This window comes from Bos taurus, chromosome 4 (assembly GCF_002263795.3).
Source record: "Bos taurus isolate L1 Dominette 01449 registration number 42190680 breed Hereford chromosome 4, ARS-UCD2.0, whole genome shotgun sequence".
Classification (NCBI taxonomy): Eukaryota; Metazoa; Chordata; class Mammalia; order Artiodactyla; family Bovidae; genus Bos; species Bos taurus.
Genome location: NC_037331.1, coordinates 36,028,943 through 36,962,994, shown reverse-complemented (window position 1 = coordinate 36,962,994; position 934,052 = coordinate 36,028,943). Strand labels below are relative to the sequence as shown.

At 36.2% G+C, this 934,052-nt stretch overlaps 1 protein-coding gene and 2 long non-coding RNA genes across 6 annotated transcripts; 1 reads left to right on the top strand and 2 right to left on the bottom strand.

The window, feature by feature from the left end:
- Window positions 1–250,083: 250,083 nt before the first annotated feature.
- LOC104972001 (uncharacterized) lies at window positions 250,084–252,159 on the bottom strand. The gene is made up of 3 exons (XR_001499196.3): window positions 252,055–252,159; window positions 251,343–251,526; window positions 250,084–251,212 (listed from the first exon to the last, which is right to left on the bottom strand). It is a non-coding gene; the product is annotated as an uncharacterized lncRNA (long non-coding RNA).
- A 72,370-nt stretch (window positions 252,160–324,529) lies between these two features.
- Window positions 324,530–879,326, bottom strand: SEMA3A (semaphorin 3A). Of its 4 annotated transcripts, XM_024990793.2 has the most exons (20): window positions 718,294–718,645; window positions 708,123–708,199; window positions 627,962–628,073; window positions 578,518–578,710; window positions 511,145–511,302; window positions 502,721–502,783; window positions 481,763–481,882; window positions 436,820–436,913; window positions 427,122–427,241; window positions 386,895–387,037; window positions 385,039–385,153; window positions 384,870–384,939; window positions 383,012–383,156; window positions 379,042–379,261; window positions 375,009–375,100; window positions 365,617–365,658; window positions 360,544–360,701; window positions 357,886–357,953; window positions 334,189–334,331; window positions 324,530–332,817 (listed from the first exon to the last, which is right to left on the bottom strand). In XM_024990793.2, exons 4-20 carry the CDS (start codon window positions 578,627–578,629, stop codon window positions 332,362–332,364), a joined length of 2,319 nt encoding a protein of 772 aa, XP_024846561.1. In that variant the 5' UTR covers window positions 578,630–578,710; window positions 627,962–628,073; window positions 708,123–708,199; window positions 718,294–718,645; the 3' UTR covers window positions 324,530–332,361. The 4 variants fall into 4 exon arrangements, with proteins under 4 accessions (XP_024846561.1, XP_010802447.1, XP_010802449.1 ...); XM_010804145.4 differs by lacking the exons at window positions 627,962–628,073; window positions 718,294–718,645 and adding an exon at window positions 879,036–879,326; XM_010804147.4 differs by lacking the exon at window positions 627,962–628,073.
- Window positions 401,528–427,611, top strand: LOC112446369 (uncharacterized). The gene is made up of 2 exons (XR_003034322.2): window positions 401,528–401,823; window positions 426,983–427,611. It is a non-coding gene; the product is annotated as an uncharacterized lncRNA (long non-coding RNA).
- Window positions 879,327–934,052: the final 54,726 nt, after the last annotated feature.

The window sequence follows — 934,052 nt, the reverse complement described above, 5'->3', positions numbered from 1 at the left end:
GCCCTGGAAAGTTATCCAGCCCACAGAAAACTTTATATAAGCAAGGTCTAAACATATACTATGTTAAGCCTTTTGGTTTACTTGTTATCATTAGCATACATAGTCTTTCCTAACTAAATGCACCCACTTACTGTGCTTTGGGAAACAGGCTCATGGACAAACATATAGCATAAATAAGTCACTAATATTGTATTTCTTCCTATCTACTATTAAAACTTATTTCAGTAGAAGTTATTATACTAATATAGCTAGAGAGAGATGTGGATAGTTGAGGGTTGAATGAGAAGTAACATGAATCCCTGTGTTACTTTTAGAATGGGATGGCTATGCCCTGAGCTTTTCCAGTTGAGCACTGCACACAAAAATGTCATGAACAGTATTTATAGGTGAACAGATAGTGCCGCATCTCAAGAACACCATGATTAAACCATTAGAAACCACATGTCACGAAAGCAGTGAGGATGATCCTTTGTGAACTAAACTTTCTCTTTAGCGGTCACGACCTTCCAGATCACTAAACCTTCCTCCACTTCTGCTAGCCCTACACTCTGGAGCACCTCAAATCAGTCACCAATACAGCCAGCTACTGCTGCCACTACAGCATCGAGGCTGACGGGTGTTATAACTAAGGCTGTTGATGTGTTTATTGGTCAGGATTCCAGAAGTCTGGACTCACTTTTTCCCACATTCAACAATTCAAGAGGATGATGGAAAAGGGAAAACTAAATTATCCCTGATTTGTATGTTATTGAGAGTAGTTCACTACCAGCCGGGATCCGATCTAGTTGCTTGTGTGAAAGAGATTTGGCTGATTCCATTCTGATGTCATCAACATAGTTAATTATTTTAACACACTGAACTTTTATTTTTCCACTTTGATCATCTATTATTAAAAAAAGACATAAAATTTGAACAAAATTTACATTTGGTAGAATCTTGAGTTCTTTGTTTCTGACTCATACTAGATTTATTCTAAATTTCTTCTATGTCCTTGATAATAAAGAAAAGCATAAGCATTTTGAGATAGGTATCATCTTTAATTGATTTTAATCAAAGAACAGTGACTTTTTAATGCCCTTTTTATGGCAAAATGAAATTACGTGAGCCACTAACTCCAGAAATCTTTAATTTATAGATCCTGGGAGGTTTCCCTACATACTCTTCCTTATAGGTAATACAGAATTCCTTATAAAGGCAGAGATCCAATTAGTTACCTTTAAAAATGTAACAGAAACTTCTATAATAATACATTATAATTTACTGTTTTTTTGACCAACCTAGATGGCGTATTAAAAAGCAGAGATATTACTTTGCCAACAAAGGTCCATCTAGTCAAGGCTATGGTTTTTCCAGTGGTCATGTAAGGATGTTGGAGTTGGACTGTGATGAAAAGCTGAGCACCGAAGAATTGATGCTTTTGAACTGTGGCGTTGGAGAAGACTCTTGAGAGTCCCTTGGACTGCAAGGAGATCCAACCAGTCCATTCTAAAGGAGATCAGTCCTGTGTGTTCATTGGAAGGACTGATGCTAAAGCTGAAACTCCAGTACTTTGGCCACCTCACGCAAAGAGTTGACTCATTGGAAAAGACACTGATGCTGGGAGGGATTGGGGGCAGGAGGAGAAGGGGACGACAGAGGATGAGATGGCTGGATGGCATCACCGACTCGATGGATGTGAGTCTGAGTGAACTCCAGGAGTTGGTGATGGACAGGGAGGCCTGGTGTGCTGCGATTCATGGGGTCACAAAAAGTCAGACACAACTGAGCAACTGAACTGACTGACTGAACTGATGCCTGTTTTAACACATATTTTTGAGCTACTGGTGGCACTGATGGTGACTTGTTCTTGATCCATGATAAGTGTCTTCAGCACCTAGCACTGAACTTCAAATTGATTCCGTTTCAGTAGAATAAAAATGACTACTATAATAATAACACAAATGTTCATTTGCTTCCTACATGCTAGACCCCATACAGGGCACATTCACATATAATCCAGTTTAATCCGGACAACAGCCGTATTCAATGACACCATTTTTACCACCGTTTACACAGAAGAAGAATCTGGGACACAGGTGTCAAATAACTACTTCCCTGAGGTGAAGCTGGAAGTGTTAGTCGCTCAGTTGTGTCCAATTCTTTGTGACCCCCTGGACAGTAAGTCCCCAGGCTCCTCTGTCCATGGGATTCTCCAGGCAAGAATACTAGAGTGTGTTGCCATACTCTTCTCCAGGGGATCTTCTGACTCAGGGATTGAACAGGGTCTCCTGCATTGCAGACAGATTTTTTTTTACAGCCTGTGAAATACTGATAAAGCAACAGATCTGGACTCTCACACCCAAACTCCAGGGCCTGAGTTCCAACCATTACACTTGCCTTCTTGGAGAATACTATTTAAAGACTTTATATTGACTCTTCCAAATTATTACACTATCTGGAACTTATCTTTATTAAGTATTAATAAGGACGTAACATGGTTTAGTCGCTAAGTCGTGTCTGACTCTTGCCACCCCATGGACTGTAGCCTGACAGGCTCCTCTGTCCATGGGATTTTCCAGGCAAGAGTACTGGAGCAGGTTGCCATTTCCTTCTCCAACAGGAAATAGTATAGTCTTAAAATAAAAACCTTTCAAGGCAGTTTGTACTTTAATCAACAACCAGCCTCAGTGACTGAGATTAAACTCACCACATAAAAGCCTCCATCCAAGGTCATGTCAGATGGCAGTGTATACTCTGTTAATATCATTCCGTAAGCTGTTAGGTTTGACTAGGGTCTTTGGAGATTGGTAGTCAGGCACAACACTGGAGCTAAATACAGTAGGCAAAATTACTAAAGATCCAATATCAAAGGCACCCAAGAAATAATTTTTTTTCTATTAATAATCATTATTCCATATTGAAACATGCAGTAATTGTGCAACAAATAGGTATTAAAAGAAGAATCTGTCAGATAATAATAGTGACTATTTGTGGAAATATATATATATATATACACACATATATATGTACACACACTTATAGGCATACATACACACACAAACACATCTTTAGTTATGGTTGCATGGAAAGAAAGAAGTTTTCAAGAAAGGATTTAAGGCTAATAATTCACTTACCAATAGTTACTGATGTTTATATTATTTTGTTCAAAAGATTCCAACATTTTCAAAAAAACGTTACCACTAATATACCTAAAGGAAATAAAACAATTTATAGTCAGTCCACTTAAGAGAGGGACTCAGTATGAGGCCAACAATAAATGCCATAAACTGCAATAAAGAAGTTATCTATCCATGCTGCTAAGCACTTCAGTCGTGTCCAACTCTGTGCGACCCCATAGACGGCAGCCCACCAGGCTCCCCCATCCCTGGGATTCTCCAGGCAAGAACACTGGAGTGGGTTGCCGTTTCCTTCTCCAATGCATGAGAGTGAAAAATGAAAGTGAAGTCGCTCAGTCGTGCTTCTTTAATTTCCTTCTAGAATTTAAGACCACCTGTATTTTTTTGTCTTTTTGGTAAGAAGTGATCTAATTTTTTCAAGGTCAGTTTATGGATTATTTACATTAAAAAAAGGAAGGAAGGAAGGAAGAAGGGAAGAAGTAAGTGATAATTTAATGTAATATATTTTCAACTTTTTTTATTTCAAGTCTTGAATCCTCTTTCATTTTCTCTATGATCTCCACTGTCGTTTAACTATCACTGGTTAAACCAGACCCAAACAAGCTGGCATAGGGTAGTTTATTCAATAAATATTTGTATGATAGAAGCAAGGTACTCATATAGCTTAAACTATCTAGAAATCAGAGATTAATTTCTTTCTGGTAATTATTTGGATCATTTTTTCAGTTGTTCACTTTGACTCTACAGAGGACAATGGCCAATACATAAAATGAAGAAAACAATTGTATTCCATTATGAAAGAAGAAAAGGATTTACATAAAGCCAATGCAATTATCCATTAGTCAGTTGGCAAGAAACTAAGGAAAAAGGCCAAATATTTTGTAATATTTTATAGTATCTTCAACTGTCATACAGTTGGCAGATGGATATAAACGTTTATATATCACATAAAGCTGCCATCAACTCAATGAATGTACCTGTTTCACATTAACATAAATGGAAACAAACACTAACTTTAAAGTTGTGAAGAATCTGACAGAAAATCAGAATATTCAAAATAAAAAACATTTTGGCTATGAGAGTGAATCTTAGACTTCAAAGGAATCACAACGACCAAAGAAAAAACCTGGCAGAAGTCCTGTGAAGACTCTTTCCCCCCAAGGACTTCCTTTCTTTAACACCATTCCAAATAACCATCGACGGAAGAGCGAAAACAGTCCATAGGAAAAAGAACATGATGTTGAACCCACTGGTGAGATCCCAAAGATGAAAGAAGAAATCTAAACTCATTATTTCATTTCACCTTTTGTTTAGCATTGCTATAATTTCCACAAATGATTTGGCAAAATTGTTATTGCTTATGAGCCAGATTTTAAAGAGGCTGGATTTCAGGTGTAGTGTCTTTTCATTTGAATCCGTTATTTCATTACTGGAATTATATTTGATGGGCTGTACAAGTGGTTATTTGGCGTGAACAGGTAGTTCTGGCTTGTGATGTCCCAGTACATAACACTAGCACCATGTGGAGGCCAAGACTGGTACTACATGCTTTCAATTGTAAACCACATTGCAAGCCTATTTGTGCTCACAATTTGTTTCCTATTACAAAATAAAGAACATGCTTTATCCACTGATGGTGTAACCCTTTATATTCTGAGCATGACCACTTTATGCAGCTGATAGATGGGTCTTGGTAGTTAAGGAAAAATAATTTAAATGTACTTTATAAAACATTTAATTTAAAAAAACACCAAAATTTCTGTTCAGAAACTATTTCTTAACAAGAGGCTGAGAATTTTGAAGAGATGACCATAAATATGTCAGAAATATACATATTAAATAGGAAAATATCTCCTGTGAAAATGTGCTTTAAGTATAAGACACTAGGACACTATTGTGTCTTATACTTGAAACATGTCTAATATTACCATTACACAATGATATGCTGCTGCTGCTGCTGCTGCTGCTGCTGCTAAGTCGCTTCAGTCGTCTCCAACTCTGTGCGACCCCATAGATGGCAGCACACCCGGCTCCCCCATCCCTGGGATTCTCCAGGCAAGAACACTGGAGTGGGTTGCCATTTCCTTCTCCAGCACATGAAAGTGAAAAGTGAAAGTGAAGTCGCTCAGTCGTGTCCAACTCTTAGCAACCCCATGGACTGCAGCCTACCAGACTTCATCCATGGGATTTTCCAGGCAAGAGTAGTGGAGTGGGGTGCCATTACCTTCTCCAACACAATGATATAATTGCATGTAAATATGTCTTTATATAATCCCATGTTTATACTAGGTAATAAATAAAGAAAAATATGAACAAAATATCAAGTAAATCCCAACCTCACTCTATTTGCTTGCCAAAAAAATACAACCACATAAAATAATATCTTTCCCCAGAGATCTAAATGGAAAGAATATTTCAATCCAGAAGTTCACTTTGTATTCGATTTGACTAATAAATTAGCATGTTTTCAAGAATAAATTAGTATATGTGCATTGACCTCTGCCTAAAATTAATTGCAGGAGAATTTAAACAAATTGCTTAATGATCTGAAGGTGGATCACTTATTGCAAGAAAGGTATAAAAGTTGAATTTCAATAAAAACTGTACACTTTGAATGAAATTTTAATAGCTAAGCATGAAAAGCTAATTGGTACATCATATTCTCACAATAAACTTGATAAGCTTTATCCAGAACTAAAATACAAGAAACAATGTGTTTTACAAATAAAGGTGAGAATCAAACATTTACTGATTGATGTATGTTTTAAAATGAAAAGTCTACTTTACCAGTCATTTTCAACAAAGCAAGCTTTACAATATTAAAAATATGGTACATTTTTTCCTTAAAGCCTGGTTGAAAATTATGCAAAGTTGCTTGAATCCCAAGAATACTGGTTTTATAGTTTTCAACCATAATATTAACATCTATATAAGAGGATAATTCAAATATAATTTCTCCCATTCTGAACAATCAGACAAGTAAATATTTCTCCAAGAATTCTATTATTCCTATTTTTCAGCTCACAATTCCTTGTATCAATTTAATCCTTTTCTATAGGATAAATGTGAAAGTGTTAGTTGCTCTGTTGTGTCCGACTCTTTGAGACCCCATGGACTGTAGCCCTGCCACGCTTCTCTGACCATGGAATTCTCCCTGCAGGAATACTGAAATGGGTTGCCATGCCCTCCTCCAGGGGATCTTCCCAACCCAGGGATTGAACCCAGGTCTCCCACATTGCAGACAGATTCTTTACTCTTCGAGACCTGGGAAGCCCCATAAGGTAAATAATAACTCTCCATTAGATAATCCCCAATCTTACAGAAAAATGTAGTAACATTTCCCATCATAAAAAAACTCTCTATTTTCAGTAATCCTCCAACTAGGGACCAATTTATAGATAAAATCCTTCAAAATATTGGCTATAATCTGTCTTCATGTGTTGACCTCGTATTTTCTACTAAATCCACTCTGTAAGTTTGAACTAGGTTTGATTGCAGGTGGCAGAAAACACCAATCAATAGTGATTTAAATGTGACAAATTTTACTTCTCCCTTTTGTTAACATGGTTTGAAGGTGAGACCAGGGCTGCTGTCACAAAATAGGGAGCTAACTAGCACATAACTAACAGGAGCATTTTCTGTCTTGTTACTAGTGCATCTGTGCAAAGTTATTTCAGTCGTGTCCAACCCTTTGCAACCCATGGACTGTAGCCCACCAATCTCATCTGTCCATAGTATTCTCCAGGCAAGAATATTGAAGTAGGTTGCCATGCCCTTCTCCAGGGGATCTTCCCAACCCAAGGACTGAACCCACATCTCTCATGTCTCCTGCTTTGGCAGGTGGGTTCTTTACCACCAGCACCACATGGGAAGTCCTATCTTGTTGCTTATCCACTCACAATAGGTGGCCTCCATCTTACAGTCCAAGCTCCAGCCATCACATCCTCTTTGCAGCCAAAGACATTTAAGAATTAATGAAGAAGGATGTGCCCTCTGCATTTAAGGACATTTGCAAAAAAAAAAAAAAACTTCATATTCCTGAGCTCTACTTTGAGTGCCACATGATTCAAACCTACAACCTCATCTCTTCTCTACCTATAGTCACCCCTTCTTGTGGATTTGCACCAGGTCAACTTGGCTACCTTCCCCAGGACTCCCTTTCTGGCCTGTTTCCATTTAGGTTGAGCCAAAGGGGAAATTCTTCGGAGATTTGGAGGGTAGAAGGGAAACAACAATCATTTTGTAACATGCTGCTGCTGCTGCTAAGTCACTTCAGTCGTGTCCGACTCTGTGTGACCCCATAGACGGAAGCCCACCAGGCTCTCCAGTCCCTGGGATTCTCCAGGCAAGAACGCTGGAGTGGGTTGCCATTTCCTTCTCCAATGCATGAAAGTGAAAAGTGAAAGTGAAGTCACTCAGTCGTGTCCAACCCTCAGAGACCCCATGGACTGCAGCCTACCAGGCCCCTCCATCCATGGGATTTTCCAGGCAAGAATACTGGGGTGGAGTGCCATTGCCTTCTCCGATTTTGTAACATACATATTTTCTTATATTTGTCTCTGCAACTGCTCCACCTTTCCAAGAACCTGCTTCTGCTTATCTGTCTCCTGGGTCAGGTGTGCGTGTTTAACTCCATGACTAAGGGCCCTGGCTTTTGCTATACACCCACAACATCAAGGTCAGAGGCAACAACTGCTATCAGGGGTTGCAGTCTTCCCTCCTTGGGTTCCAGTTCATACTTGCAGGTTCCAGCTAGTAATTCCTCTCCCATTTTATACCCTTCTTCTCTTCTTACTGCCTGCCCTGTGGACTTCAAAGCCCAGCATTAGACATGAGTGCAACAACTTTAAAGAGACTTACTAAGCAGTTCCACAAATGCATTAGGTTAAATTTCTGTAACAAATCTATCAGTATGCTCTAGAGGTTCTCCTATTTCCACTGGTACATCCCCTAATCCTCTCACCCAAGACCATGATTTTTCAGAACATCTACGCACTGAATATCTCAAATCCAGCTTCTCATTCCCTCCATGAAACTCAAACAGATTTGTATATTTGATTGTCTTCCAGAGATTTCCACTTGTGTGTCTAATAAATATTTTAACCTTAACTTGTTAAAATAGAATTGTTGATTTCTACTTGCCTTTTACCTCCTCAGTTTGCAAACCTGCTTCCCCCATCCCAGTAAATGGAAATGTCTAGGTCCCCTCCATCAGTGCTTTTCCCCTCTATGTCAATTAGAATAAAAGTCAGATCTTTATTGTGGTCTCTAAGGTCCTTTTTTGATCTGGCCCCTGCTGTGTCATTCACTTTACATACCATTCCTCTCTCAGGCCACTGGAACCACACTGAATTCATGGACAGCTTCCAACCTGGCTAAGCACACTCCCACTTCAGAGCCTCTGCAGTTGCTATTTCTTCTGCCTATACAGCTTTCACTTCAGAAACCCATGTCTTACATTATAATAGCTCTAAATTTTTCTAACAAATCAAACCTAAGAAGATATAATTACTAAGAAATAAATGCTGAACATAATTAAATTATAATGTCAAATGTTAAGCACCAATTTCTTATATATCAACTATCTATAAATATCTATCATATTTGTAAGTGAAAGAAATTTTTTTCAGATCTATATTTAGAGTAAAAAGGCATGTTTTAAATCCTGCTTTAATACTATGGAACTGGGTGCCCTTAACCTAAATATTTTTTCTGAGCATCGTTTTCTAGCATCTGTAATGGAGAAATTATAATAAGAGATCAATTTGCCGACATCTGTTAGATCATAGAAAAAGCAAGAGAATTTCAGAAAAACATCTACTTCTGCTTCATTGACTACACTAAGGCCTTTGTATGGATCAAAACAAACTGGAAAATTCTTCCAGAGATGGGAGAATACCAAACCACCTTACTTGCCTCCTGAGAAATCTGTATGCAGGTTAAGAAGCAATAATTAGAACCGGACATGGAACAACAGACTGGTTCCAAATTGGGAAAGGAGTACATCAAGGCTGTATATTGTCACCTTGCTTATTTAACTTATATGCAGAATACATCATGCGAAATGTTGGGCTGGATGAAGCACAAGATGGAATCAAAACTGTCAGGAGAAATATCAATAACCTCAGATATGCAGATGACAACACCCTTATGGCAGAAAGTGAAAAGGAACTAAAGAACCTTTTGATCAAAGTGAAAGAGGAGAGTGAAATAGTTGGCTTAAAACTCAACATTCAAAAAACTAAGATCATGGCATCTGGTCCCATCACTTCATAGTAAATAGATGGGAAAACAATGGAAACAGTGACAAACTTTATTTTCTTGGGCTCCAAAGTCACTGCAGATGATGCCTGCAACCATAAATTAAAAGACGCTTGCTCCTTGGAAGAAAAGCTATGACAAACCTGTGTGGTAGTAGTTCAGTCATGTCTGACTGTTTGCGATCCCATTGATTGTAGCTCACCAGGCTCCTCTGTTCATGGAATTCACCAAATAAGAATATTGGAGTGGGTTGCCATTCCTTCCTCCAGGGATCTTCACAACCCAGGGATCGAACCTGGGTCTCCCACATTGCAGGATGATTCTTTACTGTCTGAGCCACCAGGGAAGCCTGTGACAAACCTAGGTAGCATATTAAAAATCAGAGATATTACTTTACTAACAAAGGTCTGTATAGTCAAAGCTATGGTTTTCTAGTAGTCATGTATGGATGTGAGAGTTGGACCATAAAGAAAGCTGAGCACTTAAGATTTGATGCTTTTGAACTGTGGTATTGTGGAAGACTCTTGAGAGTCCCTTGGACTGCAAGGAGATCAAACCAGTCAATCCTGAAGGAAATAAGTCCTGAATATTCATTGAAATGATTGATGCTGAAGCTGAAGTTCTAATACTTTGGCCACCAGATACGAAGAACTGACTCAGTGGAAAAGACCCTGATGCTGGGAAAGATTGAAGGCAGGAGAAGGGGACGACAGAGGATGAGATGGTTGGATGGCATCTGACTTCATGGACATGAGTTTGAGCAAGTTACAGGAATTGGCGATGGACAGGGAAGCCTGGCGTGTTGCAGTCTATGGGTCACGAAGAGTCGGACATGACTGAGCAACTGAACTGAACTGAAGCTTAAGTAGAATAAGTATTTTGAAACTGATATGATTATATTTAAAGCTTTAATATATAAACATTTCCATATTTCTCTATATTGTTTTATATTGACGTTGTAGAGTAAGTTCTATTTCAATTTTGAGAGCATGAAAAGATCTGCATCAAGGTCAAAACATGTTAGTTTTTTATCTCCTAAAGCTGGAATCAAGATTGCCGGGAGAAATATCAATAACCTCAGATATGCAGATGACACCACCCTTATGGCAGAAAGTGAAGAGGAACTCAAAAGCCTCTTGATGAAAGTGAAAGTGGAGAGTGAAAAAGTTGGCTTAAAGCTCAACATTCAGAAAACGAAGATCATGGCATCTGGTCCCATCACTTCATGGGAAATAGATGGGGAAACAGTGGAAACAGTGTCAGAATTTATTTTGGGGGGCTCCAAAATCACTGCAGATGGTAACTGCAGCCATGAAATTAAAAGACGCTTACTCCTTGGAAGGAAAGTTATGACCAACCTAGATAGCATATTGAAAAGCAGAGACGTTACTTTGCCAACAAAGATTTGTCTAGTCAAGGCTATGGTTTTTCCTGTGGTCAGGTATGGATGTGAGGGTTGGACTGTGAAGAAGGCTGAGCACTGAAGAATTGATGCTTTCGAACTGTGGTGTTGGAGAAGACTCTTGAGAGTCCCTTGGACTGCAAGGATATTCAACCAGTCCATTCTGAAGGAGATCAGCCCTGGGGTTTCTTTGGAAGGAATGATTCTAAAGCTGAAACTCCAGTACTTTGGCCACCTCATGTGAAGGGTTGACTCGTTGGAAAAGACTCTGATGCTGGGAGGGATTGGGGACAGGAGGAGAAGGGGACGACAGAGGATGAGATGGCTGGATGGCATCACTGACTCGATGGACGTGAGTCTGAGTGAACTCTGGGAGTGGGTGATGGACAGGGAGGCCTGGTGTGCTGTGATTCATGGGGTTGCAAAGAGTCGGACACGACTGAGCGACTGAACTGACTGAATATTTGAATAATTTTTTTTTTTTTTTTAAAGAACTATCTCCTATCAGGTACTTCTAGAAGTAGCATTACAAATGAATCCCTGATTTTTCAGGATTTAAATAACTTAACTCTTGTATCATTTCTAATGTTGCATGCATTCAGAGGCAGTACTATAGATATAGACTGTCTCCTGAATACTCTAAGAGATATGGGTACTAGGCAACCCAATACTTCTCCATTCTCACTAGTGAAATGGATGACTTTGCAGAAAGACAATCTCACCTCAGAATAAAAGACAGCTAATATCCTACAATCAATATAGGAATATATATGTGTCTTTAACACATTTCAACAAGGTCAGAATTTAACAGAGTATAAAATGCTTTTAAAAACTATGCTGAATAATTGAATCTGCAGAGCAAAATATTTTATAAAATCTGTATCTTAGAATAATTTATTTTAGGGATGTGTTTCTTTGTAAAAATTTAAATAATTTTTGTAAAAATCTCATATCCAGAGATTTTAAAAGAAATATTCATTACTTATATGTTGGATATTTATTCTAACCAAATTTATACTCCTTGCTTAGATGACATTACCCTTAAAAGCCTGGGCACGTACTCATCTCAATATTCATCTCAGTGTACTAATTTATTCATTACTGAAGAATGAAAGAACAAATGAATGAAATAAAATCTATCAAATACTTCAAGTTAAATTAGGATTAACTTAATAAGATGTTATATTAGAATAATATAGTAATAATTAAAAACAAACTTTTGGGGGTGATGGATACATTCAGTATCTTGATTTTAGTGATAGCTTCATGAGCATATACATGTTTCAAAACTTACTGAATCATACATCTTAAATATTTTCTTATATGTCAGTTTACCTCAATAAAGAAGTTTAAAATTTAACAATTAAAATATTAGGTATAAATTTTTGAACTTATAAAATTTTTTAGAATATAGTCATTCAAGATTAGTCTAGTATACAGATATTTTGAAAAACATCTTAACTCATCATGCTCTGTTCTAAATATAAGTAAGATGATCATTTAAAACTCTATTTGGCACTAACATAAACTCCTCACATGATAGAGTTTGTCTAAAAAATATTCTTTGGCTCCTTCTGGCTGTGACCAAGACTTTGATTTGATGAGATTTAAAAAGCCTCAAAGCTCATCTCTTCCTCTCCCAACAGAATAGTTTGGGTTTCCCACCACTCTGGTCTAGAAGCTGAGGAAGCAGCACAGACTGATCATATTCACTTCCTATCCTCCCAAAAGGCAATTGCTTATTGTTTTAGAAAGCTCCACTATTTTGGCGCTTGCACCTTTTGAGCTAACCACTTTCTCCCTATGAATGCCGCTACAACTTCGTCATGCCTCCAATCTTTCATCAGAGACTATAGCACTAGCTCCTGGCACTCAAAGGACTCTACGATATGAATGAATGACTTTCCAGGAACCCTTTCAATTCTTTGACCCTCTCATCACTAGTGATTTGCTTCTCCCTAAGCAAAAATCTCATGGTTTCAACCTGCGCATTTTCACTATGAAACATCTCTATTTTCAAATGTATCAATTCAGTAGTCATCTTTTGAATAAAAATTGCTCTACCCCAAGTTTAATTTTTCAATTCCTGATATTTCTGGCCTCACACTTACTACATTTTTACATGCCTCAAAATATCCACCTTTGATAATTTCTCAATCATTTTACAATGTAAAAACCTTTTTTCTTTTTTACTATAGGTTGTACAAAAACGGGTTTAGATTTGACTACATCTCATCAGAACCTTTAAATTATTCACCTTTTGACTTTCCTCTAATTCGTCAGCTCTCTAATGTCTTTATTTCCCTTTTTATCCCGATTTGATTCTAAGATTGTGCTATTTTAATACTATTGCCAATAAGTTAATTCCTTAGTTCCTCTCTTATTATTCAACCATCTGGCAAAACTCCTGCCTTGGATTAGCTTGATTATCTGTTTTCTTAATGACTAAACCCAAGGTTGCTGGACATTCCTACAGAAAATCAGGGAAAGGAGGAAAGATGTTCCTTAAAAGATAAAAAAGCTAACTCAGTTGAGCTTGCTATACTCCATGGCAGTCTTAGGAAGTTTTACTGTTAAACTCACAGTCCTATTCTTCTCAGTACCTTCTTCCAAAGATTTTCTTCTCAAAGGTGTAATCAACCCTTCCTTCAAATCTCTCCATAGTCATAGCAGATTATCTGGCTGCTTAATTCACAGAAAAAGCTAGAACCTTACTGCACATACAGTTTCCTTTTTCTGTTTGGTTAAATTAGATGTGGTGTCCTTCCTTCACCTGCCTTCAGATATCCATCTGTACATTGGACTCTTCCACTCCTTTTGAATTTTACATAATCAGTCGTTCTTTCTCTCACTCCCTTTCAATTATTCTTAAAGTTAATGTTTAAATATTTCCACCTTGGGCTTCCCTGGTGGCTCAGTGGTAGAGAATGTGCCTGCAATGCAGGAGATGTGGGTTGGATCCCTGGTTGAGGAAGATCCCCTGTAGAGGGCACAGCAACCCATTCCAATATTTTTGCCTGGAGAATCCCATGGACAGAAGAGCCTGGTGGGCTACAGTTTATTGGGTTGCAAAGAGTCAGACACAACTGGAGCAAATGAGCATGCAGGCACACACCAGTCTCTCCACCTTAAACACACACACAGACAAATCAATCTTCCTTCAGAAACCTCATTTCCTCATCGCTTCATCCTTCTCTTTCTTGATGCAGCAATTATTTTCAGTCTCCTTTACTCCTTTTTTCCATACATTTTTTTTTTCAATTGCTACCTGTAAGTCAGGCCACCCCTCCCATTACCAAAGCAGAGTGATGTTGTCTATGCCACTAAATCACTGCTCATTTTCCAACTCTTACTTTAAAAAATTAAGCAAATTAAAAAAAAAAAAAAACAGCAAACAAAACTAAGAAACAATGGTCATATAACTCATATCAAGATTTGTCACAGTCTCTAACCATTTCCTTCTTCTATTTAAAGACCTACTTTCTCAATCACCTATTTTATAAACATTTAATTTTTAATAAAAAATGTCCTGAGCATGTATTTTTAAAAATCATTATCAGTATTCCTTTCATATCATCCTTAGAAATATGGACACACACCATGGTACATTATCTACCGCTGAGGAACAATATTACCACAAAGTCAAGTGTTTAAAACAACACATTGATTATCTCACAGTTTCTGTGGGAAGATTCTGGTATGGGTCCTCTACTTAAGGGTCTCACAAAGCTACAATCATAGTTTCTGCCAGGGCTGAGGTCTCAGCTCAGATTTCACTGGGGAAGGATCCACTTCCAAATTCATTCCGGCTGTTGGTAGAATTCAGTTTCTTGTGACTGCAGGATCACAAGGTTCAGTTTCTCACAGTCTGTTCCTGAGGGCTGCCCTCAGTCCTAACGGTGCCCTGTAGGTTCTAGTCATGTGGGATCCCCCACCAGTCAGTAGCTTCCTCAAAGTGAGCATAGGAGAAAGAGATCCAACAATATGGGCAGTGCAATCTCATAAAACATAGGTACTCAAATATCTTTCTAAATAAGCATTAACTTTACACTGAAAAAATATACCCCAGTGCCTTCATTTTGTATATCCAAGCGCACACACTTCCTTGAGGTGACTCCTCAATTGAGGTGCTTATTCATCTTCTGAAATCTATAATTTGCTATGCCTGCAGCCCTTCTTATTTTAGGTTTAGGTTGTTAAGCTGAGTAATCATTACTCATTCTCCAATGAGTACTCATTCTCATCCTTATTATGTTTTCCACTAGTCTCTTAAGATACCAAGGCCTCATGAAATGGGACAGTCTAATGCTAGACTATTAGACTGCTATTTGAAAGTATGTGTTTCGGAAGCCCATTTAATAACACATAAAAGGCTTATGAATTAGCATTTGGTGGGAAATTTGGAATATAAAATAGCGCAAAATATTTGTAGGTATACAAAAATATCAGGCTAAACTGAGAGTTTAACAGTGTCTGTTCCTGATGGAAATAGTTTCCATGATTTAAAATTTCTCCTTTATAATTTTCCATATATTCTATAAGCATATACTATATACATAACAAAGGGCATTTTCTTTTCATGACTGTCTTATTTTATTACTTTTTTTATTATCTTTAATATGATTTGCAGGTGCTTGAGACTAGACCCATCCTATTTGCAATTCTCCACTTTGGTTTCATATATCCTATTACTTTGGCATCAAAAGTCACCTTATGGAAGTCTACTGTGCTGTAGAGTCATGCGCAGTGCTCACTCTCAGCAATGAATGAATCTTTGCAACCTCACGGATTGTAGCCCATCAGGCTCCTCTGTCCATGGAATTTTCCAGGCAAGAATACTGGAGTGGATTGCCATTTCCTACTCCAGGGCACCTTGCCGACCCAGGGATGGAACTCATGCCCCGCATCTCCTGCATTAGCAAGCATGCGTGTTCAGTCCCTTCAGTCCTGTCCAATCGTTTACAACCCTGTGGACTGCAGCTTTCCAGGCTCCGCTGTCCATGAGATTCTCTAGGGAAGAATACCGGAGTGGGTTGTCACTTCCTCCACTAGGGCATAGGCAGGTGAATTCTTTACCAATGCACCATCTGGGAAGCCCCTGTTGTAGAACAGGGGTCACGGAAATATAGCCCATGGGTAAAGGGAGCCAAAAGTAAGCTATAAATGATTTTAAATGGAAGGGGGATAATCAAAATAAGAATAATATTTTTTGACATCTGAAAACTCAATTAAAATTTTAGTGTTCATAAATACAGTACTATGGGAACACAGCCATTCACATGTTTCTGGATATGACTGCTCTTACACTGAGCAATTACAACAGAAACTAAATGGCCCACAAAGCCTAAAATATACACAGTTGCACCATTTATAGAAAATTTGCTAACCCTTGATCAAGATTTTGACCTCTCGAACTTTATATGCATACAAATCACAAAGAAGACCTTCTTTTAGTACAGATTTTTATTCTGGAACCTGGAACTCTGCATTTTAAATAAGTTCCAAGTGATGTTAATGTTGCTGGTCCATGAACCAGTCTCTGAGTGGTAAAGCTCTGGATTGCCACTACAATGTAATATGTGAAATATACTAGTTATATTAAAATAAAAAAGTAAAAATATACATTATTTCCAGGGCATTTCCATTGTACATGTGTGTGGGACCTTAGGTCATCCTTCTACTGAAAACCAATGAAAATGGATGTGGACAGATGACAAGTAAGGATAGAGAAAAAAACTAATAAAATAGTTATAGAACATTGATGTACAGTAAACTTTTAGTGAAAACAATTTAAATGTTCTAGCATATATAAAGAATTCAATACACTGACATATACCAGTAGACTATATTTTCTAATATAATAATTCATGTAATAAAAGAATTAAACATGCTACATTCCTACAGAGATATCAAAATGTTCAGTTCTAATATACTAGCAATAAATGCACATATAAAGCCTATAATAATTTTTAGCTTATAATTTCTTAGTTATTTCCCCTTCTTGAGAAAATTATCTCAAAGAAAGTAGCTCTGGTAAATTACTTTAAGGATTGGCTCTACACCATAGAAATGGCCCTAAGCCTGTCTTTCTCAGCAGGGACAAAGTAGGCCATTGTGTTGGAAGAACTTTCCCAGGGTGGAGCTAAGGGGTTACAAGCTCTGTTGTGTGGCGTGGTCTCTGTTTGGATTCTCCCTTCTTTCTAAATTGCTTCCTTTCCCCTAGGCTGGTGTGGCAAAGATGAGATTGTGATTATCTCTTCTTGGGAGGTCCCTTTGTCCTTGAAAGATCTAGCAAAACCAGGGAAAGGACACCTGGGGTGGCCAATTTATGGCAGCCCTTCTCTAAACCTTAAGGAGAAATATTCTTTTAATTGGGTTGAGATTCTTTGCCTCTTTGTCAATAGGGAAGGATGCTCTGAAGAACAAGATCAGGAAAAAGTCCATTGAGCCTAATTCTAGTCTAGACCTTAAACTAGAGAAACAGTGATATTCCCAGAGTATTTTAGGGTTAGAGCCCTGCTGATAAAAGCAAATAAATAAACACATAAATCTGTACATTTGTCTACACTGTAGTTGCAAGAAAGAAAAAGAAAAAGAAACTGGGCTTGCACAAAAAAAAAATCATTATACATCATTTGCATATTATTAATATCAGCTTACCTAACCTATTAAATTAATTTCATTTTGGTAAGCTTCTCAATTTTCTTTGCCTATCTCATTCTGAGTTTGGTTAACAGCGAGTTTCCTTCATTTATTTCGTATCTACCAAGCACATGCCCATGCTCATCATAGTGATTAATATTTTCTTATTCTGGTTTAGCCTTTAAATCAGAACAGGATCTCTGATTAAGTTATATGTGAGGGTGAAATTGAGCCCTTTTATTCCTTACTATGTTCAAATCCTATAAATGTATCAATATCATTTTATAGTTTGTTTCCACTAAATCTATGAAAATTATAAATTTTATGCATCTAAAATTCATCTACACAGGAAATCCTTTCACCTACTGTTGGTATCTGGTCTTATGCCTTTATATTTTAAGTCAATTTCTCTTTGGAGATCTGTTTTAAATTTCTGCTAAACACAAGACACCTGAATGAGTAGCATAAGAAACCGATTATAATGCTTTCCTTTATAGAATACTATATTTTCTGGGAAATAAGCCAGAGTCTGATCTAATTCATCTCTAGCACTTTCAGCTTTGAATACTTTACCATGTATTGCCTTGCAAAATCTTCTACAACAGTTATAAAATATATTCTTCCAAAATAAATTGATTACCATTTATATGCATTTACTAACAATCTCATAGGACTGTTAGAATAAGAATTTTAATTCCTTTTTTTCAAGACCTAAATTGTGACCAAAGGTTTTTATGAGAAATTACCATTTTTACTGCGTTTAATGTTTTTCCTCTTTTCTTTTCACTCCAGGTAAAATGTGCTATTAAATCAAAAAAGTTTCAGTCCTAGAGTGGTTTCTGAAAAGAGAGTTAGAGTAATTTATTTCCTTTTTGTAATTTAGGAATGGGCTTCCAGGTTGATTCATAAATCTAAAAACAGAACAGAATTTATTTTTTGCTTTTCTTAGGTAGAAGTCACTTCAACAATTTCAAAAGCACTGTAAATGACTACCTTTGACAACCTGGAGGCCAAGGAGGTACTCACAGATCTGGAAATGGAAACAGCTGGACTGGTTGCGTGGTGATGAATCAGCCTGAGTCACAAGCCCACACCCAGATGGAAAAGGCAAAGCCTCAAGGTTTTAGGGGATCCCCTCTGAGACCTATCATTGTGTCTGGATTGGCGCAGGTTTCAGAGAGTATTTCTAACTCCTTTAATTTTTGTATGGTCCCCCATCCTATTCATTATAATTTATAAGATTCTCTATTTACATTTCTAATAAGTAAAATGCTTCCCTGACAGCTCAGATAGTAAAGAATCCACCAGCAATGCAAGAGACCCCCGTTCTATTCCTGGGTTGAGTAGATCCCCTGGAGAAGAGAAAGGCTACCCACTCCAGTATTCTGACCTGCAGAATTCCATGGACTGTATAGTCCATGGGGTCTCAAAGAGTCAGACACAACTGAGCGAATTTCACTTTCAATAAGTACTGTTGAGTGTGAACAATTGCAGAATAAATTAAGATACATTCAGTGCACAGTTGACATGACACAGCCCAGGCATCAGCCTGCCCATACCCTCCTATAGGCTGAAGGAGCCCAAATTTCTGGAGCTCCAGAGGCATTAGCACTTCATGGCTAACATTTGGGCAAGCAGATTTAATGAGATATAGCATACAGGATTTATAGTACTATCTCCCTGCCCTCCTCTCCCATTCTAAGTAAAACAACAGCTAAAAATTACCAGTATTTAATCTGGCCAGAAACTCTACAAAACACTCTACACACTTAAACTCCAATAACAGATTACAACTACTCTCTGAAGTAGACATTGTGACTGTTGCAGAGAAGAAGCCAATTCTGACTCCATATTGGAACTGTTTCTTTGACTAGCTTTTCATTTATTTTGTCATTATAATCATATAGAATGGCTTGCCCCAGAGAATTCTGCCCCTATGCCTGATTGTTAAACTAAAGAGCCTTTGTTCAGAACCCTGTCTACCTGTCTATGGCAGGAAGGAAGAAATTAAGACATCCCTTGCCTAAGGCTTGCCATTCTAGGAGATATTTGCAAAATTTGTGTCCTTTTTACACTGCTGCTTCCTCACCTCCCCCCATCTCTGATCTATAAAAGAACTCAGCAGCAAGATCTCAGTAAGGTGGTTATTTTGAGGTATTAGCCTACCATCTTCTTGGTCAGCCAGCTCCCCAAACAGTCTCTTCCTTACCTCAACCCCTCATCTATCAGATACATTGGCCTATCATGCGGAGAGCAGTGAGCTTGTACTCTGTAACAATATGGCTTAGCTAGCCAGGAGCCTTGCTGCTCGTGGCTAACCGACCCTGATCAGGGAATATTGGGGCAAGACCTTAGCAGCTGCTGGGACGATCTGTCCTGAGGTTCTTTCCTTCAAGATTCCCTGAAGCAGCACTGGCTTCCCCTAGTACTTGGCAGTTGAGATAAGGAACCTACAAACTTCTATGAGTCTACAGACACCATTTCATTTGTAGGGTAAGTGTACCCAATTCAATAGCCGGTTTAGTCAGTTTGCTTGTTTTGTATGCCCTTTTGTGTTACAAGCCAACGGGCTTGATTTTGGAGGGTAAGTTGCTCTGGTGTGCACATCAGCAACAATTTTTTTTCCCCTCAATTTGGGCTTTTCCTTTATGGCACACCTGGAGAAGGGAAAGGCTATCCACTCCACTATTCTGGCCTGGAGAATTCCATGGACTGTACAGTCAATGGGGTCACAAAGAGTGGACACGACCGAGCGACTTTCACTTTATGGACAAGCCAATTTCTTTGGGGTACCCTGTTGGAAAGGGAAATTGTTGGACTCTACCCTGAACTGGTTCATTGGGGAACTAGTTCTTGTGGGGCAAGCCCACCCTAGTTGGAATTAGCTCATTTATTTTGTAGGGTAAATTTATTTGGAATTTGGTTTGGTTGGAGCCGTTCTATTGGGGAAGTAGTTCTTGTGGGAATGGGTATCCTAGTTGGAATTAGTTCGTTTGTTTTGTAGGAAACATTTATTTACCTAATTAGAGAATCAATTTACCTGATTGGAAATCAGTTGTAGGGTACATTTATTTACCTAACTGTACATCAGTGCTGAAATTTATGCTGTTTTGTTATTGAAATTTGTCTGCATCTTTTGTGTTTTGGTGTTATAAACCTTATAAAAATGGGAAATATTTCATGTGTCCCGAAGAAAAGATCTTTGGGGTACATATTAGATATGCTAAAATCAGAAGAGCAATAGCCCCTGAATGGCTCACAATTATACAATGGCAGTCGGAAGCACTTCACAAAGGAGAGGAACACTTTGATTATGAACAGGCCCAGGGACCCCCTTGGACTTGAGGCATCCAGTTCTAATTTCCCCTATGGGTGCCACAGGTAACTTTGACAGTGGGGAACAAGTTGATTGACTCTCTAATAGATTCTACTTACTCTCCTTTAAATTAAATGCTCAAATAAACTTGTTCTCAGAACAGCTTGACATCATGGTCCCACTGGGGCCTTTTTGACTTTGTCCAATTTGGGGAGCTTCAGTTCCCATCTGCGGGGCTTTGACTCCAACTTGGGGTGTTCTCCCAGTGAAGGGAAACTCCATTTATAGGTGCTTTGGAGAAAGGTCACTGGTTTAACGGGACATTAATGTGACTTCCCAGCTGGCTAGGTGTTGGTTAATTCTGGTCACATTGTTTGATCCGTGGGTTGGGAAGATCCCCTGGAGATTGGAAAGGCTACCCACTCCAGTATTCTGGCCTGGAGAATACTGTGGACTATATAGTCCATGGGGTCAAAAAGAGTTGGACACCGCTGAGCTGTCCCATCACTTCATGGCAAATAGATGAGGAAACAGTGACAGACTTTATTTTTGGGGGCTCCAAAATCACTGCAGATACTGATTGCAGCCATGAAATTAAAAGACCCTTACTCCTTGGAAGGAAAGTTATAACCAACTTAGACAGCATATTAAAAAGCAGAGACATTACTTTGTCCACAAAGGTCCATCTAGTCAAGGCTATGGTTTCTCCAGTGGTCATGTATGGATGTGAGAGTTGGAGTATGAAATAAACTGAGTGCAGAAGAATTGATGCTTTTGAACTATGGTGTTGGAGAAGACTCTTGAGTGTTCCTTGGACTGCAAGGAGATCCAACCAGTCCATTCTAAAAGAAATCAGTCCTGAGTGTTCATTGGAAGGACTGATGTTGAAGCTGAAACTCCAATACATTGGCCACCTGATGTGAAGAACTGACTCATTTGAAAAGACCCTGATACTGGGAAGGATTGAAGGCAGGAGGAGAAGAGGACAATAGAGGATGAGATGGTTGGATGGTATCATCGACTCAATGGACATGGGTTTGGGTGGACTCCGGGAGTTAGTGATGGACAGGGAAGCCTGGCGTACTGCGGTTCATGGGGTTGCAGGGGGTCAGACACGACTGAGTGACTGAACTGAACTGAGCGACTTTCACTTACACTTTCTTTTTGGAAATGTGAAGACAGTATCAGCTCACTCAGTCGTGTCCAGCTCTTTGTGACCCCATGGACTGCAGCATGCCAGGCTTCCCTGTCCATCACCAACTCTCGGCGCTTACTCAAACTCATGTCCATTGAGTTAGTGATGCCATCCAACCATCTCACTCTCTGTCATCTGCTTCTCCTCCTGCCTTCAACCTTTCCAAGCGTCAGGATCTTTTCCAACGAGGCAGTTCTTCGCATAAAGTCCAAAGTATTCAGCTTCAGCATCAGTCCTTCCAATGAATATTCAAGACTGATTTCCTTTAGGATGAACTGATTGGATCTCCTTGCAGTCCAAGGGACTCTTAAGTGTCTTCTCCAACAACGTAGTTCAAAAGCACCAATTCTTCAGCGCTCAGCTTTCTTTACGGTCCAACTCTCACATCCATACATGACTACTGGAAAAACCATAGCTTTGACCAGATGGACTTTTGTCAGGAAAGTAATGTCTCTGCTTTAATATTCTGTCTAGATTGGTCATAGCTTTTCTTCCAAGGAACAAACGTCTTTTCATTTCATGTTTGCAGTAACCATCTGCAGTGATTTTGGAGCCCAAGAATACAAAGTCTGACACCATTCCCACTTTTTCCCCATCTATTTCTCATGAAGTGATGGGACCTGATGCCATGATCTTAGTTTTCTGAATGTTGAGTCTTAAGCCAACTTTTTCACTCTCCTCTTGTACTTTCATCAAGAATCTCTTTAGTTCCTCTTCACTTTCTGTCATAAGGGTGGTGTCATCTGCATATCTGGGGCTATTGATATTTCTCCCTGCAATCTTGATTCCAGTTTATGCTTCATCCAGCCCAGTATTTTGCAAGGTGTACTCTGCATAGCAGTTCAATTAGCAGGGTGACAGTATACAACCTCCATGTCCTCCTTTCCCTATTTGGAACCAGTCCATTGTTTCATGTCTGGTTCTAACTATTGCTTCTTGACCTGCATACAGATTTCTCAGGAGGTAAGTAAGATGGTCTAGTATTTCCATCTCTTTAAGAATTTTCCACAGTTTATTGTGATCCACACAGTCAGTGGATTTTGTGTAGTCAATAAAGCAGAAGTAGATGTTTTTCTGGAATTCTTTTGCCTTTTCTATGACCCAACAGATGTTGGCAATTTGATCTCTGGTTCCTCTGCCTTTTCTACATCCAGCATGAACATCTGGAAATTCTTGATTCACATACTGTTGAACCGAGAGCCTTGCTTGGAGAATTTTGAGCATTAATTTGCTAGCATATAAAACAAGTGCAAATGTGCAATAATTTGAACATTCTTTGGCATTGCCTTTCTTTGGGACTGGAATGAAAACTGACCTTTTACAGTCCTGTGGCCACTGCTGAGTTTTCCAAAATTGCTGGCATATTGAGTGCAGCACTTTCACAGCATCATCTTTCAGGATTTGGAATAGTTCAACTGGAATTTCATCACCTCCACTAGTTTTGTTCATAGTGATTATTCCTAAGGCCCACTTGACTTCCCATTCCAGGATGTCTGGCTCTAGGTGAGTGATCACACCATTGGGGTTATCTGGGTTATGAAGGTTTTTTTTATACAGTTCTTCTGTGTATTCTTGCCAGCTGTTCTTAATATCTTCTACTTCTGTTGCTGCTGCTGCTGCTAAGTCGCTTCAGTCATGTCCGACTCTGTACAACCCCATAGACAGCAGCCCACCAGGCTCCCCCATCCCTGGGACTGTCCTTTATTGTACCCATCTTTGCATGAAATGTTCCCTTGGTATCTCTAATTTTCTTGGAGATCTCTTGTCTTGCCCATTCTACTGTTTTCCTCTCTTTGCAGGAACACTTAGGAAGGTTTTCTTATCTCTCCTTGCTATTCTTTGGAACTCTGCATTCAAATGGGTATATCTTCCTTTTCTCCTTTGCCTTTAGCTTCTCTTCTTTTCTCAGCTGTGTCTCCTCAGACAACCATTTTGCCTTTTTGCATTTCTTTTTTTGGGGATGATCTTGATCACTGCCTCTGATATGATGTCACAAACCTCCATCCATCTGTCTATCAAATCTAATCCCGTGAACCTATTTGTCCCTTTTACTAGTGGCTCAGACAGTAATTGGAGAAGGCAATGGCACCCCACTCCAGTACTCTTGCCTGGAAAATCCCGTGGACAGAGGAGCCTGGTAGGCTGCAGTCCATGGGGTCGCTAAGAGTCAGACACGACTGAGCGACTTCACTTCACAGACAGTAAAGCGTCTGTCTACAATGCGGGAGACCCGGGTTTGATCCCTGAGTTGGGAAGATCCCCTGGAGAAGGAAATGGCAACCCATTCCAGGACTATTGCCTGGAAAATCCCATGGACAGAGGAACCTGGTAGGCTACAGTCCATGGGGTCACAAAGAGTCGGACATGACTGAGTGGCTTCACTTCCTTTCTTTTCTTTACTGTATAATCATAAGAGATTTGATTTAGGTCATACCTGAATGCTCTAGTGGCTTCCCCTACTTTCTTCAATTTAAGTCTGAATTTTGCAGTAAGGAGTTCATGATCTGAGCCACAGTCAGTTACTGGTCTTGTTTTTGCTGACTGTATGATATATATTCACCTTGAATATATATTCACTTTCCAATGTGAAGACATCTGGTACTAACTGCTTCCTCTAAGTCTTCTTCTATAGTTTTCTCATTTCTTTCTCCTTGAACCCTCTCTTACAGGCAAGTGGCTGTGGAAACAATTGAGGAACTTATTCCAAGGTCACCCTCTGGTGTGTTCCAAAGGCCCACAGCCCACTGTGCCCCAGTAGCTGCCACCCAAGGGCATGAAAGCTCTCCTTTCCTCTTCCTCCCTTAATCTGAGGACCAAACCTTGGGATTAAAGGGCAGATTCCTCTTCCTTGTTGCCTTTGCCTGTTTTTCCTTTGGAGGGAGCCTGGCTGTTGCCTCTGGGCCTTCTTTATTAGCCTTCTCCCTTAGGCTACAGGAAGAAAAGTGAAACTTTTCAACATGGGTGGATAGATGTGTCAGTCATTGTTGGGAGGGCCACCCAAGTCTTTTGGGAAAGGAGGGAAAAACAAAACTGTCCTTGGTTTACAAATGTAGCCTTTACAGATCAGGCTTCCCTGGTGGCTCAGATGGTAAAATGTCTGCCTTTAATGCGGGAGACCTGGCTTCGATCCCTGGTTCGGGAAGATCCCCTGTAGAAAGAAATGGCAACCCACTCCAATACTCTTGCCTGGAAAATTCTATGGATGGAGGAGCCTGGTAGGCTACAGTCCAGGGGGTTGCAAATTGTCAGACAAAACTGAGCAACTTCACTGGTTCACAGGTCAGAAGGGTGGTTCCAAAAATCCTTTCAGCACTTCCCAAACCTTCCCTGTTCATATTATGAAGTTGTAAATATTAAACAAAGTTATCCTAGAAATAACTTGCCTCTCTGTTCTTCTCAGAAAACTCTTACCACTGCTGTTTTTTTAATGTAAATTTTAGAAAGTGTAAAATAGACATGACTGAGCAAATTCACTGGTTAGAAAGTGTAAAATAATTTCAAGTTGGCTTGTTCAAGGTGATTAAAAGTTGCTTTTTTTCAAATATTAATATTTAGCCATGTAGCCAAGGGAGCCTGACTTATTCATTTGAGAGAATCCCAATTTTAATCCCAACCTCTTTTGCAAACTGATGGGCTTTACATTCCTGACATTTACATTCTGGGGTTTACAGTCCTGTACCTGACTCAAAACTGAAATCTTGAAGTAAGAACTCTTTTGTGTGCATACACACACACACACACACACACACACACACACACATATATAACCATGTTATGTATGTGTACATATATATACCCATATGGGGCTTCCATGATAGCTCAGTTGGTAAAGAATCTGCCTGCAATGCAGAAGATCCCAGTTGGATTCCTGGGTTGGGAAGGTCCGCTGGAGGAAGGGATAGGCTACCCACTCTAGTATTCTTGGGATTCCCTGGTGGCTCAGCTGGTAAAGAATTTGCCTGCAATGCAGGAGACCTGGGTTCAATCCACACAATCCGTGGGTCACAAAGAGTCAGACATGACTGAGTGACTAATTTTATATATATATATATATATATGTATATACATCTGAATAATATTGCTTTGGTTGATTTGTAAAAAGAGCTCTATTTAATTGACTTAAGTAACAGTAATAAGCAATAATAAAAAAATTCTAAATACAAGAGAAATCAAGTTAAATGCGTTTCAGGTTCACATGAACTGGGAAACATGTAATATTAAATTAGTACCTGATGTTAATGTTTAAGATTGTTGATCTAATAATAATACAGACATGTCTGAGTCATCAACATATTAAATATAATATTAAGTATAATACTTTCATTGTGCCTAGGTTTAACATAAATATAGTATTACATTTATTATAAATTTGTAAGCCAAAAAAAAAAAAAAAAGTATCTCAATGTGGAAAAAACTTTAAGGAAACTACGATATGTGTTTTCAGTATAAGATATGAGGAACAAAATACTGAAAAGGGTTTTGTAAATGATCAGTCAGTATAAACTAAGTCTAAAATAAGTTTAATTGAGTATATGAACTTTTAAGCCCATACAAAATGTAAATTGGGTTTTTCTCTCCGTTAGACAAGTTTTCTGAAGAAGCTAAACTGCCTTTGGTAACAGACTTCAAGTTTATTTACCTTTGAAATCTTTTGTCACTTTGGCTAGGTTTCAGTGATCTATAGTCTTGCTATATTAAAAAAATTTTTTAAATTGGGGGGATATTTCTTTAAACAGGGCTTCCCCAAAATCAAATTATAATAAAGTTCCATTGACATCTAGTTAATTTTGAGATGCTTCAAAGAGCCCCTGAAGTACCCCAAAGGGAGATATTAAACCAATCAGATTCATTTAGCCTGTTAAACTATAAGGGAGGTGTTGTCAAATGAGTAATGCATTTTAAGTTAATTACGTGGTAAATGGTACAGATACTCTAGAAATTATATGGAGTTCCTAAAAATCTTTCTTGGTAAATATGTCTTGGTAAAATATTATGTCATAATTTTAATTATGTGAAGGTGTTATATGTCACAGCTGTAATCAAATTTAAATTTGCCATCTTTAAGTCTTTTTATGGTTTCACTCTGATACCTTTATAAAAATGCCTCTTGTTTAAGAAGAATTATTAAAAGGACTTTCAGATAAATACAAGTTTCTGACTTTCAGAACATAATACTAAATTGAGTGAAAAATTGAAAAATTCTAATGAGAAACTCGATAACTTAATAAAGATGTTAACAAAAAGGATTATTAACATAAAACTAAGTAAACTGGTAAATATGGTTGTAATTTTTATAGTTTCTATCTAAAAAGATTACTGGTCTAAATCTTTGTTTTCCAGTTGTAAGAAAAAGCTCTTCAATTAATTATGACTTCCAATAGTTTGATGAATTTATGCCTTTTGGAACATAAATCTTTTTCTCTCTACCTGGTTGAACTGCCAGTAACATATACTGGTCTCAAGATTAGACCATGCATAAGTTTGGGTGGCCAATACAATGAAATGTAGATAGCTCATTAAATCAGTTATGGCTCCTTTGGTCATTTGATTATTACAATTGGATTACAACTAGTTATACTAATCGTTGTTTAAATTTGTTCTTTGTTTTCAAATTGTGTTTTGTGTCTCCCTGCTGTACTATATTATTGTCTGCATTCAGTTCAGTTCAGTTCAATCGCGTCCGACTCTTTGCGACCCCATGAATCGCAGCACGCCAGGCCTCCCTGTCCATCACTGCTCCCGGAGTTGACTCAGACTCACATCCATCAAGTCAGTGATGCTATCCAGCCATCTCATCCTCTGTCGTCCCCTTCTCCTCCTGCCCCAAATCCCTCCCAGCATCTGAGTCTTTTCCAATGAGTCAACTCTTCGCATGAGGTGGCCAAAGTACTGGAGTTTCAGCTTCAACATCATTCCTTCCAAAGAACACCCAGGGCTGATCTCCTTTAGGATGGACTGGTTGGATCTCTTTGCAGTCCAAGGGACTCTCAAGAGTCTTCTCCAAAACCACAGTTCAAAAGCATGAATTCTTCGGTGCTCAGCCTTCTTCACAGTCCAACTCTCACATCCATACATGACCACAGGAAAAACCATAGCCTTGACTAGACGGACCTTTGTTGGCAAAGTAATGTCTCTGCTTTTGAATATGCTATCTAGGTTGGTTATAACTTTCCTTCCAAAGAGTAAACATCTTTTAATTTCATGGCTGCAGTCACCATCTGCAGTGATTTTGGAGCCCAGAAAAATAAAGTCTAACACTGTTTCCACTGGTTCGCCATCTATTTCCCATGAAGTGATGGGACCAGATGCCATGATCTTCGTTTTCTGAATGTTGAGCTTTAAGCCAACTTTTTCACTCTCCACTTGCACTTTCATCAAGAGGCTTTTGAGTTCCTCTTCACTTTCTGCCATAAGGGTGGTGTCATCTCCATATCTGAGGTTATTAATATTTCTCCCGGCAATCTTGATTCCAGTTTGTGTTTCTTCCAGTCCAGTGTTTCTCATGACATACTCTGCATATAAGTTAAATAAACAGGGTGACAATATACAGCATTGACATACTCCTTTTCCTATTTGGAACCAGACTGTTGTTCCATGTCCAGTTCGAACTGTTGCTTCCTGACCTGCATACAGATTTCTCAAGAGGCAGGTCAGGTGGTCTGGTATTCCCATCTCTTTCAGAATTTTCCACAGTTTATTGTGATCCACACAGTCAAAGGCTTTGGCAGAGTCAATAAAGCAGAAATAGATGTTTTTCTGGAACTCTCTTGCTTTTTGCATGATCCAGCGGATGTTGGCAATTTGATCTCTGGTTCCTCTGCCTTTACTAAAACCAGCTTAAACATCAGGATGTTCACAGTTCATGTATTGCTGAAGCCTGGCTTGGAGAATTTTAAGCATTACTTTACCAGCGTGTGAGATGAGTGCAATTGTGCAGTAGTTTGAACATTCTTTGGCATTGCCTTTCTTTGGGATTGGAATGAAAACTGACCTTTTCTAGTCCTGTGGCCACTGCTGAGTTTTCCAAATTTGCTGGCATATTGAGTGTAGCACTTTCACAGCATCATCTTTCAGGATTTGAAATTGCTCAACTGGAATTCCATCACCTCCACTAGCTTTGTTCATAGTGATGCTTTCTAAGGCCCATTTGACTTTACATTCCAGGATGTCTGGATCTAGAGTGATTACACCATCGTGATTATTTGGGTCGTGAAGATCTTTTTTGTACAGTTCTTCTGTGTATTCTTGCCACCTCTTCTTAATATCTTCTGCTTCTGTTAGGTCCATACCATTTCTGTCCTTTATCGAGCCCATCTTTGCATGACATGTTCCCTTGGTATCTCTAATTTTCTTGAAGAGATCTCTAGTCTTTCCCATTCTGTTGTTTTCCTCTATTTCTTTGCATATTTGCCTGCATTACTTATATCCATTTAATTTATAAAATTGTTGTCTCTTGCAATAACCAGTATGTAATCAGGCCTCCAACAAAGATTCTGTGGCTAAATATTTTGAGAAAATCACATTTACAAAATAAAATAATTGTAATAGTGTGATTCTTAGTTCAGTTCAGTTCAGTCACTCAGCTGTGTCCAGCTCTTGGCAACATCATGAACTGCAGACTCCAGGCTTCCCTGTCCTCAGCAACTCCCAGTTCTTACTCAAAATGATGTCCACTGAGTCGGTGATGCCATCCAACCATCTCATCCTCTGTTGTCCCCTTCTCCTCCTGCCTTCAATCTTTCCCAGCATCAGGAACTTTTCAAATGAGTCAGTTCTTTGCATCAGGTGGCCACAGTACTGGAGTTTCAACTTCAGCATCTGTCCTTCCAATGAATATTCAGAACTGATCTCCTTTAGGATGATCTGGTTGGATGTCCTTGCAGTCTAAGGGACTCTCAAGAGTCTTCTCCAACACCACAGTTCAAAAGCAACAGTTCTTCGGCACCCAGCTGTCTTTGTAGTCCATACATGACTACTGGAAAAACCATAGCTTTGACTAGATGGACCTTTGTCAGCAAAGTAATGTCTCTGCATTTTAATATGCTGTCTAGATTGGGCACAACTTTTCTTCCAAGGAGCAGGCGTCCTTTAATTTCATGGCTGCAGTCACCATATGCAGTGATTTTGGAGCCCCCCAAAGTAGTCTTTTCCTGTTTTCACCGTTTCCCCATCTATTTGCCATGAAGTGATGGGACCAGATGCCATGATCTTCGTCTTCTGAATGTTGAGCTTTAAGCCAACTTTTTCACTCTCTTTCACTTTCATCAAGAGTCTCTTTAGTTCTTCTTCAATTTCTGCCATAAGTGTAGTGTCATCTGCATATCTGAGGTTATTGATATTTCTTCCTGAAATCTTGATTCCAGCTTGTGCTTCATCCAGCCCATCATTTCTTATGATGTACTCTGCTCGTAAGTTTAATAAGCAGGGTGACAATATACAGCCTTGACATACTCCTGTTTCTATTTGGAACCAGTCTGTTGTTCCATGCTCAGTTCTAACTTGCTTCCTGACCTGCATACAGATTTCTCAAGAAGCAGTTAAGGCCTTCTGGTATTCCCATCTCTTTCAGAATTTTCCACAGTCTGTTGTGATCCACACAATCAAATTATTGACTATGCTTTGGCATAGTCAATAAAGCAGAAGTAGATGTTTTTCTGGAACTCTCTTGCTTTTTTGATAAACCAATGGATGTTGGCAATTTGATCTCTGGTTCCTCTACCTTTTCTAAATACAGCTTGAACATCTGGAGGTTCATGGTTCACACACTGTTGAATCCTGGCTTGGAGAATTTTGAGCATTACTTTACTAAGGTGTGAGATGAGTGCAAATGTGTGGTAGTTAGAGCATTCTTTGGCATTGCTTTTCTTTGGATTGGATTGAAAACTGACCTGTGGCCACTGCTGAGTTTTCCAAATTTGTTGGCATATTGAGTGTAGCACTTTCACAGCATCATCTTTTAGGATTTGAAATAGCTCAACTGGAATTGCATCACCTCCACTAACTTTGTTCATAGGGATGCTTCCTAAGGCCCACTTGACTTCACACTCCAGGATATCTGGCTCTAGGTGAGTGATCATACTATTGTGATTATCTGGGTCTTGAAGATCTTTTTTGTATAGTTCTTCTGTTTATTCTTGCCAGCTCTTCTTAATATCTTCTGCTTCTGTTAGGTCCACATCATTTCTGTCCTTTATTGTGCCCATCTTTGCATGAAATGTTCCCTTGGTATCTCTAGTTTTCTTGAAGAGATCTCTAGTCTTTCCCATTCAAATTTCTTTGCATTGATCACTGAGGAAGGCTTTCTTATCTCTCCTTGCTTTGGAACTCTGGGTATATCTTTCCTTTTCTCCTTTGCATTTCACTTCTTTTCACAGCTATTTGTAAGGTCTCCTCAGACAACCATTTTGCCTTTCTTTTTCTTGGGGATGGTCTTTTCCCCTGCCTCCTGTACTATGTCATGACCTCCATCCATAGTTCTTCAGGCACTCTGTCAATCAGATCTAATCCCTTGAATCTATTTCTCACTTCTACTGTATAATCGTAAGGGATTTAATTTAGGTCATACCTGAATGGTGTAGTGGTTTTCCTTACTTTCTTAAATCTAAGTCTGAATTTGGCAATAAGGAGTTCATGATCTGAGCCACAGTCAACTCCCGGTTTGTTTTTGCTGACCGTATAGAGTTTGTCCATCTCGTCTGCAAGGAATATAATCAGTCTGATTTCAGTATTGACCATCTAGTGGCATCCATGTGTAGAATCTTCTCTAGTGTTGTTGAAAGAGGGTTTTTGCCATGACCAGCACATTCTCTAGGAAAATCTCTATTAGCCTTTCCCCTGCTTCCTTCTGTACTCCAAGGCCAAATTTGCCTGTTACTCCAGGTGTTTCTTGACTTCCTACTTTTGCATTCCAGTCCCCTATAATGAAAAGGACATCTTTTTTGGGTATTAGTTCTGGAAGGTCTTGTAGGTCTTCATAGAATCGTTCAACTTCAGCTTCTTCAACATTACTGGTTGGGGCATAGACTTGGATTACTGTGATGCTGAATGGCTTGCCTTGGAAATGAAAAGAGATCATTCTGTCATTTTTGAGACTGCATCCAAGTACTGCATTTCAGCTCTTTTGTTGACTATGATGGCTACTCCATTTCTTCTAAGGGATTCTTGCCCACAGTAGTAGATATAATGGTCAGCTGAGTTAAATTCACCCATTCCAGTCCATTTTAATTTGCTGATTCCTAAAATGTTGATGTTCACTCTTGCCATTTGACCACTTAACAATTTGTCTTGATTCATGGAGCTAACATTCCAGGTTCATATGTAATATTGCTTTTTACAGCATTGGACTTTACTTCTATTACCAGTCACATCCACAACTTGTTGCTGTTTTTGCTTTAGTCTGACTCTTCATTCTTTATGGAGTTATTTCTCCACTGATCTCCAGTAACATACTGGGTACCTACTGACCTGGGGAGTTCATCTTTCAGTGTCCTATCTTTTTGCCTTTTCATGCTGTTTATGCAGTCTCAAGGCAAGAATACTGAAATAGTTTTCCATTCCCTTCTCCAGTGGACCACGTTTCATCAGAACTGCCCACCATGACCCATCCGTCTTGGGTGGCCCTACACAGCATGGCTCGCAGTTTCATCGAGTTAGACAGGGCTGTGATCCATGTGATCAGATTGGCTAGCTTTCTGTGATTGTGGTTTTTAATCAGTCTGCCCTCTGATGGAGAAGGATAAGAGGCTTATGAGAGCTTCCTGATGGGAGAGACTGACTAAGGGGGAAACTGGGTCTTGTTCTGATGGGTGGGGCCATGCTCAGTAAATATTTAATCCAATTTTCTGTTGATGGGTGGAGCTGTGTTCCCTTCCTGTTATTTACCTGTGATCAAACTATGGTGGAGGTAATGAAGATAATGACAACCTCCTTCAAAAGGTCCCATACATGTGCTGCTACACTCAGTGCCCCCAAACCTGCTGCAGGCCACCGCCAACCCACACTTCTGCTGGAGACTCCTGGACACTCACGGGCAAGTCTAGGTCAGTCTCTTATGGGATCACTGCTCCTATCTCCTGGGTCCTGGTGTGCACAAGATTTTTTGTGCCCTCCAAGAGTCTATTTCCCCAGTCCTGTGTGAGTTCTGGCAGCTCTATGGTTGGGTTAATGGCAACCTTCTCCAAGAGGGCTTATGCCGCACCCAAGTCTGCTGCACCCAGAGCTCCTGACCCCGTGGCGGTCTACTGCTGACCTGTACTTCCACAGTAGACACTCAACCACAGTTCTGTCTCAGACTTAGTGGGGGGTCTCTAGGTCCTGGTGCAGACAAAGTTTGTTTGAGCCCTCTGAGCATCTCTGGCGGGTATGGGGTTTGATTCTAAACATGATTTTGCCCCTCCTGCCATCTTGCTGGGGCTTCTCCTTTGACCTTGGATGTGGGGTATCTCTTCAAATTTGCTCCAGCGCTGTGCAGCCACCACTCCAGCACCTACTGTCTTGCTGGGGCTTCTCTGTTCATGGATGTGGGATATCTCCTCACAGTTGCTCCAGTGCCACTTCTAGGTATGGGAAAAATCAACAAGGGAAAATGCCTCCTGGATTATAGTTAGACAGAATCCAGAGAATTTTTAATTATTAATGGGGCATGGTCCAAAACTTAACAACTGGAGTGGCATACCAAGAATTTTTGACCAGGCTGGGATGAGCCTCCCAGCACCATGGGATAAAAGTTATTCATGAAATGTTTCCCAGATAATGGTCAGATTCATGATCAAGAGGGAAAGGCCCTATAAATGGAATCAGTGACTACAACCCTTCAACGTGAGACCCAAGGAAAGGGAAATACCTGCTACCTAGCAGTCATCAGACTGCAACCACTCCAGCCACTCCCTGTGGTGAACCCTGAGGAAACTCTGAAAGTATCACACCCTTTTTTTCCAGAAAATTATGGAATGAACTTTGACAGCTAGAAATTGTTGCAGAGAAGAGGTCAATTCTGACTCCATTTGGAACTATTTCTTTGACTTGCTTTTTGATGCTTTTGTTATTATAATCATACAGAACGGTTTGCCTCAGAGAATTCTGCCCCTCTGCATAACTATTAAACTGAAGTGCCTTTGTTCAGAACTCTGTCCACCTGCGGATGGCAGAAAGGAAGAAATTAATATACGCCCCCTGTCTGAGGCTAGCCATTCTAGGAGATGTTGGCAAAGCTAATGGCCTTTTTACTTTGCTTCCTCACCTCCCCTCACCTCTGATCTATAAAAGAACTCAACATTGAGATCTCAATTAGATGATTATTTTGAGGTACTAGCCTGCCATCTTCTCAGTCAGCTGGCTCCCTGAATACAGATTCTTCCTGGCCTCAACCCCTTGTCTCTAGGGTTCATTGGCCTGTCATGCAGGGAGCAGAGCAAGCTTGGACTCAGTAACATTATTAACTACACACTGGGTAATTGTGGGGCCAAAAGTGAACACAAGATCTTTGATCCTAGAGCATAAGCTCTTATTATGAGAGTTAAAAACCAATTGTACTTTCTTTTCTGGATAAATAATTGAAATTTTAAGAAAGACGCATGATCACTATAGAAGAGTCATAATCTAGATAACAAGCATATATTAAGAAAAAAATATGCTAGCACTGTTCCAGTTACTAAAAAAATAAACAGTGAATAAAAGACAAATGACCTAAATAAACAAGCAGATTGTATTGTGGTGGATAATAAATGCAATAATAAAAAAAAAAAAAAAACAGGAAAGAAGAATGTATTATGGTGACATTAAAATTTAAATCCTGTGCTCAGTGATGACCTCCTGAGGTGATAACTAAAGATAATTAAAAACTTGAAGGAGGTGAGGAAACAAGCCCTTTTCCATCCTTGGGGACAAGTTCAAAGGCCCTGAGGCAAATACAATGAAGAGAGGAAGAGACAAGGGAGCTGAAACAGTATGCAGGATGATCATAACAACTAACCATAGGCTGTAATTAGGACAAGGAAGAATGATAAAATGAAGGTGGGTTGGGAAGGACATTGTAGAGATGGTAGGATCAAGGACTGTAGACTCTAGTGAGGCTGTAGAATTGTTGGAGTCTATACTGTCTGGGGAGGCCTTACAAATAGCTGTGAAAAGAAGAGAAGTGGAAAGCAAAGGAGAAAAGGAAAGATATAAACATCTGCATGCAGAGTTCCAAAGAATAGCAAGAAGTGATAAGAAAGCCTTCTTCAGCAATCAAAGCAAAGAAATAGAGGAAAGCAACAGAATGGGAAAGACTAGGGATCTCTTCAAGAAAATCAGAGATACCAAAGGAACATTTCATGCAAAGATGAGCTCAATAAAGGACAGAAATGGTATGGACCTAAAAGAAGCAGAAGATATTAAGAAGAGATGGCAAGAATACACAGAAGAACTGTACAAAAAAGATCTTCATGACCCAGATAAGCCACGATGGTGTGATCACTGACATAGAGCCAGACATCCTGGAATGTGAAGTCAAGTGGGCCTTAGAAAGCATCACTACGAACAAAGTTAGTGGAGGTGATGGAATTTCAGTTGAGCTATTCCAAATCCTGAAAGACGATGCTGTGAAAGTGCTGCACTCAATATGCCAGCAAATTTGGAAAACTCAGCAGTGGCCACAGGACTGGAAAAGGTCAGTTTTCATTCCAATCCCAAAGAAAGGCAACGCCAAAGAATGCCCAAACTACCACACAATTGCACTCATCTCACACACTAGTAAAGTAATGCTCAAAATTCTCCAACCAGGCTTCAGCAATATGTGAACTGTGAACTTCCTGATGTTCAAGCTGGTTTTAGAAAAGGCAGAGGAACCAGAGATCAAATTGCCAACATCCGCTGGATCATAGAAAAAGCAAGAGAGTTCCAGAAAAACATCTATTTCTGCTTTACTGACTATACTAAAGCCTTTGACTGTGTGGAATCACAATAAAGTGTGGAAAATTCTGAAAGAGGTGGGAATACCAGACCACCTGATCTGCCTCTTGAGAAATCTGTATGCAGGTCAGGAAACAACAGTTAGAACTGGACATGGAACAACAGACTGGTTCCAAATAGGAAAAGGAGTTTGTCAAGGCTGTATATTGTCACCCTGTTTATTTAACTTAAATGCAGAGTACATCATGAGAAACGCTGGACTGGAAGAAACACAAACTGGAATCAAGATTGCCGGGAGAAATATCAATAACCTCAGATATGCAGATGACACCACCCTTATGGCAGAAAGTGAAGAGGAACTCAAAAGCCTCTTGATGAAAGTGAAAGTGGAGAGTGAAAAAGTTGGCTTAAAGCTCAACATTCAGAAAACGAAGATCATGGCATCCAGTCCCACCACTTCATGGGAAATAGATGGGGAAACAGTGGAAACAGTGTTAGACTTTATTTTTCTGGGCTCCAAAATCACTGCGGATGGTGACTGCAGCCATGAAATTAAAAGACGCTTACTCCTTGGAAGGAAAGTTATGACCAACCTAGATAGCATATTCAAAAGCAGAGACATTACTTTGCCAACAAAGGTTTATCTAGTCAAGGCTATGGTTTTTCCTATGGTCATGTATGGATGTGAGAGTTGGACTGTGAAGAAGGCTGAGCGCCGAAGAAGCGATGCTTTTGAACTGTGGTGTTGGAAAAGACTCTTGAGAGTCCCTTGGACTGCAAGGAGATCCAACCAGTCCATTCTGAAGGAGATCAGCCCTGGGATTTCTTTGGAAGGAATGATGCTGAAGCTGAAACTCCAGTACTTTGGCCACCTCATGTGAAGAGTTGACTTGTAGGAAAGGACTCTGATGCTGGGAGGGATTGGGGGCAGGAGGAGAAGGGGACGACAGAGGATGAGATGGCTGGATGGCATCACTGACTCGATGGACGTGAGTCTGTGTGAACTCTGGGAGCTGGTGATGGACAGGGAGGCCTGGCGTGCTTCGATTCATGGGGTCGCAAAGAGTCGGACACGACTGAGTGACTGATCTAATCTGATACTGGACAGGTGATTAATCAGCATAAATCATGTCTCCCTCAAATCAGAAATTTATTAAAATGTTCCCTAGCCAGAGTGCTTAGTTGTGACTGATACTTTGCAATCCTGTGGACTGTAGCCCAACAGGCTCCTCTGTCCATATGGATTCTCCAGGCAAGAATACTGGAGTGGGTTGCCACGCCCTCCTCCAGGGGATCTTCCCAACCCAGGAATTGAACCTAGGTCTCCCACATCACAGGTGGATTCTGTACTGTCTGAGCCACCAGGGAAGCCCATGAAAACTGGACTGGGTAGCTTATCCCTTTTCCAGGGGATCTTCCTGACTCAGGAATTAACCAGGGTGTCTTGCATTGCAGCCAGATTCTTTACCAGCTGAGCAACCAGGGAAGCCCAGCCAGGGTCCCTAGTGGAGGCCAGTTCCTGGGAATCTTCTATATTCCATTTCTATATTAACTTCAGAAAACCTAGATTCTTTAAAACGTTGAAGAACTGAATAGTTTTCCAATTATCTATAAATCAAGGTCTCTCAACACTCAGTATTTGAGTACTTATACAATTTGGGTGTTTAGGATATATTTAAAAATTCCTGGAATAAAAGAGATTGTTCTTCATTAGCAGTCAAAACACATCTGGGCCATAAGTCATTGCATCATAAAAAGAATTAAATAAAATATATTAGTATAGAGATCTAAAGTTTCAGTATGAATCCCATTCATTTAAAATGAACTGATTTTCAATATTTAAAGCTTTAATATTAATCAAATGACTGGCAAAATTTTATGCAGTCATTTTATAAATAATATTTAATCCTTAAAATATAGACTATAATAAAATTATATTTTCTTAGAAGATTTTTTTAAAAGTAGAAGAATGTTACTAGCTGCAATTTTGGTCATACAAATTACTTCATTCCTTGATGTCTTATAAATAAATGTGACATTCCCTGTTTAAATAAAAATTCTACATGATAGATTCCCATGTTTGAGATTTTTCAATTTGTGGAGTTTGTAAAATACCTGGTAGTGCATTCTTCAGGGAGGTGATTTTATTTTCTGTAAACATTTGCATGCTTCATTCCTGTACTTTTGAGTAGGTCTTATAAGACCTATAAACAGGTCTTCATTGCAAAAAAGAGTGAGTGCACCCCAAAACACTTTTTACAGTGCTAATTAATCATAAAATATAATTTGTATGGCCAGTAAGAATTTTTAGGACAATTATTGCTATTTATTATTGGCTAATATTTTATTCTTATTATTCTCTTACTATCAAAATGATTTCACTTTTACCACCCTACCAGCTTACCGACGATGGAGTACGTTTGAATAGCAGAAAGTGTTCTCTATGTTGTGAACATCTACACCATTACACAGTTTCTAGAAATATCTCTCCATAAAGGTAGAGCTTACTCATAAAAACCATACTGTTTATGATTTTTCAGTCAAATGTAAAAGAAATTTAATCTTTTCCCCATTATTACGAAAGATAACAGAACATTTTGTATTAACAAAATTATTGTCATGTTGGGAAGACAGAGAAATTGATTTGTCTACCTCTATATATTGGAGAAGGCGATAGCACCCCACTCCAGTACTCTTGCCTGGAAAATCCCATGGATGGAGGAGCCTGGTGGACTGCAGTCCATGGGGTCACTAGGAGTCGGACACGACTGAGTGACTTCACTTTCACTTTTCACTTTCATGCATTGGAGAAGGAAATGGCAACCCACTCCAGTGTTCTTGCCTGGAGAATCCCAGAGATGGGAGAGGCCTGGTGGGCTGCCATCTATGGGGTCGCACAGAGTTGGACATGACTGAAGTGACTTAGCAGCAGCAGCATATATGTTCAAATCTGAGCTACCACATAGCTTACATTTCCAAAATATGACCTTTGCTACCCATTGAAAGACTTGCCATTATGTCCATTTCTATTGTGTGTCTGAAGATCCCTACCCTAACAATATACATTACTTTTGAGGTTTAAGGTACAGACTCAGAGGTTACTGTACAATGTCAATATTCAATCATAAAAGCAGAAAGTCATGGTGAGAATAAACAATGATCAGGTATGCTTTCCTGGACAATATGGAAAGGAAATGATCTCGAGGAAGGGGTTGGACCTAAGGGACATAGGTCCAGGTGAGGTGACAAAGGGATGATAGGCTGGTGCTTTGCATCTTATCAGCTGAAGTACTCATTTATAAGAAGGAAAGGAAGACACCTTTTCCACTTCAACAATTAAGTACAAAACAGCAACAACAAAAAGACTAAAAAATTTTAATTAACCAAACACTGATACTGGAGTATTGTTTTTGATTAAAACACAGCAGATAGCCTTTTTATTATATGATTAAGATCTTTTGTTTTTTATTTATTATATAACACCTACAACAATATGTATAGGTAGAGGGGTTAGGTGATTTCTATTTCTGTGACAATGTAAGTGATTTTTTTTTTTTTATAAAGTAAAAAAATACTTTTTTAGGGAGAACAACATGCAAATTAATTTTATGCATTGGGAATGCAGTGTAAAGGCCAAGAAAACTTGCTATTATGTGTAAAAATGTTATTTTATAGTTATTGTGTTATCTATCTATAAAATGATTTAAGACAGGCAAGAAAATATATATTTTAAATTGAAGAATTTCCTTGTGTCTAGAAAAGAAACTAGGGACATATATGTTTATCTCTATTATTGTATTATATTTCAAAATTATTATTATATTGTCATTCTTTAGGCATACTGGCTTAATAAATGACAAATGTATATCTGGCTTTGTATCTCCATCAGGGCCAGTTCTTCAAGATAGCACGCTTATTCTGAAAAAATAAACTTGTAAACCTGTACAGACACATTTACTAAGTATATCAACTTTTAGTGATAATAATAATGGGCCAGAAACTGTTACAAGCAGTTTCCATGTATTAATAACATTATACAAACTTCCACATGGATTTAATTATTATACAGTTTATAGATGAGGAATATAAGAGAACTGTCAAATAACTTGCTGAAAATTGTACAATAAGCAAGAAACTCGGCTGGCATTCACATGTAATAGGAATACATTGTGAAGGTGCCAACACGGTCAGGTGCCTTAGATAGTCCATTTTTAACAAGTCTAAAAATTGTCAGTTGGCTTTTCCTATTAGCTTCAGTGGGATGAAGTAGTAAAAGCCAGATTTGGATGGGTTAGGGAATGAAGTAAGAATGTGAAAACATTTATTTTAGTAAAGTGACACGTAATAATAAAATTTATTGATTGCTAAGGATATCAATCCATGCCTGGAAAGGAAGTGGGGGATGGATCAGAGGTTTTCAAGTGGAAATAAGACCTTTTTGAATTTAAAAGGCAAGTAGGAACTTTTCTAAAAGATGAAAGGGTGGAGGCTGGGGCCAGTCTAGGCCAAGGGAGTGGGATGAGCAGACGGGTTTAGGGTGGAAGGGGAAGAAGGGAAGGATGAGGGTGGAGATCCAGGAAAGGCTAAGATTAGGGAGGCCTTGGATAGTCTGCCAAAAAGCTTTATCTTTATCCTCTATATAATAGGAGGCTTTTCTTGATTTGAAGCAGAGGCACAATATGTTTGGTTTCAAGTTTTATATAAATCACTTTGGCAGCTTAGAGGAGAATGTATTTGAGAAGGGGAGAATTGTTATTAGAATATTGCTACAATGATCTAGGAAAAAGAATACATGATTTTAAGGGGTTTTTGGGAAAAGCAGACATAAGTACAAACACGTAAAAGGTGAAAACAGTAAGTCTTGGTTATTATTTGGAGAAGAGTAAAGGACTAATGAATCATCTCCAGGTTTTCTTGCCTGGATTGTGGGTACACATTGGCATCAAAAATAAGATAGAAAGCACAACGGGAAGTGCAAAATGATGCAATGAATTCTAGGTAAGTTGAATTTGAGGTCCCTGTGGGACATACAGTGAAGATATGAGGCAGAAAATAGGATGCGTTGGAATAGGCCAGGAAGGATGGGCTGTAAAGACTTGTTTGGCTGTAAACAGTCTCTGGATTCCAGGTAGAACAGCAGATTAGAATTTCAGAGTTGTGAGAATGGATGTGAATGCTCAGCAAGAGATAATTCAAAACAGAAGTTGGCTTAGGGATAACTCAAGAGAACAGTAACACTTAACTTTCAGAAAGAGAAAGAAAAGTCCAGGGGAAATAAACTATAAACCAAAGGTAAGGTGTAGAAGATCCAAGGGAAGAATTTTAATAAGAAGGGGAAACTCACTTGAAATGCAAACTCTTAAGTAAAACAAGAAACTGGCTTCAACAATGGGACTGTTGAGTCTGGTCAATGGTTTGCTTCCTGGTGCAATTACTCTCTGTAGACACAGAAGCCAGATCATAGCTGCCTGCAGAGGGCATGGAAAACTTGGGATGCAAGAATCCCACATTTCAGAATTCCACATTTCCCTCAATGTTTCTCACCTTGATCCTACCAGGCAGATGACTGTCTCTGGCTTCAGTGGTGGAAGGGAGGTTCATGATTTGTATCATTACTCGTAGCAGTTTCACAACCAAAGCTTTAGAACTTAGGCCTTCCCTGGTGGCTCAGATGGTAAAGAATCCGCCGGCAATGTGGGAGACCTGGATTCGATCCCTGGATTGGGAAGATCGCTTGGAGAAGGACATGGCAACCCACTCCAGTATTCCTGCCTGGAGAATCCCCTTGGACAGAGGAGCCTGCTCGGCTACAGCCCCCGAGGTTGCAAAGAGTTAGACATGACTGAGTGACTAAGCACAGCACAGCACAGGAAACACAACATTATATTATAAATGTAATGTGGTAATTTATCCATTGGTAGTAAATTATGATATTCTTAGAAATAGTTATCTTTTAATACAAAATTGTACATAGAATCTTGGTCTATAATTTCTACCACTAGGAGGAAAAGAAGTTAGACCTTATACTTAATTATTGGGTTGTTTATTAATATATAATATATAAAGATATTATAAAATCATTTCTACTATTTAAAAAAGGTAGGCTTACAATTTTTTTACTCCTTTACAATTTAAAGGAGGTGATTATGCCAGGCTCTAACATTTTTATTCTTGGAAAACCAAATCTGTGCAGTTGTCATTATTTCATTCAATAACTGTCCACCTTTATTTTATAATCTGTGAATGTGATTATTTGCATACTCTGATAAGCATTATGAACATCTAAAGGGAGAAATCAAAATCTTTCAAGGATGATTTTTATGGTTCCTATTAGGAAAATTTCCAGCTCAAAATTCAGTCTTCTTGGGTCTTTAGAGACTGAAAGTCCAGGGGTACAAAGTCATTAGAATGTCTTACCTAGTAAGAGCTCTGTGTTATATAACATCAATTTCCTTTTTCAAGAAGGCCCTGAAGAACGTTTAGTCCTTTGCCATCATTTTTAATAATTAGTAAACTCAATGTAAGTACATACATCTTCAAGAAAAGAGGAAAAATGTAAAACCAAGGTGGTTATTTTAGCTAGAATTTCCTATTTGATGAAAACATTTAGAAACTATAAATAACTGTATCACAGTTTTATACTTTTACAAACATTTTGAAGATCATCATTAAGAACAGTACTTACACTACAAGATTATGTAAGATTGCAAGGACATGTCACTGAACTAAAGATTTATATTTCAAGAAGTTTTCTATTTTTTCAGTCAATAGAGTGTTAGGATGTGCTCATCTGTGCATTTTAAACAGATTTGTTAGGAATAAGTGCGTTATGGACTCTGTGGGAGAGGGAGAGGGTGGGGAGATTTGGGAGAATGGCATTGAAACATGTATAATATCATGTATGAAACAAGTCGCCAGTCCAGATTCGATGCACGATACTGGATGCTTGGGGCTGGTGCACTGGGACGACCCAGAGGGAGGGTATGGGGAGGGAGGAGGGAGGAGGGTTCAGGATGGGGAGCACGGGTATACCTGTGGCAGATTCATTTCGATATTTGGCAAAACTAATACAATATTGTAAAGTTTAAAAATAAAATAAAATTTAAAATAAATAAATAAATAAATATTTTAAAAAAAAAGGAATAAGTGCGTGTTTGTATATTTTCTCAAAGCAAAATTAAATTGGCTTTAGCTGTTGAATTATTTAAAATTCTAATTTTTAGCCATAGTGTGAATTAGTGCCTATCTTTATAAAAAAATCTCAAGGACTTCTTTAAGAAAATAGGAAATTAGACCTTATGCCAGCATTCTGACTTTACTACTACTGGATTTCAAATCTGGGGACATGACACACCTGAAATAAGAAATGGGGTAAGGAATATTCATTTGCTTCAATGGCTGTGAGAAACATGCTCAAGAAGCTCTCTGAGTTTTTATCTGATTCACAGGAAGAAGGGTGGAGGAAAAGGAGCAGGTGCAGAGGTGAGATCCTGGGTGGAATCCTGGGGCAGACCTCCTGGACTGATAAGGCCTAGGTCTGTGGAAATCGCCTCTGTGCTCTGTACTACAGGCCTGACAAGCTTCCTCCTGGGGCGGAATGGATGGAATGTGGATTCTCCACTTTACCTTGGGCTCTGAAGCTGCAGGGAGCTCTTTACCATTTTGAAGACCTCAGCCTGCTGAAGGCATTCAGGACTCAAGGGGAGAGGGTCCAGGATTTCTCCACAAACCATAGTGAAGACTGCACTTTCATAACCTCAGTGATCACATAATCCTGGCATTATTTCAATATATATTTTAAAATGAAAGCAAACAAACAAGTTGAGAAATGGAGAGGAGGTAAAAGAGTACATTATCTAAAACCCCATATTACAGACTTGGCATAGCCAGGTCTTTGAATCAGATTATGGTGTTGCACAAAATTGTGGTGTAATCTTTCAGCATATAAATAATATAAGCATGTGTACATATACCTAATTATTTGGAATGAAGAAAGCAGACTTAAAAGCATTATAGAATCAAAGATTGGCATGCATTGGGTACTTAATGAGCTGCATAAAGATGATAATTTTACACCTTAAGCTTCAGTTTATCTGAAAAATAAAGACTTTTGACTAGGTATCTAAAATCCTATTATCTCAAGTTCTTGATTTAAAAATTTTAAAAATTGGTCTGTTTTAAATATTGCATGGTTCGTAAATTGTCATTTTAATTTTAATTTTTTCAAAGTAGAAAATCATTTGTGCTTAATGAAAAACAAAAATCAGAGAGCTATTTAAAAATTAAGAAAACCTATAAACTCATCACCCTGAGAAATCTAAAATACATGTTTTTGTGTTTCTAAGTACAAACTTCTTATAAAATATATGTATAAAATTATAATAAATTGGGATTATACAGCACACAAAATGTGCCTTTTTACTATTCCTTTTTGTCTTAAAATATATTGTGTATGTTTTCGATGACTACATTAGTTCTCTTTAGTTTTAATAGTTGCATATTTTATTGTGTGTACATTTTATATATATGTACCATCATTCATTTAAAAAATCATCTTAATGCTAATCATTATATACTGATAGTAGTCAACATCATCTATTGATGAACAACTGCTTCTTTCTGACATTTATTTTTATGTGTCAATAGGTATATACACACTTTCCCTATGATAATATTTCCCTATGATAAATTTCAAGCAGAACTGTTATATCAATGAGAGTATGCTATAATTTGTGCTATAAAATGTGCTATAATTTGATAGTTATTTTTTAAAAACCTTATTGAAAAAATTTGTACAATATATAAAAATCATAATTAGTCATAATTTTGGTTAACGTTTTCTTGAACTTTCATTAAGTGATTTTTCTATGAATATATTTTATAATATGGCTGAATTTAAATACTTAGCAAGAATACATTCTGAAAGTAACAGTATGTTTTCACCTCCACAGAGGTTTGGAGGATGGAGTAAGTACTAAAACCCAAGCTATAAATTCTCCGGCCCTGGGCTTCTCACAGGTCAGTTAGCAGAGAGACATGCACTGAGCAGGCCCTTCTTTCTGGACACTAGCTGCAGTTGGCCATGAAGAGCTCTGGGTTGCTGCCTCTGTGTGTGTGAGTATGTGTGTGTGTGTTAGTTGCTCAGTTGTGTTCAACTCTTTGCAACTCCATGGACTGTAGACAGCCAGACTCCTCTGTCCATGGAATTCTCCAGGCAAGAATGCTGGAGTTGCCATTCCCTTTTCCAAGGGATCTTCCTGACCCAGGGATCAAACTTGGGCTCCTGTACCAGAGAAGCCCCTGCTGCCCCTCTGAGCCCATGTGAATTTGCTTCTCTTTCACAAGGTGTGAGTAAGTGATGCTAGACCACGTTAATAGCCTAAAGTTGTAGAATCCATCTAGTTATTTTATAATTTTGATTTGTACCAACCTAGAAATGTCTACTTAGCTACAAATGAGTCAAAAGTACTATTTTTAAACAACCTTTTATGAGACATAATGCTCTGTACCTTAAATGCATTTTCATTAATCCAGAGAAAGGAAAAATGAGTGCTGTAATTTAGGTCTATCATACCTGTGTGAAGGTGGGGCAATTAAAGCATCAGTTCAGTTCAGTTCGGTCACTCAGCCGTGTCTGACTCCTTTTGACCCCTCAGCACACCAGGCCTCCTTGTCCATCACCAACACCCGGAGTTTACACAAACTCAAGTCCATTGAGTCGGCGATGCCATCCAGCCATCTCATCCTCTGTCGTCCCCTTCTCCTCCTGTCTTCAATCTTTCCCAGCATCAGGGTCTTTTCAAATGAGTCAGCTCTTTCCATCAGGTGGCCAAAGTGCTGGAGTTTCAGCTTCAACATCAGTTCTTCCAACGAACACTCAGGACTGCTCTCCTTTAGGATGGACTGGTTGGATCTCCTTGCAGTCCAAGGGACTCTCAAGAGTCTTCTCCAACACCACAGTTCAAAAGCATCAATTTTTTGGCATAGGATTGTTAAACATTCCCAGGTCAAAAAGTAGTACATAGAGAACGGAAACTAGGTTTGAAGCACTTCCATTCTTTATCCCATTATTTTTCTTAGATCATGTTTTATTTTTAGCAGATTTACTGAGCATCATAAATTCATCTCAACACAAACACTGAAGCTTATCATTTTACCACAGGAGAGAAAATAGTTACATTCTTGCACTTCACATGTTTGTTTCTGTCTCCCACTTGCCCCTACTAAAAACAAGTTTTTGGTGTAAATTCTGTTTCCTACCCTTTCTTCTACCAACTAAGGATGGATAAGTTGCTCTAACTTGTTACTTTCCCCTTCCCCAGTTCTCTGCTTTCTCAAATAAAGTAACATTATCTACCTCACTCTTATTCAGTTATGTGGAGTTTGGGGAGTTTTTTTGGGGGGGGAGGGGAATTTTTTTTTCTTTACTATTTTTTTGCTATTTTATTTTATAAATTAAATTATTTTATTTGCTATTTTATTTTACATATTAAAAATTTATAAAAATTTTTCTTTACTAATTATGTAACCAATAAGCCCTTTCTCCTAAGAACACAAAGTATATCTCAACATTGTTAGTGATCAGTAACATTTTTCTTAAAGCTGATTGGAGATTTAAGGAACTATTAAATAAGATTTTACTTTTGTTTTATAAAAGATGCACATATAAAAAATGTCTTCCATCATGTAAATCTTAATAATATTTATGGAGCCTGTATAACCTCTCTATGACATATGGATTAATTTTCCCTCTTTAAGTAGTTAAGAGAAATGGAATCACAGAAGTATATTATATGACTGCCCCAAGGTTATTTAGAACACCAGCTGCAAAATTGCAGAGTTTTGTTCAAATCAACTTCAATTAAAACTAGGGAGTACTTTTTAAAAAATGAAGCTGAAGAAGCTTTAAAAAACCCTGCGGAACAGCCTTAAAACTATGAAATATATGCTAAACAACCAATGAAGCTGTTTTATTTTCAACCAAGGGCAGGTAGATATCTAAAAGCATTTTGAGTTTTTAGGTAAATAAGAGTCACACACAGGATTACATCTATTTAGTCCTGTTCAATGTTATGGAGCAAGTATAATAAAGAAAGTGTAACAGAGAAAGACTTTGAGAAATCTACCTGAGTAAGCCATTTTGATCTTTTTATCTTGATTGCTCTTTATCTCCTGATAGTTTACTTCTCAGTTTTAGTGTAGGGTTAAAAAAGTTGGTTAGCCTTTACTTTGTGCTGGTCTGCTTGTTGAAATGATGATTCTGTGTCTGTAATATTCATTCCACAGTGTACTGTGTATACTCTTTGTTTAAATGGTTAGTGCCAGAAGTATTTAAGAAGCTTTCTTTACCTGAAGTAAACATTTTGAAGAAACATTAAGGAGTTAGAGAGATGATGAGTGGTGTGTTTTGTGTTAAGCATAACTGTGGCTCACAGGGTAAAATCTTTGCTACTATTGCAAAAATAGTCTCAATTCCTCATTAAAGCAAATAATTTGGTTGCTTGAAAGTCTAAGATACACATATCATCCAAACAGAAATTCAAGAGCTGAGCTATGTGTGGTATTTGTTACTTGAATTCCCATACCTTTTGGTGCTAGAGTGTTAGCTGGCAGGTAAATTGTAAAACAAAATCAAATACAAAATAAATAAAATACAAAAATAAAACAAAATCGGTCATATATTGAAATATTTACAAATTAATATAATATTAAAAAATTGTTAATGAAAGCTTTATGAAATTTATTTAGTATAGAAGAGAAGTCAATCTCATTCTGAGAAATTAACACATGTAACTGATTCTTCCATTAGAACCTGATCCCTGGGATTTCTCTGGCAGTTCAGTGGTTAAGACCCTTTCCACTGAAAGGGGCACGGGTTCAATTTCTGATCCTTGGTTGGGAAACTAAGATCCCACATGCCAGGTGGTTGCATGGCCAAAAAACAAACAAATGAGAAAACCTGATCCTTTAATGTGACACCTTAATATTTGAAAAGTCTTTTGAGTAAAGACTGAAAAAGAAATATGTCATACATTCAGATACTCAAGATCAAGAACCAAATTAATTTAAATAATGTTTTTTAAAAAAGATCTCTATATATGTACATATATATGTGCATGTGTATACATACAAAGAAAAATATATATACATATTAGTACAAAGGTTGATATAATCATTTTAAGCATTAATTCATTTTAGAGCAACTTGTCCTAAAACTCATACTTTCTTGACCCTCATTTCATAGCAGTGATCACTATGAAATTCTGGAAACAAAAAAGAACATGTTAAAAGTCAGTTTTATAAAATGGAGTTTCTCAAGAAATCTGGCAGCTCCATAATTTTAGAGATCAAAATTTATATAATATACATTTGCATGTGTGTATGCACATTTAGAGAGAATTCACTTGTACATTAAGTTTACATATGAACACTTCTATAGCTTATGATTAGATCTGGCAACTTTAGGGTCTATTGAATCTAAAGAAAATAGCTGCTTTAAAAAAAAGAGTCCTTTTTATGCAGAGGATATGGCATTTCATATTAAAAAAATTATAAATATGTAATCTTGGATCAACATTTGTAAGTTGAAAATCAGTGTTAAGCTTTATAAATGTCAGGTAAAAGTAAATTTTGATCTATATTATTATCACTTACCAAAGCAACAACTTTCAGTATATTCTTTTCCAAAGGAAATAAAGGCAAATATATGATTACTATGAAAGATTAATAGTAGCTAGTATAAAAATATTAACTCTATTACTTTATAAAAATCCAAAAACTCATTGATTGTAAGTTAAAATTACAGATAGCAAAAAATAACATTGCTTGTAATAACATGTAATAACATTTCTAACTATAGCATAAAATTACCAATTCCCATATGGCTACAAAATTTCACACCATCACATGTTCCATATATATATGGATGGAATATATATATATTTAAGTGACTATAATGAATTGACTATTTATTGCCAGGCTTCTGACACTATTAAGGTAGAAATATATGGGGAATTCTTAATGCTCAAATTTTCACTCAGCAAATACATGTGAATAGAAATTACTCAATTATCTTAATGCTAATCTCAATGTAATATAAATGGTACTTTAGACCTAATTTTTTCTTAGGAGAGTATATCTTGAAAATTTCAATTATCTTGATTATAAAAGATAATTTAATTCCATCATTAGTTTAATAGTATATTCATCAAATATTTTTAGACATCTATTACTTGAAGCTCTCTGTACAAATGAATGTTACAAAGAGTCAGAAGGTATGGGTTTCAGCCTTAGTTCTGCCACTTAGTTATCATGCTACCTCTACTCTTTCTGTATTTCAATGCTTTCATTTGTGTAAAAGATAGACTGGAGTAAGTAATTTCTCAAGTTCCAGCTACCTCTAAAAATCTCAGTCTACAAATGAGATACGGTTTCTACTTTTAAGGAGTTTATAGTGTTGTAGGAGAACACAAAGTAGTAGAGAATGTTTCTAGAGTTCTAATCATAGGGGGGAGAAAAATCTTTTCCCTTTATCCTTCTACGTTCTTGATTAAGATACCACACCCCATAATAAAAAAGAGGTTAATGGGAGAAAAACAAACAAAATTAATAACATACATAGCTCCTGTATACATAGGAGAGATCTGCTGTCTCTTTAGTCGTTAAGTAATGTCCCACTCTTTGCAACCCTATGGGCTATAGCCCACCAGGCTGCTCTGTCCATGGGATTTTCCAGGAAAGAATACTGGAGGGGTTGCCATTTCCTTCTACAGGGGATCTTCCTGACCCAGGATCAAATCCAGGCCTTTGGCATTGGCAGGTGGGTTCTTTACCACTTTCCCAGGTCTTACCTTGGAAGACCAGGAGAGACCCTAGGAAGACAGAATGATTCCCTCAATGGCCGCAAATACCACTTTAAATACCATTTCCAACTAAAGACAAAAAAATTGGGGTGTAGGGAGAGCCAGTTATGGGAGTTCAATGGGCAAAGTACAGTAAGCAAGGGTATAATTGTCACACAGATTTAAGTCCAGGTCTTCTTCATCAATAAGTTTCTAGAGAGTTAGTCATTCTCCTTTTCCTAATACAAAGAAATCCTTTAGTGACCCTCATAAACGGAGATTTCCCTTATAAATGTAAATGTCTCTTACAGAATAGTAACCTACTCAGTTTTCAAGGCTTGTCCTGTGTCTGCTATTTTTTAAAAATAACCTAAAGTCAGTCTTATGCCAAAAAAGTATATTTTGGGGTGGCAAATTCTGCTCCCCTTTGTATCAGACCAAAAGCTCAAAGAGTGAAGGCAGGAGGTCAGTAGGTAAAAGGGAAGTCCAACTAGAGGAGGAAGCACGTGAAACTGAATCTGAAAAGTAATAGGGAATAATATTTTAAATAAAGATGCAGGAATAAATTATTTTAGGTGAACTGAAAGCAATGGAAGAAGGAATAAAATTTAGAAAGCTTTTACAACTTTTGGTTTCATGACCCTTAGTGTCTCAGTAATTTTTTTCATATAACCTGCAGGTCAAAAGATACGATGGATCCATTTGTTAGCCAGTTTGTTGTTGTTGTTTTTCTGTTATTAAGTCATGTCCCATTGTTTGCAACTTCAGGATTGCAGCCCACCAGGCTTTCCTGTCCTTCGCTATCTCCCAGAGTTTGTTCAGATTCATGTCCATAAAGTTGGTGATGCTATCTAACCATCTCATCCTCTGTTGCCTTCTTCTCCTTTTGCCCTCAATTTTTCCCAGCATAAGGGTCTTTTCTAATGAGTCAGCTTATATATCAAGTGGTATTGGACCTTCAACTTTAGCATCAGTCCTTCCAATAAATTCTCAGGGTTTATTTTCTTTAGGATTGACTGGTTTGATCTCCTTGCTGTCCAAGGGATTCTCAAGAGTTTTCTCCAGCACCACAGTCTGAAGGGATCAATTCTTCAGCGCTCAGCCTTTTTATGATCCAACTCTCACATCTACACAGGACTACTAGAAAAATCATAGCTTTGACTATACTGATCTTTGTCAGTAGAGTAATGTCTTAGTTTTTTAATATACTGTGTAGGTTGCTCAGAGCATTTCTTCCAAGGAGCAAGTGTCTTTTCATTTCACGGCTGCAGTCACCATCTGCAGTTATTTTGGAGCCCAAGAAAATAAAATCTGTCACGGTTTCTACTTTTCCCCATCCCTTTGCCATGAAGTGATGGGACTGAATGCTATGATCTTTGTTTTTTTTAATACTGAGTTTTTAGCCAGCTTTCTCACTCTCCTCTTTTACCCTCAAGAGGCTCTTTAGTCCATCTTTAATTTCTGCCATTGAGTGGTGTCATCTGCATGTCTGAGTTATTGATATTTCTCTCAGCAATCTTGAGTCCAGCTTGTGATTCATCCAGCCTGGCATTTCACATGATGTACTAAGTTATATAAGCAGGGTGAAAATTTACAGCCTTGTTCTTCTCCTTCCCCACTTTGAACCAGTCGTTCCATGTAAGGTTCTAACCATTGCTTCTTGACCCACATACCGTTTTCTCAGGAGACAGGTAATGCGGTCTGGTATTCCCGTATTTTTAAGAATTTTCCACAGCTTGTTGTGATCCACACAGTCAAAGGCTTTAGTGTAGTCAATGAGCAGAAGTAGTTTTTTTTTTTTTTTTAAATACCCTTGCTTTTCTCTGATCCAACAAATGTTGGGAATTTGATCTCTGGTTCCTCTGATTTCTAAACACAGCTTGTACATCTGGAATTTCTCAGTTCACCTACTGTTCAAGCCTAGCTTGAAGGATTTTGAGCATTACTTTATGAGCATGAGAAATAAGCACCCTTGTAGAATAATTTGTACATTCTTTGGCACTGCCTTTCTTTGTGATTGGAATGAAAACTGATTTTTTTCCAGTCCTGTAGTCACTGCTGAGTTTTCCAAATTTGCTGAACATATTGAGTGAAGCACTTTAACAGCATCGTCTTTTAGGATTTGAAATAGCTCCACTGGAATTCCATCACCTTCACTAGCCATGTGTGTGGTAATGCTTCCTAAGGTCCACTTGAGTTCAGACTCCAGGATGTCAGGCTCTAGGTGAGCCACCACACCATCATGGTTATCTGGGTCATTAAGATTTTTTGTATGGTTCTTCTGTGCATTCTGTGTATTTTGTATAGTTCTTCTGTGTATCTTAAAATCTCTTCAACTTCTCTTAGGTCCTTACTGTTTCTGTCCTTTATCATGCCCATCCTTGCATGAAATGTTCCCTTGATAGCTCCAATTTTCTTGAAAAGATCTCTAGTCTTTCCCATTTTGTTGTTTCCCTCTACTTCTTTGCACTGTTCCTTTAAGAATGTCTTCTTATTTTTCCTTGCTATTCTTGGAACTCTGCATTCAGTTGAGTATATCTTTCCCTTTCTTCCTTGCTTTTTGCTTCTCTTCTTTCCTCAGCTATCTGTAAATCCTCCGCAGACAACCACTTTACCTTTTGCATTTCTTTTTCTTAGGCATAGTTTTGGTCATTGCCTCCTATACAATGTTACAAACCTCTGTCCATAGTTCTTCAGGCACTCTGTCTACCAGATTTAATCTCTTGAATCTATTCATCCCCTCCACTGTATAATCATAAAGGACTTGATTTAGGTCATACCTCAATGGCCTTGTTTTTTTCCTTACTATCTTCAATTTAAGCCTGAATCTTACAATAAGGAGCTGATGATCTTGGGCATAGTCAACTCCAGGTCTTACTTTTGCTGACTGTATAGTTTCCCCATCTTCAGCTGCAGAAAATATAATCAGTCTGATGTCGATATTGACCATTTTGGTGATGTCCATGTGTAGAATCATCTGTTGTGTCTTGGAAAAGGGTGTTTGCTATGACCAGTGTATTCTCTTGACAAAACCCTGTTAGCTTTTGCCCTGCTTCATTTTGTACGCCAAAACCAAATTTGCCGGTTACTCTAGGTATCTGTTGCTTCCTACTTTTGAGTTCCAATCCCCTATGATAAAAAGGTAATTTTTTTTTTTGGTGTTAGTCCTAGAAGATCTTGTCAGTTCAGTTCAGTTCAGTCGCTCAGTCGTGTCCGACTCTTTGCCACCCCATGAATCGCAGCACGCCAGGCCTCCCTGTCCATCACCAACTCCTGGAGTTCACTCAGACTCACGTCCATCGAATCAGTGATGCCATCCAGCCATCTCATCCTCTGTCGTCCCCTTCTCTTCCTGCCCCCAATCCCTTCCAGCATCAGAGTCTTTTCCAATGAGTCAACTCTTCGCATGAGGTGGCCAAAGTACTGGAGTTTCAGCTCTAGCATCATTCCCTCCAAAGAAATCCCAGGGCTGATCTCCTTCAGAATGGACTGGTTGGATCTCCTTGCAGTCCAAGGGACTCTCAAGAGTCTTCTCTAACACCACAGTTCAAAAGCATCAATTCTTTGGTGCTCAGCCTTCTTCACAGTCCAACTCTCACATCCATACATGACCACAGGAAAAACCATAGCCTTGACTAGACGAACCTTTGTTGGCAAAGTAATGTCTCTGCTTTTGAATATGCTATCTACGTTGGTCATAACTTTCCTTCCAAGGAGTAAGCGTCTTTTAATTTCATGGCTGCAGTCACCATCTGCAGTGATTTTGGAGCCCAGAAAAATAAAGTCTGACACTGTTTCCACTGGTTCTCCATCTATTTCCCATGAAGTGGTGGGACCAGATGCCATGATCTTCATTTTCTGAATGTTGAGCTTTAAGTCAACTTTTTCACTCTCCACTTGCACTTTCATCAAGAGGCTTTTGAGTTCCTCTTCACTTTCTGCCATAAGGGTGGTGTCATCTGCATATCTGAGGTTATTGATATTTCTTCATAAAACCATTCAACTTCAGCTTCATCAGCATCAGTAGTTGGGGCATAGACTTGGATTACTGTAGTTTAAGAAATTAGGTAGTATAAGTCCATACAAATTACAGTAGTAGTTCATACATTATGCAACAAATATAATTGTATTTCTTTTGGATATGTAAAAGAGCTTACAGTGTCTCTGAGAATTTACTGCAGTTCTCCATGGTGCCTTGGTTAAATGTTTAGGAACCATGGTTATAGTGTACACAGGAAATGGCAGAAGAGTTTTTTACAGTGTGAAACTGCATGTAAACACTGTGAAATCTTAATAGAAGCAGGGCTGTGTGGTCCAGTCTATTTATGCACTACCATGTAAACTAAAAATTAGAATTAAAAAATTTTCCAGTACATTGTCCTCCTTTACCCTAGGTTTCACTTGCCATGGTTTTAGTTCTACATGGTTAACCATTGTCCAAAAATATTAAATGAGATGTTTTAGAGATAAAGAATTCATAAATTCTAAATTATGCCCCATTCTGAGTTGGGTGAATGAAATATCTCCCTATACTGCTCATTCTACTCAGGACATGAATCATCTTTCTCCATCATATCCACACTGTTAATGTGTCTACCTATTAGTATATATAGAATTCAGTACTATCCTCAATTTGAGGTATCCACTGGGTGTCTTGCAATGTATTTCCCTCAGATAAGGGTGCATTACTGTATTTAATTCCATCTTCTAAAGAAAGAACAAGAGATTCAATTCATTACTTTCAGCAGTACTTCTCTGAACCTTCTCCCCACCCTTTGCCCCCACAATGCTCCCAGCTTTCTTCCCTTTAATTTTTCATGCTAAATCCTTCCCTACTTCCTCTGAACTAGTTTAGTAGTCTATCTCAACTACTCTCCACATTCTGAATTACAAAAAATCCTGGAATTGGTTGGCAAAACCATTGAAGACAGAAGAATTGTAGCAGAATCATGATAAGCAGAAATTATAGTCATGTTAGTGTGGAAGTAAGTGAAATACAGGTCTTATGTATATGTTAAATAGATCCTATTTCAGTTATAGATTTTGCCATCTCATGAACCTCCTTTAGAGGGATCCGATTTTAATTACTCTGTCTAGATACTCTATTTATGGTCTAATCCCATTCTATTTTTTCATGTTTAATATGATGCCTCTGAAGGTTCTTATTTGGTCTAAAAATTTCCTTCTTACAAATCTAATTGGAGAGAAATGCGGGGGCAAGGGGAACAGAATTTGCTACCCCCAGATTATGTCTATTCAGCATAAGGTTTATTTTAGACTAGTTATTTTTAAGAAACTGCAGACACAGGAGAAGTGCTGAAAATTGGATTAAAACCATGAAAAATTTTCTTTGTAAGATCTATTTACATTTGTAAGATAAATCTTCCTTTGTGAGAATGTCTCCCACTCTATACCAGGAAGAGGAAGAAAATCAAATCTCCAGAAACTTATCAATGAAGAAAGTTTGGACTTAAGTCTGCATGACAATTATACACTTGTTTACTATGCTTTTCCTGGTAATCTCCCACAACTGGCCTTTCCTCCCTCTAGCATCTTTCTTTTGTTTTTAGCTGAAGATGTTGTTTAAGGTGGTGGCTTGGACCATTCAGAGTTACTCAATTTTTCTGGTCTCTCCATGGGATTGTGAAGAGTTGTATATGACTGAGCAACTAATACTAATGTTAGAGTTCAAATATCATTTTCTTTTTCCTTCAATGCCTATCTTCTTAGCAGAATGAGAAAAATAATGTATACTCTGAATTCTTTTCCTCATAAAGTGAAATTAACATAAGACATTCCTTGAGGTCACAAGTAAGGAAATGCTAAGCCCACTCAGAGCTTTCAGCTATCTAAGGATAAACACTGGATCTGGCCTACACTAATTATTTATAAAGTGCCAGAAGATGAGAGCACAATTGCTAAGAGAAGCCCACCTGTTACACTCTTCATCACATTATAACTAAATGAGTGGGAAGAGCCTCCCACTTTAGCTCTTGACTTTCTTAGAGAGGGATGGGAAGAGGCAGGAAGAGAGTTCTCTTGAACATAATGCAAAATATATTTAACTCCAGTCCCCAGGACCTTGCTTATAGAACTATTATTGAAGCATCTATTATCACTGCCCAGACTACCAGGAAGGCAGGTCTTAGCTTCACTGTTCAGCCCTGATCAGGGAGCAGCATCATGGTAGTAACTCTTTTAGTCCTTGTTGGGCTGCACCTGTAGGCCTGCAAGCCTTGTAGTTGTCCAACCAGGAGACTTAAGAAAGAGCCTAAATAGAGTGACAGAGACACCAGTGGTTTATAGGATAGGGGACCTTACATGTCTGAAGCAAAAGGTCCTGGAGTGATATAAAAGGCAGGACATGAAAGCCATTGTTAGTACTCATGGGAGAGGGAGGCTACCATTTATAGGGAGAATTACCATCAGGTTGGCTCATCGTTGCCAGTGAAACCGGTAGCTGGGCAGGGGCAAGCATGTGGGCAAGCATGGAGACAGTTATGGATTAAGCCCTATAATGTAAAAGATTGAATAGTCATGTAAGTGACTGGTTGAGCAGGACAGGTACAGAAAGCAAGAGAACAATCATCCTGAATGGCATAATTATACAATCATTAATTTCAACAGTGATAGGAATTCACAGTTCACTGGGTTTATATAGAGGACCACTCTTCTGGTCATACCTTTAAAATCCTTTATAAGTTTAAATATCTTCAACCTCATTTGCAAATATTTCATGTCCAACTGATTCCTCCCAACTTTCTAGCTCCAAATCAGAACCAAGTTAAACAATTGTTAGGCCCTCCTTCAGACATAGCTTTTATTAATCCTGCCACCTTTTAACGGAGAAGGCAATGGCACCCTACTCCAGTACTCTTGCCTGGAAAATCCCATGGACGGAGGAGCCTGGTAGACTCCAGTCCATGGGGTCGCTAAGAGTCAGGCACGACTGAGTGACTTCACTTTCACTTTTCACTTTCATGAATTGGAGAAGGAAATGGCAACCCACTCCAGTATTCTTGCCTGGAGAATCCCAGGGACAGAGGAGCCTGGTGGGCTGCCGTCCAAGGGGTCGCACAGAGTTGGACACTACTGAAGTGACTTAGCAGCAGCAGCAGCAGCAGCCACCTTTTAAATTTCTTCTTCCATTATTTCTTTACTTTCCTCCTATTACAGCTTAAATTTTAGACTCGATCCTTATCACTCTTTGGTATGCACACTCAATTCTGTTGAACTTCTCCCTTCCAAGTGTTTGCTCAACCAAACTACAATAATGGTTATTTCCACCATTTGTCTAAGCTTAGCCAATATGCGCTAAGTTGAACAAGGCTAGGGAAGAACACACAATCAGACTTTCAGTTTTCACTTGAAGCTCATGCCAAGAACATGGAAGCTACCTGATGATCATGTTTTATTTCCCCAGTACATTCACTCTACCAGTCTCCTGGATCAATGGTTTACAAAGTTTTGTCCACAGTCTCCTAGAAGCCTCCATGACCTTTTTAGGGGGGTTGAGAAATCAAAACTATTCTCATAAAAACATTGACATGTTGTTTGTCTGTTTTACCATGTTCTCGACATTAGCTCCAAAGATACAAAAGCAATAGAGGGTAAAACTGTTGGTGTCTTGGCAGAGCTAAGGTACTGGCACCAAACTATTGTAGAAGTCATCAACAAGCACCTTCAGTTACAAGAAAAAGTCAGTTTCTTAAATGATATTTCAGAATGTCCTAGAGGAAACAGTAAAAATATCATAATTATATGTAATATTAATATAATTAATATTAAATCTCAACTCTTGTGTGTCTTTTTTAATATTCTGTGTGACACAAAGGATTACTATTGCATACTAAAATATGATAGTTGTCCCCAGAAAAAGCATTTATGCCTTTTTCATGGAATACACTTTTCATTTGAAAGAACAACTGACACATTGTTGTGATCCTTAACTGAGTGTCTGGCAGACATTTTCTCCCAAATGCAGAAAGTGAGTCATTTCAAGAAAAACAACGGACAATTTGTTGCCAGTGATAAATTTTGAGCTTTCAAGTGAAAATTATGATTATGAAGGATTTGTATTCATCATCTTGTGCTTCCTGATACTTAAAGTGTTTTTTTGTTTTTTTTGTTTTTTTTTTGATAAAATGGACATGATACAAATGAAAGAGCTATTTTAAAATATATCAACATTTGAAATATTTGCATAGCACAATGAACTGGTATTTTCCAAATGACCAAAACATGACATTATAAGATCATCCATGAATAAAACATTCAATCAAAGTGCAAGGTCGATCAATGGACTTAACGTAACAGAGCATAAAATGTTGGTTGATATGGCTTCATATTCCTTACTACAACTAATGTTAAAAAGACTGGAGTTAATTGACCTCTGGTGTAGTGACAAAGAAGCACCTATCTGCTATTAGTTGTCCTGAAAAGCAACTTCTCCCTTTCTGATCACATACCTGTGGGAAGCCAGACAAATCCACTCTCCTCTCTATGACATAACTGAGAGCCCAGCAAGTTGTAGTCACCATTTTCTTGCAGGGAATTCTCTCTCCCTGATCTAGTTTATGTTTGCATCTTAAAAAAAAAAAAAAATCTATCTGTTGGTGCAGGTACCTCTGCTTGCTTTTTCATGGCCATGTGTCCCTGCTTTGGGCTTTCTGTTTTTAGTCTCAACACAAAGACCAGAGAGATTTTGTAAAATATACAAGTTAAATTATGTCATGCTCTGCTTTAATCCTTCAGTGTTTCCCAGGTTGATTACTCTAAAAGTTCAGGTCTTTACCGTGACCTAGATGTTACACACACAGGATGCGGCTCCCTGTTTGTTACCTTTCCGATTTCATCTCCTGTTGGACTCCCCTTTGCCCTCATACAACAACTGCACTGGAATCCTTTTGAATACTTAGGCTTTTGAATACTTAGTCTTTTGCTTCAAGATCTTTGTCTGTGCTCCACCCTCTCTTGAAATGCTCCTCCTCCCTATTTCCACACAGCTGTTCTCTCACTCCTTCAGGACTTCACTCAGATAGAACCTCAGTGGGAACGTATGTGACTACCCTTTTTGACACTGTAGCTGTCTCTATTGTGTCATTTACTATTCCTGTTCACAGATCTGTTTTTTCCCATAGAATTTACTAACATCTAGGATGCTATATCATCTGTTTTAATGTTTATTGTAAGTTTCACCATTCTAGAATGCAAATTCCATGAGGCTAAAGATTTTTTATTTTTATACATTGCTATAATACCTTACCTAGAGCAGGGCCAGGCAATGAATGGAACTCAGGAACTGGATGAAGTGAATAAACATCCATGAATAGGGTCTATTCTATATAGGCCCTGTGCCAGATTCTGGAGACCAAACAATGAATAGGACATAGAATCTAACTAAATTGCCAGTAGAATGAGGAAATGTTTAGAGGATATAGGGTATGTAGTAGGAATATAAATAGATAAAATTGGTTTACTCTATGTGACATGTTTTTATTCAAGGTTTCCCATTAACACTTATATATGCTTTCTTAAATGACATCCAGTTTGACATAATCTTTTTATGGTAAAGAACTCCATAACCGTACCTCTAACACAACAGTGTCTGATACATAGAATCACATTGATATACAAAATATAGAAATTATTTTCAATAGAGGTACTTATAGAAGAGTGAACTGACATTAGCACTATTTCATTTAGAATTATAATGATATAAAGCAGCTATTTGAAGCAGAAAATGAGGCACGAAACCTTCAGCATCTACCAGCCTAGCCCAAGATAATGAAATGATCCTATTTGGAAACATAACTAGGTTGACACATTTAATCCTTCTTCTAACACATTACTCAAAATTATGTGTGAATTATATATATAAAGCATAAATGACTTGGCTTAAGAATTTAAAATGCCATCCTTATTTTTTTTTTTAACTGCAATATGCGAACTGTGGGAACTACACTAGCTTTAATGGCATTGTGTATGCCGAAGTGAGGCTGCCTTATAATAAGGATTTGAGGGAACCATATCTGGATGTGACGATGAAAACAGTAATGTCTTTTACTAAATTCTTTTATTATGATAATAGGAAGATACTGCTGAATATTGAAATGCATATGGATCAATCCAGGCAAAGAAATGTTAGAAAAGTGTCAGATGAATAAAATAAACTGAGAGATTTTCATCCTTGGCTAAAAGTCTATAGAGAATGGTAAATTATAAGGAAGTTAGTGATTTTCTGTCTCTTTTCATTTACATAATGCAATTCAAAATATGAAAATCTTTATAACTTTTTTATATCTCCATGTAAAATAAATTTTTAACTCTTGTTTTAGTTCAGTATTTTACTTGAACTGTTTATCAGTTCTTTGAATTTTTTTAATTTAAAATTTTTAATATGAGTTAAGTATTTAGTGTGTTCTTTGCTTTGGATTTTGAAAAAAAAATTCTGAATTTCAATTTTAAATGTGTTTTTGGTTCACATTTGTAGTTCAACGGATTAAGTTCTGCTATTGATTATCTTCTAATTACAAATGTGTCTCCTATGTCAAAGCTATTACAGAAACAAATTGGAAAGTAGCCAGTATTACATGAAAGCTTGAATTTTTAGGAAAGAGAAAGGAAAATGAATTACCAGTGGGACCTCTCATTTCTTCCCACTGATTTCTCATTTTACCTATTGATGCTTGGAGGTTGCTGTATTGTTGCTACATTTCAAGTGATTTCATCAGATTTATCTAAAGAGAATATACACTTGATAATCCAATATGCACTTGATAATGAATCCACATGACTCCAATACTATAGTAAATAAATAATATAATATAAAAATCATCAATTTATAGTAAAATAAATAAAGCACTACCTAAATCTCAAATTTCTATACTCTAGCACATGGAAGCTCCTGACTGGACTATCCATTCCCATCTCTCTTACATCCCTCTATCCCTTTTGTTTGTTTGTTTTCACTAAAGCCAAAAGGGAAATTTTATTGGAAGGATACTAGAGTATCTTACAAAATGCAGGACTGCTAGGCCTGGTGGCAGGCATGAAAAAGTCATCAGTAATCCAGTAGCATATGCTTCTCATTTCTTATCTCTGCTTCTCTCTGGGTATCATTTTCTTTTTATCCCTCTTCCCAGTCTGGCTTTCTCATTCCCTACCTATAGATAACAGAGAATGGCAGGCTCATAATTCCTGAATTTATATCCTTCAGTTCCAGTTATACCTATCTACAATGATTAAGTCCAAATTCCTAATTCGTAGGAGAGAAGATCTGGAACAGTTTGGGTCAGGGGGTTGTTTATGGTCTAGTCAATTGCGGCCTACAAAAAGGATCTAATAATAACAGTATGACTGTCAAGGGCAAATCCCTGGTGAAGGGTGTGAGGAAGGGGAGGGCAGTCCTCAGAATATATGGTAACTTTTACTTGGCTAATTTCTTATGCAACCATCAAGGCCTAATTCTTGTGTCTCTTTTCTGGTAAAATTCTTCTACCCCTCCCCGCTTACTGCCACCACATCGGGAAATGCATTCATTGTATTAAGCACTATTAATACTTACACAGCTGTCATCTTGTCTCTCTCACCCACTGTACAGACACTTTGTTTTTAAATTTCATATCTCTAATCCTGCTTTGTAGTAATTATTCCTGCCCGCAGTAGTAGATATAATGGTCATCTGAGTTAAATTCACCCATTCCAGTCCATTTCATTTCGCTGATTGCTAGAATGTCGACATTCACTCTTGCCATCTCCTGTTTGACCACTTCCAATTTGCCTTGATTCATGGACCTGACATTCCAGGTTCCTATGCAATATTGCTCTTTACAGCATCAGACCTTACTTCTATCACCAGTCACATCCACAGCTGGGTATTGTTTTTGCTTTGGCTCCATCCCTTCATTCTTTCTGGAGTTATTTCTCCACTGATCTCCAGTAGCATATTGGGCACCTACTGACCTGGGGAGTTCCTCTTTCAGTATCCTATCATTTTGCCTTTCATCCTGTTCATGGGGTTCTCAAGGCAAGAATACTGAAGTGGTTTGCCATTACCTTATCCAGCGGACCACATTCTGTCAGATATCTCCACCATCACCCACCCGTCTTGGGTTGCCCCACGAGCATGGCTTAGTTTCATTGAGTTAGACAAGGCTGTGGTCCTAGTGTGATTAGATTGACTAGTTTTCTGTGAGTATGGTTTCAGTGTGTTTGCCCTCTGATGCCCTCTTGCAACACCTACCGTCTTTACTTGGGTTTCTCTTACCTTGGGTGTGGGGTATCTCTTCACAGCTGCTCCACCAAAGTGCAGCCATTGCTCCCTACCTTGGATGAGGGGTATCTCCTCACCACCGCCCTTCCTGACCTTCAGTGTGGGATAGCTCCTCTAGGCCCTCCTGCGCCCGTGCAGCCGGGTAACTCCTCTAGTCGCCGCCCCTGGCCTCCGGCGTGGGTTGCTCCTCCCGGCCGCCGCCCCTGACCTCGGATGCTGGGTATCTCCTCTTGGCCACCCCTCTGACCTCAGACGCGGGGTAGCTCCTCTCGGCCGTTCCTGCGCGTCGCAGTCTGGTACTTTCTGGCGCTGCCCCTGACCTCGGACGTGGGGTAACTCCTCTTGGCCGCCTCCCTTCGAACTCTGAACTTCCTGATGTTCAAGCTGGTTTTAGAAAAGGCAGAGGAACCAGAGATCAAATTGCCAACATCTGCTGGATCATAGAAAAAGCAAGAGTTCCAGAAAAACATCTATTTCTGTTTTATTGACTATGTCAAAGCCTTTGACTGTGTGGATCACAATAAACTGTGGAAAATTCTGAAAGAGATGGGAATACCAGACCACCTGATTGACCTGTTGAGAAATTTGTATGCACGTCAGGAAGCAACAGTTTGAACTGGACATGGAACAACAGACTGGGTCCAAATAGGAAAAGGAGTACATCAAGGTTGTATATTGTCACCCTGCTTATTTAACTTATATGCAGAGTACATCATGAGAAATGCTGGACTGGAAGAAGCACAAGTTGGAATCAAGATTGCCAAGAGAAATATCAATAACCTCAGATATGCAGATGACACCACCCTTATGGCAGAAAGTGAAGAGGAACTCAAAAGCCTCTTGATAAAAGTGAAAGTGGAGAGTGAAAAAGTTGGCTTAAAGCTCAACATTCAGAAAATGAAGATCATGGCATCCAGTCCCACCACTTCATGGGAAATAGATGGGGAAACAGTGTCAGACTTTATTTTTCTGGGCTCCAAAATCACTGCAGATGGTGACTGCAGCCATGAAATTAAAAGACGCTTACTCCTTGGAAGGAAAATTATGACCAACCTAGATAGCATATTCAAAAGCAGAGACATTACTTTGCCAACAAAGGTTCGTCTAGTCAAGGCTATGGTTTTTCCTGTGGTCATGTATGGATGTGAGAGTTGGACTGTGAAGAAGGCTGAGCGCCGAAGAATTGATGCTTTTGAACTGTGGTGTTGGAGAAGACTCTTGAGAGTCCCTTGGACTGCAAGGAGATCCAACCAGTCCATTCTGAAGGAGATCAGCCCTGGGTGTTCTTTGGAAGGAATGATGCTAAAGCTGAAACTCCAGTACTTTGGCCACCTCATGCGAAGAGTTGACTCATTGGAAAAGACTCTGATGCTGGGAGGGATTGGGGGCAGGAGGAGAAGGGGACGACAGAGGATGAGATGGCTGGATGGCATCACTGACTTGATGGATGTGAGTCTGAGTCAACTCCGGGAGTTGGTGATGGACAGGGAGGCCTGGCATGCTGCGATTCATGGGGTCGCAAAGAGTCGGACACGACTGAGCGACTGATCTGATCTGATTAATTATTCCATGGCAAACACCTTGAATTGTCTGTTAATAAATATATCATATAAAGATATGTAAATATCTTTATACATATAAATATATATATGTATATATAAATATATCAAATAAAGATTCAAACTGGACCACAGTTATTAGCTTGCATTCCCAGAACCCATAGCAGTCTCATAAGAAACATAATTGATTTGGAAATACATAGTGTCAAAGGTTTTTAAAGACATTGGATTCTATCCTCTCTCTTGTTTCAAAAGACAACTTTATTGAGATACAGTAGTCATGTATGGAATTGAGGGTTGGATCATAAAGAAGGTTGAGCACTGAAGAATTGATGCTTTTGAACTGTGGTGTTGGAGAGGACTCTTGAGAGTCTCTAGGACTACAAGGAGATCAAACCAATCAATCCTAAAGGAAATCCATCCTGAATATTTATTGCAAGGACTGATGCTGAAGCTGAAGCTCTAGTACTTCAGCCACCTGGTACAAAGAGCTGACTTTTAGAAAAGACCTAGGAAAGATTGAAGGCAGGAGGGTAAGGGGATTACAGAGGATGAGATGGTTGGAGGGGCATCACCCACTCAATGGACAAGAGTTTGAGCAAGCTCCAGGAGGTGGTGAAGGACAGGGAGGCCTGACATGCTGCAGTCCATGGGGTTGCAAAGAGTCAAGACACAATAGAGCGACTGAACAACATCAATTGAGACACAGTTTGTATATAACATAATTTTCCCTTTTAAAGGGTATGAAAATTGAAGTGAAAATGTTAGCCGTTCAGTTGTGTCCAACTCTTTGTCACCTCATGGGCTGTAGCCCTCCAGACTCCTGTTTATAGGATTTCCCAGGCAAGAATACCAGAGTGGGTTGCCATTCCTTTCTCCAGAGGATCTTCCCAACCAGGGATCAAACCTGGGTATCCTGCTTTGCAGGTAGATCCTTTAAAAGCCCTTTAAAGGTTAGAAGTCAATGATTTTTATAAGTTCAGAGTTGTACCACCATCACCACAATTTTATAACATTTTCATCATCTCCTAAAGAAACCCTGTTCTCTTTAGCAATCACTTCTCATTTCCCTTCATTCTCATAGACCTAAAAAACCACCAGTATTCCTTCAGTCTCTATGAACTTAGCAATTCTGGAACTTTCATATAAGAGGAATAATAAAATACTTGATATTTTGTGGCTGGTTACTTCCACATGACATAATGTTTCCTAGGTTTATGCATGTTTATAGCATGCATTAGTAATCATTCTTTTTATGCCTGAATCTTTTTCTATTATAAGGATATACCATATTTTATTTATTCATTCATCAGTTGATGGACATTTGGATTGTCTCTACCTTTGGCTATTATGAATGATGATGCTATGAATATTCAAGTGATTTTATGTTTCTTGGGAACCTAGAGGTAGATTGCTGGTTTCTGTGGTAATTCTATATTTAACTTTTGGAAGAATGCAAGACTGTTTGCCAAAGAGCTACACCATTGTATGAAAGGGTCTGAAGTAACATTTATCAAAGGAAGAAATACAAATTGCCAATAAGCACATGAAAATGATTCAACATCATAATTTACTAGTGCAATGGAAATTAAAACCACATAAAATGCCACTTCACATAAACTAAGGTGATCATAATTAAAAAGGAAACATTTTAAGGGTTGGCAAGGATAAAAACTCTATTTTATAAACACTCACTCTTGCATTGTACTCCACATTTTGTGCTACCCGTGATAATATTTATGAACTGAATCAATGATCAGTTCTCTACTGTCTTATTTCTTATGATTTCTAAACTTTTGTTATTAATTTTAAAAGAGTAATACCTGTTAACTGTATAGGCAGATAAAATGGTAAAGAAATATAAACAATATAGTAAAATAATTTTTTAAAAACTAAAATTGATTTTGAAGAAATGCCTGTATTTGGTTAAAAAAGAGCATACATCCTAGAGTCCAAATAATTCTCTTTATATTCCTGACCACCAACCCCTCAATTGTCCTCCTTATAAAAATTCTCTTCTAATTTCTTGCTTTCCAAAAAGTTTCAGTCTCATAAGGCTCTGCTGCTGCTTAGTCACTTCAGTCACAAGTTAACTCCTTAAAAACAGTTGATATCAATAGCAGCATACTATTTGGTCTATACTGAGCCACGGATTTTTTTTAACACACACACACACACACACGCACAAATATTTATTTTCAAACATGGAGAGGGCAAGATTTGCTATTCTTGGACACCATAAAGGTAATTGCAAATAGGGTAGCAGATTTGACTATTTTTAAAATTGTATATGACACGAGGAAAGTTGCAAACTTTTTAGAAATGAGCAAAACATTTGTGGTAAATATGTTTTGCTTTTTCCATTAACTTATCTAGAATTATTCTTTATTATTTCTACTTTGTTCTTTATAATGGTTGTAATATATTCTCATTCAAGGTTATGTCATGAAATATGTTCAGTGGAATTTCAATATAATACCATGAGTCCACTTATTTGGTCCAGATGGTCTACAAATATTTTTGAGTGGTTTTTATATATTCATCTTCCATTCAGATCTATCAATATCTAATCCCTTTGCATTTTTATCCTGCATTTTTCTTTTTTCTTTTTTTTTTTGCATTTTTCTTTATTAAACTATTTATTGCCTAATTTTCTACTTTTTTTTTCCTCAGTGGGAATACCCTGACATATCCTTTACAATAGGAAAGGAAGAAAATAATTTTTATTTCCCAAAAATACAGAATATATAGGAAATAATTTATATACATATATATATATATATATAATCTTTTAAAAGTTTCTAAAAATAATAAGTTCAAATACACAGTTTGGAGGTGCCTTGGACCTTTAAAAGTTTAAGCTATACCTACCTACATCCTACTTGTTTTTATATTCTTACATTAATTCAACACATATGAACCATCAGTCATCTATCAAAAACAAAACATTATGGACATAACTCAAAGAGATAACTTAGAAGAGAAAACAGGAGAACGTGGTGGGTAAAACCCTAGGGAGCAATGACACTGAATGATTATGTTTATGGGACAAGCATGAGAAACTGAAAAGCCCAGGAAGTCAGAGAGGAGAGTTTCACTTAGTTCCACCCTAGCCCAGTCTCTAGGTCACTGGAAGTCACTGCGTTTTCACCTCAGTAAATGGCCACATTGCTTCAAGCATGCCTAATCCTTCAGGTCAATACATGTTTCTCCACAGTCTTTCCAGTCCCCTAGTGATGTAAAGGGACTTCCCACGTGGCTCAGTAGGTAAGAAATCCACCTGCAATGTCAGAGATGAAGTAGATACAGGTTCTATTCCTGGGTTGGGAAGATCCCCTGGAAGACAGCACGGCAACCCACTCCAGTATTCTTGCCTGGAAAATTCCATGGACAGAGGAACCTATGGGGTTACGGTCCAAAGTGTTGCAAAGAGCTGGACATGACTGAAGTGACTAAACATGAGCAAGTAAGTGATGTAAAGCAACCCAATCACACTGCTGGTTGACTGATTACTCTTTTAAAGTTTGAACTACTGGGTTAAAGATAAAACAGGTAATACTTTTACTGTAATGACTACACATTCTCTAAGGAGGAGAATGTCAGAATTCATACCCCTTTAGCAGTTCCCTTGTCAGGAGGGCATATCATGACCTCTCTCAAATTGGATCAAATAAATGATATTTATTTCCCTATATTTTAATTTTTAATAAAAATAATTATTTTTAATTGGAGCATAATTGTTTTACAATATTGTGTTGATTTCTGCCATATATCAAATGAATCAGCCATAGGTATACATACGTCCCCTCCTTCTTGAACCTTCCTTACAATTCACCATATTCTGTTCAAATTTCATATAATCTTATCACAGGGAAATATAGTCAATATCTTGTAAAAAGCTATAGTGGAAAATAATCTCAAAAATAATATATGTGTATGTGTATAACTGAATTTAAAAAATCGTATAATCTTTTGCTGTCTTTACAATGGAGAGATTTCTCAATAAATGTATTTTGAATCAAGGTCTTTGCTAATACCAAGATGTTACAACTTGATATTTGTAATTTGTGGTGTGATTTTCTTATTTTTTTTAATCTCAGTACAGTGATTCATAGCTGAAAATCCATTTTATATGAGAACTCAAACACATGAGAAAACTATTTAATTTACACCTAGAAGACTTTTTCAATGGTATGATAGTTTCCCATTCAATTCACTGACCAAAATATAATTACATGCCCATAATGTTTTGGTACTAAAGGACAATTTCAAAATGTTATAAAGATATTAATATACAAACCTAAGAACATTGTGGGAGATTAATCTCTCTGTCTTGCTCTCTCTCCTACATTTGTGTTTAGAATTATTACAATGATTATTTTTATGAGAAATAGATTACATGCTTTTTATCTTCTGAGAAATATTTATCACTGAAATTAGAGAATTTTTATTATTTTAAAAACTTCTTAGGATTTTAAAGTACAAACGTCATAATGTGCTTTGTGACATAAGTGAATCAGTACAATGTAAAAAAATGTATACATGCAAGATAACCATCCCACACACCTCCAGCTTCACACCTCAGGTACAGCCGTCAGGTAGTTAGAATAGGAAACAGGAGTCCAGAATGGCGGTGGCTAAAAGACAAAGAAGGGAAAAGCCCAAGGAAATAGAACAAAGGAAGGTCTGAGGACTGGAGTGAGAACCTCAGGTGAAACAAACAGCCTTACTGGCTAGTCCAATTTGCATAGGGCAGGCTCAGGGGGAGGAGAAAACACATACAAAAAGAGGATCCAAAATTGAGCCCGTCTATTCACTTCTCTTCACTTCTTTTGAGCCGGCCCACTCTCATGCCTTAAGGATATATTTTCTTTTGCTTGCCAAATAAAACTGAGCTGTAATGAGCTGTAACACTGGTCTGTCCGTTGTTTCAAAGTTTTGCTCGGCGAGACAGAACCAAGGAAATTACACACAATTACACACCCACATAACCAATGTGAGAAGCCTGCTGTGACCCTCTTCAACACCTTTCTCCTTGTTCACTCAGTGTTTATAGGCATATATGCATATACGGAGAGATGTTTATCTGACTTTTAAAATTAATAATTATACAATATATCTTACTCTGCACTTTCTTAATTTTATTTCCATTTTTAATATGTCATGGATATTCCTACAATTCCACATGAATATCATCTATATTATACAAAAATGAATGCAACTCAAAAAGAGAATAGGCAATGGCTATAAAATAGGAATACAAGGAAGGGCTGATAAACATGAAAATAAACTTCAAACTCACTGATAATAATGAAACTGCTCATAAGACTTGCACATATTTAAATGAGTCAGGATGCTTTTAAAGAGGAAGATGAAGAAAAAGATGTAAATTACACTCATAAGAATTATCTGGCAATATGTATTAAACTAATATATTTAAAATATATCAATTATCTATCAATCTAAGCATCTATATTTAAACTTTTAATCCAGACATCTTATATATTATCTAACTTCTAGGCATGTCTTCTATAAAAATGAAAGCATTGTTATTCAAAAATATAGGCACATGATATTCTTATGGGGTGTTACCATTGAACAAAGGAGACAGGTTATCTGAGAAAGAAAAGAATAGAGCCAAGTAGAAAAAGAAAAGAAAGGAAAGAATAGAGTCAAGTAAAAGAAAAATAGAAGACTACAATACCATACAAGAGTTAGCATGCTATGATCACATTTCTGTAAAATTATATTACATATATACATGTATCTGCATTAGTACTTTGGGAAAAAGCTATGAAGTTCCTATGAACTTAATGTTTTATATTACCCAGGACAAGACAATCTTATATAATTGTTTAATATAGCTGACTTTAACTAGTTGAAAACAATTACAGAAAAATTATTTTATTACTGCAGCTGAAAGTATCTTTTTGGTGCATAACACCATGTAAAAAAGTTTTCCAAGACTCACATAGTCAGAATATTTACTCTTTCATTTGTGCCAATGAGTTCTGCCTGTTGTCAACAAGAAACTAAAGCAAGTTTTACCTAGGCTATTTTATTCAATAAACTGAAATATCACTTTCAAGAGCAAACAACAGATGTTTCCTAAATGTTTAGGGATAATGAGAGTAATTAATTTCACAGGCGGAAGTATATTTTCTTTTTTTGGCCACACCCCACAACATTCAGGATCTTAATTCCCTGACCAGGGATCAAACCCATGCCCTTCTGCAGTAGAAGCACAGAATCTTAACTACTGGACTGTTAGGTTAGTTTTGGAAGTATATTTTCATTTTCTTTTCCCTCAATATTCCCCTGAGTAATATCAATATATGTACTTTAAAGAAAACATGTAAGGAATCTATGATTTTGAAAGAGTGGTGGTATTTTTTTTCATTTATTTATTTTTTAATTAAGACTTTATTTTTTTACAGCAATTTTAGGTTCATAGCAAAATTGAGGGAAAGGTATAGAGATTTCCCATATCGTCTGTCCCACACATGCATAGCCTCCTCCATTATCAGCATCCCTCATCAGAGCAGTACATTTGTTGCAAAAGATGAACTTACACTGACTCATCATAAGCATCAAAGTCCACTGCTTACATTATGGGGTTGCATATTATAAGTAATAAGCACATTTCCTCTTCTCTTCTATTTCCAGGGAATCTCTGGTCCCTTACGATCTCTTCACCTGTTTTCTAAGTGTCCTTGTGGGGCATTTCATGCATGCACATTTAAAACTGTTCTCCATCAACTGTGCCCCTAGCATTCACTCGCTGTGGATGAGGACTGACGTTTGTGCTTGTGGTTACCACCGCAGTGCCAGTCTCCCACTGCTTTAGATGCAGTCGCCTAAGTGCCACTACTGTGCTACTGCTTCAGACTGGCTGCCGAAGAAGAGACTGAGGTTACCCACCACAGGCTGGGGAAATATTCTGTGTGCTGTAATAACGCTGTGCTGTGATACCCATATGTAAAAGACACACTGCATTATTCATCACAGGAGGCTCCAACTCTCAGTGCCTTCTGTGAAGTTTCCAGATAACTCACACTGAGTTTTGTTTGAAAATAATTCTTAAATCTTTTTATTTATAGCTCATCTGACCTTAAAATACAACATGCAAATGTATGGGAGGCTTGGAATAGGATACAAACTACTGCAAATATTAGTGCCTTATATTCAGAGTTATGACTGCTTCCTAGGATACTGTACTCCATTGATCAAGTCTCTCTATCTGGTGAAAATTAAATTCGTGGAGACAACTTATACAGTTAAGCACAAGCTTCACCCCAACTAATAAGGAATGGTAGTAACATTTCTTTATAAGTGACTGTTCCCTATAAAATATATTAAACTACCCAGGGTTTATAACTCTAAACAGAGACATTCTTATTACTTTGGGGTAACTTTGGGATCTATTGCCATCATGATTGACTAACATTTTGCAAAAGGTAGGTCCTGATTAAATTGTTTTAAACTATACGTGCATTTTAATAGATGCTTTTGTTGATGTCATAAATTTTAATATGATTTTGCCTATTTCTAGGGCAATAAAATAATTTCCTACTGGAATGTTTTCAATTGTTATTACTGATTGTTAAGTGGAATACTAAACGTTTTCTGAATATTTTATAATTTACAAATTTTGATATGCAAGTTGAAAATGGGCCATTAAGAAACAAGTAATATATAATGTTACAGAGCATATTCAGGGAACACATGTTCTTAACTTTTCATATTAGAATTTTAAAGATTTTGTTTTCCAGTCTTTTGGTTTATGACATCACAGAAACTTTCAATGAAATTAGAGCCTTGTAATTCTCTACACAGGATGCATTTTTTTCACTGTATAATAAATATAAAGATAAAATCATATCAGTAACTTGGATCCTTCTGCACTTCAGTGAGAGGAATAATTGTCTCAATTAAAAAAAAAAACTTTAACAGCTTAAACTATGGAATTGTTTAGATTATTTTTTGTATAAGCAATAAGACTAATTGTGAAACTAAGCCTGTGAAACTTATCACATACTCAGAGTTACAAATAATTTGTTTAATGCTAATGTAAAGCCAAGTATGTGTTACCATGGAAAGACTATTTATTGAACAGCCAATAAAGTTCAAAGAACTTGGGTTTTGCTGCCCAACACTTTCTCTATGGAAAAAGGTATTTACTGCAAACTGCGTTCTCTTTTGCTAATTAGCACTTGCCAATGATTCAGAGTCACAATCTCCCTGCCACCCTAAGCAAAGTGTTTGCTGAGAATTTCTTTCTTGCTGATAAAATGGAAAAGGTTACACAAATTTTGTATAACATGTTTATTGAAATGGATCCAACGTGACATTTTAAGTAATAGTATTTAATATGGACTACAAATTGTTTAAAAAGAAATGAGTTCCTCTTAAGTTTTTTTTTTTCATTAATTTAAAAATCATTGATAAACTAGAATGTAAGCAGATATTTTAGGAACGTGATTTTTTTCACAAAAGTATTTATGAATGCATTGGTTTCTATAATGATATCAGTAAAATGTTTTAGTTGTACTTAATTATCATTTCATTTGGGCTACCTGCAATGTGGGAGACCTGGGTTCGATCCCTGAGTTTGGAAGATCCCCTGGAGAAGAGAACAGCTACCCACTCACGTTTTCTTGCCTGAAGAGTTCCATGGACAGAGGAGCCTGGCAGGCTACAGTCCACGGGATCGCAGAGTCAGACAGGACTGAATGACTTTCACTTCAGTTATCAATTCAGTGTCAAACAATTAATATTCCAAATGTCTATACTGAGATTTCCTTTTCTTTCTTTCTCTGTTCCGAGTCTTCATGGCTGCACAGGCTTTTTAAAATTGTGGCAAGCAAGCACATGCTACTCTCTAACTGCCATCTACAGGCTTCTCATTGCAGAGGCTTCTCATTGCAGTGGCTTCTCTTGTTCTGGAACACAGACTCCAGAAGACTCCAGTCTTCGGGCTTCAGTAGTTGTGGCACGTGGGCTCAATAGTTGTGGTTCTCAGACTCTAGAGCACAGGCTCAGTAGTTGTGGCACAGGGGTTTAGTTGCCCTGAAGCATGTGGGATCTTCCTAGACCAGGGGTCGAACCCTCTTGCATTGACAGGAGGATTTTTCACCACTGAGCCACTAAGGAAGCCCTGCAATGAGATTGTCTTTTATCTGAGTCTTAAAATTTTACACTTGCTCTCTAGCAAAATAAAATTTTCTTTTATTTGGTTGAGTCTTTTTTCTTTGGGAGGACTGAATTCATCATGATCATAATTAGAGTAGGCAATATGTATAATTCCATAGATATAGAATAGCTGTGCTATACAACAGAAAATCATGAATCATAATTATATGAGTAGATTTAAATGCACATAATCATGTTTTTACATTTTAAATTATGGAATAATAAAATTTGTTTAATAACTACTTATATAACTGGGTTCCACTGTTTTATAGCCACTTTGCACTAGGTTTCCATTTCCCATTTCTTGCTTGGGAGATGGCTGGATTTCAAATGAAAGAGAGTGACATTTAGGTGATTGTTAAAAAAAGAGATATATAAATCTACCAGATGGAATCAACAAAGTTGGAAATTTCTGAAACTGAAGTAGTCCAAAGTAATGATTTCTTTAAAATAACTAAATTTGAAATTAAATGTATTTTCTTTCAAAAAATTATTAAGTTTGTTAATTACACTGGTGCATTTCAGTAAAACATTTTCATGAATATAACAACAGCAAATCAGATATCTCATAATCCATGTGAAAGTGAAAATGTTAGTTGCTTAGTCATATCCAACTCTTTGCAACCCCATGGGTTGTAGCCCACCAGTCTCCTCTGTCCATGAGCTTCGCCAGGCAAGAAAACTGCAGTGGGTATTCCCTTCTCCAAGGGTTCTTCCCGACATAGGGATAGAACCACAGTGTGCTGCATTGCAGGCAGATTCTTTACTGTCTGAGCCACCAGGGAACCCCCTCATAATCCATACTGTATGTTAAATACTTAGGTCATATTATAAAGAAAAAGGGAAATTTTATTCAACTGTTAGCCTATTAACAGAATATTATCCCATTTATTTGCTTTATATCTTCACTAATTCTTTTTCTTTGATTTGGATGTTCAGGTATGTTACTGCCTGTCTAGGAAATCTGCCAAACTTTGGGTGGTGATATAGAGAAATTATCAAATATACTCTAGAAGAGTTTCTCATGGTAGAAACCAAAAGCAAGCTGGCAGGGCTCCAAATGTAATTTTGATTGCTGTGATTTTTTTTTTTTTTTTAAGCAGGTTTTCATTGCAACAAGAGCAGGCTTTCCAGAAAATTGATCAGGCATATTTTGGAGTAAGCTTGGTACAGAGAGGATGTTGAAACTTTGAATCATTTTCATGTGGAATGTGTATGTTTATATCCATGTAACTTGAAACCTATCCATATAATCAACATTTGGTTTCTGTTTTTTTTCATAGTATATGTAAAAACTGTGTATTTTCACTTTTAGTGTTATTAAGTACTGAGGCTATTAATAATAATTAACTCTTTGTTATTGCTCAGATGTTCAGCCATGTCCAGCTGTTTGCGACCCCAGTGGACTGTACAGCATGCCAGGCTCCTCTGTCCATGAGATTCTCCCAGCAAGAATAATGGAATGAGTTGCCATTTCCTCCTCCAGGGGATATTCCTGACCCAGGGATCAAATTCACATCTCGTGTGTCTCCTGCACTGGCAGGTGGATTCTTTACTACTAGTGCCAGGGAGGAAGCCCGATTAACTCCTTAATATGAGCTAATTAATTTTTATAGCAAACATTTATTATCATGTATTATTTACCTTGTTAAGTATTAATGATATAAAAAGAAACCACAAGTTCTATTGTCAAATGATCACATGCACTTTAGTAAAGAAAAAAGATATTAAATAATTATTTTAAAATCTATCTAGAAAGATGATACTGATGAACTTATTTGCAGGGAAGCAATGGAGATGCAGACAAAGAGAAAAGACCCGAGGATACAGGGTAGAGGAGGTCAGGGTGAGACAAATGGAGAGAGTAGCATGGAAATGTATACACTATCAGAAGTAAAAGAGATAGCCAGTGGGAATTTCCTGAATGATCAGAGAACTGAAACCAGGGCTCTGTGACAACCTAAAGGGGTGGGACAGGGTGAGAGGAGGTTCAAGAGGGAGGGTACATGTGTACACCTATGGCTGATTCATGTTGTTGTATGGCAGAAGCCGACACAATATTGTAAAGCAATTATCCTTCAATTAAAAATAAATAAGTCAAAAAATCTATATGGCTATTCATAATAAAGATATGTACAAAGCACAGTGCCTGAGTGGGAGAGAATAAAATCATAGCCATGAGAAATAGCAAGGGAATATAGAGAACTGTATGATAAACCATACAGTTTGGTATCATACATCAGATGCAAGAAAAAAAAGTATAAACAACTTTCAGTTCAGTTCAGTCGCTCAGTCGTGTCTGACTCTTTGCGACCCCAAGGACTGCAGCTCTCCAGGCCTCCCTGTCCATCACCAACTCCTGGAGTTTACTCAAGCTCATGTCCATTGAGTCGGTGATGCCATCCAACCATTTCATCCTCTGTCATCCCCTTCACCTCCCGCCCTCAATCTTTCCCACCGTCAGGGTCTTTTCCAATAGATATTACTTTCTATACATATTACTTTCTAATAGATATTACATTTCCAAAGTAAACAACTTTACTGAGACATAATTCATATACCTTACAATTTACCCATTTAAAGTGTAAAATTGGATTTTTTGTTGTGTATGTATAGCATTATACAACCATTGACTTATTCTAATTTTAAAACACTGAAAGATATACTTACTGAAAGACATTACAACATATATTATAAATATTTGAAATTTAAATAATTTGCAATTTAGAAAAAACACTTACATTACAGTTTGGGTGACTGCCTAAAATCATTATTATGAATTACTTGGCATGTTTCAAAAACAACTATAAATGATACATGAAATTTATTCTCCTTTGGATTAATACTGACCAGATAGATCGACTTAAAAAGAACAGTTTTTCAGCTTTAGTAGCATTCCGTGTCACTTCTGATAAAAATGGAATAAAGTGAGGTAACAATAATTAAAATATAATAAATTTTTACAGGCCTATATTTTGTGAATTCATTTTTAGAAGAAAAATGAGGTATTTATTATGAGATATGCAACATAATATCAAATTCACTTCAAAGCCAGAAGTTTACCTAACTTAATGATCAGTTATTTACTAGTTAATTAAAATATTTTACTAGACTGTTAACATTCAAAATTCAAAGACATTTTCTTTTGTATGTTATTCTGACTTAAATTAGATGTTTCTATGCTTGTTATATAAGAGCTAAATTTAAATTCTACTGATTTGAAGCACAGATTTCACACAAATACACACAATATTCAATCAACTTACTTTTTTTTTTTTTTTACCAGTGCTCTCATTATCTGATGTAAAAAGTAAATGCTATAAGCCCAGTATAGATATATTTTACTTCTATAGTCCAATACAAATTTGGGAAATTATACCTAGGTCACATCAAACTTAACATATTGATATAAATCTTACCCCACACCCGAGAATTTAAGTACAGGATTAAAGTTTGGAGGAAGAGAGAAACTGAATTGTACTTTAGCTAAAATTGAAATAATAAATAGTGTGAATTTGAAAACAAATTTTTGAGATCTGAGATTCTCTTTGAGTGTATCATTCTCATATGATTCATCATTCTTCATTTGAATCAAATTTGTTGAATACAGATATGGCTGTATTGCTTGCATAGATTATCAAGTTAATCATCAAGCGATTCATAAAATTTCAACTATACTGGAATGTCAAAATGGTTTTATAATCCATCTGTTTTCTAGCATCTGGCTTGTCAGCTAAAATGGGTTAACCAAAAAAAAAAAAAAAAGTATATACTGCAAATAATTGTGTTGATGTAATGTACTTAACTCAAAAATTCACATTTACAGTATGAAAAACAAATATTTGTATCATTGAAAGTCTGTATTTATGAAATTGTTATATTATTATTAAACATCGTAAGAAACAACCACAATAGATTTCTGAAATTTTCTTTCCTATGAAATACATCAAAAATGAATTTTAATACCTATATTAAAAATCAAAGGTATTTTTCAGTGGCTCAAAGCAATGAGAAAATGACAGAATACGAATCTCACAAGGAGCCCTGGAACTTGCGTACTAATGCTTGTAGTCCACGCACACTTCTTTGGCAATTACTCATTCTACCTTTGCGTGAATACCTTCAATTGCAGGAAAATCTGTTGCTCCAAACCTGGTCTAATTTTTAACACTTTGATTAGAAATATGCTTAGTTTATTCATAATGCTTTAAATATATAATTCTGAGAACTGAACTAATTATTCCACATTACTTTCAATACTATGAATTTGCCATCAATATTCACTGTCATTACCACAACTCTTCTTACTGAATATAGCATCAAGTAAAGGAAAATCTTGCTCTTAAATCTCAATTGTAAGCATTTTGATTACTGTTTTCCAAGATACAATATCCTAAGGGTGTTATGTAATGTTATATAAAAGGGTGTTATATAGTGTTATATAAATCTGAGATGATTTATAGAATGATTTTCTATTAGATATCATGTCTTAAAGATCATGTATATTAGAAAATAATGAGTAATGCAGTTCATTTGTGATTTCATAAACATTATTATTTAGGATGAGATTAATGTAGAACTGATTTTAAGAAGTGAATCATTTTATAGAAAAATATTGTGTTAGTACAGTTGATCTTCTTATAAGGTAACATATGAATAAGTGAAATTCAAAATGATAGTTCTCTTCTTTTAATTATAATCTACTTGTGAGATAGAAATACATTGTTTTTCTCTTAAAAGCAGTGAATGATTGGAGCAAAATAATTTTTTATTTTCTATGAGGGAACATCATTCTAGCTTATTTAATTTTTACACAGATCTTTTTTCCGATGAGTTTTGCTGTCTCAGAAATTCACAACACAAAATATATTCTGACTAATAGAAAGTTCTCTCTCTATGGCCAAATCATAGTAGAATCTTTCTGTACAGCATAAGTTGGTAGTTAAGCATCAAAGAAGAAAATATTCTACGAAAAAGATTTAGAGGATAGAAAGAAGCTTCTAAAAGAAGAAACTCTTAAGAATTTAATGAGTCTTAAGGCAGTGATTTGGACTGTGAAGAAGGCTGAGCGCCGAAGAATTGATGCTTTTGAACTGTGATGTTGGAGAAGACTCTTGAGAGTCCCTTGGACTGCAAGGAGATCCAACCAGTCCATTCTGAAGGAGATCAGCCCTGGGTGTTCTTTGGAAGGAATGATGCTAAAGCTGAAACTCCAGTACTTTGGCCACCTCATGCGAAGAGTTGACTCATTGGAAAAGACTCTGATGCTGGGAGGGATTGCGGGCAGGAGGAGAAGGGGACGACAGAGGATGAGATGGCTGGATGGCATCACTGACTCGATGGACGTGAGTCTGAGTGAACTCCGGGAGATGATGATGGACAGGGAGGTCTGGCGTGCTGCGATTCATGGGGTCTCAAAGAGTTGGACACGACTGAGTGACTGATCTGATCTGATCTGATCTGAAGGCAATGATTTATTTTTCTTGTGTCTGTTTAATTTTTTTTTTTTTTATCCAGACTAGGGATGGTTTATCAATGAACATTTCTCCTTTTTTAACAACTATGGTGTTTTTGAAGGATTATTGTGTTTGCTCAGATAACTGTCTCAAGTTATCAATTCACATTTATAATAATTGTGAAAATTTATTTTCCTTATTTTTGCAAATAAGTGGAAATCAAAAGCTGAAAATGAAAGGAATTAGGTGTTTGGTAAGACACCAATTTTGTATAAAACATGTAATTCTACTAGCTTGCATGTCTGAGAAATCAGCCCAGACCAAAAAACTGTCTAGCTCAGGCAACCCAAATTAACCAACCACACAATCAGGAGCTAAACAATAGTTGTTTTAAGTCCCGGATGTGTTAGTTACTCTGTAGAAGCTAACTACGACAAGACTTAAACTTAACTCGGTTGATTTCAGACCCATAGAATCAATTAAATGTCTGATCTGCTCAAATGCCTGGAAGCAAGTAAAATCCTCACAATATTTTAACTTACACAAGTAAGAAACAAATAATACTTATCATAATAAAAATTCTCAAGAAAGTGGGCATAGAGGAAACCTACCTCAACACAGTATAGGCCATATATGACAAACCCACAGCTATCATTCTCAATGGTGACAAAATAAATGCATTTCCTCTAAAATCAGAAACAAGACAAGGATGTCCACTTACACTCCTTTTATTCAACGTAATTTTTAAAGTTCTAGCCATGGCAATTAGAGAATAAAGAGATATAAAAGGAATCCAAATAGGAAAAGAAGAAATAAAATCGTCACTGTTTGCAGATGACATGATACTAAACATAGAATATAAAATTAATACACAGCAGTCCCTTGCATTTCTCTATACTAACAACAACATATCAGAGAGATTAAGCACACACCAAAAAATCCCATTTATCATTGTATCAAAAAGACTAAAATATCTAGGAATAAACCTACATAAGGAGGCAAAAGACCAGTACTCAGAAAACTATGAGGTGTTGATGAAAGAACTCAAAGATGACATAAATAGATGGAGAGATATACCATGTTCTTGAACTGGAAAATTCCAAGTTGTGAAAATGACTATACTACCCAAAGTGATCTATAGATTCAATGCAATACCTATCAAATTACCAAAAGCATTTTTCACAGAATTAGAACAAAAACGTTTACAATTAGCTTGGAACACAAAAGACTCTAAATTAGCCGAAGCAATCTTGAGAAAGAAAAAGAAAGCTGGTGGAATTAGACTCCCTGACCTCAGCCTATACTACAAAGATACAGTAACTAAAATAGTTTGATAGTGGCACAAAAACAGAAATATAGGTCAATGGTACAGGATAGAAAGTTCAGAGATAAACCCACACACCCACAGTCAACTAATCTATGACAAAGGAGGCAAGAATACAGTGACTCAATGGAGAAGACAGTGTCTTCAGTAAGTGGTACTGGACAGCTACATATAAAAGAATGACATGAACACTCTAACACCATACACAAACATAAACTGAAAATCGACTAACGACATAAGGCAGGATAATATACAACTCTATAGGAAAACATAGGCAGAACACTGACATAAATGTCAGCAATATGTTTTTGGTTCTACCTCCTAGATTAATGGATATAAAAGCAAAAATAAATAAATAAGACCTAGAAAAACATCTATTTCTGCTTTATTGACTACACCAAAGCCTTTGACTGTGTGGATCACAATAAACTGTGGAAAATTCTGAAAGAGATGGGAATACCAGACCACCTGACCTGCCTCTTGAGAAACCTATATGCAGGTCAGGAGCAACAGTTAGGACTGGACATGGAACAACAGACTGGTTCCAAATAGGAAAAGGAGTACGTCAAGGCTGTATATTGTCACCCTGCTTATTTAACTTGTATGTAGAGTACATCATGAGAAACGCTGGGCTGGAAGAAGCACAAGCTGGAATCAAGATTGCTGGGAGAAATATCAATAACCTCAGATATGCAGATGACACCACCCTTATGGCAGAAAGTGAAGAGGAACTCAAAAGCCTCTTGATGAAAGTAAAAGTGGAGAGTGAAAAAGTTGGCTTAAAGCTCAACACTCAGAAAACTAAGATCATGGCATCTGGTCCCATCGCTTCATGGGAAATAGATGGGGAAACAGTGTAAACAGTGTCAGACTTTATTTTTCTGGGCTCCAAAATCACTGCAGATGGTGACTGCAGCCATGAAATTAAAAGACGCTTACTCCTTGGAAGGAAAGTTATGACCAACCTAGATAGCATATTGAAAAGCAGAGATATTACCTTGCCAACAAAGGTCTGTCTAGTCAAGGCTATGGTTTTTCCTGTGGTCATGTATGGATGCGAGAGTTGGACTGTGAAGAAGGCTGAGCACCAAAGAATTGATGCTTTTGTACTTTGGCCACCTCATGTGAAGAGTTGACTCATTGGAAAAGACCCTGATGCTGGGAGGGATTGGGGACAGGAGGAGAAGGGGACGACAGAGGATGAGATGGCTGGACGGCATCACTGACTTAATGCACATGAGTTTGAGTGAACTCTGGGAGTTGGTGATGGACAGGGAGGCCTGGCGTGCTGCCATTCATGGGGTCGCAAAGAGTTGGACACGACTGAGCGACTGAACTGAACTGAATTGAAGTAAACTTAGAAGATTTTGCACAACAAAGGAAACCATAAGCAAACTTAAAACACAACCCACAGAAAGGGAAAAAATATTTGCAAACAAAGCAACCAACAGGGTGACATTTATATTAATTTGGGATTAATTTCCAAAATATACAAACAGCTCATGCAGCTCAATATCAAAAAAAAAAAAAAAACAACAACAACAATCCACTAAATATGGGTGTAAAATCTTAATAGACATTTCTCCAAAGAAGACATATAGATAGATGGTCAAAAAAACATGAAAAGGTGCTCAAAATCACTAATTATTAGAGAAATCCATATGAAACTATAACGAGGTGTCACCTCACACTGGTCAGAATGGCTATCATCAAAAAATTACAAATGATGTTGAAGAGTGTGTGGAGAAAAAGGAACCCTTCTACCCTGTTGGTGGGAATGTAAATTGGTAGAGACACTTTGGAGAATAGTATGGAGCTTCCTTAACATCTAAAAATAAAGCAACCGTATGATCTAGGAATCCCATTCCTGGGCATGTATCCAGAGAAAACTGTAATTCAAAAAGATACATGCATTCCAATGTTCACTGCAGCACTATTTACAATAGCCAGGACACAGAAGCAACTCTAATGTCCATTGACAAAGGAATGGATAAAGAAGGTGTGGTATATATACACAATGGAATATTACCCAGTCATTAAAAAGAATGAAATAATTCCATTTGCAGCAACATGGATGGATTTAAAGATTGTCATACTGAGTGAAGTTAAGTCGTATAGAGAAAGACAAATATGGAATCTTTAAAAAATGGCACAAATGATCTTATTTACAAAACAGAAATAGAGCCACTGATATATATATATATATATATATATATATATAAAACAGATAATCAGGACCTATTGTATAGCACAGGGAACTCTACTCAATACTCTGTAATGACCTATATGAGAAAAAAACACAAAAGGTAGTGGATAATGTGAATTCCAGGAAAACATATACTTCTGCCTCACTGACTACACTAAAGCCTTTGATTGTGTGAATCACAACAAACTGGAAAATTTATAAAGAGAAGGGAATACCAGACCATCTTATTTGTCTCCTGAGAAACCTGTATACAGGTCAAGAAGCAGCAATTAGAACCAGTCATGGAACAAAGGAAAGGTTCAAAATAGGGAAAGGAGTATGTTAAGGCTGTACATTGTCATCCAGCTTATTTAACTTATATGCAGAGTACCTCATGCAAAAGGCTAGGCTGGATGAATAACGATACAAAATCAAGATTGCCAGGAGAAATATAAACAATCTCAGATATGCAGATGATACTACTTTAAGGGCAGAAAGTGAAGAAGAACTAAAGAACCTCTTGATGAAGGTGAAAGAGGAGAGTGAAAAAGTTGGCTTAAAGCTCAATATTCAAACAACTAAGATTATAGCATCTGGCGCTATCACAGCAAATATATGGAGGAAAAGTGGAAATGGTGACTGATTTTATTTTCTTGGGTTCCAAAATCATTGCAGACTATGAAATTAAAAGATGCTTTCTCCTTGAAAGGAAAGCTATGACAAACTTAGCATGTTAAAAAGCAGAGACATCACTTTGTTGACAAAAGTCTGTATAGTCAAAGCCATAGTTTTTCCAGTAGTCATGTATGGACATGAGAGTTGGACCATAAAGAAGGCTGAGAGCCAAATAATTGATCTTTTCTGACAGAAGACTCTTGAGAGTCCCTTGGACAGCAAGGAGATCAAACCAGTCAGTCCTAAGGTAAATCAACTCTGAATATTCATTGGAAGGACTGATGCTAAAGCTCCAATACTTTGACCACCTGTTGCAAAGAGCCTGCTCATTGGAAAAGACTCTGAATTCTGGGAAAGAGTGAGGGCAGGAGAAGTAGGCAACAGAAGATGAGATGGTTGGATGGCATCATCAACTCAATGGACATGAGTTTGAGAAAACTCCAGAAGATTCTGAAGGACAAGGAAGGCTGCAATGCTGTAATCCATGGGGTGGCAAAGAGTCAAACACGACTGAGCAACTGAACAACAATAATATGTGTATGTATAACTGATTCACTAGTGTACACCTAAAACTAATACAACATTGTAAATCAATTATAATCCCATGAAAAGTTTTAAAAAAGAAATAAATGACACAACAAGTGTAATTTAAACAAAAGAATGAGAGAGCATCTGGATTTTTAATTTTGCATTTTACTGGAATTAGAAATAAGGGTTGACTATCACACACAAAAAAACCTAAAGGAGGATGACAGGGAATCTGTACTGAAATATTACAAAATTGAGTCCTAGTTTTACATTGCACCTGATTTAGAAAAGCAGAACTATGATCATGGAAGGCAGCAGTTATTAAAAGAAGATGGAGGCACTTTTTGTACCAATAATTCAATCAAGAAAGAACATTACACAGAATATGTTAATGGAAATTATAATAAGGAAACAACACAATTTTCTTAGGGAAGAACTTTGACAGATTAATGAAGAGTCACTTATTTTCAGCAAGAAAAATATAGAATAAATCATATTCTTACATTCTGATCACAAGTAGTAGTGCTATTCAAAAAATATGGCATAAAAATAGAGAAATAGTAATCTTGAAATCATAGCGATTAGTCATACTGATAACATAAGGAAACAATTGATAATTCTTTCACTGTTGGAAAATAAATTATGTCAGCATCTACCTTGAATGTTTTTATTGTTAGGTTGACATCTAATTTATATAATATTTATGGTAATTCTGCTTAGGAGTGTGAAAAAGTCATTGTTTTACATTTACCTACAATGGTTATGGTCTTCCCAGGAGGCACTAGTGGTGAAGAATCCACCTCCCAATGCAGGAGATGGAAGAGAATGTGGGTTCGATCCCTGGGTTGGGAAGATTCTCTGGAGGTGGGCATGGCAACCCATTCCAGTATTCTTGCCTGGAGAATCCCACAGACAGAGGAGCCTGGTGGGCTACAATCCCATGGGGTCGCAAAGAGTCAGACACAACAGAAACAACTCAGTATGCCCACACAATGGCTGTACATCAGTTCAGTTCAGTCGCTCAGTCGTGTCCACTTTTTGCAACCCCATGGATTGCAGCACACCAGGCCTCCCTGTCCATCACTAACTCCCGGAGTTCACTCAGACTCACGTCTATTGAGTCGGTGATGCCATCCAACCATCTCATCCTCTGTCATCCCCTTTTCCTCCCGTCCTCAGTATTTCCCAGCATCAGTGTCTTTTTCAATGAGTCAGTTCTTTGCATCAGGTGGCCAAAGTATTGAAGTATGGCTATCTATATTCATCATTATATTGCCATGTAACAAGCCATCCTAAACAGTGGCATACAAGAATAACCACCGTTCATTCGATTTGCAAATCTAGGGTTTGGGCTCAGGTAGGTAGTTTGCTCAAGGTCTCTCACTGACTTACAGTCAGATAGTGGTGGGGTCATCTTTGTGTTCTTCAAGTGTCTGGTACCTGAGCTACGGAGATTCAAAAAGCTTTGTGGGCATCTCTCTCTCTCCCGTGATGGACTTGGAACATGGTCTTTCTATATGTTAAGTGAAGGTTCTCAGAGCGTGTGTCTCCAGAGATGCCAGCTGCAGCCACATGGCCTTTTCTAACCAAGCCTCAGGAGCCACAGCACTGCCATGTCACATGTACTATGTTCTATTTGTTAAAAGCTTCAAGGGGAGGGAACATAGCCCCGTTTCTTGATGGAAGCAATATCAAAGAATTTGGGGACATATTTTTAAACCACTATATATTTATTTTGTGTTTCTTTAGTTTATATAGTTTCCTTTTTGTCCTCTCCCATCTTCAATATGCACACCACAGATAGAACTCTGGGTTGTATATATCAAAGGTCATGGGTTCAATCAAACTTATTGCTTTAACTGTATACAAAACTTTTTGGTTTTGTTCTTCTGTGACTATTTAAAATACTTACTTAAATACTTTTGTGGGAATAGCTCCTTTTGTATTTATGTCTTTGTTTTCCCCAACATTTGTAAAAGTAAATTTCTACTTTTACTTTCCAAATATTGTCTGAACTCTAAGGAAGACTACTTGGAAAAAATATTAAGTTGGAATTTGTTTATATAAATATAGTGCTGACTAAAACAGGCAAGAGAAAATTAACATATTCTGTTCCAGTGAAGAGAATAAGGATGTAATATGTTCCATTTAGAAAACAAAGTCCTTACCTTTGTGTTGAATAAAGCTTGTCTAGAGTGAAAACAAAAATGTAGCCATTTCCTGAAGTATGTGATTATTATGACTAATGAGGTCAGTAATTTCAAAACTTTTAGATCAGTGATTTCAAAGCTTTTTGAAATATTGTTTTGATGTATCACACTTCCAACATCTTCCATCAATATTTTTCTCTTTATTTTAAATTAAATAAATTATTTATGATTCATGTAATAAGGAATTGATAAATAGAATAAAATGTTATTTAAAGAGGGAATTGTTTTCAATTTCATCTTAAGTTTATACTTGAATCAGTCTCCAGGAGACTATATTGGGGAAATGGGAATACATCTTTCCTCTATTTCATTGCCTTCATGTAGTTGCTAATGTAACTAAAATTTTAAAGACTCCATCCAAGTAAATATTTTAGAATATGAGCATTTTTGAGTTAATTGTCAAACAAATAGTTATCCTATCTTTCCTTAATTTAACATCTGCATTCATATTAATAACCAGAGTGTGAGAAAAAAAAAAGAATGAGGAGAATTTTTATACTTTCCCCATCCAGACTAGAACTATATGAGCAGTTAATAACCAATATGTAAGTTGAGGAAAAAAATCCTGTAAACTTAAAGAACTTAGCTGAGAAAAGTACTTTGCACAAATGCAGTATTTTAGGGCTCTTAGGAAGAAACAGTTTTGCCCTATTTTGAGTGAAGTAGCACAAACAGTAAAGTCCTAGAACTTGTTTTTACTCTACCTTGAGCTTCCTAAGAGAATATTATTAATATAGCTAGCTTCGAAGCCAGGACTGCTGGGTGAAAATAGAAAACTAAAACCAAACTATTCTATGCCCAGCAATATCCCACCCTCTTTGAGTTTTTGCAGAGGGCTTCTTTATTACCAACTCATGTCCTTTATAAGTATTACAGTATTTACAACTAGGAATCAGGGGCGTGCATGCAGGCTAAGTCACTTCTGTCATGATCAACACTTTGGGACCCTATGAACCATAGCCCAGTATCCCAGGCTCCTCTGTCCATGGGATTCTCCAGGCAGGCATACCAGAATGGGTTGCCATGCCCTTCTCCAGGGGATCATCCCAACCCAGGGATCAAACCCACGTCTCCTGTGGCTCCTGCATTGCAGGTGGAGTCTTTACCACTGAGCCACCGGGGAAGCCCCAGGGGTCAGGGGGGGTTTCATTTATTTCTTTGCCTTGCTTTTAAACTGTAGAAGGTGTAGACTTATAGTATATGGTTTCTTTTAGGTCTAAATTCAAAATTTCTTATTCTGTAGGTAATAGAAAGTGGTGATCTACATGGCATTATCACCACATAGCTAAACTTTCTTCAAATTCAACCCAGTTTTCAATTTAACTTTTCCTACAAAAGGAAGTCATGGAGAAAGTTCACCTTGATGGTAAGACAACGAGGTGATTTGTAGTTTAAAAAAATGTGTATATATATATGTGTGTGTGTGTGTGTGTGTGTGCACGCGTGCACGTGCATCTGAAGCAAACACTATTTATGCTTAGGTGGGTCCAGATAAAATTTCTTTATAATATCCCTGGTTATGTCAGAGCATCCTGACATAGATAGATAAAGATAAAGACCAAGGTAAATAGATAAATAAAAAGGCTGAAAGGACATGTGATTTGCCTGGCTTTCTCCACCTTATACCTCAGTTTTGCAAAAAGCTGCCTCTAGGATTCAGTCAACTACATATCTTCATAATACACCGGTAGGCCAACTCAGAAACCATACTATCATGACATCCAATTAATACCATGCAGGCTGATGGGGGGGAAACTTTATTGGAAAGTGCAAAGACCTAAATAGATGAAGAAATGTAGGGATATGCAGTGTAATAAACATAGCAATATTCCCCATATTGATCTAAACACTACAAAAATCTATAAGCATTCTAATAAAAAGTCAAGTCATTTTTAAGTCTGGAATATTTGTATGGAATATGAAAGGTCCAAAACTAGCTAAAATACTTTTAATGAAAAGCATAATGGTGAAGGACACTATTTTAGATAACAAGTTTAATATGAGCACTTAGCAATGTCTAGTGAGGTTGCCAACAGGTGTCTAGGATGTGGAGTATACAGCTTTAGGGAGTGATGTTTATATAAAGGAAATATAAATTTGTGACTTCTAGAGTTGCATTTGTGGCAGCACTGCATGTATACTTCAAACAGATTTTATATTTATAATTTTCATAGATTATTTAAAATATTTAACACAGAAAAAAAGTGCTACTTCTTCCTGGGAGGGTAAACCGTAGTCATCTCTGATGATTCTCTTTCCTCCACCCTCACTGCACCCCATCCAGTCTACTTGTGAGTCCTTTTGTTTCCAACTCTGCGCTTTAACTGCACTGCCATAGTTTCATGACTGAGCCACTGAGACAGTCTCCAAATTCATTCCCTTTTCTGCTGTTGCTCTCCAGACAGCAGGCAGAGAGATCTTCTTTTCTTTTTCTTATCATCATTGCTATTTAAATTTTATATAATGGAACATTTAAAATCTATATCAAAGTAGAAGGATGAGTGTACCTCCTCTCATTCAACTTCAATTATCAATAACCAATCTTCTCTGATCGACTCTTCTGTCATCTGCCCACTCCCCCCAGTATTTTGAAACAACCACAGACATCGTATCACCTAATAGACTAATACAGAACTGCCCTAAAGTAAAATTTTGGCTTGAGACTTACTGGTTCATCCAGAAGACTTCATGCTTCCACTGCAGAGGCCACAGATTCAATCCCTGGTTGGGAAACTTGCTGCAGTTTGCTGCCCTCTCTCCCCCTCCCAAAAAAGTTAAATTTTGCCTATTGGTTGGTCATGAAAGGTAGGAAAGTTTGCTGCCCTAGTAGTGATAAGTTATTTGTCAACATCTTTACTGACTTCCAATTGTTTCCCCTTATTTTTTTCAGGATGAGTTCTAAGTTCCATCACTAGAAAAACAGTTTAATGTGTTCATTTTATGTTAAGCTAGTTTTTCAGGGCTACATATATAAGCACTCTCCTACTTTTGCACCAACTGTGTCCTTTGAAGTGCGTGTGAAAGCTGAATGTACAAAAAATGAAAACACAGGTCAGTTACACTTCAAAAAATACTCAGAAAATCAGGTTTGTGGTTACCAGAGGCAGGAATCGGGGAGGGGAAACTGGATGAAGGCAATTAAAGGTACAAACTTCCAGTTATAAGGTATTAATTACTAGGGATGTGCTGCATAGCTTGATAAATGTAATTAACACTGCTATATGTCCTCGGAGAAGGCAATGACAACCCACTCCAGTACTCTTGCCTGGAAAATCCCATGGGTGGAGGAGCCTGGTCGGCTGCAGTCCATGGGGTCGTGGAGAGTCAGATATGACTGAGCGACTTCACTTTCACTTTTCACTTAGAAAACTGGAGTGGATTGCCATTTCCTTCTCCAGGGGATCTTCCCAGCCCAGGGCTCGAACCAGCGTCTCCCGCATTGTAGACAGACGCATTGTAGACAGACGCTGTACTGCCCGAGCCACCAGGGAAGTCCGTTGGAGAAGGAAATGGCAGCCGACTCCAGTGTTCTTGCCTGGAGAATCCCAGGAACGCGGGAGCCTGGTGGGCTGCTGTCTACGGGGTCGCACAGAGTTGGACACGACTGAAGCGATTTAGCAGCAGCAGCAGCATGTCATATATGAAAGTTGTTCAGAGAGCAAATTTTAAATTCTTATTACAAGGAAAAAATACTTCTATTTCTTTAATTTTGTATCTACATTAAATGATATGAAATGTGAACTGCTAGAACCCAGACTTTCTAATTAATTCTGAGAGGACTTCAAGAATGTACATTTCCAACAAGGTCTTTGATGATATTGATATTGCTGGTCTGGGAACCATGCTTTGAGAATCACTGGTGTAGGTTAAAGTTGACATTATTAAAATCTTTTGCAAAAGTGAGTGGAATATATGAGTAGATGCTATGAGAATATATCACTGCTTTCTAAATTAATGAAGATATTATTTTTTATGGTACCATTGTAAAAAACTAACTTAAGGGTAGAAAAACATGTGGTTTTTGCCTTAAGTACTGTATATTTTGAATATTAGAATCAGAATTCACTTAGTATGTTGAAAAGTGTTGATACTGAAAATTAAACCAATTACTTAACTCTTGATGTGAAACATCACCAACAGGATTTTATGTCATTATAATTTCAAAAAGCATTCTAAAATACAAGGTAACATACATATATACATATATATATATATATATATATATATACACATACATTTATACTTACACATACACACATATATTTATAAAAATATATTAGCCTTCAAAATTAAAGTGGTATTGACATTTAGGAAATTAATAGTAAATGGATATTTGATAAGAAATTTAAACATGTCCTTTAAATTGAGATCCAAATTTCAATATCAATTTCAATATCACATCAGTTTCCAATACTAAAAGTATTTTAGGATTAGTTGCATTTAACTTGATAACTCTCTGGGCTATCTGTGTCCTTTGAGAATTAAATATGAATCAGAATTACTCTAAGGCTTTTCATCAAAATCCATTAAGAGAAATTAAGCCCAAAGAGATTATCTTACATATGACTTTGCTTAATGTGCTTACAGTATTAAATGGATACTCTACAACTAAAGATTAATTTGCCATAAAGAACTCACTTATGTGGATCTTTCTTGATATTATTGTCATACCTAAAGCTTTTTATAATGAAGTTGAATAGAATTTGTATATCTACTGATTTCTTTTTAGTTGGAAGAGTCTTAATTGTGGTTTCAAAGTAATTTTTAAGTGATTTTTAAATTTAATCAACATTTTTTTCCTCTAAAAATTTAGGTAAATAAGTTATTGTCACTTTCTGACTGTCCTTCCAGTTTAAGTCTTTTTAATGGATCAGAAAGGCAGTAACTACATAGTATGAATTTGCAACCATGACTACATTTGGCAAAGCATCAAGATTTCCTGGGAGAATTTGTTAAAAATATAAATTTACATATCACATCTCTAATTCTTAATGATTCTAATCCTTATGTCTAAGGAAGGACCCAGCAGTGTGATTTTCATTCCAAAGTTTCATGTTTTCACTTGAAATTGATCTTTTCTTATAGAGAAAACCTAGGGAACGTGAGGAACCTTTGAAAAAATGACAAATGTTTCAAGAAGGCCCTGACTGCCACCAAGGACTCACAGTACTGTTTCCCAATTGCTGAGGCCATGTAAAGCTTCACTTCTGCTAACTCTGGGACCCAACAAACTCCTGGCCATTGCTGAACAAGAACAACTTCTAAGAAGTAAGTCTGGCTTGAAAGTTTGTAGTGTCAAGGATAACACCAGCTGTCTTCTTAAACACTAATCTTGTTTCTCTGTGTTGCACCTATGTTTCGCCTTTAGGATGGGGTTAAATATGCCTCCTTCCTTTGCCTAAGGCAATACACCTGCATGAATTTTTGTTACCAAGCCTTGTGTTTCTCATGCCTATAATCTCTTGACAGTTTCATTATTACCACTGCCTCTTCATATTTAGTAGCAACACAGCTAATACTGTGTTTCTCTCATAAACTCTAGTTACTTTGCCAGTTTAGTCTTTTCAAGACAAAAAGATGCAGAAACACGCAAGAAGACAATGGTTACATGATCCAACAATTTGACTCTTAACTGACTTCTCTTTTTAAAATAGCCCAGAGCAAGCCAAAAGTATGAGTGTACCTGTGTAGGGATTCCTAATGCTCCATTCATATCTCAAGTCCTCAAACTACATCATTATTCTAAAATAATCTGGGTGTGTGTGTGTAGTCTTAAAAATGCCTTAAAAGTAACGGCTGTCATCAACATTAGGAAAAACATCAGTGTAGCATCATCATGAAAATATTAGGCAATATTTGTTGAGTGCTGACTAATGTTTTATTTTATTTAGAAATAGAAGGTCATTTTAAAATGCCCTTTGCACATAGAATGCCATTCCTTTGAACTATGGGATAGATACTTTTCTGTAGGCTCAGTTGTTTTCCTCACCAGCTATCTATCTATGTATAAAATATTATTCCCATTTTGTACATGTGGAAAGGGAACTTTATATTAATGGCTTTCAAATCCCTTCTATTTCTGACCTTCTCTGATTTACATAAATAGAGATACTGAAGATCACGATGTAAATAAAGTAATAGAACCATATTGGTCCTGGCATCAGGCTAGATGCTGGCAATCTGAAGTCGAAATGTCTGTTGGGAGACCATTTGTAATGTGTTAGGAGTGAAGGAACGACATGGCCTGTTGAGCAACAGTTTTACAGGTGCACTCCAGCACTACCTTTTTCTCTGCCTTGAAAATAACTTAGTTCCCTTTAACTACAATGTTGTCCTTTGATCTAGGGAAGGAGCCTGAGGGAGAAGAGGCACAGGGGTGGAACTTAGCACCTTCCGTGTCTGTGTTTGTATAAACACACAGGAGAAAGACACAGTCAACCAAGAAAAACAGCCCCAGAGAAATATGTATTCTAAGGCATATTTGATCTATTTTGGACTCATTAATATGAATGTTTGTTCTGCCTCCACAGATTTGAGATGACAAAGCCCAGAGCCCTTCATCTGCAAAGCCTCTCTTCACTCCAATTAATTTGCTATTGTTCTCTGATCTTGCTGATATTTCTAAATGAGTTTTAGTTGGACTAATTATCTTCATACTTTGAGAGCTTTATTGTTGAATACTGAGGGCCTTTGTCCAAAAGCTTAGAAATAAAGTTTCTTTAATTGTTCAGTAGAGATGGGTAATAGTCTAAGGGAACAGTAAGATAAACTATTCTTGAGCTTTTCTTGTTCTCTCTCTGTCTTTATATGTTATTACAAACTTCCACAAATATTATTCCTTAATAATTTTAGAAAATACTATTTTTCTAAAGCAGAATTAGAAACAACATTGCAGTCATCCTCATATTTCTCACTCTCTTTTCAAAATAAGTGAGAGAAATACACAAATCCATATTCTAATGCAGTATTTTAAAGTTTAATGGAGAGCAGAAAAGTAAATAGTTAAGATTCTTCTTAAGAACCATATTTTCAGCATTTTTTTTTCATATGCAGGACATTTTTTTTTAATAGTGACTACTAACTGTCTCTGCTATCCATATTATCCACAATCGTAGCATCAGGACATGTAAAATATAGGAGTCACCCTTACCCACCTTCCATTATGTTATTCATAAACTCTTAAGTCACTATATTCAACTTAGTTTTAAAATTAAGGGAACATGAGAAAAAAAAAAATAGAGGAAATGAGGTAATTCAGGTTGCCTAGGAATATTGAAGGATAAATTTAGCAATGATTTTCAAGCACACAGACTGTGATCTCCATCTCCCCAGAGGTTAGAAAAGGAAAGAGGAGACTTAAACCACAGCCTAGGAGGATTAAGTTGGATATATAATCATAGCAGGCCAGAGTGAAAAAAACTATCAAATCATCTGGTGAGTCCTCTCTCTTTCAGAGAGGAGGAAACTAAAGCCCACAGAGGGAGGCTCAATGTGTAAAGTTATATTGTCAGCAGCAGGCTAAAACCTGTGGTCTTCAAGGACTCAGCCTTCTGTCAGTGAAGGAGGACAGATTTGGGAAAGGATTACCAACAGACAAAGGGCTTTCCTTCTCAGAGTGACAAGATTTTACAAACAATCCAACAGAAAAATTATCATTTTCATTGTTGCACTAATCAGCAGAGAACATTTTAAATTATTTTCATATGGGCCCAGTAAAGGAAAAGAGATGACATTTTCTTTCTTTCTTTTTTTTTTTTTCTCTGTGGGTGTGGATGTTTTGTTTGGGTGATTCAATCATTCAGCAAATAAACTTAAGCACAGATATTTTGTTAAAGACAAGGATACAGTGGGCCTTCACTAAGAAATGCATATCTCAGTACAGTGATGTCCCCCAAAATGTTATGTGGACAGGTGTATGCTTTTTTATGAAAATATTTTAAACAGTCTGGGAAGACAAAGGTGAGAATGTTTTTTTAGAGCTAAATATATACATACATATATATATATGCACATATATATGTATATATTTATACATGTAGGCATTTCTACCTTTTTGGTGTTAAAATACCATATATTTCATTCATGAAATGATGCTTAGGAGTAAACCTGATGTTAGAATATTTTTACTGCCTGATTTACTATAGAAAAAATGCTGCACCATGAAATTATAAATCTGGTATAATGGAATGAATTGGTAATTATAACACCGACAAATGTGCCATGATAAAGGCGCAGGCATTATGGATAAGCACAGGAACTGTGTATTAATGTCAGATTTAGCCACATCCAACAGAAAACAACACGACATTACATGAGATAAGAGAAGGCTAGAGCTAGGAAGTACAGGGTTAACAGGACTGCCTATCTCTTTTCAACTCACTGCCTTATCATCTTAAAGTTGGCTTTTAAAGAACTGTTGGACCCTAATGTTTCATTCAGGGAAAAAAAGAAACACGTTTTTAATCCTTTCATCACAAACTTACACAAGATACTTCTCTCAGAGTTGCCATTCAATGGACTTCTTATGTCTCATTGACCAGAACTATGTAGACTGTTAGATACAAGAGTGTTTGGGAAACTGATCGTTTTTATCTGGTCCACTGCTGCCACAGACAAGACTGGGGTTCTGTAGGATTGTAGCAAAATTAAGAGGACCTTAATTTTCAAGTTCAGTAGTTTGAATAGGGAAAAAGAGAAAGAAAACGATTGGGGAATGATGGATGTTAGCAAAGAAAGTTTATACATTATTATCTTCAACATAGTTAATTCACTTTTTTACTTTACGAATCATTTTCTTTTTTTTTAATGTTTTTCCAGAAAAATATCTGATTTTTTTTTCCTATTTAGGATAACTAGCAGGTGTTTGGGAGAAGGCAATGGCACCCCACTCCAGTACTCTTGCCTGGAAAATCCCATGGATGGAGGAGCCTGGTAGGTTGCAGTCCATGGGGTCGCTAAGAGTGGACACAACTGAGCGGCTTCACTTTCACTTTTCACTTTCATGCACTGGAGAAGGAAATGGCAACCCACTCCAGTGTTCTTGCCTGGGGAATCCCAGGGACGGGGGAGCCTGATGGGCTGTCATATTCTGGGATCGCACAGGGTCGGACACGACTGAAGCAACTTAGCAGCAGCAGCAGCAGGTATTTGATATTCTGTACATAGATGAGGCTTAAAAATCCAGTTGTGTGTGTTCTAGAGAGAAATAAATGTCAGTTTGGGTAGAATTAATAGTTTCTCCTTCCTGCTGATGCCTGTTAAAAACAAATCGTTCACACAACATCTGTTAATGGTAACTGTCTGAGGATCATTCCATGTTTGAGTATACTTAAGCAAAATTCAATCTTTGTAATTAAAGAGCAAAGTTTTAGTAAACCTCTTCCTGGTTTATTGTTAATAATCGAGGGTTTTAGTTAAAATATGAACTCTATTTCTTTGGAATGGCATATAGATACATACTGTTTTATTATACAACTTATATTCTATTTAGAAGTAATGTTTTAAACTTGAAGTTTCATTGATTTCAGTAGTATTCTATAGTTGCTACAGTGCTTGCTTAAAAGTGGATAAAACACTCTACTGTAGCAAAGACACAATCCTTAGCAACATTTTCTGTCTTACAGTTTATGTCCAGATTATATAAAAGGTGTCACCAGTAAAGCACTTGTGTAAGTAATAAAACATTCAATACTAATTTTACAGTAAAGCAACTCTCAATATTGAAGAACTAGGGGTAAATATTTAAGTTACTATTTAGTATTTTGTATTCAGATTTGAAGTAGAGACACATTCATCTTCAAAATTTGGTGAACAGTTTAAGTCACATAACATTTAAAATTTTGTGGCTGAAATACAGAATCAGATTAATCTTCAAGTTTTCAATATGTTTCATAATTTTATCTATAAGGAAATGGCAACCCACTCCACTATTCTTGCCTGGAGAATCCCAGGGACAGAGGAGCCTAGTGGGCTGCCATCTATGGGGTTGCACAGAGTCGGACACGACTGAAGCGACTTAGCAGCAGCATAACTAAAACTAGACAAAGAAAATTATTGATTGCTTTAATTTTCTGAGTTTCATGACTGACATCTGAAAGTGCTTCAACTCCACTTTTGTTTTGAAAACCACAATTCACAGTTAGGTAACCTAAACTCATTGTAGTGGGATCTCCACATTAAAGTAGTTTGGTATAGATGTTTGTGCTCTATTGTAGCAATAATTATACATAATTTATTTAATTCTGAAACCAAGTGGGGTCCTGTGGGGAGGGAGACACTTTTGTCTCCCAATTTTTGTAGGTGAGACTCCAGTTTCCATGACCTTTCCTGAGTTCCAAAGGGAAGATTTGAACAGACCCTAGTCAAGGGAGGAACAGCCAGGAAATCACTTGAGGCAAGATTAGAGGGACTGGAGAATCTCATGAAGATTAGGAGATGAGATTAAGGGAGTACAAGGCCTGCACACAGTCTAATCTTATCAGAGACACTAAGAAAAACCCTCACCAATTCCTCCATAGTTGGGACACAATTTTTCTTGGCAGGAGTCCACTTTCTCTCCTTTTGCCTGGTAAAGCAATCAAGTACAGTCCTCTAAAGAACAATATTGCATAGGAACCTGGAATGTTGGGTCCATGAATCAAGGTAAATTGGACATGGTCAATTAGGAGATGGCAGGAATGAACATCAACATTTTAGCATTCAGTGAACTCAAATGGGCAAGAATAGGTGAACTCAATTCACATGACCATTAAATCTACTATTGTGGGCAAGAAATCCTTAGAAGAAATGGAGTAGCCCTTGTATTCAAAAATAGAGTCCAAAATGCAGTTGCTGCTGCTGCTAAGTCGCTTCAGTCGTGTCCGACTCTGTGCTACCCCATAGATGGCAGCCCACCAGGCTCCCCCGTCCCAGGGATTCTCCAGGCAAGAACACTGGAGTGGGTTGCCATTTCCTTCTCCAATGCATGAGAGTGAAAAGTGAAAGTGAAGTCTCTCAGTCATGTCCGACTCTTAGCGACCCCATGGACTGTAGCCCACCAGGCTCCTCCGTCCATGGGATTTTCCAGGCAAGAGTGCTGGAGTGGGGTGCCATTGCCTTCTCCGCCAAAATGCAGTACTTGGGTGCAATCTCAAAAACAACAGAATGATCTCAGTTTATTTCCTAGGTGAGCCATTCAGCATCACAGCAATCCAAGTTTATGACCCAACCACAGGTGTCAAAGAAGGTGAATGATTGATTCTATGAAGACGTAGAAGATGTTCTAGACTAACACTACAAAAAAGATGTCCTTTTCATCATAGGGGATTGGAATGCAAAAGTAGGAAGTCAAGAGATACCAGCAGTAACTGGCAAGTCTGGCCTTAGAGTACAAAATAAAACAAGGAAAAGGCTAACAGAGTTTTGCCAAGAGAACACACTGGTCATAGCAAACATTCTCTTCCCATAAGAAATGACTCTACACATGGAGATCACCAGACGGTCTATATTGACATCAGATTGATTATATTCTTTGCAGCGGAAGAAGGCGAAGCCCTGTACTGTCAGCAAAAACAAGACTTGGAGCTAACTGTGGCTCAGATCATGAGCTCTGTATTGCAAAATACAGATTTAAATTGAAAAAAACTAGGGAAAAACCACTAGGACATTCAGGTATGACCTAAATCTTATGATTATACAGTAGAGGTGATGAATAGATTCAAGGGATTAGTGTTAATAGGATGCCTGAAGAATTATGCACGGAGGTTCATGACACTGTACAGGAGGCAGTGACCAAAACCATTCCAAAGAGAAAGAAATGCAAGAAGACAAAACGGTTGTCTAAGGAGGCCTTACAAACAGCTAAGAAAAGAAGAAAGCAAAAGGCAAAGGAGGAAGGGAAAGATATACCCAACTGAAAGCAGAGTTCCAAAGAATAACAAAGAGAGGTAAGAAAGCCTTCTTAACTGAACAATGCAAAGAAATAGAGGAAAACAACAGAATAGGAAAGAATGGAGATCTCGTCAAGAAAATTGGAGATATCAAGGAAACATTTCATACAAGTTCAGTTCAGTTCAGTCGCTCAGTCATGTCCAACTCTTTGCGACCCCATGAATTGCAACACACCAGGCCTCCCTGTCCATTACCAACTCCTGGAGTTTACTCAAACTCATGTCCATTGAGTCGGTGATGCCTTCCAGCCATCTCATCCTCTGTCGCCCCCTTCTCCTCCCGCCCCCAATCCCTCTCAGCATCAGAGTCATTTCCAATGAGTCAACTCTTCGCATGAGGTGGCCGAAGTATTGGAGTTGCAGCTTTGGCATCAGTCCTTCCAATGAACACCCAGGACTGATCTCCTTTAGGAGGGACTGGTTGGATCTTCTTGCAGTCCAAGGGACTCTCAACAGTCTTCTCCAACATGGGCACAATAAAGGACAGAACCGGAAAGGATATAGCAGAAGCAGAAGAGTTTGAGAAGAGGTAGCAAGAACACACACAAAAAAAACTGTAAAAGAAAGGTCTTAATGACCTGGATAACCATGATGGTGTGGTCACTCACTGAGAGCCAAATATCCTGGAGTGTGAAGTCAAGAGGGCCTTAAGAAGCATTACTACAAATGAAGCTAGTTGAGGTGATGGAATTCCAGCTGAGCTTTTTCAAATCCTAAAAGATGATGCTGTAAAAATGCTACACAAATATGCCAGATATGCCAACAGATATGCCAGCAAATCTGGAAAACTCAGCAGTAGCCACAGGACTGGAAAAGTTGTTTTCATTCCAATCACAAAGAAGGGCAATGCCAAGAATGTACAAACTACAATACAACTGCACTCATTTCACATGCTAGCAAGGTAATGCTCAAAATTCTCCAACTAGGCTTCAACAGTACGTGAACTGAGAACTTCCAGATGTGCAAGCTGGATTTAGGAAAGGCAGACGAACAAGAAATCAAATTGCCAACATCCTTTGGATCATAGAAAAGGCAAGAGAATTCCAGAAATACATCTACCTCTACTTTGTTGACTATAGTGAAGACTTTGTGTGGATCACAAAAAACTGGAAAATTCTTCAAGAGATGAGAATAGCAGACCACCTTACCTATCTCCTGAGAAATCTATATGCAAGTCAAGAAGCAACAGATGGAACCAGACATGGAACAACAGACTGGTTCCAAATTGGGAAAGGAGTATGTCAAGGCTATATATTGTCATCCTGCTTATTTAACTTATATGCAGAGTACACCATGCAAAATGCCAGATTGGGTGAAGCACAAGATGGAATCAAGATTGCTGAGAAAAATATCAATAACCTCAAATGTGCAAATGATACCACCCTCATGGCAGAAAGAGAAGAGGAATTAAAGAGCCTCTTGATGAACGTTAAAAAGAAGAGTAAAAAAGCTAGCTTAAAACAACATTCAAAAAACCAGGATCATGGAATCTGGTCCCATCACTTCATGGCAAATAAATGAGGAAAAAATGGAAACAGTGGCAGATGTATTTTCTTGGTCTCCCAAATCACTGCAGACTGTAACTACAGCCATGATATGAAAAGATACTTGTTTCTTGGGAGGAAACCTATGCCAAACCTAGACATCATTTTAAAAAGCAGAGACATCACTTTGCCAACAGATGTCTGCATAATCAAAGCTATGGTTTTTCCAGGAGTCATGTACAGATGTTCTGTTGGACTATAAGGAAGGCTGAGCACTGAAGAACTGATGCTTTTGAATTGTGTTGGAGAAGACTCTTGAGAGTCCCTTGAACAGCAAGGATATCAAACCAGTCAATCCTAAAGGAAATCAACACTAAATATTCATTGGAAGGACTGATGCTGAAGCTGAAGCTCCAATACTTTGGCCACCTGATGTGAAGAGCTGACTCACTGGAAAAAGACCCTGATGCTGGGAAAGATTGAGATCAGGAGAAGGGGACAACCGATGATGAGATTTGGATGGCATCACTAACTCAATGGGTGTAAGTTTGGACAAACTCTGGTTGAAAGTGAAGGACAGGGAAGTCTTGAGCACTGCAGTCCATGGGGTCACAAAGAGTCAGACATGGCTTAGCAACTGAACAAGAACAACATCTTCACCCAAAACTTTATCTCTGAGATTTGATCTGGCACCTATCTAGAGAAACTGAGCTTTTGACATCAATTTCAAGAAAAAAATGGTTCCTTCCTATGCAATTCAAAGTAAGTGCATTAAGGCAGACCTGGGAGCTGTTACAAGTTTGTTTCCAGACCACTGTAGTAAAGTGAGTCACACATGAATTTTTACATTTCTCAGTACATATAAATTATGGTTCCATTATGCCGTAGTCTAGTAAGTGTGTGATAACCACTAGTGATTTCCCTGCTGGCTCAGATGGTAAAAATGTCTGTCTACAACTCAGGAGACCCAGGTTTGATCCCTTGGGAAGATCCCCTGGAGAAGGAAATGGCAACCCACTCCAGTACTCTTGCCTTGAAAATCCCATGGACGGAGGAGCCTGGTAGGCTACAGTCCATGCGGTTGCAAAGAATCTAACACGACTGAGAGACTTCACTTTCACTTTCAGTAAGTGTGTGATAGCATTATGTCTGAAGAAAAGTATATATATCTTAAAAGTGTTTTAACCATTATTTGAGCCTTCAAATAGTTGTAATCTTTTTGCAATTGTAACATCAAAGATCACTGGTCACAGGTCACCATAACAAATATAAAAATAATGAAAAAGTCTGAGGGTTTTCCTAGACTCGGTGGTAAAGAATCCGCCTGCCAATGCAGGGGACATGGGTTTTATTTCTGGTCTGGGAAGACCCCACATGCCACGGGATAACTAAGTCCGTGTGCCACAACTATTAAGCGTGAGCTCTAGACCCAGGAAGTGCATCTACCGAGCTCATGTGCTATAACTTCTATAGCCCGTGTTCCCTAGAGCCTGCGCTGCACAAGAGAAGCCACTGCAGTGAGAAGCCTGTGTACTGCAACGAACAGTATCCCCTGCTTGCTGCAACTTGAGAACAGTCCACACAGCAATGAAGACCCAGCACAGATAAAAATGAATGCTTTTTGTTTTTTTTTTTTTAAGCTTGAAATATGATGAGAATTACCAGAATGTGAAATAGAGACACAAAGGAGCAGATGCAGTTGGAAAAAATGGCCCCAATAGACTTGCGCTGCACAGGGTTGCCCCAAACCTTTAATTTGTAAAATACTTAGTATTTGTGAAGTGCAGTGAAGCAAAGTATGCTGAAAGGAAGAAAGCCTGAATGCTGCTCTGTGTGTGTATATGTGTGTGCGTGTGTATGGCAGAGAGGGAGTTCCCTTGCTTACTTATTGATAGCCATTGTCCCAGTATAGTAAAGTGACAATACTGTGTGGTAAGCCTACAAAATCCAACTTTGATCTCCTTTTAGTGAGTCATCCAAATTACTCAAAAGGACAAAAGCAACAGGGAAGAATGAGTCATTTCATTTATAATAAACTCAGCCTTTCTGTTTCTAGAATGTGGCACACCTTGTCTTTCCTGCTTAGAAAATGAGGTTTGTAATTCAGATCTGTGTTTGGGTTTCCTAGTCAACCTAAAAGTTTATGTTAATGTCATATGGAAAACCCAGCTTATGCTAAAATTACACAGGACACAATCATGAAGTGAATAAAATGAGCTTTTATTAGGGAATTTGGTGGAGAAGAAAACCAATGAAAATGTAAGGTTTATAAGTTTTCCTGTATAATTCCTATATATTTTTTAATAGATACTCTTTTTAAGAATGACCTTTTCATAATTACATTATCTGGTATAAAGTTTGACTTTGAAAATGTGGGTTTTTTGAACAGCTTACAACAAATGAAAGATAATTTTGACTAGGCAATATATTCACAGGGTTCAAAACCAATAAACTATAAAAAGATGAACAGTGAAAATTTTTCCATCCAACCGTGTCCTCCCTCCATCTGAACACTATCTACCCAACTCCTACACATAACTGCTCCTAGTAACTTCTGTATAATTCATACGTATATCCTTCCTGTTTCTTTATGCACATATATTATTTGTCCCATTTTTACAGAAAGTTTAGTATACATATTATTTTAAGCACTAATTTTTCCTTTAATATATTGGACACTTTTACCATCAGTCTATTCGTGGAACTTTTTTAAAAATTGGGCTATAATTACAATATAGCACTATATTAGTTTCAGGTGTACAGAAGAATGCTTCAGTATTTGTATATATTGTAAGATGATCACCATAATGCTAAGATCTGTCACCACATATGGGGCTTCTCAGGTGCTGCTGCTGCTGCTGCTAAGTCGCTTCAGTCGTGTCCAACTCTGTGCGACCCCACAGACAGCAGCCCACCAGGCTCCCCCGTCCCTGGGATTCTCCAGTCAAGAACACTGGAGTGGGTTGCCATTTCCTTCTCCAATGCATGAAAGTGAAAAGTGAAAGTGAAGTTGCTCAGTCGTGTCCGACTCTTCGCGACCCCATGGACTGCAGGCTACCAGGCTTCTCCATCCATGGATTTTCTCAGTAGTAAAGAATCTGCCTGCCAATATAGGAGACACAGATTTAATCCCTGAGTTGGGAAGATACCCTGGAGGAGGAAATGGCAACCCACTCCAGTATTCTTGCCCGGAAATTTCCATGGACAGAGGAGCCTGGCAGTTATAGTCCATGGGGTCACAAAGAGCTGTACACAACTGAGCACACGTATAGACACCACATAGTTACAGGATGTTCTTTTCTTGTGATGAGGACTTTTAAGATCTATTCCTTAGCAAATTTCAAATATGGAAACTATACTAATATTATAGTATTATTAACTATAGTCATCATGCTGTACCTCACTTGTGGACCTTAATGCAAACTCATTAAATACAAAAAGTAGCACTGTGACTAGAGAGAAATTAGGATAAATTCTGGGCCATATAGATGTGATACTTAAATTATAACCCCCAGGAAAATAGAATTGTCTGCTATATTTAGATTTAACAAAGTGTAATATAAACGTAGATTTCTCTCTATTTTATAGTGTTATCATAAAAATTTAATCATAAATTAATAATCATGCTAATTAATAATAAAATTGTGTTTTGAAGAAATTTAATTGTATCATAAACTTAGTTTTTAAATAGTTAATATTCTCTATTTTTTAAGGTAATTATCATATAAAGTAAGAGAATGGGATGGCTTTTCATAGATATATCATGCAGAATAGGAATCTCTGAACAACTAGATCTAAAAATAAAGGGAATCAAGTTCTTCCTAATGAAACTCATTAAAGGATAATCATTATTTAAGTAATTCATTATTTTGAACTAATGCTTAATATGTTCTGCTTTATTTTTACCATGTGTATTTTTACAATCTGTAATGAAAAGAAGCAGAATATAAGAAAGCAGTTATATGTTTATTCTTAAAGAATATACCTCCAAAGTTTTGCTGTTTAAGTTCAGTTCAGTCGCTCAGTCATCTCCAACTCTTTGCGATCCCATGAACCACAGCACACCAGGCCTCCCTGTCCATCACCAACTCCCGGAGTCCACCAAAACCCATGCCCATTGAGTTGGTGATGTCATCCAACCATCTCATCCTCTGTCATCCCCTTCTCCTCCTGCCCTCAATCTTTCCCAGCATCAGGGTCTTTTCCAATGAGTCAGCTCTTCGCATCAGGTGGCCAAAGTACTGGAGTTTCAGCTTCAACGTCAGTCCTACCAAGGAGCACCCAGGACTGATCTCCTTTAGGATGAACTGGTTTGAATCTCCTTGCAGTCCAAGGGACACTCAAGAGTCTTCTCCAACACCACAGTTCAAAAGCATCAACTCTTTGACAATCAGCTTTCTTTATAGTCCAACTCTCACATCCATACATGACCACTGGAAAAAACATAGCCTTGACCAGACGGACCTTTTTTGACAAAGAAATGTCTTTGCTTTTTAATATGCTGTCTAGGGTGGTCATAACTTCTTTCCAAGGAGTAAGCGTCTTTTAATTTCAAGGCTGCAATCACCATCTGCAGTGATTCTGGAGCCCAGAAAAATATAGTCAGCCACTGTTTCCACATCTATTTGCCATGAAGTGATGGGACCAGATGCCATGATCTTAGTTTTCTGAATGTTGAGCTTTAAGCCAACTTTTTCACTCTCCTCTTTCACTTTCATCAAGAGGCTCTTTAGTTCTTCACTTTCTGCCATAAAGGTGGTGTCATCTGCATATCTGAGGTTATTGATATTTCTCCCAAAAATCTTGATTCCAGCTTATGCTTCCTCCAGCCCAGCATTTCTCATGATGTACTCTGCATATAAATTAAAAAAGCAGGTGACAATATACAGCTTTGACATACTCCTTTCCCGATTTGGAACCAGTCTGTTATTTAATGTCCAGTTCTAACTGTTGCTTCCTGACCTGAATACAGATTGCTCAAGAAGCGGTCAGGTGGTCTGGTATTCCCATCCCTTTCAGAATTTTACACAGTTTATTGGGATCCACACAGTCAAAGGCTTTGGCATAGTCAATAAAGCAGAAATAGATGTTTTTCTGGAACTCTCTTGCTTTTTCTATGATCCAGCGGATGTTGGCAATTTGATCTCTGGTTCCTCTGCCTTTTCTAAAACCAGCTTGACATATGGAAGATCACGGTTCACGTATTGCTGAAGCCTGGCTTGGAGAATTTTGAGCATTACTTTACTACCGTGTGAGATGAATGCAATTGTGCGGTAGTTTGAGCATTCTTTGGCATTGCCTTTCTTTGGGATTGGAATGAAAACTGACCTTTTCCAGTCCTGTGACCACTGCTGAATATTCCAAACTTGCTGGCATATTGAGTGCTGCACTTTCACAGCATCATCTTCTAGGATTTGAAATAGCTCAATTGGAATTCCATCACCTCCACTAGCTTTGTTTGTAGTGATGCTTTCTAAGGTCCACTTGACTTCACATTCCAGGATGTCTGGCTCTAGGTGAGTGATCACATTATCATGATTATCTGGGTCATGAAGATCTTTTTTGTACAGTTCTTCTGTGTATTCTTGCCACTTCTTCTTAGTATCTTCTGCTTCTGTTAGGTCCATACCATTTCTGTCCTTTATTGAGCCCATCTTTGCATGAAATGTTCCCTTGGTATCTCTAATTTTCTTGAAGAGATCTCTAGTCTTTCCTATTCTATTGTTTTCCTCTATTTCTTTGCATTGATCACTGAGGAAGGCTTTCTTATCTCTCCTTGATATTCTTTGGAACTCTGCATTCAAATGGATATATCTTTCCTTTTCTCCTTTGCTTTTCACCTCCCTTCTTTTCGCAGCTATTTGTAAGGCCTCCTCAGACAGCCATTTTGCTTTTTTGCATTTCTTTTCTTGGGGATGGTCTTTATTCCTGTCTCTTGTACAATGTCACAAACCTCCATCCATAGTTCATCAGGCAAACTGTCTATCAGATCTAGTCCCTTAAATCTATTTCTCACTTCTACTGTATAGTCATAAGGGATTTGATTTAGGTCATACATATATGTCACCCTGTTTATTTAACTTATATGCAGAGTACATCATGAGAAACGCTGTACTAGAAGAAACACAAGCTGGAATCAAGATTGCCGGGAGAAATATCAATAACCTCAGATATGCAGATGACACCACCCTTATGGCAGAAAGTGAAGAGGAACTCAAAAGCCTCTTGATGAAAGTGAAAGTGGAGAGTGAAAAAGTTGGCTTAAAGCTCAACATTCAGAAAATGAAGATCATGGCATCTGGTCCCATCACTTCATGGGAAATAGATGGGGAAACAGTGGAAACAGTGTCAGACTTTATTTTTCTGGGCTCCAAAATCACTGCAGATGGTGACTGCAGCCATGAAATTAAAAGATGCTTACCCCTTGGAAGGAAAGTTATGACCAACGTAGATAGCATATTCAAAAGCAGAGACATTACTTTGCCAACAAAGGTCTGTCTAGTCAAGGCTATGGTTTTTCCTGTGGTCATGTATGGATGTGAGAGATGGACTGTGAAGAAGGCTGAGCGCCGAAGGATTGATGCTTTTGAACTGTGGTGTTAGAGAAGACTCTTGAGAGTCCCTTGGACTGCAAGGAGATCCAACCAGTCCATTCTGAAGGAGATCAGCCCTGGGATTTCTTTGGAAGGAATGATGCTGAAGCTGAAACTCCAGTACTTTGACCACCTCATGTGAAGAGTTGACTCATTGGAAAAGACTCTGATGCTGGGAGGGATTGGGGGCAAGAGGAGAAGGGAACGACAGAGGATGAGATGGCTGGATGGCATCACTGACTCGATGGACCTGAGTGAACTCTGGGAGTTGGTGATGGACAGGGAGGCCTGGCATACTGCGATTCATGGGGTCGCAAAGAGTTGGACACGACTGAGTGACTGATCTGATCTGATCTGATCTGATACCTGTATGGTGTAGTGATTTATGCTTAAATAAACCTATTATTTTATAAATTGCTTTAAAACCATTCTAAAGGAGTAAATAAACCTTTAATAAATCATTAAGTGCATAAAGATACATTTCAGAATATCAAATGAAGCTAAAAGTAAAAATTAGACCTCAGATTTTTCAAATTTGAAAATAGAAACCATTTTCAAGCTGCTTAATGAAAACTAAATTAGGATTTAAAATAACATTTTTTTCCCTCACTCTACTTTTAAATATACCAAAGAAGTTTTTGAGTAAAAGAGAAAAGGTAAAGATTATTTGCTCTAAATGATCAGATAGTTTCTTAGATGCTACCTTTTGTTACATCTCTATCCACTCTCACACATAGAGTGGCTATGAGGTCAGAGTGCTAAAAAATCATTATTCTCGACATTTAAGCATGAAATTTGCCATTTGATTCAGTAATTCTACTCATAGGTATATAGCCCAATAACCGAGTTCTCCTTAGACTACTGACTTCTACAGAACATTATCACATAATTGCAAGTAAAAAGGAGAATGGAGAGAGTGGAGAGGGAGAGGGGGAGGGAGGCAGAAAAATCATAAATATAAATAATCATAATTTTTAGACAATATCCCCATCTTTGTATGCTTTCTACTCTCACATTAGTGTCAAATTTTCCAGCAGACATTTCTAACCATAGCACTAAAACACAAGTTCTCCTGTGTATAATTATGTTCTATCTTCTTTAAATAAATGCCTCTTGTGTTGTGGGACTAGACCTGGTCAGTAAAGTTAGACTTTCATTACAGAAGCAAGCGTATTTCCAAAACCATCCAGCTGCCTGGCCAAGCCATGGAGGCTTCACTGCTTTTTTGAGGAAAACAAAACAAAGCCCCAAGCTGACAAATACGGACAACCCAATATAGGCTGTGGTCTTAAAGCAATTAGTGTGTTGAATTATAGGACTCAGTTTCAGGAAAGGAAATCCTAGATATTATCACTCAATATTGAATATGAAGTGTAATGAAAACTATTTGACAAAAAAACTTTACTCTTGCATCAAATTTCCACAAAATTAAAGAAAATTTTTCTGTATAACGTTTCCTCTTAGGGTAGTAGCTGTAGTTGTGTGGTTGTGTAGTAGTGTGGTTGGTATATGCAATCCATTATATCTATTTAAATTGTTTTGCTCTTTGCTATGAGTAAACTGCAACCTCCTATTATGTACAATGGCGTTGTTCACGTATTCTTTGTTAATTTTACCTTTTGTTGCTAAGAGTAGAGGTGAAGCAGCATGACAGAACACTGACCACTGTTATTAGCAATTAGTGCAAGGCTGCTCTGGTTTCATTTTATGTCATTTCATTTTTCTCCTTCTCTCTGATCTCCACTCTTATTCTAGTTTCTACTTAGGCATTTTCTTTGATATGTTTGCTATATGTCCCTATATTAACAAATTATTGGAAAATAATTTTAAAATTTCTGGTTCTTTAAAATTTACATAAGTATTTACCTACTTTATTCATGCAGCACTTTTTGAGCTATGTCTGTGTTATTGTCCAGTATTTAGTTTCTTACTTCTACTGCAGTGCTGCATTCTATAGTGCACATCAATCATTATGTTGCTTTTTCATTTCCCCAACAATTTCCTCTAGGTTATTCCAACCGCCACAACCACAAACAATGCCATGATAGGCTTACTGAACAAAGCGCCCATGTGATACCATGTGAGAATTTTACTACCAAAGGAGCACATTTGCCTTTAACTTGCTCACCTTATATATTTCAGAACTGCAATGGACCAATAAAAGCTACTATGTCTGTTTCATTCCCCACCCTCCCCCTTTGTGAATAAGAGCATTTCGTGTGACTATTTGTTCTACCTGAGTATATTGGCAGTGTGGGAGGCAGAAAATATTTTTATGTCTCCTAGTTGAGAAGAGACACATGTGGGCTTGATCACACATCTTCACACATCACAAAGTTCAGAGATACTGAACTTTGAGCTTGATGCCCATGAGTAGATGCAAATTTGGACTGAGTGTAGCTGCCAGTAAGAAGAAGAGTGGGCCAAATGACCAGAAGGGCAAGTTGTGATTACTATAATACTGCTAATGAAATATTTCTGGCTCTCTACCCTTGGGGCAAATAATGGAGGGGGACAATATGACAGAGTGACATGTCAATTCTGGCCCAACCATTGAATCTCTCCAAGACACTTTTTCATCTGCTACATCAACCAGTAATATTGCAGATTTTATTTCTTGGTCAGTCTGTATCCAGACATGAGGATAATATCTAGAAAACCCTCCACAGGATCTATAATGGACACATAATATAAGAATAAATTAATGTTGGTTTGATATTTTGAAAGTATTTGTTATCAGAGCATTCAGTTCAGTTCAGTCACTCAGTCGTGTCTGAATCTTTGCGACCCCATGAATCACAGCATACCAGGCCTCCATGTCCATCAACAACTCCTGGAGTTCACCCAAACTTTCTCTGTCATCCCCTTTTCCTCCTACCCCCAATCCCTCCCAGCATCAGGGTCCTTTCCAATGAGTCAACTCTTCTCATGAGGTGGCCAAAGTACTGGAGCTTCAGCTTCAGCATCAGTCCTTCCAATGAACACCCAGGACTGATCTCCTTTAGGAGGGACTGGTTGGATCTCCTTGCAGTCCAAGGGACACTCAAGAGTCTTCTCCAACACCACAGTTCAAAAGCATCAATTCTTTGGTGCTCAGCTTTCTTCACAATCCAACTCTCACATTCATACATGACTACTGGAAAAACCATAGCCTTGACTAGACAGACCTTTGTTGGCAAAGTAATATCTCTGGTTTTTATTATGCTATTTAGGTTGGTTATACGGAGAAGGCAATGGCACCCCACTCCAGTACTCTTGCCTGGAAAATCCCATGGTCGGCAGAGCCTGGTAGGCTGCAGTCCATGGGGTCACGAAGAGTCGGACACGACTGAACGACTTCCCTTTCACTTTTCACTTTAAAGCATTGGAGAAGGAATGGCAACCCACTCCAGTGTTCTTGCCTGGAGAATCCCAGGGACGGGGGAGCCTGGTGGGCTGCTGTCTATGGGGTCGCACAGAGTCGGACGTGACTGAAGCGACTTAGCAGCAGCAGCAGGTTGGTTTTAATGTTCCTTCCAAGGAGTAAGTGTCTTTTAATTTCATGGCTGCAGTCACCATCTGTAGTGATTTTGGAGCCCCCAACAATAAAGTCTGACACTGTTTCCACTGTTTCCCCATCTATTTCCCATGAAGTGATGGGACCAGATGCCATGATCTTAGTTTTCTGAATGTTGAGCTTTAAGCCAACTTTTTCACTCTCCTCTTTCACCTTCATCAAGAGGCTTTTTAGTTCCTCTTCACTTTCTGCCATAAGGGTGGTGTCATCTGCCTATCTGAGGTTATTGATATTTCTCCTGGAAATCTTGATTCCAGCTTGTGCTTCTTCCAGCCCAGCGTTCTAACCTAAAACTGATAAAACCATATATACCTAAATAAGATCACAGAATCATTGGGTAATTGCACTCATAATTTTGCTAAACACTGACAACTATATTCCATGAATCCTTGGTAACACTTGATATTAACCTTTTTCTAATTTTTGCCATTTTTTCAGGTATAGAGTATAATGATTTTCTGCCTCTTGTTAGGTTGATTCCTAAATACTTAAAAGTTTTCCACTGCCATTGTGAATTTTTCTATTTAATAATCTCACATATGTTGTTGCTAATCTAGAGGAGATTTATTAATTTTTGTAAGGTCTGGTACTGGTTGTCATTTTTGGATACTCTTATTAACTACTTATGAGGGGGTGTTTTTGTGTAGGTGACTATATGAAATAATGGCAGTATCATCTCTCTCTTCCAATTCATAAATCTACCTTTTGTTGTCTTATAATATTAATGAGAAATTCTAATATCATACCAAACATCAGCATAGGTGTTCAGTTCTAGAATTTAATGAGGATGATACTAAATTTTTTTTTTTTTTTTGGTAAAATTAAAGTTGTTTCATTTTCAGAACAGACAATGGGTTGAAGTGAGGATAAAAAAAAAAAAAAAGGACATGAGACCTAGAGAATATGAAGAGTTCGTTGTTGCTATCTTGTTCAGTCGTGTCTGACTCTTTGAGACTCCATGGATTGTAGGCAGCCAAGCTCCTCTGTCCATGGATTTTTGAGTCTTTTTCTGAGAGTAGTGCCATTTATGGTGACAGGGGCTAGAGCCCAGGAGCTGTGCTAGATCAGATGACTGACCTCAGGGTTGCTGACAAGTCTCTTAGCCAGGTGTTCTGTCATGTGAGTGTGAATACTGGCCTGCAATCTGCGATTTTCCTGACAGCTAAATGTCCAGATGTCATACGAGTTATTCAATACCATCTTCATGTAAATATCAGAAATTTTTAACTATTTCATCTAATTTTTAGAATAGTAGATTAAAACATATTAAAATTTAAAATGATAAAGCAACTCACTTCTCTGGGAAACATTGACTATCAGATTGTTATATTTAATGCAAAGAAATGTATTGCATAATTCTTTATTTTTTTGGTATAGCACACTAAAATAAGTTAAGATTATGAAGAATGTATGTGCATGTTCAAATTAAAGTCATTAGATACTTCTCAGAAACAGATACTAATATACATACTTCCTTTTTCATAATGTATTAATCTTTAACTGTGGATAAGTTATTATTTGCAGCTATCACAGGCAAAATTACATTAACCAGATCAGACATAAACTCCAGCTTTTGCAGAATTCCTTAGTCTGGATCCACAATTTATTGATGTTATGGTATTATTCAGAATAGTGTTTTGGAGTTGTGGTTTTTCACTATCACATGGAGAATATAATAGCTCTTTCACAAAGTTTGTATTTCTTTCACAAAGTCTGATTTTGTGTGTATATGAACAGAATTACCCAAGACAACTGGAATCTTATCCCCATAGATATTTATTAATAATACAACTGCTTCTTGGGTTGTACTCCTTGCATAAATGACCTGTGATTTCTAAATGATCTGTTTAATTAGAATTTTGCACATTAGGAAGATTCATGCATGTAACCAATTCAATCTAGAATTAGATGATAAGGAGATCACAATTTACTTAAATCATTTTAAATTTTCATTTCCTTTAAAGTTTTGATATGGTATATTTCATATTTTAAGGTTTATTTATGACGCAATTTATTTTGTTTAATGAGCAGAAGACTATTTCTCACATAGTTCATTTCACTGTTAATCACCTATATTTTGAACTGATCTATAAATAAACAAATGTTCTGAAATAGTTACAATGAATAACGAGTTTATGCCAGTTATTGCTGACAGTTATTAGAGCTATAATTTGGTGATGTATTTTTCGCATTGTTTTGAACAAGACTGCAGTCACGCAAGCAATTTGTTGATTTTTCAAATTAGCAACCAAATGCAATTGAGCAGATGTAACAGAAACAAAGGCATCAAATGACCTCTAAAATAAATCCAAATCTCTATTATAAAGATTCAGCTGTCATCAAATGATTTCTGAATTTCTTCCCCTAGCCATGCTATAATTGAGATGAAAACTAATTGACATAATTTTAACAAGTTCCAATCCTACAACACTAATTTCCCACTAAATGTAATAACCACTGAGAAATCTAGCCAACTGCTTTGAAATTGATTCTAACACTAGTCTCCAGCTACTTTATGATGAAGTTTCAGAGCTTTTTCTTTTTCTTGCAGTCTTATATAGTAAGACTTCTTCATTTTGTACTCCAGAGCCAAACTTGCCTCTGACTCCAGGTACCTCTTGACTTATGACTTTTACATTTGAATCCCCTATGATGAATAGGATATCTTTTTTGGTGTTAGATCTAGTAGGTCTTGTAGGTCTTGTAGGTTTTGTAGGTCTTCACAGAACTGATCAACTTCAGCTTCTTTGGCATCAGTGGTTGGGGTACAGACTTGAATTACTGTGATGTTGAACAGTTTGCCTTGGAAATGAATCAAGATCATTCTGTCATTTTTGAGGTGGTACCCAAATACTGCATTTCAGACTGTTTTGTTGATTATAAAGGCTATTCCATTTCTTCTAAGAGGTTCTTGCCCACAGTAGTAGATATAATGGTGACCTAAATTAAATTCACCCATTCCTGTCCATTTTAATTCACTGATTCCTAAGATGTCAATGGAATCAACTTGTCATCTCTTGCCATTTCCTGCTTGACCACATCCAATTTACCTTGATTCATGGACCTAACATTCCAGATTCCTATGCAATACTGTTCCTTAACAGCATCAGATTTTACTTTCATCACCAGACACATCTACAACTGAGTGTTGTTTCCTCTTATTTCTAATAATGTGACAAAAATCAGTGGGATTCAGATTAGATTTATTGAAATTCTTCTAGATAGATACATTTCCAGATGTAGGAAATATAATCTTCTAAATAGTCAGTCGTCTTGACTCAATCCATCCAGCAGCAATATTACACTTCTCCATAAATGATAATCTGAGTATTCCAAGGGAGATGATTAATGCTTTGAAGTTGATTCTACACTAGTCTCCAAAGCTTATAGGGCTTAGTCCAAGGACATAAAGGTGCTTCCCTAGTGGACCCAGTGGTAAAGCATCTGCCTGCAATGCAGGAGATGAGGCAGGAACTGTGGGTCCTATCCCTGGGTCAGGGAGGTTCCCTGGAGAAGGAAATGGCAACCCACTCCAGTATTCTTGCCTGGAGAATCCCATAGACAGAGGAGCCTGGCAGACTACAGACCATGGGGTTGCAAAAGAGTCAGACATGACTTAGCAACTAAACAAAAAAAAAAAACAAGGGCATGACAGTGACAAGTATTTGAACTTCTCACAGAGTATACTTCATATTCTACATCACTGATGTGCAGAAACCATTCCATGTCTCTCTTCTAGTTTCTGGAAGTTGCCAGTGATCTTTACATTCCTTAACTTGTAGACACATCACTACAATCCCTGTTTCTCTGTTAGTATCACCATCTTCACTCTGTTCATGTGTATCCTTTTTGTCTCCTTTAAGGACATTCTCTTGGATTTTGGGCACATCCTAAACCAGTGTGATCTGATCTTGAACATTAACTTAGTTACATTAGTAAAGAGCCTCTTTCCAAATAAGATCACATTATGAGGTTCCAATTTGACACGAAATTTTTTGGATCACATTCTTTAACCCACTACAGGTATGAAAAAAATGAGACCATTGGTAAATATTATTGAAAATCATATCTTCTATTTCTAGATATTCAGTTCAGTTCAGTCACTCAGTCATGTCCAACTCTTTGCAACCCTATGGACTGCAGCACACCAGACCTCCCTGTTCATCACCAACTCCCAGAGTTTACTCAAACTCATGTCCATAAAGTCAGTGATGCCATCCAACAATCTCATCCTCTGTAGTTCCCTTCTTTTCCTGCAGTCAATCATTCCAAGCATCAGGGTCTTTTCCAATGATTCAGTTCTTCACATCAGATGGCCAAAGTATTGGATTTCAGCTTCAGCATCAGTTCTTCCAGTGAATATTCAGGACTGATTTCCTCTGGGATGGACTGGTTGGATCTCCTTGCTGTCCAAGGGGCTCTTAAGAGTCTTCGCCAACACCACAGTTCAAAAGCATCAATTCTTTGGTGCTCAGCTTTCTTTATAGTTCAACTCTCACATCTATACATGACTACTGGAATACCCATAGCTTTGACTAGACAGACCTTTGTTGGCAAAGTAATGTCTCTGCTTTTTAATATGCTGTCTAGCTTGGTCATAACTTTTCTTCCAAGGAGCATGTGTCTTTTAATTTCATGGCTGCAGTCACCATCTGCAGTGACTTTGGAGTCCCCCAAAATAAACTCTGCCACTGTTTCCCCATGTATTTGCCATGAAGTGATGGGACCAGATGCCATGATCTTAATTTTCTGAATGTTGAGTTTTAAGTCAACTTTTTTACTCTCCTCTTTCACTTTCAGTAAGAGGCTCTTTAGTTCTTTTTCACTTTCTGCCATAAGGATGGTGTCATCTGCGTATCTGAGGTTATTGATATTCCTCCCAGCAATCTTGATTCCAGCTTGTGCTTCATTCAGCCTGGCATTTCTCATGATGTACTCTACATATAAGTTAAATAAGCAGGGTGACAATATACAGTCTTGACATACTCTTTTTCCAATTTGGAATCAGTCTGTTATTCCATGTCCAGTTCTATCTGTTGCTTCTTGACCTGCATACAGATTTCTCAGGAGGCATGTCAGGTGATCTGGTATTCCCATCTCTTGAAGAATTTTCCACAGTTTGTGGTGACCCACACAGTCAAAGGCTTTGGCATAGTCAATAAAGCAGAAGTAGACGTTTTTCTGGAACTCTCTTGATTTCTCGATGATCCAGCAGATGTTGGCAATTTGATCTCTGGTTCCTCTGCCTTTCTAAATCCAACTTGAACATCTGAAGTTCACAGTTCATGTACTGTTGAAGGCTGGCTTAGAGAATTTTGAGCATCACTTTGCTAGCCTGTGAGAGGAGTGTAATTGTGCTGTAGTTTCAATATTCTTTGGCATTGCCTTTCTTTGGCACTGGAATGAAAACTGACTTTTCCAGTCCTGTGACCACTGCTGAATTTTCCAAATTTGCTGGCATATTGAGTGCAGCACTTTCACAACATCATCTTTTAGAATTTGAAATAGATCAACTGGAATTCCATCCCCTCCACTAGCTTTTTTTGTAGTGATGTTCGTAGTGATGCTTCCTAAGGCTCACTTGACTCTGCATTCCAGGATGTCTGGCTCTAGGTGAGTGATCATTCCATCGTGATTATCTGGGTCATGAAGGTCCTTTTTGTATATTTCTTCTGTGTATTCTTGCCACCTCTTCTTAATATCTTCTGCTTCCGTTAGGTCCATACCATTTCTGTCTTTTATTGTGCCCATCTTTGCATGAAATATTGCCTTGGTATCTAATTTTCTTGAAGAGATCTCTAGCTTTTCCCTATTTCTATTGTTTTCCTCTATTTCTTTGTGTTGATTACTGAGGAAGGCTTTCTTATCGCTCCTTGCTATTTTTTGGAACTTTGCATTCAAATGGGTATATCTTTCCTTTTCTCCTTTGCATTTCACTTCTCTTATTTTCTCGTCTATTTGTAAAGCTTCCTCAGACAACTGTTTTGCCTTTCTGCCATTTCTTTTTTCTTTGGGGTGGTCTTGATTCCTGCCTCCTATACAATGTCATGAACTTCTGTCCATAGTTCTTCAGGCACTCTGCCTATCATATCTAATCCCCTGAATCTATTTCTCACTTCCACTGTATAATCATAAGGAATTTGATTTAGGTCATACCTGAGTGGTCTAGTGGTTTTCTGTACTTTCTTCAATTTAAGTCTGAATTTGGCAATAAGGAGTTCATGATCCGAGCCACAGTAAAGAATATTTATAACTGCAAAAACTTTACTATGAGCCAGAAAGTACTTGGAGAAGGTAATGGCATCCCATTCTAATACTCTTGCCTGGAAAATCCCATGGACGGAGGAGCCTGATAGGCTGCAGTCCATGGGGTCGCGAAGAGTCGGACACGACTGAGCGACTTCCCTTTCACTTTTCACTTTCACGCATTGGAGAAGGTAATGGCAACCCACTCCAGTGTTCTTACCTGGAGAATCCCAGGGACAGGGAAGCCTGGTGGGCTTCCGTCTATGGGGTTGCACAGAGTCAGACACGACTGACAGACAGACATGACTTAGCAGTAGCAATAGACATTACTCATTCATGTTTTAACTCCTTTAATATGCAGGAAAGCCTTAAGAAGTAAGTACTGATATTGTTATCCCCAATTTACAAATGAGAAAACTGAAAAAAAGAGGAGTTGAATATCTTTTCTCAGTTATGAGAGCTATTAAATGACAGAGCTATATTTATCTGTAAATATTCTAAAGAGATCACATTCTGAAGTACCAACATATTATCAAGGAAAAAAGAGGAAGGGAAAGAAAGGAAGAACATATAAACCATCAGTTTTGCAGGGCTAATGTGCCCAGGTGCATGTCCTAGTAAGTTTAAACTTAATAGTAACCCATTCTGGTAGGTTTCATCATTAGAGCCCATTTTCTTAATCAAAGAACTACAGTTAAGGGCTAGGAAGTTGTGGAAAGTTCCATAGCTGTGGCTGCTTTAAAACTCAATCTGTTTGTCATGTATGTTGCCATCTACGTTCTAGGGATAATAAATTTCAACTCCTTTCTCAGAATTAGTGTGTATATTCCAGATAAATTAACTTCCAAATTCCTAAGAGTAATGTGCTGTGGAATTATTAAAGGGATAGATTTCATTTCTCCTCAATTTATTAAAGTTTAGTCATATTCTTCAAGTGTGTTTGGTCAGTAAGTGTTTTTTTTTTTTTTTCCCCCTTCTTTTTTTTTTTATAGAAATATTGTGGATGTAATACAAAGGTACATATGCAGGAAAGAATGGTGAATATTTTATAGATAGTGGAGAAGTATAAAATTAGTAGAACTAAATGGGTTTGGAAAATAAATACGTATCTCATTTGAATATATGACAGTGTATATACATACATAAATTTTCCAGGCATGGAGATATGAAGGCATAGATTATAAAGCTTTAAAGTAATCATTTAATTTTACATCAGTACAAAAATGAATATACTATTGAGCCAATTTCTATAGTTTAATTCTCCAAAACTTACATTTGGAAGTAAGTACTCACTGATATTTCCAGACTGACTATTTTAGAAACCAAATGGAAATCATGGGAGGCTAAAATCAGACCTTTTATAATGAGATTTTTATCAGAGGACACTGGCAATTAAAAAAATATTCAGCAGTATTTTCTCTTAATCTCTGTACCTCATAATTTTTTTTAAACAAAAAGTCCTGGTCTTAAAACCAATGTGACAAGTTTTTGTTTTACCATGTATTTTATATCCAACTGGCACTTTTACCAAAAAGCATATCATTCTATCTTTGTATTCTTGGCTTTAAAGCCATTTTATACATTTTGTGGAGAATGGTATATTAATAGAAACCATGCAATTAACTTGAAAAAAATAGCCTCTAATTTGGTTGAAAAATTCCTAAAGAATCATGCCAATCACTTATAAAAAGGAATAAATAAAAATAATTTTTTAGAAGTTGAAAGAAAACAAAATAGAACAGTGTATTTATAGTTTCTACTTTAAACTGGACATTTATAAAAGAGTGCCAGTTTATATTATATCCTGAACAAAAAATGAACTTTACTATAAATTCAGTTTGAAATTCAAATGAAATGCAAATAATATTACAGTCAATAATATTAAAAACCAAGGTCATTCATAGAAATAATAAAATCACTTAAGATTTTCAGGAGAAATTTCTGTATGCCCAACAGTTTGTTCACAAAGAAGGTTCTGACATAATTACAATTCTTCATTGTCATATGCCATTTCAACTCTCATTTGCCATCTCTGAAACTGCTTCTAAACTATATTAGCAATATTCCCCAATAGGTCTATCAGCAAATATGTAATGGAGAAAAAATTTCTAAGTATGACATCAAATAACCATTTATTAATTCAGTGAATACTTACTAAGCACCTATTTGTGATAGTTTGTATTGGTCACACAGTGGAGACTCATTGTTTAGGGGGAAAAAGGGAGACCGTCTTTGCCTGATAGTGGGCACATGATCACACAGGTTGAAAACATGTGGGAGTGGTATCCAAACATTTTTGTTCACTAAGGATAGCATAAACAAAGAGTTAGATCAATAATTCAGGAATATGTCAAAAAACACTTGGCATTTGACTTGACACCTGCCACATAGGGTTGTTTTGCAGTGAAGGTTTTTATTCTTTTTTTTCCCTTTGAGAAAGGTAGAGTGAGTATGCTTATCAATGAGCGAGTATCAGCTCTTACTTTTTTCCTCCCTTATTGAGCATGATTAGTAATAATTAGTTAAGGAACAGATGGCATTCGAACTAATGTTGCTGTTCAGTTGCTAAGTGGTGTCTGAATCTTTGCAACCCCATGAACAGCAGCAAGCCAGGCTTCTCTGTCCATCACTATCTTCCTGAGTTTGTTCAGACTCATGTCTATTGAGTAGGTGATGCCATCCAACCATCTCATCCTGTTTTCCCCTTCTCCTTATATCTTCATTTTTTCCCAGCATCAGGGTCTTCAAATTTATAACTGTATATCTTTATGTAAGATTAATCCAAGTACATTTACAATAACCTAAATAGAAAAATCAGTGGTCAATGCAAAGAAATAGTGGGAAACAATAGAATGGGAAAGACTAGAGAAAGACTTCAAGAAAATTGGAGATACCAAGGGAACACTTCATGCAAAGATATAGGCACAATAAAGGACAGGAATGGTATGGACTTAACAGAAGCAGAAGATATTAAGAAGAGGTGGCAATATACAGAAGAACTGTACAAAAAAGATCTTCATGACCCAGATAACCATGATGGTCTGATCACCCATCTAGAGCCAGACATCCTGGAATGCAAAGTCAAGTGGGCCTTAGGAAGCATCACTATGAACAAAGCTAGTGGAGGCGATAGAGTTCCAGTTGAGCTATTTCAAATCCTAAAAGATGATGCTGTGAAAGTGCTGCACTCAATATGCCAGCAAATTTGGAAAACTCAGCAGTGGCCAAAGGACTGGAAAAGTCAGTTTTGATTCCAATCCCAAAGAAAGGCAATGACAAAGAATGCTCAAACTACCACACAACTCCATTCATCTCACAGGCTAGCAAAGTGATGCTCAAAATTCTCCAAGCCAGCCTTCAACAGTGCATGAACTGTGAAACTCCAGATATTCAAGCTGGATTTAGAAAAGGCAGAGGAACCAGAGATCAAACTGCCAACATTTGTTGGATCATCGAGAAAACAAGAGAGTTCCAGAAAAACGTCTACTTCTGCTTTATTGACTATGCCAAAGCCTTTGACTGTGTGGGTCACCACAAACTGTGGAAAATTCTTCAAGAGATGGGAATACCAGATCACCTGACCTGCCTCCTGAGAAATCTGTATGCAGGTCAAGAAGCAACAGTTAGAACCGGTCATGGAACACAGACTAGTTCTAAATTGGAAAAAGAGTACGTCAAGGCTGTATATTGTCACCCTGCTTATTTAACTTATATGCAGAGTACATCATGAGAAATGCCAGGCTGAATGAAGCACAAGCTGGAATCAAGATTGCTGGGAGAAATATCAATAATCTCAGATACGCAGATTACACCACCCTTATGGCAGAAAATGAAGAACTAAAGAGCCTCTTGGTCAAAGTTAAAGAGGAGAGTGATATACTTACATGCAGTTTTGAAAACCCCTCAACGTCCCTTCTCATTTCAAATTCATATCAGTACTTTAAAACAGAGGTCAAATCCTTAATCCCTCTTGCCACTCCTCCCAATCCATCTTGCACCTGAATTTCTGTAGCAACTGTTCTCTGTACCAATCATTTGAGTTACAGATAGCCTTAAGTACACTATGCTGTGATCCAGGTTAAACTCTCTGGAGACGGACTGCTTGGGTTCAAAATTGAGTTTTATTTTGCTAAATAAGACACCTGGAACAAATGACTGAAATGCTTCCCATTGGCTCAGTGGGTAAAGAATCTGCCTGCAGTGCAGGAGATGCAGGCAGATGTGAGTTTGATTCCCAGGTCTGGAAGATGCCCTGGAGAGGGGCATGCCAGTCCACTACAGTATTCTTGCCTGAAGAATCCCTTGGACACAGAACCTGGAGGGCTATAGGCCATGAGGTCGCACAGAGTCAGACATGATTGATGAGACTTAGTGTGCATAGCACGCATGCACGCAGGGAAAACTAGATGAGATAGATATGCAAGTAAATGACTACAACATTAAAAAAGGCTCAGGAAACAGAAAACTTCCCCCCACCCCAACACCGTTATTTCCACTGTCTGTTTTTTTTTCTGTTTTAATCCAAATACTTAATGCAATGATTTTTTAAAAATTGAAATATTTATGACAATTTTAGAACAAAATTACCTTGCCCTGTCTGCATTCTAATTCAGCCTGCTCATTCCTCTCCTCAAATGCAATCATTTGACTATTCTAATGATCAATGGCATATATTAGGGAGATGTGGCCAATATTACAGAGAATATTTGCTCATGGAACAATATAGGAATTATTCATTAATGCCAGACTTAATCACAAAATAATAATTGCATTGTAAGCAATATTTAAAAATAAAATATTTAAAAATAAAGTTAATATAATAGACATATATGATTAAAATATTTACTAATACTATCATAGTACTTTAAGATTGTTTTTCTTTCATTCTCTAGAAAGATCGAACTTTAATTTTAAAATTTCATTAGAATTTTTATTCTGTGAATATTACATTCCAGATATTTAAAATTTCTGACTTTTTCTCCTATTTTCTATACTATAACAACAGGCAATGAAAGGACATTCAAAGACAATCTTTGGTTGGGTTGTCTTCATGGCAAACTCTGAAGCAGATTTTAGCCTATAGGAGGCTTACTAGGGAATTCTTTCTGTATTTAGAGCTTTGAAAGGGAAGAAGGGAGGGACACCAGTTGAATTTGACAAAAGCAGAGGCTGTGCATTCAGTAATGTGTCTTAGCTAATTCCAGAGGGAACTCTGGAACTAACACACTAGAGTTGTACTGAATTGGGCCAAGATGTGAGTTTCTTCTATCTTCTGCATCCAAGCTGATTGACATATTCCCAAATCAATCAGTCATTGGAGATAGATAGCTGTGGAAGAAACATAACCTTGGGCAAGTGGTCCATTGCAGTCGAAGCAACCCTGAAGAAGCTTGCAGCTGAATGCAGTCCACTGACAGCACTCCTGCAGCTCTGAGAAGAAGTCTTTCTTTGAAAAGGGATATATAGACAGAGCAGGCTTCCCTCATAGCTCAATTGGTAAAGAATCCACCTGCAATGCAGGAGACCCTGGTTCAATTCCTGGGGTGGGAAGGTATGCTGGAGAAGGGATAGGCTACCCATTCCAGTATTCTTGGGCTTCCCTTGTGGGGAAGCTGGTAAAGAATCCATCTGCAATGCGGTAGACCTGGGTTCAATCCTTGGGTTGGGAACATCTCCTGGAGAAGGGAAAGACTACCCACTCAAGTATTTTGGCCTGAAGAATCCCATGGACTCTATAGTCCATGGCATCGCAAAGAGTCAGACACGACTGAGAAACTTTCACTCTCATAAAGATAGAGGATTTCTTTGTCCATCATAGTGGTTTAAATAATTTTTTGGAAAAACTATAGTAGTTCAAGAAACATTTTCAGACAAAGTGGAATACCTTATTGAACATTTAATAAGAGACACTGACTAGTGATGAAACTAATGAAATTTTTTTGAAATGTGTTTGTTATTTTTGCAGGTTATTGTTTGATTGAAGAAATGGATTTTTAAGTTTATGTAGCTAGCTTATATAACATCTAGATATAAATATACCTCAGAAGACTAACTGTTTAGATTTTTAGGCAAGTTTAAGAATTTGTAGGATAAAACATGAAATTATGTGTTTGTCTTAATATTCAGAAAAGAATTTTAATTCTAGTTTTTGTTAAATGATTACTCAAGATTTATGGTTCAATGATTCTTATGCAAGACCACCAAGAGCTATTGTGGACTTCTGCTTCTCCAGTTTTTCAGTGAATATTGGAAGGCTTATAGCTCTAATTCACTGAATCAACTGTATTTTTGGGATCAGGGAATTGAAGACAATCAGTCACACAGATTTAGAACCAGAATTTAAAACTGAGGAGTATGGAATAAAGTTTACTAGATGGCCACAAATGTCATTTGCTGACAAGTTTTGTTTGTACCACTTATATTCACATACTTTATGAAGTAGTTACTATAGACTGAATTAGTTGCTATTCTCTGACCCATTGTGGGAAGAATTATAATTCGTACCTTCAGAGATAATAGTCTTGGTTGTGTGACTGTATGATAGTATGTGAAGCTTTTAGGACTACTAGATACTTTGCCATATTCTTGATCTCGGCTGCAACTCAATCAGCCTCAAGTGAATAGGACTGTGGCAGACATGCAGCATTGCTGCAGGGAACCTGTGATGCCATGCTGACTGGGCAGGAAATAAACTTTGTGGTTTTAAGTCATTAGAATTTTCAGTTGTTCATTACCACAACATAATCTTGCCTATTCTTAAACATTTGCCAACTTTTATACACAAAAGCTGGGATTCCTGATTTAGCCAGAATATCTGACAATTTCAATACTGAATAGCTGTGGCTTCTTTAGGTAAACAGGGCGTGATCCAGTTTACTCAAGTACCCGCATAACTTTTGGTTAGATATCTATCCCCTGTAGAAAATCATGTTTGCTGCTCTGACTTAAGTAAAACTTTTCCTGCCAATCCAACCATGCTGCATATGATGTGATTTAAAATGGATGCATATATTGTTAAAGTAATCAAACAAGGAGGCCATGAGACTGAAGTTTCTCTAATATCTTAGTAGCCCATGCAAGCAAACTGAAACCTAAGCCAAAGTCAATTCCTGCAAATGCCTCAAGGTTAGGAAGAGCAAACACTGAATTAGGCCTTCCCAAATAATCCAATTGCTTAAGCTACAGCCGATCAACTAAATTCTTTGCTTTCGTTTCATGTCTTCCCTATAAACACCTTGCTCCTAGCTCTCGTCACTGGAATATTCCTAACCACGTTCTCTTTGGCATTGCCTGACTGGAATTAATGTTTGTTCATATAAACTTTTAAAAATTGTAATATGCATTGATTTAACTTTTAACAATATATAAATCATATGTGTACATATACACCTACAGTCATCACAACATTATTGGAGAGTCTTAGAGTATTTCCATTAATTTCAGAAGTAAAACAGGTATATTATTACCAGCAATACATAACATCTTATCAGAAATATTAGCCAATTCACTAAGGGAAAAAAGTTATCTATACTGGAAAAGATGAGGCAAATGATTAAGGCTTACAGATGTACAACTCACTACCAATTTACCCCAATCAATTTAGTTAATTATTAAGACTAATATATTATTAATATACCTTATAAAAAGATATGCCAGAACCCATAGTTTTCTAATATATTCACAATACATAGTAATATATTATAAAGGAAAAAATTAATTTATAAGATTAAACACTATAGAGTTCCGTGGGGAAAAATTAAAAGAAAATATGTCTCTTTGGGAAATACTGCAAAATATAACTGAGGAAATTTAAATAAAACCTGAGATATGCTATACTCTTAAGTAGAAAAGTTTAATGTTATAAAAATGGAAATTACTATCAATTAATTTGCATATTTAATACAATTTAAATCAAAATACAAATATTAATATAAGGAACATGGTAAAATGATTCTTAAATTTTATTCAGACACTATAAGAACAGTATGAAAAATTATTGAGGGACAAAATGTTTAAGACATGTTGAAAGATAATGTGATCAAAATGAGTATGGTACTATTTTAAAAGATAAGTAAAGCAATGAAACAAAGATAGACCAGCAAAAATATGGGAATTCACTGTGTATTGCAGGTGAGAATTAAAATTTTAAAAATAGGTGAAATAAGTAGGTGTATTATGATTTTATAAACATGTAGTCAAGCCAGGAAGAAAGTAAAGGTTAAACTTAACTGAGTAAAAATGTAAGAAAGTAAGATCATTAAAACTCTGTTAAAAAGCACCATGCTGCTGCTAAGTCACTTCAGTCGTGTCCAACTCTGTGCAACCCCATAAAAGGCAGCCCAACAGGCTCCCCCATCCCTGGGATTCTCCAGGCAAGAACACTGGAGTGGGTTGCCATTTCCTTCTCCAATGCATGAAAGTGACAAGTGAAAGGGAAGTCGCTCAGTTGTGTCCGACTCCTAGCGACCCCATGGACTGCAGCCCACCAGGCTCCTCCCTCCATGGGATTTTCCAGGCAAGAGTACTGGAGTGGGGTGCCATCGCCTTCTCCAAAAAAGCACCATAAACATGATTAAAAGTAAAGATAATTCTTACCAATTAATAAAAAATATACTCTAAAAGAAAAAGGGACAAATAACATGAATTTCTATCAGTCAAGAATCTTTCAGTATTGATATTAGAAGCCCAAAACAAATGGCTTGAAAAGAAAACAGTGTATATCTGTTCATTTAGCTGGAAAACGTTTGTAAAGCTAGATTCAACTGTTTAAGCCAAGGCATCTGAACTTTCCCCAACTGAGTTTTGTTCTATCTGTTGGCTTCAGCTTCACATAAGCCCTTTTTCTTCTGATGGCAAGGAGACCTTGAGCAGTTTCAGGGTTACATCCTACTTTTTCAGCTACCCCAAACAAGAAAGGCTTCCCTCCAGCAAAATTTAAGTTAAACTCAAATTTGCTCTTACTGGGACATGTCCTCATTCTGGACCAATCAGGAAGTCAGAGATAAGTTCTGCGATTGATCAGTTTTGGTCACATGACTCATTTTATATGGGATCAGCTCACCCAGCTAAGTAGAATATAGCAGGGAGATAATTTCTCATAGAAAATAAGTTTTGTTCCTGAAAAGTGATGGGTAGGCCAGCCTACAAAGAACTGATTCAAGTTCGAATATGGACAAGAGTGACAACTGAGTTGAAATTTTCTTCACTTTGATTTATAACAAAACTAGGGTAAAAATTCTCAAAGGATGAAAGAAACTCCCTAATGCCTCCTGAGTTCCTTGCTCAGGCATGACTGAAGGCATGCCTGTATATAATGCTACAAGTATGGCAACCTGCCAGAGTGACTGTGAGTTTCAAGTGCACTGCCAAAATTATCTTATTATCCTGGTGCAGGAGACACGTCAACACTCTTAGGTTTACCTACTACCGTGTAAGGGAATTACTGCTTCACTAGGTTGAACACTCTGTGTTCTAGGGCTTGTGTCCTTGGTTTACTCTAAAGGTGGACAGGATGTTGGGCCTTAGATGTATATCATTTAATATACATTCAAAGAGAGAAGTCACAAAAGAGAAAGAGAAAAATAACCATAAATAGATAAAAGACAGGAATATGCACTAGTAATGACATCATTGTAAACTAATGAAATATTGAAGGTGTCCTCCATCTACCAAATCAGCAATGTATTTTTTGGTTTGTTTGTTTTTACTTACTTATTTATTTGCTGCACCACTCTGCTTGCAGGACCTCAGTTCCCGGCCAGGGATTGAACCCAGGCCATGGCAGTGAAAGCCCAAAATCCTAACCACTAGAATACCAGGGAACTGCCAGCAATTATTTTAAAAATCTATACTGTTATTATTGGAAGAGAACATGAAGAAATAGGCACTTTAATACATTGCTCAATATATTTTAAGTTGGTGATATTTCTAATAGGCTATCTGGCATCAATTTTTCAACATCTGAAAGTCCTTTCTTAAAATATTAATACTTATTTCACTATTCTTTGCTTTCAGAAAGAGTTAAAGAAATATATACACATATGAACATACATATGCTTTAAATATAAATATATTCTGATGGCTCAGACAGTAAAGAATCTGCCTGCAATGTGGGAGACCTGGGTTTGATCTGTGGGTCAGGAAGATGCCTCAGGAAAGGGAATGGCAACCCACTCCAGTATTCTTGCCTGGAGAATTCCATGGACAGAGAAGCCCAGAGAGCTACAGTCCATGGGGTTGCAAAGAGTCAGACATGACTGAGCAACTAATACACACGCATGCATGTATTATATCAATAATGAATAAGAAAATTAAATATAAATATAATAAATACTTGATTGAGCTACATATTTCCTTGGCAGAGATGCTATTCTTTTTTTAATATTGAATCTGAGTATTTCAAATTTTGATCATGAATATGTAGAGTTCATTTTAGAGAATGAGTTTTATCAATAATCATATATGGATTTTCCCAAAAATGTATTCTAAAAGGGCCTTAATTTTGTTAAACTAAAAAATATGCACATTATTAATCAATTATCCTCAGTGTACTTTGAGGACCACTACATTGTCAAAATTTTAAATATATATATACTAAAAGAAGTGTATTGTTAGTGAATTTCTACATTCTGAAAAAGAGAGCATCTGGGTATATACTATGCTCTTGTTTATAAATTTATGAGGTGATATTGAAAATATAATTCATGTTCTGGCCCACAAAATACTGAAATCACATGTATTTTAATGAAACACATATATTATGTAATGTAGTCCAATATATATCATTTGGTCACTGCATAGTAAGCCCAAGTCACCAATATTTTTTTCAATATATTAAAAGGTAAATATAAATTACAGTAATAGCTATTATGGAAATACTAACTCATGAACCCATACAATTATGTAAATACTAACCTAACAGTTTGTGTCACATAAAAAAAATGATGATTAAATACAGATGACAGTTTAATCACAGGGTAATCAATTAACTGAGACAAAAGACTGAAAAATTAATAGTCATAAAGTACTCTTCTAGCAGATATTTAAAATGGAAAATTTGCAAGTTTGAGGTGAAAGATTTTATTTAAATTTCAGTTTAGGTCCACTAAAAATTTTGAGACATCTGTTTTACACAAAAAATTATCCACAATTATGAAGATTCAAAATAATTAAAAGTGTTCTTGACTTCCAGATACCTTACATCTAGAGCTGTGGTTCTCAACTACAGTTAGTCTAATAGTGAAGAATAAATCTGACTCCCAGGTTGGATCTGTTTCTTTTACTTTAACTTTTGTGCAGTGCTGCCTGTGCTTAGTCATGCTGGCTCTGTACTTATCGTAAAAGAATATTGCCTATAATCTGAAATAGATAGGACAACCCATTCTCAGAACTCTGACCTTTATAGATATAACACTCTTTAATACAAATAGAGTTAAAATGTTGCAGAATGAAGAATCACATTTGTCTTATTGGAGGTTTACTGAAACATCATGACCTAAGCTATGTGGGCAGATGCAAGAACAAAGAATTCTAACAATAAATTTGCAACAGCCAACCACAGTCCGGTCCCTCAGCTTTTAGTGTAAAAGAAGCCTGAATTCTAAATCAGGTAAGATGGTTCTCTAGGACATTTGTCTGCATTTTTCTGGGTCTGCTGACTTTTGGAATAAAGTCATTATTCCTTGCCCTGACAAAGCATCTCCCAATTCACTGGACTGTCCTGTGGTGGGAATGAGTTTGGACCAGGTAACATTATCGCTTCAGTGTTCCCCCCATAGGTGATAGACATCCGTGCTTACCAAGGCAGCCATGCCCTGCTGACAAGGGCATTTCAGAATTGCCAGGATTACCAGAGGAATGAAACAGAGCGTATCTGCTTTCCTACCAATTTTCCCGTTTGAAAGAGGCACAAACCATCTAACAATTATAACATTTATCATTGTATCATTGAATACTTATCATTCTCTGGTATTTGTTAGGTACTTTGTAAAGATTGTGTCTTTTAAAAAGCACAACACACACAAAATAATTTCTGAATTTAGATATTAAAGTAAAATCAGCTTTTTAACTTATCAGATGTACAGATGATATCACTCTAATGGCAGAAAGTGAAGAGGAACTAAAGAACCTCTTGATAAGGGTGAAGGAGAAGAGTGAAAAAGCTGGCTTAAAACTCAATATTTAAAAAAAAAAAAACACTAAAATCATGGCATCTGGTCCCATCACTTCATGGTAAATAGAAGGGGAAAAGGTGGAAGCAGTGACAGATTTCCTCTTCTTGGGCTCTAAAATCACTGTGGATGGTGACTGCAGCCATGAAATTAGAAAATGATTGGTTCTTGGCAGGAAAGCATAAACATAGACAGTGCTAAAAAGCAAAAACATCATTTTGCCAACCAAGGTCAGCATAGTCAAGGCTATAATGTTTATAGTAGTCACGTACAGTTGTCAGAGCTGGACCGTAAAGAAGACAGAGTGCCAAAGAATTGATGCTTTCAAATTGTGGTGCTGAAGGAGACTTTTGAGAGCCCCTTGGACACCAAGGGGATCAAACCAGTCATTCCTAAATGAAATCAACCCTGAATATTCACTGTAGGGACTAAGACTGAAGTTGAAGCTCCAGTGTATTGGCCACCTGTTGTGAACAGCTGATTCACTGAAAAAGACCTTGATGCTAGGAAAGATTGAAGGCAGAAGGAGAAGAGGGCAACAGAGGATGAGATGCTTGGATGGCATCACTGACGAAATGGACATGGACCTGGGCAAACTCCAGGAAATGGTGGGGGACAGAAAAGCCTGGAGTGCTGCAGTCCATGGGGCTGCAAAGAGTTGGACATGACTTGGTGACTGAACAACAAATAAAATCAGGTTTTCTAGAAAACTGAGTCTTAACAAAGTTAATAGGTGTTGCCTGCTACATTTCCCAAGATTTTGCTCAGTCCTCACAAGATTTAGTCTCTTATAGATAATACTTCTATCATTTCAATATAGTCATAGGCCCTGGAGAATTTGAAAGTAGACTCGGGACCCCTAAGTAGATGGAAAGAAAAGCCTATTGCCAACTTCCCCACTCGAGTAATACTAGAGAAGTCTGTTCAATATTTCTCCCTGAACCAAGAAAATGGAGAGGCACTCCTGTATTGAACTCAAACAGTAATGGATCTGTAAAAAGAGAAAGGCATATTTCTAATCTATGTTCCTATATTCTACCTTGTATAGATTCAATGACAACCAATTGATACAATACATATAAAAATACATACTTTACTGTAATAAGTGAAGTAGACCAGAAAGAGACAGACACATACCATATGGTATCATTTATATGTGATTGTTCAGTAAAACTTATTTCTGAAACTGAAACAGACTCACAGACATAGAAAAGAAATTATGAGCGGAGGGGGATAAATAAGGAGTTTTGAATTAGCAGATACAAACTACTATAAATAAACTAGATAAACAATAGATCCTCACTGTATAGCATAGGAAACTATGCTCAATAACCTGTAATAAACCATAATGGAAAATAATATGAAAAGTAATATGTATATATCTATGTATAACTGAATCCCTTTGCTGTATACCCAGAAACAAATGCAACACTGTCAATCAACTATAATTTAATTTTTAAAAAGATACTTTAAATAATTATAGAAACACATATTTTTGTTTTTATTATTCATTTATCACCTCGAATGCATTGGCTTATTTTGTTACTTTTGCTCTAACTAAACACAAAAGTCCCAGGACAGTAGTTGGTTTGTGAATTGTGTGCACTGTAGCTCTTTGCCTTCTGTGAGCTTTTAGCATAGTGCTTATATCATAGGTCCACAGCTTTCATTTGCTGACTTATCATAGGAAGCTGTAAATGTATTTGGTGGCAAAATATATTGAACCATAAATAAAAAGAGGGAATGTGAAAGAAAACTTTGACTTCAACTGTCACTGCTATGAATACTGGGTCATACACAAAAATGTTCAAGGTAAGTCTCTGACACTGACAAGGAAGTAAATATAGTGTTAAAAAACTTGAGTTCTAAGAAAGTGAGCTTTTTAAAATTTTTTTTCTTGATAATGTCTAACAGATATCACTTGCTGGCAAAGTAGTAGTTTATAAATGATTTAATCTCATCTCATTGCATAATGACAATGAGTTGGAAGTTAATTTTTATCAAATTAATTTTTATAGAATAATTATAAAGTGTAAATGCCTTAATTTTTATAGTGTAATTCAAGGCATTTAATAATGTACTCAGAAGTCAAATTTCAGTAAGAAAAAGGAAAAATAGACATAGGTTTATAATTCTAAGCCCGATGTCTTCTATAAAATTAATTATGTGATTTGATTGATGTCGAGCGCAGTTTAGACTACCAATTTAGCTTTGTATTAATAGTCTACATTAAAGACTCATTCTAGTTTTGTCTGAGAGAGAAGGATGAAATAACTGGTATTTTTCCCTTTCAGAGTGATAGCTTCTCAGACTGTTTTAAATACAATTAATAAAACTACCATGAAGAAAGTATAATAAAATAGAGTACAGAAGTTTTGTGCTGAATAGTTTTTAGGTGGGAAGTGCAACAATAATGAATAAGAAGTTAGGAAAATATAAGATATGTAAATACATGATAGAAGAAATTCCCTAAGTATGTTCTTCAACTAAAATCTACCTTTGTTAGTGAACGGGCTGAATAAACTGGCCTGCACGAATAACCTTTCTATTGGTACTTCTACATGTATTATATTTATTATTTAAGTAAGACTTTAATATATGCTAGGAATTATACTGCAAAAGGGTAATATGAAGGTAAATTGACTTTTTTTCAGGAGATACCCACAATTAAAGACAGACATAGCAAATATTTATGATAAAAGTTATATGTAACATGCACTGAGGAATGGAGGCAGGGCAGAAAAAACAACCAACACCCCAACATGACTGGCAAATCTTCACTTATGAGAAGCCTTGAGAAATGAATAGAAAATTTCCACAGAAATGAAATTAGCAAGTGATTCAAAGACATTAGAAAAATATGAGTCAATAAAAGGCAGTTTGAATCCTTATATTCTATGTAACTAATTGGAAGATGATGTCACAGTCAGTGAAAATTTATAGAATATTTATAAACAAAGAAATCCAATTGTACCTATAATATTACTTTGTGATTTGTGTGGATAATGTTTTCGAATGAAGAGATTATGCAGACTGAATGGAATAGTAACGATGGAGGAAATTTGGATCAGTAGTATATTTCTTAGAATGCTAGGTACTATGACCCATATATTCAATGGTGATTGATTTCTCATGGCTTCCTCTTGCGGCTTCCCAACAAGAGGGGATATGGAGATGCTTCCATTTCTGCTACCTCTGTCTTAAATGTAATCAGACTGATTATATTCTTGTAGCCAAAGATGGAGAAGATCTATACAGTCAGCAAAAACAAGATCAGGAGCTGACTGTGGCTCAAATCATGAAATCCTTATTGCCAAATTCAGACTTACATTGAACAAAATAGGGAAAACCACCAGACTATTCAGATATGACCTAAATCAAACCCCTTATGTTTATACAGTAGAAGTAAGAAATAGATTTAAGGGCCTAGATCTGATAGAGTGCCTGATGAACTATGAACAGAGGTTTGTGACATTGTATAGGAAACAGGGATGAAGATCATCTCCAAAAAGAAATGAAAAAAAAAGTGAAATGATTGTCTGAGGAGGTCTTACAAATAGCTATGAAAAGAAGAGAACAAAAAGCAATCAAGAAAAGGAAATATATACCCATTTGAATGCAGAGTTCCAAAGAATAGCAAGGAGAGATAAGAAAGCTTTCCTCCATGATCAGTGCAAAGAAATAGATGAAACAATAGAATGGGAGAAACTAGAGATCTCTTCAACAAAATTAGAGATACCAAGGGAACATTTCATGCAAAGATGGGCTCAATAAAGGACAGAAATGGCATGGACCTAACAGAAGCAGAAGATATTAAGAAGAGGTGGCAAGAATACACAAAATAGCTATACAAAAAAAGATCTTCATGACCCAGATAATCACAATGGTGTGACCACTCACCTAGAGCCAGACATCCTGGAATGTGAAGTCAAGTGGGACTTAGGAAGCATCACTATGAACAAAGCTAGGGGAGGTGATGGAATTCCAGTTGAGCTATTTCAAATCCTGGAAGATGATGCTGTGAGTGCTGCATTCAATATGCCAGCAAATTTGGAATACTCAGCAGTGGCCATAGGACTGGAAAAGATCAGTTTTCATTCCAATCCCAAAGAAAGGCAATGCCAAAGAATGCTCAAACTACCGCACAATTGCACTCATCTCACACGCTGGTAATGGCAACCCACTCCAGTGTTCTTGCCTGGAGAATCCCAGGGACAGCGGAGCCTGGTGGGCTTCCATCTATGGGATCACACAGAGTCGGACACGACTGAAGCAACTTAGCATTAACATTAGCACACGCTGGTAAAGTAATGCTCAAAATTCTCCAAGCCAGGCTTCAACAGTACATGAGCCATGAACCTCCAGATGTTCAAGCTGGTTTTAGAAAAGGCAGAGGAACCAGAGATCAAATTGCCAACATCTGTTGGATCGTTGAAAAAGCAAGAGAGTTCTAGAAAAACATCTATTTCTCTTTATTGACTATGCCAAAGCCTTTGACTGTGGGGATCACAACAAACCTTGGACAATTCTGAAAGAGATGGGAATACCAGACTACCTGACCTGCCTCCTGAGAACTCTGTATGCAGGTCAGGAGACAACAGTTAGAACTGGACATGGAACAATAGACTGGTTCCAAATCGGGAAAGGAGTATATCAGGGCTGTACCTTGTCACCCTGCTTACTTAACTCATATACAGAGTACATCATGAGAAATGCCGGGCTGGATGAAGCACAAGCTGGAATTAAGATTGCTGGGAGAAATATCAATAACCTCAAATATGCAGATGACACCACCCTTATGGGAGAAAGTGAAGAAGAACTAAAGAGCCTCTTGATCAAAGTTAAAGAGGAGAGTGAAATGTTGGCTTAAAGCTCAACATTCAGAAAACCAAGATCATGGCATCTGATCCCATCACTTTATGGCAAATAGATGGAGAAACAGTGGAAACAGTGACAGATTTCATTTTGTGGGGCTTCAAAATCTCTGCAGATGGTGACGGCAGCCATGAAATTAAAGGAAGCTTGCTCCTTGGAAGAATAGCTATGACCTATTAAAAAACAGAGACATTACTTTGCCAACAAAGATCCATCTAGTCAAGGCTATGGTTTTTCCAGTAGTCATGTATGGATGTGAGAGATGGACTACAAAGAAAGCTGAGCACCGAAGTATTGATGAGTTTGAACTGTGGTGCTGGAGAAGACTCTTGAGAGTTCCTTGGACGTCAAGGAGTTTCAACCAGTTCATCCTAAATGAAATCGGTCCTGAATATTCATTGGAAAGACTGATGTTGAAGCTGAAACTCCAATACTTTGGCCACCTGATGCGAAGAACTGACTCATCGGAAAAGACCCCAACACTGGGAAAGATTGAAGGCGGGAGGATGAGGGGATGACAGAGGATGAGATGGTTGGATGGCATCACCGACTTTATGGACATGAGTTTGAGTAAACTGTGGGAGTTGGTGATGGACAGCGAGACCTGGTGTTCTGCAGTCCATGGGGTTGCAAAGAGTCGGACATAACTGGGCAACCGAACTGAATTTTGAAAACATCACCACAGATCACAGCCAAAAGACAAAGGAGAACTACATGATACTCTCAGAAGAAATATTAACAGTCAAGTGTTCATCATTTTCTCATTTTATCCCACTTTCCATCTAAGAAAACTGTTCATGTGAAAGTTAATTGCAAAGGCTTGCAGATACAAGTGTCCTCTGTGCCAAGGAAGATGAAACAGGTTTGATGAATATCTAACTATTTCTAACACAGCCTAGTCTTTTGATCATTGAATACCAAATATACTTGTCTCTTTTCATATGAAATCCTCCCCATAGGGGAAAAATCAAGTTTTTTCCAGTGACTGCATTAAACTTAAAGTGCTGTACATTTGAGTGAGATGTAGTCCTCTCCAGTAGTCCACAGATGGCTTGTTTTGTATCAGAACCTAGGAATCAAAGAAAAGTTCCTTAGCTACCTTTTTTCTCTCTCTTTCTGTCTGCCTGTCTCTCTTTCTCTCTCTCTCTCTCACACACACTCCCTGTACCCAATGGTGGAACATAGAATGGAATTTCTTAGTTAGAAAGGGGAAGAACAGAAGACAGTGGGCTTGCCCATTGCCATTCTGAAATCCTGCTGGGAATATTTTGTGAAGGTCCCTACCTTTAGCATGAGGTTGAGGAAAGAATTATAAAAGTGAAAGTCGCTCAGTTATATCCGACTCTGTGACCCCATGGGCTATACAGTCCATGGAATTCTCCAGGCCAGAATACTGGAGTGGGTAGACTTTTCCTTCTCCAGAAGATCTTCCCAACCCAGGGATCAAACCCACGTCTCCCACATTGCAGGCAGATTCTTGACCAGCTGAGCCACAAGGGAAGCCCAAGAATACTGGAATGGGTAGCCTATCCCTTCTCCAGTGGATCGTCCCAACCCAGGAATCAAACCAAGGTCTCTGGCACTGCAGGTGGATTCTTTACCAACTGAGATATCAGGGAAGCTACTGAAGTTGAGAGAGTACCTGGATTAATTTCTAATTCATTTCTCTAGAAGGAATTATTTCATCTATTTTCCCTAGGCCCCTTGGTCCTCCCATTTGGAAACTCCTCTCAATCCATTAACTCTCCATGACTATGTTGGAAGTGAGTGATAGGATACCTTTGGGGCTATACAGCCTTCAAAGTTTGCCTGATTCTGGTGGAAAATTGGGAGTTCAAGGTTTTATTATTGTTACTTATTTGTTTAAATTGGAAACAGTCAAACACTTCCTTAGTTCAAATTTGTGATTTTTGGCGATGAAATTCTCTCAAACGAATAGACTGCTGATATGTTTTTTTAAATAATTTTACACATACCCAAAGTTTGTTTCCAGATGTAGTTCTCAAATATCTTTATTTTGTTGCTTTTTACTAACTTGTTTCTTTCTTAATTTGGACCACCTATTTAGGGTGGGAAGCCTGTACATACACTTTATTGATTTTAACCTTGGTTTATTTTATTCATTTGACACATTTGACTGGATATTTTGTTCAATCCTTTAAAAATACCATCATCAACTGCTCACAGTAGCTAGGCATAGAATTTCAGGACTCTGTATTCACTTTTATTTCTGCCTGCAAAACAGTCAATAAAATTCTGAGTTCCTCTCTTTATTGTTAATATCTTGTTGAAAGTAGTCAATTATGTTCAAAATATACTATTTTCTGTGATTTTTTTCCCTCTAATCACATCCTCTAGAGTTTCTGACTGAGTAGGCACACAGTCTAGTCTGCCTTTCAAGTTACTGCACACAACAGTTTTACCAAAGGTTTACCTCTACATAACAGGGATCATCATGTTTCTAAATTTCAATGTCATTTCCCCTGATCTCTAAATCTTTTAACAAATATTTTAGGTTTTTATTATGGCAGGAATCTGGTTCCAAATCAGGAACTACAGTCTGTGGGGTCTCAAAAAGTTGGACATGACTGAGTGACTGAACTGAACTTATGATACACAAAGTGCGCAGAATGTATCTCTCAGATAAACATGAAGAACATCTAAAGTGCCTTTGTTCTGAAATTGAACATTTTATGCTTTTTTGGACTAAAAGTGGAAGCATGGCTTTTAATTATAAGCTTAAAGTCATGGGGGAAATATAATATGCTCCCTCTCAGAGTCTTGAAAAATTTGCTCTGCCAATCGTAATCGTAAAATAACATTTTCCACATTTTTTTGTCTGCTTCACATTTGTGAGATTTGTATAGAACTTTTAACATAATGTGCTTCTAGAATCTAGTTTATAATGGAGTTCATCGATAATCCCATATGACTCATAAGAAATAGGAAACAAGAAATAGTGTCACCACGTGCTTTGTTTTGATCATGTTAACTAAACATTACAAGAGCAGATTAGAAAAGCATTCCCTTTATTTAGTTGAGTAATTGCCCACTTGAATCCCTAAAGATCAGTTATTGTAACATGAACTATAAGATTTCCACTAAGAGTCTTAAATGAGTCAATAAAAGGTCATGTTTATATACGTTAAAAACACTTGAAAGAATAATATTATCATTGATTCTTAGGCCATGCCTACACTTGCCCAGTGAAAGGTATTTCTCTAAGAAATAAGCTGCTTTCAACATCAATATTCTTCTAAATGTACAGCCATGTGACCATTGAAAATAATTTTCAGTATCTTTTCATTTACTTTTCAATTTAAATAATTTCGATTTACTTTTCTCTGTAGTAATATAGAGAACTCAGTATTAAGTTCATTGGTATGGAAAGAAGTCTTGTTTAATGCCATGTCGTTGATTATGGCCATTCAATTCATAGATGCAGAAAGCCTCAGAATTGTATGACTAATGTGCTATTTCAGCACTGTTGGTTTTAATCTAGCAAAGTGGATATTAACAACAGGAGGTTTCTCACTATTTTTTTCACTCCAGTTTTAACAGACACATTAATACATGTGGTGGAATTTGAAAAAGTCACTATGCACTTTGCTATTAAAAAAGATTATGGATTCTTCTTTCCTATGTAAGATTTGAGATCTCTAAGAATATTGTGTTCTCTAATAAAACTTGGTTTAAACGTTTTCATAGTCTCAGAATACATTTGTCAGTTACCTATACTATAAAATGATGTAATGAAATATGTCACATGAGTTGAGTTGCAAAAGTCAGACGTGAAAACATAAAAGAAAATCAAAACCCTCTACTTTAAAATTAAAAAATAAAAACCTGATGACTTTTCATTTTTGATGAACACCTAATCATATACCCAAATATTCAATGTACTCTCTTAGACCCAAGTAGTATGGCCTTTTATTTTATTTATTTAAAAACAGAAAAATTAGTAAAAAATTTTACTGTTTCAAATTACTTATTTGTTAGAATATTTCTTTGTCATATTGAAGAACTTGATCTCAGAGATCTTTGGTTTATAACTTATATTTTGGGAGTTTACCATTTAGAATTTAGGGCCTAGGATTAAAATCATAATCTTAGACTTAAACTGAGAGTATACTTTTACTACAGTTTCTAATCTTTTGGCGAGATAGGGAATCTGTTGGAAAAAAATATATCACTCATTAACAAATAATAATAAGTCATCACAACTCTTGGACTAGCACAAGAAAGCCAAAGAGACTCTGTGTGGATGACACCTAAATTGAAGTTTCCAATCTGGTGAAAATGGAATGTTTGAGAACAGTTTACATATCATCACACACACACAGAGAAGTCGCTCAGTCATGTCCGACTCTTTGCGACCCCATGGATTGTAGCCCACCAGGCTCCTCGGTCCATGGGATTTTCCAGGCATAAATACTGGATTGGGTTGCCATTTCCTTCTCCATTGTATATCAAAGCACTTCAAAATTAAGGGTCCATTAGTTCAAAGTTTTCTAAAAACACTGTAAAACCAAACTTTGGATTTTTTTGTACACATCTCCAGAAATTCAGTTTCTTACAAAATCAAGTCCTTTGGGGTGGGGCTAAAGGGAAGACTTTAAGGGCAACTACATTTGGGCAGGTGCAAATCTCTGCACTGTGCCACCAGAAGAAATTAAATCCCTGGGTCTGGGACTGTGCCTGGGATCTTGCAAGTAAACAGGATTTGCAACTGCAGGTGCAGAATAAAATAAAATCTGCCACTCTTTCCGCATTTGCCATGAAGTGATGGGACCAGATGCCATGATCTTGGTTTTCTAAATGTTGAGTTTTAAGCCAACATTTTCACACTCCTCTTTCACTTTGATCAAGAGGCTCTTTAGTTCTTCTTCACTTTCTGCCATAAGGGTGGTATCATCTGCATATCTGAGGTTATTGATATTTCTCCCAGCAAACTTGATTCCAGCTTGTGTTTCATCCTGCCCAGCATTTCTCATGATGTACTCTGCATATAAGTTAAATAAGCAAGGTGACAATATATAGCCTTCACATACTCCTTTCCCGATTTGGATCCAGTCTGTTTCAAGTCCAGTTCTAACTGTTGCTTCCTGACCTGCGTACAGAGTTCTCAGGAGGCGGGTCAGGTGATCTGGTCTTCCCATCTTTTGAAGAATTTTCCACAGTTTGTTGTGATCCACACCGTCAAAGGCTTTGGCATAGTCAATAAAGCAGAAATAGATGTTTTTCTGGAACTCTCTTGCTATTTCAATGATCCAACGAATTTTGGCAATTTGATCTGTGGTTCCTCTGCCTTTTCTAAAATCAGCTTGAACATCTGGAAGTTCACAGTTCATGTACTGTTGAAGCCTGGCCTGGGGAATTTTGAGCATTACTTTGCTAGCATGTGAGATGAGTGCAATTGTGCAGTAGTTTGAACATTCTTGGCATAGCCTTTCCTTTGGATTGGGAATGAATGATCATGTATCATACTGAGTATGAATTGTTTTTGTAATGAATATTGTGAGAATATAACTATCACTGATTATCCAATATCAAAGTAGTGATATGAGTTTGGTGAGAGGCTGGGAGGTTTGGGTTGTGATTGAAGAGTAGAACACTATAAGAGTTTATGATCATTTTCTAACACTTGTTCAGAGGCACATACAAAAAAATAATTTCCTTTGGTAAACTCCAGACAGATGGTGACCAAAAGGTAACATCAAAGTAGCAAGGGCAAATGAATGAATGTAAGCAACTTGAGACTGGGTATTCACTCAGGATTATTCCGCAAAGTGTGCAAAGTGATTAGTGTATTCTCTCTCAGTAATACAGAGCCAGGCACGTTCCCTGGGCTACAGCATCCTTCCCTTTTGTACGCACTCTGGTGAGAACTAAGATTCATTGTGGTTTTCACGACTGTTTGCAAACTGAAGACTTTTGATCCTTTCTTCCAAGATTGAGCATTTCTTGAACTTCAGGTGAGGCTTTTTCTTTGGTGTCTCATCATACTTCAACATTAATATGCCCCAAACTGAATTCTTTATGCCCACCTCTGCTTCTCACCAAACCTAATACTTCACACCATTCATGTTCCTGCTCCTCCTATAAGCTCCAGCCCTGAGGGCAGCAGAGCCATCTACACAGTCACTTAAGACCTAGAACTCGTTCAGTGGGGAAAATAGTCCAAGGTTATAGACATAAAAAAAAAGTGATTATTGGTATGGATAATAGAGATGCATTGTATTTATATGTAAAGTGTTTAAAACTTATGGACAGAGCAGATATTCTAAACATATAACAAAGTATTGCTGTTGTTGTTTTTTAGTTGCTAAGTTGTGTCTGCCTCTTTGCAACCCCATAGACTCTAGCCTGCCAGGTTCTTCTCACCATGACATTCTTCAGGCAAGAATACTGGAGTGGGTTGCCATTTCCTTCTCCAGGGGATCTTCCCAAACAAGGGATTGAACCTTTGTCTCATACTGGCAGGCAGATTCTTTACTAATATAGTAATTCTAACTGGCAAATGATTCTAAAGCTGACAAATATCAAGCAAATACATTTTAATTCCCACCCAAAATCTGTTTTTGCAAATCCTCACTCCAATAAATACTCTAATATTTGCCTTCACAGGGCAGGGTCTGATGGGCACTTGACCTTTTGGGCTCAACAAAAGGTCTTCAAGCAAGGCTTCTATCTTCTGAGAGAATTGTCTAAATCCTTCTTCTCTTTCAGCATTTCCAGAACTACGCCTGAAGGGCTCAGCTCAAAACAGTCTTTCACATTATGGAAAAGAAACAATTGAGTCTGAGGCGTTCTGTTCTATCCTGAAAAATAGTCACGGAAATTGGGGAGGAAAATAGGAGTGAGAGAGACAAAGGGAGTTCCCTACTCAGTGTTCAGAGTTCAGAATACTCAGAGATATTCAGTGTTCAAATCCATGTAGCCAAATTTTATTCTCTGGACTTTCAGAAGAATGTGGCATAAAGCCTTAAAATTTAGGTACAATATTATGTTTGCCTTGATATCTGGGGAAAACTGAGAGGGACTTCAATGGCCTAACCACAAGTTCCTCTCCCTACTCTGCTCCTGTGAATAAGAGCCACTAGCCAAACAACCTCCTTATCAGAGTGACCAGATCAAGTTTATACTTACCTCTGAGTAGTGGGCTTCAATTCCTTGTAAACTGCTGGAATTATTCAAACAAACCAACCATTCTTCTGTGGGGAATGGGGTATCATATCGTAATATTTAAAAATGAAGATCAGAGCATCTGGTCCCATCACCTCATGTCAAATAGATGGGGAAACAATGGAAACAGAGACAGACTTTTTTTGGTCACTGCAGATGGCAACTTCAGCCATGAAATTAAAAGCTGCTTGCTCCTTGGAAGTGTCAGGTAGTTAGAATAGGAAAAAGGAGTCCAGAATGGTGGTGGCTAAAAGACAAAGAAGGGAAAAGCCCACGAAAATAGAACAAAGGAAGGTCCAAGGACTGGAGTGAGGACCTCAGGTAAAACAAACAGCCCTCCTGGTTAGCCCAATTTACATAGGGCAGGCTCGGAGGGGAGGAGACAAATGTATGAAAGAGGAAGCCTAGAAGGACTGGGGCTTCTCTTCTCTTTGTGTCTTTTGGGTCAGCCTGCCCTCACACCTCGAGAATGTATTTTCCTTTGCTTGCCATTAAAACTGAGCTAAAACACTGCTGCGGTGATACAGAACTGAGGATATTACAAACTTCCCTGACAGAAGAAAAGCTGTGACCAACGTAGATAGTATATTAAAAAGCAGAGACATTACTTTGCCAACAAAAGTCCATCTAGTCAAAGCTATCATTTTTCCAGTAGTCATGTATGGATGTGAGGGTTGGACTACAAAGAAAGCTGAGCGCTGAAGAATTGATGCTTTTGAACTGTGGTGTTGGAAAAGACTCTTGAGAGTCCCTGGACTGAAAGGAGATCAAATCAGTCCATCCTAAAGGAAATCAGTCCTGAATATTCATTGGAAGGACTGATGCTGAAGCTGAAACTCCAATAATTTAGCCACCTCATGTGAAGAGCTGACTCCTTGGAAAAGACCCTGATGCTGGGAAAGATTGAAGGCAGGAGGAGAAGGGGACAAAAAGAGGAAGAGATGGTTAGATAGCATCACCAACTTGATGGACATGAGTCTGAGCAAGCTCAGGGAGTTGGTGAAGGACAGGGAAGCCTGGTTTGCTGCAGTCCATGCGGTCGCAAATAGTTGGACACAACTGAGTGACTGAACTGAACTGATCCTAATACTCTTAATATAAACCTATCTCCCATGGTACAAGGTACAAACCCACTTGGCCCTGAGTGGTGTGACACAATCTCTCCCAGGCTATGAGTACATGGGGCTAATCAACCGTTGCCCATTTCATCTGCCCAGTGGTGGGTGTCCTGTGTTCAGTCATCCCCATGGCCTGAGGAAGAGAATCCCTTCCTTACCAATGGGATGAAGAGGAGACAATTAAAATAGGGAAGTATTTTAAATATGCCTGGGGATTTACAGGAATACAAGTTTCTGCTCTTTTTTTCATTCAGGGCTTGGACAGTCATGCCTATGCAAAGAATGAACAAAAGTGTAAGCAGATAGGGTCCCCAGAGAATCAGGCCTGACTTTATTGACATATGAGAAGTCATTTTTGGCCTAAGCCATGCTTGTCTTTGAACAAGTCTCCGTAACTAATGATCTTGGGGAATGAAAAAACACATGAATAAAGGACTTTTATCAGTCAAAAGAAGTAACAATAGCAAAGAAAAGTAGATCAGTTGTAAAGACTCCCAGTTTTGTTTCAAGGGTAAAGATTAGCCTGAAGCACTCAACCACTAATTCAACTGGAACCTAAGGGATAATGATGTTGATTTTTTCTGACCCTTGTGACTTCAATCAATCACAGCTTGGACTCTGTAGACCTTTGCCCCAATTCTATGATGATTTCTCCTCTACTCAAGCCCCTTCATGAATATGCATATACCACTCAAACCACCTTATGAATATGCATGTACCCTTAGTTTAAAACCTCCCTCCCTAATTGCGCTGTTGGGGGAGACATAGCTTTTGGGAGGATCCTTGGTGTTCTCCTTACTTGCTGCAAGTAATAAATCCTCCCTTCTCCCTTTCTTTGGCTTGGTTGTGTCTTTTTGCTCTACACTTACCAAGAGGCAAATCTAGTTTTTCAGGTAACAAAAGTACATCTGAGTGGGCTTGGTGGCAGAGTGGGTTAAAATTAGAGAAACTAATATTTTTTATTTAGGCTGAATTTCTGGGTGGCATGCAAGGAACAAAACCCTTCTGCTCCTGTCTCTCAAATCTCTTTGCTCCCAGTCCAGCTTCCTTGATCAAAGCGTGCCACACTGATCTTATCATTTGCAGTGTGTACCTTGACAAGAAAATTTGGGGTAGTCCTGATTAGAGTGGACAGCATTTTAAAATGTTAGTTATTGATTGTCAATATTATTATGTTTTTCTGTCATTTTTTTTTTCTCTAAACTGCCTCTTTCTTGGACATTCATGACACTACAACTGCAGCATTTGTCCTACTTTTAAAAATTCTCATTTCTCTACTGATCTTTATAAATCAAAATAACCACTTTGTCAAATACTCTTCTCATATTTGCAAAAACTACAAAAGTTTTTGACCATTGCAAAATAAAATTCTCATTTTCTGGCATTTCCTCTTACATGTAATCCTTGTATAGAAGAGCTCATCATGAATCTTATTCTCTTTTCTATTCTTCCACATGCTTTCCTTTGACAATCTTATTCATTCTCGTGGCTTCAACTGTCGCTGTATGTTTCTCTCAAAGGAATATCTCTCTGACCCATATCTCCTGAGCTTCAGCCCATCAATCCACTGCCCATTGAACATATTCAGTTAGACATTTCACAGGCATGTCAAATTGAATATTCCCATCTCTAAGTAACCCTGGACTTCCCTCTTCTGATCTCATCTAATCAGATCCTAAATATATCTCTTATCTCTTCTCTGGTTTGCAGCTATACTATCACAATCCTTGCTGAAAGCTCTAACGTCTTCATAAATGGCTATATTAGTCACCTAAATGGTTTCTCTGAATATACCTCCACTTGGTTCTCACATGGTTTCCAGAATTTTTTGTTAAATATGCATATCTGACTATATTGTTTCCCATGTTAAAACACCGGGATGATTGCTTGCTGATGCTTTTCAGCTGGATTCTTGGCAAAACTTACAAGGTCCTCCATTTCCTGTCTCCTTCTCTCCCCTTCCTTATTTCAAGCTGTCTACTTGCTTGTTCTCTTACTAACAGTTTTGTTTAATTTGTTGAACATACTGTTTTCTCCCCTTCTAAACCGTTGGATACAATCTCCTCTCTTCTTCCCCATCATGAATAACTCAATTAACAGGCACTTCTCATTTAGGACGCAGATTAACTATCAATACTTAGAGAAGTCTTATTTTGATGCATCAGAATAAGTCAGGCTGCTCTGTGAAGCATACCAGAACTACTATGCTACCTTTGTGAGGCCATCCATTATCTTTGATATTATTTATTTTAGGGCTGTGTTCTCCCCCTCACAAGTTGTAAAATCACAAATCACAGGGCAGAGACTATGTCTGTTTTATATGTTTTGATGCCTTGCCCACAGTAAGTTTTTGGTATTTATTAATTAGTGAGTTATAATTGAAAGGCTATGATGTGCTCTATATAGAAGCAGATTTAGGAGTTCAGGGAAAAGAGCAGAATGAAATACCTGATGACACCAGCAAAGAACCACTAGGAAGTAAGTGTCATAGAGGGTGATGGCAGTCACATTGGAATCCATTTCTCTTTCTGCTCAATCCAAATATTTTTAACTCATACTTATTCTGCAATCTCAATTTCTTTTCTCTTTCTGATATTTTCCTCAGGAACATAAATTTTGCAGGAGAAAAGGATGTAAAATATCCCTTTTACCATGTATCTCTGTTTTTCCAGTCACATTGGAATCCATTTCTCTTTCTGCTCAATCCAAATATTTTTAACTCATACTTATTCTGCAATCTCAATTTCTTTTCTCTTTCTGATATTTTCCTCAGGAACATAAATTTTGCAGGAGAAAAGGATGTAAAATATCCCTTTTACCATGTATCTCTGTTTTTCCTTATCTTTGGTAAGGTTTCCCTTTCACCTCTTCTCCCCTCCCTTCAGCCGTGTAAGGCCATTGAGTTAAGTTGTTCTCTGTTTTTGGTTTACATATTTACTTTACAGAATTTTTGGAAAAAAAGAAATGTTTTTGAGGTAAAGATGCCAGTTTTAGGTTATGATGTGTACACTATTATACATTATCCATATTAAATACAATTGGATGGAATATGTATTCACACTGAAAAGTGGAGATTTAAAAAAAATTCAGTTCTACCTTTGCTAACTTTTTTGATATACTGTTTTCTTAATTCTGGCTTCCCAGGTGGCGCAGCAGTAAAGAATCTGCCCGCTAAAGCAGGAGCTGCAAGAGACAAGTGTTCGACCCCTGAGTCGGGAAGATCCCCTGGAGTAGGAAATGACAACCCACTCCAGTATTCTTGCTTTCTTAATTCTAGAGGTGTTGCTATATAATGATACTTAATAAAATTTTTTAAATTGCTATTCATCAAATGTTTAAGCTTTATAATTTAAACTATATGTTTTTTTTTTCAATTTTCATATTCTTTCAAAAATTAGGTCTTCATAAAAATCAGATGGGGTAAATAAGGCAAGAACTTAATAGCTATAGCAATATTTGCACAATCCAGTCTATATAATTTTCTAGACCACACATGGATGTGAAAAGGATATTTGGATTTTCTAACTTAGACAGAGGGAAGAAAGTCTTTGAGCACAATAAACCCTCCCTCATATAAAAACACACCATACCAAGGCTCTCCTGCTTATGAAGTAGATAATAATTCTTTATCTTGTAACAAATTCCCAACTGATTTTGTTTGGGAATTTCTTGCCTGAAGTGTACCTTGGACAAATGAGACTAGTGGTCTAGAGTCCATGGGGTCACAAAGAGTCAGACACAATTGAGAGAATAACATGTTCACTTTTCAAAGAATTTTGTGCTTTTTGGAAATCTGGGGTGATATATATATTTTTTTCACATATTGTAAAATAAATTTAACTAAAATTATCTGTTTTTTTCCATCAAGAATTGCTAAAATTATCTTTTCTCTTTGAGTAACTGAAAACAAATGATCAGGGATTCTATGCCACAGCCATCCAGGACTCTTCTTGAGCATATAGTGTTTATCCCTTGAGATCCATAAGTCTCTACAAACTGTGTTTCATGTGCATAAGTGCATTCTGAAAGAAAGGGGCATTTTAAAAATTCATGGAGTAGGTAAGTGCATTCCATGCTGAATAATCATGTTAGTATAGTGTGCACATTTTAAAGCACCTGGGCAAAAAGATTAGGCTTTAAGATTCTTGCTATATGTAGAGCCATTTCCACTTAGAAGCTGAACATGTAGAACAATAAGCATTGTCTTTTTAATTTGTCAGTATCACATTATTAAGAAACTAAAGAACACAGTGTATTACACATACCACAATAATAGACCCAAGTTTTCAGTTTTCCTTATATTCCCTTTAAAGGTCTTGCCCAAACTTTCATCAGTTGAAATGAAAACTGGATATTGCATTTTTAGTTTCTTTGATAAAAAGAGGATGATAACAAAATGGAAGAATAGAAGGAAAAGGAAAAAAATCTACTGAGTCAGATTAAAAATTGATGCAACTGTATTCATACTCAGAGCCCCTGACCTGGCTTTACTAATGCTATTACAACTCTTGAATGGTTATTTTTTCTATTATAGTTAATTTAGTATCTGTCTGATTCTTCTTTAGAAGCTGGGGATCTGTTGTATTTATTCTTAGGCATTTGTGTTATATATCACTGAGAAGCAGACAGATGCTTCTCAATAAGTATTTTTACTGAACTTCGTTTATGACCATTACAAGCTTGAAATTGTGACATTCACAATTTTCTCTCATATGGTGAGAGAAATAGAATGGGACCCCCCCCCCCCAATTCATCCTTTTAATCAAGGGATAATGCCTGCTGGTAAAAAAGAACCAACTCCACAGAGTGCTGGTTTAACTTAAAAATGGGAACCAAATATCTGGGGGGATTTTACCTTATAGTTAACAAAGGAACATAAGTAGAAGGCTACTTGGTTGTGTTCTTTCTAGATAATATAAAAAGTACAACACTGTTTTCTCTGAGTGATTAATATTAAAATACATTATGAATTATGTCATTTTTAAATTGAAGTGACAGTTTAGTCAGACTTGAAATTATGTTATATGATTTATTTTATATTAGTAGAAAAATAGAGCTTCGATAAAGACTACAGTTTATATTTAAAGGGATTTCATTATTTGCTAAATGCTTAATTTGTCAGTTTTATAAATATTTTAAATTTGTTATAGTAATATTTTTAACATGTCATAAAACTTGGATTTTTAAAAAATCTTAAAACTCACATTGTTATCACTAGAGGAAACTGAACTTTTGGTTTTAATTTTAAATCTAGTGCATTTTAAAACATACAATTATTTTTGCTACTCTTTTTAACTTCAATTTTTAGCAAATATGATATACTTAAATTATATTCAAATAAGGCCATGAAATACATCAAGGTATGGATGGATTAAACTGGAAGACTTTAGGATACTAAATTAGTTGCATATTTATAATATCAAATGTTTGTTAAAAATATTTGTACGTGTTATAAAATATGCAACAAATATTTATAATATCATTGCTAGGGCATAAAGAATATCATGAAAACCCTCTTCAAAGTAGACCAGAATGATTCATGACTCTCATAGGAAAATGCTCCTGAAAATAGTGATTCCCTTCTGGAAAGAATGAAAATGAAGCAGGGTGGAGGGGGGAGAGACATTTTTCCCTGTCTTTTTCGTAGCTTTTCATCCCTTTTTAAGACATAGCTATAAAAGAGTGAGTGAGTCAAGAAAATGAGTTAATTTTTAGAAGGAAAAAGGGGGACATAAGCTGAAGTAATTTTCAAGTTTCTAATTTACATTCTTTTTCCTTATTTGGTGACCTTCAAATTTAACTTTTAGGGCAAAATCTTGCACAGAAGGGAAAGTAGTAACTGTAAATTATTACTAAAACCCTTTAAAAAGCAATAGGATTATATCTTTCTGCAAGTAGCAATACTGATTTTTGTATAGCATTTTCTGTTGTGTCTGTATTTTCCTTCTTCTTCTTCCTTTCTTTCCTCTCTCCCTCCACCAGTCTTTTCTTTCATACTCATGAGCAATGCAGCATCTGACAGTTTCCACTCCACCTGTCTGGCTTCCTGTGGTGATACTGTCCTCAGAGGCTGCAGTTGTCCCCACCGATCGTGCTTGGACTGCAGGGACACACCTCAGACTGTAAATGCCACATTCCACCCGCAGTGAAACCATCAGAGATTTATACCACCACCTCATCCCAGGAGAGTCACTCAGAGAATAAAGTACAAAAATGCTGCCAGTTGTTTTTCTCTGTTCTGTTATCTTACCCATGTTTAGCTATCCTTCAGGAATATACCATGAAGATGAGACAAGAAGAAATTTTGAGCAACAGACATAATTCTCTCACCCACACCATCCCCATGTCCATGACTCTTTACTGAGGGTAGGAATCTTCCCTCCTCTGCTTCATAGGAAGTCCCACATTCCTTCATGCCAACTGAATTCTAGCAGACCTCAAGATAATCCTTTTGAGGCCCACGGTGATCTCTGGCACCTGTGATCATTTAGTTTTGTCTTTCAAGCCTGGACTCCTGCTGCTGCTGCTGCTGCTGCTGCCATTAAGTCGCTTCTGTCGTGTCTGACTCTGTGCGACACCAGAAGACAGCAGCCCACCAGGCTCCCCCGTCCCTGGGATCCCCCAGGCAAGAACACTGGAGTGGGTTGCCATTTCCTTCTCCAATGCATGAAAGTGAAGAGTGAAAGTGAAGTTGCTCAGTTGTGTCCGATTCGTAGCAATCCCATGGACTGCAGCCTACCAGGCTCCTCCATCCATGGGATTTTCCAGGCAAGAGTACTGGAGTGGGGTGCCATTGCCTTCTCCAGGACTCCTACTACAAATTAAACCTCTGTAGCTGAAGGACCAGGATGTTTGAATATGATATAAATAATCATAGAATTAATGAGAGTTTGTCTCAATTTTGCCAACTACCCTCTCCTTGTAAAATGATATCCTCTTCCTACCTCTGGTTCATGATATTTCAGTAAGTACACAGTAGTAGATGGAGAGGAAATGGCAACCCACTCCAGTATTCTTCCTGGAGAATCCCAGGGATGGGGGAGCCTGGTGGGCTGCCATCTATGAGGTCACACAGAGTCGGACACGACTGAAGCGACTTAGCAGCAGCAGTAGAACAAGCCTTCAGAAAAGAGAAAAATGCAAGACAGCTTCATATAGCTCTAGACAGTTTGGTTTTAGAAACTGGTTACTAGCATTGACATTTTTCAGACTATATTGGAAACAGAAAACCTCAGATCTGTGTAAGCAAATGCAAAGATTACTAGAATAATAAAAATCCAGGTGATGGAAACTTACAAATTAAATCTGAACTGATTGTGTTTGTGGCTGAGTGGGAGGGTGTTGGGGTATGGAGTGGTGTGTGTAGAGAATGACTGAGGGTTTTTTTTACAGCTGGTTTTAAATGTTTCAGTACTAAATAGCTTACCATTTCATTCAGACCAAAAAAAAAGGCAAAATGAAAAAAGATAATTATTTTCTTTATATTCACCTAGTTAAGTATTCAGAATTTTCACTATTTCCTGAATTGGGAAGCATCAAAAACTTATGTGAGAATGACTTTATTATTTTTTTCTAGTTTATCTTATCTATGGGCTTCCTGGATGGCTCAGTGGGTAAGGAATCCACCTGCAATGCAGAAGACACAGGTTTAATTCCTGGGCTGGGAAGATCCCCTGAAGGAGGTATGGCTACCCACTGCAATGTTCTTGCCTAGAGGATCCCGTGGACAAAGGGCCCTGCAAAGCTACAGTTCATATAGTCACCAAGAGTCGGATGTAACTGAAGTGACTCAGCAGACAAACACATTATCTATATCTCTATCTACATGAAAACCCCACCAAATACAATTGTCCGAATGCTGCTGCTGCTGCTGCTGCTAAGTCGCTTCAGTCGTGTCCGACTCTGTGCAACCCCACAGACGGCAGCCCACCAGGCTCCCCCGTCCCTGGGATTCTCCAGGCAAGAAACACTAGAGTGGGTTATACCTGTAATCTTGTTTTCATTTTTGTAAAGTTTTCATTAAAGGAAACCTGTTCATGTATTTTTACCTATTATACCCAAATACTGAAGTTAACTGCAGATTATAGTCATGACTTTTATGCACTAAGTAGCCTGAACAGGCGTATAAGAGCACTTTCAGTGTTCTATGCTAAGTTGCTAGACCGTATATACTGAACACACACTTGCTAATGTATTCATATATTTAATGTCTTTTCAATGGTATCAAATTACTGGATGGTGAAATATATTTATGAAAATAAATCATATATCACATTAATGGTAGTACACATTGCCTGAATTATCAAAAAAAAACTTATTTATAATTCCTAACTCACATTTCTGGAATACTGGATACCGATTTATAGAAGGTCTTTTATTTACAGAGAGGAAGCAAATTTGGTGTTTAGAGTAAACATACTTTCAGGTACAAAATTAAGTAAAAGTGAGAGGATCCAAGTTTGGAGAAGCTGAGACAAAGCTAAGGTCTGTGTGAGAAGCGGAGTGATGGAAAGAGGTCATTGGTGTGGGATGCAATTTTGGACAACGGGGGGTAAAGCAAGTGAGCCTAGTAAGGACCAAACAGGACGAAACAGTGGGGGTGAAACAGGAAGGAAGGCGGCAAGGAACAACTTATGAGAGAATAACATAGCCCAAGGATACAACATGAACTGATTGGGTCCAGGATGGCACTAGACCTTGATCCTCAATCAGCAAGCCATCATGACAGTTCCAATGCACAGTCAAAAGACCAAAAAGTGGGTGGTGGCTCCACCCTTTCTCCAATATAGTTGGAATAATCCTCCCACACCTTAGGTCTATGAAATGTCATAGACCCCAGCCCATAAAAACTAACCATGCCACATTTCGCGACTGCCGCACTCACCCTCTGCAATGGCCCATACTCTGTCTGTGGAGTGTGTTTCTATGTAAATAAATCCACTTCTTACCTATCACTTTATCTCTCACTGAGTTCTTTCTGCAATGAAACATCAAGATTCTGAGGTTCATTAGGTCCTGAAACCAGGTCTGAGATCTCAGTTGAAAGACCATGTGTTTTAGCTAGGTTTGAGTCCCAGCCCCATGGGTTAAGTCCCCATCTGAGGTCAGCTGTTTTAGGGACACTCAAAGCTGCAAGAGAAGAGCCCAAAAAAAGAAGTAAGAGAGGTGTTTGAAGGAGATGTGTGTACGATGTGTGCACATGATGCAAAGATTGTGTGATGTGAGTTTTCCCTCATGTCAGACATAAGGGTAATAATCGCTTCTACAGCACTAATTATGTGCCAAGCTCTGTCCAGAGACTTCACATCTATTTAGTTATTTGTTGCAATAAACCTATGAAATCAGTAAATTATTTCTGTTTTACAGGTGAGGAAGCTGAGGATCAAGAGTTTAAATGATTTGCCTGATGTCATTCAGCAAGTAAATTGCAAAGCTAGGATCCCAACCCAGGTTCTGGAATTAGTGGTTCTGACCTCGATGCTGTACTGCATTTTCCTTTGGGGAAAGAGGAAAACCGTGCTGCTACAAGGTTGGCACAAGATAGAATTAGAGGCCAGTCTCCAGTCCCAAGATTATCTTGGGTTAAGTACATAATAATATAAAGGAAAGATTTATAGGTGAGTTCTTTGTGTTTCACTTGTTTAAGAAGGTTAATTCTGTGCCAAAAGATTTGCTGTAACCTCAAAAACAATCAAAGCATTGTTTTTTCTAAACAGCTATAAACTTGCTTTTGGTTTCATTATGGTGTGCCTTTGAAAAACTCATAGGGTATCTGAAATATGCATGCATCTGAGTAGACACAACTTTTAAGACTGCCAACTTAGAGTTGGAAACTGATCATTCTTATTGTATTCTATTGTATTATTAAACAAGCTTATAGCTGGTTATAAATGAATTGGGAACTAATTGTATTTAGTACAGGCCAGTTGCTACAATCTTTATTTATAAATTGTGGCTTTACTGATTTTAATCCTTACAATAGATGAACATCTGAGCTTATTTCTTTTCTTTTATGAAACCATAATTAGCTCATTGAATCTGGCACACAAATTTGTTTTCGCTCACACTTACCTTTTTACTTTCTCTAGAGGTAATACAATGAAAGAAATTACATTCAGTTCCCTGAAATCTTCTCTTACAAATAAACATCATAACTTCAAGTTCATGCTCACAGATATTTTGCTGAAAGATTGCCCTCTTAAAAAAAAAAAAGAAAGAACACTATTGGATTTCACAAGTGGATATGAAATCCAAAGTGTTAAGATTCTGCAGTAGGGTTTTTGTGTGTGTGGTTTTTTTTTTTTTTTCTCTCTTTTATCACTCCTTTATCCCTATGTCACTCCCTTTTCTATTAGCTACCTGGCTAAATATGATTCAGCAAAGTGAATTTATTCATTATAATTATCTTGGGAGACAGACTCTTTCAGTACTTATCCGAGGAGCAGTGTCAGTTAATACTGACTTGCCCAAGAGAAGGAAATCCAGAGGACATCGTTTATGAGATGTTGGCTGCTGAATGGAGCCTATGTGAGCAGATGGCAGATGTTGTGAGTAAATCACTGAGAAGTCTACCATCAGCCACCTGAGTATTTCTCAGTTCCCACTGAATAGCCATAAATCAGGAGAAGTGCTGAAAAGTCTGTCGACAATGTCACATGCCTGGAATGACCAGGCTTTCATCTTTTCCTGGAAAAACAAAACAAGGATCAACCTTAAAATGATTAATAGGTTGAAGGGGCTACTTTATTTCTCAACTAGGAAAGTCAATTGAGGCTGCCCTTATTAAAGCTTTATGATTAAAAGATCCTATGTTCCATAAAACTTGTTACATATCTGTCTCTTATTCAAAATAATATTTAAATAACTAAGATTTACAGAATGAAATATCTTAAAACATCAGATTAGTTGCTCAAACTAAAGACATGTAATATAGAAGAAAACAACATATACCCATGAAACTTAAGCTCTACTTAGCAAATAAATAACACAATCCAGTTTGTCAATTTTGCTACCTCATTTCTATTCTAAGGGTTTCCAGGCCTTAGGCACATTTCCATTATTTGACAGGCAAAAAACAAACAAAAAAAACAAAAATGCATTCTTCCACCCCCTTATGCCTATTAGGAGGTTGTTTTCCTTTTTTATAGTTCAAGACACACCTGTGCTGCTACTCATGTAAGTAAATTTAATATATTACAGTCATAAAATACCTCTGATGGTTGGAATTTGGTCCCAAGACATTACCTAAATACCAAGTTTCAGAATTTGTTTATCAGAAATTGCTGCCGCTACTATACCCCCTCTCCATGTGTCTTCTGCTCATAGCTCCTGAACTTGTTCTAGTGGGATTAGCCTCAAAGGCCCAATAATGACTAAATGATAAGCCTGGGAGCAGAAAACTGTTTCATCCCTCAAATTCATTTAATATTGGCCTTGCTTCTGTTTAATGTTAAGCTGCTCTTGAGGGCTGCCCTACAAATGAACAGTTCCCCCAGAGTCAGGAAGAAATGTCTGCTCTTTGGTTAACAAAATTTGCTATATTATTTTGTCAATCTAGTTTCTATTCTGGTGACTTATTTGGCATTGACCTTTCTTTCAACTCCCCACAGCACTTTACATATGCCTCTATTACAGCACTTACCTTATTTTGCCTTCAGTTATAGCTATATTTTTACTTATTTTATCATTAAGTATTATGATCATAAAAGGAACACAGCATCTTTTCTTCTCTATAACTATCCCACAGTATGAACTAAATGTCTGTCACTTTCAATTAACTCTTGCTCTGGTGATGAGCCTAATTTGGGGAATTTCAGTTTTGGTAATTCACCCCTCTCCTCCTTTTTTTTTTTTTTTTGTTGGTTCTAAATGGATAGTTTCTTTTCTTTTGCCATATAATTACCTAATTCTCTAATAATTTTAAACCTAATACATTGTTAAGCACCTTGATCCAAGTGCACCCCAAAGTTTACATACCAACTATAACTTTCTATTCCCAAACGTGGTAGTGATCTATCATTCTGTTCCTACTGTAGGTTGTTCTAATGTTCATCCCAATAGTTTGTTACTCAAACAGGTTTTTTTTTTTTTGCTTGATAAACAGCAAGCCAAAACTCTGAGATGCCAAAATTTTAGATGAAAAGGAGATGGGAAGATAAGTCTCAGGTCAGCCATTCTAAAGACAAGGGGCTCAGGGAATTTATGGGATAAAGAATAAAGGATAAGGGTGATCTGAGGCATGAGGAATGTGGGGAAAACGACAAAGGTACAGTGATTGCAGGCATTATTAAGCTACAGGTCTCTGCACATTAAAACTTGGAGACATTTAGCAGCAGCAGAGCATGGAGTTCTTGGCCCTCTGATGTTAAAAGGTCACTGAGTAAACACCTGCACACCCCATTGGGTGTGCTGTTGCTGCTGCTGCTAAGTCGCTTCAGTCATGTCCGACTCTGTGTGACCCCATAGAAGGCAGGCCATCAGGTTCCCCCGTCCCTGGGATTCTCCAGGCAAGAACACTGGAGTGGGTTGTCATTTCCTTCTCCAATGGGTGCAGTGTACTGTCCTTTAAATTATAAATTTGGTCCTCTACTGTCCTACCTCAGCTTAAACTACATACAACTGACTCCAAGCTCCTGGAAAACAACTTGGGCAAACGTCTTGTCTTATTGTAACAACAAGCTGCTTGGAGGATATACAAGTCTTTTGCAGCAGCAAAGAAAACAATCTTGATTAGTAAAGGCAGGTGAAATGGATTTGGCTATTGATTACCCGCAGTTTTAAGGTTTTTGATAACCATGGCTATGTGTCATTGGACAAAGCAAGGAAAATACCACAGACTCAAGAAGGCAGCAGAATCTTGATGCTTCACAGATCAGTGACAAGTTGCTCCTCAGTTATAAGAGCGGAGGACAGCTGCAGAATTAGCCTGAGGGAGAGGCATCATGGTTTTACAGAAAATTAAGAGAGCACTGGGATCTAGTTTGGCTGTCACTAACTACAGTATAATAAGATTAAATATTTGCTCCTTTTCATCTATAAAATGAAGATAATAAAACATACCTCAAAAATTGCTCTAAGTAGTAAATCAGATAGCAGTCATTCAACCCATTTACTGAGGTTCAGTTACATGGCAGACTCTGGTCAAACCGTTTCTGTACCGTCATAGTAAGTTTTGGGTTAAATCTGGATAGGTCCAGACGGGGCAGTTGAAGAGGGTAACCATAGCAGAAGACCTATAGATTAGAGAACTGGAAATGTTAATCTTGTTAAAATAAATTGAGTAAAAGGATATGGTAGCTGTCACTTGGCTAGTTTCCAATTTTGGAAGCTAGTTTGCAATACCTTTATGATAAAGAAGTCATTCATGCTGAGAAATACCTTTATAATAATTGAGAAATCTCCAAATAAAGCTCTGTGGTTGTGTGCTTAGTCACTCAGTCGTGTCCAATTCTTTGTGACCCCATGGACCATAGCCCACCAGGCTCCTCTGTCTATGGGATTCTCCAGGCAAGGATACTGGAGTGGGTTGCTATGCGTTCCTCCAGGGGATCTTCCCAACCCAGGGATCTCCCACATTGCAGGCAGATTCTTTACCATCTGACAGGGAAATTTATCTTTTGTTGATACTGTAGAAAATGTTAAAAAGAATAGAATGTTAAAAAATGATTCCTAAATATTTTTCAAGTACAATTTTATATGTGTGTATATATATGTATGTATATATGTATACACATATAGACACACACACACTCTGCAGTGCGTTTCATCATCAACAACCAATTCTCCAATTCTTCACACAAGAACTGAGTGTCCAACAATTTGATTCAGTTCTGACACTAACTACCCAGAGTTTGTACAGACCCCATAATTAAGGGCTCGGTTCCACAAGGCTGCTACTGACTTCGGCCACCATTCATAAGATCTGGAACTTCTGTACTTCTAATCAACTGGCTACAAATGGATAATTCCATGACCCCTTCTCCAGTGCAAAAATTTTCTAGAATGGCTCACAGAGCTTAGGAAGTCACTTTAGATTTTATTATTGGTTTATTATAAAGGATACAACTCAGGAACAGTGAATAAAGAGATTCATAGAGCAAGGTATGGGTAAGGGGTGTGGTTCTTCATGCTCTTCCTAGGATTCTACTCTCTCAGCATCTCTGCAAGTTCACCAATCCAGAGGGTCTCCAAACTCCATTGTTCAGGGTTTTGTTTTTTGCTTTACAGAGGTTTAATTATGCAGGCATGATTAATTATTAACTCAATCTTTTGCCGTCTTGGGAAGATGGGGCTGAAAATTCTAGACTTCTAATCAAGGTTTGGTCTTTCTAGTGACCAACCCTCATCTTGAAGCTGTCTGTTTAGAAGTCTGCAAAGAGTCTCCTCGTTAGAACAAAAGATGCTCTTCTCACTCAGGAAATTCCACGGGACTAGAAGTTCTGTGTCAGGAACTAGAGATACAGACTATATATATATATGCCATACCTATACAAACATGGTCTTCCCTGATGGCTCAGCAGTGAAGACTCTGCCTGCAATGCAGGAGACATGGGTTTGATCCTTGGGCTGGAAAGATGCCTTGGAGGAGGACATGGCAATCCATTCCAGTATCCTTGCTGGGAAAATTTCCATGGATAGAGGAGCCTGGTGGGCTACAATCCACGTGTCACAAAGAGTTGGACATGACTATGTGACTGAGCTTACACACACATTGTTAAACAAGTATATATGTTGTAGTTGTTAGAACAGGTCTAACCACATGTCTAATATTATGCATGTCACCTTGAACTACAGAAAATAAGAACACCAGGCTGGATTCATCAGTATATAGGCAGAGAACAAGGAAAATCTTGATAATACCCACACAGGCAAATGTGTTGACTGTATTTTCTAACTGATACAACTGTGATTTTCATCTCATCTGCTTTTCTTACAATGTAACTTTGATAACTTCTTCCATGAAGAAATGGGTTTGCATTCCCTCCTTTTAAGTGTGGTAGGAGTTTTAAAACTGTTCAACCAAGATAGTTAGTGGAAGTTACATTGTGTGAGTTTTGAGGTTAGGTCTTAAAAGGATATGGATTCTACCTTCCTTGTTCTTTTTGGCATACATCATCTGGGGTAGCCAGCTACTCCACTGTGAGGGAGCTCAACCTATCTTTTCTGGGAAAACCACAAGAAGAGAGCCATATATTGAGGACCTAAGTCTCCCCATTTGTTGATTAGCATCAATAAATTTGCAGATATTTCTAGTATATAACCTTCAGGACTTCCATTTGAAGCCTCAGACATTTTGGAGTACAGACAAGTTATCTTTGCTATACATTGTCTAAATTTTGAATCCATCGAGTCATTAGGTGTAATAAATGGTTATTTTACAATACTCTTGGGGATAATTTTTTTTTAATCTAGTTATATGTATTAGTCAGGATTCTCAAGAGAAACAGGGCCAAAAGGATATACATGAACCCTCTATGGAACAACTGATTAGTTCAAGATCGAGAAAGGAGAATGACAAGGTTGTCTGCTGTCACCTGTATGTTTAGCCTATATGCTGAGCACATCATGAGAAATGCAGGCCTGGATGAGTTACAGGCCGGACTCAAGATAGGCGGGAGAAACATCAACAACCTCAGATATGCAGATGATACCACTCTAATGACAGAAAGCAAAGAGGAACTTAAGAACCTCTTGATGAGGGTGAAGGAGGAGAGTGAAAAAGCCAGCTTAAGACCAAATATTTAAAAAACTAAGATCATGGCATCTGGCCCCATTGCTAAGTTAGCAATGGGGCTGCATGGCAAATAGAAGGGGGAAAGGTGGAAGTAGTGACAGATTTTCTCTTCTTGGGCTCCAAAATCACTGTGGATGGTGACAGCAGACATGAAATCAGAAGATGATTGCTTCTTGGCAGGAAAACAATGACAAGCCTAGGCAATGTGTTGAAAAGCAGCGACATTACTCTGCCGACAAAGGCCTATATAGTCTAGGCTATGGTCTTCCCAGTGGTCATGTATGGTTGTGAGAGCTGGACCGTAAAGAAGGCAGAGCACAAAAGAATTGATGCCTTTGAACTATGGTACTGGAGAAGACTCCTGCAAGTCCATTGGATGGCCAAGAGATCAAACCACTCAATGTTAAGGGAGACCAACCCTGAATATTTCACTGGAAGGACTGATGCTGAAGCTCCAATATTTAGGTCATCTGATATGAAGAGATGACTCATTGGAAAAGTCCGTGATGCTGGGAAAGATCGAGGGCAGAGAGAAGAGGGCATCAGAGGATGGATGCCATCACTGATGCAATGAATATGAACTTGAGCAAACTCTGGGAGATGGTGAGGGTCAGAGAGGCCTGGCATGCTGCAGTCCATAGGGCTGCAAAGAGTCAGACAGGACTGGGCAACTGAACAACAACAGCAATGTATATGCAACAACAACAATATAAACATAAAATATTTATATAAAATATAAAATATTTATATATAGTATAGTATATTTACAGTATAAATAATAAACCTTCCTTATCCATATACAGATTTATCTATCTGTCTATCTGAGAGAAGGAGAAAGAGATATGGACAGATAAAGATTTATTTTAGAATTGATTCACACAGTTACGGAAGCTAAGAAGTTCCAGACTCTGTCATCTGCAAGCTGGAGAACCGAGAAAGATGGTGATAAAACTTAGTTCAAGTTCAATATTCTAAGGAAAAAGTAAGGACAGCTGGTATAAGTTCTGGAGTCCAAAAGTATTTAATACAGGAACCAGGAGCTCTGATGTCCAAGGGCAGAAGGAAACAGACATCACAGCTCAAGAAGGATAATTTACCCTTCCTCCACTCTTTTGTTTTTATTTTAGGCCTTCAGTGGATTGAATAATGCCTGCTCACGTCAGTGAGTGGATCTCCTTTACTATATTCACTGATTCAAATGCTCTCTTTCAGAAATACAGACACGCAGATAAATAATATTTTATGGGCCGTCTGGTCATCCCTCGGTCAACACATACAATCACAAGTCCATCCCTGTCAGCATATTGCCTATATGCACCTCCTTAAACCATGCATGCTCCTGAAATAAAGACATTAACAAAGTCATAATTCCATCTAACATGATACAACTATCCTGCTTACAACTGAAAATGCACTAATCCCTTCCCTAGAAGGGGACATAAAGTCCTTGAATAAGGTTTACTCATATCTTGATATTGCATAGTTTGAAGTCTGATGTAAGATTAACAATAATCAATACACGTGATTTAGGAGTAAAAGAGGAAAAGAAACAAAGATATTTGCTTAATATTTGTATATATATTTACACACTAATACATTCATAAAAAAGGAAATACTCGTGAAAATTACAGTCCTTCATTTTGGGTCACATCCTTTGTGGATGGAAAGCATTAAGAGTATAGAAATGAAGAAAATTCATCCTGAAAGATGAAGATAAACTACCCACGGTAATCGAAGAAAGGCAAAATACAGGGATACACATGTAGTAAAGGGCTAGATTTGGGAGTAAAAAACAAAGAAATTTCCCTCTTGAATTTCAACATTCTTAGTAGAAAGCAAGATCATCATCAGAGGATCCTAAATGAAAAGGAAGTGTAAGTTGTAACAGAATAGATAATGTAACGAAATGGGAAAAAAAAAAAAAAAAAGTGGAATTAACAGGCAGGAAAAAGGCCTTCTCCAGGATAATGGTCATCAATTTAAAATGAGATGATTTATCATTAGTTGTGTTTTTTTTTACAGGCATATTTAGCTCTGCTAGTACAAGCATAGAGAAAGAAGAAAGTTATCTTTAACCAGGCTTGTACTTTTCCTTGTTAATAGGGATGGTAGGACCTATTGATCTGAAAAAAACAGACTTCCAGTTATTTTTCCAGTGAAGATAATTTTTTTAGAATCAATAGGAAATTGCAATACAGGGTCTGCAGCCACAGGGAGGCACAGTAAGTCTGCCCACAGCAAGGGAAGGAGAATACTTTTATAAATAAGAAAGCAAACAAAGAGTTCATGGTTTTCCACAAAGTTCTTGCTAAGAAACTTTCCCCTTCCTGTTGGGCTCTGCTATCTCACAGGGCATGAGAGCTCCCCCTTCTGGTCTCCCAACTCTATTTTAATGAGGTTTTTGTTTGTCTTTTACAAACATGAGATGAGGAGTTAAAAATTTTCTGCCAGGAAAATATGACAATGATTGCTATGGAATATAAATTGGATTAGAAGGCCAGAGAAGGCATGGAGAGGGGTGAGGGAAAGTGAAACGGTAAGAGTATCAGTGAGATGGAGATCTCAGTATTTTTGCAGTCAGGATATCAGAAGAGAAATGGAAAGAGGAGATGGTCAGAAACTGAAAATACTTGGAATTAAAACTATAGAAAGGATACAGCTACTGGTAATTACAAGCCCAGTTTATGACTGTTGAAGTAAGTGACTGAAGTTGCTTGAGAAAGATTATCTGGAGAGAAAAAGATGACGGGACTCAAAATCTGAAGAAATAAAAGCATAACCTATATGGATATTGAAGTCACCTAGAAATGTTACAGAAGTCATTTTGGAACAAGTGATGATGTATTAGAGTCCTCAAAAGAAACAAACTGGTAGGATATACATATTAATGTGGTTTGCTGTCCACTAAACTCTGTGATCTTGTCTATTATGACCAGCTTTGGACTAAAATCTACCAGACTCACAAATGCTTGTGCATATTAAAAATATGTTCATACTATTTTGCAGAATCTTGTGAGGCAGCTCTATCCACATTTTGGTTGATATAGGAGTGAACAGTGACTAAGAGAAGCAACAACGAAAGAGGTAGAGGTAACCAAGAGAATATATGCCTTCTATAACTCTGAAAGATTCGGCAGTGTTTGGAGATATCAGGTTGGGAATTTGGTGAGCTGTGAGTTCAGGGTAGTCAAGTTTCCTTTTCAAAAGGCTGGGAGCTGACAGGTCCAGCCCTTTCAGTCTTTATCTTCATACATACATGGTACAATTTACTTAGAGCAACATTTCTTAACTGATTTTTTTTTAAACAATCACTTCTCTAAGGAACATGTGTAGCCTACTTTTTCCTAATTGCTCCTCCCCCTACCACCATGAAATTGTAATACTACAGATAATACTGTATAAGTCTGTTCATATACTATGGTCCTTTGGAGGGCCACGAACCACTACAGTTTCTAAATTTTTTTCACTTTCCCCAAGAATCAACTGCTCCCGCTCCTACACCAGGGGTGATATCACCCTTACGGAGCTTGCATGATTTAGAGATACAAGTTTTCACATGCTGAATTTCTCTGTCTAGTGTTCTTTTTACTATAATCATGTTTTCTTGCTCTAGGTAAACTTACTGCTTTCTAAAATATTTCTTCAGGAAAAATGATCTGTCGTGTGTCCTTGTTAAAAATGTCATTCTGCCATGTGGTTTTTTTCCTTATAACTATCCCCAGTGAGGATTTCCAAGTAGATTTTCCGAAGCAATTTAATTCCTTATTAGAGTGGTTGATTCATGATCATTTAAGCTAGTTTCCACTTTCCTTGAGGATCCAGTGACTTGTTAAATGGCTTTGTATCATCATGGTCTAATCCTAAATAATAAAACATGATCCAGGAACAGCTGGTTAAATGACTTGGCCTCCTGGTAGACCTCTCAGTTTTTCTAGGACCATAAATCTGTGATCATTTGTAGCAAACATTCTCTCCATTCACAACAGATGTGGCTGAAGAACATGATGTGGATGAAGGAAGATAAGGAAAATAATTGTATAATGTTGGCCTCTTTCACGGCATGAACATCCAAATTCTATGTACAATGTATCTTAACATTTTCTTGATGTTATGGGTTAGGGTACAAATTTCCACCTGAATATCACACTGTACCTTTTAACAAATATGGTTAGATGGTTTTATGTAACCTTACACATTTCTGAGTTTTTATATAAATATAAAACATATTAGCTTGATCTTATACTTTGCAGTCTCCAGAATGGTGACAAAATAAATTTCTTTAGGCCACCTTGGTATTTCATTAAGGCAATCCTAGCAGATGTATGGAGAAGGCAATGGCACCCCACTCCAGTACTCTTGCCTGGAAAATCCCATGGTCGGAGGATCCTGGTAGGCTGCAGTCCATGGGGTCGTGAAGAGTCGGACACGACTGAGTGACCTCACTTTCACTTTTCACTTTCCTGCATTGGAGAAGGAAATGGCAACCCACTCCAGTGTTCTTGCCTGGAGAATCCCAGGGGCAGGGGAGCCTTGTGGGCTGCCATCTATGGGGTCGCACAGAGTCAGACACGACTGAAGCGACTTAGCAGCAGCAGCAGCAGATGTATATGTGTGTGTGTGTGTGTGTAACAATTGTATATTGTATAATAACATATGTAACAGGTTTTATTATATAGTATATTATATATGTCTACATGTCTGTTAGGGCTGCCATAACAAAATCCCACAGAGTGGGTGGCTTAAATAACAGATATTAATTTTCTCACTGTTTTGAAGGCTAAAAGTCTAAGATCCAGGTGTTGGAAGGTTTAATTTCTCTGGAGGTCTCTCTCCTTGGCTTCTTCTTTTGTCCTCATATGGCCTTTGTTCTGTTTATGTACATCCCTGCTGTCTCTTTCTTTCTCTTCTTATAAAGTCATCAGTTATACTGGATTTCAGCCTAACCTTATGACCTCATTTAACCTTAATGACTTCCTTAAAGGCTCTGTCTCCATATACAGTCATATTAGGGGCTCAGGCCTTCAATACATGGATTTTGAGGGGAACAGTCAGTCCATTTCATTTATTTGAAAAATAGCATATATAGTTACCATGAATTTGCTTATGAATATATCCCATTTAATGACTCTAGAAATGATAAAAAGATAACTTCACAAACAGGAATCATACTATCAATTTGTCTCTGGACTGTACATCAAATTCTCTCTTATTTCACTGCTTCCTTTCTGATCAGAGATATTGGTGAATGGAAGTATATTAATTTTTCTGGATATTAGCAGGGGAGTTGAAATTTAGGAAGTACTTCTATTACTTGTTTTAGAACTTGAACTTTCCTCTTTAAAATCAGTAAACTCAAAGTGAATAATGTACTCCTGTGTTTCTTCTGTCTGAAACATTAAATACTTAAACAAAATGTCTGCGTGACAGCAATAAAGAGTGTTAAACCAAGCCAGATGTTTACGTATTTTTATATGTGATTTGACTTAAAACTTAGATAGCATAAATTTGTTCTTAAATTGTAGCTATACACACCATTACATATTGCCACTGCAATATGTAGAGTCAGACACGACTGAGCGACTTCACTTTCACTTTCCACTTTCATGCGTTGGAGAAAGAAATGGCAACCCACTCCAGTGTTCTTGCCTAGAGAATCCCAGGGACGGGGTGCCTGGTGGGCTGCCATCTATGCGGTTGCACAGAGTCGGACACGACTGAAGCGACTTAGCAGCAGCAGCAGCATAGTAGTCATGTAGCAAGGTTAAATGATTATGATTCAATGCTTATAACAAAACAGGTTTCCATTGCCAAAATTAAGTGAAATGAAGTAATTATCTTATCTGGATGATTTATGAAAAAAATGTTTATATCGTAGCCTTAATTCTCCAGGTAATGACTTTGCTGTCCTAGGTCTTCAAAATCTGGTGGTATACTCAAGATAAATGGGGAACACCTTTCCTTCAATATTTAATATGATGACACGGTATAAACTGTCACATTGCCACAATTGATTTTTCAAATACAGTTTTGTCAAATGCAATTTGAAGTAGGCTCATTTAGCTAAAAACAAAAATCCTTTTATAACACAGAATACATTTCTGCTTTAAAATTTAACTAAAGTTGTGTGATACACAAATATGCATAACAAAATAAACTTGGAAAGCCAAAAGATCCATTTCAGCTTGACAGAGAAAGGAACTTGCTTCCTTTCCTGTATAGAGCAGCTGTCATGTCAGAGGCACCTTGTCCTGGTAGGGAATTTGATGATGGCTCTAAAAACCTTGAAGCTTCCGAAGCAATTTAAATATGATCTTTAATGACTTTGGAGTGGATTAGCCCTTGACCTTTCTGTTCCCATGGCATTTTTTCCATCCAGCTCTGACATATGTAACAGAAAATTGTGTTCTTCAGATCACTTTGAAACTTCCAATTATGTCAAGAGGCTTAAGTTGATTTTTGATTGACTTATAATGACAAGAGCTGATCTTTAAAGGGGGTAAAGATGCAAATCAGTGTTCATTGGGACTCTATTTTATTAGCTGTAATTCTGTTAATACTAAAAGGAGACATTTAGAATAATAAAGTTGTGATTTATATTTATGTGATTTGAAAAATTGTAATTGATTTTCAAAGGAGTCCACATTATATTATTTGATACAATATTTGTTTCTACATTGCTTTTCATCATTGCCTCTTTACTTTTAAAATTTATACAAGAAGTCTAAAAAATACAGTGTATCGTAACTTCAATAGATAAAAATTTTATGTACCATAATTTGGGAGAATGTAGTTAGATAACGCACTATAAAATGAATAATAAGAAAGCCTAGTGAAATAATGAAAAGGAGTAACTGACATATAAAGCTCTTGAAAAACAAAGTTTCAAATGCAAATAGAAGAGGAAGGAAGCAAATACGAAAAATAAGCTGAGACATGAAAAAGAAACAGCAAATTCTAGCATGGTAAATAGAAACAACCAAAATGATCACTAAAGTACTTTGTGCTTTAAAAGGATAATGTCAGTTTTATACAAACATTGTTGAAGAGGGGAAAGGAAACTTTATATATATACAAAATTGAACTTTAGAAAATAATTTTACAATTATTTGTGTAGATCTACACAGGATGAAAGTATAAACTATGAAAACTGGATAATTCATATTATGAATGTGTAACTTAAAGGTACTGATAATAGTATATTTTCATTCAAGTTTATAACTCTGGAATATATTTCTAAATAAAACATCTTAAATGAAACAAACCAGAGGGAAGACTTGCAGTTTTTCCTGTAAATGAGGAATTTAGATTTTTAAAAAATCTGCCAAGTATAAATCTGTTAGGTCATGATGTTGTTTTGAATGTCATTCTTGTGTCCTACAAATGTAAGCCCTAACCTCATTTATGGGATTTACAGTGAACGTGTTAGACAAATGTATGACAATTTCTCCTAGTTTAAATTATACATTTATTTAATTTCTCTACATAGTCTTATAAGTGAAGATAATGAAAATATGGGTTGAGTTATGTACTGCAAAAATTTAGATACTGAAATCCTCAGAAGTACTGCCGAATGTGACCTTATTTGGAAATAGGTTTTTATAGATATAATCATTTAAACTAGAATGAAGTCATATTGGAGCAGGGTGTCCCCGAATCCAGTGTGACTGGTATCCTTATAAAAGAATGCCATGTAAAGAGACAGATATACACACAAGGAGATGAAGGTGGAGATTTGAGTGATGCTTCTACAAGCCAAGGGCCGTAACGATTTTCATCAAACCACCAGAAGCTGGATGAAGAAGCATGCGACTTACTCCTTTTCATAGCTCTCTGAAGGAACTAAGCCTGTCAACATCTTGATCTTAGCCTCCAGAACTGCTAGATAATATGGTTCTGATGTTTAAGCCATGCAATTTGTGGTACTTTGCTATAGAAGCCCCAGCAAACTAATATAAATAAGCATCCTTTAATCCCATTTTTTCTATAATGCAGTTAAAACCAATAGAAACACATAGTACAGAGTAAATCAGTAAGTTTAGAGCAGAGAAAGTATAAGTTATAGGGCCAAGAAGTAGAAGAGTACAATTTAAACAATTCAAGTGGATATAAACCAAAACATAAATTAATGACATGAATAAGGCCCAATGCTGTGGTAAGAATTCTTTTTTCCTGCATAATAGGAAGGACAGATCAGACTCCATATTATATCTGTTCTGCTGCCTGTGTTCAGTCGTGTTTTGTAAAAGAATGCCTGCAGTCTGACAGATACAGAATAGCTTTTCTCAGGACTCTGACTTTTAAGAGTCATGACCAACCTAGATAGCATATTGAAAAGCAGAGACATTACTTTGCCAACAAAGGTACGTCTAGTCAAGGCTATGGTTTTTCCTGTGGTCTTGTATGGATGTGAGAGTTGGACTGTAAAGAAGGCTGAACACTGAAGAATTGATGCTTTTGAACTATGGTGTTGGAGAAGACTCTTGAGAGTCCCTTGGACTGCAAGGAGATCCAACCAGTCCCTTCTGAAGTAGATCAGCCCTGGGATGATGCTAAAGCTGAGACTCCAGTACTTCGGCCACCTCATGAGAAGAGTTGACTCATTGGAAAAGACTCTGATGCTGGGAGGGACTGGGGGCAGGAGGAGAAGGGGACGACACAGGATGAGATGGCTGGATGGCATCACTGACTCGATAGACATGAGTCTGAATAAACTCTGGGAGTTGGTGATGGACAGGGAGGCCTGGTGTGCTGCGATTCATGGGGTCGCAAAGAGTCGGACACGACTGAGCGACTGAACTGAACTGAATATAGAGATAAAAATTTGCAGAACAGAGAATAACATTTGTCTCACTGGAGTTACAGAAATATCACTGTATGTCAACTATATCTCAATAAAACTAGCTGAAACAAAAGCCTCATGTCTAACTTTAGTGTACAATGAGCTTTGCAGGATGGAGTTTCTTCACATGGTCCCTTCTTTTTGTTCCAACAATTTACTGGAAGAAAGGGTCTTTAGGTAAGATGAGAATGGAGAAAGAGACTAGTGATATCATGATCCAGTTAAATTCCAAAAAATCTACTGTAATTTACCTCATCTTATTCAACTCATGAAATTGACTGACAGTCTGCAGGGTCTATTTTTTCACTGAGGTTTACAATATGCTGAATGGTCTAGGGTATTAGGCTGTTCATTAAAGAATCTGACCATTTCTTCTCACTTGCAGAGCTATATTCATACTGAAAGTCAGGTATTAACTTCTCAAGGTTGTTTGTGCTAATTTTACTTGTTAACATAATAACAGAATTCAACTAATATGCAGAGAAATGAAATATGAATGCAAATAGAACAGAAATAAAAGATATAGTTTTCACTAATGGAACGCTTTGGAAAATCTTGATAAAGACAAGCCAATCAAAAAATTGCTGTCAAATTTAGTACTGTTGAAACGACTATTAAAAATTGGGAGAAAAAGTTTCAAAATCTAGAAATACTATTCACTCAAACAGCTATGTAAGTGTTTTTAAGTTCTTAGTCTCTTTAACAAATTTTGAAGTGAAAATCATAGATGATTATGAGTGTACTTTATATTAAATACTATGAAAAACTTCATTTAATGAACATATTTTCAAAAAATAGATCTGGTTATACATCATAAAATTTGTAAATGAATACATATAAATAAGATGCGTATATTTTTTATACATTTGTTTTAAAATTCCACACTTGAAATATGTTAATTAACCAAGCAAACTACTAGTTCTATTCAGATAGAAGGATGTCATAGATTTTGTTTTCAGTCTGAAATGATCTGCTATCCCCCTCTTTATGTTCACAGAAAACTGCATGGAACCAAATGATCAAGGATCTGCATATGGTTGGGAAGACTGAGAGATAAATTGATGGAAATAAACACAAGTGGAGAAAGAATAGGATAGGAATTGTGCAAAAGAAAATCTCTGCATGGACTAGACTGTAAAATTAGTGAAAGGCAAAAGAAAAAACAAGCATTTTGCATTTCTTTTGGACTTTAGGTGTATTCATAGTGTTAGTCACTCAGTCCTGTCTGACTTTATGCGACCCCATGGACCATAGTCCACCAGGCTCCTCTGTCTGTGGAATTCTCCAGGCAAGAACACTGGAATGAGTTGCCATTCTATTTTCCAGAGGAATCTTCCTGACCCAGGTATTGAACCCATGTCTCTTGCGTTGTGGGCAGATTCTTTATCATCTAAGCCACCATAGTGAGATTTCTGAAATGTACATTTTTATTTCTTTTATCTCTGTTCACCTAAAGTTAAGTGTTAAGGGCATAATTAGTTGGCTATAAGGTAATATTTATCTTATTCAGTGGACAGACTAAAGTGGACTGACCTTGAAGTGGAGCACAGAGCAGTATGTGATGGTTCTGCATGAGGACAGGGATCAGAGCCCAAGTTTTCAACTACTGCTATGCTTCCTCAACAACAATTGCTTTTAGGAAAATGACACAATATTTAAATTGGCTAAACTGTTTCACACTTGATCATAAAGTATTTTTATATCCACAATGTAAATTTTTTCTTTCCATTTTGGAGGCTATGAAAGGACTTGAAGTTATAGTACTCCATTCATAAGAAGGAGGAAGGAAGGAAAGAAGGAAGTGAATTGAGGCTCTTTGTAAAAGAACTGTAATTTGATGTGAAACATTTGGCGAGAGAAATAAAATGAAAAATCATATCCCTAATACATCCTACTTTTAAATAAAGCTGTATTTTGAATATTTTATGTGCTTTGGCCAGCTACATTCGGAAACCAAGAAACAGGTCTAAAGATTTTCTTCAATTTTCCCAGACCTGAGTGGAGGAGTCAAAAAAAAAAAGTCTGGAGAGATTAAGTGTTACATAATTAAAGAGTTTATTTATATTGCATTTGTATATTATTAATACTGCTAGAAAAATGGGGCCTCCCAATTTGTTCCATAGGTCACTAAATGCTACATGTATCTTTCACAGATTAATTTATATTCTGAAATATTAAACTTACATCTTGTTGCAACATGACCTATACCTTAAGGTTCTTAGATACACAGGAAGGTATGAACTATAAAGGACAAATAGTTTTTCTCAGATAAGCCTGTCTTATGGAAAATCACTATAAATGTATTGTTTAGAAATACATTTTTAATATTTCCCAAACTGAGGACAAAGAGATACACAAAAACAGCAAGAATACTGTGGTCTCATTCTATCTAAATTAGAATAGGCTAATACTATGTTGACCTTGAAACTCTTGAATACACTACAGAATCAAATTAAATGAGGCACATGAATTGAAAGCAAAGCTCCATTTTTGTGAAATTAAATTTTTTTTTCCTTGTAAAAAGAGAACTGAATCAACACAGGTTGACCAGTGAGAAAACTACCAAAAATGAGATTGTAGTAATCCTGGAAAGAAACAATGGTAATCCGGAACTCAGTTTCTTTAGAAGGAAGATCTATTTTGAAAGAGTTCCTAACTAATTATTTGTAGAATCTGAGAGAAAGCAGATAAAGAAAACCCTATAATTTTTAGTAACCAGAAGTATGAAACTTGGGGGAAGAGAATGTATTTAGTTTTGGACAGGATGTTTGAAATGTTGTAATTAGATATCTAAATAGAGACATCAAATAAGCATTTGAATATATGAATCTGGAGTTTGAGAGAGGGAGAAAAACACATATGGGTAGGGATACAAATTAGAAAATTCCTAGAGTAAATATGATATTTAAACCAGGAGATCTGATAGTATCACTAAAGAAATATACCCAGAAAAGAAAGGAAGAGTACGCCTTAGACCCGTCCACACCAACATTAAGAGATCAGAATTGAGGAGAGGAGAATTGACAAGGCTGTTAAGGGAGACTGGAAAAAAAGAGAGGTGTTTTGTAAACCAAATGAAAAAGAGTTCAAAGGAAACATTGTGCAACAGTGTCAAATACTTCTCATATATTAAATGTGGCTCAGCTCAGTTCAGTCCCTCAGTAGTGTCCAACCAGTTGCAACTCCGTGGGCTGCAGCACACCAGGCTTCCCTGTTGATAACCAACTGCTGAGCTTACTCAAACTAGTGTCCATCAAAATGGTGAGGCCATCCATCCATCTTATCCCCTGTCATCCCCTTCTTCTGCCTTAGATCTTTCCCAACATCAGGGTCTTTTTCAGTGAGTCAGTTCTTCACATCATGTGGTCAAAGTATTGGAATTTCAGCTTCAGCATCAGTCCTTCTAACAAATATTCAGGACTGATTCCCTTTAGGATTGATGGGTTGGATCTCCTTGCAGTCCAAGGGACTCTCAAGAGTCTTCTTCAACACCACAGTTCAAAAGCATCAATTCTTCAGCATTCAGCTTTTTTTATAGTTCAACTCTCACATCCATACATGACTATTGGAAAAACCATAGCTTGACTAGCAGGACTTTGTTGCCAAAGTAATGTCTCTGTTTTTTAATATGCTGTCTAGGTTGGTCAGAATGTTTCTTCCAAGGAGCAAGCATCTTTTAATTTCATGGCTGCAGTCACCATCTGCAGTGATTTTGGAGCCCAAAAATATAAAGTCTCTCACTGTTTCCCCATCTATTTGCCATGAAGTGATGGGACCAGATGGCATGATCTTAGTTTTCTGAATGTTGAGTTTTAAGCCAACTTTTTCACTCTCCTCTTTCACTTTCATCAAGAGGCTCTATAGTTCTTTGCTTTCTGCCATAATGTTGGTGTCATCTGTGTATCTGAGGTTATTGATATTTCTCCCAGCAATCTTGATTCCAGTTTGTGCTTCATCCAGCCCTGCATTTCACATGATGTAATATGCATATAAGTTGAATAAGTAGAGTGACAATATACTGCCTTGACATTCTCCTTTCATGATTTGGAACCAGTCTGTTCCATGTCCAGTTCTAACTGTTTCTTCTTGACCTTCATACAGATTTCTCAAGAGGCAGGTCAGGAGGTCTGGTATTCCCATCTCTTTAAGAATTTCCCATAGTTTATTGTGATCCACACAGTCAAAGACTTTGGTGTACTTAATAAAGCAGAAGTAGATGTTTTTGGGGAACTCTCTTCCTCTTTCAATGATCCAATGGATGTTGGCAATTTGATCTCTGGTTCCTCTGCTTTTTCTAAAACCAGTTTGAACATCTGGAAGTTCACAGTTCACATATGGTTGAAGCCTGGCTTGGAGAATTCTGAGCATTACTTTACTAGCGTGTGAGATGAGTTCAATTGTGTGGTAGTTTGAACTTCATTGCCTTTCTTTGATATTGAAATCAAATGGACCTTTTCTGGTCCTGTGGCCACTGATGAGTTTTCCAAATTTGCTGGCATATTGAGTGCAGCACTTTCACAGCATCATATCCTTGACTTCACATTCCAGGATGCCTGGTTCTAGGTGAGTGATCACACTATCATGGTTATCTGGGTCATGAAGATCTTTTTTTATATAGTTCTTCTGTGTATATTGCAACCTCTTCTTAATATATTCTGCTTCTGTTAGGTCAATGCCATTTCTTTCCTTTATTGTCCCCATCTTTACATGAAATATTCCCTTGGTATCACTAATTTTTTTTGAAGAGATCTCTAGTTTTTCCCATTCTATTGTTTTCCTCTATTTCTTTGCATTGATCACTGAGGAAGGCTTTCTTATCTCTCCTTGCTATTCTTTGGAACTCTGCTTTCAAATGGGTGTGTCTTTTCTTTTCTCCTTTGCCTTTTGCTTCTCTTCTTTTGTCAGCTATTTGTAAGTCCTCCTCAGACAGCCATTCTTCCTTTTTGCATTTCTTTTTCTTGGGGATTGTCTTGATCCCTGCTTCCTGTGGAATGTCATGAACCTCTGTCCATAGTTCTTTAGGCCCTGTCTATCAGACCTAATCCCTTGAATCTATTTCTCACTTCCACTGTATAATCATAAGGGATTTGATTTAGGTCATACCTGAATGGTCTAGTGCTTTTCCCTATTTTCTTCAATTTAAGTCTGAATTTGGCAATAAGGAGCTCATAATCTGAGCCACAGTCAGCTCCCAGTCTTGTTTTTGCTGACTTAATAGAGCTTCTCCATCTTTGGCTGCAAAGAATATAATCAGTCTGATTTCGATATTGTCCATCTGGTGATGTCCATGTGTAGAGTCTTCTGTTGTGTTGTTGGAAGAGGGTGTTTGCTATGACCAGTGTGTTCTCTTGGCAAAACTCTGTTAGCCTCTGCCCTGCTTCATTCTGTACTCCAAGGCCAAGTTTGCCTGTTACTCCAGGTATCTCTTGACTTCTTATTTTTGCATTCTAGTCCCCTATAATGAAAAGGACATCTTTTTTTAGGTGTTGGTTCTAGAAGATCTTGCAGGTCTTCATAGAACTGTTCAACTTCAGCTTCTTCAGCATTACCAAGAATGCTGAAGAAGCTGAAGTTGGGACATAGACTTGGATTACTGTGATATTGAATGGTTTGCCTTGGAAACAAACAGAGATCATTTTTTTTTTGATGGGTGGGGGCCATGCTCAGTAAATCTTTAATCCTATTTTCTGTCAATGGGCTGGGCTGTATTCCCTCCCTGTTGTTTGACCTGAGACCAAACTGTGGTCTGGTCATGGAGGTCATAACGATAATGACGACCTCCTTCTAAAGGCCCTGTGCACACACTGTCGCATCCATTGCTGCTGACCCTGCAGCAGGCCACTGCCGACCCATGCCTCTGCTCTTGGAAACTCACAGGCAAGTCTGGGTCAGTCTCTTGTGGAGTCGCTGCTCCTTTCTCCAGGGTCCTGGTGTGCACAAGGTTTTGTGTTAAGTGTGGTATGTGCTGAGAATTGGCTACTGGACTTTGCAGAATGGAAGTCATTTGTGATTTTAACTAGTTTCTATGGACCAAGGAGAACAAAACTCTCACTGAAGTGAGTTTAAGAGAATGGGAAGATTGGACAACTCTTCTAAAAACAAAGAAATTGAATGATAGATGGTAATAAAGAATTGGAACAAGAAAAGATTTTAAATTTTGTTTTATTACATTTTCAGATAGTAGTGATCACAATATATTGGAATGTTGATGAAAAGGGTTCAGTAGATTAGAAGGCATTGATGATTTAGGAGAAAAATCCTGGATTGCTCTTCTTGAGCAGAATAGTGATAACACCCAATCCATGTGGGGAAGGATTAGCTTTAGACAGGAGCAAGAACAATTCATTCAAGGCTTTCAACTCCTGAAATTTCTAAAGTACAAATCAATATAAACTATTTGCTTCTTTGTAGACTTTTGTTCATATTTGAGTTCCTTCTTTAGTTGATTTTAAGGATTTTCACTCAATGATTTGTTTTAATATTACAGACTTCATTGGTATCTGTCATTATCTCTCTCTCCAATTACTCTTCTGGTTAATTTTTAATTTACTATCATTTTTTTCTGTAAGATTTACAGAGAGAGAGATAATACAAGTTTTTAAAAAGCATTCATATCAAAGGATCTTTTAATTTGCTATTTCAGACTGTCATAAGACTGCTTATATTTTAAATGAGAGAGGGTAGATGGATTCCTATTTCATTTTTTCAGTGTCTATCATATTTTAGGTAGTGCATGGATAATATTTTCAATTTTCATATTTACTACCTTATTTTAATGGATTTTAATCTTTATCTACTATTTTGCAAATGACTGATTTTCATTTACCACTGTGATATGTTTCCTATACTAAATAAATTTATTAAAGTCAAATAATGAGTTGGCTTAAAATTTAAAAGGTAACTAAATAATAGTACATGTGATTTGCTGATATGGGAAAACTCATGACTACAAATTATATTAGTTTTGAAAACATGATGGCATTTTATGTGTCAACTTGATTGGACCTAGGAGAGTTCAGATAACTGGTAAAACATTATTTCTGGGTGTATCTGTGAGGGTCTTTCTGGAAAAGATCAGCACTTGAATCAATAGAGTGAGTGAAGAAGATCTACCCTTACCAGTGTGGGCAGGCATCATACAATCTGTTGAAGGCCCAAATAGAGCAAAAGGATGGAGGAAGCATGCATTTAATATCTCTTCTTAAACTGGGTTGTCTATCATCTCCTGTCCTTTAACATTAGAGCTCCTAGCCTCTGAACCTGGACTTCAGGCGATCTTCCTGACCCAGGGATCAAACCTGTGTCTGTCTCTTGCATTGGCAGACAGGTTCTTTACCTCTAATGCCATTTAGGAAGCCCATATACACATTTTTGTATGTATGTGTGTGTGTGTGTGTGTGTGTGTGTATAAAATTTTGGTTCTGATTCTCCAGAGGACCCTGACTAAAACAGTCTGCTTAGACTATAAAGATTTCCCATTCCCTGAGAACAGTAGCTTTTCCATGGACATCTCTCTGTTCCCTGGACACTAATAATAAGGTATACACAAAATGAAAGAAACAAATATTTGCTTCTTATGTTGTACAGCATCATCATTTTCAAGCTACAATATATAGTTGTTAATACTGATGGTAGCTATTAAGCTATAAGTATTCACCAAGCAACTAACATTTTGGTGTAAATAAGATTACCTATCCCTTTTCAATTTGATTACCAACTAAAAGGAGGACATGTGAAAAATCAAACAGACTATTAGACACTTTACATGAAGGAAGGTTCTACAGAGTTAGGGAAATATTAAGAACAGATGAACTGAAAGGAGTGTAGAAGGCAAAAGTGTTTTGCAGTAGCTATAAAGGTTGGTAGTAGGAAAAGGGTTGATAGGGAGTAAAGATGACAAGAGGAATAGCCAAAGAAGACATGAATAACTTGGTTTGTTTCAACATTTTTGTCAATGTCAGTCTGCAAGTAAATATTAACAACAATTCATAAATCTTTTGAACATGAATTCTGTATGTTATTCTATAGTCTAATTATTTTATATAAGTTAATGAGGGTAGCAATTATTGGAAGTTATTTGTGCTTGCTTACCAGCTTTGTGTAGCTCTCAGATAATTTTTTAAGCACACATATTTCTATAAAAATCTTCAACTGTAAAACATGAATTTATAAAATTATTTTTAAATCAAGTATATGATTTTTTTGGACTCTCTTATGATATTTCACTACTTACTTAGTAATAACTGAATTGTGCAGCAGCACCAACTCATGTGGTGATTGTTTAAAGACATAAGTAATTTAAATAAAAGTAACAAAAATAAAGAGCTAAAGAAAATACTAATCAGGGAAAATGCATACCTACAATTAATGGCTATCTTTCCATTCTTCATCATCTAAATTAACTACAGTGCCTGAAATTTATGGAACATATTTCTTTGGCCCTTGGAAATACCTTATTTAGTTATCATATATCATTCAGATTTTACACTGTATCAAAATTAGTTTATATGTTTAAATATTTATAAGAAATAACCCAAACAACTAAAATGTCTTTTCAATTAAAATCTATTAAACTTGCAATGTTGTCATTGGAAATTTAACTTGTTAAATATTCATACTAGTATTAAACATTTATTGTACAAAAGTTGAAACAATATTAGATGAACAGTATATGACACATTTGTTTCTTATTGAAGTATTTGATTGAACAACAATGTTTAAACAAATTGAAATACTCAAAAATACTCAAAAGGAATCTTAGATTTATAACACCATGGTTGTGAAATCATGTGTTTTTATTCCAAGAGGTTAAATTAATAATCACATTTCTCTTCAGATCATACAAAGCTTTTTGTCTTTTACAAAATGGCTTACTCATTACTCACTACTCACTGCTATTCTTTCCCAGTTCCCATTTTTTTCTCTAAATTTCTTCATAAAATGAACTTATTCCAAAACTGTAAATTAATTACCAAAATCTATATTTTTAAGTGACAAAATTAAGATAAATAATAATAAAACAAAATATCAAATATCTGTGTTTTATTTTAGACTAGAAAAGGATGGTTTATGTTTTTACATTTTTACTCCCTAATGTCCGATTTTAGGTAGAGGATGCTGAGGATGTGAAAAACCACACAAAACTTATGGTTAATTTATGAGAAAATTTCTTATTACCTAGTTTTTACAGGATAGTTTCAACATCACCACTTCAACAAGGCAGGTAAAAAAGAATTAAAAAAAAAAAAATACTTGAAGGGAATTATGAGGAGGGGGAGCTCCGGATCAGTAGTTGTGAATCTAAGAGAGTTAACTTTCTTGCATTAGGAAAGTATTCAGAGTGATGTAAGTTGCAATATTGCTATTAGAATCGCTCAAGTTTATCACCCTAGGTCAAGAGGGAACCTATGTATAACATCTTGCTTTCCTATTCTGTTTTAAACCTACTCTAATCAAGTTTTCATCATCATCATGACACTGAAACTTCTCTTTTAAAGGAAACCAGTGATCTTCATGTTATTAATCCAATTGTCAATTCTCAATCTTCATCTGTCAGCCACAATTAACATTCAGTCTCTCTGAAAGTTAAAATGTTAGTCGCTCAGTCATGTCTGACTCTTTATGACCCCATAGACTGTACCCTGCCAGTGATTCTTCTACCTCATGCAGAGGTAGAAGTTGGTGTGCTCATTCGCTCAGTCATGTCCGACTCCTTTGCAATCTCATGGACTGCAGAACTCTGTCCATGGGATTCTCTGGGCAAGAATACCAGAGTAGCTTATCATGACCTCTGTGGCCATGAATTCCTTAACACAGTGTTTTTACCTTCTTTTTACTATAATATCCTCACATTGCTTCCAAGACAGCAACATCTTGTTGGTCTTCCTACCACCTCATTGACAGTCTATTCTTTTTTTGTTGGTCATTCCTTGGCTAGTTCACTGATTCTCTAACATTCTTATACTTGGACTCAGTTTTTGGCTCTCTTCCCTTTGTATCTTATTCCACCTTTTAGATAATCTAATATAGTCTGATAATTTTAAATGTCATCCATATGCTAAGGAGTAGAAAGAAGAGAACATGGGACAAGACTCTGCGTGGTGGAGCCTTGATTTAAGTTCGAATGGTCTGAATGTAAAGTGCCTGCTCTTAACAACTAGGCCATAATGTCTCTCTGAAAAATGATGATAAATGACAAAAAGAAATCAGAGAATGGTAATGGAGTGCTGGGCAAGTGAGAGGCCCATTCATTTTAAATAGAATGGGGGAGAAGGAAATGGCAACCCATTCCAGTATTCTCGCCTAGAGAATCCCAGGGATGGGGGAGCCTGGTGGGCTGCCGTCTATGGGGTTGCACAGAGTCGGACACGACTGAAGCAACTTAGCAGCAGAATCACTGAGAAGATGACACTAAAAGACTGGAAAGAAGTCATTCTTCAACCCCATGCAGATAGTTGGTGTGCTCATTTGCTCAGTCATGTCTGACTGCTTTGCAACCTCATGGACTGCAGTCCACCAGGCTTCTCAGTCCATGGGGTTTCCTAGGCAAGAACACTGGAGTGGGTTGCCATTTCCTACTCCAGAGTATCTTCCTGATGCTGTCTCCTGCATTGGTAGGCAGATTCTTTACCATTGCACCACCCAGAAGAATAGTATTTAAGACTAAATGGAAAATCAAGTGCAAAGATTCAAGACTCTGTGTTTAAGGAGCAGTGAGAGGTTGTGCAAACTGGACAGGAGTGAGTGAGGAGTAGACCAGCAGGACTTTGGTCAGAGAGGTGACTGGTCTCACAACTTGGAGGGCCCCATAGGGCAGTGGAAGGAACATAGATATTGTTCTAACTGGAAAGATACTGGGAGGTTTTGACAAAATTTTTTGACAGTTTGTCTTATGTTCCACCAGCGATGCTAATGACCTTAACTCTGAAGTTTTCTAGATTTGAGTGTAAAAATATCACTTAAAATTATGTTAAATATGAGGCAGTGTCATAGCACATGCTACAAAATTTCAAAATCATTTTTATTTATTTATTTATGAGTTATTTTTAAACAAAAATCCCTTGAAGTATGCAAATACTACCACAGAGTCAAAAAGCAAGGAACTATTGAATTAGACTGAGAGGAAAGATGTGCAGCATTTTTCACAAGAATATGTTAAAAACCAGCTTTTCAATAGGTACAGTCTTCCAGGGATAAGATAAATAAAAACTGGGGATATGATGTACCACATGACTGTAATTTACACAGCTATATGAGAGTACATCCTAAGAGTTTTTATCACAAAGGAAAATAGAAAAGTTTTTCTCTTTTTAGCTGTATGAGAGCTACATGGATGTAATCAAACTTACTGTAGTCATCATTTCACAATATACATAAGCCACAACATTATGCTCTAAGCCTTAAAATTATACAGTTCTATATATCAATTATATTATATCTCAATACAGCTAGCATAAAGAAAAGACTTGTATCTAATTGTCTACTCAAGCTTCTTTCCACATCTCCTGTAGACAAATCAAACTGAACAGTTTCAAAACTTAACTACTGACCTTTCCTCGAAATTCTGCTTCCTGCCAGTATTTCAGTGACCAGAGGAAAACCATATAACTTATCATTCAAACTAATTACTTTCAGAGTAAAAGCTGTACTATATTGGATTACAGGCACAAATTGAGATGGAAGAATCTGGAATGTGGAGCCACCCAAGAAATACTCAGGTTAAAATAAACAAGCACACAAACCAACAGAGAAACCGCCTTGGAGTCACCTCTGACTCCTTTCTTTCTCTTAAACAGCCACCATTCAATTCTTCTCCAATTCTCACTCTTCTGTGCCAATTGTCTCCCAATTTCATTCAAAGTCAAAGCCAAAATCTTTAACACGACTTATACAACATATATTCAGGCTTCCTTCACGTTTCTACTGTGTTTCTTACCTTTCTTTTGCCCACTCAGATTGCCCCAGCTGCCGTGATTTCCTTGCCTTAGCATCTTTGCTCCATTGTCTACCATATTGTCTAGATCTTTTTGGTTTGCTCTCTCAACAAGAGAAAGGTTTACTGAATGAGTTCTTGTTGCCCCATTGATATCCTCTCAAGGAGAACAACAACCCCTTAAAAAAAAAAAAAAAAAACTACAATATTGTTAAGTAATTAGTCTCCAATTAAAATAAATTAATTAATTAAAAAATTGCATGTGATCCCTCAACATCCCTCCTGACATTCCTCAAAACTTTTTAATATGCCATATAATTTACTCATAGATGTTTTATTTTATTATCAGTTACCCCCTGATTGATAAATGCAAGTTCTATATGTTTGTCAATATATTTCAAGCGTCCAATGTGACCTCTTATGTAGAGTAGATGTTGCTGCTGCTGCTGCTGCTAAGTCGCTTCAGTCATGTCCGACTCTGTGCAACCCCACAGACGGCAGCCCATCAGGCTCCCCCGTTCCTGGGATTCTCCAGGCAAGAACACTGGAGTGGGTTGCCATTTCCTTCTCCAATGCATGAAAGTGAAAAGTGAAAGTGAAGTTGCTCAGTCAAAGAATTAACGAGTGGTATCTTGTAGATTGTACATAGGCCATAAGAATTGCATTGATCAAATCTAGGTATACTGACTAAAAGATTTTTAAAATTATATAAAGATTCTTTAATTTTTGAGCAAATACTTGTTGGGTGTTTCACTCCTATAGTTAATGTTTCAATATGTGAATGCTATTTACATTTTATGCAACATTTGTATTTTCTTTACATTTTAAGCAACATATGTATTTTCTTTAAGAAAGCTTTCTGATGTTTGTTTTTGTCAAATACTTGTTCTCTGTGCCTGAAATTATTAGCAATTCTTAGAGAAAAGTGAAAGATGCATGCAATCTGTTACATGCTGCTTCCAGCTTGACAATTCTGTCAGCCCTGTGATTTGCAGTCCTGTACATGTTTTAATTTCTTGAAATCACATGTCAAACCATTTTTGCCTTTACCACTTGGTATAAAATTAAAAATAATTGTCTCAAACATACATTAGTTTTAAAAACATAAAACTGCTATATCTTTAAATAGAACCTTATGACTTATTTTGTGGTTGTAAATAAATATTGTCCTAACCTCTCTCAGTGTGATGAGGCTGTGATATGCCCTTATCATAGCAACTGCGGTTACTTTGTAACAGATTGACTACCATGGAAATTAATTTCTTAGTCATCATTTTAAATATAATCTTTTCTGAAAATATTTCTTGGCTCTGATTAAAATGTACTAGAGTCAGGTATTTACCCTGTGGAAGGAAAACTAATTACTCATTTTATAAAAAAGTGAAAATGATGTAGGATTTACAACTGCTTTTTTTTAATCCTTTAAAAATTTACCTAAAAATAACAATGTTCTTAAAATTTAGTTTTAGGTGAAGTGTGTCTTGAAAAGATTACTAAAGAAATTATTAAAACTAATGAAGAAACAAAGAATGTGTTTATATATTTTTATTATGTTACCCTTAATCAATGTTATTAAGAAATAGAACAATTCATTATTTATACTTAACAACAGAAGTAGTCAGCTATGATCCTTTAGGTTAATTATGTATTTTTGGCTCTGATAGCAGTTTGTGTTTAACTTTATCAAACTGAATGGGCATTCTGATTATCAGAGTTTTTTTCCAACTAAACGGCGAACTCCCAAATACATAACCATTGAATACATTTAAAAAGTAAGATCCTTATTTATCTACTGTAGATGCTCAAAATTACTAGGTAAGTCAATGCATGGTATTTTTATAATGTGTATATTGGGAATCATGAAAATATACTTATCAAATGCCAAAACCCAGCAGAAAATATGTACATCCACAAATACATGCACAAAAATTTCCCAAGAAATTTGAGTGATAGAGGCCTTAGACAAAAGAGCATTAACTGTTATGATGGTCACAAAATTTATTTTTTGGTGAAGCGTGGCTTGAAAATGTTACTAAAGATGATATTAAAACTAATGAAGAAACAAATAATGTGTATATATATTATTCTTATGTTACCCTTAACCAATGTTATTAAAAAATAAAAAAAATTATTATTTACAAGAGTTGAGTTATTTAAACTTAAGTGATATAAAATATAAGCTTGCTTAAAACTCAACATTCAGAAAACTAAGATCATGTCACCTGGTTCAAAAACTTCATGGCAAATAGACGGGGAAAAATGGAAACAATGATAGGCTTTTTTTTCTTGGGCTCATAAATCACTGCAGACAGTGACTACAGCCATGAAATTAGACACTTGATTCTTGGAAGGTAGGCTATGACAATCAAAGACAGTGTATTAAAAAGCAGAGACATCACTTTGCTGACAAAGGTCCATATAGTCAAAGTTATGATTTCTCCAGTAATCATGTATAGATGTTAAAATTGAACCATAAAGAAGGCTGAGTGCCAAAGAATTGATGCTTTCAAACTACAGTGTTGGAGAAGACTCTTGAGAGCCCCTTGGACAGTAAGAAGATCAAAGTAGTCATCCTAAGGGAGATCAGCCCTGACAGTTCATTGGAAGGACTAATGCTGAAGCTCTAACACTTTGGCCATCTGATGCGAAGAGCTGATTCATTGGAAAAGATCCTGATGCTGGGAAAGACTGAAGGCAGAAGAAAGAAGGGGCTCACAGACGGTGAGATGTCTGGATGGCATCATCAACTCAATGGACATGAGTTTGAGCAAACCCCGGGAGACAGTGAAGGACAAGGATGTGGTGTGCTGCTGTCCATGGGGTTGCAAAGAGCCGGACATGACTGAGCAACTGAACAACAACAACTCTAACAATATTTTTTATTTATATAAATGCTTATAAATTTTCACAATAAACAAATAATCCTGGAAAAATGTGTATATTAATTTTTAAACTGTTTCTTCAAGGATTTTTAATGAAATTATACTTTCCTTGATTTAAATAAATGAAAAATAATTAGATATTAATGCTATCACAGATGTGACAGAATTCTATGAAGACTAGAATCTGATTATATAATTTCAGTGTTAGTTATGTTTTATAAGCATCTCAGTCTTTATTTGTTAATAAAATTGACTTGAGTTCTCAGATATAATAAAAGTAATCATATTTTCTTGCCCAAGAATTACTATGTAAGAAAAAAAATATATTTCCTATTTTAAAAACACTGTTATTTTTAGGTTCTCTATCCCAGATAACTGCTATTTGTATACATTCATAAAATTATAATATCTTGACCATGTTTTATATAATTCATGATTTTCATTTAAATATTTAGCTTAAAATTGAATTCTCTTGAATCTCAGGAAAACATTGGCATACCATCTATGCAAATAGAAAATACTAATTATGAATTTGTTCTAACAGTTTTGACTTGGTGCATTGGTCTCTGATCAGAAAGAATGCAGTGTACTAAGTTATTACTTTGGTAGCAGTTTGTTAAAAGGGCATATGAAGCAGAGCAATTGAACAACCAATCATTTGCTCTTAGAGTGAAAGGCAAACAAATGTCAGTAAACTAATGGCAGAGTTAAGAAAGATGATGTAATAGTTAATTTTATGTATCCACTTGATGAGGGCATGATGCCCGCTTGTTTAGTCATATATCAGTCTAGATGTTGCTGTGAGGGTATTTTTAGGTGTAATTAATACTTAAATCAGTATGCAAATGAACTTATAGAATGAGCTTATTGTTACTGGGTGGTGGAGGAAAGGTATGTAAAGGGAGAAGGGTATGTAAAGGGTGTTGGGCGTTTGGGATCCGTATGTACACTTTGCTATGTTTAAAATAGATAACTAACAAGGGCCTACTGTATAGCACAGGGAATCTTGCTCAATACACTGTGATAATCTAAATGGGAAAATAATTTGAAAAACAATAGATACACGTGTATATATAACCGAATCATTTTGCTGTATGCTGCTGCTAAGTCGCTTCAGTTGTGTCCGACTCTGTGCGACCCTATAGATGGCAGCCCACCAGGCTCCCCCGTCCCTGAGATTCTCCAGGCAAGAACACTGGAGTGGGTTGCCATTTCCTTCTCCAATGCATGAAAGGAAAAGTGAAAGTGAAGACGCTCAGTCGTGTCCGACTCTTAGTGACCCCATGGACTGTAGCCTACCAGGCTCCTCCATCCATGGGATTTTCCCGGCAATAGTACTGGAGTGGGTTGCCATTGCCTTCTCCGCTGTATACCTGAAACTAATACATTGTTAATCAACTCTACTTCAAAAAAAAAAAAATGTTTCACTCATTTTCAAAAAACAGTTTTTAAAAATCAGTAGACCTTGAGTAAAGCAGATTATACTCCCTAATGTGTGAGTATAACCCTCATCCAATCAGTTGAAGACTTTAAGATAAGAGATTGCCCTCCTGAGAAGGAAGTAATTCCGCCCTTAGTCTCAACTTCAACACTTCTTTGGAACTTTGATTTTGCCAGCTCAACTCTGAGGGCCAATTCCCCCAAATAAATCTTTCTTTCCCTCTCTATGTATACATCTTAGTGGTTATATTTCTCTGGAGATTTCTAATACAGATGATGAGGATCCAAAAACAGACAAAACAAAAATCCGTGACATAGGCAGCAATCTATGTAATTACTCAATGTCCATTTTTTGCACAAACCTTACTTAACTCTAACAGTGAATGTGTAAATATTCTACTATAAGGCAAAGTTATTAAAAAATTATATACAGTGCAAGAACAATACAGATTAGTCTGTAAATACACCTTTTGAACTGGAGATATGATAATTAAACTTAGAATGTTTAAAAGGAATACTTTTTACATTCACATTGACTTGTAATCCAGCAATATAAAGAGGATAGACCGTCACAGTCAGCTTGGGCTGCTATAACAGAGTACCATAGACTAGGTGGCTTAAACAATCAACACTTACTTCTCACAGTTTTGGGGGCTGGGAAGTCCAAAATCAAGCACCAGCCAGCATTGTCAAGTTCTGGTGACAAACCTTTCTGGGTTACAGACTGGCTACATCTATTTTTATTCTCACGTGGTGGGAAGAGCAGAGAGAAAGCAAGCTCTCTGGTGAGTCTAATAAGGGCATTTATGAGGGCTCCCATTTATGAGGGCTCCACACTTATTATCTCATATAATCCTAATTACCTCACAAAGACCTCACCTCCTAATATATTACACTGAGGGGGGATAAATTTTAGCAGACACAAATGTTCAGTCCAAAACATAGACTAAACAATGAGATGAGAAGCTTTATTTAAGAAAACATTAATAGTTTTTGTAAGTCCATTAACTTTTGTTTGGGACTTACATGAAAATTCTATTTCAATTTGTGTATATGGATAAGGTAATTCATATTTAAGCAAAACACTCAGATATAATCAATAATAAATCATCCATTCAATAACTCAAAACAATCAGAATTACTGTCAACTATTGCCTCTTCTAATATTCAAATTTATGAACCAAAAAGTTCCACCAATTTTATCCCATAAATATTTTTTGAGTATTTTCCCTCATTCTTTTCTCTATTATTACAACTTATTTAGACTTCCATCAGCTTCCACCTAGGTTATTTTAGTGGTCATTCTTTCTCTGCCTTTATTCTGGGCTTACATCTGGGCAAGTTTCGTAATTTCTCTAGGTCTCAGTTTCCTCATCTCTAAAACACATAATAAAAGACCCTACTTCATGCTGTTGAGAAGACACCAAAAGGTAATGAAGTAATGAATGAAGGAGCTCACAAGTAAGCATCCAATAAATTCTAAGTGTTGTTATTTGAGAATATGAAAAATGATTTGTTTTCATAGATTATTTCAATTTTCAAAAATTATACTTTAACCAGTTTAAATTTGCTCTTACCAGAAATAATGTCTTGAAGAATGGACCTATGAGAATGCAATTATTCATTCTTACAAACAATACTTCATTTCTACGTCATAGTCTAATATTTGTTTTCCTCAGATTCTTTCCTTGCAGCATATTTATTTATTTTTATCATTGGGAATTTTTAGTTGTATTCAATTTTTTTTCTATGAAAGTGTTATTCACATTCAGAATTTACCTTGATACATTCTTTATGGATTCATCACTCTGCCTAAAGACATTGATATTTTAAAAAATATTTAAAGCTGAATGCACTTTACTTTTTCATTTTAACGTTTAATGTAGAAAATTTTAAACATTCAGAAAAATGCAGACAGTGGTGTAAAAACCCTCCTGTAGCTCTCATCCTGCTTTGACATCAACATTTTGCCAATGTTGTGCCAAATATCTAGCATTCCTTTTTTCCTGGAATAATTTAAAGAAAGTTTTAGACATTGTGTATGTATTGTGTTATATAAACTATGCAATCATTTATTTCAAATGTAAATATTTATTATACTCTCAAATTTATGAAGAAATTTTTTAAAATTTTATTTTATTTAACTTTACAATATTGTATTGGTTCTGCCACACATCAAAATGAATCTGCCACAGGTACACATGTGTTCCCCATCCTGAACCCTCCTCCCTCCCCCATACCATCCCTCTGGGTCGTCCCTGTGCACCAGCCCCAAGCATCCAGAATTGTGCATCGAACCTGGACTGGCAACTCGTTCCATATATGATATTATACGTATTTCAATGCCATTCTCCCAAATCATCCCACCCTCTCCCTCTCCCCAGAGTCCAAAAGACTGTTCTATACATCAGTGTCTCTTTTGCTGTCTCATATACAGGGTTATTGTTACCATCTTTCTAAATTCCATATATATGCGTTAGTATACTGTATTGGTGTTTTTCCTTCTGGCTTACTTCACTCTGTATAATAGGCTCCAGTTTCATCCACCTCATTAGAACTGATTCAAATGTATTCTTTTTAATGGCTGAGTAATACTCCATTGTGTATATGTACCACTGCTTTCTTATCCATTCATCTGCTGATGGACATCTAGGTTGCTTCCATGTCTTGGCTATTATAAACAGTGCTGCGATGAACATTGGGGTACACGTGTCTCTTTCAATTCTGGTTTCCTCAGTGTGTATGCCCAGCAGTGGGATTGCTGGATCATAAGGCAGTTCTATTTCCAGTTTTTTAAGGAATCTCCACACTGTTCTCCATAGTGGCTGTACTAGTTTGCATTCCCACCAACAGTGTAAGAGGGTTCCCTTTTCTCCACACCCTCTCCAGCATTTATTGCTTGTAGACTTTTGGATCGCAGCTATTCTGACTGGCGTAAAATGATACCTCAGAGTGGTTTTGATTTGCATTTCTCTGATAATGAGTGATGTTGAGCATCTTTTTATGTGTTTGTTAGCCCTCTGTATGTCTTCTTTGGAGAAATGTCTATTTAGTTCTTTGGCCCATTTTTTGATTGGGTCATTTATTTTTCTGGAATTGAGCTCCTTGCAGCATATTTAGATAAACAAATCTCTGAAAACTTTTCCCTCAAAATTAATTTTAAAATGATTTTAATTCACTTCTATAATTCTTACTATCAACAATAAACCTTGAAATATGAAAATACATAGTAAATAGCTACATTCTACTTCTAGTAAAATCATCCAGCAAAATACTAGGTGATTTTACTTCACTATGATGGCTTAATAATCAGAAAATATGTTTTTGACTTCTGGTTATTGTTATACTTAATGAGTATGAAGTTTTATGTAGTTTTTTGAGGATAACCTATAAATTTCCAAAAGATAACATTGTACCTTCTCCTCAGGTGGAAAGTTCATTTGAGTATATGATATATACATAGTTACACAGTTACAAAAGAGTGCTAACGAACAATTTTGAAAGAAATGATGACAATAAAAAGGACAATATTTTCTTCAGCTGTATTTATTCAGTGATATCAAAATTAAACTTAATATCAGGCAATGTTTTTGGCTAAGAAAAATAATTACACTAAAAATGGGCAAAATTAAGTTATTAAGTTTGAAACACTTATTTAGCATCTAAAAATGCCTTTATGTTTTGAATTTTGTTACTTGGTACAAAACATTTTAAAAACTTGACAATGGTGCGACAACTTAATAATGTGAGAAATGGTGAATTTGATAAAGTAAAATATAACTTATTCTATAATTTAAACTTTGCGAAATAATATTTGTAAGTTTAAGAAAATTACACTATGTTTTTTAAAGTTTGGTTGTTAAAAGCAGTGTTTCATTAAATTATATAGTTTTTCAGTTAGTATTTAAAATAAATGAAGCTTAATTCGTGATCAAACTTTATTTCAATTTTAATTATTAATAAGAAATTAAAATACATTTTAATGTTATATAATATAGTTATTTAACTTATGCTAATAAAAGTTGTTAAAAAATGGTGATATAAATCTTGTCTCTGAATTATCCCAGACTATTTTATCCAGTAACCAATTCTGATCTCATAAAAGTTTGCCAACTCTAAATTTCCTAGATGCATTATTCTATTACATGGCTATCATTTTGGTCTTTCATAAGAAATAGTTCCATGTTCTTTATAGCATCCAAATTTCAACAGGTTAAGTATATGTACCACAGGAGAGTAGAGTCTACAATTTGATGAAGAATATGTCTCACTTGGGAACAAAAACAATGAGCAGTATACATAGTAATGTTAATCCAGAACCATTCAATAAGAGAAATTTTTTGTTAAATTTCATATTTAGAATAGAGAAGTATCTCAGAATGATTTATCAAAGCTAACAGCATCCAAGCTACTTGTAATGTTTATTATATTTATACTATGCCAGATGTTTTACTAGAAGAAAGATCATTTGGTTGATCAATCATTTTTATTCCCTTGAAGAATAAAATCAGTTCAGTTCTGCATATAAATTTTTAGTATGGAAAATTGCCAAATTATGAGTTATGAATTCCTGTGCTATGAAAAATCTGTGAACTTTGAAAAAAAATCTTTCAGCTAGTTAAATACTACATTTTTCTATGGGAATATAAACATGATGAGTAAATATTATTTTTTAAAATATATAATTCTTTTGCAATGTTTTATAGAATATACTACAATGACACGCTTCAAATTCGTTTTCTTAATGATAATCAGACAGTGAGCTGGATTCAAGCAAAATACATTTTGATAATCAACGAATTTCAAATAGCCAGGAATATAGACATCTATATGAATTCAAAACATGGGGTTTGAAGTCAGAGTAAACTGGCTTCCTTCAATTACTATGTAATCTCAGACAAATTTCCTAATATCTTGGAGCCCAATCTTCCTTATTCATAAAGTAGTCATAGGCATAACTCATCATAATGTTTTTGCAATTAAATAAGGGATCAGTCCAAAGCCCAACATAGTCAACTAACTTAGTAAATTTCTTCTCCCTGTAATTTGACTAGCAAGTAAAAAAAAAAAAAAAAAAAGCAGTAGGAAAACAAGCCTCTGAGTATAAATAATTTTATTGTATCATTCAGCATTACTCAGAATTGGGCATTTTTCCCCTTGTGCCGTCAAATTTTAATTGGGTTCCCTACTGGGAGCAAGAAAATTCCACTCACTTTAAATAATGCACTTGTTCAAAACCAATTCAAATAAGCACTTAAGCTAATTATTTTGCTGGAGTGGAGAATGGTAAACCACTCCAGTAATCTTGCCGTGAGAATTGTATGAAAAGGCAAAAAGATATGATACTGGAAGATGAGCCTGCCAGATTGGAAGATGTCCCATAAGCTACTGGGGATGAACAGAAGGCAATTACTGATAGCTCCAGAAAGAATAAAGCAGCTGGACCAAAGCAGAAACCACGCTCATCTGTGGATGTGTCTGGTGGTGAAAGTAAAGTCCAGTGCTGTAGAGAACAATACTGCATAGGAACTTGGAAGGTTAGGTCCATGAATCAGGGTAAATTGGATGTGGTCAAACAGGAGATGCCAAGAGTGAACATAGACATCTTAGGAATCAGTGACATAAAATGGACAGGAATGGGCAAATTTAATTCAGATGACCATTATATCTATTACTGTAGAAACAAATCCCTTAGAAGAAATGGAGTAGCCCTTATAGTCAACAAAAGAGCCTGAAATGCAGCACTTGGGTGCAATCTCAAAAATGACAGAATGATCTTGGTTCATTTTCAAGGCAAACCATTCACATCACAGTAATCCAAGTCTATGTCTCAATTACTGATGCCAAAGAAGCTGAAGTCAAATGGTTCCATGAAGACCTACAAGACCTTCTAGACCTAACACTAAAAAAGATGTCCTTTTCATTATAGCGGATTGGAATGCAAAAGTAGGAAGTCAAGAGATACCTTGAGTAGCAGGCAAGTTTGGCCTTGGAGTACAAAGTGAAGCAGGGAAAAGGCTAATGGAGTTTTGTCAAGAGAATGCACTGGTCATAGCAAACACCATTTTCCAACAACACAAAAGACAACTCTATACATGGACATCACCAGATGGTAAATGTCAAAATCATTTTGATTATATTCTTTGCAGCCAAAAATGAAAAAGCTCTATAGCATCAACAAGACCTGGTGCTGACTGTGGCTCAGATCATGCTAAGTTACTTCAGTCAGGCCTGACTCTGCAATCCTATGAACCATATCCTGACAGATTCCTCTGTCCATGGGATTATCCTCTGCTTATTGTGAAATTGAGACTTAAACTGAAGAAAGTAGGGGAAACAACTAGGCCATTCAGGTATGACCTGATCATATCCCTTATGATTATAGAGTGGAGGTGATGAATAGGTTTAAGGGATTAGGTCTGATAGAGAGAGTGCCTGAAGAAATATGGACAGAGGTTTGTACCATTGTACAGGAGGCAATGACCAAAGCAATCCCATGAAAAAGAAATGCAAGAAGGCAAAGTGATTGTCTGAGGAGGCCTTACAAATAACTGAGAAAAGAAGAGAAGCAAAAGGCAAGGAGAAATACTCAACTGAATGCAGAGTTCCAAGAAGACCAAATAGAGATAAGAAGGACTTCTTCAATGAACAATGCAAAAAAGTAGAGGAAAACAATAGAATGGGAAAGACTAGAGATCTTTTCAAGAAAATTGGAGCGATCAAGGGAACATTACATGCAAGGATGGGCACAATAAAGGACAGAAACAGTAAGGACATAACAGAAGCAGAAGAGATTAAGAAGAGGTTGCAAGAATACACAGAACTATACAAAAAAGTCTTAATGACCCAGATAGCCACAATGGTGTGGTCACTCACCTAGAGTCAAATATCTGGAGTGTGAAGTCAAGTAGGCCTTAGGAAGCATTACTGCAAACAAAGCTAGTAGCTAGTGAAGGTGATGGAATTCCAGCTGATCTATTTCAAATTCTAAAAGATGATGCTGTTAAAGTGCTGCCTCAATATGTCAGCAAATTTGGAAAACTCAGCAGTGGACACAGGACTGGAAAAGGTCAGTTTTCATTCCAATCCCAAAGAAAGGCAGTGACAAAGAATGTTCCAACTACCATACAATTGCACTCATTTCACATGTTAGCAAGATTATCCTAAAAATCCTTCAAGCTAGTCTTCAGCATTATGTGAACTGAAAACTTACAGATGTACAAGCTGGGTTTAGAAAAGGCAGAGGAAAGATCAAATTGCCAATTTTCGCTGGATCATAGAGAATGCAAAGGAATTTCAGAAAAAACATCTATTACACTTCTGCTTCATTGACTAGGTGAAAACCTTTGACTGTGTGGATCACAAACAACTGTGGAAAATTCTTAAAGAGATGAGAATACCAGACTACCTTAACTGTTCCCTGAGAAACCTGTATCCAGGTCAAGAAACAGCAGTGAGAACATTATATGGAACAACTGACTGGTTCAAAATTCGGAAAGGAATATGACAAGGCTGTATATTGTCAGCCTGCTTATTTAATTTATATGCAGGGTACATGATGCAAAATGCCGGGCTGAAATTTCAGCACAAGCTGAAATCAAGAAACATCAACAACCTCAGATAAGTAGATGATACCACTCTACTGGCAGAAAGTGAAGAGGAACTAAAAAGTCTCTTTATGAGGTCAGTGAAAGAGGAGAGTGAAAAAACATGCTTAAAATGCAACATTCAAATAACTAAGATCATGGAATTAAGTTCCATCACTTAATGGCAAATAGAAGGCGGAAAAGTGGAAGCAGTGACAGATTTTATTTTCTTGGTCTCTAAAATCACAGAGGACTGTGACAGCAGCCATGAAATTAAAAGATACTTGCTTCTCAGAAGGAAAGCTATGACAAACCTAGAAAATATATTGAAAGCAAATATATCGTTTTGCTGACAAAGGTCTGTATAGTCTAAGCTATGGTTTTTCTAGTAGTCATGTATGGATGTGAGAGTCAGACCATAAAGAAGGCTGAGCACCGAAGAACTAATGCTTTCAAAATGTGGTGCTGGGAAAGACTCTTGAAGGTCCCTTGGACAGCAAGGAGATCTTCCTAAGGAAGATCCATCTTGAATATTCATTGGAAGGACTGATGCTGAAGCTGAAGTCCTAATACTTTGGCCAGAGTGGACTCATTGGAAAAGACCCTGATGCTGGGAAAGATTGAAAGCAAGGAGAAGATGGTGGCAGAGGACGAGATGGTTAGGTAACATCATTGACTCTCACTCTGGGAGATTGTGAAGGATAGGGAAGCTTGGTGTGCTGCAGTTCATGGGGTCACAAAGAGTCAGACATGCTTAGCAACTGAACAGGGTATAGGTAGCAAGTCTCATTATAGAGTTTGTGTCTACAGTTCACTCTTTCTAGAAACCATACATCCTCACAACTTGGACATGGTCATGTAAGTCATGAATTACATAGGATGATCTATTCTTTAGAATTTCTACACTATATTACATGGGAGTAGAGCTCAGATCTAGCATTATTAATTAGCATTTATGTCCTTAGTGCTTCGGAGAGACTGAAAACTCTTGAGAGACTCTGAGGTAAGTATTAACACAGTTCTGTGCTTTTTACGAAAAAATAAAATGAAAAGGATATAATTCATATCCTTAAGGAACAAATTATCTTTTACTCATCTTTTTTTTTTTTTCCCTCAACTGAACTGGATAGCATTTCCTATGATTCAGGATATATTGCCAAATTTTCATTACAACTTTCCCTGTTATGCATTTTATTACCAAGATTTCAAGTATTTTATTAAGAAAGTTGAAATAGAAAATGCAAGATTTGGTTTAAAAAGAACAGAATATACACCGTCAACAGTAGGAGACTAGATGCCTAACTGGAAAAACTGATGTCAGATTTTTCAGTGATTGAACTCCCAGTTGCCTAAGATCAAGAAACATTTTGTACTTTTATCACAGTTTCATTATTTCATACAAATTTAGCTTCTGTCTTTCCTAAAAATTTTTAAATATGGGGAGAGGCTTGGGGAGTGTCTTCCCTCAGGTTGAAAAGTTGCAAAAATCTCCCTTCTCACATCCACATTATCACCTCACTTCCTTTTAGGAGGCAATATGTCTTCAGAAACATCACATGGTTGGAGTCAGTCAAATGTGGTTATACTCTCTGTGTCTTAATTTCACTGTCTACAGAGTGTGGTGAGTAATGCAAGCATTAAGGATTGTATTGAATATTCACTGCGGATTAGACAAATAGTAGTATATAAAAAGACACTTCCCAGGTGGCTCAGTGGTAAAGAATCCACCTGCCAACGAAGGGGACATGAGTTCAATCCCTGGGTCAGAAAGATCCCCGGGAGGAAGAATGGGCATCCCACTCCAGTATTCTCTGTTGGAAAAATCCCATGGACAGAGAAGCCTGGTGGGCTAGAGTCCATAGCATTGCAGAGTCAGAAACAACTGAGCAACTGAGTACACACACACACACAGTGTGCAATGATGGTAAATATCACAGGTTCACAATTTCAAAATCAAAAATACTTTGAACACTTTCAAAGTTTTTGTTGACTTTTGGAATTCATTTTACAACAATATTTAACCTGATTTGACATAAGGCTGCTTACAGAATGAATAATTTATTTTTCATTGTAGGCATTTTGATTAATTACATATTGTAGCCCCAGAGTCTCGGAGAAGGCAATGTCACCCCACTCCAGTACTCTTGCCTGGAAAATCCCATGGACGGAGGAGCCTGGTAGGCTGCAGTCCATGGGGTCGCTAAGAGTCGGACACAGTTGAATGACTTCACTTTCACTTTTCACGTTCATGCATTGGAGAAGGAAATGGCAACCCACTCCAGTGTTCTTGCCTGGAGAATCCCAGGGACAGGGGAGCCTGGTGGGCTGCCGTCTATGGGGTCGCACAGAGTCGGACACGACTGAAGCAACTTAGCAGCAGCAGCAGCAGCAGCCTGAGTCTAGAGGATACGTGGCACAAGATACAGTATATGTGCCATTTAACTTTTTAAAATTTTCAAACCCTGAATTCCAAAAAACTAAAGTTTTTAAAAAATTATATGGACATATAACTATTGTTATTAAATACAATTTAATTCTAGACTAAAATTTCTATATAAAATATGAAATATATACAGGCAATAATACTATTAAGCTTTATATTGAACTTTCAAGATTTATATCAAAACACTTTTGACTTCATGTGACAAAATGATCCTTTTAAGTGGCAATTGGTAAAATTAGTATGACCTTTTCAAAGCTAAAGAAATTGAATTACAGAATGCTATATTTAATTTAAGCAAAATTATGATAAAAATTAAGATTGCAGTTGGGATCAAGAATACTTTATTTACTTCCTTTGTGTTGAGCTCCTTGATTAGACCTCTTCCATTTTCAGCTCAAATACTTCTGGAAAAGATGTTTTGCAAAAGAATCTCATTGGCAACAAAAAAAATAGCAGACCATCTTTTCGACTTTTATATTTTTTCAGATTAAGGCACACAGCCTAAAATTTAAAATGTTTTAACTTATCTATCCTATTTGCAATTTTTCATACAAATATGCTGTAGCACATAGTTTGGAAAATATATGCATATGCATGTAAACAAACGTACATATATAAATCTATACAACAATGCTTGTTAGCCATCTAGTGGCTTCAAAATAAAATTCATGGCAAAAGTAGAAATTACTATCTTAACTACCACTCCAGAATACTTATTGTTTATATTACATAGCATTTTAAAAACACTTATATAAAACCATTTAGATACATTTTAAAGTCAAGCCTCATTTAGCAAATTTTGCTTTCAATTTTTTATGAACTCTAGCTACTCATTTTACTCTTATTAACAAAATTTGAGCTACTTGCTATTTTAACTTAGTTTTACGCCTTACTGAAGTCTATGACAGTGGTAAAACAAAATTTTGCTCCATTTTCTTATGCTAAAAACCTTGCCTTTCTGCCACAGTACTGCTGTAGAATTGAAGAACCTTATAGGCTATGTTTTGTGTATGTATAAGAGGACAGTAAAATGGAGTCATAATTTGGAATTTATATACCTTCTCATAATCAAACTTCTTATCTTTGTGTATGTGTGATCAGTCGCTAAGTTGCATCTGACTCTTTGCAGCCCCAGACTTCCAGGTCCTTCATGGAGTATTATTTACTGTGAAGTTTTATTTATTTTATAACATCAAACCTCAAAAGACATATTGAAATATCAAATATGTTGATCTGATATCTTGAAATGTATTGGCATTATTTTCCATTTTGGAGCCTTTATCCTATTTAAGAGTTCTTGGATTTGCCTAAAGTTTTTTTAGTCTCATTTATCCCTTATTTTACATTTTGTTAGATTTTGTGAATGTGTATATGCGTACTTTAAAACTTGGCAGGCTTATGTATTCACACGGAAGAATTAAATTGCTGTACATTCTATTTTATTTTCCTTAAAGGTTCGCCATCCTTTACTCTTATATAATAGCTATCTTAATGCATAAAGGAAAATCTTATTATTAATAATGTCACACGTATCTGGATAATACATCCTTCATTAATTGATGACATCAACTTATTTTTTAAATTTAATGGAGCAGAAAAGAAATTCCATAGCAAAAATCTTCATATTTATTAATTTAAGCCAATCTAGTAAAAGCTATTTTTTATTCATTGCCAATTAGCTTTATAAAACATAACTGAAAAATGTTGATTTATAAGTTCACTTATTTCTTAGCCACTATTCTTGCAGATTCAAGGACTAGTAGGTCTATGTGCAAATCAAAAATAGTTGCCCCATCCCCTGGAGGCCTCTGGGTTCTATTCCTTTGGAGTTACACTGGTGTGACTAGCTCTATTTGCTCAGTCACTGAACTTCTTCATCTTAAAAAGGGAACACAGACTCAGCTCCACTGCAAACATTTAGATTCCAGATAAAAAATAACTAAGATCATACTTATATTTTCTCCCACCAAGTACCTATGTATAGAGTGATCATTTATCTTATTGGTCATTTTATACCTTATTATCTTTACCCATTGACATTTGACACCATCTCAGGATGGTAATCTTACTAAGAATCAGAACTGAACACTTTTTATACCAATTTAAAATTTTTCAGCTGAGTTGGAAAGTGCTTCATTCTTATAAGTTTTCCAAATTTGTATTAATCTATGTGAAGGGCTTTTTTATTCTCTAGAAATTTTGAGTTACAATGCATCTATTCTCTTATGGTAACAACTTGTTATAGAAGGATGTTCATTGGTGACTTTTCCAGAATGTAAAGAAATGTGTCTGACATCTTGAGGTTGTTTTTCTATTATTTTCGGGGATGTCATTAGATTATCAATACTCACTGAAAAACAGAAGTTAAATGATACTTCCTTTAAGCAAGCCTTTCTTTAGTGTCCTTGTGGATATGATTCTTATCTTTCCTTAATGGGAATTTTCATCTTCATATCTCAGTTTAAATTAAATTTAAACACATAATTAAAAAAAAACTTTTAAAAGTTAAAAATCTTAATTACCTATATTGGGGATTTTTACATTTAAATTACTTAAATCTTTTTTATAAAGAACTTACATGTCATTTTTTGAAAGAATACTGCCAGTGAGCTAATTACATGAATTAGATATTTATACTTATGGTTTCCTGGCATCCAAATGAATAATTGGTGGAAATTATTTTGAGGATTCAGGAAATAGGAAATAAATTTAAAATTTAATGCCTCCTTCAGATAGAGCAGAATCTGGCAAGTGTTTACAGTCGCAGATGAACAAAAGGATTTAGGAAATCAGATCCCTATCTAGGAGAAATAAATACAAACTTAGAAAGTAATCTTTCCCTGCTTCTGCCAAAAAAGTGAGGCTCTTTAATCACAGAAACAGAAAGAATAAAAAAGAGAATTTGCAGTGTATTCAGAATACTGTGGCAAGAAAAAAATAAGCATTGAAAAAAGTTGGGACATAATTTACTCACTAATTATAGCTAGCTAATATTGGTGACATACTGATTGACAGAAGGCACAGATACAAGGTGTTCGATACAATGTATTCCCACTGAGCTAATTAATGCACCTCCAGGCTTTAGTTATGGGCTCCATTTTCAACAGAAGGAAAGATCCAGGCCTTCATACTCTTTGATTTGTCCGTGCTCAAACATGTGAGTGCAAAGATGAGCATTATGACTGGACAGAGTTGGCAGCACCTGTTACATATTCTCACATCCTCTAACATTAAATATAATAGTTTTAGAAACTCCCAAGTGTTAGAGTGACAGTTGGTAACAAACCATCAGTGCTGTCATTTGGGCATTAAAATAATCAACTGCTTTTTTTACTTTAATTAGTTTGCTTTCCCTATTCTAATATCAAGTGATATTTGGAATTTAAGAGAAATAATAACGAGCCATGTTAGCATCCGTCTGTTTTTCTCCTTGGTGAACTGAGCTGTTGGAAGCAGTTTCATTATTATTAATACAGCATAACTTTTTTTTTGCATGGAAAGTATGCATGTGTCATCTGAAATAATTATATTGGTGATGCCGGAAGATAGGAACTTTGATGTGGTAGGTGACATCCTGAGTGGATTCATGTGGAAGTCTAAATATAATCTTTTAACATTCGATTTATACAGTGTTTGCTATTTCTAAGAAGGATGTAATATTTGGGTAGATGAGATAGAGAGGTGTCCACTGAGATCATTTTAGCATTAGCAGACTTCAGTTTTAGATTCGTTTCTCCACTCCCCAGGCAAGCAAATTAATGTCTCATTTTCCTTCTTTGTAAAAGGGGAATGATAAATCAGAGGTTGTTTTGAGGATTCAATTAGCTGCTGTGCAGTGCTTAACCCTTTTACACAGTTCATGAGATTCTCATGGCAAGTACACTGGGGTGGTTTACCATTCTCTCCTCCAGTGGAATGTCAGAGTATTGGCAGAATGCCAAAGAACTGATGCCTTTGAACTGTGATGCTGGAGAAGACTCCTGCAAGTCCCTTGGATGGCAAGAAGATCAAACCAGTCAATCTTAAAGGAGATCAACCCTGATTATTCACTGGAAGGACTGAAGCCAAAGCTGAAGCTTCAGTATTTTTGTCCTCTCATGCGAATAGATGACTCATGGGAACAGTCCCAAATGCTGGGAAAGATTGAGGACAGAAGGATAAGAGAGCATCAGAGGATGAGATGGCTGGATGGCTTCACTGATGCAAAGAACATGAACTTGGCAAACTCTGGGAGTGGTGAGGGACAGGGAAGCCTGGCGTGCTGCAGTCCATGGGGTCACAAAGACTTGGACAGGACTGGGCAACTGAACAATAACAACAACGGTGCGTAACCCAAAGGTTAGCAAGTAACAAGTACTCAATAGGGTTTTTAATGCAATATATTAATGTGATGATATTAAAAGTATTTTAAATAAATAATGCACTCATGATTAGCTATAATTAGTACAATTACATAACAAAATAGAGTACATATTAATTAATATTTTTATTTTATATTGAATGTCACAATATTCCTTTAAAATGTATTAACTATAATGTGTATTTCATACTACAACATAATAAATATGTAAAAAGTAAGTTATCTGACTATTAAAAAGAAATGCTTCAATATTAGGATTTTTTTTTAACTCTAGAGATAAAAAAACTAAATAAAGTCTAAAACAGAGAAAAGATGCAAGAAGTTTAATACACGAAAAATAGATTTATAGTTTTATTTTCCAAAAATTAAATCATCCACTTATAATTTTAAAGAGATCACTTATTGATGACAATCTTTTAATAAGATGAATTTGTCATAAAATAAAACTAAGGCAAAATACACTGTAACTTAAAATTTAACATTCATTAAAATACAAAAAATGAGACCCTTATAGATTTTAGGTCACAGGCACAGGTTAGTTAGAATGTTTTCTTTCTTTTCTTGATTGTGATGTGACTGGGAAATGCCAACACTGATAAGTTATGATAAGTTAGGAAGATGCCTATGTGGAGAAGGGTGAACTGCATCATAACTTGAAAACATTATGCTTAAGACCCTTTTATTTTGACCTACTATCACAAGATAACATGTTACTCTCTCACATAAGCATTCCTATTGAGAGGAGATCAGCTAATCAAACAACATAAAGATTTTAGGTTGACTGACAATGTAAATAAATATCATCATAATAAAACCCTTTCAGGATTTGATTGCCACGAGCTCCAAATAATAAATAAAGTACACATACATGAGCGCACACACACACACACACACACACACACACTATTAGGAAACTTTCAAATAAGAAGGCAAAATCTACATGACCAAAGGAAAACATTCTACTTTTAGAGCAAAATATCATTTTTATCATGGAATTCTAAAACAAAAAAGAACTAATCAACATATGGGCTAAGTATATTTCAGGACATAGTCACAACAAAATGAATAGAACTAGAACATAATTGATAGATCTAAAAATTATAGCAAACAACCAGTCTTCTACTTATGAAAATCCATAATTAAATGTCTTATTTTCTAACATTGTGATGTTAATTTTAATATATTTATTATACCATACTGTATGATTCAGAGAAGGCAATGGCACCCCACTCCAGTACTCTTGCTTGGAAAATCCCATGGATGGAGGAGCCTGTTAGGCTGCAATCCATGGGGTCGCTAAGAGTCGGACACAACTGAGCGACTTCACTTTCACTTTTCACTTTCCTGCATTGGAGAAGGAAATGGCAACCCACTCCAGTGTTCTTGCCTGGAGAATCCCAGGGACAGGGGAGCCTGGTGGGCTGCCGTCTATGGGGTCGCACAGAGTCGGACACGACTGAAGTGACTTAGCATAGCATAGCATAGCACTGTATGATTATATTATGCCTCTTATTTCATTTTTCTTGCTTCTTCAGTTAAAATTTTAATTGCTGGATCACAGGAATCATTTGTGTATTCGTTTGTATTATTCACATGAGCTAAACATCAGCTGTACATCTAGTATCAAATACATATTTATTGAATGAAATATGTACATAATGTTTCATCAGGCTATATATTGCACAGGAAATAAAACAAGTATATTGTACAAATATGGTGCATCATTTGTTTTAGTAACCAGAAGAGTGTCATGTAAACAGGCAGCTTAAAAAACTAGTGATATTTATATAGCAACAGGTTAGAATTCTTACTTCTAAATAAATGTTATAGCAGGAAACATCTATTTAAACCATAGATAATAATCCTTGTTCTATATGTTGTGAATTATAATAAATACATTGTATCAATAAAGTTTTCCAAATATGTAGCAGCATCAAATTGTAATGGTAATAAAAATGTTTTTCAAAGCTCTTTTGAAAGTATGCATGGCTCATTATACTCATTGAGAATTGTTAACTGATATGAGTCATTATGAAAATTTGATAGATGGAAAAATAAAAGACTCAGAGATAGTCATTCTTGATGTCACTCTAGAGACACTGAAAATATAGATAACTTATTAGTGCATTACAGACTGTTTACTATACATACAGACCTCATAGATTTTTGACCAACTTCTCCCAGACTACTCTAATTTTTAAAAAGTTATGTTTCCTGGTTTATAGTCTATGGGAACTTGAATAGAATTTGTATCCTGCTGTTGTGTGAAACAGTATAAATCTCAATTATGTTGAATTGATTCACAGTGCTTTTCAGGTCTACTATATCCTTCTAACTTTCTGTCTATTCACTCCATTAATTTTTGAGAGTTTGATATTGAAACTCCAACTAAAAATCTTAATTTATCTACTTAAAAATAATTGCAATATATAGTAGAACTATATTTATCTTTGTCCTGTATTTTCTAAGTCCCCTGTAAATGTGTTAGCATACTTTCATAATTTAAAAAATAAAAAAGAAAGAACTCCCCCAAAATGAAGTGTATTTTTTAAAAAAGTTGGGTATTCATGATATTGTATAGTGGTAATCATGATATTTGTATTTATTTTCATAACTCTTCTTGAGGATCAAATATTTTGGTTTCCATAGAGGTTTGAGTATTTCAGGATCCATCACTTTTCTAAAGCTGTATGTTAGGACTTAGAAGTAGAGACAATGTCTGTTGTTCACTGTTGGATTCCCATCAGTTAGGATTGAAGCCAGGACACTGCAAACACTTGACCAGTAGTTATGAATGCATGCATGTTGTCCTCTGCCACTGACTTTAACTTTCAAGAATACTACTTTTTAATATTAGCACTTTTTTATAGCAGTAATACCTATCTACATCATTTTGTTTAGAGGACTGCCATGTTTTGTGGTTGGCATGGTTTTGCCAAGCCGTCTCCCCCTCTGATTAAATAAGCTTTAGATATTAAATGCGTAATAAAAGATAGGAGTAAAACTAAATAAAATATTACCTTCAAAGTAATTAATATGTCTGCCTTTTTCTTAGCTTAAGTAACACTTTAGTAAAGGGGAGTTTGTCTTTTATAAACTTATTTTATTCTGTTGCTAGAGTTGTTTAAAGATTATCTATAATTAATTATTAATTCAACTATGTTTGTAAGCAAAATGCTGTCTTCTAAATCTATTCTCACTGGTATTGAAAAGGATTTGGTAAAGTTAATGTAACGTCACCTCTTGTCTTGACAAAGAAATGTCACTCCTACCCTAGAGATATTTAAATGTACCCTGAATAAAAAGTCTCTTCAGTGTTTCCATGTTATCATCACAAATAACTAGTTCAGCATTTACAGTTATCAGCATTATGGAAATAGTCGAGGGCTAATTAGCTTATTTGGAAAATGTAAATTCAGAAAGATTGATAAGCTCCTTTGTAAACTAAATTTTAGTCATCATTACAAGTGATGAGGCTCAAAAATGTAAACATTTGCCAGGCCACATCTGTCAATTATCTATATATTTTATGTCCTTAAGTTTTATTGAGTTGTATCACAAGCCTTTTGAGTAGGATTTCTGTCTTAGTAATTAGCATGGACTACCTGGTTTAAAATCCACTACCTGCAATATTTAGAGAAAACTATAAAAGAGTAGCAACTTCAAATAAGAAGAGCAGTATAATTCACTGAGTGGACTCCGAAGCTGGACTCAATGTGCATAATGCACTTCAGGAAGATAATTTCTCCCACACTTTGGCCTTTCAGTTTGCTGAATTCTTTTTCTGCAGTAATCTTATCTTCGAACCTGTTTCAGCTGTACATTATCACAGTGATACTGCAGTGTTCAACATGGTAGACACATGGATATTCATTTTTAATTAAAATTGAATACAATGTACCATTAAAATTTCATTCCTCAGTTGCACTAAACACATTTCAAGGGTTCAATATCTATGTGTGCCTAATGGCCATCACATTGTACAGTTCACATATAGAACACTTCTATCATCACAGAAAATTCCACTGGCTAGTACTGCTATAGACATTGCATTCAAACTATAATCTTGCCCCATGCTCAACTGCATGCGTTGTACTTTTATCAACACTGCCTGTATTTTCAGCTCACTCTTTGTTTTATTATGACTTCAAAAATATTTGAACTCAAAATGGATTAAAGACCTAAACGTAAGACCAGAAACTATAAAACTCCTAGAGGAGAACATAGGCAAAACACTCTCCGACATACATCACAGCAGGATCCTCTATGACCCACCTCCCAGAATATTGGAAATAAAAGCAAAAATAAACAAATGGGACCTAATTAACCTTAAAAGCTTCTGCACATCAAAGGAAACTATTAGCAAGGTGAAAAGACAGCCTTCAGAATGGAAGAAAATAATAGCAAATGAAGCAACTGACAAACAACTAATCTCAAAAATATACAAGCAACTCCTACAGCTCAACTCCAGAAAAATAAACGACCCAATCAAAAAATGGGCCAAAGAACTAAATAGACATTCTCCAAAGAAGACATACAGATGGCTAACAAACACATGAAAAGATGCTCAACATCACTCATTATCAGAGAAATGCAAATCAAAACCACTATGAGGTACCATTTCACGCCAGTCAGAATGGCTGCGATCCAAAAGTCTACAAATAATAAATGCTGGAGAGGGTGTGGAGAAAAGGGAACCCTCTTACACTGTTGGTGGGAATGCAAACTAGTACAGCCACTATGGAGAACAGTGTGGAGATTCCTTAAAAAACTGGAAATAGAACTGCCTTATGATCCAGCAATCCCACTGCTGGTCATACACACTGAGGAAACCAGAAGGGAAAGAGACACGTGTACCCCAATGTTCATCGCAGCACTGTTTATAATAGCCAGGACATGGAAGCAACCTAGATGTCCATCAGCAGATGAATGGATAAGAAAGCTTTGGTACATATACACAATGGAGTATTACTCAGCCATTAAAAAGAATACATTTGAATCAGTTCTAATGAGGTGGATGAAACTGGAGCCTATTATACAGAGTGAAGTAAGCCAGAAGGAAAAACATAAATACAGCATATATATGGAATTTAGGAAGATGGTAACAATAACCCGGTGTACGAGACAGCAAAAGAGACACTGATGTATAGAACAGTCTTATGGACTCTGTGGGAGAGGGAGAGGGTGGGAAGATTTTGGAGAATGACATTGAAACATGTAAAATATCATGTAAGAAACGAGTTGCCAGTCCAGGTTCGATACACGATACTGGATGCTTGGGGCTAGTGCACTGGGATGACCAAGAGGGATGATATGGGGAGGGAGGAGGGAGGAGGGTTCAGGATGGGGAACACATGTATACCTGTGGTGGATTCATTTTGATATTTGGCAAAACTAATACAATTATGTAAAGTTTAAAAATAAAATAAAATTTAAAAAAATTAAAAAAAAATATTTTAATTCTATCAGTTACTCTAATTCATTAATTTCCAAACTTTTAAATCTCAGGAACATTTTATACTTTAAAAACATTTCTGAGGGTGCCAGAAAGCTTTTCTTTATGTTGCTGTCTACTGTTTTTTGTTGTAGCATAAGTAAAAAATTCCAAGAAGGCAATGGCACCCCACTCCAGTACTCTTGCCTGGAAAATCCCATGGACAGAGGAGCCTGGTAGGCTCCAGTCCATGGGGTCGCTAAGAGTTGGGCACGACTGAGCAACTTCACTTTCACTTTTCACTTTCATGCATTGGAGAAGGAAATGGCAACCCACTCCAGTATTCTTGCCTGGAGAATCCCAGGGACAGAGGAGCCTAGTGGGCTGCCATCTACGGGGTCGCACAGAGTTGGACACGACTGAAGCAACTTAGCAGCAGCAGCAGCAAGTAAAAAATTAAAATAATTTAAATGTTTAACAATGTAAATATAACTTTTAACATCATGGGAAAATTGTTGTATTTCCCAAGCAAAAATAAACTATAAGAGAAAAGTAACACAGTTTTATATTTTGAAAATCTCTTTAAAAGAATGCAGATGGATTCTCCTATGTTTCTGTCTTTAGGTTTTGACGTATACATCAGGAACTTCTATAAAACTCTACTGTAGATTTATGAGAACATAAGAGTGAAAAGGCAAGTAGCATGTTAGTAGTAAAATGAAAAGAGTTGGGATTCCTTGAAAAGATCTTGGTACCTCCAGGGGTGTCCAAACCACACACTGAGAACTACCATTCGAGATGCTACCATCTTTTCCTTGTTCCTTACTGCATGAGGTCCTCTATCCCTTTTTAGCCAGTTTAATACGCCTTTATATCATGCATCGAACCTGGACTGGCAACTCATTTCTTATATGACATTTTACATGGTATGGGGAGGGAGGAGGGAGGAGGGTTCAGGATAGGGAACACATGTATACCTGTGGCAGATTCATTTTGATATTTGGCAAAACTAATACAATTATGTAAAGTTTAAAAATAAAATAAAATTTAAAAAAAATGAAAGGCTTGAAGTTGAACAAAATATTTTCTTAAAAAACAATTAGCAAGTGTATTTCTAAGGATAGATATAATTTTATCTGCATATACCTGGCTTTATATTACATAGTATATTTCATATTTCTAAATTTGCAAGTGGTTCTATTAGCTTTTCCTAGGAATATTCTGGAATAATAATTCCTAAGTACTAATAAATATTTAAAAAAGAAAAAAAAATACTCCTTTATATACAAAAATAATTTTATTACCTAGATTTCTTTATCACACTGGTTTTAGCCACAACCGTGATTAAATACTTTTCTGCCCTATTCCACAGCTGCTTCTGTGGAGATTAAAACTGGGGAGAATATACTTGATCATGTGGACTGATCTCATTCCATGCCCTTTAATCTCAAAAGGACTGTCAGTATTGCCAGATACTAATACTATGCAACATAAACTCTTAAATGTCTATTTGCTAGTTTCTCCTTTAACCCTTCAGTTCAGTTCAGTCACTCAGTTGTGTCCAACTCTTTGCGAACCCATGGAATGGAGCAGGCCAGGCTTCCCTGCCCATCACAAACTCCCGGAGCTTACTCAAACTCGTGTCCATTGAGTCGGTGATGCCCTTTAATCATCTCATCCTCTGTTGTCCCCTTATTCTCCTGCCTTCAATCTTTCCCAACATCAGGGTCTTTTCCAATGAGTCTGTTTTCCACATCGTGTGGCCAAAGCATTGGAGTTTCAGCTTCAGCATGAGTCCTTCCAATGAATATTCAGGACTGATTTCCTTTAGGATTGACTGGCTGGATCTCCTTGCAGTCCAAGAGACTCTCAAGAGTCTTCTCCAACAACACAGTTTAACCCTTAACTCTCCAAATTTCTTCCCTTATGTGCACTCCCAATCAACAACCTCCAACCTCATTGAGGAAGGCAAGCATTCAGGGAATGTCCACAGACTCACACCAGCTACTGTACCTCCTTCAGCATTTATCTATTCATATGTAATCTCTGCTGCTATCGAAGACTATGGAAGAGCACTCCACAAGCCTGTCTAAAGTCAATGGTTCTGTGGGAGCACAGATACTATCCTCTCTCCTCTACACCAATAGTTCTTCCCTTTCCCTTTGACATCATCAATATTCTTCTTTATTGGCTCATTCTCATCACCATCAACACAAGCTGTTAAGTTCTTTCTGTTGATCCCATTTACATGTAGCTACTTATGTAGTAAAAATGTTCAAAAAGTCACATATAAGCCCTTTTTCCAAATTTACTTTTCAATTCATTCTTAAACATACTCTAATCAAGCTTTTCCCCCTGTCGTCTCAGAAACTGCTTCTGTCAGTTGCCAAAACCAATAGTTAGTTTCCAGTTCTCCCTACTGTTGACTTATCAAAGTATTTGACACAATTGATTATCTTTTCCCTTTGGATATGTCAAGGGAGTGTGTAATTTCCTCAGTTCTGTCTCATCACAACAAAAATTTGAAGTGATGGATCAGCGTTCCAGCTCATGGACAGACCAGTGTCACAGCTCTCAGATGGACCAGTGTTAGAGCTCCGTGTTACAGCTCAGTTTTATTTAGAAAATAAAGGAAAATACATCCTTGAGGCACGAGGGCATGACGACCCAAAAGACACAAAGAGAAGAAAGAGAGACCCCTGGACTTTTGACTCCTCTTTTTATATGTTTTTTCTCCTCCCCCTGGGCCTACTCCATGTAAACTGGGCTAGTCAGGAGTGCTGTTTGTTCTACCTGAGGTCCTCACTCTGGTCCTCAGACCTTCCTTTATTCTATTTTTGCAGGCTTTTCCCTTCCTTGTCTTTTAGCCACCGCCATTCTGGAATCCTTTTTCCTATTCTAACTACCTAACAGATGCATACCTTTCTTGGCTTCCAGGACACTGCTTTCCTACGCTGTTTCCTCAGCTTCTACCGGATCTCTTAATTTTAGAGTATATAAATCCCGTAGTCCTTCATCTTCTCCTTTCTATCTATATTTGCTATTTTGGTGATCTTATGCAGATTTTAACATCATCTCTATGCTGTGACCTGAATGGTCTAGTGGTTTTCCCTACTTTCTTCAATTTCAGTCTGAATTTGCAATAAGGAGTTTCATGATCTGAACCACAGTCAGCTCCTGGTCTTGTTTTTGTTGACTGTACAGAGCTTCTCTATCTTTGGCTGGACATGGAACAACAGACTGGTTCCAAATAGGAAAAGGAGTACATCAAGGCTGTATATTGTTACCTTGCTTATTTAACTTCTATGTAGAGGACATCATGAGAAACGCTGGGCTGGAAGAAGCACAAGCTGGAATCAAGATTGCCGGGAGAAAAATCAATAACCTCAGATATGCAAATGACACCACCCTTACGGCAGAAAGTGAAGAGGAACTAAAAAGCCTCTTGATGAAGGTGAAAGAGGAGAGTGAAAAAGTTGGCTTAAAACTCAACATTCAGAAAACGAAGATCATGGCATCTGGTCCCATCACTTCATGGCAAATAGATGGGGAAACAGTGGAAACAGTGTCAGACTTTATTTTGGGGGGCTCCAAAATCACTGCAGATGGTGACTGCAGCCATGAAATTAAAAGACGCTTACTCCTTGGAAGAAAAGTTATGACCAACCTAGATAGCATATTGAAAACCAGAGACATTACTTTGCCAACAAAGGTCCATCTAGTTAAGGCTATGGTTTTTCCAGTGGTCATGTATGGATATGAGTGTTGGACTGTGAAGAAAGCTGAGCACCGAAGAATTGATGCTTTTGAACTGTGGTGTTGGAGAAGACTCTTGAGAGTCCCTTGGACTGCAAGGAGATCCAACCAGTCCATTCTGAAGGAGATCAGCCCTGGGATTTCTTTGGAAGGAATGATGCTAAAGCTGAAACTCCAGTACTTTGGCCACCTCATGTGAAGAGTTGACTCATTGGAAAAGACTGATGCTGGAAGGGATTGGGGGAAGGAAGAGAAGGCCACAACAGAGAAGAGATGGCTGGATGGCATCACTGACTCGATGGATGTGAGTCTGAGTGAACTCCAGGAGTTGGTGATGGACAGGGAGGCCTGGCGTGCTGCGATTCATGGGGTCGCAAAGAGTCGGACACGACTGAGCAACTGAACTGAACTGAACTATGCTGTTAATTTCCAAATTAAAATCTTCAAGCCAAATCTCTCTGTTGAACACTAGATTTGTGTAGCCAAACACACACTCTCTTAACATCTCCACTTTAGAGGTAAGATAGATAAGTTACATTAATTTTCAATTAGGATCTCTATCTACAGAATTTTTCCTCTTGGTAGTTAGCAAGTTTTTCCCTAGCAGTGCTCAGGGAAAAGACAGGATCCTCATCGATGACTTCCTTTGTCTTCATCCCTCATTCAGTCCATCATCAAACCCTGCCTGTTACCTCTGCTAAAATTGGCTAAGAAACTGAACATTAATGAGTGAGAAACTTAGTTAAGAAACTGAACTTTAAATGTTACTTAATTTTAATGGGCTGTAGCCTACCAGGCTCCTCTGTCCATGGGATTTTCCATGCAATAGTCCTGGAGAGGATTGCCATTTCCTTCTCCAGGGGATCTTCAACCCAGGGATCGAACCCGGGTTGCCCGCATTGTAGACAGACGCTTTACTGTCTGAGTCACCAGGGAAGTAAATTAAATTAATAGTCACCTATGATTGATAACTGCCATATCACCACAGATCTAGACTAACTACTAAAATTATAAACTTTAAGTATTGGGGGAAAATAACTAATAATAATAGCAAATATATATAAAAGAAAGTAAGACAGGAAAGAAGAAAGAATATAAACCTGTCAAGACGAAGAGAATGCAAAAGGATCCTTGAGTGCTAGGCTTATGTATATGTTGCACATGCTTGGCACAGAATAAGTACTAAGTATATACTGAGTGAATGTTGCCATTAATGGTTTTATATGTTATGCCTTCAATTAGTAGACCATTAGACACGTTAAGATTGTATATGCTTTTTGTATTTTTGTGTGTGTGTGGTTTCTCTTTTGTTTCTACTATTTTCAAATCCAAAGAATTAATGTTTTATGTCACAACTTAGAAAAATACCATCATTCTTTATCATTGTTCACAAAAATGTTTTAGGTGGTTTTATGTTCCTTATTATTTTCTTAATATGCAACCCTTTGCTTACAAAGTAAGATGTGGTTTATGTGATAAAGTTATTTGCTGCTGAGTTTTGGGATTGAAATTATCCACAATCAGACAGAGAATGTGTTCTCAATCACTGGAGAGGGACCAAGTTTATTTATATATTATTTAGATGATCGTAAGTCTCGGATATATTACAGATTAAATGCATTTTATCTAACAAAAATATTGCTGTCAATGGAACTTATTACTTCCTGTGGCTATGCCAATATATTAATTTCTAGTACTTAGAAGGATATAAGTTTCCTAAAGTTTTCTGTTGGTTAAGTATGATACATTTTACTTTAAGGGATATCTGCCAGAATAAAAGCCATATATAAAAAAGTACTTGTATTGTCTTTAAAACTTTGCTTGTTGACTGCCTAAAAGAAAAGCAAATAGTAAATACCTAAGGAAGATTCTGTTATTTCATTCACTGATATAGTTAATTCATGGAAAAACTCTTTTCTCTGTGTGATAGCATTAAGAACTGTTTTAGGGATACACTTACAAATCTCAGAATTATTAGGTCACAAAATGTGTACCTTTTACCAAAATAAGAACTTTTCAATAATGGTCTGTAATGATCTATGCTATAGAATAATGCATATTAGTTGTTATAGTGTGTTTTTTCTTCTTTATTGATTTTTATCAAGTTTAGTTGCCTCCTATACCTCTCTGCTTAAATTTGGATGTTTAAAAATCAGAATTGTATGGTGAAAAAAGCTTAAAATAAATGTTTAAAATTCAACAAATTTTGGAGAAAATAGTCTATATTTTTTTATTTTACTTTTAGGCAAGCTTGTCCTTTTGGTTCTCTGGAAAAGTGAGGATTCTGCTTTTTACATTATTTATGTATTAATCACATCTACCTAATGTGTGTGTGTGTGTATTTATATCTCCTTATATATGGTACTTTCCAAAACAAAAAAAAAAAAAAAAATCAATCCAGACTGTACTCTTTAACTATATTCAATATCATATCAGAGGGAAGCAAAATGTGGATTATTCTCTCTTGGAAAATAAACACAAACCACTTCTCTTAACATAAATAAATAAATAAAACATCCTAAACATAAAATTTTAAGCTTCCTAAAAGTTTCTGCATGGACTATATCTTCTGGAATAAATTACCTTCTGGGGTAAATTATCTCTAATAAAATGGAGTTAACTTGTATTAAGACCAAACCATGTTTTACTTTATAACATGCTAAACTTATCCCTCCTATGAGCTAGCAGTCTCCTCTTTATTCTTGCTCCTTTATGACTCTTTAAAAATTATTTTTAAAGTTCTAATATATACAGGCTAATAGAATATTTTCACCTTTTCAATATCATCACATTAGTTAAAAACAAATTTGATGTCAGTCTGTAACCCACAGTAAATAACCTCATTACCTTTCTAGAAAAAACTGATCACAACCTAAGAGTATGATCACAGCGTGACTGTGATCAGTGGATGTATTCCTAGCATTGAAGTTGATGTGATCATGTTGCTAGGCTGACATAACATTTACGAAACTAGGAGTCCTTCCTTGCTTTGGTGCATCATCTATGCAGGTGCAACTCTGCTCACACCCACACATGCTTATCTACTCACTTGTAAGAAACGTAGTCACTCTGGCTTAGTTTAGATTTATCTGCAGAAGTTTCAAAAATAAATTGCAGTGCTTCAATATAACTTAAATGTTTGTAGAAAAAATGCATAAGGTTTTTATTTAAAAACATTTGCTTGCAAATCTAAATAGGAATTTACCAGAACGAACCTTATAGATTATCTAAATTACCTAAACTATTAAAAATTTATAACCGTGAATTAAGGAAACTTAGACACAAAGTACATGCTATCTTTTAAACAAAGCTGATCAAGGCAGATGAAAATAAAACTAGGAGTGTTGGTTAGAGTACATCTAGAATTTCACATTCAGTGTTAGATGCTCCTTTTAAAGCCATGTTTATAAGCTAGAAAGCATTAGACAACAGTGACAGGGAAAATGAGGACTCCAAATCAAATTAATTTGTATATGAATTTCTTTATATACTTTCCCCTTGTTGTGGGCTTCCCCAGTGGCTGGGTAGATAAAGAATCTGCCTGCAATGCAGGAGACGCATGAGACTAACGTTCAATCCCTGGGTCAGGAAGATCCCCTGGAGAAGGATATGGCAACTCACTCCAGTATTCTTGCTGGGATAATCCCCGGCAGGCTACAGCCCATGTGGTCACAAAGAGTTGGACACGACGGAGTGGCTAAGCACACACACCCTTGTTTTATTCCACAGTTGTTTTGAGGTAGATATATGTAGGTAGAAATTAAAAAAGAATGAATTGTCAAGAGCAAGAGAAAAATTAAAACATGCAATGATTACATAGGAATGTAAGTTTTAATAACCATGTAGGATGTTGTGGACACATGGCCTCCTTTAGAGTTCTAGAGTTTCCTAAAATTCACTTAAGAAATATGGTTATTAATCTGACTCACATTGTTTCAAAAGGGGAAAAAACGCATGTGTATTACTCAGGTTCTTCCTGGCACTAGGCCTGAGAAAAATGACTCATGTGGTTCTTTATACTGGGAACACTGAGTAATGTCAAAGGCAATGTCCTCAAAACATTTCTCCAATAAGTAAAGTAACAGGTTCCATATGGCACTTACAGTATCCCATAGTGTAAGCCCAGGATGGAATACGGTGGAGAGCATTCCTTCAAGCAGCCAAGACTGTGTTACATACACAGAATTTTCTGCACATTAATTTGATTCAGAAATAAAACATAACTATCAAAATATGGATGACTTCAGACCAAGACACTGGGCATGTTGAGGACATTTTGGTGGTGGGGAAGGAGAGTGGAGGAAGTTGTGTGAGCTGTACAACTGAGTATTTGTTATCTGTTTCCCCCAGTATTTGTGCCTGGGGCCAGGCTGCTTGCATTTAATTCTACCTGTGCTACTTATTACCTGTATAACTTGAACAAACAAAGCCCCCTGTACTCCTTGGGGGATCATGATATTTCTACTTCGTAAACCTGTTGTGAGACTAGAAGGAGTAAACACAAGTTAAGTCCTGTGAAAGGAGCCTGGCATCCATCAGAGAATGCATAACTGTTACTTTATCCTCAAAGCTGAGAAGGGCTAATACAAGAAATGAAAAGCTTGTTCTGTTTGAGAGGTGGAATTAGGATAAATTCTGTCAATCCTCAGTGTTTAAGAGCTTGGTATTTGCTAATTTGCCCACTCACTAAAATTTATTTGTAAACTCAAAATTAATACTAGGGTGAGCCTCTTAATACAGGCAGACATGTTCTGAGTGGCAAAATATGTGTCACCCATTGTGCATATTCCCCACTGAGGCTAAACAAGGCAAAGCTCTGCCTTGTTTCAGCTTTTATACTATCAAAAAATATCCTTTTCACTGTCCAGTTACTACCTTCTCTCCCCCCACCACACCCACATTTTTGTGCTTTTTTTTTTTTAGCTTTGCTGTTTAAAATTTGCAGCAACATGGATTGGCTTGGAGATTATCATACTAAGTGAAGTAAGTGAGACAAAGACAAATATCATATAAAATTGCACTACCGCACAATTGCACTCGTCTCACATGCTAGTAAAGTAATGGTCAAAATTCTCCAAGCCAGGCTTCAGCAATATGTGAACCATGAACTTCCAGATGTTCAAGCTGGTTTTAGAAAAGGCAGAGGAACGAGAGATCAAATTGCCAACATCCGCTGGATCATGGAAAAAACAAGAGAGTACCAGAAGAACATCTATTTCTGCTTTATTGACTATGCCAAAGCCTTTGACTGTGTGGATCACAATAAACTGTGGAAAATTCTGAAAGAGATGGGAATACCAGACCACCTGACCTGCCTCTTGAGAAATCTGTATGCAGATCAGGAAGGAACAGTTAGAACTGAACACGGAACAACAGACTGGTTCCAAATACGAAAAGGAGTATGTCAAGACTGTATATTGTCACCCGCTTATTTAACTTTTATGCAGAGTACATCATGAAAAACGCTGGGCTGGAAGAAGCACAAGCTGGAATCAAGATTGCCTGGAGGAATATCAATAACCTCAGATATGCAGATGACACCACCCTTATGGCAGAAAGTGAAGAGGAACTCAAAAGCCTCTTGATGAAACTGAAAGAAGAGAGTAAAAAGTTGGCTTAAAGCTCAACATTCAGAAAACGAAGATCATGGCATCTGGTCCCATCATTTCATGGAAAATAGATGGGAAAATAGTGGAAACAGTGTCAGACTTTATTTTGGGGGGCTCCAAAATCACTGCAGATGGTGACTGCAGCCATGAAATTAAAAGACACTTACTCCTTGGAAGGAAAGTTATGACCAACCTAGATAGCATATTCAAAAGCAGAGACATTACTTTGCCAAAAAAGGTCCATCTAGTCAAGGCTATGGTTTTTCCTGTGGTCATGTATGGATGTGAGCGTTGGACTGTGAAGAAAGCTGAGTGCCAAAGAATTGATGCTCCTGAACTGTGGTGTTGGAGAAGACTCTTGAGAGTCCCTTGGACTGCAAGGAGATCCAACAAGTCCATTCTAAAGGAGATCAGTCCTGGGTGTTCTTTGGAAGAACTGATGCTAAAGCTGAAACTCCAGTACTTTGGCTACCTCATGTGAAGAGTTGACTCATTGGAAAAGACTCTGATGCTGGGAGGGGTTGGGGGCAAGAGGAGAAGGGGATGACAGAGGATGAAATGGCTGGATGGTATCACCGACTCGATGGACATGAGTTTGGGTGAACTCTGGGAGTTGATGATGGACAGGGAGACCTGGTGTGCTGCAATTCATGGGGTTGCAAAGAGTCGGACATGACTGGGCGACTGAACTGAACTGAACTGAAACTTGATAAACAATAGATAAACTGATGAACAACTGAATCACTTTGCTGTGCACCTGACACTAACACAACATTGTTAATCAACCATGCTGCAATGTAAAATAAAATTTTAATTAAATAAATTTATGTATTTATAAAATTGTCCCCAAGCATGGTTTGAATGTGCTATCCAGTGTTTCTAAGGCAAGACAGCTGTGTTTTTGGAATGAAATTTGGCAAGGACAAAAGAACAAAAGGGCAGTGACAAGAGTCTGGAGTCTGAGCTGCTTTAGGAGTCAGTGTGGTCTTAGTTGTAACGTTGAAATATTAAATGACCATTAACCTCAATCATAGAGAAAGCAAACAAGTTTCACATTTCTGTTAGATTCAGGCATGAATCTAATAGCTATGAGGAAAAATTAAGACACGTAGAAAGCAAGTATTTTTTCTTTAAAAATATTTTGGAATGATAAAATATTTAAGAATTTTGCTTTTTATAAGAATTTATAGTTTGGACAAAACTACTGGTTTTTTTCGGTTGTTTTATTTTGCTTTTTTATAGTTGTTAGTGCTTAACTGACTTTTCAGATATTTGCATTTATAACTGCATCAGGGCAAGTTGAGTTTGCCTGATTTACATATAATGTCTATGATGTGGCATATTCTAAATTAATAAGATAAGCTCAATCAGTTCTTATTTTACTTAAGTAATCTATTGTACTTGCTGTACTAATACTACTTTATTATATATCTATCACTGGGCTCTGTTGAAAAGGAAGAATTATCTGAGCATGTAAACATTATAGCTCCACACTTGGTTACAGACCAATTTCCTTGTCTATAACTTAAACATTGTGTGTTCACATGCCCACAGATGAGGAGGAGGGTGGTTCAACCTACTGCTGTGACATTCTCTACACTTCCGGTTAGGTGGCTTTTGTAGAAAACACTTATTTTTATAACTGACAATTCCTCCTATGGAGTTGCAAGATTGCCCATTCTAAATAGCAGGAACTTTCCCTGAAATGAAGTGTTATAAAAGGAGTAATTTAGGCTATAGTCATAGAGGTACTTTTTCTCTCTGTAAATAAGGATTACATTTCCTATAATTCAAAGGAAATGTTGACATTATTTAAAGCTATCTCAAAATGGATTTATTTTTTATTTTTTCCTGCTGGCTTTGTAAAAACACATATTCCAAATGTGCGATGTGTATGTGCGTGCTTGGTTGTGTCTGATTCAAACGCAAGGACTGAAGTTTGTGAGGTTCCTCTGTCCATGGGATTATCCAGTCAAGAATACTGGAGTGGCCATTTCCATCTCCAGAGGATTTTCCTAACCCAAAGATTGAACCCACATCTCCTGTGTCTCCTGAATTAGCAGCTGTATTCTTTCCACTGAGCCACTGGTGAAAACTAGCTCAGCTTTGAATCATTTACTTTATTTTTAATAAATGATAAAAAGTATTCCTGTGTCTTGGAAAAATGGTCTAGTATATAGATGTACATATAGAGTAGTTATATGTTAAACCCACACCTCAGTTGACTTAGACCAAACTGTCTGAGCTTCAATTCCTAGCACAATGAGGGAGTTTCCAAAACAGCAATTTTATAATTGGCAGTATTCTCTGGGAAGACCTAGCCAGAGCAGGGCTGGCATGACAGTTATGACTGTCTTCCAAAGTCTATTTTTCTCATAAATCAGTAGAATGTAGTTGGATCTTCCAGCTTTTATCATACCTGGGCCAGAGAACCAGAAGACTCCAAGACTGCACAAGTCATCTACCCATGACAGAGTAGATACAAGTCTATGATAAAATCAACTAGAATCATATGCATTGACTCACATCATTGGAATGAATGGATCAAAGTTTGCATTAAGGCCTAAAGGTGAGATCCCACTGCTCTGTTGTATGTTTGAACAGAGCTGCTGATAATTATTATGTATTTATCTAGAAAGTTTAAAGTTGAGGATCAATCCTGATTTTTATTTCTATATTTGGGTAGAATAAGCTTTAGAGTTGAATTTTGTTCACTGTGACTTAATCTTTTGAAAAATAAATTATTTGCTTGGCTACAATTGTCTTTGTCATCTTTAGAAGAGGTAAAACTGCAAGGTGACTAATGTGTTTTCTGAATCTCACATTCCCTTAAATTTTATAAATACTTGCTATGTTTTACTGATAACCCCTGAAATAAATGGAAATTGTGAAAATGTATCCACACTAAGTGTAATCCCTCAAGAAAAAAAAATGTAGTATTCACAGAAGTTAGGAAACGGAATAACAAAGTACACATCTTTTACTGTCACTACCCAACTTTGGATCTAGGTTACTGACAGTACCTGAAGTCCACCTGTGTATGCTTCTCAACCCATCTCATTGTCTCACCTGCAAACTCCACCCTGATTTTGAATTTTGGACTGGCCATTTATTTTCCTTTTGTTCTGTTTAAATTATCTTATCACTTTATGTATGTATGCGCATAAATGCTAAGTCACTTCAGTCATGTCTGGCTCTTTGAGACCCTATGACTGTTGCCTTCCAGGCTTCTCAGTCCATGGGACTCTCCAGGCAAGAATACTGGACTGGGTAGCTATTCCCTTCTCCAAGGGATCTTCCTAACCCAGGGATCAAAACCATGCCTCTTCCTCTCTTGCATTGGCAGAGGGTTCTTTACTACTAGCACCACCCCAGAAGCCCTTATATGTGTATAGACAATTTACACATTGTTAGATTTTGTTTACTTTTGAGTTCAATAAAAATGTTATCTTACCACTGTAATTAATCTTTCCTCAAATATTTATCTCTAATGTTATTCTATTGCTGCATATATATTTCATTTTTTCATTAATCATTTCAATAATGGCTATATAATGCTTCATTTTTTTATATACTATAATCTGCTTCTATATTGTTTTCTCCAAGGACATGTGAGTTGTTTCCAGTTTTATCTATTGCAGTATCTAAGTACCTGTATCCTGGCACATCTTGCAAGAGTAGAACACAGGGTTGTGGAAAATGCATATGCTTATCTCCACAGGGCAACAGTAAACTATCCTTCAAAGTGGTTGTGCAACAAATATACCTCCAACTGTACAAAAGAGTCCCATTGGTTCCCATGCACAACAGCCCTCAGCATCATCAGATATCTTAATTTTTTCTAATTTGGAGAAATAAATGTACATAAATGAATATGAACATTCCTTATCATTATCAGTTTTCCTATAGTTAAGATCTTTAATGTTTCCTTCTCAGTGAAATGCTTGTTCATGATTTTTTAAAACAGACTATTTTTTAGAGCATCTTCAGGTTCACAGCAAAACTCAGAAGGTACAAAGATTTTTTTATATACTCTGTGCCCCCACAAATGGGCAGATTCTCCCACTATCAACACCTTGACTTTCATGAATTCAGTGTACTTGTCTCCTGATTGGTATGGGTTTTTTCTGAACAGTCATATTTCAGAGTGTCTGGCTTGTCTTTTCACTATTTTATGGTGTCTTTTGAAGAACCAAAGTTCTTAATTTAATTTTGTAGCTTATCAATCTTTCTTTTATGGTTATCATTTTTTCTGTTTGTTTGAAAAATCTTATTCTATCCCAAGGCCATGAAAGTATCTTTCTACATATGTTTACCAAAGTTTTTGTTTTTGCCTTTCACATTTAAAGCTTTAATCTACCTGGACTGGATTATTTTATATATATATATATATATTATATATATATATATATTATATTCAAGACTCCACTATAATGCTTTTGGATAGCAATAATATAATCCAAGTTTAATGAGTATTTTAAATCCTATCATTTGAAATAGAAGGGCTTTAGTAAACTTTAATGGAGGTAGAAAGAATAAATGCACTGTCCTAACTGGGTCAGTAGGGGAATCAAGCAATCAATATAAGTAAAATTTGGACACATAACCACAGTCCAGAGATATCAAAATAAGGGCCCTAAGTGTTAAATCATGTGAAAACCATGGAAAAATGAGAGTGTGTGCTTACAAGGACTCATGCAAACTTCTGCTTCACAGATAGGTAATGTGCTTTGGCTGTCTTTTATGTTTGTGGATTCTTTCATCTTTGGCCTTCAAAATTCTAAGACTTTATCTTAAGAGTGGTAAGTGTCTTTTACATAATATACTCAGTAAATGTTTATGTAACTGAATTGAATCACATACTATAATATAATGAAATGAAGAATTTATGCTATAGATCAATAGATGATTGACAGGAAGGAAAGAAGGAGAGATGGAAGAAAGGGGAGGGGAATGAATGAAAGAATAAAAGGCTTTCTAAGTCCAGTGTCACCATAGCATTCAAAAACTTTTTTTTTTTTAATTTTTCTTAAATTTGTGAATAAGAAGCCTTTCTGTGGAAAAGTAATGGAAAGAAACAAATGACAAGAATTATTTGCAACCTTCAACTAGGATAGATCTATATAATGAAGGGTGAGTGTGTAGCAGGAGCAGGGTAATGTAAGCACCAGAGAGGTAAAGGCATGTCTCATAAAATGCTGTCAGCTATTCTTCCTTCCCTTTTCTTTCCGTTGGTCTTTCTTTTTCTCTTTTGTCACAACAAAGCTGCTTTAAACAATTTCTGATTATTTTGGTGCTCCTTTCCTCCCATGCTCTCAAGGGCTGTGAGACAACACCCTCTTGTTGCCAGTCTACCATTACCCATAATGTTTTTTTAATGGCCTTTTTCTATCTTCTGAAAATGGAAATGGCTTGACAGTGAATGTTCCATGACTTCTAATGGGTTCCTTCTTCCTTAGTACTAAAATAAAGTTACTTGGTAAAGGAAACTCACTTACCCTAAGCAATTTTGTTTTAAAATGATGCTCATTTGAATTTCTTACATAGCATGCACTCATGCACTAAGACGCATGTACCATTCAAGTGCAATAGGGCTAATGATGTTATTGACCTAAAGTAATAGTAGTTGTTAGTGGCATTACCCATTCTTTGTGACACAAACCATAATTAGATGTAGCTTTACACAAATTCACTTAAAATTTTTCAGACAAATATTTTCACTGATGTGTAAAGAAAATATATTTCTTTCTGGTTATTTCATTGATTAATGCAAGCTTAAAGACTTACTTCAGAGAAGGCAATGGCAACCCACTCAAGTACTCTGGAAAATCCCATGGATGGAGGAAGCCTGGTAGGCTGCAGTCCATGGGGTCGCTAAGAGTTGGACACAGCTGAGAGACTTCACTTTCACTTTTCCCTTTCATGCATTGGAGGAGGAAATGGCAACCCACTCCAGTGTTCTTGCCTGGAGAATCCCAGGGACGGGGGAATCTGGTGGGCTGCCATCTCTGGGGTCACACAGAATCAGACACGACTGAAGCGACTTAGCAGCAGCAGCACTTACTTACTTAGAACTGTAGAGCCCAAACAGAATGAATACAATATTTTCCTAATGTATCTAATTGAAGTGGATGAGTGATATTTAAGGAGAAGGCAGTACTCTTGCTTGGAAAATCCTATGGATGGAGGAGCCTGGTAGGCTGCAGTCCATGGGGTCGCTAGGAGTCAGACACGACTGAACGACTTCATTTTCACTTTTCACTTTCATGCATTGGAGAAGGAAATGGCAACCCACTCCCGTGTCTTGCCTGGAGAATCCAGGACAGGGGAGCCTAGTCTGGCTGGACAGGGCTGCCGTCTTTGGGGTCGCACAGAGTTGGACATGACTGAAGCGACTTAACAGCAGCAGTGATATTTTTTTAAAAAATTGAGAAAGCCTATCATTCTTATTGGTTAAATGAAACAAAGCTTTGTTCTGTTAAGGTTCTCTGCCAATCATACTCACACTGCTGCTTTGTACATGGAAGTGAAAAACATTCCATGAAAACACACTCCTTAGATATATTTGAGGGTATTTCAGAATGTGTGAAGACATTGGTTAAATGCCCATGAATCCTGATAGTCACTTAAAATTGGATACATTTTCAAAAGTTCTATATGTTTATCTTTAAAATATAGACAACATTGAAAGAAAAGGCAATAAATCAAAATGTAATAACATATTGAATAATAATCTGTGTTCCTTAGTTTTGGTATGATCTTAAAAATGATAAAGTTGGGATACAATTAAATAGGATAGAAAATATGACTATATAATAGCCTTCAAATAAAAGGGAGATGAGTGAAATATGACCAATTTATTCTTTATTATTATTAAGAATAGGACAAGAAAAACATGAGTTGGGTTATCCTGAGAAATGCTGGGCTGGATGAAGCACAAGCTGGAATCAAGATTTATGGGAGAAATATCAATAACCTCAGATATGCAGATGACACCACCCTTATGGCAGAAAGTGAAGAAGAACTAAAGAGCCTCTTGATGAAAGTGAAAGAGAAGAGTGAAAAAGTTGGCTTAAAGCTCAACATTCAGAAAACTAAGATGATAGCATCCGGTCCCATCACTTCATGGCAAATAGATGGGGAAATGGTGGCTGACTTTATTTTTGGGGGGCTCCAAAATCACTACAGATGGTGACTGCAGCCACAAAATTAAAAGATGCTTCCTCCTTGGAAGAAAAGTTATGACCAACCTGGACAGCATATTGAAAAGCAGAGATGTTACTTTGCCAACAAAGGTCCATCTAGTCAAGGCTATGGTTTTTCCAGTAGTCACGTATGGATGTGAGAGTTGGACCATAAAGAAACCTGAGTGCCCAAGAATTGATGCTTTTAAACTGTGGTGTTGGAGAAGACTCTTGAGAGTCCCTTGGACTTCAAGGAGATCCAACCAGTTCATCCTAAATGAAATCAGTCCTGATTATTCATCAGAAGGACTGATGTTGAAGCTGAAACTCCAAATCTTTGGCCACCTGATGTGAAGAGCTGACTCATTTGAAAAGACCTTGATGCTGGGAAAGATTGAAGGCAGGAGGAGAAGGGGAAAACAGAGGGTGGGGTGGTTGGATGGCATCACTGACTCAATTGAGATGAGTTTGAGTATACTCTGGGAGTTGGTGATGGGCAGGGAGGCCTGGAGTGCTGCAGTCCATGGGGTAGCAAAGAGTTGGAAATGACTGAGTGACTGAACTGAACTGAACTGAACAGTAAAGTGGGGGATACAAGTAAAACATGGGGAAAGTCTGAGAAAACTAAGTTTAACTATTTCCCTCCATTTGGCTTGTAAAACCAGCATTAGTTTATATGTGCAGAAAGTTGAACTGGTTGGGCAACTGGAATGAAATGATGATAAAGTTGTGCAATCTGGGGTTCTTGTTATAGCAGAAGAGACATTATGCTTATCATGAAACATGAACAAAGAGCTCAATAAAATGAGAATATTTGGGTTAAAGCTGGAAGCTTGTTTTGAATATGATTTTTAATACATTCCTTCTGGAGTTCTACAGCTTTGCACAAAATTCATTTTGTGAAGCTCATTCTGGGATGAACCACTGTGAGGGTCCAAGAAGATGAAACAAGATGAAACCAGAGAGAGTAAGAGAATAATGATCAGTCTGTAAGTTGTGAGACTAATAAAATTACTTTAAAAATATTGTATATCAAAGCATTCTCGAAAGGAAGCTGAAATAACTTAAAAAAGCATATAGGATGTGTATGAGTGCAAGCCTTAACTGTAAAAAAAGTTCTATATGAAACAAATAGGAAAATTATGTAATATATACACACATATGTATATGTGTGTATTTATATGTAGATATATATATACATATTATATATGTATATTTATGTTTATGTATTGTGCTGCATATAGTCGCTCAGTCATGTCTGAGTTTTTGGAACCCCATGAAGTATAGCCCACCAGGCTCCTCTGTCCATGGGGATTCTCCAAACGAGAATACTGGAGCAGGTTGTCATGTGCTCCTCCAGGGGATCTTCCCAAACCAGGAATCAAACCCAGTTCTCCCCCATTGCAAGCAGATTCTTTACCGTCTGAGCCACCAGGGAGTCCCTTATATTTATACAGCTATCTATAGTTCTATCTGTGAATCACCGTTGTTGAGCAAAATTGTAGGCACACTGGATGGATGTAAGAAATACATTCTTAGACAAGTGTTACACATTATATGCAGCAGAAGAATTGAGACTTTCCTCCACAACCCCAAAACCATTCAGTGCCTCAAGAGCCATGTTAGAGGAAAAACACTTTCTAAACTGGGCCATTTTTTGCTTGGTAGAATAGGATAACAGAAAAATAAGAAACTGAGGTGGGAGAGAAAGGGAATTTGCTGGGAGGAGCCTAAGAAGGAGAACAAGATAGGTAACATCTGCCTTAGGGACAAGAACTTGTAAGAAGCAGGGATGCTCAAGGTGGGTTTGGGAGAAGTTTCATTTGTGATATGCGATGCCAAACCTGCATACTCCCATGACTCATTCAGAGAAATCAACCATACCTTTTAAGGCTTTGGGTGCTGAATGTGTGATTTTCTTTTTCTCAGACATAACCATAAGTTGCTAAAAGATTACAAGTGGCTTTTACTATGCCTCATTCTTCCTCTTCGCCTCACAGCATGTCTTACATCTTAAATTGCCTCCTTGAGACAATGAATAATTTGTTTCCCTAAGGTAGAGGAAATCAACTAAATTAGCTACATAATTTTATATACTTCTGTTTCTCCTAAAGATGCAATATGGATTTCACAGAGATTAAAGCATCTATGTATAAAAAGATATATATATATATATATATATATATATCATTATAATCAACAGAGTGACATATTTTGAATGATCAATATAGAATTTAATATTTAACAAATAATATATTTTATTAAATTCTACTTTAAATATTTCATGTAATTTGGGAAAATGAGACCCTCAATATTTGTGAAATTTCAAAAATTTTTAGATGCCATTTCCATTGAGAATATAATAGTTTCAAATTTGACTTAGAATTTAGAAGGTTTTAGAAAAATTTCTCTCAAACTTTAGTTGTATGAAAATAAATTTATATGAGAAGTATGATTTCACCATATATGAAGTGGCAAAATGAAGGAATCAATATGTCCTTAGCACTCACAATTTTAATATGTGTATGCATATATATATATATATATATATATATTTACACATATATATTTGGATATAGGTTGACAGAATTTTCCAGTTTCAGACTTAGATTACTGATTTCATTGCAAATGAATATTTTTAGTACAGAAAATTAGAGCTAGAGAAGTAATTCATAATCTAGCAAATTAATCATTTTAATCAGTTGTCTGTTGATTACAGTTGATTCAGGCATTCCTAAAACAGAAATCTTTACTTAAGTTTCTCTTTGTATTCTACAGTTAATTTGTATGCTACATACAAATACTTTAACAATGTGTCAGTTGGTAATATCACTTGATTTAGAGAAAAACAAAATTGTTGGAATTTTTTTTTTCTATAGAATTGAAAGCCTAAAAAATTTGGTTAGAGTTTAAATCTATTGAGTCTCTAAGGCAGCAGTAATTTTTCAAGTGTTTCATAGGATCATAGATGAACTTTCATAAGTTAATTGCTAGCTATTGAGTAGCTCGGGAGAGACCACCAAAGTTATTTTGACTTGACTAAATTTTTTAGGGGTTTAAATGATAAAAAGGTGCTGACATCTGAAATAGATAAAATCAGCAAAGATGTAAAATTCAGTGTTATCATTGTTCACTGAAAAGCTATTTTCTTGAATTCCACATTCATTTGGTAAATTATATTAGCATTTGTTATGCTCACAAACTATATTTGATGGTGAGATTAAAACCATATGTTTTTAAATCACACAAGTAAGGAACGTTGGTGCTAAAGCAAAGCAATGCATATTTGTAGAAAATTGCAATATTTGCTCCTTCTAATCCTCTCTCCCCCTCCCTTTCTTCTATATTTCCACTTTTGACTTGTGGAGAATAATTACAAATATAATTTAAAGTTGCTCTATTGATTAGCATTTGATCTGTTTGTTTTCTGAGAAACTTCAGGGATCAGAATGCTTACAGACATAAATAAGAAGACCCAATTTAAAGTGGCTAGAAGATAGAGATATCCTTTACTTCTAACACAAAATCTGAGAGCAAGACATTTTTTGGCTTCTTCCCTGAGGTCCAAGATGGTTACCACAGTCAAAGGTGTCATTTGGAAAGGAGAATATTTACCATCTGTGAGCTTCATTCTTTTAGAAAGAAAAAACAAAACAAAACAAAGCAAAAACAAATCCCAAATATTCTCTCAGGTTCTCTTTGTCTCTACTAGCTTGTATGCTCATGCTTTAACTACACGTTGCTGGGAAAGCAAGTAGCCGATATTCAGCTATTACAGTGGAAGACAGGCTCGGCTGGGAAAAAAGAAGTAGGGGAGGATGATGCTATATCTTTGGCAGACAGCTCATACTTCTGCCAGCTATGCATAACAGTGTCTATTTCCAGAGAGCCTCATCAATACTATGAATTGCTTAAATTTTCCTTGACTGATAAATGAAAAATGGGATCATTTTAACTTGAAGCTTTTTTATAATAAAAGGTTGAACAAACATATTACTTCAATGCTCCTGCAATAATGGGAAAACTATTTAATTGGATTTCATTATATGTGAGTACTATTGTAATTTATCTGATATTTAAAACATAATTTTCTGAATAGGTGATGAATTAACATGGTTGCAAATTCAAAATGTATAAAAAGATATGTAGTAAATATTTTTCACTTAAAGAGATCTTTTCATATAATATTTTTACATTGTTCTACATAGTTTAATATAGAACAAATACATAAAATATTTTTTCATTGTTTATTTTACTAGCCCTTTGTTGATAGATTTTGAATTTTTTCCAATAATTTGTTATTATAAAAAATGAGGTACTATAATAACAAAACACATTCATTAAACATACATGTAAATAAATTTGAATGAAATGCAGAATCAAATTTATATACATTTGTATTTTTTAGAAGCATTGTTTAATTTTCCATGGAGTTTGTTAAAAAAAAAAAACCTACACTTCCACCCATAATATATGATAGTCTGTAATTCTCCATAGACTAGTAAACATATCATGTAGTTAGATGACTTTGACATAAGAATAAAATTTATATAATAAGGCTGGTAAATTATCCAATGTTCTTTTCTATAACTAATCTTGAATCATATTTCTTTGAGTTGTATATCTTTATTCTTTCTGATTTTTCATGAGTTCTTTATATATTGAGATTAATTTTTTTCTGTAAAACACATTGCAAAATTTTTTTCTTTGCAAAAAAGTATTGTTTCTACTTTGCCTTTGTTAATGATATAATTACAGAAGTGATAATTATATATAGTCAAATTAAATAAGCATTTATGGCCTTTTGTCTTTATTATGTTCTTTGCTATGAAGAAGTTTATGCAAAAAAAAGTGATAAAAACTGAACTTGTTCCCAAGTCTGCATTCTGCATCACAGAGAAAATTCAGTCGCTGTAGGCTAACTCAGTCAAGTCAGGATACCTCAGTTAACTCAGGCAATTTCTTCTCCCTCAAGTCCCTAGTTTTAGGTTTAAGTTCAAGGGCTAATTTATTCAAAAGCAGAGACATTACTTTGCCAACAAAGGTCTGTCTAGTCAAGGCTATGGTTTTTCCATTGGTCATGTATGGATGTGAGAATTGGACTGTGAAGAAAGCTGAGCACAGAAGAATTGATGCTTTTGAACTGTGGTGTTGGAGAAGACTCTTGAGAGTCCCTTGGACCACAAGGAGATCCAACCAGTCCATTCTAAAGGAGATCAGTCCTGGGTGTTCTTTGGAAGGACTGATGCTAAAGCTGAAAATCCAGTACTTTGGCTACCTCATGCAAAGAGTTGACTCATTGGAAAAGACTCTGATGCTGGGAGGGATTGGGGGCAGGAGGAGAAGGGGACGACAAAGGATGAGATAGCTGGATGGCATCAGCAACTCGATGGATGTGAGTTTGAGTGAACTCCGGGAGTTGGTGATGGACAGGGAGGCCTGGTGTGCTGCAATTCATGGGGTCTTAAAGAGTCAGACACAACTGAGCGACTGAACTGAACTGAACTGAATATACTGCTACATCTTTGTGGGCCTATATTTGATTCGTATGTACACATTAGTTCAGTTCAGTTCAGTTACTCAGTCATGTCCAACTCTTTGCAAACCCAAGGACTGCAGCATGCCAAGCCTCCCTGTCCATCACCAACTCCCGGAGTATACTCAAACTCATGCCTATTGAGTTGGTGATGCCATGTAACCATCTCATCCTCTGTTGTCCACTTTTCCCCCTGCCTTCAATCTTTCCCAGCATCAGGGTCTTTTCAAATGAGTCTGTTCTTTGCATCAGGTGGCCAAAGTATTGGAGTTTCAGCTTCAACATCAGTCCTTCCAATGAATATTCAGGATTGATTTCAATTAGGATGAACTGGTTGAATCTCCTTGCTGTCCAAGGGACTCCCAAGAGTCTTCCCCAAGACCACAGTCCAAAAGCATCAATTCTTCGGCAATCAGCTTTCTTTATAGTTCAACTCTCACATCCATATATGTCTACTGGAAAAACCATAGCTTTGACTGGATGACCTTTGTTGGCAAAGTAATGTCTCTGCTTTTTAATATGCTGTATAGATTGGTTATAACTTTCCTTCCAAGGAGTAAGCATCTTTTAATTTCATGGCTGCAGTCACCATCTGCTTGATTTTGGAGCCCCCTCAAAAATAAAGTCAGCCACTGTTTCCCCATCTATTTGCCATGAAGTGATGGGACTGGATGCCATGATCTTCGCTTTCTGAATGTTGAGCTTTAAGCCAACCTTTTCACTCTCTTCTTTCACTTTCATCAAGAGGCTCTTTAGTTCTTCACTTTCTGCCATAAGGGCGTGTCATCTGCATATCTGAGGTTATTGATATTTCTCCCGGCAATCTTGATCCCAGCTTGTGCTTCATTCAGCCCAGCATTTCTCATGATGTACTCTGCATAAAAGTTAAATAAGCAGGGTGACAGTATACATCCTTGACGTACTCCTTTTCCTATTTGAAACCAGTCTGTTCCATGTCCAGTTCTAACTGTTGCTTCCTGACCTGCATATAGGTTTCTCAAGAGGCAGGTCAGGTGGTCTGGTATTCCTATCTCTTGAAGAATTTTCCACAGTTTATTGTGATCCACACAGTCAAAGGCTTTGGCATAATCAATATAGCAGAAATAGATGTTTTTCTGGAGCTCTCTTCCTTTTTCCATGATCTAGCCGATGTTGGCAATTTGATCTCTGGTTCCTCTGCCTTTTCTAAAATCAGCTTGAATATCTTGAAGTTCATGGTTCACATATTGTTGAAGCCTGGCTTGGAGAATTTTGAGCATTACTTTGCTAGCATGTAAGATGAGTGCAATTGTGTGGTAGTTTGAGCATTCTTTGGCATTGCCTTTCTTTGGAATTCAAATGAAAACTGACCTTTTCCAGTCCTGTGGCCACTGCTGAGTTTTCCAAATTTGCTGGCATATTGAGTGCAGCACTTTCACAGCATCATCTTTCAGAATTTGAGATAGCTCAACTGTAATTCCATCATTTCCACTAGCTTTGTTCATAGTGATGCTTCCTAAGGCCCACTTGACTTCACATTCCAGGATGTCTGGCTCTAGGTGAGTGATCACACCATTTTGATTATCTGGGTCGTGAAGATCTTTTTTGTATAGCTCTTCTGTGTATTCTTGCCACCTCTTCTTAATATCTCCTGTTTCTGTTAGGTCCATGCCATCTCTGTCCGTTATTGAGCCCATCTTTGCATGAAATGTTCCCTTGGTATCTCTAATTTTGTTGAAGAGATCTCTAGTCTTTCCCATTCTATTGTTATCCTCTATTTCTTTGCACTGATTACTGAGGAAGGCTTTCTTATCTCTCCTTTCTATTCTGTGGAACTCAGCATTCAAATGGGTATATCTTTCCTTTTTTCCTTTGCTTTTTGCTTCTCTTCTTTTCATTACATGCATATATACATAAAATCAATGGATTTCCCAATATTTGGAATTTTTTTACTACTTTACTTATTTTTATATATAACAGGCTTTTATTTGATATAGACATTTTTTAAACTTCTTAAAAGGACAAAGGACAAATAATACCTTGCTGAGTTGTAGCTGACACAGATTAAAGTCACAGAAATGAAAACTTCACATAGAATTTTTGTGCCACATAAAATAAGCCATGTATGTGTATATATTTGATCTTATACAAACATTATTTCATGGATATTCTGTACCACATACCTTTTTTTAAATGTTACTCTAATTTATTTAGCTGCTCATTGCCCCGATCTTTTTTGACTGAGTTAGTTTATTAATATTTTATGTTAAGAGATGTGTGTGCTAGCATGCTAAGTCACTTAAGTAATGTCTGACTCTGTGCGACCTTACGGACTGCATTCTGCCAGACTCCTCTGTCCATGGGGATTCTCCAGGCAAGCATCCTGGAGTGGTTTGCTCTGCCCTCCTTCAGGAGATCTTTCCCATGTTAAGGGATAGCTTTTTCTAAGAGAAATTATTGAAGGGATAATTGCTCACAGGTAATAAAATAAATGTTACATCATCAATAAATAGTTTATTATAGCAGTACCTCTTTACTGAATGCAATTATATGTACCAGGCACTATAAAACTTTTGTATTTCTTAAATCTTACAAGAATCTTCATAGCTGAAGAAATTAGAGACAGAGAGAGTATATGTTTCAAATATTTATTGCAAGCAAATGGAGGAACTGAGACTTGAACTCAAGAGGACCTGTTCCAGATTCTATGTTCTTAACCACTATAAAATCCCATACTAACTCAAGAGTAACTTCCTCGATCCCTGTTGACTTTCCAGCAAACATTTCTTATCCTAAGACAGCCCAGCTGTGCTTATTTGTTTTGGGTTTCATGAGATACCCCACATGACCTTGCAGAAAATCCTGTTGAGACCTGCTCCAGCAGGTTTCAGTTACTTGATATCAAACATACTTTGATAATGATGGCAAAAAAGAGTATGTACCAAGGTCTGCTTGTCTCATTTATTCTGCTTTCTTTAAAACTCAGTGCAATAAACAGGTACTCATACTGAGTTGAAAGGCTTCCTTTGGGAAGAGAATATTTCACTCAGAACTTAGAGGTCATGAATACCTCTTTCACTTCCAAATACCAGCATCAGTCAACAATGAGTGATGCCTTCTGGGAAACAATATACATAGAATGAAGCTTCTTTTTTCAAAACTTCATGTTTTTTCATTGTTGAGAATCGTGAGACCCATAGGGCCTCAAGTGACATGAGAATACTGCTATTTGTGGTTAAAATAGAGGCTTTGTGCTTGGGTCTAAATTGGATATGTCAATCCTTCCCAGTGAGATCAGAATCTGGGTCAAGTTTCAAGCCTTAGAAATCAGTTAGGTTTGGCCCTGGTAACAAGTTTATTTGATGTGTTTGAAGAAAGAACTATCATTGTTTGCCTGTGCTTTTCTGAAAAAGAAGACAAAGTTGATGGTTGCAAATTGACTCTGAGTTCCTAAAAGACAGACCTGTTCCCCTGTCAGGGGAACCCATATATCAAAAACTATGACTATAAACTCATTTTAGAACACTTAGTCCTGGGAAATGTATCTTATTTAGACAAATGTAGGAGAAATAGGAAACTGGTTGTATTGAAATTGAAATGTCAAAACCAAATATGCTTTCTCAATTTAATTGATTTATACTTAGTTATAATAAAAAGATATTTATGATGTCTGTAAAAACTGAGGTATTGAATTTTGAGTTGAGGTACCAAGGCTTCCCTGGTGGCTCAGATGGTAAGGAATCTGCCTATAATACAGGAGACCCAAGTTTGATCTCTGAGTTGGGAAGATCCCCTGTAGAAGGGATAGGCTACCCATTTCAGTATTCTTTCCTGGAGAATCCCATGGACAGAGGAGACTGGCGGGCTACAGTCCACAGGGTCACAAAGAGTCAGACACACCCGAGTAACTAAGCATGTACATGCATGCATCAAGAGCCAAGCAGTGCGTTCAAAAAAGAATTAAGGCAATGGTTATAAGAAATAGCTTGTGAATATGATTCCGGATGAGAGAAAAAGCAGAGTCCACAAAACAGTCCTGGAAACCTGTATCAATAACCTTCACCAATAACCCAGAAGAAAACCCTGGCTGGGAAGGAAGTGCAGATAAACGTATATAATAATTTTGGCCACATGTCTATGGGGGCCTCATTTCTCTAAGTTTATCTGCGACATGGTTCCTGCTGCTTAGAAACTTCTTCACATTGTATTTTGTCTCCTATCTCAATTTGAAGACCGTAAAATGGCTCGGGTGCAAAAAAATACAACTGATTCTGTTTCTTTTCAAGATTCAGTGCTTCATTAGATGACTCTTAAAAAGAGAGTCCTTCAGTTATTCCCTTTGTAAGGGACTATTTGCTTGCAGCACTAGAAAATAGCCAGCGTTCAATGAAGTGGACTGAATTGATTTGATTAGCACACCGTGTACTTAGAATGTCCCTCCAAACTCTAACTTTACAAGCCACTATCATGTCATCATTTAAAAATAAATCTCACAGATTTCTCTGTCAGATGTGACAGGACCTCTCTCTCATTACAGATTTTAACTTGGTGTGTCTAGGACTCTTCTCCAGTCATGTATGCAGTCTTGAAAAGAAAAAACACACTTTGTGGTACATTGTACAAGCTGTGAATACTATCAACATTCTTTATAATGTCTATGAGTTATTATCAACTCCCAGAAAGGAGAAACTGGATCTGGGTAGCATTTTATGGTACACTGTCATGTACCGTCAGTAACCAGCTTTTGTTACCCTGAGGATTTGTTTAAAGGTAAAGTTTTTTTTTTTAATTCTAATCTAGCAAATAAATGTTTTTCTGCTTCAGATATATTTAAACTAGTTATAGACACATTATGGCATTATTGACCACTCAAAATATATTATGAAGAAATCTATAACTTATTTTTTTGTGTATGTTTTCCCTTAATTTATAAATTTATGTATAATTTAAAGGAAAGTAACCCACATGGTTTCATTTATTCATATTTAAATTGTGAAAATGTTCATTTAAGAGCTCTTTGAAGTTCAAGGAGATTTTTAATAGCCCAGTGAATTCTTTTTACTGCTAAACTAGGATTGCATTTTGCCATGAATAAACAAAGACAAACACCTAATGGTTAGGTTTCCAGTTAGAAATTTCAAATTCTCATATTTCCCCCCTTGTGTTCTTAAAAGTTTAAAACAAAATCTATTTTCTCCAGTTCCAACTGGAGAAATGAGCAATTGGACAAAGAGCAACTGGAATGGGGAAACTGTTCTTTTTCCTTGACTCTATTCATCCAGAGCTAAAGACCATATTAACTTATTTATCATCAGTATTTTATAGGCAATAATGCTTTATACTACTGGAATAAAAAGATTTATTTTGGATACTATCTTAATTGAAAAGAATATTTAATGCTATAATTTTGTTTATTTTAATACAGTTCAAAGCCATTATTTTTATCCTGTGTTCTATTCCCATAGAACTAAATGCCAAGTATAAAGAGGGAAATACAGTTTAGCAGGGAAACAGTCAACAAAAAGAAAGTCATAAAGATCCAACAGAGATGAAGTACGCTGTGCCATTAGATAAAGCAGGACATGTTACAATCATAGATACTTGACTAATTAATTACAAAACATAAATCAAGATGTACTGCAGGATACAATATATGCATTCACTTTTCCTTTGCTTGTATTTAATCCATTACTCATATTCCATCCCTGTAGCTCACCAAGTTATTCATTATTTTTCTCTATAAATTAGTCCAAGAAAGGGTAATTGCAGGAAGAGAGCTTGCATGGATATTGCTCTTGATTAATAGATATATGCAATATTGTAGGATGCACCGGTATATAGGCATACCTGCAACATGTCAAAATGTCAATAGTATGACAGCCACTTCAACTAAATGGGTATGGGGTTAGGATGTAAATAAAATTATCTAGTTAAATTGCATTGTTTTGTTTATGTCTATGGTCATTGCAAACAATTAAGTTATAAAATACACTCAAGGTAAGTGCATCTGATAAAAAAATAGAATGAAATATTAATAGGAAAACTAATCACTTTTTATTTAAGTAATGGTAGGTTTGCAACATTAAATAATAGGCATCTAATTATGTAATGGATAGAGAGTATCAATCAAACCCCCCTATGTATCATATCCAAAATTTATTCAGTAATAAGTTTTTATTCTTATTAATGCAGTATTCCTGAGGTTTAGAATGAAATTTGGCAACATTTAACTACGAATACGTGTGTCCTTAATCTCTCACTTGTGTCCAACTCTTTGGGAACCCATGGACTGACTGTAGCCAGCCCTCTAGGATCCTCTGTCCATGCGGATTCTCCAGGCTACAATACTGGAATGGGTTGCCATGCCCTCCTCTGGGGATCTTCCCAACCCAGGGATTGAACCCAGGTCTCTGGCATTGCAGGCAGATTCTTTACTATCTGAGCCACCAGTGAAGCCCAAGAATACTGGAGTGGGTAGCCTATCCCTTCTCCAGGGGAACTTCCCAACCCAGGAATCAAACCAGGGTCTCCTACTTTGCAGGAGGATTCTTTACCAGCTGAGCTAACCTGGAAGCCCAACTATGAATATAAGTGAGAAATATTTTAAGTGAATATTAAAGAACTCTTATGTGATATTTTATAATCTACATTTTTCTTAAGTGATTTTGACATAGTCCATTTCAAAAGATATGCAAACTTTCAAAGTCTGTAACCATTTGGAGTGCTACTAATAACAGTGCTGTTTCTAGTTATTCCCTCCTTTATAACTGTGCCAAAAATGACGTCCTTTTTAAAATAAAGTTTATCTTCTAACATATAAAATAATTATGCTTTTCATGTAAAATATATATCTTACTATATAAATTCACATATATGTTTATTTCATCTATCAGAAAATGGTAAATCATATTGCAGTTTACATTGGGTTCTGCTATTAAGAAAAACAATTGAAAATCACTCAGTTGAGCCATCTTTCTTCCTTTCCCTTATTTATTTTCCTTCCAAATATTTTCAATTTGGATCAGTCACTCAGTCATGTCTGACTCTTTGCGACCCCATGTATCGCAGCACGCCAGGCCTCCCTGTCCATCACCAACTCCCAGAGTTCACTCAAACCCACGTCCATCAAGTCGGTGATGCCATCTAGCCATCTCTTCCTCTGTCATCCCCTTCTCCTCCTGCCTTCAATCTTTCCCAGCATCAGGGTCTTTTCAAATGAGTCAGTTCTTCGCATCAGGTCACCAAAGTATTAGAATTTCAGCTTCAGCATCAGTCTCAATATTTAAAATTTTTAAAATTTCCTCTGCAGGGTGTCTTTTTTTTTTTCCCCCCAAGATGACACACCACAGCCTGACTCTGACAGAAAGCAGACTTGTCTGTACTCAGGAAGTTCAGTCCACTATGGGCTTAACCATGAGGCTGAAATGGTTCTCTCATGTGCATTAGAAGAACAGCCATATTTTCCCCTATTTTTTCATCATATGTTTCTACTCTATTTATACAAAGAGATTTGCAGTAGGGCAAGCATTCTGCTGTCTGTGAGCCTATTTTTGGAACTCACCTGTTAATAAGTGTCTAGGACATGTTGGCATTTTCTCAACTACTAACTACCCAGCAACTTTATGATTAGAGAAGAAAGAGTTTCTAAGGAGTTTTGAACTGAAGGTCCCAAAGTAGACTGATTCTTTGCTTTAACTAAAAATTTGTGATCCATCTCAAAAAAAAATGTCTAACAATTATTACAATGAAATCTTCTCATCTCAGCTTAAGTGAGGCATTCAGACTAGAGATTGTACATCCCAATGTAAGAAAATGATACAAAAGCATCAAATATCATGGGTGAAAACTTGCTTAACAACTCAAACTTATTTTTAGTGTATCAAACATTAGGAGTGGAAGATCAGGAAGAGTATTGAAAAAAATTTTTAATTAATTTTTATTGGAGTATAGTTCTCTACAATGCTGTGCTGCTTTCTACTGTTAAGTAAAGTGAATCAGCTATATGTATAAATATATCCCCTCTTTTTTGGATTTCTTTCCCATCTAAGTCAAAAGCATCGAGTAGAGTTCCCTGAGCTATACAGTATGTTCTCATTAGTTATCTGTTTTATACATAATACTGACGGTATACATATACCAATCCCAGTGTTCCATTTCATCGCACCCGCTACAGAAAAGAATTTTTAAAGAAAGCTGTCGGTGTGCTATGAACCCCATCACTCTCTTCACCTCACAAAGACTAGTGACAATGGCTGAATGAAACTGCTTGCAGAGTCAGGTACGGACCCAATCAAGTTAGGAACACAGTGCTGGACCAAAGTCTGACATCCATCAGAAAGGTGTAAATGAGGCAGAGCTGCAGGCTGGTTAAGTGCTACTGGATTAGGAGGTATGTATATGATGAAGGTCACTGATTGCTTTTTCAAAGTGGTTTTAGTGTAGTATGGGGACAAAATCCAGATAAAATTATGCTGACGTGGTATGGATTGGTGAGAATATGTAGACAGATAGTATAGACCAATGTCCATAAGGGGTGCAGAGAAAATGGTGGTGGGGGATGAAATTTTTATTTTTTAATATGTGATCTCTCATGTTACATTCACATTTTTGTAGAAATGATCCAGTTGTTGTTTAGTTACTAAGTCGTGACCAACTCTTTCGTGACCCCATGGACTGAAGACCACCAGGCTCCTCTGTCCATGGGATTTCCCAGACAAGAATACTGGAGTGGGTTGCCATTTCCTTCTCCAAGGGATCTTCCTAAACCAGGGATTGAACCCACATTTCCTGCACTGGCAGGTGGATTCTTTACCACTCAGTCACCAGGGAAGCCCATGACTCAGTAGGGAAAACAAAAAAAATAATTCAGGAGAGAGAGTGTTGACTGCAAGAACAAAGTCTTTGAAATGCTAGATGCTAGGCTTTTGATAACTGCAGGGAGAATCCAGCCTTTGTAGGAGGAAAGAAGGTATAGCTCTTAGGATCAAGTCAAAATTCTGAAGTCAATTAGAAGACCTCAAATTATTTTGCCATTATCACTATCTTTATTATCCTATTTTTTCTTTGAGTGTCTCCTCTGCAAAAGTGCAGACTTGTTTAAATTTCTTCTATAGTCCCTCAGACAGATGTATAGGCTTCTAAAGTTTACAGACAGGCTGTTATTCCCTCTACCTCAACCACTCTGTCATCCAAAAATACCTCTCTCCAACATTATTACTCTTAAGCTAATTATAATTTGTGTTTTAAGACTATACTTATAGGAAAAGGAGTACGTCAAGGCTGTATATTGTCACCCTGCTTATTTAACTTATATGCAGAGTACATCATGAGAAACGCTGGACTGGAAGAAACACAAGCTGGAATCAAGATTGCCGGGAGAAATATCAATAACCTCAGATATGCAGATGACACCACCCTTATGGCAGAAAGTGGAGAGGAACTAAAAGCCTCTTGATGAAAGTGAAAGTGGAGAGTGAAAAAGTTGGCTTAAAGCTCAACGTTCAGAAAACGAAGATCATGGCATCCGGTCCCACCACTTCATGGCAAAGAGATGGGGAAACAGTGGAAACAGTGTCAGACTTTATTTTGGGGGCTCCAAAATCACTGCAGATGGTGAATGCAGCCATGAAATTAAAAGATGCTTACTCCTTGGAAGGAAAGTTATGACCAACCTAGAGAGCATATTCAAAAGCAGAGACATTACTTTGCCAACAAAGGTCCGTCTAGTCAAGGCTATGGTTTTTCCTGTGGTCATGTATGGATGTGAGAGTTGGACTGTGAAGAAGGCTGAGCACTGAAGAATTGATGCCTTTGAACTGTGGTGTTGAAGACTCTTGAGAGTCCCTTGGACTGCAAGGAGATCCAACCAGTCCATTCTGAAGGAGATCAGCCCTGGGATTGCTTTGGAAGGAATGATGCTAAAGCTGAAACTCCAGTACTTTGGCCGCCTCATGTGAAGAGTTGACTCATTGGAAAAGACTCTGATGCTGGGAGGGATTGGAGGCAGGAGGAGAAGGGGATGACAGAGGATGAGATGGCTGGATGGCATCACTGACTCGATGGACATGAGTCTGGGTGAACTCCGGGAGTTGGTGATGGACAGGGAGGCCTGGCGTGCTGCGATTCATGGGGTCGCAAAGAGTCGGACACGACTGAGCGACTGAACTGAAACATCCCTTTTAAAACAATACTTCTATTCCTACAAATAGGCTGTAAACTCTATTTCAAACACAAAGCATTATTCTATAACTTGTATCTCATCTACACTCACATTTGCCTTCCTTACTTCATTGTGAATTACAGGTGGATAGTGATTAAGGCTTTACTTTGACAATGCTGTACCCTATGATGGCTGACATAGAGAAGACACTGAATTTGATGACTGACCATACAAGATGGTCAGTCTAAGAGAAATCCAACCCTTAGTTTATCTTGAATTGAGCATCTAAATCCAGAAAGCTGTATGCAACATGCATTTAATATAAGGGAAAATATTATACTAACATTTATCAACACAAAATTTGAGGTGAGTAAGCAACTACTTTGCAAAGAATAGAGCAAGACAGTAATGATGCCAGGGATAGATAAAACTGAATGGGGACAGAGGTACTGATAAAGATCTGAAACATCAGCTAAGTTTTGGCACAAAATTGGCTTAATGGAGGGAATAAAGGCAGCCGGTTCTCCAAGGGGAAAACACAAATTTCCCCACACTCTGTTTTCAATTCAGTCAAAATAACACTGGTCTTTTCTTTTTGGTTAACTTAATCATGCTTCAGACTTCTGCTCAAATTAAAGAGCTTGATTACTCTTCAATATGACTTGGCAATAGCATTTTCCATCTTGCTCCTATTAACTGAGTATCTGCTTCATATTATTTTTTTTTCCAGAATTGTTTTTAGAAGTTGAATGCCAACCAATTTTGCAATGTAAATATTAAGTTTTTGTTTCCCTTCTGTATTTCTGACACAGCTACCTTTTTCAAATTGTCCTTGAGGAGTCATTATGTGTTCAATTTATATTTTGTATATGTGATATTTATCGAGAACTTAACACACAAGGCATTGTTCTTCGTATAGAGGAGAGTACAAGGCCTTCACTTCCTACACAGTGACACAAATAGGTACATAACTAATTATCAAACACAGTGGAGGGTAATTAGAACTATTGGAAGATTGTAAGTGGTGTGCCTTTGAAACACAGATGAAGGAATAATAAATTGTCTCCAGATAACTGAATAGGCTTCACAGAGAAGTTTTAGATGGGGCCTAGGCCAAGAGTAGTTACTCAAGAGGGCATCCAAGCACCAAGAAAGGCATGATTACCAGCACAGAGGTATCAGAACGTCTTTGGATAAATAACTTCGCTGGTGTGACAGGACCAGTGTGTGTGTACATGAGAAAGAGTGGGGATAAGAGGCAGGAAAAGGAAGTGAGGGCCATAGTACACAGGACAGCAAATGCCTCCTTAACAAGAACAAATGTACTCTGTATATGATATAGTATAATTCAAATTTAGACCGAAATAGAACTAATCTGCAGTACTGATTAAAATACTAGGAAAAGCTTGCATCAAGTTACGAGGTTTGTAAATGGCAAAACCAGGATGTGAACTCAAAAAGCACAGCTCCTGGACTCTCCTTCCTTGAAAAACCGCAGCTTTACTGCGTGATAAAGAGAAGGTTAACATACTGGGCATCAGGATGCAGCATTATATGGGTTCAGCGTGTACATGCTGGAGACATTTTGAGTGACTATAGAACAAGTGGAGAGAGCAACAGTGAACCAGGTATGGCTTCTTTAAATTGATTTTTACTTTTGCTATAAATTTGAAAAATAAAATTTAAAAATATCTAACTTTATAATTTACCCTTCCACTAGCATGTGCAATGGTTAGGAGTATGGACTCCAGAGAGAGAATTCCTGAATTAAATTCTAGTCTTAGCAATTACTAGCTGTGTGACCTGCAGAAAATTATTTAACCGCTCTGTGCCTGTGTCCTTCTCTGTAATTTACGGGTATCACATAGTGCCTATTTTAGTGTGCTGTGCTGTGCTGAGTCACTCAGTCGTGTCTGACTCTCTGGGACCCCATGGACTGTGGCCCGCCAGGCTCCTCTGTCCATGGGGATTCTCCAGGCAAGAACACTGGAGTGGGTTGCCACTTTCTCCTCCAGGGCATCTTCCCAACCTGGGGATCAAACCCAGGTCTCCCACATTGCAAATGGATTCTTTACCATCTGAGCCACCAGAGAAGCCCAAGAACACTGGAGTGGGTAACCTATCCCTTATCCGAGGGATCTTCCCAATGCATGATTTGAACCAGGGTCTCCTGCATTATAGGGGGATTCCTTACCAGCTGAGCTACCAGGGATGCCTCTATTTCAGTGTACTGAAGATTAAATTACATAATATTAATAAAGCACTTAGAACAGTACCTTGATTATATCATATTAGCACTGTATGTGTTTGTGAAAGAAAATGACAATATATATCGACTAAAAATCTCAGTTATAGCAATGTTTCATTAAATAAAATCTTAATATAGAACAAAAGAAAAATATTTCTATGTATAGACTTCACTAATGTATGCTAGGGGAGAGGATGTAATTTATATCTTAGTAAAGAAAGGGGGCATTCAAACAGAATTTCTGTTTTTTATTCTGAATTGACTTTCCCTCTTCCTTAGAGGGCCTAGCACTAGTCTTCCTCCTTGTGTAAGAAGTTTAAAAAAGTAAACATGATATAGAAATGCCTACGCTTGTAAATATTAACAGACTTCTGATGAATTTCCTTAAACACCTTTCTAAGACTCAGTCTGAACTGCTCATTGTTACTTATTGAATTTGAGATTATAGATAAGTAAATGTATCATTTTCTTCCTCAAACTATAGCTACATAGAGTCAGACTACTTTGTTTAAAATGGAAAACCTAGTAATTGTCATTTTATAAAATTCTTGAGCTTATCCCAATTTCAGCACCTTTGGAAAAATAATCATATACATGAAATACCTGACAGGATTTGAGTGGAAATTTTGTTCCAGAGTGTTTATCTTTAGACTTTGATTCAACCCAATATGCATCATAATCTCTAAGGTGTTTAGAGCTCATATCTAAATAATCAAGATTGTTGTAATGAATGCTTCCATTATTTTTAAGCGGTATATTTTCATAATCTATTGCTAGAATTAGTGCAAATGCAGTATATCAAGTATGGGGCAATACTTGTTTTGTGTGGAATGATGGTGCAATTCACTAGGGAAAGTTTGTACATAGGCTTAATTTTCAAATTATTTGGAATGGTCCTCCATACTATAGACATTTTACCCCTTTCTTCTCAATGTATTTCCATTAAGAAAGAGACCTGCCTTTGGATCAGTAAATAAATAATAAAAGAAAACCTTGGGTGAGTCCAGCAAGGTGCTAAAGCAGCTTACCAGAGAGCCTGGAAGGATGAGAAAAAGGACGCTGAAAACATCCCCAGGGGATTTCTGATAAGAAGCCTACACTTGGGCTTCCCAGGACAGCTCACCTACCTGGCTGATTTTCTCAAATTAGTGTCTGGTATCACAACCTTATTTAATGTAAGTGGTATATCTTTAGCAATGTTTAGCAATGTCTGATTTTCTCTCCTAGCATAAAAAATTCTATCCGAATTTACCTGCTAAGGGAGGAAAAGGAACACACTCCAAAGATCTAGAATCTAAGTAAATACAGACCAGAGAAAGATAAGAGAACATCTATGGCTACAGAATCAATGAGAGAGGCATAAAGTTGGATAATGTTCTGCAAGAATGTAACATTTGGTATTTTGACAGGGACCCCATGTAACAGTTCTAACAGACTATTAGGATAGCCTTGGACTTTTGGAGAAAGTGGTGTTTTATACTACATGCTAGAGAAAGGGCTTAGTTTGCTAGGGCTGCTATTAGAAAACATCACAGGCTGAGTGAATCAACAAACTTTTCTCACCGTTTCAGAAGGTGGAAAATCCAGTATCAAGGTGAAGGCAGATTGATTTTTGCTGAAGCGCTCTTGCTGGTTTGCAGATGGCAGCCTTCCTGCCTGTATCCTCACAGGGCAGAGGGAGGAAGCTGTAACATCTCTTCCTCTTCTTGTAAGGACATTAATCCCATTTTGAGGACTCAACCCTCATACCCTCACCTAAACTTAATCACCTCCTAGAGGCCCCGCCTCCATATAACATCACATTGAGAATTAAAGTCTTGATCATATAAATTTCTAGAGGACACAAACATTTGTTCCATATCAGTCTCCAAACACTCACAGGTGTGTACAATGCCATGGCTAAAATAGGTAAGGCTGAAAAACACACCAGCAAGTATGTTGAATGCGAGTGCCAAAAAATAACTCTATCAAAGCAGATAGGAGTTTATTAGTGAGTCAGAAACATTGAGAAGCTCCCTGGTGTTTGTCCTTCATAGGCTAGGCTCCTGTAGAAAATGCTGATTCAGAACAGAGGTCCCTGAAAGTAATAAATATCCTGAAATAATAGAGTCCATCTGGTAGCACTTAACTATCAGCATTCAAGAATTCAGGTGGGAGCAATTACCATGATGAGTAGCAAGGTCTGAGTGGCAGCTATGATCTGGACCTAGAGAGCTATTGAAAAAATAGAACACAATGTTCTGAGGCACAGGATAACAGGTAAGCCAACAAGCACATTGCTTAAACTATACAATCAAAAAAAAAATTGAAGATGGATGATAAGGAATCTAAGGGCAGACCCCCACCCCTGAATAAAATGTCACATTCTCAGGTCCCATTTCTAGACATGAACCAGCTCTACAACTGGGATAGAGGGAGAGGCACCACATGCCCACCATAAAGAAGAATTCTACAGTTACCAAGTTTGTATGGCAATGGCATCTTCAGTGCTTTTCTAAAGAAACTCATGACCATCTACTTGGAAACTATGAACTGGGAGAGAGGAGTAGGGATTTTAGACCTAGGACACAGGGTCTGAATTGATAACCCAGGTCCCAAAATGTCATCATGGTGCCACTGTTAGACAGGTGTATCAGGACTTGGTATTAAATGAAGTCTGTGCCAAGATCTTGCTCACAGTGTGTCTACAAGGTCCCTAGAACCACCGTGTGAATTCTCCCACTGGTCCCTGCACTGCCGTGAGGCTCTGTATTCAGAAATAGAGTGAAGGGTGGTTTTCTTAAGGTTCAGCTGCAAGGCCAATTTAGAGACATTACGCTGTGCCACTCTCTATGAGGACACAGTATATACCTTAAATTAATGAATTTTATTTTCTACTAAAATGGTAGGGTGCATGGCTACTGGAACCAAGTTACAACCAAGTGTTGTCACTCCCAGTAAGGCAGCTGGGCAATTTGTATTCCTCATTCCCTCAGATTTAGGCTCTGAGGGCCTAGAACAATTGGAGATGATTTTGTTGTCTCTTCTGGGATGGGCCGGTGGTGCATTTGGCAATGTCTACAAATATTTTCGGTTTTCATAACTGGAAAATGCTACTGGTGACTAGAGGTTAGAGAATAGGGATGCTGCTTAATCTCCTGCATTGTACCAGAAAGTCCCCCAGAACACAGTATCTGGCCCAAATGTGAATAGTATCAAGGTTGAGGAATGCTGATCCACACGTCCTGGCTCCCAGAGAAGAAAATGCTCCCGACATGAGACAGAGGAAGAGTTCTCTTGAACATTAAGCTGTGGGTGCCACCCAACCTCCTCAGGATCCCTTGCTGAAAGTAAAGCATACAGAGAAAGAAGACTCTGCCCAGAATAGGTTACTGGGTCAAGAAGAGGCTGCTGCTCTATCACAGAACAGGGAGGCACTCAGTTGGCACTTTCGGTTTTCTGCTGACCAAGTATAGTGACAAACGAAAAAATATACAGTAGCCATGGCCCCATAAGGACATGGTAACTGGGGGGGTTAGGTCTGGGTCACTTTCCCAGGTATGCCTCTGAGAGCGGCACAGGTGCTGTCCATAAGAATGGGGAATCTAAAGGAAGGGGATGATGAGGTTTTAGGTCAGTTGCAGCAATAAAGATTGTTATCCATTTTACTAATCTTCAACTTTTAAGTTTCCCCAGAAAATGAGACAAACCAGAATCCTCAGAAAGTTGTCCCAGGAAGACTGAAATTACAAAAAGAAGCAACTGGATCCAAGTGGACAGTAGAGATATTCCGATGCACTATCCTTAAGGTGTAAGACGCTTAATCTCCCAGCTGATAGGTCTTCAGCTGCTGAGTTCTCAAAGCTCCATCCACTCCCTGAATAGCTCTTTCTTACTAGTGCAGGGGTGGGTATACAGGACCTGGCACCCTTGCCTCCACACCAGACTACTCTCAAGGTAAACTGTGGCACAGCTGAAGTCACTTTTGCAACTACACTGTAACATTTTTTACCCCTGCCCAATTCTGCTTTCTTCACATCTCAGAAGTGGTGTTCCTAAGAGTGCTCTTCAATGAAACTCAATGAAAAGTCCCATCTCAGACTCCATTTGCAGGAACCCAATCCAAGTCAGAATCAATGAAAAGGTTCTGCAAATTAAGATGAGAAAAGCATTGCCCTAAAAATGCACATTTAAGAGGAACATGTAAAAATAATGTAGTAGATAAAACAAAAATTTTTAAATCTCATTTTCACTGTCAGTAAAATTAAAAAAAAATACATAGTCTTGATACCAAATATCACAATAAGCTGAACAAAGGGATGACTGACATAAGAAAAAAATGCAGTCATGCATTAATGACTGCATGCGGTAACAGTAACACTATTACTAAACAGTAATAGCAGAATTAACAATACCATTAATACTGAAAGCAAAATTCAACTGCTTTATGCTTAATTGGTGATAGTAATAATATCAAAAAGTTTTGAAAGAAAACAGGGTAGAAGAAGGGAGATAAAAGTTATGTGAGAAGATTAAAAATGTGTCAACCAAATAGTCACCAAGTTACAAAAAAAAAGTAATCAAAGGGAAACCATAAATTTTAAAAAATTATTAAAAAACTGGGATTAGAGTTTAAAGAAAGGTGTATCAGACAAAAACTAAAATGTGGCTTCAGAGCCAAAAAACATGTCATAGAATGTGCAAGTAAGTCAACTTAGAAAAAGGGAGACATGGTATAACACAAAGCTGAAGACCTGAACCAGGGCAAGAATCTACAGGGCATATGAGCTTAATTAACTTGTTTAAAGTTTGAGAGAAATGGAACTACAAAAGAATATGAGAAAGGAAAAAATATGACTGGATCTTCCTTCAGAAAGATTTCTCTGGCTGTATAGGTACAGTGTGAGCTAAGTTTTTTTTTTTACATTTTATTGAAGAAAAATTTAAACATGTACAAAGGTAGATAGAAAAATATAATGACACCTCACATGTCCTTTATATATCTTCAATAGTTCTTAATTCATGGCCAATCTTGTTTCATTTCTATTCCTACTGTTCAATTTCCCATATTTTTAGATAAGTTCCAGATATAATCCCATTTATATTTCAGTATGTATTTCTAAAATGAAAGGACTCTATTAAAAATATAACCATAATACTATTTATGCTTGCTCCTTGGAAGAAAAGTTATGACCAACCTAGACAGCATATTAAAAAGCAGAGACATTGCTTTGCCAACAAAGGTCTGTCTAGCCAAAGTTATGGTTTTTCCAGTAGTCATGTATGGATGAGAGTTGGACTATAAAGAAAGCTGAGCACCAAAGAATTGATGCTTTTGAACTGTGGTGTTGGAGAAGACTCTTGAGAGTCCCTTGGACTGCAAGGAGATCCAACCAGTCCATCCTAAAGTAGATCAGTCCTGGGTGTTCCTTGTTAGGACTGATGTTGAAGCTGAAACTCCAGTACTTTGGCCACCTGATGCGAAGAGCTGACTCATTTGAGAAGACCCTGATGGGAAAGATTGAAGGCAGGAGGAGAAGGGGACGACAGAGGATGAGATAGTTGGTTGGCATCACCAACTCTATGGACATGAGTTTGAGTGAACTCGGGGAGTTCGCAATGGACAGGAAGGCCTGGGATACAACTGAGTGACTGAACTGAACTAAATACTCTGGTCATATCTAAAATTTTAAACTAATTACTTAAGATACTATCAAAATTTTATTTTAAGATATATTTACATAATAAATAATAAAAGAATACCTAGAAAAGTATTTATTTGGGCCATAGGATTATGTCTTTATTTCTCTATTCACACTGTTTTTGAGTAAAATGATATGGCATAATATTGAAACTAAACTGTAAGATTTTTCGAATTCAAATAGTACTTTGAACATAGATTAATATCTTACATTAAGAAATATGGTACACGATAGAGTTAGTTGCCCTGGGAATTCAGCCTCAGACCCAAGGCTTCTCTGAACTGCTGTGAGAAGAAAAATGGATAGGGAGTCGGGAAGAGCATTTTCAGAGTCTTCTGGCATCACAGTATCCATGTGCTTCCAGAGCCTTGTTCTGAGCAGTTCTCTACCTCGGATCTGGGGTACAGTTTAGAAATTAAGGTGTTTCCTGACTGAGCACTGCATTCCCAAGCAGCCTTTGATTTTAAAAGCCTAATTCTCAGGAGTGCTTATTTTGATGAACTTCCACCAAGGTTTAAGAGGAAATTAGATATTAGAGAAATAAATTAGGAATTACATGCTGACTTTTCCCATTGAGTTCTTTACATTGGGTCTCATGGTTTGCAGTCTATAACATAGGGACTTGTCAGAATTAATAGAGGAATTAAGGAAGAATCAGATTTATGTGGAAATTCTGATTTACAAAGTGAGGTACAGAGCCCAAAAATCTGGGTGTGAAGTCAGTTCCCTAGTTCCATTCTATTCAAAGTGTGGTTCTTCGACAAGCAACATGAGTATCACTGGAGAGCTTTGAAACGTGCTCAGCATCTCAGTCCCACTCTAAACCTTCTGAATCAGAATCTGAATTTTAGTAATATTCCCAGGTATTTTATGGACACATTACAATTCAGATACACTGGTCTACATTGCCTAGTAAATACCCAACTTTGTTAACCTACTGATGGAAATTTCAGGGAAGGCTTGACATCATTTTTTGTTTTGATTTGGTTCATGTGCCTTAAACATATTTAGTTTATAAATTGTTTTATCAAGATAACCATGCATAGTTAAGTTTTGGGAACTGTTTACCAATAAAAAAGTCTTAGCCCTAGAATGAACCTATGTCATAACCTCAGAAGCAATAACTATTGTACACAATTCTTTACAGAATATTTACAACTGTGTAAATATGGAACACATCAAGAAGGCCACAGCACTGCTTGACTGAACTAATGTGGTGAAGCTAAGTTACAACATGAGCAAAAATTGCTAGGACATAACTCAGCAACATGTCAGCTCTGCTATATCTGGCAGTGGTAGCAGCAACAAAATCAAGCTGGCTGGAGGTTCTTTATAGGTTGGAGGTTCTTTGTAGGTTTTTACCCTACAAATGTAAAAATAAATAAAGAAAGAAAGAAGCAAAAAGCAACAGACTTTGTTCAGCAACAACCCATGTATGGTCTATTCATGCTTATACATACCACCCCATTTAAATACATGTTTGTCATGAATCCCAAAATAGTATCAACACAATTAACTGCATTTTCTAATACAATAAATAAAAAAAAATAGTAAGTTATAGAGACAGTATGATGAAACAAATTTCTAAAAATCCTTTTAATAGAAGTAAAATATTGTTTCTCCGTGATTAAATCCTGGTATCTTTTAGGGGAATAATTAGCACCATCAGTCCAGATCTGATAATAACACCATAAAATCTGACAAATCACAGCTGGAATCCTGGTGGAAGGATGAAGAGAAGGCTTAGGATCAAACTGCTTAAAGGTTTTGTTTGTATCATCAAAGAGTTTAAAGATGTTTGTCAGCTGATCTGGAAGTAAATCTTGGTCTTTTCATATAGCAGGCCATGTTCTTACACTTAAGCTTCCTAATTATTGGTGTCACATGGTTTATTTACACAGAGGTAATTTAGTTTTGATTTGCTTCTCTACTTTACACCAAGGAATCTACATTTTTCCAAGGGCAGAGGAAATAAGTGAGCTGTGTGGCCCATTCCCTTATTGTTTAATGAGACCTGATTTCTTTCAAGCTCCTGAAGAAGCTGCTTCCTGATGTTTGGCTGGGCTTGTAGCCATTACTGTGAGAGCTAGGAGAGACTAAAAGGGTCATCATGCCAGCACTTTGGCAGAAGACAGAGAAACATGGAAACTATTTTTTGAGACGTCTCTCTGAACTTTAAGGTTCTTAGTCGCTCAATCATGTCTGACTCTTTGTGATGCCATGGACTGTAGCCTGCCAGGCTTCTCTGTCCACGGGGATTCTTCAGGCAAGAATACTGAAGTGGGTTGCAATTTCCTTCTCCAGGGGATCTTCCCAATCCAGGGATCAAACCCAGGTCTCCCGCATTGCAGGCGGATTCTTTACTATCTGAGCCACCAGGGAAGCCCTTATACTCTAGAAAAAGAGACAAATAGAGACATAGCAGTGTTGGTTAACGGATGGTGTTAGTAATACTTGTGTACACTGTTTTTACACATCTATTAATCACAGGCAAGAATGAGGCTTTCAATAGATAAGTACTATAGCAAATAATGTTTGCTTGATAAGAAATAGTAACATCAACATCTAATAATTGAATGGGAAACAGTTATAATAACAAAAACAATTTCATGTTATTTGAAGAGTAAGTCCGACTTTTGAGAAGTGATGCTATTTTTTTAAATAGGAAAATAAATCATCTGATCATGGATTTAATGCAGAGATAATAACTTCTAGTCAGAAACTAGGCCTTCCCAGGTGACACAGTAGTAACGAATCTGCCTCCCAATGCAGGGGATGCAATAGAGGAGGGCTCAATCCCTGGGTCAGGAAGATCTCCTACAGAAGGAAATGACAACCCACTCTGGTATATTTGCCTGGAAAATCCTATGAACAGAGGAGCCTGGTGGGCTACAGTCAATGGGGTCTCAAAGAGCTGGACACAACTGAATGACTGAGTGCACATGCAGTTATAAACTAACGCTGGCATTTTTTTTTTTTTTTATTACTGTAGAGTTTATGTAGCTTCAGGTAGATTCTTCTCTGAAGTAACATCAAATATGATATTAATTATACCAAATTACCACATCTTGCAGAAGAGCTTGGATGTATTTAGTAAAGGAAAATCCTACAAAATATCCTACAGCATCAATTAGATACAGATACACATACATATACACCTCTGTGGTGCATACAGATATACATGGAGACACATGTTCTGGAGTATACACTTGCCCAGGAAAATACCCAGGACAACACAAGACAGATTTGAAGCTACTGCAGCGGTTTTCAGTCTTGGACGCACATTCAGATCACCTGGATTGCCCTTAAAATTATCGATGCTTGTGCCCCACCCATCCCAGGCATGCTGATTTCTCTAATTTGCAGTTCAGCACTGAGATTTTTTTCAGTTTCACAGGTGATTCAAACATACACCTAAAAATGAGCAACTACTGAGCTAATATGATTACCTAATGTTTTGATTTTGAACAAACACACCAGCTGGCCTCTGTTTCTCAGTTTGTATCCCTCCTTCCAAAACAAGAGCTACTAACCCCCTCATAAAGATGTATTTTCCTCTGAGACTGTCTTGATGGCAGTTTGAATGAGGAAAGTGGGGATGAAAAACACTATGGAATGTAGGAGCACGAGTAACGGTGCTCCGTCTTGGTGATCACTGCACCTACAATGTCTTCAGGTACCTAACGTATCAGCCACTTAATAAGCCTGCCGTGCTGCGGCTCATGGGACCGCAAAGACACGACTGAGCGACTGAACCCAACTGAACTGAAATATACTTTGAACTGAAATATATCTTGGATAGATAAATGAATGCATGTAGCTACTATGGTTACTTTGGCTCCAATCTTGTGTCCTGAGAATCTCTTATTTGTGGCCAGAGTTACAAGATTTTCATCTCTTTATTCTTATCATGTCTTTTGCTATGTGCCTCAGTCTTTTGTCATTGTAACTAAAGAAGAGATTTTTGCAGTGGCTGCCTTGATAAAAATTTTCTCCCACATCAGTTGGAAAAAACCAAAATGCACGGGACCAGAGCTCTGCCTCATGACTTCTGCTGGAGGAGGGAACAACTGGTCCAGTAGAGCCAAATGAATTCCTCTAATATTTTGTTCATATTATCTGGTAGTGCAAGTTTCATTTGGCAGTAATGTCTCTTAACTGCGGATAGCGCATGGTTTTCAGAGTTTTTGGTTGCATACAGGAGACAAAAGATTGCCTGTGGTCGTATAGCTGACTTATGCCAAGTAAATGATTCAAAATGAACTCTTAACTCACTTAGCATCACTTAGCAGTCACTCCTGGAGAAGGCAATGGCAACCCACTCCAGTACTCTTGCCTGGAGAATCCCATGGACAGAAGAGCCTGGTGGGCTGCAGTCCATGGGGTCGCTGAGGGTTGGACACGACTGAGCGACTTCACTTTCACTTTTCACTTTCATGCATTGGAGAAGGAAATGGCAACCCACTGCAGTGTTCTTGCCTGGAGAATCCCAGGGATGGCAGAGCCTGGTGGGCTGCCGTCTATGGAGTCGCACAGAGTCGGACACGACTGAAGCGACTTAGCAGCAATAGCAGCAGCAGCAGTCACTCCTAGCACCAACCTCTTGGTGACCTGGAGGTTGCCAAAGCCTTTTGAAATTCCACAGTCCTCAGCTCCAGTGTAACCATCACTTAAAGAAGACAGTGACAAAAAATAGCAAATCAACAATCTTTGCAGTTTTTAATTAATCCCTAACATTCATGGTCTTAGATGTGATAATACACATATGTTACTTTGGAAAAAAAGCACATATATTTAATGTTTAAATACTTACTGAATTCACTTTCACAGTGTAAAAGATGTTTTATCAGTGCAGTAATTCTGAAAGGCTGCTTTAAACATTATACGCTTTTCATAAGTCAGATTATGTCTCTAATAGACTCTGTTGAGTCTGTTTATAATACCAAAGGCTTATCATCGTACTCAGAATATAATCTAGTGTTAACTGTATCAGGTCACCTATGATTCCTTAATCATCCCAAGCAGGGTCTATGCTTAAGGTATTTATACTTGCTGTTTATAGTTCTTAGAACTTTGTTCTCTTGAATAGCAAATGCTTACTCCACTTCACTCTCTTCAATGTGACCTCATCATAGGGTCCTTTTCTGCCCATGTGTGTGAATTAGTGCCTGTATCTGATACTCTCTACCCCCTTCTTTTCTTACTTGTAACAATTTGATGTCTAACATATTCACTACTGACTTGTGCTCCAACACACAAGCACACACCCACAGGAATGTAAACTCTAAGGACCTTTTATTTTCACTGTGGTATCCCATGTACTTATAAAATTACTACAGTATATATTTAATAAATACTGATTAGAAGCACAAGCAGTATGGCAATAAAAAATCACTAGAAATGACTTTTTAAGGTGTAAAACTTGAGATCTTCTGGAATTCATTTTTCTGGGCATTCTGAATACATTCTTTTATTTAGTTGAAGAATTTGAATAATTGGATCAGTGATATTATGCACCTGGTAGACTGAATGCCAAGTAGGTTTCCAGGTAGGTTTTTCATCTGCTGCTGCTGCTAAGTCACTTCAGTCGTGTCCAACTCTGTGCAACCCCATAGACAGGAGCCCACCAGGCTCCCCCGTCCCTGGGATTCTCCAGGCAAGAACACTGGAGTGGGTTGACATTTCCTTCTCCAATGCATGAAAGTGAAAAGTGAAAGTGAAGTCGCTCAGTTGTGTCCGACTCTTCACGACCCCATGGACTGCAGCCTACCAGGCTCCTCCGTCCATGGAATTTGCCAGGCAAGAATACTGGAGTGGGGTGCCATCGCCTTCTCCGGGTTTTTCATCTAGATGATGAATAATATTTTATGTACATGTAGTGTCCTTATTTGGATAAATTACATATAAATATGCAAATAATTGACCTTCATCTCTAATGTTTGTGGTATTTGACTTGTAAGATCATGAAAGATGTGGGAAATTTTCAGTTGTATTGAGTATCGTATTTGCACTATCAGAATACGTCACAAGTTAAAATACAAAGCGAGATATTTACAGAGAAAAAAAAAATCATGTGATGTGCTGAGGAAATTTATGCTGCAGAACTTTACCAAGAGTTAATGAATGAAAGACTCTTGAAGAACTGGTGAATACAAAAAGATATGGGAGATAATACATGCAGAGGCTGAGAAAATTACAGTGCAAGGTAGAAAGTGACAAATTAATAGTAGAGAAAGCAAGTTAAACTCTGATCAGAGAAGACAGATTGCAGTCAGAAAAGGCTTCATTGAGGGGGGAGGATAGTGTCTATGTTGGAAATGAAATAGAAACATTCTCCTCAATTATCCAAAATTAAAGCCAACTTAAGAAATTAATAGCATTTTAACTATACAAGGCTGAAATAATTAGAAAAAAGAATGAATATTTATGAATAAACCTTTCTACCCTAGTCAGGTCTTATGTAAAACTCCAGGTGATTAATCGACTACCACAAAGGCATAATAAATTCCTACTTACTCTAGACATAAAAAGTTACTGCTTGCACAGCTTTTCTTTTGAAGAGGAACACATACCTTTAATGTTTTAAATGCCTGCTGAGTCGACTATAACTCACAGGTATAAACCATGTTTATCTTTCTAATGAACCCCCAAAAGTGATGACATATTGGAATAATGTGAACAAGAAGTCCTTTTAATGCTTACAATAGTGAATGGGTCTGAGCAATTTGCAACCCAGATCAAACTAGAAAGGAAACTAATCAAAAGCTGCAGGGATCAGTGACATCAATATAACTTTGAATTTGATCCTTATTATTCAAAGGATCTGAAAGTTCCTTAGTCTCAGGCTGTATTATGTTGCCATCTTTTTTATTAAATCTCATGGATTACATAAACAGGACAGTTCTCATTAGGAACTGCTTATTGTATGTTCCACCCAAATCTATTTGCCGGGTGATTTCTACACTACACCGTCTTTTTCACCTAATTTATGTCTTTTCTTTCTTCCTCTCTGTTCCGGCCTCCATTCAGTCTCAACTACACATGTCCATACATATACACACGCCATTGTACATCACAGCAACAGATGAACAAATAAAATACTATCATTTTCCTTTTAATAGGAATTAATATCAATTTCCTTTTAATAGCCTAAGGTAAGCCTCAGGTTCCCATCAACCAGTGAGAATCACATCAGATATTGAACATAATGCTTCTCATGGAAGTATGAACAAAAAGACACTAAGTCATAAGGTGAAATGATCTCTGTTCAGTTCCCTTCAAGTTTCAAAAAGTATTTGCCCACAGCTGACTCCAAATGAATGATTTTTACACTAAATTCATATAACTTTTTTTCTCTTTTCCCTCTATGCCATGCATAGAATTTTTAACAAATCTGCCTGATATCCCAAACCACAGAGAATTAGAGACAAGTCTAACAAAAAAATATGAGATTAAATCAAATGAAAATTCTCTAGTGACAAGAGGCGGCTCTGGTTTAATTTCTCTAAAATAAAACCCAAAGGCTGGAAGCATGACAAGTTCAAACTGGGCAAACAAGAAACATTATGTTCAAGCATGTAGGAGAGGCTGGGACACAGTCTCCCCGAAATCCCCATTCCTGGGGTATGTAGCAACTCAAGACGGTACTCAAACAGGGAATTTCGTCCCTAAGGAGCAAAGGATTTGAACCCCACACTGGGCACCTTCGCTTTTAAGACCGGCACCTGAGAGACAACCCCCGCCCCAAACCTCTAGCTTTGAAAATCCATGGGGTTTGTGTCCAAGACATCCCCCAGGCAGTAACAGGCTGAGAAGGGACTCGCAAACTGCCCACAGGCTCAGATTCACCCGCCTCATGTCCAGCACAGTTGTAGCGGCTCATGCAACCAGGCATCAGGAGAAAAGAGACTCATTTACTTACATATAAGCAGCCTGAGGGGCAGGTGTCAACTTAACACGTACTTCTAAGAGCTTCTGGATGCCCACCAGAGAGGACACCGGGGCGCCATCTTTGGTGTCTCCCTCTTCCTGCTCTAGCTCTGGAGTGCCATCGTTTTCTCTGTTTTTTTTTTTTTTTTTTCTCTCCTCCCCACAGGTGTCTTAAATTTGTAAAATATTTGATTAATTTATTTAATAAATTCCAGGCCTGAGACTTCCCTGGTAGTCCAGTGGCCAAGACTCAGAGCTCCCAACGCAGGGAGCCCTGTCTGATCCCTGGTCGGGGAACTAGGTCCCACACATGGCAACTAAGAGTTCACAAGTCGCAAGTAAAGATCACGAAGTCGCAAGTAAAGATCCTGCGTGGGGCAAGGAAGATCCAGATCTCATGAGCCTCAAAGACCTCGTGTAACCAAATAAATAAATCCAGTCCCGTTTCTCTTTTTCTTTTTTCCTTCACCTCCACATCACCTGCAGGTACTTTTTTTTTTCCTTTTTTTCCCCAAGGACACATCTTCCTCTACTCCCACCCAGTCATGGGCATCGTAAAAGTTTTTGTTTGTTTTTAGGTCTGTCTTTTCTTCTTTTCCTGGTCACCTTCCTGTAAGCACCATCCTCCCACTCCCCCTGTGCCTTGCTCCAGAGGTCCTGTATTTCCTAGAAGGGAGCTTTTATACATGTCTGGTCCCTAGGTTCTGCAGCTGCTGCCCAGGGGACACTCCTCAACGGCCTGGCCCTGGTGACCAGCGAGTTTGTGCTCCTGGGTCCCAAGGAACTATAACAATGGGAAAATTTGCTCTTAGCAGGCTCCCTACCACCTCCAGGACACTGTACAGGTGGCCAACTGAAACAGCCCAGTCTTTCTGTGCAAAAAGCCTATTTGCTTATCTAGGCTTTGGCCTGAGGGGCAGGGTTCTGGTTTGGCATACACATAGGGGCCTATAGAATGGCTCTCTAGAAACAAGGCTGATGGACACCATTTTTGTGCTCTCCTTCAATCTCATTCCAGCTTGCTAGTGTCTCCTAGAAAGTAGTTTATACCCTTGTCTGGTGCCCCAATTTTTGTGGCTGCTGCCAGGCGACACCTTACCATGGCCTGGCTTTGGTGGTAAACTTTCAGATTTGGGGGCGCACTAGCAAGGCTTTATATACGTACTCCAATTAAGACATTCAGATGTTACAAAATTATGGTATTTAATGTGTTAGGCCATTTTATTCAGGAGTTTCTAAACAGTCCTCCCACATCCTAAAACTTGTCTCAAAGATGTTTCAGGAGTTTCCACTGCAGGCAAAGAAGGGGTGAAAGTGACAGGGCTTAAGGAACTCTCTGGACCCCGACTTTTGCCTCAAAAGAAAAGACCCATTTTATGACTTCTGACATTGAGCTTTCCTGTTGAATTTCATCCAAAGAAATAATGTGTGTCAGTTTTGGATCTCTAGAAAGAATATACCAGTACGGAAATAAGAGTGTAAAATACTGATTAGGCAAAACACCTGTAAAAGATAAATGTGGGAGAAGCAGGAATAGATGGCATGAGGTCTCTGAATCCTCAGAGAAGCAGATGCCAAGGTTGAATTTAAAATATCAGGATTTTACAGTGGAAATTGTGGCCTGAAAGAAAATGGGCAAGGATCTAGATAGGGCTGGAAGAGCCTTCAGACCATAATGAAAGTTCTATCTTAAGGGAAGGAGGGGCTTCCCAAATAGCACTAGTGGTAAAGAACCTGCCTGCCAATGCAAGAGATGCAGGAGGTGCAGGTTCGATCCCTGGGTTGGGAAGATCCCCTGGAGAAGGGAAAGGCTACTCACTCCAGTATTCTGGCCTGGAGAATCCCATGGGCAGAGGAGCCTGGTGGGCTATAGCCCATAGGGTAACAAAGAGTTGGACACAAATGAAGTGACTGAGCACAGCACGTACAGCAAGGGAAAGTGAGAGGGAAAGTTGAGTGGAGGCATCTCAGACAGATGTGCAACCATTAAGAGAAGGTTGACAAGGTCTTCATGGAGTCTGCAAGCTAAAGTTGGCCTTCAGAGACATGCTGTGGCTTCCAGGAACGGGCGTGCCTTAACATCTGTCAGTCATTAGCAGGAAACATCCCACAGCCTTGCAAACTTGGCAATGGATGTCAGAGCACAGCAGATGGAGCCCTTGGTCCATTATTCCCCCTGCAGTTGGAAGTATGTGAAGGTCATTCTCACAGCTGCCACACGGGAGAGCTCCAGACCACCAGACCACGATGTTGACTTGATACCTGTGAAGAAAGAGAAGGAAGGTGGTAGGATTGAGTGGTTAACAGCCTCAGACTACAGTACAGCTCTAAGAAACTCCCACCAGCCTGATGGAGAGACTCTGAGTAAAGGCTTCATGATAGAAGAAATTACCTTCATAAAGGCACAAATGACAGTTCTTAAGTCATATCCTTCTCAGTCCCTAGGAGCCCAGGAAGAAAGTGGCCTTGGCATAAACAGTGCACCAGATTTTAAAGACACAGCAGTTGGGGCTTGTCAGCTAATTACATTGGAGAAAGTTCTTTTGAAGAAAGATCTGGGTGGTGCATCTTCATGGCTGCGGAGAATTTCATGTGAAAAAACTGTTTGCAAATAATATATCTAGTAACTACTTCATTTTATAGACTATGAAATTTAATAACTGAATGAAATAGCATTCCAAAGTCATTTAGTTAGCTGTTTTACAACCAAGACTAAAACCAAAATATCTATTTTCTACCTAGAATTGTTTGCATCATACCTTCATGTATTTCCAGAATTCAGTTCTACAATACAGCAAATTATGTTTCTTTTACTTTCACCACAAAAACCTTCAGATAATGACAGGATGAAGAGGAATCACAATTTGACTTGCACCCTTTCATTTCTTTACAAATTTTAAAATTGTTAATAAAATTCTCAGTCAGAAAGGACCTTGAGGTCAATAACAAAGAATGATTTATTTGGGTTTTGGCTTTTCTTTTTTAAATGAAATTCTGTTGATTTACAAATGAATAAATAAAGTCATTGTTGGAATTAAATTGTCTGACTTGGTCTGAATAGTGAATCAATGTCTAATTGAATGAATATCAAAGACACTGCTCACTTCTTTGGATGCGTTCATTTTCACATACTTGAAAATGCTTCTGTTGATGAGATTTCTTGTTATCTGTTAACAAAAAGAGAGTCATAAAAATCACTCATCAAGAGTCCATTAACCCATGTGACTCTTCAAGCCTGCTTCTGAAATACTGAAATCGAAATTTTATGAAAATACAGAATTTTCTTTTTTCTATCACTTAAGATAAGTAAGTACACAGTACGCCAAACTTTCCACAAAGCATATCCAAGAGATAAAATTAAGTTAAAATGGTGAATTTTGGTGCTTTTATATCTGTGATATTGAATCTAAGAAGTTATAAAACTATGGTCTCTGTCCATATTTTCATCTTTCTACTAAATTTTTTAGTTGCTGAATATTATAAATGCTATATGTTTATTAAATTGGCTTTCTTTTTGTATTTCCTAGGGAAATGTTTATAATTTATTGCCAAAACATATAATATCTCTCCTCTCCTATGAGAGAGATGCTGATTTACTGATTGCACACTTGTTGATGTCTTCTTACTTTTTTCAGAAGAAAACAGAATGAAAGAAGTCAGTAACATAAGCTAAAACTAAGAATAGCTATATCAAAAGTCAATGTTATTAGAGGATAATATAACATTTTTTTTCTGGTGTCAATAGCCTCAGAGTTATGGCTTAATACTCAATATCATCAAATGTTAAATACTGGGTCCTGTGCTACATACTATGGTTTTCAGAAGAAATGTAAGACTTTTTTTTTTTAAGCTCACTAAAGGTTTTGGAGAAGGAAATGGCAATCCACTCCAGTATTCTTACCTGGAGAATCCCATGGACTGAGGAGCCTGGCAGGCCAAAGTCCATGGGGTCACAAAGACTCGGACCCAACTGAGCGACTAACACTAACACTACTAAAGGCTTAATCACCAGTATCTCAGATCTAAAGTGAGCTTAGAGATCATCCAGTTTAATTTTTTTCCCGTGCATCCCTCTAGAAAACAGCTTGGGTCAGGAATAACTCTAATTGTTAGAGAACATCTTCATTGTATAGGCTATGTCCATCTCACCCACTGGTTTAATTTATACTCTGAGAAGTAGCTCCAAACTGTTTCAATCCTTTTTTCCATGTGGTAGCACTTTAATATTAAAGACAACTCTCATGCCTCTTGTCCTCATGTCTTAGCCACATAATTGTATTTAAATGTATACTAATATAACTTTCTTTTAAAATTAAATATCTCGCTACTGTGGCTTTCAATGCAGGCTGGGTTTCATTAAGTCTTGCCTAAAGGAAGAATGTTTGGAGAGCAGGCAGGAGTTTTTATTTCCTTGACTGTTTTAAAAAACAAGACTTTTTATGAGAATCAAAGAAGAAGGAGGGGTTTAGCTTCTTCAAATTCTTTTGGATTCCAGGGTGAAATCCCTGAGGAAATTGCAAGAAAAAAGGCGAGATGGATGAGCTTTAAAAATAATGGAATCAGATAATTAGATTTAATTAGGTCACCTCCTTACCATCATCATAACCTAATCTTTCATTTAGTGTTCTTATAGATACCAGGTGAAACAATAAACTCACTTTTGTAGTGAACAAACTGGAAGTCTGTAAAATAATAAAACAAACTTTAAAAGAAGAAAAGTTGTTATTGCAGTTACTTTAAAAATCAGTTTACATTTTTGCTTTCATGCATCCTGGTTTCCATTATGTAAAAGTTAGAATGTATTATGTAAAACCTAGGCTATGGTGAATGGGATTTTACAATTCTAAAACTAAAACTATGATTTATGCTTTTAAATCTGCTTTATTTTAGAGTCAGGTCTAAGTTCTATAGGAATTAAATTTGTATCGGCATATATCTAAAATATTCTAAAAGCCAAGATTCACTTTCAGTCATGTTGGAATAGTATCCCTTCGCAAAATGACTATTCAAAATTAGCTTGTAGGAAGTTGAATTTTCTTCCAGATACACAGGAACTTGTGATAAAATTGGATATCATTTGCAAGTGTCTTTATGTAGAAAGGAACAATATATTTTGCCATAGTGTATTTTATACAAACTGCTCTAGATTTTGACTTTTTATTGTGTGTTGCCTTGTGGCAATGTTATTTAAACCAGTTTTTGTGATAATATTATTATTTAGAACTTCAACCTAGTTAACTCAAAGTTTATTAAAGTGCACAACAAAAGTGAGATTTGCTTTGTTATTCTAGAGTTATTATGATTGTATATAAATTTGCCAAATCTCACTAGAATAGCAAAAAAAGAATAAATGCTCAAATGAAGCAAAATTATTTTCTACATTATTATTCTAGCTTTCTACTCCATAAAATGCAAAATTACTCTATTAAAATAGCAATGTTTGCACAAAATAAAAAAAAATATTAAGCTAGAGACTGAAAATTTTAAATACATTCACTCCTATAGCTGTGTATAACATCTCCTATTTTTATTTTGCTAGACTTCCCCTTCATCATTCCTCTGGAAATAACACCCAGACTCAAAATAAGAGAATTGGCCTCCTCCATCCATGTGGCTGTAATGGGATCCAAAGTGCTGAATTCTGTTTTAAAATTTAAAGTGAGAATTTAACTCAAGCTCAGCCAGTAAAATTACCTTATTCTTCAAGCCATAATTACTGGCACAAGAACTTGATAAAATCTTCAGTTTTTAACACAAACTATTTTGAAAGAGACAATCTTTCTTTCCTCCAGGATGACTACCTGAACTGATGCAAACCTGGATTTTTTGGAGGCCATGGACTCCCAGGGTATGAAGTAAGTCTTTCTGCAGAAGCGGGAGAAATGAAGGCAATTTACAGGGAGAAGTCCAGGAGAGAGACAGATGGCTGGGGACCTGAGAACACCATTAAAACTTGGGATTCTTTGATAAAAAGCACCAATAAATCTCTTTTTTCTTGCGTAGGTCAGGTTGATTTGATTTCTCTATTTTGCAACTGAAGAATCCTCAAAAATATCAGGTGAAGGAAAGAAATATCTTGCAGAGATACAGCAATGGCTGGTGACTCAGTCTGTTGGAAAGTATATAGTAAGACTTCAGTGAGTAAAACAGGAAATATGATGTTGGGGGGAGAGAACTAACAAGCCAAACCAATGAACAGATGATATCTTGTGAAAGGATGTGTGTGTGTGTGTGTATGTTTGCATGTATATCAGAGAGAGAAAGAGACAGTGAAGGCAAAAGTGGAAGTCACCATATATGAATAGAAAATCAGTTGAATATTTAGTTTCCTAAAACTTCTTGTTAAAAATTTATTATCCTAAGAAACCATACCACTATTGCTGCTATTAATGCTATGGCTATTACTACTATTGCTACTACTACTAGCTAATATTTATTGAATTTTTTATATTCTAAAACCTGTATGTGCTAGGTCACTGATTTCTTAGGACAATTCTATCAAGGAGGTACAATTGTTATCAAACCCATTTTCCAGATAAGAAAACAGGGATAAATAACTTACTTCACGTGACATACATAGACTAAATGTTGGAGTTATGATCTGGATGAAACTAGTCATGCTCTTAATGAATAAATATTTACCCAAGAAGATACCAGAAGCACCTACACATTCTGGTGAATGCGAGGTAGAGGAACATTACATTTTGATGTTGTCAAACATACCTTATTCATAGTAGCCAACTCTCTCTTTTCCTAATACACCTGCATCAAGCAGCTATTCATCTGGTAAGCTGTCTACAGTTTCCTTATTATTGCTTCTTGACAAGGTTGAAAAGTATTTAATACAATAATTCCAATGCTAAATGTTTGATGGGCCTTATGCAATCAAAATGTATGCATAAATATATTTCAATTTGACATACACAAGCACACATATATTCTATTAAATAAATGTGTTTATGGCAAAAGGAAATGTTCAATTCACAGTAATTTCCCATGCAAATAATGTGATTTGAATGTGACAGATTAATAATGAATGCCATTTTCTTCACAAATATTAGTTCTGATGATTCAGGCTTCTGTAGCTAGAGCCGACCGACCATGCCATCTGGTGTACAGAGTGGGTGCTGCCATGAACAGTGAGACAACAGACTCATGAACTAGAAATCCAGTCTCAGAATTCAAATAATTTTACTTATTACATTCATTAGATGAGATTGAATGTTATGAAAGGATAAGTGTATTTCTTTTTCAGATAAGGAATGGAAGGTTTTAGCTGTTTTTAACAATAAAGGCATTGGCAATTACCTGTATTCCTGATTTTATGTGTTAAGCCCTGATTTCCTTCATCCATTCTCCCCATCTTGCATCACACACATGCTTTTGTGGTATCACCTCAAAACCTTGCCCACTGATGAGGCATTATCTGTTCAAGTGATCATCCAGAAACATACCATATGAAAAGCAAAAACAGTAGGAAAAAAGTGAACCAAAAGAACATTTGATCTTCTTAGGAAGAAAACTATAGAGGCAACTAAACATTAAGGAAGCAGACACATTACTGAAAACTTCTTGTAAGCAGACTGAAAAAGCTCAAATAAATATACAAATATCTAATGACAATGTCATTAGTATGTGTAACAGATAAAATATTACAGAATATTAAAAACATATTAAATATAATTACATTAACACTCTCAGCGTAAATTCAAGTCTACTCATTACTTGTTATCGCCTCAAAAATCCATAACAGTTCACTGTTAAAATGAAGTTTATTGTAGCACTCATCTCAAAGAATAATAGACTTAAACTGGATAAGAAACATAAAACAAAAGGACAGTTCTTAACACACAGTAAAGACTCACATATTTGTATTGAAAAAGTATCAGAAAGGGATATGCTGGACTAGAATGACAGCTCCAACCAATTCTCTTTGACTCAATCCTCCACCATTCATAGGGTCTAATTTGTTGGCTAGAATTAGTCCCATAGTCACACCAAGCTTCAAGGAAAGCTGTGAACTGAAATCAAGCTTTTTGTTACAAAAAGGAAGAGAAGAATATATATTGGAATATCAAACAATTGGTCACAGAGATAAAAGTACTGTTATTTGAGTCTAATTTTGAACTGTACCTAGTTTTTTAAAAAATATTTATTTTTAACTGACTGATGATTGGTTTACAATATTGGTTTGATTTCCATCATACATCAACATGAATTAAACCATAGGTGTACACATGTCCCCTCTCTCTTGAATTTCCCTCCCACTTCCAGCCCATTCCCACCCCTCTAGGTTATTACAGGGCCCCTGTTTGAGTTCTGTGAGTTATACAGCAAATTCCCATTGGCTCTCTATTCACATATGTTAGTGTGTATGCATCCATGCTACTCTCTCCATTCATCTCACCCTGTCCCTCTTCTCCCACACCCTTGTCCATAAGTCTTGAACTGAACCTAGTTTTCATTCACAGTCAGATCAGATCAGATCAGTAGCTCAGTTGTGTCCGACTCTTTGCGACCCCATGAATCACAGCACACCAGGCCTCCCTGTCCATCACCAACTCCCGAAGCTCACTCAGACTCACGTCCATCGAGTCAGTGATGCCATCCAGCCATCTCAACCTCTGTCGTCCCCTTCTCCTCTTGCCCCCAATCCCTCCCAGCATCAGAGTCTTTTCCAATGAGTCAACTCTTCGCATGAGATGGCCAAAGTACTGGACTTTCAGCTTTAGCATCATTCCCTCCAAACAAATCCCAGGGCTGATCTCCTTCAGAATGGACTGCTTAGATCTCCTTGCAGTCCAAGGGACTCTCAAGAGTCTTCTTCAACACCACAGTTCAAAACCATCAATTCTTTGGCACTCAGCCTTCTTCACAGTCCAATTCTCACATCCATACATGACCACTGGAAAAACCATAGCCTTGAAGAGACGAACCTTTGTTGGCAAAGTAATGTCTCTGCTTTTCAATATGCTATCTAGGTTGGTCATAACTTTCCTTCCAAGGAGTAAGCATCTTTTAATTTCATGACTGCAGTCACCATCTGCAGTGATTTTGGAGCCCAGAAAAATAAAGTCTGACACTGTTTCCACTGTTTCCCCATCTATTTCCCATGAAGTGGTGGAACCGGATGCCATGATCTTCGTTTTCTGAATGTTGAGCTTCAAGCCAACTTTTTCACTCTCCACTTTCACTTTCATCAAGAGGCTTTTGAGTTCCTCTTCACTTTCTGCCATAAGGGTGGTGTCATCTGCATATCTGAGGTTATTGATATTTCTCCCGGCAATCTTGATTCCAGCTTGTGTTTCTTCCAGTCCAGCGTTTCTCATGATGTACTCTGCATAGAAGTTAAATAAGCAGGGTGACAATATACAGCCTTGACGAACTGCTTTTCCTATTTGGAACCAATATGTTGTTCCATGTCCAGTTCTAACTGTTGCTTCCTGACCTGCATACAAATTTCTCAAGAGGCAGATCAGGTGGTCTGGTATTCCCATCTCTTTCAGAATTTTCCACAGTTTATTGTGATCCACACAGTCAAAGGCTTTGGCATAGTCAATAAAGCAGAAATAGATGCTTTTCTGGAACTCTCTTGCCTCTTCCATGATCCAGTGGATGTTGGCAATTTGATCTCTGGCTCCTCTGCCTTTTCTAAAACCAGCTTGAACATCAGAAAGTTCATGGTTCACATATTGCTGAAGCCTGGCTTGGAGAATTTTGAGCATTCCTTTACTAGCATGTGAGATGAGTACAATTGTGTGGTAGTTTGAGCATTCTTTGGCATTGCCTTTCTTTGAGATTGGAATGAAAACTGACCTTTTCCAGTCCTGTGGCCACTGCTGAGTTTTCCAAATTTGCTGGCATTTTGAGTGCAGCACTTTCACAGCATCATCTTTCACGATTTGGAATAGCTCCACTGGAATTCCATCACCTCCACTAGCTTTGTTCGTAGTGCTGCTTCCTAAGGCCCACTTGACTTAACATTCCAGGATGTCTGGCTCTAGGTCAGTGATCACACCATTGTGATTATCTGGGCTGTGAAGATCTTTTTTGCACAGTTCTTCTGTGTATTCTTGCCATCTCTTCTTAATATCTTCTGCTTCTGTTAGGTCCATACCATTTCTGTCCTTTATCAAACCCACCTTTGCATGAAATGTTTCTTTGGTATATCTGATTTTCTTGAAGAGATCCCTAGTCTTTCTCATTCTGTTGTTTTCCTCTATTTCTTTGCAATGATTGCTGAAGAAGGCTCTCTTATCTTCTTGCTATTCTTTGGAACTCTGCATTCAGATGTTTATATCTTTCCTTTTCTCCTTTGCTTTTCACTTCTCTTCTTTTCATGGCTATTTGTAAGGCCTCCCCAGACAGCCATTTTGCTTTTTTGCATTTCTTTTCCATGGGAATGGTCTTGATCCCTGTCTCCTGTACAATGTCATGAACCTCATTCCATAGTTCATCAGGCACTCTATCTATCAGATCCAGGCCCTTAAATCTATTTCTCACTTCCACTGCATAATCATAAGGGATTTGATTTAAGTTGTACCTGAATGGTCTAGTGGTTTTCCCTACTTTCTTCAATTTAAGTCTGAATTTGGCAATAAGGAGTTCATGGTTTGAGCCACAGTCAGCTCCTGGTCTTTTTTTTTTGCTGACTGTATTGAGCTTCTCCATCTTTGGCTGCAAAGAATACAATCAATCTGATTTCAGTGTTGACCATCTGATGTCCACGTATAGAGTCTTCTCCTGTGTTGTTGGAAGAGGGTGTTTGTTATGACCAGTGCATTTTCTTGGCAAAATTCTAGTAGTCTTTGCCCTGCTTCATTCCGTATTCCAAGACCAAATTTGCCTGTTACTCCAGGTGTTTCTTGACTTCCTACTTTTGCATTCCAGTCCCCTATAATGAAAAGGACATCTTTTTTGGGTGTTAGTTCTAAAAGGTCTTGTAGGTGTTCACAGAACTGTTCAACTTCAGCTTCTTCAGTGTTACTGGTTGGGGCATAGACTTGGATTACTGTGATATTGAATGGTTTGCCTTGGAAATGAACAGAGATCATTCTGTCGTTTTTGAGATTGCATCCAAGTACTGCATTTCGGACTCTTTTGTTGACCATGATGGCCACTCCATTTCTTCTGAGGGATTCCTGCCTGCAGTAGTAGATATAATGGTCATCTGAGTTAAATTCACCCATTCCAGTCCATTTGAGTACGCTGATTCCTAGAATGTCGACATTCACTCTTGCCATCTCTTGTTTGACCACTTCCAATTTGCCTTGATTCATGGACCTGACATTCCAGGTTCCTATGCAATATTGCTCTTTACAGCATCGGACCTTGCTTCTATCACCAGTCACATCCACAGCTGGGTATTGTTTTTGCTTTGGCTCCATCCCTTCATTCTTTCTGGAGTTATTTCTCCACTGATCTCCAGTAGCATATTGGGCACCTACTGACCTGGGGAGTTTCTCTTTCAGTATCCTATCATTTTGCCTTTTCATCCTGTTCATGGGGTTCTCAAGGCAAGAATACTGAAGTGGTTTGCCATTCCCTTCTCCAGTGGACCACATTCTGTCAGATCTCTCCACCATGACCCACCTGTCTTGGGTTGCCCCACGGGCATGGCTTAGTTTCATTGAGTTAGACAAGGCTGTGGTCCTAGTGTGATTAGATTTGACTAGTTTTCTGTGAGTATGGTTTCAGTGTGTTTGCCCTCTGATGCCCTCTTGCAACACCTACCGTCTTACTTGGGTTTCTCTTACCTTGGGCATGGGCTATCTCTTCACAGCTGCTCCAGCAAAGCGCAGCCATTGTTCCTTACCTTGGATGAGGGGTATCTCCTCACCGCCGCTCTTCCTGACCTTCAACGTGGGATAGCTCCTCTAGGCCCTCCTGCGCCCACGCAGCCACGGCTCCTTGGACGTGGGGTTGGTCCTCCCGGCCACCGCCCTTGGCCTCGGGCTTGGGGGCATGGGGTAGCTCCTCCCGGCCGCTGCCCCTGACCTCGGATGTGGGGTAACTCCTCTCGTCGTCGCTCCTCTTGGCTGCCCCACCTTACCTCAGACGCGGGGTAGTTCCTCTCTGCCGTTCCTGCACCGTCGCACTCTGGTACTCTCAGCCGCTGCCCCTGACCTCGGATGTGGGGTAACTCCTCTTGGCCGCCGCCCTTCGGGTATGGGGTCCTCCCGGCTTCTGCCCCTGACCTCGGACGTGGAGTGGCTCCTCTCGGCTGCGCCTAATGATATATTTTAATTTATTTATTTTAATTGAGGCTAATTACAATATTGTAGTGGGTTTTGCCATACACTGACATGAATCAGCCATGGGTGTACATGTGTTCCCATCCTGAACACCCCTCCCACCTCCCTCCCCATCCCACCCCTCAGTATCATGAAATATTCTCCTAAACTTTTTTCTCTCAAGTCTGGATCAATGCAGACACTTGTCTATTCCCTATCCTTCCCCCAATTTTCACCTCAGAATACATAGTCTGCCACAAACTGTGTAGTCACTTATTTTCCTGGAAAATAAAACAAGGTTTAACAGGAGTACTGGTACATTCACTTTCTAAATACAGAAAATCTCTGAGGTTTTTCTGTACTCTATATGTCTCATGTATCATTCTTTCAGAATAGCTGTTTCCTTTCAATTGCAGCTAGTGTGTCAGTCTCTAGAAAGTCCTCTATGAAAATACTGGGTTAGGGGAAATTTTAAAACTTAATGAAGTACCTAAGTTCTGCTGATAGGATGACAGCAACTGTTGGTAAGAAAGAACAGGGCACAAAATAAGAGTGGGGATAAAAGGTAGAGCATATAGAAAAGGAAGAAAGGAAGTAATGTTAAAATGCTGGAACAATTCTCCCATTTCTCAAGTTTGCCTCGGTATAGCTGACAATGTGGCACCCTAGTTTAAGGCAGCTGCCCCACACTCTGCCTTGGGTAATGAAGTTGAGCCACACTTAGAGTATTTGTTCTAAGAGTTTCTGAGGCTCTTGCTGTGTTTTTTCTTTTCCCATGTAAAAACACCTTTATCTATGTTCTCTATGTGGTAAATTCTTACCAATCCTTTGAGTCACAGCTCAGGTTTGGGAGTTGTGCCACTCCTATCTGGTGCTGTAAAGCATATGCATGTAACTGGTCCTCATACCAGTTATAGCTGCATTACCTGTGAACTTGTTAGAATATAAATGATTCAGATATACTAAATTAAAGTCACATTGGACAAGATTTCCAGATTATATGTACATTATAGTTTAAGAAACATTTTGTATTATATTTAAAAAATTTATGTACACAGAATCCCTTCAATTTTATTGTGAACAGCTTTGAGTAAAATATTGTGATTAAATTTGAATCAACATCTCTCAGCATTATACTTGTTCAATAAATATTTTATAAATAAAACAATATGAATAGCATGTAGCATAGAAAAATTACTCCCAAGAATTGTAAATTTCAAATGCTGATCAAGAATTATTACCAACAGGTACTGAATGAGTGTATCTTTTACTTATATTTTTCAAAACAACTAGTAGTAACATCATTTTTCTAACATTGCTAAAATCAACTAAGAATTATATCAATCTTGATATATTTAACTGGGAAAATAAAACTATTCCTTTGAATTTTCCAGGATAGAAATTTTAACAAATGAAGACTCAGTTAAAACGACAGTTTAGTCATAATTAGGATGACTTTCTCAAAGTCTTTCTCTTTATACTCAGCGGACATCACTAAGAGAAGCTCGCTTCCACAACCATCTACTATCTTGTTTTCTTGAGTCTGAGAAAGCACAGTAAGCTCAGTACTGAAAAATAAATAACTAACTTTACTGGTAAAGAAGCAGAGGGTAAATAATGAAAATGTTAGGAAATCTATTTTCTTCCTTCTCATGTATTAAAATTATATTATACCTAAAAAGTAGTATTTTTTTTTGTCTTGGAAAAGATGTATATGCATTTGTGTATTGCATATGTGTGTTTGGTCCAAAAACTAGGCTCTGGATAGTCAGAATAATAAACAGATGTGCTTACACCTCCCAGTGAAAGGAAAATATTTAAATAAACCTCCTTCAATCAAGAGCTATAAGCCCTTACTGGGCTTCATGGGGAAACTAACAGCAGCCACATGCCCTACACTTAGACATTCCATGTTTCTAACAATATTATGCATGTTTTTCTGCAAACCAGCTCTGGTGTTACTTTTAAAGGAATGTCTCAGAAATGAGGAAATGCACTGCTGACAAAATGAAGTACAAAAGGACAGGCATAGGGTAAGACATTCCTTCAGATAGAAGGGTTTTAAACAACGTGTGGAGAGCAGAATGCTAGGGGTTAGGAAAATGAAGTTCACTTCTTTAAAAACTGAATGACTAGAAAATCTAGAAGTTGTAGTTTATATCATGTTTTGTAATCACACATCAATTTTTTGTGGCCCATAAAATAAAGATATGGGATATATTTGATCTATATATAAAATTTACTTCTGAAAGAGAATACAATTTTGTAAAAAAATTAATTCATAAAAGCAAGGTTAAGTTATCTCTAAATATTGATTCACATATCTCGTGATAATAAATATTAAAAGAATTCCCAGAAATAAGTGGGCCAAGGTCTGTAATTTACTGTGTTCATTGATACAGCATAACTGATGGATTTGATATAATATATTACATTTTATGGGCTTCTCTGGTGGCTCAGATGGTAAAGAATCTGCCTGCAATGCAGCAGACGTGGGTTTGATCCCTGGATTGGGAAGATCCCCTGAAGGAGGGCATGGCAACCCACTCCAGTATTCTTGCCTGGAGAATCCGCACTGTCAGAGGAGCCTGGTGGGCTACAGTCCATGGGGTTGCAAAGAGTCGGACACAACTGAAGTGACTAAGCACAGTGCACATAAAATTTTATATAATAAATAACATTTTAGCTTACTTGTGTGATCTCTGGTCTCCTGATATCTAGCATCCTCACCATCACCTTGTAGTTTAAAATTTTTCAGTCCTTCTTCACAGTAGTCAAATCTTCTGCTGAGTGAAACAACATCAATTAATTCCCTATATGCTCCATTAGTTTCTGCCATTTTCACTTTTAAATTTGAAGAAACAAGTGTGCAGGTGTAAAAGCAGACTCACAAAATTTCTAATAACCACTGCCATGTAATTAAATGGATCAAATGTTAATGCCTGAGATTGTTGCTAAGTAAATTCAAATACTATTTCTGTTAAAAACAAATGTTGGAAAAGTAGCATTTTGAGATAGAGCAAATAGAAAAATATTTCAAATACCTGAAATATGGCCTTATTAAGATAATATTTAGTCAGCATCACTAACTATTAGAGAAATACAAATCAAAACAACAATGTGGTATCACCTCACGCTGGTCAGAATGGCCATTTTATATACACACACACATATATATATATATATAAAATATATAACTCTACAAACAATAAATGCTGGTGAGGATGTGGAGAAAAGGGAATCCTCCTACCCACTTGGTGATAATGTAAACTGCTATAGCCACCATGGACAACAGTACGAAAGGTCCTTAAAAAAATAAATGCAGAACTATCATATGATCCAGTAATCTCACTCCTGGGCATATATTCAGGGAAAATCACACTTTGAAAAGATACATGCACCTCAATATTCATTGCAGCACTATTTACAATAGCCAAGATATGGAACTTAAGTGTCCATCAGCAGATGAATGGATAAAGAAAATATACCACATCTTATCTATCCATTCATCTGTTGATGGACGTTTAAGTTACTTCCATGTCTTGGTTATTGCAAATAGTGCTACAATAAATACAAGGGCTTCCCAGGTGGCTCAGTGGTTAAGAATCCACCTGCCAATGCAGGAGATGCAGGAGACATAGCTTTGATCCCTGGGTCAGGAAGACCCCATGGAGTAGGAAATTGCAACCCACTCCAATATTATTGCTCAGAAAATTCCATGGACAGAGGAGCCTGGTGGGCTACAGTTTATGGTGTCGCAAAGGGTCAAAGACGACTTAGCAACTGAGCATGCAGGCATACACACACACAAAGAAACATTACTCAGCCATAAAAAGAATGAAATATTGCCATTTGCAGCAACATGAATAGATCCAGAAATTATCATATTAAAGAAATAAGTCAGATAAAAACCCTTCAGAAAGCAGGAATAGAAGGAACATACCTCAACATAATAAAAGCTATATATGACAAACCCACAGCAAACATTATCCTCAATGGTGAAACATTGAAAGCATTTCCCCTAAAGTCAGGAACAAGACAAGGGTGCCTACTCTCACCACTACTATTCAACATAGTTTTGGAAGTTTTAGCCACAGGAATTAGAGCAGAAAAAGAAATAAAAGAAATCCAGGTTGGAAAAGAAGAAGTAAAACCCTCACTGTTTGCAGATGACATGATCCTCTACATAGAAAACCCTAAAGACTCCATCAGAAAATTACTAGAGCTAATTAATGAATATAGTAAAGTTGCAGGATATAAAATTAACACACAGAAATCCCTTGCATTCCTATACACTAACAATGAGAAAACAGAAAGAGAAATTAAGGAAACAATTCCATTCACCATTGCAACAAAAAGAATAAAATACTTAGGAATATATCTACCTAAAGAAACAAAAGACCTACATATAGAAAACTATAAAACAATGATGAAAGAAATCAAAGAGGACACAAATAGATGGAGAAATATACCATGTTCATGGATTGGAAGAATCAATATAGTGAAAAAGAGTATACTACTCAAAGCAATCTATAGATTAATGCAATCCCTATCAAGCTACCAACGGTATTTTTCAGGGAACTAGAACAAATAATTTCACAATTTGTATGGAAATACAAAAAAACTCAAATAGCCGAAGCAATCTTGAGAAAGAAGAATGGAACTGGAGGAATCAACCTGCCTGACTTCAGACTCTACTACAAAGCTACAGTCATAAAGACAGTATGGTACTGGCACAAAGACAGAAATATAGATCAATGGTCAAAATGGAAAGCCCAGAGATAAATCATGCACCTATGGACACCTTATCTTTGACAAATGAGGCAAGAATATACAATGGAGAAAAGAAAATCTCTTTAACAAGTGGTGCTGGGAAAACTGGTCAACCTTGTAAAAGAATAAAACTAGAACACTTTCTAACACCATACACAAAAATAAACTCAAAATGGATTAAAGATCTAAACATAAGACCAGAAACTATCAAACTCCTAGAGGAAAACATAGGCAAAACACTTTCTGACATAAGTCACAGCAGGATCCTCTATGACCCACCTCCCAGAGTAATGGAAATAAATCAAAAATAAACAAATGGGACATAATTAAACTTAAAAGCTTTTGCACAATGAAGGAAACTATAAGCAAGGTGAAAAGACAGCCTTCAGGACGGGAGAATATAGTAGCAAACTAAGCAACTGACAAAGAATTAAGCTCAAAAATATACAAGCAACTCCTGCAGCTCAATTCCAGGAAATCAAACAACCCAATCAAAAAAATGGGCCAGTCAGAATGGCTGCAATCCAAAAGTCTACAAGCAATAAATGCTGGAGAGGGTGTGGAGAAAAGGGAACTCTCTTACACTGTTGGTGGGAATGTACACTAGTACAGCCACTATGGAGAACAGTGTGGAGATTCCTTAAAAAACTGGAAATAGAACTGCCTTATGATCCAGCAATCCCACTGCTGGGCATACACACTGAGGAAACCAGAAGGGAAAGAGACACGTGTACCCCAATGTTCATCGCAGCACTGTTTATAATAGCCAGGACATGGAAGCAACCTAGATGTCCATCAGCAGATGAATGGATAAGAAAGCAGTGGTACATATACACAATGGAGTATTACTCAGCCATTAAAAAGAATACATTTGAATCAGTTCTAATGAGGTGGATGAAACTGGAGCCTATTATACAGAGTGGAGTAAGCCAGAAAGAAAAACACCAATACAGTATACTAACGCATATATATGGAATTTAGAAAGATGGTAACAATAACCCTGTATATGAGACAGCAAAAGAGACACTGATGTATAGAACAGTCTTTTGGACTCTGTGGGAGAGGGAGAGGGTGGGATGATTTGGGGGAATGGCATTGAAATACGTATAATATCATATATGGAACGAGTCGCCAGTCCAGGTTCGATGCACGATACTGGATGCTTGGGCCTGGTGCACTGGGACGACCCAGAGGGATGGTATGGGGAGGGAGGAGGGAGGAGGGTTCAGGATGGGGAACACATGTGTACCTGTGGTGGATTCATTTCGATATTTGGCAAAACCAATACAATATTGTAAAGTTTCAAAATACAATAAAATTTTTTAAAAAATGGGCCAAAGAACTAAATAGACATTTCTCCAAAGAAGACATAAAATGGCTAACAAACACATGAAAAGATGCTCAACATCACTCATTATCAGAGAAATGTAAATCAAAACCACAATGAGATATCATCTCACGTCAGTCAGAATGGCTGCTATCCAAAAGTCTACAAGCAATAAATGCTGGAGAGGGTGTGGAGAAATGGGAACCCTCTTACACTGTTGGTGGGAATGCAAACTAGTACAGCCACTATGGAGAACAGTGTGGAGATTCCTTAAAAAACTGGAAATAGAACTGCCTTATGATCCAGCAATCCCACTGCTGGGCATACACACCGAGGAAACTAGAATTGAACGAGACACGTGTACCCCAATGTTCATTGCAGCACTGTTTGTAATAGCCTGGACATGGAAGCAACTTAGATGTCCATCACCAGACGAATGGATAAGAAAGCTGTGGTACATATACACAATGGAGTATTACTCAGCCATTAAAAAGAATACATTTGAATCAGTTCTCATGAGGTGGATGAAACTGGAGCCTATTTTACAGAGTGAAGTAAGCCAGAAAGAAAAACACCAATACAGTATACTAATGCATATATTTGGAATTTAGAAAGATGGTAACAATAACCCTGTATGCGAGACAGCGAAAGAGACACAGCTGTTAAGAACAGTCTTTTGGACATGTGGGAGAAGGTGAGGGTGGGATGATTTGAGAGAATAGCATTGAAACATGTATATTATCATATGTGTAACAGATTGCCAGTCCAGGTTTGATGCATGAGACGGGGTGTTCAGGGCTGGTGCCCTGGGATGACCCTGAGGGATGGGATGGGGAGGGAGGTGGGAGGGGGTTCAGGATGGGGAACATATATACACCCATGGCTGATTCATGTCAATGTATGGCAAAAACCACTACAATACTGTAAAGTAATTAGCCTCCAATTAAAATAAATAAATTAAAAAAAAAATCCAGGCTGGGCCAGGACAGGACAGAATCCAACAACTATCCCTAGTTCTCACTGGCCCAACACCAAGGGAGATCGCCGACTGCATCTTCACGTCATCAAATCCTGCAGTATCCCTGGGCTCACATCATATTCCTCCCCTCCCAGGTAGCTCTCCCCCTCTCACCAGTGAGCTCTGCTTCCCTGACCACCCTCCCCTTGTGTGCAGGGAAGGTAGTGTCCAACCCCAGGGAGACAGACAGTCACAAAGACCCCAGTGGCACTGTCTCCATCTCCCTAGACTTTAGGCAGGGTGGGACTACAATACTTGAGATTTCTCAGATATAGCAGTAGATTCATTTTTTTTTTTTATCTGGCCGAAAGAATTGTGAAGTTTACATCATCACAAAATAAACTGAACTGTGACTTCTGTTTCACGAAAAAAAAAAAAAAAAGAAGTCAGACAGACAAAGATCATATGATATCACTTACATGGGGAACCTAAGAAATGATGTAAATGAACTTATTTACAAAACAGAAAGAGACTCACAGACTCAGAGAACAAATTTAAATTTACCAAAGGGGAAAGGTGGTGGAGAGGTAAATCAGGAGGTTGGAATTAACATATACACACTACTATAAAACAGCAAAAATACTGGAGTGAGTAGCTTTTCCCTTCTCCAGGGGATCTTCCCAAATCTGGGATCGAACCCAGGTCTCCCACATTGCGGGCAGATTCTGTACCAGTTCAGCCACAGGGACTCCCAGATAAACAACTAGGGGAACTCTACTGAATACAATAACCTAAATGGAAAGGCTTTCCTGGTGGTTTGGTGGTAAAGAATCTGCTTGCCAATGCAGGAGACAGACTCAATCCCTTATCTGGGAAGATCCCATATGCCGTGGAGCAATGAAGCCCATGGGTCAGAACTATCAAGCCTGCGCTCTAGAGCCCTGGGGCCACCATTACTGAAGCCTGTGCACCCTAGAGCCCATGCTCTGCAACAGGAGAAACCACAGCAATGACAAGACTGGGCACTGCAACTAGAGAGTAGCCCCACTTGCTGCAACCACAGAAAAAACCTGTACAGCAACAAAGACCCAGAACAGCCAATAAATATATATATAATAAAGAAATTGATCAAATAACCTATATGGGAAAAGAATAGATATATGTATAGGAATAACTAAATCACTTTGATGTACACCTGAAACTAACATAATATTGTAAATCAACTATACTCCAATATAAAACAAGTTTAAAAAATAAAATAATTTTTGGATCAAATTTTGCCAGAAGCAATATTGGGGATCAAATCATCTGAGATTTAGGGTGAAAATGAATAAACTTTGAATTGAAACTTTTATATTATTTCATTCCATTTTTAACTCACCTCTTCTATATAAATCACATACATAGCATGATTCAAAAAATTTTTTTATCATATAGAATCAGTGTGAGTATGTGTGTGTGTGTGTGTGTGTACGTGGGCACCAAGGTTAGGCATACAAATGCAATCAGTGTTTATTGCAGGCTAACAGGATATTTAAGGGCTACCACTTCATACACGTTAAAGGCTGAGTGCCGAAAAATTGGTACTTTTGAACTATGGTGCTGGAGAAGACTTTTGTGAGTCCTGTGAACTTTAAGGAAATCAACCCTGAATATTCATTGGAACACTGATACTGAAGCTGAAGCTCTAATACTTTGGCCAGCTAAAGCGAAGAGCTGACTCACTAGAAAAGACCCTGACGCTGGGAAAAATTGAGGGCAAGAGGAGAAGGGGTCGCAGAGGATGAGATGTTAGATAGCATCATTGACTCAGGAGGAATGAATTTGAGGAACTCCAGGAGATAGTGAAGGAAAGGAAAGCCTGGTGTGCTGCAGTCCATGTGGTCACAAAGAGTCAGATGCAACTTAGCAAGTGAACAAAAACCAAAACTCTGTACATTCTACATTCCCCATGTTCTCTATATTATGTGTTAAACTGCATTTTTTAAAATGTGCAATTTTTATATTAACAGTGAAAGGTGAAATGTGTTCTTCTGAACTGTGATGTTTAAGATATCCAAATTTAAGAAAAAGACTCATTATTCCTGGTGAACAATTCAAATGTAGATACTTACAGCTGGACTGTAGAATAATTTGATATATAAGGACACTGAATATTGTTTTACTTGTTTCCTTGTTTTGCATGTTATTGGCTTCCCAAGTGTAGTTTTTGGTTGTGGCATCCTATATAAGAGATGTTCTCGGAGAAGGCAATGGCACCCCACTCCAATACTCTTGCCTGGCAAATCCCATAGACGGAGGAGCCTGGTGGGCTGCAATCCATGGGGTCGCTAAGAGTCGGACATGACTGAGCGACTTCACTTTGAGTTTTCACTTTCATGCATTGGAGAAGGAAATGGCAACCCACTCCAGTATCCTTGCCTGGAGAATCCCAGGGACGGGGGAGCCTGTTGGGCTGCTGTCTATGGGGTTGCACAGAGTCGGCCACGACTGAAGCGACTTAGCAGCAGCAGCATAAGATATGTTCTACCTACCACAAGGCCATGAAGATGTTTTCTTCAAGAAGATATATTCACTTTTTTTTCACATTCGAAACATGGCATGCAGAAAGTCAAGTTTTTTTCTTATTTTTTTAAATGGATAAGAAATGTTCTAGCATGATATTGAAAAGCTCACCTTTCCCCCTAAATTGAAGAGTGCTGATGTCATAAATCCAGAGCTTATCCTTGCATGAACATTCAACTGTCTTCATTACTGCAGCTTTCATGTAAGTGTGAAATCTGGTTGTATATATCCTCCAATTTTTTTTTAAAAGCTTGTATTGTGCCAATATAAACCCTTTGTATTTCCATATGGTTTTTAAAAGTTTCTCTATTACTGGAAAAAAATAAAGCATTCAGAGATTTGGATTGTTATTTCATTAAAACTGTAGATCAAACTGGGAGAACAATATTGAGTTTCCAGTCCATGAGCAGGAAAAGCACATTATTTATTTAGATTTTTAAAAAATCCTCTCAGCAAAGATCTGATACATTTTTTTTTTTTTTGGAAAAGCCCTAACACATTTGGTTTTAATAATATTGTAAATAATATTCAAAAATTTTTCCAGTTGTTTGTTTCTAGTAGATAGAAACATATTGATCATGTATTGAATGCTTTCTAAATTTACTTATTAATATCTATATTATATAGATTCTTTTGAATTTTCTAAACATACTTCTGCCATCTGTGAAAAAATAATTTTATCTCTTTTCTCTAATATTTATAAGTTTAATTACCTTCTCTTCTCCTTGGCAAGTACTTTCAGTACAAAATTGAAAAGAAGTAGGGAGACTGAACATCCTTATCCTTTTTCCATTTAAATAACAAAGCATTGTAACCTACCTTTTAGAATGATACCTATAAATTTCTTGGTAGGTATCCTTTATGAGATTAACAAAGGTCCCTTCAATTTCCAGTTCTAGGAGAATGTTTATCATTAATAAACATTGACTTTTTAAATGAATTGATTATTTTAAATGCTTATTTAAATGCATTATTGAATGGTTATTGAATACTTTAAATGCTTTTTCTGGATATGGTCATATATTATTAATATAATACATTTTATCAATTGCTTGGGACATAATTTCAAATTTACAAAGTAATTGCTACCTAAAATATGGTGCTGCCCATATATATAGGTATCTATCTATCTATCTATATGTATGTATATAGGATTGTAAAAATTTTGTATGTGGTTTTACACATGAGAAATGTTACAATTTTCCATTCTTGCAATGGTCACACCACACATTGGTATAGTGATTATGCTGGTTTCAAAAACTTATCTGGAAGTAGTTCCTCCTTTTCTATTCTCTAGAATAGTTGGTATAAATATTGTATCACTTATTCCTTTAATGTTCTTAAAAGTTTAGTAGTGAGGACATCTTGGCCTGAAGTTCTCTTTTTTGGAAGGTTTCAAGTTATGATTTCAATTGGTTTTAAATTATTTTCTAGATTGAAAGTTTTACATTTTATCCTCAAACCCAACGAAAGTTAAGAATGCAAAGGACATGTGAGAACTGTATCACTTCATATACAAGTTCAAGTTACTGATGTTAGAAAATATGGAAGTATGATATGGGGATATTTATGTTCTATTTGCAGTGAACATTAATTATATTTATGAGCTTCAAAACAGTACATTTTATTAAGACACATAAAATGTTATGAAATGGCAATGAACTTTACAAAATTTGAGGAAATTATCAGTAGACTTTGTCAGTTTAGTTTTATGTTTAAGTGTAATGAATTAAATTCACCTGTGTGAAATACTATCCATTATCTATATGCTTTCCTCTCTCTGCTGCTGCTGCTGCTGCTAAGTTACTTCAGTCGTGTCCGACTCTGTACGACCCCAATAGACAGCAGCCCACCAGGCTCCCCCGTCCCTGGGATTCTCCAGGCAAGAACACTGGAGTGGGTTGCCATTTCCTTCTCCAATGCATGAAAGTGAAAAGTGAAAGTGAAGTCACTCAGTCATGTCCAACTCTTAGCGACCCCATGGGCTGCAGCCTTCCAGGCTCCTCCGTATATGGGATTTTCCAGGCAAGAGTACTGGAGTGGGGTTCCTCTCTCTCTGCTCACACACATAAACAACCTACATATTTCAGAAAGTATAATGAATTTCTTTGCAGTTAGCTTTAATTACGTCCCCTGATTGTCTCCTCCATGTCTGAAAATTAAGGATTTCCCTTTTGAAATAACTTAAACTATTTGTTTGTTATTAAGTACATCTACATAAGTTTGCTTGATTTTCCTTTGCAAAATACTCATGTCTTTCTATTTTGAATTGGGTTGAGAGAGAGAGAAAGGCATATTTATTCTTTATTTACTGAGTCTAAAAGTTTTACCAGGGTCATCCATGAAACAGTTTCATATGCTACAACACCAAATTATATATTTATATTAAATTACCTAGCTTCCTTGTAGTTGGAGATATATTAACTATTACTTTCCTAAAGCAAAATAAGAAAGTAGAAAATTAAAAATAGAATATTTATGTTGCTATACCTTTTCCAAATATGTAATTAACCCCTAAGAAACTTTCTTTTTTTCAATTTGTGTATTATTTAGCATACAGTATAGATTAAAATGCTTCTTGTCTTATTCACTTATTCAACATTTTTTCTATTAAGCACCTATTATATGTAACATGGTGAGTTTAGGAATGCAGTGAGGATTGGTAAATGTCTAATTACTCTTCTGTGTTAAAATAATGCTAGGTGTTTATTTTTATGCAATATAGTTTGACATACAATTCATTAGTTTTAAGCAAAGAATCTTAAAGTTTGTATTTTACAAGTTAATCTATAAGAAGCCTTGGAGAATAATGTGCTAAACCTTATTTTTGTCAGAAAATTTTTATGACATAATTGAATTTCATTAAGTGCTTGATTAAATCATTAGGCAGGTTTGTTTTCAATTTAATGTTCTTTGGATAGTATATTTCACAAAGAAATTTTTAATAAAAATAGATTCATTTCAGTTGAGCAGATGACATTTTTCATTTTGTGTAAAACTCTTAATCTTAGGAAATATTGATAAGTTATTATCAAGTTTTAAAATATCATTTAAAAGTTTAATATCTTTTTCATACTTCAGAATCAGTGTTCTCCCCACTAAACTGTAAGCTACTTTTACACTGAGAATATAACTTATTTTGCTTTGAAATCCTGGCACCAAGCAAAAGTTAGACATTTAATAAATACTAATTGTATGAGTAAAAAAATGTAATATAATTTCTTTCTGGAAATTAATGACAAGAATATTATTGTTTGTAATATCAGTCAGTTGGCAAGTTCAGTCGCTCAGTCGTGTCTGACTCTTTGCAACCTCATGAACCACTGCACGCCAGGCCTCCTTGTCCATCACCAACTCCCAGAGTTCACCCACACCCATGTCCATTGAGTTGGTGATGCCATCCAACCATCTCACCCTCTATTGTCCCCTTCTCCTCCTGCCCTCAACCTTTCCTAGCATCCAGGTCTTTTCAAATGAGTCAGCTGTTTGCATCAAGTGGCCAAAGTACTGGAGTTTCAGCTTCAACATCAGTCCTTCCAATGAACACCCAGGACTGATTCCTTTAGGATGGACTGGTTGGATCTCCTTGCAGTCCAAGGGACTCTCAAGAGTCTTCTCCAACACCACAGTTCAAAAGCATCAATTCTTCGGCACTCAGCCTTCTTCACAGTTCAACTCTCACACCCAACATGACCACTGGAAAAACCATAGCCTTGACTAGACAAACTTTTGTTGGCAAAGTAATGTCTCTGCTTTTGAATATGCTATCTAGGTTGGTCATAATTTTCCTTCCAAGGAGTAAGCGTCTTTTAATTTCATGGCTGCAGTCACCATCTGCAGTGATTTTGGAGCCCAGAAAAATAAAGTCAGCCACTGTTTCTACTGTTTCCCCATCTATATGTCATGAAGTGATGGGACTGGATGCCATGATCTTCGTTTTCTGAATGTTGAGCTTTAAGTCAACTTTTTCAGTTTCCTCTTACATTTTCATCAAGAGGCTTTTGAGTTCCTCTTCACTTTCTGCCATAAGGGTGGTGTCATCTGCATATCTGAAGTTATTGATATTTCTCCCGGCAATCTTGATTCCAGCTTGTGCTTCTTCCAGTCCAGCATTTCTCATGATGTACTCTGCATATAAGTTAAATAAGCAGGGTGACAATATACAGCCTTGACGTACTCCTTTTCCTATTTGGAACCAGTCTGTTGTTCCATGTCCAGTTCTAACTGTTGCTTCCTAACCTGCATAAAAATTTCTCAAGAGGCAGGTCAGGTGGTCTGGTATTCCCATCTCTTTCAGAATTGTCCACAGTTTATTGTGATCCACACAGTCAAAGGCTTTAGTATAGTCAATAAAGCAGAAATAGGTGTTTTTCTGGAACTCTCTTGCTTTTTCAATGACCCAGAAGATGTTGGAAATTTGATTTCTGGTTCCTCTGCCCTTTCTAAAACCAGCTTGAACATCAGGAAGTTCATGGTTCACATATTGCTGAAGCCTGGCTTGGAGAATTTTAAGCATTATTTTACTAGGGTGTGAGATGAGTGCAATTATGCGATAGTTTGAGCATTCTCTGGCATTGCCTTTCTTTGGGATTGGAATGAAACTGACCTTTTTCAGTCCTGTGGCCACTGCTGAGTTTTCCACATTTGCTGGCATATTGAGTGAAGCACTTTCACAGCATCATCTTTCAGAATTTGAAATATCTCAACTAGAATTCCATCACCTCCACTAGCTTTGTTCATAGTGATGCTTTCTAAGGCCCACTTGACTTCACATTCCAGGATGTCTGGCTCTAGGTGAGTGATCACACCATCATGATTATCTGGGTTGTGAAGATCTTTTTTGTACAGTTCTTCTGTGTATTCTTGCCACCTCTTCATAATATCTTCTGCTTCTGTTAGGTCCATACCATTTCTGTCTTTTATCGAGCCCATCTTTGCATGAAATGTTCCCTTAGTATTTCTAGTTTTCTTGAAGAGATCTCTAGTCTTTCCCATTCTATTGTTTTCCTCTATTTCTTGAAACTATTTCAGTGAAACTAAGCCATGCTGGGTGGGGCAACCCAAGATGGACAGGTCATGGTAGAGAGGTCTTACAGAATGTGGTCCACTGGGAAGGGAATGGCAAACCCTTCAGTATTCTTGCCTTGAAACCCCATGAACAGTATGAAAAGGCAAAAAGATAAGATATTGAAAGGTGGACTCTCCAGGTCAGTAGATGCCCAATATGCTAGTGGAGATCGGTGCAGAAATAACTCCAGAAAGAATGATGGAATGGCACCAAAGCAAAAATAGCACCCAGTTGTGGATGGGGCTGGTGATAGAAGCAAGGTCCAATGCTGTAAAGAGCAATATTGCATAGGAACCTGGAATGTCAGGTCCATGAATCAAGGCAAATTGGAAGTGGTCAAACAGGAGATGACAAGAATGAAAACTGACATTCTAAGAATCAGTGAACTAAAACACACTGGAATAGGTGAATTTAACTCAGATGACCATTATATCTACTACTGTGGGCAGGAATCCCTCAGAAGAAATGGAGTAGCCATTATAGTCAACAAAAGAGTCTGAAATTCAGTACTTGGATGCAATCTCAAAAATGACAGAATAATCTCTGTTCGTTTCCAAGGCAAACCATTCAATATCACAGTAATCCAAGTCTATGCCCCAACCAGTAATGCTGAAGAACCTGAAGTTGAACAGTTCTGTGAACACCTACAAGACCTTTTAGAACTAACACCCAAAAAAGATGCCCTTTTCATTATAAAGGACTGGAATACAGTTGTAGGAAGTCAAGAAACATCTGGAATATCAGGAAAATTTGACCTTGGAGTACAGAATGAAGCAGGGCAAAGGTTAATGGAGCTCTGCCAAGAGAACACACTGGTCATAGCAAACACCCTTTTCCAACAACACAAGAGAAGACTCTACACATGGACATCACCAGATGGTTGACATCGAAATCAGGTTGATTATATTCTTTGCAACCAAAGATGGAGAGGCTCTATACAGTCAGCAAAAACAAGACCAGGAGCTGATGGTGGCTCAGATCATGAACTCCTTATTGCCAAATTCAGACTGAAATGGAAGAAAGTGGAGAAAACCACTAGACCATTCAGGTTTGTAATATCACCAATCTAAAATTTTTTCAATGATGGAAATTAAAAACCTTGAATGGGGCATTATTTAAATAAACCAAATAACCTGGATGCATGTATTTAATTTCAGTGTAAGCTTTCCTTATTGTGAATACTGAAAATCTCTCCATTACCTCATCTTCCAACCCAGGTTTGATTCCTGGGACGCGAAGATCCACTGGAGAAGTGATAGGCTACCCACTCCAGTATTCTTGGGCTTCCCTGGTGGCTCATCTGGTCAAGAATCCGACTGCAATGTGGGAGACCTGGGTTCAATCCCTGGGTTGAGAAGATCCCCTGGAGAAGGGAAAGGCTATCCACTCCAGTACTCTGGCCTAGAGAATTCCATGGACTGTACAATCCATGGGGTTGCAAAGAGTCGGACACGATAAGTTACTTTCACCTCATCTTCTGTCCAGTTGTTCTTTTTATTATAAGCTGAGACTCCTTCTAGGTTTTTGCTACTGAGCAAGGGACCTGGTTTAGGGACTATCACATCAGAAAGTTAGCTCCATGGAGTCAAGTGAAGTGAAAGTTGTGCAGTCATGTCCCAATCTTTGTGACCCCCATGGACTGCAGCCCACCAGGCTCCTCTGACCATGGGGATTCCCTGGGCAAGGATACTGGAGTAGGTTACCATACCCTCCTCCAGGGGATCTTCCTAAATCAGATCTGAACCCAGGTCTCCCTCAGTGTAGGCAGATTCTTTACCAACTGAGCCACGAGGGAAGCCCATGAATACTGGAGTGGGTTGTTTTGCCTGTCCCTTCTTTAGGGTATCTTCCCAACCCATGAATTGAACCAGCATCTCCCGCATTGCAGGTGGATTCTTTACCAACTGAGCTCCTGGGAAAGCACTCTCCCCTAAATCTGTCCATTCATAACAGAATGATTTCCATAAAGCAAGATTTTTCCATTTCTTACATCTCTTTGCTGTTGCTGCTGCTGCTGCTGCTGCTAAGTCGTTTCAGTCGTGTCTGACTCTGTGAGACCCCACAGACAGCAGCCCACCAGACTCCCCCGTCCCTGGGATTCTCCAGGCAAGAATACTGAGGTGGGTTGCCATTTCCTTCTCCAATGCATGAAAGTGAAAAGTCAAAGTGAAGTCGCTCAGTTGTGTCTGACTCTTAGCAACCTCATGGACTGCAGCCTACTAGGCTCCTCCGTCCATGGGATTTTCCAGGCAAGAGTACTGGAGTGGGTTGCCATTGCCTTCCCCAAACACACACTGGTCAAATACCAACTATTACTACTACCATTAGTACTAGTACTCATTACTACTATAACTGTTAATACAACTACTACTATTTGTAGAAGTAAATTATCTTTCAAGTTTATTAGTTCCTTAGATTTTTCAAATTAAACAAACATATTCAATCACACTTTTGAGACTCTTCTACAAAGAAGAACATATAAAATTGTAACTAAACCTTGTCAATAGCTTTCTGTTAATTTTATCTTTACTGAATACTTGTACACTGGGAAAATTCTGTTAAACTGAAATATCCTCAAGAGTTTTTGCTCTGTGCATCACATGAAATTTATCATTTGGGGGGCTATATCATTGAATTTACCCTCTAAATATTCCCTTCTAATGCTTCATTCTAATATTGATTGATATTTTAGAATACATCTAGACTTTTAAGGGAGGAGATTAAATTATCTGTATTTTTTTACAACTTTCATTTTTACTTAAATTATACTTTTTTCAACTATCTTACATAAGAAGACTATTAAGCAATTGAAGAGATAACATTCAACTTGAGTGACAATTGTGTGCTTTTATTAATTAAATATTTTACTGTAGTCTAGGAAACGAAGCTTTTTGGGTGGGTAAACTTTCAACATGAATTCTGCTATCCTAGGTCCATGTGTATTACAGGTTCTACATTTCTGATCGCATTATTTGTATTCTAGTAGAAAGAAAGTACGAATGAAGGGGGGATACTGGACAATGTTTAAAAGAAAGCACACATCAATTTCTCTTAAAACCTGAGTGGTCTATTTCATTAGAACAGTAGACGTGAGAAAAACATGAATCAATCATACACATAAATCATAAATGTAATCTTTTCCACTGAGATAATTCATATTGTGGCAACCTTTGATTTGCCTAAATTCTTGGTTTTATGTAAATGTTTATATCACAAATGCAAATCAAGGGAAAGATCTTTTTTTAGATTAGAGTTAAATTTGAGGATACATAACAGTTCAATTGCTGCAAAAGAACACTTTTCTGGTGCCTCCAGTCTTACTTCCAAGAATGGCATTCTTTATGCCTATTCACTAGACTTTTTCGAGGAAGGGCTCTTTGAGCATGGCAGCTGGTGTAGAGCCTTCACAACATTTAAATTCTCTAGCTAGTCATCCTGGGAGGAGGATTATGAAACAGATGTACAGGAAATCCTATATTTATATGTGATGTTAGTAATTCATGTGGAGACGGTAGAGATTAGACCTTTGTTTCACCTTTATGAAAGCCTAAGTTATGTAACTGAGACAACTGTACATTGCTTGAAATCAATAAAATAAAATCCACCAATTAAAAATATTTGGATATTTCAAAATAATTGAAAATGAATAACTTTTTTCTTTTATTCCAGATAAATTATTTTTATCTCTTGTTTTACTTCTCTGGTCAATGAGGCTTATATCATGAATTAAGTGTCTTTGACCAAAAAAAAAAAAAGCCATCCCGAAATCCAACTGTGTTTTTGCTATTGTTTATGTTTTCACACTGGAAACAATTTCATTTTTTTGCAAGTGAGTGATTTCTAAAACTAAGCAATTGATTGTCTTGATACCTCATGTTCATTGTAAATTTGATACTTCTGACAGAGTGTACTCTTTGTAGTAATTTAAAGAAAAATGAGAGCTTAATAAAAGTAGAATTACATAGAATATAATGAATGCCACTTACATGGTACTCAACTTATTTACCAAAAAAGGAGAATATCATATTTGCATTTGTCTTGCCACACCTGACAGAAAGCATATTTCAGACACATTTTTCTGATGTGGGATTTTTCTGGGATGATAAGTCCCAGAGCCTATAATATTGGTTAGGAGCTGGCTTTTAATCTGAGGCTCAGAGGACAAGAAATTATGGCTAAGAGAAAGGCTTATAAGGGGTATTTTCAGAAAATAGGAATCAAGTTATCAACTTACTGATTTATTCATTCAATGTCTTTGCAAAACACCATGTTTATGTCTTATCTGACATAGCGGGAGTGAAAATAGCAAGTAAAAGGTACACCTCCCTTTAAGTCATTTGAATTACAGAGGAGAGAACACTTATTTGCATGATTAGTATAAAGGACTAGACAGAGATGAGTTGTGAGAAACATTCTGAGCAATGAGCTATGCTGAAACAGGCAGCCTGGGAGTATCACATTGTTGCTATAGTATGAGCTTCCCTGAAGTCTTATGTCAAAAGCAAGGCAAGAAAGACTGCCAGATGGTGCAGTGACTTTTAAATTCTATCCCTGGGTCAAAGTAGATGACCAGAGGGAACAGATCCAAAAGAAGGTGGGTAAGTCAGATGTAAAGGGATTTTTAAACATATACACACAAACACACTTTTATTCTTTGTGTTTTAGAAAGGCTAGAATTCTGGTGTGTCTTTACTAAGCCATGATGGTTGTGTCTACTTTCCAAGTAGAATCTTTAAAAGTTAAAAGGGTTAGTTTCAAAGGGCTACTAGTTGTAGACTTTAATTTACCAAAGTTATAGAACTCCATTTATTTTAAAAAATTGTAACATACTAGCTTGATTATTCATCAAGTTATAGTGACAGTCTTGATGTGTCAGTATCAGTGACCTTGAATCAAATTCCTTATTATAGCATAAAAACATTCACAAGATTTTCCTCCCAATTCCCCACCTCCATTGAGGCACTTACTCCTTGTCTTGCTCTGTCTCCTGTGGGGACTTCCCCTTCTAGGTCTCATTTCAGGGCTATAAACAGTCTTCTCCCATTTCTCCTACCAGTCATCCAAATCAAAACATTCTGTGATATCCTTCCTCTGCAGCACATGGTATGAATATCTGAATAGGCCTCTGGAAACAAAACAATGAGACTTAAAATCAGGGAAAACACATACTTTTAATTCATTACTGGGCTCATAAGAAAACTCAAGAAATTTTTAGTGACAAATAAATCAAAACAGTCAACAGAAACAAAAACAATGAAAAGAAAAAGAAAACAGAAACCAAATTGAATAAATTTCAAATTAAAAAATTTACATTCACAGACCCGCAGAAAAGGAATTTCTATCAGATACACTTAAGGAAGAGGGAAAAGGAACTGAGCTGTAGGAATAATGGGTAAGAAAACAAGTAAATACATAAGTAAACTGAAATAGATATTGTCTAAATAACAATAGTGGAGTCTAATTATATGTTTAACAATAAATACAAATAATATTCTATTCAATGTGAAACAGTAACTTATAAATCAGGAAAGGAGATCTCAGAATTAAAGTGTTATATTATTTGGTAGGTGATTGAGATATTGAACAGAAAACTGTTAAACTAAATATATATGTGATAAAATTTCAAAGTATTTCCAGTTTTAAAAGGAAGAAACAATCAGTATGCCAAAAAAGTAAAATATAAGAAATATGGGAACAGACAAATGACACACTAAGAATAGTAAACAATGGTGATAGAAATAAAATTAAAATGGCATAAATGAGTCCATAATGTACAGTAATCACAGTAGATAGATATAACAGACTAAGCTTGAAAAATAGAAGCTATCAGACAGAAAAATGATAAAACCCATCTATGTGTATAACACCTGTATAAGAACAGTATTGGAGATACAGAAACATTTTCAATGGCAAAACTAAGAATTAAGTAGTCAATGTCAGAGTAGTGGAGATTCCAAGGACAACTGTCCACAAGTCAATGCTGTCAAAATAGTAGTGAAGTTGGAGTGGAAAAGATCAAAGTGTGAATAAAATCTATTTGTGTATATCCTCTGAGATGTATGACTAAACTCAATAACTGTATTTTGTTTCAATCATGACTTAGATGAATCAACTGTAAAGAGACACTATTTTAGGAAATAAGGGGAAATTTGAACAGGAGAATAAGAGTGAAGTTGGTTTGAATTTGACAAGTTAAAATTTGAAACTTGGGTTTTCAGAAGATTTGGGGGATGACTCAGAAATGGAGTTTATGCATTTAGGGTACAAGTTACAGTCTGCATCTTCAATGAGAGGCAAAGGGATAATAACCCAAGAGGTTAACTCTTTCATATAACTGGTATGTACAATTGAAACATTTTTATGCTTCTTTGACCCTATTTGATTTGTCATTTCTCAATGAGACAATAAGTAGATTATATATTTTTCTACATTATGAGCCCTCCCACAGAGGGAGCTCTAGAGCCACACCTAATAAATTTTATCAGATTCTGATGATCAATAATTCTTTTTAAAAATCAAGGTTTAATTGTATATGGGCTCTGAATCTATATAATATAGTAACTTCATTATTAAAATGAGAAAGTATAATCTAATTTGCATGCTGGCTTCCACTTGTGTGCGTGCTAAGTCACTTCAGTCATGTCAGACTCCAATTTACTATTACCTAAAAATCAAAGCAGAGACATTAGTCAACAAAAGTCCGTCTAGTCAAGGCTATGGTTTTTCCAGTAGTCATGTATGGATGTGAGAGTTGGACTATAAAGAAAGCTGGGCACCGAAGAATTGATGGTTTTGAACTGTGGTGTTGGAGAAGACTCTTGAGAGTCCCTTGGACTCCAAGGAGATCCACCCAGTCCATCCTAAAGGAGATCAGTCCTGGGTGTTCATTGGAAGGACGGATCTTGAAGCTGAAACTCCAATACTTTGGCCACCTGATGTGAAGTGCTGACTCACTTGAAAAGACCCTCATGTTGGGAAAGATTGAAGGTAGGAGGAGAAGGGGATGACAGAGGATGAGATGGTTGGATGGCATCATTGACTCAATGGACATGAGTTTGGGTATACTCTGGGAGTTGGTGATAGACAGGGAGGCCTGGCATGCTCTGATTCATGGGGTCGCAAAGAGTCAGACACGGCTGAGTGATTGAACTGAACTGAACTGAAAAATCAACTGGCCCAATATATTTCCTCCAGTATAGAGTTATTTTTTGATGTCATAAAATACAAACAAAAAGCCTTGATTTTATAGAACTCCACCATCAGCACACTGTGTCCTTACAGGCTCCCTCCTTACTTACACCAACATTCATTACAACTTTCCTCCCATCCCTTGTTCTGAGTGTATTTCTAGGCTGGATTCCAGGATCCAGCACACTCCTCCTATCTATCACTAAACCTTAAATTTACTTCCTGCCTTTTCCTTTGGGTTTAACATTTAACATTTTGAAAACTCATTTATGTCTCTGCATGAGACTCCATCTTTATTTTACTCTTTGCATTTGCCTCATGTAAAACTCAACCCCAGTTATAGCCACCATAAAGCTCTGGTCTAAGGTTTCTGGATCAGATGAAGACCCAGATGTTTATCAGTCCCGTGGAAGAGATTGTGCATCTATTTTGGAAGAATGAAAATCTAAGTCTATTCTTTACTATGCTAGGTCCTTCTGGCCAGATTATTACAGTGCTCATATATCGTGCCTAGATGGTCACATTCATGCAATGTGTGATTAAGCAAAGTTGATGTTGATCATGCAAGGGAACATACAGATGAATAATAGGTGTTTTCCACATCCGTGACATGAACCAAGTTTATCTTTCTGAGTCTCTCTCTTTCTTTTTTTTTAACTTATAAAGTTAATTTATTCTTGACTTTTCCTAAGATTTCTGCTTATTAAATTTTATCTAGACTCTGTATCTTTCTTCATGATGAATTCTATGTCTGGAAGCTTTTCCTGAGTGCTTTGGACTGTCACTGACAATCACATTTGTGTTCCTATAGCACCTGTTATGAATCTCTTACAATGTCTACTGTGTTGTCATTGTTTTGTCTCTTGCTGAACTGAAAGCCTCTGATTCATCTTTCTCTGTGCTCATCATGGCATCAGCTTCTAATGTGCATTCATCAAATACTTATTGCAAGTATGAATGAATAAGTAAATGCCTGAAAAAATTATAAATAATATTTTGAGTTTGCATCACTTTATATATGTGTGTGTATGTGTGTGTGTATAAGTAATTGTACTATCTTAACACAGTTTTGAAGTCCTGACTTGAGGTTGATCAGTTTTTTTCTTGAGTAGCTAATTAAGTTCATATCCAATAGATGACTTACCTTACTGGGCTCTCATTCTAAGCAACAATGTATCAACCTTAATGATCCCAAAGCCAGGGAAGAGACTAGAGACAGCCTCAGGCTAAAGATCTGCTAAACTGAATGATTGTGTAGGATCCTAGGCTTCAGGGAACCCATGCTGCTTGCCATACCTAAGCTGCCTCTTACTACTACAGTTTGCTTTAATTCTGCCCCTGGGTGCAACCTCTTTGCCCTTGCCTGACAGCCTTTTCTAGTTTGGAGCTGTAAATAACAAAAAATTCTGCCTTTCATCTATCCAAGTGTAGTGTGTTATGATACCCTACCATTAGAAGAATTTTTAAGTCTTATAAAGGACATGAAAACCCTTACCTAAAAATCATTGTGCATCAATATAAAAACAATTCAATACATCATAGCAGGATCCTCTATGACCCACCTCCCAGAATATTGGAAATAAAAGCAAAAATAAACAAATGGGACCTAATTAAACTTAAAAGCTTCTGCACATCAAAGGAAACTATAAGCAAGGTGAAAAGACAGCCTTCAGAATGGAAGAAAATAATAGCAAATGAAGCAACAGACAAACAACTAATCTCAAAAATATACAAGAAACTCCTATAGCTCAATTCCAGAAAAATAAATGACCCAATCAAAAAATGGGCCAAAGAACTAAATAGACATTTCTCCAAAGAAGACATACAGATGGCTAACAAACACATGAAAAGATGCTCAACATCACTCATTATCAGAGAAATGCAAATCAAAACCACTATGAGGTACCATTTCATGCCAGTCAGAATGGCTGCGATCCAGAAGTCTACAAGCAATAAATGCTGGAGAGGGTGTGGAGAAAAGGGAACCCTCTTACACTGTTGGTGGGAATGCAAACTAGTACAGCCACTATGGAGAACAGTGTGGAGATTCCTTAAAAAACTGGAAATAGAACTGCCTTATGATCCAGCAATCCCACTGCTGGGCATACACACTGAGGAAACCAGAATTGAAAGAGACACGTGTACCCCAATGTTCATTGAGCACTGTTTATAATAGCCAGGACATGGAAGCAACCTAGATGTCCATCAGCAGATGAATGGATAAGAAAGCTGTGGTGCATATACACAATGGAGTATTACTCAGCCATTAAAAAGAATACATTTGAATCAGTTCTAATGAGGTGGATGAAACTGGAGCCTATTATACAGAGTGGAGTAAGCCAGAAAGAAAAACACCAATACAGTATACTAACGCATATATATGGAATTTAGAAAGTGGTAACAATAACCCTGTATACGAGACAGCAAAAGAGACACTGATGTATAGAACAGTCTTTTGGACTCTGTGGAAGAGGGAGAGGGTGGGATGATTTGGGAGAATGACATTGAAACATGTATAATATCATATATGAAATGAGTCGCCAGTCCAGGTTCAATGCACGATACTGGATGCTTGGGGCTGGTGCACTGGGATGACCCAGAGGGATGGTATGGGGAGGGAGGAGGGAGGAGGGTTCAGGATAGGGAACACATGTATACCTGTGGCAGATTCATTTTGATATATGGCAAAACCAATACAATATTGTAAAGTTAAATAAAATAAAATTAAAAAAAATAAAAATAAAAATGAAATAAGCTACAAGATATATTGTACATCACAGGGAATATAGCCAATATTTTATAAGTGGAATACAATCTTTAAAATTGTGAAGCACTATGTTGTACACCTAGAACTTACAATATTGTACATCCATTATACCTCAATAAAAAATTGTCATTTTGAAGCAAAAAACAACAACAATTCAATTAACAGTTTTATTTAGGACTCCAGATGAGAAGTGTTCCTTAAAATTTGAGAACAAAAAAAATTATAATCAAAAACCTTGAAATAACTGCCCTAACATGGACAAAGAAAATGTTGACAACTATCATTTTTGCTAGCTTTTAAACCCATGAAAAGAAGCAGTTTTGCCTTATTCCCTGCATATACACCTTACATGTAAAGACGATTACCAACAGACTGAGTTCTTTTTTGGGTTGGCTTTTCTAAGGAAATAATTCTTCATCTTTTATTTTTTCTGTGTGAACAATAAAGGACAATCTAATTACATTAATTTAAGGTGGTCTTAATAGACAATAAAATAAATAAAATAGGTCAAGTAATATGGAATATAATTGCAATCAAATTCAGACATAAATAGCACATTATTTTAAACTAAGCTGGCTGCAACTAATGTTCTTTTCTTTTTTTGCAGTTTCCAGCATCTGCTGGATTTACTGTATAGGTTGTATTGTCCTTACATTTTGGCAGAAACATAAGAGAGAACATATTTTCCTCACTGCCCCTCACACCCTTGATTGGAAGGTTCCACTATTCTATTTGGACATTTTCCATTATACTTCTTATAGCATCCATATGCTAGCTTTTTATGCCTATTAATGCTTTCTTTATTCTGGGCACCCTTCCAAACACACTACTTTGAAATATGGAACTCCTTATTTAGTTATATAGCCAATATCTAAAAATCTCAACTAAGAAAAGATTTCCACCAGAATTTCTGCAGGTACTGTTAGGTTCAGTCAAAGCAGCCACTCAATGAGTGTGGAAAAGAATCTCATAACAGCTCAGGAAATCACCTCATAAAGCCTCTACCAAGGAGAACATATCAGAAGACAGAGACTACAAACCACCAGAAAGGAAAACTGTAGCCAAATTCAGCAGCAGCAGATGGAGAAGAAATGCACTTATTGACTAACTTCCTTGCAAGGCTGTATTTATGTTTCTACTTATTGGGTGCCGATTATATTTTCCTGCCAACAGTAAATGCTATTGATTTAATGCATGTGACAGCTCTACACTGCACTACAGCCCTCTGAAATAGAGAGATGGGATATAAACAGAGACTTCTTTCTCTAAATTATGGAAGATAACTCATATATTATTCAGGTACTTGTGTTCAAGGAAGGCTCATGGCTAAGAGGAACTTGTATTATAAGCTTTTGGGAAAAGTATAGACATGAAGTAAAAATACATTTTGGATGGTGATACGTGATGCTGCTTCTTTTCCAGATGTCTGCATATTTTCCTTGCCAGAGATTTCAAAGATTTGTATAAAATTTTCCCTAAAGTGCTTACCAATGCTCTGCAAAAGAAAAAGCAAGGCACATAATGACTTCATCATCTCAGAGTGAATCATAATGACCAAGGTACTGCATCATTATTGAGGAAATATGAGTCTAGAGAAAGCAGAAACCAGGGCTCAAATCCACTGGCAAAGCCATGATCAGAGGCTTTCGATCTGATTGTAAATTTGCTTCTTTGTAATGATGGCATTCCATCTCCAGCATGCAGGAGGTAAACATTTTAAAGTAACTGTTTATGTCACTTGAAAATCAGATCCCAGAGATGCTGGCTGGAAGCCAGAGAGTTACTTCCAAATGCATCAGAAAGTGGCTGCAGCATAGAATTAGGTTAATGCTGGGCTAGACCCTGCTTTTGATGAGTTGGCAACTCCAGTGACTGCTGTGCTTTAAAGTGGGTTGTTGCCTGGGAAGAAAATATACCAGTTTAGTTCAGTCGCTCAGTCATATCTGACTGTTTGCAACCACATGGACTGTAGCACGCTAGGCCTCCCTGTCCATCACCAACTCCCAGAGCTTATTCAAACTCTTGTCCAACCATCTCATCCTATGTTGTTCCCTTTTTTGTCCACCTTCAATTTTTCCCAGCATCAGTGTCTTTTCAAATGAGTCAGTTCTTCACATTAGGTGGCCAAAGTATTGGAGTTTCAGCTTCAGGATCAGTCCTTCTGATGAATATTCAGGACTGATTTCCTTTAGGATAGACTGGTTGGATCTCCTTGCTGTCCAAAGGACTCTCAAGTGTCTTCTCAACAGCATCAATTCTTCGGCACCCAGCTTTCTTTATAGTCCAACTCTCACATCCATACATGACTACTGGAAAAACCAATGCTTTGACTTGATGGACCGTTGTTGGCAAAGTAATGCCTCTGCTTTGTAATAAGCTGCCTAGGTTGGTCATAGGTTTTCTTCCAATGAGCAAGTGTGTTTTAATTTCATGGCTGCAGTCACCATCTACAGTGATTTTGGAGCCCCTAAAGTCTGTCACTGTTTCCATTGTTTCCCCATCTATCTGCCATGAAGTGATGGTACCAAATGCCATAATCTTAGTTTTCTGAATGTTGAGTTTTGAGCCAACTTTTTCTCTTTCCTCTTTCACTTTCACCAAGAGGCTCTTTAGTTCTTCCTTGCTTTCTGCCATAAGGGTGGTATCATATTCATATCTGAGGTTATTGATATTTCTCCCAGAAATCTTAATTCCAGCTTGTGCTTCATCCAGTCCAGAATTTTTCATGATGTACTCTGCATATAAGTTAAATAAGCAGGGTGACAACAACAGCCTTGATGTACTCCTTTAACGATTTGGAAATAGTCTGTTGTTCCATGTCCAGTTCCAACTGTTGCTTCCTGACCTGCATACAGATTTCTCAGGAGGCAGGTCAGGTGGTCTGGTACTCCCATCTCTGTAAGAATTTTCCAGTTTGTTGTGATCCACACAGTCAAATGGTTTGGCATAGTCAATTAAACAGAAGTACATGTTTTTCTGAAACTGTGTCAGTTTTTCAATGATCCAGCAGATGTCGGCAATTTGATCTTTGATTCCTTTGTGGGATTCAATAGGAGACAAGTCCCAGAAAGCAACTGAAGGGCTGAGATTTCTCAAACCTTTCAAATAATGGAATCATAGGAAAAAAAAAAGTTTGTGTGTTTGGGTTCCTGACACTACATGGGTTTTAAGTCTGAAAGATAAAATCCAGTCAACCTTTTCATTTAGATCTCCAAAAAGGAGGTTCTACCTTTTTGGAATTGATGCTTTTGAACTGTGGTGTTGGAGAAGACTCTTGAGAGTCCCTTGGACTGCAAGGAGATCCAACCAGTCCATCCAAAAGGAGATCAGTCTTGGGTGTTCATTGGAAGGACTGATGGTGAAGCTGAAACTCCAATACTTTGGCCACCTGATGTGAAGAGCTGACTCATTGGAAAAGACCCTGATGCTGGGAAAGATTGAAGGTAGGAGGAGAAGGGGACAACAGAGGATAAGATGGTTGGATACCATCACCGACTCAATGGACATGGGTTTGGGTGGACTCCCTGATTTGGTGATAGACAGGGAGGCCTGGCATGCTGCGGTTCATGGGGTCACAAAGAGTTGGACACGACTGAGCGACTGAACTGAACCATCTTCTTTGGTGAAGGTTTTAAGGTATAATATTTCAAGACGTTTTTCCATATGACTACTCAAAGTCTCTTTGTTGTAGTTAAGCCCCAGTTAATTTTTTTTCATAATGTCCTTTAATATACACATGTGTGTGTGATTCCTACATATTAACTCAAAGTATCAGTATGCTTTTTATTAGAATAACTTTCCATGTCTGAAGCTGTTAATTACTTTTCAGTGGTTCAAAACTGGTCATAATTCCAATAAACTCCCAATTCTGATAACATGGAAAGTACTACACTCTTGTTCTTGGATTTCCTGTTTAAGTTCTGGCCACATGCAATAAACAGCATATTCTGGTTTATATGACACTTTTGTAAATTGAAAGATACTCTGAAGGGCACAAACACACACAGATTACTCAATGTTAAATGATTAAGTTACTTAAAATCACATTTGGCTGAAAGTGGGAATAAAAAAATTCAACTTACAAAATGAGTTTCTGCTATATAAAAAGAAATTCTGCTTTTTATGTAAAGGAATATAATACTTATTAAATTTTATTATTAAATATATAGAAACATATTTTATAAAGTTTTCCAGTATACTTCAGGAACATAAAGTTTTGCAAAAATTTTAACTCCTATAAAATGCCTGAGTCATGTGCTAATACAAAAATGTGAAACAGGCAATCACTTTCAAACAGTACATTTAATAATACCACTAAGATTTTTTTACACTGTAGAATGTAATTCAGGAAAATGTTTTTCAGAGCATATTTTCCAGAGGAATCTTAAACCAAGGAGTCAGACTTGAGAAAATCTCAAGAACACATACTTGAAATGCTGAAAATGGTTGGGCAGACTATAGTAATAATTTGACCAGTTTTTGTTTAATATGTTAGCCATCACAGACAGTAAAGTATAAGGAATTTTCCTCTTAAATATTTCTTGTAGTTGTTAATATATCATTCTGAAATTTTATGAGAAAAGAACAAAACATGCTCATGCATGCTTATCTCTTGCATTTCTTTGTTTCTTCACACATTATATTATTTATCATGTTGAGACTCAAGTTGATTTCTCAAAGATTTCATGGATATGACTCTGGATTTTTTTCCTTCCTACTGAATTTTTATGTCTATATTGGCAACTATATTGGTTTACAGTTTTTTTCTTGAAACGATCATGTGAAAGTGAAAGTGTTAGTCATTCAGTCGTGTCCGACTCTTTGCGACCATGCACAGTACCCTGCCAATTTCCTCTGTCCATGGAATTCTCCAGGCAAGAATACTGGGGTGGGTAGCCAGTCCCTTGTCCAGGGCATCGTCTCAACCCAAGAACTGAATCTAGGTCTCGTGCATTAGAGCAATATCTTTACCAACTGAACTACCAGGGAAGCCCTGAAATGACCATGGCCTAAATTAAATAAAGTAATAATGTTATAAATTTCAAAATATAATTCTATAATGATTAAAACAACTATATAATTAATTTCTATAATTTTGTCTTTATATTATTTATTTTGTCATGAAAATCTATTAAAGTATATAATATTTTTCCTAAAATGACCTAGTTACCACATTCAGTCTTTAAATATTTCTGTTATTTCTAATCTTTTTGAAACTTTTATTACTTTTATTTATGTGAATATCTTTCACAATCATCATTAACTGTTGTAGCCCCTTTTACTTAAAGATAATGCATGCTCATATGTGCGTGTGTATTCAGAAAAATACTGATATCTTGAAATGTGGTATTCTTAGATAAATTCCAGCCCCATTTTAATGGACCAACCATGGGCTACACATTTGGTTTGTACCAGATTTCACTCTTCTTCAGTAGTGGTCTAAGCACCCCAGCTATGTCTGCCTGGTTTGATTTTCTCCCTTTCCTTCCTTCCTCTCTCCCTCCCTCCATTCCTTCCTGTGTCCCCTTTCTTCCCTTGGTCCCTGTTCCAGGAGACAGGGAGGAAGAGTTATAGTCTGTCAAACACTTCTCAGATTTGATCCAGTTTACAGATTCAGAACCTCTGGAGTGAAAGGGAGGCCAGGTCACCTTGAGGAAGAATGAGGCTACACTGCCAACATTTAAACTCTCCATCTTTCACTCAATCTTCCAAAATGGGAACTGCAGAATTTTCCACCTTGAAAGCACTGGTGAAACAGAAATTAGCAGATTTAGGGGGATTTCTATACACTTTCTCTGAATTGACAATAACCCCAGGGAACCCCAAATGTCACTGTGTTCCACCAATAGAGGTAGAGGCTTCTGGAGGTCAGGCGATCAATGGAGTTGTTGCTCAGGTCTGTCTCTAAGTGGTTCCATTGGGTCTGCGAATCCACTGTCTTGTCATTTCTCCAGTTCTGGAATAGACATACATAAAAACTAACAGAATCCCCACACTGGTTCCCTGGTCTGTGGAATAAGGACTATTATGGTAGGGGAGGCTAGGTGGAAACCACTTGAATTGCATTATCTAAGAAGCCAAAAGTTACACCACATTCATAGAGGGACTGCAGAGAATACTGCCATCATCAGGGACTTGATGGAAGCACAGGTGGTGATTCCTACCACATCCTCATTCAACTCATCTATTTGGCTTTTGCAGAAAATGTATCTTGGAGAATGACCATGGAGTATTGTAAGTTTCATCAGGCGGTATGCAGTTGTTGACTGAGCACACACTGTTTTCTCTATGTCTACTAGTACAGATCACCAGAACCATTTGCTTTCAGCTGGCAAGGCCAGAAAAATACCCTCACAGTCCTATGTCAGGAGTATCCCAACTCTTCAGGTCTGTGTTACAATTTAGTTCACACTGGGGATCTTGATTGCCTTCCCTTCCCCAAGAGACTACAATAATTACACTGATGATACTATGCTGATTGGACATAGTGAACAAGAAATAGCAACTGCTTTAGGCTCATTGGTAAGACATTTATGTGTCAAAGGGTGAAAAACAAATTAAACAAAAATATCAGTGGCCTCTACCTCAGCAAAATTTCTGGGGGTTCAGGCATGTCATGATATCCCCTCTGAGTTAAAGGACAAATCGCGGCATTTGAATCATCCTGTAACCAACTAAGAGGCATAATGCCTAGTGGGCCTCTTTAGATTTGGAGGCAATATGCTCCTCATTTACATGTACTACTCTAACCCACCGAGTAACACCAAAGGTGCTAGTTTTGAGTAGAGCCCAGTATAAGAGAGAAGCTCTGTAACAAGTCCAGGCTGTTATACAGCTGTTCTGCTCTTTGGACCAGATCCAGTGGTGCCTGAAGTGTCAGAGATAGACCAGGATGCTGTCTGGAATCTTTAACAGGGCTCTGTAGGTGATCACATCAAAGACTCTGATGATTCTGGAGCAATGCCCTGACAGTCTTGTAGACAACTATTCTCCTTTCAGAAACTCCTTCAGGCACACCATTAGGCCTTAGAAAAGATCAAGTTACTATGTGACCTGAGTTGCCCCTTATGAACAGGGCGTGGCTGACTCATCAAGCTATAAGGGTGGGTGTGCACAACAGCAACTTTCCATTATCAAATGGAAATGTATCAGATTTGGCTGTGAAGATACAACCTGGTTACAGAAGAAAGAGGCCCAGTTGCCTATTGTCCCCACTCCTGTCATACTTCTTTTTCTCTTCCAGTCTGTCTATGTCATAACAGGGAGTCCCCTACAATCCCTGGACTAAGGAAGGGAAACCTCAGTCTTGGTTTGCATCTTGTACTGAGAGATATGCAGACACCACCCCAGGCTGGACATCTTTAGCAGTATAGTCCCTCCTGGGTCATCCCTGAAGGGCAATGGTAAAAGGAAACTCACACAGTGAGCAGAACTTTAAGCAGTGCTCTTGCTTGCTTATTCTGTCTGGAAGGAGAAATGGCCAGATGTGTGACTGTATACCAGTTCTTAACTGTGGCCAGAGAGCTGGCTAAATGGTCAGGGACATGGGGGTAGTATGACTAGAAAAGTAGTGAAGAAGCCTGAGGAAAAGGTCTGGGGACAGATCTTTCTGAAAGGACAGACAAAATGGAAGATATTTGAGTCCCATGTAAGGAAGAGTTTAATGATCAAAAGGATAGGATGACCTATTTTGTGAATATTAGTCAGTCTCCTTCCTAAGTCACTCTTGTCATTCTCCAATGGGCTCATGAACAAAGTGGTGATGGTGGCAGGACAGAGGTTATACATGGGTCAAAAGCATGGGCTTCTACTCACCAAGGCCAATCTGACTATAGCCACTGCAATCACGACGGACTGCTAAGATCCCAGAACCTCCAGGAATAAACGTTTGGGTCATCACACTAGACCAAAAAAACAAAAACCAATCAGTTTAGGTATTTGCTTGGGATAAAAAGAACACAGAATAGAAGAAGACAGTTAAAACTACTAGCTATAATGTCTCCATAGTTTTGCTGTTTTTTCCATAATGTTTACCGTTGAAACCACACAGCATATAGTCTCTTTTCAAATTGGCTTCTCTCACTTAGTAATATGCATTTAACATTTTACCATGTCTTTTCATGGCTTGATAGCTCATTAGTTCATTTCTTTTTATCCTGAATAACATTCCTTTGTCTGGATGTACCACAGTTGATTTATCCATCACCTACTGAAAGACATCCTGATTGCTTCAAAGTTTTAGCAATTATGAATAAAGTGGCTAAAACAGTCATGAGTAGGCGTTTTGTGTGAATATAGTTCTCAGCACCTTTGGGTAAATATCAAGAAACAGGATTGCTTAGCTTTATGGTGAGATTTACCTAAAAGTAAATCTCAGTATTATGGGGGGTCCTTTACGGTTAGGTCTCCCCAAATTTCTAACTCTCAGATGTGTCTACATGAGCCTCCACCAATTCATCAATTAGAGTTCAGGTTCTATACCCTGGCACTGGTTTCTGCTGCAGTTCCCATTTCAAGTCTCTGCTCTAGTGATGAGCTGTGACTTTGTATTTGCCTGTCTCTCCAGTCTTGGAGGCAACAGTTTATCCTGTGTGCCACTTCTCTTCCCAAATATAGTTGGTGATTTTTCAGTCTGTTCAGCATTTTACTTGTTAGGATAAAGTGGTGCTTTTCAAGTTCCTTACATTCAGATAAGAAACCTTTGTGGTTTTGTTTTTTTTTTTTTTATAGGTGAAAAAAGAGTTTTGGTTACATATTTTTTAGGCAAAATATATTTGCCTTCAGTAGTCAAGATGAAAAGTGATATTTTACAAAAAATAAAACTTTATATGAATTAGTGAATTAAAAACTAATATTGAATTAGTGCTGAATATGATTTATCTTTGTATGAGTACTTGGAAAATATTTTAAAAACCAGAAATCACGAGAAAGATTATATATAATAATGGCTTAAATAAACAACCCCAAAACAATTATCACTCATAGCTGTAGAGTTTGCATCATGTAATAAATACTAATCATTACCAATTATTGAGTCCTACTGCCTCAAGAGAAAATCTTCTGCATGATTTTTTAAACCATTTTATCACCAGAAAACCAGCATGATTGTAACCTACTTTTGAATAATATTCATAGTCTGTTATTTGACAACGTTACTTTTAAAAGCTGTAAGCATTCCATAAAAACATCACTAAGTACATAGACAAAGTGCCATAAACAGCTCCTAACCTTGATGTCATTAAACAAAAAAGCTACGGCCATGGTACCAAAACTACTGCTTTGGTATTTTTCCACAATTAATTTCCACAAAGTTTTCTCTTTAGTTTGTCTTAAACACATTTGACAACTTGGATTTTTCTCTAAAGGGAAAGTCTGCTCCTTATTATAAAGTTATAAATGTATTTTTGAATATTTGAAAGTGAAACCCAAACACAAATGAATGCAGAAAAAAATGTATTTAAAAGTTGAAAAGCTTAAATGGTTTTAATTGCAATTTGAAAAATGGTTTGGAATGCTTGATTAAGTCAGAAAGAAATTATAGATTCTTGACTTGGACACATTTGAAGTGTACCTTCTTTTGTCACTTTAAAATATATTTATTAAAACCCAAGGGAAAATTTGAGGAGGACACGGCAACTCACTCAGCATTCTTGCCTAGAAAATCCCGTGGACAGAGGAACCTGGGAGGCTATGGTCCATAGGGTTTCAAAGAGTCAGACATGACTGAAACAACTTGACATGCACACACACAAGAGAAAATTCATATACAAATGAAATAGAAAATAAAATTTTAGAAATGTACAACATCAGCATAAGTCATTCTGCTATTTAGAAGTGAACTGTAACAAAAATTTTTAGGTCAATAGTAAAATCAGTCATTTAAGAGAAAGAGTGTAAATAATGAATAGGGTCTTTGATTATATGATAATCAAGTTATTGAAAAGAAATGAATCATATGAATACAGCTGAAAATACCTTTAATGAAACTAATATAAAACCTATAATACACTACTATGATAATAGACTCCTACAATACTATGGCTTATGTGGGAAGAGACTTGATACACTTTCCCCAATTTGACATCAATTCTAAAAACATACATGATATTAAGTGATAACAATTACGAGCCTGAAATACTTCCAACAAAAGTGTATTTTCTATTACCTTTATAATAAGTTATAGTAGATATTATTGGAGAAGGACCTGGCAACCCACTCCAGTATTCTTGCCTAGAGAATCCTGTGGACAGAGGAGCCTGGTAGGATGCTGTCTATAGGGTTGCACAGAGTCGGACACGACTGAAGCAACTTAGCATACATGCACGCATGTATTGGAGAAGGAAATGGCAACCCACTCCAGTATTCTTGCCTGGAGAATCCCAGGGACAGAGGAGCCTTGTGGGCTGCCATCTATGGGGTCGCACAGAGTTGTACACAACTGAAGTGACTTAGCAGCAGCAGCAGCAGTAGATATTATTGTAAATTTAAGAGGCAATCAAAATACATGCAACCAAAACTATAAGAAAAAGGTGTTATTAGATATATGTCAGACCATTAACACCTGTACAACAAAACTTTCTAGACTTTTTTGCTAAGGTGGATTTCAACAACATCATTGCTTTAGATAACTTATTGACTGACCAATAAGGAATGTCTCCATAGCATAAATCTTGCTGTACCTGGCTGAAAACCTCTGGTATTGTAGCAAATACAAGAAGTTAACAAACAAAAGGCACTTGGCTAAACAGTTTAATCCCCCTTGCTTTGAATTCTTTGATACTGACTGATTTGGTTTGTGGGGGCTTACTTCAATCTCTTGGTGATATCCTCCTAATGGTCATCATTGCAGTCTCCTTGTTGTGCTGTGTTTGCTCGAAGGTCTCAAGTGCCTGTTCACAGCCACCGGTAGAAACAGAAATAGCCACAAACAGAAATCAACAGTACTTCAGATGGTCTCACTGTTCTTAGAGAAAAAGAAGTAAGATGAAATACAGACAGCAAATATAATGCCTCCAGTAATCTGACCTCATAATCTGAGAGTTCCACACTGAGACAAGAACAACTTAACTCTAATGGTGACTGAGAGTGGGGTTGATACCAAATTTGTTGGTTAATCTCTCATGTATGTTCAAAAGGTAAAGAATCTGCTTGCAATGCAGGTGATCCAGGTTCAGTTCCTGGGTTGGGAAGATCCCCTGGAGAAGGGAATGGATACTCACTCCAGTATGCTTGCCTGGAGAATTTCAGGGACAGAGGAACCAGGCAGGCTACAGTCCATAGGATTATAAAGAATCAGATAAGACTGAGAGAATAACTGTCACTTTCACACTTTCTCTCATGTATGAAAGGATGAACAAGAGGGGGAATTGTTAAATTAACTAAACAAGGAGACTGCCAGACTGAGGTGATGGCTTAATCACCTCAGTGATAGCCCTAATTCTGTGATGACTTATGTAATCAAACCAAAATCTAAGCCTGTAAATGACCATCATCTTTCTATCTCCAATGCCAAAAATGTTATTTATAAAATATAAATCTATATAACTGCACATATTTTACCAAAGAGCATATGCTTTCTTTACCTAGAATAATAGAAATTTTTTACTTCCAAATGTCTCACTACTACTCTTGTAAATATTTGTGGAATATTTATTTTTTATAAATAAAAATATGGGACTACTTATCTCCCATATTAGTTTCATATTGTCACTGTAGCAAATTACCAAAAGTTAGTGGCTTAAAATAAAACTCATATAATCTCTCTCAATTTCAGTGTGTTGGAAGCCCAGGCACCATATAGCTCAGCTGCTTCTTTATCCTGGGATTCACAAGGACAACATCAATGTGTCAGCAAGACTGTTTTCCTTCATGGAGGGTCAAGTAATGAGTCCACATGCAAACTTATTCAGGTTTGCAGATTTAATAATATTTGTGTTGTTTTAGATTTTATCAAATTTCTGAAATGTCTAACAGTAGAAAATGGCTAGATTCTCCTATCTGCCTCTAAAAAAGTCCACTATACACGTATGAACTACCTCGAATGAAAGGCAAATAACACATTATTATTTTCATCTTGTGGATCTCTTGAATGGGGCTCGGGTTCCCCGGGAGTTCACAGTTAAACACTTTGGGAACCACTGTTCTAGTGAACAACCAAAAAGATTATGTAACAGAGTGACAAGTATGGAAGAGAGTGATAGAAAATGTTCATTTGTAATTAAGTAGCCATATGGACATGAGTCTGAGTAAACTCCAGAGTTGGTGATGGACAGGGAGGCCTGGCGTGCTGCGATTCATGGGGTTGCAAAGAGTCGGACACGACTGAGTGACTGAACTGAACTGACTGAGCCAGATTATTACTTTATGGAGGCCATCATTCTCAATGTTAAGCTATCCTTCCCAGTTCTGGACATGAGAGGAAAGAATAATAAACTCAAGCATGTTAATTTACTGTAGAGTAAGTGTAATAGATTCTAATATTTTAACAAGTTGTTGTGTGAGCAGCAGCAGCAGCAGCAGCAGTTGTGTGAGGAAATGCATCAAGATTTCATTCCCTTGGTTTTTAGCAATTTATTGTTTAGGTTTCTAACCTGTAGTCTGGAGATATTGATGTTTTAGGTTCTCAAGCTTGTTTAAAAATTTGTTTCTCACAAAATTCATAATAACAGGTTTTCCCATTAATGACTGGTTCAAGCTGCCATCTACCTTCTACTTTTAAAGTTTTTCATCAATTTTGTCTTAAAAAATTAGGGTCATTTCCTTTTTTCTCTGCATAAACAAAGGACATATACTGGGTGACTAGACATGATATTTCAGTGAGTGTGTATGTTAATTTTCTTCATAATCACTGACAAAATGGTCTCTGCCCTAAGCTCTGTTAGTCAGAATCCAGTTGTTCAGTTTGAGTATTTAGTTCCTGCATATGATTACTCTAAATTCTAAGAGGAAAAATTTGATTTTAAAAACGTGCTTCCCTATACATTTGTACAAAAATATGTTTATTTTATTAAATAAATGAAATATCTGCTGTAAAAAAATGTGATTCCCATATGCGTTTTATTCCAATGCTTTTGTACTCATATTATTTTGCCATGTCTTGTACTTCACAATTTTATCTTCAGCTATAAAAAATTGTGTTGTGAGTTATTTATTTACCTGAGCTAACACCAGAATTCTGTGTTTAATTGAATGCTTTATATACTGGAAAACTTGAAGTTTCCTGGCATCTTTTTCTAAATCATTACAAAAAAAAAAACACACACTGATGCTCTCACTGAGAGCAGATGGAAAAAGAGCAGCACTTATGAAGAAATGTGCACAGATACAGCACATGAGGTTGGACAAAATGTGTTCTAAAAATAAAGGATATTGATTACTCTTTCAGTGCTATAAGAAACTCCTTCCCCCATTCATTTTCACTGAGTCATCGTCCTTTACTTATTTATTAATCGCGTTCAGTTCTGCATCAGGCACTGAGCATAGCACTAGCACTGAGATTACATTTGTGAGAAGACATACAATTAGGTTGTGCTAACTGCAACCTGATGAGAGAAGGTTAGTATTCAACGTGAATCGAAAGACATTCTAAAACAGATTGCTTTGTTTTTATTAGTTTTTAAAAATATTTTACTTTTCCAGATTAGTTTTAACAGCAATATTGAGAGAAAAATACATGTATACATCCCATATATCCCTGGCCCAAAACACGTGGAGCCCCCAGTGGTACACTTACTGTACTGATGTATGTATACTAATACATCATTATCACCTGAGGTCCAAAGTTTACACTAGAATTCACTCATGGGGCTATATCTATGTGCTGTGCTTAACTGCTCAGTCATGTCTGACTCTTTGTGACCCTGTGGACTGTAGTCTGCCAGGCTCCTTTGTCCATGGGGATTCTCCAGGCAAGAATACCAGAGTGGGTTGCCATGCCCTCCTCCGGAGGATCTTCTGTAGCTTTGGGGGAAATGTGTAATTTCATATGTTCACAGGAATCACATAGCATAGTTTCAATGCCCTAAAAATACTGTGTGCTCCATTTTGCATCTCTCCTCTCCAACCCTCAACCCCTGGAAACTAATGTTCTTTTACCATCACAATAGTTTTGCCCTTTCTAGAATGTCATATATTTGGAATTACACAGTATGTAGCTTTTTCAGATTGGCTTCTTTCACAAATCTATGGCTTTTTTCACAGATCTGTTGGAAACTACAGATTAAATTGAAGAACTGACATCCTGTGAATACTGATTCTTGCCTCTCCAGTTTTTTCTTTTTTTTTTTTAAGTACGTGTAGGTAGGCATGTTCTTTCTGATACCTAAAGTGTGTTCTCTGGACCAGCAATGCTGGCATCAGCTAGGTACTTGTTAGTAATGCAGAAGCTAATAGCACACATCACAGTGGAAGTGTGGTTGGGGAGACTGAAACTGTCAGGGAGCAATTCATGAGCAGCGTGTTGGGTCTAATTCTAAACAAACTTTGAAAGATACCAGGGAACATCAATAATTCTGAAGGCATTGGATCTTGTAGGATTTCAAGAAGTTCATTTTTCTTTTGCGCAATGCTCATATAACTGATATAATTATAATGATTTCCTTAAGTTATTTCTTTATATCAATGAGATTATATACTTGTAGTGAGAAGAAGGTGCTGAATTATTATATATTTGTGAAACCCTTCTACGGGAAATAAAATGGGTTTCCTCGTCATTGTTATTCTGCAAACCAGCTAAAATTGCTACATAACATTTTAGATGTTGTATATATGAATTAGTAGTTCAGGGTGTCTCTAGACAACCAATTTAGCTCTGGGTTCGCTTTCCAATTTGAGATTCTAGCTTCAAACACTCTTACACCTCAAATATATAAAACAAAGCAAAGACAACCATCCTTACTCCAAAATATAAATGAGAGGATTGTAGCTTCCTAGAAATGAAGGAGTAAGTAGTATTTGACAATAAAGCAAGTTTCCCCTTAACTGTTCTCTATCTCAAAATCCTATGTTCCCTTTATCGTGTTCATTAAATATGCAGTTATTTTACTTTGTTGTAAAATTTGTCTTTCTTGCTAGAATGTACATTAGAAGAGGTTTTGTACTCTTTCTACTTTTTTCATAATTATATCCTGGGCTTTGCTCACAGTAGACCCTTAACTATGCGATAAACAAGGCACTGAGCTCAACGCTTTAAAGAGAAAGTTTATGAGTATTTTCCACTAGAGGGCATTTTCCTTCCATTTTAAAATACTTATTCTAGTCCTTGATTTTTTTTTTAATCCAAGGTATTTAGCATGCTTTATTAATTTGTAAAGATAAAATATTTCAGGTCAATCTATCATCTCAAATTACGAAGTCTTTATGGCATGTATTATGTTAAGATACATTTGAAGCATCCACCATCTAGAGTTAAATTAGCTAGAATTTAAAACATTAATCCAATAAACTGTTCAGGAGCTTAAATTTAGGTCAATATTACCAATACACACATATACATACACAATACACATATAGGATTATGTAAAATATTTTAGTTATATAAAATAAATAAAATGGCCAAAACTCATGCATCTCAAGTATTTGATAAGATTTGATTAAAAAAAATTAAGGTAAATATAACATCTTTCTTCATGTGATTTGTGTATGTTTGAACTGAGTCATGTCCAACTCTTGGTGGCCCTATGGACTGTAGCCCGTCAGGCTCCTCGGCCTGTGGGATTCTCCAAGCAAGAATACTGGAGTGGATTGCCATTTCCTCCTCCAGGGGATCTTCCCCACCCAGGGACCAAACCCACATCTCCTACATCTCCTGTATTGACAGGCATGTTCTTTAACACTGTACCATCTAGAGAGAATTCTCCTGGAAGCAGACACTGAGATGGAGTAAGCCTGCAAAGAAATTGCTCATTAGGGAATGCCACTGGGATGAGCACTTGTGAAAGGAAGGTTAAGGAAGCAGGGCTGGGAAGAGGCTGAATTCTGAATTCATACTGGAAGTTTGATAGATGTCAACATTACAAGTTGCTCTGGGGCCAAGGTGGTCCATTAGAAGAGTAAGTAGGTGCAACTGAGGAAGCTCTAAAGAGGCTGGAAGCTAAAATCTGGGATAACAAGCCCTCTTTGAAATGCAATCTGGGAGGTGCTTGGTTATGTCTAGTGTGCGTGTGATCAATCATGTCTGACTCTTTATGACCCCATGGACTGCAGCCCAACAGGCTCCTCTGTCTATAGGATTTTCCAGGCAAGAATACTGAAGTGGGTTGCCATTTCTTCTCCAGGGGATTTTTATTGACCCCAGGACTGAACTGGAATCTCTTATGTCTTCTGAATTTGCAGGCTAGGTTTTTTGTTTGCTTTTGTTTTTAACCACTGGGACTACCTGGGAATGTCTATCACAGCTTAAATTTAAGGAAAATTCATGTAAACTGCTAGTTAAGTAAGGACTCTAGAACTGTTAAATGTAGTGAGTAACAAAGTACATTTTATGGACCAAATATTGTTTCAGTGTAATGATTCAAACAAAGATTAATATATGGATGTTTATAGCACAGGGTTTAAAATAGGTCAGAAATTGAGAGAAAATCATTAATTTACCTCACATAAGTGAGGGAGGTTTTAATTGGAACATAAAAACTATTGTAATAATTTAACATTAATAAAGTTATTATGCTTTGTTGTTATTTGATACATGCTTGTTCTAATTCTAAATATTGATAGTAATGTCTTGAGCAGAGATAATTATGTTTTAACTCTCAGGAATTTCCAAATTATATAATAGCTAATTTACCTGAAGGTATTCATAAGAAAAAAATAACTTCTTAGGGGAAGGAGGATGACTCTCAACCCTAAACCTAGAACTTGTCTCTCAATGTCCTCTGACAAAAGATAGCTTTTTAATTTTTTCCTCCTCCTTCCCACTTTACTTTTTAGAGTATATTTTTACTTAGTTTTATGCAACTGAGCGTGGAATAAAATCTTGAGGAGGAAATGGTATGTTCAACACTTTGGTAATTCAGCTTCAAAGAAATGAAAATTCTTTGTTTAATAACTTTCTCTCAAACAAGTCGCAGAAAAACCTTTCCTGCGTTGTCTATGTCATGTACCAGAAGATGGCTCTCTTGCTCCTCGGTGGTGACCGAGAGGCTTCCGACTGCTTCAGGAGCCCCAGTCACAGATTTGCCCCAGAAAGCAGTGTAATAAAGCAGGCGCCTCCTGCCTGTTTATCTGAACTGACTGAGATTCTTTACGCGCAGGTGCAACTAATCCTTTCAAGATGTAATGAAGCTCAATAAATCCCCTTTTGCAATATCTTCCCTGGTCTTTAGGCCGATTTTGCTTTTTGTGAGGAGGAACGTGCAGAACGGCTCTGCACAATGCTGTATGTTTAAGCAATAAGGAGACTGCCCCGTTGTCTCACGTCAGGCTGCCTGGGATGCAATTTCCTTTTTCCTGTTCTCAAAATTAGCTGATGAGAGCAAGTTCCCCAGGTGAGCACAAGTTCCCCAGATTTTTTGCCTTTTTTTTTTTTTTTTCTTTTGTGCTGAAGTAGGTGACCGAAGAACTATGCCATTGCTAGCTGTTATTCTAAACTTTATGTACTGGGAAATTCACTGGGGCACATCTTATTATCTGTCTGAATCTCTACCCTGCTTCTTATTAGTAGAACAAAGTATTACCTGCTATTCATCTCCCTTTTAGTGACTGTATAAATACCAAAACTATATGCTGGAAACTTCCAGAATTATTTATAAATATTAGAATCCCTAGCATATACATGTATTCTAAGGAGAGTTAATGAAAAGCAAATGCAGAAGAGGCCTGCTACTCCTGACAATTATTCAGTGTTGTGATCTTTCTCATTTAATCTTCAGCTTTCCTACTTCCATTTTGTTGATACTCAAACATCTACTAGTGACTGGATAACGAGCTAGATCTAGAAAAGATACATTGTCCATATCCCAAGGTATCCCTCACTAGGACCACATGCTTGCTGTTGAAGAGTTAACTGAACAAAACACATTCTCTCCAAAGCAATCAAAAGGATGTTTTAAAACCCTGCATCATATTGAGTCCATTTTCTGCTTATTTTAAGATTTTCCAACATTTTCATATTGCACTTAAAGTTAAAAATCTATATAAATCTTTATGCTGCATGCTTTTTGAATTCCTAGTCTCTAACCTGATCTCCCACTTTTCTGCCCTCAGCCCATTCAACTCTAGCTGCACTGGTCTGATTTTGGTTTCTGGAATGTAGCATGCTTTTTACAGCCTTAGAATATTGGTTGTAGCCATTTTTTCTACTTTGAGCACTATTACTGCCATTTGTTGGTGGCTTGTTCTTTATTCTCATTTAAATCACAGAATCAGTGTCATTCACTGACTTTCTATCACATGAGGAAGTGCTTTCAGTAATTATAGCTGAGACCCTCAGACATTTTAGACATATGACTAATTCCTTTTCTGAAACCATGCTAAATAAAAGTGTTCCTCTGTATGCTTTTCTATCTCATTCACAGCTATTAATATATTTCTTGTTGTAAATTAATAGATTGTCCATGTTCCTTCTGAGTTGTATTTTGTAGTCTGGAGTCAACAGCCCTGAACATACTGGGTCTTGAAACCTGGCAGATCAGGTTTCTGAACATGGAAGGAGCAGACATTGGACCTTATTGAATACAAGGAGGTAAATTCTACTTTACATGGCCTTTGTTTGGTTAATCTCTAGGAAATCCCTTGGAGATGCCCTAAGTCAACACGGCATCTCTTTATTCAACTGTCCCTCTCCCCCAGTAGTAGTCAGTGGTAACAGAGGAAAACAAGCAGAGGTTAAAGATAATATCATAAATCCTAAAAGGATCTTTAAATATAATAGACATCATAAATTCAATTTCTCCTTTAACTCTATGAGGGTGATAGGTGTTTTAAATTCCTGTATTTGATGCCCCATGACAAACGACCTCATCCTTAGCTGCACACTGATACCACTTGGGGGACTTTTTAAAAAACCTAACCCTTAGGTAACACTCTGGATCAAGCACACCACAATATCTGACCATCAGATATTTAGGTCTCAACACTTTTTAAAGAGATTCCAGTGCAGCAGTGGTAGAAAATCCCTGCTCTGATTCCTTTCCCTCTGGTTTAAGTTCTCCTAATTGTTGTTTCTCTTTCCTGGGGCTGGTTCTTCTAAGGTGTCTTGTGATCTCTGAAAATGTTCTTATCTGTAGCTCAGTTTCCCTTTCAGATGTGTGACTCTCTCACTTTATGAAGTCTATCTGAGGGTAGAGCACAAACTACAGCTGGCTCTTTCACTACTCAGTTTTCAGTGACTGTGGTACAAGGGTAAGATTAGCCTTAGAGATGTTTCTGTCCTTCTGTTTGGTGCCTTCCCCTCCAATTTTTCTCTAGCATTGCCAGATACCTAGAGCATTGTCCTTTGTACCCAACATGCAAGTCTACTTTGAGATAAACATTAATGCCACAGGTTATCTTGGTGGAGAGGAGCATGCTGTGTGCAATGGCAAAGGAAGGAAATGTGTTGGCAGACAACTATTACCTTGGAGTTACCCTAATTTCTCTGCTACAGTTGTTTCAGCTCCCTCCTGCTTCAGGCATCCACCATGGAATTTCTGTGGCTTTGCTACTATCAAGTTTGAAAAATCATACTCTTTCAAAAGTTTATTGAGCTCACATTCTTCTCTCTGTTCAAAATTTGTGTTCTTTCAATCTCTCAGGAATAACTCAGTTTTGATCTTCTGAAACTTCCTTATTTCTGAGTATAGCTCTACATTTGTGCAATTAAAAAATATATATATACACATATAAAAGCAGTTCTAAGGTGCACTGTGAGATAAAAAGACTATAATGTGTATTCAGTATGCCTTTCTATCCAATGCTATGGTATATTGTTACATACACTTGATGCTATATCTATACAAACACATACCACGTTTCTCATTCAGATTCAAAGATGGCACTGCTTTGTTTTTCAGCAGCTAACTCATGTCTGACTCTTTGCAACCCCATGGACTACAGCACACCAGACTCCTCCGTCCTCCACTATCTCCCCAAGTTTGCTCAAATTCACGTCCACTGAGTCAGTGATGCTATCTAACAACCTCATCTTCTACTTTCCTCTTCTCCTATTTCATTCCATCTTTCCCAGCATCAGGGTCTTTTCCCGTAAGTCGGATCTTTGCACTGGATGACCAAAGTGTTGGAGCTTCACCAACAGGCCTTCCAATAAACAATCAGGGTTGATTTCCTTTAGGATTAACTGGCTTGATCTCCTTCTAATAGTACATTGATTACAAATCAATTAAACATCTATTGAGTACTTAGCATTATATGTTTGGAACTAAGCTAGAAACTGCGGATATAAAGGTACATAGGACACGATTTTTTCCTTTCAAAAAGCTCAACATCTGGCTAAGATGTCATTCAAATAAAAATATAGACTATATCTCTCTATATATATAATATAATGAGTGCTAGAATAAAAGCACATCAGAAAGTTTCTTGAGGATTAAAAATGATTAAAAATAAGTAATATGACCTATGCCTTTGAAGAATCAAGATTCAATAGCTGCCTCTGCTTTTTTTGCCTTTTGTTCACTGTCTGTTCTTTATCTGAGTTCAAGGACTCTTACTGGGAGGACAGTGTTGCTTTGGTTAAGGCTTCATGTCTGAGTCTCCTGGCTTCCTATGGTTATGGTTATCTGAGCATACAAGGCCTCTATGCTGTTTTTTCATTCTTTGTACAACTGCTATTGACTTCATCTCTTTGTCTTGTGATCTGTGTGAAGTCTTGCTTAAAAAATATCACTCTATCTTAGCTCAGTGTCAGACTACCCTGTCTGTTGCCTTTGTTTTGCTGGAGACAAATCTATGTGGCAGGTGCATTTCTGCAACAACTTTATCATATTCTTTTCTGCCTGGGTTCACTATATTTGATTTTAGAAACTGTCCTGCTACTGGTATTCTTCACAAACACTTGGCCCAAAATAACCTAAGCAAGAATTCTAATTAGATAGAGCTAAAATGGGTTTTATTCAGCCAGACCTTATTGAAGACAATTGTTTCTGTTTTCTCATATATGGCATAGATTTATCATGCTTCTGCTTTTTTTTAAGAGAAGAAAAATAAATTTTAAAAGATTCATACAATTTAATTATATAAAACAGTAAGTTGAAGTTTCCTTTTTTATCTATTAGATAATTTAGGGTATTCATTAGCTAGCAACTTTTAGAAAAATGGAAATCATTCTATATAACATCACTGTAGATTAATATGTTTCTTGACATTTTACATCTTTCTAAAAATTCTATTTGCTAATCTATAATACTTGAGATTATTTTCTGCATAATTTTGCACAAATATTTTAATATTCCTCCATTTTCCTGTTATTTCATATTTGCATTCAATATGCTACAAATGTGATCAAAGTAATAAAAAAATATTGAATTAAGTAGAAAGTACTGATAAAACTGAGAGATAGTTGAAGTACTGTGAATTGAAATTTATCCACATAGTTCAATTCCAGGTTCAGCTTTTGCTCAAGTGTTTCAGATAGTCAATATTTTTATTATGTAGCTGACTCCAGATATAAAGCTGGGTAGCTTTCAGAGCTGAATTACTTAGCAATGAATATGAAGTCAATGTTTTTTAAATAAAATAAGTCTGAAATACTTTGGAGAAAAATTTGTTGTATTTAAAACTTAATTTTGTTGCATTCAAATGGGAAGGTCTTTTTTAAAAAGTTTAATTTTACTCTTTTGAAGTTACTCCCCAGTTTTAAAATCCTAGGTGCTACAATAATATGTACTTAAGATTAAGAGTCTTCTCATTTTAAAAATATAGGAATTAAAAGTTCTTTTATAAATGTACTTCTCATTTGAAACCACAGTCATTTGGAGAATTCATACAATATCAGCTTTCTCAATTAAAAAGAATTTGGAGAATCAATCCAAATAAGAAAATATAATATTTAAATCCATTGGGATTTCAGAGTTAAGAGATAGTGGCAGAAAAGAGCTGTTGTTAAGAAAATATTCCTGAATAAAAACACTGTCCACATTTCTCCATGTTAATCTATTCCATGTATTCATTGGATTTTACATTACTTCTTTCCCCTTTTCCAATCAGGTTTTATTCTCTATAGCTTATGAGAAAGTTTAGAAAGAAAAGCATACTATCTCATGGTATGGTTTCTAACAAGAAAGACTTGGAGGCTAAAGAAAGAATGCTGGCATGCAGGTTTAATTATTCACTGTTTGCAAATATCCACTTGTTTATTTTGGTTCTCCATTAGTGAAGGATTATAATTTTGTGATTTATGGCACCTTCTTACCTTTTAATAAAAATGGATGAATTTACTGCACCAACTAAGTTTGTGTTTGGAATCTACACGTGTCCAACACTTGGACTCCATTCATGCAATTGGAACTTCAAATAGTATTAATTACATTCTACTAACTGGTATTGATTGAAACTATCATAGATTTATAATGTGTCATCCCTCCTAACTCCAGAGTTTTTTAATTTGAAGGACAGATGTTGAGATTCAAACTGAGTGGTGCCAGTCCTCCTTTAAGTGATTCCCTCTGAATTTCATGTTCATGGCACAAAATGTGCAAGTGAAAGCTCTTACATGGTTGGACAACAGGAATGAATTTAAGTGGAAGGATTTTAAGGGTCAGTTAGCTGAGAATTTATATTATGATAATCATATGGAGAAGTTTGTTTAATATTAAAGGATTTCTGTGTGATACTCTAGTTTAAAATAAAAATATGGGATATTTATTGAATTAATAAACTGTGGTATATATTAATATTATAATAAATATTAATTATTAATAATGATAAAATTTAATTGTTAATACTGATAAAAGGGAAGGGACATCATGTAAATAGTACATTATTAAATATTATAATTATCACTTGTTAGTACTTGTAATACATTTTATTCTCCAAGTTGATACATCTGTCATTCTGAGTACTTTCGCCACTTCAGTTTATATATTAAAGCCACATAATAATCTATGTTAGTCATTCACTCATGTCTGACTCTTTGTGACCTCTTGGACTGTAGCCAACCAGGCTTCTCTGTCCATGGAATTCTTGAGGCAAGAATACTGCAAAGGGTTGCCATGCTCTTCTTCAGGAGATCTTCTCGACCTAGGGATTTAACCTGGGTCTCCTGCTTTGCAGGCAGATTCTTTACCAATTGAGCCACCAGGGAAGCCCCTAAGTAGATAATCTATCTGTAAAGTCACATGGAAAAGACTAATTTTCAGCCACAGCTGTGGAACTCCCTGGTTAACAATTACGGTCTTCACATAAATACCGACCGATTTCTCATTTAACAATGCTATTGCCATCACTAGTCAGGCTGATATAAATTATTAATTGAAATCTCTTTTATTCCTTTATATCTTTTTTTTCAGTTATAAATTATCAGGTACCATTCTTGAAGGGGAAGAAGGAATAGCATGATAGCATGTCTTTATTTCCATTCTTTATGATATATTCACATCCAGCAAACCTCACTTATCTAACTACCTACCAGAATATCACTAACTCCTTATCTTCAACTTCCATAATGTTTCTAATATATTGTGCATAATTTTGTGAACTGATACTTTCCACCATTTGCTATATGCAAGGCACCATGACCCACATATTAAATAACTATATTATTTAATCTTTACAGAAACCCAGAAGATACCTGTTCTCATTTAGCAAGGATAAGTAGCTTGCCAGTAAGTAACAAAGCCAGGTTATATCTTTCACTTAGGAAATACTTACTAAATCCTTATTTTATACAAAATACTTTGCTTGGTGCTAAAAAAATTTGTTCGCTACTACGTACTAAAGTTCTACCTGATTAATGTTTTATTGTTTCACAGACTGAAATGTTAAGAGCCTTTAGGAATTTTGTCTTTTTTAACCACTAAATATTCAGTGCATAGGACCATGCCTTAAGTGAACAACAGAAAGTGAACACTGCAAAGAAATAGAGGAAAGCAATAGAGAGGGAAAGACTACAGATGTCTTCAAGAAAATTGGATATGTCAAGGGAACATTTCATGCAAGGATGGGCATGATAAAGGACAGAAATGGTAAGGACCTAAGAGAAGCAGAAGAGATCAAGAAAAGGTGGAAAGAATACACAGAAGAACTATACAACAAAAGGTCTTAATGACATAGATAACCACAATGGTGTGGTCACTCACCTAGAGCTAGACATCCTGGAGTATGAAGTCAAGTAGGCCTCAGGAAGCATTTCTATGAACAAAGCTGATGCAGGTGATGGAATTCCAGCTGAGCTATTTCAAATTCTGAAAGATGATGCTTCAAAGTGCTGTACTCAACTCAGCAGTGGCCACAGGACTGGAAAAGGTCAGTTTTTATTCCAATCCCAAAGAAGGCCAATACCAAAGAATGTTCAAAGTACCACACAATTGCTCTCATTTCACATGCTTGAAAGTCAAAATACTTAGAGTTAAACTTAGAAGTACATGAACTGAGAACTTCCAGATGTACAAGCTGGATTTATAAAAGGCAGAGGAACCAGAGATCAAATTGCCAACATCCAATGGATCATAGAGAAAGCAAGGGAATTCCAGAAAAACATCTACTTCTGCTTCAGCTACTACTACTCTACAGCCTTTGACTGTGTGGATCACAACAAACTGTGGAAAATTCTTAAAGAGATGGGAATACCAGACCATCTTACCTGTCTCCTAAGAAATCTGTGTGCGGATCAAGAAGCAACAGTTAGAATAGGATATGGGACAAAAGACTGGTTCATAATTGGGAAAGGAGTGCAACAAGGCTATATATTGTCATGCTGCTTATTTAATTTATATGCAGAGTACATCATGAGAAATGCCGAACTAGATGAAGCACAAACTGGAATCAAGACTGCCAGGAGAAATATCAATAACCTCAGATATGCAGATGATACCACTCCAGTGGCAGAAAGTGAAGAGGAACTAAAAAGCCTCTTGATGAGGATGAAAGAGGAGAGTGAAAAAGCAGGCTTAAAACTCAACATTCAAAAAATGAAGATCATGGCATCCAGTCCCATCACTTCATGGCAAATAGAAGGGGGAAAAGTAGAAGCTTGACAGATTTTATTTTCTTGGGCTCCAAAATCACTGTGGACAGTGACTACAGCCATATAATTAAAAGATGCTTGCTCCTTGGAAGCAAAGCTATCCCAAACCTAGACAGCATATTAAAAAGCAGAGACATCACTTTGCCAACAAAAATCCTGATATTCAAAGCTATGGTTTTCCCAGTAGTCCTGTGCAGATGTGAAATTTGAACCATAAAGAAGGCTGAGCGCCTTGATGCTTTTAAACTGTGGTGCTAAAGACTCTTGAGAGTCCCTTGGACAGCAAAGAGATCAAACCAGTCAATCCTAAAGGACTCTGAATCCTAATCAATCCTGTCAATCCAGTCAACCCTAATCAACCCTGAATAGTCATTGGAAGGACTGATGCTACAGCTGAAGCTCCAATACCTTAACCACCTGATGTGAAGAGCCAACTCACTGGAAAAGACCCTGATGCTGGGGGACATTGAGGCAGGATTAGAAGGGGCAGCAGAGGATGAGATGGTTGGGTAGGATCACCAATTCAATGGACATGAATTTGAGAAAACTCCAGAAAGCAGTGATGGACAGAGAAGCCTTGTGTGCTGCAGTCCATGGGGTCTCAAAGAATTGGACATGATTAGTTACTGAACAACAACAAGAACAATGCCTGGCATTCATTAGCATTCATCAAATAGTTACAGAATGAATGAAAGAATGAATGAATGAATAAAAGCAGAAAAGTGTTCTCTTGGAATGGTTATAAATGAACCAGGGGTAAGAAAGAAACATCATGTGTTGAAACAATTCTTTACCCAGAACGCCAGCCCAATCCAAAAAGTAGAAATAATAATTACTTTATAATCTCCTCTCTATCTCATTATGTAATTTTATCACTTTGGCTTTCAGAAAGATTAGATTAACTTGAGATTCCTTCAAATTTTTCCAAAATGCTATAGATGGAAGGCAAAAATCACATAATGAGAGGGCTTTACAATTCCACAGCATTTGTGAATTACTGAAGTGTGATCTGTAAAGTGCTTTTACTTCATGTAAGGAAACCACACAGGACTGGGTCTCCAGAGAAGGTGGCAGGTGCAGGTTGGCTAAAATCATGGAACTTTTGTTAAGTTTCTATACTTATCTGGAAACAGCTCATATTACATTGTTAAAGATAATGACACATTGAAATGTCTTTGAAATGAAAAATAAAATATCAAAAACAAATGTTGCCAAGAAATTTAGACTGAGACACTTTATGATGTGAAAATAGGCTTTGCAAAATCCCTAGATACTCACTCATGTTCTGACTGGTCTTTGCTTGAAAAGCTGACAGCCTGATGGTTCTTTCCCTTAGCATAAACCCATTCTCAAGACTGAACTCTTTCACCACATTTTTAAAAGTGAGCACACACACACACACACACACACACATATATAAATTGTGCATAAATCAGAGTTATGTGAAATGAGTAATCTAAACTCCTAGGGTCTTTCTTCATTAAAAACAAAACAATTATCAAGGAGAGATTACTAGGTATGAAGTCATAGAGGCTACCAGTAGGCAAATTGATAAAGCAGAAAGTTACCACACTGAAATATTTATTCCTCAAATTTCAAACATATTTATACAAAACATTTTATCTGCATGAATTCAGATAAATATTTCAGTTACCACATAGAAATGTTTATGTCAACTTTGTATCTCACAGAAAACAGTGATAATCAGTATGAAAGCAATATATAGAGAGGCATAAACTTTAGCATCAAAGCCTTCCACTATTTGTCCATCTATCTGTTTAATGGGGTTAAGAATGTTGAATCTCCCTGAGAGAGGGAAGTTGTTCCAGAAATACATCTGAGATTCTTTTTTTTTAATATAATAATCTATGAATTGCAGTAGTAGGTAAATCTCTTATTTTCCTTAATATGTTTGTTGCTTTCTACTATATATATCAGTGTTAACGCTCAACTTATAGGTTGTAACCTCACAGAAGTCAGATTTATATATCTTATGTCTGTCACATAGTAAAGACCTGATAAATATTTATAAGAGAATAAGTAAGATATATCAATCTTTTCTTGTCTTCCTGAGCCCAGTGTTGACTCTTTTATAATGTAATTTTAGTATGAATTTTTATGTGTCCTAAGCTTGTGATAGATGTTTGTCATATGCATTTGTTTATAATTAATAGAACTCAAGGTTAACATAGTCAGAGTATGGTCATAGAATAATATATTATAGAAAATGGGATGATTTTTTTAAGTAGGCTCAGATTATACCCATAATACAAGAGCCTCAGTATCCACAATTATGAGCAAAACTGAAGAGGTCTCTCATGGACAGAGAAACTGGAAGTGAACTTAGCAGCCAGGCAGGCAGAAGAGGAATAATCTGGATGAGATTCAGGGCAGAGCCTTGTTGGCCCCCAAATGCTTCCCTTTCAATATTTAATATTGTCACTTAGATTGTTGAACTTCCCTCACTTATAGCAGTTTTATTATGTTACTAAGTACAATCTGGGAGGTTGATAGAGTCATATTTTCAAATCTTTCTGGAACGGGCTTACAATATTTGTAGCATATCCTAAGGGACTTAATTGGTTTACCTTCTTTCTACTGTAATCAATGGAGGAAGCTTGATGAAAGATTTTCAGGCCTCCTTTTACCTTCTCCTTTAAAAACTACACTTCTAGAAGTGAAGAATAGTTACATTTGAGTATTCTCATGTGAGGCAGAAGAAAGTCTTAGTCATAAGCCTGCATCTTGCCATCATCTTAACACTTTTAAAAGAGATTATGGAGGAAATTTAAAAAATCTGTGTAGATGTACTTCTTCTATTGCTCAATTCTATAGAAAATGATAGGAACCAGTTTATGTCAGGTGTAGCAAGACAGGGGTAGTAAAGGATTTGGGATGGCATCAGTAACTGGCACCAGGGGCTGCTGTGGTTTCTGAGAGTGTCTGGTGCTGGATGTGTGAGTATCCACAGAGATGTGCTCAAAGGAGATCAGATAATAGTGTCATGGTGGGATTGGGCTGAGTGTAGACATGAAGACTAGAGGCAAAGAGTTGGGGTGGATGTAGAAGAGCAGTGGGCACTGAAGGTGGGTTGCAGCGGGGGCAACAGACAAGAGTTTGTAGGGAGAGTTTTATAGGAGGAACCCACAACTGTGATTTGCTGTATCTCATTTTATTTTCCAAATGAGTTGCCTATGGCTTTGGAGATAAGGTGGGGCCACTGAATTTCTCCTCACTGAAATGTACATCTCTAGAGAAAGAGAAGCTATAATCTATTCTACTAGCTAATGGTATTTAGAAAGCACAGATGGGGAAAGTAGTGGGTGCTTGAGATCTAAACACTGTAGATTCCCAACAAGCAATTTTAGCCGTGAAAATAAGGGTTCTACAAGTTACCAGCTTTAAAATTTGAATACAAAGAGGGTTATTAGTTTATATATGCCTGAACTGACACACACACAACCAATCACAAGAACATAAGCACATACACACAGCTCTTTAGAACTTAGATGAAACACCCAAGACTTGAGTATTTCCAGCTAAATAAGCAACTCCCAGAATCAATCTTTTTAATCATGTCCTTTTACAGATGAACCCAAATTCTAAAATTATCTTCCTTATTTTTCTTTCCTTTTGAAAAGTCATGTTTCCTAAGGGAAGGAAGGTTAAGTTGTAGTTTCCTGTTACCTTTTACTCACTTCATTTTCTTCCACTTTCTAGTATCTCCTGTGACCTCTCACCCACAGGTACTTCTTTTGCTTTGGCTTCAGAAGATATCCTTTTTCTCTGAAAGTGGTCAGAGTCCTGTCCCCTTGTCCTGTGTGGTCCTCTATTCAGCCTCAAGGTGTAAAGGATAACAGGGATCCTGTAAAGTGGAGTTCTTCTGATTTGCAAACATTCCTGATTGATTAAAACCTTGACCACTCTGTATAACATTTATATGTCATAAGCTAGTGGCCACTATCCTATGGTGATCAGCACAGGAACTGACCAGTAAAAAATATGGATTGTTCACTGTACTTGGCCATGGAAACAACTTCTAAATGCTCAAAGAAACTGTCACAATTTGCCAAAGTGATCTAAGACTAGAGTGGGTTATTTGTTATAAATGTAGATTTGGGGTTTTAAATTCTTTAGTATTGGGTTTTGACTAATGACATAGCTGTTGATGCTACATGAGATTTTATCCAAGGTTACCCTTTTATGCTAAAAATATAAAATACAATCCGCTTTAAGTCATATCTAAAAGCTGATACTCAGTGGTACAACATGAAATGTTTATGCTTCATGACTGTGGGACAGGAAACCAGAACCTCTTTGGTAGTGACTTCATTTTGTCCTTGAAGTGAATTGTTAGTTGCTCAGTCATATTCTACTCTTTGCAACTCCATGGACTGTAGCCTGCCAGGCTCTTCTGTCCATGGAATTCTCTAGGCAAGAATATTGGAGTGGGCTTCCCTTCCCGACCCAGGGATCGGATCCTGGTCTCCTGCATTGCAGGCAGATTCTTTACCATCTGAGCCACCAATGACACCTCATTTTGTCCTCACAACTATTCAAAAACTGCTTCGGAAATTTCCTGTAACTCAATTGCCCCCAGGCTCCCATTCCCATTGATCTCAATTTATCCTTTTTCTTCAACAAAAAATCTAGAGGTCTGTGTTACACATTAGCAAATCAGCAGTATTTTAAGATGATTTACAGAGAGATTAAAAGAAAACTGCACTTTTTAAACTCCATGACTGGAAACCCTCTTGAGCTTAAATTTAAAGTCCCCACTTCCTGAAATCTCATTGACATAAAACATCCAATACTTCAGTAGTAACTGGGTTTTTTTTGGAAGTGATTTTAATAGGCTCACATATTTCTGCTAATCAGAAAACCATTTTCATAGAAAAAAATAGCATAGAGACTTTCTCTTAAGGACAGATATTCTTTCCTCAAGAAGGTATAGATCTGTGACAATGGGGAGTCCAACAAGAAGTTCAAGGGCTGCTTTGAACAGACAGTATCTGTTGCTTTGACATGCAACAGTGACTGCAACATAAATAGTACCATTCCTTTACAGTTCTACTAGAATTTTCCAGGAAAGATTATCAGGGTAAATTCAACCTTACAAAAACATTTGTGATTGTACAACTAATGGCAGACATTGGTAATTTTTGCTGGTAGTGAACTGACAAAGTTGCTGAAACCTTTGTAAATATCATCTGGTACTTAAACAACACACACATGGATTTTATTTATGATGCTTTTCAATAACCCTGAACTTTGGGATCAGTTGGTTGTAGTGTAAAAGGCAGTAGTAGAGACCACCCAGGAAGAAGTGAAAAATAAATTTTAGAAATATATGCCATGTATACATGCATACACTGTTAAAGCTGCTCATGCTTTTAAGTATTAGCTTTACACATTATTGAGATTTAATGGCACCAAAATATTCTAAAGAAATAGACTTTGATTATTGTTTTGCTAAATTGCATATTTAATTTTTAAAAGACTTTCTGGTGGAAATTCAAGTAGTTCTATTTATAGGAAGTATTTAAATTACTATATTTTATTCACAGAATTTAAATGTTATAAAATTACTGGAAAAAAAATGGTTGAGAAATGCACTCATTCATACTGCTGCTAAATTTTAGGAAGCCTAATGCTGAGATCCTCCAGGAAAATCTGTAATTTCATTATCCCCAGGAAATCTAAGGAAACGAGATGACAATATTGTTGATAAAATATATTCTCTTATTGTGCTATGCTCCCTCTCATAAGAATATTATTCAAAAACTAAATTAATCTACTTATACAGCTGAACTTTTCTGTATTTTTTTATACAGAAACACCCCAAAACTAAACACAGGAAACGAAACTTTAAAACACCTGAATAGTAGAATTATCTTCTTAGAGTCTCCTACCTTCAGTTTAGCCTATTATCATTGATGAGCAAACATTACTTGAAACACAACTTTCTGTCAATTTCCATCACAATCATTCTTGAAATATACAACAGTTTCTCTAAACAAATGGGATAAGTAATTTTTACCTGACATCCAAGCGCCCAGACATCTTAGTGACTGGTCTCAGGCCTCTAAGTGCCTGTAGATCCTGGAAGCAGATTAGCCTTCATAGGACAAACAGGCAAGAGCCTGTATGGAGCCATGGGGGGCCAGTGAAATCCTGAGAAAACCAGGAAGGGCTGGCTAAACGTGTGTGCCTGCAAGAGAACGAGATTCAAATCTATAGGAATGAGTCAGAGAACTGCTGCTCAAACATTATCAGGGGATTGAGCTAAAATGCTTTTTAGTAATGATTTAGTAGATCTAGGGAGGGTCTTGGGTAGCTGTCATGTTCAGTTCAGTCTCTCAGTCGTGTCCAACTCTTTGCAACCCCATGAATTGCAGCATGCCAGGCCTCCCTGTCTATCACCAACTCCCGGAGTTCACTCAAGAGGCAGGTCAGGTGGTCTGGTATTCCCATCTCTTTCAGAATTTTCCACAGTTTATTGTGATCTACACAAAGTCTGTGGCCTCTGGTTCCTCTGCCTTTTCTAAATCCAGCTGAACATCTGGAAGTTCATGGTTCACATACTGCTGAAGCCTGGCTTGGAGAATTTTGAGCATTCCTTTACTAGCGTGTGAGATGAGTACAATTATGCAGTAGTTTGAACATTCTTTGGCATTGCCTTTCTTTGGGATTGGAATGAAAACTGACCTTTTCCAGTCCTGTGGCCACAGCTGAGTTTTCCAAATTGGCTGGCATATTGAGTGCAGCACTTTCACAGTATCATCTTTCAGGATTTGAAATAGCTCAACTAGAATTCCATCACCTCCACTAGCTTTGTTCGTAGTGATGCTTTCTAAGGCCCACTTGACTTCACATTCCAGGATGCCTGGCTCTAGGTGAGTGATTGCACCATCATGATTATCTGGGTCATGAAGCTCTTTTTTGTACAGTTATTCTGTGTATTCTTGCCATCTCTTCTTAATATCTTCTGCTTCTGTTAGGTCCATATCATTTCTGTCCTTTATCGAGCCCATCTTTGCACGAAATGTTCCGTTGGTATCTCTCATTTTCTTGAAGAGATCTCTAGTCTTTTCCATTCTGTTGTTTTCCTCTATTTCTTTGTATTGAACACTGAGGAAGGCTTTCTTATCTCTTCTTGCTATTCTTTGGAACTCTGCATTCAGATGCTTATATCTTTGCTTTTCTCCTTTGCTTTTCACCTCTCTTCTTTTCACAGCTATTTGTAAGGCCTCCCCGGACAGCCATTTTGGTTTTTTGCATTTCTTTTCCATGGGGATCGTCTTGATCTTTGTCTCCTGTACAATGTCACGGACCTCAGTCCATAGTTCATCAGGTACTCTATCTATCAGATCTAGTCCCTTAAATCTATTTCTCACTTCTACTGTATAATCATAAGGGATTTGATTTAGGTCATACTGAATGGCCTAGTGGTTTTTCCTACTTTCTTCAATTTAAGTCTGAATTTGGCAATAAGGAGTTCATGATCTGAGGCACAGTCAGCTCCTGGTCTTGTTTTTGCTGACTGTGTAGAGCTTCTCCATCTTTGGCTGCAAAGAATATAATCAATCTGATTCGGTGTTGACCATCTGGTGATGTCCATGGGTAGCTGTAATTCTCATAAACTCCCAGGTGATACCAATACTGATAGTCCACAGTTGACTACATGTTCTGAGTAATTGGACTTAGTAAATTAAATAGTTGACCAAAGTAGACAAGTTAAAGATAGATCAATAGTATGTAAGACAGGGATCTCCATAAGGATAAAGAGGAAGTACATAGGAACCCAAGCACTTAAACTGTTAATAAAAGAGATGATAGCTGTGTTTCTTTAGGATTTACTTCCTTTAAAGATCAATGCACTTTCTTCCCTTGCCTTCCCAGCTTCCATTCTTTCTTCATGCTCTTACAATGTCTGTTTTTTCCTGATTCTATTCTCTTAAAACAAGTTCTTTTTGAGCAGTATCTTCCCATCCCTTAATGTTGTGTTAAATATGTTATATCATCTGGTCAATAAAAGAAAGCTGAACATAAAAGGTGAGTTATGTTGTATTCAGTAAAAGACATTTAAACATAGCAAGACTGATCAGAAACACTGAGGAACACAGAGTCTGCAGATGTATCCAGAGAATAGACCTAGACTCAAGGTACGAAAGAAACTCTAGTTCAGTTTTCTCTGAAAATCATCTTCAGTACTACCATGAACATATATACTGCCCATGAGTTTTGAACTTAATGCTCTTTATACTTAGGGACAGTATAAAATACTTTCTGTACAGTCTTATTCTTTTTCCCCTTCTAGCTTGTCTATTATATACAGTAGTCTTTTCTAGACACCAGCTCAAATGGTATCGTGAAGTTCATATAAATAGAATAATTCTACTTCAAGCCTGCAATCATTATTTTATCTCTTATGCTTCATTTTATCAGTTACCAAGATACAGCTGAAAGATGGTAATACTTCAAACAAAAAGCAATTATTTAAAAAAGAATTACCAAGTAATTGAAGCCGATCATTATTCACACTTTTGAAAATTTTATCCCTTCCAACCAGACCTTGATGTCTGTCAGATTTTGCTGAGACCTTCATACTAGTGAACATCTGGATCATGTCATAGTTTGATCTTATGTTTGCCTAACAGTTTCTTTGTGATTTGCCTCCCACAACACATATGGTTTATTTCTTGTGTTTATCCTTATTTTGGCAGGGTTTTGAGGTGTCATGTCTCTTTTCATCTCTACTTTTTAAAGGGAGTGATTTTGCATAAATTATTATCTTTCTAGGTGTGAATTATGGTAGTGGTCTTTTTCATGTGTTCTTTAGAGACTATGAGTAAATGCATGTTCTTATATTTTATGCCTGTAAATTATATCTTACTACAAGAAATATAATTTTTTATTTTTTTCAACCCTGATTCTATTTTTGAAAGTTCTTTACCAGAATTTGCAATTGCTCAGACTGTCTCAAGATTTCATATGCAAAAGCACACAATGCAATGTGATTTATTTGAGACTGTATAAAAAAGGATTATTTTGTTTTCTGGAAGATAGAAATAATGTATAGAGAAATGTCTTCTTTCCAGGCTTGAAAATGTTAACTGTGGAAACTCTATACACATGCAAGTGATTACTTAGTACAGAACAACTGGGTGAGTCACTTTTAGAACACATCCTTTGGGATGATGATGGCAGACAGACAGTAGCCCTAAAAATTACAAACTGACCTAGATGGAAATTAAGAAAAATCTGCTGGTATCTTCATTTAATGAGGTTTTACAAGAGGATAAATGTCAAACACTTATTTATCTTTTATTGGGAATATTTATAATTTCTTTTGAGAATTCTTATGGGAAAAGACAAGTAGAAAAGTATTCAGATGAATAGTATAAATGAAGGAAATTATTTTTGTTATATTTATTGCTTTAGAATGGTAGAGAGAGGAATTGTAGATACATGAGACTGAGAAGACATGGAGGAGGGATGAATGACTAAAGAGGGTGGCAATAAACATAATTAAGAACCTTTTGTTTATTCATTTTTTAAAAAGGGAAAACATTTTTTCACCATTATCAGAAAAAATAGAGAAGAAAGCCCTTTGATTGTCTACCTTGCTTTATGAAAAAGGTGTTCTCTGCTTCCTTAGTTGATCCGGATCCTGTCCTCTCCTTCATTTTCTAAAATTTCTTGACATACTTTTTCTTTCTTTTCTGTACAGCATTTTTTAAAATAATATTTACAATAACTACTTATTTTTCGAGAAACATAATCAGGAATTTTATTTAATTAGTTATTTAACCACTGTGTGCCAGTTTTTTTATTGATTAAATAGGTACTAAATAACAAGCTTTGTGGAGCTGTTGTATTAATTAAATAAAGCAATTCAAATAAAGTACTTCGTTAAAACAAACAGCATGTTATAAGCAGTATCACTACTATCAGTGCTACTATAACTATGATGATTTAATACTAGTGTACCACATCTATGCTATTTGACATGTTCTCTTCTGGTGTTTGGCATTTTGTGTGTTTCTCAAAATAAGAGACACATTTTTCCTCTTCCTTGACACCCACATGTAGCATGTTGTGCCTGTTACTTAGGGTGCACTCAGCACATGCAAAATAAATGGCCTGAGGCCTAGATCTTCCTTTTCTGGAAACTGTGCTCTACTTCCCTTGCTCTAACCACAGCTCACGTCCTTATTCTCATTTTTGTTTTACATGCCATTGAAGTCTTCCTGGTTTCTTGTTGATGACTGAAGGTGGACTGGAGAAATAGGTCAATTAACTGTGCAAAGATGTTAGATGGATCATCAGTGAGGGTACTGACTTTTTTTTTTTTTTAATTTTCAATTGGGGTATAGTTGCTTTACAGTGTTGTATTCGTTTCTGCTATAGAGCAAAGGGAAACAGCTGTATGTATATATACATCTCTTCTTTTTTTTTTTTTTAATTTCCTTCCCATTTAGGTCACCACAGAGCATCAAGTAGAGTTCCCTGTGGTATACAGCAGGTTCTCATTAGTTATTATTTCACACATATTAGTGTATGTATGTCAATCACAGTCTCACAATTCATACCCCCTTCCCCTGTTTGGTGTCCACATATTTGTTTTCTATATCTGTGTCTCTATTTCTGCCTTGTAAACAGGTTCATCTGTACCAGTTTTCCTGGTTCCAGTTATATGTGGTAGTATGTTTTTCTCTGACTTATTTTACTCTGTGTCACAGTGGTCCATCCATGTCTCTACAAATGACCCAGTTTTGTTTGTTTTATGGCTGAATAATATTCCATTTTTCATATATACCACATTCTTTAGAGGATACTGAATTTTTTAAGCTGGATTGCTAACTGGTAGGAAAGATGTGCCAGAAACTGCAGAAGATGGAAGAGAATCAGGGAAATTAGTATTTAATTTTTAAAGGGTTAAACAAACAATGAGAAGATGGCAAGATCTTCAAAACACAATGAGGTTTTGCTTTGTTTTGAAGTTTTGATTTCAGCATAAATTTTGGAAGTGTATGAGGCAATAAGAATGCTTTTATTCACTGAAGGATAATTTTTCCTGAGAACACAGGCTTATAATAATATAGAAATACTGTTTTAAAACATTACTATATTGACCCAGTTTTCAAAACACTCAACTGTGAGATACCATATGGTACAACAGAAGTAACACAATAATGCAAGTGGAGATGAAAGACATCCACCTGGAATTGACAAGTCTAATCTACATTTAATACTGAATCTTGGATTTTGAAATAATCTTCAAATGGTTCAGACAACCTAGTGAATACTAAGAACAAATCTGACATTCTGGGGTACCATATTTAATTGGAAGTTAACATATCTTGACGCATATTTCCTAAGGAAGTTGGTGTCTGCTAGAGTTCATTTCCATTGAGACACTCATTTAATGGGTGGGACTGGAGAATTTTAAAACCAAGTGACATATTGAAGAATTTAGGATTTCAACAAAATTTATCATTCATACAATTTAGGATTCTTGCAATTGTCTATCATACTTCTTTAATATTTTAAAGTTATATTATCTAGGCATATATATCAAGTAAAAACATAATTTATTTCAAAAACGATAGATATTTAAGTTGAATGCATGTACATAGAACGTTTATAATTACTACTGTTGAAGAATGGGAATATGTATAGAATTTCTTTTGGCATTTATTGACATAAGGCACTGATAATTATGACATATTTGAAAGTAGCAATTCAATAAGAAGTATAAAGTTTTCTCGCTATGTATTTTTATGAAAATACTGTATATTTTTAAAGTTTGCTTATGGAATGGTGTCCTTGATATGTTAAATTGTGTAAGGATATTATTCCACACAAAAGTATACACTTCAAATTGTTATTAAAAATTAAGGTATTTTCTAACAAAATAATTTTCATCTATAAACACAGACTTTAAGAATGCATTTATTATTCCAAAATATTTTTATTATTTCTGTCACATAGTTAAATATGTGAAAAAAGCTCACTTAATATAAAAGTTTTCTTTTTTTGCTTCAATTGCTTAAGAACAAGTCATGAAGTAACCAATATTTTTTCTTCAAATTTTTTTCTTTGAGAAAGTATAGACATTAAGTATTTTATAACTGAAGACTGATGAAATTTTCATTGGACCTTTCATCTTTCATATTAATATCTTATCAAGTACCCAAGTCAATAAGTTGTTTCCTGGAATGTACATTATTTTTAGATGACCGAAACAAAAATAACACCTTTGCAGTGGCAATTTATTAAAAGTTTAATAGAGTTTTTTTTTTTTACTATATGATGAAATGTGATAAAAGTTTCTGTTCAAATTAGATAAAATAACAAGATTGTAATCTGGGGTTTAAAAGGTTAATGTTATTGATTAATAATGTAGGTTATTAATAATAAATTATTATTAATTATTATTAATCAACTATAATAATATAATTATATTATTATAAGTATATAATATATATTATATATATATATAAATATATATAATAAAATATATAATAATAATTATTAATTAATAATAATAAGATCTAAGACAAATCACTTATTACTGTTCTTTCCTACAAAGTTACGATAATAAGACTGCCCTACTTCATATAAAGAGGATCAAATGAGATCAGAAAAATACCTGGATTATTATAAAGTGATACAAAAAATGTAATATTGCTATTGTCAAGAAGTAGCTTTAGTAAGGCTTTATTATTGCTTTTATACTTTGCATATATTGATTTTATTTAATATTATAATATTAAATACAACATAATGCAATATATCATAAAATTTCTTCTTAGATTTAGTATGTACTGATATCAGTCAGATAATTTTATAAAAATATATAAATATTTCCTTTAAAGAAGTTCAAGCATATTACTTCTCAATAGTGAATAGAGAGCCACCTGATATTACACAATTTTAATAAACACTGTCTAATATCTAAGAGGAGCTTAGAAAGAGACCAATATAGGAATAATTCCAAGTTATATTCCAATCTCCAAAGGGAATATAATATCTTATTTTTATGAATGATTATGGATTTTGTAATCTAGAGTATGTGATTCTGTTTTTTTTTTTTAATTTTAAACTTATGAAGAAATTAAAGGAGAAGTCTTAATAATGGCATGTTTCTAAAGTTAGTGACTAGACGATAGATTCAGTCAAAATATAATAATCTTGGGATAAGAATTTACTTATGCTTTTCTGAGTGAACAGACTTAATAATGTTAAGAATTTAATATACTTTTTAACAGTACACTTTTTCATATGGATGCCAGATTTTATTTATCATGCTGTATACTATTCACTAGGTAATAAATTTAAACTGCTTCTTGAACCAAATATAGTAAAAGTTAATTTCAATAAATATATACTGAGAATCAAAAGTAATACAAAGAAGAAAAGCAACATTTTTTTCTGAAATTGGTACATGCCAATAATACAGTATAGATGAATCATTTTTAGTCAGTATCTAAATTCAAGTAGAATTTATTAAATGGTACATGGAGATATGTATTAATTTCTTGATATTTACCAGCAATTTAATTCAAATAAGAATATTTGAGGACTAACAAAATTCATTCTTTATTTTGAAATTCAAAGGTGCAAACCCACTAAAAACTGAAGTGCAGTAAATAAATTGTAAAGTGGAAAAGCTATTTGATTTTCAGACACAAAACTTTGCTGAAAAAGTTTAAGCCTCTCTGGACTTAGTTATCAACCAAACAATTGAAACTTTAAGAATTGGGCTACACAAATAACATGGATTTTTTTTTTTAAATGTGTTTACTTGAGATCTAATGCTTCAATGAGGTTTACAGAGAAAATGGAAGTTAAAACTTCAAAATCACCCAAACTGTAATGATTTGAACACATTTATGAAAACTTTTGCTTAGGTACTGTATAAGTAAATACTGCAGATACAAGTATAATGTTTAGGTTAAGAGAAATAAAATATATATTTTTTTGTTATAGGAGAGAAAATTTGACATAATGGTGATATGGAGTTGACAGACTCAAGATATGGCTCTCACTTAAAAAAAAAAAAAAGTTTTTCAGTTAAGAACAGAAAATAGGAATCTTTGCCTGTCAACTGTGCTTGCTAACTTCACTTGTGTTATTGTTTAGCTGTGAAGGACTCCGTCTAGGGCATCCACTGAATAAACATGCTGCTTATTTCAATGCTATCTTCCGCGTGCTGCGGTTCATGGGGCCGCAAGGAGTCGGACACGACTGAGCGACTGATCTGATCTGATCTCTGATCTAATCTTTGGTGAAGTCTTGTTTGTGGGTCACCTTGCTAGGCAATGTTGGAACCCATGACATGGCTGCCTAGTACTAGATGGGTGAGATAATGCTGAAGGTACGTAAAATACAAGAGGAGTGGGGCTAACCTGAAGAAGCCATCTTCTCTCAGCTATTCTTCTGTGGAATTCCAAATTCCAGCTGACCTGTGGTCACTTGAACTAGCAAAGAGATTATGGCATTGAGATTATTTTGAAAGTGATCGTGGGAATACTGCCCAGTGCTGTGACTCCAGCTGAGTAAATATCAAAGATGTTAAGATTCAGAGGAAAGACAGGGAGAGCAAAGGGTGCAAAGGATATAAAGGAGCAGAATGAATGATGTTATGTACCAGTGATGAGAATATGGGCTGCAAATAGAGTGTAATAAATCAAAATACAGTAAAAACCAAACAAATGCACCATTTTGACTCATAAGATAGGGGACATTTAACTTTTCATTATGAAGTCCATGCTCTTCTCATTTGGGATGCTTGTTCTTAAAAGTATTTTCATACCTTTCTTTCTCCTTATTCTGTCTTCCCAGAATGCCTTCTTTTACTTCATTTGGACAAATCTGTCATATTTCATTACATAGTGTATGGGTCACTTCTTTTTTAAAGCTTTCTATGATATCTCCCACCACATTCTTGATTCCTCTTTGATTTCATAGCATTTTTTTTAAATTGAAGTATCGTTGATTTACAATATTGTCTTAGTTTTCAGATACACAGTAAAGTGATTCAGTTTTATATATTTCAGATTCTCTTCCATTGTACATTATTAAAATAGTTTTCAGTGCTATACAGTAAATCCTTGTTGCTTTTCTATTTTTGTATAGTGTGTATCTGTTAATCCCATACTCCAAATTTATCTTTCTGTCTCTCTCCCTTTACCCTTTAGTAACCGTAAGTTTGTTTTCTATGTCTGTGAATCTGTTTCTGGTTTGTAAATAAATTCATTTGTATTATGAGATTCCACATGTAAGTGATACAACATTTCTCTTTCTCTGATTTACTTTACTTAGTGTGATAATCTCTAGGTCCATCCCGGTTACTGTAAATGGTATTATTTTTTCTCTTTTTATGGCTGAGTAATATTGTATTATGTATATATATGCTGTATCTTCTTAAACCAATCCTCTGTTGATAGGCACTTGGGCTGGTTCCATGTCCTTGCTATTGCAGATAGTGCTGTTATGAACACTGAGGTGCATGGATCTTTTTGAATTAGAGTTTTCATCTTTTTTGGATATATGACAAGGAGTTGAATTGCTGCATCCTATGGTAATACTATTTTTAGTTTCCTTAAGGAATTTTCATACGTTCTCCACAGTGGCTGTAGCAATTTTCATTTGCATCAACAGTGTAGGAGGGTTCTCTTTCCCCCACACGGTCTCTAGTATTTATTATCTGTAGACTTTTTGATGATAGCCATTCAGACCAGTATGAGGTGGTACCTCATTGTGGTTTTGATTTGTATTTCTCTAATAATTAGTGATATTGAGCATCTTTTCATGTAACTGTTGGCTATCTGTATCCTTCTTTCAGGTAATGTCTATTTAGAACTTCTGCCTATTGACTGGGTTGTTTTGTTCTTTAAATATTGAGTTGTATGAGCTATATTCATATTTTCCCTTCTTAGTTATACTGCTCACAAACATTTTCTTCCATCCTATACAATTTTTTTTTCATTTTGCTGATAGTCTTCTTTGCTGTGCAAAAATATTAAATTTGATTAGGTCCCATTTGTTTATTTTTGCTTTTAATTCTTTTGAATTAATCTAAGCATATATTGCTATGATATATGTCACAAAATGTTCTGCCTATGTTCTCTGCTTCTGCAGTTTTTTGGTGTCATGTCTTATACTTAGGCCTTCACATTCTGAGTTTATTTTTGGATATGTTATGAGGGAGTGTTCTAGAAAAACAAATAAAAGGCATCCAAATTGGAAAGGAAGAGGTTCAAGTTTTCATTATATGCAGTTGAATGGCACACTATATAGTAAATCCTAAAGACTATGCAAAAACTTAGAAATAATAAATGAATTTAGCAAGGCAGTAGGATACAAGATTAATATACAGAAATCTGCTGCATTTTTTTACACTTACAATTAAATATCAGAAAGAAAAAGTAAAACAATCTCATTTAAAATTCAGGTCAAAAATAAATAAATAAAATACCTAGGAATAAACCTAAATCAAGTAGGTGAAAGACCCATATGTTGAGAACTCTAAAAACACTCATAAAAGAAACTGAAACAAACAAATGGTGATTCAAACAAGTGGAAAGATATCCCATGCTCTTGGAAGAATTCATATTGTTAAAATGAGCATACTACCCAAAGCAATCTACAGATTTAATGCAATCCCTATCAATTATCCATGATATATTTTAGAGAACTACAACAAATAATCGTTAAGACTTATATAGAACCATAAAAGACCTAGAATTGCAAAAGCATTCCTGAGGGGGATTAAAAAAAAAAAAGCTGGAGGCATAACTGTCCCAGACTTCAGACAATACTACAAAGCTACAGTAATCAAAACAGCATGATATTGGCACAACAACTGATATATATATCAATGGAACAGAATAGAAAGTCCAGTAATAAACCTATACACCTATGGTCAAGTAATCTTTGACAAAGGAGGCAAGAATATACAAAGGAGAAAAAAAATCCTCTTCAGCAAGTGATGCTGGGAAAACTGGACAGCCTGGACATCCCCATAGCACTTTTATTTTCAGTTTGCTCTTGGCACTCATCACAGTGTAACCTGGTTCTTTCCTGCAACAATTTAAAGAGCTCCTTTCTTGTGCCAGTCATCAGGCTAGGACAGAAATAAAATAAATACAAACCTTGCCCTCAAGGAGCTCACTCACAGTCTAGAAAAGGAGACTGGGCTGTAAACAAAGAAATTACACTTTTGTGATAAGTGTGATAGTGAAATTACATACAAGGCACAGATTTAGGGCAGCGAAAATGGTTAGTACAATCTAGGGATGGGAGGATCAGGAAAAATTGGCCAGATAAGATGATGCCAAGTCATATTACAATCTATTTTCTTTATTTCATTGTGAGCTCTTGAGTCTATACCTCATTTATGTTAGTATCCTCATTATCTACCAGTGCCTAGAACATTGCACATAGTAAGACTTACAAGCAGAATTTAATACAGTGGGTAGGAATCTGGTTCTAAAGAACAAAATGTCTAAAAGCCTGATTTGTTTATATTCAAAATTATTATTGTTATTGGTTTAATTTGATTTGGTACCTCTGCCTCTGTCTATGTATGCTTGCATGTTTGAAATGAAAACCAAGCTGTCTTCTTTGGTCAGGTTGACTGTGAAAATGACCATATTATATGAGGCAACATCTCCATGGGTTCATTCTCTCTTTCATCTATAGGTCCTCTTACTATTTTAATTTTAAAAAGTATGTTTCTTTAATTAATTAGTATATAAACTGTTAGAAGTAAAACTTAGAGGTTCTGCAGAGTTTTGAAAAATGCTTTCTTATTTATGGACATATGTATTTTGCAAACATTAACATTGACTTTATAGTTATTACAAAGTTAAAATACAAAGCATGGATGTCTTTGGCATTAGGCTCATTTATCTCTATACACTGTTACATTAATGTTGAATCCTATTTGTTAAGTGTGAATTTGAAGCCATGAAACTCAACAGATTTCCATTAAAGTGAAAGAAAGTTGTGTTTAAAAATGAATTCTTAGAACAAAGATTTCAAAATGTTGTACTAATCACTCCATATTAATAAATTAATAAAATGCTTGCTTATGACCTTCAGGATAGGCAATTTCAATAACAATTTTCAGGCATCTTTGTAGATCCTGAATGAAACTGACTATGATAATGACACACTATAGAATTTCCTCCCCATATTTGCTTTGTAAGTATGGCATAAAATAACAATATTTAATTTAAAGGTGTAGCATTCACATTTATCACCAGAAGTATAGAGCTCAGCTTACAGATGACTACAATGAATAAATATGCTAGCAACTTGACTCTGGTTCTCAACCTTTTCTACTCTTACATTCCTTGACACTATATGCTACATGGAATAGTAAAGACATCTGAATTCAAATATTTTGAAGAAATGTGTATTTAGCAACTGAATACATGCTAACAGGAGTAATTTACAGCAGCAGTTTCATTACATTTTTCTCTCCAGTTTTCTAGTTCCCATCTGAAATCCAATGATAAATACAGATATGGAACATATTTACTACCTGGCAAAAAACATGCTTATTGAATGGGCACACAGCTTCTTCCCTTAGATAGCACATGAGCCACTTTGTCACCTATGTGGGAAAATCTTGCATTTTAGGATGATGTTGAACACACTGTAATGGGGTACCTACAAAAAGTTGCATTTTACACTGTCCTTCCTCTTCTTTCCAAAATTATTTACATCTCTTTTCCCTAATGTGTAGGTAGCAAAAATATTAAACACATACCATTGAAACTCACTAAATAATACATAAAAAGTAGCATTAAGTGTGCATTTACATGCATTTACACTTTACATTTGATTTCAAGTGGGTCATAATTTCTCTTCTGTTACGTACTTTTTCCTATTTTAAGATTGTTGTCATAATCTGTTCAAGGTCACATGAGTCTGTTAAAAAACTTTCAACTCTGATGATACAAGCATGAGCCAAAGTCTATTAAAACTGAATAAATGGGATATTAATTATTTTTGTGTAAATTGCCCCGTTCACACTGACAGAAGATTAAGACTGGAATAAGAGTTATTTATGTGTAAGTTACATCTATAATTTTCTTCAAAAATGTAGACCTGATGATTTATTAAGACATGCTGGTGGATTTGTTTGTTTTGTTTCTTTTAACTGAAATCTAGACTTTCTTTCTATGGGTATTTCATAGTGCTGAACAAAATGCATTCAGATATTAGATGGCATCCCTAAAGTTACATAATCTCTATCCTTTCAAATCCTTTATTTTTGAGGACTAATAAGAAATAAGATACTTTTGCTATTTTCAATAAATGTGTTTCAGCTGCAAATTTAGAATAAAATGCAATACTGAATTGCAGTACAGTTAAGATACTCTATGAAAACATTTTAAAATGACCTATTTTTGAAGCACTTTTTGTTCTTTGATTTATATCTCAAACACTTCTTCTCTATAGGAGTCTGTTCTTCAAATAATTTAAAATTCAGCTGCCATTTGAGGATGTACTTCTAAGAGTAACACTGTATTAATCAACGGAGTCCTAAAATTGAATATAGGGTACTTCTAGGCTCCCATTTGAAACAAACATCAAAAAATTATTTATTCAACGTAATCATTAAAGTTGAAACATGAGCTTTCATCTGTGAAATATTTCAGCTGATAAAGAGGATTTTTTGAAAATTCACTATAGTCTGAGGTGAGAAATTAATTCTGAGTTATTTAGAATCCCAATACAGCTATAGTCAGAATTTCAATGCTGCTTTCATTAATTAGCAATAATATGTTTCCTTTGCATTTTTGTGCATGATGAAGGACCCAGAGAGGAATTCTTGGAAAGATGAATGCAGCACAAAAGAAACTGCATCTCAATGCTGAAGGTTTTTTACATCTTGAAGTCAATTATTCTTAAGGAATCATCTTAGGACAATGAAGCAGACAAGCCCTTAATTAATAATTATCTTATTTTATAAGTTGTTGCAGAAGACAACGAGCTTTACATGTTTTAAGGCTGGGTTGTGTCCTGGAAAACAGTTTGTATAAAAGTCACTCCCACTGACTTGAAAGGAATCATGAGTTCTTTAGACAGATAATTGTCTTAAGGTGAGATAAGAAATAGCTGGTAAAAATGTGAACAGAGCTGGGAAATTTGCTTTTAGGATGCTGTTCTGAATATCCTTGATCTCCCTCTTCTCAAAAATATTAAGTGACACAGATAAAAATCCTAATGGAGTCAAGAGAGAGTTTTTATATCTCAAATATCAGACAGGGATTCAAGTGAAGAGTTAAGACATTTTCTATTAACATTAAATTAAACCAATGCTTACTATTTTTATGAAATATACAATCCTTTTTCTCTTTGTTGATTCATTAGGTACAACAAAATGCATTTGCAAATTGATTTCTATCTTTGTTTTTCTTTCCAGATAAATGCTCTGTTTTTATAAGAATATTTATGCAGTTTCTAATTAATTTAGGTAATATTTGAAGAAAGGGAGGTGTTATTTTCTTAATTCCTCAGAGAAATAAAGCATACTTTATATCCAGACTTTAGGAATTAGTTGTTAATGATGTATATATGCTTTAGGACAATATTGGTTATTCTTGCAAAACTGAAAATGTTTTAAAAAAGCAGCACACAACTGGAGTTTTTTAAAAACAAAAACTATATACCACAATAACTGTAAGACAAAAACTTACTCTAACTTAGAAAAGAGCTAATTTTTTCTGCATATTTGTCATGGTACATTTAAATTATAGTTTTAATAAAATACATCTTTAGATCAAAGCTGGAAGAAAGACATCAGTAGTAGATCAGTGTATTCCATTTTTCTTCTGGATGATGAATGGTTTATGTTTGTTTGTTTGTTTTTTAATTTCCACAGACCATTTCATTCAGTATCATTTTACTCCTCCAGTACACATAAACATGAGTGTTGGTAGCCAAAAGATATCCTTGAATCCAACAATGTTTTGGGATATTCATCAGCTTAGTAAATCCATGCAGTTTATCTTAAATTTCTAGTTCAAGAAAATGGCTTTGCTGATGCCATTTTTATTCTTTAGATGGCACTATGGCAAATGACATTTTTATTTCTCAGGCAAAGAAGAAAGTGAAACCTGTATAGTGAAATCTCATAGGAAACATTAAGTCACTAGTGTGAACATCTGTGTTCATCTGACCTCTATTAATAGGTGTTGGTATTCAGAAGAATGCCTGTTAGTAATATTACTCATGGACTTAATTTATAGTTGGTGGAACTCAGTTGCATTTCCCACCATTGTAAACATCCACATAATGCCATGAAAAAGTTCATGTATATTGCATTTTTTCCAGTTATTGTCTAGGCAAGTTTCTACTTGTTTGAGGTTTCTAGAGGTAATGCAGCTCAGACACTCCTGGGTGCCCTCTCAAATTCGTGGGTCCTCCTGTTTCTGCCTTTCTTATTTTCCTGTAAGTGCTTCCATTTGTTACTGTTCCCTTGGGTATGTCCTGGCCTTTGCCTACGCTGTTTTCGGTCCCTTTTCCAAACTTGTTCACAGAACTCATCCATTGTGTTCAGGTTGGGATGGTTGATGAGCTGCATGAAGTCTCTGTACCAGACCTTCTGGCTAGGCGTCATGCTGTTGGACGTTTCTTTGGTCTTAGACCCATCTCCATCATCATCTTTATGAAGAAGCTCTTCCAAATGCTCTGTGTCAATGACTTCTAGGGTCACTTTAAGAAGAGTTTGCATGAATCCGTGTTCCACTGCATGACAGAGGTAATTGCCTGAATCCTTCCGCTGCAGACTACGCAGTAGAAGGCCTTGTTCTGTTCTGATGATATGATCATCCACTCTGATCTAGCAAAAGAAAATAAGCAGTGAAATCATATATATTTACAAGAAATATAAGCTCCAAAACTCTGTCTCAGTAAAAATTTGTATTGTATACTGAGGTACATTTTAACAGTAAAATTTCTAGTTTAAGAGAAATGATATAATTTCCCCATCAGAAAAAAGAGTTATAAACTTCTCCTGTCTTTAAGACGTATTGCAAAATACTGGTTGTCTATTGTTTTAATAAAATTTCTCATAATAATTTAAAATAATTAAGAGGATGAAAGGACAAAGATATATTCTATTTTAAAACTTTGAAATAAAGTGTATAAATATAGGCGAAAGTGAGTATTGGAATTGGAATACAGAAACATAATACTAGAAAACAGTGCAGCATTAGAATGAATTTATAATAAGGTTTGAAAAAATGAAATAAATTCAGTAGTTGAGCAAAAGCAGAAAAATTATGGGATTACATGCTTACTTATTTATTCAATTTCCTGTCTTAGATGCGACATGAACACATGTCATTTAATATATCTAACTGCACTTTTACTCTGAATGAAGTTTACAAAAGAGATCTCTGAAAGCCTAAGCTGGTAACATATAAAATCAACCTTAACATGTATATGACATGATTACATGTTTAAAGACTGCTTCAACTGTCAAAAGAGATAATGGGGTACTTTCACTTCTACATTCAGATTATGTAAAATTGTCTGCAAAATGTGCATTCATAAATCACGTACATTGTATGGTTACCCTTATTTAAAGCTTTAAAAAATGTTTAAAAGTCAGAGTATTCACTGAGATTTTCTGTGTATAATTTTTTAATTTTACAGAGGAATTAATGGATTCATTGAGGAGGAATATTTGTATGAAACTACATGCATACTTCACATCAGAGTTCAGTACTGGGACCTAAGATCTTTCCTCCTGAATCTACTACTCCTTTCTCTTAACTGCCTCTTCCCATTTGAGGAAGAAGTTAATGAAGAAAGGGAAACTTGTCTGGATAGCAGAATCAATTGAACAAAAGTTAAAATTAGTTAGGAGGATTTTTCTTTTTCTTGTATACAAATGAATATAACATAATAGATAACTCCAGGCCAAAAAAAAAAAATAATCTCTAAAATGTACCGCTGGCCCCGCCCCCCCAAACCCTTGCCACAAACAGCTTCTAGGACACAATTCTTACAGTTCAACTTTGTTCCTTTAATTCCTAGCACAAAGCCTGCCATAAAATCATCTTCAGTTAATACTTATTTAATGAACAGGTACTGGTAGATTAAGAAAAGAATAAATATTCACAGTACTTCTTCCCCCTAAGTCAACCACGCTGGGGTCACTTAACAGCATATGTTAGGTAGAGTGAGTCCAGTTTCTTTCCTATACCTCTTCTTTTGGCTCTTCATTTCGCCTCTGGAACTGCCAATAGACCAGAGCTCGCTGTGATTTCGGACTGCATTCCAGGAACGTGCTACTATTTTCTACTCCATAGATGATTCTTTCTTCAAAGCTGTGACCATGGTGATTATCTGGCCGGTTGATGAGGAAATGAAATGAGAAAATGTTAGAGAAGTAAACTCAACTTTCCAGAGTATTTATTTGGAAATTCAGGAGATGGACTTGTTGCCGAGTTGGAAATCTTTTCCAATTTTATTGAGGATGGCAGAAATGTCAATGTTTCAGAACTCAAGTGTCTACCTAAACAGACTAGTTATTTTGTTATGGGTTATATAAGGCATATACAGAGATTTGTCTACCAGAAAATAGCATTACATTAACAAAATTAGTCATACATGCAGTGTAACTATACATCTTTATATGCCATGATAATACTTTCCAAGAAATTCTTTTCATTGTAAAACTGGTCTAATTGTGCCAGTTTATATTGCACTATTTTCCAGCAGAAAAAGTAATTCGATTGTGTTTTTGAAAACACAAGTTTTTCTTTGAGAACTTAATATTGCCTCTTTGTTTTTCATCTTTAAAATTAAATTCACCAACCAATAATATTTGTCTAGTATTTTACAGAAGTTATGAGTTCAGGAAGTTTATATTCCCTACCAATAACCCTTAAATAATCCACAAGTTTGTTCTGAAGATCAATTGATGTGAAATGTTTGGGATGGCTCAGAAGAAAGATGCACAAGTATAATGCAATGTGGTTTCAATTGTCTTTATTTTAAAATGACACATCTTTTATTATTTTCAAGAATTAGGCTAAAGAATATGGCAAGAGTATATAATAAAATACAGCAATAAGAAAGCCTTTTTCCTGATTAAGTTTCTATTATTTTACCCTTTATGTAACCTCCTTCAATGTGGTAAATGAAACACAGTTAAGATCAAAACTACGACACAGGGAGTCTAGGTAAAACTCATTTAGAGAAAAAAAACTCCTTATTATCTTGTATAATCCTATTTCCATTATGACATCCTGTACAATCTGGAACTTATTAAATTCATTTAGAAAATAATAAATATATTTTCACATGCACAGAGGGCTGACAGTGTAGACATGAACAATTTTTGCTTATTCTTTCAAACTCAGCTAGATATTTAATTTAAAAAATGTTTGACCCTTTTTTGCATTACTTTGACAGTTTTACTCTCATTATAACTATCTGAGTACTTTTGTCTGTCGTAGACAGTGTGATCTGCTCTAAGTTTAAAGCTTTCAAAAATCCTGCTTCCGCCAATCCCTGTACACAGCCTATGGCCATCATCTCCTGTTCTCACCCTGCCTATGGTCAACCTTCTGTCTGCATTTGCTGTCTCCAGGGATGTCTATCCCAGTGTCCTTTCCTTTATTGTTTCAGGTATGAAACAAAACTCTTCTAATATTGGGAAGTATCTGTCCCTTCTTATTTAAAAGATCAAGTCCCTGGAAATAATAATTAAAAAAAAAAACATGAAATAACTGAAATGTAAAGAAATAATGTTTAACTGATTTCAAGTCACATTTCATTTCATGTTGGAGATAAGTGTATCTATCAATGTATACTTTGACTATGGCAGTGTTGTTTTTTTCCCCCTGAAATTATTAGTATATTTTTATTGAAAAAACATGATACATGTTGCTGTGCTAGTTTGCAAGACACCTACTTCTTTGGATAGAGATAAATTGAATCTCTTGTTCAACATGAGGTGGATGATCTGTGATTCAGGAGCTACCATGAATAATTAGAATGCTTTGTCACAGAGGTCATGAGAGTTTACCCAGAATGCATTTTTTCCTGCTAACTGTTGTACAGTTTAAATTTTTTTGATATTTAAATTATTTTCCTTATACTATGCTTATTTATAAATTACTTATAATATTATAAGAAAGGTAGATATCTGCAACATGCAACAACATGAATGAAACATGAGAACATGCTAAAAAAATGTCAGTCACAGAAAAACATAAACTGCATGATGTCATTTAGATGAGGTATGTAAAGTAGTAAAATATTCTAGAAGCAGATAGTAGAATGATGGTTGCCAGGGATTGGGGGAAAAGGAAATGAGGAATTGCTAGACAACGGGTATAAAATGTTATGCCAAATAAATGAGATCTGCTGTATAACAGTATGCCTATACTGAACAATACTGTATTGTACACTTTAAATTTGTGTATCTCATTTGATCTCATGTTTAGTGTTCTTACTCCAGTGAAACTAAAAAAAAAAAAAATCAAAAAGATTTTTTTTTAATTAAAAAAAGAAATCCTTTTACTTTTAGGAAGACACTTTTCATTCAATCTCTAAACATTAATGAATCATAAGATATACAAGAGCATGATAAAACAGAAAAAAAAAATAAGTTGGATTTAAAAACAAACAACATGGTGATCCACCAGTATCTTCTCTCTTACCAGCCATGCTTACCAGGTCTTTTTCTTGAAGAAATTTATAATACTTGACTTGTCTCTCATCTAATCTGTCTAAATTAATGTAGATAACTATAGAAATCTAAGGTATAAATAAATTATTGCCCTCAAACATAGAAATCTGTTTAAATCCTTCAGTACATTAGTGGACATTCAGCTAAGAAAATCAATGTAACTTGTGCAATAAGAAATAATAGAGCTTAATATAAGTGAAACATCTATTAGGCACATTATCAAAAAGTCAGTTTGTCTTCTGAATTAATTTAATCATTCTTACTGATCCATGAAGTGAAGTGAAGTCGCCCAGTCGCGTCCAACTCTTTGCGACCCCATGGATTGTAGCTTACCAGGCTTCTCAGTCCATGAGATTTTCCAGGCAAGAGTACTGGAGTGGGTTGCCATTTCCTTCTACCAGGGCATCTTCCTGACCCAGGGATCGAACCCAGGTCTCCCACATTGTAGGCAGACGCTTTACCCACTGAACCACCAGGGAACCCCATGTTCTGTTAACTTTACTTAGTCCTAGAAAACCTACTTAGTCTTTATGTTCTCTCCAAAATCTCTTCTGGTGACAGCAAATATTTCCCAATGTACAGTAAAGAAAAGAATTCTCTTAAAAGTTTCCTGATTAAAAAAAAAAAAAATTCACCTGTTACTTGTCTACGAAAAGAAAGTGAAAGTGTAGTCACTCAGTCCTGTCCGACTCTGCAACCCCATGAACTACAGCCCTCCAGGCTCCTTTGTCGGTGGAAGTCTCTAGGCAAGAGGACTGGAGTGGATTGCGATTCCGTTCTCCAGGGGAATTTCCTGACTCAGGGATCAAACCCGGGTCTCCCTTATGGCAGGCAGATTCCTTACCATCTGAGCCACAAGGGAAGTCTGTTATTTGTCCATAGTAGAATCTAATATGTTATTTGATTTAGCCAAGGATTTATACCAAGTGATTTATGGTTTAATATAGGAATAGACCATGGGTTTCTTCAAAAAATATAATGACCTTCAGGCACTTTCCCACCTGAATAAGCTAAGAACCACAACTGGTGAAACCGGTTCATTGGCTTGAGGCCTTTAATAACTACTCTTGCCAATACCTTAAGGTTTCATTTCCCTCTAAGTTGGCTCTTTCTTTTTCTCCTCTGTCAAAATTAAAAGCAAAAGAAAATCTAGTTAGTACGCAGTAAAGCTAAAAGTCCTGTCATATTAACTATCAGTCACAGTCATATTCAAAGGCGCTACTGAGTCTGTAGATGACAGTAGTACCTCCTATTCTCGGTTTTTTGAAGTTCTGTTGCCAATCGCCAAACACTAAACAGACAAAATTTCCACTGAATACCTTTGTTTCTTTTAATTCCTCTGCAACAGAATGTTTCTGTCACCTGCAACTTTTAATTGTGGATCACAACTTTCATTTAAAGTGGCCTCAGATAAGTTCTTATATTTGGGTATTTACATGTCACAACCCATAAACATTCTTTTCTGTTAAATTCGCCACACCTGACACCTTACAAATAGATACTCAATAAATATGTTTTTTTAAAGTTTTAACTTATTTTTTATATAATGTTACAAGTCACACTCCATTAACGATTATTACCAAACATTGGCTATGTTCCCCATGTTGTTCAATATATCCTTGTAGCTGAACTTATACCAAATAGACTACTGGAAGGCACTCAGTAAATAGCCACTCCCTTTTCTGACCCTTCTACCGCAACTACTTGAGTAAATTTTGTACAACACAGGAAACATCAGGGGTCTAATAACTATACGATTTTCTCTCTCTCATTTTCCCCTCCTTTCTTCCCTTTACCCTTATTGCTGTCTCTCTTTCCCTCTCCTTCTCTCCAAGAGTAATTACAAACAGGAACAACATTTTGATTCTTGACTTCTAAAATTGAACTAACTGTTCAATATTTTAGATGCCAGAACTCAAAATACTTTATTGAGAATCTATAATAAGACAAATTAAGAACTCCTTCCCAACATCAATCCTGCTCTCTCATCCCCATTAAAGAAGGTATTTCCTCATTTATGCTTTCAAAAATCCTCTTTTTACATGTACTTTTAGATCACATGTAGTCTTAATTGCTACAATTATTTATCAGTCTAGTTATATCCTTCCATTTTTTTGTTTTCCACAATTCTGGCACAAGGGTGTCATAAACCTTTAAATGATGTTTGCTAAAAGGGAAAACGAGGTAATGATTTACTCTGCATTTGAAAGCTGAAATCTCATGTAACTTTGACATCCTCAAGACACAGAGTTATCATAATTACATAGATCATTAAAAGTTCAATCAATTAAAATGGCATAGGGTGTATACCCTCAATATGACAGAACAAATGATTGAACTGAAAACATTTCAAGTCTTCTAAATTTGTTAAGTTTTATAATGTTACATGAGTTGATTTGAGATATGGTAGGAGAAGATGATGATTAGTCAAGTGTATTCCAAAATCAAAAATCCAAATATGGGATATTAACAGAGATTTCACAAATTATATGCATAAATCCTCACATCTCTAGGGTCACCTCTATCTCTAAAGGATGTCCATGCCAATGAGTAATCTTTCCAGAAAGAAAGCAATCTCATTTTAATCCATTAAAAAAAAAACTTTTCACACTGAGCAACTGTTTTGAATACAAACTTTTGTCATGAATATTAGCAGTAGATAAGAAGGGTGTAGTTGTTAGATTGGCACAAAAATTCTTGTGGGTTGAAGCAACAAACATTAAATTTATTTTAGATGCATTGGTGTGTTTAAATAGCACATATTACAATATGCTGCAGCTGTTAATGACAAGAAATAATGTTTTTAAGGAAGCAATCTTCAATTAATCATTTCCTCTTTTAGTTGGATAATTTATGGAAATGAAATGAGGCTAATAAACCAGAAAGAATGGGAGGAAAGAAAGAAGTTAAATAAATTGCTTCCTGTTGTAACAACAAAAAGTCGTGATATCCATCATTTGTCCAGAAACATGATGTTGCTAAAGGCCTTATTTAGTATTTGATTGTCTTCCAATATTGCAGAAACAGAAGGCATCACATTTCAGCTTTCCATTTATTTCACTTTCCATTTTAACCCCATACATGTCTCCCATGATTGAAATGCTAATAATATAAGAATCTTAGGAAATTTGATTTCATGTATAAAAGACAGATATAGGTTAGGTAGTGAACTATATATGCTCTCTGCTGTCATTTTTTTATGTTCTCCCTTTTAGGTTATTAAAAAGTTGAATTCATAAATAAGGAGTATAAAAATAAAACAATTTGCCAGAGGGAAATTGGTTGCAAGCTATTTAAAATATTTAGCAAATTCAGTTAGTTGCCAAACTATGCAAAGAGAAATATAATTCTACTTGTATTCATTACATTATAATTTTAATATTTTACACTGTCAATCTTTCCACAATATTATTCAATGTAGGGGCTTTCCTGGTGGCTCAGATGGTAAAGAATTCAACTGAAATGCAGGAGACCTGGGTTCAATCTCTGGTTTGGGAAGATCCCCTAGAGGAGGGCATGGCAACCCACTTTAGTATTCCTGCCTGGAGAAAACCCACTGACAGAGGAACCTGATGGCCTGCAGTCCACGGGGTTGCCAAGAGTCAGGCGCAAGTGAGCAACTCAACATATTCAATGTAAAGGTCAAGCAAGCAGAAAAGGAAATGTTGTCCCCCAATTCCCGGTGACACAGCTATGCACTTCTTATGTAAAAACAACATTACTTAGATTTTTCTTACTGGATTCTAGATTATTTTCTCCAGAAAATACAACCAGCACTTTATCAACAGAAAAGACTATTAATTCGACTCCAAGCAGATGAATAATATTTTCTAAAGTAGCAGTAGCAGAAAAGGCATTTCATGGATGAATCAGTAACTCTTGGAAAGGCATTAAATATTTTAAAATAAAAGACAAAATGTATTCATCCTTAACATTTGTGTATATTTTGGACCTAACAATATTAAGATGGTTAACAACTGATTCAATAATTTCATATACTGCAGTGCTCTTAACACAAATTTATAGTATATACAAGCTATGTAACAAGGGTACTATTCATTTGTTTATAAAGATAATGCTTAGTATAATGTTTCTCCACTCCACTCTAATCTTCTATGATGAGAAACTAGTTTCTTAGTAAATGTTTGTAGCATGCAAACATGCACCTCGAAGTGTGTGCATATATATTAAGGTTCATGCACTTAATATATGTATTTCTTAAGTACAAAAAAGATTTAATTAATGGAACCCTAGAGAAAATTTAAACTTCTAATTTATCAAATGCTAAAATAAATTTAAATGGTAAATTGTTTTATGCCCTAATTACTATCTGTTGCTGATGCTGGAAAATAATTATCTACCAGAATACAACACTTAAAACTTTACAGTTCAACTTTTACAGTTTTCTTTTAATTTCACAGATACCTGTGGATTTGTGTTTGAATGCTCTTGTGAGTGTATTGATAGGTAGATAGATAAACAGAGACATGACTAGGGTATTTTAGTTTTATTATTCATGGAAAATTATTGTATTAAAGAGTTGCCAGTGTCTCATTTTTAAGATATTTATTACTTTAAAATATAAAAGTGAAATTGAAATGCTCTGAAGTTAACTATGAAGTCATTTTAATAATGTGCTTAATAATCTTGTGACATCAGAGGATTCAATGCTTCTTAGTATAAGGAGGGGGCTGAAACTCAATTATTTATAAAGCATCACCAATATGAAGCTATCTACTGGAATATTTAGTCTATATCGAATTTCTGATATGTTTTATTTTTCATGATTATATAGCAAATTCTTTACCAAGAAAGCACATGTAATTTATATGCCATAAAATTATGACAGGAATTTATATATTTAGAAATCCAGAGACCTGAATTTTAAATGTTTAATTTACAGTTTTCAAAGAGATATGATAGAAGATGATGAAAAATCCATCTGCTGAAGCAGATCAGATCAGTCACTCAGTCGTGTCCAACTCTTTGCGACCCCATGAATCGCAGCACGCCAGGCCTCCCTGTCCATCACCAACTCCCGGAGTTCACTAAGACTCACATTCATCGAGTCAGTGATGCCATCCAGCCATCTCATCCTCTGTCGCCCCCTTCTCCTCCTGCCCCCAGTTCCTCCCAGCATCAGGGTCTTTTCCAATGAATCAACTATTCGCATGAGGTGGCCACTACTGGAGTTTCAGCTTTAGCATCATTCCTTCCAAAGAAATCCCAGGGCTGATCTCCTTCAGAATGAACTGGTTGGATCTCCTTGCAGTCCAAGGGACTCTCAAGAGTCTTCTCCAACACCACAGTTCAAAAGCATCAGTTCTTCGGCACTCAACTTTCTTCACAGTCCAACTCTCACATCCATATATGACCACAGGAAAAACCATAACCTTGACTAGACGAACCTTTGTTGGCAAAGTAATGTCTCTGCTTTTCAATATGCTATCTAGGTTGGTCATAACTTTCCTTCCAAGGAGTAAACGTCTTTTAATTTCATGGCTGCAGTCACCATCTGCAGTGATTTTGGAGCCCCAAAAAATAAAGTCTGACACTGTTTCCACTGTTTCCCCATCTATTTCCCATGAAGTGGTGGGACCGGATGCCATGATCTTCGTTTTCTGAATGTTGAGCTTTAAGCCAATTTTTTCACTCTCCATTTTCACTTTCTTTTTTTTTTTTAATTAATTTTATTTTATTTTTAAACTTTACAATATTGTATTAGTTTTGGCAAATATCGAAATGAATCTGCCACAGGTATACCCGCATTCCCCATCCTGAACCCTCCTCCCTCCTCCCTCCCCTACCCTCCATCTGGGTCGTCCCAGTGCACCAGCCCCAAGCATCCAGTACCGTGCATCGAACCTGGACTGGCGACTCATTTCATACATGATATTATACATGTTTCAATGCCATTCTCCCAAATCTCCCCACCCTCCCCCTCTCACACAGAGTCCATAAGACTGATCTACACATCGGTGTCTCTTTTGCTGTCACGTACACAGGGTTATTGTTACCATCTTTCTAAATTCCATATACAAGCAACTCCTACAGCTCAACTCCAGAAAAATAAATGACCCAATCAAAAAATGGGCCAAAGAACTAAATAGACATTTCTCCAAAGAAGACATACAGATGGCTAACAAACACATGAAAAGATGCTCAACATCACTCATTATCAGAGAAATGCAAATCAAAACCACTATGAGGTACCATTTCACGCCAGTCAGAATGGCTGCTATCCAAAAGTCTACAAGCAATAAATGCTGGAGAGGGTGTGGAGAAAAGGGAACTCTCTTACACTGTTGGTGGGAATGCAAACTAGTGCAGCCACTATGGAGAACAGTGTGGAGATTCCTTAAAAAGCTGGAAATAGAACTGCCTTATGATCCAGCAATCCCACTGCTGAGCATACACACTGAGGAAACCAGAAGGGAAAGAGACACGTGTACCCCAGTGTTCATCGCAGCACTTTTTATAATAGCCAGGACATGGAAGCAACCTAGATGTCCATCAGCAGATGAATGGATAAGAAAGCTGTGGTACATATACACAATGGAGTATTACTCAGCCATTAAAACGAATACATTTGAATCAGTCTAATGAGAAGGATGAAACTGGAACCTATTATACAGAGTGAAGTAAGCCAGAAAGAAAAACTCCATTTTCACTTTCATCAAGAGGCTTTTGAGTTCCTCTTCACTTTCTGCCATAAGGGTGGTGTCATCTGCATATCTGAGGTTAATGATATTTCTCCCGGCAATCTTGATTCCAGCTTGTGTTTCTTCCAGTCCAGCGTTTCTCATGATGTACTCTGCATATAAGTTAAATAAACAGGGTGACAATATACATCCTTGACGAACTCCTTTTCCTATTTGGAACCAATATGTTGTTCCATGTCCAGTTCTAACTGTTGCTTCCTGACCTGCATACAAATTTCTCAAGAGGCAGATCAGGTGGTCTGGTATTCCCATCTCTTTCAGAATTTTCCACAGTTTGATTGTGATCCACACAGTCAAAGGCTTTGGCATAGTCAATAAAGCAGAAATAGATATTTTTCTGGAATTCTCTTGCTTTTTCTATGATCCAGCGGATGTTGGCAATTTGATCTCTGGTTCCTCTGCCTTTTCTAAACAGCTTGAACATCAGGAAGTTCAGGGTTCACATATTGCTGAAGCCTGGCTTGGAGAATTTTGAGCATTACTTTACTAGCATGTGAGATGAGCGCAATTGTGCGGTAGTTTGAGCATTCTTTGGCATTGCCTTTCTTTGGGATTGGAATGAAAACTGACCTTTTCCAGTCCTGTGGCCACTGCTGAGTTTCCCTAATTTTTTGGCATATTGAGCGCAACACTTTCACAGCATCATCTTTCAGGATTTGGAATAGCTCAACTGGAATTCCATCACCTCCACTAGCTTTGTTCGTAGTGATGCTTTCTAAGGCCCACTTGACTTCACATTCCAGGATGTCTGGCGCTAGGTCAGTGATCACACCATCGTGATTATCTGGGTCGTGAAGATCTTTTTTGTACAGTTCTTCTGTGTATTCTTGCCATCTCTTCTTAATATCTTCTGCTTCTGTTAGGTCCATACCATTTCTATCCTTTATCGAGCTCATCTTTGCATGAAATATTCCTTTGGTATCTCTGATTTTCTTGAAGATATCCCTAGTCTTTCCCATTCTGTTGTTTTCCTCTATTCTTTGCATTGATCGCTGAAGAAGGCTTTCTTATCTCTTCTTGCTATTCTTTGGAACTCTGCATTCAGATGTTTATATCTTTCCTTTTCTCCTTTGCTTTTCACTTCTCTTCTTTTCACAGATATTTGTAAGGCCTCCCCAGACAGCCATTTTGCTTTTTTTGCATTTCTTTTCTATGGGAATGGTCTTGATCCCTGTCTCCTGTACAATGTCACAAACCTCATTCCATAGTTCATCAGGCACTCTATCTATCAGATCTAGGCCCTTAAATCTATTTCTCACTTCCACTGTATAATCATAAGGGATTTGATTTAGGTCATACCTGAATGGCCTAGTGGTTTTCCCTACTTTCTTCAATTTAAGTCTGAATTTGGCAATAAGGAGTTCATGGTCTGAGCCACAGTCAGCTCCTGGTCTTGTTTTTGCTGACTGTATAGAGCTTCTCCATCTTTGACTGCAAAGAATATAATCAATCTGATTTTGGTGTGACCATCTGGTGATGTCCATGTATAGAGTCTTCTATTGTGTTGTTGGAAGAGGGTGTTTGTTATGACCAGTGCATTTTCTTGGCATGAACAGAACAGTATGAAAAGGCTGAAACAGAAACCTTCCACAAATAATCATTAGAATACTACTTTGTATTTTAATTAATATTTTTTGCTTATAACATTTGCAATTTAAAAAATACTGCATGTTTAACAACTTTTTGTTTACAGTCTAAATGCAGAGTTCCAAAGAGTAGCAAGGTGAGATAAGAAAGCCTTCTTAAGTGAACAATGCAAAAAAATAGAGGAAAACAATAGAATGGAAAGACTAGAGCTCTCCTCTAGAAAATTAGAGATACCAAGGGAATATTTCATGCAAAAATGGGCACAATAAAGTACAGAAGCAGTATGGATCTAACAGAAGCAGAAGATATTAAGAAGAGGTGGCAAGAATATAGAGAGCTGTACAGAAAAATGTCTTAATGATCTGGATAACCACAATGATGTGATCACTGACCTACAGCCAGACATCCTGGAAGGTGAAGTCAAGTGGGCCTTAGGAAGCATTACTATAAAAAAAGCTATTGGAGGTGAGCTATTTCAAATCTTAAAGGACAATGCTGTTAAAGTGCTGCACTCAATATGCCAACAAATATGGAAAATTCAGCAGTGGCCACAGGACTGGAAAATGTCCTTTTTCATTCCAATCCCAAAGAAGGGCAATGGCAAAGAATGTCCAAACTACAGCACAATTGCTCTCAATTCACATGCTAGCAAGGTAATGCTCAAAATCCTTAAAGCGAGGCTTCAACAGTTCATGAACCAAGAATTTCCAGATGTACAGCTAGATTTAGAAAGGGCAGAGGAGCCAGAGATCAAACTGCTAACATCTGCTGGATCAGAGATAAAGCAAGGGAATTATAGCAAAACATCTACTTCTACCTTATTGACTAGGCTAAAGCTTTTGACTGTGGATCACAACAAACTGTGGAAAATTCTTCAAGAGATGGGAATACCAGGCCACCATACCTGCCTCCTAAGAAACATGTTTGCAGTTCAAGAAGCAACAGTTAGAACCAGACATGGAACAACAGACTGGCTCAAAATTTGGAAAGGAGTATGACAAGGTTGTATATACTGTCACCCTAATTAATTAACTAATATGCAGAATACATGATGCAAAATGCCAGGCTGGATGAAGCACAAGCTAAATTCAATTTTGCTGGTAGAAATATCAATAACCTCAGATATGCAGATGATACAACCCTAATGGGAGAAAGTGAAGAGGAACTACAAAGCCTCTTGATGAGGGTGAAAGAGGAGACTGAAAAAGATGGCTTAAAATTCAACATTCAAAAAACTAAGATCATGGCATACAGTTCCATCAGTTCATGGCAAATAGATGGGGAAACACTGTAAAGTGACAGACTATTTCTTGGGCCCCAAATCACTGACAGTGACTGCAGCCATGAATTAAAAGATGCTTGCTCCTTGGAAGAAAAGCTATGACAAACCTAGACAGTGTATTAAAAAGCAGAGATGTCACATTTCCAGAAAAGGTCTGTCTAGTCAAAGTTATGGTTTTTCCAGTAGTCATGTATGGATGTGAGAGTTGGACCATAAAGAAGGCCGAGGAATTGATGCTTTTGAACTGTGTTGCTGGAGAAGCTCTTGAGAGTTCCTTGGACAGCAAAGAGATCAAACCAGTCAATCCTATGGGAAATCAGCCCTGAATATTCAATGAAAGGACTGATGCTGAAGCTTCAAAACTTTGGCCACCTGATGTGAAATGCCAACTCATTGGAAAAGACCCTGATGCTGGGAAAGATTGAGCACAGGGGGACAAGGATGAGATGGTTGGGTGGCATCATTAACTCAATGGACTTGAGTCTGAGCAAACTCCAGAAGATGGTGAAGGATAGGGAAGCCTGGCTTGCCACAGTTCATTCGGTCATGACTGAGAGACTGAACAACAACAACAAATTTAAATTATAGGTGTGTAAACAATCACTGCAGACCATGGGGTCATGAAGAGTCGGACACAACTGAGCGACTTCACTTTCACTTTTCCCTTTCATGCATTGGAGAAGGAAATGGCAACCCACTCCAGTGTTCTTGCCTGGAGAATCCCAGGGATGGGGGAGCCTGGTGGGCTGCCATCTATCGGGTCGCACAGAGTCAGACACGACTGAAGCGACTTAGCAGCAGCAGCAGCAGCAGCAAACAATCACTAGTAAAGTAATACTCAACTTGGAGGCTTCAACAACACGTGAACCGTGAACTTCCAGATGTTCAAGCTGGATTTAGAAAGGGAAGAAGAACCAGAGATCAAATTGCCAATATCCACTGGATCATTGAAAAAGTGAGAAAGTTCCAGAAAAACATCTATTTCTGCTTTATTGACTATGCCAAAGCCTTTGACTGTGTGGATTACAATAAACTGTGGAAAATTCTGAGAGAGATGGGAATACCAGACCACCTGACCTGCCTCTTGAGAAATCTGTATACAGATCAGGAAGCAACAGTTAGAACTGGACATGGAACAACAGACTGGTTCCAAATAGGAAAAGGAGTATGTCAAGGCTGTATATTGTCACCTTGTTTATTTAACTTATATGCAGAGTACATCACAAGAAACACTGGGCTGGATGAAGCACAAGCTGGAATCAAGACTGCTGGGAGAACTATCAATAACCTCAGATATGCAGATGACACCACTCTTATGGCAGAAAGTGAGGAAGAACTGAAGAACCTCTTGATGAAAGTGAAAGAGGAGAGTGAAAAAGTTGGCTTAAAGCTCAACATTCAGAAAACTAAGATCATGGCATCTGGTTCCATCACTTCATGACAAATAGATGGGGAAACAGTGGAAACAGTGTCAGACTTTATTTTTTGGGGCTCCAAAATCACTGCAGACGGTGACTGCAGCCATAAAATTAAAAGACACTTACTCCTTGGAAGGAAAGTTATGACCAACCTAGATAGCATATTAAAAAGCAGAGACATTACTTTGCCAACAAAGGTCCATCTAGTCAAAGCTATGGTTTTTCTAGTATTCATGCATGGATGTGAGAGTTGGACTGTGAAGAAGGCTGAGTGCCGAAGAATTGATGCTTTTGCACTGTGGTGTTGGAGAAGACTCTTGAGAGTCCCTTGGACTGCAAAGAGATTCAACCAGTCCTGTTCTGAAGGAGATCAGTCCTGAGTGTTCACTGGAAGGACTGAGGTTGAAAGTGAAACTCCAATACTTTTGCCACCTGATGCAAAGAGCTGACTTATTTGAAAAGAATCTGATGCTGGGAAAGATTGAAGGTGGGAGGAGAAGGGGACGACAGAGGAAGAGATGGTTGGATGGCCTCACCGACTCAATGACCATGAGTTTGAGTAAACTCCAGGAGTTGGTGATGGACAGGGAGGCCTTGGCGTGCTGCGGTTCATGGGGTCGCAAAGAGTTGGACATGACTTAACTGAACTGAAACAACTGGGTGACCTGATGACATATTTAAAGACTTTAATAAGGAATATTGATAGCACAAAATATTTCAAATCTCTTCTTATTCAGGTTGTGTGTGTAGGCCTTGCATACATATACTATGAATAGTTGGATTATTTGCCTAATGTAATATCAGAAGATGGCTGTGTTAATGGTTTTTTCCAGTGAAAAGTTTCAAAAAGGGTTTACAAAGATATAGAAGGTGACACTATAATAATTTTATTCTAGGATGCATACTTCTTTATATTTTAACGTCTTGACATCAGAATGTTTTACGATTGCTCTCTGAGTTGAAGTTGCTTTCTTTCGGAAAGAATTTGTTCTTAACCTCTGCCAGACACATGAGTCCCTGCTAAGCTGATACCTCCTCAAAGTTCTGTCTGAAGCTTTGGTCCACCTTGATGCTGTGAATTCAGAAAGTAAACCTTCAGGAGGATCAACTTTGTGACTCAAGGAGTAAAACAGGGACGTTTCTTTGCTATTTTCTGGTTTGGAATTTATTTGTCCTTTGTGCCCACACTGAAAAGTTCTGGTTTGATGCTGGGACCCTATATTATTGTTCATTTTGGGCAGTTTTTCTGAGCAGTACATAACAGAATGGTGCCTTTATAGTCTGTGACATCTTAGGCTTGATACAATTTGATAATTTATCAAGGTTAGGGATTTTTTTTTTTTAAGGACTGACATCAGCTCATTTATCAAATCTTAAGGTTTCTTTTTGGGCCAAATGTTCAGATTCATAGTTGGATTTTCTATATGTTTAAAAGAAGCTAAAGCATAGACCAGATTAGCAGTGCTATAAAATACTAAATTTACAGCTTTACAGACCATAAAGATGACACTGCCAAAGATATTTTATGAAATTTTAGAACCATTTTGAATCCAACTAAGACGTAAATTGATATGAAGTAGCTGTAGAAATAATGAAGAAGACTGGACTCAAAGAACATTCTACTGTGGGTTATTGGAATGGAAATGCATGTACGTAGAACAGGCAAGAGAACTAATTCAATGATGGCATTATATAGAAGTTAGAACATAAAGTATTTCGAAGATTCAAAAATTTAAGATGATGTTAATTTTTAAAATTGTTATTGCTGGTATAACTTTTCCCTTTCTGGACATGTAGATCATAGTATAGCTTGTTTAATAAAGAAGGAAGAATGAGAGGTACCTTAAAAGTAAATTGACTCAACCACTCATGTTCTTGAATACAAAATCAAACTCCAATTTTGTGCACAATAGTTATTTTAGGGAAGGGAACATATTGGAGGTTTCTCGTTAGCATTGTGTATGAGGTGCGAGTGGGAAGACAAGAAGATCTGCCAGCACAGCTATATTTAGGGTTTTGTACTGAAATTTCCCTAGGCGAAAGGTCACCGCTGATGGGGGAAGAGTGTGCTAGACCAAAGGGAAGTGGAGCTGGATTATTCTTTCATCCAGGTCATTGTTAGTGCTTCTTTACAAGAGAGGGAACAGAGCACTGAGTGTCAAAGGTTTCATCAAGAGTGAAATTTCTTCCACCTTAATTCTGAGCTGTTTTATATAGTCTCTCTATGAAAATCTCCAGGATATGTGAAATATAGAGTGTTACAGAATATGTTTACCATTACAGCTGGAACTAATCGTCCTGAAGTGTATAATTTGGCTTCAGGTCACTTAGCAGTTTTCTTGAAAAGATATATCATATCTTTATATGTTTCCACATGACCACATATATTTTACTCAATGTGAGATGTGACATTAGCAAGACAACATACATGATTTAACAGGGCTGAGCTCTGGATTTCTGCCCATTTTACTTTCAAAGATTGACATCACCTATTCTAAGATAATTCACTGATTCCTAACCGTAAGACCCAATCTGACCATATGGGAATGTCTGACTTAAGTTTCCAAACATTTGAAATTCACTGTAATCTGTGGTGTATATTTTTTGTTTGGTCAATTAGTAAGAGAAGCAGACAAGGAATAAAGAGGCCTTCAAAAAAGGAATGTTTTTACTGCTGTAGAGCTTCTTAAACTATTTTGCCATTTCCTCCCATATATCACAAGCATCTACTTGGGGTTGTTCTTATACACACACACACACACACATCCCAGGTAACACTGAAACTCAGCAATTATGTTTCTTTCCCTATAGTATACATTTCAACTGAAGAATCAGGAGAAAAAATTATTCACATTCATTTTAACTTTCTATAGCTAAGCAATTTCATATTGCCAAAGTTTATAGGCTGCCACTCCAATTTCATGAAAACGTAATCTTAAAATCTGAAGCACTTTCCAAAGTCCATACACTCAACAACAACAATATTTATTTTGCATTGCCTCACTTAAATAAATATGACTTTGGTCAGCTTTTCCTTGTATATATGTACATTCATAATTCCAGAATACATAACATTTTGAAAAAAAACACTTAACTGAGTCTATGAAGGGATTGAATTGCTAAACAAATGAATATATTGGTAAGATATATGTGTGCGTGTATTTATATATATATACACATACATATATTTTTTTCTCTAACAATCTTCAAACATAGCCTGGTATCCTATGTAAAGTGGTTTGTAATTATAATTTATTAGTTAATTGTTTGGTTTACAATATTTCTTAAGAAAGATTCTACTTCTGAATACAATGCTGTTACTAACAATGTATTACAAATCATTTTCACAATAAATAACAAATGCTGTTTAGATCAAATCTCTACTGATTAACAAAATAATACTATTCTATAGCTTGAAATGTTTAGATCATTCACTCAACAAATATTTGTTCAATGAATATCTACAACAGTCACAATATTGCATCTGTTATAGCTAGAGATAAAAAACTGAGCAAAATAGCAAGTTCATATTGCCATGGAGACTAAAACTGATAGGAAATGAGCTCTAGTTATATCATCTTGTTTTGTTCACTTCTAGTTAGTATCATTAGTCTTTCCATATTTAAGAAAAGTGAAAAAGTGAAAGCGTTAGTCCCTTAGTCATTCGGTAGTGTCCAACTCTTTGCAACCCCCAGGACTGTGAAACACAAGGCTCCTTTGTCCGTGGAATTCTTCAGGCAAGAACACTGGAGTGGGTTGCCATTCCCTTTCTCCAGGGGATCTTCCCAACCCAGGGATCGAACCTGGGTCTCCTACATTGCTGGTAGGTTCTTTACTGTGTGAATAACGAGGGAAGCCCATATCTAAGCAAATAAACTCTTTAATATAAGGAATTAATATTTCATAATACTGCATTGCAGAAAAGCTGATTATCATGATTCAGTATTTCTATGTGAAATAGATAAATGGTAGATGAGGGAATATTTTGTTGTCCAACTGAAATATGCCATCTGAAAAATTTAATGAGGGTGTGCCAACAATGTACTAAATCCATATAAAGACAAAAACTTGTTAGGTAGGATGAGCAACAAGGGGAGGCCTGGCTGAAAACTGACCTCTAAACTCCATCCCAGACTCACCCAGGAGAGCTCACAGCCTACAAGATAATTACAGAGACTTTTCAACTCCTGAACAGGTGCCTTAGGCACACAGTGGATACAAAATAATCAAAGGAGCTTAAGTAACCTTAAAGAAGGCAGTTTGGAGCCCATAATGGGCTTATGAATATTTTACATCTAATTATAACAGACTGAACTATGTGAAGACATATGGGAAGACATAAACAACACAGCCTGCTGTGTTGTAACTTGGAATTGTCAATTGGCCCTGAGCATATGCCCTCTGCATTCCCTTTCATTGACTGGTGGTGAGTATAAGCCCTACTTTGCACTGGGCATAACCAAAAGGAGCAGACTGGATGTACAAAAGGGGGAAGCCGAGAGGAATGGACAGGAAGGATGAAGAGAGCTCCTTTTGGGGTAAGCCTGCTCACATGCCTTAGGAGTGTCTGTCTAATAAAGTGTCTGTCTGCTTGAGCCGACTGAGCTCTAACTGGTCAGTTGTTTTTAACCCTTTAGTCCAATGCTCAAAATTTTTGTTGTGATGAAACACAGCAAAGAACTGAGAAGAGAAGAACCAAGGAAGAGAAATAAACTGACCTGACATTCTGAACAATTAGAATGTGCATCAACAATGTACAAAATCTGTATAAACACAAAAGTTCTTGCTCTTATCTAGTGGCATTTTTTATTCCTAATGAGAACAGTAACAGACAGAAAAGCAAATGAATAGAGAAGAAAATTTTATAAGCAAAATGGATGCAAAATATAGGTTCAATATGAGGCTACCTATCTCCTAGTATTGGCATCGCCAAATGACCTTGTAGGCATTTGCAAATCACACAGCAACACACGTAGGATACACAACAAGGACCTTCAGAAAGGCAACCAGGCTTTTGAATGTTGCTGGGTGCTCTTTGTACAACGTGTTTTCTTTCTTAACAATTATGACCCATGAATGGACCCAGAGACCCCATAGAGACTGTGACAGAACTGTGAGTGTTTCCTGTGGAGGAAGGGTCAGCAGAGGACTGCTGCAGGGGCAGGGAAATGGAGCAGCAGACTTGGGTATGGCATGGGCCCTCTTGGAGAAGGTCACCATTAACCCCACCATAGAGCTGCCAGAACTTAAACAGGACTGGGAATTAGACTCTTAGAGGGCACAAACAGAACCTTGCATGCACCAGGACCCAAGAAAAAGGAGCAGTGACCCCATAAGAGACTGAACCAGACTTTCCCAGGAGTGTCCAGAAGTCTCCAGCAGAAGCATGCGTTGGTGGTGGCCTACCACAGGGTTGGGGGCACTGAGTGTAGCAGTGCATGCATGGGACCTTTGAAGGAGGTCGCCATTATCTTCATTACCTCCACCAAAGTTTGGCCCCAGGTAAATAACAGGGAGGGAACACAGCTCCACCCATCAACAGAAAATTGGATTAAAGATTTACTGAGCATGGCCCTGCCCATCAGAACAAGACCCAGTTTGCCCCTTAGTCTCCCCCATCAGGAAGCTTCCCCGATGGCCCAGAGGTTAAAGCGTCTGCCTCCAATGTGGGAGACCCAGGTTTGATCCCTGGGTCAGGAAGATCCCCTGGAGAAGGCAACAGTAACCCACTCCAGTATTCTTTCCTGGAGAATCCCATGGACGGAGAAGCCTGGTACTGAGCTTGGCCCTGCGCATCAAAACAAGACCCAGTTTTCCCCTCAGTCTCTCCCATCAGGAAGCTTCTATAAGCGTCTTATTCTTCTCCATCAGAGGGCGGACAGACTGAAAACCACAATCACAGAAAACTAACCAATCTGATCACATAGACCACAGCGTTGTCTACCTCGATGAAACTAAGAGCCACGCAGCGTAGGGCCGCTCAAGACGAACTGGTCATGGTGGAGAGTTCTGACAGAACAGGTCCACTGGAGAAGGGACTGGCAAAGCACTTCAGGAGTCTTGCCTTGAGAACAGCACGAAAAGGCAAAAAGATAGGACACTGAAAGAGGAACTCCCCAGGTCAGTGGGTGCCCAATATGCTACTGGAGATCCGTGAAGAAATAACTCCAGAAAGAATGAAGGGATGGAGTCATATCAAAAACAACACCCAGTTGTGGATGTGACTGGTGATAGAAGCAAAGTCCGATGCTGTAAAGAGCAATATTGCATAGGAACCTGGAATGTTAGGTCCATGAATCAAGGCAAATTGGAAGTGGTCAAACAGGAGATGGCAAGAGTGAATGTCGATGTTCTAGGAATCAGAGAACTAAATGGACTGGAATGGATGAATTTAACTCAGATGACCATTATATCTACTACTGTGAATCCCTAAGAAGAAATGGAGTAGTCATCATAGTCAACAAGAGTCCAAAATGCAGTACTTGGATGCAGTCTCAAAAATGACAGAAAGATATCTGTTTGTTTACAAGGCAAACCACTCAATATCACAGTTATTCCAAGTCTATGCCTTGACCAGTAATGCTGAAGAAGCTGAAGTTGAACGATTTCATGAAGACCTACAAGAATTTCTAGAACTAACACCTAAAAAATATGTCCTTTTCATTATAGGAGACTGGAATGCAAAAGTAGGAAATCAAGAAATACCTGGAGTAACAGGCAAATTTGGCCTTGGAGTAAAGAATGAAGCAGGGCAAAGGCTAACAGAGTCATAGCAAACACCCTCTTCCAACAACACAATAGAAGACTCCACACATGGACATCACCAGATGGTCAACAGTGAAATCAGATTAATTATATTCCCTGCAGCCAAAGATGGAAAAGCTCTATACATTCAGCAAAAACAAGACTGGGAGCTGACTGTGGCTCAGATCATGAACTCCTTATTGCCAAATTCAGACTTAAATTGAAGAAAGTAGGGAAAACCACTAGACCATTCAGGTATGACCTAAATCAAATCCCTTACAATTATACAGTGGAAGTGAGAAATAGATTCAAAGGATTAGATCTGATAGAGTGCCTGAAGAACTATGGACGGAGGTTCGTGACATTGTACAGGAGACCGGGATCAAGACCATTCCCAAGAAAAAGAAATGGAAAAAGCAAAATGGCTGTCTGGGGAGGCCTTACAAATAGCTGTGAAAAGAAGAGTAGCAAAAAGCAAAGGAAAAAAGGAAAGATACATGCATCTGAATGCAGAGTTCCAAAGAATAGCAAGGAGAGATAAGAAATCCTTCCTTGGTGATCAGTGCAAAGAAATGGAGGAAAACAATAGAATGGGAAAGACTAGAGATCTCTTCAAGAAAATTAGAGATGCCAAGGGAACATTTCATGCAAAGATGGGCTCAATAAAGGATGGAAATGATATGGACCTAACATAAGCAGAAGATATTAAGAAGAGGTGACAAGAATATACAGAAGACTATACAAAAAAGATCTTCATGACCCAGATAATCATGATGGTTTGATCACTCACCTAGAGCCAGACATCCTGGAATGTGAAGTCAAGTGGGCCTTAGAAAGCATCACTACTTAGGAAACTAGTGGAGGTGATGCAATTCCAGTTGAGCTATTTCAAATCCTAAAAGATGATGCTGTGAAAGGGCTGCACTCAACATGCCAGCAAATTTGGAAAACTCAGCAGTGGCCACAGGACTGGAAAAGGTCAGTGTTCATTCCAATCCCAAAGAAAGGCAATGCCAAAGAATGCTCAAACTACCACACAAGTGTACTCATCTCACATGCTAGCAAAGTAATGATCAAAGTTCTTCCAGCCAGGCTTCAAGACTATGCGAACCGTGAACTTCCAGACATTCAAGATGGATTTAGAAAAGGCAGAGGAACCGGAGATCAAATTGCCAACATCCGCTGGATCATCAAAAAAGCAAGAGAGTTCCAAAAAAACATCTATTTCTGCTTTATTGACTATGCCAAAGTGTTTGACTGTGTGGATCACAGTAAGCTGTGGAAAATTCTTTAAGAGATGGGAATACTAGACCACCTGACCTGCCTCTTGAGAAATGTGTATACAGGTCAGGAAGGAACAGTTAGAACTGGACATGGCACAATAGACTAGTTCCAAAAATGTCAAGGCTGGTTATTGTCACCCTGCTTATTTAACTTATATGCAGAGTATATCCGACAGTGTACATGAGAAATGCTGGCCTGGTTGAAGCAGAAGCTGGAATCCAGATTGCTGGAAGAAATATCAATAACCTCAGATATGCAGATGACACCACTCTCATTGCAGAAAGCAAAAAAGAACTAAAGAACCTCTTGATCAAAATGAAAGAGGAGTGTGAAAAAGTTGGCTTAAAACTCAACATTCAGAAAACTAAGATTATGGCATCTGGTCCCATCACTTCATAACAAATAGATGGGGGACTCAGTGGAAACAGGGACAAACTATTTTTCGGGCTCTAAAATCACTGCAGATGGTGACTGCAGCCATGAAATTAAAAGATGCTTGCTCCTTGGAAGAAAAGTTATGACCAACCTAGACAGCATATTAAAAAGCAGAGACATTACTCTGCCAACAAGGTCTGTCTAGTCAAGGCTATGGTTTTTCCAGTAGTCATATATGGATGTGAGAGTTGGACTATAAAGAAAGCTGAGGGCTGAAGAATTGATAGTTTTGAACTGTGGTGTTCTGGAAAAGACTAAGGAGATCCAACCAGTTCATCCTAAAGGAAATCAGTCCTGAGTATTCATTGGAAGGACTGATGTTGAAGCTTAAACTCCAATACTTTTGCCACCCTATGTGAAGAGCTGACTCATTTGAAAAGACCCTGTTGCTGGGAAAGATTGAAGGCAGGAGGAGAATGGGACAACAGAGGATGAGATGGTTGGATGGCATCACCGACTCAGTGGGCATGAGTTTGTGTTAGCTCTGGGAGTTGGTGATGGACAGGGAGTCCTGGCGTGCTGCAGTCCATGGGGTCACAATGAGTCAGACACGACTGAGTAACTGAACTGAACTGAACTGAATTACCCATGAATATTCTTTACACAGAATTAGTAGATCAAGTTCAAGTAATTGATAAAAACAGTATACCTTCTTTTAAGATTAACGTAAAAGATATCAAAAAAGTCAATAGGAAAATTATGGATTATAGGATATTAATCAGTGGCACCCCACTCCAGTACTCTTGCCTGGAAAATCCCATGGACGGAGAAGCCTGGTGGGCTGCAGTCCGTGGGGTCGCTAGGAGTTGGACACGACTGAGAAACTTCACTTTCATTTTTCACTTTCATGCATTGGAGAAGGAAACGGCAACCCACTCCAGTGTTCTTGTCTGGAGAATCCCAGGGATGGGGGAGCCTGGTGGGCTGCCGTCTCTGCGGTCACACAGAGTCGGAAACGACTGAAGCGACTTAGCAGCAGCAGCACACATAATATGTTTACAGTTGATATTTTAGCCATTTTTAACTGAGCTGTTCATAAGCAGTGATGTCATTGCTCAGTTTTCCCAGCAGAGGGAAGCATGGCCTCAGTAATTTTGTTTTCTGTAAAGGGTTGAAGTGGGAGGAATGGGATATACTACAATTTTACTTCATTTTAAATAAGGATTGGTTGATATTTCATCATTAAATAAGCAACTTGACATCTTTTAGAAAGCAAAAAATGAACTTGATCTAAAATCCCCCGATTCAGGGGAATATCCTACTGGTAAATCAGTGTGAAGAAATCCAAACTAACTTTTACTTGAGTAGGATACTCAGTAATAATGTACTGGGTCTATACTATCAGCATATAAATGAAAAATTTGTATGGCTTAGTTTAAGACTGCACTTTCTTCTTGGATATATTTAAATGAATATATTTGCTGCCTACTACTCAGCTTGCAACTATATATAAAAGCATATACTTAAACCTGACTTCTTTTGGTTAACATTTGAAAATTGAGCATAAAGTCTCGTAAGGGTCTAATATCTTGAACTTATCATGCCTACAATAATAAAACATAATTCAGTGCTTTGTGCTCATTATAATTTTCTTCCACAAGATGTTCTTTCTCTTCAGTTGCACTTCTCTGAGTATTTTGGCAGAGGTGTATAACTTGTAAGCATATGTATTACTGCTTTTGGTTTTATCCTAGTACTAGCAGGTTGAAAGAGTAAAAATGTAACTTACCATGGTGTTGTAAGTCTGAACAGTGGGTCAGTGGATCTCCATTTCTTATATCTTGTCGTCTCGTGCGTCTAAAACAATTATATTTAAAAGGTATTACTGTATCTCTGTTCCATCTTGGGGATTTGTTGTAAGAATCAAGAAGAATCGAAATCAAAGATCCCAGGAGTTTATTAGAAGAGATGAATCTATATATGACTAAAAGAGTTTTTAAAGCAGTTCATTATACCTCTAAGAGAAGTCTCCAAGATGATCAAAATGGAAAATAGCATATAAATGCAGTAAATAAAAAACAAAGCATTAAAAGTCTTTCAAGGTATTGATAACAGGAAATTCATGGGTTCTTTTGCTAGTGAATGTCAATCAATAAGAACCTAACATCTAAAAAATTCAAAATTCTTAATACCTTAAATTCTGAGGAAAAAACACAAAATATAGAATAGCAACCCATTTATTCAACAAATAGAATTAAACATTTTTTCCCCTAATCACTAATGAAGGAGTAAGATTGAAAATTAAAAATCATGAATTTTTGTCTTAATATTTATACACAATTCCTTAAATTAATTTTTGTTAAACTATAGGTATTAAGACAAAGAATTATATTGTAATTTAGTCTGTAATTTTTATTTTTTGTTGCTATATTAACCTTTTTTAATAAAACATTTCTTTTATGACTACATAGTTAAAATGATTGCAAACCAATTTACTTATGAATTGAATAAAAGGACAAAACAACAACAAATATTAAGGAGCAAGTCTCCTTTTATAAGAGGAAGGTGAGAAAGAAGGCGAACTTACCCCTAAAAGAAAAGCAAATTTGCTATAAAACTGAAATTAAATTCTCCTGCATTCTACTGCTCAGATAATGTTTGTTATAGTACATTCTGGGCACCTTCTCTCTACAGTTTGCTAAAGGTTAACTGGGAATAAGGAGGTTGTCTCCAGCCATTGTGGTGCAAACAAGGCGTGTAGTTCAAATAAAAGGCTAAAAATGGAGACTGCTTATGTGTAACTGGGGAAGAGACGGGGGACACTTGCCCAACTGTATACTGCATCTGTTTTAATGGGTATTGTCTTGCTGCAAGTTAGTTACCAACACTGAAGAAAGTTCTAACAAAGGCCACTGAGAACTGCAAACATGGAATTGGTTACCGTATTCATAAATTTAGAAGTCCCAAGTATTTATGAATTTCTATTTGTAGTATTGGTGACACTATCAAACAGATGGTGCACATTTCAAAATTGTGCCAACAAAAGAACTTGTGAAACACGAACCACAAAGCATTTGGGACGGAGTGTTTTTTACTGCCATTTAAGCTTTTGAAAAATGCCATCACAAAGAATATATAAATTGTAAGGCCTCTAAACATCCTTTCCAAAGACACATGAAATTGGATTAGGTAAAATCTGCAAGGCACAACAAAAATGTGTTAATTGTAATTCCTTCAATCTTGGATTCTAGGTATGCAGTAAACATTCCAAATATATAATAATATCCAGGTTTTAACGTATTACAGATTTAGTTATGATGTTATTTTTATATTATTTTTCATTAAGAAAAGCTTAAAATTCAAATGAATTATTACTAAATTAGGCAATGTTATACATTTCACATGGAATGAAATTAATACACATTTTTAGTTCAAACATGAATTCCACACTTTCAAGCAACATTTAGTCTGTATACAAAGCCCTCTAGAGCTAAATGATTTAAGAAGCATAAAACCTTTATCTTAATTAATTTTATTGCTGTAACAAGATCATATTGCTATTTATTAGTATATTCAGGGTTTCTTTATCAGTAACACATTATCTCCAAACTAAGTTTTTGTTTTAAATTTAAACTTCCAACAAAGTCTATAGATACATGAAAGTAATACAAATACGTTGTTTCAATTCTGAATACTGAAGGCTCAAGAAAATTGAGTATTTAGTAAATGGAATAGGTTAATACATTTATATTTAATATTATTATTAACAAGGTAACTGTGTTTTAACCTATATGGACTGAATATATGAAAGTTTTAAGTTGTAGATAATACTACAGTCAATAATATCTAATGTGTAATCAAAATATTTAATTAGATATTTGGGTTATTTCTTTTCTCTAGTATTTTCTAAAACATTTTAAATGATCCAAATGTTGTAGAACACATCTCATTAGCAATGAAAAATGTCATGTTCACAGCTTCTTGTAAAACATTAGCTACAATAAAAAACAAAGCAAAGTTTACTGCCCCTGTAATGAATACATCAGTGTAATAATACTAATTTCTATTAAATTTTTCAATAGGTTGTGTGCATACCATTAATCTTTAGGTTTATATTAGTAAGTATTGTATATTACTTTTATCTATTATTGCTTATTTCTTAAATACTGGTGAATATCAAGGGGAATAGGTAGCATTGAGTGAGTAGTAAAGAATACATTGAAATGATTATTTTGCCAAATTAAGATGGTGTTTTTGTTTTCTAAAACAAAAGTAAAGCAAGTTTGTGTAGAAGTTTAGGATATATCTAAGAGTTCCCTGAATTGTAACACCTTGCTTTATACACAGAAATAAAGAGATGATGTACTTATATGAAGAAGCTGTTTCAAAAATGAAATCCGATAAGATAAATGTCAAACAGTGTATTTATTTCTAATAGTCCTCCTACCTCTTTGCAGTAGGAAAATAGCGAGAGCATGAGGAGCCATCCCAGGCACAGTAAGGGTCTCGGGCAAGGCAGCATTCTGCACAGGCTTTCCCGTAAATATCACATCTGTGTAAAGGGAGTTGTGTGACCCCCGTGGTAGAGCCAATATATAGTTGTTGCTGTGGAAAGAGTTTACTGTTATGACAAAAATTACCTTGTTTTTAAAATATCTTTTTCCTTAAGAAAAAAAAAAGAAAATGTTATACTTTAGCAAGCATACATTTATCTTTGTGGGTTTAAAATATTTCATTTCTGGTAATTTTTTCGAAGGCCTGGCAGAAAATGTGACCATCTAAAATACATCAAGGTCGAAATCCATATATTTGACTGAAACAGGTATATTTTATAAGGGAAGATGAAGGAAGACAGTAGTAGTTACATGTCAATTAAATCTCATGAAAATAAAAAAATTTTTAAATGACATTACTGAGCAATGGACAGTCCAAACCTTCAGTTTGCTCTTAGCTTGCATTTTAAAATTCTGCTGTTTATAATTTTGATTAACCAGATTACCTACCCTGCCATGTATTCTGATTGGTTTTGAGGCAGGGATCTTTTGCTTTTGACTCTTGGGGACTTCCACGTTAGGTTTGCCCTCCTATAAGCAGGGAAAGGGTGAAGTTTTGGTGCTTGTATTGGTAAGAAGCTTTGCTCAATTTTAATCATCTTGCCTTTGTACTACCTCCAGAAGACTACTTTAAACAAAAGTACTCAATTAACTTCTCACTCAAAGATCATCATTTAGGGGAATCGAGGACACACTGCTTGGTGCCATGGGCTTGAACAAAAAGCTCAAATGTCAAAAAGGTGGGATATTGGGCATCAACATATCTGGATTCTAGGTCTTGCCTGACATTAACTCTCTGTTGATCTTGGGCCATTCACATAATTTTCCTAAGACTTAACTTCCTTATTCATAAAATAAGCATGTTTAACTAGAGCTTCAAAGTATGCATCCAAATAAAACACCTATGCTGGAGTTATTCTCAATGAATTTGAAGTTATCAAAGGAGCCAGAACTGGAGGGAAAAAAGCTTTCATATCAGTGATTAATTTAGGTTTTTGATACAAGTTAAAAAATACCTTTAACAAAGTTGCCCAATGTAGCATATCAGTTGCAACTTTATGTAAACACAAAATTAAATACAAATAAAACGGTTTTGTGATTGTTCTACATTTTACTATCAATATATAGTAAACTATATACTATACTAACTCCCTTTCTTGTACCAGATGATTGAATAATTATAATAAATATTAAATGTGAAAAATTTTATGTACTTAAACATGATAGTACATATAAAAAAGACCCCAGAAGTGTATTTTAATTTCTCCACTATAGAAAAGAATAGTTACAGAAAAGCCCGACTTGGAACTAAGGCGTGCTCTTTTAGTATTACAAGTTGCCTATTAGTAAGCAATGGATATAATTAAAATCACATTTCTAGTTGGCTTTCAAAGATGGACTACATATAGCAGATATGTTTGAATGAAGATAAAGTATCTATTAGAATCTAAGAAATTATTGACGGTAAGGAGCATTATATAGAAAATAATTATATGCTTAAAGCTAACCAACTTACTTATATGTTAACACAAAACAGGGAAAAGAAAGGGGGAAGAAATAATACAATAAAAACTAAACTATTATGGAGGTAGTAATCCTGATAAATATTACTTATTCCATTTCAGTAAAGTGAAGAATATTTATTTTAAATAGTATTCCAGTATAGTATATGGAATATGGTATACATTACAGATGTTCAATTTCTCAGTATATTCACCTTGTATTTTTATGTTGAAAGATGCTACAAACCACAGCAAATTAAGAAATGATAGTTAAAGTCTCTGGGAGTAAAAGATGAAATAGTATTAAGCCTTTTTGTTGAGAGAAAATGAGACTGATTTGTACCCCTCTTATAGCATCTACAGGACCTGCATGTGATAATATTTCTCAAATTATGATTAACTGTTAACAGAGATCTTAACTAATGCAAAGAACTTTTTTCCCTCCTATTATTTCTCTCTTCCAAAAGCACCTTTAAAAAACGAACTTAGATTGTATAGGGAGGAGGGAGAGGGTGAGATGTATGGAGAGAATAACATGGAAACTTGCAATATCATATGTAAAATAGACAGCCACTGGGAACTTGCTATATGCCTCAGGGAACTCAAACAGGGGCTCTATGACAATCTAGAAGGGTGGGATGGGGAGGGAGACGGGAGGGAGGTTCAGGAGGGAGTGGACATGGTAGACCTATGGCTGATTCTTGTTGATGTTTGACAGAAAACCAAAAAATTCTGTAAAGCAATTATCCTTCAGTTAAAAAAAAAAAAATTAAGTGGCAAAAAAAAAGAAGGCAAGAAATCATAATGTGATTTTAAAAAAATGAAACAACTATAATATTTAAATGATAGATTAGTTAAAATGAGGTAGCAGTATTTAGAGGCATGTCTGGCATTGGTGAATATAAGATATACCAAACCATATACTGTGGACATAATTATTTAAAAAGCTATTGAACAAGTTGGTCATACATAAGAAAAAGATTTCTATGTTTGACCAATAACTTTTAAGAAGCATGAGAAAACTTCATACTTATAGATTTCTAAGAATATGGCATTGAGTAATAAAGGAGTTGTTATCCAAATAATAAATTCTATATCTGTCAGATCCCTTTGGCAGAAAATCGGAGAAATAATACTTGAGAAAAATATGAAATGAAAAATATGGCAACTGAAATCATTGTAATGAAAACCTAAAGTGTGATAAAATGGAAAAAAATTAATACAATCAATGTAGTTTTCATTTTACAATTACTCTGCTGTACTATTAATGATTTGCAAATAAATTATGCCATCTAAATGAAATGTAGGGGAGGCTTGCAGGCACCATTGAGCATAATCCAGTCACCAGCAAATAACCTGATGTGCTTTTTCTGCCCAATTTAACATCACCACAGGCTTTCTCACTATCCTTCTTAATAAGTTGCAGGTCATAAGCAGGATATGAGTCCATTTATCCAGAAAATTAGTTGCAACACGTTTGTCCCTCTTGATACTACTGCCTCACTTTTAAAATTTCCACGAGCATAAATGAAATTGACTCACATCTGAATGAAGTCAAACTCTGGTAATGGAAAATGAAGGCTAGGGTTACTTTCTTCTAACCTAGTATTTTAGGTTGATAAATTGTTTTTGTTTTTTGGTAAAATGTGTTGCGTTTAATGGGCCATTCTTAAGGTAGGTTTAAAAATGTTAAAACAGACAGAGATAGTTTACAAAACTGAATGCAATGTAATTAAGACTGACGAAGTCCAGCAGAGAATAAATAAATAGTTTTAAAAATCATTATAGGAAAGAATATCCCAGTCTAGCTACCATCCTGGAACTCCCCGGATTTCCTTGCCAACATTTGACAATTTTTAGATTACAAGAACAGGTGAACACATACTTATGAAGTATAAGATGACAGTATCAGGTCAATAATATCTGCACTCTGGATTTCTCTAAATATCTTGGAGATTATCAATGTATTTTGATACAAATGTGTTGAAAAGGTATCTACTAAGTTTTACCAGCACAGTATTTTAGCATCTTGTATGACAAAAAATGGCATGGTTAGAGATAAAACATGTAAGTAAGATCTGCCATCAGAAATAAGATCTGCCAAATCAGTCTCATATTAAACAATTTTGTATGTAAGTTTTCACTGCAGAGAGTGAGAAGTCAAAAAGTGACTACTTTTTGACTATTTCTCCTAGGTTATTTAATAATTAATTTCAACTCAGGATCCAAGTCATTTTTTTAAAGTTAAATTTGATATATTCATAGAAAGGCTAGGTAACATTTTTGCAGAAAAGATAATTCATTAGAAGTTAAAATCATATTTGCTTTGCCATTATCATTGAGCATTTCATTAAGAGTCCTGCCAAAGCATTCATTCAACAGGAATGAGAAGACTATTAACATGCTGTCCTCAAGCTTTGAATTCAAAGAGTTTAATAATTTATCATTTGCAGGGACTGTTTTGCTGTTTCCCTTTTTATTTAGCCAAACTAAATGTTTTCTCTAGCACATGATACTACTGAAAATGTAAAATTAACTAAGTCAAAATTCTCCAAAAATATACTGTCCAGTGCATGATTTTAGTAGCCTGTATAATACAGTTTGTTTGTACATGTAAATTAAATTATACATTTATTTATATTCTAAAACATTCACCTATGTTATTTCAGAGGATATACAGATGAAAATATGAGTTATTACTGAGGAAATTATGTTACAATGGCCAAGAAGGAAATACTATAAATAAAAATCTACAACAAATAGTGATCTAAGAGGGCTTCCCTGGTGGCTCAGCGCTAAAGACTCCGTTGGCAATGCAGGAGCCTCAGGAGATCTAGATTCAATCCCTGGATTGGGAATATTCCCTGGAGAAGGAAATGACAACCTATCCTAGTATTCTTGCCTAGAAAATCCCACGGGCAGAGGAGTCTGGTGGGCTCTAGTACATGGGGTCGCAAAGAGTCGGAGACGAATGAAGCGACATTGCCTGCGTATGATCTAATAAATATATTTATAGGACATATATGTGTGCAAGGGTACTAAGTTGCTTCAGTCGTGCCCAACTCTCTGTGACCCTATGGACCATAGCCTGCCAATCTACTCAGTCCATGAATTCTCCAGGCAAGAATATTGGAGTGGGTTGCCATGCCCTCCTCCAGGGGATCTTCCTGACCTAAGGATCCACCCTGCCTCTCTTATGGCTCCTGCATTGGTAGGCAGGTTCTTTACCACTCACACCACCTGGGAAGCCCATAGGACATATATGAGACTGGTCAAAAGCATGAGGGCAATGAAATTATCTTTAGTTTTCATTCTGCTATTTATAGTAAGAATGTTTTTTTTCCTCTTGTGTTTTGAACAACTGTTAATAAACCTATAAAATTTGATGGAACATAAATATATTTATCTATTTGAAACAAAGTTAACAAAATATAGATTACCAATTGTAATGTATAATGTTATTACCTGCTTAGTGGAAAGCTCCATTGCTGAAATAGTAGTTGGTTCCTAAAGAAGAAAAAGAAAATGTGAAATGTTCAGTCAATTAGAAAAGTTACAAAATGCCAACATAAACTTTCAGAAAGATAACTTCAGTGCCTACAAGCAGCAATATAACTGGGGGGAAAAAAAAAAAACATGTGAAAGAAATTGCATAGACAAGTGTTCTATGTGTGGAGCAGACAATAAGTGCATCTTCCAGTTAAAGACCATCAAGAACATACCTGTGGATCAAGTTGGGGGAACTGCTCACTATGATAAAGGAGACTGGGGGGACTCAGTAAGAGTGAGATGGAAAGGACTTAATATGTTTTGGACTTGTGTTTAGGTGATTTGAGGGAGTTCCAGGAAGCAGGATTTCGCTTTATATTGGATGCTGTCACAAAGCAAAGGTAATTCTATGATTAGGTATCTTCATAAGTTTCATTTAGAAGGAGGAAAAAACAGAGTGAACCTAGAGCAGTTATTGGGAAAGTAGCAATCAGTCACTAGGGCAGAAGGGGAGATTGTTCATTTTTATGGTTTGGACAATGTTTATGTTCTCTTCTGTGTCAGACATGATTACAGAATGGACTTGTTACTGTTCTGGTTTACCGTGGTCTGACAATAGCCCCGTCTGATGCTGGGGCTCTGTGAAAATTTGTATGTTCAACTGGAGAACACTGTGGCTGAGGTGAGAATGTCAGACCAGCTCCTAATAGCACCAAGAATGGGCTGAGGGTATAGAGCTGGTGTCCAGCTGGCAAGAACTGTAAGAGCTTGGTTGAGACGATATTACTTCATTATCATTAAAATGACTATTTAAGGTGCAAAGGTCTACATTCGGGGCTCTGCTGAAGAACATAATCTCTTTAATTTCTGTCAACCGACTAATTTAGAGAAGTCATGACTAGAGAAGAAATAATCACCAGCACCCTTATTAAAGTATTCTGTTAAAGCCTACTATAAGCATATGTAGGCTACATAAATAAATGCTGTTCTCTAATGAACTCAGACCACCAAATTACTATTTACCTAAACACATTTGAGTATGTTCTCTCAGATTCACTTTCACTGAACTCCAATCCATCCTGTTTCATCAGTGACAATTACAACACTAACAAGAGATAGCTTGGGGGGGTTTATAGAAAGGTAATGAGAAGGAGGCTTAGACGGGATGAACAAAATCCTGAAAGTTCTCTCTGAAGTCATGCCTTGAAGAAAGTGTAAAGAGCTGGACTCAGGGGTTAAACTGTATGAATTCAAATGGTAGTAACACAAGTCTTGTCAGAAGGTTGATATTAGGTGTGGTATAGAAACTATTTCTAATTTCTCATCTGAAAAATACATAAAATGGTATCTTCTGCATAGGATTGCTATAATGATCAAATTAATTAATAAATGTAAAATACTTCACAAACATGTTTGTCACATACTGTTTATTCAGATCTCTCCTGTCTCTCACATGCACATACATACACTCAACACACACTCACATACACATTCATATCCTTCCTTGGCTTCAGGTTTTCTCTTCAGTGCTTATCACTATCTAGAAATACATAGATATGACATTTGTGGTATGTATATGATTTATAGGTGATATTTATCTTGGGTCGTACACGTTTCTTCCTATACCTCAAAGTTCTTATCTGAAGGTAGACAGGACTGAGAGGAAGGAGGAAAAGCCAATAAAAAGGCAGGTCATGGAAGTCAACACTGAGAGAAAATCTGAGGATAGTAGACAATGACTCTCTCAAAGCTATCCACTGAGGTTAGTACCAAGAAAAGTTACTCATTGCATGCCCACCGGGCTGTTAAATCTCCCAGACCCCTAGCTGTGACTCTTGCTTGCCCTTTTGCCTGTCAGAGAAGTATGGGGGGAAAAAGTGAAAGATACCCAGTGGGAATTCGAGGTTAGGCTGACAGGATGTGAGGACAGCGGAAGAGGCATGTCACATTTTCTTAACCATCTATGTTCCTTGCCCCAAGCCTTCCCCAATCGCCTACCACCCAACGCTAATTCAGCACAGGCATTTTTGGCTGTTTAGTTCACTGCCATATACTTGGGATTGCTTATCCTACAGTTGTCCCTTGAATAAAGGGGTTTGAACTGTGTGGGTCCACAAAGACATGGATTTTTTCAATAGTTAACACTGCAGTATTACACCAGCAACAGTTGGATGAATCCACGCATGCAAAGCCAGAGATATGGAGGGCCAGCTGCAAAATTACACTCAGATATTCCCCTGCACAGCAGGTGGGGGCCTCTAACCCCCAAAGTTGTTCACAGGTCAACTACATTTACATGTTTTTGGTAATTATTTATTAAATAATGGAATAAGCAAATGCATTCCCTACAAATTTCCCCCTTTCTCTCATATCTCTTTTACTCTCTCCATTATACTCTGTTCCTTCCACTGAATTTGTACGACACACAGGGAGCCATCTTTTTAAAAAAGTTTTTCCTCAATCCTTCAAGCTTATCTGTATTTTATTTGAAAATAATCTGATTATTCTATATTCTCCATCTTTACTCGTTCATGTCTCATTTGGTGCCATGTATCCCTCAGCCCACTGACTCTAGGCCTTACTCTGGAGAGAAGGCCTATGATTTTCAGAAGGAGGGATGGCTGATAACCTGTAGTGCTGAGTGGAAGCTTCAGTCTATTGTGATTACTGGACTTCCTGTTTGATATAGCACTAGTGACCACTCAATTCTTGACTGCTTCCTCTATTTAGATTTCATTATGCCTTAGAACTCTTTATTAACTATTCTTAATTTTTTCGAGTTTTTTCTATTTCTAGTCATTCTTCATATGTTTGCCTTTCCTTACTGAGTCCTATCCACTCCTCCTTGGATGCTCCATTCTTTTCCTGTTGGGCTTGTGGTTTTAATTACCTCCTATGTGCTATAGAATTGCAGATTTCCACTTCGAACCCTGATATCTAAGCTGAGCACAGAATTTTCTTAACAGATTTAAGACTATCTGCCTGAGACATAAATGAGACAAATGATTTAGGATGTAAATTAATTTGATAGGATAATTTAGAATTGCCCCACAGTTACCCATTTTCATAACTTAATGATATTAAAGATAACAATTTTCTATAGGAACTATCAATCATAAAGACAACGATGATGAAAGGAATATCTATCAATTTTCTCTATATAGAAATAAGATTTTTGAAATTTATTCCATCAAATCACAAAAATCAAGGGACCAAGTCATCATAGATTTTTTGTTTTAAAAGACAAAACTGATTGTTATATTTAGGTTTATATAATATTGGAATCAGTGAATCCAAACAAAGAATTTAAAGCAGAAAAATATTCCACAGCAGCTTCTTCCATTCCAACAGTTTCACAGGGAAAATGGTTATGTTGTTATGTATATAAGCAGCTAACTTCATGGAGACTTTCGTGAAATAAATTTTATAGCCAAGGTGCAAGGAAAGCATTTCTTAGCGAATTAATAGGTAGTATAATTAAAATGAAAGTTAGCTATGTCTAGGCTCTTTTCAAACAACTTCAGTGAAACTATCTATAAATGAAGCTGGTGAATTTTCACACATTTCACATACACTGACAATACAAAATTAAAATGTCTGTAAGGCAGACTGAAATGATCACGTTATATATAAATTGTAAAACAAAACAAACCTCAATATACAAGAAACTCCACTGTGCCATATAATGATTTCAAAGTTCTTAAATTAAGATCGTAGACTCTCTCTATTAAAAGCAGCTTACTTATATTTTAAATCATGAAACAGTTTGGAATAGGATGTGCTACATGCTGCCTGTGGTTGAATTTTAACAGACAATATATTGAGATGACATCCATTTAAATAAGCTATGTTTTTTTCTGAGCCTAGTTGGTAGTGAATATGACTTCCATTTAAAACACATGTAGCTTTATAAGCATTTTTTCATGAAACTGGTTTTAATTGCAAATTTAACTGGAGTTTGAGTAAAAATGAAATTAAAAACTTAGCATCTTTTCAAGATTTTCTATGACTCTAATTTGCTATATATATTTTTTTCAGATATTTTAAATCTAGCCCTTATTAAACTTTCACACTTGCAGAGCTTTTCAACCTGCTGATCCCAGGAGAATCAGATAGCGTTCCCTGGATGCTAAGCATGCTGAAGCTCCATTAGAATGAGTTAACCGACTAGGTTTTGGAAAGCATCAATTATGTTTTACATTTGAATGAAAATTAAACTCTTTCATTTGTTTGCTCAGCTGTTCATGGAATACTGCATAAATTGGGTTTAAAATGAATGTATTATCTATGTAAATGCCTTGCAATCCTTTGCAGTCAATAGCAGTATAAATAAAATCCACTGTACTAAATGCATTGCAACTTGATATAACCAGCCACTGTATCAAAAGTAAAACCCTCCTTGGACTGGAAAAAAAAAATCTCAAGTGCATAAAGTAAAAGTCAGCATACTTCTAGTTTTCACAGCTTTTGAATATTTTTAACAAGGTATAGATTTAGAATTTTCAAGCAGTTATTTTAAATGAGATTGTCATTTATTTAACTAGTTAATAACAGCTACAATTGACTAGTAACCTTAATTAGAAAAACAAAAAAAACTGATGAAGAAGTTGAGGCTCAACTGACTTTAACCAATTTGTTTGGAATATCACAGTAATTGTGATTCAAACACGAGTTTATGTTACAAGTAATATTTGAAATAGGTTTGTGTCTTAGTACTTTAATACCATTTTGAATATATGATAGCTATTTAAAGTAATTTCTAGAGTCCTATGAAAATGAAAGTGTTAACTGCTCAATTGTGTCTGACTCTTTGTCCATGAAATTCTCCGGGCAAGAATACTGAAGTGGGTAGCCACTGGGGAATCTTCCCAATCCAGGGATTAAACCTGCAACTCCTGCATTGCAGGCAGATTCCTTACTGTCTGAGCCACCTGGGAAGCCAATTTATTTCATCTCTTATTTCCCAATAAAATTTTACTCTAAAATGGAAATTTCATCACTGAGCAATACTCTTCTTACTATACTCTGATTGGGATTTGATTTCACCCAGAATAGAAGTATCTTAGATGTAACTAGAACCACTGGAATGTCCTGTGATTAACCAGGGTGTTTTCTTAAAACCAACCTCAAAATGGCAATGGACACAGTACTGGCTTTAATTAGAATTTTATATGAGGTTGGTTATTCAGTCTAGCAAAGATACATAATGAATATGGTCTCCTGGAGATGATATTATGGTAATATAACTGTTTGGTTGACATTAATGTCTTTCTTTTTAAAATCCAAGAGTATCAGATACCACCAGGACCCTAAATCTGTTCCTTGTCTATTCACCTTGTCAAATCAACATAGTGCTTCAGTTAACCCTTTTTAAATTTTATGTTAAATGCAAGGCTCAAATAAAAATAAGGAAACTATAACATTTCTCTGCTAGTATCAGTGTATATAGAAATTGCTTTAATGTGTTGTGTTTTTTGCCCTACTTCTGCAAAATTAAACAAAGTTTGACAGTGAAATATTCCAATTGCTAGACCACAATATATGTATGAACTTTGCCTGATAGAATAGAATGTTGAAAGTAAATATTTCTTTAAACTCTGCCCGAATACATTTTGTCTACTTGAGTGCCAAAGAAATAATAATGACAACAATGCATGGCAGACAATATGGGAGAGAAATGGAATATTTATCTGAGGAAGATGCGTCCCTATGTTGCAAACAATCTTTTCATAAAATCATAAACTCATAAACAATTATTTCCATGAAAGCATATTATTACTTATTTATACCTAATTGTTAAAAACTGATAAAGAACCTCTCTCATGACATCTTAAACCATGCAGAAATCATTCAGTAATTATTACAGGTATAATTAGATTGTGTAATCCTTTGGAAATTGCAAAATACTAATAAAATCTAGTAGACACTAAATACTTGTGCTTGCAAGATTGCTGGCTTCCCATCTCTGAAGATTTTGCTGAAAGTCATTTAACAGTTTGAAGTAGCATTTTTAAACTAAAACTTGTTTTGATTTACTAAAACAAATCTAGATAAGATTTGAAATATAAACTTAAAATCCCAGAGATACAAGGAATGAAAATTAGCTAGAATACAGCATTATTTCAAAATTGTATATATTCCGATTAAATGATAGAAAAAAGAACCTTATTTAATGGCATGGCATAGCAATATAATTCTACAAGATAAAACTTAATTGTACTAATAATAAATCAAGTACTTGAAACTATGAGGGAAGACATGTTAGAAAGAGTCTCTAAGCTGGGTAAGGTCAGAGCCCATGTTTATAGTGTCCATCCCTGATTCATTAGAACTTAGCCCTGTGCCAGAACAATGGTGGACATGTTTGTTTAGAGCTGAATTAGTAAATGAAACTTGTTATAATAATATACAGTAACTAAAAGGGAATATGTAGAGGAACCACGACAAATCCAAAAGTAAAAGATTATGGAAATAATTAAGAAATTATAAAGTTAACATAATATTTTAGTAGCTCCTATAACTTCATTGGCATGGTGGTGGCAATATAGATTTCTAAAAAAAAATAATTGGTAAATTTTTTTTTTTCTACTAGAAAATAATATGGGATATAATCAAGCAGGATAACTTGTTGCTGTTCTTGGTTTATCTTCCTTATACTCTGGCACCTCACTTTAAGGAGGGTCTCCATAGACAAGACTTTAAACTCCTTAATTTTTCATATTTCATTTTTTGCATAAATACTGATTTCTTTATTCATTTAACAAATGCTGGTTGAAAACATATTTTAGGCTCTGGAGACACAATAATGGATATAAGACAGAAATTTATATATCTGCCTCTTAGTGCCTATATTTGTTTGCTAAATCTAAATGGACCCTATACGACTGACACAGTCCATTTGGAAAACTGTATTTTACTCCTTGGAAGAAAAATTGTGACCAACCTAGATAGCATATTCAAAAGCAAAGACATTAGTTTGCCAACAAAGGTCCATCTAGTCAAGGCTATGGTTTTTCCAGTGGTCATGTATGGATGTGAGAGTTGGACTATGAAGAAAGCTGAGTGCCAAAGAATTGATGCTTTTGAACTGTGGTGTTGGAGAAGACTCTTGAGAGTCCCTTGGACTGCAAGGAGATCCAACCAGTCCATTCTAAAGGATATCAGTACTGGGTGTTCTTTGGCAGGAATGATGCTAAAGCTGAAACTCCAGTACTTTGGCCACCTCATGTGAAGAGTTGACTCATTGGAAAAGACTCTGATGCTGGGAGGGATTGGAGGCAAGAGGAGAAGGGGATGACAGAGGATGAGATGGCTGGATGGCATCACCGACTTGATGGATGTGAGTCTGGGTGAACTCCGGGAGATGGTGATGGACAGGGAGGCCTGGTGTGCTGCGATTCACGGGGTCACAAAGAGTCAGACACGACTGAGTGACTGAACTGAACTGAACTGGACTGATTTTTGAATTTGTAGGCTAAAGTATCAATGTGTAAATTCTGAAATGGGAGGCAGTGGAAGATAGGAATTAGTCATCATTCTATAACAGACAAAATAAGGTCCAAGTGCTTAAATTTTAAAAATCATAGTAGAATTATAATGATTGTGTGATTTTAAGACTTAAGCCAAGGATTAACAGAGAAAGCTACTGTAAATGCAGCTTATATTCACTGTAGACAAACTAAAACAAGTAAAATTATATTGATGATAAGATTCTAAGCACAGTAACTAGCACTGTCCTGGATATTCCACAGATAGTGTCTCTAATTCTTCTAGCTTCCTTGTGAGATAGGTATTATTTTCCCTGTCTATACTGATGGGAAAGCTCAGATGAACTCTTTGTGGTCCAAACAGAACTATTATGTAGGTATGATTCAAGAACCTAAGACCTTCCCAGTAGAACATTTCTTAGTTCCTACTAGGTGTCTGTGTCATGATTTATCAGTTACATATTTCAAAGCTAATTACAATTTTACCTGAAACAATATCAATTAGGAACTTGCCATATTTTACTTTATTTTCTCTTCAAACAATTACTGAAATAATAGGGCAAGAGCCCTACTGAGTTAATAAGTACAGGGTTAAAAGAAGTCTTGGGAAGATTTTGCTTACAATCAAAATATTAAGTCAACTGAAAACTTCAATACAGACACTTCACTTTATAGATAAAGTGTCTGAAATTCCTGGAGACTAAATGAGGTAATTTTTAGTTATGAGACTAGATCTGACATTTCTCATTTTCTGCCACTAAATAATTCAATTTATTTTTAGTAAATAAATGTTTGTTTTTACCTTCTATCAAAAACTGAAATAACACCTTTGATAGGCATCATTTCTCTGTTATGTTTCATAAATAATTCATATCAAGGTATGTCAATTCAAACTTCCTCCTAGCTGATTTTCTAAAAGGAAAAATAGACTGTGGTATATGTTAAATTACTTTAGTTTTCTACTCTCACCGCAACACATAACCTGCTGCCTCTATCCCCAATCTTGTATAAACTTAGCTGAGCCATAAGTGATTGATTCATGACAAAGGGACAACTACCAGTACCTTTCTTACTTGTGCTGCTGCTGCTGCTAAGTCGCTTCAGTCGTGTCCGACTCTCTGTGACCCCATAGATGGCAGCCCACCAGGCTCCCCCGTCCCTGGGATTCTCCAGGCAAGAACACTGGAGTGGGTTGCCATTTCCTCCTCCAATGCACGAAAGTGAAAAGTCAAAGTGAAGTCGCTCAGTTGTGTCCGACTCTTAGCGACCCCATGGACTGCAGCCCACCAGGCTCCTCCCGTCCATGGGATTTTCCAGGCAAGAGTACTGGAGTAGGGTGCCATTTGTAAAGACTAGGAATTCGTAACAAATTTTCCACCAGTGATATAAAAATCGTGAACATTTTCTTTCGCTAACAAATGATTTCTTTAGAAAAATGTGATAAAACAACTCACAAATAAGATTTTAAAAATTACTGAAATGTCTTCATTCCTTTATTCTGAATGTATTTCTTTAATACATTCACGGAAGTCATCTGTCACCCCAATTATACCATAAAGTGTGAAAGAAGGGATTTGGGAGGCCGGAGGCACACAGAGTTTGTTCAGTGAGGTAACTTACATTAATAGTATAAAATGTAAATCATATAATTTATCACTGAGAAAACAAAATATGAGCCAAGGATATATTTCTTTACATTTTTAGATTTAACTAGCATTGAAAGTTTCAAGGTTTATTTTGACTAGTGTCTGGCTTTTTAATTGACAAGCTAATTAGAAGAGTATGCCAGACTACTTGTCCATACCAAGATCAGTGTGCAGCTGTCCTAGGGGAAGGACATACAAGTGAACTTGTCGACACTTGAAATTAAGCAGCACTCACCCGAAAAACTGTCATTTCTTCAAGCAGAACTTCTTCTAAATCATGCCAGGTCTCCTTAGGAATTGAAACTACTTTAAGAACAGTTCCAACATCTTTGAAAGAAAGTAGAGAACACCACAATTTAAACAGATCTAAAGAGAGTTTAGTGTTAATAAATTATATCAGTAATTGAATAGAAAGAATGGCATTTTGATGTCAGCCTTTTAAAATTTATTTTATTGTTATAGCATTAGTAATATATATTCAAATGCATTTCATGAAACTAGATAAAATATAAATGTAGCTATGGAATAAAAATAATTGAATTTTTTAGAAATATATGAAGCCTTGAAGGTGGTTTTATTCTAAACCTGTGTAATTAAAAAATGTATATATATAAAATAATCATTAAGTTGGATTATTTTTATTTTTAATCTCAATTATCAGGTGTCTCAAAAAAAAACTAAATTAAAAATAGTATCAGTTTGACAGTATGGGGGCTTCTCAAAAAACTAAAATCAGAACAACCATACTGCTGGGTACATATCAGAAAAGAACCAAGAACAGTAGCTTAAAAAGATACATGCGCTCCCATATTCACAGCAGTATTATTTACACCTACCAAGGTATGCACATAACCTAGGTGTCTGTCAACAGATGAATGGATAAAGAAGATGTACGTGTATACACAATGGAATACTACTCAGCCATAAAAAGAAAGAAATTTTGCATTTATAGCAATATTGATGGACTTGGAGGGCATTATGCTAAGTAAAATGAGTCAGACAAACCCCATCTATCTTATATGTGGAATCTAAAAAATACAACAAACTAGAATATAACAAAAGAATAAGCAGACTCACAGACATAGAGAACAAAATGAATGGTTAACAGTGGGAAGAGAGAATGGGGGAGGGACAATATGGGGGTAGGAGCAAAAAAGGATTATTAAGGGGTTATATGGAATCATGTGTGAAACTTTGGAAAATATTAAAGCACTATAGAATTGAAGAATCTTTCATCCAATAAGAAATAAAAAAGAAGAAAAATCACACTTTGACATGACAAGTTTTTCTCGTTCTTGTCATGAAATCAGGAACTACTATCAATATTTAATATTCAAGCAAAATGGAAGCAATGTTGCCAAGCAACAAAAGTAGTTGAACTTCAGAGCCCGACTGCTCATCATCTTCCCATGAGGAAGCCTTTAGTGCTTAGAGGTCCCTAAAAAGACAGCTCAATGACCATTTAGTGCTAAATGACAATAATCTGACTTCTCATAATAAATACTAGATTACTTATTAGAGTGGTTTTTCAATAATTGGCCTAATTAATTTTGGCTTTGGTTTAATTAACAGAGTGCTAAAAATTTTTAAATTCATCATTATAAATAATAAAATAACTGTTAAAGTGAATACATTTTAATAGAGATTTCAAGTATTGCTTATTCATTGCTAAAAGATACAAAGTGTTTTAATGCTAAGAGTTGCCAGTTTTACTCTAAGTTGGGTTAAGAAGCTACTTGTGTACATGCTCAGTTGTGTCTGACTCTTGCAACCCCCACCAGCATTTCTGTCCATGGAAGTTTCCAGGCACAAATACTGGAGTGGGTTACCATTTCCGACTCCAGGGTCTCTTCCCAACCCAGGGATCTAACCCACATATCTTGGATCTCCTGCATTGGCACGTATATTCTTTACCAACCTTACCAACTACACCACCTGGGAAGCCTACTAATTTTCCAGTATTTAGAGATATGTTTCTATTCTTGATAGAAGAAAGAACAGGGGTTTATGAAATTCAAAAATTTGACTCTTTGACATTCCATTTCATCAGATGATCAATTATTTTTAGCTATGCATGGCTCATTTTAATCAAATTTAACAGACAAATTATTTGAGAAGAAAAATCTTGTCTGTAAAAAATGTTACACCATAAAAATAATTCAAACTATTCATACCACAGATAACCATTTTCAGGAGATCAATATGATGTGGTATGTGAGCTCAAGAAAGGCTGCTAGTGTATCCCTTGTAAAGTTTTTTTTTAAAGCCCTCTTTTAAGAGGGTCTTTCTATGTTTACAGGACCTTAGACTACTCATAACACCAAAGATTAAAGGTAAATTAGGTTAATCTACTCTGTGCCTCTGATCGGTCTCCAGTATCCAAACATAACCTTATCTGTGTTCCAGATCAAGTTTTACTGAGTAGTATTTCAAACAATTTCACACAAATTGAATCAGATTACTCAACCAGGATCAATGTGCAACTTAGTTAAAAGGTAAAATTACTGTAATCAATTTACTTTGCTGACAGATGACCCTGCTCTGTGCTGACCAATAGCCATCCACAACATCAGATGTTCAACATGCTCATAAAATTGGTTCCTTTAAAGACAGCTCGCGTCCCAAGAAGAATTGAAAACTCAAGCTTGGATTTCTTTGGTCAAACTGCCAGAAGCAAGCTTTTGTTGCAGTGACAATGAGTGGGGGACTTTTCAACATTAAAGGCCAGAGGTGAAGAAAAAGGCAAGTGTGAGTTTATCGAACAAGCTTAACTACTCTGTAGAGAGATCTAATTATAATTTGACATTAAATGACAAACTAATATTTATTGAAGAGAAATCCTATCATCTTATAATTTCTCAAGATATTTATAACCAGAAGTTGATACTTGCAATTCATTGACTTTTACTGAACTCCAAGTCTCACTGGGATTCTTTAATTTGATAGAGAAACTTTCTCCCCCATAAAAGGAAACTATAACGTATTGCTCAGAACCTGACACTGTTACACCTGATAACATTAAGTATTTCACAATTTTGTTATAAAACTTTAAGTCTTCAAAGCACTTACTGCGCAGATGCCATTCCTCTATAGTTAATGCAATTTTTTTCTCTGTTTCTCACCAAGGGAAAATAAATGTTATTACACAAGGTTTCAGTGGAGCACTCACTCTGTTTTCCCACTGATTTATGTCAGTTAACGTTAATGGAGACCAGGAATTTATTACCTTGGAATCTGACCCTAAGTAGCAAGTTTCAGATTTGTAACTGGTGCTTTCAAAATAGTATTATTAAAGAGAGTAGGGGGGAGATAGAGTAATATAACAGTAATGGAATTCATTCTGAAAATATACCTACCTACAAAATTCTTATTTCTAGCCACATAATTGGTAAGGTATACTGTTAAATTTATATAGCAATGAATCTAAAATGTATATGCTGATTCCTTAGGCCTACTTTGTTGCTTTTCTGATGAAGTTTGGTTTGCTTCGTTTTGTTTCTCATTGTATGGTAAACACACTTAACAAATTGTGTTGCCAGAATTTATTTTCTGGAAGTTTTTTGCACTCTACAATAATTGTAAAGTTCAGATAGTTTTGCATTAATATATTATAGAACATCTATTGACTGTCTTGGGAATTTTATGCATGGTTTGAGCAATATCTTTGTCCTGAAAAACCACTGGTCAAAAAAGAGTTATGACTCAATTATAGACACTGATTGTTCACCTAATCATTATCTTTACCTGATTAAACTTATCAACTTTTGATTGAAAAGGAGATTTAAGTTAATAATGTCAACTTGTCTAAAATCATGACACATTAGAATGGGACAATGTTCAGGATTTTTATAGTTATTTATCAGAGGTTAACTATACCTTGAGCCCCAGTTCGATTCCTGGGTTGGGAAGATCCCCTGGAGAAAGGATAATCTACCCACTCCAGTATTCTGGGCTTCCCTGGTGGCTCAGATGGTAAAGAATCCGCCTGCAATGCAGGAGACCTGGGTTGGATCCCTGTTTGGCAAGATCCCATGGAAGAGGGCATGGCAACCCACTCCCGTATTGTTGCTGAGAGAATCCCCATGGACAGAGGAGCTTGACAGGCTACAGTCCATGGGGTCGCAAAGAGTCAGACATGAGTGAGTGACTAAGCACAGCACAGCATACCTTGACAGTGACTATAAAACATTCCCTCAGTTTTTAGTATACTTAATTAGTTAAACGCAATGTTCTGGAAGAACATTTAGAGCTGAAGTTAAAACATTTACCTGTTCCAATAAACATGACATCATACTGCCCATCTTCTGCATCCACTCGATCTACCACAATTTGTGTAAACTGATAATTTACATCTGTTTTGATCATTATCGGCCGGTTATTGATAGGAAATACTGGATTGTACATGGCTGGATGACTTCTTGCAAATGTTATAACGTCATCAGGAAGGTCTTTTGTAGAGTCAAATCCACCAAATGTTTTACTGGGACACTATTAAAATAAAGAGAATAATATCTTTTGATTACAATATAATGAATAGGACTATAATTTATATATTATATGGCCTCAATTGTCTAGAATTTAAATCTGCAATTTTTTTTAAATTTAAGTAACTGTTAAACTCAAAAATAAAAAAAATGTTGCTTAAATTAGTAGATATAATATGTGGTATATATTTTCTAAATATATTCTAAGTCTCAATGGGATGTCATCATTTCTCACCAGGAACTATAAATGTATCTAATGAATTCAGGGTACAGAAGTCTGATGCCTTTTATTAGTGACAATACCATCTACATTACGTTATCAATGAAGAATTTGAAATAGCGAATGAAATATGTTATCACTGCATGCAATTAATCATTAGTTTAGAAAAAGTCAATAATTTTCTTGAAGACACTCATATTTTCCTATGATATCATGATAAACATAAACATGTTCCTTTCAAATTAAGAAAATATAAACTATTTTTTATTGCTTTATTTTAATATAACCCTGAAAAAATATTACAAAAGTACCAAAAATATTATTAATAATTACAGTAACTTTGGGGAAAAGAAGATGTGTTATTCAAAGTGTTTACCAACTTGTATGGCACAGAAACTGACCAAACACACTGGACCAAGCAGAAAAGATGATAGCCATAGAAAGCCAGACAGAATGCACTGTTGTATACTGCCATAACATCACCTCTGATTTAAATGCTCCATTTAAGGCAATAAAACAAAAACAAGAAAATTCCGATTTTAGTCTTTTCATTGCATTTAGTTATATGGTAAAAGCTTTTAGAGTACAATATCATCGTTTCTTGCTTTTTTGCCTTACACTTAGGTAATTTCTGCCATTTAGTTTAAGAGTTTGAAAGCTGAAATGTAATTAAGTGGTTCCTGATCTTGCAAGAGGCTTAGAAGGAGAAATCAATTGTCTTTGTCATTACCTTGATACAGATCATTAATAATTCATGAGAAATAAAATAAATAAAACTTGTTTTTAAATGGGAAGACTGTCTGTCTATCTATGAATATATATGTATATAGTAACCAGATACACACACAATAACACATTAATATATCAGTTAAGGGATTTAGGGAATTATTTCTGTTTTAGTAAATTAAAAAAAAATATTTATTTAATGAAATATCAAGTAGCTGTATAGCTGTATAAACTCCTGCTACTGCTAAGTTGCTTCAGTCGTGTCCAACTCTGTACGACTCCATAGACGGCAGCCCACTAGGCTCCTCTGTCCCTGGGATTCTCCAGGCAAGGATACTGGAGTGGGTTGCCATTTCCTTCTCCAATGCATGAAAGTGAAAAGTGAAAGTGAAGTCACTCAGTCATGCCTAACTCTTAGCAACCCCATGGACTGCAGCCTCCTAGGCTCCTCCATCCATGGGATTTTCCAGGCAAGAGTACTGGAGTGGGTTGCCATTGCCTTCTCCAGTATAAACTCCTAAAAGAAACAATAAAACATATTTTATGACATTAATTTTTTTTTTGCTTTTCTACCACCATTTAGAAATAACCTGCAAAAATTTAGAAATGTAAGATTGCATATTAAGAGATTTATTTATTTTAGATTTTTATCTTATAATTTGTCTCATTTTCTTGCCTAGCTTTTATCATTGTATTTAGTACTACTTAAGCTGTAGGTTTTTGTTTGAAAATGCCATTCTATTGACACACTGTTTGAAGGCCACTTACTTGTTTTTATCCCGGAGAAAGCAATGGCACCCCACTCCAGCATTCTTGCCTGGAAAATCCCATGGATGGAGGAGACTGGTGGGCTACAATCCATGGGGTCGCTAAGAGTCAGACACGACTGAGTGACTTCACTTTCACTTTTCACTTTCATGCATTGGAGAAGGAAATGGCAACCCACTCCAGTGTTCTTGCCTGGAGAATCCCAGGGACGGTGAGCCTGGTGGGCTGCCGTATATGGAGTTGCACAGAGTCAGACACGACTGACGTGACTCAGCAGCAGCAGCAGCAGTGTTTTTCTCCAGTAGTGTAGATGGAATGACATATTCTGAGAAGCCCACTTTTGAAATTAATGGATTCATCTAAGTGAATTTTATTCACAGGGCATGGTGCTATCTCCTCTTGGAAGCCCTTCTCTAACTCCTGGCTTAGAGAAGGAATTAAGGCCTTCTGCCTTCTGCCTCCAGCACTTGGTGCAAATTGCTACCATGATTCCCCATGCTATAACAACTATCTGTGAATAATGGGTGAGAATTCAGGCTCTAGAACAAAACTGCCAGAATTAGTCCTGGCTCCTTTCTTTGCCTCAGAGTCTTGATCTGTAAGATGGGGACAATAATTGGGCTACTGAATATAATATGCATATACATATAAATAGGCCTGACAAAAATAAAATTTTAATTGCTATTAATTCTAAACACACTGTAGACATCTTCAGATCAAATACTTTGTAGCTCCAAATAACAGCACAGTATCTAATGAAAGACTTCCACCAAGTTTGTTGAAGTAAGCCCAGAGCAAGTTTATAATTAGAATACACTGACATTAATTAGTCATAGAGATTAAAAACAGCCATAAGTTATGAAAACTGTCCATCAACAAAGTAAAACAGTTGATCATTAAGAAATGGAGTAAATATCATATACATTTTTATAAAACCATTTGGCTTCTTACAATCAATGGATATTCTATCTTGTTCATTTATTCTTCAGAAAGTCTATTTAATTTTTTATTTACAAAATCCATCAACTAGAAGTAATCTTTATGAAATCCTAAGTAAGTTTAGTAATACAGAAAACAAGATTAAAAGCATTCTATGTCCAATAAAATCATATAAAAACAGCATTTGAATTAAACAATAAAACTCATGTACAATTAAACAAATTTAAAGAACAAGTTTTGTCATCATATGAAATTATTTCCTTAAAGATTTTTAGGGTTAGAAAATGTTGCAGTGGATGAATCCATCCACATATTTTAGAACTTCTGACATCATATTGATGACTTTGCTTGCTGCTGCTGCTAAGTCGCTGAAGTCGTGTCGGACTCTGTGTGACCCCATAGACAGCAGCCCACCAGGCTCCCCCGTCTCTGGGATTCTCCAGGCAAGACTTTTGACCATATTGATCTTTTCTTTTTTTTTCTCCCTACTTTAAACTGTGGGCTTAAAGCTGGTTTTATTATGAGCTCTGTCCAATTTTTTTGAGCTGGAGTGTGCCTAGGATTGCTAGAGGAGAGGGACCAGTGAGAGTAGACAGCATCTGTTAAAATATGGGGGCCCTGTTCCATGAGGTAATTTTATTTCTTGCATATCTTCTTTACCTATTTGAGGGATTTTCACAGGAAGAAAATACTGGTCAAAAACGTTTTCCTCCTATTTAATAGCAATTCTTGAGCCTTCACCATGATCAAAGAGAATAAGTCCAGGTGTATCTTAACTGTCTCAGCTCTCCATGAAACCCATTTTTACTATATCCCTTTCAGAAAAGAAAATAAATAAAGCTATCTTTTCAGTTTCTATATTTTAGAAATTATGGGCAATAACTACTGGTAGGCACTGAACTTAAACACTGATGTCTCTGAAGAACATGTTGTTAAATGTGGAATTTCAAGGTATCAGACAAAATCCTCATCTTGCTTTCATTTATAGTCTTGGAATCATTCTTTTACATAATCTGCATTAAATATGTGCATAGCTGCTTTTTTGTTGAGTCTTCAGCATAAATGTACTCATTTCCTATCTTGAACACCTAGGTCACTTACAGTTCCTGGTCGTGGGTAGGGGACTCTTCCTTGATAAGGCACCCACTGGTAGTTGGGACCATCCCTGTGAGCATATGGTCCAAGGAATACCCTTCTCACATCACTCATGCTATACATGCACACGGCTGACCCCTTGAAGATGTTACTAAAAAAGAGAGAACAAAAACAGAATTTCATTTTTATACAGTGACAGAGCTATTTACGCTGATGTCTTAAATTTCAGATAGCAATTATCAATACCTGAGCATAAATCTTCAAATAGTGTTTAGTATTTTTAAAGCTGCGTGTATATATATTTTAATAAGACATAAGAGAACAAATTATCATTGCTCAAAATTAGAAGGCATGGATGAAACCATCTTTAGTACTAATGTGTGCATGCTAAGTTGCTTCAGTCGTGTCTGACTCTGTGTGACACTACGGACTGTAATCTTCCAGGTTCCTCTGTCCATGGGATTCTCCAGGCCAAATACTGGAGTGGGTTGCCATGTCGTCCTCCAGGGGATCTTCCCGACACAGGGATCCAACTTGCATCTCTTACATCTCCTGCACTGGCAGGCAGGTTCTTTACCACCAGCGCCACCTGGGAAGCCCCTAAGTACTCATAGAATAATGTATTCATATCATAAATAGAAAATATATGACACAAATATATACACTCATATCATGTTACTTTAAAAAATTAAGTGAATATGTCCAGTCGAATTTTAATGGCTTTAATACTTATAGAATAAATCAGTATTGGACATGATAGTTTAATCTTTCTTTATGCTATCACAGTCCTTTGCAGCAGTTTTCCTGACTTTTGATTTTAAATTATTTCCCTTTTAAACATTTATACATATCCAAATACATAACACTATTTATATGCATGTAAATATATATTTGGAGAAGGCAATGGCACCCCACTCCAGTACTCTTGCCTGGAAAATCCCATGGATGGAGGAGCCTGGTAGGCTGCAGTCCATGGGGTCGCTAAGAGTTGGGAACCACTGAGCGACTTCACTTTCACTTTTCACTTTCATGCACTGGAGAAGGAAATGGAAACCCACTCCAGTATTCTTGCCTGGAGAATTCCATGGACAGGGGAGCCTAGTGGGCTGCGTCTATGGGGTTGCACAGAGTCGAACACGACTGAGCGACTTCCCTTTCACTTTTCACTTTCATGCCTTGGAGAAGGAAATAGAAACCCACTCCAGTATTCTTGCCTGGAGAATCCCAGGGACAGGGGAGCCTAGTGGGCTGCGTCTATGGGGTTGCACAGAGTCGGACATGACTAAAGCAACTTAGCGCAGCAGCAAATATATATTTAATTCAGCAACTCCAGGTAATGTAAACTTTATGCTGAATAGAACAGTCAGAAAATACGCTGTTTGACTGACAGTAAGAGCTTTGAGGGAGATGAAAATGAGGAAAGGAGGAGCAGAAGAGAGGGGGAGGTGAAGAAGGAGGGAGACGGAGGAGGTGAGGGAGAAGGAGGGTAAGGACAAGAGAGAAGAGAAAGGAGAGAAGAGGAAAAAAAGATTTTTCACCTTTAGTTTATATTACTATAAACTGTTAACAAAACACAGATTTCTATAATATTTTATATTTCATTCAAATTTTTCAAGTCAAAGCTATACATAGGGCATAGAATGCATTTCATTGTTAAATTTATAGTAATGAACTTCTTTGCTAAAATTTATGTATAAAATGATTTACATCATGACTTGTTTCAAGCACCCAAGAATGCACAAGAGCTCAAAGGTTAAGCCAACATTGTTCTTTCAAAAACATATTTTCACAAATATGGACACTTAAAACAGTGTCTAAAGGACATGGATTTTCTATGATAATAAGAGAGTAAAATGCTATTTACCTGGAAGTTGTAAACACTCCATATACAACTGGATTTTTAGGATCTTTAGAATTCATCAGGAATACATCCTCTGTTTAAAAATAAAATTAGGGAAATTTGCATTTCTGAAGGTTATGGCAAAGCCTGAACAAGTATACTCTGTGCAACACCAACATCATTAGCTACTTACGCAATTCATCAAAATGAGTGTCGATGCCATTTGGGCCTGGCACTGAGCAAATGAGACGAGCTTTGAGGAATGTTGTCCATTTATTCACCAGACTTCTGTGGCCCCCAAAGTCATTCTGAATGGAGGGAATAATGGTTTTAAAAACTGTGCATGCAAATGATAATTTAAAATATTAGTTTTATCGTTTCTTATCTTTTGTATATGAAACATACACAAAACGCAATTCCTCATTTTTCAAATTGATAAATGAATTTTAAATGACTAGATATAAGTAACTGCATTCTTATCCTACTGTTGGTACAATCTAGTCATTCAAACCTGATTCAAGGAGTGACTTATAATAAATATCCCTTAGCATTAAACAGTCACTGTACTTTTTCCATTCTGTTACCACTTAGCAATGGACAATATTACTCTTGTGTCTGTTTTGTCTGCTTTAAGTCTCTCTCTCTTATGTAGTAAGATTTTACCCATCTAAGTAAGCTGGTTCATGGAAATAAGCACATTTGCACATAGTAGCACTTAATGAGTATTTATTGAATGAAAGAATAACTGCATGCCTCATAACCCATACTCAAAATACAACACAAAAGCATGCTAAGCATTAAGTATTTTTATAAGTTCAAACAGTTGAAACAATTCTGACTTTATAAATAGCATGTTGAAAAAAATATCAGAAAAATTTTAGTAAAGAACTCATTCCAGAGTAACATGTTGAAAAAGTAACTGCTCATTGAAAATGAAAATTAACTGTAACCCAATGTAGCAATAAATTCTATTATGATGATAGCTTTTACTGGCAACTTCTAGACTTAAAATAGCATTTATGTGCATATTTTTGAAGAAATATAACTTTTCCTCAAAATTATAACACTGATTTATATTTTGTTTATATGATTTTATTAGTATAAAGATTTTTTTTAACCCTTGTAAGTAATGCTTTTAATGATGCTCTGTATTTTATGGAGAAAAGATTCTCATATATTCATATATCATTTGTATGTTTCCAGATCATTAAAACTTATAATTTTCCAGTACTTTAACATACTACAGATAAATAATTAAATCATGATTGGGGAAGAAAAGAGGTTACGCCCCTCTTCTAAGAGAGTGATTTGTAAAATTTCATTATTTTTTAAAAACTAATTTCATTTGAAGACAATAAGTGACTTTTGTCCTTATGATTTTCTTGAGATGAAAGGTGCTTTAATAATACAATAACAGTTGGCTTTAATCATATTGCATATATACTATATTTTACAGTACAGAGGGTAAGAACAGAACTGTTATCATATGTTCACACTATTTAGCCCTAAGTATTTACTGACCAATTTTTTATTCTATCTAACAGTATAATGCATCTCACATCCAATTTTGTGCCACACAGTATATGAAAGCTCACAGCTTCAAAATTATGTATGTGTGCTTTGTACGTGCACACTGAAGGCAATAAACTTATAAAAATAAGCTATAATGTCTTTTCTTTTATATTCATACTTTAGTTATTTCCAAAAAAATATATTCATTGAAAACCTACACACTGTAGGAAACTTTACTAAGTCTGAGAATACAAAAACTATTTTCCAAGGTAATATAAAAAATTGTTTCTGTTAAATTTCAAACTAGTATTATTTAATGTACTTGTGAACTAGTATGTGACAACCTCCACCAGCATGTTTGACTATGAGGTTATACATAAGCAACTGTAATATGTTTTCAATAGTTTTTGCCATTTAAATATTTACAATGATCAGGCAGGCTTTTTAGCCATATTTTTATTATATTTGTACAAAGATGGGAAAGGAGAAAAAAACTGTGATTAGACAATGATACTCTCACTTTTTTCTTTACCTCACCTTGCATATCTGACCTATTCTAGCGTGAGTGGCTTTTCCAGTGTGTTCTCCATCTATTGCATTTTCACGGAAGAAAAAGTACACTTTGTCATCTTCAGGGTTGTCACTCTCTGGGATGAGGTGGGCACTAATGAACCTTGGATCTGAGAGACAAATTATAGCATATATATTAATTAACAATTGGGTAAATGAGATCATTCATTATAGTCTTTTCAATTTTCTTTTAACTCCTATTTGACATATTTCACGAGCTAATTTTCTGGGTTCACTCCTTTTCAGCAGATGCAAACTGTTCTTTATGCATTTTAAAGTATGTTACAAATCACTTATGTTTCAAAAAGTTATTTTTTTCCAATAAAAATCAGGAATAGATACAGAAATCCTCGGTGTGACCAGATAATGCAGATGCATTATTGGATATTAAAATATTTTGTAAACTGTAAGAGCTATCAAGCATTACTTATTGCCATCATCATTATTCTTTTTTTCAAGCATATAATAGTTTAAATCACACTACCAATTGGTCTATTCCACTTTCCAGTAAAAACTGGGTGGGAAGGGAGAGGTGAGATTCCTATAAAACAAAGCAAAACAAGTTCTCTCAAGTTGTACCCCATCTCATTAAATGGGAACGCCATTTACTAGATACTCAAGCTCCAAACCCTGATGTCACTCTTGAGTTCCCTGTATCTCTACCGAATAGGTCAGGGTGTACCTCTGATACATCACTACTTCTCTAAACCCTCCTATATCTTTTCGAATCACTGGCAGTAAAACACAAACTCCTTACAGTAACGAAGCCATCTATGACTGGTCCCTCTATGACATGGAGCTACTCTTCATGCCTTCTCTTCTACCTACCCTTCCTTCCATACCTTACTCCTAGCCAAGTATACCAATCCCTTCCTGGTTCTCAAATAGGTTCAGTTCAGTTCAGTTGCTCAGTCATGTCCAACTCTTTGCAGCCCCATGGACTGCAGTATGCCAGGCTTCCCTGTCCATCACCAACTCCTGGAGCTTGCTCAAACTCATGTCCATCAAGTTGGTGATGCTATCCAACTATCTCATCTTCTGTTGTCCGCTTCTCCTCCTGCCTTCAAACTTTCCCAGCATCAGGGTCTTTTCCAATGAGTCAAAGTACTGGAGCTTCAGTTTCAGCATCAGTGCTTCCAATGAATATTCAGGACTGATTTCCTTTAGGATTGACTGGTTTGATCTCCTTGCAGTCCAAGGGGCTCTCAAGAGTCTTCAATACCACAGTTCAAAAGCATCAGTTCTTTGGTGCTCTGCTGCTGCTGCTACTAAGTCGCTTCAGTCCTGTCCGACTCTGTGTGACCCTGTAGATGGCAGCCCACTAGGCTCCCCCTGTCCCTGGGATTCTCCAGGCAAGAACACTGGAGTGGGTTGCCATTGCCTTCTCCAACGCATGAAACTGAAAAGTGAAAGTGAAGCCACTCAGTCATGTCTGACTCCTAGCGACCCCATGGACTGCAGCCTACCAGGCTCCTCCATCCATGGGATTTTCCAGGCAAGAGTACTGGAGTGGGGTGCCATTGCCTTCTCCTTTGGTGCTCAGCTTTCTTTAATGTCAAAATCTCACATCCATACATGACTATGGGAAAAAACCACAGCTTTGACTATATGGACCTTTGTTAGCAAAGTAACATTTCTGCTTTTTAATATACTGTCTAGGTTTGTCATAGATTTTCTTCCAGAAAGTTATAATCAAGCAAAAGTGATGATAGAAGAATAAATAAAAACAAAGCAAACAGTATTTTATACTTATAGATATTCTCTTAGGTTGGTATTTGGGCATGAAAGAAGGGCTTATCAAGCATCTCAGGGTGCTCAACCTGGTGCTCTGTGACAACCTAGAAGGGTGGCGTGGGGTGGGGTGGGGGTGGGAGGGAGGCTCCATGCTGAATCGTGTTGACATATGGCAGAAAGCAGTGTAATAGTATAAGGCAATTATCCTCCAGCTCAAAATAAAGAAGACTAAATAAAAAAGAAGACTTTATCAAGCATCATGGTCTGTCTCTAAAATATGTGAGGATAATTATCATCTTACACAAGTGGATTCTAGTGGGAAATCAAGCAAGTTATCATGTATAACATTGTTAAAAGATCTTCAATCCCAGTATCTCTTTGGTACCTGACACCATACGCACAGAGGATTTGGTAGCCAAATTAAATCTGACATAACTTCAGATATGACAAAAACGTGCCATTATGCACAGAAAATAAACATATTAAAGTAGAAAAAGAGAATATCAAAGAAAAACAAAGTCAATTTAATGTGACCTGGCTATAATAAATTTAGATAATTATCTTAAACAAAATATTCACTCTAATTTCAAAATAAATCAGGCCTTTAGTTGATGTTTTCCAAAAATTTAAAAGAAGCCATTCTTTTAATATATTGAATTTAGAAAATCTTATATATATTTACTTTTTGGCCCAAACCTTTGCTCACTATTCATTTTCTATTTCTCAGGAGCCCAAAATTTGCCTTTCTCTTCCTTGCCCCTCTCTGTCATTCTCTCAGTCTATTTCTCTCCTCTCTGGTGAATCTTCCTCTTTATCTAATCCAGTCATTCTAATTGTCTTCCTTATCATCCTAGAACTTTTTGGCCTCCTAAACCTCCAGTTACCTGCCTATACAACCCCAGAACTTTCCTCTGTCTTCATATCTAAGCAAGGTTGAAGAAAATCATATAGTCTTTGTAAATGGATGTACATACATTCAAACTATTTATCCTAAATGCTAATGTCGCTAAGGAATTATTTTATTTACTTTTAGTGACTCACTTTAGACTTATCTGCTGCTGTTTAAAATCTTTCTCACTGTCTTCAAAATAACTAATGGATCATCTCTCAATTTATCCTCCAAAGATGGATTATTTATCTGCTATACCACTGAGACCAAAGCCATTTAGTAAGAACTCCCTTCTTTTGCTTCCTTCCCCACCCAATCTTTCTTTACTTCCATTGTGTGGAAGAATTATTTCTCTTCCTTTATATGTCTAAGGCCTCTCTCTATTTGCTCTCAATCCAGTAATCTACAGACTGTTGGTTGCTCCAATAAACAATCTCCCTTCTTCATACAATCTCTCACCATTTGTATTTTATTTATCAAATATTTCCTAAGCACTTGCTCTGTGCTCTGAATTGTGGAGGATCAGGGGAAATGTTTTCTGCCTACATGGTGCTTACTGTCTGTGAGAGAATACCAACAATTAAACACAGAAATTATTAAATTGCACATAATTTGGAAAAATAGAGAGTTTGAAATGATTGTAATGAAAAATGAAGGGAAAACTGATCTTGCTTTGATGGAATTAGGGAAAGTTTTTCTCAGAAGAAATGACATACAATTCAAGACCTGAAGAATATCTAGGAGTTTCCCAGGTAGAAGGAACACAGGTGTGAGGTTACAGAAACCACAGAGAATTTTACGCAACAGAGGAGGGAGGTGGTCAGAGATGATGACAAAAAGTTAAACCAGGCCACAGTAAGAAGGAAGTTTATTGTTCAGTAGTTTATTTTCCTAATGGCTAAAAGGGAAACCAGTAAAGTATTTTAAACCTAGTAATGACATTATCAGGTTTCTGTTTTTAGAAGATCACTGGCTTCTGTAGGAAAAAATACATATATACTCAGGCAAGAATGAAGGCAAGAAGATTACTTTGAAGGCTGGTGAGAAATTATGGTGATGTGGACTTGTATCACAGAGGAGACAAATGCAGAGACTCTGTGAAAGTAGAAAAAATGGATTACATTCACTGATAAGACATTGGATATGAGAAGTAGTAAGAAAAATCATGGACAAATTAAAGAAACAGTTGATTTAAACATCTGGTTGGATAAGGATCATTTACTGAGATGGACGGACAAGGCAATGGAACCCCACTCCAGTACTCTCACCTGGAAAATCCCATGGATGGAGGTGCCAGGTGGGCTGCAGTCCATGGGATCGCTAAGAGTCAGACACGACTGAGCGACTTCACTTTCACTTTTCACTTTCATGCATTGGAGAAGGAAATGGCAACCCACTCCAGTGTTCTTGCCTGGAGAATCCCAGGGACGGGGCAGCCTGGTGGGCTGCCGTCTATAGGGTCACACAGAGTCGGACACGACTGAAGTGACTTAGCAGCACTGAGATGGAACAACTGAGGAAGAACAGATTTGAGAGTGGAGAAGGAAGACTAGCCCAGTTTAGTGCATCTTTGGCGGGAGATGCTTTGGAAGTTATCCCTTAGACCAGGAGATACAAGAGTTCTTTCCCCATTGGTAGTGTTCTTAGTGTGAGTCAACAGGAACCACCTCATCAGCCAACTGATTCCTCATCCTCCTTTGGTTGTCATCAGCCATTGGCACAATAAAGCAGTCACATCTTTCCAACAATTTTTATTGCTTCTCTGGCTTGTGCCTTTTATTTTTTTGGACTTTGAACCTCAATTGTTAATGATCTAATCTTCACAATTTCCTTTGGCACTATTTTTCTGAAAACCCTAAATATATATGTTCCTTAAATTTCTTTTCAGACACTTCTTATTTCCTTCTATTCCTATAATTAAAGCCTCTCCTAGTATTTCTTCTACTATTTTAATATTCTTAATTTTATTATATTTTTAAAGTTTTTTCCTTTGGGAATTTATTCACTTTTGTAGCTTGCAGTATCACCAGACTACATCAGCCTTTCTTTTCTTCCTATATTCATTTCTGCATTTCAAAATTTTGGCTACAATAGTCTACTTAGATATCTTATTGCAACTTAAATTCATTATGCCCAGCAAAGAACTCGTCAACTTTTCTTTATAAACTGCTTCTGCTCGTACTTTTCCATTTTGGTTAATGTGAAGATCAGTACCTAGATCTAAATGCTAGTTTACCTTAAATTGCCTCCATCTCCTGCAGGACTTCTGTTTTGTAGTCTAAATTTATTTTCAAACGTATTCTTGCTATAATTTCCACTTCTTTTCTCTGTTTTATAGCATTAACTTTGCCAGCAAAATTCAGTCTTTTCACTTTAGAATTATATTTTTGGAATAATCTAACTTATACATGTATTATCTATTTCTTCTAAGGCATCTATCCATACAGTGCTACAGAAATAAGTACAAATGCATTTAGACGATGTATTTTTCCATCAGATCAGATCAGATCAGTCGCTCAGTCGTGTCCGACTCTTTGCAGCCCCATGAATTGCATCACGCCAGGCCTCCCTGTCCATCACCAACTCCCGGAGTTCACCCAGACTCATGTCCATCCAGTCAGCGATGCCATCCAGCCATCTCATCCTCTGTCATCCCCTTCTCCTCGTGCCCCCAATCCCTCCCAGCATCAGAGTCTTTTCCAATGAGTCAACTCTTCACATGAGGTGGCCAAAGTACTGGAGTTTCAGCTTTAGCATCATTCCCTCCAAAGAAATACCAGGGCTGATCTCCTTTAGAATGAACTGGTTGGATCTCCCTGCAGTCCAAGGGACTCTCAAGAGTCTTCTCCAACACCACAGTTCAAAAGCATCAATTCTTTGGCACTCAGCCTTCTTCACAGTCCAACTCTCACATCCATACATGACCACAAGAAAAACCATAGCCTTGACTAGATGAACCTTTGTTGGCAAAGTAATGTCTCTGCTTTTGAATATGCTATCTAGGTTGGTCATAACTTTCCTTCCAAGGAGTAAGCGTCTTTTAATTTCATAGCTGCAGTCACCATCTGTAGTGATTTTGGAGCTCGGAAAAATAAAGTCTGACACTGTTTCCACTATTTCCCCATCTATTTCCCGTGAAGTGATGGGACCAGATGCCATGATCTTCATTTTCTGAATGTTGAGCTTTAAGCTACCTTTCTCACTCTCCACTTTCACCTTTATCAAGAGGCTTTATAGTTCCTCTTCACTATCTGCCATAAGGGTGGTGTCATCTGCATATCTAAGGTTATTGATATTTCTCCCGGCAATCAGGATTCCAGCTTGTGTTTCTTCCAGTCCAGCGTTTCTCATGATGTACTCTGCATATAAGTTAAATAAACAGGGTGACAATATACAGCCTTGATGTACTCCCTTTCCTATTTGGAACCAGTCTGTTGTTCCATGTCCAGTTCTAACTGTTGCTTCCTGACCTGCATACAAATTTCTCACGAGGCAGATCAGGTGGTCTAGCATTCCCATCTTTTTCAGAATTTTCCACAGTTTATCGTGATCCACACAGTCAAAGGCTTTGGCATAGTCAATAAAGCAGAAATAGATGTTTTTCTGGAACTCTCTTGCTTTTTCCATGATCCAGTGGATGCTGGCAATTTGATCTCTGGTTTCTCTGCCTTTTCTAAAACCAGCTTGAACATCAGGAAGTTCACGGTTCACATATTGCTGAAGCCTGGCTTGGAGAATTTTAAGCATTACCTCACTAGCGTGTGAGATGAGTGCAATTGTGCAGTAGTTTGAGCATTTTTTGGCATTGCCTTTCTTTGGGATTGGAATGAAAATTGACCTTTTCCAGTCCTGTGGCCACTGCTGAGTTTTCCAAATTTGCTGGCATATTGAGTGCAGCACTTTCACAGCATCATCTTTCAGGACCTGGAACAGCTCAACTGGAATTCCATCACCTCCACTAGCTTTGTTTGTAGTGATGCTTTCTAAGGCCCACTTGACTTCACATTCCAGGATGTCTGGCTCTAGGTCAGTGATCACACCATCATGATTATCTGGGTCGTGAAGATCTTTTTTGTACAGTTCTTCTGTGTATTCTTGCCATCTCTTCTTAATATCTTCTGCTTCTGTTAGGTCCATACCATTTCTGTCCTTTATCGAGCCCATCTTTGCATGAAATGTTCCCTTGGTATCTCTGATTTTCTTGAAGAGATCTCTAGTCTTTCCCATTCTGTTGTTTTCCTCTATTTCTTTGCACTGATCGCTGAAGAAGGCTTTCTTATCTCTTCTTGCTATTCTTTGGAACTCTGCATTCAGATGCTTATATCTTTCCTTTTCTCCTTTGCTTTTCACTTCTCTTCTTTTCACAGCTATTTGTAAGGCCTCCCCAGACAGCAATTTTGCTTTTTTTGCATTTCTTTTCCATGGGGATGGGCTTGATGCCTGTCTCCTGTACAATGTCATGAACCTCAGTCCATAGCTCATCAGGCACTCTATCTATCAGATCTAGGCCCTTAAATCTATTTCTCACTTCCACTGCTATTTCTCACTTCCACTGTATAATCTATGTATATCATAGACCTTATGGTCTAGTGGTTTTCCCTACTTTCTTCAATTTAAGTCTGAATTTGGCAATAAGGAGTTCATGGTCTGAGCCAGTCAGCTCCTGGTCTTGTTTTTCTTGACTGTATAGGCTTCTCCATCTTTGGCTGCAAAGAATATAATCAATCTGATTTCGGTGTTGACCATCTGGTGATGTCCATGTGTAGAGTCTTCTCTTGTGTTGTTGGAAGAGGGTGTTTGTTATGACCAGTGCACTTTCTTGGCAAAACTCTATTAGTCTTTGCCCTGCTTCATTCCATATTCCAAGGCCAAATTTGCCTGTTACTCCAGGTGTTTCTTGACTTCCTACTTTTGCATTCCAGTCCCCTATAGGATATGACCACCATAAATCAAGTTGTCGCAACCAGAAAGGTCTATAGGGCTGATACTATTCCAGGTCAGTAACAGGGTTCAAAGTAGAGACTACATTTATCAATACATATGCTCAAGATGGACCATGATTTTGGCTCAGAGCTTTCTAGCAGTAAGAGGAAGTGGGAAACCTTGTCAGTTGCTATTCACAGTCTCTAATATAGATGATAAACTAAAGGCAAGCCACACCATCCATGGACTAAAACCTCTGACTTATTTTTCAGTAGAACCAACCACAGTTTCCCTTTATTAACTCCTTAGCAAACCCACATATCATTCCAGAAAACACCACATCTACCATCTTCACAATCATTTAGTTCACATAACATGGAGGAAAATTTGCTTCTATCTCTTCTAAATCATTTAATTCTTTTTTTTTTTTTATGATGCTCACCTTCATTTTTTATGACAATCGTTTGTCCATTATTTCTCCCTCTCTTACCTTCAGCTTCTAATAGACCAAAAATTCCCCTAAGCATATTGTGAATCTATCTCACTGCAGCTACCTAAATGTATGCCCTTATCTTTTCTGCCCTGGCACCCACACTCATGTTTTCCCTGCTTGTGGCCTTACCTTCTTCAATCCACCTTGTATATTCTACCTCCTTTTAACATATAAACTCTTTCCTCGCACCTGGTGCATATTCCTCAATCAGATGGGGAACACATATATACCTGTGGCAGATTCATTTTGATATTTGGCAAAACTAATACAATTATGTAAAGTTTAAAAACAAAATAAAATTAGAAAAAAAAACTCTATTTAATGATGTATTTTCTTTCCTCTTTATTCTTGTAAGCTGATCTCCCTATTTTTTCCCTATTTCTTCCAGGCTAAGCAAATTTCTCAAACAGAACATTGCTCCTGAATGAATAAATGAAGAAATAGATGAATGAGTTTGCTGAACTAAAATGTGCAGGTTTTTTTTTTTTTTTTAAAAGATATATCACATTTTATTGCTTTTGGAAGTAGTTTGTTAAAGCTTGGGAATGAACAGAACTCATCATAGCTTTGACAATGTTTAAGTTCTTGGTTAAAGAAATGTTTAGATGTGTTTATTTAAACTGCAACTATTTCTAAGAGTTATTATACCATAGTGGTTTTTCAAAAGGTTCTACTGAAATGTTATAAATGTTCTTTTAATTGAGAAGAAGCTTTTTGTTTTTGATTGCATCCCTTTGTATTAGGTAACTAATGTAGTAAAATAGATTATCTGTTTGCAATTTTTCAAAATTAGATTTCATCAGTAGGATTAAAATATCAGAAAGCATGCCTCTTCATTTTATGAAGCTAAGAATAATGCATATATTAGAAGTCAGAGATTACCACTGTCCTGTGAAACCTCAGTATTCAATAACTTGCCCTGTCATCAAAAACACTGCATGGAAAAGTTTTACCAAAATTCATTTAGATTGACCTATTTTATTAGTTCTCTTTAGGAATCTAAGAAAATTCCTGGCATTTACAGAGGAAGTTATTCTACTTCCAGTTACTCCCAGCAAACGGCAAGCAGAAATGAAAAACCCAAACCCACTAGTTACTTTTTCTTCTAAAATTTGTGTTCTGTAACCCATTAAATCAGTGATTGCCTATTTCCAGATACAAATTCCTGATTTTAATATGTTCAAGTCCATTGAAAATAACAGACATGCACATACAGGATTTTTAATAATGTAAACAGTTACAATGCCCCTAGATACTTTTCCACATTGCAACTCTGTAAATTGTTCTACTCTGTAAAGTTCACAAAATCCCAAGTGAGAATGATTTAACAAAACCTTTGAGCTTGTACAATTTGAAAATATTTCTTGCCATGTAAAGCAGGAAGTTCATGTGGATATATAGTAAAAGCTGAACATCAAACGAAAGGGGCAAAATCCATTTAAGCAAGATCAAAGTGCATTAATCTTGCCAGCATACAACTGCAATGTAAACACTATGAAGGGTAAATAGAGTTGGAAAGATTCTCTCATCTGAATAGCTTATAAATGGTATGCCTTTGGGGAAGAAACTTTGCCTTTACAGGTACTGTGCTACCTTTGCAATGCCCCTGAGCTTGGGATAGAAGCTGAACAAATAGTCACATTTAATAATCTTGGGCCAATGCTATCATGTGAAGCATGGAGTCTTTAATCATGATAATAGCAATAAATGCTGAGTAAATACACTTCTCTTCTCTTTTCCCCTTTATCTCCTTTAGCACCCCTTGACATTCTTCCACACCTCATCCCACACATGGCATTTCTTGCAAACTTCACGTTTGGGCACCACCTGCCACTTATAACAGTACCACTCTGTCAAAATATTTTTAGCAGCTGCAAATTAAACTGTCCTTCAGGTGCAATCTCACACTTAATGGAAATGACACCTTGTTATAGGACATGCGGCTCCCTTTATGATTCATTTGGCATCTTGAGTTTACTTAAATTATGAACACATTTTGCTGCACTCAGGATTAGGATCAGTCTGATTTGCTAGGATGGGCACATTTTGACCAGCATTTGGCTGGACTTCTCCCTTGTACCCACAAGTCCCCAAAGAACAAGAACATTCAAGCAAAACCATAGAAATATTTTTTTCTGAAAACGAATCAAACCTACTGGATGATTTAAGGTTTTGGAGTATCTATACTCCAAATGGTATAACATACATTGATTTTCTAGGACATAAATTACAGACAGTTCATTGGGATAGAGGATGGAATTAATGATTATAAACTCTCTTATGCAACTTTAAGAGGAATAGTTTCACACCATGAAACAGACGATCCTTTTGTAAAGTATGTTAGGGGGTTCTAGAGCAGAACAGAAGGAACAAAAGCCCACTGTAGAACAACAGTGCCAATTACCTAACTCTCTGAATCAGTCCTAACACCATTATGACAGGACAGGAAGGCTTGAAAATTCACCTAGTTCACAAATAAACATAGACTCTTGTTTTCTTCACATTTGAAATGTGACTTCACTGACATTATGATTTATGTATGAAGGAAAATCCTTACTAAATATATACCTTGAATTAACAACATAAAAATAAATTCTTACCTCACTGTACATATATAAAAACTCTCCTGTGATAGGAGTCAAATAAAAACTGGGTAAAATGAGGCTTTTCCCACTCACTGGACTTGTAACATCAAAAAATTAATAAATGTCAACTAGTCTCAACTTTCTTATCTGTCAGAGGCACATGTCTTTGAGGGGTGATGAAAGAATTACATTAGAATATATACATATATACATCTACATCTATATCTATACATATCTATGTATATATATATATATATATATATATATATATATATATATATATATGTCTCTGTGTGTGTATCTATCTATCTACTTACCTACCTAACCTATTTATATTGCTGTATCACAGGCCTTCAAAAACTGCTAGCTTGTATAATTATAGAACATAAAAGTTTAGAAATATACTGTGTAAATATATGTTTAAAAGTTAATGGTAACAAAAACTCAGATTGCTAATGAAAGCAAACAGAAACAGAAGCTGGATGATAAGGTAGCTATAAACCTGTTATAGACAACTAAGAAGAACAAAGAGCAGGTGTAAATTATGTAAATTTTTAAATTTTTACAATTAAGAAAAAATATTTCTAATGTCACAGCCTTAGACTTCAAAATACTTACAAGCTAACTAGCAGGGAAGTTGCTGACAGAGAAAAACTCTCACCAGATGAAGGCCAGCACACCAGGATGGCACCCAAAGTGACTGGTTTCTTTCCCTTTCAGCTCTGATACAGCCTGGGGCAGGGGGGAGGCCCCCAAAGAATCAGAAGACCGTGAATGGGAATGTCTAGCACATTGAGAATGCAGGGAATGCAGCATAAGGTCATCTCACATTCTTAGCTAACAGCCTAAGCAGAATGGATATATCATTTTTGGCTATGGAATAGAAAAACCTCTGGCTGCCAAGAAATAGGCCTGGAAAAACTTTTGATGCTTAGTTGGCTGCAAAAATATGAACAGCCCTTGGGATAGTTTAACCCAAAGAAAGGTTCAAAATGAGTCATGCTAGGAAACCGAGAAGAGCTGATTCGGATGGGAAGATGAGCACAAACAGTAAGTGAAAACAAAAGATACTAGTTACTTTGATCCTTCCTTGTCCTTTTTATACATTGTTCTAAGCCACACTCATCCCAGAAAGAAGTCTGACATTAAGACCCAACAAGTGTTCAAAATGCAGACTAGAAACTGGCAAAGCTAGGATGTGAACAAGACCCGAGTTTTTACTGTCCCAAGCAGCATCAAATATTTATACCAATGTATTTTGTAATATGTATCTAGGTTGTCTATGCGCATACACGATTTGGTTACTGTTTACTATTTTAATAAAGAGATCAGCTTTGTTAATTAAAAATTGGTGTAAAAGCTTGATGCTTTCTACTACTTCAGACTCCATAAAGACATTCAAGGTCCTCACTATTCAGTCCCCTTGCTATATAATTCATGGCTCACCTCACATTGCATTTTCATCTGTATCCTCCTGTTATCATTCTGCATTCTTGAAACTTTCACTCTTAAAGGACTGTATTTATGCAAATTCTATATGAAGAATCATGCCAATTTTTCAAGATCTTTTCCTAATATTTTCCAAAAGTACTTTCTTTAAATTCTTCAAGTGGAAATTTGTCTTCTGGGCTCTCACAATATTTTGCTTAGATTTCAGTTAAAATTGTTAAACCATCTCACCTGCCCTAGATATTCTTTACAATTTCTTCCTAAAGTTTTTTAAAGGCAGGGCTCTGTCATTTATCTTCAAATCCTAATTCTTAAGATAGTATATATTACCATTTAAACCCTTGCTAATTTGAACTCAGCTGAACACTATTCTATTTTTATAACCGTTTTACAGTTTGTAAACTGCCTTCACACAGGTGATTGCAGAATAACTGCATGAGGATACAGTAAGGAGCTGTCACATTTGGCTAAGCTTTACCACTAACTGTGTGACCCTTCAAACATTATTTCACATATCTGTTTCAAGTTCTCATCATAAGGTGAGAATATGGTGAGGCTATAAAGCTCAAATGACCTAATGGCATTAAAACGCATGGACATAGAACAACATGCCATGTGAAATAAGAGCTATCATTGTTTTCCAAGTATTGGTTACCCCTGCTTCCAAGTTAGCCATGTGCTGTTCTCCAGAAATCATTTAAGAAGAGCACCATTGAAGTGAAAAAAAAAAAAAGCATCTTAAAAAAATACAAAAGTGGAAAATAAAGGGCACCAAGGGCAAATCAACAGCTCCTTCCCCCCCCCCCCACATCACTTGGTCATAATGAAAGAGACAAAATGAGTCAGACACTAAAATATCAGCAGCCACATGTTTCTCCATACAAACTTAGATAAAGACACATGAATCCAAAGAATTCAAAAGGAGGTTTGATTCTCAATGTTGAGACTTAAACAGCTATATTCCCCATCAAGCAAAACTGGATGTGCTGCAACATTTTTAGGTTCTCCCTTGTACTTTCTGTCAATAAATTTATACCATGAGTGTACTCATCACCTTTGCAATTACTGAATGATTAGCATTTTTAATCACATTATATATAGGTAAGATTACAGGTGTGTATAATCATTATGAGGTAATTAAAACTTTTTCTGCTAAAAGAACTTTTTTAAGTGGAGTAAGGAAATATTCAGAAACGTATCACTCCCATAGTTGCTGCCTTTCACTTTCATTCATATATATATATATATATATATATATATATATATCCATCTTAATCAGTTTGATTCCCCAATTATCAGGATATTCTTTTGTGCCTGAGCAGCACTTCTGGGCTGACTTTTGACCATGTTTATTAGTATTGCACATTCAGCTTCTCAGAATAACTCACTATCTCCATCATGTCCACACTTGTTCCAACTGGAAGCTCATCTTTCTCAATGCCACCCCATTTCTTTCTCCTTACTCTTTATCAATATTTAGTCAGTCATCAGGTTTTATTTCCATCTCTCTCCTAAATATTTTTATATCTCTCTTTATTCTTCATGTCTTAATCTAGGTCCTTAAAGTTTTCCCACCCTTTAATAGCCTTCTGAGTTTCTGGTTATCAGGCTTACCTTGCTACATTTTTTTCTTCTACACAACGCCAAGCGGCTTCATCAACATTCAGTTTGTTTTTGTCAATCCATTGTTTGACATTCTCCTTGATACAGTTTTGGTTGGAATATAAATTGTTCTGGCCATTTTTTATAAAGCCACACATATACCTACCCTATGACTTCCCAGCTGGCTCAGTGGTAAAGAATCTACCTGCCAAAGCAAGAGACACAGGAGATGTGGGTTCAGTCTCTGGGTCAGGAAGATCCCCTGAAGGAGGAAATGGCAACCCACACCAGTATTCTTGCCTGGAAAATTCCATGGACAGAGGAGCTTGGCGGGCTACAGTCCAGGTGATCACAAAGATTCAGACATGAATGAACGACTGAGCACACAGGCTTACCTACCCCATGATCCAGTCATTGCTTTTTAACTGAGAGAAATGAAAACTTTTATGCCCGCAACTAGACTTGAACAAGAATGGTTATGGCAGTGTCATTAAGCTGAGGTGTCTATCAGTAGAACAGATAACAGGATGTGGTATAGCCCAAACAGGTAAATTTTCCCAGAATCATTTGAAAAGACCCTGATGCTGGGAAATATTGAATGTGGGAAGAGAAGGGGATGACAGAGGATAAGATGATTGGATGGCATCACCCACTCAATGGACATGAGTTTGAGTAAACTCCGGGATTTGGTGATGGACAGGGAGGCCTGGTGTGCTGCAATCCATGGGGTCACAGAGTTGGACGCGACTGAATTGAACTGAATTTCCCAGAAATAATAAGAAACAAAATACTGATATATGTAATGATATGGATGAATTTCAAAAATATTAAAACAAAGGAGCATGTATTGTGTAATTCCATTTATGAGTTTCTCAACTAGGCAAGAATAATTATTGTAAAAAATTCAGAATAGTGGATTCCTCTGGGGACAAGGAGAAGGCAATTACACCCCACTCCAGGACTCTTGCCTGGAAAATCGCATGGAGGGAGGAGCCTGGTGGGCTGCAGTCCATGGGATAGCTAAGAGTTGGACACAACTGAGCAACTTCCCTTTCACTTTTCACTTTCATGCATTGGAGAAGGAAATGGCAACCCACTCCAGTGTTCTTGCCTGGAGATTCCCAGGGACGGGGGAGCCTGGTGGGCTGCCGTCTATGGGGTCGCACAGAGTCGGGACACGACTGAAGCGACTTCGCAGCAGCTTCACAGCTGGGGACAAAGGTATGGAGATTGATTAGGAAAGGGCAAGAGAAAACTTTCTGGGGTGTTTCTAACCTTAGTTGGCACTTAGGGTACAGAAGTATTTCATGTGTCACAACTCATTGTATACTACACTTGTTATTAGTGTGTTTCATTCTATATAAGTTTCACCTCAATAGAAAAAATAAACAATATTGAACTTGAATCACTGTTAATCATTTGAGAATTGTGTGCTGATGTCTGACATCTATTTTGAATTGACAGAAAAAAGATGGTTGATGAAGAAAAATGGATAGATAGATATGTGATAAATTACAGAAAACTGTAAATTTGTAGAATACAGGTTGAGAACAAATGTGCATCACTATCAAATTCTTTCAAATTTCCTGTATATGAAAATTTTTCTTAGAAAAATAATTTAAAATTACTTCTATGTCTCTGAAACAAAATGTAATATGTTTATATTAACTTTCTGTTAAGGTGTGCTAAGACACATATAAGGAGTAAGATAAATTAAGAAAACATAGCCTGTAAATAATTATCATTATGGGTGGTAAGAAAATCACTTACTTTCTTTTCTTTACTGATACTTATCTTTATAACTTAGTCTTAAATTCAAACTGCAGGAAAATCAAGAAATTCAAGCCGTATAACTGAGCCTGCATTGAAAACATTACTTAGATTTTCACAGAGATGAAAATTTGTCTGATAAAATCTTCAGTGTATGGTTGATTTTCTATATCTAGATAGAATGTATGTTGTTTTTACTTAAATATTGTGATTTTTAACATTTTACATTCAAATAGGAATATTTTCATATTGTAATTGCCTATATGCTGTAGAAATGTTTGAAAATGTTTAGTTTCTGTGTTTTTTCTTTTTTTTTAAAGAAATAACATGTTGCTGTATTTTTTCATCTCTCTGTCCTGCTGGTTGACTTTTTTAAAATTTTATTTCATTTTTAAACTTTACAATATTGTATTAGTTTTGCCAAATATCGAAATGAATCCGCCACAGGTATACCCGCGTTCCCCATCCTGAACCCTCCTCCCTCCTCCCTCCCCTATCCTCCCTCTGGGTCGTCCCAGTGCACCAGCCCCAAGCATCCAGTTCTGTGCATCGAACCTGGACTGGTGACTCGTTTCATACATGATATTATACATGTTTCAATGCTATTCTCCCAAATCTCCCCACCCTCTCCCTCTCCCACAGAGTCCATAAGACTGATCTATACATCGGTGTCTCTTTTGCTGTCTCGTACACAGGGTTATTGTTACCATCTTTCTAAATTCCATATATATGTGTTAGTATACTGTATTGGTGTTTTTCTTTCTGGCTTACATCACTCTGTATAATAGGTTCCAGTTTTATCCATCTCATTAGAACTAGTTGATTTATTTTTATCATGTATATTATACAATTGTTTCTCTATTTTATTGAATTTCTCAAATTACAGATATACAGTATTGACCACATAGCAGATTTTAAGATGAGTGATTGGAATATTAATCTAAGTTAAATTAAATGGATCTATCAGTTCATAGGATTACGTCTCACTTCTTATGATCTGATACTTATCTAATAAATGTGGTCTGGTTTCACCCTTTTACCTTGTAAGCATGTTGTCTTTTTTATTGATTGTTGTAAAAGAAGCAATTCTTCAATATTTAAATATGGGAATGATATAATTATATACCTTATTCTTTATAAGTTAAGAGTGATTTTTCTCCATTGCAGAATTCAGGAGTTGCATAATGATGTTCTTTTTATTTATAGGCACATTATGAATAATGACCTGTAGGTCTGTTTTATATCATGATAGATATGGATTTTGAAACAGTTCATGTCTTTAGATTTAATACAGTTACCTCAACTATAATATTTTTAGGCATTTCTATAATTTTGGAATATTTGTTCCTTCTTAAATACAGAAAGTTGTAATACCTATAAATTATGTCTTGGATTAGGTCCTAAATAAATAAATTCATATCTAGGCATCATCATAAAGTGTCCTTTACATTATGTTTTTGAATTATGTCCCAGGTGGCACTAGTGGTAAAGAATCTGCCTGCCAATTTATAACATGTAAGAGACTTGGGTTCAATCTCTGGGTCATAAAGATCCCCTGGAGTAGGAAACAGCAACCTGCTCCAGTATTCTTGGGTGGAAAATTCCATGGACAGAGGAGCCAGTGGGCTACAGTCTACAGGATCACAAGGAGGCAGATACAACTGAGCATAAAAAGAGTTGGCCATGGCTGAGCACAAGTTTAGATTAGATGATTTGTTACTTGAGAAGATCAGAGAAATTTCATGGAAGAATTTTCATTATCTAATAATGGTTACAAATGGATACACATACATATATAATGTACACATTCTTGAGATAAAAATAAGTCGGATATTTATTTTGATTATATTTAAACCTCAAGGACTTAATATAGACTTTTTCCCCCAATGGATTTCTACAAAATTGAAAAGGTTTGGGAAAAAGGCAATTTTTAAAAATATTTTATCATTACAGATATTAACATTAAATGGAATATGTATAATGTAAACCCCACTCTCTAAAAACATAATCAAGCTATCAATGGATTCCATGTTCATTAAGTAATTACAATATTTTGCATATAATATAAATTAAAAATAAATTTTGAGCTTGGATGAAGGGCCAAGGCAGCAAACTTTCATTGTCTACATCCAAAGAAAATAGAACTTGTTTTGTTTAGAAAAGCCACTGCTCCATGATAACAAATAATTTATATGCTCTTACTTAATCGATGACTTCACACTAAAACTTTCCCTTAGAGAGAAAATTGGTAGAGGTTCAAGAATCATGTTATTTCCTAACTTACCTCATTTTAAATTAGAGCACGTTTTCCTTCCCTTTGCCAGAAAGTTCATCAAATTTTTTTATACAATGTGCTTACTCTGCTTTATTAAACAAGATGAAAAAGTACATTTCAGTGAACGTGATTTATTTTTTAAAAGTTTCAGTGTTTAAGCAAAGAGCTAAAAAAAGAAAACACAGCAAAGAGATATAGTACAGGAGTGATTTAAATCTCTCGGAGAAGGAAGAAAAACATAGCAGTAACTCTTTTCAACTCTTTCTCCAATCTGTAGTCATATCTCATTCACTTGGTAACATTTAAAATAAAAGGAAAGATGTAAGTTTAAGATACACTTCATAGAAATAAATACGTCTTTTGAAAAACAATTATATAAAGGGAATGAGAACACAAGTCTCAGACTATGAGGAACTATCTGCAAAAGACACATCTAATAAAAAAAAGAACTCTTAAAACTCGATTAGAAAATAAACAATCAGATTAAAAAAATGGGCCAAAGACTTTGACATCTCACTAAAGAAGATACGAAGACGGCAAATAAACACAGAAAAAGATGTTCCATATCTTTAGGAAAATGCAAATTAAAACAACAAGATACCATGGCACATCTATTAGAATGGCCAAAATCCAGAACACAAAATGCTGGCAAAGATTTGAAGCAATAGGAACTCTCATTTATTGCAGGGAATTTCAAATGATACAGCCACCGTAGAAGACAGTTGGTGGTTTTTACAAAACTAAACATACCCTTACCACATGGCCCCAAAATCATGCTCCCTGCTATACACTCAAAGGAGTTAAAAAGTTATATCCACACAAAAACCTGCACATTATGTTTATAGAAGCTTTATTCAAAATTGCCAAAACCTGCAAGTAACCAAGACGTGCTTCAGTAGGTGAATCTAGACAACGGAATATTATTTGGAGCGAAAAAGAAATGGACTATCAAGCCAGAAAAAGACATAGGGGAAACAAATGTATATTAGTAAGTGAAGGATGCCAATCTGCAAAAGGTTACATACCATATGGTATGATTTCATAACACGACATTCTGGAAAAGATAAAAATATACAGACAGTAAAAAGATCAGGGGTTGCTGGGATTAAGAGAAAGGAAAGAATGAAGAGGTTGAACACAGGGGCTTTTTGGGTCAGTGGTTTCACAGTGCTAGACTCACATACTTTGTACAATTACTGTAAGTGCAGATATACGTCATTATACATTGGTTCAAATACCAAGAGGGAACCCTAATATAAATATAAGACTTTGGGTGATAATGTGTGTGTCAGTATAGGTATTAATACATCAACTGTAACAGATGTACACTCTGGTAGGGGATGTTGATAATGCAGAGGCTAAGCATATGGGGAGTAGAATTCTGTGGAAAATCTCTATCCCCTTCATTCAATTTTACTGTTAATTTTACAAAAAGTGCTCTAAAATACAATGTCTATTATTTTAAAATAATTATAATAACATATACATTATTGGTATGCTTCTGGGCAGTAAGAACTTTAATTGTAGTTCAATTCTTTCTTATCACATTAAGGACATATTCTTCTACTCTTAGCTAACAAATTTTAATCAGAAAATCTGATTAATTTTTCAACATTAAAAAGGTAACAGATTTTATTTTTAAAATATAAAGGTAATGAATTGAGAGGTTTATACTTACTGAATCATTCTTGTAACACTAGAATTGACTTTATGCATTTATTTAGAATATCTGGATACTCATAAATACATGTTTCTAGTTTACCTTTTCGTCTGATATTGATATTGGTGATACTATAGCTCTAGCTGACTTGAATGGCCTGAAAGCCTATTTATTCTTGTCTATTCTCTCAGATATTTCTTAGAGATTTCATTCAATTATCTCATCCACATATTTTATATGACTGGAAGTTAAATTGATACATTGAAACTTTGTCAAGAAAAGAACAGAACCACTTAAGTAACACAAAATTTATACTACCAATTTATTTCTTTGGAATGTTCTTAAAATCCAGGTGTATACACAATTTCCGCTTACTTTTTTTTTTTTTCTCTCTGAAAAGTAGCTCAGAATCTACATAGCAAAACTGGTATTTGTGAATTTTAGTAATAGTTGTTTTAAAAAACAAGCCAGTTTTATCATAAAAATTTACTTTGCCAAAACATTTCTGAATATGTAATCAAACAAAAAAATTTTCCTCTGTGAAATAAAAAGTTAATTTTGCAAGGGAAATGGAAAAAGTTTCTTCTCTCTAATCTGCCCATTTCCTAGGACTTGGTAAAAGCTCAAGCCCTTTTTCAAGGACTGCATCCATAGGGGCTTACCTCTGAGTTCCCTCTCATTGCTGCTGCTAAGTCGCTTCAGTCGTGTCTGACTCCGTGCAACCCCATAGATGGCAGCCCAACAAGCTCCCCCGTCCCTGGGATTCTCCAGGCAAGAACACTGGAGTGGGTTGCCATTTCCTTCTCCAATGCATGAAAGTGAAAAGTGAAAGTGAAGTCGCTCAGTCATTTCCGACTCCTAGCGACCCCGTGGACTGCAGCCTACCTACCAGGCTCCTCCATCCATGGGATTTTCCAGGCAAGAGTCCTGGAGTTGGGTGCCATTGCCTTCTCCATTAGGCCCCTGAATTCCAGGGAAAGGAAATATCTATTTCCACATTGTAGACTGATTCTTAAAATAATGATTTAGGAACCAGGGAGGATTTAGGTCAATTTTTATTTGACACAGACCTTGGAAACTTTTTAATAACAGAGTTTATAGGAAGAAACTAATTATCTTGATTGCAAAATCAGCAAAGTTAGAATTAACTCTATCACATTCTGATCAGAATGTGTTCTCAAAATGCTGAAAATTCAGGACCTCTTCAAAGAAAAACATGTTCAACTGTGATATAATTAGCAGTTTCCATGGCTTTTGTTCTTTAGAGACAATAATAGTTTTGATTCTTGAAAATGTCTAATTATGTGGAGAAGGAAATTCAAAGCACTAAAGAAGATAATTTATAGAATAGTTTTCAAAGTGATTAGAATTTGCAGAAAACAATTCTTACTACATACTCTGTTTAATCTTCAAGATTTTATTATCCCTTAAGAACTAATAATTCAAATTTAACATTAGCCACCTTTTTTGTACTTTGGCTTAATCTCAATATATTGGAAACGAACAATTACTGTTACTTTAACAAAACAACTTGCACTTATTTTAAGGTTTTTTTTTTACATCTAAGGATTACATCTATGTACACTGGATACTAGAGATTTTTAATATCTGACATGCTGTATTATATATATAAATTATATCATATCCCTAATACTTAAAATTTAATGTCACAATACAAATTTTAAAGTTGAAACATAAAATGTGTAATTTTCGGTTTTATGTTTGAATTTTATCTGTATATTTGCACTAAAAGTCTAGTTTTTCTTTTTTAACCTGGATACTTTTGACAAAAGGGTATTTGGATTAGTCACTCAGTTGTGTCCAACTCTGTGATCTCAAGGACTGTAGCCCGCCAGAGTCCTCTCTGTCCATGGAATTCTCCAGGCAAGAATACTAGAGTGGGTTGCCATTCCCTTCTCCAGGGGATCTTCCCGACCCAGGGATCGAACCTAGGTGCCTTGCCTTGCAGGCAGAATCTTAACTGACTGAGCCATCAGGGAAGTTTACAGGCAAATAATTAGTTATCACATATTTTAAATACTATGTTGCTGTTTTATCATCCAGTTTATTATTTAAAATAAAACATTATTAGTCCTAGTTTAGTTCAAGTGTAAAGAAGTTAATTCATATAAACCTATACTAAAAACAACTCTTTTAAAACTATCTGAGGCTTTTCTGAACCTAGAAGTCACCATCTCTACCACTACTTTAAAAAAAAAATCCCTAACATTTAGCAGGAAATGTAGTTGTGGGGGATTTTATGGGTTAGCATAAAGGTGCTTTGTTGTTACTGCTTAGTCCCTAAGTCATGTCTGACACTGTAGTGACCCCACGGACTGTAGCCCACCAGGCTTCTCTGTCCATGGGATTCTCCAGGCAAGAATACTAGAGTGGGTTGCCATTTCCTCCTCCAGGGAATCTTCCTGGCCCACGGACACAGTTGTATTCACCAACACTGTCTTGCTAGATGATTCAAGCAGGGTAGGGTGGGTCTTACTCAGTTCAGTTCAGTCGCTCAGTCATGTCCGACTTTCACGACCCCATGGACTGCAGCACGCCAGGCCTCCCTGTCCATCACCAACTCCCAGAGTTTACTCAAACTCATGTCCATCGAGTTGGTGATACAATCCAACCATCTCATTCTCTGCCATCCCCTTTTCCTCCTGCCTTCAATCTTTCCCAGCATCAGGGTCTTTTCAAACGAGTCAGTTCTTCACATCAGGTGACCAAAGTATTGGAGTTTCAGCTTCAGCACCAGTCCTTTCAATGAATTTTTAGGACTGATTTTCTTTAGGATGGACTGGTTGCATCTCCTTGCTGTCCAAGGGACTCTCAAGAGTTTTCTCCAACACCACAGTTCAAAAGCATCAATTCTTCAACACTCAGCTTTCTTTATGGTCCAACTCTCACATCCATACATGACTACTGGAAAAACCATAGCTTTGACTAGATGGACCTTTAATGTCTCTGCTTTTTAATGTGCTGTCTACATTGGGTCTTACTAGACTTACACAAAGGTCTTACCAGTGATTGTTGCTTAAAATTCCAATCAACCCATTCAAAGGATATACTTACTAGGTATTTATAATTCTCCAATTGAAACAGAACCAAAATCTACTAATTTAATAAGGCTAAGGCTTCCCTCGTGGCTCAGTGGCAAAGAATCAACCTACCATTGCAGGAGACACGGGTTTATTCCCTCATCCTGGAAGATCCCACATGCCACACAGCATCTAAGCCAGTGTGCCGCAACTATTACGCCTGTGCTCTAGAGGCCAGAACTGCAACTTCTGTGCCTAAGCACCCTAGATTCTTCAGTCCACAATGAGAAGCCACTGCAATGAGAAGCCCATACACTGCAACTGGATAGTAAGCCCCAGTACTTACTAGAGAAAAGTCCAAGTAGCACAGAATAAATATAGTTATTTTTTTTAAAAGCCAATATTAATGACAAAGTTTAGATTAGACCATATCACAGTAGAGTCTAAACACCAAACACATACACACGTATCATACAAACATTCTTATATGCCAATGTCAATTTAGTTGAGGTATAGGATTGTTCACTCGTAGAATGTAACAAAACTGTTCTGTTTCTTCTTTAATGTTCAAAGGTGTGGTATATTTTGATAGTTTGGTCCTCAGGTCTAATGTAGGACTTTGACAGAGAGAAGATTCTGATTAAGTAGGTGTGAGTGGGCTCTGAGATTTTTGTTTTCTAACAAATTCCCAGGGAGATGCATATGTTACTACTCCCAGGGCCAAACTCCTGGAAATAAGGATTTATATCAGCTAAGTTTTCAATGATTTGAGCTATGTATAAATGACATAATTATGTGAACCACTGGTAGATAGACTCCTTTAAGTGTGGCAAATCTTGGCTTTTTAAAAAGTATACAACTGTAATAATAAAATGAACATGTTAGAAAGACAACAGAGTTCAGAAGGTATATTTCATCTTGTTTTCAGTTGATACAAGATTATTACTCACCTCTTGTAGGTTACTTAAATTTTATTACTTATAGTTTTCTATCTCACAAGGTTTTTGGGAAGATGAAGTGATTTTACAGGAAGCACTTTGAATAATATAAAACACTATATGATCACAGGATTTCAGTTGATAATGATTTCAATTATGTCTTTATGTAAAAACATCAATTTTACAAATTAATACTTTCATTATTAAAACTTTCAAATATTCAGGGTAATAACACTAAACGTCATGCCTTTGCAGTACAGTGGATGCAATTTAGAATTGGTGCTGTTTAAGTCAATTTGTGTTTTTGTTCAGTGCAAGCATTCCATTTCCTATTTTTTTCCTTACAACTCTTCCCCATTGCTTCTGCTTTAATACAGGTTCTATAAGATCTTGAGTACTAATATGGAATAGCTTCCACCTATATTCCACCTTTCAGACACCTAGTCAGGACTAACAAAGGTATTTTCTAAACCAATTTGATACTTTCAATTTTGTTTTTAATAAGTACAGGGCTTGCTTCTCTTTATTTTAGTAACACAAAGAAATATTTTCTAACTTTAATATAGATTAAATTCATTTTATTTTCTAGTGGACCTATGATTTCTATATTTTTCCATGGAATAAAAATTATAATATACATACAACCATTACCTGGGCAATGTTCTGAGCCTTATATAATTACATGTTGGAATAAATTTCTTAGACCATATAACAAGACATGCTTATGTATATTAATTAGTTTAAAACACTGAGTAAAAGTAGATTTCCTCATCTTTCAAAATATTATCCTTCAATTTGTTACTGTGCCCCCTCAAATATTTATAGAGAAGCTATAAAAGGTGTTAAAATATGGCAACAATATAATTTATAGATTAATATAGTAAAATCCAAAGAAAGAGGGAGATTATTTAACCACTGCTTTAAATAATCAAATGAGAAATTAAAAATTTTAAACAAATGAAATGTTTTTACTCTGAGAGAATGGGTCAAGAATCATGCTTATTGTTAATGACGAATTCATTATTTTTACATATTTCTTTTAAATCTCAGAGACTAGTTGAAGTGATCTTATTTACTTACTTTCTGGAAAGCAGCCCAGAACTTCTAGATTATCTATCTAAAACCGTTTAGAATTTCTGCTTAATTGCTTTATATAAAATAATATTGTTTCTGGTTTTTCTCTACTCCTTAACGAATTCTCTCTAACCATTATCTCTTTTTGTCTCATTATTTTTGGGATGACTTTACTTAAAAACTTATGTATAATTAGGGACATATTCCACTAAAATAGTATCTCCTAAAAATTGAAAGTCATATTATGTACAGTTTTTTTTTTATTCCAACTGATTCCCATCTTTTTTCCACAAAACTTAAAAAAGGGGTTGCCAATTTCTTGGATTTTGAACTGTCTTAAACACATATTTTATAAGAGACCACTGTAGATATAAGGACAAAAAGCAGCCTCCCTCATAAGTTGTCAAATCTTGGTATCATTTTATAAGTAAAAGGCTCAGACACTGTGGTTCTGATACTGAGTTAAACAAAGCGTGGAAATCAACTGAATCAAAAAGTTCATGTTTCACTGAAAGAAAAATGGATATACTTGTTCATTTACTTTATGGGTTAAACAATGGATTTAAGATATTAAGACTCCTTGGACATATAGGCATGTAATCCCATAGACATGCTAAAACCTCCAGAGTTTTCCATTTGATAAAGAATTCTATTAGTATTATCCTGGAGGGCAGAGATCTCTCTTACTCAGCTGTTTCTTATAATAGTTCTTGGTACCAGGAGAGTGCTTAATGTGCACCCAAAAAATGGAAGTTGGCCAGAATAATACATTATAGCTAGCAAATGTAGCTAGGTATTCACTGTACTATTATCAGTGATCTAGGAGCACGCTCAATAGAAGTGCTGGGTACAGATGAAAGAGTAGAATTCTACTTTAGTAATTGTGCCGACTGATAAACTAAAGTTCTATACAAAGACAGACAGTGTTGAATGAGATGGGAAAGGACTAGACTTGGGGAAAGTAAAGACATTTGTTGGAAAGCAGAATGTAAGCACACTGTAGATAGTAATTAAATATGACAGTTTAGTTTACCTAAAAGTGATTTATTCTTAATGTCTCATTAACAACATCTATTTTACCTCTATCATGTCATATTATATAGTATTTGTTTTGTATGATAAGATGTAAAATGGCTCATGAATTAACATATGTCCCAATAATATTTTCTACTGTTCCAAGACTGAAAAATTATTTAATATGTATCACTTCTAATTTACATGATAAACTTCAGGGTTAGACTTTTAGATAGGAGACTCAAGAGCATAGTTTAAGAATCTTAATTTCAACAAGTTATATTATAAATTTTATTATAGTGACAGATATTATTACTGTGGTTAAGTGATAATGACAATCTATTTAGGAAGCTACTATTAACCATTAGGAATTAATCTGTTCTTTATTTCTCTATAATTTTCATCTTTCTTTTCTGACTACATCCAAACAGTGGATAGGTTAAGTTTTCTGAAAACTTTTCTCCCTCTTAATGATTTTAATCTCCTATGTTTTCTCATCCTAGAAAATATGTTGTACTTCCAAGTAATCCGTCTAATAGCAATGACATATTCAGCTTCCTTAGTTGCACTACAGTGTATTAAAGGGAGCATCATTTTGCTACTAATATCAAAATATTCTGTACTAAATATTTGTGACATAATCTACTAACAAAGTATGATCTTTTCAAAGATGAAAAGTTTGGGAATTCATGAGTAGCTTACAGACAGAATTGATAAATGGAATTGCAGCACATTTATACAAAATCAAAACTATTAAACTATCAAAACTATTAAACTGAGTAGAGATTTGGCATATCTTTATGACATGGCTACCCTCTTTTCTGTTGCTGCCTCAGCTCTATCACTACCAAATGATTTCAACACTGTAGGCCATTAAAACTGGATCCTCTGACTCTCTGCCATTCCTGTTCTCTTTCCTGCCACCATAGCCCTATCTCCAGCCAGTCTTTTCAATTCCATTCTGCAAGTTGCTCTTACTCAGGAATTTGAAATGGACAAGAAAGGAAGTAAAAGTAGTTCTGGCTAAGGAAAAAAAAAAGTGTAAAACCAGTTTACATTTTAAGATTCATTAACATACAGTATCTTAAGGTCTCTCAAATCCAATTACAGTATATTTTCTCCATTAGGACACTGATTGCTTGATCAGAGTTGACTATATTACTTTAATATTTATAAAGAATGTGATTTTTTCCCCTTTAATTTATTTAAAATAAATCATCAGAAGTACAATAGTCATTAGCTTTCTTATGGGGAATAGCAATATCCCACAACTTCAATAATTTCTCTTCAAATATTTAATATGATTATTGAAAATATAAGAAAATCTCTGATCAAAGATATTTTATAACTTACCATTTCACCCTAGTATTATAAGCCAAAATTTTATAATTTTAATTATTAATATGACTAGATGTCTCTTTAATTCATCCAAAAATGAGTAAGGCTTAGTGGTAATTTCTGTGTTTTGTTTTCTTTTTTCAGAATATTGTCATTTTTGTTTGACTTAGAGGATTGTCTTCTAGTCCTGCAAAGCATGGGTATAATGTGTTTATTTATTCTAATATGTGTTGATGAACTCTATAGGTGTTAAGTAGTTAGTGGCAATCATCATTTGATATCAGTCTTGGCAATATTAGTTTTCAGGATCACTGAGATTCAAGCTTACTAATTGTAAATGGGTCAAAATACAACATACACACCCCCCAATACAACTCTGTACTGACTGCCACTGAAATCCTGCTGTATGTATGCCAAACAGGAAAAGGCAATGGAGGTTTCAAAGGAAAAATAAATCTACCAACTTCACATAGGATTTTATAAATGTATAAAAGGGATGACTCTCTCTGACATTGAAACCCTGACATTTTTTAAACTCTGTATTAAGTGAATGGAAGAGATTATTTGTAGTTATAGAAATGCAAAACACCAATACAGTATAATAACACATACATATGGAATTTATAATAACACATACATATGGAACAATAACCCTGTGTACAAGACAGCAAGAGACACTGATGTATAGAACAGTCTTATGGACTCTATGGGAGAGGGAGAGGGTGGGGAGATTTGGGAGAATGGCATTGAAACATGTAAAATATCATGTATGAAACGAGATGCCAGTCCAGGTTCGATGCACGATACTGGATGCTTGGGGCTAGTGCACTGGGACGACCCAGAGGGATGGTATAGGGAGGGAGGATGGAGGAGGGTTCAGGATGGGGAACACATGTATACCTGTGGCGGATTCATTTTGATATTTGGCAGAACTAATACAATTATGTAAAGTTTAAAAATAAAATAAAATTTAAAAAAAAAGGAAATGCAAAGAAATACAGGGAAACAATAGAATGGAAAGACTATAGACCCTGATGCTGGGAAAGATTTAAAGCAGGAGGAGAAAGGAATGACAGAGGATGAGATGGTTGGATGGCATCACCAACGCAATGGACATGAGTTTGAGTAAGCTCCAGGAGTTGGTGATGGACAAGGAAGCCTGGCATGCTGTAGTCCATGGGGTTGCAAAGAGTCAGACACCACTGAGCAAATGAACTGAACTGACATATCTCTTCAGGAAAATTAGAGATACCAAGGGAACATTCCATGCAAAGTTGGGCACAAGAAAGTACAAAAACGATATGGACCTAACAGAAGCAGAAGATATAAAGAAGAGGTGGCAAGAATACACAGAAGAACTATACAAAAAAGATCTTGATACCCATATAAGCACGATGGTGTGATCACTAACCTAGAGCCAGACATCTTGGAGTGTGACGTCAAGTGGGCCTTAGGGAGCATCACTACGAACAAAGCTAGTGGAGATGATAGAATTCCAGCTGAGCTATTTCAATACTAAAAGATGATGCTGTGAAAGTGCTACACTCAAAATGTCAACAAATTTGGAAAACTCAGCAGTGGCCTCAGGACTGGAAAAGGCCAATTTTCATTCCAATCCCAAAGAAGGGCAATGTCAAAGAATATTCAAACCACTACACAATTGCACTTATTTCACATGCTAGCAAGGTAATGCTCAAAATTCTCCAAGTTAGGCTTTAACAGTATGTGAACCGAGAAGTTCCAGATGTTTAAGCTGGATTTAGAAAAGACAGAAGAACCAGAGATCAAATTGCCAACAACCATTGGATCACTGGTCAAAGTAAGAGAATTCTGGAAAAACATCTGCTTCATTGATGACACTAAATCTGTTGACTGTGTGGATCACAACAAACTGTGGGCAATTCTTAAAGAGATGGGAATACCAGACCACCTTCCCTGTCTCCTGAGAAACCTGTATGCAGGTCAAGAAGTAACAGAACTGGACAGGGAACAATGGACTGGTTCCAGATTGGGAAAGCAGTACGTCAAGGTTGTATAATGTCACCCTGCTCATTTAACTTATATGCAGTATCAGATCAGATCAGTCGCTCAGTTGTGTCTGACTCTTTGAGACCCCATGAATCGCAGCACACCAGGCCTCTCTGTCCATCACCAACTCCCGGAGTTCACTGAGACTCATCATGAGAAATCCTTGATTGAATGAAGCACAAGCTAGAATCAAAAGTGCCAGGAGAAATATCAATAACCTCAGATATGCAGATGACACCACCCTTATGGCAGAAAGTGAAGAGGAACTAAAGAGCCTCTTGATGAAGGTGAAAGAGGAGAGGGAAAAAGCTGGCTTAAAACTCAACACTCAAAAAAGCAAAGATCACAGCATCTGGTCCCATCACTTCATGGCAAACGATGGAGAAACGAGGGAAGCAGTGACAAACTTTATTTTCTTGGGCTCTAATATCACTGCAGATGCCTACTACAATCATGAAATTAGAAGACACCTACTCCTTGGAGGAAATGCTCTGATAACCTAGACAGCATATTACAATCAGACACATTACTTTGCAGACAAAGGTCCATATAGTCAAAGCTATGAGTTTTCCAGTAGTCATGTATGGAGGTAAGAGTTGGACCATAAAGAAGGCTGAGTGCCAAAGAATTGATGCTTTTCAACTGTGGTGTTTGAGAAGACTCTTGAGAGTCCGTTGTACTGCAAGGAGATCAAACTATTCAATTTGAAACGAAAACAATCCTGAATATTCATTGAAAGAACTGATGCTACAACTGAGGCTCCAATAGTTTGGCCACCTGATGTGAAGAGCAGACTCATTAGAAAGACCCTGATGCTGGGAAAGATTGAAGGCAGGGGGAGAAGGGGACGACAGAAGATGAGATGGTTGGATGGCCTTATCGACTCAGTGGACATGAGGTTGAGCAAACTCCACGAGATGGTGAAGGACAGGGAATCCCTGCATACTGCAGTCTACGGGTCACAGAGTTTGACATGACTGAACGACTGAATAACAAAAAGAAGAGAGATTTATAAATATACTGAAGAGGTACATTTTGATGCATCTTTTATGCTAACAGCCTACATTAAATGCCAAAATAGTTATGATTTAGTAAATCATCATAAAATAATAAAATTATACTTCTATAATGAATAAAATACTTAATTTATGAAAATTACTAATAATAAATTATAGTTTTCAAATGCATATCTTTAGTTTTGAATCAGTATATTTTAACATAATAATAGTACCATATGTAAAATGTCATAGAGAATTCATGTGTTGATCCAAAATTACCACAGGAAATTGACAGATTGCTGAAGGAAGTTGTGGGAGGCTGGAGTGGGAATGAAGGGATATGATTTTCTCTTGTCTAGTTTACCTAAATCATATAATGACAGAAACATTTCTGTTGAAAATATTTCTTCTAAGGGCATGTAAACAAACTTAAATCTTCCTTACTAACATTACCAGGAAAATATTTTAAATACTTTTCTCTTACATAATGTTCTGTGATTTATGTTTGGTTGACTATATGAAGCTTACAGCATTTCAGTGTCATTTTGGGGGTTTCCCTGGTGGCTCATCAGTAAAGAATTCCCCTGTATTGCAGGAGACATAGATTTGATCTCTGGTTTGGGAAGGTCCTCTGGAGAAGGAAATGGCAACCCACTTCAGTATTCTTGCCTGGAGAATTTCGTGGACAGAGGAGCCTGGTGGGCTGCAGTCTATGGGGTCACAAAGAGTTGGACACAAATGAGCTTAAGATTAATTTCTCTGGTAGAACCTTTGGTTCTCTGATGTGTTTGAATGTGCCAGGCTTTGGGAAACTTTCATGGCAATGCCAAATAGCTACACAGACAGAATCACTGAGTTGGATACAGCTTAGCAACTAAACCACCACCACCACCAATGTTATATGTAAGTAACTTAGTAATAAGTATATAACTAAGCTTAGAAAAACTCCTCCTCTTTATTAAAGCAAAAGAGTAGCATATCTATTTTTATCAAAATGTACTGACCACAAGAAATTCTCTATGCATAGACTTAACCTAAGGAAAGGGCATAGATCACTATTCATCTTGCTTGGTTTTCCTTTTAAGTCATTTTCATTGCTTTCTCAGAAATGCATGGCTGCTTAGTTTAGTAAGACTGTGTGTGCATTCTACTACATCTTTAGTGATTTGACATAGTTAGGTATTTTTATTTTTCTATTATTTAAATTTCTTACATAATGCTATGAAACCAGTTAACATCAATAGTTGTTCTGTTTGCTTGTTAGGTTTGTTTTTGGTAAAAGTAGCCTACTTTCCAAGGGCTTTATAGAAATTTACTTATGCATGATCTTCATGACAATCCAATAAGGAAGGAACTATTATTATTTCCTCTTGAAAAAAGGGATGTTGAGTACAGAGAGCTCACGTTAGCTGTCTGTAGCTGCTTAGCTACTGTACAATTCGAGCAGTCAAGTTCCACAGACTCCACGCTTTTAACTCTCACCCCAAATGTTATAGACGATGTCTTCACAAGAAAAATAAAATTAAAAGTTAAGCTGTGATATGGCAAGATAAAGAAATATCCTAGATTCAATTCAGTCAATGTTTTTTAAAAAAGTATGTTGGAAAAACTAAAATATTCACCTAATGATTTCAGTGGTAAGTATTGCACTCAATAGAGCTAAATTAATACTTAGAAAAATACATTTTATTAACATTTACACTTGGTTCATCATTTGTTTCATCTGCTAGTTTTGTTAAGCCCAATTTTATTACAATGTTTATATATTATTTTAATACTAAAGACAAATATTTTTGATATATTAACTGCCCATACATACATTGACAACAATCAATTAAATTAAGAAAAAGTAACCTGAGAACAGATTAAGAAAGGCAAAAAATCTGCAGACTGGCTAACTGTATTAATTTGCAAAATGTGCACTATATTCTAGATATAGAGCTGGTATGCAAATAACAGCAGCAGCAACCACAGTCATAATGAGCATTGACCATATTATCAGACACTGTTCTTATTACCTTATAAAGGCTGTCTCATGCATCTTCAGAAAAATAATATATTAGTATTACTTATATTTTACAAATCATAAATGGATGATAAAAATAAGTAAGGTAAATTAACACCAAAGTCACAAGGGATAATGGATCTGGGATACAAACCCAGACAATCTGACTACAGAGCCTGCAAAGTAGATTCATTGAATTGTTTTTTATTTGGTATATCCTAAACTGTAAGGCAAAGTGGTAGGCTCTGTGCTAAATCCAAACATGCATTTATGTGGTCTGGGATTCCAAGGTAGGAAAGATTAAAATCCTTTTAGAGAATGCTATGGCTAAATGAAAATAATAGTAAGTTTTTGGACACAATTTAATTTCAGTTTGTTAGTGCTTAATATTGGAGAGGTCATTTAGGATTGGATGACAAAGAACTTAACAGGCAGTGAAATCTGGATTCAATTCACTTGTAAATTGAAAGATATAAATGATTTTTAAATGGGAAAGTATCATGATAGCCCTCAGAGCTATATTTAAGGAGACATCTGCCAGTGGTATCTAAGAAGGAAGAGTATATACGGCTTATTATGTCAAGTAATTTTTAAAAAGTAAGCATAAACAATAATCTATTGACTAATTTTAACCATCAAAAACTGTATGCAGAATTTTTTTTGTCCTAAGCTTCTGACACATCATTCTCTGGCACAGTTAACCTAATTTGATACTTGCAAAAATAGATAGCAAAATATTCAATCTCATGAGTCAAGATCTCTCTTTGACTCATGATTACTTACATTCAGCACATGAGGATTGCATCTTAGAAAACAGTTGGGGTAAATACATCAACAAAATTTTATCAATATAAAAAGACAGGTTACTTCATAACAGTTTTTCATTTAGATATCATCGTATCAGCCTTTGATACAAATTTAATGAAAACTTCCCCATCGGAAAGTTTCTGAAAATTTCTACTATGAAAGTATTTGTGTCAAGCCTATATTTAATAATAATGTGAACTTATTCTACTCAGTCATTAGAACCTAACCGGTTGCCACCCTCCCATCAAAACTGTCCATGCTATTAAAATTCAACGGCATTGCTTGCCATCATTCAGCTTTATCTGACTAAAATCCTTTAATTTCCCCACTCCTGCTGTTGGGAGCTCTAGGCTCATCACACTTAACCTCTGCCTAGGCTTCTCAGAAAAGAATTTGTTTCAGTCCATTCATGGTTTCAATAGTTGAGCAAGCCACACGCAACTGCACACTGGTCTTTTACCCTGAGCACACTAATCTGATTGTTTTTCCACTCTACAAACTCTGGGCCAACAATCAAGCTGCCGCCAGAAACTAATTAATTTGCAAACAGGCTTCTGTTTTCACAGAGGGAAAGCTTTTGAGAGCCGTGTCAGAGAGGCCAGTCACACCATGGTTACACGCATTGTCATGGTATCCACTTCTCAGGGTAAGTCTCTTGCTAGATGTCACTGCACACATGAACCCAGATTACTCAGTCAGCAGTAAATCCCTATTGAGACCCACCAAGCTCTGAATGTAGTGACTCTGGAAGAGGAAATTGGTATAGACAGGCTCTGTATTCATTAAGTCGATGGTGAGATGAGAGAAAAATCATGTTAAGAACCAAGAGAAAAGAGGGAACTGCCTTTAACTTATAGAATTTTCTAAGATTTTGCTTTACTTTTATACATTTTCTTAAATTTTAATTTTTAAAAAGTAGAATTTTTTTTCAGTTAATGTAATCATACAGCAAAATGTTATTTTCTACTCTCACCATTCAACTATTGAAATAAGTGGTTCAAGCTTTGTGATTAATGTGCCATACTTCAGGGTTGTACTTTTTAGTCCATTATTAAAAAATGGTAAAATAGCAAATTCTAACAATTTTCTTCAGCTATATTTTCTCAGTGGCCTGAAAACAAATGACTTTCCAAACATTATTTCTGAGTTAATTTTTCTTCCGAAGTTTTATTCAATTTCTTTTCATTAGTATAGGTAATTAAAAAAAAAGTTAAAAGTGATTATGGTTCTTAGATAAAATGTAACACAAAAAATCAGTCCTCAAGAAAGACAATCAAGATATATTTTACTAACTTTTGCTCTTTATGAAAAATGGAGTATATTAAAAGTGAGTATATTAAATTTATCATCATTTAGAGAGAAGAATAATTTCAGAAAAATTTTATATATATTTATTTTTTGGAAAAATTGCATTTCTGGCAGGTGTACATCCTTTATTAGGATGAAATTTTTTTCTGGTAATATTCATGAGGAAAAAAACAGACCTACCAGACTGTGTTTAGATCTAGATATGAATATTTATTTTAAAATATTATATATCCATGTTTCAGCATAATTTCACCAAAATTATTAACACTTTTGTGATTCTATGCATTGATACTTCATAACTGTTGACTAATGAATACAGAATATAATTCATAGAATATATAATTCAAAAGTTAAAAGAGACTATCTTTGTTGCTTCTTTCATAGAGGATGTTTAGTTGTTGTTCTTATTGCTTTACCTGAACGGTCAGTACACATCTATAATACCATGCGCTCACATAACCATAAAATAAGGCTTCCAGTGGACTTCCTCTCCCAAGTCAGCAAAATATTATTACTTTCATCTGAGAAATACTTCAAAATGGCATCATTAATAAGTCTGACATTATGCCAAACTAGCTGATTAATTTTATTTATTAGAAAATCCAGTTGGATAACGCTGTTAAGTTCATGCCTTTAAAGATGGTAGAATTAAAATAGTGTATCAAAAGAGCTGTACAAGTGATCTGAGATTAGGTATCTGGTACCATGAAGTATTAATTTGTGCCCTCAGATATTTGTGGTTATATTTCTTGGTTCCATTTTCAAAAAATAAATATATCTGGTAGAGAAATTTGAATCATTAGAGAACATGAAATATCCTAGTGCATGACCACAGAGGAAGCCATGCTGATTCAAATAAGTGTAGGCTACCCTGGTCTGACTATGTTACAAGTGAGAGGAAGTAGAATGATGACTCACATACCATTTCAATTACAGAAAAGGAAAAAAAAAGCAAACGAGTTGCTTTATCTACAGGCACAATCCTTTTAGGAAATTCCACTAAAAGAAAACAGGTCTTCCTGAAGTAAGTGGGAAAGCCTCACACTCTGGGCACCGCATTTAGGTCTGTTTGGGTGTACTAGGCCTTGGCTCTCTCAAGGATCCATGTGGTTTCATACATTAAACCCAACTCTGACTGTCCTGACTCAGATGTTATATTCAGAGAATGAGTCTAAAAATGCTTACTAAGCATGTTCTACCCAATGGATTTGGGATAAAGCACAGAGAAAACCTTAAATTTATTAAGTGCTTACTGCATGCCAATCCGGAGAAGGCAATGGTACCCCACTCCAGTACCCTTGCCTGGAAAATCCCATGGACGGAGGAGCCTGCAGTCCATGGGGTCGTGAAGAGTGGGACATGACTGAGCGACTTCTCTTTCACTTTTCACTTTCCTGCATTGGAGAAGGAAATGGAAACCCACTCCAGTGTTCTTGCCTGGAGAATCCCAGGGACGGGGGAGCCTGGTGGGCTGCCATCTATGGGGTCGCACAGAGTCGGACACGACTGAAGCGACTTAGCAGCAGCAGCAGCAGCATCATGCCAATCACTTGCTTAGTACTTTATACAACATTATCATGTAGTCCTTTTTCTTTCTTTTTTTTTTAACTATAAGAAGATAATAGTATTTTCTTCTATCATATAGTATTCCAACCTTAGTTCAAGACATAAACAATATAAGCAATCAAATATTAGCCCAGCGACTGATCTGATCTGATCTGATTAGCCCATTAAATAGAAAAATAAATGTGGGTTAGCCATCCATCTGCTCCATCTTCTTGTTCATGGCTAAAAAGAACAAGAATACTAGGTGATAATATTTACATAATAAATATTAAAAATTATTATTACAGCATGGTGAACTTTTTTCTTTTTACTATTAAAGCTTTTATTCTTCTTACTATGAAGAGGGCAATTTTACCTAATTTTCACGCTGTTAGTAAACCAAAATTAGAATTGAAGTTTAAACCTGTATAATATAGAATTTATAAAGCAAAAAAAAAAAAAAAATAGTGAATTTTGGTACATCAGGTCAAACTCATACCAGTACATTTTCTGAAATCAAATGTTGTCCTAATATCTAGCAATCTTAAACTAGAGGCTAGAATAAATGATTTTTTTAAGTTATGTAAAAAATCAATAGATTCCATCTCTCTCATGTTTTGCCATCAAAGTGATTTATTTCCTGGCAAAGTGAAACTGAATTTAAGCCATTATTTCTCCTATTACAAAAATGGAAACTTTAATGAGTTTTAATTATGAAAATAGTGAAATTCCATAAAAACTGAGACATTTCAAGATCTAATTCTAGACAGCAGTTTTTCTTTCTAATTTCAGTTTAGCAAAAAACACAAATTAAAAGTCATCTAAAGTAGGCCAACTAATTCTTCCAAAATAATTGAATTGGTTTGAACTTATTTGATAAAAGTAAAGTAATTCCTGTACCAAAATTAATTTGAATAGCCTGGAAGACCATTCAAAAAGTACCTTGCAGGGTAATTTATTACTTCTGGCAGCACAACTGATTGCGTAGTCTATGCCGAAGTCTCAAAACTCATTTATTTTATGCATGTATGTATAAACATTATGTTTCTAATTTTGTCCTTCAGTGGTATTTAATTTCATGAGGTTGTGATCACACAGCCCCTTGGTTCTAAGTCAGATAGGTCTGCATCCTCCATCTTGCAGCAGTTCTGGTTTTTGCACCCTGTCAAATGTAACCTTTGTGCTAATTTGGCAAAATCAGTTCTCACATTTAGTGCTGAGAGACTGATAACTGAATTCTCAAATGAACTGCACATTTGCAGAGATGAAGTACAGAACTGTGGACTGTTTTCCCACAGTTTAAATTCTTCAGACTCAGCTGTCAACATGTGAGTTTGTAGCACAAAAGCAGTTTTAACTTGATGACTTTTTTCCACCAAAGCCATAAAAATGAAATGTATACTACACTTTCCTTTATGTTATTCCATCTTCTAATGAGATTTTCTTTCTCATGGACAGTGAAAGCCTGTATGCCCTTTAGAGTTCTTAGTGGATCAAAGTCTCCTTGCTGAATTAAAAAAAAAAAATTCTCCTACTACATAAATATTTCACTTTGAGAACTGACTAGATAGCCATGTTTAAAGAAGTTTGTTCCTACTAATTTTGAGTCCCTACAGAAAGAGGAGAGGGAAAAGTTGTCTTAAGGCTCAACATTCAGAAAACTAAGATCATGGCATCCGGTCCCATCACTTCATGGCAAATAGATGGGAAAGAGTGGAAACAGTGTCAGACTTTATTTTTCTGGGCTCCAAAATCACTGCAGATGGTGACTGCAGCCGTGAAATTAAAAGACGCTTACTCCTTGCAAGGAAAGTTATGACCAACCTAGATAGCATATTGAAAAGCAGAGACATTACTTTGCCAACAAAGGTCCGTCTAGTCAAGGCTATGGTTTTTCCTGTGGTCATGTATGGATGTGAGATTTGGACTGTGAAGAAAGCTGAGCGCCAAAGAATTGATGCCTTTGAACTGTGGTGTTGGAGAAGACTCTTGAGAGTCCCTTGGACTGCAAGGAGATCCAACCAGTCCATTCTGAAGGAGATCAGCCCTGGGATTTCTTTGGAAGGAATGATGCTAAAGCTGAAACTCCAATAGTTTGGCCACCTCATGTGAAGAGTTGACTCATTGGAAAAGACTCTGATGCTGGGAGGGATTGGGGGCAGGAGGAGAAGGGGACGACAGAGGATGAGATGACTGGATGGCATCATCGACTCGATGGACATGAGTTTGGGTGAACTTCAGGAGATGGTGAGGGACCAGGAGGCCTGGCGTGCTGCGATTCATGGGGTCGCAAAGAGTCGGACACGACTGAGCGACTGAGCTGACTGACAGAGCAGAGGTTAAATAATTGACAGTGGATATTCCAAAACTGTCCTGGGATTTTAGACTTTGGGTCTTTTATGACTTTACACAGAGAGTTTTATCACGATCTCAGCATCTTTTCTGTTCCTTGGTGAGGCTTCTAATTTCTCAGATGATCACCTGGTACCATTCTACCTCCTCTATTCCCAGACAGCGGGTATCTAGCTATATGCCCAGTCCCTTTTGATTACCACTGTGTTTGTACTGAATCATGAATTATCTTAGGGAGGCATCATATTAATTTAAAGGACAGCAACTGGCAAGTAATATCATATTTATTGTATACTTGGAGAGCAGGAAATACAGGAAACATAGAAGAGACTCTTTTAAAGAGAAAAGGCTAGTGGCAAATACTGTGGGAGAGACAGTCGAAATGGAGATTTATTTAAAAAAAAAATCACAGAAAGTCATTAGTGGAAGAGCAGTTTCATGGGATCAAAGTCAGGATGAAAACAGCTAAATTAGTGAAAATGTTGAGTAAACAAGTTCCTTAACCAGACTATGGACTTAAGACATCTAGGGACCTTGTGGTTCACCATCATTAAATGGAGAATTTAGGTAGGGTACATGAGTATGTTTTCAGGTCAGGGAAGAAATCAGAGGTGAAGAACCAATAAAGTCAGCAAAAAAAAGTAAACTGGGTAAATTTATGAAAAAAAAATCAATGCAATTAAGAGCAAAGGCAGTAGGGTCAAAGGTGGAAGGTAAGAGGCACATCAACAGGACGATCAGAAACGTTGCTATAGGAGAAATGAATGCTGACTGAGGTAATTTGAGGAATATTTTATGGTTTAAATAGTCATTTTAGGGTTGGGATACAGAGAACAATGGAGAAGGAAATGGCAATCCACTCCAGTATTCCTGTCTGGAAAATCCCATGAACAGGGGAGCCTGGTGGGCTACAGTTCATGGGGTCACAAAGAGTCAGACACGACTGAGCAACTGAGCATGAGCACAGAGAACAAAAACCCACAACTCGTGGTCTCCTGAAATTTCAGAGGTTCAGAAGCAGATTTTGATTTTTCTCTAACAAACAAGACAGAGATGAAATTAATTTGAAGTAACCCTAGAAGAGCAGGAGAAACAAATGTGGCAGAAGTTCAAATACTGAGATAATCAAGTACCTTACTGAGTACATAGATGGATTGTAAGCTATGAAGTTCATCTTTCTTAATAAGGTATGTGAAACCAAAGGAGAATTCATGAAAATGAGATTAGGGACTGGGAATCTTTATTTTATAGGATTGAGGGCAGATATAAATGGAGGTACTTATTTAATAATAAAAACATCTATGAAAATATTTGAGTGACCAGTATAAAAATCACTGATGAATGCCTAATTAAAAAAAAAAACTCTACATAGAAGACTTACATAAGGATTATTTGGTTTAAAATTTGAGTGAAAGTAGTGTTTACTTATTTTAGGCATATAAATTTTATCATTTTCAATTGTAAATTTATTTATATATTAAAAAGAAAAAGAATTTTTAAAGTATCTGCTTTGCAAACCAGCACATAGTGAACGGATAGACAACAAAGAACTACTCTGTAGAACACAGAACTACATTCAATATTTTGTGATAAACCATAATGGAAAATAATAATATGAAAAAGAATATATTTCTATATGTATAACCGAATTGCTTTGGTGTACAGCAGAAATTACCACAATACTGTAAGTCAACTACACTTCAAAAAATAAAGTTTTTTAAAAAGTATCTGCTTGATCCAGGAGTGACACCAGCACCTGAAGTTCAAAAAACTAGGTTCTTTTCCAAAATCTATCTACTGGGTAGATGTAATCTTAGATTCACATATTAGTCTTAATTTCCCAACCTGTAAAGTGGAAAAAAGAATTTTAGAAAGATTAAAGGAGAATCAAACAATATGATACCAATGTTTCAAAAATATTTTCAGTGTAATGTGTTTAGCACAATGTAATGTGTTTAGCACAATTTAATAATTTATATGATGCTCTAAAGGCAACATGAGAGGTGTGGAGGAAAAAAGTACTACATGAGATTTGTGGTGGTGTCTCTGGAAGACAAGATTGGTAAGGCATCTTATCTTTTTCCACTGTCTCCCTTCCGTAGCTCCAGCCCAAATCTATTTTTTTCCATTGTTAACTACTGAGAAACTTTACTTTTGGCACAAAGCAAATACTTTCCAGAATTTTTAATCTCTGTTCTCTTTTTGCCCCACTTTCTCACACCCACAGCCATGAAGTCATCACTATGAATTTAACTGCACACTGAATCTCAAGCTCGTATTGCCTGCACAACAGGAGGAAGCCTCTCCGCTGACTTTCTACAGACGCCATGTTACGTGCTTGTGCTCTTACAAGCAGTAGCACCTACCGTTGAGCCACCTGGAATCGTGCTGCTCCGTCCTGATTGGATGATGGTGCCCAAGAGTTCGGAAGATAGCAAAGTCTCGCCCCATAAAATCAGCTGCTGTTCCAGAGTATAATTCTCCATCTACGTCGTGATAAAATAAAATCACATACACGTACTTTAATTAAGGCAACTTAATCCAAAACTAAGTACAAGTTTCATGTTAAGACCATCCTAACACCCTCTGCATCATTATGCAAAGCTACTGATATTTATCCTATATCTTTGTAGAAGGGACTATCTCGCTACTCATTTAGCACTAACTTTGAAAAATTGAGTAAAATATGATTCAGTGGACATTATGAATGGAAACAAAAATTATATGTACCACATTGTCTGCTTTTATATGTTTAAAGCTACTATGATTCTAATATCTTTATTTTTTACAGTCTCGTAAAATATTACTTAACTTTTGGCTTTAATCAAAAAATTAAATTTCTAATATATTTCCTTTTTAGTGGGACTTATTTAATTAATGAAATTTTGCTATAATTGACAAAAGACTAATACTTTCTTGCCTTCCATTTTTTAATATCTCAAGTGGGAAAAGTATTCTAATTTGGTATGAGCTGTCATATAATCATAAAACAAGTCCACCACAGAGTCTCAAATATAACAGAAATGTGTTTGAAGAGGGGGATTTTGATAAACACAGGCCATAATCACTATAGCTCAAGATTCTGTTGTGCCTTGATTCATTTCTACTTAAATTGAATTAACTCTAGGACAGAATTTAATGATGGAAGAATCATAATCAGCAGGTTAGAAGAAAGGGAAAAGAAACAAGGAGAAAGACAACTTAATATTTACTGCATACCATTTGTGCTTGTGGGGCAGTCAGGTTCTGGCTTGACACTTCCAAATTATCTCATTTACTTCTGTCAACAACCCCATGATGTACATGTTATCCTTATTTTACACTTCAAGAAACCCAAGTTTCCTCAGCTGAAAGACTAGCAAGTCAAGGTGAAAGTTCAAACTCAAGTCTGTTTAACCCCAAGTTTCCTATACTAAATATATATCATATCGCCTTTTAATAAACTAAAGTTTGTAAAATTGGCATTTTCTTTCCTTTAAACAAAAAATGCCTCATATTATTCCACCCAGAAAATGCATTATTGCCTGCTTGCTTATGTAAATTATCAACAGAAAAACAATAAATATTTTCTCCAAATAATCTACCATAATGACAGTAAAAACTAATATTATCTTGTTGATTATTTGGACAGGTTAATGTTTCTAAACCACTGACTTGAGAAATACTCAGAAAACAAAGTCAGTTCAGTTCACTTTAGTCACTCAGTCGTGTCCGACTCTTTGCAACCCCATGAATCGCAGCACGCCAGGCCTCCCGGTCCATCACCAACTCCCGGAGTTCATTCAGACTCACATCCATCGAGTCAGTGATGCCATCCAGCCATCTCACCTCTGTCGTCCCCTTCTCCTCCTGCCCCCAATCCCTCCCAGCATCAGAGTCTTTTCCAATGAGTCAACTCTTCGCATGAGGTGGCCAAAGTACTGGAGTTTCAGCTTTAGCATCACTCCTTCCAAAGAACACCCAGGGCTGCTCTCCTTTAGAATGGACTGGTTGGATCTCCTTGCAGTCCAAGGGACTCTCGAGTCTTCTCCAACACCACAGTTCAAAAGCATCAATTCTTCGGCGCTCAGCTTTCTTCACAGTCCAACTCTCACATCCATACACGACTATTGGAGAAACCATAACCTTGACTAGACGGACCTTTGTTGGCAAAGTAATGTCTCTGCTTTTCAATATGCTATCTAGGTTGGTCATAACTTTTCTTCCAAGGAGTAAGCGTCTTTTAATTTCACGGCTGCAGTCACCATCTGCAGTGATTTTGGAGCCCAAAAAGATAAAGTCTGACACTGTTTCCACTGTTTCCCATCTATTTGACATGAAGTGATGGGACTGGATGCCATGATCTTAGTTTTCTAAATGTTGAGCTTTAAGCCAACTTTTTCACTCTCCTCTTTCACTTTCATCAAGAGGCTTTTGAGTTCCTCTTCACTTTCTGCCATAAGAGTGGTGTCATCTGCATTTCTGAGGTTATTGATATTTCTCCCAGCAGTCTTGATTCCAGCTTGTGCTTCTTCCAGCCCAGAATTTCTCATGATGTACTCTGCATATAAGTTAAATAAGCAGGGTGACAATATATAGCCTTGACGTACTCCTTTTCCTATTTGGAACCAGTCTGTTGTTCCATGTCCAGTTCTAACTGTTGCTTCCTGACCTGCATATAGGTTTCTCAAGAGGCAGGTCAGGTGGTCTGGTATTTCCATCTCTTTCAGAATTTTCCACAGTGTATTGTGATCCACACAGTCAAATGCTTTGGCATAGTCAGGAAAGCAGAAATAGATGTTTTTCTGGAACTCTCTTGCTTTTTCATGATCCAGAGGACGTTGGAAATTTGATCTCTGGTTCCTCTGCCTTTTTAAAGCCAGCTTGAACATCTGGAAGTTCACGGTTCATGTATTGCTGAAGCCTGGCTTAGAGAATTTTGAGCATTACTTTACTAGCATGTAAGATAAGTGCAATTGTGTGTAGGCATACACAAATTATAAGTTAAACATTGGTATACCACTAATTTCCAAAGGACTTTTGTATATATCAATCAGAAACTTTCTGTACATCTTCAGTTATCAATACCTTTTGCAAAGTCTTATTATCTAATCTTTTATGTGATATCCTTAGTTCACACCTAGAATTATCACTTGAAAATAAATGTCTTTGAAACGAAAATGGACATTTTCAGGGGTGCACACTAAATTTGGCTTCCCTGGTGGCTCAGACAGTGAAGAATCTGCCAGCAATTCAGAAGACCCGGGTTCTACCCTGGATTGGGAAGATCAGCTGGAAATAGGAATGGCAACCTACTCCAGTATTCTCGCATGGAGAATTTCATGGACAGATGAGCCTGGTGGGCTATAGACCATGGGATCACAAAGAGTTGGACATGACTGAGCTTAAAGTAAATTAATTCCTCTGGTAGAACCTCTGGTTCTTTGATGTGTTTGAATGCACCAGGCTTTGGAAAATGTCCAAAGCAGTACAGGACAGCTACACGGACAGAATCACTGAGTAACTGTAAGTTATGACTTTAAATATTAACAAAAAGATAGTTCCTCTTAGAGACTGAGTTTTTAAAAATTTATCACTTATTCTGAACTGTTGTGAATCAAGTCAAAGTGATGGTCTGACAATATATTAAGTAAAATTCACCAGCTCTATGAACAGTACTCATGGGACATCATAAATTGACATATTGCATATTGTGGTATCTTTGGGATTCAAAAACATCTTGTCTTCTCTTTACTTAATTAAATGAAGTTCAAAACTGACTTGCTCTCAAAATAATATACTGCAATAATTTTTTATCTGCCCATAAAGAAATAATCCTTTTTGAAAAGTACAGAAACACTATTAACAAGCTATTTACAAGTTTCAAACGTACTGTGCAATATTTTAATGTAGATGGTCTACTTAATATAACCTATATGCAGTAAGCTTAACACTTTAGTTAAGGTTGACACAATCTTTTTACAAATAACTGACTGACAGATGTGATGAATTTTTAAACTTCAGGTGACTTTTTATCTATATGAACAAAAGAATGTTAATTTAAAATGTATTGTGAAAGCAACCTCAAATGTTCAAGTCAATTTCAAACATTTTCATGTTGGAACACCTTTCACATGAAGATCTGTGTCCTCTTTACCTTAAAAAATCAAAAGCATTAAATCGTTCGTTGAACCTCATTGCCCTCTCAACCGTATGTGAGGTAATGAAAATAAGGAAAGGTGAAAATAGAACAACCAAAAGGTGAAAACTGAGTGATTATATGTCAGAGATTTGTCAGACCATGCCTAATAAGAGGTGTAATCAGAAATGGAAGAGTAAAGAATATCATGAGTTAATCTTTTTTTTCATTTAGCTTTTTCAATGTGAGTAAAATTCATAATTATGATTGCTATTATATGTAAACTCTATTCCAGAGAGATGAAATAACAAAAACTACAACCAAATATATATTATTTGAATATGACAGGTGTTTGTTTCTCATATTCATTTCTTTAGCTTTGTTAACAATCATGATTATCTTTTCATCTATTCCCACATAAGGAAGGCAAAAAATATAAATGAGTGCAAAGGCAGAAAGACTGATTTTATTTCTCTTTTGACAAGAGATAAGTAGGCTCCTTAGAGAATGTAGAGGGTTCATCAGTAGAAGAGCTCAATTTATTATCAAGAATATAATTTATGAAGAGTTGACTTAGAAACCAAAGAAAGGTTGCAGCTAAAGCACCAGTTGCCTCCAGTCATAGGAAGTTACCTCCTACTCAAACACTATTTTTGAGTCAGCATAATATGTTAGAGCTGGAGGTCACCAGATGATTAGGTGGCCATGAGGGCACATTCTAATACTGTCAGTGCTTAGTGTCAGTAACTATTCCTTAACACCGGGCCTTAGATCAGATTTTCTGCTCAGAGGTCTATAGGATTCTTATCAATGCGGATTCTTCATCCTTGGGGAACAAAGGGGAACAAATTCCCCTTTGTTATTTGGCCCAAGTGTATAGGTGGTGGCATATCATACTCTTGCATTCTCTTTAAGAAGATATATATCAGCTCAGAGTATATTTCATTTAATGTAACTGTGTATTACCGCCTTATATTAAAGACATTATACTCTCCAGCTATCTGAAATGATCTAACAAAATATCTGAGTTGAATAAATCTACTATACCTTAGCTGGCTTATATTTGGAAAACAATATGTTTGTTTTTCTTTTTAATTTAAAAAGCCCATTTGCCAAGATTTTTTTCTATGTTTGATGTCATCTATTAAGTTATCAAAATATATGTGTAATTTTTCAATTTTATGACCTTAAATATAAGTTAGCCTACAATGGTTCAAATTGCATTATGGCTAAGATACATACTTTTGGGTTTTCCAAATATACTAAATTACTACTGAAAGAAAATATATTTGTCCAATTTTATTAAATTGATGGTAGAATAATACATGCAAGGAATTTTGATACACATTACGAAAGTGGTTGTGGATACTCTGTCCAAAAAAAATTTTTGTTTTTCTACAAAAATACCATATAGACAATTAGATATCTCAAAAAATATGTCAGACTAAGATAAATTAGTGCTTATGGATATAAATAACTCGCTAGAAATTTTCAAATATGAAAGTTGCTATTTGAGTATATGCCATTCTTTCTGTACTGTAAGCTTTCTTACCTATCTCTAAATAAAGCATTCTTTCTGAGATGAACAAAAAGTTTAGTGAACTGTATTCCCACCATGGCAGCATTACCTGAGAAGCAGTGTTAAAAAACAAAAGTTCATGTGTACTCTGTATTTTGTGTTCACAGCTCAAAATGAAGTAAAAATGTGGCTTAGATCAGTTAATGTATTGGATTACAATTCCTAAGAAGGGTGTGGTGAGAAGAAACAGAAGGTGGAAAAAAAAATTTCCTGATGAAATAACAGCATTACTAACACAGGTGTAAAGTGTGACATGGATGTGAGCAAAAATCAAACAAAACTAAAGACCAAGTCATTATGTTGTTAACACCTTAAGCAAATTCTACTTACAGAATAGCAGAGTAATTAGAAACAGAGGCAGGAAAAATGTCTGTCTCTCTTCTTACACACACACTCACGCACACACATACACACCCACACCACATGGCATGGATGAAATCTACTTCTTGAAAGTGAACGGGTATGGGAATACTTTTACATTTTCACATTTATTAAGCACCTTTTCTATACCAATGAATATACTGGCTTTGTTACTCATATTGTCCTTTAAAAATTAACATCATTCTTTAAATAGTTATAAATGTAAATGCTATAAACTTAAAAATATAAAATTTATCCCAACAGGCAACCACTATTACCAGTTCTGTTTTTTTTTTTTTAGTTTCTATCTACATTTATATGCCAGAAATATGTACATACCCAAATGTAGTATGCTATTACATTGTCTTATTTAAATCTTACAACAAACTAGTGGAACTTGCATGGCCATGCCATTTTATACAAAGAAACAGAGACTTCAAATAATTTTCTCAATTTTAGTTAATTTGGGGAGTACCTCGTTTACTCTAATACCAAGTGAGAGAATAGTCTAATGTCAAATTATGTTCTTTCCTGAGGCATGGCAGAATGCTAGCTTAGGGAAATAAACCATTTGTAAAAGTCCCAAACACTTGAAGCTGGTCCTCATAATATCTGTTAATGATGGAATGACTGATGAAGATTTCAGAAACATAAAACTGCTTTCAAGTTGACTGTTCCTTTCATATCATGAAAGTGTGTGTGTGTGTGTGTGTGTGTGTGTGTGTGTGTGTGTGCATCTATGTGTTTTAGCTGTTCAGTCATGTTCCACTCTTTCAGACCCCATGGATTGTAGCCTACCAGGCTCCTCTGTCCTGGAACTCTCAAGGCAAGAATAACGGAGTACGTAGCCATTCCCTTTTCCAGGAGATCTTCCCAACCCAGGGATCGAACCCACATCTCCTGCATTGGAAGGAGGATTCATTACCACTGAGTCACCTGGAGAACCCTTTGTTAAAGTAGATTTGAAAAATTTACTTTTCTAAAGTGATCTGAAAACTTTGGGATATATTATAGGACCGGGGTAGCTTTGTATGGGTAACTATGCATTGCTCAGGAAAAATTCATATTTTCTATAGTTATCAGCTTAAAATGCAAGGCAGTTTGGAAAAAGGTTATATTAAACTCTTACAGATTTCATAAACCAAAGTTTTTAAGTAGTCATCTGGTTCTAAAGCTTACAACAGGTTAAAACTGCTTAAAAGAAGGATTGGGGATATAAAAATATCTGCTATTAAGATCCATCTAGCCAGTTTATAAGTGTTTTGAGCTAAATGTACAATTTTTCTTCCCAGTATTGGGGAAAGAAGCATTCTGGAACCACCTCAAAAATTTCTTCTGTGTGCAAAAATGAGAAGAGCATATTTAAAATCTTTTGGCTGCAAAGCTTTCCCCCAAACCATTTTTTAAATGTACATTGTACAATCTGTATATTTCAATGACTTTTATGTAAAAGTTTGGGAAGTGTTGTAGAAAATATTTATGTTAAAACAATTCCATTAAATTACTAAACAATATTTTTAAAGCAGCAAAATAAAAATGCCAAGAGGAACCCAACAAGGAGAATTAAATTTACTGTGAGAGGAAAAATTTATAGCATAGTTTTAAAAGAAGCAAATAACCTCAATAAAGGAAATCACAGCTTTTGAATTAACATGGTGCTGCAAATATTTTGAGGGATTTTACTGTGTATCATATGCCCTGCTCATTTTTCTGCATCCTGCTATTCAACTGATTCAGAAATTAACTTACATTGGCTTGAATCATCTTCTTTGTCAATAGGCAGTAAATATCTCCGAAAATTATTCAGTCACTGTACAGCACTGGCTAGGTCAGATCTGGGCTTCCGTTTAAAAGTTGCTTCTCTTTTTAGTCATACCTGCTCTTCATGATTCATGCAACTTCCATCACTCTCTCTTCTTTTTCACAAACCCATTCAACTTTTTCAAAGAAGTTCTAATATAACACCAAAACTGTGGCGTTTCACATTCTTCGTGGACATTGTGTGGTTGCCTACCATATGAACTATGTAATACTTACTTGTCATCATCCTTACTCAGTGGAATAGTAAAATATATAAGCAAGAAGATCCCTACTGAGAAACATGCCACAAATTAAAGCTGTTCTAGGTACAATTTTATATACTGCTTTCTGAGAAATTTCTCTCTTTCTTTGCTTTCAGTGTGCAATTTAAACAAGTATAGGCTACAAGTTCAAACAAAATAGGATGCCTCTCCTTTGTTTAAGACACTTTTCAAATTTCTGTGTGTGTACTTAAGGAAGTTATTCACACATAATCACTAGGCCATCTGTGAAAAGGAAATTATGAGTGTGTTACATCTGCTGCATTCCTTCAGGTCTTAAACTTCTGTTAAAGTGCTCCATAAATGGAGCAAATGGACTGAAATTGTCTGCATTTCGAAAGCAGTAGAAGAGATAACTCTACTGTAAGGGTTTTATTCTTAATAAAAAAGGGATCAGTGAAAGGATGATAAACACTAGAGAATACTGGAAAAATATATTTTCATAGTTAATGCTGTAGACGGTATGACCAGAGTCTTATTTTGTTGAACAGAGGAAAAAGGTTATCTTTTAAAAGAAAAAGAGGGAAAATTTTATGGACCTACTAACTCCGGGAGTTGGTGATGGACAGGGAGGCCTGGTGTGCTGTGATTCATGGGGTCGCAAAGAGTCGGACACGACTGAGCTACTGATCTGATCTGATCTGATACAACAAATAATATCCTAAATTTACCTTTTAAAAATTTAGATGTATTATTCAAAATTCAAATAGAAAGTTTATACCTGAAAAGTTTTACTATTATTGTTGTTGTGTTATCAAATAATTTCTATATTTCATAAAAAAAGGAAACAAAAAGTTACATAATTTCTACATGATTATTTAAAAACAGAATCTTCTGTGTTTCAGGTTGCTGGCATACTCAACAATTAAAAGAGAAAAAAAGAAAAAATTGTTTAATGATGATACACTTTTTGTGTATTATTTAATCCCAGTACAGAGTGGTAAAAAGAATGTGGAAAAATTCTCTTTCAATACAAACTAAAACTTTTTCCTTTTTCTACTTCTATCTTTCTAATTCTATCCTTTTGAACTATGGCTAAACATTCACCACTTATCTGCAATATTTAAGGAAAAAAGAAAAGAATAAAATTAGAAAGGAAGAGGTCAAAGAAAAGTATACAGGAAATACATACAATGTTTTGATTTAAGAAAAAGGAAGAGAGAAAAGCCCTAAAGTCAAAAAAGATGAACACACAAGAACTTAGTCAAATCAAAGTAACATAAGGGGGAATCTATCAATTGTATTACCATTTAGTTGCATTGTGCTGATTAAGTTATCCAAGTGTTAAAAGTGCTACAAATCTTGGGACTACAATTAACAATAGAGAATGAATCTCACTCTTTCTTTCTGACTTGTCAAAATTCCCCCTTTGAAACATCTCTTTCAAATAAAGAAAATCAAAACCATATTTTTACAACACAAAATCTGTAAATGTCTAGTGGAGATACGGGGCTTCCCTGGTGGCTCAGCACTAAAGAATTGGCCTGCCAATGGAGGAGACACAGGTTCAGTCCCCAGATCCGGAAGATCCTCTGGAGAAAGAAATGGCAACCACTGCAGTATTCTTGCCAGGGAAATCCCATGAACAGAGGAGCCTGCTGGGCTACAGTCCAAAGGGTCGCAAAGAGTCAAACGCGACTTAGTAACTAAACAACAACAATCGTGGGGATACATGTGATTGAGCAGTCAGTTTTAAAGATACTATTAAATCATTTTGATTAAAAAGAATCATAGACTAGATAGTACAAAAATCAAAGTAGCATTTAGTATTTCTTATTCATTTTCAAAATATGTAAAAATATCTCAACTGACATACTCTGAATATTTTATGATTAATAAAGGCAAATGTTGATATATAAGAAGGAACATGAAATCTGACCATTATCTACAGAAAATTTACTGTTTAATTGATTGCTGATTAAGTACCTATTAAAAGAGATGCTGTCAGCAGTTTAGGGTCATATGGGCTCTTCCCACGGCCATTTTCAAAATGTGAGTCTTGCAGCTTAAAAATGTTGTCCTGTAGAAAAGAAAAAAGAATTCAGTTTATTTATAATAAAATCATTTTAACATGCCAGTTAATCATAGAGAGTTTGAGCATTCTTCTGCACTATCAAGGTATATTATTATTTGTGTAATCTTTAGAGATGGCAAAATAACTTAAGTGGGGTAAAAACTAGATATTATTAGACAAATGTCTATTTAGCTTGGTGATTTTTAGTTGCATTTACCATGTTGCAAGTAAGTATATCATCAATCCTAAAGGACAAAGCATGATGTGACAAGAGTAGAGTGATCATTTTATCACATAAGTATGCCAAGAGCTACCCTAATGGCTCTTGAAAGAATGTTAAATTTAGACAAAATGACTCCTTTACTTCCTTCACATAGAGGAAACACAGCAACTCACTATATTAGATGTCTGTAACAAGATACACTGTCTCACATTTCTGTATGTACTTTCCAGAAGGAAGTAGTCATAGCAGCAACATTCTCCACTCTGTCATTCCTAAAACTTTATGCTTACAAGCTTCTCAAGCATTTTTAAATTAGTCACCTTGGAAGGTAGAAGGTACCTGAAACTATCCTTATCAATTTCTCTAAGTCAGAAATATCAAATTATTTATTAAGACAGGTATGCCTGGAGATAGTGTCCTTAGGACAATAAGCACAAAGGTGACAGATTTTATCACAAGGAAGTCTGCTCAGTTGAGGCTCACGCACCCAGAAATTGAAGCGAACATTTGACTATGGTAGGAAGTATGCCAGAAAGCACTACAACAAAAGCCTTCATAATGAGGTAACAAACTAACTTAGGCCTGAGACCCTGTCCTCAGAATGTGAGACTTCTGTATGACAGTGGAATTAATTGGGGGGCTTTCTGAGCACTCTTTTCAGAAGCAAATAAATGCTCTGGAAATTAATTAGGTCAGAATATGTATGCATTTTCCAGTAGCACATTAACTTGTCTACAGATTGAAATAAGATAGCTTTTTTGGCAATTTCTCTACTGTTCACATAAAAGCATTTTCTATATTCTTAGAATAATAAATGGTGTTCGTTTTATAGCCAATACACATCACTTTATTTAACATTTAATATTTCTGATGGAGCTAATGGCAGAGTTTCAAATTATGACTCTTAAAACTCATTTGAATTAGGGAAGAAGAGTGAAAAAGGAAGTAAGCCAAAAGTATTCTCCATTTTTATTACTCTAAGTGTGAGAATTACCATATCTATGCATTCCTTACACTGTACTTGATAAATAGCTATCCCCTAGCAATGACTGTTCCTTGTTGTTTAGTCACTAAGTCCCATCTGACTCTTCTGCAGCCCCATGGACTGTAGTCTGCCAGTTTCCTCTGTACATTGGTTCCCCCAGCCAAGAATAGGTTGCCATTTTCTTCTCCAGGGGATCTTCCTGACCCAGGAATTGAACTCGTCTCCTGTATTGGCAGGTGGATTCTACATCACTGAGCCACCAGGGAAGCCCACTGGTTGGTTCTTAAGCTGAGTTCTAAAATTTACAATGTGAAAATTGTATGGGATTTCTCAGAACTGCATTAAGTTGTGGAAGGAAATGGCAACCCACTCCAGTATTCTTGCCTGAGAAATCCCATAGACAGAGGAGCCTGCCAGGCTATATACAGTCCATGGGGTCACAAAGAGTCAGATACAACTGAGCAACTGAGTATGCATGCGTACACACAGTAGGAATGGCAGTGAGTTAGGAGACAGGCCCAGTTGGGCCAGCGAGGTGAGCTCTTGTTCTTTGACGGTCAACCAATATCTCTGAACCTTAGGTTTCTAAAAGTTAATGTTGATAAGGATATTTAATCTCAAATGCTTATTGTGATGATTAAAGAACTGGAATAAAACATTTTTAAAGCAGCAAAATAAAAAGGCACAATTTATTCTTATTCTATTAATATTGCTCATATTAAAACAACAAAAATATGAAAATTTAATACAAGTTTTTACCATTGTGGGCAACCTTTCCTAGCAGAACTTAAAAGAAATATTATCTAAAATGTTATATAAGTCACCAAATTATAAACTTATTTACAAAAACACATTTGTCACAGGCACTTGAATATTAAAATTATGGTATGAAATTTCTTGCAATACACTAAGAAAAAACATAGAAGTTTAACAAATATTTAGATTCATTTTAATAAAAATTAGGAAACAATACAAAAGAAATATACTCAGTAACTGATATATACTCTACTGCCACAATGATAGAAAATATTAAAATCTGTCTGTTAGTAATCCTCAAAGGTTGGAGGAAGCAGCAGGTGGAAGTGACAGTGTGACTAAAAATATTGTTATAAATATACATATAAATTTCTTATCCTCATAAGACATTTTATTTTACTGACTATGATAGAGGAGCTATCCCTCAAAATATGAGACACCTGATGACTGGGGTCATGTGTCCAAGATAATAGGACAATGCCAAGGTATATGAGAAGTACTTGCAGCCTCGTGTTTAACATTTGATTTACAAGCTAAAGGATTAGAGTTCATAGGGAGAAGGGTTAAGTATGTCAGTTATGGTTTAAGAGAGGAAAAACTATACTTTGCCATGGTATCAGGTAATGTGTTCAAAGCCAGCTCCCTTTTCCTTTCCTTCCTTCTTCCTTTAAATGGAACTCTTCCCCAAATTTCTGTGTTTCTATCATGTAATTATTCTATATTTTTATATGATTCTACTGAAGGGTAACACTGAATTTCTTTTCCAGCCTAGTGATATGGAGGCTTGGAATAATTATAATTTGATTTCTGAGTAGTAAAGTAAAATATATTTCTTATATACAAATATTTGTAGTATAAAATCCATACCTGTTACACATAATAGTGAAGTCTGCATAGTCAGTCGTGTGCGACTCTTTGCGACCCCATGGACTGTAGCCTGTCGGCCACCTCTGTTCATGGGGATTCTCCAGGCAAGAATACTGGAGTGGGCTGCCATTTCCTTTTCCAAGTAATGAAGTCTAAAGCTGTTGAAATCAGATATTATCCCTGGCCATGCCTTTTATTATCTGGGTATCAGGGAATCCCTAAACCATTCTGAAATTCAGATTCCTTTTATAAAGAGAATAGTAAAATCTCATAGGGTTGATTATGAATATTTATTGTAACAATGTATATAAAACACTTAGAATGCCTGAAAAATATTTATTAATTTATTTTTTTCATTGTTTGTAGTTACCAAAATAAAATCATTCTTTCCTATAGTGATTAATATTTTTCATGCTATAGTGGAAATGTCTGCCTATATTTTAATCAGTGGAAATTAAGACCTGTGTTTAAAAATATGTTAATACTTTGGACTCCCAAAATGCACTGAAAATTATTTTTTCCTATAGCTAGACCAGAGTCCATTCAAAGCTTTTTGACAAACAAAGCATTAAATATAATATGTACGAAATTTCTCAATTTAAAAAAAGACTAGTCTTTTAATATTTCTGATAAACTTAATGTGATTCATGTTGAGAGACACCAATACTGCTGTTTCTGTTATCTTATGAGGAGACCTAGTAAATGTGTGACTCCTTGGAAAAGAAGCCTTTGTTAATATAATTGTACATTCTATGTTGTCATATGTAGCAAAACACACAGACAACTGTCTGGCTGTACTTGGCAGGCTTTTTGAAACCTGATTGCTATTCAATGATTCTCTGTTTTAAAGAGTGTTAAATAGATCACATATGAAAGTAATAAGACCAGAAATATTAGGACCAATATACAATTAAAACTGAATAGCTTATATGTCTAACTTGGGCTGAAATAGTTTTCATTTTTAGGAATACACGAACAGAAATCTAGCTGCATGGATTCTAATTGCTTTAGCAGATACTATGAATATATCATATGTTACTGTACCATATTTTATTACATGATTGCATCAGTTTTCAGCAACTATTTTTAGCTTTCAAGTCCACTCTTTCCCCTTTGTCTTTTGGATTTCCTGAATGTTATTAAGACTGTGGTGAGGTAAGGCATTAGAGGAAATAATAACTGTGCTAATGTCTAATGCAAAGTTTTATAAATTATAAACCATTGGTGACATCATGGCAATAAATTTCTGAAATCCCAATCTTGTCCAAGTAATAAATTTAAGTAACAAAGCTGCAATTTTAGTTGCTTTAGTTAATGATTAAAACATAAATGATGCTTGTAAAAAGGAAAAGAAATGAAAGAAAATAATAGTATACATGATAGAATAACCATGTTGGGTATGAAGCTATATAAATTTAAACCCAATATTTGGGCATCCATTTTAACATTACTTTAAAACATCAACTATTCTATTTTTTCAAAATGCTCAATTGCCTTTCCTGCTTTTTACAAAGATACTTTGTTTGCCAGTTACAATGAATTATCAGGTATTCCCTGGTTGTACCAGTTTTTTCTTATTTCTGTCTAAACTACTCCCAGCTCATCATCAGCATAAACTTGATGCATAAACCTCAAAATCAGCATAAACTTCCTTTCCGTTAAGACTAAATTCAAAAGTTACTTTCTGGGAGAAGTCTTCAGAGCTTCCTGGAGATGTAATTTGTTAGTTTTCTTTGTGTATATCCTAATTAACAATAATATACAGGCAATAACAATACTGGGTAAAACTACTGGCTTCAGCAATGAAGGGACATAAGAGGATTTCACAAGAAACATTGTGGCATACTATATTTTACCGAACGAGATCCATTTGTGGCTAAAATTCATTTGGAATTTACTTCTCTTAAAGAGGTGACTCTAGGTCCTTGTTGTGCAATTCTAATAGCCATGAGCTCTATTGTAGCAATTTAATTTAATGAAAATTAATAAACCTATTCCTCAGTTGCACTAGCTACAGTTTAAGTGTTCAATAGTCACATGAGACTTGTGAATACAATACTGCAGATCCAAACATTTCCACTGTCATAGAAGTTCTACTGTACAACATCCTATTAGCAGCAAAGAGCAGAACTGAAAATTAGAGGGTCTCCAGAAAAAGAAAAGTTGTCTTCAAATCACAATTGTAGTTGAAAAAGTCCATGAAATCTACAAGGAAAGATTATACTAAAATATTAATTTTGATTTTTATTAGCAAGGGGTTGCCCTAAGTAACATTAAATGGTAGAGCAGATAAACAAATACATGCCCTGTATTTTTTCATATGCCATCCTTCTTCCATTTAAATTCAGTTCAGTTCAGTTGCTCAGTTGTGTCCGACTCCCTGCAACCCCATGAACCGCAGCATGCTAGGCCTCCCTGTCCACCACCAACTCCCAGAGTCCACCCAAACTCATGTCCATTGAGTCGGTGATGCCATCCAACCATCTCATCCTCTGTCGTCCCCTTCTCCTTCTGTCCTCAACGTTTCCCAACATCAGGGTCTTTTCAAATGAGTCAGATCTTCGCATCAGGTGGCCAAAATATTGGAGTTGCAGCTTCAACATCAGTCCTTCCAATGAACACCCAGGAATGATCTCCTTTAGGATGGACTGGTTGGATGTCCTTGCAACTCTAAGGGACTCTCAAGAGTCTTCTCCAACACCACAGTTCAAAAGCATCAATTCTTCGGCACTCAGCTTTCTTTATAATCCAACTCTCAGATCCATACATGACTACTGGAAAAACCATAGCCCATAGCCTTGACTAGATTGACCTTTGCTGGCAAAGTAATGTCTCTGCTTTTGAATATGCTGTCTAGGTTGGTCATAACTTTCCTTCCAAGGAGTAAGCGTCTTTTAATTTCATGGCTGCAGTCACCATCTGTAGTGATTTTGGAGCCTCCCCCAAAATAAAGTCTGTTTCCACTGTTTCCCCATCTATTTCCCATGAAGTGATGGGACCAGATGCCATGATCTTCGTTTTCTGAATATTGAGCTTTAAGCCAACTTTTTCACTCTCCCCTTTCACTTTCATCAAGAGGCTTTTTAGTTCCTCTTCACTTTCTGCCATAAGGGTGGTATCATCTGCATATCTGATGTTATTGATATTTCTCCTGGCAATCTTGATTCCAGCTTGTGCTTCTTCCAGCCCAGCATTTCTTATGATTTACTCTGCATATAAGTTAAATAGGCAGGGTGACAATATACAGCCTTGACATATTCCTTTTCCTATTTGGAACCAGTCTGTTGTTCCATGTCCAGTTCTAACTGTTGCTTCCTGACCTGCATACGGGTTTCTCAAGAGGCAGGTCAAGTGGTCTGGTATTCCCATCTCTTGAAGAATTTTCCACAGTTTATTGTGATCCAGTAACAAAACTTACTCATTATTTAAAGTTTAAATCATAATACCAGTCCATTAAATTTTCATTAATTTTACCCAGCAGAAAAAAATATTTTCTCCCTGGTATAAGAATCTATTCATAGTCTTTTTGTGCCATTTCTTACCTTCAACTGTGCTGTTCAATAATGCATTTGATTCTTTTCTTCTTAATACTTATGAGGTGAAGGAAAAATTTTACTATGTTTCTCCAAAATACTAAGATAGAACTTTTCACTGAGTTAAAGCTCAATGAAATAATGAATAAATAAGTGACCATGTGACTGAGTAGAAGAGGTGCTACAGAAAAACTACATCCAAGGTGCACCAGGAACATAGCCCTGACCTCTAAGAGCTAATGTTTTAAGGATATGACTCAGATATGGAAACAACTGTGCAGCAGAGGCCAAACTACAGAATTCAAATATTAAACCTGGTTTTAAAGTGAGTTTTAAGAAAGGTAATAGTCTTTAACTGTTTTGTGTATATATATCACTATTAACAGAGTTTGATATTTGTTACATACTTCAAATGAGTTTATTCTTACTGCAAAAGCATAAAAATAAAATTTAATGAAAAAGAGTATAACCTTACAGTCCTTTTGCTTTTAAAACTGTTTCTGTTTCATTTTCATTGGGCTTTGTGATTCTTCAGTTATTATTATTATTAAGCTTGTTAATAAATAGTTACTCCTCTCAGTAGAACCAGCTTCAGGTGAAAAGCCATCAAATATTTCTTTGCAGAACTTCAAAAATCGTTCTTATTAATGTAATACCTCCATAATTTCAGGGTAACTGTTTTATCTGATTTTTTTTTTTAATTAACAGAAATTACTCCAAGTATCTCTGAGATGCTGGAAAGTAGAACATCAAACAAAAGAAGCTGTTTGGGCTTTTGCTAAATATAATTTTATACTTATAAAAATAAATAATTTCTTAGGATTTACACTTTTATATTTATTTTCAAAACTTTATAATGTATATGCTTCCTAAAACATATAACATTAATATGTGCAAAAAATATAAACTGAACTGTGACTATGTAAGAATTATGTTTGGAATATGAAGGTGAAAGGTTTAATTATTTAACTCAATTAGCATACAAGAAATTACAACAACAATGACATAACAATAAAAAATTACATATATATGATACTACAGTGTTTGTAAGTATTGGGTAGCTATTTCACTTAACATGGAAAAACATACTAAGTGTTCATAATATCCTATACTTCATCTATATTTTTTCACTTAATCTTAAAACAACCCTACTATTATCGTGCCAGTTTTACAGATGAGAAACAGGGGTGTTTTCTTATAATACTCAAAGTTATAGAGATGGATTGAAATTTGATAAAAGAACTGTCTCTTTCCAAGTCCTTGTTTTTAACCGCTATTTAAAAATTGGGCTTCAGGAAAGTATTATGCAAAAAAATATCTGAGACGTACCCTAAGATAGTAGAAACTGGAAACCACAGGAGTTCAAAATGGGATAGGTAATTTTATGTTCCAGTATAGAAAGAAAAATTTTAATTGGGTCCTTTAGAAATGTATTTTGGTGGGAGGTGAATGCGTCTGAGAGTATGCATTTGTGTGTTTGTATGTTTATTGGTTATTAGTGCAGAGGGCAAAATGAACTTATAGAGAGAGGGCAGGGTAAAGTGCAGGTGCAAGTTAGTCCATCTACACATAACAGCATGAACAAAATTCCCTCAAAATAGACAAAATTTGTATGATAAGTAACATAAAGTTGAGTTTATATAATGAAGACTGTATACATATATTCAAAGATAAGGTAGATATATAAAGTTGGAATCAAACTGTGGAAAGTTTTCTGTGCCAGAATAAGCAATTTGCTCTATATCAAGTTACACAGTGATAATTTTAGTTGGAGAACAATAGCATCAAAGTGGTGCAATATTATGATGAATCTGACAGTGATGTGTAAGACGATTTAAGATATATGAGCCTGGTGACAGAAGAAGAACCTGTCCTCATAACCTGTAACTCTTCTTACACATCACAGTAGTTTAAAGGAATTTTTTTTTTAATGTTGTGTGTTGTTATGTGAAGTCACCTGGAGAAGGCAATGGCACCCCACTCTGGTACTCTTGCCTGGAAAATCCCATGGATGTAGGAAGGCTGCAGTCCATGGGGTCACTGAAGGTCAGATATGACTGAGCGTCTTCACTTTCACTTTTTACTTTCATGGATTGGAGAAGGGAATGGCAACCCACTCCAGTGTTCTTACCTGGAGAATCCTAGGGACGGGGGAGCCTGGTGGGCTGTCGTCTATGGGGTCACACAGAATCGGACACGACTGAAGTGACTTAGCAGCAGCAGCATGTGAAGTCACCTAGCTCCTTCGTAGTTCATGTTTCTTAAGTTATGTTGCATCAAAATTCCCTTTGATATTCTAGCAAAGTTATGGATTCTTTGCTCCAGAAAACTGAAGCTAAGCATACATATATTTTGTAAGCAATCTTTAGGGTTTACTGACCTTAGTAGTCATGGTAGGAGCTTCCAAATCAGCTATTCATCAAAGACCTTTCTGTTTCTAACTTGGTGTGATTCTTTCATCCTATCCCTCTGACCTTGGACATCTGCTTCTGTTGTTTTTTGGCCCTGTCCTTGAACATAATACAGGGATTATCCAGACTTTTAAAAACTGATTTTATTTTTCATTTTCTATATACTGTTACTTGGTATTCATTTATTTTTATAAATTCAGCTATTGAACTTCAGCCCCAATCCCTCTGCTATTCTAATCATTCAAACTTGGTTTCCTGGCCTGTATGAAATCTCCTATTTTCCATGGTTATTTCAAAATGGAGAGCTATTAAGAGTCCTTGGCTCTTCAAAAGAATATAAGAGCAATTATGAATAATAAACTTCATAAGAATTAGCCTGTCAGAAAGAGTTATTTAACAATATACATTGTGGGAAGATACAAAAGAAATGTAACACTGGTATCTGTCACTGAGTGCTGGGAAATTTTAAAGTAATGCTATGTGAATAAAGCAAGTATAATTTTCTGCCCTGATTGTACTAGTTCTGCCTTTGATTTCACTATGATTTCAGCCATATATGTTAGAATTTTATTTTTCTCTACAATTAAATAAAGAAAACATTGTTGCATGTAAATGACTATTATTGAAAAACGAAGCTCAGTAAAAGATAAGTTTAAGAAAAAGCTTTATATCTGTAAGGATTTTTAGAAATGAATATACTAATACTTTTTAATATTAATTTTTGGAGTAGTTTTAGATGTATAATATCTATAAGATTTGGTTCTGAATACAAAATTCAGTCATTTGATGCTAAAATATTTAGAGTCAATAACTGTAATTATTGAATAATTTCTAATACTTTTTCAAATATACATCTTGGATAGTAAAGTTTTTCTTAGCAAGGAAAGCCATAGAGCCAGTTTATGATAATTGTTTTGACAAAAAGTATTCTATTTATCAAATTAAATAATAAAAATATTCCACTTATATAAATATAGTTCAGCTTATGTGATCAATCTCTAGTTACACCTATACGGACTTTTTACTGAATTTAATTTCTGACCCTGAGGAATTCTTAGGATCCAAACAGAGGGAAGGATAGTATCATCAGGGTACATAACATCTACTAAGTTCATCTCTAGACTGAATATAAGTAGGAATGTTTTAAAATCATTGATTTCTATTTCTACAGTCAGTTCAAGCAATGCTTTAGTAAAGTGGAAATTTTACCTCTAAAATTAGTCTCCAGAGATTATATGGTCTTTCTGCAACCCACATTTTATTCTGCAATTTGACTTTGACGGTGTATGTGGTAAAAATCTAGATTCTCTAATACATTGTGCTAAATGTTGATTGCAAGCTCAAAAATAAGTTTTTTTAAATCACTTTTAATGTGTCAACATTTTTCTATGAAATGGAAATACTACACATAATTGCCTCAAGGATCCAATGAGATATAATGTGTATTTTATACAGGGAAGCATGCATAAACCATATCAAAATTTAGTTATTTATAATTTTAATTATTCTAAATTCACTATTAATGGTACATCTTTACTATGACAGCATGTTGATAACTCACTATCTGTGATAATGTAATAGCTAAAATGTATTAAGCAAATATTAGCCAAGTGCACTCTCTCAAGTGCTTGTAGGTATTTACTTTTTTAACATTAGAGTATCCCTTAAAGTACACAGTGTAATAACACTAATTCTGTAAATGAAATAACAAAGAGAAATAAAAGACTTGTCTTAGGTCACATAGTATACAGAAGAGCCAACTAAAGAATTTCTGGAACCAGTAATAAATGGAGGGATTATAAAAATATTTTTTGTATTTGATTCACACACCATGTTACTTTATGAATACATATCATATATAAAGTGAAGTGAAAGTGAAGTCGCTCAGTCGTGTCTGACTCTTAGCAACCCCATGGACTACAGCCCACCAGGCCCCTCCGTCCACGGGATTTTCCAGGGAAGAGTACTGGAGTGGGGTGCCATTGCCTTCTCTGATCATATAAAGTACTGTTATAATAATATTCCTTAATTCAATTGTGTATTCCTAGTAATTCAAGTATAGTTAGGTCCTGAATTAATCTTAAATGATTGACTATGACATATAACACTGTATTTAATATAGACCCACATTATACTCCAAAACAGTAAAGACAAGTAGAGAAAACTAACATAATTCTAGCTTTGCAGAAAAATATGTGAAATTACTTTGTTTCATGGTTGTGAAAAATTCAGTTCAGTTCAGTAGCTCAGTTGTGTCCAACTCTTTGCAACCCCCTGAATCACAGCACGCCAGGCCTCCCTGTCCATCACCAACTCCCGGAGTTCACCCAAACTCATGTCCATTGAGTCAGTGATGCCATCCAACCATCTCATCCTCTGTCGTCCCCTTCTCCTCCTACCCTTAATCCCTCCCATCATCAGGGTCTTTTCCAATGAGTCAACTCTTTGCATGAGGTGGCCAAACTACTGGAGTTTCAGCTTCAGCATCAGTCCTTCCAGTAAACACCCAGGACTGATCTCCTCTAGGATGGACTGGTTGGATCTCCTTGCAGTTCAAGGGACTCTCAAGAGTCTTCTCCAACACCACAGTTCAAAAGCATCAATTCTTCGGTGCTCAGCTTACTTTATAGTCCAATTCTCACATCCATACATGACCACTGGAAAAAACCATAGCCTTGACTAGATAGACCTTTGTTGGCAAAGTAATGTCTCTGCTTTCGAAAATGCTGTCTAGGTTGGTCATAACTTTTCTTCCAAGGAGTAAGTGTCTTTCAATTTCATGGCTGCAATCACCATCTGTAGTGATTTTGGAGCCCAGAAAAATAAAGTCTGACACTGTTTCCACTGTTTCCCCATCTATTTCCCATGAAGTGATGGGACCAGATGCCATGATCTTAGTTTTCTGAGTGTTGAGCTTTAAGCCAACTTTTTCACTCTCCTCTTTCACTTTCATCAAGAGGCTTTTTAGTTCCTCTTCACTTTCTGCCATAAGAGTGGTGTCATCTGCATTTCTGAGGTTATTGATATTTCTCCCGGCAATCTTGATTCCAGCTTGTGCTTCTTCCAGCCCAGCATTTCTCATGATGTACTCTGCATATAAGTTAAATAAGCAGGGTGACAATATACAGCCTTGACGTACTCCTTTTCCTATTTGGAACCAGTCTGCTGTTCCATGTCCAGTTCTAACTGTTGCTTCCTGACCTACATACAGGTTTCTCAAGAGGCAGGTCAGGTGGTCTGGTATTCCCATCTCTTTCAGAATTTTCCACAGTTTATTGTGATCCACACAGTCAAAGGCTTTGGCATAGTCAATAAAGCAGAAGTAGATGTTTTTCTGGAACTTTCTTGCTTTTTCAATGATCCAGTGGACGTTGGCAATTTGATCTCTGGTTCCTCTGCCTTTTCTAAAACCTTAGCATTACTTTATTCATTGTCTGCCCAGTAACAACATATACCTCTTACAGCTGGATTAAATAGGATTTGCCCTTTAAATTTAAGGGATATGAATTTGTCTGGGTTCCTCATACAAGCAGCAATGACATAATTCATCTGTTTTTTGTCATCTTTAAAATTAATGGTATAAACCAAAGAAAACAGAAAGCATATGCATTCATACTTCATGCAGATTATGTTTTTAATAGGAGCTTAATTTGAGTTTATGCAGATATCTCATACCTGTCATGGTATAATTATTCAGCTATGAATGCCTATTAACTCCCAAGGTATATAACAATGAAAGGGTAAATTTTATCTTGGCTAGAATGAGAAATTCCAGAACATGAACAATTTACTCTAAAATGCTTTGCCCCAGTGAGACCTGGTAAAGTGGGCTCAGTCAAAGAGCAAATCAATAGTTCACAAAAATATGAAATAATGGAACAATTAACTTGATCTTTCTATGTGCATTTTAAGTTCTATGTCCAAAATACAGCTATTTTGCATTTGTCATCTTATAATTTCACAAACCATCAGTGTTTTTATCCTAAATTGTGAAAGTACAGCTATTATTTTTCACCACTCTTTTTTGTAAATGTTTTTCTCACATCCATGATTAGACACCAGAGGGGAATTTTATCAACCTAAATGTAAATATGTCAATAGAAGCAGCATATGTACTGTTAAGAAGTATTGGAATCTATTCATATGATTTCTTTACATTTCAAGAGTTTTTCGTAGATACCATCTGGGAAGTACTAATGCCAAAAGAAATAACATTTTATTTATACCAAGTTTTGTTTTAGCAAAGCCTTATCATTCAAGTGTTGTTATAATCATATGACATAAATAAATGATTTTCTTTTAGCAAATTAACAAAGTTTACCAAAATAGTATATATTTTTGGCAAAAGTATTTTAGGAAGGAGATAAGCCTGGCAATTCTTGGGGAGATCATAAATTTTAGAGAATTGTTTGGCAATTAGAAAGCTCTTTTAAAATGTCTATATACATTAACTTGATTATTTTACTTTTCAAAAAGTACACAGGTAGAAAAACATTAAAAACTTAAGCGAGAAGAGTTTCAACATGGTATTTAGAAGATTGAAAAACAAATAAAAGCCAGTAGGAGGATAGTAAATGTTAAAACAAATGTTTATATTAAATTTGTTGTAATACCTAGAATCAATAGCTCTGTTAAGTCATTGTGGAAGCATTATATGGTAACACAACAACTATTCAAGATACATGGAGAGAAATGAAGGAAATGCATTAAGATATTATCTAGTTTTTGTTATTTAGATATTAATTTTTTTCCTATTTCTACTGTTTTTATCTACCTTTAACATTATATACAATTATCATGCACCCCATGTATTAAAAACAAACACTCCCCTCCCAAAAAACCAGGCTCACTATATCATAAATAAACTTTTAAACTGACAATGCATGAACTGAATCTGGCCCAGACACACACTTTATTTAGATGATATGGTCTTCTGAAATCTTGAATTTGAAAGCCTTTTCATGGCCTTAGCGCTTTTCATTGGACAATTCAATGTTTGCATTGCTCCACATTCTTTTGTTTCCATTTTCATCGTTTTATGTCACCTGCAAGGTACTTTAGGTATTTATGTTTGCAACTCCTATACAGCATTGTGACTTATTTACCAAAAACTACATTGCATCACCATCTAATTGTCTCCGTCTTTCAGATTTACTAAAGGTTTAGCAATTAATCATGGCTATACATAAGAATTAGTGGGAACTTCAAAGTGATCTGAAATTCTGTCATGTATCGTAATTCTCCAAAGCTCTTTGCTAATTCTCTTTAGATAAATAATTCTATACATGCACTGCTGTTTAACAGCGTGTCTTTTATTTTGATAATAATAAGTATTTAAAATATTTATATCTCAATCAATTAGCCAGAATACGTAAGACTTAATCTTTAAGGCTATGTGGTTAATCACTACAAAACACAGGCAGAGCAATCCCGAGGAATATTCAGATATTGGCTAGCTTCTTTTGATTTCAAATTAATGACTATGAAGGCATTCTATGTCACATGTTAAGCTGAATTCTGCATCATTATTGCTAATCTAGTACAGTGTACACTTGTAGTATTTATAAATATATCTCTCTCACTGGCAGAATTCACTATCTATAAAACAAGACTTTTTATTATCAAATAAATAACTGCAATTACATATTTATTTGATTAACTAAAATGTTTGCTGTTGAAAATTATACCAAAATTACCATTTGCATGGATGAGACATTTATATCATTCTAAATGGCATTTTCAATTACAGAGAACATAATAAATCTTCATTATAAATTAAATTAAGAGCATTTGAAAGCTCAAATAGTATCTTACTCAGCTTGCTGATGTCCATGTATTACTCTTAAAAAAATATATTTTAGTCCCTGTCATTACGAGTTGCAAAATGTTAGATGTGGAGAGACTATTAACTCATAAAGACTCATAAAGACTGAAGGTAGTATAAAAATTGAATACTGAAAGTTTTGACATACATTCCCACATAGTTTGTAGTATGCAAATTCAAAATGAATTAATAAGTTAAAGAAAGCACATAATATATTACACCACTTATATGCTATGCTAAGTTGCAACAGTTGTGTCTGACTCTTTGCGACCCTACACTGTAGTCAATCAGACTCCTCTGCCCATGGGATTGTCCAAGTAAGAACAGAGTGGATTGACAAGCCCTCCTTCAGGGGATCTTTCAGACCCAGGGATCAAACTCAGGTCCCTTATGTCTCCTGTATTGGCAGGCGGGTTCTTTACCACTAGCTCCAACAGAATGAAGCAATGAGAGCAATGAACTGATATGGGAAAAACAGGAAAGAAAAATTTATCAAAATTATATTTTCTAGGTGTCAAATTTTTAAAAAACTGTCAATATTTTTCAAATCTATATTTGATCAGTGTTGACAGGTAATATACAACATTATAATTAGAAAGCCCTTCAGCAATACGTGAACCATGAACTTCCTGATGTTCAAGCTGGCTTTAGAAAAGGCAGAGGAACCAGAGACCAAATTGCCAGCATCCGCTGGATCATGGAAAAAGCAAGAGAGTTCCAGAAAAACATCTATTTCTGCTTTATTGACTACGCCAAAGCCTTTGACTGTGTGGATCACAATAAACTGTGGAAAATTCTGAAAGAGATGGGAATACCAGACACCTGATTTGCCTCTTGAGAAATCTATATGCAGGTCAGGAAGCAATAGTTAGAACTGGACATGGAACAACAGACTTTCAAATAGGAAAAGGAGTACATCAAGGCTGTATATTGTCACCCTGCTTATTTAACTTATATGCAGACTACATCATGAGAAACGCTGGACTGGAAGAAACACAAGCTGGAATCAAGATTGCCAGGAAAAATATCAATAACCTCAGATATGCAGATGACACCACCCTTATGGCAGAAAGTGAAGAGGAACTTAAAAAACCTCTTGATAAAAGTGAAAGTGGAGAGTGAAAAAGTTGGCTTAAAGCTCAACATTCAGAAAACAAAGATTATGGCATCCGGTCCCATCACTTCATGGGAAATAGATGGAGAAACAGTGAAAACAGTGTCAGACTTTATTTTTTTGGGCTCCAAAATCACTGCAGATGGTGATTGCAGCCATGAAATTAAAAGACGCTTACTCCTTGGAAGGAAAGTTATGACCAACCTAGATAGCACATTCAAAAGCAGAGACATTACTTCGCCAACAAAGGTCCATCTAGTCAAGGCTATGGTTTTTCCTGTGGTCATGTATGGATGTGAGAGTTGGACTTTGAAGAAGGCTGAGCGCCGAAGAATTGATGCTTTTGAACTGTGGTGTTGGAGAAGACTCTTGAGAGTCCCTTGAACTGCAAGGAGATCCAATCAGTCCATTCTGAAGATCAGCCCTGGGATTTCTTTGGATGGAATGATGCTGAAGCTGAAACTCCAATACTTTGGCTACCTCATGCGAAGAGCTGACTCATTGGAAAAGACTCTGATGCTGGGAGGGATTGGGGGCAGGAGGAGAAGGGGACGACAGAGGATGAGATGGCTGGATGGCATCACTGACTCGATGGACGTGGGTCTGAGTGAACTCCGGGAGTTGGTGATGGACAGGGCGGGCCTGGCGTGCTGCGATTCATGGGGTCACAAAGAGTCGGACATGACTGAGCGACTGAACTGAACTGAAACATATACATATTGGAGAAGGCAATGGCCCCCACTCCAGTACTCTTGCCTGGAAAATACCATGGACGGAGGAGCCTGGTGGGCTGCAGACCATGGGGTCGCTAAGAGTCAGACATGACAGCGACTTCACTTTCACTTTTCTCTTTCATGCATTGGAGAAGGAAATGGCAACCCACTCCAGTGTTCTTGCCTGGAGAATCCCAGGGACAGGGGAGCCTGGTGGGCTTCTGTCTATGGTGTCGCACAGAGTCGGACACAACTGAAGTGACTTAGCAGCAAACATATACATATACCAATGTTCATACATATGTTTACATGTACCTATGGAAAAATTGGAAATATGCAAATAGCATAAAATGTTATCTATATGCATATATAGTTTTAAATATGAGTGCATATATATGCATTTGTATATGTTTATAATAATATTACATATATTTTAAAATACATCCTAACCATGATATCAGGTTTATATTATTTAAACATATACATGCACACAAACTCTACTATATATTTTAAAGGTCAAGAAAACAAAACACTTTTTAAATTTTTGATTATGAGATTGACTAAAGATTATCTGTTTTAATTTTTGTCCTCTTATTTTTTTTCTAACACTGAGAACAAGGTTGAGGATGGCTTTCCCCATAGTGGTAGAATAAAAACACTGAAAAAAGGATTCTGTCTTTTCAGTTTGGGTAGCTTTTCAGTTTGCCTTGTAGTTTTGGTTTAACACTGTTTCCTTAAAATTGTTTTATCATCATCTCATTATCCATGTTACTGTTGTATGGCAGTACACACAGAGGCAAGAAGCATACACTCTTGAAAGACTAGAATATATTATAGATATTTCACTCATTTTCAAACTGTGAATTATTGATTTGGGCTGCATTCTAGATACAAAGCTAAATAACAAGGATAAGCAGCAGGAAGGGAAAAGCGGAAGGAACTCAAGGTGGTAACACAAGAGTGGAAACATAATGAAAGAGGCAGTTGGTACACAGTGGAGTAGTTAAGTCCTGAGAAATTTAGTAATCCCTAATATTATTGTCATCATTGAAGAAACCTGTATCATTAAGTACATAAAAGACTATTTGAAAACAAACTATTTTAAGTCATCTTTAGTTTTAATCTTGCATACAAATGGTGTTTCTTAATTTTAAAAGAAAAAGTTATACTATATTAAATCTTGAGAGAATTCAGTTCTGAGGTCCTTTTTAAGAGATGACCAAGGGAAATTTAGGAGCATCCAGAATATAAAAAATTCTTTGGGCAAAGACCTGAGCTCAAAGTTTAACAAGAAATTCAAGCCATCCAAAATCTGCATGTGGACAGAAAAACTAAATTTTGGCTGTACTAAAACATCATTGGAAATACAGTCTTAGAGTACTCATCTATACCTAAAAACGTACATAGTCATATCATGTCTGAATTTTATAGGATCAGTTAAATAATATACAATGCCTATTACTGGTGGCATTCATTACTGTGTGATTACAGTTATAATACAAAAGAGAGGTTTCATCCTTAATATTTGATGATAGAATTTAATCAGAATATGATTTCACAGAAACATAGAAAAACATTCTTAAAAGAATGTCAAAATGCAAACAAGGTCCAAATATGATTGGAATCTAATCAATTTAAAATATTTTGGTAAATAAACCAACTATTGATAATATTTTTATCTTTAAATTTATATTAAAGGACATTAGATTATGATGACCTTAAAAGTGATGGTTCTTCATCTATATTTACTATATGTATGTTTTTACTGATATTTACTAATATACTCAACTAAATACAAATTAATTAAATGAAAAATAATTGAAACATTTATTTAAAAATACATACTTTTTTAATATTGTATGTCATAACTATAAATAAAACCCAAATGATTATCAGCTGAAATAACCATGGATAACCATGGCTTCTAATTAGTTTAGATTTATTAATATTACTATTTATGACTGAGTAGTCAATATCTCAGTTTTAGAATCTCTTCCACCAAATAAATAGCTCTTTCCACAGCTATCTTTGTGGTTACTGTTACATTTATTTTTAAATTAATAGTTAACTCTGTAAAAGACATCACTCTGTATACAATATAAGCTACATTTCAAGTGTCATTACTAATTGCCTTATGTTTATTTTTGCTGCCCTGTTTCAAATTCTGATTTCTGCTTTGTTGAACATCAGTGATCATACAAGTGGTGGGTATATAGTAGGCTAAGAACCACCAACCAACCAAGCATTTCAATGAAATTCTAGCTGACTATACGTTTAATAGCTTGATTTTAGAGTCAGTTTAATTTTATAGAATCATTCATAGTTTTGCTACAGTTCTTATATCTTTCAAGTCCATAAGGGTTATTTATTTATTTTCATAATAATACTTTAAAAAACTAATCATAAAGGCCAAGAAAATGACGACCTGGTTATTATTTCAGAATAGTTTTTGAAATTACTGTACATTTCTGAATAAATGATCAAGTAGCTACATGATAAGTGATATTCATACTCTGAAAATAATTATAAAATTTGGTTAGATAATAATACAGTAGGAAGATTCTTTCCAACTAATGAATTGTAATTCTGTACCTGTTTCTTTATAAACTGTCACTCATAAAATCTGAACCATAAAGGAGTTCTCTGCATAGTTGGATTAGGACAGTGAGTTGAGAATAAACATAAAAACTCAGATGAAATTGCTTATGGCATGATCTGGTTATCCCAAGTTTCTACATATCATAAAATAATCCTCTAAACCCATTTTGCTTAGAATGCCTCATAGCTAATTTAGAGTATCAAGGATACAGGGTCAAAATTCATTTAGTATCTTAAATAGCAGTACAAATGCTCCTGCTCTACATGGTACTATAAAAAGTCCTCCCAAAAGAGGCAAAATACTTTTTTTAGAGAGTTGTTTTATTTTGTAGTTTTTAAACATTTCTGGAATCTGAGCATAATCTCCTATCACTTATACTCCCAGATATGTCCTTATTAGAAATATAGATCCTCATTTGAAGACACTCAAATTTTGCTAATGCCAAGGCAGTACACGTAAGGAAAATAAAGCAGCTTCCCAGTTTGTTAATAAAAAGTCACGACACTCATTTGCCTCACATAACCCAAATCTTAAGTCAAAATTTCTGAATGTGAGCAAAATAAAGGAGGAATCTGTCCTCAACAGTAGTGAATTAGTTTTGACTTTATAGATTTAGACTGTTCTTAATTCCAAAAACCTACTTGTGAGCCAATTATTTCCTGATGTCATTCATTGTCAAAGATAATGCCATTAGGAAAAATTAAGTTACAGTATTTTAAAAATCTAAAAATGCCTATATAATGTGATACCTAACCATGTGGGTCTCTCAAGGGATGTTAAGAATAAAGGATACAAATATGTCATTATTAGTGAGGAAGGATGTTACATTTGTAATGATTTTGGTGGGGGGGTGGGTACTGCACAAATGAACTGTATTGAAGCTTAGGAGAAGCAAAGGGTGGTGTCTAGGAAATGAGAGCATAAATGTAGGAAGATAGCATCTTACACAGAGCTTTGGAACTGATTGTAAAATCTTAAGACACTATTCTGGAGGAAAAAAGTAACTGGTGGGCTGAGATGAGGACAGTGAGTGAACGCATATGGAAATGGAAAACTGCTCCAAGATCAGGAAAGGATAAAATATAATAGGAACTAAGTTGAGGAATATCCTTAATCGTGTGCTCACAACTGGAAAATTTGCAATTTGATAGTTTTTGCAGATAAAAATCCAGTAACATTTACTAGAGAAAAAGCAATTAGAAAACAATATAAATTTGTTGAGTTTATACCATGAAAAGTGAGAATGAAAACTGCATTCAGCTGTATTGTCCATGAAATTCTCCATGCCAGAATACTGGAGTAGGTAGCCTATCCCTCCTCCAGTGGATCTTCCCAACCCAGGAACTGAAGTGAGGTCTACTGCATTGCAAGTGGATTCTTTACCAGCTGAGCAATCAGGGAAGGCCTGAGTTTATACCATAAAATTAATTTCATCTGAAGTGTCTCCTTAAATGGGCTTCCCTGGTGGCTCAGTGATAAAGAATTTGCCTGCCAAGAAGGCGACAGGTTCATTCCCTGGGTTGTGAAGATCTCCTGGAGAAGGGAAAGGCAACCTACTCCAGTATTTTTGCCTGGAGAATCCCATGGACCAAGGCATCTAGTGGCTACAGTCCTATGGGGTTACAAAAGAGGAGGACAGGACTTAGCAACTACAACAATCCCCTTATTATTACTCTAATTTTTATATCTTCTTTAACCTTTTAAAAGTAAATGAAGCCATCAGCCTTCTCTATTCTGCATTCCTCTTGCACTTTTATTGCTAAAAATAACCAGGCAAAATGGAAAAAAAAATGCATATGAATGGATTATCATGAAGACATGGCTGTTTGAGTCAGAAGTTTTGACAAAGAATTTTGTTCTTTGAAGAGGGGAAGTACAATGTGTTAAGTCACTTCAGTCATGTCCGACTCTTTGCAACCTCAAGGACAATAACTTGACAGTCTCCTCTGTCCATAGGATTCTCCAGGCAAGAATACTGGAGTGGGTTGCCATTTGCTCCTCCAGGGGATCATCCTGACTCAGGAATCACTGAACCTTAAATGTATAATCAAGCCAGACTGCTCACCTTCCACTAATTTTTTGGTTTTATTTTTCTCATCTTGTCATTGTTTGGTACTTTATAATTGCTTCAATGTCCAAACATAGGCTGCCACACAGAATCAGGAGAAAGGCCAATGCAGTATTTTTTTCCTGTTTTCCTACCCCTATGGCTTTATAAATGGTAGGTACTTTGTGTGATCACTTTGCAGAACCACAAGACATAAAGCCTGCTGCTACTGATGTGGCTATTACAATCACTATTACCACTGTCCACTTTGCCCACCCTCTCTCTGAGCCACCATTAATTTACAGAAGCACAAGTTGAGAACACAGATATTAGTCCTATGTTGGCCACTTTCACAGTCTCTGGAATCAGAGCACCAGAGTTTGAACTCAGGTTCTGGTGCTTTGTAGTTGTGTGACTCTGACTTTCATCTCAGGCTTTTTTCTCCTTGTGATCAAAACATATAAACTCTTTGCAATTGATTCTATTATTGCTATTTTCAATTCAGTTCAGTTCAGTCACACAGTCATGTCCAACTCTTTGCGACCCCAATGGAATGTAGCACGCCACACTTCCCTGTCCATCATCAACTCCCAGAGCCTACTCAAACTCATGTCCATCACGTTGATGATGCCATCCAACCATCTTATCCTCTGTTATCCTCTTCTCCTCCCCCCTTCAATCTTTCCCAGCATCAGGGTCTTTTCCAATGAGTCAGTTCTTTGCATTATGTGCCCCAAGTATTGGAGTTTCAGTTTCAGCATCAGTCCTTCCAATGAATATTCAGAACTGATTTCCTTTAGGAAGGACTGATTGGATCTCCTTGCAGTCCAAGGGACTGTCAAGAGTTTTCTCCAACACCACAGTTCAAAAGCATCAGTTCTTCGGTGCTCAGCTTTCTTTATAGTCCAACTCTGGAAAAACAATAGCTTGACTAGACAGACCTTTGTTGCCAAGGTAATGTCTCTGCTTTATATATGCTATCTAGGTTGGTCACAACTTTTCTTCAAAGGAGCAAGTGTCTTTTAATTTCATGGCTGCAATCACCATCTGCAGTGATTTTGGAGCCCAAAAAATAAAGTCTCTCACCATTTCCATTGTTTCCCCATCTATTTCCCATGAAGTGATGGGACCAGATGCCATTAACTTCGTTTTCTGAATGTTGAATTTTTAAGCCAACTTTTTCACTCTCCTCTTTCACTTTCATCAAGAGGCTCTTTAGTTCTTCACTTTCTGCCATCAGGGTGGTGTTATCTGCATATCTGATGTTATTGATATTTCTCCTGGCAATCTTGATTCCAGCTTGTGCTTCATCCAACCCAGCATTTTGAATGATGTACTCTGCTGCTGGTGCTGCTGCTAAGTCGCTTCAGTCGTGTTCGACTCTTAGCGACTCCATGGACTGCTGCCTACCAGGCTCCTCCATCCATGGGATTTTCCAGGCAAGAGTACTGGAGTGGGGTGCCATTGCCTTCTCCCGCTGTACTCTGCATATAAGTTAAATAAGCAGGGTGACAACATACAGCCTTGATGCACTCCTTTCCTGATTTGGAACTAGTCTGTTGTTCTATGTCCAGTTCTAACTGTTGCTTCTTGACCTGCATACAGATTTCTCAGGAGGCAGGTCAGGTGGTCTGGTATTCCCATCTCTGTAAGAATTTTTCAGTTTGTTGTGATCCACACAGTCAAAGGCTTTTGTGTAGTCAATAAAGCAAAAGTAGATGTTTTTCTGGAACTCTCTTGTTTTTTTGATGATCCTGTGGATGCTGGCAATTTCATCTCTGGTTTCTCTGCCTTTTCTAAATCCAGCCTGAACATCTGCAAGTTCACGGTTCATGTACTGTCAAATTATATTTAAAATATATTCCCCACAAATGTGCTAGGAGGTAGATATTATTTTATTCATTTGACAGTTAAGGAGACTGTCTATGCTCCAGGGGGTACAACTAATAATTAACAGAGCTGGAATTCACAATAATTTTTGTGCATGGCCAAGATATTATAATAGAAGAGAGTAGGCTTCAGGCTGTACTACATAAAACGTGTGATATAAAAATTCATACCCAAAATGTTGTGGTTTGTGTACTAATACAAGTTTCTGGGAACAAGGAACTATTATTTCTAATCTTGTTTTACCACAAGTTGTCTTAACTTGTTTCTTCACATGCTCAAAATGATAACAAGAGGCCTGTTTAACACACGACAGACCTGAGAACCGAGATAAGTTGTGTGTGTGTGTGTGTTTTTTTTCCCCCCAAAGATTAACTGGGAAATATATTTTAGACACATAAAGATAAATGTGGCTACCTGAACAATTTGTTTTTCTTATTGACTGACACTCCTTAAATTTGATTGCTTTCAGATTATTCCAAATCTCATATATAAATTGTTTTATTCCTTTACTTGTCCTCAATGATCCCTTCCGCATTAACATTTTATTCTGAATTCCATTCCCACCCTTCTACTTACAGGGCCATAAACAGTGACTTTCTTGTTCCAACTCCACTGGAGTTTTCCTAAGGCTTTTTGTTGTTCGTATTCCTTGGCATTTTTATTGACTATGGAAATTCTGAATGCCTATTTTTAACACGAGGCAAGATTTTCTGTTTTAACTCTATTCTGTGTTTGTTCTGTGTTCTCAGTCACTTCAGTCATCTTTGCAACCCCATGGATTATAGCCCACCAGGCTCTTCTGTCCATGGGATTCTCTAGGTAAGAATACTAGAAAGGGTTGCCATGCCCTCCTCCAGGGGATCTTTCAGACCCGGGGATCGACCCCACATTTCCTGCATTGCAGGCAGATTTTTTTACCCACTGAGCCACCTGGGAAGCCCTTGTTTGTTCTACGCCTGTCTAATTCCTCTTTCTCCATCATTTCTTACCTAGCTCCACCAGAAGTATTTCTACTCAGGTTTATTAATCTTTATTTATTTATTTTTTAATATTTCGTTTTCCCCTAATTATCACTCAGAACTTCACAGTCAGGACTCCTTTATCTACATTTCTACCCCCTTTTTTCCCCTTCAGCTTAACATTTGCCTAAGTGATATACTGCTTGGATATGTCATCCCAATCATAACCTCAGAGAGTTGAGACCAATCCTCTGAACACCAGGATCCTATAATCAAGTCAATCCTCTTGATGATGCTCCAAATCTTACAAACGAAATAAACCATCATTATGGTACATGTTCAGAGCTCAGAACATCCCTTTGGTTTATCAGTTTCATTTATGATTCATTAACTATCAACTACTGATTTTTTTAACCAACAAAGTTCTATGTTTTTTTCTTCTGCCTTTACCAGTCAAGTGTTAATGGCTCAGTCCTGTACGACTCTTTGCAACCCCATGGACTGTAGCCCTGCCAGATTTCTCTGTCCATGGAATTCTTCAGGCAAGAATACTGGAGTGGGTATATGTGTGTGTGTTAGTCACTCAGTCATGTCCAACTCTTTGCAACCCCATGGACAGGGGCCCACAAAGCTCCTCTTTCCATGGCATTCTCTAGACCAGAATACTGGAGTGGGTTGCCATTCTCTTCCCCAGGGGATGTTCCCAACTCAGGGATCGAACTCAGATCTCCCACATTGCCGGCAGATTCTTTACCATCTGAGCCATGAGGGAAATTTTGGTCATATCAAGACTAGATTTCTACTTAGCTTCCTAGATCTCTTTGATGCTCTACCTTGATTTATCCTGCTCGATACATTTATCCCATCTCTTAAACAGGCCATTATCAGAATTCACTTTCAATTAACTTAACCTAGTTACTGTACTAAGAGGTTAGTAGTAATAAAGACTTTGGCTCAAAATGTGACTCTGGAATTCCCTAATCAATGAACCATTCTAATTCTCATTTTTCTCATTATAAAATGCAAAAATTTTTCTATCTATTTAAAATAGTGAAGTGATGAACCAAGATAACTACTTGGCATAGTGCTTAGACATGCAATCATTAATCTTTAATGATCTCACCTCATGCCAGGGGTGGGATTGCAAAGCCAAATAAGACAAGACACGATCGGTATTCTGGCATTGACAGGGTTATAGAGAATACAGACATTCAACAAATAAGTGTCTATATACAGATATAGGGCATACACATACATATATAGATATATACAAGGGCTTCTCCAGTGGCTCAGATGGTAAGGAATCCACCTGCAATGCAGGAGACCCGAGTTTGATCCCTGGGTTGGGAACATCCCTTGGAGAAAGGAATGGACAGTATTCTCCAGTATTCTTGCCTGGAGAATTCCATGGACCAAGGTGCCTGGCAGGCTATAATCCACAGGGTTGCAGAGAGTTTGACATGACTGAGAGGCTAACACACACAAATACAATATATATGCAATTTTAATGTATGTTTCTAAAGGACAATATCATATTCAAAATACAATGGTGACTTGACTTAGGTGGGAGCTAGGAATGAAATAGTCAGCAAAGGCTTTCCTTACAGAGGGGCATCTCAGTGGAAATATGAGAGATAAACAGAAGTCATATCTAAAAGTGTTTAGGAGTATCTCAAAAATAGCAGTTTATTATTATTGTTTTAATGTTACTGCTGTTGTTACTATCCTCTTGCCATGAATACTTCATTCTCACTGACATGCATTCTCTGAAAATCTATCGCATTGTATTACATTCCTTGATCAGCATCACGCTTCCTCTATGCTTGTGCATTTTGTTTTACTCTTGTTCCTCTGCGCCTTGCAATTTCTCCCCATTTTCTGAGATGACCCTATTCTGTTTTGACCTGCTTGGAACTAGCTTAAATACTCTTAGGCAAAACTGGATACTCCAATATCAGGGATTCTCTGGCACTGTATACATACCATATTATAACTGTCCACTGCTTTATGTTACAAATGATTTCTATTTTTTTTAAATTTCTTTCTCAAATGCCCATGCAGTCTTTTGGGCAGAAAACATGTTAAATATATCTTTCAACTTAAATCCATAAAGTTGGTATCATCATAAAAAGAGTACCCAAAACTGTTTGTTGAAAATAATGTTGTGACTTTGACAGTTTTATGTCATGTCTCTAAGTAAATTCTAAGTTAGTTAAGGCAGGTTTCCTGTCTTAGTTCAATTTTATTTACCACTATCATAATATAGCACAAATGGTATTCTATGTGAGTTTTATGCTGACTGATTATGAAGATATTTTTCATATCTATTTAAAGAAAACAGAAAATTTATTAGTCTTTGACTATGAAATTTGATATACTTAGAAAAATGACATAAAATGTGTTATCCTATTCATTTTTCTGAACTTCCTGTCCAACAAGATGAAAACCACTAGAATATAAAATGTTAGCTTGAGATGAAAAATAAATAAAATTTTTCTTGTTTTAGTTGAGAAACCTTTCATGCTACTCTAAATGTTATTTTTTTTTTCAGGATTTGAAACAAAGGAAAGGTTGTTTTGAAAGTTGTTTAAAGTTATTTGCCTAAGTTATTTGAGCTTGACAAAGAGTAAAAAAAGACACTGAAGTAATAATTCTCCTAAGACATGATGATGAGTCAATTTAGAGCTGTTAGGGGAAGAAAATGCCATTTGGTTAAAAATTATACATAAACATTCATCTCAAGCACCACTTTGTAGCATGTTTTATGAGTAGTGTAAAATACTTCCCCTTATATAGGAACAAAAATGTTAAGATCTCACTCAGTTCAGCTATCAGTTTGGTTCTCCACTGGCATAAGAATATATGTTACACATGTAGATATCAGCATGATATAAATTTTTCCATTTTAAAAATAAATGAAATCTTTATTGATTATAAGTTCTTCAACAAGAATATTTTTAACTTTATAGATAAAATCTACAAACACTGATCAACTATTAATATTTTGACATAAATCAGACTGCAAATATTACTTCACAGATAAAATAGAGAAGGTTAAAATTATTGGTTCAGTGCAACTGTAGTTTTGAATATAAACACTTAACAGTCTGTAACCTTTAATGAGGGCTCCCAGGAGGTTCAGTGGTAAAGAATCTGCCTACCAAGTAAGAGACATGAGTTTGATCCCTGAGTTGGGAAGATCCTCTGGAGAAGTAAAATGGCAACCCACTATAGTATTCTTGCCTGGAAAATCCCATGAACAGAAGGGCCTGGTGGGTTACTGTCCATGGGATCGCAAAGAGTCAAGACACAACTTAGTGAATAAACACCAGCAACAAACCTGTAATCACTTGACAGAAATAATTCATATCTAAATTGCATAAAGTTATAATTTTGAATTACCTAGAAATCACATGAAATATAGTCATTCCTTCAGAGTAGTTATTAACATTTCTTATGGTTAAATTCATTACAGGGCTCATTTTACAAATGAATGCTTTAAAAAAAAATAATTATGCAGCTTCTAAAGAGTGTATATATATTTATATATACATAAAACTATTATATACAAACAACTTATAGTTTAATTATACTGAGTATTATTTTAAATACTAGATTTATGAACTAGAAAGGAAACCTGTGCTATCAAACTAAGTTTAAAGATTATGAAACATACTGATGATGCAAAATTGCTGTATAAATGAGAAATATTTAACAGATATATAAGACTAAATAAATAAGACATTTAAAACATTCATTCTTAGGACAATTTATCTGTAAAACTCATTATCTTTAAGAAGGCTTTAAAGTTAGATCTGTCCTATTATAAGAAATAAACTAGTAGAGAATTAGGTTTGTGAATATCTGTAAGATTTTTGAAGTTTGATCCCATACATTCTCTGAGTAATAATACAAATATTGTAAAAGAATGTTATTACTTTTTAGATTACAGTAGAGATCTGAGTACATACAATTCTTAAAGTCTGATTTGGAAAGATCTTGGTAAGAAAAACCTTATAAGTAAAACCATGGAAGTTCAGGGAATAAGTAGACTATCTCATAGGAAAAAAATCTACATATTTGTTTAATAAGAATTTAGAACAATCAGAGTACTAACGGCTGTTAAATCATGAGGTACCCTCCACTCCACTCCTGAAACATGTATTCTTTATTATTCGCTCTTTAAACAATGGACAGGGAACATGATGTTTGCAGACGGTTTACCTAAATTTGTGCAGATATAGCCTACAGCATGGCAATAATGTGTTTTCTCTGCAAGGAGGAAAGATATAACCCAAGTGCAACGAAAAGTAAACATACAGCATGGAATTGAACAAATAAATGCAAAATGGAATTTAAGCTTACACCTAGAAGCCAAGAAAATAAGTCAAAGTGGAAACGAATGTATGATATTATTTTCCTATAAAAATAGGAAACGATTAAATATTCCCATTAAATATAAAAATAAGAATCTTTAAACTTAATACTTTTAAAATCATAATAATTATGCTACTAGTGGTTATTCATTTACTTAACAAATATTATCAACTGTCTAAAATGTGTCACACCATGTGCTAAAGGAAACTGTGTAGAATGAAAAAAAGAGTATGCTTTCATATAATATATTTATATTGAACGACTAATCTGGATAAAAAAATCTCCAAACTGAAAGCACAATCTTATCATTTGAGTGTGGCTTCAGGGAAATGGGAGGAGAATTAGAGTAAGCTGTATTTAGTGTTACAATTCAGAATCTTTTAAACAGAACAACTTCCTAGGTAAAACACATTTGATCACAATACCCCTTTGAGGTAAAATGATAAAAATCAAACCTCAATCTAGGTAACACTATTATTAATCCAAAGTGGTTTTTAAAAACTCAAACAGGATTAGGGAAAACTTTTTTTTTTTTTTAATTTGACTCCATGTTTTGGGCAATATCTTTATACTTTCCTCACAATGAATATCCAGAAATTTATTGATCTATTAATAACTCATAAGAAAAGAGTTTAATTAAGTCAGTTTTGGTTTGTCAAAAATAGGCAGGGATTTTTATTATAATGCTCTTTTTTCTAACCTTCCAAGCACTGTAGAATTCTGAGATGATTTCTCTAGAATTTAAACAAATACATTATGAACACAGTTAAATGCCATAATATCACAGTGTCTCATTTTTCCCAATAGAGAGACATGCAGGCTGCATAATTTCACAACTTTGTACAGTCTGCTAAATTCTAACGTTGGAATTCTAGTCAACCCATAGTCTACTCTCTACGAATATTAGTGAAATAATGTTTTACACATGTCAAATACATGCTGTTCACAAAGAGGGAAAAAAGCATTTAAGGTGAGTCAAGGGAATCTTGCTCCCTGTCAAACCGCAAACCTCTGAAATACCCGATTGTTAAGCAAGTTGTGTCATCTCTTGCCAATGACATCCTAACAGGGGAAGATGAAAGGCAATTCCTTGACCAAAACAGAATTTGCCTTCATCCTCAGTGAGCTTTAATTCGAAACTCAAACAATGGAGTATAGTTTTCCGGTAATACTGCCTCCAGGATTTTTACCTTTTTTAATGTTAGTGTGGACATATTTCTGCCTTTGCCCTCCCCTTGTCTCCTGGATCCTCTCTCTTTAAAACTCCCACTTACCTACACCATCAGCAAAAGCTGCTGCTGAGCATTACATTACTAATTATTTTTATTGCTTCCTCTGTGTTAGTCTTCTGTTAGGAGAAATGTATATGTCAACATCAATGTTATGTTATGAGTTGACAGCACTCACAGAATCTTAAGTGTCATACTGGATTTACTCTGCAAAGAATTTCTGTTCAACTTTAATAAAGGGCTACAAAGAAAAATTAATAGATACATTATTATTATTATAGTTTCTATTTTAAATGGATTTGAGGCATATTACTTCATTCCTTTCTTCTCTTAGCCCCTCTCCCTTCCTTCCTTTAGGTTTAGTCATGTATATTCTTCAACTATTTTTCTGACTTGCTACATAAGGGCCTTGAGAGCAGAATAACTTTCAATTGTAGATCAAATGTTATAATGAAAATTCTACTGTTCTCTACTTAGGGCCATATGCACATGAGGGATAAAACAATTATATCAATAATAACATAAAAAAAATCAGAAGTGCTAAAATTTAAGCATAGTTTTATGTTAATCAATATGGATTATTCCTGACATGAAAATGGGGATATAAATCAAATTTATAAAATGGATTATATTAAAATATGGAGCATCCATTAAAAGAGAATACTTGGTGTTATTCAAGGAATCTTTATTTCAAGTCCTCATTCTGATTTGCATGATGTGGCTTTTTACACAGAAGAAACACAAGAATAATTAACCCTTGAGATATGAAGAAATGATGCTTAACAGTTCAGAGTTTATAATGTGAATTCTTCTTGCAAATATATATTCTATTTCAGATAAATTTCTCTAATCATAAGACTCATCACAATATATGCATCTATTTATTTGTCTGCCTTTTCACCTATGTTGCTTTGAGAGTATACACAAGAGTAGTATTAATCTACAATACAAGAGGAGACAAGGAACTTGCTCTAAGGAAGTAATGATTGAATTGAGATCAGAGGGATGAGATGGATTGGGAGGGAGGTGGGAGGGGGGTTCAGGATGGGGAACACATGTACACCCATGGCTGATTCATGCCAATGTATGGCAAAAACCACTACTAATATTGTAAAGTAATTAGCCTCCAATTAAAATAAATTAATTTAAAAAAATCCAAAGGAAGATCCATCCAAGAAACAGGCAGATGCTGAAAAGAAAAATGGAAGGCCTAAAAGAAGAGAGATGGGGAATGTAAAGGCAACAGAAGAAGAAAAAGGAGCTCCAGGACTAGGACAAAGTAAGGGGAGTGTGGCCCAAAAAAGGATGCTAAGATAGGAAGGACTGAGATCAAAAAGTAGACTTCCCTAGTTGCTAAGGTTAAAAGGAAGCAAAGCATATCTTTAAACAGAAGAGACAGGCTACCGTTTGCTCTCAGAGAAGACTGCTTTGGCTTCAGTGTGATAACCTGACTGGTCAGGCCAAGTGGTGCTGGTCAGCAGTAAGGACAGAGCAGGATCTGAGTTAGTATTATTCCATTAAATGGAACCAGAGGTTATGGGTGACCTTTACACAGCTTGTCTGGCATCGAGCAGAAGAGTCTACTTAGTCTATTACATATAGGAATGATCTTAGAGGCAAATATCTTTCCTTTTGTATTTCCTAAATACTTTCTCACTAATCTTAAATCATGGCTTCTTGCCATTTTTGACCATGATTCACTTTTTCTGACCTCAAACATGGTTTGCATCCTTGAACTTATATATGTATATATTTAACAGTTTTCTTTTTACTTTATTTTAAAGAAACTAGGGCAAATTCAAGGTTAATACTCTTATGTCATTATTTTTTCAAATTTCAGGCTCTAAAGTCATTCTTTTACCCACTCATATTTCAAATATTCTTACGTATATATAATGGGTGTGCCTAGGAGAGAATGTCACATATGTAGATGTCACCCACCAGACATAAAGCTGGGAAGAGCTATTGTTAATGGTCAGAGTCCTAGAAAAGACTAAATCATATGACAGCAGAATCTATACTTACAATAGATATGATACAAATAATAAAAAAGAAAAGTCACCATCACCACCCTTTAGGATACAAAAACTCACAAAACCTTAAAGTTACCCAAATGTATAAAGTACAGATAAAATATTTTTGCTTTGGATACTTGCAATAGCTGAATGATGGACAATGCCCAGGCAATATCTACCCCTATATAGAACTGATCCATTTCAAACAATCACTTTTCCCACAGCTTCCCTAAGATACATGGAAAGTAGATTAAAATCTATATTTACAAATATATATTCAGGCAATCTAAACTGACATATGTTCCTTATATTACACCTTCACTATTTGTCTAAGATGTTGCTATCACTATGGACATAAGCACATACATATATATAATATGCAAAAAGTTATATAGATATATACTGCATATATACATATATATTTTTCCTGTTGAAAACATTTGTAGAGAACTCACTGCAGGAATTATAAATAATTTAAATATAAATCAAATTGTAATAATTTTAATATCCTTTTTCTAAATCAGACTTTCTTAGGACATGTTGAGGTCTATGACTATAAATAAATTTGTTCCTGCATTCTTTTTCTTTTCTCATGCTCTGTGTTAACACTCAACTGGGTCCCCACCCTGTTCATTAAACCCTTTTTCTAACAGATGTTGCTTTTTTCCCTTTTACTCTTTCATGTTATCCAAGAGAGATCAAAGAGTTTAGTCATTCTTGTCCATTGTATGCAGAGGTGTGTGGGTGAAATTCTGTATGATTCTGCTGTTCACAGTGTTCAGGTTGCCTTCCTAATGTTTCAGTTACTTTCGGTGATAATATCTGATATGTGTTGACTGCTACAACTAATAGAAATCATCTTTAATCTAGCTAGTTTCATGAGAATAAAGGAAAATAGTGTAAAGTATTGAAACAATATTCAAATTTTATCTATTTTTAAGAGACAATTGACTTATTTTGGAAAAGGAAATAGTACTTTTGTAAAAGAAATCACACAATTTTTCCCTGACAACATAGTTTATAATCAGACTATGAATGCATGGAGGAAGTACAAGAAAAGAACTTTTCAAAAGTAATTATTTAATATTATTTATACATGTTATTTTTAAAAACTTATATAAATAACTTGATACAAATGAAAAATTGTGCCTTTCACGTCCTTTTCCATGTGTGATAGTGAGAATGAGGCCATGTAGTATAATGGAAAGAACTCTTAATTAGCTGTCAGGAGAGCTGAGTTTAACTTCAACTTTTAACCACAAAGTAGCCAGGGGATTTGAAGATACTATTTAAGCAATCTGAGTTTAAATTTTCTATATTATGAAATGGAGGATAGGAATTAGAGGTGTTATGCAGTAACTATAAACTATAGTATTATAAACAAGCACTTTTGTGCAAAAATTTATGGAAATTGTGGTCACAGTTTAACTCTGGACACATCATTTTTTAAAGTAAGATATCAGATATTGCTGAGCTTTGTGCTTAGGATATTGCTAGGCTTCAGTAGTCTTGTGTATATCAAATTTTGCAACTGAATATTTTGTAGTAAAAATTTCAGGTCAAAATATTTTTCTTAGTAGCATAGTTGAAAAATACTTTTCATTTATTTCTTAGAAGCTTATTACATTTTTCAGACTTTTATTAGTATAAGGTAGAAAAGTGAATGGATTAAATTTTTTTGTCATCCCTGTGGCAAACACATCATTTGGTTTTGTCATATCATTTCACCTGAAGTTGATTTTAATCAAGAGACTGAAAACAACTGACTGCCTTATGCATTTTATGAACAAAGGGATGTTAGTTCACTTCTATCTTTATGGATATTTACATTGTTAAAATGGAAATATTTTGCTTTTCAATGGCATGATATTTTCCTATTCCTCTCTCAGATAAGTCATTGCATTTTATTCTAGAAAAAAAATTATATGTGTCTAAGAGATTGTGCAATCATAGCCATGAATTTTTTAAAATTCCACACTGTTAGGAAAATTTGCAAAAATTTGACAGTGTCAAGGTAGTAGCTAGGTCTGCTCTCTAGCATGATATAATACAAAGAATAGGTTTCCCTTCCTACAAATCTTCCATTTGCGTCCAAGATTTAGGCCAGCAAAGGGCAAGTCGATGTGGGATACTAAACATCCATCCTTTCCAGGTTGAGTAATTTAAATATGAGGTAAGACAGCTATTAAATGCCAACAAAATATAAATCAAAAGAAGAAAAGTTTGCCAGGATAAAAGCACTTAAGAGGAGCTTGAACCCTGGCGTGTATACAAAACCCCATTTGCAACATTAGAAAGATCCAGACTTTCAGCCTCTGTATAAAGCTTTGTGATAATCTCAAGTGAGGTATCTTAAAATAGAAGCTAGTCTTGAAGTTCTTAATCATCAAGCTACTTTTTAAAGTATATATCCATAAGGCATATTAGATAGGTATTTATTTATTATAAGAGAAATTCTGATGTATAAAATTGTTGAGGAGACCAGTTTAATGTCATTTCAGTGGCAGCAAAAGTCACACAATGAATCAGTGACAGACCTGTGAATTGATTTTTAGATCCCATTAGACTCCCTTTTTAACCGCTCAGCAATTCCTGAGATTGCTTTCAGTGGCCAGAGATGCACAATCAAATTAAAACAGCAGACTGGAAAATAAAAATAAAATAAAATGGAAAGTAGTTGTTCCATGCGGATTGATTTCCGACATATAAATATACAAATCTCAAGCTGTATTCAGGCATTAATATCAAATTTTCTATCATTTATATAGAAATGGATTTAAATTACTGAAATATATGAGTAAAATAGGCAAAAATAGAAATAACAGTATTAAGTGGAAGATGAAAGCCTACACAATTCAATTTCTGAGGCAGTGATTAAAAAATGTCTATTCACGTGAATATATATTTATCAAGATACATTTGTTCTAGCTGGAAATTCTAAAGATTCATAAGTACAAAATTAATTTTGAGTAAAATTATTTCTGCTTTCAGACATGCTAATATTTGCATCAGCAGAGATAGCTTGATAAGGCCCATTTACGTTAAGGAAAATGAAATAAAGACAATGTCAAATTTCTGTTATTTGATAGTCTGTATGCCATATAAAATTACATGTTTTCTGTTTATTAGAGAATCTAAAATTCTACATAAAATAATATCCAGACTTTGTGTTCTTGAATTATGACATGATCAAAATACCAAGAAATAGTAAGATACATTTCATTGCTAAACTTACTTTGAATAAGAAGTGGGAAACTCATTAATTTTTAAAATATTTTAAGAAATCTATCTCAATTATGTCTATTAATGCTACAGAATCTGATTTTTCCTTTTGCATTAAAAAAAAAAATTACAACTCTCTCTGATTGTAGTCAATCCCTGGATCGGGAAGATCCCCTGGAGAAGGAAATGGCAACCTACTCCAATATTCTTGCCTGGAGAAGCCCATGGACAGAGGAGCCTGTTGGGCTACAGTCCATGGGGTTGCAGAGAGTCAGACATGACTGAGTGTAAAACATATTAGCATTCTTTTGTGTGTCTAAGTGGAAGTACGACAGGCACGTTTTATTTTTGCTCAACACCTTTATTACATAGAGAGGGAATTAACAGTGTCTAAAGGATATGCTAGGTAAAATAAGCCAGGAGCAGAAGGGCAAATGCTGCATGATTTTAGTTATGTGAGATATCTAAAACAGTTAAACTCATAGATTGAGAGAATAGAATGAGAGAATAGAGCAGTGGTTGTCAGGGGCTGCAGGTAGAAAAATGGGGAGTTGCTGCTCAATGGGTATAAAGTTTCAGTCACACAAGATGAGTAAGTCCTAGACAGCAGCTGCACAGCATGGTGCCTATAGTTAACAATAGTGAATCGTGCACTTATAAAGTTGTTAAGAGAGTAGATTTATGTTAAGCATCTTACTACACCAAAAATATATATAATTAAAAAAACACACATAGGACAGCATCCTACCAGTGGGGATGGTACAACATCAGTACAGTATGAGACATAATATTGACGTCACTAGAAAAGTCATGACGACAAACTGACTAGCTGTATGATGATAGGGAGGCTGCTGAATTTTTCTGAGACTTAGTTTCCGAAAGTGAAAAGTGCAGATAGCATTTCAATCACTGGGTAATGAATATAAAATGCTATAATATTCATAAAACCATCAAATATGCCAGCAATGACAGCCATTAACAGTAATAAAATTAATTTAAAAACCACAGAGAGTAGTTATAGCAGGAGGAAAACTGGGCAGAAAAACAAGGGATAAATTGGATATACTAGTCTCACAAAAATCTCACAAAATCAGTATAAGCTAAAATATAATAAGGAAATTAAAATTAAAGCATGGTTTTCATTTAAAAATAGCTATTTCTAAGTACAGTGCATCTTGTTTCTTTTTGTTATTTTTTTTTAAAAACAAAGTGTGTTTGAATTACTTTCACAGATGCATTACACAAAATAGCATTCTCTGGATTTACAAGTGTGGAGAAACCATGTTTTTGTTATACACCATGGGTGAGAAATTCACATAACTTTGCATATGGTAGCTTAATGTTTTATGCACAACATAAAGTCAGCTTATTTGTAGACTCAGCAGCGAAGTAAGCCACAATATGCTATAAAGCATGTTTTATCTAATTGTCACAAAAGAATTGGGAAACCATTTTTTCATTGGGGTGTTTAAAGAGTATCATCATGTCAATATTCATCATGATTTATGATATTTAGATGCTATTTTATTATTGTTTGTTGTGAGAATTTTAAGCATTACTCAGTATCTTTTTCCTCAGTATCAGTCCAAGTTCTCATTATGTGACATTTCTGAACTTTTGCCATAGTCTCAAAATGGATATTCCTATATGTCCTTCCCCTACCATGCACACACTGATACTAAAAATATGTTTCAGAACCAACCATAGCAATACTAGTAGTAACCTTCTATGGCTTTGTATAGCTCTTGACTAGATTCCCAAAATCAATTTGATTCTAATTTTCCAGCTCCTTTTGAAAATCACTGTACTCTATGCACGCTGAGATATGTGCCACTTACCAACGCCTTTCATGTCTCTGTCCTTCTATTCTATCCTTCTAGTCTTACTAAAGGATCCTCCACATCGATCAGTATTTGATGCAGTTTTCAAAGCCCAGCTTAAACATGATGGCTTCTGTTCACTTCATTAAGCTATCCCTTAATTACAGTTATCACTTTGTTCAGACTAGGCATACATTAAGAAGTTCTGAAATATAAAATATAAATACATGACAAAATCTTTAATAATTTAAATAAGAATTAATGATTTTAATCCTCCTCTCCCCCTGCACCAACCGGTACTTTCTTTTAAAGGAGCAGATTCTCGACTCAGACATAAAGCACTGAATAGCATGATTGCTTCAGGCCCCTTACAAAACACCCATGGAAACCTTAATTTTCTCATCAATAAAATGAGGATGTGAAGAGTACGTACTTCATCAGATTTTGTGAAGACTAAGGTAACATACTCAATGCTGCCATTACAGAGCATAATTATTGCTAGTAAATACTAGTTGTTGGGATTATCATTATCATTGCTCATGTTTTCACCAATGTTGAAGTTATATATCTATGTATGTGTTCAATCTTTGGGGGCAGACATTCATCTTTATATTCCTCACCATTATTATTAGAACCTTACTTAGGAAAAATGTTTCCTATGTTTTTATTAATGTCAATTTTATCTTAATGACTATAAATTGCTTTGGAATACAAATTGCTTCCAATAATACAAAGGCATTGATTGTAGCAGCAGAACAGAATTGTAGCTACAAATCTGAAGAACCCTAGATTATAAATGCTAAGCCTCTATTATCTTCTAGTATTGCCAACAAAGGTCCATCTAGTCAAGGCTATGGTTTTTCTGTTGGTCATGTACGGATGTGAAAGTTGGATTGTGAAGAAAGCTGAGCGCCGAAGAATTCATGCTTTTAAAATGTGGTGTTGGAGAAGACTCTTGAGAGTTTCTTGGACAGCAAGGAGATCCAACCAGTCCATTCTAAAGGAGAGCAGTCCTGGGTGTTCTTTGGAAGGACTGATGCTAAAGCTGAAACTCCAATACTTTGGCCACCTCATGCGAAGAGCTGACTTATTGGAAAAGACTCTGATGCTGGGAGGGATTGGGGCAGGAGGAGAAGGGGACGACAGAGGATGAGATGGCTGGATGGCATCACCGACTCGATGGACATGAGTTTGGGTGAATTCCGGGAGCTGGTGATGGACAGGGAGGCCTCGCGTGCTGTGGTTCATGGGGTCACAAAGAGTCGGACATGACTGAGCCACTGAATTGAACTGATTCTCTCAAATCTATTTAATAAAACTTTTTATACCAAAACTTCTGGTTTTCGCATTATACCTTTCCTTTTCACCTCAATGCTATTCATATTACCTCACACTGATTCTCAGCATCAGTCTTTGCTATTTCTATTTCCTCAGATCCTCCAACTTCCAAACAGACCGCATGTAGAAAGACTGGAGCAACTGAGAACCACAAGGAGCCTAGAAGAGAAGTCAACACACTAGAGCAAGGGGAGTGTCCTCAGATGTGAACACAGGGAACACAGGACACTGTCTGCTTAAAAGGTAGCTCCTTAGTGGGCTTCCGGTTACCTTACATTGTATATTTTCTAATAGTAACTACATTTATAAGATTCTAAAGCTAAGTATAGGTTCTTCATGGTTAAAATTAAGTACTGACTAGAGAACAAATACAATTGAAATCAGCATTAGCAAACAATGTGACAACAATATCTTTGTAAATCTTGAAAAGTAAATACCTTCTTACACTATGAAGGTGATTCTAGTGACCAGGAGTTACAGTCAGAACTCTCCTTTGTGCTCTGGGGTAATTTACTTTCCTCTGAAGCACAGCAAGATCTTTCATACGGCCCATTCTGACCTCCCCTTGGCCCTCACTTGGCAGGAAGACAGTGTTTGCCTATCAAGTCAACTCTTGTTTCCTTCTCTTTAGCCCAAGATATTACAGGTATATCCTTGGCACTCACATGTTTATAAGCCTTAAGCGAACAAGGGCACTAAAATCTTAAGATTTTACATGATTATGAGGTAGTTATCCAACTAGTTTAGAATGGACTTATATAATTTTCCTCAGGTTATCATCAAAGTGAACCATTATAATTTAAAACAAATCTACAAGATAACTTGCTGAGGTCTATTTGGAACACACACCAAGAGGAGGTGAATGTATTCTGATTTGTGGAAATTCAGTTTAAATTTTTTTTGCTGTGTTTCCAAAGTTTCAAATATATGAAACTAATACCTTCCTTCTCACACATATATCCAAGTTGTATTTTCACAACCTTAACCTTTGGTTCCAAATGAAGTACTTTAGGCAAGAAGACAAAGAGATAAATGAGGAAAAACAGAATGTGAGTCCAAGGGTAAAGAAAAGGTCCTGAAGAGGAAGGAGAGGAAAACAGCCTAAACAGGTGAGCAGGTGCTGGGGCTTAGCACCACTCTATTTTTTGTTTGTTTGTTTTGGGAAAAATATAATATTGATAACAAGAGTTTTTATGAACAGAAATCTCCTCTCAAAATACATTATATATGGAATGAGTGCAAAGCAACCAGTCAAGAGGGTACAGTGGAAGATAATTAAGTTGGAGTTCACATTAACAGTGACAAATTAGCTCCAGGAAATCAAAGGTCTTTGTTCCAAACCAGCATTCGTAGTTCATGAGGAAAAGAAAAAATACATTGGTTAAAGTACTGCTTATCTTTTAGTCCTCATGTCTGGGTTGACTGTGAATAAAGATGCATTTAGGAATTGAGTACTACAGATAATAAAGTCTTTTAATAAGTAATTGATAATGACATCATGCACCAATATGGCCTTAAGAAAACTTTTTAATTTTGTCCAAATTATTTTTCTGGTACTATGTGAACTAGATCTGACAAAACATGGAATGAAATACCCAGCAAGTTAAGAACTGAATGTTAACATTTCTATTTTTTTTCTGTCATTGTTTTTAGGAATAACAGGTGATAAAATACGGTGTAGGGGGAAAGAAAAGAAACCCAAACACTTCACCATTAAACCAAATAAGTATAGAGAGTAAAAGTGTATTTATCTCATTAACTATGGTGTTTTCATATCAAATATTTAGAGCAAACAAGTCAAAATATAAAATGGTCATTTGAAACATTTTAAATACAGAAAAGGGGATGTTGCTTTGGATTTTCGGTTCTCTTTCTCTCTTTTACCATTTTTTTTTTCCCCTAAACTTATTTCTAATAATTTAGGTCTTCCTACTACCTCACTTGGCCACTAGTTCTTTTAATTTTGAGAAACAGACTTCTTGATAATATCTAGAGTTTAGAATGTTAATAGCTCATAGAAAATACACTGGTGAATTGCTAAAGTCACAGAATTTATGAACTGTGATTTTTTTTCCTCAAATACAAACAGCAGAGCATTTTAAAATTTAATTTGCAATATAAATGGTGGTACTGTTTATTCAGCATTGTAATTTGTATGGTTTCCTGTCCAACACAATTCAAGTATTGAAAGATTAGGGGGAAAAAAAAAAAAACCCTAGAAACCATAATGGTCTTACTCCAACCACATTTGGCTCAGGTTCACAGTGCAAATGAGGGATGCACTGCCTCTGGTGGAAATAATGAAGCTGAGAAGAAATCACCAAGAATCCTGACTTCTGTTAGTCTACTAACCTACTAATTTATGTTATTCTGCTAACGTAAGTGGGAAAAGTCAGACTCCAACGCATGATCTAAGAAAGATGGAAAGATACAACCACCCTAAAAGAATGCCTCATTGTTTTACCAAGATAGCTAAATTTCTTAACTTGGGCATCTCTTCTTGTACTCTTTCTACAGTACAAGAAATAAAATTTTATTCTATTGGACTCAATGACAAAATAATTTGAAAGAGATAACTCAATTAGAAAAAGTTAATTAGATGTATAAATTAGTCAACTGAGCTCCAGCTACCACTTAAGTAGAATTTTGGCCCTGGAGACTGTTATAAAGAGCATTTGATTCAAAGTTTTACATAGACGCAAACTCTTATTCTTGGTGGAAGAGAAAAAACAGACAAAACATTTTATTTTATATCTTGATATATTAGTTGTCATCGTAGAAATGACCTTAGAGATAGCCATTAAGCTTTACTGCATTTCTTAATGTCCCTTTGGTTCTATCATAAATTGAGATCATGGCATTATGAGAGTATTTATAGAGTTAATATTTTCCAGCTCTCATCTGGGTTCATCTTTCTTTAGATTTCCTCCCAGTACACAGAGGAGGCCGTTTTGGAATTTGAGAAAACAACCAGAGACATCTTCGGCTATACCCCTCCTAAATTCATACATTTTTTATTAACAAATGTAAATTTGAGAGGGAAATACCATATAATAAAAGTCTTTGGGGAATATTCTGTTGCGTAAGAATGGCTTACACTTTTCATTTGAATGGCATGATATTGAGAGCTTAAACTAAAAAATCATCTGTACTCTAGCTCTGAATCATTCCTCCTGCGAACTCTGCATGAATTTTTATAATAAACACACACATGTGTATGAAGCATGTGACTTCATAGGCAGTTATCTTCAGGGTCAAGTACTATTGGAGGATAACCAAGAATTGACTGACACATATCTTACAGAACTGGAGTTAATTAATAGGTCTACCAATTCCCAACTGCACTACAGGAAACACAAAATCTGCTTAATACAGCAATCAATGACATATCTGTATGGTCATAAGGCATTCACTATACAGCAAGAGGAGATTTCAGAATATAGTATTCAGGAGTTTAAATATTGCTATTAAAATGCAGGAAGAGTAAAGTAAGATTATTCACAATCAGAAGACTAAACAAGGATTTCTTTGCAAACTGCTTATTATTATTTAAAAGGAGTTTTTAATTTCTTCATATTAGATCTGAAGGTATTAAATGATGAAGGTAGCTTTGCTTTGTTTCAAAAGTGATATCTTTATTTCTGTGGCATCCAGCCATCTTGAAAGGGTTAAATCTATAATTTCTAACAATGGATTTTAACAATCTTGGGGACTCAATACAAGACAGTTATTTTAAAGACACTGCAAAGAAAAAACTGCATGTTAAAAACTCCATGAAGTCATGATAAAAGCAAAATGTCTTTTTTTGTGTCATAAAATTATTTATAATATGTAAAGTCTGGACAGTACTTTAAAAAGAAACTATTTCATTGTTTTATGTAATGAGGACAGGAAACAGCAGCATATACATGTTACTTTGTCAACCAGAATATAGGAAAAGGTTTGTCTTAGTTCTGTCTGAAAGCCCATCCCTGTAAATAAAAGTTACTAAATTCAAACTTCAGGAGATCTTATGAACTCTAATCCAACAAGCCTGGCCTCAGTCCTGCTTGCTATTTTATTTCTTATTCTGCCAATCCTTCCATTACCATCATGACTCTCCTAACTTCATGAAACACATATTGTCTCATTGTCTCAAATTCAAAAACAGTATAACTGTTTAAATACAAGTGTAGTATTTTAAGTACCAATAGAGATCAATTTAAAGCAGATTCTCTTTTAAGGCAGTTTAGGATTGAAAATTGAATTTTATGTTGTCTAGACAAGCCATCTTGATAATATCTTTTCCAGAATTTCCTAGATTGACTGTCTAGACTGCTCCCAATTCCCCCAGATAATTGCATAATCATCTTCCCTCTGACCCCTAAATAGTCTGGAACAGCATCTCCTCATAACACAGTTGGCATGCAATTCAAGACCACTGAGCTTCTGAGGGAGGACTTTTCTCAAAGGTTCTGAGTTTTAGAATTTCAATAAAACACTTTTTCATCCATATCCTACCATAAGGTGATTGGATGGGAAGCTTTATGTATTTATTTCAGTGGAGGAAAAGGCCTCCTCCATTTTGCTGGGTAAATGGCCTGGCTCCTGTACCTCTGCATCCTCCCATCCACTCTTAAACCAGCAATGAGTAGTTGATGAGTTGAGAAAGAGGGAAATCTGCTAAAGAACAACTTCAGAAAGAAAAAGAAAAATTTATATTTGGGGAAAATTGTAAAAATACAGAAACCATATGTGATATTTTAATTTAAATGGCCATGAAGATCATCTAAGCTTCAAAATTAAAAGTAGAGGAATTAAGCTAAGTACAAAATGACCTGGCAAGAATGAGAGCCCAGTGCAGTAACTTATAAACTCTGATGAATGAGGTACATTTAATAGCAAAGTGACAGTTATTACCATAAAAGCTGCAATGGCTTTCATCCTGCGATACACATTCATATTTAAAAAATTACAATCTGCATTTTTTTTAAGAACCTACTACCCATTAAGCAATGTCAAACTCTTATAACTGCATGAGGTAGAGACCATTCTTATCACCACTTTCTAGACTAGAAACAAAGACACAAAGGAAATTAGTAGCTTACTGCAGATTAAGTATCAAGTACTGAACTAAGGTTGGACAAAAGCTCTCCAGTGAAAGGCTAGAGGACATGAGTTTAATAACGAAGGGATTACAACTCCTTGAGTTTCTATAGCAAAAAAATGTCAGTGGGCCATGCCGTGGTTAGAGAATTGGGAGACAGTTGGAGATAGTAAGTTGATTTCTCACTTAAATATAAGGACACGAGGGTCATAGAGGTTTGCTTTGTTTTTACATATTATGAGACAGAATCTGAGAGGTTAAGCAATTTTCCTGGACTCCACAGACAGTAAGTTGTAGAACATGATTAGAAGCCAGAAATGACCCTAAAGCCCACCTATTTTCCACTAACCCTGTGTTTGGAGCTCAGCTCTCCGGGTCCCACTGTCCCATATAGTATGATGCCAGACAGATGTGAAAAGTCCAAGACAATATGCAGAATGTTCTCCAGAGATATCTCCAATAAACATAAAAGTGGGACCCAAGTTTTAGGGTGCCTGACTATTGAAAATAGCCTAGAAGCAGGTGAAGAAGGAAAGATTTATCCAGAAGTTGCTAAAAAGTTAATTATGCAAAATCTGCAGGACTGTATGCAAGAAATTATTCCTAATTTCATCAATAAAAAACAAGTAACTTAAGTAGAACTGCCTTTCCTTAATTTAATTTACTTAAAACTCCTGGGTATGTCATCAGGTACAGAATGCGAGCTGGTAAAGAAAAAAGGAGGAGGATGCACTGGAAGAGGTTTATGAGGGCAAATGTCTAAACTCGTGAGAACCTGGGAAAGGGTTTTAATCTTCCCAGGATCATCAGGAAAGTCATAATAATCATGTTTAGTCTAGAAACCACATAGCCTCAAAGGTGTCTTCTTATACAAAGAAGGTACAACACAAAAATGTTTCGATTATTCAGTGTTTGGGTTGTAAGATCATATCTGTATCACTTTTGGATTCCATAAGAAAATATAGAGAAAAGATTTAAAGTTATAAAGAAGTGGCTAACATGTAAATTATATTTAACATTTAGGATTCCAGAAACATTCTGGGAACAAACCTTTTATCTGATGAGTAATTCTGGGTTCCAATTGGAAGAAAATCCTGTCACAAGATTTTTTCACCACATGAACACTTTTGTTTTTCATAGGATTTTGTGCCAAAAATTATAAAGGGCTTATAATTAAATGCTATTGATAAATCCAACCCATGGAATTGCTTTCAAACTAGAAACTTTTCCTTTAAATACATCCCTAATTTCAAGTTTTGCTTAAATTTACCCAACTTAATTTTCTCACTAAAACATCTTTTAGGAGCAAGAGACAAAACATTTTTTATCTTTTTTATCCTGACAAAATTATAGTCCAAAATATAAATATAAAGCCTAGCTAAGCAAGAACACAACTGTGAGCAATTTAGGTCAAACATATGATCAGAGCATTGAGCACATGTATGGCATCCTTTCTTAATCCCTGGGCAGAAGAAAACAACTGTGGTGGCAGACACTTCTGGCTGAGGAGGGAAATGGTGGGGAAAGCTGGCAATATACAAATGAAGGAGAAAACAGTACACATTCAGCCTGCTGACATCTGCTGCACATGCAAAATGGATTGGACTCTGTAATAGAGAGGAAAAGCAAATGCTTTCTTCCTTCCTTCTCCCTGTTTCAGTTATTGTTGAGTGATGGTCTCAATTCTTTTTGCATTCACAGATTAAAATTAATAATAACATCTGAATCCCAAGTAGGAGCTATCTAACAGCAAACTAATTTCTTCAATGAAGTGAGGAAAGTAGTAATAAAGTATTTGAAAAGGAAGGGGTCATGGACAAACACCATTTTTAAAAAGCGAGCTTTACCTCAGGATGATGTCCAATTTCAATGTAGGTGCAAACTGGATGAAAAGCCCCCGTTCCACAGGCATACAAATGAGTCTGATTATAAGCCTTAAGCACCTTGATGAAATTAGCACATTCTTTCTGTAAAACAAAAGGAAAACCAGTGAGTTCTAGCAGTGAGCATGGCTGAGGTATCCTTTAGTGTGCTAGGCATGTTTGAGCAGATTTCTTTTGTGTCCTTTCACCTTAGTTTTTATAGCTTATTATTCTATTGTTTGTTCACATTACTACATGAGACACAGATGGGGTTTGCTCTCATTGTTACATGAAACAAAGAAGTTCTTATTTTGGGGGGTAAAAAATAATATTCCCTTTAATGTTTTTATTAAAACTATAATTTATTTATTAAAAAGTGGAATAAAGTTATAGATGACCAATTATAATAGGTGACTTTTCTGGAAATGAAGGAAACAGAAAATTTTTTAGTCAATTAGTTAAATCATAATAATGATGAAAATTTATTTGCAAAAGTCAGCTTTAAATTTGGAAAAGTAAATAAAAAATAAAAAGTAATAAAACCTTCTACTAAACATAAATTTGAAACATCATCAGTAACTCATAATGATTGGCAACTAACTTTGAACTTTAGCAGTGCTACTTATTACTGGGCTGCCCTGGTGGCTCAGATGGTATAGAATCCAACTGCGATGCAGGAGACCCAGGTTTGATCACTGGGTTGGGAAGATCCCCTGGAGAAGGGAATGGCAACCCACTCCAGTATTCTTGCCTGGAGAATTCCATAGACAAAGAGTCGAACATGACTGAGTGACTAACATACACACACACACACACATACACACACACTGATGCTTACTAGTGAGCTTTACAGACTTAAGAAGATAAAACCACCTCCTCTTGAAAAAAGTCACTGAAACTTCAAAGATGGTTTGTGTATAAGATGAGACAGAGAAGATATTAGAGTTTAGAAAGTCTGTAAACTGAGGGTCTTTATTAGAGTGGCTATATTTAATAAATATCTTCATGAGTACATGTACATCTTAAACCAATACATGGATACCCTTACCAATGAGTCATGGATCCTCCAGGTAAAGAACAGCTACTTTATAAGAGGGGATTATAGTCATATCTTATTACGTATAGAAGTTTAGACATTCCTTCCATTTCATTATCCAAATGTCACCTAATAAGTATGATAGAGCTATTTATATTTTTCCATATATTCTATCTGTAGACCCTATGAAAGAAAATGTGTTTCTACAAACAAATAGGAATCTTAGCCTTCTGTTCCTGTTAAGGGGAAGATTCAGGGGAAAAAAAAATCAGATGAAGTATAAACTGGATAATTTTATTGCCAAATTAACCCTGAGTTGAAAAGATATACTTTTCGCAAAATATTTTTAAATAAATGAGTTGCTATCAATACTATAAAAAGAAAACAGTGAAAAGAGAAATTCAAACTTGGTGCTCTGTGACAACCTAGAGGGGTGGGATGGGGTGGGAGGTGGGAGGTAAACTCAAGAGGTAGGGGACATAAGTATACCTATGGCTGATTCGTGTTGATATATGGCAGAAATAGCACAATATTGTAAAGCAATTATCCTCCAACTGAAAATAAATAAATTTATTTTTAAAAATCTTCAAATAAATGCTATGGTCTATTAACCATATAAAATCTTAAAATTAAATACATATAAGTAGAAAATATGAATTTGTCATGGGACATACATTATTTTTAAATACCCAACTGAATATTAATAATTGCACTGACATTTTATGGTTTCATAACATAAAATTCTCACCACTACTATTTAATACAGTTTTGGAAGTTTTGGCCACAACAATCAGAGAATTAAAAGAAATAAAAGGAATTCAGATTGGAAAAGAAGAAGTAAAACTCTCACTGTTTGCAGATGACATGGTCCTCTACATAGAAAACCCTAAAGACTCCACCAGAAAATTACTAGAGTTAATTAATGAATATAGTAAAGTTGCAGGATATAAAATCAACTCACAGAAGTCCCTTACATTCCTATACACTAACAATGACAAAACAGAAAGAGAAATTAAGGAAACAATTCCATTTACCATTGCAATGAAAAGAATAAAATACTGAGGAATATATCTACCTAAAGAAACAACGATTATGCTGTGAAAGTGCTGCACTCAATATGCCAGCATATTTGGAAAACTCAGCAGTGGCCACAGCACTGGAAAAAGTCAGTTATCATTCCAATCCCAAAGAAAGGCAATGCCAAAGAATGCTCAAACTACTGCACAATTGCACTCATCTCACATGCTAGTAAAGTAATGCTCAAAATTCTCCAAGCCACACTTCAGCACTATGTGAATCGTGAACTTCCAGATATTCAAGCTGGTTTTAGAAAGGCAGTGGAAGCAGAGGTCAAATTGCCAACATCCGCTGGATCACGGAAAAAGCAAGAGAGTTCCAGAAAAACATCTATTTCTGCTTTATTGACTATGCCAAAGCCTTTGACTGTGTGGATCACAATAAACTGTGGAAAATTCTGAAAGAGATGGGAATACCAGACTACCTGACCTGCCTCTTGAGAAATCTGTACGCAGGTCAGGAAGCAACAGTTAGAACTGGACATGGAACAACAGACTGGTTCCAAATAGGAAAAGGAGTACGTCAAGGCTATATATTGTCACCCTGTTTATTTAACTTATATGCGGAGTACATCATGAGAAACGCTGGGCTGGAAGAAGCACAAGCTGGAATCAAGATTGCTGGGAGAAATGTCAATAACCTCAGAAATTCAGATGACACCACTCTTATGGCAGAAAGTGAAGAGGAACTAAAAAGCCTTTGATGAAAGTGAGATAGGAGAGTGAAAAAGTTGGCTTAAAGCTCAACATTCAGAAAAATAAGATCATGGCATCTGGTCCCATCACTTCATGGGAAATAGATGGGGAAACAGTGTCATACTTTATCTTTTTGGGCTCCAAAGTCACTGCAGATGGTGACTGCAGCCATGAAATTAAAAGATGCTTATTCCTTGGAAGGAAAGTTATGACCAACCTAGATCGCATATTGAAAAGCAGAGACATTACTTTGCCAAAAAAGGTCCGTCTAGTTAAGGCTATGGTTTTTCCAGTGGTCATGTACGGATGTTAAAGTTGGACTATGGAGAAAGCTGAGCGCCAAAGAACTGATGCTTTTGAACTGTGGTGTTGTTGGAGAAGACTCTTGAGAGTCCCTTGGACTACAAGGAGATCCAACCAGTCCATTCTAAAAGAGATCAGTCCTGCGTGTTCTTTGGAAGGACTGTTGCTAAAGCTGAAACTCCAATCTTTTGGCCACCTCATGTGAAGAGTTGACTCATTGGAAAAGACTCTAATGCTGGGAGGGATTGGGGCAGGAGGAGAAGGGGACGACAGAGGATGAGATGGCTGGACGGCATCACCAACTCGATGGACATGAGTTTGAGTGAACTCTGGGGGTTGGTGAGGCACAGGGAGGCCTGGCACGCTGCAATTTATGGGGTCGCAAGGAGTCGGACACAACTGAGTGACTGAACTGAACTGAAAGAAACAAAAGACCTATATATAGAAAACTATACAACACTGGTGAAAGAAATCAAAGAGGACAAATAGACGGAGAAATATACTGTGTTCATGGATCAGAAGAATCAATATAGTGAAAATGAGTATACTACCCAAAGCAATCTATAGATTCAGTGCAATCCCTATCAAGCTACCAAGGATATTTTTTACAGAACTAGATCAAATAATTTCACAATTTGTATGGAAATACAAAAAACCTGGAATAGCCAAAGAAATCTTGAGAAAGAAGAATGGAACTGGAGGAATCAACCTGCCTGACTTCAGGCTCTACTACAAAGCCACAGTCATCAAGACAGTATGGTACTGGCACAAAGACAGAAATATAGATCAATGGAATGAAATAGAAGGCCCAGAGATAAATCCACACACCTATGGTCACCTTATCTTCAACAAATAAGGCAAGAATATACAATGGAGAAAGGACAATCTCTTTAACAAGTGGTGCTGGGAAAACTGGTCAACCACTTGTAAAAAAATTAAACTAGAACACTTTCTAATATCATACACAAAAATAAACTCAAAATTGATTAAAGATCTAAACGTAAGACCAGAAACTATAAAACTCCTAGAGGAAGACATAGGTAAAACACTCTCCGACATAAATCACAGCAAGATCCTCTATGACCCACCTCCCAGAACATTGGAAATAAAAGCAAAAATAAACAAATGAGACCTAATTAAAATTAAAAGCTTCTGCATAACAAAGGAAACTATAAGCAAGGTGAAAAGAGAGCCTTCAGAATGGGAGAAAACAATAGCAAACAAAGCAACTGACAAAGAATTAATCTCAAAAATATACAAGCAACTCCTACAGCTCAATTCCAGGAAAATGAACAACCCAATCAAAAAATGGGCCAAAGAACTAAACAGACATTTCTCCAAAGAAGACATACAGATGGCTAACAAACATATGAAAAGATGGTTAACATCACTCATTATTAGAGAAATGCAAATCAAAACCACAATGAGGTACCATTTCACGCCAGTCAGAATGGCTGCAATCCAGAAGTCTACAAGCAATAAATGCTGGAGAGGGTGTGGAGAAAAGGGAACCCTCTTACACTGTTGGTGGGAATGCAAACTAGTACAGCCACTATGGAGAACAGTGTGGAGATTCCTTAAAAAACTGGAAATAGAACTGCCATACGACCCAGCAATCCCACTGCTGGGCATACACACAGAGGAAACCAGAATTGAAAGAGACACATGTACCCCAATGTTCATCGCAGCACTGTTTATAATAGCCAGGACATGGAAGCAACCTAGACATCCATCAGCAGATGAATGGATAAGAAAGCTGTGGTGCATATACACAATGGAGTATTACTCAGCCATTAAAAAGAATACATTTGAATCAGTTCTAATGAGGTGGATGAAACTGGAGCCTATTATGCAGAGTGAAGTAAGCCAGAAAGAAAAACACCAATACAGTATACTAATGCATATATATGCAATTTAGAAAGATGGCAATGATAACCCTGTATGCAAGACAGCAAAAGAGACACAGATGTATAGAAGAGTCTTTTGGACTCTGTGGGAGAGGGCAAGGGTGGGATGGTTTGGGAGAATGGCATTTAAACATGTACATTATCATATGTGAAATGGATAGTCAGTCCAGGTTTGATACATGATACAGGGTGCTCGGGGCTGGTGCACTGGGATGATCCAGAGGGATGGAATGGGGAGGGAGGTGGGAGGGGGGTTCAGGATGGGGAATACATGTACACCCGTGGCAGATTCATGTCAATGTATGGCAAAACCAATATAATATTATAAAGTAATTAGCTTCCAAAAAATAAATAAATTAATTAATTAAAAAAAAAAAAAAGGATGCTCTGGTACCCTTAGGATCCATGTGTAGTGTGGATTTGATCCCTGGGTTGGGAAGTTCCCCTGGAGAAGGGAATGGCTACCTACTCCAGTATCCTGGCCTGGAGAATTCCATGGACTACAGTCCATGGGGTTAAAAAAAAAAAAAAACTTCAAATAAAAACTATGGTCTATTAACCATATAAAAATCTTAAAATTAAATACATATAAGTAGAAAATATGAATTTGTCATAGGACATACATTATCTGTTTTTAAATATCCAACTGAATATTAATAACTGCACTGAAACTTTATGTTATTGACCATAGACTTTTTTATACACATAGTTTTGTGTTTTTGCCCATAAATGTGGAAATAAAAACCAAATATATAACTAAAAGTGCCAATAAAGGTCAAATGCAGACTATAGTGCAAGCCCTTGGCAAATGTAACAGAGAATTGGGTTGGTCCTGACACCTGTAACTTCGTAACACTCCCTTAGATCATTCTCTATAACATGTGACTCTTCAAGTGAAAGCTCAGAATGTGTTTGGACTTATGTAGTTAGTTGGAATTTATAACTGAGATGTTAGAATAATTTAAGTACATTCCCAAGTGACATTTATATTCTGTGTTTGTAACTGATGATTTTGGTTTTAACTTTAATGCCTCCATAAAATAAAGAGCAGACTAAACCTGAGCAGAATAATTGTTATTTAAATTCAAATACTTGCTTTCCATCATCACTGATTTATCCAGGATGAAATCCGAGGATGTCCTATAAACATATCATCCCAAAAGTAAGTTATACCTCTATAAGGGAAAATATGAAACTTGACTGTTAGGACTCATCACTCCTTCTTATCAAATGCTGAGCAGTTTCAGAAAGTAGCTAAAATACACATCTGATTTGTCTCACTGTTTTGTTACTTACATCCTGAGTCTTTCCTTGTCTGGAAAGGCATTATAAAAAGAAAATTAAGCACTGAAATCAACTAACTTTGAAACTAATTTTGCAAGTTTCTATAAAGAAAATTTTCCTAGCTTAAAGAGTATATGCATCTTATCCATGTACCACTTTGAACATGACACATCTTAGACAAAAGCTTAAATAAGCTTAGACATAACCCAACTTTCAAGGCTCTTAGCCACAAACTCCCCATTCTATAACAGTTTCTCCTCTTTGAGAAAGAGGATAGGGCATGAATTCTTGGCCAGAGGAAAGAGGCTGTGGACAGGGAAACATCTGATAAACTCATTTACAAATAAGACATTCATGAGTCTTACCCAAAGGATTTACTTGTACTCTTAAGAAAATGCAGTCATTTGAAAATGAATTATTTTCAGGAAAATGTTTTATGAAACATGTAGGTGGCCACATACTCTGATTTTACATAAAGACAGCCAACCCTGATTGTGGACTCAATATTATAGCATTCAAGATTATAAACAACCATTTCCAGCACCATATGTTGAAATTAAGAAACTGGCTGTGTACACACATATTGGTAAGCAAACGGATATTCTAATAAATAGCAGTGGCAGACCCAGATGGATGTCTTACTCATTCTAGAAAAGAACAGGGTTTTACTTTGCCCACCAGGCCTATAAAGATACACATGCAATTTTAAATACAAATCAAAGTCTTTAATCCCAGCAGTGACACATAAGGGCATTATAGAAGTTTGAGAGGAGACCCTAGATCTCCATGATAAAGAAAGGAAGGAAAATTTTATAAGTATAGATACCTGTGCATACAAGTGAAGGCTATGTCACTTTTGCAATCGTTATAAATTCTAAGGTCACAGAATCTGTGGGCTCTTATCTATTAATCAGTTAGGTAACTGATTAGCAATAATTATTGACTGAAAAATTCTCAAGGTTCTTGAGAACTATGTAACTGAGCTACCCTGAATATCCTAATTTTTTTTTTGTTCTCTGTGTGCTGTGTTGTACTGTGATAAGTTGCTTCAGTCCTGTCTGACTCTGTGCAATCCTATGGACTGAGCTTGAAAGTTCAGTTCCTCTGTCCATGGGATTCTCCAGGCAAGAATGCTGGAGCATTCTTTTGGAGCATTTCCTCCTCCAATTTTGTTGTTGTTGTTATGGTTGTTGTTCTCTATTAACTGTCAAAGAAGCACCACTATAATATGACAACTATTCTTCTACAGAGCTGCTAGAAAAAAATCACAGGACTGAAGCTGTGAAACCTGGCAAAGGGTTCTACTGAGGATGCTGATAATGGATTTTATCTGTACTACAAAGCAGCTAGACCCACCCTATTGGCCTAAGGCCTGAATGATTTACCCAGTGAACTCTCCCAGTTGGCAGAAGGCTGTATTGTACCATGCCTGGGGGCTAACTCAATATTATTTTGATGTGAAGGTTAATGCAAATAGAATGGAGAGAAATTTCTTGGATTTATATAGTGTGTTAAGACACTTGAACGGAAACAAAGAAATTGAATGAAATACTTTCAAAATTGGTTTAAATTAGTTGCAAGAAAACTCGTCAATAACAATATACAAGGAAACAGTGAATTAAAAGAACTGGACAGAGAAGAAACCAAAACTTGAAAGAGACATAGTGAAGTAAGGATTTTTCTTTAAACAGAAAACCAACACAAAAGAGTATCAATCCTGTCATTCATTTGTCTTCATTCTCCTGCTTGTTGTTGCCAAGGCTTTTGAGTGTTCCAAAACAGGATATTCATTTTATTTGGAAGCAGCCTGGACATTCCTCTAAAAAAGAAGGAAGCGTGGCAGAAAAAGGAAACACACTTCACACATTTCTGCTCTAGGGAGACAGAAGAAGAGTGTTTCTGACCTTTTCTTGAACCATGACGATTCTTAAAACTCAGAATGTAATGTACTTTTTGGCATTCAACTACTGTGCTGCTTTGCTCAGCACTGGTGGATTTACAACGTAATAAAGAGAATGTAATCAGTTCAAAATGAATTCATTTTTCAAACCTGGATCTTTTTGGAATTTAAGCTGATACACAGACAAGTTAGCAACAAGCTGGCTTCCCGAGAGTCAGGCAACCATACTGACCTCTTATTTCACTGAAATGTACTCCAGAACAAGAGTATTATAAATTGTTAACTTAGCCTCATGGTAAAAGTAAAGGCAGTCATAAACCAGTAAAGCCCAAGGCCACACCTGAGGAGCAATGATTCATCATCCTTAGTGACAAACCATTTACACTTATTTTTTTAAGAATTTCTAGTGTCTTAAGGTCAAATGTAAAGAGGAATTACACACAGAGATATTAGCCTGGAAAAATAAATTAGAAAGAAAATGTCTACCCTCAGAAAAAGATATAGAAGCCAAATGCACAGTGATTCAAAAACAAACATTACAAATATGTAGCACTGATTAGACTGTGTTAAGCAGACTTTTCCCGGACGGTTACAAAAATAAAGTCCATCCATCTGTCAAAACAACTGCTCCATGCATGAAAATTAAAACAGAATAGAGGTGTTTTTAACTAACTTCTGATAATTACACTTTCTACAAAAGAATGTAATTTACCACCAATCTCAATTACCTCCTTACATGTTCTTAAAGGATTGAGCAGTGAAATTTAACTCTAAATAAAAGAGAAGGCTGTGAACATGAACAATCTACATTTAAATATATTTAGTTTATGATTAAATCAAACAACTTATTCAGGTTCAAATATAAATCAGCTCAACATGAATGAATATAGTACAACATTGGCTCAGGTCAGTGAACATTCATTTAAAAAGCAAAAAAAAGTCTCTATCCCATCAACAATTTATGTTGAAATATTTTAATGTATAACACAGCAGCTGGGAAAGCAAAGGAAGCCCTTTCCTATCATGGTGGGTGGATACATCTCTGCATGAAAATCCATTAATAAGCTTAATTCCTGAAGTTAATCTGTTGACTTTCTTTTTCTCTGGTCAATTTATTTGGCAAGCTGGCCGAACACTAGAATCTTCATGCCAAAGCAGTAATCCATGAGATTGTTCCTGTCACTCACTCATCCCTTTCTCTATTTAAGATGTTCCATACTTACCTACCAATAATTTTCTTTTTCTTTTTTTCTTTTAATTCTATTACAGCTGTGATCAGATCATCCATAAGCATGTCTTCTTAATACCTCAGCATTCATTAAAGGATGTTAGAAACCTCTTCTTCAAAGAGGAATATCAAATAGAACTAAGACTTAACTGTGTTCTGTTTATAATATTAGCAATTGAATGCTGACTTTGTGACTTGGAATTTTTTAGCATCCACCTGATAAAATGGTGAGTAGCCTGTTCTGTCTATTTTGGGAGACATTTTTACTTTCCCTAACTAAGAAGCATCATGTATAATAAAACCAATGGACCTTTCCATTTTAATGTTTTGTTTTGTTTCAGAAAAAAATTTTGTTTTGAAGTTCTAGAAATACTGATCTAAGATTCCATAAATATTTTTATTTCAAATTACTCAAAAGCTTCAAAATTGGTCAAAAATATACGTATAGTCATTATAGACAAAGGCAGGAACAAAAGTCAGCCAATGTGATTCTCTTCTACTTAAAGGAGTTTTGAGCAATTTCACTTTGAAATGTCATGTGGACTAGAGAAGCTGATTAATACATACTTATGGCTTACATTGCATTTTACACTGTAATAGCGATCCAATTATTTACATTTGTACCACTCATTGGAGATATGATTATGGGTGGTCTATATAATATGTATTTAGCATAACCGTTTGCCATCTCATATGCAAATGAATTCACACAATGAATGTGAAACTGACTCAACTATGTTTTCCTGCCAAACCAGGAGAAATATTTAGTCAAAAACCTTACTCTGATTTCAATAATGATATTCTGTTTTTTCCAATTTTATGCAAGGTTCTTGTATACTTAGTGCTCATGCCTTAAAGGAATTAAGTCAATGATTTACACCAAGCAGGTAGAGTTACAATCCAAAGAGATTTACTGTAGATACAATTAGTTGGCATATTAATTCTAACACATATGCATTTATCATGAATTTAACACTCAAATAAAGGAGATTTGATTCTTTAATACATATGAGATGTAGCTTTAAGGAAGGAGATACAAAATGAAATTCAGACTATAAAGGAATGCTTTTTTATAATTCATATATATACCCCTTTTCTACCCTCTGTCTTATCTAATATCAAAAGTTAAAATATTCAGTTGGAGTCTTTAATATGCAAAATATTAAATGCTATTATATAATTAATAATATAAAATATTATCTTAATTTATATTCTAACAAATGGAACCTCTTTAACCATTCATAACTCTTTATCCATTTATAACATATCCATGTTTATAATAAATGGACATACATATATAGGCATATATATTATGTACATACATATATTAATTTCAGAAATTATTTCTGAATACAATTAAATGTTTTAAACTTTAGAATTTAAAATCTGCTTATATTTATTATTTAATGAAAATGGTTATTTATTCTTGAGCGTGTATTTACATTTGAAGGTATTCTTGAAGAATTTAAGAGAAACATATAGAATAAAACTAATTAACAGCAAAATGATGAAAGAGAAACACCATGAAAGTAGTTACCTATACTCATCTGATGCTTTATCAGACGGGTTAGAATTAATAAAGCATCATATTCTCTGTGTGATTATAAGAGAGTTATTTGGGATTTCTGAGCTTCAGTTTCCCCAAGTCAAAATGCTATTAATAACATATCTGTGCAAAGTACATAGTACGATGTCTGTTGTTACCGTAGTTCAGTCGCTAAGTCATGTCCAACTCCATGAAACCCCCAGGGACTGTAGCAAGCCAGGCTACGTATTATCCTCCACTATCTCCCGGAGTTGACTCTAACTCATCTCCATTGAGTCAGTAATGCCATCCAGCCATCTCATCCTCTGTCATCCCCATCTCTTCCTGCCTTCAATACTTCCAAGCATCAGGGTCATTTCCAGTAAGCTGAATCAATGAAAATTCAGAGTTGTTTTTTTCTTTAGGATTGACTGGTTTGATCTCCTCCCAGTCCAAGAGATTCTCAAGAATATTCTCCAGTACCACAGTTTGAAAGCATCACTTCTTCAGTGCTCAGCCTTCTTTATGGTCCAACTCACATCTGCACATGACTACCAGAAAAAAACATAGATTTAACTATATTGACCTTTGTCAGCAAACTGATGTCTCTGCTTTTGGATACACTGCCTAGGTTTGTCATAGCTCTCCTTGAAGGAGCAAGTGTCTTTTAATTTCATGGCTGCACTAATCATCTGCACTGATTTTGGAGCCCAAGAAAATAAAATCTGTCATTGATTCCACTTTTTCCCCTTCTACTTGCCATGAAGTGATGGGACTGGAGCTATGGTCATAGTTTTTCGAATGTGGATTTATAGGCCAGCTATTTCACTTTCAGCCAGCTTTCTCCTCTTTCACTTTCATCAAGAAGCTCTTAAGTTCCTCTTTACTCTCTGCCATTAGCGTAGTATTACTGGAGCCATGAAATTAAAAGACACTTGCTCCTTGAAAGAAAAGCTATGACCAACCTAGACAGCATAGTAAAAACCAGAGACATTACTTTGCCGACAAATGTCTGGCTAGTCAAAGCTATGGTTTTTCCAGTAGTCAGGTATGGATATGAGAGTTGGATTATAAAGAAGGCTGAGCACTGAAGAATTCATGCTTTTGAACTGTGGTGTTGGAGAAGACTCTTGAGAGTCTCTTGGACTGCAAAGAGATCCAACCAGTCCATCCTAAATGAAATCAGTCCTGAATATTCATTGGAAGGACTAATGCTGAAGCTGAAACTCCAATAGTTTGGCCACCTGATGCAAAGTATTGAAAAAGACCCTGATTCTGGGAAAGATTTAAGGCAGGAGAAGGGGATGACAGAGGATGAGGTGGTTGCATGGCATCACTGACTCGATGGACATGAGTTTGAGCAAGCTCTGGGAGTTGGTGAAGGACAGGGAAGCCTGGCATGCTGTAGTCCATGGGGTTGCAAAGAGTCAGACACCACTGAGCGGCTGATCTGAACTGAACCGCTTGCATATAATTTTCCTGACAATCTTGATTCCAGCTTGTGAATCATCTAGCCTGACATTCTGCAGGATGTACACTGCATATGAATTAAATAAGCAGGGTGACAATATACAGCCTTGTTGTATTCCTTTCCAATTTGGAACTAATCCATTGTTCCATGTCCATTTCTAATTGTTTCTTGATTGGTGTACAGATTTCTCAACAGACAGTTAAGGTGGTCTAGTGATGGTCACATCTCTTTAAGAATTTTCCACATTTTGTTGTGATCCACAAAGTCAAAGGCTTTAGCGTAGTCAACAAAGCAGAAGCAGATGTTTTCCTGGAATCCCTTTGCTTTTTCTATGATCCAATGAATGATGGTATATTGATCTCTGGTCCTATGCCTTTTCTAAATCCAGCTTGTACATCTGGAAGTTCTTAGTTCACATATTACTGAAGCTTAGCTTGAAGGATTTTGAGCATTACCTGGCTAGCATGTGAAATGCACACAATTGTGCAGGAGTTTGAACATTCTTTGGCATTGCCCTTCTTTAGCACTGGAATGAAAATTGACCTTTGTCAATCCTGTGGCCACTGCTGAGTTTTCCAAATTTGCTGACACACTCAGTGCAGCACTTTAACAGCATCATCTTTTAGGATCTGAAATAGCTCAGCTGAAATTCCATTACCTCCTCTAGCTTTATTTGCAATAATGCCTCCTCAGGCCCACTTGACTTAACACTCCAGCATTTCTGGCTCTGGGTGAGTGACCACACCATCATGGTTATATGCAGGTCTTTAAGATCATTTTTTGTATAGTTCTTTTGTGTATTCTTGCCTAGCACTTATTAACTGAAGGGAAACTCATCTTATTATTAAATTAGTCAACCATCTATTTATTACTTATAATATTTTCTGCTTAAAACTCTTAGGACATTCCACACATGGTGACATGATGCAGGCAAGAAGGCTATAATGAATTGTTCATTTCTTATAAGTAGAGTTAAAAATGATTACGACCATAGTCAGCACAAATGAAAAGTAGACTTAATAAAATTTGTTTTGAATATTAATCTGAGTCCAGTCTTGTTAAAAAGATGATGTAAGGTTATTCACTAGAATTTTCATGAAATTCCAGTTCTCCAAGAGTAAGGATGATAAATTATAAATTTATAAACATTTTATCAAAGAGGTAGATGGTATGAACCAGTGTCACAGCGAAACAGCAAATATAGCAACTGTTTGTGAATAGTTGTGGCAGAATTGTGCTGTATCTACTTAGGTAAGCCAGAACTACATTTTTTGAAAGGAAATGTTTATCTTATAACCAAATATGAGTTACATAAATGAGTTAATAAAATAAATGTATACAGAACAATCCCTAGTATATATAGTAAGCTACAATTGATGTTAGCTATCATTATTACCAGTATTCTTTGAATATAGAATTTGAACTATCAGTTTACCTGATATTCACCTCCAAACAGAAATAAATGTACACACAATGCATGCACATGAAAATCTATGCTTATTTCTGTGGCATTTAATAAAAAGTTTTTCATTTGCTTTCATAAGCAATCAGTTGTCTGTATACCTCATCTGTCATCAAATTTCATTATGGAATCATATCTAAAACTAATAAACTGATCAGAGTCTTTCATGTGAGGTCATCTAGGGTGCCCACAAAAATTTATAATCAATAATATCAAGAATAGTAAAGGGTCTATGATTCCACTCTACTGAAAAGATAACAAGCTGCCATGGCCGTTTTACAAATGCTGACAAAAGTTATACAGCTCCTGAATCAGAGATGAAAAACTTTATTATTCACAGGCATAGCAGTAGTCAGAGTCAGCATTTCTCATGTCCATTCCCCAAGCTCCAGTTTCCACTGTGCAGTGAGAAGAGGGCCAAGTGACGCCTGCACACGCAGTGAGGTGCATCACAGCAGAAGTCCTGGTTGAGGTAAGCTCAACATTTTATAGCAGGCATAAGCATGCTGGTCATTACATTTTGAGAAAGAGGTTATGTTCACTGTACTTGCAGATAAGCATAACTGCCCTTTGCTCTAAGAGATACAATATCTCTACTTCAAGGTTATATGAAAACTAGCCTTTTGCTTAAGAATTCCTTCATTCTTTCTATGTTCAGAAGTGTGAGAGATCCACGAAAAATGATCTCCAATTATACATCAGGGTTTTGAGACTTAGTGAAACATTATGATTTTTACAGAATTAGAAGGTAATTCTAACTATCCATTTAACGTTTTAACATACCTTGAAGTCCCTAAAATAAAATTTTAAAAATGAAGTTGATGTCAGCTTTGACCTTGGAAAAAGTAAGCGAAATTCAAGGACTAACTCACATTTAGATTGTACAAAACTTAAGATGAATGTGTAGCTTCAAATTCTCAGTTGCATGCACTTGGCAAAAAGTGTTGTTGAGGTCCTGCAATTTGAGTCATGATAAATTTGATAGACAAGCTATAATATAGCATATGTTAAAAATGAATAACCACTAAGGACAAGAATAGAAAAATAAGTCTCTCAAGAGTTTCAAAAATTTCCCCAAATTCAGGTGCATGATACTGAACTTTGAAATGTATCCAAAAACAGTGATGTTAGGAGAATCTGTTATTTTTTTGTTCATCTCAGATGGCTGAAATTTTGGTTTCCAATGATGTTCAAAATATTTCCAATAGTCATAAGGTTGCCATTTGGTTTTACTGAAGCTTAGTACAAAGAGAGATGTTTAGTAGGATAAACAAAGAAGATTCAGAGAGCTATTGATTCGAAACAGATTCTTTTTCCAGCTTAGCATGTATTCCTTTTTCATTTGCAAAACAGGGTCAAGGAAGTTAATCCCTCAATAGAAATGTTATTGTGAATACAAAGTGGATTTTAAGCACCAGGAAAATATCTAAAATAATAGTAAAGGCGGCTAATAGAAGTGCGAATAGAGATATCTGGATTGCATTTACGTCCTTATTGAGGGTATCTGTACAGTAATATTACATATATGTATTTTTTTTTAAATTACAGCTCTCAAGTGACAATAATAGAAAAGGTTCATGAACATTTCACTCCTCTAGTGCAGATATACAATAACAGTGTAAATATTTATAACTGACAACACCAAGAAAAGAAGGTATAGTAGTATATATATACTGCATATTCACTTCTGGAAAAAATATATTTAAATTAATGTTATTGTTAGAAATGCAATTATCAGCAGCCTACGGCACGTTTATATTTCTTCCTTCTCTGTCTATCTATGTATACATGGAGAAAGAGAGAGACTGTAACTGTCTTAGACTAGAGATTCCCTCTTAGCACAAAGTTCATTTTTTGTGAATTAGCTGCTCAAATCCCAACTACTGACTTAATATATACATTGCATTGCAAAATTGAGCTGTGAGAAACAATGGTTTGTATCTTTCCAGTTTCCCAGGAGAATGGAGAAAGGTTTCAACTTTCTATACAGTGCTACACTCACTGACACAGGAACCATGTAGGTTTAATCAAGTGGCATATCCTGATTTCCCAGCTGGTTGTGCCATGTAAACCACCTTAAACAGACTTAAGAATGACCTCCTTTCAAAATACATAAAATTAACCAGTATCTTTGTCTTGCTTTTCCTACTGTAGTCTTGCATCTGAATCTAATACTAAGAAGATAGCATTTCCTCCAGGATGGTTTGTTTAAAGCAGCTTTATTTCCAGAGGACTTTTAGAGAAAATACTAAAACCAGTGGGAAAAGGGTAAACTTAGGTTCAAGAAACCATGGAGAGCACTCAAGAAGGTGGTTAGTTTATCTTTGTATAAATGTTCAGGTCAATTCCTATTTTGGTTACAATTGTATCTTGGAATCCTAATGGCTGCAAAAATCACTCAAGCCTCCTTCATGTGGTTTCAGAATTACAAGAGGTCTTTAAAAGGAATTATTGTCCGTCAGTCATAGCTGACTATTATTTACTCAAGATAGAGCCTAGAATTTCCTTCAAACTGTCTGTGTATCACTGCACAGCTATGGCCCTGAATGAAATTTTTTTAAAAAAGAAAAAACAATGTAAGTGGCTGAGAAAATTTTGGTAAAGATACTGATGCTATTTTTTTATGCTTATCAAGGAAGAAATGCTACAATACCAATAAGTCAACTATTTGCTATTTTCTAAAATGATACTTAAGACAGAAATGAAAAAAGAATGCACCTGCATATTAAAGTCCCAAAATGATAAATGCCATGTATCTTATTTAAATAGTTATGTAATTGAGGTACATAAATGAGGTCACCTGAGAAGTAAAATTAATTTTAATAAAATTCATTCCAAATGTCCAAAATGTATTTTTAATAATAGGTCAATTAAAAACAATACTAAAGTAATGAGATAGGTTATGAGAAAAATAGTATGAAATATATTTCATTATTTAAATATACTGTAGTGATTGGTTAAGAGCTAAAGGAAAAAATACATTTTTCCTTAAACTAAAATACATGAAAATTGCTTTGTTCTCCTTTAATTAAGTGTTAAAAAAGAAAAAGAAAAATCCACAATGCCTGAACTGATTTGATGCAGAATGTAGAGGAAAAACAAAAGCATGTGCATTTTACCAGGTTATATCAATTACATGACTTAAGATTTGTATGACTAATACTGCTATACCAATAAACTTTCAAATGTTTATATCTCTCAATGAATACATAATTACCTATCTCTACCATAATGTATGAGACATAATTTACAAGTTTTCAGAATCCTTATTACAAAGTGTTACAAAATAATCAGGTGCCATCAATACCCTAAATCAGACTTCACAGACACCATATGGTTTAGCTCCTTTTAATTTACTTCTATCAAGACCATAAGCATATTCAGCAAGCCTGGAAAATATAATAAAGTTGCTTGTCTTGGAGAGGAAACCGCTGAGGTCATCATTAAGGTTATTCCTTGGAACTCTGGGGATCCTGACTTTACTGCAACTGCTGATCTAACTGTATCTAGGCTAACACCAGAATCCCTCAGTGTTTGGTACTGATTGAGGAGTAGGAGTGGGAGAGGAGGGAAGAAGATGAGAGGTTAGGGGAGGGGAGATGAGGCAAGGCCAGAGGCATGAAAGATAAGGGAAAGGGACTGAGATGAATTTTGGAAACCATAGACAAAAAAGAATATCTGCTATCTTAGCAACTGAATGAGCTAATTTAATCATTGGACCAGATACGGTCAGTACTTGGGCTTAATGCTTTTTATAAAATCCAGATAATCTGTCAGTTAAGTATGGTTATTATCTTCAATTTGCAAATGTTACTGAATTCAGAGCAGTGCCACACTACAGTGATCATGATCATTAGGAAGGACCAAAACATATTTCGTTAACAATGTTTTCACTTAGAAATTGTCTAAGCAACTCTATTACATACACTATGGTTTTTCCACCTGTCATGTATGAATGTGAGAGTTGGACTGTGAAGAAGGCTGAGCGCTGAAGAATTGATGCTTTTGAACTGTGGTGTTGGAGAAGACTCTTCAGAGTCCCTTGGACTGCAAGGAGATCCAAACAGCCCATCCTAAAGGAGATCTGCCCTGGGATTGCTTTGGAAGGAATGATGCTAAAGCTGAAACTCCAGTACTTTGGTCACCTCATGCGAAGAGTTGACTCACTGGAAAAGACTCTGATGCTGGGAGGGAGTGGGGGCAGGAGGAGAAGGGGACGACAGAGGATGAGATGGCTGGTTGGCATCACTGACTCGATGGACGTGAGTCTGAGTGAACTCTGGGAGTTGGTGATGGACAGGGAGGCCTGGCGTGCTGTGATTCATGGGGTCCTGAAGAGTCAGACACGACTGAGCGACTGAACTGAACTGAACCGAATAATAGTTAATATCTGTATCATGCATTACAGACTAGGTAATAATTTCATTTGTGATTGAGTCTTACAAAAATGTTATGAGTGGGTTATTATTATGTCCACACCAAGATCCCCTAGAGGAGAAAACGGCAACCCACTCCAGTATTCTTTGCCAGAAAAATCCTATGGACAGAGTCTCTGGGCAGGCTGCAGTCCGTGGGGTCACAAAATTGGACATGACTGAGTGACTGAGCACACACACAAAGACACCCTTAAAAAGACCGGAACATGTAAGATATTTCTTTCAATTTCTAATGTTCATTATCTGTGTGTTAATGCAGAACTTCAAATCCATATATGCCACACAACACCAAAAACATCAGCAGAGACACAAAATTTTTTATCTCAGCTTTGAGTAGTGTACTCAAAATGTTTCAAAATTTTTGAATGAGAACATTTTGAATGAATACTCTGAATCATTATATTTCCTGATTAAGAAAATGGTGCTAATGATAGCCATTTGGTAAATTTATTATTAAAAAACTACAAATAAAATACTATTTAAATTATCATAGTGCTTGGCAAAGGAGGGATTCTCAATAATTTTAAGTGCCTATGTCTTTGCCTGTTATATTTTAATAGAAAGAGAAAAAAATGTGTTTTTAAAAGTGACAACTGTATACAGGTAAAGCCTCCATTTCTCTCCATTCTTAGTTATTATTACATTGCAATCTTTCAAATTTGTTAGTGTTAAATATAGCATTTTGATAAATATTTACTTATTCAGTCATATATTTTGCCCACACTTATGCAGTAGTATAAATAATTTTCACAAAAACCATTTAACTCATAATTGCAAAATATGTACTGTCCCATTTAACGGATAAAATACTATAAATCCACTCCACCAGTTAAGGTGCTTGCTCAAGTAAAATTAATGAGTCAGTGGGAATCAACGTAAAATTCTCGGCTTTTTTGAAGTCTTATTTAATTTTTCAACTTACTCCTTTTCAATCACCCTAAACTATGTATTAATTTAGGATAGTATAAAGTTTGATAGAACAGAATTTTTGTCTACTTTCACGTAATCGGAAAAATGTTTATGCTTCTGAAGGTGTAATATGAGTTACAATCTTTATATTTAAAATGAATTTTTTTTTTTGGAGGCGGGTAAAGTAGAAAAGGATAGCTTTATTGCTTTGCCAGGCAAAGAAGGACACAGTGCGCACCTGTCTCAAAAAACTATGTGTCCCTAAACTTAAATTTTTAAGGATAAATTTCCCATGTTTGCTCATATGTCTTAATCATAGGCAGAAGATGCCTGTGCTCTGTGCACCTCCATCTGTTTTCACTGGTAGCCAACACTGCTGCCATCCTTTCCCATGAACTCAGATTTCACTTCAAATCATTCTAAATACATACATCGTAGGCAGCTGCTACCAATCAATCAGATTGTCCCTCGAAAATATCTATCTACCTATCTATCTACATACATACATATATACATACATACATACAAGTTGATTTATGACTTAATGCACTTAGGATAAATTTCTTCTAAATGCTAATCCAGAGACAAAACATTTAAACTTATTTCCTTTTGTTTTGGATCCAAAAATACCTGATAAAACATAAAAAAAAAAATCATATTTAAAATTCTGAATTTATTTTAAAGCATTGATTTAAATGATTATAACTGCCTTTCATGATCTGTGCAGATACATGGCTATGCTTCAAACCTGTGACTCGCTGACAAAGCTTACCTCAGGAAAAATGGCCTCTACCTATTGCTACTAAGTCGCTGCAGTCGTGTCCGACTCTGTGCGACCCCATAGACAGCAGCCCACCAGGCTCCCCCGTCCCTGGGATTCTCCAGGCAAGAACACTGGAGTGGGTTGCCATTTCCTTCTCCAATGCGTGAAAGTGAAGTCGCTCAGCTGTGTCCAACTCTTAGCGACCTCATGGACTGTAGCCCACCAGGCTCCTCCATCCACGGGATTTTCCAGGCAAGAGTACTGGAGTGGGGTGCCATTGCCTTCTCCACCTATTAATCATTGTAGGGATTGCTTACTGTTCATTTCATCTTTTGTCCGGAGTACCAAAGACAATGTCTATTACATAGTCATTTCTCAATTCATATTTCCTTAAGGAATGAGTACATGAAATATAGGAAGTAAGGAGGAAAGGAAAGATGAAAGTTCATAGGGAGAAAGGAGAAGAGAAGCATAAGGCAGAAAGGAAAGCAGGGGAGAGAAAAGAAAGAAAAGAAATAGAATGAAATGGAAAGAAGGTGTAATTTAATCACAGTGACTCAGAAGAAGAAAAATTTCAATTATTCAAAAGGAATTAAGAAGAATTAACATCGAAAACCAATCTGTACAAATAAGTTGTTTCACTGGCTATAAGTATATATGCTAAAAAATGCATTTTGTTAATTACCTTTTGCATATATAAATCATCAAAAGGAACACATTTTTGCTTTATTAGATATATTGTCAATTTTACCCACTTGCTTTGCATTAAACTTTCAATGTTTTACATAAAAATGTCAAAATATTCAAAATTATGTATCATTAATTTGTTTTGAAAGAGTGATTAAGTCCACAAAGCATGATGTTTCATATAAAAATGAGCAAAAATGATGCTAGAATAATAAATTCCTTATGCAATTACTAAAATAACTTACTAGATTGATACTTACCAGAATATCTTTTCCAGCCCACTTGCATTCATCTCTTCTGGTGTAAGATACTGGCCACACAATCTAAGGGCAGAAAAGAAACATTATTTTCTGCCAGTTAAGTTTTCTAAGAGATCCAACATTACAGTCTGTTAGATCAAGTAGGGCAACTGAGACAAAGAAAGTTCCAGAAAGCATTATTGGCAAGAGACTTTGAGTGTAGACTTTAAAGTGGCATTAGATAATTAGCATGAACTTGAGTCATATACTCTCTACCTGTTAGGTTTTGCTGTATAAACAAAATTTGAGCAACACAGAAATTTATGTAGTCAATAGATCTAAACAGTGTGTGATGGAAAGAACTGTAAGATAGTTTGGGAGTGGAAGATCTTCTTGAGACCACATGAGAATCTAGTGAAGAGAGACAGAAACAGGCACAGAATGCAGCTTGCATTCTTTTCAATGAATCAGTTTTTATCATAAAATAGTGATATTGATTTTGAAATTTAAACATCAGGTGCTCTGGATCCATTTCCATAAGTCAGATCTCAGCATGACATTCTTGAATGAGCAACTGATAGGGTTAGAGAAATCCACTTTAGAAAGGAATCTTTCTTCTCTTTTTTTTTGAAAGGAAAATGGGTGAACAGTAGCACTGCATACGTTCAAGAGATAAAGGAGGAAATGAGGAAACAGATACTCTTAAAAAAAAAAAAAATCACCCACCTCACTGTGGGTAAAACTCAGATTGAGTAATAACTTTGCATTTTCATCCCTAATATTTGGTCATCATCTTTCCAAAGTTTCCTGTATGATTTGAATACAGGGACACTGGTAGGTAAATCAATTCAACTCTTGGCTTAAAGGATTGTAGATGCATTTCCCTCAATAATATTAATTAAAATATCCTCATCTAAAGTTTAACATAAACTTTTTCAGTTCCCCTGAACAATTTCAATGACTCCTATCTTTTTGGGCATAGCAATTTTAATTTTTTTAAACTCCTCTTTCTTGTCTGGTAACAACAGTTAATTTCAGGGGGAAAAAAGTCATATGTAAAAGAAAATTTCAGAGATGATGGCAGTTAGTCATTCATGTATGCTAGAAAGCTTTTAGTCTCAAAATGAATGATTATCATTCATTTGGGAACCTCTAGATAATTCAATATAAATGGTCATAAACTTAAGCAAAGGCTGTGATAATCTAGGGAATAAAGGCAAAGTGCAATGCATTTATAAATAAGAATTTAGGACTTATTGAAATAAATTATGTTGACATGGCAAGTGGATTTCAGGTCCATGTCACAATGAAAAACTCTAAAGATTTTTTTATATGTATTTATTTTTTACCATTTAAAGCACTTAATTTATGTAATCCTTTCATTTTGATATACTTTTCATGTATGTCTGTGTATGTAAAATACTATAATATAATTTGCATCATAAGTTTTATTTTTCACAAAGGAATTTCATAAATTTTTTACAAAGGAAGAATACAGTCACCATGATTTTAATTAACAAGCCTTACATTCTTACAATTAACATTACTCTGATTCTTGAATAAGGGCTTGCACCTCCAGTCAACAGGCTCCACAGCCCTGTCTTCTCACTGAATATGGAAAAGCCAAGTGAGCTATTCTTCCTTAAAAGTTAACAATGGAGGAAGATCAAATATAAATTTTCTCTGGAACACAGAGATAATAAATAGCAGAGCTAAGATTTGACTTTCATATTCAGCTTTTCAGACAGATTGTGCAAAAATCATGTATTATTAAAATAGATACCTTTTTTAATTCAAAAAGGCAGGTTGTTTTCTTGCAGTTTCCTGGTTTTTCATAGATGTCATTGACACAACATAGGACTCGTTTTTAGATTTCTCTCTTATGTCATTATTAACAAAAAAGTAATCATGCTAACATTCATGCTAAATTTTCTTATAATTTAGAGGGGTGTATTCAGTTCAGTTCAGTTCAGTCACTAAGTCATGTCCGACTCTTTGCAACCCCATGGACTGCAGCATGCCAGGCTTCTCTGTACATCACCAACTCCTGGAGCTTGCTCAAATTCATGTCCATCGAGACGGTGATGCCATCCAACCATCTCATCCTCTGTCATCCCATTCTCCTCCTGCTTTCAATCTCTCCCAGCATCAGAGTCTTTTCCAATGAGTCAGTGCTTCACATCAGGTGGCCAAAGTATTGGAATTTCAGCTTCAGCATCAGTCCTTCCAATGAATATTCAGGATGGATTTCCTTTAGGACTGACTGGTTGGATCTCCTTACAGTCCAAGGGACTCTCAAGAGTCTTTTCCAACAGCATATTTCAAAAGCATCAATTCTTCCGCACTCAGCTTTCTTTATGGTTCAATTCTCACATCCATACATGACTACTGGAAAATCCATAGCTTTGACTAGACATACATTTGTTGGAAAAGTAAGGTCTCTGCTTTTTAATATGCTGTCTAGGTTGGTCAAAGCTTTTCTTCCAAGGAGTAAGTGTCTTTTAATGTCATGGCTGCGGTTACCATCTGCAGTGATTTTGGAAACCAGAAAAATAAAGTCAGCCACTGTTTCCCCATCTATTTGCCATGAAGTGATGGTATCGTTTACCATGATCTTAGTTTTTTTAATTTTGAGTTTTAAGCCAGCTTTTTCACTCTCCTCTTTTACTTTCTTCAAGAGGCTCTTTAGTTCTTCATCCCTTTCTGCATAAGGGTGGTGTCATCAGCATTCAGAGGTTATTGATATTTCTCCCAGCAATCTTGATTCCAGCTTGTGCTGTATACAGCCTGGCATTTCACATGATGCACTCTGCGTATATGTTAAATAAGCAGGGTGACAATATGATGCAGCCTTGACATACTCCTCTCCCAATTTGGAACCAGTTTGTTTTTCCATGTCTGGTTCTAACTATTGTTTCTTGACCTGCATACAGATTTCTCAGGAGGCAGGTCAGGTGGTCTGGTATTCCCATCTCTTGAATAATTTTTTCACAGTTTTTGTGATTCACACAGTCAAAGGCTTTGGGATAGTCAGTAAAGTAGTAGATGTTTTTCTGGAACTCTTGTGCTTTTTCTATGATCCAACAGATGTTACCAATTTGATCTCTGGTTCCTGTGTCTTTTCTAAATCCACCTTCAACATCTGGAATTTCACAGTTCACATACTGTTCAAGCCTGGCTTGGAGAATTTTGAGCAGTACTTTGCTAGCATGTGAGATGAGTGCAATTGTGTGGTAGTTTGAGCATTCTTTGGCATTGCCTTTCTTTGGGTTTGGAATGAAAACTGACCTTTTCCAGTCCTATGGCCACTGCTGAGTTTTCCAAATTTGCTGGCATATTGAGTGCAGCACTTTCACAGCATCATCTTTCAGGATTTGAAATAGCTCAACTGGAATTCCATCACCTCCACTAGCTTTGTTTGTAGTGATGCTTTCTAAGGCCCACTTGACGTTACATTCCAGGTTGTCTGGCTCTAGGTGAGTGATCATACCATCATGGTTATCTGGGTCATTAAGATCTTTTTTGCCTATTTCTTCTGGGTATTCATGCCTTCTCTTCTTAATCTCTTCTGTTTCTGTTAGGTGCTTACTGTTTCTGTACTTTATTGTGCCCATCTTTGCATGACACGTTCCCCTGTTATCTCTAGTTTTTTTGAAGGGATCTCTAGTCTTTCATATTCTATTGCTTTCCTATATTTCTTTCCTTTAATCACTGAGGAAGGCTTTCTTATCTCTCCTTGCTATTCTTTGGAACTCTGCATTCAGATGGGTATATCTTTCCTTTTCTTGTTTGCCTTTAGCTTCTCCTCTTTTCTCAGTTATTTGTAAGGCCTTCTCAGAAAGCCATTTTAACTTTCTGCATTTCTTTTTCTTGAGGATGGTCTTGTCACTGCCTCCTGTACAATGTCATGAACCTCTGTCCATTGTTCTTTAGGCACTCTATCAGACCTAATCCCTTGAATCTATTTGTTACTTCCACTGTATAATCACAAGAGATTTGATTTAGCTCAAATGAAACATTTGCTTTTCCTGTGCTTTTCACTTTTTCATCAATTTAAGCCCAGATTTTGCAATAAGGAGTTCATGGTCTGAGCCACAGTCAGCTTCTAGTCTTGTTTTTGCTGACTGTATTGAGCTTCTCTAATTTAGCTGCAAAGAATATAATCTGATTTTGGTATTGACAATCTGGTGATGTCCATTTGTAGAGTCGTCCCTTGTGTGGTTGGAAGAGGGTGTTTGTTATGAGCAGTGCATGCTCTTGACAAAACTCTGTTAGCCTTTTCCCTGCCTCATTTTGTACTCCAACACCAATTTGCCTGTTACTCCAGGTATCTCTTGACTTCCTACTTTTGCATTCCCGAGGGGTGTGTAGTCTCAACTTATTACAGACCAGGGTGAACAAAAATGGCTTAAATATCTAACATGAAAAATAAATAAATAAATTCTGGTGTAGAAAGTGCTCTTTTGGAAAGCAATATAATGAGAATAACTATAAGTTAATAGAGCAAATATATAAATTGTCTTTTTAATAGCATTTATTTCCATGAAGGATAATTCCTAACTTTTGGTTAGATTTATTAACCTGTTGATATTTTCTTTTCCTTGCTCTACAATTTCTCATTAATTTAATTGTTGTTTAGTCTCTAAGTCATGCCCAGGTCTTTTCGTGAACTAATGGATAGTATCCCAGGAGGCTCCTCTGCCCTTGGAATATCCCAGGCAAGAATTATAGAGTTGACATTTCCTTCTCCTGGGGGTGTTCCCAACTCAGGGATTGATCCTGTGTCTTCTGTGTTGGCAGGTAGTTTCTTTTCCACTGAGCCACCAGGGAAGCCCATTAATTAATCTCATTAATAGTGCTTATATTTCTTACCCTCATATTCAAAGTGCTTCATGATCATATTTGACTTTCCCTTCTTTATGTTTCTACACATTTATCCATGGTAGCTCCTCTTACTCATTATCGAATAAGCATTTTCACCTTAAAGAGATGTAAGCCTTTATCAAGGCCAAATACGTTTTTTATGGTCCATCTAAACCTGAGTGCAGATGGTGATTGCAGCCATGAATTAAAAGACGCTTATTTCTTGGAAGGAAAGTTATGACCAACCTAGATAGCATATTCAAAAGCAGAGACATTACTTTGCCAACAAAGGTCCGTCTAGTCAAGGCTATGGTTTTTCCTGTGGTCATGTATGGATGTGAGAGTTGGACTGTGAAGAAGGCTGAGCGCCAAAGAATTGATGCTTTTCAACTGTGGTGTTGGAGAAGACTCCTGAGAGTCCCTTGGACTGAAAGGAGATCCAACCAGTCCATCCTAATGGAAATCAGTCCTGGGTGTTCTTTGGAAGGAATGATGCTAAAGCTGAAACTCCAATTTTTTGGCCACCTCATGTGAAGAATTGACTCATTGGAAAAGACTCTGATGCTGGGAGGGATTGGGGGCAGGAGGAGAAGGGGACGATAGAGGATGAGATGACTGGATGGCATCACCGACTCGATGGACGTGAGTTTGAGTGAACTCCGGGAGTTGGTGATGAACAGGGAGGCATGGAGTGCTGCAGTTCATGGGGTCACAAAGAGTCGGACATGACTGAGCGACTGAACTAAACTGAAACCTGAGACTGTGTTTTTCTCTCTAACAAGGGTTGGCCTAATATTCACCTTAAATTCATACATCTCAAGTTTAATATTATCTTGTAAGTGCCTCAAGAATTATTTGTACCCCCTACAGATTTTATACTGAGTTTATTTTATACAGATTTTATTCCTAAGTAGAGGTTTAGGAAAAAAGTTATTGAATAACATTATACATAGGTTAAAAGAGCATTAATAGACAAATATAAACAAGCAGAAGTAAATCCTTAAGAAAACTGTATTTATCTTATAAACAGTGTGACAATTAAATATTTTTGAAACTGATGTTTAAAATTAGAAATATGTCTCATATTACAGAATAATGATTTGAATCAAGAGTAGGAGCTATAGTAAGAAGACTATGATATTGGGCAAGTCACCGAACTTTTACTGAATCCATTTTTCAGCAAATATTTGCTATAAATGATATATCCCAGGCATAAAAATGTCTCCAGGATTTTTCTCAATTGTAGAATAGTAAATTGTTTTACATGACAATTTAGTGCTTTTCAATATTAGAACTTAATGTATATATATATCAAATTAAGAATATTCCTTCAGAAGAAACACAATCAATACATTAAACATATTTTGAAGTGACACCTGCTCATATATTGTCTATGTAGATATATATCACATATATTTATATTGATATATATGGATTTTATAGAATTATGAAAATTCTATAAACATTTAAAATGTGAACTGTATAGTCTCTTATTACTAAAATATGTAGTCTTCGTAATCATCTTAGATTTTCCTTCATTTTATAAAGAGTGGTTTTCTTTCACTAAAGCAACAAAAACCTGCTTATTTTGTGACCTTTACAAAAGATGTAAAGTATTTTTATCATTTCAGAAAAACAAATGGATAACTCATTTCTTTAGATAATAGATAACTTTAGGGATATTGCTATCATCTGAGGAGGCTTCAAAATCAAATAGACTGATATATATATATATATATATAATATATATATAAATATATATATATAAAGGAAATAGACTGAAGAAATCAAGGTGATTATTAAATGCCATATTTTAATTTCAAAATATATCAGTAAGGGCACTGCTGTTTTATGACTGTATGTCAAAAATCAAATTTCTTAATTCACAGTCAGAATTTTAGGGTTTGGGTAACAGAATAAAAGTTATAGGTTTACTGGTATACTCTATTAGAAATAAATCAGCCCTGAAATTAAATCTTTAGTGTATCGTAGGCAACATTCTGCAAACAGAACAAAAGCTTTTTACAATTCTGTTATTTTTAAAAACTTATTGTCCAGTTCATTACAGTTTATAAGAAGTTGAGACACACCACTTTAAAACCCTCAGTATTAAGAAGTAAAACTATGTATGATACTTAGGTGTATAAATACATGTATAAGTGCTGAAGTGTATGTACCCTAAAGGGGCTTCGCTGGTGGCTCACCAGTGAATAATCCACCTGCCAATGCAGGAGATGTGGGTTGGATCCTTCGGTCAGGAAGATATCCTGACCCAGAAAGAAATGACAACCCACTCTAATATTCTTGTCTGGAAAAATCCCATGAACAGAGCAGCCTGGTGGGCTATAGTCCATGGGGTCACAAAAGAGTAGGATAGGACTTAGCCACTAAAGAACAACAGCAATGCACCCTAAAAGGCCTTCCTAGGTGGGTTAGTGGCAAAGACTCCACCTGCCAAAACAGGAGACTCAGGAGATAAGAGGTTGATTGCTGGGTCAGGTCAGGAAGATGCCCTGGAGTAGAAAATGACAACTCACTCCAATATTCTTGCCTGGAAAATTCCATGGATAGAGGAGCCTGGCGGGCTGCAGTCCATGGGGTCACAAAGAGTCAGACGCGACTGAGTGACTAAGCATACATGCACGCATGCATCCTAAAAAGCATGTCACATTTGCACTCTTGGGAAAGCTTGGAAAAAGATCTCTGTTTCTCAGAAAATTTAGACTGGAAATACTAACTGAAAAAATAAATGTTTGACTCAGAGTACAGCATATAGACTCAGTAGCACAATTTCCATTAATTTGTCATCCCATGTTTATTTTCCAACCTATATAGTGTATTAGTTAAATAAGTAATAAATACCAAAATATTAATAATACTTTTTATAATGTGTATTAAAAACTGATAAAGACTAGCATCTAAATGACCACATTTGCAAAAACTGAACACTGAAAACCAATCTCCCAGATCAAGGTTTGGCAAACTTTTTGTTTAAAGGGCTAGATAGTAAATATTCCAGGCTTTCTGATCCAGATGATTTCTATCACAGCTACTCAGCTCTGACATTGTAGAATAAAAGCAGACAGGGACAATATGTAAATGAATTAAGAGTAACTGTGTTCCATTAATAATAAACTTTACAAACATGAGTGACACATCAGATGTATATAATGATTGATGAAGTTTGCATTTTTTGGCAATATAGACAGATGCATAAATTATATATAAATATATATACACATATACCTAGTATATGAAATCAATTATTATACATTTCTAAAATGGTTTAGGTATTTAATTGTATGCAGGAAAAATGATACCACTGTAGAAAAATAAGCTAAAGTTAGCATTTCTTATAATGATCACCGAAAATACTACAATTTCCTTCTCGATGATTTTTATGGTTTACTATATATATTGATTTATAAAAGTCAAATCAGTGCTTTAATTTTATGTGTCTGAAAAGACAAAATATTAATTTGAATAAGTTTTTCAGTTGTCACATAATTAAATAGCTAGAAAATTCTGTATAACTTAAATTGTTTCACTAAAATTATAGTCCATGTATCAGAATAAAGGTACCTTTTGAAAATCCTTGATATTAACCAGGTTGAATGAAAATATATGATCCTTTGCTCCAACATACAGTCTACTCCGTTCCTCATCCAAAAGGAAGGTATGGTAACTGGAGCTGTTGGCCAACCCATTGAAAGTAATCACATTGTTGGATTCCAACATTTCTGCAAGGTAACAAAGCAAGACATTGAGCGTTAATGTGAGGTTTGGTATGAGTACAGACGATTGGCATATGGTAATCTGGCTACTGCCTGCTGTGTTATCAATCAGTGGTTATTCTTTGTGATAGTAAAACTTCACAGGACTCTTTACCTTTCAATGAAATGGAAGTTGTGCTCCCATTAGTGTGCTGATTTCATGTTCAAGATGACATACTCCTACAGAACAAGGGAGAGAAATACCTTGTCCAAATGATTGGTCTGGTGGAATCTCCTTGCATGTGGCAATAAATTAGAATGGTCAGTTTGTATTAAAACATCTTTAACTCTATTAAAATTTGTTTAAGTGGTTTTCATCTGCTCCAAGTCATTGCTAGAAGGATAAGCTTAAGGGCCAACAGAGCAGAGGTACTGTGGGGAAAACAATCTCGTAGACCATTAAAGGTCTCTCTTTAATAAAGAATTTCAGTATGCCTTTTTGATAATTAAATCACTAATTTTCTAATATTTTGTAACTGGCATGTGGATGAGTTTATTTTTTTATGAAAACATTGAGTTAAATTAATTTGCTATGTGATCCCAATTTTTCAGTTTATTGATTTCCAATTTACTTTTGCTGTGAACAGGCAAATACTGAACCTTCAGATACCTTAAGAAAAATATTTTCAAATAGAAAGAACAGTAAATTGTCTTTGCACTAGAAAGGTAATTGCTGATCATCACCAAAGAGGTTTCCTTTATCTGTTTCAACTGAAATTTTATATATAGTGTTTATATAAATACACCCACCACCACCACTCCTGCTGCCACCACCACCACCACAGTCCCCAAATACAAATGTTGGGGACTCTTCGAAATGTGTTCTGAATCAGTGATTCTGCTTTTTACCACGCATGCATAGTAGAAATTTTCATCAGCACCCATAAAATGTAGAATGTGCCTTCCAAGGAATGAAAGCAGAAATGAAGACCTTTCCTCTGTCCCAGACCTACCCCAGGACACTAGTCACTCAATAATCTGCCTTGTTTTATCTTTTTACTTCCTTTTCCATCTCATCAAAAGAATATTTTAATAAAGAACAAAGTTCAAAATTCTTAACTTGGCATCAAAGTTCAGATAAACACCATTTGAGTTTAAACCCCACCTCAGTACTCTTTCTCATGCCCACCACAGGGCAGGAAAACACACTCCATAGTCATCCACTTATTAGCCTTTCCTGACATTGTTCCTGACACCTACAACTATATGCTTCCTAGAGAAAAGAGCATCACTCTTCCAAGCTAGTTCAGATGAAACCCCTAACAGATTCACACAGAATTAATTTCTTTGTAATATTTTCCTTTAATTACTTATAGCCTGCATCACAGTGTCAATTATTACCATCATTCATATAAATGAATTACATACCAGAATTAATAAGAAAACATATAGTTAATAGCTTATTATCCACAAATCACATGGTTTCTTTTATATAGTACTGGGTCAATACATATTAAATGGAATGTCTATCTATATCTACCTACCTAACTACCCATCTTGCATGCAAAACTGTAATAATTGTTAATAAATTGTTAAAAGATGCTTTTCAAATTTCTTCATGAGAAACAGTACACTACTGGTTTATCTTATTTCGTCCTCAACTTATGACTAAAAAAAAAAAAAAAAAAAAGGAAGGAAAGAAGAATAGAAGGCAGGAGGAAAAGCAGAAACAGATCAAGGGAAAGAGACTTATTCATGTGAGGCATATCTGAAATAAATGAGTGCTATTAGTCTCCAAAGAGAAAGAACAAAGAATCCACCATGCAGTATATGAAGGTAAATATAAGTCAATATAAGACAGAAATTTCAGGCACTCTGAGCTGTGTGAGGATGGAAAGACCTATACCAGAGACATGGGCTGTATCACTGGATATGCTCATGTACTAATTGACTATATACAGAGCTCTGTTTATCAAACAGAATAGATGACCTTCACTCTTTTTTCCAATTCTAATCTCTAATTCTATCCTAACACCAGAGAGACCAAACTACAGGTAGCTAGGCAAACTGAAAAAAGTTTTAAAAGCCTGCTGAGTCTAAAGCAAGACAATTACATAGATATTAATCATCAAGAGGGTCATTTAAGAGACTGATTGATTTTAATTGGACACGCATAGAAACCATGTAAGAGACCTCTAAACATGAAGTGGAAAAGCAGTGGGAAGACAACTAATATAGCTATAGAATATGGAGTTATAGCTGTAGGTGAAAACACAAGCACGGCCACAGTACTTACAGGGTGTGTAAACTTAGATGAGTTCTTTTCATTACTTAGGCCTCAGGGTTTAGAAAAAAGGGGTTAATAATAAGTCTCCCAAGAGTTATTACAAAGGTGAAATTAAATAATTCTTCTTGACTACAAGTAGGAAATCAGGGAAGATGGAGCTGACTGAAAGAAGTACTTTTCCACTATCTCATCAAGTGTACTAATTTGTTAGTGTCAGTAACTGTGTATGGTTAAGGAATAAATAAGAAGAGCAGTAACTCCTTGGTTTACATTGGTTTTTGTTCGCCAATTTCTGTATGTTGGCTGCACTCTAAATAATAAAAATAATGACTTTCTATATCATTTATTGTTGTTGTTCAGTCACTCTGTCATGTCTGAATCTTTGTGACCCCATGGACTCCCACATGGCAGGCTTCCCTGTCCTTCACCAGCTCCCAGAGCTTGCTCAAACTTAAGTCTATTGAGGCGGTGATGCCATCCAATCATTTCATTCTCTGTCGTCCCCTTCTCTTCCTGCCTTCGATCTTTCCCAGCATCAGGGTCTTTTCTAATGAGTCAGCTCTTCACACCAGCTGACTGGAAAGTACTGGATTACTAGAGCTACAACTTCAGCATCAGTCCTTCCAATGAATACTCAGGATTGATTTCCTTTACGATTGACTGGTTTGATCTTGCAGTCCAAGGGACTCTCAAGAGTCTTGTCAAACACCACAGTTCAAAAGCATCAATTCTCCGGCGCTCAGCCTTCTTTATGGTCCAATTCTCACATCCATACGTGACTACTGGAAAAACCATAGCTTTGACTATATGGACTTTTGTTGGTAAAGTAATATCTCTGCTTTTTAACATGCTATCTAGCTTTCTCATAGATTTTCTTCCAAGGAGCAAGTATCTTTTAATTTCATGACTGTAGTCACCATCTGCAGTGATTTTAGAGCCCAAGAAAATACAAGCTCTCACTCTTTGCCTTGTTTTCCCATCTATTTGAGATGAAATGAGGGACCAGAAGCCATGATTGTAGTTTTTTGAATGTTGAGTTTTAAGCCAACTTTTTCACTCTCTTCTCTCACTTTCTTCAAGAGGTTCTTTAATTCTTCTTTGCTTTCTGCCATAAGGACACTGTCATTTGCATTTCTGAGGTTATTGATATTTCTCCCAGCAATCTTGATTGCAGCTTGTGCTTCATGCAGCCCAGCATTTCACATGATGTACTCTGCATATAAGTTAAATAAGCAAGATGACAATATACAGCCTTGAAGTACTCCTTTCCCATGTTGGAACCAGTTGATTGTTTCATGACTGGTTCTAACTGTTGCTTCTTGACTTGCATACAGGTTTCTCTGGAGTCAGATAAAGTGGTCTGGTATTCCCATGTCTTGAAGAATTTTCCACTGTTTGTTGTGATCCACAGTTAAAGGATTTGTATAGTCCATGTAGCAGATGTTTTTATGGAAATCTCTTGGTTTTTCTATAATCCAGTCAATGTTGGCAATTTGACCTCTGGTTCCTCTGCCTTTTCTAAATCCAGCTTGAACATCTGGGAGTTCTCAGTTCATGTACTGTTGAAGCCTGGCTTGAAGAATCTTGAGAATCACTTTGCCAGTGTATGAAATGAGTGCAATTGTGTGGTAGTTTAAACATTCTTTGGCATTGCCTTTCTTTGAGATTGGAATGAAAACTGACCTTTTCCAGTCCTCAGGCCACTGCTAGTTTTCAGTATTTGCTGGCATATTGAATGCAGCACTTTCACAGCATCATCTTTTAGGATTTGAAATAGTTCAGCTGGAATTCCATCATCTCCACTAGCTTTGCTCATAGTGATGCTTCTTAAGGCCCATTTGACTTTACAATCCAGGATGTTGGCTCTAGGTGACTGATCACACCATCATGGTTATCTGCATCATTAAGGGTTTTTTTTTTTTTTGGTATAGTTCTGTATATTCTTGCCACCTCTTCTTAATATCTTCTGCTTCTGTTAGGTTTATACTTTTTTTTGTCCTTCATTTTTCCCATCTTTGTATGAAATGTTCCCTCAGTATTTCTAATTTTCTGGAAGAGATCTCTAGTCTTTCACATCCTGTTCTTTTCCTATATTTCTTTGCATTGTTGACTTAGCAAGGCTTTCTTATATCTCCTTGCTATTCTTTTGAACTCTCCATTCAGATGGGTATATCTTTCCTTTTCTCCTTTACCTTTAGTTTTGCTTCTTTTCTCAGCTATTTGTAAGGCCTCCTCAGACAACCATTTTGCCGTCTTACATTTCTTTTCCTTGGGAGTGGTTTTGATCATTGCCTCCTGTACAATGTTATGAACTCCATTCACAGTTCTTCAGGTACTCTGTCTATCAGATCTAAGCCCTTGAATCTATTTGTCTCTTCCACTATATTATCGTAAGGAACTGGATTTAGGTAATACCTGAATGGCGTAGTGTTTTTCCCTACTTTCTTCAATTTAAGTCTGAATTTGGCAATACCATAATTCCAAATAATGAAAATATTCATACAACTGAAAAATGTTACATGTTGAATTTTATAAATTAAGCTTAGGGAGAATTAGTGGTTTCTATGCACTGACAACTTAAGAGAAAAGACTTTAGTCATTTATGTGTGAAATCACTCTGTAAACAAACTACACTTAAAAAATGTTTCTGCTGGATCATTTCATTAAACAAAAAGACAATATTCTCCTGGAGTACAGGTTGGCAGCTGTTTTACATTCTTTGAAGGTACTTAATTTTGCCTCATCATTTCTTTTGCTGCTAATTCCTTACACGTTCCTGTGTATCAGGGATTTTATCCATCACTTCATAACAGAGAAGAATCTTTCTGAGACCTTCTTGGCATTGAGCCAGGGCAAATTCTGGATTGCTTAGATTATCTCACCTCTTCTCAGGGTAAAAAAAATCTAGGTTAAAATTAGAGACTCTTTCCTTAAGTCTATATTTCACATTTTAAAACAGTCTGTTCTCATTTATGGTTTTTAAATTATAAGCTTATGATTTTATTTTTTATATATGTTGACATATTAAGTTGCAGTTGATTTTAACTTCAATTTTGACTTTACTCTTTTAGAATCAAAGAACTTTAGATGTTTCTTTTCAGCCACTTTAATGTACATTTTACCATTACACAAACTAGCTTTGAAATTAATATACAGTAATATGAGACATTTAATACCCTACTATGTTCTTACATCTTGCCTATGTTCACATTTCGTCAACAACAGCTATTCATTATAGAAAGACATAAATTTCTATAGAATCAACTTGACTTCGGTGAATCCTAGTAGACAAAGCATATAAAGGCACTAATTCATCTTGGGTACAATTCAATTTTTCCCTCATTTAAACATTATTTTACCTTCTACGTGCCATGTCGACCATAAAGAAAAGCAAATGCAGGACTGTAATCAAAAGTGCTATTTCAGACAAGCACTTTTAATAAACTATGTATTCTTATATTTTTAAGATAATTAAGAAAACATTCTGTTTATTCCAGATTCAACAAATGACTTAGTGTTTATATGCTTTGTTTAACGACAAATGAAAGGTAAACTGGTCATAAAACTATAAGCAAATAGTTTGTGTTCAATAATTGCTACCTAAGACATGCTATATATAAGGCAATATAGACAATAAGTGTAAGTTTACACATGTTCTGGAAGGAGAACTGATTCATATAACTTCAAGCAGCATGATTTTCAATTATAAATAGATTGCATTCTCTGTGATGTATTACTAAAAATCTTATGGATCTTCTGAAATTCAAGACACAAAGTCCACGTGATAAGATTTTTAAAAATCTAACATTATGCAGCAAAAGGAGAGAAGAAATTTTTCTTGTTCTGTCCTTCAGTCAGAATATCCTATCAAAATAGTCATGGGTGAAGACCCATGATTTTTTTCCTAATGAGTAAATTCTCATTTTCATTCAACTTATTTATTTATAAATTTTTAGATTTGCCTTTTCCCCTTGAATCCATCAGGATATCTAATGCAACTCTGAATAGAGAAAAAACAAATTTAGATGTCACTATCAGTACATTATTTAAAATACTAAAAAATTATTTTATAAGTTAGTGCTCTTCTTGTGTATGTAACATATGAAAAGAAAAAAGGTGAGAAAATTTACATCAAAATCACATCTGTCGATTCAGCTCTACATAATAAAGTTGTATAGTTCCTGTGCTGTCCTGATTATCTTTAGGGTAAGCACCGATTTACATAGATGACTGCATTACAATGACCAGATCAAATTTCAAAAACACAGTGAAATGAATACTGATTTCCTAATGCAAGATTATCCAGAACTAGAGTTTTTATAACTGGAAAGAGAACTGCTGTACACTTGAACTTCATATCGAAACAACAGTCATCCTGTTCTCTATACTTCTGACTTCTATGACATTTCTATTTCTATTTCTCTCCTCCTCCCTTTCTTCCTTCCTTCCAAAACCCACCCTTCTCTTAATTTTATAGCATGAAAGGTAATGGGACCCCACCAGTTGCTGTTCTCTAATGAATTGCCTGTATTCACTGAAGGCTTTAGGCTTATGTCCTTTTTCCATGGCTTGAACTTTGTCCTTTGCACAGAACAAAGATCCTATTTAATGCAGTCAAAATTTGGGTCTGTACAATGCCAAAATATTTTGACTAAATGGTGGCACATTCAGATATTTGTAAATATGGGAAAGTTCATTGAGGTCCCAAATTTGAGAGTATTTCGGTGCTTCCTAGAGTATTTAAATTTCCAAAAGAGAAATGAGGGCTGAAATGAAAGATGACAACTTTTTGTTGCCCTATAAAAACAGAACAATAGAATAAGTGCTATTTACTATTATTTTCATTTATACAAAGAAGATAAGGAATTTTATTTAACTAACAAAAAGTTTAGGAAGGACCAAAAATACACAATAAATTTTAGAGATTAATAAAGTTATATTGTAGAAAAAGTCATCTTTTTTTTTTACTTTGTTTCATCGAGGACTGGTTTTTAGAACTTAATGTGGAGAAGGGTGGTAGCTTTCTCCAGACTTCTATTTGGGAAGTGCTGAAGGCAATGGCACCCCACTCCAGTACTCTTGCCTGGAGAATCCCATGGACGGAGGAGCCTGGAAGGCTGCAGTCCATGGGGTCGCTGAGGGTCAGACACGACTGAGCGACTTCACTTTCACTTTTCACTTTCATGCATTGGAGAAGGAAATGGCAACCCACTCCAGTGTTCTTGCCTGGAGAATCCCAGGGACGGGGGAGCCTGGTGGGCTGCCATCTGTGGGGTCGTGCAGAGTCGGACACGACTGAAGCGACTTAGCAGCAGCAGCAGCTCTAAGATAAACTGTAGAGAATGAACTCTACTCGGAGCATTTCTGGCCACTGCATCTTGTCATTGAACCAACAAACCCCAATGTTAGTGAGCTCTACATGCTATTATTTATTTGATGGTGCTGAGAATATTTTCTCAATTTACCAAGTTTGGTCCAATGTATTGTTTGAATATACTTAGAAAAAAAATCTATCTTAGATAACAGGTAGACTCAAAATGTACATCCAGTTTAAACATACTGGTCTGAAGGTCACTTTTACCCTAACGAATTTGCTACTTTCTCTAGCTTGTGCCAGAGGCCACAACACTTTATAAAACACAACCTCATGACCTTTGCCTAGAATATTTCTTCAAGTTCTCCTTTCAATGCATTTCTTTGTATTTGCCAACAGTCTGATCTCTGATATTAGTCTCCATCACACTGACATGATACCAAGACTGTCTTCTGCCAGATATTTCTTATTTATAGTTGACTTGAATACATCAACCTTTTTTGACTTAGATAGACCCCTTGATCAAGGTTCTGGGTACTCACACGAGCTTTGGACAAGTAAAGGTTCATGATCAGCCCAAACCCAGATTCTATGCTTCTAGACCCATAATTCACAAGTGCCCTGAACCACATTGTCAGGGAGGGACAAGAGATTTTCCCTTCAATACACTATAAAATATCAAGAGCAGGCCTCTCTGTGATAGAAATCTACTCCCACTTTTTCTCATGTGAGAAATATTTGTGGAAAGTAAGTTTTTCACAATCTACTCTGATGATTCACATTTTTTATTTGAATCATTCAACTACTAATTCAACAAGCATCCATCTAGTGCTTATTATGTGTAACACGTAGACACTGACTATGAAGTATGAAGACTAATAAAACTTTGATTGAAAGTAGACAAATGCCCTCAGGGAAGCAAAAACTAAATGAACAACAATCACAGAGAGAATAGTAAGAGCTGAGGAAGTTTATAGAAAGGATAAATTAATGCTACCAGAAGAAGTGGGTAATACTTAGAGAAAGTTTGGCAATTAAGCCTGGCCTTAAAAATGTACAGGGCAGTATAAAGGGGTAAAATGGAACATTTCATTCAGAGGACATGAAAAACAGCCAGGAGAAAGAAGAGAAAATACAAAAGAAATAAATTTTCAGTGTCTATTATGTGCCAAAAAGCTGTTGAATGATTTATTAATATATTAATTCAAGCCCTGAAACATTTTAAGGTGGAAACTTTTATTTCCATTTTTTCTCATGGAGAAATTGATTCAGATACATATTGGGAATATCTTAGGTCATAGAGTTCATGAGATGGAATCAAGATTTCAGTTCCCAACACCAGAGGCCAGACTGTCTTACTCTGCACCACCTCTAAGAAGGAGGAATTTTTGAGAATACTAAGAACTGATCATTAAAAAGAAAAGAGAGAAATATAAGAATATACTTTGGAAAATACTTAGACTGATTGTTGAGAAGTTTGGTTACCTCTCACTATCACATAATTCACCTTAGTTAATAGTTTCTTAAATATTTACATTATTTTATTTACTCTGTACTTGGTCTTTTTATACAATAATAACTCTGTTTATAATCTTATCTACAAGTATAGCTTTCATCACAAGCAGTATTTTGATATGTCTCATATGTATATCTTCCAAGACAGATTTCCCCCCAAAAGCCAAACAAAGGTTTACTGCTGCTGCTGCTGCTAAGTTGCTTCAGTCGTGTCCGACTCTGTGTGACCCCATAGACGGTAGCCCACCAGGCTCCCCGTCCCTGGGATCCTCCAGGCACGAACACTGAAGTGGGTTGCCATTTCCTTCTCCAATGCATGAAAGTGAAAAAGGAAAGTGAAGTCGCTCAGTCGTGTCTGACCCTTCGTGACCCCATGGACTGCAGCCTACCACACTCCTCCGCCCATGGGATTTTCCAGGCAAGAGTACTGGAATGGGGTGCCATTGCCTTCTCCAAAGGTTTACTGCTGCTGCTGCTGCTGTTGCCTCAGTCGTGTCCAACTCTGTGCGACCCCATAGACGGCAGCCCACCAGGCCCCGCCGTCCCTGGGATTCTCTAGGCAAGAACACTGGAGTGGGTTGCCATTTCCTCCTCCAATGCATGAAAGTGAAAAGTGAAAGTGAAGTCGCTCAGTCGTGTCTGACTCTTAGCGACCCCATGGACTGCAGCCTACCAGGCTCCTCCATCCATGGGATTTTCCAGGCAAGAGTACTGGAGTGGGGTGCCATTGCCTTCTCCCTCAAAAGTTTACTAGTAACCTCTATTTAGTTATTGCACAAATATCTCAGAGTTTGCATGACTTGGTTAGAACTCACTCCTTTTTCTTTTTTCCATTGGTATCATCACTTTTTGGTTCATTTTAAAACTGGATACAAGTGTCACTCATCCAAACAATCGTACAAACCAGAGCCTCTTCATCATCCACAGACCGTTTCCATCACTTCAGTTTGGTTCAGTGCTATAATATCTCCTATAGTTTCCTCTGCTTATATCCTCACTGCCACAGTTTAATTCCTTATAATTTCATCTTTTGATTATACTAATTATCTTCTAACAGAACTTTCTTTGTAAGGTTACAACATTCATGTTATGCATTGCCTCTAGAATAATCTTTATACAAAATAAATACGACACACTCCTGGTAAAGTTGAGAAAAAGTCACTCTTAACTTTATCCCCTTCCCTTGAATCTCACCTTACAAAAAGAAGAAAATAGAGGGGAAAATATTCAGAGGAAATGCACTCATAGAATATCAAACCATGAGTAGTTAAGAGAATACATCCAAAATAGTGGAGCATGAAATATTTTGAGATAAAATGCTGAACTACAGCAATAACTACACATAATTAGTAACCAAAGTATTAACAAATCACAAACCTTCTAGCCATAAATGCTTTATTATATAAACAAGTTGTAGGGGTATATATGACTATAAAATTATTGGAAAATATCCATAAAAATTGAAAGTACCACTAACACACAAAATATCATCTTAACTAACATTTGTATGCCAAGTACTGTTCTAATAACACACTGTACACAGTACTTATTGTGTGTGTATTACCCTCCCACTCAAGGAAATCACTGTGGATAAACCACAGTGAAGGTAGGCGTGGAAAGTGTGAACACTAGACTACTCCCCAGTGTCTTTGATGGGGTTTCATAAGACACACACCAACTGCAAAATATGAAAGAGTAAAGAATATATTTTCCTAGAAGAAAATGTATTTAAAAATTTGAAGCTTGTTTTCAAGTAAAAATAACAATTGTATACTGTGAACTCCTCGAGCTCACTCTCACTGTTATAAAGAGATAGAAAGTTGACCAAAATGCAACCAAAAAACATAGAAAAGAGGAATTGACATGGAAAAGAGAGTTAGACTGTTTTGTTGCCAAAGCTCCACAGTAATAACAAAATCAAATTTTCATTAAAAGAGGCAAAATTTATTAATGAGAAGATAATAAGAATGGATGATAGGAAATAAAACCTTAAAATCCTAAAAATAAACATATCTGCAGACTGAAATGTTACCATTTTCCAGGAAAATCTAATCTATTAGAGGATCAATTATGGAACTTACTAAACAAAGGAAGAATATATGTGAAATCCATGAATAAAACTCAGTCATCTATTGAAGTTATCAAGTAGGCTGTATCCTTATTCAAAACAACATTGTTTGCCAGAAATCAAAAAAAGGAATTTGTGCAAATATCCAATTGAAAACATACTTGACTCAATAAGTTTATACCCAGTAAGAAAGACAGTATCAGACATTCTCAAACATGCAAGATTTAAGGAGACAGACCATCCACTCACTCAAGAGACTACAGCAACAAGAGTTTCTTAGTAATATATTCATTCAAACAAGGAATGAATCAAATTTAAAAGCACAGATATTAGATCATTTATCTCTTTAAAACCTGTTTAGAAATTTCCAACACATGATTTGAGCTCTTAGCATTTTCCACATATTTTGGGGCTCATTTACCAATAGATTGTGGGTAAGTGTATGTATCCTATATTTTACACACATACATGCATATGTATTAACAGAATGGCTACCAGTCACCCCAGTGGCCTACACTCTATAGTCACCACTGCTTAGAATGTCTTCTGTTTCCCAATGGTTGCCATCTTCCACCCGAACTTACCATGTGAATCTACTCAGATTCCAGGATCTAGGTTAATTCTCTCCTGTGAATTCTCCAACCTTCTAAGGGACAGTATACCATGCCTTCCTTTGTGAAAGAGTATCATGTAATAATGTAAGTTAATCACTGCTTTATCTTTTTAGCTCCATTTCTAGAGTTAAAACATTCTGCTTTTTCTTATCTTTGTGTTCCTAGTCCTAGAATCTTTCCCTGGTATATAACTAGTGTTGGCACATAGAAATATTTGTCTCAGTAAATAGTATTTGCAACAGCTTTTACAAAATATAGCAAAAACACAGAAAAAGTAAATGTAATAACAAACTTCTAGGAATAAGCAGTATATATTTTATGTCAGAGTATACACTGGCTTTTCTAATTACATTCAAATAACCAATAAAATCATGCCATCTAAACCCTGAATTATTTATAACATGGCTATAAAATGGCTATTTTTAAAAATTCTATGTGTCAGGCACTGTTATGGTCATTTGACATATAAAAATCATGACTACAGTTTGATTTTGGAGTTGTATTTAATCAGTAATATTAAACACAGTAACTATTACAATAGCAATAGTTTATTGCTACAGTTTATGCCAATAATTTAACTGATCCTGTTTCTTAAACTTCTCATTTTAATATAGTCTTCAAGGCATCATTATAAAATTGACCAGAGCCAATTTCAAAAATATTTCTTTTTTTTTAAAGTACCTACACCCACCACCATTACCTTTGCCCTGTCTCCCTAATAAAAGTCACAGTTCCTAATGTTCCTTTGCAACCTTGTTTTAAGCCACAATTCTATCAGAAATGGCCAATTTACTCTTCTCTAAATCTAGGCTGCCCTCTCCTTTTTCTAGTTTACCTTTCAGGTTCTTATGCTTCAAGGTACAGTTAGTAGCCATCTCTCCCATAAAGGCCTTGAGACTTAGCAGGTATTACTCCTCCTCTGATGCTCCATACATTTTAAGCATAATACACAGTAATGCATTAATTGTGTGCCACGTGTATGGATGGGGAGTAGAATATGTTTTTAGTTCTTTTAGATGTCAAGTTAGCATGGTGGCATATGTGTCTAATTATCTGAATAGTTAGTGAGTTAGATATTTAGAAGGATCTTTTGATTATAGTCTGATTGCCTCCATTTACAAAAAGTCATGAGTGATTTTACCATTAACAGTTGCAGAGGCCAAGTTTAAATTCAGATCTCCAAGCTCTCAGTTCAATGCTCTTTTTAAATAAATTTCTAGAAAAACTGTGACTTCAGTTGTTTTGCTTTATTTTTGCTGCCTGATCCCTGATGTCAGTAAATTTTGGGCACAATGATATGCTTAAAAAAATGTTGCAAATAATTTACAAAATAACTAATGCATAATTTTAACTTTTAATTCTCCTTGGAAAAATGAAAAAAAGTTTAAATGTTATTATTACATTAACTAAATGTCTCAATGTGGACAAAAAAAATTTAATACAAAGATACATAATAATTGATCACTCATTTCTGTGCAAGATCATTAGAAAAGATTTAGAACTGAAAAGCAGATACTTCTTTTACAACTCACATCAGTGTAACTTGGTGCTCTTGAGTGATGGGCTAGTAATCGAGGAATATAATTTTTGTTCTCTAATCTGTCTTTTGTCTTATTTGTAAGGCTCCTCTACAGGCATGTTTCCATTATTAATCAGCTCACCAGAAAGTGTTCCTTAAATGCCTATGAGTAAGCAATGCAACACTAGCAAAGTTAAAAAACAGGAGGTTTAATTTAATAAATATCATCAAAAGTTTGGTTTTTCAGGCTGTCTTATTTATGTATACCACAACATATGTATCAGTGTGTTCTTCAAGTAATTAGCATTTCCCTACAAGACTATATGAAAGCAAACTTAGATTCTGACACTTAAACATTAAATATTTCATTTTCCTGTAAGAAAATTGTGTAATATAGTCACATATGGAGTATTAAATACTTATAAATTGCTTAGCCACCTATTATTTGATGTGTATGCACACTCTAAGAATTTTTTTAAACTGTTTAATAATAATTTGAATTACCTTAACACAGAGCAAATGAGTTTTTAAGAAATAAATTGAGTAATTAGTATTTTCCATTATTTCCATCCCAAGACACATTTATGACAACAAAAAAATTTTCCTTACTCACTGATAAAAATTGGTACGGCTAAGTGTGAACTTATTGGAGAATATATGTAATTCAATGTTTGTGGGTGACCCTTTGAAGCTGAGACAAAACTTTATTTAATTCCCAGAGTTTGGAGGAAAAGAGAAAGTCATAAGGAAGACCAGGAGATGATGTGAATTTTATCAAGGGTCAATAAAATGAATAAATCAGAGAAGCAGTTGTGTGTGGCTGTGAGCTGCTGCTGCTGCTAAGTCACTTCAGTCGTATCCAACTCTGTGCGACCCCATAGACGGCAGCCCACCAGGCTCCCCGTCCCTGAGATTCTCCAGGCAAGAACACTGGAGTGGGTTGCCATTTCCTTCTCCAATGCATGAAAGTTAAAAGTGAAAGTGAAGTCGCTCAGTCGTATTCGACTCCCAGCGACCCCATGGACTGCAGCCTACCAGGCCCCTCCATCCATAGGATCTTCCAGGCAAGAGTACTGGAGTGGGGTGCCTTGCCTTCTCCAGTGGCTGTGAGCAGGAATTACCTAAACCCTAGATGTGGCTAACAGAAGTGTTTGCTATGCTTATCAAATGAATGATGGATTTCTGATTAGGTGGATAAAATAAATATGTTCATCATGTGTAATAGTGCATGTGAGTCAAATAACTCATAATTTATCCTGTTATCCTTACTATTTCTAGTTTTTTCTATCTCTAAACTACATAGTATCTGAGTACCACAAACAAATGCAATGTAAGTTTGTCAGCTGAAAAGTAGAAATTGTTCACCTGAGATGCTTTTTTTGGTTTTTTTTTGGGGGGGGGGATGGGAGAGGAGGGAAGGTGTTCGTATGACATTTTGCTGCTATTGTTCAGTCATTAAGTTGTGTCCAACTCTGTGGCTCCATGGACTGTATGTAGCCTGCCAGGCTCCTCTATTCATGGGATTTCCCAGGCAAGAATATTGCAGGGGGTTGCTGTTTCCTTCTCAAGGAGATCTCCCTGACCCAGGGAAGGAAATTGCGTCTCCTGTATTGGCAGGTGGATTGTTCACAATTGAGTCTCCTCAGAAGCCCTCAAATGACATATTCCACTTCTATAACTAGGATAAATATAGATTCTGATTATGAAGGCTTATGGATTCCTTAAAACAGGATTTTGTTTGAATCAGATTTCCCTGCAGAAGGGTAGGAGGGAGAGGTGAGAGGATGGTGTTGAAAACCAGTGAACTCAGAGTCTTTAGATGAAGCCATACAATGCATTCTGGGGACTTCCTTATCATAGTGACAATAACGTACTATTTATGATGGAACGCCACAAGTATTTTTCCCCTAATGATGTATTTAGTTTTGGAGTTAACACATTTCAAAACTAATTAAGCAATGGAAGTCAGATGCCCTAATCAAGTTGGTTCATAATAATTCATTGACATTTTATAATCTCTCTACATACACAAATAAAAAGGAGATAAATTGATCAGTTTAAATTATTCTACTCTCTTTTCCAAACACACCCTGCTGTAAATATACTCTAAGATTGGGTCATGGTTATAACTAGTCTAGGATTAAAATTAAATATAATGTGAGACAGGTTTGGTTTAAGAGCTAAAAGGACAACTAAGTGGTTCCCTAGGATGAAGCTAAAACTCCAATTTGTTTATGGAAAATTCTTGCTCTCCCAGGGCCCATTAAATCAAGATCATCTCTGGGCTGGACAGGACAGCACACACTAAAGATTATCTAGACCAACACAGGACACACAGATATTTATCCCCACAAAGACAAACAACTAATTCAGAACCAGATTTGCTTCTTTTTTTAAGAGTAGGCAAACAAAAAAAGTAGCTTATGTCTTCTTTAAACTTCCTTCTATACTTGCCCAAAAACTGCAGCTGTTTTCCTCTTTAAAAATAAGAAAAGAAAAAACAAAACAAGGCACTAATATCAATGTTACAATGATAAGTTATAAACACTGTTTAGAGTGAAACTCGATATCCCTTTAATCCACACTGACCACAACACACATGCAAAATGAGACTCAAAATGAGTCTGAATGCAGAGAATAGCAGGAGTAAAATTTGCCTTTAGACCTGCAATGAGACAAAGTGTGTGTGAGAGCTGTTCAGTCCTAATATAACCCTAGGGGTAGATCAACGTGAGCAATGAAAAGATCCCTGATATCTTGATTCTTTCATTTTCCTGATACTTGTTTATTTTGCATGTAAATAGTTAATAGACGATTTTCTTTGTCAATCATGTCTTTATAATAATACTGTTATTACTAAACTTTTAGTAATAAAAGTCATGTCCAACTCTTTGTGACTCCATGGACTGTATAGTCCATGGAATTCTCTAGGCCAGAACACTGGAGTGGGTAGCCTTTCCCTTCTCCAGGCGCTCTTCCCAACCCAGGGATCAAACCCAGGTCTCCCACATTGCAGGCAGATTCTTTACCAGCTGGGCCACAAGGTAAACCCAAGAATACTGGAGTGGGTAGCCTACCCTTCTCCAACAGATCTTCCCAAATGAGGAATTGAACCAGGGTCCCCTGCATTGCAGGTGGATTCTTTACCAACTGAGCTATCAGGGAAGACTATGTCTTTACAACAATACTGTTATTACTAATTCTTTTTTTCCCAAATGAGGAATTGAACCAGGGTCTCCTGCATTGCAGGTGGATTCTTTACCAACTGAGCTATCAGAGAAGGCCATGTCTTTACAACAATACTGTTATTACTAAATTTTTGATTAAATGATAGAAATAATTTTATAAACTAAAATTGGAGCATGTTTATTCCTTAAAAATATTATATTTTTTCTATTCAAATTAATAAATTGTTATGAAAATAACAACCTATGTACCTACACCTCACAAACCTAGCTTTAAAGGATTATGTATTTTATTGTGTCTCTAAGCAGCAATGTATTTTCAACAAGGCTTCCAAGATTTTTTAAATTTAATTTTATATTAATCTTGTAATGACCTTATGTAAAATAGGCACTTGTTTTTTATTAGGCTAAATGCCACTACTGATAAAACTCAAAAAGTAATAGAAACCAGTATAATTACAAAATTGAGAGAGATTTTCTAGCTTTTCCCAAAAATAGCTGTTGCTTTATCATTTCTAAGCGCTCAGTGAGAAGAAATTACTTCTTTAAAAAAATCAAGAAATCAGTTTAAAAGTTCATAGTTGAGTTTGTTTGATGAACATAATGACTTCCACCTCATTTAGAAAATCAGAATCTAAAAAAATGCTATACTCAGCCCTCTTGATAGGCTCTGGAGTTTATCAGCCCTGCTCTGCCACTTCATTAGCTGTCAAGAACCAGTAAGTGATATTGCTATGAAAGTCTTGATTCAGGTAGTTGAAAATGCTCTTATTGCAAAAGCAGCAATTATCAACAGACTTTAAGTTAAAAGAGGGTCTATCAGGAAAAGCACATCATCTATATCTATACAGTTGGTTATCATCTTTGTTGACATCAAAGAAAGAAAGAGCATTTGAACTATCAGTAGTCAACTTGTAACATTCCGCAAAAGTGCACACATTGATTTAATATACACTGCAGCAGAGTTATCATCAACCTTAGAACTCTTACCTTCTATTCACTTGAGGGAAAAATGTGGGGAAAAAAGCTAAACAAAGAAGGACTAAACAAAATAAAATAAAATTGTGCATGCTTTAATCTCTGCTTAATAGTAGTCTTAGATTTGGCCTTATACTGTTATTGCAGCCAATCTTATCTTAGATGTATTCTTTTCATTAAAAAATTTTATCACAAACTTTCCCTTTAAACACTCCAGTTAAGGTTAAATACATCACTTTAGTGATATTTAACTTTAATCATAAAGTCTCAGTTTCTTTCTACCTTCGACTATATTTTTTATGGCTAGTAAACAGAAAACTAAACAGGAAAAACACGTGGGTGTAAAATCTTAAATATTCCAAACAAGTTAGAAAATATTTTCTGTGACATTTACATAACATTATCTACATGTTAAAAACTGTTGACGGACTTCCCTGATGGTCCAGTGGCTAAGATTCCATGCTCCCAACACAAGGGACCCAGGTTCGATCCCTGCTTAGGGAACTAGATCCCGCATACCACAACTAAGGGTTCACACGGCACAAATAAAAGATTTCATATGCCTTAACAAAGATCCCCTGTGCCATAACTAAGACCTAGCATAGCCAAATAAATAAATTATTTTTTAAAAACTGCTGATCCTGTCTCTTTGCCTAATAAAATGCACATACTGATGAATGAACAATCCTACACTGATATATTCTATAAAGTATACAGAATATATCAGTTTATTTTGATGTTTCATGGGATGAAGGACCCCATGAAAAAAAAGAGACTGACAGAATACTACACATATCATTATGCTAGTGCTGCTGCTGCTAAGTCGCTTCAGCCATGTCTGACTCTGTGCAACCCCATAGACAGCAGCCCATCAGGCTCCTCTGTCCCTGGGATTCTCCAGGCGAGAATACTGGAGTGGGTGGCCATTTCCTTCTCCAACGCATGTGTGCATTCAAAGTTGCTTCAGTCATGTTTGACTCTTTGAGACCCCCACGGACAGCAGCCCACTAGTCTCCTCCATCCACGGGACTCCCCAGGCAAGAATACTGAAGTGGGTTGCCATTTCCTTCTCCAACATATCATTATATTATACTTCAAATTAAGACATCAGAGACTTTTTGAAGTAAGGAAATTTGCTTAAAGAAAATCTTTAAACCCAATGTTTATCAACCTTGTATGACATCGAATCTTCTCTCTTTTTTTTTTTAATATAAAATAACTCATTGTCAAAAATATTCTGGGAGATGCTACTATTAATGGAAGACCTTGATTATTAAAATATAGTTTATAAATAATAGGATGTTAAAATATTTGCAAAAAATTTTGGTGGCAATTATTTTGAAATCAGACATTATCCATCTAGGGGAATTATTCTGAAAAACTGAATACAGATAGATTTCTTTCTTTGTGAGTAGTCTTGTCTTCAATTTCTTTAATTACTGGCAGGTAACAGTATTATAATAACAATGCACATGTTTTTGGTAGATCCCCTAAGAGAATTTAACTTTTTTAGGAAAAAAAATGCCTTTCCAAATTAAAGGAAAATGATCAATTTACTTTGCCAACAAAGGTCCGTCTAGTCAAGGCTATGGTTTTTCCAGTGGTCATGTATGGATGTGAGATTTGGATTGTGAAGAAAGCTGACCGCCGAAGAATTGATGCTTTTGAACTGTGGTGTTGGAGAAGACACTTGCAAGTAAGTCCCTTGGACTGCAAGGAAATCCAACCAGTCCATCCTAAAGGAGATCAGTCCTGGGTGTTCACTGGCAGGACTGATGCTGAAGCTGAAACTCCAATACTTTGGCCACCTTATGCGAAGAGTTGACTCATTGGAAAAGACCCTGATGCTGGGAGGGATTGGGGGCAGGAGGAGAAGGGCACGACAGAGGATGAGATGGCTGGATGGCATCACTCACTCGATGGACATCAATTTGAGTGAACTCCGGGAGTTGGTGATGCACAGGGAGGCCTGGTGTGCTGCGATTCATGGTGTTGCAAAGAGTCAGACATGACTGTGTGACTAAACTGAAGGTAAACCTTAGAAATCCTTGGAAAGAATTATAAAAATCATAATTCTATATATACAAGAAGATTTATAAAATATATTTAGAAATATAAGAATCCTTAGAAAGGTTATAAAATTGGTATAAAAATATTTAATATCAGATTCAGCTAAAAATGTTAAGCATTCATTGCCCAAATAAAACATCTCAGTGATTTCCTAGAATTCAGCTAAAAATGATAAGCATCCATTGTACAAATAAAACATTTCAGTGATTTCCTAGAATTTCAGTCATATGTCTAGAATTGACATAAGAGTCACTGTATGTTTTCTGTAAGTTGCAAGTGATAATTTTTTGCTTTTGTTTTTAAATATATATCTGTACATATTAGCCAACCTTTTTTTTGTATAAAATGGGAGTATTTTGTATAACCATTAGATCAAATCAGTCAATCCTAAAGGAAATCAATCCTGATTATTCACTGAAAGGACTAACGCTGAAGCTGAAACTCTACTACTCTGGCCACCTGATGTAAAGAGCAACTCGTGGGAAAAACTCTGGTTCTGGGAAAGATTGAGAGTAGGATGAGTGGGGACCACAGAGGAAGAGATGGTTGTATGGCATCACCAACTCAACAGGCATGAGTCTGAGCAAACTCCGGGAAGGACAGGGCCAGGGAAGGACAGGGAAACCTGGCAACGCTGCAGTCCACAGGGCCGCAAAGAGTTGGACAGGACAGAGCAACTGAACTGATACTGTAACATATATCAGATATATACATGTACATGTGTCAGTACTCATATACAGGCCTTAGGGCAGGGATGGTGTCCATCTATCCTGGTGGGGATGTGAGACTTTCTGGAGGTGGCCCAGTGTATGAGTATACCTGCTCTTGTGCACTGAGGCCAGCTGGGTCTTCATGGCACCTCTGTCCTATGAAGCTTTCTTGGGTGGGCAGAATCTCTGGAGACCTTGACCAGGTACTTAGATGAGTGATGATAAATTATTGGCACACATGCAACCTTTCCACACTCTTGCATCCATGGACAATGGGGCTAGCTGATCACAGCATTCAGAATACTCCTGTCAGGCAGGCCTTTCTTGAAGGATTATCATCAGATAGGCCACCGAGGGGGGGAAGGGAGCCGCGGGCAGCACGGACTGATAGCCAGCTGCCCCACTCCCCACACCCCCACCCCAAGCTAAGAGGGCTATGCCTGGGTTGCAAAGGCAGGCAGTTGTCCAGGAAGCCCTAGAACTCATATTTGGGTGCTGCTTCCTGCCCAGCTTCTGCTTTCGGCCCCTTGAAACCAAGACCAAGTCCGGGACCCCTAGTCTTAACTATAGGGTTGCTAGCTGGTCCATCATATACTCTTTATTTAAATAGTGTTGCCCCTGGCATGAAAAGGATTTACTGTACACAACCTCCAGTGAGCTTTGCTTGGGGCGAAGCTCCCAAGGCCCTAGGCACATTGTGAGCACCTGCTGTATACTCGAGCTGGCATCACCACAGCCTAGCTTCAGGGCAACTTATCCGTTTCACTTCCATGCAGCCTGTGCAGTGGTTTGGCCAATCCTGGGAGTCAGGGGTCCCCGCCAGGCCAGGCCCTAGAGCCGTGGGTGCAGACGGTGCACAGCCCGCATGCGTCCAGCAGGGGGGGCTGACTTAGCCACCAGGAAATTGTCCGCGGCTCTCGGAGTGCGTCCTCTCTTCCGAGATAAAGACCATCCCTGTACCGAGACTAACCTTTCTTTGCCTCAGGCCACCATCGGACAGTCTATTCCTGAGGCTGTGCCAGTTTAACAGAAGCTACCCATGCCAGAACCAAAGCTGCAGAACCACCAGCAGACAGAAAGGACCAAATGGCGACAGCCAATGGCCCTGAACCGGTTCCAGCCAGACCGTGAGGGCAGTGCCAGCACAGACAAAACCCAAAGGATTTGCCAGTTTCATTTGCCTCCTTCGCAGGCTGAGATCCCTGCCCAAACCAGGACCTGCACTTTGCTAGGCACAATTAGTGTCTGCTGAGCGCAAAGGACTGCACCTTCTCCAGCTGTTTCTGGACATCGCTGTCCCCTTTCCCCAATTTTGATGGAACATGCTAAGTCGCTTCAGTCCTGTCCGACTCTTTGTGGCCCTGTGGACTGCAGCCGTCCAGGCTCCTCTCTGTCCATGGAATTTTTCAGGCAAGAATACTGCAGTAAGTTGCCATGCCCTCCTCCAGGAGATCTTCCCAACCCAGGGATGGAATCCACTTCTCTTATGTCTCCTGCAATTGCTTGCGGGTTTTTTACCTCTAGGGCCACCTGGGAAGCCCTCTGATACCGCATCCACCCCTTAAATGTTTCTCACCTCTATCCCCTGGATTGAAGGGAGTCTTTCCAGCACTAGCTTTTCCTCCCTATGCCTTCATCAATAAAGTTATTGCTCTGTTTGCCAAACCAGTCTCCTTCAATTGACATGAGTGGCACCAGACAAGGAAAGGACCCAGCTGGGCTCCATGCAGTTCCAGGGGGTTGGTATATGGTCAACCACACAAGAAAACTCTTCTATTCCTCTCTCTCCCTTTTAAATATTTATTGTATTTATTTGGCTGCACCAGGTCTTAGCTGTGGCATGTTGCAGCATGTGGGATCTTTGATCTTCTTTGCTGCTTGCGGAATGTCTTTTTCAGTTGCTGCAGGCAGGCTCCTTAGTTAAGCCATGAAAACTCTTAGTTGCAGCATGTGATATCTAGTGCCCTGACCAGGAATTGAACCTGGACCCTCTGCATTGGAAGCATAGAGTCTTAGCCACTGGATCTCCAGGGGAAGTCCCAAGATGACTATTCTCTCCCTCTTTGTACGTCCCTTCTTTATGGTCCCTGCTTCATCTACTGATCTATGGTCCCTACTCCTATGAATGTGCCTGCCAGTGCCCTTTAGGCCTGACTGGCTCCACCTGCTAGTTTGTTGAAGGAAAACATCTGCCCTGGTGATGGTCATTAACCTAAAGGGCTGTGCCTGACGTGCCCCAGCTCCTGATTTTCCAGGTAACTGATGAGCCAACCTGACGTCACTTCTCCCTGTAAATGGTAGCCTCCTTCTCCCCCTGTCAGAGAAGATTGTTCACATGTTCTTCCTGCCATCTGCCATAAATGGTGGCGTGATCCTCCAGGACTTTTTTGCTTAAAATTCCCCCCTTAATAAACCATTGCTGTCTCTGTCAGTGTCTCCAGGATCCTTCTTTGATCTGGAGGCTGGGCAGCTACAAGGCTTGCAGGCCTGTGGGATGCAGCCCAGCAGTCAGTAACAATGTGGCTACAAAACACAACTTTTAAGGATCTAAAATTGGGAAAAGAGTAATGTTTTCATGTTTAAATACTACTTTTTGATAAAATTATAATCTATCCTTGTAAAAATGTTAAAACAATAATACAGATTGGTATTAAAAAAAAAAAAAAAAAAGGAGGGGAAGGGTGAGCCTGTGTTGGGTGTGCTGAGGTTTAGAGAACAGCAGAATCAAGCCCAACTCCCCTGCAATCAGGACCACACTTCCCAGCGGAAGCTAGATCTGATCTTGGAGGCTCTTAGGAGTTCTCTTGGCAGGGGTGAAAAAATCTACTTTTTGAAAAAATAAATGGATATGATAATAGTAAATGTTTAATCACCTAATAAGAAGGATTCAAAAACCCAAAGCAAAAATTGACAGAACTACACAAAGAAACATTTTTGTATTCAGAAATGTCAACAATCCTTTTCAAATAATTGAGGAACATATATATACACATATATGTATATATATACACATACATATATATGATGCTGAAAATTTAGGTAACATTATCAACCATTTTGACCTAGTTGACATTTGCAGAACCCTCCACCAAACATGAATACAATATACATTCTTTTCCAGTAAACTCAAGATAACCCATATTCTGGGCCATAAAGCATGTCTCAGTAAATGTAAATAATTCAAGTCATAAAGTATACACTCTGACTGAAATGTATTTTTTTCTGTTATTGATTTATTGCAAGGAAAATTATACTTTCATGCTGAAGCAGCAAATCTGAAAGGCTTGAGTCCAAATGTCCACCTCTCTCGGAGAGATGTGGAATCCGTAAAATGACAGTAGCTAGTTTAATTCCACTTGTGTGAAAGACATTACATTTTACAAAAGCAGCTGTTTTTCATGGAATATGTCCAGGTTTTCTCCTCAGGATATAAACCAGTGACCTCATACTTCCAACTCAAGACCTATCTATCAACACTCTTCCCATGCAAGATTTTCGTTATGCAGGATTTTTCCTATGATTAGATCAGCATACCCAAGACTACATAAAATAGTGTCTCTTTTAATTAGACTCAAATGTGCTCAATTCCCATTAGATTTTCAGAGCTGGTTTGTGTGTGTGTGTGTGTGTGTGTGTGTTTTAAGTTACTCCAAAGTTTCTGGGAGGGGAGAATTTGGAAATATTTTAGCTTTCATCAGCTCTGTGCCTTCCCAGCACAGAGCTCCTAGCTTTTAAGAAGTTTATGTGCTTTGGGCAGGTGTGCCTTGCTCTTCCTAAACAATTTGACAAAAACACTGGGCCTCAAGTAGGCCATCTTTTCCATTTGGGGAATTTCTCTGAGATAGGGGATTGAAAATTGTGTCAACTTGTATCAAATACTGCCTAGAGGGGTTACCAAATGCAGACTTCTTGGCTTCAATACTTGCTTCTTCTTTATACTCATTAGCTTATTTTAATTATGTAAGGGAGAATGAGGAAGGAAAGGCAAAATCAAAATGTTTTAAATGTTTCTATTTCTACTACAACTTATCTAATAAAACAGTTTTTAAAGTATGTATTCTATGATAAGATCTGTTGAGATTTAGGTAAAGTTATATTAATAACATTGTTCTTATCTTTAAGCAACATAATATTATACTTACTTTCAAATATATCTAAATGAACTGTACAGTTAAGGAGTATCCGGAAATCTTAGAGTTGTTTTTGGAATACTGTATTTAATGCTACATCTGATTTATGACGGAAATCGTGGAAAGATCCTTTGCCTCTGTTAGACCATATGTAAAATACCTGTCCCTAAATATTTCTCAGGAAAACATAGAAAGTAAAAGAATGATGTAATGTCTGAATATCTTTAATGCTTTCTCTTTCTGAAGATGTTATAGTGATTCCAGTTTTTAAAGATATTTTTAAATATAATTCTTCCCAATTGGAATTTTGTAAATAATAAGTAAAATTTTTATTGTTTTATCTTATTATTTTTTATCATCCTTTGGAATCAAAGGCCACTAATATTTATATAATGTACCAGGAAGAAAAAAGAAATGGTGAAATTTATACTTTCTGACTTCCAAGGGTAAATAAACCATTTTTGCTCATGCTAGAACTGCTTAGTTATTTATATTTAGTCCATGCTTGAAGTCTCCACCTGACAGCAGAAAAGTAGTAATGACAAGTAATCATAAACCCTTGAAAATGTGACAAAATAAAATGCTATTGGGAGAACTATAAAGCATTCATTCTTGGGTCATTCTATGACTTGAAAGCACCTTCAAAATAATCTAATAAGAAAAGATTTAGATTAATGTTGCATAATTGAGTGAGCCACAGGAAATGATAGTTTTATCACTTAGTATTTATTGCCTGGATTGTCTGTGGAGGAATTATTTGTAAAATACACATTCCAGTTCTATGTATGTGGCAAGTTTCTGTGGGAAAGTTTGTATGTATATAAGTCTGTATACAGTGAAGATACACATGTCAAAAAGAGATGAAATGTATGTGGGAATATTATGTTTTTCGCCAGCTGTGTTTTCCATCCATATGATTTTCCCCCCTATATATTTATTTGAATGAAAGTCATAGTCCTCCATCCTGACTCATAAAATATTAATCCTTTGAAGAATGTCTCTATTTATTTTGTTAAAAGAACTCTATATAACATTATCAAGCCCAAATTTTTAACTAAACTTTCCACCAAAAGGTGGACAGGTGGACTTGAAATGTCTGTTAGGAATGCTAGCACTTATTTAAAATACTTGTAAAGAATGCTTTTAGTTTTCTTTAAATTCCTGAATAATTTTCAATCGACACTGTAATTTTCAAGATTAGTACATTTTGAGCAAGTGATTGGAGGCTCTATCAATTTCTCAAAATTGATAAAAGTTTACTCTTTTGAATGGTATTAGAAGGGAAGTTGACCTTTGAGATTCATTTCAGTATTAAAATTCTCTATTTTTCCCTCACACTGATACCTCTAATTCTCCAAAATCCTTGTAAAATTTCACATTATATATGTTTACTTACAAAAATGCAGGAATAACCATTAGTTGTTAATTGTTTTCCATACTGCTAAATACCTACATCAGTTAAAATAACATACTTCATTACTAAAAGATGAACAACATCTGAGGGGATCTCAAAAGTCTTGTGTTTAAGATCTATGGATGATAATTTGGGGCTTCCCTGGTGGCTCAGACAGTAAAGAATCTGCCTGCAATGTGGGCGACCAGGGTTCCATTCCTGGGTCAGGAAGATCCCTAGAGAAGGAAATGGCAGCCCATTCCAATATTTTTGCCTGGAAAAATCCCATGAACAGTGGAGCCTGGCAGGCTATAGTCCATGGAGTCACAAAGAGTGGGACATGACTGAGTGACTAACACTTTCACTTTTCATGATAATCTGAGAACTCACACATAATACTTTGTTGATAACCACACACTGACTGATATCTAACAAGGTTAAGGGGATTTTAGAGGGCAGATCTGCTAGGAAAAAGTTAAAAGGTGGATTTTGCATTCTTACATACTTGAATCAAGTGTGTGTGTGTGCGAGAGAAAATAGCACTAACAGTCCTTTCTGAGGATCTGTGGCTTATAGTCTGTTCAAGCAATTTATGTTGTAACTAAGACATATTCACAATTTTAACTACTAGGGAAATTGATACAAAAATACATAGTTGTTCCAATTACCCAAACTGAGAAAGTCAAAGTCAAGTCTGCCCTTAAATACATCTCAAACAGCCACACACCTTTCAATGGCAACCACTACCAACCTAGTTGAATATATTCTTCTCTCTGGACTAATGCAACAGAATTCTAAAAAAGTTTGAGTCTACTATTCAATGCATTGGACACAGAATAGTCAGGAGAATCTTCTGAAAATAGAGGACTGTATCATTCAACTCCTTTGCTCAAGCCCCTGCCACAACAGTCCCAATAACTTATTCCTCCCTTACCACACTGACTAGTATAGTGCTCTTTTGTCTGAGGTCTTTAGCAGATATTATCACTTGGTTTGTAATTATCTAATCCCTTCTTGCCTTCCACTTGGTAAACCTGAATCTCACCAGTTCAGCTGCTCAGTCCTGTATGACTCTTTGCGACCCCATGAACTGCAGCACACCAGGCCTCCCCGTCCACCATGAAGTGACAGAGTGTTCATTTCAGTTCAGTTCAGTCACTCAGTTGTGTCCAACTCTTTGCTAACCCATGAACCACAGCACATCAGGCCTCCCTGTCTATCATCAACTCCCAGAGTCCACCCAAACTCATGTCCATCAAGTCGGTGATGCCATCCAACCACCTCATCCTCTGTCGTCCCCTTCTCCTCCTGCCCTCAATCTTTCCCAGCATCAGGGTCTTTTCAAATGAGTCAGCTCGTCACATCAGGTGGCCAAAGTATTGGAGTCTCATCTTCAACATCAGTCCTTCCAATGAACACCCAGGACTGATCTCCTTTAGGAAGGACTGGTTGGATCTCCTTGCAGTCCAAGGGACTTACTTGCAAGTGTCTTCTCCAACACCACAGTTCAAAAGCATCAATTCTTCGGTGCTCAGCTTTCTTCACAATCCAAATCTCACATCCATACATGACCACTGGAAAAACCATAGCCTTGACTAGACAGATCTTTGTTGACAAAGTAATGTCTCTGGCTTTTTAATATGCTGTCTAGGTTGGTCATAACTTTCCTTCCAAGGAGTAAGTGTCTTTTAATTTCATGGCTGCAATCACCACATGCAGTGATTTTGGAGCCCAGAAAAATAAAGTCAGCCACTGTTTCCACTGTTCCCTCATCTATTTCCCATGAAGTGACAGGACCAGATGCCATGATCTTCGTTTTCTGAATGTTGAGCTTTAAGCCAACTTTTTCACTCTCCTTTTTCATTTTCATCAAGAGACTCTTTAGTTCCTCTTCACTTTCTTCCATAAAAGTGGTGTCATCTGCATATCTGAGGTTATTGATATTTCTCCTGGCAATCAGGATTCCAGCTTGTGCTTCCTCCAGCCCAGCATTTCTCATGATGTACTCTGCATATAAGTTAAATAAGCAGGGTGACAATACACAGCCTTGACATACTCCTTTTCCTATTTGGAACCAGTCTGTTGTTCCATGTCCAGTTCTAACTGTTGCTTCCTGACCTGCATACAAGTTTCTCAAGAGGCAGGTCAGGTGGTCTGGTATTCCCATCTCTTGAAGAATTTTCCATAGTTTATTGTGATCCACACAGTCAAAGGCTTTGGCATAGTCAATAAAGCAGAAATAGATGTTTTTCTGGAACTCTCTTGCTTTTCTGATGAATCTTATATTTCAACTTAAATGTCTTCTTTAATGTGAGAATCTATGATTTAAATGTCTTTCTTGATGTGAAAACCTACTATAGATCTCACTATTAAATTGTTCATAATATTCTGTTTGCTTCATGGCATTTGTCATGGGATAAAACTATATACATTTACTTTTACCATACTCTAGTTTACTATGGGGAGAAGGCAATGGCACCCCACTCCAGTACTCTTGCCTGGAAAATCCAATGGATGGAGGAGCCTGGTAGGCTATAGTCCATGGGGTCCCTAAGAGTCGGACACGACTGAGCGACTTCACTTTCACTTTTCACTTTCATGCATTGGAGAAGGAAATGGCAACCCACTCCAGTGTTCTTGCCTGGAGAATCCCAGGGACGGGGGAGCCTGGTGGGCTGCCGTCTATGGGGTCGCATAGAGTCGGACACGACTGAAGCGACTTAGCAGCAGTAGCAGCAGCAGTTTACTATGGAGAAGGCAATGGCACCCCACTCCAGTGTTCTTGCCTGGAGAATCCCAGGGACAGGGGAGCCTGGTGGGCTGCCGTCTATGGCGTCCCACAGAGTCGGACACAACTGAAGCGACTTAGCAGCAGCAGCAGTTTACTATACCTCCCCAGCTAGACAGTGCCATTCGGGGTAGCACCACATATGTTTGTGTTTCTTTGTAACCTCTCTACAAACAGAACAGGCTTCCCTGGTAGCTCAGCAGTAGAAAATCTGCCTACAAATACAGGAGATGCAGGCTTGATACCTGGGTCAGGGAGATCCCCTGTAGATGGAAATGGAAACCCACTCCAGTATTCTTGCCTGAGAATTCTCATGGATAGAGGAGCCTGGTGGGCTGTAATCCATGGGGTTAGAAAAAAGTCAGACATGACTTAGTGACTAAACAAACATAATACAAAATGTGTAGTACAGAGTAGGTACTTGAAAACACTGACTGAATAAATTATGAATAAAAATTATATATAATTCCCTTGATAGTCTTTCCTCCATTGATTATTTGCATATTGTTGTGATGTTCTGAATTTCATGTGCTTTTTCTAGAGTTTTTAGTTTTATGGTCTCTATAGAATATAGTAATTGTATAAGATAACAGTAAAGTAGGAAATCATAGTTACTCATTTCTGTAGATGACAAGTGATTCCAAAATTTATATAAGAGGTCACGTGCTAAGTCGCTTCAGTCATGTCAGACTTTGCAACCTCATGGACTGTAGCCCATGAGGCTCCTTTGTCTATGGGATTCTACAGGCAAGAATACTGGAGTGGGTTGTCATGCCCTCCTCCAGGGGATCTTCCCATATATATAAGAGGTCACAGTTCAGTCTTAAACTAAATTTTATGAACTAATTTTTAAAGCAAGCTTTAAAATTTAGTAACTTTTAAAAATTAAAAAAAAAAGCAACAATTCTGTAAGAGTTTGCCATTTTAAAAACAATCTTCATTTGACTTGGACCTGGTAAGCAATGACTCTTTATATTATGAAGAACTTAAAATATTTTACTTTTTCAGCTTTTCTTTCCAAAGAAAGAGACTATTTCTTTTGCCTGCCTTCCCCTCTTATAGAAACCCATTAGTATAATGTCAGACAACTCAAGTATTTACCAAGGTTTCAAGAGTACAATATTCATAAAATTCTAATTTATATTTTATTGCTTGATACAGTTATGATAATATTAAAGGAATGTTTCTACACCCACAATTGTAGTCAATCCATTCACTGTTTCTGCATCTTACACTAGGAGCAAATTTGAAAATAAAAATGTCTTTTATAGTACCTTTACACTAATTTAAAAGAAATAGGGTAAAGTTTTTTGGAAGCACTTATCTTTACAAATTTTTTTTTCCCTAGCAAATATTACACCATTTAGATTCTGTTAAATAGTAAAACACTAGATGCAAAACTCCTACACAAAGCTCTATCAGTCTACCTTTGGTATATTTCCCAGGGAGTTGACATAGTAATTGTGGGGGAAATAAAATTAGAATACCACCTCTTCACACCAGTTAGAGAAAAGCATTCCAACATTAAGGCAATTTGCAGCTTGAAAAGTGTGTTACCTAGCGATACTGTAATACAATCACAGAATAAACTGTCAAAAATATGGTTAGGCTATTTTAGCTCTTGATGTAATCTGAGCATTAATGCTTCTAGTAATTTAAGGGCTGGAAAGGCCCAATTTTATCATTATCTATAGATAATGACAATGTGCAAGCTGGGTGTGGACAATTGTTCCTAATGGGTTTAATATTGGGAGTTCCATAATTTGGGCATTTTGCTGTTTGAAAGCCAGAAAAGAAACACTGAAACCATAAAAACAAGAGTCCCATAATAGAGACCATCAATTTTCACACATGAAAGAATAAAAATAAGCATGAAATTATTGTTGATTCTTAAAATATATTGATTCATGATACAATTTTATTTTGCAATATTTATGAGTTTTTAAAACCTCAGGAGACCGCTATGAGGGGTCTTAATAAAATCTGAGGTACTGTAAACTTAGATTAAAAATACAATCTTAAGGAATAGTGATCCTATTCATTCTCATTAACAAAACTGCACACAATATTGGTACTGAAGTATTTTTAAGCACTGAACATTTTGTGGAGTAAAAAGGTTAATATTTATTTAATTATAGCCTGTGTAAGTTACTCTCACACATTTACATACATTATCATTTTAATAAATTCATGAGGTAGGCACTGTTATTTCAGTTTTACATTTGAGAACACTACTGTTCAAAGAAGTAAAGAAAGGCAGCTGAGACCTTGCAGCTAGCAAGTGCCAAGGCTATCTGAATTTAAAGTCCCCACAGGCCCCTTATCATGATTCTTCTTTCTGCTTAATGCAACAGAATTACCTACCAGAATTAGGACAAAAGATTGTTCTTTGGTATGAGTAGAAGAAGAAAAAGCTTTTCTTAAAGTATTTTTTAATTCAATCCAGAAATAAAAATGTGGAACACACGCTCTTTGCACTACAAACACGGCGTACAGAACACATCATACCGAGCATACTCATGGGACTCTGAGAGTCCCAGGTCCAATACACAGGGAAAGCCAATCACTGAAGGTTTTTACTCCACTAAACTATAAAAAGTAGTTGGCAAGCTCATGAAATAGGTGGTTTGAAGTGATGTGTGAAATGATTTCACTGTATAGTATATAACTTTCCCTGCTTCGGAGGTTGCAGAAATATCTTGATTTATGGAGAGAATGGCTAGATCTCCATGGTTTAATTTTGGAACTGGTACAGAGCAGATGCAGGACAGGCAGGCTCATTCACATATGAAATACTTTTGCATATTGACTTAAGATCAAAAACGAATAGATATTTAGCATGTTGACAAGCCAACTGTCAAAAAAGAGAATATGAAGAGCATATTCTATTTTTAAATACTATAGAAGAATTAATATTTAAATTCACTTAATGCTACTAATGCTTCATTTTTCTAGCACATTTATATAAAATATATAAATATATAAATATAAGATATATAAGCTTATCATTAAAAATGGCAACAATATACTCACAAAACTGCTTGGCTCAGTACTCATTTTAATCCCGACCCTAATTCTGGTCCTAAAACTTTAGCCTGCTTAAGTATACAGCATTTAACATATGGTCTTATTGGATTTACTCAGAATAAAATGTTTATATTTTGAGGTTCATGTTACTGACAGAACAAGAATATTCAGCTTCATATAATGCATACCAGACACTAAACATATAATAGCTTAATAACTGATTCTGTAGTAGTGTGTAGAAGCTCCTGCATACATGGAATTTACTCCAAAATGTCATTTCTTCAGTTCATTTTTCCCTAATAAGAGTCATTATCGGAACATTTAGATGCTACTAGTATCTGTGATGGCTAGTAGAGTTAAAGCTATATGTATATTCTAGTAGGATTTCATAAATGTAGGTGTGAGGTGGTGGGAAGGCATGTGGGGTAAAGCAGAGCACGCCATTGGAGCTTAGCTTCTTCTGTAGCAGAATGTTAGAAGGGGAGGGGGACAATCACATTCAGTGTACCTACAAACAGACAAAGAGCCTGGGCACCTCAAGGTCTTAGAGATAAGACCTTGCTAAGGAGTTTAAATGGAGAAGGAAATGGCAACTCACTCCAGTATTCTTGCCTGGAGAATCCCATGGACAGAGGAGCCTGGCGGGTTGCAGTCCATGGAGTCGCAAGAGCTGGACATGAGTGAATGACTGAACCACCACCATCAAGGAGTTTTAAAAACATGGTCTCAGTACTTGGTAGTTGAGCAAAGTTGTAGCTATGTCTACCACAAGTCACAAGGACCAAAGAGAACAGAGCTGCAGAGCTAAGTAATAGCATTTCTTGGTTGATAGTTCAAGCTAGCTGGGTGAGATTTGTTACTGAAACGCAATGTGACAGCCTCTAAGAACTCCTGATAATACTTAGGGAGAGAGTGGCTACACAGAGGCTGAGATCTTGAAGTTGAAATTATACACCAAGTCAAAGAACTACAAGTGATTAATTAATGTAACTGCTGGTACACTCTTTAGAAACTCAGGTTCCGAGTACTTGGCAAGATAAGGACCATTAAACTTTACTAAATCGGCAAGCAAAGAGAGGTTATTAATGATAAAGTAACTTGGCAAAAACCACACAAGTTGTTCGAGCTGTGTTTTTACCTAAAGCTATTGATTCCAAAATCCAGGTTCTTCTGTATTCATATGCTTGTATAGAATTCTATTAAATCCTATAAATTATACTTGGAGATATAAATGTATGGATTTATATATATATATGCATGTACTGTGCATATACCTGTATGTTCATATATATGTATTTATGTTATATACATATACCTTTTAAAGCATACTTAAAGAAGTAATGTAGTGAGTACATGGTGAAAGAACATATATACCAAAAGGCCAAAAAAATTAACTGCCCTTATTTTATATGAGCATTTTTTGATTGGCCTTATAATTTTCACAGAAAGGAAAGTTAAAACGCTGAACTTGGTGACTTCAAATTCAGCTTAAATAATGTTGAGCATGCTGATACCAAAAATACATGAAAATACTTCAAGCAAAATATTTTCATAAAGTGAGATTGAAAAACAGCATAATCCCTCAATATATTTCTCAGGTAATTTTAAAGAAATGACACAATTAATAAAATCAATAGCATAAATATATTTAGAAATCCTTAAATTTTTAAAATTCCTCTTGACCAGTATTTGAAAGAAACTTTATCATAAAATTTAACTGTTTGTCTGATCACCTTCTAATTGAATCACCTTTCCCAACAGCCTATCTTTATGCTTTTTGAAAAAAAAAATATTTTATATGGAAAAATGGCAATTTTATATAATGCTACTTTAACAGAATCTTAAATCAGAAAAGCAAGAGTAAATACATACAAAAGATACTTGAATGAAGCTTGGGAAATATTTCTAGTAATTCTGCTTATATCCTAATTCATTGATAAATCCATTGTCATGATTTAATCTGAATTGCTATTAAAATTGGAGAAGGCAATGGCACCCCACTCCAGTACTCTTGCCTGGAAAATCCCATGGATGGAGGAGCCTGGAGGGCTGCAGTGCATGAGGTCACTGAGGGTCGGACACGACTGAGCAACTTCACTTCTACTTTTCACTTTCATGCATTGGAGAAGGAAATGGCAACCCACTCCAATGTTCTTGCCTGGAGAATCCCAGGGACAGGGGAGCCTGGTGGGCTGCCATCTATGGGGTCGCACAGAGTCGGACACGACTGAAGTGACTTAGCAGCAGCAGCTATTAAAATAGAAAGATTTTGCAATAAAATTCCTAGAATGTATTTGATATTTTTATCCTAAAAAATTTTCACACAATTGTGAAATTTAGAATTGTATTTAGAATACTGTACTATATTCAATGGCTAAGTAAATATTCCTCCTTGGTGCTTTGGGCTTCTACCTATATTGAAGAAAGGTTAATTTTCTATATTTGCTCACAATATCTGATAACTACAGCTGCTTCAATTTGTATCATTTTTATATAGACCAGGTACTCACATATTAGCACATTCAGTCCTTCCTAGCAATGACCCAAAGAGGCAGATTCTATTATTATGTCTAATTTATCATGAGAAAACTCATAAATAACTTATCTATAGTAAATAACTTGAAAACAGAATATGGACAGCTTGGCTTAACAATCTTTGCACTTGTTCATTATCCTGCACTGTCTTCATGCCTTGAAACAATAAATCAAAAACAAAATTCTTAATTCTGAAGACATTCCTTTTTCCAATGGTTTTTAGCCCAGGTGGCATAGAATTTTCATTTTATTATATTTTAAATGCATATTCATATCAAGATCCTCCAGCTTAGTCTATACTTCTAGTAAACAAGAGTATATGTGATTTGTGGTTATATGAAATATGGAAAATAAAAAGTTAGGACAACAAAGATAAGGTGGGTAGTAGCATTATTGAGTTAACGAACAGACAATGTATTCTGTTAACATTTTTGGTCTAGTTTGTTTATTACTGTGAATAGTCCTGTCACATAGTAGGTGCCCCATAAATTTTGCTGAGTGAAAAAACACTGCAAAAGCAAATCAGATTTTCTGGATCATGGGGATGATTTTGATTATGAAAAAACAGGCAGATTTGAAAACATAATACATCTTGTAAGACACGGTAAGAAATAAAGAATTTATCTGGATGATGAAAGGGAATCATCAAAGAGGAAACAGAAGGCCAATGATCCAATCAGGATTGAACTGTGGAAAGGACATAGGACAAATTTGGTCCTCAAGCTACCTAGGCAACATGTGCTTGGGTGTCCAGATAGCACCTGAATATGGATTGAAGTAATTAAAACTGAGTGTCCACCACACCCAAAGCCTCCCTTTGAAAAACAGGAACAGTAGTTTGCTCTCATGGTTTACATCATGCAACCACAATTTAACGGATTAAAGATCTCTGCCTGTATCAAAGAGTGCATATCAGAGGGTGCTTTTGATATACCTGGCACAGTAACTCTTTCCAGTAATAAATGTTCCAGTAGGAACATTTTGTTATGGAATCCTAACCAAAAAGATTAAAATGTACTTTCTTTAGAAGTTCGAATATTAGAGACATGGAGAACTGAGTATGGCAAATACTCAGACACAGAGAGAAAAGGTTGTAAGAAGAACTCATAAAACGATAAAAGACACTGAACACATGTATACCTGTGGCGGATTCATTTTGATATTTGGCAAAACTAATACAATTATGTAAAGTTTAAAAATAAAATAAAATTAGGAAAAAAAAAATACATGAGATGGTAAAAAGGAAAAAAAAAAAAAAAGACACTGAACAGCAAAACTATAAGGTGGAAAGTAGAGTAGAGAAGAATTTGTAGGTGGTGTTAATAGAACAAAACAGAGAGAATGACAATCATCTGGTATAAATTTTTCTGTTATTTAGATATACAGTTTGAGAATTTCCAATGTCTTCATTACTTAGTTCAAGTTTAACAGCACTCCAAGAGGGTAAAAATAAAAGTTAACATAATATCCCTTCTCAAATACCATAATATCCTTCTCAAATACAAGTGGAAGAAACAAATGAAAACAGTCCTTGAAAGAGAACTATACAAATTGAGATTATTTGCTGAAATGCCTTAATTTTGCATTACAATGACGACTGCAATATTTTGAAGCTGAATGAAATAGAAAAGTAGGTCATAGGGTAAACCAGCAACTAGTGGCTCTGAGTTACTAGAGGAAATAGGTCACAGAGTTCAGTTGTATTTGTTTAACTACATTTACTATTTTCATTGAAGAGGGCAAAGCAACTCACTCCAGTGTTCTTGCCTGCAGAATCCTCATGAACAGAGGATCCTGGCGGGCTATAGTCCATAGGGTAGCAAAGAGTTGGACATGACTGAGCGACTAAGCAAAGCACAGCACAACACTATTTTTATTCCCACAGATTATACAATCATACCTCACTCAATAAGTAAGTTATTACTTAATAACAAATAAAATCACCATGGTTTAAGGTCAAGGATAATTCACATGTAAGTGCAATAAAATTTGGGAATTCCATGTTTCTGACTGATACTCAGTTAGAAAACACTGCTTTTGAAAAAGGACAATGAAGAATAAATCAAGAGACAGTAAGACAAAATATCCTGGGTTGTTTTTCCCTCCATTCAAATGACTTCTACAAAAATCAAACTAAGTTAATGTGTATATTCACTCCCTTCACTCAGTGTATAGTGTATTTACAAACTCTTTTGTTCTGTTTGCAGCTCACATGCTGATAGAACAATTTATATTCTGTTGTCTTCATTTCTAACACAAAACAGTTAAGTTTCTGTAGTGTCGTAAGATAACATATAAAGATAACACTATTACAAATACATGTGCGTTTTCAAAGGAAAGAAGTGACGTTCTACAAACAACTGACAGAAGAAATAAATGTATGCTGAAGCAAATAAGAGTATCACATTGTGGTATATATAGAGGGAAATAAATTATGGCTCTGGTTATGCAAATCATATCCTCTATTAAACTAATCATTTCATAAGCAAATTAGATGATTTACAAAATGGATGATATTTCAGAATATAAAGAGAACCAATTAGGATATCTAACATAATATCTACTTGTTCACAACATATATGAGCTTTTCTACCATGAGTTAATCTTTTAATACACATTTTAAAGATTATCTTCATTATCTAAATTTGTCAGAGAATGGTTTAAACTTCTTTTCTACTTGGCTTACTGTATGTGTGTATGTGCTCAGTTGCTCAGTCATGTCCAGTTCTTTGGTTGGCTATATTATACAACTTTAATTTCTTGAAGGTCAAATTTATATTGAACTATATGCAGCTACGGAGAAGGCGATGGCACCCCACTGCAGTACTCTTGCCTGGAAAATCCCATGGATGGAGGAGCCTGGTAGGCTGCAGTCCATGGGGCCGCAAAGAGTCGGACATGACTGAGCGACTTCACGTTCACTTTTCATTTTCCTGCATTGGAGAAGGAAATGACAACCCACTCCAGTGTTCTTGCCTGGAGAATCCAAGGGACAGGAGAGCCTGGTGGGCTGCCGTCTCTGGGGTCTCACAGAGTCGGACACAACTGAAGCAACCTAGCAGCAGCAGCAGCATATACAGCTAAACCAGTGATCTCAAATCTGACCATGCATTGATATCACCTGAAATGCTTAAAAAATACTGAGACAGTTATTATTGATCCTGTGTTGAGGTCAGATGTCATTAATTTATTTTTAATAAATCTCACCAGGTGATTCTAATGTGTAATCAACACTTTGAAAGCCAAACTGTCCTCAAATACTTTAAGTATTGCAATAAAAATTGTTAATAAATTAACAATTATGGTTATTACTTTAAGTATTGCAATAAAAATTGTTAATAAATTAACTATTATGGTAAATTGTAAATTACATTCCTATTAAATAAAAACATTTCTGAGTATGGAGAAGAGCATAGGGGTATTAAGTTTTCCAGCTAATTACATTATCTGTGAAACTAATGAACTATCATAAAATGTTCAAAAAACTTTATGTAGATACAAGCCATGGACCCTAGTCCTCTTTCTGCCACAAATCTTCAAGAACATAATCCAATGAATTATTTTAGGATTCAATTGTATAATTAATAAAATTAACAAGTTGGCCTATGGATATCTGGTATCATTGGATTACTATTATAAAGTTTGGGCATTGCAGATACTCATTATTGTTGATATATCTATTAAATGCTCTTGACTGTAATCTTTGTTTACTGCAGCAAAATATAAGCGGTTGTGAAGATTTTCTAAGTTAATTATAATTAGTTTATTGCCCTTATAGAAATAGAAATTATTGTAATTTCTATTCTTCAGATATTGGAACTAAGATTCATAAATATTAAGAAAGAAGATAGGTTCCAGAATTTTCTTCTTTGCTTTAAAAAAAGTCATCTTTTGCAAAAAGAATGACACTTTCTTAAGAGGTAACATTAAATAATGCCAACACAAAGTACAATGTTATTAATAATACACATAATAAAGAGGAAATCAATTTTAAAATTAAGAGACTATTAAAAATTCCTCTGTATGAATATTAAAAGCTTTTCTATAGAGAAGATATCATTCATCTCATGAAACAGCTTCACATTTAACAGCTATTAAGGCCTAAAGCTCTGTTTTTCTTGCAAGCTACTTTGTAAGTACCTGTAACTAATGAAAGTTCCAGCAAGAAGAACTAAAAAAAAAAAAGTTAAAGAGAAAAATGAAAAGAAAGAAAATGACAAATGTCAACAAGCACAATGCAATTTCAGTTTTCAGGTTGCAAAGATGAATGAGATATCAGAGGAAAACAGCTCTGTTAGACAACCCTGACATAAGTTTCGGAAGGCGGACACATCTTTTTACTCTCAGTTACTATGAGTCAGTGCCTTACAAGTCATAAAAACGTTTTTATATATGCATTGTTTGACATCTTCCTACTTATAAAAACATTTCATTTAAAAATTAAAATGACTTTTTTGTAATATATAAAGTACATACAATTAAAGTCTATAAAGATTGCAACTTTTTGCAATTTCTCAAGGTGCTTAGCATTGCAGTGGCTTCTAAATGGAATTTATGAGTCTTTTGCTGTGATGTTTTTTATGCTAATAAGCTGCACAATAGCAAATGCTGTGACAATTTTGGATTATTAGAAAATGTCATCAGATGTTTTTCCTGCTCTTTGCTGTATTTATATTTGTGATACTCATATGAGATGAATTTGATACGTATGCATAAAACTTTATATGGTATTTTCAAATGGAATAGAACAGCCGGAAATTATTCTATGATTTTGAGTATTATGATAGATATCTTTGGCAACATACTCATATATATGTTAAAATCTCTGATAATAGTTTCATGGTTCTTTGCATTTAAAATTTTCATTATCTAATCTCCTTGAATGTGTGCATTTGATCCTCATGAAAAGCTCTTGCTGCATGGATTTCCAAGCTGAAAACAGACAGTGTGTGGCTTTATGTTTGCCAAGTGTTGCCAACTTAAAATCTTGACTGTTGAAACAATAACATTTTGGCTGCTTTTATAACACTCATTTAATGTTTACAGTTTAGTAAATATGCATTTTTATAAACAGAGGGCTTACCTAATTAAACTGGACCAGTGTAAGAACTAGGTCAATGTATTGTGAACAAAATAATCCCAATATGGTTGGGTTATGGAACAGCTCAATTTTGCTCATTGAGTTCTATCGATTTTTGGCAGAGAGAATAGAAAGAAAGAACAGATGGTGAAAGAAAGAAATTGAGCTGCCGGGTGATGGAATACACTCTCACACTGAATTATAAAGAATGGTGCTTCAATCTCCTGAATACTTATTTCAATTAGAGTACAAAATCAACACATACTGCCTATTTCTGAAGCAAGAAAAAATTTTCAACAAAAGTGATCATAGAGTTCAGTTTCAATTATGATGATGCAGTGTGAAAATATGACATCACAAGAAGGAGAAAGTTTTCTTCTGCAGTTGGTTTAATGAAACATAAATTACATTTTCTTGTTTCAGCTGGAGAGTGGGGAGACATTTGCACTTAATTCATTGACAATTTGAGTGTGCAGATCTGAGGGATTTATACTACTTTCAAATAGGTGCAGCTTTTTAACATATGTAAATTGCATGTAAAATGTAAATTAACATTTTGCCAAAGATTAGAAACAGTTCTAACTTTACACAAAAATCACAAGAAAATTCATTCTTTTCAAAATAATAATATAGATATCAACTTGTCATTAATTATCTTTAATGGCTAATTAATGTTGATATTGGTATACCCTTTATTGTTCTCTATTTTTATCATATAAATCTATATAAATAATATCTTAAATAACTAAACAGTGCCAACACGTAAGGTTTGTAGAAAACAAAATGAAACAAAAGTAAACAAAAATACTAATAAAAATGTAATTATTATACTTCACTTTGATAAGAAAAAATTATTATAAGAGAGAACCAAATTAGTTTAATACTAAACACTTTAAATGTTTTTAACCAAATAATATATTTATCTCATTTACATGGAAACATGATTGTTTTTACTTTTCTGCATTTGTTGCACCAAGAGGATAATAATGTAAGCCATGAGGCTGCTTCAAACAAGAATCAAAAAATTAAAAAGTAGATATTAAATAACATGTTCAGTGTTAGTGGAATGAAAATAATCAAAATCAAGATTTCACTGCACTTTTTTTCAAATCTTAAACAAATTTTATAAAGTTTTGAATCAGAATGTATCTATATTTTGGGAGTTTAACAACCAATATATTCACTTTGGACATCTCCATTTTGATAGGATACCTGGCCTATTTTTGTCATACCATCTTTCAAGGTATCACTACCAATCATAAAAAAAGGGAGAAACTTCTATTGAACCATCTGATCTAGCTTTTAAAACTCTTACAAAATTGCTATTTACTTATTGGAAATATGTAATAAAATCCATTTACTATCATCAAGAAACCCAGAATAATCCAAGTTTTCAACTCAGCTGAACAGATAATGGTGCCATACCCTGAGAGTGGAGGATAAGAGGAGGAGTCTGAGAAGAAGGGGATCCGATGAACACAAGTTGACATGAAGTTAGATTGGGACATCCCGGAAGGTCAGACCCAAGATCCAGAGATAGTTGAATTTGAAATTCACAAGCACAAATACGAACAAGAAATCAAATTCCAAGGTGCAGAAATCCTGAGATAATGCATAAATGGTCCCTTTACTAATCCTTTGTAAATTTCCAGGTTCATGACAGTCAAGACAAGTGCTTTAATGTTTATAATTAAGCATTCCAATTGTTCACCTGAAAAACACTGGCAATAGTTTTCAAATGAAAGAGCTAAATTAAAAATAAAAACATATATTTCAATGATACATTGCCATGTATAAAAGAGTGAGAAGTTGCTGTATTAGGCAGGGAGCTCAGCCTGGTGCTCTGTGATGACCTAGAGGGATGAGAGCCAAAGAATTGATACTTTTGAACTGTGCTGTTGGAGTAGACTCTTGAGAGTCCCTTGGACTGCAAGGAGGTCCAACCAGTCCATCCTAAAAGAAATCAGTCCTGAATATTCATGGGTAGAACTGAAGCTGAAACTCCAATACTTTGGCCACGTGATGCAAAGAACTGACTCATTTGAAAAGACCCTGATGCTGGGCAAGATTGAAGGCAGAAGGAAAAAGGGACAACAGAGGATGAGATGGTTGGATGGCATCACCAACTCAATGGACATGAGTTTGAGTAAACTCCAGGAGTTGGTGATGGACAGGGAAGCCTGGCATGCTGCAATCCATGGGGTCGCAAAGAGTCGGACACGACTGAGAGACCGAAATGATCTGAACTGAACTGAGAGGGATGAGATGGCAGGGTGGAGGGAGGCTCAACAGGGAAAGGATAACTGATTCATGTTGTTGTATGCAGAAACCACCACAACTCTGTAAAGCAGTTATCCTCCAATTAGAAATAAAATTTTTAAAAAATTAAACCAAGAAAAATAAACCATGGTGTTCATAGTTGTCACTGTTGTTATTATCTCTAAACAGAAGAACGCAGTACTTACTCTAAAACTAAAGCAGCCACATTATTTAAACACTGTTCTCTTTCTTCTTAAAAGACTGATGACCTTCTCAACATTTCATAAATCTTCCTGCTTCATTAATTCTGAGAAGTAATGCTTCCAATAAAGCATCCACAATAGAACGTGACAATTGACTTTAGTCTCTGATTTCACTCATTTGTCAAAAAGTTTGGCAAAAGTTAAGAACCTTTATATGAACCAGGTTCAACATGCCAGCAATGCTAGGGTAATATTTGGATGTTAGAATGGGATTTATGGTTTAGAGAGTAAATCCTGTGGAACGCAGTTTTGCATTATTTCAGCCTCAACCAGGCATGTTATAGAAGTTTCACTTGAGTTTTGCTTAAACTTTTCTTGAAATCTGTAATAATGGTTTGTATGCTGAAACATCTTAAGCATCAATGAAAGAGGCTAGAACTGTTTGCTTTTCCAAAAGCTACTTTATATATAATCTTTTTTTTTCCAGTAAACTTAATTACATAATGGTATATGATTAGCTATGCATTACTGGAAAACTATACATTATGATTCACTTCTAAAAAATGAAAGATTATATGGAAATATGTATTATTTTCCAAATAAAGATGTAGAATGAATGAATATCTAAGACTGGAATAATTCTTCTTATAGAATGAAGTGTTCAGTAACCCATATGTTTAGAGAAAAAAATTTCATTTTTCTCCCAAAGATTTTAGGTAGTAGTATATATTTTAAGTTAGAAAAAGATAAACAATCTCTAGTTAACTTCTTGGAAATGTAATAGTCTCTGAAATGTTTTGCCCTCAAACTAGCAGCAATAATTTATATCACAAATTTTAAAACTCTGTGATTTTGACATTATTTTCAAGTCACTTTCTAGACCATAATGATCATGTAAAATATCACACTTGTAGCCTCTGAACAGTGGTTTTTTTCCAATCACCTAGAATCAGATCTTCTTCGATGGAGAGCCAAAGATTAAAAATAATGATTCCATTTATACAAAATACCTAAAACAGTCAAATTCATAGAATCAAAAAGTGGAGTGGTGGTTACTAGAGTTAGGGAGTGGGAGAAATGAAAGGTAACAAATCAACTGGCATAAAGTTTCAATTAAGCAAGATTAATGTGCTCTAGAGATCTGCAGCACATTATATCTGTAATTAACAAAAATGTATTGTACCTGTAAAAATTTATTAAGAGGGCAGCTTTCATGTTAGAAATAAAACATAAATGTAAAACAAAATAAAAATACCAAATACTTATAAAAATTTTTTAAATGTAAAGGCTTTGGTATCAGACAGACATCAAAATACTTTTGACCCTACTACTTGTACTTTGGGCCTTGGTTTCCTCATCCATAAAAGGATGTAAAATGTCCACTGACTAGAATGGCTGTAATGATTACACAATATGATTTACACAAAAATCTTGGCAGTTTCTAATCAATAATAAATATTCATTAAGTAGTGATTTTTGATATTAATTTTATCATCACCACAGCATTATTTACTTCTAACATGGTTTTTCAAGTACATTTTTTTTTAATTGTTACTTTGTAAATTGGAGGATAATTGCTTTATTGTTCTGTTAGTTTCTACCATACAACGCAAATCAGTCATAACTATATATATAGATATAAGTATATCTATATCTCTATCTATACATATATCTTCTCCTTCCTGAGCCTCCATCCCACAGCTCTAGGTTGTCACAGAGTGTCAGGCAGGGCTTCCTGTGCTGTATAGCAGCTTCCCTCTAAGCTATCTATTTTATACTTGTGTGTTCAGTCGCTCAGTCATGTCTGACTCTTTGCGACCCCTATGTACTGTAGCTTGCCGGGCTCCACTGTTCACGGAATTTTACAGGCAAGAATATTGGGGTGGGTTGCCATTTCCTCCTCCAGGGATCCTCCTGACTCAGGATCAAGTCCATGTCTCCCTCATGTGCCTCCTGCATTGCAGGCAGATTCTTTATCACTGAGCCACCGGGGAAGCCATGGTAGTGTATATATGTCAATACTGCATTCTCAATTTATCCCACTTCTTCCCCTGCTATATTTTAAGTAACTTTAAAAAACAACTGTTTTGTAGCTAATCTTATTTCAAACATCAGGGAATGCCTATCATCCTCAGTAAAAAGAAAGAGAAAGACTGATATCAAACCAACACCTCACTGTATTACCTATGCTAACTGAGTATCCCATGTATCAGCTTCTCCTTGGTTAGAATTATGAGGGTTCATCACTTGGAGGTATACAGGCAAGCCTGGTAATCCACGTTCTGTATTATTTGGGACAATGCTGCTAGGGCTGTAAACTAGAATTTTCTTGAGCTCTAATTCCAGTCCCCGTTTCAGAGTCATCTGGATGACTTAAGGGCAAAGCATGAAACAGATCGATAAATGGTTTTGGTTATTTAAATGATAGTTAACAAATGTTTTAATTACAAACCTACATCAGTCTTTTTTACTTTTCCCTTGTTATTACATGCATTATTTTGAATAAAACAATATGATAAACATTCCATCAAGTAGATGCACATACTATTAGAAGCTTGATATGTGAATCCTAAATGTCTGGAAATGGGCCTAGGAGCAGACTCCACATGAACCTTGCCTGCCCCACAAAAGAATGCTCTGAAGTTTTATAGCAGTTTTTATTTACGGTCACAGTGATTCACCAATACTAACAAGCATTAAAATTTCACAACACTCCTATCACTTTATTTGGTATGGAAAATGGTAAATCTGTGACAGTCTAAAATGAAATTATGAATTAAAAGTTGGTATTTTTTTCTAAGAATGATTATTTCTATTTTATTGCTCCCTTTTTAATACATACAATATCTTACTTCATTGAATTTATAAATCATTTACAACGCAGTTCTTATATTTCAGTAGATACAAATCTTGTTACTAAATGCACATTAAGAGGTTATTCTGTGGTGTGTTGCAGATTGCTGAAGCCGTTTAAATAAAGGTCCCAATTAGTATGAATAATAAGAACTTTGAAAAAAAAGAGCAGACAAATCAAAAAATTATTATCCAGACTGGAATAAAGATCAGAGGGGTGTAAATATGTTTCCTATTGGAATTTCTACCACAAATGGTTCTCACTTCCTGTGTTTAATAGAAAACATACCATGAGTTTGATGTATACCTATTAAAAAGAAAAAGTCATCTATTATCTTCTAAGATATATGAGCTTATTTATTTATGAAAGGTGGCATGGGAAACCACTAGGATGCCAGATTACTGTCCAAAAGAGTCTGGAACAATGTCTTAAAATGAACTCTTTTTCCTCAAAGACAATGATAGAAAAATCAGTATTTGTAGACCAAGCAAACAGCTGGTCTTCCTATTGCTTAATCTAAGACTTAAGAGCAGTGTTTAAGAATGCTTGTTTAAGAATGCTTAAATATTTCTTTAAGCATTTAAAAGACATTTTCAACCTGATAGAGAGCAATAATAGTATCTCCTATTTACTTGCATTTCCTAGTCTCTGACAATGTTTATGAAATGAAAGCAATGATTTAGATTTACTTTAGCAAATTATTCAGATAATTCAGTCTGGAGTCATATTTCCCAGTAGCAGGCATTAAGTTTAGAGTGTGCAACATTCAGTTCCCATAGTGAAGATAACTGACTGTGGAAAATGGCACCACCTAAGCCTTCTTCATTGTTGCATAATAATGTCTAGCCTTGAGTCATAATACTGGACAACTTCAGTAATACGATCAAGTTTCTTGAAGATATTTTTGGAATTGTATTTCTATTATTAGGAACACCCAGGGGAAAAGTTAAGAAAATGCTGCTTCAAAAAGTTAAAAGAACATGATGAAACATGTACATTCAAATAAAACTCATTCTTCTGTAAGAGTTATTTAAGAGAAAATAGTTAAAAGAATAGAGCTGTAATCCAGTGGAATGCCATTACAATTGAGATAGCAGAACTAAAGGGCACACAACAGTCTTTCCTGTGTGTAACTGTCATGCTTTATAAAGCATATTTTGATCCGTATCCTACTGGAAGACACGTCATATATATACTAAACAATCTACTTGTAGGTTACCTGTCTTTAGTTCCCCTTGATAGGCCATACATTTTATTCTTTTAAATGATTATGATCTAATGTCAGTTATTTCGCCATGGCACCTGCCCATTATTGTCACATAAGGTAAAACTTTCTGTTATTTTCCTGAACTAAAAGGAATCACAGACTGTTAGACACAAGTTTAATAACAAAGTAAATTTAATGAGATTATGAAAATAAGCTATTGTTTAGTAACAACAAATTTTATAAATTTTGTTTCATGTATCATACATATTATGTTCATTTTTTTATAAATTACCTTCAGAAGTCTCTATGTAGTTATTATGGTTAAACAATTCAATATTGTTTACAATAGTTTGAATACTTTTGTTAGTTATAGTTGTTTCCTGTGTCGAATGAGAGATGTAAAAATATAAAGCATCAACTAATATAATTTTAAGTAAGTTTCCTCTTCCCCAAATTCACCTCACAGAATCTATTTCCTCTTTTGGATTCCACTCATGTTATTTACGTCTAAACCTTTAACTGTCTTGATAAACTTTTGGCTAGATCATTGTATCAAACAACTCTTGAGAGCTACGAATATTGAGATGTTGACTCATCTTGCTCTTTCAATTCTTTTCTCTTTTATACATCTTGACTGAGTCATTGCTTATCAATCTTTTCAGAAGACAGAGATAATAACAGAAAATCAATCACAATAATTAGCATCTACATCACGAAGGGTACTACATTGATTGAAACAGCTTATTTAAACCAATGTTTAATACAATAGAGGGAAAAGTCAAACAAATTGCCTTTCTTTCCCCAAACACAGCTTATGTTTTACCTAATTGCTTATAGCACTATCTCCACTCCTGACTTATCTTATTTATACCTTTCCTTGACTCCTCAGTCCTCATCTCACTTTGTAAGGAATGTCTCCTCTGTTCTCCACCACACTTATTTTTTATATACTTTTATCACTTGACCTGATAACTCCTTTTGTGAGCCATTCCTATATTTTCTATTAAAATGCAAAACCACTGGGCACTTACCATGCCAATCACTTTGCTAGTGTTCCATGTATCAGATGTTAGCCCCAATTTCCTCATTACTAATACCACATTCTTAACTACTGTGTTCTACCAAATCTAACTAGATTATGGTTCTGGGCTTGGTGCCATGCACCTATAATGTACTAACATATGAATTAAAAATAATGATGGTAATTTATACTGGATATTTAAACATTTCCATTGGAAACTGAAGGATAAAAGATGGAACAGTTCCTGAATAATTCTTTTGTGTCATGTGTTGTATGATCAGAAAAATCAAGTTAGCGGCCCATGATTATTCAATTAGTACCTGGAACCTAGAAAAGATTAGAAAAGACCTTGATGCTGGGAAAGATTGAAGACAGGAGGAGAAGGGGATGACAGAGGATGAGATGGTTGGATGGCATCACCTATTCAATGGATATGAGTCTGAGCAAGCTCTGGGAGATGGTGAAGGACAGGGAAGCCTGGCTTGCTGTAGTCCATGGAGTCACAAAGAGTCGGACACGACTGAGTAACTGAGCAACGACAACCTGAACATATCTCATATGATTTTTTAAAATTATACTTCGGATGTATTCTCAGTTGTGTCCAACTCTTTGTGACCCTATGGACTGTAGCCCACCTCAACCCAAGGCTCCTCAACCCAAAGAATTTCCCAGACAAGAATACTGCAGTGGGTTGCCATTTCCTCTTCCACAGTAAATTCTTGACCCAGGGATTGAAACTTCATCTCCCGCAGCTCCTGAATGCAGGCGGATTCTTTACCACTGAGCCACCAGGGAAGCCCAAAATATATGCTTAAGCAAACTAAAATAATATACAGATCATGACCTACCCCGGACACTTCCTCTCCTATTCATTATTTATTGACGTCCATCGCTTAGAATGTTTTCTATTAAAGGTTCTTTGAGGTCTATCTCAAATGCTTGTTTTCACATGAGGACTTTTCAGATCCTTTGCCTCTTTGATACCTTAAATTTTTGAATTCTCACAGTTCTTTGCTGGGATATATTACTTTTTGCATATCTGCCTCATAATATGTGTTTCGACCAACTTGCCTACCTTCTCCATGAAATGAGACTCCGTAGGCAGAACGCATGTCATCTTTGTGCATGTCCCAGAGTGTGATTCATTGCATACCATATTAATACTTATTCGATAAATGATCAAAGGTTATATAGCATCATTGATAACTTACATAAGCAGAAATTCAGAATTATCCCTCATTGCCTCACTACCCCGCTACTCCTTTCCATAAAGATTAAATTAATTTTGAATTTATTTTGTGGCTTCTTAGATAAACTATACACATTAATGCCTTATATCTCCAAATTGCACTTCTAACAGAAAGGCCTTCCTCATTCTTTCTTACAAAATTTTTCTTCATCCTTACAAGTATAGCTTAATTTTAACTCCCTGTGGAATAATATTTTCTCCATGCTCAGTAGCAAGTGTGTGTGTGTCCAACTCTTTGTGACCCCCATGGACTGTAGCCTGAAGTCCATGGAATTTTCCAGGGAAGAATACTGGAGGAGATTGCCATTTCCTACTCTAGGGAATCTTTCCAACCCATGGATTGAACTTGCATCTCTTGTATCTCCTGCATTGGCAGGCGGATTCTTTACCACTGTGTCACCTGGGAAACCCTAATCAATACTATACCATAGATAATCAAGAAACCACTGTCCCCCCTAAACTTCATAGCATTTGACTTATATTTAGATGATGGACTAATTGCCTGAACATTGCTTGGTATACTAGTGAGCACTATATTGTCAGGTTCTTGAGAATCAGGGTTAACTTTCTATGTTTTTCTTTACATAGTAGTCATTATAGTGATTGGTGCATACTTACACTTACAAATTCTTGATAATCTGAAATGAGTTTGTTTTGAAAGAACATTCTTTAGATGAGAAAAAGAATACTATTTAAAGAAACAAGAGCATAATAACATGGAAATATGTACTGAGTAATCAGAGTTACAGTAAAAACCCTAGACCAAACTGCAACAACTACAGCACACATGCACATGCATCTGAGTTAAGGAATTTGTCTTTTTTTTTTAGAATTTTCACATCCAGCATCTTAGTTAATGCTTCTCTATCCCTAGTCATTCCTCCTCTCCTCATATTACTATTCCACTAGGAAATAAACTTCAACTAGCAACTGGCATTTGCCATGTACTCTGTGGAATCGATTCTGTTTTGTAAAATTTCCACATTTTTTTTTAATTAGCTCAATGATATAGTAAACTCTAAGTAATCTGTGTTGATACAGAAGGGTAGGATCCTTCTGCATGGAAGTGTGTCTTTTATCTCTTTCCTAGTTTGTCAGAGAACCTGGCTCAGAACATGCATGCTTGCTGAATGAAGGATGACATATAAAGCCAAGGTTTGGAGACTGTTTCTTGCTTACATCAGTGAATTATATTTAAATATTTTGTATAATGACTGTTTCTTGGTCCACTCAAGGAACTGTGTTAGGATGAGTTTTGTTTGCTTTACTATGAGTAAATTAGGAGCATATCAACCTGATTTCAGTCTAATAAAATATGATCTTGTGGTTTTTTTCATTGAAAAAATGATAATGTTTAATACTGATCTTTATTTTATTTTACTTTATTTTATTTCCCTCTACTCGTTGTATATGTGTGTCTAGTAACCCTACTTTGAATTCCTGTTATTTTAATATCCAGCTTTATATAGAGCAGATGGTAAAAATATTTTTAAAGAGGCACAGTACCATCATATTGAAACTAAGAGTTTCATTGTTTTGAATTCAAAGAAAGGGAAACATTTATTTTAATGATATCTATTTCCTTTGCAACAAGATTTGATTCAGGTTTATATGTTCAAAATTTATAAAATGTTATGAAGCATATGAATATATATATAAAGTATATTATAGGCAAAAAACAAATTGATATCATGTTAACATAAAAGGGGGGATTAATATTAATAAAGGACAACTGCAGTTAATCTAAATGTAAACCTTAGCAAAAAGTAGTTTTTCAGGGATAGATGTAATTATGTCTAATTACAGCTACTTACATTTTAACAATTACTTAAGGTAAAAAATATTTGCCTTTAAATGTTGTGTCCTAAAAATAATGTAACAGCACAAAGTAGCACTGTATTTTACATTTATTGTACTTAACTAAGAAAACACAAGCAGTTTTAAGAATTTATCACTGATTATTTTTACATTTAAGTTACCATTAAAAGGTAAGTAGCTCCTTGTGATGTGATTATAATTTATGACCACAGACAGTCTAAGTTTTTAAGCTAAAACTGTACCTCACCTTCACATATCATTTACATATACTGATTGCTTCCACATGTCTGGCATGAGGTAAAATAGTTTATGAGCATTGTAATATGGCTAAAGCCACAAAGAAATAAAATTCATCTTTGTCTAGAGTAACTCAGAAATTTATTCATGTTGGGACATAAAATGTTTTCCAAAGGAATTCTGCCTTCCAGAAAAATCCTTTAAAAGCCAACTGTGGTTAGTGTCACCTCCCCTTCTAATAACGTCTATATTTCCCAGTCTGGCTTCCCAGTGTCTTCTGTTAGACAAAAGCCCCTTTAAGTTACTCTCAACATGTTCTTCATTCTGTTTACTAGCTTCAGACTGCAAGTTTATTTTCTTGAGTGACTGCATATCCTCTTTCCAAATAAATGGGTTATTTGCCATCACAGGTGGTTCACAGAATTGGTCCAAAAGACTTTATATCTACAATGCTTCATTCAGACTCAGGGACATATTAAATGGAAATATTGTGTTAATTCCTATGTGGATTCAATACTTTTTAAGTTGTCATGAAAGATGTTGTGTCTTCATGGTCTAAGTCATAACAAAATAATATTCAAGACAAGCATTACGCCATTTGAGAGGATATGCTGTAAGTACAAGAGCTAATAAAACTAGTCATTTCCTGGTTATTTTACTGAATATTAAATGAATGATTTAATATTGGTTCATGTTGGTTCATGTTGAAAACAGAAATTGGAACTTATAGTCTGTGAGATGCAGACAACTCCTTACTTTAGAAACAGGTGCTTCCTTGCTCAGCATGGCTCACTAAGTACTCAGAGCCAGAAGATCTAAAAATCAGGTCTACCTTCATCCCCATCATTAGTGTTATGTATAACTTCAGAGAGAGTCCACATTTAAAACTGTGACAAGCGATAGATCAACACCAATATATTTAGCGTCACCTATGTAAGACTGAAAGGCCTAACGTTAAACATCACTTTTTACAATTTATTTTTACAATTGTTTACTTGCAACAGTAGCTTTTCACACAACCTTCCCCTACACTGACCAGCCAGTTGACATTGCGAAACTTCACATTTTTCAAAATTCACACCATTAATGCTACATGTCTTTGAAAGATGCATATTACAAATACAATTGTGATTTTCTTTGTGTCATTATCATACACAAATTTTACTCACAAACTGTGTAATAGCTAGAGAATACATGCATGTACACCTACTCTGAATGAGCAAAACACTGTAATCTAGAACCTATGCAATTATTAATCTGCCTCAAGGAATTAGTTGTTCATGAATATCTTCTATGTACCTAGCACTGACTGAACACCTTACACATGTATTGTCAATATACCAGTAACAGCTACTGTAAAGCAGATATTCTCTCCAAGCTAGAAAAGAGCAAGCTGAGGCTAAAAAGCATGCCAGAGTCCTCATCTAGAAAATGCCAGAGTCAGTTCACTCCTTTCTTTGCTATGCTCTGATTCTTCTTGTACTGGTGAAATTTTTATTCTAGCAGCTAAATCTGAAAAGACTGTTAATTTTCAAAAGGCCAACAAACAGTTGCCTGAACTCTTTAAACATAGCATGACTTGCTATTCAGTAATACTAAATAATGACAACATATATGGTCAAATGTATGGAATTTTTAATTGAATATGTGCTGTCATTTTGTATCTTCCAAGAATGTGAAATTTTATTCTTTAGGAAATATGAAAATGCAATAAATTTGCTATTAGCTCTATAAAGAAAACTAAATTGTAAGAAAAAGATGATGTAATATGTACAATGGAGAATCCATTCAGGAGACTATGACCCTTAGTATATGTTACTTATGGTACATTTCAATATTATAGACTGAGATCTGTAATACAGAAGCAAATTGCTATACCATCACTCATTTCATTCCCTTATATGGCATCTGCTTAGAACAGACTAAACAGATTCTTTCAGAACTAGTGTGCAATGTTCATATAGATGTGAACAGAGGTACTGTCATAGAGTAGACAGTTTTCTCATTTGACAGCTAAAGAACAAAGCCAATCAGATAAGTATTAATCTCATTTTTGATGAAACAGTGGGCACACGGGACATTGACTCTGTCTTGTAAAGAGATTTCACGTGCACCAGAAAGAAACTGTTTGAGTCACTGAGTCTCATTTGTTATTATGCTAGAAATCTTTCTCAAGAAGCTGTCTGGATTATAGGGTTGAATAGTAGAAAGAGAACATCTGTTCTGTTAGAGTGAGCAAAGGGGACCTTAATTCTGTTCTGAATAGGTGCCTCAGGAATAAAAAGAAGGCTGAGACTCTCTTGACCATGGGGAACACGGAGTGCAGGTAAGCAAACCCCATGGCTCCAGGTCAGTGTGTGAGAGCCTAATGGGGAATTTGAGTCTCAGGAGTACTTGCTCTGCTACAGCACAGCTTCTAATTTCATCTAGTTAGAATCAAATGCAAAGATGGTGAACCTCTGCTTGCCAGTCCAGGACAAAAGAGAAAAAGTGATCAAAAGAATGATAAACTCACATAATATAGTGATCTGGAATAAAAAAAATCACCTTTGATATCTTGCTTTGCCTAAATAGTGACATCATGACAGAGTAAAACGCATGCATCATTCATTGTCAGAAGTTCTAAATGTACACTTTGCCAAAAACCTAAGAGAGTTTGAAGGAATTAGTATGTAACATAGAATATTTCTAATGTAATTTAAAATTTTACATGAAATCATAAATATCTGAATTTTCCTTAAATAAAACTTGCATTTATACTGGACATGTGAAACTATATTGCTCTATGTAAATAAGTTGAGCTACATCCCCACATATGAAGTCTTCAACAGGAAAACAAGGCTGTGAAGCCCAATCTGAGCTATAGTCACATTACAGAATCTTATTTCCACTTCTCAGATGATGACTCCATAATTATGAACTGAAGGCCAACTCTCAGGTTTCAGGAAAGCTAAAGTGATGTCTTGCACATGCCATTCATTTATAAACTCTAAATAATTTCATCACTTGTTATACAAATCTAAAGTTTAAATTCTGTAAACTCTTGTTTCAAAATTCCCTACTATTTATCAGTATTTGGACTGATTCTTCAGCCTTAAATGCTTTTGCTTCCAATCAAGTATTTTACTACTCAATTTTACAGCCCTTTAACTTAAACTGGGCTACATTTTGTTCTCAAATCCACTGTTTGTGTGATCTCACCTCTGCTCCTTGGCTCTCTCACCTGGAATGATCACCAGCCACCTCCTCATGTATTCATTCAACCACCTCATTCCAGGAGTACTTAGTGGGGAGTAGTCATGTACAAGACTCTGTACTTGACTGGCAGTACAAGATGGATAGACAGCAGGTGAGATCCTACAAAGATGGAAGTCTGTGTCCTTTCCCCTTCTGAAAGTGAAGTTTCTTCAGGACAGGGGCCATACTGTGTTTCCTACTTCTCTGCCTCTTCAAAAGCCTTGACAAAGGTGATGTTTGTTTGAGAGGGCAGGGTCAGTAAACAGTTTAGAGGGTGGGAGGATGTCCACCAGAAAGGTCACAGGTGTGACGTGGAGGAGGGAGTAGTATACTGGGGCATTATTGGGCTGCAAGGTGAAGACAATTTCACTTTCCAGATACTATCAATTGTTGTACCACACTGCTAGCTGCTGGAATTTAAAATGTACTGTTCTCAAATTCTCCAGATTCTCCTACATACAACCAATCACCAAACCCAATTTTTCTATGTGTTTAGTGTGTCTCATCTCCAGCCTTTCTTTTTCATTTTCATTATCATGATTGTTATTATAGCATGAATTTATTTCTTCATGTGTGAATCATTGCAGTAACTCCAAATAGCTCCCTCTATGCCCTAGACTACTTTAGGTTAATCATTCTTATAGGTCAAACTAGGAAATATGGGCTTTAATCAGAAGGAACTTTTAAAAATGGAATGGGGTAATTAGATTTGAATTTCAGAAATAATTGTACTCAGTAACGAAAGAAAGAAGAGACGAGTCGGACACGACTGAAGCGACTTAGCAGCAGCAGCAGCAGCAGTTGCCAAAATAGGGCAAGTAATAAGAGCCTGACCTAACCTGGAGGAGAGAATAGGAAAGACCGGAGGGATGAACTAAAGAGGGAGACTCCGTAAAACACTGAAGCTGGTAGATATGAGGAGAATCAGCAAGGGAAAAGCGAAGATGATAATGGTACAGATAACTAGGACAAAATGACAACATTCCCTGAAACTGAGAACAAGTAACTTTGCAGGGAGGACAGTGAGTTGGAGTTCTCTGTGAGAGGTCCTAGTGCAGATATTCTATGGCATTTGCTATGTGGAAGGGGTACATGCAAAAGCCCCAAGCTGGCTCAGCAACTGGTTCCCTGAACTCACAGCATCTGGGAAAGTAATTTTCCCAGGCAGGTGGTTGGGCAGCCTTGGGAAGAGCTCCCTGTGCAACACTGGCTCCTGTTCTCCAGTTGACAGCTTTCTGCTGGGCTTCCCCTCCCAGTCATCACTTGGAAGACACTTCTACAGCTCAAGGGTCAAGACAATTAATTTGTCCTTAAATCAGCATATTTTATTGATGGAAAGTTGAGACATTTTGACTAAAATATATGAGATCCACACTCTCTGTTTAAGCACAATGTCTAGATTCAGGTGTGTGTGTCTGTTGAGGAGAGGGCTTCCCAGGTGGCTCAGTGGGAAAGCTGCCTGCTATTGCAGAAGATGTGGGTTTGATCCCTGCATTAGGAAAATCCCTTGGAGAAGGAAAGGGCCACCCATTCCACTATTCTTGCCTGAGAAATCCAATTCACAGAGGAGCCTGGCAGGCTGTAGCCCACGGGGTCACAGAGAATTGGACACGACTTAACAACTGACCAACAGCAATGTGTACAGGAGTGAAATATTCAAGTGACAAGATTAGTTAACTAAGAAATTGTCATTTAATTTCTGTAGATTAGCCTGCTAAAATGAAAAATTCCTACCCTCTTCCCAAGAGAGATACAAAGGTTTTTAATTTTTGAGGCTTAAAAACTTTCTCTATACTCCCAGGGGAAAATTAACAGATTTTGTTTTCAAAATGATATATGAGATTTACTTAGATAGGATAAAAAAGTTGTGAAGACTTTGTACTTCCAGAGAAAAAGGGTAGAGTGAGGCGGCCAGAATCAGTTTAAAAGATGATTTCAGATCTGGAAAGATGAAAGACTATTTTACTAGCAGGATGTGTGCTCTGCTCACACTGAACTCTGGAGGTAGAAGGACCTGAGAGTGAAAACACTCTGTGCCTGCTTTTACAGCGAAGACACTACATGACCTGGAGCCAAGATGCTGAGAAGCCTCAATGGAAGGACTATTGAAAGGGGCACCTTGGTGACTTCCCAATGTACTAGTGCCTAAGAGAGAACAGAGAACAGCAGCATTGCACAGCAGAAGACGCTCAGGTAAGGTCAACTATGAAAGGACAGAAGATCATGGCCAGGTGGAGGGAAGAGAGAGTGAGGGAGTTTGGGACTGGCATGTACACACTGTTGTATTTAAAATGAATAACCAACAAGGACCTACTGTACAGCACAGAGAACTCTGTTCAATGTTATTTAACAACCTAAGGGGAAAAGAAATTTGAAGAAGAATAGATACAGGTATACATATAACTGACTCACTTTGGTGTCCACCTGGAACTATCACAACATTGTTAATCAACTCTACTCTGATATAAAATAAAAACCTAAAGAAAAAAAAGAAGATCATGGCCAATTCTGAACCACTCAAGACCAGCCACTGAGCAAAGGGAGAGGGTCTCCCATGCCTTTTGTCTCAATCTGTGTTCTAGTGATTGGCATTTCATTTTTCATAATTCTCAACCATGATGCTGAGAATTTCTAAACCATTATATAGAAAAATAATCATTTGGTTTAACTTTTCTTGTATTTGTTATGGATACACATACATATGGACTGTATATAAACGCAGTGATTTGTGTAGCACTTCATCAATACATAATTCCGCAAGTACAAGGGATTATTCTGACTAAAATTCCATAATAACACTTTCTGCATTTTCTGTTGCAAAATACCACAAATCTACAACTTTTCTCTAATATATTATGAATGGTGCCAAGATTTTACTAGCCTGTTTTGTTTTGAAACTAAGTTTTTTTCTTAAATGAGTCAGAGATACATCCTGAACAATAAAAGGACTAAGCAAATTAAAATGTATGCAGTATGTGACTTGAGATTTAAAGTTATATGGCACATAACAGGAATACACAGTAAAGGGAACAATTTAATAGCTGAGGTTCATCATATAGATGATATGGATGTCTTGATATTAAAAACAAATATGATTTATAGGATAACAATTGCTCTTTTCAAAGGCTTCCCAGGTGGCACTAGTGGTAAATAATCTTCCTGTCAGTACAGGAGACAAAAGATATGGGTTCGATCCCTACGTTAGGAAGATCCCCTGGAGGAGGGCATGGTATTCACTTCAGTATTCTTGCCTGGAGAATCCCATGGACAGAGGAGCCTGGCAGGCTACAGTCCATAGGGTCTCAAAGAGCTGGACACAACTTAACAACTGAACAAAAACGTGACTGAAGTGACTTAGCACCCATGCTCTTTTCAAAACTTGTTGGTGGATTGATTATACAAATAATAGAGCAAAACAGAAAAAAAAATAGGAATTAACTAGGAGAACAAGAAGAAACCTGCCTCCTAACCCAGTATATTTTATAATTTCAAGAAACTATAGTCATGGTGTTTTCTATACTGTGTTTTCAAACACAACATTTTTTTACCCCACTGGCTAAAGACAAGTTTATCTCATATACTTTATAGACAAATCTCAAAGGAGAGATGGATAGGCCCAAATGACCACTGTGACCACCACGGAAAAGTCTTTCAAGGATGTGCACTTGTCCGTCTTGCTATCATTTTCAGTCAAACATTGGCAAACACCTGTTAACTCCTTGACATTCCTGGCTTGACATGCTGCAGCTTTAAGTTCCCCTTGTTAAAGGACAAACTTGTTTCCATATCACATTTGAATTAATATGTATAAAACTTTATTATTACATACTATATAAAATATATTGCTTTCCTAAAAAACAACACCCCCAAATACTTTTAGATAGTGGTAATTATCACTTTTCTCTACCTCTGTGTTCTCAAAAACTTCTTGATTTTTAAGGTCCACCTTCCTTATGCCTTATTTTACAAAACTCCCTGAAGCTTTTAGCTAGGTGTGATACCACCTTTCTCTGAAGTCCCATTATACTCACTTTAATCCAAGAATCTAGTTATTCATGAAGAAATCTGTTCCATGCCTCACATGGTTTTCTGTGTTTGTCTTACATATAAAATACAAGTAAGAAATGTTTATTATTTATATTAACATTTTGGTAAATAATTGAAGTTTTCACAGTTAATAAAAACCTGCTGCTGCTGCTAAGTCGCTTCAGTCGTGTCTGACTCTGTGTGACCCCATAGATGGCAGCCCACCAGGCTCCCCCGTCCCTGGGATTCTCCAGGCAAGAACACTGGAGTGGGTTGCCATTTCCTTCTCCAATGCAGGAAAGTGAAAAGTGAAAGTGAAGTCACTCAATCATGTACGATTCTTCAGGACCCCATGGACTGCAGCCCACCAGGGTCCTCTGTCCATGGGATTTTCCAGGCAAGAGTATTGGAGTGGGTTGCCATGAAAACTTACATTCATTTAAACTGATTCTTAAAGGATGATTACAACAGAGCAGAGTTCATTCTCTTGACATTTCAAGTTTGAAGATAGAAATTTAAATTTCTGCACATATTATAAAGACTCATAAGTGCTTGTAAAGTTTTGATTTGATGTCAGGCATAAAGAACTTTGTTTTGGCTTTCCCCAAATATAGTCCTGAAGGATCTGGACTAGGACTCAATCATTTTTAAACATGAATAATTATGATTGTATGTAACAGCACTCTGGGTAGTCATATTATTTCCTTTCCTATTGATATGTCTACCTTGTCACAAGACTAACATATTTTTAAGACTGTAAAGTCAAGCACTGTACATTATTGTATACTCTAGGTCTCAATTATAGACGTTCAAGTGGACTAAGGAAGTTCAGTTCAGTTCAGTTGCTCAGTCATGTCCGATTCTTTGCGACACCATGAATCACAGCACGCCAGGCCTCCCTGTCCATCACCAACTCCCGGAGTTCACTCAAACTCATGTCCATTGAGTCAGTGATGCCATCCAGCCATCTCATCCTCTGTCGTCCCCTTCTCCTCCTGCCCCCAATCCCTCCCAGCATCAGAGTCTTTTCCAATGAGTCAAATCTTCGCATGAGGTGGCCAAAGTATTGGAATTTCAGCTTCAGCATTAGTCCTTCCAATGAACACCCAGGACTGATCTCCTTTAGGATGGACTGGTTGGATCTCCTTGCAGTCCAAGGGACTCTCGAGAGTCTTCTCCAACACCACAGTTCAAAAGCATCAATTCTTTGGCTCTCAGCTTTCTTCACAGTCCAACTTTCACATCCATACGTGACCACTGGAAAAACCATAGCCTTGACTAGATGGACCTTTTTTGGCAAAATAATATCTCTGCTTTTCAATAGGCTGTCTAGGTTGGTCATAACTTTCCTTCCAAGGAGTAAGCATCTTTTAATTTCAGCTGCAATCACCATCTGCAGTGATTTTGGAGCCCCCCAAAATAAAGTCTGACACTGTTTCCACTGTTTCCCTATCTATCTGCCATGAAGTGATGGGACCAGATGCCATGATCTTATTTTTCTGAATGTTGAGCTTTAAGCCAACTTTTTCACTCTCCTCTTTCACTTTCATCAACAGGCTTTTCAGTTCCTCTTCATTTTCTGCCATAAAGGTGGTGTCATCTGCATATCTGAGGTTATTGATATTTCTCCCGGCAATCTTGGTTCCAGCTTGTGCTTCTTCCAGCCCAGCGTTTCTCATGATGTACTCTGCATATAAGTTAAATAAGCAGGGTGGCAATATACAGCCTTGACATACTCCTTTTCCTATTTGGAACCAGTCTGTTGTTCCATGTCCAGTTCTAACTGTTGACTAAGGAAAGTAGCCTACTATTCTCTCTCATGCTGTCAATTATATAAGATTGGGATCTTAAACAATTGACTCAACATACATTTTGTACATTCACACTTCAACAAAGACTCCTGTGGCTCTTTCCTTTCATGTCTACTCTTGTGGGCAGGAGGTGCTTGGGAGCAAGGGCTGGGGGTGGAAGTTGGCAGTGGTCTCAGGCTACAGAACACAAAGCCAGAGGCTGAGTTGGAGATGAAAAGCAAGGGGCAATGAGTAACTGCAGCTCTGGCTGAGTGGAATCAAGGATAAGAGGACACTTATAAGGAAGACTCTGCAACACTAATCTTAGCAAACTGTCAAGAGCAAAGCCAGGATTGTCCCAAAAGTATGGATGGTGAAATATAGTCAGTTTAAACTTTTAAATGATTATATTTTCAACTTTGTTTGGTAGGACTGGTTTGTTCTACACAAAGTTTCAGACACAGTGAGAGTTATAATGAGACATTTTATCTTTGACCACTTTTGGTTTTAGAATCACCTCACTCACTTTGTTTACTAGCTGTGTATACTGAGAAACAATAATAAGGAAAAAGACGTATTTGTTGAAACAAATGAAATAATTTTCCTCCTAGAATGGTCAAAGATGCATGTATTATTAAATACTATCTATCTCCTACTTGCAGGAAAACAAAGATTGCCCTAGACACTTTCTGATTTAGTGCTGAAATAAGCTTGGCTAATTGTGCTCAGTTGCTACGGTTGTGTCTGACTCTACAACCCTATGGACTGTAGCCTGCCAGCCTCCTCTGTCTATAGGATTCTCCAGGCAAGAATACTGGAGGAGGTTCCCATGCACTTCTCCAGCAGTCTTCCTGATGCTTGGCTCAGGGGAGACGTTGTTTATGGAGATACCACTGTTCTTTGTTGGAGAAGACAATGGCAACCCACTCCAGTATTCTTGCCTGGAAAATCCTATGGACAGAGGAACCTGGTGGGCTGTAGTCCATGGGGTCGCAAAGAGTCAGACATGACTGAGTGACTTCACTTTCACTTTTCACTTTCATCCATTGGAGAAAGAAATGGCAACCCACTCCAGTGTTCTTGCCTGGAGAATCCCAGGGACAGCGGAGCCTGGTGGGCTGCTGTCCATGGGGTCGCAGAGTCGGACAGGACTGAAGCAACTTAGCAGCAGCAGCAGCAGCAGCAGCAACAGCAGCAGCTGCTCTTTGTGCACATCTGAATGCCTCCTCTGATATCCTCCTATTCTAGTATCTGGCACTGAATTTACTTTCTCTACCATGTTACAATTACAATTCACTTATAATGAATTATGTATTAAAATTCTTAAATTTTGTACTCATTTATAAACAGGTATATTTTGTGTTTAGAAACAAGGTATACATGATGAAGAACAAGTTCATTCAATGAGTGACTGTGCCAGTGTTTGAGACTATAATGATAAACAATCTGCCTGTGAGAAATTCTCAAACTGACACGACAAAGATGATCCACATAAGTAGTTTTACGGACTAAAGAACTCACTGGACATTTTCAATAGAACTAAGCTTCATTTAGCTTGCTGATGAAGACTCAAGGGGGTGATGTTATATTTTATCCAAAGACATGTTTATGATTGTGGCGACAAATTAAGTTACTGTAAAGGTTTGGTCAACATTGTTTGTCATGCCATATCTCTTCAAGCAAAGGAAACCTGGAAATGTAGGTTTAATGACTCATTCAGGGGATGACAAAACTCCCTAAATTTGTGGTTCCTTTCAGTTTTACTCTAAGCTTGTGTTAAATACTAAGACCAATTCATTCTTCATATGTATCAACAGAATTTTATTTTTGCTTATCTTCATTCCCTAATTCAAGTATAAATTGTATATCCTCTTATCCTTGGTTTGACAGAGTCCAGCTTTGTTACTGTTTGGAAATAGTGGGCAATTTCTCTATTTATACTGATGTTTATGTCTTGGCAATAGAAGAGATAGTAACTGGAGACATTTAGACTTATTTGGGTCAGAGAGAATTTATTGATTCTTTGGTATGTTTAATTATGATAATAATTTAAAACAACCTACAAATCTAGAGGAGTCATTCTTTTAAAATATACTGATTATAATTTTCTAAACATTATTTTACTTTCTCAACTAGCTACTCTCCAATTGTAAATGATGGCAATAGTGGGCCACAGGCAGGCAGGCTCATTGCTGATAAGCCCATTTTATAATTCCGGCTTAAAATAATTATATATATGTATACACACATATACACACACACACATATATTATGTATATCCACAGGACACTGCCCTTTCATTATTCTGATTGTTCATACCACTACTTCACTTATGATTGTTTATACTTTACAGATCAATTTCACATGTAAATTCTCATTTAAGTTATATTACATTATTTATTTATTTATTGGTTATAAAAATTTACTTTTTGAGGGTTAGAATGGCTCAGCTGGTAAAGAATCTGCCTGCAATGTGGGAGACCTGGGTTTGATCCCTGGGTTGGGAAGATCTCCTGGAGAAGGGAAAGGCTACCCACTACAGTATTCTGGCCTAGAGAATTCCATGGACTGTATAATCCATGGAGTCACAAAGAGTCGGACACAACTGAGTGGCTTTCAGTTACTCACTCACTCATGTACCAACAAATGCAAACAGCACATCAAACTCTGTAGCAAATCCTGTTTTAACTAATGCTTCTACTTTGTGCATGCTTGACTCTTACTCCAGTTTTTCCAAGTTTGGCTTCCCCACATTACTCTGTGTGTACTAGTCTCAGCAGCCTGCCCATTCTCCAAACTAAATGAAAGAACTGTCACAAATTGCTAGTGCCACCTATTAGCAGAAGCACAGAACTGCAAAGCATGGTAATTCCTTTAAATAGCACCTTAGAAGTCTTGATGGGTAAAATTCATCCCAAGACTCACTGATTCTAATTTATGTTTACAACTGCTGGCCTTTTTAAAATAAGCTTTCATGGCATGAATTAAACTTAGATATGTCATATATTTTGGAGATTTTACTTACATCTTTGCATTAATGGATCATTTTATCATAGTTTTTTTTTTTTTAATGATGAAGTACAATGTCTTCGTCAATTAATATATGTCTCTGTGATATAATATCATGGCTTTACAAATGAACATTGCTAGATAAATATTAATTAAAATTTTACTTCATTACTGGAAGACTGGAACATGCTCAAATATAAATTTCATTTAAAATAGCCTGATTTTAGATCTTACAACTCATCAAAAAGATATAAAGGTGTGTATGATATTATGATTTTGGTAACTCTGATACATAGGTGTGTAGCTGAAGTTTAAATGAGAATAATCAGGATAAGAAATTAAGCCACAAAATTTTTTACAGCTGACTTTAATTTTTTGATAACTTTATGTTATCAAAGATCACATCTGAAATACAATTATATACTCACACTAAACATAAATGGATTATGCTCTGTAACCAACAGTTTAACTTTTATTTTGTTACTGGGAACATATGCAATTGTATGAATTGATTCAAATTAAATTTATTCCTGACAAATCTTTCAGTAGCATTCATTCTTAAATATAGAATTTAAATATAATTGACTGAAAATCACAACATATTTTTAAATCATGTGTGACTGATGTATGTTAATTAGAAATAAGAGAAAAATCAGTTATAGTTATATCTATACTTCTATCTAGTTACCTAAATATTTAGGTACTTCATATCACTGACGATAATTGAGTTTAGGAAATATAGTTTATATAAAAAGAAACAACCTAAAAGAGTTAGAATTGGAGAATTCATCTCTTCAGTATTCAGGTTTCCTTAAGTTATTAAAGACTGCCTCTCATCATCAGAAGTTGGTGGGTTAGTCTTACATGGGATGGATTTGTGGGCTCATTCATTTTCTTACTTGCTAAAGTTACACTGAATCTGGTTGGTGCTATAAACAGGGAAGCCTCAACTTGAGACTTTCACTAGCTCTCATATGACCTGATCAACACTGAATCACAAGATGTGAGACTGAGCATGTTATTTTGATTTTTTATCATTCTGCATGGATATACTTGTTGAGTAGATAAATAAAAAGTTCAACTTTTCCATGTGCTTACATTGAAGATGTCAGAATCAAAAGATGATTTGTACAGATAATAGAATTTGAGAAGAAAAGACCATGCTAAATGAGAATCAGCAAAAAAGAAACCTGATGCCAAATATGCAGTGACTATTGGAGAAAAGGTATTGCAAAGAATTTATAACATCTTTGCTCTGTGAAAATATTTATATATTACCCTTACTTTTCATAGACACATTCCATTTTATCTCTGAGGAGATTTCCAATACAAGGCAAATTCCATCTTATATTATTATTCGAATACTTGAGATCTTTCTGAAAGGTTTTCCTGAAACTCAAAATGTTCATGCCCACTAAAATACATATACATTTAATTTAATGTGTGACTGTCTTTTAAACCAATATAAATTTTATTTATAAAGCATTTTATTACAACTTACCAAGATTGCTTTTATTAACACTAAAATATTAATATAAATTTTGCCCTGAATATCTATTTATCTATTTGCCCTGAATATATATATATATATCTATGCATATATGTTTGTGCTTTGTTAGTAGTAATCAAAATCTCTGAAAAGTCAACAAGTTTAATTAGTAAATCATTATTCATACTAACTAAATTTTGAAGTGGTCATAATGTATTGAATAATGGCAAATAAAAAATGCTTTGCAAATTGATTCATAATGTTTAGTTTAACATCATCATATATCTGAAATAGATGTTTGAGAATTTTGACTTATCTAATAACCCCTTTCTTACAATAATTATACAATTTGACTGTGAAAAGAAACTTTTACAAAATATGAGAAGAAAGTCTCTGAAAAATCTACTATTTATTTAAGTACTATTTATTAAGTCTTTTATTGAAGGTAAAGTTAAAGAAACTGATTTAATCTTTGGAGTCACATGATCACCATCATATTCAGACTGGCATATGTCTTTGATTTCTACTAAAACTCAAGCACACAATGTCCTGGAAAAGCTCATTGCATTGAGTGATGGAACATTTGTCATTTGTTTAAAACCCCAAACCTAATTTCTTTGCGTATGATTTCCATAGGTTTTTCTGAAGTCTTCATTGTACCACACACTCCAAAAGGAAAAGTTTATGATATTCTGGTATTTCATGGGAAAAGTGAAATTTCAGTAGTTTTGTAGGGGAAATAAACAGTTATGCATTGATTTTAAAAATAAAAGTTTTAACATTTAGCTATGTTCTATGAATTTAAGGAAGGGAAAACTATCTCTGATCGAGTGTTTCTTGAGGATAATTTGTATGTGACTGCTGAGATTTATAGAGTTCTCACATTTGCTTCCCCCACAAGGATTCTAAATCAGATTGGTTCAGAGGAAAAGTGAGCATACCCCATTTTTCTAATATTATCACTTCTCCACATGGTCCTGAAAACATCTATTCTATTACTTTTCCCTAGAAAATAAAGAGGTACCTTATTAGATATGTGTATACGTCTACTACAAAGTCTACTTCTTGTTTTTTACTTCTTTTTCTCTCTCACTTAACATATCAAATCTCTTTTATCTCCTATCAGACAAGATGACAAGTAGAAAGTAAGCACAGTGATTGCCTGAAACTTTTTGTCTTGGCAACCTGAGCAGTGAGAGAGTTAACTTAATGGTGGATCTTTGAAAACAAGTGACCATGGGAAATTAGAGTTGGCAGGGATTTAACTCTTCATGAATCATGCTAGAATATTTTTAAGGGCAAAGCAGTGAATGTTTTAACCATGTTTGACATCTAATTAAGGAGGAAAAAGAAGGAACTAAAAAAAAAAATCTCTATTATAGTTTAGTAACAAAGTACTGACAATTGGTTACCAGACAGTTGCTTTGACAAAACAAGTCTACATATAGAGAAAAAAGGTAATGATGTATCAATAAAATGATAGAAGAAAATTGCTTGGGCAATCCCTTTTATTCTTTTTGCTGTTCACTTCACAGCTTGTTTTACCAAATTGTCAAGCTCTAGGTACATCAATAGATTGTTATATAGTTGTAAGGCAGCTTTTGGTTTAAAGGCAAGCAGAATAAGTCTAATGGATACCATTACTAAGAAGAGCTCATAAACACAGTGTCAGATGTACACGTCTTGTCAATATATACAGTTCACTTCATTTAGACAAGTTTAAAGCACTTGTGTATAACAAAAGACTATTGTAATGAAATGCTATCTTCTAATATGTGGAAAAACTGGTGCCTCTTCCATTAATGGAGAGTAATCCATTAACATGGAAATAAAATTATTGCAAAATAAATAAACATAATTCTCAATTTTATAATTTATTTAGCACTTAGACAAGTATCTTAAAGTACAGTAGATTTTAAAAAGGCATGTCATATCTAAAACTTATTCCAAAATTATAGCATATACTTATTTACACCTTCAGGAACTAAACTTGTATGTAAAACTCACTCATAAGAAATATAAACTTGGAGAAACTGGACCACCAACCTAAGAATTACTGGATGGACTACTCTCAGAGGATAAAAATAGAAAGCAAAAACTGACAAAAACAGAGATTTCATAATATCATATACTAGGTAAATAATTTAAAGACAGCTACTATATAAAGATATACCTGGGATTTAATTAAATATTTAATGCTTACTATTTGGTTATTTTTAAAAATCTTATATAAATACAATTGCAATTTTGCTTGCTAATGTTCAAAATTCATTCTCATTTTAAAAACCAAAAAATTATACCAAAATATAGTCTCCAATTCAATGTATTTTATTTATGTAATAAATCTAAATAAACACATTAATAGGTGTTTAATTTTCTAATCCAAAAGTGTGAAAATTACATCTGTCTTTCTTATTTGTGGTCCTCACTCACCCTAGAGTATTCAGAAAGAGATGTTCCCCATCATGTGAAAATTAAAGAATATATTTTCTGGCATCAGGTAATGTACAGCAGACAAACATCTCTACAGAGAGGTTCAATAATTTTCTTTCATATTACAGGCTAAAAACAGAATATAATTGAAGCTTCTCACTGCCCCACCCCCAATTGTAGAAATTTGAGAATCATAAGAAAGCAACACCTTAGGGAGTAAAACTGCTTGAGTTAAAACAGTTTAATCTTCAATTCCATTTTAATAATATCTCACTATATAAATATTTTCTTCCATTAAATTTATATACATCATGTTAGAATTTACATTAGCATGATTTTACACATCTGTCTATAAAATCTATCTAAACAACTGTAGAACAAATATTTTCTTTAAAATCCTCATTAAAAAACAAGCATATACATTAAAATGTAGCCAGACCAACCATGTGATAAGGCTTTTTATTCCCCCTCTTAAATTTAGACTTTGTTTTGAAAAGAAGTTCACACAACTAGCTGTACGACTAGAAAGTAGTATCTCTTCAGTTCTCACTCAAGTACATGAGTCAAATAACATTATATTTCAAAGGTTTTAGCTCTACACCAATTAGCCAAATACACAGTCTTTTGTACAATCATAACACTGTAGAAAAACTAGTCTGTTCTTTCCAGTTTATATTCTCTTGGCAAACCATGATCTACTGCTTATGTTAAGCATCTGATTGTCAGATTTGAACAAACTGAATATTCATGACAACAATTAACCATTTACTGTCTAAAACTAAGAAAATATAATTTATCATAACAATTATTGTATGTGAGGCATTCACATCTACAAAGAGACCATTGTTGCAACAGTGGTTTTAAAAAATACTTTAACAGGAGTAGAGTGAGAAAAATTAACAGGATATATGATCACATATACAGATCTGTATTTACCAGGCATTCAGCTCTTTTCTGCAAATGTGATTAAATGCTCTTTGTTTGCATTTAAATTGTCATATATCCAACAGAAGGCATGATTTTATAAAGAAAAAAAAGTGTTTCAATCATCTCCAAAAGACCCACACAATCACAAAGGTTTCTCAGGTTAAACTCAAGGTTTTAAGGTTTAGGTTGGGAGGGAGTTCAAGGAATAAAAAGGCAGGGGGCAGCGGGGCATTAGAAAGCTAGCCAAATAAAAGGAAAAGAAAAACTTACCTTTGTAGGATAATTTCAGTCTTGGCACATTGTTTTTCCCATTTTGATAGTTTGCTCTTGCTGTAAGTAATACTCCCCAGAAAAGACAGACAATCCTAGCGAACCAGCCCATGCTGCAGACGCTGTGGGTCCTATGCTGCTTCAGTCTCCCGTCCTGTATTGTGCGGCCAGAGAAGTTCAAACAATCTGGAAACTGGAGGTAACAGGTGATTTAGGTCAGTTTCATTCATAAATGCAGACAATCAAGACCTCCAGGCAACACGAACACCTCTTCTTCTGTAACAGTCACTGAAGCACAGAAACTTCAAACCCTCAAAAAAAAAAAAAAAAAAAAATCGAGCCAGGCACCGGATAATGAGGCACAACTGTTGTGTGGAAAAAAAAAAAAAAAACAAGGGCTGCTGCAGTGGTGCTTAAGAAGCAGTTCCTTTTATCTAGGTTCTTCTGATAGCTGGCGGACTCTAATCCTGTTCCCTGCTTCATTCGGCTCCGGCTCCGGGGAAGCAGAATGAAAGGGAAACAGAGAGAGAGAGAGAGAAAGAGAGAGAGAGAGAGAGAGGAACCGTGAGCAGCGCGGAGTTTTCCTGTACACATGTAGGGAGAGATGACACAAGATCCCACAGACAGGTTTTCCCAACACTCACTAGACTGGCTGACAATGGGAGAACAGGCAAGCTCAACCCACTCCCCTTCCCTCGTGTCACACAACACATGCAAAAAACATCTCGTAGAGATTAGAGCCGGGAGCAGAACCCTCCGGCGTGCCTGTGAAAGGCATGTAGCTATAAATTTACTTCCCAAGGCAAGCGTTGTTTTATAGCCATTTTTAGGTGCAATTTTGAGAAAACAATCTGAATTCTGCTACCTACATAATTTACAACTCACGCTCATTATATAATTCTGCTTGAACTTGTGTGGTGTATGTGTATATGTATGTTTATGCCTGTATACATATGTAGATATGCATATATATGTCTGTCCTTTTCATCAGTATAACTTTAACCACTGAAGGTTTTAAAGCCTTGTTAGCGATTGTTCCCTTCTCCCAACAAACCCCCTTGGATCAACCACCCCCTCCCCCGCCCCACTGCAATTTCAGGGAAGAAATTCCTAGTAAAGCCCATTTCAACAATCAGTTCGAGACAAATATAGGTCCACTGAGAATTATAAATTACAACAAGGGATTCTCAAAAGGATACTCAGAATTTAAAAACATCTACGGTTTTTCAGCTTCTGGAATGCTCTGGCTAACGTTTTTAATGCATCACATCTCATTAATTAAAGCCACTTCCCTAGTTTTGGTTTAAAGATCAGAGGAGGATGACAAAAGTTCACAAAAGTCCCTGCTGAGTGTCAAGGACCAACATAAAGAGTATCTCTGTGTCTTCATGAGCTGGTGAAGGGTTACTAAATTTCCTGTGGACACGCATGTATTTCTGCAGTCCTACAAATACCACTAATTCTTTCCTAAATGGGCATGTCTGAGGTGTTTAAATTTCCTTTTCTATTTTTCTTTCAGTTTTTCTCAGAGCTGATATCTATATAGGATTGTGTGTGTGTGTGTGTGTAGGAAGGATGCATAAAAATCAAAGAATTTTCCCTTTATATTCCCCAACTCTCTCTACTTTGCACCCTCCCCCCACCCCAGGTACAACACACAGGTTAGAAATACAGAGGAGAGGACGGTTCCAATAATATGGAAATTACTTGGCTGAAAGGAGAAGGTGAGTTTGCAATTAAAAACATGAACACTCATTGAAAGTGGTTTAGTATTCATATGTTAAAAAAAAAAAAATGACCTGAGCATTGCCACTACAGCTTTCATTACTTAATGTCTACAGACCAATAGAGAAAGAGCAGCTCTCTCTCTGTGCGCAAGTGTGTGTGGGTGTGTGTCTGTGTGTGTGTGTCTGTGTTTGCCTGAGAGTAGGCGGCGGAGGAGGAGGAGAATGAAAAGGATTTAAAGGGGGGAGAATGGGTGAAGGGGAGGAGGAATTCCGTGTCTACTCCATTAGATTGATTCATCAAATAGACCGTATTGTATTTGTCACTTCCCACAAGCCTATTGATCAGTCAGTATTGTTAAGAAAATAAAATCCAAAAATAATGTTGATTTTACTGATTCCCACACTTGTTATCCTGAGCACTTTTCATGCTCCAGGCAATGGATTAAGGCTACAAATGACAAGAGGCTTGTCTGTCTTCCATGGATTACTCTCTATAGACATTCATTCTGTGGAGGAATTCATGTCACTTTGGGATTATTTAGGAGATTGGACTAATGGATTATTCTATCGAAATATCACATATGATTATTTTAAATACTTTAAATAGTTGTGCCGTTTTCACTAATATGTATTTCAAATATTTATTTTTCTCCTGCTCTTGTTACCTCAAGTAGGAGAGCAAGTTTATATTTGTCAAAACTAAACAGGATAAGCAAATTTAGAAATGTATCCATTTCACTTGTGTAATGTCTAATCCTGAAACATTTTGATGTGTTCCAGGAAAAATAAAAGATTGTAGGTAAAATTCAGATAAAAGAGGGTGAGAATTGACTCCACGGAGAAGAAAGACAATCTATATTTTGGACCACAAAATCAGGACAGAATTATTTCATTTTCTAAAATAAATAATTTAAAATTGAAGTCAGAATTGGGTACCATAGACACCCCCATGTTTATATCCAAACACAGGTTTCTTTTTTTAAAAAACTCTAATGTATTTATTTGCATTTGATATTTTTCTTACTCTGAAATTTTTATGATCTTTAGGTCTTTTCAAATGTTTGAAAGTTTAATGAATTCACATTTACTTCTCTGTAGATTTTTTAATTCAAAACATGTAGAATAGGAAGTTCTTTATGTAAGTATAACTGTTCTAGACTGATTACATTATAAAAATAGAAAAGTGTGACCACAGATAGACTTTTTTTTTTAATGTAGAAAGAAAGAAAGAAAAGGAGGGCAGGGAGGAAGGAAGGAATGTACTACGTGCCTGAAAAATATTTACCAAAGTATGTGTTATATTATATTTCTACTGATTTCTCAATTGACATTGGGGATAAATAAAGTTGTTTTCCATGTTTTCCTTATACACCAAACATGTGAGGGATAATCAAGGTTAAACCTATTTCCCAGTTGTACACAGGGTGTGTAAACGCTCAGTCGTGTCTGACTCTGTCACCCTATGGACTGTAGCCCCCAGTCCCAAGACTGTCCTTGGGATTCTCCAGATAAGAATACTGGAGAAGGTTGCCATTTTTGTCTCCAGGGGATCTTCCTGATCTAGGGATTGAACCCTCATCTCCTGCGTTGGCAGGTGTATTCTTTACCACTGTGCCACCTATTTCTCAGTTGAAGTAGGTGCAAAGTTGAGGTGGACTTGGGTGGGTGTTTATCAGAATCTATCAACATCTGCATGCTTGAAATGCGGACTTTGATTCACCTCCTAAGAAACATCACTCCCTACTCTGAGAATATGTGAACTCAGCCCTGACACAGTCAAGCCTGCTGTATTTACCACATTAACCATTGATCTTACTGCATTACTTAAATTTTTAAAAGTCAGAAATAATATATTGACCTTTTAACACTGTATTTTTAAGGTACAAGTGAAAAATCTTATTTTGTTTCTCTTAAAGCAATATCTCTATTTTCAATTATTTTCTAACCCACAATCTACATCATATGCTATAATTAACTCTACTTGCAACTGAGCTCCTAATATCTTCTTAAATTTCAAGTTTTCAGATGTGACTAAGTTCTGCTACAGAGTCAAATTTGAGCAGGTGTTTAATATGGTGATCATGCTGTTGTATACATTTCTGTCAAATAAATCTGTAGTTTTTAATCTCGCCTCACTCCATATTGAGATGGATTACAGAGACTTCCAAGTATAAAACTCTGACAGGCAGTTTTCTGGGTGGTGAGCTTGATTTTCTAGAGAAGCAACTCTTCCAACTTCACTACAGGTTGGTTAACTCTTCTTTCTCAATTAAGATTGGTATAGTCGTAGAAAATACATGTTAAAGCAATTTCCCATAGGAAATGTATTTTTGATCTTTTCGTTTATTAGCTAAAAGCAATGTGTACATTTTAAATGTCTACTTCATATAGTTTATTATTTATTATAAAACACACTGAGATGGTAATAAACATTGTGATTTAATAGCAGAAATTGTTCTAATTTGTGAGATGGTATTTCAAGTGCTTCTCCAGTTTATAGACACCCTGATACTTTCTGTGAGTGGTAGGCAAAAATACTTGCTATATTTGTACGTAAAAGAATATAAGGAGAAACATTGTTCAGATATAATTAAAAGATTGAGTGGAGTAAATGTACTAGAAGTTACAGTGTACATCATTAAACACACCTGTCTCTCCCTGCAATCCCACTCCACCACGGTTAGATCTAGAAACACCCTCAAAATGTGTGCCACCCACAGAACTAGATGCCTCTTTAAGAGAAACTACTGAGTTAAGAATTTCAAAACGCGTTGGATAACCAGCTCTCCTACAAAACAACACCAAGAAGGAAAACAAATACTAAAAAACAAATAAAAATTTCCATAGTCTTCCCAAGATGCTATTCAATTGAGTCAAGGGAAAAAAAAAACCAACAAACTGTATTAGTTTCTATTCAACATCTGCTATTTCCTTTTTTTTGTCTTCAAAGGAATGCTTCATTAGTATATGAGAAAGGCCTATGATCAACAGAATTATAGCAAATGTCAGAGTACAACATTTGCCCTTGCTCTGACATCTCATGCTGGAAATTCATTTTTAATGAGGGTTTTTCTGGTAAGGGAATTTGAATCTCTCTCTCTCTCTCTTTTTTTTTTTTTCTAAAAAAGAAATGTGTGGGTGAAAACATTCTTTAGAAGATCAGAAGACATCTTATTAATTGGGGAAACTAAATAGTTGATGTATTATTCATTCTAGCCAAAAAAAAAAAAATGATAGTTATTTAAGGACTACTGTGGTAGTCGCTGAGAACTGGGGGTGGCAGGTTAAAAGCAATATTTAAGAAATTAAATTAAACTTTTTATAATCTGACCCTTATGAATGCTTTTAGTATAAGCCACATGTGAAAGCATGAGTTGAGAAGAGAGACTGGTAAGAACCAAAGGGAATTCAATCTCAAGGGAAGCATTAACTCCTCCCTTCCCCTCCTACACACCCATGAACACAGATCTCAGTAAAAGAATCGAGTAGTTCCTCCAAACTGAATTTTCAACAGTGTAAGCAAAAAACAGTTTTATGTTTTTTCTTGTGACATCAACGTTAATTATATTTAAGGTAAATAGGGACTTGAGATAAAGGCCCTTTTGTTTTTCCAATGAATTTACATGATAGATGTTAAATCAACTCAGGAATTCAGAAACTGGCCAGTCACATTATTTGTGACTTTAGGTTTAAAAAAAGTTTAAACAATTAAGGGGTATCAGAAATTGCAGGAGGAGGCTCTTTAGTGTTCAGGTAAAACGATAGCTTCTCTTTCCTTGAGGATTTGAATCACAGGGCTAGCAGGCAAGTTTTATTTCACTTGTGTGGGGAACAGAAGAGAGTGACCAAAAAAAAAAAAAAGATGTATAAAATTTTGTTTATGTTTAGTGTCTATGCAGCCAAAAGTGGCTAAAATCTAGTTACAGGAATGGGATTTATCATTTCCACAGTCTCTCTTTTCTTTCAATTTCTTAAATCAATCATATTTTTCAACATTTCAAAATGTTTTGCACATGGGATTTTTCCTTTTTCACCTAGTTAAGGAGCAGAATCACTACAGCTTCTTTATTCGATTATCTGATAAGTGAACGCAGTTTTCCTGAATATTAATATATTGAAATAATACGACACGGAAATACCTGTGTAGGTTTTTGCTATTGTGGTTGTTGTTTTGTTTTGTTTTTAAGTCAGAGTGTCTCCACCTCAACTCAAATGGAACAAGAAAGTTTTCAAGTGAGACAAAAATCCCATTGTTAATACTGATCAGTACAGGGTAGGCAGTGAGGAGGAAAAAAAGAGGCGTCCGTGGAATACAAATGAAATGAGCAGGTTGGCTGTTGAGTGTTGCAGGATATGAAGTTATTAGTTATTTGCTTTCAGCAAAAGCATAGCACACAGCTTCTCACTGAATAAATAAATAAGCAGATCTGTACTAAGCAAACAAAGTGAAGAAACTGCGCAGTATTGTTTAAAGGATTACTTTACATCTGACTCAGGCAAAGTAGATGCATAGTTTCTCTTTGTTACCACTGAAAAGAATGTGGCACCTCAGATTAACTTTACTAAAATCTGTATGTTCTAGGAAGGGAACATTTTTTTCCCTTCCTTTTATTTTAAAAAAAAAATGTTTTTAAAGAGTTTGAAACTGATAAGGATAGGGAAGAGAAATGCTGAAGCCTAGAATTAAAGCTCCTTAAAAGGGTTTATTATAAAGGCAAAACCAAGTGTTTGGAGGATGGTGACTCAAAAACTACAGAGCATTCTGCTTTTCAAGGCACAGATTTCTTCAAATTGCAAGAGTTAGGAAAGACTTCAATTGTTTTCTTCCCTATCTGCATTGTTTCAAGTGTTAAGTATCGTTTGGTCTAGTCTATGCCCTCCATTTTCTTCTTTTGTGATGTGGGGGTGGTGTCAGAATTATATGCCCGGTTTCATTTCACTGTCTTGGATACAGAAGCAGCTGTCACCTTATGGGAGAGATTAGGAAATGCCTTGTTTATTAGTTACCCATTATTATTATTATCTATAAGTTATTTATATAGAACATTCAAGTCTTCCCCATTTTCCTCTGGAAGTATTCAAAGAATAAGTCTCCTTGAAAATCAATTGACAAAAATTCATTTTCTCATTTCTACCACACCAATGAAAAGGGAAAATAACATCAATACGTCCAGCCTTGAATCTTTTTAAGTTACAGATCCAAATTGAAAATGGTTTGACTAGCGGACTTAAATGGCAAATGTGATTACACTCTTGCTTGTTTTTTCAAAGTTGATGTATAACTTTAGTAACTTAAAGCACTTAAATGTCCCTCAAATACCTCAAATATCTAATAGAATATTATAAGACACTCTTTGCAGCATAAAAATAATGTTCACTACACAAAATTTTAACTCTCTTACCTTAAAGTTTAGCAATTAACAGTAATAATTTGCTGATGATACATAAGAAAAAAACCCACTAGTTAATTTTTAAACTTAAAAACTTAACTTAAATTTTTAAACAAGGGTAATTCTCATTGTGTAACTTTGTAGAAATAGCATTTGATGGTTTTTGATAGAATCACATAGTTTGGTAGTCTTGCTTTGACATATTAAATAGTTACTGCCAATTTAATAATGCTGTGAAACCTATTTAAATTTCCTTAAACTAAAATAAAAACACTAAAGAGAAATAATAAAACTAAATTTGAGTGAATCAAGCTAAATGTGGTAATCTATTTCTTAGACTGACAACATGAGTTGTAGGTGTTGCCACTGTGTATAACCCAGCACAGCTAAATTGGTTTTAGAGACACAATTTTAGATACGGATATATATATTCTTTCTTTACTCTCAAATCCAGTCACTTTTGAAACAATTTCAGGTCTCATATTTCTTGCATTGTTTCTTTTATATTTACCCATTTATTCAACAAGATTTTGAGAATTGCCTAGGTGTCAATCATTTTGTCTTGTAAAACAAATTACATATTTTTTGAGAATTAGTAATATGCATTTCTGATAACTAATGCCTATTTATCTTTGTAAAAAACTTCTCTACCATAAATATAAAAAAATCTACAAAGCTTTCTGTACTTCTCTGGGGCTGGAGAGAGATTTATTTATTTACTTATAATACTTTTCTACTGCTATTTTCTTTTCATCAAATCCTGTGTCCGTTTTCATTCCTTCTAGAAATATTTCTCTATTATTGTGGAAGATGCTACCTGATGACAGAATGTCTGCACATTTTGCTGGATTAATTCTGATCAGAGGCTACTGTAGTCTCCTAAAATTAATATGCTTATATTAGGATTTCACAGTAGGAACTCAGGGCACAGGTTGCTTTAAGAAAAAAAGACTTGCATAAATTTTCACAATGCTTTGTGACTGTTCTGGAAGCTTTCTCCCCTATGATTCTATGGTGCTAGGTGCATACATCTATTTTAGTTCTTATTACTTTGTATTATAATAAATTTCCTCAACAGACTCTAATCGCAAAGAGAACAGAAACTTTTTCTCATTATTTTATTTTCATTGCTCAGCATAACTTCTGGCACAGAGTAAAAAATCTATTAATTAACAGATTAATTAATTAATTAAAGAGTCAGGGGAAATATATGCTAGGTAGGCCCAGGAATCTCACAATTTTAATAAATAGTTTGGTAGAAATGGTTTCTTTGCAGATACAATTATACTAGTTTTCCACGTTCCTATATTAAACATGGATTGGAGTGCAGACATTGAGAGATTTCTAAATTGTTCATTTAAAATGCTGCTGAAGAAACCATATTATAGTCCATAAAGTATCTTTTGGTCTTTTCTTCAAAGCATGGAAAATTTTGCTACTTTGTTATTATTATTTTTATTCAATATATATTTCTTCTCATAATTAAGACCTCTCTTCAGATTCCCTATAGCTCGAAAACTATTAAAGTATGTTGCTAGTATGAACATTAATCAAAATGAAAATTCTACAGAGTTAGCAAATATATAGTGTTTTCAAATGGCAGTAAGTTCTCACTTTTTTTTTTATTTTCAAAATTTAGAGATGTTTATAAAACTCCCAGAAAGAAAGTCACCAAAATTGTGAAAGCCACCATAATACATATGAGATAGGACATCTGGATTTAAATCACAAGATCACAATTTGTAGCAATATGATTGAAATTTTAGTTTCTTTAGCTAGAAAAGATATTGGTCATCTCCTGCTACCTAATGGCATTCAAGGTAGAGTTCCCACCATAACAGAGCACGTCTTCAGACTCTGCAATCACAGATTTTGACCAAAACCTCTGAGCATGAGAACTGAATACGGACGGCCAAGGTGACAAGTAAATATTGTTGGTAAAATACAGCAATTCTAAAATGCCCTTTGGAGAAAGAAAAGACAATTCTTTGAGAATCATTGCAAAAGCTAGATGGAAAAAGAAGAAAGGCGCATATAGACTGTTATTACTTTGGGGTGTTGAAACATTGTACATTAAATATTACATGCTAGATTTTAAATGCACCAAATTTACATTTCAAGAATAAGATAGCTAAATTAAAATATGAAGACTAGAGAAGGCAGCAGCAAGTAGAGAACCTCTGCCTTAGATTAACAAGCATGTGGTTGCCTTCGCTAATCAGCCTTCCACCCATAGGCAGCTGCAAATTGAAGGAGAGCAGCATTTCACATCTTAATAAATCACTGGTGACTCACTTGGCCAGATGTGGGTTTGAGATCCTCCACCTTTCACAGCTTATACAGTACAGAAAGAATTGTATCTTTTATGGTAACTCAAGCTTTAAATTAGTAAAAGACCCATTACTAGCACTAAATCCTCAATATGCAAGGTTGTTTTTTTTTTTTCATAATCTAAGTTGCAAACTTCATGAATCTGTATTTACATTTCAGAGCAAATTATTTTCCCAGAGAAGTGTCATGCTTAATTTTGGAAGCAGAGAAGTTTAGGTCAACAGGTGAAACACCTGTACAACTATTATGGGAATATTTCCTGCTACTCTTTATATTTTAAGACATTACATCTTATAGGTCATCAGCACTCTTTAGTATTTTAACTGTTCAAATTTTGTTTCATGCTGTTTTCAGAACACTAGGGAATATTGATTGGCTGGTAAATAAGTTAATTTTCCATTCTAGTGGAATGTTTTACTATAATAGTTTCAACAGGAACATTTTCCCTTTTATCTTTATCATTACTGTTAAAACACAATGGCAAAAACAGGACAATGATTGATATTATACAATTATCTTTGAACAGTTTCTCGAATTAACAAATGGATACCCACAATATATCACTTAGATTCACAAAATAAATTGTTATGTATATATTACATTATAAAATAAGTCCATTTTGTATTTATTTTTCACTCTAATTGCCAGATATTAAAACATTAATAAATGTGAAAATACAATTATCAAAATCTGAATAGAATTACAATTTTTATTTTTGTATAAGGATCAGTCCATTGCAAAGCTTTCTAGATTTATTAGCCATAAGTAGTGGGATATGTTAAGCAGATTTTAAAGAGAGACTCATGTTTTATAAACCTCTATGGAATTTAAAAAATCTATCCAGTTGTATTCCCTCAAAAAATGTTGTGTTTCAAATGTATTTAGCAGCATTTTCAAATGTGAATTCAATAAATGTCGAAAGCCACTTAGACTCCTGCTAAATTGAGTCTATCAGAAAGTGGTTCAAATATCACTAATTGTTTTATAAGAATAATCATATTGTAGCTTTAAACAAACTTAAGCTTCAGTCTACTTTAAGACTGGAGTGCCAGGATGAAAATAAAGACCCTTCGGCTGAAATAGAGACTATTGAGTTACATTTAACAAGATGCAGGATGTGGCACTTGAGGGATCTAACACTGGCGGGCTGTGTGCCACCCCAGCAGCTAGATCAGGTTTCCTTTGCCTCAAATGATTTCAGAATAATTTCATAAAAATTACATGACTGACACTATAGCTTTCTTCCCATTCCTATGTATTTAAATGTCAATGTCTTCATAATGCATTGGAATCCTTTAAAAATACCAGAAAAGAAAGCAGTTTCACTTAGGTGAATTTTATTATACAAATTCAGATGACCTTTTATTTACTCTAAAGGTTTTCCCAAATTGCTCTTACTTTTCTTTCTTTCTATTTATTTTATATGGTTTTTTTTTTTTTTTTTTTGGTGTGTGTTTTCATTGAATGCATTTTGGGATACTTTCCACAGTCCTTTCTGTCAGCTGTAAATATGAGTGGCTGGGTACTGTAAAAAAATATGAGTAAGGTATCTTTTTCTATATACATTATCATTATAGTAAGTGTCCCCTTCCGTAGTTCATTCTATCTCTAATTTGGTTATTCTCCTCTTTAAATTCAATTCTCTAGAAAATCTTGCAAAATAAATTATTTTAACTCTAGTCATTCCAACACTCATTATGCATTATGAGCTAAATCTCTATACATATGTATTGTTTTGGGGCATGTTTTTATGTATTCATTCTGTCAGTATAGTGCACATATCATGAATATATTTGTCTTCAATAGCAGTTTAATTATAGGACATCTTCAATGGTGATGGTCATATGGATTACTTCCTGTGAAGTTCCTAGGGCAATTTCTTTGCCACAATGGATCCTCAATAAATGTAAGTGAATGACTTCCTGACTATTGTTATGGATCCTGGGAGATGCAGGATGGGGTTGGCAGCAAGAGACAAAGCTGGCTGTCAAAACTGTTATATTCAGATGAACAGCAAAATGTTGAAAGAGATCTTAAAGTTTTCAGAAGCACTCTGCCTATTCTGTCAAAAACTGATTGAAAGAATTGTATGTATCCTGAACTCAGGAAGATTGGTTTGAAAAACAAATCCCAGATTTCAAGAAACTGGTCAATGACTAATTTACTTCAGTAATAAAAAAAAAAAGAGTAAAAACTATGATGGTTTAAAATTACATTTAACTGAAGAGATTTACTATGTCTTAGTGTGGGATATGCAGAAATGCATCTTGTAGTTGAGTGATGAAATACTTTAAATAATAGAATTTCATTAGGTATGGGTTTGACACAAATGGCTTTCGTCTTGCCCAGCTCTCCCCATAAACTAAATATCATGTGCTATAACATTTAAAAAGTAAGTATTCTTCCGGTGCAAGTAGATGTGGGAAAAATGTGTCACCCTTTTCCTGGGAGATCGGTGGTGCTGCTGGTGAGGCACACAGGTTTCCTTTCAACTGTTCTATGCTACAGAAGTAGCACTATCAAAGAATAAGGCTATATATGTAAGGAGGGTCATAAAACAGTGAGACGGTGAGGAGTTTGAAGTTAAGTGAACATGTTTTCCACCAAGATTTTAAAGCATTTTAGTCTAATGTTTTTTATATGTGCATGTATGCAAGTATGTATGTAAACCCATCTATATGTGTTTATATATGATTATATGTATATATCTATATAAACACACACACACACATATATATATATACACATATACATGCTGAATATAATTCAACAAGAATTGATTGAATTTCTGTGTCAGTCATTCTGTGCTAAAATTGTAAAAATTCAAAGACAAATGAATACAACCCTACCATGATGGATTCACAATTGAGCTGGAGAGGCAATGTAAGACCAGCCTCTTAGAAATACATACCAACAATCTCCTACATGCCATTCAGTTATAAATGTTAAACCATATACAAAAGATAATTAATCTCATTTTAAAAAAGTACTTAGGTACTTCTAAAAAAAGTGCTTAGGTACTTTTAAAAGAGTACTTAGGTATTTTTAGGAAGTGAGGTATTTTTTCAATAATGTGTAATAAAATATTTTTCTTTTTTCTTGAATGATACAAATCCATGTGTGATTTCTGCATTTTAAGTACAAGTAAAACAGTTGTCTTTGACATATATCCTTATCCTGAAAAATTACTGCTCTCAGATTTTAATCTTGGAAAAAGCGATAAAGGGTATTTTCAGAAATCAGATTCAGGATGCAGAAAACTTCAGGTTTCTGATTAGTGCATTTTAAATGGGTCTAAAGGTAAATACCATCATGGACTGTAGCCTACCAAGCTCCTCAGTCCATGGAATTTTCCAGGCAAGAGTACTGGAGTGGGTTGCCATTTCCTTCTCAAGGGCATCTTCCCGACCCAGGGATCAGACCCAGGTCTCCCGCACTGTGGGCAGACTCTTTACCATCTGAGCCACCAGGGAAGTCCATGTATATTTAATGTTCTAAAAATAATGTTCAAGTTCTAAACAGTATGCTTGATAAAACTAATGGGATAGTGGCTTATACACTTTCATTCAATTTTAAATATAAAAAATTATTTTCTTGGTGACTAATACTTGCATTCTAAAATTGTTTTTGTTTTGCTTCTGAGTGTTTTATTTAGTATTTACTGGAGATGAAAAACCACTTTTCAGACTTACATTTTGTTATATATACCTGGAAAAATCTAGAATGAACTGAAAAACAGAGATGAATTCTATAACACCTTCTCATTGATCTTGTTAATTTTTGAAATGAGTCTTGCACATTGCTCAGTGGTTCAAGTAGAAATGACAACAAAAGACTCCATTATTTAACCATTTCATATAACGGTGTGTGTGTGTGTGTGTGTGTGTAGTGGGGGAGCTGTATGTAAGCTCAAGTTTGACACAAGTACCTGAATTGTTTTTTTTTAAATAGCAAATAAGGAGGCAGTACAGTGTGATGAAAGAAACCTGGCCTGAGTCCCATTATCAGCTTGGGCACTAATGAGTTATGTGTTATTAGATAATGAACTTCTTGGGGCCTCAATGCCTTCTCTATAAATGAGTTAACCAAATGAGATATATTCCACTTTTGATTCCAGCTAGTGCTGAAAATACTATATTCTGTAGTATATTTCCAAGCCATAGTCTGAAGTGTATGACTTAACATTTTAGCCATGTTTAGTTATTTTAGTTAGGAGTAAAATTTGATAATTCATATTATTCCATGCATAACTGTAATATCAGTTGGGGAATAGTAAATCTAATATATTATACTGTGTCATGAAAATACTTATGATAGTTCCAATGTCAAATTATTACTTTATTAAATAAAACTTAGTTATAAAAATATCTTCTATACTAGTTTCTGAAGTAGGTATTTGGGATGAAAGTCATTTGTGTTGGTCTGATGTTAAATGTAGTTGGCATGATGCAGAACAATTTAGCTGAGGTTGAACTGAACTGAAAGGAGACCAGTCCTGGGTGTTCATTGGAAGGACTGATGCTGAGGCTGAAACTCCAATACTTTGTCCACCTCATGCAAAGAGCTGACTCATTGGAAAAGACCCTGATGCTGGGAGGGATTGGGAGCAGGAGGAGAAGGGGACGACAGAGGATGAGATGGCTGGAGGGCATCACCAACTCGATGTACATGAGTTTGGGTGAACTCTGGGAGTTGGTGATGGACAGGGAGGCCTGGCGTGCTGCGATTCATAGGGTTGCAAAGAGTCGGGCACGACTGAGCAACTAAACTGAACTGAACTGAAGGTTTCTGGAGAGTGTTTACTGTTTTATCATTTGGGTAGGAAAAGTTAAATATCTTCTTCAGAATGGGTTAAAAGAGATTGTAGTGCACAAATTCAATTTATATTTCTCTCATTTGGTTATATTAAGATATGCATTTCATAGAAGGGAAAACACAAATAATGATAATAATTTTAATTCCACTTATTTTAATGGCTATCTATCAATCATTTACAGATACTGAAATAGTTGCTATGGGGAAGAAAGGAAATGAATTAGATGTGATTCCTGCCCTTGAGGAGGTCACAGTCTAGTAGGGACAGTTACAACAAAAGAAGATAGAAACACAAAATGCGAATTCCTCAGATGGAGCAGATGACAGGCATTTAGCCCAGCTGGGATTTTATAGAGGCTTCCTGTGGGAGATTGTGCCTGAACCAAGTCTTAAATGATGAGTAAGAGCAGGTGAAGAAAGATGAGGTGGTCCTGCTAGGACTTCAATCAAAGCACAAAGCCACAAAATAGGAGAACATGTGTGAGTGCAGGAAATGGGAGCAATTTTGCCATTAACAGGGTATAAATCGCAAAGAGAAGAGAAAGGAGAAATCAGCAGGGGCCAACCAAAGAAGTGTCTATATAGCCATGCTTGTAACTCTAATATAGGTGATGAAAAGACACAGAAGACATCCTAGAGGAGAAAGCCATTGAGAAAATATTTTCTTTTTAGATAAATGAGCCTGGTTGCAGTGTGAATACTGTAATGACTAGCAACAAGCCTGAAGGTAAGAAGGCCAAGTAGGTTTCTCTTGTAACGGTCTAGAGCAAAGGTAACAAGGCGAGGTGACAAGGCATCGAATCATGGCAGTAGAATATGCAAAGGAGAGAGAAATCAAATAGAAATACGAAGGAAGCATGCTAGTCCTGATGAAATATTTGATAGAGAGGATGGCAAAGTGGAATTTTAAATTTCTTATGCTGTTATTACAATATTGTAAATGTTGTACACAATGCAGTAATTTCCAGTAATTCTCATGCTTTTGGCAAGGATGAATAGTTATTAATTGAAATCAGTAAGAAAAGAAGGTGAGCAGATATGCTTGAGCAAAGAGAACAGAGTTCAATTGTGAACTTACTGGTTTTAAGAAGATTACTAAGTATATATTTTAGGTTCATATAAGCAGTTTAGTAAATTAGTCGAAAGCTCAAATGTCAAAGATTGGAGTCTATCTAGGGATTACGGTCAATACAGAGAGAAAAAGTGGGCTGAGGACAGGACTCTGGATGACCTTAAGGAACAGGCACAAGAAGGGAGCCCCAAACAGGGGATATGACAACTAAGCATGGAAGGATAGGAAAAGCAACATCATGGATATCTAGTCAGAAACGTAAGTAAGTCAGCCAAATGTGGGAGAGGGATGTGGAAGCCGTCCTATGCAAATTCTATTTGAAAAGGTGGTTTGAAAATCATTCTTAGTCCCTACAAGAACTGAGTCAGAGGTGGGAACAGAAGCCAGATTGCAGTGGGTTTTATGAAAATCAACTACAAGAGAATTAATAGTTATCTGATTTTGTTTAATCAGCTTTCTGCCTTTCTCAAATATAAAATGACACATAAAAATTCTTTACCTTCCTAGTATCTTGAATTCACAATGAGATTTGAAACATCTACTCTGAAAATGGAAACAATTTAAAACACATAACAATTTTCATTTATCATCACTGCCCTGGGGAATTTGATTATCTTTTTTCCAAATGACTTGATTTAATTTATCTTTTAAAAAAATTTTTCCCCAAGTGTTATTACAGGCTCCTCATAGAAGTTGATTCACTGATTACAGTATAATATTATGCCCTTAGTTTTTATGGTAGGATGATATAACAAATGATCTCAGGAGGAATACTCTTCCAATGTCTGCAAAACCACTATTCATTATACCAGTCAACATCTCAAATAATGATACACATGATAAATTCCTCCAAGAATTTAATGCCAGGAAGCTTTTCTCTGATGAAGCACTGATATATTACTTTTTGATCAGTCAATGAGAACTTCTTTTTAACCTTGGTTGATAGGAAATTCAAAATGAAATTTAATGCTCACAGGTAAAAACCAAGTTTTTCCAGTTTCCTAGTTAATTCCTGGAGAGCACCTTTTCTTTTTGAGTTTTCTTATTCTGTACTATTTTAGTCATATATATATATATGTCTATTTACTGAAGTCCTCTTCAAATGTGATTAAAAAAGATTAATTAGCAACAATAAAATAATGGTAATAAGGAATTTGATCAACATTTTATTTCATTTTCTATTCTTTTCTTTTGAAATTTCTTTTCCCTGCCACATAAGCACATGATAGAAGAAAAGTATATTTTGGGTATTATGTTATTAAAGCTAAATTTCTTGAGTATGTAAAGTCAACCATTTCCTTCTTTTTTCATATACTTAATTTCAAGGAAAGCAGTACAACAAAACTCAATTCTAGCTTGAGGAACATTGCCTATTAATTTACTATGCTTATCATTTTTAATTATATAATCCTTAGCCTAGAACAAATATCAGTGGTGATTTTTCTTATAAGACATTTAGCTGCATTTAGAAATACTTGAGATTGTAATTATTTCAAACTAATTTTCAAAATAGTATTCTCTTTTAATAGAATACTTTCAGTGTGTTGCCCTTATGCTTCATTGTCCCTAAACAGCATTTTCTAAGAACAGTATGAAGACTGGTACGTGCAAATAATGAATATAAATTATGAAATAAGGAATACCAGCTATGGACTTTTACAGTTTGAGTGTAGGCAGGAGAATTGTAGAAGTGGAATTGATATTAAAACTAGCAAAATCTCCTTCTTTTTATAAGAAGTCCCCAAATATTCTTTACAAGATAAATCCCTCCCCATCTTTATGACACATCTCAAATGTCACTTTATCTCAGCCCTTGCCTAAAATTCTACACAGTTATCAGTGCCCATTTTTGGATTCCTGACATTCTGTTCTTAACAATTATAATGGAATCTCAAAAGACACTGTAATGATTTGTTTAAAGTTCAGCTTCCTTCCTCTCTTCACAGAGAGGAATTATACCTTCTTTGCCATATAACCTAGGCAGTGAGTAAAGGGTACTTAGGAAAGCCTGGTTTTGAAACCTAAAATATATGAATGAAGGATGGAGGGAGGAGGCAGACATAAGAGTGAAAACTGGAGAATAATGAGGCATTGCTCTAGAATTTAAATGTCACTTTCTAGATAGTCAAGATGATTATAGAAATGGTGACATTTCTACTGATGACATAAGGTAGCAAGAATAAGAGTCCTAGTAAGAATTTGAAAATGTTGGAAAATAAAACTGTCTCTATGAAGTCACAGTTAAATCAACACAGTGACCTGGAGTTGCAACGCAAAATTACTGCTAAGACATCACCTGACTCTCAGAACAAAAAAAGCTTGAATTGAACATGCCCGACAGTATGAGCACAGTGGAGCATAGAAAGGTACACATCACAAGGAAGTCGAATAGCCATGAAGGCACGGAGGAAAAAGACTCCAAGCCAGCTCGTGGCAGTGTTCAGCACTCAGACTGTACACTGGACTTCCATTATTTGAAAAGGGGAGATCGTCCCAACACTGTCATGAAAACGCGTGCATCCACCTACGCTCTCAACATGATGTGCTTCAACAACAGTCCTTCCTTTCTCTGGTTTCAAGCAGCATGCTTATAAGGAGAGAATGTGATTGGCATGATAATATGAGCATTATGGGTGTTGTGAGACTTAAGTTTCTTTTTGTAACTTGACAATAAATATTCTGATTGATTACACAGTAATAACATGCATTTGGTTTTTGATTGTGCACAATAAGCCAGATGCCCTTATCACCACCTGACATAGTATACATTTTAATTACAAGGATTTTGATTGTCTTCCTCCTTTTAGAGGATAATCTCCAGGTCTAGTATGCTTTATTCTCTAACGTCAGGAATAGTACCTGGTACACGGTAAGTGTTATTAATTGTTTATTAAATGAATGAATTTATAACACACCCAGAAGTAGAGCTTGAAAAACTAATGCTCAGAAACAAATATATATTTTTCAGGACCATATAGAAAACATTCAATGTTTTATAATAGGGCTGACAAGATCGTGGTGTCAGTTTTTTTAAGTATACTATTATTACTACTACTTTACACCTACAGATGAACTATTAAACATTAATATTCACTGAGCAAATACTTACTGATGATCCTTTTTGCCTTTTATTTAAAAATGATGCAGGTAGTAAACGATAATCTACCTTTAGATTTTCTAATAGATATAAGAGCAGTTGGAAAAGTAGCTCTCTCTATTAAGAATATAAGAATCTATAGAAATATATTATATGGACAATTTTTTGTGAGAAGAAAATAGCACAACAGAAGACTAAATTCAAGTTATGCCACTGAGAATAAGAAATTGTGTAAGAGCCATTGCCTCTGAGTCATGTTAGGCAGAATGACAAATGGACGATAATACACATAATGACATGGCAGTCTTCGGCTTTGCACAGAGGCCCATAAATATTTTGCGCATGCTTGGAATACATGGATGTCCAGTTGACAGACTCTCCAAGAAAATTCTAAAATTAGATACCAGATCTAAATTGGTATCAGGAATTTAATAAAAAGGGATGTCCTCAGAGGCTTTTAGGTCATCACACAAAGTGGTCTTCATTGTGTTTTATTTGGAAAAACAGAGTACAAAGAACTGAACGTTAAGGCTTCCCCCCCATATTGCAATCAGTTTGAATAGCAGCGGATATGTGATTCATGTTAATTGTGCCAAAACAGCAGCAGCATGAATACTAAATTATTCACCATGTTCACAAACTGTCAAATGGGGCAAATAGCCAACTATTCAAAATAATTGCAAAAAGATTGGCACAGCTGTAATGTGTTTTCAATGTGTATTCTCTGTCCTCCTGAAACCAATATTCAATGTAGTGAAACGAATACTGCTCTTTGATAGAGGAGAATTTAGATTTCATTCATAAGTACTTTAAGCAAAAATTAATTATTTGTACTATAATTCTCTCCTCTCTAATAACTTAAAAACACCAAAATATGCCCAGATAAGAAGTTAGCAATAAAAAGACAACGCTCAAATATATGTTGATCATGTGTTGAGATGTGCTTTGTCTCCTATCATTAAAAGGGAACAAAGTTATTTCTAAATTTCAGGCATATTTTTATGGTAATAAACACACATAAAAAATGTATGTAAGAAATTTAGCTTCCATTTAAAATTTTGTTATAATAATAGTGCTTGCTAGCTCTACCATATTCTACAGTGTTTAAATACAATTCTTTTTTAAAAGATAAGGGAGAGAATGAAGGGGAGCCAAGGAGGGGAAGAGAAGGGAAGGAGAGAGGGAAGAATGAAGAAATCAAACAAAGCAAGGTTTAAAATCTTTGCTTTTAAATATCTTCCTCTGGATGCTTAGATCAATCCTTTAACTTTTTCAAGCACTCATTCTTCTGCCAGTAAGAATAGATTTATGAATAAATTCACACCTAATTGTACTATTTTGAATAAAGCTTCTAATTTCCTTACCTACTCATCATCAGTTACTATTATTTAATAGAAATAACATATTTCCCATTCATATGGGCTATGCAAATAGTTTAACATTAAAATACTAAACTATTTAAAAATTATTTTTATAAAGAACTTTTGAAATATGCTGAAGATTTTATAGCCCCATTCTGGTTAATAATGAAGAAATATTTGGTGATGAGTATTTATTTATGATGGAAAATGAAGAAAGAGGGATTATTACACAGTAAATTTTCTTGATAGAGCTCAAAAGGAATTTAAATTTAATCTTAGAGAAATGTTAATAATGAAAAATATTATTTTCTACAAACTAATATGATTATAGTTTTAACTCTAAAATAAAAAAAATGACACAGGCAAATTTATCCCAATACCAAATCTGAGATTTAAATATATAAAATACTGATATATTTTTATTAAAGTTGTCTCTTTATGCATATTATTATTAAGGATGTTTGTGCCATGCTATATTAGTAATTGTACCTTTCAGAAGAGCATTGTATTTCCACTTTATCTCAGTGTGAATAAATTGAGATAAAGGTAATTCGTTAAGCTCAGATACTTGTACATTTATTTATGAAGTTGAAAAATATAATACAGATATTTTTCCTATATCAGGTTAGGGAAAAGCATTTATCTCATACAATGTTAATTTACTGCATTTATATTTATATCAAAATATCCAGTTGTCATTTAATTTATAATTTTTACTTAAATTTTCTTCTGAAATGTATTTTTAAAACAGAGACATGGATAAACTGTGTATTTCAGAATACCAACAGGAAAAATATTTTCAAAAAGAAAACTGAAATATGATTTCTAATTATTAGCTACCTCTTTCTTTGGAAAGATTAGACTTGACCTTAAGCTTAGTCATGTGATTTGTTTTGACAGTGAAAAATGAACAATGCTGCTGTAACCTCTGAACAGAACTTTTAGAACCATCTTATAGTTCTCCCATGTTTCTTTCTATTTTGTTTCAGAGGAGGTTACTCCTTCAACTTGTAGCCCAAGTGAAGACTTGGATCAGAGACAGAGAAAACTTGCAAAAAGGTATTTAGTGAGCAAGGAATAAATTTTGAGATTTGGTGCTGTGTCTACAGAAGCATTCTTAAGCCTAAGATAACTGACATACTGTTGCTTGCCATCCTACCCTGAGGATCATCTTATTGTTCTTAATTCCTATTCTTATTTCCACTCAAAATCCCCATAATTTGAAACATTTGTGGTATGATTCCTAGATCTGCAGATTTAAGATCTTTGCTCGTCACTGAGATTTTCTAATATTGAGTAGAAAATTTAAGTTGCTTTATCATGGAAGAAGAGTTGTGCCAACAACTAAGTTATATCTATTACTTCAATCTACAATGCTAAATAAAGAGAATTAGTATTCTTAGATCTGGTAAAAATTTGTATGGGATTATATGATCATGCCTTCTGCATTCAAATGGGTTAAGGATTATTATTAATAATCAATAGTTCTCTTGCTTCCCAATTCAAACTGATGTATACCAGAGATAAAATAGTCTAGGAAAAATTGCTTAACTTTAAGGAGAGGAAGTCATTTAACTTTTTATAAATTTCAGACTATATAATTTGTAGATATTTTTAGAAATATCCAGTTGATACTGAAAACTCCAAATCTACTAACTATTTTGTGGCCTTAATGAAATCATTCAATTTGAATTTATAGTCATCACTTGAAAGTGAAAGTGATTCAGTCATGTCCAACGCTTTGGGACTGTAGCCTGCCAGGCTCCTCTGACCATGGAATTCTTCCGGCAAGAACACTGGAGTGTGTAGCTGTTCCTTTCTCCAGGCGATCTTTCCAACCCAGAGGGTGAACCCAGGTCTCCTGCATTGAAGGCATATTCTTTACCATCTGAGCCACCAGGGAAGCCCAAAACTAATCAGTTGGCTTTCATTAAATCATGGAGATGAATTTAATTTAATTTCTTAAACAGAAATAAGATAAAATTAAAAATAAATGAAGCATTAGTGTGTTTACAGATTCAAATAGCATATAGTAATAAAGCATATAGTATATAGTAATATAATTGCCACATTTAGTATGATCTCAATTTCCTGTAATTTAGTCCTTTTTCATAATTTAGAAGAACCAACTTTAAGAGATGAAGAAATACGACATTTTATATTTGCTATTCACCCACCTATTTTCACTTTTGTCATGCCTCCTTTTCTTACGATCCCAACAATTAATGTCCTAATCAAAATAAGATACATATTTTTATCTTTTCCTTACAAAAGAACTATTTTTTTAAAATGTTGATATAGAGGACCCACAAAGCACTCAATGTTCCACTCAAAAAGACTGACTCTACATAATCAGTTCCCTTTGGGTTCTACTAGTGGCTCCACACTAAGAGAAAACCGACAAGCCGCAGAGGGTGATATTTGATTATCTTCAATGGAAACGAAAAGAACCTTTGCTAAAGATATTTATTTCTTGCCTCTAAGAATCCTATATTCTCATCTACTTCCTAATAAAATGAATTAATTATGTAGGGCCTGGCAAGAGATAATAAGTCTTTTCTGACGTCTGTTGAAGGTCCCTAAAACAAATCATCAGTGTGGTTTAAAGAGTGTGAATTTTGTGAATATATGTTGAATATGTATAGAGATACTATGAAAGTTCAAAGCACAATAACCATATTTCCCACAGAAGCATACAAAGAACAAGTCACAGAACTTCCTTCATCATACATGTCCATACTATAAAACTTTGCCATGATGATATGATTTTCTTCAGTGTTACTTACTAATACAATCTAGTCATTTCTGTCAAAATTCATTTTTATATTACTGAGAACCTTTTCAAGATAATAAGATACATGTCAAAAAAGAACTGTAGGCTATTGATTCTGATACTTAAGTCCTATATAGTTCAATGATAAAGTGATCAAAAAATTAAACTGAGATATGTAAGGGAGTTAGACTTCAAGTCTTGTACCTGTGACACTGGATATAACCTCCAAACTATGACTATCACATCGTATTTCCATATATTCTTATAGATCAAGTAGAAGGACATATCACCAATAATAAATAATACAATGCAAATTAGGTTACCAAGACTTCTCTTATACACATTGAAGTAAAATATTGGATGTCTAGACATATAAGAATAGATCCAAGTAGGACAATGATTCAGTTATAATATAATAAGTGGATGGGATAGGATGTCAGGAAAAAAATTAAAGTCTCATATTGCCTTTGGCAATTTCGCATAACTGAAAGGGTTGGGAATGACAATTGCTGACAAAGCAACATAAAAGTAATTAGTTTTACTTTTATTTCAAATTTTAATATGAACTGTGAGCACAGAATAGATTTTTCCAAAGAATAATGTAAAAATTTTATATAACAGCCATTTTTGATAAATTGCATTACATTCAGTATAGAGAGGTTTATTGGCTCTAAATTAATATTTTCAGCCTTATTCATTTATCCATTAAATCCTTCTTTAACTACAAAATACCTACCATGTGTGACACCTGTGCTAGGGTCATGATTTTCAAATTGGCTGTGTACTGGCATCAGTGGAGAAAATTGTTCAACATATAAATATGTAGAAATTACTCCAAACTTTCTGATTTGGGATTCAAAGGAGTAGAACATAATCATCTCTGCATTCAACACAGTTTTAAGATGATTCTTATGCCAGAAATAATCATTAAATTAATTGAAAATGTTTCTGAAAACAAGATACTGTCATAACAAAATCTTTACACACTATGAAATAAATATTTCAGAACAGACTCACCAGGGCAATCTAGGAAGCAGATGTATTGTGGTAAGAGATTTGCACCTTCATTAAGGTGGAGATGTAAAGATAGGGGAGGGAAAATGGAATGCTAACAATAAGAAAACTGTCATACTCATAGCAAATAGGAAAAGGAGTACCTCAAGGCTATATATTGTCACCCTGCTTATTTAACTTTTATGCAGAGTACACCATGAGAAATGCTGGGCTGGAGGAAGCACAAGCTGGAATCAAGATTGCCGGGAGAAATATCAATAACTTCAGATATGCAGATGACACCACGCTCATGGCAGAAAGTGAAGAAGAACTAAAGGGCCTCTTGATGAAAGTGAAAGAGGAGAGTGAAAAAGTTGGCTTAAAACTCAACATTCAGAAAACGAAGATCATGGCATCTGGTCCAATCACTTCATGGCTAATAGATGGGGAAACAGTGGAAACAGTGGCTGACTTTATTTTTCTGGACTCCAAAATCACTGCAGATGGTGACTGCAGCCAAGAAATTAAAAAGCGTTTACTCCTTGGAAGGAAAGTTATGACCAACCTAGATAGCATATTCAAAAGCAGAGTCATTACTTTGTCTACAAAGGTCCGTCTAGTCAAGGCTATGGTTTTTCCAGTAGTCATGTATGGATGTGAGAGTTGGACTAAAAAGAAAACTAAGCACTGAAGAACTGATGCTTTTGAACTGTGGTGTTGGAGAAGACTTTGAGAGTCCCTTGGTCTGCAAGGAGATCCAACCAGTCCATCCTAAAAGAGATCAGTCCTGGGTGTTCATTGGAAGGACTGATGCTGAAGCTGAAACTCCAATACTGTGGCCACCGGATGCGAAGAGCTGACTCACTTGAAAAGACCCTGATGCTGGGAAAGACTGAGGGCAGGAGGAGAAGGGGACAACAAAGGATAAGATGGTTGGATGCCATCACCGACTCAATGGACATTGGTTTGGGTGGACTCGAGGAGTTGGTGATGGACAGACTGGCGTGCTGTGGTTCATGGGGTCGCAAAGAGTCAGACACAACTTAGCGACTGAACTGAACTGATGGCAAACAATGTTTTTGGAACTAGTGTAGGAAGAGAAACCATTAGAGTATTGAAGAAAACTGGTTTGTCATTTTTATATACATAGGGAAATGTGTGTGTCTGTGTCTGTACACACTTGTCCAGGTAACACTGATCTGTAAACCGTTCCCTCTATTGACTGATATAGAGGTTAATCCACTGATGGAGTTCATATCTTACTACCAATCTATTTCCAAATATCAAAGTATCTTCATATTTTCAAGAAAAATAAACTCATTTGATGGGATTACATATAACTGTATAACAAAACCAAAAATTTTAGTTATTTAGGTTTCAAAATTTAAACATATATTGTTTTTAAATATGTAAGAGTAAGCCAATTAGAATATGGATTTTAAAAACCACATAGCCCAGACTCTGAAGGGGAACACTCTATACCTATGAGAAAACTTAAGGTTTTGCCATATGAAACCAATAGGGGGCAAAGATAATAAAATTAACGTCTAGAGAATTTCAGACCTCCTGAACTTTAGGGAAGATAAGTTGATATCATAGTTTAGAAATAAAGTAAAAATCTTATCTTAACTGGACCCGGTAGTACAATTTACCAGTAGAAAATTTTGAGACTTGCATTGCATTTTTCTGTTGAAATAAATGGCCAGGTATAGATAAAACTAATTATAAGAATGAACTCTTGTCAAAATAAGGATCAATATGTGAATAAAAGTACACAGCAAAGAAATATCTTAAAAAGTTTAAATAGAAATATATAAAAAGTAAAAGCGTATATGCTAACAATAGAAAAGTTTACCACAACTATACATATGTTCAGATGTTAATCATAAACAGAATGGATTCTAATTTTCTTCTGTACTTCTCCCCATTTTTAACACAATCACTCATTTGAAGATAACGTTTACCTTCTATTCTTCATGTTCTATTTAGCATTAAATTAAAGGTAACTAATACCAAAGGATAGAGGAGAACATAAATGTGACCTTTGTAAGAAGTAATACCTCTGAATCAATTATTGTTGATTTTTCTGTCTTAAGGTTTAACTCGAAATACATGAGCTCTGTATACTGATACTGTGCTACCTCGTAAATTGTAGAAAAATTTTAAAATTTCAGTATTGTAGTACTAACTATATTCTTTTTATGACTGAAAGGAATTTTAGCTGATTTTTACAACCCCTCAAATTCTCCAGGTTTAATTATTTATACAAAAAAAATTGTCTGATAAATATACCAAAGACCAAAAGGTCACTTAATCTTTTGGTCTATTTAGGTTTTAAAAAACAAGTAACATCATGATGAATGAGCATTGACACAGAACTAAAACATTCCCATGAAAACATACATTATGAACTATATACAATCCATTAAATAAGACGAAGTCCATTCCATTCTAGTCCCTTCTTAGGCAGCTGCAAGTATTGAGAAAAAGATTTAGGATACCTTGAGTCCCCTTTCAAGTACCACTAATAAAATAAATAATATTTGGTGTCACATCACTCACAGGGTGGTGGATGTGACTTCATGCTTATTCATTTGTCACTCTCCAATTGAATGATGCCTTTCTTAGCACATAGACCTTTTCCCAACAATTGGTAACTACTCAACTAGAAGTTAATTGAGTCATTGGTTTCTCTTTAAATGTGTGAATGTTTGGGGATTGTGAGCCATTAATACTGCATAAGGTAAGAGTCCAATTCCTATAATGAAAATTAGATGAGCTTGCTTTCTATTCTACTCAGGTATATGAAACGGAACTATAAGTCATTAGAAGGAAGAAATTTTGGGAAGAAAATGATCAGGAAGTTTAGAATGAGAATGAGTGTATTTTGGGCTTAAAAGGTAATATTTAAAAATAGTATTTATTGTGCTTCATGGAAAAGTTCCAATTATTTTTTTTCTGATTTATAGTCACTGATTGAACTGCTAATTTTATACTTTATCATTCTCAGATTCAGATTTAATATAATTTGTGAAAAACATCATCTCTCTGTAAGGAGAGATAAGCCATGAGATCTGGGTTTGTGTTCATAGTTCTATATGATATGAACACATAAGTAAATAATTAAACACTTTTTCATATTTAACTCTGTACTTGATCTTGATATGATGTAGGCTTTACTTCTGGAAAACAAGAAGAATACATTGAGAGTGGTAGTAAAAAATTAAAAATCTCCGAACAACCTTATCTGTTTGAAAAGAACAAGTTTACTTTTGAATGACCGGTAAGAAAGCAATGAAGCCATTCTTTAAGGACTGCTGTTCTACTTTTAATGAAACAACCCTTTCACAACAAGCTGAATACAGAAGAGGTGTCAGGGCTTCGCTTAAGAGGAACAAGGCCCTATTTACAAACTAGAGAGATGATTTTCAGTGACACATAGATCATGCAATTTATTCTGTGTGTTTGCCTGTACCAATCATGTGCCTTAACGTCTAAATAGAACCATAGGGGCCTGGTGTGAACTTCCTGGATCATCTCACGGAAGGGAGGACAGACATTCTCACACCATGAGTGCTTTGGTCTGCAGAGAAACACTAGAGGAAACTGTCTCCAATGACGTGGGCACAACAGTGTAGATATCTAGGCAGCTGGAGTGGGATAACAGAGGAAAGTGTGAAGAATAAGATAACTTGCTGTCTCTTTTACAAGCAGCCACATGAAGATTAATGGGCTAATTTCTGAGAAGCACTTAAACAGTCATGGATGCCAAGTTTAAACAATATTATTTATTAGTTGGCTATGTGGTAAATTTCCCCTGAGAGCACAACTGAAAGCCATATAAAAATGTATCTTCTTATTCAACTTCAATATACATATTGTATATAAGGTAGATTTTAATTGCACAAGAGCATTTAGAAAGATAGTAAATCACCTTGAGTAAGTCTAAGGGTGAAATGATGTCTTTCCAAATATTTAAGAATGTTCAGTATCCCAGGGGTAGCAAATTAGAAATTAACTCTTAAATGATATATTCTGTTGTCTCTATCCCTAGAGAACAGGATTCAGGACAGGGAACATAAATTCAGAATGGTGCTGTTGGGAACAGGAAAGGTGTCAGAAATCACACATTTTGCCATGGACTCCCCTATAAGCAAGTCTTTAAGGAAAATGTCTTTAAATGGACAAGCTGAGCTCATAAAGCTTTACAGAAAACAGGGGCTGGGAGAACTCAGACTTGAAAATGTTCCATATAATTTTTGAAGCACTTAAAAAAAAATTTGTCTATAATAGAGTTCTAAGGCATACCTCACAAGGATAAAACTTCATATAGTAAATAGCACATCAAGAAATGTTTCAGGGTAGCTTGTTGCTCATTAAAGTAACCAAGATTATTATTTAAAATAAGTGTGACTTTTAAAGTGCCACCCAATAATTGAGCTAAGATTTACAGTCAATATCATGGTGGTGATATCATTTTCCAATTAAAAAGCAAAGATTCATACCCTCAGAATCATTCTGCATAGTATATTTATAACTATGTTCATAATAAATATCTGATACTCTCTCCACAACAACCAAAATTTGAAGCTAAAAAAAAAAAAAGTAAGGTGATTTTGGCATAAGGTTCTTAAAAGCATCTAGTACAAATTACATATCATTCTATCCATAATGACTGTGGCATTTGGGAAATTAAGATTTATTGTCAGTTATCAATGCCTATAATTATAGAGATGTTATTAAAAACCCTCCCTGAATTAAATATGCCTCACAGATTCAACTCATTATTTGTTAATGCTTGAGGTTTATACTTCCTAGGACAGAAAGGCAATGGAAATGAGAGCAGCTATCCTGTACAAGGTTAATTTGTGAATGATAAATGAATGCTTTACAATGAACTACATAGGTTACAATTTAGACAGGACTTGGTAGAAAATCAGTTTTCTCTGTTCAGTTGGGGTTTTATTTCTTTAAAGAGAAGATTCAATAGTACAGAAGAAAATATAAATGATTGCTGTGCCAAGTCTTTCTCGAGAGAGATTAAAGAGTTCATCAAGGTATTTTCAATCTCCAAGCAAGCAAATTTTGTTATTCTAACTTGGACATTCCATCATTTATTTGCTACCTCCTTTACTGAAACAACAGCAAAACTAAAAAATATATTTTTGCTTTCAATAAGTATATCTCTTTGGCGGCTGAAAAAACAAAATTCATTTTAATGAAACAGCTGAATGGAAAAGTCATTGTATCTATCCCCTCAATTTCTTCAATTAAACTCTGTTAAATCAAAGCCATTTTATTATTAAATTAATTTTACATTGAAAACAGGACTCTATAGTCATAACTGTTTTTCCAATAACTCTGAGTAAGCATACTCACATGCATTCTATTTAAAGGTATTTAAAGCCCTAGTACCTAGGGGAGTGGGTTATTTCTTTAATGAGTAGGACCACCTGTGTGGTATAATTTGAATGGAATGGAAAGACCCTGCTTCTGCAAAGTAATTCTATCACCAGACTGCAATAGAAATTTGCCCTTCTTCTCGGTTTGAAATTCTCATCACTGAGTAATTTCCTCTTCCTTAGCTATTGGGGGCTAGTAGGTGATGTTTAGGAGGGATGGCAGTTGAAAGCTCATCTGGAATTTGTACAAAAAGAGAACAGATAATGAGACACAGAGGAAAAAATCAATTAAATGTCACTTTAATACTTTGAGAAGACCTTCTGCTCTACCTATGTGGAGGACAACGCACAGCTGAGGTTGTTGGAATGCAGAGAGATGGGAGCATAGAGGTGTTCTATAACAGGGTGATGAAGACACCAGAGTACAATGGGCTTGCATCTGAGTACAAGGACCTGGCTGTTCAGTTCAGTTCAATTCAGTCGCTCAGCGGTGTCTGACTCTGTGACCCCATGGGCTGCACACCCAGGAATAAACAGAGGCCCAGGTGATGGGTAGGTTGTAAACTGTAAAGTGAAACATCTTCCTACTGAGAAAATGGAAATTATTTTAACTGATGCTGGACCAAGATTTGGAGACCACAAGCAGCCTATAAGTATCATACTCCATGGACCTGATAAACTGTATTTATTTAGCATTTACTGATTGGGAGTGATAAGAAACTGACTTTCTTTAATAAAATCCTACATCATTACTCATACTAAATATAAATTATAAAGGTGTGCTAGATATCTACTGCTGCTACTGCTAAGTCACTTCAGTCGTGTCCAACTCTGTGCAACCCCACAGATGGCAGACTACCAGGCTCCTCCATCCCTGGGAATCTCCAGGCAAGAACACTGGAATGGATTGTCATTTCTTCCTCCAATGTATGAGAGTGAAAAGTGAAAGTGAAGTCGCTCAGTCGTGTCTGACTCTTAGCCACCCCATGGACTGCAGCGCACCAGGCTCCTCCGTCCATGGGATTTTCCAGGCAAGAGTACTGGAGTGGGGTGCCGTTACCATCTCCACTAGACATCTACATGCTCCTCCGAATCTTCTTTCAATTTATCCTCTCTTCTTTGTGCCCGAGGAGCTTAAGCAATAGAGGCATAAAGTCAATCAAATGACTCTTGTGTCCTCTGGCTTCTACTTTGGTTTGCAAATAGGAATTACCAGCATGAGAACAGAATGGGTGGGAAAAGGGATTAAGGAAACAAAAGTCCCATGTTTATTTCCCTGACTTTCTCCCTGAAGGATTTCCCAGGGTGGCTGCATATTTCCTGTCTCTTTTCCAACCTTCCTCCCTCCTTTTAGTCCTTTTGTTGTAACAATTAAAGGCCTGGAATAAGAGCATTATCCTTTATAGTTTCCCTATACCCTGCCCACATCTTTGTAAATTGCCCCTTTATTAAACTTTCTTCTATTTACTCACTTTAAGTGTGCCAGTTGTTTCGTCTAGTACCCTGACTCTTAATATAGTAGATGTGCTCTACATAACTTAGTTCTGACACTTTTGGAATTGTCTTTTATATCACATTTTGGTTTTTGTCATTTGTAACTAACAGGATAGGGATAACCCTAAAGATGGCTGGTGCAACCCATGTTTACCAAGTCACAAAGTTACTTTAAAATAGTGGATTAAATTTGACCAAAAAAGGGTATTGTATTTTTCTAAAGTGCAAAGCAGTTTCACTTAATAATAAGCCCAAATAATTCAGACATTTATTGGTCATAGACAACTGCAAAACATTTTTAAAATTTTAATACTACTAAAATCACAAATGTAATTCACAAAAGTACTCTCTATTAGTAATTTTCTTTTATACATATGAAACAAGTTACTAGAGTACCATACATATAATGTATTCTTTTTCTTTCTAGTTTTGTTATCAATCCAACTTATTCTTGGATTGCTGATTAAGTACAACATGTTATTCAGTAGAATATGGTTTCCCAGACAAAGCCTTAAAAAATGTTTTTTACTTTCTGGTTAATTCAATATAACCAATATATCACCAAGTTTTGCGGCAATTATAATTTTTCAATATCTTCAAGTCCTATATGTCTAGGATCATATCAATGTTAGGCCTTAATTGAAGGTTACTTGTAACATGGAAACAAAATAATAAATTTTTATCTTGAATTTTGCAGTATAACATTACTAGTCTCTAGCCCCTAAAGTATACCTTTAGAATAAAGTCATATTTCTGTTATTTCTTTTCTTTTCAGTCAAGAAACATGCTCAATTTCCTCATATTATGGGAAGAATAAATAAATAAATAAAGGCCATGAAGAACAACTTCCCCAATTTAAAATGTCCCCCTTTTGCTATGAAGCAATTTCCATTTCCCTTCTCTTCTTACAAGAGAAGTCAACTGGGACTGTCTCCAGTCTCACCCTCACTCATTACTCAGCTCTCCATAGTGAACAGAATTCTCTAAGTAGGTCACTAACAGTCTCCTAATTATCCAGTTACCGTCTTATTTCAAATCTCTAGCATTTAATACTCTTGATCAATTGAAATTTGTTTGAGATACCCTTTTGCTTTTCATCACAGAGCCCTCTGAACTCTCCTAATTCATAGGTCTATTACCCACCCCTCACCCCCAACCCATCATCTTCATTGGCTCAGTCACCTCCTCATATCCTCATTCTTTCTCAGAGTTTTATCCCTGTCTCTCTTATCTTTTTAGCCTAACCACTTTTTAAATGATATCTTACTTAATTACTTCATTAATGATAAGCTATAATTATCATAGCTTTAGCAATTATGTATATTTTGATATTTTCCAAATCAGTGTCTCTAACCTAAGACTGTCTTCAAACCCCCAAACTCAAATTTCTGTCTGATTTGGAGACATAGCCACATGGATATACTCTGTTGAACTCAACTTCAGAAGGAACAAAGTTGAAAATCACTCCTTTTTGTGACCCTGTGGACCCCATGGACCCCTCATGCTGCAGTCCATGGGATCACAAAGAGTCAGACATGACTTAATGACTGAACAACAACAAATAATGCATATAATAATCCAGAAATCTCAAAGTCAACCAGGTCTTTTCAGTTACCTTAGCTCTTGCATCTTTCAATATTTTTTATCTAATTAATCACCATATTCTTCTAATTTCACTGTTCAACATTACCTCTTCTGGTTCTGCTCTTATACCCGCTATCATTGCCTGGTGTGAGGCCTAAATATCTTTTGATAATACTTTTATAAAATTTCAAAAGTTATAGCCTTAATTATACAGTTACCTAATTAAAAAAGAAAACTCTTAGTATTATGCTCTTATACAAGATCTTTCAATGCCTTCTCTTTCCTTAGCATTCTAAAAAAGGCTTTTAATAATCTAGCTCCTTGTCAGTATTTCTGATGTTATCTTCTATCATCTCTCTGTTAGTCATCTGTTCCAGTTATTTTGATGTATTTACAAATTACCCAAAATCACAGAGTATCACAGTGAAGTATACATATGTACAATCTAATCATTGGACAAGATTGCCTTGATGCTTCTTTTCTGACTGAGGAGTCCTAATTATGGTTTAAAAATCTCTTTATCCAGTTCTTCTTCTCTGAGGCCATTCCTGAATCCTACAGACATACTGAATCACACGAAGCCTGGTGCATACAACACATATTTATTTGTACATATCTCACTGTACTGAAATGGTTCATTATTATTTGGCCTTTGTGCCTACAGAAAATGTATCTTAGTTGTCTTAATATCTCAGGTGTAATCACAGGGTCTAGATAATAGTAAGTAGCCAATAAATGTGTGTCTATCCATAGGGCATGAGTATAGGAGAAAGGAGATACATTATAATCTCATAATGGTATATATTGTAGACCAGGAGTAACAATCTGTACAAAAGACCATGAGTTACCATCAAAAAGAAGACAATAAGAAGGAGGACAAACTTTCATATAATCATTTTTCTGGGAGTAGAGATCATAAACAAGATGATTCTAGCATCTTAAAACTCTAAGACAGGATGAGATTGCATTTTCCCCAATTAGTTTTTAAAAAGAGCCCTAATACACTGTTTAAATGCTAGTTGGCATGGCATATCCGATATCTACAGGAAAGTTTCCAGTATTACATAACTATAAAAAAAAAAAAATGTCCTGGGAAGAATGAGAAAACATCTGAGTCCAGAAAGGACTGGAAAATCTGAATCTTATTAGATAAGTTAGCATCCTGAAGACATCAGCCTATCCTTACTAAGCAGGAGCATGAATTTTAATGGGGGAGTGTGGGGGCCCAGAGACAAAAACAAAGCCAAATTGGGTAGGAAGTCTTCTCAGAGTCTAAAAAGTGACCCCATCACTTTGGAAAATAGAAAAGTACCCCTGTTCCAGGAGATACAGTGCTACAATGGAATTTGTAGCCTTGGTTCTTACTATATATATATATGTATATATATATATATATAAAGATATCATTAAATATTGATTAAAAGAAAGCTGGTATAGCTTTGTTATAATATCTCACAAAACACAGTAATAAAAATCACTACTTAAATAAAGAGGTTCCATGAATATGAGAAAATAGTTCAATAAATATAATATTTTTAAAGTGGCCTACAACTAAAAGCAAGTTTCAAAACACAGAAAGCAAAATTATCCATTTTCCGAACAAATATAGAAATTTGTAGCCAGAGTAGCATATTTGAACATATCACTCAGTGATATTTTTCATTCAGAAACACACACACACACACACACAAACACACGAATCAGTAAAGACATAGATTTGAACAACGAAATTAATAAACTTGTGCAGGCCAATGATCCAAAGGGATATTGCATGTTAAGAGCAATGCCACACCTTCTTTCTTAACTGCCCTTCTTTTGACGTGTTCTCTCCTTTTTGACCCCAGCATCTAGGGAAACTACATTCAATAGAACAGAACTTGACTAAGAGACAAATTTCCCTTCCAATCTTTCCCTTCTAATTGTCTTTCAAAACTCAGTTGATGTTTGTATTTTCATCCATTTCCTTGAAATGCCTCCAAGTTCTGTTTGAATGCAAAAGAATGCTTTATACAAACACAGATTCATATTTCACAAACATTTAGTCATCTTTTCTGTTCTAGGTGCTTTCCTTTCCTAGTACCACCCCACATTCTTTCCACGAGTCCGAACCAAGGGTCAGGCTTTTCCTTAGGACAGCCATGAGGTCTTCAGTATTGTCAAGTCCCTTCCTAGTATGCACTGAGCAACAAATAATTAATTTAATGAAGAATATTATTTTAGATTTAGGAAAATGATAGGTGATTAAGGTGGAATTACTTTTGGAGTTATTCTATTTTTTTTTTTTTCAGGTTATCTCAGTAACTTTGTAGACTTTCTATATCTCATTTGCAGACCTAAAGATTTGGTCTGATCAAAGATAATAGTTGGGGCAACATGGAATTTCTCAATCATATATAATTTGATTTTAATTAATTGATGTTTTTTTATTATTGCTACATTTACTGGTCAAAAACAAATGCTTCTTGTATACATTTATTCTCTGTGTAAGAGTCATTTCTGGTGAATACTCTTACAAATCAGAAATGCTCTTAAAACATGTTTTAAACCCCAAACCAACCTGATTTTATGTATTTTATTTTTGCTTCTTACTTACCCTCTCTGTATTCATTTTCTCATTTAAAAAACAGAAGGAAAATAATAATTGCTTCATAGGGTGGCATAGTCTGTGTGATAAAAATTCACAGACAAACTCATTAGTGTGAATTTTTTTGCACATGACAAAAAATGAAAATTACCTTTTTGTCAATGAATATGATTTAAATTAATGAGGGAGTTTTCACATAAATGATCATTTAAAAGTAAGCCAAGAACATCTAAAATCCTTGACAAATATTTCAATCGTAGAATGATATATTCAATAATATCATAATACTGTCTCATTCCCTGAATAATTATAGTAAGCAGAATAGATTTTTCTATTTTCTCATAGATTTACTTACATTACACTAAATCAAGAAGTAAAACATTTTTTAAAAAATCATATATTTTGCTGCATTTTCTAAGTCACCTGATGGTCTGTCTGGGATATTCTGCCGTGCAGGGACACAACAGTGCATGTAGTGAAGCTTGGCCCTGGTAGGAACTTAACATTGTGTGCATATGCATGAGATATTTAAATAATAAATATGAAATATTGTGGTATCAAGTACTCTGTATTAAAAGTCTTGTTTTTATAAAACATTTAAAACATTATAGAGCCATAATCTTTGGTCTTGCTTGTTCATTTATTTTAATGATGACCTTATTGCTATAATGCCACATAAGAAATTAATAAAAAGCTGAACAAAAAGCAAATACACTGACTTGGGGAAGGCTGTGGTGATAAATCATATTGTTTCTGTTCTCTGGACACTAGTAAACTGGATTTGCTTTCTAGATCTTTTATAAAATTAAAAAAACAAAAACAAAACCCCTAACATCTAAACTTTTTCTTTTTTTTTCCAATTTAACAATCTCTGAGTTTTAATTACATTGTTTAGAGAATTTACATTTAATGTGATTATCAACATGTTTGGATTTAAGTCTAGTTTTACTATTTATTTTCTATGTGTTTGAAGGTAGACTGTGATAGTATTTATTATGAATTCTAGAGAAAACTGAAAATATAGAGAGGAAGAATCAACTAAGCTAACAGTGGAGATGAAATAAGAAATGATAGTCAATTCAAAGGAAGGCAGGGAAATAGTAAAACAAAGAAAGAACAGAAAAGGCACATAAACTTTTTCTAGAACAGTGTGTCCATTTCCTCACCTGAACTGAAACTGAGCCTAACCCTGATAATGCTACCTACCCTGGAAACCTCACCCAACTCACACCCATGATGAACAAGGAGGGCCCAGTGTTCTCCTTACTCCTCACTGCTGTATTGGTATTATTGCCCTGTCATCATCATTCAGTAACTGCTCTGCTTTTGATGCCTGTGCCACTCACTTGTGATATATACCTCAAACTTCATTAGGCTCTTTTCTTTTCACCACTGACTTAAACTTACTTTGTTCATTATGTTATTTGACTACTCTTCTCTGGTCTGGTTCTTAACATTCAAGTTAATGAGCCTTTTAACTTACTCACATAATCCTAGATTTCTTCAACTCCAAACAATCTCTGTTTTCATTAGACACATGCATTTCTTTATCTAAACATGTCTTCGTCTTGTGAACTTTATCCCTTCCACTTCACCCCCAGCCCTCACTGCATCCTTACCCACTTTAGACAGAACTGCTAGCAGTTCCATTATTACTTTCACGTATCTGTAGATTTGCACCTTACTCTTTCTGATTTTCTGCCTTTCCTGTGTGCCATTTCAGTTTTCAGATCTAGGATAATCTTCTTCATTTTTGTTCCCTGACTTTTAAGTGATGCTTAAAAAGGTCAAGTAACAAAAGTAGTTGTTTTATGTTAAAGACAAATATCAGTTAACATCTCTGATTTGCCATCATTTTTGTCTACATAAGGTATATGGGAAAACTATTAATACTTCAACTTACTGAGAATGGAATATGATGAAAATATTCTGGAGAAGCATTTACTAATCTATATGAAGGTGATTTAAAATTGTATAATCCTCAAAACAGGAATGCCATTATTACCATTTATTCTAAGGTGATTATTAGACAAGAGCAAACAAATATATGTTATTGTCTGTATATAATGAGTTGGTTAAGTAACTTATTTTATAAAAGTATAGTGGACTAGCATACATCCATTAAATGTATTTTACATTAATATGGCAATGTATATGGGTGTTAGTCGCTCATTCGTGTCTGACTCTTTATGAGTCCATGGACCGTAACACAGCAGGTTCCTCTGTCCATGGAATTACTGTAGTGGGTTGCCATTCCCTTCTCCAGTGGATCTTTATGACTCAGGGATTGAACCTAAGCCTCCCATATTGCAGACAGATTCTTTACCATCTTAGCTACCAGGTGATGCCCAACATGGCAAAATTTTTACTCTATTATGGAATGGATTAAATATTATAAACTGGGTAATTACATTCAATCATGTATATATGAGTATATATCTAATATTACATGCAATCATATATGTATGTCTTGTGTTGTATGTAACTACTCACAAGTTTGAATAAATGTTTGCTGAATTATCAATGGTTGATTTTTTGAAATTTTTCATGACTTTGACACCTTTATTTCCATCTTCAAGCTTTTCACTATTACTTGAAATTCCTACATGAATCTATGTTACTGTAGTAAGAAAAATAACACAATTAAGCTATATTAATTTGAGGAAAATAGTAGTTAGATATAATTGTTTAATTCTGCATCTCCCTTTTATTTCTAAACAAAATGGAATCCAGTTTCTTGACCCCAACTATTTTAATAAAATGATTCTTACAAAGATTAGCCACCAATGAACTAATCATCAAATCTACTGATCCTTATTCTTGAACAACAATCTGAGGCATATGACATAGTTAAGTATGCTATCTTTATTAACAGCATGGCTACTTTAAATCACATTTTATACTACTTCATCTTAAGATCTTTTATCAGCTTATTCAAAGTCCTCTAAAGCCATTTTCTAGATTCCAAGTTCAAAGTGCATTCCTTTTCACTATACATATTCTTCATTAATTGACTTCCCTCCCACAGCTTCAAATATCACTGTTACTGGATGAATCTCAAATTATCTAAACATCAAAGCCACACATCTAACAGCCTTCTGTTTACTACGCAAAACAAGCCTGAAGTTACCTTGAACTTCGTTTGAGTAGATGAGAATTTATTAACTTCCTTCTAAATTTTCATGCTCTTATGCCTTCAATTTTTTTTTTTTTTGCCTTCAATTTTAAATGTATCACTATTCTTTCCTTTGCTTGGACTTAAAACTCCAGACTTCCTAAACTTTCTCTCCCTTGTGCCTTGTAGCTATTCACTGTATCTGTATTGATTATGCACTTACTACATATTTGTCAGTGGGCAAAAGAAATAACATTTTGGATGAGGTGCTATCTAGTTTTTGTTTCCTTCAGTCATGTAATCATTAACAGCAAGCTGCTGCAATTCTGATGGCTCTTTTTGCAATCACAAATTATAATCTGCTACGCACAAATGAATAGCCATGTTCTTCTAAAATACATGAATTTCTCCATCTATGACATTAATTTGATGGAGAAAAGGAGTTTGGCATTCACCTAGAATACAGCTAATTATTAATTTTTTCCACAATTCCCTTGATTATCATTTTCCAAAGTCTGTGCCTTTAGTCATTATGGTGTACTGTAATTAAAATAACAGCAATGAGATGCACATACACTCAATTCAAAGAAACATGTTTCAGAGAATTAAAAAAAAAAAAACACAACTCTATGACAATGCAGAGGAGAAGGGGAATTATTGCTGATTGAAGTGCTATCAGAAAGCTCATCTATTAAAAAAAAAGACAGTAGTATCATTGGCTACGTGATGGACTAATAGCAAGGCTATATGGCAAATACTGAGGGAGCCAGATTTGGTGGCATATTGGTTATTTTGTGGGGAATAGTAGATGAAGAATGCCTCAGAGGGATGTTGATTGCATTTTCAGTTGAACCTGACTACAAGACGGTAGTGGGCACAGTGAACATCTCCACCACAGAGACAGATAAGAACAGGAACAGGAGTTCTAGAAGCAGTAAGGAGGAAATGATTTGCCAGATATCAGTGAGCATGTTTCTCTGAAAGCTGATTACTGAGAAAAGGAACAATGATTTTACAGACAACTACATTATAATTTAAATTATATACAGTGTGTGTGTTCAGTTGTGTCTGATTGTTTTGTGAAAATGGACTGTAGCCTGCCAGGCTCTTCTATCCATGGGATTTCCCAGGCAAGAATACTGGAATGGGTTCCCATTTCCATCTCCAGAGAATCTTCCTGACCCAGGGATTGAAGTTGTGTCTCCTGATTGGCAGGCAGATTCTTTAACAGAGTCCATGCCCATAATTACTAAAATCTCAATTTTTATGTTATTTATATATTTATGTTATTATATATATATAGATATATATATTTATATATCTACATTATATATCTACATCACTTCATGGGAAATAGATGGGGAAACAATGGAAACAGTGTCAGACTTTATTTTTTGGGGCTCCAAAATCACTGCAGATGGTGATTGCAGCCATGAAATTAAAAAGACGCTTACTCCTTGGAAGGAAAGTTATGACCAACCTAGATAGCATATTCAAAAGCAGAGACATTACTCTGTCCACAAAGGTCCGTCTAGTCAAGGCTATGGTTTTTCCAGTAGTAATGTATGGATGTGAGAGTTGGACTGTGAAGAAGGCTGAGCGCCGAAGAATTGATGCTTTTGAACTGTGGTGTTGGAGAAGACTCTTGAGAGTCCCTTGGACTGCAAGGAGATCCAACCAGTCCATTCTGAAGGAGATCAGCCCTGGGATTTCTTTGGAAGGAATGATGCTAAAGCTGAAACTCTAGTACTTTGGCCACCTCATGCAAAGAGTTGACTCATTGGAAAAGACTCTGATGGTGGGAGGGATTGGGGGCAGGAGGAGAAGGGGACAACAAAGGATGAGATGGCTGGATGGCTTCACTGACTCGATGGACCTGAGTCTGAGTGAACCCCAGGAGTTGGTGATGGACAGGGAGGCCTGGCGTGCTGCGATTCATGGGGTCGCAAAGAGTTGGACACAACTGAGCAACTGAACTAAACTGAACATTGTGATTGAGGAAAATGAAATAATGGCTAAAAATAAGCATAGCCCAAATTGAGGGTCTTCAGTTCAGTTCAGTTGCTCAGTCATGTTCGACTCTTTGTGACCCCATGAACTGCAGCACACCAGGCCTCCCTGTCCATCACCAACTCTTGGAGTCCACTCAAACCTATGTCCATACACAACACCAGTAGTGTTGGTGATGCCATCCAACCATCTCCTGCCCTCAATTTTTCCAAGCATCAGGGTCTTTTCAAATGAGTCAGTTCTTTGCATCAGGTGGCCAAAGTATTGGAGTTTCAGCTTCAAAATCAATCCTTCCAATGAACACCTAGGACTGATCTCTTTTAGGATCTGGTTGGACCTGGTTGGACCTGGAGGACTGGTTGGACCTCCTTGCAGTTCAAGGGACCCTCAAGAGTCTTCTCCAATGCCATAGTTCAAAAGCATCAATTCTTCGGCGCTCAGCTTTCTTTATAGTCCAACTCTCACATCCATACATGACTACTGGAAAAATCATAGCCTTGAATAGATGGACCTTTTTTGAAAAAGTAATGTCTTTGCTTTTTAATATGCTGTCTAGGTTGGTCATAACTTTCCTTCCAAGGAGTAAGCTTGAGGGCCTTATGTCTTCAAATTGCATATTCAAATATGGTTCAAGAAATGTTAGTACAATACCTCCAGAGTTGGAAGATCTTAAAGCTTGATGCTTTCTGGCAATCAGATTTTCAACAAATACTAGTAACAAGGCTATATCAGAGACTAAGTAGTATGGCTTTCAAATCAACTGACAAGAGTTTAAAACTGGGCCACTACTTACTGTATGTGTGACCTAAAAGACAAGAGATCCGGGTTCCAGCTTTTCATAACTCTTAACTGGCTATGTGATAAATGATGAGTCAATTATCATCTTTTTATTTTGGAGGAAGGTTTCATTAGTTTAACAGGTGTAGCCTGTTAAACTCTACTCTGGAGAATAAGCAAGCATCGTTTTCCTCTTTGATGGAAAAATAAGATATCCAAAATAATGTTATTCATATTGGAAAAATATGAAATACTGGAACAATGTACTACTTCAATAATAAGAACTTGTTAAAAGTAAGAGGGAATGCTCAGTGAAGTAAATGTTTTAATGGAGCAATAACTGAGTTGAAAATAAACCTAATAGAGAGATCAGCCAAGATGGCAGAGTAGAAAGAGCCTGAGTTCACCTTCTTTCTTGGAGGGGAGATTCAAATTACAACTATTTACAGAATATCTATGGATGAAAAAGACTGAAGCTTACCAGAGAAGATCTTACACAACTAATGATTTTAAAAAAGGACCCGTATCTCCCAGGTAGGTGATCCCCAAACAGGAGAATAGTTACAACCGAAGAGTTTTCTCCCCAAGGAGTAGAGCAACTGTGTAAGCCTCACATAAGGCTTCCCAGCCTGGCGGTCTTCCTCTGGGAAGACAAACCCTTAGAATATTTGGCTTTGAAGGCCAATAAGTCTTACTTTCAGGAGGGCTGTGGGAAATAGAGACTCCACTCCTAAAACACACAGAAAAATTCCCACGCTCTAGGACAAAAGGTAGAAGTACTTTCTTTCTCCAAAAAAGACATACAGATGATCAAAAGGCACAAGAAAAGATGATCAACATTGATAATTATTAGAAAAGTTCAGATAAAAACTACTACACATACAACAGATAAGCAATAAGGATTTACTACACAACACTATATTCAATATCTTATAAAAACCTATAATGGCAAATGCTCTAACATATTCCATGGCATTTTCCAGGCAAGAATACTAGAGTGGGTTGCCATTTCCTTCCCCAGGGGATCTTTCTGACTCAGGGATGGAACCCACATCTGCACTGGAGGTGACTCTTTACCCCAAGCCACCTGGGAAGCCCATGTAAGATTATATATATATATATATATATATATATAAAACTGAATTTGTCTGCTGTATAGCTAAAACTAACATAGTGTTGTAACTCAACTATGTTTCAAGAGAAAGAAAGGAACACAATTAACAAATATTGCCTAGGATGTATATAAAATGGAACCCTTGTATAGTGTTTGTGGGAATGAATATTGATCTAACCACTGTGGAAATTAGCACAGATGTTTCAAAAAAACTAAAAAATAAAACTGTCTTAAGATTTTGTAATTTCACTCCTGGGTATGTATATCTGAAGAAAACAGAAACACCAGTTCAAAAAGATACATGCATTTCAATGTTCATAGCAACATTGTTTACAATTGTCAAGATATGGAAGAAACCTGAGTCTCCATCAATAGACAAATGGATAAAGAAGATGTGATATATTTATACAACAGAAAACGACTCAGCCATAATAAGGATTGGTATTTTACCATTTTCAGCAACATGATGGATGTAGGGAGTAAGTCATATAGAGAAAGAGAAATACTGTATGTTATCATTTATAGGTGGAATCTAATAAATAAAAGAAAGTACTGAATATAACCAAAAAGACTTATACTTACAGATATAATGAACATACCAGTGAGGAAAGGGAAGGTAGGAGGGGCAAGATAAGGGTAAAAGCTTAAGAGGTACAAACTATTGTCTATTAAACAAACATGCTACAAGGACATATTGCACAGTATGGGGAATAGAGCCAATATTTTACAATAAATGTACGTGAACTATAATCTATAAAATTTTTTAATTACTATGCTGTATGCCTGAAACTAGTATTATATTTAATGTAATATTTTAAATCAACTATATGTCAATACATATAAATAAATAAAACAGAAAATAGACCTTATATCTTTATATTAATAGTATCCTGATAAGGGAAGATGTTTCCAATGTGTAACATTCTAATACATTTAAAATTATTATTAGAAATCTGAACACTATAAATGCTTTAAAGTATATTTTAAAAGAGCATTTGAAATGCAATAGCTACTTCTGTAGGAAAAATTTGTAAAAGTCAACTATTCATATTACACTGAGTAACATTAACAACTCTATGAATTATGCTTGGTTAAAAATATGCTATCAGATTGGACAACAGCAGTAACATACATATCATTTTGGCTTATACAATAGTAGTTATTGATATATATCAATATACCTATTTTTAGATATATAGATCTTTTTATTTCCATGTATAATTTATCTATTTGCCAATCTGTGTAAGTATATCAGTAGTTATTAATATAGCAGTCAACCTTAGCATCTTGAGATTTTTAAACTGGTTGGCTTTGTAATAATACCTCCATTTCACATTTCTGATAAACTGTCATAATCAGCATACTATTCAAAGAAAGTAACTGTAGGATCAAATGCATATAAGTAAACACTTCAAACTTAAACACTTTGAACTCTGTCCTCCATTTAATTTGTAGCTATGTATCTCAGTCAGCTGCCTCAACTCCCTTCACTTGGAGAAAGGGGGAATGGTAGCTTATGAATAGGTTACTCATAACCACTCACACATAATATTAAAAGCATAATTTTTTACAAGTAAAATAGAACTGTAAAGTTTTTCTATGTTAATTTTTTCCTAGAAAAATTTAAGTGTTTCACTCCATGTATTATGAAAGTGCACATATTGTCATTTCCTAGTTTGACTATATCTATGAAAACCACAATGATTTAAAGCCGTTTCAAATTCAAAAACATTAAGAATGTTTTCTAAGACTATAAGAAAAGTGTACTATAATAGTAATACTAAAATATGATTTTTTTTATTTTAATGAAAGATTTTAGAATAGTTTGCAAGATTCCGAGAACTGTGAAGCTAAGCATAAATGCTATAGAGAAAACAAAAAATATATTAACAGTTTATTAGGGATATACATAATCAAAAATCGAATTACCCTATAAATTATTTTTCAATTTTTAAAATAGTAGACATTTTATCTAAAATATTTGAGCAAAAATTTTTTGTGGGTAAACTAACTTGTTTGTCCACAGGCATTTGCACCCACTAAACACTTTATTTATTTATTTTTTATTTTATTTTTAAACTTTACATAATTGTATTAGTTTTGCCAAATATCAAAATGAATCCGCCACAGGTATACATGTGTTCCCCATCCTGAACCCTCCTCCCTCCTCCCTCCCCATACCATCCCTCTGGGTCGTCCCAGTGCACTAGCCCCAAGCATCCAGTATCGTGCATCGAACCTGGACTGGCATCCACTAAACACTTTATAAGTAATCCTCTTTGTGTAGCCATATGGCATATTCATTTTATACTCAAATATCAAAGAAAAATGGAAGATATAATACAAGTAATATTTTAGAAAAATATCTGAACTGTTATTTGATGAAGTAATTACTCACAGAACGTTTTTAAAATCTTGTATAATGAATTCATTTTTTTAAAGCATCTGGTTATCTCTCTGACTAAAAATGCAATGCCAATTATATTTTATAGGTAGCAATTTCTTTTTACAGTCTAAAAATTGGATCATAAAAGGAAAACAACTGTGGTTAGAATATATTTTGCATATTTTGAGAAACGTAATGAGATCCGAGGCACTAAATCTGAGGAGTTCAACTTAAAATCAAAATCACATTACTGAGTTTAATTATTTTTGGAGGCCGTCTTTGGATGAAATTGCTTCCACAAACGACAGAGTTTTATACACAATCACTACCTTTAGTCTACGTAAAAACTATTGTGTTTTTTAAAAAAATAGCAGTCATTAAAAAAATATTGTTTAGTTTCTAAGTCATATCTGACTCTTTTGAGGCCCCATGGACTGTAGCCCAGCAGGTTCCACTGATTATGGATTTTCCAGGCAAGAATACTGGAGTTTACATCTCTAATAAAAAGCTACCATCACCAACTAAATTTTAAGATATGATATAATGTAGTAGGATAGTTATTTTTTCTATTATTTTATAGGGAGAACCCATGTTTTCTTCCAGCATCATCAGTCTCAATAATGAGTGCTTTAATCAAAATCAGTAAATATAGAGTACAATTTTAAAATATCATACATATATAGTCTCAAGTGCTTTAAATCACCATTTTCCACCTAAATGAACTAGATATTCAGCATCCTAAAATAAAGAGTATTATTTGTTGCAAATATTATCAGAAAAACACCAAGGCTAGTCTAGACATATCAGATCCAAATGTGGAGCAAGAGACAGAGAATTATAAGAGGACTGAAAAAAAGTAGAAGTGAACATGTAACTTACTATAAATGTTTTTAAATAGAATTGCAGTGGAACAAGTAATGGCCATCAAAACATGACAGGTCCCAGTCTATGGAACCCGTATATGTTACCTTAAGTGTAAAAATTTTGCAGATGTGATTAAGCTAAGGCCCTTGAAGTAAGATTTCCTGCGTCACTCCAGGCAGGCCCTAAATTTCATCACAAGGGTCCCTTTAAGAGAGAGATAGAGAGAGATGGGACAAAGGGCCATGAGCCAAGGCAGACAGCTCCAGAAATGGAAAAAGGCAAGGAATGGATTCTCTCCTAGAGCCTCTAGAAGAAGGATGGGACTGTTGACCTTGATTTCAGCCCAGTGACTTGATGATATAAAATTTTAAACTATTTATGCCAAAACAAAATACAAACTGTTGCTATTGTTTGTCACAGATATAACATAGGATTAGTAATATAAATATATATATAATAACAACTAATAAATTACTAACATCCTAAGTTATAGAAAAGCTATCTCTAAAATGAGAAATTCAAAGGACTATTATGTACATATATATTTAATACTCAAATTGAAAAGCATCAAAGTGAGCTAATATATTTTCTCCTAACTTGACAAAAATGCAAGATTTTGTTTATATTTTTCAGGTTAAAGGTGTGATAAATTAAGCACTAGCATACTCTTCCTAAAAAAGAAACAATACTATCCTAGATAAAGGCTTGATGTGTATATATGTATAAGAACTGTAACTGTGTATTGTATTTGACACTGTAATTTAAGTATTAAAAATTAGTTTTAAGGAAGTCATCAAAATGAGTTACTTATAAAAGTGCTATTTCAGCAGAAAATAGTTGAAAACAATAAAAATGTTTAATAACTGGAGAAGACATTACTGTAAAATGATATAGTACAATATGATGATACGATTGTATACCATGATTCTTAAATATAATTATTGACATTGGAAATGCTTTTAGTTGTAAAAATTGGTGAAATATGAATGCCGAAGAGAAAAACTAAAATATCAAGCTGTAAAATGTATGAAAAAAAATTTGCAGAAAGTAAAACAAACCAAGAAAATAGTATGAGAACATTTATTTAAAAAGTAAACCTAGAAAGACTTATTCTCAAGTTTTGAAATAATTAATTCTGAGTGTAGCAATAGAAATGAATTAACTGTCTTAGTTTTAATCTCTAGTGGTTCCACATTGAGGTTTTGGGTAGCTTTAAAAATTTTTAAATATAAGTATTTCAACTTTTCAGAAAAATGTCATATAGTATTCACTCTGATATCCACCATCACTGTTAAACCAACATTCACATATTGATATATTTGTTCCTTATCTCTCTATTGTATTTTATATTTTAGGAAGTGAAAAAAGCAGCAATATAAAAAAATAGCAAACTATCTCTCTCTCCTTCTGTTTTTAGAGTTAACTGATATCCCAAAGTTGGTGTCTTTTCCAACATTTGCATTCGGAAAAAGTTATCCAATTTTTAACCAAAATAAATTTCAATAACAAAACCCTTCAGTTAAGAAGAGGTAAGTAAATAAAGAGTGATAAAATTTCCAAAATACAACAAAACATTTTGACTGGCCCATAAAAAGAGGAAGAATAAAGGGGAAATATCTGCAAGATATCAGCTATTCTGCCTCCAAAATACTTTGAATAAATTCAAGGAGCAACCACACTCTTGATCACTTCAACCACCACCACCAAAACTACTCCCACCAGCTAGCTGTTCAGAAGAGAGTGCTGCTGCTCAGACAGCATGAGGCTTAGAGACCTTAAGAACTACAGCTATTGATCCATGCAGCGCTTAGAAGGTAAAATACATGTTGAGCTTAAATTATTTCTTCAAAAGCTTTTAGGTGAGATTTATGTTCTGGATTACGTTAGGACAAACTGACTAGGGTCTTTTATAGTTGAAAAAAAGAAAACCACTGAACTACTTTCTGCTTTGTGTTAGGCAGAATAAAGCAGTCATTCTCTTGTCACACACCATCCCATAGCTGATAGGTAGATAACCATACATACAACCTGCCTTTATCACTTCAAGATAGAAACTGGAATTTGTGGTTTCTTTTCTGGTAATGACAGACGAAACTAACACTTAAGATATACAATAAATCTTAGTTTTCTTTTCATGTACAAATTTTTTCCCTCACCAATCCTCTGCTTTCTCTTCAAATCCTAACTTGTTCCTTAAAGGCTGCTAATACTTTACCTGAGAGAAAATTACCAAAAGAAAATTAAAAAGTACTTCAAGTTCTTGACAACACCATCCTGACACATAATCACGATGCTTTGTGTATCATTCATGCCGGCGTGTGGCATGCTCTAGCAAGTAAACACTCCATGACAGCAAAAGGGAACCATGAACAGTATAACTTTTTGCTGGGAAGTTGTAACATATGGTTAAGAAAATATTTTACTGTATACTGAATACTTGTCTTTCTTGGGAATCAGCAGATATACACTGAGATTCCTCTAGAATTTGTCTCTACTTATTCTGCCAAAAGGTAAAAACTGCATCCTTTCACCCAGTTATCTATGAAGAGTTAACATATTTTTTCAGAAACATGATTCAATAAACAGCATATCAATGATTGTTTTTAGTGCTAAAAGGTTTTCTCTATGCATAGCACCTAAAAAAGTTCCACTTTTTTTTTTTTTTTTTAAATTACACTCTGTGTGTTGGGAGGGACTCCATCTAAGAGACACAACAAAAAGTTTTTTTAAGCCTTTTAATAGCTCAAGGTTCCCACTACAAGGGAGTGTAGGGCTTCAAGGAACAAAGAAAGAACTGCTCCTCAGTGTGACTGGTTTCTCTGGTGGCATGATCTGGGTCAGAGCAAGGCCACATTTGGCTGGACATCTGTGATCCAAGCTCTAACCTCATGTGGAACAGGAAACCTGGGTGTGTCTATACTTGGCAAACCAGTGCAATATTTCATGCAGCTCAGTTTCTTCCCTTGCCTGTTTCTGAGGAATAAAGTGCTTCTCTATACCTTGTTGGATACCAGGCCTCTCGTTCCTAAGAGGATCATGTTCTGCCCCAACCCTACGGCTTCTGTACCTAAAGATTGCCCAGGATCTAGAGAATCTCTGAAAGGGCCATTCTTCAATTCCACCCTTCCTCTTTTATTAACCCTGCTACTGAAACTCTTTTTGACTAAATTATGGCAGGGGAGTGTTTGTTCTCAGCATAGCAATTAAGACCAAGCTGGAAAAGATTTTCGTAAGAAAAGGACATGTGTTGGTCACAGTCCAAATTGTTTTTAACTTCTTTTTGCTGACATATGCAGATACAGTCAACACATTCAGGTCTCCTATTCCCCACGGTAGTGGGTTAAGATATTTTTTCAGACATATAGATTCAGTAAATAGTATGTCAACTATTATTTACAGTGCTAAAACGATATTCTTTAAGAATACCACCAAAATATTGTTTTTAATTAGAAATAAACAAAATACTTCACTATACTTAGAGAGACATGATTCCAACTAGATGTAATGTAACATACAGAATTAGTGCTGAATTAGTGTCTAGCTCCAGAGAAGGCAATGGAACCCCACTCCAGTACTCTTGCCTGGAAAATCCCATGGACAGGGGAGCCTGGTAGGCTGCAGTCCATGGGTCGCTGGGAGTCAGACACGACTGAGCGACTTCACTTTCACTTTTCACGTTCATGCATTGGAGAAGGAAATGGCAACCCACTCCAGTGTTCTTGCCTGGACCCACTCCAGTGTTCTTGCCTGGAGAATCCCAGGGACGGGGGAGCCTGGTGGGCTGCCGTCTATGTGATTGCACAGAGTCGGACACGACTGAAGCGACTTAGCAGCAGCAGCAGTGTCTAGCCCCAACTCTTACTAAACGTGATCTTAGGCAAGTCACATACATAATGAGTTTTATTTTTATTGATTTTTAAAAATTTGTCAAATGTCCTTCTATTTTATAAAGCTATTTTAGAATTCAAGTGAGCTACTAAATATATAAATGTTTTGTAAAAGATAAAGTAGGTTATGCTTGCATAATGCTCTCAGGAAAGAAAACAGCTACATCCAGGTCTTTAGACTCTGTGACCAGTTTTCTTTCTAATTGACCATACTCAAACAAAAATATTATCCCATTTCAAGAAGCTTGATTTTTTCCTGCCTAGTCAAAATTTATAAACTTTAAAAGTCCTTGTACATCCTCTTGCAAAAGGAGATATCTTATAATGAGTTACTGGTTGGATTTATAATACTATTCTGGTGTGATGTTTTTAGAGGAAAAATACCACGTGAAAGCATATAATTAAGTATAAAAGGCAATTTCTTATATATAATTTTTGTTACTTAAAAATATATAAAAATTTACATTTTTATACATTTTGGGGTCTCTGGGTTAAAAACAAACAAACAGAATAAAGCAACATTATTTAACTGTTTAATTGCTTCCATTTTGTTTGGGAAACTTAACCTTAATTTAACCTCTGTGGCTACCGTGCAAGTCAAAGTCAAATGACTTTGACGATCCTAGCACCAGAATAATAAACTCTTTGGGGGCTTTAAGCCTCTTTACCTTTAACAGGGGAAACTGAGCAGTCTTCAACTTGTTTGTGTTCGTTGATTGATAATGAGCAGTTTCTCTGTCTACATCTGTGTGGGACTTATGTGAGGTCTGCTTTAGCCTGCTGGGAGTTGAGGGGAGGGAGAAGCAATCACAGTGGGTTTAAAAAATCGTTCTAAAGATGACATTTGGGAGGCAAATATTTTGGCCATATGCCAGTGTGTTGTTTTTTTTTTTTTCTTAACCCTAAAACAAGCTTGGCACTTTACATTTTCATTTTAATCTGTTTTCACAATTCAATGTAACTTGACAGTCCAGTATTTCTTAAGTAGTGGAAACTTTCTTCAGGTGGCCGCCTTTATCAATACGTTATCTAAAAAAGTAAATGATGAAGGAAAAACTCCAGACTTACAGTATTCTGATTTCCCCATTTCCTACAAAACCTATTAAGAATAAACTCTTGTCAATTATGGAATATTTAATTTTTACTTTTGTTTTCCATTCAATTCGGCAAAAATGTCCATGTCCAGCAAGTACGTAACCTCCTGAAGAGTTAATTATTTTGTATTAAATGGGGATGAGACAGTAGTGATAAAATTCATAAAATGTACTCTTCCTATAAGACTTTTCTTACCATAAAAATTTCAGGTTTAAATATAATCCATGCCTTTTAAATACTTTATGCAACAAGAAAAGTGTTTTTCAAAACTCAGCAAAGTATAGCCTTAATAACACTATTAGTTTCTTTATTCTGTGCAATTGGCTGCCCTTAATTCTATCAGTGTTGCAGTGCTTTGAGTTTTCAGGAACATTGGTTAAAATGAAAAGTATCATTTGCTAATCTAAGGTGCTATGCTTTGGTAAATGATCAGGAGACCATCTGCGTTGGAATTTCTGACTGAGAAACAGCAGGTTAGAAGCCAGGAGGACTGATTTACATGAGTGGGAGCGAAGAATCTGCTTCCAAGTGGACAGGAGGACTTGAAGCCAGTGCACATGGTCAGAAGAACTGCCTCCAGGATAAGCAGCGTATTCTCATTTATCCTGTAGTGATGACATCTATGCTTAAGTGAAGACAGGCAGACTATTTTTGAGCAAGAGGGCTGACTCAAGTAAACTATATGTCTTTACAGCTTGAAAGGCTACCCAAGGAGCAGAGGTCCTGTAGAAACCACGCTACATGTCTAGTGACTGACCTGGTACTCTTTACACAGAACATATTATTACATGACTCATCCTGCCTCACCACATCCCCTGAGCAACAAAAGTAGTTTCATCTTCAGATCAACTGTTACAATTTCCTGGTCACTAAATCTACAGGATTCTCACGAGTATTAGGACGTCTCTTCAGACTAACCTGGAACAACGAGAGAACACAGACCTTTTTTCACCCATCTAAGCAGCTGCTCTACTTTGATAAGGGGGTTAGTAAAACCAAGCATGTGATTCCAGGTCCACAAAAACCAAACACACCAGTTGCAGAGAACTTCTCATATGCCTATTCCTGGTATGGAAGACTAGAGAAATTTACTTTTAGGGTCCTGAGAAATTTGATATCACACATTCTTACAATAAATACAACTACAAGAATAATATGGTTTTTAAAAATAATATTCTACAATTCAAGAAAAATGAATCAGAGACAAAATGATATACAATTTTTTGAATATGCAGATCAATCAAAAAATATTCAAGTATGCACTAGACTGAATGGAAAGCAAATGCTCCAAACAGTCCCTTTCCCTGTATGTTATTTTTCTCTGGAGGGATGTTGGTAGGTGTTGAGAAAGAACAAGATCAGTCTTAGACCACTTGACTGGTGCCAGGTAGGCAGTGATTCTGAGAAGCTGTTAAAATGTAGTATCACATAATTTAATAGCCATGCAGAATAGGGTTGATAATCATTTATGAAAGATTAAAGATGGAAAAGCCATTCATACTCAAATAGAAAAATACTAATTTCCTAAAAAGGCAAACCACAACATAACACAGGAAGAATGAGATTTTCTTTCCAGATGTGATATTGAATCTGCTGCAGCATATACAACAAAATGGACTATACATGTAAGATCTGTTGTTGAAAGTCTCTTCGTAAGTTACGAACCTGTCAGAACTATTACTGCTTACTAAGGCATTTCTGTAATCCTCAAAGAATAGTTACCATCTATGAAAACCAAACTTCCATGTACACATAAATTAGAAAAACAAGTTCTCACCTATAGAGTAATTCAGGATTACATACAAAAATTGAGTCTCTGTTCTACAGTGAAGAATCAAGATACATTGAATGATATAATATAAAATACATTATTTTACTCTCCTATTCATGAACAGAAATTGCATTCTATAAACTCATCAATTTAAAATGTTAAAAGTGTGAACTTAAATAAAGTTGAATAAGAGAGCCCAACTCTGAAAGCTTTAGAAAGCATTTCCTTTGTGCTTAAGTAACAAAATCATTCTTTCTACAGAGGTCAACGTTTTGCTGAATGCAAGTTCTGATTAAAAAAATATTATATGACTTTTGATAATATTAATTAAATCACACAGCAAATATTTCCTGGGAGTTGTGTGGAGAACTTGCTAAAAGTTTAGCAAGACAGATTTAGCCCCAGAACTGCCCCCCCGCCCCCCCGCCCCCACCATGAGTTTCTAATCTAGTGGAAAGTCCAAAAGACAAAATCTGTGATAATATTTTCAAAGTGCCTGTTTGATTAAGTGAAAGTCATCACTTATTTTCAACTTTAATGAGATCAGTTTGGTAGCGATTAAATGTATGTAGAATAGATATAGATATACAATCTATGTGTTATATATGCATGTATGTATATTATACACTATAGTTACATATAGGTATGTAATGTATTGTTATACATGTACATATTATATGTGTTTTACATATTAATACATGTATATATCTACATAGATCTGGATATTTATCTGTGAAAGAAAGAAAAGAAAACAGAGAGTAGCAGCTAGAGAGGGGTGTGGGAAGAGAGAAGCTGTAGGTGAAAGACATCTTATTGTCAAATCATGATAAGAATTATCCAGTAAAGAATTGTCTAGTAAAGAAGCAAAAGTTGAAGTTTCTGGATTGAAGCAATATAAGATAGAGTGAAAACTCCAAGAAGGAAATAGAGAATGAAATCCAGGACACAAATTGAATAGAAGGAAGGAAACATCCACTGTATTGAGAGGATATAAGAAAATTATAAGCAATGAGACAGCTACATTTATCAGCTAGCAAAAGTTGGGATAGTTCTCATTTGATGGTTATTTTCTCCATTACAGTTTTGGTGGCTAAGTTATCTCTCAGAGGATGGGATGGAGGAAGGGAAAGGCTATATGTGAGGAAGATAAATAAATCTTGACATGATTTCTGTGGAAAGCTGTGGAGAGTTGATGAGGAAAACTAAGAAACACTGGGCAACATTAGGGCCTGGTTGACGCTTGTCATCATGAATGTGTACTGTTACTAAACTTCACTGTTTTATTTTTCTCTAGCAGTTCTGGTGGAAGTATGAAGATGACAGGTTATTCAAATGATTCAACACTGGGGTTTAGCAGAAAGGTGCAAAGAAGTTAAACTGGCCTGGAGAAGTGAGATATTATCCTGATAGTGAAATATAATCTAAACTTGTAAGATTATAAAGAAATGAAAAATAGTAACAGTTGAGAAAATAGAAACATCAGGCTATTGGATGTTTGGATGAGATGAAGTACTGATCTCCTTTACTGGGAAAGAGAGTGCCAAAGAAAGGAGGCTGAAGACTGAGTTGTCTCAGTCTTTTATTCCAAACCCCTCAAGGTGATGACAAGTTGCAGATGTGACTATCAGATTTAGTCACTGAAGTTGAGTTAAATGGAGATGAGACCAAGGAAATGAAATGGCAAATTGTCAGCTGAGCAAAAACTGAAGACGCTGAATTTGCCTAGAAAGTGAAAGTGAAGGTCACTCAGTCATGTCTGTGCATTGCTGCTGCTGCTGCTAAGTCACTTCAGTTGTGTCCGACTCTGTGCGACCCCATAGATGGCAGCCCACCATGCTCCTCTGTCCCTGGGATTCTCCAGGCAAGAACACTGGAGTGGGTTGCCATTTCCTTCTCCAAGGCATGAAAGTGAAAAGTGAAAGTGAAGTCGCTCAGTCATGTCCGACTCTTCACGACCCCATGGACTGCAGCCTACCAGGTTGCTCCATCCATGGGATTTTCCAGGCAAGAGTACTGGAGTGGGGTGCCATTGCCTTCTCCAGACTCTGTGTGTAAGGAAGCAATAATACATGGTTGGGGAAAAATCACTTGAGTCAGGTACTGAAGTTCAGCAAAAAACAAGAAATGTGTTGGAGGTCAGTGAAACTAAGTAGGAAGAAAAATGAAGGGAGACAGAGTTGAATACATAGTCTAAAATTAGAAGGGCTTTTACCTAAGAGTTGAGGTGTTATGATTTGAATACTTCTTTGAGAATGAAATCAGAGGACGATGAACCATAACACTCCAATATAAATTTTAAATAACATGAAATTCATGAAAATCATTACTTTTAGTATCTTTTCTTTGGACATTTTCCCTCATTTTCCTTTTTTTTTTTTAAATTTTAAATTGAAGGATAATTACTTTACAGAATTTTGTGGTTTTCTGTCATATACCAACAAGAATAAGCCACAGGTACACCCATGTTCCCTCCCTCTGGACCTCCCTCCCATTTCACTCCCCATCCCACCCTTCAGCCTGTCACAGAGCTCCTGTTTGAGTTCCCTGAGTCATACAGTATATTTCTGTTGGCTATCTGTTTTGCACATGGTATTGTAAATTTCTGGGTTACTCTCTCCATACATCTCCCTTTCTCCCTCCTTTCCTCCCCTTGTGTCCATAGGTCTGTTCTCTATGTCTGTTCCTCCTTTGTTGCCCTGAAAATAAATTCATCAGTGCCATCTCTTTAGATTCCATATATGTGTGTCAGTATACGACTGGGGGCAGGAGGAGAAGGGGACGACAGAGGATGAGATGGCTGGATGGCATCACTGACTCGATGGACATGAGTTTGAGTGAACTCTGGGAGTTGGTGATGGACAGGGAGGCCTGGCGTGCTGCGATTCATGGGATCGCAAAGAGTTGGACATGACTGAGCGACTGAACTGAACTATTACAATATTTATCTTTCTCTTTCCAACTTACTTCACTGTGTATAATAGGCTCTAGGTTCGTCCAGCTTATTAGAACGGATTCAAAAGTGTTCTTTTTTATGGCTGAGTAGTATTCCATTGTCAGAGAAGGCAATGGCACCCCGCTCCAGCACTCTTGCCTGGAAAATCCCATGGACAGAGGAGCCTGGTAGGCTGCAGTCCATGAGGTCGCTAAGCGTCGGACACGACTGAGCGACGTCACTTTCACTTTTCACTTTCATGCATTGGAGAAGGCAATGGCAACCCACTCCAGTGTTCTTGCCTGGAGAATCCCAGGGACGGGGGAGCCTGGTGGGCTGCTGTCTATGGGGTCACACAGAGTCGGACATGACTGAAATGAGTTAGCAGCAGCAGCAGCAGAAGCAGCAGTATTCCATTGTATATATGTACTACAGCTTCTTTATCCATTCATCTATAGATGGGCATCTAGGTTTCTTCTATGTTCTAGCTATTGTAAATAGTGCTGCAATGAACATTGGGGTACATGTGTCTTTTTTAATGTTGCTTTCCTTAGAGTATGTGCCTAGGAGTGGGATTGCTGGGTCATATGGTGCTTTTATTCCTAGCTTTTTAAGGAATCGCCATACCATCATCCATAGGGGCTGTGTCAGTTTACATTCCCACCAGAAATGTAAGAGTTTTCCCTTTTCTCCACACCCTCTCCAGCATGTATTGTTTGTAGACTTTTTGATGATGGTCCTTCTGAGTGGTGTGAGGTGGTATCTCATTGTAGTTTTGATTTGCATTTCTCTAATAATGAGCAATGTTGAGCATATTTTCATGTGCTTGTTAGCCATCTGTATGTCTTCTTTGGAGAAATGCCTCTTCAGGTCCCTTTCCCACTTTTTAATTGGGTTGTTTGCTTTTATGGTATTGAGTTGTATGAGCTGCTTGTATATTTTGAGAATTGTCAGTTGTTTGATTTGCTATTATTGTCTCACCTTCTGAGGGTTGTCTTTTCACCTTGTTTGTAGTTTCCTTTTCTGTGCAAAAGCTTTAATTTTAATTAGATCCCACTTGTTTATTTTTGTTATTTCTGTTACTCTAGGAGGTGGGTCATAGAAGATCTTGCTTTGATTTATGTCATCAAGTGTTCTGCCTGTGTTTTCCTCTAAGAGTTTAATAGTTTCTGGTCTTACATTTAGGTCTTTAATCCATTTTGATTTTATATTTGTGTATGGCATTAGGTCGTGTCCTAATTTCATTCTTTTGCATGTAGCTGTCATTTTTATTTTACTTTGACTATTGCAAAGTGCACACATTTTAAGTACCAGGTGATTAACCTTTACGTACCATGTAATTATCACCCCATGATCACCACTATCCCAGAAATTCACCTTCTGCTCCCTCCCCATCACTACCCACGCATCTCAACATGCAATTACTTAATTAGGCTTTTATCATCATGAATCAGTTTTATCTGTTTTGCATGTTACTATCAACAGTTTTGTATGTCTGTGGGCCTACATATGTATACCAAAGACATTTATAAGAGGTTCGTGATAGCACTATTCCTAATCACCTTCTTCAAATTTTAGTGGAGTAAAAATTGGTGAGTACTAGAAGCAGGAGGAGAAGGGGATGACAGAGGATGAGATGGCTGGATGGTATCACTGACTCAATGGACGTGAGTCTGAGTGAACTCCAGGAGTTGGTGATGGACAGGGAGGCCTGGCGTGCTGCAATTCATGGGGTCGCAAAGAGTCGGACACGACTGAGTGACTGAACTGAACTGAACTGAGAAGCTTGTGTGTCTTGTCAAGCTCCATTTTTGACTGCTGGAGACAAAGTCTGAGTGAAAGACAGAATTAAGATGAGGATTCAAAACTTAACTTGAAAGCAGATAACCATAATGGAGTGAAGTACCCAGGAACATTAAGAATCTGGCCTGAGCAGGCCTTGGCTCAAAGTTGAAAAACAATATAACAAATAGAAATAACAATGAAGATTTTTGAACAGTGATCATAATAAAGATATTCTTCTAATAGCTGCAGAAACATTATCTTGTCACAAACATTTTGTATGGTTGCTATTCTTACCTGCTGGTTATAGGTGACTAAACTGAGGTATAAAGAAGTGAGATTTTGCTAAGTTTATTCCCGTCTCCACCTAGGTTTTCCATTCAGGCTACCTGCAATCAAAGGCAACATACTCTCAAGGCCAGGCTCTTTCCACACTGAGCCTTGACCCTCTTACAAGGATTGTAGAATTCCATCTAGAAATATATGGGAACACATCTGCTACACCACAGCAACTCTGCTGAAACTGAAAACCTGAAGAAATATTCAAATTTGTAGTCTTTGGTGAATAACTCTGGAGTCTACATTCTCCCTTCTCTTTGGTCTAACCTAGAAAACTTCAGAGGTTTATCTCTCCTGTGTCCTTGTATGATTTCCATTGTTTAGCAAACTTCTATGGTTTTATTCTGAGATCACGTTCATCATCAGTCTCATTAGGAGAACTGTTACTGATAATGAGAAAAATAAAGATGGCATAGAGGTTAGCAGCTAAAGCAAAATCACTTTCCAAAATAAGAACAGAAAAATTCTGCAACACTGTACTGATGTTTTCTGATCCTTTAAACAATCGCCACCTAGGCAAGACTTCAAATTGTAACGTCTTCTTTCACTGTGATGACAGATGAACCCATTCTGTTTCTGTCACTTTTTATTCAACTTTACTGAGTATCTAGAGATTTATAATATTTTCCCAAAGCAAAAGAATAAAATTCACTGTGCAATTAGCATTTGGAGTTTTTAGAACATAATATGGGTGAAGGGGGTGAGAAAGATGATGTGATGAAGGCGACATCACATCCAGACTTGAGTCTCTGTATAGTTGCTTTTGCACAAGGGCAGTCCCTTTATTTGTATAAATACATGTACATAAACGGGCTTCCCTGGTAGCTCACCTGGTAAAGAATCAGCCTACAGTGCAAGAGACCTCAGTTTGATTCCTGGGTAGGAAAGATCCCCTGAAGAAGGGATAGGCCATTCACCCCAGTATTTTTGGGCTTCCCTGGTGCTCAGCTGGTAAAGAATCTGCCTGCAATGTGGGAGACATGGGTTTGAGCCCTAGGTTGGGAAGATCCCTGGAGGAGGGCTTGGAGAACCCCGTGGACAAAGGAACCTGACGGACTACAGTTCATGGGCTCACAGAGAGGCAGACACGACTGAGCGACTAAGTGTAGCACATGTACATATATATACACAATGTAGAGAAAAAACTACAAAACTGACTTTCTTTTACAAGAAGTGACATGTTAAGGTTAACTTGAAGGATATTGCTTTGTCATATTTAGGACTCATTAAATTTCAACCCACTCCAGTTTTCTTACCTGGAGAATCCCTAGAACAGAGGAGCCTGACAGGCTATAGTCTATAGGGTTGCAAAGAGTCGGACACAACTGAAGCAACTTAGTACTCACACATGCCTGGAAATAGTACATGGATTTGTGAAATGAAGTTATTTCATGTGGCTATACTTAGGTCATATTAAACAATACTAAAAGTTATTATCAGTATCTACAAGTGATTATTTTTCTTTAACTCTTGTAGTATTGAATGATGAAATATATTCTTAAAATCCTGTTAACATTCATTATAAGAGGTCACTGCTCTGAGGCCAAGGGATTCTTTGGATATTTTTTTAACCTATGATCTTACATTATGATTTTATCTAAAAGTATTTTTTAAGGCAAATAAGGAAAACAAAAGCCTAGTGAATGTAAGCATCTGTTTGGAAGTCCTCTAGTTAACTACAGTAATAAAAATGATGAGAAGAGGTACTGGGTTTGCTGAACAAAGGAGCTTACCAAACATTGGAGAGTAGCACTGAAGGGGTTACTGTTTAGCATATCGTACAATGGAATGGAAAATGCACACTGGCTTCAAGTTCAAAGGGCTGGGGGAAACTTTGGTAACTTTATCCCCTTTAGTCCCAAACTGTGAAACAGCATATGGTTAACATCCTTTTTTGGTGTTATTTTTAAACTTCTTTATGAGATATAAATAAAAATATTCTGAACCCTATAATGACTTTTCTCCCTGAATGGAAACTCCTCGAGTTGTAATGGGCAAGGCAGTACCTCTCCCAGTCTGCCTAGCGGACAACCTTTCTCTTCACTGGAGAAGCACGAATAGATGATGGAGAAATTGAAATTGAAACAGCCGATATAGTTATATTCCTGCCCTTTTATATCCCCCTCTGAGCTTTCCCATGGCATAGGTATTCTAGACATAGAACACTAAGATAGATAAAGGGATATTTAAAAAACTTCAAAAATCATTTGGGAGAAGAGAGTGTCTCCACAGTTTTCAATGAGTCACATGAAAATAAGGGAATATCCTTTTCTGACTAACAATTTCTGACTCTATGGCAGCTAGTGGATTGGTCCTCCTAAATCACACAAGATTTTTTAAGGAAAAAAAGCCAAAGGAAGTAATAAATGTCAGACATTCATCAAAAGCAGATTGGGCACTTTAATTTTTTTTAAATTTTATTTTAGCCTCTACCGGAGTTCTTTGAAGTTGTAACAAGTAACCCATAAGCAGTTCAAATCTACTGTAAACAGGTTGGCCACGCTACCTGTTTTAAAACTTAACGTCCTTACCCCCAGGACATTAGGAAAATGGGCCCTGCTATAATATATTCTGAAATAGAGACCTCAATTCTCTTTAATTTTCCTCAGTATATGTTTAGAATTTCACTCAGTATAATCAGGTAACATTTAAAGTATTAAGATGTATACACATGTGGGCACTGGCATAACACTCAAGTCGTTTGTTTAGGGCAAGAATGTGTGCCTATTCTGAAACAGAAATCCTCACAGGGACTGCCTAAGGCCTCCCAATAGAAATTAGATAGGGCCTGCTGTGATTTTCCCTGATCTGATTCATCAGCAGTGTGTGCACTGTCTCTCCATAAATGAAAATGAAAAGCAAAAAAGACTTGAAACAAAATTTTATAAAGACCCTAATTTTTGCCAGTGCTTAATTGTGGCAAAATTGGTGTGTTTACATTCATAAATGTAAGGAGTATGGTTTGGATAGAATAAATGTCATGAGTCAAATAACTTAATAAACCAGTGAAAGAAAAGCATGTGGACCAAAATCAGAAAAAAAGATGATGAAAATTTCTTGTCCTGTTTTAGACATATTAAATAGAATGGTATTTCACGTCTTGTGTTCATACCTTTCCTGTGATAATTAAAAACCTATTGCAAAGACTCATACTTTTTCTACTATAAGAGAGAACCACATCTCACTTTGAAGTGCTGAAATCAACTCTTTGTGTTCAAAGCCTCATCTTCTGCCTTTCATCTGACAGCACTTTCTTCTGTGGCATCAGAGTTTGGTGGGTTCCACCTCCTTCATCATGTAGACTTATATCCAGCACTTCATTTACTTAGTTTGTTCCTTCCTGGGGGGGGTCAGTGAATGGATGAGAACTTCAGGTTTACTTAAGAACTAGTAGTCTAGTTATAAGCTCCTATTTCCAAAGCTCAGATGTTGCCCTTGCTTAGTTGGGAGTCATTTATCAAATTCACTTCACTTCCTATGACAATGTACATTCATAGATGGATGTGAGATCTCCACTGAACTCTTGAGGAACTCTTTTTCACTGTGTAAGAGTTCAGAGGAAAGAGAAAATGTGACATTGAAATCTAAAAATATTCTGTATTTTGAGAAGATAATTCTACCCTTTTCAATATAATTCAAAACAACAACAATCTACTCAGTTTCTGTAGGAATTTACATATTTTGAGACTGGTAAAAATAATCTCTCCTGCTTCATTTTTCTTACCACCTGATATTTAAATAATACTATTTTTAATACTTCTGGTGACAATGAATATTTGCCTTGTGTGGTTTCACAGAGCCCTAGAAACAGTCTGTCAATATTTATTTATTAATCATTGCTACTTTACTGCTCCAAGAGACAATGAATAAATGGTGCAACCAAAATTACAAACTAGGATTCCTCACTTGCAGCCATAATTCCAACCACAAAACCTCATTCTTCTCTTTAAGGTATTGCTACAGGAAACTAGACTTACTCCAAAGGCAAAACTCTGGGGATTATCTGAACTAGAAGGGATGATTTTTTTTTCTTCTTTTCTGAGCTGTGGCTTTGCCATCTGTTATATTTCCCTTGTTGCACAAAATTGGTTTTTATGACCAAGAAAATAAAATTCTGGCAAAGAAACAGGATATCTTATGATGATCTGCTATTTTAGAGACCAGTATGTGTAAATAACTTCAATATCATATTTGAATTCTACATATTTCATATAAATTAGTTTCTCTAAGAAGATTAAAATAAAGCATTTGAACACTTAAAAATCTATATTGTATTTTTAACTAATCAGTGATGATTATCAACAACTTTTTGTACTCAGTTTATACCGCAGAAGATAAGTTGTACAGAATGCTATTTTCCAATTAATTCTATGTAACTTGTACAATTTTTTGAGTCAGCTTATTTCTTATCTCCTTCATCTGGCTACCAACATCAGGATAAATTACCACCAAGGAGAGGAGTAAATTTTCTACATTACCTCATTCATTCTGAGAACAGAAATTGGTTCTCTAAAGCCTTTCAAGACTGATGTTTCAGGTGAAATATATTTAAGTTTTATATCTATACATATATATATATATATATATATATCTATATATCTATATATCTGTGTATGTATGTTGTTGGAATGGGTGGGGAAGTATCTGGTGTAAGATCTGGGGAAAGTATGACCTGAATATGCTGTTGAGAAAAAAGAGAATGGGAATGGACTATTATTTAATTATCCTACAATAAATCCTAGGTACTTATTTTAGAAAAGAAAACAGGAATATTTATGGTACTGAGACAGAAGTAGAATCTTTCCTTGCTAAGATCAAATGTTACCCAGGAGGGATGCAGATGCTATAAATTAGTTAGTTTAGTTAGGAGAAGACATTAGTTAGGATAAGACATTAAAAAAAGATGTAAGCCCAAGAACTGGGAGATTAGCCCAGTAAAATAGGAAGCCGAACGGTTAGAAGTATACTGTGCCATAAATCTAGGGCAAGGCCTCCTGCTGTTTCTGGTGGAAAGGCAGTGATCTAGGGCAGGGGCCACTGAGGATACCAATAACAGCAAGAGTCATGTTCTTTATCTCAACATATTTACTAGTAGGATGGGGCCTAACATTTAGTTGTTAGTCAATAAATACATGTTGAGTTAACAAGTTTATGAATAAATGAATGAATGAATAAAATGATATGAGAATGACTGAAAGTTATAAATCAGTATATCTTTGAGAACTTTATGGGAGAACAATATAAATAAAATATAACTCTCTCCACCATAATAATACTCACATTTGCTTAATAAATAATCTGTACTAGACACTGTAGGTTTGTAGTAAAGATCCTGCTTGCCAATGCAGAAGACATAAGAGACACAGTTTCAATCCCTGGATTGGGACCATCCCATGGAGAAGGACACGACAACCCACTCCAGTAGTTTTGCCTGGGAATCCCATGGACAGAGGAGTCTGGAGGGCTACAGTCCACAGGATTGCAATGACTTGAACATGACTTAGTGACTGAGCATGCATGCACACTGTAATGGGTACAGTGATAAAGCACTGACACTACTTATAACTCTCACAGTCACTCATTAAACTGAATATTGTTATCTCATTTAACAGGAAAGATCTTATTTACACAGATATCCAGAGTCCTTTGAACTAACAATGTCTATAAAAGCAAGATTATATGTTTTGGGCCTTGTCTGTGAGGACTTTGCACACTAACATCTCTAGCTTTAATGCTACTCTGAGCACACTGCTGCTTTATATCAACCAAGAAACCATAGCAATTATGCCTTTTACATAATGGCCATCTCACCTCTCAGGATTGCTGTATTGTTCAATACATAATCATACTAATGTACGTATTCAATAAAATACAGTCAACTTTTTTAAAAGATGGTAACTCTTCTGCATTAAATTATTTCCCATAAGAGGAAGAGTTAAAATCTATATCCATACTCATGACTATAGCTAAATCTATAAATTTATCTACAAGTATATGGGTGGTAAAATGACTTTTTAAAAAATGTAACCACAATAAACATTTACATTTAAACAAAATTTTAATTCACTAGTACTAGCCCAATGTATAACAAACATTTAATGCTTATTTTTCCTGTTTATGTTCTGTCAGCTTTACAGGTCAGATAAGTATTTCACAAAGTGTAGACTAAGAGCTTGTGAAAACTCTGCCAGGGTTTATTCAGAGTGTCAAGCACAAGATTACAGAGAGAGTAGATATCTCAAGGATGATCTACGGGAAGAAGAAAATGTGTTTTATTTGTGGAGGAAGTGGAAGGGGTTTTCTTTAAGAAGCTATAATGTTGGGTATAAATTATAAATTTATAGGTCTTTTAAAATTTGGCATAATTAAAAATAAATTATGTCAATTACACACTTTAACAAATGGAAAGTTTTCATTTATTTATGGTATCTTTCCTTTTTCTTAGCACTTCTGCAATATATTTTCCTGTTGATTAAATTTTTATAAATCTTCAAATTCTAAAACATATTTCTTTATATAGTTCTGGGTTGGCGTTTGTGCTCCTGTCTAATTTTACAGACCAAACTAGGCATGTGCAGGCAGAAACACTCACGATCTGGAAGTTCTAGTCACTCTCACTTGGAAAATACTGTAGGCAATGCAGAGTTCAAGGTCAGTGATGCTTGCCTCAGAACTAGAAAACCCCCATCTTCTAGAACTTTTATACATTTTTTATAATTTTAATGTTGGCAACAGGACATACGGTATCTTTTTCTTAGCTTGTCTTTACATGCCTTTCTGGTTTCCTCATTGGGATATGTTATACTGTATGTCTGTCCCTCTGTGTCTATAAGTAAAGTTGTTCAGTCATGTCTGACTCTTAGTGACCCATGGACTGCAGCCTACCAGACTCCTCTGTCCATGGGATTTTCCAGGCAAGAGTACTGGAGTGGGGTACTATTTCCTTGGGTTTACTAGAAGTATGTAACATGTAGTTTGTTATAGTAGTAAATTACTATTAAATTATACACATACATGAAGCACTTGTGCATGTCTAGCACACTGTCAATGCTATTGATATATAAGTGTTGTTATCATTCTTTCTCACTCACACACAGGCGCACATGCACACAATGTCTTTAATAGCTATCTCTAGAAATGATGTTCCATACACATCATTTGCTGCAGCAAGTTTGTACAGCATTTGAAAGCAGGAGATTAATCTTACATCTCTCCAGTTTTTATTAAAAAGAAAGTGCATATTAGATATAGCAACAGCTTCAGATATGTAGATGATACCACCTTAAAGGCAAAAAGCAAAGAGGAACTAAAGAGCCTCTTGATGAATGTGAAAGAGGAGAGGGAAAAAGCTGGCTTAACACTCAACATTCAGAAAACTAAGATCAGAGAACACGATGGCAGAGGAGTAGGTGGACATGGAGTACATCTCTCTCTACATATGCATCGGGAATACAACTTTCAGACACAGAAAATCTTGCAGAACATGAGCTGAGAGTGGGCAGGAGTACCTGACCACCAGAAAAGAACATATAGAACCATTCAAAACTTGGCAGGACAAAGCAAGTAGGTGGGGAAAGAGGACAGTGAGCAGGACTGGACTTGTATCTGGAGGGTGAGGGAACTGAAGCAGGGGTCAAATCCCCACATTGGGGCAACTGTTTGGGACAGAGAAGCATTTGAGGCTGTTGAAGAGTGAAGCAGCTGACCTGTGACACTCTGAATGGAATGAGAATCACACAGACAATCATTGCTATAGCCATATGTACCACGGACAGGGACATAAGTCCTCTAGAAAGCACAGTGGCTGGGAGCTGGAACTTAGGGATGGAGAACAATCCCAGGGTGAGGTCTGCTGTTGACTGCAGGGGAGATGACCAAGGGAACATGAGGGAGGAGACTGTGGCAGGAAATGCCTGTGGAGGAAAACTAGGCAGCCGTAGAGGCAAGGCAATACTGCTCAGTCTAGCACAGGGGGTGGGAACATCACTGTAGCCTCTCTCTTTCCCCACACACCAGCTGAACAATAAAGACTCCAGAGACAGTGGCCACTTAAGTGCCTGACACACTGAGCAAGTGCCAGCCAGGCACTTCTAAAACTTTTGCAAAAATTCCAAGAAAGGAACACTTGAAAACTCATTGTATGAGGCCACCATCATCACCCTGATACCAAAACCAGACAAAGACAATACAAAAGAGGAAAATTAAGGTCAATATCACTAAATAAACATAGATACAAAAATAATTAACAAAATTCTAGCAAACAGAATTAAACACCACATGAAAAAGATCATACTCCATGATCAATTTGGGTTTATCTCAAGGATGCATAAATTTTTCAATGTAAGCAAATCAATCAATGTGATACACCTTATTAACAAATTCAAACAAAAAAAAAGACATGATAATCTCAATAGATGCAGAAAAAGCTTTTGACAAAATTCAGCATACATTTAAGATAAAAACTCTTCAAAAAAATGGGCACAGAAGGAAACTACTCAACATCATAAAAGGACTATACAATAATACCACAGCAAATATGATTCCTATTGGTGAAAAACTGAAAGCATTCCAAGACAGGAACAAGACAAGTATGCCCACTCTCACCACTATAATTCAATTTAAATTTGGAAGTCCTAGCTATGGCAATCAGAGAAGTAAAAGAAATAAAAGTAATCCAGATTGGAAAAGAAGTAAAACTCTCACTGTTTGCAGATGACATGATACCATACATTTGTTCTTGTTCAGTCACTCAGTCATGTCTGAGTCTTTGCAATCCCATGGACTGCAGCATGCCAGGCTTTACTGTCCTGTACCATCTCCTGGAGCTTGCTCAAACTTATGTCCTGTGAGTTGGTGATGCCATCCCATCATCTTGTCCTCTGCCATCCCCTTCTCCTGCCTTCAATCTTTCCAAGCATCAGGGTCTTTACCAATGATTCTGTTCTTCGCATCAGGTAGCCAAAGTATTGGAATTTCAGCTTCAGCATCAGTTCTTCCAATGAATAGTCAGGGCTGATTTCTTTTAGGATTAACTGGTTTTATCTCCTTGCAGTCCAAAGGATTCTCAAGAGTCTTCTTCAACATCACAGTTTAAGGGCATCAATTCTTCGGCCCTTAGCCTTCTTTATGGTCCAACTCTTATATCCATATATGCCAAGTGGAAAAACCATAGCTTTCACTATACAGACCACCGTTGGCCAAGTAATGTCCTGGCTTTCTAATATGTTGTTTAGGTTGGTCATAGCTTTTCTTCCAAGGAGCAAATGTCTTTTACTTTCATGGTGGCAGTTACCATCTGCAGTGATTTTGGAGCCCCCCAAAATAAAGTCTGCCACTGTTCCCATTGTTTTCCCAAGTATTTGCATGAAGTGATGGGACTGGATGTCATTATCTTCATTTTTTGAATGCTGAGTTTTACATCTCCTCCTTCACCTATATTCAGAGGCTCTTTAGTTCCTCTTTGCTTTCTGCCATAATAGTGGTTGTCATCTGCATATCTGCATATCTGAGATGACTGATTTTTCTCCCAGCAATCTTAATTTCAGCTTGTGCGTCATCCAGCCTGGCATTTCTCATGATGTACACTGCATGGCATTTAAATTAGCAGGGTGATAATAAACGGCCTTGATGTACTCCTTTTCCAATTTGGTAACAGTCCATTGTTCCATGTCTGGTTCTAACTGCTGCTTCTTGACCTGGATACAGAAAGTTTCTCAGGAGGCAGGTAAAGTGCTCAGGCATTGCCATCTCTTTAAGAATTTTACCAATTTGTTGTGATCCACCCAGTCAAAGGCTTTAGCATAGTCAATGAAGCAGAAGTTTTTCTGGAATTCTCTAGCTTTTTCTGTGATCCAACAGATGTTGGCAATTTGATCCCTGGTTCCTCTGCCTTTTCTAATCCAGCTTGAACATCTGGATGTTCTCGGTTCACACACTGTTGAAGACTAGCTTGGAGAATTTTGAGCTTTACTTTGCTAGCATGTGAGATGAGTGCAATTGTCTGGTAGTTTGTACATTCTTTGGCACTGCCCAACACTCTTCGGGACTGGAATGAAAACTGACTTTTCCAGTCTTGTGGCCACTGCTGAGTTTTCCAAATTTGCTGGCATTCTGAGTGCAGCACTTTCACAGAATCTTCTTTTTGTATCTACAATAGTTCAGCTGGAATTCCATCACCTCCACTAGCTTTGTTCCTAGTGACGCTTCTTAAAGCTCACTTGACTTTGCACTCCAAGATGTCTAGTTCTAGGTGAATGATCACACCGTCATGGTTATATGGGTCATTAAGTTTCTTTTGTATAGTTCTTCTGTATATTCTTGCCACCTCTTCTTAATATATTCTGCTTCTGTTAGGTCTATACCATTTCTGTCCTTTATCATGCCCATCTTTGCTTGAAATGTTGCCTTAAGTTCAGTTCAGTTCAGCCCAGCCGCTCAGTCGTGTCTGACTCTTTGTGACCTCATGAACCACAGCATGCCAGGCCTTCCTGTCCATCACCAGCTCACAGAGTTTACCCAAATTCATGTCCATTGAGTCAGTGATGCCATCCAACCATCTCGTCATCCGTCATCCCTTCTCCTGCCCTCAATCTTTCCCAGCATCAAGGTCTTTTCAAATGAGTCAGCTCTTCGCATCAGGTGGCCAAAGTATTGGAGTTTCAGCTTCAACATCAGTCCTTCCAACGAACACCCAGGTCTGATCTCCGTTAGGATTGACTGGTTGGATCTCCTTGCAGTCCAAGGGACTCTCAAGAGTCTTCTCCAACACCACAGTTCAAAAGCATCAGTTCTTCTGTGCTCAGCTTTCTGTATAGTCCAACTCTCACATCCCTTGGCATCTTTAATTTTCTTGAAGATATCTCTAGTCTTTCCCATCCTATTGTTTTCCTCTATTTCTTTGCACTGATCACTGAGGAAGGCTTTCTTATCTCTCCTTCCAAATAACTGAATTTATACGGGTATATCTTTCTTTTTCTCCTTTGCCGTTTGCTTCTCTTCTTTCTCAGCTATTTGTAAGGCCTCCTCAGATAACCATTTTGCCTTTTAAATTTCTTTTTCTTGGGGATGGTTTTGATTACTGCCTCCTGTATAGTGTTACAAACCTCCATTCATAGTTCTTCAAGGCATTCTATCAGATCTAATCCCTTGAATGTATTTGTCACTTTCATTGTACAATTGTAAGGGATTTGACTTAGGTCATACCTGAATGATCTAATGTTTTCCCCTACTTTCTTCAATTTACGTCTGAATTTTGTAATAAGGAGTTGTGTTCTGAGCCACACTCAGCTCCCGGTCTTGTTTTTGCTGACTATAGAGCTCTCCGTCTTTTGAAAATCTATACATAGAATACATACTATATATAGTAAACTCTAAAGATGCTGTCAGAATATTAATAGAGCTAATCAGTGAATTTAGCAAATTTGCAGGATACAAAATCAATACACAAAGTCACATGCACATAAGTATATGTATTCTCACATACTAACGATAAAAAATCAAAATGAATAATTTGGAATCAATCCGATTCACCATTGCAACACAATAATAAAATATCTAGAAACAAATCTATGTAAGGAGACAAAAGAGTTGTATAAGAAAACTGTAAGACATTGACGAAAAAAATTATAGATAACATATACAGATGGAGAGAATTTCGTGTTCCTGGGTTGGAAAAATCAATGTTATGGAAATGACTATACTACCAAATGCAATCTGCAGATACAACATGATCCCAAACAAATTACCAATGGCATTTTTCACCAAACTACAAGAAAAAATATCACAATTCATAGGTAAATACAAAACACCCTGAATAGCCAAAGCAATCTTGAGAAGAAAGAATGGAGCTGGAGTAATCAATCTTCCTGACTTCAGATTATGCTACAAACCGAGAGTTATCAAGACAGTATGGTACTGGCACAGAAACAGAAGTGTGGACCAAGGGAGTAAGATATAAGGCCCAGAAATATACCCACACACCTATACATTACACATTTTTTGAAATAATGTATATATTTTGTATATATGTATATATGTACATATTATGTACAATGTATATATGTACATATTATGTACAATGTATATATGTACATATGTAAATATACATGTATATATACATATATATATGTATATATTTTGAAATAATGTATATAATGTATGCATACAATATATACATTATTTTTGAAAAAGCAGGCAAGAATATACAATGGTACTAAGAAAGTCTCTTCAATAAGCGCTGCTGGGAAAACTGGGCCACTATGTATAAAAGAATGAAATTAGAACACTTCCTAATGCCATGCACAAAGGTAAACTCAAAATGGATTAAAGACCAAAATGTAAGACCAGAAAGTATAAAACTCTTAAAGGAAAACATAAACAGAACACTCTATGACAGAAATCACAGCAAGATCTCTATGACCCACCTCCTAGAGTAACGGAAATAAAAACAAAAATTAACAAGTGGGACCTAATTAAACTTTAAAGCTTTTGCACAGCAAAGGAAACTATAAACATGGTGAAAAGATAATCCTCAAAATGGGAGTAAATAATATCAAATGAAACAACTGACAAAGGATTAACTTCCAAAATATATAAGCAGCTCATACAAGTCAATACCAAAAACAAAAACAAAAAACCCACAAAACAAACAACCCAATCAAAATGTGGGAAAAAGACCTAAAGAGACATTTCTCCAAAGAGGACATAGAGATGGCTAACAAACACATGAAAAGATGCTCAACATCGCTCATTAGAGAAATGCAAATCAAAACTGCAATGAGATATCATCTCATACCAGTCAGAATGGCCATATCATCAAAAAATCTACAGATAATAAATGCTGGCAAGGATGTGGAGAAAAGGATATCCTCTTACACTGTTAGTGGGAAGGTAATTGTTAGTGGGAATGTAAATTGATACAGCCACTATGGAAGACAGTAGGGATATTCCTTAAAAAAAACTAGGAATAAAACCACTATATGACCCAGCAATACCATTTCTAGGCATATACCCTGAGGAAACCAAAATTGAAAAAGACAAACGCACCCAATGTTCACTGCAACATTGTTTACAATAGCTAGGACATAGAAGCAACCTAGATGTTGATCAATAGATGAATGGAAAAAGCCTCTGTGGCATGCATATAAAATGGAATATTACTCAGCCATAAAAAGGAACACATTTAAATCAGTTCTAATGAAGTGGATGAACCTAGAGCCTATTATACAGAGTGAAGTAAATCAGAAAAAGAAAAACAAATACCGTATATTATCACATATACATGAAATCCAGAAAGATGGTATTGATGAAATTATTTGTAGGGCAGCAATGGAGGCACAGACATAGAGAACAGACTTATGGACATGGGGGCGGGGGAGGAAACAGATGGTGGGATGTATGGAAAGAGTAACTTGGAAACATACATTACCATATATAAAATAGATAGCCAATGGTAATTTGCTGTATGACTCAAGGAAATCAAACTTGGGCTTCAGCAGAGGGGTGGGAGGTAGGAGGGAGATTCAAGTGAGAGGGCACATGTGTATACCTATGGCTGATTCATGCTAATGTATGGCAGAAACCAACACAATATTGTAAGCAATTATACTTCAATTAAAAATAAATTTGAAAAATCGTAATATCATGGCATCTGGTCCTATCATCCATGGCAAATAAATGGGGAAGAAATGGAAACAGTGGAAGATTTTATTTTCTTGGGCTACGGAAAGTGACTGAAGCCACAGAATTAAAAGACACTTGTTCCTTAGAAGAAAAGCTGTGACAACCTGCTGCTGCTGCTAAGTTGCTTCAGTCATGTCCGACTCTGTGCGACCCCAGAGACGGCAGCCCACCAGGCTCCCCCGTCCCTGGGATTCTCCAGGTAAGAACACTGGAGTGGGTTGCCATTTCCTTCTCCAATGCATGAAAGTGAAAATGGAAAGTGAAGTCGCTCAGTCCTGTCCGACTCTTAGGGACCCCATGGACTGCAGCCTACCAGGCTCCTCCATCCATGGGATTTTCCAAGCAAAAGTACTGGAGTGGGGTGCCATTGCCTTCTCCTAGACAGTATATTAAAAAGCAGAGATACCACTTTACTGACAAAGATCCATATAGTCAAAGGCACATTTTTTCCAGTAGTTTTGTACGGAGTGAGAGTTGGACCATAAGGAAAACTGACTATGGAAGAATTGATGCTTTCGAACTGTGATGTTGAAGGCTCATCAGAGTCCTTGGATAGCAAGGAGGTCAAACCTGTCATTCCTAAAGGAAATCAACCCTGAATGTTCACTGGAAGGACTGATGCTGAAACTGAAGGACTAATGCTGAAACTGAAGCTCCAATACTTTGGCCACCTGGTGGGAAGAGATGGCTCATCAGAAAGACCCTGATGCTGGGAAAGATTGAGGGCAGGAGGAGAAGGCAGTGACAGAGGATGAGATGGTTGGATGGCATCACCAGCTCAATGGACTTGAGTATGAACAAATTCTGGGAGATAGTGAAGGTCAGGGAAGCCAGGCAAGCTGCAGTTCATGCGGTCACAAACGGTTGGACATGACCTAGCAGCTGAACAACAACAAATTAGATATACATGACATTTGGTCCCAAATGGAAATAATATATTTCAATACGAACTGTACTAATGATTAGTGAAACTTTTCTTTAGAGTATTAGAATTGACAGTTAAATAATGGGGAAAATTGTATTCTGGCATACATGAAACTGTTAAGTGTACAACATAGCATAAACTAATTTCTTTTTAAATGAAATTTGCAAACAAATTATGAATGAGTTAGCATTGCCACTGCTTCCATCAAAGAGAGACATATGATTACTGTTTATGATATTATGTTATTTTTCCTTTTCCTTGTATTTAGTCTTTATTTTTATCAGATAATGAATATTTTATATGTTCATCAGTCTGTCTTCCTGCTAATACAAGTTTACAGATATGGTCTCAGCTCTTTACAAAATGGAATATTTTAGACAATTCAATGTGATGATTCCAGAATGTGTTAGGAGAGAATGTAAATATTTGAGGAAAATAAATAGTAACCTGAAGCCGACTACTTGGGGGGCCTACAGTAATGTGGGTAATTCTTTCCCCTGGTTCTTTTTACTTTTCCAGAATATTTATGCATTTTGTTTCTGGCTAAGCATGGCAGTAGAAGAGCCAAAATTCAATAAGAAATTTTTTTCCTCGGTTTTTTCTTTTTTTGGCTTCTGTAACAGCAATAAATTCAGAGATACCAGATATATTAAGATAACATATTTTCATTAGATTTCTAACCCAATTGTATATCCATGTGGTTCAGATAAACCATATTCATATATACAGATCTGAGATGCTTGTCATAACCAAACAGATCTCTAGCGCGTTGGAGCATTATTCATCCTGAGAATGAGCCACATCCATACCTAAAAAAAACAAACTTCAGCTTTTAATTTGGAGTGAGGAGAGTTTGGGAGCTCTTTTTCAGTCTGTTTAAAGCTTACTTGAGCTAGGACACATTTCTTCTTCTAGATCTTTCCTTGGCACTGCAGTAAAAAGTAAGAGGCCAAGTCATTGTCTCTGGTAAGTTGTCCTGGGTTACGGTATTTCAATATCGACTAGTTCTTTTCCAGGTTCTTGTAAGAATTGAAGATTTCCAAGCTTCTCGCCCAATTTTCTGAACCAGGTTTCTTGCCTGGTTTCTGAGTTCCTATCCCAGTGGTCATCTTATGTGCCCCTTTCCCTAGAAACCTAAGGTTCACCACCCATTTCCAATGTATACCTGTGGCGGATTCATTTTGATATTTGGCAAAACCAATACAATATTGTAAAGTTTAAAAATTAAAAAAAATTTTAAAAAAAAACTTCTTAAAAAAAAAGTAAAAGGACACTGAAGTACAAAAAAGAAAGACTTCTACTTCAGTTTTGTTTTGAAGTTTTCAAAACTGTAACTAGGGCTTAGAAAGTTAGTGAACTACCTCAGGAATGAGGGCCAATAAATGGTAAGGCTGATTTTATAGTTACATATAATCATATTCTTTTGATTCCAAAGCTCATAAGCATATTCTCTAAGCTGCTGTATTTGCTTGAGCTCGTTTATCTTTTTTCTGTAAATACAAGGAAATAGTCCTCTGAACCTAATTCCAGAATGGAAACTTGCAAGTAATGGCCCTTTCAGTTCAGTTCAGTTCAGTTGCTCAGTCGTGTCCGACTCTCTGCGACCCCATGTATCGCAGCACACCAGGCCTCCCTGTCCATCACCAACTCCCGGAGTTCACCCAGACTCATGTCCATCGAGTCAGTGCTGCCACCCAGCCATCTCATCCTCTGTCGTCCCCTTCTCCTCTTGCCCCCCAATCCCTCCCAGAATCAGAGTCTTTTCAATGAGTCAACTCTTTGCATGAGGTGGCCAAAGTACTGGAGTTTCAGCTTTAGCATCATTCCTTCCAAAGAAATCCCAGGGCTGATCTTCAGAATGGACTGGTTGGATCTCCTTGCAGTCCAAGGGACTCTCAAGAGTCTTTTCCAACACCACAGTTCAAAAGCATCAATTCTTCGGCGCTCAGCCTTCTTCACAGTCCAACTCTCACATCCATACATGACCACAGGAAAAACCATAGCCTTGACTAGACGAACCTTTGTTGGCAAAGTAATGTCTCTGCTTTTGAATATGCTATCTAGGCTGGTCATAACTTTCCTTCCAAGGAGTAAGTGTCATGGCCCTTTAGACACCGTCTAATGCTCACCAAAGAAGCAGTACTTAGCATGAACCCATTGCCACTCTGTTCCGCTCTTCTCTTTAGGTATTCAGAGGGCTAGACTACTCAGTTAAGAAATAATTTGAATGAACTAGAACTAAATACTTATGTTCTGCTATGTCCATCATGCCTGTCTATTTGAAAAATCTCCCTTTACATACCTCTGTCTGCTCTACTCAGTTCAGCCTAGTAGAAAAACTGAATAATAGATCTCATTCTGGCCACCTCCCCCAGAACCTCAACACTTTGCCTCCTGTAAACAAGCATCTTGCTTAGAGGAAGCCCAAAATATGTTTTAGAGCACATGTGATATAATTGATATATGGGCTACGTAAAATAAACAGTAAAAACACTGGTATACAATTATTAGCATCACAGCCTGAATGATATCTCTTCATTGCTAGCCTAAGAATTTCAACATACTTTAGTATGAAATGAGGGTCGACTCATTTTTGGATAGGTCAAAGTGGTGTTTTAGAGAACGTTTTTTAACAGTATCAAAGTAGCAGAAAAGACAAGTGGCCACTTCAACCTTAGACAGTGTAAGTGGGAATGGATACAAGAAAATAACTTTGAAAATTAAACAGCTTTGGTGTGAGTCTGTAACTGTAGAATATGAATTTATTATCCTTTGGCAAATTTAGGGAACTTACATTTTTAAGAATTAAAAAGAAAAAATGACTTATGAGTCATCTAGTGAGAAAAGGTACTACCTAAAATTGCAATAAAAGTGGAGGCCAAGTACAACTCAAAAAATTAAAAACATAATTGAAAAGAAACTCGAAGTGCCAACTGGAACACAAATGGGAGGAAATTGCTCAAGTTGGTGAGTGAGAAAATAGGGATGATGAATTAGCTGAGGTTTGGTCACCACAGGACTTGCTAGAACATTTCAAGAATGCTGTGAATATTAATACAAGAGCTTATTAAGAATATTTACAACCTTACATGTAAGCATTACCTAGTCATTGATGCATCTATCAAATCACAGTTATAGATTGTTTACCATGCACACTGATATAATAGAGATTAGAAATAAAATATAGACAAATTTATGAACATCATTTCATATTACTCAATTTAATTTTCGGTATTTTGGGTAAGAATACCTGTCATGTGAATTTCATCAATCTTAGAGAAGATATGACATCTTTTAAAATATCTACACATCTAAGTATACTATTTAAAAATATGTTCTTGAGACATTTGTCTCTATGTAACTACCCTACAAATGTGCATGCATCTCATTCTCATGGTAGGAATCATTAATTTTAATTCTAAGAATCTAGTTATTTTGCCTAACACTGGGTACATTTGTCAGAAAATAGTAATAAACTACATCTGTTGCGTGCGTGCATGCTAAGTCACTTCAGTTGTGTCAGACTCTGCAGGACACTCTGGACTGTAGCCCATCAGGCTCTTCTGCCCATGGGATTTTCCAAGCAAGCATACAGGAATGGGCTGCCAAACCCTCCTCCAGGGTATCTTTCTGACTCAGGCACCAAATGCAAGTCTCTTTATCTCCTGCATTGGCAGGCAGGTTCACTACTACTCATACCACCTGGGAAGCCCCAAACTACATCCCTTACCTTATCCCCCAAATGCATAAATACTGTTTAAAGCAACAGTTCTTGGGTCTTTAAAAATGAAACATTTTCCTCTAAGTATCTCCATGTAGAAAGACTTATCCTTTTACTTGCTAAGTCCTTAATAAAATATGAAGACATTATAATGTTCCAGATAACAAGATGATCTTTATTTTTTATTGAAGTATAGATAATTTACAGGTATATAACAAAGGCATGCCATTTGTTTGCAGACTGTACTCCATCATAGCTTGTAATTCCTGTGCTGTATAGGTTCAGTTCAGTTGCTCAGTTGTGTCCAACTCTTTGCAACCCCATGGACTACAGCACACCAGGCTTCCCTGTCCATCACCAACTCCCTGAGCTTGCTCAGACTCATGTCCATTGAGTCGGTGATGTCATCCAACCATCTCATCCTCTGTCGTCCCCATTTTCTCCTGGCTTCAATCTTTCCCAGCATCAGGGTATTTTCCAAGGAGTCAGCTCTTCGCATCAGGTGGCCAAAGTATTGGAATTTCAGCTTCAGCATCAGTCCTTCCAATGAATATTCAGGACTGATTTCCTTTGGGATGGACTGGTTGGATCTCCTTGCTGTCCAAGGGACTCTCAGGAGTCTTCTCCAACACCATAGTTCAAAAGCATCAATTCTTCGACATTCAGCTTTCTTTATAGTCCAATTCTCACATCCATACATGAATACTGGAAAAACCATAGCTTTGACTAGACAGACCTTTATGAGCAAAGTAATGTCTCTGCTTTTGAATATGCTGTCTAGGTTGGTCTTAACCTTCCTTCCAAGGAGTAAGTGTCTTTTAATTTCATGGCTAAAGTCACCATCTGCTTTGATTTTGGAGCCCCTAAAAATAAAGTCAGCCATTGTTTCCACTGTTTCCCCATCTATTTGCCATGATCAAATGGGACCAGATGCCATGATCTTAGTTTCCTGAACATTGAGCTTTAAGCCAACTTTTTCACTCTCTTCTTTCACTTTCATCAAGAGGCTCTTTAGTTCTTCTTCACTTTCTGCCATAAGGATGGTATCATCTGCATATCTGAGGTTATTGATATTTATCCCACGCTGTATGATTTATTCTTGTTGCTTAAAGAAGATTACCTTCAGCTTTGTAACTATGACTGTACCAAACAATTTGAAAACCAAAGCTAAAAGTGATTCTGCAGTCATTTAGTTATCTAAAATATTAACCAAAATTACCAAATATTCTTCAACATACACACATACAAACATACAGGTAGACTATCCAAATTAAATCAGTATTTGCTTAAGTCATAGCTATGAAGTGCTGATTGGTGTATTAATTTGTATTTTTGTTTGTAAAGAGTCTGATTCTTTTATAGCAATATATATGCAAACTATATTTGAATTGTATGGAGGCAGCTATAAAAATGGGATGGTGACTATGTAACTCTATTTCTACTTTCTAACCATTATTGAAGGTAATAATACAACTAATTAAACATAAAAAACTTCTATGTATTCAACTCAGCAGAGAACCAGTGCTTTTGGACACTCCTTCCTTTATTAGTATTCTGTTTACTTATTTTTCTTTTTACTTAAGTTTTTTTTATTGAAGGATAATTGCTTTACAGAATTTTGTTGTTTTCTGTCAAATACGAACATGAATAAGCCATAGGTATACACATATACCGGGGAAGGCAATGGCAACCCACTCCAGTACTCTTGCCTGGAAAATCCCATGGACAGAGGAGCCTGGTGGGTTGCAGTCCGTGGGGTCACGAAGAGTTGGACACGACTGAGTGACTTCACTTTCCCTTTTCACTTTCATGCATTGGAGAAGGCAATGGCAACCCACTCCAGTGTTCTTGCCTGGAGATTCCCGGGGATGGTGGAGCCTGGTGGACTGCCATCTACGAGGTCGCACAGAGTCGGACACGACTGAAGTGACTTAGCAGCATACACAAATATCCCCTCCCTTCTGAACCTCCCTCCCATCTCCCACCCCATACCACCCCTCTACATTGATACAGAGTCCTGTTTGAGTTTCCTGAACCATACAGCAAATTCCCATTGGCTGTCTATTTTACACATGGCAATGTAAGTTTCCATGTTACTCTTTCCATATATCTCACCCTCTCCTCCCCTCTCCCCATGTCCATAAGTCTATTCTCTATGTCTCTTTCTCCATTGCTGCCCTGTAAATAAATTCTTCAGCACCATTTTCTAGATTCCATACACATGTGTTAGAATATGATAACTTATCTTTCTCTTTCTGACTCACTTCACTCTATAAAATAGGTTCTAGGTTCATCCACCTCATCAGAACTGACTCAAATGTGTTCCTTTTTATGGCTGAGTAATACTCCATTGTGTATAGGTACCACAATTGTTTATCCATTCATCTGTTGATGGACATCGAGGTTGCTTCCAAGTTCTAGCTATTGTAATTAGTGCTGCAGTGAACAATGGGATACATGTGTCTTTTTCAATTTTGCTTTTCTCAGGGTATATGCCTAGGAGTGGGATTGCTGGGTCATATGGTGGTTTTATTCCTAGTTTTTTAAGGAATTCCTATGCTGTCTTCCATAGTGGCTGTATCAATTTACATTCCCACCAAGAGTGCAAAAATGTTCCCTTTTCTCCACATCCTCGCTAGCATTTATTGTTTGTAGACTTTTTGATGATGGCCATTCTGACTGGTGTGAAGTGATACCTCATTGTAGTTTTGATTGGCATTTCTCTAATAATGAGCGATGTTGAGCATCGTTTCATGTGCTTGTTAGCCATCTGTATGTCTTCTTTGGAGAAATGTCTGTTTAGGTCTTTTCCCCACTTTTTGATTGGGTTGTTTGTTTTTCTGGCATTGAGTTGTATAAGCTGCTTGTATATATTGGAAATTAATCCTTTGTCAGTTGTTTCATTTGCTATTATTTACTTCCATTCTGAGGTTGTCTTTTCACCTTTCTTATAGTTTCCTTTGCTATGCAAAAGCTCTGAAGTTTAATCAAGTCCCACTTGTTTACTTTGGTTTTTATTTCTGCTACTCCAAGATGTGGGTCATAGAGGATCTTGCTTTGATTTATGTAATTGAGTGTTCTGCTTATGTTTTTCTCTAAGAGTTTATAGTTTCTAGGCTTACATTTAGGTCTTTCATCTATTTTGAGTTTATCTTTGTGTATGGTGTTAGGAAGTATTCTAATTTCATTATTTTATATGTAGCTGTCCAATTTTCCCAGCACCATTTATTGAAGAGGCTGTCTTTGCCCCATTGTATATTCTTGCCTCTTTTGTCAAAAATAAGGTACCCAAAGGTGGATGTGTTTATTTATGGGGTTTCTATCTTGTTCCATTGGTCTATATTTCTGTTTTTGTGCCAGGACCATAGGATCTTGATGACTGTAGTTTGTAGTTTAATCTGAACTCAGGAAAGTTGATTCCTCCAACTCCATTCTTCGTTTTCAATAATGCTTTGGCTATTCAGGGTCTTTTATGTTTCCATATGAATTGTGAAATTTTTTTGTTCTAGTTCTCTGAAAAATGTCATTGGTAATTTGATAGGGATCACATTGAATCTGTAGATTGCATTTGGTAGTATAGTCATTTTCACAATATTGATTCTTCCTACCCAGGAACATGGACTATCTCTCAATCTGTTTACGTCATCTTTAATTTCGTTCATTAGAGTCTTATAATTTTCTGTGTGTAGTTCTTTCATCTCCTTCGGTAAGTTTATTCCTAGATATTTAATTCTTGTTGTTTCAATGGTGAATGGGATTGACTCCTTAAGTTCTCTTTCTGGTTTTTCATTGTTAGTATATAGAAATGCAAGTGATTTCTGTGTATTGATTTTGTATCCTGCAGCTTTGCTAAATTCACTGATTAGCTCTAGTAATCTTCTGATACTATCTTTAGGGTTTTCTATGTACAGTATCATGTCATCTACAAATAATGAGAGCTTTACTTCTTCTTTTCTGATCTGGATTACTTTTATGTCTTTTCCTTCTCTTATTGCTATAGCTAGGACTTTCAGAACTATGTTGAATAATAGTGGGGAAAGTGGGCACCCTTATCTGGCTCAGGATCTTAGGGGGAATACTTTCAGGCCTTTACTATGTTGAGGTAGGTTTCTTCTATGCCCATTTTTTGAAGAGTCCTAATCATAAATGGGTGCTGAATTTTGCCAAAGGCTGCTTATGCATCTATTGAGAATATAGTATGGTTTTTATCTTTCCATTTGTTAATATGGTATATCACATTGATTTCCATGTATTGAAGAATACTTGCATCCCTGGAATAAACCCAACTTGATCATGGAGTATGAGCTTTTTGATGTGTTGCTAAATTCTGCTTGCTAAAATTTTGTTGAGGATTTTTGCATCTATGTTCATCAGTTATATTGGCCTGTAGTTTCTTTTTTTTGTGTTGTCTTTGTCTGGTTTTGGTATCAGGGTGATGGTGGCCTTGTAGAATTTGGAAGTGTTCTTTCCTCTGCAATATTTTGAAAGAGTTTTAGAAGGAGAGGCATTAGCTCTTTTCTAAATGTTTGATAGAATTCTCCTGTGAAGCCATCTGGTACTGGGCCTTTGTTTTTGGGGAGAATTTTGATCACAGCTTCAATTTCAGTGCTCGTAATTGGGTGTTCAAAATTTCTATTTCTTCCTGGTTCAGTCTTGGAAGGTTGAACTTTTCTAAGATTCTGTCCATTACTTCCAGGTTATCCATTTTATTGCCATATAGTTGTTCATAATAGTCTCTTATAATCCTTTGTATTTCTGCATTGTCTGTTGTAACCTCTCCTTTTTCACTTCTAATTTTGTTGATTTGATTCTTCTCTTTTTTCCTTGATGAATCTGGCTAAAGGCTTGTCAATTTGTTTTATCTTCTCAAAGAATCTGCTTTTAGTTTTATTAATCTTTACTATTGTTTCTTTCATTTCTTTATAATTTACTTCTGCTCATATCATTATGATTTCTTTCCTTCTACTAACTTTGGGGGTTTTGTTCTTCTTTTTCCAGTTGTTTTAGGTGTAAAGTTACATTGTCTATTTGATGTTTTTCTTGTTTCTTGAGATAGGATTGTATTGCTATAAACTTCCCTCTTAGAACTGCTTTTGCTGTATCCCATAGGTTTTGAATTGTCATGTTTTCATTGTCATTATTTTTTTAGAAATTTTTTTATTTTCTGTTTAATTACTTCAGTAACATGTTGGTTTTCTTAGAAATGCATTGTTTAATCTCCATGTGTTTGTGTTTCTTACAGTTTTTTCCCTTGTAATTGATATGTAGTCTTAGAGTGTTGTGGTCAGAGAAGATGCTTGATATGATTTAAATTTTTTGTTAGTTTACTGAGGTTTGGTTTGTGATCCCAGATGTGATCTATCCTGGACAATGTTCCATATGCACTTGAGAAGAAGGTGTATTTTTCTACATTTCGATGGTAAGTCCTGAAGATATCAATAAGATTCATCTTATCTAATGTATCATTTAAGACTTGTGTTTCCTTATTAATTTTCTGTTTTGATGATCTGTCCATTGGTGTGAGTGGGATGTTAAAGTCTCATATTATTATTGTGCTACTTTCAATTTCTCCTTTTATGTCTGTGAGGGTTTGTCTTATGTATTGAGGTGCCCCTATGTTGGGCGCATTGATATTTACAATTGTTATGTCTTCCTCTTGGATTGATCCCTTGATCATTATGTAGTGTTCTTCCTTATCTTATAATTTTTATTTTAAGGTCTATTTTGTCTGATATGAGGATTGTTACTCTAGCTTTATTTTGCTTCCCGTTTTTATGGAATATATTTTTCCATCCTCTCACTTTCAGTCTATATGTGTCTCAAAGTCTGAAGTGGGTTTCTCTTAGACAGCATATATATGGGTCTTGGTCTTGTATCCATTCAGCCAGTCTGTGTCTTTTGGTTGGAGCATTTAATCCATTTACATTTCAAGTAATTATTGATATATATGTTCCTTTTGCCATTTTCTTAATTGCTTGGGGTTGATTTTGTAGATCTTTTTTTCTTCTCTTGTATTTCTTGACTATATAAGTCCCTTTAACTGTTGTTGTAAAGCTGGTTTGGTGGTACTGAATTCTTTTAACTTTGCCTTTCTGAAAATCTTGTTATCTCTCCATTAATTTTGAATGAGATCCTTGCTGGGTACAGAAATCTTGGTTGTAGGTTTTTCCCTTTCAGTACTTTAAATATATCCTGCCATTCCCTTTTGACCTGCAGAGTTTCTCCTGAAAGATAGCTGATAAGCATATGGGGTTTCCCTTGTATGTTACTTTTTGCTTGTCCCTTGCTGCTTTTAATATTCTTTCTTTGTGTTTAGACTTCATTAGTTTGATAGTATGTGTCTTGGAGTGTTTCTCCTTGGATTTATCCTGCATGGGACTCTATGTGCCTTGTGGACTTGATTGACTATTTCCTTTTCCATGTTGGGGAAATTTTCAACTATAATCTCTTAAAAAGTTTCTCATACCCTTTCTTTTTCTTTTCTTCTTCTGAGATCCCTATAATTCAAATGCTGGTGCATTTGATATTGTCCTAGAGGTATCTGAGACTATCCTCAGTTCTTTTCGTTCTTTTTACTTTATTCTGCTCTTCAAAAGTTATTTCCACCATTTTATCTTCCAGGTCATTAATTTGTTCCTCTGCTTCAGATATTCTGCTATTGATTCCTTCTAGAGTATTTTTAATTTCAATAACTGTGTTGTCTCTGTATGTTTATTCTTTAATTCTTCTAGGTCTTTGTTAATTGATTCTTGCATTTTCTCCATTTTGTTTTCAAGCCTTTTGATCATATTGACTATCATTATTCTGAATTCTTTTTCAGGTAGTTTGCCTATTTTGTCTTCATATATTTGGACTACAGTGTTTCTAGTTTGTTCCTTCATTTGTGTAGTATTTCTCTGCCTTTTCATTATTTTTTTTAACTTATTGTGTTTGAGGTTTCCTTTTTCCAGGCTTCAAGGTTGAATTTTTTTTTTTCCTTTTGGTTTCTGCCCTCCTAAGTTTGGTCCAGTGGTTTGTGTAGGGTGAGATTTGTGCGCAGTTTTTGTTTGTGTGCTTGTTTTTCCTTTGATGGGCAAGGCTGAGTGTGGTGGTGATCCTGTCTGCTGATGATTTGGTTTGTATTTTTGTTTTGTTTGTTGTTTAGATGAGGCATCCTGCACAAGGTACTACTGGTGGTTGGGTGATGCTGGGTCTTGTATCAAGTGGTTTCCTTTTTGTGAGTTCTCACTATTTAATTCTCCTTAGGGTTAGTTCTCTGGTCTAGGGACTTGGAGTCAGTACTCCCATTCCAAAGGCTCAGGGCTTGACCTCTGGTCAGGAACGAAGATTCCACAAGTGGTTTGTTATGGCATGAAGTGGAATTAAAACAAATATCAAAAAATGAGAAACCAAAGATGAATGCCAGACAAATGGCAATTACAAAATCAGACAAATAATAATTAAAATAATGCAATATATACATATACACTCATGAGAAAAGTCAAAACAGTCTACCAAAAAGAAAGTACAATAGATTGACCCAGTAAACAAAGGAAACCAAAAATCATATCTACCAGAACAAAACTAACTAAAGCACAAACTGGAAAATAAAACTAAAGCAAGGCACCAAGTGGGGAATAAAGCAATGAAAATAAAACTAACAAAATGTTGAAAAGAAAGGAAAGAAAAAAAAGAAAGAAAGAATATATATGCAAAGTTAAACAGAGGTAGATGAAAAAGATTTGTATGTTAAAGATTAACTGCAAGGGGAAAAGAACAGTAGGAAATGCAAATAAAGGAATAAATGTAGAAAAATAATAATAGGTTTTAAAATATATAATTTAAAAAAAGATTAAAAAAAAAAAAGGAAAACTCCACAGAACTGCAAAATCCCAATGTAGAGGCAGAGGTTTATAATAACAATAAAAAATGTGACTGAGGGAAAAAAAAACAGCCTCAAAGGCTTAATTAGATAGACGGGGAAACAGTGGAAACAGTGTCAGACTTTATTTTTTTGGGCTCCAAAATCACTGCAGATGGTGACTGCAGCCATGAAATTAAAAGATGCTTACTCCTTGGGAGGAAAGTTATGACCAACCTAGACAGCATATTAAAAAGCAGAGACATTACTTTGCCAACAAAGGTCTGTCTAGTCAAGGCTATGGTTTTTCCAGTGGTCATGTATGGATGTGAGAGTTGGACTGAGAAGAAAACTGAGCACTGAAGAATTGATGCTTTTGAGCTGTGTGTTGGAGAAGACTCTTGAGAGTCCCTTGGACTGCAAGGAGATCAACCAGTCCATCCTAAAGGAGATCAGTCCTGAGTGTTCATTGGAAGGACTGATGCTAAAGCTGAAACTCCAGTACTTTGGCCACCTCATGCGAAGAGTTGACTCATTGGAAAAGATTCTGATGCTGGGAGGGATTGGGGGCAGGAGGAAAAGGGGACGACAGAGGATGAGATGGCTGGAGGGCATCACCAACTCGATGGACATGAGTTTGGGTGAACTCCAGGAGTTGGTGATGGACAGGGAGGCCTGGCGTGCTGCGATTCATGGAGTCGCAAAGAGTCGGACTCAACTGACCGACTGAACTGAACTGAGTGCCAATAAAATAGACAACTAAAACAGGAGGAAAAATAAGAAAAGAAAAAAATCCAAAAGAATCTATAGAACAAGTCAGAACATAAGAATAATAAATGTTTTTCTTGAGTGACTGCTGTCAGAGTCCTTTCCCTCGCTGGGAGTTACAGTCCACCTTACCTCCCTAGGATGCCTTCCAACTGTGCTAATCTCTGGACCTTCTGTGGGGGCAGCTCAGATTCTAACCTGGTCCTACTCCTGTGTGTTTTTTCCTCCAATGTCCACAACTATCATAACTAGTGCATTTTCTTTTGTGGGAGCTCTCAGTGACCTTTTATATATTCCAGAGACATAGAATCTGACTTGGTGATTATGTGGAATTTAATCTGCAGCTTGTACAGCTGGTGGGAAGGTTTTAGGTCTTCTTCCTTCGCCACACTGCCCCTGGGTTTCGATTGTGGTTTTATGTCCACCTCTGCATGTGGGTCATCCAGTGGAGTTTGCTCCCAAGGCTGCCCTGGAGGACTTGGGTTGCTCCTGTGAGGGCCAGGTACGGAGGTGGTGCAGCTGCTTGGATTGCAGGGGTTTTGGCAGCACCAGGTACTCAGGGGAGTTGGCAGCTAGGGCAGCAGGAAGTACAGCGCTCTAGAAGGGTATGGCAACCAGTACTGGCCAATATGCTCCAGTATTCTTGCCTGAAGAACTCCCCCTCCCTGACAGAGAAGTCTGACAGGCCACAGTCTACAGGGTCACAAAGAGTCGGACACTACTGAGTGACCCTACATGCATAGACGCAAGACTTGTTTGGCCTCTGGTAGCTCTGCCCCACTCCAGTACTCTTGCCTGGAATATTCCATGGGCAGAGGAGCCTGGTAGGCTGTAGTCCATGGGGTCGTGAAGAGTTGAACATGACTGAGAGACTTCACTTTCACTTTTCACTTTCATCCATTGGAGAAGAAAATGGCAACCCACTCCAGTGTGCTTGCCTGGAGAATTCCAGGGATGGGGGAGCCTGGTGGGCTGCCATCTATGGGGTCTCACAGAGTCAGACAAAACTGAAGTGACTTAGCAGCAGCAGCAGCTCTGCTCCAGTGAGAGTTGAGTGTGATGATGCCGCACCTGCTTGGCTTGTGAAGACCCTGGCGGCACCAAATGTGCAGGGACATGGACTGCCTCCACTGCAGGAGTTATGGCCTATGAGAATCTTTTTTCCAGCCTCTTGTAACTGGCGATCAGAAGGCCTCTTTGGCAGTCTTTCTCCACAGTTCTGTCTCTTCAGGCACTTAGAGGGCTCCCTTGCCTCGGGTCCTTCTCTGTTGTTCAGTACATCAGGCACATAGAGAGGCTCCCCTGGCTGGGGTCCTACTCTAGATCTGCATGTCAGTCACTTAAAGGAACACCTTGGGTGGGTTACTGCTCTGTAGATCAGTTCATCAGGCACTTGATGGGCCAGCCTCTCTATTTTTCAGCTGCCGATGCTGGCCTGTGGGGAGAGAGAGCCTATGGTGATGGCTCCACCCACTATGTGTGACTTAGTGGTATTGCCTTGCTTCCATGGCTGCCTGGCTTTCCTTCACAGGTATTTTGCACCACAGTCTTCTCCCTCACATCCCCTTGATCCGTCTCTCCACAGTCAACAGCAGCCCTCGCTGTGGGATTGCGCCACGATCCCGAAACTCCAGCTTGCAGCCGCTTCGCCTTCCAGAAGACCTGTAGCCCTGTCCGGGGTATGTATGGCTGTGGCAAGAACTGTCTGATTCTCATTCTATTTAGGCTGCCACACACCAGGTGTTTCACTCTCAGCCTTAAATGTTTCCCTCTGACTCAGACAATTGCCACGATGTGGGCATCAGACCCCGGCTTCAGTTCCCCCACCTGCCGAGGGCAGGTTCAGTCCTACTAACTTTCCTGTTTCCCCCCTAGTTGCTTCATCCTACCAAGTTTTGTGTGCTTCTGTATATTGTTTTCCTCTGGTCAGGTACTCCTGTTTGCTCTCAGCTGGTTTTCAACATGCACTTCTGTGTCTGAAGATGTATTCCTGATGTATCCGTGAAGAGAGATGTACTCCACATCCACCTACTCCTCAACCATCTTGTTCTCCCCCTCTGTTTATTTTTAGTGGGGAGGCTGTGTATCACTGTAATGTGGTCCTCTGGATACAGGGCCTTTCCTTTACAGACATGGTGATCTGTCTGTATGGCAGAAGTATTGCTAAATTACCCAACTGAGTGGAACAGATTTTTTCCCCCTGAGATATATGTATCCCTCTCTACCTTATTTGTCCATCTGTCTATTAAGTGCTCAGGATGTATTCATGCTCAGTATGTATGCTTGTATGTATGCTTAGACACAAAACCCTGCTTTCCCTTTGGAATCTAAGCTAGGATGAGGCTGATTGCAAGGTTTGCCCTCACACCTCCAACTTGGTGGAATACATGATCTTTAACAAAGAAGTGAAACCAAGATGGGCCTAGGTGAAAATGAGAAAGAAAGGCTCAGCATCTGACTGCCTGCTTCATTAAATCTGAGGCAAACCTCTAACTCTGTCCTTTCCAATATTTTACCTCAATTTTTAGGCTAAGTCAAATTCAGTTTGTGTAACTTTCATCCAAAAAGTTTCCTTGGCTCTCTCAGCTTGAGAGGCACTCACTATCAGAGTTATAAACAATTTACAGCCCTCTATTACTCTACCCTTTTTCTCTCCTCTAGATAGGATGTCAGAATAGAAGCAAAGGGGTTATTATTATAGGCTTAACCTAAATGTGTTCTGATTTACTCTAAAGAAAATCATTTGCAAAGTTTGCTCCTTTAACAAATATCAAATTACTTGAAATTCACTTCCAGCTAATCATGACCCATCAGTGTATCCATACCCCTCTTGAGAATCGCAACTCCAACTCAAGGAAAACGAATGGTTCTAATTTGCTACTAACACATATGGCTGATCAATGAGCATCCTCATAATGACTCCTCTTGCTAATAAAATAAACCTCACTGTACAACTAGTAGAAGACTTTCTTGCACTTACTACCACTTCTGTGCTTCCTTCCATTCTTTTTTCCTCCCTCCCTCCCTCCTGTCCTTCCTTATGCTAACTCCGGATAACTTTTCTTCTTTCTCTGGCATTCTAAAGAAATTAATAGCCTTAAATTATCAAGTGCCTTAAAAAAGCACACACACACAGAGGATTGTTTAGCAGTCCTTATAATCCTACAGAACTAGAAGATGCTTTCTAATATATATGATTTGGCTTAATTGTTGGAATCAAAATGCTAATTACTTGGTACATATATTTTAAAGCATATTTTAAGATACCCTAACAAGTGTAACATAACTTTGAAGTAGTTTATCCTTGGACACCATACGCATGTCATTAGTTCATACAAACTCTGATCAAAACTGGGCCAGACAGATGCATCTAGACTGATGAAAGTGCAAATTATATTATATTGGCCTTTTAGCATCATAGAGATTTTAGAGCTTCCAGGGACTTAGGAGATAATACAGTCAGATTCTCCAATTTTAAGGATAATTGAATTTAACCAAGAGAGGTTAAGGGAATTATATAAAATAAAACAGCTAATTGATGACAGAGCACAGATTAAAATCGGGGTCACCTATCTCACAAGTCAAGCATTTTTCCTCTGTAACACATTCTATGTTAGTCTAAAATAATGTTAAGGAGATAAGCATTATATTGTTATTATTAATTGAGGTTTGCACAAGCAACTATTCATGTAGCATTTTACTTTCTTAAAAAACACTTGGTCTCTGCTATTTCATTGCTCTTCAACTCCATGGCTGAAATTAATTTTGGCTAAGATATTTAATTTGGTGTTTCAGATATATGCATGCTTTTATTTATGAGTATATAAACACATTATAGTAATCATTTTATAATAAAAATGAACTTAAAATGCATAATTTAATTTCTGAAAATAAGAATAAAGCATTTTCTTTATAATGAAGTCATATTGTTCAAAAACAAAAGCATTTTTCTCCCCTACAAAACCTGTTGAGCAAGTGTGGTTTACAGCAGAAACATTTAGATGGAGAATATGATTCGGTATCCCCTGAGGTGGGATCAATTTTCAAAGGATTAAGCTTGAAATCTCAAGTGATTTACCTGCTTGTCTGACTGACCATGAGAATTGAGATGGCACTAAGTCTTATTTTACTCGTCAGCCTGGGTGGGCTTAACTCTGGGAACCAGGTAGAGAAACCTTTGTAAATTATTTTCTTTTAAAAATTTGCTCTTGGCACGGTGGAAAATAAAGACTTAAATGTCTTTGTGCTCAATGCAAACACCTATGTGCTTTGCAGAATCTCTGCAGTATTTGTGTGTATGTGCGCTCAACTGTGTCTGACTCTGTAACCCCATAGACTGTAGCGCGCCAGGCTCTTCTGTCCATGGGATTTTCTGGCAAGAACACTGGAGTGGGTTGCCATTTCCTATTTCAGGGGAACTTCCCGACCCAGGGATCAATCCTGCATCTCCTATTTCTCCTGCATTGGCAAGTGACTTCTTTACCACTGTGTTACTTGGGAAGCCCTCTGCAGCATCTTTTATTTGACCTGCTATGAGAAAGGCTACAAGTGAAGGGGATGAGCTAAGGGAAGATGAGAAAATTGAGAAATAAATCTCCTTCCCCTGTTTACTCCCAGCAAGTCTGAATAGCTCTGACTATTCTTTAGGATCTAGTTTGACGTTTATTGGCATTGTGCCAAAGGCTTTCTTTTTTTCTATTCTTATACACATTCATCTTTTACTGGTTTGTCTTGGTTTCTTGTTTGGTAACTCTCAGGAATATATTAGGATTGTGTTAGTTTTTAGAGGAATAATAAATAGTTTCAAATATTAAATTTTAATACAGTCTCTAATAGGAAACTTTAAAATAAATAGAAACACAGTTTGTAGACAGAAATTGTGTTTCATGAGTCTTATCAATAGGGCAGTCTCTAGAAAATGGAAATTTTCAGGTAGATTATTTCTCTAAATCTCTGGGGCTGTCTGGTTTACCTGGTGACTATGTTGGGATCTGTCATAAGTATTACCCAATTTCATTCATCTTTCTGAAGCAATTTCCTATTGGACAAATTTAAGGATCACTAACTTTTTCTAGGAAACACATATTGCAAATAATATCATCTTTTTCCTAACCTAATTCTGAGTTCCTTTTTCCTCTTTCTCTTTCTCTCTCTAGTTGTAGTTACCTTCTATGAAATATACTAATTTCAAAGACACAAATATACATCCATATAAACTACTGAGATAATGGACCCACAAAATAAAAGTAGCTCATCAGTTTTTAACTTTAGTCAGAATTGCTTCTCTTAACTCAGAATTGCAACTTCTGGAAATCATGTTCACTAAATTGTTTACAGAAACAATAATGTGAATAAAGAAAAAACAAGATGAATAGCCTTATAAAAACATTTTATCTAGTTCTGAGTACTATTAAACTCCTTGTGTCCAGGTATTTCTGATACTTGAATGAAAAGTGAAGTGAAGTGAAAGTCGTTCAGTTGTGTCTGACTCTTTGCAACCCCATGGACTATACAGTCCATAGAATTCTCCAGGCCAGAATACTCAAGTGAGTAGCCTTTCCCTTCTCCAGCAGATCTTCCCAACCCAGGAATCGAACCAGGGTCTCCTGCATTGCAGGTGGATCCTTTACCAACTGAGCTATCAGGGAAGCCCAATGGATACCTGAATGGATACTAACAAACTTCGAAATGGAATGGAAACTAACAATCACAAGCAAATTTAACAAGCTACCAACTGTCCTTTATTTTATAACCAAGACCTGCACCTTTAACCTTAACCATGAAAGATACAGGAGGGCCTGGTAGAGTCGGCACAAATCTGTCAATGATCTACAAAGGTCGCATCCCACTGAAATTCAGTCAGAAAATCATCCTCAGAAATTCAGAAAAACACACTACCAAAATGCAAATATAATTATCATAACATGCTCCTCATAATTCAACCTTTGTCCTTGATGCAAGATAACATGTCATACCTCACTGCACTCCTTTCAATTACTAAATGCAATTACTTAGCCTGTTTACTTGTCATTGTCTTTCTCACCAGTTTATAAGCTTATTTAAGATATGTACCACGTCTGTCCTGCTATAGATACATCCAGAGTGTCTAGCACCTTGGCTGTCACGTTTGAATACTTGATGGAAGGAATGAACAAGAAAACTAAAACAAAACATTCTATTAGATTGGTAAAAGTAATAGCATAGTTTATATCAATAGGACCATTACAGTTAATTATAGAACAAGCCTTAAAATCATAGAAAATATAGAACCTGTGAAAAGAATGAAAATGTGAAGTAATTTCACATGCACCTGTTGCAGATTTTTATAAAATTTGGAATTTTTTTTTGGTGACAATTAAGAACATTATGTTTCTAAGAGCTTGTCTCACTACTAATTTGTTAATTCAATTATTTTTAACTGTTTATTATCAGGTAATAGGTCATTTATATTTGTTACAATCATTGATTAATACTAGATTCAGCTGAAAAACAGCAGTTTTGAAATAAATATATTTGTTTCTCAGTTCAAATATATTAAATAATTTTGGCTAAAAGAACTTGGGTCTGATGAACTAGGCAACAAAAATAAGTCTATATTGGTAGTGACATCTTGGGACATTTTAAAATATCACAATTTCCCCTAATAATATTGGCATTATTCTTTAAGCTGAATCATGTATATTAATTATAAATGAGATTAGATTACAAAGTCCAGTGCTGAAAGACATTTCCCCACACTTCCACCAAGGTAACCATTGTATAGGCTGGTCAGGTTACACCATTATCTCTTGAGCATCTGGAAAACTTATACTATTCGGTCTCTAGGTACCAACAATAAATTCTTTAGGGAATTTTCTGTTTTTCTAGCTCAGATTCTTTTTCACCTAAGAAATATATAACATGAGCTGAAGTTTAAATACAATAATTTTCTAATAGTATGTTATATCATCCAAACAGCAACAATGATGATTTTCTACATTGTACCTCTGGGGGTATGTCTACCTCATTTCAGAAATATGAAGTTTGGTTAAAACAAATAATTAGATACGCACATGCATGCATACCTATATTTTTCACTAGATTCATATATATACATATATATATATATATATATATATATATACACACACACACATACACACACACACAAACCCTAACATTTATAAAATCACATTTCACATTTGAGAATAGTTTAATATTATTTATCAGGTTCCCTATTAACTGGGTCTTTACTGATACATTAATAAAGCAGTGAAATAGCACTGCGATTTCAGACACACAAGAAATCTCAAATAACTAAGCAATAGAAATGTAAATTCAACTAAAATATTTTGAAATGCTTTTCTAATACTATATTTGATTGTTTTAAAACTTAGATATCCATATCAAGGTCAACAGCATGCTAGTAATAGTAGTACACCAGCAACATTCCTCCAGCCCAGAAATTCCAAAAATGTTTTCTGTAGGACACTAGTTTCTGAAATTTAAGATGCATAGGTAATGTGGAATGAACAAAGTTGAACAACTAATTTAGCCCCTGCAAGACCGTTAAGACTATTAACTCTAACACTATTAAGTACGTGAATGTGCAATGTGACAGTAATAGAATGTGAAAGTTTTCCTACATTTACTTAAATATTGTACCGTTTCCTTAAGGCACATTCAAAAAACTAGTGCTCCAAGGAACACACTTGAGAAAAGTTGCCCCATCTAAACCTTCATTATGTGAAAAATACCAAAATCTGTTGTAGTGCCAGAAATGCTAGAAAGCAGTTGTATATGATTGGATATTCTCTAAGTAGAATACGTGCTAAGTTGCTTGAGTCATGTCCAGCTCTGTGTGATCCAATGAACTGTAGCCTGCCAGGCTCCTCTATCCATGGGATTCTCCAAGCAAGAATACTGGAGTACGTTGCCATGCCTTCCTCCAGGGGATCTTTCCAGCCCAGGGATCAAACCCATGTCTCTTACACCTCCTGCATTGGCAGGAGGGTTCTTTACCACTAACGCCACCTGGGAAGAGCGTGGGTCTGCTATAGCAGAACACACTTACCTATAATTTAAGGGTTTGATGGCATTCCCTGCCAAATTTCTCCTGTGCTTTTTGGGCTTTGTGTCTTGCTCCAATTTCTTCATTATGAAGAGTCATGTTTAACAAGTAACTTTATGTTTCTTTGATTTCCACAATTTGTGAACATTTCACTCATTTAATTGCTGGTTCAGTTGACCTCTCCCCAAATGCCTTGCTGGTTTTATTATATGGGCCACTCAAATAGTATCTCTCATTTTCCAAAATCATCTCATTCATTTTAGCTTATATAAAAAACAATAATATATTAACGTATAATGGAACACTACAGATATATAAGTCTTATTTTCTTAATATATACTCATAGAGCACCAAAAGATTTTCAGAGATTATATAGTAGCTTGCATGCTCAGTGGTGGCCAACTTGTTGGGACCCTGTGGACTATAGCACACCAGGCTCCTCTGTCCATGGAAATTCACAACCAAGAATACTGGAATGGGTTGCCATTTCCTCCTCTAGGAGATCTTCCCAACCCAGGAATAGAACCATGTCTCTTGCAGTTCCTGCATTGGCAGACAAATTCTTTACCAGTGAGCCAGTTGGGAAGCCCACAGATTATATAAACATCCATTTATTTAGACACGATCCATTTTTAACCATTTAAATTTTATCTTTTACTTTTTCTGCTTAAATATAAAATTTTCCATATCCAAGTTATTTTTTAAATCTTATCCCAGATTTTTAACTTATCCCATGGAAACTATGTGTGGATGAGGGATTCCCTTTACAGTCTGCAAATGTGTCTTCAAAGCTTCACAGGGCATCACCCAACTTGCTTAAGCTGCTGCCTCCTGTTGACTCTGCCTTTTCTTGGGTCATTAAACAACTGGCTATGCAGGAAAGACCTCTGAAATGCCTAATAATTATTTCTCTCTCTTTCTACAATTAGGGAGGAGCTAGAAGAAAGAGAGGAGAGAAAAATACACAATTCTGCTTAAACTGTCACTTTGCATCAGTGTGAGTGGGAACACATATATCTGGCCTGAAAGGGGCTGCCGAGAACAATTAAGCATGGGGGTTAGGAGTGAACCTGGGAAACAGTCCAGCTTCTTGCAAGTCAGGTCTTCACTCTGTGATCGTCAATGTAACAAAAATGAACAAACAGATTTCTACCAGGATATACGATCAGTCATCCTAAAATTGTGTACATGTATTATGTACTGTATTTACACATTGCATACTTTATAAGACACTCAAAGACAAATTTTAAGTGCCTGCAATAAACAGGGTGACCAAATGCCTTTGTTTCCAAACAGAACCTCTTTTGAGATCAAAAGATAGCACTACTTATATTGAGACAACTGTTGTGAATTGGAACCCTCCTAGGCAAAGCTGGATATAGAACATGCCTAACAAAGATTAAACTAAAGGCATTTTTCAAATGTCTTACTAATTATTATGGCTTCTTACTACCACCAGGTAATATCACAAAGTACAATATACACCGGGGGCTAAGTTCACCACTAAATGTAGGGGTTTTAATCTATATTCCAAGTAGATATTTTGATAACTTTAGAGGTTTCATCTCATTGCTTAGTGAGTCTGTTTATATCATCGTCATTTTTTTTCTACTTATAATTGAGACTAAAGAAGACTTCCTCTGAGAATGAGAACAGTTAGTTCTGCCACTTTTCTGTTTTGTTTCCTTATATTTGCAAAAATGTATTTACAAAAATATTTTACAGTTTCCACTTCATTAGTTTAATTAGTATCTAGAAACATAATCGACAATAAAATTTACAAATCCATTTAAAAGTAAAGATGACAGACACAATAGCTGTTCCCTTGGTTTAACTTCAACTATTAGCTCAGTTTGTAGTGAAGTGAAGTGAAATGAAGTGACGTCGCTCAGTCATGTCTGACTCTTTGTGACCCCGTGAACTGTAGCCTGCCAGGCTCCTCTGTCCATGGGATTCTCCAGGCAAGAGTACTGGAGTGGGTTGCTATTTCCTTCTCCAGGGGATTTTCCCAACCCAGGGATTGAACCCAGGTCTCCTGCATTGCAGGCAGACACTTTATCCTCTGAGCCACCAGGGATTACTCAGTTTACTAGCTCAGTTTACCAGACATTAATGGTAAGAAACAATGTCATCTGACATTTGGATAAAATAAAGTTATCAGTTTGAATACAATATTATATATATATATGTGAAGCTTAATTTGGACTTTTAAAACAACATTAATATAAATAATAAATCTACTAGATCTAAACTTTCTAAACTCCAATAGCATGTATCTGCTATACTCCTTGGGATGTACACACTTCACTTTAGAGCTGGTTATCTAGACTAGTGTTTTTCCAACTGTGATGCACATAAAACTCTCTGAAGTTCTTGAGAAAAATTCACATTCTAATTTAGTTGGTCTATAGAGCAGCCCAGGAATCTGCATTTCTACCAACTTTTTAAGTGTTGCTCATCTAAGGACCACACTATAAGTAGCAAAAACCCTAGACCTGTTCTGCTTAGTACACTAACCACTGCCACATGTGGCTACTGAGCAGTTAACATGTGGTTAATCCAAGCTGAGACTTACTGTAAATGTAAAATACTCATCAAATTTCAAAAAAGTACAAAAAAGAATATAAAATAGTTCATTAATAATTTTAACACTGATGATATGTCAGAATAATATGGATCCTTATGATATATAAATTTCAGTTAATACAGAGTATGAATGCAATAATAACTTTTAATGTGACTACCAGAAAATTTAGAATTATTGTCGTGGCTCACATTATATTTACTTTGGATGCTGCTGCATGAGATCACAGAACAATAAACATCCTGATTATGAAAAGTGGCAGTGAAAATATTCACTATGTGCCTCAATTAATATTTCCAAATTTGCCTTCTGCCATCCCCTAAGTTTCAGCTATATAATGCTATTTGATATTCACTCAATATTTATGCTTTTGTTTATTTATTTATTCAATAAGTATTTATTGTCTACACTGAATCACATAACATTAGTAGGTAATGGGAGTGTTAAAAAAGATAGATGGGGTCCAGTTTCACTAAACGTATCTCTGATTAGCTCTTCTCATTTCATAAAAAGAAAAAATTATATTATTCCTTACATCCCTCTTTTTTTAAAAGTACTTACTGTCTCCTTAATCTGTACTTCTATAGCATTTTTTATATATTTCACAAAAAAAGCATTCCTTTTTTATGCTTAATATAGATTTGACTCATATTTCCACATATGTGTTGTCAAGACTTTGATGGTATGATTTAATCACTATTTAATTGTCCACTAAAAGTATGATGTCCAGCACGTAGTAGGTGCTATCTAAAGCAGTTTTTGAGTAGACTAATTATTTCACAAATAAGATGGTAAAAGTAAACATCAATCACTTCCACAATTGAATTTCATTTGAAATCAATGATTATTTTAATTTGACTGTCATTTGGCATGGTTCACTATAGCCCTCTTTCTGTTTTTACAAACATCTTATTCAGTAATGTACTATCAAGCTCAGCAGATTTAGAATCAATTCAGCAAAATTTGAGCCATACTTGATGATCTTATTTGACTTTAAGCAATTCATTAAGTCATCCTAAATGAGTCTCCACATTAGTAAAGTGGATTTTTAATTACTATTGCATGTTTTTGTTGAAAAGATTGAAAGATTCAATTTATTAAACAGTACCTGATTTATAGAAGTCCCTCAATAAATATGAAATCTAACTAGGTAAGTCTTAGTCATCTTATTTTCTTTTCAGTAACAAGATATAAAATAACATTTGGTGGGTAAGACATTAAATCACTTACATGTTCTAGGTAAAATGTGTAACTTTACATTTATCTAAATGTACTGCTTTAACAAGGAGTCCCATTTCCCTCTCGATCTTTTTAGTATAAATGAGGGGATGAGACCAAAAAAAAAAAAAAAATCCTTCTATTGTTCCAAAATCAATGACTCTTAGGAAATGACAATGAAGCCTTAAAAAACAATCAGCAAAAACAAAGCCTTTTTAATTCTTTTTTTTTCTTCCCTCAATCTGATTTCTGTCTGAAAGTCATTGCACAGTCATGACTAATAAGTTAAATTTCAATCCATTTTGTAGATCCTATGGATACTAAAAATAATAATAAAAGAATACTATTTGAAAAACTCTGTGCCCACAAATTTTGTAATCTAGATGAGAAGAAACAGACAATATGAATAGGTTCATATTAAAGAAATTTAAATCTTCCAAAATAGAAAGCACCAGACCAAGATGGATTCAATTATGAATTCTCCTAAACAGTTAAAAGAGAATTATGCTGATTCTCTATAATCTCTTTCAATGGATAAAAGCCAGGGAAATATTTCTTAAGTCATTCTATGAGGTCAACATTTCCCTAATAATGCAACCAAAGACATTAGAAGAAATAAAAACTACAGACCAATAGCTCTCATAAAAGCAGATGTGAAATTCCTGAACAAAGTATTAGAAAACCAAATCCAATAATGTATAAACTGAATTATATACCACAGTCAAGTGAGATTTATCCCAGGTATGCAAGGCTGCATCAACATTTGAAAATCAAGTAATGTAATCAATCATATCAACAGGCTAAAGAATAAAAAATAACATAATCATGTCAACATAAGCAGAAAAAACATCTGACAAAAATCCAACATTCATGATAAGAAAGACTTAGTAAATTAGGAATAGAGAAGATCTTCTTAAACTTGATAATATCTCCAGTAAAATCTAACTTTATGGTTAATAGTGAAAAACTCAAAACCTTGTCTATGCAAAAAATTTGGGTTTCCTAGGTAGTGCTAGTGATAAAGAATCTGCCTACCAGGGCAGGAATACACGAGACGCAGGTTTGATTCCAGGTTGGGAAGATCCCATGGAGGAGGGGAATGCAACCCACTCCAGTTGCCTAGAGAATCCCATGGATAGAGGAACCCAGTGGGCTACAGTCCATGGGGCCACAAAGAGTCAGACACAAACGAACAACTGAGCACATGTAAAAAAAAAAAAAAAAAATCAAAAGGAAAAACAAAAAAAAAAAAAAAAAGCCTACTGGAACTGATTGCAGCAATGTTGCAGAATACAATGTTAAAACACAAAAGTCAGTTGCTTTCTTTTATAGCAGTGATCATGTGGAATTTGAAATTAAACGCAATGCCATTCATATTAGCATCACAAAAATAAAGTACTTAGATATAAGTAACAAAATATGCATAAGAGCTATATGAGGAAAGCTACAAAACTTTGGTGAACAAAATAAAAAATAAATGGAGAAACAGTCTGTGTTTATAGCTAGGCAGACTCAAATTTGGTGCTTCACAGGTGGTGCTAGTGATAAAAAATCCATCTGCCAATACAGGAGACAGGACATTCAGCTTTGATCCCTGGATTGGGAAAGCCACAGGGGCTTCCCTGGTGGCTCAGCAGTTAAAGCGTCTGCCTGGAATGCAGGAGACCCGGGTTCGATCCTTGGGTCGGGAAGATCCCCTGGAGAAGGAAATGGCAACCCACTCCAGTATTCTTGCCTGGAGAATCCCATGGATGGAGGAGCCTGGTAGGCTACAGTCCATGGGGTCGCAAAGAGTTGGACACGACTGAGTGACTTCACTTTGGGAAAGATCCCCTGGAATAGAAATGACCACCCACTCCGGTATTCTTGCTTGGAGAATCGCATGGACAGAGGAACCTGGTGGACTACAGTACGTGGGGTCGCAGAGAGGCAAACATGAATGAGTATCTGAGCACAGCGCAGCACAGACTCAATATTGTCAAGATATCAGTTGATCTGTAGAGTCAATGCAATCTTAGTCAAAGTCCCAGCAAGTTATTTTACTGATAGTGACAAAGTGGTTCTACAGTTTATATAGAGATTCACAATAGCCAATGCAATGTTGTTATCATTGTTTAGTCACTAAGTTATGTCTGATTCTTTGCCACCCCATGGACTATAGCCAGCCAGGATCCTCTGTCCATAGCATTCTCCAGGCAAAAATAGTGGAGATGGTTGCCATTTCCTTCTCCAGGATGTCTTCCTGATCTAAGGACTGAACCCACGTTTCCTACATTGCCAGGCAGATTCTTAATGATTGAGCCACCAGGGAAGCTCAGCCAATATAATATTGAAGGGTAATCACAAAATTGGAGGTCTGATACCATCTGACTTCAAGATTACAATCTCAAAGATACAGTAATCAGAACAGAGTGCTATTGATGGAAAAAAGACAAATAGAACAATGGTCAGAATAAAAAGCCCAGAAATAGAATCCCACCTCATAGATATAGTCAACTGCTTTTTGATAAATGGTGAAAAGCAATGAAATGGAGAAAAGGTAGTTTTTTAAAGAAATGGTACTAGAACAATTGAACTGAACATCCCCATACAAAGAAAAACTGAATCTAGACATGAATATTGTACCCTTCATAAAAATTAACTCAAAATGGATTAGAGATGCAATGTGAAACTCCTTAAAAACTAACATAGGAGAGAATCAGGATGATTTTCTTGATTACGGTAATGACCGTTTAGATAAAACACTAAGGTCAAGAACCCTATGAGTAAATGATGGACTCTGGGTAATTATGTTGTGTCAATACAGGTTCATCAATTGTAACAAATGTTCCATTCTGGTGGGGGAATGTTGATAATGGGAAAGGATATGCATATATAAGAGTAGTGGGTACATGGGAAATCTCTGTACCTTATAGTAAATTTTTTATGAATCTAAAATTCTCTAAAAAATTAAGATCTTAAAAATTTGGATCATAGAAAAAGCAAGAGAGTTCCAGAAAAACATCTACTTCTGGCCCACCTTACCTGCCTCCTGAGAATTTGGTATGCAGGTCAATAAGCAACAGTTAGAACTGAACATGAATCAACTGGTTCCAAATTGGGAAAGGAGTACTTCAAGGCTGTATATTGTCACCCTGCTTATTTAACTTATATGCAGAGTATATGGGAAATGCCAGGCTGGATGAAGCACAAGCGGAAATCAAGACTGTCAGGAGAAATATCAGTAACCTCAGATACGCAGATGACACCACCCTTATGGCAGAAAGTGAAGAAGAACTAAAGAGCCTCCTGATGAAAGTGAAAGAGGAGAGTGAAAAAGTTGGATTAAACCTCAACATTCAGAAAACTAAGATCATGGCATCCGGTCCCATCACTTCATGGCAAATAGATGGGGAAACAGTGGCAGACTTTATTTTTTGGGGCTCCAAAATCACTGCAGATTGTGACTGCAGCCATGAAATTAAAAATGCTGGCTCCTTAGAAGAAAAGCTATGAACAATCTAGACAGCATATTACAAAGCAGAGACGTTACTCTGCCAACAAATGTCTGTCTAGTCAAAGCCATGGTTTTTCCAGTAGTCATGTATGGATGTTAGAGTTGGACTATAAAGAAAGCTGAGCACTGAAGAATTGATGCTTTTGAACTGTGGTTTTGGAAAAAAGTCCAAGTCCCTTGGACTGCAAGGAGATCAAACCAGTGAATCCTAAAGGAAATGAGTTCTTAATATTCATTGGAAGGACTGATGCTAAAGCTGAAATTCCAATACTTTGGCCACCTGATGCAAAGAACAGAATCATTGGAAATGTCCCTGATGCTGGGAAAGATTGAAGGCAGGAGAAGGGGATGGCAGAGGATGAGACTGTTGGATGGCTATCACCAACTTGATGGACATGAGTTTGAGCAAGCTTCCGGAGTTGGTGATGGACAGGGAAGCCTGGCGTGCTGCAGTCCATGGAGTTGCAAAGAGTAGGACGTGACTGAGCCATTGAACTGACTGTATCACTGCAATGCTTGGCAGAGCTAAAGCTACATTATGTCTATTTTATGAATCATGTATTTTCTAATCAGTGTAACTCTTTGTCCCATTTAATCTTTTTTTGTTGAAATGCCTATATAGAAATATTAAAATTGCAATATCACTTTTCTTCTCATTTTAATGACCTGATAGACTTTCACCCAGTGTTTGGATTTTCATTGTTTTTTGTTAAAATTTAAGAAATCTTCATGATACCAAATTTTAGGCATTCAATCTTTCAAATAGTACATCATTGAAAGTTGGTTTTCCCCTTAAATGAGAGAATGTATCTTTTAAGACAGAATTTTCTAAATTTTCCTAATTTACTACTATAACGAATGTACTTCTTCTTTCTTCCTGTTTTTTTTTTTTTTTTAATCTCATGTGTCCTTGACATCTCCTAGATTTTGGCTACATGGACCACATGCAATTTGATTTTAAATTCACTGCTATTAAAGAGGATGTATATCATGCTTAAAATTTCCCAGTGATTGCTCTTAAATTTTTCAAAAGCATTTTAGACACCACTAGCATTTTCTCTTCTATGGATTATTGCTATACCAATCTTGGAGAAAGAAATGGCAACCATTCCAGTGTTCTTGCCTGGAGAATCCCAGGGACGGGGAGCCTGGTGGGCTGCCATCTATGGGGTCGCACAGAGTCGGACACGACTGAAGCGACTTAGCAGCAGCAGCAGCAGCAGCAGCATTTTCTCTAATTGTTGAGATCAAAGCTTTCTTTCTTGGAAAACTTAATTTTGATATAAGGATTATATTCTCTTTGCCTCCTTACTTCTCCACTACTGTAAGAGTTGGACTGAGGAGGGTAAGATTGGTATAGCAATAATCCATAGAAGAAGTCTGTGGTGCTCCTAGGGTGACCACTTGAAAACAGGGCACCAGGGCAGACTTCTGAACATGATCCAGCATGATTCTCAGGGCTTCACATGGCAGCTGGGTGGCAGTTAGCCCATATCTGAAGTTAGTGCATTGATAAACTATGGGCTTCCCTGGTGGCTCAGATGTTAAAGAATCCACCTGCAATGTGGGAGACCTGGGTTCGATCCCTGGTTTGGGAAGATCCCCTGGAGCAGGGAACAGCTGCCCACTCCAGTATTCTGGCCTGGAGAATTCCATGGACTGTATAGTCCAGGGGGCCGCAAAGAGTCAGGCATGACTGATTTTCACTTTCACTATGTAATAATTTCTATATATTTTATATAGTAATAATATATTATTTATAATTATGTTGTATTATACATGTATATACTATATTAATATATATGTTTATATTTAATATAATTTTCACTTTCACTATATAATTATTTCACTGTATAGTTACACTATACTTAGATAGGATTAGAGAGGGATGACCTACTTCTTTCTCCAAGTAAAAAGGGGAAACAATTTAGGTCATTAACAGAAGATTGGGTTTCTCTCATTCAAATATTATTCTCACCTTGTTGCAACTTAAAATCATTATCATTTTTTTACAGGTTTTGAAATTAAACAATATTAAGTTATGTATAAAAGAACAGACTTTGTCGCCACATTCACTAGGTTCAAATCTGACTCTTGTCCACTAGCTATGCAAACCTATTTGCCAAGATAAACTGAATCATTATATATGACTATGCTGGGTTGAAACAGTAAGAATTCAATATATCCAGTTATTATTATAATGCTTTTTGATAGTACTGAGGTATTTTCTCCATCTTTCATATCTTTATGTATGTTTAAGAGCACAAAGAAGGTAGCCATTTGTCTGCCATCCAGAAGTTAGGCTGAAATGGACTGTATTGATTATCCATTTTAAATGATTTCTTCCATAACATTCAAAATCATCTGAGGCCTTGAGGCACCAAACTTGCATTGCCAAAGGTGACACACGGAGATACCTGTTCATAACTATACCAACTCATCACCCTCAACTGGAATAAATCTACCACTTTCAATTAGCTCCATGGAATTTCAGATTTTTAAACTACTGTTGGACTCTGAAAGCTGCTTTACAATACTTTTATTTACCCTCAATTTCCAACTGAATTTTTTTTTTTTTTTTTTGCTTTTTTCTGTTGTCACTGTTTTTAAAGTTTGGACACCTCTTCTCTCATTCCTTTAAGCAGACTTCTCTACTCGTTGAATAATGTAAATCAGAATTCTCTAAGGGAAAAATGTTTATATTTCTATATAGTACAAGTTGTGTTCTCTCTCTTAAGAAATGAAAAAGAAACTATTAATATCACAATGAAATACATTTTGGAAATGGGAGTAAAATTATATAAATAACAGCAAAATTATGTAAATTATTTACTAGGTTAACTTGGATGTTAATCTTCAAAAACTGTGTGTGTATGTTTGTGTGTGTAAGTATCATTGGTTATAATGAGTATTGGCTTGAAAACGTATTTAATATTTCAAACCTTGAATTCTCGTTCTCAGAACACCCATATTTTACCATTTTAGAATCAGTATTTCAAAACACACATGCAGACTTTTTCCATGATACATGCAAATACAGATATGTGCATGCATTAAAGTGTTTTTTGGTAATTCGGATTGACTGTATCAAGCTGAATCTAGTCAAAACTAAGCTCATCTTTCTCTTATACTTTTCTATTTTAACTATTACTTTAAATGTCACATTCTCAGGCTTAAAATTCCAGAAAATACTCAAAATAATATGTAATTCCTTCCTAGTGCTCTACCTTACTAACTCAAAGGTCAAAAAGGTCCAAAGAAAGGCAATATCAGTGAAAATAAAACAATAGAAAAATATAATATTTTAGAGAAGAATACATAAAATTTGATAACTGACTGAATATGGTAAAAAAAAAATCACTATTTTAGATCAGGAGAGGAAACTAATGCTGAAGTACATACAAAATATTTAATTGAGAGTGTTATGATTAATACCACTTGCAAAAATGAGCCTTATTTTCTTTTAAAAATTTTAGATAGTTGCATTATACAAGGAAATCAGATTGCTATTTTATAATAAAGTCTAAATTGACAAGAAATTGAGTACCTACACTCTCTTCTAAAGTAAATGCTATGGGTACCTGTCTCTGAGAAGATGTTTTCTCCAAGAGCCAGTTGACACTGACTTGCAGGAAGAGCAAAGGGACTATCTATTAAGGAAATATTTAGCCTGGCTCTTCTGTTGTCAAAGTCTAGCTTCTCTTATCATTCTCTAAGTTTTGTATTCTCCTTTCTTTCAAGTATTATGACTCAGGAAGTAAGTGAAAATGACACTATGAGAAATTGAAATATAAAACAGCAGATGCAGCCCTAAATTTATCCTAGTTGACAATTTATCACCACCTAAGATCATTAGACTTTACTTACAAAATTTCAGAGGGAGAGAGAGAAGGCTAGGTAGATGGTCAACTGTAGGATGTAAAAATCTGCTTCATTTCCTCACATTTACCAAAAAACAAAAACAACTTTTGACCTTCAACTTGAGTATCCTATCCTATAAAGAGTATTGAGTAATTCAAACAGAAGGTTGGACCTCTTTAGTAAGTCCAACTGTGTGCTATGATTGGAATGACTTTCCATAGTTATTAATAGCAAACGTTATGAGGAAAGAGAATGTGCTTATTTTTTAATCTCACTATCAAAACACTTCCTGTTTTCTTGATGATGTTTCTCTTTTGACTGACGGGCCTGTTAAGTTTCTGGGAATAAAAGCCTAACAAACATATCATACACAGGTTTTCTTTAGGCACTCAAATTCAAGTCCTATTTAACACAGTGGGGTCACCAACCATCCAGTAAAGCTATTGCCAATGTTTGTTTTCTTGCAATTAGATGAAAATCAAAGCCATGTGGGTACCCACAGGGAAAACAGCAGGTCTCAATGTGTACTTGGTGGGGCACATTCTGCTATTTATTCTCTTGTACTCTTTTATGTTTGACAATGTAACCACAACTTCATTGTATTTTATTATTTGTGCTGTAATTGTGGTGATCCTAAAACGTTTCTCCCACCTTACATATACTATTTACTGACGCCCACCAGGTGGTTTCAGAGAAGAAAATCAAACTCCCTTCTATAATGAGTCTACTTCCTTTAGTTTAAATAAGAAGACAATGTAGCAGGTGCCTGACAACCTCAGTGAAGACAATAAGCAAAAGGGAAATCCAAAGAATTTTGACATTATGCTCTACTAAAGGTCTTTCCAGGAAATGAAAGCAATATGGATATAACAAAGGTATTTAAGAAAGAAAATATGTATGTTCATATGCATGCACACAAACATCCACACATGTGATGAAATTCCTAAAACATGTGATTATGACAAGAGGAAGTAATAAACCCAAATCATTTAAGAGTAAAGTTATATTTCTTTTCAACTAAATATTAGACACAAAGGCTAGTGATGCCAGATATTTAACTAATATAAAGGCTAGCATAAAAAACTAAATTATTTTTATTTTCTGAGAATTTCATTGAATATTTTGTTCATTTTGTCTTTAACTAGGAAGATGGTTCTCAGAAAAGAAGCTGCACATAAAGCAATGTTTTCTTTGGTAACAGACAACTTATTGGGAAAGAAAAAAAGTAGCTGTTTACATTAGCCAAAAAATAGGCCTCAGTAAATATGCATAAATTATAATGATTCAAATTCTGTTGAAGTCTTGACGTGTTCAGTTTTGTTAAAAACATTTTCGTTCACCTCCTCCCCCAGGCAGTGCATTTTTTACTTCAAGAGAAGAAAAAGGAAATAAATATGAGGAACCTCAATGCAACAGTGGTAGCTTTGGTTTGAAACTAATCCAATTCAAACTCTTTCATTCACATCTTGAAGATTCATTGAATTCAGTGACAGTGAAGGAACGTAGAACAGGTAGAAAGTAAAGCAGACAAGGGAAGGAGTGAGTTTAGAATTTCATTCTGATGTATGTATGTATGTATGTTATTACCTTTCTTTTAAAAAAAATTACTCAAGGACTACTGAAAGAGTTTTAACTAAAATAACAGACCCTGGTTAACCAAAGAATTATTAACAAATATGACTGTCTAGTAAAGAAAAAGAAAACAGCATTTAAAGCTCTCCATTTCCTACCTTAGTTTAATAGGATTGTTATATTATTAAATAATGATAGCTGGGAGGGCTGGGGGCAGGAGGAAAAGGGGATAACAGAGGACGAGATGGCTGGATGGCATCACCGACTCGATGGACGTGAGTTTGAGTGAACTCTGGGAGATGGTGATGAACAGGGAGGCCTGGTGTGCTGTGATTCATGGGGTCGCAAAGAGTTGGACACGACTGAGCAACTGAACTGAACTGACTGAACGATAGCTAACATTTCTTGGTGGGGGGGACCTGTTACTACTTCATTTCCTCAGAATAGTTCTATGATGTAGGAACTATGGTTTCTTCCCATTCTATACAAACAAGTCTTAGAGAATTTGAAAAAAAGTTAATAAAAATCACAGACAGAATTCAAAGAAACAGCCCAGCACCAAAAAGTAGGCAAATTGTGAATCCTACTTCTACCCTCTCTCTGTGCCAAAGACTGATTTGTTAATGCTATGCTCTGTTGTTTTAGGATCTTGACTATGTTTTACATGTTTCAATTTTCTAAATACAAGGATTTACATTTGTACCACTTAAGAAGGTGATAATAATGTATTCCCAAGGATCCTAATGTTTGATGCAATTCATATTATCAATAGGAGAAGGCACTGGCAACCCACTCCAGTACTCTTCCCTGGAAAATCCCATGGATGGAGGAACCTGGTAGGCTGCAGTCCATGGGGTCGCAAAGAGTTGGACACGACTGAACGACTTCACTTTCACTTTTCACGTTCATGCATTGGAGAAGGAAATGGCAACCCACTCCAGTGTTCTTGCCTGGAGAATTCCAGGGTCGGCAGAGCCTGGTGGGCTGCTGTCTATGGGGTCGCACAGAGTCGGACACGACTGAAGTGACTTAGCAGTAGCAGTAGCAGTATATTATCAATAATTCATATTTAATATTTAAAGTAAATAATTTACATATTGTATCTATACTTAAACAATTTTTAGAAAACACATGTATTTTCTCTAAGACACACAAACATAGAGCAAAGAAGTTCCCTAAGTATTTAATTTAGGATCTATTGAAATTAGTGGGATAATTCAATTAAAAAATGACTCTCCCTGACTACATACCAGCACCATCCTAGCTTTGCTCTGTCTATGTTATACCAGAGTTAACTTATTTTCATCTCTCAATGAATAGAAAAACTCAATAAAGTTTGCATTATCTTACTTTGTTATGAATAGACTTGCTATATTCTTTTATTTTTTCTTGCCAAACCATCTAAAGCCTAGCATTTTGAAAGCTGAAAGGATCATCTACTTTTGGTTTTCCAATGTATCATCATCTCTCTTTTTCTTTTACCATTCTCTTAATCCAAACTCTACTCAGAAGATGTATTTTTAGATTCATTCTGCCAAAAATATCATGGGAAAAGTGTTCCTCTTCTACCAGGTCTGATTCCTTTCTATTCTTCACTGTACTCCCCCAACCTATTTCTGAAAACCCATAGCCTGCTGTATCTGTTGCTTTTAGTAGTAATAGTATTTGCTCTCTTTTAAGGTGCTATTCCACTTTATTTCTTTCCCATTTTTCAATAACTATAAAATGTTGTTAAGAAGCATAATTGAATCAGTTTGCTAAGAATGAACTATGAGGAACTGTTAGCATTCTGACAGAGGCTCCTACTTACTGTAGTCTCAAATAATGCAAACCTTTAACTTCTTTGCTAAATTTCTGCAACAATTTCTTCAATGCGTTTATTTTAATCCTTCTCTATGTATTTCTTTACCTTGAAAAGTATGCCAAACCAGTGATTTTCATATTTATCATTATGTGTATTAAATGGAGGCAAGTTTGGAAAACTTGTACTTCTATATTTGGTCCAGTGTGCCATCGTGTAAAGCAGTTACACCAAGACACTTCGAATGCTCTTTAGCGATTTTAGATGTTAAAGGTTTGCTACAATATCTGCGGGCTTAGCATGTGCCTCTGCAGTCTGCCTTGCATAGAAAGTTATGATAGGATGGTGAGAGTGAGTATTTAACAAATTTAGATTAATTTTATTAAACTCATAACATACAAAAACAATAACAAGAATCAATGCTGGTTTTAGAAAAATGGGAAGGAAAGAAAAATTTACTTTCTATATTCCAATATTTGTCTTTTAGAATCATCACTCCCTCCATAGATAAACACAATGTGGAGTCTCATTTTCCTATACTTCAGGCAATGGGTGGTTCCATCTTGATCATTTCAAAAATGTAATACACAAAGTATTTATTTATCTATCTATTCATTGATAAACTTTAGATAAATTTCAGATAAATTTTACTCAAAAATTACTAATTTTTGAAGTATAGTTGATTTACAATGTTGTGTGAGCCCCAGGTGTACAACGAAGTGAACAGATTATATAAATATTCTTTCTTAGATTCTCTTCTTTAAAGTTCATTTCAAAATATTAAGTATAACTCCCTCTGCTATAGAGGATGCTCTTGTTATCTGTTTTATATATGTGTGTGCTAAGTCACTCAGTAGTGTCCGACTCTTTGCAACTCTATGGACTGTAGCCCACCAGGCTCCTCTCTCCATGGGATTCTCCAGACAAGAATACTGGAGTTGCCATGGAGGGTTGCTATGCCTCCTCCAGAGGGTCTTCCCAAACGAGGGATTGAACCCATGTCTCCTGCATCTCCTGCATTGGCAAGTGGGCTCTTTACCACTAGAACCACGTTGGAAGCCCATTTTATAGATAGTAGTGTGTATATATTAATCCTAAATTTAGGTCAACTAAATAAGTGGCACCTATGAGATAACCTCTATTATTTTAAGATAGGGTTAACCCATTTATTTTATGAATTAATAATGTCACAAAATATTAAAGAATATGCTTGTATCCATGGCTAATTTAGAACCCAAAGCATTTGTCTCTGAACTCAGTATCCTTGGTGGAGGATTACCTTTTGTAAATAATTTCAATATAGCTCATTCCACTCATTATAGCTTTCAGATTGCTCTATAAGCTGAATTTTTATTCTTTCTATTTATCTTTTATGTCTAAAGAGCCATGAAGTGTTCTAAGTACTCCTTGGTGGATTCACACAGCTGAAGCTTTATCTTCCTTTCACAAGATAGCCTTCAAAATGCCTGTTTTCACCCATTTTCCCAATGAGTTTTGTTTTGTTTTGTTTTGTTTTGTTTTCCAAATGGCATGGTGAGTCCCCTAACCACAGCAACAGTTCTCTTCTGAATTCCTTTTTCAAAATTAATTATCCACTTAAAGTTTGAACATAATTCCTTGAAACTATTAAATAGACTGTCACCTTTCCTGTTATATGAACTAAACTATTTCAAGGTAGTATGTTCCCTCTTTGAGGAATACTTAATTTAGAGATTAATATTTAACTGTGGATTAGATGAATGTTCTTTTCTGAAAGGATTTTCCATGAGTAGACTGAGTAATAATTTGGATGAGAAATGCTTTTGTTTGCCCCTAAAATCTTAATGGTTATTGTTTGGTTAATCAAATTTTATTTCTTTTCCCTAGAACAGTTCAGTCAGTAGAATGAAATCTGATGTTGTTGATAAATTTGGCTATTAACTATAAACACATCAACTACCTTATATAAAAGAAGAAGAAAAAAGGACATGAAAGGGTTCAGAACATATACCAGATATTATTCTGACAAGTGCCAAGAAATTAATCACAATTTATTCTCAGTAAATTTCTTTCTGTGTGATGCATTACCCTGGAATTCTGTTCATACCATTTCATTACATGTTATATCAAATTTAAAGCAATATAAAATAGAAAGTTTCATATAAGTAATATTATTGATACTCCTTTGTTTAAAGTATAAAGCAGAATTTATTCATTTATACTAAATAGATGGACATTTTGAGTTATTTTACCTGCCTTTAATATTTTATCCATTGTTCCTACCCATAATGTTTGCAGGCAACAATGAAGAAATCTATGGAGCGTAAGAATCTAAGCATTATTAGCAAAGGATCTCATATTCAAATTTTGTTATAAGTCCATTTGACTGAATTCCTTTCATTCTTCATTGCCAGGTAGTTTTACATGGCGTGTAAGAAAAGCTAAACAACTTAAATATGTGATAATGCTCTTACATTTGTTTAGCTTTCTTTATAGGCCATGTAAACTAGCTGGCAATGAAGAATGAAAAGGAATTCAGTCAAATGAACTTATAACAAAATTTGACTATGAGATCCTTTGCTAATAATCCTGAGATTCTTACGTTCCATAGATTTCTTCATTGTTGCTTGCAAATATTATGGGTAGGAACAAGGATAAAATATTAAAGGCAGGTAAAATAACTCAAAATGTCCACCTATTTATGAAACTATAATCTTTATAACAGTAAACATTTCCAACTTGGAATTTGTACTACCAAGTTCTTTCAAGCCACACCGTCAGGTAGTCTTATGCAATACAATTTTAAACATAAGGAAGTGTCATGTACACATATAATAGAGGATGATTTCCTTCTCATAAGTTGTTTAGTCATTATTCGATACTGTGCTGACATTACTGACATCTGACACTGTTCATTCTTCAGTTTAAAAGTGAAAAGCTTCTTAGGAAGAAAAGCCTCTCTTGTCCACTTTAATTCCCTAAAGAGTTTATTCCTTTGGGCAAAATAATCGTGTGGAGCACCTGTGGTGCAAGTGCTAAAGAATATCAAGCAAAACCCAGCCACAGCTGTGCTGTAATCACTGAAGTGTGCCCAGTGCATAATGGCACATTAGGTAGGCATTGATCTCTGCCAGTTTATGAGGTCTCTTACAGAATTAGGCAGACTTTTTCACTGAAACCCATGGAGCAGAAATTGCTACTTCTAAACTAATCCATTTTCAAATTACCATCCAATTGTGACTGATGACCTCACTACAAATCCGCTTATCTACCTCCAACCACTCAACAAGCAAAGGAGAATCAATCCTATTTTCCTTTATTTTCTACTCTTTACAAAAAAACTCTTCTGCCATTCTTAGTCACCTTTAGAGCCACTGCAGCTGTGAAGATAAGCATGACAAATGTTAAATGCTGCCTAATAGTCAGTGCTAATTTGGAAGGTAAAATGGGAAAGTAGAATATGTGCATATTATGATATACAGTTTAAGATTTGATACAGAAATTGCTGATGTAAATTATAGCTAATTTCATGAGTGTATTTAAATAATTAATTTAGATTGCCATATATTGATGCTTGATTTAAAAAAAAAAGTCTATCACTATGATATGCAGCATTTTTTTTAGTGAAAACCATGGGTCCAGTATAATCACCTGAGTAGATAAAACTCTGAATATTTGGTATCCTTTATTCTGAAAATGAAGCCAATGCACAATAATTTATTTAGTTGAAGGTAATACCATATAAAAATGTGTAGGAAGCAAAAACCACACAAATTAAAAATATTCCTAATTTCTTCTCATCAAACTTTATCACGGTAGGGAGCATTAGTCACTTTATGATCCCCAAAGTTGGTAGTGGCAAAATATATAAATAAAGAATGCATAAAAGTCACAAGACTGAGGTAGGGTATTAAGAGGTACAAACTACTATGTATAAGACAAGAAAACTACACAGATATATAGTTTGAGTAAATTCCGGGAGTTGGCAATGGATAGGGAGGCCTGGCATGCTGCAGTCCATGGGGTCGCAGAGTTGGACACGACTGAGCGACTGAATTGAACTGACACAGATATATTGTATAGCATAGGGAGAATAGCCAATACTTTACAATAACTATAAATGGAGCATTACCTTTAAAATGGTGAACCATTATGTTGTATACCTGAAACTTATGTGTATCTTGAGATGGCTGGATGGCATCACTGACTCGATGGACATGAGTCTCAGTGAACTCCGGGAGTTGGTGATGGACAAGGGAGGCCTGGCGTGCTGCGATTCATGGGGTTGCAAACAGTCGGACACGACTGAGCGACTGATCCGATCTGATCTGATCTGATACATCAATCAATAAATAAAATTTTAAAAAGAATGTTTAAGTGATAGGAATGTGTATCTCTGTCTATTAGAAAATTGGAATTAGCCATTAACAAAGACATTTGGATGTATATTAAAAGTCAAAGCTTAGAGTGTTGGTTATTTTAGTATGAAAAATGTCTTCCTGGTTCTTTGAAAACTTTTCACATGGACCAGCTAGTAGAGAAATAATCAGTGAATATATTAATGTATGTACGGGAGTATTTATTTACATATTTCTTGAGGCAAATCGTCTACAAGTAGCAATTTAAAAACAGTTCTAGCAGAATTGTGGAATGTCTATTTACAAATGCACTGGACAAAGCAGCAGTTACAAAAATCTCTGCCTTGGCAGGGTGATGGATGAGGCAGAGAAATAATTATTTCCATGTCTATAATTAAAGCACATATTTGTAATGTTTCCATCTTAAAAATAATCAAAATTCAAACATCTGGACCAATCACTGCTGTGAAGCATCATTGTCATGGTTTTACCTACAGTTCCCATCAGGCACTGAGGGAATATCTTCTCAAAGGAGCTGGAGTTACTGTCTCACAATTGCATACTGATTTATGTAGATTTTTCAGGGCCTCTTTCTGAACATTATTCAATGGTATTTCTTACATTTGGTGTATAGACTAGAGAAAGTCATTTGTAAAGTGTTACAATACTACCTACTCCAAAATACTTACTAGGAGGTGGGATGAAAGAAAACTATTTCACAAATTAATGCAAAAACCCCTAACAATTCTATTTTGGTTTACAATATCTTAATTTTAGGAGTAATATTATCAAATTCTTGATTACCTGTACAGATGGATGGGGAAAAACCACACGTCTATAAATTTGGGTCTCCCACATTGGAGGCAGACACTTTAACCTCTGAGCCACCAGGGAAGCCCCAAATTACAATTAGTAATCCAAAAACTTTTCAAGTGCATTCATCTGAATGTTTTCCAAAATATCCATGTTTTGTTATACAATAAATATTTTCAAACAAAATCAACATGTATTCACTTCACCTAGTGGAAATATAAGAAGTTATGTAGGAGGAAAAATTTAAATTAAATTGCCTATATCACCTCCTTCCTTCAGGTTGCCAAGATCAGCAGTAGCCTCTTCCATATCTTTCTTTCTACTGATGAATACATATATGCCTATATATCATACAGATTCAGTTTTATGTGATCAGTTTAACAAAAACAGCATCATAACGTAACACTGTTTAGCAAAATTGTTTTATCGTGAGCAATAAATCATGAATAGGCCTCTAGTCAAATGCATGTATCTCAACCGTGCTGTTAATCAGTGTGTTGTATCAATAGTACAGATTAAAACCACATGACCTAACTAGTCCCCAGTAGTAAACATCTGGATACTCTTGGACAAGGTTTTACCTGCTGTCCTTGTGGATTTGCCCTACCTGTTAGCTATTACTTTATTAAAATAGATGCATTTTCACTTTAGTAGCTATTTTTTGATCAGTTTTCATGAATTCATGTCCATTTGGATTCCCTCCAGCAATGAGTAGACCCACTTCCTGGCACCCTAGAATCATTGACTAGATTTCCTCTTTTTAATTTTCATCAACTTGATGGGAGAAAAATGGCATCTCATTACTGCTATACAGTTGGCAGGTTCTACTAGTAAGCTTTAGCATCCTTTTCTATGTTTGCTGCACATTATAGCCTGGTCTGCTCTAATTTCCTATTTGTATATTTTGGCCAGTTTTATATTAGGTTATTTGTCTATATTTATCACCATAATTAAATAAATTAGATCCCTATATTCTTCTCATGGGAGGTATACGAAGGCTAAGTGAAGACGGAGAAGTGGGCACTGTGCCATCTTAGCACTTACCATATTTTATTGAAAGTTTTACTATATTGGGCCATGATGACACTGCTCTGATTGTAGGCACTTATTTTTATTTCTCTTGTACCAATAATTTATTATAATATCTGGAATACTCTAAATATTCTGTAAATGAATGTTGAATGTAAAATGGTGAGAAAAGTACATCTTCAATTAAATTGCCAGATAGTTAAGGGAAAGAATCACATCTTGTATTTATATGTCCCCAGCAGAAATCTGTTCAAATAATGACTATATCAACTGGTAACTCAGTCTTTATTTTCCAGTTTTATTTGATATAACTGACATATAACATTGTGTATGTTTGAAGTTTGCAACATGATGGTTTCATACACATATGTATTATGAAATGATTATCACAATAAAACTAGTTAACACAGCTCTAACCTTACATGCCATCATGGACTCAATGGACATGAGTTTGAGCAAGCTCCAGGAGTTGGTGATGGACAGGGAAGCCTGGAGTGCTGCTGCAGTCCACAGAGTCACAAAGAGTTCGACACAACTGAGCGACTGAACTGAACCTCTCATTAAAGCTGTGTGTGTGTGTGTGTGTGTGTGTGTGTGTGTGCATGTGTGTATGGTGAGAACATATACTTTTAACAACTTTCAGGTACACAGCACAGTATCATTAACCACACTGCACATTAGGTCTTTAGAACTTATTCATCTTGTAACTGGAAGTTTGTATCCTTTAACCAAATTCTTCTATTTCCCCTGCTCCCAATCCCTGCTGCTGCTGCTGCTAAGTCGCTTCAGTTGTGTCCGGCTCTGTGCGACCCCAGAATATGGCAGCCCATCAGGCTCCCCCATCCCTGAGATTCTCCAGGCAAGAATACTGGAGTGGGTTGCCATTTCCTCCTCCAATGCATGAAAGTGAAAAGGGAAAGTGAAGTCGCTCAGTCGTGTCCGACTCTTAATGACTCCATGGACTGCAGCCTACCAGGCTCCTCCATCCATGGGATTTTCCAGGCAAGAGTACTTGAGTGGGGTGCCATTGTCTTCTCCGCTCTCCCAATCCCTAGCAACTACCAATCTACTGTTTCAGCTTTCCACATATAAGTGAGATAACACAGCATTTGTTTTTCCTGTCTTGACTTATTTCACTTTTGGTTGCTCAATCTTGCAACTTTTTTCCCCACCTTCACAATTTTCGGATGGAGGAGCCTGGTAGGCTTAAGTCCAGGGGGTCTCTGAGAGTCGGACATGACTGAGCGACTTCACTTTCACTTTTCACTTTCATGCACTGGAGAAGGAAATGGCAACCCACTCCAGTGTTCTTGCCTGGAGAATCCCAGGGACGGGGGAACTTGGTGGGCTGCCAGATGTCTATGGGGTCTCACAGAGTCGGACATGAATGAAGCGACTTAGCAGCAGCAGCAGCAGCACAATTTTCTCTTGGAATTAAAGACAGTTCAACTTCAAGTTTAAATCTGGAATGGAGAATGCTAGAGGCCCTTCTCTTCCCACTGCAGTATGTTGGACCATTGTATAATATTCATTTTTAATGTTATTATTTTTTTAGTTTCCTTACTTTTAGTATTATGTTCATTCCATGCAAACTTGGCAACTGAGGATTGTGTGGAATTTCAACTAACACATCTCAGATGTGCATGATCTCAGCCTGTGGGATATGAAAGGATTTAATTTAGAAGGCACCACCATCCAACTTCAGAGTCTAGACTGGCAACTGCTCTAGAATTTATCTATAAGACAATGGTCTCTTGATTCAAAATAGATGACAGTATCATTTAATCAAAATGCTGACAGTATCATTTTGCTACATGAGTGGCATTAAGTTTGCTATTTTTGTTGGATATTCTTACATTAAGTGACTCAGCTGTAGAGGTAAGGATTTTACTTCATTCACAAAACATGAATGCTATCATTCATTTTTTCCTTGAGGCACAACTTTTGTAAAGAATACAGTTTCTAAGAAGAGAAATAACTGAAATGAAGTCCACATGTTTGCAGTAGAAAAAATATCTTTATAGCTTCCAAAACTTTGATTTCTATATCTATGCTTTCTATTGACTATCCTTATATGGGACAAATCATTTTGCTTTTCTCTCATTTTTTTCATTCTTATACCTAAAAAATTTGTGCAGAATAATTTTAAAAACTTTTCCTGTTCTAACTTTGCTTTCTTTGGTAAAACAAAGAAACTAAGGAAGTAAAATAAGGAAATTACACTGTCTGATACTCAAAGTATTACATATTATTTATTTATTATTTTTTTTTAAATTTTATTTTATTTTTAAACTTTACATAATTGTATTACTCCTTACTCCTCTTTGGTTGCATTTAACTCAATTATAATCAAGGATTTTTATTATGATTCTGAAAATAAGTCAATAATACATTAAAGATAGCTTTGTAAAAGCTTGTGATAAAATAGTCATTATCATGGTTGGCTTTGATAATTCAAACATGATCATAAATGCACAAGTCAAAGCCACTTTCACAGGTATTCTCATATTTTACTGAAAGCAGCAAGAAATCATGAGAGTAACTAAACAAAATATATAATATTTAAATATAAGCTCAACTAATCAAATGATAAACATATTAATTGAGCAACTTCTGGTGAATAAAATAGTAAATAGAGAATCACAATCTCCAACTTAATTGAAAATATAATTAATAGAAGTAGCCACTGAATAAGAAGTTTTAAGTGTGATGATAGTGTAAAACATGAAGGTTTTTTTGTGGAAGTAATACTGAGCTGAGACATGAAAGGTTATATGGAATTAGTTAGATAAAGGGATTTTATCAATTGCTCTGCCAAAATGCTTAATTTCAATCTCAACATTTCATGTAGTTTCTTCAAAATAGCCACTTTAATATGTGTAACTTCTTTTTAATTATGAATTTGAGCATCATATTCACCAACTAGTATAAAAGTTGGATGAGATCCATGGCAAAGGATGGATAAGTTTTGCATACTATCTGGTAATAACAATGTGTTTCAGTAGATTTGATCCATCGTTTCCTTACCAGCTGAATCTATGGCAGTAAGGCAGTCTACGTAGCAGCTACAGTTGTCAAAGTACAGAGTGACTTCTTGACTGTTGTTCTTAATTACAGAACTGCAACTGATTTTTCTATTGGTGTGACTGATCTTAGATATCCTGGAAATACTCTGTGATTAAACATGCCTTTATTTTTTTCATTTTGTATTTCCATATTCCTTTTGTGGTTGAAGGAAGAACTGAAGAACCTCTGTCCATCCTATGGATGGAGGTTAATGACATTGTACAGGAGACAGGGATCAAGACCATCCTCAAGGTAAAGAAATGCAAAAAGCCAAAATGTCTGAGGAGGCCTTACAAATAGCTGTGAATAGAAGAGGAGCGAAAGGCAAAGGAGAAAAGGAAAGATATACCCATTTGATTGTAGAGTTCCAAAGAATAGAAAGGAGAGATAAGAAAGCCTTTCTCAGTGATTAGTGCAAATAAATAGAGGAAAACAATAGAATGGGAAAGACTAGAGATCTCTTCCAGAAAATTAGAGATACCAAGGGAATTTTCATGCAAAGATGGGCACAATAAAGGACAGAAATGGTATGGATCTAACAGAAGCAGAAAATATTAAGAAGAGGTGGCCAGAATACACAGAAGAATCATACAAAAAAGATCTTCATGACCCAGATAATCATGATGATGTGATCACTCACCTAGAGCAAGACATCCTGGAATGTCAAGTCAAGTGGGCCTTAGGAAGCATCACTATGAACAAAGCTAGTGGAGGTGATGAAATTCCAACTGAGCTATTTTCAAATCCTAAAGTATGCTGCTGTTACAGTGCAGCACTTAATATGTCAGCAAATTTGGAAACCTCAGGAGTGGCCACAGGACTGGAAAAGGTCAGTTTTCATTCCAATCCCCAAAAAAGATAATGCCAAAGAATGCTCAGACTACCACATAATTGCACTCATCTCACATGCTAGCAAGGTAATGCTTAAAATTCTCCAAGCCAGGCTTCAACAGTACATGAACCGTGAACTTCCAGATGTTAAAGCTCATTTTAGAAAAGGCAGAGGAACCAGAGATCAAATTGCCCACATCTGTTGGATCATCACAAAAACAAGAGAGTTCCAGAAAAATATATACTTCTGCTTTATTGACTATGCCAACACCTTTCACAGTGTCGATCACAACAAACTCTGAAAAATTCTTCAAGAGATGGGAATACCTGACCACCTGACCTGCCTCTTGAGAAACCTGTATGCAGATCAGGAAGCAACAGTTAGAACTGGATATGAAACAACAGATTGGTTCCAAATTGGGAAAGGAGTACATCAAGGCTGTATATCATCACTCTACTTATTTAACTTACATGCAGACAACATCATGAGAAACCCTGGGCTGGGTAAGCACAGGCTGGAATCAAGATTGCCAGTAGAAATATCAATAACCTCAGATATGCAGATGTCACCACCCTTATGGCAGAAAATGAAGAACTAAAGAGCCTCTTGATGAAAGTGAAAGAGGAGATTGAAAAAGTTGGCTTAAAACTCAAAATTCAGAAAACTAATATCATGGCATCTGGTCCCATTACTTCATGGGAAATAGATGGGGAAACAGTGGAAACAGTGTCAGACTTTATTTTTCTGGGCTCCAAAATCACTGCAGATTGTGACTGCAGCCATGAAATTAAAAGACGCTTGCTCCTTGGAAGGAAAGTTATGACCAACCTAGACAGCATATTAAACAGCAGAGACACTGCTTTGCCAACAAAGTCCATCTAGTCAAAACTATGGTTTTTCCAGTAGTCAAGTATGGATGTGAGAATTGGACTATAAAGAAAGTTGAGCACCAAAGAATTGATGCTTTTGAACTGTGGTGTTGGAGAAGACTCTTGAGAGTCCCTTGGACTGCAAGGAGATTCAACCAGTCCATCCTAAATGAAATCAGTCCTGAATATTCATTGAAAGGACTGATGCTGAAGCTGAAACTCCAATACTTTGGCCACGTAATGTGAAGAACTGACTCATTAGAAAAGATCCTGATGCTGGATACGATTGTAGGCAGGAGGAGAAGGTGATGACAGAGGATGAGATGGTTGGATGGCATCACTGACTCAATGGACGTGAGTTTGAATAAATTCTGGAAGTTGGCAATGAAAGGGAGGCCTGGCATGCTGCAGTCCATGGGGTTGCAAAGTCGGACACGACTGCGGGACTGCACTGAACTCCTTTTATAGCTTTTAATCACTGTACAAGGAGAATTTAGAATCATGAGTATTGTTAGGTTAAAAATCTTTTAAATGCCATCATTTAAAAGAATATATTTTCACTACAAAACTCCTAAGTACTCCTCCTCATAAAGCATCCACAACTTGGCAATTTGAGTGTATTTACAGCTTTAACACCACTTGAAATCATGCCATTTTTGTCACATTATTCAGTGAATTGGCTTTCTGAATAACATTTGATACATTTTTTGATATTTTTAATAATATTGAGGAAAACATTACTTAAAATACAAACTGTTAAATAATTTCATCTGAACTGCTGTACTTTTTTGATTAAAAATTAATTCTATGTTTCAGTCTGAATTTTTTACCTTCACTTTTAGAAATAAAACATAGCTGTCCTTAACAAAGAAAGTTCAAAGGAATTTGCGACCACATATTTGGAATGATGTGGACCTAAATTCCTCGAAAACGTGAGGATCTGATCCTAATGTTTATAGTGTAGATTAAAATTAATTTTTCCAGAAACTCCACTCATAAGAACTAATCTACATGGATCTATGTACAACAGTCTACAAATTCAACTAATGTTAATACCCACATCATTCTGCTGTTTTCTCCATTTCTTATTTTCAGTTTTGGCTAACAGCTATTGGTTAAGGTTTCACTAAAAAGGGTGGAGTGCGATAGTTTCCACAGCAACTGTCTCAGACCTCAGGCAAATCTCTGATGACTATGGGTAGCACTTCCAGACATCAGTTGTTTCAAAGTCCACTTTTCTCCCAACAGGGATACAGTTTTGATGAAACCCAGATGAACTATAACTGTATTTTCATCAATACTCGCATTTAAGCTATAGACAATTATCTATGGTAATAGGAGACCAGAAATAACATAAATAATGAAATCTGCAGGTAATCTCAAAGCATCACTTTAGTCAATAATTTTGAATCCCTTATCTATCAAATCTCTTAGTAAAATGTCTTAGAATGTATTATAATGGACAGATGTGAAGTGCTTTTTTTTTCCTCTTCATATACTAAAGGTGACAATAAGTTATAAAGTGATTCTCAAGATATGGCCACAAGGGAGGAAGGCATAATCAATCATTGGTGCAGATATTTCTTCCTGAGAAACTTAAGAAATTCTTTCTTCTGCCTATCAAACCTCTGGAAAAACATAATCATTGCTCATAATTATATGTAAGTTAAATAAATCTATTTAAATCTGATTATTTGTTAAGAGGATTAAACATACAAACCCACCTCTTCATTCTTCCTTAGCCTGAGTAGAGGTATAAGAGAACTAACAAACAAAAACAAATATATTCAACCACTAGGATAAAAAGAATGATAACAGTGATCACATCAATATAAGACTTTAAGGAAATTTGGTAATAAGGAATTCACATAAATTTGACAAAGGGGAGCTAGAAGACCTCTGAAGAAAAGCAAATCCACTTACTCTAAAGAAAAGGGAAGATGATCAATGATCAGTGGGATACCTTACCAGGATTAAAAGTCAGGAGTTCAACATTTCCCCCATTTTTCTCCCAAAATATCGGCAATCAGTGTTAGTAATTTTTCCTGCTAAGCCGCACTAGAGAAAGCATCCCGCATTTCATCATTTGGTGGTTCACTGTGAAAAGACTGATTTGCTTACTGGCCAATACAAAGTGCAATCTAATGATACACAGAATACCCTCTAATCTCTCCCACCCAAATCCCACCCATACAATGCTTTTAAAAATGGTTTGACGTCTTATTGATGGACAATTCAGAATTGCCTGACTCAAGAGGAAAACTGACAACATGAGTGGAGAACAAAAATTTCCAAAATAGCAACTGAAGGAATTTGAAAAAAAAAAAAAAAAAAACAGACAATGAAAGACATGAACATCTCAAAACTGTAATGAACCTTTTCCAGAAATAAGAAATTATATTTAACCTATTCAAAATAAATAAACAAACAAGACTATAAGAAAAAAGGAATTGAGAACCAGAAAGAGTTCTTAGCACTTAAAATTATGACAACTAGAAAAAGAAATGGAAAACGAGAAGTAAAAGAAAATGAATGGATCAATTAAAGCAGTCAAATACCAGATTTTTAGGACTAATAGAATGGAAAGACAGAAAATTCAGGGAAGAAACATACACATTTGCAATATATACAACATATAATTTCTTATATATATATTTTACAAACCTATCTATATATATATCTTGATAATTATATATATATATATATATCAATCTCCATCTACTAATATCTCTCTATATGCAGAGAGAGATATAAACTATGTGTGCTAAGTCACTTCAGTCCTCTCTGACTGTGATTCTATGGAGTGTATTCCACCAGGCTCCTCTGTTCATGGGATTCTCCAGGTATGAATACTAGAGTGGGTTGCCATGCCCTCCTCTACGGGATCTTCCCGACCCAGGGATCAAACCCATGTCTTCCACGTCTCCTGCATTGGCAGGTGGGTTGTTTACCACTAGCACCACCTGGGAATTCCCATATTAAGGTATAAAAATCTTTATATATATTTCCCATAACTGAAGGACATGGATTTCATATTAAAAGGGTCTGCTTACTACTAACGGCAAAGATCACAAAATAAAACAAATCCTGAAAAGCATAACTACATGCCAGATTACCAGGGACATGTATCATATCCTAAAAGCCTTCCCATTTTTTTGGCAGAAAATAGAGGGATATATGTGATAAAAGAACAGAAATCAGAATGCATTAAATGTTCAATTTCAGCATTAAATTGATGACTTGAAAATAAACAGATGCAAGTATGAAGCATAAGAATGCTGTGCTGATTATGAGAATATCATCTAAAATAGACATTAAGGCATAAGCGTTACCAAAGATAAGAAGAAACAGTACATAATGATTAAAGGATCAATTCAGCAGGAAGATATACTGAGCATAAACGTGTATGAACTTATAAAGGATCCACAAAGTATGAGAAACAATAATTGACAGAACTAAAGTAAGAAAATTAAAATTGCCTAATCACAGTAAGAGATTTTATTAGAATAACTAGACAGAAATAAATCAGTAAACACACAGGGCATATAAAGTGCAGTACCTATGGTGGGACTTAAAAAAAACTCTCAGTAGATTTTAAATGATTGATATCAGAGTGTGTTCTCTGGCCACAAAGGAATTATACGTAAGTAATGAAATGTCTAAAGAAATATAAGTTGATTTATAAATTCAACAAAATCATAATTAAAATTTCATGAAGCCTTTCTTTGAGGGGGAGGGAAGTTTTATGGGAAAGCAATCTAGAAGAATCAAATAAAATTTAAAATTTAAAATGTAGCTGAGTTCATCACCTTATACAATTTAATCTCAAGGCTACAAAAATCAAGTCACTGTGTTATTGGCAAAGGGTAGACACATAGTTCAATGGAGAAAATTAGATAGTTGAGAAATAGCTATTGATTTTTCATGAAGTTCTTAAGGTAAGTCGATGGAGAAAAACATGTCTTCAACAAATGATGCTAGAACAACTAGACATTGACATGGAATAAAAGATTAATCTTGATGCTTACTTACCCTACATGTAAAAATCAACTCAAAATGTGTCATAGTACTTCAAAACTAAAACAATAAAACTTAGAAGAAATATTGGAGAAAAAATGTAACCTTGGGATAAGCATGATTTCTTAGTATCCAACAATCATAAAAGAAGAAAAAAGATGAAATATTGCACTTGCTCCCCATTAAAATTTTTGCTATACAAAAGAAACTTAAAAAAATGAAATTTCTTAAGTGGAGGAAAATATTCACAAACCATATTTATCTACAAAAAGACTTGTATCTAGACAGTAAAAATGTTCTTGAAAATCAAAATTAATAAGACTTACAACAAATTAAAATTTTATTTTTTGTGTGTGTTTTTTTAAATATAAATTTATTTATTTTAATTGGAGGTTAATTACTTCACAACATTGTATTGGTTTTGCCATAATAGACATGAATCTGCCACAGGTATACACGTGTTTCCAATCTGAACCCCCCTCCCACCTCCCTCCCCATACCATCCCTATGGGTCGTCCCGGTCCACCAGCCCCGAGCACCCTGTATCATGCATCGAACCTGGACTGGCGATTCATTTCATATATGATATTATACATGTTTCAATGCCATTCTCCCAAATCATCCCACCCTCTCCCTCTCCCACAGAGTCCAAAAGACTTTTCTATACATCTGTGTCTCTTTTGCTGTCTCGCTTACAGGGTTACTGTTACCATCTTTCTAAATTCCATATATATGTGTTAGTATACTGCATTGGTGTTTTTCTTTCTGGCTTACTTCACTCTGTATAATACGCTACAGTTTCAACCACCTCATTAGAACTGATTCAAATGTATTCTTTTTAATGGCTGAGTAATACTCCATTGTGTATATGTACCACTGCTTTCTTATCCATTCATCTGCTGATGGACATCTAGGTTGCTTCCATGTCCTGACTGTTATAAACAGTGCTGCGATGAACATTGGGGTACACGTGTCTCTTTCAATTCTGGTTTCCTCAGTGTGTATGCCCAGCAGTGGGATTGCTGGGTCATAAGGCAGTTCTATTTCCAGTTTTTTAAGGAATCTCCACACTGTTCTCCATAGTAGCTGTACTAGTTTGCATTCCCACCAACAGTGTAAGAGGGTTCCCTTTTCTCCACACCCTCTCCAGCATTTATTGCTTGTAGACTTTTGGATCGCAGCCATTCTGACTGGTGTGAAATGGTACCTCATACTGGTTTTGATTTGCATTTCTCTGATAATGAGTGATGTTGAGCATCTTTTCATGTGTTTGTTAGCCATCTGTATGTCTTCTTTGGAGAAATGTCTATTTAGTTCTTTGGCCCATTTTTTGATTGGGTCGTTTATTTTTCTGGAATTGAGCTGCAGGAGTTGCTTGTATATTTTTGAGATTAGTTGTTTGTCAGTTGCTTCATTTGCTATTATTTTCTCCCATTCTGAAGCCTGTCTTTTCACCTTGATTTTAGAAAATATTTCTACCTGATGCAAAGAGCTGGCTCATTGGAAAAGACCCTGGTGCTCGGAAAGATTGAAGGCCAAAGAGTAGGCGGCGGCAGAGCATGAGATGATTACTTTGCATCGCCGACTCAGTGGACATGAGTTTGAGCAAACTCTGGGAGATAGTGGAAGACATAGGAGCCTGGTGTGCTACAGTCCATGAGGTCAGACACAACTTAGTGACTGAACACCAACATTAGAAAAGAAGGCATACAAATGGCAAATAAATGAAACAACATGTAATGTCATTATTTATCAGGGAAATGCAAATTAAAGCCCCACTGAAATATCACCATATACACATGAAAATGGCTAAAATTAAAAAGACTGAAAACATGAAGGTGTGCAAGGATACAGAGCAGGGATTAGCAAACTTTTTGTTTAAAGGACCAGATAGTATTTTCATCTTTGGTGGCTATATGGCTTTTGTCACAATTAGTTAATTCTGCATTTGTACCGTGAAAGCAGCTCATTCATAAACTAATGAGTGTGCCTATGTTCCAATACAACTTTATTATAAGTATAGCTGAATTTGGTTCAAGAGTGATAGTTTACAGACTCTGGATACAGAAACTCTCATACACTGCTCAGGCTAATGACAAATGATACAACCACTTTGGAAAACTGTCATTTCTAAAAAAAAAAAAATGAATATACACCTACCAACAAACTGTAATATCTAATCTTCTGTATTTTTCTGGGAGAAATGAAAACATGTGTCCATAAAAAGGCTTGCACACAAATGCTGAGAAAATTAATTCAGAAAAGTCAAAAGATAGAGATGATATATCCACAACCCAGTGAATGATAAACAAATGTATATCTAATCAATGGAATACTGTTTTGCAATAAAAAATGAATGAACTCCTGATACAAACCAGTAAATCGTTAAATTATTATGCTAAGTAATGATTAGCGTCACACACACACACACAAACATGTATACTTATTTCATTTGTATAAAATGCAAACTGATGCATAATACAAAAAGAGTAAAAAGTCAGGAGGAATCTTATCAGGGTAAAGAAATGCTCTGAATCTTGCTTTTAGGGGTGGTTTAATGTATGTACAGTACTGTCAAAACTCATAGAATTGGATCCCTACAAAGATGCAATTCTGATTACCTAAGTTATCAATAATGTTAGTAAGGGAAAATAAATAGAAAGCCTTCACCCAAAGAAGTTGTACACATATCAGAGAGTTTAACAAAGGCAAAGTTCCATGCAGCACTTTGCCATATATATATATATATATATATACACACAACATTTATAGTTGTTTACATTTATATGTATGTGTGTGTGTGTGTATGTGTATATATATATATATATATATATATATATATATATATATATATATATATATATTATATGGGCTTCCGGGGGAGCTCAAATGGTAAAGAACCTGCCTGCAATGCAGGAGACCCAGGTTTGATTCCTGAGTCAGTAAGATCCCCTGAAGAAGGGTATGACAACCCACTCCAGTATTATTGCCTAGAGAATTTGGAGAATTCCATGGACAGAGGAGCCTGGTGGGCTATACTACATGGGGTCCCAGAGAGTTGGACGTGACTGAGGGAGTAACCTACACACATATTCCACACACACACACATATATATATATCTGTATATATACAGATATGTATATAAAACAAATATTTAGCCAGTCATAAAATGCCATTCCCCAAAAAGGTTTGTTCCTTGACTGTGTGGATCACAATAAACTGTGGAAAATTCTGAAAGAGATGGAAATACCAGACCACCTGCCCTGCCTCTTGAGAAACCTGTATACAGGTTAGGAAGCAACAGTTAGAACTGGACATGGAACAACAAATAGGAAAAGAAGTATGTCAAGGCTGTATATTGTCACCCTGCTTATTTAACTTATATGCAGAGTACATCATGAAAATCGCTGGACTGGAAGAAGCACAAACCGGAGTCAAGATTGCCGGGAGAAATATCAATAACCTCAGATATGCAGATGACACCACCCTTACAGCAGAAAGTGAAGAAGAACTAAAGAGCCTCTTGAAGAAAGTGAGAGGAGAGTGAAAAAGTTGGCTTAAAGCTCAACATTCAAAAAAACTAAGATCATGGCATCCAGTTCCATCACTTCATGCCAAATAGATGGGAAAACAGTAGAAACAGGGGCTGACTTTACTTTGGAGGGCTCCAAAATCACTCCACATGGTGATTGCAGCCATGAAATTAAAAGACGCTTACTCCTTGCAAGGAAAGTTATGACCAACCTAGACAGCATATTAAAAAGCATAGACATTACTTTGCCAACAAAGGTCTGTCTAGTCAAGGCTCTGGTTTTTCCAGTAGTCATGTATGGATGTGAGAGTTGGACTATAAAGAAAGCTGAGTGCAGAACTGATGCTTTTGAACTGTGCTGTTGGAGAAGACTCTTGAGAGTCCCTTGGACTGCAAGGAGATTCAACCAGTCCATCCTAAAGGAGCTCAGTCCAGGGTGTTCATTGGAGGGACTGATGTTGAAGCTGAAACTCCCATACTTTGGCCACCTGATGCAGAGAGCTGACTCATTTGAAAAGGCCCTGATGCTGGGAAAGATTGAGGGCAGGAGAAGAAGGGGACGGCAGAGGATGGCATCACCGACACAATGGATATGGGTTTGGGTGGACTCCAGGAGTTGGTGATGGACAATAGGCCTGGCATGCTGCAGTTCATGGGGTCGCAAAGTGTCAGACACGGCTGAGTGACTGAACTGAATTGAACTGAACTTGAGGTAGCATAGTACGTATGTGCTTATCTTATTATCCAACCTTTTCTGTTCAATTATTTCTATCCACTGACAGACTTCTGTCTGTGAATGATGAAACTGTCATCTCTTTATTTTGCTCACACAGATACAAAGCATAGTTGAAAACAATGCTGATAAATAATGGAAATTATCAACAGATACTCCTAAAATGAAAGAGGAAAACAATCCAGCAAAGTAGTATTTTGAAAGCAAGATATGATGATACAAAGGAAATGAAAGGAGAATGAAAGTTTAAAATTTAGGTTCTGACTGTCTGTAACTTATATTATATTTTTATTGGCCTTAGTTTCCTTATGTAAACAATGAAATGATCTCTTAAATCCCTGCTGGCTCAGAAATTCTGTGGACCTAAAATCATTTAGCATAGATTAACAAGGATAGAAGAAAAAAATAAGTTTAGGGAAAGAAGGAATTATTAGCCCAGAAAAAGCAATAAGTCAGTCTGAATTTGAAGTAGAGTCTGTGCAAACATTACAGACAATTAAGTTTTTCTAAGAGGTAGGAAACATTCTTCTTCTACTCATGGCCATTCCAATCCTACCCTCAGTACAGAGGAAGGTAGGCATGTACTAGAATGTCTCAGGAGAAAAGCTATGCTCTAAGTATTCCTACTGATCCTGTGGAAAATAATATGTAGCCAGGATGATAAGGTAAGTGCTTGCCTAACTGCCCAGGTCACCAAGGTTCTTGTCACTATAGCTACGTAGGAGCTCAGTTCAGCATGAATGTCTTAGCTCAACTTCTCCCTTTATGAAAAAAAAAAAGGAAAAAATGTCTATGGATTTCTCTGATCAGGAAAAGATATTCTAACTTCTGGAAAAATCTTAGAAATGGCTATTAAATATTGAAACATTAATGTGCTAAAAAGCTGAAGATAATTTATTTTAAAATAAAAATTAAATAACAGCTAAATTAATAGGTGACTATTTTGAGTCAAAAGGATTCATCATTTTTTTTAAAAAAGTCTTTAATAAATACTGACATCCTTTAAAGAATTTAAATGCTATAAATGGTTCTGTTTTGACTCAAATCACCAGCAACTTATATATATATAAATGTTCTTACTCTTTCCTCTAGTCACTCACTAAATATTGTCTGTTCTTTAAATTGGCAGGTGGGGGAGGCATATAGAATAAAGAATATTTTTCAAGTAAAAAAAATTACATACTTAAACATCCATGAAAAGAGTAAAACTCTTTTGAAAGATAAGGTAAGTAAAAAAGTAATTTGTAAAGTAGTCACAGAAAGGGAATTCTATACTGTACATTATAAAATTCAAGGTTTAAAGTAAGTCATGAAGTATTTCAAAATATGTAAAATATGTAAAAAAAAAAGCAAAATAAAAAAATATTGTTAGTCCCACATAAATGAGAAAATTTGATAAAAGTAAAATAATTTTCTCAAGGTCACACAATAATTCACCTTAAAATCCAGACTATGTGAGTCTGAAGTATAATTTCATTCTATCTTATAAAACAGGCCAAAGTTATTCAACAGTCATAAGAGAATGAACTTCAAATGAAATAATAAATTGTATATACTACTCTTAATTTTTTTTTTAGCATTCTGATTGTATCTCCTTTCTTACCCACACATTTTTAACTTTTTTAGTTAATGTGGAATTTTATCTCATATTCATCTCTTCCAAAATCAGTACATCATTTTCCTAACTACAATCTCTTTTAATTGTCTTCTACTTTTTTATGAATGCTTAAAATTTATGTCATGAGCTTCTTAGTAAAGTATTCATATATATTCAACCTAGAATTTGTTTAGAATCAAACTCATATGAAGCCATGAGGAGGAAACAGTCAATATTTGCAGAACTGTTCTCAGATTCAGGAAAGGAGAAAGTGTTATGGATCTTGGAATTCCCTAAGCAAATAAGTCATTAAATAATAGATTTAGCAAGACAAGCAAAATTTTGATTGTCTACTCTTTAAAATAGTTATTTATATTAAATATTTTAATACATTTACATGCAAAAATTCTCCTTCAGGTTTCTTCTATTAAAAAAGAAAGAAATAATGAATAAATAAAGGACAAAGTAGCACTGTCACAAAAACGGACATTGATAAAAAAAAAATTTCTTGGGGCTCCTACTTTGAAATAGCCAGATAGCATTTTCAAATAAACTGATATTTATCTACCCCAGTTTGTATACGTATCACTCAAAGCCTAGAATCTTAAGTTCAATTCTGCAAATAGTTCTATTAGATCTAATACTTGGAAGTAAATTTGATCAGGTGCTAGCTGGATGTACTATTCTGACTTTTATAAATTCTCCATGAGTTGACTATCAGTTCCTGTCTCACTTCAGTGCAATGTGTAAGTGTAAAGTTAATTGTTTCCAGTGATTTAAGACTCTTCTGCATGGACTGCTGATGTTTTTATAAATTAAATTTGGAAAACTGACTTGACTTTGAAGTATATCTTTAAGACAATGATGGCAATGACATTGAAATCAAGTCTGTGTATGATTCCTGGATAGGGAAGATCCCCTGGAGAAGGAAATGGCAACCCAGTCCAGTTTTCATAAGAATCTTATTTTTCTTGATACTAAATATGAAAAATCTGGAAAAAAAAGGAGTTGTTCATATTACGTAGAAATAATCATCTAGTTAGAGTTGGTGATGGACAGGGAGGCCTGGCGTGCTGCGACTCATGGGGTCGCAAAGAGTCGGACACGACTGAGCGACTGAACTGAACTGAACTGAAATTTAAAGGGATCCAATAAAATTGGAAAACCTTTAGTTTTACTAAAATAAAAGTCAAACTAAAATTGATAAGCCACACATTTTATTCTACTCAAAGATCCATAAGGAAAAAAATGAATAATTTTTATTAATTTATTAAATTATTATATAATTATATATAATATAGTATATAATATAAATTATTATATTATAATTTTTAAAATATTCAATTTTTTCCTACTAATCTCATACTACTACTCATAGATCTTTAAGTATATGTTTTCCCTCCTTTTTCATTCCTTCTAATAGCAATATATGTAATGCAGTGGGAATGATAAGTCTAATGTTGATAAATTTTCTTTTTTCTTGATACAATGAAATGAGTTTGAGCAACAATTAGAGTTAAAGAGGGTTAAAAAAAAGTCAATATAAATACATTCAGATTTCCTAACCATATTTTATTTTAAAGGTTATATTTTAATCTCACATTTTAGGTCAAAATTAAGATAGCATAACACATTAAAAACTGACTCCTCCCTCCGGTTTTGGCTCTTAAACCTGAGAATGCATTCTAGTTGATAGTAACCATATGTGGTCGAGGAAATGTAAAAGGGTAGGCTAGCCAAAGGATCTTTCTGGATGGTAATCTGTCCACAATCCCAGCTATCTCTGCTCTGTGGCTCCAGAGGAACATGGCAAACCCAGTCTAATCCTAAGTATAACAATTAAAAAAAAAAAACAAAAATAAAAGAAAGAAAGAAAAGTAAAAGATTAGCAATCCAGATCTTGACATTTTAAAGTGGCAATGTGCTTCCCTACATGGAGGAGGAAACGGCAGCCCGCTCCAATATTCTTGCCCGGGAAATCCCTTGGAGACAGGATCCTGGTGGGCTACAGTGCCTGGGGTGGGACATAACTGAGTGAGTAAGCAGGTCAGGGCAGGCTTCCCTAAAAACTGTTTTTTTCTTTTTTTGGTTTTGGTTTTGGTTTTGTCTGACATGTTGGAGCCCTCTCATATAACCAAATCATTCCACAGAATAGAAATTATACAAATGAAAATAGAAAGTGCCTTAGTTTTTAAAAATTACATTCTAAATTACATGCCAAAGAAATGTACTGCTGCTGCTAAGTCGCTTCAGTCGTGTCCGACTCTGTGCGACCCCATAGACGGCAGCCCACCAGGCTCCGCCGTCCCTGGGATTCTCCAGGCAAGAACACTGGAGTGGGTTGCCATTTCCTTCTCCAATGCATGAAAGTGAAAAGTGAAAGTGAAGTCAGTCGTGCCCGACTCTTAGCAACCCCATGGACTGTAACCTACTAGGCTCCTCCATCCATTGGATTTTCCAGGCAAGAGTACTGGAGTGGGGTGCCATTGCCTTATCCAAAGAAACGTACTAGTAAATCTAAAATTTTCACTAAAACTTATTAACATACAAACATGCATATTTTCTTACCTCTTTCCAGGAAGAATTAATTCCTGAGGTACATTTGTTCAATCCAACTGTTTAAGTATCTGGGCATATTAAGTACTCTATAAAAATAAATAAGCTCAGTTTTAGTGTTCAATTTAAATCAAACAATTAGCTATTAATTAATAGGTGCTTAAAAGTCAGTATAAATTTCTTCAAACAATCTTAATTCCTTGCATTGGAAAATGTAATTTAAGAAGGAAAAAGGTATTCTAGGAGGCAGACACTGAATCTGACAGCCATTTCACTCTGGTTCCTCTAAACAAATTACAATTTGTAATTATAATTGGATTTGAGGTACTTTGAAATAATTCATTATTTAGTCTCTGACCCTGCTAAAGAATAACTGATTTATTTGAGAATTAGTTGAAGCTCTAACACACTCTATTGATTTGTCCATAATGCTATGATGTCATTAACTTTTTTCACAATTGATGATGGAAGGCTGAAACTGACAACATAGCTAAGAAGTAATTTCACGGCGCTGCCAGCAAGTAACTGGATTACATTTTAACAAAAGCTTTTTTCCCCCCTGAATAAAGAAAATATACTATATATATAAAATAAATAGAAATTTTAAAATAACTGAATATTTTAAGAATGAAATTTAAAGTACACTTTGAATAGTTTTACTTTACTAAAATAGATGCTTTTCACAACATTAATCACACACTATTTTATATTTGAATAAATAAAACAAAGATGTAGAAAACAAAATAAAGACAATTCAGACCTGGGCCCTAAACTGAACAGTACAGAGTCTCATTTTGTCAAATCAACAAAGAGTGTATAAATATTCATTAGCTTGGTATGTCTTATTAAACATTATTTATTAATAAAAACTATGGTAATACAGAAGTAGCATTTTTTCACAGTTATTTCTAATCCTGTTTCTTTGACTATACATTTTTGAGAAATATAAATTTATTTCTATATTACTATATTTTTGAGAAATACAGAATATATTATCCTACATGCTTCTCTGGATGCTTTACCAAGGTGATAAGATTAGAGATAACTTAAAAAGTTCATGTAAGCAAAGAATTTATGTTAGGTGTATAGATAGAAGGCGATGGCACCCCACTCCCGTACTCTTGCCTGGAAAATCCCATGGGCGGAGGAGCCTGGTAGGCTGCCGTCCATGGGGTTGCCAAGAGTCGGACACGACTGAGGGACTTCACTTTCCATTTTCACTTTCATGCATTGGAGAAGGAAATGGCAACCCACTCCACTGTTCTTGCCTGGAGAATCCCAGGGACAGAGGAGCATGGTGGGCTGCCATCTTTGGGGTCGCACAGAGTCGGACACGACTGAAACAACTTAGCAGCAGCAGCAGTATAGATAGAAAACAGAAAATTTATTAACCTAAAGATATATACAGACATCAAAACTCAAATGTCAATACCATATTAAATATTTCCATTTCACATACATCACAAGATAATGAAATTATTTCATGGTGGAAAATGAGATCTTTGCAGGAGAGGAGTCAAATAACTGAGCAAATAGTTTTTGAAGACATTTCTATGGATGTTGAAATTACCATACTATATGTCAAGAATGGAGTTGGAAAGAGTGACAGTAAGATAAATCTAAAATCTTGAAAGAAGAGAGGAAGTGACCAGAGGTTGGTGGAATACTTATGTAAAGAGGAGTAGCAGGTGGTATCTACCAGTGTCATGAGATCACAGCTAGGGAATTTAGGGAGGAGGGAGACTGCTCTAGAAGTGACATTGAGAAACAACAGAACATTACCCCACCTCAATCCCAGTAATTTAAGTGATGTGACAGGAATATAGCCATCTCTCGAAAGCTGGCATGAAAAGCAGGGTTATAAGGGAAGAACTAGGCTTCATTTAATGAGAAGAAGAAATTACAAATAAGCAGTTGAAAATAAAGAGACATGGTTGGTGAGTTAAACAGAGCATAGAGAAAGAATACAATTAAACAGAATTTGAGGATGAGGATTAGAGTCTTGAGAATCACCAATGACATGGAAGTTCTGGTCACTACATAAAAGGAGAAAAATAGGCATGATAAATCAAATCCTCATTTTTCCAAATTAGGCCACGGAGATGAGGCTGTGTATGTCAATGAGGGCAGAAGAATTGTTGTGAGGTCTTGTCAGGTGTGTTCAAGGCTTTAGGGTGTCCACTTGACTCTTGATAATAGTGCTCTCTGATCCAGCAAATCATGTGTGAATTTCTCTTGATTTCAGATGGACACTGTTAGACTAACATGGGGGCTATATTTCTTCCTTGACCTCTATCAGTAATGGCCTGTAGATGAGGAATGTATACCACATGTAGGCTTCCTTCTGATTTGTGCAAAAGAAATCCCAGAGGCCAGTCTAGAGATCAGCTTACGTTTAGGGCACAGCCAATCTCTTGAGCCCTGCTTGTGGTGGCCATACCTACCATATGGTTGAATCTTCTGCATATGAAGACTAAAGGCCTGCTGAAGGGCGGGTCAGAATATTTCAGCATTCTGATTTCTGAATTTTACTGAAGGAAGCCTCGTTTTGTTCCAAATATAAAGGCTTTGCTTTTTCTATCTTTGAATTTTCTCTTGTCCTGATGTTATGAATGTTTTAACTATTTCATGAACAGCTACATAAACTACAGCTACATAAACTGTAACTGGACTGTTCATAACTCTTGTAGATATTATTAATTCAATAAACATTTATTGAGTATTTATTATGCATGCATGTGCGTGCTCAGTTGTGTCTGATTTTTTGTGATCCCATAGACTGTAGCCTGCCAGGCTTCTCTGTCCACGGAATTTTCCATGCAAGAATACTGGAGCAGGTTGCCATTTCCTACAACAGGGGATCTTTCCAACCCAGGGATTGAATCCGCATCTCTTGAGTCTCCTGCATTGGCAGGCAGATTCTTCACCACTGCGCGACTTGGGAAGCCCATTTACTATGTGCCAGTTACTATTTTAGACAGTAGTGATAAATAATTAAAGTGTCTGGCCTTATAAAAATAATAAAAAATAACATGTGAACTTATAATGCAATGTCAGGCAATATGGGTTATAAAGCAAGACTATAGAAGGTAGATGGGTATTAGTTTGCTTCAGATGGTTAGGGAAGTCCTCTCTAAGATGGCAATGTTTTACCTTAGGTCTGAAGGAAAAAACCATGTGCCGATCTTGGGAAAGAGTATTTACAACCAAAGAAGAAATAAATACAAAAGTCCTGAGGCAATATTGTATATGGTCCAGAAAAGCCAATAAAGTCAGAGTTAAGAGTGATGGAAGAATGACTTAAATGTGGAGAGGCAAAATATAAGTTTGAACTGGTTAAAAAAAAAAAAAAGTGAAATCTATGTCATGAACACAATTTTCTAGATAATAACAATCCATTGCTCAAATCAAAATATTGTAAAACAAAACAAGCAACCAAAGAAAAAACAAGCCCCAACTATGGATAACATAATTAAAATTTCTTATTTATACAATGGAAGTTTTAGTACTTCATTTCTCTTTTTATCAAATTGACTACAATGGAACCATCATGTTGGTTGAAAAAATTTTACATTTTGTTTAAACTATGTTGTTTAAAAATAATTAATATATTTTTAAGTATGATTAAAATACACTTGTTTGACAGAATGAAAATATGCCTCTTTCTGATAAGGCAGAAAATCTTCCAGCATATTGAATCTTTCCAACTCTCTTTGGGAAGATTATATGAGCCAAGTAGGTACCTGCAGATACAGAATATCTGATCTAACCTGACAGTCCTTTTATTTTTATTTTTTCACTCACATCATGTAATTTTTCAACAAAATATCTGTCAGAAGAGTTTCCATTAGTGTCAGGTAAAGATTACTAGCCAGCATACTTTCAACTTGCTCTAAAATGATAGTAATAAGTAAAACTTAAATGGGAAACTCCTATTGCAGAGAAATTGTTACTCTTTATCTTATCTACTTCTTTGCTTTGATCCTGGTGTTCTCCTGGAAACTCTAAAGAAGTTGTGACAGTGATAAATCTGATGTCTGCTAGTTTCTACAGGGATGTACTAAGAGCAACTACAACATTCTACTTTCTGCTGTACTTGTTTTCATTGAGGCAATGATTTAGTGGGAGTCAGGTGAATTGAAACATGCATTGGTCATTTTCTTTAAAAATAGCATAGCAAATTTATTGCAAAGACTTAAAATTATCTTTAATATTTCTAGAAAAGTTCATTCCAAATTTGATCTCTCTTTTATTTTTTCGCATTTCCTCCCTCCAATTCTCTTTCTCTCTCAAGGGTGGATGAAACAATTAGGTAATTTGGGAAAAAGATATGAAAACATTGAAAACTAATCATTTGAGGTTTAATTTCATTTATGATATAGAATTCAAAGTGATTCTGATTAGAATTGGTAGATATATTTTAAATAACTTAAAGATATGTGTTTGTTCTCTATACTTAAATTGGTCTAGAATGTGTACATTTAAGTATCTTCAAAGATTATCATGTTTAATTATGCAGTCTCCACATTTTATTTATTTGTTAATACATTTTAAATACTCATTAAACATGAAATTTGTCAAAGCTTTAGGTGTAAAATTAAGTTAGGCATGCAAGCTAAAATATAACTTCTGGGGAAGGACTTACTTTTTATTTGCCACTAAATCCTCAGTGAACCGAACAATGTCTGGTAGAAAGGAACATTCAAATATATATATATATATTTGTACATACACATAAAGTAAATATGTATTTTAAGTGAATGTAAATATTTGAATGAATGTATATGTTTGAGTCAATGAAAGACTATATGTTCCTATCACCCTTCTTTTATTTTACTAAAAAATTCAGACAACTAAATTAGTGATGTAGTTCAGTATGAAAAATATAATGATGGTCACATGTGTTTAGGAAACACAGAGATAAGAATCTAAGTCAGACTACACGAGTGTTCAGAGCTCCAAGCCTATGAACAGAAGATTAAAAACATATTCAAGACTTAGAATATACACATCTGGGGAGAATATATCATTAGAAAATATAGCAAACTGTTCAGGGAAGACACATACATTTTTCAAGTTCCCAGATTTTTAAGTTGCAAAAATATAATGGCTTTTATAACATGAAAAAAGATGCAAATCAGAAATTAAAAATATTTAAGTAGATTTCTGTTAAATTTAACCTTCAGTTCAGTCACTCAGTCGTGTCTGACTCTTTGCAACCCCATGAACCACACCACACAAGGCCTCCCTGTCCATCTAACTCCCAGAGTCCACCCAAACCCATGTCCATTGAGTTGGTGATGCTATCCAACCTCTGTCATCCCCTTCTCCTCCTGCCCTCAATCTTTCCCAGCATCAGGGTCTTTTCTATTGAGTCAGCTCTTTGTATCAGGTGGCCAAAGTATTGGAGTTTCAGCTTCAATGTCAGTCCTTCCAATGAACACCCAGGACTGATCTTTAGGATGAACTGGTTGGATTTCCTTGCAGTTGAAGGGACTCTCAAGAGTCTTCTCCAACACCACAGTTCAAAAGCATCAATTCTTAAAGTCTTATTAATTGTTAAATTGAAAACTTTAAAAATATTTAAGATTCTTTTACTCTGCTAGTACCTCTAAATATGCATAATGGTTGTTGGAAAAAAATCACAGAAAATGATAATGAAATGAAAGGACACATTTATAAAGACTCCTCAAATTCTTAAATTAAAAAGCAGATGCTGAATGTGGAACAAAGGTAGAATTAATATATTTGAAATTCTATGGAGTGAACTAACCAAACCAAAGAAATGACATGTAGGGCTACAGTGGACCTAAAATAGGCCCGTATTATCTAGTCTTACACTGGCTGAATATATATATATACATATATATATATATATATATAATTTGATCAAAACAATCACATGCCATGTATCCTCTAACTAAGCAATTTCTAAACCCCAAAGTGTCATTGATTATCTCGCACTTAAAATTAAAACCTGAAGCTTAAAATTGTATCATTTTTTAAAATTTTTCAATGAGATTACCAAGTATAGAAAATTAGAGCATCTGTCCTTATCCTTGGTTTAATACCCTTCAGAATAATTGTTTCTTTAAATAAACTTCTTTTTGTCTTTTCAGGAGACTTTAAATTGGCCTGGACAAATTTCTTGGGGCAGTTTTAGGTCATTAAAAGGTCATGAAGAGAGCCCCAGTGGTAACAGATAATTCTTAAAGGTGTTTAAAAAATTACACTGGAAACAATTTTCCCCTAATAAAGTAAACAGAAATTCTATGAACTATTATAAAACTAATTGCCTGCAGCTTAAATGCCTTAGTTTACTCATGTTAATAATTCTGTCTTGTAAACGTTTATTCATATATATATCTCCTAATATATATATAATTTATATTAATATATACTTTATAAAATAAACATTATTATATATAACACATATGTCCAACACATGGGCTTCTTAAGTGGTGCTAGTGGTAAAGAAGCTGCCTGCCAATGCAGGAGACATAAGAGATGTTGTTTCAATCCCTGGGTTGGGAAGACTGCCTGGAGGAGAGCACAGTAACCCCCTCCAGTATTCTTGCCTGAAGAATCTCATGGACAGAAGAGCCTGGTGGGTTGTGGTCCATAGGGTTGCAAAGAGTCAGATGTGACTGAAGCAACTTAGCATGCAAAACACATATGCATAGGCAAGCACGTGCATTTACTCCCATACATACACATACTTTCCATGGAGAATCCTTAGCTGATTTGTACATATTTTGAAATGTTTTCATTAAACTTTAAATAATCCAAGTGCTTAGTACCACCAAAATTTTTGGAATTCATATCTCCATCTGACTATATGTGATCACCTAGTCTAAATATAAAATTATTTATTCTGAATATATATGATTCCTAGAAAACTTTTGGAGAAGGCAATGGCACCGCACTCCAGTACTCTTGCCTGGAAAATCCCATGGACAATGGAGCCTGGTAGGCTGCAGTCCATTGGGTCGCACAGAGTTGGACATGACTGAAGTGACTTAGCAGCAGCAGCAGCAGAAAACTTTTAATCTTTCTATTATTTCTTAAACATAGCTACAAAAATTATGGGTACAAACTTTTTTTGAAGTGACTACAACCGGTCACCACCTCTAATTAAGACAGGTATTGTTATTTATTATAACAGCCAGTAATACTTTCCTCAGGATAGAATGATTCAGAGAAAACAGAATAAAAAAGGATACAAGTCTTCTATAAGCCCAGTAAGCTCAAGGAACCAGAGTTTAGATGGAATATCATGTGGGTAGCTATTCATACATGATTGTGAATAAAATAAAATTCTATAAGTAAAAAGCCTGCTGTGTTTTGAGAAAGTTATACTGCGAACAGAACCATCAACCTGGAATAAAAGAGACTGTGAGTATTCAAGATTTAAAATAAACTTTAGGCCTACCAAATTCCTACTGGCAGAAAAACCAGACCAAGAAGGAGCTTGGCCTGCAAGGTGGGTATTCCACAATACCCTCCTCAGAAAATGCTGAGCAGGCAGAGAAATGGAAAAGATCTGCCAGAGGCAGAGCTAAGAGCTGTGGAGATAACAGGGTAGACAACCTCAAGGAGGCATCAAAGCTGCAGGCCCTCAGGGAGCATCCCCCATCACCAGGAAAGGGGCGTTCCCACTCTCATTTCAGACTTGCCTAATCTACTTGTGACTGCTTTGTGTCTTACTTCTTCCCTTTTCTGTTTAAGTGTTCTGCTGTTCCACCATAGTATATTAGAAATGTATGTGTGTGTGCGTGTGTGTGTGTGTGGTAGTGGGTGAACGGGGAGGGATTGAGTATATAATTGATCCTTTTTAGTTAGAATTTCAGAATTAGGATTCTCCAGATTAAGATCCTCATCTGTGCTATCATGTGGTTCCAGACTTTGACACTGTGACTAGATAGGCCTTTTGTGCATGTAAGAGAGTAACATTAATATATGTGAACAGACTCTGGTAGGTTGTGTTACTGTCACTATATGCTGCTCTCAGCTGGGCCAGTCCCTGTAGGAGGATTAGACTTCAAGGACCATTGACTTTATATGTGGTCAAGTAACTTGCTTTGTACAATGACATGTGACTATAAGTAATATGTGCCACACTTGTGCAATAGCTTTAAAACACAGCTCATGGTTCTGCCCTTGTCCTTTTCCTTCTGCTATGAGATGAGTATGTCTCAGACAGGGCAGGCTTCCTTATTTCAGAATAATGAAGCCGAGTTTAAACTGTCCCATGATGGGCATACGACAGTTAGTAATGTGCATTTTTTTTTTAATTATATAGCCACCTATATATAATTTTTTTTTTAATTATATAGCCACCTAGATGTTGAGATCATCTGTTACCAGAGCACAATTCAGGGTTGCCTCACTGACTGAACAATACAACAGAAAGTGCCCAGAATCAAAAGGTGTAGAGAAAACATGGCAGAGACAATAGTTAGTTTTGCTCAGCCACACAACGCCTGCTTCAGAAAGAATTCATTTTATGCCCTGTCTGCCTTAGGACAGCAGGAATTCCAGCGGACTAGAAGATGAGACTTGGTCAGAGAGCCATTGTTCAGAGTAAAAGCTGATTTTCCCTGAGTATAAAAAGAAGAAATGAATGTTCTAACAGTAAAAGAGAAAGTAGCTTGATTTGTTTTAATCTCATAATAAATCGTTCACAGTGCTGTAGAATTATGGACAATAAGCAAATAATAAACTAACTGAAAATAATTATCTGGAGAAGTTTTGGTTTGTTGTGAATAATTTTCTAGTAATTGTTCTAGCTGGTGGTATTGGATTGGTAAACCATGCATGATTCCCAAATGGGGAATCAACTTTACCAAAATTAAACTTCAGAAGACTTAAAAGCTTTATATCAAGTTGAAATTTTAAAATACATCACTTTAATCAGTCAATTTGTCAGCTCAGTAAACAGGTAAAAATGCAAATGTAGCCTGTTAGGCTGAAAAGAGCAGGAAGTATTCTCCACTAGATATTTTTAACTTTTGAGGAACTTGTTATACTAATGATGCCACACTGGACACCGCCCTGGTAAAGAAAGACCTCAAGAAATGAAAGTGTAGATACTTTCTACTCTTCTTCAATGACGGACACAATAATAATAGATACAATTTTGACCTCTATTTTTAAAATACCAGTTATGGTTATTGTCATCAAATCACAGAATGGAAATAAACAATAAGTATTCAACTAAACTGCCTCTGTTAAAACCAGTCTTGTCACAGTTTATCTTCTTAAACAATTAAGTAAGCCATCTTTGGTGACTAAGGTTTTTCTCAAATTTCATCCTTAATATAAACCAATAATACTTAAAACAACCAAACAACAACGAAAAAAAAAAAAAAAACACTACATATTCTTATCATCAATAATATATTTAACTAATATTTCAGGTTTAGGGTTAAGAATTCTTTCAAAAATTTTATATAAAACTTACTTTAAATACATTCAAATAGCTTACTTTGATACTTATATCTTATGACATCGAGCCATTTTGAAGCCAGTGATTTTTGACTATGAATTTACTCAATATTCTGATTATTCGAGTTTAAATAGATTTATTGGTTAAAACTGTTGGGGTTATTCTGTTTTAGCTATTTTTGTGTTACTAATTTTTTTATTTTCATTTTTGTAATTGGAGGTCCTTTTCCTTTAACTTTATATATTTTCTTTTGTTATTTGTTTTAAAAGCATTCCCTGTTTTCATACAAATCATTTTTAAGCCATTTTCTTGCATATTTTTTCACTTCCATTTGAAAGAAATTAACTAAGATAAAATTATTTGAACTAAAAAGACTACACTCCCTTAAGTTCTATGTACTATTCTTAACTTTCAGTATCAATGTAATGAAATTAAAACCAAAATTACCACTGATGCAAAGAAACGTGTAGGTAGCAAGTCAGTTAATAATTTCAAATTAAAATAATTTAAGTCAAACATGGAAAAAGACTTATTTAGTAACATAAAGAATACAGGTACACAAACTAAAAAATCTACTAACTACCTTACATACAAAAAACTCCTTTGTGTTTGCATCACACAGAGTATATTACAGTTGTATCATCTTAGTCCTTAATAAGATAAAAAAGCTGTTCTAAGTCTATAAATTAAAAACTATATTTGGAAACATTGAGAGACAGAGAGAAAATAAGTTACCATTTCGGAGCTCCTGTGAATCTTCTTTTCCTATTGTTTGCTGATGATTTTTGATAAAGCAATTTTTTGTTTTGCTTTGTTTTCAGGAATCACATTCTTTTACTTTCTTTTAAAACTATAATCCAGTAGCAGGAAAATTTTCCCAAACTGCCAGTGGTCAAATAAAAGAAGGGACAAGGAGAGGCACGCGGTGCCTACAATCAAGCTGATTAAACTCTGCAGGATCTGCAGTTTGTCAAAAACCATTTTGCTGCCTCACATTTTCTAAAAATGGAAAAGGTGAAGCTTTCACAAGTAACGGGCTCCAAATAAACCAGTACACCCAGCACAAAGCTCATGATACCAGCAAAAAAAATTTTTTTTCACACATTAGGAAGTTATACTATTAGCAGGAACCCATCATCCTAATAAGACACTTCTCCATATTAATGTGAGAGTCAGCTTCTGGACCCTAAAAACTCTTTCCATCCCTCGGGCTACATTTGTCCCAAAGAAGCATTAGTCACATGTAGCCTTGAGGGACTTTTATACAAAACTTGTGGAAGTAATGTATAGATACTTTCCCTGGAAGGGAAAAAGACAAAACAAAACTGGGTCACTGATGGTGATTGTTAAAACAGTAAACTTAAGAATGCACTACTGCTTCTTTCTCTTCATTTAACTTCCTTAGTTTTATCATGATTTTCTCGAGATAAGATTGCTGTGTATAGAAAATTAAATATGGGCCACATGATACTTAGCCATGGTATTATATATTCACTGACACATACTGTTAACACAATTCATTTATTTTTGCTTCTCACCCTATCTGGATGTTAAAGGTAATAGACCAATACTTTTTTTTTTTTTTTTTTTGGGGGGGGGTGGTCATAGAGCTTATGTTTTGCTCTTTTAGTTTTAACTTATATTTTAAGAAAATTTGTCTTTATCTAAATATCACTACTTCTTCAGTTTAAAAATATAAAGGCAAACAGAACCTTACTATTTTATAGGTATTATTCTTCATTTTTCGTGGCATATGCTCTTCCTATTCTAAAATTCGCAGTACATTTCACATTCACTATACTTGACTACTCCTTGTCTCAACATATTTCATCAGTTATTATGGTCGCTGAGTTGCCAATAAATTATTTAACTGAAATATCTTTACTCTGGTGGACAGCATTTCTTGGGACAAACTTCATGGAAATGCAACTACTTCGGGAAGTCCTGAAACTGTAGAATTGTATTAGAAATGTCTACTTTCTAAATAAGCTTCAAAACAAGCATCATTTTAAAAGATATATTTGTTTCTTAAAATTCAATTATCTAGAGATATTCACTACATTTTTATGCAGTAAAATATGCAAAGCATGAATGACAAAGTATGCAAAACCATTCATCAAATGACTTTTAGGTCATATATGAGCTTTCTTTTCCCATTCATTAGAATAGATAGGTAATTTTGGGGCATTTAGTTTGAAATTGATAGGTTTTTAAGCATTGACAGCTTTAAAAATAGAAATATGGATTTAAAAAATATTTAGTCCTAGTCTTTCTTTAGCTATGAGATATTTAAACCAAAGTGATAACAACTTATGGTTAAGAAATAAATGACATCTCAATTTTGAAACATAGTTTAAATAAGGAAATTGTTCAAAGCTCTGACCTCAGCATTTATTGTGTGAATAAGTGATTTCTTTATTTTTGTATCCAATAAGATACATAAAAGAGTAGAAGTTGGTCAGCTGGCATAAAATAATTTCTATGTACCACTGCATTATTCAATAACATCTTTTATATAGCTATTTTATCATACCATGTGTGAATGACAGGATATATTTCCATCAGACTTGCTTGAAATGTAGCCACACAGAAATTACTATACTTTTAGGCATCGTCTTGGGAATGCATTTCTTTAAATATATTATGTAAAAGATTATTACAGATGTTACACACTCACCAGATAATGCAAATAAACAAGGTTGAATAAAACATGAACCCTAATTTGAAGGGATTTCAAGTCTCCTCATCTACCACCTAGATTCTAATTAGTATTGCAATTTATTACACATCAGAGGTCAGGATAACAGTAGCTCCTATTACTGGGAATTTAGTATAAGACAAATTCTGTTCAAAGGACTTTGGGACAATTAGCTAGCTATTTTAATTCTGTCAACACTTGGGTCAGATATTTTTTTTAAATTATATTTTATTTTTATTTTATTTATTTATTTATTTTTCTTTCTTTTTTTTTAAATTTTATTTTATTTTTAAACTTTACATAATTGTATTAGTTTTGCCAAATATCAAAATGAATCCGCCACAGGTATACATGTGTTCCCCATCCTGAACCCTCCTCCCTCCTCCCTCCCCATACCATCCCTCTGGGTCGTCCCAGTGCACCAGCCCCAAGCATCCAGTATCGTGCATCGAACCTGGACTGGCGACACATTTCATACATGATATTATATGTATTTCAATGCCATTCTCCCAAATCATCCCACCCTCTCCCTCTCCCACAGAGTCCAAAAGACTGTTCTATACATCAGTGTCTCTTTTGCTGTCTCGTATACAGGGTTATTGTTACCATCTTTCTAAATTCCATATATATGTGTTAGTATACTGCATTGGTGTTTTTCTTTCTGGTTTACTTCACTCTGTATAATAGGCTCCAGTTTCAATATTTTAAATTCATTTTATAGGAATAAAACTTGAAAGAGAGAAAGCTCAATGAACATGGATAATCAGTGACATAATTGATATTAGACTAGAAAATTGAGTACAAAGACTCAGTTCTTTGGTTTTGTGGCTTTTAGCATCAATATTTCAGCTGGGACATTTTGTGGGAAAGGGGGAGATGGAAGGCTAGATAAAATGCAGAATGTTCAGCTCATGTGATGTTAGACCCTGGTGATGTGTCTGGCAATTTTTGTAAAAAAACAAAAACAAAAACAAAACAACCCATCTAATAGTTGTTTTGAGTATAAATAAGCAGGGGCACAATGAGCTGGAAGGGGATAGCAAATAAATAAGCAGATGGTGTCAAAGACATACTTCACTGACATAACCATTTCTTTAACCTCATGAAAAGAGATTACTAAGAACCCCAAATTTTCTTAACCAAGGACTCAAACACCACCTAGAATCTGGTATAAAATTCAGATGATTAGTGAACTTGGATTGGAAAAAAATGTTTTCATTTCAGTTCAGTTCAGTTCAGTCGCTTAGTTGTGTCTGACTCTTTGCGACCCCATGAATCGCAGCACACCAGGCCTACCTGTCCATCACCAACTCCTGGAGTTCACTCAGACTCACGTCCATTGAGTTGGTGATGCCATCCAGCCATCTCATCCTCTGTCGTCCCCTTCTCCTCCTGCCCCCAATCCCTCCCAGCATCAGAGTCTTTTCCAATGAGTCAACTCTTCGCATGAGGTGGCCAAAGTACTGGAGTTTCAGCTTTAGCATCATTCCTTTCAAAGAACACCCAGGGCTGATCTCCTTCAGAATGGACTGGTTGGATCTCCTTGCAGTCCAGGGGACTCTCAAGAGTCTTCTTTCTCCAACATCACAGTTCAAAAGCATCAATTCTTCGGCGCTCAGCCTTCTTCACAGTCCAACTCTCACATCCATACATGACCACAGGAAAAACCATAGCCTTAACTAGACAGACCTCTGTTGGCAAAGTAATGTCTCTGCTTTTGAATATGCTATCTAGGTTGGTCATAACTTTTCTTCCAAGGAACTTGGATTGGAAAAAAATGTTTTACTAATTTTTAACTGATATTTAGCTTTTTCTTCATTTTTTTGAAGGTACATAATAAAGCACAGTGGTCTCACTGATAATAAGTAAAGTGAAAGTGTTTGTCTCTCAGCCATATCCTACTCTTTGTGATCCCATGAACTGTAGCCTGCCAGGCTCCTCTGTCCATGGGATTCTTCAGGCAAGAATACTGGAGTGGGTTGCCATTTTCTTCTCTAGGGAATCTTCCTGACCCAGGAATCAAACCCAGGTTGCCTGTGTTGCAGGTAGATACTTTACTATCTGAGCGGCCAGGGGCTCACCATAAAAATGGATCAGATATTTTCAAATCACATTTCTTCCAGAAACCTTACAGTGTCACTTATACTGATCATCTCTTTCAAATTGTGGTGGTGTTCAAAAATTGCACTATATTCTCTTCTTTAACACTTAAATTTAAATTGGCAAGCATTACTAAATTAGAGTTCCAAAGAATAGCAAGGAGAGATAAGAAAGCCTTCCTCAGTGATCAGTGCAAAGAAATAGAGGAAAACAACACAATGGGAAAGACTACAGATCTCTTCAAGAAAATTAGAGATACCAAGGCAACATTTCATGGAAAGATGGACACAATAAAGGACAGAAATGGTATGGACCTAACAGAAGCAGAAGATATTAAGAAGAGGTGGCAAGAATACACAGAAGAACTGTACAAAAAAGATCTTCATGACCAAGATAATCACGATGGTGTGATCATCAACCTAGAGCCAGACATCCTGGAATGCAAAGTCAGGTGGGCCTTAGGAAGCATCACTACGAACAAAGCTAGTGGAGGTGATGGAATTCCAGTTAAGCTATTTCAAATCCTGAAAGATGATGCTGTGAAAGTGCTGCACTCAATATGCCAGCAAATCTGGAAATCTCAGCAGTGGCCACAGGACTTGAAAAGGTCAATTTTCATTCCAATCCCAAAGAAAGGCAATGAATGCCAAAGAATGCTCAAACTACCGCACAATTGCTCTCATCTCACATGCTGCTAGCAAGGTAATGCTCAAAATGTTCCAAGCCAGTTTTCAACAGTACATGAACTGTGAACTTCCAGATGTTCAAGCTGGATTTAGAAAAGGAAGAGGAACCAGAGATTAAATTGCCAACATCCAATGGATTATTGAAAAGGCAAGCAAATTCCAAAAAACATATATTTCTGCTTCACTGACTATGCCAAAGCCTTTACCTGTGTGGATCCCACAAACTGTGGAAAATTCTTAGAGAGATGGGAAAACCAGACCACCTGACCTGCCTCTTGAGAAATCTGTATTCAGGTCAGGAAGCAGAAGTTAAAACTGGACATGGAAAAACAGACTGGTTCCAAATTGGGAAGGGAGTATGTCAAGGCTGTATATTGTCACCCAGCTTATTTAACGTACATGCAGAGTACATCATGAGAAATGCTGGGCTAGAGGAAGCACAAGCTGGAATCAAGATTGCCAGGAGAAATATCAATAACCTCAGATATGCAGATGACACCACCCTTATGGCAGAAAGTGAAGAACTAAAGAGCCTCTTAATGAAAGGGAAAGAGGAGAGTGAAAAAGTTGGCTTAAAGCTCAACCTTCAGGAAACTAAGATCATGGCATCTGGTCCCATCAATTCATGGCAAACAGAGGGGTAACAGTGGAAACAGTGACAGACTTTATTTTTGGGGTTCCAAAAGCACTGCAGATGGTGACCGAAGCCATGAAATTAAAAGACACTTACTCCTTGGAAGTAAAGTTATGACTCAACCTAGACAGCATATTAGAAAGCAGAGACATTGCTTTGCCAACAAAGGTCCGTCTAGTCAAGGCTATGGTTTTTCCAGTGGTCATGTATGAATGTGAGAGTTGGACTGTGAAGAAAGCTGAGTGCCGAAGAATTTATGCTTTTAAACTGTGGTGTTGGAGAAGACTCTTGAGTGTCCCTTGGATGACAAGGAGATCCAACCAGTCCATCCTAAAGAAAATCAGTTCTGAAAATTCATTGGAAGGACTGATGCTGAAGCTAAAACTCCAATACTTTGGCCACCTGATGCGAAGAACCGACTCTTTTAAAAAGACCCTGATGCTGGGAAAGATTGAAGGCAGGAGGAGAAGGGGACAACAGAGGATTAGATGGTTGGATGGTATCACCTACTCAGTGGATATGAGTTTGAGTAAACTCTAGAAGTTGGTGATGAACAGGGAGGCCTGGCATGCTGTAGTCCATGGGGCTGCAAAGAGTCAGACAGGACTGAGTGACTGAACTGAACTAAATTAAAAAATTGTTCTTTTTAATAGTCTTACAAGTTTCTCTATATAATTGTCTTTCCTTGTAATGCTATATACTTTATTTTCTGCACTAAAAACATCACTACTTGAAGCAGTTCATGTAGTCCAAGCGGCTTGCCAGAGAAATGAAAATAGTAAATCTCTCCTGTACGTGAAGCCAAATTAAGAGCCCAGTTGGCAGCAAAGAGCTCAACTGAACAACTTCTCTGTTACTATGTCTGACATCATTCCCATTTCTATTCTCTTTCTTCTTTACTGAACTCATACTATTATATTGATGATAGAATCACTAATACCCTAACCCCATCATGACCACTTGGTAGTGGTTATTATACCATTAGTCCTAACCATATTTAATAGGAGACATACATTTCAATTCTCTTGCTCCTATCAGAAAATGATTAATTGTCTCTAAGAATTATGATGTATTACTGCTTTGTCTGCTATCTATAGAGTTTGTAATTTGTCTGTGTATAGTAAAAATAATATTCTCCTTTACATATACTAAAAAAAGTTCCTAAGTTTTAGCAGGAATTTCTCCCAAGAAGAATTGCTGTAAGTATATTAAAGCAATCAAGTTTATTTCCTATTGATAGCACAATTACAAATTTCATATTGGTAGCATCAGCTACTTATTTTATTAAATGCATGTAGTTGGATATACCACATTATTTATTAAAAATTTAAAGGAAATATGTTTTAATTGCAGCAATAATCAGTTTAGGGGCTTTATTAAGTCACTTTCTTCAAAAAAAGGAAGCTCATAATAGTATTTTTTGTATGTGGCTCAGTGGTAAAGAACCCACTACCAATGCAAGCAGGAGTTGAGGGTTTGATCCTTGTGTTGGGAAGATCCCCTGGAGGAGGAAATGGCACCCACTCCTGTATTCTTGCCTGGGAAATCCCATGGACAGAGGAGCCTGGCAGGCTACAGTCCATGGGGTCTCCAAAGAGACGGACAAGACTTAGCAACCTAACAACAACAATACTTTATTATTATTATTTTCTATAACTTAAGATGTTTTGACATTTCTTGAGAGTGTTATAGACCCAGAGAGAGACTGATCTCCCAGAACTAGCTAATTCCTGGGAATGGTAGACAGAAGCCTGGAACACACTTTTCATGCTCAGAGCAGTAGATCTAAGGCCACACTCCCATTTACCTTCTTAATTCTTTTTAAAGAGTGTTTCCCTGCTCTAAATGACCCCAGGGCTTCCCTAGTGGGTCAGCTGGTAAAGAATCTGCTTGCAATGCGGGAGACCTGGGTTCGATCCCTGGGTTGGGAAGATCCCTTAGAGAAGACAATTAATGGCTACCCATTCCAGTATTCTGGCCTAGAGAATTCCATGGTCTCTATAGTCCATGGGGTCTCAAAGAATCAGACACGACTGAGTGACTTTCACTCAAATGAACCCAAAGCCAGCAGCCAGTTACCAGACAACTTGCAACTATCCTGAAAGCCCAAAGTCATTACAAATTATGCAAACTAGCCAATTCTAAATGGCTTACTCTTAAATAATGCCTTTCCTGTAAAAACTCCATTAAAGGCTGCCTCCCTCACTTTTATAAACTAAGACCTGAGCACAAAACAATTGTATTTCATAGTAAAAAGCTAAACCATGTATAATTGCTTAACTGTGAGTAATATTTGATTTAGGTCATACCTAAATGGTCTAGTGGTTTTCCCTACTTTCTTCAATTTAAGTCTGAATTTGGCAATAAGGAGTTCATGATCTGAGCCACAGTCAGCTCCTGGTCTTGTTTTTGCTGACTGTATAAAGCTTCTCCATCTTTGGCTGCAAAGAATATAATCAATCTGATTTCAGTGTTGACCATCTGGTGATGTCCATGTATAGAGTCTTCTCTTGTGTTGTTGGAAGAGGGTGTTTGTTATGACCAGTGCATTTTCTTGGCAAAACTCTATTAGTCTTTGCCCTGCTTCATTCTGTATTCCAAGGCCAAATTTGCCTTACTCCAGGTGTTTCTTGACTTCCTACTTTTGCATTCCAGTCTCCTATAATGAAAAGGACATCTTTTCTGGGTGTTAGTTCTAAAAGGTCTTGTAGGTCTTCATAGAACCGTTCAACTTCAGCTTCTTCTGAGGTTCGTGACATTGTACAGGAGACAAGGATCAAGATCATCCCCATGGAAAAGAAATGCAAAAAAGCAAAATGGCTGTCTGGGGAGGCCTTACAAATAGCTGTGAAAAGAAGAGAAGCAAAAAGCAAAGGAGAAAAGGAAAGATAAAGGATCTGAATGCAGAGTTCCGAAGAATAGCAAGAGATAAGAAAGCCTTCTTCAGCAATCAATGCAAAGAAATAGAGGAAAACAACAGAATGGGAAAGACTAGAGATCTCTTCAAGAAAATTAGAGATACCAAGGGAACATTTCATGCAAAGATGGGCTCGATAAAGGACAGAAATCGTATGAACCTAACAGAAGCAGAAGATATTAAGAAGAGGTGGCAAGAATACACAGAAGAACTGTACAAAAAAGATCTTCTCAACCCAGATAATCACAATGGTGTGATCACTGACCTAGACCCAGACATCTTGGAATGTGAAGTCAAGTGGAAAGCATCACTATAAACAAAGCTAGTGGAGGTGATGGAATTCCAGTGGAGCTATTTCAAATCCTGAAAGATGATGCTGTGAAAGTGCTGCACTCAATATGCCAGCAAATTTGGAAAACTCAGTAGTGGCCACAGGACTGGAAAAGGTCAGTTTTCATTCCAATCCCAAAGAAAGGCAATGGCAAAGAATGCTCAAACTACCGCACGATTGCACTCATCTCACATGTTAGTAAAGTAATGCTCAAAATTCTCCAAGCCAGGCTTCAGCAACATGTGAACCGTGAACTTCCTGATGTTCAAGCCGGTTTTAGAAAAGGCAGAGGAACCAGAGATCAAATTGCCAACATCCGCTGGATCATGGAAAAAGCAAGAGAGTTCCAGAAAAACATCTATTTCTGCTTTATTGACTATGTCAAAGCCTTTGACTGTGTGGATCACAATAAACTGTGGAAAATTCTGAAAGAGATGGGAATACCAGACCACCTGATCTGCCTCTTGAGAAATTTGTATGCAGGTCAGGAAGCAACAGTCAGAACTGGACATGGAACAACAGACTGGTTGCAAATAGGAAAAGGAGTACGTCACCCTGCCTATTTAACTTATATGCAGAGTACATCATGAGAAATGCTGGACTGGAAGAAACACAAGCTGGAATCAAGATTGCCGGGAGAAATATCAGTCACCTCAGATATGCAGATGACACCACCCTTATTGCAGAAAGTGAAGAGGAACTAAAAAGTCTCTTAATGAAAGTGAAAGTGGAGAGTGAAAAAGTTGGCTTAAAGCTCAACATTCAGAAAACGAAGATCATGGCATCCAGTCCCATCACTTCATGGGAAATAGATGGGGAAACAGTGGAAACAGTGTCAGACTTTATTTTTCTGGGCTCCAAAATCACTGCAGATGGTGACTGCAGCCATGAAATTAAAAGACGCTTACTCCTTGGAAGGAAAGTTATGACCAACCTAGATAGCATATTCAAAAGCAGAGACATTACTTTGCCAACAAAGGTTCATCTAGTCAAGGCTATGGTTTTTCCTGTGGTCATGTATGGATGTGAGAGTTGGACTGTGAAGAAGGCTGAGCGCTGAAGAATTGATGCTTTTGAACTGTGGTGTTGGAGAAGACTCTTGAGAGTCCCTTGGACTGCAAGGAGATCCAACCAGTCCATTCTGAAGGAGATCAGCCCTGGGATTTCTTTGGAAGGAATGATGCTAAAGCTGAAACTCCAGTACTTTGGCCACCTCATGCGAAGAGTTGACTCATTGGAAAAGACTCTGATGCTGGGAGGGATTGAGGGCAGGAGGAGAAGGGGACGACAGAGGATGAGATGGCTGGATGGCATCACCAACTCAATGGACGTGAGTCTGAGTGAACTCCAGGAGTTGGTGATGGACAGGTAGGCCTGGTGTGCTGCGATTCATGGGGTCGCCAAGAGTCGGACACAACTGAGCGACTAACTGAACTGAACTGAACTGTGAGTATTATTACAAAAGTTGAAACAATGTAATAATAAAGTAGGAGATTTGAAATGAGATAGACTTCTCTAGTTTACTTGCTGTGCTCCCCTAGTGCAGTTTACTTGTTTATTTATGCCTCTATTTTCTTCTTCCACAAAATGAGTACAACTATGATTGTCATTCAAGATTATTGTGAATATTAAAAGATAAGACATATGAAAATACCAGCACCACAAATGTGCTAAATACATAGTGGCCACTAATACTGGTGAATTACCTAACATTAGTAAAATACGTATTTAGCTAAATTTTATTCTTCATTGTTGACTTTAGAAAATAGGACTTTTAGTGCAATAACAATTGTGATTACTATCATTTTCCTAAATTCCAGTTTATTTAGATTAAACCAAGTGGTTTGGTTATAATCAATGGAGGAAAACAGTTTTTAAAGCTGATTCTAATTAATAAAACTAGTTTTATCTCATAATCTTTATTTTTATGTTATGGTTATATTAATCAATCATATTATTACATATTTAATTCAATAAATATCTATTCATTGATTAGTAAATGTGCTCTTTATTGTATCTTTTTGCTAATTATTTTTTCCTGAGTTACATTTATATGATTTTTGAAACAAGATGGGATATAATTATCACTAAAATTAAAATATCAGGATACTACTTTATAAAAGTGTTCTAGAATCTAAGTAAAGCACCATCTTTCTTCACAATATAATCCAGCAATAATAACATAATCACTTTTAAGATACATGATCTGGGAATCAGACTGCCTGTGTTCAAATTATTGCTCTGTAAGTAACTAAATGTGTGACCTTTGTTTGTTCACATGTAAAATGTGAACAGTAATACTTCCTAGTAGTGTTGTGATGATCAGTGAGTTAGTATTCGTAAAGCAAATGACTATCAGAAATAAACCACTGTCATTATCATTTGTATTTCAATTATATTCAAGAAAAATATACACACTGATGTGGAAACTTGAAGCCAACACTTTACTCACTGCATAACCTCAGGCAAGTGACGACAACTCTAGCCTCATTTTCCTAATCCATAAAGTGAAGGAAATAATAGTACACTTCTTATTGGCTTGTAATAAAGATTAAATGAGTCTTTAAACAAATGCATCAAATATTGAATATAATTAAATGCATGAGAAATACTTAATAAGTATTAACAACAAGGCTAAGACTCTTCATAATTTCTGAAGATCAGCTACCAACAGAGTGACATTAAATTAACTGTGCATTTTTCTCTATACTGTAATATTTATGTCAATCAAAGGCATGAATTTTGAAGGGAGGATGATTCCCTCTTCAGAAGATACAATTCACTGTGGTATGGTTGGAAAGTTTGCTAAGATTCATTTTCGTGAGGCTCTTAATCTATATGCTCTTTTGGCACTAATCACTACATAATCAAACATGCCAAGTATGACAGACAGACCACCTCCTGCTAAAGCAGAACATAAGTACTATTCACTTCTTAAAAAGAAAACAATTCTCTGATGAGAAGAAATTATGTCATTTCCTGAGTGGAAGTTCACAATGGGGTACTTGCAGTATGCAATGAGTGAAAAAAGAGTAAATTTAAAGGAAAAATATGAAAAGAAACTTACAGAAAGAATATAAATGAAAAAAACTTCCATGCTAAACATGATCCTTCCTAACAATGAACTATAGTCCCTTAAAAAGTGGAGAGCTTATTTTCTGATTATATTCTGTCATAAATCATATAGACAGATGTGTGCCTTAGTCACGCATCATGGTCAATTACCATCATTCAAGGTTTATGCAACACAGGCTAACAATTTTATTCTTTAATTCAACATTTAATTTCTTTGGTATTATTACAGACAAAAAAGCAATATCCTATGCATTTTTCTTTGTTATAACACAACATCTGCACAATAAAAATATTTATGTCAAATATTTCTATTTTAAATGTGTCTTTAAAATCATGCATAAGTCTGTTTATTCTCTTTCCAGAGAGTTAGTACATTTTAGCTATTAAAAGTGCAGTTAAAAGTAAATTGTTTTAAAGTCTTAAATTATGTATTACCTTTTCTAACTATTGTGCAAACAGATAAATCAAAGCAATGTCAAAATGTGTAAATAAATAAAAAATTATCTGAAGAACTGGTATTTACCAGTGGGGTAGTTGAACCCACTTACATTCCTGGCACCATGAGTCAAGGATTTCTTTAATTAGAGGGTGTATGAAGAACTTTTTAAATACTGTTGAACACAGCAGCCAGACTTAGGTGGGTGGGATAAATCCATAGGGTGGTTTCTTAAAAAGTAAACTCTGTAGGATGATAGTAATCTACTAGGGTTTCCAATCAAACTTTGTTCATTAGTGCTAGTTAGAGCTGGTACCCAGAGAAGATTAACATGAGATTACTCAATATTTCTATTAGATAGAGTTCAGATTTGACATTGGTCACGGATATAAAGTTAATGCTGAATTGACTTTGGAATTCAAACCCTTATAGCTATCTGCCAGCTCCAATGAATGAACAAAAACAGGATTGTTGTACAGCAAAAAGAAAAGAACATATGGTTGAAACAAAGCAAATGCTGTTTTTGGCTGATAGATAAATAGCAAAATGATGATTATATATATGTATTTCCATCATATTGATATTTTACCAAATAAGAATTTTAAATAACACATATGTAATTTTTAAAAATCTTTAACAAAAATTTCAAAATAGCTTCTGAATTCATTTTTTCAAAGTGACTGAAATTTATTATGAAGTGTTTGTTTTAAAAACATCCTCTATTCTTATAAAAAATGAAATGCAGTAGTTCCCCTTTATTTTCAGGGGATATACTCCAAGACCCCCAGGGGATGCTTGAAGGAGTGGATAGTAGTGAAACTTATATATCCTATGTATTTTCCTATACATGCATATGATAAGCTTTAATTTATAAATTAGGTACAGTGAGATATTAAGATTATAATAAAATAGAACAATTAGAGCAATAAACTGAAATAAAAGTTATTTGAATATGTTCTTTCTCTCTCTTAAACTTTCTTGTACAAATTTAATTCCTTTTTCATCTAACCTAAGCACTTATCATGTACTGTGGACATGATTTTTGCAGTTTGAGTTGGGACAGAAAAATTAGCACAATTTTTTTTTCCTTCTTCACAATTTCATAGAAAACTCATTCTTACTGTAGATTTTATCAAGTTTGGCATATGATTTTATTTCTTTCATCTAAAGTTGAGAAGTTTCACCTTTTCATCAAAAGGAAACACTTGAAAGCTTCCCTTTGGTATATCTGAATTGCCAGCATCACTATCCTTGTGCTTTGGGGACATTATTAAGTAAAATAAGGGTTACTTGAACACAAGCACTCTCATATCTCAGCAGTGAATGGAGGGGGCTACTTAGTGACCCAAGGACAGGATATGATGAACACAGGGATGCAGCAGGACAGCACAAGATTTCATCATGCTTCTCAGAATGGCAGGTAGTTTAAAACTAATGAATTGTCTAATTCTGATATTTTTCATTTAACATTTTTGGGCAGCAGTGGACTGTGGATGCTGAAAATGTGGAAAGGGAAACCACAGAGAACGGGGGACAGCTCTACACATCAAAATCATGTCTCGCTAAATAGACTGCAACATCAGTGAACATGGTAAGAAGAGTCACAACACCCCTGCGTACATTACAATCATAAACTACACATCTAAATATGACACAAATGAGCCTATCTACAAAACAGAAACAGACTCACAGACATAGAGCACGGACTTGAGGTTGCCAAGGTAAGGGGATATGAGGGAGAGAGGAACGGGGAGTTCGGGATTAGCAGATGTAAACTATTATATATAGAAAGGATAAACAACAAGATCCTACTGTATAGCGCAAGGAGCCAAATTCAATATCCTGTGATAAACCAAAATTGAAAAGAATATGAAAAAGAATATATATATATAATATAACTGATCACTCTGTTGTACAGCAGAAATAAACACAGCACTATGAATCAACTCTACTTCAATAAAGTAAACAAATAATTCTCAGCCACAAAAATAATTTTAAAATAATGGTTTAACATTAAATAGACAATTATTTTTTGATAAAATGCATAAGGTATGTACTGAGTTTTGTGGGTAACACCAACAGTAAGTAGATATAACTAACCTTTCATTCAAAGAGTGTATTTGAGTAGAAAAGAAAAAGATATTCACTGTGTAATACAGAGAATGAAAGAGGTATCGTAGCTAATATAATAAGTGGTTTATATGCAATCATTTATATTTCTCTTTATTTTCATAATAGGCCTACACAGCTACAACAAAGAAGAATACACAAGTGTATATAGATAGATATATATCATATAGTATGCATATATTATATACAAATTTTAAAACAAATATTTTATGTCAACTATGGGGCAGGCACAGTACTAGACTTTGGAGTCAAAGCAATGGACAAGGAAAGTCCTTGCCCTAATGGAACATGAATTCTAGGGAAAGGAGAGAGATAAATGAATAAATAAATTAAGTAATATTTAAAAACTACAAACTACCAAAATGGAGCAAAAGAGAGAAAGGGTGGTGAGAGGTGCTATTTTAGGTGGAAAATTTCTCTAATGAGGTCACATTCGCATAGAGATCTGAATTAAGGGAAAAAGTCAGTCAAGGATATCTAAGAGAAGAATCTAAGATTTCGAGATTCAAAGGATATAGGCAAAGTATTTAGAAACAGCAGGGAGACCTGTGTGGCTGCAGTGGCCTGAGAGGGACATGGTGGAAGGTGAAATCAGAAAGGTATGAGGGAGCTTGAACATAAAGAGCCTTGTTAATTTTGAAGGACTCAACAGGCCATGGGAGCTTTGCCAGTAATTGGAAGATTTTGAGCAAAGCAGTGATATGACCTGTCATGTCTTAAGAGGACTCTGGCACTTTCGAGGAGGTTTGAGAGGAGAGATGTTGATTACCTATGTAAGGGCATTCATAGAGGTAATGGCTAAACAAAACTTTATGGCTAAATTCAAAATTGGCCAATTTTATAATTTAAAAATATATTATAAGTTAAAGTGTTTTAAAACCATAAAGAAATAAAATGTTCTTAATTATTTTACTTTGGACTTATTTCAGGTTGGGATATATAGGTAAAACTGATAATCACACTATGGTTGATATAAATATGGAGTAATTAATTTTTACTGTGTAAAAGTTGTGAAAAAAAAGTATTTATCAATTATATGTGTCTGTTAAATGTTTTATGTTTGTTCTTAAAATACTTTTGGAGGCTGTGATAGGCCCACTTAAGTACGATAATCTGAAATGTGCAAGATCTGCCAACCAAATGACCCCTGATCAATTTACATTATTTCCAGGGAGGTGAAAATTTATATATAAGAGACTTTGCAAAGATCTTTCAAGATAAAATTCATAACATAACTTAATTCTAATCCAGTAGGTATGTTCAATGGCAGTTAGGAAGCAAGTGGTCAGTTTTAACTGGAACAATCAGGGAAGACTTCCTTTAAAGGTAGTGGTTGTGATGAGTAGGAGGAGAAAAGGAGAGTGAAAGAGAAGGAGGGAGAAAGAAACGCAGGCAGGCAAAAGGAGCAGGGAAATACTGAACTCTCAAATATGCCAAGACTTATACTAGGATTGTTCACATATACTCAATGTAGTATCAAAGACCATGTGTAATTCCTAACAGTGATAGCATGAGAGTATATAAAAGTATTATTGAATCCTGTAAGTTTAGAATAATTCTATAAAGAGACGTTTAAAAAAATCTATGAAATTACTATTTGTACCTTAGAACTATCATTGTATAGATATGAGTTTATTTTTTCAAAGCAGCAGTGTTTTGAACTAGTCCCAGTTTTGTAACTTTCACTCTGCTAGCTAATGTAAGAATGTAGCATTTAATCACAAATTTCAAGCCTAAAAGCATGCACATACAGCAAACTCCAATACAGAAAAGCAGCTATGGTATAAGATCTTTTTGATGAATGGATAGTGCTCATGGCTGTTTTCCTTTTTGCAAGGTCCTTTAGCCTGCAATAAAATTCAATATTAGATTAATGGCAACCACATAATATTTGTATGCATTTGCTACAAAATAAAGCACAAAGGTTATTTATAGTATTTTCTAATTTGTTGGGATGATGGTTGACAGATGAAAGTTTTGAGTTTTATGAATTAAATCTTTAATTTATGGGTGGTTCTATTTATGTTTAAATAGAACATAAATAGAACTCTTTTGGATTGCCTCTTTTGGATTCCATATAATTCCCTTTGTACAAATAAGTGTTTTTTTTTAATTATAAAGAAATATAAGGGCCAATATAATCTTTAGGAAAATTACTCAGAAAATCAGAAAAGAGTCAAATGCATAAGGACTGGAAATAATAGAAGCCAGTTATTTTTTATGGCAGTCTATGTGGAAAATATTTTAGGGTCCCCATCTTTACACTTCAAAAACTCATTTACACTGTCACAAGAGAGTTGGGTAACCATAAATAAACATTAATGACCCCTTTAACACCATGTTCTAAAGACATTTCTGGTATATAATAAATGTTCAGCTCTTGGGAAAAAGAGAGAGAAAGGAGAAATCATAGTGGGAAAGAAGGAGAGAGAGAGGAAATGGATGGCAATTATCAGAATAAGAAGCTTTTATACATGGAAAGTTTCTGTCTTTGTAAAAGATGAAACATTACTTGCTCTACATAAAATCTTTGAAGGTTTCTTTTTTTTTCCCCCCTAATGAGATATACCTTCATCCACACTGAATCAATTGATTATAGCTAATCTATTTCAACAAGCTATGGCAAGTTTATATGCAGTAAAAACACCCTTTAGTGAACAGACTTTTCTTCATTTTGACCCATTCACTTTTTTTGTTCATAAAAAGAAATTTACTAAGCATGTAGGCACTGTACTAGACACAGGATACCCAAGAGTATATAGCATGTGATTTCTACCCTAAAGAAATTCAAAATTCCATAGGAGGGAAAATGTAAATTCATTAGAGAGAAGAGTAGGAAAAAAAAAAAAAACAATACTAAAGGAAAGATACAGAGGTAGTATAGGGTGAATAATTCCAACCCAGGCTCACAGATTACCTGATTTAAAAGGAAGTAATTTTAACCTGGAATTTTTCAATCAGATTGTGCCAGACACAGGGGGATGTAGCTACGCAGGGTCAGACTCAAGGAGGACATCCCAGGCAGAGGTTATAATAAATATACAGGCATGGAGGCATAAAAGATGGAATGTTCAAGGAATTACATCTAGCTTTGTGCCTCAGAAGACATTTTAATGATATAAGTAGGCAAAATATGAAGTTTGAGGGGTTTCCATGGCAAAGAGTTGAGAAAGCTATATGTAGCAGAATTTTACTAGGCATATTCTCTTAGAAACCAAGGAAAGAAGCTGCCATCAGGTCAGTCAACTATTGTAACAGTTCAAGTGAACAACAATGAAAATCTGAAATAACATGGGACCATGATTTTGTTTACTAAAACCTATAAAATATACTGTCACCCTAAATTTATCTAAAAACAATCATTAATATCAATGAGACATAATATGTTTTAGTGAAAAATAAGAGAATACAGTTTACAATTCCAAAAGTTATGTTATTTCATGTATTTGTGTTTCTCTGTTTATGCCTTCACATGAGTCCTCTGTGACCCTTAAATGAATTACTGACCTACACTAAAATGACTTTATGGTATTATTGTTCTGGCAAATTTAGGGCTTGTACTTATTTAATTGATGGGCCCCCAAATATGATTTATTCAGATATTTTGAACCAATCATAATGATTAAGAAATGTATGAAATTCAAAGATGCTTTCTCCTTGGAAGAAAAACCAGGATAAACCTAGACAATATATTAAAAAACCAAGACATCACTCTGCCAACAAATGTCCATATAGTCAAAGCTATGGCTTTTCCAGTAGTCGTGTATAGATGTCAGAGCTGGACCATAAAGAAGGCTAAGTACTGAAGAATAGATGCCTTTGAATTGTGGTGCTGAAGAAGACTCTTGAGACTCCCTTGGACAACAAGGAGATCGAACCAGTCAATCCTAAAGGAAATCAACCTGAGTACTCATTGGGAGAACTGATGGTTAAGCTCCAATACTTTGGTGACTTCCAAAGAGTCAGCTCATTGGAAAAGACCCTGATACTGGGAAATATTGAGAATAGGAGGAGAAGGGGGTGACAGAAGATGAGATGCTTTGATGGTATCACTGACTCAATGGACATGAGTTTGAGCAAACTCCAGGAGATGGTGAAGGACAGGGAGGCCTGGCATGCTGCAGTCCATGAGGTCACATTCGGTGACTGAACAATGAACAAAGATATGATATATGGGTGAAAAAAGAGTCTCATAAGAAGTCAAGTAAAAGAAACATTAGGTCAGTTATATTCAATTTTATGGCAAATGTAGCTACTAATAAGCAGAAGTAAATATTTTATGCCTTAGATATGTGTTCCATAGTCCAATTTTGTGTTAACTGGAAATTCAAAATGAGTCTGAAAAAAACCTCTATGATATAATCTAGGTAATTTCTTAGATATTTTATAGCATAATCCATGAAATGAGGATGACAATAACCTCTATCTCAACAATAAAAAAAATGGATTAGATAAATGACATTTTAAATGTGTCTATTGAACAATGAGGGAACCCAAAGTCAAAATTTTGAAATAATAAAAAAAAAATGAAGACAATATATAACAAAACATTAAATAATAAGATCTACTTATTTTTAAATGTTTCCAGTGAATATCATCTGTTTAGGTAAGTACCATATGTAGATCTTTTAAAGACAGTGTCAAAGTTTGTAAGGAGATAAAAGGAGAAAAGTATGTCCTTTTACATATGTTTTACCATTGAAAGGATATTACAAAATTTATTTTTCCTTTACCACCCAAAATAGTCATCTGCCATTGATTGTACTACTTATTTTCTGCAACTTATTCCCGCCTATGGTACATGGTAGGGGAAATTCAATTTATTCATTGCACACTTAAATGATTAGGTATTTTAGAATTTTATAAGCACAGCTTTTCAGCCAACTCTTCTATGAGCTCATGCTAACAACGACAATGATTCTGTTTTTATACTCTGAAGTAAGAATGGTTTGGATTTTATTAAATCAGAGAATCAATAAGTATAGGAATGGACTTTGTCTTATATCTACCTCTTTGACATCATACCTGAAGGTAGTTAACCAAAGCATTGAAAACATAATCCGTGTCCCTACCATGGAAAGAGAGGCCAGCCTCACAAACTGCTAGGTTTTATACAGCAAAGTCTCTATCTCAGGTTTTACACATGAATGAAGTTTCAAGCAGTCAATACCTATGACTGACTTGGTTTTCTGTTTGTAACTATTGATTGCTTTTCTGAATAACTTCCAAATCCTACTTTGCAGTCATTTAGCTTGGAGTTGAAAAAGACAGACATTAGGAGCCTTCGGGTATCAAAAAAGCAGAAGTAACAAGATGATTAAGAAATCTGCCAGGGGTATTTGGAAGAATTTTTTGGCTTCCTTCCCAGGTTCTTCTAGTTTCAAGTCAAAGTTTGATATTTTATATGAGTCTTCTCCCTTAAACAAAAGGTGCATTTCTGCTTTTAATCCAAGCTAACAATTTCATAATAACGTTTGAAAATAAATGATTCAGGTGACTCTAGCTTTCATTAACTATTTTAAATTCACTTAACTTTAAGTGGAGTTTTCATTACCCAGTATCTACAATGCATTGAACATGTTCTTTATTACTAGCTGTTTGTGGTTTTATATGCTTCTAACTAATCATTGTTCATTATACCAAGAGAATCAGATTTCCAACCATGGTTTGATGTCATTGTGTATGTACAGGACGTCCACAGGTGCCTGGAAGGCCAAAAAGGAGAAGAAGGAAACCAGCCAAGATTAAAGCTGCATAGATCCAGATGTTGCTGCTGCCGCTGTTTGAAAAAACACATTTTAGAGTTTGGCATTTCAGTCTTACAGCTGGCAAGTAATAAGAGAGTGTGAAGTCTGTGTGCGTGCATGCATGCTCCTTTAGTGGCAGAACGAGGAGAAATGGAAAGAAGGGGAGTCCAATCTGCTGACATAAAATAGGAATGTGGAAAAGAGCCTATTCAAACCTGCTGGCAATGAGGTATTTCCCTGTTATTAACAAAACGTTTTGGCACATTAGGAAGAATACAATTTGCCTGAGTGAAGTATAGAACCAAAAATAAAATCTCTGACTCCTGCTAGTACCTTTACAGCTCATTCACAAAACTGTCATAAGCAGGATTCAGTTGCCTTCCTTTTTCACTCAGTAATGTGTTTTTACCATTACTCATTACTCCTTAACTGGTACTCTTTCAGAGGGAGTTCTAACAAAGGAGCCAAAGACTACATAGGTTACTGAATCACACAACATGCTAATATAAGTACTGGCATGGCATTATGAGTTTTACAAGTGGCTCATTCCAGATGTTTTTATCAGGATATTACCAACAAGTCCAACACTCCAAATTCTAATGACTCATTTCCCCCTACCAAAAAAAAAAAATTATATTCAGTGCACATTAAAATGTGATCAACATGGTTGTAAATAATTACAAATTCCTATTCAGGGAAATATAATTGCCTCTTCTTATTTTTTTCATAGAACCCATATTAGTGGCTCAGTGAGTAAAGAATCTACCTGCCATGTAGACCACAGGAGAAGAAGACACAGGAGACTTGGGTTCGACCCCTGGGTCAGAAACATTCTCTGGAGGAGGAAATGGTAACCCACTCCAGTATTCTTACCTGGAAAACCCCATGGAGAGAGGAGCCTGGTGGCTACAGTCTGTGGGGTCACAAAGGGTTGGACACGACTGAGCGACTAAGCAGTCACCTATCTTAGATGCACTGCCCGTGGAGAGATGTACATAATTCTAGTCTAGTCTCTCTTGGACAGTGATCTGTAGAAGTGTAAATGTCTAAGTAAAAGTCTATGAATGAACTCCAGTATATTAGGTCCTGGGCCAAACCTGGAGTCAGCACTCAAAGTAAGTGCCAAAATTAAGACAAGATTAACTGACATTTTCTTCATAAGAAGAAATTAATCTTTTGGGTTTTTGGTGATGATTCAGTCTAGTCAAAAGAATATAAACTTAACACATGGCTTACCATATAATCTAAGGCACTGATAAACTAGAATATTTATCTATTTTCATATGGCCTACTAATGAAATAGGTGTTAATGTGCCTTGAGATACAGATAGATAGATAGACAGGTATCTAGGGAGATCTTTGTCATAGAAAAAAATTGTAGAAAGAAAAAAAAAAAACATTTAAAATGATCACTGCACATTAGCTTTTACTCCAGAATAAATATTCATATTTCTTGAGCATATTTAAAGATGGAATAGTAAGTTTGTTACACCCAAAAAAACTATTTTCAAGTCTCTACTCACAGCAAGCATGTTATTGATACAACATTTGGCAAAACTAATACAATATTGTAAAGTTCAAAAATAAAATAAAATTTAAAAAAATAAAAATGTAGTTAAAAGCTAAAAATAAAATAAAATAAACATCATAGGGTTATGAATCATTGTATTAAGAAAGAGAAATAATGCCTTTTTTTTAAAGTCATGATTCAACCTAAGACTACTGCCTTGGAGACTGTTTCAGGCTTGCTTAGGGGGTCCATTAATTAGTTCTTTAGTTACCTTCATTAATACTATTTTTGAGACAAAAATCCAGCTTTGATGGTTTCTTATGTATAACGGAATATGACAATAGTAACTACATACTGTATGTGAGTGTCAATTTAGAAATATGTGGGTAAAATCACAATCTTCCAAAATCCTCAGCTGAAGCTATAATCAAGGACCTCATCACAAATTCATTCAGAGTCTCCCTTCATTGCCCATACTTTAGTGTTCAAACTTCCACCAGATTGTAGAAATGCAACACAAGAAAATGACTCTCTATTGGCTATATGTAACCCTCAAAACACTGCACCTTGAAATGGTGATGCTTCAGAATTCTATACTCTTATATTCATTTATACTCTCGTGTACTCTTATACTCATTTGCCTTTTATCAAAATCCTCAGAACTCATAGAATAAATTAACAAAGAAATCCCTCCCCACAAAAAAACTGAAAAAAAAAAATCTAAGGAAAGTAGTTGCTTCTAATTAATAGAAGGAAACCAAAATATTCTTATTATCATTTCAAAATTTCACACTCTTTCTGCTTGCCATGAAAAACCCACACTTCAAAACAAACAAAAAATTCAGATGAAAAAATATAGCTCCAAGGCTAGAAAGTCAGAAGATACAGTTTGTTACAAGTGCTAATTTGAAATGTTTTAGAGAAAGGAAATTTTCAAAGGCATAATGCCTATGAACAGTGACATTTTTCTCTTTTGTTTTCAGTTTGAAACTTTTATCCAAGACATATGCTATACATACAGAGACTAAGTATCTGTTAGAATTTAAATGAATTCTAAGCCTTGGGGCATCAAGGAAGTTATTTTTAAAACTTAAAGGGAAACAACTTTAAAATTTCCCATTTACATTGTGTACCACTGCCAGAAATTTAAACTCTGTATTGAAGAGAAGTAATTTTCAGATTCTGATGAGATCAGGCACGTTCAAAGTTATATAGCTTTTAGACAATTTTCATATTCTAGACTGTGTACTGTCCTGTATTTAACAGATTTTGGTATATAACTAAAGCCCACCAAGTTTAACAGACAAAAAAAGTAACTAATCATGCCTGCCTTTTCTTACAATTGACTAAATGCCAAAAAACAATCATTAGTTCTTAAAAGTTAACTAAAAGGTAGCAATGGCACCCCACTCCAGTACTCTTGCCTGGAAAATCCCATGGACAGAGGAGCCTGGAAGGCTGCAGTCCATGGGGTCGCTAAGAGTCAGACACAACTGAGCGACTTCACTTTGACTTTTCACTTTCGTGCATTGGAGGAGGAAATGGCAACCCACTCCAGTGTTCTTGCCTGGAGAATCCCACGGACAGAGGAGCTTGGTGGGCTGCCGTCTATGGGGTCACACAGAGTCGGGCACAACTGAAGCGACGCAGCAGCAGCAGCAGCAGGTAATCAAAGACTTCCCCAGTTTCTCAGCAGTAAAGAATCTGCCTGCAATGCAGGAGACACAGGAGACAGTGGTTCAATTCCTGGGTCAGAAAGAGCCTCTGGAGGAGGGCATGGCAACGCACCCCAGTATTCAGGCATGGAGAATCCCTGTGGACAGAGGAACATAGTGGGTTATAGTCCATAGGGTAACAAAGAGTCAGGCACGACTGAAGTGACTAGCACAGTCAAAGACTAAATTTACTATTTTAAATTCTGTCTGCTGCTGCTGCTGCTAAGTTGCTTCAGTCGTGTCCGACTCTGTGCGACCCCATAGACGGAAGCCCACCAGGCTGCCCCATCCCTGGAATTCTCCAGGCAAGACCACCGGAGTGGGTTGCCATTTCCTTCTCCAATGCATGAAAGTGAAAAGTGAAAGTGAAGTCGCTCAGTCGTGTCCGACTCTTGGCGACCCCATGGACTGCAGCCTACCAGGCTCCTCCACCCATGGGATTTTCCAGAGTACTGGAGTACATGATTGCAAATGTATGGATTGGTCTTTCCTAGAAGTAAATATTTTGGAATTGCAAATTTGTCTGCCAATTTTACATTTACTGTATAAAGTTTATTTTTATAAATTTATTTATATATATGAAATAGATTTCAAAGTAATGTCAAAAGTATTTTACAAATAATTCTAGAGAAAATTTAACCTTTTAAAACCTGAGATCATGCTTTGTGGGTGAAAAAAATTTCCAGAAAATGAAAGCTTATTTATAATTTATAATAAAATAAGAACTAAAACTAAATAAGAAACATTTAAATAAATGGTTTAAAATAACATTAAATTTATTTTATTTTGTCTTTTGGGGGGTTAAATTATTTCTAAAATGTATTGCCAATTTCCAGTGTTGGGTATATAATTCCTATTTTAAGTAATTTGAAATGTCCTTACTGACTCAGATTCGCCTGTATAAACTTCAATTACAGTACTTGAAATAATCTGGGTCTATTCTATGAGACAGGGAGGATAAATTCTCTAAATTCCTATGATTTCCTTGTAATTCTTTTCTCCCTATTATAAACTTATCATTAATGTTGGTTGCATGTAGAACCTAAAATAATAGGCTTGTAAAATGTACATACTTATATTTTTATACACATTTAATTCTTTTTGATATGATGGCCCACTCCCTTTTCATAATAAAATACAAGAATTTTATGTCTTTATTCCTCAGGACTTTTGCATGTATATTTTGACTATGAAGCTTTACTCCCACTAGAAGATATTTTTATATTGGCATATATAAGACATGTTTGTGGAAGATAATAATTTATTAGTTTAATTGACAAACTGTATATCTGTCTATCTATCTATAATATTATCTATCAATCATATAGTCATACACACACACACACTGTTTATTACCTGCTAGAAAGTAAAGATGATGTGATTCACATTGTCTTAGGATATTCAAACATATTATCTTTAAATGACAGATATTTATGAATTGTAGAGACATGCATTTAAGAAAGTAATTACTACAGACTACAGTAAAAATTCAACATGAGCCCAAATAATGAATATACTAATTATTGTTATCTGTTTGTTTGCTTCCTAACATCTCAACTCTCAGAAGTGGTTGAAACAGAAAGTCTAATAGAAGTATTTACAATCTGAGTCATTATTTAATTTTAAACCTCCTAGCAATCACTAAAAATGTAAAAAAAGAAAAAATAAGTGAAATTAATTTAATAATACTTTATCTAGTATAACAAAAATATTATTTCATGCAATCAATATATAATCAATATAAGATTATTGAGCTATTTTATCTTCTTTCTTTCCTATTAGGGCTTCAAAATCTGCAAAACTCTACTCAGACTAGCACAACTGAAGAACTCAGTTATCAAACAAGACTGCTGGCTATCCATCCTATTGAACAACATGGGTCTACATTGTGGTTAAGTCTACTAACAAAGTAACAGAATGATCTTCAAGAAATATCAGAACTTTTTCCTCCTAGATACCATATTTGGAAGAATATAAGCAAGCAACTGTCACATTTAAATATCACAATGACTATAGAAACAAACCCTATATAAGTGCAATTAAGGGGAAACTTTTCAAAACAGAGGGAGTAATTAAGTAGAAAATGTGTAGCTAAATCCACACAAAAAAGTTGGATGGAAAGATCCTTTTCCAAACAGAAGAACACCAAACATAAAAGGAAAGGGGAGGGGAGGAAACTTAACATAGGCAAAAATTACCATATTTACTGAATAGATGGCCGGTTAGGCTCTGGAAAACTTTCTCTTTTTTCCTCCCAGAGAGAATGGCCACACGCCAACAGATACAGGCTTAAAATAGAGTATATACCATGGTAACCATAGTAATGAGTAGATGGAACTAAAAAAAGCTGGTCTTGGGTGAGCAGATGTTCAGTCAAAGCAAGAATGAAAACATGAACTGCATTTCACAACCTCCATTTTACCTCCATACAGTAGGACAGTGTTCTATGCGCCTGTGGGAGAAAAGCATTTGAGAAGGAGGGACCAGCCGCCAAGCAGGCCTTGCCATCCACACCGCACACAAACTGGGTTCCATACTAGGGAGGAACATCTCCAGGCAGGTCTATCTAAGGATGACAAATGTTACCATTATATATGTGCACACACATACACAGACACACACAAAGTAGTGTTTTACAGTCATTTAAAATAGCCTGCCCAAGTTAAATTATGGGGGAAAAAAGTGCAACCATTTACAACCTCAACTTGTCTTAGGAAGCCCAGCCTAAATACAATTTTTCTAAGAATAGCATGGTCATTATCTCTATTATGCCAACACCTTCTCTAGACTTAAAGTTATCTTTGCGATAGAAGCGGGTCAGTGTTGTGGTTAGGAAAAAGATGTGTTATACAGACAGCCTGTGTTTGAATTCTGGCTCATCAGGTGACTTGGGAAAAGTAACTTACACTTCTTAAACTTCAGTTCACTCACTTTGAAGAGGGGATAAGATTGTGCCACTTTCTAGACTGCTCTGTGGGTTAGGAAATTAAAGATCACTGGCACATAGTTAGGATGGATACATTGTAGTTACACTATTGTTCCTCGATTCAATGAACTATTTTTATGCAATATCTGATTTAATTCCAAAATAGCGGTTAAGAAAAATACTGAAACTGTTTTATGGCCTAGCACATTTTTGTTGATATATGTGATCACAAACACAAAACATACACAGACCTCTGACTGCTTCTTTATTTATGTATTTCATCTCTTAAAACATGCATTTTAAAGAGAAAAAAAAAGACATACTCAAAGAAGACAGGGAGTGCTCATCTTACTTCCTCAGATGCCATTGCGCCAGTACTCCATGTGTGAAACATTTTGCTGCATTCATGGGCACTGCATTAAAAGCATATCCTACACCACAGAAGACTATCGAGACTGAGGAGCATTGAGTCATGATTAGCTCAAGATGAAAGTTCACTGAGGAATGGATTCAAATTCTATTTAATATAAAAAAGATTTAGAGAGAGGAATTGTGTGGAGATCTGAATGAAACAAGCTTGCATTCTTAATCATTGGAAACTCCTTGATAAATCTCCCTAGATCTTTAAATGCCTTGTGCAGCTGGAGTTTGATGTCATACTTCTCACTACATTTAATGTGGGGAAGGAGGGCTGGCACATTTTCCTTCTGATCTACATGTTGCACCCAAAGCAGTCACAAAGAGAGAAAGAATTTAAAAAAAAAACAAAAAAACGTAGCATATTTTCCAATGATGAATTTCAGGAAGCAATGAGATCTCTGAGAGAACATTTCAAGCAGAAGTTGAAGAAGAATTTCATTGTGCCAGAAACACTGTACCTCACCAAAACTTTTTTACAAAGATTTTCATCACAATGTTATGTATATATGTATAGGAAATGGCAACCCACTCCAGTATTCTTGCCTGGAAAATTCTATGGACAGAGCAACTCTGAGGGCTACAGTCCATGGGGCCTCAAAGAGTCAGATGTGACTGAGTACAAGTGTGTAATATATATAAACACATATACACATATGAGATTCCCAGGTGGCGCTAGTGGTAAAGAACTTGTCAATGAAGGAGACCTAACAGACTTGGGTTTGATCCCCGGGTCAGGAAGAATCCCAGGAAGAGGGCACGGCCACCCACTCCAGTGTTCTTCCCTGGAGAATCCCATGGAGAGAGGAGCCTGGCGGTCTACCGTCCATGGGGTCCCAAAGAGTCAGGCACAACTGAAGCAACTTAGCATACATGTGCTTGCTCATGCACACACACACACACACACATACACACACACACATGGTAAATTGATTGAGTTACATCTGCCTCTTTACAGCACAATAGACCTAGCCTGCCAGGCTCCTCTGTCCATGGGATTCTCCAGGCAAGAATACTGGAGTGGGTTGCCATTACCTTATCTCTCTCTCTCTCTATATATATATATATATAAATGAAAAGTAAATAAATGTATATATATATATATATATATACACAAAAAGTAAATACTTACAAAATAGAACAAAATAAAAGATAGCCATTAAAAAAGCTATAGTACGACCCAGAGGGATGGTACGAGGAGGAAGGGGGGAGGAGGGTTCAGGATGGGGAACACGTATATACCTGTGGTGGATTCATGTTGATATATGGCAAAACCAATACAATATTGTAAAGTTTAAAAAAAAAGCTACAGTAACACAAATCTGTTCATTTAGACTTTAACTAAAGTTCATGTAGGGATTTTCAGGTGGCTCAGTGGTAAAGAATCCACCTGCCAATGCAGGAGCTGCAGGAAACACAGGACTGATCCCTGGGTCAGGAAGTTCTCCTGGAGAAGGAAATGACAACTCACTCTAGGATTCTTGTCTGGGAAATCCCATGGATAGAGGAGCGTGGAGTGCTACAGTCCACAGGGTCTCAAAGAGTTGAACAGGTTAAGCATGCAGGCAAAATTTAGGTGGAGAAGGAAGTTAAACCCTAAATTAAGTAACTGTTTAGAATTATTTTCCCCTCCCAAATTTTAACATTGTGCCTGTGCCTTGCATTAGAATAGGCAGAAAGAGTTGACCATTACAATGTTGATGTCTTTTGTATTTTATAAGTTGAAACACATGATGCCTAAGAGTTTAAAGAAACATTAGTCTGAGCTCACATTTAAATTATTCTTAGACTTCACTTATTTCTAACTTCAGAAATATACCTTTGCCTCTAAGGATGAATATTTGAAGAAATGGGAAGTTTAAATACAGAGATTGGACATAATATAATAGGCTTAAAATGGCAGCTATGGGGATTCAGCTTGCCCGTGTCCACAAGAAAAAAATGTTTAAATGCCAGTTTCTGTCTTCACATGGACCTACCTAATAGTGTTCATTCAACTGAATAAAGGCAGTTAGAAACTGAAAGAATAGAAGAGTAATTCACAAGTGTTCAGTTTTCTATCATCATTAAAAAGCAAAGGGAAAAAATAAAGTATTAACTGAACTTATTTTGATCTTTGTTGGAAACAAGAGAAATGCAAGGCAAATCTATTTTTTAAAAGTTTGGAAGAAAAACACATTTTTAAGTTATTTCCATCAGGTCTGGGGTTTTACTTGAATGTTCTCTTTGTTTTTATATGGTATAGCTCAGATGTCTGTGGTAGGTTCCATTCTCCATGTTGGCGTGTGTGTGTGTGTGTTCACGTATGTATGTGTATGTGTGTATGTGTATGTAAATATATATACACATATCACATGTATGAGTCCCTGGTAATAATTTGGTATGAGGGATTGTTTAGACTTTGCAAGAATTAACTGTCCAAATGGTGCTCCCTTGGAAAATTACAAATCAGAGATCGTGCACTAACTGAACCAATGTAATTACACTGTATTTAGTGTGGGTTTGTGTGTTGAAAAGATATATAATCCTAACAAAAGTAGATGATTTGGGGACTAATGAAGGCACAATAAAAGATATTAGACTCTTCCTGCAAGGTCAATTACAGCCTGCTTGTGTAATTTCCCTCTTGCCTAATGGCCTTAATATAACCACATATTCTTATTATTGCTTTAAAATTATTGAACATATGTAATCTGTGTATCTGCCTTTGTGGGTTCTTTCAATAGCTCTACTCAAGGCAGCTGCACTTGCAGCTTAAGGGTTTGCAGCTGTTAGAAGCTATATGAGGAACGTGAGGTTTTGGCACTCGTTTTCACAGTTCCTACTGTGTAGAAGTTGGCAAGAACTGTGGAAAGGGTATGGTGACTTAAAAATGTTTGTAAAACTTTTCCCCATAGTTGTGGCCTGAGCACATGAGGTATGGAGTCAAAGAATATAATGGTGGTTATTTTGATTGGGGCATTTGGGTCCCATTCATACCATGAGGACAAAATATTCTGAGATGCTGCTTAAATTTTGTTTTTTCTTTGATAAATAGAGCCAAGAGAAAATGTGATGTTAAATCCAAAGAATGTTTCCTTTTCTCAATTTCAACAACAGTTTTCAAAACCTTTACATGATAATTTACACTAATAGCATCTTTAAAGAATGTATTGATGGTGGTATTCCTGAAAAAAGCTTTAACATTCATAGACAAAGTATTTTACTGACAAGAATTAGTTTTGGGGAAAGAATAATTCTAATACTCAAATCATCAATTAGGATAATTATTCAACATTTTAGAGAGAAAAAAAAGCAGGAAGGAATTTTTAAATTCAGTGATTTTAACTTTATATCAGAAACATATTTTCAAAAACAACCATGATATGATATAATAAAATTTATTTTTGAATTTATTTAAATCTTATAGAAATAAATAAATATTTAATATAGTTCTATAATTCCTATACAGGAGATTATTAAAGTGATTTATCTAGATGTCTATTTAATTGAATATTTATATGAATGTAATTATAAGCTATGAATTCTCAATGCTCTTAAGAGGCAATTTGAAAAAGTGGTATTTTTTAGGTAAATTTAAGATAATATATTAAAATTTATTAATAATTCAATCAAATTCTATTCCTTGAATTATAATAACACTTGTGATTAAAGAATATTTTTTAGGTCTAGCAATTTTATTGAGGGCAGGAGAAGGGGCAACAAAGGATGAGATGGTTGGATGGCATCACCAACTCAATGGACATGAGTCTGAGCAAACTCTGGGATATAGTGAAGGACAGGGAAGCCTGGCGTGCTACAGCCCATGGAGTGGCAAAGAGTCAGATATGACTTAGTGACTGAACAACAAGAACAACAAGCGATTTTATATCCTAGTTAGGACATTCAGTCATAGGATTATACTAAGTTCAAGATAGTTTTATGCAGATATACTTAAAAGGTATATATGCATCAGAAATATTTGTGTCAGGTCAACTATAATACTGATACATTTATAACCACCTTGGCATTTCTAGTGAAAATGTGTAGTCTTTTGGGAGAAAATATTAAATTTTTATTCACAGTTGAATGTATAAAAACAAAATAGTAAAATTGTTTTTAAAATATTTTCCATAAAAATTGAAGTTATAAAAGGGAAATTAGAATTCTAAAAGTCAAAGCTTCTTAACCTTTACAGTGGTTATATCTCCATGTACAAAGTAAAATAGAGAAATGAGGCAATTTCAAAAGAATAAAAGGGTCACTTGAAAAAATATGAACCTATTAGAATAATCTGATCAGTAATGTCTCCATTTAACTCTGTATAGACACAAATTACCACAATATCACTCATATGATAAACACATACTCTCTGCTCTCCCTGCAGTTAATATGATCATGTGTTTACTATGATATATTCAGCCAACACCCATTTATTAAGTAATTTCTAAATGTGTGTTATAAAGATTTAATTATTGCTTTCAAATAGTGGTCTGTATGTTTATCAATCTTCAAATGCTATTTCAAGGTAGGATTATATCTTCTACTTTTTTAGAAAACACCATTTAAATTCCAAATCATCCAAGATAATTTCTTTGGAATTAAAAAGGATAAAACATGAACAAGTTGCTTACAACTTATAATTCTCAGATTAGTTCATGAATGTAGGTGCTTGAAACCTAGAAGTCATTCTTTATTCTTTCTCACCCCACATTCATCTCATCAGCAGATCCTGCAGATAGTACCTTCTGAAAATGTTTTTATTATCTCTAACTTTCTCCATCTTCACTGATAGCTTTCATCCAAGCCCTGATCATCTCAAACCTAAATGACTGAAACAGCCTCCTTATTCTCCCATTCACTCTATCTGCTCTGCAATGTACAGTGTTTTCCACAAAACTTATTTTTTAAATTATTATTCTGGACACACTACCTACACAATCCACTTCCTCTTCCCTTCAAATATTTGAAAATAGCAGTATAACTCTAGAAACCGTTCTTTTAATGAAAAATTTCTATTGCCATTTTGGAAGTTTATGTTCCCTCACACTTTAGAATCTCTGTCTACTATACATTTCCTACTTTCACACTCCCAAACAAATGAACTTTTACTCATTCTTTAGATGTCATCTTATGATTCACCATCTCAAAGAAACCTTTCCTTAACTCTCAAGTCATTTGTTCTTTGCTGTCTTAGAAACATTTTTTTACTTCTCTTTGGAATTCTTATCAAAGGTTGTAAATGCATTTTTGTGATAATTTATTTAACATCTAAACTGTGATTGCTATGAACACAAGAATATTGGTGTATCTCTGAACAAGTACAGAAAATTAAGAAAAAAGAAATTTAATTTATAAAGAGTACAGGCCTTCAAATTCTATTTCTTAAACTAAATAAACATTTAGGGAAAATAAGAGAGCTTTAAATGCAGGGAAAAAGAGACTTTTAGAAATGGTATGGACCTAACAGAAGCAGAAGATATTAAGAAGAGGTGGCAAGAATACACAGAAGAACTGTACAAAAAAGATCTTCATGACCAAGATAATCACGATGGTGTGATCACTGACCTAGAGCCAGACATCCTGGAATGTGAAGTCAAGTGGGCCTTAGAAAGCATCACTATGAACAAAGCTAGTGGAGGTGATGGAATTCCAGTGGAGCTATTTCAAATCCTGAAAGATGATGCTGTGAAAGTGCTGCACTCAATATGCCAGCAAATTTGGAAAACTCAGCAGTGGCCACAGGACTGGAAAAGGTCAGTTTTCATTCCAATCCCAAAGAAAGGCAATGCCAAAGAATGCTCAAACTACTGCACAATTGCACTCATCTCACACGCTATAAAGTAATGCCCAAAATTCTCCAAGCCAGGCTTCAGCAATACGTGAACTGTGAACTTCCAGATGTTCAAGCTGGATTTAGAAAAGGCAGAGGAAACAGAGATCAGATTGCCAACATCCAATGGATCATTGAAAAAGCAAGAGAGTTCCAGAAAAACATCTATTTCTGCTTTATTGCCTATGCCAAAGCCTTTGAATGTGGATCACAATAAACTGTGGAAAATTCTGAAAGAGGTGGGAATACCAGACCACCTGACCAGTCTCTTGAGAAACCTATATGCAGGTCAGGAAGCAACAGTTAGAACTGGACATGGAACAACATGTACTCCAAATAGGAAAAGGAGTACATCAAGGCTGTATATTGTCACCCTGCTTATTTAACTTTTTTGCAAAGTACATCATGAGAAAAGCTGGACTGGAAGAAGCACAAGCTAGAATCAAGATTGCCGGGAGAAATATCAATAACCTCAGATATGCAGATGACACCACCCTTATGGCAGAAAGTGAAGAGGAACTAAAAAGCCTGTTGATGAAAGTGAAAGTGGAGAGTGAAAAAGTTGGCTTAAAGCTCAACATCCAGAAAATGAAGATCATGGCATCTGGTCCCATCACTTCATGGGAAATAGATGGGGAAACAGTGGAAACAGTGTCAGACTTTATTTTTCTGGGCTCCAAAATCACTGCAGATGGTGACTGCAGCCATGAAATTAAAAGACGCTTACTCCTTGGAAGGAAAGTTATGACCAACCTAAATAGCATATTCAAAAGCAGAGACATTACTTTGCCAACAAAGGTCCACCTAGTCAAGGCTATGGTTTTTCCTGTGGTCATGTATGGATGTGAGAGCTGGACTGTAAAGAAAGCTAAGTGCCGAAGAATTTATGCTTTTGAACTGTGGTGTTGGAGAAGACTCTTGAGAGTCCCCTGGACTGCAAGGAGATCCAATCAGTCCATTCTGAAGGAGATCAGCCCTGGGATTGCTTTAGAAGGAATGATGCTAAAGCTGAAACTCCAGTACTTTGGCCACCTCATGCGAAGAGTTGACTCACTGGAAAAGACTCTGATGCTGGGAGGCATCTGAGAATCTGACTGGGGGCAGGAGGAGAAGGGGACGACAGGATGAGATGGCTGGATGGCATCACCAACTCGATGGACGTGAGTTTGAGTGAACTCCGGGAGTTGGTGATGGACAGGGAGGGCTGGCATACTGCAATTCATAGGGTCGCAAGGAGTCAGACACGACTTAGCGACTGAACTGAACTGAACTGGTATGTATATACATGATGTACCTGGTGGCTCATATGGTAAAGAATCTGCCTCCTGAGTTTGATCCCTGGGTCAGAAAGATCCCCTGGAGAATGGAATGTATTCTCCAGTATTCTTGCCTGGAGAATTCCATGGACAAAAGAGTCTGGTGGGCTACAGTGCATTGGGTTGCAATATTTGTCAGTAGAATTACTTTAATTTAAAATTTTCCACATCAATTGAATAAACACACAATCTGATAAGATTAGTAAAAATGGTTATAAATAGTTACCGATATAATTCTTATAATTGGGAATGAATAATACAAATAAAATGTATGTGGTGAGCATTTCCCAAATGCCAGACATCACATTATGTATTTTGAGAAGTATATTCTCATTCACAAGCATGTGAAGCAGGAACTACTGATACTACCTCAATTCATTTACAATCAGTACTCTAAATTTAGAATTAGAGCATTTTGGTAAATTTTGCATGAATGTATGGTAAGGAATTAAAACATGAACTCTGGAGCCCACAGATTTAACCACCAGATTATACTATTCTTGAGGAGAGTGAGGTAGAGAGAGATGAAGCTGAAAACTTGAGTCACATTTGTGAAGAAGGTTGGATACTGTGTTTAACAGTTTCAGCTTTGTCCTTCAGGCAATGGAAAACATTGGAAGGTCTGTAAGGAGGGGGATTACAGGATCCATGGTAATTTTTAGAAAGATTTCTATGGTGGAACATATGGAAAATTAATGAAGGTGGATTGATTCAATTGCCTATGACTGTGTTAAATTGCCTATAACTGAGATAGGATAGGATACTTAAAAGTAATTTGATTCAGTATTACTCAAACTAAATCCTCTAGAGTGATTATTGAGTCCTACCTCATCATCTGCCAAATACCAATTCTCTAAGGAAACACTTGTCCATTTAGGATAATCTAGTATTGAGAGGTAGCTGATGTGCTTATGGAACAGCCAAGTGGAGATGTCAAAAAAAGTTAACAATATTCATCAGGAAAGGAAGAGTCACTCAAGATACAAAAAGACAATTATAAGTCTAAACATACAAATTATTTAAAGAAACAATCTGGCTATATGATTTTTTAACACTTTTGCATTATACTTTTGCAAAGGATTTATTAAAATCTATTTGAATATGGATATTCCTTACAATAAAATTTATTCAAATGGAAATGTTTGGCAATCTACTCAATATGGACTTTTTACAATATTACCAACATTATGGAAGATAAAGACTAACATTTCTGGCCAATGTGTAATAAAAGGGACCAGACTGACCCTTCTGCCTTAAACAACTAGGTAAAGAAAACACAAAATCAGAGAACAATGGTTTGAAAACATTGAACAAAAGGTGGTGCAAGACTGTGGTCGCTCAGAGAAGGAAAATTAATAAAATGAACCCTATAGTTACATCACCATATTGCTCGGAATCAGTATCCTGACTTCAGTGCAGAAAATTTAGAAAGACTCAAGCATAAAACAAAGTTCTTGTTGAGTTGAGGATACAGAGAACCAAGTTCTGAAAAACTGAGAAAGTTAGACTTTGTGGACCAGAGTTCTGGAAAAGAAAATTTTCCACAGTAGAAGAGATAGACCTCTGTGTATCAGCAGAGGTATCTCTTCAGTATTTGGAGAACTACTGATCTCTTCATGTATGAGAGTAGACTACTCTAGGAACTAGAAGGAATCATTTTATAAAGAGTAGGCAGAAAAATAATCTGGAGCTAAAGGATCATAGTTCATGATTTTATTCTCCATCATTGAAAGATCTAGCAGGATATAAACCATCAGTTAATACCCTTAGACTTACTCAAAATTGAAGGCAAGACTAAACTAAAACAGTGGGAGAAAGTATTTTCAAAACATGTCTGAAAAAGAACTTGCATCTTGAATGTAAAAAGAATTTCTCCAATTCAATAATATTAATATAACTCTAACAATATATACAATATGTGCACAGATCATTTTACTAAAGAATAAATACAAGTAGCAAATAAGCACAAGAGGCTTAGCACATGGGGCTTCCCTGGTTGCTCAGCTGGTAAAGAATCCACTTGCAATGTAGGAGACCTGGGTTCGATCCCTGGGTAGGGAGGATCCCCTGGAGAAGGGAAAGGCTACCCACTCCAGTAATTCTGGCCAGGAGAATTCTATGGACTATACACAGTTGGTCTCAAAGAGTCAGATAGGACTGAGCAACTTTCACCATTAGTCATTAGGAAAAAAACAAAATATCAACACAATGGGCTACCTCTACACACTATTTTTTGTCTATCACTAAAATTGATGCTTTTGAATTGTAGTGTTGGAGAAGACTCCTGAGAGTCCCTTGGACTGCAAGGAGATCCAACCAGTCCATCCTAAAGGAGATCAGTCCTGGGTGTTCATTGGAAGGACTGATGCTGAAGCTGAAACTCCAATACTTTTGCCACCTCATGTGAAGAGTTGACTCATTGGAAAAGACCCTGATGCTGGGAGGGATTGGGGGCAGGAGGAGAAGGGGACGACAGAGGATGAGATGGCTGGATGGCATCACCGACTCAATGGACATGAGTTTGGGTAAACTCCGGGAGTTGGTGATGGACAGGGAGGCCTGGCATGCTGCAATTCATGGGGTCACAAAGAGTCGGACAAGACTGAGCAACTGAACTGAACTGAGCTGAAAAATGCTGATAACACCAAGTACAGATAGGATGTGGAATTTGCATATGTTAATTGTGAGAATGCAACATCATTGTATAGCTACTTAGCAAAGAAATACAATCAGCAGTTTCTTATAAGTTTATACACATCACATACCATATAATCCAGCAGTCTAAGTGCTAGGTAATTTTTCCAAAGAAATGAAAACATACTTACTCAAAGATGTGGATTCAAAACTCATTGTAGCTTTATTATTAATAACATTATATTATTATATTAAAACTAAAAAACAACAAATTTCCATCAACAAGTGACTAGATAAATTATGGTTTATCCATACAATGAAAAACTACTTAAGAATCAAATGGAGCAGACTACATGCAACAAAAATGAGTCTTAAAAAAATTCCCAAGTAGAGAAAATGAGCCACAACAGGATATATCCACTACGATGATACTATTTTGAATCCTAGAAAACGTAGAGCTTCAGATTCATAAAATCTCAATCATAAGTGACTGCCAATGGCCAGAGGTGAAATGAGGTAATTGACTGCCCAAGGGCATAAGGAACTTAGAGGTGGTGGCAATGTTCCCCCCACGACTGTGACGGTGGCTAGGTGACTGTATACATTTGTCAAAACTTAGCAAATTTACAATTAAAAATGGTAAATTTTATTATATGTACATTATAATCCAGTGAAAGTGATTTTAAAATTAAATGTAAATGCTGCCAGCAGGGGAGGCTTAACATGTGAGGGAAAGCACAAATATGGGAATTCTGTACATTTCAGTTAATTATTCTGTGAACCTAAAACTTCTCTATAAAACTAAAATCTATTTTTACAAAGTCAACAACAAATATTAATGAAAGGTAAATTTCATCATAAAAAATTAATGTGGCTTATCTCATATAAGAGAAGTAGATAAAATTTACATGATTATTAAGATTATTGTTTTTGTAGGACTGTTATATCGGAGAAGGCAATGGCACCCCACTCCAGTACTCTTGCCTGGAAAATCCCATGGATGGAGGAGCCTGGTGGGCTGTAGTCCATGGGGTCACTAAGAGTCGGACACGACTGAACGACTTCACTTTCACTTTTCACTTTCATGCATTGGAGAAGGAAATGGCAACCCACTCCAGTGTTCTTATCTGGAGAATCCCAGGGATGGGGGAGCCTGGTGGGCTGACGTCTATGGGGTCACACAGAGTCGGATACGACTGAAGTGACTTAGCAGCAGCAGCAGGACTATTATATATGAGAGAAAATACTAAATATTTTTGAATATATATTCAGCAAAAAATTAGTTTTTTTTACATAGATTGCAAAATGTAAATTCACTCAAAATTATCTGGGTTTTCTGTTCTCGTCTTTGCCTGAGAAATTATATCTCTAAAAATATAATTTAAAATTTCTGAAGTCATGATTTGAGATTTTAGTGGATTACTTTCTACAGAAAAATAATGATCAAAACATCAAAATGAATCTCGTAATGTTGAGTGAAAGCCAGACTCCACATGTAAATATGTATGTTCCCGTTTATATAAATTTCAATTAAAGGAAAAACTAATATATAGTGATAAAAGTCAGAATGCTAGCTTTAATTGAGGGAATGTTTTCTGGAAACTGACATGAAAGAATCCCATAAATTTATCTCAGTAGTAGTCACATGAGTTTGTGTATATCAACTTATATAATTTATCAAATTGTGTAACTGAACTGTTTCCTTGATCCATGTAGTTTATACTTACATTCTGAGATAGTTTTTTCCTATTTTGAAGTTATATAATCTACTCATTATTTTTCTGAAAGTCTATAAATTCTCCCTGGCTTCTTGTTCTTCATTTATTCCCTTCCCTAGTGAATAAAACTTTTTGGTTTTAACTCTGTCTTTCCTTTTCCCTTCCTTCAGCATCTTCATTTTTCCTTCCTGTATCTCCTCTTTTTCTCAACAAATATTTTAAAATGCTTACAATGTCCAAAACTGGGCTAGGTGCTAGGGGAATAAATGAACTGTAAAAATAGAATACTGAAGTGGTTTGCCATTCCCTTCTCCAGTGGACCATGTTTTGTCAGAAATCTAAGATCAACATTCAGAAAACTAAGATCATAGCAACCGGTCCCATCACTTCATGCCTAACAGATGGGGAAACAGTGACAGACTTTATTTTGGGGGGGCTCCAAAATCACTGCAGATAGTGACTGCAGCCATGAAATTAAAAGAAACTTGCTCCTTTGAAGAAAAGCTATGACCAACCTAGACAGCATGTTAAAAAGCAAAGACATTACTTTACCAACAAAGGTCTGTCTAGTCAAAGCTATGATTTTTCCAGTAGTCATGTATCAGTGTGAGAGTTGGACTATAAAAAAAGCTGAGGGATGAGGAATTGATGTTTTTGAACTGTGGTGTTAGAGAAGTCTCTTGAGAGTTCCTTGGACATCAAGGAGATCCAACCAGTCCACCCTAAAGGAAATCAGTCCTAAATATTCATTGGAAGGACTGATGCTGAAGCTGAAACTTCAATACTTTGGCTACCTGATGTGAAGAACTGACTCATTTGAAAAGACGCTGATACTGGGAAAGACTGAAGGCGGGAGGAGAAGGGGACAACAGATGATGAGATGGTTGGATGGCATTACCAACTCAATGGACATGAGTTTGAGTAAGGTCCGGGATTTGGTGATGGATAGGGAAGCCTGGTGTGCTGCAGTTCATGGGGTCGCAAAGAGTTGGACATGACTGAATGACAGAACTAAACTGAAAAATAGACATTGTCCTACTCTCATGAAGATTAAATTCTAAGAAAGGAGACTAATACCAGTTTTAAAAAACACTCAGATAAGTGGGAGAATAGTAAATAGCTCTGAAAAGCATATAATCAACTGCTTTGAACTTGGCTGTAAGGTCAGAAAGGTTTTAGTGAAAAAGTGAGTGTAGGAAGATGAAGAGGGGAGGAAGATATTGGCTGCATAATACAGAACATCTGGACAGACACTGTGGCTGGAGGAAAATCATCAATATGAAGAAATGAGCTTCCCTCCACTTCAGTCTGGATCTACCAGAACTGAATGTCCTTTGTTCACCCATGGTCTTTATGTTAATAATCTCAACAGTATATCTTCAAGCCTAAATTTATCTAATATCTTAAGAGCATTAGACTTTATTGATATTTTCTCCTAGAATTTTTTTACAAGTTCTCCTTTATTTTTCTACTATAATCTCCAGATATTCTCACATGCATCTATGATTTCAATGAGAAACTTTAAAGATTTTTTAACAATGTGATCTATAGGCCAGGCTGCTTCTAAGCTCCAGGTGTATATCTCTCTCTGCCTTCTTGATATCTCCACCATATATCAGATCAGATTAGATCAGTCACTCAGTGGTGTCCAACTCTTTGCGACCCCATGAATCGCAGCACGCCAGGCCTCCCTGTCCAGCACCAACTCCCTGTCCATTGGAGATAACATTCTTGCTGCCCAGAGTAACCCCAAATTGACCTGACTACTAGTGTTCCCTATTTTAGCATTATATCTGCTCTGTCACAAAAGCTGGACACTTAGAATTTAACATTAATATTTGTTTCTTCTTTATGTTCCACATTAATATACTTCTATGATCTTTCAGTTAATCTAGGTCAATCTCTATTGCACTGATCACTGGAATGTCCCTCAGATCAATGTGAATTTCTTTTTTCATTTTCTTAATCTTTGTTCATATCATGTCATCCCTTCACTGTGCTCTGACATACTTGTCTGTAGCTTCTCATCACTCATTACAGAACCCAATCCAATGCTTTGTGGAACAGGGAATGGGGTGAGGGGGTGGGGGGTGATATAGTATTTCTTTTTCATCATACATAAAGCCGTAAATTTTCACTGAAAACAATTAATACACATATTTTTAACACAATAGAGTTTTATGTATTAACAGGTATGTTTTATGTTTTAACACAATACACTTTTTTAAAGCTGGAAAAATATTTTCTTTGTAATTAAACATGTATCCTGTGAGAGTAATATATCAGTGGTCCAAATTATACTTACATTGCTACTGGGTTATTTATATTCATTTCCCCTATATTGAACATGTTTACTAGTAACAATGGATATACTCACGTTTATTTTCCATTCATCTTGTTTAAAAATACAGTGTATTCTATACCATTATTAAATCTAAATTTAGAATTCTCAGAAAGCACCATTAATAAGGCTACTTTGTAACCAAAGAATGATGCAGAGCACAATCATGCCAAAAATACATAAATCCTCAATTACCATGAAACTGAAAGTTGCTCAGTTATGTCTGACTCTTTGAAAATCCCGTAGTCTGTAGCCTGCCAGGATCCTCTGTCCATTGAATTCTCCAGGCCAGAATACTGGAGTGGGTAGCTGTCCCCTTCTCCAGGTGACTTCTCAACCCAGGGCTCTAATCCAGGTCTCCCACATTGCAGGCAGATTCTTTACCATCTGAGCCACCAGGGAAGCCTAAAGGAAAGTCGAAGTCACTCAGTCCTTTCCAACTCTTTGCATCCCCATGGACTGTAGCCTGCCAGGCTCCTCTGTCCATTGAATTCTCCAGGTCAGAATACTGGAGTGTATAGCCATTTCCTTCTCCAGGGGATCTTCTCAACCCAGGGACTGAGCCCAAGCCTCCACGTTGCAAGCATATTTTTTACCATTTGAGCCACCAGGAAAGCCCAAGAATACTGGAGTGGGTGGCCTATCCCTTCTCCAGGGGACCTTCCCAACCCAGGAATTGAACCAGGGTCTCCTGCATTGCTGCTGGATTCTTTACCAGCTGAGCTACTAGGGAAGCCCCTTAATTACCATGGTTGTTATTTTATTTTCATCACTTGCATTTCCTAACTGCTCTTACCTATCAATTATTGTTTCCAAAAAAATCAAGTAACCTTTGAAATGTAGTCATCTTGATCTGTCATGACCCTTGACATTCTTTGAGAATTAGTAGTGATTGAACAGGGTGAAGATAAGATGAGGTGTGCATATCTGTGATCCTTCTTGGAAACCAGACCAAAATTTTCCAATATAAATACAAAGTTGTATAAAAGCATGTGTGCAAGTGTGTGCACACACACAAAGGTATGTCTTAAAGCAATGCATTAGAAAGCATTTTTGGATAGTCAGGTATTGGAAGTTTGCAGAGGGTAAATATTTATTTACAATACTTATATAAAGACAGTGTCAACATTCTTAATGATTTAGATGGCCTTCAAAACTCTTTCCCATTCTTCTCATACGTAAGACCTATATCCTTATTTACACATGGACTGATCTTGCTTGCTTTCCTCCAGTGGTATCATATCTTGGATAAGCCTTTGAAAGATAGCTCCCCAGATTCACAATTCATTTTTCCAAGTACTTTATTAGGAATTGAGAGTTTTCTGATCTTTAGGAGAACCCAGCATGTTAACTTTCACCTCTCTAGTTCAGAAGATACAAATAGAACTTCAAAAATTCAAGCAGATTTTAAAAGTTTATCCCTTCCTATAATAAGGCAAGAAACTGTCTGGTCATGTTGACAGTATACTAAGGGCCAAGACTGAGCGTAGATTGTAGAATGTCTCAGGAACATGTTTAGGTAACATGGCTAGAGGTTTGGAGAAAAAGGAGGATGCATTTCTGATGGTGTTGTTATTTTTCTGTTGCTAAGTCATGTCTGACTCTTAGCGACCCCATCAACTGCAGCACACCAGGCTTCCCTGTCCCTCACTATCTCCCAGAGTTTGCTCAAATTCATGTCCATTGAGTCGGTGATGCCATCCAACCATCTCATCCTCTGTCGCCTCCTTCTCCCCAAGCCCTTAATCTTTCCCAACATCGGGGTCTTTTCCAATGAGTTGGCTCTTCCCATCATATGGCCAAAGTATTAGAGCATCAGTTTTATCATCAGTTCTTCCAGTGAATATTCAGGGTTGATCGATTTCCTGTAAGATTGACTGGTTTGATTTCCTCGCTGTCCAAGGGACTCTCAAGAGTCTTCTTCAGCACCACAGATTGAAAGCATAAACTCTTTGGCATTCAGCCTTTATCATCCAACTCTCACATCCATACATGACTACTAGAAAAACCATAGCTTTGACTATATGGACCTTTGTTGGCAAAGTGATGTCTCTGCTTTTTAATACACTGTCTAGGTTTGTCACAGCTATTCTTCCAAGGCACAAGTGTCTTCTAATTTTGTGGCTGCAGTCACCATTCCCAGTGATGTTGGATTCCTGTAACAATATGCTATTGCATCCTGAAACACGTTTGAAACTATTAGAAAGCAAGCAAATCAGAGTCATATTGCTACATTCTTTTAGATTCATTATAACCAAAGAATTGATGCTTTCAAACTGTGGTGCTGGAGAAGACTATTTAGAGTCTCTTGGACAGTAAGGAAATCAAAACTGTCAACTCTAAAGGAAATCACCCTGAATATTCATTAAAGGACTGATGCTCAAGCTGAAGCTCCAATACTCTGGCCACCAAATGGGAAGAGCCAACTCACCAGAAAAGACCCTGATGCTGGGAATAATTATATACTACACACAACATATTTTATATAAATACAGAAATGCACATACAAATACATAAACATATAGCCTCCTTTCTAGAATAAAATAAAAGGATTTGGAAAACATGTTCATCAACTGTACCGGTTCTCAGAATATCTTGAAACAAAAAAAGACAAGTTATCAAAAAATAAGAAGTTTCAACACGAGAGCCTTTTCTATGAGATAAATTATTTCTTTCTATATCTTCCAGATGCCTAATATATTTTCATGATCCTACATAACGTATATAGTGGATATAAAGATACAGATGGGTAAAGTGTAATTCAACATAGATGAATGAATTAATATGAAATATGGAAGAAAAGTGTTTCATTTTCTTTGTCATATTAGAGTAGAAACTGACATGCTATGCTATTTATAGAACTGAAATAAACTTTTGAAATGTTACTTTTTTCTTCCGTTGTATATTTTTCAGAAAGCATAAGTAAAGTCTCGATGAGCACAACATTAAAGTGTCATAAAACATGGAATCTAACTGAAGAAGTAGTTTTGTCTGTGAGCTTTTAAGTCCACATTGTTTATTGATTTTATCCTCTTTTCAAACCATATGTTAAGTTACAAATACTGAAATTGCTTCATTAAATCACATTTTTTCTTCTTTTATGTGTCAGTTACCTATTAAGAACATATGTTATCTCGACACACTAATGTTACTCCCAAGTCATTTATTATAAGCTTAATGCTCTGAAAAAAATAGAGAAATAAAAACGTCACCGTGTTCTAGATGAAAATAAAATTTCATCAAAATGACACTATGAACATTTAAAATTTAAAGCAAAGCTTATAATGATGTAATAACACATTCATAGAGTTCTTGGACATAAAGGGATATGTTAAAGAGCATTGGCAATGTATCTCCCTCCATGTGAAGTCATTGCTTAATCTTTACTTGATCTACACAGCTAAGAAAACTTCAACCAAAGATTTGTGTTCATCGGAACTGATGCTAGTTCCTTAAGTGGTATGATGGCTCAGAACTCATTTCCTTAATAAACAAACCATTTTTCATTTCCTTTTTTAATACAAGAGAAATGTAGCATTTAAAAATAGATTTTATTTTTAACTATATGAAGGTATATATCTGTACCATTATCCTACTCATTCAATTTCCACTTCCTTCCTATTCATATTTGTTTCCCTACATCTCACATTAAGATGCCAGCATTTTGAATAGACTTTCTCTTAAGAGATTTTTCTAATACAGTATATGCATTTCCAACAGCAAATGAATGTTGAATCATATGCACAATAGGGTTTATCTTGCCAAACCTAGAGAGAGACAAAGCAATACTGTTGGAATTTTTCTGCCTTTGGGGCAGGGTGAGGTGGGAGGAACTACTCTTCAATTATATCACTTTTTAAAAGAATGTTTCTCTAAAAAAAGAATTTGGTGCTAGTCCTTTTAGATATGATTCTTTACATATGCCATATTTTCTGAGTTCATGTGCTGTGTATGCACCACCACGAGAAACAAATAGATACATAGTATTTGGTAGGAAAATGCAGAAGGTGTAAATAATTTAGAATCACTAAATTCAAGTCATTCCTCCAAAAATGATGTGAAAAATATGGCATTATTCTTTATATCATAGGAAATTTTAGTCTTCCAACCAAATCACGAAATCAATTTACCTACTACCATAACTTCATGAGAATGAAATATAGCATCTGCACACCAGACCTTCATGACCAACTGAGGATAACAGATCATTTCCAGTTAAGATTCTCAGGGAAATTAAGTATACAGAGTGGAATTCCCTAAATTAGAATGTGCACATTATGAAGGCAGAAACAATTGTTTTGACCACAAACAAAGGCTCCAGTGTTTCACAAGTTCAGTATAACAAAAACAAAGCTGCTTTTGAAGTCCTTTGCTCTGCTCAATATCTCAGCTGTTTTATAGGAAATAAAAATTTCATTCCTTCAATAAACTAAAATTTAACCTGTATTCAAGTATAGATACATACCACACTTATATAAGTTGATGCTGTAGTAATTGGATAATCTGAATCTACATAAATGCTTTTTAAAAAGTGTGAATTTACTAAGTCAACAACTAACTTTTAAATAATTTCTCATTATGATTTATTTTTTGGTATGTTTTATTTGATCAAGGGTATGATTATATTTTTTCTACTTGAAAAGTTTGTCTGTTGAATCCAGATAATCAAAACTAAGGAGGTTTTTGAAGAAAGCTTAAAAATATATGAGCTCAAGTTAAAGTGTCCTTTATTCCTAAAACCAGGAATAAAGGACAAATTGGTAAGCTCTTGAGAATGTAATTTCTTAATGTGTATTCCCTGATCAATAAAATGTGAATGAAAAACCTGTTTTGTCTCAAGTGACATGGCTCCTCATAATGGTATAAATGGAAATATTCTAGAATGAAATGAAATAGTTAAGAAAAAGTCTCCAAAAATGGTTTTAACAAGAAATGGCAACGCCATACAAATTTTTTCTACATTTCTGATTCATGCATTGTTTTACAGAACTTATTTAATTACTGTGTACATTAAATGATGTATCTATGAATATTAAAATATTATATATTTCTTTTTAAATTAATCTTTTAAAAGTACATAAGGATTTGAGTCTTACTGATGTTATAGTGTATGCAATGTAATAAGTTTAATTTGTCCTTTTAAAAAGATAATTTAGAGGTAAGATAGCAATTTATTTATCATACCTCAATGCTAATTAACTTTACTTCTAATATATTCTTATGATCAAATTCAAAATCAGATCTTATTCACTTGAATTTGTTCTAATTCCAAAAATATAAACAGCACTCTATTCTCAACCTATTCCATATTATAAGAAAATAGCCTGGACCTTTTAGGTTAATCTGAAATATATCTTTAAACATAACAGTTTCAGAAATGTGTTTTTTAATTATAACCAGTGATTTACTAGAAGCCTATTAAATGAATGTAAATTGAATTGTATAAAGTAAAACTAAATCACTATGAAATCAGAACCTTTACAACATGCATTTTAATGAGAAAAATATGCAGTTTGGAAAGTCTGCATTTTTTTTCATATAAAGTAATTTTTGCACCTGCAGGTAAGTCTAAGTATAAAAAGATTTCATTTGGGTCATTTTGTCTAACTTCTGTATATGTTTCAGTTTTTAAAATGTCTTCAATTTAAGTAAATACAAATAGAATTGTTTATTATGAAACACAATTTTAATACAATTAAAAATTTAGTTGTGATAATTCTGCAGATTGATATTTAAGTTTTTATTGATGTTGGAAAACGATAGATTCTAAAATTCCAGGTATGGATGCTGTGCTCCAGGTTAAGAAAAAAGTTACTACGAAAACTTTAATGATCACAGAGAAGCTTAGTTTTGATTGTCTATCTGAAAACCACATAAGAACATTATGACACCTTTTTCTCTATTTAATGTTGACAAATTAATTCCTAAACAGACTAATGACTTCAGAATCCTTGCAGTGATATATTTGGAGGTGTTACATTGAAATACATTATAATTGCAAAGGTATTAGCATATATTTCACTTGTCTAAATTTGCTATAGCATCAGAATGGAATCCAGAACATATAGTTTACTAGTATGGTTTTGCTAATGTGTATAGAATTTAAAGATGAATAGAGTAATCACACTTTTGAATCAGCAGCTCTTATCTACAGCCCTTGAGCGGGGGGTGGAATACAAGTTTAAATAACTCTTTAAAAATTCTGCTACCAAGAACTAAAACCTAACTTGAATTTTAAGAATGTACAGCTGTAATATCATTACTTTATTATCAGGAATTAAAAGTTTACCATTTGTTTTTCTATATTTTTTCTCACTTGAATTCTTGAAAATGTCTTTTAACTTCACATGCTTATTACAAATTTTATTGTGAGAGATGTTTTCAGCAGGCCTTATTAACCTGTACAAGTATACTTAACTTTTGCTATAAAACTATGACAAGTCAGAAGGGAAACAATATAGGAGTGAAGCAAAACAGGGTATTCTAGATTGCTTGTCATCTACTAGTAGTAATGGAATAAAATTAAATTGTTCAAAACAAAATTAGAACTGGGTTGTCTTCATTCTTTCCCACATCAAATGTAATTGACAATAAATTCTGAGACATGAGGACACATGGTAAACAAATGTGCAGTCTACCAAAGGAAGAAAGAAAGAAGGATGAAAAGGAGGGAAATCAACAGAAGAGTTGTAACTATACATAACAATGTCAAGAAGGGTAAAAAAGATTTTTGTGATACTATTTCAGTGAATATGCTATTAGCCACATACAGAGGCAATAGGAAAGACATGTAACTTTAGGAAACAGGAAACTTTTTCACAAGCAGTATAAGAAATTAACCAGGAAGTTAATTAGGAAGAAATTTATTTAATCATCTCAGAGAGCATGGGTAGTTTTAAAAGGAGAAAATTAAATGTAATTTCCTTTCTTGGCAGGGTGGCCAAGCCACAAAGGCAGAAAGAAAATACAAGATCTCAAATCTCCTACAGAATACTTAGATTTGGTAGGAACAAAGATTATTTTTTTTCCATAGAAAGTGGGTTTAATTGATTTTGTATAATTCTTAAAGATCTTGTGTTCTGATTTTTGGGTGGTTTACAACTAATTGACTTTCAAAGGCTGGTGTTAATTACTGTTAATTGGTTCCTGGTGGATCTCAGAAACTAGTTAAAAAAAATAAAAAATAAAAAATAAACAGGAGTTCTTGGAACATGGAATGACTAGATCTTGGGGGGAAAATTACACCATTTTTTTGAATATTTGAAGTAATCACCAAGGAAAACCATCAGTCAGTCAGTCAGTTCAGTCGCTCAGTCGTGTCCGACTCTTTGCGACCCCATGAATCGCAGCACGCCAGGCCTCCCGGTCCATCACCAACTCCCGGAGTTCACTCAAACTCACATCCATCGAGTCGGTGATGCCATCCAGCCATCTCATCCTCTGTCGTCCCCTTCTCCTCCTGCCCCCAATCCCTCCCAGCATCAGAGTCTTTTCCAATGTGTCAACCCTTTGCATGAGGTGGCCAAAGTGCTGGAGTTTCAGCTTTAGCATCATAGTGGCTCATAGTTCTATGGGAGATTATGATCCAATAGCGAGATGACTAAATTAGGAGCACATTCTTGTGAAGTGCTGTGGGAGTTTGTTTTGAAGGTGTATAGCTAGGTGGACTTGAGAAACTTACGATTTGAAAGAAAGAATATTTATAATGAATCGCAGAAATTATACATAATTAAAATTAGTGGTTATAATATTCCTAAATGGTAGACAGGAACAGATGAAAATAACAAAATAGAAAAGTAAAAATTGAGAGCTATCACACAATAGAGGAGAGTGTACAACTAGAGCAATGGATTTATGCATGTATTCAAATAAATACATTTATTTTTACTAAGCACCGGAGTTAGCTCTTTTATACGTGAAGAAATTGTCAATATTCAAAGACGGTAAGTGGATATCATCGGGAGGAAGGACTAAGGTAAAGCAGGAGAGTTGAAGAAAAACTTCTGACTACTTATGATGCCCTGATAATGAATTTCATGACATGCACTGAACAGCATGGAAAATTCCCAGAAAACATCCTATTGCTAAATCACATGGATACAAATATCATGGTCTTGGGAGCCAGAGAAGAATCTTTAGGGTTAGGCCTGGGAGGTTTACTGAAGACTTGGGAGAACATACTGCATTTTCATTCCTTCATTCCTACAAGTGAATTTGAAGGTGAATGTGATTCTAGGCCATCCCTTCCTCTACCCTTATGATAGTTTTTTAAGTTCTTGAAAATAGTTTGTCTGTTGTTTTTTAATGATGCTCATGTAGGTTTGGATGGTTTATTCACTGGTTAAGAATTGGAGGCCTGAAGACATCTTTGAGATAAACATGTTTCCTTCATCACTAAATACCTGGATGACATTGGATAAGTTACTTAATTTCCCCAAACTCAGTTACCATATTTATAATATGGCAATAAAAATAGTAGGCTTCCCTGGTGGCTCAAACAATAAAGAATCTGCCCGCAATGCAGGAGACCCAGGTTTGATTCCTGTGTTGGCAAGGTCCCCTGGAAAAGGGAATAGCTACCCACTCCAGTATTCTTGACTGGAAAACTCCATGGACAGAGGAGCCTGGTGGGTTACAGTTCATGGGGTGGCAAGATTTGGACATGACTGAATGACTAACACTTTCAGATTTTTTTCTTTTCACAATGAGAAGAATTAAATGAGAGAATTAAAGCAGAGAATTCTCATTTCCCACCACACAATAAATGCTTTAAAAGATTAATTTTATTATGATTATTCCAGGATTTTATAGGTCCATCTATAATGTTATAAGTCATATTTGAGCAACCGTTCTGAATATATCAGAAGATCCAGGAACTATTTGACAGAATTGTTTAACAATGAATATGATGGTGGCCCAGGGCAAATATATCACTGAGAGCTCATCCTTATCATACTTTCTAATCTCACCTTTCAGTCATGGCTTTTTGAAAATTTACAGCCTTGAAGTTTCACATAGACAAACACATACGGAATCTCCTTCTATACTACATTTTTAATAGAATTATGTTAACTATTAGTATTCACATACTTACATAGAACTATAAAATTTTCCCTGGTAATTTTACATTTCCATCAACCAGCTTTGATATATTTATCTATTTTTTTTTTACATTAATGATGCACATCACAATGTGACACAATAACGATAAAAACATAATTCAAACAACAAACATAAAGTAATTGCTCATGTACATGAAAATGGGTTAATGAAATAAACTATACCATAAATGAATGTTAGCTGAGACAAAGCAACCAATTCAATATGTTCAATATCTGAACATATTTTAAGAAGGTAACAACTAAGACTATTTTGAGAGTTCTGTGAAAAATTAAATTTCCACATTGTTTTTGTATATTACACATTCACAAATTTGCTTCACATGTGTTTTCTGAGAAGCAATCAATCTGTCTACAGACTCTGCAATGGTAACCAAGTATTGGAGGAGCACTCTTTGAAAACTTTGAGCTAGTCCAGGGAATGAGCAGAGAGACACACACACTGTGCCTGCATGAAAGAGACATCCATTCATTAATCTAGGTAGGGAAACATGCTGCAGATCAAATGGATGAGGAAAAGATGGGAAAATTACAAATTAAACAGCAGTGTGGAGGGGACCATGGAGCAACAGCCGGAGGAAGGAAATGGATGACGTGTCCTGACACAGATCACCAAGCTGCCTCACAGGCCAAACACAGTAGCAATGGGAGAGTCAGGCTATAGACATCTGCTGAAATTCTCTTTCAGCGAAGTTAGTCATCTGACAAGTTCCTGACACACCTTATTGAAAATTCCATTCATCAAAGATAAAGGAAATGAATTATTTGGAAAATGACAACTTTGGGTCTAATTCTAACCAATCAAAGAACTGATTCATTAGGTGAGAGAAATGGGAATCTAAAAGAAAACAGTTCAGTGGCCTAAAATTCCATGAGAGCCCAGGAGAAGGAGACTGGATTCTCACTCTTTTTACCATTGGACGTTGGGAAATACACATCTATGTCTCAAAGGCATCACTGACAGAGTATTTGCTTCTGTTTTTTTCCCCCACTCCATTAAAAAAAGGTTTTTTAAAAAATAGCTTTATTTAGATCTAACTTCCAGTCATTTTAAAAACAGGAATATCTATAGATATTTTAATTGGCCACCTTAAAACGTTTAATTTCACATCCTTTTGCATTCAACTTTATAATATAAATGTTTCCATTTAATCAATGAGACTAACCTAGTTTGAATGTTTACATAATACTAAACCATGCAGTTTAGAGAACTTGGTGACTTACTTTCCCACCTCTTAAAGTCCTGCTTAATTATGTAGTAACAATGCTGCTTTTGTGACACTGCTATTCATCCCTCCTTGTATGGATCTGATTGATTTAGGACAATGGTTCTCAGAATGTGAGCTAGAGAATCCCAAGTTTCCTCAATAAGTTTTCAGGGGCTTTGTAAATTCATAATTACTTTCAAAATAATATGAAGATCTAATCTACCTCTTTTGCTCTCATTTTCTGGTAAGCATACAGTGCACTTTTCCAGAGGTTATAGATAGGGCTGTCACCACAGATTGAATACAGATGCTGATATAAGAACCAACCTATTAAGCCAGATATTAAGGAAATGTGTAAGAATGTAAAACAATGCTACATTCTCACTAGTTGATTTTGGAGATTCATTTTCATTCAAATAGGTATTTGTGTTAACAAGTGATGAGTTTCTTACAGTTTTAAATAAAGTAATAAATATGTATTTTTAAATGTCTCTATTTTAATTTCTATTATAGCACATATTTATAGATGTAAACAAAACCTCTTAGGATTTTCAATAATTAAATATATATATATGTATAATATATAAATATAATATATATATAAAGAGGTCCTGAAACCAATACTTTTATATGGTAACATAATCCTTTGTCATAATCCTTAAAAACTTGTTGTCTTAATGATTAGTTTGCACATGAATATTGGTTAAATAAATATTGAATATTGGAAAATATTGGAAATTGGAATATGAATATTGGAAAATATAGACACATAAATACAATTTTTTTCAAATGAAAGTTTAATTTTGTGTTATCAAATGTTTATTCATTTCCTTACAATGTATTTTTGTCATTTAGGATTAGAAATCCATAATTTATTTTTGTCATTTAGGATTAGAAATCCATGATCTTTTTGGATTTAAGCTATGTTCATTTATTTTTCTAACATTCTAATTGAATTTTTTGTATTTATTTTAGCCACAAAAGAAGAACACTGTTTTATGGAATAAGAAACAAAGTATTTTATAACCCAAGATGTATTTAATTGTGTGATACAAGAATCTAAATATTTACATTTTCTTAACAGCAAAACCAATATTCTATTAACATTACTGTGCTGTTGGGTTTTGTTGTTGTTGTTAATTAATAATTACAGATGAGAGGTAAAATTCCTTCTCTAAGAAGGAGAAAAGAAAGAACCAAGAGTAATTTCTGTGAGCAAAAGAAGTTAGTAAATCCTAAAAAGACCTTTCCGGTCAGGCAGGCCCTGAGGACAGAGACCTTGAAAAGGGAGAGGGAAAAAAAACAACCGGACAAGAGGGGGAAAAAAGAGGTGGAACTGTAGAATTGTTTGCATTCTTTTAACCACAAGAATGAGGGCAGTTATAAACACAGAAGCCTTCAACCAAAGAGAGTTACAATCCCTGATCAAAGCTGAGCTGTGCAGTAAGTCAGCAGCAGCATGCTGCTTCACCATTACTTTCTGATTATGACACTACAAAGAGAATAAAAATATATGACAATTATATTATAATAATAATTTAGGATTAGAAATGGAGGTGAGAGTCAGTTCAACCCTGCAGAGAGAACTGAGGGATGCTTGGGTGGAGTTTGTGCCACAGGAAAATAAACAATATGACAAGGAGGAATTATACTCATATTCCCTTTAGCCTGCATGCTGGAGAGAACACCGTCTTACCCAGGCTACTGAAATATTCGTGATTGGAAGGGAACCTGCACATATTCAGAGTTTGGAACTAAAGAACGATTACTCTTTTGGTGTCTTCATGGTTAGAATAGTCTAGTATGAGAGCACTTATTTTGTGTTCTTTGCACTAACTATAGGTATGCCCATTTTATACTTGAAAAAGAGACAAGATTAACTTGCTCCAAGGCACACAGCTCTTTTGGGGTGAATCTACGCTTCAAGCTCTTATCTCTTAGTCTCCAAAAAGTATTTTCCAGATCAGTCCTTCACATTTGGAAGACTCTTTCTTCCCAAACTAAGTTGTATCTGATACTCTATTATTGTCATTTTTTCCATTGATATGCTCATTTTTTTTGGTAACCACACTTTTATTGTGGTGACTTCTAGTTACCCCTTACCACTCACCAAATCCACATTTTGTTATGTCCTTATATTTGGAAACAACTTCAGAATAACTATAAGATATTCCTAAATGAATTATACGTTTAACATATTTACTTCTATAAGCAGAACCAGAACTACTCTATGATACTAAGATTCATACAACCATTATAAGATAATATTTCTCTAAGAGTTTTATAAGTAATTCTAAGAGATTGTGAATAGATAATATACCTGTGATCAGAAATATGAATTTTAGCTCATATTTGAAATATTTTATCTTGAAAGAGATAAAATGTAATATTAGAATTATATTTGAGTAATTATGATTAGAAAATTTAAACTAACAGAATTGGATCCATTACTGTTCATCTAAATCATCTGAATATTATATTTACGAGGAAAAATGAAGGTTCTCCACTGCTTTTGAAAGCTCACATTGAAGCCACCACAGACAAATTTGTTCAAAAAAACAAAAAAATAATTATAATTATTTTTTCATGATGTGGTTGAGAAAACAGAAGAGAGATATTCTGGTCCTTGGTTTATAATATCCCTCATGCCCCCATGTCCAGATGGAGAAGGAAGCCAACTACTTTCTTTTTCTTTAATTATTGATTTTACTCTAGCTGATTATCTAATTTGATCAATTAGCCAGAGGAATACATTACAGAGCCATAAGAATGAAATTTGCATCATCACATATTTATTAAGAAAGAATAGTAGGTGCCACAAACCCATATGTAGGCCCATATTTAGTTTTGAGTAAAGCAAAATTCTTTTATTCTCTTATAAATTTGACTGTCTAGTGGAGAAAGGAGAAGGCAGTACTCTTGCCTGGAGAATCCCATGGACGGAGGAGCCTGGTAGGCTGCAGTCCATGGGGTCGCTAGGAGTCGGAAATGACTGAGCGACTTCATTTTCACTTTTCACTTTCATGCATTGGAGGAGGAAATGGCAACCCACTCCAGTATTCTTGCCTGGAGAATCCCAGGGACTGGGGAGCCTGGTGGGCTGCCGACTATGGGGTTGCACATAGTTGGAAATGACTGAAGTGACTTAGCAGCAGCAGTGGTGGAGAAATAGAGGCATTAAACAATTACTAGTGAAAGAAAGTATACAAAAATGTGTTACTAACACGTCAACTATGATGACATGCTCAATATTCATTGTGTAATACAGTAAAATACTCATTTTTAAATATAACCAATTGTTTCTGAGCAAACCACCATAGTAGAAAATGTATCTTTGTTGTCCAATTTTTACTCGGGCTTGTATGACTTTGTAGGTCACAACTGTACTTCATGCCCAATCAAGCAAGAACATGGAACACACATTTTTTCTGCCTTAATAGATGAGTATTCCAAGGCAGAATGACTTCAGGCTCCCTCAAGAGATTTACTTGGTTTGTCATAAACAACAACTGAAAAGGCTTTTATGTTCAGTCAAAATCTACCTGTCATTTTCTAGGTTTTGTAAGACGACAGGCATACTGGCAGGTATTTTTCCAAAGCTAACCATATTAAAAAGGTGATTACAATTTATTTTCTTGGTTATATAGGATTCCTCATTGTGGCCTCGTTTAATGATGGCAGAAACTTACTAAAGGTTTGTTAAGCAGGTCAATGTTCTAAATAATTTACATATAGCTCATTCAATTTACAAAAGATGACACAAAAGAAAAATTACAGGGGAGACTCATCTCATCTCAAGTTTAGTTTTCATACAAAATGAAGTCCTGAGAATTTAAGTAACTTTTTACTTGAAAATGTTATTTGCTGCTGTTCAGTGGCTAAGTTGTATCCAACTCTGTGTGACTTCATGGACTGTAACATGCCAGGCTTTCCTATCCTTCACTATCTCCTAGAGTTTTAAATGCATCTGTGAATGTACTAGTCCTACTGTCCTCTCTCCTAGACAGGAAAAATGGAGTGCCTTTTCATACAGGTGAGAAGGGAAGGGTTACATTTGGAATAAGGAGTAGACCCATACACATACAGGTAGAGAGAGATCAGGCTGGAAAAGCAGGCTGAAATCCAAGTATGAAATACAAAGGTTAGTTTAGAGATTGGTCTTGATTCTTTGAGAGCCATATGATTTTCCTTAGCCAAATCTACAATCTTGTTTTTTTTTTTAAATGGTCTATAAGAAGTCTTAGGTTTATAAAATATTAGACCTTCTTAGTAACATGACAACAAATGCATAGTAATTGTACACATACTCTGTAGAAAGTACTACAAATACAAACATGACTAAGGCAGAGTAAATGCTCCCAAGGATATTATGGTTTTAATGAGTAAACATGGAATCATGATGTAATGCCATAGGTGCTGTGAAAAATGTAACACAGAGTATTTAAGCTTATAAATAATACAATATACGACTTTAAAAATATAATAGGAACTTCAAAAAGTCTGTTTTTTTGTTACAATAATAGAATGAAAATTAATTTAAAGTACTTTTACTGAATCTTGCTCACCAAATAGATTGGAATTTCTGACTAGGAGCCAGTAATTTCTCATTGTATATAATCTTTTTTTTTTTTTCCTTTTGCAATTGAGAAGAGGTGACTTGTACATCAAACTCACTTCTCGAGTTAAACCATTGTTTTCTCTAGATGAATTGTAATTAAAAGCAAGTTATTTATCTTTGTGATAAGGATTGAAAGGATAAAGATCATTTTAAAACCAATGCAGTTATTTTGTACGTCATTTACATGTTATATTGCTGTGCCAAAATTTTGATTTATTAGTTTCATCTTTTGCTGATTTGGTCAAAATCACATCATACTTTCACAATTTTGTTACAAAATGAAAAGCCAGATATTTTATATTTGAAGGTTTTATTCCTCAAAACACTGAATTTAATCTTATCTCAGAGATGTATAGCCAGATGATAACAGTGATTTTTCTAGTGAAAAATGTGTTAATTAAAACATTTTTGAGAATATTATGTTAAACATTTAGGTAAGGCATTTATTTTTGTTCAAGTTTACTTTTGCTTTCCTTTATATCGATCTTTCTGTCTGGCCTCTGATGGATGAATGTATGAGGCAGGTAGAAACTTCCTGGCGGGAGAGACTAGCAGTAAGTAAAACTGGGTATGCCTAATTCAATGCAACTATGAGCCATGCCATGTAGGGCCACCAAAGATAGATGGGTCATGGTGGAGAGTTATGACAAAATGTGGTCCACTGGAGAAGGGAATGGCAAACCACTTCAGCATGGCTGCTTTGAGAACGCCATGAACAGCATGAAAAGGCAAAAAGATATGACATTGAAAGATGAACTCCCAAGGTTGGCAGGTGCCCAATATGCTACTGGAGAAGAGTGGAAAGATAGCTCCAGAAGGAATGAAGAGGCTGAGTCAAAGCGGAAACAATGCTCAGTGATGCATATGTCTAGTGGTGAAAGTAAACTCTGATGCTGTAAAGAACAATATTGCATAGGAACCAGGAGTATTAGGTTCATGAATCAGTGTAAATTGCAAGTGGTCAAGCAGGAGGTGTCGAGAGTGAACACTGACATTTTAGGAATCAGTGAACTAAAATGGACTGGAATGGATGAATTTAATTCAGATGACCATTATATCTACTACCATGGGCAAGAAGAAATGGAGTAGCCCTCAAAGTCAACAAAGGAATTTTAAATACAGTACTTGAGTGTAATCTCAAAAAAGACAGAATGATGTTAGTTTGTTTCCAGGGCAAATCATTTGGTATCACAGTAACCCAAGTTTATGCCCCAACCACTAATGCTGAAGAAGCTGAACTGAACAGTTCTGTGAAGATCTGTAAGACTTTTTAGAACTAACACCCAAAAAAGATGTCCAGAGTTTTGCCAAGAGAATTCACTGGTCATAGCAAACATGCACTTCCAACAACACAAGAGATGACTCTACACGTGGACATCATCAGATGGTCAATACTGAAATCAGATTGATTATATTCTTTGCAGCCAAAGATGGAGAAATTCTATACAGTCAGCAAAAACAAGAGTGGGAGCTGACTGTACCTCAGATCATGGCTCCTTGATATGATCTATGGCTCCTTATTGCCAAACTCAGACTTGAAGCAAGTAGGGAAAACCACTAGACCATTTAGGTATGACCTAAATCAAATCCTTTAGGATTATACAGTCGAAGTGAAAAATAGATTCAAGGGATTAGATCTGATAGACAGAGTGCCTGAAGGACTATGGACGGAGGTTCATGACATTGCACAGGAGGCAGTGATTAAAACCATTTCCAAGAAAAAGAAATGCAAAAAGGCAAAATGGCTCTCTGAGGAGGCCTTACAAATAGCTGAGAAAAGAAGAGGAGTGAAAGGCAAAGAAGAAAGATATAGCCATCTGAATGTAAAGTTCTAAAGAATAGCAAGGAAAGATAAGAAAGCATTCCTAAATGAACAATGTGAAAATGTTGAGGAAAACAAACAATAGAATGGAAAAGACTACAGATCTGTGCAAGAAAATCAGAGATACCAAGGGAAAATTTCATAAAAAGATGGGCTCAATAAAAGACAGAAATGGTATCGACCTAATATAAGTAGAAAACATTAAGAAGAGGTGGCAAGAATACACAGAACTGTACAAGAAAGATCTTAATGACCCAGATAACCATGATGGTGTGATCATTCACCTAAAGCCAGACATGCTGGAGTGCAAAGTCAAGTGGGCCTTAGGAAGCATCACTCCGAAAAAGCCAGTGGAGGTGATGGAATTCCAGCTGAGCTATTTCAAATCCTAAAAGATGATGCTCTGAAAGTGCTGCATTAATATGCCAGCAAATTTGGAACTCAGCATTGGCCACAGGATGGGAAAAGGTCAGTATTCATTCCAATCCCAAAGAAGGTCAATGACGAAAAATATACAAACTACCACACAATTACACTCATTTCATATGCTAACAAAGTAATTCTCATAAGTCTGCAAGCTAGACTTCAACAGTATGTAAATCAAGAACTTCCATATGTTCAAGCTGTACTTAGAAAATGCAGAGGAACCAGAGATCAAATTGCCAGTATCCGTTGGATCATAGAGAAGGCAAGAGAGTTCCAGAAAAAACATCTACTACTGCTTTATCGATTATGCTACAGCCTTTGACTGTGTGAATCACAACAAACTGTGGAAATTTTTTTAAGAGATAGGTATATCAATTTCTGTCCAGCAAAACATGTACGAAGGTCAAGAAGCAATACTTAGAACCAGACATGGAACAACAGACTCATTCAAAAATTGGAAAGGAGTACATCCAGGCTGTATATTGTCACACTGCTTATTTAACTTACATGCAGAGTACATCATGAGAAATGTCAGGCTAGATGAAGCACAATCTGGAATAAAGATTGCCAGGAGAAATACCAGTAATCTCAGATATGCAGATAACACCACCCTTATGGTAGAAAGTGAAGAAGAACTAAAGAGCCTCTTGATGAAAGTGAAAGAGGAGAATGAAAAAGCTGGCTTACAATTCAACATTCAAAAACTAAAATCATAGCATCTGGTCCCATCACTTCATGGTAAATAGATGGCGAAACAATACAAACAGTAACAGACTTTATTTTTTGGGCTCAAAATCACTGCAATGGTGATGACAGTCATGAAACTAAAAGATGCATGCTCCTTGGAATAAAAGCTAAGACAAACCTAGACAGTTTCAAAGGTCCATCTAGTCAAAACTATGGTTTTACCAGCAGTCATGTTTAGATGTGAGTGTTGACCCTAAAGAAAGTTGAAAACCAAAGAATTGATGCTTTTGAACTGTGATGTTGGAGAAGACTCTTGAGAGTCCCTTGGACTGTAAGGAGATCAAATAAGTCAATGCTAAAGGAAATCAATCCTGAAGGATTGATGCTGAAGCTGAAGCTCCAATACTTTGGCCACTTCATGAGAAGAGCTGACTCATTAGAAAATACCCTGATGCTGGGAAAGATTGAAGGGATGAGGGGAAAGGGATGACAGAAAATGAGATAGTTGGATGTCATCACTGACCCAATGGACATGATTTTAAGCAAGCTCCAGAAGATGGTAAAGGACAGGGAAGTGTGGCATGCTGCAGTCCATGGGTTGCAGAAGATCAGATATGACTGAGCAAATGAACAACAATTTATTGCTTTTATCTTATTATATCATATGTATATGACATTATATATATACATATATACACATATGTGTATATATGTATACATACACACACACATATATATATATACACGTTATCTCTTCATCTCTCTTGGTATTTGTGTGTACAAAGTGACTAGATTTTATCTTGATGATGTATCTTTAGTTAAGCTATTCTTTCAAATGTACATCCTGCCTTGAAACTGAAGTTATCACTAGAGTACAATATTAATCCATCTCATTTAGAATTATTGTTTTTCTGCCTGAAAACAATAAGCCCACTTTGCCAAAATTGCATCCTAATAGAAATCAATAATTATAGAGATGAACATATAAAACACACAAACATATCTGGAGTCCAAGTAAAACCTCAAACCAGCTTGGAGCCAGACATTTTACAGTTTAATATGTCTGGAAAGTTCTTTTAAAAAAATGTATTTTAATATCCTGTATCTGTATGGACTTAGTTCTAGGGGATTTTTACCAAATGTGCATTATCATCTTTTTTGGGAATCAAATAGAAGAATTATATTCAGTCATGTGCAGGAATTAATAATAATGTTCTGTTGAAAATGTCTTTTGGTTTAAAATACTTTATTCATCAATTTCAGGATACCAAGAAGAAAAGTAATATTCATCATTGTTTCATGAAGAGAAACTGAGTGTTTATGTTATCTACAATAAGCTGCAGACCTGGGAAAAAAGAAAAGCTTCATCTTTGGATACTTAGACCAGGACATCTTTTTAAGAAATATCACATTAAATGATATTTTATTATGATTAAAAAATTCTATTAAACCCTAATTTTGCAAACTAGAAAGGACAAATGGATGTCTCTAGGTATTTGAAAATATTCATTTATTCAAAATTAATTAATTGAAGATACAGTATATGCCAAAGGTAACCAGGGTGTTGTGACTAAAGTGACAAAACAAAGACTCGACATGCACAGATATTTCGTTTTTTTTAATGTGGTGACAGAGAATATAAAATATAATGTCAGGTAGTAATCAGTGTCATAATTACAAATAAAACAGTGTGACTGGATACTCAATGATAGGGATATGTATTTTGAGACTGGGTGGGGAAGGCTTCTTTAATGTGTGGTGAAAGCTGAGGGATGAGCAGTGCTCATATCTGTGATGCAACACTGCTTTGTCATCGTCAAGGGGCAGCAAGGAGGCCAGGCTTGTTCAAGTGGAAAGAAACGCAGGAGATACGGTGAGGGGAAGTCTGAGTCAAAGCATGGAAGTCATTAAGTATACGCCTGGATTGTACTTTAAACTGCAAAAGGGCTTCATTGGCATGTTTGGACGATGACATTTTCATATGGACATTTAAAATCCTAATTCTAGCTGCTGTGGGGAGACTGCAGGGTCGAGGCAAAAGTGAAAGCGTGAGTCCGCCTGAGGTGAGAGACGACGGCTTCTGCACAGAAGACTGAGAGAAGTATTGAGAAATGAAACACTTAATTTGTATAGAAAAGCTATACAGTTAAAAGTCATTTTCAACTATTAGCATTTCGAAAGCAAATAGCTATTTCCTGAGTTTCTGCTGTTTAGAGGATATGATATGGCACTTGTGGTTATAAGAAATGATAGTACTTCCTTCTCTCAAGTAATAAATAGTATTTTACTAGTCGTCTGACACTGCTTTTCATTTTCCATAAGTTGGGAAGATATATATGTGTGGAAAAAGAATAACAATATAACTCAGAGAATACCTTATTACTTTATAAAAATTTGCAATGCATAGCCTAGCAATCCCTTTTATAACACTCATTATATTAGTCAATAAACTTTATTAGCAGAAAACACATCATATTTTATTACTAATTAGTAAATTCTTAATTTTCTACTAATGAAAATTAGTAATATATATATATATCACTTTTTCTGATGACAGTGTGATGGTCATCGGCTAGGACAATGCAGAAATGCCAGTAGGTAGAGGTTAGACGTATCAGTCAATAGATGTATGATGAATAGTCTCTGGTCAAGACACGTAGCATCTAGGTGAGAATGAAAGCTATGAAAATAAAAATGAGAATGCTGTCTGTCTGCCGGTGGCATGAACAAGCTTATCTGACTAAAGTAGAGACTCTTATTGACAGAAGTAGAGGATAACACCTCAGAAAGATAGGTGGTAGCCAGATTCATCGGAGATGGCAATGGCACCCCACTCCAGTACTCTTGCCTGGAAAGTCCCATGGACAGAGGAGCCTGGAAGGCTGCAGTCCATGGGGTCGCTGAGAGTCGGACACGACTGAGCGACTTCACTTTCCCTTTTCACTTTCCTGCATTGGAGAAGGAAATGGCAACCCACTCCAGTGTTCTCGCCTGAAGAATCCCAGGGACAGGGGAGCCTGGTAGGCTTCTGTATATGGGGTTGCACAGAGTTGGACACGACTGAAGTGACTTAGCAGCAGCAGCAGCAGCCAGATTCTTAGTGAGATGGAAATTTGAGGAACAAGTTAGTAACTTACTTTGCAGGTAATGGAAGGCATTGCAGGTTTTGAATATAAGTATGAAATGATGAAAGATGTGTTTAAAACCATTAGAAGATTTACCGTGATAACATACACAAACTACAGTTCATATTCTTCAGCCCTACACTGTGGTATTCCTGCTCCATAGCTCCAGAGCCTCATTAGGAAATAAGGAATGTGCACATAAGCCAACACTTTATATTATCAATGTATAGGTTCTCTCCATAACTATATATTATAGTTTAACAGACACCTTCTTAAATAAAATATGGAATATATGGAAATCATAGGTAAGTTATAATTTCTAGCAAAACAAAATATCATAGACTTTTTTAAAAAACATTATCCTATTGACATAAAGGTTTAAATTCTCATGTGACTTTGGATAAGTTATTTAGGTCTTTACTGTTGAGATCATAGTGTCAAACTATATAAGAAAATATTAAAACAAGTTAATTAAATATGTTTATTTCTTATATCAAGACAGGCCCTGTCACTCTCAGAAATTGAAAACTGATACTCTGTAAATTTGAATTTGGAAAAATGAGAAGACACTTAACTGGATTTTTCACTTTGCTTTTAGATCAACTGAAGACTTTGTCTTTATATTCTGTATAATATATAGACTATATAGACTTTTTAGTCTATATAATATATAGACTTTATATTCTTTGGTAAGAATGTAAAGATACTAATAATTTCCTGAAGGCTGTTTTAGGGTCCACCTAGAGTCAAACACGCGGAGAAGGCAATGGCACCGCACTCCAGTACTCTTGCCTGGAAAATCCCATGGACAGAGGAGCCTGGTAGGCTGCAGTCCATGGGGTCGTTGAGAGTCGGACATGAGTAAGCGACTTCACGTTCACTTTTCACTTTCCTGCATTGGAGAAGGAAATGGAAACCCACTCCAGTGTTCTTGCCTGGAGAATCCCAGGGACAGCGGAGCCTGATGGGCTGGCGTCTACGGGGTCACAGAGCCGGACACGACTGAAGCGACTTAGCAGCAGCAGCGGTAGAGTCAAACACGAAGAGTCCTAGAGCTCTTAGAAAGTGCCTGCTAACATGCCTCTTCTCCATGAATTCTTTCCTTTGTTACCTCAAAGACTGTTCCATTGATGTATTTTTAAAATATTCTAAAAACCCAAGCAGGCAAACAAGCAAAAGTCTTTCATATTTGAACTTCTACCAAAACTTGAACTTTCTTAGTGAGCTGGTTTTAAAAAAAAAGAAAAGACAAAACAGAATACTTCTTTCCTACTGCCAGTGAACTACTGTATACCTTGGAATCATTGCTGATCTCGCTCAGGCATCACTAACCTCTTTGTTCTCTCATCACTAGCCACTCAGAGCACTGTTATCTTCCTTACCTCTTCCCAAACTGGATGCTGTAAGATTATTTCCACTGTTTGTGTGTGTAAATCTGGCTCATGACTTTTCACTCTTTCTTCAGCTGCCTTATCTTTTTTAGACAAAATGTGTTCACCCCTTCAGCTGCTTTAGACATTTCCGGCTCTCTATCTTCAGTGATACTCCCGGGTTATGATTCCCTCCTCCAATTTCCTCTTAACTCACTGGGACTGAGTAATAGTCACCTTAGGATCAGGTTCCCCAGCAATCAAGCTATTTTTCTTACAGACAACTACCCTCAAATGCTCCTTTCAAACTTTCAGGCTTTATTTTTTGGCACCAGTTGAATTCCAGATTCTATAGTTTTCATGCTATGTGACACAGCAGCCGCAGATTTGGAGGCTGTAGTATGAGGTTGAGGGGGTGGATATAGTGGTCACTCGTTCAATGAGTCATGCTGAGAGGTTTTAGCACTGAAAACTGAACCCGGAGAGACACGCAAGAGGTTCTTAAAGAACATGAGCAATATCATTTCGTAAAAAGAAAACACCTGACCAAAACCCAAGACGTCTTCACCGTCTCCTCTTTCCCTCAGGAAATCAGAAAGCTTCATTGTATCCCATGATGAAGTGGTTAAGAATATAAGTTAAAAAATTAATTTAGTTAGAAACTACAACACATTTTTAAATAATATGCAATTGTTTTGGTGGTAGGTTGCATTAGCGTCCCCAGTCTTCCCTCCCTCCTTATCATCATGCTCTTTTCCACATGACTTTGCAGCTTTTTCCTCCACAAAGTGGGGTGATTGTATTTCTATCCCTTGGCTATGAGTTTGGTTATAAGACTTGGTTATGAGACTTGCTTCAGCCAGTAGAACAGCGTGAAGGCAATAGTGTGCCATTTCTAAGCCTAGGAAACGTTACGTGCTTTCACCTCCTCTCTTGTTCATGTCACTGGTGTAAGAAGGGTATACCTGGGCTAACTCACTGGTCCCAGAAGGGTAATAAGAAACATGTGGAACAGAGCTGTCCTGATAGGCTGCCCAGACTAGATCAATGACCTGAGCCAACCTGAAGAAACTAGTAGGAACTTACATTAGATAAACTCCAGCTGTCTGAACAGACGGTTGTTTAAGGCACTGAATATACAGTGCTTGTTCCACCATAACAGTTATTCAGTACAAACTGAATAGTCTATCAGATAAGTACAGAATTACTTACAAGCTCGCCTAAATTCCTAAGTTTATCATAATTATGTGAATTTATTTTAACTAGATATCTCTTAGAAAATATATGCAATTATAATAAGAAAATATATAAGCAATAACCTTTTATAATAAAATCCAATACCAGATATGTGCACATTTTCTCAAATAATAATATCAGCCTAGATTTATCCTGATCTAAATGTAAATTTTTCATCACATACTAATTTATAAGTCAAATTAGTTTCTAGAATCTTGCCTTTGAAGATCTTGCAAAACCCTAATTTGTTTCTGCATCACCAAATACTGGCAATATATCATGGTAGTTAAGAACAGAATTGGTCATAAAGTCAAATACTGGAATGCTGGCTTCCAGGGACTGAGGGGAGAGGGAAAAATGGACTTATTAATTAACAGGCATAAAGTTTCTGTTAAGGTAAGATGAATAAGCTCTACAGATTTGTTTTATAACACTGAACCTATGGTTAACAATAATGTATTGTACATTTCAGCTGCGCTAAGAGGAGAAGGCAATGGCATCCCACTCCAGTACTCTTGCCTGGAGAATCCCATGGATGGAGGAGCCTGGTAGGCTGCAGTCCATGGGGTCGCTAGGAGTCGTACACAACTGAGTGACTTCACTTTCACTTTTCACTTTCATGAATTGGAGAAGAAAATGGCAACCCACTCCAGTGTTCTTGCCTGGAGAATCCCAGGGACGGGGGAGCCTGGTGGGCTGACGTCTATGGGGTCACACAGAGTTGGACACGACTGAAGTGACTTAGCAGTAGCAGCAGTATGCTACTCATGGGTTATTTGTACCTGGAAAGTAATAAAGATTTTCCAAACTTCAGTTTTTTATTGCAAAGGGAAACATTAATAATAGTACTTAATGATTTATATAATGCATATACAACATTTAGCTTACTATCGGCAAATTAAAATGAGCATTATTATTTTCAAAGAAAGTTTAAATTGTATTCATTAATATTGTGCATGCATACCCAGTCATGTCGAAGTCTTTGCGACCCTTTGGACTGTAGCTCACCAGGCTCCTCTGTCCATTGGATTTTTCAGGCAAGAATACTGGAGTAGGTTGCCATTTCCTCCTCCAGGGGATCTTCCTGACCCAGGGATCAAACCTGAGTCTCCTCTGTCACTTGCATCGTGGCAGACTATTTACCTGCTGAGTCATTGGGGAAGCCCAAATATTTATCCTTATTTTCTCTTATATATTTTAAAAAGTAGTCGTCGAAAATATGCCTGGAAGTGAGATTGGCTTAAGAGGTGGAGAAGGTCAGCAAGAGAGTCCTCAGTGTTGAAGAAAGGACCCAGCTAAGAGTTACTGGGAAAACAACATTGAGGAAGACCTGGCAGGAGATCAGGAAAAGAGTAAAGGATCTCAGGCAGCATCTCATGGGCAGTAGCCTGAAGGAGAAAATCAGTGGGGGCAGAGAATGAAATCCATATGAACTTTAGGATACTACCTTGGCAATGGTGGCAAAAAATCGGTAACAGATTTGCCAAAGGCAATGTGCACCAAAAATGTTAATGTGTATAACTGTTGCCCAACAATTTCATCGTAAAGAATTCATCCAAAGACTAGCAATAAATAGGTAGACGAAGACATTCACATAAGGATGTGTACTGTGGCACTGCTAATAATAGTGGAAATGGAAAACACACACCTTTATCAAAAAAGTAATATTTAAGTAAGTTGCAGAATATGAATACTACGCATCTATAATGATGCATACATATTAACAACATATATAATTAATGAATGTATGTGTATATATGTGTATTATTAGTGTACATATGCACACATTATATATGTACGTATTACACACATATTCAATAACAACATGTACATTTCACATAATATGTTGTTAAGGAAAAATTAAAAAACAGTATACGATTTTTATGTTTTATGTAATATGACCTCAGTTGTGGAACATGGTATGCACAAAGTGTGTGTATGTGTGTATATACATCTGAACAACGTTTAAAGTTTAAAAGGACAATTAATCTGTTTAAAAATATCTCTGGCTTATAAGCATTCAGCTTATTCTATCATTTTTATATTTATCTGTTTACAATTAGGCCAAAATAATCTTCCAGAATTATTATTACCAGAAAAAAATCACAATTAAATAATTGAAAAATATATTTTAGAGAATTAGAATTATACATAAATTATGAAAAACCAAGCATCCAATAATAATTGGCCTAATGGACTGGTAACAGGTATTTATCTAGACATGCAATACTTGATATATTTGAATCAGAGAGCCTTACTTATGTTGATGAGATGGATAAATTGGACCAACCATTCCATCATATCATCTACATATGACAGAATTGTGTGTGCAATGGCTTTGTTTACAAGCTTAAGGAGAGATGTGGATGCTTGAAACATGGCCTGGCACTTTAAAAGAGGCACTTTCAAGGGAAAAGTAATACTTCTGAGATCATTAAGTGTGAAAAGTACCAAGTTCTATTGTGTACTTAAGATAAATTGCTCATCCTACTAATAACCTTATATGATGACAGCTTCCATGCAGGAGGTGTAGGAGACTGGGGTTTCATCCCTGGATGGGGAAGATCCTCTGGAGGAGGGCATGGCAACCCATTCCAGGATTCTTGCCTGGAGAATCACATGGACAGAGGAGCCTGGTGAGCCATAGTCCATGAGATCGCAAAGGGTCGGACATGACTGAAGAGACGTCTTTCATGTCTTTCCATTGATTGAAAATTTCTTCTTTATCAGAGTTGTATAGAGTGCTGCGGGGGTGTTAGTTCACATAATCCACATTCCAACCCAGTGTGGTAGATATTCTTATTCCAGGTCTACACTACCCAAACTCAGAACTTTCTGACATGCAAAACATCTCAGGGCAATAGGGAGAGGTTCCCATCCAAAATAGGGCCCTAATTAAACTCCAGATGTGATTCACCAAGTGACCTCCTCTAGGATGGCAGAGACTCATATTCTTATTGGTGAATCTCTTCCAACTATCACTGATCAAAAGGCATTTACATGAACATAGCCATGTTTCCAGTTATAGGTGGTAATTTCTTAGGGAATAGAATTATACAAATCCCCTCAGGCTCATCTGACCACACACCCCAAAGCCCTTTCCCATGGTCCAGAAGGTTCCCCGGGAACATCCCATGAATGGCAATTTCATTATCACACAATGGCAAGAGTAGATGATACAACATTTCATCATAGGCAAAAATAAAATCTCATTTTCCAATATTTTCTGGGCAAATGGAGTTGTCCATAATATCAATTCCCCTCAGTCTGTATTTTCAACATTCATAGCAATCTGAAGTTCCTTATTTTTACAAAGAAACTAAACAATGCATACTCAATCAATTTATTTATTTTTTTAAATTTAAATGTATTTCTTTTAATTGGAGGCTAATTATCTTACAATATTGTATTGGTTCTGCCACACATCAACATGAATCTGCCACAGGTGTACACGTGTTCCCCATCCTGAATCCCCCTTCCACATCCCTCCCCGTACCATCCCTCTGGGGCATCCCAGTGCACCAGCCCCAAGGATCCTGTATAGAATCTGGACTGGCGATTCATTTCTTATATGATATTATATATGTTTCCATGACATTCCCCCAAATCATCCCACCCTCTCCCTCTCCCACAGAATCCAAAAGACTGTTCTATACATCTGTGTCTCTTTTGCTATCTTGCATATAGGGTTATTGTTACCATCTTTCTAAATTCCATATATATGTGTTAGTATACTGTATTGGTGTTTTTCTTTCTGGCTTACTTCACTCTGTATAATAGGTTCCAGTTTCATCCAACTCATTAGAACTGATTCAAATGTATTCTTTTTAATGGCTGAGCTACAAAGATCATGGCATCTGGTCCCACCATTTCATGGGAAATAGATGGGGAAACAGTGGAAACAGTGTCAGATTTTATTTTTGGGGGCTCCAAAATCACTGCAGATGGTGACTGCAGCCATGAAATTAAAAGACGCTTACTCCTTGGAAGGAAAGTTATGTCCAACCTAGATAGCATATTCAAAAGCAGAGACATCACTTTGCCAACAAAGGTCTGTCTAGTCAAGGCTATGGTTTTTCCTGTGATCATGTACGGATGTGAGAGTTGGACTGTGAAGAAGGCTGAGCACCGAAGAATTGATGCTTTTGAGCTGTGGTGTTGGAGAAGACTCTTGAGAGTCCCTTGGACTGCAAGGAGATTCAACCAGTCCATTCTGAAGGAGATCAGTCCTGGGATTTCTTTGGAAGGAATGATGCTAGAGCTGAAACTCCAGTACTTTGGCCACCTCATGCAAAGAGTTGACTCATTGGAAAAGACTCTGATGCTGGGAGGGATTGGGGGCAGGGAGAAGAGGACGACAGAGGATGAGATGGCTGGATGGCATCGCTGACTCGATGGACATGAGTCTGAGTGAACTCCGGGAGCTGGTGATGGACAGGGAGGCCTGGCGTGCTGCGATTCATGGGGTCGCAGAGTCGGACACGACTGAGTGACTGAACTGAACTGAACTGAACTGAAATACTCCATTGTGTATATGTACCACAGCTTTCTTATCCATTCATCTGCTGATGGACATCTAGGTTGCTTCCATGTCCTGGCTATTATAAACAGTGCTGCGATGAACATTGGGGTACACGTGTCTCTTTCAATTCTGGTTTCCTCGGTGTGTATTCCCAGTAGTGGGATTGCTGGGTCATAAGGCAATTCTATTTCCAGTTTTTTAAGGAATCTCCACACTATTCTCCATGCTGCTGCTGCTGCTAAGTCGCTTCAGTCGTGTCTGACTCTGTGTGACCCCATAGACGGTGGCCCACCAGGCTCCCCCGTCCCTGGGATTCTCCAGGCAAGAACACTGGAGTGGGTTGCCATTTCCTTCTCCAATGCATGAAAGGGAAAAGTGAAAGTGAAGTCGCTCAGTCGTGTCTGACTCTTCACGACCCCATGGTCTGCAGCCTACCAGGCTCCTCTGTCCGTGGGATTTTCCAGGCAAGACTACTGGAGTGGATAGTGGCTGTACAAAATACTTTTATATAATTTACAGTGAAAAGTGAAAGTGTTAGTCAGTCAGTTGTGTCTAACTCTTTGTGACCCCATGGATTGTAGCCCACCAGGCTCTTCAGTTCATGGAATTCTCCAGGCAAGAATACTAGAGTGGGTACTCATTGCCTTCTCCAGGGGATCTTCCTGATCCAGGGATCAAACCCAGGTCTCCTGCATGCAGGGAGAGTCTTTACCATCTGAAACACCAGGGAATTTACAGTGTACTTATTTAAAAGCTAAAAATTGGAAAAATTATAAATGAATATTTTTATTTGTTCTTATGAATGTGAAAATGAAAACTGATTACCATATTTTCATGCATTTGTACCAAGTTTTAATAAATTGGAAGAAACATTAAGGTTTGTAGTAATTAAGAATTCATTTGTTAGTTCATGCAGATAATTTATAACTCTATGGTTAACGTCCACAGAGCTTGTATAAAACAGTTAAGTATATACATAGAAGATGAAGTATATGTTCATGGAAAAAAATATTGTTTTCATTAAAAATTATTTTTCAGATTGAATTGCCTCTTCTGATCACATTCAAGAGTGAAATTCCAAAGAATTGAGGAAACTACTCATGAGAAATTCTGTTCAACAACTCATACTATTGAATTCATCTACAAACATATGAACATAATTGTATCTATTTATAAGAACAAAGCTTCTATTTGAGGAAATAGTTTGGTCTTGAAAAATTTCCTGCAAATTCCACACCACCAGCTTATTCCATAACTAAAATGAGCTGACAACTCTGAAGCAGGAAAAAACAATAAACTTAGCTCCAATCTCATCAAAATTATTATGGGAAGACTCATCCCATTTTTGTAACCAATAAACTTCAAAGTACTGATGGCTTTTCTTTTCATATTTTACTGCTCAGTACTTTCCAATTAGGGGCAATTTGTAACAAGACAAAAACACTGGCAGCGTGACTCATACACAATTGCTAAAAACATAAATTAGATTTGCTTGGCAGCTAATTTGTCAAATGCTAAAAAATGTAAGTGAAAATTATGATTTCAGAATGAGGCTGAGTTTGGTATACTAGACTTTGGAAAAACTGTTTCAATGAATTATTAGGCAATACGAGAAATTCCATGGCAAGTTTTGCATGAATTCAGAATATTGAGTGTAGCATATATTTATCAAAGAAATGAGATTGATCTTTTGAACTCCTGCAGCTCAATTCCAGAAAAATAAACGACCCAATCAAAAAATGGGCCAAAGAACTAAATAGACATTTCTCCAAAGAAGACATACAGATGGCTAACAAACACATGAAAAGATGCTCAACATCATTCATTATCAGAGAAATGCAAATCAAAACCACAATGAGGTACCATTTCACACCAAGTCAGAATGGGTGGGATCCAAAAGTCTACAAGCAATAAATGCCGGAGGGCATGTGGAGAAAAGGGAACCCTCTTACACTGTTGGTGGGAATGCAAAGTAGTATAGCCACTATGGAGAACAGTGTGGAGATTCCTTAAAAAACTGGAAATAGAACTCCCATACGACCCAGCAATCCCACTGCTGAGCATACACACCGAGGAAACCAGAACTGAGAGACACATGTACACCAATGTTCATTGCAGCACTGTTTATAATAGCCAGGACATGGAAGCAACCTAGATGTCCATCAGCAGATGAACGGATAAAAAAGCTGTGGTACATTTACACAATGGAGTATTTCAGTTCAGTTCAGTTCAGTTCAGTCGCTCAGTCGTGTCCGACTCTTTGCCACCCCATGAATCGCAGCACGCCAGGCCTCCCTGTCCATCACCAGCTCCCGGAGTTCACTCAGACTCACATCCATCGAGTCAGTGATGCCATCCAGCCATCTCATCCTCTGTTATCCCCTTCTCCTCCTGCCCCCAATCCCTCCCAGCATCAGAGTCTTTTCCAATGAGTCAACCCTTCACATGAGGTGGCCAAAGTACTGGAGTTTCAGCTCTAGCATCATTCCTTCTAAAGAAATCCCAGGGCTGATCTCCTTCAGAATGGACTGGTTGGATCTCCTTGCAGTCCAAGGGACTCTCAAGAGTCTTCTCTAACACCACAGTTCAAAAGCATCAATTCTTCAGTGCTCAGCCTTCTTCACAGTCCAACTCTCACATCCATACATGATCACAGGAAAAACCATAGCCTTGACTAGACAGACCTTTGTTGGCAAAGTGATGTCTCTGCTTTTGAATATGCTATCTAGGTTGGACATAACTTTCCTTCCAAGGAGTAAGCGTCTTTTAATTTCATGGCTGCAGTCACCATCTGCAGTGATTTTGGAGCCCCCCAAAATAAAGTCTGACACTGTTTCCACTGTTTCCCCATCTATTTCCCATGAAGTGATGGGACCAGATGCCATGATCCTGGTTTTCTGAATGTTGAGCATTAAGCCAACCTTTTCACTCTCCACTTTCACTTTCATCAAGGGGCTTTTTAGTTCCTCTTCACTTTCTGCCATAAGGGTGGTGTCATCTGCATATTACTCAGCCATTAAAAAGAATACATTTGAATCAGTTCTAACGATATGGATGAAACTGGAGCCTATTATACAGAGTGAAGTAAGTCAGAAAGAAAAACACCAATACAGTATACTAACACATATATATGGAGTTTAGAAAGATGGTAATGACAACCCTGTATGCAAGACAGCAAAAGAGACACAGATGTATAGAACAGTCTTTTGGACTCTGTGGGAGAGGGAGAGGAGGGATGATTTGGGAGAATGGCATTAAAACATGTATAATATCATATAAGAAATGAATCGCCAGTCCAGGTTCGATGCAGGATACAGGAAGCTTGGGGCTGGTGCACTGGGATAACCCAGAGGGATGGTATGGGGAGGGAGGTGGGAGGGGGGTTCAGGATGGGGAACACGTGTACACCCATGGCATATGCATGTTGATGTATGGCAAAACCAATGACAATATTGTAAAGTAAAATAATAATAATAATAATAAAATAAAATAAATAAAAAGAGAAAAAAATTTAAAAAATGAAATTTATTTCAAATATTTACTTTATCACACAATACCACAAAAGATAGGACATTAGATGAAAATAAAGGGATATATCCCTGGATTAGAAAAAGATTAAATGATTAATTTTATTACTATTAATGATTTTGAGCAATAAAAATACATTGTTCCAGGTGCACTGGAAGACACAAAACAAAAAGTTAAATTATATCTGTGATATGTTTATAGTCTAGTCGGCAGTAAAAGCAAAATGGACAAAATCTTCAGATGGCAGTCCAGAGTTCTATTGGATGCTATGGGCTACAGGTACCACTGCTCAAGAGTGGAAATTAGAGTGAGTGGAGTAACAGAGGCCAAACTTTGAACATGTCTGCACTTTGGATAGGCAATGAAAGCATGAGACTGCTATGGCAGAGGTCATGAACAAATTCAGAAAAACGAGATGGATTTGGCATAAGCTTAGTTTTCTATTGCTGCTGAGGAAAATTAATTTAAAAAGTTGTAGCTGAAAACAGCACACATTTATTATCTTCTATAGTTTTATAGGTCAGACGTTTGGTAACATGCATTAAAATCTAGGTGTATGCCTGGCTAAACTCCTTCCTGGATGCCCCATGGAAGAATTCTTTCTCTTAATTTTTCCAGCTTCTAAAAGTCTCTCTCTGGTTCTTGCTTAAAGACCACTACATTTCAGAATGAGCAACAGGAATTGAATCCTTCTCATATGGCCATCTCTCTCGGACCACAGATAGGAAAGGTCTCTGCTTTAAGAACACAGATGATTAGATTAGATTAGATTCAGGATAATCTCCTTATTACAAAGTCCATGCAGTCAGTGTCTGACTCTTTGCTACCTCATGGACTGTAGTCTGCCAGGCAACTCTGTCCATGAACTTCTCCAGGCAAAAATACTGGAGTGAGTAGCCATTCTTTTTGCCAGGGTATCTTCCTGACCCAGGGATTGAACCCAGGTCTCCTGCATTGCAGGCAGATTCTTTACCATCTGGGCCACCAGAGAAGCCCTTATTTTTACTCAAATCAGCAAAGTCTTCTTGACAAGTAAGGTAATATACTCACTGGAACTGAAGATTAGATTGTGGACATCTTTCAGAATCATTATTTTCCTAGCATACCATAGGCATGAGATGGGATCATCTCCCTTTTTCTTGAAGTTTTCTAACTTTTACTCTGTTGTTTACTGAACTTTATATTAGACTAAGCTTCACCCAATAAACATAGGCTGATTCTAGTTTGAGTATAGAGGTTGGGACATAGTCAAGGTGCAGAGGGGAAAAAAAAAGGACCTCAATTTTAATAATTTTTGCATTTTGCTTCATGTTAGTCATGATGTGCACCTAGAGAACTTAAGCCCATTATCGTAAGAATATTCCATCTAGGAGCCCCCACTTCATCCACATCATAGTATAGTATACAGTGACCTTGGTGATAGTTGTTTACAGATAGGACAAGAAGCGGACTGCTCTTGTGTTGTCTTGCTTATCAAGATTCCCTCAAGAACAGGTGTGGATATCTTTTGCAAAAAAGTCAAATTCAGATAGGTCCCTCTGGCACTCATTTAGACCTCAAACACACAGAGACTTAAATGCTCAAAAAATTGCTAAAAGCATTAGATTTCTGCCTACCACTCTCTCCTATTCTCCTGGCCCCACCTGTCTTGCAAAATTCCCCAATTTGATCTTTCATTCGCTAACCTACATTTGGGTATTTGGCTTCATACTCATAAATGCTGTGATCTATTCTACCTGCCCTGCTCAGAATGGCCCCTCTTTTCTTGTCCAAGCTAGAATTTTCACAAAAGAAAGTAAGAAGATATCCCTAACAACAAAAGTTAAACTTGACTCTTAATAGGAAATACAATTGATTATTTTGAAGTTATTTGATGAAGGGTTATATATGTTAGAGAGAGAATTTTGTCTTGAGATAGTCCAACATGAATAAGGAAGTTTCAGTGATTAAAAGATATTTTAGGAAGACTGTATATATATGTCTGCTGAAAGCAAAGCAAAAACAAGAAATGGGAGATGCAGATTAGAGACCAGGTGTGTGATTTATTAGGTGAGGAAATCAAAATTGTATAAACTGAGAGAAACATTGGCTTGATTCAGAAATTTACAAAAAAATTCAAGGTAGTATTTCTTTTCAAAATTCATATACAGCTTTTAATTAAACAATAGACTAGGTTCTGGTTTTGATGTATGTGTACATGTATAATGGAAATAGTCTTAAAAAAACTCAGAGAGATGAAAGAGCAATAATTTTACCATTTTAGATATTGTTTGTTATTCAAGTTAGTCACAGTTTAATTGTGCACAAATATCTTATATCATAAAATTTAACTATTTTAAGAAAATGCATTCTTGATTACAGTGAAATCATTTTCCTTATAATCGAGGAAATGCATGTAAAGTGAACCAGAATAATTTCCTACAACATCTATATTAAACACTTCTGTCATATACTTTTAAAAAAGAATCCTCTCTAAATTTTTAGTGTAAGAATACATAAAGAGCAATAGTTTAAAAATCCTTGTTCTACACAGAAAGCTGTTAACTTGAATAATAAACTGTAAAAATTTAAGTTACATTTATAATACATATTTAACAAAAACAAAAAATAGAAGTATATTAGGCCAATTTACTTTTCTGTTAGAGAATATTAAATAAATGCTATAAGATACAATTGAATATTCCCACTACACAATAACTAATTTTTATACTTTACTAGATGGAAAATTCAAAAAGGAGTACAGGTTATACAGATAAAATATAGAATTCTTAACTCATTTTTAACCAGAAAGAAACTTCCAAAGTTTAGTTAATTTGGAAAAAAATTTCTTGGTTCACTTGCAACAATACACTGCTATATTAATGTTTTCTTACAATCACCCTTAACAGTTAACTCCACACTTAACATCTATAGCCACCTTACACTAGGGAAAGGGAGAACTGAACCACTGATGCATGTAATTCCAGTCCTTAGGTCCTACTGTTTAATACAAGTAGGGGTCTAATTATAATTTATTCAAATGAGCCATATGTTATGATCAAACATATCAAATTGCCATTCAAACTTCTGTGATATAGATGGAATTCTAACTAGTTCAAAGAACAAAAGGGCAGAAAAACTTTCTAGTAAATTATTATGTGCAATTCAATGCATTCGTGGAAAGTTTATTACTAATGAGTGAAGTTAAAAGATTTGTATATTTAAACCTGCTTTACCTGTGATCAAGTTAGGGAAAAACTTTGATAAATGTACCTCCTTACTGACCTAGTTTATGGAGCTCTTTAAAGTTTAGGAAAAATAATTACATGTTTGAATGCTTAATATGAGGCACTATCATGAATTATTTGAGATAAGTCTTCCCTCTTACCTGGATCTCACAGAGATTTGGCTAAAGAACGAGATCACTCCCTTCTAAGTCAGTCAATTTACAACGTTTGAAAACCTCATTAATCATTTCTTGGAGGGTACTTCTAGGACACAACGGTCTCAGTTACAAATAGGGTCATGTGAAAGTTAATGAGTCCTTTAAATAACTCATTGGTTCCTTGTTCCATTTATTTTCACTAAGATGTTAGGGCAGAGATCACTTTGCTATGACATTGAGAGAATGAAAATAATTATCATCTGTAGGTTTCATGCTATTTTTGATTTGTTATTATGGGTTAAGTTTTATTTTAGGCCTATGTATTACAGAACTCTAAAAATACAAAATAATTTCAACATTTTGAATTCAGAAGACAGACTGATTTCATAACTATTATGATATGTAAGAGTGAAAATGAACAAACATTAATCTGTTAAGAATGTTACTCAAACATTATTTCAGTTTGAAACCAGAAAGCAGTATGTCTCTCCAAAATTTACATTAAATGTTGTAGTAGCAGTATTTAGATAAGAAAGGTGAGGTTACGTACAAGTTCAAAAAACCTCAGAGACCTGACACAGCAAGCTTATTTCTCTTTCCCACAAATGCACTATGGGAATGCATAGCATCCCAAGACCATATTCTCTCTATAGCAAGCAACTCAGTGACCCAGGCTGCTTCAACCAGATGACCATTATCTCAACACAAGTATTTACTGTTGCCTAGCAAGGGAGAGAGACTGGAAAATGAAATATGAGCCAAACTCTCTTGGACTGAATTTTTATGTGTCAATTCTGTTCACCTTTCATTGACCATATCAGCTTTCATAATTCTTGGCTCCACCTAACCTCTGGAGCAAGGGGATATAGAAAACTAATGGAATATGTGGGGATTATTATTTGAGGACTGTTTCCATCACCCAATATCCCTTTTCCCCCCATTAATGTGCACAGAAACATTACTCTCCAAGTGAGATAACTCAAAGGTCCAATCCAGTTTCTGCTTGTGGAACACTCTGGCTGATATGCAAGTCTCTATATCAGTTTCAGATGTCAGTGCTTTCAAGTGATACATATGAACTAAAAAGACAAGCTAAGGGAGCCTCCCCATACACATACATGAACATTCAATAATAAATGACAATAAAAAACACTACTAATAATGGTGGAACAGAAACAGAACAGATACTACTTAGAAAGGAGAAGACTCAATCCGTCCCCACTCCTCCTCTCTCCTGTGTCCACAAGTTTATTCTCTCTGTCTTTGCCTCTATCCCTGCCCTGAATATAGAGCAGAAATAGGTTCATTAATACCATTTTTCTAGATTCCATATACATGTGCTAATACACAACATTTGTTTTTCTCTTCTGACTTACTTCAGTCTGTATGACAGGCTCTAGGTAAATACTACTGTGGGTAAAACAGATAGCTAGAAGGAAGTTGCTGCATAGCACAGGAAGCTCGGCTTGGTGCTCTGTGATGATCTAGAGTGGTGGAATGGGAGGGTAGGAGGGAGACTCAGGAGGGGGTAGATATATGTATTACACACAGTTGGCTCATGATGCTGTACAGCAGAAACTAACACAACATTGTAAAGCAATCATATTCCAAAAAAAGAAAAGAAAGGAAAAGACAGACACACCTTAGTCACTGATACATAGATATCTCACTCCCCATGAGCAAACATTTGTACCTGTTCAGTCACACAGTCATTTCCTATGGAATGACTTTTCCATAGGAAAAGTGACTATGGACTACGTGACTAAATGACGACTAAGTGACTAAAGGACTACACTTTATGACCCTATGAACTATAGAGCCTACCAGGCTTCTCTGTCCATGGGATTTTGTAGGCAAGAATACTGGAGTGGGTTGCCATTCTTCCTCCAGGGGATCTTCCAGACCCAGGGATCAAACTTGTGTCTCCTTCATCGGCAGGTGATTTCTATATCACTGTGCCACCTGGGAAGCAGGCATTGGTGAGAGGTCCCAAACTGGGGTTGGAGAATGTTCCTCCAAGGTCTAGACTCTTTTGGGAACCTCTACAAAGTCCATTGTTCGCTGTACCTCATGGCTGCTTCTTTAAGGATGCTTTTTCTTTCCCATTAGCCTTTTTCTGATTCGATGTGGGTTTGGGGGAATATACCCTAATTGCAATCTGAGGAGTTTGCTCAGCCAGCTTTCTTCTCACAGAAAGTTTGGTAATTTAGAGTTATTTAAAGCCTGTAAAGTTGTTTTTTGGGGGGTGGGGGTGGGGGAGGGGGTTCCAAACTCAGTTTCTTTACCAGAAGAACTTAAAAAAAATCCAGTAAGCTTTCATTCCAATTTTATCCATGCACACAGAAAATGCCCTGCTCTTTTTTATTTTGTACCTATCTACTCTTTCGTTCCATTATTCATTCTCTCTATATAACAGGGTTACACAGAAGCTGTTTGAATTTCCGGGCAAAGCCACACTGTTAATCTGATCTTTGCCCTGAATCATTTTACCAAATTATTGAGTGCACATTCTTAACCTGTTCTTTGCTTTGAGGCAATTTAATCAGTTGGAACTATATTGCCAGACATTTATCTGTAAAGGCTTTTGTACCCTTATCATTTATCAGGGTTATGAAGTGATTGTTTTACCAACACTGAAAGACTTTGTATTGACTTTCTCTACTCATTTCACCTTTGCTTACAAAGTAGCCAATTCTATTCTGAACTCATTTATTACTTAATATACCTTGCTGAATACAGTTAATAGCAAATCATACACATTATTAACATCCTGCTTCACACCAGGATCCCAAGTTTGTTAGGCACATGATCTGCTGCTCACATTATTCTAATGCTTTGCTACTGTATAAAATAAATCTCCATCTTTCTAAAGCTTCTAATAACAGTTCTCTCTCTGCTCATTCACTACTGGATCACTAGGTCAATGCCAAATAGATTAGGTTTTTAAAGACATACTCTCACTTCTATTGCCAACTTCTACAATAACCAGGATAGGCTAGCTAAAATAGACAACTAGGTAGGATAGATTAGATAGAAAGAAACAATGCCACATCACAATGCTCAATACAACAAAGGCTTACTTCAGGTTCATTCTGAATTCAATGCATATTTGAGCAATTCTTTGAGCACTGTTCACCTTGCAGTAACTCGGTGATCCATTCTGTTTTTATGTTTTGGGTTCACAACACAAGGCCTTAGGTACATAGTAGAGCAAAAGAGAAAATGAAGAATGGTGCCCGAGATATCCACTGTCTTAGCCTAGAAATGTCACATGACACTTTTCCTCACTTTATTCTCCAAAAATATTCCTGTGGTTCAAAATAATTGTAATAGAGCATAGGAATATAATGAATAAAATAGAATATTTGGTGATTCTTACTGTCAGCCACAAGAGAGAAAATCTCCTATATTTTGTAGAGATAAAATTGTCATATGTTGACCTATTTTAAAAAAAAGCTTCTGTAACTAACACTGTCTCAAGTGAAAACTTAAACAAGTAATATATTTTAATGGCTAAGAGTGTAGTTTCTCTTTTTATTTTTTGTTTTTTAGATAATCCTGGTTAATTAGCTCTGTAATTTTGGATCCAGTGAGGTTAAATGAGATAATTTATATAAAATGCCAGACATCTATGAAGTATATTATGGTTATTAACTTTAACTGGAGACTTCATTCTATGTATATTTTCTCATACTAATAATATAGATATTTAATTCACAATTTCCTGCTAAATTTTAAAATATCATATTAGTGAACCTGCCAGAGAAATCTAATTATGTTGTTATTGGAAAAAATAAAGCCAAATTGTCGCTTGAGAACATAAAATTGAACTGACTTTCCTGGAATTAATTTTAAATAGTCTGAAAATTAGAACATGTAGTGTGACACTATTCTAAGTAAATTAATAAATTAGAGGAAGAGGGATGATGGCAGAGAGGTGAAAGGATTAGGAAAAGGACAGATTTGACTTAATAACTAAAAATATTTAATTTTGTGTTGGGCAAAACCTAACACTAATTAAGGTTAATTAACAGGCCCACATGCCTCTACCATCTTAATTTAATACCTGCAATATTATTCTGTTTGATCTCTTTTCTTTGAAAACTGTTGGCTAAATGATACAGATACAGAGAATTCTGCCCTAATCAGAGAAAATAAGTTTTGACTTTGAATCTGATCTGTAGTCTGGCTCTTTTATAGCTGTCCTGACTTCTAAAGAAACAGATCTCTTTAAAAACAGAACCTGTTAGAATGTAGACATGTTTGACGTATTAAAACTCTACTTTGTTTGATCTTACCAAACAATTGAATGTATTTCAACAGAAAGAATGCTCACATCTGCCACAACAGGCATGTTTACAATCATTTTAATGATACCATTAGATGTTCCTCTTTGGAGCTTGCTATTCTAGGCTGTTGTATAAAAACCACATGAGGTAAATTTACTACCTGTGTGCAATGGAAATGACCTATTTAAAGGAAACATGAAAAATACAGATAGAAGATAGAACTCAATTTATTTCTTATGTTGAAATATGACCCTGAAAAGAAAGGATGTTTTGTGGTAGAGTGCATCTTTACTCTAAACCGGAAAAACGAACCAAAAAAGGACTTTTCCTAATCTCAAAACATTTGAGTTTCAGTGTCTCTGGAAAAATCTGTTAGTTGAGAGGTAGGTTCTTAGGTCATATAAGAAACCTGAGTTTAAAAAGCTTTTCTAAAACATTTACTTGAAACCATCTTGGATATAAATGCTTTTTGGGAAGTTGGTAGTTAAATAACGATAACTTCATTGCTTCTATACTTATCTCCACAAGGGGTGAAAATTATGTGCTTTTTGAAGACTGAAAGAGTTACAGGATATTTTCTCTTGAATTCACATTCTTTTAAAGCACATTTTTTTTTTTCCATTTGGGGTGGAGGAACAGTAATTCAGAGTACTGTTAAACCAGTAGACTGGTTTATAGACTGGATCCCAGAATTTTTTTTGTTTAATTTTCAATGTCAATTTTATCCACCTCTTTATAGTCCCAGATGACCGGACTATAACTATCACCAGGATTGTTAGTAATTCTTCTTACAACTTTATATAACAATGTGAAATACAAAGGGAAACTTAATACTCTTTATTAAAGAATTTCTGTGGGTCTAAAACTGTACTAAGACCTAGAATGAAAGCACACATTATAGAAAAATAAATATGTTGTTAGTAGCTAGTAAGTTATCAGAGTGCTACTGGATGTGAAGAGCTTTTAGTTTCTGATAACAGTCTCAGAAGCGCTTTCCCTGAAGTTCTGTTGTATGATCGAAGGAAAATTTCCTGATTGTGTAGCTTTCCCCAAAGGCTGTGTAGTAACAAATTTCATTAATATGATTAGGAAAATAGAAGTATGAAAGTTAGTTGGAGTATTTACTTACTATTATGATAATAGGTAGCAATCTAGGGTGTCAAAATTGCTTTTTGTAATTACAAAGGAACAAATTACAAGGAACAATTTATGAAAAGGAAATATTATGAGGGGGAAGGAAAAAGATAAAGGACACTTTTCTACGTCTCAGATCATGAGGATTAGAAATGTTGGTAGTAAAGTTCTCTGCAGAGAAAGCTTCTTTCTGTCAGGTACCAATCAAGTGAATAAAAAATGAATAGTAGATATTTTCTTGATTAGATAAAATAGAATCAGAGTTTGTGTTGGCTTTGACATCCAGGTATATTGGAATTGCTCCTTTTAGGTAGAAAATTGCTAGAGTGAATCTAATCTCCTGTATCTCTCCCCACTTGTCAATAGGATGCACTCTCTGATTTCCCTATCCACTATTTGTAGGAGGAAGGCCTATTTTCTGAGTCTGAAGTATGTAATGATGCACGCTGAGTGTGCATTTGGCTTTCCTGTCTACTCGGCTTTTATGGTTTCATTTCCCCCTTTTGATTTTTGAGTATGTAATTGTGTAACTCAATGGTACACACCTGGCTTCTGAGTAGTCTAGCCGAGGCTGGTAGGAAAACAAGTCACAAATCTCTAAAGTCCTGGCAACATTAATATGTCAAATTTAATAAAACTGTACAGAGATCCTAAACATAATCTGCTGAATACTGATCGGAGATATCCTTCCTATACATAACATAAGATCCATTGTTTAGCTAAGGAATTCTATTTAGAAACGTTAAAGTAGTCATCATGGTAAAGAATGAAATTGCACATTTGAATTAAAATGTACTGCACCTATTTTTTTGCCACCATATACTGGCAGTTACTTTATAAAACTTATGAGTAAACGTACACAGAATGAGGATAAATAAATGTTTACACATGAAACATAACATATAAAATTACAGACATGTAAAACAAAAGAGAGAGAAGAGAAAGAGAAATTATAGACTGTAAAATATGTAGAATACATTCAAGGGCACTCAGACACTTATATAATTTAACTTTGCCTATGCAAGTTGAGATGAAAAGAATACAGGTAATTTCCTAATCCTTTTGTCCATCTCATTCTGTATGTTGACATATTAAACTCAGTTTGGCATGATTATTTTGTATCAAAGTAAAAGGCACAGGTATCCTCTGCCTAAAATAAAAAACAAACAAACCTAACAATAAAATAGATGATTGCATTTCAGATACACTTTTGTGTTTATAAAGCAAGTGCAACCACTGGCTGTTTTTTAAGCTCTCTTGAGACTTGTAAAGTTCCTTTCAATCCATTGCCAGTGGGGTAGGAAACCACCTGCATATCTGCTAGTACAAGATTATTTTTATTTCTACTTCTAATTTTTTGTTATTGTTCAGTTGCTCAGCTGTGTCTGACTCTTTGGGATCCCGTGGACTGCAGCCCACCAGGCTTCCCTGTCCTTCACCATCTCCTGGAGTTTGCTCAAACTCATGTCCATTGAGTTGATGATGCTATCCAACCATCTTGTTCTCTGCTGTCCCCTTCTCCTCCTGCCTTCAATCTTTCCCAGCATCATGGTCTTTTCCAATGAATCAGTTGTTCCCATCAGGTGGCCAAAGTACTGGAGCTTCAGCTTTAGCATCAGTCCCTCCAATGAATATTCAGAATTGATTTCCTTTAGGATTGACTGGTTTGATATCATAAAGTCCAAGGGACTCTCAAAACCACAGTTCAAAAGCATCAATTAATCAGTGCTCAACCTTCTTTTTGGTCCAACTCTCACATCCATACATGACTACTAGAAGACAGAACCATAGATATGACTATACTATACCAACCTTTGTTGGTAAAGCGATGTCTCTGTTTTTTAATATGCTGTCTAGGTTTGTCATAGCTTTTCTTCCAAGGAGCAAGCATCTTTTAATTTCATGGCTGCAGTCACAATCTGCAGTGATTTCGGAGCCCAGGAAAATAAAGCCTGTCACTGTTTTCATTGTTTCCCCATGAATTTGCCAAGAAGTGATGGAACTGGATGCCACGGTCTTTGATTTTTGAATGTTGAGTTTTAAGTCAGCTTTTTCACTCTCTTCTTTCACCTTCATCAAGAGGCTCTTTAGATCCTCTTCGGTTTCAGCCATAAGGGTGGTGTCATCTCCATATCTGAGGTTACTGATATTTCTCCCGGAAATCTTGATTCCAGCTTGTGCTTCATCCATCCCAGCATTTTGCATGATGTACTCTGCAAATAAGTTAAATAAGCAGGGTGACAATATACAGCCTTGATGTACCCCTTTCCCAATTTTAAACCAGTCCATTGTTCCATGTCTGGTTCTAACTGTTGCTTCTTGACCTGCACACAGATTTCTCAGGAGGCAGGTAATGTGGTCTGGTATTCCCATCCCTTGAAGAACTTTCCGCAGTTTGTTGCGATCCACACAGTCAAAGGCTTTCTTGTAGTCAATGAAGCAGAAGTAGATGCTTTTCTGGAATTCTCTTGCTTTTTCTATAATCATTGTATGTTGGCAATTTGAGCTCTGCTATCTCTGCCTTTTTTGAATCCAGCTTGAACATCTGGAATTTGTTGCTTCATGTACTGTTGAAGCCTAGCTTGGAGAATTTTGAGAGTTACTTTCTTAGCATGTGAAATACGTGCAACTGTGCAGTAGTTTGCTTTTTCTTTGGCATTGCCCTTTTTTGGGATTGGAATGAAAACTGACCTTTTCTAGTCCTGTGGCCATGATGAGTTTTCCAAATTTGCTGGCATATTGAGTGCAGCACTTTCACAGCATCATCTTTTAGGATTTGAAATAGCTCAGCTGGAATTCCATCAGCTCCACTAGCTTTGTTTGTAGTGAATATATTGAACTAACTAAAAAAAAAAAAGTTGGAGATATCCAAGAATAATTATCATTTTAACAGCTGGGATCCAATTGCTAGGTCAATTTTAATGATATTGAGAGTATTAACTCTTCTAACACTAGTAATAAGAAATCATCCTTTTGGTCACAAATACAGTCTGTGAGCACACTATCCAGTTTTCCTGTTGTTTTTTGTATCATTTCTCCCTGAAGTGCTACTTTGTTTAGCACACTTAGCAATTAGACTTACACTTAACTATAAACATTCTAATGCAGATGCATCAAATCATCAGTAAGATTTCCAAGTCTTCAGTGAGTGCCAGTACATACACTCAAGAGAGTAGGAGAACTGGGTTGACAGTTTAGACTGTTTAGAACTGCCTCTAAATGTGCTATGGCTTGATAATAGGATGAAGAAGAGCTAGAAATCACCAATTTCTGCTTTTTAGGGACATTTGTTAAGATGTGATGAAACAATTCCTCAAACTGTTACATAACTACTTTGGGATCTAGACAACACAGTAGCAGAAGTTGAACTGCAGGTGAATGAAGAGTTGAAACTCAGAATGGTAGCCTGCATTTAGTCGTTCTTTGAGGCCAGACATTCTCTGCCTATGGTTTGTAATCCAGGCTGACTGAGAGTTCATCTCATAATTCAGCACTTCGAACGATACGGAGAAGCAACTTCTGTTTGCCAGCTTGAAGCTAGTATAAGTGCCAGCATTGAAACATCAGTCTCATTAGGAGGTTTGATAAGGAGGTGCCTCAGACTCTCCCCAACACCTTTCTTCAAGGGGTCACACCCTCTTGACCAATGCAGGTTATGGTCTACCTAGTCTAGATTCAATGCTTTGTTTAAGCCATTTTGACCATAGACATAGGAGCATGGAATTGATTAAAAGTAAATAAATTTGAACATACTAAAATTTGAGGGAAATATACTAGCAATAAAATAGGAAATCTGGCTAGGAAACATCTGTGAAAATCCCTGGGCCGCTGAGGTGGCATCAAAGAGAGATTCTACAAGCAGTGGATCCTCCGGAAGGAGCAGCCAATTCAGATATGAATGGGAAGGAAGACAAAAAGGAAAATTGTTCTCTCCTGGCGATAGAACTAAAGGTTTTAGAACAGAATTGGAGACAGAATGAAGTGGAAATCAGGAAAATTACTGCATAGCCAGGATAGGATTTCCTGCCATTACTAAATAGCAGGGTAAGATATATGCTTTCTATAACAATTATTGTGCTTCAAATTGTTCACAGTTAAAATGAAAAACTAAGTTATAGTGAAGAAGAACTGAAGAGCTTCTTGATGAAAGTGAAAGAGGAGAGTGAAAATGTTGGCTTAGAGCTCAACATACAGAAAATTAATATCATGGCATCTGGTCCCATCACTTCATGGCAAATAGATGGGGAAACAGTGGCTGACTTTATTTTTGGGGCCTCCAAAGTCACTGCAGATGGTGATTGCAGCCATGAAATTGAAAGATGCTTACTCCTTGGAAGGAAAGTTATGACCAACCTAGACAGCATATTGAAAAGCAGAGACATTACTTTGCCCACAAAGGTACATCTAGTCAGTTCAGTTCAGTTCATCGCTCAGTCATGTCCAACTCTTTGCGACCCCATGAATTGTAGCACGCCAGGCCTCCCTGTCCATCACCAACTCCCGGAGTTCATTCAGACTCACGTCCATTGAGTCCATGATGCCATCCAGCCATCTCATCCTCTGTCGTCCCCTTCTCCTCCTACCCCCAGTCCCTCCCAGCATCAGGGTCTTTTCCAATGAGTCAACTCTTCACATGGTGGCCAGAATACTGGAGTTTCAGCTTTAGCATCAGTCCTTTCAAAGAACACCCAGGACTGATCTCCTTTAGAATGGACTGGTTGGATCTCCTTGCAGTCCAAGGGACTCTCAGGAGTCTTCTCCAACCCCACAGTTCAAAAGCATCAATTCTTCAGTGCTCAGCTTTCTTCACAGTCCAACTTTCACATCCATAAATGACCACTGGAAAAACCATAGCCTTGACTAGATGGACCTTTGTTGGCAAAGTAATGTCTCTGCTTTTGAATATGCTATCTAGGTTGGACATAACTTTCCTTCCAAGGAGTAAGCGTCTTTTAATTTCATGGCTGCAGTCACCACCTGCAGTGATTTTGGAGTCCAAAAAAATAAAGTCAGCGACTGTTTCCACTGTTTCCCCATCTATTTCCCATTAAGTGTTTGGACCAGATGCCATGATCTTAGTTTTCTGAATGTTGAGCTTTAAGCCAACTTTTTCACTCTCCTCTTTCATTTTCATCAAGAGGCTTTTTAGTTCCTCTTCACTTTCTGCTATAAGGCTGGTGTCATCTGCACATCTGAGGTTATTGATGGTTTTTCCAGTAGTCATGTATGGATATGAGAGTTGGACTATAAAGAAAGCTGAGCACCAAAGAATTGATGCTTTTGAACTGTGGTGTTAGAGAAGACTCTTGAGAGTCCCTTGGACTGTAAAGAGATCCAACCAGTCCATCCTAAGGGAAATCAGTCCTGAATATTCATTGGAAGGACTGACGTTCAAGCTGAAACTCCAATACTTTGGCCACCTGACGTGAAGAACTGACTCATTGGAAAATGTCCTGACGATGGGAAAGACTGAAAGCAGGAGAAGGGGACAACAGAGGATGAGATGGTTGGATGCTTCACTGACTCAATGGACATGAGTTTGAGTAAACTCTGGGAGTTAATGAGGGACAGGGAGTCCTGGCATACTACAATCCACGGGGTCACAAAGAGTTGGACACGACTGAGCGACTAAACTAAACTGAAGTTATAGCATTTCTTCTTCTTGTATATTGCACATGTTAAAGGTAATTATGTTCTGTTTCAACTCAGTTTCTGGATCATGAGTCGTAGCATCTAAGCTGTCAGAGATTAGGCATATCACCAACATATTTTAGGAAAGGAGCCATATGCAATACATAGTAATTGGATCAACCTTTGGGGTGGTTTCTCTTGTGGAAGAGGAGGATCTTTCATGAACAATGAGTATGCATGCTGAATAGCAGGGGTGGAATTATATCAGATTCCATTAGTTTGCCTCCAGCAATCCATTCCCAGTGTCCTTCCCCTTATGGATTCACCAAAGATCCTCATTTCTCTAGTCTTTCTTGAAGCAAGAACTAATCATGAGGCTCAGTTATAATCACAGTAACCTAAGAAGAATTTTACTGGGATCATGTTCAAAAGATAATTTAATGCAAAGAAATAAAATAGCCTGCTGGTATCCTTCCATCCTCTTTGTTTCTGCCTTGCTAATGTGATTCTTAGAGCTATGGAAACCATCTTTATAGCCAAGATGCAAGAATGATTAAGACAAATAATCAGCATGCTAAGAAAGCAAGAAAATAGGTCAGGTGTTGCTATTCTTTAATCACTGAATCATTTATGAAACAATCTACCTCTAGACAGTTTCTAAACAAACAATAAATGATATTATATTGTGAGGCCACTGTTGGTCAGGTATTTTGTTACTCACAGTTTAACTGATAAATACTGACAGATCATTAAATCAAATTCATCCCAGTGTGTACCATGTGATTTAAGAAAATTAAGAATTTATAAACTGTCATTTAAAGAAAGATTTTCATATAAAATCAATAGGTAATGGCATTCTGTATATTGTTTGCTAATCTTTGAAGGATAGTTAAGTTAAAACTGGGATGTTATTTCTGAGGTATAATTCATAGGATTCTCATTCTCTAGAGGCTGATTTCTTACATATGGTATATCAACATTCATTTGTCTTTTGTATCACTTCTAACAAAGAACCCAGTGTTAGTAAGATTCATAGTTGACAGCTGATTGAAACAACAAACAAAAATTCTAAAAACTAAAATATACAACTTTAACATATAATAATAATAAGAGGCATATATAATTCAAGTTTTAAAAATAGGATTTTCAATGAAACATGTAGATAAAACTTAACAGACATCCCAATAAGAATATGTAAGAGAATATGTTTCTTTTTATTTGATTTTACATTTTACAAATAAAATGCAGCAGGCATCTTTTTGATGCCTTCCTGTAATGATAATAAATTTAAAAAGCCATAGAGGCTAAAAACAGTGAGAATAAAAGCCTAGGAATTAGGTGTGCTTAAAAGCTAGTTTTTACTTTACATTGATGAACCAAACCCATGGGACTTTAATTTTCTGTTTTGATGGCTGTTCTGGGTATGCAAGACAAGAGATAAAGTCCCAGGTACGATTAAAGTAGAGAAAATGACAGGAGATTGCTCTATAAAGCTGAATTCCCAAAGGATTACACCTGCAGTAAACCCACAGCAGAAGGGACAATAAATAAACTTCCTTATGTCACTGGTATTGTGTGAGGGAAAAATAATATCCTTTTAGAATTCATAACCATAACTTGGTCTTCATGCAGATTATTTTCTCAACTTTATACAACTTAGCTGGTGGCAGGGGGCACCCCCAAGCAACCAAAACAAGAAAATGCAGAATCTACACTAGTAAATCTTACCTTCAATTTGAAACTCTCATACACAGACAAAACCCAAGAAACACATGGTGGAAAATGTAAAACTAGCAGAAGTAAATGTGCAAAGATATCATATATTAGATGCATAAGACAATAATTTAAATATTCATGTTTCACCTATTTCAAAAATTAGAAACAAGCATGAAAATCTGAATGAACATCAAGGGACTCTAAAGTTTCTGTAGAGACTTAAAAAGGAATCTTAAAGTTTTAGAAATGGAGAAAGTAAAGTAAAAACTTCAGTGCATCAAAGTGGAAGCAAGAGCTGGAAGATAGACTAAAGAAAATATTCATGAGGCAATCCACAAAGAGAAGTTAAAATATCAAATAGTGGTATGAGACACAGAAAGTAGGCTAATATAAGTCTCCCCTTCATGGAATCCAGCCTCATCGCTTCAGGGCAAATAGAAGGGGAAAAGGTGGAAGCAGTGACAGATTTCCTCTTCTTGGGCTCTAAAATCACTGCTGATGGTGACTGTGTCCAGGAAATCAGAAGATGATTGCTTCATAGCAGGAAAGCTATGACAAACCTAGACAGTGTGTTGAAAATCAAAGACATCTCTTTCCCAGCAAAGGTCTGTTTAGTCATGGCTATGGTCTTTCCAGTAGTCACCTATGGTTGTGAGTGCTGGACCATTAAGAAGGTAGAGCACTGAAGAATTGATGCCTTTGAACTGTGGTGTTGAAGAAGACTCTTGAAGAGTTCCTTGGACAACAAGGAGATCAAACCAGTCACTCTTAAAGGAAATCAACCCTGAATATTCACTGGAAGGACTGATGCTGACGCTGAAGCTCCAATATTTTGCTCACCTGATATGAACACCTGACTCATTGGAAAAGACTCTGATGATGGGAAGGATTGAGGGTAGAAGGACAAGAGGGCATGAGAGGATGAGATGGCTGGATGGCATTACCAATGCACTGGACATAAAATTGGGCAAACTCTGGGAGATGGTGAGAGATAGGAAGGCCTGGTGTGATACAGTCCATGGGACTGTAAGAGTCGGACATGACTGAGTGACTTCACTTTCTTTCTTAGCGTCTACTGGAGATTCACAGCTGAAGATTGCTGACTTTCTTGAAATTCATTTACTTATTCATTAATAGAAAAAAACTTACTTTTAAATTATTCTTGAGTTAAAAAACAAAATCTAACTTATTTGTGATTGTTTGAATTGTTTCCAAATTAGAAGAGAAAGCTAATGTGTTTTCTCAATCACTGACGTTTTTGGACCAAGTAAGTTAGGTAAGAAAAACTGTGCTATGATAGCACATGATTTGTGAAAACAGGTATCTTTTAAAATAAATTAGATAGAACCTCTAAAATTTGTGTCCTAATTTCATTTCTCAGGAATTGTGCAGTGATTTCCAAGTTTCTTCTTTTATGAGGTATAAAATTCAAGAGTGTTAATACATTAAAGAAATAGAAATATTGATACTTATCTATTTATCAAAAGTTTTCAATTTTTCTGCTTGGAAAGAACGATTAATATAGATCACATTATGAAGTAGCAGTTGTTATATGATAACTGATCTTCAAGACAATTTTTCTACTGAGGAAGACAAAGTAAATGACTACCAGAAGATGGTATTTCTGTAGTCCTGTGCAAGAATAAACAAAAGTAAATAAATGTTATCTTCTTGTATTATATGATCAATTATTCACTATTTATAGGAAAACATAAATTCACATGAATCATTGTGTTTTTATATACCAATATACACACATATAATTCATATATATATATATATATGTGTGTGTATAAACCATACACAACATATTTTTTCTTTTACAAGTAGTGATTGTGGTTATTCATCAGAGGGCATCTTTTTTTCTATAATTTTAAAGATAAAAGGTATTCTTTTAATGTCAACCCGTGCCTATATGCTTATGCATTATACTATTAAGCAAACCTGGATTTAATTCCCAGCCCAGATTGCACACTCCCCAGGCTATTTTGTTCAACACCTTTAAAGAAGAAAATTACTAATGCTACATGAAAGCATTCATTTTAGTTTTAAGGAAAGGTGCTAGCTTCCAATAAAGAAAAAAGTGTTATTTTGCTTTGTTTTCTGTTGGAAATATAGCAGTTGTGGCCTTTCAGCAAGAGATATAAAACCACCCCACAAAGGGTTTCTGTCCCAGTGGATCCATTTCTCTGTGTACTACCACATGTTTTTCTCATAAAAAAAAAGAAAAATGCAGGTATTAGAGATTCTAATTATATGTTTCTACAAACTGAATTAACACGGAAATAGCAAATTGCTTGGGGGAGCATTTAACCCTGTGCCTTTGAAGCATTCAAAATATTTATATTTCTCCACACTTGGACTCTTAAAAGCCATTTGACTATTTTCCCAGGATATCTGCATCTACAAGACTAGCTCTATATTGACACAGTGGCACCTATTAGCTACAACTTCTCCCAGATTTTCTTGAGGGGATGTAACTTTTCATTGTCCCCAAACCTTAATTAAGGTTTAAGAAGAATATGTATTGCAGTAAGTCAGTGTATTCAAAATATTTGAATGCATGTGCATTTGTGTGCCTGTGTGTGGGTGTGTGTTTAGGAGAAAAAGCTAACTGTATTTCAGAACCATCAACAAAGATGGAGAGACAGGCTTCTTCCCTAAGCTATACTTGATTTCTAGAAGACGAGAAAAATAGTAGCAGATTACTTGGAGTCTGTTTTATAATGTTGTAAGAAACTGTGACTTTAAATTTCTATTTTAACAACTAAACATATTTAAGAGACAAAGTAGAAAACATAGTCACTGGAGGAGAAGCTTGAGTGGGACATATTAAGACATTTTATTGTCAGGAATAACTGATCTTGGAGAGACACTAGAATGCTATCCTTGCTTGCTACCTAATTATGATGAATGTACTGTGACTTCCATTATGGCGTTTCCAAAATACCCATCAAATCAATCTTTTATATTAAACCCACTTGAAATAATAGACTACTAACATATGTACATCCATGTCTTAAAATTTTGATATTCGGGTATGATGTTATAAAGTGGGATGGGCTCAAATTCATCAAAGTTTTAAAAATTAAGAATATGTAAAAATCCCATTGAAAATCATAATTTTCTCCTAAAACGTTGATCATTTTCCTCATTTTTTTTTTCTGTCCTGTCAACATGAAACAGCTGGATTAAGAAAGATAGTATTGTAGATCAGGCTTATTTTCTTTCTCCTTTCTTTAACCAAGAGGTCATGGACCACCTGTAAACCTGATGGATTAAATAAAACTTGTGAAATTGAATCCTGGTAACAGATTGGATTCTATAAAGTAGGCACCATGTATCTCTCTCCCCATTATTCCATTCTTTTGTAATTCCTTCCTAATTCCAATGTGCATTTATTTAATATACATGATTTCTACAACATTTTTCACTTTCTTTCCTAAGAAACCCATTGTGACTTTTCTTACTGTGCTGAGCAAACTTTGAAGCACTAGATGCTGTTTATGACAGCTCAAAATGAATGCCTTGATAAGGCTACAAAGCAAAGTAATGGCTAGAAAAGCCTACTGATGAAAACGCTGTTAGGCAGGCAGTGCTAACCACATACATGGATCATGCAAGAGGCTACAGGAGGTCACAGGTTTTTAAGGAGTGAGGATCAAGCAGGGTCAAAATTGGTTACACTCAATTGCATGGCTGTATTCTTCTCCAGTCAACCCCAGCTGAATCTCTAATTATGACCTACACAATCAGTGCCAAAGCATTAAAGAGTGTAACTGTATTGTTCCATGGTGAGTGCTTAGCAAAAAAGCTGGAATTTGATACTTAGTCACAGTTTGCAAACAATGTGGTTGAACCACCTGAGGGGTCACATTTTTACATTCTGAGGCAATTTATTAGTAATGGTACCTGTCAGTCAGAAATCCCCCCAAAGCTCTTTCATTACTAGACATGACTTTGATATAGAAATGGTTCAAAGTAAGAGGCAAATAAAATAAGAGCTAGATCATTTACAAAGAAACATCACTAGATTCCTTTTATCCTTTCCTGATGAGCAATCTTTGTAGTTGTGCTCTAAGTGGTGTAAAGATTAGGCTGAATGGGTTATTTTAAAAGCAAGCCCATTTATTTGTCTATGAGGAATTTGGAAAGTTTCTAAACTTGCACCACAACTTCTTCCACTTTAACTAAAAATATACAAAAGCAAACACTATGGTTGACACTTTCCTAGTCAATCATACTCCCATGATTCAAAGTTTAGAAAGCCTGTCTAAATTAAAAAAAAAAAAAAACAACTGTCCTGCATAAGGATAGCACACAGCTTTCACCCAACACACACACATGCACTCACATACACCCATGTAAGTGCACCTGCATTTCTAATGCAGAAAACAAACTTCCATTTCTGATTATCAAATGTTACTTTTCTATCTTTGGAAAGAAATACCACTTTTTACAAATAGATTAACTATTTTAATGGTTTTCATTTAATTAATTTGTCAAGCATGATCCTGGAACTACTACTCCTTTTTATATTCCTTTCTTTCTACAGAAGACTTCCATTTAGGAACTTACTGTTTAAAACTTTTATGACATCACAGAATGTATTACCACATGTGTACAATAATGTTATTATTGCCACCTCCTATCTAAATGTCTTTAACAATGAATGTCACATTTTTCAAAGATTATATGTGGGCCATTTCAAAATAATGATCAAAGGATTTAAGGTAAGAAACAGAGCATACAGGAGAAAGCAAATCCATCAAATGAAACTGCATATGTAGAGAGAAAAAACCTGAAGCAGCCTAGATTTTATTCCCTCTATTCATTTGTATCCTACAGTAATTTTTAAAAATTAAAAATTTTGAGTTACATGATGGGTAGGACAATGTAACACAGAAGAAATAACTAAGATTTAAAAACCATTATCACATTCTAGAATATATGATCTGTGCTTTACATCTAGTATCACAATTAATCCTCAATACAACCCTATGAAGTAGATATTATTATTCCAAACTTAGCAGATAAGCAAACTAGGCTCATACTGCTTCAGTAGGAATTCCTGATCCCTGACCGCTCTTTATTGAGTCTTAAAATGGTATTTATGGCTTAACCCCTGCATTGTTAACCTGAGTAACTTCTTTGACACCATTTTAAAAAGTAAGTAAAATGGATACTTGTTTATTTGTTTTCTATTTTTTAAAATATTTTATACTCATGTGTTAACCACTTTTGAAATCTGGAAGCTATGCACCTGTGTATGTATATCTATGATTCCAGTCTTGAGCTCCTTTAACCATTCTAGCACTCATAAAAATATTGACATTTTACTGCTTCCTTGGTGGCTCAGTGATAAAGAATCCACCTGCCAATGCAAGACACACGGGTTTGATCCCTGATCCACATGCTGCAGAGCAACTAAGCCCATGTGCCACAACTACTGAGCCTGAGTTCTAGATCCCGGGAGCCGCAGCTACTGTGCCCGTGTGCCACAACTGCGAGGCCCTGCACCCCAGAGCCTGTGTTCAGCAACAAGAGAAGCCACTGCAACGAGAAGCCGGAGCAGCACAACTAGAGAGTGGAGCCCGCTCACCACAGCTAGAGAAAGCCCTCAAGGCAGTGAAGACCAGCACAGCCAAAGATAAATACATTTAAAAAATACTGATGTTTTAAAAATAAAGAATTAGTTTGGTGAATATCAGTGTAATATTGGCCCAAGCAACAATCATCTCAACAGGTTAAGTCACTGGTTACAATGTTTTTGGAGAATTGATCTTTACAGTCTCAGAGTAATAATACCTCAGATAGTTTGATAAATATGTGCAATTAAATGGAATTCTATAATGCAGAAATCTCAACAGAAATCACCTTAACCACCACGTGAACAAACTTAGCACCTTGAAAAAAGAGACAAACTCTCATTAAGCAAATCTGACATTACAGTAAGTACACAACATCACTTGTAGTATTCTTGCAAAGTAGGTTAGACTTAATTTTATAACAGCTAAACAGACAAATCCAGATGGTGGAATATCCTGTAAAATAGGCAGAATTCTTTAAAAAAAATCAATATCGTGAGAAACAAAATCAGCAGGATGAAATGGAAGGACTATTCTTCCATATTAAAGGAAATTAGGACATGAAACTAGCCATGTACAGATGTGAGAGCTGGACTGTAAAGAAAGCAGAGCACCAAAGAATTGATGCTTTTGAACTGTGGTGTTGGAAAAGACTCTTGAGAGTCCCTTGGACTGCAAGGAGATCCAACCAGTCCATCCTAAAGGAGATCAGACCTGGGTTTCATTGGAAGGACTGATGCTGAGGCTGAAACTGCAATACTTCGGCCACATGATGCAAAGAGCTGACTCACTTGAAAAGACCTTGATGCTGGGAAAGATTGAAGGCGGGAGGAAAAGGGGACAACAGAGGATGAGATGGTTGGATGGCATCACTGACTCCATGAGTCTGAGTAAACTCGGGGAGTTGGTGATGAACAGGGAGGCCTGGTGTACTGCAGTCCATGGGGTCGCAGAGTCGGACATGATTGAGCAACTGAACTGAACTGAATTAAATTGCTGTACTCAATATACCAGCAAATTTAGAAAACTCAGCAGTGGCCACAGGATGGAAAAAAGTCTGTGTTTTTAATTTCAAGGCTGGACTCACTGTCTGCAGTGATTTTTGGATCCCAAAGAGGAGCAATGAAAAAGAATGTTTATATTACTGAACAATTATGCTCATTTCACATGCTAGCAAGATTATGCTCAAAAGCCTTCATGCTAGGCTTTAGCAGTATGTGAATCCAGAACTTCCAGTTGTACAACCGGGGTTTAGAAAAGGCAGAGGAACCAGAGATCAAATTGCCAACATCTGTTGGACCATGGAGAAAGCAAGAGAATTCTGGAAAAAAATCTACTTCTGCTTCATTAATTATGGTAGAATCTTTGACTGTATAGATCACAACAAACAGTGGAAAATGCTTAAGAAATGGGGGACCAGACCACCTTACCTGTCTCCTGAGAAACCTGTATGCTGGTCAGGAAGCAGCAGTTAGAATTTTATATGGAAAAACTGACTGGTTCAAAATTGGGAAAGGAGTATGTCAAACCTCCCTGTTACCCTGCTTATTTAATTAATAAGCAGAATACATCATGTGAAATGCCAAGATGAATCAAAAACTGGAATCAAGACTGCTGGGAGAAATATCAACAACCTCAGATATGCATATGATACCATGGTAAAAACTGAAGAGGAACTAAACAGCCTCTTGATGAGGATGAAATCAGTTCACTTCAGTTCCGTCACTCAGTTGTGTCCAACTCTTTGTGATTCCATGGACTTCAGCACGCCAGACTTCCCTCTCCATCACCAAATCCCACACCTTACTCAAACTCATGTCCACTGAGTCAGTGATGCCATCCAATCATCTCATCCTCTGGTGTCCCCTTCTCCTCCTGCCTTCAATCTTTCCCAGCATCAAGGTCTTTTCCAATGAGTCAGTTATTTATATCAGGTGGCCAAAGTATTGCAGGTTCAACTTAAGCATCAGTCCTTCCAATTAATATTCAGAGACTGATTTTCTTTAGGATGGACTGGTTGGATCTCCTTGCAGTCCAAGGGACTCTCAAGAGTCTTCTCCAACACCACAGTTCAAAAGCATCAATTCTTCTGTGCTCACGTTTCTTTACAGTCCAACTCTCATTTCCATACATGACTACTGGAAAATCCATAGCCTTGACTAGATGGACGTTTGTTGGCAAAATAATGTCTTTGCTTTTTAATATGCTGTCTAGGTTGGTCATAACTTTTCTTACAAGAACCACTATCTTTTAATTTCATGGCTGCAGTCACAATTAGCAGTGATTTTGGAGTCCAGAAAAATAAAGTCTGTCACTGTTTCCATTATTTCCCCATCTATTTGCCATGAAGTGATGGGACCAGATGCCATGATCTTAGTTTTCTGAAGGTTGAGCTTTAAGCCAACTTTTTCACTCTTCTCTTTCACTTTCATCAAGAGGCTCTTTAGTTCTTCTTCACTTTCTGCCATAAAGGTGGTGTCATTTGCATAGCTGAGGTTACTGATATTTCACCTAGCAATCTTGATTCCAGCTTGTGCTTCATCTAGTCCAGCATTTCTCATGATGTACTCTGCATATAAATTAAATAAGCAGGGTGACAATATACAGCCTTGATGTACTCCTTTCCTGATTTGGAACAGTCTGTTGTTCCATGTCCAGTTCTAACTGTTGCTTCTTGACCTGCATATAGATTTCTCAGGTCAGGTGGTCTGGTATTCCCATCTCTTTCAGAATTTTCCACAGTTTGTTGTGTTTCACACAGTCAAAGGCTTTGGCACAGTAAATAAAGTAGAATTAGATGTTTTTTCTGGAACTCTCTCACTTTTTTGATGATCCAACGGATGTTGGCAATTTGATCTTGGTTCCTCTGCATTTCTAGATCCAGTTTGAATATCTGGATGTTCACGGTTCACATACTGTTGAAGGCTTGGCTTGAAGAATTTTGAGCATTACTTTGCTAGCATGTGAGATGAGTACAACTGTATGGTAGTTTGAACATTCTTGGGCATTCCCTTTATTTGGGATTGGAATGAAAACTGACCTTTTCCAGTCCTGTGGCCACTGCTGAGGTTTCCAAATTTGCTGGCATATTGAGTGCAGCACTTTCACAACATCTTTTAGGATTTGAAATAGCTCAACTGGAATTCCATCACCTCCTCTAGCTTTGTTTGTAGTGATGTTTCCTAAGACCCACTTGACTTTTCATTCCAGGATGTCTCTTCTAGGTGACATATCATCATGGTTATCTGGGCCAAGAAGATCTTTTTTGTATAGTTTTTCCTGTGTATTCTTGCCACCTCTTCTTAATATCTTCTGCTTCTGTTAGATCCATACCATTTCAGTCCTTTATTGTGCCCATCTTTACATGAAGTGTTCCCTTTGTATCTCTAATTTTCTTGAAGAGATCTCTAGTCTTTCCCCTTCTATTGTTTACTCTATTTCTCTGCATTGATCACTGAGGAAAGCTTTCTTGTCTCTCCTTGCTTTCTTTGGGTATATCTTTCATTTTCTCCTTTGCTTTTTTGTCTTTTCTTTTCTCAGCTATTTATAAGGCCTCCTCGGACAATCATTTTGCCTTTTTGCATTTATTTTTCTTGGGGATAGTCTTGATCCCTGTCTCCTTTGCAATGTCATGAACCTCTGTCCATAGTTCTTCAGGCACTCTGTCTATTAGATCTAATCCCTTGAATCTATTTGTCATTTCCACTGTATAATCATAAGGGATTTGATTTAGGTCACACCTGAACGTTCTAGTGGTTTTTCATACTTTCTTCAATTCAAGTCTGAATTTGGCAATAAGGAGTTCATGATCTGGCTACAGATATTTCCTGGTCTTGTTTTTGTTGACTGTATAGAGTTTTTCCACCTTTGGCTGCAAAGAACACAGCCAATCTGATTTCGGTATTGACCATCTGGTAATGTCCATATATAGAGTCTTCTCTTGTGCTGTTGGCAGAGGGTGTTTGCTATGACCAGTGCATTCTCTTGGCAAAACTCTGTTAGCCTCTGACCTGCTTTGATTTGTAATGCAATGACAATATTGCCTGTTACACTGGGTCATCAAAAAAGCAAGAGAGTTGCAGAAAAACATCTATTTCTGCTTTATTGACTTTATTTCTGCCAAAGCAAGAGAGCTGCAGAAAAACATCTATTTCTGCTTTAATGACTTTATTTCTGCTAAAGCCTTTGACTGTGTCAATCACAATGAACTGTGAAAAATTCTGAGAGATGGGAATACCAGATCACCTGACCTGCCTCTTGAGAAGCCTGTATGTAGGTCAGGAAACAACAGTTAGAACTGGACATGGAACAACAGACTGGTTCCAAATAGGAATAGGAGTATGTCAAGGCTATATATTGTCACCCTGTTGATTTAACTAATATGCAGGGTACAGAATGAGAAACACGGGGCTGGAGGAAGCACAAGCTGGAATCAAGATTGCCAGGAGAAATATTAATAACCTCAGATATGCAGATGACACCACTCTTATGGCAGAAAGTGAAGAAGAACTAAAAAGCCTCTTGATGAAAGTGAAAGAGGAGAGTGAAAAAGTTGGCTTAAACCCAACATTCAGGAAACTAAGATCTGGTCCCATCACTTCATGGGAAATAGATGGGGAAACAGTGGAAACAGTGGCTGACTTTATTTTTCTGGGTTCCAAAATCACTGCAGATGGTGACTGCAGCCATGAAATTAAAAGACGCTTACTCCTTGGAAGGAAAGTTATGACCAACCTAGATAGCATATTCAAAAGCAGAGACATTACTTTGCCAACAAAGGTCTGCCTAGTCAAGGCTATGGTATTTCCAGTGGTCATATATGGATGTGAGAGTTGGACTGTGAAGAAAGCTGAGCACTAAAGAATTGATGCTTTTGAAGTGTGGTGTTGGAGAAGACTCTTGAGAGTCCCATGGACTGCAAGGAGATCCAACCAGTCCATCCTAAGGGAGATCAGTCCTGGGTGTTCATTGGAAGGACTAATGTTGAAGCTGAAACTCCAATACTTTGGCCACCTGATGCCAACAGCCTACTCATTGGAAAACACCCTGATGCTAGCAAAGACTGAAGGCATAAGGAGAAGAGAGTGACACTGGATGAGATATTTTGATGCCGTCATCAACTCAATGCACATGACTTTGGGCAAAGTTTGGGAGATGTGGAGGGCCTTGGAGCCTGTTGTGCTATAATCCATTGGGGTAGAAGAGTCAGACATGACTTAGCAACTGAACAGCAACAAAATTATACATATATATTTTCCAAACAATATAGGTAATTAAAATACTTTCCAAGCAGTGAGACATTTTGCATAGGAACTATGACATTCCTATAATGCTAAAGAACAGATAGTAACTTTTTCTAGGTAAAAACTGTTGTTAAAGAATTAGAATAGGTAAATCTTTTATATAATGGACAACAATTAAAATTATTACAATTCCAATTATTATCATAAGTATATAAAAAAGATTATGCATGTCCTTTTCAAATTACATGGACTATTATTTAATCAGATTAGTGTGGAAATTTGTAATTCTAACTTTTCATATATAAAATAGCAATCAGATTTCTTATTTGGTGATTTACTAAATAAAAAGGGTTTATAGGATGTATACTTGGGAAATAGATTGGCGAGGAGGGCCAGGTATTGGTGGATCACTCTGGTTGAAGGTACAGATCATTTGTCTCAAAATTTTCCATATTTCTCATACATGCATACAGACTCGTATGTGTGTGTGTTTTACTGTGTGTTTAAGTCAACATTTCATTTTCGCACACTGTATAATATTTTCAAGATACTTATGGAGGGGAAAGTTCTAAAGGCCTACATATTTAGCTTGGTACTTCAATATGAGTTTCCAAAGAGTCAGATGATATAATGGAATTTAGCATTCATAGCTACTTTGATGTAGCTATTTAGAGAATTAATTTCTCCTAAAAATCTGGCTGTCATATATCTTACACAATGGGCAGTCAGCCCTAATTAGATGATATTGGGGAAAAAATTTTTTTGAAATTGTATTTAAATTTTGTGTGTAGAAGAAAACTAAATGCATTTAAGCTTGCCTTTTCTGCCCATGAGCACCTGAGGGGAAATTGAGTTCCCATAATTATGATTCCCTGACAGCTAATTCATCAGATAATGTTTTATGTGCTATTTAATGTTCACTAAGTCTTAGGAGTCTATTCACCTTTTAAAGTTTTTCTTTTCTGAACCAATAGCATATTTTGTCAAGCTTAGAATCTAACTAATTTTCAGAAAGCTTACACACATTTGACAATCAGAATTCACTGAATTTGAGTTGAATTCAATGAAAGTATTTTGTTATCATTTACTTAGTCTAGTACATAGAAAATATGGAGTGTATTCCAACAAATTTACAAAAAGCTAAAAATCAGTTTGAATAGCAATGCTACCTAAATTTGGTGTTAAGATTGGGTTTATCATTTTTCTACAAATTTAATCTAAGCAGTACAGAGTAATACCTGAGGCCAACTTCAGGAATTATTAGCAGAAGGGAAGGTGGTAAATTCCATTAATTTAACAAGCATTCATTGATATTTACATTACAAAGATTCAAAGATTTATGTGTATCCTGCCTTCAAAGCACTTACAGTTGAGTAGCAGAGCAATATACGTAAGCAAATACTTAGGTTTTCCAGGGGGCACTAGTGGAAAAGAACTTGCCTGCAAATACAGGAGGCATGAGACCCAGATTGGATCCCTGGGTTGGGAAGATCCCCTGGAGAAGGGCATGGCAATCCACTCCGGTATTCCTGCCTGAAGAATCTCATGGACAGAGGAGCATGGCAGGCTACAGTCCATGGGGTCACAGAGATTTGGACACGACTGAAACGACTTAGCATGCATATACACAAAACAGATTTTAAGTAAACTGGACTACATGCAGAGAGCAACACAGGAGGAAGTGACTGCCTCTTTTAGAGTCAGCAGATTATACAAGACAATGTGTAGTTGTAATTGTCTATTAAACAGTGAATAGAAGTTTTCAAGTAGGAAAAGGAAGACTACAGATTAATTACACCCAAAAAAATGCCATCAGCAGGTGCTGTCAGTGACGAAGAGAGTGCTATTAATAGACACAAAAATATACTCTATATTTCAGTGGTGGACTTTAGTAGAGAGGAAACAGAAGCCAGATCCCTAGATGTCATGTAAGTAAGTCTGGATACAGCTTAATAATAGTGGGAGCCAATGAATGTCTTAACACAGAGTCACATGACAAAATACTCATTTTAGTCAATCAGAAGGTAAATTATTTCTGAATGCTTCTCTTACGCAAATTGGGAAAATATTAACACATTTACAATTTATTGTGACTGAATTTAAGCCACAGTTTCCAACATCTACTTATTCCATTTCTCTGAGGAGCTAAATATGAAATTGTATGTGGAAACAAAGAAAAAATTACTTTTTCTGAAACTGATATTGTTTGTCCAAAAGTGATTCAGCTTCCCCAAATAGTTTTAAACTGCATTTAAGTTCTAGTAATTCAATTCCAGGACACGAACATAGACAAAGCAGAATCCCAGGGACTGTCATCTAAAACTGCTTCTCAGCTCGATATACTTTCATGAATTATTCTTCAGAATAAAAGATCACAAGGAGTTTTACAACAGACTCTCTGGAAGGTTGAGATGATTCCCAAAGGGGTAAAATGAAGAATATTATATGGTAAGCAAATACACGCAAGATTCAGTGGCTAATTTTCCCTGGAAGACCAGCTCCAACAAAAATAAGATGAACTGAAATAGAAATGGAAGGTGAGATTTTGTGATATTTGTGCTAATAGTTAGCTTTTGTCTCTAGTATTCAAAGTAACTCCATACTTTGGCCATTCTTCTTGGCATCTTTCTGTCCAGTTAAAAGTAGCTTAAACATAGCCTACTTAAATTGGTATTGCTATTAAGATAGTTTTATGCAATATGTTTGTAGGATTGGATACAATTTTCACTTTTCTTTTAGTAAAACATATTCAATTATTTTAATTTATAAATTTAACTTCAGAATTAACTGATGCTCTTATAGCATTAAATCTCTATATCTAGCTCAGTTTTCTTTTAATAAATGAGGAGAGTTGCTTAAAAAAGTTGAAAATATTTTTTAAGCTGGATATTGCATTATGATACGTGAAAACAGAATATGTCAGATAGAATTTTTAAACAGAAAATGCCAAGAAAGTATCTTAAAATATGCAGTAATCAGATTGACAGAATAAAAGCAATAGAACATTAAAAGAGTAAAATGTGTGAATCTACCAAAATATTTGGCATAATCAATAAATCTCAAGATGCTACTTTTCAAATTAATTTCTCTAATTATATACCAGTCCAGTATTGATATTTCCACAGGCCAATGTGGCATCAACAGCTTCGCTACTAAACTCAGCTGATTAAAAAAAAAAAAAATATATATATATATATATATAAAATGAAAGTTGACTTTTAACAGATGAATAATGGAAGAAAATCTTTGGGAACCAAGTAATCTATATAAATGCTTCAAATTTTCAGGGCCTTCTAGAAACCACAGAGTATGGAGGCTGCTTTGTTAATCAAAAGGAGGTTAAGTGCTACTCTTACAGAAGTCAACAAATATGTATTGGCCTTCTATCTATTGTGGACATAAAATAGGATGACTAAAATGAAGTGGATACAAATACTGCACTCAAAAAGCTTATAGTATGTTAGAGATGACTCTGGGATAATGTGTGTGTGGTATGAAACGAGATAAAAACAGAACAATATGCATTGTATGTTAGTCTGACCAAGTCAATTAGTTTTTCCAACTTTAAGGCATCAGGCTAATGTGTTACTGACACAACGGAATCCATAGAAGATCAAGCCTATAATTATAGTAGGTCAGCCATGGTAAATATGGCTACCATATAGTTAAAATTTCTTCAGTCCATGGAATTGTAATGGGTCAAATAAATTTTCCCTACACAGAATTTTGGGGCCAGGCTGAAGTACGGGCTATTTCATTATATGTATCATCAGCCAGCATGCCATGGGAAAGCATGCCTTTCACACTAAAAACTGAGTAACAAGTACATTTTACCAAGTCTGAGTAAGGACAAAGAACATATTCCTGAATACTGCTTCTGTACAGCAAGTATTAAGATGGTTGTTGTTGTTCAGTCATTAAGTCATGTCCAACTCTTTGTGACCCCATAGACCACAGCATGCCAGGCTTCCCTGTCCTTCACTATCTCCTGAAGTTTGCTAAAACTCAAGTCCACTGAGTCAGTGTTGCTATGCAAGCATCACATCCTGGCATCTGGGCCTTCAGTGAAACTCTTTATTGTCTCTGTTTAATAAGATGGCACCCATCAGAGACAGTCAAAAGTCTGAGAAACCAAAGATTGTCATCAAGGTAATGACCTATACCTTGGGGTTTCATGGTCCTTGAAGGCCTGTAATCTTTATATTGTTAAATTTGGTTAAAATTTAACTTTGGTGAAAGTTTATTTTTTTATCATTGTATTTATTTTATTTTTGGCTGTGCCAGGTCTTCATTGCTTCACAGACTCTTCTCCAGTTGTGGCGCCCGGGGGCCTTCTCATTGCGGTCGCTTTTCTTGCTGTGGAGCGCAGGCTCCAGTGTATGTGGGCTTCAGTAGTTGTGGCACGTGGGCTCCACAGTCATGCCCCTCTAGAGCACAGGCTCGATAGTTTTGGTCTGTGGGCTGAGTTGCTCCTTGGCATGTGTGATATTTCTGGATCAGATATCAAATCTGTGTCTCCTGAATTGGAAGGTTTATTCTTTACCACTGAACCACCAGGGAAGCCCCTAAAGTTTATTTACTTTTTTTTAATTCAGATTGTAACACAGTCATTGAAGTTTCTCCCTTACTATCATTTATGCTTTTTAAATATGCAATAAAGCAACACTTTGTATCAATATATCTCAATTGTGCAAAGGAAACTAAAGAAAGGGGTTTTTCTCCAGAGACTGTTGTATCAGAAGGACACAAACAGGATGGTGCTCTGGTAACCAAGTTGAAAGACTTCAATGATAAGGTGAAAACCAGGAAGATAGGATGGGAACACACTTGTTCAGGTCCCTCTTATCATTGGTAATTTTCCTTCTATAGATCCCTACTAAAAAGCTTCAAAACGACAATGATAAGAAACATGCTTAGTTTTAATAAGGATGAGGAAACTAAATACTTAGCATCAAAAACTTAAACAACTTCTACATTTAATAACTTACCTGCTGACTCTAGGATGGACTTGGAATAATGAACATTAACTACCTGTATCTTAGTTGTGACTTAAAGACTTCAAGGGGAATTACAAACGGTTTTTCTTCTTCCTGTTTGTCCTTAAATGGTCAGAAATTAGAGACGGTATAATACATACATAAATTCTCCTTTTCCATTCCCCTCTTTCCTTCTAAAACCAAGAATACTACATATCAGTGAAAAGGATACAGGAAGCATGCGCGCACACACACACACACACACACACACAAAACAGGAAAGGTTTTGGCAAGGGAAAATTCATGTGGCAACTTGGATGAAATTTGTCTTATTTTCATGCCTCTCTTAACTTTAGATTGTATTTCAAGAAGTAAAACTCTTTTGTTAATTTAGATTTCTGAGTGCTATGCTGGTTTTATTTAGTGTTTCTCTTGAGCATACATAAGACAGTGGTCTTAATTACTTTATTTTGACAACAAATACAACAAAGATGAAAATTTCTGGATTATGTCTGTATATAGATGACTTATAATTAAAAAAAATAAAACAGAGCCATGAAAATAGATATTTGTGATGAAACTTTTCAAACAGTGATTGCCAAAGGTTAGCCATCTACAAAGAAGATTTAGATTAAGACTATATAAAGCTTGCTTGTGGAATTACCAACTGTCACAAAGTATAAAAGGGATTAAATCTGTCAATACAAAGAGGGTTGAGATGGCAAAACATGTGAATATTTAAAAGTTGAAAAACTGCAAGTAGAAAACACAAATTAGGAAATTTGTAATATATGACACAAAATTAAAAAATGTATTTATATATACAAATATTTAGGAGCGCCTACCATGTGCTTGATTCCCTGGCGGGCCAAAGGTTAAAGCATCTGTCTACAATGTGGGAGACCTGGGTTCAATCCCTGGGTCGGGTAGTATGTGCTTAGTAAGGGGATAAGGAAGTTAACATTTGGAGCAGACATGAACATGTTGATGTAACAGGTTGTATTTTCCAAACCCTGCTACAATATTTCACCTGGCATTCTCTTCCTAAAACATGACTTTTTTTCTTTCAGAAATATGACTGTTTCTGTCATCAAAAGGTGAAGTCTAGTCTCCCATTCATTGAATTTCAGGAGGCTTGTAACTACAGCGGAAGTAACACTACGTGATATCCAAGGTGAGGTCATTAAGGCTAAGTGCTATGGCTTCTACCTGGTGTGCTTAGGACACTTGTCTTTGGTGTTCTGAGCCATTACATAAACAGAAGGCATCTCTTAAAGTTGTCACATTGTGAGCAATTCTAAACTATGGTGGGGAAACCACATGCAGAGACTCTGAGACGGCAAAGAGAGAGAAGAGGGAGAGAGTCAGCTTTAGCATTTCACTATCCCAGCTTCTGCTACCTTCTAACTGCATAAAAGATCTCATCCAGAAGTGCCCAGCCAAGTATTCCCCAAATTCCTCAATCAGGGAATCAAGACAATATACCAAGATGTGTGAAATAGATCTCAAGCAGGACTTTGAATGAACTTTATAGATAAGAAAAAAGGTATGAAATCACTTTCTTAGGTGAAATCAATTTATCTAAGCTGTCATCTTAGAAGGCTACAGAAAGAAGAGTAAATTACATCCAAAATAAGTAGAAGAAAGAAGAGGAAAAAGTTCAGTGAAGCAAAATCTGACAAATTAAGAAGTCTAAAGTTAATACAATTAATAAATTAATGAGTAGTTACTAAAGTTGTTAAAATTCTAAGCTAGACTGCTCAGAAATAGTCACAAATTCATAAACAACAGGACTGAAAGAAGACACATCGCTATGGATCACACATTAAAAAAGGGGGTATTGTAAGAAGATTTAGTGAAGAGGGTTATACTAACACGTTTGCAACTTAGATGAAATAGGTGAATTCGTATAAAGCATAATCTACCAAAACTGACAAAAGAAGAAAAGAAGAAAGCTGAATAGCCCAATTCAACTAAAGTAATTGACTTCATTATAAAAGCCTTCACACAAAGAAAATTCCAGGCCCAGATGGATACACCAGTGAGTATTTTCAAACCAAGGAAGAAATGATATCTATAGAAACTCTTTCATAAAATAGGAAACAGACCACAATCAAATTTATGAGGTCAACATACCAGATATTAAAACCTGACAAGGACAGAAAGAAAAATATTGCCTATAGACTGATACCATGAACATAGAAAACACCCAAGAAAGGCATTAACAAACCTAAGGTAACAACGTGTAAAATGGTATATGCAATCCAACAAACTCTATTATGCAAAACTGTAAAACATTCAAAAATCAATTAATGCAATTCACCAATTATAATAATAGAAGAAAATTTTATGATCATACCTACAGAGACTTAAAAAGCTTTTGATAAAATGCAATACTCTCACTGATCAAAACTCTCAAATTATGCTGACAAGCAATGTTTGTTAATATTATAAAGCCCACTTGTGAAAATCCTATAATCCGCATTAAAATACCAGTGAAGTATTGAATATTTATCCTCTGTGATTAGGAACAATAAAAAGATGTCCACTCTTTCCAAATACATTCATTGTGATCATGATCATTATCATCATCAACCATTCACCAACAACATTACATTGAAATTTTAAGCCAAAGAAAAAACAGTATTTATGACAGTAAAAAAAATGGAAAAAAACTAGGAATACCATTTTATTTGCAGGAAATGGGATTGTGTAGTTAGGAAGCTTTAAGAAAGCTTTAAAAGAAGACAGCTAGACCACCACATAAACTTAGCATAAGTGGCAGGATTCAAATTCAATACATAAAAATCAACTAAACTCTGCATACTAGCAAAAACTAATTTAAAAATACATTTTTAAAATTACCGCAACATTAATCATAAAACTATTCAGCAGTTAATTAAAGCTGTCAAATCCTCTTCACTGAAAACTACCAAGGATTGCTGAAAAAAAAATTAAAGGATATCTAAATGAACTGAAATTCAGTGTTGTTAGAATATCCAATCTCATCAAACTGACCTACAGATTAACTGTTGTTGCTGTTCAGTCATTCAGTCATACCCAACTCTTTGCGACCCCACGGACTGCAACATGTCAGGCTTCCTTGTTCTCCAAATCAAAATCTTAGCAAGCTTTTTTGAAGAAATAGACATTTATACAGAAATAAAAGAAACAAAATGAGACTCTAAAAGAGAAGAACACTTTGAAGTACCTAAACGATCTGATTAAAAGGCTTATGTAAAGTTGTGCTCATCAGTGCAGTGTGGTAAGGGTGGAAGGTTATGAACACACACAACTCAGATGCATATTTGTCAGAGAAAAGAGTTCCAGCTAAGGAACTGTGTGTGTTCAAATGTCCACTAAGGCGTCAGGAGAGTTCAGTGTTAAAATCAAAGTCTATTTAATATACTGTGTTAAAACAGGTGAGTTTATACTGAAAAAATGAACCATGACCCTTACCTCTGAATATACAAAATAAATAATTTGAGATATAAGATACAACTAAATGTAAAAGCTAGAAAATATAGGACGATATTTGCAAATCTGAGACACAAATATTTTTAGAGAAAATAAAAAATAAATGAATCATAAAAAATTAATTACATGCACTTGATTAAATTTTAAATTTCTGTTCATCCAAAATACACCACTTAAAATTAAAAAAAATAAAATAAAAAGTTGGAAAAAAACAAAACAAAACAAAACAAAATACACCACTTAAAATTAAGGACTAAGCAAGCCACACACGGGAAGGAAAATATTTACAAACATCTGACAAAACAGTATTATCCAATATACATATGTATATTTACGTATACATATACATAGTAAGTTCTAAGGAATAAACTAAAGACAACTTAATAAAAATGAGAAAATGACTTGAAGTTCCACTTAGTGAAACAAAATGTATGGTTAACCAATGCATATTTGAAGTGATGTTTAACATTGAAAATTATCAAGAAAATGCAATTTAAAAACACAATGACATACTGCTATACATCCACCAAAAAGGTTAATTTTTAAAAGACTGGTGATATTAAATATAGACACAAATATTCTCAAGAAAATATTAGCAAACAGAATCTAACAATGCATTCAGTTCACATTAAAAGGATCATAAACCATGACAAAGTGGGATTTATCCCAGGAATGCAAGGATCCTTTGGTATATGCAAATCAATCAATGTGGTACACCATATCAACAAATTAAAGAGTAAAAACCAATTGATTTTCTCAATAGATGCAGAAAAAACTTGACAAAATTTAACATCTGTTTAGAAATTTGTATGCAGGTCAGGAAGCAACAGTTAGAACTGGACATGGAACAACAGACTGGTTCCAAATAGGAAAAGGAGTACGTCAAGGCTGTATATTGTCACTCTTATTCATATTTAACTTATATGCAGAGTACATCATGAGAAACGCTGGACTGGAAAAAACACAAGCTGGAATCAAGATTGCTGGGAGAAATATCAATAACCTCAGATATGCACATGACACCACCCTTGTGGCAGAAAGTGAAGAGGAACTAAAAATCCTCTTGATGAAAGTGAAAGAGGAGAGTGAAAAAGTTGGCTTAAAGCTCAACATTCAGAAAACAAAGATCATGGCATCCGGTCCCATCACTTCATGGGAAACAGATGGGGAAACAGTGGAAACAGTGTCAGACTTTATTTTTGGGGGCTCCAAAATCACTGCAGATGGTGACTGCAGCCATGACATTAAAAGACGCTTACTCCTTGGAAGGGAAGTTATGACCAACCTAGATAGCATATTAAAAAGCAGAGACATTACTTTGCCAACAAAGGTCCGTCTAGTCAAGGCTATGGTTTTTCCTGTGGTCATGTATGGATGTGAGAGTTGGACTGTGAAGAAAGCTGAGTACTAAAGAATTTATGCCTTTGAACTGTGGTGTTGGAGAAGACTCTTGAGAGTCCCTTGGACTGCAAGGAGATCCAACCAGTCCATTCTGAAGGAGATTAGTCCTGGGATTTCTTTGGAAGGAATGATGCTCAAGCTGAAACTCCAGTACTTTGGCCACCTCATGCGAAGAGTTGACTCATTGGAAAAGACGCTGATGCTGGGAGGGATTGGGGGCAGGAGGAGAAGGGGATGACAGAGGATGAGATGGCTGGATGGCATCACCGACTCGATGGACGTGAGTCTGAGTGAACTTCAGGAGTTGGTGATGGACAGGGAGGCCTGGTGTGCTGCGATTCATGGGGTTGCAAAGAGTCGGACATGACTGAGCAACTGATCTGATCTGATCTGATGATAAACAAAAACAAAAACAAAAACAACTCCAGAAAGTGGGCATAGAGGAAACTACCTCAAAATAATAAAGGTCATAGATGACAAATCCACAGCAAATATCCTCAGTGGTGAAAAACTGAAAGCATTTCCTTTAAGATCAGGAAAATGAGAAGGATGCCCACTTTCACCACTATTATTCAACATAGTTTTGGAAGTCCTAACCATAGCAATCAGGGGAGAAAAAGAAATAAAAGAAATCCAAATTGGAAAAGAAGTAAAACTGTCACTGTTTGCAGATACTATACACAGAAAATACTAAAGATGCTATCAGAAATTTATTAGAGCTCATTAATAGATTTGGTTAAGTTGCAGGATACAAAACTAATACATAAAAATCTCTTGCATTCCTATACACTAACAACAAAAGATTCAGAAACAGAAATTAAGGGAACAATCCATTTACCATTGCACCAAAATGAATAAAACACCTGGGAATAAATCTATCTAAGGAGGCAAAGTGAAAGAGGAGAGTGAAAAAGTTGGCTTAAAGCTCAACATTCAGAAAACTAAGATCATAGCATCTGGTCCCATCACTTCATGGCAAATAGATGGGGAAACAGTGGAAACAGTGTCAGACTTTATTTTTGGGGGCTCCAAAATCACTGCAGATGGTGATTGCAGCCATGAAATTAAAAGACGCTTACTCCTTGGAAGGAAAGTTATGACCAACCTAGATAGCGTATTCAAAAGCAGAGACAGTACTTTGCCAACAAAGGTCCATCTAGTCAAGGCTATGGTTTTTCCAGTAGTCATGTATGGATGTGAGAGTTGGGCTGTGAAGAAAGCTGAGCGCTGAAGAATTGATGCTTTTGAACTGTGGTGTTGGAGAAGACTCTTGAGAGTCCCTTGGACTGCAAGGAGACCCAACCAGTCCGTTCTAAAGGAGATCAGCCCTGGGATTTCTTTGGAAGGAATGATGCTAAAGCTGAAACTCCAATATTTTGGCTACCTCATGCAAAGAGTTGACTCATTGGAAAAGACTCATGCTGGGAGGCATTGGGGGCAGGAGGACAAGGGGACGACAGAGGATGAGATGGCTGGATGGCATCACTGACTCCATGGACATGAATTTGGGTGAACTCTGGGAGTCGGTGGTGGCCAGGGGGGCCTGGCATGCTACAGTTCATGGGATTGGAAAGAGTCGGACACGACTGAGCGACTGAACTCAAGGAGGCAAAAGACCTGTACTCAGAAAACTAGAAGATACTGATGAAATAAATAATAAATGGCACAAACCATTTATTGTGGAGAGGCATACCATATTCTTGAATTGGAAGAATCAATATTGTCAAAATGACTATACTACCTGAAGCAATCTATAGACTCAATGAATCTCTATCAAATTACCAATGACACTTTTCACAGAATTAGAACAAAAAAAATTGCCTTTCCATACAAATTGTAAAAAGACCCATATGGGCAAAGCAATCTTGAGTAAGTAGAAAAGCTGGAAGGCTCAGGTTACCTGACTTCAGACTACAACACAAAGCTACAGTAATCAAAACAGTATGGTCCTGGCACAAAAACAGAAATATTAATCAATGGAATAGGATAGAAAGCCTAGAAAGAAACTCATATGCCTATAGTTACCCAATTTATGACAAAGCAGGCAAGAATATACAATGGAGGAAATACAGCCTCTTCAGTAAGCAGCACTGGGAAAACTGGACAGCTACATGTAAAAGAATGAAATTAGAAAATTCCCTAGTACCATATACAAAAATGAACTCAAAACAGATTAAAGACCTAAATATAAGGCCAGACACTATAAACCACAAAGGAAAACATAGGTAGAAGACTGTTTGTCATAAATAGTAGCAAGATGTTTCTTGATACACCTTCTAGAGTAATGAAAACAAAAACAAAAATAAACAAATGAGATCTAATTAAGCTTAAAGCTTTGGCACAGAAAGGAAACCATAAACAAAATGGAAAGACAACCAAAAGAATGGGAAAAATATATTTGCAAATGAAGCCATTGAAAAGGGATTAATCTCCAAAATATATAAATATATATCTCAGGCAGATATAAGTATATATCTCATGCAGCTCTATGTCCCCCAAAAAAGACCTAGTCAAAATGGACAGAAGATCTAAATAAGCATCTCTTTAAAGAAGACATACAGATGGCCTACAAGCACATGAAAAAATGCTCCACATAACTAACGTGGAAGCAACCTCAATGTCCATCAACAGAGGAATAAAGATGTGGTACACGTATACAGTGGAATAATATTCAGCCACAAAAAAGAACAAAATAATGCCATTTGCAGCAACATGGATGGACCTAGAGGTTGTCATACTGAGTAAAGTCAAACATTGAAAGACAAATATCATATGATGTCACTTAGATGTGGACTCTAAGGAAAAGAGTTCAAATAAACGTAGAATGAGGATGTTACTTATGTTACTAGGGGATAAGGGAGAGAGGGATTAATTGAGAGATTGGAATTGACATATACATACTTCAATATATAAAATAGATAACTAACAAGAACCTATTGTAAAACACAGTACAGGGTACTATAACTACATTCTATAATGAGCTATATGAGGAAAAGACTAAAAAAAAAATAGAGTGGGTATATATATGTGTGTGTGTGTGTGTGTGTGTGTGTGTGTGTATAACAGATTCAGTTTGCTGTACACCTGAAACTAATGCAACATTGAAAATCAACTATATTTCAATAAAAATTTTTAAAAAAGTTAAAGAGAGACCAGTCAACATGAGTGCAGCCTTCTCTACTTCTGTTAAGCTGAGTGGGTTCAGGGATGGAGTAGATGGAAAATCTGTTTTAGACATGAGTGTTGTTCAGTTGCAAAGTCATGTCTGACTCTTTTGTGACCCCATGGACTGTAGACTGCTGGGCTCTTCTATTCATGGGATTTTCCAGGCAAGAGTACCAGAGTGGGTTGCCATTTCCTTCTCCAGGGGATCTTCCTGACCCAGGGATCGAACCCGCATTCCATTTCCTGCATTGGTAGGTAGGTTCTTTACCACTGAGCCATCAGGGAAGCCCCTTAAGCATGAATACCCTGGTACATATATTTTTGCTAATTGATTAGAGTATACACTTAAATTATCAGAAACAAAATTACTGGGTTAAAAATATGTACAACACAAATAACATTTCTCCTAGACCAATGCAGAAACTATTTTGCTAATTCCTCTCAAAGCCAAATATATCCTTTGGGTGATATTTAAAATCAGGTCCATGGGTAATCAAAGTCATGAAGAAAAGCCTCTGTCATCAATTCTGAATCATTCTGGAACAAATTTGCCCAGCTATCACAAATAACTCTTAAATTGACTACAGATGTTTAGAGCCATAAATTATTGTTGAATAGATGAAACTAAAACATTAACCTGAAATTCAGACTACTTTTCAATGGTAGTAGTGATTTTTATAGAGTATATACATTATAAAATAGATAAAAATGTGCTTTATATGTAATTATTTAATGCAGAAGTACCTAAGATCTTCTGTTTAAGTCTCCACAGTCTCTGAAATTCAGTACTGTTTTAAAAGTGACATGGTTTGAAGATTTAAAGCAAATTCATCAGAGCACATTTGCCTTGGCAAAATTCATGTTTAAATATCATTGATGATCCAGTCGTATGCTGAGTTCATATTTCAATAAATAGCTCATTGGAAATAGAAACAAGTATACAGTTTTAATGTGCACTGTCCCTCTAACTTCTCCTCTTCCAAGTTAGGCAATATTAAGAAGTTGGAAATCTTGGGGGTTTTCCCCTACTTTTTGGTTTACATAACTATATTCAGTGGGCTTCCCTGGTGACTCAGTGGTAATGAATCTGCCTGCAATGCAGGAGACATGGGTTCAGTCCCTGGGTTGGGAAGATCCTTGGAGAAGGAAATGGCAACCTACTCCAGTATTCTTGTCTGGGAAATCTCATAGACAGAGGAGCCTGGTAGACTACAGTCCATGGGGACAAGAGTTGGACACAACTTAGTGACTAAACAACCAACAATACAACTGTATTCAGTACCATTATATTTTTCTAAAATAAAGAAGCAGTTACAGCAGTACTTACATGAAATTTGTAATTTCTGTTCCTCTTCTTAATATTCCTAATTTCTAAATAAATTTAGAATTTAACTTGACATTTGCAATTTATCTAAAATTTTCTACTTTTTATCTTTACAGTTTTAAACCTGCTTTTAACCTTTTATTTATTTATTTATTTATTTTTTTTACTGTCTGGCTTGAGTCTGAATAAAGAGATTCATATTAGGACCACACTTATGTTCCTTCCCTTTGTAAAGCTTACAAGTTCAATGTTTGGCAAAACAGAACAAGGACTTACTACGTCAACATAAGATTGTTATTTTAAGGCCAGATTTTAAGAAATAGACAGTAACTGAAAAAATTGTCTAACACAAATTCACTAGGATATATGTTACTCTGTGTTAGTGAGCTGTCATAATACTTATTTTGTAAAACAATGAAAGAGAAATTCATGAGAATCATTACAGAGAAATGAATTCTATTGTTTGAGAGTTGATGATGTCTACAATCCAACTAGGTGTCATGCACTTTGTGAATATGTTGTAGCCATCTGAAAGTATTCGTGTGTTATTCCCAGAAGCATTCATAAAGGTATTTTGTGGTGGCATATTTAATAATATTATTCTGGTGTTCTGGCCCAGGTAAATTTCACGATAATCTCTATCCCGTTACTTGCTTCCTTTTTGTTGGGTTGGCCAAAAAGTTTGTTCAGGTTTTTCCATATGACATTGTATGGAAAAAAACAAAGAACCCTTTGGTTAACTCAATAATTGACCCTCAGCATGAAACATAAATAATGCTAGGTAACTGTTCATTAAGAATTGGTTTAAAAAGTCTTTAAAAGCCAAAGTTCATAGTAGGACACTCACAGGGCAACTATGCATTTTGCCCCGGCACTGCTTCATGGAGTACTGCTGATGAAAGACTTGTAGACAACAGCAATTCACCTACCTGTTTTCCCTACAGCAGCATGATGGATGCAAAGTTCATCTGTCACTGACACAGCTGTCATTTTTCTTTTTCATTTGCAACCTGCCTGAACTAGGTATTCTAGGTCACATGTCACTCTCTGTGACCATTTGTACAAGAAAACAGGGGTCTTTTTTTCAGAAGTAATCTATATAAACTGTTGAAATCACTTCAATCTCTTAACAATCTCTTGTTAATTTTGGAAGTTTGCATGGTAACATCCTTAAAATTTGTAGCAGATCGTTTTATGAGTTATAGCTTAAAATCTTTATGTTAATCTTCTCCCAAACTCCCCAATTTTTGCCTTATCTTTATAAAAGACAAGCAAATCTGGGGAGAAAATAAAAAAAATGTCCCTTTATACACACTGAAGACCTGCTGTTATACAAATTAAACAGTGAGAACCCTGGAAGAAAGAGAGCCTCTAGATCTGGTTTCAGAGGATATTAGGGTTGGTGAGACTGTTACAGTTTGAATGACAGGTGGACCTCATTCTAATCCACACTGCAATGCTACAATCTTCTGTGCAAGGTCAGGAACTGGCATACAATGCAGCCACCTCAAAGAAACATTCATCTTTCCCTAAAGGCCACAGTCTCTGTATTAAATAGTCTTCCATTGTTAACATTATCACAGTAAGGAGTAATCTAGAATTTATCAAGAATAGCTGTTTGCCTTTCTGTGCAAAGAAAAAACATGTGTAATAGTGGATTTGCTAATATGCCAAAGAAAGGAATGAATTAAACTTGACCTGATTAGAGGACTCAATTCCAGTTACAATTTTTCTTTTAGAAGACAGAGGGCTGCCCTGGTGACTCAGTGGTAAAGAACCCGCCTGCCACTGCAGGAAACACGGGTTCGATTCTTGATCCAGGAAGATCCCACATGCTGCAGAGCAACTCAGCCCATGGGCCACAACTATTGACCCTGTGGTCCAGAGCCTGGGAGCTGCAACTACTGAGCTGTGTGCTGCAGCTACTGAAGCCTGCACGCCCTACAGCCTGTGCTCTGCAGCAAGAGAAGCCATTGCAATGAGAGGCCTGGGCATTGCAACTAGAGAGTAGCTCCTGCTCTCCACAACTAGAGAAAGCCCGTGCAGCAGCAAAGACCCAGTACACTCAAATAATTAAAACAAAATTATTAAAAAAAAAAATAAGAGGGAGAAAACAATACTTGTCCTTGATATTACAATGACACTGTAAGGCAAGATAAAGAAAACCACCATAACAAAAGTGAAGCAGATGTATTGAAGCAATTGTTATGATCATTAGAGCAATGAAAAATGTATCCACAACACATGTGCACCAGTTATTTGACTTAATTCTTTCTAAAGTTTACCTCAATTCTCTCCACATATATTTAAGGTGAAGACGATCTTGAACTTTTTCTGAAAAACTACAAGCAAAAAAAGCATACTTGTAAAAAGCATACTTGTATAAAGCATAAAGGGAACTGTGGAGACTTACTGCAGTTTGGGGAACACATTCTTTTTCTGCCTTTATTCTGTGTTATAATTAAGTTAGGTTTTATTTACAGAAGATGTCAAGTGCCATTACACTAAGACTTGAAAGTGTTTACTCTGTGAAATAGTCAGACATATATCAGCCATAGATAAGTTTCTATTTGGCCTTGACCTGAAAGATACTAACTTTCAGGTGAGAGTTTAGCTTTCTTTATCATCATCTGTTTGTTGAGTATTCATTAATTATAAGCTTCATTATCATATCATTCTTTAAAGATGTATGCATAAAGGAACTAAGAGCCAGTTGTTTTACTTTGGGGATTCTAGGGCCTGACAGCTTCAGCTATTATAGCAAACTGAATGTTCCTAAAATAATAACAGTAATTATAATTTTTAAACTCATCATATCAATGATAGCATGATTATATTAAAAATTATTTATAGCATGATTGCATTGAAAAAACATAGAACTTTTCACCAGTAATTGTCAGGTATCATATTTATTCACATTGTACTTAAGATGTCTTAGGTTTCGTACAAAACATCAATAATAGAAAATACCCACATTGAAAAAAAAAAATCATTTACTCACACTGTAACAGAATTATTTGACTCTGATTTTTCCTGCCATCTGGTGGCAAGATCAAAACTCAAACAGTATATATTCACCATATAAACAATGAACTCTTACTTTAAATCTTTTACCACTGTCAGAGTATGCTCAAGTTAATTTTATATGATCCCAGTAATGGATTCAATACTGAGTAATTATATGTATAAACCAAATAAAAAGTGATTTTAATTATATTAACAAATAGCACATGATCTTTGAAACTATTACAATAAAGTTAATAAGACTTTCTTAATAATTAACAATCTATCTGGCATCATATTCATATGTTGATAATACTTTTCATTTTATCACACTGAATATTCACCACAAAGTTAGTGGACAGTATGATATTATATTAATTCCTTTTGATGGAGAATTAAATTTGATTAAAAAATGAAAGATATTTTAAATGTAAGAGTATGCTAGAAACGTAGAACTTTTATTCTTAATTTCTTAAATGTATATGGTGGGTTGGGACAAATATCTTTTCCTGAAGATACTTAAAAATTCCAACAGGAAGTTCAAGATAAAAATAAATATAATTTTATATAAACATTGGCTACAATAATTACTTTGAATGTAATCCTTTCAAAGAAGAGTACAAAATGTATCTTAAAATAACCATTTCATTTAATATTTTACATCTTATTGAACAAATATATTTGAAATAACAGATTCTTATAACCTTACAGAAACTTAAAGGTATAAGAGATGGTGTCATACTCTAAATGTTGAGTTCAGTTAGGCAATCTGAGTTAATGATAGCAACAGAAAATCAGTTCCCCACTTGAGGACAGTTTCCCCACAGGAGGACAGTTTTGGTTTTGTTTTTGTTTTTTTAAAGATATAATCTCTGAACTTGCACGGTGAGCATTTTTCTTTGCAAATTGGTCTGAGGCTTCTTATCAGTATATTTGTATATAATTTAAAAGAACAATCTTAAGTTTACTACTTAGAGTTTAGAACTAAATTTTGAGAATCTGCTTTTAAAAATGATAACGATAAACAACTTTAAAATGTTATGTTGTACTTTTATGAATTCCAAGACCAAACCTTCTCTTTTGTATATAGGAGAAGGAAGGATTAGAAAAAGATTTGCACCACTGTTATAACCAAAATATACTCCAACTTTCATTCTAATGAGTATGCTTTCTTACCTAATTGGCAATGGGCAATGGCTGAAATAGATTGTGAGACAGCTGAATGCGGATTCATGCAGGTCATTTGGATACATGTTCTGTCTATACAGCATAAACTGAAGTGGAAATTTGGCAGCTACCCAATTTATGTGATCCTTGACAATTCAGGTCTTAAAGTAGATTTAACACTTGTGAATGAGATGCTTAAATGTAAGGATGTTTGAGATGATATTCTAAAATTATTTCATGTACTTCACAACTTGTTAAGTTCTCCTATGGGGGGAAAAGTACTTTAAAAAGCAGAAAATATCTCCTTTTCTTATTTTTAATCACCTATGCTTATAAAAGTCTCCCAGGTGGCTCATACAGTAAAGCGTCTGCCTGCAATGTGGGAGACCTGGGTTCGATCCCTGGGTCAGGAAGATCCCCTGGAGAAGGAAATGGCAACCCACTCTAGTACTCTTGCCTGGAAAATTCCATGGATGGAGGAAACTGGTAGGGTACAGTCCATGGGATCGCAAAGAATCAGACACGACTGAGCAACTTCATTTACTTATTTATGCTTATAAATATATGTCTATGAAAGTAAATTAGATACTCAGACATCTAGGATTTTTGAGTCAAGTCAACTTGGGATCAGGAACATGGGTGAACTCTCAATATGGTACATATCTATCATACTACACCATTTTGAAGGCCCAAAGACATGTTCTATATTAATAGAGAAGGCATTCATCAACTTTTTTGAGTATTTATGTGCCATACACTGTGATTAAAAAATGACTAAGGAAGAACTATCAACTCTTAATCATTTTAACTTTGATTTCAGTTTAGTTCAGATGCTCAGACATCTCCGACTCTTTGTGACCCCATGGACTGCAGCATGCCAGGCCTCCCTGTCCATCATCGACTCCCGGAGTTTACTCAAACTCATGTCCATTGAGTCGGAGACACCATCCAACCATCTCATCCTCTGTCATCCCCTTGTCGTCCTGCCTTCAATCTTTTCCATCATCGGGGTCTTTTCAGATGAGTCAGTTCTTCCCATCAGGTGGCCAGAGTATTGCAGTTTCAACTTAAGCATCAGTCCTTCCAATGAATATTCAGGACTGATTTTCTTTAGGATGGACTTGTTTGAGCTCCTTGCAGTACAAGGGACTCTCAAGAGTCTTCTCCAACACCACAGTTCAAAAGCATCAATTCTTCGGTGCTCAGCTTACTTTATAGTCCAATTCTCACATCCATACATGACCACTGGAAAAACCATAGCCTTGACTAGATGGACCTTTGTTGGCAAAGTAATGTCTCTGCTTTTTAATATGCTGTCTAGTTTGGTCATAACTTTTCTTCCAAGGAGCAAGAGTCCTTTAATCTCATGGCTTCGGTCACCATCTGCAGTGATTTTGGAGCCCCCCAAAATAAAGTCTGCCACTGTTTCCATTGTTTCCCCATCTATTTGCCATGAAGTAATGGGACCAGATGCCATGACCTTAGTTTTCTAAATGTTGAGCTTTAAGCCAACTTTTTCACTTTCCTTAGTCACTTTCATTAAGAGGCTCTTTAGTTCTTCTTCACTTTCTGCCATAAGGGTGGTGTCATCTGCATATCTGAGGTTATTGATATATTTCCCAGCAATCTTGATTCCCACTTTTGCTTCATCTAGCCAAGCATCTCTCATGATGTACTCTGCATATAAGTTAAATAAGCAGGGTGACAATATACAGCCTTGAGGTACTCCTTTCCCGATTTGGAAGCAGTCCATTGTTCCATATCCAGTTCTAACTGTTGCTTCCTGACCTGCATACAGATTTCTCAAGAGGCAGGTCAGGTGGTCTGGTATTCCCATCTCTTTCAGAATTTTCCACAGTTTATTGCGATCCACACAGTCAAAAGCTTTGGCATAGTCAATAAAGTAGAAGCAGATGTTTTTCTGGAAGTCTCTTGCTTTTTTGATGATTCAATGGATGTTGGCAATTTGAATTCTGGTTCTTCTGCCTTTTCTAAAGCCAGCTTGAACAGCTGGAAGTTCATGGTTCACATACTGTTGAAGCCTGGTTTGGAGAATTTTGAGCATCACTTTGCAAGCCTGTGAGATGAGTGCAATTGTGTGGTTGTTTGAGCAATCTTTGGCATTGCCTATCTCTGGGACTTGAATGAAAGCTGACCTTTTCCAGTCCTGTGGCCACTGCTGAGTTTTCCACATTTGCTGGTATATTGAGTGCCACACTTTCACTTCATCATCTTTTAGAATTTGAAATAGCTCAACTGGAATTCCATCACCTCCACTAGCTTTGCTCCTAGTGATGCTTCCTAAGGTCCACCTGACTTCACATTCCAGGATGTCTGGCTCTAAGTGAGTGATCACACCATCGTGATTATCTGGGTCAGGAAGATCTTTTTTTTGTACAATTCTTCTGTGTATTCTTGCCACTTCTTAATATCTTCTGCTTCTGTTAGGTCCCTACCTTTTCTATGCTTTATTGTGCCCATCTTTGCATGAAATGTCCCTTTAGTATCCCTAATTTTCTTGAAGAGATCTCTAGTCTTTCCCATTCTATTGTTTTCCTATATTTATTGGCACTGATCACTGAAAAAGCCCTCTTATCTCAACTTGCTATTCTTTGGAACTCTGTATTCAGATGCTTATATCTTTCCTTTTCTCCTTTGCTTTTTGCTTCTCTTCTTTTCACAGCTATTTGTAAGGCCTCCCCAGACAGCCATTTTACTTATTTGCATTTCTTTTTCTTGGGCACAGTCTTGATCGCTGTCTCCTGTACAATGTCATGAACCTCCGTCCATAGTTTATCAGGCACTCTATCAGATCTAGTCCCTTAAATCTATTTCTCACTTCCACTGTATAATCGTTAGGGATTTAATTTATGTCACACCTTAATTGTCTAGTGTTTTCCCTACTTTCTTCAATTTAAGTCTGAATTTGGCAATACAGAGTTCATGATCTGAGCCATAGTCAGCTCCTGGTCTTGTTTTTGCTGACTGTATAGAGCTTCTCCATCTTTGGCTGCAAAGAATATAGTCCATCTGATTTTGGTGTTGACCATCTGGTGATGTCCATGTGTAGAGTCTTCTCTTGTGTTTTTGGAAGAGGGTGTTTGTTATGACCAGTGCATTCTCTTGGCAAAACTCTATTAGCCTTTGCTCTGCTTCATTCTGTACTCCAAGGCCAAATTTGCCTGTTCCTCCAGGTGTTTCTGACTTCCTGCTTTTGCATTCCAGTCCCCTATAAAGAAAAAGACATCTTTTTTGGGTGTTAATTCTAGAAGGTCTTGTAGGTCTTCATAGAACCATTCAGCTTCTTCAGCATTACTGGTCAGGGCATAGACTTGGATTATGATGATGTTGAATGATTTGCCTTGGATATGAACAGAGATCATTCTGTCGTTTTTGAGAAAGCATCCAAGTATTGCATTTTGGACTCTTTTGTTTACTATGATGGCTAACTTTGATTTGGCTGGATATAAAAATAATAAAAATTGTACCACGGAAAACTAAGAACCTAATGACAACCAAGTAGAAAGATTTAAATCTTCCAAATATTTAGTGTTTAATAAATACTAGTATGTATATGTGTGTGTGTGTATGTGTGTATCTATACCTGCATAATTGTTTTTTATAGTAAAGCTTTTAAAAATCACTTCATGAAATAAAATTCAGTTAAAAACAAAAAATTTGTTTTCTCATACAACTTATACAAATAACCATGATGTATTTGGCTTTACTTACATTTGATATCTATATTGTCACTTTAGTGCTTTGTAGAGGTATCAAACAATCCCCATTTATACAGTATGTTGCTGCTGCTGCTGCTAAGTTGCTTCAGTCGTGTCCGACTCTGTGTGACCCCATAGACGGCAGCCCACCAGGCTCTCCAGTCCCTGGGATTCTCCAGGCAAGAACACTGGAGTGGGTTGCCATTTCCTTCTCCAATGCATGAAAGGGAAAAGTGAAAGTGAAGTCGCTCAGTCGTGTCTGACTCTTAACGACCCCACGGTCTGCAGCCTACCAGGCTCCTCTGTCCATGGGATTTTCCAGGCAAGAGTACTTGAGTGCGGTGCCATTGCCTTCTCCATACAGTATGTTAGAAAGACTTATTTCCTACCCACTATGATGATAAAAATCTGAGGCTAATGAACCTAAGTGACTTGTCTAATGCCAGCTCTAAGGAGTAAAACTGGGACAATCAAAATCAGGCCTCCAGATACCAGTTATACCGATCTGTGCATCTTATGTAATTAGGCATAATTTTGGTATAAAAATTTGAATTTTGGTATAAAAACAAGTGGGCTCTAATCTCAGTTTCACAAATGAACTCCTAATATCATTAAATAAATATGATGAACAAATGCCAACTCCACTGTGGAATGAAATATTAGAAAGCCGGGAGAATAGAAAAGTGGCAATTTTTCATCTTTTCTTGAATCATTTATCCTTTAAGTACAGAATATTATTCTTTTTCCATTACATGCAAATACATTCCATATCCATACATAAGAATGTATGGCAATTTGTTAATTTCAGGTCTGCAGCTTTTCTGTTCTATCATGGGTGATCAAAATTTGAGAATAGGGCAAAGTCTAGGCACATGCTGATACTAGTTAATGGGCCTCAGAGATCACGAAATACTTAATAGAGAAGGATATTTGTTTTAGTAACTATGGAAAATCAAAAGTAGTGTTTACTTTACAAAATTTCAAGTAATTTAAATATGCATATGCGGGTGTACACACACACATATTCAAATAACTTGAAATTTTGTAGGTAAATGCTACTTTTGATTTTTCATAATCACTGAAAAAAATTCTAATTGAATGTTTTTGCAACAATCTTTAAAAATAAAGGTAGAATATAGTTTGCTTAAATGAGTCATTTCTTCTAAATAAAGCAATAATCTCAAGTGTTCCTATTTGAATGGCTGATTGATATAAATGTTAGTTAACATCATAAACTGCTGAAGGTCCATTTGAGGTGTTCCAACTTGAGAATACCAAGATATTTGATTATAAATATGAAAAAACATGTTTCCAGCTAGTTCTCAATTTCTTCTCAAATATGTTAGCGAATCATTGGGGAAAAACACAATTATTGAGTCAATAATCCACTTATGTTCTATATTGATAGAAAATAAATAGATTTATACATACAAAGGAATGTAAATGCAATGAGGGGAATCATCTTGGTGAGTGGTGTGGGCCTAAAGGCACTTGACTTTTAGTCCTAATTCTTCCATTGACTAATGTTGGAAGATAACAATTTAAATTATATGAATAACTATTCATCTTCTCAACATAGAAGCATTACACTCCCAGGAAGATTCTGAGTCTCTGAAATGAGAAGGCAGTACCTTGCATTTATACCAAGAGAGTGATTTTTCCTCTACAGCATTTTTGATAAAAGAAACTTGTCTTACTTGTTCATTTAACATACAAAGTGGTTTTTATTTTGTATTCTTGGGCTTCTCTTGTGGCTCAGCTGGTAAAAAATCCAACTGAAATGCAGGAGACCTGGTGTTCGATCCCTGGGTTGGGAAGATCCCCTGGAGAAGAGAAAGGCTACCCACTTCAGTATTCTGGCCTGGAGGATTCCACGGAGTCCAAAGGGGTCTCAAAGAGTCAGACACGACTGAGTGATTTTCACTTTCATATTTCAAGGAGAAGAAATTAATATTTAAAGAAACATTTTACTTAATTACTATTTAACATATTGATGCCATTATTTCAGAGAAAATAGTTATTAGTCAAGCTCTTTGTTGCTATGCAAATCATGGAAACAAATGGGATAAACATTTTACTTGTTCATTTTGATTACATTCTTTAAAATATTCTAACAAAATTATTCATTTTTTTGATTTGTGATTGCCCACATGAAAGCACAGAATTTTTGCTTTTTGCCTAGAATTTTCTTGAGGAAAGAGCCTATCCCGTGGGCTTTGTGGTTACAGAAGCCCTCCCACCTCTCTGCTGGCTGTCCCTCAGATCTCACATTTTCACTTGACATCTCCTAGCTCTTAAAAAAAATTCTTGGAGTGTGTAGCACTAACACCATCATCCTCCCAGCACTTACTTTTTAAATTTTACACATACATATATATATACAATTTCATCTTTGCTCTCTATAAAAATCCTCTAAAGACCCATTATATTTCTAACATGTGACTCACTGTCATGTTGTAGAAAGTTGTGGTTTCAGGGAAAAAAAGGTCATGTAAGATGTAAAATTAGTTGCAGTTAAAAATACATATTCATATTTCTAAACACCCTCTGTCAAGTATTGAAAAAGAGAGTGTAGCTACTGAACCATAAGACCAAGAATTCACTCTGGATCTTAATACAAAAAAAAGTCTCTGCAGAATGCTGATCATTACACTTCATTTGTGCTTTATTTCTTTATGATAAAACAGCATAGTAATGATGAGTTGCAATGTCTTAAAACTCTTTCTAAAAATTCAAGTAGTTTTTCAAACAAATAAAAATAACTTCAGTGACCTTGTAGCAGGTGGAAAGTAAATATTATCAGGTCTAGACAAGATGAAAGTAGATATAATTCAAGACAATGGTGTGAGGATATTCATGACAATGCCAGCAGAGGAATACAAAGAAAGCTAGGGTCTGAATTAGGAAATTTCTAAAGATTCTCTTGACACTCTGAAAAACAATCTTTGCATTAAATATCAGGTTTCTAATTTCCTCATATAACTTCAATAAATCTTAAGGAAAAAAAAAATCTTCTCCAAATTAATTTAATAAAATTTAATTCATTGTTACATGTAACTTTTTAGAGGCATCAAAGAGGGTTTTCATCAACTCAACAATGCTAGGAATTCTCATTTTCAAAATGTTAAGAATTCTTGGCATTAGAGATTTTACAATTAATTTAAAGAAATGTATGATAATCACAAATGCAGATTAAAAGGCCATAAAGTAATGGAATAGAAGTTTGGCTTTGTTTCCTTAACTCAGCAGGTACAGAAGTTAGTAATACAGTGCTATTTTTGTGTCAAAACTTAAGTTTTGGGAAACTTTTTCAAAAATACAATGAAGCACAGGAAACTGTAATTTTTTTTTTTTAAAGGAGCAAGCAGGTTGGCATCACATAGGCCAGTGGGGCCCCAGGTTCATCCTGCACATTTTTAGAGATGGGTCACTATGGCCTAAGTGGGAGAGGCAACTTGACAAGGCTACAGCCGGAAAGGTGTTATGGGCTGAACCACATCCCCCCACAGTCTGCATGTGCGCTCAGTCACATCCAACTCTTTGAGATCCCGTGGGCTGTAGCCCGCCAGGCTCCTCTGTCCACAGAATTTTCCAGGCAGGAATACTGGAGTGGGTTGCCATTTCCTTCTCCAGGGGATCTTCCCAACCCAGGGATTGAACTCGCATTTCTTATGTCTCCTGCACTGGCAGGCAGGTTCTTTAACCACTGCCTTAAATGGTAAATGGGTGGGCTCTATCCAATATTGCTGCTGCTGCTAAGTCGCTTCAGTCATGTCTGACTCTGTGCGACCCCAGAGACGGCAGCCCACCAGGCTCCCCCGTCCCTGGGATTCTCCAGGCAAGAACATTGGAGTGGGTTGCCATTTCCTTCTCCAATGCATGAAAGTGAAAGTGAAGTCGCTCAGTCGTGTCCGACTCCTAGCGACCCCATGGACTGCAGCCCACCAGGCTCCTCCGTCCTTGGGATTTTCCAGGCGAGAGGACTGGAGTGGGGTGCCACTGCCTTCTCCAAGGAAACTGTAATTTTTAATCAATTATCAGAAAAAATTAACATGAGGAGGATGAATAACAACAGTACTAATCATTTGGGATGAATGTTATGCAACTTGCAAAAGTTGCATTAAAAAAAAAAAAAACTTCCAGCCTCTATTCCTCTTTCATCTAGCTATGAAGCAAAGAATATAAATGCATTTACCCTCAAATCTTGGAGAAGGAAATGACAACCCACTCCACTATTCTTGTCTGGAAAATCTTATGGATAGAGGAGCATGGTGGGCTACAGTCCATGGAGTCGCAAGAGTCCAACAAGACTGAGAGACTAAACCACCACCACCCTCAAATCTAGCCATTCAGTGCCATCTAAAGGTCTCATAGCTCAGTTCATAAAGAATCCACCTGACATGCAGGAGACCCCAGTTTGATTCCTGGGTTGGGAAGATCTCCCGAAGAAGAGATAGGTTACCCACTTCAATATTCTTGGGCTTCCCTGTGGCTCAGCTGGTAAAGAATCCGTCTGCAGTGTGGGAGATCTGGGTTTGATCCCTGGGTTGGGAAGATCCCCTGGAGAAGGGAAGGCTACCCAGTCCAGTATTCTGGCCTGGAGAATTTCATGGGGTCACAGAGTCGGACATGACTGAATGACTTTCACTTTCTAAAGGTCTCATAGCCTTTACACTTTTCCCAGTTTGTTGTTTTGAATACCAGCAACTTGAATTCTAATATGCTGTCCCATTTGATTAGTGTTTTACAGTTTACTCAAAACTTTATTGTATGCTATCTAATTTAAGACACACTAAACTCTATGACTAGATATGGATCAATTTTCCCCTCAAGAATAAGAAAGCAAAAAGGAAGTACATGTAGGAAGTGGAGAAGCCAGGGCTTTAGACTCCTGGTTTCAGGTGTTGTTTGTGACTCTGCAACTGAAACCCAAATATTCCAAAGTACAAAACTGAGTCACATCAGCTTCATTGCAGGGCCTACATGCACACATGCAAATCGCCTTACATTTCAAAGTAAGAATTCCCAAGACAGCAATTGAAAAGCAAACTTATTTATTCCTTTACTTTCAAAATAACTTTCTTTTTGTAAGATTATTTTCACATTCTAAATAGAACCTGAAAATTCACAGGGTATATGTCACTTTTTTTTTAAGAACGCATAATGTGTTTTAAGTATATTCCATTATAAATGACATGTAATAGACATGATGTTCTATACATAGGATGTGAAATGAATTGCAGATTAAATATGTTGATAAATGTTCTTAGTGAGCAGTCTGAAGCGACCTTATGTTTCAGTCATTTATATCCTTAGAATTTGGTTCTTAAGTTCAATATGTTTAAACATTCAAACAGAGCAAAATTTCAAGTATTGCCACTGAATGCCCTGCTGTGTCATACCAGGAGTGACACAAATAAAGAGTTATGAAGAGACAGAATTTAACTTTCGCTAAATTATAACATTTCCCCTTGCAAAGAACACATTTTGGGTGGGTAATTTTCCATCATGAATATGTATTTTTGACGCACAAATACTTGGAAAGCTCTTTTTTTTACAGCTGTCTTCACGTCTTTTAAATAAGGCAAACTTTGGATGCATAATTTAGGGCAATTGTGCATGAAGAGAAAATATTTGGTGTATTATAATCAAGCAGAGGCCATGGACAAATAGCGGAGATATGTACCTTCTCCATCGTCCCGTAAATTTTGTGTAGACCTTTTGGGACCAAAACAAACAGACATTCTGAGAAGGGTTAAATCCAGTTTAGACTACCTAACTGTTAATGCTTAGCTCATTTGACTGTCTTTAGGGTGGAATCAATTTAAATGGAAGAAAACCAAACCACATAAATTAAATGAACTTGTTTCATGCTTATAAAAAACAAATTTATGATTAATTTTACTTTTCTTATTCTAATTTCTCATTTAATTCTGTGTTGTTCAATTCTTTCATATTTATGCATTTACAGTCTCACAGACACAATTGCTTCAATGGCAGGATTTAGCGGTTTGAACATTCTATTACCTTAGCAATACTGTTAAAATTTTGTGATGTTCAGTCATTTGGATTTCTTTTGATGCTAAGTTGTCTTTAAGTGAGCTTTTATTTTTTTAAAGTACTGGTGATATATCTGAACTATGCCTATCTCTCCATTAGTATATAATGCCTCTTATATGATGACTAGCACCTTAGAACTTATAAGCCAATTTCCCATGTAGCATTAAGCATTGACATGTTACATACTGAATAATTCTTTTTTTCTCACAAAAATATACCTTATTACTGAAGCATTCTGAGGAATTAACAAAAGATGTATAGCCTGATTTTTGGCTTGTATTACATTTTCAGGATACCACTGCTGCAATATTTTATAGTGCAACATATAATGCAGGGGTTCGTATTAATCAGGCAAGAGGAAATGACAAAATTTTACATATAGCAACTGTGACTTCTGGAGTCTTCCCAAGGAATTTTATGTAAAGAAGCCAAAGCATCCCTGAAAGAATGTGAGGAACTAATTTTCCATGATCATTGATACTGACACTAGGTCCATAGGATCATTAAAGACTCTTATTGTTGAAGTTAGAATAGCTATGGTCCATTTTTTTGTCTGGCTGGCTTCCTTTAAGTCACATTTATTCTTCCTCACAGTCTGGCATTCTTGATTTTTCATGTTACTCAGATCTTTATTTTGAATAGGTTTGTATTAATAATGGCCTCTTCTAATGCAGAAGCAAGTTACCACGTGTAGACACCTACTCCACTTCAGTAGAAGAGTTTGTTCATAGCACACAATCAGAGTGGACCCAAGGAAAAAGGACAGGAGGGCTCCAGAGAAAAGACAACTGAGAATCTTCCTTGTATGTTTCCATAAGAGCTATTCAATCCATAACCTCCCAAATTAAAATTGGCATCTTCCTTTCTTTCCAGACACAAAAGAAGTGTCTCTGAGCTCATCTACCTAGGTTATTAACCATGTTGCTTTTATTTTCAAATGTCCTCTCTATACTAACTTTTCTTCTTCCCTTATAGTTTGAACTTCCTCCATTTTAAAGACATTTTCCATCAATATTCCAATTCCTACAACTGTCATTCAACCTCTCCTTTGGATAGATAAACCTTTTTGAAACAGTAGTTTAACCTTTTGTTTTCCATTTTAAACTTCATTCATTCCTCAACACACAGAATCTGCATTTTGCCTGCACTAGTGTAAGGCAATCATTCTTGAAAAATTTACCAGTGATCTCCACATATTCAAATTTTATAACTACTTCAAAAATTTTAAACTGTTTAACCACAGAAGCATTAGACTTCATTTGACTTCATTGATTCCTATTCCTTAAAACTTCATTAGACTTCATTAGAAGACTAGGACTTCTAAGACTAAGAAGATTAAGACTAACACTAAGACCTCTTCAGACTTAATTGACTCCTATTCCTTAAAACTATTCCTAAAAAAAATTCCTTCTGAACCTTCTCACTGCATTCTCCTCAGGGTTAGAACTGGCTGAGATTCTACCCATGATTTTCTGCTTGGAATGATGTTTCCTCTGTGCTGAACACCTCTTCAGTATCTGAGAATCAAATCAAACCAAACCTTTATATAAATCCTTCTCTTCCTCACTCTATGTTTTGATTAAATATTGCACTTGTCTATACTACAGTATCAATATATTACAACATAACTGCATACCTACTTCTTTTACAGAGTATGTGTGTTTCTGTTTTACAGGAACTAAATTCAGTAACTCCAGTACTCTTGCCTGGAAAATCCCGTGGACAGAGGAGCCTGGAAGGCGGCAGTCCATGGGGTTGCTAAGAGTCGGACACGACTGAGCTACTTCACTTTCACTTTTCCCTTTCATGCATTGGAGAAAGAAATGGCAACCCACTCCGGTGTTCTTCCCTGGAGAATCCCAGGGACAGGGGAGCCTGGTGGGCTGCCGTCTATGAGGTCACACAGAGTTGGACACGACTGAAGCGACTTAGCAGCAGCAGCAGCAGCAAAGTCAGTAAATATTAGTAAGTATTAATGGATAATTTATAGTAAATATTAATGGATAATTAATTAATTAATGCCAAGTCCTGGGCATGGCTGGTAAGCTAAAAAGTTTAATCTCCTTTTAATATCATTTTCCATTGAGATATTCATATTCCTAGTTTTTCTTATTTTAAACTCTAATAAAAAAATTCAACTTAAATTCTTTTCTAGTTAAAAGAGACAGTGAAAGTGAAGTCATTCAGTCGTGTCCGACTCTTTGTGACCCCGTGGACTGTAGCCTACCAGGCTCCTCCCTCCATGGGATTCTCCAGGCAAGAGTACTGCAGTGGGTTTGCCATTTCCTTCTCCAGGGGATCTTCCTGATCCAGGGATCAAACCCAGGTCTCCTGCATTCCAGGCAGACACTTTAACCTCTGAGCCACCAGGGAAACCTAAGAGAGACAGAGATTAACATAAATAAGAGTTTCAACTTATTGAATTCTTAATCTCACAACAACTCTGACAATAATACCAATGATATCCCTATTTTTAATCTTTAAAAAGGACCAGGAAAGTCATGGGCCTGAGGAAATGAGTGGTGTAAGAGTTCAGAGCAGAACTCAAATCTCTCTCTCCAAAGTTGTGTACTAAAGTTACAATGGAGGGAAGACAGAAAAACAAACAAACAAACAAAAACTGTGCTCTGAAGAGTGAACATTTAAGCTGATTTCTGAAGGATCTTTATCTTCTCAGATAGGGGCAAGAACATTTAGAAAGAAGGTAGTATCACTACAATGTCTTAAGCCAAAACAGTATTTTTGATAGGGTTAATAAAAGTAGTGAATTATCTCTTAAAGTGAGATAATGACAAAGACATAGACAGATAAAAGCCATTTAGGGCCTTAAGAGTCAGGGTAAAAATTTGCTTCTGCCTCATTGTAATAGGAATTCATTATAATGGACTGGTGGTATGGAGTGATGATATGATCTTTCATTTTGAAAAAAGTCACTGTAATTGATGCATAAAGATTAGAATATAAAAAAGATAGCAAAAATTGGGAAAGTTACAAAAGAATGATACTGAAGAGAGCCTCATTTCGTTGCCTTTGATGCACAGAGTAGGGAAAGACTTATTATATAAATCTATCTTTAAATTCTGAAGTCAGAGAAAGACAAATATAAGATATCACTTATATGTAGAATCTTAAAAAGGTACAAATGAACTTATTTACAAAACAAAAAGAGAGTCACATATGTAGAAAACAAATGTATAGTTACCAAGGGGGAAAGGAAGAGGAGGAATAATTTAGAAGATTGGGATTGACATATACACGCTACTATAAATATATTCCCAGGTGGCCCAGTGGTAAAGAATTCACCTGCCAAGGCAGGAGACTCAAGAGATGTGAGTTCAATCCCTGGGTCGGGAAAATCATCTGGAGTAGGAAATGATAACTCAACCCAGGATTCTTGCCTGGAAAATTCCACGAACAGAGGAGCCTGGCAGGCTACAGTCCATGGGGTCACAAAGAATCAGACATGACTGAGCGGCTGAACACACACACATATGTAAAATGCATAACTAATAAGAACCTGTTATAAACCTGTCAATAATCTATAATGATCTATTTGAGAAAAGAACCTTAAAAAGAGTGGATATATGTATATGTATAACTGATTCACTTTGTTGTAAAGCAGAAACTAATGCCACATTGTAAATCAACTATACTCCAATAAAAATCCATTAAAATTTTCTGAAGCAGGAGCATGCATTACTATTAGCACAATAAAGAGAGGATTGAAGTAGGAAGAGCTCTTTCGAAGCCACCTGATTATACAGACATTTCCCCTTAAATTTTAACATGGAACTGAGCTATTTGAGGAGTAAACACAGAGACTCACAGAGTGTCTTATGGTTCTGAGAGATAGAGACTTAAGTTTTGACCCTACCGTTACTGAATTCTATAACACATATAAATGCATCCGGATTATGTCCAACTTTAAATCACCTAGTTTAGTTTATGATCAGTTCCTTGTATATTACATGGAAAGATGATGAGGCAAGGGAAGGGAAAACGCATAGCTTGTATTCAATGGGTGTAATGTTGGGTTGTGAAAGATGAATAAGTTCAAGAAATCTACTGTGCAACATAGTGTCTATAGTTAACAATTCAGTACTATAGACATAAATATTTGTTAAGAGGCTAGATCTCATGTTAAGTGCTCTTACCATAAAATAAACATTAAAAAAAAAGAACCAAAAAGGCAGAAGAAAACTTTTGAAATTGGTAAGTATTTTTCTTACCTTGACTGTTGTAATGGTTTAATAGGTGTTGTATGCATATTCCCAACTCATCATATTGTACACATTAAATGTGCCAAGTTTTTTGGGGGGGTTAATATCAATTATAGCACAAAATTATGAGAAGATTATTGGAGACCAGTGATTTTCAAGTTGTTCCTGTTAGCCCTGACTGATCCTGAAGGAATGGAGGGGTCTTCTAAACGGGTGAAGACTGACTGTACAGGTAAGGTCCTCCCCATGGCTCCCTCCTCAATTAACTGGCTTCATATTTTTGGTTTTATATGTTAGATTTGTACTGTTTAACTTGAATAAAGCTAAAGCATATTGCAAATCATTGTTAAATTATCTCTGAGGTTTCTTTCAGATACAATATCATATGATCTACCACTGACTTTCTTTTCTCCTTTGATAGATATTATTCATAGGTGTTCTCATGCATGCTATTGCTATATAGATAAGTATACTTTTTATTTTTTATTTCTAATACAGCCTTGACTCATGGTCATGGATGATTTCCAACTATATGTTTATCTGAATCTCTCAGAAAGATGCCAAACTTAAGAAACTAAAAATAAAATACCAATTCCTCTTCATTTATGTCTTATCACTCAAGTCAGAAAACCAGAAGTCATTGATTCCTCATTTTTCACATTCCATTATATGTTCTTGAGTCCTATATCCTACCTCTTAAATATCTACCAAATCTACTCCATCCACTTTGGCTACAGCTTTCATTGTAAGCATTAACATTTCTTTTGGAAGATTTTAGTTTCTTAAATGACCTCTTCTAATTCCTTCCTCCTCCCCCAACACACTTGTTCAAACCTCAGCTCAAAACTATCTCAAAACTTTCCAATCATATTTCTCTCCTTATAATGGCTTTCCAGTTTATCCAGGACATACTTCATAGCTTGGCATAGCTGCTAACACACAAAACTTAGTCACTATGTACCAATCACTCATTTTGGTGCCTTAATGTTAAACTGGTAAGTAGAACAAGTTCATTTATGATATCAAAATGAAACTTCATTTTTGTCTCCCTTTCAAAAACACTGTTAAGGAAGGTTTTATTTTCCTGTGAAAATAAACCATTAAGTAAAACTCTGACAAGCTCACAAATTCTCTGCCCTTAAAAGATAACTATTTGATCACCTTAAGTCAGCCTCCTTATAGTATTAGAACATGCATATCCAACTGAGATGAACCTGACTCAGCAATAGATCTTCCAACTACCTGCTCAGGTCAGCCTCAGGCTGGAGGGCTGGTGGTACTTTGGATCTGGAAGGTGGTAGAAGGTGACCACCTTTACTGAAGCAGTGATTGGGAGTGATTCAGATGTTCACAGCTGGGACCCTCCCACCTCCAGCTCCATCTCTAGGTCTGAAGTGATGCAGGTGGTACCACATCATCCCTTATTTCATGAGAATGGATGCCCACAGGTTCAATTCAGTCCTGTTCAGACACTCAGTCGTGTCTGACTCTTTGCGACCCCACTGAAGCATACCCAGGCTTCCCTGTCCATCACCAACTGCTGGAGCTTGCTTAAACTTATGTCCATTGAGTCGGTGATGACATCGAACTATTTCATCCTCTGTCGTCCCCTTCTCCTGCCTTCAATTTTCCCAGCATCAGGGTATTTTCCAATGAGTCATTTCTCCACATCGGGTGGCCAAAGTATTGCAGTTTCAGCTTTTGCAGCTATTTCAGCCCTTCCAATGAATATTCATGACTGATTTCCTTTAGGATTGACTGGTTGGATCTCCTTGCAGTCTAAGGGACTCTCAAGAGTCTTCTCCAACACCACAGTTCAAAAGCATCAATTCTTTGGCACTCAGCTTTCTTTACAGTTCAACTCTCACATCCTTGCATGACTACTGGAAAAAACCATAGTTTGACTAGATGGACCTCTGTTGGCAAAGTAATGTCTCTGCTTTTTAATATGCTAATAGGTTGGTCACAACTTTTCTTCCAAGGAGCAAGCATCTTTTAATTTCATGACTGCAGTCACCATCTACAGTGATTTTGAAGCCCCGCCCAAAAAAACAAAGTCTGTCATTGTTTCCATTGTGTCCCCATCTATTTGCCATGAAGTGATGGGACTGGATGCCATGATCTTAGTTCTCCGAATCTTGAGTTTTAAACCAGCTTTTTCACTCTCCTCTTTCACTTTCATCAAGAGGCCCTTTAGTTCTTCTTCCCTTTCTGCCATAAGGTTGATGTCATCTGCATATGTGAGGTTATTGATATTTCTCCTGGCAATCTTGATTCCAGCTTGTGCTTCTTCCAGCCCAGCGTTTCTCATGATGTACTCTGCACATAAATTAAATAAGCAGGGTGACAATATACAGCCTTGACGTACTCCTTTTCCTATTTGGAACCAGTCTGTTGTTCCATGTCCAGTTCTAACTGTTGCTTTGTGACCTGCACACAGATTTCTCAGGAGGCAGGTCAGGTGGTCTGGAATTCCCATCTCTTTAAGAATTTTCCAGTTTGTTGTGATCATAATTTCTTCATGAACCCTTCACCTCTCTCTTTTTATTTAGCCAATAAACAGTTTGAAAGTGAAAGGTGTTTCAAAGAATGATCAGTGCTCAAGAATTCCCTTTAAAAATCTACATGTTGTGATTTGGTGTCTCAATGAGCAATTTTGCATGTTTCAGTTTTTGTTGTGTACTTCGAGTTTCAGGTTTAGTATGAGTTAATTTATTCCTTAGCATAATTCAATAAGAGAGAAATCTAATCACATGTTCACATGTGGGAACTGAGGTTAAGAGGTGTTAAATACATTTTTGTAACATGTAGACCACATAATGACTAAGTCAGAAATCCATTCCAGGCACTGGACTCGGGGTCCATGACCCTAAGCACTGAACCACACAAAATTTTCATGACATTCCTTTTATGATCTGGCCTCTATCTATTTTTAAAGCCACTTTCACATTTCTAGTGCATTCCAACTACATTGACCTTCTAAGAATTATTTTTCATTTCTCAACCTTTCACCATCTGCCTTTCACGTAGACCATTTCTCTTCCAGAAATGGCATTCCCTCTTTCCTTGATAGTGATTACACACCGCACTCGTATTCAAGACAGCTGCTTTCTTGAGCTCAAAAGACGAGTTACATGCTTCCTTTAACATAACTGCAAGTAACAATATTATAGTACCATTTTCTATACTTTAATAATCTGTTTACATTTCTGTTTCTCCTGCTTAAAGTCTAAGCCTGAAGCAGATAGAAACCATAATTCATCAAGCCATATATGAAATGTTTGTTGAATGAACAAATGACAGACCCAGTGTAAGCCACATGACTGCATGCATGCTTAGTCATGTCCAGCTCATTGTGACCCCATGGACTGTAGCCCACCAGGCTCCATCTCCATCTGTCCATGGAGTTTTACCAGCAAGAACACTTGAGTGAGTTGCCTTTTCCTGCTCCAAGGGATCTTTCAAACCTAGGGATTGAACATGAGTCTCTTAACTCTTGGGCATTCGCAGGCAGATTCTTTACCACTGTGCTACCTGGGAAGCTCCAAATCACCACAAGTGAAATGAAATTCTTGCTAAGAACTCTGAGAGAAGAGCATATCCTTGGAAACGATCTATCACAACAAACTCACTTAAGAGAAAAGTTTAGGGCCAGAAAGGAAAAGTCACCCATTGCAGGCACCCAATACAGCATTTTTAATTTGGAACTCTCTCTTCCATATAATGGGAACTTTTGCTTTTCTTGCTTGCCCAAAACTTTCAGCAAGGTCATATGTCACAAAGCCAGCATGCAGAACCCTCACCCTCATCTTTTTAAGACTTAGCAGATGTGACCAGGCTGTGCCAGGACCACCTGAGAGTCATTCCGAAGTGGCAAAGCTATCGCACTTATGTAAAGGTTATAACTACAATCCACAGCAGGTGCTCGGTGTACTGCATTTAGGGTCATTACAAAAGCACTTTGCTAGGTTCTTATATGCAATGAAACTCGGATCTTTATTTTATGCTCATATCAATGTAACAGTGTTAACCAGAATTGCTCCCTCTCTTTGTTTTCTTTTTTTTTATCAACTATTTAAGTCAAAGCCTTTTGTTATCTACAACTATTAAGTCCTTTCCAGGGATAAGCTATAAATTATGAATGAGTAAATGAATGAACAAAGGCATGCTACCAGTTAAGAAGAATGAATTAAAAACAAAAATTAGTGAAAGAAGTAGAGACACTGCTCACTATCATTTTCAGTAAAAGTTGGTGCTAGATTAAATAATCTGGTTCTGAAGTTTTTCTAATGAAGACTTATGACAGGGAGCCCATTCTGGTGTTGTGTGATGACTTAGAGGGCTAGGATGAGGGAGGGAAAGGCAGGCTCAAGAGGGTGAAAATACATGCATAATTATCACTGATTCACACTGTTGTATATTAGAAACCAACACAACATTGTAAAGCAGTTTTCCTCCAACTAAAAAAGTTTTTTAAAAGGTGATTGTGGCGGATTCATTTTGATATTTGGCAAAACTAATACAATTATGTAAAGTTTAAAAATAAAATAAAATTTAAAAAAATAAATAAAAAAAAATAAAAGGTGATTATTAGATTCATATCAAGTATTTTTTGTTTTCTTTTTACTAAAGCTGTCTTTCTGTAGTAAAATATTTTTGAAAAAGCTAGGTCAGTCTTAGTGTTAAATTTTGCTTGTTTTTCAAATTTTGAGTGTGACTTTCTATATATATATATGTGCTAGTGTGCATGTGCAAAGAGAGAGTGGTGATTTTTTCTTTTTTTTTTTATTTGAATTCAGTAAAAACAAATAAATGGTCAAAATTGAAGAAATATTTATGAAAAAGCTTTAACCTGGACAGGTTAGAAGTAATTATTATAAAATTTCAAATACAAATAGGCTGAGCTGAAAAGCACGGCACATGTGTCTAAAAGTAATTACGTGGTTTATGTATTGATATTTTGAAAAGTAAACTTTCTATCCCCTCTAGGAAAAGGAAAATGTGGATGTGTATCTGAATGATGTAATATTACTTCCTGTCTTTGGGAGACCTTTGCTCTTGTTAGTGCTGCTATCCCATTCTGCTACATCCCTGTAATCTTTAAAGAATGTTTTTGGTCATGGGCCTTCACCTTCCAGTGATTTCATCCAGATACAGTTTCCATAGGATTTACTGGTTTAAACAGAAGAAAAGAGTAGACCATCTGAACAAAATAAAATGTCACCATTAAATTGGTTTTTGTAGCTTAAGGTACAGGGTAATGACATTTCTCCAGCAGCTGCTTTCAGTTGGATTTAAAGTTTAGAAAAAGCTTTGTATCTGATACAAACTAATAAAGCACAGGTTACCTTACTTCCTTCTTTTGTGTCCCCAAACGTAAGGAAGGCTTTTGTGCTTTTACATGGTAACTGGTGATTATTAGGAATAATAGTATTTTGTTGTTGTTAATCTAAATGATTGCCCACATGTGCTAAATGGGATATGTGTGAAAAGTGCTTTTAAAAGATGTAAAAGCATTTTTCTAATAAATATGGCTGTAACTTGGTTCAATTTGTATGACTTCCCACATTGCTTTTATATGGTAGTTTAACTACTTATGTAAAATGAGATGTCTTAGTGATAAATCTGTTGTTATTACCAAGAGGCAAGTTCTTCATATAATCACAGTAACTAATTTTATTTCCCAACCATGCTGATATGTGTTCTATTCATAAAGAATATAGACTAAAGAAAAATATGAACTTAAAAATAATTGGAAATAACAGTTATCTGTGCTATTACTCTTTTCAAATTGTTAATGAAATAAAGAGTAAAATGAAACAAAAACATTAATAGTTTAAACAAAAAGCATAAAATCTTTCATTATGTTTTAGACTAGTGCAATGACCAAATATTCACCAATTACTAAATTTACTGCTAGATAATCTAATAAAGAATGGGAAGAAGAGAAAAAAATCATTCAGAGATTCCTTAAGTGCTTCGGATTCCTGTATGGTTATAACTCATAAAGAGGTCATAAATCCTCTATTGTTTCTGTTGTCAGAAGTTTCAAGGTCTAAATTGACTAAGGAGAATTGCTTTACTTATAAACAAGGTCCTTAATAATCCTCATTTTTATTTTTCTTTAATTTGCTAAACTTGTGTTCCTAATCAAAACTACATTTTATTTTATATTATAACTAGGCTATGTGACAAAGTATTTGAGGAGAAATAAATGATCTTGTAGTCAATAGAAGATAGCAAGAATTATGAAATATTGCTAGAAAATAAAATACTAATAAAAAAATTAAAAAAACAAACACTAAAGAAGGTGAGAACACGGAAGAATACATACTAGGCCTTGCTGGATGGTCCTCACCCTGCGCTGAGACAGTGAGTTAACTTAAGGAAAAAGTATAATGAATTTAGAAATGAGACCGTCAGTTATTGCTAAAAACCTGAGGCTTCCATACAGCTAAGAGTTAACAGTTACTTATGTATAGTACAGAGCCAAGTTTATACACAAATCCCAGAACTTCTCCTCCAATTATCTTTTAATTTTGTGATGTTTCTTAGCAATATTCCTTAGCAGAAACTCTACAAAGAATCCAAGGGGATAAGAGTAGGCCTGTCCCAATCTTGCCCCCATTCAACCATTTGGCTGCCTGAGTGAGATTTGAATTGTTTCTCCTTCAAGACGGTACTTGATATCTTTTTTTAAATAATTGGATTTCATATATAAAATTATTTGGGTCAGTGGGAAAAATAGATTATGATTCTCTACTGGCTAGCAAACAGTAAAGACAGAACACTTAGAGCAGACAGAGGAAGAAAAAAAAAAAAATGAGAGAGAGAAATCTCTTGTTTACCAGGCCTTTCAACAAGTAAGTAGAGACACTAAAATGGGGAATTATGATATGTTAGTCATGTTTTCCAGCAAAAACTCTGAAGTTCAAAACCAGCAATAGACACACACACAAAAAGCTTCCTTAAGCTCAACAGACACTGGGATGAAACCATTTTCTCTATCTTTTGTGATGTTTCTTTTCTGTCCCGAGCCATGAGCCATAAAATGTTAACACTTGTGAGTGGCCTTGCAAGCAAAATGATATTAAACTGTATGGGTGCATGTTTTTTCCCAGAAATATTTTTTTTTTAGAAATCAGAGTGACTTCTTGACCCAATATCATTTTAAAATAATAACATTTTTCTGACTCAACATATTTATATCTCTTTTATTAAGCAGATATATAACGTTTTAAAGGAGTGCAAGGAAATCCCCAAAGGAGGATCTTTAGGTGTCTTTTTCTGTATGAGATTTTTAATAAAATGTTGGAATAGTTGCTCTATATCTCATTTTTCCACGGCACAAAGGAATAAATAGATGCAGAAAGAATCAAAAGACCTTGACATCTACGGTAATGTTAAAAAAGCAAAGCTTAGATTTGTAGGACAATAATTCCAGTCTTTCGAGGGATAAAAATAGATTGTGTTAGCAACCTACCCCAAAGGCTTTATATCCTCATGGGAGAGAGAGAATGAAAGTGTTATGAAACCTAGACCTGGAATTGCTAGAGTGCAACAAAATCCCCAATTCCCGCAGCCAAAAAGAGATAGTCTAAACCATCCATATTTCCGAACATTTTTTTTTCCACCCTGGTTTCTAGGGAAACATGCGTTTATACCTACAGCTGACTTGGGAAATCCTTTTTTTAGATCTCTGGTTCCAATAAAAATGTGCTGCTTCTAATTGTGAACAACACATTAGGAATACTGGTCCTTCAAATCATCTGACTCACAAATTTTTGTTCCCTCAGTAGCTTAGGTTAATGCCCAGGATCATTATTAATTGTACTGACTTGACACTGATCTCTAACTAAATTTAATAGAGTTTTAAGAGACTAACTCAATGAACAGTAGTAGATGGCTCTGGGGATTACTTCACTTCAAATTGAGTGCCCAGTCTATAAAAAAAAAAAAATTAATATTTATGGCTGCACTAGAAAAAAGGCATATGTGAATATATATGTGTGCTTATATATCCATGGAAGTAAAATCAAGAGAAATGGAACATATTTCAAAATTGAAGAAACAATAGCTGAGAGTCAAAAATCAGTTACAAAGAAAAACACAAGTTTTACTGTCCTATTACCCTATACAAACATGTTTCAGGAACAGGCAGAAATTTGAGGAAGACTTTGGACTTAGATGCGATTTGAATCTGGGATAAGGAGGAGTTAAAGTAAACATCTACACACTAAAGGCGAGGAAATCTTAGGAAACATCTTAATTATTTGAGAAATAGGTTCAAACTCTTGGCATTTTTACTGGTCATTAACCACTGGTGTTTGTTATTTTAACCTATATTTTGCTTGTCTTTTATCCCATCAAATTCTCATCTTTTTCAGATAAAACTACCCCTATCCCTCCATTTTTACCAGATAAGACATTCAATGTTTGTCAAACAAAATAACTTTAAATTCTTTAGAGCTAAACAAAAATCTTTCAAAAACAAATACATGTGCCAAAACAGATCACATAATATAGTAAGGGGTAAAGCAATATTCTGCTCTTAAACTTTTACCATAATGTACTTTACCACATTATGTCAGGGGAATATCAGCACACTAAACCAAGGCTACAGATAAAGTCATATCAGTAGGTTTTAAGACTGGAAAAGGGAAATCTCAAACACAGTAAAACATGGACATTCACAAAGTAAAGTAGTACTCCAACCCTAAATGGCAGATAACATAATTAGCAACAGCTTTTAAAATTGCTTAAGTTCAGAGTGACGCACATATCCTTGGTAACACATCCAGTGACGGTGAGAGTGGCAGTAAGAAGGATATTGTATATGGTATATCAGTGCTACAAAACTGGCCTTTGGAGTTAGGCAGGTCTGGGTTTGAATCTCAGCTCTACCACTAACTCTAGACACCAACCTAAATAATTTACTTAGTCTCTTTGAATCATCACGTATGTTTTCTTCATGAAGATACTGCTTGGGTTTAAAACAAAAACAACAACAAAAAAGAAACTATGCAGATACACACAAAGATTACATTAACAAACTATATACAGAGTTAAACAGAGTACCCAATACTTATTAAATGTTTCCTCCCTCTTACTCCCTTTGAAAGTTTTAATATTTCTATGTGTAATCACTTTATTTTCCATAATATTAACTTACAAAGGAATAAGATTATAGGAACAAAAGAAATGGAAAACATTAAAATGCCATCCATGAATAAATCTTAGTATTATATATTTGTCAAATGGAATACATGTTGTAATTACCATGAAAATGGATGGATAAAAATATCCAATCATTCAGTCAGTGAAGACACTAAGGAAAGCATTTAAATTAATAAATGTGAGCCCTAATACTATGAGAATTATCTTAAAACACTCGTTCTAAGGGGAAATTTTTACATTAAAAAAGTTAAAAAGAAAAGTATAATTAAAAACACTATACTAAGGCACGAATGAATCCTACTTCTGTTTTCCATACCTATATTGAAGGAAGAATCCAGATGCCTGAGACTCACAGTTCCTGATCTTATTGAAGACCTGGTACAGTTCAACACCAGACAAAGCTGTGTATGTTACATCATTGCAACAACGGCACTCAGTCTCATCTGTTAGCAAGTGGGAAAGTCCTAACTCTCTTTCTTTACCTCTTGGCTTCCTTGGAAAAAAATTTCTTTCAGATTTCTCTGACTACAACATAATATTAAAAATGATATAATTAGAAAAAAGCAAATGAGCTAAACCTGAACTTTCCTTGCTAATAGAATCAGCCTTCCCATATTTTAAATGAAAAAAATAGATGAAAGATATAAATTGTGCATATGCCAAAAATAGCACCATGCAGAAACTGCACCAAGAGGGCCTTTCTGTATGGTGAAGGCGATCACTGAGACAAGTGAACCTAAAGCTGTTTCAGTCACTCAGTTGTGTCCTACTCTCTGCGACCCCATGGACTGCAGCACACCAGACTTCCCTGTCGATCACCAATTCCTGGAGCCTACTCAAATTCATGTCCATCGCATCGGTGATACCATTCAACCGTCTCATCTTCTGTCATCCCTTTCTCCTCCCACCTTCAATCTTTCCTAGCATCAGGGTCTTTTCTAACGAGTCGGTTCTTCAAATCAGGTGACCAAAGTCTTGGAGTTTCAGCTTCAGCATCAGTCCTTCCAATGAATATTCAGAACTGATTTCCTTTAGGATTGACTGGTTAGATCTCCTTGCAGTCCAAGGGACTCTCAAGAGTCTTCTCCAACACCACAGTTCAAAAGCATCAATTCTTCAGCGCTCAGCTTTCTTTATAGTCCAACTCTCACATCCATACATGACTACTGGAAAAACCATAGCTTTGACTAGATGAACTTTTGTTGGTAAAGCAATGTCTCTGCTTTTTAATATGCTGTCTAGGTTGGTCATAGCTTTTCTTCCAAGGATCAAGCGTCTTTTAATTTCATGGGTGCAGTCACAATCTGCAGTGATTTTGGAGCCAAATAAATAAATAAATAAATAAAGTCTTTCACTGTTTCCAGTGTCTCCCCATCTATTTGCCATGAAATGATGGGACTGGATGCCATGATTTTGTTTTCTGAATGTTGATCTTAGATTTCTGACAAAATGTGGTCCACTGTAGAAGGGAATGGCAAACCACTTCAGTATTCTTGCCTTGAGAACCTCATGAACAGTATGAAAAGGCCACAAGATAGGACACTGAATGATGAACTCTCCAGGTTGGTAGGCGCCCAATATGTTCCTGGAGAAGAGTGGAGATTTAACTCCAGAAAGAATGAAGAGATGGGGCCAAAGCAAAAAAAAAAACCACCCAGTTGTGGTTGTGACGGGTGATGGAAGCAAGGTCTGATGGTGTAAAGAGCAATATTGCATAGGAACCTGGAATGTTAGGTCCATGAATCAAGGCAAATTGGAAGTAGTCAAACAGGAGATGGCATTTTAGGAATCAGTGAACTAAAATGGACAATGCATGACTTTAACTCAGATGACCATTATATCTACTACTGTGGGCAAGAATCCCTTAGAAGAAATGGAGTAGCCATCTTAGTCAACAAAAGAGTTCAAAATGCAGTACTTGGATGCAATCTCAAAAATGACAGAATGGTCTCTGTTCATTTCCAAGGCAAACCATTCAATATCACCATAATCCAAGTCTATGCCCCAACCAGTAATGCTGAAGAAGCTGAAGTTGAATGGTTCTATGAAGACCTACAAGACCTTCTAGAACTAACACGCAAAAAAATGTCTTCTTCATTATAGAGGACTGGAATGCAAAAGTAGGAAGCCAAAAGCTACCTGGAATAAAAGGTAAATTTGGCTTTGGAGTACAAAGCAAAGCAGGTCAAAGTTAGCAGAGTTCTGCCAAGAGAACACACTGGTCATAGCAAACACCCTCTTCCAACAACACAAGAGAAGACTCTACACATGGACATCACCAGATGGTCAATACCGAAATCAGACTGATTATATTCCTTGCAGCCAAAGATGGAGAAGCTCTATACAGTCAACCAAAACAAGACTGGGAGCTGACTGTGGCCCAGATCATGAACTCCTTATTGCCAAATTCAGACTTAAATTGAAGAAAGTAGGGAAAACCACTGGGCCATTCAGGTATGACCTAAATCAAATCAGGTATGACCCTTACCATCATACAGTGGAAGTGGCAAATAGATTCAAGGAATTAGATCTGATAGACAGAGTGCCTGAAGAACTATGGATGGAGGTTAAGAACATTACACAGGAGGCAGTGATCAAGACCATCCCCAAGAAAAAGAAATGCAAAAAGGCAAAATGGTTGTCTGACTAGACCTTACAAATAGCTGAGAAAGGAAGAGAAGCTAAAGGCAAAGGAGAAAGGGAAAGAGATTGACCCATGTGAATGCAGAGTTCCAAAGAATAGCAAGGAGAGTTAAGAAAGTCTTTCTCAGTGATCAACGCAAAGAAATAGAGGAAAACAATAGAATGGGAAACACTAGAGATCTATTCAAGAAAATTAGAGACAACAGGAAACATTTCATGCAAAGATGAGCACAATAAAGGATAGAAATGATTTCCCAGATTGTGAAAGGACTACAGGAAGCACAGGTGAGAAATTCTGCTCCCTGCTCAGACTGCATAGAATTCTGGGCCTGGTGGGGTGGGTGGGTGGTGTACTTTCCTCCTCTAACAGTTATGCTGACTGCTCTTTTTTTCCAGAGAAGTATTAAAAATCATTTTGAAATGAGTACAACTATTCCTCTTTGTAGCAGCTTTTACACTTGATAGTGTTATCTTGTAGGTAGGTATAATAAGGTATACGACCTTTTTCCTCCTCAGGAGGGTGAGAACTGGTGCATACAGAACCCGAAGGAGAGAAGAGAGCTGAATTATTACTATTTGGCACTTACATAGTTTCCTCTGAAGGGTGCAAAGCACATCATAAAATGCTAATTAATAGCCAGTGTTTTTCAGCAAATCCCTAGGTAGGGCAAGTATAGGTGATGATCCCTACACCTGCACGTTTACCCTGGGGGGAAAAGCCCCGTCCATGACAAAAAATTGAGAAAAAAGTACAAAGGACCAGTGGGAATGAATGTTTATACTGGGTCAGGAGAACTGTCCCTCTGTTTAAAGGAATCAGAGAGCATTGGAGAAATGTGAGAAGTTTAAAAAAATGAGAAGAGACTGGAAAGAGAGGCAAAATCTTTAACAGCACAAGAGAATGAAATAAAGAGGATGAGGAAAAAACAGTGAAACATCTGTGACATCATTTTTCTTTCAGAAGGCCTCAGATGGGCTCAAGGCGCCAGAGTTCTCACCCCCACCCCCAGGAGTGCTGCGTCCCAGGAGTGTTGCGGGGGCCGGGCAGCGAGGTATAGCCCCTTTCACACTCCCTGGTTAAAGTGTATTTTGATAATACACATTCAATTGGAGATTTATTTTGCAACGAGTTGTTAGAGAGGCAGAAATTGTTTTTGCAGTTGGTTTGCTTTTTATATCTGCTGTGTGTTTGTTTGTTCATTTGGTGCAAGGGTGTCTGTGCATGTGATGAGTTGTTATACTGTTTCTTGTCATTGGTTTTAGAGTGATGGTTGGTGTGTTGACTTCTTGTCTTAAGGTTGAAAAACCCATATGAAACAGATGCCATTTTCTTAAATTCCTTCCTACTTAATGTTTAAAAAAATATCAAGTGAGAAAATGCAGTCACATAGATGTTGAAACAGACTTCACTGGGCTGGGCAGGACACTCTGACCTAACTCTTTTACAGATAAAATCAAATGAATTTCAAGTACAGTTTTAAGGAAGAAAATTCACATGACATGCAACCTGGTGGTTTAGTTGGGAAGTAGGAAGGAAAGATCCCTATTTATTTTCTTTTCCTCAGTATTTGATAAGTAATTAGAGTTGAACAAATATTTTGTTAGCTGATGGGTGATATGCACAGAAATATGGATTTACTTACACAACTCCTGATTACCTGGGCACTCATTCCTCTTCTCACTTGAAACACAAGGGTCAAAGCAAAACAGCTCTCCTCCCTATTCCTCCTTATAGAATAGCCTCTACCTTTGTAGTTTTCTCTAAAATGCTTCAGCATTAATCTTATCGGCTGCTTTGCTCTCCTGATAAGAATATCTCCAGTTTTAATACAAATCTAGGTTAAAATTCATTTTGGAAGAGCATGAAAATAAAGTCAACCTTATGGAAAATTTAAGAATCTTTTCAAAAATAAGAAAAAAAGAAAAGTGAGTTACAAAAATAATGTTTTAAATATGTTGCAGCTACTCAAATGTAGAGCTAACATTTAGAGCTAATAATCAGTAGAGTGATAAACTTTGAAGTTAAGCTTTATTAAATTAGTCAGTGTTTAATCAGAATAATTAATTTATTCAACAAATAATATGAATGTCTAATATATGCAAGGCATTGAGGTGCCCAAGTTAAAAGATAAACATAACAAATATAAAAATTCTGTCTTTTATTAATACTGGGTAAACTGATTTTCTATTTAAATATTCATCTATTAAATTATTACAATCTCGTGTTTCTCATGCAAACTAACAAATACCCCAAAAAGTGATACATTAAAAGCATAGAAAATAATTTACATTTTTTATAATCCAGACTTTAAACTGCTCCTGAGAACCCAATGTAAGACATTAACATCTTGATGTCCAGATAGTTTAATTTGCACTTAATAGTGTTATCATAAACTTAACTATTTCTTATAACTTAGGGACATGGCTACCATTACTACTTATTCCTAACCAAGTTCTATAGGAAGAAAAATTAAGAACATTTTAGTCAGTTTTCCAGTATCCAGCCTCTATGACAGCATTTAATATTCAATTCATCTTAAAGAAACTTGTATTATTCCTAGTTGTCCCTCTGCAAGCAAAAAGCATTATAGAACAGTAACTGCTGTTTGTAAAAATAAAATAACTAAAAAATACATCCCACATATGTTTACAATACTGATTCAATAACAGAAATGACAAAAAATGCACTTGAAGTAACAAGGTTCCTCAAGTAATGTTACTAAAAGAATAAATGTATGCATTGGAAAGGTCTACAAAGATGGACAGAAATTTACTTCCAGTTATTTGCTCAAGGTCAGAGCTAAATCTGCATATATTTTTCATTACATTGTGTCAAAACAATGTTAATGTATACAGATATGTCTAAGCTATATATAGTGACATGGGAATATGAAAGCTATTAAATATAAAACAAAACAGCTTATTGCTACAGCCTTAGGATCTTATACCTGTAAGAGCATCCTCTGGGTCATGAATGAACAAATGACAAAAATGCTCAGAGTGAAGTAAACATATGGAGAGTAAAGTCTATGAAAGCTATTGATTAATTCTCAAAACGCATGGTCAGTATTGGATTGGGTTTGCCTTTGTGGAGCTCCTTCAGACTCTCCGGCCAAGTCTCCCTCTCACTATCACCTTCTTTCTCAGGTAACTGTAAATTCCAAGGGAACTGCTAACCAGTTGATGTTGAGGTAACATCCTTCTAGAGTTGAAGTCATAGTGTTACACTGGCTTGTTTTTCCAATGAGATTTCACATTCATAAAATGTGCCTTGAAATGCAGTTGTAAAGGAGACCCTACTCTGCCCTCAGTTGCTCACACATCCTAGTATCAGTTCCCTCTGGGACTTGCAGCAAAACTGAGCACTTTTGCAAATCTAAAAATAATCAGTCCATTAGTATCAAGTTGCTTTCCTGAATACAGCAAGGTGCTCTTTGTGCCTCCTTCAGCCCCAGCCACCATCCTAAGATGTATTACGTTCAGAATACAATGAGAACTTCTCTGACTTATTGTTTTCCTTTTAAGACTGAAGCTGTAAAACAAAACTGCATATAAAATTACATACAAAACTTTTTGCAAATTTGTAACATTATTTTACTACATTTATAAGGGTTGTGAATGTATATCTTGGCAAAAATAAAGCCACAATATAAAACAAACACAATGAATTGGAATACATTAATTAACACAACATTTTCTTTCCAATAACAATTATTGCTATTATACATACTTCTCCTGAGACACCCAAAAGAGAAAATATAAATTTTGCAGACTACAAAGGATTGTGAAAATGGGTGCTATTATTTCAACAGTATTGGTTATATCTATAAACAAGAAAACTTCCAAGAACAAATTTAAAGCATTGTTTTTAAAGAAAAAATTCCATTTAGCCTTCTCTTGGTTATTATCTGAAATTGGATAGAATATATTTCAGGCAGTCATTATTCTTGAAATAACTGGTTATTTTTCCATGTCTGGAGTTAATACTAAATAAGATTTTAGCAAGAACTATAGGAAAAGTTTATTTATTTTTTCATAAATTTATAGGTTTTTAGAAAGTGATATGACACTGCAGTGATTATAAACCTTATAAGTGGTTCATTTAAAAAAAGCATTGTTTTGTCTTTTTCTCAAATATATACTAACAAGCTCCTCAAAATAATTTTCCAATTTTGAATCTTTGAACACCTGGAAAATAAATTACTATCTAGGCAAAGAAATGGAGTCAAATGTTCTCTTTCAAATATGTTTTTATAGCCACTCACAGAACAATAAAAGCATTCTACTAAGATTCTTTTCCATGCTACAAAAATGCATTCAGGGGGTCTGCTTTGGGGGATTGTAAAGGGAGAAACCTGGGGTGCTTTAAGGTTAATGGACAGTGATTAAGGTTAATGGCTGAGTGCTTAAGGTTAAGTGCTATATTTACATAGCTGCCAATTCTCTTAAAAAAAGTCTTCATGTCTATCAATCAGTTCCAGCTAATAGCCAATTAAACAGAAAATGAAGCATAGAGAATGAAGGTAAAGACCCTTCAATCTACATTTACGGAGCAGAATTGCCCATTCTCTATCAAGAATTTAGTGAACACCTACTTTGTCATGACAGTGTAGCACATAGAAGCCATGGCCTGTGTCCATGAAGTTTATCCTCTAGCAGGGAATGGAACCAGATATGGAAATATGAAGTTCTCAGTACAAAGAGCTATAAAGTAAATGACACAGGTAATACATGTTATGGCCTTCCCTGGTGGCACAGTGGTAAAAAACCCATCAGCCAATGTGGGAGATGCAAGTTCATTCCCTGGGTTGGGAATTCCATGGACAGAGGAGCCTGGTGGGCTACAGTCCATGGGACTGCAAAAGAATCAGACATGAATTATCAACTAAACAACAACAACAACAATGAAGATACATGTTACAAAATTCAAAGCAGGAAGGTATACTACCGAGCAGAAGATAAAGAGTGCATGAACAATTTAGCACTAATATTAATAAGTAAAGTTCAATAGATAAAAATACTCCTTTTGAGTGGGGCCCTCCTGAGTACAAATGCCTTTCCTTGTTCACTGTTTCTTATTTGTAGGAAAAAGGTTTCCGCCCCCTAGACCATCCCTGAGTTTCACCAAGGGACCAACTCAAACAGTTTCTAAGAAGTAAGGGAAGGCAAAAACAAAAGAGAAGCAATCAAGAAACAGTGCAAAGAAGAAAACAGGATCCTGGTTCCTCCTCAAGGAATATATGTAACAATGAGTTTTACTGAGGAAGTAAGGCCACCTCTTCACTCTACAAACTACACAAGAGACAACTCTACATATGGACATCACCAGATGGTCAATATCGAAATCAGACTGATTATACTCTTTACAGCCAAAGATAGAGAAGCTCTATACAGGCAGCAAAAATAAGACTGAGGGCTGACTGTGGCTCAGATCATGAACTCCTCATTGCAAAATTCAGTTAAACTGAAGAAAGTAAGGAAAAACACTAGGCCATTCAATATGATCCAAGTCAAATCCCTTATGATTATACAATGGAAGTGACAAGAAGAGGTGGCAAGATACACAGAACTATACAAAAAGAGATTAATAACCCAGATAACCACGATGGTGTGATCACTCCCCTAGGACCAGATATCCTGGAGTGCAAATTCAAGTGGTAATTAGAAAGCATCAGTACAAACAAAGCTAGTGGAGGTGATGGGATTCCAGCTGAACTATTTCAAATCCTAAAAGATGATGTTGTTAAAGTGCTGCACTACATGTGCTAGCAAAATTGGAAAACTCAGCAGTGGCCATAGAACTGGGAAAGGTCAATTTTCATTTCAATCCTGAAGACTAGGAATGCCTAAGAATGCTCCAGCTGTTGCACAATTGTACTCATTTTACATGGTAGCAAGGTAATGCTCAAAATTCTTCAAGCTATACTTAAATAGTGTGTCAACTGAGAACTTCCAGATGTTCAAGGTGGATTTAGAAAAGGCAGAGGAACCAGAGATCAAATTGCCAACATCCTTTGGATCGTAGAAAAAGCAAGAGAATTCCAGAAAAGCATCTACTTCTGCTTCATTGACTATGCTAAAGCCTTTGACTGTGTGGATCACAACAAACCGTGGAAAATTCTTCAAGAGATAGGAATATGAGACCACCTGACCTGCCTCCTGAGAAATCTGTGTGCAGGTCAAGAAGCAACAGTTAGAACTGAACATGGAGCAATGGACTGGTTCAAAATTGGGAAAGGATGTCAAGATTGGATATTGTCACCCTGCTTATTTAACTTCTATGCAGAGTACATCATGAGAAATGCTGGGCTGGAAGAAGCACAAGCTGGAATCAAGATTGCTGGGAGAAATATCAATAACTTAAGATATACAGATGATACCACCCTAATGGCAGTAAGTAAAGAGGACCAGAAAGCCTCTTGATGAAGGCAAAAGAGGAGAGTAAGAAAGCTGGCTTAAAACTCAGCATTCAAAAAACAAAGATCTTGGCATCCGGTCCCATCATTCACAGCAAATTTTCGGGGAAACAATGGAAATAGTGACAGACTTTATTTTCTTAGGCTCCAAAATCACTGTGGATGATAACTGTAGCCATGGAATTAAAAGACGCTTACTCCTTGGAAGAAAAGCTATGACAAACCTAGACAGCATATTAAAGAGCCGAGACACTGCTTTGCCGACAAAAGTCCATATAGTCAAAGCTATGGTTTTTTCAGTTGTCATGTATTTATGTGAGAGTTGAAAGAAGGCTGAGTATGGAAGAATTGATGCTTTTGAACTGTGGTCTCTGAGAAAACCCTTGAAAGTCCTTTGGACAGAAAAGAGTCAAACCAGTCAATCCTAAAGAAGATCAATCCTAAAAAAAAGTACTGATGCTGAAGCTGAAGTTCCAATACTTCAGCTTCAGCCACCTGATGTGAAGAGTTGAGTCATTAGAAAAGACTCTGATCTGGAAAAGACTGAAGGCAGTGGGAGAAGGGGATGACAAAGATAGTTGGATGGCAACACCGATACTATGGACAGGAGTTTGAGCAAATTCCAGGAGATAGTGAAGGACTGGGAAGCCTGGTGTGCTGCAGTCCATGGGGTTGCAAAGAATCAAACATGACTGAATGACTGAAAAACAACAAAAGTCCCTACCCAGGTGGGGATGGTAACTTCAGACTCAGCTCATGTTTCCTGGAACATGGCCCTGTTACCCTCACCACCAACCAATCAGAAGAATGTCACAGACTCTGCAGCCCTCAGCCCAAATTTTGTATGTTAAAAAATGCTTCCCTGAAAACCATCAGAGATTTTGTGTCTTTTGAGCTTAGCTACCCAATCCCCTTGCTTGGCCCTACAATAAGCCTCGGCTCCTAACTTCAACTTTTGGTTTATTTCATTTCACTGTGCATCAGGCACACAGACTTGTATTTGGCAAAGCTTTACAGTTCTTTTTACATGGAAACTCTCAAGATCAGTTTAAAGCAAGACAGCAATAACAACAAAAATGACTAGAGACAATAACTTCAGCACACTAACTTCGATTTCTATTTAAACTTACTTAGATGAGGCACATCTGAAAAGTTTAGGCTAGTGTAAGGCTCTGAAGTATCCGGCAGTTATCCAAGGCAAACTCCATCACTAACCTCTGAATGACAACATGATTAATTACATAAATGAAGTTTACTAAACAAGATTAATGTTCATCTCCGCAGTAGCCACTGGCAACATTGAGCAGCCTCACTTTCACTCAATTAGCAACATTCAGACAGAGTATATTGTATTTTTAAAATTTTTTTTCACTCCCCCTGTATTTCCAACTGATTTTGAAATATATGCTAGGGATGGAGAATGTGGGGGTTAGGGGCTAAGGAGGAACCCTTGGAATGGTACAGAAGGTGAAAAATAGACTCTTACATACGCATAGTCATTAAAAGTAAATTTGAAGATTTCTCTTAAAGAATATTTTCATTCAATAAGTTTCTTCCCCCTTGGTTAACTTCAGAATTTTAGAAAGTGTTAGTCACTCTGTCATCTCCAACTCTTTGTGACCCCATGGATTATAGCCTGCCAGACTCCTCCGTCCATGGAATTCTCCAGGCAAGAATACTGGAGTGGGTAGCCATTCTCTTCTCCAGGGGATTTTCCCAATCCAGAGATTGAACCTGGGTCTCCTGCATTGCAGGCAGATTCTCTACCGACTCAGCCACTAGGGAAGCCCCAAAATGTTTAGGGCGTGAACTTAAATCAGACAAAAGTAAAGGAGAACCAAAAACTGACACTGAATTATAGCAGATCTTGATCTCCTGATAGTGGGGGTTTTGGTCAGGAAACAGCTTCCTGGGTCAGGGCCTGCCTGAGGCAGAAGGTCACTCAGAGGTGGAATGGAAGGGTGCTCAGCCCTGTTTCTGAAATTCAAGAATTTGTGAATTTTTCTGAAGCTAAAACATTAGAGACCCTTTTTGAATTAGAGCCAAGCTTTTAATAAAATGTAAACACCTCGGAAAGGGTGAAATTTTATTAATTAGAGGTATCCAAACTGTACTTTCAATCTGCTGTGTCTGTGTAAATTGGCTAGCTGTCATTACTACACCAGTGGAATGAGTGCTTTGATTTAGGAGTTACCAGGAGGAGGACAATGAATAACGATAGCTAGCCGAAGAATAAAGGCTATTTTGGAGCATAGAGATCGTTGAACTGAAAACTGTGCTTTGGGCACAAGTTCAGGTTCTGCAGAAACTGGAAATCTGAAGATTTTGAAGCCCCAAATTAAGAGAGTTGATATTAAAACTTAATATTTCAAATAAAAAGCGCAATGAATAGAAAAAACATGTAACAGAAATTCTGTACACATCTGAGAAATTTTCTAAAGATTTATAATTTTGATTTCAAAAAGGAATATGAAATAATAATACATTTTCATATTTCTTTAAGAAATAGCATCCTTAATATGGTTTCATGTTTTTTTTCTTATTATACATAATTAAAGATAAATTATGTTAACTATTTTCAGCTAATTACATTGTACCACCTCCATTTGATTATGATGTCTATGGCTTGACAGAATAAAAAATTATCTTTAATAGAAAAAAGCCAAATTATCATCTATTTAAAGTCCAAGAAATGCATTTGAATTCCTTAATTCATGATAAGTACTTAACAGAAGCTAACTAGCAAAATTAACTGAATCAATGCCCTCATTTTTTAACATTTAAGTAACTTGAGGATATTTAATTACTCAAGACTTTATTAATTCAGTCAAGATTGACCAAGTCCTTTAAAATGTATCATAAAAATAAACTTTAAAAATCAACATATATGTTTGTAAGAGTAATTTTTTCACGAAAAGTTTACTGTTAAATTATGTTTTATGTACTACTATTGATTAATGTTAAATATCATAAATGAAGTAATATATATGAAAAATATTAAAAGTTAGTCATAAGAGGAACTATATACATCATCTATTTCAAACTTTTTGTTTTATGGTTGAAATTTTTGAGGTAGTGTAATTAAAGACATGACCATGGTCATACTGTTAATTTGAACTTATGGCAAGTAAAACCTATGAACTTTTGGTAAATTATCTACACATTATAAGACAATGTACACATATTTTATAATAACTGTATAGTTAATATCTGTTACTAAACAGTAAACTAATGGATTCAACCTGAATGCATATAGTTTCTTAGCATTCATTTACTTAAGTATCACTATTTAAACTTCTTAGTAGTACTTTTAAAATCCAGTAATTAACACTGACAACCACAGTAATAAAAGTACTCAAGATGCTCTAAAACTGTCCAACCCATAGTCCTTTCAGATAAAAATAGCTGGAGTTAATTCTTAAATGCTAATGATTATGTTATAGGAACTCAAAAGATATCATCTGCTCGTTACACTGCTTCCTTCCTGCCACTTCACATCCTTCCCCAAAGGCATGTTTACCTCATGTGTGGTCACATATAACGTTACCACTGTGGCCACAGCTGATGTGCCATGATGGGCCCTATTAGCCTCTTCCCATGTCAAAAGTGTTTCTCCAGAACTATTATAGTATACTGAGCTCTGGAAGCAATTCTATGCCTATCTCATATAAAGCCTTGTTTATATTAAGCAGCTATATAATTGACTCTGAGTTTTAGTCCATCAAAGTGTAGTCTTTACCTTTCTAATTTAGTCAAATATAAAGGACACAAAAATTCCTCAGATATTTTAATTAATGAATCTAGACATTTTTCAACCCTTCAAAATTGGTTGGTGTGTATGTGTGTATAGTGTTTAAAGTTTACAGAGAAGGCAGAAATGCTTAAAATGTTTTAGAAACAAAACCAAAACAACAAATGACATCAGGTCTCTGCAATAACTGGAACCATAAAGTGAGGTATGCTTTTGTAGACAGGATAGACATATGCAATACTACTCCTTAAACTGGGGACTTCCCAGGTGGCAAAGTGATAAAGAATCCACCTGCCAATGCAGGAAGATACAAGAGACCCAGGGTCTATTCCTTTTTGGGAAGATACCTTGGAGTGGGAAATGTCAAACAGCTCCACTATTCTCGCCTGGAAAATTCCGTGAACAGAGGAGTCTGGTGAGTTACAGTTCATGGGGTCACAAAGAGTTGGAAATGACTGAGCAACTGAGCACACATACGATCCTTAAATTAATCTTCTCAAACTTCACATTATCTACCTGTGGATAAAGGACTAACAACATGCTTTCCCCTTTTTCATGACAATTTGATCTTTTATGAACTGTTTAGCTCTATTCTTCTGACAAAAATTAGAATCACTAGAAAAATTTTACCCATGGTAAAAATGAGCCATCTTCAATTGTAAACACTTTTTTCAATTATCTACTTTCTTTCATTACTTATTCAAAATTGGGCAAGGAAGGGACACATTAAGAAATGAGAATAATCGAATATGAATTCTTCATTAAATTTACAATTTGGAAAAAGGTTTGAGAATGCTTGTTGTTTGGCCCAGGAAATAATTATTTATTTAAACTTACTGTTAAGTGTAACTCAGATTCAGATACAAGTTTTCTGATTAAACATCATTGAAATATATTTTAATCAAAGGGAGAAGATAAATATTAAGCTTTCTGTGATATAAAAATTACATCAAACATATAGTGCTGCACTACATACAAAATCCTTTTAAAAGCCTGGTAGTCTTGTGTGAAGCCTCATATATATGATTTGTGCCTTTTCATATGTTTTTGTCATATGATAAAATTTCAAAATTCTTCCTGGAAACTTTACAAAGAACTTTGCAAAATTCTTCCACATGTAAATCACCAAAATGTCACATCATGCACATTCTCCACATTTGGAAAATGAACTACAAATTGTCAAAAACAGTATCTCACCCCAGTGTTTTACTTCACATTCAGTGACCCACTTATGCAGAATTTTAGATTTATAATTGAGTCAAGTGTAATTAAAATGCTAAAATGTATACACACAATTAATAGCATAGGTTTAATCTAGGGAGAATAAACTCTAGAATGATTGAAAATACTATTTATTGGGAAAATGATTATCTAGCATGTAAAATTTAAGCATATCAGCACATCTGGCCAGAAACAGAGTCAAAAACCTCAAACTTCTAATAGTAATACCAATAGAAAACTAATCATCTCTTTCTGCTATTCATCCAGATTTGAATGTACAATATTAAGGAATAAAACAAAATGAAGTTGTCTGCTAATTAGATGTCTCTGAATTCTTGAGTTAGTCACACCTGCAACTTTTACTTTAAACATAAGCCTATCAGGAAGCCTACAGACAGAGCTTTAACATATTTAAAATATTTTAACAAAACATACTTTAAACATAGAGCTATGATAAATAGTACTTTATTACAAAATGAAAACTTCATGTCCTGCTCAAAATAGGTTACAGGTTTCAATGGGCCTAAAATGAAGAGAATATGTATTGCTAAGCAGGAACAGAAACCAAGAACTCTTGGATATTGGCTACAGAAATAGAAACAAGGTGGCCAGGAGTCTGACAGGTGTAGGAAAACTGGGAATGAGAACCCTTCATAGAAAAGGAAGGATCATGAGTTGAGTTGTAGTTGATTGCTGTCTTGGGATTCAGGATGTATGAAGCTGGGGAAGTGCGTAGAGATGGCCAACCACCACCTAAAGGAAATCAATCCGGAACATTTATTGGAGGGACTGATTCTGAGGCTGAAGTTCCAAAACTTTGGCCACCTGATGCGAACAGCCAACTCATTGGAAAAGACCCTGATGCTGGGAAAGATTGAAGGAAGGAGGAGAAGGGGACAAAAGGGGATGAGATGGCTTGATGGCATCACCAACTCAATGGACGTGAATTTGAGCAAACTCCAGGGGATGGTGAAGGACAGGGAAACCTAGCATGCTGCAGTCCACAGGGTCACAAACTATTGGACATGACTGAGTAACTGAACAATAGCCAACCACCAGATATAGGTGGAACTGTCCACCAGCACAAAGTATGACCTAAGTATTTCTAATATTTCCCAGAACATGAACCAGTAATACTCAGCATCAGAAATAATTGTGAACTGGTGCCCTGGAGTAAGGTTGGGAATGGGTCAAGTAGAGTTGGGATAGGGGATAGGAAGGCTCTCCCACTCAAGCTGAGTCTACAAATAAAAGCAGCTTCTGGATAATTCAAAAAGGATTTATGAGGATCAGATTAACTTCAAGGACCTAGGCTGTTGATTTCTTTGAGTAATGATAATGACAGAAGAAGTCTTTGACTGCTGTTTTTTAAGTAATCATTAATCCTCAAGGTATTTAGAACTTTCAGATCTTGTCACCGTGGATTAATTTTTCTAAGATCTTAAGATTAATTTGAAAAAAAAATGATGTTTTTCTTTTTCTTTTGTATAATAGTTTATGGTTTTATATATGCCAATCATATTTAAGAATCTTTTTCAAATACCTTTTATCAAAACCAAAAGGATATGTGAGAATTATAGTAACATATCTACCTACTTTTTCAGAAAAAAATGGGCAGAGGTTGTTAACATTTTAAAGGCATTTCCTCATGTTCATTTCATTTGCCTTGCCTAAATCTACTTGTGTTTATAAAAGAAACTAATGTTTGGCTTAAAAATTTAATAATACGGACTTGAAAAAATCTTTTTAAACTGAATATTCTGATTTTATCAGGGGGTGAATACATGTCTATAACGATACAAGTTTTGTTATGAAATAGAGCATTTTTATAAAAAATATTTTGGTTTTGGTCTCTCTACTCTCAATACTCTCAAGAAATACTCTCAATCATATTGATGAATGTCTGTCTTAGGGAGAAAGTGTTTTGCTGATAGAGAAATCACAGATGCAGGCCCTTGGAAAATCTGTATATGAAGTGAAAATTTTCAGATATGTGCTTTCCAAGCTGTGTTCTCATGACAAAAAAAAAAATATATATATATACAAAAATATATATATATATCCACAGATAAGGAAAAATCCAATTAGCATTTTATCTTTAAAAAGAAAAATAAATATCCAGGTGTTCCTATTGAATAACTGAGGCCTAAAAATCTCTGAGGGTAAGTAACTTAGAGCTGTTATTTTTCAGTGTCTTGGAGGGGGGAATGTGTTTTGGTGACTCTCTTTGGAGGTCACTGTGATTAGAGTCACCTCTGAAAGTCAACAGTGGTTGGAAACAGTGGTCAACAGTGGTTGGAGATACCCTCCGGAAACAAACTCTTCTCAGAGACTCAGTATTAATAGGAATGGAAATTTGGCAAATGAGTAAGAGTGAATGGATCAGTTCTTCCCCAAATGTCTAGGGTGTAAATGCAACTCCTTCTTTACCTATAATAAAAAACTATGACAAGTAGTAGCACCTATAAGTGCTGAATGAGTGATGTAACTTGAAGTGAGGTCATGCTTATTGGCATTTAATTATTTAAATTGTTTGATTGGATGTTATTTCCATTTATAAATCCCTTTCATTGAGCAGTCCTTTTAAAGTGATCATAGATGAAATTGGCTGTACTGAAAATGAAGTCACTTTTTAGAGAAGTAAAGTCCAGTGGTTGGAGGAGACATTTGTCCTTGGAGGAAGTTAATTTGAGCCCAAGTTCCACTACCTACTAGCTGTGTGACACTGGCCAAGTCCTTAAACCACTCTATTTTTATATTTACAAACATGAATAGAAACTACCTGGTTTGGTATGCTCTAAGAACTAAATAATGTGCACAAAATGCTCAGAACAGTGTCTGGTTCCTTGAGGAATTCCCAACTCATGTTATTCATTAGTACCCTATCTGGAAGTAGGTGGCTTCCAATTCAGAGCAAAAAATAGAACCCTGAATAGAACAGTATGTGGAAGATACAGCTGCGATCATTGATAAGGCAGGAGGACATCTAGGATGTACTGTGTCCATTATAAAGTCAACTACACTGTTTCCTCCTTGATTGATCATTGAAATTGGATTGTATTTTTTCCTACAATTTCTGCCTTGATATGTAATATAGTTCCTTTATTATGAGTGAAAATAGAGTTATTAAATCCTGTAATTGCTGATTTAAGGTTAAAAAAAGTTATTTAAAGCAGAATATTCCTTAGAATAAGTTGATATATTCCTGTGATTGCTAAAAAATTTCCTCCAAGCATATAGAATTTTCACATCTAATATATATCTATATATACTCACATTATTTGTATTACTTAATTAGTCATTACAATCTTGAAAACACACACAGATAAAGCCACAGGGACACAAAACACATAGTTAAATGAAAAGAAATGGTCCTTATTTAAGGACCATCTAATTTGTGAATTCACAAGTTTTAACATGGTATTTATTAGCAAAACACAGTTCCCTTTAAAATCATTTTTTTTAAATTGGACTTTACCATAATGCTTTCTAGCAGAAATCTTAATTGGAATAGTTATAACTAAGCCACCATTATAAGCTTTAGATGACTAAAGTACTTCTCTGAGGAGGTCACCACGTTTATACTGTCTTCAATTCCATTTAGCTATAGTCTTCAGTAAATTTCACTATTGCTGACATAAAATTATCAGCAGAAGTGACGCATTTATATTCACTTTCTAACATATAGTTAGCACTGAAACATAATAAATCTTAGGTAAAAATATCAAACTCTTCCTCTGTCACTCCATCTTCACCCCCAGAGTGCCTCTTAAAGTTTATTAAATTAACTGAAATTGAAGCAAAGGTTATATATTCTATTTAATGAATAAAATTCTCATTCATCATCCTATGCCCTCAATAATTGGTTTGACTTTTTCATTTAATTATTATTTTTTATATGAACTAAAGATACTAACCAATGTGTTGCTATCATATAATATCAACTATGAAGGCTTCCCTGGTGGCTCAGAGGTTAAAGTGTCTGCCTGCAATGTGGGAGACCTGGGTTCAATCCCTGGGTCAGGAAGATCCCCTGGAGAAGGAAATGGCAACCCACTCCAGTATTCTTGCCTGGAGAATCCCATGGAAGGAGGAGCCTGGTGGGCTACAGTCCACAGGGTTGCAAAGAGTCGGACACGACTGAGCGACTTCACTTTCACTTTCATGAAGTTTTTTTAAAAAGTGTGGTATAGTTCCACTTGATTTTTATTACACTTTGAAAGGCAAATGAAGTAAATCAAGAAGAAACAAATCTAAATGCAGTGCTGAAGTGAGATCCAGCCATTCAAACTGGCTTCCTATTAATCACATAGCTGACCTTTCATTAAGGGGCACTTGTTGGAGTCATTGACACGGTTACAGCATTCACATGTGCGAACTGTACTCTGTGGTATTCATGTTCTGGCGAAGGCACAGTGAAATTAGATTCTCTCCCTGTAGGGGGTAGACATTGACCGCTATTCAATGCCAACAATTGTCGGTTAAAGTATTTCATGAAGGATGACTTTTAAACTGCGTTTACTCCACCATCAGTAATGTCAAATGCAATTGTTAAAGAAATATATTTAACTATTGGTAATTAATTAAACCTTTCATAGCAGCAACTTTATCCAAGGTAAATCATTTCTGAAAATACACAAAGGAGTCATCAGGATTCTACCGTCATGGCTTTTAAACCATCAATTTTATGATGTCCCCATCTATAATAGTTAGAAAACAAAAACAAAACAGCAGCCAGTGGGGAATTATTTAAACAATGCAACAATGTTTTATCTAGTTTCACTTGTCTATGTACCTTAGGCATGTGAAATGTCTTTTGGGATGACAATGCATTCCAGACAAATTTTTTAAATAAAAAAATGCCTAAATTAAGAAAATAAGATAAAACCTCAAAAGGCTACAAATAGATACGATGTGCTGAGAGTTTTTATTGTATCCTCTTTTAACATGATCATCTTTGTGCAGTATTTGATGGACTGCATTTGGGAATCATAACTGGAATCTTTGTCAGGGCGTATGTCCCATGTGCTTATTTCCTACATGGAACATCATACATGTAAACAGCAAACACATTCTTTCACATTGGTTGACATTCCACCTGAAAAGTCCACCACAGTTAGCCTGTTAACACAATTCAGGATATATGGTATAATAGTAAAAAGACTCCCCATAGCCAAGTAAAACTTGGAGTAGGGGGCTCAAGGAACGGGGCTGTGCTTAGATCAAATCTGAATTTCAAGTTCAAACATAGTTTAATGGTGAATCTAAAGTTGTAAATGCAAAGTAAGCGCAATGTGAAGGCTGCTTGAAACCAAGCATGAAAGACGAAAAAGTCAAAGTTGAGATTTGCCACATCTGGTTTTAATATCTTTTCTTATGCTATTAGACAAATGACCTTTTGTTTTGTTTTGTTTTAAAAATTCATTATCATTGTCATGGCTGCTACAGCTTAATACTGTTTTTAGAATTTTTAAGATGACTTCTTTGGTAAGGGACCAAGCTATAGAATGCATTTAAGAAAAATTACAAGCATATTTCTCCCATTAATGTTTGATTAGTGATGTAACCAAATAGCTATGTGTAAAAGTTGAAATCCATCTTCAAGAAGAGTATGTGCCTTCTTAAATAATTATTTTCCTATTCTTAGAACTATGACAAAACACTTGCCCATCATCATTTGACAGCAATAAAGGACATTTCATCCAGAAACAGAGGGTAGTATGCTAGGTTACAGGATTGAATTAGCAATATGATTAGCACCACATTTCAGTTCCAAGACTTTCTGAATGAGGAAGTTACTTGCGGAGTCTAAGCTTCAGTGACAGTGCCAAGGCACTGTTGCAAAATGAAACCGGAGGAAATCCACAGGGTTATCAACACAGGTTTTTTTGCTAGTTCACTTTTGCACAGTCTTCAGAGGATTCCCTGAGAGTAAACATCCCTAATTAATTCCCAAATAAAAGAAGGAAAGATAAATTTTCCACTTACTTCATTTGCTGTCCTTTGTCCGCACGCTGAAATGAAAGGGTGGTTCTGCCGATCCTTACCTAGCTCCAGGTTGCCCTCCGGATTAGGCATAAACGTGAGCGGTGAGAAGCACGTTGACTTTGTAACTGTACAAGGAGCAGCCCATCGCGCTGCTGCCTGAGAGCCGGTCAGGACAAAGTGCTAAACTTCAGCCCGAGAGCACAGCATCTATTACCCCTGAGGCTCTACCATTTCACCTACACCTGGGCGGATCTATCAAGCTTCATCTCTATTAGAGCTATTTGACTCTGTGGTTTAAGAGGCAGAAGGAAAAAAAAAAAAAAAGAGGCTTGCCGTTGTCACACTTGTTTCCTATTAAAGAGCCTTACGGTGGATTGAGTAATTGTGTACGAAGGTAGTCTGGCTGGCAGATGTGTGCAGCCCCAGCGGAGCACTAGATTCAAGGCAGATGGGTTGTACCAGGGCGCAAACAACATTGAAAGAGAGAGAGGCGTGATTAAAACAGCAGGCCTCTGTTTTATAGTGCTGGAAGTGGGGTAGCCTTAAAGCTCCTGGGAACTGGAGTTCCCCAAATGGCAGTGCTCTATAGCATGGAAAACAATAAATCCAATAAAAAAGAAAGATATTTGAGCAACGAAAGTTATAAAGATATTTATAATATTCACTTTAACTATTAATGAAGAATTAAATGAAGGACCCCTCCCCCACACACTCTAACTGAACTTAATTAAAACTACTCAATCATGGGTCATAGTGGGTTACTGATAATGTTAATGTGATGGATTTGAAACAGATCCCTCATTCTGCTGTATAAGCCCTGGTTATCTTTTTAAATCTGAATTAAATTGCTTTAAGGAGATTTACACTGTCAAACAGATTGACATTCTGCAATTGGGCATTTTTTAAAGATGTAACTGAAGCCAATTGCTAGGAAAATATCCTCTTGCAGGTGTGTCTCATACCATATATTATCTCAAGCAATTTAACCCATGGAAACTTTAGGGCTGTCTGTGTCATACTCTTTGAGCATCAAAAGTGTGTAAGTAATCAAACTGAGGGTGTGTATGTACGTGTGAGGGTTTTGATATCTTAAAGACATTACAAGCATACATGAATATTCAAGTAACAAAATATATACTACTGATAAAGTACAGAAACACCTACAGAAATAGTGCATAGGAGAGCAATTCATATTATTTAAAAAAACAAACAAACTGTATTTCAGTAAGCCAGATTAAAGTTTACCTGTGACTACCTGAAGTTTCTTTCATGAAATTCAGCCAAAAATTAAGATTTTCAGATTTCAAAATTTTTCATTGGAAAAACAAATAAAACTTCTATATTTTCATGGTTTCACATACAATGCTATGAATACTTTCACAGTGAATTTTTTTCTATCTTGACTAAAAATGGGATATACTGGAAATGTCCCAAGAAACAATGTTCTTAAGAGTTTCCAGTCCAACTTATCCACCAAAGTTTGAGTTTGATTTGGAGAAGCATACAGACTTTATTTCCAGCTTTTTTTTTTTAAACAACCCATCACATATGCCTATTCTCAAGAGAGTCCTTTATACCAAATGTTGAGTCCTTTATACCAAATGTTATCTAATTTATGAACAAATGATCCAATGCTTGCTGTTTGCTTTTTTCTTTTTTTAAGAAGGTAAGAAACCAGAATTTTCCCATCACCAAACTCTCTCATCGCTTATCCCCACCACTTCCATTGGGTTTATCACTGTCCCTTCTACACACAATCCTCGCTTCAGTTACCTCTCTGATAGTTACTATGGTTACATTATCTGTGAATTTGTTATTAATAAGATTGTTATATTAATTATATAAGATTAATAATAAATTCCAAAAGTGATCTTCCATTTCCAACTCAGTAACAAAATATTTTGTTAAAAATTGTGTATGCATTTTCCTATTTGATATATTCAACTACTTAAAATATTTGAACTGAACTGTCATTGAAACCAATTCATGGCATTTTAAATTATCTGATTCAAAATTTAATTCTATTTTTAAACATATGTCTCAGCCGGGTCAAGATTTTAAAGCCCAAATGGTAAATAATTTTAATTTCAAGCTATTTATTTCTGAGTTTAAGTTAATAATAATAATAATAAACCCTTGTGCTGATCCCTAGCAGCTGGTCAGAATTCTGTAAAACTATATCAATGTTTAAATGTAAATACACTTTAAATGAATATCTTTTAAAATATTTCATATACTTGAATTTTTCTACTCCATGATTTCAATATTGGGCCTTGTTAACCTAAGAAGATAAAACACAAGGAGCTCATTAAATTATGTGGTTTAGGTGGGTGCAATTATATATAAGGTAAAGATGGGACAGAAAATTTGATGTTTTTGCTAATGAATCAGCTCTTGAAGATGAGAAAGGTGGCTTTCTCTCTCTCTCTCTGTTTGATTTTTGTTGATTTATCAACAATATCATCTATTAGGAAAAGAAATGTATGTCTCAAACTGTAAGTATTCTATTACTGACTTTATACTATTATTAAAACGGTATAGAAAAAATATCACTAGACTAGGATGCATAAAATTAGAGCAGAGGAAATACTTCTATGAGCAGATTTGAATAAATATACAGAGGTTTGTAAACTGGGTGTGTAATCAAGAATTCAACAAGTAATTAGGAGCAACTCCTTTTATGAGATGAGGCATGGGAAACAATTTCCAACACCGCTCATCTTCTTCCTCTTAGATCTTAAAATATCGTCCTTAAAAGATGCTTCTGATCAAGGTCAAAAACATCCTCACCAAAAACTTTATTTTCATAAAAATGCTGGTGATTTGTTGCTGCTGCTGCTGCTGCTGCTGCTGCTGCTGCTGCTCAGTCGCTTTAGTTGTGTCCAACTTTGTGCGACCCTATGGACTGCAGCCAGCCAGGCTCTTCTGTCCATGGGATTCTCTAGGCAAGAATACTGGAGTGGGTTACCCTGTCCTCCTCCAGGGTATCTTCCCAATCCAAGGATGGAACCCAGGTCTCCCGTGTTGCAGGCAGATTCTTTATTGCTGAGCCACCAGGGAAGCCCTGCTGGTGATTTAGGGGGAAGGTAAATATTACTACCTAGGGCATTTTCTTGATTTGTTCTCTATCTGCCGGATTACTTTAGGATGTTAACTAGTTGACCCTGTCGGCCTGGTATATAGTACATCCTTCAAAGGACAAAAGAGTTTTCTTGGGGAATATAAATTGTTGTGTTAAAAAAGGTACAGGAGTCATCAAAAAGGCTCCAGATTGGCTGAGGTCCTATACTATAAATCCCCCTAAGGAGCCGAAACAAGGAGAGTTATTTTGGAAAAAAAAAAAACATGTATGGGCAAGGGCAAAGTTAGTCTAAGTTTGGAAGTAAGGAACAGAGGGGTGGGGATATTTACATTAAAGGAAAGAGATCTAAAAAAGTAGTTCTACTAACCCTATAATTTTACTTAGGGCAATACTAGAAAATGTGCAAGTTTATTGCAAAATATTTGTGAGTCGATTAATCCAAACACTAAAAATCTAGAACAAAAATGATTAGGTTTATCATTCTTCAAAATGTGTCAGGCAGTTTTTATTTCAGCTAAACAAATAATAGATGCTTCTTATAAGCTATCACTGATGTAGACTTCATAGAGAAGCAAAGCAAGACCCAACAACTGACCTCAAGACATTTTACAAACTACTTGAGATGAAAATATATATACACAATAAATTAAATGAGGGTTTATGATTGGAAAGAATGATACAGACAATAAATTTAATGAAAGGTCAGAAAAGTAAGAGAACAGTGTGGGCTGCATGGATTCTGAGGTAGATAAGGATACTGTGCAGTTCAGAAATGATGACAAAAACAGTCTGTCAAATAGAGGGTTTGAATTGGGGAATCAAGGAGAATGTCTGGGAGGGGTAAGATTGTGTAGAACAAAGAAACATTGTTGGAAGTTTTCTGGTAAGCACCTGGCATGATAAATATGTTTTGGAAAGATCAATTGGAAGGGATTAGAAAAAGGCAAGGCAGCCTTGGAGTCTGCTGCAATAACTCAGGCACTGACCTATATTTCTCACTAGATCATCATTTTTCCCTCTGAGTAGGACTATCCCTGCTACTGAAATACTCTAGTCCTCCTTACATTCCACTCCCATTTCTATTCCTATGTTCATGCCATGTGCTTGTGCTTCAGTGGAAACTGCTGAATTTTAAAAGCTTTTCAATGTAAATAACTATTCTATTCAGTTCAGTTCAGTCGCTCAGTCGTGTCCAACTCTTTGCAACCCCATGAATCACAGCACGCCAGGCCTCCCTGTCCATCACCAACTCCCGGAGTTCACCCAGACTCACGTTCATTGAGTCAGTGATGCCATCCATCCATCTCATCCTCTGTCGTCCCCTTCTCCTCCTGCCCCCAGTCCTTTCCAGCATCAGAGTCTTTTCCAATGAGTCAACTCTTCGCATGAGGTGGCCAAAATACTGGAGTTTCAGCTTTAGCATCATCCCTTCCAAAGCAATCCCAGGGCTGATCTCCTTCAGAATGGACTGGTTGGATCTCCTTGCAGTCCAAAGGACTCTCAAGAGTCCTCCAACACCACAGTTCAAAAGCATCAATTCTTGGGCGCTCAGCCTTCTTCACAGTCCAACTCTCACATCTATACATGACCACAGGAAAAACCATAGCCTTGACTAGACGGACCTTTGTTGGCAAAGTAATGTCTCTGCTCTTGAATGTGCTATCTAGGTTGGTCATAACTTTCCAAGGAGTAAGCATCTTTCAATTTCATGACTGCAGTCACCATCTGCAGTGATTTTGGAGCCCAGAAAAATAAAGTCTGACACTGTTTCCCATCTATTTCCCATGAAGTGATGGGACCAGGTGCCGTGATCTTTTCTGCTTGTTGCGCTTTAAGCCAACTTTTTCACTCTCCACTTTCACTTTCATCAAGAGGCTTTTTAGTTCCTCTTCACTTTCTGCCATAAGGGTGGTGCCATCTGCATATCTGAGGTATTGATATTTCTCCCAGAAATCTTGATTCCAGGTTGTGCTTCTTCCAGCCCAGCGTTTCTCATGATGTACTCTGCATATAAGTTAAATAAGCAGGGTGACAATATACAGCCTTGACATACTCCTTTTCCTATTTGGAACCAGTCTATTGTTCCATGTCCAGTTCTAACTGTTGCTTCCTGACCTGCATACAGATTTCTCAAGAGGCAGGTCAGGTGGTGTGGTATTCCCATCTCTTTCAGAATTGTCCACAGTTTATTGTGACCCACACAGTCAAAGGCTTTGGCATAGTCAATAAAGCAGAAATAGATGTTTTTCTGGAACTCTCTTGCTTTTTCCATGATCCAGCAGATGCTGGCAATTTGATCTCTGGTTCCTCTGCTTTTTCTAAAACCAGCTTGAACATCAGGAAGTTCATGGTTCACGTATTGCTGCGTAATAGCAAATTAACTGCCCCCAAAATCATTTTTAAAAAATGGCTTTCCAATCCCTGTTTGTAAAATTTAAATGTGATGAGATCACTAACTAGAGCTTAATACAAGGGATGAGTATAAGCTTAAGATAAATATTCAATGCCTTTCTCTGTATCTTTAATTACTGATATATTAACTCAGTTTACTACAATGTCATAAATATTTTTCAAACTTCAGTTCAATTCAGTTGCCCAGTCATGTTTGACTCCTGCAACCCCATGGACTCCAGCACACCAGGCTTTGCTGTCCATCACCATCTCCCAGAGCTTGCTCAAACTCATGTCCTTTGAGTTGGTGATGCAATCCAACCACCTCATCTTCTGTCCTCCACTTCTTCTCATGCCTTCAATCTTTCCCAGCATCATGGTCTTTTCCACTGAGTCAGTTCTTTGCATCAGTGGCCAAAGTACTAGAGTTTCAGCTTCAGCATCAGTCCTTCCAATGAATATTCAGGACTGATTTCCTTTAGGATTGACTGGTTTGATCTCCTTGAAGTCCAAGGGACTCTCAAGAGTCTTCTCTAACACCACAGTTCAAAAGCATCAATTATTCAGTGCTCAGCTTTCTTTATGGTCCAACTCTCATATCCATACATTACTACAGGAAAAACCATAGTTTTGACTAGATGGACCTTTGTTGGCAAAGTAATGTCTCTGCTTTTTAATATGCTATCTAGGTTGGTCATAGGTATTCTTTCAAGGAGCAAGCGTCTTTTAATTTCATGGCTGCAGTCACCATCTGCAGTGATTTTGGCAGCCAAGAAAATAAAGTATGTCACTATCTCCATTGTTTCCCAATCTATTTCCCATGAAATGATTGGAATGGATGCCATGATCTTAATTTTTGAATGTAGAGTTTTTGCCAGCTTTTCACTCTCTTCTTTCACTTTCATCAAGAGGCTCTTTAGTTCCCATTCATTTTCTGCCATAAGGATGGTGTCATCTGCATATCTGTTGCTATTGATATTTCTCCCAGCAATCTTGATTGCAGCTTACACTTCATCCAGCTGGCAATAAGCAAGGTGACATGACAATATACAGCTTTGACTTACTCCTTTCCCAATTTGGAACCAGTCCATTGTTCCATGTCTGGTTCTAACTGTTGCTTCTTGACCTGCATACTGGTATTCCCATCTGTGTAAGAATTGTCCACAGCTTGTTGTGATCCACACAGTCAACAGCTTTGGCATAATCAATGAAGCAGAAGTAGATGTTTTTCTGGAATTCTCTTGCTTTTTCTATGATCCAATGGATTTGGCAATTTGACCTCTGGTTCCTCTGCTTTTTCTAAATTCAACTTGAACATCTGGGAGTTTTCAGTTCATGTATGGTTGATGCCTACCTTGAAGAATTTTGAGCATGACTTTGCTAGCGTGAGATGAATGCAATAGTGTGGTAGTTTGAACATTATTTGGCATTACCTATCTTTGGGATTGGCATGAAAACTGACCTTTTCCAGTTCTGTAGCCACTGCTGAGTTTTCCAAATTTGCTGGCATATTGAGTGTAGCACTTTTACAGCATCATCTTTTAGGATTTGAATTAGCTCAGCTGGAATTCCATCACTTCCACCAGCTCTGTTCATAGTAATGCTTCCTAAGTCCCACTTGACTTTGCCCTCCAGGAAGTCTGGCTCTAGGTGAGTTCTCATGCCATTCTGGTTATCTGGGTCATTAAGATCTTTTTGTATAGTTTTTTTTTTTTTTGTATAGTCTTGCCACTTCTTCTTAATATTTTCTGCTCAAGTTATGTCCACACCATTTCTGTCCTTAATTGTGCCCATCTCTGCATGAAGTGTTCCCTTGGTATCTCTAATTTTCTTGAGATCTCTAGTCTTTCCCATTTTTGTTTTCCTCTCTTTCCTTGCATTGATCACTTAGGAGGGCTTCCTTGTCTCTATGAAATTGTGACAGTGTCACAAATATGTTATCAAACTTTGTATTTCTCAAAGTATTTCTCAAAAACACACTCAAAAACACAAAAAACTACTTATTTTTTTAGGACTAGTAAATGTACTTGGTAGTGACAATAGTGTTAAATACTAAAAAGAACAAAAATCACTTGAATTCAAAAGAAATTTCAAAGCTAGAAGCAATGAAACTTCATAACTGAAGGAAAATATTGAGTGAAAATTAACTCTACACGTAACAGAAAATCATAGTGGATTTAACTAAATCAATATTTATTCAATATTTCTTCTTTGTACAAAAATAAGAGAAATCCAGAAGTAGCATTCCAAGTTATATGGCATCATTTTTCAAGCAATTAGACAACCAAGAATCTTTCTTTTTGCTCTGTTATTCTTGGATAATAGATGTCATTTTCAAAGTCCCAAAGTAGCTGCTGGAATTCTTGTCATTGTTTTTTTTTTGTGGTGACCTGAAGGAACGTTGGAAGGGGGAAAAAAGGGCCCATAGTTTCCCCAACACCATTTGTTGAAAAGACTATCCTTTCCCCAATGAATGATCTTGACACTCATGTTGAAACTCATTTGATGATATATGTGAGGATTTATTTCTGACCTCACCATTGGTCTATGTCTGTTTTTAAACCAGTATACACTTGTTTTGACTATTGTAACTTTGTAAAAGGTTTTAAAAGTAGGAAATGTGAGACCACCAGCACTGTTCTTTTGAACAATTGTTTTGCTTATCTAAAGCCCCTTGAAATTCACAAGAATTTATGACTGATGTTTCTATTCCTGCAAAAAACATCATTGGAATCTTGACAGAGACTGCTTGGAATCTTGACAGAGACTGCTTGAGATCTGTCAACTGGTTTGGGAATTTCAGTTCGTTCAGTTCAGTCGCTCAGTCATGTCCTACTACTCTTTGCAACCCCATGGACTGCAGCACGCCAGGTCTCCCTGTCCATCACCGACTCCTGAAGTTTACTCAAACTCATGTCCATTGAGTTGGTGATGCCATCTAACCATCTCATCCTCTGTCGTCCCCTTCTCTTCCTGCCTTCAATCTTTTCCAGCATCAGGGTCTTTTCCAATGAGTCAGTTCTTCACATCAGTTGGCTAAAGTATTGCAGTTTCAGCTTCAGCATAAATTCTTCCAATGAATATTCAGGACGAATTTTCTTTAGGATGGACTGGTTGAATCTCTTTGCTGTCTTTTCTCCAATACCACAATACAAAAGCATCAATTCTTTGGTGCTCAGCTTTCTTTATAGTCCAACTCTCACATCCATGCATGACCACTGGAAAAACCAGAGCTTTGACTAGATGGACCTTTGTTGACAAAGTAATGTCCCTGCTTTTTAATATGCTGTCTAGGTTGGTCATAACTTTCCTTCCAAGGAGTAAGTGTCTTTTAATTTAATGGCTGCAATCACTATCTGCAGTGGCTTGGGAGTCCAGAAAAATAAAGTCTGTCACTGTTTCTACTGTTTCCCCATCTATTTGCCATGAAGTAATGGAACCAGATGCCATGATTGTGGTTTTCTGAATGTTGAGTTTTAAGCCAACATTTTCACTCTCCTCTTTCTTTTTGATCAAGAGGTTCTTTAGTTCTTCTTTGCTTTCTGCCATAAGGGTGGTTTCATCTGCATATCTGAGGTTATTGATATTTCTCCCGACAATCTTGATTCTAGCTTGTGCTTCCTCCAGCCCAGCATTTCTCATGATGAATTCTGCATATAAGTTAAATGAGCAGGGTGACATATACAGTCTTGACGTACTCCTTTTCCTATTTGGAACCAGTTTGTCATTCCATGTCTTGTTGTAACTGTTGCTTCTTGACCTGCATACAGATTTCTCATTCTCAACCAAGAATGATTGCTAAATCTCTACCTCCTGCCTTATACATATTAGAAAATTATTGTTAACTGTATTCCCATACTTTAAGAATGTTTCATTAAGCTTTTATAAAAAACTTTTTTTCTATCAAGATACAAAGCTCATCGCATGACTTGTGAAAGTTTACTACAGCACATTTTGATTATACATATTTAGACATTGCTTTTTAAAGGGGACTTAAGGAATCTGAAAAACACTAAAGCAAATGCTACAAGTATTTTAGACAGGAAGTATCAGAGGAGTGAAAGCTGGTTTTCATTGTTCAAATAATCATTGTACAATACTTTAACATTCCCAGTGACATGTTACATGTGTCGTTATATTTATGTGATGGAAAAGTACAAAGCAGTACAACCTATTTAGTAAATCCAGATTTTCATAGAGCAATAATAAAGAACTAAACCTTTATTATAATATATGTATTTTTATCCAATTATAAACTTTTTCTAATAACTTTGTAGGAAATGCATCCAAGTTTCCTCCTATCTTTATTTTGTTCATAAAAAGTGAATTGTCAATATCTTAGATTACCCATAAATATGAGCCTTTCCCTCTATCTTCTTTTTCAGTTTCTTTTGCAGAGAGCCTGTCCTGATAAATCAAGTTCTTACAATGTTTAGCACTTTTAAACACTGAATATTTAGTATGTGCTATTTTAGCACCAATGCCCATGTAAATTTTATCTTGTACTCTTTTGTTGTTTAGGAAATGAAAGTAATTTTTTCCATCAAAGTGGTTCTTTAACTGTAGAAGTCATTATGAAACTTTTACATATCCTTCTACTTTCCCTTATTAGTGAATCTCAAAATGACCATTACACTGTCAGAGCGCGGTGTTTAATGGGTGCTATGTAAACAGCATTTCTGTAAGTTTTCCTTGTTCTCTATCCTCTCAGCTCCCCAAATACATTTCTAATATATGAAGATGGAGTTAGAAATGTATACCTTTATATACTTACACTTTCAAATAATTCTCCAGCACATCTTTTTTTACTGAGAATCTACTATATGCAATCTATTAAGGGCAGTGTGGTGACTATAAGTTGAAACATTAGTAATGTTTAACATTAGTAAATACTTAAAGTTAGTATCATTTAAAATTGACATTACTAATTTTATTCATAAAATTTAAATTGCACTTAAATTATTAGTATTTAAAAAAATTTTCCTTTTTCATGTTGGGTTTCTGAATTTTTAAACACATAAATATCTTTAAGTATCTCTTTTTTCTTTTCAGTGTTGTTGATTATCAGTTCAGTTCAGTCACTCAGTCGTGTCCGACTCTTTGCAACCCCATGAATTGCAGCACACCAGGCCTCCCTGTCCATCACCACCTCCCGGAGTTCACTCAGACTCACATCCATGGAGTCAGTGATGCCATCCAGCCATCTCATCCTCTGTTGTCCCCTTCTCCTTCTGCCCCCAATCCCTCCCAGCATCAGAGTCTTTTCCAATGAGTCAACTCTTCGCATGAGGTGGCCAAAGTAGTGGAGTTTCAGCTTTAGCATCATTCCTTCCAAAGAAATCCCAGGGCTGATCTCCTTCAGAATGGACTGGTTGGATCTCCTTGCAGTCCAAAGGACTCTCAAGAGTCTTCTCCAACACCACCATTCAAAAGCATCAATTCTTTGGCGCTCAGCCTTCTTCACAGTCCAACTCTCACACCCATACATGACCACAGGAAAAACCATAGCCTTGACTAGATGGATTATCATTAGTTATTTTTTTTCCAGTAAGTTAGCTAGAGGTGGTGATGGCTTGACCTGAGGCTATAACAGCAGAACAAAAGAAAATTTCAAGAAGTGTATGATGAACATGATGAACAAGACTTGGTAATTATTAAAATACAGGAGACAGAGGATACAGTTACAAAAACGACTTGAATATATATGAGCCTGTTCTTGAGAAAACAAGAATGATCAGCTAATCACAGTGTTTATGAAAGCCCACACTGCAGAGTTGCACAAAAAATATAATTCTGCATAGACAAAAGAGATTCAGTTTCTAAACAGTCATCCACATTTCCACATTATTTTAGGGAAGCAGAAGGTAAAATAATTTTCCTAAACACTTTTTTCTGCTGTTACTTCGAGCAAGCAATACTCAGTGGATTCAATGGCTGTCTTTACCCAGAGAGAGATTACTGATGAGTAAGAGTCAGCCTGGGGAAACATGAAGAGGTCACCTTGGGTTCCAGGGCTGCTTTAAGTGTTTCTTCAATGACCTGGAACATGAAATAGTGAATAGGCTCATCAAATTTGTAGATGAGTTCAATCTTCTGAAGAGAATAAAGACAGGGCTGCTCATGAAAGACGGATTCAGTGTTCAAAATGAACTTTGCAAATTAGAAAAGCAGTGAGAAATGAACTGAATGAAGTTCAGATGGGTCAAATTCAAGGTGGTGCAATGCAAGACAGAGAGCCAGCCTAAAAGGATTCACAATGGTGAAATATTTATAATAATGAGAGGAAAGGTGATTTCAATTAGTACCGGAAACACTCTCTATAGTAACCCTTTACCAAAAAGAGTGGGGAATGATACCTGTATGCCAGCAGGACACAGGAGAAACAAACTCACATCTCTTGAATCTAGGGCTCCAAAATATTCACATAAAACTTTTCTATGTAGCACTTCATCAATAGCTAGTATTATACTAGATAGAATAGAAAAGGCCAGGTAGCAATAGATATCAGAGAACCTACTGTGTACTGGGTGGGTCTGTTCTTTTTCCTAAAAGTGAAAAAGTCACGACTCCAGGGTAATACACTCCATAACCTCAGATATGCAGATGACACCACCCTTATGGCATAAAGTGAAGAGGAACTAAAGAGCCTCTTGATGAAAATCAAAGAAGAGAGTGAAAAAGCTGGCTTAAAATTCAAGTTTCAAAGGAGACACTGATGTATAGATCAGTCTTATGGACTCTGTGGGAGAGGGAGAGAGTGGGGAAATTTGGGAGAATGGCATTGAAACATGTATAATATCATGTATGAAACGAGTCGCCAGTCCAGGTTCGATGCATGATACTGGATGCTTGGGGCTGGTGCACTGGGACGACCCAGAGGGAGGGTATGGGGAGGGAGGAGGGAGGAGGGAGGAGGTTTCAGGATGGGGAACACAGGTATACCTGTGGCGGATTCATTTCCATATTTGGCAAAACTAATACAATATTGTAAAGTTTAAAAATAAAATAAAATTAAAAAAAAAAAGAACAAAAAAAAATATTACAAGCATATAGTGACACAAAGATTTCAGATAGTAAGAAATGCTATGAAGAAAATAGAACACATTGATATGATAGTATGACTTGGAGGGAATAGAGTCATGGAAGGAGTCAGTTAGTGTGTGGCATTTGATCTAAATGTAATGAAGATAGTCTTGAAAATATCAGAAGAGAATTCCAATCTGAGGAAAGAGCAAACGCCAAGTCTCAGAGTTGGAGTAAGGCTGGCAGGATGTAAAGCCAGAAAACGGATGGAGCGGTCTGAGTGCCTCACAGATGCTGAAGGCATTTACTGTGAAAGGCAAGAGTAAGGAAGGAGCAGACTGGGAAGAAATGTCACGAGCTCTGTTTGCTTTAAGTGTCAGTTGCTTCTCAGGCATCTGAACCAGGATTTCCAGTATGGAGTTGAATACATTAGACTGTGGCTTAGAGTTTAGTAAGAGGGAAGGAAAGAGAGATTTGGGAGGGAATCATAGAAAATCACTGTGCTTGGATATAGTGGGAAATTTGAAAAGTAGATAGAGTATAGTGATGCATGTCCTTACCGGCCACGTTAAATGGGCTGTATTGCTGCAAATATATTATAAAGCAATTGCAAGATACTGTTCCCTGTCCCCCTCCCACCCCCTAGCCCCAACACTCAGGGCCTGACTCATTTTATTCTACTTTCTAATGCAAAGTTCCTTAAACACACACACATGATTTTTAAGCAAGGGAAAGTGCCAAAATTCAAATTACAGTTGAGCCTTATTATTTGTAGACCCTCATTGTTCATGGTTCTGTCTTTTCTACTCACTAAAATATATTTGTAACTCCCAAGTCAAAATTGTGGGACTTTCCTGGTCATTTGCAGATGTGCACAAAACTGAAAATTTGAGCCTCCAGATGTGCACTTGCTCTGCTCTTGAACATGATGGTTTGTCTACTTATTTCAGATCTTGTACTGTAAATAAGTGTGCCCTTCTTGTGGTACATTCAGTGCCACACTTTTCACATTTTCAAGCTTTATGTTGCTGATTTTGCTGTTTAAAATGGACCCCAAGCATAGTGCCAAGGTGCTGGCTAGTGTTTCCAAGCTCAAAAAGGTTGAGATGTGCCTTAAGGGGAAAATGTATGTGTTAGATAAGCTCCGTTTGTCATGAGTAATAATGTTGTCTGTGAGTTCAATGTTTATGGCTTCCCAATCTATATTATATAACATGTCTTTAAGAGAAATACACCTAAGACAAGATTATGTATTGTTCATGTGATGACAATTTTGTGACCAGAAGTTCATAGGAACCCAAGCCTGTGCTTCCCCTAGGAGCAGTGGTTCAGTATTCATTAATTCAATATTTGCAATGACTTTACAGAAAATAACTATCATGAATAACAAGAATTGACTGTAGGTCTCATAAAATGCTGCTGCTGCCGCTGCTAAGTCACTTTAGTCGTGTCCGACTCTGTGCGACCCCATAGACGCAGCCCACCAGGCTCCCCCATCCCTGGGATTCTCCAGGCAAGAACACTGGAGTGGGTTGCCATTTCCTTCTCCAATGCATGAAAGTGAAAAGTGAAAGTGAAGTAGCTCAGTCGTGTCTAACTCTTAGCAACCCCATGGTCTGCAGCCTACCAGGCTCCTCCGTCCATGGGATTTTCCAGGCAAGAGTACTGGAGTGGGGTGCCATATTATGAGACAGTTGCATTTATTATAAGGAAACTTTTCCTGTAGTTGTATAAAAGATTGACAGAACTTCTCTGACAAAAGGAAAAAGGTAATTCCTTTTTCAAATTATATGTATGTATGTATGTATGTATGTATATATATATATATATATATATATATAAAACAATTCAACTGGAAATTGAGAAATTTTAGCCCTTAGATTATATATAGCAGTTATTTTATTTTATTTGTCATTAGATAAATGTAAAGTGAAGTTTCAGTTGCCTTTTTCTCCCTGCCCTTGAAACCAGTTGATACGATTATGTGCATATCTGAGAGTAAAGCTAAATGCTTAGCAGTGTGTGACTGACACTCCTTGCTTCAGTAAGTGTTGGCTGCTGCTGCTACTCTTGCTGCTGCTGTTCCAAATGCCCTGGGTGAAAACATCCTATTTAAACCCTGAGACAATATTCTCAAGAGACTAAGGTGACAACACTAAAACATATTAAACAGGATATATTCCCTAAAGGTAGGTGTGACCAGAACAGTCTCTGTCTGTTGCTCCAGACAGTTTCCTCTTCTGTTGGTTGCCCCAGGTGGCTCAATAAATAATATGGTCATGCTGCCCAGAGAATATTTTGTAAATATAGGATATGGATTTAGTGGTGAAGCAGTCACCACTTAGCCTTGGAAGCAGAGTTAGGTGAAAGGCCAGGAACTGGGCAATGTTCTAGGCTAGTGTGTTCTAAGCAGGAACCAAGCAGTTGGTTGAAATAAGGGTCAAAGAGATGTTGGAACTAAAAGTCAGGGAGAGCTAGAAGTTGTTAAAGCTTTTAGATTAGGGTATTTGTAGTGATGGAAAATAGCACCTCCGTTTATTGTGGCTCCGTGGGAAAAAGGAAATAATGAGAAGACTGCGTAAAGACAGGTTTAGAGAAAGTTAGCAAATCACAAAATGTTAAAAAAAAGTAAATTTTTAAAAAATGTAAAAATAAAAAGGCAAGATTATGGAGATACAATGGAAACAGAAGAGAACTAAGTAAACACAAGCATCTACTGTTGGTTTCATTCTTTATCTCCATTTCCTGCTGCCCCTTACTTTTCCTTCATGACCTTCATTATTTCAGGAAACTAGTTTTCAGAACTTGAGCTTAGAATTATCTGTCCCATTGCCCTTTCTGGAACTGAGGTTTTCTTCTGATTCCAAAAGCAAATGCTTTTAATCAATGTAGTATTCTGTTACCATTTTTATATACATTATTCTAAAAAAAAATGAATCAATAATTGAGTTATAAATTGTCACAAAACACATTCAAATGCAGGCAACTCCTTTTGAATTTTCATTTTAACTGGTAAGATTTATATTGCATGTAGCACTTTAGCACTGCATTTACCAATATTATTCAAAGAGTGCTGTTACTCTACTACAAATTCCATTATTTATATAATGATGGAATATGGGAAAGAAAAGCAATCTTTCCTCATCTTTCAAGAATGATGGGATAAGTTTCAAAAAACAATGGTGAATTTTGTTTATGGCAGCATGCAGTTCTCCAGGGACTTGACTCTTTTCAGTGTATCTTAGATTCAGCAAAGGTAGAATAGAATCACATTTCCAGGAGGTTGCCTAATATTGTAAAAGGCTCTAGCTAAATCTCAAGTGAACTGCAGTAACGTTTTACTGCCCTGTTGCTATAGGTTTCCACATGTAAGCGTATACCAGCTGTTTGAAAGTTGAAGTGAACTTCAACTACATCATCGCTGTATCTGTCCCATTAAAAGAAAAAAAAAATAATATATTTTTCCAGTGAGTCTCAAAATCATAACCTAGATTTTAGTTCTTTTATTTTAAAAGGAAATTTATTGCAAGTGGTGATAAATTAATCTGAGAGACTTTTAAAATTTAATTTAAAATATCAAACATTACCTATCTAAAATAAGTAAAATATCACTTAAGGGGTTGTTAAGTGAAAAGTTGGAGAGGAATACCAGGAATCCTAGGAAATAGTCAGAATCTGGAAACTCACAAAAATTATATAGCTTATCTAGCATATTCATGTGTTTCTACATTTAATATATGTGCTTCTAAAAAGAAAAATAGTCAACAAGAATGGGGAAAAATACTTTCTGGAAACATTAAAGGTTTATTATTCAGAGTCTCAAAAACACTACCACAAATACAAGCTGACCTTCAACTAAGACCTTAGCCTGTGTGAAATATTCTATATCAGGGCCAGTGACATAGTGCAGTTTTTTAGCCCTTCCTCTCCCTTAGGGCTTCCCTTGTGGCTCAGCTGGTAAAGAATCTGCCTGCAATGTGGGAGACCTGGATTCGATCCCTGGGTTGGGAAGATCCGCTGGAGAAGGGAAAGGCTACTCACTCCAGTATTCGGACTTGGAGAATTCCATGGACTCTGTAGTCCATGGGGTTGCAGAGTCAGACACAACTGAGCGACTTGCACTTTACTTCCTCTCACTTAGAACATGTTAGGCAGTAGTCAGACACAAGTTTCGGCGGAATAATGTTCAGTGTTAAAGGACTATTTTCAATGTCTTTTCTGTTTCCTGCTGAAGAATATAATAGAAACTGTAAATAAAACCCAGATTATATAAATTCCTTCCTAGCAGACATCATTTTCTCCTTACAGCACACTGCATCTTGATAACACAACAGCTAATCAATTCTGGCAATTCAGTCATCAGATATACTAATAAGTAAACTAATCCAGATGTTTTTCATTAAATGATGATACATCCAAATAGCTAATTGTACTGTAAATTAAATTTATATTTTCTGTGAACATACTTCCAAATGTATTTAAAGTTTATGAGGGGGTCATTTAGAATTTGGGAGTTTATCTATTTTCCCTATCAAAAAATAAAACAAATGAAATATGAAGTGGAAATTCACCTAGAAGCATATTGCTTCAAGAAATTCCTTGAGTCATAGCTGTAGCCTTGAGGAGCCTTTCCCTGTTGCCTATAGAGTTTCTCCCAATTAAATACTGCCTCAGTGCTATGGGCACACCAGCATTTTTATGGTTTCTGATATCTGGGATCTGGGATCTGCTTGTGTCACAGTTCTATTTATTTCTTTGCTATGTCTTGCAACTTAGGAAGAAATTCTGTTTCATGAAAAATACTTGTCCTACCATTGGGAGCCCCAGAGAAAGAAGCAAGAGGTTGAAATGGATGTAGTATATTATTTATGGTGGTATCCCACAAGCAAGATTTTGTATGACTACATATGGTGCAAGTCTTGTTTTAATTCAACCCTTGGGACATAGATCCAATAATGTTGCCAAAATATACTTTTCAAAGTTCACTGATAATAGAGTCTGAGGATAAGTTTTCAACTTATAGGTGGCATACTTTTTCTTCATATTTTACACACATGCCAGTTTAAATATATGTCATAGAATTTGTGACTATTTTATGATTAAGTCTTAACTCTGATAAGTAACTATTTACTTTTTAGAAATAGTATTAAATTATGTCTTTTTTAGGTTGGGATATTTTTCCTTTGTTTACAGTGCATCCAAATATACATGACATCTGTTCTTCTATTTAGGTGTTTAAAATTTTTCAAGCACAGGTACACATTTTATTTTATTTTTTGGTAAGTTGAACGCTTCTTATTCTCAGTGAAATATGAAATGTTCAAACATATTGCAATCTCCCATCAGAACTATTGCGTTCTCTGGATCTGTTTCAGGGATTTTTGGCCCAAGCATAGAGAGGTGTCCGCTGATTTTACAAGCCAAGCCTGACATATGTTTTTTTCAGAACTCTACAATGGAATAAAGACATTTTTTTAAATATTCAGGTCAAAGTAATGCTCAGGGGAAGAGCAAGTGTTTTCACTAAATCTGCATTTCACCTGAGGCTGGAGGGTCTATACCAAGGTTTTATTTTGTGTTTTTCTCAGAGTGTTATATATTACTATAAGTGAATCACATATTCACCTTTCTCTTTTTATGTTGAATGACTGTAAACAGAAGAGTGGCCTAGGTCAAGGCACTTCTCATTAAAAGCCAAACAGTGTACACACTTCTTGTTTTTGTTTTCTTTCTCTTTCACAGCCCTCTACTCAAAAGGAAGTGACATAAGAACAATGAAAAATGACTTTTGGGCATGTAAATACTCATTTCCCAGACTTGTCACTTCTTATTAAAAACCTAAAGAAACTAGACACAGAAACTTTTCTTATAACTCACATAGCTTCTCAGTTTAAATCTAGTACCAGTATCTTTAAATCTGGTACCAGTATCTTTAAAATTCAAATAATGTGGATGTAATTTGATTACAAGCTTATCAGAATTCATTCACACGACTATTCATGTGGACAAAATATATGGTATTTAAACAGAACCATGTCTGCAGACTGAATAATGGAAAATTTAATATTCTTTGTCTCACTAACAATTATAGCCTAAAATAGGTTACCTAGGCACTCTCCACCAGTGCCAGCAATTCATTTCTGAAAATCAAAAGTTCTGTGTGAAAATGATTCCTGAAAGCCCATTCCCTACTGTTTCAATGGGAGAAATTATATTACTCAATAATCTCAAAACTTCAACAATTTTCTAAAATGACTGTAGACTATAAATGACAAACTACCATGAAAGGATGTAATATGTTTTGAAACATTAGTTTCTGATCAACAAAAGAATGTTTAGTTCAGTTCAGTCGCTCAGTCGTGTCTCTTTGTGACCCCATGAATCGCAGCATACCAGGCCTCCCTGTCCATCACCAACTCCCAGAGTTCACTCAGACTCACATCCATCGAGTCAGTGATGCCATCCAGCCATCTCATCCTCTGTCGTCCCCTTCTCCTCCTAACCCCCAATCCCTCCCAGCATCAGGGTCTTTTCCAATGAGTCAACTCTTTGCATGAGGTGGCCAAAGTATTGGAGTTTCAACCTCAGCATCAGTCCTTCCAATGAACACCCAGGACTGGTCTCCATTAAGATAGACTGGTTGGATCTCTTTGCAGTCCAAGGGACCCTGAGGAGTCTTCTCCAACACCACAGTTCAAAAACATCAGTTCTTCAGTGCTTAGCCCTACTTATAGTTCAACTCTCACATCCATACATGACCACTGGAGAAACCATAGCCTTGAACTAGACAGACCTTTGTTGGTAAAATAATTATCTCTGCTTTTTAATATGCTGTCTAGGTTGGTTATAACTTTCCTTCCAAGGAGTAAGTGTCTTAATTTCATGGCTGCAATCACCATCTGCAGTGATTTTGGAGCCCCAAAAAATAAAGTCTGACACTGTTTCCACTGTTTCCCCATCTATTTCCCATGAAGTGATGGGACCAGAAATGTTATGACTTGTTTAAAAATAAGAACTAAATGTAGTATGCTGGACTGGTTCCAAATAGGAAAAGGAGTATGTCAAGGCTGTATATTGTCACCCTGCTTATTTAACATATATGCAGAGTACATCATGAGAAACGCTGAGCTGGAAGAAGCACAAGCTGGAATCAAGATTGCCAGGAGAAATATCAATAACCACAGATATGCAGATGACACCACTCTTATGGCAGAAAGTGAAGAGGAACTAAAAAGCCTCTTGATGAAAGTGAAAGAGGAGAGTGAAAAAGTTGGCTTAAAGCTCAACATTCAGAAAACTAAGATCATGGCATCTGGTCCCATCATTTCATGGGAAATAGATGGGGAAACAGTGGCAGACTTTGATTTTTTGGGCTCTAAAATTCCTGCAGATGGTGGCTGCAGCCATGAAATTAAAGGACACTTACTCCTTGGAAGGAAAGTTATGACCAACCTAGATAGCACATTGAAAAGCAGAGACATTGCTTTGCCAACAAAGGTCCGTCTAGTCAAGGCTCGGAGAAGGCGATAGCACCATACTCTGGTACTCTTGCCTGGAAAATCCTATGGACAGGGAAGCCTGGTAGGCTGCAGTCCATGGGGTTGCTAAGAGTTGGATGTGACTGAGCGACTTCACTTTCACTTTTCACTTTCCACTTTCATGCATTGGAGAAGGAAATGGAAACCCACTCCAGTGTTCTTGCCTGGAGAGTCCCAGGGATGGGGAGCCTGGTGGGCTTCTGTCAGTGGGGTCACACAGAGTCAGACACGACTGAAGTGACTTAGCAGCAGCAGCAGCAGTCAAGGCTATGGTTTTTCTAGTGGTCATGTATGGATGTGAGAGTTTGACTGTGAAGAAAGCTGAGTGCCAAAAAATTGATGCTTTTAAACTGTGGTGTTGGAGAAGACTCTTGAGAGTCCGTTGGACTACAAGGAGATCCAACCGGTCCATTCTAAAGGAAATCAGTCCTGGGTGTTCTTTGGAAGGACTGATGCTAATGCTGAAACTCCAATACTTTGGCCACCTCTTGCGAAGAGTTGACTGATTGGAAAAGACCCTGATGCTGGGAGGGATTGGGGTCAGGAAGAGAAGGGGATGAAGAGAAGAGGATGAGATGGCTGGATGGCATCACCGACTCAATGGACATGAGTTTGAGTAAACTCTGGGAGTTGGTGATGGACAGGGAGACCTGGCATGCTGCGATTCATGGGGTCGCAAAGAGTTGGACACGGCTGAGCGACTGAACTGAACTGTACTGCTTGCAAGCAACCTAAAACAAACATTCATTTATGATACATGTCAAATACAATGTAATGAATATATTTTAGAAAAAATGCAGACAATGATGTACAACTATTGATCAAAAGATACTACATGATTATTCTGGCTATCTCTTTTCCCTAAGAAGTGGCTTAAAACCATAATACTATCTTTTATAATCCCAGTAGTTAGTTGACTGTGCTCAGCTGAGCATTATAGCTTAGTTTCCCATGTGATTGCAGTTAGATGGCAGCTTCATTGTAGTTATTGAAAGATTCCAAGATCGTTCATGCACATAGCTGGCGGATGATCTGTCTATTGGCCAGGAGCTGAATGGAACTGTCTCCTGGAGCACCTACACCTGGTCTCTCCAATGGACTTACTTCTCACAACATACTGGCTCACTTCAGGTAGGAAACACTGTAAGAACAAGCACTGTAAGAGGTCCCGGCAGAATTTGTAATTTAGCCCTGAGAAACCTCAAAGCGTTATTTCTGTTGTATTCTCTTAGTTATACGTGATTCACCAAAGCCAGCTCAAAATAAAGGAGAGGGGGAGTAGATGTTTCCTCTTGGTATCAGGGGCAGTATGCACATGCAGGAAGTGAAGTAATTGACCATATTTGAACATTATCTATCATGAAATTTGGCAAACTACAAGCTCCCAGATAATATCAACCATGCCACCTGAGTTGGGCAGTATTAGGTAATTGTGACAGGGGTTATATCTACTATCTCAATATATTTATGGTCAGAAAAAAAGTCTTCTATCTTATGCAGAAATATCCAGCAATAAACTTGCTAGCTGAAGTGGGGCCTTGAAACTTGGGGAAAAGTTCAGAAATAAGGTGGGAAAGGATGGCAGCAGAAATTGTGACTTGATGTGAAAGACAACGAGTTGGGTGAAAGAGGGATATTTTAGGTAAACAATTTTAGGTAAACTATTAGACTCAGGAGATCTAACTGAGATTTTTCCATTATTTTTATGTTTTTTTTAGCCTTATTGAACAAGGTTTTAAAATATTTACGAGATTTAAGAAAGGCTTTTTAATTTTAAAATTAATACAAAATGGAGCTTTGCTTACACTCCTATTTTTGTTTTTTGCTTCATTTTTCTCTAATAATGGTATTACATCATCTCTGAATGGTGTTATAAGAGACATCTGACCATTTTCAAAGAAAGGCTATCCTGGTACAATCAAAGATGATGTTTTTTTGTCACATAATCCATACTTCTTTAAATTGATTTCCAGTGTTTTCATTTACTGCTCTTTCATGATTTTACCATTGTGGTCTTCTTCTGACTACTATTTCTGTTTCTCTGGATGAAATCTAAAAGCTCTTATCATTTTCTTTGATCACCTCCAAGTTAGTTATGGTTGCAAATGCAACAATTTCCCCATTGGCATCAACCACATTTTCAAAGCTTTTTAAATTGGCCACAAATGAAGGAATTCATTTGGTCCATGTAAAGTTTATCATTTGTTGAAAACTCTCTGCCATGACTCATCAGAGAACTCTAATACTTTCTTTTTATTGTAAAAGGTTTTTTTTCAAAGGTCTTTCAGTGAAGTTTCTTGGTTGGCATCCATACCCTACTTAAACTACATATCGCCCAGGAAAATGAATATAATAGGTCATAAGGGATGTAATACTCATCTATTCCACGGGATGAAAAAGTGGGCTGTGAAAGGAAGAAAGCCACTTGAATGTTGTCACCATGTTACAACACTCCACGAATATCCAGGAACATTATTGATATTGTGAAAAGCCTTCTTTGTGAGATTTTTTGTGTATATTCTCCTTGGTGTGCACCAATTAGCATTGAATACAAGTCACAAAAACTGTCTCATCAACAAGTATTGATGTTGACGTTCTAGACAGCTGATGATGTTCTGAGCATTTCTTGAGGGAAGAGAGTCTTACAGAATGATCACTAGAAAGGGTTTGAACTTAACCCCCAGCCATTAAATCAATCTCACCTAGAGGCTTTGTGATCAGATATTTTCTCTTCTTGCTGTAAGATAAATGTTGAAAAAGGCATGCATTCTAAAACAAAAGTTGTTTTTTTTTTTTTAAACACAGAATAATTACTCAGCGGTATAGAGCCTTCTTCATCAATAATTTTTCTTTTATTGTAAATGAAACAGGAATATGACATTCACCTCACTGTTAAGGGCAGCTGCTTTCAACCATTTTAATAATAAGGAATAGGGCTTGAAGAGGTAGCAAAATTCAGGACTTACTCCTTTAATAGTTTATCCTTGACCACCTTTAGCTTTTCAAATACGTTATTCACTTCTTGATCAACACAGTACAGGATCAAGTCTTGATCACTGGGGCTTAACATTCACTTTTTTAGGTTTACCCAAATCTTTTCTAACATAAAATGTTAGTATTTCTGTCCCACTACACATTTTACTCCCCAAATGCTTTATGACCTTTTGCTTATTTTTTTCCCACTACTTGTTATTAGCATATGTAAGGTGGTAACTGAAATAATAACTGTGTACTTGAAGTCTTTGGTGGCTCTACATTGTCAAACAATATTACATTCATTTTTTCCGTCTATTGTAGGCACTCTTAACACATACTTTACTTACTCCCCCACATTTTTCTTCAAAGCTCTCTCAAACTTTTGAAGACAATTTATAACATGAGCCAAAAACATGGGCTAAGTAAAAGTAGGCATTATTAAAACTAGTTCAGGATATCTGTACAAGGAGAGAAAATAATAACACTAAGTGTGACTCCATGATGACCTTTCTAGTGGTAGCAACATTTGGTGGTCACATCCCCTGTATCAGCACTCAGAATACTTTTTAAAACATCTACCTGCGATTTTGCTAATCTACAGTTATATTTGGGATATAACATGAAACTTCCCCTCCCTATAATTTTGTAAGATTTTTACATTTGAAGATAGACACAATTTTTTCCTCAACAAGTATCAGTAGAAAGCTACATCAAAGATATATTTATGTTCTAAGGAATTTTGATACTAAAAACTAGGTAGTGTTCCACCAAGGAAGTTTACTGAAGACAGGATTTATAGTATATGACAATATAGAGTTTTAATTTAAAAAGTGTTTCTGAAAAATTAATTCAGATAATAACTTACAAACCATATATAACTCTTTATTCACTTATTAAATAAATAGCACTTGCTACACTCACCAAAATGGTCTTAATATGAGAGATGCAGTTTGGTTATAGACAGAATGAACAGTATATGCAGAATATGGGCCTAACTGTGTCAGTGATATCTGAGACTGAAAGTCAAGAAAATCAGAATAATCTCTTGTTTTTATCAATCAAGTATTTTAATAAAAGCCGTGGCAAATACCACTAGCTGTCCACCAAATTGCATTTTTCTCTTCCGTGGTAACAGATAGCACAAGACTCGACTACCTTCCCCGATCTCCTTGAAGGTGGATGTGGCCTAACTGCTAAGTTCCTTCAATAGCGCAAAAGTCTGGGCTTATAAAAGTCTATATGTGTCTCCTTCACCCTGACTCACCCTTTCTTCTGACTGGAGGTGGCAGGTGAAATGGTTTTAGGAAAAGGCAGATCCTGAGGGTTGTTGCATCACATGAAAGAGAGCTGCCTTCCAACCAGGAATGTCAACTTTACATCATTATGTGAACAGGAAATAAACTGCTTGGTTGTTATGGCAGTTTAGCCTACTCTAACTATTATAAAAGCAAGTTAATATATTGACATTTTTGTGCAGAAATTTCAGCTTGTAAATGTTTGGCTTTTCCATTGAGAAAGTCAGAATTAAATTCAGTCATGTAAAAAATTAGGAATGCAGAATTTTCAACTTGTGTCTAACCTCCAAATATGCTAATTGTTTTTATAATTTTGTTTGTGTTTCTTTCCTGAGAATCTTTAACATACGGTATGATTGCTAAATTTTGTCATTACTTTTTATTGTACTTTACACTTGGTTTGTGTGAAGTTCTTCCTTACACAGAAACTATAAAACTATGAAAACAAGGCCATATCATATATGTTGTGTATTGGTCCATTCGACTGACGTCTTCTAGACATATGGTAAGTTCATAACAGATGTCTGTTAGGTGGAATTGAGAACTTGTCTTTTCTACCATGATGCCTTCACAGTGTAATTACTACTCTTTGTCCATAAAGTGATAACATATGAAAAAAATCACATCCATCTAGGCATCAAGGTGTATAATTTTCATGTTTTTCCTTTTTTACCTTGGAAATGAAGATACTATTAATTTTTAAAAGAACTCATCATGACACTAATTTATCTTGGAGTCACTTTGAGATATTTAAGGTTGTTTTTTTTTCTTTTTTTGTTTGGTAGTTAAAGTTACCAAGTGTGATTTCCAATCATCATTGCATATTATGTTATTTTAAATTACTTTATAATGATTCATCATCATAAAATTGAAACAAAATTAATTGTGAAAACTATTATATCAGTACAATAAATTACCAAATTCTTATTTTCTCAACACAATACTTTAAGCTACTTTCAGAATATCAGTTACAAATAAATAGAAACCAAGTAAATTCTATTTGGGCAACAGTTTTCATTCTAAACTTAAATATATTATAGACAAACACAGACTTTGATGGCATATATGATATATAATGAAAATATATTTGTAAATAACCCTGCAAAGCAACATCATTTAAAATAATATTTCATGAACCATTGAGGGTGCAGTGAAAAAAAATCAATAATGTTCTTAGTTCCCTTTTTATTATATATTCTAAAATGTACTTTTCCATAGGTATCAGTAATTATTACCCAGCCAGAACAAGAACAACTTGCTGTTAATTTTTATGTGGTTAAACCACTAATTGAATAAGCACATTTTGAAAACTAAACTGAAAAACATGTGTTTGTTCCCAAAGTAGTAATTTCATTAGTGGTTTACATCTTTTTCTGTTTTTTACTTATTTTAAGGCTACAATTAGAAGCATGCTCGTATAATCAAACACTGCCTAGAGTACTGTATGACTATAAATAAATAATAATTCTTAGGAGATCTTTGCCTATGTCATCGTGCACTTCATTTGAAGTTACTAATAATATCAATGGCTTATAAGAGCATAATAATTTAGAGCAAACTTGCATTTTGCTGAGTCATTTTTATGTAGGTTTTGGCATTTTTGATTCAAATGGCAGAACGTGTACAGTGATGTCTTAAAAACTCATCAACAAAATTAAAAAACAAAGAAATAGACAAGAAAGAACTAGACAGCTTGCCAAACATTCAGATGTCAAGAATTCTTTCCAGCAATCAATTTCCCTCCTTTGCTAGAAAAAAAATGTACCCAGAAAGAGGGACATGAGGTTTTTGAAGACTTTTCAACACCTGAAGTTATGCTAGCAATTCTTGGTAAAGTTAACGGAAAATCTATTATTTTCCCTAGGGCAATCTTATTCTGTCCTTGGATCTGTCTCCATGACAATTAAGGCCAATAAGGCTACAGAGATGGTTGAATGGCATTCTCTTTCATGTTGTTTGTGTGGGATTTGAGATGATAATTCCTCATTTACATGTAAGGGATGCAAAGCAATGCCTATATTACCAAAGAACTAGGAACTATGGGATTCTTGCCATTTATCTTACACAGCATCCATGTCCTATTTCCCTCTCTGAGTCATGAATAATATTGTGGAATTTAAGTAATATGCCATATATAGGGTCTAAGTACTGTTTATGTTCTGTTACTATTCAATCTCTATAGCCATAAGAAAACTTCATAGTAGAATTGTTGGCTTTGGCATCGTTGTCCAATGTTTAGGACACTCACTGTGCAGGATCTTTCTTATTCATAGAGAAGGAGTATTCACCAATTTACATGCCCTTATGTTTACTCCAACACAACTTGCAGGTATGATTTTTGTGTTGAGTGGGGAAGATAGTGTTTCCACCTTAATTTATTCACTCAAAAATTATTTTAACATACAATGGGAGCAAAGGAAAAATGTTGATGGCATGTTAATCTCTCTGTTTTTTTTTTTTTTTTTTTCCTACAGAATAGTTGACTGTAAAAACTGATCAGGATTCCCTTGCACCACTTTTGAGGTATTGCCTTATATTAGAACTGTTAAGTTCCCAGGAATTAATCATATATGCTATGTATTAACCCTGTTAAAGAAGCATCACAGTTTTTTGAAGGATCTACAATTAGGGTAGACTTTGCAGACTTTGTGGAGATTAAGATGTGGAAATTCAGTCTGAGTGATAAAGTCCTTGAGGTGACTTTCATACAGATGTCTAAAAAGGCAGCAGATGACTTCTTCTCAAAGGATTGTCTGTCTTCCATATTTAATTTGTTTCAATTCCACAAATTTATTTTATTGTCTTCTAAGTGAAATCTTATGATATTGCCTGAGCAAAATTGAGAAGGGAAATAGAGACAGAAAGAGATACTAAATACCTTTATTGTATAAAAATTAATTGTAGACTTAATCCAAGATGAGCAGCTATTATATTTTTAAAAATTTATCATTTGTAGATTTTAAATGGTCTTCTAGTCTTTTCCGACATTTATGAACATCAATCAACAAATTGAGTCAAACTGTTTATACACAAGTAACTCAGTAAACCAGTTATAGAAGACATTGACAAAATATATATTTCCCTTTGACCGCACTATATTCACACCTAAGAATGAATACAAAGGAACTGAATGAAGTAAGCACTGTAGATTCTAAGTAATAGCTATAAAGATTTTATCATGTTACTATTTATGATAGGAAAAAGCTGCCAACAGCCTAACTGTGGAATAATGGATAAATAATAAAGAAAGCATTAATTGATCCCTACAATGATGTTGTACATATTTCTTTACCTAGAAAGACGTTCTTATAATTTGTTGTTGTTGTTCAGTTATGTCTGACTCTTTCCAACTACATGGATTGTAGCGTGCCAGGCTCCTCTGTCTGTGGGATTTTCCAGGCAAGAATATTGGAGTGCGTTGCCATTTCCTCCTCTAGGGGATCTTCCTGACCCAGAGGTTGAACCCATGTCTCCTTCATTGGCAAGTGATTCTTTAACACTGAGCCACCATTCTTATAATATCAACCAAATAAAATGTTATAAAATAGTATGTGAAGTATAATCTTACTTTTAATGAAATATACATGAATTCAAATGTTTCTAGAAAAACATAAAAAATTTTAATTTAAAAAACAATAGTCTGACATCTAACACTAGAGATAACAACTCTGATAAAACTTGATTGTCAGATATTGTATACTTGCATTGTATTGTATACCCTTTTTATACATTCTATTTTTGGAGGAGAAATACTTGGTAGTTAAATGCAAAGTGCTTTAATTTCTATGGGGTGTTAACGTTGAATTAACAAAATATTTATACATGTTCATGAGCCATAGCCTTTATCACTTTACTAACGGAAAAGATTGCATGACGCCAGTAGAAAGATTGCAGATAAATGTGGTTTTAAGTAAGCAGTTCTTGGCATGAAAAGAGTAACAAATAAAATCAGGAACTCAACAAAGAGGTCATCCACAGCACTGAAAACTTCTTCAGAATAAACATCTACTTATATGGGCCGTTTTACTACATTCTGGATTTGTTCATTTGATTAGAAAACTCTTTGCCAAGGTTTATTAAAAAAAAGAAAAAAACTTTGAAAAGAATGTTGAAACTATGTTTAGCTCAAAAAATACCTCTTTCTCAGTTTTGCTTCATTAACCATGGTTTCCTTATTAAACATAGGAAGTTGTGTTTGGAGTTGCCTTAAATTTTGTCATGCCAATCAACTTGAGTTTTGGAGGAAAATGGTTTTGAAAGATTTTAAAAATTGGACATGAACCCTTGAAGATTCTTCTTTTTTGTTGGAGTCAGGAGTAGTTGGGCCCCAAGATCTGAGGAGGCAGGTGGGCCAGGCAGGCCCTAGAAAAGGCAACGACACTCAGTGCCCCCGACACTATGCCATCCTGGAGAAAGTGCTGAGCTGTCATGCTTCTCAAGCCCCTCTTTTGACCCCTCTCATTAACACAGATATTCCCTTCCCATCTAAGATGCTCCTTTTCCTTCTCTTTCCCAGCCCCTGCCCAGGGGTACCTGGTCTTCTCACATCTTCCCACCCTAGTGTCAGGCAGCTGGCTGGTTTTGTGTAGTACTCATGGGCAGACAGTGATTTTTTTTTTTTTTTGGTTAAGTTAAACAGGCCCAACTTTGTTCGCTCTACTTAATAGACACAAGATAGTGTTATAAAGGTTATTGTGTCATTCAGTCTTGTCAGTCGTGTCCGACTCTTTGTGAACCCACGGACTGTACAGGCCATGGAATTCTCCAGGCCAGATAATTGAACTGGGTAGCCTTTCCCTTCTCCAGGGGATCTTTCCAACCCAGGGATAAAACCCAGGTATCTTGCAATGCAGGTGGATTCTTTTCCAGCTGAGCCACAAGAGAAGCCCTAGAATACTGGAGTGGATAGCTTTTCCCTCCTCCAGGGGATCTTCCCAACCCAGGTATCGAACACAGGTCATCTGCATTGCTGGCAAATTCTTCATCAACTGAACTATCAGGGAAGCCCACGAGATAATGTTATAAATTTTAAGTGATTAAATGTATAGACTATGAACAGAGGAAAAGAAGGTAATCTTGCCATTTGTGACAACATGGATGGCCTTTGAGGGCATTATACTGAGGGAAATAAGTTAGAAAAAGGCAAATACCATACGATCTCACTTACATGTGGAATCTTAAAGACAAAATGAAACAAAGCAAAACAACAACAATAAAAACAACCTCAAAGATACAGAGAACATGTTAGTGACTGCCAAAGGCAGGGGGTTGGGGATAGCATGAAATGGGTGACAGTGGTCAAAATATATAAACCTCCAGTTATAAAACAAATGTCACGGGATGTAACATATAGTCTGGTGACTAGTTAATAATACTGTATTGTATATTTGAAAGTTGTTAACAGAATAAATCTTAAAAGCTCTCATCACAAGAAAAATAACAAAGCCTATGTGGGGTGATGACTGTTAGCTAGAATTATTGCTGTAATCATTTCACAATATGTACAGATATTGAATTATAATATTGTGTACCTTAATACACATAATGTTATATGCTAGTAATTAAAAAAAAAAAGAAGGCAGGAGACAAGATTGTTGTTCTCATGATGGGACAACAGAACTTATGCCATATTTCACATATTTATTCCAGAGATATTTCCAGCTTACTGTGTATTAATGCTGAATTCTCAACTATTAGAGTCTGAATACAAAAATAAACTTTGGAAGTCTGGTGAACAATTTTAGCCTGTATGAAAACATTTGTAGCTGAAATCAAAGTAATATGGTCTAAAATATTAAACTCATATTAAAGAAGTTTTTTAGTTTAAACATTCTTTTGGCATTTTGTATATCACACATCATAACTGTTGCCTAGTTGCTTGTAGGTAGGAAGTGAATAGCCTAGGGTATTAGTACAGAAAACAATAATTGTGATAAACATATATGAGAAGCATGGTTGTTTTTTCCATTTGAGAAGCTGTCATTATTTCAAAGCATAGAATTAAGTATTTCCTTGGATTAAGAAATATGGAAAGAGTGTTAAAAATTGCTGTGAAGGCAATTTTGGAGACCAAACACCTTATTGTTAAGTATAAAGCATGACAAAGTAATGAGCAAAATGTGTATGTGAGCCTGATGGATATAATTTTTATTTTATCCTCACACCTGTATAAAACATTGCTATAGTTAAAGATATTGGTGTGAATATTCAAGTCTTACTCAATCCAACAGGGAATGTTAAGATTAATAATGCATGTCAAATGAGAGAAGCAAACAGTATGGATCCAGGTGTGAATATGTTTGTCTTGTTTCTAGCTTTAGTTCAGTATTTTTCCTCTCTCTGTCAATTAAATTTTTCTTACAGGAAGTAATCTTTTATTACATTGATGAGATGAGTTTATAAGATTTTACTCCAAGCAGAATACTGTCATTAAGAAAATTCCAATTTTTGTGTGTGTGTGTGTGTGTGTTTTTGGGGGGGAATGTATTAATTTACAAAAATAGAAAAGCCTTATGTTTAATGTGCTACCCTTGACCTGAGATAAAAATCTTGGATTTGTCTTTAATGGAGGGATTTTGCTCTGCCCTGCAGTGTTTATGACCAAAGAATATATTTGCTTCCTCCATCACTGCTGTGGGGTTATCACATGCAACTGGCTTAAGCAAATGGAAAGTACATTACTATTACACACCCATCTCTGAGTCCAGATGAGAAACAAAACAATTGGACCATAAATGTCATCATTAGCTTGATTTTATATATATGCACATAAATTAAATGTGTGTTTAGTGTACATATTTGGCAATAAGTCAAAAAATAATCTCATAGCATCTTTAATAACTCTTATTTAAGCAAAATATGGCATGAAGAAGTAATGTGATCCAGAACTCTGAGTAATCCCAGCCACAGTTCACTAGGATTTTCAGTAGTTATTGAAGCCTATGAATGTTTCTAGCTTTTCTTTCAGTCTCTCTGAAAACAGGTCTGTCCTTGAGGTGTCAGATTAACACTCCACTCGGAAGACAAATTGTCCGTGGGCACGGTGGACATATGAGAGCCATTAGATAGTGTGCTCTGCATTCTTGAAAAATGAAAAATTCTCAGCAACACTACATTTTATAAATGCAAGATGTTTATTATTACAGTACCAGCAATAACTGTTTAGAAACTAGAGAGGGTTCACAATGGTTCTGACTAGGAACATATGCCTATCAAGTTCATTGGAAGCGGAGCCATTGATTTTTGGCATTAAACAAAGGGTCTGGAAGCTATTATGCATTTGGGCTTCTATGAGTATTTAATTATATCAATAGGAGAACACAATTTCTGTTGTGTGCCTAGTGATGAATGTCTCCATTTATTCATGTTACTGTGCATGATAGATGAGTTTAAACCAGATGCTGTAACTTTCTTGCAATTTGAGCAAATTATTTAAATCATTTTCTTGAAAATTTAGAGGATGCCTTCACAGACAGCATTGAAGAAACCTTGCTCATGGAATCTCTTTACAGATTTCCCCCAGGACTAGATGCAAATTCACACACACACACACACAAACCTGCACATAAACATTTCCATGTCTCGATGTAAACTGGTAAAGGCTACTCTACTGCTCTTACCCGTATGCACTTTCCCAGCTCTGCCGTATTTCTGCCTTAAAATGATGCCTGCTTGGATATGTGATTACTACTGTTTATTTTATACTCACCACTGCATAATCAGACATAATTTAATGATACAATCCAAAGCCTGTTGTCTGGCTGCTTTCTTCCAATGTAACTGCAGTTAAGATACTGACTCAAGCCCTATTCTTTTGTATAACATGATTTTACATACAGGGTGAAAATCTTTTAAAGAAATTCATTGTTTGTGAAAATAAGATAAACAGATTTTATATTTAAACCAACACTTTGCCCAGCACCTAGAACATGAAAACAGTAAATGGCTTGTATGTCATAAAGGTATACTAAATATATATCTAAGGAAGGAATAAATGAGGTTATGAAAGGCTCCAAACAAATGGGAAAAGGAAAACAGTTGAAAATGGTACAATTTTCAAAGGCGAAATGAAATTCTATTTACCTATTTATCATTTAAAATTCCAGAATGATTGCTATATAAATGTTTATAAGAAGTCTTCAGAAAATGGAAGAACTTTTCAGAAGCTACCTATCTGTTGGGACCTATGGTCAAGGAGCCTTAGTGTATTTCAACTATACCAAGTTCAACGTCTTTTCATTAAGGTCAGAAGCTAAGTTTCAAATCACTAGGTAGTTTTACTGTCTCATGATAACCAAATGCATGCAAGTCTGATTCATTCAAAAAAACATACTTTTAAGATTAACTAAAGTGAGAATTTGGTGGCAAGTTGGTCATTCAGGATTTCTAATTTTTCTATCATATTCTTAAAGAGATTTAGTTAATGGCTTATTTTTACACAAAACCAAGTTTATCAAGAAAGACCTAACATATAATTTGAGTTTGGGTTGCCATAAATAATACAATTTAAAAAAATGATTAAAAGATCCAAGTACACAGAACAGTTGAGATCAGCCCAACCATACTTTAGTGTTTTCAGAGAGTTTATCACATTTGTACACAGAAGCCTCTGAATGTTACATGAAATCAAACATCAGTGACAACAGTGTGAAAGATTTATTTTTTAAATGTTCAAATGCTTATTACAAATGTGGACACAAAATGTCTCTAATCTTAAATCCTATTTGGAATAATTGTATTGATAGTTCAAAGAACAGCTTATAGTAGAGTTAAACCCACGAAAGATGAAGTAGTATCTTTTCAGAACAGTTTCACCTTATCTACTAAGATATTGTTGTAATATTAATGAAACATTTATTGAAACTCAAATAATTATTAAAATATGGCTTTAACATACAACAAAAGTAAAATGTATGATCTTAAAAGATATTTTAAATCTGTGAGTATATATTTATGAGGTGCCATCACAATTACAAACAACACATATGTTTTGTTGTTGTTATTTAATCGATAAGTCATACTGGGCCCTTTTGTGACCCTATGGACTGCAGCCTACCAGGCTCCTTTGGCAAAAATAAAAGATTGCCTCTCCCATGAAGTTTAAAAAATCTGCTTGCAATGCTGGAGATCTGGGTTTGATCCCTGGGTTGGCAACCTACAGATCCCTTGTAGGAGGGCTTGGCAACCTACTCCAGTATTCTTGCCTGGAGAATTCCATGAACAGAGGAGCCTGGCAGGCTACTGTCCATGGGGTCTCAAAGAATTGGACATGACTGAATGGAGAAGCACAGCACAGCCTTCCAGGTTCAGTTCAGTTCAGTTGCTCAGTTGTGTCTGACTCTTTGCAACTCCATGGACTGCGATACAACAGGCCTCCCTGTCCATCACCATCTCCCAGAGTTTACTCAAACTAATGTCCATTGAGTTGGTGATTTCATCCAACTATCTCATCCTCTGTCGTCCCCTTCTCTTCCCTCCTTCAATCTTTCCCAGCATCAGGGTCTTTTCAAATGAGTCAGCTCTCTGCACCATGTGGCCAAAGTATTGGAGTTTCAGCTTCAACATCAGTCCTTCCAATGAACATTCAGGATTGATTTCCTTTAGGATGGACTGGTTGGATCTCCTTGCTGTTCAAGGGACTCTCAAGAGTCTTCTCCAACACCACAATTCAAAAGCATCAATTCTTCAGCGCTCAGCTTTCTTTATAGTCCAACTCTCACATCCATACATGACCACTGGAAAAACCATCGCCTTGACTAGACAGACTTTTGTTGGCAAAGGAATGTCTCTGCTTTCTTTTTTTTTAATATATTTTATTTTTTAACTTTATAATATTGTATTGGTTTTGCCATATATCAACATGAATCTGCCACAGGTATTCACGTGTTCCCCATCCTGAACCCTCCTCCCTCCCCCCTCCCCGTACCATCCCTCTGGGTCATCCCAGTGCACCAGCCCCAAGTATCCAGTATCGTGTTGGTCATAACTTTCCTTCCAAAGAGTAAGCGTCTTTTAATTTCATAGCTGAAATCACCATCTGCTGTGATTTTGGAGCCCCCCCAAAATAAGGTCTGCCATTGTTTCCACTGTTTCCCCATCTATTTTCCATAAAGTGATGGGACTGCATGTCATGATCTTGGCTTTCTGAATGTTGAGCTTTTTTTTTTTTTTTTTTTTTAAACTGTACATAATTGTATTAGTTTTGCCAAGTATCAAACTTTTTCACTCTCCTCTTTCACTTTCATCAAGAGGCTCTTTAGTTCTTCACTTTCTGCCATAAGGGAAGTAGCCTTCCAGGTAAACTTCTCAATAGATAATACTAGTCATTATCCATTTCATTTTTTGTTGTACCCATATATTCCTTCTTTTTTTGTGGCTTTTGACACATGATTTATTTGTTCTATTTGCACTTCTTTATTCCTGCCTCCATGATAGGGAATAGTTTGGTGGAATGAAACTAAAACAGACTCTGAATTTAGATTTAGCAAAAGAATTGGAATGCTCATTTCTAAAATAATCATAACTATATAATTTAGAGAATTACTTTAAAATGAAAAAATAATGTATATTAGATCCCTCCTCCATTGTGTAGGCTCTCAGAAAATCTATTCTAGAAGCAATTATTATCCAGGCCCTTAAGTGGGTAGAATTTTTTTGTGATCTCACATAATATTTCTTACCATTAGGAAAATGGTTAAAGAAACCACAAGTCTGGATCACTTCAAATGGCAGGGTAGCCAGCAAAACTGAAATTCAAATGAATCTTAAAAGTTACATCGATTTAAAAAATCAAATTACATTTGTGTATTCATTCTTATTTTTTTTCCCTATTTAATGACTTAAGTAAAAGTTAAATACTGAATCTAGTATGAGGGAATCAATGATGAATTTACATGTTCAAGTCAGAAGCAGTTGAGAGAATTTGGAAAAGTTTTTAAAGTTCAGCAAAAAATAGGATATCTTCAAAAAATTAAATACTGTGACTTTGTCCTGAATGTCAGAACATAGTAGGTATCAGTATTCAAGTTCAGAAATATTTTCCACTTAGCTGGTACAAAAACTGAAAAGAAGATACCTTTCTAGTGCTATAAGCATAATTCCATGTGATAAAAAGTGAAGGAAACAGAAGGGCAAAAGGGAGTATCAAAACTAGGTCATTACTAATGGGTTAGAAACCAGGTGATGGATACTCCCATATACTGCATAATTATTAATTGAAGCCATCAAATGGTCTAATTACTTTAATATGTTTTTGCATCTATTTTCTCCCCTGATACATTTTCTTGCTCTTAATGACTGTACTTGGAACAAGATTAAAGATTTTTTTTAAGTCAAAAGCAAATGAAATGATACTTTTCTTTCTTTTGTAATAATTGCTTCCATGGTATTCTAGGAGTATCAGATCAGATCAGATCAGTTGCTCAGTCGTGTCCGACTCTTTGCGACCCCATGAATTGCAGCATGCCAGGACTCCCTGGCATCACCAACTCCCAGAGTTCACTGAGACTCACATCCATCGAGTCAGTGATGCCATCCAGCCATCTCATCCTCTGTCGTCCCCTTCTCCTCTTGCCCCCAATACCTCCCAGCATCAGAGTCTTTTCCAATGAGTCAACTCTTCACATGAGGTGGCCAAAGTACTGCAGTTTCAGCTTTAGCATCATTCCTTCCAAAGAAATCCCAGGGCTGATCTCCTTCAGAATGGACTGGTTGGATCTCCTTGCAGTCCAAGGGACTCTCAAGAGTCTTCTCCAACACCACAGTTCAAAAGCATCAATTCTTCGGCACTCAGCCTTCTTCACAGTCCAACTCTCACATCCATACATGACCACAGGAAAAACCATAGCCTTGACTAGACAGACCTTTGTTGGCAAAGTAATGTCTCTGCTCTTGATTGTGCTATCTAGGTTGGTCATAACTTTCCTTCCAAGGAGTAAGCGTCTTTTAATTTCATGGCTGCAGTCACCATCTATAGTGATTTTGGAGCCCAGAAAAATAAAGTCTGACACTGTTTCCACGGTTTCCCCATATATTTCCCATGAAGTGACAGGACCAGATGCCATGATCTTCGTTTTCTGAATGTTGAGCTTTAAGCCAACTTTTTCACTCTCCACTTTCACTTTCATCAAGAGGCTTTTTAGTTCCTCTTCACTTTCTGCCATAATGGTGGTGTCATCTGCATATCTGAGGTTATTGATATTTCTCCCGGAAATCTTGATTTCAGCTTGTGTTTCTTCCAGTCCAGCGTTTCTCATGATGTACTCTGCCTATAAGTTAAATAAACAGGGTGACAATATACAGCCTTGATGAACTCCTTTTCCTATTTGGAACCAGTCTGTTGTGCCATGTCCAGTTCTAACTGTTGCTTCCTGACCTGCATACAAATTTCTCAAGAGGCAGATCAGGTGGTCTGGTATTCCCATCTCTTTCAGAATTGTCCACAGTTTATTGTGATCCACACAATCAAAGGCTTTGGCATAGTCAATAAAGCAGAAATAGATGTTTTTCTGGAACTCTCTTGCTTTTTCCATGATCCAGCGGATGTTCACAATTTGATCTCTGGTTCCTCTGCCTTTTCTAAAACCAGCTTGAACATCAGGAAGTTCACGGTTCACGTATTGCTGAAGTTTAGATAACTCATTTAACAACTATCAAGTATCTAGTATGACTCAGGAAGGACAATTGCTTCTTTTTTAGGTATTTATGGTAGAAGAATATCAAGAATGGTTTTCAACAGACTCCTTAATAATACTGTTTTTTATGTACTAGTGCTAGCGTCTCAAAAGTTTAAATTTGACAGCTCCATTACTGCAATCTCAATTTCAGGTTAAGAATTTTGTCATTTAAATTATTTGTTTATGGTATAATTAAGTCTTAGCACTTTTAAAGAGCTCTAACATCTTATTTCTGATAAAACAAATATTCCTTCAGATTGCTTGGCTTGCCTTAATTGGTTTCCCTTTTGCACCTAATTCCATTATTTCAATAAGTGCATTTAATAGTAAACACCTTGAGAATATAAAATGTTTGATATAGTAATAGGAGGAAGAAGATGAGAAAAAGTAGTAGCAGCAGTAGCAGACAGTGTTTGTTTGCAGTATTCTATAATCCATCCTATCTATTTCAAGGGCATCATCTAATCCTATGAGTAAATGCTTATTTCAAAGATGAAGTAACTGAAGCTTAGAAAGATTATATAATGTACACGGTGTCACCTAGCAGGTAAGTGGTAATGTCAATTTGGATAGTAATACTATTACTCACTTAAATATACAAACCAATTTTTACTCTTTTTTAATCTATTAGTTTAGGAAATCATTCACTCTATTCCCCTCTTTGGGGGAACTATTTTAAATATTTTTATTCCTGTTAATGTATGGTCCATTTATTGTGACCCTCACTAGACCATGATCATGAAAACAAATCACCCCTTTTCATCTATAGTATTTCAGTGTAGAATTCCTATTTGAGGGGAGTTTAGCTCTGCTCTCCTGTCTCCAAAACATTGACATTGACTTTCTTTGCCACTTCCCAATGGCAGAGTAGAACAGAGTTTTCTACAGCTAGTGCATTACATGCTGACTACTTGAGGAATGGGCTGCCTGTGCATACTGCTGCGCTGCCCTGCTGATGCCACAGCAGCATCAGTGCTAAGGTGACTGCCTTCTCAGGTCCACGGGGTAAGCCATACCACAGTTTGTGAGAATAGGATTTTCCTAGTGTTTATAATCCTGGGAAGAGGTTAATTACAGTCCAGGATACTGTAGGTTTCTGATTTGAGGCAAAGAGGGGTCCACTCTATCTGGATGCAATATGAGACTGGGCCGACATTTTGAGGGTGGAGCGTTCTGGATCTATTCCAATAATGAGGGTGGGCCACCATAATGAGACAGAAACAAATAAACCCAGAGTGGTGACAAAAGTGAGTGGCGATACTCAGAGTCATATTTAACCACAGGTGACAGCTCAGTAAATCAATAATACTTGGGACAATTTACCAAAGAGATTACTGAGTATCCTTTTCATGAAGTATTGGGTGTTATTGGATTGACCCTCAGAGTGTATCTGATTCTGTGGGTGTGCGTGACTATTGTCTAGGCTGTTTTATAGCTCTGTGGGGTGAGATTAACTGGTAGAAAACTGATAACAGTGTAAATGATTCTCGCCTTTAATCAATGCAAAGAATTCCTGTCTACAGCAGCGCAAATTAATTTTGTTTGATTGAGATACAATGGACCTGCACTAGGTGGAAAAGATAACTCCAAATGTAGCAATTGTTCTGTGAGGAATCAGCAGAGTGAGAGGAGCCACTAGCAGAAGTCACATATATGGACAAGCCAAAACAGGGTTGAAAGACAACATATTCCAACCCAGTGTGACCGAAGAAGGTCCCAAGTTGGCCATGGGGTAATGGGGAAGACAGTGATACTCAAGGAATATCTTTGATATGCACTGATTTTATATTTGCATGAAAGTCGTGTCTTTAACATTTTGGAAATTATACTTGGGCAACACATTACAGCAAGATGGGACAATTCCTCATCATAAATGCTTTTTTTGTCACGAAATAATCAAACTTTAGGTGACTTATTGTCAAGTCATAGATAATTTGTGACTAGATTTCTTTCTGTATATCCTAAAGCTCTGGGCTTCAATATATAACACCCTCTACCTCCAGCCAGGTAGTTTAAGTGGTAGATGGCAGTGGGTTAGGAACAAAATCAGAGGCCTGGAGAAACACAAGGTCAAAGGTTTAAACAAATGGTCACAACAGGAGAAAGTTGTATCGGTTCATTTTTGAATGCGGAGTAAGCAATTATGGCTAAATTTAATCACAGTATAGGGTACATAAAAGGTATATATGCTACAAAAGGAGGCTTTTATCCAAGAAACTGGGGAATACATATATCACATCACTTACTTGACATCAGAAATCCATTTCTGAAAATTCAGATTCTTTATGAAAATGCTAACTGTGGACTTGTATTATTTTCATGTAGCCATTGTGACAAGTTATCACAAACTGGGTGGCATAAAACAACAGAAATTTCTTCTCACAGCTCCGGAGACCAGAAATCTGAAATCAGTATTACTGGTCCACAGACAAGGTGTTGGTAGAGTTGCACTCCCTCCAGAGGCTCTAGGGGAGAATCTACTTCTTGCTTCTTTCATTAATGTAATTATATTCGCAAAGACCTCTTTCACATATAAGGTAACATTTACAGGTTCCATCTATTAGAAACATCTACTCTGGAAGATGTTATTCAGCCTACTAGAGAATTCATTTTTTATCAAGTTGGAAAAACCAAAATGAACTACATGTTAAACCAAAATCTCATCCAATATTTTTTAACTACAACACAGTAAAGCATGTTTGTGTAAGAAATATACTACCAATGTGGATCTAAAGTACATAAAACATTATTTTCTAATCACTAAACAATGAATAATATAGTTATAAAAATAGTTGGTTTATATTTCATGACATGCACATTTTGGTTCCAGCAGCATTTCCTTTACTGATTCTCAGAGCATCCTTCAAGATATATACATGAGATTCTGAGTTCTACCCACTGTATTTGGGATGTAACACTAGGCTTTTTTGAATATATTTTTGGTGTTTACTATGTTTTATTTTATTGAGGAGATGAAATTTATTTTTTCCTAATATCATTTTCAGCTAAAATATTAAGAAGCATTCTGCTAGGCTATATTCACCAGGAATATGTCCATAATGAAAACGGTGTATTCTCAGAATTGGACTTTGAGTCATAATGGATCATATCGTAAGTGGGTTAGAAAAGAGAAACAAGTTCTATTTAAAGAGAAAGAAGAATTCTCAAAAAAGAGAAGACTATTGTGACCAGACTGTATATTTTAAATCCACCAAATTGGACTTGTCAATTTTTAAACCATTTAAGAAAAGATGTAAAGCACAACAATGTCAGAGTCTATACAAGTACTGATCTACCTTCCATTCAACCCAATTATTGTTTGCTTCCCAAGTTTTTTGTTTTTGTTTTCATACAAAGACAGACTATTTTGACAGCTATCTTCCTTCTTAAAAAGGTAGCATTCTAATTTTATATATCAGTCTCTCGTGATGTAAGTAAGCAGATATAATCAACTTTGGATGTTAGCAATTTAGAATTTTTGGTTCTGGAAAGATATTTTCTCCAAAATGTAGCTAGAATTTAATTTTCTTCATTTCACGTACTACCACGTTGGTTCAAACTGTCTTTTTTTTTTTTTTTGGCCTAATTTGCTGTTAGTCTTCTATCTAGACTTGGATTTTACCCATGTTCCTCTGCAATATACTTTTCACACAATGATCAGTTAAACATGCAAATCATATCATGCTGATTTACAATTTCAAATTCTCTAATTTCTGGCTACAACTCAAATTTTACCTTGACTCTAGGGGATGTGCCCCTAGCTATTTTTCTCATCTCATCTTTTTTCTCTCATTCTCCATCTCATTACCTGCTGGCCGCATTAACCTTCTTTCTGTTCATCAAATATGTGGTGCTTACCCCCCACCTAGTATCTGCTGTGCCCTGAGCTGGATTGCAATTCTCCAGATAGAAACATAGGTTCTCTGTAGCGCGCAGGGCTCAGCAGACCTTAAGGCAAGCTTGTTGCAATGGTTCAGTCGGAAGCAGCCTCCCAACCTCCATCGCCTCTGAATGCCTCTGCTTTATTTTATTCCAAGAGTTTTCATTCTCAGAAATTATTTTATTTATTCATTTGATTATAGACTGTCAGTACCACAAAAGCAACTGCTGCTTTTATTCACAAAATTGATGATAATTTAACTTATATTAATACATTAATAATTTAACTCAAAAATCTATAACTTAGCTTTATAAAAGGACCTTATTTCTGTCTTAATTTTAAGCAGCATCTCATCAATGTGTCTCTGAGGCTGGGTAAAGGCACAAACAGAGGTATCCAAGGCCGCCCTATAGGTAGATAGGTTTCTCTAGGATATGGAATCCTAAAATGTGTCCACGTTGAGAGTCTACTGAAACTGCTCCAGGAAGCCTATCCTCTTTCTCAACTGGCACACCAAAAATGGTACTCTGGTACCCATACGCAGAAACACAGAGACGTACACACAGACACACACACACACATTCATCCTTTAGGTTCAGGAACTGCTGGGTAGTGCCTAAAATATCTAAGAAGGATGTCTACAGTCATGACAACATTATTCTGTTTATTCCACTGCAATACAAACAACAAACATCATTTTATATGCACCCTAATATTTAAAGAATATTGAGAAGAACAGTACAGACTTGCTCTCCATCCCTGATACAGAAGACACATTCCAATGTTTACCTGACTTCAAAACCCTGAACTGTCTTGTTTTATCAATGTCCCCTAATTTACCACATAGATTCTCATTCTTCTTGGTAAACCTCTTTCTTTATATATTTAGCTTATTCCTTGCTTAGTTCATCTATGGACAAGATTCCTTTATGAAATTCTCTCTAAGTGATTAGTAAAATGTAAGAAGTGTGAAAGTGTTAGTCATTCAGTTGTGTCCAGCTCTTTGCAACCCCACATACTGTAGCCCTCCGACTCCTTTGTCCATGGGATTCTCCAGGCAAGAATACTGGAGTGGGTTGCCATTCCTTTTCCAGGGGATCCTCCCAACCCAAGAATTGAACCCAGGTCTCCTGCATTGTAGGTGGATTCTTTACATCTGAGCTATCAGAGAAGCCCTTTAAAATGTAAGAAGGCCTTATCATTTCAGAGCTGGCCTATCACAGATAAGATCACTTTCAAAGAAAGAAGAAACCACTCTGTTGCTTTCAGCCTCTGTACATGACAAGTGTTCCAGGACTTAGACACAAATTTTTAAAAAAGAAAACGCATCCAAGCAAGTTGAAAGAAAGGATTTGGTCACTGGGGAGGACTTGAGCCTGGAGCTAGGTAGGAAGAAGATACCAAAAATCTAAGAGGACCAGTGAAAGGTCTCACTTAGAGTTTAACGTGTTACTCTAACCCCAAAAACAAAGATTTGGCAGCTTCAGAGCCATCTCTTTGAATTCATAATATTCCAGACACCTGAGTATTTCTTAGCAGAAAATTTACTATCTCTTTCTTTTCTCTTTTCACCTTTGGCCAGTCTCTCTATTCTAGGCAAATACACGAATGCTGTCTTTTCACATATTAAACAGCCCCTCTGGGTAATTTGCAAACAAGTGAGTAACCTTTTCAGAGAAATCCTTCAATAAACTCTTAAAATAATATTTTTTTCTGTCCTACTTCTCTCTTTTAAAATTTTGAAATTATTTACTATATTTGAGAGAAGCTCTTTTAAAAGCTATAATAATACCTGAATCTTCATAATATAAAGTCAGTCTTTTTTTTTTTTTTAATTCTCCTAAGTCATTAGGAAAAAAGCATTAGGTCAGAATTTAGTAACCATATCCTAGTTCACCTTCTGAACTTAGAGGCTTTGCTTCTATCTTGGCAGAAAGCAAGTCAAACAAAGAGCCCAGAGGAACTACAAGGGGCCAGTTTCTTCTTTCCCAAATGAGATGAGACATAGGAAAAATCGACGGTAATTGTAATCAAGGGCCAAATTAGGCAGAATGAGTTAGAGAAACTCAGTCTGACTCAGCCAACACTTGAATTGATAAATGTTCATATTGAGCTACACTGTTTTTAAAGAACTTGCACTCTCTATGAAGACATTCTGGTGGTATTATGGGGTAGATCTTACCCTAAAGGGCAACAGCACAGAAGACTTAACAAGGAACCCAAATATCAAATGAGAGAACCTTTCAAAGAGTGAGGATTTACTGAGGAGCTTTCCAGGCTGAGGCAATAGTGCTCTTAAATGCATTTCCTTTACTATTCCTGAGTGTCTCAGGGCTGAGCTGTTCAATGTTTCATGCTCTGTATTTCACATTTAGTCTACCAATCTCAAACAGGTATGTTAGCTATGCCAGAACAGGAGAGTCACGTTGGTTAAAGCCCTTCTATATGAGTAAATTGCCGTTTCACTTGTCAGTATAATTTCAAAAATAACTATTAATCTATACACAGTTACTGACTTTTGTATTCTGGATAAATAAGAAGTTACAAGTAAGAATAAAAAAAACAGCAATATGAACTCTAAGCATAATCACAAAGGACAGTGCATTTTAATAACAAAAAATGTAGAAAGTCTCCTGAAGCAAAGAATAAAAATGTCATTAAAATAAACTGAGCTTTATAAGTTTTCTTATATCATCTTTTAGCCTATATTTGGTCCATATTTCTTCACAGACTGACTCCAAAGTACAGAGTGCTTGGTAATACGGAAGTAGGCTTTCTCTAACTTGCCAGCTTCATTCTGACCATTTTTCTCACTATAGTTACCTGGTAAAAATTTAAATCTTCACGCACATAGGTCTGCATAACTTTCAAGTCTCCTTCTGGTTTTCATTTTCTTATAACCTGAAACTACTACCGACTTTAAAGTGTTCAGCATAAAACCCAAATTGTGCTTTTATTCATTTACAACAGATGGGGTCACTGTGAAAAGAGGGAGCAGATTATAGCTTCCCTTTTCTGTAGCTCCTTTATTAAAATCACTTGCATCATTTTTATAAGACTCACACTTTCTTCTAAGATGTGATTCTTACAAAGGATACACACTTTATTTTAGAACAGTTTAGTAAGCAGTAAACCTGGGCCCTCAAAGTCTCTATAAAAAATTTATGGCCAAAATGACATTCATCTTAATCACAATACCCAAACCAAATAGTTGTCCAACCATGCAGGAACCCTAAGCAGAAAGAAATTCCAATAACATATGCTGAAGTTACAACTACTGACAACAAATGTTACCAGTCCTAAAAGAACCAAGAGCTATTGCTTACCAGTGAGAAATGGGATGAGCATGATATATTACTCTTTTTAACTTTCAATATCTTGTCAGTCTGCCAAAGGACTGGTGCTTAAAATTCATTTTAAAATTGTGCTTCTGGGAATTTTAGTACTATCGCTTATAATAAATATATCTTTTTTTTTTCCAATTTTGACTATAATATGAAGGAAAGACTTGAGAAAAAGGCTATGAAACAGAGATGTAAAAAATAAATAGGTACAAAACAAATTAAAATTTTCTTTGACTTATGATGGAATTGCACCCCAATAAACCCACTATAAGTTGAAAATAGTCTTAAGTTGAAAATTTGTTTAATACACCTAACCTACCAAACATCATAGCTTAGTCTAGCCTATCTTAAATGTGTTCAGAATACATATATTAGTCTATAGTTGGGCAAAATGATCTGTCACAAGGCCTATTTTACAATCAAGGGTTGACTAGATATCATGTCATTGATTAAATACTGTACTGACAGTGAAAAACAGAAAAGATGCCCCAGTACAGAATGGCTGTAAGCGGATCAGTTGTTTGCTCTCACTACCACATGGTTGACTGGGAGCAGCTCACTTCTACCAAATACTACAACAGCGGGCAAAGATAAAAATTCAAAGTATGTTGTGTACTGAATGCACAGCATTCTTGCAACATCGAAGTGGAAAAATAGTAAGTTAAACTATCATTACGTCTGGAAACATCTATAGTAAATAATGATATTAATAAAGGAAAATTATTGCAAGAAGGAATTGCAGAAAAGGGATTCATATCTTTCTTTCCTCCAAAAGAAAACAAACAAACATTTTTGGGAGCACTTATGTCACTGGACTATGAAAAATTCTCATCAACTAGTTTCAAACTTTGTCATTTAACATACACTATTGGCCAGGGATCATATCTAATTTCAACAGCCTAAGACTTCATTACTTGGAGAAGGAAATGGCAACTCACTCCAGTACTCTTGCTTGGAGAATCCCCATGAACAGAGGTGCCTGGCAAGCTACAGTCCATGGGGTCACAAACAGTTGGACACGACTGAGTGACTATGCAGAGCAGCTACAGCACATATTGTGGTAACATACTATACTGCTCTAAAAAGTTAATGTGTGGTCTGTATCACTGAATATGTGTTCATAATGATAACTGGTTTAATATATTTTAAAAATCAATTAGCAGTGATGGTGATTTTTTTCACCACTTACATAAAAAGGTAAAAACGTATTTTTATCTTTTGTAAAGAAAAGTACAGGTAGAAATAAAGTCCCATTTTTATCACTAGTCTTGTACCATAGCGACAATCATAAAACTAAAAGATTTTAAATGATAAGTAGTAGAAATAAACTAATTCAGGAAAACTAGTCTTTAAATAGTGATTTGAGAAATTTTAGATATTTAAAATTATAAAAGAATACGTGGTAAAGACTTTAATTTCAGTGCAATTAGATTTATATTATTGCTTCCAAATGACCTTTTGAAAAACATAGGTTATTAACATTCTCAAATATAACAAGAGAAATAGGGAATGATTTTAAAGATTATAACTATATTTTACATTAAGATGTAAGAGAAATATCACTGGCTTTAGGGTTAAAAACAATTTGTGCTATATTTATAAAATAAAATAACTATTTATGTTGAGCCTGTATTCATTGTAGAAAATTAGAAAGTAAATGCAACAGCAAAATTAATATTCTCCCAATCCAAAGCACAGTAGAATACTGATTTCCAGATCTTGAGATCTTACTATAGATACTTTTTTGTGGTTTCTTTTTACCATCATTTATCTCCATTTCTCCATTCCTGTACTATACATTTATCTCCATGTTTTCCCTCTGTTGTACTTTCTATTTCTTTAGTATACAGATTATATTTAAATTATCTCAATTTAAATCAATACCTCAGTTCAGTTCAGTTCAGTTCAGTCACTCAGTCGTGTCCAACTCTTCGCGACCCCATGAATTGCAGCACTCCAGGCCTCCCTGTCTATCACCAACTCCCGGAGTACACTCGAACTCACATCCATCAAGTCGGTGATGCCATCCAGCCATCTCATCTTTTGTCGTCCCCTTCTCCTCCTGTCCCCAATCCCTCCCAGCATCAGTCTTTTCCAATGAATTGACTCTTCACATGAGGTGGCCAAAGTATTGGAGTTTCAGCTTTAGCATCATTCCTTCCAAAGAAATCCCAGAGCTGATCTTCAGAATGGACTGGTTGGATCTCCTTGCAGTCGAAGGGACTCTCAAGAGTCTTCTCCAACACCACAGTTCAAAAGCATCAATTCTTTGGCACTCAGCCTTCTTCACAGTCCAACTCTCACATCCATACATGACCACTGGAAAAACCATAGCCTTGACTAGATGAACCTTTGTTGGCAAAGTAATGTCTCTGCTTTTCAATATGCTATCTAGGTTGGTCATAACTTTCCTTCCAAGGAGTAAGTGTCTTTTAATTTCATGGCTGCAATCACCATCTGCAGTGATTTTGGAGCCCCAAAAAATAAAGTCTGACACTGTTTCCACTGTTTCCCCATCTATTTTCCATGAAGTGATGGGACCAGACGCCATGATCTTCGTTTTCTGAATGTTGAGCTTTAAGCCAACTTTTTCACTCTCCTCTTTCACTTTCATAGGAACCTGGAATGTTAGGTCCATGAATCAAGGCAAATTGGAAGTGGTCAAACAGGAGATGGCAAGAGTGAATGTCGACATTCTAGGAATTAGTGAACTAAAAAGGACTGCAATTGGTGAATTTAACTCAGATGACCATTATATCTACTACTGCGAGCAGTAATCCCTTAGAAGAAATGGAGTAGCCATCATGGTCAACAAAAGAGTCCGAAATGCAGTACTTGCGTGCAATCTCAAAAACGACAGAATGATCTCTGTTTGTTTCCAAGGCAAACCATTCAACATCACAGTAATCCAAGTCTATGCCCAGACCAGTAACACCGAAGAAGCTGAAATTGAACAGTTCTATGAAGACCTACAATACCTTTTAGAACACCAAAAAAGATGTCCTTTTCATTATAGGGGACTGGAATGCAAAAGTAGGAAGTCAAGAAACACCTGGAGTAACAGGCAAATTTGGCCTTGGAATACGGAATGAAGCAGGGCAAAGGCTAATAGAGTTTTGCCAAGAGAATGGACTGGTCATAGCAAACACCCTTTTCCAACAACACAAGAGAAGATTTCTACACATGGTCATCACCAGATGGTCAACACCAAAATCAGATTGATTATGTTCTTTACAGCCAAAGATGGAGAAGCTCTATACAGTCAGCAAAAACAAGACCAAGAGCTGACTGTGCCTCAGATCATGAACTCCTTATTGCCAAATTCAGACTTAAATTGAAGAAAGAAGGGAAAACCACTAGACCATTCAGGTATGACCTAAATCAAATCCCTTATGATTATACAGTGAAAGTGAGAAATAGATTTAAGGGACTAGATCTGATAGATAGAGTGCCTGATGAACTATGGAATGAGGTTTGTGACATGGTACAGGAGACAGGGATCAAGACCATCCCCATGGAAAAGAAGTGCAAACAAGCAAAATGGCTGTCTGGGGAGGCCTTACAAATAGCTGTGAAAAGAAGAGAAGTGAAAAGCAAAGGAGAAAAGGAAAGATATAAGCATCTGAATGCAGAGTTCCAAAGAATAGCAAGAAGAGATAAGGAAGCCTTCCTCAAGTATCAATGCAAAGAAATAGAGGAAAATCAGTACCTAATTCCAGATAAAGCATTGTTTCTGGTTTTGTTGTCTTTAACATCTCCTTTCATTTTTATTTGATGTTTTCTTAAACTTATTTTAATCTATTGGGTTTGCCTACCTCTCCACTTTTTAAAACCTTTGTATAACTGAAAATTTCTAGCATTTATAAAATAGGAAGATAGGGTAACTCTCCATGTACTCATCAACTAACTTCAATAATTAACTCAGGCCAATTCTGTTGTAGCTGTATCCACAAAGACATACTTTGTGCTTAGTTGCTCAGTGGTGTCTGAATCTTTTGCAACCCATGGACTATAACCACCAGAGTCCTCTATCCATGGAATCCTCCAGGGAAGAATTTACTAGAGTGGATAGTTATTCTCTTATTCAGGGGATCTTCCTGACCCAAGGATAGTACCCGGATCTCTGGCATTGTAGACATTCTTTACCGTCTGAGCCATAAGGCAAGCTCAAAAAGACATACTGGCTCTGCCCAACAGAACTGAATTATTTCTGTGACATAATTTCATGCACAAAAATACTTCCAACATAGTTTTGGAAGTCCTAGACATAGAAATCAGGGAAAGAAATAAAAGGAATCCAAATTGGAAAAGAAGTAAAACTATTACTGCTTATAGATGACATGATATTATATATATGATATCCTAGAGACACTACTGGAAAACTGCTAAAACTCATCAATAAATTAGGTAAAGTTGCAAGATACAAAATTAATGTACAGAAATCTGTTGCATTTCTATATACTAACAATGAAACATCCGAAAGAAAAATTAAGGAAAACAAACGCATTCACCATCATATCAAAAAGAATAAAACACCTAGGAATAAACCTACCAAATGAGACAAAAGACCTGTACTCCAAAACTGTAAGACGTTGATGAAAGAACTGAAGATCATACAAACAAATGGAAAGATATATTGTGTTCTTGGTTTGGAAGAATCAATATTGTAAAAATGATGATACTACCCAAGGCAATCTATAGATTCAATGCAATCGCTCAAACTATCAATGGCTTTTTTCATAGAACTAGAACAAAAAAAATTTTAATTGAGAGGGCACTTGGAATAATTCCACCCTTTATCACTGCACCATCAATTTAGTACGTAGTTTTGTTTCTTTCAATTTGCTTTCAGTTTTTAGGAATTGTTATTTTTCCAATTTTGACTAAATTTTGATGTACAATTACTCAGAATATTTACATGGTTCTAGAAAAAACCTACAAAACAAAACATATTCAGAGATTTCAGTTCTAACCTTTTCATTATCTTCTCTCTTATTCCTCTACGTATCCATGTCTTTTAATTTTAAAATTATTTTTCCAACTTTTAACCCAAGTTATATACATATGTATATGCTAAGAGTCAATGTATGTTGATTGTATTTTAACATATTGCTATTTTTGTACTTAACATTTTGCATTATACTGTCCCCTTCTTAGGTAAACAATAGCACAATATACCCACTTTTCTTCACCTAGTCTTATTTAACAAAAAAGACTGGAGAAAAATCCATAATTGTTTATAAACATATTTCTTTTGTCATGCTAGTATTACCTATAACTCTATTGTGCTGCTTTATTGCATGTATTCAAAAATTCATGTTCCATATTGATGCATATTTGTTTTTTTCCCAGACTTTATTATTTAGATATTGCTGCCATACATAGACTTGTAGAAAACATTTTATTTTTCATATTTTATCAGTGTATCTTTGAGAATGTTCCTAGAGGTAGGATTATGGGGTCACAGGATAAATGTATAGATATTGATAGACATTGTTAAATTTCTTTCCAAAGTGGTTTTAACATTTTGCATTTCCATTACCAACATAGGAGAATGTTTTATTCATCTTTACCCACAGAGGATACTGCCAAATTTTTGGATTTTAGCCAATTCAATATGTGAGAAATGGGATCTCAGGGTAGTTTTAATTTGCAGTTTTTTTTATTATGAACAAAGCAGAACATCTTTTTGTATTTTAAGGACATGTATATTTCTATTCTCTTTGAGCTGTCTGTATATTTTGTCCATTTTTCTATAGTGCTGAGGCTTTTCTTTTAGATACTAATATATTTATTATACTACCCTTTATAGTATATATTACATTTATTTCAGTTTCTTATTTGTCTTTTGTAATGCTGAAAGCATTGGCCTTTTGTTTTTTGTATTTTTTGTTCACTTTTCTTTGCGTTTGTATGTAGACAAACCTATGAATTTATCCATATTTTCCATTATTCTGTCCATAGATCAAATCTAAGTTTGGACAGTTTTCTCCACTTTAGATTTGATGCAAAATTCACCTAGGTTTTCTTCTAGCACTGGTATATCCAATTTAAAAAAAATTTTAAAACTCTAACCTACTTAGAAGTTACCCCAGCACATGATGTGAGGACTGGATCCAAATTTACTATTTTTCTACATTGCTTTTATTATAAAATCTCACTTATTAAAAAGCTGTATCTTTTCCTCACTGATTTGAGATGCCATTTTTATCTTTTGTCAATATTGTATTCTCAATTTGGACCATTTCCAGAGTCTTGTTACGACGTATGTTTTTAATTGACGCTGACTTGATGTGAAATAAGCCAGCTGTCCAAAAGGATACTCTGCCTTCTGATTTTGCCTGCATGCTGCCCTTTCATGTCCTTTAGTTTATTCTCTTTTAAATGTGAAAGCTTGAGGCATCAAATGGGACATTTTTTGACTAGAATTATCATTGGTGGAATCACGTATTTCATGTTACATTACAGCAGAAGTTACGCAGTATCAGGGTTACCTAGTCTTAATGATGCTACAATCACCTACTACATTTGTTAACATAGACAATCTCTCTCTGTGTCATGCATTTTTCCCTTGAGATTTTTTTATATAACAAAAATTAGGGACTAATTTCTTTATAATAGTTTGATATATTTGATAAAAAATAATACATTGACTAGAGGATTGAAACAATAGAAAAAGTATTTGTCAAGGTAGCTAGAATTGCAGGTATTTTCTTCTAAAAATTACCTTTAATTTGTCATTTTTCTTCTAATTTTATTTTTTAAAACTTACTTACATCACTGTTAAAGTAGGATCTAACCTATCCAACCTAAATAATGCAAAACCATATGATCAGACATTTTAAGGACACATGTATCACTCTACTCTTTTAACTTGTTCCCTTATTACAGAGAAGCAAAGAAAACCCAACTAGAACTATATTCAATAAAAATGTGTATGTAATCTGAAAAAATTAATGATTTTGAGCTCTGATTTTAAAAGATTTTCTTTATTAAGTTGTATTAGTATTATTAGTAGTATACAATTAATTAACATAACTAAGTTTTTAACTGTTTTAATCAAACTTAATGGTTTAAGAGTATAATGATAAGGTTTTTATTTTTAATAAAATTTTTCTTTTATTGAAATATGGTTGCTGTACAGTATACTGATTCACAATTTTAAAGGTTATACTCCATTTATAATTAATATCATAAAACATTGCCTATATTTCCCATGTTTTACAATAACCAAGTTTTGATAAATAATTATAAAATAAAAGTTTTATCATTTTTAGTGAGATACATGTGTTTTTCATCTAATTATTCTAAGCAGACATTGATTAGTATAATTCGTTTTCAGAATCACCCAGAACAGCTTCAATCTTGCTCCTCTTTTTTATTTTTAAAGATGTTTGAGTAAGCAACATATTTCACATTTCAAAAATAACTAAGTGGGAATGAACTTGTTATTGTATAGAGAGATCACTCAACTATTTAAACTCATTCTGTGTTGTATGCCAAAATTATTTCTTTTACCAAAGTTACTTTTAATGATTTATTAGCTGACATCTCAATTAAGTCCTTCTTCAATTTTGTCAAAAGCAAACATTGGAAACTGCTTGAATTATAAAAGCATTTGTTACCCAGTTATGAAAGTCATGGGTTTTCCTTGGGGCTCAGCTGGTAAAGAATCCACCTGCAATGTGGGAGACCTGGTTTCTATCCCTGGGTTGAGAAGATCCCCTGGAGAAGGGAAAGGCTACCCACTCCAGTATTCTGGCCTGGAGAATTCCATGCACTGTATAGTCCATGGGGTCACGGACACCACTGAGCAAGTTTCACTTCACAAATGAAAGTCATGCATATCTTCAACTTTTGAAAAGTCTAAAAATAGGTTTGCAAGGAGATCCAACCAGTCCATTCTGAAGGAGATCAGCCCTGGGTGTTCTTTGGAAGGAATGATGCTAAAGCTGAAACTCCAGTACTTTGGTCACCTCATGCGAAGAGTTGATTCATTGGAAAAGACTCTGACGCTGGGAGGGATTGGGGGCAGGAGGAGAAGGGGACGACAGAGGATGAGATGGCTGGATGGCATCACCAACTCGATGGACAGGAGTCTGAGTGAACTCTGGGAGTTGGTGATGGACAGGGAGGCCTGGCGTGCTGTGATTCATGGGGTCGCAGAGTCGGACACAACTGAGCAACTGAAATGAACTGAACTGAATTGAGTTTCATAGTTTTTGTACAAGTGTTTGATAATAAAAAAGGTTACTCAGGCAATGGTCTGTTTTGGTGTCTTTGTATGGTTCACATGGATTTTTTAACACATGGGTTCAAATATACCATACCAAGATTCAAGATGTGCGAGAGTAAGTAGGGGATGGTGATGGGGGAGGTGGTCAGAAAAGGGAAATGGCACAACATCTTGACTGCATGTGTGTCCTCAGGTAAATACATTTTAGCAAGGAGTATTTATGAAAAATGAGAATTGGAGCTGGAAAGTGATTTCCTTAACACCACTCATGCCTGTCTCTCCCTTGGAAACTCTGTTTTCTAGGGAAAATGTGTCTCAATTTGAAAGATTCCATAGATCAAAACAAAGTCATGTACTGTGTCTCACAGAGTTTAAAGAAAATATTGACAGAAGAGATGCTGAAACATTTTAAGAAATTAACTTAGCAGCTAACACTTCAACTGGTATATCACTATTCTCCTGAATCTTATAGAAGACTTTAAGCTTTCTTTCCTGAAAAGACTCTAAAATTATTTGGTTGGAACCTACTGTTCCTTAGATGAACATAGTTTGATCCATATAGCAGGCCTTGCACATGAAAAGATTTTCAAGTTTAAGGTTCAGTGCCTACACTGACACTTGATCATTATTAGCTTATTCCAGTTATAACAATTAGACCTCACAAAGCACAAGACAAAGAAATAAATTTTAATAAATATTGTATTCAGTATTAATAGGTATTAGTGCAAAGAAATAGAGGAAAACAATAGAATGGGAAGACTAGAGATCTCTTCAAGAAAATTAGAGATACCAAGGGAACATTTCATGCAAAGATGGGCACAATAAAGGACAGAAATGGTATGGACCTAACAGAAGCAGAAGATATTAAGAAGAGGTGGCAAAAATACACAGAAAAACTATACGAAAAAGGATCTTCATGACCCGGATAATCACAACGATGTGATCACTCACCTAGAGCCAGATGCCCTGGAATGTGAAGTCAAGTGGGGCTTAGAAAGCATCACTATGAACAAAGCTAGTGGAGGTGATGGAATTCCTTGTTGAGCTATTTCAAATCCTAAAAGATGATGTTGTAAAAGTGCTGCACTCAATATTCTAGCAAATTTGGAAAACTCAGCAGTGGCCACAGGACTGGAAAAGGTCAGTTTTCATACCAATCCCAAAGAAAGGCGATGCCAAAGAATGTTCAAACTACTACACAATTGCATTCATTTCACATGCTAGTAAAGTAATGCTCAAAATTCTCCAATCAAGGCTTCAGTAATATGTGAACTGTGACCTTCCAGATGTTCAAACTAGTTGTAGAAATGGCAGAGGAACCAGAGATCAAATTGCCAACATCTGCTGGATCACGGAAAAAGCAAGAGAGTTCCAGAAAAAACATCTATTTCTGCTTTATTGACTACAACAAAGCCTTTGACTGTGTGGATCACAATAAACTGTGGGAAATTCTGAAAGAGATGGGAATACCAGACCACCTGACCTGCCTCTTGAGAAACCTGTATGCAGGTCAGGAAGCAACAGCTAGAACTGGACGTGGAACAACAGACTGGTTCCAAATAGGAAAAGGAGTATGTCAAGGCTGTATAACATCACCATGCTTATTTAACTTATATGCAGAGTACATCATGAGAAATGCTGGGCTGGATGAAGCACAAGCTGGGATCAAGATTGTTGGGAGAAATATCAATAACCTCAGATGTGCAGATGACATCACCCTTATGGCAGAAAGTGAAGAAGAACTAAACAGCCTCTTGATGAAAATGAAAGAGAAGAGTGAAAAAGTTGGCTTAAAGCTCCACATTCAGAAAACTAAGATCATGGCATCCAGTCCCATCACTTCATGGGAAATAGATGGGTAAACAGTGGAAACAGAGGCTGACTTTATTTTTTTTATGGCTCCAAAGGGCTCCAAAATCACTGCAGATGGTTATTGCAGCCATGAAATTAAAAGATGCTTGTTCCTTGGAAGAAAAGTTATGACCAACGTAGACAGCATATTAAAAACAGAGACATACTTTGTCAACGAAGGTCCATTTAGTCAAGGCTATGGTTTTTCTGGTAGTCATGTATGAATGTGAGAGTTGGACTATAAAGAAAGCTGAGTGCCAAAGAATTGAAGCTTTTGAACTGTGGTGTTGGAGAAGACTCTCGAGAGTCCCTTGGACTGCAAGGAGATCCAACCAGTCCATTCTAAAGGAGATCAGCTCTGCGTGCTCATTGGAAGGACTGATGTTGAAGCTGAGACTCCAATACTTAGGCCACCTGATATGAAGAGCTGACTTATTTGAAAAGACCCTGATGCTGGGAAAGATTGAGGGCAGGAGGAGAAGAGGATGACAGAGGATGAGATGGTTGGATGGCATCACCAACTCGATGGACATGAGTTTGGATGATGGACAGAGCGGCCTGGCATACTGCAGTTCATGGGGACCCAAAGAGTCGGACACAACTGAGCGAATGAACTGAACTGATTAGTGTCTTTATATACTAAGTATTGATTCTTCAATATGGGCTTCCCAGGTGATGATAGTGGTAAAGAATCCTCCTGCCAATGCAGGAGTCACAAGAGACTTGA

What these genes read in the sequence shown, in the direction of transcription:
- SEMA3A (XM_010804145.4), bottom strand. Translation starts at nt 578,629, where the DNA reads ATGGGCTGGTTCGCTAGGATTGTCTGTCTTTTCTGGGGAGTATTACTT. An exon ending in AAATTGGACATCATCCTGAG is followed by an intron (nt 436,914 to 481,762) that starts GTAAAGCTCGCT and finishes TCTTTTCTACAG; the next exon opens with GACAACATTTTTAAGCTGCA. An exon ending in GAATAGGTCAGATATGCAAG is followed by an intron (nt 385,154 to 386,894) that starts GTGAGGTAAAGA and finishes CCCTCCATTCAG; the next exon opens with AATGACTTTGGGGGCCACAG.